The 1,153,433-nt window shown below is 45.3% G+C and overlaps 10 protein-coding genes, 3 non-coding genes and 3 pseudogenes across 21 annotated transcripts; 9 read left to right on the plus strand and 7 right to left on the minus strand.

Annotated features, from left to right (window-relative positions):
- Nucleotides 1-242: 242 nt before the first annotated feature.
- Nucleotides 243-86,704, minus strand: Elf2 (E74 like ETS transcription factor 2). 7 transcript variants are annotated; one of them, XM_075951031.1, is made up of 10 exons: nt 86,577-86,704; nt 70,121-70,205; nt 67,557-67,791; nt 55,406-55,571; nt 15,137-15,250; nt 13,203-13,340; nt 8,727-8,813; nt 4,401-4,593; nt 2,639-2,986; nt 243-1,971 (listed from the first exon to the last, which is right to left on the minus strand). In XM_075951031.1, exons 3-10 carry the CDS (start codon nt 67,626-67,628, stop codon nt 1,347-1,349), a joined length of 1,743 nt encoding a protein of 580 aa, XP_075807146.1. In that variant the 5' UTR covers nt 67,629-67,791; nt 70,121-70,205; nt 86,577-86,704; the 3' UTR covers nt 243-1,346. The 7 variants fall into 7 exon arrangements, with proteins under 7 accessions (XP_075807146.1, XP_075807145.1, XP_075807150.1 ...); XM_075951030.1 differs by having other exon boundaries at nt 13,203-13,376; XM_075951035.1 differs by lacking the exon at nt 55,406-55,571 and having other exon boundaries at nt 13,203-13,376.
- On the plus strand, nt 7,516-7,858 carry LOC142836618 (large ribosomal subunit protein eL36-like; annotated as a pseudogene).
- A 16,402-nt stretch (nt 86,705-103,106) lies between the features above and the next one.
- Trnap-ugg (transfer RNA proline (anticodon UGG)) lies at nt 103,107-103,178 on the plus strand. Its single transcript has one exon. It is a non-coding gene; the product is annotated as a tRNA-Pro (tRNA).
- A 962-nt stretch (nt 103,179-104,140) lies between these two features.
- Trnap-agg (transfer RNA proline (anticodon AGG)) lies at nt 104,141-104,212 on the plus strand. Its single transcript has one exon. It is a non-coding gene; the product is annotated as a tRNA-Pro (tRNA).
- A 19,416-nt stretch (nt 104,213-123,628) lies between these two features.
- Mgarp (mitochondria localized glutamic acid rich protein) lies at nt 123,629-131,416 on the minus strand. 3 transcript variants are annotated; one of them, XM_075950641.1, is made up of 5 exons: nt 131,076-131,416; nt 126,386-126,489; nt 126,041-126,134; nt 124,359-124,633; nt 123,629-124,325 (listed from the first exon to the last, which is right to left on the minus strand). In XM_075950641.1, the coding sequence occupies exons 1-5, from the start codon at nt 131,155-131,157 to the stop codon at nt 123,963-123,965; spliced, it is 918 nt and encodes a 305-aa protein (XP_075806756.1). In that variant the 5' UTR covers nt 131,158-131,416; the 3' UTR covers nt 123,629-123,962. The 3 variants fall into 3 exon arrangements, with proteins under 3 accessions (XP_075806756.1, XP_075806757.1, XP_075806755.1); XM_075950642.1 differs by having other exon boundaries at nt 123,629-124,160; nt 124,227-124,633; XM_075950640.1 differs by having other exon boundaries at nt 123,629-124,633.
- A 1,818-nt stretch (nt 131,417-133,234) lies between these two features.
- LOC142836349 (large ribosomal subunit protein eL34-like) lies at nt 133,235-133,682 on the plus strand. Its single transcript, XM_075950585.1, has one exon. It carries the CDS (start codon nt 133,262-133,264, stop codon nt 133,613-133,615), a length of 354 nt encoding a protein of 117 aa, XP_075806700.1. The 5' UTR covers nt 133,235-133,261; the 3' UTR covers nt 133,616-133,682.
- A 4,052-nt stretch (nt 133,683-137,734) lies between these two features.
- Ndufc1 (NADH:ubiquinone oxidoreductase subunit C1) lies at nt 137,735-141,315 on the minus strand. Its single transcript, XM_075950788.1, has 4 exons — nt 141,184-141,315; nt 140,442-140,545; nt 139,435-139,514; nt 137,735-137,882 (listed from the first exon to the last, which is right to left on the minus strand). Exons 1-3 carry the CDS (start codon nt 141,248-141,250, stop codon nt 139,455-139,457), a joined length of 231 nt encoding a protein of 76 aa, XP_075806903.1. The 5' UTR covers nt 141,251-141,315; the 3' UTR covers nt 137,735-137,882; nt 139,435-139,454.
- Nucleotides 141,316-147,509: 6,194 nt separating this feature from the next.
- Nucleotides 147,510-215,023, plus strand: Naa15 (N-alpha-acetyltransferase 15, NatA auxiliary subunit). The gene is made up of 20 exons (XM_075950899.1): nt 147,510-147,859; nt 174,723-174,807; nt 178,011-178,115; nt 180,038-180,195; nt 181,087-181,221; nt 182,841-182,994; nt 184,435-184,554; nt 186,442-186,537; nt 186,658-186,764; nt 189,256-189,328; nt 193,653-193,822; nt 195,104-195,256; nt 196,552-196,680; nt 198,081-198,294; nt 201,457-201,650; nt 204,241-204,349; nt 207,110-207,208; nt 207,890-208,033; nt 209,253-209,350; nt 212,345-215,023. Exons 1-20 carry the CDS (start codon nt 147,806-147,808, stop codon nt 212,543-212,545), a joined length of 2,598 nt encoding a protein of 865 aa, XP_075807014.1. The 5' UTR covers nt 147,510-147,805; the 3' UTR covers nt 212,546-215,023.
- Nucleotides 215,024-233,216: 18,193 nt separating this feature from the next.
- Nucleotides 233,217-245,512, plus strand: Rab33b (RAB33B, member RAS oncogene family). Its single transcript, XM_075950532.1, has 2 exons — nt 233,217-233,625; nt 242,718-245,512. The coding sequence occupies exons 1-2, from the start codon at nt 233,377-233,379 to the stop codon at nt 243,156-243,158; spliced, it is 690 nt and encodes a 229-aa protein (XP_075806647.1). The 5' UTR covers nt 233,217-233,376; the 3' UTR covers nt 243,159-245,512.
- Nucleotides 245,513-261,527: 16,015 nt separating this feature from the next.
- On the minus strand, nt 261,528-308,717 carry Setd7 (SET domain containing 7, histone lysine methyltransferase). The gene is made up of 8 exons (XM_075950841.1): nt 308,244-308,717; nt 298,001-298,130; nt 288,337-288,538; nt 281,687-281,876; nt 281,027-281,108; nt 277,692-277,809; nt 272,904-273,061; nt 261,528-267,534 (listed from the first exon to the last, which is right to left on the minus strand). Exons 1-8 carry the CDS (start codon nt 308,281-308,283, stop codon nt 267,354-267,356), a joined length of 1,101 nt encoding a protein of 366 aa, XP_075806956.1. The 5' UTR covers nt 308,284-308,717; the 3' UTR covers nt 261,528-267,353.
- Nucleotides 308,718-375,098: 66,381 nt separating this feature from the next.
- On the plus strand, nt 375,099-397,765 carry Mgst2 (microsomal glutathione S-transferase 2). Its single transcript, XM_075950533.1, has 5 exons — nt 375,099-375,282; nt 378,099-378,198; nt 392,992-393,062; nt 397,039-397,120; nt 397,552-397,765. Exons 1-5 carry the CDS (start codon nt 375,225-375,227, stop codon nt 397,682-397,684), a joined length of 444 nt encoding a protein of 147 aa, XP_075806648.1. The 5' UTR covers nt 375,099-375,224; the 3' UTR covers nt 397,685-397,765.
- A 3,579-nt stretch (nt 397,766-401,344) lies between these two features.
- Maml3 (mastermind like transcriptional coactivator 3) lies at nt 401,345-820,315 on the minus strand. The gene is made up of 5 exons (XM_075950592.1): nt 818,886-820,315; nt 574,160-575,761; nt 412,889-413,140; nt 407,493-407,577; nt 401,345-406,206 (listed from the first exon to the last, which is right to left on the minus strand). The coding sequence occupies exons 1-5, from the start codon at nt 819,348-819,350 to the stop codon at nt 405,206-405,208; spliced, it is 3,405 nt and encodes a 1,134-aa protein (XP_075806707.1). The 5' UTR covers nt 819,351-820,315; the 3' UTR covers nt 401,345-405,205.
- Nucleotides 798,913-799,085, minus strand: LOC142836671 (U2 spliceosomal RNA; annotated as a pseudogene).
- Nucleotides 820,316-945,450: 125,135 nt separating the features above from the next.
- On the plus strand, nt 945,451-1,026,132 carry Foxo1 (forkhead box O1). Its single transcript, XM_075950369.1, has 3 exons — nt 945,451-946,211; nt 1,021,638-1,022,989; nt 1,023,563-1,026,132. The coding sequence occupies exons 1-2, from the start codon at nt 945,597-945,599 to the stop codon at nt 1,022,973-1,022,975; spliced, it is 1,953 nt and encodes a 650-aa protein (XP_075806484.1). The 5' UTR covers nt 945,451-945,596; the 3' UTR covers nt 1,022,976-1,022,989; nt 1,023,563-1,026,132.
- A 2,304-nt stretch (nt 1,026,133-1,028,436) lies between these two features.
- Nucleotides 1,028,437-1,028,814, minus strand: LOC142836418 (mitochondrial pyruvate carrier 2 pseudogene; annotated as a pseudogene).
- Nucleotides 1,028,815-1,064,239: 35,425 nt separating this feature from the next.
- LOC142836674 (U6 spliceosomal RNA) lies at nt 1,064,240-1,064,346 on the plus strand. The gene has a single exon (XR_012908141.1). It is a non-coding gene; the product is annotated as a U6 spliceosomal RNA (small nuclear RNA).
- The last annotated feature ends 89,087 nt before the right edge of the window (nt 1,064,347-1,153,433 follow it).

Raw genomic sequence — 1,153,433 nt, forward strand, 5'->3', positions numbered from 1 at the left:
ATAAATCCGTTAAGTGTGGCCAACTAAAACCCTACATTTGTTAAGTAGGCGATTATGGTTATAAAGGGCATGGAAATGTGTGAGTAGTTGCCAAATAGTCGTATAATGGGGACAGCACCAGAGTAGCATTTCTTCATGAGGTAATTAAGAAAACACGAGACTTCTATTGCTTAACCAAAAGGACACCCTATACTGGCTTTAGAGTACTGTGAAAAATACCACCAGAGACCAAAACCACAAGATAAATTTCACTTCTATATTTCAGAAAACCTACTTGAATACACTTTGAAACAAGAGTACAACAAAATAGAATATACTTCAAATGTTGAATATACAAACTATTATAGTTCAAATCTGAACACTGGTACTTTCCCTCTTAAACATCAACTAAAAAAGAAAAAAGGAGGAAAAAAAGGAGGAAAGAAGGAACAAGAATGAGAAAGAAAACAAACAGCAGGTATTAGAGCTACCTGACGAGTTCATGCTGAGCCTGAATTTCCAAACCACATGAGAACTGATGCTGATGTGTCTGCGAGACGCCAGGGCCGACTTGAGTGACGCAGGTATATTACAGTAAATTTCTTCACAATTAAGAAACCAACAGACTTAAACTACCATATAAAATGTTACATGTAAATTCTATAACAATACTGTGCTAGGTACAAGATTTTTAAAATTTTTTCCTTTAATAAAAAAGCTTTACACAAACAAGCCATTAGCTTATTTCAAGGAAGAAAACCAAAAATTAGTCTAAGGCCTTTGTTTTAAAACAGCTTAAGCTATATGATATATATATTCAAAAACAAAAAATAAAACAAGAAACGCACTACATCTTTTTGTTACCCTCTTTTGGAGCTTTTGGATCCACTCAGTTCACATTCTAGAATACCTATATTAGCAGTCTTCACATAGCACCAGTTAAGTGAGTACTGTGCAAACACAGTAATAATTGCTGGTATGCATATAAAAATGCATCAAAAATTGCTATATGTAACAATGAGATCACCCATCCCAACCCGCCCCACTGAAAACTATGTAACCTCTTACAGGTGTTAGTGTTCCAACTCTTAGTGTAACTTGCTATTGTAGTGGGCTGCTTGGTCCCTTTCAGTCTGTTTGCTTATTGAGGGTTCAGTTGTTCCTACTTTAAGAGGCAGTTTTCTGTCAGCATCTCAATGTGTAGTTCACTTCCCACTGAAACATGGGATAGGTAACTATTCCAGTAAGTCTGATTGCTTTCTTCTATGCACAATTGTCTGAAGTCCTCCTCTGGTTTTTCTTGATGTCTTCCCTTGCCAATGTTTGTCAGTACAACACAACAGTCTGCAGGCCACGGCAGAGCTCGATTATTTCTCACACGTCACTAGTCCTTCGGTTTTCATAGTCACAGGAAGGGCAATAGCAGAAGGCGCACTGACAACCACTACATGGGTTACTGTCTTATTCCCATCTGCTCCCTTTTCTTCTACCAGCTGCAAAGTTTTCACATCATGTTCCTGCTTTTTTGCCACTGTTTCTGATTTAACCTCTGGCCCTTTTATGACCGCACTGATAACTCGAGGAGGAGTCTGTCCAGAAGCCTGCTGTGCAGGCACAGATAGTCTCATTACAGGAGTACCGTGGGTTAGTGAGACAGGGGTAAGTGCTCTCACAGCCAAGGGGGTTCCCACAATGTTGATGCTTCCTGACCCAGTCAGATTTGACTTTGTCTGCAGTTGACACTGTGCAAGCTGTGTAGCAGGGATGGTGATAATTTTGGCAGGCTGCATGGTGATTTTGTCTCCATTTTCAGTAGAGGCTGGCATCACAGTCGGGATCGTCTGAATGACTACTTTTGGAGAGGTGGCTGTGGTCGGACTGGTGCTGGTTATTAATGGTGCGCCTGCATTGACTGACTGAACTGCCACAGTTGAAATCTTTTGACCCAGTGATGTCATCACCACAGGAACTTGCATTGCCACACGAACTGTCCTGGTGGATATAAACAAAGAGGTTGGCTATATTCAATACTAAGTTAGAAAATGGGTCTCATGTTAAAAAGTAAACACGAATCCAAATGCCTAAAACCAGTACTCCCAACGTTTACAGTTGTGGTAAAGTTTAGAAAGAAGACTCTCCAGCTCCTATTGGGGATTGGACCTGGCATCTCATGTACGCTAATCAAGTGTCCTACTACTGAGCTACACACCCAGCTTCTTGAGGCAAGGTCTTGCTAACTCACTGCTAGCTTACAACTCACTCTGTAGCACAGTCAAGCCTTGAACTTGTGATTCTCCTGCCTCAACCTCAACAGTATTTACAAATGTGTTTCACTGTGTATAGCTTAAAGTATATTTTAAAATTATTTTATATGCACTGGAGTTTTGTCTACATTCATGTCTGTGTGAGGGTGTTGGATCCCCTGAAACTATAGTTACAGACAATTGTGAGCTGCCATGTGGGCACTGTGAGTTGAACCCAGGTCCTCTGGAAGAGCAGCCAGTGCTCTTAGCCGCTGAACCATCTCTCCGGCCCCAAGATGCATTTTTTTAAAGTGTTCATACAGTGTTGGCTATTACAGATTAAACCATGACAGTTCAAATGTTCCGAGGGGCATTTAAAGAACAAAACACTATGTTACAGTTAGTGGCCCCCTCACCTTGGAGCTGCTGCCGCTGTCACAGACGCTGTGGTGGTAGGAGACCTGGATGAAGTGTCGTGAGCGGGGGAAGTGAGATTCACAACTCTAGCCACACCCTTCTCTGCTCTGGAGCAGTTTATGGATGAGTTTTTCCCGCTGCGAACAGAAGTCGCTGCTTTCAGGAGACTTTCTGCAGACAGCGACACTCGCTCTAGGGACTTCTCGTCAGCGGCTGCTGCCAGGTCTTCACTGCAGGCTTCGCTCTTGTCGTCATCAATGACCACTATGTTTTTGGGCATGTCCTTGAACTGATACACAAGCCTCTGTCCTTCAACCTTTGCGAGAATCCCCCTTTGGTAGTAGTATCTGTGAGAGGAAAAATGATTCAATAGTCAAACGTACTCTTGCCTTCACAATAAAACCACACAGAAAGCGCTGCGAGTGCTCCTTCTGCTTGACTACTCGTGCGACTACAGATTTGGTGAGGACCTGAAGTTGGCGTGCCTGTTAATACTGACTGTCAATCTGACAAGCTCTAGAAGCACTTGGGAACTAACTCTCTGGTTTCTTCCTAGATTCCATTAAGGTGGGAAGACCCAACGTAAGTGTGGGGCAGCACTGTTGCTGACACGGATAAAGCAAGCTAAGTAACAGCTTTCATCTCTGCTGTCTGGCTGTGGGCGTGGCGCGAGTCCTAGCACTATGAATTCTCCACCGTCCCGAGAAGTAGCTAGTGCAGCTCTGTAACCCTGATGTGTACAAAGACGTGTGGCACCGAGGGCTGAACCTAGAGAGGCGTTACTAAGAGGAAAGTGCTCTATCTCCCAGCTTTATCTCCAGCACCCCGCCACCTCCATTTATATAGACCAGGCTAGTTTCCAACTCTAGATGGATCCTCCTTCCTCTGAAGTGATGAGATCACAGTACATCTGCCATCTACACCGCGTTCTCTCTTTAGAATAGCTTAGCCTAAACACAGGACACTTTACGTTGATACTACAAGTAACTCTATGTTATAAAAACAATGACTTTATATGGAAAGTTTAGCAGAGATGCAGTCTGTCACAAAAAACACAATATAGGAGTGGCTCGTGCCTGACATCCCAGATTTGGGAAACTAAGGCAAGAGAATTGATGCAAGTCCAAGCCAGCTTCATCACATAAGTTCCAGGCCAGCTTGGGCTAGACTTGTCTCAAATAAATAAATACTAACATGTGAGCATCGAGGATTTAGTGGATTTCTCATACTAACCAAACAACAAAAATTTTTCATTATCAAGACAATGTCATTTACAATATTTTCAGGAACTAAAAGCAAATTAACTTTGGAAAATATATTTCATCTAAGGTTTCTTATAGAATCTCACTATAACTCAGGCTGGCTTCAAACTTATATGTAAAGGAAAATGACTTTCAACTTACTATCCTGTCTTCAATCCCCAAACAGTGCGACTGCAAGGCACATGCCACTGCATCCAGTCTGGGTTTAATGTCTTAAAAGGCCCACAATGTAACAATTTCTAATCCAGAACAGTCCTAAATGCAGAATCAATTTTCAATAAATAAGGATTTTCCAATATTGAAGTTTTACATGTAGATCAAACTTCTTTCCCCATCTATTTCCAAATCTAAGAAATTTGTCTAGATTGTTCACCAAAATTAGAAATTAAATTAAGGGATTTAAAAAATAAAGCTTTTCTTTAAACGACTTTAACAATAAACAGACAATCTAAAGAGACATGTAAGTCATATTTAAAAATTAGCCCATGTTCATTCTCACCTCAAAGCTCGCCCCATAGTTTCATAGTTCATATCTGGTTTGTTCTTGTGCTTTCCCCAAAGCTTCGAGACCGCCTTCGAGTCCACAAGTTTGAATATGCCCTTTTCTCTCTGAGTCCACTTAATATACCTGGGACAAGTATTTTTATCTTGAAGTAGATCTAAAAGAAACTCCCACAGATAGGTTGTGTTTCCTTTAAAAACAAAAACAATGATAGGCACTAATTTAAAATTCATTAATATGATTAAATGCAAATAAAATACCCTTATTTACAATAAAAACACTAAATATACTTATCTGCCATTTCTGAGGTGAGATCTCATTATGTAGCCCTGTGAGACCTGCAAATTGCTACAGACCAAGCTGCTCTCAAATTGAAGGCCTCTGCCTCCCAAATGCTGGGATCAAAGGCCTGCAGCACCATGCCCAGACTACATGTCTATTCTTAAAAATCTATGCTTTTCCTCAAGGAAGCTGATAGAGGCCCTGGATCTCTACTGTCCAATGTCCTGTATCCAAGGCTTCAACTTCAGTAAAGGCAATAGCATAATGCTTAGTATAATGCAAGAGTATAGTGCTGAGTTAAACAGAACCAAATTTCTTAACTTATACAGATTTGAGCTCTGAGTATAATAACCTGTACAAGTTTTATATTCTATACCAAGTCCCTTAGAAAAGCTTTGCTGTTGTTAGTGCTGAGGCAGGTCTCAGAGCCTAGGCTGACCCCACAGCCTCCACCTCCCCAGTGCTGGAATAGCAGGCTTGTGCCACAGGACCTTTTCGCAAGAAATCCTTTTCTTTGATTAACCAGTAGGCCAGAACTGTGGGGCACTTGTCTACAGGCTGCCCTAATCCATGAACTCTTATGACCTCTGAACTGCTAGTAAATGTAAACTGGACTACCATATACTTAGTCCTGGATCCCACCGCTAGCAACATCAAACATTTATGCAAAATAAAATGTCTACACTGGAAGCTAGAGAGATGGCTCAGTGGTTACAAGCTCATACTGTTTTCCAGAGGACCAAAGTTTGGATCTTAGCACCCATACCAGGGCAGCTCAAAACTACCCATTAACTCCAGCTCTGAGACTGTAATGCCTCTGGCCTCCACGGTACCTGTACTGACTGACACACACCTACCTACAGACATAGACATATACACATGAATAAAAAATACAAATGGCATCTATGTGTATCTAAGACAGTCTGATGTCTGCCCCAAGGAATGGACAATTTAGGGAAGGGGCAGATGACAAGATAAGACAATGATGCAATATCAGCCCCAAACAATGTAAGACATGTCACAAGGCACTGTGTAACTGTATGTCTCAAAAGAAACATAGAAAACAGAGGCTCAGGCTGGAGAGATGGTTCAGAGGTTAAGAGCACTGACTGCTCTTCCAGCAGTCCTGAGTTCAATTCCCAGCAACCACATGGTGGCTCACAACCATCTGTACTGAGATCTGGCGCCCTCCTCTGGTGTGCGGGCATATATCGAGGCAGAATGTTGTATACATAATAAATAAATAAATCTTTAAAAAAAATAAATTTTAAAAAAAGTGCTCAGTCAAAACTTAAAAAAAAATAAAAGAAAACAGAGGTTCACATTTCAGGAATGGTTAAGTCTTGGAAGACAGTTAATATATGCATAAAGAAGAAGATTTGGCAAGTACAATAAATAACCCCAAAAGGAAGAAAAGGATTCTCCTCTTATTTATAATTTCCCTTGGAAAGGGGAAGAGAACCAGCACCTTGAGAAAGCCAGACTTTGCAAGCTGTTTTCCTTTTTCTTCCTGCAGAGCCTCTAGGAACTAATGAAAGACTCCTGAGAGAAAAGGTGACAATACACTTGTTCCTACAGTCCAAGACTCCCCTACTAACAATCCCTCACTATATCCTTGAGTGCAGACCCAAGCTTCAGGAGAAGCCTCCAAACCAGACTCTCTGCATTTCATCTTCGTTCAGAGCTCCCTGCCCAGTCAACACACAGCTCACAGCTGAGCACAGTACGTACACATCTCTCGGCCGCCTCAGCTCTGAGCAGCAGTGCAGCCCCATCAGTGCCCATGCACATCATCAACCACACCTGCAGCTGGGTGCTCTTTTACAGGCAGGGGATTACTGGATTCTGTGACTAGACCCAGGAAAAGTGAGCAGAGATTTAATTATTTTATTTATTGATTTAATGTAGTCCTGGCTGTCCTGGAACTTACTATATACACCAGGCTAGTCTTGAACTCACAGAGATGTGCCATCTCTGCCTCCCCACACCATACAGATTACTTTACTACACATCAAGACTTTAAATGACTCTGTTTAGTGAGTTAGACTCGTCAGCATCTATAGCTACTGAGTGTAGATAGTTCATTACTCTATCCAAGTTCTCATTCCCAACTTAATCATCTTGTTCTAAGGAAAACAGAATTCAAACATGGACACTTTCACAGGGCTCCCACCTATAACAGACACCTTTATCTTGTGTTTTCAGAACAATGACTAGACTTTGAATACAGCTTTATCTATAACTTTAACCATATTGTAACATCTGCTTCAAGTTTAGACTAAACTGTAAGTGCTTTAGGAGCTGAGGATGTGGCTCAGAAAGAAGACTGCCTGTTTAGTGTGCACAAGACCTTCAAGTCCATTCCTAGCACCACCATGAAACAACAAAGCCAGAAATCACCATGTATTTGCAGTTTGACTTTTACTTACTATCACAGTATAACTTTCAAGTCTGCAATATAATTTCAGGAGAGGGTCTCACAGCAACCCAAACTGAGCTCAAGCTCTCTAGGTACTCAAGGGTGACCCTGAATCTTCGATCCTCTTGTTGGGATTACAGGTATGCACTACCTTGCCTAGTTCTACTCAGAGCTAGAGAACATGTACACTAGTGGTTTACTAGGCAAGTATTCCATTGGCTGTGCTACATCCCTTGGCCGCAACATACACTGAAAGACAAAAACTAACACATTCGAAATGTAATCTCACCAAGGGCAGACAAGGAAATGAAAGTCTGAAACCTGTCCCAAACTGAGTCAAATGTGTCCCAAATTCCTAAGATCAATGAAACTCAAATTTGTTCTTTCTTGCTTCCTGTCGCGGCTGCCATCAGAGAGGAGCAGCCATGGCCCTGCGCTACCCCATGGCCGTGGGCCTCAACAAGGGCCACAAGGTGACGAAGAACGTAAGCCAGCCAGCCGAATGTAAGCGGGTGCCTCACAAAGCACACCAAGTTCGTGCGGGACATGATCCGGGAGGTGTGCGGCTTCTCGCCCTACGAGCGGGCGCCACGGAGCTGCTCAAGTTCATCTAGAAGCGGGTGGGAAGGCACACACGCGCCAAGAGGAAGCGGGAGGAGCTGATCAACGTGCTGGCCGCCATGAGGAAGGCTGCAGCCAAGAAGGACTGATCCCCTCCCTGTTCTCAATAAACGTTGCTGTGGCGCCAAAAAAAAAAAAAAATGTTCTTTCTTTCTCTTAGATATAACCAAGTTTTCCTGTGGACTTATTAGGCACAGTTTTCACTAGACTTAAGTAATAAATCTATTAATAATAGGACAAATTTAAACATTAATAAAAAACTTAAGACAATCAATTTAAAAACGTTTACTTATTAACCAGTGATAAATTTTGTTTATGGGATCATCAGAAAATAAGAAAGCAGAGGGGTGGAGAGATGGTTGAATGGTTAAGAACTCTGACTGCTTTTGAAGAAGACCTGTGTTCCCAGCACCCATGATTGCTTCTAACTCCAATTCCAGGAGAGCTTTTAAAAAGAGTAATTCCAACACCTAGGAAGCAAAGTCAGGTGGATCTCTGAGTTCTGGGACAGCCAGGACTACAGAGAAATCCTGTCCTGAAATGAAGAAAACAAGTATGTATCAGAAGGCCAGAGGTAGCTTAAATGACAGACTGTGTTGCCAAAACTGATGACCGGAGTTCAGTTCCTAGGACCACACAGCACAGAGCTGCTGGCTCTCACACACTGTCACCTGACTTCACCCCTCCAAACAAATCAACAAGTACAGCCTCTTCTATTAAAGTGGTTCAGCATGATAAGCATAAGGGATATTATATAAATATTCCCTAAACAATGGTTCCTACAAACAATGTGGTTAGTACTGTCCTATGGATATTATCACTATCCCATCGATAGATACAGCTATTTTGATAAAGGTTCCCCATAATGCTGACTCGCCCTGTGGTACTCCCACATGCACATCTACTAGAAATTATCCTTCTTGCAACTGCAAAGTGTCTCTCTCTCTCATACAGACACACACAAAATTATCTTATTTCCAAGATGACCATCCACAAATTACCTTTTCCTTCTCTGGCTTTCTTCTTGATTCCTAACTCAGGAGACCCATTGGAAACTGGTGACTGCTGGGTCTTTGGTTTACGGCCAACTGAAAAATTAAGATAATAAAATCATAAACTGAAAACAGAAATAATTCCCAGACTCTCTAAAAATACATTCCTCACTAAACTAGACACTAATGTGCAGCTTAGAGTCAGTTCTAAGGAGGCGTGGCACACAGCTATGAAAAGCTAAGAAGGAAGACTGAAGTCAGCCTGAGCTACGTGGTGAGTGAGAGGCAGCCTACGATCAGCAGCAGAGCGCGGGCCTAGCACATGTGAAGCCTTGGGTCCAGCCCCAGCACACCCCTCACCCAGGAGGCCATGTGTATGAAAGCTGCTGTAGAAAAGGACCATTAAAGACTTCTGTAATCCTAAATAAAACGGTTGATAGAAACTGGACTATACCAACTCAGTAAATTCTCTAACTTCTGTTATCAGATCAGAAACAGCCTCAATCTGCTACATTTTCAGACTGCTGTCTTGAGTTCACTATGTAGACCAGGCTGGTCTTGTACTCAGGGATACTATTGCCTCTGCCTCCGAGTCCTGGGACCAAAGGTGGGTGCCAACCGCACCCAGCTGTTAGAAAGTTTGTTAGCAGAGCATTTTTATTCTTGAAGAACTTCATACATTCACAGCAAGTAATTTTGATCATATCCTACCTCCTTCAGTCAGAAACAATTTCATCTATGTACCGCAGATGACCTGATCATATGAAGCCCTTTGAGCTCAAATGAACAAAATATTAAACACTGCTTGCATTGTAAGAGACAATTCCCTAGAATTCTAAGCTAAATTAGTGTTAAAATTTCCCCTTGTCAATGTGCAGATACACTGTAGATGTTTAAAAAAATAAAACACACTCTTCCAAGTGATTATGTCTAATAAATGTGTGTGCCATTCATGTTTGTCCTTATCTCTGCCATAAAACAGAGACAGATAAGCAAGGGCTCGACTTCAATACACTAAGGCCACGTGTGAAATGAGTTACACTGGCTCCTCAGTACAAGGAAGCTTAGGATGCTGGCAAGATGACTCACTCAGTACATGCAAGTCCCACAGCCTGAGCTCAATGCCCAGAATTCAGAAAACGGTGAAAAGAGAACCAATGCCAGCTTCCCTCTAACCTCCGCATGTGCACCCTGGCACACACATTACAATAAAAATAACCAAGGACTGCATGTTTCAAATGTACATAGTACTCAGATAATGGCATCCTGACTTTGTTTCCCAGACAGCAATCAACACAGAATTATGTATATTTTTACTGTCTGACTAGTATAAACAGCACAAGACAATAGGTTTCATCATCACACTCTCACATACAAAGTACACTTTTATCATAATCACTGCTCCATACTACTCTTTCTGGCCTCCTTCCAGGCCAGGTACCTTTCCTTTCCCCCAAATTGTCCCCGTTCTACTTCCATGATCCATCCTGGCCTAACACTGATATCCTCCTGCTTCAATCTACTGAGTACTGAAATTCCAGATGTATGTTACCTAACACTGTTTATCACAGTTTTTCTTCGATCTTAGTTCCCTAAGAGAAAACATGGTGTTTGTTTTCCCAAGTCTAGTTTATTTTGCTTAGTTCCACCCATTTTCCTACAAACATCGATTCCCTTCTTTTTCTAAATATCCTGGTATGCGCACACACATCTCATGTGCATATGTATGTATACACAGACACACTGTGGTAGTTTGAATGCAGTTGGCCCCATAGGCTCATGGGGAGTGGCACTATTAGGTATGGCTTTATTAGAGGAAGGGTGTCACCATGGGGACAGGCTTTGAAACTGCCTATGCTCAAGATATGGCCCAGTGTCTGAGTCTGCTAGCTGTTGCCTTCTGATCAAGATGAAGCCAGCACCATGTCCACCTAAATGCTGCCATTCTCCCCACCATGATGATAACGGACTGGACCACTGAACGGTAAGCCACCACAATTAAATGTTTTCTTTTAAAAGAGTTGCTGTGGTCAGTGTCTCTTCACTGCTGTGAAGCAGAATACTTATTTAACTATGTAAAAATGTGTTGCATTTGTCTGTGTTGCAGAATAATTGTTTAACTATATAAAGATATGTAACTATATAAAGATGTGCTGCTGCTTGGCCTTGCCTGCCTAAGGCACTTGATTGGTCTAAGAAAAAGTTGAACAGCCAATAGCTAGACTGAGAAGGGATAGGCAGGTTTGTTGAGCAGAGAGAAAAAAGAGCCAGCCAGGCACAAAGGAAATCAGGGTGGACAGTAAGTAGATGAGGCAAGCAAGTTTCAGGGGAGCACATAGATTAACAGATGGGTTAATTTAAGCTAAAAAACAAACAGACATACACAAAAACAACTAGAAACAAATCTGAGCTAAGGCCAAGCATTCATAATTAGTAATAAGTCTCCATGTCATGATTTGGGGACTGGCAGTCCAAGAAAGGCTGCTACACCTCACAGCAATAGAAACTCTAAGACACATTTTTTTTTCTCTCTCTCTCTCACACACAATCACATTTTATTTTTCCATTCATCTGTTGATAGGTACCTAGATTCTATAACTTGGCTACTATAAATCATAACAAAACTAAGATTCATTATATATTGTATGCTGACTTAAGATCCCTTTGTGTATATATGATTGATATAGTTGGAGCATCCTGTAAGTTCTATTTTCAACTTTTTGAGGAACCCCTCAAAATTGACATTACTACCAACAGTGCAAAAGTGTTTCATCCCCTATCCACCGACCCATTCTTAGTAGGAGGTGCTGCATTTTGTTGAGATGGTGGTGTTTTTGTTGTTTTTAATTACATGTATTAGTGTGTGTCCTCAACACAGTGTTATATATGCACGTGGACATCAGAGATCAATATGTAGGAATCAGTTCTCTGGCACTACCATGTGGACCCCAGGGACTGAACTCAGACTGTGAGGAGACTGTGAGGCTTGCTTGCAAGTCCCTTTACATGCTGAGCCATCACACCAGCCCTTGTCTTTGTTTTTGATTTTTTTTTCCTTCTTCTTTTGGTTTTTCAAGACACGGTTTCTCTCCTAGAACTCATTATATAGACCAGTTTGGCCTCAAACCCAGAGATTCATCTCTCTCTACCTCTCATTAAAGGCATGTGGCACCACTGCCCTGCTTGGTTTTTGCTTATTTGTTTGGTTTGTTTGTTTGTTTTTGAGACAGTTCTCTCTGTGTAGCTCTAGGTGCCTGGAACTCACTCTGTAGACCAAACTGGCCACCAACATAGGGCTTTACAATGCACCTCAGGCAACTCAACTTTCAACAGTCCCTTCTTGGCCTCCTATGTGGTAGGATCACAGGAATGAGCACCACGATCACTTAGTCCTCTTGGCAGCAGCCATTCTGAGTTGGATGAAAGGGAACAGCAAATGTATCTTCAACTGCATTTCCCTGGGGGGTAAAGATGCATTTTCACGTGTATACAATTTGTACTTCTGAGCAATATCTGTTCATCTGTCCAGCAGTGAGTGATTGGATTACCTGTCTTTTTGTTGTTTTAATTATTTTTCATTCTTTATGCCAAAGGATTTTAGTGGGTAGTGAGTAACAGAATATGCTGTACTTTTAAGACATATTTAACCTCTGTCATCTCTGTCTGAATTGTACAATGGAAGGCAGTGTGTTATTTTACTCTAAAATGCAAACAAAGAATGAAGAAAGTGTAACTAGATGAGTGCTGTGGCCACAGTTCCCACATGACAGACTCTTCTCCCTCTGGAGCTGTAAGTCAAATAAACCTTCCCTCTGCAATTTGCCCTGGTCATGGGGTTTTATCACGGCAATAAGATAGTAACACAAGTTCTTAACTAAAGATTTAGTTTCTTTCAAATTTTATCCTCGACTTGATAGTAAAAGACACATGCATTGTATTTCCATTTCCTTGTGATGTGGCAGGTATGCTGGCCCCTTACACTTTACCCACTGAGAGGCAGCTGTGCATCAGATCCTCTGGAAATAGATTTACAGACAGCTGTGACCCGTCACGTGAGTGCTGAGAATAGAATTTAGAAGACCAAGCCGTGATCTTAACTTCTAGGCCATCCCAGTCCTCACCCTTTGTTTTTTAGAGGAAGTAAAAAGCAGGTGGGTATGTATGGGAAGTCGGGGGAAGACAGAAGGAAGAGAAGAAAATAGTATGAGGAGGTAGCAGCACAAGGAGAGGGGGTGCAGAGTTGGGAAGGAAAAAGAAAAGCCAGGAACGGTAAGAGGATGAAACAATGGAGAAAGTATTTGGCTTCAAAGAAAAAGATTGACAATCCTTGTGAAATTCCATATCAACCACAGTCCAAGATATGCCAGCGCAAGCTCAGGAGAGGTGGCCACACAAAACAGACTCTGGTTTTTGTTTGTTTGTTTGTTTCTGAGAGATTTTTGTTTTGTTATTTTTTGTTTGTTTTGGTTTGATAAATATACTCACCTTTTTTCTTTTTCATTGGTTCGTGGCTATCTGGTGAAGTGGGAATAGGTGAGGCATCCATTGGTTCAGACTCTTCCGTTGACACCTCCACTACAGTCTCTGTAATGACATCCGGCCTCATCGCAGCATGGATGAACTCTGGAGTTGATATACAAGGAGGGACAAACACTTCCACTATAAAAAAAAGTTGAAAAATTAAAATTTCCCACCCCTATTATAGTTTCCTATGTGGAAAGTTCAATATTTAGAAGAGGCAAGGTTTACAGAAGAATTATTCAAAGTAAGATTAAGAACTTGTGCCTGAAGAAATCAAGTAACTGAATATCCAAAACAATCTAAAATACACAAGTAAAGGACAATCACCTTGACAGTTATGAAGCCAACTTCTTTTTCATACTTTTAGATACTTTTAAAGAAGATTTATTTTTATTTTATGTGTATGGACGTTTTGCTGGCATGTTTGTGCACTTGTGTGCCTAATGCTTCCAGAAGCCAGAAGAGGGCATCAGATCCTCTAGAATTGGGAGTTACCATGTGGGTGTGGAAACCAAACCCAGGTCCTCTGCAAGAGTACACAGTGCTCTTAACCCGAGCCATCTCTCCCACTCCCTTTAAACTTATAGGTTAATTATAGCAACATTTACATTAATTTGACAAAGAAAATTAAAAAATAGTGGTCCTTAAATAATTACTTCCATTGTACATATCTGCCATTATTTATTAACTGGGAAATACAAGGACATGATACAAAATGTAAAAATGCACAAATGTATATTCAGTACAAAGTATATATTTTTTCATTTTAAAATATGAAAAAGAGACTAACTGTTCATTTCAGGACAGTCACTAAATATTATTGTAAATCACTAAAATATTACATACAGATTGCGATCTGGTATTCTACTATATAATGTGTTGTTTCAACTCCCATCATATATACATGAATAACCAGGATACCACACTTCTTTTTCAAATTGGTAGATCCAGATACTGTCTCCTAACATGGACCAATATGCTACCCAGCAAAGCCACCGTTTACTTCTCATGACCTTGAAGAATGCATTGGATTCCTAAGCTAACTAAAAATATGATTGTAGGAAAAATGAAAAATGGCTAAGTGTTTTTAAGAACACTGACTGCCCTTTCAGGACTGAAATACAATTCCCAAGATCTACATGACAGCTCACAACCATCTTTAACTCTAGTCCCAGAGGATCTGACTCTCTCTTCTGGCACCCATGGGCATCAGACACGCACACATGCAGACATGCATGCAGGCAAACACCCACTGACATAAAGTAACCTTTTAAAACTGGCTGCTGTTAGCAACTAACTATAATTCCTGCACAATGAATTAAAATTAGGACAAAAACAAACTAGTACAACACCACTATTCAAGTTAATCTACAAGGAAAAAAGGAACCTTATTTCACAAGCTGAAAGGTATATAAGATAAATTCCTTTCCCGCTCTACCATGGCCAGTTCCATGTAGTTACTGCCTGCTGATCAATGAGTAACGGATTCAAAGGCTATAGGAAGCAAATGGTCCAACTGGTCCTACTCTTAAGGACTACAGGCTCCTATAATTTACCAGAATCAAGAAAATAAACATTATACATATACAACTATTTATGGGTACTTTCTGCATTTTTTTTTTTTTTTTTTTGGTTTTTCGAGACAGGGTTTCTCTGTGGTTTTGGAGCCTGTCCTGGAACTAGCTCTTGTAGACCAGGCTGGTCTCGAACTCACAGAGATCTGCCTGCCTCTGCCTTTATTAGGACATTATTAAGTACGCACTTAAGATTTGAGAGCCTTTAATATCAGTTATTGATATCAGGTATTTATGCATAGATCTTGAAGAACTCCAGCAACAACTGCTGTCTATTAAAGTCTTCTTTCTAATAGGAAATGATGTGACAGACAGTTCACATACCAGGACTTCTCGAATCCCTCAAGCAGGTAGGAGATTCCATATGAAGCAAGGCTTCAGCAGCTTCAATTGTCTTATCTGTACAGTGCGCATTACTGCTATGGACTGATGCTTCCACTGTGGGGGAAGAAAGGAACAATTCTATATAAGCCAGTGAGTGAATACCCATTAACTACTTACTAAAATAATAAAAAATCATAAAGTTTATGTCGATGATCTTTAAAGTGAATGTTGATTTTAAAAGCAACCAATGATCCAGGTCTAGTGTCGCATTCTTATAATCCCAGTACTTGGAAGGTTCAGGCAGGGAAAGGAGTTTGAGCTACCCTGGGCTATATATAGGCAGACCCTATCTCAAAACTAAAAACCCAATGAAGCTAATTACAAATCAGTGAGAAGTTCCTGGATCTTACTTAACCAAAAAACAACAGAGAAAGAACCTTGAAATATGAAAATTGCATCCATTTTCAATCAAAATTAACTGTGATAATCGTCCAGGGCGGTCGGGAACAGAGAGAACAACTCTGCAGGCCAATTATGTAATCGGACGTGTTGTCTCTACACTGAAGTGATATGGTCAACAAAAATCAGGTAGCCTAATGAATTGCTTCAATTTTTATACAGTTTCCTGTGAGTGGACAATCTCCAGGCAAGGTATTCATCTTCCTGTCACAACACTTGATAACTTTTCACAATAACGTTGTTCTTCTCAAAATTTCAGTGGCCTCCGCGAGGTTTTCCCTAAGAAAACATATGTAGCTGTAGGATGAAGAGATGGATGCTCTCTCTTACATGTCTTCCATGCGTTGCTATCAAATCACTTGTGAAACAGTGAACTACTCAGAGGTTTGCACCTTCAGGTCAGGTCTAACAGGCTGCCTCAGTTTTCACTTTTATAGAACAGGATGACTTCCACAAATAGCTGTGGAGACCACATACAGTGGCTGGCATGAAATAAGAATTCAGTATGATGACTTCTCATTCCTGTAAAATTGGAAGCTTAGCATTCACAACTAGTTTTGTTTAGTTTTGAGAGGTTGAGGATTAAACCCCAGCTCCTCCCACACTGTGAGGCAAGTGCTCCACCTCTAAGCAGTGTATATAACCCTAGATTTTCCATATAACACATGGCATTTCTTTTATGTATCAAATTAAAAACAATCCCATGATTTTACAGAATTGTCAAGAACTCATCATTACCTTAGTTGGACTTTATTTCACAATCTGACCTATTTAAATTCTGAATAATTTATGTAATTAGAGGTCCTGAAACAAATAATAAATTTTAATTTGACTGTTTTTCCGAAGATATTCTCCTTAAGGAGCTTTTGTGACTATTCACAGTTTCATAAAGCCATGACAAATTCACAAGTACAGACATGAATCTTCTAAAGCCTGTCTCAAGAAACTTTTAATTGTAAAAAAGAAAATGTTAGTGCCTCCAAATTCACCAAATGCTAAAACCTCAGCATTTAACAACAAAGTCATTTGGCGAGCACTTGCGAAGCTCCCAGCCTGTTTCGGCACCTGTCACACACCGTCCACACTCCACTCTCCAGCTAGGTACTCGATCTCTCCAGCTGCTCTTTCCATTTATGGAGATCTGCTCAAAGCTAAATGAACCCGGAGAGGCAGCCACACCTCTAAGTAAATCTATCTTTAGGTGACCCTGCTTACTCTTATCTGCAGCTTCAGTGAGGCAAAGGATTCACTCCCTTCTAGTAGTCCAGCTTCAAAAACTTCGCATTAGGTTGAGAAGAAGCACCCTTCTTGAGTGCGCTTTTCACAGGGCGCCTATAAGACTCACAGACACTAACAACCCTCAGAAGGAAAACTCTCAGGTTTTAAACATCAACCTGGGAGCCATTCTCTTTAAAGCAGGATTGGTGTTGTAATTTAACTGTTGTCTTAGGTGCTATTAATAAACTATCCCGGGTAAGCTAATTCCTTATGTAATGTTTTGAAGATATACTCTAAAAACTGTATGGTACTACAATTATAGCTTCAAGTATTTAATAATCATAGGGCAATAAAATTACAGATTTTAAAATATTTAAGGTATAAACAACAACTACAGAAATACTTGCCTAACAGCTACATACTGTATGCCCTAAATTCTTAAGTAACTTGAGGTACATTTTGAAAACCCTTATTTCATATAAAGTTCATATTACTACAAATTAATCTTTATTCTGTTCTGGTCTGGTTTTGTTCTATGAGAGTGTCATGTAGTTTAGGCTGGCCTGAACTCTAGATATGGCAGAAATCTTGAAACCGCCCCCCATTCTCCTGCGTCTGATTCCTGTAAGTGCTGAAATTTCAGGGGTTTACTACCACACCCAATTCAATTAGATTTTTTTAAAGCATATTTTCTTCTATTTCTGACCTCAAACATGTCTTCCAAAATTTAACAAATTATAACCCAAAAGTATTTACTAGCACTTTAAATATCCATAATTTGTAAGCTCCCAACTAGAAGATCCAGGTTTTTAAGTATAGTCAGGCTGTATCAGTTGAACATGTCTCAGTGCCCAGTGCCGTGCTGCATGCAGACCCGAGTTACGTGTGTCAACAGAGCCTTCCTCTGCCTCTGCAGCTTCCCATTCAGAGCACCATCAAACCCAAGTGCAAATATAGAATAATCACATTACTCTGTAATCTAACGGCTTGCTAACGAGAGCGGTGCTTTCTATTTTAGGAGCTTACCAGGTTCATCTGAAGCTCATGCTAAACACCAATAAAAACCTAAAAGTCTAGTGTCCGATAAGAAGTTCCAGAATATTTTACCCATTTTATAACGTGAGGAGTGTCTATATTTTTGCTGACCTAAGTTAACAGGTGATTTTCGCAATCTTTGATAGCGCGAGTTTAATACCTCTCCATTTCCGTAATGTTAAAATCTTCAGTGCTGTTTTATTCAGCTCAATAACTTAAAAAATTAAAAGTACTTATTTCTGTAGATATAAATATCAATCTAACAGTGCCTTGCAACCAAAGTAAGCAAACTAAAAGCAACATTTAATAAAATTCCTTCTTACTACTTTCTGGACATGCATGAAATTAATAGTAGAAAATAAGCAACTCAGTTTAAAAACAGAAACAAACGAGAAAGTAATTTGCCAGGTCTCATTTTCTAGCAGTTGAACTCCTAGCCAAGCCTACTTGACAGAATACATTTCAAAATGACTTCCTTCTGATGACAACGTCATCAATGAACGTGGTGTGTGTTGCCATTTACTGCGGGTAAACATGCCCGCTCCATCGCCATCTCTATCAGCTGGAGTTTGTATTACATTGCTCCAGACTCTCAACAGCTGTTACAAAATACCAAACTTGGTAATTAAGTCTGACAAGAGGCATACCTCCCAGCTTTGCATAAGAGAACGCTGGCAATGGATCTAGTTCATAACAGTGTTCCCAAGTCAGAAATAAACTTCACTAGCAATAGAGTTTGAAAGCAATGGAAAAATGAGAAATACTTCATTAGGTGTTAGCGGTTTTCTCCTAAACACAGCGCCAGAAACTATTATTTCCAAGGACATCACTCAAGTTCTGCACTGCCGGACCTCATTCTCAAAGAAGCCAGAGCTCCAACAGGGACAGAGCAGGCCACAAACCACTACAATGAAGGAGAGGGTCAGACTTTAACATTTGTCTCCTTGACCTTAAGCCAATATAGCTTTGTAAGTATAAAAAAGACAGCCAAAGTTGGCCAATTAAATTCAAGTCATAATTAAAATTTTTTCAAATAGCCACATTTTAAAAAGTACAAAGGTGGTATTAATACCTTGGGGGGGGGGTGTTGACCATTGAGCTACATCCCCAACTGAGATTACTACCTTTTGTTTAACCTCCTAATACATCCAAAATATTTCCATGTCAGCATGTAATCAATATAAAGAACTTTCAAAATTCAATCTCCCAACCTATACCACAGGTGGCTAGTGGCTATTACACCAAATGAAAGCATAAACACATTCTTACACTTAACTTTCGTCATAAGACACTTCTGCATTCAAATTATTAAGAATCTCAAAAAGACTCTGAGAATAAGTCCCATCAGATAATTATTGTATTTGAAAAATAAAACTTAGCCAGGCATAGCAACTTCATGCTATGCCAACATTTAGGAGTTTTGGTCTAGCCAGCCCGGGCTAGCACAGTAAGCAAACAAGCAAACAAACTTGTTTGTTTTTTGAGACAGGGTTTCTCTGTGTAGCCCTAGTTGTCCTGGAACTCACTCTGTAGTCCAGGCTGGCACAGGTTAGCCTCAAACTCAGAGATTTGCCTGCCTCTGCCTCCCAAGTGCTGGGATTAGCATGTGCTACCACCACCTATCACAAACAAAATTAACCTCAAAAATATTTACTCATTTACTATTATACATGTTACTTAAATATGCATACATTATGAAAAATAACTAAAATAATTCAGTGGCTTTTCAAGTGTGTATATGTAATGGATGTGTTCATGTATGTATGTATTAGATACGTTTAGTTCATGAGGGACTGAACCCAGAGCCTCGGATAAACTAGGCAAGCAGTCTACCACTAAGCCATATACTCGGCCCTCATTTGTTTGTTTGTTTATTTCAGATGGGGGGGGGGTCATTTAGTTTGCACAGACTATCTTTGAATTTCTCCAAAGTCTATATAAGCCATGGCTAGCAATAACCCTGCCTCAGTCTCCAGAGTAGCTGGGATTACAGACCTGTGCCACTAAATCCAGCATGCTTTACATACTCTGGGAATCTTTTTAAAATTGTTATTTTGTTTCTATACACTTGAAAAACGGAAAGGCAAGTAATCTTTCAAAGGCAAGGAATCTTTCAATCTACAATCTTTCAAGTAATTTATGAAAAATACTTTGACTTTCTAGACCACCAAAAACCTCTCAGAATCTAGATCAGTGTGCTGTCTGTCTCTATATCATTTGTTTGTTTTCTTCTTTTCTTTTTTTTGGGGGGGAGGGGGTCGAGACAGAGTTTCTCTGTATAACCATGCCATGGAACTCTCTGTAGACCAGACTGGTCTTGAGATTATTAGAGAGATCTGCCTGCCTCTATCTCCAGAATGCTGGGATTAAAGGCACACACGACCAAGAGCTGGCCCTAATTTTTCAGATAATGCTACTTTTAATAATTTTTTCCAACACTGACACAATAACAACCAAATCTGAACTTCTGAAATACTTTGCAGTTTGTATTTGATATTCCAAAATCCAGAAAACTTACTAAGTAAAACATTTCTGTTCCAAGTATTGTGGATAAGAGATAACCAACCTTTATTAGCTATTTCAATTTGAAGTACATCAGAAATGAGATTTCTTCAATTTCGTAATGAACACTGACCAAATACAGATTGTTTTATCACTGAGATGACTAATGCTGATGTGGGGCTCAGTTACACAAAAGCAGGAAGGTCTCAATCTGATACCTAGAACCCAAATAAAGCACCAAGCTGGCTGCTCGGTTCCCAGTACCGTGCCAGTGTAACAAGCAACTGTAATCCCAGGGGGGAGGCAGAGACAGGAGGATCTCAGGGACTTCCTGACCAAGAGCCAATCTAGTTGAATCTGAAGGCTCAATGAGAAATTCTGTTAAAAAAAATAAGGCAGAGAAATTGAGGGAAATGCCTACTATCAACCTCTGCCTCCGCATGTACATGCATCCACACACAGAGAGACTTTCTGGTATTTCCATAGAAAAATTATCTTTTCATTTAAGAACTGCACTGTTGCCAGGTGGTCGTGGTGCACGCCTTTAATGCCAGCATTCTCCAGGAAGCAGAGGCAGTCAGATATCAAGTTCAAGTCCAGAATGGTCTACAGAGTGAGTTCCAGGACAGTCAGAACTACAGTCTTGTGGGGAAAAAATGCAGAGAAAACCCTGATGACCTTCTCAAAAGAAAAAGGAAAAGAAAATTAATGCCAGCATTCAGGAAGCAAAGGCAGAGGGGTCTCTGTTGACTTTGAGGCCAGTCTTATCTACATTCTGAGTTCCAGGACAGCCTTGGCTACATAGTGAGACCTTGTCTTGAAACAAAAAAAGAAAATGGAGAAGGAAAGGATGAAATAGGTAGAGGAGCAATCAAGGACTGCACACTTCAGAGAAGAATCTTTTAAATTAAAAATCTCCCGAATCAAGCCATGGCATACGTTATTATGTTCATAATTTCCTAAATTATTAGGAAAGTAATAATCCCAGGCAATTGTTTTTCCCTTATTAATCTACGTGCGCGTATACACACACACTCATATACCAGAACTGAGACTGAAGTATTAAACTACAACAAATACTTATTGTATACTTAATACTTAGGCTGGCTAAAAGAAGTTAACCTCCATGACATACTCACATGGTATATTTTCTAAAATTTCTTTTAAAAGCAAGTCTCACATCTTCTTCACCTTTGCATTAAATGTGTTGGACCACTCGTAATTCTAGAGCTTTAAGTCCTCAGAGATCATCTAGTCAAGTGCTAAAGAGCTTAAGATTAAGGTTAACTAGGATATATGTTTGTCCACAGCGAACTAGAGAACCTCAACCCTGGATGATTCCTGAAGCAAGTTTCTGAGTACGCAGCACTGGCTATCCTGCCTACCCGTCTCCTCAGTGCTCTGATTAAGGAAGGTATCAACCATGCCCACCCAAATACAAATTTAGTAAGAATATTAAGTCTTGACTACAAAACATTTTTAATTTTAAAATAACACAGATTAGTTACAACTTAACTCCTAATAGCATAAATATTAATAACTAAAGGACTATTATGTGTAATGCTTAAGTTATACACAAGGAAGGTAAAAGCAATGTATACCCTGTAGTGATATAGCAGTGATCCTATTAAGGGATCTATAGTTGCTTAGAAACAAGTTACACTAACATTATTCAAGTCAAAAGTTTATTTATTCTCTAAGTTCTTCCCAAGTGTCACTCATTTTACATGAACATCAGGTAATTACTGCAATCATTATAGCTACCTTATTTGTACATTATATAGATTTTCATCTGTTTGCTTAAATCTGATGACTTCTTTCAAGGAGATAAAGAGATCATTACATCCATTTACTCACAAAATGCACAGATACTGGGGTTGGGGATGTAGCTCAGTTGGCAGAGTACATGCTTAATCCCTCATCACAGGCCTCTAATTCTAGCATTCAGGAGGCTGAGGCAAGGGATCAGGGCCAGACTTAGCAATATGGAAAGTTTGAGGCCAGCCTGCAGTGAGACTTCTGTTTCAAAAATAAAAACAAACAAAAAAATACTGAAAGCATAACTCTATATGTGCCATTAAACTGTCAGCAATAAAAATTCAGAATCATAAAAATAATAATTTTTTAAATTCCTATTTCCTTCTCCAGTTTTTAACTCACTGGACTAACTCTGAGTATATCAGCAAGTCCTCCTAAGTTTCCTTCTAAAAGTCGTTAGGGACCTTCAGATTACATGAGCATTGAAAGGAAAAATAAAATAATTATGCATAAAAAAAGTCTTTCATAGTAAATTGTGATTTTTTTAAACCCCTTAGTTGTATGATTTCTGTAAGGAGTAGTCAAAAAGCAGTAAGATCTGGAAAATGGCATCCAAACTCTTAGAAAATCGCATCAGGGGTGGTGCAGCTCCATGGTGAGCATTTGCCCCGCAAGCCGGAGGTCCTGGCACAGATCCCTGGCACCACAAAACCAGAACGCCTATAAAAAGATAAAAACATTTATTTCCAAAGACTATGTAATATGCATTTCCCAGTTTTACTGGTAATTCCAAAAGCTCACAGGAAGAAACCTTCGACTTGCAGAATTGAGTCCTCTGCCTCCACAGTGAAGAAACTGCTATGGTTCTCTCTCAAGTATTCGCACGATCTGGAAATAACATCTTTAGGTTTGTTTATTAAACTCTGCCTGTATTTATGTGCACCATGTGTGCCTGGTGTTCATGGACTTGAGAAGAAGGGGTTGTAGCCCCTGGAACTGGAGTTCCAGATGGTTTTGAACGTGGGTGCTGATAACTAAACCCAGGACCTCCGCAATAGCAACAAGTGGTCTTAACCAATGAGCACTTCTCCAGCCCAGAAATCTCTTCAACTACACACACACAACACTCAAAACACCACTACGCCGACATGAAAACGTACACTAATTCATAATGATCAATGGACTGAGCATAAGGATCTAAGTCCTCATTGTGTTCTGCCTCTCATTCAATAAAAATTCTTATCCAAAAATGGTATTTAAATGCTGCTCAGTAAGTTGTGATTTCCATAGGGATTTCTGAAAGGTGTAAAATATGCCACAGACTAAACACACCCACCGTCATGTATTCTACAATACATATGTTTTTATTAGTCCAGCTTTTATTTGAATTTATAGTTCTGCTAAATTTAGGGATAAACATATGTTGATTTTTCTTCCCAATCGAACTGAGTGTGCTTTGTTAGCCAAATTATTGATTTCAAGACCCCCTACCTAAAAACAATAGAAGGAAAAGACTGTTCAGATCTTTTACAGCAGTGCTGTGAAGTGACTATTTCCCATCTTCCGATTCCACAGCGATGATACGAAACAGAACCAGAGAAAAGACCGCGTGCGCTTCTTATTTCAGTAAGCAACAGTGTTCAAGCAGTGCCACATCGACCTGGGGCCCTCGCTGCGCTGTCTGCTAGCAAGTAAAGCTGCTTTTTCTATGTAACTTAAGTCCGTGCCCTTCCGCTGCAGCAGTGGCGCAGCACATCCCCCACCCCCGCGGCCACTTCCGTGTTTACACTCCTCTTCCCTCCAATTCCATGCGTACATTGTCAGCTTCACTCCCGCCCAATCTTCATTGGCCCAGCTCGGGCCCATGGTCCCGCCCCCAGAAATCAACGTTCTTATTTGGAACATCTCGGAGCGCAGATTGGAACCGCGGGCCTGTCAATCGCGCGCGTTCTGTCCTCTCCCAGGCGCTTCCGCTATGGTGGGAGGTTTGGGGGGGAGGGGAAAGGGGGCAATTCCGAGCCGAGACTTCCCCGGGGCCAGGACGCCCTCCCGCCCGCCCTGCACCTCGTTCGCACCCCCTGTTGACAAAAATAAACGTTCCCCCTCGCTGTCCCAAAGCCCCGGGTCGGCTGCGCGGAATACACCCCGTGTCCTTCCCGTCCCCCTCAAACACCCGCCCCACGAGGGACGGAAGGGCAGCAGCCTAGTTTGTGCACCGCCGCCGTTAGCCGGGCCAGGGAGGCGCCGGCTCGGCGTCCCGCTCGGCACCGGGAAGTGGCCTCAAGACCGTTACTCCGGGACTGCTCCGGGAGGGCTGAGGCAGGAGGCCGGGCGCGTTTTGGCGGGTAGCTCCCGGGGCCGCGGCGTCCATGCGGAAGTGGCGGCTGTGTGAAGTGTGAGGCGAGGGCGGCGGGCGGCCAGCGCCCCCAGCAGCGGGCAGGGGCGGCCTCTCGGCCGGACAGCGTGGCAGGCGGCGGGGACAACAGCCCCGCTCACTTCCTGGTTCCCCGGCAACTGGGGTGAAGCGCGCAACTCGCCCGCGCCGACTCCCCAACTTAGCCGCGGCTCCGTGCCCGGCCGCCGCCGCGCTGCCCGGAGCGACAGCCGGGATCCGAGGCAGGTTACTCTCCAAGGTGATCACTTCCTGATTTGTCGCCTCCATTACTTCATTCACTCCCCCCTCTCCGCGGCCGCCCCGCTGACGGAGGCGGACACCGGACCCGGGCGCTGACCGCCCCGGGGGACGCTCCCCGCCTGCAGGGCGCCCCTCGTCCGCTGCATCGATGCACCGGAGAAAAGTTCCCCTGCGCTTACCCGCCCGGATGAGCAGATCCAGCTGGTTCGTGGGTCCCTCATGCAGAGACGTCGCCATGTTTATCCCGGGGCTGGAACTGCTGCTTCACATTGACTTACACCCTGAGCAGCGGCGACAGGGGAGAAGGCGGAACCCGCGGCCGGAGACACACGCCGTGCGGGCGGCACACACTCACGCACTCGCACACACTCCGACGCCCGGATCCTTGCGCGTCCTCCGACAGGAAGCGGCGGCCGGCCCGCCTCCCGCCGCCGGGCTGAGCAGCCCCACCACCTAACGGCAGGGGCGGCGGCGGCCCCGACTGGCAACGCGATCCTTCCGCCCCGCGCCCAGACAGGAAGTCCCGGGCGCCGGCAGCTAGCGGCTGCACGGACACCTGAGGCTGGGCAGCCACAGGCCGCCCTCGGGGACGCGGGCCTCGGCAGGAAGAGGCGCGCTTCACGTTGTGCGGAAGCGAAGTCTGCAAATGTCCCCTCTGGAAAAGAGCCATGAATCAAATTTTTCTTCCTACAAGCGACCTAATACCTAGTCCCGCAGCTGTACATGAAGGTGGCTTTTTAACTTGTTTTGGCCCCTCCAGAGCTTATGCAACATACTATCAGTTCATTCCAAAGAAGTGCCCTTTAAAATCTCGTACCTAGAAAATATTCTAAAAACATCACTAAGGAAGTCAGGAGTCTCCAACTACTTCCAAAGACGACTTGGTCCTCTTCTCTGCAGAAGTCAGAGTACACTAGACAGGTATTAAACAGCACAGCAGCCGGCCAGCCTCGAGGACACTGGATTAGAGTCACCCACTTTGCTGGTCGTGTACCCTCACTTTTATTTGGTTCACGTGGACAAATGAACATATTCGTTCATATCTTAAAGATATCTTAAGCCATCTTTTAGAAAAAATCCGTTTGCTAGGAACTGACCTTACAAAGACAGCAACAGGGAAGAGAAATGTGCGGCCAATGAGTGGCTAGAAATTAGTGGATAGTAGGGGATCAGACCAAATAAAATGCCAAGTAAGATCTAATCAAAATGCCTTGTTGGTTCAGAATTTCTAAACATAAACAAAATGTTACCCTGAAGTTGTCCACCACAATAAAATGCACATCTAGTGGATTCTGTATTTGATAACAATTTATTGAATAAACAATTATCTGTAATGATAGAGTTACAAATTTTATCTGAGCTAGCTGCTTATAGATAGTTATTTTCAACAGTAATATAATACAAGATGGTTTTATGTTTACCCAGCACCACTGCAGCATCAGGTGGGTTTTCTTAAAACTGCTCTGCAGAGAACAAAAGGAAGTCAGCTCACTGCTAGCTTTTCCTTTTCATTGCTATCAGTTTGAAATAAGGATCGCCCATCGATAGGCAGCATATTTAATAGTTTCTGTATCAGGAACAGTAAAGAACACTAAAGGGTAATTTGCTGACTTTAGGCAGACCATTGTAACGGGTGACAAATCAGAATATTTGTTGTTGTTGTTTTTGTTTTTCAAGACAGGGTTTCTCTGTAGTTTTGGAGCCTGTCCTAGAACTAGCTCTTGTAGGCCAGGCTGGCCTCGAACTCACAGAGATCCACCTGTCTCTGCCTCCCGAGTGCTGGGATTAAAGGCGTGCGCCACCACCGCCTGGCAACAAATCAGAATTTCTACTCCAGTAACACATTTTCCATCTATTCTATTGAGTACCTAATGGGAACCAAAGGGGTGGGGGGGGGGTGATAAGTCAACGTGTCTTAAAAACAATGAAACAGTATTCCCAATATAGGATTAGTTTGAAGTCTGACACACTTTTACCTTACTGTATTTTAGATATCTCTGAAGCAGAATGGGGATGTGGATCAGGTGATGCCGTTGGTACAGCAGATTGTTTTTGAACAGAGTACTAAGGAATGTCAGGGGGCCATTACTCCTGTTAAAGAGAAGGGAATTGAGGCCTGGCTAAAAGCCTGCCGAGAGGTTGGAGGGCCCCTTACCAATGCAGGCCTAGCGGCTGCTGTTTTATCTGCTACTCAGGCCGCAAAGACAAGAAAAGGAGGAGGATGTTTCAAATGTGGACAACAAGGACATTTTAGGAGACAATGCCCGTTACTGAAAGGGCTGTCTTCTCCGGCTCAGACTCCTAATGTGAGACAACCTGGCCTTTGCCCAAGATGTAAGAACGGAAAGCATTGGGCCAGTGAATGCCGGTCTTTAAGGACATCAATGGGCAGCCCATTATACAGCTCGGTGGCCAGGAGTCAAAAAACGGGTTGAGGGGCCCCCGTCCCCAGGGCCCGAAAATTTATGGGGCACTGCAGCAGACCATCATTCCCAACCCGACTGTATCCGCCGAGCAACCTCAGGCTCAGCAGGGTTGGTCCTCCGTGCCTCCACCGGATTGGTGTTAACCGAGGAGATGGAAATTCAGGTGGTTGAATCTGGCATGTATGGCCCATTAGAAAAGGAACAGTGGAATAACAGGCGGAAGCGCAGGCGCTGGGAGCCAACGTGGGGCTTTTTTCTCAGGAGACTTCTGTTATTCTTTTGAGACAAGTCCTGTCAAAGGCCTGGCCCTGGCTGGGTAGGCTACACTGTCTTTTCTGGTCTGAAAATGTTGACATGGCCTACATTGTAACACATGTGTCTCAGATATCTTCTGTCGGCCTGCTGTTTGGTAGATAACTCAAATTGGTCATCCTATTGATTTTTGAAGTCAAATTATACCTATTTTCCCATACAAGATATACTAATTAATATTTCAGAAACAAAAGTAAATTACAGAAGAATTAAGAAATATTTAGGGTCTGGCAAAGATGACTCATTTGATAAAGCTGAACTGAATTCACACACTTGCCTGTGTGTTACACACACACAAAAGTTAAACATTTTTAAAGAAATATTCAGAAATGAATTATAAAATGCAAAATGTCAAGCTCTGTGTGGCACAGCTGAATACTGGACAGTCAGGAAATCAGCTTAAACATAGAGAAACGAATAGGCTGCAGAGACTTGTGCTGTGCAGTTAACACCAGCTCTGGAGTTTGAGGTCAGCCTGGCCGAAATGGTGAGAACCAAGACAATCAGGGCTATGAAGAGAGATGCTACCTCAAAACACCAAGAATAAATAAACTAAGCATTCAATTAAGAAAGACAGAAAAAAAAAGAGAGTAGATCAAATAAAAAAGGAAATAATGACAGAAAAAATGAAATAATTCAAATTTGAAGAATGTTTAAAAAAAGAAGATTCATAAAGCCAAAAGATGATTTTGGAAAAACTCACCAAGGATCATAAGAGAAAAAAATATATAGTATGAACTGATTGTATGTACACAGAATACTGAATAGATAATACCCACCAGTACAATAATATGTTTTTATGAAACTTTATGCTAACAAAATGTGGCACCTGAATAAAAGTCTGTAAATCACTAGAAAATAAACACACGCATAAAGCTGAAATGGCAAAGTTCCACAACATAAATAGTGAAGAACTTAGAATGTTGTCCAAATCTTCTCTACTCAAAAAATTCCAAACTTGAATACCTTTTAGGTACTACAAAGTTCTCAATTTTAGTTAATAGACAACTTGTTGCCGAAAATGGGAAAAATATGTGAAAGCCACATGTATTATTTTTGAGCCCATTGTAATCTTGATTCTAAACCTACTTAAGGACAATGTGAGAAAATAAAATCATGTATGAGTATACATGCAAAAGTTAAAAACCTCCCAAAGACAGAACAAAGAACAATGACAGTGGCATTCATTCTCAGACTGCAGTGGGGTCAAGATTTGAGCATATCCATAAAGGGGAAACATGACTTATCACAGCAACAGCTTGAAGTAACTGCTAACTGTATGCTGAGTAACGTGCGTGCGTATTAAGAACAGTGATTGCTAAAAGATATAGGAAACAGATATTCTTTACTCAGGATATAAATATATATATAATCGGGTATAAACAGAAGAATACACTAATCAAATTAAACTGGATGCTTCCATGGGAGTTAAGACACAAAGAACTGAGAGGTACTGGCTGTCTTGGAACGCTCTCTCTGTAGAGCAGGCTGGCCTTGAACTCAGAGATCTGCCTCCCTCTGCCTGCCTCTGCCTCCCACGTGGGCCTACACCACCAGCACAGCCTCTCCTTTGTTTTGCAGCACTGACTCTATGTACTGTGTGGGGTTTCTAGGCTCTCTGCTCTGCTCGATGGACCTTTTCATGATAACATGCCAGCACTGCAGTCCTGTCAACTCATTTTTAATCAAATAAATAACAATTTGATACATTTTTAATTTATTTTATGTTTTTTCAAGATAGGGTTTCTCTGTGTAGCCCCAGCCATCCTGGAACTCAGTCTGTAACCCAGGCTGGCCTAGAACTCACCTGCCTCTGCCTCCACCTCTGCCAACACCACTGGGCCTGATTTATTTTCTAAAAGAATAGTTCAAAATTACTCCACTTAAAAATTTTATATGTAAAAAATTTTATTCTTTCCTTAATCTACTTTAAAAAATATTAATTATATGGCATTTTGGCTGTATGTGCTTGTACACAGTAACTACAGAGGCCAGAACAAGGCAGGAGATGTGTGGGACTGGAGTTACAGCAAATGGTGAGCTACCATGTGGGTTCTGGAAAAGGAATGCGAGTCCTCTGTAACAACACTCGGTGTTCTGAATTGCTGATCCATCTCTCTAATGCCTCTTTTTTATTTAAAATTTATTTCCATAAGTTGTTAATTAAAAGATATTACATCACTTTTCCTCTTTATCTCTTCATTCCATCCCTTCTGAAATCCTCCAATTTCTTCCTTGTTAAGTACCAGGGAATAAACATGCTGAAATACATGAGCAAAAAAAAAAAATTTATATGTATGAGTATTTTGCCTGAATGTTAAGTCAATGTACCAAATGAATGTACCAAATGCAAGGCATGTATCTGCAGCCCCAGAAGAGGGTGTTGGATCCCCTAGAACTTCAGTTACAGATACTTGGGAATCACCATGTGAATGTTGGGCTTGGAGCCCTGGTCCTCTGGAAGAGTAGGGCTCTTAACTGCTGAGCCATCTCTCCAGGTCCTCTCTTCTAAGAACTCTCTGTATCAGCATTTCCCAACCCATGAGATGCATGGCCCCTTTGGGGAACCACCCCCCAAACAACACTTTCACAGGGTCACATATTAGTTATCCTACATATCAGGTATTTACAGTTCATAACAGTAGAAAAATTACAGCTTTGGGGCAGTAACAAAAATAATTTTATGGTTGGGGGTCAGCACAACCTAAGTAACTATGTTAAAGGGTTACGGCATTAGGAAGGTTGAGAACAATTCTCTATATAGCTCTAAACCTTGAATTTGCCTGACTTCCCAAGTACTGAGATGACCAACATAACCTGCCGGGCCTGTACTTTATATTTCCTACAACTTCAGATCCTTTTCTCCCTCCCTTGCTTTCATTCTGGGGCTAAATCCAGGGCCTCATGAATACGTAGCACACACCCTTCCTCCTGGACAGGACTTGTCCTTGTGGGCAGGACAAGTCCACACCTTTGTTCTTTCACAGAGTTGTCTAGAGCAGTGGTTCTCAGCCTTCCTCATGCTGCAACCCTTTAATACAGTTCTTCATGTTGTGCTGACCCCAACCATAAAATTTTCATTGCTATTTTATAACTGAAGTTTTGCTACTGTTATGAATTGTAATGCAAATATTCTGGGGTATATTGTCAGAGGGGTCATGACCCACAGGTTGAGAACCACTGGTTTGGACTCTATTGAGATCCATATTTTAAAGAGTTTGTCAAATTCTGCCAAAAGCAAATCTGCAAGGATTCTGACTAAAAGGAAACTGAGTTTTAGATTAGCTGGAGAAGGAAGACCAGATTTATCATCATCAGTTTTCTTATGTATTTTTGAATTAAAAAGATTAAAAGAATAGGGGCTGGCGATATGGCTCAGCGGTTAAGAGCATTGTGTGCTCTTCCAAAGGACCTGAGTTCGATTCCCAGCAACCACATGGTGGCTCACGACCATCTGTAATGAGGTCTGGTGTCCTCTTCTAGCAGGCATATATGCAAACAGAATACTGTATCCATAATAAATAAATAAATATTTTAAAAAAAGAATAAATAACTTTGATCCAGCTAGGTTTACAAAGAGAGCCATTAATGTGGTAAACAGGTCACATGTAAGGTTGATTTATTTCATTAGGTACCTAATGAAAAATTTTCTATTTGATTTGGATTTTACCATGAGATTATGTCTTTTTCTTACTGACCACTGTGGCTGTACACAGCAGCCCTGGTAAATCCTTCTTCATCTTTGTATGATGAACTTTCATAGCGACTTTAATCATGTATATGAGTAGTAGGTCTTTTAGATTTGAAGTGCTAACCCATTTGCAAAGAATAACAGGGTTATTTTTTTCTCTAAACCCTTTAATGAATCTATGCGATACTAGGAATTGAACTCAAAGCTCTGTATATGCGAGGCAAGCACGTTACAGCTGAGCCACACTTCAACCGTACTTATTCTCTTCCGTCATCAAGACTTTCTTCCTCTGCTGGCTAGTTTAACACAACTTAACACACTTCCGGAAGAGATAGCGACTGAGAAAATACCCCACCAGACTGGCCTGTGGACACACCTGTAGGACATCTTCTTAATCAGCAAGTGATGTGGGAGGGCCTAGACCACTGTAGGTGTGCCACAATGGGCAGGTGGTCCTGGGGGTAAATAAGGAAACAAGCTAAGCAAGCTATAGGAAGCAAGCCAACAAGCAGAGCCCCTCCATGTCTCTACTTCGGTTCCTGCCTCCACGTTCCTGCCCTGTTTGAGACCCTGCCCTCACTTCCCTCGGTGATGCATGTTACCTGGCAGTGTAAGCTGAAGTAAGCCCTTGCCTACACAAGTTGCTTCTGCTCATGGTCAAGGTGTTGTATCACAGCAACAGAAACCCACACTAAAATAAAGCACCCCTCTATATGCTGTGGGAATTCATTCCGCCAATAGTTTTAGGGTATCGGCCTTAGGGCGTGGCTTCCGTCTGCAGACGTGATCTCTTCACACCAAATGTAGGCGGATAAAAAGATATCAAAGATTGATTAGGAAGCACTCATGAATTACAATAAGGTAGAGAGCTGGTCGGGCAGTAGTGGCGCACGCCTTTAATCCCAGCACTCGGGAAGCAGAGGCAGGCAGATCTCTTTGAGTTAGAGGCCAGCCTGGTCTACAAGAGCTAGTGCCAGGACAGGCTCCAAAGCTACAGAGAAACCCTGTCTCGAAAAACTAAAAATAAATAAATAAATAAATAATAAGGTAGAGAGCTGTCAAGGTCTTCCTTCTGCCCTGGGGTGAGTGCAAGTAGCAATCTCTGACCTCCACCCTCTTCCTTATGAGGATCACATCCACAGACAAAAGCCATGCCCTAAAGCCAGTACCTGCTAACTATTGGGAGAATGAATCCCCACAACACTGCTATATATTATAGCAGTAATGCTAGTGTTGGCATCCTTTTCTCTACTAAATGATATTTACTATAAGTTGTTTTTTTTGAGAAAGTCTTTCTGTATAAACCCAGGCTGCCTTGAACTTGAGACTTGCTTCCCAATCATGAGCCACCATGCCCAGTTTACTGTACATCTTTAATAATGTCCCTCATGAGGTTCCAATTAAGTCTTTACCCTTAGTAGACACCAATTTTAACAGATGAGTGTTGGGTCATTGAAACTGTTACATGGGCATTTTTCCTTTAACCTACGATCAGGGAAGAGTGTCCTCGGAAACTTTATGCTTCTCTTTACTACATTTTAAAAACTTTATTGTGGGGAGGGAGAGTCAGGCACGCGCCACGGCACATATGTAGAGGTCAGAGAACACGTGCTGGAACTCAGCACACTCCTCCCGCTCTGTGGGTTTCAGGGAGTGAACCCAGGTTACAAGCTTGACAGCACGTGCTTTTACCCGCTGTACCATCTCACAGCCCTAATTTCACTTCAAAAACTTCTAGCGGTTATTTTCTTATTTCTCAACATTTCATCCGTGTATAAATTGTGTTCTAATTACTCTCCCTTTTCACTGCTGTTATCCCCCTTCTTAAAAATCCCTTCCCATATTAATGGTTTTGGTGGTTTTGTGTTGTGGACCACTGAATTTCATGATCTATGTGATCAGGGGTTTGAAACTATCCACTGGAACTTGGTGGGCTCACCAACAGGTACACAGTTCAAAGCAATGACTGCCCCTCCTAGAAAGTTTCAGCAGCCAGTAGTTCAACCCGGAGGGAGGGCAGGGACCCATGAGCCCATCCCCCACGACACCTTCCTGTTGGTAAGTCTAGTCGTGCAGCTCCTAACAGGTAACTGCATCTTTTGTGAGTGTAAGACATGGATGGCTGTGTCACGCCCAAGGTGGCATTTGCACACATCCTTCTTCCTTGTCTTCCAGTTCTTACATTCTTCCTACCTCAGATTCCAAAGTGTTTCCTGAGCCTCAGGGGTGTGATAGCAATGACCACTCATCCATCATTTACTCTCAACACCCAGAGAGCTATGGGTCTCTACTCTTCTCAGCAAAGAGAAGCTTCTCTCATTAAAAGGCAGGGTAGCATTTACCTATGGGTATAACCCAGACACTCATAAGATATTTAAAAAATAGTCATAAGTTCCTTTCCCTTCCCCCATGCATTTTTGATGAGTTTTAACAAGGTCCCCTCTTGTGTCACCAGCCTCAAATCCAAGCAGAGAAAAGTGGACAAACCTTGCCTAGTAGGTTGGTTTGGAAGTTCATGGCACTCACATCTACATACAACTACTGCTGCCTTTTCTCCTGGCAGCAGCCTGCAAGGTGCAGCGGCCTGCAAGGTGCAGCAGCCTGCATGGGGCAGCGGCCTGCATGGTGCAGCGCCCTGCATGGTGCAGCGCCCTGCATGGTGCTGTCCCACACTATGGAAGCGAGGCAGCAGACAGGAAGTTCCTAACTCAGTCCCAGCTTTTAGCCAGATCTTGCAACCCAAGAATAGTTTTCAGCTCTTACGACCTAGTTCAGGCAGGTAGGCGAGAGGAAGGGCAAGAGTCCGTTTTGTTTTAGGGGACTCTGGGGTCCTAACCAACAACTCACTCAGAGGTAGCCACACCTGATTAGAAACTTTTGTTTGGTGAACCAAGGCTCTAGGAACAGCACTATCAGCCAAGCAGGACAGCTTCAATCTTTTCTATAGGAATATTTAATGGTTAGGCCTTCCTCCTGCCCCCACAGTTCGCAAAATTTTTAGCATTATCTATCTTATAAGTTTACAATTCCTTAGCAGTAGCCTGATCTTGTTTTTTTGTTGTTGTTGTAGTTTTTTTTTCCTTTTTTGGTTTTTCAAGACAGGGTTTCTCTGTGGTTTTGGAGCCTGTCCTGGAACTAGCTCTTGTAGACCATGCTGGTCTCGAACCTCTGTGTAGCTTTGGAGCCTGTCCTGGAACTCATTCTGTAGACCAGGCTGGTCTCAAACTCAGCGATCCGTCTGCCTCTGTGCCCCAAGTGCTGGGATATAAGGTGGGTGCCACCACCACTGTCCAGATTTTTCTTTTTTAAAAAAATTAATCTGTCTGTGGAAGTGTATTTTGTATGAGTGTGGGTTTCTGTCGAGACCACAAGAGGTGTCAGATCCCCTAGAGCGGGGGTTACAGCCAGTTGTGAGCCACCTGAAGTGGAACCATGTTGGAAACTGAACTCGGAACCTCTGGAAAAAGCAGTAAATGTTCCTAACCAGCTGGACTATCTCTCCAGTATCCAAAGTCCTAGTAAAGCAACTTGCTTACAACTTGGTTTTGCTCTTTCTACTGCACAGCTGTGTTGGTAGATGCATAAGTTAATGATTATACTTCCGAACTGTTCCTCGCACCTGTTTAAAGATATTCATGATAAATTCTCTCTCTCTTTTTTTTTTTAAGGTACCTGGAGGGACAGCCGTGGGTGCTGGGAACCGAACTCTTATATTTTTGGTTGTGAGCCTAGCCTTCAACGGCTGAGCCATCCCTCCAGGCCATGATAAATTCTCTTTATCACTGCCGCTTCCTTCAGTTACTATTTTTTTTAATTTTTTATGATTTATTTATCTTTATTTTATGTGCATTGGTGTGAAGGTGTCATATCCCCTGGAACTGGATTTTCAGACAGTTGTGAACTGCCATGTGGGTGCTGGGAATTGAACCTGGGTCCTCTGAAAGAGCAGTCAGTGCTCTTAACCGCTGAGCCATTTCTCCAGCCCCCAGTTACTATTTTTCTAGCAAAATGTTTACCCATTTAATAAATTTTATTTTTTTCTGTTATTTGTCTCCTGTTTCTACTATCTGGTCTACAATTGTTGAGCCTATTATAAATAACAAATGTGTTTAATTCATGTCATTACCTTAACATGTTTTAAACTTCTATTATACTGATTTGTGATTTCAATATCCATCATTTTCTACATTTGTAAGGCTGAATGAAGTTTAATTTATCCCCTTATCAAACCTACAACTTAGTATCTTACAAGCTATGTTTCTTGTTTTTTTTTTCCTGTTTAGAGACATGATCCCATGCTATAGCCCACACTGCTTCTCCCTCCTGATGGAGGGCCACAGGCATGTGCTACCGCTCACCATGTCAAAGCTCCACCGTATGGCTGGAATCCCTTCTAGCCTTCTCTATAACCACACCTGCTGCAGCGGCTGAGTAGCTGCACTGCAGCTGCATAGCGGATCAGTCTCTGGATAAGCCACAGACTTCTCAGTGCGCTGCTCTGGTTCATGACCTCTCCTCAATAATTAAAAAAATCATCTATTGTGACTTTATGGAGCAGATCATACAAATTTAATCAAATAAATGGGAGCACAATAGAGCTGGGTAAAACTCCATAAACACATGAATTCACATAAGTCTGCTTTATCTGTTCTATTTGAATCCAACAAGTTCCACATCCTTGAAGTCAACCACCTATCTGAGAATATCTGAGAGGGAACTGCATTGGTACTGACCACAGACAGTCCTTTGCCTGTCTGAAAACCACTCACAAAACATCTGTGCTCTACTAGGTGTCAGAACGACACGCGGTACGAAGAACACAAAGGTTAGTCAGAAACACTGTCGTTCTCTAGAAGGAAACTGAGTGGCAGTGAGGTTTGTTCTTCAAGACAAGCTCTCATTATGTAGCCCAAGCTGGTCTTGAATTCACAATCCTTCTGCCTCAGCCTCCCAAGTTACAGCGATTACAGCTTCGCCCATAGAAGTTGGTATTGAGGGAGAGAGGATCCTAGAATCAGAGCACCAAACAGCTGGGCAAGGCAGCACATGCCTGTGATCCTACACTGAGAGGCGAAAGGCAAGGGAGGGTGCGGAGTTTAAATAACCCTCTACTACACTGGAAGTCCGCGGTCAGCCTGAGCTACACGAGACCCTGTCTCAGAACAAAAAGAAAAAACTGTGTTTCCCATCTGCCATTGTTGGCATCAAAGAACAGCCAGAAAAGCACATAAGCACCAGCAGATGGCACCAAACCACAGCTAGACTTAGAATCAATTTGGCTAACTTAGAGCAACTGGGAGAAGCCAGCACTCACATTCTCACCCCCACGCTCCTTCACCTTCGCCATACTTTTCTTACTCTACACAAATGACCCAAGTCAGCTCACCACTCGACATTAATAACACATTTCCAAAAAACGCAAACCATCTCATGTGGCTTGAATTGTTGGAAAGTATTTACTGCCTCATGTATTACCCTGATTTATCCCAAAGCTGTAGGTGCTAGTCTATGATAAAAATGCCGAAACAAAGTGAAGAGCAGAAGGCAATCTGTTCCAGGAAGTAAACAGCATATGCCAGGCTGAATAAAATGGCTCTGCATTAAGGCAATCCTTGCTCTTCCAAAGGACCCCTACTCTGGTTCTGAGCACACACATCAGGTAGTAAACAACCATCTGTACCTCCTGCTCCAGGAGACTCCATTCCCTCTTCTGGTCCCCAAATTAACACGCACACATGAAGCTTACACTCAAAACAAAAATAAATACTTTTAAAAAGAAACCAGAGCCAAACAGTGGAGGCGTGTGCCTTTAATTCCAGCACTCAGGCAGAGGCAGAGGCAGGCCAAATCTCTAGAGATCAAGGCCAGATTGGTCTACAAAGCCAATTCCAGGACAGCCAGAAATACAAAGAAACCATGTCTCAAAAAGAAAAAGAAAAAAAGAACAAACGCTAGCAACTAGCATATGCCAAGACCCAACAAAACTTTTTTTAAGTATTTATTTATTTATTATGAATACAATATTCTGTGTGTATGCCTGAAGGCCAGAAGAGGGCACCGGACCTCATTACAAATGGTTGTAAGCCACCATGTGGTTGCTGGGAATTGAATTCAGGACCTTTGGAAGACAGGCAATGCTCTTAACCTCTGAGCCATCTCTCCAGCCCCCCCCCCCCAACAAAACTTTTTAAAAAGTCCTAAGTGTGGATGCCTGTGGAGGTCAGAAAAGGGCACTGGATACCCTGGAACTGCTGTTATACAGAAGCTAAAATTCAAACCTGGTCAGCTGGAAGAGCAGCCAATGATCTTAACCACTGAGCCACCTCTCCTGTCCAACACCCAACAGAATCTGGATTAATAGAAGAGTTAAAGGGAAGGGTGCTAGAGAGATGGCTCGAGGTTAAGAGCACTGGCTGCTCATCCAAAGGTCCTGAGTTCAATTCCCAGCAACCACATGGTGGTTCACAACCATCTGTGATAAGATCTAGTGCCCTCTTCTGGCAGAACACTGTATACTTAATAAATCTTTTAAAAATGTGAGTGTGAGCCCGGTGGTGGTGGTGCATGCCTTTAATCCCAGCACTCGGGAGGCAGAGCAGGCAGATCTCTGTGAGTTCGAGGCCAGCCTGGTCTACAAGAGCTAGATCCAGGACAGGCTCCAAAGCCACAGAGAAACCCTGTCTCAAAAAAAAAAAAAAAGTGAGTGTGTTTTTATGTGTAGAGAAGGAATGGGATACAATTCGTCAGTGTGATGCTTGAAGGTGTGCTCTTGAGCTACTGACTCTCCGATATTAAATACCTGCTCTACACTTGGAGGAGTTAGTTAGCCTGGTGTTACTGAGAGTAAATAATGTTAATATATAAAACCCTCAGAACTATTCCTAGCAATATAATACTGAGACTTCGTATGTTAAAAAAAGGTTTTTTTTCTTTATTTTTGTGGTTGCTTTTGGTTTTGCTTGCTTTTACTAGTTCCAAGTATATGAAGGAAGCAAATTTCAGTGTCTTGAGCTCCCAATGAAATCCCAAGCATAGTAACACATGTCTATAATCCCAGCACTTGAGAGGCAGAAGCCAAGGCATGAGGGAACCTGCCAAAGGGGTGGGGTGGTGGCCCAGCTGTAGAATGCTTTCTTAGCATTTGCAAGGGCCTGAGTATAATTCTCAGCATTGGAGAGGAAAATAATAACCTACTGAACTTCATCCTGTGTGCAATTAAAACTCACTTGAAAGATCTTAAAGAAGGAGAGACGGTGAGACAGAGAGAACCTAAGACAGTTTGACAACTCACCTTAGGATATGTACCTCCTTTGCAATGCTAGGTATTTGCTTTAGATTTTAGAACATTCTAAAATAAGATTCATAGGCTTCACCCTATGGCCACAAGCTCCACAACACAAGAAGACTGAAAATGCTCACAGTGCTAAACAGAGCGCCCACAGTGTGCTTGCCTTCTTCCCAGGAAAGTGCTCCTTTACCAACCTGAAGAAACATTTGCACAAAAAAGAGATATTCACAGACGCTAACCTCTTAGCATCCCAATCACCTTCCAAGATACTTGGGTTTTAAAAGCATCTGTTAAAAATAAAACATGACATTAAGTATATTAAAAATTACCTGCTAGCTGGCAATTATAAATGAAAAGAGAAACATTCATGCCATTCCATTTGAAAACTCTTACATTTTGGAGGATTTTAATAAAAGCATCTTTCAACAATTAAACAGAGTTCTTACTCTTCCCCGTAGAACCACTGGGTATTTAAACTTAGTAATCTGTGAATATCAGAAAGCTAGCACACACCATGACGATTTGGATCCAAAAGACCACACACAGATTCTCATGCTGAGTGTTCAGTCCCCAGACACTGGGTAGAACTCTTCTGGGAAAGCTCGGAAAACTTTAGCTTGGTAGTAACTTTTTCTTTCTTTTTTTTCTTTTTTCTGGTGTCTTGCTTTGTTTTGTTGATATAGTCTTACTTTGTACTCCTGGCTAGCCTGGAACTCAGAGATCTACCAGCCTCTGCCTCCCAAGTGCTGGGAGTAAAGACATGTACCTGAACACCATCACTCTGCTAAGATTTTTGAAACAGGAACCTACTATGTAGCTTAGGCTGGCCGCCTCCAACTTACAATCCTCCTGCCTCAGAGTCTCAACTGGTGGCATTACAGGAATGTATCATCATACATGAACTATTCTGGAAACTTTAGGAGGTGGGGCCTAGCTGGGGGAACTAGGCCACTGGGGATGGAATCTTCCTGGTGTCTTGCTCCTGTCCTTGTCTCTGCTTCCTGTGCACCACACGCTCCTGCCTCTACAATGTTTTGCCTACACAGATGGAGTCAAGCAACATGATGTCAGCTAAATAGCATTCAATTTTAAAATGTTTTATAGAAATCTTCTGAAAAGGAATAAATGCTAAGGTCCCAAAGCAATGCTCTACAACAAACACAAGGAGACCGTAACAGGAGTCAACCGACTGAGTTTTTAACCCTCTCAAATGCTAGCTCAACACAAGCCTTGAACTGGACTACAATATCACTGAAATTCTCTCCTACTACAGATTCTTTAAATCTCTGGTTTTAGCCAGGATTTGTGGCAGATGTCTGTACTCCTAGCAACTGTCTATAATCCTAGCAACCAGGCAGACTGAAGCAGGAGGTTGAGACCCATGAACTACATAGTGAGTTCCAGGCTAGATTGAGCTATGGAGCCAAGACTCTGACTCAAACATATACAAAAATAAAAGCAACTCAAGGAATTCTAAAGGCTAGCAAGCATTCCCCAAAACACCAGGGCAAGGTGAGAGAGAGAGCAAAGAGGTACAGCAAGTACAGAGAGAAGAGTGGGCCTGCCGTGAAAATGGGCTCGGCTTTATTAAACAGGTGGGTGCCTGTGCACAGACAGAGGCCATGGAAGTGAGAACTGCTTACTTGAGGAAGGTCTCAAAAGACTCACAAATGAGTAGGGTATTCATACTCGCTCATCTAACAGGGCTGAGCCGGCAGGCATGCCCAGGACCTGCAGCTATTCCAGGAACCTGGGGCAGGGACTGAAAAGGAAGCATTGTAGCCAGTCTTCTTTATTTAAAGAAAAGCATTGTGGCAAACATCTGCCATGGTTGCTATTACACCTGCAAAGGCCAACAGCACTTAGGGAGAATGCTTTCATTACTTTTATACTGCTGTGATAAGACACCATGACCAAGGCAACTTATTAAAAAAGCATTTATTTGGGGTGTATGGAGTCCATGACCACCATGGTGGCAGGCAGGCAGGCGTGGCACTAGAACCATAGTTGAGCACTCAAATCTTGAGACGGAACCACGAGGCAGACAGACTCGGAATGGTGACAGTCTTTTGAAACCTCAAAGCACCCTAGTGAAGCACCTTCTCCAACGGGGGCCACACCTCTAAACCTTCCCAAACAGTTCCACCAACTGGGGACCAAGTATTCAAATATATGCGCCTATGGGAGTCACTCTCACTCAAACACCACAGGAAGCACCCGAAACAAGCAGGCAAGCACACTACCCTAAGCTCCATCTGCCACTACCAATGCTGTTATTTTTTCTAGTTAGCATTTGATGGACCAGCCATTTCAACTAACAAGAAGAAATTCTCCTCTCTTCTTCTCTCCTCTCTCGATGTTTTCAAGACAAGGTAGAAAGAGTTCTTAAGTTTGAGAAATTATAGCCGGAGAAATGTGTCCCTGCAATAATGGAAGAAAAAGTCACCCCAAATTGATGTGGGAGTGATTTCTTATTAATAAAGAAACTGCCTAGACCCATTTGATAGGCCAACCCTTAGGTAGGCGGAGTAAACAGAACGGAAGGCTGGGAGAAAGAAGCTGAGTCAGTGAGTCGCCATGGTTCTCCCACTCCAGACAGATGCAGGTTAAGATCATTCCTGGTAAGCCAGCTTGTGGGCAACACAGATTAATAGAAATGGGTTAGATCAATATGTAAAAGCTAGCCAATAAGAAACTGAAACTAATGGGTCAGGAAGTGTTTAAAAGAATACAGTTTCCGTGTAATTATTTCGGGGCATAAGCTAAGCTAGCCATGTGGGCGGCCGGGTGCCAGGGACGCAGCCCCGCCGCTCCTATTTCAACACCAAATCAGTAAAAAACTAATGCTTCAGGGGTCAGAATAAAATGAAGCATCTAACCATCAACACAGAACAGACTTAAGTCCTAGCCTTCTCCCCAAACAGTATGACAGGCTCACACCACATTTGCTGCACAGTATCTGTTAGGAGCAAAGACGACAAATGTCAGAGCCAGGCGGTGGTGGCGCACACCTTTAATCCAGCACTCGGGAGGCAGAGGCAGGCAGATCTCTGTGAGTTCGAGGCCAGCCTGGTCTACAAGAGCTGGTTCCAGGACAGGCACCAAAGCTACAGAAAAACCTTGTCTGAAAACAAAGAAAGAAAGAAAACAAATGTAAGTCAGGTGCCAAGGACAACTGCACATGCCAGGAAGTAAGACTATCGGAGTTAAGCCTGGATTCTAGGATACTTGACCCTTCATTTTCATAGATCAGCGTTCCAGCAGGGAGAAAGAACTAGTAACACACGCAGTCAGGCTAATTCACACTTCTATAGGATGAGGCTATTATTTTAAACAAGGTGTCACAATTCCCTGTTCATTTCGGTACTGCCCTGCTTCAAGGCTATAATTTTTATCACATATATCGAAGTCCCTATAAAAACTAAGTGATACAATAAATAAATGTACCACTGTCACACTACCCGAGTAAATGATCCTAGGTGTCTCACTCAGTTTCCTCTATTCTTTAGTAAGCACTGTTCTTAACATGCTTGCATGTTGCTTAGCATGCATCTACCAGTTACTTGAAGCTTCTGTGTCTATGGTTACTGTAATAAACCATATTTTTCCCATTTCTAAGAAACTGCTGTTGAACTAAAAGTTCATTTCTTTTTGTCAACTAAAATGGCCATGTAAGATCTCATACTAGTGAGACTGCAGCCCATGGTTACTATGACAACTCCAGTCCAAGAGTACACCAGACTGGGTGGGGCTTACCCACAATCCTGCCGAGATTTACTAATTCCCATAAAAAGTCAGCGGGCACCTGTTGATAATATTTTGTCCATGTTCTAAATACTGTATGTTACATTTTTTCATTCCATCAGATATTTTTACATACATTTTATTGTGCAGGCAGGCCCTTAAGCAGAGTCTTCCATACTAATTATGCTTAGAGCATGTAGTACAACAGAAGGCCCAGAACACTGTCTCTCCATGCTGCCAGTGAAAATAGAAACACCTGATTATTTGTATTAGTTGCTAAAAAATAGGAAAAGGGTCAAGACAATGTTATGATGTAACACAGAGGCCACCACCCCTACACAATCCATCCAGCTCAACAGACAGATGCTGTGTCACCCAGGCCACAGGAGACCTACACTCAACAGTGTGTAAAGAGGACTGATGACCTACACTCAACAGTATACAAAGAGGACGGATGAGGGCGCTGGGTCCTCCTCTTCCGCCTCAGCCCTGCACAAAGCACCACTTCTTCACTCCACAGGGAAGGACACCTGTCCAACCATCCATCTCGGCTGCTACCATGTTCACGGCCTACGACTGGAGCCCAAACCCGCAGAGGCAGAAACTTTGTCTCAGTCTCATGTACAGTACTCAATGTTTTACCAACTAAATTTGCATTGTTTCGATTGGCAGTTCTCTATTTCCCTTCAGGAAACTCAGTACTTGGATGCTTTAGAAGTCTGTCACTCCCCTTTAGCCCCACACTGAATCTCTTTCTGCAGCTCAGAGAAGCCACGTTCCTCCAGCCCCCTTCACAAATCACTTTCCCAGGGAGGCATTTCCTGACCTCCCTCTAATTTCCACGTTTAATGTCTCTGTAAACTGCACTAACTTGTTTAATCTTTTCTACAAAGCTGAGAGCCCAGTGAGAGCAAAGGCTCCTGTCTGCCACACGAAAAGTCATGTCTGACCTGGCACACGGCGAGTCTTCAGTGAGCGCGGGCTAACGGCTCAATGGACTTGCCTACAAATATGCTGAGAAAGTCTCCTTAGTCACAACCCGGGACATGCAGCTTGTCTTCCTTGGCATCGCCAGAGAGAAGATGAAAAGAAAAAGACGGAGTTCAAAGCATGAACAACATTAAGCACTAAAGTTAATAAACCTGACTTGTGTTAGGATTTCCGCAAAATAAGCAGACTTTAGCTTTTCTTGTCACAAAGACATCTGAGATGACAGCTGTATTACTCTGCTCCAATATTAATAATGTTTGTAATAAATACTGTTTTATAGTGAAACTGGAAGAGCTTTTAGCAGTTCTATCTTTATTAACACTTTCTGCCTGTGTATGATGTATGTATCCTGGTGTGCATCATGTATGTATGCATGCACATTCACGTGTGTGCATGTGTACCAGAGTGGGGTGGAGACCAGAAGACAACTTCGGGTGTTGGTCCTCACCTTCCATCTTGTTTCTGAGACAGAATCTCATCTCTGCTGTTTTCTGATTCATGATGCACCTCTCCAGCCCCCATTACTAGTGCTTTATAAAGACAAAAAAAATCTTTTATAGTGACCTATTTTCTATCAAACTTTTCATTCCTTCTCTATAAAACATGTTTATATAAATAGTACTTAAAATAATTCCTTTTCGTTTCTGCTCACAGACTGTTTGGGGTCATTTTCCCCTTTATGTGTGTCTATGTGATACTCACTTGTACTTGGGTACCCACAGGGCCAGGCTAGGACTTCAGGTTATCTGGAGCTGGAGTTACAGGTGGCTGGAGGCACCTGGATGGGGGTGCTGGGAACCAAGTTCAGGTCCTTTGCAAGAACAGAGCCCTCTTAAGCACAGAGCTTTTCTCCAGCCCACCTGTTTTGTTTCTAAGGTAGGGTCTAACGACACACCTCATGGTGGCCTTGAACTAATGATTCTCCTACCTCAGTCTCACAGGTGCTGGAATTACAGGCATGAGCCATGACACTCAGCAAAGGTTTTGGTTTTTAGCATCTTGTCTTAAAAGACAGTGAAGAAGTCTAAAAGCACATGTGACAACTCCCACACTTGCAACCTGCCCCATTTTTCATAAACTGGACGTTTTAATGTCTAACTCCAAGTAACTGGGAAGGAGAGATTGGGGAAGCTTCATAATTATATCATATTTTACTAATTCTAAGATGCACTTTTCACATTCCACACCTCTGATATCGGAATGGGTCTTATATCGACAGCCTCTTACTGTGTGTAGCCGGAAGCATCTTTCTCCTCCAGTGGTATAAAAGCAATGGTTTTTAAACACTGATGGCCTCAGGCTAAATGAGAATTGGATATTAAAATATTAAAAACTTCCTCCAGTAATGCTTTCTAGATCATTTTAGTCACAGTACAATTATAATTCAGTGATTCCAGAAAGAAAACTCGGCTAACTTTGAGGTTCATGTTTTGCCATTTCTACAACCAACCCCAAGGAAACAGACAATTGAAAGAAAACACTTTTAAAGGATTTAGAAAAACATGTGTATTGGAAGAGGGAACAACAGAAGGTCATGAGGGTAGCTTCAAGGCCTCCCAGGCTCAGGCGGCCCTGAGGACAACAAGGGTAGCAAACTGCTTAGGTGAAGACACTACTTATGATTTCTGCTTAAGGAGGAATCTCTCAGTCTTTAAATAAAAACAGGATATAGGTAGATGAAATAACTGCAATGAAATGTAATACCATAAACATTCTTAATAAATTAAAAGCCAACCTACCAGCATTGTCTTCCTCCTGGCTCAATCTGTTTCACCTTCAGGTAATCCTAGGACTGGGGCTCTTTTTCAGGTCCCCATTTCTCAAGTCGATCTTCTACCTCCCTGTGGCAACAATATTTTCTAATTAAAAGAGTCCTTTTGTGCCACAGGGAGGATTTCTGATGGTATAACAAATACAGCAATTATCACAGCTCATCATAAAGTCAGACTCATCCTGAGAGTCTTCAAGACAGAAATCCAGCTTCTGTTAGTTCAATGACAAAAGCTGACCTTATTTTTCAAACTGTGTTTATAAATCTCAACTTTCATTTATTAAAAAGTATCCATTTATTAAATTCTATAAAAATTCTTATTCTAACTTTCAAGTAACCTTTGAATACATTTTTTTTCTCACTAAGACAGTTTTGAATATTGTTTATATTTTTATTTACTGGCATTTGCGAGTGTGCACGTGGGCATTCATGTGCCAGGCAGGACAGTGAATGGAGTCAGAAGCTAACGTTGAGGAGTCATTCTCTCACTCCACCATGTGGAGTCATCAGGATTACGGTGGCAAGTACTTTTACCCACTGAGCCATCACGCCAGCCAGTGAAAACAGATTCTTTAAAGGTTTCTTAGTAATTAAGTCCAAGATAATCTTTTATGCCTCCGTGGCTACATACAAAGCAAAGTCAAGCCATGACTTCTCAGGAGAGATGCAGGAATCCAGCATATCACTTGTGATGTGCTCTACAACAACCAAAGGGAAAGGACGTGGCAGCTACAGAAAGCAGCGCTCAAACGAGCATGGTAGCACAGGCCAGTTGCTCCAGCTACTTGCCAGGCTAGGGCAGAAAGACAGCTCAAGCCCGTGGTTTAAGTCCAACCTGGGCAGCATGTAAGATTTGTATAAAATAATAATAATAGCCGGGCAATGGTGGCGCACACCTTTAATCCCAGCACTCGGGAGGCAGAGGCAGGTGTATCTCTATGAGTTCGAGACCAGCCTGGTCTACAGAGCTAGTTCCAAGACAGGCTCCAAAGCCACAGAGAAACCCTGTCTCGAAAAAGCAAAATAATAATAATAATAATAATAATAAAATAATAATATTGACTCTTAAAAGATTAAAACGTGCCGGGCGGTGGTGGCACACACCTTTAATCCCAGCACTCGGAGGCAGAGGCAGGCGGATCTCTGTGAGTTCGAGACCAGCCTGGTCTACAAGAGCTAGATCCAGGACAGGCTCCAAAACCACAGAGAAACCCTGTCTCGAAAAACCAAAAAAAAAAAAAAAAAAGATTAAAACGTGTCAATACTAAAATTGTGCTACTTGGATTTTAAAAGTAGCAGTGCCGTCTCACTAACAGTGGTGACTTTCAGTCTGTCTATTCTTAGTATAATTCCTCATTTTCCCGCTAATCAGATATTGCATTTATTGTTAGAAAAAAAATCAAACTTAGGGTAGCATCAAAAGTACTAAAACCAACAGTGACTATGAAATATAACTCATATACATGTGGCATTACATATTTGTTATAATACTTTATATATTACCATGTTCAGGTATTTTTGACTTTCAAAATTCTGAACTAATATTAGGTCAGTCAACAAAGAAATACTGAAGATTTTATATAATATAAACATCCTTGTCTCTCTTCCTTCATTTGTCTGAAACTGGATCTGACTCCATGTAGCCCAGGCTAGACTCACTCACTATCCTCCTGGCTCTGCTTCCCAAGTACTGAGATTGCAGGCACAGGCCACCACACCTGGACATAAAATGGTTCTTGATTAACTAAATTAGTAACGTCAAACTATTGGTTTTGTTTGTATTTTCTCACTACCTGTCACACGTTCAAGACAAAAGGAAACACACAGATACATACAGACACAATTTTGAGGTTACTTTTATCCTACTGCAATGGAAAAGTGCACATATAAGAACAATATAAGGAAGTAAACCCAGACAATATAATGGGAAATCAGAAGAGTGAATAATGGTGGCCATAACAGCTGCAGAACGCCGCAGGTACTTGGACACCGAGTATATTACAGATGAGGAAACAGAGAGGAAGCTCAGTATACTTTGAAAAGTCCTTGTGAAAGGCAGGAAGGAAAAGAACTGGGAGAGCAGGTTCTACAAGTAAGACCAGACATAAAGGACCTACTTCTGGTGGCTCAAGGGCCACTGAGCTTGGCAGAGAGTGGCCTTTGAAATCTAGCAAACAACGAGCTGCAGACAGACTGACGGGTGCAGTGAGCTGTAGACTGACAGGTGCAGTGAGCTGCAGACAGACTGACAGGTGCAGTGACTGCAGACAGACTGACAGGTGCAGTGAGCTGCAGACAGACTGACAGGTGCAGTGAGCTGCAGACAGACTGACAGGTGCAGTGAGCTGCAGACAGACTGACAGGTGCAGTGAGCTGCAGACAGACTATGACAGGTGCAGTGAGCTGCAGACAGACTATGACAGGTGCAGTGAGCTGCAGACAGACTGACAGGTGCAGTGAGCTGCAGACAGACTGACAGATGCAGTGAGCTGCAGACAGACTGACAGGTGCAGTGAGCTGTAGACAGACTGACAGGTGCAGTGAGCTGCAGACAGACTGACAGGTGCAGTGAGCTGCAGACAGACTATGACAGGTGCAGTGAGCTGCAGACAGACTGACAGGTGCAGTGAGCTGTAGACAGACTGACAGGTGCAGTGAGCTGCAGACAGACTGACAGGTGCAGTGAGCTGCAGACAGACTGACAGGTGCAGTGAGCTGCAGACAGACTGACAGGTGCAGTGAGCTGCAGACAGACTATGACAGGTGCAGTGAGCTGCAGACAGACTGACAGGTGCAGTGAGCTGCAGACAGACTGACAGGTGCAGTGAGCTGCAGACAGACTATGACAGGTGCAGTGAGCTGCAGACAGACTGACAGGTGCAGTGAGCTGCAGACAGACTGACAGGTACAGTGAGTTCTAGACAGACTATGACAGGTGCAGTGAGCTGCAGACAGACTGACAGGTGCAGTGAGCTGCAGACAGACTATGACAGGTGCAGTGAGCTGCAGACAGACTGACAGGTGCAGTGAGCTGCAGACAGACTGACAGGTGCAGTGAGTTGTAGACAGACTGACAGGTGCAGTGAGTTCTAGACAGACTGACAGGTGCAGTGAGCTGCAGACAGACTGACAGGTGCAGTGAGCTGCAGACAGATTATGACAGGTGCAGTGAGCTGCAGACAGACTGACAGGTGCAGTGAGCTGCAGACAGACTGACAGATGCAGTGAGCTGCAGACAGACTGACAGGTGCAGTGAGCTGCAGACAGACTATGACAGGTGCAGTGAGCTGCAGACAGACTGACAGGTGCAGTGAGCTGCAGACAGACTGACAGGTGCAGTGAGCTGCAGACAGACTATGACAGGTGCAGTGAGCTGCAGACAGACTGACAGGTGCAGTGAGCTGCAGACAGACTGACAGGTGCAGTGAGTTCTAGACAGACTGACAGGTGCAGTGAGTTCTAGACAGACTATGACAGGTGCAGTGAGCTGCAGACAGACTGACAGGTGCAGTGAGCTGCAGACAGACTGACAGGTGCAGTGAGTTGTAGACAGACTATGACAGGTGCAGTGAGCTGCAGACAGACTATGACAGGTGCAGTGAGCTGCAGACAGACTATGACAGGTGCAGTGAGCTGCAGACAGACTGACAGGTGCAGTGAGTTGTAGACAGACTGACAGGTGCAGTGAGTTCTAGACAGACTGACAGGTGCAGTGAGCTGCAGACAGACTGACAGGTGCAGTGAGCTGCAGACAGATTATGACAGGTGCAGTGAGCTGCAGACAGACTGACAGGTGCAGTGAGCTGCAGACAGACTGACAGATGCAGTGAGCTGCAGACAGACTGACAGGTGCAGTGAGCTGCAGACAGACTGACAGGTGCAGTGAGCTGCAGACAGACTGACAGGTGCAGTGAGCTGCAGACAGACTATGACAGGTGCAGTGAGCTGCAGACAGACTGACAGGTGCAGTGAGCTGCAGACAGACTGACAGGTGCAGTGAGTTCTAGACAGACTGACAGGTGCAGTGAGTTCTAGACAGACTATGACAGGTGCAGTGAGCTGCAGACAGACTGACAGGTGCAGTGAGCTGCAGACAGACTGACAGGTGCAGTGAGTTGTAGACAGACTATGACAGGTGCAGTGAGCTGCAGACAGACTATGACAGGTGCAGTGAGCTGCAGACAGACTGACAGGTGCAGTGAGCTGTAGACAGACTATGACAGGTGCAGTGAGCTGCAGACAGACTGACAGGTGCAGTGAGTTCTAGACAGACTGACAGGTGCAGTGAGCTGCAGACAGACATGTGCAGTAAGACAAGGAAAAACGGCAAAGAAAAATGCTTGCTGAAGGTACGTGTTTGCTTTGATTTGTTTTGTTTCCTTTTTAAACACGGAAATGAAGGAAAATACAACAGATATAAATGAAGTTAAATGTTCTGACTGAATGAATGCACTACAGACCTGTCAAACCTGGAGGCATATAGAAAGTTGCTCATGAAGTCAAGGAAAGATTTATTTAAGATACTTTAAGTATTTCTTTCATGATGTCCTTACAGCCTTAAATAAACACTTTGAGAAGTTTAAATAAGCCAGCGAGTGCTACAGAGAAAAACTGAAGACAGAGCTAGCCAAACGAAGGCAATACTCTTTCCTGCTACAGAAAGATGCTTAGAAGAAAAAGCAAAATTCAGTCACCCAGGACGATCTCTCAGATTTGCTCTTATAATTCTTCAGGTTTTCCAAAATACAAACAGTTCTGAACCCTCATTAATTCTGTATCACTTTCTTATGCAGCACAAACGCAGCCACGAACTATCCACCCCCATAGGGCCAATACCGTTCCCCTAAAAGATCTAACTCATTTCCACAGCCTCAAGTGAGGGTGATTCCCAAATCTATGCCGCAGTTACACTCAGCAGCTTGTCTATCTGCCCCTAGCTCCTTCCCACCGCACTCCATCCCAGGAGAGTAGCTGCATCAAGGGGCCTCATATAGCTTCCTACCAGGCTTGTTCAACAGAAAGGCTGAGGGGAACTAGAGGAGATTAGAGGTCTTCATCCCTGGCTCTCTCCCTATGGCATGCCATATAACCAGGTGCCAGGTTTTCCCAAGGTGATTCCTTTTCCAGGGCAACTGCTTTGCATTTGAGTGGCTGAGTAGTTCCTCCCCTGAGCTCTGGAGCCAAGAATAGAAAGAGGCCTGCTGCAGAGTGCTGGGGTGCTGCTCTCCTTCCCCCCTTCTCACTGTGCTGAGTTTCCGTCACTAAAACTTCCCACAAATTAGCCTAATAAGAGTATGCCATTTCCTTTGTGATGGAGCCCTGGTCGTTCCTGTATGCATCCGTAAATACCTAAATACTCCTTCCTAGATACTTCACACAAACTCAATGTGACTATTAACAAAGTCGCCTGCTTCTCATTCCACAAACCTCTACAGGACGCACTGTCTCTGTCATAACATGGGTGACAGTTTTCCTGAGTATGCCCCTCCTTTTTCGAAAAGGGTGAGAGCTGACATGGGTGATGTTTATGTAGCTCTTGGTTCCTACAGCCACTACTTCAATATTTCCTAAATCACCCTTCAAGTCACAGCAGCCAGCCTTCCTGCTTCTTTCCCAGCCATTTCTATTTAAACTGTATTTCTTTACTTATGTACGGTACTTGAGACTGAACATACGGCCTGGCACATCAGGTAAGCACTTTCCAACTGGGCGACATCCCGGTCCTCTACCCAGATGCCAGCTTCACGGTAGTGCGTCCTCCAGCAGAGCCTCTGTCCGTCTTGATTACTAACTCTTGACATCCAATAAAACTCATTTCTTATCTCCATATTTTAATGTAAACATTAAAGACTGTATTGTCACATCTCTAGAGAATCCAATGAGCTCCTCGCTCTCATCGCATCCAGCTGTCAGCAGGCCCAGTGCTGGGGAAGAGCACAGCCTGTTGAGTTATTTCGAGCCTCCAGAGACAGCTCCCCTCCACACTTACTGCGCTCCTAAGGCTCTCTGTGACCGCCAATCTGACCCACCCTCACCACAGCTTACTAGTGGGCTAGATGAACGCGCCTCTTTAAAAATTTTACAAATGTAGTTTTCCTGACAACATTTGAGAGGTTGTTGATATCATCTCTAAGCTCTGAGAGGAAACTGAAGACTTCCAAAACAAAAATAAGCATAGACGATAAATACTATCAAAATGAGAATCCTTGGACATACGAGGTAATGAAAGGCTAGGATCCTACTCCTGCCTGCTTAACACTGAGGACAGTGTTTCTGGCAGAGGTGTGTGGGCATGGAGAAATAAAAGAAGAAAAACCTCAAGGTGACCACCAGAGATTACAGAATAAATTAGATTATTTTAGGCTGATAAAATATGACTTAGAAGCAATGAGTGGTGGCGCACACCTTTAATCATAGCAGTGGGAAGGCAGAAGCAAGCAGATCTCTGTGACTTCAAGGTCAGGGGAATCTAGAAATCCAAGTTCCAAGACAGCCAGGCTACACAGAGAGATCAGACCCTATCTCAAAAAACAAAAACAAACAAAAAGACAAACGCACAAGCGTGAGTGCGCGCGCACACACACACACGTTATAGTTTAAAAGAAGTCTAGGAAATATTTCCTAGCATTCGACAAGAAAAACCAATTACATATATTTTTTAATTGTATGTGTTCGTGATGTGTATGGTATGCATTCACATGCCAGGGTGCCCAACTAGGGTCAGAGGACAACTGTGTGGAGCCAGTTCTTTCCTCCAACTCAACAGAGGTCCCGGGGATCAAACAGGTCAAGTCGCCAGGCTTGCAAGCAAGCCCCCAAAACCACTGAACCATCTCCCCAGCCCTTGTTCTATATCTTAATTCCCCCAATCCACCAAATAAAATCTGAGGCCCTGTACTCCTTTCCTTTTCTGCTCAGTCAATTTCTTTTTAAGCAAGTTTAGAATTTAAGTTATAAGCTTTTGACATCACAAGGAATGGCCGACCCTCCATCCTAATCCATTACTGACTGGAAACGAACCCAGCTGAGCAATGGCAACTCTTGCTCACCGGTGTATTCCAATATAGGAAGTAAGTCCACTTAAAGAGTCTGGTTCTTTAAAGAAGAAACAGAACCAGGCTCAGATTTGCTGATACAACTCTTGCTCACCGGTGAATTCTAATATAGGAAGTAAGTCCACTTAAAGAGTGTGGTTCTTTAAAGAAGAAACAGAACCAGGCTCAGATTTGCTGAAACAATTATTTGGAGGAGTGTGGTAGGTGCATAAAACAAAAACTATCCTATGGCTACTAATTTCCTTGTAAAGTCATGAAAATTCATGATCAAGAATGGAACTAAACATTTAAAGTGAAGTCCGGAGGCACTTTTTACCATTTCAGAATAATGTGATTGGTCTAGCACTTCCTTCTACTGCTTAAGAAAACCCAATCTGAGCCAGGCAGTGGTGGTGCACACCTTTAATTCCAGCACTCGGGAAGCAGAAGCAGGCAGATCTCTGTGAGTTCGAGGTCAACCCGGTCTACAAGAGCTAGTTCCAGGACAGGTTCCAAATCTACAGAGAAACCCTATCTCAAAAGACCACAAAAAAAAAAAAAAAGAAGAAGAAGAAGAGAAAGAAAGAAAGAAAGAAAGAAAGAAAGAAAGAAAGAAAGGAAAAGAAAAAAGAAAAACCAATCTGAAGAATAGCATTGAGAGTGCATATGGCACAGCATGCAGGGCGTATCTCAGGAGACAGGGCAGGAAGGCTGTACCAAGATCAAAGCCTGGAAAGGGTACCAGAGACTCACAAAATAAAATAGTATTAAATATTAAAAAAAACTTGTCAAAAACAATTACAGTATCAGATTATAATGGCATAACGAAATCATTACAATACAAAAATAACTTGCTTTTCTCCACATGGGTCGTCATACTGGGCCCAAGCTGGCCTTAGACCCACAACCTCGGCCCAGGCTCTGGAGTAGCCCTTACACCTACACTCCAAGCTCCAATCCTCTTTCCAGTGTCACAGTCAGTAACATCTCTGTCCTGTGAATGGAATCCTCCTCGAATCCTTAACCTGTTTACATTTATTCCTTACTCAAGCTGTTCTACATGAATTAATTCAATTAACACAGACTTTGTCATCAGTTTCCCAATGGCACTTGTCAGCCTGCTCTGGCACTCTATGCACTAAATACCCGGATGTATCCACTTATGCAAATCCTGCACTGTTGTTTTTACTTCTTAAAGTTTCAGCTTGATGCCAAAAACGCCAATCATTTTTTGGGTTTTTTGTTTTGCTTTGTCTTGTTTTGTCTTTTGGGACAGTGTCTCTCTATGTAGCTCTGGATGGCCTGAAACTTGATATGTAAACCAGGCTGGCCTCAAACTCACAGATCTCCCTGCCTCTGCCCCAATCCCCAGTGCTGGGATAAAATGTGTGCCCACTATGCCTAACCCCAAAGTTACCTAGAAATTTCAAACAAATTCTCCTTTTGTGCATTCAGCTTAAACGATCATATATTTTAGTGCACAATTGGTGCTTTATCTGGTTACGATGGCATAATAGATGGTTAATATGATTCATTACAGTATCTACTCCAAAATGTCACTGTATTTAGTACTTTTAGTTATTTTACCTCAAAAAGAAACCTCAGGTCTAGAGAGACGACAGTGCTGCCTGCTCTTCCAGAAGACCCAGGGTGAAGTCCCTACTCACATAGCAGCTCACAACTATCTGGGATGTGGGCATCCATCATTCCCAGGGTATCTAATGGCCACTTCTAGCCTCTGCGGACACCAGGTACACATGGTGCACAAACATATATGCAGGCAAAACACTGCTACACATACAATTCAATAAAGTAATAATGGAAGCCACCCCTGAACTCCTGCCTTCAGCCTGGAAAACTCGCATGCAGAAACAAGCGCCACCTTCTGGAGCAAGACGCCACTGCAGACGGCAGTGCTGAAGTCAGACCCAGTGATGCACACTCCACCTGAGTTTTGCTGGCACAGCATCTTGTTCGGTAAGCAAGGCAGCTTCTAATCTCTAAGCTCAATTAAAAAAAAAAAATGAAACTCAAGAACAAAGTGAGCCTAAAAGCTAGCAGTACTTAGAAGACACCACTGGGCATGGCAAAACCAAAAGACATCAAACACCAATGTAGCTGGGAGAGTTTGCAAAAAGTATACCTAAATGTTTAAAAGATTTCCAGCCAGTGAGAAGGATGTAAGAGCACCAAAGAACTGAGTTCCCTCCCTAGGACCCACATGGTGGAAGGAGAGAACTGAGTCCCACAAGCTGTCCTCTGACCTACACACACACACACACACACACACACACAGAGAGAGAGAGAGAGAGAGAGAGAGAGAGAGAGAGAGAGAGAGAGAGGAAAGAAATTTCACTAGGATTGCAAACCAATAATAAGATTTTTTTTAAAACATTAACATTGGGCTGGAGAGATAGCTCAGTGGTTAAGAGCATTGCTTGCTCTTCCAAAGGTCCTGAGTTCAATTCCCAGCGACCACATGGTGGCTCACAACCATCTGTAATGGGGTCTGGTGCCCTCTTCTGTCCTGCAGGCATACAGACAGACAGAATATTGTATACATAATAAATAAATAAATAAATATTTTTGAAAGCATTAACATATTATGATAAATTTTTATTACTATGTAAGTCACTAAAATTATAAAGGGAAAATATTTTCTTCATAGTCATAGAAAAAAAGGATTTCTCTAAGAATTACACACACTAATTCCCAACTACATCATATAGCTAACAAAATACAAACTGATGGAAACACCAAGATGTCGAAGACAGAAAAGGGGGAGGAACATGACAAGCAAAGATGCTTCAAATTGAAGAGGAAAAAAACAATACTGCTCCAGCAATGCTGAGTCAAAGGAGGGCTCAACCGGGTATAGAGGGTAAACACTATCCTTATGGTTTTTAATTATAAAATATCGGTCATGTACCAACCTACTAACTCTATTTGTAAATAATAACTGAATACCTGTAGTCCCAGAAAAATACATAAAACTACTTTTATGACTGTTAAATATCAAAGACCTATAATGAAGGACTCTAATCTATTTATATAAAATGTCTTAAACAAAGATTTTACACCAGTTTCCAACCTACTCAAAACAACAATTTAAAACAGGTACTTCGGCTTAAGATTCCCAGCAAGAGTAATACTGAAGCTTACAAAATGAGTTCTGGGGCTAGAGAAACGGCTCAGCAGTTAAGAGCACTGGATGCTGGTCCTAAGGACCTGGGTTGGATTCACAACCTCCTGTAACTCCAGTTTCAGGGGAATCTAATGCCCTCTTCTGGCCACCATGGGCACTGCACACACAGTGCAGATACATATGCAGGTAAAATGCCCTTACACATAAAATAGATAATTTAAAAATAAGAGTTATAGGAAAAAACACTTTTGTGACGTCTACCTGTTTCCGAATTCTCGGTCTCAACTTCTTGTTCTTCCGCCACATCCTGCATCATGTAAGTCTCATCGTCATACACCAGAACCTGGGCAGCGTAGCCCTGCTCTAATCTTGCACTGGGCACTGGCTCCACAATCACTGCTGGAAATTCAGGGACCTTGTCACCTCCCTACAAAAGCAAATTTAGAGAACAATCAAGCTTTTCATTGGAAAATTCTGGATTTTGCTCTGAATCACTGGGTTCACAAAATCCCTTTCAGTCCACAGAGGGTCTTTCATGTGTCACATTCAAGGACGCAGAAAACAAGGAAAAGGAGTGGTTGGATGCAATAATCGCTAAGTCTTAAAGAGACAGGGAGTAACACGCGTACTTCACTCCTTTGGGAAAGCTCCTAAACCAAAGGTGAGATTGTGCTACTTTACACTACGGAAGATGGAACATGAGCAACACACCCTGAGAAGAATAAAAGTGTATGAAGAGGTATCAGATGGGTCAGGAGACCCCAGAGAACCAAACCACAGCCTAACAGCAAATACACGAGGTGACCAAGCAGCAACACACTGCACAGTGGCAAGGCCACAGACAGCGCCAGACACGTTTGAGACGGAAGAGTTCAAACAAAAGAGCCTCCAGAGAAGCTGAGAAAAGGACGTGAGTCAATCAAAGTGTGAAATGTGTGTCAGACAAGAAGCTCTTCTTTTCTTTTATTGTAGTACTGGAAAAAAAACCTCACAGTCTTAGGCCATTAAAAATAAACAAATACTTGCTGGCAGTGGTGGTGCACACCTTTAATCCCAGCACTGGGGAGGCAGAGAGGTAGGCGGATTTCTGAGTTCGAGGCCAGCCTGATCTACATAGCAAGTTCCAGGAGAGCCAGAGTTGTTACAGAGAAACCGTCTCAAAAGCAAACAAACAAAACCCCACTAACTTAAGGAAGAGTTCCAGGTACAAGACAGAGGGACCCTGACACAAAGGAAGAGAACAGGAATTTCAGGAAGACAGGGCTGATGATCTCCAGAATGTCAGCTGTGCCTGGACAGCTGATCAGGTTTGCACCAATGTGTGTGGTTACTTTGACTGGCAACTTGACTGGATTGGGAGACATGTGAAAGACCATTAATAAGGGCTGGAGAGATGGCTCAGAGGCTGCTCTTTCAGAGGTCTTGAGTTCAATTCCCAAAAACCATAGGATGGCTCACAGCCATCTATAGTGGGATCTGATGCCCTCTTCTGTTGTAAAGGTATATGTGCAGCTAGAGCACGTATATGGACATAAATATTTTAAAGAACTTGTTAAAAAATTAGATGGATGGCATCTTGAGCCTAGGCAGTTTGGATGCTCACCTTACTAGACCTGGATGGAGGTGGGCGGTCCTTGGACTTCCAACAGGGCAGGGAACCCTGATTGCTCTTTGGGCTGACGAGGGAGGGGGACTTGATGGGGGAGGGGGAGGAAAATGGGAGGCGGTGGCGGGGAGGAGGCAGAAATCTTTAATGAATGAATGAATGAATGAATGAATGAATGAATGAATGAATGAAAAAATTAGATGGATGGATGGATGGACGGACGGACGGACGGACGGACGGACGTGAACAGACTACGGAAGAACTGGATGTAGGCCTAGCAGAGGAAGAGTGTCACTGGAGGTACGCCCTTGAATAGTTAGTTATACCTCTTGGGCCCGGCTCCTGTCTGAAACTCCTTTGCTTCCTGGCCACCGAAAGACAGACAGCTTTGCTCTGTCGCACTTTGCCACCATAACACTGTGCCTCTCCACAGATGCTACTGGGAATGACTACAAAGGCTCACCGTGTAAAATGTACAGGAACTGACTGTATATGTGCATCTCCCATGACAGGATGAGCTGCTAACACCAGTATTAACAGTGATGTCCTCCTGAGGACACAACATCAGGGGAGGCCTGTTCCAAACTGTTATTTATCCACATCTGCCTCGTCTTGATACTGTACTCCTGGCCCTGGAGCCTGAGTGAGTCATCAGCTCCTCTGTGCTGAGAAAATCACCATAAGCAGACACACAGAAACACCAGAACACAACCCAATAACTGACCGTGTATCTGCAGGGCAAGCAGGCAACAGTGGGTCCATGCTGAAGCACTTCCCCAAAGCTCAGGATGACCCAATGACCTGAGCAGCTCTATAAACAATTCAGCTGCTTCTCTGAGAAGCCCTGTGATGATGTAACTCAGCCTAAAACCGAGTCATAGTCTACAAAATAAAGAACACACTGCTTACATGTATTTTCATAAATGATAAAACTATAAAGGAAGGTGTGAACATGACAAGGTCTGTGGGGATGACACCACTGAAGACAGAGATGGGATACAGGACAGACACAGGAGGTCAAATCATCTTCAGCTACACATCACATTCAAGACCACCCGGGGCTACCTGAGACCCTACCTCAAAAACAAACAAACATCACATCACATTCAAGACCACCCAGGGCTACCTGAGACCCTACCTCAAAAACAAACGAACATCACATCACATTCAAGACGACCCGGGATACCCGAGACCCTACCTCAAAAACAAACAAACAAATAAACTTGCGAGTGGGTGAAAGAAATGCCAGCAATTACTCCACTTCGGCCCGAATGGTAAGTAATACGACGTACATTTTTGTTTATTTGTTTCTTGTTTTTAGAAACACGGTCTCTATGTGTAGTCCTGGCTGTCCTAGAACTCTCTCTGTAAACCAGGCCAACTTCAAGCTCAAAAACCCACCCGCCTTTGCCTCCTGAGTGTTGGGAATAAAGGCGTGCGCCACCACCACCCAGTTTATTAGTTATTCTTAAGATATGTATGTACTTTATATGTGCTTCATTGTCCATAAAACATTTCACCAAAGCTTTAATTTGCAAAATACACTGTAAAAAATTTCTTTGGCTAACAATTTCTCTATTTCAGATAAGACAAAGAATCAGCTTTTCAACATCAAGGTGTGGGAGGAGACAGAGAGAATGGCTGCTCCACAGCTGGGCAAGCTGGGGGTGGAAGGGAGACAGAGGGAATGGCTGCTCCACAGCTGGGCAAGCTGGGGGCGGGGGGGGGGGTGTGGAGAGACAGAGAGAATGGCTGCTCCACAGCTGGGCAAGCAGGCAGCTGCATCTTCTGCACGTCCACCTGCACAGCCACAGCGCATCCCTTATCTGTGAAGCAACTATGGAGTTCTTTACTCACCAAAACTGAAGAGAGCATGCTAAGCAGCACTGAGCTGACGCTGACCCACATACTGGTTAATTATGCAGTGAAGTTATAAATTACTTCCTTCCTCTAATTTTTACAATATTTTTTCATTCGGGGAACAGTCTCACTAAGTTGCCCAGGCTAGCCTCAAACTCCCGGACTTGAGAAATCCAGACAGTTGGGTCTAGAAGTACGTCATGGTCCCAAATACACTATATTTTAGAAGTAAATCTAGCACCAGGTGCTTTCTACTGTAAGCGCCCCATCAACACACCCAGAGAAAAGCAAAGAGTTTGTATTGTCATAGTATGAAAATACTCCATAATGTAAAATCCCTCTATGGGCACTCTCTTCCCCACCAGTCAGGATCTAGCTCCGCCCTCTCAAATCTCACCTATCTTACTATTTAATAACAGTCCATCAGGGTGTAGTGACATGCACCTTTAATTACAGAACTCGAACTTCAAACTCATGGCAAAGGTAACGGATCTCTGTGAGTTCAAGGTCAGCTTGGTCTACAGAGTGAGTTCCAGGACAGCCAGGGCCACACAGAAAAATCCTGTCTTCAAAAACCAAAACCAAAATATAAAAAGCTAAGTTTTAACTGATCTCTACTATCTATAGCTCTCAAAAAGATACTCTGGTGAGGCGCGCTGGTGCACACTATCAATTCCAGCACCCAGACGGCAGGGACGGCAGGTCTCTCGAAGCTCCAGGCCAGCCTGGTCTACATAGTGAGTTTCAGGACCCTCAGGACTACATAGTGAGACCCAGACTAAAACAAAAACTCTTAATCCCTAACTCATCTGAAGTCCACCTCCTCACCAAAAGTATCTTCAGAATATCAACAATGAACAGCTTTTGTTTGTTCTCATCACTCTGTGCCGGCCCTCTGCACCATGGCCACCCTTCGGCAAAGCTATGTCCTATCTCAAGATTGTAATAGGCTGCTCTGCCTATAAAAATCAACTTGCCCCACCCTTTAACAACTTTTTCCTTTAATTAATTACCTGTCTCCTCTGACCAGGCTCTGCCACATTGTCCCTAAACTACTCATTTCTCTATAATTTCTAATTCTTAAAAATTTGTTTCCTGTTTTTCCTCATGTGCTTTATTGATCATGTCCACCAAAACAGCTTTATCGTGTTAGCTATTATATAATTTCATATGCATAAGACAGATACCAATATGTACTCACTCAGAAGTGGCTTTTAGACATAAAGCAAAGAGAACTAGCTTACAATTCACAATCCCAGAGAATCTAGACAACAATGAGGACCCTAAGAGAGACATACATGGATCTAATCTACATGGGAAGTAGAAAAAGGTAAGATCTCCTGAGTAAATTGGGGGTATGGGGGCCATGGGAGAGGGCTGAAGGGGAGGGGAGAGGAAGGAAGGAGAGCAGAGAAAAATGTATAGATCAATAAAGTCAATTAAAAAGTGTAAAAAAAAAAGATGAACTATAGGAGGATTTCTGGTGGTTAGATAAAAGCCACATTTCTCAAAAATTTGTGAAATTGGCTCCTATCTGCCAAAAGGAGTCATTTCCCTTACTTCTGGCAGAAGGAACATATGGCTACTTGTGGTTTCATATCAAAGCCCATGCCAGCCTCCAGGCACCAGCCACCCCTACTCACAAATACTGTTATGCAATTCAAATCCACAGTGGTCTCCTGGCCCTTCCCTCCCTGAAGCTACTCCCCTCTTTGTAATCTGCTATCCTCCACAACTCCCAAGCTGACTGTATCTCTTGCTTTCCTCCCCTTCCCATATTCTCTCTCTCTCTTGCTATCTCTCTCCCTCCCCTCTTGCTATCTTCTGCTCTCTTGCTATTCTGTCTCCTGCTATCGCCACTGCTCTCCCCAGCTATTCTGTCTCCTGCTCTCCCACCTCCCTAGCCCTGGCCATGTCCAGTCTGCCTCCTTTTCTGTCTGCTCTGATGTTTTCTTCTCTTCCCCCAATGGAACAGTCATGTCAGCAGTTTCTTTATTTGGCCCCTCACATACAACCTCAAATTTGCAGCAATCCACTGCCTCAGTACCCCAAGTGCTGGGATTACAGATATTTTCCATCATGTCTGGATTATAAATTTGAGATTTCAAATCTCAAACAGTACTCTCCTGCTCTATACTTCCCCATAGCCCAGCTCTCCACTTCCATTCTTTGGCTTCAGGAGCACTGGGAGGCAGCAGCTCAAGACCCCTTGCTGCGGGAAGCTGCCAAAAGTCCTGTGGTGCCTGGGAATGCCAGATGAGGTGAGGTAATCAGCTGATCTGTGCTGCCCAGCAGGGGAGGGGAGGGGAGAGCAGGAGTAGGTTCTGGAGGCAACAGGGTTGCTCCCAGTGTGGGACTGGCCAAGATCAGACCCTCACCTCCCACAGTTGCTGTCCCTGTGGCAGCAACCAGGAAAAGTCCTGAAGACTCCTCTCCTCTCTGGCCCCCAGGTAGGATCAAGAGGCCCAGAAGCCCCAGAATCTGGGGAATTGTTGACTTCTGTGTCCATGACCTGGGGCCTACTGTGGCCCTCTGGCCGGGATGCAGAACAGTTGCTGGTGTTCTCCTGGTCCCCAATTATCACCATTACAAGTGGGTCAGTACAACATTCGTTCTGGTGAGTAAGGAATTCGGTCGGGCTAGAGAATTGTGCACAGCATTTGGCACAGACTTGGGGGTGGCCCTCCTCGTTACCATCACCTTCACATTTCACAGGCTCCCCACAGCCCACCCCCCCCCCCCAGTCAAGAGCTGCTCCTGGTTTCCTGTGTGGGGAAGTGGAAGGCGGGATGGGGTAGGACACAATGGGAATCCAGTCTGGGGAGGCGCTGGAGGTTGCTGGTGCTGCGGCAGTCTCTGGCAGTTCCCCAAATCTATCCTGTGTTTTCTGTCTCAATTTCGCTAACATTTCTTCAGCCTCAGCACCCCCTCCCAAGCACTCCCCGTTGATTTCTGTTGATGCAGGCTCCAAAAGAACCCAGCAAACTTGAAAATGTCTACTGCACCGAACCGTGTAATTTTACCTTACAGAGACCCACACATGCACAGACAAAGACACTCACACATACACACACACACACACACACTTATCTTTTAAGGGCCTCTTGGCAGTTGTGTTAAGAAATGTAGTCAAGGAGGCTGGAGAGATGGCTCAGCAGTTAAGAGCATTGCCTGCTCTTCCAAAGGTCCTGAGTTCAATTCCCAGCAACCACACGGTGGCTCACAACCATCTGTAATAAGGTCTGGTGCCCTCTTCTGGCCTTCAGGCATACACACAGACAGAATATTGTATACATAATAAATAAATAAATATTAAAAAAAAAAAAAAAGAAATGTAGTCAAGGGGGCTGGAGAGGTGAATCAGCCGTTAGGAGGAATAAGGTTCTTGCAGGAACCCAAGTTCAGTTCCCAGCACCCACATCAGGAGTTTATAACCACCTGCAATCCAGCTCCAGGATCCAACCTCCACTAGCACCTGCACAGGTTTCTCTCTCTCTCTCTCTCTCTCTCTCTCTCTCTCTCTCTCTCTCTCTCTCTCTCACATACACACACACACACACACACACACACACACACACGGGCATCTGGACTAGCTCGCGGCCCTGTCTGTGCTCTTATACATCAACCATTTCCCGCCTGTGCTTCCCTTTCCTCACACCTAAGTCCACCGCAGCTCCTCCCCCATCACCACTGAACCCACACTGCCCAGATCACAAGTGTCCTCTGAGCATTTTCTTCAGGCGAGACCACCCGTCCTCATCGTACCACTGGCACAAGTTCCTTGTCCTTCATCCAACCACAGGCAACTTATTTTCAACTTGCTACAAGATACAACACTAAAATTTTGAACTAAATTATCAATCTCTTTCTGTTCTTCTATTTGTTTTTCTCTAACCCTATTTTTTCACACTTAGGAAGTCAGTCCTAATACTGTGTCATAAATTTCTTGAAAATCAAGTAAGCACAAAGCACGTGGCACAGTGCACCTCGCAGAAGAACTCAGTTACTGGCGGCTGTCCTATTCCACAACAGCAGAAGCAGTCCTCAGACCTACTTTGAAGGCACCTCGTCACTACACAATTGGAACCGACTATGTCACTTCTTTCTTTGCACAAAAAGCTTTAATGGTCCTGTATTTGTCTAATAGGTTAAAACACAAGACTATGACTTTCACACTTTTATGGGTTGAACTGTGTCTTCTAAAGTGTTGATGTATGCTTTCACCCCATTGCTGTGACTGTGACCTTATTTGGAATGGATCTTTGCAGAGGTAAGATACGATCCATAGGCCGAGCCCTGGCCCACTCTGACTAGTTTTATAGAAAAGGAAAACCAGGACACGCAGGTGGAGGTGGAGGAAAGCCAATGAAGACACAGAATTCTCCCTTCATGCCAAGCAGACTGTGAAGCTGCACCAGCTACCAGGCATAAGGCAAATCTCACAGTTCTCGGAAAATGATAACACAGCCAACATAATTTCAAAACTCTGGACTCTAGAACTGTGAGACTATAATTCATTTTGTGAAACCACTCAGCTTATCGGATGTTTTAGATAGCAGCCCCATCAAACTGGCCCGCCACCTTTGCCAGCTTCTCACTACAGAACTACACACAAGCTGTGTGACTCAGATCCTAGAGGAAGCCTTCCTATGTCAAAATGACTCATGTCATTTTGTAGCCTACTTGTCTGCCCAAATCCTTTCCCTCCACTAAAGGCTTTCCATCCCATTTCTTTAATCCCCCAACAGGTATTGTTCTACTTGAAGTCCTTCTGACACAAGTTGTGTGCCTAACATTGACGCTTTTTGTGGCATTCTGCTGTATTTACACATCCAAATCCTTAACTAACTGGACAGTGAGATTATTAGACAGCAAAAGTTACACTTAAGTCCTCGAAAATGCACACAGCACATAATGCAGAATTTAAGGACCTGTTCAAAGAACACAACATTACAGATTTCACCTTTAGCAGGTATTCACATACTGAACACATATATACTAACAGCAAGTAACTTCATGACTTTTGTGCTACCAAACGATGGAGAACAGAGGTACCGCAGACAGATACGCAGAGTACCTACTGTTTGGTTTACTGGAGAAAGAATGAGGCAAAGTTAAAATTAAAACATCCCCTAACTTCTTAGGATTACTTTATTCAAGTTACTAAAGTATGCAATAATTAAAACAGATGAAACCCAAAATCTTGATGCAACCTACCTAATTCTCTATGAGCTTGGGTTGCCAGACTGAACAAAGAAAACACACAATACCCAATTATGATTAAATTCAGGTAAACACACATATAACAATTTGCACTTGGGAAAATGTTGCTTCTCTGACAATCAAGCCTAACTGGCTTTCCTGTACAGAGGAGGGGGCTGCATTCCCATACACAGGCGCACGTATGTGCACATGCCTGTGGAGGACAGAAGTCCATCTTCACCTTGTCTGTGAGTGCGCATCTACGTATGCACACACACGTCGCAGCCCACACACGGAGGTCAGAGGACAACCTAGGGTGTTGGTCGCTGCGTCCCCCTGGTGTGAGACAGGCTCTTTTGTTGTTCAGGGACCCTTCTATCTCTGGCCCCAATCTCACCACAGAAACAGGATTATAGACACACTGTACCGTGCCTGGCTTTATGTAGGATCTGAGGATTCAGATTCAGGGCCTAAGCTTACTTGCTACAAGTTTTACCCCCTGACCCACATCTTCAGGCCACAAGCTCCTCATTTTCTAGGACAGAGCCCACTGAACCTGCAGCTAACAGTGCCACCAAGGTCCATCAAGCACTTTACCACTGAGCTGTCCCCAGGCAACTGCGCTGTAACTTCTAACAGTGCCCTCAAACCTCTGAGACCCACCTGCCTCTGCCTCCCAGTGCTGAGTAAAGGAGTGCGAAATCAAGCCTGGTCGCAGATGAGGATCTTGTTTTCAGATTTAATTGTTTTTAATCAGCTTTGTCCAGGTAATACACTCACTTTAACACCTGCATTCATGCACACATACCACCCTGCACATGGAGAGCAGAGGACAAGTTCTCATCCCCCGATGGAGGTCCCAGTGGCTGAAGTCAGAAAGCATCTTTCCCTGCTGAGCCACCTCACTAGTCTATGCACTTTTTAAATTGTACATGGGAATCAACAGATTGTGTTTTGTGTGCCTCTGGCTGTGCTGATGTCTACCCATGTGCCGGCTCAGTCTTTACCCACATGCGTGAGGGCCAGAGTTTGGATCTCCGGCATCCACATGGTGACCTGCCTGTAACCCCGCTGTTTAACAGGAGGACAGGATGCTGGGAAAAGCCAGCTGAAGAGGCAAACTCAACCCTCAAGTGGGAGACTCTCCCTCAAAAGAGAAGGTAGGAGTCTACCAGATAAGACAACAATATACACTTAATTTTAAGACTGCAAATTATTTTCCAAAACAGCTCTTATGAGATCTCCACTAGAAGTGTCAGAGCAAGCCAAGCTCACCCTCATCTCCACTACAAGTGTGCAAGCAAGCCAAGCTCACCCTCTCCAACATGTGGGGCCACTGCACAATGAGCACCATGCCAAGCATGTGGCAGGACCTTTGACGTTTTATTTGCATTTCTTTGATGGCCAAAAATGCTGAACAGGTGTTGTTGTTGTTGTTTTGCTTGTTGGCCATTCATACAACTACTCGAATCATCTGTTTCGAATGTTTTTTGTTTTTGTTTTTCCCAAGCACAAAGATTTATACACCCCTGAAGGACAAAGGGCAGGAAATAGAAGACTAGAGGATGAAGGAGAAGAGAACAAGGGAGAGGAAGAGGGGATATCTGCACTGAGGGACAAAAGACTGCTTCTAGATAGAGAGGACACACACACCAGGGTCTTTCCCTGAACCTGGAGCTCATGTTTCCTCAGCTTTCTCTGCAAGCCAACACATCCCAGTGAGCCTCCTACCTCCCTCAGAGCCTTCTTAGCTACGGAGCCATCTGCCTGGCCCCTCTTCCTATTTTAATAAGACACCGTCATCTTACTGTTTTATATTTTCTAAAGATGCCCGTGGCTTCAGTAAGGTTTAAGTGCACCTTCCTCCAAAGGCTCAAGTAATGGAAGCTTGGTCCTCAGTGTGGCAACATCCAGAGGTAGATGATGGGGAACCTCCTTCAATAATGGCCTTTGATAGGCTGGACCAGGTAGGGCGGGGCTTTGGTACCAGATGGAGTCTGCTGAAATGTTTCCATGTCACTCAAAGTGCCGCACGCCTTCAATCCCAACACTAGGGAGGCAGAGGTGGGAGGAACCCTGTGAGTTCCAGGCCAGCCAGAGAGAGATATACAGAGAAACTGTCTTAAGGAAGAAAGGAAGAAAGGAAGGAAGAAAGAAAGAGAAAGAAAAGGCATTTGATCCATAATGAAGTAGTTGGCTAATAACTGCTAAAAGGATTGATGAACAGTTGTGGAATTTGAACAGAAAGTTGTTCCCATGCTGGCACCACAGCACTTCAAATGTCCACTAAGCAGGCCGGCTTCTTCTGATACCCTTCCATAGAATATAACAGCCCTGTTATAGCACATTAATCATTAGTCAATAATAACTTGATAAATTCACAATTTTTTCCTCCATGCTATGTTCTGACCAGAAATCTTTGGGATTCCATATAAAGGAGGAAAAAGTAAAGGAAGTTTCTGAAAACAAACCTTGTCCTCTATACTATTATCTTTTTAATCTATAAAACATAAATATACTCTGCAAATCCACTGTCCATGGCAGCTCTCCTCACATGGTAAACACCAACACCACAAAGCTATAGGGCACAGAAAAATAATGTGAAAGAGAAGCAGCATTCACTGGGTGATATCAGATGAGAGAGCCCACCCTGGGCTTGATCTCCTAGGCTTCCTCTAATGGACTCTGACCCATTTTAGAAGTAGTCTTTAAATACAAAGGGAACATGTAGGACTTAGCAAAAGCACTGAGAAAAGAAAAGTATGTCCCATGAGTCTTCCCACAGTAGATCCGTGTCTTACAGACCGAACAGCCAGCAGGAAAGGAAAATGCTCCAGATCACAGCACACACACGAGTGTCCTCACTGTTATCAGGCAGGACCTGATCCATTCATTATCAGGGCACCAACCCCAGTGACAGCAGCATCTCACAGAAGAGACTCCCAAGGTGCCGCTAACCAGACACCAGCATGACAGCACCGTTACAACTGCACTGTTTCCATACGCAGTCTCTACCCAAGGGTGGGAAGAGGAAGCAGAGAAGATCTGCTTTCTGCTCCTGCCTCTTCCTTCAGCGCTATCTGTCTGTAACAACAAAACGACCAAGCACACTTAAAGACTCAAAATCCTACCTGCGTGAGATCCAAAACATCTTCTAGCTAAATACGTACCTGCATATATTAGATTAAAATATCAGTCCTGAATTAGACATAACAGAATAACTAAGGAATAAAGATAATACAGGAAGCAAAGGAAAGCTTCTAACTTAAGAGGACCGCAATTTTGGTATTTAAATACATTATTTCTCACTCTCCATAATCTAAGAAAATAGATATTATCAGAAACTTTGTTTCCTTTTTCCAGACAGGGTTTCTTTGTGCAACCGTCCTGGCTGTCCTGGAACACTCTCTATAGACCAATCTGGCCTCAAACTCACAGAAATCCACCTGCCTCTGCCTCCCAAGTGCTGGGATTAAAGGCATCTGCCGCCACCACCCAGCCAGAAACTTAACTGTTATCTAAACTAATGTAACATCCTTCTTCCTTCTCTTTCCTATTCCAAACTCATCCTAGCACACACATCTTGCATCATCAGTTCACTGTTACTGACATAAAAACACCTGCACAATTTTCTGCACTGTACATTTCTACTCTCAAATACCCGTTTCTGTGAGTTATGTCAAGATTAACTCATGTATTGATTTCTATTAACAAAACAGAGATAAAATACAGTAAATGCCTAACCTCTTGATTTTCTACTCCATTGCTGGGAAGCTCCAGAACAGAACCTCCACTGTCAACCACTGCCGATGTCATTTTTTATTCCCTGAGGAAGTTTCAAATGGTACGAATCAATGTAATTAGAGTTCATAGATGATGGCCAGGGCTATAGGTTTCATTTTCATGGTTTAATTCAATAGAGACGCAGTAGATTAGACATCCAGAAGTCTAGTCTTCTAAAGATGATAAACCGGAGGGTCTAAAAAGAGGAAAAATTAAAATTGTTAAAAACATATAGTTAAGATATAAAGCAATTTAACTGTTTAGTTAAAAAGGATATAGGCCTCTACGACTGTGTCAAAAGAAGGAATTAAACAGCACTCTACTTAAAAATTTGAGATTCAAATTCATTAACTTATTAAACAATATTTTACCAAGCTACTGTATAAGGATGGGTACTGTATTATAAAAGACATAATGCTAAAACTTCCCTGGGCTGGAGAGATTTCTCAGCACTTAAGAGCACTGGCTACTCTTCCATAGGACTCAGGTTCAGTTCCCAGTATCCACATTGCAGCTCATAACCATCTACAGCTACAGTTCCAGGAGATCCAACGCCCTCTTCTGGCCTCCACACCAGGTGCACACACGGTGCACAGACGTACACGCAGGCCAGACACCCATATACATAAAATTAGCACTTCTTTCTTTTATGGAGATGCAATATTATACCAGAATTTGTTTGTTTTGGTTGGTTCAAGGCAACCTCTCCCAGAACTCGCTCTATAGACCAAGCTGCCTTCGAACTCAGAGATCCTCCCGTCTCTGCCTCAAAGAGTTCTGGGATTAAGGGCCTGAACCACCGCCTGGCTTTTTTTAACAGATTTTGTTGTTGTTTTGTTTTTTTGAGACAGGGTTTCTTTGTATAGCCCTGGCTGTCCTGGAATTCTCTCTGTAGATCAGGCTATCTCAAACTCAAAGAGATCCACCTGCCTCTGCCTCCAGAGTTCTGGGATTAAAGGTGAACGCCACCAATGCTTGGCCAGATTTTTATTTTAATCTCGGATGGGGATACAGCTCATTGGTTAAGAGTGATGAGTTCAGACAGGAGGTGGTGGCGCACACCTTTAATCCCAGCACTTGGGAGGCAGAGGCAGGTAGATCTCTGGGAGTTTGAAGCCAGCCTGGTCTACACAGTGAGTTCCAGGACAGCCAGTACTACACAGAAACAAAACAAAAAGAAAAAAAGAGTGATGAGTTCAGCCTAGTGGTGCTCGCGCACACCTCTAATCCCAGCAAGGGAGGCAGAGCCAACGCTTCCTTCTCAGACACACACGTACTTAAAAATACATCTTTTTAAAAAGATTTGTTTATTATGTATACAATGTTCTGTTTGCACGTATCCCTGCGGGCCAGCAGAGGGCACCTGGTCTCATGATAGATGATTGTAAAACACTATGTGGCTGCTGGAAATTGAACTCAGGACCTCTGGAAAAGCAGCTAGTACTCTTTTTAACTTCGGAGCCATCTCTCCAGCTCCCCAAAAAATCTTTTTTAATAGCAATTTTTAAACTCTTTTAAGCACTGAACACGCTGGTGCTAAACCTGGGCTGTGGGGTTTACAGAACTGCTGCCTTTACAGACATCACCTTAGAGGGGCTTCTTAAATTTTCCTTCCTCCTCCTTTGTCAAAATGCATTTATTTATACTTTATTTAGCCTGCATGTATGTCTGTGTGTGCTGTCAGAATCCCTGGAACTGGAGTTACAGACAGCTGTGAGCTGCCATGTGGGTGCTGGGAATTGAAACTGGGTCCTCTGGAAGGAGAGCCAGGGCTCTTAACCACCGAGCTCCAGCAGGAAACCAATACTTCTAATAAATTATTCCATTAATCTCACGCTCATAACTGACTACTGCATCATACCAAATAGAAATAAATAATAAGGAATTTCTGTAATTGTTTACTATAAAATGAAGTACCTGGAAAAAAAGTAGAAAATTCATCTTATACATATTTTTTTGTTTATTTAATGTGTATGTGTGTGTGCCTGAGTATATGTATGAGCACCATGTGAATGCAAATGCATGCAGAGGCCAGAAGAGGGAGTCAGGTCCCCGGAACTGGAGTATAGACAGTTGCCTTCTGCTGGACGTGGGTGTAAAAAACTGAACCCAGGTCCTCTGAAAGAGCAGCAAGTGTTCTTAGCCACTGGACTATCTCTCCAGGAACTTCTTTTACATCTTAGGCAGAAAGTTAAAAAGGAAGTGTTAATATCTTAAGACTACAGAAGGAGCTGGAGAGATGGCTCAGAAGTTAAGAGCATTGGCTGCTCTTCTAGAGGTCCTGAGTTCAGTTCCCGGCAACCACATGCTGGCTCACAAGCACCTGTACTGAGATCTGGCGCCCCCTTCTGCATGCAGCCATACATGTTGCAGGCAGAACAGTGTATAAAAAATAAAACTTTAAAAAAAAAGAAAGAAATTAACTGAAGAAAAATCCACAATCCCATCATACTAAAGCTCCCTGTTACTATTTCTAAAATCTGTCTTCCAAACAAATATAATAAACAGAAATAAGCTTTACTTACAATTTGAACGTTAAGTAGTCTAAGCATCCTTCACTGCTTTCCCAACTCGTCAAGAGCTAAAATCTAAACCAGCAGTTCTCTGGAACTATTGGTGGAAAGGAAAAAAAATTAAGCATTAACACAATTCTATTTAAAACAAAACAAAGAAACATTTTGCCTTAAATAAGTATAACTCAGACAGTAAATACTTAATAAAACAAATCATCTTCAATGGCTGATGGCACATTTCCACAGACATAAAATCACTACTTCTAGATGGCTAAGGAATCACTAAATAACAACTAAGTAAGGTCAGATCCAACATGCACAGCCTATGTTCCAATCAACCAAAAGTCCTTCCTTTTTATTATTATTTTTAAAAGGAGGGGAGGGTGCACCCCTGAAACTGGAGTGACAGAAGGCTGTGAGGAACCATGTGCACTGGGGTCAAACACGGGTCCTCCAGAAAGGCTCCTGACTGCTGACGCATCTCTGAAGCCCCAACCAAAAGGTTCTAGAGTGGTGGCACTGTACCTCCTTGTGCTGCCAAGTTTTATGCCAACTTGACACAAGCTAGTCACTAGAGAGAAGGGGCCTCAATGGAGAAAATGCCTCAATAAGGTCTGGGGCCGCCTGTAGAGTATTTCCTTAGTGAGTAACTTGATGTGGGAAGGCCCAGTCCATGCTGGGTGTGACCAATCCCGGGCAGGTGGTCCTGAGTGCTGTAAGAATGTATGCTGAGCAAAGCAGGGGAAGCAAGCCAGTAAGCAGCACCCTTCCATGCCTCTGCATCAGCTTCTGCTTCCAGGTTCCTGCCCTGTTACAGTTCCTGTCCTGACTTCTTTCAATGATGAACAGCCATACGAAACCCTTTCCTCGCCAGCTTGCATTGGTTGTGGTGTTTCATCATAGCAATAGAAACCCTAACTAAGGGCTGGAGAGATGTCTTAGAGGTTAAGAACACTGGTTGCTCTTTCAGAGGCCCTGAGTTCAATTCCCAGCATTCACAGGGTGGCTCACAACCATCTACGAGATTTGGTACCCTCTTCTGGCATGCAGGCATACACGCGGACAGAATACTGTATTCATAATAAATACATAAATCTTTTAAAAAGCAACAAAAAAGAAACCCTAAGACACTCCCCTTCAGGAGTAAGAAATATAAAGTTTAAAAGACAAAACTAAAGAGCTGGAGAGATATGGTTCAGTGGTTAAGAGCACTGACAGCTCTTTCCAGAGGATCCCGATTCAATTACCAGCACCCACATGGCAGTTAACAACTGTCTGTAACTCAAAGCTCTGATACAGGACTGGAGAGATGGCTCAGCGGTTAAGAGCACTGCCTGCTCTTCCAAAGGTCCTGAGTTCAATTCCCCAGCAACCACATGGTGGCTCACAACCATCTGGTCTGGTGCCCTCTTCTGGCCTGCAGGCATATACACAGACAGAATATTGTATACATAATTAATAAATAAATATTTTAAAAAAAAAAGCTCTGATACACTCATACAGACATACATGCAGGCAAAACACCAATGCACATTAAAGAAAATAAATAAAATAAACGAATTTAAAAAAACTAAGGCTAGTAGACCTTTAATCCAGGAGTCAGAGGCAGGCAGATAGATCTCTGTGGGAGGGATGGATGGATGGATGGATGGATGGATGGATGGATGGATGGATGGACATTTTTTTAAAAGGATGGGTATGATAGCTTGTCTTTTGTGTTGTTGTTGGTTTTTATTTTGGAAGACAGGTTCTCTGTGTAGCTTTGGTTGTCCTAGAACTTGCTCATTAGACCAGGCTGGCCTAGAACTCAGAGATCTGCCTGCCTCTGCCTCCAGAGTGCTGGAGTTAAAGGTGTGAGCTACCACCACCCGGCAGTGGTCCACGCCTTTAATTCCAGTATCTAGGAGCCAGCCTGGTTTACATAGCTCAGACCCTTTTTCACAAGTGTTCTTTTTTATTTATTTTTTATTTTCGAGACAGGGTTTCTCCGTAGCTTTTGGTTCCTGTCCTGGAACTAGCTCTTGTAGACCAGGCTGGCCTCGAACTCACAGAGATCTGCCTGTCTCTGCCTCCCGAGTGCTGGGATTAAAGGCGTGCGCCACCACCACCCGGCTGCTCAGACCCTTTTTCAAAAACAGAGAAAAACAATTTCCAATACAGTTAATAAATTCCAAGTAAACTGAACTCAAAGAGAACCACACAATAACACACAATATAACCATACTTTTAAAAACTATAGACAGGGCTGGAAAGATGGCTCAGTGGTTAGAACTACAGGACCAAGGTTCAGTTTCCAGCACCTACATGGCAACTCACAGAAATGTGAAACTACAGTTCCTGGAATCCAACACCATGTTCTGCCTTGTCAGGCATGGCATATACATGTTGCACATACGTACAGGTCTTAAACTTAAAAATAATAAAGCCCTAGAAAACATTATTTTGAGTGAGGTAACCCAGACACAGAAAGACAATTATTACAAGTACTCACTCATAGGTGGTTTTAAAACATAAAGCAAAGAAAACCAGCCCACAAATCACAATCCCAGAGAACTTAGACAACAATGCCGACACTAAGAGAGACTTACATAGATCTAATCTACATGGGAAGTAGAAAAAGACAAGATCTCCTGAGTAAACTGGGAGCATGGGGACCTTGGGGGAGGATTGAAGGAGGAATGGAGAGGCAGGGAGGGGAGCAGAGAAAATGTACAGCTCAATAAATATCAATTAAAAAAAATTTTAAAAACCCTAGCCTAGCATTGGTGACACACAATTTAATCTTAGCACTTGAGAGGCAGGTGGATTTCTGTGAGTTCAAGGCCAGTCTGATCTGCAAGAGTGTGCTTCGACCACATACCAAAATAAATCAAGACCAGACAAACAAATTAAATAGATCTATAACCCATAAGGAAATAGAAGCAGTCATTAAAAGCCTCCAACTAAAAAAAGCCCAGAACCAGAAGGTTTCAGCACAGAATTCTACCAGAATTTCAAAGACAAGCTAATCCCGATACTCCTCAAATTATTCCACACAATAGAAACAGGAGGAACACTGCTAAACTGTTTTGGAGGCTACAGTTACCCTGATACCAAACTACACAAAGACACAACTAAGAAATAGAATTACAGACCAATCTCCCTTATGAACATTGATGTAAAAATAATCAATAAAATATTGGCAAACTGAATCCTAAGAACACATCACAAAAATCACCCACCATGATTAAGTAGGATTCCGCCCAGAGATGCAGGGATGGTTCAATATAAGAAAATTCGTCAATGTAATCCACCATAAAAACAAACTGAAAGAAAAAAAAGAAACACATGATCACCTCATTAGATACTAAAAAAGTCTTCGACAAAATCCAACACCCCTTCATGATAAAGGTCTCGGAGAAATCAGGGCTACAAGGAACATTCCTAAATATAATAAAGGCAATGTACAGCAAAACAACAGCCAACATCAAACTAAATGCAGAGAAACTCAAAGCGATTCCACTAAAATCAGGAACAAGACAAGGATGTCCACTCGCTCCATATCTATTCAATGTAGTACTCAAAGTCCTAGCTAGAGCAATAAGACAACAACAGGAGATCAAGGGGATACAAATTGGAAAGGAAGAAGTCAAACTTCCACTATTTGCTGATTATAAGATAGTATGTGTGTGTGTATATATATATATATATATATATATATATATATATATACACACACACACACACATGACCACAAAAAATTCTACCAGGGAACTCCTACAGCTGATAAGTATCTTCAGTAACATGGCAGGATACAATATTTTTTTTTAAACAAGATGAGCATTTTTTTTAATTTATTTATTTATTATTTATACAGTGTTCTGTCTGCAGGCCAGAAGAGGGAACCAGATCAAATTACAGATGGTTGTGAGCCACCATATGGTTGCTGGGAACTGAACTCAGGACCTCTGGAAGAGTCCTCTTAACCAGTGCTCTTAACCTCTGAGCCATCTCTCCAGCTGCAGGATACAATATTAACTCAAAAAAAAAAAAAAAAAAAAACCAGTAGCCCGCCTATACAGATGATAAATGGGCTGAGAAAGGAATCAGAGAAACATCACCCTTCACAATAGCAACAAATAACATAAAATATCTTATGGTAACTCTAACCAAACAAGTGAAAGACTTGTATGACAAAAACCTTAAGTCTTTGAAGAAAGAAATTGACAAAGATACCAGAAAATGTAAAGATCTCCCATACCCATGGGTAAGTAGAATTAACATAGTAAAAATGGCAATCTTACCAAAAGCAATCTACGGATTCAATGCAATCCCCAAAATCCCAGCACAATTCTTCACAGACCTCGAAAGACAATATGAAATTTCATATGGAGAAACAAAAACCCAGGATAGCCAAAACAACCCTGGACAATAAAGGAACATCTGGAGGCATCACCATCCATGAGTTCAAGCCGTATTATAGAGCTATAGTAATGAAAACAGCTTGGTATTGGCATAAAAAAAAGAAAGGTGGTCTAACGGAATCAAATCGAAGATCCTGATATTAAACCACATACCCATGAACAACTGATTTTTTAAAAAAAAAGAAGCTAAAAATATAAAATGGAAAAAGAAAGCATCTTCAACAAATGTTGATGTTGACATGTACAAGAATGCAAATAGATCCATATCTATCACCATGTACAAAACTCAAGTCCATACAGATAAAAGACCTCAACATAAAGCCAGCTACACTGAATCTCATAGAAGAGCACAGACATTGAGAACAACAATTAATAAATGGGACCTCCTGAAACTGAGAAGCTTCTGTAAAGCCAAGGACATGGTCAACAAAACAAAACGACAGCCTACAAAGATCTTCACCAGCTCCACATCTGACAAAGGGCTGATCTCCAAAATATGCAAAGAACTCAAGAAACTAGATATCAACCTACCAAATAATCCAATTAAAAAAATGGGGTACACATCTAAACAGAGAATTCTCAACAGGAGAATCTCAAATGCTCAACACCCTTACTCCTCTGGGAAATGCAAATCAAAACAACTCTGAGATACCATCTTACACCACACCAGTAGTCAGAATGGCTAAGATCAAAAACACTGACGACAGCTTATGCTGGAGAAGATGTGGAGTAAGGGGAACACTCCTCCACTGTTGGTGGAGTGCAAACTTGTACAGCCGTTGTGGAAATAAGTATGGTGATTTCTCAGAAAATTAGGACTCAGTCTACATAAAGACCCAGCAATACCACTTTGGGGCATATACCCAAAACAGGCACAATTGCACAAGAACATTTGCTCAGCTATGTTCACAGCAATATTGTCATAGCCAGAACCTGGAAACAACCTAGATGCCCCTCAATCAAAGAATGGATAAAGAAAGTGTGGCATATTTACACAATGAAGTATTACTCAGTGGTTAAAAAAAAAAATCTTGAAATTTGCAGGCAAATAAACAGAACTAGAAAAAAATCATCCTGAGGTAGCCCAGACCCAGAAAGACAAACATACTCACTCACTCATAAGTGGATACCAAACATAAAGCAAAGGATAACCAGCCTATAGGCCACAATCCCAGAGAAGCTAGAATCTTCTCCCAGTCGTAGATGGAACAGATGCAGAGAGATCCACAACTAACCACTGGGCAACCTCCGGTGGAAGAGGGAGGAGCGATAATATGAACAAATGGGTCAAGCCCATGATGGAGAAACCCACAGAATCAGCTGACCCCGACTGACAGCTGTGAAGCCTGCACAGGAGCGAACTAGACCCCCTGAATACAGGTGACAGTGGTGTGGCTTGGGCAGTATGTAGGACCACCAGCAAGATCTAACTCTAAAGCATGCTTCCCAGGGGGAAGACTTGACCTCTCTAAGTGGGTGTGGGGAAGGGCGGGGAGCAGGAGGAAAGGAGGGAGGGGAAACTGGGATTGGCATGCAAAAAATAAACAAAAAAATCCATAAATTCAAAATAATTAAATAAATAAATGTGAGGATAACCCTTCCACAAAAAAAAAGTGTGTTCCAAGACAGTCAGAACTACACAGTGAAGCCCTGTCTCAAAAAATACATAAATAAATAAATTATAAACCTTATTTAAATATTAAAGACAAAGAAATTTAGAAACATGAGAGAAATGATTTGTCTCATGTGAGGGTTCCTCAAAAGATCATCAGGAACTATGTGGTCAGAAGTCTGACAAATATATTCAAAGAACCAAGAGGAAAAAAAATGCTGTCAACAAAGACCCCTATATTCTGCAGAACTGTCCTTCAAAAGCAGAGGCGTGACAACAGCGTCAGACGAGGTGCAGAGTTCACTACTGTAAGCAGAGCCACACTTCAGAGGTGAAGTGGAAGGAGTCAGAGCAGGACACAGGGTGGCGCCTGCGCAGACTGAATGCTGCTGGGAACGCTTCCTCTCACGTTCGTTTCTGTCTGTGTGCTTCAAGAGACTAACAAGCTTGTCCAAAACATTTTTGTCTAAAAGCCAAGATAATAATATAAATTTCATTTAACTACAGATTTTATTTTTTATTTAACTCAATGAGAAAAAAATTGGTTTGTTTGGGGGCTCACATGCATGAAGGCCAAAGTCTTGTGACATCAAACTGAAAGAGATGGAGGACCATAAAGGAGTTTTTGTTTTCCTGGTGTTGGAGACTGAACACAGGGTTCTGTGCAAAAAGCAAGTCTATCACTGAGCTAGCTATATTGTATCACCAGCCCAGAAGCAGAGGGTTCTGTTTTATGAGCATTGGTGGTTTGCCTGCATTTGCATGTATGTCTGTGTGAGGTTGTCAAATCTTAGAGTTACAGACAGTTGTGAGCTGCTATGTGGGTGCCAGGAATTGAACCCGAGTCCTTTGGAAGAATAGTCAGTGCACTTAACAGCTGAGCCATCTCTCCAGACCTAGAGAAGTGGAGTTTTTATGTTACTAAAAAATTAAATTAGTGTTCAAATAGCATTCCTGCAGGTTAGTAAATGTAACTCCAATGGTAAACATAAAGAAAATAGTTTCAGAACACATAACAGGAAATGAGAAATTTAAAGATTCTACTAAAAAAATCAATTACATACAAAAGGGAACAATAATACAAAAAATGAGGACCAAGAATCCTGGTGCCATATAGCAAATATGTGGAAAAATTAGGGACCTATCTCTATTATTAACCACTACGATCCTGTCGGTGACTTTAACAATGAGCACAGAGACAAGAGGACAAATCCACAAGTCATGGCTGCCAGCATGTACCATCAGAGCTCAAGATGAAACTTCCGCCCAGCTTCGACCTCCTAACCTTTCACATATGCTCAAACGCTGGGCAGAGCAGCTGAGGGTCAGGAAAGGTACATGGAGAAGGCTCCCGTTCAGGTAAAGGAACTAAAAGTTACCGGTTTTTATTTTTTTGTTTGTTTTGCTTTTTGAGACAGGATTTCTTTGACCTCGCTGGCTTGGAACTCAACCTGCCTCTGCTTCCCAAGAGCTGGTTAAAGGCCACTCTCACCCAGCAAAGTGGCAGCTTTATACACAATGGTATTTGATTTTTAGATAAACTTTAAGGAAGACATTTCCAGGGGAAAACTTATTTTTCCTGTTATTCCTTATAAGACCAAACACCATTTACATAAAATCCTATATATAACATTTACCCGCCCTCTGTTAAAAGGAAAAAGAAAAAAAATCCTGCTGTAAACTAATTCCCTAGCCTGGAAAGGGTCGCTGCACTACTTTTCCTGGGGTTTTCTCCACACTTGGAAAAAAGAAACAAACAAATGTTCCTTAGGGTGCACTTCAAAGGTCTTCCTTCTCTGGCCATCTGACCTCTGACCTCTCCTACCTGGGCTGGCTTGCTCCAGGCACACAGATACGCAGTCCTCCAGCCTAGCAGTCCCTCCACACTGTCAACAGGATGGACGACATTCCTTCAGAGGCTCTTCCTTCCCTTCCCACCTTCTCCTAAGCCCGCTCCCCGAGTACATCTCATCTGCACACAGCCCTCTTACCATTCCCTGTTTAAAGCCACAGTGCCCTGTTATCATGCTCTAAAGTCACCTTGCTTGAGTGTTTAACGACTGTCTCCACTTCCAAAATATAAAACCCATGAGAACAGTAAAATCACAGTTACTTTGTCTACAAGTAACAATATCTTCCAAAAAACCTAAAATGCTACTTTGCTCAGGGTTTGTTTAAATTATGTGTACGTGTGTCCAAGCACAGATAGATAAGACGGCAAGAAAGAGGTGATGGATGCCCTTCGTGCCAGCCCCCCATGTGGAAAGCTGTGAAGACTTTGACACGTTAGAACTACTCCACCCACACTGTACTCTTCGGGCTCTTCAGTCTTATGACTCCTTATGTCTGCTGTGTCTGCTTACAGGAGACTGACCCACAGCAGGAAGTAGGAACCAACAAGCAGCCACCTATGCTTTCTTTCCAGTTTACAGATGATTAGATTGCAAAATGACCTGTCTTCTTTTTTAGATTTTTAAAATTTATTTTATGTGTATGAGTGTTCTGCCTGAATGTACGCTTGGGCACCACATGCATAAGTGCCTGGTGCCCACAGGGGTCAGAAGAGGGCATTAGATCCTCGGAATTAGAGTTAAGAATGATTGTGAGCCACCCGTGTGCAATAAACCTGCGTCCATTGCAAGGATTTACAAACGCTCATAACAGCTGAGCCATCTCACTAGGTCCCTGATAGATCTTTTACATCTATACTGATTCTCAGGGCCAATGACATGTCTTGGGTGGAAGTGCTTGCTGCCAAATCCAACTTCCTGAGTTCTGTCCCCAGGAACCACATGGTAGAACGAGAGAAGCAATTCCTGCAAGATGTCTCCTAGCCTCCCATTCAAAAAAATAAGTGTTAACTAAAACTTTAGTTAATGTTTCAAATATATATGCTGCTCATATCTGTCAATAACCATTAGTAATTATATAAAAGTTGAAAACTGTTTAAGCTATCCATGAGTCAGGCAGTGGTGGCACATGCCTTTAATCCCAGCACTTGGGAGGCAGAGGCAGATACCTGTCTGTGAGTTCAAGGCCAGCCTGAGCTACAGAGAGAGTTCCAGAACAAACTCCAAAGCTACAAAGAGAAACCCTGTCTCGAAAAGCAATAAATAAATAAATTAGATAGATGGATAAATTTAAAAGTTTATGCCAGGTGTGGGGGTGCATGACTTTAATCCCAGAATTCATGAGACAGAGGCAGGTGGATCTCTGTGCCTTTGAGGTCATCCTGGTCTACAAAGCGAGTTCTAGGACAGTCAGAGTTTTTACACAGAGAAATACTGTCTCAAAAAACAAAAAGGAGAAAGAGAAATTTCTTCAAGCTGAACAACTCAAATCCATGAATAGAGATGCATACAAAGGGTTATATATAAACATGCAGTAAATATAAAATACACGCGGCTGAGAAAGAAAGCAGAAGTCGCGAAGAGAGGGACAGAGAGGTGGCGCCTGACTGCAGACTCAGCTGTACAGGAGGCTGACTTGAGGGTCACGTGCCACAGTTCCAGACAACCACGCTCCCTGCAGCAAGGTCCCATCTCAAGACAACAAAGGAAAAATAAACACAGAAGGCTGTGCTGGCGTACACTAACTACTGCTAACAGACAGGACGGGAGGATTGCAGCTAGACTGAAGACAAGTTTCTAAGTCAGAATGAAGTTGCTCTTGGTCTAAAATAGATTATAATAAAGTAAAAACTATACTGTCGCGTATGGCAGCAAATACTGGAAGCGCCAGCACTCAGCACGTTGAGGTAGGAGCATTGTGCTGAATTCAAAGATAGCAACAGGCCAGCCCGGAGAGTCTATCTATCTTTAAGGGAAAGAAAACAAATACCATAGGAAAGGGAAGTTCCAATAGTACACTGGGAAGTCTGGTAGGTGGTAGGTATAAGAGAGGCTGGCCTCTGACCACAAGAGCTCTGCAGCATAGGTGCACATGCACACACAAATTTATAAATTACTTGATTACTGATCGGTATGAGAACCCGCTCACTAAGGGTGGAACGATTGATTTCTCATGCAGGTAGTTCTAGACATAAAAAAAGCTATTTAGAGACAACATAAAAAAGCTATTGGTGGCTGCTGGCCTTCAATCCCAGCACTCAGGAGGCAGATGCAGGCAGATTTCCATAAATTCAAGGCTAGCCTGGCCTACAGAGTTCTAAGACAGCCAGAGATGTACAGAGAAACTCAGGGGTGAGGGTGGGTCTTGGGGAGGACCAGAGTTCAATCCCAGCTTACAACGGCCTGGAACACCAGCTCCAGAGGACTCACACCTGGGGGGGGGGGAGCACAGACCACAACACAGAGACAGAATTAGTAGTAGTAATAACAACAACAACAACGAGCTAGGAGCCAGCCAGAGAACAAGCCTGTGAGCTGCAGTCCCCTATGATTTCTGCTTCAAGCTCCTGCCTTGGCTTCCTCCATGATGAACTGTAACAGAGTGAGACCAATCCTCAAATTAATTAATTCCCAAAGAAAAAAGCCCAGGCCTGATGCCTTTACTGGTAAATTCTATCAAATTTATTCAGAGAATAATACCAGCCCTTCACAAAGCCTCACAGAACGAGAGGCAGAAACACTCGACCCATCCTCAAGGTCAGTGTAACTCTAGAACTAAACCAGAGGGGACAGCACTTCACCTTCTGGTTAAAATAAAGAGTAAATCAAAATATATATAACGAAAAAATATTAGAAAAATACATCTAGCAAGAAAAGAAATATAGACCAATATCCCTTATAAACAGACATAAAAATTAGTCAAATACCATTAAATCAAAATCCATCAACATATAATTGTTTGCATTGACCAAGGGAATTTATCCTGGGACCCTGCTTCAGACTTGAAATGTCAAATGACAAAATAATAACATATTATTGGAATAAAGGACAAACCATATTATCTTATAGTTACCAATCATACTGATTTGTATAGGACTGAAGGACTTCCCAAAACTTCAAGACTTTCAAAGCTAACCAAGGGCAGTCCCAGGTAAACTGTCCCAGCTGGTGATGCCAAGAGACGTGGAAAGAGCCGTGACTGGTCCAATACCCATGCAAGTTTAACAGCACCACGGCAGAGGAGCACCATCGACAAACACAGCTACAGCCAGCTCTGCACCTGGATACAGAGACTCATCAAACTCTCTCCTCCTACCAACCTGGCAGATGCCATGCAGGCTCTCGCTCACTGCTGATCAGCCTTGTGGTTCTACTGAAAGGAAGGAAAGAAAAGAGGAAAACTGGAAAGTATTCTGATTAGAACAATGCAAAGATACCTTCACAGGTTATATGGTACTGTATGTAAAAAACACTACAGAGTTCTCCCAGAATACTAGAAGAATAATTACTTCAGGGAGACAAAAGCATACAAGACCAATTTGCAAAACATAAATCAGCTTCTATATACCAGCAACAAAACTGGCACAGCATCTTAAAAGACAACTACATCCACGGACCCAGGAGATGACTCAAGGGTAAAGGCACTTGCTGCCAAACCTGACTCCCTAAATTCCATTCCTAGCACCCACATGGGGGAAGGAGAGAACTTACTCCCAAAAGTTGTCCTCTGGCCTCCACACATACAGCACATCATGGCACTTGCACACACATTAAACAAACAAATGTAAAGAAAAAATGAAGACAATTCCATTCACAGTATCATCAAAAATAAAATACTCAGAAAGTAAACTGAAAAAGAAAGAATTATACATACAGTATAGACATATAATGGAATATTGCAGAGCCTTTAAAAATAAGGAGATTAAACTATTTGCAGCAGGGATGAACCTTGAGAACATTATCTAAGTGAAATAAGGCAGACCCAGAAACGCGAGCACACTCACCTAAGTTATATCTAAAGCAGCCAAACTCAGAGAAGCAAGAACAGGGGCCACCAGGAACTGGCAGCTAAAGGGCGATGCCTAGCTGTCTATCCATCAGTGGGCATCAAAGTTTCAGTTGTACAAGATGAATAAATTCTAGATCTGCTACACCACATGCTGACCATAGTAAACAACACTATATTACACATCTTTTTTCCTTTGTTTGTGTTTGTTGATTGTAGATTTTCAAGACAGGGTGGCTTTTGTAGTCCCAGCTCTCCTGGAACTCTGCAGAGTTCTGGCCTGGAACTCAGAGATCCGCCTGCCTCTCTCCTGAATGCTAGGACTGAAGGCATGCCTCACCACCGCCTAGTTTCCAGCTTCTTTTTTAAAGTGTAAGGTTTACTCACTGAAGAACATAAAACCCTAAGTGAAGACTTTAGATCAGTAAATAAAATTCTCATGTTCAATGTGGTAAGATAGAAATTCTCCCCAAAATGATGTAGATTCAAAACAATCTCTACCAAAACTCAAGTAGCCTTTTTTCGGATGCAGATTGCCCAACCCTAAAATTATTTATAAGAAAAATTAAAATGGGCCAGGTGGTGGTGGCACACATCTTTAATCCCAGTACTCAGGAGGCAGAAACAGGCAGATCTCTGTGAGTTCAAGGCCATCCTGGTCTATAGAAAGTTCCAAGACAGAGAGCGTTACAGGGGGCTGGGGAGACGGTCTAGTGGTTAAGAGCCCTGGCTGCTCTTCCAAAAGCCCAGGGTTCAATTCCCAGCACCCACATGGCAGCTCACAGCTCTGTAGCTCCAGTTCCAGGGGATCTGACACCTTCACACAGACAAACATGAAGGAAAAATACCAACACGCATAAAGTAAATAAGTACACTTTAAAAAATAATTAAAATAAAAATGGACCATAAGTTGACTAGCTGTGGCATCAAAAGATATATGAATGGCTGTAAACATAATTTGGTGGTTGAGTTAGGCATGGTTTGTTGTTTAGCATGTTTTTTGTTTGTTGTTGTTGGGTTTGTTGTTGTTTTTTTTGTTTTTTTGTTTTGTTTTGTTTTGTTTTGTTTTGTTTTGTGACAGTGTCTCTGTGTAGCTTGGGCTGTCCTGGAACTCGCTCGGTAGACCAGGCTAACCTCGAACTCACAGACATCAGCCTGCTTCGGTCTCTGCCTCTAAAGTACTAGGATTAAAGGCATGCACCACCACCACCTGGCCTTGTTTAGCATGTTTAACAAACCATGAGAAAGAAAGATAGGAGAGGACAATTATGATTACTGACTATATGAAAAGGTAATAACACTATGACTAGTAAGGAAATAGTAACTCAAAACTTCAATGAGCTAGTCACTTCATAGCCACATGACCACATCATATCCGTTTTAATTGAAAAGGACAGACAATAATAAGTGTTGACAAGGAGTTAGAGGGATGGCTCAGCTGGTAAGAGCACTGACTGTTCTTCCAGAGGACCCTGGTTCAATTCCACCAGCTCACAACTCTCTGTAACTCCAGTTCCTGGAGAGCCAAGCAAAACACCAATGCACATAAAATATTAATTAATTAATTAATTAATTGTCGACAGGACATGAAGAAAACTTGGCTTCTCAAATACTTGACTGTTGAGCATGCAACATGGTACCGCCTCTTTGAGAAATAATTTGGAGCTTTCTCTGAAAGCTAAGCAAGACACAGTAATTCTCTTCCTATGTGTTTACTCATAAAAAGGAAACCATACATCCACATAAAGACTTGTAAATAAACATTCATGGTGTCATCACTTTCAACAGCCTGAAACTGGAAACAATTCAAATACCTATCAACTGGCCGACTGGCAAATGTGGTATAGCCATAAAATAGATATTACTTATCAGCAATTAAAAGTAATAAAGTCAAAAAAAAAAGAGAAGTCCCAATACATGCTACAATATAGAAAAGTCTCAAAGGTGTGCTAAGTGAAAGATGTCAAACCTAAAAATTGACATGACCCCACTATGCAGAATGGCCAGAGGAAGTAAAAAGAGGGAGCGGGACAAACTGGTGACTGCCCAGGCAGGGCTGGAACTTGGGGGATTGGAGACCAACCACAAACAGGCTGCCGAATATTTTCAGGTGGACATAAAACCGTATTCTAAAGAAAGCCTGTGACAGTCTCAATCCTATACATTTATTAAGAACTACTGAATTATACACTCAAAATGGATGAATTAAATTTTTTTGTTTTTTCTTTGTTTTGTTTTTTGAGGCAGGGTTTCTCTCTCCCGGAACTCACTCTGTAGACCAGGCTGGCCTCAAACTGGATGAATTATTTTTGACAGTGTGCCAAAAGACTGAGTTCTTTAACAATACCGCTCCAAAAAGAAATGAAAGCAAACTCACACGAAAGTTTGCGGACAAATATTACTCACAATAGCCGAGAGATGGAAGCTCAAGACCCTATCCACTGGCAGACATAAGGAAATGCCCGTGCAAAGGAGCATTACTCAGCAAAACAGTAACAATGCAGTGCTGACACATGCCACGACATGCACAAATTCAAACACTGTATGCTGTGTTAAGGAGCCCAACCACAAAGACTACATTCTGTACTCGTGTACTTACATGAAATACTGACAAATGCCTAGAGATACAAAGGAGATGAAGTGATTGGTTACTCAGAGCCAGGATAGGGGCAAAATTGAGTGACAGCTAACGGGTATGAGAACTGGTCGGCTAGTTTTCTTGATTGGGTGGTACTAAGGATCGACTCAGCCTCCCCCACGCAAAGCCAGCGCTACATCACTGGGCCACATTGCTGACCCATATGATGATTTTAGAGGTAAAAACATACTTTAGATTTGAGGACAGTAATTGTGCAACTCTGAATATACCTTAAAACTCCACTGAACATGTACATTTCTAATCAATTAAATGGTATGTGGTTAGTATTTCAATGCTTCTACCTCTCCCCACTCAGACCCATTCACAAAAAAAAAAAAAAGATACACAACCTGTGAACAGGTAAAATCACCAACCCTGATTTGATAGGCCCATCACAACCACGGAAGAAACTTGGGATAGAAAAACTCCAAAGTTTCAAATTCTTTCCAAAACATGCTCTGCGTATTTTGTAACTGTCCATGCCTTCAAAGTACAATGATTAATCCAAGCAGTCAAATCTAAAGTAGGATAACATTGCAAGCCTTTGATCGCAGCGCTTGGGAGGTAGAGGCAGAGGCAGGCGGATCTCTGTGAGTTTGGGGGCCTGATCTACACAGCAAGTTCCAGGACAACCAAGGCTCCAGAGATACCCTATCCTGCTTCGAAACCCTGCCTCCCCCCCCCCCAAAAAAAGAGTAACATTAAATAATGAAATTTTAATAGTTGAAGACACTTCAAATTTCTACTTCTCGTATTTACTGGATGTACCAACTACAGCCACATGAATGAATTGCACTGCCTTCTATAAACCTTATTTCTAGTCTCACATGAAGTCAGTCAACGCTCTGAAGAAACTGTAACCCACAAATATACAATCTTATCTCAGTAAGGCCCGGACCCACATTGTTCCGATCCCGGCACTTAGGGAAAGTAAGTAATCTGCCTCCTAAAGAGACTCGGAGAAAAAGAAAAGCAAAAATCTGAAGCTCAAAAGAGCGACTTCTCTTAGGTTCTCACTGCCGGATTAAAACAGAAACCACAGAGTAATGTCATCTACACGAGAAAGATGTCCCGGGGTTACAGTGACGCGGCTCCCATTTTACTCTCACTAGATAGAGTACTAAGAACTTAAAGAAAGGCTATTCTGTTGAGAACGTGGCTCTCTGAGGACAGCCCAGCAAGTTGGCCCATGAGGGGCATCGGAAACTGCCCTGGGGCTGACTCCCGGCACCGGGGGTTATTTTTCTGTCCTTTGCTGGCAGAGTGAAAATGTCCCACTGGAGCCTTGAGTGAGTCCAGCCGCCGCGCGCGTAGCGCGTGGGGCAGAGGCGGTACTAAGGCGCGCGGAGCGCCCACGACACTCGCGGCGAGGTCTCGCAGGGCCAGCTCCGCCGGCAGGGGACCCGTGAGGCAGGCACCGGACCAGGGCGCTCGGAAGAGCCCCAGGTTTTTTGTTGTTGTTTTGTTGCAAACGCAGATCGCGTTCGCAGAGCCCCGCTCCCCCGGGGACCAGGAGGCGCCGGCGGCGACAGAGGGCTCGCGGAGAGTGAGAATAAAAGAACAGCGGGGTACAACCTGTCGTGCCCGCCCGGGCGGCGGGGTGCAGGCCCGACGGCGACGGAAACTGCCGCCCGGGACGCGCTTCCCCCCGCAGCCCGGCCGCCGGGCGATGACTGGCGCCGCGAGGTAAACAGCGCGCGCCGCGGTCCCTCGGCGCCACGACCGTTGCCCCGGGCCGCTCTGGTGCGGGCTCCCGCCCTGCCCCCAGCTCCGCCGGTGTCACCGCCCCAGCCTCCGGAAAGCCCCTCCGCGGCCGCCGGAGCAAACAACACAGGCGCGGGGCGGGGGCGCCCGGGAGGAGGCGACACTCGGGACGGCCGGGCTGGGTCGCCGCGCCCTCCCTCTCCCTCCCGCTCGCTCGCTCGCTCCCGCCGGCCTCGGCCGTCCCCGCGCTCTTACCTGCTCTCCCTCCACGTCGCCGTGTCCCTTGCCCTTCCCTTCAGGGCCACAGACCGGCCGAGCCGCCGTTGGCCGGGCGTCCTGCGGGAAGCCGAAGGGGACCTCCCCGGGCCACCGCGCGAGCCGCTCCGCACCGTAGGACCAGACAAAACCGCGCTGCGCCCCACCGCCGCCACCACCGCGCGCACCGCCCCACAGACGCCCCCAACCGCCGAGGCGACGGAGGCGACACAACCCGGCGCGGGGAAGCAGCGGCCGGCCCCCGCCCTCCGCACCCGCCTCGACTCCTCCCCCTCGGCCTCCTGCCGCCGCCACCAGGACACTGAAGTCCGCCTCCCCCACCCGGCCGCTCCGCGCGCTCCTCCCTCCCCGCGCGCCGCCGGGGAGGCGACACCGCCAGTCACCGCAGCGCCTGTCAAACCGGGCCGGCTATTTATACTCCCCGCCGCCCTCGGGCCCCCCGTAGCCCGCCTCCTGCGCTCTCGAATCCCGCCCTCTCCTCCGCGCCCAACTTCGCCCGAACCCGCCTGCTCAGGTGGACACGCTCGCCACACGTCCCGCTCCGCGTCCCCGGGGCTTCTCCAACACCCCCACGTCGCGCGCTCTGCGTTGCGGCCGCGGGACGGGCGCGTGGGGACGGCAGGGCCGCGCGTGCACCTGCAGCCGGGCCGGGACGACACGCGCACCCCTTGGGTCCACTCTCGGGTCTCTGCTGTCACCCCTCATTCCCCCCCCTCCCAACTCGGGGTTCCCTTTCCAGGTCTTCGCGTGACCGCTCCGCACTAGGACTACGCTTTAGGAAAGTGAGGCTTTGGAAAATAAAACTCTTGTCAGCGCGGGTGTTCAGAGTCCCCGCGCGTCTCCGCGCTCGCTGGATGGTGGAGGCGCGGGCCGGCGGGAGGGCAGGCAGCAGCGCGCGGCCCGCCCCACCCGGCCACTGACGCACGTGGCGCCCCGCCCCGCCCGCTCAGCGACCGGGGGCGCCGCCCGCTCCGCCTCCCGGCTCGTCCACAGCGGACCCCGCCCCGTTCCCAGAAATTACCACCGCCCAACGGCCGGGCTGCGCGGCGGTTGGTGCCCGAGGTGGCCGGCGGGCGGGCGGGCGGCCCAGCGCGCAGCTGCGGAGCGCGGCGGGCGGCCCCCCGTTCGGGGAGGGGGGGGGTCGTCCCGGGGAGCCGCGACCGCCCGCCCCAGCCTTTGTCGCTCCGTCCGCCACCGAGAAGTAACTCAAGTCCCGGGATCTTCGGGGCCAGGGTGAAGGAGCGCGTGCGAGTGGAGGAGGAAGAGGATCTTGTTCCAAGTGTCCTCGAATTGGGGGGGGGGGGGGGGGGCGGGGGAGGAAAAAAAAAAGGGGAAGCCAGCGGGAGCTGCAGGCTTCTGGTTTGCACACTTTCACACAAAGGGGAGCCTCTGAGCAGGGCACTCTCACGCGCCTTCCAGGGCACAAAAGCCAATGACACGGTGCCCGGGATGTCCTGGGTTTGCAGCGGCTCGCTAATGGTCTTTCTTAGGCGCAGTTATGCATGCAAACGCCCGGGTCTCTTCCCCCACCACCACCACCATTCCCTGCCGCCGCGGCTTGTATTCGTTTCTTTAACAAAGAGCATCGGCGGCTGTCCCGGTGCGCGCGGGGGCTGATCCTGCTGTGCTCAGACTCTTGCAGCCTCCCTGCGGGAGACTCGACTCTAAGAACAGCCTTCACTGGGTTAATTTCTGGGCTCCAGCCGGACTGTTTTTGATGCTCTACAACCAGTTTTTACGACAACGAAGTCCTGAGCGGTTTCATAGCTGTTTAAATGAACGTGGGAAACGTGGACATGACCCTAGATTGCCTCAAACGTTGGAGACAAACGGGAGCTTGCTGGGTTTTAAGTCCCTGATGAACGTAAGAATTTAACCTCATTTTTTAAAGCTGTTATCGCCTAGTTGGAGGTGATGCTTTCGTATCTTAAAAAGCAACTTTTTAACAAGACATTCTCACTCTGATCTGTAGCCGAAACCTGAATTAGCATAGTGGTTAATCAACGACCCTCTTAACTCATGGGAAGTTTTCAGTCTTGAGTTCAAAGACTTGGTGACTATTGGCACTGGCACTCCCCTGAACTGCATCTATGAAGTCTCAATAATTTTCAGACCTTAATGTACAGTAGGGTACTGCACACGCAGCCTTCTTTCTGGAGGACGATGTTTATCTCCTGTTTCTCATAAAAATAAATTATCACTTAGGAGAACCACTAGCAGCTTTGATACTTTCTGAAGAAGAACACTGCATTGCTCACATGGCAGGAGCTTGCTTTCTTTAGTTAAAAGCAAATCTTACATGCAGGAACATCCTATTCCTGTTAGCTACTTTGAGAAGGACTGTTACTCCCATTTCCCAACCAGAGTAAGCTGGAAAGTCCCAGGCAAAAAAACACTTAACAGCTCTCGGGCGTTTTCCCCCCACCGTTCCAGGCATGCATACCCTTGAAATGCAGCGCTCCTAGCTGAAAGGGGGCTCAACAGGACCCGCTGAACTTCCAGAAGACCTGGGTTGGAGTCCCAGCATCCACATTCTGACTCACAAACATCTGTAATTCCAGTTCCAGGGTATCCAATGCCATTTTTTTCTGGCCTCTGTGGTTATCAGGCTTGCACGTGGTGCCAAGAAATACATGTAGGCAAAACACACATACAAAATAATAAAACATAAAAATAATAAAGCATTTTAAATGCTTTATAAAAAAAGAAATGTAGATCTGCCATAACTCAGGGTTAGATATTCCTCCATCCTGTTGATGTTGAATTCAGATAACTTTATTTACCTCTGACCAAACCAACATGGACAGAAGTTGTTACAGTGTAAAGATTCTGAAGGTCCTGGCCTCGAGAGGTATTGCATGTTTCTGCTTGCCTCCGCAGCATCCTGGCTTACACACAATTTGAAGAACATGTCTGGGGAGTCTGCTGGTCCAAGAAAGATCACACACACACACACACACACACACACACACACACACACACAAACTGGGAAAGGGCCTGGAACCATTCCTAATTTATATCCAGAGACCTGTATGTTGTGCAACAGTTTCTTTCAAGATTGAAATATTCCATCCTGCAGGGAAGCACCTTAATCAGGAAGGTAACAACTCAAAAGAGCTTCAGGAAGTCCCTGAAACCCACCAGATTCACTAAGCCCCTTCCCGCCAGAGTAAGCAATAAAAGTTGAGAGTCTCTCTCAGAAGAGCAAAGCCAAACTACAGAGAAGATTCTGACACAAGAGCTACTGTCTGGAAGAAGCAGAAGCAGCCTAGCTACCTGGAAGAGCTTTAGAGCAACTGAGGCACCTGCAAAGGGCACGCTCCAGCCTATGGAGCTGCCTGCGTGCTGTGCAGTGTGCTCCAGGTTCCCAGCTTTGTGAGCTGTCGCTCCTGCTGAGGTGATGTAGCTGTCCCTGAGTCATTTCTGTTCTTGGAAAGAACCCCTCATCCAGCCAGGTGGTGGTGGTGGAAGCCTTTAATCTCAGCACTTGGACAGACGCAGAGACAGGTGAAACTCTGTGAGTTCCAGGCCAGCCTGGTCTCCAGAGCACATTCCAGTAATGTCTCCATAGCTACTGGGAAACCCTGTCTCAACAAACAAAGACAAACAAACAAACAAACAAAAAAGAACCCCTCACCTATACTTCTGTAAGCGACCCCAATAAAACTCATTGGTTCATCAGGTTGGACTTTGGTGGTATCTATACTTTGGTCTGTGTGGGTGTTCTAACTGGGGTGAATAGAATATAAGATTTTGTTGGGCTGGAGAGATGGCTCAGAGGTTAAGAGCACTGGCTGAGCTTCCAGAGGTCCTGAGTTCAATTCCCAGCAACCACATGGTGGCTCACAACCATCTGTAATGAGATCTGGTGCCCTCTTCTGGCGTACAGGCATACATCGAGGCAGAATGTTGTATACATAATAAATAAATAAATCTTTAAAAAAAAAAAAAAAAGATTTTGTTCATTTGTTTAACAGGGACCTCCCGGCTGCCAATACAAAATTTTCCTGCCTCAGCACGGAGACCTAAGATTGTATGTATTCCCAGCAACGTTATTGCTTTATGACTTGTATTTTGAGTATCTATGTTTCCCAGATGACATGATCTGCTCTCTTCGTACTAGGCAACATGGTGAAGAATAAGGTTCTCTGAGAGAGATCTTTGGAAGCAGACCTTCAAAGACACATCCTATTTAGAGATAAGCCGACTAAGAAACCAGAAAGTCTTACCACAAAGTGTCTTAAAGACTTTAGGGTCGGGAAGAAAATTTTTCTGATGAGGCCAGAAATCCCAGCAGCAAGCTAAGGATCGTGCAACAGATATCTATGTTATAATTACATTACATTGATTTTATTTTTTATATCACATAATTCATTTCTTAATTCTACATGTGAGTCATTAACATATTGCCATCATCGTTTTTCAAATACTATAAAATAAACATTAAGGGTCCAAGTCTGAGCCAGGCTATGATGACACACCCCTTTAATCCCAGCACTCAGGAGGCAGAGGCAAGTGGATCTCTGTGAGTTCACGGCCAGTCTGGTCTACAGATCCAGTTCCAGGACAGCCAGAGCTATACAAAGAAACCCTGCCTCAAAAAAAAAAAAAAAGGCTCCAAGTCTGGGGAGATACTTTAGTTGTTGAAGTGCTTGCTGTGTAAGCCTGAGTAACTGGAACTGGAGTTACAGGTAGGTGTGAGCTACCATGTAGGTGCTAGAATTGAACCCAGGTCCTCTGGACTAACAGCCAATGCTTTTAACTTATGAGCCATCGCACCAGCCCCCAGAATCTAAGTTTTCAGAAAAGCCATTCCTAAGCACATACCTTTAATCCTAGACCTTCAGAGGCTCAGGCTGTAAAATCTCTGTAAATTCAAGGCCAGCCTGTCTACATATTGAACTATAAACCAGCCAAGGCTACATAGTAAGACCCTGTCTCAAACAAACAGACAAAACAAAAATCAGGCATGGTCACTTGTAACTACAACACAGGTCAAGACCTGGACTAGGCCTCCTGAGGACAAACATGGGGGGGTTGACCTTGGCTAGCTTCATATTCACACACAACAACAACAACAAAAAGTTGAATCCAAGCCCCTCTATACTTAGGCTCTCTTACTTTCCCAGTCATTCCACAGCTCTCCTCTTTCTCAAATACCCATAAAAACAGTCCAGCATGTACCTGGATCCTCAGCAAGACCAAAAGGGCTCTTAACCTCCAGCACAGGTTTCAGATGTTTTATGTGCACATATATGCATATGCATATGTGAAGGCAAATTAAAATATACACGGGATTATATAATGTGTGTTGGTGGAATATTTTTATGCATCTTTTCTCTGTGTTTATTCCCCTCTGCTCGCTCTCTCTCTCTCTCTCTCTCTCTCTCTCTCTCTCTCTCTCTCTCTCTCTCTTTTTGTGGATTTTTCGAGACAGGGTTTTTCCGTAGCTTTTTTGGTTCCTGTCCTGGAACTAGCTCTTGTAGACCAGGCTGGCCTCGAACTCACAGAGATCCGCCCGCCTCTGCCTCCCAAGTGCTGGGATTAAAGGCGTGTGCCACCACCGTCCGGCTCCCTCTGCTCTCTTTAATCACACAGGAAGTCTTTTTAAATTTTAGCCTGTCTTCAGTAGGACAACTTGAGCAAAGGAAGAGGTTTTCCTGCTTCAATACCAGTATGTTAAATGGGAGAAGGACCCTTCAGGGCCCATTATAGGGGTTGCAGTGACAACTGTCACAGAAAACACAAGAGGAAACTATTTCCACAGAGTTGGCCACTAAACTAGTTCCCTCTACTTATCAGGGTATTTACTTTTGGGTGATCAGAGTTATTCTAATTAAATAAAGCCATACTTCTTTATAACCTTAGAAGTCGGTAGTCTAAGAACAAGGTATAGGCTACTCTGACCTTGCCTGGGAACTTACACACCATCACTTCTGACATAGTGACCTAGTCCAGTGTTGAAGGCCACTACTCAAAGATTTTAGTAAGCTGAGAGGGGTCAGGGATCATGCTCATAACAGTTTTTAAACCTTACCAGTGTTTAAACTCATGTCTCTTTCATCTCAGGCTGGGATTATTTCTGGCGATCAATGACCATACATACCTTATGAGATCAACCAAGAAAAAAAAAAAAACAACTTCTTTTGCCCCTCTTCCTTCCTTTCTTCCTTATTCCTTTTGTGCTGAGTCAGGGTTTCCTGGTTATCTGGAACTCACTCTTTAGACCAGGTTGGCCTCAAACTCCACCTGCCTCTACCTCCTGAGTGCTGGAATTAAAGACATGTGCCACCTTTGGCCCCTCCTTACACAAGTGGTTCTGAGCAACCAGCCAGTTGAATTCTGGTGTTGGCATACCCTGTCTATATGGACCAGTATTGCTGTCCTTCCCACTCTCCTTTCTGAACTTCAGCAGAGACGGTAATTCATGCTTCTACAATGGGGCCACAAAGGAACTGCTCATTCTTTAGTTTAGATATTGTCTGGCCTATTTTTTTTAAGTAATTTAATTTATTTTATGTGCATTGGTGTGAGGGTGTCAGGTTCCCTGGAACTAAGTTACAGACAGGTGTGAACTGTCATGTGGGTTCTGGGAATTGAACCCGGGTCCTCTTGAAGTGCAGCCAAGGCTCTTAACCCCTGAGGCACCTCTCCAGCCTCTTTTTTTCTTCACTTTTTTTTTATGTGTAAGAGTGTTTTGCCTGCATGTATGCCTGTGTACCACCTGCATGCCTGTTGCCCAAGGAGACAAGAATGAATGCATCGGAAAACCTGAGACTGAAGTTACAGACAGTTGTGAACAACCATGTGGGCTCTAGGGATTGAACCCATGTCCTCTGGAAGAGCAGCCAGTGCTCTTTACCGCTGAGTCATCTCTCCGATCCCTTGTCTTTTATGAAGCAGAATCTTTTAAAACCTGTGTAATGATCAAATTACCAAAGAGTTGTCAGCTGGACAGAGGTGGTGCACACTTTTAAGGCTAGCACTCAGGAGACCAAACCAGGTGAATCTGAGTTCAGGGCCAGCATAGTCTATAACAGTGAGTTCCAGGACAGCCAGGACTACACAGAGAATCCCCTGTATAAAAATAAATAAATAAATAAATAAATAAATAAATAGATAAATAAACAAACTGAAAACATAAACAACAACAACAAAACCAGGTATCTTAGAGAATCACAAACCCAAATTGCTTTTGAGAGAACATGTTAAATTTCTAGACTACAATTTAAAAAACTATTTTTTACATTTATTTATTGTGTGTGTGCCTGGTAGTGCAAACAGATACCAGGACACACTTGAAGAGGTCAGAGGACAACCTGAGAGAATCGGGCCTCTCCTTCCACCATGTGGGATCCTCGGATTGAACTCAAGTCATCAGACTTGACAGCAAATGCCTTTCCTTGCTGAACCATCTCACTGACCTTCATAAAGCAATTGCTTGTTAGTTTGTCCGTAGCCTTGGCCAACCTGGAATGTCCTATGTAAACCAGCCTGGCCTCCTCCAGTTCATAGAGATCCTCCTGCCTCCTCCTCCCGAAGTGCCGGGATTAGAGGCATGAGCCAACCTCTAATGAAGTAACCTTTGAGGATGAAATTTGTACCATCAGATGCAATCAGATTAAATAAGCAGAAAGTACACCGTTTTCAACAATGTACAAAAGAAGTTAGGTCCTCATAATTCTGCACATAATGTTTTCTATGAAACTGTCATTTTATAACTCGTGTTCTTGATATATATAAATCTATATATACTATATTATAATTTTCTATGTTACATATAATCCATATATAATATATATTATATAATATATAGAGAGAATTTTCCTTCCCCTCTGGTTATTTGTTTGTTTGTTTTGAGACTGGCTTTCTTTGTGTAACCACCCTGGCTTCCCTGAAACTCGCTCTGCAGACCAGGTTGGCCTCGAACTCACTGAGATCTGCTCTCTCTGCCTCCAGAATGCTGGGACTAAAGGCGTGCGCCACCACTGCCTGGTCCCTTTGGTTTTTAGAGACATAATTTTACTCTGCATCCCACGCTGTCCTGAACTCACAATGCAGCCCAGGGTGGCTGGCCTCAAATTCCTGGCAATCCTCATACCTCGGCCTCCTTCCGGAGTCCTGGGATTAAAGGTTTATCTGCTCATGTCAGCCACCAAGGACAAAACAAATACTGTCCTCTGCTTCAGCCTTGACACCAGCATCATTTCCATTCCCCCAAATTCATGAATGGCACTACCCGACTCTTTTCTACCTTACCTGCCGTCTCTGCCTGTTAAACCAAGCACTATCTCAGAGGCCAGGCTCCCTAGCTCCAGACATCCCTACACCACGCTTGCCAACAGATCCCTCTGCAGCCTGTGGCTTCTGTATCCTGCTCTTCCTGCTCCCCTTCCTGTCTGAGCACACAGTCTCTTTTCCGTAACTGCTGGTTAACTGTTGCTAAGGAGAGAGGGGGAGGAGTCGGAGTAGCAGGAGAGTCAAGATAAGCCAGCTAATGCACTCACAGGAGGCCCCGGGATTAACATAAAGACCAACGACCTGTAGCTCCAATTCACAAGAATCTGCTACGTTCTTCTGAATTCTGTGAATTTACATGTGAATACATGTAAACAGTTGGAAGAAATACAAAAGAAGGCCTGAGAGTCCTAAAATATAATGAGGGTCAGGGAGATAGCTCAGAAGCTAAAGGTACTTGTGGCCAAGCTTGATGACCTGAGGGAGGAGGTCACATGTTGGGAGGAGAGAACCAAATTGTACTCTGACCTGTGTATATATACACTGTGTTATACACACCCCTATCCATACACAAAATAAACAGTGAGTAGGCCGTGGTAGCATGCGATTTTAATCCTAGCACTCAGGAGGCAGAAGCAGGCAGATCTCTGTGAGTTTGAGGTCAACCTGGTCTACAGAGGAAGTTCCAGGACAGCCAGGGCTACACAGAGAAACCCTATCTCGAAAACAAAATAAAACAAGAAAAAATATGGATGGATAGATAGATAGATAGATAGATAGATAGATAGATAGATAGACAGACAGACAGATAAAGGTATGCATGCATGTACCTGGTGCCCACAGAATTCAGAAGAATGTATCAGATTCTTGTGAATTGGAGCTACAGGTAGTTGTAAGTCACCATGTAGATGCTGGGAATTGAACTCAGATCTTTTATTAAAGCAACAAAGGCTCCTAACTGCAGAGCCATCCTTCGAGCTCCATTGTGTGATGATTCTGAAGCCTTTGGCATAGATTAAAATTTGTTTTCTGTTATTGTTGATTTGGAAAAGTTTGTATCAGCCTCACAATTTGTAATCAATAACATCTTATGAACTCTTAGGTTTGTCTTTGATTTAAGGAAACCTCTGTCACTTTTCTTTCATATAGAAGTATTTTGGGGGCTGGTGAAATGGCTCACAAAGATAACAGGCTACTCTTCAAGAGAAACAGGGTCCAATTCCCAGAACCCACAAGGTGGTTCATATAACTATCTGTAACTCCACCCTTACGGACTTTAATGCCCTAATCTGGCCTTTAGGGCACCTGCATGCATACAACATACCCAAATAGACACACACACTTGCACACAACGCACATATACATATGCAATTTTTAAATTTTTTCGCTATTGTTGTTTTTGTTTTTCAAGACAGGGTTTCTCTGTGTAGTCCTGGATGTCCTGGAACTTGCTTTGTAGACCAGGCTGGCCTCAAACTCAGAGATCCACCTCCCTCTGTCTCCAAAATGCTGGAATTAAAGACATGTGACACCACCCAAAGTCCAACATGGTGAACATCATTGAGTTGCTTTGGGATAACTTATAGGAATACTGGTGAGAGGTTACCTATGAGAGCAGAAATGACTCAAAGACAGCTGCATCAACAGAGCCTACCCCAGCATGGGTGACAGCTCATGAAAGCTGATAAACTGGAGCATGCTGGATAGTATGCAGGCAGCTCACAGGTTGGGAGGTGTCCTTTCCACGTGTCTCAGTTGGTCTAACCTCTTCCAAGCCACTCAGCTGCTTTCTGCTTCTTCCAAGCAGCTGTTCTGGTATCAAGAGCCCTTTCTGAAGTTTGGCTTTGCTCTTCTGAGGGGGACTCTCAGCTTTTCTTTCTTATTCTAGTAGGGAGGGGCCTAGGGAATCCACTGAGTTTCAGGGACTTTCCTGAAACTCTTTTATTTACCTTCCTGCTTAAGGAACATCCCTGCAGAGTGAAATGCTGTAATCTAGAGAACACTGTTACACAACATTGGCGCAAAACACTGAAATAAAACCTCAAACATTGCACAAGCAGATTTTCTCACTCCAAACTCCCTCCCAAGTGAAAATCGAAAAACAAAGTCTGTGTGTGCTGTTCACTCTTCCTGGGATTGAGTCAACAAATATCTCATACCAGTTAGGGAACCAAGGACAGCTCAGGGTAGTGATTCCACCAAAGCCCAACTTGGTAACCAATTAGTGTATTGGGCTTGCTTAACAAGAGTGAGGAAGGGGTTACTTTGGGCCTCAAGGGTGACCCCAGAACAACTCTGTCACCAACAAAGTCTATACCATCATAATGATGACCTCTGGGAAGTCGCATCACTAAGGACTTTTTCAGTTAACCTTCATTTCATTATAAATGCTAGCATCTCCCCAGATCCCTTGCAGCTGGCAGGAAGGGGGAGAGGGGTTAGTTGGGAGGGGGTAGAGCTATGACGTTTGGAATTCCAGATCCCAAACCTGTGAACATTCCTCTCTCCTCCTAACTGGAGAACATCAATAGCTCCTTAGCATTGTCACGGGTCTACCTCTCTCCACTGGTGTGTTTATTTCATTGAGAATGGCAATAGGATGCCCACGTTATACCCACAAGAAAAAGCTACACTACCACATACTGTATTGCACAGACCTCAGGAGTGTGCAGCTAGAGTGATCAGGGTTGAATCTCACGGTGGTTAAAATGTCTTACGTTGCAGTTACTTGGCCACTTGAGTAGTTAGATTTCAAGGGCTCACCCATATTCCCTTCCTGAAGCAATCAGTTTGAGAGGCCCTCATGTTCAGGTTCACTGCTCTGAGGCTCACCTGTCCCTCAAAGGTTTCTAGGTCACTTTTCTCCATAATATACTGTCATTTCCTCCTTCGCTTAGATCAAGTTGGTTCCCATTCTTTACAAAGTGTCTCATTCAAACTAGTGTTAGATAGTGTGCATAGATTGCTGCATCGGAATCTCCGACAGGAGAATAAAGACTGGGCAGCCTTCTGCACCTGTGTTTCATAACACAGAGAGATGCTCAACAAAACCTGCATCCTATAACCCTGGGCGAGGGGGTTGCCATAGAATGATTTGTAACGGGTCCTGGGCCGCATGGCCAACTGCTGCTTAAGCTATTCTTTTTTTTTAATGTTTATTTATTTATTATGTATACAATATTCTGTCTGTCTGTATGTTTGCAGGCCAGAAGAAGGCACCAGACCTCATTACAGATGGTTGTGAGCCACCATGTGGTTGCCGGGAATTGAACTCAGAACCTTTGGAAGAGCAGGCAATGCTCTTAACCACTGAGCCATCTCTCCAGCCCCTAAGCTATTCTTTTAGCTCACTGGCCAACTCCCATTCTCGTGCTTTCTGCTTCTCAATAAACTGTGCCTCTTGGTGTGTTTGTTTCCTTGTTTGTGTGTGTAATGGTCCTGGCTTTATAGACCAGGCTGGCCTTGAACTCACAGAGATCCCCCCCACACCTCTGCCTCCTCAGTGATGGGATTAAAGGTGTACGCCACCACATAGGAAATGACTCTTCCTTTTTCTAACCAAGTGGTTCAACTCTTGGTGTGGTACCCATCCTTAGGTGCACACCTGTACATGGTATTCTCAGCATGAAAACAAAAACACAACTCTCACCTCGAAGGGGATAAAAGGTAATGTATTTTGGAGCCAAACATGAATGACCATGCCCATGGAATTTAAGTTACCCCAAATTCCATGTTGCAACATGGGAAGCAATTTCAGAAAGGTTTTTTGGATAACAAAAAAGTTAGACATCAAGACACTTAAAAACAAACAAACAAAAACAAAACAAGCTTTTAACTTATTCGCTAAATTAGATTTATTCATTTTATTTTATGTGTGAGTGTTTTCCTCTGTGTGTGTGTGTGTGTGTGTATGCACACAACACTCATCGTTGGTGCCCACCGAGACAAGAGGAGGCCATTAACTGGAGGTACAGATGGTTGTGAACCACTGTGGGTGCTGGGTATCAAATCTAGCTCCTTTCTCTCCAAGAGCAAGTGCTCTTAATTGACGCTTTATCTCTCCAGCCTGCCTTTGTACTTCTTTTTTATGTGTATGTGTGCCTGTGTGAGGTTACTAGCTCTACTGGGGTGCAGGAACCCATAGAGGTCAGAAGAGAGCCCTGGATCCCCCAGAACTGCAATGGAGACCTCTGTTTACTACCACGTGGGCGCTAGACCCAAACCCTGATTTTCTGCAAGAGCAGTAAGTTCTCCTAACTGCAGAGCCTCCTCTCCAGCCCCAGGCCATCTTTTAAACACCTGGGTGGAAACAGTCAGCAGGCACACAGCAGGGAACTCTCACCTCTAACTTTCAGCTGCTAGCAGTGAACATTCTCAGCTTCTGGTTGGGTAGAACCTGGTGTCTGCTAAAGGAACACATTCCTGAAGGCTTTTAATCTGTTAATCAAGGAATGTTAGGTCCAACACAGGTGGGCAAGGAAGGGCTATTTAGGGAGCCTAAATATAGCACAAGATAAATAGTAGTTAGGTTCTGGACCGGCAACATTCCAACCTCCCCAATTACTGAGGCTCTTATCAGTCAGTCTTTGCAGACACAGCTTCTCTCCAAGAAACATCCTAGAAGGATGCCTTACTAAGGACTGATCCTGCCTTTAAAGACCTCTACACACAGTCTGAGTCAGTCCTAGCCGTCCAGACAGACCTCCCAAGACTTTACTTTTCTTCCTCCCTCGCTTCCTCTTCTTTTTTTGAGGGTCTGACTAGCAGCACTGACTAGCCTTGGACTCAGAGAGAGTCTGCCTGCCTTTGCCTCCCGAGTGCCGAGATTAAAAGTGGAAGTTTCTGGACTGGAGGGATGGCTCAGGGGTTAAAAGCACTAGCTGCTCTTCTTGAAAGAGGATTAGGTTCCCAGTGTCCACATGGCAGTTTATAACTGTAACGCCAGTTCTGGAGACTCCAGCCCCCTCTTCTGGTATCTATGGGTACTGCATGCATGTGCTGCAAGCACGCATGCATAAAATAAATAATCATTAAAAAGAAAAAAGTGGACTCTACTACTTGGTTCTTTTTCTTTTCTTTTTCTAACAGTTTACTGAGCACAGCACAGGAGGGCAGTAATCTGGGTAGTAACTAGAGTACCTACATGCAACCCCAAAGCTTATCTTTTTATTATTCCTGCTATCACTATGATTGTCATCATCACCATCATATATCTGGGTGTTTTGTCTGCAGGTATGTCTGCACCACTAGTGTGCCTGGTGCCCACAGAGACCGGAAGAAGGTATCAGAGCCTCTGGAGATGGAGTTACAGACTGTGATGAGCCACCATGTGGGTGCTGGGAATCGAAACCAGCTGAGTCATCTCTCTCCAGCCCTCAAGACTTTTCTTAATGGAGTCACAAATGGTTTCTCATTGGTCACACCTCGCTGTCCTTGCGGAAGATCTCCCTACCCCAAATTCCCTCCCTTGCCCTGTCTGTCAGAGGTGCTTGTCTTTCAGATTCGAATTTCACATCCAGGAAGCCTTTCTGGTTTCCCAGCACGTCCCTCAGCTTCCCTTGGACTCACCACAGCCTTTGGGTTCCGCTTCCCCACCAGCACCGAGTTTCACCTTAGTTTATAGTTGTTGTAATCAGCAGCCTTAAATCTCAGACTCCAAAGTCAGCAAGCAAAGGGGTGGGTGGATGGCATGTGTTCAGAACGGCTACTGGAAATTTCTTAAGAAGGTACTAATTTAAAGAGCAATTTACTGGTCTACACGCTCCTGCAGGATTGAAGGCACGATAGAAAGATCAGACTCCAGCGGGCTGGAGAGATGGTTTAGCATTTAAGAAAACCCACTGCTTTTGCAGAGGGTTTGGGTTGGTCCCCAACACCCACATGGTGGCTCCTAACTGCCTATATAACTCCAGTTCCAGAGGACTTAACATGCTCTTCTAATCTCCCGAGGCATCAGGCACATACATGGTGCCCAGACAAACCACTCATATAAATAAATCATATATATTAATTACATAAGATCTGACTTCATGTAGGGACACTCACATATTAACTGCAAAATCTTCAAGGCAGAGTCACAGGACCCAAAACACCTTAATCCCAGACATGTGATAAGATGCCTGACTCATTTAAATTCTTCCCTCCTTCTCTGAGAGCTCGCAGTTGACCCCGTGTATTCCAGAAGCACTTACAGTGGGACTTTACAATACCTAAAGTAGATTTAAGAATGATTAAGACACAGACTCTGACAATAAACTGGTTGTTCCATTCCTGGCTCCACCTCTTACTGAGACGTACGTAACCTTGCGGAGGCACTTAAGTCACGTGTCTCGTTCCATCTCCACACACGTCTGCAAAAAGGGAATAATAATAAGGCCAAGTTAGTAAGCTTGTTTGAAGGATAAAGTTAGCCAGTCCGGAAAAGTGTCGTACCCTCAAAGCCTGCTCTGTGGCTGTTGTCTTCTGTTGCTCTGTGGCTCTGGCTGTAGCCTGGGGCTCAGCCTGTAGCCCACTCAGGTTGACTCAAATTGACAGTCTCCTGGGTGCTGAGATTCATAGGCGTACACCATGCCTTGCCACACCCTTTATATTTTGAATAAAAGTTAAAGGAGTTAATATATACATATATTACACACTTCACACAGGAGTTGATGCTTGGTAGATGCGAGCGAGTATTCCTTGCCCTGCCTGTGTTCTCAACTTCAGCTCCCGGTGGAGAGTAATGGGACCGTTCTCATCTACTTAAAAAGGACTGCATAAGAAGCATTACATAGGCTCAGCGGTTAAGAGCATTGCCTGCTCTTCCAAAGGTCCTGAGTTCAACTCCCAGCAACCACGTGGTGGCTCACAACCATCTGTAATGGGATCTGGTGCCCTCTTCTGGCCTTCAGACATACACACAGACAGAACATTGTATACATAATAAATAAATAAATATATTTTTTTAAAGCGTTACACAGCTCGGGCTGGCTTCAAACTCACAGTAGGCCTCCTATCTCAGCCTCCCAAATGCTAGGATTGTCTTAACACCTTTCTAATTCCCAATATTCCTGATTTAGGGCATGTCTTTGTGTGGCGTGTGTGAGAGAGAGATGGCAGAGACAGAAATGGGGACACAGAGAGACAGGTAAAGAGAGACAGAGAGGTATGCACGGGTGCCCTCTCCATGCAGGGCACGAGGAGGCCAGAGGCTGGCATCAGGTGTCTTCCATAATTAGATTGCTGTAGCTTATTTTCTGAGACGTGTTCTGCCGCTGACCCTGAAACGTGCTGATTTGGCTAGGCCGGCTGTCCCCGCAGCCGCAGCCGGGAGGATTGTCTGCTGTCTCCACCTCCCACTGCCAGCACTGGGCTGCAGGTGTCTTCTGCTGTGCCTGGCTTTTATGCAGATGCAGATGCTAGCGACCGTTCGTACAGCTAGCACTTTACCCGTGGAGCCCTCTCCCTAGCCCTCAATACCCTTTTGTAGGTCAAAAACAAAAACAAACAACAAACAAACAAAAAACAGGGTTGCTTGCTTTCTAATTGGAGCGTATAACTTGTTTTGTTATATAATTGCTGGCGTCTTTTACATTTATTGTTTATTTGTTTATTTGATGGTGTGGTGGGATTGTGAGCCACAGCTTGCGTGTGGAGGTCAGAGAACAGCTTGTGGGAGTCAGTTCTCTCCTTTCTCAATGAGAGTCCTGGGGTCTAACTCCGGCTTGGCTGCAAGTGCTGTTTCCCCACTGAGCCATCTCACGTCGTGGGTGAGAATGCTGTTAGTTCAGGGAAGCCTGAGGATCGCAGCCCATATTCAGCAAAGGGCAACCACAACCACGGGGAGCTGGATTCTGCTCTTGACTTCCCGGATCAGGTGAGCAGTGACTACACAGAGAAACCCTGTCTCGAAAAACAAAAAGAAAGAAGAAAAAAGAAGAGAGGGAGGGAGGGAGGGAGGGAGGGAGGGAGGGAGGGAGGGAGGGAGGGAGGGAGGGAGGAAGAGAAAATGTAAATTCGGCGCTTCCCTTTGTGCTTCCTAACACAATCATGCCTGTAAACCCGCCACTTCACCGACAGGTCCGAACACCTGTGCTATACATTAGACAGGCCACTGGAGAATGGAAAAATTGTGGGCTCAGCAGTCGTTCGTGTGTGTTCCAAATTAACACACCCTGGAAATTCGAGGTGAATTGTGGAATCCCTAGTAACTACTGAGCTAACAGAATGATTGGGACGACAGTCCTTTTATCTCACTGCTGTGAGGAGGGGAAAGGTACATTCTAGCCTGGTGGCTCGTTGGTCTAGGGGTATGATTCTCGCTTTGGGTGCGAGAGGTCCCGGGTTCAAATCCCGGACGAGCCCGGTGTTTTTATTCGTTTATTTATTTTTTTACTCTCCAACTTCTTGAAAGTAGTTGTGAAGTTCCTCCTGTTGAAGCCCCGACAAACAGCGAGACAAGTAGAAGAGCGGATAGCCCTTCCATGGGGTTGGCTGGGTGAAGGTCTCGGTTCCTCGCTACCCAAGCCCTAGGAACTCCACAGAAAGAGGGAACTGGTGGTTTTGATCTCCAGAATCCAAAGACCTGTCGGCCCAGATCTGCTGGATGTTTCGAAGACAACGAAACCTGCTTCGGAGAGGGATTTCCAACTCTGGACAGAGTCCATGGTGCCCCAGAGGCAGCTAGGACCCAGCGACTGTCCCGGGGGACGGAGGAGCATCGCAGACTGGGTTGTGCTCTGCTAGGTGGTCCACCTGCATCTCCCGTGTGCGCACCCTTTCTTCGGGTCTGAGGCCACGCGTGCGACGAGCGACTTGTCCAGCCTAAAGGGTCGCGGCTCTTAGCATCCGCCTCTAGTCCACACAGGCAGTCGCCTGCTCTCATCTAGGTTTTGGCCTCGCTGGTGGGCGAGACACAACACACAAGCGGGAAATGCTACAGCCGGCTCGCTCTACCCCAGGGTGCGTCGCCGCGGGCTGCACGGCGCGGTCTGGTGTTCTAGGAGGGGCGGCCCAAGGAGGCTCCAGCAGCCGTCTGTCCGGCTCAGTGACTGTGACCTCCAGAGCGCGGGCTTATACGTGGGCAGCGTGAACTTGCCCGCCAAGCGCCGAGTAGCACCCGCCTGCCAAGACCAAAGTCGCACTCGCAGGCTAGGGCTCCTAACTTTGTCTGTGATGGAGAGGTACCAGAATGATGGAGTTCTTGGGTAACCACGTCCTGAATTCACCCTTTCAGGGCGGGTCTGAAATCCGATTCTCCTTCCAACTCAGTCCCGCCCTAAGACGCCTGAATGGTCATAAAATGGATCAAGGACACTAGTCTACGTGGCTCGTTGGTCTAGGGGTATGATTCTCGCTTAGGGTGCGAGAGGTCCCGGGTTCAAATCCCGGACGAGCCCATATTTATATTTCACACAACTAAAAAACTTGTACCAGGATACAGTTTGCTGTTATAATCTCCGGATCTTTAGGAAGACTAGAGCTTTCAAAGACCTAAAATTCTGCTAGTTAGAAAAGAGCAAAGTCTTACCCTGGGATGGTGGTGTGGTGTCCTCCTTTAAAACCCACACTAGGCTGATTTCCTAAAAGTTTGAGGCTAAACCTGGTCTACAAGTGTTCAAGGACAGTGGGGAAAAACACTTGATCAGAAGCCAAATATCTAACATTTCCTTGGTTCAGTTGGTTAGGGTTTCTCGGTATAACAATTCTGGCTACTCCATTTTAGACTAGTCGGGCCTCGAACTCAGAGAGATCCACCTGCCTCTGCCTCTGAATTGCTAGGATTGAAGGTGTGTGCCACCACCGCTCGACTTAACATTTTTTTAAAATTATGTTTTGTCTTACTATTTATTAGGGTGAGGGGGTGACGCCACTGGGGAGGTGAAAGAACACCTCAAGGAAGTCGGTTTTCTGCTTCCACCATGTGAGTCGTTGGGGATGGAACTCGGGTGGTCTTCCCAGGGAGGCAGAGTCGATGAGCCTGGAGCCTGAGGAGAAAGAGTGGCATGTTAGAGCACCAGAGTCCAGGGCTCCAACCCTACAGGAGACTTTATTTAGGTTTGGTCATAGTGGAGAAAACGTGCTGGGGAAAGCTCTTTGGTTGTTGGTTTATTTCTTTATTTTACGACTATCAGACATGGAATCCAGGTACTCAAGAGAGTTGGTCAGTGGCTGCCTCCTCCAGCAGCTTTTTCTCTTTTAGTCACATTTATGTCACACGTGTGTGCGTGCCTGTTTGTGTGTGTGCGTACATGTGCATGCACGCGGGTATGTGTGGAAGTCAGTGGAAACTTCCAGGAACCGGCTCTCTCCTTCCAGTTTACCATGTGTGGCCTGGGGACTGAACTCAATCAGCTTGGCAGCAAACTCCTTTAACCAAAGAGCCATTTCAAAGGCCCTGCTTCGTTTTGTTTTATTTTTTGGTTTTTTGAGACAGGGTTTCTCTATGTAGCACTAGCAATCTGGAACTCGCTCTGTAGGCCAGGCCTCGAATTCAGAGTTCTGTCTGCCTCTACCTCCCAAGTGCTGGGGTTTAAGGTGAACCACTACAGGCAGGCTCTATGTTTTAAACAGTACAGTGAAATATCACCTGGTACATTTGGGAGTCAGAAAAGCGATTAACTAGTAAGGCATTAAATATATATTTTTTAATATTTATTTATTTATTTATTATGTATACAATGTTCTGTCTGTGTGTATTCCTGAAGGCCAGAAGAGGGCACCAGACCTCATTACAGATGGTTGTGAGCCACCATGTGATTGCTGGGAATTGAACTCAGGATCTTTGGAAGAGCAGGCAATGCTCTTAACCACGGAGCCATCTCTCCAGCCCCCTAAATATATTTTCTTGAAGGAAGAAAAAGGTTCTTTGGAGGTCAAAGCTTTTGCCCAGTACTCTAGTTATGTAATTTGTAAGGCTCGGTGGAAGGTGAATGACAGGGCCTTTCATATAATAACTTAGAGATTAGAAAATGTTTTATTGTTTCTTTTGTTTTGATTTCTCATGACAGGGTTTCTCTGTGTAGCACAGGCTGGCCTTGAACTCACAGAGATTCACCTGTCTCTGCCTGACAGACATGTGCCACCATGCCCGGCTTATTTGTTTATTTATTTATTTATTTATTTATTTTTTGATTTTTCGAGACAGGGTTTCTCCGTAGCTTTTGGTTCCTGTCCTGGAACTAGCTCTTGTAGACCAGGCTGGCCTCGAACTCACAGAGATCCGCCTGCCTCTGCCTCCCGAGTGCTGGGATTAAAGGCGTGAGCCACCACCGCCCGGCATTTGTTTATTTTTTTAAAGTGTTATTTTTATTTATGTGTGTGTATCTGCCAGGGTATGTGTGCACATGAGGGCTGGTGGCCCCAGAAGCCCGAAGAGGCTGGCCTGATATCCTGGAACTGGTCTTACAGGTGGTTATGAGTCACCCAACAATGCTACAAACTGAACTTAGATCCTCTGGAAGAGCAGCAATTGTTCTTACCCACTGAACCATCTCTCCAACCTTTAGAAGTTTTCAGCCACACCAGACTAGTAAGCCAATCAGTGAGCCTTCCCAAGCATGAAGACCTTTGTACGTGCATAGGCTGCATACCCTTGAGCTATCTCAAAAGGAGTAAAGTCAAGCTGGAGTTTGAAGCACCATACTGGCCTTTGCGCAAGATGATTTGCTTGTGCAAGTTTGCAGCTGGAGGCTTTTCTCGTCCTACTCAGTCACACTGAAACTGTTTCTCTCCCACCCGCCTGCTGGTCCCCACAGCCACTTATAAAATAATCATTCAGAGGCTTGATATTGATTGTAATTGCTTGGCCAGTTGCTCAGACTTTTTACTGGCTAGCTCTAAGATATAAATTGACCCAGTTCTAATAATCTGTGTATCGTCACATGACTTCATGGAATTACCTGTTCCTTAGTAATCTTGCTGCTCCAGTACAACTTGCTGGCATCCCTTTGACTCTGCCTTCTTTCTCCCTGTATTTCTGCTTAGATTTTAAAATTCTGCCCTGCTATAGACTAAAGCAGCATACAGGACATCCCACATCATAGTTCCATAGCTAGTTCCTCTGGATTGAAACATTCTCTACTAGATGACAGAAAGATAGACGGAGAGTCATAAAACTCAAGAAACCACCTGACAGTGGTGGCCTTTAACCCCAGTATTCGGGAGGCAGAGGCAGGTGGATCTCTGTGATTCAAAGCTACCCTGGTCTACAAGAATGAGTTCCAGCCGGGCAGTGATGGCGCACGCCTTTAATCCCAGCACTCGGGAGGCAGAGGCAGGTGAATCTCTGTGAGTTCGAGGCCAGCCTGGTCTACAAGAGCTAGTTCCAGGACAGAAACCAAAAGCTACGGAGAAACCCTGTCTCGAAAATTAAAAAAAAAAAAAAAGAGTGAGTTCCAGGACTGGCTTCAGACCTACTGAGAAACCCTGTCTCAAAAATAAATAAATAAATAAATAGCCCTTGAGCTCTAGTGCAGAGCAGATGGCTGGGTATGAGGAGCAGCAGGTGAAAATCAAAGTCCAGCCCACCAAGAGGAAACTCTCTGATGGGTCAGTCTTGGACAGACAAGGCCCCAGACCACAGACCAAAGGCTTCTGCTGTGCCTTTAAACATTTGCTTGCTGCTGTTATCTTTCTCTACTATCTGGCATGGTGTGAACGGGTACCTGTAATGATCCACAGAGATCCCTCCCTAAACTGTACAGTCTAATTGATAATAATAATGTTGGCTTGTACAGAGTTTTGAGAAATAAAAATAAATACAAGAAAATGTAAGGAGCTGCACAGACCGTAGCTCAAGTTAATGATTAAAAAAAACCAAAAAAAAACCAATTGAGCTGGGTGGTGGTGACACACACCTTTAATCCCAGCACTCAGGAGGCAGAGACAGGCGAATCTCTGTGAGTTCGAGGCCAGCCTGGTCTACAGAGTGAGTTCCAGGACAGGCTCCATAGCTACTGAGAGAAACAATTGAGTCCCTGGAGCCAAGCTGACCCTAATTCTCTCGATGCTGAGAGATGCGGCCACAGTATTCGCTGTGCATCCTTAGCTGAAACAAAGCTTTAAATAACTTCACGTTGGATCAGATGTTTCAATAATAGTTTTCAGGAGGAAAACCCTAGAAAACAATCTAAAGTTTCCAAGGACATATAGCTGAGGTCAAAAACACAAAGTAGTCCAACTGTTACTAGCTGATGTACTTTCCTTGCTAGGGTTGGTTGATGATCAAAGGTGATGATTAATCCCTTGAACCCATTTCTGCCCTCAATCTCCCGTTATAAAAACTATTGGTAAGCTGGGCTGTGGTGGCGCACGCCTTTAATCCCAGCACTCAGGAGGCAGAGACAGGCAGATCTCTGTGAGTTCGAGGCCAGCCTGGTCTACAAGAGCTAGTTCCAGGACAGGAACCAAAAGCTACGGAGAAACCCTGTCTCGAAAAATCAAAAAAAAAAAAAAAAAAAAACCAAACAAACTATTGGTGAATGGGTTTGCACCCTAAGTATTTCAAGTAGATCTGATTCTTTTTCATATATAAAAGTTTAGGTTTGTGATTCCTTTAAAATTACGTATAAGATTACCTTTCAAGATAAGTAATAAAGTAATTGCCCTTTTCTTTATAACCGAGAGTGTGAAATGGAAAGGCAGCCATTGTGGACGGGCAAGATGAGAATCCTGTAAACTTCCTGCCCCGATAGACCTTGAAACATCAAGCAGTACTGACTGCCCACAAGTCTGTGCTGAAATGACTGAAACTTTCAAAAAGCTGGAAAGACTAGAAGTTAGCCCAACCCAAAGGCCTTCCTACAGCTTGGTACGTGGCCTGTGGATACAGAGAGCTAAGTCAGGCAGTCACCCCATCTACACCGCTATACCTGACATTGTTCTTTTGCCAGGACAACCGAAAAAGTTGTGGGACCTTTTCATGTAGTGTTGGACTTTGCTAATACTTTATTATTGTTATTGTTGCTTTGTATTCTCTTGGTTGCTGAATTCGCAAGGTCAGTTTGCATTCAGAGGAGCTTCAGAATACTCATGTAAAATTCCCCTCACACATTGTGTATTTGGCAAGGGAAGGAGGCCTCAGGACCTCGTTTTCTTCTCCTGCCTTCTCCTCTTTGTGAAAAAGCTTCACTACATATAGTGTTCGGAAAGACTTACGGGTGTGCACCTCAAGGAACCAGGATGGGCGGTCAGCCCACGCTGCACAAGTACCGAGCTCAAGAGGTTACTGCATAAGCTAAGATCCTTGCCAGATCATTTGTGTTAGAAATCACCAGAAGTTCAGGAGACTACAGATAAAAACAACCTGAGCTGTTTGCTTCCAATGGCTTCTAAAAGGATTTGGGTCCCAGGCATGGAAAGGGAAGGAAGCAGTATATAGTACTAGAGCAGCAACTGCTGATGAACATGAGATATTTCTCTTTTTACTTATTTTTTATTGTTTTTATTGAGCTATATATTTTTCTCTGCTCCTCTCCCTTCCTCTCCCACTTCTACCCTCTCTCATGATCCCCACGCTCCCAATTTACCCAGGAGATCTTGTCTTTTTCTACTTCCCATGTAAATTAGATCCATGTATGTCTCGCCTAGGGTCCTCTTTGTTGTCTAGGTTCTCCATGGATGTGAATTGTAGGCTGGTTTTTCTTTGCTTAATGTCTAAAAGCCACTTGTGAGTACATATTATATTTGTCTTTCTGGGTCTGGGTTACCTCACTCAATATGATGTTTTGTAGATCCATCCATTTGTCCGCAAATTTCAAGATGTCATTATTTTTTCTGCTGCGTAGTACTCCATTGTGTAAATGTGCCACATTTTCCTTATCCATTCTTTGATCGAGGGGCATCTAGGTTGTTTCCAGGTTCTGGCTATGACAAGTAATGCTGCTATGAACATAATTGAGTACATGTCCTTGTGGTATGATTGAGCATCCTTTGGATATATACCTACAAGTGGTATTGCTGGGTCTTAAGGTAGGTTGTTTCCTAGTTTTCTGAGAAATTGCCATACCCATTTCCAAAGCTGCTGTACCAGTTTGAGCTCAAATGAGAGACATTTCAAAAGGTGGGACCTGCCTTCTCAATAACAGTGAAGGCTGCTTATCCGACTGAAAGTCTCCAGCGGCACAGAATCAAACTTGCACAAGGTGGCAGGCATATTTCCAGCGGTGTGGGTGTGGTGTTTGCAAGTCCTAAGGCTGACGCCAAGTGCGCTAGGGCCAGTGTTCTTTCCAGTTTCTGAACCTCTGCCGGTAACTGACCCGAGAGCTAAGACAGATAAAGTGCGAAGAGAAGCCCCGGCTGTCTGATGATGCCTGCTACATGCAAGGCCTAAGTGCAGCACCCAACAGGACCGGGCCGCTGCTGAAATGCAAATGAACACTGACCCCGTGTGGCTGGAGAGAGAGAGAGAGACAGAGAGAGAGAGAGAGAGAGAGAGAGAGAGAGAGAGAGAGAGAGAGAGAGAGAGAGAAAGACAGAGAGAGAGAAAGACAGAGAGAGAGAAAGACAGAGAGAGAGAGAGAGAGAGAGAGAGAGAGAGAGAGAGAGAGAGAGAGAGAGAGAGAGCATAGCCAGTGGGCTGAGAGAAGAGCCGCAGGGAAAGCGCCAGTGCGCGGAGGTTTACCCTGTGACAATCTGTATCCACAGCTATTGGGCTATAGTCAAAGGTCTGACTTTATGGATGGCCCAGTGGGAAAAAAACGGGCACGTGCTGGTTCCACCACCATGGGGACAGCAGATGTCGGAGGGACTACATAACGAGTTCAACCCGAGTCAGTAGTTTTCCATATGGCAGCCCATAGCTCACTGAGTTTTGGAAATCAGGAAGCATATGTACTTACCAAACTATAAGCCATCTTCCCCCACAGACAGCTGGAGGCTCGTTGCTACGCTTCTCTAAAGTCTGGGAACCGACACAGGCTGGAAAGTAGCAAAAGCTACCAACATTGCCACCAAGCGTTCTGATATTCGGCATGGTGACCCACAATGTGAGGCATGTTCCAAATCACAGCACTGAGAGATTAGACGGGGCCTGTACAGGTCAGTAAGGATGCAAATGCTTGCTCACCTGTGGACACTGCCACAAGCCCATTGAAAACGTTTTTACTTATTTATTGTGCAAGCAGTCAACCGATGAAGCCCATAGGGTCATGTCCAAATCAGACACCCCCGCCCCGCCCCGCCCCGCCCCGCCCCGCCCCGCCCCGCCCCGGAGAATGGATAGCAATTAGAGACACTCATTTCACAGCCACTGATGCAAAGGACTGCGTTAAGGACCTCAGGACTAATTGTACTTCCGTTTGTTTTACAACTCTACACAGGCTATATTGATTGAAATAAATAACGGGTAATTGAAACAGAAGTTAAACGGGGCTGAAAGGGTGGCTCAGTGGTTAAGGGCACTTGCTGCTCTTTCAGAGAACCTGGGTCACTTCACAAAACCAACCTCATGCAGTTCATAACTGCTTGTAACTCCAGCTCCTCGGTTCCAATGCCTTCTTCTGGTCTATGCAGACACTGAATGCACATGGTGCACATACACACACTCAGGCACACACACACATACACTCAGGCACACACACACACACACACACACTCACACACAGTAAATAAACAAACATACAAATAAATGCAGATTTTTCCTTTCTTTCTTTAGTTTGGTTTTTAGAGTCAGAATTTCTCTGTGTAACAGCTCTGGCTGTTCTGGACCTCACTTTGTAGACCAAGCTGGACCTCACTTTGTAGACCAGGCTGGACCTCACTTTATAGACCAGGCTGGCCTTGAACTCACAGAGATCTGCCTGCCTCTGCTGGGATTAGAGGCATGCACCACCACCACCTGGCCATAGATAAATATTATTTACTTATTTATTTGGTTTGCTGAGACAGAGTTTCTTTGTGGAACAATACTGGCTGTCCTGGAAGTTCCTTTGTAGACCAGGGTGGCCTCGAACTCACTGAGATCCACCTGCCTCTGCCTTCCAAGTGCTGTGATTAAAGGTGTGTGCCACCACCATCTGGAAAATAGATATTTTTTAAAACCCAACAACTAGAGTGTGAACAAAGGTGTCCTGCACAGGAGGGGAAAGGCTCTCCTCAGGGCTGGTAAGATGGTTGGTGTTTAAAACACTCGCACTAAGCCTGACCACCTGAGTTTCACCCGCCCCCCGGCCCCCCCAGGAGTCATATGATGGAGGGAGAGACTTGGCTCTTATAAGTTGTCCTCTGCTCACCACCCTCATGCACAAACATTAAAAATGAAGAAATGTAATTTTGGGGGATATAAGATCTCACTAAGTAGTCCTGGCTAGTCTGAAACTTTCTCTGTAGACCAGGCTGGCTTCAAACTTGCAAAGATCCACCTGCTTCAGCCTCCTGAATGCTGAGACTAAAGGCTTGAGCCTGGCCATGCCCACCTAATTAATGTCTTTTTTTTTGCAGGGAGGGACAGGATCTTACTATGTAGCCCTGGCTGACTTGGAACTGGCTATATAGACCAGACAGCTTTTGCACTGGAGAGCTGCCTGCCTCTCCTCTCTGGTGCCAGCGTGAAAGGTGTGTAAGCTCAGTGCACACTCTTAACTGTTGGACCATCTCACTGCCCTATAGACAAAAGTGGTTTTTAAAAGAAGGCACTCCCAGAAGCTATGAGGTTATTGAATGAAAAATGAAAAATCCCTGTACCAGAAGTGGACTTACTGAAAAAATAAATAAAAAGTAGACTTCCCTGTGGGTTGTCAACCCCTGAGACTCCACATTCAGTAAAGCCGTTGATATTGATTGCATGCCAGAACTAGATGTTAAGGCCCCACTGCAGAAGACAGCACACACTTTTGCTACAGAGCAAGGAGAAATCAAGCTGGGATGGACCTGGAGGCTTTCCTGGTTCTGGAAGGCACTACACAGGCTGCTGAGCAAAACTGGTTGTTATCAGTCCAACTTAATAATGGACGCCATGTGCTACACTAGTGTCTTACTTTGGGTTTCTATTGCTGTGATAAAACATCCTGGCCAGAAACAACCTGGGGAGGAGAGGGTTTATTTCGTCTTAGCCTGTAGTCCACCATCCTGGGAAGTCAGGGCAGGAACTCAGAGCAGGAGCTGAGTCATGGAGGGGTGCTGCTTACCGGATTGCTCCTCCTATCTTGCTCAGCCTGTTTTATTATACACCCCAGCACCACCTTGCCAGGGGTGAGGAAGGAAGGTGAGGGCTGCAGACAGGAAGGAGTGTCGTGTGGTTATTTCCTCCCAATTTAACATCCTCTCCAGGAAGGAGAGGGAACTTCCTAAGACTCAGGAATGTCATGAAAGTGGTGTTGTTCTTGGCTGTTCTTGGCTGCATGCTCCAGATGCAAAGCTGCCATCATGAAGAACATTGACAATGGTTCCTCAGACCTCCCTTATAACCTTGTTTTGATGGGATTAAATATATATCTATTTAATTTAACATATATATATATGTATATATATATATATACCATTTGCTTCAACAGAAAGCTAAAAAGATAAATTACCCTAGATTTTTACACTTTTAAGATACTCAGTTCATATTTTGACAATGACATATATTCACAATGTAGTACTGAGTGAAAACTCATATTCCACATTGAGGATATGATTAGTAGGTAAGAATATTAAAAAGGGGTGCTATAAAGATGCCTCAGCAGTTAATAGTGCCTACTGCTCTTGCAGAGAACTGGGGCTGGTTCCCAGTACCCACACCAGGTATGGTACTCCAGTTCCAGTGGATACAACGCCTCCTTCTGGCTTCCACCGGAACTGTGCCTATTAGGTAGACACAGAGACAAGCAGGCACACTTATAAACGTATAAATAAAAAGAAAAAAATAAAATAAAGGAGAGTAGGAAAGATAAGGTTATCTGAGTTTACTTTTCATACTCTTAAATTATTAAATTTCTTTACAAGGAGCATATACACAGTTTTTTTGAAGGCTGGTAAGGTGGCGCAGTAGGTAGAGGTGCCACCAAGCCTGATGACTTGAATTTGATCCCTGGGACCCAAATAATGTAAAGAGAGAATAGATACTATAAGTTGTCCTCTGACCCCCAGTAGAAGCTATGAAAGATTTGCTTATTACAGTGAAAGATATGTTTATTACAGTGTTCCATCTGCTTGTTTGTCTGTACACCAGAAGAGGGCACCAGATCTCATAAATGATAGTGAGCCACTCAGTGTTACTGGGAATTGAACTCGTGACCTCCGGAAGAGCAGTCAGTCAATCCTCTTAACCTCTGAGCCATCTCTCTAGCCCCATAGACTTAATTTTTTAAGATTTATTTCTTAAATATATTTATTTCTTTTTCTTTGGGTCTTTTACATTTTGCATCTCAGCCCCATCCATCTCTCATCCCTTTGTATCCATACCCTTTCAACCTCCCCGCCGCTGAAAAAATACAATACTATAAAATTTAAGATTGTCGTGGGAGCTGTAGTGAGTCACACAGTATACCCTTTAGTTTGTATAGCTTACTTGCAAATGCTTATTACAGAATCATCGATCTGATTAGAGGCCTCTGGTTTCTACTACACCTTTGGTGTTGGGCTCTCAATAGGTCTCTTCTTGGGTATCCTGTTGTTGTCCTGTGTCGTGGAGATCCTGCAGCTTTGGGTCTGTATGATCTGACCCTTCACATGCTCCAGCAGACCATAGATGGGATGGATGTTGGGGTGTGCCAACTCATAGCCCTGGTTCTGGGCCTGGGTAGTTGCAAGACAGCCAGGGCTACACAGAGAAATCCTATCTTGAAAAAAAAAATCAAATAAAATAAAATTATTTATTCATCGTTAACTGTAAAATAATATTTGTGTACGCATAAGTGGTCTTATCTATATTTTATCTATAATGACGTGGTAGAAAGAGTCAACCGAACTGTTTACCTACCGTGTCTTATTTTTAAGGTGAGAACATTAAGAATCTATTTTAGCAATATAGTACTGGCCACTAGGGGGAAGAGTAGGACACCAGAAATTTCAAATGTCATCCAGAGATTTGCAATGTGTGGTGTTAGCTTCTTCTATAATAATAGCTCTGCATAGAAGTTCTACTCTATTTCCTATTATGAAAGGTCATTTTAAAACAAAGTCCATACCCATGCATGCATATTTCTTTCTAAAAGAAGTGGATATAAGAGATTATATATTTTGTGATTTTTGTTTAAACGAAGCATTCAGAGATAACAAAGCTGTACAGGCATAAAGCAGATTGGCAGGTGGAAGGACCAGAGGCTCGGGAATTGGGGTTCACAGTATACGCTCTTGAGGAAACTTCTGCGTGATGAAAATGTCCTAAAACTGATTTACAGCGACATTTGCATGGGCAAAACTGTAAACATAAACGTACAAGTCAGTGAATTGTGCAACTGACATTAGTGAACTATATGAAGTGTAAAATAAGCTTCAATAAGTTGACCTGGAGTAGTGCAAGGATTCCTCCTCTGATGCCAGCCTTGGTACAGGGGGGCCACTCAGGTCAACCCCTCACCCCAACGAAGCTAAGGCTCGTGAGAACTGTGGGCTTAGATCACCCACTTTTCTCACCAGGACCATTCTCCTATCTTGAGGAGATGGCTCTGACCCCACTGCCCTGCCCAACCCCATGAGCCTATGGGGACATTTCATGCTCAAAGTACCATGGTAACGCACAGATGTTCTGAAGAAAGGGAAATCCGCTGGGAGCCAAAAGGCAGGGCAGTGAGATCCGGAAAACAGGGCTTACTCCTTTATGTTGATTTTTAAATTTTATTGATTTACCTTTTGGTGTGTGCATGGCCTGCAGGTGTCTGTGCACCAGATGCATGTCTGATGCCCAAGAAAGGCAGAAGAGTGTGTCTGGTCGCCTGCAGCTGGAGTTACAGACAGTTGAGACCTGCTGTGTGGGTACAGGGAATTGAAACCAGGTCCTCTGGAAGAGCAGTCAGTGTTCTTAAGCATTGAGTCATCTCTTAGTCCCAGGACTGCTTTAAAAAAAAGTGTGTGTGTGTGTGTGTGTGTGTGTGTGTCTGCATCTGTGCTAGAGGGATGGCTCAACAATTAAGCATACTTATTCCTCTTGTAGAGGACGAAGGTCCAGTTCCCAGCACCCACGTGGTGGCTTACAACTAACCATCTGCAACTCCAGTTTCAGAGCACCCAACACCCTCTTCTGGTCTCTACTAGGCACACAGAGTGATGCACAGATATACATGCTAGCAAAACACCCATACACATAAAATAAAACAAATACAATGGGCTCTGGAAAGATGGTGTAGTGGTTATGAGCACCGGCTGCTCTTCCAGAGGACTGAGCTCAGTTCCCAGTTCTCCAACACCAGGTTCCAGTCTTCTGTGAATACAGTTCCAGGACATATGATGCCCTCTTCTGGCCTGCACAACCGTCGGGCACACCCTTGGTACATAGACATGCAAGCAGGCAAAATACCCATACACATAATATAAAAGTTAAACAAATTTTAAATATGTAAATAAAAATAAAAATGAATGAAAGTATGGAATTTTCTTTTGTAAGGACTTACAAAATGTGATTTGAAAAAAAAAAAGAAAAAAAATGTGATTTGAATGTAAATCGTTCCCCACAGGCTTACGTGTTTGAACATTTGGTCCCCAGCTGACGATGCAGTGTGGGAACGTTGTGGAGCCGTAGTTGGAGTCTTGGGAGAGGAAGTACATTACTGGGGCCAGGCCTTGAGGTGTCCTATAGCCCTGACCCACTTCCTGTCCTTTGCTCTACACTCTGACTGCTGATACAATGTGACAAGCCGTCCCGCTGTGATAGACTGTCTCTGTGGAATCATAAGCCAAAATAAATCCTTTCTCCCCTACATTGCTTTAGCCAGAACATTCTTTCGAAGCAGAAACCAAGACAAGAGAGTATTACTTGGCCAAAACTCAGACCTCTCTTTATCCCTAGCCCATATCTTACATTCCTGAAGATAAAACAGGAAATTACTTCGAGGAAATCTCTGGAGTAAAAGAGAATATGTTCAAATCAATCAAAGGAATAAATTTTTTTAAAGTTAATTAAAATTGGCCAAAGGGCGAAAAAAATCAAGTAATAACTGATTATTTAAAATCCAGGAGGGGAAAGGAAGTAGTTATTCAACTATTCAGCTACCCATGCCGTCATGTCTGACCCTTGCAGAGCTGTTTATTACTCGTATCTGGGAGAACTGGGCTTCCTCTGACCTCTTGTGTCCAGGAGACCCATGAAAGGGAAAGCAGATGACTTCCTGTGGTTTTATTTTATTTACCTTTTTTTTTCTTTTTAAGAGAAAGAAGGGCACAGTTGAACTTAGAGCCCCATGCTCATGCTTGTTGGAAAAGTACCCTACTACTGAACCATAGCCCCAGCTCTCCCTTAGCTTCTGGGTCAGGGCTTAACTAAATTGTTCAGGCTGGCCTTGAACTTAGAATCCTCTTGCCCCAGCCTCCTGAGTAACTGGGTTGAAAAGCCTGCGATACCAGGCCCAGTTTCCTTGTTTCTCTGTGATCCGGCTGTGGAGTCTACTTTAGCTGTCACATTCTGCTTCCAAATAGCCATGCTGACTGGCTGACTGGAGACAGGTCTTGCTGCCTTAGGGTCGAAACGATGCCTTAACACACTCTCTCTCTCTCTCTCTCTCTCTCTCTCTCTCTCTCTCTCTCTCTCTCACACACACACACACACACACATCTAACAAATAAATGCTTTAAAAATTCAATAAATAAATTAACAAGAATGTAACACACTATATGGTACTTGTTAGGAAAAATCCTAAGACAAGCTGCTCTGCCTGCACAAAGATATCCAATCAGACCAGATTAAAACACATCAAATGCCCGTGTTTAATAGACCGCAGTCCTGGGTGACTGGAAGAGCATGGCAAGGGAAAGACAGAGAGCGCGCGTGCACACACACACACACACACACACACACACACACGTGTTCTTCTTTCCGGCACAAGCCTAAAAACCTTGGGGGGAGATTGGTCCTGACCCTCCCCAGGGAGGGGTCAGCACTTGGCAGGCTGGGAGTTGGAGTCCAAGCCAGAGCAACTGCCAGGCCAAGGGCTTCCAATCATCCCAGATTTCTTGGATATAGGGGTGTTAGAGGGGTGGGGTGATGCCTCCAGCTTAATATTACATTTCAGACTCTTTGGATATAGGGGTGTGACAAGGAGCTGAGGTGATATTTATGATATGGATGCCAGGGACTGGGGTGACACTTCCAATCAGTACTTATATAACACAAGTTTATTTTATTTATTTGGGGGGGATAATAATGAAAGAGGAAAAGAAATAGATTTCAGTAGGATGAGTAACTTATTTTCAAATACTCAGAATAGCCTCTGAAAAAGACCAAGACAGAAGAAAAGGGAGGGGGATGGGTGGGAATGATGACTATGGAGAAAAGTTAAGGTTGACCCCTTACAGCTGTGCATATCTGAAGTAAGCACAGCATTTGGGATGTGACCGTAGGCAGGATCAGGTAGGTGTTCAAGGCTATCATCGGCTGCACAGGAAGTTAAAGGCTAGCCTGGGCTACATGAAACTCTATTTCAAAAAAAAAAAAGAAAGAAAAAGAAAAAAAACTAAGGAAGTGGGCTGGAGGTATAGATTAGTGGTAGAACATATATGTAGCATGTGCAAGGTCATAGATTCAACTCTTATCACTCCTTTCCCCGAGGGAAGCAAAACACCCATTGGAACTATAGATTGTGGGTCAACAAATGAATGAGGCTAATGGGAGCCATTCAGATGACCAGCTGGTGGAAAGTGCTGAGGCCTCTAAGCATGCTTTCATCTATTTTGTTTCTAAATTCTAATTACACTTATTTATTTGTATGTATGTGTGTGGCTGAGCATGTGCCACCGCCCATGTGTGAGGTCAGAGGACAACTTCTGGGAGTTAGCCCTTTCCTTCCACCATGGGGATGCCAGGGCTCAAACTCAGGTCCTCGACGGTGGCCGCAAGTGACCTTTTCGGCCGAGCCATCTCATCACCCGGCTATCGTTTGCAGCTAGAAAATTCTTCCACAGGAAAACAATTTCAGACGGTTGAGAAGATGGCCAAGTCTGAGAGCCGGAAAAGGGCAGAGAGATTCTGCTTCCGATTAATACCTGCAAAGAAACAGGAAATTAAGTTTTCGAGAGAAGCCGGAAATACCCCTGCCGCCGAAACCAGTCAACAGGCAAGAAAGAATGAAGACGGTCTTAGAAACCAGGCCTCAGTGCTGTCCTCACGAAATCCTCTTTGGAAGCTGCCTGTCACTGGACCAAAACCAATGTCCTTGCAAGAACTTATGTAAGTTCTCTCAGTAACTTTGTGTTGCCGATTTTTCTTGAATGAGCTTTAAAATGTACTGTGACACAGGTTGTTTGTTCAGCATTCAGCTTAGGAGAGGGCCAGTCACCCTGATGCGAGGAGTCAGTTTTGAAAATAGCTGGGAACATCTCTTGAGGGGCAATGAAGCTAAACTAATTCGAGGCGGCAGATGCATTCGCTTTCGGCCGCGCCTGGCCCGCGGCAGGGGCAGTTCTTACGTAAGCTGATTAGGATGAACAGCTTGGTGGACTGTTCAGAGCTCTGCTGAGCCCACGCCCTGCATTTGCCCTCTCTGGGTTAGCCGAGGCACACCAAGGGCAGTGGACTAGAGGGAGAACAGAATAATGCATCAATAAATAGCATGCTTCTTGAAAAGGAGAGAAAAATCCCACTTGGTATAACAAGCGGGTTTTCTCCTAAGAAGCAAAACATAGGTTTTCTTCTTTTCTCTGAAAGACTCATTTATTTCTAGTTTATGTGTATTGCTGTTTTGTCTGCATGCATGACTGTTTGAGGGGGCCAGATTCCCTAGAACTGGAGTTACAGACTGTTGTGAGCTGCCATGTGAGTGCTGGGAGTTGAACCCAGGTCCTCTGGAAGAGCAGCCCATTCACATAGCCACTAAGCCACCTCTCCAGCCCCAGACTTACATCTTTAGGCAAAATATTTGTATTTGGGAATATTTTTAGTTGAGTACCTCTATAATCTGAGGGGTACACACCATGATGTTGGGGAGGGGTGCATGTGTGGACATCAGAAGACAACTTGATGGTGTCAGTGATCGAATCTTTCAGCTAACCTAGAGGGACTTCAGCTTGTGAAATGTCTCTTACAAGCTCCTGTTTGTACACTTGGTCTCTGGCCGCTGGTGCTGGGGGAGGCTGTGTAGCCTCTCTGGAGGAAGTGGGTCTCTGGGAAAGAGCCTCAGTGGATCTACATTTAATTGCTGCCCTTTGTACAGTGCTGGTGATTGAATGCAACCAACCCTAGCCAAATTCTCATTATCCTGTTACACACGTAGGTTTCATTTTGTAGGTTTGCCCTTCACATCTGGTATTAGCTACAGGCAGGGCCCAAGACAGAGTGGTTGAAGGCAACGGGGGAAGTATGAACACAAGGTTTACCGCACGTTTCCAGTTGGTAAAGCTTCGCGTAGGGCACATGAAGTTTTATTACACTATTCCTCTTTTGTTTGGGGTTTTTCTTTTTTTTTTTTTCTTTTTTTTTTTTTTAAATATTTATTTATTTATTATGTATACAATATTCTGTCTGTGTGTATGTCTGCAAGCCAGAAGAGGGTGCCAGATCTCATTACAGATGGTTGTGAGCCACCATGTGGTTGCTGGGAATTGAACTCAGAACCTTTGGAAGAGCAGGCAATGCTCTTAACCGCTGAGCCATCTCTCCAGCCCTGTTTGGGGTTTTTCTATAATAGAGTATTGAAAAGAGAATTCTGCCTTTAAGGTTTGCTTTCTAAGACAAGAGAACTTCTTGTTGTGAATAGGACCTGGTGATGTGTCCTGCGATGATGAGGAAGATTTGCTGTGCCCAAAGTAGTGGCTGGCCTGGAACTCAAAGAGATTCTGCAGCCTCTGTCTCCCAAGTGCTGGGATAAAAGGCTTGTGCCACCGTGCCTGGCTTCCCAAACATTCATATGTGTGTGTGTGTGTGTGTATGTATATGTATATAATTTATTTATTTATTATTTATTTTTGTTCTTTCAAGATAGGATTTCTTTTTGTACCCTAGGCTGTCCTAGAACTCACTCTGTAGACCAGGCTGGTCTCAGACTCATAGAGATCCACCTGCCTCTGCCTCCCACATGCTGGGCCTAAAGGCATGCACCACCACCACCTGGCTTTATATTTTATGGTTTTTATGTATGTATGTATATGTGTATCTGTCTGCACGTGAGTGGGGACAGAGGGACGTCAGATCCCCTGACACTGGAGTTACAGGCAGCTGTGAAATGCCAGATGTGGGTGCTGGGGATAGAACTCAGGTCCTCTGCAAGAACAATATGTGCTCTTCACCCCTGAAGCATCTCTCCAGGCCCAGCTGCCAAACATTCTTGATTGGAAGCTTGATTATAAGCATCCCAGCTCTTGATGACCAAGTCACAGAAACCAGCTCTGGACGCCTAGCTGTGTGACAATGCCTCTGTCCCCGAATCATTGTCAATGGGTGTCTCGCCTTTGCAGCAGAAACTATCCCAACTAAAATAGTACAAAGATCTGGGCAGTGGTAGCGCACACCTTTAGTCCCAGCATTCTGAAGATGGAGGCAGGAGGATCTCTGAGTTCAAGGCCAGCCTGGTGTACAGAGTGAGTTCCAGGACAGCCGAGACTACACAGAGAAACCCTGTCTCAAAAACAATAATGACAAAAATAAATTAATTATAAAATAAAACACTGACTTCTGTGTACTGCTTCTCTGTGTGTGTATGTGTGAGTGAACGAAGGAGTGTTTCTCTGTATGTGTGTAGACCAAGGAGTGTGTGCCTGAGTGTGACAGCACTAAGGAGTGTATGCCTGAGTGTGAGTGCACTCAGGAGGGTATCCCTGAGTGTGAGTGCACTCAGGAGTGTATCCCTGAGTGTGAGTGCACTCAGGAGGGTATCCTTGAGTGTGAGTGCACTCAGGAGGGTATCCTTGAGTGTGAGTGCACTCAGGAGGGTATCCTTGAGTGTGAGTTCACTCAAGAGTGTGTCCCTGAGTGTGAGTGCACTCAGGAGGGTATCCCTGAGTGTGAGTGCACTCAGGAGTGTATCCCTGAGTGTGAGTGCACTCAGGAGGGTATCCTTGAGTGTGAGTTCACTCAAGAGTGTGTCCCTGAGTGTGAGTGCACTCAGGAGGGTATCCCTGAGTGTGAGGGCCCTAAGGAGTGTGTCCCTGACTGTGAGGGCCCTAAGGAGTGTGTCCCTGAGTGTGATTGCACTAAGAGGCACTTCTGTTTCATCTCAGAGGATTGGTGAGTGTTAAATTTATGTATCTTCCGAAGAATTGTTACTGAGACTAATTAGAAGCAAATACAAGGTGTCATTCTGTCCACAGAGTCGTGATTAAACCCTGCAGTTTCTGGGTCTCTACCTCTCAAATCCCATGGTCATTAACTGCTCAGTCTATTGATTTCATCCATCTAGTCCTTCCTAATCTAGACACGCCCACTGCCAATCATCCGGAGCACTGTCCCTGGAAGAATGTTCTCTGGAGAAGGCTAGAGGGAAGCAGGATATAGTCTCTCCCAGGGACCAGCATCAGTTCTGAACCACTAGAACCCTGGAGCACTGTACTTCAGCTGGCCCCACCTTCCATGGTGCTCTGAGGTCAGTCATGGTTATAAGCTGCCTGGAGTGAGGGCCAGGCAGGGTGGGGGCTGGGGAGGGAGGTGAACAGTCATAGCAGCTGGGAGCAAATGCTCCCAGTTAAGGGGATCAAACCAGAATGTCATCAGTGGCCACATGCCCCAAATCTTGCATAACTCCATGTTATCTAGGCCATCTCCCCCTACCCCACCCGTCTTCTCTCTTGAAACAAGGTTCTTTTATTGTATTTAGCTAAAGATGACCTTGAACTCATGAACTTCCATCCTCAGTCTCTGAGTGCCGGGGGTAAAATACGCAGGCATCACTATGCCTGGCTTCACCCCCTCCCTTTCTTTTCTGAGACCGCTCCAGTTATTCTCCCTCCTTCTGACTCTGCTTCACTCATATGGACCACCTCAAAATTCTGGATCGTCCCAGCATGCTTTGCTGCAGATCATGTGTGCTTTCCTGTTCCCCCACCTGGCATGACGTCCTCCCCAGAACCATCAGTCTTTATTAAAAGACACCTTGGTAAAAAGTCTTGCTCTGGTTGGGTGTGGGGGCACACATCTATAAGTTTAGCACTTAGGACACTGAGGCAGGGGGATTAGAAGTTAAAGCCTTGGAGCTATATAGTGAGTTTGAGGCAAGGACTGTCTCATAAAATAAAGACTTGTTTTTACTGCCGTATCTAAAGTGACAATTTCACTCCCAACTGACACTTTCAGACTCTACCTAATCCCTGTATATAATTTTATTTGTCTTATTATCTAGTCCCGCTCTAAGCTATAAACAGCGGCTGGTGGGCCGAAGGCACTCTGAATGTTTGCTGCCTGCATTTGTGCACGAATGAGTCCTGGCAGGGTGTGTAAATCCTCAGTAAACACTGCACTGAACCAGAAAAGCCGGGCACCCCCACCCATCCTCTGCCCCCTTACATAACAGCCAGGGAAAGGGCAGAGCTCTCCAGAGCCCTGCTCTTCCTGCAGTAATGTTATAAAGCTTGGTTTCTCCATGTGAGGGTGTTTGTGTGGCTGTTAATAGGAAATACAGTGCACATCGTGAATATAGAAACCGTAGGCCTGGTGTGATTGCAGCTCAGGACTGAGCAAGGCTGCCAGCCTGGGTCATGGTCATCCTTTTCCCAATCACAAGTCCCCCGCCCCCAACAAGAAGAAAGAATAGAAACAGTTAAGATTTTCTAATTTTATTTAAATGAGTTCACATCAAACTCAATAATCCGGTTTTACATATAATAAAGAGAAAGGTAGAGCAAAAATCAAAGGGAATACAGGCTGCATGGATACCTTAATTTCTAAAACGTAAAATGTAAATCCAAAGTTAATACTATTTAAGCTCTTGACACAACCTGATCTCAGAGGGTAGAAAACTATTAAGACATATGAAATACCAAATCCCAATCAAACATCTATTAGTAAAAGCCAAATTCTTTAAGGAATATTAAATTCTAGAAAGAAGGTCTAAGGTTGCTAAAAATACAAAAGCAACTCTGGAGTTTTGCAGATCAGCCTTGGGGCGAGGCTCCTTCTGCGGTGACCTCAGTGGTTTCTTCTTGTGAATCCTGCTGGGCAGAGGGCTCTGAGCCTAAGGGAGGGCTTTCTTCTAGTTCAGCATCCTCCTGGCAGCTCCGGTTCCCAGCAGTACCCTCACCCTCCTCTCTGGTACAAGCCCCATCCGCCTGGTCCGCAGCTGCGCTCTCCACCTCCGCTGTAGGTTCAGGAGCCGCGCTCACCACCTCTGCTGTGGGTTCAGGAGCCCCGCTCTCCACCTCTGCTGTGGGTTCAGGAGCCGCGCTCTCCACCTCTGCTGTGGGTTCAGGAGCCGCGCTCTCCACCTCTGCAGAGGATTCAGGAGCCGCACTGTCCACCTCTTCTGTGGATTCAGGAGCCGCGCTCTCCACCTCTGCTGTGGGTTCAGGAGCCGCGCTCTCCACCTCCACAGTGGACTCAGGGACTCCCTCGGTGGTCTCCCCCGGAGAAGCCTCGGTGATCTTAAGATCAGTCTCCTCTCTCAGTGTGGGTGTCTCCTCTAGCGCAGCCTCTGAAGGGACCGGGGACATCGGAGACCCTTCTGGAGGCCCTGCTGAAGCCTTGGGCACTTCCTCAGCATGCACCAATTCAGTTTCCTTTACAGAAATTTCTCCGGCCCCAGCTTCTGCCACATTCTCCTTTTCACCTTTACGATTTGGTTCATTAAGCAAAGTATTGATTTGAAGAACATGGGAATAAAGTGGAATAATGTAATCAATTTATTTTATTTTAATTTGGGGGAAGGGAATTTTTTTGAGACATTTACTACAGCCTAGGTTAACATGAATCTGCTATGTAGCCTGGGTGACCTCGAACTCCCAATCCTCCCGCACCAATTTTGCAAGTATTGTGATTACTTTTATTCTCCTGAGCCATCTTGCTGGCTATAATATTCTGTTTCCTAGCACCCTAACAAAAAATTATAATTGAATGTCTGGCCCTGTAGTGCACACTTGTTAGTTCCAGGACTCCAGAAGTGGAGGCAGGTGAGTTCAACCAGCCTGGCCTACATAGTAGATTCTGTCTCGAAAGAGCCAAACCAAACCAAAACAAGAACCCAAACAACCACAACAAAAAACCTCAAACCAAACCAAAACAACCTTCCGGCCAAAACAAAGAAAGCTCCCAAAGCAAAACCTGACTCCTGAGTTGCTAATATCCTTATTCCTAAACAGTTACCCCAGTAATTGATAATAATTTTGAGTTGAGACAGAAAAAAAAATTCATTTAAAGTAATTAGGTTGGGGCTGAGAGACAGTTCGATGTTAGGAGCGGGGCTGCCCTTATAGAGAACCTGGGGTTTGTTGTCCAGCATCTGTTATTCTGCTCTGGGCTCTGGGGGATCCCTCTTCTGACCTCTGGGGCTGGGGCGCAGGTGGGACAGGATGGGACACTGATGATAACCAGGTATACCACCTGTACTTATTTATCTACATGCAGGCAAGACACACACAAAATAAAATAAATATTTAAAAAGTTAAAGTAAGTAGTTTAAGGCGAGAAGTGGATTTGGGGGTGCAACTGTGAAGTTTCTGTCCCCCCAGGGGCCATTTTCCAGGCTCAGGGTCTCAGGATGCTCAACTGATTTAACTCATGGGAAGCAAACTTTGAGAAAGACACAGTGGTGGTGCTTGCCAACACTGAAAAAAAAAATCAGCTTACAATTGAAAACAATGGTGGGGGAAATGAGAGGTCAAACTGCTGAGACAGATGCTAAAATTATGCTTGCATGAATGGGTGTCTACGGAGTAGAAATAATATTACCACACAGAGGAATGAAAACTGCCTCTCAGCAAAACACACACAGAAAACTCGCTCATTTATCAAATGTCCTCATCCAGAGCTCGAGGTTACCACGATCTTCTTCCTGATCCAACCCCTACACATAACCGTTCTAGATAAAGAACGGAAAGAAAGAACCTAGGGTGGGGGTATATGACTGTCATCCCAGCTCAAGAAGTGGAGGCAGGGGTACCACAGTGTAGGGTCATCCTGCCTGGGGTTCATGAGACCTCTTCTTTAGTAAATAAACAAAATAAGAAATTCCCTTTACCTGGAAGTGGCTGTGACTCTGCTTTTTTTTGTTCTTTCACGTCCCTTATGCGGTCTGTATGTCTTGCTTGCTTTGATGTGACAGCCTTGTAAGTCTGAAAGAAAACGTGTGCTTAGCTCTCTTTCTCCTGCTTTAAGATTCATCATATACATTTCTCTGTGCTACCGCCATTAGAAGTTTCAGGAACAATTTCAGTGCAGCACAGAAACCAACGCCTACCCACCACCCTCTCTTTGGGGAGACAGGACCTGTCTCCATAAGGGACCTTTGCTGGTCTGGAACTCAGAAAGCAGACCAGACTGACCTTGCATGCAGGAATTCTTTAGTAGGTCCTTAAGCACTTACATAATATCCACCAGCACTAACGGTCACACCTACAACCAGGTAATAAATCATATTGGACCCAGACGTTCCAGGGAGTTTTCTGGATGACATTCGGCGAAGAGATGCTAGGAAAACAAATTTAAACATAGTTACCTTCACCACGTGTAAGAACAGGCATTTTAAATAATTACATCTTTTAGGCATTTTCTCCGCAGGGAACTTGGAACCTATTAACATGGTGGATTTTCACTTCAGCAAACACAGCGTTAGAGGCAGGGGTAGTAATTCCACCCAATGGCCTCTAGCCTGATTTGAAGAGTGCTTGAGAAGTCTGCCATCTTGCTGCCAGGCACCGGGAAGGGCTGATGTGGATGAGGGGAAATGACAGAAGAACTAAACAAGCTGACCAGCCAAATGAGATGCAGAAGAAATACACTCCTCCATATGTAGCCAAAGCAGACACCATCAGAATTACTTTTGTTTTGTTCTTTTTTTCAGTTGTCCACTTGAGAAAGAAGGAACTGATTGCTTTAACAGTTAATTAAACACACTTATACCTTAAGATAAAATTTGTATTTAAGGGGCCAGGCAGTGGTGATGCTCACCTTTAATCCCAGCACTCAGGAGGCAGAGGCAGGTGGATATCTGTGAGTTTGAGGCCAGCCTGGCCTTCAAGAGCTAGTTCCAGAACAGCTTAGGACTGTTACACAGAGAAACTTTGTCTCAAAAAAAAACAAAAAAAAAAAAAACAAAAGAAAAAAAATGCATTTAAGGATGGGTAGAACACATGTTTAGACCCTGAGCTTTTTGAAGTAAGATCTCACTACTTAGCCGAGGCCAAACTCTTGGCCATTCTCTTGTCTCAGCCTCCTGAACACTGGGATTACAGCCTCATGGCTGGTTTGCAGTGACACTTTTGTGGGCTTAAAAACATATCTGTGATCTGGATGTACATTTCCCAGTCCCAGTCGCTCAGGAGGCTGTAGCAGGAGGGCGTCTGGAACATGCTTTCATTTAGCCCGGATGTGGAGGTTGGAGGACAACTTGTGGGAGTTAATTTTCTCCTCTACTGGGTGGGTCCTGGAGATAAGACTCTGGTCGTCGGGGTTGATGATGAGCACCTGTACCTGCTGAGCCAACCCCCTGACCCAAATGTCACCGCTAAAACAAGCAACTTCCCCCCAAAGCCCCACCCCACCTATCTTAGAGTGTGTGTCAAATATGTAGGAGGCCTGAGTTCCTTCCTCAGCACCAAAAATAAATGAAACCAAAACAAAACAAAAACCTCACAACCTTTTTGACATTTGTGTGTAATTATATTTCTTATTTGATCTAAGTTTTTTTTTTTTGTCTTGTGTTTTAAATACTAGGAGTGAAATCCATTGGTTTCTGTCTGCTGGGTAAGCTATGCCCCATGTACTCCAGAGAGTTCTTATTAAATAGCTAAAAATAAAGAAAATTATTAGCGATGGGATGTGGTGGCCCATGCCTTTAATCCCAGCACTTGGGAGGCAGAGGCAGGCGAATCTCTGAGCTCAAGCCCAGCCTGGTCTACAGAGGGAGTTCCCAGGACAGCCAGGGTTACACAGAGAAACCCTGTCTAGACAAAAGCAAAACAAAAAGAAAACTTCAGCAATACAAGTAGACTTAAAAATTATTTCAGCTGGGGCTGGAGAGATGGCTCAGTGGTTAAGAGCATTGCCTCTTTTTTCAAAGGTCCTGAGTTCAATTCCCGGCAACCACAACCATCTGTAATGAGGTCTGGCCTGCAGACACACACACACAGACAGAATATTGTACACATAATAAATAAATATAAAAAATTATTTCAGCTGAATTATTTAAAATAGCAATAAGAGAACCATCCAATATGAATGAATTAAACATAATTTAGGTTGGGGCTTTAGCTCAGGGCTTGAGTGCTTGTCTAATAAGCATAAGGCCCTGGGTTTAGTCCTCAGCTCTGGACAAAAAAGATAAAATAACATAAAAAGCTTTAAAATTTATTTTAAAAAAAACCTGTATTTTAGTAGTCTCATACAATGTGAAAACTAGGATTTACTTATATAAGAAAAATTTGATTTTTTTTAAGATTATTTATTATTTTATGTATATGAGCGCTTTGCCTGAATGTATATATGCACCATGCGCATGCCTGGTGTCCTTCAAGGTCAGGGTGGGCTTCAGGTTCCCTGGTACTGGAATCACAGACTGTTCGAGTAATCTTGTGGGTACTGAGAATTGAACCCAGATCCTTTGCAAGAGCAAGAAGTGCTCTGAACTGTTGAGCCAACTCTTCAGACTATGAGAAAATTCTACCACACGTTATATGAAAATCTACACAAAAATCTTGTGACACAGATCTCAGGTGTAAGAAGAAAAAGACCTGCAGTTATCACATGTGCTGGTGCACACCATAATGCAAGTACTTGGGAGGTTGAGACAGGGGGATTAAGTGCTTCAGACAAGTTTGGGTAGCTAGTCCTGTTTCTATAAAGCAAGAACAACAAAAATCTCTAAAACTAAGTAGACTAACCGTAAACAATGATATTTACTAATCGGAAGATTATATGTGATTTATGTATTATATCTTGCCTTTCTGGCATTTTCCCAATGAACTGTTCCAAGCCTAAACTACTCATCGAAAAGTTACAGTTATTTTGAAAAGTCAAAAAAGTTACATTTTGCTGCAAAAAGAACAAAATTTAATGATAGTTAAAATGTGTCTTTCAAAAAAGAAACCACTGAAACAAATTTATTACCAAAGTAGAAAGTGCCAATAAGACATCAATCAATGCCCACAAAGGAAGACAAATTTCTGATTCCAGTCAATGCTGGACTGTGGTAACACCAGCACTGGAAGGCAGAGGCGGGAAGCAGAGGTGGGAGGATCTCTGAGTTTGAGGCCCCTGGTGAGTTCCAGGACAACCAGGACTACACAGAAAAACCCTGTCTTAAAAAAATGAAAAAACAAAAACAACAAAAAAAAGCAGTAATTATGACTGTGGCTGTAGCTTAGTACTCAATGGAAGCAGGCTTGCCTAGAAAAATGATGGCCCTTAGATTCAACCTACGCTGAATGAACGCCATAAAAAGTGAAAGTAATTAGGGGAAATAAGGTCAGTGCCCTTGTGCCTGGAACTTTTAACTGCAGTTTAGAAGGTTAACACTGCCTTTATTTTGATGGGGGGGGAGGGGTCCCGAGGAGGGGGTAGAGGCATATAACAGTGTGGTGCAGACTAGAGGGTAAAGGTGTCTGCAGTCAAGTTTGAAGACCTAGTTCTGCCCTGGGACCCACTGACTCCTGCAAGCTGTCCTCTGAACACATGCAGGCTCTGGCGTGTGTGTGTGTGTGTGTGTGTGTGTGTGTGTTCATCTTTCTCCTCCGGACATCAGAATAGCCTCAGCATCTTCAGCTTAAACTAAACGGCTTCTCCCTACCTCATGGATGATGAAAATTGCTATCTTAAGAGTTAAACAGTGCCGGGCGATGGTGGCGCACACCTTTAATCCCAGCACTCGGGAGGCAGAGGCAGGCGGATCTCTGTGAGTTAGAGACCAGCCTGGTCTACAGAGCTAGTTCCAGGACAGGCTCCAAAGCCACAGAGAAACCCTGTCTCGAAAAAACAAACAAACAAACAAAAAAAAAAAAAAACGAGTTAAACAGTGAGGAGAAGACATCTTAACACGTGTGGGGAGACATCTTTCAAGTAACATTTAAAAGAACAGGAGGATGGATAGATCTTCTTCTCACCCCCCACCACTCACATAGGCCTAATCAAAGCGGGGGAAACAAGTGGACAAACCAAACTCAAAAGCCCCTGTGGCTCATGGAATTTTCTGCACGCGTTTTCCTGTCTCCCTCGCTTAAATCCTCTCTCTGGATGCTGCTATGGATGCCTCAGGGAGTCGGGTGAAGCACAGCAAGAATTAACTTTCCAGCATCCAAGAGCTGGGATTCAGTGAGTGATGGACGAGGGGCGCGGGGCTGGGGTTTGGACCAGGAAAGGCGGCTAGGAGAGGAACTGCAAACCCGTCTAGATCCGGCACCTATTAAGCACCTACTCTGTTCTAGGCGGTGTTATGTTACTCGGTGCTTTCCTCTTTAGAAAATTCCCAAGAGCTCTTTCCTCGGGCATTCCCTAATCCAAAGGTGATGGAGCTGTAAGCTTCTCAGCAATGTCAGAAGAATGACCCGAGGCCGAGGCCACCCCCTTCGAAGGGACGCTCAGGGCCGGGAGATTCCGGGGTCAAGACCACCAGTGTTCCCTGAACCGGGACCTTGACTGGAGCCCACCTGCTGGCGTGTGGACAACCCACGTCCACCTATCCATCCCTTTCTTTATCTCTTGGGGGAGCCTAGAGGTTCATTGAATAATCGACGTGGGACTCTAAGAGTGAGCCAGACGCTCTTCGAAGTGATTTTCCACTCCACATTTATTGATTACAGCCACTGTGATCCTCACTTAAAAAATAAGAGACATTACTCGCCGGAGATAAGCGCTGGAACCCAGGAAATCTAATTTGGATTCAGAGGCATACCTAGAAAAGCTCCCTATTTCCAAAGTTTCCAAGAACTTCGGAGTGCTTGCCTGCCTGAGACCCTCCCTCACTGTTCCTTCACCTCTGGTCCAGGCTTCTGTAACTAGGTGCTGGCGAGTTCGGGGCGCTGGTTCCAGCCTGGACCCACGGAGATGTGCGGGGCACTCACCGTCTTTCCCCAGTGGCACAGGTCCGGAGGGCGCCCTCCGGGGCAGCGCCAGAGTCTTAGACACAGCCCTTCGGAGATACATCGCCCGACGCGCAGAAATGCAGCCGGGGAGCAAGCAACCCAGGCTTCGAGGGCGGAGCCTCAGGAGCGCCCCGCCCGGCGGTGGAGTTCCTGATCCCGTGCCTCCCTAGCCCGGGGCACGTGGAAGGGGGTTTGAGTTAGTGGTCTGCACCTTGGTCCGCTTATCCTGCTCTAATAGTGCTGCTTTCTGGCGCCCCTTCCCGGGCAGCCGCTTAAGGGCTGCATCCCAGAAGAGAGATAGGTAACTGAGAAGTGGCTGTTACGTGCCTGACCCGCTCTGTTCCATGGAGACACTCTCCTCCAGGTCACGCTGGACACCAGATTCAGGATTCATTGTGTAGGCACGGTTTTTCCTCCAGGTGGAGGCCACTTTATCCCACCCACTGCGTTAGCTTTCCTAGGGAAAGGTAGTGGGGAAACTTTACAGGCGACAGGTTTATGAATAAAGGCTGCTGCGTAAGGTTTCCCCCTGGCGATGGCTGAATTCTAAGCGAGCCACTGTTTCCAAGACCTTAAATACAGGGTAAAGCGCTTACCTAGCATGGGATCAATACCCAGCAGCGCATAAAACCAGGCGTGCTGGCGCAAGCAGATAATCCCAACACTCGGGGGGCAGGGGTGGAGGCAGGAGGATCAGGAGTTCAAGATCTTTGGCAACATAGCAAGTTATATATCAAGGCTATATGAGACCCTGTCTCAAAAAAAAAAATCACTAAGAGCATTGGGGTGGGAGGGAGAGGGAGGAACGAAACTACTAACAGGACAAGTAGGTAAAGGCACTCTGGAGTAGCAAGCGCTTTTCAACACCAAGCCATCCCTCCAGCCAGAGTTGTGAATCTTGGTTTTTTGAGACAGGGTTTCTCTGTGTAGCTCTGACTGTCCTGGAACTCCTGTACACCAGGCCGGCCTCAAGCTCAGAGATCCTCTTGCCTCTGCCTGGAATGAAAGGTGTGAGCCAGCGCCGCTGGGTCAGAGCTGTAAATCTTGCAGGACTGAGTATCGCAGCTGAGGAGAGTTCTGAGACACACTGGATGTGAAACGTTCTGAGTCAGATGGAAGAGGCAGCGCTGGCCTCAAGCTCACGATTCCTCTGCACCCGTTCAGTCTGGCATACAATTTTGGTTGTATCTGCCAAGAATGGCCGTCCCAATTGGGAGAGACAGTACTGGGACATCGTACACCTCCTCTAGATGCTTTTCCTCAAGGCTCGGGTCTTGGGGCAAAGGAATTTTCTACTTACTCTTCCACTCTTGTGGGCTTTGGTGGGTTCCTTTTATATTTTAGTGAGCTATTTTCAGAAATACACAAAATAAAACAAAAATCCAAAAAACCCATGTCCTTGGGTTGTCAGATTTGCCTGCTTTCCAGCTGCTTCCGGAGAACCCCAGACATTTCCACATTAGCTCTTGCTGTGGTTGACCAGGCTCAGACATTCCCCTGCAGCTCAGATTCTTCACTGCCCTTGAGAGAATCCTTGACATTTTTAAAACGTCTAGGGTCAAAGAGATATATTGGCTTAGCTCAGATGACCTCCACTGAAACTCTGGTTGTTGACAAAGATACCACCTTTGAAAACATTGGAAGAGTCCAGTGCTAACAATAATTATGATTTCATGGCTTATGTGCTGGGTAACTTTAAAGTATTTCGGTTCCCTGTGTGATGGCGCACACCTTTAATTCCAACACTTGAGAGGGAGAGTATTGCATATACTGGCTTTGTGGGAGCCTAGTCTGTTTGGATGCTCACCTTCCTAGGCCTGGATGGAGGGGGGAGGACCTTGGGCTTCCCCACAGGGCAGGGAACCCTGAATGCTCTTTGGACTGGAGAGGGAGGGGTAGGAGAAGTGGGGGGATGGGGGAGGGAAATGGGAGGAAGGGAGGAGGTGGAAATTTTTAATAATAATAATTATAAAAAACACATTTAATAGAAAGAAAGAAAGAAAGAAAGAAAGAAAGAAAGAAAGAGAGGGAGAGTATTATCCCGCGAGTTCAAGGCCAGCCTGGTCTACACGCTACACACCGAGACCTTGTCTCAAAAAGGAAAAAAAAAAAAGCATTTGAAGAAATGACAGCTCTTCCGGGGACGGTGCTTAGAGGCACTCAGGATGGTCCAGCGTTTGACATACCGTCGTAGGCTCTCCTACAACACAGCCTCCAACAAAACTAGGCTGTCTCGAACCCCTGGCAACAGGATTGTTTACCTTTATACCAAGAAGGTTGGAAAAGCACCTAAATCAGCATGCGGTGTGTGCCCAGGCCGACTCCGAGGGGTTCGTGCTGTGAGACCGAAAGTCCTCATGAGATTGTCTAAGACAAAGAAGCATGTCAGCCGGGCCTATGGTGGCTCCATGTGTGCCAAGTGTGTCCGTGACAGGATCAAGCGGGCTTTCCTTGTTGGGGAGCAGAAAATTGTTGTGAAAGTGTTGAAGGCACAAGCGCAGAGTCAGAAAGCGAAATAAACGTGCAGCTTTTTTAATAAAGGTCAAGGCTTGGTCAAAAAAATAAAAATTAAAAAAAAAAAAGAAATGACAGCCAGGCAGATGTGAGTCTTCAGCTGGCAAGCCTGATGCCCTAAGCTGGCTCCCTGGACTGGCATGGTGGAAGGGAAAGAACTGACTCTCGAAGAACTGTCTTCTGATCTCTGCGCACACACCTATGGCATGTGCACCCAAACAGATACCCACACCTAAAGAAATATACCTAAAAAAGAAAGAATCCTAGCTGGGCGGTGGTGGCGCACACCTTTAATCCCAGCACTTGGGAGGCAGAGGCAGGTGGATCTCTGTGAGTTCGAGACCAGCCTGGTCTACAAGAGCTAGTTCCTGGACAGGCTCCAAAAAAAAAAAAAAAAAAAAAAAAAAAAAAAAAAAAAAAAAACCCACAGAGAAACCCTGTCTCGAAAAAAAAAAAAGAAAGAAAGAATCCTTTCCCAAACTCTACAGAATGCTAGAAACAAGTGGATAAGAGCTTGTTGCTCCTACAGAGGACTAGGGGTTTGTTCCTGGGTGGTTTACAACCTCTTAAATTCTGAACACACATATACACAAACATTAAAAAAAGTTAGGAAAACCGAAAAAATTTTTGGGAGGAGGAAAAGAATTTTTTGTTTTGTTTTGTTTTGTTTCTCAAGACAGGTTTTCTCTGTTTAGCCCTCGCTGTCTGAAACTTACTTTGTAGACCAGGCTGGACCCAAACTCACAGAGATTTGCCCCCCCCCCCCAAGTGCTGGGATTAAAGGCACCACCACTGCCTGCCTTTTTATTTATTTATTTATTGAGACCAGATGTCTGAAACCACAGTGTGGGCCGAGCCATGCCCTGTATTTTGTAGTTTTGATTGTCTTCCAGTAACCTTCGGCTTGTAGATGTCCATGATTATCACAGGTGGATTTGTGAGTGCAAGGCCAGCCTGGTCTACAGAGGAGCTCCAGGCCAGCCTGGTCTACAGAGGAGCTCCAGGCCAGCCTGGTCTACAGAGGAGCTCCAGGCCAGCCTGGTCTACAGAGGAGCTCCAGGCCAGCCTGATCTACAGAGGAGCTCCAGGCCAGCCTGGTCTACAGAGGAGCTCCAGGCCAGCCTGGTCTACAGAGGAGCTCCAGGCCAGCCTGGTCTACAGAGGAGCTCCAGGCCAGCCTGATCTACAGAGGAGCTCCAGGCCAGCCTGATCTACAGAGGAGCTCCAGGCCAGCCTGGTCTATAGAGGAGCTCCAGGCCAGCCAGAATTAGAGCTGCACATTAAGATTCTGCCTCAAAAACAAACAAGCCAAATTAAAAAATCCTTTGCTCTAAATTCCTTTGGGAATTTAGAACCAAATTATTCTTGTGCAGCCCATCTCTTCGTTTGAGTGCAAACCCTGGCACTATTTGCTTCTTAACATGTGGGTGAGGGTGGCGGTAGCGCTGAGGAATGATGCAGACACATAGTTAGCAAAGCTAAAGCTAAGAGTGTTTTTTTTCTTCCTGAGGATGGCTCTCACTGGCTTCAAGTTTACAATTCTCTTGCATCCGTCTGCTGAGAGCTGGCCTTACAGAGTGCTCCCATTATGGTAGGTTCTTCCCTTCACCCACAGCCCAGGTTATCAGGAAGGGCTCCCCCTAGAGTTAAAATGGATACACTCAAGAGAAAGGCTTAAACAAACTAACTGCAGTCTCAAAGCCTGACATGCGCAGATTCTATTTACTAAGTCTCTAAAATTGCAGATGTTCTGGTGTTTTCTGGACTTTGTGGAGATATGAGTAACAACAGCGCTATTACTTTGGACTTAACTGACTTTTTGGCCTCTCATGCTAGCACCAGTTTCCTGCAGGTGTGCTAACCCGAAACACCGTGCGTTCAGTAACTCGAGGCTCATGGGTGTGTCTCACTCGGCTTACATTCAACAGGGGCATTCACTTTTTTCTTGCTCTTCTTAGCTCTTATCCTCCTTCTACCTTGAAACCCAGAAATGGTGGGGAGGGAGCTAACGGGGTGCTTGTGTGGCAGGTGCAGGGCCCTAGATTCTCCACTCATACACTATAGCAGACACCCCAGTAACAGCAGGTTGGTGTCATATAGCCACGTACGTGTAAAGACCCTTGTGATGACTCTGGGCCCAGCTGGATACTCCAGGGCAATTTCCTCAGGGTTGCCCTATCGGCAGCCCTAATTCCACCTGCGACTTCTTCACTCCCTTTGCCACTGGGCCTAACAGTTAGACGTGTCCTCGTGAGAACGTCACTTTGTTGGACTTCCTGATAGTGTCCTTTTCTGTTCTTGCACTTGCATGAAATTGATCTACAGTCTCCTGAGTTTTCCCACACTAACAGGAATCCAAACCGACACAAGCTAAGTCACTACTATATCTGACTTTTCATGGCATTAGCATATTATCAGATACTACAGTTTTGAATTTTTGTCCAGAAGTGACATCAAAAGACACTAGGCCGTGCTTTTTTCCAGGCCCCAAACACATGCCATATCATTTATAACGGACTTCAAAGCAGAAATCATTTTAGACCATATATATCTCTTTCCTTTTTAACATTTTCATGATACTCGTGATTAAACCTAGGGCTTCAAGAATGCCAGGCAAGGGTTTCACTAGCGGGCCGTCTCCAGCCTTTTGAGGCAGGACCTTGGTAAGTAGTCCTGGCTGGTTTCAAGACCACCATGTAGCGCCCCCACCTTTTACTCTCTTTTAGTTTATTGCTACTATGCGTGTTTGGTCAGTGGATAATCTTGTCAACTTTCTTCTACCTTTCAAGGATTCTAGAGATTCTATTCAGGTGGTCAGGACAGCAAGTTCTTTCCCCACTGAGAATCTTGCCAGCTTGGTCCTCTTCTTTAAAAACCTATAGCTAGCTGGGCGGTGGTGGCACCATGCCTTTAATCCCAGCACTCGGGAGGCAGAGGCAGGTGGATCTCTGTGAGTTCGAAGACAGCCTGGTCTACAGAGGGAGTTCAGTACAGTCTCCAAAGCTACACAGAGAAACCCCATTTCAAAAAACAAACAAAACGCTATAGGTTGTTGTAACTCGACTGAAAGCCAATGGGAAAACTTCATGTGACCATAAAAGTGAGTAGAAAGTCACTCTGGGGCTAGATGGCTTGGCATTTAGGAGCACTGGGTTGGTTCTCAGTGCCCACATGGAAGCTCACAAACAGTTCCAGGGCACAAGACTGCATGTGGTCTGCACACACAGGCAGGCAAACACTCCTCATTCACATCAAAACAAACAACACGGGAGCTGGAGAGATGGCTCAGAGGTTAAGAGTATTGCCTGCTCTTCCAAAGGACGAGAGTTCGATTACCAGCAACCACATGGTGGCTTACAACCATCTGTAATGAGGTCTGGTGCTTTTGCAGGCATACACATAGACAGAATATTGTATACATAATAAATATTAAAAAAAAAACAAACAAACACCCAGTCATGCCAATAAAAACATTCACATTCAAGTAAATGGAGACAGAGGCAACTGTCAGAGCAGAGTTTATCTTTACTATCTGACTTATACCTCTTCATTAATAAAATATTACTTGGACTCTTTGGCATCTAAGTGTTTCGGTAAAAATGTTGAGGGCTGGCCAATGTCTTAAAAAAATAAAAATTAAAAAAAAAAACAAACCAAGTAGTGGTGGTGCACACCTTTAATTCCAGCACTTGGGAGGCAGAGGCAGGCGGATCTCTGTGAGTTTGAGGCCAACCTGGTCTACAGAGTGAGTTCCAGGTCAGTCAGAACTCTGTCCGAAACCTTATCTCAAAAAACAAAAACAAAACAAAACAAAACAAAAACAAGGAAGAAATGGAGGAAGGGAAATAGGAAGAAAGGGAGAAGGTAGATGGGGAAGGAGGGAGGGAGGGAAGAAGGGAGGCAGGAAGGAAGGTGACAGAGAGGCTTAGCAGTTAGAAGCACTTGGTGTTTTTGCAAGGACCCAGGTTTGGTTCCCTAGGCCTTTGTCAAGCACCACAGCTCCAGCTTAGGCTTCTATGAGCACTGCATGTTACAGTACACACATATATACAAGCACTCATACAAACACATAAAAAGTTAAAAGCTGAAAAGAGTCCATCAGCACTGATTAGTGAATCCATCTCTACACATGAAGAACATAAGTACTTTTATTTAATAAAGTAAAAGCCACGTTAACTTGACTGATACATATTTACATATACTTTCCCCTCATATCCACAACTCAACAGATGGATGAATCCAGAGGAATGGACTCCATCACATGAAGTAGACCTACAAGGAAAAGAAAAATAAAAAATCAATCCAAGGCACTGATCAGATAATGTTAAAACCAGACTTCTCTGACTAATTCACCTTTGAGTACCAGAAAAAAAAAATCTAGAAAATATATCTATTAAATAGAATCAGTACTTGATTTTAAATTTATATCAATAATACTGAAATGGACAAAGTGGTATTAATAGAAAAAAGAGGCAAAAGATTTAGATAAACCCTAAAGTGTTAATTTGAGAATTCTTAAAATGTGTTTTGTGATTACTATGTTTATAGCATGCTTATCACCTACTAGATTTAATCCACGGGCACGGAGATATGTGTATGTGGTGTGCACGCGAAGGCCCACTGATGCCGGGAGTCTTAGTCACCGAAGCAGGGTTTCTCAGCTGACCCCAGAGCGCACCAGTGTTCATTAGCCTTCTTATTCTGGGGATCTTCTGCTCACCTTCAGAGTTTTGGAATCACAAGTGGTTGCCAATCATCCTTACATGGGCTCTGGGGTTCCGAGCTCTGCGCTCATGCTGGTGTGGCAGCTGTTTTAACCCCTGGGCTATCTCCTCAGCCCAGAAGCTAAGGGCTTTTTTAAATGAGGGATTTTTCACTTCATAAAGAGTAAAGGATTTCTTTCAAATAATTTCAGGAATAAAGTATATATGTTACATGTTTATATAATAACATAGCATATGCATGTTATGCGTGTGATACATGTGCACATACACAGACTCACAAATGTCTCTCTTTTAAATTAGAGTATGTAAAATACATTATCTCATTAATATTAGGTTTTACCTGAATTCTTCAATTGGATGCTAGCTACAGTAACAATCATAATGAAATGGTTAGGCAGAAAAATGCAGAATCCATTGCCTTTACACATTCATTTGTTCTACGAACATTAAAGTCCTAGAATGGCTGGGTGCTCAGTGCAGTGCAATGTTGAGAACATAAGCATTAATAGATAGGAACTCTGCTCTTACAGAATCCACACACAGATTATGCCAACTGTCCTGAGCGCTATGAACACAATGGGTGAAGTACTAGTGAAGAAGACATGATTTTAAGGTGATTTTGGTTTTATTGTTGCTTGTCCTTACTTTCTTTGTTTGGGACTGGGTCTTGCTGTGCAGACCAGGCTAGTCTCAGATTAATTATTTCCTTGTCACAGACTCTGCAGTATTGGCATTATAGGTATTGACTTCATCCAGTACTGGGGTTATTCTGTAGGTCTGGAGTCCTGGCATACTCCTAAAATGCCAGCACTTAGGAGGTAGAGGCAGGTGGATCCTCGTCTACATAGAGAGTTCAAAGTTATACAATAAGACTGTGCCTCTCTCTCTTTTGAGACAAGGTCTCTCTGCTTAGCCCTGGCTATCGTGGACCTCACTATGTAGACCAGGCTGGCCTCACAGAGATCTGCCTACTTCTCTACCTCCCTAGTGCCGGCACTAAAAAAGGCATGTGCTACTATGTGCAGTGGGGAGCCTGTCACAGCCACAAACAAACAGATCAGTTAACTTCCATCATCTGTATACTTTATAAACATACTTACTATATTAATATCTCCGAAGTTTATTCCAATCCATTTCTTCTTTTATACTCCAAAACATCTTCATTATGTTGATTGATGAGCTATAAGTTAATGATTAAAACTAGAACTGTAATCTTTCTGTTATCTTAAAGAGGAGGAAACCAAGTAAAGATCCTTATGATTCATAAGAGAAATAGAGTAGGTTAAAACAATTACTATTTTACTAGGTATAAAGAGCAAAAAAATTCAAATCGAGAGACAATGGAAAGCTTATCATGACAGAAGAATTTCAAACATGACACTGTCGTTGTCACACGTGTCCAGGCTGGTTGATAAGTAAAATGCTATACTTTTGTGTACCTGTGTGTATGTGCAAATCTATGGACAGGTAAGCTTGCCTGTGTACGTGTGTGTGAGAGAGAATCTATGGACAGGTGGGCTTGCCTGTGTGTGTGTCTAAATCTATGGACAGGTGAGCTTTCCTGTGTACGTGTGTGTGTGTGTGTGTGAGAGAGAGAGAGAGAGAATCTATGGCCAGGTGAGCTTGCCTGTGTGAGCTCACATAGAGGATCGGCCCACTGTATCCTACGGTGCATGCTCTATTCCAGCTTGCCTGTGTGAGCTCACATAGAGGATCGGCCCACTGTATCCTACGGTGCATGCTCTATTCCAGTCTTAGCAGCCATCCCTCACCTCTCTGTGTGTTAATCAGAAGTCCGGAAACAGCTACTTTCTTAGAACCACTGTCTGATAGATTATGTAGCTGGAACAATGATTGATACATGATGGCATTCATGGGAATCAAAGACCTAATTTCAACCTTTAATGTTCTTGGCAGTAATTAAGCCTTCCACCAGCAAAAAAAAATTGAGAATGAAATATGAAATTGGGGCTGTGGAGATGGTTTCGCAGTTAGGAGCCTTGTACTGCTCACAAAGGACCCAAGTTTGGTTCCCAGGACCAACAACTGCCAGTTCACAAACGTTTCTAACTCCAGTTCCAGGGATCCCGATGGGTAGGGTACTCACATAAACCCACAGGAAAACCGAGGTGCCCAAGGTCAGCCCAACTTTCAACCAGTTGGGTTTGGCATGGACTGGCTCCCGGACGTAGAACTTTGACCGCGTTGAATCTGAAAAGAGAAAGAGAATATGTATCTTACTGACTTGTAGCGAGGAAAACCTAACATTTACTAGTGTGCGTGCGTATTAGTGCATGAAATTCTCTCTTCTGAGATAGGAGTTCTTGTAGCCCAGGACGGTCTTGAATTCCTGATCACCTGTCTCCACCTCCCCAGGGCTGAAATTCCAAGAGAGCCCCACCATCCCTGGCTTTACATTGTCATTTATACTCTATCTGCCCAACCTCAATTTGGGCATAGTCCAGAAAACAAAAGTAACTTGTCCGGGGCCACTTGCAGAGCCACACGGCCGTCCTTGGGACTCAGGACGCCTTCAAAACCTCGTTAAAGTGTCGCTGGCCTTCACAGGCTGGGGAGTGGGAGGGTGAGAGGCAGCCCCGGGAGGACCTCCCAGTTTGTTGTCTCCTGGGCATGCTTGTAGAGCCGGGGGCAAAGAGACACAAAATCCACTCTCAAGAGGACAGGTAGTTTGGAGGGCCGACTGCCGACAATGCAGAGTGGAGAACGCGGACCGCGGCCGATGAAGGTCACTGCAGGTCGGCCTGAGCCGCGACCTCCTCCGGAGGTTCCAGGGTGGTCAGTGCCGGGTGGGAGTAGGCCGGGAGCCCAATGGGCCTGGAGACACTCACAGCAGCTCGGGAACCTGGCCGGGGCCAGCAGCCGCGAAAGCGGGCGCAGTACGGCAGACGGCGCCATCTTGCCCTACAGAGTCCGTCTCTCCTGGGCATGCGTGACTTGTCGGGCGGGCACCGCCTTCTCACTGCGCGCGCATCGCCGGCGGTGGCGCGGAACGCAGCGCCCCCTGGCAGCAGAAGCGGGACTCGCAGGTGGACTAGCGTCCTAGCTTGAGGACAAAGTTTCCTAAAACCCGGACTATCCGGAAAACCACCAGTGAAAAGGGGGCTGGGGCGGGGAAAACAATTTGTCAGAGCGCTCGTCGGACTTTTCATTGGTGAGCCTCAAAACTGAAAATGGAAGTGTTTTGTTGAAGAATAAAATTTGGGCTGAATTTAGTGTTTCAGGTACAGTAAGTTAATTCATTGTGTGGTTTACAGTCATTGTTTTATCACTACATTGGCTACAGGATATGCAATGATTATTAGCATCAATTAACAGACGGACTCAAAGACAAACTTGTCGGCTAAGGGAACTTTTTATTTGTAAAGGCCTCAACGGTTTCTAAAATCCATTTATCAAGACAACTTTGATGCCTCTCAATCCTGTGACATAGAAATCTGTTATTCGGCAGGGAGGGAATACAGGGCTTCCTACATCACAGTCAAGTGCCTAATCACTGAGCTATATATCCCCACATAGCTTTTTCACTTTTTGAGATAGGCTCTCACTAAGTTGCCCAGATGGCCATGAACTTGATCCTCCTGCCTCAGCTTTTTGAGGAGCTGGGATTATAAGACCTTTGCCACCAGGTCCTGACAAAATTCTTGTAGATGTTACATGAAAGTGGTCCAACTGGTTCAGGAGGGGCATCAGGATGGCAAAGGGATCCAGTGTGCGGTCCTCGGATTCTGGGTAGCGTGGTCCTGTTAGCCTATCTGACAAGGTGGGACTGGCTATAAGGCCATGTGTCTTACGTAGAACAGGATCCAAACTGTCATGTCTCCAGTAGCATTTGTGTCGGCCACACGTCAACACTATGATCGTTAGTCGTTAATCTCTACCACAGTTTATATCTGTAACATAAAACCTATGCTGTAGGGTTGTTGGGAAGCTTAGGAGTTATCTGGGAGTAGTAAAAACTGTTTGCCTATTCAAGACATTTGTAATAATCAGCGGGAGATTTTGTTTGTTTGTTTGTTTTGTTGTTGTTTTGCTGTTGTTTTGAGACAGGGTTTCTGTGTGTAATAGCCCTAGCTGTCCTGGAACTAGCTCTTGTAGACCAGGCTGGCCTCGAACTCACTGAGATCCGCCTGCCTCTGCCTCCCAAGTGCTAGGATTAAAGGCGTGCGCCACCATCGCCCAGCTACTTTTATAATTTTTGTGTGTAGATTCACTTTGTGGTACGTGTGTGTTGGTGCTTGGAAGGTCACAGTGAAGGTCAGAGGCTTTGGATTGCCCTGGCTGATCAGCTGGGTTAAACATCTTTATGTCTGTGTTTGGGCCTGTTTGTCAAGAGCAGGACGTTGCCTACAAATGCCCTAGGAGGCCAGAAGAGGTCCCTGGACCCCCCTGGAACCGTAGTTATAGGCAGCTCTGAGTTGTCCAGGGTGCTCTGGGTGCTAGGAAACAAAGCCAGGTCTCCTGCAACTCTTGCAGCACTCTTAATTGCTGAGCCATCTTTCCAGGTCATGATCAGCTGGTATTTATGTTGCACAACTGACAGAGATTCTGTTTCACTGGATTCTTAATTCTACCTGGTGTCCAAAGACCCTGTTTAAAAAAAGAACAGGTCAGCCGGGCAGTGGTGGCGCACGCCTTTAATCCCAGCACTTGGGAGACAGAGGCAGGCGGATCTCTGTGAGTTTGAGACCAGCCTGGTCTACAAGAGCTAGTTCCAGGACAGGCTCCAAAACCACAGAGAAACCCTGTCTCAAAAAACCAAATTAAAAAAAAAAAGAACAGGTCACAGATGATATATTCTTCTTACTTTGTGAGATTTTATTTTTAATTATGTGTGCATATGGTGTGGGGGGTATATGAATGAAACTCTCCTTGGAGATAAGAGAGCATTGTATCATTTGGAGCTGGATTGATAGGCGTCTGTGAGTCAACTGGAGTGGGTGCTGGGAACCAAACTCAAATGTTTGTTAGGGAAATATGCTCTCTTAACAGCTCAGCCATCTCTCCAGCCTGCAGAGGATACAAACTTGCCCTTAAAAGCTGTTTGTTAAAACCTAAAGCTGCTTACATCCACTTTAATAGCAAAATAAGTGTTAGCATTTTTCTATGTATGATTAGCAGTATTATTTTTAAATCTTTTTATTAAAACAAGTAGTCATGAACAGAGTGTGGTGGCTCATGTCTAATCCAGTTCTTGGGAAGCTAAGGCAGGAATGCCTCAGTTTTGAGAGTAGTTCGAGTTTTGTAATGAGTCCTGGGCCAGCCTGGGCTACTATGAAAGACCCTGTCTCTTAAGAAAGAAAAGGTGGGCACAGAAAGATAATGCATAGTCAAGGTACTTGCTGTCAAGCCTGGTGACTTGAGTTCAGTTGGCATGTCCCATTTGATGGAAGGAGAGAACAGATTTTTAAGAGTTTCCTTCTGACCTCCAGATGGCTACTCTCACAAGCACACATGTGTACACAAATATATACACTCACACTAAATAGATACATGTATTTTAAAATAGAGGGGAAAGGAAATAAATTATTGATAAAAGATAAAATAATTATATTGTGCTTTGTGGCTCATTTTAAAATGCAAATGATGGCTAAAATGTTACTTTGCTTTAGTCCTTTAGTTTGTAACCTAGTTTGAGCCTCCTGAACTCATGCTCAAGTAAGCAAACCAGCCCACTAATGCGCTGAGTCAGTTGTTGGCTCCCAACTTGCTGGCTTCTTGTCCACTCAGCAGACTGTCGGTTGTATACTCTTTCTACCCCACGCTGCCAGAACTTGTCCTGACACAGCTTGCTAGTCTTCAGCGAGTTGAAACAGGAGCCACCGGCTGTCAGAGTGTACAGAACCAGGAAGCCCAGTACCACTTCATGATCTATGCTGGGGAATTCAGTTTTGTTCTTTTTCAGAACTTTGATCCCTGTGTCCTTTCCTAGTGTATATTTGGGGGCAGCAATGAAGTATGAGCATAGCATTTTCAGCATATTAGGGCTCACTGGACCCCCAGAGTTGGAGGAGGCAGATGAAGATAAAAACTTGTTTTGAGGAGAACACGAGCTAATAGCTAATTCTAGTTTGGTAGATGTCTTTTTATTTATTTATTTATTTATTTTAAAAAATCATTTATTTATTTATTATACATACAATATTCTGTCTGTGTATATGTCTGCAGGCCAGAAGAGGGCACCAGACCTCATTACAGATGGTTGTGAGCCACCATGTGGTTGCTGGGAATTGAACTCAGGACCTTTGGAAGAGCAGCCAATGCTCTCAACCACTGAGCCATCTCTCCAGCCCGGTAGATGTCTTTTTAAACATCCATTTAAACCATGCTTAAATGCTAAAAACCTTACATGTGACCTAGGTGAAGGGCGATTTGCGTTAGCTGCTGGAAAATAAGTTTTAGCCCTGGATTTTTCCATTAAAAAAAAAATCTTACTTGGCTGATGTGTCCAAGGAAGGAAGTAAAGAACAAGAGTTGAAATAAGAAAAAAAAACACTAGATACATAAGCCCATATATCAAACTCAGGGCCCGAAGATGCATGGTTTCTTGTATACATGTAACTTTTTATTAAGCAAACATACCCAAATTGACTATTTTTTTTTTTTTTGTTAAGTCTGGATGACGGGCTTCCCTAATGTTGCAAGAACAGACTGGCCTCTGGTCTCCCATTCAAGACAATCTTGAAGTCCTTCTGCCTTATTCTTCCAGTACCAGTATTGGGATTCCATGTCTGCAGCACTACCCGTAGCTGGAGGAAGCCTTGTAACCGTAGTAACGGGGAAGGACGGGAGGTCCTCAGCAGCTGTGTGTCAGAGAGCCGTGGGTGTAACTCCCTGGAAGCACACGAGGCACGCAAAAGCCCAGCTCCAGTTCATTTCTACTGGTCAGGTAGCCGTGTTTGGAGTCTACAGTTTATTACTGGGTCCAGGCTATTCCATTGACTGTGTGGCCAGGCTGTAGGTGCATGTTAACTCAGAGATGAATCAGATCACTGTTATAATCACACCAGTATTAATCGAACCTTAAAAGCCGTTGTTTGGGCCTAAAGAGAAGGCTGAGCAGCTATGAGACCTGCTCTTGTTCCAGAGGACCTAGGTGGGTGGCTTACAGCTACTCTCACTCCAGCTCCAGGGTATCTGACACTCTCTTCTGACCTCTGTGGGTACCAGTAGCCACACACTTGCACGTGTACACACGCAAACAAACAGAGATCAAATCTTTATAAAAATACAAGTGTTAAGACTTGGATGGGGTATTATGTCTGTAATCTCAGCATTTGGGAAGCAAAGAGGGAGGAAGTAAGTCCAAGATAAGCCTGGGCTACTTAGCAAGATAAAACAACAAGCAAAGTTGCTATTTAGTGGGAAAGGAATCAACAGTAGTAGATGGAGACAAGGGATGGCAAGGGTATGTATGTGTGTGAATAAGATTGAAATATATTATGCACATACATAAAACATAATGAAAACCATTATTGTGTATAATTAACATGCTAATAAAGCATTACAATTTAAAAAATTACGTGTACAATTTCAAAAAACAAAAGTCAGTATCTAGTGCTGTGGGTGTTGCTAGCTCAGTGGTAGGTGGGTTTGTGTGGCCGGTATGAAGCGCCAGGCTAGAGCTCCGACAGCACACACTCACAAGAGAAGCTACTCATATGTGTCTTTGTATGTGCTGAATTTTCTTTATTTTATATGTATGGGCGTTTTGCCTGCATGTATGAATGTGCACCGTGTGCTCACCTGGTGCCTTCGGTGAGGCTGAGAGCCCTACCCAGATCCTCTGAAAGAGCAACAGGGCTCTTATTCGAGGAACCATCTCTCCAGCCCCATAACTTCATTTATTATTTAGTGTGCCAACATGGAGGTCAGGGAACAACTTCGCGGAGCCATTTTTCTTTTTCCATCTTTACGTGGGCTCGGGGATCAAACTCACGATGCCAGGCTTGCAGAGTAAGAGCCTTTACTCCCCGCGCCATCTCACCAACCTAATTTTTCTAAATCTTAAGAAAGATTACAGTATTCAAGGAGACCCTAGGGTTCGACTGCTATGATCCCTCTCTCTTTTTGGTTTTTCAAGACGGGGTTTCTCTGTGTAGCCCTGGATGTCCTGGAACGCACTCTGTAGAGCAGGGAAGTTAAAGGCTAATTTGAAAACTACAACGTATCTGTTAAAGAAAAAAGACTAAAAAAGCCAAGCTCTCACACATCTTTATGATTCAAGATGCACAGAATACTACAAGGTCTGCACGAGATAGTCACGGGTAAATGGCTCTTGTGACTCAATGGCATGTCACTTTGTGAAGGTTTTATTGTCAATGGTTAATGAAATGCCTGCTCGTGGAAGGGATCCTCTTCACTCTCAGGCCTGATCTCGTTCAGTGAAGTTTGCCCTCTAAGGATTTCTCGCAACTGGCAGTTGAGTTCAACAGTTATAACCCTAAGCACGAACTAGAAGCCAACTCGAGGAGTTTCGACCCGCAGCTCCTCTACATCAAGGTGACAGCCCGTTCCTCAACCCTGCCTGGACTTCAGCAATGAAATAAACACGAACACTTCAACCTTCAGAGGCTCCTTCAGCGGGCGGTACAAACACGCCATTTCGGATCTGGCTAAAGACCTTTCTTGGTTATCTTAACTACAGTCAACAAAATCACAGATACCCTAGCTAGGCAAGCCCATTTCGTAGGTCGCGCTCTCTGACACTTTTCAAAGACGATTAAGCCCTCACCTCTTCGGATCGGTTCTCAAGTCCCCACTGAGGCGAAAGGTTTTCTCATCTCACCCTTCGCCTCTGCTCACAATTTGGGCACTTGGGCCTTGACCGACTACATCTCTTCTTAAAACACCTCCACCGGCATTTTGGCACTCGAGGCTCAAGCTATGATTACAGCACCTGGGCGCGTCCACCCCAATGAGTGAAAGGCCGGTCTAGCGAGAAGGGGCAGAAAGGCTGTCGGCGGCGGAAGCGCCGTTGGCGGTCCTCCCAGACGTACCGCACTAGCAAGACCGGCAGAGCCAAGCCAGGATCAGCGGTTCCGCAGGCCGACCCGGCCTCCGCCTTCCCGGCAGGCGCCGGTGCAGCGAGGGTGGGGAGAGCGGGTCACCGCGCCTGCGCGGTGGGAGGTGTGACCCGGGTGGGAAAGCCCTCGGCGTCCGCCATTTTGGCTGCCTCTGTCGGTCTTTTCAGTTACCACGTGAACCGCCGACGGAGACCCGTGAGGGGGGAGGTGGCGGCAGCGCTAAGTGAGAAAGGGGGAAGAGGGAAGGAAAAAAAAAAAGGAGGAGAAAGGGGTGTCAGGAAAGGGCGACGCGGCGACACCCGAGGCCTAGTGGCGGCGGAGCGGAGGATTCAAGGCTGAAGCGAGCTTGGGAACGGCAGCGGCGGCGGGCGGACAAACGGACTGACCGAGCCGGGCGGTGGCGGGAGCCGCGGGAGGAGCCGGAACCATGCCGGCCGTGAGCCTCCCGCCCAAGGAGAACGCGCTCTTCAAGCGGATCTTGGTGAGTCCGAGGTGGCGGGCGGGCGGCAGGGAGCGTCTCGCTGGGAGCCGGGCCTGTCACTCCCCAGCCCGGGACGGACGGGAGGGCGGGCGGGCACCGGGCCACCCCGCGGGGGACCCCGCCTCGGCCGTGCTGCCCGGCGGAGCGCGCTCCCTCGTCTCGCCCCGGTGGCGCCCATCTCGGTCCGCGCGGTCGCGGACGGCGGGCTTCGGAGGCCTCGGTTCCGGGCTAGGCCCTGACGCCCCGGCTTCCTCGCGGCCGCTTTTTCCCCTCCTCGAGCGAAGGGAGGAGCAGCCTGGCCTTGAGCGGGGCCAGCGGGCCGCACGGGCTGCAAGTCGCGGCCCGCTCGGGCCAGGGATCCTGCTGGCTGCTCGGGGTGGCACCCTTCGGGAGGAACAGGTGGTGTGGCTGAGGCACGACTCATTCATTCCTTGAACGCGCTTCTCCCTCCGCGGCCCGTCCCTCCCTCTTCCTCCCCACCTGGGATTCACCTGTCCCCGCCCGGCCGGGGTCACTGTACGACTCGAGTGGTGGCGGGGGTTGGGCGGGGGGAGGATAGAAAAACGAAGGGACCTTTGCAGTCTGCTACCTCCGTGTAATCGCTTGTGCACTTGGCCCTGCATCCCCTGGGGAGAGTGGGGGGAATAAAAACATTTTCTTAGTTTGAGAGCAGAGCTGTCCCACCCCGCCACCCTTCTCCGGAGGAGGTGGAACTCATATCTAGGGGGCGGTCCGGTTGGAAGTTCTCGCACAGATTTTACGCTGTGAAGTTTTAAAAACACCGATGCAAAACTTAGCAGAAGATAATTTCCGAGTCTTCTGAGACGGCTCTTGCCGACGCTAGCTGTGTTTTGGATGTTTGCCGTTTGCATAAAAAATAGATGCATTGTTAATTTCCAGGGGCACTGGATTGAGCCTGTTTACTTTGTAAACTGTGCCCTGAAGTCTTGGAGCTGTCATTAATACATTGTAGCACTTTCTTTTGCCGTTGTTGTTTGGTGTTTAGTGTATGGGTCGCTTCTTTTGCACAAACATTTTCTTAGGAAGAAATGAAGTGCGTTTGCCAAATTTGGTACTTGAGTGGCGGTGGTGGTAGCTCACGTCTTTCCTTCCAGCACTCGGGAGGCAGAGGCAGGCGGATCTCTGTGAGTTCTAGGCCAGCCTGGTCTGCACAGAGAACCCCTGTCTCGAAAAACGGAGAGAGACTATCTTGAATTTTGGAGCGTGTGTTAGTGTTAGCCATTTAGCTTATAATTATAATTCACTTGCTTGACAAAGAAATACGGAAATTTAGGGTTTTTTTCCCCCTTCCTTTCTGTGTAACTCAGCAGTTGAGAGCACTTGGACTGCTCTTCCAGAGGTCTTGAGTTTAATTCCCAGCAACAACATGGTGGCTCACAACCATCTATAGTGGAATCTGATGCCCTCTTCTGCTGTGCATGCAAATAGAGCACTCATATACATAAAATACATAATTGTAAATAACCATTTATGTTGAGGTAACTGATATTGCAGAAATATCCATTATAGATAACCAGTTCTTATTGAAGTAAAATATTAATGATATTGTTTTCAGACTGAAGTGAGATTGTAGCATAGTTCTTTTTTTCCTGTGTTCTGAGACATTTCTCTCCCTGTCTGTCTGAAAACACACACAAAAAACCAGACTTGGCAGCAAGTGTTTTTACTCACTGTGCCGTCTCATCAGCTGAAGTCTGGAATAGTTGCTGTTATTCTGTGCTGGTTATCTAGCCCAGGACTTGTACATGGAAGCAGGTGAGCCGCGCTCGCTATCTATCTATCTATCTATCTATCTATCTATCTATCTATCTGTTTTTGTTTTTCAAGACAGGGTTTCTCTGTAGCTTTGGGGAACTCACTCTGTAGACCAGGCTGACCTCGGATTTACAGCGATCTGCCTGCCTCTGCCTCCCGAGTGTTGGGATTAAAGGCCTGCATCACCAGGCCTGGCTACTTCAATTATTTTAAGACTAATTGATGTGTAGGTAGAACTATAGCATAGTTTTCTTGCAACATTTACCCACCCACCCCCTTGTCCCTTTATTTTTCCTTATTTTTATTATGTTGGAGGTTGGAGCCAGGGGTTGGGTTGTCTCCCAGCTCCTTCTCCCTCTGTTTATGCTGACTAGGGGGAAAATATGGAGAGCACCAAAAATACGCTTAAGTCTTTTACCTATATTTAACATATCACCAAGATTACTTTTTCTTTGCATACATATGAAACAAAAGAAAACTGTACTTAATGCTTCACTCCTTAGACATAAAGATGTTGCCTTGTATGGTTGTAATACCATTAATATTTTTTTTCTAATATTCAAGTTTTCCAACTGTTAGTGACACCTTTTTATTGTTTGTTTGTTTGTATTTCTTTTGAGTCTTAATATGTAGTACAGGCAGGCCTCCATTTCTTCCATACTTGGGTAGCAGGTATGAGCCACCATGCTGAACAGAATCAACTGTGTGGCTGTGTATATTCATGTATTGGAGTTGACTCCAGGTATTGTTGCATATGCTAGGCAGATGCTATCACCAAGTAGTATATATCTCCTCTTCTAAAAATTATTTTTATTTTGAGAGAGCCATAAAGTTACATGTAACTTGAGATATTCTTTGTATATTTTACCTACTTTTCCAAATATTAATATCTTATAAAATCTTATAGCTGATTGTAACATTGATAATGTCTACCAATTTTATTCACATTTCCCAAGTTAACTTATAGTTCTGTGTGTTTAGTTCTATGCAGTGTTATTACATGTGTAGGTCTATGTCCAAGATATGACAGTTCAATACAAAGGAGCCTTGGGTTGCCCTTTTAGAACCACATCCACCTATATCCTCCCATCCTCTCTCCCTCCCACTGTCTAGCAACTGTGGATTTGAGCAAATTTTTAAAGAGCATTTATTTACTAAAGAGAATCATAAAGAAAGTATATAACTTACAGATTGGCATTTCTTCAGTGCAGCAGAATTTCCTTGTTGGGTTATCTAAGTTTTCACTCGTATCAGTTGTCCTGTTTTATTGCAAAGTAATATTCTGCATTATAGACTTAGTAGAATATGTTTAAGAATTTATAGAATTATGGTTCTTGGTTGTGATGGTGAGACAAAAAAACCCTTTAATTTCATTGCTAAAACCACAGTACAAAAATTTATTATTTTACAACATTTTATTAATCGTGTGTTTGTGTGAATGTGTGTGCACGCCTCATGCCAACACACATATGTATAGGGCAGAGAACCGTTTTCTGGAATTGGTTCTTTTTTTCTACCATGTGAGTCCAGGGATGAAATTTAGGTTTTTAAGTGGCAAGCACTTTGACTCACTGAGCATTTTTGCTAGCTTACTAAAGGATTTATTGTGATAAGGCATAAATAAGAAAAATGTGTAAATCACTAAATGAAGAAGAAAATGAGATACAGTGTTTTTATTGTTGGCAGACATTAGGAATGAAGAAAATGTTACCAAGCAAAATAATAGTTTTGTTTCAAAATTGCATCTGTTTCAGCTTTTGGTTTTGTGTGTGTGTGTTTTGTTTTGTTTTAGTTTTGGTTTTGGTTTTTTAAGACAGTGTTTCTCTGAGTAACTGCCCCTGCCCTGGCTGTTCTGAAAGTCATCCTGTAGACCATGCTGGCCTCCAACTCACAGAGAGGCTTGTCTCTGCCTCCTGAACGCTGGGATTCTGTTTCAACTTTTGCAGTGTCAACTTTTTTTTTTTTCCTGAGACAGGGTAGGGGTGAGGGTGGGATGGGGTCTCTCACATAGTTCTGAGTGTCCTGGAACTCACTGTATAGACCAGACTAACCTCAAATTTTCAGAGATCCACCTGTCTCTGCCTTCTGAGTTCTGTGATTAAAGGCGTTCACCATAGTGCGGGGAATTTTAAGGGTCTCTTCCCCCACTTTTTCTTGTCAAGTAAAGAGAAAGTAGGGCATTGCCTAGTGCTAGAATCAAGTTTTGGTAGGGTTGGTGACAGCAGCACTCCTTTCGTTGTGTTTCCTACTTAGTAAACTGATACAGCACCAGTTCATACTTCACAGGGACTTTCACCCTCTATTTCAGAATGATGAAATGTTTCTGGCTCAGTATTTTAATGGAAAGTGGTCTGAGTATCATTTTGCACAATTTCATACTTTCTACAGTGGATTTTCTTGGCTTAGTGTAGTTTGTTTGATACCTGCAATAACATCTGTTGCACATCTGCCCTCCCTTTCTCCCCGGTGCTGTGTCCTGACTAGGCCTGGTTATAACCTGATAAAAGCTTCTGCAGAGTATCTCTTGTCTCCAGTTCATCTAGAGAAAAAGGATAACGTTTGGTGTTACAGTCTATGTATATTGTATTATGTGAGATTGTGCTTGGTTACTTGCCAGTCCTTTTAAAGTTTCACATCATTTTAATATGTTTAGAGAATGAAGTTGTTAGAAAATTGTGGCCTCTGTATACTCTGTATACTGTATGCTGTTCATCTAGATGAGTGGTTCTCAATCTTCCTAATGCTTCTACCTTTTATTGCAATTCATGTTGTGGTGATCTTCAACCATAAAATTATTTTCATTGCTACTTCATAACTGTAATTTTGCTGCTGTTATGAATTGTAATGTAAATATCTGTGTTTTCTGATAGTTTTATGCAACCAATGTGAACAAGTCATTCAACCTCCAAAGGGCTTGTGACCCACAGGTTGAGAAACACTGATAGAGAAGTTTGAGAATTGTCCTAAAGCTTTTCATCACTCTCTTGGTTTTTTGAGACAGAGTTTCTCTTTGTAGCTTGTCCTAGAACTCACTCTGTAGATCTGACTGGCCTCAAACCCACAAAACAGCCTGCCTCTGTCTCCAGAGTGCTGGAATTAAAGGTGTGTGGCACCAATGCCCAGCTTTACATCACTTTCTTGGGATCTAGGATTATGGTAAGAAAGATGTGGCCAACACCCACACCTTTCAGATTTCAGCCCACTGGAAAAGTGGAACCTCCTTCATGCCTAAATAAAATCACAAGCTGGTTGTTGCTACTGCTGCATCCTTCTCTTTTACTCTTTAGATGTTAATGTGAGTCATAAGAAAATAAAATCCAAAGTGGGAATATGTACCACTGTTAATAAATGTTTTGGGGTTGGAGAGATGACTCAGCAGTTAAGAGTTCTGACTGCTCTTCCAGAGGACCTAGGTTCAATTCCCATCATCCACATGGCAGTTCATGCCTATGCTTCAGTTTCAGGGGATCCAACACCCTCACACAGATATATATATGAAGACAAAATACCAGTGTACATAAAATACAAATGAATTATAAATGTTGTTTTGAACTTTAATTTGAGTGATTTGTTTTAAGTTCCAATGGCAGAATATTTCTTAGAAAAGGGTTAATAGGAGCCGGGCAGTGGTGGTGCAAGCCTTTAATCACAGCACCCGGATTCTTCTGTGAGTTTAAGGTCAGCCTGGTTGACAGAGTGAGTTCTAGGTGAGGCTCCAAAGCTATAGAGAAACCCTGTCTCGGGGTGGGGAGGAATTGTGGGTTAGAGAGATGGCTCAGTTGTTAAAGACTAGACTCACAACTAAAAATATAAGAAAGAGGTTAGGAGCTTGGTGATAGTTTGTGATTTACTGAACACCTTCCATTTTCCAGGCCGTGCTCTCAGCCTTTCAGAGTAGCCTCTGATTTCTCAGTACTAGGTACGGGTGTGTGCCACCGTGACTTTCTCTGCAGTGCACTTTTGAGAGTTCTTTCTTAATCTCAAAATCTCAGAAGGGCCGGGCGATGGTGGCGCATGCCTTTAATCCCAGCACTCGGGAGGCAGAGGCAAGCGGATCTCTGTGAGTTCGAGACCAGCCTGGTCTACAGAGCTAGTTCCAGGACAGGCTCCAAAGCCACAGAGAAACCCTGTCTCGAAAAACCAAAAAAAAAAAAAAAAAAATCTCAGAAGGTTGCAAAGCAGACTTTTAATTTACATATTTGTTTATTTTGTTTGTGTATGCTTGCACATGCGTGCTCACATACACATGCCACAGTGAGTTGTGATCAGAGGCAGTTTGTGTGTTCTCTGCTTCCACCATGTGGGTTCTGGGGATCAAACTCAGGTCATCAGACTTGGCAGCAAGCGTCTTTACCCGCTTTGCTATCCTGCTGGCCTCAGGCAGATATTTTTATTAAGCAAACAGACTGAAGTTAAATTAGGGTTCACATCTAGAGCTAGGAGTCAGGAATCAGATTTTATTTTTTCAGAGCAATTAAATCATACTTATCTAGTGTTTACTATTTGGGGGAGAGAAGAAGAAAGAAAAAAGGTGTCCTTATAATTAGTGACAGGTTAGTTTAGTTGCTGATGAAATTCATATTAGGAATTATTAACAAGGAGATTTCCATATGCACCGGAAAGGTCATCTGCCTTTTTTCTATTACATCTGCCCAAACTGGAGATCAAACCCATGGCACACACATGCCAGGCTCAGCTATTATTTAAATTTCAGTGTGACATTATTCTAGTTTTGCAGTTGAGTATAGGCAGTTACTTTGAAATTGGTTTCCTTTTTCTTTTTGAAATTGGTTTTAATATATTTATGCCTATACTACATTCATGTAAACCAGGACTGCTTAAACCTTTTCCACTTGTGATCTCCTTTTACCTGAGAAATTTTATACAACCCCTTAATGGAGATACATAAAGTAGATAATCAGATCAGATACTAACTGATCATGAAGAAACATTTACTTATTAAAAAATTTGATGTCTTCATTAACATATATTAGCTACACAAGGTAATGGCTTTCATTAAAACAATTTAAGAAAAACCTAAAATTTTTTTTACATTTGTTTACTTTGCATGTTGGAGTGCATATTACAACACTCAAGTGGAGGCAGAGGACAGCTTTCAGTTGTGTGTTCTTTTATTATGTGGGCTCCGGGGTTCCAATTCAGGCCTTCTGGCTTGGCGTGGCAAGCACCTGTACCTACCCTAAGCTGGCTTTTATTATTTATTTGTCTGTTTGATTTTGTTTTGAGACAAGGTCTTATATAGCCTAGAACTTGCTGTGCAGACCAAGCTGGCCTTGAACTCAGAGATCTGTCTTTGTGTTGGGATTAGAGGCGTGCCAGTCAAGAAAATTAAGACAGTTCTTTGATACACATTAATCTTACCAGTTAGTGAAGAGGAAAGTGGGTTGTAAACTGAAATGACTGTATTTAATTGTGAGCATGACAGTCTAGAATCACCTAGGAAAGGAGTCTCCCATTTACTTTCTTTTCATTTTCTTTCTCTTCTCTGTGTCTGTACTGGTTAATCTCTTTTGTCAATTTGTTGAGCTCTAGAACCACCCAGGAGCCAGGCCTCTGGGCATGCCTGTGGGGGATTATTTTGATTAGGTCATTTAAAGAGGGATGAGCAGCCCACTGTGGTCAGAGCTATTCATTAGGTTGGGATTCTGGCTGGGAAAGGAGTCTTAATGAGAAATTGTCTAGTTCCAGCATTTAGGAGGCGGAGACAGGTTGATCTCTGAGTTTGAGGCCACAGAAACTGTCTTGTAAAACAAGTGTGTGTGTGTGTGTGTGTGTGTGTGTAGTTGTCTAGATCAAGTTGGTTTATGGGCAGCCAGTGGGAGATTATCTTGATTATGATAATTGAGGTGGTAATATCTGCCCACAATGGGTGGCATCGTTCCTTAGGCAGGGTTAACTCCAACTTACTGCAAACATGAAAACTAATTCATTTGCTCTGTTCGTGGGTGTAATATCACCAGTGCTCTTGTGCTGCTAGGTCTATGCCAGCTTGATCCAAGCTAGAGTCATTTGGAAGAGAGAATCTCAGTAGAGAAAATGCTTTTACCAGATTGGCCTTTGGGAAATTCTGTAATACGTTTTTTTTTTTTATTAACATGACTGATGTGAGAGGACCCAGTTCACTGGGGGTGGTGCCACTCTTGAGCAGGTGGTCCTGGGTCCTAACAGAAAGCAGGGCTGAGCAAGTCAAGCCAGAAAGCAGCACTCCTCCCTGGGTTATGCATTTGTTCCTGCCTCAGGTTCCTGCCCTAAGCTGCCTGTGTTATAAATGGACATTATTTGGGGAAAAAAGATGAAATAAACCCTTTCCTCTCCAAGTTGTTTCTTGTCATGGTGTTATATCACAGCAATAGAAACTATAAGACAGCTCTTGCTGTGACTTCCCTGCAGTAATGCTCTGTAACCTGGAATTGTGACTTAATCCTTTCTCTCTCCTAAATTGCTTTTGCCATATTTTATTTCAGCAACGCAATGAAATTAAGACATACACTAATGAAATGGATGTGCTTATTTATTTTTACATGAAGAATTAAGTCTTGACTTCTTCCCCATTCCATCCCCTCTCCCTGTTTCCCCAAACAGGGTTTCAGCCCTGAATTTCTGGAACTCACTTTGTAGACCAGGCTGGCCTCGAACTAACAGATAATCTGCCTGCCTCTGCTTCCTGAGTGCTGGGATTGAAGACGAGTGCCACCATGTCCAGCTCAGTTTTCAATAGTAAACAATACTGTATTCTTACAGAAGCAGACAATTATAGGAACTGAAATTACAGTTACATTTCATAGATATTGCAAAGCATACAGTCCCAGATCATGTGCACTTGATAATAGAACTGCCATCCCAGCAGTTCTATGGGATGTGAAGCACTGATGAGAGTTTTCCAGAGGGGAACACTTGGCACCCTGCAGGATTCGAGGTCTGGAGTGCAGCTGACCAAGTGGCCTCAACTGGATGGGTTACTTTTTAGTGTGCCATCTTATTTCCTTTACTATTTCAGCTTCTGGAAATGTACATAAGATAGAGGATTGATTCATATACATACATACATATTGTTCATTAAAGTGTGTGTTTGTACTCAAAGGGTCCACATTGTCTGATAGAGCATACACGAATAACTGGGTGTTGGGAAGTTTCTCTTCCAAGAAACTGCATGGATCCATTTGCACATTTCTCTGGGGCCTGTGTGTAAGTGGAGTCCTCTAAACGTTGTTTGAACCTTCTTTGATCAGGAGTATTTCTCAACCTATTTCTTTCTTACTTCCTTCATGGTTTTTTCTCCAGTATAATTATGACCATTGATATATACTTAGCTGTATATTTATCACATCTTTTGCATTTAAAATGTGGATTTTATGATAGGGACTTTGTTTTGTTAATTGCTATGTTCATATTGGGTAATGTATATAGTACATGTGTGCTAAATAAATGTTGCGTAAAACAGGTGTTAAAATAGCAATTACAGTGCAAGAGAAAAGGCTCTTTGAATTGTGTTTGCATGAGTATTTTCAGAGAAGATAGTTGAGCTGGGTCCTTGGCATTATAGACTGTATTATTATACAGGGTAATTGTAGGATATTGGGCAGAGCCTGCGTTATTTGTTTGGTAAGACCTTGGAAATTGCATTTATGAATGAATCATGGTATTAGTTCATTTGCATGGCCTATTTTTATAAAAGCATAATAAAAAGGAAATCTTTGTCATTGTTTCATTTTTGCTTGTTTTAGCATTAGAGAAAAAAACTGAAGAGGTTTGTTGTCAGGTGTTCAATAAATTAGTCTCTAAAGGGAAAGACTTGGCCATGTGTTTAAAGCTCTACTAGTGATTTTTACACAGCTAGACTGGGGGCCACTACATGTAGTGTTACAACATGAATAGAAAATAAATATAAATATTCAAATACGTTACTTTTTTTCCCCCCAAGACAGGGTTTCTCTATGTAGCCCTGGCTGTCCTGGAACTCTCTTTGTAGATCAGACTGGCCTCAAACTCATAGAGATCCACCTGCCTCTATCTCCCGAGTGCTGGGATTAAAGTTGTGCACCACTGAGGCTGGGGAGTTGCCCCAGCTGTTAAAGAGAACTGACTGCCGGGCAGTGGTGGCGCACGCCTTTAATCCCAGCACTTGGGAGGTAGAGGCAGGCGGATCTCTGAGTTCGAGGCCATCCTGGTCTACAAAGCAAGTTCCAGGACAGCCAGGACTATTTCACAGAGAAACCCTGTCTCAAAAGACAAACAAACAAACAAAAAAGAACATTGACTACACTGCCAGAGGACCTGGGTTCAACTCCCAGCACCCATATGATGGCTTACAACTGTCTGTAACTTCAGTTCCAAGGGATCTGACACCTTCACACAGACATATGCAGGCAAAACATCAATGCACATACAATAAAAATAAACAATTAAAAAAAAAAGGTTGTGCACCGCCACCACCACCTGACTCAGATGTATGTTATACTTCCTTTGTGATTCTTTTTCCGAAAATTTAAAAATCAAGTTGAGGTTTTAGGATTGATCAAAGTTGTGAAGTTGATGTAGGAAAGAGTAAGCAGTTGATTTAACTTAGTATTGAGTTGAGCCAGTTGTCAGCATTCACATATAACTACTGCTTTTTCTTTGTAGACAGTCATGTTGATGAGAGAAAACTGATGGTTAGGAAAGTTTGTTCTTAAAAGAACGCCATTTTGTAGTTCTGGTGTTAAAAAGTGCAAGTGAAGAGGTTTTGAGAGTGACATTTTTAAACGTGATATCAGGCTATGGAGGACTTTAATGTTGTGGTTATAATCTTGATTTTTGGGGATTTAGTTGGAATAGCAAGTGTACAGTTAGGTATCTAAACTTTGAAGTATGCTTTGCCTTTCACATAGATTTGTATTAAAGTTGTAATTTTAAAAGACAAAACAGGACTGGAGAGATGGCTAAGTGGTTAAGAGCACCAGCTCTTCCAGAGGTCCTGAGATCAGTACTCAGCAACTGCAAGGTGGCTCACAAGCTATCTGTAGTGGGATCTGATGCCCTCTTCTTGCATGTAGGCTTACATGCAAATAGAGCACTCATGCATAAAATAAATCTTTAAAAAAACAAAAAGAAGTTTTTTTTTTCGTTTTGTTTTGTTTTGTTTTTTTCGGTTTTTCGAGACAGGGTTTCTCTGTAGCTTTGGTGCCCGTCCCAGAACTAGCTCTTGTAGACCACGCTGGCCTCGAACTCACTATTTAAAGTCCCCCCCCCGTTTTTTTTTTTGGTTTTTCGAGACAGGGTTTCTCTGTAGTTTTGGAGCCTGTCCTGGAACTAGCTCTGTAGACCAGGCTGGTCTCGAACTCACAGAGATCCGCCTGCCTCTGCCTCCCGAACGCTGGGATTAAAGGCGTGTACCACTATCTCCCGGCCAAAGTTCCTATTTTTAAAGTAAAACAAAAGTTGTGCCGAAGTAAATGATGGAGCTGCTGTTTTCTAAATTTTGGTTTCGGTTAAAAAATGATTTATTTTAAATGTCTGTTTTGTCTGCATATATGTATGTGCACCATGTGTGCATGCCTAGCCTAGTGCTCACGGAAATTAGAGGGCTACAGTTAGTTGTAAGTTACCAAGTAGACAGTGGAGTTGAGGAACCCTAGTCTTTTGCAGTTGAAGCCAGTGCCCTTAGCTGCTGAATTTGGTTTTTGGGATAGTCTTCTGTTGCTCATGCTGGTCTGGAACTCACCATATAGCCCAGGCTAGCATCAGATTTGTAGTAGTCTTTCCAGCTGCATCTTTCTGAGTGCTAGAATTACAAGTGTTTGCTGTGTTATGCGTGACTGAGGCTACCCACCTCTCATATTCTCTACTGTGATTATCTTTTGTTAGTGTAAGATGAACAAAACTTTGGTTGAGGTAATTTGGAGTATCCATTAGATTTGCTGAGGAAACTGTAGGGTGTGTGAGTTTTTCGATGTTTTATCTTTGTACAAAAGGAGAAATGAAAGTTTACTTTTCTAAATGCAGAGCTGGGGTAGGGTACATAGTCTTAGGATGGATTTTCTACTTTTAAACACTTGCTGTACCAAGTAGCTAAATAGCAATCATCGTTCCTTCCCCATGATAATAGGGTCTACTTAAAATGGTATTGTTGTTTTTTCAGAGATTTCATTGACTATTCACAAAATCTCCTTTGATTTTCAATGTTTCAAGACTGCATCAAAATGAAGAATGAAGTAAACTGTAATATTTATTGAATACCTTTATCGAACCAAGATGATAGCTTTGTTTTGTTTTTATATATTGATGAGTCTAACTTAACCTTGTAACATTCCTTTAAAAATTTGTAAGATAGGCAGTTCTTACTATTACGTTGTTAAGTATCTTTCTCATTGCTTTGTATGTGTTCTATCTATATCAGGGCATACATGTTCCTAAAAGACATTGTATTATGCAGGTTCAGAATAAAAACTACAGGGTATGTGGGGAAAATGGACCTGGCACAGTATCACAAATACAAAAAAGGTGGTACATGCCTATACAGTCTTAGCAATCCACTCTGGAAGCCAAGTTCCAGACTGGCATGGGCTACATAGAAAGACCCTATCTCAAAAATCAAGTCCCCAATAACAGCAAAATAGGACTTTAATAAAAATGATAACATATGGGGATTGATGAGATAGCTCAGTGGTTAAGATGCTTATTCTATCAGAGGACATGAATTCACATCCAGGCACCCACTTTGAGGTAGCTAACAAATTGCCTCTAATTCCAAGGAACTGTACAACAGTCACACAAGACCACACACACATTAAAATGACTCTTTTAAAAAGGTAGCATAGAGGGCTGGAGAGATGGCTCAGCGGTTAAGAGCATTGCCTGCTCTTCCAAAGGTCCTGAGTTCAATTCCCAGCAACCACATGGTGGCTCACAACCATCTGTAATGAGATCTGGCGCCCTCTTCTGGCCTTCAAGCATACACACAAAAAGAATATTGCATAATAAATAAATAAATAAATAAATATTTAAAAAAAAAGGTAGCATAGATTTACATATGTAAAATAATTAACAGATACCTAAATACTGTAAGAAAATGGTACATTTTTTTTTTCATGGAAAAACACTTGGAGTATAGTTTGCCAATTACTGTGAAGAGGTAGGTTTTTTGAAATCTGATACAAGGTAGTATCAGATGTGGGTAGATGTGGCATAGTTTGGCTCAGAGTACACAGGGTGAACTGAGGTAGCTGGTAGATGTTTGATGGCTTTGCAACAATGTGCTGTGCATGCCCACAGGACTTGTTTCAACTGGCTGTTTTCTGTGTCACTTAGTTTTCTGGAAGTTGGAATCCCACAGAAGCAAACACAAAATTTTAAGAGATTAAGACATCCCCTAATATATTAATTCTAGTGGAGCAAATGTGTATATTCAAAACAAGCTTTAGAGTTTGCTGTTCCCTGCCTAACAACATTGTAGTGTTCTCAGAGGCCACTAGTTTCCCAGCTGTCCTAACTCGAAGTAATCACACAGAAACTATATATTATATGCAGTACTGTTTGGCCAGTAGCTTAAGCGTTTTTCTAGCTGCTCTTTTTTTTTTTTGTTTACAGCATTTATTTATTTATTTATTTATTTATTTATTTATTTTTTATTTATTTATTTATTAACTGCTCTTATATCATAAATTAACATATCTACATTAATCCATACATCATCACGAGGTTGTGGCCCAGTGGCAAAGTTTCAGCTGGCTTCAATGGAGGCATCTGGCTCCTGTGACAGCTACATGGCTTCTCCCCGACTCTGCCTACTTTCTCTCAGCAAAGCTCTATTCTGCCCCGTAACAGGCCAAAGCAGTTTCTTTATTCATTAACCAATAAAAGCAACACATATACAGAAGGACTTCTCACACCATTTTCCCTTTTCTGTTCAAATAAAAAAGGTTTTAGCTTTAACATAGTTAAGTTACATATAACAATACAGGTATCAAGCAAGAATTTATATCTACTTTATCTTTTATCATAACTAAGTGAAACTATAATTATAACTATTTTTCAATTCCATCAAAGACTCCAGAAGGATATAATATTATCTAAATAAACAGGAAGTGCATTGTGAGCAACTTCTAAAACTCTAGAATTAACAGAGACATCTTGCTGCCTGGACAGTAGTCACCCAAAGTTTTTTTTTTTTTTTTTTTTTTTTTTTGGTTTTTCGAGACAGGGTTTCTCTGTGGTTTTGGAGCCTGTCCTGGAACTAGCTCTTGTAGACCAGGCTGGTCTCGAACTCACAGAGATCTGCCTGCCTCTGCCTCCCGAGTGCTGGGATTAAAGGCGTGCGCCACCACCTCCCGGCTTTCACCCAAAGTTTTGTACCATTGGGGCACCTGTCTTCAGCCTACAGGCCCATAGTATCTGGCAGACTTTTCCATGAAGTAGGAAATTTCAAAGACAGTTTGGACTATATTGGCAGTTTGTCAGTCACTTTCTTCTGTATCCTGAAGAATGTCTGGCAGACCTTTCATGAAGCAGGAACCCTGAAGGATTGTCTCATCTTTAGGCAAGTTCAGTAGTCATTTCTCTGTGGATCCTGCATATCCAGTTCATACAGCATAACATCAAGCAGTCCAGGCAAGAGCAATTTCTTTCTCAGATGGCTAGCAAACTCCATAAGGAGCCTCTTTGATGTCCATCATTCTCTTGAAGTAGATTGGTGTTGCCAGGAGCAAACGTGTCTCATTGTTAAGAAAAGTCCTAAGTTTTTAAAATATTTTAAATGCCATATTCAGTAACTATTCATCTGAAATATATCTCTGTACATCTAGAAAACCTAACTAACATGACTACAAGCTTGGCTATTATAGATGACTATTATCCTGTATTTCTTAATTATACATTACATCTTTAAATGAGATGCCCAAACACAATAACCTTAATCAAGAGCAGAAATATACACATGACAAAATTGACCTAAAATTTGTATCAGTAGACCAAGATCTATACCAATGCAAAGTATTCATATCTATAACATTGTAGAGACCATAGACTTTGTGTGGACTCTTCTGTCTATGCTGGGCTTTGGCCCTCTTGTGTGTCACTCCTGAGGCATATTCATGTTCTTTGCTATTTTAGTTGCTACTGCCAATGTATTTGATAATGCATTTCTTTCTTCTACCCTTCCTCTCTTCTTGAGTTTTAGGAAGAATTTTTCCTTTTTTTTCTTCCTTTCTTTGGGATTTTTTTTTTTCGGTTTTTCGAGACAGGGTTTCTCTGTAGCTTTGAAGCCTTTCCTGGAACTAGCTCTTGTAGACCAGGCTGGCCTCAAACTCAGAAAAATCGGCCTGCCTCTGCCTCCTGAGTGCTGGGATTGAAGGCGTGTGCCGCCACCGCCCAGCTTTGTTATTGTTTTTTCTTCCGTCCTTCCTTCCTTCCTTCCTTCCTTCCTTCCTTCCTTCCTTCCTTCCTTCCTTTCTTCCTTCCTTCCTTCCTTCCTTCCTTCCTTCCTTCCTTCCTTCCTTCCTTCCTTCCTTTCTTTGAGACAGGGTTTCTCTCTGTATCCTTGCTGTCCTGGAACTCACTCTAGATCAGGCCGGCCTTGAACTCTTAGAGATCTGCCTGCTTCTGCCACATGAGAGCTCGAATCGAAGGTGTGTACCACCACTGCACGACTTGGAAGGAGTTTTCTTATGGAAGAGAGCTTCAGTGAAAGGCTGGCAAGAGGTACTCCTGTAGAGCTAGAGGGTATGAGTGGTTTGCCACTGAGGGTCAGTGCCCACGTTCTTTACATGTGACTTTAGTAAATTGTATCTGTGTCTCTTTGTTTGTTTGCTTGCTTGTTCATTTATTTATTTTTGAGATGGTTTCACTGTATAGCCCTTGTTGTCCTGGAATTTGCTATGTAGAGCAGGCTAGCTTTAAACTTGAAGATCTGCCTCCTGAGTGCTAGGATCAAAAGGCGGTTGTGGCTACCAACCACCTCAAGCCTTCCTTTTAAGTAAGATACCTCCTTTTCTCTCTAAAGCTATATGTTGCTAAAAAACTGTAACCTTTATCTTAACTGATGTTCAGAGTCGTTTGTGACTTCCCAGTAGACAAAGCTAACTCTAGTGTGTGTCAGATCTCCTGTCCATTCTTCCTGTCTGATAGGGGGCCTGTCTTTTTGAGAGCAAATTTCAGGTGCTGTTAATAAGTGCAGTATGTGTAGGACCCTGCTCTGTTGTTCTTTGGACAGTTGCCATTGAGTTTCTTTGTCTTAGATATATGTGCCCTTATCTGAAAATTTAGGTTTTTAGTTGTTTTATTTATGTTGTGTGGTCAGCTGTGGTTGTAGTGAGTCTTTCTCTGTCCAGCCTTTCAACTCCCAGATAACCACAGGGAGATTTCTTATTAATTATGAAAACTTGCCCGATAGGCATGTTTCTAACTAGCTCTTATAATTTAAATTAACTTACATACATTTCTTCTAATTTACATTCTTTTACATGGCTCAGTAACCTTTACTTTCTAATGCCCATGCTGCCATCCTGGCGTCTCCACCTGCCTTCTTCCCAATGTCCTCCCTGCCCTGAAAATCCTACCTAGCTATTGGATTTCAGCTTTTTATAAACCAATCATAGTGACACACCTTCACAGTGTTCAAAAGATTATCCTACAACAAATGGTTGGTTATATTTGTTCTTTCTGGGCCTGTATTGTTTTAAGAAATTTAACTTTAATTTCTGTTTATGTATAAGCATGGATATATGTAAACTAATGAATTTATGTGTTTTTATGTGTGTCGCGTGTATATAGGTGAAGTTACGCTTAGTTGTGAGCTGCCTGATGTAGATTCTGGGATCTGGAGCTGTGTCCTTGACAAGAACAGTAAGCTCTTTTTAACCACTGAGCTTTCGTTGAGCCTCCACCTGAACTGTTCTTTTGTAGTATTTGTGGATTGTTTATTAGAGGGCAGTAAATTTCTTAGACTTCATCTTTATTGTATGTTTTTCCTGAAAACAGCAATATTTGATTTAAAATAGTCTTTAATTCAAGTTCTAACTGAATTGTTGGTTATAGTTATGTTTTTGTGTCCTGTTCAAATTTATTTATTTTTAAATATTTATTTATTTATTATGTATACAATATTCTGTCTGTGTGTATGCCTGCAGGCCAGGAGAGGGCACCAGACCTCATCACAAATGGTTGTGAACCACCATGTGGTTGCTGGGAATTGAACTCAGGACCTTTGGAAGAGCAGGCAATGCTCTTAACCTCTGAGCCATCTCTCCAGCCCCCTCAAATTTATTTTTTGCAAAAATTTCATGTAATTATGAAGTTTGTTATGGCTGACTTTTAATCATACCCTGAGTTTTGTAGGTAATACTAACATTATGTAGAGATCATAAAATCCCACTTCAGCTAGCTAACCCTCCTGCCCACCGTTCCTTCTCAGTTTCTTTCTTTTCTAGGTTGTCTTTAAACTCACTTTGAAGCCAAAGCTGGTCTTAAAAATATATTTTTATTATTCCCCAGCCTTCTAAGTCCTTCACTGTGTTTGACACCCTCCCTACATGCTTGCTTGCTTTTTTTTTTTTTTTTTTTGAGACAGTTTCTATTAGTAGTTCTGGCTGTCCTGGAACTCACTCTGTACCAAGCTAGGATTCAAGAAGCTGATGCCTGCCTCTGCTGGGCTAAAGGTTATCTTGATCCTATTCATTCTGAGTCCTTTCACGTCTGCCCCCTGTTCAGACAAAATTCAAGAGAGAAAAAAATAAAATGAGAAAAAGGGAAGGAATTAAAAATCTCATAATGGAAGCTGCAGTATGATCCAACAAGTCATGCTGTTCACTCCTTTGTCCATACATCTCTACTTGCAAAGAGTCATTGATCTAATTTGAGGCCCCTGGTCTCCACTACATGTTTGATGCTGGGCCCCCACTAGGTCTCTTCCTGGACATCTCACTGGCGCCCTGTATTGTGGACATCCTGCAGCTTTGGATCTGTGGGTCAGGTCTCTTCACGTGCTCCAACAGAACATAAAGGGGTGGATGTTGGGACAAGTCAAATCATAACCCTGGGTCTTGACCTGGTCCTGGCCGCTGTAGGATTGTTTGTCTACCAGATAGGAATGGCAACAGCTCTTTCATGGTCACAGTTTTGGGGCTGACTCACCTATACTTGTGCTAATTGTGTTGTTCCTTTTTTTTTTTTTTTTTTTGGTTTTTCGAGACAGGGTTTCTCTGTGGCTTTGGAGCCTGTCCTGAAACTAGCTTTGTAGACCAGGCTGGCCTTGAACTCACAGAGATTCGCCTGCCTCTGCCTTCCGAGTGCTGGGATTAAAGGCCTGCGCCACCATCGCCTGGCTAATTGTGTTGTTTCTATTGTACTACCCTGGAATAGCACTCTTTCTCTCTCTCTTTTTTAACTATTACCTTTTTTTTTCTTTTTAAAATAATTTTCATGTGCAGTGATGTTTCCTGCATATATACTGTTGTGAGGGTGTTAGATCCCCTGGAACTGGCATTTCGGACAATTGTGAGCTGCCATGTGGGTTCTGGGAATAGAACTGGGTCCTCTGAACGAACAGCCATCTCTCCATCCCCTATTTTTCCTTTTTTAAAGATTTATTGGCCGGACAGTGGTGGCTCATTCCCTTAATCCCTGCACTCCAGGAGGCAGAGACAGGCATATCTCTGAGTTCAAGGCCAGCCTGGTCTACAGAGCGAGTGCTGGGACAGGCTTGAAAGCTATACAGAGCAGCCCTGTCTCGAAAAACAAAAAGATTTGTTTATTAATATACTGTTTGCATATAGGTGTTGTCAGCATGTACATCTGCACACCAGAAGAGTCTCCAGCCTCCTTTCACTTCTTCTTTCATCTTCTTTTGACTCTTGACTCTTCTTTCAAATAACATAATTTAATACCAAAAAGAAAAGAAAGACCTGGTGAAATCTGGCAAATTTTATGTTGAGTGTGAATGTAGTACCAGAAAAAGTCTGTGACAGCTGTCACCCTTAGTTCTGCTGTTAGTAAAATTGAATCTCTGTTTTTTCACTTTTGAGCTCCAAACCTAGAGGCAAAAAAAAAAAAAAAGTGGCTCACAGCCTGGTGGCGGCGGCGGCATATGCCTTTAATCCCAATATTCAGGAGGCAGAGGCAGGTGAATGTCTGTAAATTCAAGGCCAGCCTGGTCTACAAAGTGAGTTCCAGTGCATCAGAACTGTTACATAAAGAAACCCTGTCTAGAAAAACCAGAAAAAGAAAAAAAAAAAAAGACCTCAAATTCTACAAAAGTATTGGTGTGAAATTTCCACAGATCCTTCTATATTATTCTGGGACTATATACTTGTTGCTTAAGAAATATTAAGATGTGCTGCTCATATTGACGCACATCTAATCTCAGGGCTAGGGAGGCAGAGACAGGTGAATCTCTGAGTTTGAGGGCAGCCTGGTCTAAATATTGTGTTGGCCTCAGAGAGTGGTCCAGAGAATTAAGGAGACTTGAAGCTTTCGTATAAGGAACAGTTAAAAGAACAAAGATTTTTGGTTGAATTAAGCAGGGTGAGAGAAGAGAAACTCTAAAATCTTAGACTAAGCTAGACTCAGTTGTGAAGTTAAAAGGAGATACTGTTTAGATCAGTTCCTAAAATTATTTTGCTAAATGCTGGCATTAGGCACAAGCTGTGGTCACACTTTCAACAGATGGGATTTAAGAGTTCTTCAGATTAAAGGATAATCTTGACTTGTTAAATTTTCCTTTGGTGGGTCTTTTTTGGGATGGTGGGTCTTACTATGTGGCTCTGACTAGCCTGGAACTCAGGGAGATCTGCCTTCCTCTCTCTCCTGAGTGCTGAGATTAAAGGCATGCACCTCCATACCTAGTCTTAAATTCTCCCACCCCACCCCTGAGACAGGGTTTCTCTGTGTAACAGCTCTGGCTATCCTGGAAATTGCAGGCCAGGCTGGCTTTATATTCACAGAGATCTGCCTGCCCCTGCCTCCCAAGTACCAGAATCAGAGACATGAACTACCATGCCTGCCTGACCATTTGTCCGCCCATCCGCCCTTTTCTCTTTTCTTCCTTTTTTTTTTTTTTTTTTTTTTGGTGTGACAGGGTTTCTCTGTGTAGCTTTGGAGCCTGTCCTGGAATTTGCTCAGTTGACCAGGCTGGCCTTGAACTCAGAGCCTACCTCTGCCCCTGACTCCGGATTAAAGGCCCGTGCCATGCCGTCACCGCCGGCTAATGCCCGACTTTTAAGACTAATTTTGATGGTATATGTAGGAATGTTTTGCCCGAATGTATATAAGTGCATGCAGTGACCGTGGAAGCTAAAAGAGGAACTTCTGATCCTCTGAAACTGGGGTTACATATTGGTTGTGCTGGGAACTGAACTTAAATCTGCAAGAGCAGGAAGTAACTTAACCACTGAGCTATCTTTCCAGCCCACATTGTGGGTTTTGATGCCCTGTTTTCAAGGCATTATACTGCTGTCATGTCATAAAGATAGTGGACATATAAGTAAGTCTTATTAGTTCAATATCTCACCTCTACATGGCTTCTTTTTATTACCATTCTATAGCCAAGTTGAGATTTTACTGTTTGAATGTTGATGATTATGTTCAGCAGATCAGTTAGGTTTAAACTGCAAGTCCTAACTCTTATGGGATGTGATTCTAATGTCAGTTCATTTTTGAAAACCCTCCTGTTTCTGCTTTAGTCTATTGCTCATAAGCCCCTCCTCACCTCATGGCCATATGGTTCTTGCAGCTCAAATTCCTAAATGTGAATAGGATCAGATGCAGGTACACGGAGTTTAGGGGTAAACAACTTTGTATGATTGCTTTCACAGTTCTTTTCTGTGTTCTTTCTGAGTTGTTGGTCCTTCTTTTCATCCTCTGGCTAGAAAGCTTGGGCTTTAATTATTCTGCTGTATGGTGTACTTTTGAGACTGTGCTTCTGGCCAGAGGTTAATTCATATTTTTTTGTTATCAAAGAAGTAGCTTTTGATTTCTGATGTTTCCCTGACTGCATTTCACTGACTTCATTGCCTTTATTATTTTCCTCTGCTTGCTTGTTTCCTGCCTGCTTTCCTTTTTTTTTTTTTTGGCCTTTGCTTTCCAGCAATTGGATTGTGATAGAACTTTTGTTTCCTTTCTTTTTTCTTTTGAAGCAGTCTCATATTCTATAAGCTAGTATTATAGACATATGCCACCATAGCTGGTTTCAGTATTTTTTCACTCATTTTGGTCTTTATTTTTCTCTGGTATTGTTATACTTGGTATTGTTCCCACAGGTTGTTGGAATGTGAGTTTCATTACTTTGAACTGTTTAAGCTTCCATTTAGATAGTTTCTATTAGTATGACTTCACGTTTTCTGTAGTGTTTTTATAATCACAATGGCTTCAACATTACTGTGATGTCTATAATATTTTTAATTTCTATAGGTAACTATTTTCTGATTGTGTTCAGATTTTCTTTAATTTTTACGTTTTATATAATAGAAACTTCGTTCAAAGTCTTTGCTGCCTCCCTCATTATTTCTGAGTGTTGCTCTTAATTTGTTGCTCCTGCAGGCTCTGGGTCATTTTTCTGTGTCCTTCTATTTCTAGTAGTGCTGCCTTCCTTTCATAATTTTAGAAACAGTCAGTGGACAGTCAGTTGAATGAGTGAATTCTGTTGCCTTTAATAGGATTTTGTTTTGGCAGGCAGCTTTTGTATGGGGTAGGTGGGGGGGGGGGGGTGCATGCATTAGTTTGTTCTTTTCACGGTTGTCTTTATTATTTATTTATTTCGGTTTTTTCGAGACAGGGTTTCTCTGTGGCTTTGGAGCCTGTCCTGGAACTAGCTCTGTAGACCAGGCTGGTCTCGAACTCACAGAGATCCGCCTGCCTCCGCCTCCCGAGTGCTGGGATTAAAAGCGTGTGCCACCATCGCCCGGCCTCTTTATTATTTATTTATTGTTTAATTTTTTTTGAGCCAACGTTTCTTGGTAGACAGGCTTTGTTGTCCTTTCCCTGGCTTAAGTATGGTGTGACCCTGCAAAGATTCCTAAGGATGTTTCTAAAGGTTGTATCTGTTGACTTCCCTGTACTGCCCTTTCCTGAGAGTCTAGCTGTTTCTGCAGTTTTCACACTACAGCTGCTTAGATTGTACACTGCTGAATGCGTTCTTTTTCCACCCCTAATCTGCTGTCAGGAAAATGCCCTTAGGCAGAAAAGGGGATTTACCTGCTTCTGAGACCACAGTCCTGTGCTGTTTTTGGTCCAACAGCCGCTAACAGATATTTTCAAACTTGCTCTACACTTTTATACTTGGCATGTGTCTAAGATGATGGCAGTTACTCCTGTGTATTTGGGAGCAGATAGCGCAAGAGTGTTAGATGAGTGCCAGAGATGAGATTTTTTATTGTTTATTAGAATAGTTCATTCTGTTTTATTATGCCTTGCTTTGCTCTATTTTTTTTTCTCTGTAGCATAGTTTTTAGGGTTTTCAAAACAGGTTTCGCTGTGGAACAACTCTAGCTGTCCTGGAACTTGCTTTATAGGTCAGGCTGGCCCTAAACTCAGAGATCCACCCATCTCTGTTCCTCCCTAGTGCTGGGATTACACGTGTGCACCATCGCACCATCTGGCTGGCTCTCAGTCTTTTTAAAAATAATAGCACACTAACGAAAATGAGGTAATATCTGCCGGGCGGTGGTGGCGCACGCCTTTAATCCCAGCACTCGGGAGGCGGAGGCAGGCGGATCTCTATGAGTTCGAGACCAGCCTGGTCTACAGAGCTAGTTCCAGGACAGGCTCCAAAGCCACAGAGAAACCCTGTCTTGGGAAGAAAAAAAAAAAAAGAGGTAATCTGTGTTCTGTTTAATTTGTATTTCTCAGATGCTATGTTGAATATCTGTTAAAGGTGGTTGTGCATTTTTATTGTATGTGTGTGTGTACATGCATGTTACTGTCTTTAAGAGATCCACTGTATGATAAAAATATGCAAGCTAAAATATGAACAATTTTGCCAGGCGCTTTCATTCCAGCACATGGGAGGCAGAGGCAGGTGGATCTCTGTGAGTTTGAGACTGGTATGGTCCACAGAGTAAGTTCTAAGACAGCTAGGACTGCTAACACAGAGAAACCTTGTCTCAAAAAACAAACAAACAAAAACTCATTGAATATTACTTATTGGCCATGTGTATATCTTTTCGGGTAATTATTTTTCCTTTTCTTTTTAGAGTCAGGGTCTCCCTGTGTAATAGTAGCTAGCCTGGACTTGCTATGTAGACCATGCTGGCCTCAAACTCAAAGAGATCCACCTGTTTCTACCACCCAAGTGTTGGGGCTAAAGGCATGCATCACCACACCAGCAAATTTTAATTGTTTTTATTTGGGGAGGGGGCTTTTAAAATTACATTTTAATGTAGACCCTAGCATGTGTGTGTGTGCACATGCATGCATGGATGCTTTTCTAAAAACTGGGGAAGAGAGCCTGAGGGAATTGCTCAGTAGGTAAAGCGCTTGTTATCCAAAAATAAGAGCCCTTAGACCCCTGTAAGTATTGGATGAGAGGTAGCAACCCACCTGGCATTCTTACTCTTCAAAGATGGCCCCAGGGGGTCCCTATTTTTTTTTGCATTTTAAAGGTTTATTTGATTATAAAACTGGATAATAAACAAGGTGAAACAAACTGGGTGGTGTGGTGGTGCATGCCTTTAATCCCAGCACTTAGGAAGTAGAGGCAGGTGGTTCTCTGTGAGTTCGAGGTCTACAAAAGTTCCAGGACGGCCAGGGTTACACAGAGAAATCCTGTGGATTGTATATGCAAGTAGGTCTGCATAGTGGAGAATAGAAAGCTGCTCTGTTGGCTTAAGCCAAAAATAAATCTCTGGGGAATAAACTGGGCATGATTTATCCATCATACTAAGTGTTTGGCAGTGGAAAAACAGTGCTTTCAGTAGCAGGAAATGAAAAAAAAAATACATTAGAAAGAGAGTGAGAGCAGAGTTCATTCCTGAGAACTTGGGGCGTTCTCTGCTCTACAGACTGAGTGAGTGAGCAGCCACAGAGGCTTGGAGCTACGACTTACGACAGGACATTTTTGCTATATTTCAGTAACATAAAGAGCAGAGAGAGCAAAAGCATTGTGCTGCTTCTGGGTGTGCAGAGATACAGAGTTGGTGGTGGGAAGATACTTAACCTGAGCAGTGACAAGAAGCTATTTTAAAAAGACCTCTCCTACATCTTACCAAACTGACTTAGAGCCATGCAAAGTCCCTATTTGCATGTCTAGTAATTCAGAGCAGGTTCATGGACTATATGCTTAAGACCTGGCCTATAAAAAGACTCTTGGTAAAGGGGAACAATCTTTGAGTAACAATTACAGTGACCCAAGAAGTAGAAACCTGGTCGAGTTATAGACCTGGTGACCCACACAGATAGTTCCACCACTGTTTACCAGAGGATAGGGACAAGGCAGGCTTAGTGTCTGTGCCCTACCTAAGTGGAAAGAGATAAGATTGACTTGGCTCCCCATTGACTGCACAGAATAGGAACACCTTATCCTAAGCCCTGACAAGGGACTGCAGGGCACACTTTGTGTGCCCCACCCCCCTCCAGCTCTGATTCAGGATGGGCTGCCCAAATGACCTATCAGGCTCAGGCAAAGACCACATAGATTGTCATACAGCTACCTCATTCTCTTTTCCTTCTTTAAAAAAATTCTTTCTTTGGTAATTTCATATATTAACACAGTGTATTTAGATCATATATATCTCCTCAACCCCTCCTTCAGTTCATCCTGTAGCATCTCCCTCCCCTTCCCACCCTCCTCATAACTAGCTGAGTCTACTTAGTGCTGCTCCTGTACCCTGAAGCAGTCAGTCTATCATGGGCCCTCTAGTGGTGTTTAACTACTGTTCCTCAGCTAGATGTGGGACTTGAGTAAATCTCTTCTCCATGCTGGAGTGTTGACTGGTTTAATCTTGTGCCAGGCAGCTTTATTTAATATCTAGCTTCAGTTTAATGAACTGGCTTTGTCCTGCCCAAAAGACAGTTATCCTGGAACTAGGAATAGGTCTCCCTGCTGAGTGTTGAGATCATTTAAGGTTATTTTGTTATATTTTCTTTATCTTCCCTCCCCTTCCCTCTCTCTGATTTGTTTTTCAAGATTTTTATTATGTTTTGTGTTTTGAGACAAGGTCTCATGCTGTAACCCTTGTCTCAAATGGAGCTTGCTACACACACACACACACACACACACACACACACACACACACACACACACACACATCATGCTGGTTCAAACTCAGACATCTGCCTGTCTCTGACTCCCAAGTGCTAGAATGAAAGGAGTATATTATTTTAATGATTATTTTTTATTAATTTTTTGTGTGAATTGGGTGGAGAGGGAGAAGTGAATGCAGGTGTCTGTGGAAGCCAGACAGAAAAAAAAATCCGCAAAGAAACTCCTTACATTATATTGGAAGCATACAGAACAAAGAAGGTTGAAAGCTAGCCTGGCAGTGGTGACTCGGGCCTTTAAAAACCCAGCACTTGGGAGTCAGAGACCAGCCTGGTCTATAGAGTAAGTTTCAGGGCAGCAAGGGCTACACAGAGAAACCCTGTCTCAAAACCATGGGGGTGGGGGGAGAAGAAGCTTGGAAGGTGCAAGAGACAGGCATCAAGTTATATATAGATAATAGCAAATGATAGAATAGCAGTGGATTTCTCAGCTCTGAAAATCCAAAAGGTATTGACCAATATATATTAGTCTGAAAGACAATAACTGCTGATTTAGCACAGTCATCTTCATAATTGAAGGAAAAAGATATCACTAAAGGAATTTACTTGATCACTTTTAGTGGCAATGCAGAAAATATTTAAAGGAATCCTAAACATTGGGAAGAAAGATAAACACATCCCAGAAGATTCAAGATGCTGCTAGAACCTAAATAAGGATTAGGAAAATATCCTAATTTTTCTGCAAAGAAACCAGTGCAGTACAGTAGCAGGCCTAGCTCTTGAAATCTTTTGTTGTTGTTTTTCGAGACAGGATTTCTGTAATATGAGGAGGAGTGGACTGGCTTACACCAGGGCTGGTGGGCTGCTTATTGTCGTGTCTCCCCCCCCCCCAACTTAGACCTGAAATAATCATACGGAAATCTGTATTAATTAAATCACTGTCTGGCCATTAGCTCTAGTCTCCTATTGGCTAATTTTTACATCTGAATTTAACCCATTTTTGTTAATCTGTGCATTACCACGAGGCCGTGGCTTACCAAGAAAGATTTAGCGTATCTGACTTCAGCAACTCCATGGCGCCTCTCTCTGCCTGTCTTTTTTTTTAAAGCATTTTGTTTTGTCTACTCTGCCCACATAAGGGCTGCCTTATCAAAAGGACAAGGCAGCTTCTTTATTCAACCAATGAAATCAACACAAATTCAGAAGGACCTCCTACACCAGGTTTTTCTGTGTATCTTTGGCTCTCCTGGAATTAGCTTTTGTAGACCAGGCTGGCCTCAAACTCACAAAGATCTGCCTCCCAAGTGCTGAGATTATAAAGGCGTGTACCCTCCGCCCCCAGTTTAGCTCTTGAAGTCTAATGGTTTCATTTTCTTACAAAAAGATGCAGGTTAGCAGACCAGGTTACAAAACAGAATCAAGCTGTTTGTTGTCTAAAGGAAATCTCACTGTGGAGAAGAAACACACTGTCTTAGTGTGAAAAGATGGAAAAAGTTTTTTTTTTTTTTTTTGGTGGTTGAATTCGAGTCACAATTCTCTGCGTAATGGCCCAGGCTGTCCCTGACTTGCTGTGTAGCCCAGTCTGGGTGGGCTGTCAGACAGAGAAACTCTGACTAGTTTTTTAAAAATTAGCTTATGATTTTTCAAATCTATATCTTTCATTTTATCCTGCTTTTAATTTTTGTATTTAAACATTTCAACTTTTGTTGATCGATAGAGATTTGGGTATGCTAGGCAAGTGCTCTGCCAATTAATTATGTTCTCATCCCCTTTTGGTGAGTATTTAAGGGGACTTAGAAGAATCTGAAAATAATATCATGTTTAATAGCATAAAAATTTAACAATGAACTTAGAAAGTTTCTGCAATTATTGTTAAACTGACATACTTTCTTTTTTTTGACAGAGATGTTATGAACATAAACAGTATAGAAATGGATTGAAGTTCTGTAAACAAATTCTTTCCAATCCCAAATTTGCAGAACATGGAGGTAAGGACAAATACTGTGTACCTTTAATTAGATTTGGCATAATTGAATGATTGTCTGGCTTCCCTTACTTTGCTGTTACCCAGCTGTCTTTATTTTCCAGAGTATACCATTAACTCTTATGAGAGGATAAAACTTAATAATAAATGAATTTTGAATTAAATACCAAGAAAATGATTGCACATTCAGTTTGTTTTGGTTTCTTCTTTTCAGTATTAGTTCTTCTAGTAGAGCTAATGGAAAGGCAGAAGAGCCCATTTAGACCGGATGCTTGTTTTAGTTAATATGTTCATAAGAACATTTTACTTTAGAGCTTGCAGCTTGAAGAGTTTTTATTCTTTACCATAAGATGTTCAGAATGTGACAATTTAGTTACTTATTTATATTGTATCTTAATTAGCTTACCACTGAGTCATGTTTAAGACATTTGTATTTACATCCAGATGTATAACTTTTGTCTAAATAATGATGGGTGGTTAGATTCTTGTAGAACAGTTGATGAGTATGTGACTGAACTTATAAAGAAATAAACGGAAAATAGCATTTTGGGGGGGTCTGATTTCTATAGATTTGGGAAACATGACTCATTTAGTAATTAATTGACATTGTGTATTGAGAAGGGGAGAATGACAGTTTTCATCATTCCTTCTCTTGTATCTTGTTTTCCTATGCTTGAGGCTATACTTATGCTGCAGTTTTGAGATACAATCAGTGAGAGTAAAAATACCTAAATTGATCTTCGTTTCTTACTGATACCTAACTTCAGCCAGGCGATAGTGGCACATGCCTTTAATCCTAGCACTCAGGAGATAGAGGCAGATGGATCTCTGAGTTTGATTAAGGTATCCTCCTAAAAATCATTTGTAGGCTGGGCAGTGGTGGCGCATGCCTTTAATCTCAGCAGAGGAAAGTGGATCTCTGTGAGTTCGAGATCAGCCTGAGTTTGAGATCAGAGAGAGTTCCAGGACAGCCAGAACTAAACAGTGAAACCCTCTCTGTCCCTCCCTTCTCCCACAAAAGAAAGAAAACCTATCTTCAGTTGTTATCTGGATAGTGGGTTCTTTTATATTCCATTTCTCAAGTATGTATTCTGGTAATGGAACTCCTAATTTCATCATGGTAGTTTCATTATCAGAAAAGTGTCATATCTCATAATTTTAGAGCAGTTTTCCCTCTTTTTTTTTCCTAAAACATTTTAGGAAGAAAGAACATCTTCATATCATAACAGACTGAAATTAGGTTGAATATGAAGTATCACAAATTCACTGGAGATATTTTTAAACAGATAACACCTTTGGGCTTTATTTGTTAGTTTGTGAGAACAGAGTTCATGCTGGTTTTTAATCCATGGCCCTCCTGCCATCTTCTTCTAAGTGCAAGGGTTGGGTTACTTGTGCACACAACAGCCTATGCATATCTTTATTCTTTCCTATAGTTCTTTTTTTGAGACAGGTTTCTAGTGTAGCATAGGCTGTTCTGTCTTGTAAACCAGTCTGGCCTTGAACTCTCAGAAATCTGTACGCTTCTGTTAGGATTGCACTACCACCACCTGGCTATATCTAAAATTTGATCTTAAAAATTAGGCAAATCCCCAGGTGGTAGTGCTTTTAATCCCAGCACTCATAAGGCAGAAGTAGATGGGTCTCTGTGAGTTTGAGGCCAGCCTGGTCTACAGAGTGAGTTCCAGGACAGCCAAGGCTATACAGAGAAACCATGTCTTGAAAAAAAAATTGGGTAATTATATTATTTCTGTTTTAACTGTTATAGGATTATGCATTATAAAAATTAGGAATACTTTCCTTTTTTGAAAAGTTTACTATTTCCCATAATATTCTTCTTAAAAATTAATCTACTTTTGCCATGCAGTGGTGATGTATGCTTTTGATCCCAGCACTTGGGAGGTAAAGGCAGGCGGATCTCAGTGAATTTGAGGCCATCCTAGTCTACAAAACGAGTTCCAGGACAGCTACTACTGTTACACAGAGGAATGCTGTCTTGAACCACCCCCCCCCCACACACACACAAAGGAAAAAAATATCCTACTTTTTAAAATTTACTTTTACTTTATGTGCATTGGTGTTTTGACCACATGTTTGTCTGTGTGAGGGTGTCAGAGGCCCTAGGACTGGAGTTATAGACAGGTGTGAGCTGCCATGTAGGTGCTGGGAATTAAACCCGGGTTCTTTGAAAGAGCAGCCAGTGCTCTTACCTACTGAGCCATCTCTCCACCACCGCTGTACTCTTAACCGGTGATGGGAAATGATGAGCTTCTGACATGTTTCACTGTGTTAGTTATAGTAATCCTAAAGATTCAATAATAAATTTCTGAAAATCAGAAATGTAGGGGATGTGTAGATGCCAGTGGGTAACGTACCTGCTAAAGCAAACATAAAGATCTGAGTTCCTCTAAACCACAAGAAAAGACAGGCAAAGTACTGTGCACCCATGTAATCCTAGTACACTTATGGGGAGATAGGAAGCAGAAAGGAGAATCTCAAGAAGCTGGGAGGCCAAATATTTTGCCATATTCACAACTACAAATAACAATGAGGCGTTGCCTCAAACAAGGTGGAAAGCAAGGACAGAAACCCAAGGTCCTTCTCTGACCTCAATACGTTCAAATGCACAAGTCATAAATACACACAAAATCAGAGCTGTAGATAATTTATGTGTTTTAATGAAGAATTGATTTAGCCTTCATATAGCATAGGTTCATAAAAATGAAGTTGTTTTCAGGATAGTATTTCCTGTTCTAAAGGACTAGGTATATAGTCAATCTCATGAATTTCCCTAAGAGTGCCAACAGAATGGTTATTACTAGATAGTCTGCCTTAGTCAGATGTAGGTGCATTTTATGTTTTTATCTTTTTGTAGATCAGTCTGGCCTCAAACTTACAAGAGGTCTGTCTGCTTCTGCCTTCAAGGGCCGGGATTAAAGATAAATTCCACCATGCCTGGTGAGGTTTTTTTTTTTTTTTTTTTTTTACGTTTATTCATTAAAAAAAAAAAATCTCTGAGAGCCTGTAAGAGTAGAATCTAGAGGTTTTTGCTTACTTGCCTTATTGGCTTTTGAAAATACTTTAATTCTGTACATACCTGGAAATGCCTTGTTAATCTTGAAATGTTTGTAGTATTTGCATGAAATTATAGTTATTTCTTATTGATTACTTTCTTCTACCTTCTTTTTTTCTTTGTTATTAAACCAGAAACCCTGGCTATGAAAGGATTAACGTTGAACTGTCTGGGAAAAAAGGAAGAAGCTTATGAATTGGTTCGCAGAGGTTTGAGAAATGACTTGAAAAGTCATGTGTGTATCCTTTTGAAGTGTGTTTAAAGATTGAGTAGGCTGTTTTGACATAAGAATATGAATGGAGTCAAGAAGTGTAGATCCCTATTACCACGAGGAAAGGATTTTTTTCTTAAAGTGAAAACTGCAACTATCATTCAGGAAACTCCCCCCTCTCCCCCATATACCCACTACATTTTAACAGTACATGTTAGATATTGTATCTATGGAAGCTCTTCTCATTTTGGGATGGGATATTGATATGGCTTGAATATTTATATCCTCTAAATTCACATGTTGAAGCCCAGTCATCAGAGTGATGGTATTTAGGGGTAAGGTTGTCTAAAAAGTGGTTAGGGTATGAGGATAGAGCCTTCAGGAATAAGATTTGTATAAAAGTCCCTTTGACCACATGACGATACAGTTAGGATATGCCATCTGTGAGAGAGCCAGACTCACTAGATAATGGGTATGCAGAAGTAGTATCAACAGCAAATTTCTTTCATTTATAAATTACCTATTTTAAGTAAGTTATTATATATTACTTATGGTAGCAGTCTAAATGGTCCAAGACAAGTATCATGTTGATTTCATTCATCCATGACCATAACTTTAGAGAGGCTAATTTGTTGTTGTTGTTGTTCTTTGAGACAGGGTTTCTCTGTGTAGTTTTGGAGCCTGTCCTGGAACTTCCTCTGTAGACCAGGCTGGCCTTGAACTCACAGAGGTCCCTCTGTCTCTGCCTCCCGAGTGTTGGGATTAAAGGCATGCACCACCACCTCACGCTTAGAGAGGCTATATAAATAAGGAATATTAAAGAACCTTATACTGTATATACTATACTGAGTAAAAGCAGAGACTGTGAGGTTTAGTGTGTAACGAGCTTCACTTGGACCTGACACCCTGCTCAGCCTCTTTCTATTATCTTAGGCCTCAGTTTTCTCATTTGTGAAATGGGAATATTCATACTCTCCTGGTAGTAGTGACTTAATATATAACAAAATTTGTCTTCTGTTTAAGGGATTGATAAGGGCTGTATTTGAGTAGAAGTATATGGTGGAAAACAGAAAAAAAATGTGCCTTGGTAGTCTTCAATTTCTAACAAGGATACCTATATGTGTTTCGTGGGCTAGCATAATTTAAGAGCTGAGTTATTTCGTACATTTTCAGTTGTTAACTGTCTGTTAGGACAGTACAAGTGAAGTAAATAGTCTGTTGAAGTAAAGTACTAGATAGCTCTAGAGTGCATTCTGAGAGTGTATAGAACTTGATTTTCAAAGAAGGACTACTAATCCTGCAAAGTAGAAGTCTGTCAAGAAGAGTGATCAGAGGACCAAAAAAGAAAGACAGGGCTAACAGTGTGTTTTATAGCTTTCTGCTCTGGTTTTACTTCCTCAAGAGGCAGAGGCAGGCAGATCTCTGAGTTCAAAACCAGCCTGGTCTACAGAACGAGTTCCAGGACAGGTTCCAAAAGCTATAAAGAAACCCCGTTTTGAAAAACCAAAAAAAAAAAAAAAAAAAAAAAAAAACAAACAAAACAAAAAAAAGAGTGGGTGGGAATTGGTAGGTTTAGTGATTGGTGATACAATTAAAAGTTTATACTAGGTGAGGTATGACCTCCTTTTATAGTTTATCCTCGTTCATATCCCCCCCCCATCCCCCTTTGCCCCTGCTCTCCTGGAACTCTGTAGATCAGGCTGTCCTTGAACTCAGAGATCAGTACCACCACCACACCCAGCTATGTGTATTCTTAGAACCAACTGTTCATTCCCTTGCTTATCTCTTTCCTTTAGTAGACAAGGTTTCACTGTGTATCCCTGGCTAACCTAAAACTCACAGAAGTCTGTTTTTCTCTGCTTCCTGAGTGCTGAGATTAAAGGCTACCACACCTGGCTGGGAATAGTATTTCTTGACATGCATGTTGTATCCTTAACTAAGTTCCTTTAGGTTGGCATGTTTATGGCCTTCTTCAAAGGTCAGACAAAAAATATGATGAAGCCATTAAGTGCTACCGAAATGCACTGAAATGGGATAAGGACAATCTTCAGATCTTAAGAGACCTTTCCTTACTACAGATTCAAATGCGAGATCTTGAGGGTTATAGGGTAAGTAAAATACGTTTCTTATTTTATAAGAAAAAAATCTTGTTACTTAGGACTTATATTCTGATAAAGAAATTTTTCTTTCCATTCTTTGAAAGAAATTTAACTGGCTGCCCCCTTAGTGATTATACCTGTGATTGGAACAGTTAGATTTTAAAAACATCATTTTTTTATGAGATAGAAGAGTACTGTGTAGGTTGTTACTCATTTTGTAAAACATTAACATCCAGATAGAAGGTTGCTATTAATATTTTGTAACTATATAGTCTTTTGTAATTTTCTGTAAAGTAAGTTTTTAAGTTTGTGTTGTCTCTTTATATTGAGATTTAATACAGTTTAGTAGCTTCTCTTTAACCCTTAAATCAGTAGTGGGTTTTTTTCGTCTTTAATATTCTGTTTCTTCATGGTTGTTAGTGCTTGCCAAGCTGTTTTCTTTACAGGCCTTATACACATTTAGGGTGTACTTTCTAAAGAATTTTATTTGCTGATTTTGTTGAGGAGATCAGAAAATAAAGAAGGATATCTGGTATCAAGTTAAAAAACACTGTAAGATTAGCTCATTTCTTTGTCTCTATACAAGTATATAGTATTAGATGATGACGTTTTTTTGAAAATAGTTACCAGAACGAATAATTTTAAAACAGATTAATGTGATCTTTTTTGTTTGGTTTTTCGAGACAGGGTTTCTCTGTCTAATAGTCCTGACTGCCGTGGAACTCACAGAGATCCTCCTGCCTCTGCCTCCCAAGTGCTGGGATTAAAGGCGTGCGCCACTACTGCTCAGCCAATCTTGTTTTCTGAAGGCCCTGAGGGCCTTGTGTGCTAGTTAGTAGAGAAACATTCCATTTAACTGTAAACCTAAGCATAAATTTTGTTTTCTTCTGCCCCGCGAAGGAAACAAGATACCAGTTGCTTCAGCTTCGACCTGCACAGAGAGCATCATGGATTGGTTATGCTATTGCTTATCATTTATTAGAAGACTATGAAATGGCAGCAAAAATTTTAGAAGAATTTAGGAAAACACAGCAGGTAATAAGAAACCAGCTTATTGTATCTGATTTTAAGTATAGATAAAAGAAGTTTAGAATTTAGCTAGCATTTTACTTGGAAATAGCTTCAGTTTTGTTCTCAATTGGAAGAGTAGTAGAAAAAAACTATAGGAATGTACTTTAAAATCTTTGTGGCTAATATTGGTGCTTACATTTTTTTTCATTAAATGGTTGCAGATATGCTTGCTCTTTTACATACTTCTTAGTGCTCCTCAGGATTACTGTAGTTGTTATAACTGCAGATGGTCTCGCATATTATCAAAATTAGACTTATTTTAAGCTTAGTACATAGTGAAAATGGTCTTAATTTTTTTCTAATAATTTTTTTCAATTATGTTGTCTGGTTTTAAAGCATACCTGTCATGTAGCGATCATTTCTCTGGAGTCTATCTGAAATAATTTTAAAGAGTTTGTATTTTAGGGGCTGGAGAGATGCTTCAGTGTTTAAGAGCACTGACTTGCTCTTACAGAAGACCAGGGTTCCATTCCCTTGGATACATGGCAGCTCACAATTGTCTGTAATTTCAGTCCCAGGAGACACAACACCCATGACAAAACAATATTTTCTGCTGTTAATTATTATGCTGAGCATACAGTAATGTTTTTGGAATGTTCCTGAGTTTGGATTTGCTTCCCTTTCCTCCTTGTTAGTTAAAACTACACTTTTCACAGAAATTCACAGACTAATGATGGTTGCTTCTCAGTTCAGCAAATCAACTGGTACATAATTTATCCGTTCTATTTTATTACTGTGTTAGGGTGGTATTTGCAACTGTAAACTTGTTTTGCTTTTTATTTATGAACAATCTAAGGCCAAATAGCTCACCTGTCATCAGATTTTGGCCACTAGCCTTTAGCATTCACTGCCTGGTTCAACAATTAAAATGGCATCTCTGAAATAGAGATTCTCTCACTTCCACTATATTTTTTTTCAAGATTTCTTATTTGTATTTTATTGCTGGCAGATTCCACTTTTTTCGTTTTTATTTACCTACTTATTGCTCATTCATTTATGGTTTTTCAAGATAGGGTTTCTCTGTGTAGTTTTTTGGAACCTGTCCTGGAACTCACTCTATAGACCAGGTTGGTCTCGAACTTACAGAGATCTGCCTTCCTCTGCCTCCCGAGTGCTGGGATTAAAGGCATGAGCCACCATCGCCCGACTCATTATTTATTGTATACCAGAACTTGTGGGTTATTTTAATCAGTTTATTTCATTCATTCATTCATTCATTCATTCATTCATTTATTATGTATACAATATTCTGTCTGTATGTCTGCAGGCCAGAAGAGGGCACCAGACCTTATTACAGATGGTTGTGAGCCACCATGTGGTTGCCGGGAATTGAACTCAGGACCTTTGGCAGAGCAGGCAGTGCTCTTAACCACTGAGCCATCTCTCCAGCCCTTTAATCAGTTTATTATGAGCTGCTATTTGTTTAATATTTCTTAAACAAATATTTAGGAATTTTAATGTATTGCTATTAAACAGGTATTATCTTTTTATTTGAGGTGTGTAAATAATTTTCCAATACAAAAATAAAATTCTTACTCTTTGCATTCCTTGTGTCTGTTTGCATTCCTTGTGTCTACATGCAGACATCTCCTGATAAAGTGGATTATGAATATAGTGAACTCCTTTTATATCAAAATCAAGTTCTTCGGGAAGCAGGTCTCTATAGAGAAGCCTTGGAACATCTTTGTACCTATGAAAAGCAGATTTGTGATAAACTTGCTGTAGAAGAAACTAAAGGTACTTTAAAAACTATATCATTGTAACTTTTAATTATAGCCAAAAGTGGGCTCAAAATTCATATTTTCTGCTGACAGTCACATATAATTCAGCTTGTTGATGATGGGAAAATGTATCATTCATGCATTTTATAGAATTTATGTTCTCATCATATATTAAATGATGAGCATTGCTGATTAAGGAGGAAATTCACAAAAAAAATCATTTAATAAAATGACATTGGTAAAATGTTTCTGTTTTTGATTGTCTTTAAAGGGGGCTGTGCTTTGCCCTCTTGGCTGGTCTTAAACCCCCCCCGGGCTCAGTGGTCCTTATTCTCTAATTGAGAGTAATTGAGACTACAGGGTTAGGCTAACACCCAATGTGAGCATTCATTCTGTAAACCACCCTGTATTGAAAATACAGGGTTCGAGATGTAGCTCAGTTGTAGTGCACTAGCCTAGCATGTGTGAGGCCTTAAGTTCCAATTTCCAGTATTACAAAAAAGGGGAAAGAAATTCCTACAGGATTTGGTCAGAAACACAGGAGACAATTGTAATTTTATATTTTAAAAATTAATTATTTTAGAAACAACTCATTGGAAAAATTACTGTGTAAGTACTATATGTCAGATTTTATTTTCAGTAGTACATATTTATAAGTTAGTTCTTATAAAATACGTAGTGGAAGCTGGATGTAGTGGTGCGCTCCTGCAGCCCTGCACTGAATGGACTAAGGCTGGGTCAGGAGTTTGAGGCCAGCCTGGATTCTAGAGCAAGAACTTGTCTCAGTCACCTCTTCCCCAAAACAAAGAAAAAAAATACAACAGAAAAAAAAAAACTAGAAGAGAAAGGTTTTCCAAATCTCTTTATAGTTATTTGGATTTCTTTGAGAAAAATAGAAATACCATAAATTCTTCGTGGAAAGGAACAAGATTTGGATTCTTTTGTGATAGAAAAGGTGGGTTCTTAAGGAAACGTCTCCAGATACTGAGACATTTATTCCTAGGCTAGTTCTTATTTGTTGATTGATTAGCGACCAGGTCCTTTTATGCTGTTAGAGGTTAGCCTTTCCGGCTGTTGTGTTGATATTCTGGCTTGGCTTATTAAAATTGGGTGTGTTCTGTGCATTGTAGGATGTTTTACAGTATTCAGAGCTTTGTCCTGTTAGAAGAGCAAGCTAAATGTCTTTAAATATTGTCAAATATACTTTGTTTGAGACCCAACCACATGTTGGGGTTCAAAGTCTATTATAATATTCTTCAAGACCCTTCACAAGTTAAGTTACATCTGCTTTAAAATACTGAAAATCTTAGTGAGTTGATAACGATAAGCATGACAGAAGCTGGGAACTCAGAAGAACACTATGCACTGTGAAACAATTCAAAATGAGGCTTTGAAGGGAATTTTTGTGAAAAAATTTTTATCAGGTATTTTAATTTTTATCTTTCTTGTTAAATAGGGGAACTTCTGTTGCAGTTGTGTCGTTTGGAAGATGCTGCTGATGTTTATAGAGGATTACAAGAGAGGAATCCTGAAAATTGGGCCTATTACAAAGGCTTAGAAAAAGCACTGAAGCCAGGTAGTGTTATTTATAGCCACTGATTTCATCCTTTCCTTTTTTGCGGGGGTTGGGGGAGGGTTTGTGCAAGACAAGATTTCTCTGTGTAGCCCTGGCTGACCTGGAACCTTCTTTGTAGAGACAAAGCTGACCTCAAACTCACAGAGATCTGCTTGCCTCTGCCTCCTGAGTGCCTGGATTAAAGGCGTGCACCACTACATCCCGTCTCCCCTCTCCGCCCCCCCACGTCCTTTTCTTAATGTATGTTTTATTAACTATTTGTCTATTTGTAAAGTGCAGCTAGAAAAGTAGTGGTTAGGGCTGTACAGAATCTAGAGCCAGGCACACCTTCAGTCAATACCTAGGAAATGAATTCCAGGCCAGCCAGGGCTATATAGTGAGACTATGTCTCTAGAAAACTAACCAAATAAAAGAAACACGAATTAGTTCAAAGTCTAACATGCTAATTTTCTTTTAGTTCATGTTTATAACTTCTGTACTTGAGAGGATGAGGTAGGAAAATTTTGAGTTTAAGGCCAACCTAGGTTGAAAAAGTAGGTTCAAAGCCAGATTTTACATGCTGATACCCAGAAGTAACAGCAAAACAAGAATAGATCCAAAATTTAAATGGACAAGTATACTTCTCAGTTATGTAAAAGATTGAGAATATTCTGAAATCTACTTTTACAAGGTGATAGAATTGCTAGAAAATGGCCAGTGAGATGACCAGTGGGTAAAGGTACTTACAAGCTTAGTGTGATCTTATCTTAGTACCTGGGACTCACGTGGTGTAAGAAGAGACTTGACTCCCAACCTGTAACCTTAAAATGTGTACAGTGGCATGTAAATGTGTGCACCTTCTCCCAAAACACACCGATACTACACTCAAATAAGTAAATGCCATAAGTTTAAATTTTTGTGTATATGAATGGTTTGCCTGCATGTATGTGTGTGTACCACTTTTAGCATGCCTGATAGGAGAAACCTTTGCTGGTGATTACTTTAACCAGGAACTTATACTTTCATAGGAACTTCATCATTCCATGTTAGATAATGGAGATAATCTAAGACAGGGATTTATGACCGTGAAACATAGTTATGAGAAATATTTATTAGAAATCTGAGAATGAAAAGCCTACTTACTGAAATAAAAATCTTAAGTTACATTATTTTAAAAACGATACTTATGTGTGTATGTGGGAGGAGGGATGTTGGCGGATGCCAGAAGAGGGCTTTGTATCCCCTGGATCTCCATTACAGACAGCTGTGAGCTGCCTGAAGTGGGTTCTGGGATCTCAATTTGGAGAATTCTAGATCACAGATCACATTCCTGAAGTAAAGATCTGAACAGATCAGGTTAGGACACATCAAACAAATGGAAATGGTAGATTAAACTAAAGACTGGCTTTCTGCTGAGAGAAAAAAATCCATAAAATATGAAGACATGGAAATAAAGGACAGATCCACACATTCCAGATAATCCAAGGAGAGTTAGAGTGGAAAAGCTCAGGAAGCCATGTACAGCAACTAAGTTTTTTAAAACGGAGTTCTGAGATTTTGAATTAGTTACTTTGTATGGCTAATAGGCTTTTAAAATATGGAAATAATTGGAAATACTTTTAAATGATTGTTGATATAGTTAATTGACAAAGTTACACATAATTTTCTTGTACAACTTTCCCTTTTGTTTTTCTGTTTGAGACAGAGTCTTGCTATGTAACTTATTGGCTTGAAATTTGCTGTGTAGACTAGGCTGGCCTCAAACTCAGAGATCCACCTGCTTCTGATAGATTAAAGATACATGTCATCACACCCAGCCAATTGTAAAGAGAACTTGTAATTGGGTAGAAATATACAGTTTGTAATTACATATAAAAAGAAAGTTTTCTCTACTTTTTTTTTCTACAGCTAATATGTTTGAACGGCTAAAAATTTATGAGGAGGCCTGGACTAAATACCCCAGGGGGCTGGTGCCAAGAAGGCTACCATTAAACTTTTTATCTGGTAAGTAGAGAATTGCAAAGGAAAGAAAAGAAAATGTTGTGTTTTAAGTATGAATATGTATGTATCTGAAGGCCAATGTATGCACTGTAAAGAGTTGTCATCAGACTCTTTCTCTTTCAGGAGAGAAGTTTAAGGAGTGTTTGGATAGATTCCTAAGGATGAATTTCAGTAAGGGTTGTCCACCTGTCTTCAATACTCTGAGATCTTTATACAGAGATAAAGAGAAGGTAAAGTCAATAATCATGATGTGTTTGTTCTCTGTGCTCAGGGTCTGCCTGGCTGGCTTTCCATTACCTGGGTCCAGTACTACCTGTTTTGTGAAGCACTATTAATTAGTCTCCTGGCTTCTGGTGGGAATGCTTTTCTATACCCTTCTTTTGTAGTCTATTTGCCCTTTGGTGCTTTAGTGACTTCAGTATTTGCTTTCTTTTCGTTAGCTCATATTAACCTTTTTTTGTGTAGAGGGGAGGGATTCAAGACAGGGTTTCTCTGTGTAACATCCCTAGCTGTCCTGGAACTAGCTCTTGTAGATCAGTTGCCTTGAGCTCACAAAGATCCTCCTGCCTCTGCCTCCCAAGTGCTGGGATTAAAGGTGTACACCGTCACTGGTTGGCTGACAGCTAACATTTTTTTCTAACCTTTCTTATTGTTAGAAGTCAGAAGTGATTTTTTTTTTCTTTTCCTTGAAACTAAATTTTAACCTTGTAATCCTCCATTTTTATTCAGTAAACATGTTTTGTCAGAAAATTTTTTTATTTTATTTTTTGATACGTGGTTTGTCTGTATAACTGCTCTGGCTGTCCTGAAACTCTCTCTGTAGACAAGGCTGGCCTTCTAACTCACAGAGATCCACCTGCCTCCTCTGGGATTAAAGGCATGTGCCACCACTTTCCAGCCTTCAAGTGATTTTAAGAGTGTATCTTAATCTTTATATTGATTGCTTCCTTGCAACAACAATGTCACCAAGCTAGAGTTAAAAACTTGAAAGACATTGAAAAGAACTAGAAAAGTGGACAAAATTAAGGATGCATAATGCATAATGTACATGTAACTGGCTGTCTTTTGTGGAAAAGCCCAAGATACAGGCTTTATTGATTTCTCTTTTTTTCTTACATAGGTCACATCCATAAAATCTAACCTATTCTAGTTTTGGAGCAGTGAGAATTGTTTGTGAAGCAGTCTTAAGTATACAATTCCACAATTTTCTTCTAATCTTTACATAATATAATTATAGAAATAATTTTCTACTTGTACTAAATTTATATAATATTGGATTAAATTCTGCATTATGATAGTTCTTTCAGTTGTTACTAAATGCATCTAATTTAAACAGTTTGGGGACATCATAGTCCATCTTGGTATAAGTGTGTAGCCTGACTTGGGAGGAGAGCACAGGTATACTAGAGTAACCTGGCTGTGACCATGCTATGCCTACAGTCTGCTCATAAAGAGAACTGTAATAATCTGTTTGTGGGCCATTTAAGAGTTTCTGTAGTAACAGAAATCATTAAGGATGAATTAATCAAATAAATCTTGTTTTTAAATTTTGGTTTTAGATTTGGTGCAGGTATTGCGCTGTGTTGCCCAAGTTGGCTAAAATAACTGGGGTCATTTGATCCTCTTGCCTCAGATACTTGAATAGGACCACAGACGTCTACTTCTGTTCTTTGCTTAAATTAGGGAATTAATGAAATAAAAGTACTCCATGCCTCTGAGGAAGCCAGAAGTATAGTTAAAATTTAGGAGAAAGTATAACCTGGACAAACAGGTATTTTCCTGAACTTTAAGCACCCCACTTTGCTGGGCTTCAGGGTTAGTGGTATTTCTCCTGAATTATGAGAAGATTCATTTAACAGACACTTAGAACAATACCTTTTTCGATGTAGAAAAAGACTATCTCCTGAGTAAACTGGGAGCATGGGGACCATGAGAGGAGAGAAAGGGAGGGGAGCAGAGAAAAATATATAGCTCAATAAAAACAATAAAGAAAGAAAAGAAAGAATCAGAAAGAAAGAAAGAAAAATGCCCTTTTCTAGCCTTTAGTTCTTTTTATTTATTTGAGACCAGGCTTCATGTCACAAGTTTCAGGTTTGCTACATAGTTGGAGCTGACCTGGACCAAACTCTTGATCCTTCTGCCTCCATGTGCTGCCATCATATGCACGTGCCACCGTGCTAGGTCATGGCATTTAATTCTTGATCATAAAGAACAAATGATGACTGTTGGTATTCTTTACATGTTTTAAGATAAAAATTAATTTAGATGTATGTTACTCATAACATTATTTCTATCCAACATTCACCAACTGCTGTTTTAGTTGATGATTCTCTATTTTCTATCAGGGAAAGGGACTTAGTAAGGTTTTAGGAGATTGAGTATTAATGTGTATCTTCAGTTTTAGATTTTTTTTATTATTTATTATTTTAAAGACAGGGTTTGTTTCTCAGTATAGGCTTGGCTACTCTGGAACTCATCAGTATACTCGGCTGATCTTAAACGCACAAAGATCCACTTGCCTCTGCCTCCTGAAGGCTGGGATTAAATGTGTGTGCCACCACTGCTTGGCTGAGACTTTGCAGTTATTGTTTAGAGGTTAAAATACTCATAAAGGGAGGGGATATGTGTTGGAATATTTATTTAGTCATTTATATAAGAAACATATTTTTCACAAGAGCAGTAACTTTCTTTCATTAAAATGTGGTTGTGTTTGTACTCTAGGTGGCAATTGTAGAAGAACTAGTAGTTGGTTATGAAACCTCTCTAAAAAGCTGTCGCTTATTTAACCCCAATGGTAAGTACATAAGTTTTTAATAGACTATGAAATTATTCAGGTTAGTCTTCTTTATTTTGATAGCAAGTATGATGCATTTAATTTCTTTATTATGATGAAGTTCCATTAATTGCACACCATGTTATGATGTTTTATTAAGAATCATATTAATTTATTGGTATGAAAGCTATGTCAGATTTAAAGGATCTATAAAACTTGATTGAATAATACAATGAGCCTCTATTTACTCATCACTTGGCTGCAATAATTTTTTTTTTTTTTTTGGTTTTTCGAGACAGGGTTTCTCTGTGGTTTTGGAGCCTGTCCTGGAACTAGCTCTTGTAGACCAGGCTGGTCTCGAACTCACAGAGATCCGCCTGCCTCTGCCTCCCGAGTGCTGGGATTAAAGGCGTGCGCCACCACCGCCCGGCCTGGCTGCAATAATTTTAAATTCATGTCTAAACATTTCATCATAGCCTAACTACTCCCCTCTATTCTTTACTTTTATTTTTCTCTTTTGGTTTTTCAAGACAGTGTTTTTCTGTTTAGCCCTCGCTGTCCCAGAACTTGATCTGTAGACCAGGCTGGCCTCACACCCACAGAAATTGCCTGCCTCTGCCTCACGAGTGCTAGGATTAAAGACATGTGCCTGACTTTCCCTCTGTTCTTAACATTTTTTAAAATTATTTATTATGTATACATTGTTTTGTTTGTCTGTATGCTCGCTGGTCAGAAGAGGGCACCAGATCTCTTTACAGATGGCTGTGAGCCACCATGTGGTTGCTGGAAATTGAACTCAAGACCTCTGGAAGAGCAGTCGGTGCTCTTAACCTCTGAGCCATCTCTCCAGCCCTCCTTCTATTCTTAAATCCAAAGTTTACATTATTCCATGAATTTTTCAACATATCTTAAGTACTTTATTTCAAACAAAACTATAATACCATTTCAACCTAGTGGCATGGGCTTGTAATCCCATCTACTCAGTATTTGAGGCAGGAGATTATTTTTTAAGAAGTTCAATTCCTCTGCACAAGTGAGATCTTGTATCAAAATTTTAAAAAAAGAAGGAAAAAGAGGGTTGCTGATACAGCTCAGTTGTAGAGTATTTGCTTGATGTGACTTACCAGGCCATGGAGTTCAACCTTAAGTATTCCATGCCCCCACTCCAAAAAAATCACAAACAAACCAGGATGATATCATCATTATGTTTACAGATTAGTACTTTCCTGGATACAGAGATAACTCAGTCCGTTAAGTATTTTTTGGCAAGTGTAAGGACCCCTCCCCCAACTTGATTTCAATGCTCACATTTTTTTTTAAAAAAAAAGGCAAGGCCTGGTGGCATGTGTTTATGTTCCCAGTGCTGGGGAAGATTTACTGGATAGCATGCCTAGCCTAATTTGCAAGCCTTGGGTCCCAGTGAGAGATCCTATCTTAAAAACAAGGTGTTTTGCAATTGAGAAATGACACAGTACTGTCCTCTGTCCTCCACATACATGTGCATTGGGCCACACACAAATAAGTGTGCATGCACACAGAGTAAATATGTCTTTAATTCTTATAACCAGTTTACCATCGTATTTTCAGTTGTCTTATGTTCTGTCTTTCCCTCTCTTCTAATTCAGTCCCTTCTTCCTTTCTCCTTTCCTTTTTTCTCCTTCCCTTTGTTTTTTTCCTTCTCTTTCTTCCAGATTTGTGAGATGGGGTCTTTATAATCCAAGATATTTTAGAACCCATGACAGTTGTCTTAGGATTTCTCTGGCTGTGATAAGCACCATGACTAAAAGTAACTTGTGGAGAGAAGGGGTTGTTGTAGTTTATAACTCTCAGGTCACTCTCCATAACTGAGGGAAATCAAGGAGTAGGGTAGCAAATAGCTTGGAGGCAGGAATTGGAGCAGAGGTCATGGAGGAGGGCTGCATACTGGCCTGCTTCCTAAGGCTCAACCTGATCTCTTATGTGCCACTGCACCACCTTCCTCGGGGTAGGAACACTGACAGTGGACTGGGCCCTCCCACATCAGTCACTAATTTAAAAGATGCACTACATGCCTGTCTGCAGGCCATTCTGGTGGAGGTATTTTCTCACTTGGGGCTTCCTCTTCCCAAATCATGCAGGTTGTGTCAAGGTGACATAGCCAGCTCAGCAATATTCCTTAAAGTCTCCCAAGTGCTTGAATTATACCACACCCAGCCCTTTCCTTTTGTTAGTTAGTTTGAAGATCTAAGTAACTCTTAAATTTGGTTGTTGTCTTTTATGTCTCTTTTAATTCATGCTTCTTTATCATCTCTTGAACCTGTGATTTTTTTTTACTGGAGAATGCATTTTCTTAGCCTAGATTTTGATGAATATATATTATTATATATTATTTTTCTGCCCTTAGAAATTTTTTTTAATTGGTAGTTCGGTGTAGAAGTGGATTGTCTTCTCCATTGGCCACATAGAAAGTCTGGTTCATTAATTCTCAACCCTCCTAATGCTGTGACTCTTTAATATAGTTCCTCTGTTGTGTTGATCCTGATCAGTCCTTAAAAATATTTTGTTGCTACTTTTTATAAGTATAATTATGCTACTGTTATGAGTTATAATTAAATATCTCTGTTTCTTAAAGGTCTTAGGCAACCCTTGTAAAAGGATCATTTGACCCCCAAGGGGGTGGTGACCCCACAGCTTGAGATCGCTGTTCTAATTCTTTAGTTACAGTACAGATCAGATGCTGGTCAGTAGCACATGTATACAGCTAATGTCTTTTCTGCCTAGTAGGGCAGCTAGAGAAACATGTCTGTTGCTCCAGAACTCTCTAGCTAATGGTTTGATGAAGGTTGATTATTTGGATCTCCCCCTCTTTCCCTCCCCTTTCTCTCCCTTTCCCTCTATGTGTCTTCCCCCCTTTCTAAGCTGAGTGAGCCAAAATGATTTTCTTCTATCAGTAGACATATATTGTTATTTTAAAAGCTAAATTGTATTTCACTTATTACTTGATTTCCAAAAGTTTCAGCTTGTATGGAGAAAAACAAATTTTTTTTCTCTCTTATGCTGTACTTTGGTTCTTTACCAGTTTTCAAAAGATTACACTGGTTCTTTGCATCCTCATACTTGGCAAGTGGTTTTATTTTAAAAAATAAGAGTTCAGGACCTGGTGATTTCTGAGTTTAGTCTCGGATTGCACATGGTAACAGCACTGAACTTACTGGAGTAAGTTGTCCTCTGACCTCTCCGTGTACACTGGGGCAGGCACACACCCAGGCATACACACTTTCAACAAATCACTATAATAAGTGTTTAAAAGAAAATAATTTATATTAAGCATGTCTGGTATTTATTTATTTACTTATTTATTTAATTATACGTGGCTCCATCTTTCACGCGCTGTGGTGGTAGGTGATAACTTACTCGCTGACAAGAGCTTGAGCACTTACCTTGTGCACTGCCACTGAAGATCTGGAATCATTTTCCCCACAGAGTTCTGGCTTCAATAGTGGAATAGCCCACCGTGGGACCTGGGGTGCACATTGCTAGTAAGCTGGCCGTTGTTTCTAGGCTCAGATTAAATTTTAGCAGTACTTTTAAAAAGGCATACCGTAGTTTCATTGGTTAATTGTCATGATATTCCTTTGGTTATCAGCATTTTTCTACATATTTTACAAATGTGGAAGAGGCTCAATGACATGCCCATGAATATGCAGCACTTGTGTTGCAGATCTATCAGATGGGGAGTTGGTGAGTTCCACTCCTATTATTTTCCACTGAGCCACTCTATTTTTATTAGGAAAATAATAAGCAAATAGAGTTTGAAATCAATTACAGATTTCAGGTTATAGAAATTTATATTTAAGTACAGAATTTTTGGTGTGTGAATTCTGTGTTTAACTTTCACATATTATGTTAAAATTACATCTTTAAAAATTACATCTTGTACTAGAATACAGAAGAAATATTTTGTCTTTCTTTGGAAATAGCTTTTATTCAGTTTCTATAGTAATTTTTGCATATTCAGCATAATATTAAGACCTGAAAATGTCACCAAAAATAAAAATGTCCACGTCAACAAATATATATGTGGGTTAGTATATTACTTAGAAAATTAATTAGGCAGTTACACTTTTCTTTTTAAAATCTTACTATGCGCAAGGTATTATGCTAAGGAGTGCTTAAGATACAGAATAGAAAACATGCCTTGTTAGGTCTTAATGTGCTTAGCTGTAGATTATATCTAGATACATATATAAGCTACTTTAAAACTACTTTCCTTATCAATGGAGGGACCAATATAGGGGAGTGGATATTCTTCTCTTAATGTTTGCAATAGCTAATCTTGGTTTTTCTTTCATTTTTCCCTTTCAAGATGATGGAAAGGAGGAACCCCCAACCACGTTACTTTGGGTCCAGTACTATTTGGCGCAGCATTATGACAAAATTGGTCAGCCATCTATTGCTCTGGAATACATAAATACTGCTATTGAAAGTACGCCAACATTGATAGAACTCTTTCTTGTAAAAGCTAAAATATATAAGGTAAAAACTTTTACTTGCCTTTTTTTGTAAGGTAATGATATTAGTCATAATTTTTGTTATTTTACAGCTTCTAGATAGAATAAGTAAAATATCATTCTGTGAAAACTATCAGGCTGATTTGTTCTTGGAATTGTCATGGTTATGTTTATTTGGTCATTTGTCTAACTATACAAACAGTAGGTAAGAGTATGTATGTACACACAAGCATGCACACTCAGATTCGAGCTCACATTATCACTGTAACGTGTTTCTGCTAACAGTTAAGTATGTTCACATGTAAGCATCTGATGTTAATTTATTTTGAATGTACATGTTACCATTTCTTGACTCAGTCCCTGAGCTATCGATCTCCTGTTACAAGTTCTGACATCTTAAAGTTGCCTCATCTCTATCTTATTTGCCAGTATATCCATAATCAGATCTTTTAAAGATGTTATTGTAAACCCGTAATTATTTAGTAAGAAAATAGTGGAATTAAATAGTATTTCAAAGCAATCCCCCTTTACTGTACTGGATATTGAATCTAAAGCTTCATACATACTATATAGACATAAACACTAACTTGCACCCACCTGCAAGCCCCCCCCCCTTTTTTTTTTAATTACTGCCTTTTATTTTCTTTGAAGCTTGGTCTTTGTAGTCTAGGCTGGCCTCAAAAGTGAGACTTCTGCCTCAGCCTCCAAAGTTCTGGGATTACCAGTGTGCACAGCACTATTCTGTGTCCCAGAACTTTAAAAACATTTCTAAAATTATATTTGTTCGTTTTGATGGATGCGGCATATGTGTGTATGTCAGAGGACAACTTATGCAAGTTTTCTATTTCTATCATATGGGTAGAAAGGTTTGAACAGGTCATCGGGCTTGGCGGCAGTTTCTGTTTACCTGCTGAGTGAGCCATCTTTCTTGTTTGCTACCTAACCCAAATGTTAGTCAAGTTTTACTCAGTTTTGTGGCTTTACCAGAGTATTAGCTAAATGAGTTATGATTAGAATAGTAGGGATGTCCATTAATTTCTTTGTGACCTGGGGCTTGCCTGTTCTGCGAGGCTAACTGGCTGGTGATGTCCAAGAATCTTTGTATTGACCTCTTCCAGAATTAGAATTAGAGATTCAAGCTACCACAACTCTCTGTTTTACATGGGTGCTGGGATCCAAGTCCAGGTCTTGAGTCAGAAGAATGCCTGTCTTTACTTTATTTATTTTAATTATTTATAGGTCGCAAACTTCTTAACCCAGTACAATTATCATATTTACTGGTTAATTTTGTTTTTGTACTTTCAAGCATGCTGGGAATATTAAAGAAGCTGCCAGGTGGATGGATGAAGCCCAGGCCCTGGACACAGCAGACAGATTTATTAATTCCAAGTGTGCAAAATACATGTTAAAAGCCAATCTGATTAAAGAGGCTGAAGAAATGTGCTCCAAGTTTACAAGGGTTTGTATGACTAATGTTCTGGAACGTAAGCAGGACATAGTTGACTTTGTACTTTTACTTTTCTCTCTTCCAAAGTTAGTTCTTTTATGTGTTTTATGTTTTACTGGCCTGTTTATCTATGAGCCATGTGCTTGCCTGGTGCTCACTGAGGCCAGAAGTAGGCATTGCATTTCCTTGAACTAGAGTTAGAGATTTTCTGGAAGACCACTTAGTTCCTCTTAACTGACTGAGCCATTTTTCCGGCCCCCAAAGTTTGTTGTCAGTTTCACAGTTTTCCATATATTAAATTACTGTATTAGAGAAAGAATAGAAACATTGGATAAAATATTTTCTTTTCATATTGTTGGGACAAATTTTGTTTGTTTGTTTGTGTTTTTGTTTTTCGAGACAGGGTTTCTCTATAGCTTTGGAGCCTGTCCTGGAACTAGCTCTTGTAGACTAGGCTGGCCTCGAACTCACAGAGATCCGCCTGCCTTTGCCTCCCGAGTGTGGGGATTAAAGGCGTGCGCCATCACTACCTGTCCAAATTAGTTTTAAAACTGGTTTGTAGCTGGTTGTAGTTACATAAACCTTTAGGCCCAACATTCTGGAAGCAGAGATATGCAGATCTCTGAGTTTGAGGCCAATCTAGTTTACAAAGGGAGTTCCAAGGCAGTCATGGTTATTCAGAGGAACACTTTTAAAGAGCCAAAAGAAAAAAGCCAGATGTGGTGCCACACGCCTTTAGTCCCAGCACTCAGGAGGCTGAGGCAGATGGATCTCGAGTTTGAGGCCAGACTGGTCTGCAGAGTGAGGTTCAGGACAGCCAGAGTTACAAAGTGAAACCATGTCTTGAAAAACCAAACCAAACAAAAAAACTGGCTTGTAATGATTGATGTTGAGAATGTCTTACTTAGGGTCTGTTGGGGGGGGGGGGGCTAATATTTTTATTACTTATCTGCTGTTATTACATGATGTTATTATGTTCATCCCTGACAGCCAGTTATTATAAACCTTTTGTGGAGTCACTTGCAAAATTATCTCTAATGCATAGAAAGAGAACTTAAGCCACGTGGTAGTGGCACACACCTTTAATCTTGGCACTCAGGAGGCAGAGGCAGGCAGATCTCTGAATTTGGGGCCAGCCTGGTCTACAGAGTGAGTTCTAGTGAAGCCAGGACTGTTGCACAGAGAAACCCTGACTCAGAAAATTATTTCAGAAATTTGATCAGTTGGCCATTATTCCTTTTTAAATACTATGATAACGTGATGTATTTGGTGGGGATTGTCTGGAATCACTATGTGATTTTCATCAGGAAGGAACATCAGCAGTAGAGAACCTGAATGAAATGCAGTGCATGTGGTTCCAGACAGAGTGTGCCCAGGCATACAAAGCAATGAACAAGTTTGGTGAAGCACTTAAGAAATGTCATGAAATTGAGAGAGTAAGTATTTTACAAATGTGAACCTCTCCTTTTGTTTGGTTAGGTCTTGAAGCCTTTCATATACCCCCCCCCCACACACACACATTTATAATTCACAGCATGTGATTTTAGAATGACCAATACCAAATCCAGGTTTTAAAAATGAAAATATTATGCACTGTGTTTCTAGCCATCCTTTGTATTATCTTTTATTTAAGAATCCTTTCCAAAATGTTTAGGAAACTTGTGTCATGATGATGGTTTTAATGCATTTGAACGTTTGAATTGCTTCTGCTTATTCCCTAATACATAAAAACTCATTGATTTCCCAGTCCTGTTCATTGTGTTTTTAGTTCATACCATCTACCCTTGATAAAGATTTGATCTTTAAAACTTTCCCCCTTTGCTTCTGTATGCAGTGCAGCTAATAATTTTCTTACAAAATTATTGTTTTTCAACCCAGGCGTGGTAATGTGTGCTATAATCCCAGCACTTGGGAGGTAGAGAGAGACAGGAATATCTGGAGTTCAAGGCCTACTATCAATGTGTGTTTGAGGTCAGCCTGGGCTACATAAGACCCTGTCTGAACACCATCCCAAATAAAAATCACTTTTCTGTTACTTCATTCTAGATTCATTCCTATGCCTACTGTTTGTGTGTGTGGTTTTATAGATAAATATAGGTTCTATTATTAAGTTTACATTTATAATGCCAAATGTAGACTATTAGTGCTTGGTTGAAGTATGAGGTTGCTGATTTCTTGACTTATTGGCTACTTAATTTTTTATTTACATAAAAGCTGCAAGATACATAGATAGAGTTCAGATTTAGAGCCTCAGCAAATTACTAATACTATGTGCCATAAGTTTTCTAAATAAAACCTATAATATATGTGCCAACTAGCATCATCATATATATTAGTTAGTGGGCAGTTTGTCAGAATAGTTTTACTGAGTATAATTAAGGAAGAAAGAACATAGTCGAAGCATTATTATCCCCTTTCATTAAATTATTCAGTTCCTCTTGTATGTTCTTTGCTAGGTGGGAGCCAACTGTATTTTTAAAAATGGTTTTCTTATTTATTTTTCATTTTATGTTCATTGGTGTTTGGTCTTCATGTATCCTGTGTGAGGGAGTTGGAGCCTCTGGAACTGGGTTTAAAGACAATTTTGAGCCACCATATGCCTGTTGGGAATTGAATCTGGGTACTCTGCAAGAGCAGCTAGTATTCTTAACCACTGAATTATTTCTCCAACCCCTGCCAAGTATATGTTTTTACATGCAAACTATATCAAATGACTATTTTTTTATTTTTATTAATTTTTAATTCTATTGAAATAAGTAATTCCAAGGTTTTGCTTTTATTGTTTTCTTAGACAATGTTATACGCCAGTATGATAATAAAAAGATAATTTTGTTAGCATTTTATAGAAATCACCGATGACCAGTTTGATTTTCATACATACTGTATGAGGAAGATTACCCTTAGATCATATGTGGACTTATTAAAACTAGAAGATGTACTTCGGCAGCATCCATTTTACTTCAAAGCAGCAAGAATTGCTATTGAGATCTATTTGAAGCTTCATGACAACCCTCTTACAGATGAGAATAAAGAGCACGAGGCTGATACAGGTATAACATTGAAAGATTTATCATTATTGCTTCTTGTGTTTGTAGGTACTTATGTTCGTGAATAATGTAGTTTCCCCCACCCCCATCGATTTTATTGTATATCTTGGTGTGAGGTTGTTATCCAAGACTAAAAAATGATGGGTATTTTGTAAATTTGTCTAAGGAAAATACCACTTTATGTTTCCAAAATAAATGAGACATTTGGTGTTTGGTTTTGATTCCAGAGGTTTGTTTCAGGGGCTACTAAGGATCCAATCCAGTGCTTTTTCCTTACTAGGTATTCTATTACTGAGTTATTTTCCCAGCCAGGGGCTTAATTTTAATTAAATGTTTATCTAATGAGGTTGAATTACCTAAGTTTCACATTTAATATCGTATTTACTCAGCTAACTATAATACCATAATTCCTAGCCATATAATTAGTGTGCAAACTCCATTAGTGTTGACTCTTTAGTATAACTTGGTACTCCTTTAAAAAGAAAATCTAGTTACATTTATTTGATGCATGCATTTGCGCGAGCATCAGTTCTGTCTTTCTACCATATGAGTTTCAAGAATCTAACGTAGGCTGTAAGACTTGGCAGCAAGTGTCCTTACCCACTGAGCTTCTTCTTTAGTAGTAATTTGTAATTGACCCAGTAAAAGATATACTTTTTTTGAACATTAAAATACAGCTTAGAATTAAACTAGAAAAATTTCTCAGGAAAAATGGTTCACACCTGTAATCCAAGAAAGTTGTGATGAGTTCAAGGTCAGTCTGGGCTATAGAATGAAAACCTGTCATTAAGAAAGAAAAAAAAAAGATTGTTTTGTCTTTTCGAGACAGGGTTTTCCTGTGTGACACGGAGAGACCGAGTTTGCAAACTTGTATAAAATAAAGGCTCTTCGCTTTTACGTACGGGACTTGGTCTCCTTGTTGGCTTTGGGGGGACTTCACGGATCTGGGCATAACAAGGTCTACACATATCAACATGATTTTTTATTGTTTTTTACTTTTGAGATAGGATCTCACTTGGTATTCCTGGCTATCCTGGATCTCACTAAATAGGCTGCAATGGGAGACTGTTTGGAGAAAAGGGGAAAAAAACCAACATAAACATAATAGCATTTATTTGCAAAGGAATGATTTCACTGTCTTCTAGTAAAAATATGAGTCTAGTTGGATAGTGAGTGGTGGCACACACCTTTAATCCCAGCACTTGGGAGACAGGCAGGTGAAACTCTTGAGTTTGAGTATTTTGTTACTAGGGTCCACATACACCTTTACCACTTTAGCATCTCCTTTTTGTTGTTTTCTTCACTGAATGGTCTCTGCGTTCTGGATTTTAATGTCCATGTTTGCTTTTGTTTCAGCTCCCTGCTACTTTAGATTCTTTCTCTTGCATTTTTATTACAACAAGAAGCAGATGTTACACTCAGTGCTTTGATTAGAAAATCACTTTAGCTGGGTCTCTTAGTTTATTTGATATGTTTTTTTTCACTATTGATGTTTCCTACTTTCTTCACTTTAGCCTGCCCTTCCTCAAGGCTTCTTTTTTCTCTTTCCACCTCTTCCTTCCTATTTTCCTATCTTTTCTTACTCTAAAGCCCTTGCTAGCCTGACTCACTGTCTAGACCAGGCTAGTCTTGAATTTATAAAGATTGCTTGCTTCTTCTACCGTCCAGGTGCTAGAATTACAGGAAGGTGCCATTATGTTCTTGTTCTGCTCAAAAAAAAAAAAAAAAAACCAACAACCAAAAAAATTATGTTAGAACATTCTATTAGAGTTTTTTTAATATGTAAACAGTATTACTATACACAAAATAAAGTTGGCTTACAATAAATAAAAACCAGTTAGGAGCAGGGAATGGTTAATGGTTAAGATCATGTGCTGTTCTTGGAGAGGATTCAAGTTTGGTTCCCAGCACCCATGTTGAGTGGCTCACAGTTGCCCATATCTCTGGCTCCAGGGATCTGATACTGTCTTTTGGCCTTTATAGGTTATTGTTTTATTTGTACCCAATCCTCTCCACATACATATACTTTAAATAGTTAAATAACTAAAGTCTTGTGGGGTAAAAATTAGAGCCTGGTGAGATAGCTCAGCAGTTAAGAACACTTGCTACTCCTGCAAAAGAGATTGCTTCCTATGCCCACTCCTGTTTTAGGGGCTACAGTGCTCTCTTCTGACCTAAGGGCACCAGTTACACACACAGTACACATAACAGACAATATATCCTCTTAGTCATTGTTTCATTGCTGTGAAATGTCATAACATGGCGCTGGTGTGTGGGTTCAGGCAGGTGTGTGAAATGAAGACTCAGACACTTGAGTCTGCTTCTGCAGGGGGCTCTATGAACTGAAGCACCTTTTCTAGCTCTTTCGCTTTTTTATTTTTCCCTGTGTTTACACTTTAGCTAGTAGATTGCCATATCTCAAAACAAAGTGAATGAAGCTTCCAAAAATACAATGCCATGTGCAAATACTTGATTCAGAGGAGCCACAATTTTATGAATTTCCTCTTAACCAAGTTTTGCATTAGCTTTGTATCCTTGGGAAACTCTCAGATAAGATTCCCATAGGGCAGCAAAAGGTATCTGTAACACAAAGGATGGATTAAAGGCTGGATGCTAACTGCAGAGCTAGGCCAGGTATGGCTCAGTGGGGTTTCATGGCTAGGAGAGGTTTCTTGCTTTCTCTCTGGTTTCAGGTCAGCGGGACATTACTCCCCAGTAAAAAGACACTGACCAAGATAAGTATTATAAAAGAAACATTTAAGGGAGCTTAGTTCCAATTTCAGTTTATTACCATCATGGTGGGGAGTATGTTTGTAGGCATGGCAGGCCTGGTAGTGGAGTAGTTGAGAGCTATATCCTGATTCTTGGGAAGCAAACAGAGAGAGAGAGAAAGGAAGAGGGAGGGAGGAGGGGTGCTAGTCCTGACACGGGGATTTGAAACCTCAAAAATCCCCCCATCCTTGCAATATGGCCTTACCTTCTAATCCTTCTCAGATGTGCCAATCTGATGATTACGCATTCAATTGTATGTGCCTCTGGGCGCCATTCTTATTTAAACCACCACACACCCACACCCATCACATAACATTTTGAAAGTGTCTATGGTAGTTGCAATGACTTACTTGGTTAATATGTTTATAATTCTATTAACATTATTTCCTACAGCAAACATGTCTGACAAAGAGTTAAAGAAACTACGTAATAAACAAAGAAGAGCTCAAAAGAAAGCTCAGATAGAAGAAGAGAAAAAAAATGCAGAGAAAGAAAAGCAGCAGAGAAATCAGAAAAAGAAAAAGGATGATGACGACGAGGAAATTGGAGGCCCCAAAGAAGAACTTATCCCAGAGAAACTAGCCAAGGTATTATATTATCGTGCTTAGCACAAGTGAGTGAGTTCACGGCAGGCTTTTGGCAGATATGTATGTACATATGTGTGTGTGTGTGGCTGTGCTTGTAGAGGTTAAAGGACAATTTGTAGAAAGTTAGGCTCTCCTAGCTACTTAACAAAGACCCTATCTGAAAAAATTTTTTTTCAAGTCTTTATTTTTTAAAAACCAGACTTTGATATGTGGATTTTAACCATTGAGCCCAAACCTATCTTTTGATCATAGGAATCCTAGTCTGTAGGGGTAGTAATTGTGTAACTCGTTGTGTTAAGTGGATAGAATAAGCATGTTTTAGTATCACTAATCATTTGAAATCTGAAATCTTTTTTTTTTTTGCTGCCTTATGTAAGATAATTAGTATATGAAAGGGAGAGTTGGAGAATACATTTAGAACTATATAGGACAAGTAGTCAGTACCTTCTCTTAGACAGAGCAGTAGTGGTATAAGAAAGAGCAGTATAGTTTGGGTCTCATATGGGAATATTGAATGTTTTTACAGTTTGTAACTACTGGGAGAGAACAGTGGTTTCTGAGCTCTCTGCAAAACAGAACTGCTATGCCAGGCCACCTTTGGAAGGTTTCCTGAGTCTTGACTGCAGTGTTGTTTTTTTTTTGTGCCCAATGTCACAATGTGGGCTAATGATTATTAGAACTAGGGTTGTAGAGTTTCAGAACCTAGTGTTTGTATATGCATTGTTGAGAGAGACATAGTAAAAGGAACTGTTCTCACAGATTGTTCCTCACTTCATAGTATTATTACCTGCTAGGAACATAAGACCCCCTATCTTCTCAAAGATGCCCTTATACAGTAGCATTCCCCTGTATCTGGTAGTGGCAAGGTCAGATTACATCAAGCCATGATTATTAGTTGTAACTTGAAGGCTATTTAAGAAATTGCTGCCAAATCTGGGTAAATAGCCTAAAGTGCCGTGTGTGTGTGTGTGTGTGTGTGTGTGTGTGTGTGTGTGTGTATCAGAAATTAGTGTTAATCAACTCAAGATAACATAGAAAAAAAACCATTAAATCATCAGTAATCCTACCCATCGAGAAATGGAAAATGGTGTGGGTTTAGTTAATAAGTTTGGTACTCAGTCAGCTAAGGCTAAATCTGAAGTTTGGTCTTTTTGAGACAGGGTTTCTCTGTAGCTTTGGAGCCTGTCCTGGAACTAGCTCCGGTAGACCAGTTTGGCCTGAAACTCAGAGATCCCCCTGCCTCTACCTCCCGAGTGCTGGGATTAAAGGCATGTGCCACCACTGCCTGACCAATCTGAAGTTTTGGTGAAAGCTCCTTTATTTTTTGAGCAGGGGCTCACTCCCACCCAGGCTATTTTAAGCTTGTGGCAATCTTCCTTCCTAAACTCAAGTGCTAGGATTACAAGCATGAGCCATCATACCCAGCATACAATCTTCAAATTTATAAATTGCTTTGAATTATAGTCATATAATTCAAATATAGACATACTGTATAGGAGTATATCTTTCTGTCTTCCAGCAGAGCAACCAAAAAGTTTAAACTACTTAGTATGAGGTGGTAATCTGTATTCGTGAGTTCTTCATGTACTGCTCATGTTTCTCTTTATACTTTCCAAGAACCATCAAACTGTAGTTTTCTTCTACAGGAGTAAATCATTTCTTTTAGATTTATTTTATTTTATGTGTATGAGTATTTTTCTTGTGTGTATGTCTATGCACCACAGGCATGCCTGGTGCCAGCAGAGGTAAGAAAAGAATGTTGGATCCCCTAGATCTGGAGTTTAGCACATGATTCTAAGCTCCCATGTATAGATGGAGGCTGCTCTTAGGTTTCCTGGCTGCTCATGCCCTGAATAATCAAACAGAAATTATATAAATTACAGCATTGCTTGACCAATAGCTTAGTCATATTCCTAGCTAGCTCTTATATCTTAAATTAACCCATTTCTATTAATCTGTGTATCACCACGAGGTTGTGGCTTACTTGGAAAGGTTCTGGCTACATCTTTCTCCTTTGGCAGGTACATGACGTTTGCTTGACTCTGCCTTCTCTCTCTTCTTCCAGTTTGACTGTATTCTGCCCTGCCATAGGCCAAAGCGGCTTTATTCATTTGTCAATAAAAGCAACACATAAACAGAAGAATATCTCACATCACCCATGTGAGTGCTGGGATCCAATCCTGAATCCTCTTCTAGAACAAGTGCTCTAATTACTGAGCCATCTCTCCAGCACCTAGTCAGTCATTTTAAAACTGCCCTTCTAGAGGACAGTTCATTTCATGGCGTACTCCAGTATCAGGGCATCTCAGACTCTTCTGGCCTCTAAGGTCATTGCACACATGTGATGCACAGGCACACATGCAGACAACACCAATATACATAAAAATAATAAAAATAATTAAAGTTCTAAAGTTGAAAATTGCTTTTGTATAGCTTATAGGAGGTTAAGATTTGACAGTGTATATCTGGGTAACTGGTGCTTTTTTTTCTATTTTCTTTTACTTTTGGAAAAAGAAAACAGGAGTTTAAATTAAGTTTATATTTTTCCAGAATCTTACTTCCTTTTGTATAATGTCTTTTATTTTGTTAGGTTGAAACTCCATTGGAAGAAGCTATTAAGTTCTTAACACCGCTGAAGAATTTGGTGAAGAACAAGATAGAAACTCATCTTTTTGCCTTTGAGATTTACTTTAGGAAAGGTAGGATATTAGGGTACAGTGGCCCTTCTACAACTGATCACAACATTTCGTAGGGTTAGTGTCACCCACCACTGTTGCATTTCTTGGCAGTTGCCAATGTAAATTGCTCATAGAAATGCATGCTACGCACAGAAGTTTGTGAGGAAATAGAGTGATGTATTTGTCCTCTTAGAGAACCCAGAGCCCAACAGTAGATACACACCTAGCTTTAAGTTAGAGATAGTAATTACCTCATGTATAATTTGAGTTAAGAATTTAGAAATTTGTACATAAAAATACTTAATATAAATGTAAAGCTTAGAATAGTGGGTAATACAGTTAAATATCAGATAATTTTTAGCTATTAAGAATTGATGTCGGGCTGGAGAGATGGCTCAGTGGTTAAGAGCACTGCCTGCTCTTCCAAAGGTCCTGAGTTCAATTCCCAGCAACCGCATGGTGGCTCACAACACTCTGTAGTGAGATCTGGTGCCCTCTTCTGGCCTGCAGGCAGACATGCAGACAGAATACTGTATACATAATAAAAAATAAAATCTTTAAAAAAAAAAAAGAATTGATGTCATAGGGCTGGAGAGATGGCTCAGTGGTTAAGAGCACTGGCTGCTCTTCCAGCCTGAGTTCAATTCCCAGCAACCACTTGGTGGTTCACAACCATCTGTAATGAGATCTGGAGCCCTCTTCTGGCCTGCGGGCATACATGGAGGCAGAATGTTGTATACATAATAAATAAATAATAAATCTTAAAAACAAATTGATGTTATAAATGGAAACTAATCTCTGAACTCTGTCTTAATGGATAGTTCATGATTCTGAAGGAAAGATTATCCACTATAAACACTAGAAAGTGTCAACAGTGTTAGTGTCAGAATTTTTGGAGGGGCCAGGAGAATGGCCTTGTCTTTCACAGTTTGAATGTTAATGTGTACACACAAACACACAGACACACATGATTTCATAGTTAAGAATTTACGTAATTCAGATCATTGGAAAACTTTATTAACAGTAGTATGAATTGAAGTGAAAGGAAGCTGTTTATTAGTAAGATCAGACTAGGACTCATGAAGCTAGGATGAGATAGTCCCAGCTCCTGGGAGTTGAGGGAGGAGAGTTGTGGCCCATTAGTTCAAGGCCCGCATGGACAATACAGAGACTGTAATGTAACTTTTTATTTTGAAATGGGATGCAAAACTTAGTATTAATTGATTGTTTATTTGTTTTATGAGACACATCCCTGTGTTTATCCTGGCTGGCCTGGAACTTAGTATTTAGATCAGTTTAGACTTGAATTTGGCAGCAATTCTCCTGCCTTTGCTTCCTGAGACTGGGATCATGGGTGTGTTTCAGCATGCCCAGCTATTAAAATATTTATATATTAATATTAATATATTTATATATAGTACAGAAATGGCTAGGAAGAAATAGATCAAATGATAACAATTGTTTCTTGATAAATTTTTTAAGTATTTAAAATTTATCTTAACTATATTTATTTTTCACAGTTAAAACTTTGAAAATAAGTTTTTTTAATCAGTAATTTTTACATTTTTGACCGCTAACACCCTTTTTTAAAATGGGAATAGATATGGTTTCACTATGAGCCAGGGCTGGCTTGAAACTCATAGCGGTCGTGACTCCTTTGCTTCTTGAGTGCTGGGCTTAAGGGTGCACACCATACTTGGCTAACCTAGTTCTTTTTAAAAATTAATCTTACAGGGCCAGGATCAGGTACCCCCAGGCTGGACAGTTGAGTTCCTACCCCAGAACCCAGGTATTGAGAAAAAGGAGAAAACTGACTCCCACAATTCTCTGACCTTCACAAGCACATTCAAAATCATTCAGTCAATACCGTTCTTAGTCCAGTGTAGCAACTGCTCATGTAATCTCAGCAGGAGGCTCATGAGTTCTAGGCCAGCCAAAACATAGTGAGATCCTTGTTTCTAAACTATAAATAAAAAACAAAAATGTTTCTAGGTGGAGTCCCCAAATACAATAGTTTCCCTGTTGAAAGGGGCACTGAAGGGCTCTGTTCGGTTGGCTTCTTGGCTGTGTTCTACTCTCAAAAGGGGGCCTCAACATCTAGCAGTGGTAGATAATAATAAAGAGCATGGCAGGAATTGTAGTGTTTTATGAGTTTGGGAGCCATGGGAAAGGAATTGTTTGAGAAGAACTTAAGGTTTTATACTTTGAAGCATGATACCAAATTTAAGGAAGTCTCCACAAAGAGGTGACGATCAAGAAGACTCAGTGTAAGTTTCTGTTTAACAGGTGGAGGCACCGCTGAGACTTGGGAAAGGTAAGCAGATGGGAATAGGGATAGTGTAGCACAATTAGAAAACAGACTGGGTAGATGCATCCAGAGGTGGCAGAGGAGTCAGAGCTGGATTGGAATAGTCAGGTGGAAAGGGAACTTTGTGCCACAGAACACAGGAAAAGAGATAAAGAGTTTTTCTAAGTAATGGAACATGTTTTTGTTTTAATAAAAGGAAGCTAGAACTGAAATGGTTTGAAATTTTGTTTCTCAGTTTATATGATACTAGTTCCTATATCACAGACTGTCGTATAAGTTCTGTTTTGTGGAATCACTTGAAGAATGGCATATATGAACATAACTGACTTGTAGACAATTGGAAGGAAAGTGTTTGCTTCAAAGGATGTTATTGACTCTAAATTCACTTTTTGTGTTTCTAAGATCTTTGGCCCTTCCAGGAAAGACAGCTTACTTTATCAAATTATCAACATAATATCTTTTTTTTTTAATAGAAAAGTTTCTTTTGATGCTACAATCAGTAAAACGGGCATTTGCTATTGATTCTAGTCATCCCTGGCTTCATGAATGCATGATCCGCCTCTTTAATTCTGGTAAGTTTTTATTCCCATACTGCACAAATTTGACTACTAATGAGTGTGGGGCTGGAGGATGGCTCACTGGCTCAGATTTTGCTGCTGCTCCAGAGGACTTGGATTTGATTTGCAGGACCCACATTAGACTAATACCTCTTAACTCCAGCTCTGGGCTATCCAGTGCGATTTTTTGGCCTTCATTGCCTAAATCAAATACACATGGTATACACATACATAAGTAAAAGCAAATAATAAAAATAAAAATATTCTAAGCATAAGCCCAAAGTCATTTTTAAGGTCAGCGTATATTGCACATGTCAAGGATATGGGATATATGTTGGTTACATAAATGTTTAGCTGTAGTAAAAGTTTAAAATTGACCAGCAGAGTTTTTTACTGAGAAAATCTACTGTTTTCAGACGTATAGTGAAATAATAAGTATAATTTATTTACTGCCAATTATATACAGTTTTGACACACAGTAGCTTTTCCTTAAGGTATCTTCTAGACTACTTCTCACCCTCTTTCAAGTTTATTTTATAGTGAATAGCTCTTCCCACAGTTCTTGAAGATAAAGGTCAGTGAAGTTGGTCATATTTCATTTTGCTTTAACTAGTAAAGGCTCCTTGGGTGTAGAGGACAACGAACTATTATAAGCTTTATCAGAGTATCTAACTGTCTTTTTAATTCATCCAACAGTGTGTGAAAGTAAAGACTTACCTGAAACGGTTAGAACAGTATTAAAGCAAGAAATGAATCGTCTTTTTGGAGCAACAAATCCAAAGAATTTTAATGAAACTTTTCTGAAAAGGAATTCTGATTCATTGCCACATAGATTATCAGGTAATCACTGAATTTGGTCCGTCTAGTATCTTTCTTGTAGCCTTCCTGAACAACTTCAGTGCTGTAATGAGTCACTGTTAAGGTAGGGTTTGTATTTTGCTCAAAATGGGAATGTTCACTATATTTTGTGAAACAGAATTGTTAGAGTAAAACAAGATGCATTGTTTTCTACTAGTTCACAACCAACATAAGTACAACTGATTTTGTGGGTAAGGGTAAGGTTTCACTGTGTATACCTGCCTCACCTGGAATTCACTATGTAGACAAGGCTGGCCTCTAATTCACAGAGATCTGCCTGCTTCTGCCTCCAAGTGCTGAGACTAAAGGCATGTGCCACCCAGAAGTACAACTGAATTAAATGGGTTTTATCTCGAGTACCCATCCACCCCAAAGTGGATTTAAGTGTCTTATTACAATACTGTGTAGGCAGAGCTTGTACTCTTCTCATGCTTCCATTATTGTGACTATAAAGTTCACTTAATGTGATTTTGATTTTTTTATGCTAATGTACTTATCGGGCTCAGTAAGCTAAACACCTGAAAACCACCTTATATTTCAGAAAGTTTGAATCAAGAAGAATCAGTCACCATGAACCAAAGTCTGGGTTTTATTAGTGTGCTTTTACAACTGTTGGCACATACTATTAATTCACAGTACACTGGAGATAGAGGCAAATGGATCTCTGTGTATTCATGGCCTGCCTAGTCTGCCTAGCAAGTTCTAGGCCAGAGCTATGCAGTGATGTCTGCCTCAGACAAAACAAAGCAAACCTGGCTAAGTCCTAGAGCTTTTTGTATACTGTTGTGGAAAGCTGAATGCAAGCTTTGTCTCATACTTTTCGTCTCATTGCCATTTTTCTCGCTGTCTTTCCCACATGAAATTATTGAACCATTTCCCTTCGCTATTTATTTTAGTTGGAAAATGATTCATAATCTCATTACACCAAGACAAGTATTAGAGTATTTGCATTGCTCCATGTTTTGATTATGCATAGTTTACTAACATCCGTGGATCTCTTAATAAATAATTTAAAAAAATCCTTTCTCCTAATTTAGACAATTCAACCCTCTCAGGGTATTGTTATAATAACAGTGTTTCATATGGCTATAACATGTATCTGCTTGAGCATACCTTCTATTTTATATCTGAATGAGTAGATGCTGAGACTCTGTTCAAGGTCCCTAAACTAAGACACCTCATTTTTTTTTCTTACATTTAGCTGCCAAAATGGTATATTATTTAGACTCTTCTAGTCAGAAGCGAGCAATAGAGCTGGCAACAACACTTGACGGATCCCTTACCAACAGAAACCTTCAGGTAACAGGGTTTACTTATTTCAAGAGTAACTACTCTTTTACTTCTCACTGAACGTTTTGAGGGGCTGTGTGTGCATGTGTATTTGTATTCTTGTGCAGAAGTATACCAAGTTCATTGGTATACTTTTGATAACTAGTTTCATGTATATAAATTAAAATAACTTAGAAATATGTTATGATAAAATTACGTGTCCTCAGGCTGGAGAGATGGCTCAGCAGTTAAGAGCACTGCATATTCTTCCAGAGTACCTGGGTTCAGTTCCCAGTACCTACATAGCATCTCACAAATGTAACATCAGTTCTAGGGGATCTAGCACTCTTTTCTGGCTTTCATGGACTCTGAGCATACATAAAAGTAAAATACCCATTTGTCCTTGCATTTATTTAAAAGTAAATCTCTTAAAAACTAAAAAACAAAACAAACAGTTCTTTTTGGATTTCAGTTATATTTCAGGATATCTGTATATCTTGCAACCATTACAGTAGTCTCAGCGAGGATTCTGATACATTTAAAATGTACTTAAAGCCAGATGTAGTGGTGCATTCCTTTAATTCCAGCATTCAGGAGACTGAGGCAGATCTTTATGAATTCAAGGTCAGCCTGGTCTGAATATTGGGTTCCGGGACAGCCAGAGCTGCATTAGGTGAGACCCTCTTTTGAAAAATAAAAAAGATTTTCTTAGCGTAGCCAAGTTAAAAATTTTAAAAACAAAAGAAAACTAAATTTTAGAGTAATATCTATCTTGAGAATATGACATTGTTGATTCTAATTTCAACTATAAAGAAAGGGCAGCTTAGGCTAGAGAGATGGCTCAGTGGTTAAGAGCACAGGCTGCCCTTCTAGAGGTCGTAAGTTCAATTCCCAGCAACCACATGGTGGCTCACAACCATCTCTAATGAAATCTGGTGCCCTCTTCTGGCGTGTGGGCACACATGGAGGCCAAATGCTGTATGCACAATAAATAAATAAATAAATAAATAAATAAATAAATAAATAAATAAATAAATAAATAAATAAATAAATAAATAAACAAACAAACAAACAAACAAACAGAAAGGAAGAAAGAAAGAAAAGACAGCTAATATTATATTATAGTTAGTTCAATAAAGAGCGTATTTGGCCTGGCCCAGGCTGTTAATACCAGCACTTAGGAGACAGAGATAGGTAGATTTCTGTGAGTTGGAGGCCAGCTTAGCCTACAGAGTCTGAAAAAAAAAAGAGTGCTTGTTGAAAGAAAGCTTAATGGTATTTAGTCAATACAAATGGAGGCAATATATCTTTTAAATATTTATTTAATGTTTTCTTTTAAATATTTATCTGTGTGCATTAATGAGCATGTACATTCGTGAGAATGCATTCTGGAAGATTGTATCAGATCCCTTAGGTTTGTAGTTTCAGGCATTTCTTGGACACCATCTTGTTACATGAGAGATCAACTGGGAGCTGATTTCTGGTCCTCTAAACTACTAGGTTAAGAATGAAAGTTTTAGAACTCTTGGTTATCAAGTAATGCACCATTAGGGCTAGAGTGTGAATATAATGTTTTTTTTTTTTATCTTGGCAAGATTTTTGGAGTGCCTCATATGCAAACCAAGTAGTTTTGTCTAACTGAAAAGAAAATGTGAGGGGCCTGGAGAGGTGGCATTTAAGAGTACTGATTGCTCTTCCAAAGGTTGAGTTTATCCCCAGCAACCACGTGGCCTCTCACAACCATTCTGGTGCCCTTTTCTGGCTTGCAGGCATATCTGCAGACATACTACTGTATACATAATAAATAAATCTTTAAAGGGGGGATGTGGGAAATGCACATAACGTGAAACATTTTAAAATGCAGATTATAAATATAGGGGACATTGAAAGAAATGTGTGTGAATGAAATATGTGTTTCTAATCACTTTGTACTGAACATTTTTCTGCTTAATTCTTGAATGTTCTTTAAGATTGCTTTTTTTTTTTTGTGGAGGTAGTTGAGGCAGGGTTTCTCTATGCAATATGGACTGTTTTTATGAGTGTTTTGCCTGTATGTGAAGATATGCACCATATGTATTCTTTGTATTCTTGGAGGTCAGAAGAGGGTGTTGAATCTCCTAGAACTCAAGTTAGATGATAGTTGTGAACCACCATGTGGATGGTGAGAATTATTCCTGAGGCCTCAGCAAAAGCAACAGGTGCTCTCAACTACTGAGCCATCTCTCCAGCTTCAAGATTCCTTAATTTGAATTTAGAGTTTAATAGCAGGGTTTGATTTTGTAGTTTGTTGAGAATAGCCTTGGCTGGATTAGAACTCACTATGTAACGTAGACCAAACTGACTTTGAACTCATAAAGGTCCACCTGCTTCTGCCACACAAGTGTTGGGATTAACCATGGGCTACCATGACGGGGCCAGTATTTGATTTTGCTGGCTCATTGCTTCCCCAAAAGAAGGAAAGAAAATTTCCTAGATGTGGAAGTTGGCATTGACGTTGTAAGTTTAACGTTTATACATAGGGCCAAGCTAGTCTGTGGTAATGTCGTTTCATAAGGCTGTGTACTTGCACAGGGTACCCCTTTAAAGAACACTACTTTAGCTGGGTGGCTGATGGCACATGCCTTTAATCCCAGAACATGGGAAGCTAGGGTTGTCTGAGTTCGAGGCTAGCTTAGTCTAAAGAGTGAGTTCCAGGACAACCAGGGCTATATAGATAAACCCTTTCTCTAACACCCCTCCTCCCAAAAAAGAAAACTAGACCAAAAAAAAAAGTACTTTTTAATATCATGTATTTAATCAAATGTACATACATTCGTCTCTGTTTAATTTCGGTATAAACCCTCCATTTCTAAAGAAATGGTTGATTTAGGCCTTGAAGACCATCCTAGTGGGATATATAAGCAGGAGGAAATACTTTTGTTTTGCTTAAATGAGCATTTTATTTTTATTTTGGAAATGGTTGAAGTGTCTTATGCTAAGACCTGTTTTGTGCCGACTTCTAACATGACCTTTTCTTTTCTTTAGACTTGCATGGAGGTGTTGGAAGCCTTGTGTGATGGTAGCCTAGGAGACTGTAGAGAAGCTGCTGAAGCTTATAGAGCAAGTTGTCATAAGCTTTTCCCTTATGCTTTGGCTTTCATGCCCCCTGGATACGAAGAGGATGTGAAGATCACAGTTAATGGAGATAGCTCTGCAGAAACTGAAGAACTGGCCAATGAAATTTGAACATCATTAAACAAGCAAATGGAATGACTTTGGACCATATCTAGTGTATAATATTTTTGTCACGCACCTGCTGCATTGCTCTAACTTACACAAAATGAGAGGAGTAAATGTTTTGCCTTCAAATAGTCTTTTACGTTTTTTATCCTGCTGAAAACTATATATAAAATATCTAACATTACAGGATATAGGTTCAGTTTCTTAAAAATTAAAAGCTGCTAAAATTGAGGGGTTTAAAAAAATTCCACATCCTACTCCTACCTTCCCTGCCCATATTTTTAAACTAATTTATATAAAATCTGGAGGCTATTACAGCTAACATAGCAGGTGTGTGGCAGAAATATTACTTTGAATTTGTCTTGTGAGATTTTACTATATCTCAGACAGCATAAATGCTGTTTAGCACTGGATTCTTTCACTGAGCACAAAGAGTTGTTGGGGCTTTAGCATCTGACTGATTTTGTTACGGGGTTGATTCTTGACCATAGGAAGTATGCAATGTGAATCACTATGTACAGAGCCATCTACAACAGTTGGTTGTAGAGACTGGGACACATAGCTACCAAGCAGATTATATGAAACCTAGAAGGTGTTCAGTACGCGTGTTGTGTTTCCAAAATTTGCTGTACATGATCAGTTTGGTGTTCTTGTACCACAGTTTTTAACCGAAGGAACCAGTTGGAACAATCTCAATTTTAACTAAAACTTGAAGAACTAAAATAACAATGCAGACCTTTAGCATTGTTTTTGGCCAAACTTGTTAAAACTGTAATGCAAGAACCAAATGCACTGTGATGTGGCACCAACTAATTAGCAAGCATGAATTTTTCACCCGAGAGTGAAAAACAAGAAAATCTACCATGGCTTGAAGTTAAAGAGCAGAACTCCTGACTACCATTCTATGACTGATCAAGAGACTAATAGCTAAAAACCTCAGCAGGCCTTGTTCACGATATGCAGAAAAAAGTGCTGCAGTTTAGATACCTCTGGAACTTTTCCACAGTGTCACAGGTTTGTAATACTTGAAGCCCTTCATTTCTAAGAATATATTTCTTGCTCAGTTGTTTCAGGCAAGCCCAAGACTTTGTAATTTTTAAAGGGCCCAAGATTTTTTTTTCAATAACAGACCAGCTTCTTTTTCCTGCAGTTACAAATGTAATTTCTTTTTTGTTGTCAAACATAAGGTACCAAATATGATGCAATAAATTGTTTTGAAAAACAGTTGTGTGAATATTTCCACTAATCCGAGTTGGGCTTCTGTGAAATACACAGGTGGAAACAGAGGTTGCAAGCCAGAGGCAATGAAATTCATTGTAGGGCTAGTACGGAGGGGAGCTTTTAAGAGTGGGTTAAATGATGGTGTCAGGGAAGTTCCAGAATGAAGTAGAATGCTGCTCCTTTGTTCAGATTTCACTGAGGGCTAGGATTGTGGCAGGTCCTATGAATGTAATTCATAATCTGAAAGAAAACTAAACACGACTATTTTGATTGGGAAAACGAGCCTTAAATACGTCAAACCTGTACACTGAGAACTAGCCTCAGGCTCAATATTCTCTTTATGTTTGCGAGGTCTGAGCAATTAAGTTTAAGTAAAATTAATTAAGTGTATATAAAATCAAACTTTTGTAGTATTTTAGTTATAGATAGTTCATACGCTAAAGGGAATTTTCAGAAGATCAGATCCATTTGTTTCATAGTACATGATCTGCGTTCCACATCCCAGTCTAACAGGTTAGTGATGCAAAGATAATTACAGTCTGAACTCGAGTGCTTTGCTTTAACAGGCCCTGTCTCAGGAACATCTTAACAGATGGCAAAAAAAAAATGTAAACTTTAAAAATACTTCTCCTATGAGTGGCAACTGAGGCTCTTACTGTTTGGAATAAACACTAGTGCTACCTCTGCACTAGTTCAGTGTTGGAGGAGGCACCAGCCATATAGTAGGCGTGTATGTGTGGTTTTGTTTAAACTCTACTGTGTATCACAATGAAATCCGTCTATTTGTCTTGACAATGTTCAAACGATGTAGATTGTCTTAGGAGGAATACTCAGAAGTACTCAGAACTCTAATGCAGATGCCACCGGAGAGGAGCTAAATTCCTATCATGTATATTGTATTCCAGCCCAATTTTACTGAAACTATTGAATAAATCTTTTATTTTCCTTCAGGTTTACTTTATAGTGTATACATTGTCTGGTGTCAAAGGACCTTGACTGGGTTCACCTAAAACATTGTACTGTACTCTCTGAGTATATCAACTGGATGATTTCCCATTTACCCCATCCATATTCAGTTAATTTCCAGTGATACTGTGGGGGAAAACAGGGTTAGATAAACAAGTTGGAAATGCAGTGTGATGTTGTAATCTAAACAAGTGCCTTATGTTTATTGCTAAGAACTGGTGTTATCAACCCTTTTAATAAGGGGTTCCCTCGGCCTGTATTAATATAGGAAAGTAAAGATCCTTTTGTTTTTCTTTATATTCACTATTGTCATTTCTCATTGAAAAGCTAAACTCTGACTAGCTTAGTTTACTTAGCTTTAATTAGATAGTTGAGTCATTTTCACTATTTTTTCTGTATTTATTATGCACAACAATAAAATGATCTCTAATAGCATGACTAAAAGTAGTGCCGATGTCACTGGAAAGCTTTCTGGGTCTTCTTAGGCCCTGTTTTTTTCACCGTGATTGTACTGCATACTCTCCTGCTCTCAGAGCAACTGTGAAGAGCTCAGAGCCATGGTCTAGAGTCAGGTGGGTTGTAACAAACTCAGACATCCCTTCTGGACAACTGGTGAGACTATTTCTGTTGCCGTGCATAGCATACATTTGGGGAAAGCTTAAAGAGTAGAGTATTAAACATGGTGGGCGTTTTAAATAATACTGTCCTTGAATTCTGAAGATCATGATACTAAGTTCCAGAGCAACATTTCTGATGGAAGGAGTCTTTTCTGCCTCATGCTCCTGATTTTTTAACTGAAAGATTGTCAAATCTAAGACACAAACCCTATGAAATAGCTGTCGCACCACAGGAAGCAGAAATGGTTTCAGTTTTTGCTCGTTGGAAACTACAATTTACAGCAATAAAAATTTTTGGAAGAGGTTATTAAGTTTCACTTTTCCCTTCTACAGCTATGAGATGGAAATGGAAAGTAGAGTGTGTAGGAGATTCTGGAGAGTGCTGTGTTTAACAAAGAATATCTTTTATGTATACTCTAGTTTGTATAACAATGAGTACCACATACTCATGGTATACTACTAAAACAAGCAGAGTGCATACCTATAACCCCAGCACTGGGGAGATGGAGTTGAGGACCAGTCTGGAAAGATAAAGCATAGGGAAAAACTATAAAAGGAAAGAGTCTGAAAGTCTCCAATTTGTTAGTTCATGCAGTTGGCGCTGAGGCACCATTTTGGGATGGTAGCCAAAAGGAGAGTTTGGTACAATATAAATTAGGATTTACTGATGCTGTAATCTCAGTGTTCTATGTACCTAAACCAGACTGTAGCCCTTGTTTCAAGGCTGCTTGTACCAAATGTAAGGATGTTACTAGCAGTGCAGCAAAACCATTCCAAGGTCTGTCTTACATTTTTTGCGACAGTATCTCACTATGTACCCCTGTTTGCCTCAAACCTGAGTGCTGGGATTAAACACGTGTACCATCATGCCTAGCTATGAAGGCTTAAAAAGATGGGTGGGGGGCACACACTTGTGTTCAGGACAACTTGCATAGGAATCTCACCTTCCTTACATTTCAGGGATCAAACTCAGGTTACCTGGCTGCATGGCACATCTACCTGCTGAGACATTTAATTGGCCTGTAAGTGAGGCCTTGATTTCTAGTTCAAGAACCTGTATTTCTCTACGTGTTGGAAATCTCATTGTCATGTAAAGATGTCTGGCCTCTCTGAGGACAAACTTTTCTCATTTAGGAGTAAGGAAGTGAGGTAATTTTGAGAGTGTTGTAGATCTCTAGTTGTTTTCAACTAATGATGCTTGTCTTCTGTGTTTACCTGTACATGACTGGCACAGGAACCCTGTGCTGTCTCTGGTTTTCCGTTTGGTCCTGAATGAATTTGTCCGCCTGGTTACTTTGTAATTAGAGTTTTTCAGGACACACTTGTGGCTACACTGTTCTTCCAAACTGGCTTTTGTTAGGAGCTCAACTTACCTGCCCTCAAGTCATCATATTGTTGCTCTGTACCTTTTAAAATGAAAAAGTTGCCATTTAAAGTAGATGGTAACAGGACTATCCCCTGGATTCTGGAATACCAAATACTAAATAACTTCCATTGATTAACTTAGTTAAAAAAAAAAAAAAAGAAGTGAGAGTAATAGACATATTTAGGAACATGTATTCAGCATTACTTGTTCAGAAGTTCATTAAAAAGGACCTAAGAATAAGCCAACTGCTTCACTTGTTTGGTTTTTTTTTTGTAGTTTGAAAACTTTAAGCAGCCGGGCGATGGTGGCGCACGCCTTTAATCCCAGCACTCGGGAGGCAGAGGCAGGCGGATCTCTGTGAGTTCGAGACCAGCCTGGTCTACAGAGCTAGTTCCAGGACAGGCTCCAAAGCCACAGAGAAACCTTGTCTTGAAAAACCAAAAAAAAAAAAAAAAAAAAGAAAACTTTAAGCACTCTGTTGAACCCAGTATTTTCAGCTTCCTGCAAGAACTAAGTGAGTGAAATGTCCAGTGTAACATGAAGTTACATGACTCATGCTTTGCTTCAAATTCCTATGAATCCATTTTTAAATTTGTTTTATTATATATTGTGTGTGAGCTTTCAGGAGTCAGTCTCTTCTCCCACCATATAGGTCCCAGGATTTGAACTCCGATTAGCAGGCATGGTGGCAGGTGCCCTTACTCACTTAGTCATCTCTCCAGCCTGTAAATCTATGAAAGTTTAAAAGACGTGATGCCGAGAAATGGTGGCACATGCTTTTAATCCCAACACTTAGGAGGAAGAGACAAGACAGGCAGATCTCTGGATCTATGAGAGCTCAAGGCCAGCCTGGTAGAGCGAGTTCCAGAACAGGCTTTAAAGCTACAAAGAGATGCTGTCTGAAAAACAACAAAACCAAAAAAACACCACGGTGACAGTCATGCATAATTGCCTCACAAAATATAGGAAGTGAACTTAGACCATTTGCAAAATCTAAAATTTCCTATCCCTTGTCTGTGGTTATAGAAGATTCATCTTGGTACTATCTGTTGGCCATAAGTAATCATCTCAAAATATTACAGATATTTATTGATGTTAGTACTTTTTCTACGTGTAATCATTATCAGTCAGGTGTGCCTTTAATCCTAACACTGAGGAGGTAGAAACGGGTGAATCTCTGATAGTTTGAGGATAACCTGATCTACAGAATGAGTTCCAGGACGACCAAGAAAGAGTACACACAGAAACCCTATCTCTCCAAAAACAATAAGAAAAACTATGGAAGTACAGAGATTGTGTCTTCTCTTATACTAAGTAAATGAGCCCAGTATTTTAACTTTGTTAAGAGCTTTCTGATTGGTTTCCCATCCACACTGTTCTGATAACTTCAATCATGTTTACTATACTGGGATACGAGTTGAAAAACTTGTGAGTTTACTGCATTGAGACCACTTTCAATTTTCCCTAGACACAGCACTTCTAAGTGGATGGTGTGCAGATCCTTGAGCTTGAAGAGGTTCTGTAATTCAAGGTCAGCCTGGTGAACAGTGAGCTCCAGGACAGCCAACACCCTGCCTCAAAAAAACAAATGGGTATGGTCTGGTGGGACATCAGCTCCACTTAGGACACAGAAGCAGGCCTAGTTAGCAAGTCCCAGGTCAACCAATGATGCATAGTGAGAGACTGTCTCAAAAACAGTCCACCCACAAAAAGCTGGAGACTGATAGAGTACACTTGACATGGATCTCTGGCTCCACATCTAGGTACACACACACGTGCATGTGTACTCCTACACGTGCACACCCATGAACGTGGACATACATACACTGTACACAGATTTATACAAAAATGAAAGATGCAATGCAACTAATGCAAAATATCCCAGGAGGGAGCCAGAGAGGTCAAGAACATCATAAGGAAACCCACAGAAACAACTAGCCTGGGCTCATAAGAGCTCACAGACTCTGGACCCACACCTAGGGAGCCTGCATGGGACTGGCCTAGACCCACTACATATATGTGACAGTTGTGTAGCTTGGTCTATTTGTGGGACTCCTAGCAGTGGGATCAGGGCCTGTCCATAACACTTGAACTGGCTTTTGTGATCCAATTCCCTATGCTGGGATGCCTTGCCCAGCCTTAATACCAAGGGAGGAGCTTAGTCCTACCTCAACTTGATATGCCATGCTTGTTGACAACCATGGAAGGCCTGTCTCTTTCTGAGCAGAAACAGAGGAGGAGTGAATGGAGGGGCAGCAGAAGAGAGGTGGGAGGGGAAACTGCGGTTGGGGTGTAAAATAAGTAAACTTAATAAAAAAATAATAAAAAGCAACAAAATACAGCTGGAGAGATGGCTCAGCAGTTAAGAGCACTGGCTGCTCTTCCAAAGGACCCTGGTTCAATTCCCAGCGCCCACATGGCAACTCAACTGTCTGTTTCAGGAGATCTGGCACTGTCACAGACATACATCCAGGAAAAATACCAATGTGCATAATGTAAAAATAAATAAAATATCCCGGGAGGAGTAATAAAGAAATACATGAAGAATGTGGATAGTAAAGAAGAAAGGAAGTTTCAGCCAGAAAGAAGTATGAGAAGAGGCTTGGCACAGGAATGGGTAGAGGATGATCTTGTATGTCTGATCTGACTCTACCTTCCAAGGTCTGGGATTACAGTGCATCACCATGCCCAGTTTTATGTGGCCCTGCAAATCAAACTCAGGACTTTGTACATGCTCTGTAGACACTGTAGCAACTGAGCTACATCCACAGCTGACTAGGTCTCTTGAATTTTTTAGTCATTTTCTTTAAAACAACTATTTTTGGGGGAATATTATTTTAAGGTGTGTTGCTTTTTGTTTATGCTGCATTTGAGTAACTCTGAAGTTGGGATTATTTGCTGGTCTAAAACACCTGATGGTCCTAATTAAGAGATGAACAGCCAATTAGCAAGGCAGGAGTAAAGATAGGCAAGGCTACCAGGCAGAGAATATAAATAGAAGGAGACTTCTAGGAGGAACGCAAGGAGAGGAGGATATCAGGAGCCAGCCACCCAGCCACCCACAAAGTAAGAAGGGAAGTAAGATATAGAGAAGTTAAAAAGATAAAAGCCCAGAGGCAAAAGGTAGATGTTATAATTTAAGAAAAATGGGCAAGAAACAAGTCAAGCTGAGGCCAGGCATTCATAACGAAGAATAATCCCCCATGTGTGATTTATTTGGGAGCTGGGTGGCAGGCCCCTCAAAAAAGCCAAGAGTAAAAATTCATAAATAACTATTTTTGGTACTAGAGACAATTCTGTGCCTCACACATGCTGAACATGTCCTTGATGTGGGATTCTACTCTCTATGCTATGCTATGAATATCTTTTTTTACCATTGGTTAATAAACTGTCTTGGCCTATGGCAGGGCGGAATAGAGCTAGGTGGGAAAACTAAACTGAATGCAGGGAGAAAGAAGGCAGAATCAGGGAGGCGCCATGTAGCTGCTGAAGAAGAAAGATGCCGTAGAAACCTTACCAGTAGGCCACAGCCTTGTGGAGATACACAAATGAATAGAAATGGGTCAATTGAAGATGTAAGAGCTAGCTAGAAATATGCCCAAGTCATCAGCCAAACAGTGTTGCAATCAATACAGTTTCTGTGTGATTATTTGGGTCTGGGTGACTGGGAAACCAATGTACATTCTCTGTTTACAAAATAGCTTCCAGTGTTGGACAACATACATCCACATAAAGCCTAAGAAAGCTTATCAAAAAGGGCTTCTAGACTCACAAAAATGGGAGTGAACTGGAACTTCTTGGTAGCTGTACTTTTTTCAGAAAGGTTCTGCTTGCTGAAAGTGAGCAGAGGCCTGACTTCTTTAAGAGTCAGCTTCCTGGTTTGTGCTGGTGGCACAAATGGCTCTGGCTCTTTTGTGAGGTCTGGCTATAAGCATTTAAATGGGTTTGTGAACAGAGTGCTACAAGTTGATTAATGGCCACATAGACCAGCTGTGTCCCTGTGGCGTAGGAGGGTCTTCTTTCTATGTGTTGCTTTCATTGGTCAAATAAAGAAACTGCCTTGGCTTTTGGATACGGCAGAATATAGATAGGCAGAGTAGACCAAACAGAATACTGGGAGAAAGAAAGCAGAGTCAGGCAGATGCCATGGCTCTCCTCTCCGAGATGGACGCTTGTTGCGGGAGGTCCTCCCACTCCTCCAGCCTATCGCCGCTGAGATACCAGCCCCTTGGGGCGTGGTCTCTCTCCCTTTAAAAAAGCGGCCACTTCCCTCTCCTCTCTCTCTTCACTTCCTGCTCCGCCGGTGACTTGACTTCCTTCCTGGTTACGCAGAGGACTGACAGTGATCTGTAAGTTTTTTCCCCTTTAAATAAATATCACCCTATTAATCATAATCCCAAATTGGTGTGGCATTGTTTGTGACTTACGCCTTCATTTGGCGCCCAACGTGGGGTTTTAGAACCTCTCCTGGCTCGCAGCCGCGAGTTCGGCTTGGCGGCCGGAAGTTCGGCTTGGCGGCCACAAGTTCGGCTTGGCGGGCGCTTGTTCGGCTTGGCGGGAGCCCTTCCTTCCTCAGCCGCTGCCTGTGGATTTAAACTCCACGGGCCCGCGTAGTCTCTGCCCGCGTGATTTGCTCTTTTCTGAGTCATTTTCAAATCTCCCTTGCAAGCACAGCTCTTAAGTGGCGCGAACCAGAGCACGCGGTTGCTGAAAGCTGCAACCCCTCAGGGTGACTCTGTCACGTGGAGGCATAAGTAGCTTCCAGATTGCTCTTCTCTACCCCTGGATTCTAGGTTTCTGGTTCCATCTCTGGAATTGATTTAATTACATTTACTTTGTTGAGCAACTTACATTTTCCAGTTTTTAACAAATACTAGGCGGACTCTGAAACAGGACCGTGTTTTCGTCGAGACTTGGCAACAGCGCCACCTGCTGGATAATAGGTAATATGGCAGTTCTCGTTTCCAACGCGAATTTTACTGTTCTGGTTACCAATACAATGGGTTATATCATGCAAGGTTTATATGACTATGGGGATAACTTAATTTACTGGTTACTAGGTTTCAGTATTCTTTTGCATATTCTATCATTTAGGAAGATTATGGCACTCCTAAGAACCATACAATGTTTACTAGAAACTCATGCAGGTCAGGAGATTAAGGATTCAAAAGAGACAATAATAAAAAGACTTGAAATGATTGAAGAAATGATTGGAGCTGGTGAACAGAGTAATAAGGCACAAGGACAGGATACAATGCCAACACCAGCTATTAGAACTGGCTTACCAAAGGTTTTAGCAGCATACCCTATACTTAATTCTGACAAAGCGTCAACTTCTAAAGGCTCAAAGGGAGTCAGAGAAGCTAGATGGATGCCAATAGCAATGAATGATCTAAAAGAAATTAAGCAAGCTATTGTTAATTTTGGCTTGCACTCTGCATACGTAAAGGAAATGATAAGGACTTGGGCTTCTAATGCTAGAGCTACCCCCCATGATTTCCATCAGTTAGTGTCTGCAGTTTTAGATAATGGACCTTCCTTGATGTTTGGAATTTATTTCAGAGAAGAATCCAAACATATGGAACAGCAAGGAAGAGCAAAAGGTATTGAGGTTTCCCAAGATCAAATTCTTGGTGCAGGAGAATATGCTGATCCACAGGTCCAAGCTCTTTATGATGATGAAGTACTGTGTCTATGTCACCAAGCAGCTTTAAATGCTTGGAATAGGATACAAGATCCAGCAAAAAGGGTTGAATCATATACCAGAATTAGGCAGGGACAGAGAGAACCCTTTATTGACTTTTTGCAAAGATTAATTAAGGCTCTGGACATAGGGGTAACAGACCCAGAAGCTAGACGAATACTTCTTGAATCTCTAGCTTTTGAGAATGCAAACATAGAATGCAAAAAGATAATTGGGCCTTTAAAGTCTAGATCAGCACCTATGGATGAATGGATTCAGCATACGATGAATGTTGAGACGTTTAGCTATAACGATGAATCTTGGGTAGGAGAAGCGATTTCCACAGCAATGAGGAGACATCAAACTGCCAGGTGTTTTAATTGTGGTAAATTAGGACATCTGAAAAGGGATTGCAGGCACAGAATTTCTAGGAATATTATCTCCTCTGGGAATGACAAAAATAGGAGACCTAGGCCTTCAGGTATATGTAGGAGATGCGGTAAAGGCCGACATTGGTCCAATGAATGCAGGTCAACAACAGACAAACAAGGCAACCCGATACCGTCGGGAAACTCCTTGAGGGGCCTCTCGCAGGCCCCCAAGCCAACAGTGGCCCAGTCATTCCCAGTCACAGTGGAGAACGTGCCTCACCAAGAAAATTAAAAGCTCCAATTTCTGCTGTAAAAAGTAATACTGGTCTAAATGATGAAATCCATGTGGAGGATGAGTCAAAAAACCCAGTTGGACAGAGTAAACGTATATTTTGGCAGACTTCTATTAATGATCAAAGACCAAAGCTAAGAGTCTGTATAAATGGCACTTTTATTGAAGGCTTATTAGACACAGGTGCGGATGTAAGTATCATTACCCCAGAATCTTGGCATCCGAATTGGCCTCTTCAAGAGGTAGATGTTCAGTTCCTGGGAATTGGAACCCTATCTCGTGTAAAACAAAGCACAAGATGGGTTGAATGCATAGGGCCCGAAGGGCAAATAGGAAGACTAAGGCCATATATAGCCAATATTGCCATAAATTTATGGGGCCGTGACCTGCTACAGCAATGGAATACCCAGATTAACATTCCTGTAGTTCCAGGAACTCATAATTCTGGGAAGTATATGATGAGGTATTATGGAAAAAGGTCACTAGCCATTCAGGCTGTACAAGAACATACAGCAAATACCAAACCTTTAGAGGTACCAACAGCCCTACCTTTAAAATGGCTAACTGAGAAGCCAATATGGATCAAACAGTGGCCTCTAGCTGAAGATAAACTACAGGCATTGGAACAGCTGGTGCAGGAGCAACTAGATGCTCACCATATTGAAGAATCAACCAGCCCTTGGAATTCTCCTGTGTTTGTTGTAAAAAAGAAATCTGGTAAATGGAGAATGGTGACAGATCTAAGAGCTGTCAACAAAGTAATTCAACCTATGGGCTCACTACAATCTGGAATTCCTTTGCCTTCTCTGTTACCAAAAGGATGGCCTCTTATAGTTATTGATTTGAAAGATTGTTTTTTCACTATACCATTACAAGAAAAGGATAGAGAAAAATTTGCCTTCACAGTGCCTACTTATAATAATTCTCAGCCCAATAGGAGATATCAATGGACTGTTCTCCCACAGGGTATGCTCAATAGTCCTACACTGTGCCAATATTTTGTAAGTAAGCCATTGGAAATAATTCGTAAACAATTCCCCAAGTCCATTATTTATCATTACATGGATGACATCTTGTTATCTGATTCAAATAAAGATACTTTAGAAAGGATGTTTGAAGAAGTAAAGAAAGTCTTGCCTAGGTGGGGATTACAAATTGCCCCTGAAAAGATTCAAAGAGGAAATTCTATTAATTACCTAGGTTACAGAATAGGGTTAGAGAAAATTAAAACGCAAAAGGCACAAATTAGGAGAGACCGGTTAAAGACTCTTAATGACTTCCAAAGATTGTTAGGAGACATTTCCAGTCTACGACCAGCTGTTGGGATAACACCTGATCTAATAGTTCATTTAAACAAAACCTTAGATGGTGATAAAGATTTGAATAGTCCAAGAAAACTGACAGCTGAAGCAGAAAAGGAACTGACAATGATTGAGGAAAAATTACAGGAGGCACATGTGGATAGGGTGAACCCAAATCTTAGCTGCATCCTAGTCATATTGCCTTCCAGAATTTCTCCTACAGGGATTCTAATGCAGAGGGAAGATATTATTTTAGAGTGGATATTTATACCTAATAAACCAAGTAAAAAATTAAAAACTTATGTGGAAAAAGTCTCTGAATTAATTATAAAAGGTAAGCTGAGACTTCGTCAACTAGCAGGTATAGACCCAGCAGAAATTATAGTGCCTTTTACTACTGAAGAAATAAAAAAGTTATGGGAAGACAATGAACCGTGGCAAAGAGCTTGTGCTAATTTTTTGGGAGAAATTAATAGCAACTATCCCAAAAGTGGTAGACTTAACCTCATAAAAAGAACTTCTTGGATTCTTCCTAGAATTGTATGTGATGCTCCAATAACTGGAGCCCGTACGTTCTATACTGATGCAAATAAATCAGGGAAAGCAGGTTACAAGTCAGATGAATTGAGTAAGGTGGAACAAAGCCCTTATAATTCTGTCCAGAAGGCAGAATTATATGCCATTCTTATGGTGCTAAGGGATTTCAAAGAACCTCTTAATATAGTTACAGATTCACAATATGCAGAAAGAGTTATCTTGCATATTGAAACCGCTGAATTTATACCAGATGACACTGAGTTGACTTCATTGTTTATCTAGGTACAAGACATAATCAGGAACAGGCTTTGTCCGATGTACATAACACACATCCGGTCCCATACAGGTCTGCCTGGTCCTCTAGCCCAAGGCAACGCTGAGATTGATCAATTATTGATTGGAAGTGTGTTGCAGGCCTCAGAATTTCATAAGAAGCATCATGTCAATAGTAAAGGCCTAAAGAAAGAATTTTCCATTACTTGGCAACAAGCTAAGGACATTATAAAGAGATGTCCTACTTGTTCTTTCTATAATCAAACACCATTGCCTGCAGGGAGTAACCCAAAGGGCACTAAGAGAAATGAAATCTGGCAGATGGATGTGTTCCACTTTATAGAATTTGGTAAATTAAAATATGTACACCACACCATAGACACGTATATTCAGGTTTTCAATGGGCTACTGCCCTGAGCTCAGAAAAGGCTGATTCAGTAATCACACATTTATTGGAAGTTATGGCCATCATGGGTATACCTGCGCAAATAAAGACAGATAATGGTCCAGCATATGTATCTAAGAAAATGAAATGCTTTTTTGATTATTATAATATAAAACACATTACAGGTATACCAAATAATCCTACAGGTCAGGCAGTTATAGAAAGATCAAATCGTACTATAAAGGATATGCTGAACAAACAGAAAGGGACCGAAAATACCCCCAGAAATAGATTACATAATGCTTTATTAACCTTGAATTTTCTTAACGCTAATGAGAAAGGAACGACAGCAGCAGAGAGACATTGGATAATGGAAAAGTCTGCTGAACTAAATCAACCGATTTATTTCAAAGATGTGCTGACCTCTCAGTGGAAGCCAGGAGATGTGCTACGTTGGGGAAGGGGTTTTGCTCTTGTTTCCACAGGAGAAGAAAAATTGTGGATACCATCAAAATTAATAAAGTTTCGATTTGAAGAAGAGAAACCTCTTGGAAAGGAGAAATGACAACTCATCCACAATGATGATATTCATACAGGTGGTAAGAAAAACATATAGAATGGGGGCAGGGTTCTGTTCTTATCTCCACAGGAAAACACTCATCTTTGAGAAATTCAAGGGACCCTGGATGTTTGGATACTGACAGATGGAAAAATACCTGCCCGATAGGAAATATCAAGAAAACTGAATGGGTTGTGTAAGTAATATTAAACCATATTTCTAAATTTATAAAGCTGGTTTTGAAGTTGGACTCTGGCTCAGTCCCTCTCTAATTCCAAGCCTGTTAGTAAGAGAAAAACCCAGAGTTTCTGGAGTTTCTGTCTCATGTCAAGAGCCATGATGTGGGACAGAAAGAAATATGAGTTTAGAAAACATCTTTGCTTTTCTTCATATCTATCATACTTTTCATTGAATATATCTATCATGTCTTTCATTGAATATATATATATATATATATGTCTATATGATTAATGCTTAAGTTTTTCATAATGAACAATGAGTTTTTCCTGAAGTGACATTTGAAGTTTCCAGGAAGAAGATGGGGCCCCATAACAACAACTCCACCTGGTTGATATGACGTCATGATACTGATAGCGCTACAACAAGACCTGCTTTGGGTACCAGCTGCACAAGACAGTTCCAACTTGGTTAGCTGAAATGGTGCACATCTTATACAACATTTTGGCCAGACCTGCACAAAATACTCAGAGACTATTGGCAATTTTAAAAGACATTGATCTTGAAATTTAACCATCATTTTACTTTCACAGGATCCCCCAGAAAGAACGTCGCCCCCATGACAGCTGGAAGTAATTCTAGAGGACGACGTCCCCTCTCCCAGTAAAGTTTGCCCTTGGGTTTAGGGACATCATTTAGGGGTTGATTATAATTAGTATACGATTGAGGGTTGGGGGAGGAATTTTATAAGCTCAGGGATCATTTTGAAAAAAAAAAAGAGGGATGATGGGATAATAGATTTGTAATTGTGAGTTACTGTTTTTAGACAAATATATTGGTATAGATTCTTGTATATTGATACAAAGTTAAATTGTATTGACTATTGTATGCATTCATGTTTCTACCTCTGTTTAAAACATTTTTTATGTATTGATATATATTTACCTACTGCAATGTATATTTGTACATTGTTTATATTTGGAGATCATTGTCCTCATTTGTTTCACATTCGTTTATTGTCTTAGTCTTTAAGTTAGATAGATATTGAGAATTATATAGACTAATAGTCATCTAAGTTTGTCATTTATAATTAGACTAATCAGGTTCTTTAGATATATAGAGATTATACTCAGTATAGATAGATAATCTTCAACTTCTTCAAAGAGCTGTAGAAAATGGCCTTTAATCTAACTCAGAGTTTTGTGGTAGTGAGACACAATTGCTCCTGGCAACACCACTCTATTCCCGAGAGAATGTTGAGCACCAAAGACACTCCACCTGGAGCATTTCTTTTTGGCAGAACTGGCCTTGGGGCAAAGAAATGCCCATACCTCAACCACTGACAAAGATACAGAGCATGCATCAATGGATAAAACAGGGCTGTCTTATCCTGCCAAGACAGGGTAAGATAGTTTTGAAAGTTGCTTGCCTTTGAAAATGGTGTGTCAGTTATGTTAGGCCTTAGCCAAAGTTGGTTGCTTCAACGCTGCTAATGTGACTTTGGGTGATTGCCTAGGTAGCTAGTTGTCTCTGTGATTTGATGCATGTTTTGGAAGTTGTTTTACTGAACTTCCTAATTACCCAGGTAACATTATTTCCCTTCTCAGATCTTTGATGGGGTTGAAGACTATATAGATGTAGTTACTTTTCTCTCATGACTTGGCCAAGTTATTTATTATACAAGACCTAAGCTAGTTAGAATAGGATATTTGTACTTATTGTATATAATTTCATAGTAGGTTTAGAACTCTCTTATTTAAACAGAAGGGGGAGGTGTTGCGGGAGGTCCTCCCACTCCTCCAGCCTATCGCCGCTGAGATACCAGCCCCTTGGGGCGTGGTCTCTCTCCCTTTAAAAAAGCGGCCACTTCCCTCTCCTCTCTCTCTTCACTTCCTGCTCCGCCGGTGACTTGACTTCCTTCCTGGTTACGCAGAGGACTGACAGTGATCTGTAAGTTTTTTCCCCTTTAAATAAATATCACCCTATTAATCATAATCCCAAATTGGTGTGGCATTGTTTGTGACTTACGCCTTCAGACGCTGGTTAGACTCATGCCAGTAAGCCACAGTCAAGTGGCAATACACATTAGTGGAGATGGGTTAAACTAATAAATGAGAGTTAGCCAATAAGGGGCTGGAGATAATGGGCCAGGCAGTGTTTAATTAATACAATTTCCGTGTGGTTATTTCGGGGGTTAAGCTAGCCAGGCGCCGGGAATGCAGCCCGCTTCTCACTACTACATCCCTGGAGCTGAGGTGTTGAGCTCTTCTATGTTGTTCTGAGCAGAGTCAACAGGCAAAGCTGCAGTGTTATTCCTAGTCATGCTACTTAGCATTTTAAGAAGCATTCCTGGTCAAAAAAGGATTTCAGATATTCAATAAAGACAGATTCAGGGGGAAAAAAAAAGACCTCTAAATGGGTCATACTATTGGATAAATGTACATGGGCTTAGGAGAAACAGAAGAAAGAGTAAAGACAGTCATAGATTAAAGAAATAAAGATAATAATATTGAAAAGTAATAGAATAAAAAATATAAGCCTCATAAACATGCAATATACACAGAGAGTCTGGATTATGTGTATTATATTTTCTTTGGGTTTGATTCTGAGGGCTGCTAAGCTAAACCAACATATATATTTTAAAGGTATTGACCAGGCGGTGGTGGCTCACGCCTTTAATTCCAGCACTTGGGAGGCAGAAGCAGGTGGATCTCTGTGAGTTCGAGGCCAGTCTGGTCTATAAGAGCTGGTTCCAGGACAGATTCCAAAGCTACAGAGAAACCCTGTCTTAAAAAAAAATAAAGGTATCTTGACTTCAAAATTTGAGTCTAAGGATATATTACTTTGGAAATGAGGTTCTGCTTTGTTTCCACAGAAGATGAGAACCTGTGGATTCCTTTCAGGCTAATGTGGTTTGATGGAACAAGGCTCCCCCTGAAAGGTCTCCGTGACCCCTAAAAATACTTTGCCCAACAAACAGCAGGAAGCAGTTAGAAGAAAACACCCAAATTCTCAAAAAGTAGATCATGAATGTTTGACTTTATTTAGAGTGTTGGTTAAAACTTTTTATGGATAATGGTCAGGAAAAAAGCTAAACAAAGGAGATTAGATTCAGAGTTCTTGTTTTGATAAGACAAAAGGGAAATTCTGTGGGATAATGCTCTTGTACCCTGTAAAGATTTGTCACTCATATTGGGAAACCAATAAAATGCTGATTGGCCAGTACCCAGGCAGGAAGTATAGGTGGGGTGACCAGACTAGGAGAATTCTGGGAAGAGGCAAGGCTCAGTCTGTAGTCACCACCCAGATGCAGAGAAAGGAAGATGAGAATGCTGCATTGAGAAAGGTACCAAACCACGTGGCTAAGCATAGATAAGAATCATAGGTTAAGCTGGGCAGTGGTGGTGCATGCCTTTAATCCCAGCACTCAGGAGGCAGAGGCAGGTGGATCTCTGTGAGTTTGAGGCCAGCCTGGTCTACAAAAGCTAGTTCCAGGGCAGGCTCCAAAGCTACAGAGAAACCTTTTCTCAAAAAACCAAAACACACACACACACACACACACACACACACACACATGAGTTAATTTGAGTTGTAAGAACTAGTTAATAATAAGCTTGAGCTAACAGGCCAAACAGTTTATAATTAATAACATCCTCTGTGTGTTTCTTTGGGACTGAATGATTGTGGGACTGGGAGGGACAGAAACTTCTGCTCTACCATTCAGGGCGATATTACTTTACAAGTCTAAAGATGGCGGTGGGAAGAACAGAACATCCAACCCATGTAGCCACCAGAGGGTGTAAGTGGAAGGCTTAGCAGCCATTCCATTCCTATTTTGGAGAAATCTTTCTCTCTACTATGTAAGTCCACTGTAAAAAAAAAAAAAGCAAGTTTAGTCATTCATAAATGTTACTCTGAGACCGTTGACATTTTTAAGACATTTTCTTCAGTATTGGGGATCAAATGCAGGGCGTTGTGAGGGCAGTGCTTTACCACTGAGCTACGTCCTGGCTCTGTGTTGGCATTTCAACATTTTCTTCACATATATGTCGGGTTTTTATTTGACATTATGTAGACACATTAGGTATACTTATTAGTATAAATAGGTTATTATGCCAACACTGTTAGGTATACTGTTTGTTTATTTGAGAGCAGATCTTGCTAAATTCAGCAGGTTGACTTTGAACTTAGACTCCTCCTGCCTTACTCTCCGAGGATGTGGGTTTCTAGCTATGTGCCACCTAGCTTGGCTGACAAACTTTATCAGATTTTTTTCTTCTTTTAACACAATATATTGAACTCCATGCCTTTTATATGCCAAGCATATGTTCTACCACTGTCTTGGCATTGCAGATATGATTTGCTATTTTATCTATATGCACATATGATTCAAAAAACTTTGCTATTTTATCTATCTGCATATCTAGCAATGTTTTCAGAATTAGAATGCCTAGGCAAAGCCCACTTTTTTTTTTGTTTTTTTGAGACAGGGTTTCTCTGTAGCTTTGGAGCCTACCTTGGAACTAGCACTTGTAGACCAGGCTGGCCTCAAAGTCACAGAGATCCGCCTGCTTCTGCCTCCAGAGTGCTGAGATTAAAGGCAAGTATCATCACTGCCTGGCCTTTTTTTTTTTAAGAAAAGGTTTTTAGCTGGGTGGGGCAGCATACCTTTTAATCCCAGCACTTGGGAGGCAGAGGCAGGAGGATCTCTGGGAGTTCAAGGCCAGCCTGGTCTACTGAGTGAGTTCCAAGATATCCAGAGCTACATAGAGGTTCTGTCTAAAAAAAATAAATCCATTTATATTTATTTGTGACATGGTCAGTTAGGGTCTGGCTGTATATCTGAGGCTGAACTGAAAGTATGTAGCCCATGCTGGTCTTGAATTTATTATCCTCTTGCCTCAGTTGCCCTAGTGCTGTTCTTACGGGCACACACCCACACCTAGAACTATTTTATAGAACTTTAATCCCATCTAATCTAATCTAATTTCCCACTCTTCTTAATTTGTTTTGGCCCTTCCAAATTCTTGTCACCAAGGCCCCTATATCCTTAACTTTTCTAGGCATTTCCTTCACCAGCTTATTCTAACATACATTTAATCTTCTATTAACACAATTTGCTTAGAATACTTAAAATCTGTAGTCATGGTTCAGCTGTTGGTTTGAGTCCCTCAGCACTAGACAGGAGGTGGGTGGATAGACATCTACTACTGTCCTGGTCACAATTAGAAAGGAACTGAGATAAAACTACAGAGATGGCTCTGTGGGGTAAGAGCCCTGACTTGTTCTTCCAGAGTCTCAGGGTTCAATTCCCAGCACCCAAGTGGCAACTCACAACTGTTTGTAACTTCTCTTCCATGGATCTTACCCAGACATACATGCAGGCAAAACACCGATGAACATAAGATACATTTTATTAGTTTCAAACAAATTTATTCTTCCTACTAAATTCAGCCTTTCATCATTGGGCAATTCCTTTCTACTTCTAGCTGTTTTTCTGCCACCAGGACAAGCTAGATTGTCAACTCTTTGAGCACGTTTGCTTTTTTATGGTGCTGGGATCTGAAACTGGGTTTCCTATATGCAGGAAAGCATTCACCAAATGAGCTACATCCCTAACCATGTTTGCTTTTGAAGACAGGGTCTCTATAGTCTTATTGTGAGGTATCCACCGGAGAAGATCGATTGGACATGCATGGGTTCAAGCAAATAGAAAGTTTTCATTTGGGACCTGAGTGTAGTGTAGTCCCAAGCCTTTCTCAGGGTGAATTTTTAATAACACACACACACACACACACACACACACACACACACACACACACACACACACATATATCCTGGGTTGACATGACATACTTCATTTAACAAAACCAGTTAGCCAGAAGCAGAACCACAGAAGCCAAAAAAGTAAGGTTACTACATTGGAGACTTTCCCAGAACTATGAATTAGGATTTTGTTCTCTCTCTCTCTGGCAGATGTTGCTGTCTAAGTGCTGCTGGGTTCCAAGGCCTGAATGGTACTTCAATTTTGGTGTCAGCTGTGCTAAGTAAGGTGTGGGGGGCTACTAAGGTCCGAGGGGCTTGTTAAAAGCCTTGGCTGGCCAGGCGGTGATGTTGCATGCCTTTAATCCCAGCACTCGGGAGACAAAGGCAGGCGGATCTCTGTGAGTTCGAGGCCAGTCTGATCTACAAGAGCTAGTTCCAGGACAGACCCCAAAGCTACAGAGAAACCCTTTCTTGAAAAACCAAAAACAAACCAAAACAAAAGCTCTTGGCTGTGGTGGAGCTCGCAACGTAGCCCAGGCAGGCCCTGAACTCAGAGATTCTCCTGCCTCTTCCTCCCGAGAGCTGGCATTAAAAGCCAACCCCGAGGGCTCCGACTTTCCATCCTTCTTCCTCAGCTCCCTCCAGCAGGCATTCTAACGTGGACCGCCACGCCCAGCTGCGTAAAGGGTTTGGATTTCTCAAGAGTCCCACAGTGATCTCCTCTACGGGATGGGGGAATATTTAAAGCAAAGAAGCCTTGGGCGCCAAGCTCCTAGGAAAACTTCAAGGGGCCGTGGAGGCGCTGGGAAAGGATGGGGTCCAGCGGGTGAGCAGCCTCACACTCTCCGGCCTACGCGGTTCCACTCCGCTGTGGCTGGAGTCTGGAGGAGGCGGCGAGCGCTCTGCCGGGTGGCCTCTCGCGAGACAGCATCCCGGCCGCACCTCCTTCCTCCCCGCTGTCTCTTTCCCCGCCCCTGAGGAGCTGCGCCGCTTCCTCCAGAGCATTGGGACAGCGGACGTGGCGGGGCGGGTCCAAATCCGGAGTGCCGCACACAGCGGTTCCCTCAGGCGGCCCTTCGGTGCTGCGGTCCAGCCAGGGAGCGCCGACCGCTCTTTCCGGATACACCACGCCGGCGGGGCGTAGAAGACCGGAGCGGGGCGCCACACCTGGGAGGGGGGCAGTGGCGGGCGGGGCTCGCGCACGCGCGCTGCGGGTCCTTGGGGAGCCCGCTGTGCTGTAGCGCTGCTCGGGAGCGCTGTCGCTGAGGTGGCGCCGTACCCGAGGCTCCTCTCCTCCGCCTCAGCTCGGAGAGAGTCGGGAGGATGGCTTCGGAGGTGGAGTCGTCGCTGGAGGTCAGCTTCTCGTCCAGCTGTGCGGTGTCAGGGGCGTCCGGGTGTCTGCCTCCCGCCCGCTCCCGCATCTTCAAGATCATCGTGATCGGCGACTCGAACGTGGGCAAGACGTGCCTGACTTACCGCTTCTGCGCCGGCCGCTTCCCCGACCGCACCGAGGCCACCATCGGAGTGGACTTCCGAGAGCGAGCCGTGGAGATCGACGGCGAGCGCATCAAGGTGAGCGGATGGCGGCGGGGAGGGGGGCTGCGCAGGGCCGCCCCGGCTTTGCAGGTGTCTGGACCGCACCCTGGCTCTGTGCAGGAGTGCGCGCCCCGAGTGCTCCCACGCTGGCGTGGAAAGTGCGTTTGTATGCAGTAAACTTCTGAGACAGTGCCCGCCCCCTCTCCCCCCACCTCTAACGAGCATCAACTTTACCTGGGGCATCTTGTGTTTCAAAAAGCACGTTGTGATTTGGTGTTAGGCAAATGCAATGAACCTGTGGACCGCTCTGTCAGTGGTGTCAGTGGTGTAGGGGTGTCACCCCTCCCCCCATTGCCTACGTGAGAGTTATGTGCTGGGAGTCTGGGGAATATGATGACCAAAGGAAACTCTTAAGCATAGAAAGCTCAAGTTATTTCTAAGAATTCGTTTGAGCATTGCATAAATGCATAAGTATTGTGGGAATAAAGCCTGTTGCGTTGGAGACAGTTTCTGCATGATAACCTATTTAGAAAAAAAAAAACTATTTTCTCATTGGAGCATTATATATGTGGGTTGCCGAAATCCCGTCTCTCGATGCAAGCACAGACCCCCTCCCAGGTGGCTTCCGAGACATCAGACATCGCAATCATAGTAGGGAAGGCCAAGACAGCCAGGATTGGGATGGTGAAGCATTCGCCTGCTGAAACTGCAGGATAAGGATCCTGACTAGGGGCCTCCTCACGGTGTAAACCTTGATACTATTGCAAAACCACTAGGTTTACTTAATTCTGAGAGGCGGGAGTGGGGAACTACCGTGAGACCCCATCTCAAACTAAACAAACAAATCAATCCCGCCCCCGCCCCCGCCCCCGCCCCCCTTCCCGCATGAAACTGAGGAATTCCCCTGACTTCCTTAAGCAACTGCTTTCACTTTGCCTTACGTTGGGGATCCTCTACTTGGAACAGGTTTGATTTGTTCCTCCTACCCTTTTATCCTTGAGGCATGAAGTTTCTGTTTCTTTACTCCCCTCCGCGCCCTCAGAGAGCTTTTACCCCTAGTAAAGAAAAGGGGAAATCATCTGAGTTAAGAGACCACCTTTTCTAGGCCCCTCTGCTTTCTGTTTCCATTTATCTTATGTGTGTGTGTGCACATGTGTGCAGTGGGGGGTGAGTCTAGACTCTGTATGTTCATGTCAGTCTTCCGAATTTGCTCTCCATCTTGCGTTTTTGAGGCAGTCTCCCAGTGAATCTGCAGCTCCCAGATTCCATGAGACTATTTGACTAGCAAGCTCCAGAGATCCTCCTGTTTCTGCTTTCCTTGGGCTGGGATCGCAGGTGCTGAGGGTCCAAATTTAGCTTGGCAAGCACTTTCCCAACTGATCGTCTTGTTCAGGCTGCCGGTAGTTGGTCGTTTGTGTACCTTGTATGTAAAGGAAGATGTATGGGAGTAGGGTGTAGTTCGGCGATAGGGTGCTTAATAGGGTGCGCAAGACACAGTGTGTGATCCCTAGCAGAAGCTGGGGGAAGAGACTGTGTGCATGGGCATGGCAAGAAGAGCTAGATGAGTAGAAGGTGTTTTGTTTTGTTATCATCAAAACTTGGTTAGGTACAGAAACCGCTGGCAGCAGAAAAGAACGAGGCTTCTGGTGTGTGCACGTTTAGTCTGGGTAAGCAGTTGTGGGAAGAGTTATGCAAGCTTTGGAGCTCAGCTAACCTAGGTGCAAAGTGTGAGCCTATGAAAAGCGTCGGGCTATGGTGTGGCTTGAAATTGTCTTCCAAGTTCATGTGTTGGAAACTTAATTCCCAAGTTCCTGAGCTAATGGAACTTGGAGGCGGGACATTTGGGAGGTGATCGGGTCCTTTGGATTTATGAATGAGTTAATCCCTTCACAGATTAATTAGACTAATCTGTTGACTGGTTAAGGGATTACTTCATTCATAAATTAGTGGATTAATCTCATTTATGGATTAAGGGGTTATTGGGAGTGTGGCTCTCGCCACCCATCAGGTGCGAACCAAATAGGTCTCCATTCTCTAAATTATTCAGCAACAGAAAACAGACGAAAGTATGTGGCCTGTCACGCTTTTTGTTTTTCTTTTCTGTGTTTTTTTTAAAAATTATTTTTTATATTTATCTATCTTTGATTTTGAGAGCCTTTTTTTAAATATTTTTCTTTATTATGTATACAATATTCTGTCTGTGTATGTCTGTAGGCCAGAAGAGGGCACCAGACCTCATTACAGATGGTTGGGAGCCACCATGTGGTTGCTGGGAATTGAACTCAGAACCTTTGGAAGAGCAGGCAATGCTCTTAACCACTGAGCCATCTCTCCAGCCCTTGAGAGCCTTTTTTAAAATTAAAATTTATTTTTATTTCTTGTGCATTGGTGTTTGCCTGTATGTATGTCTGAATTAGGTACTGCCATGTGGGTGCTAGGATTTGAACTTGGGTCCTCTAAAAGGACAGCCAGTGCTCTTTTTGTTTGTTTCAAGACAAGGTTTCTCTGCATAACAGCCCTGACTGTTCTAGAACTCACTTTGTAGACCAGGCTGGTCTCATGAATGCTGGGATTAAAGGCATGGGTCATTAGCCAATGCTCTTCACCACTGAGACAGTCTTTCTATGTAGCCCTGGATGGCTTCTAACTCACCTGCCTTTTTTCTTTCTTCTTCTTCTTTTTTTTTTTTAATATTTATTTATTTACTATGTGTACAATATTCTGTCTGTGTGTATGTCTGCAGGCCAGAAGAGGGCACCAGACCTCATTACAGATGGTTTTGAGCCACCATGTGGTTGCTGGGAATTGAACTCATGACCTTTGGAAGAGCAGGCAATGCTCTTAACCTCTGAGCCATTTCTCCAGCCCTTTTTCTTTTTTCTTAAAGATTTCTTTTATTATGTGTACAGTGTTCTGCCTGCATGTGTGCCTGCAGGCCAAACCCGGGCACCAGATCTCATTACAGATGGTTGTGAGCTACCAGGTGGTTTCTGGGAATTGAACTCAGGACCTGTGGGAGAACAGTCTAGTGCTCTTAGCTTCTGAGCCATCTCTCCAGCCCCCATGCAGTGTTTCTTAACCTGTGGGTCACAACTCCTTTGGGGGGGTGTCAAACGACCCTTTCATGGCGGTTGTTGAAGACATCAGAAAACACAGATATTCACATTATAATTCTTAACAGTAGCAAAATTACAGTTATGAAGTAGCAATGAAAATAATTTTATGGTCAGGGTCATTCTAGAATAAGGAGCACACAGTTAGCATTTGTGAACATTTTCTCAGTGATAAAGTCAGTCTTGTTAGCCCTGAACTATCATGGGTGAGCGTGGTAACATGCTCAGTTATTACACACACACACACACACACACACACTCTTTATCTCTCTCCATCTGTCCACCTGTTCAGTGCATCTGACAGCTCACCTTGGTCTCATCTGCTGGAGAAGTATGTACTGGTGTGGGAGTGGTGGTGTGGGCATGGATCCAGACTCTTCCTGTTGGGTGGAATGCTCTATCACTTCCACAGCTAAGCTACATCCCTGGCACTTAAACAATATTTCTTACATTATGTGTACTGGTGCTGCCTGCATGTATGTCTATGTACCATGTGTATGCAGTGCCCACAGAGGCATTGTGTTCTCCTGGAACTGGAATTACACATGGTTTTAAGCCAGCATGTGGATGCTGGGAATCAAACCCTGGTACTGGGGAGAGCAGCCAGTATTCTTAACCACTGAGCCATCTCTCCAACCCTGTATGCCTTTTTCAAAACAAAGGGTCTCATGTACCCAAAAGCTGACTTCAAAGTCTATATATATTCAAAGATGAACTCTGTGTGTGTGTGTGTGTGTGTGTGTGTGTGTGTATGTGTGTGTGTGTATGTGTGGAGGCCGGACGTTGGTTAGACGCCTCCCTCAGTTGCTCTTTACTGCTGTGTTTTTTTGAGACAGGGCCTCATCTCCCTACCTAACCTTAAACTTGTGAACCTCCTGACTTTACCTTGTGGGTGTTGGGATTACATACACGCCCCCGTGGTTTATGCAATGCTGGGGATTGAATCCAGGGCTTTCAATGTGTGTATGATGGGCAAGCATTCTGTGGACTAAGATTTGTCCTCATCCCTGTGGGTATTAAATCTTTTTAAAACTTTTCCTTAAGCTGGGTGTGGTGGCACCTGCCTTTATTCTCAGCACTGCTGAAGCAGAGATAGGTAGATCTGTGTGAGTTAGAGGCCTGCCAGAGCTACGTAATATGAAGCTGAGCCAGGAGGATGGCCTTAAATTCAAGGCTAGCCTGACTACTTAGTGAATTGCAGACCCCCTTGTCCCAAAAAACCACAAAACTGAGGCAGACATGATAGCACACCTTTAATCCCAGCACTTGCAGATCCGTCCGAAGACTCCTCAGTCTGTGTCGCTCGGCAGCTGAACTGTGGGTCCACGGCCACCAACAGTCCAGTAGCCTTAAAGAGTCTCCCTTTTAACTCCAGGCCAGCCCGAGCTACATAGTGAGGGCCTGTCTAAACATACACGTACAAAAGAAAGGAAGCAAAACCTTGAGGGTCTGTGCTTGCTGATTGATTTCTGAGTGCTGTATACATAAACTTGAAAGAGGAAAATCTCGTTCGAGAATTTTGGCAGCTGAATACAAATGAATTCCTTAAATAAAAATGCATTTGACTCTCAGATCGGCTGTCTCAGTCTTCCTCCATATGCTCCTCCTTGACTGTCTAGCTGGGTTCCTCTCTCAACAGTCATTTTGCCCTGGCGGGGGCTTCAGTAAAGTCTGACATTTTGAGATTTAATCCAGTCTTCCGTCAGGGATTAGCAGTCAGTACTTAAATATGTCAGTGGCTTTCTTGTTTATAGCGGGAGAAGAGAGCAAGATGTTAATATTAACTAAGGAAAAACAATCACTGTATCTCCTTCCCATAAATCAGTATATTAAGCACAAAGAATGCTAGTCCAGTGTGAGGAGTAGCAAACTGTGACAGTCAGATGCTCTGCTTCCTGTTTCAGGTGACATGCAGTCTAAGGATGAGTTTTGTATTTTCTCTGTGCTGGGGATGAACACAGGGCTTCTTCATTGCACGGCACACAAGCCAGCACTCTTGTCACTCAGCTATACCTCAGCCATGTCTTTGTATGGTTGGAGAGAAGAAGAATGAGATTTCATGATAAATGAAAATTACATGAAATTCAGAATCCACCAGGTCATCCTGATACAATCTTTATCTTTTACTCCCTAGATCCAACTAGCTTCCTACTGCAATTTTTCATGTTACTCCTCTCATCAAAACCCCACTGCAGTATTTCTTCCAAGCGTCCCTTCGAGGGGATAGAGATCTGCAAAGCTCAGTGGTGGATCCCTTGTCTGGCACATTCGGGACAGTGGGTTTCATCCTCAGCACCGGGGAAAAATTCAGACCTGACTTTGAACTTTGGTAGCAGCTCAGTTGATCTCATTTAAAAACAGCTAACACAAGCCATTCCTTTTTTGTTTTTTGTTTTTTTTTTTTTTCCGAGGCAGGGTTTCTCTTTGTAGCTTTGGAGCTTGTACTGAAACTCACTCTGTAGACCAGGCTGGCTTCGAACTCGCAGAGATCCACCTGCCTCTGCCTCCCAAGTGCTGGGATCAAAGGCGTGCGCCACCACCGCCCAGCACCACAAGCCATTCTTTGTTAGGCTATGCTGCTTCCTTCAGTCATCCTATAGTTCAGCCGAGTCATTTGCTGGTTTCTCACTGTTTGCTTGGAATATCCCTCCTTCCTGTATTTCCCTGCAGGATTGTTGTTGAGCTTCTCCTTAGAATCCCAGCCATTCTACTTCATTCAGTGAAAATCCCCTTAGCCCTCCGTCAGACCAGGACCATCTTATTGTATTGTACATCTATCTTCCCTGTTAGAGTAGGGTCTAGGTTTGGTAATTCCTATAGTAGGGTAGGAGCTCAGGGCCTAGGTGTGCAGTTGTGCAAACAGGTCAGTAGGTAGGTTACCCTGGAATTCTCACAGCCAAGTGGCAAAGAAAGCTAATGAAGGTGACAAAGGACAAAATCCTAAAGCCATGGTTTCAGTAGCTGGCTTTCGTTGATGAAGAAGGCCCACCGAGGCAAGTTGTGGTACCTGGAGATAATAACTCTAGGGACAGAGGTCATGAGAGTGAGATAGAACATCTGCTTTTAGGATTTTAAAGAAAGCTTTCATTTGTTTTATGTGTCTGAGTGTTTCTACACCATGTGTGTGCCCGGTGCCCACGATGATGGCAGAAGAGGATGTTGGGTTCCCGGAACTAGAGTTACACACCATTGTGAGCCAACCTATGGGTGCCACGACCCAGACATGGTTCTCTACAGTGCAGCAAATGCTCTTATCTGCCGAGCCAGCTCTCCAGCCTAGGAATCTTTAAATTTAAGGGCAGGGTATTGCTCAGTTGCCCACGCTTGTCTCAAACTCTAGGTGCGCCTGTCCCAGTCTCCCGAGCAACAGGACTAGGACACAGACAGCAACACATCTGGCTGAACTTTGGATTGTATTTATTTTTAGATGCTTTAATTTTAAATTACATATACTTAGTGTCTGTGTGTGCGCATGTGTGAAGTGAGTGTGAGTGTGAGCATGTAGAAGCCAGAGGATAGTTTGCAGGATCTGGTTTTCTCCTTCCACAGTGTGGGTCCTTGGATTGAACTAAGGTCATCAGACAAGCACCTTTACCTGCTTGAGCCATCTTGCCAGCCCCTGAATATAGGATTCAGATACTTTTATTTGAGACATGGTCTCACTATGTAGCTCTGGCTGTCCTGGAACTCACAAAGATCCACTTGCCTCTGCTGGGATGAAAGGTGTGCACAGCCATGCCAGGATAGAATTCAGATACTTTTGAGGTTTTATTAGTATCTTATCTGACAAATTCAGAATTGTGGTATTTCCTGAGTAAACAAAGTAGGTAACTTTTAAATAAGGTAGTGTAGTAGATAACTTGACAGCATTATCAATGTCAAGGGAAATTCAGCAGTAGTGTTGAACCTGTAAAAGGTCTTATCTTGTCATATAAAAATGACATCTAGAGGCTGGAAAAACGGCTTAGCAGGTGAGAGCACTGGCTGCTCTTCCAAAGGACCCAGGACAGTGATTGGCAACTGTCCAGTTTTAGAGGATCCCGTGCACACCCGTGGTACACAGGCATCCATACAGGCAAAACACATACATAAAATCTTAAAATTTTAGGAACATTCAAAAAAGAATAAAACTAGAGGTAGCAGTCATGTGATATCCCCAGTTGGTAGGATGCCAAACTTACCCTTAACTCTGTATTGTAACTCCTTGTGAGGCTGTTTTTACTCTTACAAAATACCTGTTGTTGCTGGGCAGTGGTGGCACACGCCTTTAATCTCAGCTCTCAGAGGTAGAGGCAGGAGGATCTCTGTGAGTTTGAGGCCAGCCTGGTCTACAGAGTGAGTTTCAGTACAGGCTCCAAAGCTACACAGAGAAACCCTGTCTCAAAAAACCAAAAACTAAAACAAAAACAAAAATGCCTGTTGTCAGGCAGCCAAAGGGCAGCGTGAGCTGTGACACATGGCATGTTTTAAATGCTCTACTGTGTATGTTCATGATGGTGTGTGCTCCTGTGTGTGCAGGCATGAATGGAGGCTAGAGCTCTTCCTTAATTGCTGTTGTCTTCCTTAGTTTTGGGGACTAAGCAACTGAATGGTCCAGCTAGTCTGGCTGGCCTTGCACACCTCAGAGATCCTCTTGTCCTCACAGCCATTGCTGGGGTTCTAGGTATGACTGCTGCCCCTGGCTGTGAGTACTGGAGACAGAATTCATGTTCTCATATTTGCAGGGTCGTAGCTGAGGTTTCTGTTGCTGTGAAGAGACACTATGACCATGGCGACTCTTACAAGGAAAACATTTAATTGAGGCGGTGGTTTATAGTTCAGAGATTTCAGCCCATTATCATGGCAGGGAGCATGGCAGTGTGCAGGCAGACATGGTGCTGGCTATATCTTGATCAGAAGGCAACGGGAAGTGGCCGGTGACACCGGGCAGGATCCTGAGCATAGGAAACCTCAAAAGCCTGTTCCCACAGAGACACACTTCCTCCGATAAGGCCATACCTACCTCAACAAAGCCACAGCTCCTTATAGTGCAACTCCCTATTAGCTTATGAGGGCCAGTTACATTCAAACTATCACATGCAGCAACACTTTATTATCTCCCCAGACCCTCTTTTTTCAGTCTCAAAGACAGCTGCTTTCCTGGAATGCCTTCTTCCCAGGAAGGCTGACTGCATGGTATTGGCTCAAATTCTGCTACTGGGTCCCCCTAAGTACCAAGAAAATCAGAGAAATCAAGACTTGTAAGTATGTTACATTTCTACTCTGGATAAAATTAGGCTTATATTAGTCAAAGGAAGACTGTTAAGAAACTGGAGAGTCCGGGCATGCTGGTAATTGCTTCTTCTAATCCCAGAATTTGGGAGTCAGAGGTAGGTGGATCTCTGTGAGTTTGAGGCCAGCCCTGTCTACATAGAGAGCTCCAGGAGATCCAGGAGTACACAGTAAAAGACCCTGTGTCCAAGAGAAGAAAAGGAGAGGAAAAAAGAAAGGAAAACAGGATAAAATGAAGAAGTTTGGATTTAAAGAGCTGACAGACTTAAAAGTCAGAACTGAGGGCTAGATGGATGGCCCAATGGCCAGAGGCACTTGATCCCCGAACCCCAAAGTGTCAGTGGAGAGCCAACTCCTGAGTTGGCCTGACCTGTGTGCACTCATCATGGTGTGTGTGCACCTGCATATGTGTGTACATGCAGGATAAACATTAAAAACCACTCATTCAGTACGTTTGACTCAGCGCTGGCCTTTCATAGCTCTAGGCTATGAATATTCTGATGGTTTATGTGCTGTATCTTTTTCCCTCAATCTTCTTTAAAAAATAATTGTTAAGACTTTACCTGTTCAGATTTTAAAATGATATTTAGTAGTCACATGGTGACTATCCTAGGATCATGCAGTCTAGACCCCACAGAAAAGCCAAGCTTCCAAGCGGCAGAGTGTTCAGGGCAGGTAGACATGGCTAGGCTGCTGTCATTGGACTGAACATATCGACCTTGCTTTCTGTTTCCCGCGCTGCAGATCCAGCTGTGGGACACTGCAGGACAAGAGCGGTTCAGGAAGAGCATGGTTCAGCACTACTACAGGAACGTGCACGCTGTCGTCTTTGTCTACGACATGACCAACATGGCCAGCTTCCACAGCCTGCCATCTTGGATCGAGGAATGCAAGCAGCACTTGCTGGCGAGTGACATACCTCGCATCCTGGTTGGGAATAAATGTGACTTGAGAAGCGCCATCCAGGTGCCCACAGACTTGGCACAGAAGTTTGCTGACACACACAGTATGCCTTTGTTTGAGACCTCCGCCAAAAACCCCAATGATAATGACCACGTAGAAGCGATATTTATGACGTTGGCTCATAAGCTGAAGAGCCACAAGCCATTGATGCTTAGCCAGCCACCTGATAACAGAGTTATCCTGAAACCCGAAACAAAGCCCGCGGTGCCGTGCTGGTGCTGAGTCACAGGTATGCCCCTCACGGGTCTGACTGAGTCTGAAGTAGTGTAATTACATGTGTAAGAGTAACTCTTCAGTATCATGGCTCATCCCGCTGGTTCCTGTAAGAGTAACTCTTCAGTATCATGGCTCATCCCGCTGGTTCCTGTAAGAGTAACTCTTCAGTATCATGGCTCATCCCGCTGGTTCCTGTAAGAGTAACTCTTCAGTATCATGGCTCATCCCGCTGGTTCCCTTGTTGCTCTGCCTTTTGTATTTTCATCCTCTTACTGAGTTTGTCACTGTGACCGTTCAAGGAGAAGGCCATTTTACAGCTGGGATGGAAAAGGAAGCAAAGACGGGACGACCAGGTCTTCTTTCCAGTCCCAGGCCTCCCGTGAGCATGATGGGACCTCAAGGCTCAGTGTGGCGCCCACGCCGTGTTCCTGGACTGGGAAAGAAATGCCGTGTAGCGCACACTTACTGCGCGGAGCTATCGGCAAATAGCCAGTTACCGAGGTGCTTTTTATTGTACTGTGGCATCTAAGTACTAAAAAACTAATCAAAAGAATCCAGACAGTTGTAATGGGAATTTATTTTAGCCATGACTTTTAATTAAAATATCAGATAGTTGCAAAGCTGGTTCCTGGTGCCCCTGTCCTCCACTCGTGGTGAGTTGGGTAACTCAGGGCTGGATTCAGTCAGCATCCGTTCTGCCAGAGCTCTGAAGGCACGCCTCAAGTTCCCGAGTCCACGTGGATTCCTGTCATAGTAGCGTTGGGTTAGTTTTTTTTAATGTTTGTGTTTTATGTCCACAAACTGTTCCTTTGGACAAAATGAATTAATTTTTTTTTTCTTTGGTTTTTCAAGACAGGGTTTCTCTGTAGCTTTGGAGCCTGTTCTGGAGCTTCCTCTGTAGACCAAGCTGGCTGCAAACTCACTGAGATCCGCCTGTCTCTGCCTCCCGGGTGCTGGGATTAAAGGTGCACACCATCACCTCCCGGCTTGAAAAATATCTTAACTGTCCCTCAGTGGTGAAAGAAATAGTTTAATTTTTTTTTTTGCCCTAAGCACTTTTAGTTTAAATTTAAGACTTTGCACAAGGAACACAGCACATTTCCATATGGAGCTCTTTGCCAAATCCTGTGTAAGCCACGTTCAGCCTAAGTGTGCACATCCTCGTTCTGACAGCTTGCAGCCCTGGGCAGTTTTAGAGGAAATTAAGGCAAAATAGATTTTACTTAAGTGTTTTCAGAATGTGGGACACAAGGGTACTCCGACCTAGTTTCAGATTTTTGTTTTATTATTCTGAAGGTCCCAGTTGGAAAATTCAGTTACAAAAGCAAAATTTTCTATTTAGTAAGCTAAGTGAAAGTAAAACTTTTACAAATGGTTGTCCAGTTTTAAATACTAGGGCCAAGTTGGCTTTACTTGCATCTAGAGAGATTTTTCTTTTTCTCTTTTTAAATACAGGGTCTCACTTTGTAGGCCTGACTGGCCTAGGACCAGGTTGGCCTCCGACTTACAGATATCCCCCTGCCTCATCCTCCAGCCGCTTGGGATTAAAGCCTTGTGTCACTAGAACTAGCCTATTACAGTTTTCCTGATCATGCTATAATTAAAGATTTAGCCAAATTAATGCTGACTCGGGAACCGTTTTTCTAGTGAGACATAATGGGCACAGTAGCTGGGCCGTAGCCGTGCTTACAGAAGGGCGTCTGTTCGTTGTTTTCAGCACTGTACAGCTGGGGAACAGAGAGGCTTTCCGGGTGCGTGCCTTCTTCCTACTGTTCTCGGGATCGTTTCTTCAGCACTATTAATAATTATTTCTCTTTTTAAAGTAGCAGACTGTTTCTTTTTGTAAGGAGTTAGTGAACTTTCTTTACAATTATGTGAAAAGCATTATTTTTCCACTTTAGTATTTATTAATTAAAACATTTGTATCTCATTTGTAACGACCTACTACTTTAAGTTTTTAGTTTCTTATTTTAAAAAGATACTTACGAGGAGAGCAAGATTAGGCCTTAGAAGTAGCCCAGGGTGTTGGAAGGCACTTCACTGACTGTTGACCTGCGTCCAGATGGTGGTGAGCTGACCTCTAGTTACTAATTTTTTAAGCACAAAGCATACATTTTGTATATCTGTGAATTTATTTTAACTGACACTTAATTGGAAGTATCAGATGTTTTAGAAAAACCTTTATCTGAGAACACCAAAGCAAACTACTTCCGGCTCTGTTGTGGTTGGCTGCAAACCGCGTGATTGGCAGAGTTGTTCTTCACGTTTCCTCAGCAGGCTCAGTAGTTTTGCTATGAAACAGGTGTCACTCTTTCGTTTCTCCCTCGAAGTACAATAAAATCATCTTTGCCATGAAGAAACGGTGTTTTGGTTCCTTTGTTTTCCGGATTGCATATAAAATTAAAGAGCATACCTCACCTCCTCCCCTGTCTGCTGTGGTTTTTTAGAAAACATATATATCCTGCAGTTCCTTAATTTGAAAATCCAAAATCTGATATTTATTTCATCTAGAAACTTTCAGATTTTGGATCATTTTGGATTGGGAATTTTTAGATTAGGTATTCTCAACCAGTGCAGTTGGTGTACATGACGAGAAACCAATCCTAAGTCTAAAGTGTAAGGGTTCTCGAGAGTCCTTAGTGCAGACAGCACATGCTCTGGAAATGGCCGGAGTGTGTTTGCAGGGTGCACGCAGGTACTACAGCAGGAAAAAGAAGAGTGTGTCTCAGGCACAAGACTGTCCCCCAGCCCCTCTGGTGACTTTTCAGGGGCTACTGCTTCTCGCTGGCCAGCTGTATTACCTAAGTCAGATGCTGAACTGCATCCAGGGAGAGCTGGCTTCATCAGACGCTGGGTGTCAGATCACCTGCTGCTGCACTGCATCCAGGGATGGCTGGCTTCATCAGACGCTGGGTCTGCAGGTGTGTGTGCAGCAGCAGACGGTGTCAAATCACCTGCAGCTGTGGTTATAGGTAGTTACAGGTGCCTCGGGCACCCAACGTGGGGACTAGGGACTTGAGTCTTCTGGGTCATTAATTGGCCATGTTCTAGGTTTTCTAGAGCTGACACATACCAATTCACTTGATTTATTGAAATGATCTTGTCTATCCGTTGCTTACCAAGTTCTTACTCTGTGCCGCAGTGGCGGCAGGCTGTGGAGTTACACAAACAAACAGGACTGTCTTTGAAGGGCTTTAAATGTAGGTAAGGGCCTGGGGAGATGGCTCCGTGGTCAAGGGTGCTTGTTCTTTAGAGGATCCATGCTGGCCTGGTAACCACCTCTAACACAGCTCCAGGTGATACGATACCCTCTTCTGGGCTCCACAGGCACCTGCGTCCACACGGCATACAGTGACACACACAAACATACAATAAGTGACAGGTCAGTGCATGGATGTCACAGTAAGGAACAAATCAGACTTCCTCTCGGGACAGTTTGACCAACAGTGAATTCCCCACTTCTCTCCCCATGTCTTCCCTCTGTAGTTTGTGATTTCTGATCTGTCTGTAGCCTGTGTGTTGTGTGTCCGATCTGCCCCCATTGCCTGCCCTGTGTTGCCTGTGTGTTATGCCTGTCCCTAGCGAAGGGCTTTGCTCTGTATTTATTTAATAGCACAGGAAACATAGTATGGGAAAGAAATGAGGGCTTCTTTTTTTGTGTGTTTGTTTGTTTTATGTGCATTAGTGTGAAGGTGTCAGATCCCCTGGAACTGGAGTTATAGACAGTTGTGAGCTATCATGTGGGTGCTGGGAGCTGAACCCAGGTCCTCTGGTAGAGCAGCCAGTGCTCTTAACTGCTGAGCCGTCTCTCCAGACAAAAATGAGGGCTTCTTTACAGAACTTTTCAGCAGGTTTACCTGGAAAGAAACTGCTGACCTCAACTGACTCAAAATAACACTCAAAACCTCACATGTTATCAACCGATATCACATGTTGTTTCCAGTATTTATGGTGGGTTTTCAATAAATGATACACACACACACACACACACACACACACAGTATTCTGGCTCATGGAAGAGTACATAATTTTTTAAGAGTAGAACTATGCATTTAGCTTAGGTTGTAAAAGCTGATTGCATGGGAAATCCAAAGCATATTAAGATTGGTTACATTGGACTGGAGAGATGGCTTAAGGTTAAGAGCACTGGCTGCTCTTCTAGAGGTCCTGAGTTCAATTCCCAACAACTACATGGTGGCTTACAACCATCTGTAATGAGATCTGGTGCCCTCTTTGGGCATGCAGGCATACATACAGGCAGAACACTGTGCATATAATAGATAAATCTTAAAAAAAAAAGATTGGTTACATTGTTCTCTTATTTATTTATTTACTTATTATATATACAATATTCTGTCTGTGTGTATGTCTACAAGCCAGAAGAGGGCACCAGACCTCATTACAGATGGTTGTGAGCCACCATGTGGTTGCCGGGAATTGAACTCAGGACCTTTGGAAGAGCAGGCAATGCTCTTAACCACTGAGCCATCTCTCCAGCCCACATTGTTCTCTTAAAGGCAGGTTCAACAATCCGAGCACACAGTAGCACAGTGCACACAGTAGGACAGCGGATGAGACACATAGTCTTTTTTTTAAATATTTATTTATTTATTATGTATACAATATTCTGTCTGTATGCCTGAAGGCCGGAAGAGGGCGCCAGACCTCGTTACAGATGGTTGTGAGCCACCATGTGGTTGCTGGGAATTGAACTCAGGACCTTTGGAAGAGCAGGCAATGCTCTTAACCACTGAGCCATCTCTCCAGCCCGAGACACATAGTCTTAAATGGCCTCCAGGCAGATTATTAACTTGACTGCAAGGACTAGCAAAAGTTCAGTCTCTTTGTAGGCAAGAGATGCTTCCAGAAAGCATCTCACCAAAGGTAAGTAGGACTTTTGTCACAGGGGATAAGTGTATTGTGTTGGGGCACAGGGTATTAAGTCTAGGGCCTCAGGCACCCTAGACAAGTACCACTGCACGGTTGTAGCAACCTTTTGGACTTTTATTAGTCTATCCATTCACCCATTCAGTTTTGAGACAGACGCGCAGCCCAGGCTGGCTCACACTCACTGTGCAGAGGAGGACGACCTTTGAATTCTGATCTTCCTGCCTCCACCCCACCAGCACTGGGATTATAGGTGTATGTGCACTCTGCCAGCGTCTCAGTTAAAACGTTGTCTTCTAGGCTATCACAGTCAATCAGCTGTCAGTGTGACTTCATTTCCACATACCCTTCATTGCCACAGAATTCCCAGCATAAGTGTGGTGATGTTGTTACTCTGTTAGGTGATCGCATTTGTTACCCATTTACGGTATTCACAAATGCTCTTGTGAGGCTGTCACAGCTACTTACACTTTTTTCTCTTTTTTTTCTTCGAGACAGGGTTTCTCCGTAGCTTTCGGTTCCTGTCCTGGAACTAGCTTTTGTAGACCAGGCTGGCCCCGAACTCACAGAGATCCACCTACCCCTACCTCCCAAGCACTGGGATTAACGGTGTGCGCCACCACCACTTGGCTTTCTACTAATTTTACGCCCTTACCCCGAATCCCTTCTCTCCTGAGAAAGGTGAGCACTGCCTATTTGTCCATGGATTCATTGAGGATGACGGCCTTAGGGCAAACCCCAACTGGCCAGGCCATTCACCAGTTCGTTCTAGAAATTTCACCTCGGGACTGCCCGTCAGTTTATTTCTGTTTAGGTGTTGCAGTATCCAACATCAGAAACAGTCGGTGACCATTTTCCTCCCTACTGAACCAGAAAACTGGAGAACATTCAGTGTGGGGCTCAGTCAGAAAGTCAGGGTCAACCTCAGTGTCCCTGTGAGTCTATGAGATGAGCCAGATTCCTACAAACTCCTTCTGAGCTGCTTCTCAACTTTTTCTTCTTAATTTTTATTTTTTTAGGTAGGCTGTCATGTTGTCTTGGTCGGCCTTGAAATCACTAGGTTGCCAAGGGTGACTCTGAACTGATCCTCCTGCCCCCACCTCCAAAGTGCTGGCATTCCAGAGATACCCTATTGTGCCTATTGAGTGTGGTGCTGGGACTCTACCCTCCCCACCCCAGGCCTCTGAGCACTTTAGGCAAGCATTCTGCCAACTACATCCAAGGCCTGCTTTGGACTGATACCTGTACAAAACAGTCCTAAACCACTGTTCGGAACCCAGCTCCTCTGGAGCCATCACCGGGGTGCTTCTTCCCCTTCACTTAGAGAATTCCTCCCGTGGACCTCAGAATGTCACTCAGACATCCTCGCCACTGTGACGCTTTGGCACTGCTCCATTCTGCGTACCATCCGCGGGCACACGCTTATCCAACCTCCACTCTTGCTGGACAGACTTTCAGCCTTGTTTGGCTTCACCCCCCTCCCCCACTGCCAGCCTACATGCAGACATATCTATATGACTCTGCACATTTCTAGCTCTCCTGTCTAAGCGTGTCAATATTTGTCAAGCCACCCGTGTTTTTGCCCAGGAGTCACGCATGTCTCAGCCCAGTGTATGTGACCTAAGAGACCACAGAACCGAGCTGTTTGGCCTGTGTTTCCTGTCTGCCTTCATACCTAGAGCTCTGCCTAGCTCTTGGCCTAGCTTGTGCAGCTTCGAATCTCATTCTGAACATTTATTTATTACTGAGTATGCATGTATCTGTGTGCTGAGGAGTGATGTGGTCAGAGGACCGCCCTGAAGTCAGTCCAAGTTTTCTCCTTCCTCGTTGCTGAGTTCTGGGGACGGATCTTAGGTTTCCAGGTTTGCACAGTCCACCTGCTGAGCCATCCCACTATCTCTGGCCTCCAGTCTCCCCATTTTATTTTTTATTTTTTAATGACAGGGTCTCCCGAGGTAGAGCTCAGGTCAATCCACCTGCCTCTGCCTCCCAAGTGCTGGGATCAAAGGCGCGCTCCGCCACAGCCGGACTCTCCTTGTTTTAGAAGAGACTGACAGCAACTCTTTGGGTTATCGTGACAATGAAATGACTTAATCTATTTGTCATATCTGTGGTTGCCTAGCAAATTTCCTTGACACCTAGTTGATAAAACAATTATTACCCCTCAGTTGTGGAGGGTGAGGGACAGCAAGCTCTTCAGCTGGGCCCTTCCCGTTTGGGTGTCCAGGACATTGTCATCTGAAGGGTAGCTGGGAAAAGTTGGACATCTGGGGTGGGGCGGTCAGCTCTCAGGGATGGTTCTCCAAGTCATTTGTACCCTCCTCACGGCATGGCAGCTTCAAGTCTGGTGGACTTCCTGTACTATAGCTGGACACCCCCCAGAGCAAGTGGTTCAAGGTAACAGCCTGCTCCTACTGCCATTTCTAATTAGGTACAAATGTCTCTGAAGAGCAATTGAAACGGCTTCCTTTGGCTGCTGTGGGAGAGCTCTATCTGGAAAACTGTAGCCTTTTAACACTTCCACCTGGGGACTGTGGGAAGTTACTGCTCACAGCGGCCTCATCTGTGCCATGTTAGAGCCACTAAAATCCTTGCGAAGATGAAAGCTATGCCATGCATTTGCAGAGAATGCACATATACCAAGAAATATGTTACCTTAACAGTTCTTTCTCTTTTTTCTTTTCTTTCTTTTTTGGTTTTTTGAGACGTTTGTTTCAGGTGCACACGTGTTCTGCCTCAAGACCGAGGCATGGAAATAAAGAGTGGGAAAATGGACTGACCTGAAAGGAACGGCGATATTCTTTTTTTTTTTTTTTTTCGGGACAGGGTTTCTCTGTGGCTTTGGAGCCTGTCCTGGAACTAGCTCTGTAGACCAGGCTGGTCTCGAACTCCCAGAGATCCGCCTGTCTCTGCCTCCCGAGTGCTGGGATTAAAGGTGCGCGCCACCACCCTGCTTAATGATTCTTTTGACTTAATTTCCTTCCTTCCTTCCTTCCTTCCTTCCTTCCTTCCTTCCTTCCTTCCTTCCTTCCTTTCTTTCTTTCTATTTTTAAGTTACCATCTGAAACAGTGAGTTCATTATGACACTTTCTTATGTACACTTCTCTTATTCCCACCCCCTGCTACCCCCTTGCTGGTTCCTCTTTCTCTCTGCCAATTGTCCCCCTTTGTCCCAACTTCCATATTCTACACATTCTCTCTCTCTCTCTCTCTCTCTCTCTCTCTCTCTCTCTCTCTCTCTCTCTCTTCCTTTCCTGCCAACACTTTTAAGGTGTTTCCCCATCTTCCCCATATGAACCCCCTTTTGGTTTCCTGACCCACATATAGTTTAATGTGTACACACACACACACACCACACACACACACACACAATGCACAGTTACACACATGGTTACACAGTCCTTAAATCAAGGACCCTGATGTGAGGTATTTGTCTGGCTTATTTCATTCAGCATAATATTCCTAGTTCCATATACTGTCTTGTAAATGTTATTTCATTTTTAAAAAAGATCTATGTATTGTTGGGTCCCCTGAAGCCAGAGTCACAGGCACTTTGTGACCTGCCATGTGGGTGAACCATCTCTATAACACCTCATTCTTCTTTTAAAAATACTTATTGTGGGGCTGGAGAGATGGCTCAGTGGTTAAGAGCATTGCCTGCTCTTCCAAAGGTCCTGAGTTCAATTCCCAGCAACCACATGGTGGTTCATAAGCATCTGTAAAGAGGTCTGGCGCCCTCTTCTGGCCTTCAGGCATACAGACAGAATATTGTATACATAATGAATAAATAAATAAATAAATATAAAAAAATAAAAATACTTATTGCATCTTTCCTACCACTTTTCCCTTCCAACTTCATGTACTTTGTGTGTGTGTGTGTGTGTGTGAGGCACCTTGCGTGTTGGGAGCTGAACCCAAGTCTCTCTGAAAGAGAAGCAAGTATTCTTAACTGCTGAACTTCTTGCCCCTACATAGTCTTTTTTAAGCCCACTAAGGTCAGTTGCCAATATGTGATTGGGAATCTCAGGGACCACATTCAAAGAAAACTAATGATCCCTCCTCTGGCATCTGTCAATTGCGCTTCAGCGACGGGTTTTGGTGAACCCATCTTGTATCTATGGTGGAATTTTGGCAGGCTTGAAATTGTGTATGCAATCACGGCTACAGCTACGTGAGTTCACGCCTTGAAAACACTGTGCTGAAGTAGCCCTCCTCTGGCCCTGGCCCTTGCAGTCTGCCCACCTCCTGAGTATCAAGGGGAGGGTTGTGGTAGAGATGTCCCGTTTAGGGCTGAGCACTTTACAGTTGAATAGAATTCCATGGCTCTCCATCACATTTTTCTTTCTTTCTTCTTTTTTATCCATTCTCCTTTTGATTGACATCTAGGCAGGTTCCACCTCTTAGCCATTAGTGATGATTTTTAGAAAAACAAACACGTAGCCAGGCAGTGATGGCACACACCTGCACATCTTTAATCCTGCACTCTGAAGGCAGAGGCAAGTGGATCTCTTGAGTTCGAGGCCAGCCTGCTCTACAGAGCAAGTTCCAGGACAAAGAGGGATACATATAAGACCCTGTCTTGAAAAAAAGAAAAGAAAAGAAAAACAGAAAGAAAAACAAGAACACAAATACTTAAGCCGTTGCTTCCTCAGCAAAGTCTGGTCTGATGTGCTTTTGTATCTGAAGTCTATGCCGTGTCGAAAAATGCACCCATCTTGATCTCGGCATTTTAAAAGTTAGAATTTTCTATCCTGTTGAAAATCCTTCCAAATTTAGAACCGCGTAAGACTCCGGACCCGTTTGTTAAAAAGACAAATGTGATACCTAATTAGTATGCAAGAGCACGTTGGGAGAGATGCCAGCCCAGCAAACGAGTTCCAACAAAGACACTTTTCACACGGCTTATGGTGGAACAGAAACCCCAGGAACAGGGCTAAGCCTGGCCAGAGATGGATGTAAACCGAGTGAGCTGTGAGCAGCCAACCGGCAAACAGCACTCCTCAAGGGCCTCTTCCTCAGTGCCTGCCTTCAGTGTGACAGGGATGTGTGAGCCAAGTCCTTTCGGTCATAGCGTTTATCACAGCAACGGAAAGCGAACTCGGACAGTGTGTGGGCACACGTAGAAGTCAGGGGATACCTTCTGGGAATCAATTTGCTCTTTGACGTGTGTCCCTGGGATTGAACTCAGTTCTCCAGGCTCCACAACAAGCACCGTTACTCATAACCATCTTGCCGAGAATCTGCCACCTGAAGGGTTTGGAGCCCCTGCACAAACTGCGTTGCTAGTGGTTTGTAAACCAGCCTTTTCAGGTGCTGTCTCTTCAGCTGACAGCGGTGCAACCTGTGGCTCTGGGGCCTAGTGGCAGCCTGGGTCCTCACTATGTAAGGCACAGTCAAGGGTTCCTTGCTTGCCGGTTCATATCAAGTATCTTCCCCTTAGCTCTTCACGGTGCAAAGAAGTGGTCTCGTTAATTCTGTTTATAATAGCCTTGATTGTAAAAGTCTCCGCATGTTGAGGCCAGTACCTTGTATTTGATTGCCACACAATCATCCTTTCTCCCCAAAGCATTTGACATTTGAAAATCACTCTTTAAACGATTCCTCTTGATTCTCTCTACCAATTTGGCTCCCAGGGCTTTACAAGAGGAAACGTTTCCTGATGTGATGGTTGAATCACGCTTTGTAAAAATGAGTAATTCCTGCCCAGCATGATGTTCTGGCTGTATTGCATTGGGATTTTGCTGGGAACATGCGCCTTCCGAGTTTCATTCCAGGAAAGTGAACACACAGGCACTCTGATTTTGACTTCTTGGCTAAGCTCAGTGAGGTAGTAGCATCTCTTCCTTTTAGAGGGTGGTGGAGCGAGGTACGGCACATGCAGCTGAAACCTCAACCCTCGGAAGGCCGAGGGAGAGGCAAGGGTGAGGCTAGCGTGGACTATACAGTGAGACCCTGCTTCAGAAAGGGAATGAGAACCAACCAGTTCTTCACCTCCTTACCATGTATTTTGACTGTTAGTGAGGGCCACTTCTGCTTGTTCAATCTCCACGAAGATGGTTCTCTGCCCCTGCTTTCCCACTTAGAGACAGTTACCCCACTTGCTTCTCTGTGAATCTCAAGATTCTTCTTCTTTACTGGACTGACCTACATTAACTAAAGTATCTTAGACATATAAATAGAATTGCATTCTTCTGCAACTCCCAAGGTCATTTCTAGCATAGATGCCCCAGCTTGCTATTCTGTGTTGTCTCCTGCCCAGGGTCCCACACATCCTAAGGTGAGCACTTTAGCATAGAACCATCTATATCCCCAACCTCTTCATTTTTAAATTTTTACTTTTATATTTCAAAGCAGGATTTCATATATTTCGAAGAAGGATTTCACTAAGTCGTCCAGGCTGTCCTTGGACACACTCTAGTCGAGGTAGGCCCTGAAGTCATGAGCCTCAAGTCTGCTCTGCAGCAGGTGGGGCAGAAGAACCAGAGAGGCACTGAGCTCTGTGTAGTGCGGGCCCACTCAGCTGTTTCTGACCAGGACAGAGGACGGAGGGTTTGACTCTGTCCTGCTACCTTCTCACAGATATTTCTACCATAATTACTTTATTTTCATGGGTGTTTTGCTTACGTTTATGTCTGTGTGAGGGTGTCACATCTTGGAGTTACAGACAGTTGTGAGCTGTCATGTGGGTGTTGGGGATTGAACCTGGGTCCTCTGGAAGAGAGGTCAGTGCTCTTAACCCTGAGCCAACTCTCTAGCCCCGAGCTGGTGTTTTGTAAAAGAGCTTTTCTTTTCTGGCTCTGCTTATCTCTTCCTTCTCCTCACGGCTTGAGAGCAGCTCACTTCCACTTTGGTTCAGTTTTGGAGCTTGTGAATCGCAGCAGCCTGATGGAGGAGGTGGCCCTGGGCTACAGCTGGTGTCTATTTTTGCCCTGAGCTGCCTTCTGGCTCCTGACCTCTGCAACGTTTCTTTAATAATTAGTTAGTTTTGAAAGACCAAGGAGCTTTCAGATGGCCTGTGTAGACGACTCAGAAGAAAACAAAAAGAATTGACCCCCCCCTCAACTATGAATATGTAAATATGAATATGTAAATAAAGTGAATATAAAAAACTAAGCATTTAACTAAATATAAATTAACATTTACACTGACATTATTAATCGATAAATATCAGTATATACTATGCTAGGAATCTGTAGCCCAGTGGTAACTCACCTAATGTGTGTAAGACTGTGCTAGGACCACAAGAAGGCTAGTATTTATAAAAATAGTGATTATATTGGAGACAGATAGTGGTGCGTTATATAATTCCTTTTCAAAAGATTGACGACTACTCATCATGCATGCTGAGAAACTCTGACTACAAATGAAAAGGTTTGCTTGTAAGTAAATCATTCTAGAGGCAAAAGTATTTTAAAAAGCAGGCTTGCATGACAAATGTCTTTTTAAAAATAATTTATTTGTTTTTATTATTTTATGTACTTCGGTGTTTTGCCTGCATGTATGTCCATGTGTGAGGATGTCAGATCCTGGAGTTACAGTCAGTTGTGAGCTGACATGTGGGAGCTGGGATTCAAACCTGGGTCGTCTGGAAGAGCAGTCAGTGCTCTTAAACTGGTGACCATTTTCCAGCTCCGTGGCAAATGTCTTTACCAAATAAGTTATCTTACCAGCCCATAGAGGCAAAAAAAAAAAAAATATCTGGAAGCCAGAAGAAGGCGTCAGATCCCTTGGAGCTGGAGTTACAGGCATTTGTGAACTACCTGATGTGGGGGCTGGGAATTGAACTCAGGTCCTCTGGAAGAGCAGTAAATGCTCTTAACCACCGAGCCATCTCTCCAGGCCCCTAGGACCTGGATGTTTTGTCTGCACACAATAGCTCCACTTTTGAGGACACATCTATGAGCCAAACTCCTAAGAGCAATGTTCAGAATCGGAATCCCAGTTTAGTCACAGACAGTGAAGACTGTGATGGCGGGGTCTAAGGAGCATTCGACACCTTTTTCCCCAAGGGGAATGGCAGCCAGAGAGCAACTTAATGAGCATGAATCAGGTCAGAGGGTTCTCTGATATCAGCGCAACCCTTAATGAAACCTGATCCATCCATTTCACAAGAGGGATTAGATGCCAGTGGGTCCAAGAAACTAAAGAAAGGCAATGGCTCAGATACAATTACGTCAGGCAATGTTTGCCGCAATCAGGTTCAGTGATTCTTGCACTTGATACGTTTCTAGCTAAGAGCCTTTGGGAGGATTAAAATTGTTTTATGTTTTTTTTTTATCCCAGATCTGAAAACATAAAGCAGGATTATAATATAACGAACTCCCTCGTGCCCCTCTCTCAGCTTCCACATAGGGCCAGCCTGGCTCTGTCTATGCCTCAGCTACTTCTCCCACTTCCTGTATTATCTTAAGGGCAGCTCCAAACCTTGTGATGGCTTTGAAAGACGTTTTATCCAATCCTGTTCTGCTGGCTTGAACTTTACCCCTGCTCTCTGGCAACATTAGGTATCGCTGCTTGGGTCTTAATGCGGTCTCCAGAGAGCAGTTTCAAGACAGTAACTGCCATCATTTCTGCTTACTTTTAATCTTCTCTTAATTACTTGGGAACACTACCCTGAGCATTAGTTACTGACTGCATTGCAAGGCAGAGCTCCGGGGTGTTTTTGGGCAACTCCATGCAGATATGGGCTCTGTGAGACTGGCGTCGAAGAGGCCCTACATTTGACAAACCCTTATATAAAGTCATTGCCTCCACTGAGGTTTGAGAGTTAACTCAGGAATGTTGTCAGTGATTAATAAGATGAATAGGTGGTGGTTGTAGTGTTTAGACCATCATGGAGACCGCGAAACAACCAACTACATTTTCCCGACGCTCCCCCTTCCCGTTCCTTTTGCTGGATTTCATTCCTCCCTGATCTGAGGCTCTGAGTCTCAACTCTGATGCCCCATGGTGGCTGTGTCAAGGGAAAGTGCATGGTATTTGTTTTTATTTATTTATTTATTTATTTATTAAAGATTTCTGCCTCCTCCCCGCCACCGCCTCCCATTTCCCTCCCCCTCCCCCGATCAAGTTCCCCTCCCTCATCAGCTCGAAGAGCAATCAGGGTTCCCTGATGTGTGGGAAGTCCAAGGACCACCCACCTCCATCCAGGCCTAGTAAGGTGAGCATCCAAACTGCCTAGGCTCCCCCAAAGCCAGTAAAACCGGACTTGCTGAACATAGCGGACAATGAGGACTACTGAGAATTCAAGAACAATGGCAATGGGTTTTTGATCCTAGTGCATGGTATTTGAAATAGTGATTGATTGCTGTCAGGTTTCTGACTGTATGCCACATGCTGTGGGTACTGTAGGCATTACCTGCCTAAGAATTCTTGTGCACACATGTGTATACATACACAAGTATGCACACATACAAACATACGTTCATCCATGCACATAGGTTGAGTATTATAATTTTCATATGTAATGTTACATTTATAATATTATAAATACATAACCAAGATATTATAAATATCTTATAGCTCTTTTAGAAATTAATTTAGTTGTTATGGGGTGGATGTTACTCCTTCTAATATGTATTCCACTCAAATGACAAATTGGAATACTGGGCTTTTTTTGTTGTTTGTTTGTTTTTTGAGACAGGATTTCTCTGTAGCTTTGGAGCCTGTCCTGGAACTTGCTCTGTAGACCAGGTCGTCCTCGAACTCACAGAGATCCGCCTGTCTCTGCCACCTTAATGCTGGGATTAAAGGCGTACGCCACTGCTGCCCAGCTGGAATATTGTTTTGTTTTGTCTTATTTTGTTTTTTTTGAGACAGGGTTTCTCTGTGTATTCCTGGCTGTCCTGGAACTCACTCTGTAGACCAGGCTGGCCTCAAACTCACAGAAATCTACCTGCTTCTGTCTCCCAAGTGTTGCGATTGAAGGCATGCACCATCATTGCCCGGGTGGAATACAATTTTTTTAAAACTATTTTTAATGGGTTGGCAAGATGACTCAGCCAGTGAAAGCACTTGCTGCTGAGGTGTTGGCAACCTTGGTTTAATCCCTGGGATATGATGAAGGGAGCTGACTTCCACAGTTCTCCTCTGACATTCACATTTCATGCTCACACACACACACACAAACACATGCACGCATGCACACACACACACACACACACACACACACACAGATGAAAAACACCACGGGTTAGGCTTTGTGCGTGTGTATGTGTGTGTGCATCAGTGGAGGTCAGTGGACAACTTCCAGGAGTCCACTCTCTCTTCCCACCATGTGGGACGAACCCAGGTCAGCAGGCTACAGTAGCAGCGGGCACCTCTACTTGCTGAGCTTTCTGGTCATCCCTGATTTAATTTTTATTTCAAGCCGTTTGCTTTGTTTTGAGATGAGGTCTCACGGCAGAGCCCTGGTTGCTCCTGGAACTTGCTTGGTAGACTATGGTAGCCTTGAACTCATAGAGATCCTCCTGCCTCTGCCTCCTGGGTGCTGGTATTAACAGTATGTTCTGACATACCTGGCTTATTTCCATCTGTGTAAAGGTGCCGGAGACTTCTCTATTTTAGAGAGGTGTTCTCTTTGCTGGAGTCTAGAATAGTGGGTCTCAACTAGTGTGTTGTGACCCTTTAGACAAACCTCTATCTCCAAAAATATCTACATTACAATTCCCATTGGTAGCAAAGTTACAGTTATGAGGTAGCAACGACCATAATCTTATGGTTGGGGTCACCACGACATGAGGAACTATACTAAAGACTGCAGCGTTAGGAAGGTTGAGAACCACTGCTCTAGAAGGATTTAGGGAGCTGCCTACTACCCATGACTGGATTTAATTCCTTGTGCTTAGTGTGTACTATGAAGGAGAGGACAATTTCCTCCATGAACCAGAACTCTTCCTTCACAGCGGGAATGGCCCACGGACAACTTAGGGAGTACAAGAGGTACACCTGCTAGGACTAATGAACCCATATTTTGTATTTTGGCGGATAGCTGCATTCTAGCTAAAGATTTTAAAGTGCTACCACACATTAAATTTTTTTTTAAAAAACAGAAACCAGCTTTGTTTGATCTAGTTTACTGTAGGCACCAAATGTGCTGTTTATTAGCCTTCTTGAAATTTGGGATTTTAAAACAATTAAAAAGCAACTAAAAGCTCAATCTGGTGATTAAAAAATTAGCTCAAGTTGTTTTTGTTTGTGATCGTGTGTGTGTGTGTGTGTGTGTGTGTGTGTGTGTATGTGATGCTGGGGATGGGACCCAGGGCCTCACACATAGTGAGCACCTGCCACTCAGCTATTTCCCAACCTAGCAGACTTCTTTCTCCTCTTCCTCCTTTTTTTCCTCTTCCCCTTCCTCTCCCCCTCCCTCTCCTTCTCCTTTTTCTTCTTCTTTTAGAAAAGGTCTTACGAATCCAAGGCTAGCCTTGAACTCACAATGTAGCCCAGGATGACCTTGAATTCCTGATTTTCCAGCCTCTGCTTCCCAAGTGCCACTTGCCTGGCCTTTGCGTTTCTTCTGAAGAACTAGGTCATTGTTTTATGTCTTCTTGCCAGAAACAGTACGAGAATAAATCCTCACCACAAGGGGGCGCTGAACCACAGAGAAATTTGAGGATTGTTTTGGACTCAAGGCCTGAGGCTGAAGGCTGGTCCAGCAAGAGCAGTCAGCAGGTGCGAGACGCTTTCACTAACGCCATCCACGCTTTGGTCGCTCAGACCCCAACCATAGGGTTCGCCCTTCACTCACTTTCCAGTGATTTATTTTTGGTTCTGGAGAGCAAACCCAGGTCCTAACGGTTGATGGGTGGGATGTGAGTGTCCTGTTCCTGAGCTACAGCCCCAGTCCCGCAGCTCAGCTCTGCTTTGACGGACAGTCCTTGGTGGCTCTGGCCACACCGTTAATCCCAGGACTTGGTAGGCAGCGGCAGGCTGATCTCTGTGAGTTCAAGGCCAGCCTGGTCAACAAGAGCTAGTTCCAGAACAGGTTCTAAGGCTACAGAGAAACCCTGTCTCTAAAAACAAAAAAGCAAACGAACAACAACAACAACAACAACAAAACCAAAAAACAAACAAAAAAATGTTTCTTTTATAAGATTTGCTGTGGTCATGCTGTCTCTTCACAGCAACAGAAACCCTAACTCCCAGCCGGGTGGTGGTGGCGCACGCCTTTAATCCCAGCACTTGGGAGGCAGAGGCAGGCGGATCTCTGTGAGTTCGGGGCCAGCCTGGTCTACAAGAGCTAGTTCCAGGACAGGCTCCAAAAACTACAGAGAAACCCTGTCTCGGAAAAAAAACAAAACAAAACCCCTAACTCTCAGCCTTGCTCATCCAACTCTGCTGCCAGCCCTGACTCCCGAGGTTCCTGCAAAATCCAGACACACTCATTTCAGGCTCGGGGTCTGGCTGTCTCTCCCCAGCCTAGGATGGTGACTCGTGGTTTGTGTTCACCCTTAGGGAGGAAGGGTTTCCCCAATTCCCCCTTACGAGGCTCACCCCTTCCCCACACTTCTCCTTTGCCCATGCCTACCCACCTGAGCACGTTTGGTTATCTTCTGGCTTGTTAGCGATATTTCCACCTTGCTATGGACTCTGGGCCCGCTCTATGTAAGGCTGTAGAGATGTCGGATGGACGGACAGAGAACATGGCTTTAGGTTCTGCCATCAATTACTTAAGAGTGCGCCCTCCACATACAGGGAGACAGTGATCTCTGGGCACCTGTCAGCGGGGGAGGGGCCTAGTTGCTGCAGAGTCAAGGCTATTATAGAGAGGAAGAAAGGGGCAGCGATCGCTGCCTTTTTTTTTTTAAACTACCATTTTATTATTGCTAGCAGGGGGCGTATGTGCCGTGGGATTCATGCGGAGGTCAGAGAACAACTTGCAGGAGTTAGATCTTTTCTTTCCACCATCTGGGTCCCCGGGATTGAGTTCAGGCCGTTACACTGCTGGCAGGCACCTTAACCCGCTGAACCTTCTAAACCAGCCCTCAGAATAAGACTTTATTTTAAAGATTCGTTTTACTTTGAATCATGTGTATAAATGCGTGTCCGCGTGAGGTTATGTGCGCATGCGTGCGTCAGCCGGCAGAGGGCACGATGATCCCTGAAGCTGGAGTTAGAGGCAGGCTTGAGTCACCTGACACGGGCGCTGGCGGCTCCAGGCCTCCAGCAGAGCGGTGTGTGGTGTTGTTTTTGTTTTGCTTGTTTGTTTTTGGTTTTTCAAGACAGGGTTTCTCTGGCTGGCCTTGAACTCACAGAGATCCGCCTGTCTCTGCCTCCCGAGTGCTGGGATTAAAGGCGTGCGCCACCACTGCCCGGCCAGTGTGTGATCTTAATGGAGTGAGTACTACTGAGTCATGTCTCCAACCCTGTGCTGGGATGGCTAAACAATTTACAGTGTAATTTAAATACACAGGTAGGCACAGCATATGGGCATCGTTGTTGCTTTTCTTCCCTAGATAGTCAAATAATAAATAAATAATAAAGACAACAGAGGATTTTATATTTTGTTTAATACTTGCATTGTTTCTATAGCGCAATTATAGCAATCTTTAAGTTTACTTTTCATTACAAATATTTGTCAAGTTTTGTTTCAGAAACATTTTTCCTACTTTCTTGCACATGTGCCCAGACACACTACAAAAAAATTCATTCATAACACAGTAAGGGCAAACATTACTCATGTAAACATCTTCCATTAATTTCCCATAATTTAAAAAAATCATAGAATTATAGATATTGAATAAGGCTCATAGATTTAATTCAGATTCCACAAAAGACCAAAGATGGTTTTGTTTTTTTTTTTTAAACTGTGATGTGGCTGACTTTTGGTTACAATCAAGGCCGAAAGCATAGCCCCTGGCTTACGTTCCGTAAACGCACCTCACAACCCAATAAATGCATTTGAGGGTAGAGAGAACATAGAAAACCCAGGAGGAAAAACATTTGAAGAAGGGAGCTAGAAATCATGGACATAACTTCATAGCTTTCTTATGCAACCACAGGCATGACATACATAGTCCCTGTAGTGTCAAGGTAAGGATAGTAACCAAGGAGACAGCGGAGGGTGTACTGGCTCAGTGTTCATATTGCTAGTGTACACAGTGAAAATTTGTCGGGTTATTGTTTCATTATATCCAGGACCAAAGATGGGTCGGGGAACGCACTCGAGTGGCATATGATTGTAAAGGATTTTTTTTTTTTTAATTTTGTTTTGTTTTCCTTTCCTGTAACTCAAGCGTCAGAAGAATTGGGAGGTATGTCTTAGGTACACGAATAGTCTTCATAGGACATTTAACAACTGTGTGCGTGCGAAGTCACAGACAGGAGTTAAGGGTTTCCATTATCCGCGGACGTCTCCCTCTCTGGCGAAGTTGGGTGCTTGGATGCATAGTCTTCCAGAGCTGAGACAGGATATGGACTGTGCTGAGAATGCCTCCCCCCACCCCCCACCAGCGGCTGCCCTCCCTCTCAGGACAGAGGGAGGTCAGAAGGCAAAAAGCATTGGTAAATCTGTGAAGTCCCACCCCGGGGTCTGGACCCCAACTCCACTGAGGGTAGCCTCCCTGACATTGTGACTAGGCAGTTAGGGGTGGCGAGAGAAGGTGGCCGGGAAACCCGCGGCCAAGTCTGGTTTCTGATTCTGCTGCCCTGCAAAGAAATTGTGCTCGGATAACTGCACCGGTGTCTCTAATGCCTCGATCCTCTCGCAGACCCCCGAGAGGCCTGCAGGGAATCACTAAAAGGTAAACACACCTCCATTAGCACCGAACTTACCACCAGAAAGCGGCTGAGGCACTGGGGAAGCCTACCTCACATCAGACACCACCCCGCCAGGAGGTGGGCGCCAGTCAGAGGGCTTTGTAGGCTTTTGATTTCTAAAAATGAAAATTGATCTGCATTATATCTCAATAGACTCATAATTCTCACCAAAAATTTTGTCATGTTTTAAATAGCACTGGAATAATTCAACTTCATTTAAATATATTCATTCTACCATGAAAATATTTCATACAAACATCTATTTACATACAAACACATTGAAATTTGTGAAAAGGGTTCCCACCCCTGCGGCTGTATGGCTTGAAATAGATTCATTGCTTTGAATATGTATGCACACATTTGGCAAATAAAACTTTTAAAATTTAGTAGTTTTTGAAAACAAACCCCCCAAAACACCCAAAAAACAAAACAAAAAATCCCAACACCTCCCCCAAAACAAAACAAAAAAACCCTCCAAAAACAAAACCAAAACTAAGCAAAGCAAAAAGACCCCTAACACCAAGGCTTAAAATTTCTGAAGGGAAAAAAAATCCAAGGTGTATATTGGAGGACTCTATCAAGGTACCTCAAGTACCCTTACATTGAATATATTTTGTGAACCTTTGATCTGCAGCAAATAAACATTACAACTATCCATCTTGCAACATAGTTTTGCTTGTTTGTCTAAAACAAAAGATGTCTGGATTCTAAATCGCTACTCCGAAGACAGAACTTGAGGTGGCTGTTGGAGAACAAACAAAACCCAGAGCTTTTGACCTTCTCAGAAGATTTTAAGTGTATTTTGCAGTGAGAAATTTAGATTTTTTTAAAGATTAATAATAGTGCCACATACTGTCTCACAAGACAAACTTTTAATTCAGTGTTCATAATTGGTTGTGTCCCCCCCCCCCCCAGGTCCTAGGGATGTAATCCAGGGCTTCTGGTTGCTAGGCAATTGTTGGACCACTGAGCTACATCCCCGGCTCAATGCAATTCTAATGGTCACAGTTAAATGCTGTAAATGGTTACATGGCCTCGTCAGTTGGCACACACACACCACACACACACACACACACACGTGTGTGTGTGCGCGTACGAGCGTGCATGCGTGCATGTGTGTGTGAGGGGGGGTTTGGTGATAAGGAAATAGTTTTTCAAGTGTGCTGAACCCAAAGGGTAATGAATCTGAACTCTAGTCCCAGTCAGGTTCAAAGAGGTCTTGACAAAAAATTTCCTTCTTAGTTGCTAGGGGAGATCTGGGATTAAGCAGGTTAAAGCAAGAATAGGTACTAAAAACTCAAGTCTTCCCTGCACTTTGCAATTGTAGCCTCATGTCCTAAATTCAATCCTTACATTTGCTTATTAGTTCAAACGAATGCCCCCACTAGGGGGCATGCTCTGTAGATTAGTTCCTATTCCTAAATCTAACACAGGTAATAATAGTTCATCATAGAAAAGGTGCTAACGATGGATCAGGTCATGCGGGGTTGGACCGAGACAGCTCTGAATGAATGCCCTGGCAACCATGGCGTCAGGCGAGTTGTACAGGACCCGGCTGTTTGGAAGACAGCAGAAGGGTAATCCTTTTCCCCCTACAACATAGCCTCTCCATCCTGTCTGTCTGGGATTTTGATCCTGATGGAAGACCAGATTTGCCTGCTTCCTGTTTCCTTCTACAGCAGACGCGAAGTAGAAGATGCTTTCTGAAGCTTTTCCACTTTGGTTCAAAAGAGAAACAAACCTCAAACTGCACTGGCGGTCAATTCATCCCCTACCCTCTACAAATACTTCTCTGCCTCTACACCCGGCCCGTTGCGACCTGCAACGGAACTGCGTTATCTCGGGGAGGGCGCGAACAAGTAACCAGAATGGGTCCCACTCGGAGAGAGACACACAGACAGTGAAGCCAGACCAGAGAGGTACGCTAGACAGAAAGAGGGAGAGCAATCAGCTGGGCTGCCGTTCTGCACAGGCACCAACGCTTCTCACATAGCAGAAAGAGAACTGAAAGATACGGGAAGCGGACGGGGAGAAGGGAGACGGAGCGGCTCAGCTGCGGGAACTGCTTCTGGGATCTGTCTGAGGGGCACATTACACAGCGCTGGGCTTGAAGCCCTGACTGTCTTCCTCCAGCATGGAATGTGAAACGTAGATTAGCTAGCTCACCGGCCACAGTTCTTCAATCCATTTATATATTTTTTTTAAAAAAAAGGATGATTTATTTTTGGTGTGTGGGTGCACGCACGCCACACCGTGTGCGGTCGAGGACAGCTTTCAAGGCCTGGTTCTCTCCTGCTATGGAGGTCCTAGGGATGAAACTCAGGTCATAGGCTTGGCGACAAGCACCTTTACTTGCCAAACTATTGTGCTGGTCCTCAAGGCCGCAAAATTGTTCTCGAGTTCCACTTGAATGAGTTCACTTAGAGTAGCCCTTTAGGATAGGAGTTGAGCCTCCGTGGCAGCTGAGGCTGGGTTCCACCTCTGGGTGTGAAAACCTGTGGGCACACCATCCGAGTTGGGACCTGCCCTCTCCTCCTCTGCCCCATCTCTCGACCGAGTCCCACCACCCGACTGATGAGGCTGAAGAAAGCCATCTTTCTCTCCGAGGCAGCCCACTGCCTTTGGGCACATTTACACGAAAGCGCCTCTCAGAATCCAAATCCAGAGACCCCATCCTTAGGTCAGAGTTTACTGAATGGTCTCTGTCTACAGAATAGAAGCGATCCTATCCCGGTGACTTGTAGTCTAAAAAACGATTCGGTTGTCTTGCAGGAGACCTCCTCAGAAGTCCCAAGGATGTTCCTCCTGAGGGAACTATCTTCTTAAGCTTTTCAAACAGGGCTGCGGCCAGCTGTCCTGGAAAACCCCATCACCTAGGTGCAGAGCCGGAAGCTGGGTGTGTCAGGAAGCTTGTAAAAGAGCCCAGGGTGCAGCTATCACAGCTGAGGGCTGAGTCTTCCTTTCTGGGGCTGTTTGATGGGCAAACTGCGTGCAGCCCCAGATGGAACACTTGTGAAAGCTGTTGTTAAGAGCAACGTGCAACTGACAAAAAAGAAAAGAAAAAAGAACAAAGAGCCAACATCCCTTGACCTGTCTCCTCCCTCCATCCCTCCCCATTCCCAGCAAACATCTCTATCCATTCTGAGCTCCCTCAAACCCTAACCCAACTCAGGCCACAGGTGGCACTGTCGACAGCTGCAGGCCTCAGTACCGGTTGTTCCCAGGACACCTTGGGGGAGGTGTCCCCCAAACTCAGCGTTCATTCAGAGCCATCCAGGTAGAGATCTAATGAGCTAACCTAAAACAATGGGTTTTTCTCTGTGTTTCTGCAGTTGTGATTACATATGGCTTGTGAGGTGGCAATATACTATTGGTAGAGACCGCACAGGCGTGAAACTCTTGGCTTGCAGAGCCCGGAAGCAGTTAAGTGCTCTGAGATCACGATGGGGAGAAAGCTTTAGCTACGGGTCTGATTTGCACCTAGCCGTCAGCGTGTCTGTCTTCCTGGCACTGGTGGTCAGGGAGCGTTCTGTAGTCCGTGTTGGGATGCACGTTGGCTGTTGTAGTTTGAATTCAGTGAGCCGTGCCACAAGTCAGACTGCGCTAGGTTATGTACAATGAATGTGTACCCGAGGAGAAAAAAATTGCCAGCGCTACTGAATATCCTGCAAAACTATCACGATGACTGCTTAGAAACACCAATTTTCCTCTCTCCTTCCTGAAGGTGTATCTTACAACTCCTTTCGTAACTTAATGCAAACAAAGCAAGTTCGTTTCTTCTCACATCCGAAAGCAAAGGTTTCTTTGTTTACATGCGAGAGTAATAAGTCTATAATAACAGTCTGGCCCTATGAGCCAGGACTTTATATCAGGACATAAGAATGAGATGCTCGAGAAAGAACCAGAGAGACCTGTACACTGCTGTGAAGGCAGAGTCCACTGGGAAGCTTTCTCCCGGAGAGGAGAGCTAAGATAGGGAGTGAGGCTAACGAAAAGGCTCAAAAGACTGGGCTTCAGTTCACTAGGAGAGTAACAACAAAAACAAAGCCATTCTATTGCAAGATACAGATCAAAGGTTAAAAGGCAAATGACCCTACATTTATATAAAGATGTAATCGCTTCCTGCCCCGCAGATGGCAACATGCAAGGGTGACCGAACACCGTTTGCAATGGCCATAGAAAAAAACATCACGGAAAAAAAAAACCAAAACAACCCATCGACGAAAAATGACCAAAGAATCCCATTTCCCTTTTTCAGCTGAATCATTTGGTATCTCTGAACGTGGTCCAGATTTAGACTTCAACCATCAAAGAACATCATGCTGTCTACAGTTCGACAGTACCTCTCGGTAGGGCGTTGCTGCAAGGCTAGCTAATTTTAAATCTGGTATGAGTAATAGTCAAACCTAGTTAGTATGCGAGAGAGTCGTTGCTAACGCAGGGTGAGAGGATGTGATGTCACAGCATGAACAGTCCCTGGTTGTCCCGTTGTCAGATATATGTAGTGCATAGATCCAAGTTTCTACTCCAGGTCTCTGGACCCCAGGGCCAGGCCTTTCACTTTTGCTGGGTGGCCTGGAAGGCCTTCAGCTCCACCTGGTACCACTCGGGGGCTTCGGGCCCACTCTTCCCTGGAGGGCTGTGGTCATAGCCATAGGCAACGGTCAGCTCTTCCTCTGCCTCCACAGCTCGCAGGGTGCGGATGCACTTGATAGGCCCAAAGCGGGGGTGGACAAACCTAAACATCAAGATGGGAAAGGTCATTCCTAAGCCAAAGTGCAGGACCTCAGAGGCAAAGGGGAGCATCTTGTCCAGGTACACGGGCTGGGCATCACTCCTGGGTTCTCAGAGTGTGGGCACAGCTCTAGCAGCTGCAGCTTCAACAGGAACTTGTGAGACAAGGAGTATCTCAGTTCCAGATCTGCTGGGTTAGAACACTCAAGGCAGGCTGGGGAGAGAGCTCAGCTGGCAGAGGGTTGACCTAGTATGCGTGGCGTCCTGGGTTCCCTCCTCATTATTTTATAAACCAGGCATGGTGGCGCATGCCTGAAGTTCTAGCATTAGGAGACGGGGCGGGACAATCAGAAACGCAAGGGTATCCTTGGCTTTATAACGAGTTTTAAGTCCAACCTGAGATATACCACATCCTGTCTTAAAAAGAAAACCCCAAATCCGAACACCTCAGACAGTGCACTGTCCTTGTTGTGTTTTTTTTAATTTTTATTGTATTCATGTGTCTGTGCGCACACACACACACGTGTGTGTGTGTGTGTGTACGACATGCCATCACAGCACATGTCGGAGTGGTCAGAGGACAACTTGTAGAAGTTGGTCCTTTCCACCATATGGACCCCGGGGATGCAACTCAGGTCTCCAGGCTTGGTGACACATGCCTTTACCCGTCGAGACATTTCGAGTCCCTTGACGAACATAAGACAGAGGACACATCAAATGGGAAGAAGGTGTTTCTAGAACACTGGGATAAACCAAGGGCCAAGCGCTCTCCCTGGGCTTACATTCCCAGCCTTGTGTATATGGTTCAGAATAACTTTCATGAGGTATAAAAAGCAACAACTCCTATTTGACACCAAAGAGGCCTCTCTCTATCTTCATGAAAGGGGCCTCTAACTTGCGATCAGGAGACTGGCTCTAAGTTCTGGTTCCGTGTCTATCACTGTGTTCCATTATGTTCCTGTTTCCCTGAATGCCACTTCCTGATCTGTAAAATCACGACAATACTAGTGAGACTTACCCTAGATGGTCTCTGTGGTGAGAAAATGGGGTCACATGTAGCAAGCCCCATACACAGCGCCTGGTACAAAACGAGACTCTACTATTAGTTACTGTGCACGTGAACGTGTCCACGTGTGAATATGTGTATAGGAGTGTGAGCATGTATGTAACGTGGATTATGTGGATGAGCCCGTATAAGCTGTGTGTGGACATTCATGAGTACATGTGTGTTTATATGTGTATATGTGAGCATGTGTGTACAAACATTCAGATTGAGCTCCTTCACAAAGATGTCTAGACCACAGATTCAGGAATTTTTTTATTATTGTGGCTTTTGGCTGAGGATATAGCTAGTGGTAGAGTACTTGCTTGGCACATATAAAGCCCTGGCTTAAGATCACAATTCGGTATGCATGTATGTATGTATGTATACACGTATGTATATATATATATATGTTTATATCTATCTATCTATCTATCTATCTATCTATCTATCTATCTATCTATCTATCTGCTGTCTATCTATAAACAGGTATGGTAATTTGAATGAAAATGGCCCCCATAGGCTCACAGGGAGTGGCATTATTGGGAGGTGTGGTCTTGTTGGAGAAAGTGCATCACTGGGGGCAGGCTTCGGAGTTTCAGAAGCCCAAACCAGGCCAGGTGTCACTCTTCCTGCTGCCTGTGGATCTGGATGTAGAACTCCCAGCTACCTCTCCAGCACCGTGTCTGCTTGCATGTTGCCATGCTTCCTGCCTGATGACCATGGACTCACCCTCTGGACAATAAACCAGCCCCAGTTAAAGGTTTCCCACTGTAAGAGTTGCCATTGTCATGGTAACTAAGATAAAATTGTATTACTGTGTAGCACTGGCTTGCCTAGGTAGACCAGGCTGGCTTTGAACTCAGAAAGCTCCACCTGCCTCTGCCTCCTGAGTGCTAAGATTAAGACCCGAGCTATGCCAGGCAATTTTGTCTTTAAGTTGGCATGCTTCATTATAATTTTTATCATATGATTTTGGTATAAAAATTAAATAATGTTCCTGACATGGAGTTTTGATTAACTTCCTAGAAGATCCACTGGGGGTGGGGGAGGGGAATCTGATATTGAATTTTTGGGCCCAAGGCTTCTTTTCCAATGTTCTTGTGGTTTTATTCTCCTCTTTATTGTCTTTGCCATCTTTTTATTTTTTATGTTTTTTTGTTGTTATTTTTAATTTAATTAATTAATTATTTATTTTTTCCTAGACAGTGTTTCTTTGTGTAGTCCTGACTGTCCTTGAACTGACTTTGTAGACCAGGCTGGCCTCGAACTCGAGATTCACCTGCCGCTGTCTTCCAGTGCTGGGATTAAGAAACTCAGTCATCCCCCTGTCTCAGACTTTGAGGAGCTGGGGTCATAGGTGGGCATTACCACACCCAGAGTATCATGAGTCTGAATAGATAGACTATAAAGGAAGACTTGGTCTCAGGTGTTAAAGCTTGGCCATGGCACTGGGTACACACTTCACTGGGTCACTCTGCCTCCAGATCTGAGACCTAACTGACTGGGAGTTCCTGGGAGGAACGAATGAGGTAAAACATGCAAAGATTCCAGAGTAGGGTTACGGTATACAAGCAGAGAGTGTGAGCTTGGTATGTGTGAGCTCCTAGGTTCAATCTCTAACATGAAGAAGGAAGAAAAGAAGGAAGGAATGAGGGGAGAAAGAGAGAGAGGGACCCAGAATGAATGTTCAGAGGCTATGCCTATAGAAGTAGCACTGAATCCAAACCTCTGGGCCCAATAGTTCTGGACCTTAGTTGACACATTCCCGTATTTACAGGTAGCGGAGTACTTGTGTGATTGCCCACTGGGCAATGTGTGCCAGACGTCAGTGAAAGGAGCATAGAGAAGTGCTGTTTCACTTATATTAATGTATGCAATAATGCCAGTGACTCGAGGAAACACACAAACGCCAGGAATTGGAATCTGAAGTTTACATTACCCCATATAACTGAGTTTTGGCCATGCTGGGCTTGCAAAACAAATAGCAACAACACAATAAAGAAAATAGCCAGGCAGTGGAGGCACGTGCCTTTAATAGCACCCAGGAGGCAGAATCTATGAGTTCGAGGCCAGCTTGGTCTACAAAGTGAGTTCCAGGACAGCCAGGGCTATACAGAGAAACCCTGTTTTGACTCTCCCCACCCCAAGAGAGCAAGCAAGCAAGAAAGCAAACAAACAAAAAGCCTACTACCACCACCACCAACAAAGACAACTGAAAAACCAAAAATAAAACCTGCTGAGCAGAGACTGATTCTGCACAAACAGAAACTTCTCTTGTTTCCAGTTCTCTATTGCGCTTGGGAAAAAAAAGCTGTCCCTGTACTGAAGTCACAGACAGGCTTGATTCAAATGAGGGGTCTGAGTGGCGTTTAGGACGGTTAGTTGCTGTGGTTTTAAGCAGCCATTGTTAGGCTGGCACAGCTGGGAATGAGCTTTAGCCAAATTCACACTAGCCGTGGAGGCCCCGCAGCTAATAACAGCATCCGTTTCATTCCACATGACACACGTCCTTTGCCATTTCAGCCAGCCATTTAGAAGCAGCTGGGGCACCAATACTCCAAGTCATCCGGCTAGTCACTGCTGGGATGATTTCCATGGCATCTCAAGGACGAGTCTCAGGAGCAGCAAGCTCCAGATTCTGGCAAGATAAAATGTTCGGAGCGTGGTCTCGCACAGCAGAGGGCGGAGGGCGGCAGCTAGAGCGCCAAGCAGGGAAGGGTCCGCTCTGTGGCTGAGCTGCACTGCCGTTCCCATTACCTGTGTGCAATGTGTATGCGGGTTAAGTCTGTACCTGTGTGCACACACTGTGTGTGTGTGTGAGCCAAAATACAATTGTGCGTGTGAGCCAAAATACAATTGTGTGTGAGCCAAAATACAATTGTGTGTAAGCCAAAATACAATTGTGTGTGTGAGCCAAAATACAATTGTGTGTGTGTAAGCCAAAATACAATTGTGTGTGAGCCAAAATACAATTGTGTGTGTGTAAGCCAAAATACAATTGTGTGTGTGAGCCAAAATACAATTGTGTGTGTGAGTCAAAATACAATTGTGTGTGTGTAAGCCAAAATACAATTGTGTGTGTGAGCCAAAATACAATTGTGTGTGTGTAAGCCAAAATACAATTGTGTGTGAGCCAAAATACAATTGTGTGTGTGTGAGTGCGTGTGTAAGCCAAAATACAATTGTGTGTGTGAGCCAAAATACAATTGTGTGTGTGAGTCAAAATACAATTGTGTGTGAGCCAAAATACAATTGTGTGTAAGCCAAAATACAATTGTGTGTGTGAGCCAAAATACAATTGTGTGTGAGCCAAAATACAATTGTGTGTAAGCCAAAATACAATTGTGTGTGTAAGCCAAAATACAATTGTGTATGTGTGTGTAAGCCAAAATACAATTGTGTGTATGTGTAAGCCAAAATACAATTGTGTATGTGTGTGTAAGCCAAAATACAATTGTGTGTGTGAGCCAAAATACAATTGTGTAAGCCAAAATACAATTGTGTGTGTGTGAGTGCGTGTGTAAGCCAAAATACAATTGTGTGTGAGCCAAAATACAATTGTGTAAGCCAAAATACAATTTTGTGTGTGAGCCAAAATACAATTGTGTGTTAGCCAAAATACAATTGTGTGTGCGTGTGTAAGCCAAAATACAATTGTGTGTGTGTGTAAGCCAAAATACAATTGTGTGTGTGTGTGTAAGCCAAAATATAATTGTGTGTGTGTGTAAGCCAAAATACAATTGTGTATGTGTGTGTAAGCCAAAATACAATTGTGTGTATGTGTAAGCCAAAATACAATTGTGTGTGTGTGTAAGCCAAAATACAATTTTGTGTGTGTTCCACAAGCACCATCCACCTTGTTTTAAGTACTGGGTTACTGGGTTACTGGCCTGGGACGTCCTGATTAGTCCTGGCCAGTGAGCCCAGGGAATCACCCTGCTTCTGCCTCCTCAGTGCTCGGATTATGAGTGCCCTCCCCGACCCTTAGCTTTTTGTATAGGTGTTGAGTGGGGACCGAACTCAAGTCTTCATGAAGCCCTTGAATGACTTGACTGCTCCTGCCCTCCCTGGTCCTGTAGTTCGATCTTTAAATGAGGAAAAAAAAAATCTAAGTGAAAATAAGGACACAATAAAGCAGCCACCATATCTCTATGAGAGTCCTTCTTTTGAAATCACTTTTTCATCTCATGGCTAGAAAGCAGGGCTGTTTAGATCCTGAGCCTTAAAGCACAGGCTGAGGCTCATGGCAAAGGGCCCACCTTTCCCATGCCCTCCGTGGTCCTGGGTCCCCAGGCATGGGTCCATCCAGCCACCAGCACCCTACTTACATGTCATAGATGCAGTTTGGCGTGAAGGAGTGATTCGCCTTGTGTCCCAGGGAGGCACAGTACTTGGATACGTGGTTGTAGGGCTCGGGCACGTCAATGACTGTGTCCTCGTCAAGGGAGAGAGTGTTCCCATTTAGGGCCCAGTCCCTGCTGTCCACCTGCAAGACACAGGGAAGCGGTGCTGGAGAGGGCCTTTCGCACAAGAGCTCAGAGCATCGCAGAGGCGCTAACTCATTTATGCTAACGCTTCATGGTTTGAGTACTGCAGACACAAGAGCTGGCCAGGACATCTTCCCACACAAGGATGGAGCGACCAGACAGCTCAGCTTACTGTTTATTGTGTTTCCCTCGTTTTATATAGAAGAAAAGGCTTTTGACTCTTTCCAAAGACACGCAAAAATAGTAGATAAACTTGAACTCAAAATAAACGAAGAAGAGGCTGTTGAGATGGCCCAGTGGGTCCAGACACTGACTTCCAAGACTGACGGCCCAAGTGTTCTGTTCACAGAACCCACACGGCCAGAGGCGAGAACCTTCTCCTGGAAGTTGTTCACTTGAACGATAGCACATGATCCTCCAAATAAATAAGCTTTTTTTTTCTTTATTCCCTGAGACAAGGTTTCCCTGGCTGTCCTGGAAATCATTCTGTAGATCAGGCTAGCCTTAAACTTAGAGATTCACCTGTCTCCGCCTCCCAAGTGCTGGGACTAAAGGCATGTGCTACCACTGCCCAGTCATTAATGTATTTTAAAAATACCTATAAAAAGGCCCACACCTCTGCTCCAGTGGAGGAATCAGGGTAAGCAGGAGACAATTTTGAAGCCAGTGTGCTCTCTTACCTGTCCAGGACTCATCATCGTCTATAGCACAACCACTTGGCTCCTTCAGGTTGGACATTGGGAGGCGAGCAGAATAGCCTAATGGCCCTTATAAAAAGGATCATGTTTTCGTAGAACTTGTGAATCTACCAGGCATGTCGAACACAAATGTCACTGCGACACAAACGCCATGCACAGTTCGTGTTTGTGAGCCAAACAATCGAGTTTCAGTCTCTCAAGTTTTAAGTAAACTTACGACTTTACGTAAATTCAACAGCCTTGTCTTCATTTTTTTTACAAGTTATCCTTGGCCCCATGTAGTCCGTGGATCACAGGACGGACACCTCTCCTAGATAAACCAACCCTTCCTCTTATACATTACGTTTATGTGTGACATCCAGTCAACAAACCAGTTATCTGCCACAGGCAGCAGTATCTATCGATCACGAGGAAGGTCCCCTTGGATTTCATCGTTTCCCCACCTGTCATGTAACCACATAGCACTGATCGGCTGTGTGGGGCGTTGGTGGCTTTAAGTTGCTGTGAGATGGCACTGGGTGCGAGGGGGCATGAGTCTTCACGGCGGAGATGCTAGCCTTGCTTGAACTCTGCACCTCACTGCATTTGTGACCTTGGGCAGACAGTTTCCTCTCTCTAGGTTTCCATTTCCTCATCTACAAGATGTTTGAGGGACGAAGAATGGGTTTAATATTTAAAAGTCCAGAATGCTCCCAAATTCAAAACTTTTTGAGGCTGATAGACAATTGGAAGAAGCCACACACCTGACCTCATGACAGGTCACAGGCAAAATGCAGACACAATAAAAAATATTAAAAAATATATAACTGCCTCCTGACTCTGTACACAGGAAACACTAAATCTCATATTTTGACCGGAGTCCCATCCCTAAGATGATTATAAAGATGCAAATATTTTAAAACCCCGGATTCCTAACATTCTGGTCCCAAGCACTTCAGATAAGGGGTGCTCCACCTGTAATACACCCTTACCCCAAAGTCACCCTTCCCCGATGACTGTCTCGGGCCTTCTGGAGGGCTGGGGAAGCACGGCCACCTGTGTGGATGCCATCTGCTCCACCTGAGTCTATTTTGTTGTCTTTTGCCTGCCCAGTTGTGTTGAATGTGTGACTAACTGGAACATTTTGTGGAACGCTCCCTTGTTATCCCCAGGAATAAGTGACAAAGTAGAGACCAGAATATGAGATGACAGTCACGAGCCTGAGCCCCGTGCATGCATTAGCGACCGTGACGGGCTCAAGATTGTGCTGGAGGCTGCAGACTACACAGACCCCGAACAGTCAGCTACAGGCGAACAAACTTAAGCAGGGCCAGCTACGGAGTTCTAAAATATACTGGACTGGGTCTTCAAGGCAAGAGGTGGTGTGTGTGTGTCATAAATACGTATGGGGAGGCCAGAGAACATCAGTGTCCCACCCCAGGGATTCTCTGTGTTCTCCCTCCCTCCTTACCTCTCTTCCTCCCTCCCTTCTTTTTTTTTTCCTTTCATTTTTTGTTTGTTTTTATTTTTTTCAAGACAGGGTCTCTCTGTAAAGCCCTGCTGTCCTAGAATTCTCTATGTAGACCAAGGTGGTCTTGAACTCACAAAGATTTGTGTATTTGTGTGTCTGTGCCTCCTGAGTGCTGGGATTAAAGGTGTGAGCCACCATACCCAGCAAAAAGTACAGATTGCTTTTTTTGAGACAGAGTTTCTCTGCGTACTCTTTCCTCTCCTGGAACCTTTTCCTCTCTTACTTTAATGCCTGCAGTATGTCCTCAGATCCTTCTCTCTCTCTCTCTCTCTCTCTCTCTCTCTCTCTCTCTCTCTCATCTATACAGCCCAGGCTTGCCTGGGATTCATAATTCTCCTGCCTCAGCCTCATAAATGCTAGGGTTATGAGTGCATACTTTATCCGGCACACCCTCATGATTCTGAGATTCTGAGAAGAGATGATGGGAGGATTGAAAAGAACTCATTTTCAGATGTTGAGACACCAATGGTCACACTGCTGTGCAATGGGGACACTGCTGTGCAATGGGGACACTGCTGTGCAATGGGGACACTGCTGTGCAATGGTCACACTGCTGTGCAATGGTCACACTGCTGTGCAATGGGGACACTGCTGTGCAATGGGGACACTGCTGTGCAATGGGGACACTGCTGTGCAATGGAGACACTGCTGTGCAATGGTCACACTGCTGTGCAATGGTCACACTGCTGTGCAATGGTCACACTGCTGTGCAATGGGGACACTGCTGTGCAATGGGGACACTGCTGTGCAGTGGTCACACTGCTGTGCAATGGGGACACTGCTGTGCAATGGGGACACTGCTGTGCAATGGTCACACTGCTGCGCAATGGGGACACTGCTGTGCAATGGTCACACTGCTGTGTAATGGGGACACTGCTGTGCAATGGTCACACTGCTGTGTAATGGTGACACTGCTGTGCAATGGGGACACTGCTGTGCAATGGTGACACTGCTGTGCAATGGTCACACTGCTGTGCAATGGGACACTGCTGTGCAATGGTCACACTGCTGTGCAATGGGGACACTGCTGTGCAATGGGGACACTGCTGTGCAATGGTCACACTGCTGTGCAATGGGGACACTGCTGTGCAATGGGGACACTGCTGTGCAATGGTCACACTGCTGTGCAATGGTGACACTGCTGTGCAATGGTCACACTGCTGTGCAATGGGACACTGCTGTGCAATGGGGACACTGCTGTGCAATGGGACACTGCTGTGCAATGGTCACACTGCTGCGCAATGGTCACACTGCTGTGCAATGGGGACACTGCTGTGCAATGGGGACACTGCTGTGCAATGGAGACACTGCTGTGCAATGGAGACACTGCTGTGCAATGGGGACACTGCTGTGCAATGGGGACACTGCTGTGCAATGGGACACTGCTGTGCAATGGGGACACTGCTGTGCAATGGGACACTGCTGCGCAATGGTCACACTGCTGTGCAATGGGACACTGCTGTGCAATGGTCACACTGCTGTGCAATGGGGACACTGCTGTGCAGTGGGGACACTGCTGTGCAATGGGGACACTGCTGTGCAATGGGACACTGCTGCGCAATGGTCACACTGCTGTGCAATGGGGACACTGTTGTGCTATGGTCACACTGCTGTGCAATGGGGACACTGTTGTGCAATGGTCACAGTGCTGTGCAATGGTCACACTGCTGTGCAATGGGGACACTGCTGTGCAATGGTCACACTGCTGTGCAATGGGACACTGCTGTGCAATGGTCACACTGCTGTGCAATGGGGACACTGCTGTGCAGTGGGCAAGGACACTTGACTCACTGCTCCTCCAGCTTTGCAATCCCCAGTGCTAAGACTACAGGCATCAACCGCCGTATTCTTTCTGCCTTGTTAAACTTTTAGCTTTTGAGTTTGGATTGTTTTCTTTTCTTTTTTTTTTCACTAAAACACTTTCTAGCAAAACAGAGACTGTCTTTGCATTAACAAAAAGTAGGGAACTTTCCTAAAAATGATATTGGGTGTGGTCTAGAGGAAATCTACAGCTGTAGCATCACCCGGCTTTTCTTCCTTCCTTCCTTCCTTCTTTCCTTCCTTCCTTCCTTCCTTCCTTCCTTCCTTCCTTCCTTCCTTCCTTCCTTCCCTCCCTCCCTCCTTCCTTCTTTTTCTTCCTTTCTTTCCTTTTTTTTTAAAAAAAGATTTATTTATTTACTTATTTATTATGTATACAGTGTTCAGTCTGCACACCAGAAGAGTGCACCAGATGTCAGTATAGATGGTTGTGAGCCACTGTGTGGTGCTGGTGATTGAACTCAGGGACCTCAGTGTTCTTAACCTCCGAGCCATCTCTCTGGCCCCATCATTCTGCTTTCTATGAGATAGTTGTGGACCATGATAGTGGATTTATTGAAGCCCTTTCATCCATTAGGTTGACGTTCTCATCTTCCCACTTACCTCTTGGTGTGTAATTCGGACGCCATTATAAAAAGACATAACAGTATTGGGTCCCACTGCTACCTTGGAAAACAGCCCTTCTCCCGCACTGGAGATGAGAGAGTCCGCAACATAAACCCTAAACAAACAAACAAACAACAAATAAAATCGTGAGGTTTTCAGTGTGATGTGCCACTCTTGATACCAATCACTGAAACCCCATTATGGTTATCCATATGAATATGAGTACCATATGAATCCCAAATGACAGTTTCCAATTATTCAACAAAGAAGGAGACAGGGCGAGAAATTAAACCACACTAAGTTAGCAGCAGTAATGGAAGAAATAACTTTCATCTCTTTAAGAGCTGTATTCAAAATGAACTCCACCCACCTCCTTCAGACTTGCTCTGGCCAATGACAAGCAGGAACTTCTTCATCTTTTTTCCCTCCCAAAACAGGGTTTCTCTGTGTAGCTCTGGCTGTTCTGGAACTCTCTATATAGACCAGGCTAACCTCAAACTCACAGCATCTGCCTCCTGCCTCTGTCTCCCGAGTGTTGGGATTAAAGGTGTGAGCCACCGGCCCTGGTGACAACCACTTAGTGATAACTAGGGACTTCTAATCCTCCTGCTTCCATCTCCTAAGTGCCCAAGTTTATGTGGTGTTGGAGATCAAACCCAGGGTTTTGTGAATGCTAGGCATACATTCTACCAACTGAGTGAGCTACACCCCAGGCCTCAAACAATGTCTTCTCCAGGCCTGGGAAGATGGGGGCTCTTCCACAGGATTTGGGTTTGATTCCCAGCACCCACATGGCATCTCACAACCATTTGTAACATCAGTTCCAGGGATCTTATAGCTGGATCTCATGGGGCATGGCCTCAGTGATGGTTCCTTCCTTTCTGATGACTCTAGCTTGTATCAAGTTGACACACAAACCAGCCAGCACAGTACTCGATGGACCTTTCTGAAAAAGAAACTAATGTTTATAGCTAATGACAAGAGAACATTTCTGATGGAGGAAGGTCATTGGTTAAGTAATAAAGAAACTGCTTGGCCTCATAGGTTAAAACATAGGTGGGAGGAGTAAACAGAACAGAATGCTGGGAAGAAGAGGAAGTGAGGTAAGATGCCTCAGACAGACGCCATAGCTCAGCTCTCAGGGGCACACGCCATGAAGCAAGCTGCGAGGTCAGACATGCTGAATCTTTCCCGGTAAGACTGATGCTACACAGATTATTAGAGATGGGTTGATCGGGATATGAGAATTAGCCTGTAAGGGCTAGAGTTAATGGGCCAAGCAGTGTTTAAAAGAATACAATTTGTGTGTTGTTATTTCAGGTAAAGCTCGCCGGTGGCGGGAGCTGGGTGGCGGAATGCAACCCGCAGCTCCCCACAACACATTTCCCAAAGTTTACTGATACTGTGCTCAAATTTCTCAAAGCCAGAAGACAGAGGAAGACTATTATTTAGTTAAATGCCAAGATGGATTGTTTACACAAAAAGCGACCATGAGCTATAGCCAACAAGCATTTCCCAGCAAAGGGGTTAGAGGTCAGCTAACTCCAGGTCAAATCTGACAGTTCATTTTTGTTGATAAAGTTTTATTGAGATACAGCTGCCTTCCCCAGTTTAAGATGGCATCTGGCTACTGTAGTGCTCAGAGGCGGAGCTGAGTCTGTGCAATAGACAACATGGGGCCTGCAAGCGTCCACATTGTTACTTGGTGTTCTTCCACGGAAAACCCGCTCCTAACACCGCTTTATAAGAGAAGCACTCTTGGCTATGGAATGGAGGGAATAAGAGCTTATGTCCCACCAACAAATCTTTCATTTCTCCATGCACCGTGATAGATGGTCCTGTTAGGAGGTGGGCGCCTGTAATTTTGGCTTATTTTACGGCCTGGAAATATGAATTATTGCTTCCAGTTCTGCTCCTTTCCTGTGACAGAGTGATACATGTCACCCTTTTGCAGGTGACCTCACAATGTGACACTTCGTTTGGTGCAGGTGGGGCATGCATCCCTTCCTGCTGACTTTGTTAGCAGAGCGTGGAGGAGGCCCCTGCTGCCAGGTGTCAGGTGTTAAGAGACACGGTGAGTTTTGCCAGTCTCTTTCAGTTTCCATGGTCTCCCAGAGAAGAATATGTCCTGGGGGGCTGTTGTTCCTTTAGTCAGAGTCTTGGAATGATGAGATGTGAAACAGACCTGAACCCGACTTGAATCCTGGAGCCCAGCCTAGTCCGGCTCAGCTTGGTGAAACCCAAGCGAAAAATGGTTGAACCTAAGCCAACCCACAGAACCAGGAGCATAATACAAAACGCAGACCTCTGTAAACAGCTAAGCGGTTTGAGAGTGTTGTTCTGCAGGATCTCACAACAGACTAGACTGATAGATGGATACAGTTGGTCCTGGTGTTTTGGGGTGAACACAGAAGCCAGTCTACTACCACTGGCCCTGGGCCAGGATCTCTTGTCAAAAAAACCAGAACATTTTCTCCCTGCCTGTGGCACTGTGGGATCAGCGCCGTCCCTTCTACCAGGAAGAGGCAGAAAGTAAACAAGAGGTAAATCACACCCTCAGGGGCTGTCCTTACTCAGCAGAGCAGCCTAGGGTAAGCCACGCCCCGGGGGCTGTCTTTACTTCCTCAGCTGAAGGAAGGAGAATGAAGATAATTTTGCGTATTGAGAATCCAAGGTAGAGGGCAGCCTTCCTCATAGGTTAGGTATGGACAGAGCTGACAGGGAGAGATGCTTTAACACTTGCTATCACTACCTTTGCTTCTATCCTGTCTTCCCTTAGGAATAAGGAAGTTGCTTTATGTTCCAAGGGTCGTACCAGAGGTGTAGGCTAGGCTTGAAAGAGCGTGGATGGCTCCCCTAGAGGACTGCATCATCAAGAACCCCAAGAGGGCCTGGAAGATGGCTCACTGGGCAAAAAAACGCCTGCTTCCAAGCCTGACCTAAGGCTGCACCTTTCCAGAGGGTGGAAGGAAAAGAACTGATTTCTAACACTGTTCTCTGGTTTCTACCTGTATGCTTTCCAAATCCCCCAGCGTCCCCAGAAAGGGTGTGACCGTCTGACTCAACACTTTACTGACAGAGTTCATTCTAGAACCAGACATGAGTCTGCTTGATAGTGTAGAGACCTTCTGTGAACAGCCTCTATATAAGAATATAATTAGTCTTCCTCAGAACGCACACACACTTACTTGGAAGTGTGCCAAGGAGAAGTACTTATTATGGAGAGGCTTGGCTCGAGCAGGAGCCCAGCCTGAGCCGAGAGCCACAGAAGCTTAAGGGTGCCCACCACTGGGGCCTAAACGGCGCGAGGAAAGCCGCAAGGAAAGAGTTACCTCTCGGACTCATAGGGGTCTGGAAGGAGGGCATCACTGGAGATGCAGGAGGAAGTCGATTTATCGAAGTGGTACACGGAACCTGAAAGGCAAAACCAGCACGTCAGGTGAGGTGCAGAGCCGGGCAGGACATGCAACGTAAGTGGGGGAGTTCCAGGCTGAGGCTTTGGGAGGCACCTCTGTGTTTACTTGGATACATCTGTGATCCACTGTGAGAAAGCATTGCCTAAAGTGGTCTCGATGCCTTCAGACTAGGCCCCAGCGTAAGAAACAGACCAGCCTAGACCAGCTAAACCTCGTGGTGTAGCAGACCTGTGGCTGCTGTCTTAAACAGGGACGGACTGAGGAGCCTGCTTTTGTGTGTGTGTGTGAGAGAGAGAGAGAGAAAAACTGACTAACACTCATTAAAGTGGGCCCCCCAGAAAAGAAAGAAACTTCTTTGTAGGGCAATGGTGGTGCACACCTTTAATCCCAGCATGCGGGAGCCGAGGCAGATGGGTCTCTGTGAGTCAGAGGCTAGTCTGATCCATAGTGAGTTCCAGGACAGCCTGGGTTACACAGAGAATCCTGTCTCAAAAAAACCAAATCAAAACAAAAAACCCAAACCACCACCACCACCACCAGAAACTTCTTCAACCTGCCCCAGACTGGACAACTTACTTCCAGATGTCACTTCAAAGTGTGGCCTCCCTTCTTCCGTGGCCGTGAGGGTGGCCAGTTTCCCTTCGATCATCTCTCCATCAATAAACTTTCCGTAGAGCGCAGTCCTCTGATCAGGGTAGACATAGGCTATCTTCTCTCCAGTCATCTCCCCATCTTCGTTGACTTCCCCGACCAGGCTGCCTCCATCCTGGTGGGAGAAACCGAAGCCCAGAGGTGTGATACAGAGTGTCCATCTGTAGGGCGTGAGTTCACAAAGTTTCTTTTCTGCACTCCAGTCCCCTTAAGAACACCAACACTGATAATAACAGTGTAAGAACCTAGAGCTTCTGACAGGAGTCAGAGCTCTTCATGCCTCTGCAGATAACCACATGTAGATACACTTCTGGAATGTTCTATACTCAGGGACACGCATGCCTCCTTTAGAGTAGGAGACTGAAGTGTACTCAGTTACGGATACTCTAGCTTGGTGCGTTATCTAAGAAACAAACACGTTACACTCAGAACAGGCTTGCAAGCATTTAAGGGAGATATAAAACACATATCTATAATATGTTAAGGAAAATCTATTACAGCACAAATCTATTACAGCGTAACTATATTATAAATATATATTACAGCACACGCCTGTTCTCTCAGCACTATGGAGGCAGAGGCAGGGGGATCTCTGTGAGTTTGAGGATGTCCTGATCTATCCAGGACAGCCAGGACACATAAACAGACGCTGTCTCAAAACAAACAAACAAATAAGCAAACAACTTCAGTTAAAATGTACTCCCCCCCACCTTTTTGCAGCACTGGGGTGAACCCAGAGCCCAAGACCTTGTAGGTCTTTACCTCTGAATTAAATCCGTATGCCTTTAAACATACTTAAGAATTAGTTTGGGTTCCTTGGGCAGCTGAGGATAGGGAACCTGAAATGACCCTACCCTAGAGCAATACTGACGAATATCTTGCATATCATCATAGAACCTTCATCTGGTGATGGATGGAGATAGAGACAGAGACCCACACTGGAGCACTGGACTGAGCTCCCAAGGTCCCAATGAGGAGCAGAAGGAGGGAGAATATGAGCAAAGAAGTCGGGACCACGAGGGGGGCACCCACCCACTGAGACAGTGGAGATGATCTATTGGGAGCTCACCAAGGCCAGCTGGACTGTGACTGAAAAAGCATGGGATAAAACTGGACTCTCTGAACATGGCGAACAATGAGGGCTGATGAGACGCAAAGGACAATGGCACGCGGTTTTGATCCTATGTAATGTGCTGGCTTGGTGGGAGCCTAGCCAGTTTGGATGCTCACCTTCCTAGATATGGACGGAGGGGGGAGGACCTAGGACTTACCACAGGGCAGAAAACCCTGACTGCTCTTTGGACTGGAGAGGGAGGGGGAAAGGAGTGGGAGGAGGGGGAGAAGAGTGGGAGGAGGGGGAGAAGGGTGGGAGGAGGGGGAGAAGGGTGGGAGGAGGGGGAGGGAAATGGGAGGCTGGGAGGAGGTGGAAACTTGTTTTTTTTTTTCTCCTTTTCTCAATTAAAAAAATAGAATTAGTTTGGTCTATTTGAGTAAAAATAGAATTGTCTGTATTTTCTAAGGGCTAAACAAAAGACCTTGTCTCTTCCACATCAGTTCTTTCTTCCGTTCTTCATCTATGACTTCCCAGCCTCCCTCCAGGAGAAGGGCCAGCTTTGCTTCATTCCATAGGACTAACGCCAGAGTAATTCTATATCCTGGTAAGGGCCAGGGCCACAGCAGGTAACCAACTACACACACACACACACACACACACACACACACACACACACACACACGTTGTATGTGTGTGTTCCTGTATACGTGCATGTAACTGCATGGGTGAGCATGGGACACGGTGCGTGTGTGGAGGTGGGAGGACAAGTTGCAGAGAAGCCATTTCTCTCCTTCTACCGCGTGGATCCCAAGGGACCTATCATGTTGCTAGGCTCAGTGGCAGGAGCTTTACCCACAAAGCCACCTCGCGGACACTTTTTCAGTTGAACTAGGCTACTGCAGCATTGGTGTTCACTTCGTTTAGGGTGCAAGGGATGGTTCCCTCTCATGGAAATCTTGCCTGCGTAACTCATCCATCTACGTCTTTTTGTAGGCTTGCTAAACAATTTGATAGCATGGCCTCTCGGATAGCTTGGCCGATGTCCTCGGCTCAAGTATCTGGGAATGGCTGCTTGATGCAGGTTAACCCTCCGTGCTGCTTACCGAGACGGGAATAAGCGGTGTGACCTTTACGATTGCATAGCTCACCGCGGTCTAGTCGTTCTTTCGTGGGGAGAGACGATCAGTTAAAGTAAATTTCAGAACTTTTGAAGAAAAACACACAGCATTATTTTTCACAGGCAGAAAGCACAGTAGGGTGACATTTGTAGCTCGTTGTCCTTCTGAAGTTAATTTGTACGAACGTGGTATGAATAGGGACAATCTTTCTGTGCGATCTGCCTTTGGGGTGCCGCTGAAGCAGAGCGCGGTGGAGCACGCGTGCCTCTTACGTGCCATAGCTAACAGACGCCCACATTATGCTTATTTGAAGCCAAAGTCTGTGCTTAGGGCCTCATTTTTTTCCCTCAAAAGTTGAATTTATTTCTTTGGACTGACAGAATAGAAATCCTTTGGTTTTCAAAGGGAGTTATGAGTCTTTTAAATTGAAAAAAAAGAAAGAGAGATGCATTGGAAGTTAAAAATCAAACAAAAGGGCTTACTTAGTGGGACCGCAGGTGACGTCTCTCGGTAGAGAGCTCAGCTAGCACGCACCGCGCCCTGGGTTTGGATCTCGGCACTGCACAATCTGGACGTGGTGGTAGCACCTGTAACCCTAGCACTTAGGAGGCAGAGGCAGGGGGATCAGAGGTTCAGGGTCATCCTCAGATACACAGAGAATCTGAGGCCAGCCTGGGCTACAGAAGCCTGGGCTACAGCCTGGGCTCAAAAACCAAAACATCCACAACAAAATTTTTGTATCTCTAGTTCCTAGAGAGATCCTATAAGTATGCTAGGGAGAATGGTTCTGTCTTCCCTTCTCTTGTTCTCGCCTGTTACAAATACTGCCCAACTACTCTAAGAGTATCGGGTGGAGGCCGCTGCCTCGGTCTGCCCACTGGTACCCCTGTCAGAAGGAGTAGTCTTTGTTGGGTAGGGATTATTAACAAGATAAAGGCTGCTTGGAGTGTCCAGTCTCCCTTTTCACTTACCCTCCCCTGCCTGGGTCCTAGGCACTGCCCTGTCAATCCCAAGAAGGCCCATGTCCCTCAAGAGAAGCCCCCAATGCTTCCACAGCAGAAGGGACCGAGAAGCCTGTTGTGGCTTTGGCTTTGGGTTCACACCATGCCTCCAATCCAAAGTTAATGCAATGAAAACCGGCAATTCAGTCCCTGACACTAATGCCTGTTTCTGTATTGATTCGGACTCCAGAGAGCAGAGGGGTACTATCTTCCTCTTCCACTGTCATTAGATACCACACTTGAAGCAGGTGCCATCGACTATTCTGGAAGCTAGCCATTTCCCAATGTTTCCCTCCCACTCCAGAATCTTCTCTTGGTATAAGACCACAGGATAAAATGTTGCTATAGCGGCTGATGGGTGGTCCACGCTCTAGTGACTGGCCCCCACCCGTGTGCCTGCAGCAGTACTAATTACAAGTACTAAGTACTCAGGGGACTATTAAAAAAAATGAGAAAAGAACATAAAGGTGGGCACTGACATGTTGGGGGCGTCTGGGGGGATTGGGAAGCTGAGTTGGAGGTGCATATGATAGATACGTGTTTATGAAATTGTCAAGAACACAAAAGATCCTCTAAAAACCGTTATTGTACATTTGGGTTTCAAAATTTGGCTCCACCCAGTGAGATGAAGGCAGGAAATGGTCTCAGTGTACCTTCGATCTCATCAGAGGACTTCAGTTGATCCTAGTCAGAAGTGAAATGACAGGGAGTGGGAGTCGCTGGGAATTCCTGTTTCGTCTCTCTCCCATCCTCTGCCTACACGGGGCTCCACTCGTTCTCCTGACAAGTCTCTCTCAAATGTCAGTAGCTCCCCAGCTTCGTGGAGCTCCGCCTGGCCACGCAGGAAGCCCATTCTCAGTGTTAGAACTGTAGGTACCTTGGCACCTGTCTATCTGCTTGTCTGCTTCTACCTAGACAGTCCCCTAATGATGTCTGTGGATCAGAGCCGATCAAGCGGAGACCTAAATGTTTGTGCAAGTCTTAGAGATCAACCACATTCTTCCCTTAGAACGCAGTTTCTTTTTAAAATTCTTTATGTATGTGTGTATGGTGTGTGTGTGTGTGGGGGTGTTGGATCTCTAGAGCCCCCACTGTGGCTGCTGAGATCCAAACTCCAGTCCTCATGGTAAAACAGCAGCAGCTCCTAACTGCTGAGCCATTTCCCCAGCCTCAAACTTCAAGGCTTAAACCCTTCTGTCTCAGGCTCCCCTAGCAGCTGGGACCACAGGTGCATAAACAGTGTCAAGTTCAACGAATTAAAAACACGATTGACTGGCTGGGCACCATTGTGTGTGCTTTTAATCATAGCACTAGGAAGGCAGGGGCCAGGCTGGTCTGCACATTGAGCTCCAGGACAGGCAGAAATATGTAGGAAAACCCTGTCTCAAAAAATAAAACAACAATAACAACAACAACTGTACTTAGATGATGTTGGATATCCTGCTCTGTCAGCCTTATTCCCTTGAGGCGGGGTCTCACTGAACCCGGAGGTGTGCCAGCCCCAGAGATCCTCAGTGAGAGCGTTGGGAGGGCATACATGACCAAGCCAGGCTTTTTACTTGGTTTCTGAGGATTTGAACTCAGGTCCTCATACTTACAGCAAGTGCTCTTATCTGATGAGCCATCTTTTCAGCCACTTAAACAGTTTCTAAAGAATAATAATATGGCTCTTCCTGTCTCTCCTCTGAAGAGGGGGCTGCTGCCTCTATCTCTCTCCCCTTCTCTCTCTCTTCCCCTTCCCTCTCCTCCTTCCCTTCCATAACCCACTAAAAAACTCTATACCCCCCCCCAAAAGGATAATAATGTGGGGGCTGGAGAGACGACTCAGCAGCTAAAAGCATTGGCTGCTCTTCCAGAGGACCTGAGTTTGATTCCCAGCACCCACATGGTGGCTCACAACCATCTAGGGATCTGATGCCCTCTTCTGGCATTAAATCATACATGCAGATAGAACACTCAAATAGGTAAAAGAAGTAAATGAATCTTAAAACAATAAAGTAAAAGTATAAACACTATGTATGCTGTTTTTAAAAAAAGAATAGTAATGTTAGCCAGTGAGATGGCTCAGGAAGGGGGATGGGGCGGGGTAAAGGTGCTGTACAAGCCTGAGCTCAAGCCCTGGAACCTATGTGAAGGTGGGAAAAGAGAACGGATTCTAGAAATTGCCCTCACGTGGCTGCCACACATATGCGTGACACATGCATCCCCACACGCCGTGCACACACAAACAACACATGTAACAACGTGTAAGTGCATTCACTGAGGACCACTTCTCTTGGTTTACATGTAAAAACATGCTTTTTGTGGGACAAAATTTTACTACGTAGCCCAGGCAGACCTCAAACTCTGTCTGTCATTGAGGCTGACCTTGAACTTCTGATCCCCTTGCCTCCATTCCTAAATGCTGGGATTCCAGGCAAGCACGACTCTGTCTAGCCTGCTCTTACTAATAACTCAGAGTAAGCAGAAAGGTATTTTCAGTTAAGCTTCTGGGCGTGATAAAATGGTAAACAAAGTATATCTTACGGTCTGTTTTTCAAAACATGGTTTTCAAACTCATCAACAACAGATGGGATATTTGAAACGCAAACAAAAGTTATTGATTCCAAATCATGGGCTCTGCCGTTTCTGTTTGCTGCAGTTCACTCAGAACCAGCACAGTCACCAAACACTTAGAGGCAAGTTCACTTACATCATCTTAATGTGAGCAGTGCAGTCCAGGACGCATCGCCATAGTGAGAGGGCTGTAAAAACCAAGCTGCCGTGGTGTAGAGACTCCAAAAAGGATTCAGTCTCACGTTTAAAACTAAGCAACAACTGGGCGAGATGGCACATGCCTTTAATATCAGCGCTTGGAGGCAGAGGCAGGAGGATCTCTATGAGTTTGAGGACAACCTGGACTATAGAGTGCATTTGAGGCCAGGCAGATTACACAGTGAAAGCCTGTCTCTCCCCCTATATAAAGTTATTCCCCCCACCTTTTTTTGACACAAGGTCTCTCTGCATACTCCTGGCTGTCCTGGATCTCACTATGTTCTGGGACTAAAGGTGTGTCACCATGCCCAGCTATCCCACTTCTTTCTACATGCCAAAGGAATTAAAAGCAACTTATTTTTTTTTTTTTTACTTTAGAGATGGTACAATAAAGCTAGTTTGTTCCAGTGCTGAATAAACACTCAGGACTACTCAGTATGACTCAGAAGAATAATTAATAGCAACCTCAGGCCTAGTCATCTAAGTCATAGCGGGCAACAGCAGCAGGCAGGTGGGCCTCAGACACTCTCGTCAATAGCGGCTGATCAGTGACTTCACAGCGGATACATTGTACTGTTTATCACAAGGAGTCAAAACATTGTCTTAAAACAAGCTCCTTCCTCTCAGAGCCAACAGGCGCCAGCTTACCGGGTAATGGATCCAGCACACTCCATGTCGAATGTTGTCTTTGTATTGCCCCTTGAAGATGAGCCTCCCGTCGGTGTCATACTCCTGGGCTGGTCCGTTCAGCTCTCCATCCACATATGTGCCTTGGAGAACACCTCCATCCTCATAGGTGTATACACCCTGGCCCTGCAGGGCGTCATCCACGTAATATCCCTCCAGGGTACTGGGAGGCACGGGAGAACAGAAACAGTCAGATTACACAGCACTACAGCTCTCTCTCTCTCTCTGTCTCTCTGTCTCTCTCTCTGTCTCTCTCTGTCTCTCTCTCTCTCTCTCTCTCTCTCTCTCTCTCTCTCTCTCTCTCTCTCTCTCTCCTTTTTTCTTTGCCAAAGGAAAGAGAGAGGAAAAAAGGCCCATGTTGGGCTGAGAACAAGTCTCAGCTGCCCGTGTCTCCACGGCCAGGCAGATGCCCAGCTTACCCTGGGGCACCAGCATTCCCACGGTTACACTCTACCTAACAGTGGGAAATCTGTTTCTCACACAGTTCTTAGATGGCTTGCATACGGAGCTCTCCCATCACGCAAGTGTGGGGTAGCCTGTGCAAATGTCACTAAGATTCCATTCTACAGTAGCAATGGTAACTGGCACCCAATCAACAGACTCTCCTTTGATCCCTCTGGAAGACTGACGAGGCCTTATTTTTGTGTTATACGGTCATGTATCCCTCAGTGACAGGGACAGGCTCTGGAAAATGTGTTATTAGAAGATTCTGTCACTGTATGAACAGCACAAGTACACACACAACTCTAGATGCTGTAGCTGGGTCCATATCTAGGTTACACGCTCATCTTGCAGGGCTTTTGTGGTATATGCCGCTCATGGAGTCGTGCGTGTGACACTCAACTGTACACGTGTGTTCATGTGCGCCATCATGGACATAAAGGATCGGTGGGGTAAAGGAGGGAGATGGCGGGCTCAACCCTGCTTACCCCGTTAGCAGCGTGACAAAGCCCGAGCCCCGCGGCTGGACCAGAAGAAAGCTCACAGCACACTCAAAGTGATTTTACCACCCTTCTACTGCTGTCCTTAGAAAACACATTTGGAAGTTCAGAAATACATTTTCTGTCCAATATCCTTATGCAATGGAAGGAAGTTTACCAAAAATACCACTTGGAATAAACGGAAGGGCAGCTCAAGGCATTTTTAAAATTTTAAACGTGAGCATTAACACTGCAGAGTCAGAGGGTAAAGGCGCTTGCTGCTAAACCTGAGGATCTGAGTTCGATTCCCTGGAAGGAGAGGACCAATAGAGGCAAGCTGTACGCCGATGTCCACACGCAGGCCTCCACCTCCCTACCCATAACATATGTAATTTAAACAAATGTAATTTAAAGATCAAAAAGATAAATACTAGCTATTCAGAAACAAAGACGGTTTAACACCCGGCTTTTAGTCCTAGAGTTCGCTAGTAAGCATTTTAAGGTATGTCGTGAGCATCGTACGGGGCTCTAGCCTGCATGGTGCACAGAATAATCCAGCACAAGAACACTGCCGAGCAAGCACACACTGCTCAAGAGGCTGTGCAGGACAGCACACAGTACTACGGGGTAGGGAGGACAAACACATCCCTTCTACTGGAACAAGCATACACTGTGTACTGGGATAAGTAGGCCAAGCACACACCATGTTCTGAGCTAGGTAAGATAAGCACACACCATGTTCCGGGACAGGGAGAATGCAGAGCGAGGCACAGGGTTTGGGCAACCTGTCCCTGACTCTGTCTACTGACGTCTCATCTTATGATTGAGAACGATTTGTAATTATTAAAACGAAACGCACAGCCTGAACTGTGACGGCGTCTCGTTTCGTTGTAATTACACTATCTGTGGCCTCCCAAGGAGATAAATAGTTCTCCTTCCCGTTTATTTGCGTTATCAATGACAAATAGGCTTATTAAATTCATGAATGGAGTAAAGTATACTTTCACATAGCTTTTGCATAAATAATCGAAACTCTAGTTTTGATTATTCTAGTGAAGCTGAATCAATGAGATTCGACTGTCATTAGATTCACACAATTAACAAAGAGTCGGCTTGGAGAAGGAGCGCTAATCAACGGGCCGGCTGCTGTGTGCAGCGGTTCAGCCATCTATCTCTTCATTTCTGGGAGGGGTTGTCAGGTCAGGTACAAGATGGGGCCAGAAGGTGGTGGTGCATGCCTTTAATCCCAGAACTTGGGAGGTGGAGGCAGAGGTGGAGGCAGAAACAGAGAGAGAGGCTGAGAGAGAAGCAGAGCGGCAAAGAGGCAGAGGCAGGCAGATCTCTGTGAGTTTGAGATCAGCGTGGTCTATGAAGTGAGTTTCAGGACAGCCAAAGCTATACAGAGAAACCCTGCTTTGAACTCCCAACCCTGGAAAAAGACACAAGGTGTTCAGGGAAGCCTGGATTTTAGACAGGTTATATAAACTTCAGCGGGTTCATATCTCAGATAGTGAATATAAGATATAAATATAAAAACACGCTTTGTCGTTGTTGTCTGAGGTTTTAATTTAACCAGTGTGCTAAATGTTTTCATTTGCTAGTCCTGCCAACCTGTTTGACTTCAGATTGTCAGTAGCGTTCAGAACGTTCCTGTGTATATTTGGGTGTTGTTCCAACAGACATACCTGCCAATACCGCTCAGATTCATGATCAAATCTAAAAGTCGCAGGTGTCTCAGACAAGTTAAAAACAACAGCACAGACTTGCAAATGTTTTTGTGAGTGTAATTAGTTCATGCATGCCAGGGCTTGTACACGGAGGTGGGAGGGACCAAACTTTGGGGATCAGTTTTTCCTTCCACTGCTGAGCTCAGATCGTCAGGCAGATGCTTCTACCCCTGAGTCATCTTTCTGTTTGGTTTTGGTTTTTCCCCATACAGGGCTTCTTTGTATAGCCCTGACTGTCCTGAAACTCACTATATAGACTAGCCTGGCCTCCAGCTCACAGAGCTCCGCCTGCCTGAGTGCTGGGACTAAGGGAGAGGCCTCTATACCCAGCTCCACTGAGTCATCTTGTTTTGATCTCAGTCCCAACAGTGTCCAATGGTTTGTCCTTGCCTCTTGGCCTGGGAGCGTATTCTCACTTCCCTCTCAAGGGAGACAGTCGTTTTCCTCTGCACAGCTGGCTTACTGTGCACAGCGAGCGCAGTTTCTGAAGGCGGGATAGCAAGGGGCACTACAGCTAGCCTAAGTTCCAGACCCCGGAAAGCTACCTTTTCAGGGATGTAAGAAAGCTCTTTCTCTTTCTGCAGTAATTTATGAGCGACCCGTTGAATGGAAGAAGGAAGGGACAGATACCTTTTACATTAAAAATAAAAACCAATGTGTTCATTGTAACAAACCAAACGAACTTAAGTATCACTAAGCTACAGAAAGTATAGAGTTTCACTATTCTTATCCCAAAGTATTTGTTTGACTTTTTTATGTAAACATCACACATTTCCATTCTCCCTCCCCATCGTCTTTCTTTTCCTTGTCCTCCCCCCTCTCTTGGTCACAGGGTCTCACTGTGTTGTCCAGACTAGCTTCAAGCTCAGGACCCCACTGTTCTTCTTCCTTGGTGTTGGGTTTCAAGCTTAGAGCACTATGCTCAGCTCCGTATTTCACTGCTGTTTGTTTCGAGACAAGGCCTCCTGTACTCAGGCTGGCCTTGAACTCAACATGTAGCTAAGGATGACTGTGAACTCTTGCTCCTCCTGCCTCTACCTCCCAAGTGCTGGAATTATAGACATAGGCCCCCACTAATGGCGCCTGCCGTTTCAACTTTCTTTCTCTCTTTTTCTGTGTGTCAGAAGAGGGTGTCAGGTCTCTTGGACCTGGGGTTACAGGTGGTTATGAGCCATCTAACGTGGGTGTTCTGAAAAAGCAGCAAGTGTTTAACCAGGAGGCCATTTCTCTAGGCCCAGTTTTAATGTTCTTAATCCATGTTTCCTTTTAACCTGCTGACAGACTTCTCAGGATGATGCTGGGAAACGACCACAATGGGCACTGGATTGTTTGTTTTTTCTGGCAATGGTATCTGGAGCAAACAGCTGGGAAACTTAGGAGAAACGAAAACATCAGCCTAACGACATTTCTTACTCCTAACGTATACAGGCCTTTTAATTTTTTCAACATTTTATTTTTATTTTTTGTTTTTTTTGAGACAGGGTTTCTCTATGTAGCTTTGGTGTCCTGGAACTAGCTCTTGTAGACCAGGCTGCTCTCGAACTCACAGAGATCCGCCTGCCGCTGCTTCCCGAGTGCTAGGATTAAAGGCGTGCGCCACCACGGCCAGGCCAAGCCTTTTTATTTTACGAGGTGCTAAGTTTCCAAAAACAATTAAACTAGGAAGTAGAACTTAAAATAGAGGAGAAATCAAGCAGTTGAGCACCCCAACTGACACACCTGCATTTTATTTAAACATTACCGTATTTTCATTTGGAAGTCGCCTCTATAGTGTCTGGATACACCAAAGTATTTGGGAAGTTTAGCTTTTCTTCATAGTTTGGAGACTGAGGAGTTTCTGCCCTAACCGTTGTTCCTTTTCTCTAACAGGTGTGCCCAACCTGTAGCTTGTAGGGGCGCATATGGTCTGGGGTAGCTATAAATGTGGCCAACACTAAATCTCAAGCTTGGTTAAAACTTCAGATTTTTTTTCTTTTTGGCGATTATTTTTCTTTTAGTAACTCTATTATCTTGTGTTTTTCAAGTCTGAACTTTGTAGATAATAACAATGTATTCCAAGCCAAGACAACAAAGAGGACCTTAAGGGAGACATACTTGGATCTACATAGGAAAGAGAAAAAGACAAGATCTCCTGAGTAAATTGGGAGCGTGGGGGTCACGGGAGAGGGTAGAAGAGGAAAGGGAAGGAAGGGAGGGGAGCAGAGAAAAATGTATAGCTCAATTAAAAAAAAAAAGAAACTACAAAAAAATACTAGCAGGTGTGTCCAACTTTTTATACTGGAACATTGTGACCAATATAAAAGGTTAGACACACCTGCTAGTATGTCCTCATCAGTATAAGAGTCGAGAAAGAAACTTGAAAGTGAATCAGATTCTATATTCAAGTCTCATCTGTAACAAATCAAATTGCGGCTTAGTTCGAAATCATGGTTCTAGGAACTCTTCCATGTGGCTGTATTATTAGCCGATACTGCAAGCGGAGAAAGGCGAAGGAGCCCTAACCCATCTGCTAAAGCTACTTCCAGCTAACACCTTCAGCCTTCAGGGTGGGGTGGGCAAGCAGAGCCAAGCTCTTCCTGCAGTTCGTCTGCCTGTGTGCCGGGCACCTTCAAAGTCGCTCCTGTCTTTGTTTTTAATCCTTTCACAAAGGATGTGTGAGTCTAGAGAATCTGATGATCACAAAGACCCAAAATAACAGCAATTAGCACAATGTTGTTCTCTTCTTTAAGAGGAAACCCTAAAAAAATGTACTGCTATAGACGGAATGTTTAGGACCCTGGAAAATCTGTACATTGACACCTTATTTCCCAATGGGGTGGTCCTAAGAGGTGAGGTGTTGAGGGAGGTATTAGGTCATGAAGTCAGAGCCCTCCTGAGTGCATTTACTGCCCGTATAAAAGACACAAGGGGGGTTGCTTTCTCTAGCTTCCTTCTCCAGCCCGTGACAAGATAAGCAGCCATCTGTAAGCCAGGAAGCAGGTCCCTGCCAGACTCCAATCTAACAGCTTTTGATCTCAAAGCTCTCAACCCCCCAGAACTATGAGAGGTGAACACATCTCAGGTAGACATCATCAGAACTGAACTGGAATGTGTGAACACTGGTTGGTACCTGGTGCTGAGTACTTGCTTGCTGATGGGGTTGGGACAGGGGAACGGGAGAACCACCCCTTTAGGAGTAGTTGACGGTTGTGTGACTGTAGCAATGTTAAGATATTTGACACTTTGATGTTTTCCCTAGCAAGCAGTCTTCTAGGCCACTGTAATCAACTAAGAGTGGAGTGACATCAGGGTTAGTCACCATCTCCATCCATCCCCTCCCCGGGCACTTGGCAGGTGTGCTATGCCTTCCAGGGTCTTTGTAGTTTTTCTCACTCGATCATTTATCCCCATCCTACAAATGAGAAAACAGGAGTTTGGGGAGGCCGCTACCAAATGACCTTTCAGGAACACCTTCCATCAACCTGCCGGGCTCCTAGCAAGAGCTAATGCACCTTTAGAAAAGAAGCTGGCCAGTTGGAGGTGGCACACATCTTTCTTTAATCCCAGCGTTCAGGAGACAGAGGCAGGTGGATCCCTGTGAGTTCAAAGCCAGTCTGGTCTACAAGAGCTAGTTCCAGGACAGCAGGGCTTTACACAGAGAAACCCTGTCTTGGAAAACAAACAAACAAACAAACCAAAAAATAGCTAAGAAGTGACCTTAAAGAAAACAAAGAAATGTGAGTTTGAAGCCAGCCTGATCTACAGAGTGAGTTCCAGAACAGCCAGGGCAACACAGAGAAACCCATTCTCGAAAAGCAAGAAACAAAACAAAGAAAGCACAGAAAAAGGGAAGCAGACCCATTACTATTTTCTCACTTCTGGTGAGAATGCAGTGGCAGAAGTAGTAAGAAAAAAAAAAACCGGTTGCCTATAAAAATGAATTTAGTCAGTGTTTCACATCTGTAATCTCAGAACTTGGGAGATAGAGGAAGGAAGATCAGGAGTTCAAGATCATGCTCAGCTACATAGTGAGTGTGAGACCAGCCTGGGCTACATGAGACCCTGCCTCAGGGGGAAAAAAAGAAAGAGAGAGAGAGAGAAAGAAAGAAAATATAGAAATGGCTGGGTAGTGTTGGCACACGCCTGTAATCCCAGCAGAGGCAGGCAGATCTCTGTGAGTTCAAGGCCAATCTGGTCTATAGGAGGTAGTTCCAGGACAGGCTCCAAAGCTACAGAAAAACCCTGTCTTGAACCCCCCCTCAAAAAAAAAAAAAAGAAAATATAGAAATGAATTCACCTCAATTCTACTCTTACTAGCTAGGGGACTCTGGGAAAGTTACTCAGCCCCCCCCAAGCCTTAATTCTTCATAAACATGGAATTGTAAATCCAAATGTATTTGCTTGCTGACCGTGGTTCCAACAAAAGCCTGAAGATGGTCAGGAACACAGAGAGGATTTTGCCTCACATGAGCGGCTGGAATACATGATTTCAAAAGTTCACTTCCACCCCAGCTTCTCTGAGGTGTGATCAAGCACCTTGTAGGAACCTGGGAAATGTCAGCTGTGCTCACCGGCCCTCAGCCCGTAGGGTCCCTCTCATCAGGACACATCAGTACAGGAAGCCAATGTCAGAAACTGGCTCTGGGAGGCTGGGGCTCAGGTGACAAGTTGCCTGCTTTGCAAACATGAGGCTGTGCCTTTGTCCCTTAGAACCCACTTAAAAAACAAAGCCAAGTATGACGGCGTGGGTTTTGTAATCTCTATCTAGCCTACTTGGTGAGTTTCAAGTCAGGGAGAGACCCTGTCTCAAAACAAAGAAACACAAAGCACACCAAGATGTGGCCTTCTGGATGGCTCAGCAGGTAAAGGCTTGCCACCAAGCCTGATAACCGAGCTTCATCTCTGGCACCCATATGGTAGAAAGAGAGAACCAACTCTTGCAAGCTGTCCTCTGACCTCCACACACTGTGACATGTCTAGCCCCTCCCAATAAATCAATTAATGCAATAAAAAGGGATAAATCAAGATTCAAGGCAATGAGGAACAACAATGAACCTTTTTTATCCTCCACAAGTGTACACATACACACACACACATACATACACATATACACACACATATTATATATACTTACACATATACACGCACAGATAAAACATACAGATACACACATATCATACATATGCATACACACAAAAGAAAAATGACTTGGGTATAGAAAAATAAAAGCATAGCAAAAACTTTGAAAACCAGTTGGCACATCCAGGAAAAGCATTGACAGTAAATATTTACACTCTGGGTTCTATCGCACACGCTGGTGACCTCAGCACTCTACAGGAGAGGCAGGAGGACAGCAGGTGTGAAGACAGCCAGGCAACTTGAAACAGCACTGAAAGAGCAGGCAACAAAGTTCGGTGGTAGAACACTCAGCATGATGAGGCCCTTGGTCCCCCAATACTGAAGGATAACCATACATATAATAAACTACCTCACTTTTATCTTGGGTTTCAGACCACACAACTCCCTAATATTCCCATTCCACAGCCTGAAAGTAGATGCCAATGGTTTGTTTGTTTGTTTGTTTTCTTTTCCCAGTTCTAGGCTAGTGACAAGTTCTGGCTCTAGTTTTACACATTTTGGTGGAACAGAGAACAGTTAAACTGTACTGCACATCGAGATTCGAGATTACAGTCAGAGGTGCAGATAACAAAGCATTCTCAGTACCAGAAAAGCACTTCCACAGTATCCTCGACCATACGCATCCACTGTCATGCTCCAGACCGCGTGCCATCTGAGAGGAATCTTGGTCCCTACCTTCCTACTAAGTTTCTGCGCATTTTTGGCACACTGGTTCAAATGCTCGGTCTAGCCCAAATGAGCTCAAAGTAGCTCTTTAACGCTCTTGTACACCAAGTCCGTAAAGCTACTACATACAACTAAATACAACAAATTAGCTTGACTGTTTTCTCTACGAGTTAGTCAATTGTTGGCTATCCTTATCTAACTACCAAATTTAAAGCGAGAATATGGGTGTGTGCATAGTGTGTGTGTGTGTGTGTGTGTGTGTGCATGGGTGAGTACATGAGTGTGTGTATGTGTGTGTGTGTGTATGTGTGTGTATGTGTGTGTATGTGTGTGTGTGTGTGTGTGTGTGTGTGTATGTGTGTGTATGTGTGTGTGTGTGTGTGTGGCCATCTGTTCTAACTTGTTTTCGGTCCCCTCTTCCACATGGCAAGGACTTTACTATCGTTGTTTTAAAGTATCTAGTTAAGGGAAAGTGTCATAAAGCATAGGAGATGTCACAGAGATTCTGCACTCAAGGAAACTCTCCTTAGGTGGGGAGGGGAAGAAAGACATTTATAAAAACGTACAACATTGAATGAATAAAAAAATAATCTCAGAGTAAAGGAACAATTGACATTTTCCAGTAAGAGAGCTTTGGTTAAATTGTCATGACAGAAGCTTCTGAAAGCGGAGCCACTAATGCCAACACCTTGAAAGAGACCCTGGGACCAGGTATCCAGAGGGTATTGTACATGCATATATGATGTGTGAGTATGTGTGCATATATGATGTGTGTGCCTGTGCACAGGGGTGTGTGTGAGTGTGGGCCATGCTCCATGTGGAGGTCAGAGGACAACCTGGGGTGTCAGTTCTTGCTTTCCCGCTTGTGTGATGTCATTGAGCTATGTTACAGTTTTTGAACTGTATTTGTGCAAATGGGTCCCCCTGAATCTGACCCCCTGAATCTGACTTGGCAGAACATCACTGGACAGACACATGCCAGGCTCAGCACACCTTAGGCTGACTTCCGTATAGCTACCACTGTCGTTTCTGGCCACCAAAGCCTTGCCTACATGTTGGGGTTACTCTCACTCATCTTCTGCATGAGGTGTTCACAAACTTTTAATTGAATTCATGCATTTGCATCATTCCTTCTTTTGAAATAATTGGGAGACCTCCCCCCAACCCCAAACAAAACAGATAGGCGAGGGCTACCTGCCGTCAAAGAAGAAGAACTTCCCACGTCCGTTCTTTTCTCCGTGTACAAAATTGCCCTCAAATCTGTCTGTGGAGGAGTAGGTGACTGTGCAGAATCCGTGGGGTAACCCATCATCGTCCAGGTGCCCTGGGGAGAGAGAAGCACAGGCCACACCTTAGCACCAGCTACACGACGCAACCACTGTCAGCTCAGAGCTGCCGAAGGTGCCCCTCCTTTGTGTGGACGCCAGAAGAGGGCCTAGGTCCTTGTGCATCTGGACTTTCAGATGGTTGTGAGCTGCTCAGCACAGGGCCTGGGAGCTGAATTCAGTCATTTGCAAGAATAGCACAGGCCTGGAGGGATGGCTCAGAGGTTAAGAGAACTGACTGCTGTTCCGGAGGTCCTGAGTTCAATCCCCAGCAACCACATGATGGCTCACACCCATCTCTAATGAGATCTGGTACCCAGAACAAGATATACATAATAAATTAAAAAAAAAAAAGAATAGCACATGCTCTTAACTGCTGAGCCATCGCTCCAGCCCTTGCTTCTGTGTCTTGGAAGGAGTCAGCATGCAGAAGTTGAGGTTTTGTATACTTCATGAACTGGCCAGTCCACACAGGGAGGCCCAGACTCATTTGAGGATCGACTGGCTTGCCTTTTCTCTGGGACTTGGGTTTCTCATCAGTGGGGCTATCTACAGCACTGGTTCCCACTTCCCAAGCTTTCCCATAGTACGTATGTTCAGAATGAACATCCCAGCTTCTCATCTTCACCTGAAGGGTGCCTCAGATGGTACTGAGTTACAATCTTAATGTCACATCCACTACAGTGTAGTTCTTCTTCTTCTTTTTAAATTATTTCACTTTATTTTATATGCATTGGTGTGAAGGTGTGGGATCCTCTGGCACTTAAGTTACAGAGAGTTGTGAGCTGCCATGTGGGTGCTAGGAACTGAAGAATTGAACCCGGGTCCTCTGGAAGAGTAGCTGGTGCTCTTAACCACTGAGCCATTGCTCCAGCCCCTCTGTAGAACTTATATGTTGCAAACATGCAATCTGATCTTACGTTACCCTAGAGTATGTTACTGAGCACCAGTACAGTCTGGACACACCATTTTTTTTTTTAAATCTTACATTCGGATAACAAAGGAGAGAGTCACGTGTTGAAAACTGCCCTAATATTTAATTCTTCGTGACCGAGAGTCCTTCTAAACTTAAACTTAAGCTAACCCTAAGTGCTCTACTCTAGAAAATCATCTCAGCTGTGAATGTTTACCGGTAGCCTTCCATACTCCCTATGTGTCAGAGGGCTTCTGTTTTAAATGGAGATACAGATGTCCACATTGCCACTGAAATAGTGGTCTTGGGCCCCAGGAACAGTCTGACACTCACATTTGACTTCCTGGTGCTTTCTGGTTAGACCACACAGCCTAACGCCCAAATCTGGAGTCAGCGTCTAGGTTCTTTGTTATCACCTCCGTGTTTAGCAAACCCCATGAACCCCTCATTAGCGCCCCCCCATCATCTGGGTGAATAGATTTTGCAGAAATGAAAATAAAGACAGTAATTACTCTGCTGTCTTTTCCCTTGGGTTAACGACCTGGATCATGGGTGGAAATACTGAACACCGTGCAATGCAGGGCTATTAAATACATGAACGTGGCTTCCAGATGGCTTGCTGGTGTAAACACAGAACCCTGGCGCCACAATGAGTGCTTTAATCTCCTAAAACTTTTATTTTAAGATGATAGAGTACCAGGCTAAGGATAGAACTTAGTGGTAGAGTGATTATATAGCATGTCTGAGATCACAGATAATCCTCCGGCAGGAAAAGATAAAAATTTGAAAGAGAATAGAAGTCGTAAAGGAAGCAGTAGCCACAATGAAATCAAATATTCTTTTTATTATTGACTACTGACACATAAAATAATAGTAACAAAATACAATGTTTCCTCGCTCTACCTGACTCTACATGGAATGAGTTACCTAGAACATAGTACAATGGTACATGCTATTCTGTATTTGCTTACTTATGTCTGTGCCTGGTTGGGTTTATGTGCACCATACGCATGAAGGGTCCTGCCTTCAGAGGCCAGAAGAGGCCATTGGATGCCCTGGAGCTGGAGTCACAGGTGGTGAGCCATCATGTGAGCGCTGGGAACCTAACCGAGGTCCTCTACGAGAGCAGGTAGTGTTCTTAGCATGAGCCATCTCTCCAGACCCTATGTGGATAATGGAAATACACCACAGACAATCCTGTAGGGCTATATAAACACACCATGGACAGTCCTATAGGGCTAGGTAAATAGACCACAGACAGTCCTGTAGGGCTATGTAAATACACCACAGACAGTCCTATAGGGTTATGTAAATACACCACGGACAGTCCTGTAGGGCTATGTAAATACACCACAGCAGTCCTATAGGGCTATGTAAACACACCACGGACAGTCCTGTAGGGCTATGTAAACACACCACGGACAGTCCTGTAGGGCTATGTAAATACACCACAGACAGTCCTATAGGGTTATGTAAATACACCACGGACAGTCCTGTAGGGCTATGTAAATACACCACAGACAGTCCTATAGGGCTATGTAAACACACCACGGACAGTCCTGTAGGGCTATGCAAATACACCATAGACAGGCAGTCCTACAGGGCTATGTAAATACACCACAGACAGACAGTCCTATAGGGCTACGTAAATACACCACGGACAGTCCTATAGGGCTATGCAAATACACCACAGCAGTCCTATAGGGCTATGTAAATACACCACGGACAGGTTATTTCCCTTCTTTAAACACAACCCTTTCCTACAAGGCTCAGAAAATCCACGATCAGCAGGGACCTGGTCCAAAATTGCTTTCTTCTGGTAGAAAAATTGAATGACGTGATGTAATTCTGACACCTGAGTCATGCGGATAATTTGGACAACTCTTTTCTAACAACCTACTGGTGATATTCTTTCATTAAAACAGATCAAATTTACCTTTTCTCTCTTTTAATAAAAAAACACTCAATGTAGAACTAAAAGGTTTCTCTTATGAAACATTGAAATCAATTAAACGTAGCCATTAACATTCCTATGAATTTAGTGTCCTACTTTTGATTTAGGTGGAGATATCAGAATAATTAGGTTAGTCTCTCAGGAGAGTTATTACCGATGGGCCGGAGACACCCCCACAATGGAGAAAGGTTCGCACACTTCAGACCTTAAACCGCGGTTGTTAGTAAAATTGTTTTTCTACTTGAGATCAAGAGAAACGCTATGATAAACATGAACACTGCGGGGAAAGAGGCCGGTGTAATCCTTCCTGTGCTCCTTCCTCCCTCGTCCTATTTCTGCATCAAACACTGAAGGTGTGTCACCTTCTGCACTGAACTCAGACTCTAAAGCAAAATGGAAGGTGTTGTGTAACGGAAAGCTGGCCGAGGGCAGTTCCGACTCCAGGTGAGAGGGCGTGGACCCCTCCGCAGCAGGCCAAGGAGGAGGACCTCCTTCACTTTATCCCAGAGAACTGCTGAGTGACAGTCACTTCTCAGGTGACCTTGTGCATTTAGAAGATGTCTGGACGGGTGGCCAGTCTCTGCTAGTCTGGCTGCATATGCAAGTTCTGAAATCTGTCAGACCTCAGCAGGATTTCCATCTTGACTTGGTTTTGTTTTGTTTTTTCCCATCCTTAGGTGCCATGCAATAATAAGAATTAGAACCTAGAGGAGCATCCGAAACGTCCACACTTACTGTAGCTTTCTGGGCAGTGCAAAACATCAGCAAAGCCAAAAGCTGGGCTTGGTCCTGAAAGCTTGCAATCTTCCTGCGGGGACTAGGAGTTTAAGGGTGGCCCCCAGGCACACAGCAAGTTTAAGGCCAGCCTAGGCTGCGTAACATTCTGTCTCCAACACAAAACACAACAGGACAGAACGGAACGGAACAGACAGCCCCAGTCAAAACAATAACAACAAAAGGACTCGCAAAGCAGAAAGGCTAGGGGACAGATTAGGTTGTTACAGTCCTGGTGTCACTGAGTATTAGTGCTGTGTGAGATCTTGGCACGATTCTCCTGTGAATGCTGCTGGGACAACAAGGTTCTGTGGAATCACAGCCTTAGCTGCTGGGCCTCCGGAGAAGAAAACAACAGCAAAGCTCCTTGCTTGGGGGCCAGGGCTAAATGCTTTCTTGTCACCTCTTTTCAACTCACAACACCAGGTGGGACCTGCAAGAGACTGCAGACCACTCTAAATAATAATAATAAAAAAGCCTCCGCCTCAAACCCACCAATTTGCTTTCTGTCTAGAGAAAGGCAAACTGGTCGCTCTTTCTCCTCTCTGATGGCAGAATGAGCTAGCTCTAAGAGCTGCAGTTATGGCTGGGCAGTTAAGGGCTTTCTGTTCTATCCCGAGGACCGTGTTCTAGCACCTCATTGGGCTGCTTAGGAATGCCTGCAACTCCTGCTCCAGGGAACCCCAAACACTCTTGTGCCCTTCCAGGGCACCAGTAGACACGTAAATAATAGTAATTTAAAAAGAAAGAGAAAGAGAAGCTGTTTAGGGGGACAAAGGAGATTAAGTGGGGGGCAGGAAAGTATGGGGCAATATAGCCAAAGTTCAATACATACTTGTATGAAATACTCTTACAATCCAGGACCAAGTATGATGAAAAGAAAATATATGTTTTTTTAAAAAAATCAATGTCTCAAATTTTATGACCATGTAAATGACTGTGCGCTATTGAGCAAGTAGTGTACTGTGATTTTGTTTTTTCTTATATAGCTTTTCAACTTAAAAAAAAAAATCTCTAAAAACAAACAAAAAGAAACAAAGAAACAAGGAAACCACCAGCAATGCCAGGCTCCTTATAGAGAAGTGAAGGAGGTTTTGTGGGCAGGCTGCAGAGAATTGCCAAGATTCTCTGCATCATATCCTGGTTGCGAATTCCTATCCCTTGCCTGAGTTGCCTAACTCAGTGTGGAAACTCTAGTCTTTGCTGAAGACTACAGAATGCGTGGAGTCAGCCAACCACCTTCCAGGCCAGTTCCCACTACACAGAAGGTGGGCACCAGGCCCAAACAACAGGCCAAGTTCACTGGAATGACCGCTTTGTGCTCATATAACAGTCCCAGCAAGCAAGCCACCCGGTATCTGTCCACAGACAGACTGAATGATAGCTGGAGAAAAGAAAAAGGAACGTGCCTAAATTTTTTTCCCATTTTGTTTTAAATATGTTTATCTACCAAACAAATAGAAAGCTAAAAATCTCCCCTCTGAAGTTACCTCTGAGTGGAGATATTTTTCTTAACTTGATAAGATTAGTTTGTTACGAAACTGGCTGTGGATCGGAGATGGGTCCCTGGCCGTCTCCCAGTTACTCACAGAAATCTGACAGTGTGATTATTTTCCTTAGAACAAGAGCTTCTGACCTATGTACACCCCTGGATTTGCTGACAAAACACCTCCTCCTCTCCCTCCACAAAAATCATTTAAGAAAAGGCAAACTCATCAATGCAAGGAGCGTGATTTCTTCCTGCTGTAGCCACAGTGGCTGGGAGAGGCACAGGAACCCAAATGTCAGCAGGCGAGGATCACAGTTTCACAGTTTTCATGTGGCCCACACAGAATAGGTACAGTCAGAGCACAGCACACTGTCCCGGGCACACACATGTAAGAGTCAGGCAGATCGGACAGTAAGGGACTGAAAATATCCTTACTGTCTGGAGGCAGTTGGAACAGTAGAACGTGGAACTTCTGGCTTTCACTTGGGTTCCTTGTTCTGAGGACTCTGATACTGTCCCATCTTGAGCACGTTCCCTCAGTGTGTCTTACGAATTTCCAGGCTTTTCTTCTTCTTTTTTTTCCTACTTTCATAACTGCACATCTGATACCGCAAGACCCTGTAGGTGATGGCCTCAGCTATTGCTCTAGCCCTCCAACCGCCTAGTGCATCAGACAACTGAACGTCCCAGTAGCACTCCGACCCTGTCCACAGCTGCGGTTTCAACCCACAGCCTAGGCTCTCAGTCTATGACCCGCTTCCTTTTCCCAGCTCCCCCTTGGGTGTCATCTCTTCTTTTCAGCCCCTTGTTTCAGCCAGAGCCAAAGAGTATTTTCTGGATGGGCCAGACAATTCCACACTGCTCACCTTCACTCACCAAACTCCGCTCTCAGCTCAATTCCGCCACCTCTTCAGGAAGTCTTGTCCTATCTACTTCTCTAGGCTGCAAGGAATTGTGGGCCTCAGCGTGTGTATATATGTGTGTGTGTGTGTGTGTGTGTCTGCGCGTGTGCGGGTGCAGAGACCTGGGCTTCAATTCCTAGTGGTTCACAGATGTCCACAATGCTAGTCCCAGGAGACACACAATGTTCAGAACAAGCAAAACATTCATATACATAAAATAAAATAAATGAATTTAAGCAAAAAATAATTTTAAAGGGAAATGCCTTAAAAAGATAAGAAGATGTATCTGGGTATGGCAGTTCAAGCTGTCATTCTGCATCAGGAAGCTGAGGCAGGAGAACTGGGTTACGTAGTGAGTTCCAGGTCAGCCTGGGCTACATAATGAATTCTAGGCTAGCCTGGGCTACAAAATACAGACTGAGACATTGTTGGGAAAGAAAGGAAAAAAGGAATAAATGTAGGTAGGCAGGCTTAGAAAGAAGAATGGCAATTGACAAAGGAATGTCTCAAGTCTAGCCTGTCTCCCTTCTTTGACAGGTGTTTTTAACTTCTTTAGGTTTCTCTGTAAAATGAGGACAATGTAGTACCCGACTCCTAAGACTGGATGGATAATGTCTGAGAAGCACTTAGCCTAGACGCTGCACACAATAAGAGCTAACAATTACAGAGAGGATGTTAATAATAGCTGTGACAAGGGAACCGGCGGGAAGACGGCGCGTGTGCAGAGCTGAGTAGCTGGTGTCGAAGCAGCAAGGTACCCAGACTAGTTTTGGTTAGGAAATGCTCACAGCTGTTTATACCAGTTCAGAGATGTACGTTAGACTTCAAGCAAAGAGCAGCGCAAAGTGCCAAGGCCAAGGATGTCTGAAGAAAGGCCAAGGAAGCAGTGTCCTCCTGCAAGCCCACACTTGCTCCAGGCACCCTGCAAATCCCAGTCTGGAATGAGTCGAAAGGCTTCTTTCCTTTTCTGACTTATTTACTTTATCTTATATGTGTGAGTGTTGGTGCCCACAGGAATGGAGTTACTGGTGGCTGTGGGTTGCCATGTGGGTGCTGGGAGCCAAATCCAGGTCCTCTGTAAAAACCAATGAAATGCTCTTAAGCACTAAGCCCTCTTCTCTTCCTTTTTTCCTTCCTTCTTTTTTGAGATAGGATGTAACTATCGGTCCAGGTTCTGTTGGTCTAACTCTGTTAGTCTCCCAGCCTCAAGTGATGCTCTCTGCCTCAGCCTTCCAAGTAACTGGGACTAAGAAAATGTCCCACTATTCCTGGCCATTCTAAGGACTTTAAAATCTTAGGCTGGAGTATGTAGCTCCGTGGCATACTGTCTGCCTAACACATACAGAAAAATAAATAAACGAAATGCTGTTGTTGTTCTTTTAAAAATTCAGGTATAGTTGCTCACACCTGTAATCCTAGCACTCAGGTAGAGGAATGGCTCAAAGTTTGAAGCCAGTGAGGGCTACAGAGATCTTGTTTCAAAGTAAATAAATAAATAAAACCACAAAAAGCAAAACAAGAAAGCTACTCTACTTGTTTACTTTTAGGTAAAATGGAGAGACTGCCCAAGGCAAGCCAGGGTTTAAGTCAGCCGTTGCAGCATGGTTGTTAACCATGCCTTTCTTGCTCAAGTGAAACCCTGATTTATGGTAACACTGTCTGCTCATCCTATATAACAAGACTCCCTGTTTATGTAAAGAAACTTCAAGCTGGGTGGTGGTGGCACACACATTTAATCCCAGCCCTTGGGAGGCAGAGGCAGGTGGATCTCTGCGAGTTGGAGGCCAGCCTGGTCTATGGAGTGAGTTCCAGGACAGTCAGGGCTGTTACACAGAGAAACCCTGTCTCAAAAAAACCAGGAAGAAGAAAAGAAAAGAAAAAAAAACTTCAGTGTTTTGAATCCACTGGAATAACTCACAATCCACATGGAAACAAACTTTTAAGATTATTATTTTGAGACAGGGTCTTGTATATTTCAGGCTTGCTTTGAATTTGCTAAGCAGCTGAGGATGACCTTGAACTCCTGATCTTCCTGCCTCCACCTCTGTGCGCAAGTGTGTGCCACCGCGCCAGGTTTTTGTTCACGTAGGGTAGGGTCATAGAGAACAGGGCACATTTTCTAAACAGCAGCACGGGGGGAGTTGGTTTAGTCTAGCATACTATGATCAATGGTTTGTTTTTTAAAATTTTAAGCAAAAAGCAACAACAACAACAACAACACAATAAAAAGAGTAAAAAGAAGGAGGAGGGTCTGGAGAGATGGCTTGGAGGCTAAGAGCTCTGGCAGCCCTTCCAGAGGACGGGGGTTCAATTTCCAGCATCCCCAGAGCAGCTCACGGCTGTCTGTAACTCCAGTTTTAGGTGATCTGACACCCTCACACAGACATACATGCAGACAAAATACCATTGCACATGAAATAAAAATAAATTAAAAACTAAAAGTAGACAGTTTAAAAAAAAAGGAATGAAGGCAACACTAGCAATTTGTTAAGAACTGCTTTTCCTATCCTAACACTAAGGTGCAAGAAGTCAATAACTTGGAAGTTAAAGAAGGCTTCCTGTGGCTGAGTCCTCTGGGCCTCACGAAACCTCAACACTGAGTTTATGGGGAGAAATATAAGCTCTGCAAATTCACATTCCTAGTCTCTTCTAAAGTTCCAATCAAAACCATGCACTTTAAGACCGTTTTTAAAAACTAAATGAAGAAGGAAGTTTTACAACTTACATTAGAATGGATGCCTTTCCAAGAATTCAAAACAAAAAATCATTCTACTTCATCTCACCCTAAGCCTCCAGAAGCCTGGAAAAGCGGTTATGTTTATGAGCGCATCAGAATGGGATTTCTCCCAATGTAGCACTAACAAATGCATACCCATATGCGTTGTGAAACACCGTTGCTTTATTTATTCTTTATCGTTTGTCAGAACCTGTTTATACAAATTAGATCAAAATCAGATTCAACCAGCGATTTAAAATTATTTACTGAGATGCTCGGGTTAACAAATCCGGAACAACACTATTCGGTCTTGCAAAACATCATGGGAACATTATCGGGGGATAGGATAAAATAAATAATAAATACCCTAGAGACCGTTTTACAGCGTTCATTATTACAAAATCATAACCTCTCATGACACAAACAACGAGATTGTATAACGTCCCCACCGCGTCTTTTAGAAGTTGGGGGCTGAAAAAAGAGGCGGAGGAACTCAGCAAAACATTGTGGCGACAAAAGTCGGGGGAGGGGTGCTCGAGAAGGGGCGGAGAAACCTGACACCCAGGCGGTGATATCACCCGCAGCCAACAGCTCGGAATTCAGAAAGTTAAGTGTCACCCAGCAATTTCGTTCCAGGCTCGAGCGCCCGCACCCGGCTCGGAAGCAGGGAGGGGGAGGGAGCGGGTGGCTGAGTTCGCCCGGGGGCAGCGCCGACCCGGGCTAGCCGCCTCCGGGAAGCCGAGCGTTCGAGCCCAGTGGGGAGCGGTGTGCACTACCTAGCAATGATTTCATCTTTTTTCGGAGGAGCGGCCGGGGCTGCCATGTGCCTGGTGGTGTGCAACTGGGTACGCTGCGATGGGAGACCCACCTAGACAGGGCCCTGGTGGCCGCGGGACGCAGCGACTCAGCCAGGAAAGGGCTGGCGGTCGGAGAGGGGAAGTCGAGGTGGCTGAAACGCGGGTGCTCCGCGGAGGTCGCCGGCCTCAAGGGCCTCAAGGGACTGACCTCCGGCGCCCTCCCCTCCTCCATCCCCGCAAGGACCGAGGCCAAGGTGCTGGGGCAGCTTCGCAACTCCCAGGGAGGATGCTGCTGTGGCCCGTCGGGATGCAGGGGCCGAGCCTTCCCAGGGCCGCGGACCCCGCGGGGCCCCATTCCCCGCCTGTGCCCCGCCGCGCCCCGCGCGCTCCCGGCGGTGTGGCGGTGGCAGCGCAGCCCCCGCCCGAGCCAAGCGACCGGCCACCCGCTTAGGGACCGCGGTGACCACCGGCCCGGCCCGGCGCTAGTCACAGACCGCCACTCTTTTCGCGCTCGTGGCCCCAGGCGCCTCCCCCATCCCCCAGGTCCTGGAGAAATGCCGGTCGTACCTTCCACGGCTTCCTCCACCATCTCGTCGTCGCTATCCATGGCGGCTGCGACCCTGCCCAGCACCGGGCCGTGCGGCCGGTTCCCGTCCCTCCGGGTGCTCGCGGCGGCTGAGCGAGCGCTGGGGCTCAGCCCTGCGAGTTTGGAGGAGGAGGAGGGGGGAGGAAGAGGAGGAGCAGTCGGGGCGGTTCGCGCTGCCTCCCCCTACAGTCCTTTCAATTCCTCGGCCTGCCGCGGCTGCCGCAGCCGCCGTCCCTCCTCCCTTCGTCCCCGGTCCCCAAGGCTCCGGGGTGCAGCGGCTGCTGCAACTTTCTCCTGTAATACCCCCTCTTTGTTATGGAGCAGCTGATCCGCTGACATCACCCGGCGCCGGTGCGCTCCCTCCCTCGTTGATTGACAGTTCCCTGTCCTTTCCCAGAAGTGAGGATCCTTAGAACCGAAGGCGCTTCGGGGCCGCGCCGCCTCTGCTGGGCTGTGGGCAGGCCCGGCTGCGTTTACCTTTTGGCTTGGCGCGCCGCGCGACAGCCACGCGGTCCTGGTCGCCGCCTGCTGCTCAGTAGCACTGGGGATCGCTGGGGTATCGGCCCTGGGGTTGGCGGGGGCTCGGAGCGCAGCCACCGGTGACTTGGAAATGCGCGGTGCAGGGTTTTCCCACCACTATACCCATCCAGGATAGCTAGAGCTCACACAGAGCTAAGGAAGCGTTTTCTGATGCTCCTGAGCCTTGACTTCCTCTCGCCCTCGCGCTACCACTTCACCAGGCTTGCCACCACCAGGAGCTACAAAGTGCTGCGAGCACAGGAGCGCAAATGCCCCCCAAAGCCCAGCGTCGTCTCCACAATCCAGTTTCCCAGACTCTAGGGGACGACCTGCACTCCGAATTCACCCACCACCACCACCACCACCGCAGGTCCCACCCAGGAGTCCCCATTCTCCACCCTCTTTCGCATCTCCAGCCCCCTGAGGAGATTCAGGAATTCATCAAACCCAACTGGCAGCAGGCTGGTTAATCAGGCCTCACCCGAGGCTGGGCAGGTTCCCTCTCGCCCTTGTCTTGGAGACGGAGCCACCAAGTGGAGAGCTGGAGCCAGGACCCTGTATCTCGCGCGCCTCCTCTCGCCTCCCGTCCAGTACGTGTGATGTCTCTAGATGTTTCTATGGTTTCTCTAAGTACCAGCCACTTGGCAGATTCGGCGTCTTTGAGAGAAGAAAACCCGATCCCCACCCCAGTCACTTAAGAGTGTCATTATGATTCTGTGTCTTACAGGTGGCAGTAAAGGACCGCTTTAAATAGCGGGTTAAATGAATGCAGATGTACACAATGTACCGTGGAATTACCGGGCGCCAGTCTGGCCTTCTGCCAAGAACAGCCACCGCGGCGGGTGGGAGGGGTGGGGCAGGAAGCAAAGAAAGTTGTTCCATTTGATTTTGTGAACAATGCACGAGGCCCGGATTTCAAAGTACTTCCAACGCCTGGGAGAGGCAGTTTCCCCCCCCCCCCCCAACTTCTTATTTTTAAGACAAGGTCTTTTGTAGCCCAGGCCTCTAACTCACTAAATCACTGTGTACCTGGAAGATGTTCTTGAACTAATGATCTTCCCGCCTCCACATCTCCCCAGTGCAGCAATTACAAGCATTGGCCAGCACGCTGAATTAAAATGATACCTAAGAATCAATCCGGGTTCTTCCATGCTAGGAAAATACTCTACCAACTGAACTGCACCCCTGGCCTTAAACGTCAGGTTTAAAAGACAAACAAACAAACGGGGGCGGTGGTTTACGCCTTTAATCCCAGCAGTGGGAAGGCTGAGGCAGGCTGATCTCTGACTTCAAGGCAAGCCTGGTCTATGCAGCCAGTTCCAGGTCAGACAGGGACAGAGAAACCCTGTCTTGAAGTGGGGAGAGGCAGGAGCATCTAAGAGAAAAATTCTAGAGATATAGTTCCCAGTATTATCAAGAACTTTAGCTCCACACTGATGACCCCTTTAGACAGTGGAAGGTTGTGGAAAGTCAGGGCTAGTGACCCTTACCTCCCTGATGTGCTAGGGTATGAGTTTCTCTTCCTGGGCATTAGACGGTCTACTCCTCTGGTTTAGGCTGGATTAGCCTTTGAACCTTTAGCCTAGGTTACACCCCTGTAGGGTCCTCTGGTTCAGGCTATATTATTCTGAAGTCTTCCAGACCACTTTGAGGTCTATCTCAGGCCTGACCTCCTTAAGGTCTCCCAGGGCAGGTACCTGGGCCCATGGACTCCACAGAAATCTGTTCCTGCCGTGACAGATGAAAGAACACCTTTAGATTATAATTTAAATTTTAGTTAATTATAAATTCAAATTTAATTTTAAAAAAGATATAAATAAAATAAATAAAAAAGATTTTTATTTGTGTGTGTGAGAGACAGAGACAGAGAGACAAAGAGACTCTCTGTGGGTGGATGCTGTGTGTATGGGGATACCTAAGGAGGCCAGGGAGCATCGGAATTCAGAAGCTGAAGCTACAGACTGTAGTGAGCCCTTGGATGTGTGGGTGCTGGGAACCAAACTTGGGTCTTCTAGAAGATCAGCAAGTGCCCCATATTACATCATTTTAAAACATGAACTACAGAAGCAGGATTTTACTGAGTGTGGTCATGTACATATGTGTGTATATGTCTGTACGTGTGTGTGTGCTCGCTAGCCAGAGCATAACCTCAGATGTCCTTCAGGTAATGTTAAGTTTTTTTTTTTGACAGACTGTCTCACTTGCCTAGAACTCACAGAGTAAACTAGATCTCAGAAATCTACCTGTTTCTGCCTTCCCAGTGGCTGGGACTACATCCGTACACCTCCAAATTTGTCTTTTTTTTCTTTTAAAGCATGTGTCCTAGAGATAGAACATTCCAGGCCTTATCTTATTTTTGAAAGGGCACCTACTGCTTCATCCCTTCCAGGTTTTGATCTATATAACATTTCATATATTTAATTATTTTCATAATAATTATTATATTAATTATATTGATTACTTTAGTTATTATATTTAATTATTTTCAATGTTTACATATCACCGCTCTGCTTACCAAAGAATATCAGATACTCACCTCCATCAGCTACTGGACAATTGAAGGGAGAAGCAAAAATAATGTATTTCTCTCCTGAAAGGGGGGTAATGTCAGGGCAGGAAATGTCTGTTCAAAACACAGTGAGACATGGGCTCCCGGTGGGAGGGTGTATACGATGGGGGCTGGGTGAGATGGCGGGGTCTCTCCCAAGCGTTACCCCTCTGCCCTGTGCAAGTATCTATCACCTTCTTCCCTACAGAGTTCTTCCTTGAGAACTCGTTTTGCGAGCTCCCCTTCCACTTGGCCTCCCACCAGGTTCCCCTGTCACCCTCTGTCCCTGCCAGTGTGGTCATGGGCTAGAAAATCAGTGAAACTCTTAATCAGAGGCAGTGTGCAGCAGCAATAGAAAGCTGCCTGGTCCTAACTCAGGTTCTCGTACAGCAGGATGTGTACAGGAGAGCCAGTGGGAAGCTCTGGTATGAGACTCGCTTCCATACTCACAAGGAGCCCTGGCTTTTTTTTTCCCCCTGCTTTTATTTATTAACTTATTTTGATTAATTGGTTTTTGCGGTATTGAGGCTTCATACATGGAAGCAAGCATGTTATCACTACTCCTAACCCTTTGACGGTGGATTCAGGCAGGCTTCTTTCTTTCTTTCTTTCTTTCTTTCTTTCTTTCTTTCTTTCTTTCTTTCTTTCTTTTTAATTTTCGAGACAGGGTTTCTCCGTAGCTTTTTGGTTCCTATCCTGGAACTAGCTCTTGTAGACCAGGCTGGCCTCGAACTCACAGAGATCCGCCTGCCTCTGCCTCCCGAGTGCTGGGATTAAAGACAGGCGCCACCACCACCCGGCAGCAGGCTTCTTTCTATTAGCTGAGCACACACACCCACAGCCCCTCACTGGTGGATTTTAGACAGGACTCTAGCACTGAGCCACCGCTCCCCCAACCCTCTGTCTCCTAGTGAGCATGCTACTGCTAAGCCATTACCCCAATGCACGGGATGACTTTTCTAAGCTTCTCTGGTTTAGCTTCCACTGTCCCAACTCATGTGGTCCATCTATCTCTCCAGACTCTGTGTGGGAAACCAAAGTCCCTCCTCCACCGTCTAAAACAATCAAAGCACCCGACTACTTTGAGTCATTCCCCAACTCATGGCTTTCCCTGGAGAATGCACAAGATTCGTCTTGCAAAAGTGATCTCACTTTCACAGTAAATATATTTCTATGATCTTTCTGTATTTAAGGCGCTTCCCCTATCCAGGGTAAACAAGCTTTGTCAGTTAGCAGCTGTGCGTTTGGAGCACCCCGGGGAAACACTCAGTGTGGCTTCGCTTATCTTGGGGGTTAGTAAAAAAATTACTCCTCCGTTGCTCCAGCGGATTAGGGTTGGAAGACCCCAAGCATCCTTCAGGCCCAGGTGTCCCAGCAGATCAGGATCGAAGGCCTCAAACATCCTTCCGGTCCAGGTGCTCCTGGGAGTTGAGGGGCTTCCAAGGTTAGACAGCAGGAGCTCTTTTTTGGGGGGGGGGGAGGAGTTAAATTATTTTCTGTGTATAAGTGTATGCCTGCTTGTATGTATGCACATCACCTGCATGTCTGGTGCCCGTAGAAGCCAAAAAAGGGGCTTTTAAAACGCCTCTGGAACTGGAGTTAAAGACTGTGATGAGCTGCAATCTGGATTCTTGGAATTTAACATGGGACGACCTCTGGGAGAGCAGCCAGTGCCATTAACCACTGAACTATCTCTTCAGCTCCATTCAGCAGCTCTTTTTGCTACTGTTTTTGAGAAAGGTTTTTTTTTCTTTTTTCTTTTTTTAATGGTTGGTTTGGAATTTGTTATGTAGCCCAGGCTTGTCTTTAATTCCTATTTATCTACCTGTGACAGCTTTCAGTGCACTGGGGTTATGGGTATGGTGCTACCCCATGACCCGGTGAAGGAATTTTTTTTTAATTTTAATTTTGTTTTCTATTTTTTTAAATTTATTTTTGAGACAGAATCTCACTTAGCCCATGTTGGCCTCAAACTACTGATCCTCCTACCTTTAACTGGAGTACAGGTGTGTGCTATTGACCTGGTCTATGCTATACTGGAGATGGGACCCAGAGCCTACCTAGCTACATCCCCAACCCAGGAACTGTGAAGCAGTCAAGTCCCATTTGATTCTGGTTATTCTTTAATAAGGTCTTTTTCTGGACTGGAGAGATGGCTCAGTAGTTAGAAACATATACTGCTCTTCCAGAGGGACCAGAGTTTGCTTCTCAACACCTGCATCAGGAGGCTTACAACTGCCTGTAACCCCAGGGGATCATGGGTACCGCACCCCCACCCCACTCCCTACCGCTGGTCACAGACCCACATACATAAATGATAATAAAATAGTGTGATTGAATTTTCGCCTTGTAAGAACTAGCATCTGGGTGATAAAACACCTTATACAGCGGAAAATTGGTCTTTACCAATGCTCCGCTCAAACCTACTTGGTCTAGGTTGCGAGTGGAGAGGGGAGGGTGGGGGCAGTGAGTCGGGGGCTCACGGTTTAAGCGAAGCAAATCATCAAAGCCCAGCACCATAAGGGAAGAAGAAAAGGGCTGAATCCAGGCTGAATAGCAAACCGAGCGTTCACTTTTTCTAGCGCCATCTTTTCCTAGGATGAAGGAAAACGCAAAGGGAGGGACAGAGAGGCCATTTTCTTGACCTCAGGGAGGGAGGCATGGGCTCTTATGAGGACCACGGTTCCCTGGTTCTGAATCACTAAATCACGCCAGTCCAGTGCCTAACCGTGTTAGTGACATCTGCGAAAGCTGGAGGAGATGTGGGAGGGCCAGGGACAGGCATGCCCGGGAGAAGGGCATGGGGGAGGGGGCTGCATGAAAGGGGCCATGGACGCATGCTGAGTTGTGGTCAGGGAGAACAAGAACTCAGGGCAACACATGAAGATGCCAGGGAGCAAGGCAGGGGAGGAGAAACCTCATCCTGCCGGAAATAGACGTGGCTGCCGTTAGGAGAAGACTCATAAATTTAGGGTGACCTGATTTGATTATGGCAACAGGAAATGCAGGGAGGTTGGGGTGGGGTGGGGAAGTGAATTAAATAACAGCGAAGACTTCCCAGTTGCCATGGCGTTAAAATACCTCCGGCCACATTAAACATCTTTGTCTTCTTTTGCTTGATTCCTGTTCTGCCGACAGGCCCATGTTCCTGCAGTGTATCTAGTAAACTAAATTTAGACCCTCGGGGACAATGGGAAAGAGACCATGTGGCCCAGATCTCTGTCTTCATGTACTATAGGCTATATCTCTATCTGTGATATATTTGGATCTTTTGCCTGTTGCCGTCTCAGATCTGAAAAACGATAGATTTGGGTCTAGTGAAGCTGCCAAACACAACTTGGGGGGTGGGGAAGAGGCCACACTGGAAACTGTATAGGAACTGCCTTAGCAGTAACTTCAGAAAAATCAATAAGATGCAGATTGAAAAAGAAATACACTTACCGTCAAAACCAAACGTGCTTCCTTAAGAACGATTCGGTTTCCCCAGCTTTTGAAATGCATGGTCTTTGGCCACAATTAGAGGGTGGGGATAAAGTGCTTGGCTTGTAAGTACCAGGGCCTGACTCCGTCCCCAGAATCTATATTTTAAAAAACAAAACGAGAAAAGGAAACAAACAAAAGAAAAATAAAATGCCCAAACAGGTTTAGTGACTCATGCTTGTAACCCAGCACTGGGGGTAGGGAAAGACTTGGATGGATACCTGGGCTCACTGGGCAGCCAGCTTGACTGATGAGTGAGTCCCAGGTCCCACTGAAAGACTGTCTCAAAAACAAGGTGGACAGCACCTGAGGAAGGACACCAGAAGGAGACCTCTGGCTGCCACATGCGTGTGCACACACACTTCCACACATATGAACACATATAGGTAACAGGGTCTCGCAATTGCCCTACCGAAATGCAGACACTGCAGAAGCATCAATCATTGCATACTCTTGAGTTTGTGGGACACTGGGATTGGAACCCAAGGAGTATACTCCTTTAACATTGGAAGACTCAGTATGGAGTTGGGGGGCGGGAGGTGGTGGTGTGAATGGCTTTAATGCCAGCACTCAGGAGGCAGAGGCAGAGGTTGGTGGATCTCTGAGTTCAAGGTCAGCCTGATCACAGAGAGAGTTCCAGGACAGCCAGGGCTACACAGAGAAACCCTGTCTCAAAAAACTGAGGGAGGGGAGCAGAGAAAAATGTATAACTCAATAAAATAAAAAGTTAAAAAGAGAAAACCAAGGGGGAGGGGGAAACGATGGTATGAATAAAAGATCAATTTCATTTGACATATGGGGCTGGAGAGATGGCTCAGCGGTTAAGAGCACTGCCTGCTCTTCCAAAGGTCCTGAGTTCAATTCCCAGCAGCCACATGGTGACTCACAACCATCTGTTATGAGACCTGGTCGATTGTCCTTATCAACTTAGATCATGAAACCCAATACTGACAAGTTCAACAGAACCGCCATATATGGGCTGTCCATGCATGTTTCAGCATTGCCAGGCCATAAATTTTATTCATTTTCCCCACATTTGACGGACTGACTAGATATGTCGCAACAGTCTCCTGGACTCACACAAACTACATCACAGAATGATATACATACATATCTGAGTTATGACTGACAGATAAGAATTCTCAGACTGTCCTGGCAAGTACAATCTCTTTTTGAAGATGAAGATGAATGTGTTTGAGAAGACAAGTTTCTTTCTTTTTCCTTTCTTTCTTTCTTTCTTTCTTTCTTTCTTTCTTTCTTTCTTTCTTTCTTTCTTTCTTTCTTTCTTTCTTTCTTTCTCTTTTTTTTGAGGCAGGGTCTCTGTGTAGCCATGGCTGTCCTGAAATTCACTCTGTAGACCAGGCGCCTTGGCACTGAACTCAGAGATCTTCCTGCCTCTGCCTCCTGAGTGCTGGGATGAAAAGTGTGTGCCACCACCGCCAGGCTGAAAAGACAAGTTTCCTGCACACATTTGCTCAGGCAGCTTGGAGTGAGGATAAATGAAAACCGTGTGAGCCACAGGAGAGATGCCGAGACATAAAAGCGCGAGGCTCGATCTCACCCACTCCTCCTTACATTGTTCTAGCGGCTCCTGAGAGTTTGAGTCTTTTTCCCATTCTCCACGTCTGTGTAGCCAACATAACAGATGGTCACTTTTATTCGCTTCTCTCTTGTTTTGATGGATTGAACTCAGGGCCTCAAGCATGGCAAGCATTCCCTCATCACTGAGTTCTCCACACGACCTTGGTTTTCTAGTCTATTTTATGTGCATGAGTGTTTGGCGGCATGTATGTTTATGTACCGTGTGTGTGCCTGGTACCCCAGAAGGTCAAAAGAAGGTGCTGGAGTCCTTGGAAATGGAGTGACAAATTAGTGAGAGCCACCATGTGGATGCTGGGAATTGAACCTGCGTTATCTTCTAGCTCCCCTCCCCACATCTTAATTTTTAAAGTCATAACCACATCTCTTTCTCTTTCTGATTAGTTAAATCACTCTAGGGGAATAAGATATCCATGCTTCTGTTCCTTCACTATCTTGGCTTACTTTGGCTGAATTCTAGTCAAATGTGTTGTGTGTGCCGGTTTTTCTAATAGATCTTTCAGAGAGCAAACTGGTCCTCCCAATCTCCTTGAATCGTCTCACTTTTTGTATGGTATGAACCATCACCGGTGGTGTGGTGGCTAACTCTGACCACTTGACAAGGATTTGATGTCACCGAGGAGACACACCTTTCGGTGCGTGTCTGTGAGAGAGTTGCTAGCCCGGGTTAACTGGACTTATGTGTGTACGTGGGCAAGTGCTTGTGTGTCATACTCAGTGTGTAAAGGTCAGACAACTTGCAGGAATTGGTTCTCTCCTCCCACCATGTGGGACCAGGGATCCAACTCAGGTTTGGTGGCAAGAGCCTTTATCTGCTGAGCCATCACACCAGCCCTGAGTAGTTTTAAAACTTGATTGAATAGCTCTTAAGCTCGACTTCAGTAGAAGATAATGTCATGTCGCAATGTTAAAAGGTCGGACAAACCTAGATGCTGCCATTTCTTCCTGGGATGTCCTTTGCTGTGGGGATTGTCAGTCTCTGGATCTAGAGTGTCCTTTTAGGTCATTTAAGGTCCTATTGATTCTCTTTGCTGATTCTATAGATTCATTCCTAGGAAAGATGTTTCTGGCCAACCTTCTGGAGTATCTTTCAGACAGATTGAAAGAGCTCAGCTCAAACACGTCTGTCTTCGGGATGGAGGGACACAAGACAAGCGACCCAGAGGCAGGCTTTGTATTATCTCCTTGGACAAGGGCCCATTGATTAGTGTGTCCATGGGAATGGGTCTTCTGCAAGTCATCAGCACCCTTCCCAGCCTGGCAGCTGAGGAATGCCTGGGCTGGGATATCCATGTGCTGCCCAGCAGAGTGGGGTGCCTCATCACTGCTGGTCTGTAAAAGTGCCTTCTCCACACCCCCTCACCCTGCCGAACTCTCTCTCTCTCTGTCTCCTCGGGTTCCTCTCCCTGTACAAATATAACAAGAGGTTGCATGGAAACCATGGTATTTCATAGGCAGATGTAGATGACAGAAAACGTACATTCCATTTCCTAGGCAGTCCTCTAAAAATGAGGACTCAGTGTTTGGGCATTATTCGAGGTGTGTGTATGTGTGTATTTCATCTTGCTAATAAAGTCATATTTATCCAGGTACTATTTCTATTGGTGCATATTCTTTCAAGGTTTAGACGAGATTTAAGCTGATTAGAAAGTCAGTTGACATCATTTCCTTTGTACCTCATGGCTGTCATTGAGGAAGAGCGACTTCAAGACTCTTCCCAGGACCTCACAACTAAGATACGACCAATGAGACAAAAACTCGGGTTCCATAAGGCTTCAACTGCCATCCATTCTTCATAAATAGGACCTGGAACCTTCGAGGGGTTGGCAGGGTTAGCAGGACTAAAGGGAGGAAGGAATGGCACTTAGACATGGTCTGTAATGTCTCAACAAGTTGGGTCATAAGACTTAATTCTAAAAATTATCTTTTGAAATCCATTTATAGATGAGGAATTCAGAACCTCAGTGTTAAATAACTTCCTGCCATCACGTATGTAGTGAGAGTGGGGCCATATAGGTATTGAAACTCTTCATTCTAGGAGAAGGCTGGGTAAGGGAAAAGTTCTGGAAGACACATCACATCATCACGTTAGTGTGTGTGCGTGTGCGTGCATATGGGCATTCATGTCTCCGTATATGTGTATGCATGATATCTGTTTTGTTATGTGTAATTTTACTATGTTAAAGTTAAAACTTTCCTTTTTATTTAAACAGAAAAGGGGAGGTGATGTGGGATTCCCCTCTGTCTGCTGTGAATATCATTGGTTAATAAAGGAACTGCTTTGGGCCTATAGCAGAGCTATAGGGGAACAGAGCTAGGCGGGAAAAACTAGACAGAGGAGGAAGGGAGGAAGAAGGTGGAGTTAGAAACCAGGCAGTGACACCAGATGGAACTTTTCCCAGTAAGCCACAGCCTTGTGGTGATACACAGATTAATAGAAATGGGTTAAATTAATATGTAAGAGTTAGCCAATAAGAAGCTAGAGCTAATGGGCTAAGTAATGATTTAATTAATACAGTTTTTGTGTGGTTGTTTCGGGTCTGAGCTGCCGAGCAGCTGGGAACACACAAGCAGCCTTCTTCCTATACTCACTGATTTGGAAAGACTAGCTTAGTCATCAAGCCCCAGAGATTCTCCTGTTTCTGCCTCCCGATTATAGATATATTATAGATATGCATATGCTGCTAAGTCCAGATGTTGGTTTTGTTTTTCATTTCATTTACTTATTATCTATCTATCTATCTATCTATCTATCTATCTATCTATCTATCTATCTATTGTTTTTTTGAGACAGGGTTTCTCTGTCGCTTCGGAGCCTGTCCTGGAGCTAGCTCTTGTAGACAAGGCTGGCCTCGAACTTACAGAGATCCACCTGCCTCTGCCTCTTAAGTGCTGGGATCAAAGGTGTGTGCCACCACTCCCGGCTGTAATGTGTGTCTTAAAATGAGTGCAAAAATAATGTATCAGAGGCTGAAGACACGACTCTGTAGTCAAGAGCAGACATTGCTCTCACAGGGGACCCAGGTTCAGTTCCCAGAACCCATGTTGGGCAGCTCATAGATGCTTGTAACTCTAACTCAAAGGGAATCTGATGTCTGGTCTCCACTGGCAGCTATTCTCACATGCACATACCCACTCCCAGACTCACATAATTAAAAACAATTAAAATAAAAGTTAAATAAACAGCATACTAAATATTAATGTGGTTTGAATGTGTGATGTCCCGCCTAGACTCATGTGTGCGATGATATTTTGTTTTTGCTCTAACAAATAAACCTTGCCTAAAGATCAGAGGGTGGAGCTTGCCACTATTAACCGTAGTGGCCAGGTAGTGGTGGCACACACCTTTATCCCAACACACGGGAGGTGGAAGCAGGAAGATCAGGAGTTCAAGGCCACCCTGGGCTACTTGAGATTCAACCAGTCTAGAAGAGAAGCAGAGCTCACACCTTTAATCCCAGCACTGGGGAGATGGACAAGAGTGATATGGATGGGCGGAAAGAGGAATAGAAGGGAGGAGGAGACAAGAACTCAGCCCATTCGGTCTGAGGATTTTGTAGAGGTAAGAACTTTAGTGTCTGGAGACTTCTCTGATCATTCATTCAGCTTTCACCTATAACCAGGTTTTTATTAATAAGATCAATTAGATTAACACTACACATGTGTGTGAACGCTTGGTCCCCAGTTGGTGAGTTACTTTGGGGAGGTTGTGGAACATTCAGGAGAGCCGGGATAGAGGAAACGAATCACTGTGGGTAGGGCCTTAGGCGTTACAGCCTGGCCCGCTTTCTGTTCACGCTCCACTTCCTGTTCACGCTCCACTTCCTGTTCATGCTCTGCTTACTTCCTGAATGTGTAGGCCAGCCAACCCCCAGCACTCACCACCACGCCTAGCCTGCTTGCTGTCGGCTGTTTTCCCACCACGAGGGGCGACATGCCTCTGGAACTGTTAGACAAAATAAACCGTTTTCCCCACTCAGTTGTTTTTGTCGGGTGTTAGCCCAGCGATGAGGGAGTAACTTTGACAACTACAGGCATTTAACTTTTTCTGCTTACATCCCTAAACGTCAACATGTCCAATCAGGCTAGTTAAGGGAAAATGATGTTGTTCTAAAATCAGGGGTCAAATTTTTTAAAAATTTTTTTCCGTTTATTTATTTATTAAAGATTTCTGTCTCTTCCCCGCCACCGCCTCCCATTTCCCTCCCCCTCCCCCAATCAAGTCCCCCTCCCTCGTCAGCCCCCGGAATGTATACATATTAGAGTACTACTCAGCAGTACAAAACAAGGACTTCTTGAATTTTGCATACAAATGGATGGAAATAGAAAACACTATCCTGAGTGAGGTAAGCCAGACCCAAAAAGAGGAACATGGGATGTATTCACTCATATTTGGTTTCTAGCCATAAACAAAGGACATTGAGCCTATAATTAGTGATCCTAGAGAAGCTAAATAAGGAGAACCCAAAGAAAAACATATAGGCATCCTCCTGAATATTAACCTTCATCAGGCGATGAAAGGAGACAGCGGTCAAATTCTAACGTCACCTCTTTGTTTGGGGGCACAGGTGTCCCCGCTTCAAGAGCAGCTTGTTTCTGAAAGCAGCAGAGCCCCCTGGAGGAGGAGCAGGCTCTGGGGCTATCGTGGTAACTGTGCCTTTTGGGAACTTGTCTCTCTGTGTGTTAACAGCTACAAAATAGAGAAGCAGTCACATTCTCAAGTCATTTTTTAAGATCTTCCCGTGTAACTGAGCTGGTCTGGACCTTGGTATAGCCTTAAACTTTTGGTAATCCCTCAGCCTCAGGTTTCTGAGTACTGGGATTGCGTATGTATGTGTACCTCTGCGCCCACCTTCTTGCAACTGTACTTAAAAACAGACAGACAGACAAAAGGACAAGGCCATAAGTGTTGACCTCGTTGACTGAGCACCATGTCAATGTTCTTCCCAGGCTATCCAGTTCGTCCAGAAACTTTTCTATAGTACCAGTAACTTCAAGGTCAGGTGACCGGGGACCCCAGCCACGTCTCAAACCCTTTGAAAAACTGTCTGATTTCTTAATCTTACTTGGTCACGTCTGCCTGAGATGGAGGTGATTATGATGCCTGCTTCACTGGGTAATGGAGAATGTTAAACCTGTCTGTAAATCTAGAAATAAATGGCAGCCATTATTATTACTATTAACTATTGTTATTGTTATTTTATTCCTGATGTTGTGTGACAGGGTCTCTTCTATCCCAGGCTGGCCTTAAACTCACTGCATAGCTGAGGATAACCTTGAACTCCTCACCCCATGACCTCCACTCCACCCAACAAGATAATATTTCAACTGTACATAACATGCTTGGCCAGATTTATCAATTATAAGATGGATGGACCCAAACCAAGGTCTTTCTCATAAAAAAGCAATTGTAATATCTCGATCAGATTTCGTTGCATGTGTATATGTGTTTGTGTGTGTGTGTGTGTGTGTGTTTGTGTATGTGTATGTTTGTGTGTGCACATCATCATGCCTGGTGTATGTGGTGCCGGGATTGAACCCAGGTCTTTGAGCATAGACAACCACTCTACCAATGAACTACATTTCCGCCTTTGACCAAAGTTCTTGAGAGATGCTTTAGGGGACCCTGAGGGTGCCCTCCTTCCCCGGAGCAATGTAAAGTAGGCTGTAGTCCTGGCAGGGCTCCGGTTGAACTTTAGGAGCTGAATGGCACCATCCCTAATTCCAAAAGCTTTCTATTTCTCTTCTGGTCTTTGCAGTTGAGTTGTAGTAACAGAGGGGAAAAGATGAACTGCGCGTTAGTCTGCTCTTCATCCTTCAAAGATGATGCCCAAATGCTATTTATATCCCAAATCTTCTGTCTTTGAAGGCTCTGAATTCTTTGATGGAGTGGTTGTCACTCAACGGCAGCGTATCAATAATGAATGTTCTAGACCAGCTGCAGACTCAGATCATTTCTTCTCTCCGAGCCCGGCTTACTATGCAAAAGAAAACAAAAACAATAGAATTCTACATTGCCTGGAACCATGGACTTGGACTGTGCGTGTTGGGGATTAACACCGAGCCAGTTTAGCCAGCTGTTACGTAGCAAGCATCCTCGGCTTCTACGTGGGCCAAACACATTGTTAAAGGGGAGAGTTAATTTGCTCTTCCATCTTTCCTTCAGTAGATCCATATCAAACACCCGGATGCAGCAAGGGATGACTTGGAGTCATGGAGTAAATCATAGAAAACCACGCTTCTTCCTTTGCCTCCTCAGAGTCAAAAGAACCAGCCAAGAGTCAAGTGGGCCAAGTGGTCTCCGCCTGTGGTCTCCTAGCTCATGAGTCGACCCCTCCTACCAGTCTGTCAGGAAGGAGAGCTGTTATCACGCCTGTTGCACACACAGGAATGTCAGGCTGCTGAAAGCGGCAGCATGCTCTGTGGTCACGTGGTGAATGAGTAACAAACACAGGGAAAGGGGCCAGGGTTCTGGCCCTTCCGGTTTTATTGCCTCTTTAAATCCTCAAATTCAGTCAGAGCCGAGTGTGAACAGGCTCCCTGACTAGCATCCCTCATTAAGAGAAAGGACCCTCGCTTCTCCAATCGTCAACTGCAAACCTGCCTTTTAATTTCAGTGATCAAGGTCTAGAAGGAGGCCGAATACATCCTGTTCCTCAGGCACACAAATGAGTCTGTTCTTTCAGAGGCTGGTATTTCACAGCAACTGCTGACAGAGCCTATACGGGCTGGGACTGCAGCTGCTGGAGAGCAAATGTGTGTTATTTATAGCTGTGTGTGTGTGTGTGTGTGTGTGTGTGTGTGTGTGTGTGTGTGTGTGTAAAGGATGGAATTTCTTCCTTCTGAGAAGTATTGATACCACAACAGGAAGTGATCTCAGTCAGAGACAAAGCTATCACCAGAATCAAGTCTACTGTTCTCAGATTTGCGAATGAGTCAGAATCACCTGGAAGGGTTTTCTAGAACACAGTGTATCTGATGTGGAGGCTCAGGCCTGCGACTCCAGCACTGAGAAGGTACAGGCAGGAACACTACAAGTTCAAGGTCAGCCTGACCTGCATTAGAAAGATTTGTGTCTCAGGACAAAATGCCCCACAGGGCTGGGGAGATTGCTCTGTCTGTAAAGTCCTTGTAAGCAGGCATGAAGACTGGAGTTCAGATTCCTAGTGCCCACACAAACGTCAGGTGGTTGTGGTGCCCCCTGTCCTCTCAGCATTGGGAAGGCAGAAATGGTGGTGGTTTGACTAGGAATGGCCCATAGACTCATGTGTTTCAATACTTGGCCATAGGGAATGGTACTATTAGAAAGCGTGTCACGGTGGGGCAGACTTTGAGGTCTCAGATGCTCAGGCTATGCCCATTATGGCACATAGTTCCCAGTTTCCTGCTGCCTTCAGATCAAGATGTAGACCTCTCAGCTCCTCCAGCACCATGTCTGTCAACATGTCGCCATATTTGCTGACATGACAATAACGGACTGAACCTCTGAACTGTAAGCCAGTCCCAATTAAACGTTTTCCTTTATAAGAGTTGCCATGGTCTTGGTGTCTCTTCACAGCAGTAGGAACCCAAACTAAGACAGAGATGGCTTAGTGGGTTAAGTGTTGACTGGTCATTTGTTGAGTCTGGATGCTGGGGAGAACCCATGTAAGTTGAGGTTGACTGTCTTCCTCTATTGCTCTGAGATAGGATCTCTCTCACTGGCGTTCACCAACTGGCTAAGACAGCTGGCCCTGGAGCTCTTACAGCCCTTCTCTTTCTGCCTCCCAGTGATGGGGGAAGTACTTTCACACCTAACTTTATACCTGGGTGCTGAGGCTCTGAACTCAAGCCCCATGCGTGGTGTGGCAAACTCTCCTTACCCTCTAAGCCATCTCTTAGCCCACAAGTGACTCCTTTTGTAAGAATTGTGCTTTTCAGGGATGGTGAGATGCTCAGTGGGTGAAGGTGCCTGCTGGGCCTGAAGACCTCGGTTTATTACCCCGATTACACAGTAGAAGAAGAGAATTGACTCCTGCAAGTGTTCCTGTGATCGCCACTCAAGGGCCATGGCATTTGTGTACTCACACGTATACACACGGAATAAAAAGAAACTTACTGTAATTAAAAATAAAAAAATGATGCTTTGCTATATGTGTATGTCAATCCATTTTCTCATTCTCAGTTTTGTGTGTTGTGTTTTCCTCTTTTTTCTTGGTTAGGCTGGTGAATTATTTACTGAAGTTGCTATATTGTTTGTTTTTTTTCAGTGACTCACCCCCTCCTCTGTCTTACCCTACCCCTTCCCTGTCTTTCTTTGGCCAGTGTCTCACTTTGAGCTTAACACTGGTTTAGAACTCATTCTGCGGCCCGGGCTGGGGTTCCCGGCACACGTTCCTATGCCTAGCTTTGAGAGGCTTTCCTCATTTTAGGAAACTCTTGCTGTACAAACGACAACAAAGGCAGCTGGTATGAAACCCATAGAATGTTATCCCCCAGCAGTTAGTTCTGCTGTTTTTGCAGTCAAGTTTTTTACGCAGGCATCCCTGGATAGCCACAGCAGGTTGGATTCCGGTATTCTTCCCCCAAATACCCAAATCTGCAGATGCTCATGCCTCCAACATAACCTCTCAAAATGTTTACATATAACCTACACACATGCCTCTGTGTGCTTTAAACTGTCTCTAGATGACTTATAATATCCCAAACAATGCAAATGCCATTGCTTTTATACTGTATCCTTTATAGAGTAGTGATGAAGCATTTGCCTATGGCCAGTCCAGGCCCCGCCCCCAACCCTGTCAATCCATAGTTGGACCCACAGATGCAGAACCCACGGGTATAGATGACTGACTTTGATTTTATTTAATTCTGCCTTTCTGTTTCCCTTAGATCTTAAAACCTGCTTTTTAAATTGAATCCTTCCCTTCAGATTAATTCTTCTTAAATACGTAATTTTTAAAAAATATTTATTTATTTATTACATATACAATATTCCGTCTGCGTGTATGCCTGCAGGCCAGAAGAGGGCACCAGACCTCATTACAGATGGTTGTGAGCCACCATGTGGTTGCTGGGAATTGAACTCAGGACCTTTGGAAGAGCAGGTTAAGAGCAGGCACTCTTAACCACTGAGCCATCTCTCCAGCCCTTAAATATGTAATTTTTAACATTAATTTATTTATATGTGTGTGATCTAATGGGGCAGCACATGTGGGGGTCAGAGAACAATTTCGGGGAGTCAGTTCTTTCCTTTCACGGTGTGGATCTTGGAGATCTAACTCAGGCTGTCAGGCTTGGCAGCAAGTCCCTTAACCTGAGCCATTGTACCAGCCCAACAAATGATTGTGAGAGTTTGGTTCTTCCTTTTAACACACACATATACATACATATAATCTTTGATTATATTTCACAGACTCTAATAGATAGGATTTTCCTTATTATTTGCTAAATGATCTATTTTTTTTTATTAGTGGAAATGAAAGATGTTAGACACAAATAGTCATCTTTAAGTCTTGCTGTTCTGTGATCTTGGTCTGGAAACGCCTTCTCTTTCTCTTAGCTTTTGTAGATTAAAGCAATAAAGCCCTTTAACAGGATTCCTGCGTCGTGTGTGCTCAATGAGGTTAAATTGCACTTCTCTGCAATTTGGAAGGAAATGGAATTGGAAGACGGAAGTTCAAGTCCTAGCTCTGCCACTTTTCATTGGTAACCGAATAAATAACCCGATTTGAGTCTCACATTGTGTACAGCTGGGAGGTCACGTTGCATTCTCTCCCTTGCAATTCAGGACTGCAAGCAACATGGAATTAGTTTCAATTAGGCTGGCTTAATGACTCCTAGGCTCGTTTGTTAGTTGAGTCAGCTTGGCCACCGGAACTGGAGACGCTAAATACAGCTCTTGCTGTGATCAAGTTGATGCCCTGGCTTCCTCAAGCTTCCCTGTTTGACACCAAGGGGAAAAACATTCAGACAATTCATTTGAGACTCATTTCCTCACCCTTTGTAAGACGGGCCCTAGAGCTGACTGGATGGGATGACAGCCCCATGTCAGAGCATGCTCTGTGGAAACTCCTCTTCAGGAGAGGTTGTTTCCTCACTGCCAGGGTATCTGGATGAGCTGGCTTTTCCTTTCCACATGCTTGGAGGTTGTCCGGGCTCTTTTCTTGGTGTGGTTGCCCTTCTGTGACAGGGACTTGTCTCTGGGCTGAGACCTCACAGCTGCAAGAACATGGCTACTTTGCTTGTAGGTTTTTCCAGTAAATCAAACACCACAACACACATCTGCCCTCTTGTACAGCCATATGATTTGATGACCGCAGCGACATATTTTACACATATCATGTCTCGTATTCCCCATAGCAAGCTTGATGTTATGCAAACTATCCCCCTCTTAAAGTGGGGACTCCTGGTACTCAGAAAACATGAAAAAAGTTTCCTCAAAGAGGCAAAGACAGAGACAGAGCCCCAACTGCTTGGTTTGGCCTCGGGTTTTCAACTCGAGTGCCATTTCCATCCCAGACTTTACAGTTTTCCTGTAGGTGGTGCTAAAGGGTTTGATTCAGTTTGTTTATTATGTAAGATTTCAACAGAGGCAAGTAAAGTGTAGGGACCACCTTCTCTCCTTTGTCCCACAGGGGCGAGCAACAGCCCCGAGGTAACATGCTTATGCCATAGGAAAAAATTAACAGAGGGTGATGAAGCCATACTTCCTTGGGGGAGAAAGTTAACTCTAGGCACATTCTGTTTGCAAAGAAAGCCAAACCTAGTCTCAAGAGGCGAGGGAGGTGTCGAGCCAGAAGCAGGAAGGCCAGGAACTCATAGCCATCCACCTGCTTCTGCCTCCCAAGAGCTGGGGTTAAAGGTGTGTGTGGCACTGCCCAACACGAAGCATTCTTTAATTCATTGCCAGGAGGCTCAAAGTCCTGCTTCTATGTGATGGTTTGAATGAGATGTCCCCCATTGTTTTAGCTAGGGATTATTGCTGTGGAGAGACACCATGGCCACAACACTTATAAAAGATTCCATTTAATTGGGACTGGCTTACAGGGCAGAGGTTTAGTCCATTATCGTAATATCGGGGAAACAAGGCTGCATGCAGGCAGATGTGGTGCTAAAGAAGGAGCTGAGAGTTCTGGATCCCCAGGCAGTGGGAAGGCAGTGAGCCAGTAGGCCTGGCTTGAGCTTCTCAAACTTCAAAGCTACCCCTAGTGACACACTAACCCTCAAAGTCCACACCTACTCCAACAATGCCACTCCCTCTGAGTCTCTGGGGGCCATTTCACTCAGACCACCACACCCATGTACCTGGGTGTTTGAATACCAGTCTCCAGTTGGCGATGTTATTTGGAGAGGCCTAGGCGGTACTGTTGGAGGAAGTGTGGTACTGGGGTGGGCTTTGAGGTTTCATAAGCCTGGGTTCTGTCCCTAGTGTTTTTTTTTTTTTTTGCTTAGTGTTTGCCGTTCAAAATGTGAGCCCTCAGATTCCTTCTCCAGCCACCACGCCTGTGTCTTGCTGCCATGTTTCTCTGCCGTGACAGACTCATCTCTCTGGGACCATAAGCCCAAATAAACTGTTTCTCCTATGAGCCGGCTGTTCGTTGCATTTTATCACAGGACCAGAAAAGAAACGAATATACTCCACTATGCTATTTTCAATTTCACACTTCTAAGACCTGCCAGAACTCACAGTAACACACGCCCATCTTTTCTTTACGGCCCAGCACACGAGGAGGGAGTCTCTGGCGTCAGATCACTCCTGAACCAGCATTCTCCTCGGGCTCAACTTTCATTTGACTTAGATGTTTGCATTCGGGCAGCCATCGTGAGAATGAGTGTGCGTGTGGGCACTTTCACACGGAGGTCTCAGTCTCAAGAGGGAGACTCAGATTTGCAGGGCATATAGGGAGCAAGACTTTCTTGTGTCAGTTAGCTTGTCATGATAAGAAGAGACCTGGGAAAACAATTGACGGGATCAAACTCAGGCTTTGTGGCAAGTGCCTTTACCCTGCTCCAGAGAGATGGCTCTTGACTTTTTTCCTATTAGATTTCTTTCTTTTCTTTTCTTTCTTTCTTCCTTCCTTCCTTCCTTCCTTCCTTCCTTCCTTTCTTTCTTTCTTTCTTTCTTTCTTTCTTTCTTTCTTTCTTTCTTTCTTTTATTAAGTATACAGTGTTCTGCCTGCATGTATGCCTGCAGGTCAGAAGAAGGTACCAGATTTCATTACAGGTGGTTGTGAGTCACCATCTGGGTCCTGGGAATTGAACTCAGGACCTCTGGAAGAGCAGTCAGTGCTCTTAGCCACTGAGTCATCTCTCCAGCGCCCCCCCTTTAATACTTATGTCCCTGTTTTTCAATTTATTTATTTTTATTTTATGTGCATTGGTGTTTTACCTGCATGCATGTTTGTGTGAGGGTGACAGATCTTGTAGTTATAGACAGTTGTTAGCTGCCGTATGAGTGCTGGGAATTGAACCCAGGTTTTCTGAAAGAGTAATCAGTGCTCTTAACCACTATGCCATCTCTCCAGCCCTCCTTTCTACGTCTCTTTCTATCAGTTACTTGATGAAGACTCTCTGATGACAATTGGGGCAGTTGTCAGGTATTTCCTTTTAGACAAGCCCCTCCACCGACACAAATAATTCCAATCAGAGCAATCAGACTGAATTAAAAGTTGCCCATGTTTAATGGAGTGTTCCCAGGTATGGAGAGGGGACAAGAGAGAAAAGGGGAGACCACACAAAACTAGGAGACCACATATTCATTTCCTGGGGGGCAGTTTAAATAGCCTATGGGTGTGGTATCGACCTTCCCTGGGGAGGGGTCACCATTTGGCAAGCTTTCTCAGAGGTGGAGTTTGGACTGAGCCAACTCCCAGGGGAGGGAGCCTATGCCAGGAGCTGAGGTGAAGTCCCCAATAAAACAATCCAGATTTTTTTGTATAAAGTGGTGCCAGGGAGCTGAGGTGATGCTTCTGACCAAACAGTAGTTACCATTCTGATCACAGGAGATGGCCAGTTCAGGCTACAAATCCACTATTGCTAGGAGTCTTAGCTGGGATCATCCTTGTAGACTTGTGGGAGTTTCCCTTGTATCAAGGTTTTTATTAAATTTTATTATTTTTGTGATGGTATGTGTGTGTGCCTCAGTGCCAGTGTTGAGGTCAAACAGCAGCAACTGAAGTTGATTTTCTTCTTCTAACCTGTGTGTGTAGCAGAGATAGAACCTAGGTCATCAGGCCTGTTAGCAGGTCCCTTTAATCACTAAGGCATCTTGCCTGTTCTTTCTAGATTTTCTAAAACTATAATTCAGTTTGAAATCTAGGATCTATGACTTTCTTTTTTTTTTTCTTTTTTGGATTTTCGAGACAGGGTTTCTCTGTAGCTTTTGGTTCCTGTCCTGGAACTAGCTCTTGTAGACCAGGCTGGCCTCAAACTCACAGAGATCCGCCTGCCTCTGCCTCCCGAGTGCTGGGATTAAAGGCGTGCGCCACCACCACCCGGCTTGGATCTATGACTTTCTGTGGTTCTCTGGTACAACTCAAGCAAGGGGAGAGCTTTGTGTAGTGATATTTCATGTGTATTTTAATAAATAATGCTTGCCTGGAGATCAGCGAGTAAAACAGCCCCACTGGTCAGCCTTACAGACCAGGCAGTGGTGGCACACACCTTTAAGCCCAGTAGCCACACCAGTCCATAGAAACCGGGCAGTAGTGGTACACGCCTTCAGTGCCAGCACTAGAGGGAATATAAAATGGGAGGAGAGAGAGGCTTAGTCTGTTTAGTCCACTTAGTCTGCAGTCGCTCAGCCTTGGTAGAGGTAAGACTTCTCTAATGACTTGACTGCCTTGCTTTCTGGTTTTCAGGTTGAACCCCAATATGTGTCCAGGTTTTTATTATTCGTGCTATAGCTTTGCTCTCATGAGACCGCCCCAAGTATGAAAGGAGTCTTGTGTCAGCGGCACAAATGCCTTTTGAATTTGTTTGTTTATTGTTCTGTTCTTTTTTGGTTCATCCCTTTGAGCCTTCTAACAGAACCTGGCTCCCTGAGAGGCTGCCCCTTAAGCACCGCTCCTCTCAACAGGGTTTCAGTCATTCCAAAGATAGCTCTGTTCAGCATTTTTTGGGGATGTTCCCTAAGGAAATATTAAATCAGGTTTATCTCTCACAGCAAAATAATAAATGTTTTCTAGTGTATAAATTAGTCTCCTGACAATTTGGCTATAAATTCACTTTATAGAGTTTGAACTAAGAAAACAGAGCTATTTTTAACAGTAGGTCAAACGGTAGGTACTTCCTCAGAACATTTATCTCTAACTTTTTAGAGATAAATTTCTAATTTATTAATTAGTAATTTCACAGCTTTCATTCATCCATCCAACAAATATTCATTTAGTGTCTAATTTAGTGCCTAAAAGAAACTTTGTACAGGGGCTTATTCTAAGCGCGTCAGTGAACAGATATCAAGTTTCTCTTGCTCTTGGGAAGACTGGATCTTGGAACTTTACATGGTGTGTATTTATTAATTTGTGTGATTACAAATACACCATTTGTTTTTTGGTTTTTATTTTTTACATTCTCTCTCTCTCTCTCTCTCTCTCTCTCTCTCTCTCTCTCTGTAGGTGTGTGTAAATGGGGTGTTTGCTATGGGGTAGGTGGAGGTCAAAGAACAACTTCTGGTGAATCAGTTCTCTCTTATTATATGAGTCCCAGAGGATGAACTTGGGTCATCAGGCTTGATGGAAGGTGACCTTACTCTCTGAGCCATATCACAGGTCTTTAGATTACTTTAAAACTAATATATGAGAACATACAAGCTATACATATTAGTAAGGTATCAAGTATGTAGTAGGGTATCATTACATTTTTTTTCTTCTCTTGTAAGATCCACGTAGATGGGGCCAGTGATGTGGAAGTCCCCTCCGTATGCTATGATTACCATTAATGAATAAAGAAACTGCTTTGGACCTAGAGCAGGGCAGAACTTAGCTAGGTGGGGAAAACTAAACTGAATGCTGGGAGAAAGAAGGCAGAGTCAGAGAAGCCATGGAGTCACCAGAGACAGACGTGCTGAAACTTTGCTGGTAGGCCAAGACCTTGTAGTGATATACAGATTAATGGAGATGGGTTAAATTAAGATGTAAGAAGCTAGAGCTAATGGACCAAACAGTGGTTTAAATAATATAGTTTCTGTGTGATTATTTCGGGACTGAGCACCTGGGAACTAACTAGCAGCCTCCCTAAACAACAGGCCAGTGTTGCTGATGACTGTCCATCGAGTTCTCACACAGTACCAGTACACAAATTTGAGTAAATATTTGATGAATAGATAAATTAACTCTCAAGGCTTCATAATAAGACATTGGATCTCCAGTGACTGATCCTCTGAGCCTATAACTAGTTTGCAGGCTTAGAAATTACTCATGTGCATTATTGTCTTGTTCTAAGATTTCTGGCAGCTGGTTTTTGAAGCCCTAGGAAATGAAAGTGAAAGTTAGGCGAGGGTAGCCTTGAGCTTGGCTTTCTTTTGCTCTCAGAGCTAGATCCTCCATGAACTCTGGGTGAGTCGCATCACGGTAGGGTTTTGGGTAGACCAGTTATCCAGCTGGAAAATGTGGGAAAAGCCTGGGTTTCTGTAGTAGAACCAGGATGAGTTGACAAGGACAGAGGTCCCCTCCACAACTCTGTCCATACCCTTGCATTTCTTGCATTGGAACTGATGAGTCAACAGTAGGCAGTTTTCGAATTTGAGGCCTGGAGCAGCCGTGGGGACAGGAACATGGTCTAGAGACCATCTGAGATGAACCTAGAGTTAGGGTTCTACACATCCAGCACTCAAAGGGCAGACATGCTTATGCATGCCAATCGAGCATGGTCAGCCAAGCCTTTGAACTGGTGATGATGTAAATGAGTAATAGCTTGGAGGGCAACAGAGGCAGAGCTCTAAACACAGCTCCAGAGGGGCAACCATTTGGAACAAAGAACCAAATTTTGGTGCTAGAGTTATCTTAGCTTAGGCAGCTCCTTCACTCCCCCAGGGGAGGCTGAACCATGGTTTTGTGTTGGACCACATTCATAGCTAATCTTAGCCATGGGTTAGACACATGTACTTGTACGGTGTTCTTCTGTCAGAGTACTGGTTGTGTTCTACACTAGACAAGATAAGTCCATCACCCAGGATCTGTTTTAGGAAAGAGCAGGGGAGGGAATGTGTGTAAGAATGGAGATATTTTTTGAGACTTTGTCTTGCTGTGTAGCACAGGCTGATGGCAAAGTCCCCATGTCTTGACTTGGCCTCTGTGTGCTCCCATACCTAGACACTCTGTTTTCTATAATCAACTTTGCTGAGATATTTACACATGATGAAAACTTAGACCTCAGGAAACCACAGAGCTGGGACACAGTTCATTCTTCTAACTCCAAAACCAAGTGTCGAGTTTGGTGTATTAGTGGCCTTGAGCTGTGGAGACCACACTGGAGGTTTGCAAAGCTATTTCAAAGGCTATGTGGCTTAGAGGGCTTGAAAGATACAGTTGCTTTGCTCTTTCAAACCCATCTTGAGCAGTATTTCTGACCACATGCTCTCATCAGGAGATGCCCCAGTCTATCCTTGATCCTGGGTAGGCCTTTGTGAATGTCTCAACTGAAAGAGTTGGCCAAAGGGATTCCCTGCAGCTTCTGAGCTTGGGTGCAATAAAGACTTACAGCTGACACTCGGATCTCTCTTAAGTTGCTTGTTTTGGAACTCGGCCACCATGAGTGAGGAGGTATTAGAGACCCTGAAGATTACACTTCTGATGATTCACTGCAGGTTGGTAGGGCTCTGTGTGTAGTTGTCATTATGACTGATTCAGTACGGTGAAAGGAAGAGCCATGTCAGATAAAGCTAGGTAGAAACAAGGCGCATGCGCCATAGTTGTCAATCACCCTGAAAGCAAACCTCTGGGTCTGTCTCTGAGAGTGTTTTCTGAAGGGCTTAACTTCAGAGGGAAGACCCATCTTGAATGTGGTGGCACCATTTCATGATCTGGGGTCTTGGGCTCATGAGAGAGACCAAGAATCAAGAAACACTCCCCACCTACTCCTCTCTTCCTGACTGCAGGTGCAGTGTGACAAGCTGCCTTGCACCCCTGGTGTTGTGGGTTCACTTACTGTTCAGCCACGCTTTTCCCACCATCACTGACTGTACCTCCCTCAAACTGTAAGTCAAAATAAACCCTTCTCTTAAATTGTTTAATGTCGGGCGGTGTCTTAGCTAGGGTTTCTTTTGCTGTGAAGAGACACCATGACCACAGCAACTCTTATACTCTTATAAAGGAAAACATTTAATTGGTGGCTTATAGTTAAGAGGTATAGTCCATTATCATTATGGGACACGGCAGCATGCTGGCAGACACAGTGATGGAGGAGCCAAGAGTTCTACATCTTGATATGCAGGCAACAGGAAGTGAACTGAGACATTGGGCATGGCTTGAGCATAGAAGGCCTCAAAGCCCACCTCTACAGTGACGCACTTTCTCTAACAAGACCACATCTACTCCAACAAGGCCTCAGCTCCTAACAGAGCACTTCCTATGAGCTTGGGGGGGGGGGGGAATTACCTTCAAGTGACCATAGGCATTTCTCAGAGAAATGAGAAAAGATACAAGTAATTTCTCCAGCCACCACTTGTAACAAACAACCATGAGTGAGGAGGTATTAGAGACCTGGGAAGCACATAGCTCTGTGGGCTGAAAGAGAAAGCTTCCTTTCCAGTACTTACCAGATCCTGGACCAGGAGGGAAGTGTACAGCCCATGCTATCTTATTTGTCCACCCCCCCCCCCACCTCAGCGGCACGAAGTCAACCAAAGGCCACCCTTGTTCAGGCCTGGTTATTGCTTAGAGCATCTTGGTCCTTGAGGAAGGGTTGGTTGCTAGGGGTGGAGTATAGGAGGCTTTTTGCTTTGATTGACAGGCTTGGATTATGTAAATCTTTGCTCACTGTGCATATCCTTTCCCATGTTGCATCTGATTGGAATCATATGCATAGCAAGTCATGCATCTGACAATAAATAGAGGAATTTCCTTCAAAGTTCGCTCAGAAGAAGTGGTTTACTGTGCATGCACCCCAAGCCAATCTAGGTTAGGTTGAGCTATTGTCCCCAGTTCCTGGATGTATTGTGGGATGTGATTGGCCACAAAAGGGAAGTTACTAAGGGCTACTAAATAACGGTAGGTCTGAGTAACCTGTTGCTTTGTTAGAGAAGAGAGTACATGTAGTTAGCTGGATGCAGATATGGTCCTGTGTGGCTAACTGTTTGGAAAGGGGTATGTGTATAGTTCAGGCCAATTGGGGACCCAGACGGACAGCTAATCTTTTCCTGTGCTAGCCTCTCCCAGAAGAAACCTGTCACTCAGATCTAGTTTGAAGACTCCTACCATCTGAGAGTCAAGAACTCTTTAAGCAGAACTAAGAGCCAGAGCTTGTACCTACCACACCCTGTCTCACCACTCCCCCTTCTGGTCCTTTGAGACATTGTCTCCTGTAGTCTAGTCTGATCTTGAACCCATGCAGAGTCAAGGATGACCCTAGTCTCCTGCTTTTACTTCCAAGTAGGATTTCAGCCCTGCACCACCAGGCCGGGCACACAGATTAATTCTGTTCCTACATGTTCACCATTCACAGCTACAGTAGTCTTCACTATTCTTTCTAGAAAAAGAGGCATAGAATTCGCAAACAAGCCTGTCTTACTTTAGTAACTAGTCATATTAATTTATATGTGGTAATTGAAAAAGGAAATTCTATTTTATCAAGAGACATCCTTCAACAAAATAATACTTTGTCTTTAATAGTGCATCAGCAAAATTCACATATATTTATGCTTTTTTTTGTAGATGCGCGAGGTGTCTTGATAATGTAACCCAGAGTAAAATTTGTAAACATTCAGAGTCTCAGGAAATTAATTTCTGTGCATATTCATGGCAGAGACTTATATGAAAATGATCCAAATACTCTTAACCATAGATGTATTATATTAGCATCAAATTTTACTGGAGAAGAGGTGTAGAAAGAAAAATTCTAGGAGAAAGAAGAACACAAAATCTCCAATAACCAGGAAGACCATGGAGTCTCGCAGACTGCGTAGGTTTAACTTCCCAGTGACATTTCAAAGAACAATTGGACATTTTCATGTTTAAACGCCAATATTTGCAGCACACTAGGCAAGCCGTTCTCAAGCCGGCCTCACTGAGGACTTCCCAGGAGAGCACACTCTCAGGCCCCAGCCAAGGCCTGCTGATCCAGAAACCAAGAGCAGGTGACAGTCTGTGCTGCAACAAGGTCCCCAGGTGCTCCTTCCTGCAGGCTCAAGACAGGAATTCCTCTGTTGAAGATGGCCGCCTCCACAGCTCCTGAGTGACTCTCTGGTCTTACCGAAGCTCCAGCAGAAATACCCAAACCCTGCAGCCTTCTGTACTTCTTTGGAAAAGCCTGTCATAAAGCCAAACCCAAAATGACAACCCTTCCAAAAGTGGTTAACACCGCGGGGCTTGTGTGTGACATCTGTTTCAGGTGCACACGTGTTCTGCCTCAAGACCGAGGCATGGAAATAAAGAGTGGGAAATGGGACTGACCTGAAAGGAACGGCGATATTCTGAACAGTCACGTGGGACCTTCCTTTGGGTGACCAGAGTATTTTAAAAAGCATTCCAGGAAATCCGGACTTTCCCAGGAGTCTCCTGCGGGAGAAGAAAACAGGAAGGACTGTTGGTGCCAGCCAGAGGGAGAACTTGTTCCCCAAAGAGGTTTCACACCTCCTGCCTTCGATTTAAGCCTTAACTTTCTATCAGACCCCCAAAGACAGATGCAGAAGTCACCGGAAGACCCCCATGCTCGTCTTTACAATAAATTCATTTCTACATTTTACCACTGTGTTTTTAGTTGGCCTATGAGAATAGGAGGCCGAGCCTAACTTGTTAGGGCAGCTAGGGCACAGGCTCTGACCCTAACAACTCCAGCAGCCTGCAGCTCATTACGGGTTTAATGGATGGACTTCCTTCCTTCCTAGGAGGGAGGATGGGGACAGGTGTCAAGAGAGCAATTGGATGGGATTTGGACACCATCGCTGCAGATGGATGTTCTTGGGACAAGAACAAGGCTCAGAGGTGGAGGACCAAGAGCGAATGAGGGGATGGTTGGGTCAGGCTGGAGCTGGACCTCGATGTGGCTGGAAAACCCTAGAGATGGACTGTTTTGCTTTGTTGTTGTTGGTTTTTGAGACAGGGTTTCTCTGTAGCTTTGAAGCCTGTCCTGGAACTAGCTCTTGTAGACCAGGCTGGTCTCAAACGTAGAGATCCACCTGCCTCTGCCTCCTGAGTGCTGGGATTAAACGCGCCACCACTGCTGGGCTGAGACAGACTATTCCGAGGCAGCCATAGGTCATCTGTGGCTTTGAGGTCTAGCCTGAGACCACATTCAAATTTTTATTGTTCTTTAACTAGAGATCTCACCCACCGAGACAGTGAGGTGGCTGGACACTGTTAGAGTTTGCCCAGGCTAAAGGAACTCACAAGCCCTGGAGAAGAATATCATTTTTCCCTCTTTGGCCAAGGACTCTCCAGGGAGGAAAGACATTATGTCATCGCGGCTTTCCCCCACTGGCTGGCCATTTACTTCGCAGCTGCTTAGTTTCCAGTGTTCTGTGTATCGTGGAGGCATGTTCTGCAGCTTCCGTCTCTGGATTCGAAGCCTCCGATGTCATTAGATTATGGCCTGCCAGTGAGATAGCACAAGGATGGAGCATTTTGGATGATGGACCTTCCAGGGGACTGCTTCGAGCACCGCGGTGTCTCTGTGGGCTTTGTGTCACTACATTAATTCATAATGCAAAATTCATGAGGGATGGGGACAATGGAACCGTGACACCCTCTCTTCTACTTGGTATCCCATAAAATGGGAGGCAGATAAACTGATTTTTTTTTGAAGTCACACGGCTTCAGTGCATAGCTCCTGAAGGATTCCTGTCTTTGTGAATCTCAGGTGCCATTTCCGCTCTCACCGTCAGGTTAATAACGGAACCGGCTTCTTTTCAAGAAAGAAAAAGTCACACAATTATGTGGAGGAAATGGAGGAAATTGTCACATTTACTTTTCTCCAGACTCTCTCTCTCTCTCTCTCTCTCTCTCTCTCTCTCTCTCTCTCTCTCTCTCTCTCTCTCTGCGGTTAAAGAGCAGCGTAATTCGAAAGTGAAGTTTTACAAAACCCATCAAGCAGTTCCAACCATTTGATGAGGAAAAAAAAAAAGAGCGAATCTTCAAAGGGATTTTTATTCGAAAATAGCCATTAGGCATGTACTATAATAAAAAATTTTAATGGCCATTTTATATTTCAGTCCCGAGCTCATTTTTAGTGAAATTACTTAGTGGCAAATGGAACGGAGTGATCACCTGGGAGGCAGAGCTTGCGGGTTCCTGAAATAATAGGGTGTGCGCCTTCTGGTGACAGAATCCTCCCCAGGACCAGCACTTTCAGGAAAGATCTTCCAGCAGTCTCCCCCTGGCTCCCTTCTTGCTGGTGACGGTAGCCTTTGGGGCTTGGCTTTCTAGATCCAGCAGAGGAAGCCTTACGGCTGTCCCGAGTTTCCTGGGAACACCCACACCTGGAATCTAGGGAGTCCAGGGACACTGGGCCTCAGAGCAGCGCCTTGGGTGAGCCTGCTCTCCTTGGAGAGTATGCACCACGTGACTTGTGTTTCCAGGGCAAGGAAACCAAGTCTACTGAGGCCTCTTAGCACCCCCGTAGCTGGCAAGGAGCCGATGCTACCGGAGGCATTTTTCTTTCATGCTAAATTTCTAAAAGGCAAACCAGGTTGCAATGGTGGCCAGTAGAATTCTTCGGTGAGACTGTGCTTCGTGAAGAGGTTTTCTCTTTGCCGTGAGGGATGGAGTTGGAGCTAAAATGTGCGGGATGGAGAGATGATTCAACCATTAGGAGCATCTGCTCTTGCAGAGGGCCTGGTTCCCAGCACCCATGTGGTAGCTTACCTGTAATTCCAGTTCTAGGGGATATGTTGCCCTCTTCTGACCTCTGAGGGCACTAGGTACACACATGGCACACACACACACACACACACACACACACACACACACACACACACAGGCAAACAAAACAGTCAATTGTAAAAAGTAAAATGAATAATTTTTTTTTGAAAAAGAGCTAACAGGTGGTTATGATTAAAACCTCAGGCCTTTCATTTATGCTGGGTTGGACATCTGGCTTTAATATTTGCTAATCACATGCTCTCATTAGCAAAACTTTCTAGACTTCAGTTCAGTTTTCTGTAATCTGGCAAAATAAATTCACCCATGGGCCTGGTGTATAGATGAAATGAGATTTTACATACATACTGCCTACATAGTAAATATTCACATCAATTAATTTCTTTTCTATTATAAATGTGACCCATTAGTGAAAGGCTCTGAATTGCTGAATCTTTTCTACATACATGCTGTCCACATAGTAAATATTCACATCAGTTAATTTCTTTTCAGGAATACTTCTATTATAAATGTGACCCATTATTGAAAGGCTCTGAGTTGCTGTATCTTTTCCTTGCCTGCTAGAACAGACCCGAGGTGGTTGGGGAGAGAACAAATCACTTCTGGTATTTCACTGAAAATGTCTCTTTCTTTACTTGAGTTTTCGAGACTGGAATAAGCCGGTGGGGTGTCCACCCTGGTGAGCAAGCCGCAGGTTCTCTCATGTTGGAGGCGATGACTGACTGACCGGAGGGGATGCGCTCTGAAGGGCTCTAACTTCTGCTCCCATTTTTTGTAAAATCCCTGTCTGTTGCTGGAATTGGAAGCAATCTTTCTGATATCACTTAGAGAACAGAACATTCCCAATCCAAAAAAAAAAAAAACCTTTCTAAAGAAATGTGTTTGCTGGAGACTCACAAGAACCTGGGCTGTCTCCAGAATGAGGCCATTCCCACACAGGTAGCACGATTCATGCCTGGAGCGGTAGAGGGCTTTGTGGGTGAACCGAGAGGGTTTATGAACACAGTTTGTGGCATTCAAGGCTTCAGAAACCTCGTGTTGTCAGCCTTCCAACTGACTATAACCATATAAGACTTGCTGTGGTCATGACGTCTCTTCACAGCAATAGAAACCCTAAGACGGGACCTCTGAGGGAGTAGGCCTGAGCCAGGTCCTCTGCGGGTCGGGGCACACCTGAGTCTGGGACCTCTGAGGTCAAGGACAAATAAGAACAAATGGCTAAGTGATGGCTGGCGGTTAAGAGTACAGACCAGGGTGCTGGAGAGATGGCTCAGGGGTTAAGAGTACAGACCAGGGTGCTGGAGAGATGGCTCAGGGGTTAAGAGTACAGACCAGGGTGCTGGAGAGATGGCTCAGGGGTTAAGAGTACAGACCAGGGTGCTGGAGAGATGGCTCAGGGGTTAAGAGCACAGACTTCTCTCCCAGAGGACCTGAGCTCTGACCAGCAAGCACTTTGGGCCGCTCAGAGCCTTCTGTAATTCCAGCTCCAGGGGACCCGATGCCCCCTCCTGGCTAACATGGGCACTGAACTCATGTGCACATAGCTACACAGACACAAATAGACAAGTCACTAAAAATTAAAAATTAGATGTTAAAAAGGGGGGGGCGTTCTTTGGGACTGGTGGTAGTGTTTGCTTAGCATGTATGAGGTTCTGGGTTTGGTCCCCATTGATCCATAAACTGAGCATGGTGATATATACCTATAACTCTAGCCCTCATTGGAGATTGGAGGATCAGAAGTTCAAGGTCATCTTTGATTACATCACCAATTTGGGGCCAGCCTGTGTTACATGAGACCTTGTCTTCCAAAACAAAGCAAAACAAAACATATAAAATGAAGCAAAGCAAAACATTTTGATTTGGAAATAGTAGCTTGTTTATTTGACAAAATTCTTGGAGTGGGTGAGAAAACTATCCAACTAAAATGTTCACAGATCAGTTTGGCACTTTGAAGACCCATCAGTGGCTTTCTGGTAAATTATTCCTAAAATGCATGTAAGCAGTGAGGAAAGACATTTGTCTTCACGCCACCCTTTCAAATCATTTACAGCGACATTTGGAGACGCGCATCCCTGGCATGAAGCCTAGGCTGCGTGTACACGTGGCTGCCGCGTGAACAGTCTGGCATTGTGACTCCCGAGGCATTAGAATTGGAAGACAGCATGGCTGGGCATCACTGGTTTCACCAGCTCAGGAGATGAAGCAAGTCTTTTTACTGACTGGCAGCCAGACCCCACAGCTACTCATTACAAACAGCAAGTGGGCTTCTTCTTCTTCTTCTTCTTCTTCTTCTTCTTCTTCTTCTTCTTCTTCTTCTTCTTCTTCTTCTTCTTCTTCTTCTTCTTCTTCTTCTTCTTCTTCTTCTTCCCTCTCCTCCTCCTCCTCCTCCTTCTTCTTTGTCTGATTTATGGTAGCCTTTGCCTTATAGAAGTTTTCAGTTTCATGAGGTCCCATTTATTAGTTGGTGATCTTAGTGCCTGCACTATCTGTGTTTTGTTTGGGAAGTTGTCTCCTGTGCCAGTGTGTTCAAGGCTATTTCCCACCTTCTCTTTATCAGGTTAAGCGTATCTGGTTATGTTGAGGTCTTTGATACCCTTCGACTTAAGTTTTGTGCTGGGTGATAAATATGGACCTATTTGCATTCTTTTACTTACAGACATCCAGTTGGACCAGTACCATTTGTTAAAATGGTATCTTTTTTTCATTGTACAATTTTGGCTTCCTTGTTGAAAATCAGGTGTTCATAGGTGTGTGGATTTACATCTGTGTCTTCAGTTTGGTTCCATTGACCAACATGTCTGTTTTTGTGCTAATACCATGCAGTTTTTATTACTATTGCTTTATAACACAACTTGAAATCAGGGATGGTGATACCTCTGGCAGTTCTTTTATACTGTTCAGAATTGTTTTAGCTATCCTGGGCTTTTGTTTGTTTGTTTTTGCATATGAAGTTCAGAATTTTCCTTTCAAGGTGTGTAAAAAATTGTGTTGGAATTTTGATGGGGATTGTGTTGAATCTGTACATTTCTTTTTAAAAGATGGCCATTCTTACTATGCTAATCCTATTGATCCAAGAGCATGGGAGATCTTTTCATCTTCTAATATCTACTTCAATCCCTTTCTTCAAAGACTTAAAGTTTTTTTTTTTTTTTTGTTTTTCGAGACAGGGTTTCTCTGTGGTTTTGGAGCCTGTCCTGGAACTAGCTCTTGTAGACCAGGCTGGTCTCGAACTCACAGAGATCCGCCTGCCTCTGCCTCCCGAGTGCTGGGATTAAAGACGTGCGCCACCACCGCTAAAGACTTAAAGTTTTATCAGACAAGTCTTTCACTTGCTGAGACATTTTATATTGTTTGAGGCTATTGGGAAAGGTGTTGTTTGTTTCCCTCATTTGTTTCTCAGTCTGCCATTTATATATAGGGGGTTACTGATTTTTTTGCATATAAAATACTGATTTTTTTTAGTTAATTTTGTATCCAACCACTTTGCTGAAAGTGTTTATCAGCTGTAGAACTTCCCTAGTAGAATATTTTAGAGTTTTTTATGTATACTATCATATCATCTGCAAATAGTGATACTTTGACTTCTTCCTTTCCAATTTGTATCCATTTGATCTCCTTCCGTTGCCTTATTGCTCTTGTTAAGACTTCAAGTAATATATTGGATAGATATGGAGAAAATGGATAACCTTGTTTTGGTCCTGATTTTAGGGGAATTACTTTGAGTTTCTTGCCATTTAACTTGATATTGGCTATAGGCTTGCTGTAGACTGACTTTACTATGTTTAGGTTATGTCCCCAGTATTCCCAATCTCTCCAGGGCTTTTATAATGAAGGGGCATTGGATTTTGTCAAAGGCCTTTTCTGCATCTAATGAAATGATCATGTGGTTTTTTCAGTTGTTAAAATGGTGGATTATGTTTACTGATTTTTATATGTTGAATCATCCCTGCATCTGTGGGATGAAGCCTAATTGAATATGGTGGATCTTCTTTTTTATGTATTTTTGAAGTTGGTTTGCAAGTATTTTATTAAGTACTTTTGCATCTATGTTCATAAGGGAATTTGGTCTGTAATTCTCTCTCTTTGCTGAATCTTTATGTGGTTTGGGTGTCAGGATAACTATGGCCTCATAAAGTGATTTGGACAATGTTCCTTCTGTTTCTATTTTGTAGAATAATTTGAGAAGTATTGATGTTATCTTCTTTGAAAGTCTTGTGGAATTCTGGGCTAAAACTGTCTGGTCCTGGTTTTTTTTTTGTTTGTTTGTTTTATTTTAATTTTTTTGCTTGGGAAACCTTAAATGACTGCTTCTATTTCACTAGGGGTTATAGGTATATTTAAATTATTTATCTGTTCTTGATTTAATTTTGGTAAGTGGTACCTACCAAGAAAATTATTAATTCCTTTTAGATTTTTCAGTTTTGTGTAGTGTGGGCCTTTGAAATATGTCCTTATGATTCTCTGGATTTCCTTGGTGTCCTTTATTATGCCTTTTTGTCTCTGATTTTAACTTGGATATATTTTGTCCATCTTTTAGTTTGGATAAGGGTTTGTCTCTCCTGTTGATTTTCTCAAAGAACCAACTCTTTGTTTTATTGTTTTTGTATTTTCTCTTTGTTTCTATTTCATTGATTTCAGCCCTCAGTTGATTATTTTTTTGTCTTCTGCTCCTCTTGGGTGTGCTTGCTTATTTTTGTTCTAGAGCTTTCAGGTGTGCTGTTACGTTACTAGTATAAGATTTCTCCTATTTTTTTATTTATGTAGGCAGTACGAACTTTCTTTTTAGCACTGATTTCACCCTATTTCATAAATTTTGGTATGTTGTGCATTCATTTTCATTTAATTCTAGAAAGTTTAATTTTTTTCTTTCTGTCTTGACCCATTTTTCATTCAGTAGAGAGTTTTTCAGTTTCCCTGTGTTTGTAAGCTCTCTGTTGTTTCTGTTGTTGATATAAACAGCTTTAATCTATGTGGTCTGATAGTATGCAGGGGGTTATTTCAATTTCCTTGTGTCTGTTGAGACTTGTTTTGTGTCTGAGTACATGTTCAATTTGGGGGAACATTCCATGAGGTGCTGAGAAGGTATATTCTTTTGTGTTTGGATGAAATGTTCTGTAAATATCTGTTAGGCCTGTTTGGTTTATTATACCTTCTTTTAGCTCCAGTGTTTCTCTGTTTAGTTTTTGTCTGGGTGACCTGTCCGTTGATGAAAGTGGAGTCTTAGGCTTCCCACTATCAGTGTATGAGGGTCAGTATGTGATTTAAGCTACAGTAGTGTTTCCTTCATAAAAGTGGGTGCCCTTTTTGTTTGGGGCATAGATCCTAAGAATTGAGATTTCATCTTTTGTTTGTTTTGTTTTTCATGACAGGATTTCTCTGTTTAGCTGTTGCTATCCTGGGACTCTTTTTAGACCAGGCTAGCCTCAGATTCACAGAGATCCATCTGCCTCTGCCTCCCAAGTGCTGGTATTAAAGGTGTGTGCCACCACCACCCAGCTTGAAACATCATCTTGGTGGATTCTTCCTTTGATGAGTATTATTATCCTTTCCCATCTCTTTTGATTAGTTTTTCTTGAAGTCTATTTTGTTAGATATCAAAATGGCTGTACAAGTTTGTTCCTTAAGTCCATTTGATTGGAATACTTTTTTCCAACTCTTTACTCTGAGGGGATGCGTATTCTTGATGTTGAGGTGTGTTGCTTGTACGCAGCAGGATGGATCTTGTTCTTGAATCCATTCGGTTAGTCTGTGTTGGGAACCAACCCCAACAAAACACACTTCTCACCAGGATAGAGGTGTGGGAAAATAAAGACACAAATCACAAATAAAAAAATAAAATAAATTTAAAAATCACAATTAAAAAAAAACCCTAAAGACAGTATCAGTATCAGAAGGGAGTTTCAGGGATTATTCAGATCCCCAAATCACCCACATTTATTTCCCCAACAGCTTTTATACCAAACATAAACTTGGGGAACAGGTAACAAAAGACTTCATTAGCATTCTGTTGCCTAGGTATCAGATGACTCAAGTCACATTTTACTCAGGTCTGCTTGGTCACTTAGGCTGAAAACACCTCCTCTCCTGGTGACCTCATAGTTACAATGGAATCAACTATCGGTCTCTCACATTTTCTGACTGTCCAGACAATAGTGAGAAGTGGGCCTACATTTCTCGGCTCCTACAAGTCTGTATCTTTTTACTGGGAAATTGAGTCCATTGATATTGAGAGATATTGATGACCAACGATAGTTGATTCCTGTTATTTTTGTTGATGGTGGTGTTGATAGTTGTAGTGTGTACATGTGTGTGTTTGTGTGTGTATGCGTTTCTGTGTCGTGTTTCCCTTCTTTTGATTTTGTCCTGTGTTTTTACATGGGTTGGAGTTTTCCTTCTAGTATGTCTTGTGGGGCTAGATTTATGAACAGATTTTCTTTTTAAAAAATTTGACTTTGTTATAGAATATCTTAGTTTTTCCATCTATGGTGATTGAAAGTTTTGCTGGGTACACTAGTCTGGGCTGGCATCTGTGGTCTCTTAGAGTCTGCGAGACATCTGTTCAGGACCTTCTGGCTTTTAGAGTCTCCACTGAGAAGTCAGGTGTAATTCTAATAGGTTTGCCTTTATAGGTTACTTGGCCTTTTTTTTTTCTTGCAGTTTTTAATATTCTTTCTTTGGTCTGTATGTTCAGTATCTCGATTATTATGTGGTAGGTGTTTGGTTTAATCTTAAGAAATGCCGTTCCACCAACACAAAGAACTCCAATTAAATCAAATTAGACCAAATTAATAAATGCAGCCCTCTCAGGTGGAGCATGGTCGGAGAGAAGAGCCCACGCAAACCTGAAGCCATGTGTTCCTTTTTTTCAGTTCGAGCCTAAATATCCTGTAGGAATGGCCCTGACCCTCCCCAGAGAGGGATCAATGCTTGGCAGGTTGGGAATTGGGGTCCAACTCAATATTACAGTGGGGACTTCTTTGTCTAGTCCAATCTATTTGGTGTTCTGTATGCTTGTTTGTTGTTTATATTTTTTGTTTTTGTTTGTTTGTGGTTTTTTTTGAGATAGGGTTTCTCTGGTTGTCCTGAAACTCACTCTGTAGGCCAGGCTGGCCTTGAACTCACAAAGTTCCACCTGCCTCTGCCTCCCAAAGTGCACCACAACCCAACCAGTTCTGTATGCTTCTTGTACCTTTATGGGCATTTCCTTCTTTAGGTCAGGAAAATTTTTCTTCTATGATGTTGTTGAAAGTATTTTCTGTGCCTTCGGGCTGGGGTTCTTCTCTTTCCTCTCTTCCTATGATTCTTAGGTTTGCTCCTTTCACATTGTCCCAGATTTCCTGGATGGCTTGTGTCACGAATTTTTTACACTTAACATTTTTTTTGACCAATGTATTCATTTATTCTATTGATTCTTCATTGCCTGAGATTCTCTCTTTCAGCTCTTGCATTCTGTTGGTGACGCTTGCCTCTGTAGTTCCTTTTCAAATTCCTAAAGTTTTTCTTTTTAGGTTCCCTCAGTTTGTGTTTTCTCTGTTGCTTTTATTTGCAGTTTTAGGTCTTGAGCAGTTTTATTGGTTTCCTTCAACTGTTGCTTTTTCTTGGGATTTATTTGTTTTCCCCAATTGTTTGTGTCTTCCTGGATTTCTTTATGGGATTTATTCATTTCCTCTTCAAGGACCTCTATCATCTTCATCTAGTTGGTTTTAAGGTATTTTTCTTGTGACTCAGCTATGTTGGAAAATCCCAGGCCTGCTGTGGTAGCAGTCTCTGAACTCTGGAGGAAATCCGTTGTCCTGGCTGCTATTGATTATGTTCCTAAGCCGACCCCTAGGCATCTGGGTTTGGAATGATTATAGGTCTAGGTGCTGACTTCTGGGTTTGTCTTGGTTGGGTGAGCGCTGCTTCTTGGTTTCTGTTTCCTCTTTGGATTTTGGAGTTGGTGGCTGACTATTGCCTGTTTTCGTGGCCTGCTTGGCTGGTGTGTTCGCAGGGAATGCCCGCTACTGTTGGAGGCTGGGATGCAGCGATGAGGAGAAGGAGGTCAGGGTGGGGGAGGGAGATCAGGAGAGAGGGAAATTGCAGCTGGTGTTCTGCTGCAGCACTAGGGGCGACCCTGAGGATTGGGTCTGGGGGAGCAGAGAGTGGAGAAGGTTCTCAGGCAGCCTGTTCTTCTCATAAGAACATCTTACTATTCAAAACGAAACCCCCGAAGGACACCTATGAAGTCTTCTGAGGTTACCTGCTTTGGGAAACTTTAAGCGTTGGTTAGTTACAAAGCCCGAGTAGATTCTTTTTAACTGTAAGGACAAAACTCATTTCTTCCATAATGTTAAGCAATGGGTCCATTTTAATGGACATTTAGATTCAGAACAAGAGCTAGTCAACTCCTATCACCAGAGGGCACCAATGCTCAAGGTGCCAGGACAATTGCAAACTACGGGGTTTCGGCATCAGGGATTGGTGTCATCTGGGGTCTGCAGACTGGTGTCTAATTCTGCCCAAGGACTGTGAAGTCCTTCTTCAAGGAAGCCCTTTCCTGTGCGCTTTCTTAGCTCTGTCTAGTGCTTATCAGCTCTCCTGCCGCACGTTCCCGGCAGTAGATGGTGGACTCATCCACACCCCCCATGTGTTTATTGAGCACTTACTTTGTACCTAGCAAAACAGCAGTGGGCAACACAGGCGGCGTTCCTGTGCTGAAGAGTTTGCACCTAACTCAACCAGCTAAGTACAAGAAAGATTCCAGAAAGGGCAGGGTAAGCGAGGTGGGCATGTCTGACTGGGATGAGGTCATGGAAACAGGATTTCCTGGGGACATCTGTAACAAATTGCCACACACTGTTTGGCTGAAGACAACCAAAATCGATTATTCTCTCTCGTAGGTTCTTTTGTAGCCCAGGCTGTCTTCTCTTCTGCCTGTGTAGCCCAGGCTGTCTTCTCTTCTGACTGTGTAGCCCAGGCTGTCTTCTCTTCTGCCTGTGTAGCCCAGGCTGTCTTCTCTTCTGACTGTGTAGCCCAGGCTGGCTCCTCGTCTGACTATGTCGCTGAGGATGACCTTGTACTTTTGGTCCCACAGACTGCCAAAGTTCACAAATGTGCACAACACACATAGTTTATGCATTTCTGGCGATCAAACCCAGGGCTGTGTTCATGCTAGGCCAGTGCTCTACCAGCTGAGCTACGTCCTCAGTTCTGTATTTTATATTTATTTAATATGTGGGGAGTGCGGGGGTGACACTTTGCCACGGTGCTCCTGTGGAGGTCAGAGAACAGCTTATAGGAGAGAGTTCTTTCCTTTCACAGTGTGGGTTATGGGTCCTTAGGTTTGGTGGCAGACACCGTACCCATTGAGCCACCCTACCAGCCCCTCCAGCCCCCTATCTTCTTTTTGGTTTTGATTTTTTGAGACAGGGTTTCTCTGTGTAGCTCTGGCTGTCCTGGAACTAGCTCTGTAGACCAGGCTGGCCCAGACCCACAGAGATCCACCTGCCTCTGCCTCCCGAGTGCTGGGATTAAAGGTGTGTGCCACTGTCACCCAGTTCCATCTTCTTATTTTTAACTAAAGCAATAAATAAATACACAACATTTTTTTGAGAGTGAGTCTCACTATGTAGCCCAGGCTGGCCTCGAACCCACAACCCCTTTGCTTCCACTCAAGGACACTGGTATCTCAGGCATTCCCCATCTTGCCCAGGTCTTTTAAAGGTCTGTGGAGGCCAGGGTCTGAAATGAGTCATCCCTGAGCCTCTCCCAGAGAGCTTTTCCTCCTCGGGTGGCTCCGCCCACTTAGGTCACCACGCTGCCTCCTTCTGTCCTCTGGTGTCCGTGTCACCCCAATACTGCACGATTGCACTTAGAACCCCTCGTGGGCTGAACTGTGTCCCTCCTCCAAACCTGTCTGCAGAAGGCACAGTTCTCAGGGTAACTGGGTTTAATGAGGTAGGGGAGCTGTGGACACGGCTAAGCTTAAATGAGGCCCTAAGGGTCTGGTCCTAAAGCGGTAAAGATTGTGTCTGCAGGAAGAGACTCCAGTTCCCTCCACCCCCCACCCTTCCACCCAGTCTCTCCTTGCACAGAAGGGTCATACGAGGACACGGAGGAAAAAGCGCCTCTCTCTAAGCCAGGAAAAGTCCTCACCTGAATTCAACCTTGATGTTGGATTTCAGATTTCAGAAATGTGCGGGAGGGGAAAAAAAACAAACCCTAGTCTGTTGTTCAAGGCACGCAGCCTGTGGCTTTTTGCACAACAACCTTGCAAAAATTTACAGTGTAGAAGATCGCCCACCTGCCTCTTTCTATAGAAGCTGCTTCTCTCAAAGTCTTCAGCTCAGCCCAGCTTAAGTCACACAGCAGGATATTCACGGGTTCCTGGGGTTAACACAGTGAGCAGCATCCGAGGTGGGCAGCAGCCGCGCTGGTTGAATCCACTACGGAAACGGAAATGTGTGAAGGAGTAACAAAAAAGCTGAGCCCCAAGTCGAAGGGAGCAGGGTGCCAGGGTGTGGGGGACATTTCCGAGAGTTGAAGGAAGCAGAGTAAGGGGAGAGGTGAGTGCGAAGGGTAAGGGATACAGGGAGAGTAAGCCTGGGGCTGGTGTGGCAGCGTGAAGGGCCAGGTCAAAAGAGCTCAGGGGACCAGGGCTGCACCTTGGATCCACAATATCCTTCAAAGGTTCCTGTTCTGAAGGTTTGCTCTCTAGACTATGGTGCCATTGAGACGTGATGAAACCTTTAAGAGGCGGGGCCTAGTGGGAGGAGGTCAGGTCACTGAGAAATGCCTTTGAAGGAAGATGTTGGGACTCTACCCATTCCCCCTCAGGCCTTCCGCCATGATGCACTGCTACAGCCCCAAACGTATAGGGTTCAGGGATGATGCTCTGAAACCCGTGAGAGGCTCAGCCAAAAGAAACCTTCTTCCTTGTAAGTTGATATCTTGTCCCAAATGGGACATCGGTCTCATCTGCCACACCGGATAGGGGCTCAGGGAACGCCGCGGCAGAATAGGAGAAAGGGGGAGGAGCCTTGGGATAGACTGGTTTCTGGGCACTCACACTTCGGCAATCACAGAATCACAGAAGCTGGGGCTACCTGCACAGAGCTGTACAGGATCAGCCCAAATTCTGCCTAGATGGGGTAGCTGATCTTCAGGACCCACCCTTATCAATTGGTAGTTGATAGCTTCCAGGGGGAGCACAAGCATTATTTTTTACTGATGTGACCATTGAGGATTCCCGCGTCCCAGTGAGTGGCCTATACAGTACATGTATGGTCTACTGGATTAGCTTATTGGTTATTGGTTATTAAAAAAAAAAGACTGAAGTTGGGAGGGGAATATGTTGGGAGGATACAGGAGCAACCAGAACGGGAAATGGGGCACAGATGTGGTCCATTGTGTACTTGCATGCAATTATGAAGAATAAGGATTTTTTAAAAAAGTTGATTACCTTGGGGTTTTTTTTGTCACAACAATGATGAGCTTACTAAGAACAAGTTAGGGACATTTTAGAATTCACCAAGGAAAGGTTGGTGGCCTGGAATTTTCAGAGGTGGCCAGGAAGGGAAGGACGGGTATCCAGAGGGAAAGGGGCTCCTGGGATTTGTGTGTGGAAAGTGGAGTTCGGAGAGTTAGCCACTGGCTGGATCTGAGAGGGTCAAGAAAGGAAGGCTTCAGCCATCCCTCCCGAGGTCAGTTTAAGGTTTGTGCCGAACAGGGAATGGTGTCAGCACAGTTGGCAGACGGGCAGGCAGTCCTGAAGCTGAGACCGGAGCCTTCAGAAGGGTTAGCCAAGGACGCCGGCTGGAGGGCTGAGCTGGCACAGGGAGGGACGGAGGATGAGTCAGTCTAGGGCAGGATGGGGCTTTACAGGAGCAGCTCCAGGGGAGGTGCCTGGGTGCAGGCAGCTGTCTAAAGCCAGAAGGAAGCAATAGGGAGGGAAAAGAGGGATAGGATGGCCAGACTTTGAGTTGTAAGTGAAGGAGCTCAGGTTGAAAGAGTTTAGAGAATGGACTGAGGGAACAGGCCAGGACAGAGCTCCAGAAAAAATGCAAAAGACTCCATTCTAGGTTAGAGGAGTTTACAATGAAGGAGGAGAAGAAGAAAGTAGGTGGAGACAGACAGACAGACAGACAGATAAATGGACTAATAAGACCAAGATATGGCATACATTATAGGAAGAGGACATTGTAGCAGAAAATGTTGCCGGTGGGTAAGACACAGTGTTTGTTCCAGGGCCCCATCCAGGTGACGGTGGCTCTGGTGACAGCCATTTTGGAATCTTGGCCTGCAGTGGGGCAAGGGGAAGATAGGGAGAGAAGATAAGTCTCCAGAAGAGGAAGGAGGGTTTTGAGAGGAGAATGGAGAGTCAGTGATGTGTGTGTGTGTGTTAGGCCAAAAGTTGATGTCATGTGTCATCCCCAATTGTTCCTCGCCTTTGTTTTTGAGATGGCATCTCTCATCTCCTACTGACCTAGATCCACTACTTTGGCTAGGCAGCTTGGCCAGCGACTCCCAGGTCTTTGTCCCTAGCTCCCCAGTGCCAGGGGTTATAGGAGTTCAAAGTTCTGCTCCATTTCTACATGGAGGCTGGGATTGAACTCAAATCCTTATGTTTGTGTGGCAGGCACTTTCCTGACTGAGCTATCTCCTCAGCCTCTGGTTTTGCTTTCCAGACAGGCTATTATCAATGTCTCTCATTACTGTAGCAAAATATGTGACAGAAGACATGGCTGAAGGCAGGAACTTGGATTATGGTTTCCTGGACTTCAGCCACTGTTTTTACTTCCATTGGTCACGGTAATGGGAGCACATGGAGGGGTCTGTTCACGTTATGATGGACAGAAAGTGGACATCAAGGACAGGACCAGGGACCAGTTATGACCTTCGGAGGCTAAGCCCTGCCTCCTAAAAGTTCCTCTTCCTCTCCAGACAGCATCACTAGCTGGGGATTTGAGCCTATGGGAGACTTTTCATAGTCAAGCCGTAACCAAGGAAACCAAGGAGTAAAACCAACCATGCTTAATGCTGATGGGGAGAGTCTGTAGGAAACAGGAGATTGCAGGCAGACACAGGGCTAATCCCTCCATAGGAAGGAAGTTGACCGGGGATTGAAAGTCCCCATCACAGGGTAATGGGGGTGACATGGTTTATTATACAAGAGGGAAGAGAAGAGGGAAGCAGGTGTGTGTGTGTGTGAGAGAGAGAGCGCGCACATGTGTGTGTGTTAAGAAACTTAGGAGCAAAAGAAGCCAAAATATTCTGAGGCCGTTGTAAACACATCTGTTTTCTTAATTTCAATTTCAGGAGTTTAGATCCCAAGAAACCGATGTAAATGCCAGTGGCCTGGTTGTACTTCCAGCCTGGAAGGCAGGAACAGGGGACTCCTCAGGACAAACTGACTACTCAGACTTTTTAGTCTTGTTTGTGGGTTTGTCTTTTCAAGAGAGGGTCTTTCTGTATAGCCTTGGCTATCCTAGGACTTGCTCTGTAGACTAGGCTGGCCTTAAACTCACAGAGTTCTGCCTGCCTCCGCCTCCCAAATGCTGGGATTAAAAGCGTGTAGCACCACAGCCTGGCTTACTGAGACTGTTGAATAAGGTGGAAGAATGACCACGGATGATTCCAAACACCAGTATAAGGTCTCCATGTGCGGTAGTACAGTCACACCACACACAGCTTGTGTCTATACACATGCAAAAGTGTGCAAACACAATACATGTACAACATACAGACATCAAAAGAAAAATGATGGAAAAGGAAAAAAAGTGCAGCTTTAGTGAAACATCTAAGACCTTAAAAAGCCACCTTCTGAGCTGGCTTACACAAGCTCATATTCATCAACTGCCACAGGGTTTCTCTGTGCAGTCCTGGCTGTCCTGGACCTTGCTCTGTAGACCAGTCTGGCCTTGAACTCCCAGAGATCCGCCTGCCTCTGCCTCTGAAATTCTGGGATTAAAGGCGTGCGCCGCCACTGCCCAGACAACTGTTACATTTTATTCAGTAGTTCCATTTTTGAAAATTAACATTTGCTGGGCGTGGTGACGCACACCTTTAATCTCAACACCAGGAAGGCAGAGGCAGAGGCAGGTGATGGTCATCTTGGTGAGACCTTACCTTAAAATAAAAATAAAAATAGAATAGGCACAGGGTTTGCACTCATCAACCCTTCTTTTCTTCATTTATCCACTTAGCCGCTTACCTTGTCCGTCTTCTAGAAGCAACCGGGATTTTAAATCTTGTTAGAGACGCCAGAGCCTGTAGGCACCCTTGTTTCTGTATCTAGTTGCTCATGAACTTTTGTTTCTTAAACAAAATGGACTTATTTACTACATAAGCAAGCTTCCAGCTTTCCTTCACGTCCAGTGGCACCTGATCTACAAAGAGGGGAACTGTACGTGCTTGGCTTCTAAGCCCCCAGTCCACTGACCTGGGGTGGAGGTGGAGGCCACTGTGAGATGGAATGGAGAACTTCTGTAAGCACCTCTTTTTCCGGGCCCAGAACCACACTTGTGAATTTTGGAACAGCATCCTGACCTCTTTTCTGAGTCCTGAAGCTTCTCAGGTGCCAGTGAGGGATGTGGAAATGCCCCATATTTATTATTGCCTGGGATGAAATCAAGTCTACATAAACTGGTATATACGGGTCTTACCTTATTAAACAAGTGTCTGAAATGGTACTCTTCTCCCAAACACGAGCAATACTTAGTATGTTTATGTTGCTGTACCAAAGCAATTGAGTAAAGAATATAGATTTATTTCTTACAGTTCTGAGGGCTGTGGAGGCCAAAGTTAAGGCCAACGTGCTAGCTGACTCAGTATGAGGTGAGGGCTTGCTTGTTGCGTACAAGGGCACTCGGAGTACTCTGTGCTCACAGGGTAGATGGCAGAAGGACAAAGCTCATCTAATCCCCCTGAGTCTTTTTTTTAAATATTTATTTATTATGTATACATTATTCTGTCTGTGTGTATGTCTGCAGGCCAGAAGAAAGCACCAGACCTCATTACAGATGGTTGTGAGCCACCATGTGGTTGCTGGGAGTTGAACTCAGAACCTTTGGAAGAGCAGGCAATGCTCTTAACCACTCTCCAGCCCCCCGCCTGAGTCTTTTCACACAAGAATTGATCCCCTAGATCAGAGTGGGACCTTCAGGACTTCTTCAGTTATTAAAGGTCCCAGTCTTCACCTTGACTTTAAATTTTGACATACATCCAAACAATAGGGGTTTTCTCTATACTAGATATTTCTTCATGTGTGTTTATATATCTGTGTGTGTCTGTGTGCACACGGGTACATGTATATCCGTGTGGAGGTCAGAAGTTGATGCCAGGGAATGATCTTCGATCACAGCACACCTTGTTTTGAGACAGGGTCTCTCACTGGATCGGAATAAAATGATTTGTCTAGACTTGGCTGACCATTTCCTCAGGGCCACGTCTACTTACTAACTACACTGGATAGTCAGGTGGTATATGATATGGGCAAGACCTCATTATTTGTGTAGGCAAGACCTACACAGTCTAGAGTTGTATAGATATAAAAGCAATGTCCATGCTAGGAGCAAGAAACCTGCCTATTCTTGTCCACCTGATGGATCTAGATGACCTACAGCTATATAAATTGGCCATGTCATTGATAACATTTATCATTTTTCTTAGGGTTATATAAAGTTTCCCAGGGTCTACAGTTCCCTCGGTGGCTATTTGAGTCACAGGGAAGAAAAAAAATTCTCCAGAAAGCACAGTCTGAATAATGGCAGTCAGTATTGGGGGATAGACGCTCATGGCTATGACCCACTCACAGAGTTTTGAAATATAGGTTGGGTGGAGAGGAAGTGAAGCTTCCTGTTGAAGTTTCATTTATAGCATGTGTCTGGAAATTGCTAAATGTAATTTCTTGGTGTAAAATAAACTGCAGAAATCTGGCCTGTGTCCGTCTGCTGCATGTTTATGGAAGCCATTCTGTCTGAAGCTGAGCATTTGTAAAATTATATAGTGGCACCAACAACTACAATTAGGGTAACAGATGTGACCCTCTTCCTCGGCTGAAAAGCTGTCAAGATCTCAGCAACCAGATCCAGAAAATATCTGGGAACTCTTAAAAGCCACACAATCCTACTCTTGTGAAGGACAGCATCAACATTTTGTCTGTTACACATTCCTTTGGTGTCTTAGTACTTTCTCCCTTCCTTTGTTAGTGGTTTTAAAAAGATAAGCATGGGACTAGAACGATAGCTCACTTGGTCAGTACTAGCACCGAGGAGGTAGAAACAAGAGGACATCCGGGGCTTGATGTCCAGTCAACCTGTCAAATAGATGAACTTCAAGTCCCAGTGCGAGACCCAATCTCGAAAGCAAGGCAGAAGAAAAAAGAGAGCTGGAAGGATGGCTCAGTGGATAATGTGATTGCTGCGTTGTTGCAAGGAGGGTTGCTTGTTCATCCCTGCCTCCCAGAACCAAAATAATCACACAGAAACTGTATTAGTCAAATCCCTGCTTGGTCCACTGGCTCTAGTTTCTAATTGGCTAACTCTTACATCTTAGTTTAACCCATCTCCATTAAGCTGTGCATTGCCAAGAGGCAGTGGCTTACCAGCAAAGTTTCTGCATGTCTGACTCTTGTGGCGGCCCCATGGTATCTCTCTGACTCTGCCCTTCTTCTTTGCAGCATTCAGTTCTGTCTTCCCTGCCTACCTAAGTTCTACCCTATCAACAGGCCAAGGCCGTTACTTTATTCATTAACCAACAAAAGCAACACCTAGACAGAAGGACCTCCCACACCACTGTGTGAGTGTGAAGACTAGAGCTGGGGTGTCTCCAAACCACAGAAAAGAGAGGCAGCAGGTGTGGTGGGCACTCGTCATCCCAGTGCCGTCCCAGGGAGCCAGGGAAAGAGGATTCTCAAGGAAAGCTGAACAGCCAGACTAGCTGGAACGGCAAGTTCCAGGATCTGGGAGAGGCCGTGCCTCATTAAACACAGTGAAGAACAGCTAAAGAAGACACCTGGCATCAACTTGGGGCTTCAGTACACATGTATCCACTTGTGCATCCCCACAATATGCTTCCCATGTCAACATACTCCACACACATACACACACACACACACACACACACACACACACACACACGGTGGAAAAGCTCTAAGAAACACTTGTAGCCTCCATGGGTAAATGCACACAAATGCTCGTGCGCCTGGACATTCACACCCCTCCTGTGTGTATATTTGTACCCCTCCTATAAAGCACTACCCAAAGAGAAAGAGCATCTTAGAAGATTTGATTTGGTTGGGACCCATTGATGTCTAGAGGGCCCCAACCATGGTTTCACAATAAAAATAGGTTTAAGGAAAAACGATATTAATTTCAACTTGATGTGATAAGCATTGGTGTTGTGGGAATTCATTCAGCCAACTGCCTTTTGGGTACCGGCCCATTAGGGCGTGGACTGATAAGTCAGAGTTCTGTTTGCAGCTTCAGTGCCCACAGAGGACCATGGCTCTCTATTGTAACTATTCCTCGCATAAATAGTTGTTATCTTTTATTTGAGGCTCTTGTGAACTTCCTTAATTATGTCTTCTTTCTGGCACCCAACATGGGGCTTGAACCCACAACTCTGAGATTAAGAGTCTCATTCTCTACCAACTGAGCTAGGGTCTGGGGTCTGGGCCTCTGAACTCAGGTCCTCATGCTTCATATCAAGGACTTTATGGACTGAACCATCTCCCTTGCTTCAGGTTATGATTTTAGTAGAGGCTGTTGTAATAATTACTGCTATCCGTTAGTCTTCTGTAGGAACCTGACCTTCATGAACTCCTGGCCTTCTGTATTTACCTGTTTTTGTTAGGGTTTGATAGAAGTTGAACCATTTTAATCCTGAAAATTTTCATGTCACCCGTATCAGAGGCTCTAGAGCTATGGTCTTTAATCCTCCCCAACATTCTTGTGAGGTTAGTATGTCTTATCTACATTCTTTAAAGAAGTGAACCAAGGCTAAGAAAGACTGAGAGCTATTCCTGACTATGATAACTTACATTACCCGAATGTGGGAAGTCCTTCTGTATGTGTGTTGCTTTTATCAGTTAACGAATGAAGCTGTTTTGGCCAATGGCTTAGCAGAGTAAAGCCAGGCAGAAAATCTGAACAAAGATAGAGAATAGGTGGAATGGAAGGAGATGTCATGTAGCCACGAAGTAGAAAAACACCAGAACATTAGTGGTAAGACACAGTCTTGTGGCGATGCATAGGTGAACAGAAATGGGTTAACGTAAGATATAAGACCTAACTAGGTATGTACCTGAGCCATTGGCCAAATAGTGTTGTAATTAATGTAGTTTCTATGTGATTATCCGGGCTTGAGCGCCGTCTCCACTTCCATATCACCATTTGCTTTGTCTACAGTCCACTTTGATTTGGGATTTTTATTCTAAATCAACAGGAGGAGTGTGATGTTTAACCCTTATTGTCAACTTGGCTAGCCCTAGAGTCTCCGAGGAGGCACACTTCTGGGAGAGGCGTTTCAAGGGAAGTTTAACTGAAGAAGGAACTATCATGGGCTTCATGGTTGAGTTCGATATTAGCTATGTGGAACCCAGGAAAGGCAGCCCACTGTTAAACAAAGATCCCTGGCCTTGGTGTCAAACTGGCTGCTTGTGAATCACGTATTTCATTTATTGTTTGACCCCTAAGCCAGCGCTACACAATAGAGACTAGAATGCTACCTTTGATGCAAGTCATGTATAATTAAAATTTATCTGTTAATCACATTTAAAAAGTAAAAATAAATCAGTGGAAAGCTAGTCATATATATGGCAGAACCCAATTTATTAAAAATAAATTTAAATATGTCAGAAGAAAATTAATGAGGGATTTATAATTTTATAATATATACACTCATATATATTTATTTATTTTAGGGGCAGTATATATTTGGTGACACATACCTTTAATTCCAGCACTTGGGAGGGCAGAGGCAGGAGAATCTCTGTGAGTTCAAGGCCAGTCTGGCCTACCGAGCAAGGTGCAGGGGAGCCAGGTCTACACAGAGAAACCCTGTCTCAAACAACAACAACAAACCTCCAACCGAACAAACAGATTAATTTATTTTAATTATATGTGTATGGGTGTTTTGTATGCATGTATGACTATGAACCATGTGTGTGCCTAGTGCTCAAGGAGGTCAGAAGAGGGCCAGATCCTCTGGAACTAGACAGACAGTTGTGAGCCACCATGAAGTACTAGGAATTGAACTTGGATCCTCAGCAAGAGCAACCTGTGCTTGTAATCACTTACCCACTGCAGCCCCTATATTCTTTTTCAATACTGAGCCTTTGAAATCCAGTTGTCCACTCATAGTGCATCTCAGTTCAGACTAGTTATGTCTAAGTATACTCAACAGCCCCATGGTCAAGTGCGTATTACAGTGGATGTCAGGCTCTGTATGGGTTATCATCACACAAATTCTGGTTCAAATGGTGTCCCAATCCTTTCCAGTTGTGGTGAGAGTCAGGATTGCCCTGGAAACAGATCTCTGGGCAACGTATGTCGGGGAATTTCTGGATTGTGTTAAGGTGGAAAGGCCCTGATTCTCCCACTCCAGGCAGACACAGGTTAAGATCATTCCTGGTAAGCCAGCTCGTGGGCTACACAGATTATTAAAAATGGGCTAGTCCAGGTGCGAGAGTTAGCCAAGAAAAGGCTGGAACTAATGGGCCAAGCGGTGTTTAAAAGAATACAGTTTCCTTGTAATTATTTCGGGGCATAAGCTAGAGCTAGCCATGTGGGCGGCCGGGTGCTGGGGACGCAGCCCTGCCGCTCCTACTACTACAAGGCCCACCCTAAGTGTGGGTGACATCATTTCATGGGCTGGAGCCCCCTTCTGAACAAAACAAGGAGGAGCAAGCAGAAGAGCAGCATTTCTCTCTCCCTGCTTCCTGACTGCAGAGAGTATGGCCAGCTGCCTCTCCTGCAGCCAAATCTTCTTTGTTATGATGGACCGTGCCCTCAAACCATAAGGCAAAATAAACCCTTTCCTACTTGCTTCTTTTCTCGGGTATTTTACACAGCAGTGAGAAAGGTAACTCCTTTGAGCAGGTTCAAACTCTTGGATTTCCCTGTGAGACATTGTGGCGTAGTAACGAACCATGACTGAAAGCAACTTATGGAAGAAAGAGTATATTGGCTTACAGTTCCAGGGGAGTAAGAATCTGTCATGGCAGGGGGTCATGGCTGTGAGTGGCGGGCATGGCAGCAGGAGCGGGAAGCTGAGAGATGGCATCTTGAAATGCGAGTATGAAGCAGAGAGAGAAAACAAACCGGATGTGAGGAAAGTCTACAAAATGCTCAAATCCAGCTTTGAGTGTTGTTCTTCTTCTAGCAAGATCACACCTCCTCCACCTCCAAAGGGAGCCACCAGTTGGGATCAAGTGTTCAAATACCAAACCTATGCAGTAGGTTCTCATTCAAACCACGACAGTTATCTGCACCTATGTCCGATGTATTTGCACGTTACATGCATTATGCTAGTTAACATATATTTACTCTTTTAACGGGTATGGCCCATTGATGCAATTGTTTTGTTGCATTACTATGGCAACTATGTGCGTCAGCATACTGCCGTGAACGTCTTTTTCTTTAGAGCACAGTTGATTCTTTCTCTTTGTATGTCTCTCATTTCCTTGTCTCCTATTCTTTTCTAGGATTATAGAAAGTGAGGTTGGGGAAACTTCCTTCCGTAGTTGGTCCAGGAAGGGAGTTCACGTCTCTTTGCTTTCCAGTAAGCACGTCTCACCTGGGGGCACCTTTGTCTTCCGTGATGAAGTCAAATATAGCGTTCCTGGGTCCAAAGTAGAGGCTCTGAGAATATGCACAGAAGGAACCAAAGATGCCAGACAGAAGCTTGAAACTGCTAAAAAGCACCTTTCAGAAAGGCTTTGGTAGGAGAAAAGAAAAGGAAAACAATCCACCCTATTGTTTTGGAGACTAAAGAAAAGGATGTCATAGCACAAGAGAAAACACATGCAAGAATATGGATGTAGTTTTGCACACAGTCCCAGTGGCTCTAAGAAGATAATGGAAGCCTATTATGGGTCTGATTACAAAGATGATGGGGCTGGGTAGAAATATGGATTAAATCTGAAATTCCCAGTCCATAGCCAGCAATAGGAAACTTGAAAAGTCGCCATCACCCCAAGATCCCTGAAGGAGAACAGCAGCAGGTTCATTAGGGTAGGAGATTTGGGGGACCCGCCCACAGCCTGCCAGTCATCATGGTGCCAAGGATCAGGAAAACCCAAAGGGTAATGTCCCTTTCTTTGTTGTGTGCATTAGCTGGCATCTTGCTAAGGGTGGTGACTTGTCAGGAAGCAGACCCGTTGCTAGGCAACCAAGGAGGCTGAGGAAATTACCCTCCCCAGGCAGACAGAGTGCCAGGGGCCTCCAAGAGGGATTTGGATATTAACAAACAAACAAAAATGTGCTGCCTTAGAGAGGAAAATAATTTTTTTTTCCCCAGAAGGTTCAGTGCTAGAAAATTATGACATGGGAAGAGAAGGGAAGGAAAAGAAGAATAAGGACAAAGAGGAGGAAGGAGCAGGTTATCCTCTCTCTCTCAATCTCTCTCTCTCTCTCTCTCTCTCTCTCTCTCTCTCTCTCTCTCACACACACACACACACACACACACACACACAAATCACGTCACATATATGCATATGGAGGATGCAGCAAACATTAGCTCATTACTTTGCTGATTGCTGTGACAAAATACCTGGAAAAGGCCACTTAAGGAAAGTCACCCTGGCTTGCGGTTTAAGTGGACACAGTTGATGGTGGCAGTGAGGACACAGGGTGGCTCGGTGGTGGGTGTGGGGCATGCAGCCGGGACTTCTTGTCTCCTTTCCTGGAGCAATAGGAAGTGAAGAGAGGTGGCTTTGGGTGTTCTTTAGGCCTTCACATTTTCCTCCCTCTTATTTGGTCTCAGCCTCCAGTTTATGAGAGGGTGCTGTTCACATTCAGGGTGGGTGTTCCCTCAGCTAAGCCCCTCGCTGGAAACATCCTCACAGACATGCAGAATTGAGAATGCAACTCACCACTGCGGGCTGAGGGGGCTCTGCAGGCACCAGTGCAGGCAAGGAACCGTGAAGGGAGGAGGATGAAAACCCGGTGTAGATTGACTTGGGGAGTCTAACGACAGTGGTCCATTGTTGGCATATTTAAAGCACAGTACACTTTAGGGGAAGGTTTCCAGGTGACAGTCATTCCTATTCCTGATGGACAATAAAGCTTACGATGTTGACTGAGTTGTCTGTCCTGCCCGGTTCCTGCAATTGTTAAGTCCCAAAGAAATCACACAGAGGTCTACATTAGGTTATAAACTGATTGGCCCATTATCTCAGGCTTCTTATTAACTCTTATAACTTATATTTGCCCATTATTCTTATCTGTGTTAGCCACATGGCTCAGTACTCAGTACCTTTTTCAGTGAGGCAGTCACATCTTGCTTCTTCTGTGGTGGGCTCAAAACTGCCAAGGAATGGACTTCCTCCTCTCCAGAATTCTCCTGTTCTCCTTGACCTGCCTCTACTTCCTGTCTGGTTGTCCCGCCTATACTTCCTGTCTGGCTATTGGCCAATCAGCATTTATTTAAAATATAATTGACAGAATACAGACATCTGTCCCACACCATTAAGGGGTGACTACATAGAAACTCTTTACTAAGTACGTGTGACCACGAGGGTGGGTTCTATAGCTAAAAAGCCTAGAATCTAGTGTGGTCTCTGACCCAGACAGCATGGAGGTGGGAATGGTATAACGTACATGTGACATCTCCCTTAAGGATGGGTGACAGTTCAGGGAGGGAAGAATCTCAGATAATCATTCTGGGAAAGTGAGTGAGGTCTGCCTCTATAGCAAAAGGGGAGTGAGATTTTTTCCTCCACGGATATCAAAAAGGTCACCATGTCATTAACAAAATCCACTCCCAGCCTTCTGGGTGGAAAAACAGCTATTTTATTTCTTCCACTGAGGAGAGGCCCCTGTGTGTTCAGTGCTCCTGGTTTCCCTAATGACCTCTGTGCCCCCAACAAGTCTCTATCATCAGTGGGCATGGCTCTATCACAGGATGGCAAGGTCCTCTTTAACTGGCCGGCCTTCAGAAGGTTAAGACAGTCTATGTAAACAATGGGTTGGGTGGCTCCCCAAGTACTGTCTCTGGATGGATTGGTCATGTGTCATTTGGAAACTTGCTGGGTCTACTCTGCCGGGAGCAAAGACCTGTATTTGGTTATAGCCATCTTACTTCACAAATTAAGTAAGATATTCAACTCTGGAGGGCAAGTTCTGGGCCCAGAAAATAACCCTTATCTCCCCCCTGTGAGTTAACAAGGCCAGCAGACTTGCAGGCCCCAGGCATCAGAAGTAATTAACATTCCCCCTGTAAACATTTACAGACCCTCAGCATTTTCTTATCTCTTCCTATAGCTAGGGATGTCTCCAGACCTGACATTCCAGCATCCTACCCTCCCCTGCCTTTTTGCTATATAATATAATGCTCCTGGGGAAAAAAATATAAAGTTGGCAGCTTGATCAAAATACAGACTTGCTGTCCGTTTCTCGTGTCTCTTGTCCCTTCCATTCCTCCCCTTGAGGGTTCGGGATCCCGATTTGTTTCCCACTGGTTGGGACACTCCTCCAGAAACTGTTTCAGCAAGGCAGTTCGCAGCTACTGCTGAACTTTGTAGGCCACTGCTGCTAAGGAATGGCCCAGGTCTCAGATGTACAAGAAGGCAGTGTAGGAGCAACAATTCCATCAGGCAAAGGTAACAGGAGGTGAACGAGAAGTCAGGGCTGTTGCATTGGAGGACAGAGACCAGGGTTTACTGGGAACTTAGCTCAGTGGAAGCAGAGGGATAGAGAGGCTTTAGGGATAGGATGAGCTAGTGGAAAGTTCTAGGGGAGGTGAGGGGAAAGGTCACGGGTGCTCTGTGTGTGCTAGTGAACTCCTGAGGTCTTTATGACTGGAGGACTCTGAAGAATTGGAGCAAGGTGTGCCAATGAAGTCAGACTCCCAAAGACACGGTAAGAGAGGTGCTATCACTCTTGATGATTGTGTGTGTGCGTACGTGTGTGCGTGTGTGCATGGTGCAGTGAGCCTGTGGAGGTCAGATGACAACTTTTAAAAGATGTATTTATGCACCGCATGTATACGAGTGTTTCATCTGCACACCCAAAGGCGGCATTGGATCCCATGGGACTACAGCTACACACGGTTGTGAGCCTTCATGTGGGAGCTGGGGTTGAGCCAGGGGTGCCGGAAGAGCAACCAATGCTCTGAACCCCCGAACCACTGCCCAGATGACAACTTCTTAGTTCTCTCCTCTACCTACGTGGGTCCTGGAGATCAAACTTAGGTGCTTAGGCTTGTTAGAAATGTCTCTACCCTCTGAGTGAGTTCCAGGACAATCAAGGCTACACAGAGAAACCCTGTCTTGAAAAACCAAACCAATACAAAACAAAACAAAAAAAACCAACCCACCAAACAACAACAACAACAGCACCTAGAAAGAGAGCTGATTCTGCCCAGGAAATGCTCCATCCTTTGTTGAAGGATTGTTGAAGGAGAAAATGAACAAAAAAAAGCCCAGAATCCTGTTTCTAAAGGTGAACTAGTAAATGCTGACTTTGTGACAGGAAGCTCTGCTTTCTTTTCCATTTTTTTTCAGAGTTTGAGGAGTGATGATGATTCTCTATTTCTCTATTTATTTGTTTTGGTTCAGAAGCCGGGTCCCTAATGATGAGTCCAGAATAGTGCTATACAAATTGAATGAAAAGAAAAAAATAAAAAGGAAAGGAAGGACCTGACAGCTCCTAGGTATGGTGGAGGAGAAAGTTTATTGTAAACATGTGGGAGGGCATAGTCAGGCAGGGAAATCTGGGGGAGTCCAGAGTGGACATGGACTGAACTGGGGCCATGTGTGGAAAGGGAGAGGGGAAGGGAGAAAGAGGGAGACCAAGTGCAGCAGCCAAGAGGCCAAAGCTCTAAAAAGGGGGGGGGGTAACTGCAATGTCTGGATTATATAGAAAAGAGCCTCTTGGGGAAGAGTGGCCCAAGCTCTGGACTGGAGAGTAGTATGTGGTTATGTGAACATATTCCACTGTAGAGGTCAGACAAGGGTATCAGATCCCCCGGAGTTGGAGTTATAGGCACTCTACACTGTGGAGTTGTGAGCCACCCTGCATGCGTGCTGGGAATTGAACCTGGGTTCCCTGCAGGGGTAGTACTTGCTCTTAGCTGCTGAGCCATCTTCCCAGTCCTAACAGCAAACGTTTACCAGCTGTGATGGCTAGCCATGGCTGTCCACTTGACATCTAGAATCCCATTTGAGTCAGGCCTCGGCGTTCGCCTGTGTACATTAGATCCATTAATCTTGATTAGATTAACCGAAGCGGCAAGACCTTCCCACTGTGAGCGGCATTATGATGGCCCGTACCTCCACCTGTGAGCCACACAGCACCCTTTCCTTTTAGTTCCCCTTCTCAGGGTGTTTTATCACAGCACAGGAAAAGAGGAAAGACTGCATGCAGGCGTCTTTACGGCTGGTTGGCGTTTCTTCTCGATTGTTGGAACGTGTCGTACTTTTATGTGCTGTATTGTGATGTGGGCTTTGTACATATTACTATGTGCATGTTGTAATGTGTATTATGTGTGTGTCATATGTATTATGTGTATGTTGTGATGTGCTGTACCGTGGAGTGGTGTGTATGTTGTGGTGTATTTGTGTTGTGTGTTGCATGTCTGTTGTGATATAAAGTGGTATCTGCCTTGTGATGTGATATATGCCTTGTTGTGTGTGAGTTGTACATGTTCGGATACGCTGCCTTGTGATGTAATGTGTGTGCTGTGTGTGTTGTTGGGTTGCACTATGAGGTGATGGAATGCGGCGCCTATCTTGTGCCGTGTGTGTTGAATGTATTGTCACATGTATGTTGTGATGTGGTGTACTGCAATGTGACGTGTTGTGTTGTGTTGCAGGGGCTGGGGTGTGTCGTGCCTCTTGATGGGATGTGTGCATTGTGTGCGCTGTATGTGTTGTGATGTGTGTGTATTGGGGTAGGTTGCAGGGTGTGGTGTGCCAGCGAAAAGACCCTCCAGTAGCTATAGAGAGACATGCAACTTTGAGCCTCTCCACCACCCAGCTTGCCGCTGCCCTCTTCCTTCAGGACACTCTATTCAGTGACGTGGGTGGGATTAGTGCTCTGCCCTGTGTCAGGGACGGAGAGAAAATAGAATCAGATGTGGGTTAGCAGTAGGATGCGGAAAGAAGAAAAGATAATTCACTTATAGCCTGCCGAGAGCCAACCAAGTATCCCGGTGGGAGACAGGGCAGGCTGTAGACTTCACGTTCTTAAATAGAACTCTGTTTTGACATTCTCTTTGCTGCGGCTCCCCCACGCATGTCTGTCTCAAGAGCACTGGAAGAGGCGGGAGATTGCTTCTCGTTGCCCCATCTGGTGGCGAGCCTGGGAAACTGCAGGCTGCTGGAGCCCTGAGATCTTCTCCACGACCAGGAGTAAACAGAGGTAGCCAGCGGCTCCTGGAGGACAGCCGTGGTGCAAAGCACTGGGCTAGAGTGCGTGACAATCGGACGCTGCGTCTCTTATCAACTGGACCATTTTAGGAAATGCTTCGTCGTTTTGTACCTCACTTTCTTCTTGGAGAAAATGTGGATTATTGGGAGGATCTTGGGAAGTTGTGCCAAGGTACAATCACTCAGAAGAGCAGACTGTGGACCGTGTGGTCTCAGGAGAGGAGTCACCCCTTTTCTTTACTTCACCCCCACCTCCCACCTGGTATTTTCCCCCTAACATGACTGTGAAACCAGTCAGAAGTTACTTCTGCTGTAGGCACCGTTATATCGAAATTTGCTGGGAACAGGAAGGGTAAGAACCTGAGAGCCCCCCAGTGGATCTGGGACACCACCAAGGCCCTGCCATTCTGCAACATCAGGTCTTCCTGGGACTTTCTGTTTCACAAAAGGTCTTAGCTGCTTACAGTCAAGAGGGGGGTACATTCTCCATCACTTTAAGCATCCAGGCATAGGAAATTGTACATTTTAAACTTGGGGGTTGATGGTGGGGATTGAACCTGGGGCTGTGTGCTTCTTAGGTTTATTATTATTATTATTATCATCATCATCATCATTATTATTACTTTATGTAGCTGTAACTGATCCTGAGCTCATACAGACCTTGCCTCTTCCTCTTGAATGCTGGCATTAAACGTGTGTGACACCATGCCTGGCTACAGTACTAATTCCAGCCCCGGACTATTGCTAGTTTTATGAGCTAAAGAGACATTTACAGGAACAAAAGTCAAAGGCACCAATGACAGAATGATTTGCGGAAGGTAAGCATTGCACACACGGAGACCTTACCATTTGGGTTAAAGGTCAGAGGGAGGACACGTGATTCTTACCAATCGGAAACAACAAAATATTAGTGTTTCCTTCTCGTGGAGTTTCTTAAACCAAACAATAGAACGGTCTCTTCCCAGCAAGCTTTGGGATCTGGGCACGTGTCTGCAGGGGGTGGCTCTCGCAGGCTGTCACCTCTGTCCCCTTCTACAGCCTGCTTTCGAAATATACGACTCAGCTGTGAACATTCCCAGCCTGGTGCGTGGAAAATGCCACTCGGGCGAGGAGACCACACAAACCCTCAGTCTTCTGGGGTTAAGACCTGTGACTTTGATGTGAATTGGGTGGACTGAATTTGTTAGTTTTTTTTGAGACAGGGTTTCTCTGTGTAACCGCCCTGGCTCTCCTGGAACTTGCTTTATAGATCAGCCTGACCTTGAATTCAGAGATCTGTCCGCCTCTGCCTCTTAAGTGCTGGGACTGAAGGTGTGTTCCACCGCCGCCAGGAAAGTCTATTGTCTTACTTGAGCTACCTGTCACTGCCCAGCTTTCACCTCATCAAGTTGCATTGTCACCAGGCCACCTAGTTGCTCTGGTCCGAAACCAGAAACGGCAGGCCTGGTCTTCCTTCCCTCTTCCTCCGTCATTCACGTCAAAGGTATCCTTCCTAAGATTATTGACCTCATCTCTGCCCAGAGCTCACATGTTTCTCCTTGGCTCCACTGTAGCTGACCGGCTTCCCTGAGGTCTGGGGTGTGGGGCATACTCAGCTTTTCTGCCTCTTGAGGCTCACTAGCTCTTGTTTGCAAGGCCATTCTTCCGTGGCGTCCCTGATTGGCTAACTTGTAATGAGGCCGTTCCATGACCGCTCAAGGGTGACAAATCACACCTAAAATTTAGGGCTGGAAACAGCACTTAATCCTGCTCGTGGGTTATGCGTTTCCGTGGGACTGGCTCGTCTCTCAGCTGGGGACACTAGTTGGCTAGGAGTCACTCCATAGTGGTAAACGAGAATCATGGGAAAATATCTCCAGCAGGGGATAGTTCATGATTGCTATTGGCTGGCGTTTACTACATATGGCTCTCCACGTGGCCTACCCTTCATCTCAGCACAGTGGCTTGAGGGAAGCAGCTGACTTCCTGTAGCCGAAGGCTCCACGCTTGGGTGTGCCAACGAGCAAAGTAGATACTGTGCTACTTAGCCCTGGAAGGCACACAGCATCCCACTGTCTCATACAGTGGTTACACGTGAGTTAGGGCTAGTGTAGACTTTCAGAAAGGATGTCTCCATAACCTCAATCTTACAACGAGAGACATGTCCAACGTTGTGCAGACAGTTTTAAAGCCGCTACAGGGAGATTGATCAGTGGGAGGCAGGGCACAGGATGTGAAGTCTCTCTCTTTTCCTCTTAGGAATGGAAGCTGTGGCTGCACTGTTTTGCAGACGTTTTCCCCTACACAATCTGTCCAAACATCTAGCTGAGGATGCCTGTCCAGTGCCAGGCTCTCATAGCTCATCTGAGCAGCAGCTTGGCATGAGCACACTCTGCTTCCCCTGCTGTTCTGCCTGACTTCCTGGTCCCTCGTTCTTCCTGCTCTGGTGATACGTCATTCACACACAGTGCATGGTTTTAAGCCCTGCACATCCTTCATGCCCCAGCCCCACTGATGTGACCCTCCATGTCCTTCATGCCCCAGCCCCACTGATGTGACTCTCCATGTTCTTCATGCCCCAGCCCCACTGATGTGACCATCCATGTTCTTCATGCCCCAGCCCCACTGATGTGACCATCCATGTTCTTCATGCCCCAGCCCCACTGATGTGACCCTCCATGTCCTTCATGCCCCAGCCCCACTGATGTGACTCTCCATGTTCTTCATGCCCCAGCCCCACTGATGTGACCATCCATGTTCTTCATGCCCCAGCCCCACTGATGTGACCATCCATGTTCTTCATGCCCCAGCCCCACTGATGTGACCCTCCATGTCCTTCATGCCCCAGCCCCACTGATGTGACTCTCCATGTTCTTCATGCCCCAGCCCCACTGATGTGACCATCCATGTTCTTCATGCCCCAGCCCCACTGATGTGACCCTCCATGTCCTTCATGCCCCAGCCCCACTGATGTGACCCTCCATGTCCTTCATGCCCCAGCCCCACTGATGTGACCATCCATGTCCTTCATGCCCCAGCCCCACCGATGTGACCCTCCATGTTCTTCATGCCCTCAATCCCAATGATGTGACCCTCCATGTTCTTCATGCCCTCAATCCCAATGATGTGGTCTTTCAAACCTCCTTCTCATCCATTCACTTTTATGTCCATTCTGACAGTTCAGAGGCCAGGGTACCCGAATACACTTTCCTAACAGACTCTTTCCTATGTACAGTGACAATACTGTGCCCTTACCCATACTGATGTCACAATAAGCCTTAGTGTAAACCTCCTCACCCAATCTTCCAGCTAAATGTCCTCAGATGGCTCTGCAGCCTCAGCACCCAGAGATTGTGAGCAGGATTGTGATCACTCTTTGCTGGGCGCTGTCCAGTGCAATATAGGCTATTGGGTGGCATCCCTGCCCTCTACCCACTAGGTGCCAGTAGCATCCCATTCCTCAGCTGGTCTCTGACATTGTCCAGTGTCTAGGGAGGTGGACTGGCCCCAGACTGAGTGTCTCTGGTATGAGGTGAGATGCTTAGTGTGGCCCTGTGCAGGTCCAGCCTGGCTCCTCATTTACTCAGCCCTCCCACAGCTCTAGGACTCTTTGACCATGACATATCCTTTTCTTCCTTAGGCCTTTTACTGCTGTTCCTTCTGCCTACACTCCAACACACACACACACACACACGCACACACGCACGCACGCACACACGAACACTCTTACACTAACACACATTCTCATCCACACAGACACATAATCTCTCTCACACACACGCACAAACACATGCACACGCACCACATGCATACACATACCCTTAACACTCACAAACTCTCACTCACACAGTCTTACACAACACACTCTCACACACACGCATGTGCATACCACATACACACTCATACTCTTACACTCCCACACAGACACTTATATTCTCTCTCTCTCTCTCTCTCTCTCTCTCTCTCTCTCTCTCTCTCTCTCTCTCACACACACACACACACACACACACCCCTCTTTACAGGCCATTCACCTATCTGACATCTTGCTGCTAGCTGAAATGCCACCTTGCATCTTCCTCAGCTTAAGGAATTCCCTTGCCTGCTAAACCAGACTCTCCTCTAGTGTGAGGGAAGGCCTGACAACCACCGTCTGCCCTGGAATCTGCAGACTGCCCTACTCTCTTCCTTGCTCCTATCCACTGGGTTTATAAAAAGTCCTAGCAGAGCTATTTATGTTTATTTTTTAAATCAAGGTAGTCTAGAAACCAGAGCTCAATGTTCACAGCGAGGTGTCCGCCTCCTCAAAGCGTTTTCAAGCAATCGGGTACCTAGCACATGGAGTACTTTTTCTCTTTTCTTGTTCCACACGGACCCCAGCAGCGGCTTTCAGATCTGAAGAGTTTCCTGGACCTGCTCTTCTCAGGGGATGTCTCTCTGCGGTGTCTGTGGCTACTCTGGTCTAGTCTTGTTAGTTCTGACAGGGTGAGGGTTAAGGATCCAGCCCTAACAGTGTTATATTTTCCTGTGGTTTTAAGCAATAGTGTGTGTGTGTGTGTGTGTGTGTGTGTGTGTGTGTTGTCAAGGCCTCTTGGAGATAATCTCTTTGTGGATCTCTGTAAAAAACTTCATTTTTATAGATCATTTGGAAATGATGCCAGCAGCTTTTGCTTCTTTTTCTTTTCTAACTGACTTGTTCCAGTTTTGCTGCCACGCATCTTTGGGGACCTGAGCCAGTGGGAAAGTGGTAGCAATACCTGCGAGATCAGAGTGGCTTTGCCTCAAAGCGACAGCCACAGAGACCTGGGTCTCCTGGGACTGTCGCCCCCTTGTGGTTTGACAGAGATCAGAGTGGCTTTGCCTCAAAGCGACAGCCACAGAGACCTGGGTCTCCTGGGACTGTCGCCCCCTTGTGGTTTGACAGAGATCAGAGTGGCTTTGCCTCACAGCGACAGCCACAGAGACCTGGGTCTCCTGGGACTGTCGCTCCCTTGTGGTTTGACAAAATAGGCTAGAACGACCCAGGGGACAGAACAGCTCTGCTCCCTGTCTGAACAGGCGACTCCTTCATTCCTCCTCCCGCACGCCAGGGGTATACCGAGTCTGCTGAGAAGAAAATGAGAAGCAGGCTCAGGGAGGTGAGGGTGGAGTCGGGTGCACGAGGCAGTGTTGTTGGGAATTCCAGCCCCAGCTATTTCGGGGTGAGAAATGTCAGAGACCGAAATTCCGAGAATGTTTTGTCAAAGCCTCAGAAATAAAGGCTAGAACCAGGCACAGCCTAAGGGAATCAAGAAGAATGAACAAAAAGGAATAATAAAATAAAATTAAATAAAAGCAGGTGTCTGAGCTTCGATATCCATTGCTACCCTGCTGGACAGTCCCCGCCAGGCCTCCTGTGTTAGGCGAGGCCCCTCCCCTCCTGGCGGGGTAGGTCTGTTTGTTTTTCAGGGTTGTGGTCCTTCTGGTTGGCCTCCACTCGGCCTGGATCTGGTTGGATGGGTATTTTCCTGAGTCATGTGGCAACAGGCTTGGGCTGCAATTAACTGTAGACAGGCCCCTTGGCCCAGATTCTGGCTTCGCACTGCGTTTCAAAGTGAGGGAGAGCTGGCTGATTTCCCTGTTCCTTCTTTGTTGGCCAACTTTTCCTGAGGGCTGGGGATAGCACAGGACTTTTCCCTTTTGCCTTAACCCCAGAGATATGGAGGAAACCATAGCACCCCCCCCCCCCCTGTTTTCTTTCTTAGCGCCATTGTTAGCTGCCATTCACAGATGTCTTCACGGCTACAAAGGATGCCTAGCGAAGGGATTCGACAACATGCTCACAGGAGACAAAATTACACGTAAATCTGAATGACACAAGGAATAAGAAGTACCGGTTTAGGCTCAGAGGAACGAAACACAGAAGCTTCAGGAAGTTCTCTGGCCATTTTTGTGCCGAAAAATTGAAGAGATCTCTGAGTTCCATAGATGTTTATTTAACTCCGCCCCCCCCCCAAAACTGAAGGCGAGACCCTCCACTCTAGATGTATATCCAAGCCAGAAGGTGGGAGGATACGGGTGGGTTGAGCTAAGACTTTGTCTACAGCCACACTTGCCTGTGCGGACTCAGGTCCCTTTCCCATGCCTGTCTGCTCCTCATGTCTCCACCAGATACCCAGATGTTCCTCCAAAGAAAACCTGGACTTTGCTCTAGCACTTTTCCTGAGTTACATCCCCGAGGTTCCTCTTCTCCTCATCTCTTCCTTCCTGTCATGGCAGAAGCTTCCATAGACTTCCTTCTTCCTTCTTGGACACCGGTCATGCCCCTTTTGGCTTCTATCAACTTGTTCATCCTCTGCAATTCCACTACCGAGACCTTCCATCTCTGGGTGGTAGTGAACTCGGCACAGTCTAGCAATAATACAGTAGGAGTCTCGGTTGGGATTATTTTCTCTGATAATTAAAGAATTAAAAAGCATTGCAGGACACTCCTTTAATCCCCAGCACTGAGGAAGTAGAGACAGGTGGATCTCTTCAAGGCCAGCCTGGTCTACAGAGTGAGTTCCTGGTAAAATTTGGTAGTAGCAGCAGGGAAATCTCACTCACCATAGACAGAATTAGCAGTTAAGGAAGGCATTTATTGTGGGCTGGGGAAACACACATATGCAACATACAGAGAGAGAGAGAGAGAGAGAGAGAGAGAGAGAGAGAGAGAGAGAGAGAGAGAGAGAGAGAGAGAGAGAGAGAACACCTGTGAGGACCCAGGAAGCTGAAAAAGAATCCAGTCTCTTGCTGAGACCTGTGGGTTTTAAGGCCTCTGAAGAGTCTTCCTCCCCTACTCCAGGGTTGCTGAATTTGAAGACAGGGTGGTTAACTGGCCCATAATTGTTGTGACAATGTCCTGACCAGGCCTTGAACTTGTTGAAGCAGTGCACCAGCAGGCTTTTGTCTCGAGTCAGGACGATGAGGAAGAAGTCGGCCATCTTGGATGTTTGTCCCCTTTATTACGGAGCCGGAGCCGTGGTCCTTCTCCCTGTCTGCCTGCCTACCGGGGCCCTGTCTACTCCTGGTCTCTTGAACTAAAGCAATAAAGCAGGCCCTGGAAGCTCAGGGGTGGTCGGAGGGAAGATTTCGGCTCTTCATGGCCTCTGGGTTCTTTCGGCTCATCCTCTCCTAATCCTTCAATAAACTTAAGATGACTCAGGTGGAGACCTTGTATTACTGTCAAAGCCATCTTGAAGCCTTTCAAATGCTATTTCCAGGCTTCTGGGGGAACCCGTGTAGCCTCGACGGTTATGCCTGCCTTGTGGGACCCTCTGTTTTGGCATACCAGCCTTGTCAAGGTACAGGACTGGTCTCCCTGTCCCTGTTGGAGGCTGGCAGCCATGAGGTTGTGGCAACTGCGGACGACATCATGTTTGCTTCCTCGTGTTATTTCATCTGCACATTTGAGGGGCCCTGTAAGGTCGCAATCACCGCTTGCTTTGAAAGGGAACAGGTCCAGGGAAACGCAGCCAGCAGCTCTTACCCAGGGGCGGGAGTTTAGGTCACTACTCACACCTGGCATTTTTCCTTACTGCAATGGAATGGCCTATCTTTTTTTACATGTTGCTCTTTTATCTTTGGGCTTTGACATGACACTCTGGTGTTGGGTGACAGGCAGTTTCCGCTAAAGCTTGCTCTAACTGGAAGCTCTCAGCCCCATGTCCAGAGCAGACGGTTCCTCAAAACAGGTAAAATGTCTTCATTCTCTTTAGTTCAGTTTTTCCCACTTAGGATGAAAGAGGAAAATGCCTCTGTTTCTGAAAGGCAAGAAAGATATTCTGTATTGTTTAGCTTTGTGTTCCTATAGTGAAATACCAGAGAAAAATCAGTTCAAAGGGAGAGAGGGCATGACTGTTGTTTTGGGCCTGTGGTAGCACAGGGTCTCGAAGCAGGAGGGTGCTACACAGCAAGCCTGTTGGCCTCTGATGGCTGGGAAGTAAGGGGGGTGAGCAAGGTTTCAATATTTCCTTTAGGACACTCTCACAGTGACCTCTTTCTTCCCAATAATCCCCAACTTTTTTCCTTTTCTCTTTCTTTTTTTTCTCTCTCTCTCTCTCTTTCTTTCTTTTTTGACACAGGGTTTCTCTGTGTAGCCTTGGCTACACTGGAACTCACTCTATAAACCGGGCTAGCCTTGTACTCAGAGATCTACCTGCCTCTGCCCCCTGAATGTTAGGATTAAAGGCATGTGCCACCACCTCACCTCTTTAAAGATTAGCCCACCACCTCGCAATAGCACGACAGGTTGGAGGACCAGCCTTCAACACACGGCTCCTCGGAGAATGCTTATATAAATGATGCTGTAATCTACCATCTTGTTGCTGTTCCTCAAGTGTCTGCAGGATGTGACAACATGGGCATAATTCCTATTTCATTTATCTGAGTTTTTCTTTAAAACTTGCCGAGTTGGTATGGGCCAGAACTTCCTCAGGATCACGCCCAAACTTGAGGCAAGTAGAGCGTGGCCACGACCACGTTTCAATCAGGAGAGCAGCCATGCCCACTTTTCTACCAGGACCTTTTTCTATCAACAGAACCGCCTCCTGGATTATTTCTGGGCAACTCCAGGATGGAGATGATTTTCCGTCTCTTTCTTCCTCTGCCACACAGCACGTTGGCAGTTGGGCGAGCTCTGCCACTGTGCCCTAAGTGCTCTAGGGTGTGATGGACAAGCTATCATCCCTTGGAAGTTGTTATTATTTTTGAAGGATAGGGAGAAAAGGGAGAGAATGGGCCATAGAACAGTTGGGGGTTGTGCAATGGAGAATGTTTTCATGAAGAAACATTCTACTTCAATCTAGATATCATTTCTTTTCACCAGGTATCAGAATAATGCAGAAACAGCTATGCTTGCTTTGAGACTTGTTTTGCTATGTTGCCCAGGCAGAACCCCATTTAATACGTAGCCCTAAGGAAAACAAAGAAAAAGGGAACCGTATTCTAGAGAAATTGATGTGTCCTGCAGAAAAATGTCTTTTCTCCTTCAATCCAGGGAAGATTACAACAAAACTCTAAGACTCAGTAGGTAAAAGGGCTTGCTATGCAAGCTGGGAGACCCGAACTCACTCTCTATACTTCAAAGTGGGAGGAGAAAACCCAGCTTTACATGGGGTTGTGTTACGCGTGCGTGCACATACACAGAGACAAAGACACAGACAGACAGACACACAAAAACACAGACACACACATACAAATGAGAGAGACCACACAGACAGACATACACACGCACACATTCACACAGACACAGACAGACACACACACACACACATGCACACATGGGGAAGCCAGACTAATCCAAGACTTTCTCCAAGGCCCTAATAGAAAATGAAAAAGGGAACTCAGTTCTGTGTCCTTGCTCAGGAGTGGACTAGGCAATGCCTGACTGACCCAGAGCCAGTGCCTTGGAAGAGTCAAGGCTGTGGCTTCTGTGACCCTTGCCCCTGGGCTGTGGTTATCAGTCCTTAGGTAGCTGTGATTGTGTTCTCACTGCCAAAACTCTCTAACTTAGCTCTCTGTTGACCTTGGCTGTTATTCCCCTGAAAATAGTTTATATGATGCTACACTTCTTAATAAATTTTCTTGGCATAAGTCATCAGTTTATGCAAGAACTCGCAGGCCCAGCTATTGCTTTTATCTTTTTTATTTCTCATGCAGGTCCTCCCACTGAATACCTCACTGTTTGGGACCACTCTTTCTGCTGGTTCAGGTCATATACATACGCACTTGAATTCTGGATCTTCAATTTGCTGGGTGAACTAAGTCAGCTCAGGGTTAAATGAACATAGAAAAGTCTCTGTGGGATTAAGGAATGCTCCCTTCACACTGATACAAGAGATGAGAGAGATCTCAGGGAGACTTTGGGGAGGGTGTTGGGGGCAATAAAGGGACCATAGAGCTGATGAAGCGGAGCAGTAGAGTAACCAAGGCGCTGAGGCTGGAAGGCTCACTGCAGGGCAAGCTGGTGTGTGTGTGTGTGTGGAGTGTGTGTGTGTTGGGCGGGTTCAGGAAGGAACAGAGATGGCTTTGTGCCAGCTGGCCTTGCCTACCTTTGTGGTTTTCTGTTCCGGGGCAAAGGTTGTTACCCAGCCCTGAATCCCGCCTTTCTTTTTTTTTCTTTCTCAACTCTGGCGATTCAATTCTGTTGACTCTGTAAGGGAACGAGATCAGCCCTCCAGGGTCCTAAAGCGCCTGTGCACTTCAGCTGGGTTCGGACAAAAACTGAAACAAACCAGAGATGGCGGGTGATTCAGTCCTGCTGGCTGCCGTCTCCCTTCTCTCTGCCTGTCAGCAAAGTAAGAATGTGGGAATCTTGTGTGTGTGTGTGTGTGTGTGTGTGTGTGTGTGTGTGTGTGTGTGTGAGAGAGAGAGAGAGAGAGAGAGAGAGAGAGAGAGAGAGAGAGAGAGAGATATTGCTCTAGTGTTTGGGTTTCATGTCTGTGTTTGGGTTGTAGTCCTGGGTGCCCAGCAGAGCCTAGATTGCTGATGGTGGCCTGCATGCATCCTGCCATGCATGCTCCAGAGGTTAGTTCTCCCAGGGCTGTGGTGTCCTCAGGGCCCAGAGACTCTGCGTCACCTGTGGTGACAGTCCACGTCCCAGCGCAGAGGAGCGGTAGGAGTTGCAGGCGGGGACGTGAGCCCGTGAGAGCGGCGATGACAAACATCCATTATGGATGTTCAGCGGGAGACTGTTCCTGTTTCTAAAATGGCCGTAGACATTTAGTGTGTTTTCTTAGAGAAACTGCCCGTGGCAGTTCTGCAGAAACGGGCAGCTTAGATCCAGTCATGAATTCTAAATGTTGCAACATCTCCCTACCTCCCGGGATGACTCCACACCCCTCTGCCTGGTTAAATGGAGGCTCTGTCTCTCCAAGAACCACAGTTACACAACTCCTCCTATTCACCCTACATGCTTAGCGAACAGAGTTTCTTACCAGGAATGCCTGCTTATTCTTCCTGGGGTGCACGTATCCGGAACCAGGTCTGAGAGGTGGGGACAGCGCAGGCCACATGGTGCAGGAAGTAAGGGACTGTTATTATGCTTGGTGACCAAGTCCAGTCTTCACAGTTACTCCATGGCTAGCCTGGCCAGTCAGCTTTGGGGATGAGGGAAACTCTGAAACCTTTAGACACGTTTTGTTTAGCAGCCTTTGTGGAACCGGCAGGTGTTTGCTATGAACCAAAGAAGAACGTGGGTCTAAGCAATCAGTGTGTTCCGACCCTGTGATGGCAGAACGGGCAAGGGCGAGGGTTGCATGCCCCCACTCAGAGGCTCTCTCCCCACAGACAGCCTTTTGTGTGCTGTCTGATGCCAAGGACACTGTGAACTGGGACCAGCAAGTTAGGCAGTTCCATGGAGAGGGAGGAAAGGGACAGGAAGGAAAGAGAGTGGAAAAATTATGTCTGTGATAGAAAAATGTTTCATTGTTGGGAACGGAGCCCAGAGAGACAGAGAGCTGCTGTTGAGTTGGCCACATCAACAGATGTTTGTTGTTCGCAGAATTAGGATGCGTTGTACCAAGGTACAAACAACTCAGGCTTTTAAGACAGACCCACCCGTATCTGTCTGGTCCAGGCCCCAGGCAGGGTGGTCTGCCCTTCCCTGTTCTCAGCACAGAAAGTCAAACAGGATCCTGAGTAGGAAAGGCCTCCATGGTGACTGGCCCGGAATAGGTCCTTACCACTGCTCTTGTCCTGAACCCGTTACCTGCAGAGAAAAGCTGCCGGGTGGAGAAGTGGCCCTCGCGGGGAAGGATCCGCCTGGGACCGAGTGGGCATCGGTGGTGGCAGAGGGTTCTCCCTTCACTATCCTAGCGCACAAGCATCCCCACCCCCACCCCAGGAAAGAGGAAAGATGGGCGAAACAACGGTGATTGTGCCCACGTGTGTAAGCTTCTTCACCGATATTATATGCCATCGACAACCATGATCTTCCTGAGGCCCTGAGCCGGGAGTATAGATGGGGCTTTTAGCCCAGAGGCTGGCACCAGGCCCAAATATTCCTTCCTGGTGTGGGTGTTCACACACCTCTCCCATTTACCAATTAAGGGCTTCACATTGGCTGGTGGAGCGGACAGGTGCCTACTGGCTGCAGTTCATGGTGTTAAGAGAAACTGACTTGGTTGGGCTTAGAGTTAGGGTTCAGGGTTGGGGAGCATTTGCTCATTCACAAGCCCTTTTGAAACCCTATGTTTTATGTCTCTGCTCATCTGTCAATCTAGGAACGCACAGCCTTCATTGTTTCCAGACCCTAGGTGTTTCCTTCCCAGCTGTGAAACAAATTAGAAGCCGCGGGTGGGGGTGGGCAGCGGTGGCCAGAAAGGCCGAGATCCAATTTCTACCTAATAGACAGAGTCCCCCAGCTTGGCCCATGAGCTGCTGCCTTGTCCACATGATACTGCCCAGAACGGTTGGAAAGAATCAGTGCCCACCCCTCGCCTTCTGGATTGCTTCAGTACCAAGCCAGCACACAGAGTGTCCATTTTCACAGTTTAACTCCTAAGCAACAGCTACCTGGACACCAAAGGGAAGGAAAGGAGCCCTTCCTAAGCCAGGCTCAGTCCTGACTTCTCGTTCAAAGGGCAGGTGCGTTCAGAGTCAGGAGAAAAAGCTCCTCCCTGAGTGCTCACTCCGAAGAGACTGAAGCCACAAACTTGGTGTGGGGTTTTTTAGAACATCAGTGAGTCAGAAGTAGACGCAGAGATGCTAAAGCGAGACCAGGTCGTGTTTGAGGCAACATTTAAGGACACGAAACCGTGGGAGCTAATGGGAAAGGGAAAGATAGACGCCAGGAGGTAATTATGAACTAAGGAGGAGATGAGCGAGCCGGGAGGTAATTCAGGTGGTAAAGAACTTGCTTTGCAAACCCAAGGACTTGAGTTTCATCCCCTGGAATTCATGTCAAAACAAAACAAAACAAAAAAACCCACACTGGACATGGCAGTGCAGGCTTACAATCCCAATGCCAGGGAGGCAGAGGCAGCTGGGTGCCTGGGGCTCACTGGCAAGTCTGTTTAATTTGATGATTTCTAGTGTAGCTGTGGTACCCACCCGTACTCACACTTTGCCAGGGATGTGCCACACTTTAACGCGACATTCCTTTCCTTTGCAGGTTATTTTGCTATAAATGTTGGACAAGCAAGATTTAAATACAAGATTTCACCCCCGGCAGTCTCGGGGTCCCCGGAGTTTGAGAGAATATTTCGCGCGCAGTAAGTAATGTTTCTCGAACAGGCAGGTATTGTTTTCTAATGAAGTTGTTCTATTTATTAGACTCGGGAGTCAGATGTTGGGGTGAAAACCTGCTGGATCAGAGAGGTTGAGAAGCAACCAGCTGACCTTCCTTTATGGCCAGAGACCCAGCAAGAGATCATCTCTCCACTTGTCTCAAACCAAAAAAAAAAAAAAAAAAAAAAAAGCCCATGGCTCTTTAAGTGTCTCCCTCCTCCTTCCTGTGTGTCTCTCTATCCATCTTCTGGCTTCTAACTAGTTGCTGGATCCGCCCCCTGATCCAAGGTAGACTTTAGCACAGTTTTGGGGGTGCACAGTACAATCAGATATCCCCAAACAGGCAGACTAGCGACAGACAGACAGATTCTGACTAAGGAAAAGAGTAACAGAGAAGGCCCTACGTTCATTTTCAGTTGGCAGCCGCAAGTCACTCTGCGCCAGTCTCAGGCTCCCAGGCTCCCCTATTACGAGTGTCCAGCGTATGTCGCTTTCCCAACTTCAGTACAGATTGAGTAGGTCTGTCTATTTACCCAAAAGGCTGTGGCTGGGGAAGAGCGGCCGTGTCTCTCAAGCATGGTGGCTTGCTCAGAGACTTCTCCAGCCCCAGGAGGGTTCAGTAGATTCAAGCAGAACTATTTTGTAGTTTCTTTTCTCCTTCTGCCAAGTTCTCAAAGAACCATTGTCTGACATCCGAGCTGCCCCGAACACACGCGTTCTCAGTGGTTTTGTTGTCCTGTGCTGCCTGCCTTTTCAGACACACACAGAGCCTTCTGCCATAAACACCTTGCACTTTCCTGGAGAAGGTAGGGTAACCTTCATATGTCACCCCTAAAGCCTAGTGCTTTGGAAACCATTGCTTTGATCAATACTTACTCATTGCTGCACTCTTTCCTTAGTATTCATGATTTCCTCTTTATGTCCATGAGTAAGGTTCATCTAATGTTTTTCTTGTATAGTTCTTGTCTCATTTTGGCTATTAAAAAAATTACACCTTGAATTCAGTTTGGTAAGGCAAGACCCCTGATGAACAGCATGGCCTCTTGGCTACTCTCTTACTCTCAGAAGTTGACAGACCGTTGTCTCCCTCGGCTTCAAAGTGTACCAGGAATGCCCACAAGACAATTTTAAGTAACATCACACCATACAAGGAGAAGTCATTCCCATCCTAGCTGTCTTTAAATACTTTTGGTATGTCAAGTAGCAAAGTGTTGGTTTGGTGCCAGTGTGTTTTACACCTAAAAGTAAATGTTTATTTCATCAGCCTGTGCACAGCCTGGAAAAGAGAGAGGAATGACGAATCTTATTACAAGTCCCCGTCCCTTATGCCTGCCAACATTGTGACTTCACTGCTGTCTGTTGGTCCACAGTTTCAGGCTTTGCTAGTTGAGGTCCTTTTATGAAACAATGTCACATCGTTCTCTCTTCTTAGCCCTGTAGTTGGGCTGTAGTTACCTTGTTGCCTTAAACCTGGAGCTGGTTTGTACCTTTGTGACTATGGAAACAATGTTGGGAATGGAGCTACACGGTGTTCTGTGGTTATCGTTTCTTCTTGTGCAGATTTTGTTTTTCTTAGGGCTAATCATTGCTTCTTTGTTGCCTTAGTTTCATTCTTGATTCTTCTATGGAATCCAGAGTCTCTCCTCTGAGCACTTTCAGACACACTGGTAATCTGCTAACATCCTTTCCCTGCTTTGAGTCCCTGTGCCCGAATCCCCCCTGGCTTTCCTACGGTGTAGAGGATGCTCTTCAGAGCGACTGCATGGCTGTTATGCTGGGTCTTCCCATCGCCCTCCTAGAATTTTCTTATACTCTCTGGATTTGGATCACCTGCTACCTATTTCTCTCTCTGTCTCTGTCTGTCTGTCTGTCTGTCTCTCTCTCTCTCTCTCTCTCTCTCTCTCTCTCTCTCTCTCTCAGCGTTTGGCTCTTGTTTTCATGGAGCGTTTGCTAGCTTTCTGTACAGTGATCAATACATGATATCAGCAGCTGACAGAGAAGAAAGATTTACTTTGGTTCTCAGCTTTAGATATCCCGTTCCGTCGGCTCTATTGCTTTGGACATGGGTGGCGCCTACATCATGGTGGGAGCCTGTGGTGGGGCAAACCGTCTTCACCATATGGGCAAATGCAGCAAAGAAAGAGTCTAGACCCCATCATCCCTTTCAAGGGTGTCCCACCAATGACCTACACCCTCCTACTGGTACCCCAATCCTGAAGATTACACCACCAACTCTGTAACACATCGGCCTGTGGGGGCACTTTCAGATTCATGCTAAGACACCCTGTCTAGATGCTTACTGAGAGATCTCAGGTCTGTAGAATTTTGAGGTTTATCTTGTTTGGATACAGCCTACCCAGCCCCACATCCCCGATGGCCTGGGTAGGTACATATTTCCATATTAAAAATATTATGCCTTCAGAACTGTGAGACAATTGCTCTGTCACTTTCTAGCATCTTTGGGTATTGTTGATATTTGTCTTCCAGGCTTTGCTATGTGATGTGGGAACAGTTGAGAGGTTCTGGGGTGCTCTGTGCTCCTACAGACCTCTCCTGAATTACATCATGCTGAACCCCAGAGCAGGTCTCCTTATGGTCCAGAAACTCTTGTTCTTATGTCCCAGATTAAAAAAAATTTCTCTCCAATTTCTCCTTCATGTTTCCATTCTTTTCTGAAACATGCTGGTTGTTCTTGAGTTGAGTCTTTCATTTTCTTTTATCTCAAGTTCTCATATTTGGGTGCTCTTATTCTTTCTGTAGAAAATTGGGGAACAGCTTTCTACTTTCAGTAAAATTTGGGGAACGGGTTTTGGAGATAATCATTCCAACTCCAGAAGCTTATTTTTACTCTGTGCTCTTCCGTTGCTGCTGTGGATAATGTTACGTCGTTACGTCCTTGGGTCTCATGTACACAGTTGGTTCTTTTCCATTTGATAGTTTCATTAATCACTTAAAAAATTGCTATAATCATTTTGGTTTAAATAATATCGAACAAATTTTAATAACATCAAACCACACAAGGTAAGTCCTGCCTATTTCAATTTCCCAAGTCCTGATGGTCTTCACGTTCAAGTTATTATCTATCTTGAACTTTGTCTTTCATTTCACAATTAAGCAAAAATACACATTTAATATTTACGAGTATCTCCATGTACTCTGGCTTATCTTGTATCAGTGAACAAGCCAAGAGCCCTCACCCTTTTGGGGTGTGCGGCAAAGGGAGACAAAGGTCAACGCCAAGCGGATTTCCTTGGCAGAGGTTTGCGCTCTGCAAACCTCACAGGAGAGCCTGGGATGGTACGCAGCCGCCTGAGTTGGGGTAGACTGCAATCTGATCGGGTGTGTGTGTGTGTGGCTGCTGTAAGCAAGGCCAGCCTGAACTTCACAGTGACACCTGTCACCAAGAGTTGGGGACAGAGCTCAGTGCTGAAGTGATTGCCTTGGGTTGCGCCGCAAAATTACACCGCCGATCTCGAACCAAAGAAAACCACAAAAGAGATGAAAGAAACCCCCAAGCCAGCCAACCCCAACCACTGATTTATAGTAACTAGTAAGTGGCACGTGCAGAGGCCAAAGGTGGGGCCAGGGATGGGTTCACGCTCACAGAGTCACCTTTATAAAGTCACCTTGCGGGGAGACCTCAGTTCCCCTGGCTTTGACTCTGTTGAACTGAGAACTGAGTGTGGGCGGAGGCGGCTTCCAGCTGGTTAGATCTGAGGGCCGCTTCTCGGCTCTAGTTCATCCTCTCTTTCCTCACATTTGATTCTCTTTCAAGGTAGTGTTTTCTCCCTCCCCCCCTTCTGTAACCGGGCTCCTTTCGTCCTAGAAACAAAGTTGGGCACCATTCCCAAATGTTTTTCCTGAAGTTATTTATAAAACAAGTACACAAGCCCATTTCATTTCTCAAAACTTAATTTGATTTTTTTTTTTTTTGCTTAACTATAGTAGGATAGGCATAGGGTTAACATAATATGATCATGGCCCGCAGTGGTGGCACATGCCTTTAGTTCCAGCACTTGAGAGGCAGAGGTGGGTGGATCTCTGAGTTCAAGTCCAGCTTGATCTACAGAGTGAGTATCAGGACAGTCAAGGCTACACAGAGAAACCCTGTCTCAATGCCCCCACCACTCCCACAGTCCCTGCAAACCAAAACCAAACCAAACAGCAATGACAACATCCCTCCCTTCCCCTAAAAATCCTCAAAAAACTAAAAGCAAACCCTCATAATATCAAGGGGGATTTGGAGCTTGATGGAGGGGCCAGCAGAGCAGTCCTATCTCATTCCCTGTGTTTTCTCTTGGATTTTTCTATAGCACCAGTCAAGTTCTTGCCTTGAGTTCAAAGGTTCGGGACAACTCTAGCTAATTCAGATTCCATTTGTCAGGAATACGGCTCTGCGAGGTGCCTGGCAGGACTCCCTGGGCTTACCAAGTCTTTGCAAAGCCAGCGTGGCTGTTTATTTGTGTCTTCCACGTTGACTTCCTTGAATTCCGAGGAAGGAACACACTCTGTTTCTTCCTGTCCTGGGCTGAAGCACGTATCCCCTTTAGCTATCCCGACTCTCACAGAGATGCTGGATTTTCCTACGCTTCTCTCTACCACATAGCCCTCAGAATGGCCAAGGTGTCCAGAGCCATTGCTCAGTCTTTCTCTGAGTAGAAATTCCATCTCACCAGAACACGATCCTCTGAGTGCGGCTCCAGAGCGTCTCCTGCACATGTTTCTTCAGGCTGGGAGTCTCTGCCATCTGTTAGGCAAAGATGGCTGCAATGGTGTCCTGGCATCCCAGGGCTTCTGGCCAGACTTCCCTCCCTGAGTCCTTTCCCCTTCATCCCGGGAGCAGCCTTGGAGGTGACTAGAGACTTTCCTGTGTCACAATACAATTTTTCTAAAATCATAAGAACAGCAACCACAATTTTATCCAGGGCCATTTTTTATGCTATTGCTGAAACTTCAAAAATTCTATCCTAATTCAAATGCCTCGATGACTTTAGATTAAAGGCATTTATAAAAATCTACAAAGTAGGTCTAAACAGTAAATTGATAGTTGCAGTTTGAACATTTCCTGGGCCAGAGTGATGGCTCAGCAGGCAAGGATAAACCTGATGGCCCAAGTTTGATCCCAGGACCCTCAAGATGGGAGCAGAGAACTGATGCCTGCTGAATGCTGTGACCTTGACGTGCACTGTGGCAGGCAAGTGCACATGCTCACAGGCCTGTGGACTTACACACAGACACATGGACATACACAGACACAAAGACACACAGACACATACACAGGCCTGTGGACTTACACACAGACACACAGACATACACAGACACACAGACACACACAGACAGACAGATAGACACACATACACACAGGCCTGTGGACTTACACACAGGCACATGGACATACACAGACACACAGACACAAAGACACACAGACACATACACAGGCCTGTGGACTTACACACAGACATACACAGACACACAGACACACACAGAGACACACAGACACACACAGGCCTGTGGACTTACACACAGACACAGAGATACAGACACACACACACAGGGATAGACACACACACACACAGAGGCCTGTGGACTTACACACAGACACACACAGAGACACACAGACATACACAGACAGACAGATAGACACACACACACACAGGCCTGTGGACTTACACACAGACACAGAGATACAGACACACACACACAGGGATAGACACACACACACACACAGAGGCCTGTGGACTTACACACAGACACAGGTAGACAAAGACAAACAGACAGATGACAGATAGACACACACACAGAGGCCTGTGGAATTACACAGACACACACAGACAAACAGACATATACAAAGTAAATGTAAAAGAGCCACTGTTCTCCCTCTGAGTCCACAGGGAAGGGAGATGAATACCCGACCAGTTCTCTCCTGTGTTCAGGCCACACTATGGAGCATCTTTCTTTTTCTTGGGGTAGGGGAAAGTAAACTCCAATCTTGTAGTTTCTTTTCTAAAACACTTAAAAAAAGATACTTCGGTTGTTCCCGTTAGGATAAAAAGTTTACTGTAATGTATCAGCCTGGATCCCAGAGTACAAACGCTGCCAACCCAATGTACAGCAGGGTCTCGTTGGTGCCAGGTAGGACCGAAGGACAGCGTCCCTCTCTGTTTAATGCTGGCCACTGAGTTCCACACCCAAGTTAACCTACACACATACAAATGGCTCATCCTGAATCCAGCTACTGCAGGAAGATTGCCCGTGCGTTCTCTGCTGCGGTTTGTGTCTGTTGTTTTATTCTGTGAGTGGGGCATGGGCCACAGCACCCGTGTGTCGTCAGAGGACAAAACTCAGGATTTAGTTCTTTCCGACCCTGGCGACTGAACTCGGACTTTCACAGAGAGCTCCTTTCTTCTTTGATAGGCCTCACAGGTTTTATCTTTTTTTTTTTTTTAAATTTCATTGACTCTATGTTTTTGAAGCAGGATCTCACTATGTAGTTCACACACATATAGACACAGGGACAGAGAAGGATATCAGGTGTGTTGCTCTGTATGTTTGTATGTGCAGAAGTGCACGTGCATGTATGTACACACACACGGGGGGGAAGAAAAGCACATCAGGTGTCCTGTGTGTGTGTGTGCAAGAACATGCTTGCACACACACACACATGCACACACATGCACACATGGGGACACGGAAGAAATCAGATGTCCTGTTCTCTGTATGTGTAAGAACATGCTTGCGTGCACACACACGTGCACACATGAGGGCAGGGGAGGACATCAGGTGTCCTGTTCTGTGTGTGTGTGTGTGTGTGTGTGTGTGTGTGTATGTGTGACAGCATGCTTGTGCACACACACACATACACACGCACACACGGGGCCAGGGGAGGACATCAGTACCCTGCCCCACCACTCTTCTCTTTATTCCTTTAAGACAGAGCATTTCACTGACCCCCAGACCTAGGCTGGGGGCCAGCAAGCCCCAGTAGACCACGTCTCTGGCCCTCACGTTGCTGGACATTAAGGTGCACGCAGCCACAGCTGTGTCTTCGCGCTGGCCTGAGCATTTCCCAGGAGGCTTACAATCCTGGGTTCAGCTGGAAGCCCTACAATGCCCTTTACCCACTGAGTTACATAAAGCGGGTGCCCAAGACACTGAATGGCTCTGGTGACTTCAGTGGCAGGCAGGGGGGAGTCTGAGAGCTCTAAGTCTGGGCCCTCATGTGTCCATCCTTCTACCAGCAGGCTCAGTTGCTGGGTGGCAATTAGACTTCAATACTGCCGCCACCAGGCTCCATTTCCTGCTGTATTCCCAGAGGGGACTTCCCCTAAAAGGAACAAATAAATTAATTAATTGGTTAATTAATGAATTGATATTTTTAATTTTTCGACACTCTTACTATGTAGCTCAGGTTGGCCTGAAATATTCTGCTCCAACTTCTTCAGTGCTGGAACTCCCGGCCTGGACCACTGTCCTGTACTGAGCAAGGTAGTGAGTTATCAGCCTATACGGCACCTCCAGCAATCCTTTTCTCACTCCAGAGGCCTGCTCCAGGCATGATGGGTGTTACTCTGACCCTTCTGCTAGGGTCATAACTCAAAGGTCTTCTTTCTCAACCTCAGACCGGGGTCAGGCACCTGTGGATTTGCAGTAGCTGAGTCAAAGTGATTCAGCAAAACAGGAGGGAGGAAGCAGAGAGAGAGACACACACACACTTGAAAGAGAAAGGGTTTCAAAAGCCTCCTTGAAATGCCTGGCCTGTTTTTATTTTTAAAAGCGCCCCTACAATGAGCATGGGGTTGGGAAGGTGCTAGGGTCGGCCAGGATGTCTCCATTCCCAGCATTTTAGAAGGAGGTTGGTGCACACAGAAGTTCATGTTGTACGCACAGGAGTCTGTCAGCTAGAGGAGGCATTGAGAAAAGTTTCACACCAAGGGGCTTCCCTTGCAGCAAGAGGGTTACCCTAAGTGATATATTTTTTGAGAATGATGGCACCAAGTTGGCCCAGTGGGCATGGCCCAGGGGCTTAGGGTGTCTTAGTTATTTTTCTATTGCTGTAATAAGACACCATGATCAGGGCAACTTATAGAAGAAAGACTTTACTGGGGTTCACGGTTCCAGAGGGTTTGAGTCCATGACGGTCATGGTGGGGATCACTGCAGCAAACAGGCAGGCATGGCGCTGGGCCAGCAGCTGAGAGCTTGCATCTTGACCCACAAGTAGGATGCAGAGAGGATTAACTGGCCTGGCATAGGCTTTTAAAACCTCAAAGCCCACCCTCAGTGACATTCCTCCCCCAACAAGGCCACACCTCCTAATTCTTCCTAAGCAGCTCCACCAACTAGGGACCAAGCGTTCAAACAGATGATCCTATGGGGGCTGTTTACTGAAAACTACCACACTGGGTATGGGGACTTCAATGGTCACTAAAAGTCAGCCTGAAACAGTGATGCCTTAGTTCCTTGTTCCACACAGATGAAGATTCAAAAGCAGACGGGTAGGGGTTAGCAAAGGGAAGTGAGCGCTACTGAGGGTCCCTAAAGAAAGTGAGAGAAATTCTTCAGAGTGGGAGCGGTTCTCCGAGGAGAGAGAAGAAATCATCAAATCGTTTCATGTTATGTAGGAGTTTTGTTTTTGTTGCTATAGGACTTACGGTAGAAACGAACAATGACCCGTGGAATTTCTGCTGCAATTGTTTAATTTTCTGGGCTATCATGGGCAGAGTCAACAGTCCTCTCCACCATGCCTCCCCATGACCCAACCAGGGAGATAATAACGCTCTTTGCTCACTGTCCACCCAGTTAAGGGTGGCCAAAGCCCTCCCTTTGCTCCTCTCTGATTTACGCTTTATTAGCTGCTGACCTTGGCTGTCTGATTGCGCTTAGCCTGCGAGCCACAGACCTTGTAGGTGTCCTGGTGGATGTTAATTAAATCGTGCTGTCTTTGTTCTCGTAGTTCATGAGCATCTTGATTCACAGCTGCCAGGATGTGTCTACAGTCTTTCTTCTTGCTCACGGGCAGGGCTGTAGCTTTGTGTGTGTGTGTGTGGGGGGGGGGGGTCTGGGGTGGTCCTTTCTAGACTAGGTGAGCATTTCTCTCTAGAAGCCATTCTTCTCCACAGTTTGCTTTGTTATATGAAAAGGCAAATGTGCCTTGCATATGTTCTCCAAGGGATAGGGTGGAGCTGTTGCATCAGGGGAGCTAGCAGGCCTGTGGACACTGGCTCAGAGCCCTGTCCCTCTCATCTGGTGGACACGGTTGCCTCTAAGTCACTAGCCCTCTTTTTTTTTATCTTTCCCAGTAGTCTTAACGTCACTGTTTTAAGCCTAATCTTTATATTACTCCTGTGCCCCTTCTCTGTTTTCACCATAATATTTGTTACTAAGACAAGCTTTTCACTACAGGTTCTTTTCTCTTACTACTGACAGTGAGCTAGTTCCTGCCTCTAAGTAACCCACGGAGAGGGGACAGTATTGCCACTTCTATTTTTATTTATCCTTAGAGTTTCATCTTTTTGTGCTGTGTGTTCTATAACACACACAACGTTATTTTCTAGTTGCGTGCCCCCCATTCTCAGAGATTTAACACGATGGAAGTTTACTGCTTGGTCCCTGACCTCTCTGGGTGTCCCTGTGGGGGTGACTTTGGCATAGTCATGGAGGTCCAGGCTCCTCCACCCAGGTCCTCAGTCTCCTCTCTGTTGTGGCTATAAAGCCGTACTAGGTGTCTTTCTTTTATGGGGTCCAGGTGAGGGTGTTACATCTTTCATTGGTCTAGTGCAGTTGGTAAGTCCTTGGGCCTGTATTTACTAATATGGTTTGAACCTTCCCAGGCACCCATGCGCTCCTGTTTTAGTTTGATAATGTAAAAGTGACACCTTTGCACTTGTGGGCTGAATTTGCTTTCAGTCTGTGCCCCGTGGCTGGAGCTGGACAGCTGGCGGTGTCCGTGGGCGGTCCTAGAGCTATTTTCCTCTGCGTGTGCACTTGACATGGAGCCAAAGGCTGCTTGCAAGCTGGAATTACTCTGGGCAGGGCGCAGCCTGCAGCCGGTGCTCCTTAGTGTCGAGGAACACAGGGCACACGCGCGAGCATCACCGTGCCCAGCGGGTTCCGTTCTTCTCAGGCTTTTCCCATTTTCTCCCTTAAGCCTCATGTATCCTGAAACATTTTGGCTCCAGACAAATCAGGGCATTGTACCAGGGTCTGTATTGGTTTCAAATCTTAAATTCCACGGTCAGGACACTTGCTCCCCCTACTGGCCATCTAGTGAAGACCTTTTCAGTTTCTCTCCCTGGTGTGGAATTTGATGATGCCCTTGGTGTCATCTGCTTAAAACACGACCCCCCTTCCCCGTATTTCTATAGGGGTAGCAGTGTGCAAAGAAGCCATGGCTATTGCGCAGTGGTGGCTGTGGCCAGAAAGTGACTCTGCACCGCCCATGTTTCCCTACGTGGACGTAGGGGAGGATATAGCCCATAGACAGTCATCACCGACTGCGTTGGTGAAGGGCAGCTGACACAGGACTCTCCCTCAGGATGTCTCTAAGGAGAGTACAGGGTGTGTGGCTGTGCAGGTGGTTAGAAAGAGGCTAAAATTGTTTCCATATTGGTTTGTCCTGTCAGCGAAAATAATTAGCTGCTGCTGGCATAGGCAAGGCGTGTTCAGGACTTGGTCCCCTTAAGTTGAATGCATCCGCTGACAGTTCACAGTGGTGGCTGTCGTGGGGCACACCACACTTGATCACCTTGATCATCATGCTTCGGGAGCTCTTGGGGACTCAGAGGTACTGCTGGTGGGAGAAGGGTATGGGCACAGGATGGCAGTGAGCAGACAGAACGGGCCTCCAGGTGTTTCCAGGGAAAACCATGCTACCAGGCAGCAAAGCGTAGGGACCACAAGCAGCAGTCTGAGACGTTTTTCCAATGTCTGAAAGATGATTCTGGGAGACCGACAAGGATATATGATGGCTATTCCTTGTAAATGGCCTGGATTCGAGTTCGCTTAGGAGACACGCCTCTGAGCTGCCTTTGAAGCTGTTTCCCGAGAGGTCTGATGGAGGGGGCAGACCCACCCTGGATGTATGTGGCACCATGGGATGCGGTCCTCATCTAAATTAAAGGCAAAGAAGGAAGAAGCCAGCGGAGCAAGTAGCACCCATCTCTCTTAGCTTGTTGGCTGGGGAGGCGATGTGACCAGCAGCTCCACGCCTGTCCCCAGGTCTTCCCTACTGTGGTGGGCTCTACCCTCAAGCTGTGACACAAGACAAGTCCTTCGTCCCTGCAGTTGCTTTGCTGGGCACTTTGTCATGGCTCCAAGGGGACTAAATACCACCCTGCACTCTAGAGGAAGCAAGGCTTGAGGCCTGTCTGCAAAGAAGGACATGAGGCTGGGTGAGTTCAGGAGTGACTCCTGCTTGTAAAAGGACAATGGACCCATTTCTTGGGGGATAAAGATGCAGAAGATAGAGTAGCCTGCCTTAGTACCCCAGGCTTTTCTTTTCCATGGCCACACATGGAGCTACAATCAATTCTTGCCTCATCTCCATGGCCTCTAACCACCCCCTGTGTCTTAGCACCGACGTTTCCATCTTCTTGATTGCTTCAGGAAGTTGGGGTGTTCCTAGTGACCCATCCCCAGCTTCAATCAGCTAAATGGCAGACCTCAATGCTGCACATGGCACTCTCCTTGGGTGCTGGAGCATTGTCCATATGTGGGTGTCCTGGCTAGTTTTATGTCCGCTTGACACAAGCTTGAGTTATCTGAAGGGAGGGAACCTCAGCTGAGAAAATGCCTCCCACAGATCAGGCTGTAGGCAAGCCTGTGAGGCATTTTCTTAATTAGTGATCAATGTGGGAAGGCCCGGCCTATCATGGGAGATGCCATCCCTGGGGTGGCGGCCCCGTGTTCTATGAGAAAGCAGACTGAGCAAGCCATGGGAGCAAGCAAGTATGCAGCTCCCCTCCATGGCCTCTGCACCAGCTCCCGCCTCCAGGATCCTGCCCTGTGTGGGTCCCTGTCCTGACTTCCTTCAGTGGTGAACAGCAATGCTAAAGTAGAAGCCAAATAAACCCTTTCCTCCCCAACTTGCTTTCTGGGTCCTGGTGTTTTGTTGCGGTAATAGAAAAGACACTGGGCCAAATCCCGGGGCTGCTCTGGGTGCTGCAGTGGGAGGAGACGAGGTTCAGGGTCCCCTCACCTTGTCACCTGACGCCTGGTACTGCGCTTCATGAAGCTGAGGCATCCACACCCAGGCCGCTCTCCACTAAGGAGTTTCTTCAGCTTGAGTCGCAAGGAAAGACCCGCACAGCCCCGCCATTCTCATTCTTTCTCTCTTCTTCTCCGAGTCTTTCTTGCTCTTTCAGGCAGGGGCACAAAAACACCTCAGCGTGTCAGCCTCTGTGGACAAACCCTAAAGAGACCACAGGCTCCCCGACTGGTCTCCTGAGTGGAACCAGGGTGTGGCTGTGAGGCTCTGTGTATCTCTGCCCCTCAAACAACACTGAGGCCATTAATTCACCACAAGGAAAGTCCTCAAAGAGACTTCTGTGACCGATGCTTCAGAGGTGTTTAAAACGTCACAGCTGATCTGAGTAAGAAGACGTGGAAAAACACGTCTGGAATAATTTAGGGTATAGGAAACCCAATAAAAAGGACGGGGCAGTTGTGGGATGTTTCCAAAAAAGGGCCAGAAAATTGCACTGACGGGGCAAGGGTTAGAACCCTCCCGCGTGTGCTGTTCCCTCTTGCTCCCTGGGAAAGGTTCCATGGATCTAGCCAAGGAAAGGAAAATGCGGAGAAATAGGTTCTTATTTTTAGCTAACTGCCATTACTCTTCCTGTGGAAATGCAGAAAGTATCTTTCACTTACCCTATCATAGCTCCTTACAAATTTACGAAACCATCAGAAGCAAAGCCATGCCGAGGACGCAGAGGAAGAACAGCTTAGTCACTTCTCTGAGCACTAGAGGCTGCACCTCTGGTTTGTGCTACGCTCCAGAGGAGTGCTTCCTTGGGCCTTAAAGAGATAACGAGATGAGACAGAAGAAAGCATCTCTACATTAGTACCGTTCATCTGCCATTTCCAGGCTCCTAGAGAGTAAAACGGTCCTCGTTGCTTCTGTTGGTGAGGTTAGGGCTTTCTCCTTGTGCTTCAGGATGCTGCATCGGCCATGGCCTGGGGGGGGGGGGGGGGGGGCAGGGTGTGTCAATTGTTCCCTTTCCTTATTTCTATTGAAGGGGTAGGGATTGTATCTAGAGCCTTGCACATGCTAGGAAAACACCCCAATGCTAAGAAACAACCCAAGTCTTAAAAAAGATTTTATTGTAATTTTTATTTATGTGTATGTGCGTGTCTCATGCACATGCGTATGGGTGCCTACAGAGGTCAGAAGAGGGCACTGAGTGTCTTGGGCCTGGAGTTACAGGTGGTTAAGTCCCTTGACATGACTGTTGGGAACTGAACTTGGGTCCTCTACATGTACTAAACCATCTTCTCCAGCTCCCCTCCCCCCATTTCTATAGTTTTCCATTTTGAGACACGGTCTCACTAAGTTGCTCAGGTTGGCCTTGAACTCATTCTGTAGCTCAGGCAGGACTTGAAGGTACACATCTGCCTCAGCTTCCCAAACAGCTGAGATGACGGGCATGTGTCACCAGGCCTTAGAAGTCACACGTTGTTCTTACGTGACCTCAAGGGAAGCTGAAATGACTGTTGAGAGCTCTGTCTTCTCTGCTTGTGCTATCTGTTAACAACACGGAGCTAACCTGACCACGATTCCATCTCATCTTTCCCCTTCTCTGCTACATAGAGAAGAGTTAATTGTAGCTCTGGGAGAACTATTCCCTTGTGCTTAAAATAGTATCAGAATTTCCATCTGAGCTTCCCGCAAGTAGAGGCAATTTGATGCTGCTCTCTGCTAGTTTTACTTTCTGCTCTGGGTCTATGATTGTTTTGCCTGCATGTGTATCTGTGCGGCACTCGTGTGGCTGGGGCCCACAGAGGCCAGAAGTTACAGACAGTTGAGAGCTGCCATGTGCATGCTGGGAAATGGACTCGCGGCTTCTGCAAGAGCTGCCAGTGATCTTCAAATCCCGTCAGGCAACTGGCTCTCGGGTCTTACTTCCCACTGCATAGAATGAGAATGAAATGCGTTCATTTCTCTACTTCAGAAGGTTTAAGGGGAATTATTTAAAGACAACCTGAATGTTCTGACTGACTCAAGTGAAAAGCTATGGGTGTCAGGGACTTTTTTAAAAAAAATATTTATTTATTTGTTTATTATGTATACAGTATTCTTCCTGCAGGCCTCATTACAGATGGTTGTAAGCCACCATGTGGTTGCTGAGAATTGAACCCAGGACCTTTGGAAAAGCAGGCAATGCTCCTGACCTCTGAGCCATCTCTCCAGCCCCTGTCAGGGACTTTTTAAGAAGAAACCTGTTTAATAGGAGCCGAGTAGCCTCTTGGGGAACTCGGATAAGGTGTAGAACGACATTCAGGCTCAGGAGACCTGTCTTCTAGAAAGGAGCCATGACTTGCTCCACTAATGACAAAATTTGCGTATAGGAGAAGGTTTTGCCTGACTCTGCGCTTTGAGCAATGTTGAGTCTCACCTCGAAAGACTCTTTTTAAGTGGAAGAGCCCTTTAGATTTCTTATGTAAGTTCTTGTATTATTTCTGTTTGAATGGATTGAATGCTCACCTGCAGAAGGAAAGCCAATGCATTAGTGTGTGTTTCTTCATGAATTCAACTTCACCTTTATTCTTTTCTCCCCGCAGACAAAACTCTTTGGAGTCTTATCCCGTGTTCATCCTAATACTGTGGCTGGCCGGGTGGTACTTCAATCAAGGTAATTATAAGAACACGTCATCTCATCCCAAAGATGACTGCGGTGTTTAAACACGATTAAGGGGCAGATAGCTGGCCTCACTGCTACCGATGCTGGAAATGACTTTAAATATAAGAAGCAATGCCTGTGTATGTCCAAGTTCTAGGTGGGCTCACATGGCTTCAATGTAAGTCAGTTCAATAATTAAAAATAAACCCAAACACTAGCAGTCGGATACAGGAGTAAATACCTGGGATTCCAACACTCGGGATCTAGAGACAGAACTATATAGTGAGATTCTGTCTCAAAAACCAAGGTTTAAAACTAACCTAGGTTCATAGAAGTCCGTAGGGGTCCATAGCGGTTCATAGAGATTTGACTGACAACCAGGGAGCCTGCATGGGACTGACCTAGATCCTCCGCATATATGTGACACTTGTGTCTTCATGTGGGACTCCTAACCGTGAAAGCAGGGGCGTCTCTGACTGTGTTGCCTGCTTTGTGGACCCATTCTCCCTACTGTATTGCCTTACCCAGGATTAACAGAAGAGGAGGTGCCTAGTTTTGCTGCAACTTGATAGGCCATGAGTGGTTGATATCCATGGGTGGTCTGCCTGTATCTGAAGAGAAGCAGTGGAGGAGGAGTGGATGGGGTGGTGCAGCGGGGAGAAACTGGGAAGAGGGTAAGGAGGGGAAACTTGACTGGAATGTAAGAAACAGCAACAGCAGCAGCAACAACAACAAAGCAAAGGTTAATGTAGCTCAGTGGAAGAATATTTGCCTGGAATGTACAGGGCCAAGGGGTTGGATCTGAGCATCCTCCTCTTCCCCAACATAAGTATCTTGGACGAATAGGAAGCCTTCAAGGTCGTGTGGCTGTAGACGATACACAAGCTGAAACAAAACTATATGCTAGATACCCAAGGATAAACGTAGCATGGACCTTGTCTCCAAATCTAATAATCTGATTAAAGAAAAAGGATCAGAACACAGAAAACAACTTGCTTCCATGACAACAATGTTTATGGAACACTTACGGTGTGAAGCTCATAGATTTGTAGGATTTAAAACTTCCATATGAAACAGAGTCAACAATTGATTTCTACTTTCCATATGAGGAAACTAAGACACACAAATGTCTGTACCAAAGTGGAGAAAATCTTGCATTCAAGGACATAGCAGGTCCATTGAATTTGTTCCAAGGGCCCAGAAGGACGTGGTGCTGCACATTGGAGGCAGCAAGTCTGCAAGCATGCCCTTTCTGTTTAGCTGGAGTTTTCTTGGTGAGCTGAGGACTCTGTGGACCCACGTATTTGGGGGTTGGACCTGTATGGACACCCTAGCTGGGGAAATAGAATCCCCTTTGATTCCTGGCAACTGTAATGGCCTCATTTGGGTATGCATCTGATTGTTAAGATTTAAATAAACTAAAAGCCAGCTGCTTCAAAAGAACCTTTCATCAATCTCTTTCTTGCAATTTTTACTGTCAACCAAGGGATTTCAGATACAATGACCTTTAGAGAATGACTTTTAAACTTCACTCGGCTCACACTTTTGTTCCTTAATGGCACTAGCAAAAGTGGCTGTTCCTTTCCATCTAAGGGCAGATTAACAACTAATAAGGGAAGTGCCTTTAGATAATGGAATTCTGTCTCTGTCACTTGACCCCTCGGATTTCCCCATGATGGACGGAATGAGGTAGACTGCCTAAGCAGAAAAGGGTTCTTAGGTATTGTCATTCTTTTCTTGCCCAAAGTAAGTGGCCTACTAGACTGCTTCTGGCTGTTCACTGGCTTTGGGGACAGCAATTCAGTAAGTTGGGATAGTAATTCTCAACAGGGAGCATGCTCAGAATCTACCTTAACATTCTCAGATGCTAGGCAGCTCTGCCATTACTCTGGGTCCCCTTGTTCTCATCGTTTGGTGCCTGCTCCCTCCACAGTGTCCCCCAGAGCCCTCTCTAAGAAGACAGCAACTCCTCCAGCTCCCTCCTGTCCCACATTGCCCCCTTTGACTTTTCCACAATGCTTCCAAGCCTGCAATTTTCCTGTCTCTGTCTCTTGTCTTCTTCATTGACAGAAGAGATGGCTCAGTCCTTAGGGTGCCTGCTATAAAGACTTGAGTTCTAACCCAGCATTCACACAGAAAGCCTGGTACAGAGGCACATTACCTGGCCAATGAGCTCCAAGATCAAAAAGAGACCCTGGCTCAAAAAAAAAAGGAGTGGGGTCATGACTGAGGATGATACGTGACATCAGTCTCTGGCTTCCATATGTACATGTGTGGTACAAGCACATGCACACGCACACATGCTTACATTAACATGCACACCACGCAACACACACACACACACACACACACACACACACACACACACACACACACATTTCTCTATCATACAAAGGATCAGCTATGGGTAGACAAGAAGGTTTCTTTTTCCTTCTCGTTTTATCTTCTTGGGGTGCCCAGGATTAAACCCAAGGAAGTGAGCATGCTGGCCAAGCACTCTACTGAGCTCCAGCCCCATCTCTAGAATAATAAATTCATAAAGGCAAGCAGCTGCTGACCAAATCCTTAGGAACACCTGGCATATATAGGAAATTAAAATAAAAATCTTGGTGACCAAGTAGAATAGTGAATTTAATAACAGCATGTCCCAGTCCCAGACAGAGGCTCTAGACATCCCGTTTGCGTCTGTGTGGTGTTGAGGGAGGGGCCTCATTTAGAGAAGATATCAATATTCTGACTGGTCAGGGTGCCAGCAACATCAACATTGTGCTTTGTGTATTTTGGGGATAAAACCTATGTGCGGTAAAATGTACAGATCTTGGGTGTTCAGTGGAGTTTAACGCTCGTGTGACTCAATTCCTAATCAAGGCATGTAACGCGGCCACCGTCCAGAAAGTCTACTCTTGGCCCCTGCACCCATCCATTCTCACTCCTTCCATGACTCTGACTTTCCCACAGTTTGGCTTTCCCCATTCTAGTACTTCCTGTGATTGGAATAATAGAGTACGCACCGAGGTGTAACACATCAGTCCACGCAGAGCGCTACTGAGAGCCACCGGGGTGCAATGAATACATTTCTCTTCACTCACTGTGGGGTGGCAGTGCCGAAGGGCTACACTGTTGGGTGATCAAGTCTCTGATGTTAAGGTTCCTGACTATCCCAGCTTTTGGTTACTACGAATACAGAGTTCATAATTGTGATGACCAATCATAGTTTTCATGAACGTTCTTCTATATCCTCACCATTTTATATTGTTGGTCTTAAAATTCTAGCCATGCCTGGTATGGGGCAAATGCCTTTAGTCCCAGCACTCAAGGAGGCAGAGACAGGTGGATCTCTAAATTCAAGGCCAGCCTTGTATACAAAGTGAGTTCTAGGACAGCCAAGGCTACACAGAGAAACTCTGCCTTAAGAAACCAAACAACCAAACAAACAATAAAGTAAACTCTAGCCATTCTGCTGGGTACTTGAAGGTAGCCTCTCACTGCAGTCTGAAAACATTTAAAATGGATTTTTTTTTTACTTATTATTGTTGTGTGTGTGTGCACGCGCGCTGCTCTGAGCGTTTTGGGGCGTGTGCCACAGAGCCCACATGGAGCCCAGAGGCCAACGCTATGAAATTTGCTCTCCCCTTCCTCCTTTTCTGGGCCCTGGAGATTGAACTGCAACCTTGACTCTACCCACTGAGTCGTCTCATTGGTTCTCACTGCAGTTTTTTAATTAGCAGCTGGCTGACCTTGAATTGTGTCGAAACATTTTCCATGTGATCCTGGCACACTTATTTATCTTCTTGTGTGAATTGTGAATTCAAATATTTCACTTATTTAGAAAAGCTCTTTTTCTTTGATTGTCATTAGGATTATTCCTTCTGGCCACGTACATTTCGTCAGGAAAATATTTTTAAAACGCTTCCTCAGTCTCCACACTTTATTTTGAGAAAACATTCATGAAACTCTACGTATTTTCTTTATTTTATCCCTTGCGTAGTTCTGGCGTCTTGTCTGGGTCTCGTGTACCTGTATGCCCGTCACAAGTACTTCTGGGGCTACGCAGAAGCTGCTGACAAAAGGTAAGGAGACCCAAATAATGGCGTGTGTGTGTGTGCAAGGTGCAGCAGGTTGTGTCTTCTGTTCCTGAGGGGATTAAGAACACATGGAGTATTGGTGACCAAAGTGACCCCCGTTGCCTGGGGCCAGTCTTACCAAACTGCACGATCAGGTATAAGATGAGAAAATAAACACGTGAATCTGCGCGTTGCACAAGCGCTACAGATCCCAGCAAGAACTCTGCCCTGTTTCTAGAATATTTAGGTGGGGTAGCCATGTGTACATGGGGCTGCTTGACCTCAGTGGCTTGGCATCCCCTTTACTTTTTATGATGACCTAAATATTTCAAATGGCCTATTGTTAAAGTTCCGGGCAGTTCCAACAACGAGCCTTTGCAGGGGCCTCCACACGGCAGCCCAGTTAGTCATGTCACCCCTCTATGTTCATCCTGCAGAATCACCGGTTTCAAGTTGAGCCTGGGTAGTTTGGCCTTGTTGGCTGTCCTAGCTGTCCTGGGGATAGCAAACGGATTCCTGGACGAATACCTGGACTTCCATGTTACCAAGAAACTGAGACACACATCCTAAGTTTTTCTCTTCCCTCCCACGCTCGTTGAGGCTGTCACCAGTCTGAAGACAATGTGCTAAATAAAACTTTCAAACTTCTCATTTGTTTGTCTGGCTGTGGCTTTGTGGAAATACCCCCTTTGCTGACGCTGCTTAAGAAGTGTGTTTCTGGTGTGCCTCCCCGACACCACTGGGGGGCATCCGTGCTGGCTCCGGCTTTAGAAGGCCTGTGGGAAGCGGGACTGTTTCAGTCAGAGCCAAGCTTGACCCGTGTGTTGGTATCTATGTGGCTCACCACTACAGCCTCTGACACAGCTTCTGTCTCGATGAAGAGGTCCAGACAGAAGCAGCTCAGGCAGATGGGCCCTCAGCATTGGCTATAGCAGAGCAACAGATGCCAGGAGATGTCAGACACATGAGCTAGCCAGAGAGGCGAGTCACCGACTAACCACACAAGACAAATGTGTACTTCATAAAGAACAAAGGAAAGGGGTTAGAGAGGTGGCTTGGTGGTGAAGAACACTGAATGCATATCCAGAGGACCCAGGTTCAATTCCCAGCAGCTCACATGGCTGTTTTAGGGGACCCAACACCCTCACACAGACATATACACAGACACCAATGCACATAAAATAAAAGTAAATAAGTTATTTTTTAAAAAGAATCTGAAAAAAAAGAACAAAGAAAAAAAAGAAAAAAGAAGCATCATTTTAAGGATCCACCCAGAGACCTGGGTGTTCACGCCCCTTTGCAGAGGGAGGAAGGTCCTGCTGACAGTGGTGGCATTTGATCTGGCTTCCACTGCACACCTGTGATGGAGGAAGGTTAATTAATAAAGAAACTGCTTGGCCTGATAGGTTAGAACAGAACAGAATGCTGGGAGGAAGAGGAAGTGAGCTCAGATGCCATGCTGCTCGTTGCCAGGGCAGACGCGATGAAGCTCCGACCCAGGATGAACGTAGGCTAGAATCTTCCTGGTAAGCGCACCTCGTGATGCTACATACATTAATAGAAATGGGCCAAGCAGTGTTTAAAAGAATACAGTTTGTCGTTATTTCGGGGCATAAGCTAGCGAGGCGGCAGGGAGCTGGGTGGCAGGAACGCAGCCCGCAGCTCCTTCAACACACCTGTGTCCTGTGGGGCTTGCAGTGTAACTGAGGACACAGTGGAAGCTGAGTGGCCGTTCTCTCTTGATGTGCAGTCACTACCTGGCACCATTCACTTGATAATTCAGTTTTTCATCTGAGAACTGGCAGTAATTTCTGCTTACTGCCTCAGAGACTTTAAGAAGGGAGGACCAGGCTCCTCCACTGGACAGAGTCCCCTGTCAGCTGGGCATCGGCACCCTCCAGATGCCCATTACTGTGTTAGAATATGAATAATAGACAAGAAAGAAGTGACAGCCCTTCCAGAATAGCAGGAGGAGCTAACAATTGCCTGGACTGCAGTGGACACTGCAAGGCACAAGGCATTGCCTTGAAAAGGGGATATTTGGACTTAAGTCCTGTTCCCCCATTGCTAGGTGACTGACTGTGGACAAGGTATCCCTCAGTGGGAAGTTGTATGGCAGATACAGAGCACTCCAGGGCCACAAGACCATTGTCTGTCCTGTCACCTGCTGGACACAGCATAGGACCCCAGCACTCGGCAGCTCTGAGCTTCATTTTCTCATAGGGCAAATCCTTTAAAATGTCAAGCTACGTATAATTTTTTTTTAGCCTTACATCATATTTACTGCATTTACACGTCATTTGGAAGAAGAAAAGAAAACTTTCCCAAACTTTCACTATCTCAAAATATTTTGTATTTAACTTGAGTATGCTCATGCACACACATGTACACCCATGCACACGGATGGTTAAACACATGCGGAAACAGGGGTTTGTTTTCGCTCTACTCCATTGCCACCGGAAAACTTCATTATTTTAATCACTACTAAATTGGGCCCTAAGACTCTGGGTAGAGCCGGCCTCCTCCGCAGTAGATTCCATTTGTTTCTGGCCAAAAAGCTGTTTTTGTGTTGTTGTTGAGACAGGGTCCTTGATTTTCTGATCCATCTGCCCCAACCTTCCCAGCGCTGGGCAGGCACTGTCTGCTCAGCCTGACAGTGGTACAAACATGTTTTGATGAGTAACTCTGACCCATTTTACACTTAGAAATCGGATTTGTTGCCTGAAAACCATGTCACGAGAAGAGGGACAGAGGAGGAGCCCCTTCATGTACTAGAGACGTGTCAGAAGGAGAGCAGGCCGAAGGGAAGCGAGAGCCTTGATAAATCCTGGACAGAGAGACCTTTGAGAGGTGACTGTTAGCACCTGGATGTGATGTGGAATGAGACTACAAACCACAAGGGAACACGTGCTAACTGTTGTTTTAATGACACCGTGGTTAGGGCCGAGAATGTTCTCTACCACTGCATGCTGAAGTGCTGCTGGAGGGGGCAGGGGAGTAGTCACAGGCACGTGATTTGCTTTGAAAAACTCCCCAAATTCTGCATATTAAACACGGTTAAACTGATCTGATGACCGTGGAGACACCCTTTCTGCTTCCCCGATGGTTTGGAGGTGTTTAAAGTTTTAAACTCTTAAAGAGAAGCTGAAACAAGCAAACAAACAACGCAGGCTTTCCATAGCTGGGAAGTTTCTTTTGTTCTGTGTGAGAGACGTGATGGGGGACATGGTGACTTTGCTGAACCCATTAGGGTTGGTCTGTCCCTGGTGGCCAGTGCGGGGACACGAGGGAGCTGCAGTAATTCCTCCTGCTTGCCCTTGGAAGTGAGATGGGCCATAGAGAGTATCAGGGTAAGAATCTCATGTCCTTTGAACTGAACAAAAGAGAGATGGGGAGAGGAGAGGAAAGGAGAGGAGAGAAGAGAGAGAGAGAGAGAGAGAGAGAGAGAGAGAGAGAGAGAGAGAGAGAGAGAGAGAAGAAGACAATAAATCAAACAGAAGCCAGAAAGTAAGCCATAGGTCACATGCCATAGTCTTGTTCCTTCCCAGGAAGCTTTGTTTTCATGTCTTGTTCCTTCCCAGGAAGCTTTGTTTTCACGGTTGGACCTCAAAAGATATATCAAAATATCACTAATGAGAAAAAGATCACCCCATTTGTCCCCTGCCCCCACCTCCCCTCTGCCTTTCTCAGACACAGTCCTTGAGACAATTCACCTGAGTCTGGGAACGTTCCTTAATCCACGAAGAAGCTACACGTGTCTCATGTGCCCAGTGACTTCCGGGAAATCTAGAACCGTTGCCTCTTTGTCCCCTCAGGCATAGCTGCTCTGGATATGAACCACACATAGGAAGGAAAAGGTAGACTCGCGGTGCCAGTGACAGTTGCCATGCCAGCGATGGAGGTGACAGAGGGAAGGGTGTTTATAGTGCCCAGGGTGGTTGCTGCTACAGGAAGGGGAGAATGGCAACCGTGCTTGTTACTGTTCATGGGTCGAATGTTTTCAAATGCCCTGGTCTCAGGAGACAAGCTTTCACCTTGGTCCTTGACATACAGAAATATTAGGAGTCAGTTGAATCCTGGCCCCACCCCCAATCCTGTCCTGACTCCCTAGAGCCATCAGTTCTGGGCATCGTCTGGACTGGCATCTACAATCACTTCGTAGAATCCTCTTAGGCCCATGGTAGGCACCTGTGAAAATGGTTGAACATGAACTGCATACCACAATTCAGTTTTATCTTAATAAAATTATAGATTTATTTATTTTTCTTAAGAAGAAAGGTATCCCATTCGAGATCCGGCGCCCAACAGATTTCAGTATAAACTTTAAAGTGAGGAGCATCATCCTTCTCAGAGCGTCATGGTTTTACCCTGTCGTCAATTCCCGCTCTCATCCTCCTTCCAACCAAACCAGATCCACTTTTACCACCCGGTTATCTGGCAGAGTCTGAGCTCTACAGGGGCAGCCAGAGGCAGGCTACTTCCTCCACAGCACTGTGAGCCAGCCTGGAAGCACAGCCCACGGTGGGCAGGGCTAGCCTCTCCTTCCACAGTGGGGTTCGTTCTTTCTCCTGGCTCATGTATATTAAAACTCATCTTTGTTTTGGAACCGTTTCTATTGGTGATGTTTCTCTGTGGTCTATTATCTGCTTCACTCAAGAGTTTTGAAATAATGCCATTTTACTATGTTTTAAGTTTAATGGGGGTATCTTAAGGGCGGGTCTTCTCGAAGTGGAGAAATGGATTCCCATGTATGCAATATGTTAATGACGGGCCTGAAGGAAGAGGGGGGAAAAGAAAGTGGGGCAACGGGTGGAAGATGGGAAGAAATCAAGCAAGGGAGCAAGTGGCAGCCATGCCCCAGCCTCCAAGGCCCAGCCTCTGCCTGATCCCGCAGAGTTTGTTCACTGGCCTTTTATTATCCCGTAGTAGTGAGCTACTGGCTGGACTTAGAGGAGGATAAGCCTGAAGCATTTTCAGCTCACGGTAGGTATGGGGAAAGCTGGGTCAGACCCTGCGTTGACAGAGGCACAGTGGGCCAGCAGAAACAGGGGACACGGAGAAGTGCGGGTGTCAAAATTGCCCGCTACAGAGAGCAAGGCTACCGAATTGTTTCCTCCCAATACAGTCCAAATATTTCCATCAAATTTTTACTACTCATTTTCTCTTCATTATATTTTTATACATTTGTGTGTGTGCTCGTGCGTGTCCACGTGCGTGTGTGTGCGTGCCTGCCCGCCTGCGCACATGTGCGCATGCGCACTTGAGTCACAGGGGGCTCATCTAGAGGACAAAGGATCACTTGTGGGAGTCAGTTTTCCTCCCATCCTGTGGGTTCCAGGGATCGAACCCAAGTCTCCAGGCTTGGTGGCAAGCGCCTTTCCCCTGTGGCGTCATTCCACTGGCCCCACTATTTTCTGAATGCTCGGGCTGAGCTAATCTATAAACAGACTTCTTCACGTCAGACCCCTCTCCCTTCCACCACACCCCTCAGGGTACTCTAGCAAATTCAGAAAGTCTCCGTGGCGTGGTTGAACTAACAAGGCTCGAGAGTGATTGATTTCTACTGTTAAATCATTGTTTAAATAACGACACCACAATGCCGAAAAAGGAATCTTCAGTTACTCCACTAAAACCCGAGAATGATACATCTGAGTAACTGGGGCTGGGCCAGAGAGGGGATCCCAAAGCGAGCTATGCTATGGATTGACTCAGAGAGTGACAGCTGATTTCCGTGGGCTGTTTTTTTCTTTAAAAGTGGTGTGTCAACATCGCTTCGCTTCTAAATTCCAGAGTTCTGCACACTCCTTAAAGGGTGCTTGATGGACAAAGTAAGAACAGAAAACTAGAAAAATCTGGATAAAATGGAGGAAGTTGCCAATAGGTCATACGGTATAAACCAGGAATTAGACGTCACCCGAAGTTAACACCACCTCTTTGATGATGAGTTGGGGGGAAATAAAAATACTCTATTTTAAACAAACATTATATATATATATATATATATTTATATGTATACTTTTTACATATAGTAGACCCAGTGATATCTGTAGCATTGTAAAAACTTATGTACAAATAACTTCTTTTTTTTAGACATTACATATACATCAGCACCGTAGTAAAAACAAAACAAAATGACCTCATTAAAATCTACCATATTAGTTGGTCCTCAGGCTGAGCACTTGCTGGAGGCTTTCCAAGGACAATGGTGCCCACTCTCTCCACCTCCAGTTTCTCCTCATTGCTTATATATTTCTTTCCTGTAACCTGGCAGGAAAAGGTGATACACCTGTATTCTGATTTCTCACGTTACTGTTTTTTTAAAATTATTTTTTGGTTTCCACGTGTCTCCACTCAGTTTCCCTAGCGGCAGTACCCCCGCCCCCCCATTCTGGGAGTTCACAGTCACCTTGCCACCACCTCTTTGGAGAGGCGCACAGCTCCTCACCCTGGTGCCTCTGGCTTTACTTCCTGGCAGAGCAGGTCTGGAACTCTCGGGGTATGGAGACCAGAGCCACAGTGCTCCACGGCAGCCTTCTACACCTTCTCGGGATGTTCTTGGGTATGGCCGGTACAGTCTCCACAGGCTCGTGTCTTCTGGAGTGAGATGGACGTGAAGACAGAGAAGGAAGCCAGTTTGTGGGATGTGTGTGTGTGTGTGTGTGTGTGTGTGTGTGTGTGTGGTATGTGCAAACACCATGGGAAAATGCCACCTGACCTCCAAGATGGGCTTGTGGGAGGGGAGGTACAGAGCGAGAGACAAGGCTTGTGACCACAGAGGTTGTTAATTCCTTCTTAGTTTTCACGTCGGGCAGGTATGCGCGCTACCAAGACGGCGGCGGCGGCACAGCCTTCAAGATGGGGGCCGCATCTCCCTCTCTTTAGTGTCTGAACTGGTTAAGGTGAAGTTATGAGTTTTCAGCTTTTCCATCTCTAGCATTTGATATTTGCCTTTCTGATGATGGGGTTGATTCTGGAGCGTCATTGTTGGCATCATCTGAAAGGACGCCAGGCCATTCTTCCCTGGGGATATCTGAAGTGTGGGTATTAACGCATAAACCTGCAGCTTTTTATCAGTGCAGCCCACTTGGCTCCTGCGGAGATCTCCGTAAGCCAGACACTGTCTAAATTCTTCTTGTACTTCCTTTGACTTTGCCCCAGCGGCTTCCCTTCCTGTAGGGAAAAGTAAAGGCAGGCTGGCACAGAGGCCAGGACTAGAGACAGTGGTGAGGGAGGAAGGGGCTGGGCTGGCAGACACTGAATCCAGCAGGGGCCTCTCCACGCTATGATCACAAACAGATGAAAACAGATACGTCGAATCAGATGGGGCCTCCAGGAAGCTCAGTGCAACCTAGAGCGATGACCACCATGGCCACCGGCAGAAGTTGACCTTCAGGGCTACCAGTTGGGCCCTTCTCAAGTATAGTTGTCAATCCTGGTGAGGGGGCTGGCAGCAACACCTTACCATTCCTGAGGGTCATCGCTGGGCAGGAGACAGATAGCCCTGCAGGATCCTTGCTTGTCTCCCTTGGGCCAGCTCAGGCGAGTCCACTGTTCTTCGTGCCTGCCTCCATATCCAGGAACACGTCTGGAAGTAGACATCTCCTTCCATCCAGCATTCAGAGGGTTTCTGACCTATGCACACTGCCTGTGTGTCTCCCAGCATCCTCCGGCTGGGCTTCCTCTGGCTGAGGCTCCATCTCCGAGGTCTCGGGAACTGAGGCAGGCAGGTCTGAGGGGACCTCATCTTGGGCCACGGTCCCTCTCTGGGTCGGAACGACTCTTTCTGGACCAGTGGGTCCCGGGGTGCTTAGCAGAGGAACTCTTGCTGCCTCGACTTACTCCCCTGCTCCCCACATCTCTTCTCTGCACGCAGGTATCCACATGACCTCTCTACTTGGTTGCTCTGTGGAAGGCAGGTGGACTGAAGCCCCATGGAGCTGGGGATTGGCACCCGTACCTTCTCTACTGTCAGCCGGCTGTCGTTTTCTCGGTTTACGTGGGTCAAAAAAACAAAAAACAAGGATGGTGCACCATCCTGTTTCTTTCCTGCCTGCGAGGCTTCCGCCACTACAGCTCTCGGACCCCTCCCGACTAGGGGTTACTGAAGAGTTCATCAAGTTCTTGCATCCACTCATCCCCCGGGCCACTTTTGATGATGGAGTCCACCAGGTCTGTACTGTCCGGCAGGCCAGGGAACGAAGCCCCAGCACCCTCACCGCTATAATTGTAGGACATGTCCTGAGCGGGGTTCCGCTCATAGGCCTGGCCCTGGTTGCTGGTGGCAAAGGTGCCGCCGGCTATCTGCTGCTGGGCTGGGGGCTGGCTGAATGCCGCCATGCCAGGGACACCCTGGTTCAGACCAGACATGACCAACGGCCTCACTTGACTGGGACCTTGCTGCCCTGCAAGTGGTGGCATCATCGGACGGCCCATAGCCGCTGGATTGAGGGTTCTCACTGCGCCGGCGTTAGCGTCCATGACTGACTGGCTCAGTCCCTGTGGGAAGTGTTGTTTCGCCAGTCTTGGCTGACCAGCTTGGAGCGGGTAGCTGGCGCCATTGTTGAATGGTCCCAACTCTCCACTAGTCCTCCCCGGCACTCCCTGCAGGCCCCTCTGTTGCCAGTTCTGCGCTCCTTGCTGGATGGTTCCCATGACACTCTGAAGCCTTGGTGGGCCTTGGGGCCTCGGCAAGGCTTGGCCCACGGGTCCTTTCAACGGCTGGTGCTGCTGGGTCAGAGCCGAGTTCACCAGCACGCTCTGACCAAAGCCGCTCACCATGCCCACTCCTTGGCCAGAGGCAGGCTGCCTGGGTCCCTGGGCTTGGCTGTGTGGGACGCTCATGCCACTTTGGTTAGGGTGCTGCAACATTTGGGTCATTCCTGTGCTCATGTTGTACATTCCGGGTTGGTTGGGTGGAGGGGCACTATAAGGGGTCAGTCCTATTTCTGACGGGGCTGCTGCTGTGGCCATAGTCCCTGGGTTCTGGGAGGGTCCCATTCCCATCATGCCTGCGTTCTGTGCCATCAACCTTGATGTCCGCATGTTCTGGAGGGCTGCCTGGTTTCTCACGGCCGCTATATCCTGGGGTGAACCTACATGGAGAGAAAGGACAGCCATCACCTGCAATTCTCTGTCAGGATCTTGCAAGGTGTTCTTGGGCTCTTCCTTGGGAATGACAGCCCTGTATAGGAAAGGATCTGCTGCAACAATAAATCTTCATAAAAGGTCATTACTTACATGGTTATAACATGTGAGTTGTGAAAATTTTGCCAAGTATTGAAAAGTATAAAGTCAGAAATTAAAGTCACCCGAATCCCAGCATCCAGAGACGATCCCTGCCAACTCTTATTTATATTTAAACAGAGACAGAAAATTGAGGTCATGCCCCCGTGTTCTGTTTGTTCACGTTCAGAGGCAAGTCATTTCCTATTTTGGGTTTTATGCCATCAAGTCAGTGGGATACCATCTCTTTGGGTGTCCAGAGAATGTACCATGGGCTAAATTGAGGGTGGTGGCAGATGTCTGTAAGCCTATCAACCTGGAGGACAGGGAGGTGTGAGGATTGTGAATGCAAGCCTGGGCCACACAGCGAACTCCAGGTTGGCCAGAAGTATATAGTGGGATTCTGTATCAGCAAGGGTGAGGGGGATGAAGAAGAGGAGATGAGGAGGAAGAATAAATAATGTCTGTTCGCTGCATATTCTCTGTATGCAGTGGAATTCAGTTTAGTAGAGAATCCATTCAATGAAGTCCCCATTTGGCTGTTTTTTCCCCTTTAGGACTTGAGTAGGATTGGGGGTAGAAGGTCATTACCGCTGCTTACAAGCCAACGAGACAGACTTTAGATCCACTTTGTAGCTCTCTATGAGCTTTCGTGTCCAACAGCCAGAAAAAGAAGCCATCCTGTCTCTTGTTACTTGGCAAAGAATCTCACGTCTTTCTGTAGCAAAGCTCACTGTTTTGGATTGGGAATCATTCCGCACCCCATGCCCCATCTTGTCCCTCCCTCCTCCTCCCTTCTCCTCCTCTCTGTCACTAAGATGACTGTCTAGTCATGCAAACAAGACTGATATTGGGGCCGACAAGCGCTAGCTTGCTAAGGTTGCTCAACAATCAAAATACTTTGTAGCCTCAACAAAGCAGAGCGGTCTGAGTCTTGCTACTCCACTTCACCCTGAGCTGGCTGGAACTTCTCTGTGACCACCAAGGATCAGCAGGCATCACAGGGGTCCTCCAGGAATCCTTTAGGGTTGCTTCTTTTAGTTTGCCAGTTATTCGGTTAGCTGGTTACTACCCAGATATAAAGAGAGAGTGCAAAGCAATTCACTGGCCGCAGACCCGCAGGGAGTCAGGGCCAGGAGATACCCAGTGGCCTCACCTTGGAACTGATTGACCTGCTGCACTGGGTATGGTGTCCGCTGCTGCTGGAGGTGCTGGCGGGGCAGGTGTGACTGCTGTAACTGCTGGAACGACAGAAGACAAGAGAAGCGGAGGTGAGACGGGACAGCACACGGGTGAGTGCCTGCCAGCTTTGATGAAGGCGGTATATTATCGTTTCCCCCAAACTAAAGTTCGTGTGGGAAAACAACAAGCACGTAGGCAAGGGCTGCAGAAAGTGAACGAGTGAGCAGATTTTTATGATGTGGAAACACCAAGAAAACTAGTCCCACCCTAAACTCCAGAAAAGGACGCCGCCAGAAGCTCCCGCCATTCCTCTCTCTTGACCGAGAGCTCCATTAGCTAAACTTTGACCCACAGGGACTACTCTTCACGGAGTCTGTACTTCCCTGAACCCGAGTGTTACAATAAGGACTCGGAGCTTGACGGTTTCCATTTCTCAGAAGATGGATTCCTTCACGCTGAGATGTATGGCTCATCTTCACCACTGCCTAGGAGTCTACCGTACAGCCGGACCACAGCTTACTTATTCTGCTTGAGACAGCCATTTAGGGGGTCGCTGGTCTGGGGCTGCGGCAGCTAGAGCTGCTGCGACATAGTCTCTGCCAATGTGTCCTTAAATTTCTGGTGTTTACCTTGCTGTCTCACGTACCAACTGAAGTAATTTTAATTTTGATTTTCCAGTATCAGCCTGACTGCTCTCCTTAGCACTATGGGGACCTGGCTCAAAGGAACAAGCAATGACTTTTTAATGACCTAAGTAGATGCTATGGGCACAGGAAAATAGGCTCCTTGACACACACACACACACACACACACACACACACACACACACACACACGAATCTTATTCCCATGAAGTCACATCACCTGTACGGTACATGTCTACAAGTAAAATACTCTGAATTTGGCTAGGCAGGGTGGCACACGCTTCAATCCTAGCACTTGAGAGGCAGAAGCGGGTGGATCTCTGTGAGTTCGAGGGCAGCCTGGTCTACAAAGTGAGTTCCAGGATGGCCAAGGCTACACTGAGAAACCCTGTCTCAAAAAGCTAAAAAACAAACAAGCAAAAAACCCCTCTGAGTTTGCTGCTCTGAAGCCAATAGTAAGATTCCACTTGTTGTAGGAGGCGGAGGCCCACCTTTTACCACCTTTTAGTCTTCTTTGCCGCAGGGGGAGTCTGTGCCAGAAGCGTAGTTACCAACCCCAGGCAGGCTGTTTCGATCTTTTCCATGTGCAAAGGGGGAGAGACACAGGGCAAGGGGAAAGAGCAGGGACGGAGACTTTGAGTTCTTGGTTGACCATCAAGTACCCATGTGACCTTCGAGGCCACTTAACCTCTTTCTGGCAGCTGCTGAATATTCACTAAGTACTTCTCATCTGTGAGGACTAAGAGAACATGCAACCAGATCCCTGCTCTTTAGAGTGTTCGTTATAAAAATAACACCCACCGGCTACTTCTTACCACATGCGTCTTCTTCTATTTTCTCTCTCAAGTTTGTTCCTGGGCAGGTCTGTAATTTTCCATTTTTCTTTCTTTTCCTCTAAAGGCCAGCCAGCATTCTGGCATCCAAAGGGGGAAAAAAACCCAGCCAGAAACAGCCTCTGGCCTGTTGACCCCACCCTGTGTGTCTACCGTAGGATTCTACACAAAAGAGATTAATCAATGCATAGACCATTATGAGCGTAGGCCAGAGACCATGCCACCCTTTCAGGCAATAACGCAAGGACATTATTGAGAGCGAGTTGAGCTCTCAAAAGTTTCTGGGGAGATAGCTGAGTCAGCAAAACAATTAACTGGTCTCAGAAGCCAAGGCCCTGAGTTTGAGTCCTAGAGCTCAGATTTTTGTTTCTGTTTCGTTTTTGTTTTTTAAGCAGCCATGGTGTAAACCCAGGGCTGGGGAGGCAGAAGCAGGCCGTTCTCTGGTCAAACAGTCTAACCTACTTCCAAAGCTCCAGGCCTGGAGAGACCCTGTGTTAATAAACAATGTGGAGCGTGCCAGAAGAATGCTATCTGTGGTTGATCCATGGCCTCCACGTGTAAAACACACACACACACACACACACACACACACACATACACGCGCGCGCATGCACACACACACGCGCGCACATGCACACACACGTGCGCGTACAAACACACACACACACACACCACACACACACACACACACACACACGTCAGATTTTCTATACAGTCTACAAGGTTTCTGGCCTCATTTACAGGGAGGAATATGTTTGCCTCAGGTTAGGGTGTGGCCCGGCATCACGCTTGGCTCGACCTCGTTCTACGTCTGTGGTCTCCAACCACAGGAGCTCCTCCCCAGCTTCAGTCTTCCCACCTGTAAACGACGGGACGTCATTATCACGACCCCTTGCCTGGAACCTCAAACGGGAAGTTCTGTTCAACCCGTGCTGAGTGGAGGAGAGGGACACGCTACGTGCTTGCCGAGAACCAGGCATCAGCCTCGGTCCCCACCTGCTTTGAACCTTCTCGCTCTGCTTGCCAGGTCAGCTGAGTTCCTGAAGACAGGCAGGATCTCAAACCCCTGTGACCCCCTCACACGGACTTTCGGGAAACACGAGTGTTTCCAATATACCGTTCCCAGAACTGAAGGCGCTGGGGCATGCTTACTATGCAGAGACTGAGGAAAATCACAGATTTGCTGATGCGTCAGTCAAATTTACTCTCAGGGCTGGGGTGCAGCTCCGCACAGAACACTTGCCTCACACGTGTGAGGCTCTGGGTCCCATGCGCAGCATTGCCAACTACAACAGGGAACAAATCTCAAAGGAGAAAGCCAAGACCATCCCACTGAGCAGCCCAAATCACCTGCACTCATCATCAACACACAGGGCCCAGGCAGGCAAGACGTTACATTGACGTGGGCGGTACCTGCGGCTGTAGCTTTTCTACAACCATCCCTGATGCTGTTGTGTGTCCTATGAGCCTTTCCCATTACATCTGTGCACACGGATGTATGGAGTTGGCAGGCCATTATTTCAAGTCATCTTTAAGACAGGAAATTATGTAAACCTAACCTGCTAGATAAAGACAGGCTGTTTTTTTTTAATTATGCATGTGCTTGCATGTGCGCGCACACACACACACAGAGACACACACACATGAACATATACATGTGTGTGGTGTGTGCCAAGGCACTAATGTGGACAGGACAGGACAACCTCTGATATTCATCTTCACCTCCTATCTTGTTTGAGATAGGGTCTCTTGCTTGCTTCAATATGCCAGCTAGCTGACCTGGTAGCTTCTGAGGGTCCCCATGTTCCCCCACCCCACTGTAGGAATGTTGTGATTCCAGATGGGTGCTGTATTATCATATTATGTATTATAATAACACACCTGGTATTAAATGCACATCTTCATGCTTCTATAGCGAGCGTTTTACCCATCTCTTCAGCCTTACTTGATTTATTTATTTGTTCAAAATCACATTAACTGCGGAAGAACAGGGTCCTGACCCTGAGCCGAGAGGTTTCAACTCCTAATTTGTGCCTCTAGCTGCTAAGGCAACTCAGTTTCCTGCTTCCTTCGCATTTTCCAGGGAGTCCCACCTCGCCACAGTTCTGAGGGCTTTCTGTCTCCCTGCCCACAGGCAAGGGTCTGACACACCTCTTCCTGCAATCTTCCCCTTCCCTTTTCATTCCTTCCCCAGGAAGTCCGAGTGGACTGTGCTGTGACTTGGGAGCACACCCCTGGGTGGGTACAGATGAGTTCTGCCTGGCCACCCTGCCTCCTTCTGGGCCTTGGCTGCCGCACGCATATCAGAAATCATTTCTCAGGGCACCAGGCACACCTGAAAATGTCCTGGGTTTGGTGGAGGAGAGATTTACAAAGCCCAGAGTCCCTTAGCGGCTCCATTCATCACTGCTGGGGAGATATTAGCGCAGCTCCTTGTCACACACCTTATGCGGGGTGAGTGGGATAGAGGGTTGTTTGTACAACGGCTGCCAGGTGGCCGGCTGACCTTGGTTAAAAGGGAGATAATTGCATAGCTACTAGGGAACAAAAGCAAAAAACGAGGAACATTAGCACGCGCCACTCAACAGGACACCTTTTTCTCTTTGGTGGTGTTTGTGACTGCTGCTCCTGGTGGGTAGGGACCTTGATGAGCCTGTGTCCTACTCAGCGCCTTGAAGAGGAAATTCCAAAATTCTAATTCTATTAGGAGCAAGAATGAGCAAGAGCCGGAGCCATTGCACCTGTGATACAGAGCCTGCCTGCCTTACGAGACGCGCACAGGGGCCATCAGGGGATCTCCTGTGGACAGTACTAGGCGATTCCTTGGGATAACACTAAATCAGGGCACCAGCGTCTCTGTAAACAAAACAAATCAAAGCCTACGGGGGCAGTCTGCAGGGAAGGCTTTCTTCCAGAGCTGGAGGAGTTATATGGTTGGGGCCGACGAGGCGGCTGAGGGTAAGGGCATGTTTGTACTAGGCCTTCCTTTAACTCACAGATGGCCTGAGCTATAGGGAAAGGTGTTGGGACTTTCTCCAGTTGCATCCTCTCCTCAACTCTGTCCAAGTTCCCAGAGAGTTCTCCACCTTGTTGTAATATCGCCAGGCTACCATTTCAGTAGAATTCTCCACTCTTTCCTTCTGAACTATTTGTTTTAATTTTATTTTATTTTGGTGTGTGTGTGTGTGTGTGTGTGTGTGTGAGAGAGAGAGAGAGAGAGAGAGAGAGAGACAGAGAGAAAGAGACAGAGACAGAGAGAGAGAGAGAGAGAGAGAGAGAGAGAGAGAGGGAGGGAGGGGAGATCAACCCTGAGTTTCATTCTTCAGGGACCATCTACCTTGTTTTGTGAGACAGGACCTGGCTAGCACACCCCATGGATCCACCTCCCCAGTGCTGGAACGAAGATGGAGCACCACCATGCCTGGCTTTTTACACAGGTTCTGCAGGTAAACCAAGGTCCTTCTGCTTGCATGGCAAGCCCCTTACCAACTGAACTACCTTCCCTAGCTCATGTATTATTTGTATTATTACTATTTAGCTTGCTACTAGCAATATCAAGGCCTGTGGTAGCTGTGAGCTAGCCCCTACTACAGGCTGATTATAAAGACCCCTGTACCAGAAATCAGGAGGAAGGGGGTTGGTATGGATGGAAGAATTGTCTTCAGGAAACAGGCCTTCAAATTGATGGTTAAAGCCTGTCTTTAAAGAACAAACTAATTAATGATGCCTAGCTAATTGAAAAAGCGTAACTTCCACAGGTTCTTCTAGGCTTCTGTGAAGGACTGGTCTATGAGCATCTAAACAGGGACAAGATGCCTTCCTCACAAACAGCAGGGGCCAAGTAAGTGATCGCTGAATTGATGGCTAACACCTTGTAGGGAGGGTGTCACCTACCTGCTCAGCCAGGATCTGCTGCTGCTGCTGCTGCTGTTGCCTCTGCTCCCGAAGGAACTGTTGCTTCTGATGCTCCATCAGCTGGGCTCGTTGGTCCATTAGCATCTGCTTCATGATGGCTGCCTGTGGCTGGCCCCCTAGAAAGCCAAGCCCCCCAGGACTGGCTCCTGAGACCATGCTGCTCGACCCCGGCGGCGGCACCGAGTTCTGCATGGGGCCCGCGGTCCTGGGAAGACCAGCTGCATGCTGCTCCTAGAAGGACCAGAAGAAAGCAATTTAGAAATTCTGCTGGGATGCTTCCTGTCATTTCATGGGAAACTTCTCTTGAGGGGAACGGGGTCCTAGTTTGGGGTTTCTAGGGGTCCTGAGGGGTACCCATTATACCGCCAGAAAACCATCTTGTAATCCTGCATAAAAACCATCGCGCAGGCCTCACCATAGCAGAACTGGAGAGGCGACAGAGGCAGGGAACAGTAATAGAGAGTGGGTCTGCTTCTGATGGGATGTCATGGTGGCTGTGCACTGGAATTTTGACACTCGATTTCTCTAAAGAAGGGAACTACAGCCTCAGGCTGGGCTCACTGTAAGTCTCAAAGGCAACATCCATCCCTGCCTTTCCTGATAACCCTACCTCTTCCAGTCTACGTTGCTACAATGGACATCTTAGTAGACAGGAGTGACATACAAGAAGACACATACTGCCGGAGCACAGTAACAAACAGACTTGATGCTGGATGTTAGTTTATTGAACCAAAACACCAGCTTTCGTACGTGTATGAGTGAGCGCGTTCACATGTGCGCCTGCGTGTCCATTTTAAATTCTGTCGGGCTTTTGACAGTAGGAACTGGAATGTTTTATCTTGATCAAAGTTATGTAACTTTGATCTTTTTGGTCTGTTTTTTGTTTGTTTGTTTGTGTTTGTTGTTGTTTTTTTGAGACAAGGTTCTTTGTAACCCTGTAACCTTAGCTGTTCTGTTCTGGAACTCACTCCGTAGACCACGTTGACCTCGAACTGAAGAGATCCACTTGCCTTGTCTTCTGAGTGCCGGATTAAAGGTGTGCGCCACCACACCCGGCCAAAGCTATATAATCTTAAAAGAGGGATTTCTTGGGAGGAGAAAGGGGTTCATTTGGAGGGGGAAGGACATAAGGACATGAGAGGACAATGGCAAGGAAATGTGATCAAAGCACATTATATATATATATATATACATATATATATATATATATATATGAAGTGAAAGGAAAACATTTTAAAAAGCAATGTAATCTCCCAATTTCTTTAAAAACAGAATTGCGTCTCATGTATCCGGGACAATTTCAGCACTGGGGCCTGGACGGGGACTCTTGATTCTATAATTACTTGTCAGAGAGCTGGCAGTAACTTTTAGGGACCGGCCCCTAGGGAAGAGAGTTCATGGGGCAAACGGCTAATCCCACAGAGCCCAGGGGCTATCTGGAAAATGCCCCCAGAAGGGACGTCTACGTAGCTGGACAGTGGCTACTACCAGCGGGAGAAAGCTAACGGGCACAGAAGGTTTGCAGACACAAAATTCGGTTTCTAGACACTTCTATCGACACCCGGGCAATGGCAAATGCTGTCTGAACGCTCTGTGGAAACAGTCTTTCCAGTTCACTGGCGACAAGCAACTAATCTGAGCACAGAGACACACCACGGTAATGGCACTCACATAAGGACAGGAGTTGCCCTACCGTGAGACAGTCTCATGGGGCCTAATAAGAGGAATCACTGGGAATAGCCACCATTATTTTAAGGTATAATCCAAACTGGACTTTCATATAGCCTCCGCTTTAGAGTCGCTACTGTTTTAATATAGATGCGGTTGATCGTGCTGGCAATTTTATCTCAAAATACAGACATAAGCTTATGTTTGCCTCTCTGAGGCCAGTGTGGGGTTGATGGCTGGCCCTCCTGGTGCCGACCCAGGCAGGTGGTCCTTCCTGGCAGGGTTCCTCCTACACTGCCTCCCTGCATCCAAACAAAATGTACCAGTTCTATTGCCCCAGAAACAGGAGCCGAGGGAGCTATGGTTCGTTTGTGTGGTTCAGGCTGCACCAGTAACAGGACAGGCCATAAGAGAACCGGGGTGCTGACTTTGAGTCTACGTCAAATATTCTTCCCACTCTGGCCTTCTCTGAAGAGTGTCAAGCACAGATATTAGAACAGCTTGTAGACTAAATATGAAATATGTTGCTCATAAAAATACCGTGTTGTGCTAGCTAAATTATGTGTCTATACATGCTCCTACGTACCAACACCCACAGAGGTTCGAAGAGGGCGTTGGATCCCTTGGATCTGGAGTTACGGGCAGCTGTGAGCCTCCTGATGTGGGTGCTGGGAACAAAATTCTGGCCTGAGAAGATCCGTTTAACTCCTAACTGCTGAGCCATCTCAATAATCCACGATACCTGCTTTTTATTTATGCGTGTTCTCTATAATAAGGTTGAGAGCTATGAGATATTTTTAATGTCAATAAAAGGCCTTGTGCTAAAAGATGGGTGCTCTGCATGGCTATAGGGATCTAGGTCCACGAGCGAAGAGTTCCCTTACCTTCCAGTTCTGGCTACCTGTCTCTAAGCCCTTCTTCCTTCATGATCAAGTTGTTTTTTGACACCTTGAGAGACAAATGGCTGACCAACTTAACACTTTCACAAACGAGCTAACACTTGAGTGGAGCTGGCCAACTGGCAGAAGGGCAGATAATAGTTTTTCTTTCATGCATTTCAGTCTATTTAATATTTCCTGGTTTTGACGAAGAGATCTGAAGGGGAAATGTGACCGAAGAAAAGACAACACTTTCTTTAGCTTGTTTGTCAAAGGGTGGCCCTCAGGGCCTTGTTTCTCTTCCTTCACTTTGGGATTTTATTGCTCCTGCGACCCCCTGCACAGCCGAGGAATGGACCCAGGAGTGGAGGACCTGATTTCCCAGCCTTCTCTCCCCTGGGAAAACACGTGAGGCAAATAAGGTGATGATGTTCAGCCTGCCAGCCACATTTTGTCCCTGTGGACACAGTGAAGGTATCACCTCCGGGTTACTTCCATCCCCCAAATGGTCCTGTCCTCAAAGTTCTTAGGGTTCTCAATGCAGACGACAAGACCCAATGGCTAGAATATAGCCCTCCAAAGGCAACATCTTTAGGGGCTTCCCAGCAAGCAGCACACAGGTGTGCGTCCCAGAGTGTGAAAGCGCACCGTGACTGGCTTCCCAAACCAAGCTGCCGTGGGCGGTTGTTTGGCTGTTTATGTCACACGGCTTCTTTTAACCCCGACTCTAAGTGGGCTTAATGAGAAAGAGCCTGTCAAATTCGAGGATTCCAAGTCCCTGATCTTGTTTCTAAGGAGGGGGACACACTGCGTTGTGCAATTAGAGAAAACCAGAGTGAGCTTTCGTCACGCGACATGCAATGCCTGGGAGCCAAATGATGCAGTATTTTTAGTTTTAATTACTGGTTTGTTCTCCACTCCCAGCCCAGCGACCTCCCTTGCTTTCCACCCCAGAATCTTAATACACTCGCTTCCCGTTGTATCCAATTTGCTACGCAGATCTTCGTGCCTCTCTAAACACTCACTCTTCAGTAAAATAGGGGGGAGGAAAAAAAGAGATCAAAACCAGAGAACGCGTCTTACACATGCATACCTTCCGCTCCAGGGACAAGAGCTTAACAACTTTCTAACGGCTCGAGTGAGGTGGGAGGAGGTAAAAAACACTCTAACCTCCCCCAAAGAGGCAGTTTCCGACTTCAAAAATCAGAGGCGATAAAAATATCTTCCGAGAACAGCCAGCTGTTTATTTATAAACCCACTTGTGGGGAAACTTGCTTTCTCTGAAGGGATTATTATTATTATTCTCAAGAACACGCAGCGTTTGGGTGATAGTGGCCAGAGATGCGGCGGATAGGGAAGATCATGGGTTCCTGGGAGGGACAGGATGCGACATCCTGGGTACCTGGATCCAGGAGGCCCCTGGGCTTCAGTCTTTTCTAGGCGGCCTCGAGGGGGACCCTCTTGAGCAGCTGCTGTTCCGCCGGCAGCCCAGCAGATGGTGGTGTGAGCCCGGGACCGCACTCCAGGCCTCGCGCTGAGCCCGCGCCCCCCGCCCACCGCAGATGGCTTAATCAGGCCTCGGTCCCCCGCCCCGTCAGGGCCGGCGCTGCGGACGTGGAGCCAGGCAGTCAAGTGTTACTGCGTACAGCAGGTAGCCTGGCAACTGCGAGCATAATACGGAGCAGATGGTGTTCGCACGGCGTGATGGACATCACACACGACAGCCTGAGACAATCCAGGAATTCCCTGGTGGCTTAAGGCCCTCTTTGCACAAAATGAGTTCTCTCTCCATGATCGTGCATCTTGGGGTGGGGGCGGAGGTTTCTCCCATCCCCACGCTCCGACTGACACCGAACTGGTTTCTTATTACCGACTTTTCTCCAGCCAGAGGGAAGAGGGACTTGGGGAGGAGGGCAGGAGGACGTAAAAAGAAAACGGAGGATTGGGAGCTGGAGGAGATGCTGGGGGATTGTGGCGGCCAGACCCTGGGGCACCTCGCAAATGTCGGGGACAGGGTTCCTCTAGCCTGAGCGGCACAAAGCCTGGGTAGGGAGGAAGGGATCTCAGCTCACTCTGTGAAACCGCGTGGCCTACCAGTCGCCCAAATGAAATTTAGGGTTTTTGTTAAAAAGTCCCCCGGGGCGTAATTTAGCCTCTTCAACTCCTGCCTATCTTCTTACAGGTCCTCAGGGGGCTCCGGCGGGAGTGGGGCGGGAGCTCCAGGCTGGCCCGAGAAAGCCTCACTGTGAATCTTAACAAAGGCCAGGAGCTCTTGGGCAGGGTGGGTACTCTGGGGCCCTGGAGAAACTCAGCCTTGCGCTCTGGGGAGGGCGCACTGCCCAGTGCCACCACTCCGTGAGTGCCTGTAGCCTGGAGAACACCGCATGAAGGAACATGTGAACATAGGTAGGCTGTTCTGGGTAGGAAAGAGTTGGAAGAAATCAGTAAACAAACAGAAAGGATGCCTAGAAAAACAAATCTCTCTCTCTCTCTCTCTCTCTCTCTCTCTCTCTCTCTCTCTCTCTCACACACACACACACACACACACACACACACACACACACACAACTAGGACAAGTAATAAAAGAAAAAAAATTCAACCAATCTTGAAGCCAAATGAATTTTTGACTAAATTCTATATATCAAAAGATGTCATATTCTGTAAATAGAGGCTGTCTACAAAGTCACGTTTTAAGTTTCAGAAGTCTAAGGTCTAGGGAAGGTGAGAGCTAAGGTCACACCTGCCCAGCAAGGGTTTTGCACATTCATGGCAGTGAGCAGCAGGTAGGATGAATCCATCACCCAAAGGACCCCGGTTGTGGTTCCCAGAGGCACAGGCAGGCCACCTTGTCTGGATCCAGAATCCCTTGAAATTAAAATCACGTTTAAAAGTGGTCATTGGCAACGAAAACTTTGGAGATGAAAAGAGTTAAGCCGGTGTGCAAACCTCCTCCACATTCTGTAGGAGCGATTTGGGTACAGCAACGGGCAAGGGCACAGTTTCCCAAAGGGTGGTCCAGGCTCACCAACATTAGCGTTCCCCGGCACTGAGGCAGAAATGCAGATTCCCTGGCTCCACCAGGCCCACTGAGCAGACCAAGTTCTCCAGGTGATAGGTACCCTGTAGTATCGAGCATGACTGGAGCGAGTCATCCTGGCTGATTGCCGCCTGGTCCTGATTTGATTGCAAACTTGCATTTTCAAAATCAAGCCCGAGCGCGGGGTGGCTCTGGTTTTAGTGCAAAATCTTCTGCATTTAGAACAAAACTCCCCTTCCCTGCTCAGGGTTGGTCAGGTTACGGATATCTGTCATGAAGACCTAAGAGTTTCCTCAAGGGAACCAGGGATCGTAACTCTTCCTAGAAGGATGGTGTTCCAGTTTGGCTGCCCTCTGAAGGTGAAGGGTAGCCAAGACTAAGGAACGGGTGGTCCCTTGCTGGGGGACAACACCAAGAATGCCCTGAATTCCCCTAGGGTAGTATGACAGAAAGCTACTGTTTGACGAGTGTCCCTTGGTTCGAAAGGGTTCTTCAAATAAGGAGGAGACCAGAGGGCCACAATAGAAGATGATAAAGAACGCGCGTATGAGGCACTAGGTGCGCTCACCTATGTAATCAAACTCATTCCGTTGATTAGAAAGCACACGTCCCTGAGAGGTTAAGGAACTTGTCTGATTATCCCGCAGCTGGCGGCGGCATCTTTGGGATTTGAACTTTTCTATCACCAAAACATACATCTGGTCTTAATTGAGTAGGCCACCCAGGAGGACTCTGGAGTAAAGAGCAACGGGAAGGAAAAAGGATGGACACAGAATAAAAGGGGAGAAACTATTAGACTCAGAGAATCAAAGAATGAAAGTAAATGACAACAAAAAGATATATATTTTTTCTTATTATCGCCTGAGACTCCAAATCGGGATGGGATGTCTTTGTGTTATCAACTTTGACATTTAAAAAAAAAGGGCAGAAGATTAGGCCATTCAACCGTAAGTGGGAAGATGAAACAAAATAAATTAAAATCCAAGTTCCCTCTGAAGTCCATCAAGTGTCAGGGGAGAAACATGGCCTCGGGATGGTGGCAATCTCGTACAGATTTCCTTTTTAAGCAACAATTTTTTTTTTCACTGTGGGTTTGGAAAGCAGCTTATAACAAACTTCCTTGAAAGCCCCAAGAGAGAGCTACCCCCAAATACCTCTCTTTCCTAAGATCATTCAAAAAGGTCGCACTAAAAGGTTTGTTTTGATCTGGGTGTGCTGGCAGTGGAACTTAGGAGGCCGAGGCTGGTGGAAGGCTAGCCTGGACTATACACAGCAAGCCCCCTCTTGTCTGTGGGATGGGTGGTGCTGTATCCCCCAAACAATTGAGCTTTAAGACTGTGAGGATCAATTTAAAAAGTGTTTCACTCAAGCAGTAGTAACCAAGAAGCTGTTTTCCTTGAGGGACCTACAGACCTGACTAGTAATTCAGGCCCTCCATGGGCCCATGGTTGAAAACTCTGACAACAGAAAAACCATCTCTGATTATTGCTGGAGCATGCTCTCTCTCTCAGAGAGAAACAGAGAGAGACATTCAGAGAGAGATACAGACACACATACACACACATCTCTTGATCAAGGTTTCTCACTGAACCTGGAACCCATGGGTTGGCTAGACCGGCAAAGCCCTCCTGTCTCTGCCTCGCCATACTGAGATTACAAGCTTTTTTAGAACCTGGGTTCAGGTTCTCAGGCTTGCTTGGCAAGCATTTCATCCACTGAACTATTTCACCAGCTCCTGCTGTGTCCTGAGCATGCTGTCCATCCTCCAGGAGTGGGTATGTGTTGTACTTCCAGCTTAGATCTACAGAAAAATACACCAGGACTTTAAACTTGATTTTCTTTCTAGATTTCAATGAGCAGAATGATGTCTACTAACACATCAAAGAGCAAAAGGTGGTAGCCACAAATTTCTCATCTACACACTGAAAACACCTGAAACAAACTGAATCCATGCGCCAACCTGACTTTTCTCTTGTCATTATTCCCTAAGCAATACAACATTAATAACTATTTACATAGCATTTATACTTTTAAGGTAATACAAGTGATCTAGAAATGATTCAAAGTATATGGGAGGTTTGTGTAAATCACATGTGTATCTCATGATATTTTAGATAAAGGATTTGAACATCCATAGATCTCATGATATTTTAGGATTTGAGCATCCATAGATTTTGCTGTGTTGTATGTGTGTCCTAGACCCCAATCCCCTGCAGATTCTGAGGGATGACTGTATTGAAAACATACATGTCAGGCTGGAGAGATGGCTTAGTAGTTAAGAACAAGTTTTGTTCTTTCAGAGGACTGAAATTCAATTCCCACAGCCATATCATGTAGTGCAGAAACATTAGTAACTACAGCTACATGATCCAGCACCCCCTTCTGGCCACCACAGGCACCTGCACTCACATGCTCAGATACACACATATATGTGATCTAAAACAGGCATGCTTTTGAGCAAGGAACTCAGGACCGCGAGGGGTGCACCCACACACTGAGACAATGGGGATGTTCTATCAGTAACTCACCAAGGCCAGCTGGCCTGGGTCTGAAAAAGCATGGGATAAAACCGGACTTGCTGAACATAGTGGACAATGAGGACTACTGAGAACTCAAGAACAATGGCAATGGGTTTTTGATCCTACTGCACATACTGGCTTTGTGGGAGCCCAGGCAGTTTGGATGCTCACCTTACTAGACCTGGATGGAGGTGGGTGGTCCTTGGACTTCCCACAGGTCAGGGAACCCTGATTGCTCTTCGGGCTGATGAGAGAGGGGGACTTGATCGGGGGAGGGGGAGGGAAATGGGAGGCGGTGGCGGGGAGGAGGCAGAAATCTTTAATAAATAAATAAATTAATTAAAAAAATAAAAAAATAAAACAGGCATGCTTTGCTGATTCTCCTGTCCTCACCTACCAATCACAAAAGTTTTAAAAGCAAAGTATGAAAGTAGAAAAAAGGAGCAATACTTGTTTACTGTAATTCCAACGTAATTGATGTTAATCCTACAATTGCATTTACATCCCTCCTCCTTTCCTTAGCATGTAAAAACATATCTTCATGGTCCTGACCATGGCATATATATGGCAGTACATCCTACCAAGTCAAACTCAACAAAATGAGAAAACGGAAAGTTCCAACTGTCCAAAAGCTTACAAATTATAATTTATTGGCAGGATAGTATCTTATTGACTCATTCCAGCTGGGGTGTTTGTTGCTTGAGGATAGAAACGCGAGTGCGCGCATGTGTGTGTGTGGGTTTTTTGCCTCCAGCATCCAGCACAGTTAGAGGCACAATTGCAACAAGCTAAATGTTTGCTGAATTCAGCTAACTGGGCATGGTGAATTCTAGCCTAACCCAATATGGGGGAGAGATGACCTTATAGACAGGTGGCATCGTTGAGCATCCGATGAGTACTAAGGAGAGGGTTAAAGTTGTACTCTGTGAAGATGTGAGCCTGCACCACCAAGGGAAAGGTCAGGTTTTCAAGGACTTTCTTAGGCATAAAGAACAACAAATACCAGTTTTTTCTTATCAGGGCTTTGACCAAAGTTACAATCCCTCCCTATAGTGGAAACACAAGTTTGAGAACGATGCTTTTCTGCCGCCTTTGATGTAAATTACAGAGTCCTTTTGATCCTTTTGTTGCCTTTAATTCCAGCACCAAAGCAACTCTAAATTGGTTAAAAGTTCATTAGTGTGCAACAATAGCAGCTTGATTAAATAAATTATGGCAATCCATACCATGAATGTGAGGCAGTCAATAAAAATCATGCCTCTTGGACTGTCTAATCACATAGAGGAAGCTTACGATATGCAGCTGACAGAGAAGAAATTAAAAAAAAAATCTCGAGACACCAGCCACCAATGATATTGTCAGGGGTTATAAGCAACTTCTATACTTTTTGTTTTTTTGAGATAGATCTTGTGTAGCCTGGGATCTCCATACATAAACCAGGCTTGCTCCGAGCTCACAGAGATCCTCGTGCCTCTGCCTCCTGAGTGCTGGGATTAAAGACATGCTTCACCATCCCTAGCTTCAAGTTTTATACTTTAATTTTTTATATTATGAATGTATGATACTTTTAATTTTTAAGTTACTTTACTTATTTATTTATTTGTTTGTGTCTTTATTATACGTATATATTGAGATGTCTGTGAGCCAAGGCATAAAAATAGAGCCCAGAAAATACCTTTCAGGGGTGAGTGCGCTCCTTCCACACACAGGTGCTGGGAACTAAGTTCAGGTGGCTAGTTTGGCAGAAGCACTTTGACCCGCTGAATACGAATGTACTTGATTTCTGAATGAACGTTAAACAAACATTCACACAAATGTCTCCTTAGCATGAATGTATTTGATTTTTAAATGAGTGCTGTTTTTGTTTGGGGGACAATGTCTCATGTAGCCAGACTGGCTTCCAATCTGCTGTGTGGCCAAGGAAAACCTTGATCTTCCTGCCTCCACCTCCCAAGCGCTGAGAGCACAGATTTGATTCACCGTGCCCACTTAAGCGTTCCTAGTTTGACAAGCTCATTAAGAGTGAGTCTAAACTGACACAGGGCAGAACATAGTTCACGAAGGACCCAGGTCATGTCTGGCACATAGCTACTTCCCCGAGTCTACTTTCTGCTCTGAATAATGCAACAGAAAGCTTCTAAGGCCTAGAAGAAAGGGGCAGCTGGGCTGAGTTACAGGATCCTCATCCAGCCCGGCTTTTAGTGCTTCATTGGAAAGCCCTCAAGTGCCAGGGAAGGCTCAGAAGGACACTGACCATCTTCTAAGGCCCAGTTCACCTTTAGTGGAACTACTCCACTCTTTGGGACTTTTCTTCAAGCTAAGCTGGAAACCACAAAGATGGCTAGCCACATAGAGTGAGCTGGGCATGGTGGTGCATGCTGCACACTTGAGATCCCTGTGCTCGGGAGGCTGTGGATCTAAGAGCTCCAGGCTGTATCAGTTTCCTTCTGCTGCTGTGACAACATGACCAATGGACGGAGGGAGGGAAAGAAGGAAGGAAGGAAGGAAGGAAGGAAGGAAGGAAGGAAGGAAGGAAGGAAGAGATTATGACCAAGGCAACTTATAAGAGAAACTTTTAATTGGGGGCTTGCTTACAGTTTTAGAGGGTTATTCCATGATCATCATGGCAGGAAGCAGACAGGCATGGTGCTGGAGCAGTAGCTAACAGTTTTACATCTTGATCCATAAGCAGCAGGCAGAGAGAGAGAGAGAGAGAGAGAGAGAGAGAGAGAGAGAGAGAGAGACAGAGACAGAGAGAGAGACAGAGAGAGACAGAGAGAGAGACAGAGAGAGACAGAGAGAGAGACAGAGAGAGAAACAGAGAGAGAGACAGACAGAGAGAGAGAGAGAGACAGAGAGAGAGCTGGGCCTGGCTGGAGTTTTGAAACCTCAAAGCCCACTCCTAGTGACAGACTTCCTCCAACACGGCCACACCTTCTAATCCTTCTCAAACAGTTCCGCTCCTTGGCAATGAGGCATTCGAATATATACAACTATGGGAGCGATTATCATTCAAATACCACAGAAGGGATTATTTCATTAACAGTCAGAGGGGACAGTCCATCATGGCGTGGAAGTCATTGTAGCAGGAACCTGAGGTAGCGGCTTACACCACGTCCATAGTTGGAAGGTAGACATATAAAACACTGATAGTCATCTTGTTTTTACTTTTTTATGAATTCCGGGATTCCAGCCCAAATTCAGGGTGGGGTTTCCAACCTCAATGAACCCAACCTAAGAACTCTCTCTCCAGATGAGCTGAGAAGTTTGTCACCTTAGTAATCTGAAAGCCGGTCAAATTGAATATCAACATTAGCTACCACAGGGGCCAACCTGGTTAGTTCAAGGTCAGGAGGTTTACACTGTCTCAACAAAATGAAACGAAACTAAAAACCTTGAAAGGTTCAGGAGGTAACCACTGGACAAGTCTTCTCTAGATGGTAAGAGGACCTACAGAACCAGGGATCAGGATGCTGCTGCAAAGGAGGCCAGCCCAGCTTTTTCCCCATCCAAGAGGCTGCCGTCCACAGTCAGGATACACAGACTGTAACTGACAACTACTGGTAGGGTCTCCACCCATCCAATTTCTGCTTTCTCTCTTTGACTTACAAACAGGGAGGGGAATGGTCTCAGCTGTTGTCCGCAGCTAGGATTTTTTTCCTTGAGCTCTCTCTTTCTCTCTCTCTCTCTCCTGATCCAGACCTTCCTCTCCCAGCCTCCAGCCTTCTGATGAAGTTCTCAAAGCCGAGGTTGCATAACTGATACACAGGCCTATCTTGTGTTATACTGGGAGACCGGCCAATGTTTCCATTTATAGACAAGAGCACTGCCGTGCTGCCAAATGGAGCTCGGTGCTGCTGTGGTTACAAGATGGAGAAAGGAAAGAAGTGGAGCCCAGGGCTTAGAGAGACGCCTTGACCCTTAGAGACACGTCGCTGCCGGTCTGGGGACAGCGGCTGAAGAGACTTAGTTCTAAGCATCTGAGAGCAACTTCTTCCAAATAGCTACCCACTCGACCCCTTCCTCCCCCAACACTGCCACAGGATGGTCAGGGCAGCCTGCTCTGCTGGCCTGGCGACAGCGGGACCCATCTGGAGGCAGCCTAGCCCAGCGCATGAGGCTGAGGAGGGGGCTGCTGTGGACCACTGCCCTTTGGGTAAGCCACGGTGGTTGTCCTCTTGAACTCAGCAGCTGTGGTTAGCAGACGGGGTAACATGCCTCGGATTGGACCAGTTAACATTCCATTACCCAGGGGGTGGGACTTACAAGGCCCCTCTTGAGGAGACACGTATTCAGTTGCTGGGAAAGTGAGAGACGTTTTCTTCGGTGGAATTGCTGCCTATAAGTTGCTCACGCTCCTTAGAAACCCTCTCAGCCCTGCTTCTGCAAGCACCCTTAATTAAACTCATGGGTTCACCGAACAAGCGTTGAGTGGAATTGTTTCTTTGGTTTTGTTGTGGTGCTCCATGGGGAGGGATGTGGATAAATACTTAATTTGCCATCCCTGGAAAAGCTCATACCGTAGCTCCTAGCATCCCTAAGGACAGCCTGCTGGATAGGGCAGCAGGGCGGGGCTTGAGGAGGGCAGAGCTAGAAATCTGGACTTTTGCACATGTACATCTTGGGCTAGAACCAGCTTCTCAGAGGACCATTACATGTCAGGGAGGGTCTGGGGCCAGGCAGAGCCGGGGTGGGTGCAGACCCTGGGCCTTACACATGGGAAACTCTTTGAAGTTTTATTTTTATACACACTCTGTACATGCGGTTTGACAATAGGGACGTGTTGGTGAGACTGAAAGACAACATCCATTTTTCGACTTTACACTGTACGCCGTTACTCACCCAGAAGGTTCCATGTCTATTGTCAATGAACTTCTGTGCGCGTTCATGCATGTAGGAGCAGGCTTAGCACAATCTTGGGTGTTGTTCCTCAGGCGCTGTCCACCTTGTTTTTAGAAACAGGGTGTCTCCTAGAACTTCAGCTTGCCAATTCAGGCTAGGCTGGCTGGCCACCAAACCCCTGGGATCAGCTTGCCTCTGCCTCCCCAGTGCTGAGATGAAAGCACATACTCCATGCCTGATTCGTTTATTTGTTTATTATTACACAGGTGCATGCGGTATGTGGGCCTCTACACGCACACACACAGGTGTATGTGTATGTGCACACATGGTGTGTATGTGTGGACAACTTTGTGGAGCGGGCCCACTACTTCCATTTTTACACAGGTTTTAGGCATCAAACACAGGTTTTTGTGCTTGTGTGGCAAAAAGCCTGTTGGTCCCTTCCTAGCACTTTTTACGTGGCTTCCTGTGTGTACCACGATGTTCAGCTTTTAAAGAATATTAGGTGAGTTCTGGGACTTGAACTCAGGTCCTTGTGCATACAAGGGAAAGCACTTTTGCCCACTGGGCCATCTATCCGGCTCTCAAGGAAGATTCTTTCCATACGCCCTGCATGTTAGGGAATACAAACGGTGCGTTCCCCCACCCTTCTTAGCCCTAAGAGCATTTTTGTTCATTTTATAAATATATATGTGGTGATTTTAAAGAATGAAACTAGCCCAAGAATTTTCTTAGCCTGGAGACCTGGGGTCAAAATGGGATAGAAAACAGATTGGGAAGAAATGTGGACCTCAACGAGAGTTTCCCAGTCAGCGCATGGCGGTCAGAATGGCGCACAGTGAGTAGATGCTAGCTGGCCTGGGTGGAGGTGTGGGACACTGGACTCAAAAGTTAGCTGGCTTTGCACAAGACAGAAAATTTCTGCTTCGTGGATAAAAGAGGATTTGGACGGGGATGCAGACGGAAGTGTGGCTTTCCACTTGAGTGGAGGAGAAGAGAAGGAATATCCACTGGAAGGCAAGGGTGAGGTGTTTGTCTGGGTGTGTGGGAATCCAGCCTTGTAAGTGGGGTGAGGGGAAGGACTAGGACCAGCCACACACAGGCCTGGACATAGGCAAGACGCCTGACGTGACCAATGAGCAACAGGAGCTCAGGTAGGCTGTCAGGGAGTAAGATGATAAATGCACACTCTAAGATTGGCAAGTATCAGGTAGGGAGGAGATCAGACCGGGGCTGGATGAGGAGAAAAGTGAGCAAGAAGGATGGAGAGGCAGCTGTTGTGGGTGGTCTGGTCAGCCGGTGAGGTGAAGCTGGCTTCTTACTGCGGAAACCGTGAAGGATGAACCAAGTCCCTCACAAGGTATTATCTGGGAAAACTTGGAGGCCTCTATCACATTCAAAGGCCGCTTTCTGGTCCACGGAGTCCCATCTCCTCATGTTCACTTCGTGTCTGTTATTTCCCCTTTGTTTAAGGCCATGCTAGAGATCTGGCAGGGATGATAAGGCCTACCTACAGATCAAGTGTCGACAGAGGTATGGCAGTGCGTGCCTGCAATCCCGGAACCCAGCAGGCTGAGGCAGGAGGACCACCAGATTGAGATGAACAAATGAAACAGAAAGGTTGATGAAACAATTCTAGTGTTCCATGTCCTTTCCAGTGTTACCCAGCTCAGTGCGTGGGCTGGGGAGATAGCTCAAGGGTTAAAGTGCTTGCTGGTAAGCAAGAGCCATGGAGTTGGCGTCCTCAGCACCCATGCTGGGTAGGAGCCATGGTTCATTTACTGTTCTAGCAATGGGAAGGCGGAGATGGGATCCCCAGAGCAAGCTGGCCAGCCAGTTTGCCTACTAGCTGTTAGCTGCCTTGCCAAGTTCTGGGTTCACCTAAGAGACCCCACCTCAATGAAAAATGTGGAAAGTGATCAAGGAAGACCCTCCATGTCTACTGTGGGTCACACAAGTGCATGAGGACCTGCACACACACACACACCCACACACACATGCACACACACACATACACACACACACATGCACACACACACACATACACACACACATGCACACACACACAGGTTCTCACATACAAACACGTATACACACACCCACGCACACCAGACACACCTACATATGAGATAGAAGAACTTAATGTATATCAATATACACTTAGTACACCATGTCTAAAATGCTGTGTGTGGGTGGCTTTCAAAGGGACTAGGAAGGATACCGCACAAGTAGACACACGTCCTGACTGTTTTCAAAGCCCTAACGGTATTTCCTGGGGATGAAGGGAAGCCAGGAAACAACGGGAAAGAAGATCGAAACTGATTCGAGAGGAGGGCGACTTTTAATTTCTATTTCTTCCGCTTGGCTCCTCGACTTTCTCCTTCATGCTCAATGCTTCGGTTAACGTCTCTCAAAGCCTGGCAAGGCTTAAGGACAGTTTAGGGGCTGCCCAATTTGGGTTTTAATAAGTGGTCTTCATAACAAATGTAGTAACTAATTATTTCCTAGGCTTAAGCTCACTCTTGGAGAGAAACAGCCAGAAAAGTACTTGGTTCTTATTGCTATATCTTGTTTGCAACAGAAATATTGTGTGTGTGTGTGTGTGTGTGTGTGTGTATTTTTTTTTTAAATAATGGTTAAGTTAGCATGCAGTGTGCTATATTCTACGGGATAGTGTTGTCCTTTTCCACTAATTTTTAAAACTAACCTAGAGATGGTGATTCAAGAAACCATTTGAACAAGCTAGATAGGAAATTAGCGTGGAGCCACCCAGGTCATTGAAAATTCTGAGTGAGGTTGAGAACCTGCAGGCGGCTCTAGGTGAAAGCCTGGTTTGTGTTTTAACTTGGTGGCTTCGTGTCTTCTGTTGAACACATGAGGCATTTTCCGTTTGAAAAATCTTCCCTTTCTTCGGAGGACAGTGGGGTGAAGCAGAGCCTGCCATTCATAACACTGAAATTCCCCTGCTTGAGAGATGGATGGCAGCACCTGCCTGGCGGGCTCCCTCTCTGAGAGGAGGAGCCACAAATCTCTCTCAGGTTCCCAGGGACCCTGCTGCCGTGGTCTTTCCCACACTGGTCTCTGTAGGAACAAAATTCCTCAGATGGTTGACACCAGCCAATTTGTTTTCCTTTCCCCTCCCTCTCCTCCCACCCTCCCTTTCTAATATGGTGTATTCTGTCTGTGCCCCTCACAGTAGCCAGGGGCCGGCAGCCATAGCCTCTCTCTTGTCTGAATGAGCCTCTTCTGTTCTGTGTTCTGCCTAGTCTGTGTTTTGAAGCAGGAAGAGAGGGGGCTTCCCCTTAAAATGTATGGGGAAATCAAACGTGATTTTGCTTCATTCCTTTCTCTGAGCCACCATATCGCTATACGACCCTGCGGCATGTGGGACCGCGGTTCTTTGCGCCTAAACGTGACGTCTGTATTATGGACTCCTTCTCAGGAATCCTGAGGATCTGAAGGAGGAGGCAGGCAAGTGGTAACCTAAGTCCCAAAAGTCCTAGTAAACCCACACTGTTAGTACCACTGAGGAAGACAACTCAGATGGTCTTAATCCAGGGTATTCTGCCAGCAGTCCTTTCGAAAGATTGCAAACACAACCTGGCTTTGTTTGGCTGGCTTCAGGTGACAGCGTGTCTTGGTGACTCTGTGTGCACACCATTTCTGGTCCTGATTTTGTCTGGGTCCCGCAATGGTCAACAACAACCCAACATTCTACACACAGCTCAAATGTAACACACACACACACACACACATCTGTATATACATACATTTATACTACATACATGCACATGTAGATTCACATGTGTGTATGGAGGCTGGAGGACAACCTCACATGTTGTTTGTCACCCACTGCCCACTTTTCTGTTTTGGAGACAGGTCTCTCATTGGCCTGGTGCTCATCAAGATACAAGCTGGCTAGTGAACTCCAGGGATCCTCCTGACCCCGCATCCCAGAGCAGGGATTGCAATGTCATGCCACCATGCGTGGCTTTTCTATGTGGGTCCTGGGGATCACACTCAGGTCCTCTTGCAAAGGCTGTACCGACTGAGCCATGTTACCTGCTCTGTAACAAATAGTTTTCGCTCCAGAAAAGATAAGAAATTTCCTCAGAGTGGGAGAAAAAAAATCAAGGAATGGTTTATAAATATAGTTTCTATATATTTACAAGAATATAGTCCTGATTATAAAAACAGTGGCAATGTTTGAATCCGGCCTTATGTTTCTAATTTGGTGTCTTGAAGTTTTTAACGTGGCTGTGTCTTGCCTGCATGTATGTGTGTGTATCCCATGCATTCCTGGTGCTCATGGAGGTCAGACGTCAGACGGATTCCCTAACTCTGGGGTTGAACTTGTGTCTCATGAAAGAGTAACAAGTGTTCTTAATTGCTGAACCTCCCCCTCCAGACCTTCTGCTTTCAATCTTGAGGTTTCCTTGCAATTGCACAGATTCTTAAAAAAGAAGCAAACAGTGACGCTAAAAAGTTGGAACATTCTCACTGAGAGATGCTACCACTCAAGAACCTCAGGGCCACGTCATAGGTTTGGCAGTTTGAACAGTGAAGTGCTCACGGCTCCTTCCTCAGCTGTTTTCTCACAGATCCAAGCGGCACTCCCATTGTTCTAGACCTGGGCCCCACAGACGCTTGTCCGGAAGGCAACGGGAACGATTATCTTTGGTTCATGAGCTCTGGGTACCATCTATGGGATAGAGAGGTGCCCATAGGGGGAATCTGAAAGTGAGGAGTCTATCAGGACATAAGAGATTCATGTCCCACAATTTGTACAAGCACTTCTGAACAAGTACTGTCTTCGTATGGGATCCTCACACCTGAGGCAATGGTGTTAACTGGTGAGGTTTTTCACTCAACTGTGGTAGCAATCAGGAGCTCTTGGTCCTTGAATATGAACACTACAGAGCCGTTAGCCGCTACATAAGTATTTTACAGTTGTCATTCCATGATCTCTCTGTGCACCCCCACAGTGGAGCTGAGTGAGAACACCGTTATCCTACCTTGCATGCCCCTACCCTCCAGAGCGGAATTCATGTTACTTAAAAAAAAAAAAAGCTAGATGATGAAAGAAACAATATGGATGGATTATTCATGTCACCAGAGTGACAGTGACTTTATAGCCTGAAGTGCCAACAGGAAGCCAAACGTAACCACGAAAAGCCCAAGAAACAGAACACTCTGGAATTCATCTGCAAAAACTAATCTTTGTCAAGATGAGGTAGCTTGGGTCCTCTCACGGCTCTACGGGACTGGAAGGAGAGGGAGACAACCGTCCAGACCTAGACGCCATTGGAAGCTTACCAACTTAATGTGGGTGTCCCTTGTGTATCACCCCCCACCCCAGCTTCAATAAAAATCAGCAAAGGGAGGGAAGGAGAACCTTCTAGGCCTGTTGTGTGGGTGGGTGGAGGTCACTTGCTTTCCTGAGGGCCTGTCAGCATTTGCCGCCTCTGAATTCCAACTGAATTCAAACCAGGCCTGCTCTAGAAATGGCCTCTGGGTGGGTTTGGGGCTCTTTTCTCTTTGTTCCTTAGAGACAGCGAGCCTTACATCCGAGTTGAACCTCAGACTTAGCAAATGAACCCGGCTAAGCCAGATTGCACCACGCGATGAAACCCGAACCCCTGGAATTCTCCCCCTCTGCTCACTCTTCTGACCCCAGCGCCTCCATCTGTGGAGCCCATAAGAAAATAAATTTAAAGAGGGAGTTGGGTCCTCTTCAGGCTCCATTAATTTCCTTGTATATGTTCCCTAGAAAAAAGTTTTCCCTGAGACTTGTGTATTTTGAATTTCTGAAGTTGGCAATGCACCTCAAGACCAGAAATTCTCACGTCTCGGTCTCAGAGGCCCCTGCTCACTCCTCCCCAGCGTGTAAAGTTTTATTGTATCATTTATTTATTTACTTTGAGATAAGGGCTCATTTAGCATAGGCTGGCCTCGACTTGCTAGGCAGCCAAGGATGGCTTTGAACTTCTGATCCTTCTTGTCTCTACTTCAGTGTGTTGGGGTTATAGACCTGGGCTACCACGCTGGCCTCTGAAGACTGAGGTGAAAAAGTTTCCACAAGGGTGGGTGGGGGCTGTTTTGCTGCTGGTCCCAGGTTCATATGGAAATGAACAGTGTTTTTGGGCAGGCAGAGGAAAAGGCACCTGCCTCAGTTTGGGACAACCCGAGTTTTCTCCCGTGATTCATCAACTTCTTCCCCAAAGCAGCCACCTCTAGATGTGGAAAATGAGGACCTCTAATGTCCTCAGATCTGAGGGTCTCACTCTGGGTTGCCATGGAGTTTAGACTAAGGACAAGTGTCCTTTTTGGGTGGGACAGGGTACAGGGTCTCTCACTAATGTCGCCTTGCTCTTTTGACCTCCCTGCATAAGCCTTCTGAGTGCTGGGATTGCAGGTGAAGGCCATCACACTAGGCTGAGGGTGAATTTTAAATGTGAGCCTACTATGACTATGACTTACCAAATAATAAACTTCTTCTTCTACATCTATCTATCTATCTATCTATCTATCTATCTATCTATCTATCTATCTATCTATCTATCTACTTTTCTGAGACGGGGGTCTCTATGTAGCCCTGGCTATCCCAGAACTTGCTAGGTAGACCAGGCTGGCCTTGAACTCAGAGATCCTCTTGCTTCTGTTTCCTGAGCGCTGGGATTAGAGGAGTGCACCACCATGCCTGACTAACAAAAATGCTTCTTAAATTCCACTCCCACATCTTTGTCCTAATATAAAATTTTTTTTTCTCCAAATGTATTTAGATCCTTCAGAAGATGGTCGTACCTCAAATGCTACTTGGAATGTAACCAGATAGGCTCTAGGTACCCAGGGATAGGGCTTTGTGCTGGGAACAAGATGTGGGTGGGGATGGGTGGGGTGGGCAGGGAAGGGTGGGATAGGTGAGGGAGATACTTTAAACCCCACTCAAGCAACCATTTCACCCTCAAAAGATCCATTCTTGGTTTCTGCATGCAGGGCTACCGTCTAGCTCTCTTTGATAAATAAAGGTGCCCACTCAATGCAGAGACCCCCGAGGAGCCTGCAGTAAAAGGAGGCCATTCTTGCCTTTATTACCGCTGTGGTCTGGGCTCAGAGAGCAGAAGCTGGAAGCTTTCCATTTTCTGCCTGATCCTGGAAGAAGAAGAGTCTTCCTCCTGGTCCGTGACTCAGAGGTGGCTCATGTTCAAACTTTCCTTGCAGGTTTCTTCAAAACCTTACAGAGGGCCGTGTTTAGTCCCCCCTCCCACCCCCAGTACATCATATTTAATCAGCTCTGAGCCTCATGAAATTGAAGTCACACACTATATACGGCTAGAAAAGGCTATCTCTGATTATGGCATACCATCTACCGCAGGAAGCTTACTGAAAAGAGCGGTGAAGAGAGTGTTTTAGGATCATTTAGAGATGGGCTTTGGGCATCACCATCTCCAAGGTCTTTTGGGGGCTTGACCTCCAGTCACCAACTAGCCCAGAGTGGCAGCGGTCACTTGGATCAGGCTGGCTCTTGTCCAGCTCCCAAACACCTCTGGGGGCAGCGAGTGATGGTAACCACTTCCTACCTTGAGGAGGAGGCAACTGTGGAAAGGGACCAAGGGTCCCCAGGACGCTTCAAAGCCCAGGTTCTCCCTCCATGGCGGCACTCAGAGCAGTGCTTGGCACAACCACATTCTGTATTTCCCCTCCCCCTTCTCTTCTGGGAAGTGTTGAGAACTAAACCCAGGACCTTCTGTACGCTGGGCAAACTTTCTACAACTGTAGTTTTATAAATGATAGAGAAACAACACAAAAGCCCAAATATAATGTTGCACATATTTCTTCCAAGAGAACGTGTGTATAGATAAGAAGAAGCAAGGAGAAAGATGTGGCGTTTCTTATTCAGAGGACCCAGCCCTTAAATGACACTGGCTTGATTCTAGAAGACAAAAAAGCTAGAGGCAGGCAATAATTTTGGCTGGGACAACGTCCTTCCACATTTCCCATCATCCTTCTCAGACTGTTCGTGTTCCCAGCTGCTTCCTTATGGTGAGGCATGCCAAGGCCTCAGGAAGGAGAGAAAATGGGACCGGGGATGCATAGGCTGGGCGATTGCTTTGCACCCATCCGCTAGGTCAAGATAATGGGCTATGCTACAAACCTGAGGAATTGATCCCTTCTGCCTTCACAAAGACATGGTAGTCTGAGCCTATTTCAGAAGAGGTTTAACTAGGAAAAGCCATATGTATAGAAAGATTGTCACATGATTCGACTTCCATTTCCCTTCCCTTCTCACAGTGTTAAAATATCCACAACATAAAATCTATCACCGTAGCTGCTTTCGAGTGCACAATTTAATAACTTTCTGCGGAGTCACAATACTTTGTAACTATTTCCTCTACTTTTAGGACATTTTCACCCATCCAAACAGAAACTTTGTACATATTAAGCAGCTTCTATTTTTTTTTCTAAAAGCATTTTAACTGCTATTATGGGTACGGATATAAATTTGGAAAGGAATGTGGGAAATGCATGATGGGAAAAAAACTCTCAGTGCAAGTTAAAGCTGTTTTCGAATCTTGTACGTGAACTACCGTCAAGGGCCTCTCCAGCAGAATCTAAAACTTATCGTGAAAATAAATAGAATTTTACAAAGTGACCAAGGGAGAAGGGGGCACCTGTAGACCTTTTATAGACCTACCTTATGCACTTCTGTGAAACTGAGGTCAGAAGTAATCCGTTCACAAGGATGTTTAAGGCAAAAAGATGTGACCCTTAAAGCCTGGCTGTTCAATTTTTTTTCACATCCACCCACTGGCCCCCTCTCCCCTCTGTCTACACAGAGCTGATGTCAGTATATGCCAGGTACAATGGCTACCAAGAACCATGGCCACTGACCGTCTCTCAAGCGGAGCTGCTACATAGGAGATAACGGATTAACAAAGCGTGGGTAATGACCAAAATCTAATCTTCCGTTGTTTTTACTAAAATTTTTAAGATATGGCTACCTATCTGCATGTACCGAGATTGGGAGAGGGACTCACACGTGCTCGGCTGGTCTCCTGACACCAGACACACACTTGGACCTGTGACTTGAATTTCTCGGAAGGGCCCTTTCAGAGCAAGTCCTGGGTGTCATGGCCAGAACACGTTTCCTTCATCTCTTCAGGCTGCAGGATGATGTCCTCCATGTTACCCACCCTCTGGTTCGCTCTGCGGCTTCTTTCACATTTTCACCTACGCTATCTGCTGACTTGCTTCCCTCGGCTCCTTCATGTGATTTACATCTCCCCCCAGGCTTTTGCTGGACAAAACCAAACTCTCGTGGAGACTGTCATGGACTGACAAATACGCCAAGTGATACCCGTTTCCAAAATATCAATCATCCATCCAAAGGATGACTGAGCCGGAAGAGACCTCTGGGCAGTGTGGTACCTGAACTTCTCTTGATGAGAACAGACAGGAGATTTTGTTAGATGTTTGTCCATCCATCCATCTGTGACAAATCGCTGTGATGGGTTGAAAGACTGGTTCTAAACGGAACATGATGTATTTGGAGACAGATGTCCAACACATCACAGTCACCCAGGGAGAACCTTCTCGCTCATATGATTCCTCTCTAATCCCTGATGTTCAGAATGACATGCAAGGGATGAGAGAAATGTGTCCAGACAAAACTCAGGCAGGAGACGAAGCCCAATGGGGATGACAGAGGAAGAAAACCCACAACAGCAGCATGGTCCAGTTACATCCCTAGGGATGCAATATCAAGAGGGTTGGGGTACAACCATGCACTGCCTTGAATATCAACACAGCCAAGTATGCAAAATAAGCAGGCTAAACCCACTGAAGCACAGAGATGCTCTCGGAGGCTCATATGGTGGGGACACTCTTACCTCCCACCCTTCATATTTACTTACCCTGTCCTTTCCCTGGGGCTCAGGCTTCCTTCTTACCTTGAGCTAGCATACCTTTCTCATAAACATAGCTGATATCGGGCTATTGCCCTTGCCCTAGGTGTGGGCGACAAAGCCTAGGTCTTCCCATCATGATTTAGGCAGCTAGGCAAGCAACCTCACAGCTACTAAAATGACTTGCAATACTGAGGGGCTATCTCTATGGCCACAGGACAATTTAGTTCTGAATTTTCTTTACTTTTTCTCCTACTTCCCGTAAGAAGTAAGCATTGCTTTAATATTGAGGGTGGGAGAGGAAAATGATCTAAGACTTAGCAATCTACACCTGTGGCAGTAGAGGCAAAGTTGACGTTGAGAATGGACGAGCGACGGGAGGTCAGAGCGAACCAGAAAGACAGAGCAAGGTAACAGCCCCGGTAACAGCCCACATTCGAATACGGAGCAGAGGCGCTCAGTTTCTGGAATGTTTTAGGGCCAAAGATTAAATACAGGATTTGTGGAAGTGTAGAAAAAAAGGAGGCCGCTCTGGGGCTGCGTTCCCCGGCATTGTCAGTCTGGCGCGCATATGAACTGTCTCAAATCTGGTCCTCAGAGTGATGCTGACTTGCAGCTCTCTGGATGAGGCCATGAGTGATGTGGACTTGGATGAAGGCAGCAGATACGATGAAAAGACGAAACAGAAACCTGTCTGTGGAACTGGAGAGATGCTGGAACGTCAAGAAGAAGCTCAGCCAACGGCAGGGTTAATTCAGAATTTAGGTGAAAAAATATCAGGCATGTGAGCTTGGGATGAACATTAGACCAAAAATAGGTTTTGGATAATAACGAGCTAGGTTTAAATGGCAGCATGTTGGGCAAACTACTTAAGCTTAGCCTCAAAGTAAGTAGAAGAACTAAGGAAAGCCGGTAGTAAATGCTTAGCAGGGCACCTGGGCCATGGGCATAGGGCATTCTGAACAACCAGTGGATATTATTATTGTCATCATTGCTTTTAGAGACAGGGTCCCACTACCTATGCCAGGCTGGCCTGGGACTTGCCATCTACTGGCCTCAGCCCCCTAACTGCTAGGATGACGAGCGGATTTGCGACTATGCACACCTCCAGCTGCTATTGTAATGACGAAAAGTGGTCCTGACATGGCTTCATGGCATGTAGAACACTAAGAGCTCTCACGCCCACGAGAGCAGGAAGACTGGGAGAGGCAGGAAGGCTGTAACACCAATGAGTCTGACCTTAACGCTGCAGACTCAGAGGGGAAGATGTACGGCCGATACTGATCAGAAGCCACGTGAGTATCGCTCAGCTCAGGGTACGAATGCTTTAAGATGTGTGAGGAGGCCTAAGGGCACCCAGAACTGCGTGACAGGACAGAAACTGAACACATCTGGGAGGGAAAAATGGGTGTAACACAGGCCATAGCTCTCCTGAGACCGTCAACGAGCTTTTACACAGAAGACAGAACAGCACTATTCCGCTGCTCTAGAAGGCAGAATTTAAAAACTCTTTAGCCAGGTTGGCTTAATAAATGCAGAGGTTTTCCAGCAGAGTGGACAAAGGAGCAGGCTGCTCGGAGAGCCTACGTGAGAGACAGGAGAACCGAAGTGGGTGGGGAGGACGCTCTCTTCTGCCCTTCCCAGCTGCAATGGAAGCAGACACCATAGCTCGATCTCGCAAGACTTTTGTCCCATTAAGTCCTGCCAGGAAGGACACTGAGTTTGCAAATCTTTCCCACTAGAATAGAGAAGGCACAGTGTCATGCAGAGGTGCATGTTCATCCCAACAGGTGCTCTCGGATGGAAGTGCACCCGTCCCAAGCAACAGATCTACAAAACCTAACATAATAGGTCTCATGGGGCACGTGGTGTGTAAGTGGACACCTCTTAGGATCCTGTGTAGAGGCAAGTGCTGAGGTAGAGAGTAATCACAAGGGCCTTGGAAGCATACAGGAGGTGTCACTTCCCTGGTGTGACAGGGTCCAGGATGGCTAGGGTGGGGTTCTGAGGGAGAAGATTCTGGAAGCCGAACTGGGTTGGGTAAGTAGAGTGTTAGTGGTATCAGGGTCAGCATGAACGAAGCACCAGAAGTAGGGAACAGCCCCGTGACCAGGCAGTCAGGTCGGCCAGGTTGAAAGGTGTAGCTTAACTGGAAATAGGGCTAGAGGGTCTGCAGGGGGCAGGAGCCCAGAGCGCTCAGCATACGTTTCTAAAGGCTTGCATGTCACACGCAAGTACAAGGACTATTGCTCAAGCTTTAAGATTCCAATTTAGCGTCTGGAAATTATTTGTTCAGTGTTTGTTTAGTGGCTCTGATGGCCAGTGGTCCATCACTATGACCAAGAGCAGAGATAATCTATCCAGAGAATGGGCTTATTCCGGTTTGTGGTTTTGAGGGTTTTGGTCCATGGTTGCCTGGCCTCGCAGCTTTTGAACTTGGTGAGGCAGTATGTTATGGTAGGAGCACATGGCAGAGCTGCTCACTATACGAGAGGCCAAAAGCAGAGAGGAAGAGGAAGGGCCAAGCCCTACTGACCCCTTAGAGAGCACGCCCCTAACGACCAGAACCAGGCTCTAGAGGATACATTAACTCCAAAAACAACACAGGTCTGGGGCTAAGCCTTTCACACACAGGCCTCCGACGAGACTTAGCCAAACCATAGCAGTTACGCTGCTTGAGTGATACGCTCACGGGCACAGGAACCCTGTCTAACTCATTGCTATGCTGCTGTTTCTAGACTGAGCCTGCAGAACAAACACGAGGGAACAGGAAGGATCCAACCTCACAGGGGTTTGGTGAGGTTTCCTGAAACTACCTGGAGCGTGCTTAGAGAAATCCCTGTGCCCGGCAAGTTTGGAAAGGTGAAGGTCATTGCCATTATTATCCATTTGTTGTTCTGGTTTAAGCTTTCTTTGCTTTTGTGCCTGTACATTTTTGGGGATGGTGGTGGTGCTGGGTATTGAACTCAGGACCTCATGCATAAAAGCAAGTACCGTATCAACGAACTACAGCCCCATCACCTGCCCCTTTCCTTTTTATTTAAAAACAGCAGCTGGGCAGTGGCGGCACCTGCCTTTAATCCTAGCACTTGGGAGGTAGAGGCAGGCAGATCTTGTGAGTTTTTGAGGCCAGTCTGGTTACAAAGCAAGTTCCAGGACAGCCAGGGCCACACAGGGAAACCCTGACTTGGAAAACCAACGAGACAAAAAAAAGACAGTGGAGCGCGATGTAAATTCCTTGTTCTGAAGCTTCAGGGACAGCAGATCTTTCTTTGAGAATCCAAGGTCATTATCAGGGATGACTCCAACCCGGGAGAGATTTCTCCTCCCACTGGATAAGGCCTGGAAAGCCTCTGAACATTTTTTTTCTAGTTCTAGACCCAGAAGGTGATCTTGGGGTGTCTTACTGTGACTCAGGCACCAGGCAATGACAAAGAACAGTTTGGAATGAGCGAGGTGGATGCTCTGAGCTGGCAACCACCAGGCCATCTGTTTAACAGGACAATCCAAAATGTATGCGGCATTAAAACATGCTGGTCCACACTGCAGGGCTTTCGGTCAGGTCTTGAGTCAGAGGAGAAATGTGGCTAGGTGTTGAAAGCTTGGGGGTAATGGAAATGACTTCAAATGTTAAAATAAACAAAATTGCTTAATCTAACTGAAACAAACAAAAACTGATTGGTATTAGATTAAAACAAAACAAAAACAAACCCTGCTGCTGTCCCTGCTTACGTGGCTGGGTGCTGGACCAAGAGGGCGTATTTAGTGTCGTGCACTGTAGGGTTGCGTCCTGCAGCCCAACAGGAAGTATCTGGAGTCACAGCTAAAGATCTTCCTGCATGTTCAGAAATTGACATGCAGCTCTAAGTGGCGCTATGGTGGGCAGAGGGCTGGAACAGGCTTCCTTTTAGATGAGAGAGGCCGCCGAATTAAACACTCAAATACACCAGGTTCATGGCAGGCAGAGCACACCTGACATGCTAAAAATAGCCACAGCAGAAGCTTCTGTTGCTAAAATAGTATCGAGCCGATACGCGCCTTTCCCTCCCAAACCTCGCAAGGACAGATGAAGGGGTGGAGGATGGGTCCCGAGATTTCACAAAAGGTGCTAGCAACCTGGCCGCAGCGAAGGGAGACGTTTCCTAGCTTTGGCACTTTCTAAAAATGAGCAGCTTCCTCCAAGCAAATCAACCCAAGTCCCAGGAATCAATATATTATTTTTTAATAGCACAAGACAGAAATGGTTGCACCGACCAGGACTTGCACACTAGACCTGCTGACGAGTCGTGCTGTCCACAGGCCAAGCCTTCTCCATCCTGGTCAGGAACCAGTTATTTTTAAACATCCTTTTGCTGGCTTGCCTTATCAGCAGCCCCGCACCCTGCTCACTAATGCCTGGCTGCAAAGGCCCCTCACTTATCCATGCAGACGAGCTGCTTGCTCAACGATATGGAAAAGGGTGAGCGTGTGTGGCCGCGTGGGGCTGCAGCGGAGGGAGGCCGCTAACCTTTGCAGGATGAGTTGTGTGTTCAGGGGCGACCTAACTTCTAAACTTGCATTTTGTGATCAGAGCCACTGTTTCCCTTGTATCCCCTCCCAATTGTCTGCTGCATCGGCATGATGACCTAAGTTCCACCTTCAGAACCCACAGGAAAGAACCGAGAATAGTGGTGCATGCTCATAATCCCAGCAATGGGGAGGTGGAGGCGGGAGGATTCTGGGGCTCGATGGCCAGCCACCCTAGCCTAATCGGTGAGCCTAAAACCAGCAGAGAGAGTTTGTCTCAAGTAAACAAATGACGATGACAACAAAGACAGGGTTATGCTCTGCCTGAGAAAGAATGACACTTGAGGTTGTCCTACGGCTTCTACAAGCACACACATGCACACACGCACACACACAATAATGCACACGTATACACACGCAAACATACACATGTACACCCACAAATAGGACATGTAGACACACAAACATACACATGTACACACACAAACATGGACATGTACACACACAAACATACACATGTACACACACAAGCATGCACATGTACACATACAAACACGCACATGTATACACACACACACACAATTGTCATTTTGCTCTTCGTACACAGTGGAACTGATAAAGAACACCCTAGTAACCTCAAAATTTCTTGTGGTGATGAAGGGACTAATGCATGCCGAAGCACTGTTCCGGTTGGAGGGATGCTGCTGTTGCCATTGTTACTGGGCATCTTGGTCAAAGGTGGGGCAGGAGACAGCAGCCAGTACCGAGCACACTGGCCTCCATCTTTTCTTTTGTGGACTGGTGACATTTCAAACAGGAAAAGCACTATCTGTGTGTCTCTGTGGACAGTGGGGGCTGCAGGAAATTCACTTGCTTCTCCTCTTTACCATCTTGGCTGGGCTACCCCCCTGCATTCCTAATGTGTCTCCCTGGGCAGCTCACAGCAGGCAGGGCTGGGTCTGGTTGTTACTACAGCTCACACGGGGACTGGCCCTGCAGGGTGGTTAATTCTCGGAGCTGGGAAGAGGGTTGCCCACCTTCTCTGAAGCAGGCCTTCCTGAAAGTTTTTGTTTTAGTGGTCATTTAACTAGGGGGGAGGATTATCATTTAGTCTGCTTGGTTCCTTTCCCTCTGACATGTTCCACTAAAGTCAAATTCAGAATGGTAAATTCCCCATGGCAGTACTGGTGACTCAGACGGTGTGAGTACAGTGGCTGGAGAGGCCAGGAGAGGGCACCAGGTCCTCTGGGCACGAAAGTGACAGCTGTTAAGGTGTGTGTGTGGGGAGAGACGACTTAAACCTGGGTCCCCTGGAAGAGCAACCAGTGATCTTAACTGACAAGCCATCTTCCCAGCCTCATTAAACAGCCTTTAAAAATGGAGATGAACAACTGGGGTTTTAACATTTTCTACCATGGCATCAATTACCCCAAATTTGGCTTTACTAGGCATGAAAGTGCAAATGCCCCATAGGCTAAATCAGGCAGTTCAATGAAGGAATTATATTTTCAGCATCTAAAATATTTTAGAGGTAGCCCACTTTATTATAGATTTTTGTTTGTTTCTGAGCATGTAGTAAGAGGCAGAGGATGTGCCTCATTTAAAAAATTGAGATCAAATGATAGTTTTTCTACTTAGAACCCCTCCAAAGTTGAAATATTCAAGTTTTTAATTGTCCCCCAAAGGCCTATAAGTTGTAAGGTTGGCCTTCAGTCTATGTTGCCATTGGGAGGTGGCAGAAGGGCCGAGGAGAAGAAGGTAGCTTGTTGAGGATATGTCTTTGGAGGGAATGAGAGACCCCAGGCATTTGTCTTCCCCTTCCTTGGCTTCCTGGCCACCATGAGGTGAGCAACTTCCTTGGTCAAACACTCCCACCCTGATGTGTTGGTTCCCACAGACCCCAAAGCAACAGTTCAACTGATCCTGAATACAAACCTCCAAAACTGTGAGCCAGGATAAGGTTTTTACTTATAAAAATGTTTTATCTCAGGCATTATTATAGCAACAGGATGCTGGCTAGCACAGAAGTCTACAATCTTTCCAGTCGACGAAGAATCAAGTATTTGCTGAGCACCAGCTATGTGCTGAACGTTGGACAAGGCTCCTCCCACAGAGCACTGACCCTGGTTGCTTTGTTGGGCATCAGGAGATGACATTGTTCACGTATGACTTTCAAAGCTCTAGAGGCTAAGACAGTGTTACTGATGGAACCGCCAAGCATTTGAGCTCTTCAAAGGAATAAACAGCCGTCAAGGCTTACGATGTAAAGCGTGTCAAGCCTGGTGTGGCAGCTAGCCACTCTTCCCTGTTTCTTCAGTGGTGTGACAGAGGAGGTACCTGGTGTAGGAGGTCCTTCTGTCTATGTGCTGCTTTCATTAATGAATAAAGAAACTGCCTTGGCCTGTTGATAAGAAAGAACTTAGGCAGACGGGGAAGACAGAACTGAATTCTGGGAGGAAGAAAGCAGAGTCAGAGCGACATCATGGAGCCACCGGAGACAGAAGCTGGGAATTTTACCTGGTCAGCCACTGCCATGTGGCAATACACAGATTAACAGGAATGGGTTAAATTAATATAAGAGTTAGCCAATAAGAAGCTAGAGCTAATGGGCCAAGCAGTGATTTAATTAATACAGCTTCTGTGTGGTTATTTCTGTTCTAGGTGGCCAGGATGAACAAACGGACCCTCTTCCTACAGGTACCAGCCCAGAACTTTCTTCTCCAGATGGCTTCGAAGCCACCAGTCCCTCTCACTGATTTCTACAACAAAGTCCCTGACTCTGTGACAAAGGAGTAGATGAAGCCACTTGAGGTGATGGTGCTAGCTGCTGGGTACAGCAGAAAGAAGGAGAGAGGGGACACTGGCTAATATACCAACGCTGACTATGAGCCCTGGCTCTGCGGCTGCATAGTATCACCTAACACCATTGGACACGAAGTCTGAGGTGGAACTGGTGGCTCCGCCTACTGTCGTGCCCATCCATAAAAAAACAGGGGTCATGGTGTGTGCTCCTCCTGACCCTCCCAAACCATCTGTGACTACCATCATGGTCCATTTCATTATTACACCAAATTGGTTAATTAATTCGCATCTCCTCTGTCTCTACAGGAAATACACCGGATAAAATATTCACACCACAATAACTTTCCAGTGGGTACTGGTGATTAATGTTAGCCATGAAAAGCTCAAAATTGGGTCAACACTTTTTGGTGTCATCAAGGGACATGTTAGAAAAGCAGGGTTATCTATGTCAGTATCAACCCTAACCCAGACCACCGAGTTTTCTTTGACATCCCACCATGCACTGGGCTTCAATCATTTGGATTTATGTTCATAGCTCTAGGCTCACCACTTTTAGGTTAGTGAAGCCCCACAAGCTTAGGAAAACAGCCACCTAAGTGAGTGATTTTTTTTTATTCTTTTCCCTTTGAATGGGTCCCTTTCAGGTGATTTCACTGTACCTTACCGGAGTTTAGTGAACATGTCCATAGCTCTGACATTCGGTGGTGGAAGACTCCAGTAAACCCCCTGAGTCTTTACAATCAAGACAGGAAAATCCAAACTTTTAAATTTATCGCCACAAAAAAAATCTATGTCTTTAAGAAACTGGCCTCAGCTGTCCAACTTTGCTGTGGCTTTTCATGAAAATCAAATCTTTATGTGTAAACACAGGCATTTCTCTGGTGCTCACCTCTCTACAAAGGTTGAAATGATTACCCTTCATCCTTCGGCTCCTTCTAGAATATTCCTTGGTTTTAATTAGTTACTTCTTGAGAAGGAATAGCCAGGATGATATCCACTCGTCCACATGAGGATATGTCAAAAGCTCCACAAAAGATGGTTGTCTCTGTGACCCTGCACCGGAGAATGCCTGTTATCCAGAAGATTTGGAGCTGCAGCAGCTGCTACTCGATCCGTGTCTTTGGGGAATGGTATTTAATGATCCTCATGCCCATCTTCCGAGTGGAATATTATTATCCCATTAGTACAACCTAATTTGGATTCTTTTCCCTAGATGCACACAGGCTTGTATTTTTCCACACTGGGTTTCAGCTGCTACCTGTCTACCTCTCAGCGGCCCTCCTGTCAGAGCTTCAGGAATTTACATAATGTGGACTTGGCTTCAGGTTGTGACATTGTCCCCTGCACACGCGTGGTGCGCCTGCTACCTCCCTAAATGATATTTAAATAAGGGTCTGTCCATATGGTAGCGACAGCCACACCACCCCTCAAACATGTGCTCCTGTGACCACAGTAAGGCTTTGACTGTGTACACCCTTCCTAGGAGAGACCACAGCGCCCAAACCCTCCTGTGTCTAGATGGGGTCAGATAACCAGACTTTGCTAAGGATGTAAAAAGAGGTAAAAAGACTGGTGAAAAATAGTATGTGTGAATGTATGTGCACGCATGTGTTAAATAGGTGAACAGGCATGTGTGTGAATGTGTATGCGTGTGTGTGAATGTGTATGCATGTGTGTGAATGTGTATGCGTGTGTGTGAATGTGTATGCGTGTGTGTGAATGTGTATGCGTGTGTGTGAATGTGTATGTGTGTGTGAATGTGTATGCGTGTGTGTGAATGTGTATGCGTGTGTGTGAATGTGTATGCGTGTGTGTGAATGTACGGCATATGCGTGTGCGAATTTATGTACGTGCACGTGTACATGTGTTCTCCATCACCCTCCCGGACCATTTGATCCCAGGACAGAACAAACGCTTCAGAAGTGAGGGGGAAACCAGGCTGAATCTGTGTGACACCCTGTGAGGTAAAGCTGCCTGCTCACTGGGACACTGCGTCGACCCTTAGCAGGTGAGAAATAAACGGGGGGGGAGGGGGCTACCGAACCCTAGGGCAGCAGACAGCATGCACACTGGCCGTCGTTTGAAATATTTTGCTTCACAGAAAGTTCCCACTCTCTCCATCCTGAGTTCAACTATGTGCATATCCTTTTCTTGTCCAGAAGAACAGGGGCCTCCTAAGTCTTTGCATCTGAAGTACCTCAATTCCTTTCATAAAGGATTTTGTCAAAGATATTTTTTTGATAGTTTATGCCACAAGTTTGAGCTATTTACCTAAGTAGCAGGGTCTAGTAAAAGACGGCACACCTGAAAAGCATTGTGATTTACATAAACGAGTTGTCTCATGATCTCCACGTGTTAGTATTTATTATGTGGCTTAGGCTAATTTGGACTTAGCAGTAAACAACGTGGGTCCTGCTACCCAACTATAAACCCACGTATTGACCGAAGTTGCAAATGTCTCTGTAGGAAGCGCAATAACACAGACAAGCAACAGCACATCCTGCAGCTGTCCTCGGAGTGTTTGGAAAGGATGTGGCATTGCTGTGAGCTCCTGGTCCCTCAACAGTGGTGCTCTGCCGTGTTGTGTCGTACTGACCGTTGGATGCATGGGTTCTGGGCAGAGCCATCAGGTTCTGAGAGTAGTGTGGTTCTCTGAGGACCAACAAGAGTGCTTGACGCTTCCTCTCCAACAACCCGCCTCTCCTTGCCGCCTATCTTCCCATACAGGATAAGAGTTTAAATTCCTTTCTCTGACCAGCATCTGCCCAGAGCCTACCTCGCTCTATAAGAAGGGTACGTGGTGAGATGGAGTCTGGTTGAGGCTCCACTGTCACCGTCGCTGCTGTGGGAAGAGCCTGATGTTTAGGAAGACTTAGTCTATATCTCCTTTAATGCTAACCTCCTGGGGAATTCGCTATAGGAATTCCACGTCTCAGCAGAAACAGACAGCCTGTGAAAAGGCTTGGAGAACGTTCCAGATGGCTGCCAGAACTCCACCAGAAGCTGGAAGCCAGTGGGCAGGGCTTCCTACTTTCTGGGGTGTGGGCTTCCCCAGAAGGCAACACTTCTCTCACAGCCAGAGAGGTTCTAGGATGATGGTCCACACTGGTAGTGATGAGGTAAGTAAAAACACAGCCTCCTGGACGTGTTTGTTCTGAGCTCCACAAGAGAGAGAGACACTGCCACGGCAGAGATAGTCCAGTTCACTGTAACAAAGGCTTGGCCGGGCTATCTTGAGAGCAGCGTCACTCAGAAGAGGGAAAGACCTAATGGCACAATCACAGGAAAACCGACAAGGTTGAGGCACGCTTACCAACTAAAACAGAACTTGCTGATTTTGAAGACCCTCTGCATCAAGGCTCCTTTTCCGCTGTGGGAATTTAGAGACACTCCCAAAGGCATTTTCATTGCCTTTGCCTATGAATAAAGGAAATGGTGGTGGTAGTGGCGGTGCTGGCGGCGGCAGTGGTGGCGGTGGTGGTGTGTTTTATGAAGTTTCTGGCTAAGATGCTTAAGGTGGAAGCTGTTAGCTCAACCCCTGCTTCCACAGACAGGGTCGTTATGGGGCAGCCCTCTGTAGACTGACCATACACTAATCTGGTCTAAAAATCAAAGTTCCTTCAAAGAGTTCATCAGGATTGATTGAGCTATATTCTGCTGGCCTGGAACACAGAGCTTTTACAAAACACCCCCTGCTTTGTGTATTGTTTTAAAAATGGTCTCACCTAGCCCAGGCTATCCTTGAACTCTGTATTGGGATGATATTGAACCCCTCAGCTTCCTGCCTTTGTTTTCCAAGTGCTGGGATTACAGGCATGTAACGCCACACTTGGCTCTCTAAAGGGACCCTGAAATTGTTTAACTTAGAGTTTCATTTTTGTTTGTATGCAGTGAGAGTGAGCAGGGGCTGTTCACACGCTGTGGCCTGGTGTGTATGGAGATCAGAGGACAGCCAATAGGGTTCGGTTCTCTTCTTCCAGCAGGTGAATCCTGGGCATCGGACTCAGGTCATTAGGCTTGGTGCTAATTGTCTTTACCTGCTCAGTCACCTCACTGGCCACAACGGGATCCCCCTAACTATTTCAGCCACTTGAAATGACTATATGCACAAGGCAGGCATGAAATAAGGAAGTTCTCCTTCCCCTAGGCGGGGAGGCGGTGTGTGGGCCTTATTGACATGCTCCAGCATGCTTTCCCAGAGCCTGAAATTTGCTAAGCCCTAGGTCACTATTTTCCATATAGATAGTTGGAGCGATAGGGTGTAAAATACTGGACAAAATGTTTCCCTAGTTCATCTCTGCGCTATCTCTGAGTTTGGTTGTTAGAAACAAGAGTCTGGCTGGGAAAACAGGTGTAATCAATTTCTGAAGACCCTTCCCAGCCTAGGCAAGAGTTTCTTATTCTTGTGAAGCACAGAGACTTCAAGCATCTCAACGGTTGGTGCTCTGAAGATGCAGATTCCAGAGGCTTGCAGGATCAGAGGGGAGAATGACCACCAGTAACCAGAACCAACTGGGCCACTGATTCTTACACATATTGGACCTGGGGAATTATTAGGCCTTCTTTGTTCAACTGGGGTTCTTGAGACATGGTTTGAACTCTGTAGCTCAAGTTAGCCTTGAACTTTTGGCGATCCACCTGTCTCAATCTCTCAAGGGCTGGGGTCATAGGCATGAGCCACCCTACTCGGTCATTTCTGTATCTTAAAAGAGTTCTGCTTCCCCGTCCCCCCCCCCCCTCCCGCCCCATCATCATATCCCTCTGCAGCAGTTCTGGCTCACCAACTTCACACTCTGAAAAAGTTATCTGAACATTGTCGTCCATTAACTTTTACATGTATCACAGAAAGATCTAAAAGGATGAACTGTCCAAAAACAGAAGGGCTTAGTGAATTTTACATTACCGAAGCTGTCGGGGCTGAGGCTGGAAAACCACTTATCAGAAATACTGGGGAGAGAACTCAAGTATCATTGCAAGGGCTTCAACTCTGAGGCAATGTATTACATTTCCTCTATCTCCAGGAGCCTATGGTAACATTGTAACAAAATTAGCTCCAATATATCAAGAACTACTTATTTTAAAAGTCTCCACATGCACTCAGAAATTTTACTGGTAGATTTTTTTAAATGCAACAAGAAAACTAGTCTATAAAATAGAAAGCAATCAATGGACTTGGTGGTTCTTAAGCTTAAATCCTAGCCTTGAAACTGACTAGCTACCCACAAGCCTAAGCAGGTAAAAGGCGAAAGAGAGCCAGGTGTGGTGGCCTGAGGCTATAAATGCCAGCAGTCAGGAAGAGGTGGAGGCAGGGGGATGATGTGTTTGAGGCTAGTCTGGAATGCATAGTGAGATTTTCATCTCCAAAAATGACAAAAACAAACAAACAAACAAAAAAACAGACAAAAGAAAGACTCTACCATCTACACACAAAGACTCGGGGCCCACAGGCAGGAAGATGGGCCTGGGCCAAACAAAGTGAAAAGGAGATCCTGGAAGTCCCTCTGAAGCTGACACTTCAGACTCACAGGTGAAAAATTTGTAATCTATTTACACATAGAGGGAGATGATCATGTGGCTGCTGGCTCACCCACGTGTGATACACATTGTGTGGCCTGTGCACAAGCATCTAGTCAGCTTTGAGCCTCAGAACTGAACTTGTCACTAAGATAACTGAGGAGAGAAACACTCAATATGATAAGAAATCACACACGACAGGACTCACATGACATCACATTTATGGACCGTTGTGACTCGGCCAGGGCGTTACTGAGACAGTTTTCAAGTCTGAGAACCCAAAGCAAATGGCAAAGATCTGTCACACACACCTGGGACCTCCTGACACTGAGAAGCTTCTGTAAAGCAAAGGACACGGTCAACAAGACAAAATGACAGCCTACAGATTGGGAAAAGATCTTTACCAACCCCACATCAGACAGAGGCCTGAGCTCCAAAACATATAAAGAACTCAAGAAATTGGTCTTCAAAAGGACAAATAATCCAATAAAAAAAATGGAGTACAGACCTAAACAGAGAACTCTCAACAGAGGAATCTAAAATGGCAGAAAGACACTTAAGGAAATGCTCACCATCCTTAGTCATCAGAGAAATGCAAATCAAAACAACTCTGAGATTCCATCTTACACTTGTAAGAATGGCCAAGATCAAAAAGCACTGATGACAACTTATGCTGGAGAGGTTGTGGGGAAAAGGGAACACTTCTGCATTGCTGGTGGGAATGCAAGCTGGTACAGTCCCTTTGGATGTCAGTGTGGCGATTTCTCAGAAAATTAGGAAACAACTTTCCTCAAGACTCAGCAATACCACTTTTGGGTATATATCCAAAGGATGCCTCAACCGTGCCACAAGGACATGTGCTCAACTATGTTCATAGCAGCATTGTTTGTCATAGCCAGAACCTGGAAACAACCTAAATGCCCCTTGACTAAAGAATGGATAAGGAAAATGTGGTACATTTACACAATGGAGTATTACACAGAAGACAAAAATAACGATATCTTGAATTTTGCAGGCAAATGGATGGATCTAGAAAACCTCTTTTTGAGTGAAAAACCCAGACCCAGAAAGACAATTATCACATGTACACACTCATAAGTGGTTTTTAAACATAAAGCAAAGAAAACCAACCTACAAACCACAATCCCAGAGAACCTCAACGACAATGAAGACCCTAAGAGAGACATAAACGGATCTAATCCACATGGAAAGTAGAAAAAGACAAAATCTCCTGAGTAAATTGGGAGCGTGGGACCTTGGGAGAGGGTTGAAGGGGAGGGGAGAGGCAGGGAGGGGAGCAGAGAAAAGGTAGAGCTCAATAAATATCAATTAAAAAAAAAAGACACACCTGGCCCTCCTTTGCAGCAGGCCAGGTGACCTTCCCTTTCCTGAAAAATGATGCATGTTCTTAGAGAAGTGCCACTGTCACAAGACAGCATGGTACCAGCACTTGGTATGGCTCCTGTCAGAATGCTACTCTTCAGAGGTGAGCTTTCAAGTTTCAGAATCAGAAATAGCTGGAATGCTCCCTGCTTGTCTAAGCCCTCCCCAGCAGCCGCACACTGGGCAAACATTTATTTAATTAGACTACCGTGTATTACAATCTCTGGCTAGTCTGCAGGCGTGAGGGCAAAGACTGTCTGTTTTGTTCACTGATTTTCCCTAGTGCTGGTACACAGAGGATGTTCACCCCTGCAGGGTGGAGGGTGCTGTGCCCTCCTCGGTCACATGGGCCCTGCCACTCTCAGCTCATTAAGGTCCTTCAGAAATCATTGCATTTTTCCATCCGTGTATTCTTTCATCTGACAGATATTTACTATATCACCCTAGTGTGGCAGGGACTGATCACGTCTTGAGGTGGTCGTTGTCATCAGCTAGGTAAGGCTCCCGATCTCCAGGGAAGTGTTTCCAGAGGCCAGAGGGACACCAGACAAGTGCAGGGCTAAAGCAAGAGAGTCCCAGGCTGAGGGAGCAGCTGGCACAAAGTGGACTCACCTCTGGTGCCACAGGAAAGCCTTTGTGGTCCATGGCATCGCTAAAGATGGGATGAGGACCCAGTAGAGAACAGGAGCCAGGGGACAACAGGCCTTGAAGGGGGAAAGTGGGAATTTTAACCTAAGCATGAAGGGACTTGCCTTTTGTTCTGGAAGGCAGCTGTCCTAAGAATGGTTGACCACCGAACATCCTCAAGGTTTATGTCCAAGCAAGTGATAATGATGGCTTGGATTTGGAATGAATGAATGAATGAATGAATGAATGAACGGACAGACAAGAACAGAAATACTCTGGGTTCAGTCCCGAGGCCCACTAAGAGGGACTGCATTCAGTGGATGCCATGTTTTAGTTTCAGAGAGTGGGAAGAATAATTTCGTGAGTTATGAAAAGAATTTAAATTCTGTGTTGCTCCATTAATGATCAAGACAAGACATGTCTTAATAAGAGAATCAGCAGCAGGAAGAAAAAAAAAAAACACCCTGGGAGGGGAAACTGTTGGGGGAGGATCACGTTTGGGAACTAATTGAAGATTTACGACAGTAATTTTTAAATCGTCGACATGAATTAGTCTGAAACAGGATGGCTGAATTCACTACACACAGCGGTTGTAGGACGATGTGAAACGTTGGGTATATGATAGTATACTGAGCCTCCACGTTATAAAATTGCTGGAAATAAAGCTGTTTGTAACTTCTTTCGGAGGCAAGAGAAAAATGTGTGTAAATGTTAATCAGACCCCCGACCTGTCTTTTGGTGCGGTTTGAGAGCCACATCTGGGACAGGAGCCAAACTCTCTTTTGGGGGAGAGCTAGCAGTCCCCAGAGCCACAGTGATGAACGGCTCTGGTCCAAGAACTAGAGAGGAACTCACCAAGGCTAGAACAAAGGGCTAACGCTGCGGTGGGCGCCTGGCTCCTCCTGGCTGCGTGTGGTATAAGATTCTCTGGTTTTTATACCACTTCTTTCTGAGCCCTCAGAATTCTTAATCCTGTTTTCACTGCCCTAGGTAAACCGGGAAATAGTTCCGGCTTGACTGCAGTTACTCACACAATAAACAGGTAATAAACATTTTACTGCCCGGAGCAACTTCCTGCTGGGCAGGCAGGCAGGAGAGAAGAGGCTGCAGAGGGTGACCCCACACAGGACAAACTGCAGGCGACAAACGAGGCTAGTAACCCTTCAGGAGTGCTCACCTCAGTGGTTCGGGGAGAGTGACCCCGAGCTGCTGGCGCGCATTAGCCGGCCCCAGCGCTGTGGAGTCCTCTCTGCTTGAGGCTAGTAGCGAAGATTTGATTTCACCAAAAGGTAATTTAGTTGCCATTTCAAAGCTCTGTCTGGCTAAATTAAGGGTGAGGATGAAACTGAGTTTACAGTCTCCCAGTTTAAGCCACAAAACATGGAGCCCTGAAGGCAGGAAGAACAGGGCACGCAGGGCATGCAGGCAGCGGAGAAGTGGTTCTGGACCCAGCAGTTCTTCCTAGTTTGCATCTTGCTTTGGAACATTTCCTTCTACTTGTTTACATCTCCCTCCTCCCCCTTTTTTCCCTCCCTCCCTCCCTCCCTCCCTCCCTCCCTCCCTCCCTCCCTCCCTCCCTCCCTCCCTCCCTCCTTCCTTTTGCTTTGCTGAGCACCAAAACCCAGGGATGTGCTCTACCACTGAGTTACATCCCAACCCAACATCCTATTTTTTAAAAAATTTATTTTGCATTTATTTATTTATTTGGGGGGACACTGTAGACATCAGAGGACAGCTTACAGGAGCCAGTTCTCTCCTTTCACCTTGAAGATTTTGAGGATAAAACTCAGGTCATCAAACTTGGTGGCAAAGCACCTTTACCTGCTGAGCCATCCTGGCTGCTCTCAGCATCCTGGTTTTTCAGTCACACTCAGGGTTCCCTTGAAAGCCTGTTACCAGGCCGGGGAGATGGTTCAGTGGATGAGGTTCTTGCCAGGCAAGCCTGAGACTCACAGTTCAATTCCCCAGAACCCCCAAAAGGGCAGATGTGTTAGCAGGCACCTGCCGTCTTAGTTTACTTATGGTAGAAAGGAAAGCAGAGAAAGGGGGCACCTCCAGCTAGCTGCTGTCTGCAGTAGGCACCCACAAGAAAGCCTGGCTCAAAACAAGCAAGGACAGACGCCTGAGATTGTACTCCAGTCTTTACATGTATGTGCTAGCACCTGCACTCTCATATGTAAACACACGTGCGCGCGTGAGCGCACACGCAGACACACACACACTTTCTAAAGCCTGCTACCTTTAGTTAAAGCTTTTTGTGATTTCCAGCTGCCTGGGAGCTATTTTAGTTTTCTTTCACGGTGAAGGTATGACTCACGGCGAGAAAGCACTGTGCCGTCCCCCACTGTTGGAAAGAAAACACAGCCAAAGAGGATCAGATAAACTCCACCCCACCACCGCCATTCAACTTATTTATGGGAAATTAAGACCTTACTTACATAAATATTTCCCACCAAATAGCATGCCAAGCCTGAATATATTAGCCCAAGGCCAACGATAAATGCATCGGCATAGATAATTTTCCAATTCATGTAGGATGGAAAAAAATGATTATTTTATAAATCAACACCTCTATGATGCCAACTGCAGTTAATTTATGGTCTCTGGTTCAAATCTCATTTCAGAATATTAATTTCTGCTGCGTTTTGTTGCGGAGCGGTTAGGACTGGCTCGCAGGTAACTGTGACACACTGCCCAGTTCTTATTTCCTTGAGACCGGACTGGGCATTTGTGAAGTAGCTACTGTCTGGACAAAAGGCTTCATGAGCTCCTGCACATCCTTTCTGCTTTTGGCTTCCTCTGAGTCTGTTCCTCGAAAGGATAAGGAAATGTGACTGTAGAGTGCGGTGCCGCCTGCCTTGAAAGTGCTCTGACGAGCACAGATGAGAATAACAGAGCCCCAGCCTGCAGCCCGGCTCCTGGGCCATTTTGGCGGAGCCATTCAGGTAGATTGGGGTTTCTCCTCCACTGGAAGCCTCCTACAGAGAGAGGATGGAGGGGACACACTCAGAGCAGAGACTTGCAAAGTGAAGGACTTTCACCCCTAGACAAAGGGTACAGAATGAAACAGCATGGGTACCCACAGCAGCAAGGGGAAAGAGGGCACAGGAGAGCTGGGATCAGCCAGGCAGGGAGGAGGCAGAAATGTTTGTTTCTTGTTTGACCTGAAAGAGAAGACCAATACTACCTTGTTCGCCAGGTAAAAGATCTTCGGCACTGTTCCAACGTCTTTCCCTTTCCCTAAGCATCCCACCCAGGTCTTTGGCAGACTTCTTAAGAACGAGGTGAAGAGCCGGGCGGTGGTGGCGCACGCCTTTAATCCCAGCACTCGGGAGGCAGAGGCAGGCGGATCTCTGTGAGTTCGAGACCAGCCTGGTCTACAAGGGCTAGTTCCAGGACAGGCTCCAAAACCACAGAGAAACCCTGTCTCGAAAAACCAAAAAAAAAAAAAAAAAAAAAAAGAACGAGGTGAAGATAGATGACTGTGTCCAGTACCCACCATCAGTCTGAGAGCGCAAGGCATCACTCTCATTTGCTTGGCTCCAAGCCGGAGGATCCTGTGTCCTCCACTTCATGCTAAGGATAGCTGCTCCACACCTCCCAGGGCCTACCATTCACACTTAGAATAAATCCCTACTTAGTACTGGCCTTTCGGGCCAGGTATCTGCAGGCTCCTCAGTGGAGGAGTCTTCATCCATCCCTGTGTCCCTCCCAGCCACTCCCTTGGGCTATAAGGTTGCTTTGCCCTGTCTTTGGGGCAGTTGTATCCTCGATTTGGAACCCTCTGGCCTGGCTCTTCACTTAGACGACTCCTCTCAGTGGCTGGATCTCGGTTCAGGTGTCGCCTCTCAGACACTCAGATGGGAGCCTCATCTAGGATGTTGATGATGGTGCCGTCAGGAAACTCCAGTCTCAAACAGGCACCTTACATGTTGGGGTGATACAATAAATACCAGTCCAGTGAAAGAATAAATTAGCTTTGTAAGTAGGTTGTCACTTGCTAGATTGAGAGAGTAATGGGTGAGGGAAAAAAAAAGAAACCATTTTGGAGGATTGGGGTGATAACTCAGCCGGAGAAGTGCTTGCCATGCAACATAAGAATCTGAGTTTAACTCCAGCACCCATAACAAAAGCTGGGTATAGTGGCACATGCTTATAATCCTAGCACCAGGGAGGCAAGGACAGGTGGGTTGCTAGAGATTGCTAGATAGTCAGTCTAGGGGTATGGGTGATCTCCAGACTCTAGTGAGAAACCCTGTCAACAGATAAAGTGTTTCTTAAAGAAGTTGCTCAGTTTCTGCTGCTAATGCTGAGTCAGTACGCCTTCTCTTCAAGAAGACCCACTTACCTCTAGCAACAGAGCCCACCCAAGAAAATGCTGCTACCAAGAAGCCATGCTTAACTCTGTTCTTTTGTGTCTAGAATTCCTTCCCAAGCTCTCTTAGGTTTTATGTGGATGTAGTTTCCCAATGTTGGGCGTCATTTGTAGATGGAGACTGCTCATTCACGACTACCCACATCCAAATAATCACACAGAAACGATATTAATTACAACACTTTTAGCCAACAGCTTAGGCATATTCCTAGCTTAGCTCTTACATCTTAAATTAACCCATTTCTATTCATCTGTGTATTACCATGAGGCTGCGACCTACTGGTAAGGTTCTGGCATCCTTCTCTTTTGGCAGCTACATGGCATCTCCTTGACTCTGCCTAATCTCTCCTATATCTCTGTTTGGATTTCCTGCCTAACTTTATTCTGCCCTGTCATTGACCAAAACAGCTTCTTTATTAACCAATGGTAACAAAACATATTCATAGCATACAGAGGGGAAATCCCACATCAGATGTCACCTGGAGATTGATACCCAAGGTTGACCTCTGGACTCTACACACACGGACACACATGAGTATCTGCACACATACATACATACATACACTCTGCCCGGGGTAGAGAAATAGATTTCAGGCCTATCCACCTTTGAAGTGAGCTTCTCACTGCCTCCATCACAGTCTCAGAAAGAAGTTGGACTGTACCCAAGACTCAGGAGACATGCAGAAATGGAACAGAAAGATGGAAAGAGCCAGAGGGCCAGGGAGGCTGCTGTGAGAGCATCTCCTAGTAACATCAGAAGGTCCCACCAAAATGCCTGCCCAAACATGGGCTGAAGAAGGGTGACATCGACGGACTTGCCGAACTCCACCGGGAAAAACCCGCAAGGCCTCAGCCCTACACAAAGAACTGTATAGCAACCGAGGAATGCTGAGGTTCTGAGAAGTGACCTTCCCAAGGGAAGAGCAAGCCAATCGCAGTGCCCCAGGCTCAGCCCTGGAAGCATACATACAGGTAGCATTATACGGACTGAGTGTGTTACATTTAGAAAAATACATGTATGTCCATATATTCATGCAGTAACCATTAGTGATAAAAGAGGCCATGGATTTGAAGGAGAGAAGGGGGGTTGGGAGGGTTTGGGGGACAAAAGGGAAGGGATAAATGTAATTAAATGATAAACCCCACCTTCCACTCCACCCCCATCCCCAAAAGAAAGAAACTTGTGAGCTGGCCAACAGTATAGTCTTCCAAGGCACTGGCTTTGCAACCTGACACATTAGTATCCCACACTGTTTTGTATTACCTACACATAACATAACAGATTACCTGGCCCCACAGAACCCTGTTTCCCTCACATTAGAGAAAAAAAGATGAGGCTTGAGAGATGGCTCAGTGGCTAAGAGCACTGGCTGCTCTTCCAGAGGACCCAGGTTCAATTCCCAGTGCCTACATGGCAGCTCACACCTGTCTGTAATTCCAGTTCCAGTGGATCTCACACAGACATACATATAGGCAGAACACCAATGTACATAAACTAAAAATAAACAAACAACAAAAAAAGATAAAATAACACAAACTGTCTATTATTTTGTAGACCTAGATAGGTAACACGCAAAGTACCTCCTTGCCTACCAGCTTGAGCTGATCTGAATGAGACCTGTTCCCCATCAGCTTACTCATTTGAACCCTTGGTCCCCAGCTGGTTGCACAGTTTGGGGAGGCTTTGCTGAAGGAGTATGTCTCTCTGCTTTATGCTTGCAGTAAAAGATCTGCAAGCGGTATCTAGGCTTCCTCATCCTGTTGCCATGCATGCTGCTGGCTGACATGCTTCTCTGCCATGGTGGACCTTCATCCCTCTTTCTTCCGTGGTGTCTGACACAGCAACAGAAAAGTAACTAATACACAGCCGCAATGCAAACAAAACACAAACTGCAGAGATATATCCTCCATCAGGATACGCCGAGTCTTCTGCCGTCCTTCCTAAAGGATGCTAAGATGCGCCCTTGCTCTTCCTGAAGCAGCATATCTCTCTCTCTCTCTCTCTCTCTCTCTCTCTCTCTCTCTCTCTCTCTCTCTCTCTCTCTGTCCCACTTGGGGCATTTATAAGTCCCCTGCAGTTCTAGGTTCTTAGAAAGGCTGTGAGCTGTCCTAATTTTACCTGGACAGTGCCTACTTTGATCTAGGATTCCTAGACATCTTGCATGCAGCACCTTACCAAGGTCCCCCAGTGAGTTAGCCAAGGCCTTTCCAGAGAGGCCAGTGCCTTCTGTTTTACTTTTGCCCCTAGTTTCTGTGAAGAGCTGAAGGGTAGTCTTTGAGGGGTCTATAAACATTCATGGCTGACTGACACACAGAATGCTTTCAGTAGGGCCGGGTGGCATTTGTTGGTCTTTGGTTCAAAATGCCAAAGTGCAACCACTCAGTTGCTTGATAGAAATTGAAAATAACTCTGGACATTTTGAGATTTTATTTTTAAAAATTAATTTATGATTCTTGCTCCCCCAAAGCCTAAGGAGTGATGAGAATTTTAGTTGCTCTTTTTAATCTGCTCTTTTACATTTAAGATTGTTTCTTAAAAAAAAAAGCATTTCGTTTTAATAAACTATTTCGTTTTAAATCTAGAAATACAAGTTAATATTTATTGCCTGTTGAAAAGAAATAAATCGCGGACCATGTCCATACCCTGGGGTCGGCTGGTGTTGCATGAGACCGCTGGCGACAATGACAGCCTGGGACGTGGAAGAAGTTCTTTACAAATCAGTAGTGGGGGGAGGGGTAGAGGGGTTGGTGCTTTGGTGATTTCATTTCCAGCCACAGCTGGCCAGATTGCTTATTGGAAAATAAAAGTCACGGTAAATTGAGCTTGACAATAACCAGGCTTGACGATGTAGACCCCAGTCTCCACTCGAGTCGGCGAGAGTGGGTGGAGGCAGGGAGGCGGGGCAAGGAAGGCCTGCCACACATCGGCACATCCGTCTTCCTCATCTTGCTGGGCACAAGCCATACGCTCTTTGTGTGAGCGCCTCTCTCTGCCTGCTCCTGGGCTCCGTACCTTCGTAGCTTCTGGGCATTGGGAGAAGTGGAACCATTTTACCCTTCCCGCCCCTCACGAGGGGATGAACAATCCGAGCCATGCTATCCAATACAGTAATCATTGAATTATAAAAATTCATGGGCTGGAGAGCTGTCTCACGGCTCAGAGCACATACTGCTCTGTGGAGGGCCTACGGTCGGTTCCCAGCACCCATATCTAGCGACCCCAAATGGCCTGCAGCTCCAGTTCCATAGAAGCCAACACCCCTGGCCTCCTCGGACACCTACGGGGGTACCCATATACACCTTCACCTATACATATAATTAAAGTTTTCTTTTTAATCTTAAACAGTGCACTCGCACCACCACTTTCAAGTGCCCATAGCTACATGTGGCTAATGACTACTTCACTGGGCTGTGTGGCCACAAATCAACCCCACTTCCCAGAATGGGCTATCAGACAGCTGCAATTCAGAAAGCTCAGTTGGCACCAAGAAGCCCTTCCTTTATCATCCCCAGACCCTGAGGTCATGGTAACTTTTGTGGTAAAGACGTTAATTGAATCTGCTAGTGTCCTGCATCACCCTAGACCGTGGGAAACCAATACTGTGACTTGGGGTACGGGGGTACGGCTCAAACACCCTGATACCACAGACAGACTCCGAACTTTACATTTCTCCATAGATACATAGAATGTGACGTGTGTCTTTCATCCAGCAACAGACGACCAGACTGGAGGGGTATTTCACCATGTATGAACTCCCCCTCCTGTTACAAGCAAGCTTTAACAAACCTGGTTTTTATCACCTCTGTGTGACTACGCATATGTCATGTACAGCAAGGACCAAGAACGACAGAAGTTCTGAGAACTCCCCTCTGCTCAGAGGACAGTCATCAAAGCCATTGTTTTACATCTGTTAGGTGCTCAGCATCCCAAACTGTCATTCCAGCCAGTGAGCCTTACTAACTCCACATTCCAAGTGCATCCCTCTCTGGATGTTGCTTACAATATGTACTATGACTCCCTATTTTTTTTTTGAGACAAGATCTTGTACGTTGTCCAGGTTGACCTTGAACTTGTGATCCTCCTACCTCAGCACCTAAAGTAGGCACCCCCACACCTGGCTCTTAAAATTCTTCATTTATTTACAACCCGTAGGCTCATTAATAAAAAATAATTATGAGGGGTAGCCGAGGAAACCCCAGGAACAGCCTCTGATGTGAAGCAATATAACATACCTTTTCCTATCTGGGACAGCATTTTCGTGAGGCATAGCCTGGTGACTGTACCTTTGGGGCAAGCACAGGGAAGAGAGAGCCTTTCTGTTCTCCAACAGACACAAAACAGGGGAGCCACACAGTTTGAAAGGCAGGGTCAGGCTGTTCAAATCTGGTAAGCTTCACAGTGTCTGATTTTTGGTGAGCCTCAAAAATCCCCATGCTCTGAGTGGCTTGGGTTTATGGCAGGGGCTTTCTTCTGAAGGTCCCAGGGCACTTTGATGCATATAATCTGCCCTGCACACCCATCCTGGCTCCCTTTTCTCCATTGGCCTCATTTGTTCTCCTGCATTGGGCAGAATTAATTATTGCCCTAGTTTGGTAGGCAAAGCAGTGAAAGACGCTGGCCTCATACAGGGCACTGAAGCGTGGCTTCACTTTCAGGCCACCGAGCACTAGCTGAGTTTATGCCACAGCTGGAACACGTGACATGCAGCACTTGTTTCAACACCAGCTATTCCATCCACAGTGATCCTGATTCTCGATGAAAACTTGATCAAATCTCTGTCACAAGTCAAGAGGGCTGGCAGAATGAAGACTGTAATGTTGAGGAAGACAAAAATGACTTTATGGCTTTTTATTTTTCATGCAAAAGCCTGCCTGTCTCTTTTCAAGGGCTAACAATATGACTGCCAATTTGGCGCTTGTTGTGAGTTGAATGTGGAATGCCTCTCACAGGCTCTTGGGTCTGAATCTTAGCCTTTAGCTGGTGTTGTTTCGGGGGGACCAGGGACTAGCTGGTGATGGATGAAGGACACCAGGAAGTAGGTGGACTTAAGGCTTATAGCTTGGCCTGGCTTCTAGCCCTCCTCTTGGACTCCTCATCTTCCAAGATGTGAACAAACCACACCACAAGCTTCTGCCACCACAGACCACGCCTTGCCAGGTGCGGCATCCTCTCTACTGTGAGACGGCGATCCAGAATGAACCTCTTCCTTTGGGTTGCTCCTGGCAGGTATTTTGTCCTAGTGATGGCGGAAGTAACTAATACAGTCCAGCAGACGCTGAAAGGGGCTGGGTAGCTGGGAGGGAAGCGGCTGTGTAGAACTGCGCTATCGATCAAGAGCACTGGGGAGATTTGTTGAGAAGTGGAAGGGAAAGGGAAAATGGCAGACGAGAATTAAGGTCAGATCACTGCTCTTAGCCCTCAAACCGTGACGGCCGTGGTTTGGGTGGGCATTCCCTAATGGTCCACGTGTTAAAGGATTGGTCTCCAAGGTGATGGGACTTTTAGGTGCTGAGAGGCTTTTAGGTCATTGGGTGGGGGGTATATCCCTGGTCAAGGGATTTGGGGAACCCTGACAGGCTCATGAAGTGAGCATTTGCTCTGCCTTGTGCTCTCATAGTGGATGATGTGCTGTTCTTGCTGGAACCCCCACCCCTGGTACGGGAATATCAGACCAGAGAGGTAGCTTGCCTACCATGTGCTGCAAGGCCCTGGGTTCAAGTCCAACTTCCACACAAAATGAGGGAAGAAAGATACAAAGGAAATAATGGAGGAAGGGGGAAGAAAGGAAGGATAAAGGAAGGGGGCGGCTGGCCAGTTACCAGATCTTGGCTTAGCCTGGAATCTCCAGGACTGAGGCAAAACGAACCCTTTCCTTTCTCTTTATAATTGACAGCCTCATATATTTTGTTATAGTAATGTAAAGCTGACTACCCCAGTTAGTCAAATCTGTTTTTAAAGACATTTTCTGGAATAATCCCACTGATTTTTTTTTCCTTAACCAACCAGGCATAGTGAAACTTCCAGTTCATGTGGACATGAGGGAACAAAGTCATATATATGTGTGTGTGTATACATATAGATATCATATACATGCATATCATATCATATACATATTCTATCATATATGATAGAAGTCATATATATGTATGTGTATATGATAGAAGTCATATATATGTATATATACACATATATATGTATATTAGACAGACTTCTCTGGAGGAGCCTCTCAAATGAACAGGGTTCTTAGAGCAACCCAGGAACTCTAAATGTAGGTGGCTTTCCTGCTAGTTCTTTTGGTTGACCTGGCATGAATGGCCAAGCTGGGCCAGGAAGCAGCTGACAAGAATCATGTGCCTGGAACCCATGGCGAGCCTGTTGTGAGTCTGGCTTCTCTGCAGGCAGGTGGCCCTGCTGTGGAGCCTGTGGCTTGGGGCCATCAGGGCTCCATTTGCCCCTCCATCTAACAGAGGAAGATTTGAAGCCTCCAAGGAAGGACCTTATAATGTTATTTCCTGCTATTTCCCATGCTCCAAATTTGGCTTTAGGCGGCCTATTTTCAGGATTTGGGAACCTTAAGACCGGAGCAAGGCATGAAACCCACAGCTAATATGAAACTTTCCCCAGGGCTTGGCATTTAGCTGCAGACCCAGCAGGCATTTTGAATTAAAAAAAAAAAAAAGAAGGGGAGGGGGTCCATGCAGGCTCTCCAAGTACAGGGCCTTGAAGGCAATGTGGCTCTGGAAGCCCCTTTGTGCTGTGGAGCTATGGGAAGAGACAATGACAAGCTGCTGCCTGGTGTTCCTATGTAAATGCCACCTCGAGGACAGAGTTTTTGCCAGGCAGATGGCTCTTTTCTGGGCTGCAACCTTATTTTCCCAGTGTTCCTGTGTTCTTATGAAGTTCTGCCCCTGGAGTCAGGTCCTAAGTGGTGTCAAACGTTCAGAGACAAAAGTGCAGTGTACACATCATTCATGCGAAGGCTGTGGCTGCAACGGTGGCTGCGGCTGCAGCAGTGGCTGCGGCATTAAGCTTGTGGCCAGCAGGACTGGTTGGTACGGGCCTGCTCAGAGCTTACTTCTCTATTTCTGAATGCCAAGCTGAAACATCTCCCATCGTCATCAGGTCCATTCCCCTGACTCTAGCATGCTCTCCCTCACCCCCACCCCCAGGCAGGATTTCTCTGTAGCCCTGGTTGTCCTGGAATTCCTTCTGTAGACCAGGCTGGCCTTGAGCTCAGAGATCCACCTGCCTCTGCCTCCCGAGTGCTGGGATTAGGCGTGTGCCACCACCGCCGGGCTTCACGCATGTCTTTATGCTGGGATCCTCTTTAGGTTGTCCATATGGTGACTGGCTCTGCAAATCGGGTAGGGGTGAGGGGGCCCGTTTATCTCATCACAGATTTCGGGGCCCATTCCGAAGCCCTGCTGCCTGGCACCCAGCAGACAGGTAATCCCACAGCCAGGACTCTGCAGCCAGCGAACGGCCGTCTGATTGGATGCTCATTCATCTTCAAATTATGTTGTGTGACAGCCTGGGCTGCTGAACACCATTTTAACATGCAGATTGACTCCTCCGAGGCTCTTCATTATGCATTTAGCGCCTGTTTTCAGACTAACCAGCATGTCAGAGAGGCCCTATCCTTTTTCCACCTGGGTGGAGGGAATCGCTTGCCGACTGTGGGGGAGCTGTGGCTATTAAAATGCATGTTTATTTTCCAGAGTATCCCCACACAACACTTTTCCCCCATGTAGGAGGAGAGAAGAAAAGGAGCAGACAGCTTTGACTCTGAAGCAGAGAAGATGACTATGCCTAACAAGCCAGTCTCTGTGGAAGACAGGAGCTGACGAGGCCAGGCCAGCCGAATGCCTTCCAGCTACCCTGGCTGCCTGCAAGTCGGCCTGGGTGCATCCAGACAAATGCTCTTCTGAGACAGCACGGACTTGCCTCTCTCGTACACACAGCCCAAGTATTTTAAGCAGCACACTTCCAATTTCCTGTTTCTAAAATTGTCTAGCATCTCCAATGGCATTCCATGCAATCCTCGCAAGTCACAGGGGCTGAGCCAATTCCTCTCCAAGGACAGTGCTAGTGCCCTGTCTGTTGAGGGACCGCACATCAGGGCCCACGGGTCACTCACCCCTCTTCTCTTCCTGGTGTGACTGAATTTCAGTCTGCCGGGACTACGTCTCAGTGACTTCTCTATGACTTCCAGCTGCTACTGGGCGAGCACAGCCATCTCCCCGTGTGTGTGTGTGTGTGTGTGTGTGTGTGTGTGTGTGTAGGGGGTGAGCACAGCCATCTCCCCGTGTGTGTGTGTGTGTGTGTGTAGGGGGCGAGCACAGCCATCTCCCCGTGTGTGTGTGTGTGTGTGTGTGTGTGTGTGTGTGTGTGTGTATGTGTGTGTGTGTAGGGGGCGAGCACAGCCATCTCCCCGTGTGTGTGTGTGTGTGTGTGTGTGTGTGTGTAGGGGGCGAGCACTGCCATTTCCTCCGTGTGTGTATGTGTGTAGGGGGTAAGCACAGCCATTTCCTCCCTGTGTGTGAGTGTGTGTGTCTATGACCTTCTGTTCCTACTGGGAGAGCACTACCATTTCCTCTGTGTGTGTGTGTGTGTGTGTGTGTATGTGTATGTGTGTGGGGAGAGAGAGAGAGATGAGTGTGTGTGTCCATGACCTTCAGCTGCTATTGGGTGAACACTGCCATTTCCTATGTGTGTATGTATGTATATGGGGGTATGGGTGTGTCTGTAGCGTGTCTGTAGTGTGTGTGTGTGTGTGTGTGTGGTGTGTCTATCTCTATGAGCACTGCCACTCACTCTGTGTGTATGGAGGGGGCATATGGGTGTGGATGTTGTGTATGTGTGCGTACAATATGTGTATATGGTGTGTGTGACTTACGCATGTATGTGTGGTGTGTACGTGTGTGATGAACGTTTGATGTGGTATATATGTGCATGTGGCGTGTGCATGTCCTTTCATGATGATGGCTTTTCGTCGCTTAAAAAGGAACTGTATTTGCATTGGTTTAAGGTCCCACGCTCACCCCATGCAGGCCCTCGCTGAGGCATTTTCTCCATTTGTTTGAAAGACTCCTCATGTTCTAGACAAGGACTCTACACCGAACTATATCCACAGCCCTCACTTCTTGAGAGGCCCCCAGTTCCTTCAGCCCCTGATGTGGGGTTATGCTCTCTGCTCAGACAGCAAAGCCCTCTGCCATTCAAGGCTTCCCGACGTGGGGTCGGGCTTTTCGTCTGTTTTTCCTTTGTTGCCATGAAAGAACAGTTCTTCAGGGGCTTAGAAGGTTGGCTTGGGCGCGCACGCTTAGAGACCAGGCTTGACAACGGCCACTCTGCCAATGCCCCCCAGAGGGCAGCCATGTGTGCTGAACGGCTTTTGGGTCTTGCCGAGCGGTGTCGAGTGCTGCTTGCTATCAAAGATGCGGCTGGGGCTTTGCTATTTACATTAAAATATTACATGGTATTTTCAGAGGGCTCCAGGCACAGAACAAAACAGAAGGCAGAGCCGTATTCCGGATTGTGCCGGCGGGAACGTGAGGGGGGAATGAAAACCGCTTCCGATGCGCAGCCTGGGACTGCAGTGTTCCCAAGGAGTGAACAATGGTGCAGAAACTGCAGCCTTTTATTTTCACATGGAATGTGGTGATCCCCACTGGCAGGGACAGGTTGCATGTGGCTGTGAGGCTGTTGCTGGTTGGTGTCACACTGTGGCATGTATTATCTGAAAAGGTCTCAACCAGCAAGAACAATATGGCTGCCCAGTGCCAGAGGCAATGCTCAGTGATCTGTCCCTCCATTCACCCACCTCCACCACCATTTATTGCTTTATTTCTTTGTTTGTTTGTTTGTTTCTGTTAACTAGACACGTGGGAATTCTTGATTTGAAAATGCCACCGAAGGGTTTGTCCTTGGACTACTGTTTTAGGGGAAATTCGTCAAGGGAACTAAAGGGGCCCATGGGAGTGGGGAGGCGTGAGAAGTGGAGCAGGAGAGGGGTACAGAGGGAGAGGTGTGATTCAAGTGCATTATATATAGACATGAAAATGGCCTATGTAATCGTGTATAATAAATAAGTAAATCAGAGAGAGAGAGCGACAGAGAGAGAGGCAGAGACAGAGAGAGAGACAGAAGAGAGGCAGAGACAGAGAGAGAGAGAGAGAGAGAGAGAGGCAGAGAGAGAGAGGCAGAGACAGAGAGAGAGGCAGAGACAGAGACAGAGAGAGAGAGGCAGAGAGAGAGAGAGGCAGAGAGAGAGCGAGAGAGAGAGAGAGAGACACAGAGAGAGAGAGAGACAGAGAGAGAGAGAGAGTTTGATTGGGAAGTAAGCAGGGGACAAACTGTGGTCTGCAGGCTTCTTATTGGCACAGAGAAGGGGTTGAATTTCAGTGATAACCCCATTAGGTCCTAACATGGGGACCTTAACGGTACAGTAGGGGGCTGAACTATGATCGCCATCTGTGGGAGCCCCCAGCACCTCAGAATGTGACTGCTGACTGAGGTTAAAGGAAGCAGTGAGCACCCATCCTTATCCAATACCATGTTCATATTGGAAGTTCGTATTGGAAGAGGGAATTTGGAAATGGATGCAGAGGGGAAGACTATACTCCAACACAAGCTCTACACCCAAGAGGCCTCAGAAGAAACACCCCGTCAACACCGTGATCTTAGGCTTCCTGCCTCTCAAATGCAGAGGAAGCAAGGACTTGGTTAACTCGGCAAAAGCAGGTAAAAGGGGGTGTGAGTGGGGGGCTAGTCATAGCGCTTTAAGGATTTCCAGCATCATTTTCTGAACCAGGCCTTTAGGAAGTGGCCCATAAACCGGCAGCCAGATGCTAATTTCACAGGGATCAGGTGGAAATTGGGTTGTTTTGTCTGGGCAAAATCTCCACAGAAGTGGGTTTGCTCTTTAGCTCCTCCTGCATATGGCAGAACTGACATTTTGAACTGAGGAAATGTCATGAAGGACCTACCTGGCCCTTCATATAAATCTTGAGATTTTTCTTTGAGCCAATCAATCGGTTCTCTGAGGTGTCAGCCAGTAACAGACGCATCTGTGGATCCCCAATGCAGTCAGGGCTGGCTATGCTCGCACTGGGCAGTGTGGTCGAGCGGGTCCTCATGGGATTGCGTGTTTCCTGAGGTGAGGGTGAAGTGAGGTGAAGGGCCAGGTGAGGGTTCACTCTCCCGGAGGAAGACAGAGTTATGTATTGACTGGGCGGGACGCACGGGTCCAGTCTTGTTAAGACTCCCTGCTCTTCCACCTGGGACATCCATGACAGGGCAGGCCACAAGCTGTGTCTGAGGGCTCACTTCTGTCACCTCATTCTGCAGGAGATATTGAGCCATGAGTGCAGTTGGGGGCAAAAATAAATATGCCAATATATCAGAATTGCAACCTAATATAGTGGCACAGGCCTCTCTGCCCAGCCCTTGGGACGGACGCAGAAGGATGGCTGAGTTTACAACTAACCTGGGCCACCCCTCACCGAGAACTAACAAGACTCCCAAAGGAACACATACACTCCTCCTTGGGTTTGACCCCTGAACCTGCTGGTTCTCCTCTCTGACCAGCCTTGGGCTGCACCACCCCCATCCAAAGCTTCGCTGGACCCAGCATCCCACACGGAACTCCATCATCCTTCTCTTGCTCCTTCTCAGCTGAGCAGACACAAATGTTTATGTAACCCTGTGCCTCTTAACAAATACATACTCCTATCCGGAGCAGGGACATCTCCAATCAAGGAATTCTGGGAAAGAGTATATCCAGGTTGTATTCAGTACGTACTGCCTTTCCCCACCACAGGACAGCAGAACCAAGGGCTGAGGGGACAGCCTTCCAAACCTGCATGTGTCCTCCGAGTGACACTTCCGCTTCCTCTTTCCAAGTTACAGTTTCCAAGCCAGTAAACGTCTATAAACCCCAAGCCTTATTTCTTTCCTAAATGACTTCCAGGTCCCCTTGCTGGGATTTAATATCTCTGTGGAGAACCTAGACTGGACACAGAATAGCACTAATGTTTTATCTGTTATCTTAAGTTTTCAATATTATTTTTTTCTTTTAAAGCCCCCAGCATCCTATTGGCTTTTTCAATGGCTGCCGCATATTAGACAGGTATCCCCCAAGTTATCAACCACGGCTCTAAACTTACTCCACTACGGGTTCCCAGCTGATCAGAGATTAGGAGAAGTTTCCTAGATTTCTCCCCAAGTGCACTGGTTTACACGTAACCAAATTAAATTTCCTCTGCCTTCACGCTCCCCGGTCCCCTGGTTTGTTCAGCTTTGCCCGAAGTGGCTCACAGCAAACCTTAATTGTTTTATCGACTGTGTCTATTCCTACTGAACTCTCCACTTGAGTGCTTTGGCCTGAGACTCTCCGCACACTCCGGGATCCTGGCTTTAAAAGGGATGTCGTGAAGCGGGTGGAGTCAATATGGCTTGTCAAAGACACCCCCAAATTTATGAGGAGACTCCTGAAGACAAGCCTTGGAGTAACTTTTGACCCCAAGACCCTCCCTCCTGGCTGAGTAAAAAGCATACTAACACGTTTCCCTATGGCTTTGGATACATGCAGCAGGCTTGGGGTGGAATCCCAGCAGGCTGTTCAGCTGCCTACGGAACACCTTTGCCTCTGGCTTCCTTTGTGGCTAAGACAGAGGCCCTGAACTCTGTTCCCTCTGCCCTCCTCTTCTGTGGCTTAACAACAAATATCTTCTATGTGTGTATGTGCCTCATGTGTGGATGTATATGTGTCTGTGTTCATGTGTGTGTGCAGGAGGCTTATACTGCAGCTTGCATGTCAAGGTCAGAGGACAACTTCTGGTATGGATGTTGGCCTTCTAAGTATGAGGCACAGTCTTAGCTGGTCCACAAGGCTTGAGGGATCCTCCTTCTCTGCCTCCCATTTCCCCGTGTAGACACTGGGATTACAGGTATATGGTTCCACGGGTTGTGGGGATTCAAACTCAGGTCCCAGTGCTTGTACGCCTAACACTTTGATCAACGAGTGATCTTCCCAGTCTGAAGGTTTTTTCCTTTAATTGAATAGATGTGAACTCAGCTCATCTGGTAACTGGCCAGAGTAATTTTCTCATGCATGGAGGGGAAATGGGTATTTGCGTCTTCTCTCTCGTTTTTGCTCCTGTCTGACCCTGATCCTTGCCTTCTGGAGCCTAGGGGAAAGCTTGCAACAGGCAGAACAAATTCCTCCTGATACGGCTGGGACTGCTCATCGCCTCCCAAGTTCTTCTCTTCAACGTCTCTTGCCCATAGAGATGGTTCCAAACCCATGATTTGGCCTGTGTGATGTAATGTCACTTTGGGTGAGTTTTTCAGACACTTCCACAGAGGAAGACTGGCTGCTTCCCATTCTTAGAGCAGATAACCTGCATGGAACTCACATGTACTTATTGCCAGAACATAAGCCACTGTAGACCATGAGCAGAGACAGTAGAGAGTGGCAAGAGCACACATTCTTGATGACTGTCGCTAATTCAGTAGCCCTGGATCCTTAACTTCTTAACATCCTGATGAGAGGCAGAAGGAACTCATCTGCTCAAGACACTATTCTGGGAGTCAGGGCTGGGAGCAGAGTGAGGTTGTAGCTAATTCTTACTGACACAGAAGACTACGCTTGTGTTTCTTTCATGTAGCCAAAGCCTTTTAATGCCACGCAGTGGCTTTAGAGATCAACAAATTCATCTTTATTCATTCGTTGAGTGACTGCATGCAAAATGTCACAGACTGAGAAAAGGGAGAGGAAAAAAAAAACGCTATCAAGAATACTTTTTGTTTTTCCCTTAAGCAAGGTTTGATGACACAGTGAGCAGTAACACAGGTAGGTGTGTGTGTGTGTGTGTGTGTGTGTGTGTGTGTGTGTGTGTGTTAAATATCCTAGGAGAGGAAGCACCCTGCAATGACATGGCGGGTATAGTATCAGATCAGCACCAGGGCAAGGACCTAAGGCCCAAAGGTGCAGCAAGCAGAAAGCATGGATGGGAGCTTACAGGGTTCAGAATGTGCATGAAGAAGTCTTTTATCATAGCCTCCAAGCTTGTGTAGACAGCAAAGCTTTCTGTCCAGCGAACACGCAATCAGCTTGTTTGTTTGAGACAGGGTTTCTCTGTGCAGCCCCAGCTGTCCTGGAACTCAGCCTGTAGACCAGGCTGGCCTCAAACTCATAGAGATCCTCCTGCCTCTGAGGGCTGGGTTAAAGGTGTGCACTACTACTGCCCAGCCATATTATCAGCCTTTAGAGGAAGTGTTTGATCAGAGAAAATATCAGAGATGAGAGAGAGCGAGAGAGCGAGCAATTAGATTAACACACAGGGCTTTTGTTGCTTTGTTCTTGTTTCGTTTTGTAAAGCTGGTGGCTCAGAAAGCAAGAGCAATGCAGGGCTGGGAGGATTTGGACACAGCTGCTTTGGGACTGTACTTGGAGACTGAGAAGTGTGTGCAGATTCTGAATAGGTCTCAATCTGTTGGGCTTGGGCCCCGTTTGGTAATTTCAGGAGATGTCTATCTGACCAGGCCAATATAGGTTTGTCACATGGGCCCTTCAGATCTTGTCTAGAGGCTCAAGTGGGAAGCTGTAGCCACTCAGGCACTGTTAATGAGAAGCTCCCTTGGGGTCAACAAGGCTGAAGTGGCTTCCCCTAGAGGCAGACAGATGCAGGCAGGAGGCAGACTGAGCTAAGGGACCAGTCATCCAGCTTAAGAACAGTCTGCTATACCTTAGTGACCAGTTGAGAGAGAATAACATCCATTTGGGGAAGGAAGTACAGTAGTTCCTTAGGCATCTAGAAGTCACTGTCTGGAGGTTTGAAACCAAATACATAAGCTGACACAGAAAGTGAAAGCAGAGAAGAGGAGGCAGGGGCCGCCACTTCCCGAGGACGCGCCATTTTGTTTTAAGCCATGGTGAAGGTAGAGTGGAGGAGAGGGGTCAATGATGAAGGCCAAGAACAAGTCCCTGGAGAGGAGAGGGAAAGGCAGAAATGTCTGCTGGGTGGTGAGGGGGGAGCTCCTCCCAGATGTGGCTTCCGGGGTATCTCTCAGGAAAGTGAAGGGAAACCTCTAAACTTCAGGTCCTTTGTGGATCCAACGGTAGTGAGAAAATCACAACTTCTCAAAGCTGCAGTGGGAATCACAGAGCGCTCCGAAGGACATGCCTTCCACACACACTCAGTGCACACTGCTCGCGTACAGCAGTCACAGCACACGTGAACACCCCCGCACACTACTCTCCATTGTATTTTCTGCCCGAGTCATTTTCCTTTGCTCGATGCATAAACAAACTTCTTCTTTTGAATGGTGGGAAAGATATATTTTTTGAAAGTCCCCCACGTGAGCCATTTGTCTGCATTAATTTGCTGGTATTAGCACATTCACAACACTGTATTAGATCCCTTCTAGCCACTAAAAGTATTCCGATGCCCTTTGAGAGAAACCGCGCCCAGTTAAGCAATCACTGTTACCTCCTGCCCTGAATTTCTGGAAACATCTCTTGTACTTTGAGCCTTATGGGTTTTCCCATCGTGATTACCTCATCTGAACAATACTGTGTGCTGTTTACTCTGCTGGGTCTGGCTTATTATATTTAGCATAATGTCGTCATCACCTTATTATATTCAGCATGGTGTTGTTAAGGTTTGTCTGTGTTGTAGCATATGGTAGAATGGCCTTTTTTTTTAATAGGTGGATGATAACCCGTTGTATAAATATCACAGTTCGGTTACCACTCATCTGTTTATGGACACTCTGGCTGTGTCAGCAGCTTTGACTAGCATGAAGAACTCTGTACCTAAGTGACCCTACACCAAAGGGTCCTTAACCGCCAGGTTTTAGCTGAGTCCCACAGGGACAGAGAGAACACTTGACCATGTCTTCTGTTCACGCTGTGGGTCTTTTGCAGTGGATATGACGTCATTTTAAATTTCCAAATAAAGGAGCTTGGCCACCAAGAGCGCACGGTGTTCTTGCCGAGGACTGGAGTTTAGTTACCACCTACATCAGGCAGCTACCAGCTACCTGTAACAATGGCTCCGGTGGATGTGACACCCTCTCTGTCCCCCAAAGGCATTGAACTCACACGCACAAACTCCACACACACACACACACACACACACACACACACACACACACACACACACACTACTAACTAAAAATATTTTACAAAGTCCGTACCAAATTAACACAGACTCAATGGACTAAACCTATACGGCATTAATTTAGTCTGGAAGGCAATTTGGTTGATATTTTGTTTAGATATTTTTGAAACTCTCAATAGCACAGATTGTTTTATTGAGATTTCTGGAGTTTTACAACCTTACCCCTAAATAAATCTTTAACGTTTATGGAGTATCATCTCGTGCTGGAATTAAGCTGGACACTCACCATTCACACAGGTTATCTCACTGTCTTATGGAGTTATCAATAAATCCCCTCTGCAACAGTAGAAAAGAGGCTTCCTGGAGGGCCCACGGCAGAGTGCTTGTCTAGCATGGTGAGGCTCTGGGTTCAGCACACAGTGCCTTAACAAACAGTGTTTCGTTGCAAGGCAGAATTCCTCCCACTGTATACAGCTTTGACTTTATACTCCAGTTTTAGCGAGCAATCAGGTCTAGGCTCCTCTATACGCCAGGCAAGTGCGCTACCATTTGCTACCAAGGCCTTCAGCTCTTCAAACTCTTAATTGCAAAATGGTAGTGAAGGGAGTTTTGCTCATAACACAGATGAATGCCCTCCTGGAAATTAACCATTTAGTTCCTTGGTGACAAAACACATTATTCTATAACCAGTATTATTCCAGAACAGGGGTGTATTTTGTGGCACTTTGGCCCACTGTATTCTAGTCATGTGTTCTCTATTGCTTCCTTAATGATGCGAGCTTCTGTTTAGTGACCAGCTTCCTGGCAGCACTGGAGCAGATAAAGGTGTTCCCTTCCAGGACAGCCTGCGGAAGACAGATGGGCCCTGCCATTACGTTCCCTGCTAGTAGGTACCCACACACTGGAATATTTTCTTAATGCAGACTCAGAGTAATTGGACAGATTCATGTTATAGGTGAGGGGAAGTATTAATTCAGACAGCGTGATGTAAGTTTCTGTTGCACTACAACTGAATCTGGTTTACATGTCACCTAGAAGCCAGGAGGCCAAGGCAGGAGGATTGTTGAATTCAATGTAAGCTGGGGCTACATAGACAAGATTCTGTCTGAAGGAACAAACAAAACAGTACAGATAATTCTGGAACTGAGACTAAAGACGATATCTGGACACAAATCAGGTTTCAAATACTGAAGCCAAAACCTTGATATTAATGTTTATGTTCCTCGTAAGTTAATATGGTAGGAGTTGGAAACATTCTACAGTAATAGCCTTTTACAGGGGTTAAGCGAATTAACCAAGACGGTACAGCTCGTCTGTTCTGGTCTGCATCACACAGCATACTTTACATACTCGATATTTGTAGATTCCTGGGGAAGACCAACACCCTGCTCGCAGCAGAGATCTAAACAGACAGACTGCTGTGGCTGGGGGAGTCTCCCTACGGAGGACATTTACGGAGGCGAGTCAGCCTGCATCCTTCTCCCTAAGGTCTCCCCAGGTTCCTCCCCATCACCACTGACTATGAACCTGTCAAGTGTGTGCACCTCACCTCTGGCCATCTAAACATTAGCTCCAAGCTTTGATTTCAAGCAGACAAAGAGAGAAAAACATTTTGGTGGGTGGCATCTTGATAGTCTCTGTAACATTTCATGTTAAGAGAGCCCGAGAAGGACCTTTATTCTTCTGTTTTTCCTGAAATGGCTCCCAGGGCTCTGGAAACTGGCTAACATTTTTCAAGTAGAGAGAGAGAGAGAGAGAGAGAGAGAGAGAGAGAGAGAGAGAGAGAGAGACAGAGAGAGAGAGAGACAGAGAGAGAGAGACAGAGAGAGAGAGAGACAGAGAGAGAGAGAGACAGAGAGAGAGAGAGACAGAGAGAGAGAGACAGAGAGAGAGACAGAGAGACAGAGAGAGAGACAGAGAGAGAGGGAGAGGATTTCTACTGCTTTCAAAGCACCCAAATAACATCCTAAGTCCAGACACCAAGACCTAGTTGCCTATGACAAGGTGTATAACTTCTTCTAAAGTTTGCTCGTGTCTGACTGGCGAGCTTCTCTGTGTATCTGTGGCTTGTGTGTGCAGGTGCAAGGCTGTGTGGAGGTGAGGGGACGGCCTTGGGTGATTTACCTTGCTGATCTAGAGCTTGCTAAGTAGACTAGGACAAGTGGTTAGTGAACCCTGGGGATCCCCCTGTTTCCAACTCCCCAGAGCTGGAACTATAAGTATGTGCCACCATGCATGACTTAAAAGTAAATAAATACAATAAACCTGGGTCCTGCGAATTGAACTTAGATCCGTATCAAAGTAAACATTTTTATCCACCTAGTCTCTCTCAAGCCCTAGACTACCTAACGACTACAGGCTGATGTTCAAATAGTCTACCTGCAGCACCTACTGATGCTTTTGAGAACATCACTGTGGTTGTTTAAATTACTTTGGTGAGAAAAACAAAAAGATAAACCACCCTGGGTAGCTCCTCTTAACAACACTGGCTGGAACACCTCGTCAGGAAGCATTGTTTACAGAACAGGTCTTCATAGAAGATCAGTACTCACAACCAAGACTCCCTGGCTCCTCTATAACCTATAAATCATTATCCAAGGAAGAGTACATAAAACTCCCTTCATTTTAAAGTCACTGATCTTCTTTGAAAAAATTGTAATATACCTATCCAGGGCTCTGACTGCCCCAGTAAGATCAAGCAGAGCATCGTCTGTCTACGGAAGTGGGATAACAGACGAGGTCCGCAGATATTCTTGGCCAGATGCCCCTCGGCCATTGCTCTGTGACCCTGATTTGGAGCTAAGGAGGCTCACAGCCACTGGGCCCACAGGTTCCGTGCAATCCATGGGTACCTGGTATGCCAGGGAGTTCAACTCACCTTTCCCAGGACAGCTGAGCACCTGTGGATCACTGGGCGTCTTTCCAGTCTTGCCCGCGTTTGCCTGCAAAGCCTGCTTACGCACACTGTTGTTTCCAGCTTTTTCCTCCCCCCTCCAACATGAACGGCCGGTATCTACCGAGGTGGCCTCGAAATGAGCCAGGTCTGAGTTCTCTTCCAGTTACCAGAATGACTTCCTGGGGAAATGCCAGTTTGGGGGCTAAAATGTAGCTTCTGGGGACAAATCTTTCCCGCGGCCCGGTATTTGATTCTAGCTAATGGCACTGCCAGCAATCCCTGTTCCTTGACGGAGCTAACCAAAATCACACTGCGCATGGACTGGGGCCAGGGGTCACGATGTTGTCTGCCTCGAACACATCCTTTTGGAAGGGACATGGGCAGTGACACCTGAAAACTTCCAAACAGCTAAAGTCTTTCAGAGAGAGGAAAGTATTCTTCTGCCTGACCAATACAGTTCTCTCTCCTTTGAAAGTGGCTGAGACTCTATTGCACTGCTCCTTGCCCAGGGCTCAGAAAGGGTGGCCACACTGTCAGGTGAGGAGGCACAGCTGCAGAGAGGCCTGATGTGTGTGTGGCACCTGCCAAGTGTGTCAATAACACATCGTGAACTTCAGGTAAGCCTGAGAAACTGTCTAAGTTGAAGCATTCATTAGTAATACTAATGAGAAAAAAAAATCCCGACCCAACAATAACTCTGTGCAATGTTGAATGTCACAGACGTTTAATCAAAGAGGAAGCCTAGCAGGCAAATTTTGAAGCCCCCTAAAATGTAGGCTTCTGCCTATTTTTAAACAAACAAACAAACAACCCCAAAGTATAAGGGTGTTGTCTAGATTTGAATTCGGCTGGATGGGTCATGCTTTATGCGTTGTGTGTATTTTACATTAGACACTTGTGAATGCATTTTCGTGAGTGTTGGGGCGAAATTAGAATGTCTTAGCACTCTGAAGCCATTTCCCGTTAAATTGTCACCATCTATTTTGTCACAGGGGGTTTCTGGGGAACATTTAAAGCTCCATCGTTCCTGCATTCTTCTTTATAAGAAACCGAAGAAGTGGAGAGATCTTTAGAAAGCCCCATTTTCTGGTGCGGAATGGGCTCCATGATTCAAAAAACAGCCAGACTTCCTTGGTAACAGCCTGACAAACCTCTCCCTCAGCGTTGAGGGATGCGGGCAGGAAAGGAGCATCCGCAGCTACAGCTAATCCCTCCTGAGGACACTTCAGGCTGACCCCACGGACAACCCGCGGGATGACTGTTGTTAGCATATAGAAAACAATTCTGGAAGGTTCTGAAGTACTCTAGAGGAGCTCCCCAGGTGTGTTCCTGCTCAGGCACATACACGCAGGTGTGCACACGGGTAAAGTCAGAAGCCTGTCACAGAGTGACATCTGTCACAGACAAAGTCCCCCTCAAACACCCAGGCTCTGACTCACCACTGGGATGTCTACCTTCAGTGACTGCATGTCACAACCCACAGGCATCTGGGCGGGGAAGGAGGGTGCCAGTGGGTGGGGACCTCTTTGAGACCGGAAGACTCATTTATCTTGGCAGATAGTTTGAGGTGAGATTTCAGAGACCACGGACATGGGGGGCAGGGCTTACTGTTTTCTTATAGAGTTGCTTCTTTTGTAAGTTTTTCTGGAGAGGGTAAACAAAGGACAAGCTGGTGTTTCCTGCTGAAGCAGATTCGTTTTACGTTATAATCCTTGGCTTACCGACGTGATGGCTGTTACCGGGGGCTTTAGGAACCACTGCTATCTACTAGGGCTTTAGAGAGGGAAAAACTTTGAAAAAAGGAAGATATTTTACGCTCCACATGACTAACAAGGGTGTGTGGGGCCAATTTACAGCAGGGGCTTAATATATTTTTGATGAAAATTGCTGCAATGTGGCACACAGATTAAAGAGAAAACAGCTCTTTTGTAATGACAGCAGTGGATTCTGAAATGAAGCCCAGCTGGTACAAAGATCCTACATGGATTTCAAGAGATGTACCCTCTTCCCAGGCTCCACCCAGCATGGAAGAGTCCTCCAGGCTGCAGGCCTTATTGATTTTCTATGGGGGAGACTCCTGAGACTCCACTGTCTAAAGAATCAGCCCATTGTGGAAAGCTCCAAGGACACAAATGTGTTGAAAAGCCAGTCAAGCAATCTGGTCAGGTCACAGTGAGGATCATCAGACCCAAACCTATATCAAACACCTAATGTCACACAAGGATCCATCCGGCAGCATTGACAGTGGTATCCCCCTATACCAGCAATATAAGGAGTTTACAGTTGTATGCTCTAAAATGATCACACATCACAGAGAAAGGATTTCTCCAGGATTGGGGATGTAGCCCAGTTGGCAGAGTGCTTGCCTAGCGTGCAAGAAGCCCTGGGTTCCATGCAAACCTGGAGCGGTGGAGCATGACTGTATTTCTGTAACTCTAGAGTTGGGGGCAGGAGGATCAGAAGTTCAAGGTTATCCTTGTTTTCACAGGGGGGGCTTGAGGTCAGCATGAGATAAAGGTCCTGTCTGAAAAACCAAAAATACACAAACAAACACGCAAACAAAAGGATATTGGCCCGACCTGAGCATGAAGGGTTTGGCACAATAAGACGGATGAGTAAATGGCGGCTATAGCAAAGGCTCAGAAATTAGGGTTTCTAGAGTTCATTTTATATATGACCCCGGGGCATGCTGAACTAGGAGTTGGGGTCCTAGTCCTTTGGTAGAGCAATTCTCTAGCATGTATGAAATCTGAGGTTCGATTCCCCAACACCATAAAAACACAACGGACACACACAAACAAACAAAACCAAATCCTTAAAAGAGCCAAGTCAACTCAACCCAAGGACCTTCAGAGTAAGTTTCATTTCTGAGATCCTCTCCATCACCAAAGACAGCTAAACTGTGAATGCAGTTCAGTTCCCAGAGTAGTTGGGCAGGACTCTCCAGAGAGAGGGCACAAGAAGTTAGATAAGCAATCATTGCCCCTCAGTTACTGCCTCTGTCTCAACTCTGTTATGAGCATTGAAAAGACAAGGACTTGATTGGGGGAGGGGGAGGGAAATGGGAGGCGGTGGCGGGGAAGAGACAGAAATCTTTAATAAATAAATAAATTAAAAAAACAGCACATAAAAAATATACTCCTTGCTATTAAAGTGGTAAAACCGAAAAAAAAAAAAAAGAAAAGACAAAAGCCACAGAGAGGCACAGCATTGCCCGCCTCCATCTCTCTGGTTGAACCCATGGATCGCGGCCTCTACGCACACTCCAATAGTCATTTACCTGGAACTCCTGTTATGCCCATGCCACGTCCTTCATCACCAATGAGCCCAAAACAGCTCACGGTCGATCCAACAAAAGCCCGGATTTCCCCCAGTTCAGATGGGAGAAACCTCCAGGTTGACATTCTACCAATTTCTCAATGTGTTTCCAGTCTGACTTCCAAAATGAAACACAATCACCACACTTCTGTCTGGCACTGAAAATAAGGAAGCTGTTTAGTTTAACAGGGCTGTATAAATGCTCCTCTCTTTTTTTTTCTTTCAGTATTTAGAAACAGACTCAGAACTTGGGTGCATGCTAGGTAAGCCCTTTCCCATTGAGCTACACCTCCAGACCTTTAAATGCTTCCTTTATTAGAATCCTGATCCTTCATGTGTGTTCGTGTGTATGTGTGTGTGCCTGTGCATGCATAGTCATGTGGAGGTCAGAGGTAACTTGGCGCTCTTTCCTTAGGTGCCGTGTGTTATGTGTATGTGTTATGTATGTATGTGTGTGTTCACATGTATGAACGTGCACACATGCCTGTGTGCATGTGGAGGTCAGACAACCTTGGGTCCTCAGGTGTTGTCAGCTTTATAATTCTGATCCTTTCCCAGGCTCATGTATGGCCTTCACCCATGAAATTGGCTAAACTCAAATATCTAGTAAGTTTACTTTTCTTATCCGGGCAGATTAAAAGCAGCTGGATCTCTGGGTCTCTGAGTAATTAGTTTAAGCAGTTAACACAGTTAACTTAAGCATGAGTTCTAGGGATTCTTTCCAAAGCCTTCTTTTGTTCTGTGGCTAGCAGGAGCATCGCAACCCTTGCCAGGTCTACTGTTGGCCCCAATCCCTTGAGAGCCAAGCCTTGAAGGACATAGTTAAAAGCACAACCTGGCCTGTATTGTTAAACAGAGTTTTGTGTGGGAAAGACTTCATATAATGAAACCATCAACTTCTAAAGCCAATTACTTCTACGAGTTTTAAGTTCTATTTGTTGCTGCTGCTGCAGGATCCCAACACTACGAACCAACTTCATGCTCCAAGTGGCCTGATGATCGAGGTGACCCATAGCTGAAGTAATCGAACTCTGAAAGTAACTAGAGAAATGTCCAGCAAGTGTGCCCTGGGTGTGCATGAAGGAAAAAGAGATGGTTGAGAAGGAAGACCCAAAGTCTAAGGGAAGGAAGTAGCAACACTCTGTCTTCGTTAGATGTAGCATTTTCAGGTCCCTGTAATGAAGACTGAAAAGCAAGACTGTGACCCAGAAATAGCAAGAGGTAGGAGACCGGCGAGGGATGGAAGAGCAGAAGGAGCTGGACGGCATCTTTAGTCCCACTCTATGTAGAAAGCAATGAATAACAGTGGTCAGAATCAATCAGTTCCCCCCTGCGTCCATCGAGGAGACCAAGGGGTAGCTACAGCTGATTCTAATTGTGGTCCTTTCTGAGTCTTTTTCCCCAGGGAGGCCCCGGGGCAGCCTGTGACTCAACATTTAAACAGAAGCAAACACACTTCCACACTGACCTGCTTACATTTCAGGAAAACTAAAGGAAAAAGGAGAAAATGGGAAACACGAGACCAAATATTTACATCAGTAGAAATCTTTACACGAAATAAAACGGGGCGGCAAGGATTGTACTTATTCTATCAAAACACAACGCGCTATCAAACTCATGGCCCAGATTTCCTTCATTTTAGGAAGCAGCAGAATCTGGTTGTTTTTCTCTTTCAGACCTTCACAGTCTACACTTTTTTTTTTAATGTTACATGTGCCTCCAACATGGAATGTTCTTAAATGTTCCCATGTGTTCAGGACTGTCTGTATAGTTCAAACATGAAGGAAGCCATTTCTTAGGGTAGATGCCTTAATGATTACCTGTCTTTTTGTAAGAGGGCAAAGAGTGGACCAGGAGCCCCTGTGTGGTCTCAGCAATCATGAACTGTATTCTAAAGACTTGGTTTATTTCCTTCTGCAAAGCCCTGTATGTGGAGGGTCACAGATGCCCGTGTGCTTAGTGAATGACTTTACAATGAGAAATGAGACTAAAAATTATATATTCTCTGTCTTAAAGGTTTAACAAGGCTGTGGCCCAGAGCTTTTTTTTTTTTTTTAACAGAACAAGGGTGAGTGAGGCAGCTCAGATGGTAATGGCTCTTGCTGACAAGCCTGACAACCTGAGTTCAAATCTCCAGGATGCACAGAGTAGAAGGAGAGAAGCAGCTTCTGAGAGTCATCCTCCGGCACTTCACAACACCACTGCCATGGTACACGCTCTCCACTGTCCACCCGTAAAAATAAACCATAGCAAAAAACTAAAACCAAAAACAAAATGAGAGAGAGAGAGGAGAGAGGGAGGAAGAAGGAGAGAGAAGGAGAGAGAGGAGAGAGGAGAGAGGAGAGAGAAGGAGAGAGAGGAGAGAGAGGAGAGAGGGAGGGAGAAGAGAGAGAGAGAGAGGAGAGGACAGAGGGAGAGAGAAAGAGGAGAGGAGAGAGAACGGAGAGGAGAAAGAGGAGAGGAGAGGGGAGAGAGACAGAGAGAGAGAGAGAGAGAGAGAGAGAGCGAGAGCGAGAGAGCGCACCATTCCTTTTTAGGTGTCACTCAGGACTTTACCATGTGGGAGTATAATGAAACTTAAATACTAGCAAGGCTAATGTGCTAACAACCCAGTTGCCAGCCTGTGGTATTGCTGGGAGGTACTGGAACCTTTAAGAGGCAGGGGGGGGGGTGGCAGTAGAAGAAGGTAAGTTGTTGGTGCCCACTGAGGGCTCTAGCCCCTCCTTTCTCTCTCCCTCTGCTTTCCAGTTGTCAGAACACTGGCAGGTGTCTTCTGTTATGCACTCCCCACCTGTGGTGCGGCTTTGCCACAGACCCAAAGCAACAGGGTCCAGCAACCGTGGACCCAAACCTCTGGAATCATGATCCAGAATAAACCTTCCCTAGCTGTAAGCTGCTTATCTTAGGTGTCTTACCACTATGATGAAAAAGTCAGCTAACACAGGAGGCTCTCCTCTTTGGAAGACTCTGTGCAGGAGGCAAAACAGAGTCAGGAAGGCCTCTGGTTCACTCGTAACCTAAAGCTCGGCCATCTTTAATTTTCGAGAAGAATGGGAGATAATGACTCCAGAATGGAAGCCTAGATTTATAAATAGCCAGCTGCTCAGAATGAGTCACGAGCCTGGGGCGCTGAGTCGTAAACAGCAGAGATCCCACTCTGTTTGCAAGCAGTCACCCTGGTGAGTACAGGCAAGCAGGCAGATTGCTTTAGTGGCCGTGGTATTTTTGGCCCCTGTTTGCAAAGTTGGAGGCAAGTCCCGGTGGAAGGAAAGCACAGAAAGACATTATGATGTTTGTAACACGATGCATCAAGGTGGGGCAGGAACTCGGGAACCGGGTCTGGTACCAGTGGACGGGCTACAGATAAGCCAGTTGTGGGGAAAGCCCACCCTTTGCACAGGGTTTCATCACCTCAAGACTCTGCCTTAGGTTATAATGAGTCGACAAACAAGGCTGCTAAGGCACCCTACCAAGGAACATGGAGGATGCTCAGCTAAACTTGAACTTGCAAGCAATTTATATTTTACACTTACATACGTATCAAGAAACGAGTTGTTAATCATTTACCTGAGGTTCAACTTCAACTAGGCACCTTTTTTTTTTTGTTTGTTTGTTTTCTAAATATGCAACTTGATTCCCAAGACCAGGCTGTGGGGGATGAGACACAAAAGGCCTAGGGAGGGAAAGCAGAGCAAAAAGCACGGACTCAGAAACAAAGGACTTTGCTCTGAGTGTGATATCAACAAGAATGATCTCCATAGGCTTATATATTTAAATATTTGGTGCGCAGCTGGTGGAATTTTTGGGAAGGAGTAGGAGGTCTGGCTTTGTTGCAGGAGGCGTGCCCCTGGGCGGTAGGCTTTGAGTTTTCAAAAGCCCAAGCCATCCCCAGTTTAGCTCTTGCTGCCTTGTGGTTTCTCTGAAGACTTGAGTTCTCAGCGACTGCTCCGGCACCGTGCCTCCCTGCCTGCTGCGACGCTCCCTTCCATGACGGTCATACACTCTAACCCTCTCGAACCATAAGCCTCCAATAACCTCATGACAACTTGCTTTGGTCATGGTGTTTTTACCACAGCAAGAGAAAAGTAACGAAGATTCGGAGCAATGAAAAGTCTCAGCATATGTCCCAGCGGAGAAGGTAGACCTGGGAACAGGTTTCAGACTTGGATTAGCGTCCAAGAGAGACCCAAACTGAAGAGAGCAAAACTAAGGTGAATGTGTGTCCACACAGGCCCACCTGTCTGGGCCTGTCTGAAATTCCAGGTGCTTCCTATAAGGAAAGCGGAAAGTGTTAACCGGGAGAAGACAGAGAGGCTCTTGGGCAGGTTGCCACAGGTCTGAGGTCGCCATATATGGGCTCCTCAGAGACCCGGGAGACAGAGGAAGGAATAGTGGACACTTAAGACTTGTTCCCTTTAGAATGGGCCTGGGTATGTGTGATAGTTTGAATGTAATCGGCCCCCATAATCTCACAGGGAGTGGCACAATTAGGAGGTGTGGCTTTGTTGGAGTGAGTATGGCCTTGTTGGAGGAAGTGCATCACTATGGGGGGCGGGTTTTGAGGTTTCCTATACTTAGGATGCAGCCCAGCCCAGTGTCTCAGTTGGCTTCTTGTTGCTTGCAACCAAGATGTAGGGAGCACCACATCTGCCCGCACTGCCATGCTCCCTACTGTGATGATAATGGACTGACTCTCTCAAACTATAAGCAAGCCATCTCAATCAGATGTTTTCCTTATAAGACTTTCCATGGTTGTGGTGTCTCTTCACAGCAATAAACACTAACTAACACAGGGAGTTGTGGTCTGGTTGATTCTGAACACCAAGGATGCTCTTTGTCTGTAGGGTATCTGAGTCCTGGGGCTCAGATCAACATCACCTTAGGTGCTCCCAAACCCCCCATACAGGAAAATGGTAGAATTTCAACTCCTCAGCATCACTGGGTCCAGCTGTGGCAAAGACACATAGGCAGAGAGCAAGAGGGACTGCTTGTAGCTGGGGACCTTTGGCATGGAGTATGCTGCTTCTTAAATTAGCTACAGCTTCAAAACTGAAGAGAGTATCTACTTCCTCATATGCATGTCTTGCTACAGCTGGGTAAGGTCTGCTACCAGGGTCCCTCTCCATTTCTTTCTCTGCTTATCCTTATGGCATTTGGTCCCTGTTTGCGGCCGTATAACTCTTTTACTGTTTTTCTTTATCCTAAATATTGGGATAATAGAAGTTTGAGATGGAAGGACAAATGCCATTTTCAAAAATCAAACAACTGTTTGTTGTGGGGACAGGGTTCCTTCAGCTCCATCTCCCAGGAGTGGTGCAGGCTTGGAGACTAGGCAACCTGGATGCTTGAGAGAGAGAGAGAGAGAGAGAGAGAGAGAGAGAGAGAGAGAGAGAGAGAGAGAGAGAGAGAGAGAGCGCGAGAGCGCGCGTCAGGGGCTGGTTCTTAGAGAGCTGACGCTTAAGTATGTGCCACTGAGATGACTCAGTGGTTAGGAACACTGGTTACTCTTACAGAGGGCCTGGGTTTGGTGCCCAGAATCCACATGTTGGCTCACAACCATCCATGACTCCAGCTTCAGGGGATCCAATTCCTCCTTCTGACCTCCACGGATACCAGGCATACAAGGAATGCAGACATCTATGCCAGCAAAACACTCAATCCGTAAGATAAAATTTAAAATTAAAGAATGAGGACAATCATTCCTTCCTAACAGGACTGCTGGGAAGACTAGATGACATGTGTATTTATTTATTGTTAATATCGGACGAGCGCTTTAGGATTTGAGCAGCACCTCCAGAAATTAGTCTTAATTGTGTATTCGTGTGTGTGCCTGTGTGCGCGGAGGGAGGGGGACACTCTGGGGGGTAGCTTCTCTCCTTCCACCTTCACTAGGCAGGTGCAGCAAGCACCTTTACCCCCTGTGCCGTTTAACTTCTTTCTGGCCCCTTGAGCAGCAATTTTCATATGCAAAGGATCACGACCTAAATGACAAAAATGTCTCATCTCTTATTTTATTCTGCAACAAATAGTGTTAGACACATGGATGTCATGGTGTTAAGAAACGGTAGATCTTCTTGTAAATGTTCTCGTCTGGAATGTGTGTTCTGAGTCGCTTCATGATAGAAGCTAATGAACTCGTCATTTTTTTTTCTTCCTACATTATAGCTGATGTGTGTGTGTGTGTGTGTGTGTGTGTGTGTAATTTATGGGGTACCCTATATTTTTAGGCCTATACACGCTGGACCGATATTAAAAGCCAGGTTTCTGCATATAATTAAGTGATTATCTTGCAAGCATGAGGAGCTGAGTTCAATTATGCAGAACACAGTTTTCTTTTTTCTTAAAAAAAAATAAAGAAAGAAAAGAAAAACAAAACACAGGGTGTGGTGACTCGGGCGTGTAACACCTACGGTGGGGAGACAAACGAAGGTGTTCTTTGGAATTTTCTGGCTAGCCAATTTAGCTTAATGGGCAAATTCTAAGCCAGGGAGAGACCCTATCTCAAAAAACAAGGTGCTCAAGGAGTAACAGCTGAGGGCGTGCTCGGACTTTTATACACACGTGTGCAAATGCACTCACGTGTACGCCCGTAAGCACACGAGCACACAACATACCAACAAAAACTAAGATTGAACCCATAGTTTGCCCTGGCCCTTTACAGATTGATTACCAGCTTGCCGCGGGGTGGATTCCCGAGAGTGAACCAAAACAAAACCAGCTCCCCTGTTTTGAAGTTGGAAGAGTTAATGTTCTCAGGCGTAGCGCCATGAGAAAGATTCCGTCAGCAGATGTTGGGGAGATGGAGGACTTAATGACCGCGCTTGCTATCACAACAGAGGAGAGGGCTAATTAGCACGGGGAGGCTGGCTCTGGCAGAGGGTGCGACACTGGTGAACACGGGGTGGCAGCTGAAAATTACTTCGGCTGCCACGTGACTCCACCGCTGCCACGTGACTCCACCGCGCTTTCCGTACCTCCATCCTCTCTGTAGCCAGGTACGTGTGTGCACGGACATCGTCCCCTACAGCCCAGTGGGAACCACCAAGAGTCAGATCTTATCGCTGCAAATGGTCTTTATAGAAGATGAAACAACGTGTTTGTGTGTGTGGGGGGGGCTCCACACAGTGGTGGGTGCAGAGCAAAATCTACTGGAGGGACGACTCCACATACCCACATCAGCCTCCACTCTCAGCCCACGTGATGCAGGCAAATCAGGATGCCGGGCCTCTTGGCAGGGCATCCACAGGAAGGTGTCACAGAGAAAGTCGGGGTGAGGAAACCCAGCTTTTTAGCATGAAATGCCCCTGAAGAGAGACTGTCAAATGTTCCTTAACGGTCTGGGCCTTGTTTCCTTGTTTGATGATCAGGAAGGGTTGGGTGGCTCAGCCATTCTCATCTCTCCTTAGGGTCTTAAGTCATCCGGCAACTGAATCGCTACAGTGTGGATCTGGAATGTGCTCCGGAGGCCTAAGGGTTGAAGATTTGGGCCCTGGCTTTGTGTTACTGGTGGATGGTGGAAACCCTAAGTGGTTCATCCAAAGAGAGGTATGAGGGAGACTACCCAGAAAGGCACAGTGGGGTCCAGTCCTCTTCTCTCCCCTCCCACTTCCTAGCCAAGACACGGGTAACCACACTTAGAAAATATCTTCATATTTATGTATGTATGCATGTGCACATGTGTGGTCATGGGTATGTACCCGTGGAAACCGGAAGAGAGCACCAGACTCTCTGGAGCTCACAACGGGTGTTTGTGAGCTGCAGGATGTGGATGCTGGGAGCCAGAGCAGCCAATGTCCTTCATCCCTGTGCCATCTTTCCAGCTCCAGCATGGACCTGGATTCCTCCACTGTTTCCACTGTGGCCTATCTCCACGGGCACCCAGCACTAGGATTAACATGTCAGGGACGGGAATCTCTGGAACTCTGAGCCAAAGCGAAACTGTTCTCTTTAAAGTTGACTGTCCTGGGTGTTTCTTATACCGAGAGAAAGCTGACCGACATACAAGTAAGATGTTTCTGCGCAGACAGATGTACTTATATAACTTATAAAGCCACAGCAACCTTACAGGGGAATCGTGGATCCCAGAGAAGAGAGATAGATGGTTTGGACTAGTTGATTTTTGAAGTTTGTTTCCAGTCTATCTAAAATTTTTCATCCACTCCTCCCTCCCTTCCTGGGACCTCTACTTCCTTCTTGTTATGCTACAAGGTCTCACTATGTTGCCCAGGTTGGCCCTGAATTTGGCCTCTTGAGTAGCTGGGACCCCAGGCGCATGCTACTGTGCCTGGTTAGACATCTTTTCCTCAACCATGTTAACCTAGATCTGCTTATACTCTCGAGTGTCGGTATGGCTTTAAGGATACCAGGAAAGCATTCATTCTTTTTTTTTTTAAAAAAAAAAAGCAGTTTCCAAGAAATCAAAAGAAAAGACTCATTGAGCTAAGCCTGGAGGGCTGACCTGTGAAGTGGGTGTGACTTCAGGAGCAGGGACTAAAGTACCTGAAACATTCCTATGGCAATGATAAATAACAGTTGATTCAAAATGAGTTTGTTCGAGGTTAGAAGTTCATTTATTCCCCTCTTCCTCCCTGACTAAGTGGGATATGACGAAGGAAAGGCACCGTCACAATAGCGGCTGGGTATTTCTTGTCTGAAGAATAATACCTTAAAATGAGTTAATTTAATCCAATTAGTTTTCAGATGAAATTATTTAATTACTAATGACTTCTGCCTTGTCAGGTTCTGTTGGGTTTTCACAGTCTAACCCCAATTTAGCTAATCAGGACCCTCCTTTTAAAAAATGCCACTTTGCAATGATTTCAGAAACAGAAATAATTAAATACTTGCTTTACCCAAGAATAACCTTAGTAAGAAATGAGCAGGAATTAAATGAAGAAAAGGAAAGAGTCATAAAAAGACGAGCAGATGGAGACAGAGTTCATTTCTGAGTGGAGACGTTGCTACATCGAATATGTCGTTGACCCCAAATTGTTCTATTTATTGTAACTCAACCAAAATCCAGATTTTTTTTTGAGACAGGGTCCCTCTATAAAGCCTTGGCTGTTCTAGAACTCACCATGTAGACTTAGTTTGCTTCAAACTCACAGAGATCTGCCTGCATCTGCCTCCTGAGTTTTGGGACGCCAAAAGGCTTTAATTAAATGTTTTTTTATAGTTATTTTAGAAATGTCAACTGGAGGAAGAGCTAAGGGAGCCAAAGAGGAGTGATGTGAGATACCGAAGTCTGTCTAGAAGCAGTAAGAATAGGAGGTTGCAATGGAGCACTGCACAGCAGAAAAAAATGACATCTGGAGATTTGCAGGCAAATGGACGGAGCTAGAAAACATCATGTTGAGTGAGGTAATCCAGACCCAGAAAGACAATCATCATATGTACTCAATCATAAGTGGTTTCTGGAAATAATGCAAAGAAAAACCAGCCCACAATTCACAATGCCAGAGAACCTAGACAACAATGAGGACCCTAAGAGAGACATACATGGATCTAATCTACATGGGAAGTAGGAAAAGACAAGATCTCCTGAGTGACCTGGGAGCAAGGGAGAGGATAGAGGAGGAGGGGAGTAGAGAAAAATATATAACTCAATAAAAACAATTTTTTTTAAAAAAAGAATGGAAAGTTGTGCAGGTGGAGGAAGACTGGAAAAGTAAGAGGGGAAGTAAGCGGGGAGAAAGACAGGCTAACTAAGAGGCGGAGTAGGGGCAGCAGGGCAGAAAGCGTCTTCAGAGCTATTATCTGCTAGGAAATAGGAGGGAAGGAGGGGTTACTACTAATGGAAGTTCCCTGCCTCACAATTAGACCAATATATATTTTAAGAACATTTACCTACTTATTATTTTCCGTGTGCGTGCGTGTGTGTGTGTGTGTGTGTGCGTGTGTGCGTGTGTGTGCGCGCGTGTGTGTGTGTGTGCGCGTGTGTGTGTGCGTGCACGTGCGCGTGTGTGTGCGTGTGTGCGTGCGTGTGTGCGTGTGTGTGTGCGTGTGTGTGCGTGTGTGTGTGTGCGTGTGTGTGTGCGTGCACGTGCGCGTGTGTGTGCGTGTGTGTGCGTGTGTGCGTGCGTGTGTGCGTGTGTGTGCGTGTGTGTGCGTGTGTGTGTGCGTGTGTGTATGTGCGTGCACGTGCGCGTGTGTGCGTGCACGTGTGCGTGTGTGCGTGTGCGTGTGTGTGTGTGTGTGTGCGCGTGTGTGTGCGTGTGTGTGCGTGTGTGTGCGTGCACGCGTGCGTGTGCGTGTGTGTGTGTGCGTGCGTGTGTGCGTGTGTGTGTGTGTGTACGTTGATGGCTGTAGAAGTCAGAGGAAAACGTTTGGGAGTCAGCTTGGTGGTTCCATCATGTGGGTGCTGGGGACTGAACTCAGGTTGGGCAGCTTGACAGCCAGCACCTTCACCTACTGAGCCATCTTGCCAGCCCACCTAAAAACATTTTTAGAAATCATATAATTACCGTAAAAAACGAACTTCCCGAAACATGTAGGAAGCCAATGTTTAAATATTTTGGTAGAAAAAAAGTCTCTATAAGCATTAAATATTTTGAAATTAAAAATGAAGATGATGACTAAAAAATTGCCCATTTAAAAACTTGAAATTAAGGAATAGATTAAATACCAAGGCCTTGACAAGGCATGCACATTTGTGTTTTAATAGACAATAGCTACTTGCGAGAAGACAGTTTATTAACGAACAATTGGACACTGGCATCATAATTCTTTGGGAGTTTTGTTTTGTATTGAGACATAACCCAGGGTGACCTTGAACTCAGGATCCTTTTGCCTCTGCTTCCTGAGTTCTGGAATTATAACCATGCTACAAGGCTCCACTCCCTTGAAATTCTTTTTTTTAAAAAATATTTATTTATTTATTATGTATACAATATTCTGTCTGTGTGTATATCTGCAGGTCAGAAGAGGGCACCAGACCTCATTACAGATGGTTGTGAGCCACCATGTGGTTGCTGGGAATTGAACTCAGGACCTTTGGAAGAGCAGGCAATGCTCTTAACCACTTGAGCCATCTCTCCAGCCCCTCCCTTGAAATTCTTAACGACTGCCCAGTCTTCCCAAAGAACCTATAAATATGAATTCAAATTTCAAAAGGGGCTGTAGCTCACAGGGAGCGCTAAGCTAGCATGTGGGAGGCCTTGGGTTTGTCCCCACCATCGTGAAGCCAACTAACTAAGTAAAGTAATATTTATTCTGTGTTGTGTTCCAATTTAAAAAGAAATCATAGCTCTAAAAATGAAATAAAGGTGTAGTGATCTACATTTAGGCGGTGTCTCTCGGTTACTCTTCTGTTGCTGAGCCACAATACCCTGCCAAAAACAACTAACGGAAGAAAGGGCTATGGCTCATAGTTCCAGAGGGACACAGTCAGTCACAGAGAGGAAAGACTGGCCACACAGCAAGTCAGTCAGGAAGCAGAAAACAAACAGGAAGTGGAACCTGGCTATGAAACCTCAATTTGTGACTCCAGTTAGGGCCTTCCTCCAGACAGGCTCCACCTCCCAAAGGTTCCACAGCCTCTCCAAACAGTCCCCCCAGCTGGGGACCAGATGTTCAAACACGTGAGCCTGTGGGTGACACTTCTCACGCGGGCCGCAATAGATGCGAGCAGCCACAACACACATGATTCCAAAAGTTTCCAACCTAGAAATTTCTCTTCTAAGACTCTACACCATACAGATAGCCAGAAACTCCCCTGGAAATTTATCTAGAAGGATGTCCGTAAACAAAAAAAAGTAAACAAAAAGATGTTCAACAAGAAAGGGCAGATTAAATTTTAAATTATTGATGGTATAACCATAGCAAGGGAAATTATATGGGCATTAAAAATCATGTTTTATAAATAATGTTTAATGACAAAGAAAAAAAATCTCCCTAAGTGAAGGACCAAAGATACAAAATGAAAGGCTGTATGATCTAATGCTATGAAAATCAAGATTTCACAGGTAGTCTTACGGGCATGGAAACAACTGGAGCAAATCCTTTCCAAGCGATACCTGAGGAACCATCTTGGATGGTCCTAAAAACATGTATATATATTTTTAACTTTCCAAGATATGCATTTTCAGGATTGAAAAGGACAAGCTACCTTATCTAACTCATCACTGACTTCCATTGTTGCTTCTGTAACCTATTTGCTTCATGGCCGTAAACCAATTGCTTATTTAAGTTTTGGTTTCATCAGCCTAAACCCAGCAACTGACAAGGCAAGCTTTGCAAACTATAAATCTGCATATAACTGTAAGCCATTATTATTACTGTTGTTGTTATTAGGTTTTGGGGATCTAGAGATCTGCTTCGGTTCACAGAGTTCACAGAGCCCCAGATTCAATCCTCAACACTGAACAAACTGAGCACGCTGGCATATGCATGCAATCCCATCAGTGTGGAAGTAGAGGCAGGAGGATCAGAATTCCAAAGTCATCTTCAACTACATAGGAAGCTCAAGACCAACCGGGGCTATGTGAGCCAATGTTTCAAATGTGCACACAGAGAGGGAGGATTTTATATTGGGACGGAGCTGTTTAGGACCCCAACCTAAATGGAACTTGCAGATTTAAGCAAAAATGTATCCGTGCATTTCTGAGAAATCCCAGCCGGAACACCTTAAAGTTCATGTACTTGATTCATCAGGCAGGCACCATCCTTGCTATCGGTTTACCACGGGACACGCCCATGCTGGTCTTCAACCAATGGCTAGATGACTTCACAGCCAAGAGAGGAATGACAGGTAGCATCTAGGTGAGGCAGACAAGAGAAAGAATGGATGTCCTGACTGACGCAGCATGGGCATGACACCTGGAAAGAGCATACATGCGCCCTCAAACAGGCTGCACCTTGCAGGCAGGAGTGACTCGTGGTGGAACGTATCTACCTTTATGTATACAGCACATCAGAAAGAACATAGCTCTTGCCAACAGTACCCTGCAAAAGCCGGGGATCATTGGCAAAGAAACTTAAGAGGCTGACTTTGCAATTAGCTCGACAACGGGCTCTGAGAACTTGGGCACGTAGCTCACGGGTAATGAGGGTATATACTAGTGGGATGAATTTTCTTATCAAACAAAAGAAATGACATAGCTTAGTAAGTCCCATGCTCAATGGTAGCACTGATTCATAGCCAGGGCTGTTCTATAATCAAAACTGAGGGTAGAGGGGGTTCCAGATCTCCCTATCCCATTTCTCCTTTCTAGCCATTGGCATCTGAGGATAGTTATAACTTAGTTTGTGGAGGAGGTCCAGACATTCATTTGTCAGAGAGGCTGGGCAATTTCCCCACATTCTCAGTTATCCATCATTCATTCACACATCTATCCTTTTACATATCCATCCATCCATTCATCCTCCATCCATCATCCATCCTCCATCCATCCATTATCCATGCATTCATGCATCTATCCATGCATGCATCCATCCATTCTCCATCCATCCATCCATCCATCCATCATCCATTCATTCTCCATCCATCATTCATCCTCCATCCATCCATCCATTCTCCATCCATCCATCCATTCTCCATCCATCCATCCATTCTCCATCCACCCGTTCTCCATCCATCCATCCATTCTCCATCCATCCATTCTCCATCCATCCATCCATCTGCCACTCATCTATTATTCATGCATTCATGCATACATCCATGCATGCATCCATCCATTCTCCATCCATCCATCATTCTCCATCCATCATTCATCCTCCATCCATCCATTCTCCATCCATCCATCCATCCATCCATCCATCCATTCTCCATCCATCCATCCATCCATCATCCATCCTCCATCCATCCATTATCCATGCATTCATGCATCTATCCATGCATGCATGCATCCATGCATTCATCCATCCATCCATCATCCATTCATTCTCCATCCATCATTCATCCTCCATCCATCCATCCATCCATCCATCCATTCTCCATCCATCCATCCATCCATCCATCCATCCATCCATCCATCCACTCACTCTTCAAATAATTGTGTGCCTAAAATAGCCCCTCCCCCACGTCCCTGTTGACCTCACTACTTTCAATGAACATGCATCAATGTGTGAGTGAAGGGTGCCTATCACAGGCTGCAAACATTGCAGGTACCATACCATGCCTAAACCCCAAGATTTTATTATCACCATCTTTATTGGCCACAGAGGGGAAAGGGTATTGCAGCTTTGTGGCTTTTGAGCGTTTGTCCCTTCGTGAACCGCCAAGCCTCTGCAGTAGCTCCCAGGTCACAGGAAGGGGGATTTTTTTTTTTTATGACCACACTGCAGTTCTCATCAGAAAAAGCAAAAGAGAGGAATACACAGCGACAGATAAGCCTAACAAAACTGTGTGACGGTCACTTTCCTTCTTACCTTTGTGTTCTTTCCCTCCCGCTCTTGCTGCCAACTCTTCCAATATCCTCTCCCAAACCAGACTCCAGAAGAATCTAAATTGGCTTAACCTCAAAAAAAGAGGATGGGAGGGTGAGGGGAACATAAAGTTGTTTATTATATTCTCTATCATGTTTTTAAAAAATATGACTCTCAGAGCCCATCTCAGTGTGAGCAGTCTCTATCTGTGAGCTCTAGAGAGCACAGTTTGAGTAGGGGTGTGTGTGCGGGGGAGGGGGAGCACAGTGTGAGTGTGTGTGTGTGTGTGTGTGTGTGAGAGAGAGAGAGAGAGAGAGAGAGAGAGAGAGAGAGAGAGAGAGAGAGAGAGAGAGAGAGAGAGAGGAGGGAGACAGGGATGGAGGGAGCCGTGAATGGCAGCGTGTGACTCCCTCCTCTGCTTTGTAGAGCTGAGTGGCTCTCCTCTCTCAGAGCAATTACTACAAATGATTTATGTGGCCAGTCAAGAGGGCCTGCCAGGGTTCTTATTTCATCACCAGAAAAAGGAACTCTGCTGGAATGTTATCAGGGAGCTTGGGATTAAACTGACAGCTGCCTTTTGTTTTCCCGTGAAAGCGCTTCTCCTCTGGACTGTGGCGCTCCTGCACTTCCCACACAGAGAGTCAGAATTCTGGGCTGCAAAGCCCGGCTAGGAAAGAGCCACAGGAAGGGAACCACTGCTCACTGGGACGGAGAGGTCTCCTTCCCCCCTCTGTATTTATCTTCAGAGGATGTGTACCTCAGTCCCATTTCTGACGCAGCCGGCTCTGAAGGCTGGAAGACCGGTTCTTTTCTGAACTGTGCACATGCAAGCAAGCAGGGCACCGCGTCTTGACCCCCCTGTTACCAAGCTCATCTTTGCTGTGCCAGGGGAACAAAGGCCCCTTGCTATATAGGTCAGTGAAATGTGACCCTGGTTCTCAATCTCTGCCAGACTGGCACAAGTCAGGTCGCAGGGAATGAATGTGTGTGTGTGTGTGTGTGTGTGTAACCAGGCAGGAAGCATCAGGGCAGGCAGGGATGTGTGCTGGACTCAAACAACAGAAACTGTATGTGCCCTCGCCTACAGACATTCCAACTCTAACAGACTGTGGAGCTACTTCCAAGGCCTGAGTCACAGGCTCGGCTAGCTACAACCCTCCCTGCCCAACCTGGTTTGCTGTATGAAGGGAACAAGGAGCTGGCCAACCCTGAGGCTGATTAAAGAAATGCATTTATTTGCATTAAACGCAAGCTTGCATGCATACGCGCTCGTGCGCGCGTGCGCGCACACACACACATATGCATGGATACACAACATGTGTATACACAGATGCATACACACACTATCCATACACACAAATACATGCATATGCACAAAGACCTTGCATACACACATGATACACACACCCCTTTTGATGTTTGGATGACTGCAACACAAAATTCTGTAGATAAATAACAGTAAACACAAATTAACAGAACTCTCAAGGGAACAGAGAAGGGGATAACGAAAAGATATTGGTGGTTGGGATGAAAATGAGGAGAAGGTTATAAAGGAAAAGAAGGATTATAATAAAATACATGGACTTCAAAAACCATCTTTATGGTTTTGTATTTTCTGTCCTACCCAGAGAGTTTTCGGCTCCTGATTCCCAACTTTTGTCCTTACTGAATACCTTGCCTAGAGGCGCTGAGTAATGCCCGACATGAGATTAATTTTTACCAAGTCACCTATAACCATTTAGCTCTCCGCGGTGTGTGCAAGGCTGCTGTGTGCACACAGCAAACTGGAAAGGGGTGTGGCCGGGTTATGGGGGATCTCTGATCTCAGAAGGGAATTCATACTGACAGAGGCATACGACAGGTTAGCCATGCATGCCTCTGCACCTTCCCTGTGCGTTTTCCCTTTGTTCCTCGGTGCAGCTCTGCGAAGTCTTGTTTCTGGTCACACTTTACAGCCGTTAGAGAGGCCAAGTGAGATTAAATAACTCATTGCCTAGTTTGACAGCTACCAGTAGCTGCCCAGCTAATGTTCCTCTCCTTTTCTTCCTTAGAGTTGAGATGGCGTTTGAGGAAGAATCTCCCAGCCTCCTCTGCAGTTTGGGTTGGTGGTCTAACCGAGTTCTGGCTAATAAGACGCCTGCAGAAGTCTGGGAATTCATGATCAGCCCATTCTTTCTCCGGTTGCTTTCTAACTTCTTCTTTAACCTTCGATGGGTTATAATCCCTCTCATGCTCCTTGCTGGCTTCTTACTACATGAGGAAAAGGAGACCCTTTTGCTCCTTACAGAGACCATGTAATCGGAATTGGCAGACTACAAAAGTGAGCTAGAGTTGGAACCCAAATCTTGCTACATAAGGACCCACATCACCCTCTGATACCACTCTAGAGAGTGCTGGGCAATAGACAAACATGGGGAATCCTTTTCAGCTAATGGGAGCTATTTGGCTTAGACTTCCACATCACTATTCTCATCAAAGGAAGTCAGGACAGGAACTCACACAGGGCAGACACCTGGAAGCAGAAGCTGATGCAGAGGCCATGGAGGGGTGCTGCTTACTGGCTTGCTCCCCATGGCTTGCTCAGCCTGATTTCTTATAGAACCAAGGACCACCAGCCCAGGGATGGCACCACCCACAATAGGCTGGGCCTCCCTCTGTCAATCACTGATTAAGAAAATGCCCTACAGGTTTGTCTATAGCTCAGTCTTATGGTGATGGAGGAAGGTCATTAGTTAAATAAAAAGAAGCTGCTTGGCTCTCATTGGTTAGGAGATAGGTGGGAGGAGTAAACAGAACAGAACGCTGGGAGGAAGAGGAAGTGAGGTCAGACCCTACAGCTCTCCTCTCTGGAGCAGACACCTCAGATAGACGCCATGCTACCTGCTCCAGGGAAGACGCACGCTATGAAGCTCCGACCCAGGATGGACTTAGGCTAGAATCTTCCCGGTAAGACCGGTGCTATACAGATGATAAGAAATGGGCTAGTCCAGGTGCGAGAATTAGCCTAGAAGAGGCTAGATAGGAATGGGCCAAAGCAGTGTTTAAAAGAATACAGTGTCTGTGTAATTATTTCGGGTAAAGCTAGCCGGGCAGGCGGCGGGGTCCCCATATTACTACATTATGGAGTCCTTTTCTTAATTGAGGCTCCCTCCTCTCAGCTGACTCTAGCTTGTGTCAAGTTGACATAAAACTATCTAGCCCGTGTTAGTAATCTTAAAAAAAAAATCTCAGGAAGTGGAGCCCCTGGGTACCAGTACCTCTATGATGGGGTTACCCATGAAGCTTACCCACAGGAGGGTTGGCTGACCCAGGTGCCATGCCTCTGCTGAGTCTGTGAGGTATTTCTTGGAAGGATAACCTGAAGGGGGCACACTCCTTCCTCAGAGAGGGAGCACCTTCCAGATATAAGGAGCTGAGGAGAACAGTGTGTCTTTGTTTGCCTGCCTTTACTTCTGGCCGGTGAGAGTCTTCTCTTTCTTGCTGCCCTCAGTGTGGGCTAGAGTGGAACCGTCGAGGCAAAAGCCTTGTTGACTGAGTAGCTAAGGGGTTTGTAGCCTCTTCAGTTTGCAAACAGCCATTATTGGACTACCCAGCCTGCATCACGTAAGCCGACCTAATAAACTCCCGTTGTATTCTATATACATCCTATCAGATCTGCTCTTCTAGAGAATGCTGAACAATCCAGGCACTCCAAAATCTGAAACACGTCTAGTCGCCAGCATTCAGATGAGAGAGACTCAAACCTATATTTGTCCTCCATCCTGGAAACATCTGTGGTTTGCATTTTGAAGAAATAGAGCTTTGGCACAGGGGAAGGTGGGTGTTTGTACTGGAAGCGTCAGTCAAGTGGAAATCTGCAACTCAGTGGTAAGATGGTCTCATTTGCCCCCCAATCACCGCTTCCCACCCGGCTGCGGCGCACTGGCAGACAGCCTCACCGACTCCCACCCGGCTGCGGCACACTGGCACAGGCTCACTGCTTCCCACCCGGCTGCAGCCCACTGGTAGACAGCCTTACTGCCTCTCATCTGGCTGCGGCGCACCAACACAACCTCACTGCTTCCCACCCAGCTGCGTTGCAGTGGAGCAGGCTCACCACTTCCTACCCAGCTGTGGCGCAGTGGAACAGGCTCACCGCTTCCCACCCGGCTGTGGTGCTCACCGCTTCCCACACGGCTACGGCGCACTGGCACAGGCTCACCGCTTCCTACCCAGCTGTGGCGCAGTGGAACAGGCTCACCGCTTCCCACCCGGCTGCGGCCCACTGGCACAGGCTCACCGCTTCCCACCCGGCTGTGGCACACTGGCAGACAGCCTCGCTGCTTCTAGACCGGAGTTTGGTCTCTCCTTTGGGAAATTAGCCCGACTCTGAGAATGACAAATAGAGCCTGTATTCCCCAAGGCATCCAGGCGAAGGATCACCACTTGAGAGTCCTTACATATAAACAGCAGCCTTCTAGTTAGAGCATTAATCTCTTCTTCCATGACTGCAGAGGCGAGAATCGCCACACATCTGAGGAGAACTCCCCCGATCATTTTTCACCTTTTAAAACTTTGCAGAATTTGTTTTATAGTGTGTGTGTGTGCACGCGCGTGTGCGCGCGCGTGAGAGATATGTGTGTGTGAGCCATAGTATTCATGTGACCTCCTTGTCCTATAGGAGAGCGTCTTTGCAGTGTCCCTAGTCCCCAGAATCCACTGACTCTGAGTCTCTGGAGACTCACTTCACTCCATACGGTGTCTGTCTAGGAGCGTGTGTGTATGGGTTGTGATGTGTGGTTGTGTATGTGTAGTGTGTGTGTTATATGTATGTGTGGTGTGTGCATTATGGGTGTGTGGTATGTGTGTATGTTTGTGGTATGATGTGTGCATATGTGGTGTGGGTGTGGTATGTGGTATGTGTGTATATAGCGCAGTGTGTGTGTGTGTGTGTGTGTGTTTGTGGTGTGTGAGCCACGGTACTCTTGTGGAGGTTAGGGGACAACTTTGAGGCATTGATTCTCACCTTCTACCACCCTGTCTTGGGAGCACTGGCTTACAGGTGTGCTGCAGCATCTGACTTGCTATATGGGTGCCGGGGTTTTCTTCTGGATCAGCAGGTTTGTGGGGATAGTGCTTTGACCTGCTGAGTCATCTCTCCTGCCATCTTACTTGCATTTGGAGACAGGGTCTCTCATCGAACTTGGAGCTTGCTGATGTGGCTAGACTGGCTGGGCAAGCCTCAGCAATCCTCCTGCCTCTGTCTTCTAGAGCTGGGATTATAGGTGCCCACTGCCATAAGCTTTTTTACATGGTCACAGATCTGAACACAGGTCTTGATGCTGGTACAGTAAGTGATCCACCCACTGAGCCACATCTCCAGCTCCAGACCAAGATGTTTCATAAATAAATGTTTGAAACATTAAAACAAAGCAGGCACGGTACTACACAACTGTAATTCCAAGACTTGGGAAGCTGAGGCAGGGGGATTTTGAGTTGTGCCAGAGAGCAAGACTCTGGGGGATAAAAACGAAGAGAAGCAAAAAAAAACCAAAAAACAAACAAACAAAAAAAAAAAAAACAAAAAACCACCTTTGGCAGATTTAAAATCTGATGGAGGAAACATTAACCTAAAAAGTAAAGAACAGTTTTTTTTTTTTTTTTTTTTTTTTTTTTTTTTTTTTTTTAAAGTGGAATAGAATCAAGAGAGGCAAAACAGAGAGGAAAGGACGACAACATGGTGACCAGCCTGGAAGTGTAACAATAAAGCAATGGGAACTACACACTGCCCGAAGAGTGCCGGAAGTAATGAAATCCTATGAGAAAACGTTTCAGGACCGAAAGGTGGGACCGTGTAAGAATTAACACAGCAGGGCACATCACCAGGGGATTCCAAAACATCAAGAGCAAAGTGGAGATCCTGGAAGCTCCTGGAAGCTTCCTGAAGGGGTGTGAATAGGGGGGAGTCAGCTTTCTGACAGGAACTGAGTGGTCAGGTGAAGCATGAACAGCTTCCAACTTCCTTTATAAAAAGGTGTTTGCAGCCTGGCAACCTGCATCCAGTCAGACATGAGCTCAGTGTGAATCTATTTCTCTACACGCAAGACCTCAAAAAACAAAACAAAGCCCTCCTCCCTCCCCAGGGTGAGCTCACAGAACAGCTAACTGTCTCATCTCTCCCTGGTCATGCTCCCTGCCCCTCTCTCTGGATTCGCTGTGGCCTTTCAGCCTTACTGTCTCCCTTGCAGATGTAGGACGCACACACGGTCCTACCCTAGTGCCAGCTTCCATGACCCCCGGCACGTAGGCTAGATCAGGCAAGGTCACATGGTCGGCCCCGAAAACTTCTAAGACAGAAAACCACCATTCGTTATCAGAATCTGAAGGGAACCGAGGGATCCAGAGGCTCCTAATCTCCCTCCAGCAGCTCCATGGCTGATCATGGCTATGGTTCTGTCTCTGAGAGTTGAAGGTTTCTCTCTCCCTTCAAGATTCCATTGGACTGGTGGTGGCAGTGCAGGCCTTTAATCCCAGCACTTGGGAGGCAGAGGCAGGTGGATCTCTGTGAGTTCAAGGTTAGCCCGGTCTATGGAGTGAGTTCCACGACAGCCAGAGCTGTCCTGTCTTGAAACCCCCCCCCCCACAAAAAAGACCCCATTGCATTGTACAATGCTCCCCCCTCCTTTCTCCAAGCCCCTCCCACTTCAAGACCTGACCAAGGCTGCCAGTGGCATTAAGGGTTTTTCTCCTACTAAAGTCCTTAAAGTGTAATCTGCTGTCAGCAACTCCAATAAACCCATTTTCTAGGTACAGCCGGCAGGAAATGATCACGGGCTAGAACAAGGGATCCCACACAAGAGCAAACACAGAAAGGCTCTGCCACCAACTCCCCAGTCACCCTAGCATCTCTCCAGAAGGGACCTGTAGGGTGAGGGAATCTGGGGAGAACAGTCCTGCGAAGACAAAGAAATTCATCCTTTAGCTCGTGTCTGCAAAGGATTGCGAAAAGGTTTCGTGTACAGTGAAGGCTCTGTGGATGATTTAAGCCTAGGAGCAGAGGAGGCAGAGAAAGAACAGCAGCAGAGAAAAAGCCAGCAGCCAAAGAAAAAATCTTAGGTTGTATTTAGTAGAAACACCATGGAAACTCACTATTCAGCTCCCTGACAAACTATTCAACTATCAAAAGCACAGACAATACACACACTATATGAATCTCACCCAAAGTTCTGATATACATATATATATGCACATATGATATGTACATACATAGTATAACATACATGCTGAGGAAGGAGGGAGAGGAAGCTAGCTGGAGAAGCAGAAGAGCCGAGGGCAAATCCCTGTCTTCCATGCTTGAGTCAAAAGGTAACATCCATACCAGGGATCCAGAAGCAGCTGCAGAAATGCTTTATTTTAGAAACAGACTCGCTGCAGAAGAAACAGCTGAAATACTTCCAAGCTTTGGGGAGCAGGAATTAGGGTGGGAAGGAGAGCGCAATGAGGACTAATGTCACAAATAACCACCAATCTCTCACAACACGCAAGCGTGATGCCTGGACAATGACACAGATTGAAAAGCAAAACAGCCAAGTCGTGCGTTATCCTTGAACACCTACTCAGGATGAGTGTGGCTGGATGCATCTCACTGCCTTCCTGAACAGTCCCCATACAGGAGACCTGGTACCTTGTTCTCGCTACATCTGTGCCCAAGGGGGCCAGAATCTTGATTTGTGGCTGTGGTTCAGATATGGCACACTGCATGAAGTTATGTAGCTTGGATAATATTTTGCTACAGTTTGGATACTGGATACTGAGTGTGACCTCTGAGAAGTGTCAAGCCATGTGCTTAGCGTGGCTTCTGGGACTCACAGGGGTGGCTGGGAGCTTTCTGGAGATGGCTTGAATCTTACTTGTGTCTGGGTTTTGTGACCCTCCTGTCCCTGGATTCCAACCCACCACCCTTCGGGGCTAGATGTGACAGAGAGACCCAGGTGGTCAAGACAAAGGGAAAGTTCTGCAGAGAGTTTCCGAGCGATTTTCATGGCCGTGCTGTAGGAAAGAAAGCGTCATTAGAGCTTAGACTAATGAGGTGACATTAGATAAGACAAGGAAAAGTCACTGCATGTAAAATATAATTATCTGGAGAAGAACATGTAAGTGCCCTTGGATTTAGAACACCAAAACCAATTTTGATGAAATGAGAATAAAATTCCAGGAAAGGCAGACTGGGAGGCTAGAAGGCTCTGCTTATGCATGCAAGACAAACAGGCCTGTTCTATTACACAGGATTCCCCTAGTCTATGTAGGAAGACGGCTCAAAAAGTCAGAAATAAGGGAAGGCAAGATCCTGAGGTGTTCTGGGCTTGCGAAAGGAGAACGTGTGTGTGTGTGTGTGTGTGTGTGTGTGTGTGTGTGTGTGTAAGTAAGAGAGGTGCATGCATATGTGTGTGAGAGATTTGTGTGCATGTGTGTGTACATGTGTGTGAAAGATGTTCATGCATGGGTGCGTGCATGTGTGTGTGTGTAAAAGAGGTGCATGCGTACATGTGAGAGGTTTGTGTGCATGTGTGTGAAAGAGGTGCATGTGGGGGTGGAATACAACCTTGGATGTTACCAGGCATTGTCTACCTAATTTCTTGAGACCCGGGGCTCTCAGTGTCCTGGAGCTCAAGAATAGGCTAGGCTGGCTCACTAGGGAGTCCCAGGATACCCTCTCTTTTCCAACAGTGCCATTACAGGCATATCACAGTCTCTGGCTTTTTATGTGAGTAGTGGGGATCAAAGAGGTCCCTATGTCTGAGCACTTCACTAACGGAGCGACCACTCTGGCCCAAGAAAACTCTTAAAAGGTTGGATTATTTTTATTAAGAAAGATTTGGCCTAATGTAGAATAATAGCCAACATATTTTGAGAGGTTATTATGTGCTGGTTAAGTTTCTCCTGAAAACTAGATTTTTTTAAGGCTTTTTCTTTAGAGTAAAAAAAAAAAAATCCTTAAAACAGTTCTAGAGCATATATGATATATATTCAATGGGTTAAAATTTCCATTTCACCAAACAGAGAACTAAGACACAAAGAAAATACATAGTCAGGGCTGTAGGGACAGCTCAGCAGTTAACTGCACTTCTCTTGGAGATATGGTTCCCAGCACCCACACTGCAGCTCCAGTTCCAGGGGTTCCAGCACCCTCTTCTGGTCTCTGTGGGCAACTGCACACACGTGGCACACATAAATATTCTCAAGCAGACATGATCATAAAGTTAAAAAAAATCTTAGAAATAGAAATTAAACAATCAGCCAAAGAATACAAGCATCCGGGTGGGCCTCCAATTAAAGGCTCCCAAATCCCAAGCACTTAGCATACTTATTTCTATAAAATTAAAAAATTAAAAATACTTATCTCCATGCAGAGATCTAGGCCAGAAAAAAAAAAAGATCCTTCAACATTGGCGAGTTTTTAAAAGGTAGTACTACTATATTGTGTTTAGTTTTTGCTTTCTATAGATTCCAGGTCAGGCTTCCTGAATTCAAGAGGGATGAAGTTAAAAGTTTCTGCTCAGTACTGAAGTTTCCTCTGAAGATGAGTTTCAGAAACCTGATCCAGACTCCCTCCCTTGTCTGCCATTTATCTTAGACCTCAGGAGGTAACAGCAGCCTGAGCTGTAACACAGCCACAATGAAAATAGCAAGGAATGGCAATAAATAACACTTGCAACGCTTGGGCCCTGTGCATCTGGAAAAAAAAAAAAGGAAAACCACTCATGGCTTTGAATGGTAGATACACCACATCTGTGCCTATATTCACCCTGGATCCAATACAAGTCTTTCAAGATCCCAGGCTCTGAGACCTAGAAATGGTGAGTCAGTGGGGAGGGGAGAGAGCAGAGATAAAAATAGAGATGTTGATTGCATTGTTGCTAATTCACCGCGCTCTACAGCTCCAGCCGGGGTGAGTCAACAGCAGAGGTTCAAAGACACGAAAAGGAGAGGAGCAGGCTGCTCTGTGCCACTGAGCCGAGGGGACGCGGTCACGTCGGCACCTCCCCGACTACACAGATCCATGACACGGAGGCTGTGTGGTGTGAGTTCAAAAACGAACACGTGGGAAGCAGTGAGGGACAAAGTGGATGCGGATCGATGGACAGCAGATCCCTGACCCTCTGGCAAAAAGCTGCCTTTTGTAAGACGCCTGGCCTGTGGGGGATGGGCGACAGAGCCCGAGCCAACTTCCACTCCTCAAACACAGTATTGTTTTCTCTTGGGGCATAAGGCTTACTGCCATTCCCGACCGGTCTCCATGGCAGCAGGGGAGGAGGGAGGGGAGAGGAGGAACAGATGGGGGTCACGGAGGTCTTCATTCTCATGCAGGGGTCCTCCCTGCCAGCCCCTTTCTCCTTGCAGACCTGCGACATGTTGCACCTTCTTGGGGGCCCAGGAAGCCTCTGGTATTGGTTTTCACTTCCACCGACCAGATCTTGGGAACCTACTTCGTGCTGGTCTGTTGCTTCTAATCGGCAGTAGCGCCTGTTCAGACAGCCAGCCTCTGCTCGGTTGGAAAGCTGAAAACGCGTGGAAGACATACTTTCTGATCCCTTAAGCGTTATCTTTCCCAATCCCAGACTCCACTTCTTCACAGACTGCAGACAAACCGCCACAATGATGGGACACATGGAAGGGAGAATTGCTCACTTGCCTTCTCCACCCAGACGCTCGCTTGTGAACCCTCCATCAAGGAATGATGTAATCGCTCAGCAGCCTTAGAGTTCCTGGGCTGGTCTCCCTCTTTCTAGTTCCTTGAATGATACTGCAGGATGGTGCAGGTCAACCTTTGGGAAACAAACTCCAGCCACGACATTCCTTTCCCTATCATTTATGGTGGCCCGAAATCATTATCTTGGAATTCGAGATCTGCCATTGCCTGGTCTCCCTCACTTCTAATAATCCTTTTCTTCTACCCTTTGAGTGGCTCCATGGCCTTGGGGGGACATAATAGGCAGAATGAATGGATAAGTGAGAGAATGAATGAATGAGTGAATGAATGAATGAGTGAATGAATGAATGACAAACAGGCAAGCGGACATTAAAGAACTCACTTCTGTCTTGTCTGCATTTTTTTTTTTTGGTTCACGTCTCACCTTTGAAAATAAACTTTCTCTCGGCTTTCACCTGCAATTTCTACCAAGGTCTAGTTCATAGCTGGAAGGTGCTGCCTACTTCGGCATGAGTCAAATGAAATACATCGTGTTTACCTCTAACCTCCCAGGGCCTGAAACCATCACCAGCATGGCTTTAGCAGCCAGAATCGCTCTCCCTCAGGCTCCCTTTCCGCCATCAGCAAGGCCCTCCCCTTCCTCCCGGGCCCCAGTGTCTGCTGTCCTGAAATCCATTCACTTCCTCCTGTTTCTATTTCTTCTCGCCCCGTTCCCTCAGCCTTCAAATTATAGGCCTAAAGTTGCTTCCAAATAAGTCTCTCCATGTCCACTCCCCTCCACCAGCTGTGTGGTCAGATGGAGGATTTCAAAATGCAAATATAATCCCACCATCACAGCCTGCCTGTGAGTCTTCAGCGGCTTCTCTTCACTTTTAGCATGGTGGGCAGAGTCCTTGAAGCAACGTGACCCTAGCCTGTTTTCCAGCTTCACCCGCTCGCCTTTCTCCACTTAAGACTGCATCCCTTCGAGCCCTGGGAGCTCGCAACACTATTTCTTCTAGTTACAAGGTTCTGCCTCGGTCCATCCCTCCCCTGCCTCTGCTGCAGGGACGCTGGTTCCTAAACTTGATGATCAATCCTCACCGTCTTACGATCTTAATATTACACTATGCACAGTGGAATATTACTTTGTTGTTACTGTACAGCTCTGTCACTCATAGTAACGAGGCTGGAATGGGGGAAATAAGTTAGGAATAGAACAGCATCCCATTAGCACATACACGGAGGCTAAGGAGTTGCTCTCACAGAAACAGAGGGCAGAACAGTGGTGAGCAGCGCCTGGGAGGGGAGAGGGAGGAATGGTGAGAGGATGGGAAGAGAAGCACCTACCTTTAGGTAGGCAATGACTTTTAAACGTTCTGTGCTACTCTGGTACAATAGTGGCTGATCCCGGTCCCTTAAAATTCCAAAACGGCTTACACAAAGAATTCCGAAGCTTCTCCAAAGAAGGAGCCGACCTTTGTCTGAAGTGACAAATATGTTGGTCACCCTGAACTGGTCATTATGCATGGTATCCATGTATTGTTGAAATGTCAGACTGGACCCTGTATGTTTGTGCAACTGCTATGTGTTAATAAAAAACAAAAGCATGCCAAAAGAAACCAGGTGGGGTGGCACATGCCTGCAATCTCAGCATTTGGAAGGCCGAGGCAGGAGGATTGCCGTGAGGTTGAGGCTAGCCTGGGGTACAGAGTTGGTTAGGTTTGAAAATCCAAGGTGAAAGAGTACAGAAAGAACTGGAGCTGTGGCTCAGTGGGTAAAGTACTTTCCACACAAACTTGAGGACCGGAGTAAGGATCCCTAATGCCCACGTAAAAGTCAGGGGTGTGGAAGCCTGCCTGTAGTGTCAGAGCCCCACAGGAGGAGGCAGGAGATCCCTGGGGTAAGCTAACTCGCTAAAACAGCTGAATCAGCAAGCTCTGGGTTCAGCATCAGAGTCTGCCTCAGTAAACAGAGTAGGGATTGATGAATGAGGACCCCTGAGGTCAACCTCTGGGCTCCTCACACACACGTGTGCGTGCTCACACACACAGACACACACACACTCACTCACGTGCATCCACAAAAACACATATACACCACACACACACACATACACTCACGTGCATATACACACATATACACCACACAACACACACACACTCACTCATGTACATCCACACATACACACTCACGTGCATCCACACAAACACATATACACCACACACACACACACACTCACTCATGTGCATCCACGCACACACATATACGCCACACAACACACACACACACACTCACGCGCATCCACACACATTTAGAACATACACATTCCTCCGCCACATGCACACACGCACAAGAAGAAAAACGGAAGTGAAAGAGATTTCTCCGACTTAGAAAAACAAAACTGACCAGTCCCTGCCTGCTGGGAGGCGCCCAGAGTGTCTGGTTCAGTAGGTCCGAGGTGAACTTGTGATTGCAGGTCCCTAAGTGATGTTCCTGCGGCTGGACCTGGAACTGCACTTCATGGATGTCTGGTCTTCTCTTCTCGGAGAAGCCTTTCTGGCCAGACCCGGTCTCCCTGCACTGGTAATACACGTCCACAGCCATCTGAGCTTCCTCCACCACACCGCCCTTTTCAGGGGCTCTACCTGCATGCTCATCTTATCGGTGTCTTTCTCTGTGGTTACACACATGGGAATGAGGTAAGGGGCCATCTCCGTTTTCTGTCCCCAGCATTCACTAACTGTCCGGCACACAGTGTATGATTATAAATACCCAAACAAGAATCATGTCTTTGATGAAGCTTTCTGTGGTCAACTGAGAATACACCACCACTGCTCCCCATTTTACTGGAAAAAGCCTTAGATTAGGAAAAGCATCAAATACTGTTGAATATTAGTAAGAACTGGAGAAACCACCACAAAACATCCTCCACCCATCGTGAAGCCCACTTCCTTGTGGTGGGGCAATATAATGTACGGTGTGTGGGAGAAACTTAGTGTACAGCCTAGACTGGAGCATAAACTCGGACGCGGCAGCTCTCATCAGAGGCCGGTATTAGAATGGCCTTCACAATCAGATTGTTTTAGCTCCTTCTCACTTCAAAGACTCATAACTTAAGGTCATATCCCTTGACACTTTTTTTTAAATCTGAAAAATATGCCCACACATATGGACTGTATCAGATCAGAGTCACTTAGTATGCTGTATATGTCTGAATGGGGCAGTTATTAAGTACCTGCTGTATGCGCGATCTTCTGACCTGCATGGAGGAGGAAGAACGCGGTCTAGCCCCTCCCCTTTCTCATACCCTTTATAAGCTGCTCCCGAAGGCATGGTGGAGGACTTGGGAATAGGTTGATGATACAGCGTTTGTCTAGCATGCACGCGGCTTTGGTTCTGGTCCCTCAGCACTGCCCCCAAAGCGAAATCAGGCAGGCAAAGAAAGACCAGCCAATATGTGCAGCAGAATGAAATCGCCACTAAACGGAGGGACGTAGGAACCTCTGGGAAGATGGGAAAGACAGTTTCTGGCTGAGCTGGCATCTGCTAACACCAAGGCAGAAGAGAGACGTCTTGGGGGTGAAGGACAGGCACAGAGTGTCCCAGGACGTCCAGGAGGAGAGAACTTACTGGGCTGAGGGTCTGACTCCCTGTAGCGTGAATACGCACTATACAAGGTCACAAGGGAAGAGAAGACAACACTGCACTGCACTGAGCGATGAGAGAGGGAAGGAGGGGAGGAGGGGAGGAGGGGAGGAAGAAAAGAGGCAGAGAGGTGACCATGGGCAGCCAAAAGGGATGCTTAGAAGTGATGCTAAGAGGCATTCTGGTCCTCGCCTAGGTGGCTTGTTTCCAACTCTGAAGCTTCACAGTCTCTCATCACAGTGCCTGTGCAGCTGTGGCTGAGGGAGGACAGGTGTAATGTCTATGGTCACTTAGGTGGCCAGGTGGGCAAGGCTAGCTCACTTCGGGGGTGGGTATTTTCTCCTAACTGGCTTATGTGGCCACCAGGTATGTGGCCATAGGTGGGGAGGGAGGACACTATCTTCTGAACATTCCACTATTCCCGGAGAGGATTATGATAGCAAGATCAGCTAAACCCTAGGGTAACGACGTAGCTTTCTTACAATGCTGGACTATGATTGTTCTCCATTTTAATCCTGCCCAGCTAGGGAGACCTTCCCACCTGACCCTCACTCCTGGTATTTTCTAAGCTAAATCAAAAGCCCTTGTAGGACAAACCAGTTTTCTTTTATACCAGATTTCCCACATGCTGGAGAAGATGCTCTTTTTCTCCTCTGATCCCTGTGATATTAAGATAATATTCCGAGGATTGGGCTTTCTCATCCCCTCATGGTGCCGTCTTCAGCACTACACGCTCTAGGTCCTCTCATCCCTCATCCCATGTCTAGAGAAATGATCTCTTTTATCCTCATGCTGCTCCAAGAAAGCACAGTGGAGGGAGGGCTGGTGGTGGAGTCATCGTCACCGCTGCCAAAAAGCCAAACCCAGACCTGGCGCGTAGATGGCGTCTTTCATCTCCAGGTGATGGTCACCCAACTGGCCAACTTTCTCCATATCTTGGCAATGAAGGAACAGTCTTACAAATGGTACCAATCCCTCTGCTTTTTGTAGAAAGAGACTGCTTTTGAAGGGACAGGAAACTACCCAAATACATAGCTCCCATTAAAGTATAGCTTTCAGTGAATTACACTTCAAGGTCAAGAAGAAAATTAAAAAAACATAAAGTAACCTCAAGCCTGATGTTCGGGTTTTCTATCATTTCTTTCTGTCTTTTCTTTTTCTTAAAACAAAACAAAACCAAACCATTTATTTATTTATTTGAGGTGTATGTGTGCACGTGTACGCAGATGCCATGATACATATGTGGAGGTCAGAGGACTACTTGGGGTGAAATCTGTTCTCTCCTTTCACTACCCGGGACTGAGGGATTGAAGTCAGGTCATCAAGCGTGTCAGTGAATGCCTGCATGCCTCTCCTGCTGAGCATTGGTCCTTATTCTGTCATTACAGTGGGGGAACTTAGGTGGTCAGAAAAAATGATTTTTCCCACTGTTAAATTTTTCTCTAGGCTACTTCTTAACATTTTTAGTCCAGATTTAATTAAGAAAATATTCTGCACTTTTCATTTCATGAAAACCAAACATCCCATCTCAAGTTGTTCACACCTTTGTTCTTTAAGATACTGAGCTGGCTAGGTGTAATGAGTCATGTCTGAAATCCTAGCACTTCGGACGCTGAGGCAGGAGGACTGCTTTGAGTTAGAGATCAGCCTGGGCTACACGGACACCTTGCTTCGAAATCCACTAAACAAACAAACAAACAAGCAAGCAAACAAATAAAAAATAAAAATATTAGGATTGGAGAACACTTTCATGATGGCTTGCATCTGTGTTTTTCTAGATTGCAACCCTAACTACCTCCAAACAAATATAAACTTTCCTTGTCCTTTTAAAAAAGGAATAAAAATATTGGAATCACATTTTTATAATCTTCCTTTCGACACTTACTATACCATGGGCCCCTAAGGCATTAAACATTACTTTATGTTATTTTAATAGCAGCGTGACGTCCCACCATTTATTGAGTCAAATCCCCTCTTCCAGTCATCCAAGACCCCTTCAATTATTTACAGCTACCAATGCTATGAACATTCTTTATCCATCTTCATTCTTTTCTTTGTCTCTTTCCTTTATTCCTTCCCTTCCCTCTTCTTTCCTGTTGGACTGAACTGAGCTGTGCATACGTCAGGCAAGTATTCCCCCATGGAGCCATATTCCAGTCCTCATTTTCACTTATTATTTTGAGACAGGGTCTGAGGGACCCAGCCTGGCCTTGAACTCATCCTGTGGTCCAAAAACCTCCCGAGCCTCCGAGATCGTTGGACTGTGCTACCAGGCTTGGCTACACAAACCTTTCTCAGTCACCTCTCTGCTCATTGGTTGTCTTAGTTGCTTGCTTATCGCTGCACAGCTGGGAATGGAGCTCTGGGTCTTCCATCCTAGAGAGGCATCTCATGACTGAGCCACATCCTTAGCTCTCTGATCATGCGGTCAAAATTAGTTATTATTATTATTATTATTAGTTAGAGTCCCCAGGACAAGGGAGACAAGCGCTTGGAGGACCTCCCGCCACCTGCACTAGCAATGAAGAGCCACAGCCAGCCAGTGAGAGGAGAAGGGGGCAAAAAGGTCTCCGTCCTCTAGAATGTTCTAGAAGGACAAGGCCATTGATGCTGCTCTGTTTAACACCAGTCTCCATTTGTAACCCAAAGCCGACACAACACTTTTGGAATGGTTTTGTGTTTATTGTCCGTATTTCCACAGGGGCAGAATAGGGTGTCTGCCACAGACCTTCCTAGCTGGCCTCTTCACCAGGGAGTGCAGGGCTCTGAAGTAAAGAGATGGGCATACATTTGAACAAGGTGACTTTTTTTTTCTGATATGGCTACCACCATCAGTTTTACCATCACCTCTGTTATATTCATTACGTCACTCTCATTGCCATGGTGACAACAAGGGTCTGGAGGTCCTCGAAACAAGGGCTTGGTGACGTGGGAGGGCTGATACCGGAGCTGTCCCTCGCTCTGTGTTCAGCTGAGTTCCTGCTGGAGTTCTGGACAGAGGCCTCCTGCCAACTTCACATGGTATCTCAGGCAACAGGTCCGCGGCAGGAACAATCCGCCCTCGCGCTTTTCCGTCCCAGGAGGCCCTTTATGGGCCCTAGACATATGGCCAGGCCACACGTTCCCTACCCTTGAACACAGCATCTGCCCTGTCAGGAAGAGGCCTTCCTTGGAGTCTGTTCCTTTCACTGACCACAAACAAGAAGAAAGCAGCTGCAGAACGGCACGCAGACACCAGGATTCCGGCTGGATGGCTGCCTACACGAGGCGGTACAGGCCCCCTTCCGTGGTCTGCCCCACATGTCAAACCCTAATCAGGCAGGGAGCCAGTCATCCTCACTGCAGTTAAAGAACGGGAAAGGAGGCTCAAGACCGGGTTTTGCTTTTTCCCCTAGACTGACATCATCAGCAGTACAGTGGTGCAGGAAGCACGCGTCCCAACTGCAGAGGTGCATCTAGCATCGTTGGTGGAAAGGTTGCGATGCCAGGCAGTAGGTGGGCACAGGACCCCTGCTTGGCTCTTTCTTATCTGGCTACAAGCGAGGAACACACAAGAGAAGGCAACACACAGCGTTAGCGTTAAAAAAAAAAAGGCCCCAATATTAGACCAGCCTGGATGACTGTGGAGTTTTGTCTCTGGGGAACTCAAGGCTCACCCTCCTTAGCCCACCAATAAGGGATTCCCTGTAACCAAACAGGACAAATGTAACAGCCATACCTGTGAGTCTATTATTATGATCACTGTTGGGAGGTCACAGGGTAAATCACTGTGAAGACAGAAAAGGAACCCAGGGACTCCAGCCAGGAGTTCCAGACTTAATTGGGCGCACGCGTGTGGGCGCAACGGCTTTCCATACCCTCCTCCTTGTCTGTGTGTGACTCAGGTGGATATGGCAGCAGGGGATGAAACCGAAGTCCTGAGCAGCTCTCAGGTCACGTGTCCTGGTCCTTCTCTCCATCCTCCTTCACTGGGTCTACTCTCTGGCCTTTCCGCCGGCTGTGGGACCTATACTTGGTCACTGCCTGTTGTCTGCCTGAACGGGATGGACTGCGGGGAGAGTTCTTTATTTTAAGCGCCTGGGTCAGTGGCTGGCAGGAAGAGGTACTTGGTGGATTTTTGTTTAAGAAATGAACGCCCATTAGCTATTCTAATTTCGACTCTAGTTAAGTGGATTGATGAGGGCAGAGGACTTGTTCATCTGCCTGAAATATGTCCCCACCTCCCCCCTGCCCTCAGGCTCAGCACAGCTCCCCCTGTCCCAGCCACAGTTGCTTCTGACACAGCCAAGCAATCACTGTCACTTGGCCAAATTGAGGAGGAAGTGAAGTATTTACTGGAGCAGAAATTCCAGGGGTCAGTAGCCTGGCTTGTCCTCACATAAGTAATGATGGTTAGAGACACACCAGACCACCTCAGTATTTATTTCGGAAGCATAACTGGCCGGTGTGTGATTTTGGCCCGTGATTCATGATTATTCAAAATTGTTTCACATCTTCAAAGTCTTCATGTTGTCACCAGAAAAAAAATAATAAATCCTAACTTAAACGCCTTTCCAGCCTCAGAATGCCTTGCATATTATTTTCTGCACAGAGTTGAAAACTACACAAGAAAAATGGAGAAGAAAATCAAAACCACAGTCTGGCAGGTTTGACTTCGGTGGGGAAAGGCACGTGCTGCTAGACTGACTACTACTTGGAAAACCAGTCTGGGGAAACCACATGGTTGAAGATGGGAAACGGTTCCTACGAGCACACAACATAGACATGCACACAACACACACATGGAACAAATGCAATAAATATAATCAAAACCAGGGGCTTCTCAGTATCTCCCAGATGCTGAGATACACAGAATAAACAGTTTGCCAACCACACCAAGACACACAGCCTAGACTCTGACGGGCTGTTTGAGGCTGACTGTACAGGCGGTTGTCCTAAGTGTAACCCAGGTTCCATCACACCAGAAGATGGGGAAGGGCTAACAGACAAGTCCGTTGGAAATGTCCAAGTCCTGTGGTTTGCATTCTACTCAGTTCGAATCCAAGGACCATGGCTGTTGAATCCAGTATTCACAGTGTCAATTTGTACTAATTTCGCTAGTTTGTAAGTATCAAGCAAGTCTGCTCAATAATTGACCTAGCAAATGAATCTATTTCCCCCGTTAGTTTCTTACTCTTTAGCACGGCAGCATCGGATGCGCCGTTAAAGAAGAGGCCCCTGCAAACTTCCTCCTCAGGGATGCGTCTGTCTACCTGCCACTCCCACCAGCCCACGGATCTTCCCCCTCCCCAGCTGCAGCCAGGTTTCTATTTTTCAATTTCTGCACCACAATAGAAAAAGGGAAGGAGGGCTCTGATTTTCCGGAGGGACCACACAATCCGAAAAGGTACTTTTTCAACATCATTAACAGTTCATCTTCTGGAACCTCAGGGCAGCCCCCAGGCAGCCCCCTCCTGCAAGCCCCACTTCCACCCCTGCCCCCACCCCACCCCACCCCTCTCTTTTGGTGGCGGCTTATCAAATTAATGAAGCCTATCTAGACAGAGGAAGTTAGGATAGAAGACCCTAGCTTGAGAGGGGTTCCATGCAAGCCCTTCCCCACCAATTACACACACACACACACACACACACACACACACACACACACACACACAGCACAGAGGGAGAAAAATCAGAATTATCTTTCTTAGAATGAGAAGAACAAACAGGGGTGTTGGGGGCGGGGTGGGTGACTGAGATCGCCTCCCAGCCCAGTGAAGAAGGGAAGAGACCTGTGTTGGCTTTCTCTGGCTGAACGCCTGCACGGTCACAAGGTGCCATGCATCTGTGTACAAACAGGGCCACATTTTCTACTTGGTAGTGCTGAGCTCAGGACAAGGACTTCTGGGGAAGAGTGAAGCAACTCCTTGCAACCTCCCCTTTCATCTTTTGGTAATGCACCTTCCCTCCTTCACGCTGAGGTGGCCAGGGGTGAGAATTCTGTGACACTGTGCCGCTGTGCGGAGCATTGGCAGGTGGCAGAAGGCTGATCCCACTTTGGGGGCAGCAGTGAGCTACAAGGTACAGGGCAGGTGACAGGGCTCTGGGAGCCTCCCATTTTGCCTGTATCCAGAGAGGCCATTTTCAGTGCGAGTTAAAAAAAAAACATCAGCATTTCTGAACACATCACTGACCTAAATATAGACAATGACTTCGAGAAGAAAGAAAATAGTTGTGTGTTCTTTTATACCTGTGTGAATGCTACAGAGCTCCTCCAGCAAGCACCGGGCAATGGGAACAATAGATGCACAGTGAGATATGAAGACAGAGGAACGGAGATACGCCTGTTCTAGAATGATCACTGTGATAAAGCCATTACCGTATCTCAGATTAACATCAGTCCTCATTTGTAACCCAAGGCTGAGACAGCGGTTTGGAAACAGCATTGCGTCTCTTGTCACCTTTTCCATGGGGAGGGCAGGAGGGGCAGGGGGCATCCGCTACAGATGTTTCTAGCTAAGCTGCTCTGGTCTCCAGTTAGGCTAAGTCTTTGATGTAAACAGAGAGGCTCACCCTTGACCAAGGTGCCATTTTTCTTCCACCTAAGAAGACTGGGTTATGGAGCTTATGCTAGTCTTTGAGTGTGACTTCCAGCCATTCCCAGTCCCTTCGTCACGATGTCCAAGTCCCTTCACACTTGGCAAACCTGAGGGGGGCCTGGCTCAATAGTGTCAGGAAGAGTTATTTTGCCTTTCCTGCATGAGTTCAGAGTTGGGTTCAACCTTCGAATACTGTGCTCATAAGAGCTCATACCTAATTCTTATCAGCTCGGGGATTATTCATCCTGATGCCTGAATAAAGGGCGATGCTGGAAGCTTTTATGAGCGTGGATCTCGCATCGCATCGAGGGACCTTGGGAAAGGTACCTGAACAAAACATTAAGTACAGACAGCGCAGTGGTATCAGCGATTAAGCCTCAATTGTGGGCGATCCATCTGAGGAACAGTCACATGCCTCGCACGTATTTCAAATGCTCTTCCTGTTCACTCAGGCAACTATCTGCATGAGAACAAGCGTGCAGAGGCTCCCTGAGTGTAGCATAATTGCCTGCTGTTAGAGAACCAGCAAGCCACTTCAGACTTAAGCTGCCCAGAACGCCATCATCTAGCCTAAAACACAAACCCACGCTCTTTTGTGTCAGCAAAGTACCCCCAAATGCAGCCATTAATTTGTTTCTTCAGAGAACACACACACACACACACACACACACAACATGGGCAGAAACATATTCTACCACTATAAAAGGAGCCTGATTCCTTGGAAAAGTAATAGCAGGGAACAGTGGAAAGGACACCAACTGCACCCAAGCTAAGAAAGCCACGCCACCAGGACACGTGGCAAAAAAAAAAACAAACCACCAAACAAACCCTCCCAAAAAACAAAGATCAAAGCACAAACAAAAACTGAACAAAACAACCCGTGGAATAAACCCAGCACCAGCCAGGACAAGAAGAAAGTAAACAAGAAGACCTAATTAAAAATATAAAAAACAGCAATTATTTTGGCTAATGGAGAGACTTAAGTGCCAAGGTTAATAGAATGTACGCACGGCCTTGCGGGCTGGAACGCCTGGCCCGTGAGGCTTTGCTGTCGCTGTTCCTCTAGGCATCAAGACTAAGTCACAGCACGGAGAAAGGGCAGAGGTGAGCATGTAGAAATAAAGACACCTGCAAAGGGGACAGACACAGTGGCTGGGAAGTGCAGGTACCACAGCTACAACAGGAATCCAGTTGTCCTGGGATGTGCAAGGGATAGCACTGCCAGCCTTGCTCTGCCGACAGTTCCTACAAAGGCCTCTGAACTGGGTTCACAGGAAGACACCAGAAGACGCTGCCAGCAATAGGCTTCTCTGTAGGGTCTTAGCTCTTTTCTACGTAGACTCTTGGAACTAACACTTGCTAGCCTAGGTGAGCACAAGAAAAAAAAAATTATACAAGACTTGGGGGGAGGAGGAGAGAAGCAATTTGGTCATGAAGAAATACGCCCAGAGTCATTTTTTTCCAATCCAATATCTTTGTTAATTAAGCATTTTCCAACTTATGATGAGAATATGAATGGCCATCGAATACTATACCACTCATTACTAATAAAACATATTTATGAAATGGAAATATAATGTGCCTATTTCCAAAATGTGGTTATAAATGACTGACTGTGAGCCACAGTTTTAAGTGGTTTGAGAAATGAGTCTTTAATAAAGAATTGATGAGGACGATGACTGCTGGAAATAATTCTATTTGGTAAGATGATGCGGCTTGCTTATGGCAATTTGAGCTGAGGTGATTGCCTCAAATATTACGGCGAGTAACTAATATAGGGACGTTTAATTGATGAGACATAGCGGCTGTGTAATTGGAGAGTCTTGCATCCTCCCGTGCACTAACTACACCAAGTCATTTCGGGGCTGTCGAGGTGTTATTTGTCTGGTATTATGTGCACATAGTAGGGGCTTAAAAGGTGAGGGAATAAGTGCCTCTAATTAGTGCGCAGTGCAGCTTCCTGCGCACAATTATGGTTGAGCAGAAAGCCATTAACATTAAGGAAAAAAATCTAACATGGCTCATGTTAGAGCCACGTTGCATCTGTGATGGTGAAACGGAAGGCCAGCAAGTCTGAACACCCAGATCTCAGGATGTTTCAGCTCTCCACACCAATTAAAGTGCAGGTCTATTTTTAATGCTATTTAGTACTACACTAATAGGCACTCGATGTAACTTCCCTGGCTATCCCTTTGACAGAGCGAAGAAAGTTCTCTATCAACATAGGCATGAATAGATTTCTCTCTCTTTCACACACACACACACACACACACACACACACACACACACACACACACACACACACAGTGAGAGACAGTGACACACAGAGAAAGAGAGAGAGAGAGAGGGAGAGAGAGAGGGGGGGGGAGAGAGAGAGAGGGAGGGAGGGAGGGAGAGAGAGAGAGGTCTTAGGGTTATGTTGAGAGAGAGAGAGAGAGAGAGAGGCATGCCTTAGGGCTGTGGTGAGAGAGATGAGAGAGAGAGAGACAGAGAGAGAGAGACAGAGAGAGAGACAGAGACACGTTTTAGGGCTGTGGTGAGAGAGATGAGGGGGGGCATGCCTTAGGGCTGTGGAGAGAGAGAGAGAGAGAGAGAGAGAGAGAGAGAGAGAGAGAGAGAGAGAAGAGAGAGAGAGAGAGAGAGAGAGAGAGAGAGAGAGAGAGAGAGAGAGGCAGGCACATCTTAGGGCTGTGGTGAGAGAGAGATGAGAGAAAGAGAGAGGGGCATGTCTTAGGTCGTGGTGCACTCCAGAGAACAAAGAGGCCCTGGTGTTTAAGAGGCTGAAAGCCCAGTGAGGGCTGAGGGCTGAATCAACCACACAAGCGGACGCCTCAGATAATGTGAGGCCTAGTGAGAACAGGCCAGGGAAGCATTTCCAGGAGAGATAATTTTTCATATTAAATGTTATTTATGTACTATTATTGCGCGTGAGAGAGTATGGGCATGCCACGGCATGACCGTGGAAGTGGGGGGCAATGCCTGGGAGTTGGTTCTCCCCGCCCAAGGTGGGATCTGGGAATCAAACATCAACCCTGCTTGGCAAGGAAGCACTTTTGCCTACTAAGCTGTGTCTCCTGCCGACCTAAAAGATAATTTTTATTTATTTTTACTTTTTTCACAGGAGGGGATTAATGAACGAAGAGTCTTTCCCTGACGTGAAACAAGGTGAAGTGAAAATACACATGGAATGTTGGCCCCCAGGGTCGGGGTGGGGTGGGGTGGGGGAACCATCTGCTTTGCCTTCCCCTAATGATCCCAAAACATCAGGATAACAAAAAGGCGACTTGAGTCCAGCCATGAGCGGCAGCTCAGGAGTCAGATCAATGGTGCCCGAGGCTCCCAAGTCGAGAAATAGATGTAGCAGCGTGGAGGTCACACGGAGACATTTCACCTGAGTGCCGGGAAGAACTTCCAACCATTCCACGCCCGAAAACAGAAAGTGGTGCCGAGCAAGGCCGAACAAGAGTACAGCTGCTCTCAATTCGGAGGGGATTCTCAGTCTCACGTTAAAATGAGCCCGACACCCCTTTAAAGCCCCAACTTCTCCAAAAGGCCAGCCCCACCCTGACCATGTCAGGCCTCTATACTGTCAAAATCACCAGATGGTCTACACGTCCAGTTTCCACGTCAAAATAATTAACAAACAGATATTTTTGAATATTGGGCCAGTGTTTGAGAAAGAGGGAAAATAAGAAGACGCTTTCCTGGAGGAAGCATCCCTCGGACAGTCACTGACCTCAGATGAAACTGGGGAGTGGGCATAAATGAGGCATCGGTTAGGGAATGGAGACTTAGAAACAGTTACAGTGGAGCTCCTCAAGTCCCTGGAGGGCACAAAAGGTCCCTGAGGTGTGAGCCCTGAACAATGGAAGTGACTGGAGGGAGAGAGCTGTGGACTGAACAGAAACAGGCAAAACCCCAGATTCTTTCTTGTCCAAATGTGCGCCTATGACAAAGTTATGGCCCCCACCCCATCCCCTTATCCCGCTCAGAGAATAGGGGAGGTGTCGTTTTTCATAAGCAAGGGGCAGTCGATGAGGTCACGGAGGGGAGGTTTCTAATGACTTGTTGCTAAGCCAGTCTGAGTATCAATTTCACACACTAAAGATCTATTTCTCTCTATTATTCCCCATAAAGTCCTCAGGGTAGAAATTAAGCCAGACTGCTGTTTTTATATTTTTAATAATTTTTTAAAGCCCATAAGAAGCTCTTTGGATTTGTTTTTGGGGGAGAAAAAAAGACCACTTAAAATATTAAAAGAAATCTGAATTAACTGTCTCCAGACTTTCTGATAACGTATCAGTCCCAAACTCAAGCCCAAGGGTTGGGCTTAGAACCTTTCAAGTCAGATGTACCAACCTGAATGCAATCAGGGCTTCAATACAAAAAAACATCTCTCCTCATTTACTGGGAAAAAAACAAAACAAAACTCATGTTATGAAGCAGCATTTTTTCTAATGAAGAGGGTGTGGTCTGTTCATCCCACTGACCAAGAGGAGCACAGAAGAATATCCCTCACCTACAAAGTGCCAGCTATGTGTTTGTACTGGGAGCACACTAGCCCTAGGCAAGAGAACACCTTTTCTTATGTGTGACCAAAGCTGAGAGTCTGACCATGTGGTCAGGAGAGAAATAAAAACCAATCCACAGGGACATGACACCCAAGGAACAAAGGCCAGAGTGGCTCTGGGAGCTGATCCCCTCTCTCTGGTTTTTAAATGTGGGATTTGGCGAAAGCTGGGAAGATTTACCGTCAGTGCCTCTCACTCCCTGGAAGTGAAGCCGACAACCTTTGTTCTGTTTTCTGGACCATTTCCCTTCCCTGCAAATGGACCTGTGTTTCCCACTCTTCTCTCTGGTCTTGATCCACCAGCAGGAATTTTGTCTGGTGTCTCCTTCCTAAACCCCCTGCTTCAGCAATCAACATCACAAAAGTCAGCACTTGAAAACCATTCTACAGGGTGACCTTCCCGTGCCTATAATCATAATCACGTATGCTGTGTAAACTAATGAGTGCTTCTTTGGTATTAAGTTTATGTGTCTAATATTTGTGCATATCACTGTGACTATCTTGGATCTTAAACAATAACCTTGGAAGGAGGGAGACACAGCTCCTTTATTTCTGGTTAAGAAAAACAACAGTCCAGAGAGCATACGAGTAATTTATGATTTTGCTGGTGTATTATCATCCAGTAATAAGTGCAATGTGAAACTGCCAATTATCTCCTAAGAGGGGTATCACCTTTTCTGTTGCGAATTACTACATCAATAACTGTGGGTTCAGCACTCTCACGTTCCAGTGTCACTAGCAGTTTTTCAGAAGCAGAACTGAGCCAGAAAAGCACAGAGAACACACACACACACCCTCATCTATCCCAGTCTTAAGTCTAGGAATCCATAGAGGGAACGGGAAGATAGACACACAGACAGACAGACAGACAGACACACACACCCTCATCCATCCCAGTCTTAAGTCTAGGAATCCATAGAGGGAACGGGAAGATAGACACACAGACAGACAGACACACACACACCACATGCACGCATACTCCACTGGTCCCCATAGAGGGCCAAGGAAGACAGACAAGGAAGGGGGAGGGGTGGCGGGATTGCCTGGAGCAGTCAAGAGGTCACAGGCTCACCGTGCTCAGCAGCAAACTCAGTTTACAAAGAGACATCTGTTCCATTGCTTCAGTGCATTGTGGCTAATTACATCCTGGCCCGTCTGTGAAATGACAGCCACTTATTCTCCAGTGAACCGTAAAATCTGTACATGTTCGATTTTGGGAGTGGGAGAGCAGAGGCGTGGAGGCTGGAGTGGGGGGAGGGGGCACAGCCAAAGGGAAAGAGGAAAGGCAGGAGGGACTACCCCCTCACAGGGGAGCACCATCAGGTACAAGTGGGAGGACAGTGCCAAATGTTGGTGGCCTGAAATTCTCTGTCACCATTGCCCTAGAGTTGTGGCTTGGAGACAGACTTGCTCATTTGCTGCACCTTCCAGGGACTTGAAAAAGAAGCAGCTGGTAGCAACCGGGGTGTAGCCCCAGATGGGCAGGGCAAGGTTCTCCCACAAGCCTTCTGGAAGTGTAGGTCATAGCATTCATTTCCACCTGGACCCCTGCTTCTGCAGGAAAGCCTCTTTATCACACACTGGGAACGGAGGCTGGCCTCCATGGAGATGGGAATTAGCTCTAGGTGTTCTTAAGAGGGAAAAATCCATAAAAGAGCCCTATGGTTAAAAAAAAAAAAAAGACTTCCCCTATGACTTTGATTGACATTAAAATTTTATCCTAACAACAACAACAAAATCAGAATCACAAGGACCAAGGGAATAGAAGCAGGGGCTAGAGACAGGGCCATTTTGAAAGACTTAGATCAACTAACTGTGGGGTTTAGTGGGGTGCTTGCCGTTCTCACACAAAAGCGCCTGCTAGAGGAGTCACACAGCCTTCTGTTGGAATTGTGTAAAACTCAACTGGTGATAAGACGGGGTTCAGCTATGGCTAAACATGGGTATTTCCTCCTCTTGCAACAATGCTGGGTTCTGTGGGCCACCTTTACGGTCTTAAAAGCCCTGGAGTGAAGGGTTACCCCACACTTCTACTGGCTCCCATCTGTTTCCTCACGTGGAGACCCAGGCTGTGTACCCCAAGACCTGGCGCAATGCAGATTCGGATCCCAGAAGTTAAAGTTGAGGCCTGAGCAGCTCCACACTGCTGTGGAGCCTGCTGGCCCCCGGACAGGAGGACTCTGAAGTATTGAAGGGCCAGCACAGCTGTCAGCCTTTAGGTGGGGCTAACAGGAGGGGAGGCACGGCCAGGCCAGCTTGTAGTGAACGTGAAGAACCTCATGAAAATGTTCTAGAAAATTCTACTAATTTCGAGTCAAAGCGATGTAAACAACTCCGTATTAACTCCAGCAGTGTCATGAGATTAGCGAGAAGGCAACCAACCACTGTCTGGCAGGGGAGTCTGGAAAGTTTAGCATAATTAGAGAAAAGGGGTCAGACATAGAATAAGTCTTGATTTTATATGAACCCCAAGAAGTCAGTTCTATTCACTTTATTGGTTGAAGTCATCTCAAAGACTCCTGAGTTCTTACTCCCATCTTGCCAATACATGTTCCTTCTGACTGAGGAAAAAGAAATAGCTCTGACAAAAATATAGGGAGTGGGAGTAAGAGAAAGATATCCATCCTGATGTAAATTCTTTTGTTTTATTTTGTTTTGAGACCGGATCTCACCATGTATCCCTGATTGGCTTAGAACTTGATATGTAGAGTAAGCTAGCCTTGAACTCACAGAGATCTGCCTGCCTCTGCCTCCTATAAATTCTTTTATGTGTGCCTACTGTCCAGAGAAGACAGAAGAAGGGTCCGATCCCCCCAGAGCTGCAGTTACAGACAGTTATGAGTCACCATGTGGGTGCTGGGAATTGAACTCGGGTCCTCTAGAAGAGCAACCAGTGCTCTTGGCTGCTGAGCCATCTCTCCAGCCCCTGGTGTAAATTCTTGAGTAGTAGTTTACATCCAAGTAAAGCTAAAGTTAATGTAAAGGTTTTCTCTAAGAGCACAGGGTGAAGAGAGATGACGCCCTGGGCCCACAGTGTGTACAAGACCCCTGGTGTGTGTGCACATTTGTATTTCTGGGCTGTGTGAGTGATGGATGTAGCTTGGGTTGCAGGGTTCCTCACAGAACACCATAAAAACAAACAGAGCGTTCACTGGATGACGCTAAGTGACTAGACACACAAGTTCAGGGTTCATTTACTTCTGAAGGCACGTGGGGTGGATTCTGTTTTGGTCTACATCATCCTTCTTTAGGACTCTGAACCACTCAGTCTCTAAGAACCAGTCGCCCGTGACTGGGCTCAAGAATCCGGTCGGCTCTGGGCAGAAGCCTTCAGACAGTCATAGAGTATAATTAGTTTCAAGGCTGTTGGAGGCTAGAGATGAAGTACGTTGATCTCTCCAATTTATCAATGGAGCCTGCTCGTTTTTACTCAGTGATCTTTGGTCACTGAGGAAAACACATAGCTGGTATGAGCACTTCAAGAATTTAACCAGGCAGTGATGGTGCAAGTCTTTAATCCCAGCACTTAGGGAGCAGAGGCAGGTGGATCTCAGTGAGTTTGGGGCCAGCCTGCAAGTTCCAGGACAGCCAGGACTGTTACACAGAGAAACCCTGTCTTGAAAACCAAACTAAAACAAAACAAAGAAACAAATCAAAAAAAAAAAAAAAAAAAAAAGAATTAAACATCCCAACTCTTGCTTGAGTTCATCTGGTTACATGCTGTTGGCTCTAACACAAAATGTGTAATTTCCTAAGAAGGTCCCTAATTTCCTTCACAGGATGACAGAAGATTTAAGTATTATTTCTTTTCTTTTCTTTCTTTTTTTTTTTTTAAAAAAAACCACAAAACATTTTAAAGTGTGTGTGTGTGTTGTGCACATGCGAGTGTGGAGCCCAGAAGAGGGCATGGGATCCCCTGGAGGTGGAGTTATAGGTAGTTGAAAACCATCTGACCTAGGTGCTGGGCATCTAACTCTGGTCTTCTGCAAGAATGAGAAGTGTTTTTAACCTCTGGGCCATCTCTTCCGTCCCGTAAGTATTATTTCTATGTAGGAATTGATTGTGGCTCAAAAGAAGCAAACCAATGATGACTGGGGAAAACTTCACTGATAAAATGGAAGCGGGGTAACTGGTTAATTTAGGGAGTTGATCTTCAGCAACCGTCTTTGCTTATTCACAAAGGGGCCGGCAGGGTCCTGGTGACTGGACTGGGGGTTGCGGATGGAAATTCCACAAGAGACAGAAGATGACAGTGAGACATGCCAGGGTGCTGGGACAGGTGGCCTTTGCTGCCCTGTGCCTGAAACTCTAGTCAGAAGAAACCAAGCCTCCTGCACTGTGTCTCTTTACATCTATGCATTTTCTACAGAGCAAGTCCCATTGTAAAATACACAGAATAGCATCTACAAAATAGGGAAACACCAATTCGGGCCAAAAGGTATTCTAACGACCAGAAGACCACCTTCATCTCAGCCATTCACTCTGTCGGCCTCACCCTTTAGTGTCTGTCAACTCATCGCAAAAGAAGGCAAGCTACAGAAGAAAGTGCTGAGGAAGGCGTCGTGAGAGCCAAAAATCACAGGCTTCATGCAAGACAGCAGGAGTGGAAGTTAATGTGGGATCACTTCCGGTTCAAACCACCTGTGATGGCCATCTTCCTTCAGATCTCAGCTGCTGCTGTCTCAATGCCACAGGTAGGGCTGAATGGCTTACAAAATAAAAACTGGACTCGACTACCGTTCCCATGAGCAAGCTGCTGGAGTTTGGGAGAGGGCTGGGGCCTTCCTTTGATGACGATGCTGGGGGCTCTACCCAGCTTTCCAGGACCTATCTCTGCCACACTTACAAGACAACACCGTTGTCATTACTATCTGGCCATTTCTGTAAGACACTGCAAAGTGATTACTTAATGTGCGTGAGTGGCTAGATCTAATTCAACACAACACCCTCCTGCTAATATCTCCTCCCCTCCAAGATCACAGTTCAGACACCAGGGAGGATAAGATCACATCATACGATCATTTTATAATTTATTAATAATAATTTAGTAATTAAAAGAGTAATCAAAAGCAGGTTGGATGACTAAGAAAAAGATATTCTGGTCTTCATTTAATGAAACGTAGGGAGGAAAAGATGGCCAAGAGACTGGGCAGTGTTATATTTTATATATATGAACACACATATACACACACACAGGCGGGTTGGACCAGGGAATGATGATGTTATTGTCTAGTACCATTCCTAGGTGGCTTGCAGCCATTCTAATGTTTATCCTTCTGTGAATTATGGAGCCTTTTCATTTGACCCAAGATATACTTAAATGGATGAATATGGAGAGATACTATGCATATGTGTGAGTGGTGTGTATACATGTATGTACATATGTAGAATGTTTAGATATGTTTCTTCTGCATATATGTGCAATGGTGCATGTCCACCAATGCATGTGGAGGCCAAGGATTGACATCAGAGGTCTTCCTCAATCACTCTTCACCTTGCAAACCTTGCAGTGGGGGCTCTTGCTGAACCTGGAAGTCACCAATGGTGAGCTAGGCAGACTAGCTAGCTCTGGGGATTCCTTGAGTCTTGCTTCCTGAGTGGTGGGATTACAGGCTGGTCACCATGGTCTTCTAGCACTTAAGTGGGTCCTGGGAATCGAGACTTGCAAGGCAAGCAGTTTACACAGCAGACCACCTCCCAGCCCATTTCATGGTGACATCAGCGTGCATGCGAATCTACCGCCATGCCCCACCAGGCACTAGATTTTTCACTGGCGTTTTTTCTTTCTTTCTGTTTTAGTGCGTTCTGGAAAACCCTTCACTTCACTAGCAGTCCCCACTTTCCAGGTATTCCTCTCCCCTTGGCCTCTCCCCTCTTGTCTCGTCTCAGGTTGACTCTGCTTTGCTATTGCTCAGCTCACCTCTTTTCTTCATCACTGAGCACCCCTCTTTGTGTGCTGACTCAGTCTGGGGGAAGCAGAACGGCTTTCTTAGAAAAACGAATCCAAGGCTTAGGAAAATATATTTCTGAGAAAGACAGACTCTACAAGTATTAGCGATCAGGTTCCCAAACCAAAAGTTTTTAATCCTTGGTTCTCATTTGACTTTTTTCTCTTTACAAGGACACATTTCCCATCATTCCACAGGAAAATGAGTGTTAGACATGGCTAGATCCTTTTTTTCTTTTCATCTTAGAACAGAACAAAACATTTAGTATTGTTATTATTATTGCATGATTATTAAACACTAATTGCTTCTTTGAAATTATCTTCATTGGCTTAATGTGTGGCATGCCTCTGCCTTCGGAGGGAGCATGCGCAAGGGTGAGACAGTTGCTTGGCTTCTCTTCTGATGCTTGGCTAAAGTCATTCGAAAACATTCAGCTCTAAATTTTCAGGTAGGGGACTGAAGACACAGCTCAGTGGTTAAGACTATATTCTGTTCTTGCAGAGGACCCAAGTTCAGTTCCCAGCACCTATGTCAAGTGGCTCATATGTGCCTGTGACTCCAAGGAGTTCCTACACCTCTTGCCTCCATAGGTACCTGTACACACACACACACACCAACACCATTAAAGATAAACATACTTTTTATTAGGGTGGACTGAATCTCAGATAAGGTTTCAGAGTAGCTAGAAGTTCTTCTGAGAGCAGATTCTCAGAATCCAGGTAGTTTGCACATCTGTATAACTCAAGGACATCCTTCGCCTAGGACCTTCTAGTATCATTCCTTCAAAAACAAACTGAGATCCTCCATCACTGGGTCCTCCCTGCTCCTCACTGGGAATGATGTCAAGTTGAAGAGAAAAAGAGCCACAGCACTAGAGTCCTGCTTGGCTAAGAAAGTCCATCACTATCCACTGCTACTCAAATCAGATCCTACAAGAGCAAGGGTCTCAAGGGGCTAAAGAATTCTTGAGGCACCTTTTCCAGATCACAGACTCAGAACCCGAGCCTCATTAATAACATGCCTACACTTCCTTAGACTCAGCAATCGTGAGTGAGCTCATGGTCCACTATACTGTGCCTCATCCTTGTCCAACAAATCAATTTATTTTATCATGGAAGTCCCCTTTGTTGACCTGCCTTTTGCCCTGCCTCTATGAGGACTCGAGTTCAGGAGCAGATATGCAATGCACGTGTGTGTGTGTATGTGTGTGTGTGTGTGTACACCCAGGATGCGATTTCTTGTTCCCACCCTTCATTGTTTGTTGAAATAAATATGGAAATCAGGCTGAGCAAGCCAGCCAAGCCAGCCAAACTGAAATAAATTCATCACTCATGGGCTCTCAAGGGAGGGCAACGGTGCATTTTTTTCTAAATGATTATTTCTGAAGCACTGAAGGAATGGCTATATCACTAATGAGGCCTGTATGCCATGACTGCTGATTAGAAATGACCCGCAAAGAGACAAGGAGGTGGTGGGTCTGGAGACACCATTGGGAGGAACGAGAGGAGCCGCTGTAAGCGGAGGCTACTACCACCAGGGCCATGCTGAGGAGACACGCCCAGATGCTCACTCTGCTTCTCCCATACCGGTCTCCACTCCAGAACAGCATGTGTGTTGCTCTCTGGGAACTCAGGTGAATGGAAAGTTTCCAAATGCCTCTAAGCAGCTCGTGGCTATGTCCTCAGGGTGCCACAGACAGCCTCTCCTCATGCACAGAAGTTCTTAGCAGTTAAAAAGGATCTGCGGAAGATCTAGTAGGGACTGAAGGGACACGACCATAAGCTGACACTAAGTAGTGGCCTGTCTTCCCACTAGGGACTGTCTCTTGATAGCTGTGAGCTGGGAATACATGGCACGAAGGTGTGGACAGAAAGGCAGTTTTGGTGTGGATAGGAAGTGTCCACAGAGCAGATGGTGACATCCAGGCCAGGCAGATGACATTGGACTCACAAACTAGGGATTTCAATGCTTGGGCTAAGAAAGCCCAGAGAGATCGCCACAAAACTCTGAGCATTGTGACGCAGTGATACTAATATTCATGGTGTGGGTGATTAGGGAAACGGCCAAAGCATCTCAGCATGATCTGGTGAGATTCATTCACCAAGTAGAAAAGGAGCAACAAGGCTTGAGGAAATGGCTTAGCAGCCAAGGCGCTTGCTGCACAGACGTGAGGCCCTGAGTTCAAATCTCCAGAACCCATGTAAAGAGTTGGGTGTCTCCGTAGCAAGTATCTGTAATCCCAGACCTTCTGTGATGAGAAGGGAGGTGAAATCTTAGGGTTAGCTAGTATGGCATATGCAACAGCGAACAAGAGACCTTGTCTCAAACAAAGTGGAAGAGGAAGACTGACACCCAAGGTTGTCTCTCATCTCTACATGTGTGTTGTGGCCTGTCCATGCTACACACACACACACACACACACACACACACACACACACACACACTCCACAGCGGCCTGGCCAGGGATACCTTTGAAGACGACATGACCTAGTCCTTGAGTGCAAAGGCAGAACCATGCAGTATATGCTTTCTGCTGCGGTTTGACATGATCTTGCTATGCAGCCCAGGCCTGTGTAGTATTCCTTATGTAGCCCAGTGTGATTTATGATGATTCTTCTGCCCTTGCCTCTCAAATACATCTGTGAGCTTTTAAAGAAGAAAAGTACACTTTAAAATGAGTGTATCACTTATCCCAACGGCTTACCCCTGATGGTGGCACCCTTACAGAAAGCACAGGTGGAGGGAAAAGGCCTTCTACAACCTGCCAGGTTAGGACACCGAGGCAAGGCATCCAAGACTGTGATGGATCCGGGGCTCCTGAGCTTGTAGAAAAAGCTTTCTCTGCTTGCCCACTGTGTGCCTACCTGCGACATCCAAAGAGGATCCCAGGAATACCTTTTCCTGTGTCCCGTGTATACTTCAGCATGCACATCCGTAGATGCAGGGTCACCCGCCATTCACAGACTCAGAGGGAAGCCTGTACCACGGCTCCTTCTGCAGAAACACTCAAGCTGTTTTAGGATATCTGCCACTAGTCACGGTGATCTTAAAACGAGCCAGGGATTTTGGGTGATCACCTTCGATTTCCTAAATAACAACATTAGAATCAAATAATAGGCGGCTTCAGTATGATGGAGGGAAGTCTGCTCACCAAATTTGTTAAGACGGTCTTCATAAAACAGGGAGGAGGGAGGAGGAGATAGAAGACTAATTATAAAGTTCCACTCAGTTTACTGCTTCTCAGCCAGGCTGCCACGGCAAGAAAGACACGTGCTGTTAGCTCCCTCCCTGAAGCCCTCTAGGCAACAAAGAGCCACATGTCAGCTCGGGGAAAAGCAGCAAACAGCAGGCCCCAGCCTTCGTCACAAGAGTGAACGCTCACGCTATTCCCCCGGTCTGTCTTTCCCTCTCCTCTTCTCCACCTAGGGTCAAAGAACAAACAGGGCTCTCCAGTCATCTGAACAAAGAAAAGAACGAGGAGCCACCCAACCCAGGATGCAAGCTCCAAGCCTTGCTGCTTCCGGAGAGGGGGACAGGGAGGGGGCAGAACGGTTCCCACCAGCTGCTGCCTCCTCACTCCTGTGCTGTGTGCTCTAATGACTCTGACCCCAGCTGTCACTCTGAAAGGGTGCAGCAGCGAGCTAGTGTAAACAGCTAAACCCCAGTGTCATGTCAAGTGGTAACAAGGCCACTGCTGGGTATTTATTTATTTATTTACTTTTTTTTTTTTTTACAGGCACCATGCACTTAGCAGATAAAAATGAGCATCCTATCGCTGGCCTCCACAAGTCACACTTATCAATGGCGAGAAAAAAAGAAAACCACCACCAACAAAAAACAATGCTTTTGTTTGACAGGTGTTGCTCGGTGCCCATGGTAGGAAGTTCAATTTTTTTTCCAGGCTGCCCATTAGCATCATGAAAAGGCGAGGAACAGCTGTATTCACAGGATCTTTCCGCGTGTGTCCACTGGCGAGCGCAGCAGAGGATCCTGATGGCCCCTCCAATAAAGAGAACTAATTACCCTCCACCGTACCACCTGGGCTAGAGACACGCTGTGTCAGGAAAGGGCTTTGACAAACACATTTATTTGTCCAGGACCAAGGCCAGGGCCAGCCACCGCCATTCTTCCTGATATCAGAGGGGAGCCAGATGCACACAAGATCAATAAAAGGTTCAGAGTTCACAGAGGGCTCAGGGCAGTACCTGCAGACAAGGCATCCCCTGGGAAGCAGGACACGGGCTTCCAACATGGAGGCAGTGATGACCCAGTGCAAGCCTGCATAGGGAACGGACTGGTGTGTGCACCAGGATACTGTACTGGGGGAAGTTCTTTCAAAGAAAGCTGAAATATTTGAAAGTTGTTAAAAAAAGAAAGGAAAGAAAGAAAGAAAGGGGCGGATTGAAAGGGGAAAATGCTGTTTTCTTCATAAAGTACTTGCTTTATAGTAGAACAGCAAAAGGCATGCTGTTGAACCTGTGTTGACATGCGCACGCTGTTTTATAAACAGGGAAACTGCATATAAGAGAGGTGAACAAAATGCTTCAGGTATGTAAAAACGAAAGAGAACTCAAATTTCCTGAATACTCCCCATGCATTATCCTAGGAAGGATATGCGCACACACAAGCATGCATGCACACATACATACACACACAGGTAGACAGACACATACACACGTGTGCACAAGCATGTACGCACACATACACACACACAGGCAGACAGAAAGACAGACAGACAGACACACACACACACATGACACACAGAGAGATCTTGAGGAGAGTCATGAACTTATTCATAGCCCCATGACCCATCTTCCTTCCGTGCCCCTCTGATTCTAACCTACTCAGTCCCAGAGGATTTAGAGTCTCGAGTGGGTCAAGCGGCTTTCTTCAGCTGCTGAGCTTGTACGATGCTCTCAGGAGCCCTATGCTCCAGGTGCATTGGTGAAGCTTCAGCACGGTAAACAAGCCAGTTTCTGTTTGTTGCCAATTCTTCCTTTAGTTTTCTTCCCCTCTGAAGGGAGGGTTGGAAGGATTAGCCCTACAGTTCCCGATGAAGCCCCCATCCCAAGCTCTACGGTTACCTATCTGACAATGCAGATTTGCTCATTTCGCCGCCCCTCCCTGCCCAGTGCCTCGGCCTCCTGTCGAGCTTGGTCAGCAAGAGAAAGAACATTCCATCGGTCTTCTGCCAAAGGTGAGTACATAATCAGGACATGTTTCCTCTCTGGGTAGACAGGCTCACATTTCACGACTCACCTGGGCTGGTGAGATGTCTCGGTTTGTTAACCACTTTCCATACAAGCACAAGGACTCGAGTTCAACCCCCAGTACTCACGTAAAGACCAACAAACAAAAAACAGGCCTGCGGCATTTCTCAGTATTTGGGGTACAGAGACAAGAGGCTCGCTGGGGCTTGCTGGGGCTCGCTGGCCAGTCTGACTAATCAAACTGTCGACTCGTGAGAGACTCTGTTAGAAAAATCAAGGCTGGCATCTCCCGAGGAATGATACCTGGAGCTGACCTCCAGCCTCTTTAAGCACGGGGCACACACAGCTACACGCATGGAATTCACCACACAATAATTTCACTCACCATAAAATTCAATTCAAGAATTATGAACTAAAATGCCAAATTATACAGCCATCAGCTCCTAATTACCCCTGCATCTGAACAATGCAAAAATAAGACCTCAAACTCGATTAAAATTCACGATAATTTCATCCAGCCTGTGCTGTAATCTTCTCAGCTCACAAGCCGTTTGTCGAAAGTTCATAGACTACCTATTCACAGCGACAGCTAATTATATGCAGCCGAAGCAGCCCTAGAAGTCGGTTCTAAGCCAAGGCCCCTTCGCTCTTTTGGGTCTCATCGTGAACTGGCTACTGACTCCAAGCTAATAGGCAAATTATTACTGCCCTGCTTGGTCTGGCCCTGTCCGGATCTGTAGTCCGGCTTCAGTTTCAAAACAATGGGCATGACTTCATCTCCTGAGGCTTCTCGATGGAGGCTCAACGACGTGACCTCCTGTGGGTGGCATCCCCGTCATGGAGAAAAACACCACCCACCAAAGGAAAAAGGCTTTGCCCACAGAACCCCTGGGAGGAGCGATTTCCTCTTCTAGTGTACTGCGCTGACATTTTTAAATTATAATGACTCCATATCCCAAATGAGTCCTAAGAACATTCTGAATCAGCTAATTAATAAATCAATTGCTCTTCAGGATGGCATTTATCAAATTCACAACTAATATGAGAGATGAGACGGGAGAGGAAGTCTGCAGCTGCTCTTCCAAATCTTCTAGGGGGACCATGCTTGAGTTCTAGCGGGGCCCAGAACCTTAGCCTCATGGCGTCTACAAGCAAAGCACGTGTTAGCGCCCATGCTACGCCGGGGTTCAAGTTCAGTGTCAGAGACACCATTTCATGAAATAATAATCAGTTGCTGGGGTCTGACGCACAGTGGTGTTCCTCTTAACCAGACCCTGAGCATCCGTGGGGTGGTTGATATGGGCTGAAACAATCTCGCGGAGGAGACAAACTCAGCGCCACTGCCCAGACACTGGTGGTACTCACGGGTCTTTACCCTGTTCACACGGCACAGGCATGGTGCATACGTCTACAGAACCAAGGTGAATATAGAGAGTCCTGGTGGATTCCTCATGCCTCAAGACCTGGTTCTTCATTTCCCAGACTTCTGAATCACTGTCAGCATATTTAACTTGTGATAATAAGGCTGTCAGTAAACACTGCTCTTGGTGTGTGTGGTGTGTATCTGTGTGTATTCATATCTATTTGCATAGGTATATATGTGTGTGTGTGTGGTGTGGGAGGTCCTTCTGTCTATGTATCGCTTTTCTTGGTTAATGAATAAAGAAACTGCCTCAGCCTGTTGATGGTAGGCAGGGAAGACAGAACTGAATGCTGGGAGGAAGAAGGGCAGAGTCAGGGGATGCCATGGAGCCGCTGCTGCTGGAGATAGATGTGCTGAAACTTTGTTGTGAGGCCACGACCTCGTAGTGATTTACAGATTAATAAAGTAGGTTAAATTAATACGTAAGAGTTAGCCAATAAGAAGCTAGAGCTAATGGGCCAAGAAGTGATTTAAATAATATAGTTTCTGTGTGATTATTTCGGTTCTGGGCAGCCCCTCACTCCATGCAACATATGTGTGAATGTGTTTATTCTCTCTGTGTTTCTCTGTGGCGGGGTTGGGGGGGGAGACACGGAAAACTTTACCTTGGATGGTATCCCTCTTCTTTTCTTTTTTTCTTGCCCCCTCCCACTGTTCCCCCTGATACAGATTCTCTCGCTGGCCTGGAATTCAACAAGCAGGTAGGTTTGGCTAGGTGGCCAGCAAGTCCCAGGAACTTGCTTATCTCTGTATTGTGGTATAACAAGTACGCATCACGTACCTGCTTTTATGTTTTGTTTTGCTTTGCTTTTGAAGGGGATTCTGAGGATCACACTCAGGTCCTCATACAGTCAAGCATTTTACCAACAGAACCCAGTGTACACTGCTCTTCACTGTCTACCCGGTGACTCTCAGACAAAACAGCGCAATCACCGACGGTTAAGGGGTTGGTATTGATAGTATGGGCTAGACAGGGGAACAGTGCCCAAAATCCCCAATGTGCTGATCATCGATAATGGAATGACACAAAGGTAGACTAGAAGGGGGAGAGAGAGAGGCCCACTGCCTGGAGGCCAATGGGTTAAGCTAAGGCTTGCCACTGGTTGAGGCCTAGTCTGCCTCGCTCTCATCCCCCCACACTCCTTCTTTACATCATCAGTGCTCTTTCCTCCTGGAGGAGACTTTTTTCCTTGTGGAGAGAGATAATGGGCCTTGACTTTGCAGTCAAATAGTTACTCAAGCCTAATGGCTCTGCAAATTACTTAGACAGAATCTAATCTGGAGTGCAGATATCCAGGGTAGAATGTGTGTGGGGGAATCAGAAATGGCACGCTGTCCTACAGAGCAGGCATACCAAAGGAATGGAGAAGAAAGGGTGGTAACGGAGAGGGAGCCAGAACCCTACACACAACTGGATCAGACAACAGAGTGGGCACCCCAGCGGTGTGCCAGTGGAAACTGGAAGAGAGCCAGAAGTTCACCAGGGCAAGAGGCTGAGGCGGGGGCATCACAGCTTTGTGGCAAGTTTGGGATACATATAAGACCCTCAAAAAAGTGGGGACACTGGGGAGATAGCTCAGTTGGTATAGCGTTTGCCACACAGAATTAATACCCATACACGTAAAGTAAATACAAATGTTTAAAAAAATAAAAAAAAGAAGGGGCTGGAGAGGTGTCTCCGTGCAAGAGAGCACTAGCTATGTAAGAAGGAAGCCCGGCACTGGGAGGCCGGCATGTGGAAGGCTGGGTGTGACCACATGGGCCTCTAACCCCAGGGTATGTGGAGCCGAGGACAGGAGAATCTTTGGGGCTTGCTGGTCAGCAGTCCAGCTTCAGTCTAGGGAATACAGTGGACAATGACAGCACAGGACACTCAATGCTCTCCTCCGGCTCTGTGTGTTTACACCCACACACTCATGTGCACACATCCCTCCTGCTCCTCACTACACACACACACACACACACACACACACACACACACACACACGCATGCACACACACACGCATACACACATGAATGAAAACAAAAGAAGCCATTTTTACCCAAGTTCAGGGTATCTGAATCAGGTCACATTGACAGAGACACTCAGACCAAAGGCAGAAAGTCAAGAGCAAGGAAATCACACTGGCCTGCTCTTCTCACGCCTGTGTAGAGATCTCACAACAGATACTGTCTGGAGTTAGATTTGCTTGAGACTAAGGTGAAGCGGGAAGCTACTTGGCGTGAGCTGTCACCCCCTCAGAGTTTCTGGATTTCAACCAGGCTCTCCTCACAGCATTTCCCAGGTCTGGATTTCTTCTTGGTTTGGTGATTGATTGATTGATTGATTGATTGATTGATTTAATTTGTGGCAAAGTTTCTCTGCATAGCCTTGGCTGTCCTGGAACTCACTTTGTAGACCAGGCTGGCCTCAAACTCAGAGATCCCCTGCCTCTGCCTCCTGTGCGCTGGGATTAAAGGCGTGCACCACCGCCGCCTGACTAGGGCTGGATTTCTTATTTCTTCTTTTGTAAACTCTAGGGTGAGTGGCAGACGATGGCTTTGCGAAGAACCCCATCTCCTTGTGCCTCGTATTATGCTAATTCTAAGATAAAAACTGAATAAACACACAGGCCGTTTCCCAAATGATTTTTGTTTGCTCGACAGATTGAATCTGGGCACCTGTGAAAGCACAGCTGGTTAAGTAAATCTTGAGGCAGAGGCAGGTTTAGCAGGGCACTGTGGCTCTTTAACCCCTTCGTCTAGAAGACAGGTTTTAGGGTGTGAGGAAACCCCAACATCTCTATCATAGAGACTTCACAGAGCTCAAACTCCTCCAAGTACTTTCTCACAGTTATTTAAAGAGCTTGACAGTCACGAAGAGTTGGGGAGCTGGAATGCTTTCCCCTCCATTCTATAGAGGACTATCTATCTCTGCAAGCCTGCTTGATTGTTTGGTGCCTTAATTTCCCCTTCTGTGTGTTGCCAGGAACCCTGCCAACACTATCATGGATTGTATTAAGCTAGCCCAACACTATCATAGATTGCAATAAGCTAGCCCAACACTATCATGGATTGCAATAAGCTAGCCCAATACTATCATGGATTGTAATAAGCTAGCCCAACATTATATTTTTAGTTTGCTTGCCAGATTTTCTCACCAAACTAAGATTTAATATTTTTCCTTTTTATTTATTTATTTATTTATTTATTTATTTATTTATTTATTTATTTTTTGTTTGTTTGTAAGGGAGCTGGAGGAAGAAATGATCTACTAATAATAGTTTAAATAGTATTTCCTATTTAAATATGCATTTTAAAAAGAGGCACTGGGTTACATGACTTTTGGAGGCAAACGGAGCTTCTCCCTGTAGCCTTTACGAGTTCATTTGTGTACGTCTGTAGGCGTGCAGGCAGGGGCAGGGCGGGATGGCAGCTGTTTTTCTCTAGAGATATCCCTATGATTGCCTTAAGACGGGATTCGCTTGTAGAACTGGAAACTTGGCTTTTTGACTAGGCTGACTGACCAGTAAGATCTGGGGAATCCACCAATCTTCCCTCTTCCCCCAGGGACTGAGACTGCAGGCATGCACAGCCGTGTACAGACAGCTTCTCATGTGGGCGTCGGGGATTCCAATTCAGGTCCCTGCTCTCACCCACTGAGTCATCTCTTCAGCCCCACTTCGTCTTAAAAACACAGTTCCCTGCATCATTGTTTCTGGCCTCTTCCATACCTAAAAATACTGCTCACTGTCACCGAGAGAGCCTGCAATCTAGAGAATCAAGATGATTCATTTTGGCATTTTGGGGGTAAAACCCTGGATGGGTTTTACCATGCTCCACTCAGCTCTTCCAGTACAGCGGTTGGGGGGGTGGCGAGTAGGGTTACCCCAGAGTGATATAATGAGACTGGATGGATCTGCTCTTTTTCACATCATTCCAGAAGATTTTCACAGTTCACACTGAGGATTTTCTGAATCTCTGAAAAGGCAGGCCGGAGACGGAGTAATGGGATTGAGCTGTTTCTGACTTGCAAATGGTATACGCCGCACCGCTCCAAGAATCGCTCTTCATCTCACCCCCCCTTCCTCTTTTTCCTCCATCATTCAGGGTGTGTGAAATTACAGCATTAAAGAAGCATGCATGCTGTTCTTCCCTCCTGGGTCAGTACGGGTTGTTGTTGGCTGTGGCAAAAGCAAAGAGCACGGCACTGAGGGCGGGGGCTTGAGGCAAGCGTCCACATCGGTTCAGCCTACTGCGTAAGTCGTGGAAGCGGTTCCCCGTGGGTCCTGCAAGAGTCCCAAGTGCAAATCTCACATGTACTTCCAGGTCACAGGGAGCTATCAGACGAACTGGAACAGGGGTGTTGAGCCTGCATATCAAGTCTTTTCACTGTGGTTTAGGGAGCTGGAAACTGATTAAGACGCAGTGTCTGGAAGATGACTGCACGGGGGAGCACAGGAGTAGAATCTTCAGAGATGCTGTCTGGCCGTGTCCTGTTACCAAGCTCACGCTAATGGAAGAATACAGTCTTTCCCTAGTTACTGGGACAGGCTATGATGCTTCCATTGTTATGAGGCATTTCGTTGAAAAGCTAAGCTAAGTTCCTCTTGGAGGAACGAATAACTGGGCAGTAAGGGTCTCTCACAAAGTTGGCATGGGACTCAAGAAATAGGATTTGGGGTAGTTTGCTTGTTTACTTGTTTATTTGATAGGATGCTTGATCCGGGCAGGAGAGTATGATGGCGTTCTCTAATCTTATCCATTTGATCTGTTTTTCTCTTAAGCACGAATGTTAGTAAATTATATATTGTCAGTGACCCTGGGGTGTGCAATCCCTTCTCTTTTAATACACTTTTCCATTCCGACAAGGGGCTTCAGTGGCTTGGAATAATCCTCTTCAATTGACAAAAGAAGCCCCAATTTCTAAGTTTTTAAACCATTAGTGGCTGATCAGTTGTAACAAATACGCCGCCACCACTGCCCTGCACCTAATGATTGAATTTTAAATATTCATGATGGATGGCTGTCTGTGTGCGCTCACGGAAATGACAGCTTCGGCGCTGCTTCTCACCAGGGCACCGTTACAGCACAGGCAGAAGCTGCATATGTCAGACAGGTTTTTTTTTTTTGCTAGCTAAATATTCCAGCCATTAAAAAAAATTATTCTATCGTATAGCTAGAGCAGTAGTAAGCGTGTGAGATCTGTGTATCCACACACACAACAATGCTGAAATGGAAAGAATCCATTCCCTTCTGCCTAGCCCCAAATGGCCTTTTAATGGCCGAGAGAAGCATTGGGCACACCAGCAATCCTGGCAGGGGCTATTCTGGAGTACTGTGGCTTTCTGCCATTTAAATGTTCGTATTTTTACTTATCTGTACTAAAAAAAAAAATCCCCTGCTAAACAACACATTGTTTGTAATAAGACAAAAAGTTCATTAAAAAAATCCCAAGCTGAGCAAAATCACAATGCCAAAATCAAATTCTGATCCAATCAAAAGATTCTTAGGAAATACGCACTCATGATGTAAACTTATTAGGAAAAGAGAATAAGTTGTATCTGAGTTTTAGCTCTGAAATAGGTTACAATTGGGGCTTTTATTTTTCTTTTAGACAAGAGAAGACAACCGGCTTTTGGAAAAAAATCAATACAGAGGATATAATAATTAGGAAAGGAACATATAAAATATGCAGATGCTGCAAAAGTGGCACTATTCCAGATGTGTTCTTTGGCCACTATTCGTGGCTCAGATTATAAATAAGTAAGAAAAATTACCCGAGTTGCAGACTGAGCGCAAGCCCCTAAGTCTGTCATTTCTCCCCGTCTTTCCTTCTTAGCAATTCCTACAGCCCCTTTACAACCTTCTTGAGCAACGTTCTTTCGGATGCTCATATTAAACCCTGCGGAATGTGCTGTTTCCTGAGTGTCATTCAGATCACCTGATTTTCAAATGGATTCATGGTTAACAGTGTATGTACGCATCCGGATCACAGACAAGGGCTTGGGAGGAAGAACAACACAGATAACATAGAGAGCGAAGCTAAACACACTCAAACTGCTCGGTCTGTTGTATTTACTATTCTAGGGACCGACGAGCTTTCAGGACCAGTCACTAAGTGCTTAGTTAGGAGGAAAACAGTACTAACTGCTTGCCTACAACCAGTCCCTGGGGTTAGAAAGGGATTAGGGTAAATACATTAAAAGGAAGGTTCAGCTTTTATTACACAGATGGGGAAAGTCAGACAAACCCTGACCCCACAAATGATCCTTAGGCACACCATGGGTAGGCGCTGGGCTTGCGTCACGAGTTTGAGATAAAAGGAAGCAAAAGCAAAGCTGGGGATGATGATGGCTAAAGGAACCTCTCTGGGAAAATCCCAACAACTTCAAATCTTGGATGTGAGACAGCTTGCGTTGTAACGCTGTCGTACCTGCCTACTACACAAGCCCAAACAGCTAGTTAACCCAAGTGAAAATGCCATTGTTTACGTCGGCTCCATGTTATCAAGAGAGTCCTGAATGCTGCATTTGTGTTTCAGCGTAGTCCCTGGAAATATTACATGAAATTCAGAAGAATCATTTTTCCTATCATTGTTACCAATTTTCAATAATATTTGGTCTTGTTTCATGACGCGTTCATCCCATGACTTACATCTGATTTACATGAAAATTATCTTGGTATTGCTAACCATCTCCTTAGTCTGCCTAAGATTCCCACTTGTTTAACAGCAAATCTTCTTTACATTGCGTATATCCCTCCTCGACTCAGTTTGTAGGTAGCTAGTTAAGCCATACCTGGAACCAGAACAATGCAAATAAAACTTAAAAGAAAGTGGTATTTTATGAAATCTAAACTCTATAGAATTCTGTATAGAAGAGTTATATAAACATTTAAACGATAGCAAAATAGTTTCAAGACAACTTCAAGCCATCATTACTGTCTTAGCACTCTGCATCTGACTACTCTCACTGTGTAATTAAAGCAGCCAGAAGTCCTGACTTGTCAGGATCTTTTTGGCATACAGTAGCTGTTTAGGTGAACCCTCTGCGAAAGGCTCCCATGCATCCTCAAAGGCGTCCTGGTTTGGATCAGACATTCAGTGTCTTGGTCATGGCTTTCTACTAGCTTATAAATGGGCTAGGCCGGGTTTCCAATATCTGGTACAAATTCGTTCCTTAACCTTATATTTCTTTGCTCCAAAAGGGTCTAATAACAATAAAGCGCTCTCTCTCTCTCTCTCTCTCTCTCTCTCTCTCTCTCTCTCTCTCTCTGTGTGTGTGTGTGTGTGTGTGTGTGTGAGAGAGAGAGAGAGAGAGAGAGAGAGAGAGAGAGAAGAGAGAGAGAAAGAGAGAGAGAAAGAGAGAGAGAGAAAGAGAAATTACCACAAGCTAAAGGCTAACGTCACATGCCATCAGTTTCTTTCCCCCCCTTATTTTTGAGACAAGCTTCTCACTGAGCCTGGAACTCACTGACTAAGCTAGACTGTCTGGCCAGTGAACGTTGGGTCACTGCTTTCTGCCCTCACCAGTCTGGGGTCACAGACCCGAGCCCTAGAGGTAGGATTTGACGTGGGTGCTAGAGATCCAAACTCAAGTGTTGTGGGATATCTGTACACTGTGTGAGGAAATATTGCTGTGATTGGTTTAATAAAGAGCTGATATGGTCAATAGCTAGGCAGGAGGTATAGGCAGGACTTCTGGGCAGCGAGAGAAAGTAAGAGATGAATCTAGACGTCTGAGAGACACCAGGGAGACACTGAAGAGGTCGGGCATATTGCACAAAGTAGAGGTAACCGAGTCACGTGGCAGAATGTAGGTTAATAGATGCAAGTTAATTTAAGTTATAAGAGTTAGTCAGGGACAAGCCTAAACTAAAGGTCAAGCTTTCCTAATTAATAAGAAGTCTCCGTGTCGTTATTTGGGAGTTGGCTGGTGGGACAGAAAAAGTCTCCTTACACTCAAGTTTTTATGCCTGTGTGGCACGTTAGCAATGGAGCCATCTCCCCAGTGCCCGAGAGCAGGGCCTCTGAGGTTCATACAGACCTCTGTCGGGGCAGAAGGAGGATTATTCCACAAGATAAAGAGAGCGCACTCTATCAAAGCATGGAATATGACTGACCCTAGAGATCAGACCACCTATATCCTAGGGACCTCTTTCCAAACGCTGAGGGGTCAAGACAAGTTTATAAATTTCTTTCTGGAGTCTTAACGATGACTTCGTTGACAACTTAGGTCCAGGTTTCTTCTCTAATTACTCTTTTGTTGAACACAGGTGCCTTTTCTCTGAAGGTTCCTGTTGGTTCCATATCTTACCACCTCTCCCCCGGGGCATACATACATACATACACACACACACATACCCACGCATACCAGGGGCGAGGGAGAGTTTTTTGGTATCATGGGACTTCTTGTGGGTGGAGCTTATTGACCCATGATCTGTGCTATTCGACATCAGAAGTTTGATGTGCCATTTAGCCCGCCTTTTACTGAACTTTCCGAGACTTTCCAAAGAAAGGCCATTTTACTTTGCCTTTGAAAATCTACTTTTCAGGGCCAACACCCAAAAACTATAAACTTTGTAGTTTAGAGAAAAATATGGAAGAAAGGAACAGGAAGAGAAACCACTAAACTGTAAGAATACAGAATGTCTTCAGGCTTTTTTTCCCTCTTTCCAAATGCTGAATCCCTATTTATCCTTAGCAGTAAGAGAAGCCAGGTACAGCGGTGTGGCTATTATCCCAGCTGTTGGGAGGTGGAGGCAGGAGTATCTCTGAGAGTTCATCATTAACACCTATTACACAGCAAGACCTGATCCCCAAAACAAAACAAAACAAAACAAAAACAAATGAAAAATAACAAACATAAAACACCTCAAGGACTTGGGGGTACCTCAGTGGTCAAGGGCTTGGCAGCCCTCACTAAGTGCTGGGTTTGATCTTTAGCACCACAAAGCAAACAACAAAAACCCAAACAAACTTGAGCTTGAGTGAGAGCATGCACTGACCGAGGCTCTAAAGCAGAGAATGGATTTGAGGACATGGGTTTGTCGGGAGGCATCCCCACAAAGGGTATAAAAGAACACAGCCACATTAGTCTACTGAGCAGGGTAGCCTGCAGGAAGATATTCTCTGAGGAAAACCATGGCCACCCGTGAGTGGCTGATCCCTCAAAGGCTCTTTCTATTTGGAAGAGACCCGAGCATTCTTTTGGGTACGCAGCTGCTGAGTGGCCACTCGTGGGAAGTGAGACCTGAGAGCTGCCCTCTCAGCTTTTACTACGGGAACCCACACCTGAGACAACCAACTGACAGAGAGGGAGAGCCGAGTTTGCTCACAGTGGGAGAAGGTTTCAGCCTGTGACTGCAGTGGGCCCGTGGGGAGGCAGCAGGCTGCGGAAGACGTACGCAACAGAGTGATATCGCTTAACTTAGGATCAGGAAGTGAAAGAGAATGGAGGTGGCAAGGTCCCACAGTCACTTTTGAGGTAACAGTCATCCACCCCACTCCTTAAAAGTCCCAACATCTCCCCAGAGCAGCAATCTGGAACCAAGCCTTTACAAAGAGGCTTTGGGGACACTTACGATCCATAGCATAGCGGTTCATTTTCTTTTTCCCTCGCCTTCTGCCCCTCGCCCACCCTCTGGAGGTCTCAGGTAGCCAGGCAGGCCTTGAATAGACTACGTATTCAAGGATGACCTTAAACTTCAGATCCTCTTCCTCTCCCAAGGTCTGAGACTGCTAGCATGAACTGTGATGTCTTGTTTGGAAGGTGCCGGGGACCAGACCCAGGACTTCCTGCTTTCTAGGCAAATTCTGTACCACCCAAGCTATATCCCTTACTCTGAGGGGCAGACTACAGCAATTTCCAAGCCCAGGAGTCCAAAGACCCTGAGAACCTTGAGGCTTGCTATAGACTCCAATGTGAGCATTAGGAAGATTGTACTCTCAACCTGTTTTTGTGAGCTAGATGAGCCACAACAGGAAAGCACAGACTTCTAACTACCACACCAGGAATCAGGAGCAAAGGAAGCGCACAGTTTGGAACTACAGGGCTCATTCTGAACACGTATCTGGCACATTCGGTCAGGCTTTTTATGCCTTAGATAAAGCTCGCTGAAAACCCTGGGAGGCACAGCTCTCTGCGACTCTTCTCCCCGTCAACTATGCCTGTGTCCTATCCACAAGACAGAGCGGGAAAGGCGTAGATAGCACTATTGGCCTAAGGAAGTGTGAAATCTGCGTGGATAGCTTGGCTTTACTCCCAATGCCCAGTGCTGATCCATTCCAGAAACACCACATCTACCAGGGAAGCGGCCTGCTTAATTCTCTCAGCATTCCTTACAGAGAGTTTTCTCCTCACTCCGCTCTTCTTTGGTCTGATAACCTTGGGAAAGTCTTGTGCTCTCTATTAAGGTCCTAACCATCCCCCCCCCACCGTGTATGTATGTGGGGGCACATGTGTGTGCACGCATGCAGTGCACGTGCATGCTCTGTGCATGCGGAGGCTGGAGGTCAACCTTGGGTGTCTTCCTCTACTTTTCTCCATCATTTGAGGCACTGAAGCCGATGCTCACTGATTGGCTAGATTAGTGGGCCCAAGCTCTGGAGAGCCACATGTCTTTGTGTTATCCGGTGCCAGGGTTACAGAAGTGCAACCACACACCCAGATTTCATGCGGGTTTGGGGAATTTGAACTGAGGGCTGCATGGCTGCACAGCATGCGGGCACGTTACCCACTGGGCTGTCTCCGAAACTCTCCTCTTTATTTCCTTATTTACAAGAAGCAATGCATGTGGAAACAAATCCTTAATAGGACTGGACGCTGTACAAGAACGCCACATTCCAAGAAGCCATAGCTTCTCTTTCCTGATTATAGTCTGCCTACGAGGGATACAGAGACTTCGTAGCAATGTTTAAGTCCCACCGAGTTCAAATAGTGCCAGCTCCCCTTCAGAAAAAAAAAGAATCAAACTAACAATGATCTCCCCTTGCTAAGCATACCCGTGTGTCCAGGGAAGGGACAAACACACTTTATCTTCTCAAATAAACAACAGGAAGGCTGAGGAAGGAGGCGGGGTCCTGAAAATGTGTTTGCTAGGTGCGATGGGGGAGAAAGCAGGAAGAAGACTTCAGAATTAGGGAGATGGGTGGGAGGCTCCCAGAAGACAGAGTGTGCAAGGCTGAACCCAAGAACACAAAAGAGCTCCCAGGAAGCTCCTGATCATCTTCTTCATTCATCTCTCAGGTCAGTGGAGGAGAACTGGGAAGGTCCAATGACCTTTGCAAGCTGATTTACTTGCTGGGGTCTTTAGACAACACAGTTGGGAAGTCAGGAGATGCCGAGCAGGGACAGCGGTACCCGTCTCAGGCTTGAGAATACAGAGTGATGTCTACCCCGCTTCAGTTCAGGGCCTAACATCTGGTCTGCACTCACGAGTTACCAGTGGCGTTGCTACTAATTCATGCCTGGTTCCCAGGGAGCAAACTGAACGCCAGATGGGAATCAAGGCTACCTCACATCCATACAGATCGAACGACTAGAAAAAGGATGGTTTGTAAACCCCGTCATTCAGCCGGGACTAAAATGAATGTCCCAAACTTATGCTAACCCTGATGTCCATGTGGCTCAGGGATGGGCATGTGGTGATGGACAGGCTGTGCTCCCACAGCCCTCCTGGGACTACAGAGTCAACGATGCTAAATGTCCAAGCACTATAGAAAACCATCTCTTCCATGGTTCATGGCACTGTCAGAGACATCTTTATGGATAAATAAACCCATGTAGATGACTCACTGGTCCAGGGGTAGCAACAGAAGAGGCCCAAACGAGAGTCCCCAGGTCAAGAAATGCGTGTCTCAAGGGATCGCAGTGCAATGCCACTTCGAGTGAGTGCTTTCAAGAGAGCGAGGCCGCTCCTGTGCTGCATGCGGTGGGTATGTGGGCTACCTAAGGGTTTATCTAGATGGCAGCTGTCCTCTGGTAGAACATCCTGCTGTGTTGTTGGCTCTAGCCTAGGCGGGGAAGCACAGACTGACCCTAGGACATATGGCCACGGTTCTCCATCTCCCTCCACAGCCTTTTCACATTTGCTAAGGTCATCTATGTTCTCTCGCCCAGAAGAAAGGGAAACCAAGCTTACTTAATCCCTGACATCCATCTACGTTCAGTTCGGATCAACGGATCTGAGCCTGGCAGTTCTGCATCTTAGGGCTTTTTTACCAGGAGAGATGGGCCCCCGAGATGGCTGGGGCTTCCAGGAGAATTGCTTGAGGATGAATGGGGTGTAGCTGGAGCAGGTGTTATATATTAAGTGATCCCGTTCTCTTTCTATTTGAATATGAACTTCATCCTATGCTACAGCCTGGTAGGCAATGAATCTCAGGGCCTGACACTTCTGGAGGTCCTGGGCGAATGAAGCTACCGCAAGATAAAAAGCACTTCAGGCAAAGAGATGAAGCAATCTCAGAACAAAAAGTTTATCAATGTATATATTAGAGAAAAGACATCTGTCCCAGCAAAAACGGCTTCAGGAATGCTTTACTGTTAGAGTCCCCTCTTCATTTTCTTACTGTTTTACGACATACATACAGATTTACCAGCCCAGGCACACGCCTGCAGCCATGGCAGCCACTGGTCTCTCCATCTTTTTTTTTTTTAATCGCCAGAGATTTAACAAAGAAGAAAAAGATAATCAAAACATGATGCTTCATAGAGCTGAGCACTCAGGTTTTTGTGGCTGCCTTTATAAAGTGCGTTTACGAACACCATCTTCTCTTTGTCTTGCTCTTCCAAGGCTTCTATCATTTGGAGAGACTAGCTCAGGTTGGTGGGGAAGGAATTACTAGTTTTAATTTTCATCTGGCAGTAAAAATTTTTATGAGGCCATAGGAATACAAAATAAACTCATAATGAGAAAAATAATTATAGGCTGCTTCATGTAAGATCCTTATAAAAATGCTCATATCCCAAATTTAGGCTCAGGAAACTTGAATCACCCTCGAAGGCTGTTTATATTACACTCATTCTGAGGGCGTGGCCACGTGCTGTCTCTGGCGGGCCGCGTGCCATGAAGTCCATAGGCACTGGTTTCTTTCAGGGTCAGTTCATGTTACACTGCCACTGAGCATCTGCTTGGGGGCAACCTCAGGCCTTGTCTTTACCTCCAGATATTGGGGTTCAGTACATGTGTGACGGATGAGCGGGAAAGAAAACAGCAGAAGAAAATGGCCAAGCGTGTGCTGGAACGGAGTGTGCGCTGCAAGCTGGAAGCCTGTTGGTCTCGTCGGGAGCTATTTGAAACAGAAAGGCAACCGAGGCTTTGACCACAAGTGACATTCACACTTAAATGGGAGAAGAGAAGAGGGGGATGCGGGAGGAGGAGCATCCTGATGGTGGAAAGTTATCTGTACAGATCAGCAATGCCAGAAGCTTGGGTGGACCTCAGCTCTCTCCTCCAGCTGACAGGCCTTCTGGGAAGTGAGCGGAGCTGCTCGGTCCATTGCCAGCCAGGAGAAACAGAACGAACGGCTTTATTCTGCTGTGCTCTGCACAGGCAGTGAGGTCCACTCCAAGCCACCTGTCCAAGACCTGTGAAGATGCAAACGGGGCAAGTCGGGGCAAGTGACACAGAAGCCATGCAAGGCCTGCACCCTTCAAAGAGCAATCCTCCACTTCTCAACTCTGGGGGATACTGAGGTACTCTAGCACCCCATCCCACGGACCCGAAGGTAGTAAAGCAACAGTAATAACCTTCGCTATGATTGAGGAATACAATCCGAAACTCTTAAGAGACGATGAATAATAAGCTATATCTGAACGATATTTCATAACATTAACACATGCTTAAAGCAACGATAAATCTAATACACAGAGGAAAGTCTGTGTCTAGTGTTGATGTAATTCCGAATTTTAAATTCTAGTAGAGGGGAAATTAATAAAAACCACCAAAAGGAAAGAGAAACACAACATCAAAGAGGAGGATCAATTAGCGTAACCAAGTACTGTGACTTAAACAACACACGATGGGACCTGAAGCAGACAGGCCCCACAAACATCAGTAACATTAACACCAGAAAGGAAGGTGGAGGGTAAGGCAGCTTGGCTTCAGCAACTGGGTCACTGTGGGTAGAGACAGGAGGACATTTAAAGGAAGTTAATGGGGATGGGCAGGAGAGCTGTGCTTCTCTGGGCTGTGGGCATTCAGTCAAGGTGGGGGTCTTAGTTTGTGCTCATGACTTCCAGCACCTGCAGATCCAGGAGACAGGCAATAAAGGAATGCCTGCCCCAGCACATGGTGGGAGTCTCCCCATGTTCTGCCACCATAAACGGAACGACTCTTCCTAAGAGTCTCATGTTGGGCCGGGCAGTGGTGGCACACGTCTATAATCCCAGCACTCTGGAGGCAGAGAGGCAGGTACGTCTCTGTGAGTTCAAGGTCAGCCTGTTTTACAGTGAGAGTTGAGTTCCTGGACAGGCTCCAAAGCTACAAAGAGAAACCATGTCTCAGAACCGGGGGGTGGGGGTGGGGGAGTCTCATGTTGGCATTAAAGAAATCAACACAGGGCTGGGGAGATCCCCGGCAGAAAAGTGTTCAGCTTAAACACGGGACTAAGCTCTGATCCACAGAATTTGTGTGAACAAAAGGTCACAAGTGGCGTTTGCACCCCTGTAATCCCAAAGTGAGGATGGTGGAGGGGAGACAGATCCTTGATACTCACTGTCCAGCCAGCCTGGTCTCTTAGGCAAATCCCAGACACTGTCTTAAAAAAACTAAGTGAGTAGTGACTGAGGAAGACATCCGAGGTTCATCTCTGGCGTCCACATGCGTGGCCACACATCTGAACACACACTCGCGCTCTCTGGCATTCTCGTGTGTGGCCACACATCTGAGCACACGCATGTGCACTCTCTGGCGTCCACGCACAAGGCCACACACCTGAACACATGCATATGAGCTCTCTGGCATCCACGCACAAGGCCACACACCTGAACACATACATATGAGCTCTCTGGCATCCACGCACAAGGCCACACATCTGAACACACGCACATGTGCTCTGTGGCATCCACGTGCATGGCCACCATGGCCACACATCTGAACACACGCACGTGCTCTCTCCTACAGGGAACAGCTACACTGACAACAGCTTTCTTGCTCATTCTCCCCGCCGAGTAGTCAGCCGCATGCAGCCTCACAGTTACAGAACGGCAGGGATGGGACATTAGAGGACATGGAGTCCAGGCATCAATTCATCAAGTGGCCATCCAGCCTGTGGACCTCTAGTGACAAGGTCCTCATTTCCTCCTGCACAGGTGGCTACCATCCTTGAGCGGCTGTGAATATTAGCTCATCCTTCCTGAGACAGAGCCCAAATTTGTCTTCCTGATGTATCCACCTTTGGCCCCTGGGTAGAAAATAAATCTAACGCGCCTACGATATGAGAACCTTTCATATTAGAAAATGCTATTATGCACTAGCTGAGTCTTCGCTACTTCAGGCAAAATACGCTCGATTCCTTTAACCTTTCAACACGTGATCTTAAGTTTTTCAACTTCGGCAGTTACTTTCTTCCTCTCAGCTCAGTCTGGTTCCTGCGGCTCTCCGCTAATGTGTGGCATTTCCTGGACAAGTGTCTCCCAGAGAGACTTACTATATATTTGCATCAGGCTGAGCAAAGCGCTTGCAGCATTTCCTGAGTAAATCCAGTGTGAAGACCCTTGACACACTGATCTTAGTGCTGGCAAGCCTTCTGCGTGGCATCACCGCCCTTCCTATATGCTGCCTAAGAAGGGAGGGGTCAGCCTCACATCCATTCCTGGTACACTGATTTTTAGTCGGTTCCAAGCTGGGAGTATGTTTTAGATCGGTTTTCCTCCTATCAGTGAACTGTATTAATTCCTGCCAGTCTCATGTCAGGCCCGACTAATAAATGTGCCCTTATAACTCAATACCTGTAATTCATACAAATATTTGCCAGGATACTACTAAGGCTGGCTTGCCCGGTGACTCCTGACCCCCCTTGCTGTTGTTGTAATGCCAAAGGAAATGATTGTACTTAGTCAAATTGCAAGATTTCATTTTTAAAAGGCACTCGCTCCCTGTTGGTTTGTCGAACGCTAAGTCTGTGAGATGCAATCAAAACCACCAAAAGAGAGACTGGGTTCTGAGCTGGGAGGGTCTGCGGTGGCGTCCATGCTGCCGGCAGTTTCAGGGTCCTGGGCAGACAGCCTATGCAGCTGTTCCACTCAGTGCTCACGTGCGCCTTCCTCCTTTAGCAGATGCGACTCTGTGCCCCCCACGTGCCAAACACACTGAGCATACCCAGGAGGTAACACCTTCCAGACTGGAGAACTAACCAGGCATGGAGAAACCCAGAAAATGAGCCACCATCAGGATGGGAAGAAACCATTACTGGACCAGGGGTAACTAGAGTGAAGCTTTTGAAGGTGACAGGTTCCCTCCAGGGCTGTCATCCAGAAATAGGAGCAAGATAAAGGGAATCTGGGGCAGGCTCTTCTCTCTTGAACACGTGCCATGGATATAGACCCATGGATAGATACACACCTGAGTGTCCACACAAACACACACAAGATACATAGGCATAGTAGAAGACTGCCCCGAATAAATTACAAGATCAACCTCTTCCCTGAAAGACCTGAAACCACAACACAACATACGCCCCATCTCCAGCCTTGATGCTTGGCTTCTCTGTTATATTTCCTGGTGACCACGACCAGGTCAGGATGGTTAGGACGTCATTCCTGCCCTGCTCTCTCAATCCTCCCAGAGAACTTCATTCTTGGTTTTAGCCTCCCTGTTTATTCATTAAAAATACAAAACAAAACAAAAACCTAAAAAGTAAAATAAACGTTTTCTGAGACAGGGTTTCATGGATCCCAGGATGGCCTTGAAGTCAATAAGAATTTGAGAGTTTCTCTAAACTTCTGATTGTCCTGACTCTACCTCCTGAGTGCTGAGGTTATGGGCATGCATCACCATACTGGCTCTGTATAGTGTTGGGTGGGAGGGGTTGAAACCTGGGCTTTCAGCATGCTAGGTAAGAAGTCAACTGAATGATGAATGAGCCACACCCCTCCCAGACACCCCCCCCTGTTTTCTCTTTTCCCACCCAGTCCTTTCCCAAAGTTACATTTCCGCAAATGGTTCACTCTCCCCACCCAGGACACTTCTCGGCACGCGATGCTATCTCCTCCCAGGCATTATCTTGGCTCTTCGTCATTTTCATCCTTGTTTCTCCATCCTCAACTTGTGTTTAGAATTATCAAACACCCCTCCCCCATCACTCAGAATGCCACTGTGCCCAGTATCACAAAGCCTTATAACAATAACAAAAAGTAATAAGATACTATAAATTCCCCCATTACAGACAGGAAATATGCAGACTAAACTCATAACCTGACATTAAAAGTTGACCAAAGTGGCTCTTCTGTGACCCAAGGGCAAGTCCCCAAAGAATGTCAGTCAGGACCCACCGTCCAATAGTTCCTTCCCATGTTCCGTACTGGTTTCAGACACTGCCCACTCGACAAGCCTTCAGGATAGTTAGTTGCTTTTTCCTGAAATGACTACTAGACGCCCTTGCTGATTCTACTACAGAGTTAGATACTTATCGGCTGTTTGGACCAATGCTTCTCTTAAGCATCACAAGAGAGCTCAGAAGATACTGCTATCTTGGTTTCCTTCAGAAATGAGTTCACTGGGCTAGGATGTGGCCTGGGCTTTGACATTTTCAAATATTGCAGACACTTCTGAAAGGCAAGCAAGTGTGGAAGTCACCGTTTCAGGCGCAGAAGTCCCCTGTGCCTCTCTAGTCTCCCCTCCTCTAAATCCGGCTGCTGCTCCACCCATCTGGTCTGACAAATTTCCACATCTTTTGATAATCATCTCCCACCTTACTTTCCTCCGGCGTGCCTAACTGGGAGACAGGTCTTTAGACGGGAGATAACCAGGGAAACTACGTAGGGGCCTCAGTATCTCTCCATCTCGCCATCAAAATGTCCCTTGTGGCCAAACATCACTGAAGTGGCAACTGGCTGGTCCCACGAGATTAGAAACCAAGATACTAGCACACTTTCTCAGTTTGTCTCAGGGTGGATTCATGAAGGGGCTACGGCATCAAAACGTCTGACATCACCGTAAGTCCACTTGCGTCGTGGTTTAGACTCTCCAGTCCCCATGGGCTTTTCTAAAACATCTACGATTTGGAAAAGCAAACGAGTCATTTATCCCATGAATATGTCATCTATCTCACGGATATTTGTGAAACTTTCCTTAGAAATCCACAAAACTGTGCCACTGAACTCGTTCGGGGCCAGCCGTCTTCAGTCTCTTATTTGAACGCAGGTTTTGCTTTACTAAGTAAACGTCCATTAAATTGTCCGCGTCTCTTGAGTGAATAATTTCCTCTGGGAAGACAAGAACTGAACCTCGAACATGCCCACTCATGTTGCTCTCTACCCCTGCCTGCGGTCCCGTGGGCTACATGCGATCTGGCTGTTCCCCGGCTATGCTGCCTGAGAGTGGATCTGCCCCTTTCCCGAATCTGTATCCAGGGCACAAGACCTGGCAAAGGAGACTGTTTGTAGTCCACCACATAGAGATGAATAGGTGGCTGGATAAATGGTGGTAAGTCTGTGCTTGTCTACACAGGAAGAGGAAGCAGGGGCTCTGGAGACCAAACTCGAAGCCCCACTGATGATTCTAGGGTGCGAGGCAATACAGACCAGGTGGAGGGCAGTCATGTAGACCTGATAGGGGACCAGCAAGGCAGCAGATCCCGAAGGATGAGCTAAATCGCTGTGAGGCTCATTCACTCTCTCCCTGACAAGCCTGGTCCTGATCCTAGCCTTACGTTCAGAATTGTTGATTGCTCACAGCTGGCCAGCTGGCTTTCCTTGGGCTCAGTGATGAGCTCCTGCACACCGCAAGTCAACTGTCTACTCTGTTCCCACTGCTGCCGCTGGCACGTTTGGGAGGGAGGGACTGGAAGGAATTTCAAGCAGCTCACTTCTGAGCTGACAGTGGACGAGGCTAAGCATGGGCAGGGGTGTTTTTAGGACAACGGAGAACTCTGGGTCTTGATTTGTGCCACCAAGCTTTACTTTGGTCCTCCCACTTATCCCTCGTAGATCACTTGGTGTTTTTGTTTCTAAAACGAAATAATTTGGGAAATGGAGACAGATTCGAACGTTGAGTTACCACTAGGGTTTTCTGCAGCTCTGCACAGTATATTTGGGCATGACTAAAAATGCCTATTCTTGGGCTCCCCAAATAGCATGGCTTGAAATGCAGTAGCTAGCCTTTCTCCATTTGGCTAGACCGTCGGTGAGCTGTTCCAACTTCGCTCTTCTATACAGCTATCCTCTCTTTTTGCTGTTTCGAGAATTAACATGAACCTTCCCTTCTGTCCTTCTCTGGGGGACATGACCAGGTGGGATGTCTGTTTGTGAAGGAGTCTGGGGCCAGCATCCAGCAGGAGGGGGAGGGTCAGAAATAAGATGGAGCCAGATGACCTTGGGAAGAATTCATTACCGTCATCCCTGCTTTTAGCTCGCGAGTCATCATTCTTGTGCCTTCATATTCCTTGCCACTGAATCACAGAGCCTCTTGGCCTCTCTAAAAGTGTCTTTTGTTCATTCTTTAAACACAGTAGCACATGAAGAGGCCTGATCTCTGTAGAGCTGGGCTGGGGTCTTCTTTCTTTTCTCCCTTTGCCCTCCCACCCCTCCCCTAACACAAACTGAGTATCTTGAGGACTGTGCTTCAATCTCCCATCCTCTCTAGAGCTGTGCTTCTAGGATTCTGGCCCTGGCCCTCTGCTTTAGATGCCTTGACGGACCGGGCCCTTTTCTGGCCATGGTCTGCGGGGTCCAGGTAAGAGACTTTGTCCCCTCTTTCAGACCATGATTGGGATACGCCAAACCCACTTCTCTACAAGTCTGCTTCCTGAGGTCTGCCCTTTGCCACTGGCAATGTAGGTATCGCTAGCCCAGAATGAGATGGTATTTGTGATGGACCCTGGAGTGGGGGAGGCCTCTGTGGTGGAGCAGGGAGCCAGAGTAGCCCAGTGAAGCTCTGGGCATGCATTTCACATTCAAAGCTGGCCTTGGCTGGCTCTATGAAGGTAGATTTGTCAAGGACAGTCAGCTGAACAAACTTTACTTAATGGGGTTTCAGCTCAACGCATAAGGATGAAATACAAGGTATATGGTATTTGTACTCCTGCCTTGGCTTCCATAATGTTTGGGGCATGACTGTCTTCCTCCCCCTCCGCTACTCCCCCCCCCCCCCAGCAAGGTTCTCACGTGCCTGCTGAGTACATTACTATGGATTCTGGACTTCAAGGACAGAATAGTCAGGGCCAGGATTTTAAGCCCCTTTCCTGTGGCCCATCTCCTCTAGCTCTCCCTGGTCAGTCACTGACAAGGCCCAGTGGTTAACTGGTAAACAAGAAAGAGAAGTTGCTGGTTGTCCCCAGAGAGGTTTTCATGGCGCCTGGGTGCTTTCAAGCCAGCCTCTGCCCAGTACGGAATCCATCCGCAGCACTAAGCGCAGACACACAGTGACCTCTTTTTTTTGCCCCCTGTATTGATTTTTCTCTCTTCGTCACTGTATTATTTCACCCCTCTTTTCTGAACTGTGCTTCAGACGGAGCGAGAGACTGTGATGGAAGCCGGCCAAGCAAAGACGAAGGGTGGGGGAGCCGCTGGCAATTCCAGTTTGACGCTAATGATTTGTGTACAATTCAAGGTCAGAGAATGATACGTGAGGCTTGCGCGCCCACCCACACGAGCATACACAATTTAGGACTTGATTATATCAGCATATAGCGCTAATACATCTCACACCGCCTGTTCACTTGACTCTCCAATTAGAGAGGAAACGCGGAGGGCAGGGACCACACGGGAAGCTCGCATTGTTCGCCATCACACCCACCCTCTTATTAGGCGCATAATAGGCATTTGATAAATAAGTTTGGCTAAAAGAGGCTTGCCTCCGTTAATGAAATAAATGTGTTCTTGCAATGTTCTGAATAAAGTGGGTTTCTGTAAATGGGATCTGATTTTAATGACACTGGGAGGCTTGCAACAGGAGCGTGGCGATAAATCCTTTTACAAACCAAATAATCATTACGTTCGGGTTGCCATAGATGTGCTTTACCCTCTTGGACCTGACCCAGGGGACCTCCACCTGTGACCTCCGAGTCTCTCATAACTGCATCCACATTCACCCAGGGAAAGCGTGCAGACTTTTGGGCTATTTTTTTTCCCTGCAGCTTTTATTGTATTCTCAAAGAGATGTGCTACTTTTATTTCCCTCCCTCCCTACACACACACACACACACACACACACACACACACACACGCACGCACGCACACGCACGCACACGCGCGCGCACGCGCACCATCTCTCCATCTCTGTGTAGTCTGGGCTGGCCTTGAGTTCATGGCTCTCTAGCTGGAGTCTCCCAAAGGACTGGGATTACAGGCATGAGCCACCACACCTGGCTCAAGCAATGTGCTACTTACAACACAAGAAGTCATTAACTCATGCGAGACTGGAGTGGATCTATGCGGAGTGGCATTTCATTTGTATTTTAATAAATAAAGCTTGCCTGAGGGTCAGGAAAGTAAAACAGCCACATTGGCCAGACTTACAGACCAGGTAGCAATGATATGCACCTTTAATCCCAGTATCCACAATGTCACGCACCTTTAATCCCAGCAGCCACAATGTCACGCACCTTCAATCCCAGCAGCCACATTAGTTTACCATAGAAACCAGGCAATAGTGGTGCACACCCTTGAACTAGAGAGGATTATAAACAGGAGGAGACAGCTCTCAGTCTCAGTCTCTTTCTGAGATTCCTGGAGGCAGGATGGCCATTTCAGACTGAGGCAGAGGTAAGAGCCAGTGGCTGGCTGTTTTGTTTTTCTGACCTTCAGGTTGAACCCCAATATTTGTCTCTGAGCTTTCATTAACCGTGCTTCATCTACGTTTCCTGAAAATAATGTACAAGTAAAGAGAAAACAATAGTCAAAACTAACAGTTGTTGAGCTTCTTTGGCATACAAAAAGAACGGATCACATATACAATGTTTCCTTCAAAGACAAAGAAACTAGAGACTTTACCCTCAGGCATGCTGTTACTAGACACTGAGTGTGAGATTTGAACCAGGAATCTGTTTGCTTACAAATCTGGAATTTTTCAGCAAAATAGTTTCTATGTCTCCAATCTTATTTAAAATGACAAGAACGATCGCGGCAATGAGGAATGATTGTGTTTGAGACTCTATTATTGCATCTGGGGCCTGGAATATAGCTCAGTCTGTAAAAGGGTTTGCAGTGTAAGCCTGAGACCAGAGTTTTATGCTCAGAACCCATGTGAGAAAAGCTAAGCACAGTTTATAATCCCGCGTCATCTCACATTCTTGGGAGGCAGAGGCAGGCTGATCCCTGGGGCTCTCTGGCCAACACGCCTAACCTGTTTGTGAACTTCAGGCCACTGTCTCAAAACAAACCATAAAAACACATGAACAAACAAGAACCATGGTGGGGAATTGGAGAAATGGCTTGGGGGTGGGGGGAGCATGTGCTACACAAACATAAAATCATTCCCAGAATCCATACAATTGCGAGTGGGCCTGGCAGTCTGCCCACGAGTTCAGCACCAGGAAGTCAGAGGTGGGATTCTCCTAGCAGGACTAGCCACCTTTTGGGTTCAACTGAGAGTCACTGTCTCGAAGAAGAATGTGGAGAGAGTGATCAAAAAATATTCCTGACATTAACGTCAGGCTTCCCACACACTTAAATTTCTATCCGTCCCCACATACATGCAAGCACACATACGTGTACACATACACATACATGCTTAGAAAAAGAAAAAAGACATGTGGATCCTGAGCAGTGAACTCTGAGGTGGTCCTTTGGTCTCCATATATGGCCCCCCTTCCACACACACGCGCGCGCACACACACACACATACGCGCGCACACACACACACGCACACACACACACACACACAATTCCGCCTCTCCAGTGAGTGCATTATACTTGGGGGAAAGTCACATGACCTTCCTAAGCCCCGACCTCCTGCAGTACAAAGGAGATGATGTCTTCGTGAGGGAGTGAGAAGAAGAATTGAGGAACTAGGTAGGCTTTCTGCCTAACTTTGTGTTTAAAGAATGGGATATACAAAAATAACGAATCGGTTTGTTTCTCCAAACAGGAGAAATGATTCAAACACATTTTTCTTCTCTGTGAGGGCTGCTACTGGGTCTGGAAAGAGACACCATTCTTACAGTAAAGCTACAGGAAGCAAATGCTAAAATAAGTCCCTTCCTGTACACAGGTTTATCCAAATTTCCTTCCCAATTTTATTTATTACTGTTGACATTTTATTGCTTAAAATAATCTTGTGTGATCCCGGGGGAGCCACAGAAAGGGTGGGGTGCTCTTTCTTACATGTCAACATTGGAATAAATTGTCTCAGTCTCATGTTTGTATGGGAAGCATGGCAAGGAGCTGGCAGAAGCTGGCAGATGGAAGCCCTTGTGTGATGTCGCAATTCTGCCTCATCACCATGAGAATCGGTAAGACAAAACCTGCAAAAACCTTAGCTTGCAGCAAAGACGGGGTGAATGCTGGCAGCAGAGAAGAAGCATGTGGCTGCTCACAAGTTACTGGGGACTTAGCTCCCCCATCATTCGACCAGCAAGCCAATGAGACCCATGGAGCCGGGGAATCAATGTTTTCAAGGCCCCATGGAACTCAGCTTTCCAAAATCGATGATTTCTTTTTTGTTGTTGTTGTTCTAATATGCAGTGTCATTCTGTTGAAAATGAAAAGGAGGCTGTGGCGCATTTAGGATGCTTGCTGCAGACAAGAATTCTTTATCTGGAGGGAAAGATAAATCTAGGAACCTGGGTAAGAGGAGTGTGAAAATACCTGCCTAGCTCCTGGCCAAAGTCAGGCTGGAAAGTATTCACCCTCAAACACCTTGGCATTGCTTCCTCCATGACCCTAAGAATTACAGACCAGAAATACAACAGCATCCATATGCACACATGACCCTAAGAATTACAGACCAGAAATACAACAGCACACACATCCACCACACTCTACCTGAGTCCAACAGAAAATAACAGTATTTATTGAAAGCAAGACATCTACCTGGTAGGTGAGATGGTAGGAAGAGTGAAGGACAAAAACAGAGAAGGGAGCCGGGCGGTGGTGGCGCACGCCTTTAATCCCAGCACTCGGGAGGCAGAGGCAGGCGGATCTCTGTGAGTTCGAGACCAGCCTGGTCTACAAGAGCTAGTTCCAGGACAGGCTCCAAAACCACAGAGAAACCCTGTCTCGAAAAACCAAAAAAAAAAAAAAAAAAAAAAAAAAAAAAAAAAAAAAAAAAAAACCAGAGAAGGGAACATAGAGGTCTTTTCCGGTCTATCCATGGCATTCTAGTGGAAGCGCTAACGTCCAAGGCACAGGTGGGAAAATGAAGCCAGTAAGGTGCTGACATCAGGTGGCTTTCTCCACCCATCATCCTCCACGGGTGTCCACAGGGAGGCAAACCTGCAAGATGTTTTTAAGCTCAGATTTGGATTTAAAAGCCTTTTCTTTGGGGGTCTAGGTGTGGAGCTGACTCTACAGCCCTGGACAGTCTTCTTAATGCTTGATGCCCAAGTTTCAAGGTCACAAAGAATTCAAGTCATGTGTGTTGCACAGATATTGGCACCAAATATTTCAGCAAGACGCCCCTCACTCTGTATCAGTGTTCCTGAACCTCGGTACTGCTGGCATGCTGAGTAGACAATTCTTAGCTGTGGGAGCTGTCTTACACGTGAATAATTGGTAGCATATCTGATTTCTACAGACTAGATGCCAGGAGCAGTCTTAATGTCCATGTCCCTACAGAGGTAAAAATCAAAACTAACTCCATATAGGGTCAAAGGTTCACTGGGTAAAGAACACGGCTTTGGTCCACTCAAGTTTGGAAAGATGAGGATTTCTCCCTCCTTCTCTTTGACAAAGGTTTTAATCTCTACTTAGAAGTGTAAGAAATTATGTAAATATAGTAGTTACCAGGGTCTTAGTTTCCTCATCACAAAACCATTAGTTTTAGGCTCCCTCTTGTTTTAATTTCTGACTCTCAAGATTCTCTTCCTAGCTCTCTTTTCATCAAGGACTCAAGATACTGTATCCCTAATTCAAATTTTCACAAATAATATTCGGTTTGCTAGAAAACACCAGAAATTCAGATAGGTAGGAAAAATGAAGGAAAAGACAACAAAGACACAGAAAATAAGGAAAAAATACTTATAATCTACCTACTCAGAACTAGGGATTTTTAAAAAGACGTGTGTGTATACAAAGATATAGAAAAATACACATGTGCATATATATTCATGTAACACACATCCCATATATTTCTCATTTGCTTAGCATTTATGTCATTAATAATTCTAGCTAAACCTATATTTTTACATTTGTGGTACTAGTCTGTCCACACACACACACACACATACACACACACACACCACGCACACACACACGCACACACCACGCACATATTTTCCCCCTCATATACAATAAGTAATAACTGCTTAAGCAGGTTTGCATAGAAGTGATGATTATGAGATCCATACACAACGCTTTGTTCCTTCATGGAATCTGGCCTTAACTGAATATATTCGCAAGCCAAATAACGTTGACAGCTACTTCCTTTGGTCAGCTCTTCTTCCCCAGCAAAGGGGCCATCTTCAGTGTTTCAAGCCCACTTGGTGTCGAAGTCAAATGAGACTATCTCCCTTTTACACTTAATGCCACCCAGGGCTGCTTCCCTCTTCTGGGCCTGTTTCTTTGGATCTATATCCAGGGTCACATGCAGTGGGGTCCCAATTATTCTGTTCCAGGTGTGCCGTATCCTAGCGTCTCTCCTGCCAATCACTTTGATCAAGACAGGTCTCAGCTCCTTTTCGATGCCTGAAATGGCTGCCCACAGCTTCTTGGATCACAAACTAGATTTTAGTCATGAGGGCTGGAGGCTTCCTCCTCCACGCCAGCCCACCCAAGACCTCCTTGCTTGCTTCTCTGTTCACGCTTCTTATCCTTTATGCCCCACTTCCCAGCCTTCTACACCCCTTATCAGTGAGCATTCCCTTCAAAGTTAGGGGAATCCAAATCTAAGCCCATCCAGCACTGCTATCTCTCAAACAAGGAAGAAAACCAGAACATAAATAATTTGACATTTCAGTTGGCGCTGCAGCCAATGATCGGTCGTATTAACAGGGCACATCTTTGTGTTAAAGATTATCGATCATTTTTTTAATTTATCGATTTTGGTTTCAAAACCGCACTTGAGTGTTCACCGAACTAGGTGAAGTGTGCCAACTTCAGGTTAACCATTTTGTCGTTACAGCGTCTCCAATCCCAGCCTATGCGCATGTTGACTTGATCCAAAAGAGAGCTTGCTTTTTCCATGAAGAGATGTGCAAAGGAAGAGTCCTGGATTGCATTGTTAGAGCTTGTGGGTGGGAGAGTACTTCAGAACCCCAGCGTTTGCGTACGTGGCAAGAACTCTCTGACCTCTAGCACTGAAAAACAAAAATAATCTAATCACTGTATCTCGGCTAACACGCCACTCTTGAATATAAATAGGCGCTTGCATGCTGCTATCGTTTTATGAAATCTTTTAAATCCAGCTTTTAGGAGAGGATAAATTTCTTAAGGGCAGGGGCCATGCCTTTTGCTTCCTCCGTGATGCTGGCAGTGATGGGAACACAGCTGGGTGCGCAGTTAGTTGGTCCTGGATGGATGTTGCTAGGTGATTTGTATTTGAAGAAGAAATGGAGAGAAAAGCCCTGGGGCTCGGAGGGTTTGTTTGCACGCATTTTGCTGAGAATGAACACAAATGTGGAGAGAAATGAGTGTGTGGCCAGCATGGAGGCTTTGAACCAGGAAGTTATAAACGTAACTAAAGAGCCTTAGCCTGGAAAACAGAGGACAAAGGGTAAAAGCCATAAACACCTGCAAAACTGAGATGGTAAAGGGAAGGACTCTTAAAGGGGAAATGGAGAAGTCCTGTCGATAACGGACGGGTCTGACTAAGAGACAGAGGTCCTCTCAAGTTCTGTTTCCTGCTTTAAACAAAGGCAATGGTTTCACATTTAGTCGTAGAATTATATTCTGTACTGTGAGGCATAACTTCGATGTCAGGCCTGAAGTTGCTTGAAGAGAAGGGATTAAAAAACCATAGCATAGTTGGTAGGTGGTGGTGCACACCTTTAAACCTAGCACTCAGGAGGCAGAGGCAGGAAGATCTCTGCTACTGTGGCCAGCCTGCTCTACAGAGCTCCAGGACAGACAGGGTTACACAGAGAAACCCTGTCTTAAAAAACAAAGAAATAACAAGGGGTGGGGTAGGAGAAAGAGGAAGGAAGGAAGGAAGGAAGGAAGGAAGGAAGGAAGGAAGGAAGGAAGGAAGGAAGGAAGGAAAGAAGGAAAGAAGGAAGGAAGAAAGGAAGGAAGGTTGGTTCAGTCTGTTTAGAACCAGTGGCTCTGTTCACCCCAAGCGAGCCCGCATGCCCGCCACTGCCTGCTCAGGTCTCCCCTTTTGGAGCCCTCCTTTACCAACACCACTTTATGAAATGTCAAAAGCCATCGTGGCAATTACAGTGTCCACAAATATGTTCACAAATTCTTGACATTCTCCTCTGAAGGGAGAATCTAATCTCCCTTCCCCAGGGAGTAACTGGCCTTTATTATTCTGCTGCTAATGAATGGAATAATGAAGAAAGTGAAGGTGTGTGACCTTGATACGATCTCACGGTAGCCACCATGGCCTCCTCCTTGATCTCTCTTGAATTACCCTCTCCCCTAGATCTGGAGAGCAGCCAGGGAAATCAGTCCACTCTGGAACGCACTAAAGCTTCTACGCTGAAGTCGTTTGAGGGTGTTATGAAGGAAGTGGATAAAGTGGATACTCGAGCCCCAGAACATCCAAGAAATGAACTCAGTCTCAGTGCCAGCTTGAGAGTGACCTGTGAGAGACAGAGCCAGGAACTCCAGACACACGGCTCCTGCACCACTCCTTCACCTAGGAAGCTGCAGAGTCTGCAGTAAAATTCGTTACACAGCAATCCATAAAGAAGATATTTTCCAATAAAGCGCTCAATCTCTGTCTCTGTTTCTCTCTCCCTTTCTCTCTCTCTTTGAGCTTGAGTTTTAGAATTTTTTTTTTTTTTTCTTTTTCGAGATATGGTTTCTCTGTGGTTTTGGAGCCTGTGCCTGTCCTGGAACTAGCTCTTGTAGACCAGGCTGGTCTCGAACTCACAGAGATCCGCCTGCCTCTGCCTCCTAAGTGCTGGGATTAAAGGCGTGTGCCACCACCGCCCGGCGAGTTTTAGAATTTTTAAAAGTACTTTAAAGTTAAAAAAAAGATAAGTGTTCATTATTTTGGAATACTTGCTTACCTGCTTTTTTTTTTTTTTTTTTTGGTTTTTCGAGACAGGGTTTCTCTGTGGTTTTGGAGCCTGTCCTGGAACTAGCTCTTGTAGACCAGGCTGGTCTCGAACTCACAGAGATCCGCCTGCCTCTGCCTCCCGAGTGCTGGGATTAAAGGCGTGCGCCACCACCGCCCGGCTTACCTGCTTTTAATAAATCTAAAAGTTTAAATGTGCTTGCTGTCAAACTGACAGCCAGAGTGCCATCCCAGGATCCACATGACTTCCATAGCTATCCTCTGACCTTGTCATATATGCCATCACGTGTGTGTGTGCGCGCGTGCGCACAATCATGCAGGCACACACACATGCACACAATAAATAAATATCAGAAATAAATACAAAATTTAGAGGTTGCAAAGCGTGAGGTGAATTAAATCCCACTCTCTTTTGTAACTCCTAATTTTAATAAAGACAAGTGACCTTTCTTATATAATGAGGTTCTACAAACATCTAGGGCATGCATTAAAGGGTATGGAATTATTTTCATATGTTTGAGATGCTTTCTGCTTTTGATATCATCTAACTGATACCAAAAGGTATCATTTTCTTACTAAATGGTAAATAAGTACTTTTATATGGTAAATAAGTAATTTCTAGTTTTGACAGTAGTAGAAGTAAGGAGGGACAATCTTATAATAGCCAAGATGAGGGGGGAAAAAAAAAAGACACAGCCACCGTTTTGTGGCCTTCGCGAATGATTTTCAAATATTTATGTTCACATTTCTTCTTGAGCTTTTCCTTCTGGTGTGCTCGATGTCCAGACTACAGTCAGATAACAAACGCTTAGTGAATGAATGAAGCCGTCTTTAAGGAAAGCAGAAGCATACGCACATTTTCTTAGAGAATCTGAAAGATGCGTCGATCACAGGAAGTGATTCCTATCTTTTTAATTACAGGTGAAAACACACAGAATGCATGCTAAGGGCCTGTTATGGTTTGCATGGGAAAAGCCCACCATTTGGCTCACGTGTTAGGACATTTGGTCTCCAGGCAGTGGTACTGTTTAGGAGTTCAGAGAATCTGGAGAAGGTGGAGCCTCAGTAGAGGGAGAGTATCACTGATCCATTTCCTGTCTACTCTGCCTCTTGGTCCATCAAGATACAAGGAGACGAGCGTGTACATTCCTCCCACCCACCGTGCAGCTGATGGCTACAATGCCTGCCCCTCTACCATGGGCTGTATCCCTTGTTAAACCATAGCCCTTCCTAATGTCGCTAGGATCGGGCATTTTGTCACAGTGGCAGAAAAAGTAACTCACGTGGGATGGGGCACCATCCTAAACGCTTTACAGAAACAAGTACCTAACTGTTCTCATAACACCATTATTATTTCTGTGTCCTAGATGGGAACTTCAAGTTCAAGGAGGATTTGTAAACTGCTCAGGGTCTGGGCCTGCAGATGATAAGGTGTCAAGCACTGGCTTCAGGGCTGGTTCTGACTGCACGCAACGTCATCACCCTATCCAGTCAGGTCCTTCTCCTGCTAGGCCACACCAGGAAGTTCCCAGGTTGTGGGAAGGTAGAGGGGGAGGGAGCCCTCTCCTCGAAACCTGCCTCTGTGGTTTAGGGGAATTGTGTTTATTCACGAGTCTCTCTCGCTAGACCGCCAATTTAACACTCTGCCAACTGGCCAATTATTCACGTTCATGTAGAGCTAAGCGGGAGGCCCTCCAGCTGCCCACCTTTCTTGCTCAACGTAATTAATGAAGCTCATCAAAACCCTGGAAAACAAGCCCGGCTCACCAGCCCCTCTCACTGATTTGTTAATAGGGGGTCAGGTGTCCCTGATCTCATCCCTGCAGGATGTTGATGTGGCCCCAAGGCTGCTCACAAACGGTGTGTGTTGATGACAGGGTGCGGGCCAGAGAGGGGTTACTACTTTTCAGAAGGTAGCCAGGTTCCCAGAGGCTCATGGGACTGTGGCAGGATCTGATCAGCTCAGGTAAATTATGATGACGCAGCTCAAGATGGCTGGGTGGAGGGTACCGGGAACGACCGTCTATTCCCAGTGGTTCGGGATAACGGTCTTTGGAGGGTAATGCAGAGGCTCACAGTCAACAGAACCTTTTCACATCGCTTCGCTTCAGCTGCTGAGCACTGCCTGTCTGGTCGCAGAGCAGTTGCTTCTGATGTGGTCCTACATCTTTCTGTCCCTCAGAGTCTGCCACCCACAGAAGGCCAGGGAGCTCTGGAAATGCAGTTGGTCTAAATGCAGTATTCTGTAAGTCTAAAGACCACATCCAAGTTCCAAGGTTTGCTAAGAAAAGACTACAACATAGCGTTCATTTTTACTTAAATAACATGTTGGAAAAATTGTATTTTAATATAATGTGTTAAATGACAATACATTAAAATTAGTTCCAACAATTTCGTTTCCACCTTCTGTAACACGGCCCACAGACACGGCTCACGTTTGTGACTTGGACTCTGTTTTCATTGGGTGGTATTGTTGTAGAGATTGGGAGATCTGAAAGTGTCACAGTCCTGTGAAGGATGCAAAGGCCACATGATTTCCACGCCTTTTCCTAGGCTTTTTCTGCCACACTGACGGGTGGTATTAAGATGAGCATTATCTACTGCCAAGTCTGCTTTGTGCTCAGGTGGGTGCAGCTGCCTCAAGTTCCATCAGGCCGCTCCTCAGCCCCATGGCTTCCCAAGACAGGCTTGGACTTGTGCAAGCACACACACAGTGTCGTGTGGCGCCCGTAACTCATTCTCACACAGGTCGGAAAAACAGACTGCTCCTCACTTAGTGGGTTTTTTCGGGAACAGTCATGTGGGCTTAAGACTGCTTCCTGTGGAATGTGATGATCACCAAGGCCAATAGTGTACAGAAGAGGGTACAAAAGGCATGTCACCATGCCAGCAGCACCGGGGGCTTCCATTGCCCTGCTGAGAATTGGGTTTGGGTATGGGGGCTCCTCACGGCAACATGATCCTTTTTCCTTGCTGACTGCCTTACTTCCTGGCACTGAATGTGTCCCGTGAAAACATCTAGAACCTTGTTGTGTGAACTGGTTGACATCCAGGGTAGGATCACCCAGATGCATCTTCAAATGGGTCAGACCTAAAAGCAATTAGAGAACGCAGGTATGTGCACAATGCAGGTTTGAGTGTGCCTGGACCTTTCTCGGGAAATACACTACTTACGAATGAGCATTATTAGTCTGGATATTCACTGAGGCCACCAGTTTCTGCTGAGCTGATAACAATCAGTAGGAAAATGGCAAGATCTTATCTATGGGTATTAGTCAAGACACCACACTGGAAATCTCTCCTTGTGGGACAATGTTTGAGTCTTTATATATTTCATCAAATTCAACAATATACTGTCATAAAGTTCAGGTCTGCTGGGCAGTGGGGATGCACACCTTCAATCCCAGCACTGAGGAGGCAGAGGCAAGTGTAACTCTGAGTTTGAGGCCAGCCTGCTTTACAGAGTAAGTTCCAGGACAGTCAGAGCTACAAAGAGAAACCCTGTCTCAAAAAATGAAAGGGAAGAAAGAAAGAAAGAAAGAAAGAAGAAAGAAAGAAAGAAAGAAAGAAAGAAAGAAAGAAAGAAAGGAAGAAAGGAACAAAATCAGGTCTGTTGAAGATGCCCAAGTAGTAGGATACAGTACATTATTCTATTTTATAAAAATAGAAGAGTTTTGTAGTTCCTAGAAGCACTCAGAATTGCTATGAATTGAATAGGTGTTCAGTGTAGACATGCTACTTTATTTTATTATTTTTATTTATGCATGTGCCTGAGCACGCACACATGCAGGTGCCACTGGAGGCCAGAAGAGAGCACTAGATCTCCTGGAGGTGGAGTTACAGATGACTGGATGCTGAGAACCAAACTCAGATCCTTGGCAGCAAATGCTCCTCGGCCAGCCAGCTACCTTTAAAGCTTACAGCTGTGTTCTTACACATTTAAAGAGCAATCTTTACGGAGTACGCTCTTCAAAAAATAGACACAGCCAATTAATATAATAAAAACACCAGGCAAAGAGAATGCGTGATCCTGGTACTTATTGTTGTTCTAAATAAGGAAAGCAAACATTTTCATAATGCTATGAATCTACACAGGGGGGAAAAATAAACCAACGCTTGTAAAAGCAAGGAGTCTAGTCACGAGACAGGATTAACTATTTGTGGCTCCAGTAGAACAAGCTGAAGCAAATGTTCAGAGCGAGCTCCACATATTTTACGGCACCTGTACCAGAACCTCACCAGATAGGAGATGTTCACCTGAAGAAAAAGATGAAAAGGGCTGGCGAGATCAGGTAAAGGCACTTGATGTCAAGCCTGACGACCTGAGTTCAATACCTGGTAACCACATACTGAAAGGAGAGACGGGACCCCTACAAGTTGTCTTCTGGCTTCCACACATGCTGACCACAGCAAGGCGTACCCACACATGGGCATGCCCCCAGCTCCCCCGCCCCCCACATACCCGCACACACCCAACATGAATGAGTAAGAAATAATAGCAGGGTAAATAGCAAGTGTTTCAATGGCTTTTAAAGTACAGATACAATTTGATATTTAGATTTACATGCAACACACCATTCAGAAGCCATGACACCCTAATATTCAGCATATGATCATAATCCTTCACATCCTTTCCCTTCTATTTGATCAAATTCTCAGCCACTAAGTTCTATTAATGATTTCCTCTGACTGCCTCTGTGTCAGTCTTCCCAATGGTCAAATCTAGGCATTTTTTTTTCCATTCTAGGCAAGTTCTACCACTGAATTCTTCCTTAAAATTTTGTCCTGTGTTTATTAGACAGTCTTGCTACACAGTCCATACTTGGGTCTTTAACTCTTTTATAACCAAGGCTGGCCTCAAACTCATGACCTTCCCGCCTCAACCTCCTCGATGCTGGGGTCAAGGGTTTGCAACAACAGACTCAACATTCTTCCTTAAATGTCAGCGTCCATGCCTTTAATCCTCAGCACGTGGAGGCGGAGGCAGGCGGATCTCTGTGAGTTCGAGGCCAGCCTGACCTACAAGAGCTAGTTCCAGGACAGGCTCCAAAGCTACAGAGAAGCCCTGTCTCAAAAACCAAAACAAAACAAAAACAACAAAACCATCCTTTTACTTCCACTGGAATGCCTACCCACACACTCTTACCCAGTATCTGCTCGTCCTGGGTCCATCTAGAAGCTGCTCCTACCCCCCACATAGGCTCCTGTGTTTGCTCAGGCTGTGCTGATCCTCATCTTTCTCGATGCCTTTGCATATAGAATTTTTTGAGTTTGGTTTTCTTTTTCTTTCTTTCTATTTATTTATTATGTACATAGTGTTCTGAATGCACGTTTACTAGCATGCCAGGAGAGGGCATCAACTCTTATTACAGATGGTTGTGAGTTGCCATGTGGTTGCTGGGAATTGAACGCAGGACCTCTGGAAGAGCAGTCAATGCTCTTAACCTCTGAGCCATCTCTCCAGCCCGTTTTATGTTTGTTTTCTGAAATGGTTTCTCTGGGTAGCCCAGGGTATCCTAGAACTTGCTTTGTAGACCAGGTTGGCCTTGAATTCAGATACCCTCTTGCCTCTGCTGGGATAACATGTATGCGCTGGATTAATGCCTGGCTGCATGAAGAATTTAGTATGTTTGATTTCAACTCGACATAAGCCAGAATCATCTGAGGAGGAGCCCTCAATTGATAAAAATGCCTCCATCAGACCTGATATGGCCAGGCCTGTAGGGCATTTTCTTAATTAGTGACCGATGCGGGAGGGACCACCAGTGCTGGGGGTTCGGAGTGCTGTAAGAAAGCAGGCTGACATCATCAGAGAGTCTCCTCCTGAAGCAGATGGGAACAAATAAGAGACCTACAGCTAGACCATACGCAAAGCGTGAGAGACTTGGAACACTCTGTCCCAAACAGGATATTCCCATCAAATTCCTCCCATCGGGGCTCAGGGAACCCAGCAGAAGAGGAGGTGGAAGAATGTGAGAGCCATCGGGATGGAGGACTCCAAGGAAACAAGGCCCTCTGTAACAACATGCTCATACAAAGGCAGAGAGACTGAAGCGGCAAACAGGGCCTGCCTGGGTCTGCACCAGGTGAAATTCCAGCGCTGAAGGAGGAAGAACACCTGACCCAACCAACCCAGCAGCTAGCTCCAACTGACAGCCACTTACAAAGGCAAATTTAGTTTCCTTCAAGGGAGTCTCACTGGGGACACAATCTACTCCTAAGGATAGGTTGTACGACCAGAGAGGATGGCCGAAAGAAAGTCAACTCAACGGCATCTCTGGGGATTCCTTGCCTCATGATGTTGTGTCAGGCTTAAAATAATAATTTTTTTTTTAAAAAATCTATCTTCTTTTATTTCTTATTTTTTAAATTTATTTAATTTATTCTCCCCCACTTTCCTACAGGTCCTCTGAGTAGCTATCATGACTTCAGTTTTGTGTTTTTATAGAATACCTTAGTGTGCCAACAAATTGGTCTCTGCATTTCTATCTGTTTCTTTTGCCCTTTTGGGGGCTCCTTCTCTTCCTTCTGCTTGTTTCTTTTGTCCTATTCTTCATGTTAGGTTTCTTTCCTATTCTATTTTGTACTATATTTTATTTTATTATTGTCCCTTAGATGCCTGTTTGTTTCCTAATGAAGACAGAAGAGGGTGGCTCTGGACGGAGGGTTGTATGTGAGGAGGAGCAGTGGTAGGGAAATACTATGTAATAACAAATCTAATTTCAATAAAGGAAAAAACCGGGAAAGAACGAAAAATAAAAAGGCAAGCCGAGCAAGCCATGAGGAGCAAGCAAGTCAGTAGGTAGCACTCCTCCATGGCCTCTGCATTAGCTCCAGGTTCCTGCCCAGTTTGAATGCTTGCCTTAGCTTCCCTCAGTGGACTGTGATTTAGGGTATGTAAGCCAAACACACCATCTTCCCCAAGTTGTTTGGGTCATAGTGTCCCATCACAGCGGTAATAGCGCTAAGACAGTGGTGATACCTTACTTAATGCCCAGCATTCATGTGTGAACCCCCTTATCTTCCAGAAAGGACTTTCTGGGGCAGCACATTCTGGCTGACAGGTTGTGGACACCTTTTCCGTCCATTGGTCAAGTTTTACAATGCTCCGTACATCTGTTGACCTAATGACCAGTAGGCTTGTGTTGTAGAGAAAAGCTAGACTTTCCCTTTTGTCTGTAAACACAGGAAGTACCCTTGGAGGGTTCTAGCACGGAGCTCAGGGTGCTGAAGAGTACAGCTTGAAAGGAAGGGAACCCAAGATGCAAGAGGTAAAGGAAACTGGGCATGTGGTCCATGCTCCATCACTCTCAAAGTCCAGGATCAGCTAGCAGAGTTGTCCGGATGCCATCTTTCATATTACCAAGTAGGAGAACCTAGAGCTGGGGCCCTACCGATACATCTGAGAAGTCTCGCTCTGAGGGTGATATCTCAAGAGCCTCACATTGCCTTTGCCATGGGCACTTTCCACTCCACTGCCAGGCTTTCTTCCTGCAGATCCTGGGGAAGGTAGCTCTGTACACGGAGCTCCTGAAGGAAAAGAAGAGCTATCCATCTCTTGGAGAGATGAAGGAGGAGTCTACCTTGTAATACAAGAAGTGTGTGAGGATGGGGCTGTGGAAAACACACTGTGTTATCCTGCTGAGGCACTCAACAAGGGCCTAGGGAGATGTGTCCGTGGGCAATAGCATTGCCCTGCAAGCCTGAGAACCCAAGTTTGAATCCTCAGCACCACACAAAAAGCCAGGCAGGGCTGTAGATTCCTGTAGCCTTAGCCTCGGTGGGAACAGATAGGAGGATCTTAGGAGCTTCCTGGTCAACCATCTTAGTCAAAAGGTGGGCTTCTGGTTCTGTGAAAGACCCTATCTCAAGTCAACAAGGCAGACAGGACTAGAGGAAGATACCAAAAGTTTTGCTCTGGCTTCTCCAAATGTTGTGTGTGCATGTGCGTGCACACACGCGCGTGTGCACACACACACACACACACACACACACACACACATGCACTTTTTAGAAAAATTATAAAATTGATAGCTGCCTGTTTGAGGATGTCTCCTATAGTCTTGGGCACTAGAAGGCTTGGTCCCCAGTAGGTGGCGCTGTCTGGGTGGCTTAGCCTCCTTGGAAGATGTCACTAGAGGTGGGCTTTGAGGATTCAAAGCCTTGCGCCACTCCCAATTTACTGTGTCCTGTGTGTGAGCAGCAAGATGTGAAGTCTCAGCTTTCTTGCCACCGTGACTGCCACCTCTTTCCACGATGGACTCTTACCCTCCTGGAACCATGAATCCATGAGCCCAAGGGAACTCTTTCTTCTATAAGATCCCTTGGTCCTGATATCTCATCTCAGCAACAGAAAAGTAAGACATGGCCATAAGTAAACCGATTTAGATATTGGACAACCAAATAAACAAAGGCCACTTTACTGTGTTCAGGTGCTTTCTGATGTGACATTCCTCCACAGTAAAATGGCAAGGGAGTTGGCAGCCGTTGTGGGGGTATAGAGTGCACAAGCCCAGGCCTCAGCACAGACCTGCTGACTGTGTGCACCCCGAACACCTCCTTGGGTGATTCTTAGGTCTATAAATGCTCCGGAACTCCGCTTGATGGGCTCTAAGCTCTCTGAGTAAACAGGAATCCTCTCGCCCCCCCAGGACCTTTCAAGAGCATTCTCACAGAGGGCCAATTAAAGCCTCTCTCTTCCACAGCACTATTACAAAGCTAATTCCTTTCCCTCAAACTTTTTCTTTTCGGCTCTTTTCTCTTGGTCTCATATTCTCAGACTCTGAAAAATGTCAATCAGGATTTAAAAAAAAATCTTCCAGGATGTGTATGGAAATGATTTTATTTTACCCATCGATAGAAACCTTTCCCTTATTACGAGGATTTCTGAGCACTTTTGCCTGCCGGTTCCCCTCAGCTGGGAGGCCTGGACTGAGCCAGTGATGAGCATTCTGTCAATACTTTGCCTGGCACCTGAGTTGCTGGGTACCACAGGCTTAGTCAGGGTCATAGAATCTAAATTGTTTTCATGGTCCTGGAAGTAAGTCAATATTTTCAAGATTCTGTAAAAGACTGTGCGGGTATAATCATGAGAGTTTACCCCCACGTGGCTGGAGGATGATGTTGGTATTTCTGTCCTGTTGAATATATGCAGCATTCCTGACAAGAAAACTTGTGCCCCAAATATCACCCTGGTTTTGTTTTGTCACGTGATAAAAGACCCCGCCCCAAAGCTCACAGTTGAGGAAGAGTTCATTTGGCTCACAGTTCCAAGATAGTGCATTATTGTGAGGAAGTTGAGGCAGGAATCTAACGTGTCCTGGCCACAGTCAGAAGCTGAGGCACAGTGGACACGTGGGTCCTTGCCTGTTTGTTATCTTGGTGCTTAGCCAGCTTTCCCTACTCTTGCACAGTTTGGGGGCTCAACTGATAAAATGCTGCCACCCACCAAGGGCCCAGGTCTTCCTCTATCAATAAACAATCAAGACAATTCCCCACAGGCTAACCTCAGCTAGACAATTCCTCAACTGAGTCTCTTCTCGTGTGACTTTAGGCTATAGCAAGTTGACAATCAATCACTCACCATCACAAGGGTATCTTAAGTCTGGTCAAAGTCTGCTGTGCTCCCTTAATGCCCAACCTTTGATATTCAGACAGAAATGCGTTGAAAGCCATTGTAGAAGTTTAGAATGAGCTTGGCGTTCTTCAGTACCGTGATGATACAGGAGTGAAATTGACAGAAACATTGAAGAGGGAAGAGGAAGAGAGATGGCAAGAGCAGTCGCGCCATGTCAGTGACACTCTGGAAGAAGGAAATCAGATGACAAAGCGACTTGGACAGAGCTGGTCCCAATCATGTAATGGGAGTGGCAGATTCAAACAAGCTGTGAAGCCAAAGGCAGCAGAGGCATTCTGAATACCAAGGCAGGAGGCAGGGATGCTGTTGGAGCTATTAGGTTCAAAGCCTGGATCCTGCAACCTTAAAGAAACTAGGCTTGGCCACCCATCTTCAATATCCCGAATGAAAAGATAAAGGGCTGGAACAATCAGAAGAAGGGGATTTATTTGACATGACCAAACTGGAAAAAGGAACAAAGAGATCCAGTGACATCCATCTTCTCCCTCAGCCAAATCCAGGAGGTTTAGCCGTAAATAGATGTGCGTAGCTATGCAGTCACGGTCAAGGTGTGGTCCTGCTCACACGGCTCCGCTTCAGTCTGTCCCACTAAGTGCTCTGGGAAATTGTTCAGAGCGCCTGAAATCTCTTCAGGAGAGACAAGTTCCTCCTCTGTCTGGCACTGTGGGGGTTCAGCCTTTCCCCTGCCTGGGGATGAGATTCCTGAGGGAATTTAGGTTCCTTGGGGGATGGCTGTTTCAACAAAGCAAAAGGGCACAGAATCTGTTTAGACTATCTTCACAGAACTACACAGGGAAATGGGCTGAAGGTCTCTAAAATGAAGAGGTAGACTTCTCCCCTCCCCCAGACTGGAGAATGGGTGGTTCCTGACTCTACAGAGATGAAGCTATGGGACTCAGGAGCCCTGGTGTCAAATGAAAACAGAGGGTGTAAGTGAAAGTGTACCCAGTCCTTAGCAACACTGGCCTCACGATCCCCAACTCAAATACCACCAACTCCCTTTCCATGATCAGTTTCTAGGGTCGGCAATGAGCTTAGAAATCTCTTCTGTCCTGTTCAAGGGAAAGTCACCTATGGACACTGACCCAGGGCTCTCACTGAGTAATCCCAGAGCAGGTGACCTCCGGTATGGCGCCACGCTCCTAAACAGACGCTTAAGGAAAAGCTCATGATATTACAGAAGCGGAATGAACCCAAGGAAAAAGCTGCCCCAGAAAGAGAGTAAGCAGAGAGCAGAAGAAAACCTCATTTCAAAATGATAATTAGTGTTCTTAGGTTATAAAGGACAAGCCAGAGAATACGAAGGAGCTTATAGAAATTGAAAATGTGGAAATTAAAAATGAAGTATTTGATATCAAGGTTGGAAGACGAAGTTAAGGAAATCTAATAGAACAAGGGATGAGAAGACAAAGACATGGAAAATAGAAAAGAAATGAGACTCGGGGAGCAATCGAGGAAGTTCACAATGCAAAGGAAGTTCCGAAAAGTTCAATAAAAGGAAATAAAAGGAGGGAGAAAATATTAAAAAAAATCTTAAACCCCAGATATATTAGAAACATATACTATCAGATGTTAAAATACATTTTTTAGTGCCATCTATCAGGGGTAGACAAACGGCTTGATGGGTAAGAGTACCTGTCGCCCAAGCATGAGAACAAGAGTTCAAATCCCAGCATGGAGTCAAGGCCAGGCTCAACGGTGCATGCCTGTCACTGCAGCATTCTGAGGGCAGAGGCAGGGGGATCACTGGTTCAGTGGGAAACCCTGTCTCATGTGAATAAGGTGGAGGGTGACAGAGCAGGCCACCAGCCATCCTCCGTTGACCTCCAAGCACAGGCAGACGTGTATCTGCACACACCACACCCACAGCCACAGACAAGAGGAACACATGCCATAGAATCACACATCATGAAGGAAGGAAGTCACACCAAGATCACAAGATCTTAAAGGATTGAGCAAAGGTGTGAACCCACATCTCTGGGCTGCTCCACACCGTGGATGTCACAGGATCATGAAGAAATGTCTTTAAGGCAGGGTGTGTTCTGACTTACAGTAGAAATGAAAACAGAGAAATGCCGTGGGATCAGCAAGAAAATGGCTTAGTGACATCAAGTGGCTGCCTTCGTGGAGAGGGAGCGGGGAGGGTTGCTGCTGCCGGGTTTTTTTGTTTGTTTGTTTGTTTTTAACCAAAAGTCTGCAGTGCCAGTCTGAACTAGGTACGTGTGTCTCTTGAGAAAAGTAAGCACATGTTTTGAGAAAACTAACAAAAGAGGATTCTAGCTAGTAAAGGTAAGGATGTTCAAAGAGATGCCCAGGATGTCTGTGAGCCCTGGAGGCCTGAGCTTCCTGTGGCGATGTCACAGGTAGCAGGTTTACACTAGCAGAACTCACACACTTTGGAAAAATAAAAGGAAAAGTGGAAAGCATACCTACTTTAGGACATGCGCAGAGCCCCACACGGAAGACATGCACAGGTGAAGCAGCAGGGCTGTGTGGATCAGACGCCTACATCACCTTTTGGAAATGGGTCGCTCTGCACGCGCCCGTGCGGGAATTGTACTCTAGGTTGCCCATGTCCTCCCTTGGCCAGCTGGGGGGTCGCAGGCCTTTGGGTCCCTTCTGCATAGTTGCTTCCCTGTTTTGTGTTTGCCAGTCCCACGGGTTAGAGTTTGCCTTCCCAGCCACCTCACTGGCACTCCAAGGGTTCAAGACCGCCCCTGACAGGCGTCCTTTTAGACGGCTTTCCCAGTCCTCCTCCTTGCTCTTAGAAACAACTTTGAGTCACTAGTGGCCATGCGTTCTCCAGGGAAGCCCACAGGCAGCTGACAACACAGCTCTGGCCCACGTGTTGCTAATTTTTTACCAAATGGCTTCGTAAATAGCCTTGAGTTTTAGACACAGGGTTGGATACTGTGCAAAAACTAGCTGGGGGGCGGAGATGTTGTTCTCGAGAAACAGCGAAATTAGGAAAACATAACAAACAAGAGCCAAGTAAGAACTGGTTGTTTCATCTCAGAAGTACGCATTTAAAAAGAAAAAAAGACATCAATGCAGGAGGCTCAGTTATGACGACAGGATACGGAAATTTATTTTTACAAGGTGGGAGGTACAGGGAAAGAGACGTGATCCAAGAAATGACACAGAGGGCATGTCCTGGAGAAGACGGGGCAAAGAGCTACGGTAGGAACCTCAGCGATATTTACAGTGCAGAAGTTTTAGCTGTTTACAGGAAAAAGAAAAGCTGGAAAGGGATGGGAAGAGGATGTAGTAAGAAGAGGGAAGGGGAAAGGTAGGGGAAGCCTGGGGTTACCGCTGGAGCAGGAATTTACAGCGAATACACACCAACAACCAGGGAATGAGGGCATGAGCTCATTCACCTGAACGTCAATTTGACTCCAACTGACTTTCTAAGAAAGAAAAGGTTGGCTTTTACTTTTAAAATTGGATTTTTTTTCCTTACTTAAAAAATATTTTCCTGGTGGCAGAACACACATGCATATATGAGAAAATTCAGACTATTCAGCCAACAGTAAAGAGGAAAATAACAATGCTACAGCAGAATGCCATTCCTTGGCATTGAGATGTTCCTTTTAAGGCTACTGAGCAGTAGAAGCCAGTCTACATCACACCAACTGTTTTGAAGGGGGTGCTTGTTTTAACATTAGGGGCATTTCCTTATGCATAACCATTTGCTAATCCCATACTTTCATTTATAGTATATGCCTGTCCAAAATATTTCTATTGGTCACAATTTTTTAACCATTAAAAGTAACAGAGAAGGGTTGTTGAGATGGCTCAGTGGTTAAGAGCACTGCTCTTCCAGAGGACCGGGGTTTTGTTCCCAGCACCTGCAGGGCTGCCCACAACCATCTGTAACTCCAGTTCCAGGGGATCTGATGCCCTCTTCTGGCCTTCACAGGCACTGCACAGATGTGGTACATAGACTCACATGCAGGGAAGATGCTCACTTACTTAAAAATAAATAATTGCTATGTAACTAATAATTACCTTTGTTTAATTTGATCATTATGAGGAATAACATGTAAATTCTACAAAGCTGATTTCCTAGATAAAAGCCATTAAAAAGCTTGCTTGAACTTTGTTCATTTGTTTGGAAACGGTTTCACTGTGTTTTCCTGGCTGGGCTCAAACTTACAGAGGGTCACCTGCTTAAATTAAAGGCATGTTCAATCACATCTGGCTTGTTTCTTTTCTTTTCTTTTTTTTTTTAAAAAAATACCCAGAAAGTAAGGGTATTTCTACTTGTTCTTGAGAGAAACCTCAGTCCCTGCTGGTCCCACATGAGTAACTGTGTAACTTTCTCGAAATAAATGTATCTAATATTATCATACTATTTCATTGCTCAAGCCATTCATTAAAACTAAGCATTGGCCATGGTCTTTTGGGCCTGGCAAGGCCCATCAGAATTCTACCAGCAAAGCAGAAAACGGCAAGGACTAACATTTGGTGTTTGTCTGTAACCCATGTCAGAGTCTGTGCCCCGTGCCTACCCACAGCATAAATGACTACATTGAGAGCTACGAAAATACCGGTTCACAATCAGATCAACCCTGGAAACGGTGTGTTTGCAGAGAGACACTCACACGCTTATGTAAGCATCTCAAAACTTGTTTCAAATGGGAGGCTGTTACTACATCAACAGAAAAGCAGCTATGTTTGCCTGCCTGTGCTCTGCACTAAGAAGCAGTTGTTCTAAGGAACCCTTGCCAGGAAGGATTCTGTCCACCCTGAGGGCACCTCTGAGATGGAAGGGATGCTCCACGCAGATTTAATCCAGATGCTGCTTCAGCTGACCGAGCCCTTTCAAAATATGACCCCTCCAGCCCAAGGCCTCAGGGAGCCACTTGCAAGCACTAGGACCCCAAATGATCCCTAAAACAGACAAACAAGCAAACAAACACCCTAAACAAAAACACACCTTGTTCCAGCAAAGACTTTGTTTCTAGCTAGCCTACTTAGGAAGGGGTTAGTAAGGGTCTCAGAGGACGGAGGGGTATCATCACACCCACATGTCTGCAGAACATGCAAGTTGGAATTAATCATCTTTGGTCTGGCTCAGAAGAAATACTGGCATTAAAAACAGCCCGAGCAGAAGCATAATTTGTATTAAGATTAACAACGGATCATTTGACGGCATGCAATCTCATAAACCTCGTGATGCATCTGGGCTCCCCAAAGCATCCTTGCATGTTTGCCTCTGTGTTTGCTTGCTTCTGAACTTAATGTTAAAGTGTATAAAGGGTTGCATTTCCACTGACAGAAATTTATATATTTTAATGAAATCATTATGAAAATATCAGCGTCCACAGTTGCAGCTGACGTAAAACCTAGTCACACTTTTCTTTACTTAGGCAGGATTTCTTTAGATCGAGTTGGCATGTGGAGACAAGAAGACACTGTGAGGTTTGGGGCTTAGAAGGCTGTGAGGGACAAGACTGAAGCCACAGAGCACAGGCCTATCTCCGCAGGCCAGCACCACCTCCAGCCTGGTAGCTCCCATCAAGCTGGGGACTGGGGGTAGAGAATGGGGGACATACGTGGGAGCCACAAAAACGCAGAGTTGCCTACAGGGCACTGTCAGCATTCCACGAGGAAGGACGCACAGACAGCAACAGCCAGTAAAGACCTCACCTCCCCACGCCCACACCCTCCCCGATGAATAAACTAGCAGCTCTGGCTGAATGGAGCTGAGATCGAGCTGAATGCCTCAGACAGAGATGCCTATACTCCTAAATCATGTGACTGAGAAATCCAACTGTTGCTGGCAAAATGGCAAATGTTTAAACATTCAACGGCCCTACAAGATCCCCTCTCCACTTCACTCTCTGATTTCTGAAGGCCAAGAGTCCATATTTTCCATCATTCATCACCTGTTAAGACAGCCGATGGTTCATCTAGGCGGTATAAAACGCTGAGAGGGAGGCCCAAGGACCCCTGACCTCCTATCACTCCTTGGCTAATGAACCGGAAGAAAACTACAGAGATATGCCACATTGTGTCATGTGACTTCTGTCGCCTGCTTTCCTCACAGAGAAAATGGAACAGAATTTAAAATTTTGTTGACAGCAGTCAGGAATAGGATGTTGGGTCCCTAGGCATTCATGTACAAAAAAAGGTTTTTACTGAACCTCTCTCTCTTTCTCCAACTCTGAGATGAAACCACACAAAGATATACAGGAGAGGATTCCTGCTGGTTATTGGGCTCCATTTCAGGCCAAGCCTGGTGCCCATGGTACACACAGGACAGCCTGGCACGTGGATAAGAACGGCTGCCACCGTGCGCCACGGCTCACTTACCTGACCGTGGGCTGGAAGCGCAGCGTAGGCCATGGGTGGATTCATCACTCCTTTCTGCTTCATGAGAAGCATGCGCTTCTGGTCCTCACTGAGATGTGCCCTGGGAGCCTGCAGCTGTGGTGGAGGCGGAGGCTGCTGCTGGGGAGGCTGTGGCTGCGGCTGGGGCTGGGGCTGCGGAGGCTGCTGCTGGATGTAGGGCATCAAGGGGTTTTTGTTGGGGTTGGCCATGGGGGGCGTCATCCTCGGATTCAAGTCCGCATTAAAATGGGTCAGGGGCTTAGTGTTGCCGTAGGTGAGAATATTGTGCTGTTTGGTTAAGGAGCTTGTACCCAAGTTATTTGGCTGCTGACCGATCATATTCATGTGATTGGAGGGGAGGTAGTTGTTCATGTTCGTCTTCTGCAGGCTGTTGGCCATTGCAGGCACTATAGTGTTTTGGTTGTTAAAGGCTTGGGGGTACATCATTGGGCTATTTGGTTTTTCTGCAGTGAAAGTTGCTCCATATGGACTTGACGGAGGCCCTAAGGGAGACCAACTTGAAGTCTGATTTGAGTGCGGCTGCTGCTGCTGTTGCTGTTGCTGCTGCTGCTGCTGTTGTTGCTGCTGCTGCTGCTGCTTCTGCTGCATGAGCTTGGCCCTCTGTTGTTGCTGGGCAGCCATCTGTTTGAGTTGCTCTGCCGGAGACATGTCAGAGCTGGGCCCCGCTACCGAGCCTGACCCTGAACCAGATACTGCCACGGAGACTGGATTAAGAAGATAGCCGTTGCCAGGCCGCGGTGGGGCTTGACCCGGCGTGTGGGCTTGCGTAGGAGTTTGGGGGGACTGGACGGCACAGTTAGCTGGTGAGCTGGCAGGGTTTGGAGCCACGGGAGTGTTGGCCACGGATGGCAAGCTAGTAGCTGTGGAGACAGTAGAAAAGGGAGGACCGGAAGATGAAGGTCTGGCCTGGGGCGATCCCATCGAGACGTGCGCAAAAGGAGAATGAGAAGCGTCACTCTTCATGCTGGCACTCTCGTGGGAGAGTGGGGTCTCCATGGTTGTCTGTGAGAATTCTTGGTCCTTCTTCTCCTCAAAGTCTTCGTTGAACAGGTCCTGGATGTCATCTTCCGGAACCGTGTTGGCCAGTTCGTCTATTAGTTCCTGCCACTCTTGGTCATTCAGGTTAATGTCGGAGAACAGCTTGTTCTGATTGGAAAGTGACGTTTCTGATGGGTCTAGGCAGGCAGGGTCATCAAGAGGCTCCTGCTTGAGGTCCTTGCTTTGCAAGATAGCAAAGCTGTCCTCTAGATCCCCGCAGCCATTGACGGGGAGTTTAATCTCGGGGAGCCTGCCATTCTTACCCAGATCGTCTAGAAGCCCAGGAGGGTGAGCCGTACTGTTCTGCAAGGGCAAAGAAGGCTTGAGGTCAAGTTGGTGAAGGGGCGAAGCTGAAGGCAGGGGCATGTTGTTGGGCAAACTGTTGATGGCTTCCATCCCCGTGGGAAGATCCTTGCGGATGCGCTTGTTTGTTGGAGAGAAGCTCCCATCACAGGCCCCATTCTGCTGGTCCCCGTTAAGTGGCGATCGAGCCCCTTCCAGCTTCCTTTTCACCGTCTCTTGGAGCTGGAAAAGAAATGAGAGAGGAGATGACGTAACCCTAGATTGAACTCTTAAACACTGTGATGTGCACTGTTGGGATCTACCTTTGTGTGCACACAAGCTGTGCATATACACACGCACCTGTGGACACACGTGTGCGGAGGACAACCTTGGGCACTGCCCACCCTGGCTTGAGACAGGGTGTCTCGTTGGCTTGGAGCACACTCACGAGGTGAGGCTGGCCCATGAGTCCCAGGGACCTAACCACTTGCCTTATAATCCTTTCTGGGATTATAAATGGTTTTTTTTGGTTGCATTTTGTAGGTTTTTGGAATGGAACTCAGATGCTATGATGAATAACCCTTGGCATGAACTTCGGTTGAAGTGCTTTAAAGCACACAAAGAGGAAAGGATGTTTCTAATCAGGCGATACCATGATTCAAAATCCGTGAGTAAAGGCTTCGTCTAAAAGCAGAGTTCAGAGAACCGAGAGATACGCAGGGTAAAGGTCACAGGGTAAGGGTCACCCGTAAGCATTTTCCAAATGAGAAAAAGTCCACACTTGAGAGGTGAACTCAAACACATCATGCTTGAGAAAGGTATCTATCACCAATTCTTAAAACTCCTTCATAATTGAGGGAATTAAATTAATTCCCCATCAAGGAATTAAATCAACAATACTTTGAAGAACACTAACAATGACTTTTTTAAAAATCAGTTTATCGTAATGAGCTTGCAAACTGAAAAAAAATACACACAGAGAGATCAACATAGCATTTGCCCAGACCCAAAGTCTACAGGCCTCAATGAACCACACAGTCAGAGCAGACAGTCAGAAACTGCGGCAGTGTCTTTGGGTTTTACGGTTTCATTATCGGTTACGTCGTTATGCACTTACCCACCACAAGGAACCAAAAAATCAGGCAGAGAGTCCAAACTAGAAAAGCAAATAGTTTTATATCCATTTGTGACTTTATCTGCATTTTCTCCCTCCTCGTCCTTTCCCGTCCTTATACACACATACACATCTGTTCATCCATACACATGTATACATTATACAATAGATTCCCATACGAGGAAAAACAGGTATTCTTGTCTGAGAATGGGTAACCCTCGCTTAGTTTTATATTTTCTTGTGTTTTTAAAGATTCATTTATGTACATTTTTATGTACATTTGGGGTTTTGCCTGCATGCATGTCTGTGTGAGGGTGCTAGATCCCGGGAATTGGAGTTACAGACAGTTGTGAGCTGCATGTGGGTACTGAGAATTGAACCTGGGTCCTTTGGAAGAGCAGTCAGTGCTCTTAACCTCTGAACCATCTTTCCAGCCCCAGTTTTATACCTTTCAAAGTCCATCTCCCTGCTAGTCTTGTGGTTTCATTTTTTCAAAGAGCTGGATGGTATTCCATTTTATGTACGTAGCGGAGTTTCATCATCCGCTTATCTGTTGATGGACAACTGGGTTGGCTCCATTCTCTTGCCATAGTGGCGAGAGCAGCGAAAATGTCTTATGAATATAGATTTAACACACTACCGAATAATAGACAGAGGCCGAGGTGGTTCAGGGTGGGGTCCAGAACAGTTCCTCTACCTGGGAACCCCGCTCTTGGCCGAGACACTATTTTACAGATCCTCTGGGCAAGAGGTGCTGGATTTCCTCTGAGCTGCACGCTGTGACGTTGGCGCGGCTCTAGAGGAGCCCCGGGGGTCCTAACACCAACCTGGTGATGTGGGTCTCAAAGAGTACACACTTTGCTGGAAGCAGAGAACTCCGTTCCTTTAACGCAAGCAGAGTCAGAGGGGACCTTGAGCCGAACTCTTATCTAATTCTTTCCTCCCCAAATCTTAGTTTTAGTTATAAACCAGCACCTGTCCTCATCACTCAGTTGAGGCTCCTGAACAGCTGAAAGCAGGGACCTAACTGGGCCACCCTGGAACTTGATTTCAGATAGAATGATGCTTCAATCCATCACGTTAAGGGACCACTGCTAGGAAGTAACGTTATTCATGGAGCAAACCAGAAAGCCACGGTTTGGATCATCAGTATGACAGGTGCCTGAATGTATGTAACTTCAAACAAGGTGACGGAGTCAAGTGTCACAGCTTAAAGGCCTCACAGAAATGAGGCCTGGGTACCTCCAAAGTGATGTTACGCCTCAGAAAATGAGTTCTTGTCCTAAAAAATGAATCTGATGTTATTTTAGGACTCACGGGCCCACGATTCTGCTCTAGGTCGTGTGATGGATGAACAGGGCTGAAAAATAAAGAGGCTCCACTTGTTGCCCCTATAAAACACGGGTGGCCAAGGCTTCAAAGGCAAGTCAACAGGTCTGCTTGGGAACCCAGTCACCTCTAAGAAGTTAAAGGCAAAACACGAGAGCCCAGCATTACAGAAATAAGAGCAAGGCCCTGGAGTGAGACGGAGGCTCAAGATCCCGCTACCCACACACTGACAGGGCGGACGGTACTCAGGAGTGGATGGCCGCGGAGCCAGAACGGCCACACTGAGATCCCCCTACCCACGCACTGACAGGGCGGACGGTACTCAGGAGTGGATGGCCGCGGTGCCAGAACGGCCACATTGAGATCCCCCTACCCACGCACTGACAGGACGTTCGGTACTCGGGAATGAATGGCCGCGGAGCCAGAACGGCCACACTGACGGCTTTCTGTTCTGCTTGCTTCTGAGCCCCTGGCAGCTGCCAGCTGACGCTCGGAGGATGAATTTAGAGAAATGTCTATAAATTGTCCCAAATTTGGTTTCATGGCTTCCCAAATGGGCTAGTAATACTTAGCTCATGGAACTACTGTGAGGGTGAGTTCATAGGAGATAATGTGCAAACACGTAATTTTGCACGTGGGACCCACGCAGCACTCACTACGGCCTTAGCCATACTATTTTTAAAATTCAGTCACGACTGCCATGGGGACAGAATGCTTCCTGAATCTTCAAGACACAGATAGGTATAATGACAATATTTCTGTTCCCTAGCCGGCCAAACCGTAATGTTTCCCAAGCATCGGGAGGAGCTTTCTTAATATGAACAACGACAACAACAAAAATCAAATTTGCAATTCAAGCCCGAGTCCAAGTGCTGCTAATGCATGCGTGTCCTAGATTGTAGAAGAGGGGAGGCTACGTCGTTCAGGTTCAAACCAAGTACACTCCTAGCACATTGCCTCAAAGGGCCTGTGCCGTAGATTCGTTTCCCTGGGGGCTTCATGTTCCTGCTGCGTGTGTGTGTGTGTGTGTGTGTGTGTGTGTGTGTGTGTGTATAAATAATCAGCATTTGGGAGTGTGGAAAGGACGGCATCAAAGATGCTATGCCATGGTTTTTATGTTCGGTTTTGTTCTGTCCAAAACAGCAGAGCAATCTTCACATCAGTTCTCCCTGTCTCATCATCCTTTGTTTTATAGAAAGGTGGTCTCTGAAAATCTAATTCCCTCTTTATGACCCTCGTGGGAGAAGGGGCTGTGGGGAGGGAGCCACGGAGCGGGTTGTGTGTTTGAGAAGCTGAGGAGCAGCTCGTTCTGTGAGCAGGAGACTCCTTGGCTGCGCAGGAGCAATCGTCCCGGAAGTTCCCACTCTTAGGGACTTGGGTCAATCTCAGCTCCAATTGCCTATCTCAACAAGATTCCGGCTCTCTTGCTTGCCAGAGCGGAAAACCTCTTGGTACACTGTGCTCTCGTGAACAAGCACGGAAGCTTTAGCGAGGCTTAGCCCTTTTGTTTCCATGTTACCGCACTTCCATAGAGATGTTTTCTCCCGTTATGGCGAGCTGAGCTGCCAGGAGCTGAAGTGTGCCGTTCAGCTAATGCCTGTGACAATATGGGCTGCTATCAGGTGTCAAGTGCTCTGGAGACGATAATTCCCCTTCCAGAATGCTCTAGAGATGGCCTCCTCTCTGCAGTGTGGCTTGATAGCTGGCGTTCATGTTAAATTACAGGATATAGATGAGGCAGAGGAAGCGAGAGGGGAGAAAACCAGAGGTTGAGAGGGACAGAACGGTGTGTGCCCGTGAGTGAATTGTGTGTCCCAGATCCACAGTGGTAAGAATAGCAGATACCTACACATCATTGTTTATTGCAGGTAATCCACAACACTGTGATATGGAAACAACCCTTCAACTGAGAAATAGATTTAAAAAGAAATAATGTGATATAGGACTGGTTAGATGACTCAGTGGGTAAAAAAAATCCTATTGTAAGCATGACAACTTAAGTTGATTCCCAGGACCTACATGGTGGAAGGAGAGAGAAGGCACCCAGAGATCGTCCACTGATCTCCACATGTGTGCTGTGACACAGGCGTGTGGCATATACACTACAAAACGAGAGAGAGAGAGAGAGAGAGAGAGAGAGAGAGAGAGAGAGAGAGAGAGAGAATATGAATATGGGTATTTTTCAGCCATAGAGAAGAAGGAAGTAAAACAGTTGAAGGTAGATAGATGCTACTAGAGATTATTATGCTATGTGAATAAACACATCCAGTCTCCAAAAGTCAAATATTGCATGCTTTTCCTTATTTGTGGGTCCCAGACTTTATATACAGGTACAGAATATCACATATAAACAGATAACATGAAAGCAGACCAATGAGAGGGGGCAGGGAGGAGGGAAGGGCAGAAGATGCTTGAAGTGTATCATGTATGTGTGTAGGAATGGCCTCAGTTAGCCTGGTTTAATAAAATAGTTTCTGAATGAATTGCTGTGCCTTTAAGTTACAAGCACATATGGTCACAAAGGATAACGGTCATCCTTACAGCAGACCCTTGCGCCAACGGGGCTGATGGTCTTACACTGGGAAAGAGACGGTGTTTGCAGGGATGTGGAAGGGAAGGGGCGGGTGGCACCTGTTACAAAGAAAAGGATGGCTGAGGTCACCAATCTCTAATGACATAGTGAAGTCCATTCCTAGCAGAGCCCTATGGTGTCCCCTGAGCCAAGTGATGTTCACTGTGAGAAGATCTTTTCCTCTTTAGACTAACACAGTTCCTTCAGGTTCAAAGAAACTCTCAAAGCTGTGTTCCAGATTTCATAAGAAATGATCCAGGATCATTGAACTTGGGAAGAGAGATGGCAGTCCTACCCAGAATAATAAAGACTAGCTAGGCGAGGCGCGGGTCTGTACTCCCAGAACAGAGACGGCTAAGGTGGGAGGATGAAGGGTTCAAGGCTAACCTAGGCTACGTAGTAAGACCTGTTTAAAACAAAACAAGAAAAACAAAATCAACTCCCTGCTGGAACACCTGGGAATGAACTGCCGTCCTCCCTGCCGTCTAGTCCTAAGAACTGATTTTAAAAGACAGGTTTAATTAGATCCATTTGACAGGACTCGAGGCATCACGAGACTGGACAGCGTTTGAGGCTTACATCAGAGAGATGGCTAAACCCACACTCAAATTCAAACTCAGTTCTGACTCTGTAGTTGGCTCCAAGCCCTCACCCAGGACTGAGCCAAGCATCACCGTGTCTCCCTCAAGGATTTACTCAAACGACAAGGGCACAGTCGTCTGGCTATGCTTTCAGGAGTCCTTGGTTCCATCCCACTCAGTTAAGTCCCAGGACTTGGCTCCACAAATACTTGATCATGTTCGAGGAATTCCATTTTCTTTCATGTCTCTCCTTCCCCCACTTTAGTGGGGCTGCGAAGCTGCTAACAAGGTCGATATCCTGATTCTGCCTCCACAATCCCTGACTTAGCAGCTTCAGGTGGGGTCCAACCTGGGACACAGATATCTAAAGCAATCTAATGAGTTCCTCGGGTTGTCCTGAGGTAGCTGGATTAGGATCTCCTACAATTAGATGCTGGGATTCAGACTGCAATCACTGCTGGATTCTGATATTTCGGAGTCAGTGGTGAGATTTTTAAAGACACACTCCCAAACAACACAGATTATTTCTTACTTGCTTTAGGGCATCTCATAAGGGGAGCCAGGGAACTGTACTCTAGAGTGAGATCTTCCTGACCTCAGGGGATCATGAATTGAATGCAAGATTGATGGATTTCCACTATCTTCATGAAAAGGTATGTATATACATGGTAAGATCTGTTGCCATCACCCATACCACACTAGCAATGGATGGGGAAGGTCACTATGCATCTGTGTGGGCTCTGTGCCAGTGGCTTCAGGGTCAACCCATTTCCAAGAACATGGACCACCTCAGAAGACAAACTCATCCACAAAGGTGCTGACAAAGGTTGTTTGAAAGAGATCTTCCCAACCGGTCGAACAGCTCAGAAAGAAAACAGAAAACCATAACCTAACTTGTGAAGCCCTTGCCTATCTCACACACACTCAGCAATTAGAGAGAAAACAACTTTATACATGAACTTAAAAAAAAAAAAACCTCTGACGATATAACTATATGCCATACACACTGTGGCAGTTTGAATGTAACTGTTCCCATAAGCTCATGGAGAGTGACGTTATTAGGAGGTGTGGCTTTGTTGCAATAGGTGTGGCTTTGTTGGAAGAAGTGTGTCAGTGTGGAAGTGGGCCCTGAGGTCTCATATATGCTCAAGCTGTCCTGCGTGAGACAGCTCACTTCCTGTGGAGCAAGATATATTAGCTCCTTTTCCAGCACCATGTCTGCCTGCATGCCACCATGTCTCGCCATGATAATAGACTAAACCTCTGAGACTGGAAGCCACCTAATTAAATGTTTTCCATTACAAGAGCTGTTGCAGCCATGGTGTCTCTTCACAACAATAGAAACCCTAAGACATACACTTAGCATACACAGACCCAGAGACTAAAACTCTGATTGCAGAATTGGTAGTGAACCTGTTTGGTTGAAAATGCTAGGTCTCTGGAGGAGACACTCAGAAAATTTAGAAATCTCCATTCTGGAATGCTTAGGGAAAAATGGGATCTCCCTCCAAGGGGCTTTGCACTTAGTGGGAATCAACAATATCAGAGAACCCCATGAGAGGCCTGTAGGCATGGAACCCCAGTCCAGGGGCCAATGCTATCCACAGCATTGCAGGCATGGAACCCCAGCCCAGGGGCCAGCACTATTTACAGCATTGCAGGCATGGAACCCTAGCCCAGGGGCCAGCACTATTTACAGCATTGTGGGCGTGGAACCCCAGCCCAGGGCCAACGCTATCCACGGCACTGTGGGCATGGAACCCTAGCCCAGGGGCCAGCACTATTTACAGCATTGTGGGCGTGGAACCCCAGCCCAGGGCCAATACTATCCACAGGGGTACCACAGATTTATCACGTGCTTGAGGAGTGATGATGATGGGCGGCAGCCTGGCCCCATCAGCAGGGAATGGATCTGTGCATCCGGCGGCTTCCTGCTCTCAATAGCTTCCTTAGGAAAAGCTCCACAGGGACCAGCAGCTGCTGTCATAACCCAGTCAGCGCCTGGAAGGGCTCTATCTTCGTGTACACACACACACGCATACGCACACACTCACACACACACACTCGCACACACACACCGCATTCACTTTTAAGGACACTATCCTTAGGAGCCTCTCCCAGCAGTTCTTACTAGAAGTCAGGCATACATTTTCTATTCAAACACACACACCTGTAGGCATGACCTTGTGTTAGTTTCTGAATTTTCTAATGGGACTTTATTTATAGCTGAACAGAAACAAAGGAGGGAGGTGAGGGAGAAGGAAGAGCCATCAGGAAGGAAGGGGACAAATGAAAAGAGGAGACGCGATCTGTGTCATTCCCGGCTGGAGACTCCCACAAGTAAGGAGGGCCAAAGTGCGGCAAGCCAGGGCCAGGTCGAGGGTTCTGTTTGTTTGTTTTCTGGGAAGGATGAGGGAGGAGGAGACGCACTGCTCAGAGGGTCTGTGCTTTTCTTCCCTTGGGTAGGACCCAAGAATATTTTTATTCCTCTGTTTACTCAAAATGTCCTCTTTCTCAATGAGGAATTCTCACTTTTGTTTTTAGCCCCTTCGTGAAATCCTCCCTCCCTCCCTCCCTCCCTCCCTCCCTCCCTCCCTCCCTCCCTCTCTCTCTCTCTCTCTCTCTCTCTCCCTCTCTCTCTCTCTCTCCAGCTCTGAAGTCATGCACCAGCTTAGGAGATGCAAATAGCCCAGAGCTTCCAGATGTGAGGAGACGCTTTTGAATAAAACCCAGCACACATTCATCTCCCTTTGGAATGCAAAAGTATTGAAATAGGTCTATAAAAAAAAATCCTCTGGTTTCCCTCAAAGAGGTCAAGAGCTCCATTTCCTAGTGAGCTGTCATTGTATCACACAGTGAGTGCCCACCCGAACCGCCCCCTCCCAGCATCCGAGAGTCACCTCCCGATGAGGGCACAGAGAGTCTCATATTCTCCCCTTCACCCATAAACCTATGCCAGTAAGCAAACCAATAACATGATTCTTATTTCTAGACAGCACCTGACTCCCGGGCCTCCATTTCACTCCAGATATGAAGGCTGAGGCCCTGGGCTTTCCTTACGGCTGTGTCTTTCCGTGCGTACATGTATGTACATGGGCCTGCATGTTGACAGTCGGTTGTTAGTCTCTATCTCTCTCTGCTTTTTTTTTTTTTCTGAGTCTCTCACTGAATCTGGAGCTGGGTGATTCTGCTAGACAGACTGGCCCTGCAAGTTCAGGGGCAGGAGGCAGGGGGATGGGTGTCTTCCGGTTTCCACCTCTGAACATTTGGATTACTGATGAGCAGAGCCAAGATTTTCACATGGGTGCTGGAGACCAAATGTGGGTCGGCGGGCTTACTCAGCAAGCCCCTTCCTTAACCACCGATTCTTCCACCTTTCTCCACCCACGGGACACAAGGCAGGCCAGGAGGATTTCTCTGAGTGAATTGCCCTGGGAAGGGTAAGATGGCCACATACACGCGCCATATGACGCACGTTCTTAAATGGGCAAATATGAAATGCCCAGCCGGATGGCAGCACACTAACATTCAACCCAGCGGCAGCAGCAGCAGTCTGGAGTCTGCCAGCTGAGCCTTCCCGTGTGGGGGAGAGGCTGCTCAGCTTCATCCCAGCTGAAATTCATTTTTCAGAAGAAATTAGACAGAGGTACTGTTGTTATAGCAACAGTCAGAGTCATATAGGCACACGGTTTCTTTTCCACAACCTCACTGACTTATGCGAGCACTATTTCATTTATGCGAGGGGAGTGGCCAAGCCTGAGCCCGCACGGACCCTTTATCAGCCTTTAAGATGCGAAAGTCGGAGTCCCTCTATGGCCACTCTAAAGCGCCATGACAATTTTCTGTGTTCCAGAGAATGAGCACGGAAGGCCAGTGAGAAACCTCTGAATCCAGTACTAAATCTCCTGGGGTAGGAGCTGAATGGGCCAGTGCTGAATTTCCTGGCTGATCCAAGGATCGGCAGCCCTGAGGAGGAATGTCCAAGAGCATGGTAACGCAGCCAGTGAACGGGGAAGTGACTTCATTATTTCAGTTCTATAGGACTTTGGGGTGTGGATTTCCTAATGTGATAGCCCGCACCAACCGCTGAAAACAATACTCAGTTCCAAACGATCTTGTTCTGAGGAAAATGCGCACCTCTTAAGGAATTTTCACGTCAAAGGAATTTCCAGAGAAGAGCCACCAGGGAGTCACCTACATCCATACTAGGGTTATACAGGAGTGGTAAAAATCTGAGCCTATTGCTCATGGCCAATGTTACAGGATAAGAGTGCCCCCTCACCACCACTTACCAATCCGTATGTCTAAGTCCCAGCCACCAGAACTAAGATGTGACTATATCTGGAGACTTTTTTAAGGCCACTAAGGTAAAATAAGGTCTCTAGGGTGGTGGTGACTGTGTGTCCTTACAAATTAGGGCGCAGATCACAGAGGGAAGAACATGTGGGGACACAGAAAGGACACGTGAGGACACAGAGAAACGATGCCCTGCCAGCCCTACAGCGGTGGCTGCCTTAGTCCACTTGCACTATTGCAACAAAATGCCAGAGACCAGATGATTCCCCAGCAGTCTTGAATGCTGGGAAGTGGAAGATCAAGAGGCTGGAAGGGTCAGGGTCTGGTGAGCCCTGTTCCTAGGGAATGGTGTCATCTGGGTCTCTGGCATGGACCCAACGAGATCCCTTTAGGCTTTTAGTCTACACCAATCCCAGGCAGAGTGACTTACTCAACTCCAGAGACCCCACTGATAAGCATCAACAGCACACAGGGGACACAGTCTCAGCACTGAGTTCTAGAAGACACTTAGACCACACCAAGGGCTCAGAAGACACCAACCTTGCTCCGACCTTGAGTTGCACTTCCGTCCTCTAGACCTGGGAGAGAGTAAATTTCTGGCGCTTAAGCAGCCTAGTATATTATATTTTGCCATGACAGCCTTGGCGGACAAGGCTAACAATTTGATTCATGCCTACGCCTGTCCTCTCCGGGTCTTAGTTAGGTCAAGCTCTTAATAACTACTATAAAGGACCCTCTTGCACAACCTTGTCCGGACTTTGGTTTAGCTGGGCACGGGTTCTGCGTTGGGCAGGAAGGACACTCTGGAGTGGAGGAGCGGGCATCTGATCTCGACAATGTTCAGGATGGAGACGACAGAGAAGCAGGCAACAGGCAACAGCGTAGTTTGCAGTTTACATGTCTCTTGGTCTACGGAGGAAAGGCTTCCCAAGGGAATCTACACACAACCTAGAATTTGAGGTGTTTGTAGTCAGGGAGCAATGGTTCAGTTGGTGGGTGGGAACACATCTTTGTTCAGGAAAGAAAGAAAGGCATTTGTGAGCAAGACCTCAAGCACTTCTGTCTGCTTTTAGCCACAGTGACGTGGAGAAGAGAATTTGGGGAAAGAGGCAGGAGCTACAGGAACCATGAAGAACTGACCTGTGTCGGGGAGTGTGGGTTGATTCAGAAGACATTAAGGGAAGAAATCGTTACTTGTGATGTTAATTTCTGATTTGATAGTGATAAAAGTGTACAATAAGTAACCAAAAGAGAATCTTCACAGTGGTCTGTCCTGCCTTACCAGGGTTTGCATATCAAGATAGCAGACTGGCTGCCTTGTATAAATTAGTGTGGAGTGTCACCCCAAAGGCCCATATGCTAAAGTCCTGGTCCCCAGCCTGGGTCAGGATTAGGAGGCAGAGGGACCATCAGGAGGTAGAACTGATCTAGAGGAAGCACTTGTTTTCTCCCCTGCCCCCTCTCCCCGCTTCACGGCAGGCACGAAGCAAGACCCCCCTCCTACACCTTCCTACATGATGTCTTCTGTCACCACGGGCTGAAACAATGGCGCCAAGTTAATACCGCTGAAAACACAATCCAAAAATCAATCCTTCCTTATTCTAAATTGATTTTTCTCAGGTGTCTGCCATGGGATAGCATGCTGACCAAGATAGTGGCTAAAACAAACCTAAGCTTCACCGTTCTGGCAGCCGAAGTCTGAGATCAAGAGGCCAACAGGACTGGTCTCTCTGACATGCCTCTCTCTAGTATACAGAGGGTCACATTTCCCCTCTGTCCTCACACGGTATCTCCTCTGCGAGGCCACATATTCTTTGTGTGTGTGTCCAATTTCTCTTCTTCTTCTTTCTTCTTCTTCTTCTTCTTCTTCTTCTTCTTCTTCTTCTTCTTCTTCTTCTTCTTCTTTTTTTTTTTTGGATTTTCGAGACAGGGTTTCTCTGTAGCTTTTTTTGGGGCGTGGGGTTCCTGTCCTGGAACTAGCTCTTCTAGACCAGGCTGGCCTCGAACTCACAGAGATCCGCCTGCCTCTACCTACCAAGGCCTGGGATTAAAGGCGTGTGCCACCACCGCCCGGCCCCCAATTTCTCTTCTTGCAAAGACAGGGGTCATATTTGTTGAGGGCCCACCTTAAGGGCTTGGCTGCAGCTTAAATGGCCTTGTCCTCACACCTGGCCAATCTCTTTGGGCTTCGGCCTCTGAGTTTGGGGGAAGACATGATTCAGCTCATACAGAATCCAACACCACTCTTGCATAGCAGATTAGAGAAACGTCTAAAGGTATTCTCAAGTTATAAATCAACAGGATACAGAGTTGACCTTAAAAGCAAAACAGTTGACAATTACTATTTTATCCAAGTTTAACAATGTTTTATTTTTAAAAGCATCTGTTTCCCTGGATTCATTACTTCTCTCATTGCTTTGATGAAGTTTATGGCACAAAAACAGCTTAAGAGGGTTGGAAAGATGGAGCATCATCAGGCTAGGGCTGGGAAGACGGAGCATCAGGCTAGGGCTGGGAAGATGGAGCATCATCAGGCTAGGGCATTCGCTACCAAGCTTGAAAACCTGAGTTTGATTCCTGGAACCCACATAGGAGTGAGAGTAACCAGCTGCCCATAGTGGACATGTGAGTTGTGGTACATGGGAGTGCATGCACACACACCACACACACACACACATACCAATATTATATTATACAGTATTTTTTAAAATATGTATTTATTTATTATGTATACAATATTCTGTCTGTATGCCTGAAGAGGGTGCCAGACCTCTTTACAGATGGTTGTGAGCCACCATGTGGTTGCTGGGAATTGAACTCAGGACCTTTGGAAGAGCAGGCAATGCTTCTAACCACTGAGCCATCTCTCCAGCCCCCTATTATACAGTATTATAATATAAATATTACAATATAATAGTAATCCCCATTCTGTCTTTAATGTTCTAACCTTGGCCAACCCTCAAAGCAGGCAGAGGTGGATCTGCTGTGCTCAAGAGGCCCTGAAGAGTATCTATTATCCCCTGAGAGTGAGTGAATGTTTCTTCCCAGCGACACCTGACTAACAGAGGGGAAACTGAGGCAGAAAAAGAAAGGGTTCTCCACTCCAGCACAACAGCCCCAGAGGGAAATCACAGGGCTAACCATAGGTCACAGTTTGTCAACTGTCTGCGCAGAGTGTGGTGCGCAGTCGATGTCCTGTAAAACCGTAGTGCCAAGTCAAGGGTTTTGCCTCTAACCTAGCCGACCAGTTTCCACTAGAATGCTACAGTCGAGTTTGCATAGGATTCCCTATAACTCCCTACTTGTGCACAGTTATGGCTCTCGTAAAACTCCCTGGGGACAGATTTTTTTCCCATCTCACTCTCACTTCAGAAGTTTCAAAAAAAAAATTGTAACAACAGATGATGATTTTAGAGATACTTTTGGGGTTGTTTGAATGGGAAAGAAAGGAGGGCTGTTTTTCTTTTTTTTTTTTAAAAAAAAAAAAGGCACAGTGAATATTTTGCCACCTTTTGTCCAATGCAGCACCATAAATCAAACGAACTGATCATAAAGCCACTAGGCAAGGCAACGGAATGGATTTCACTGGCGACTGCTCACACTGCCAGATTGAACTAAATGAGGTCTGCATCCACGTGGTTATCAGTATTTAAAAATACCCCGAGTGTACACAACACAGAATGCCAGGAACTTGAAAAGCAAAAATACGCATGTGGTGTTTTCCAAATCGCTCTATAGCGCAGCCACTAAACCAACTTAATTATGTGACTAGGCAGCAGCTATGTGACCCCTGCAGACCTCTGCTTCCTTCCTCTACACAAAGTGAGAGGGCTGTGGTACGTGCTCTCTGAGAGCTGTCCCTGCTTCCCGAGGCTCTCCTCGGGCCCTGGAGCCAGATCAATAGCTTACATTCCGAACCACCCTGGAAGGCACTGTGAACCCAAATGCACACTTGAGCTTGGCAGGTCCACGCTCGCTAAGATCTTCATGGTATAAAGCAGGCAGCCACGGGCTCATCTGCAGAGGTGTTTTTAGCATCTTGGGGAGAAAAATTATACTTGAGTCTTAATTACAAGTATCTTCAAAAATCCCGCAAGTAAGCCAAGTGTGTAAATTACATGATTAATTTAAAAGTAGATTATCTTTTCCCCCTGATGGCACACCTGGTATCAGGTGCCGGGCTGGGTACAGAGGATTGGAAAGCTGTACCGGGCTCAGATGTCAAAGGACTCTGCAGCCTGCTGGTAACTCTTACTTTGTTCACGAGGGTTGAAGAGGTCCCTGCCGTGGGTGACACTGTTGCACTGACTGGCAGATGCAGCTCAGAGAACCGACATAACCGTACACAGTTCCTCTCTCTCCATTTAACGTCTTAAATAAATTGCCTTTAAGTGATAAGAAGGCTCTGGACCTATATGTTTAGATAGCTAGATATCAGCCAGGTTAGAAGAGGATGGCAAGGGCCTAGGATATGGCTCAGTGTGGAATGTAATGTGTACAAGATCTAGGGTTTGATCCCTAGCACTTTGGTTATATATATATATATATATATATATATATATATATATATATATATAAAATAGATCAGGTCAGAGTGGTGGCACATACTAGCCTTTTAGTTTAGCGACTTTGTCCCTGCTCATTAAATATGGATGCAGACAGAGAAACCTCTGTGCAGGCAGAGTGTCTGGAGATGAGCAGAGCTACCTTTGAGGCCATCTTCTCGGTCTTCGCCTGGACATGGTGAGGGGTCAGGAGGCCAAGGCAGACATACAAGTCAGAGGCTAGCCTGGGCTACACAATGAGATCCTGCCTCAAACAAGCAAGCAAACCAACCACATCTGTTGCTATGCATAAGCATCGTGTTATGCTATGCATAACACCTAGCTAAGTTCAACTCTGATAATACTGTGTCTAGCTCTAACTTGGCAGAGGGCCAACCCGATATTTCTCCCTTCCCACAAAGAGCTTACCGTGTAAAAGGATTGGTCTAATAAAGACGATGAGGGAAATGCTTAACCTACTTAAGATAGAAACGAGTCTCAAAGACTCAAGGACTCCAGAGACTCAGATTTAAATAAACAATTGATACACACATCCTAAATTCTTCCCGTATATTAGAGTAGTTCCCCAAGGGTGTTTATTTACTAACAGTTTCAATTGCACTTGATACTAGAATATATCACCCTCGATATATATTTACCATGATACTTCAATTCCAATTTTTCTCAATTCAGGAAGCTTTTCCCCCAAATTAGTTTGAATTAGGGAGCGTCTATTGTATTCATAAACTCTTCATCTAAAATGGCAGAAATGACGCTGATAGCATCCGTCTTGGGCTCGCTGGAAGTCTGCGGTTTGACTTCCAGCCTGAGACTGGGGAAGAATGAACACGGGCTGATTAATGGCCATTACTGATTTCCCGCAGCTGTAACTTATCGGAATATGTATACGCTAATACTGTACCCATGGTAATTATCTCATTACTATGAAGTGTCACAGAGACGCATTATGCGAAGTGAGCGTTGAATCACAGTTAGCAATTCCTTTTTGATATTAAGCCTGAGGAGCTTTGTCACAGCTTTGATTGGCTGCTGTGCAGCCGGGCTGGAGACCCTTGGCAGCTCTGCCACCCCTAGCTCCCTTTGGGAAACTTTTCTGGACTTCAGTCTCTTAATTTGAAAATGGGAATATTTGTGGGTGACCCCTCACCATGTCCAGGAGAAGACCGAGAAGATGGCCTCAAAGGTAGCTCTGCTCATCTCCAGACACTCTGCCTGCACAGAGGTTTCTCTGTCTGCATCCATATTTAATGAGCAGGGACAAAGTCGCTAAACTAAAAGGCTAGCAATGTGGCTCGGGTGCTAGAGTGCTTACCTTGTGGGTGGGAGACCCAGCATCTCTTAAAGCAGGCATGATCTAATTCCTACACTCTGGAGGCTCACAAGTTCCAGGGCATCCTAAGCAACACAGCGAGTTCAAGGCCAGGCTGGGTTGCTTGAAACTCTGTCTACAACAAACAAGATGAAAGCCCCAAATAAACAGCAAACACAGCTACAATAAGCAAGACCATGAAGTTATCCACACACTGGCCCTAAGACAGCAGGGACTGATGGCCTTGTTCAGTACATCACAGTGTTTGGGAGGGGTGGTGGCTACCAACACAGTTTTCTCTCACTTTTGAAGGTGCGGCCTTAGAAATGAGCTAGTGAGTTCTTGAGGGTTACCCATCAAACATATAAGGTGGCCTAAACAAAGTAGGCGCAAGAATACCAGAGATGAGTGCATGATGGGAAATGGGCACCATTGCTTAGGTAAGAGGAGTCAGCAAAGGGATGTGATGTGTCGGTGAGAGACCAAAGTAAAACATCAAGGCTAAAGAGATGGCACAGTGGACAAATGTTTGACTTACAAGCACGAGAACTCAAGTCCAGGGTACCAGAACGCCCATAAACAAAGCCAGGTGTGGTGTATACACGTCATCCCAGCAGGGAGAAGCAGAAACGGGGATCCTTGGGGTCTCTAGCCAGATTATCCGCCCTACCTGCCAGTCCCAGTGGAGGACCTTGAGACCCTGCATCTCCTTCTGAATCCCTAACCCTAACCGTCCTGGTGTGATGTGTCTGAGCTGCTCTTAGAAGCTGTGCTGTTTATGAGCAGTTGTATGAGAAGATGAGATGTTTTCCACCGGTCCTGATGCCTCGGTCACTAGCCACTGGTGGCCTCAGTCACTGGTGGCCACCTGAGCTTTTGATTTGCACAACAGAGTACTACTCAGCGGTGGAAAATAATGACATCTTGAAATTTGCAGGCAAATGGATGGAGCTAGAGAAAAAAAAAACCATATTGAGTGAGGTAACCCAGATCCAGAAAGACAAATATAATATGTACTCACTACTCATAAGTGGCTTTTAGACATAAAGCAAAGAAAAAAACAACCTACAATCCACAGCCCCAGAAAACCTAGACAACAAAGACGACTTATCTGTTTGGCTACATGTTCTCCCTGGGCAATGAGTCTGCCCTTGCTTTGAGTTTTGAACCTTTTGGCTTCTAGAATAAGTGAGAAATGCATCCCCATTGTTTCTAAGCCACCCAGCCTGTGATACTCCATTGCAGTGGCACAAGCGGACCAAACACACTGTAGAGGCCTCACTTGGCATCTCCATCTACCTACTGATGGGCGTTTGACTCCTTTCCTGGAGTCAACAATGCTGATAATGAGCACAGGAGAACAGATACCTGGCCAAGGCCCTGTTTCCATTCTTTCAGGTGAACACTGGGCAGTGGGATTTCTGGGACATATGGTAATTCTATTTTTAACTTTTTTTGAGAAACTGACATACCGCTTCCCTTTGCGGCTGGGTCATTGTGCATCCCATGAAGGTCTTTGTTTTTGAGATAATAAAGAACAGCACATCAAAGCTATCAGAAAGAACGATTAGAAGACCAAATGCGGGGGCGAAATTCTTTGGAAAGAGAAGGAACGGCAAGGCTTGCAGTTTCCATTTCTCTCAGTGACCTTGGGTCAAGGTCATCACTTCCAGAAGCACACCTTGGAAGAGGAGGACGTGGGAGCTTGTCCTATAGCACTGGTCCATCACAAGGAAGCAGCAACACCTCTTGAAGGCTGAAAACAGAGGCAGAACCACTGCTGAGGGGTGAGCTTTGTCCCTCATCCAAAATATGTTGAGCTCCTATCCTATACCTCAGAATATGACTTTCTTTCTTTTTCCTTTTTTTTAAAATGTGGTCTCTGTAGATGAAATCAGTTAGGATGAAATCACAAGGGTGTAGAATGAGCCCCAAGCCATGACAGCTTGTTCGTCTAACAAGCAAGTGGTCATGTAAACACAGGCAACAACAGGCAACACCCAGGGAGAATGCCACAGGACAGCAGAGTCGGCAACTGCAGGCTACAGTTCCAAATCAAGCATGCTAGAGTCCACTGGCGAACTCCAGGAGGACATGGAGGAACATGGAGGAATCCATGCCTGTAACAAAAGAATCTTAGCGGGCGTTTGCCCTGCTCAGTCCCCGGCTTTCCCAACACCCAGGACTGTGAGGAAACACATTTTCAAAGTTTTCTAACCCACACTGGCTATGGTACCTTGCTATGGTAGCTCTAGGAACTCATATAGCCACAGAGCACAAATCTGCAGTTGGCCAAGGTCATCCCATGTGAAGACCGAAATGAGCATTTCCAAATGACTGTTTGTCTCACTTACGCGCAATATGTTTCCTGACCTCCATGATAATCTAGGCGGTAAGTCAACGTAAAATATACTTTGAATCACAGCCCTTACTAGAAGATTTGTCTTATGCCCACTCCAGGCAGAATTGGGGCATGCATAGAAACACACTCGATCCCCTGCTTCTAAGAACCAAGGGGCAGAAATCTCAGACTCTGAAGCATGTAAGGCTGAGGCCATATGTCAACAACTTTCCTGTTTGGATGCTCTGGGTTTGATTTCATCTACATGGTCTCTCTCTCTCTTCCTCTCTCAGTTATAATCATGAGTTTGCCTATTGTTCTACCTGCAAATATCAAAAATCTCCCTGATTTTCAAAGTTCTATATACGTCTGCTTTTCTGTATTTTGGACTTAATCCCAAGCACCAATAAGGTTTTGCTGTTGTTTGGATACCCGGATGGAACCCAGGCCTCACACATGCTAAGTACATGCTTCCATACCCGTAGCTCTCCAGGAGGGTTTTTTGAAAAGGAGTAACAGTTGTTCTCGGACGTCCACACTTGAGTTTCTTGGAAAGAACTTAGAGAGAAAGTGATAGGCAGGGACGGATGAAGCCGTTTAGGAAAGGCCGCTAGGAACCGAGCCCTGTTCAGCTCTCCGCCAGGTAAGTGTGCAATGTTGATGAAAGCTACAGAGCCAAGGAACCTTACGGGTCAGCATTTCCACTACCTTTAGTGTCAAATGAGGGTTGAAGTCCTTCCCAAGGCCTCGCAGGTGCAGCCTGGATGCGCAGGCCCGCTACTGCTGATACGGACGCGGTATAGATGATTTGGTTAAGCGGCACAACCTTGACCACTGGCCAAGTCAAAACACCGATCCCAAACAAAGCCTTTCTTCGGCAGCCCACTGACTCGCCCCCTTCTAAACACCACCGCAGTTTTTGTAAAGATAAATAAATAAGGAAAAAATAACCTCTGTCCCGGTGAAAGAGGAGGCAAGCACTCCAAAGGGCCGTTGCAAAGAAAACAAAACAAAACAGGACAAAACCCACCCCCTCCCCAAAACCTCTGGACACAAGAAAGCAACAGCAACAACAAAATGAGTAACAAATGCTTTCTCTCCACTCCCTCTCCCACAGCCCCTCATATTAAAAAAAAAATATTTAGATTTTGGCTTCTCATGAAAGACATTTACTAAAAGTATTAGTGTTCCCAAATTCCAAAGCAATTTCACAAGCATAAAGAAACGAGGGAGGAAATGGTTTGGGCAAGGCCTTAAAAACAATCGCCCCACGCGGCTGTGTGGAGTATCTTTATAAATTATAAAGGGCTTTGCAAAAATTAATTCGCTCCTTCCGTGGAAACGCCTGGAACATCATTCATGCGTTGGGCCCCGTGTGAGATGCTGGGGCTGCAGAGATGAATAAGGCTGCGCCCACCTGAAGAACGTGGTACAGAGGGGGGCAGGAACGGTATTGTGCACTCCAGCCTGCCCAGGCCTCCGGTGCCTGTGCCCAGGATTTTAATTCACAAGGAACCATATTGTGTGACAGGAGTGGGGAGGGAGGAAGAGGGAAACGACGACAGTAAATCTCATAAAGGCGGCAGATCGCTCCCCACCTGAGCTGAGGTCTCCTCTGAACTAAGGACAGGCAGGGAACGAGGGGACCGCAAAATGCCTAACAGAACTGAAGCTCAGCGAACGCGGGCAGCGACGTGAGGGAAATTCACAGTGGATCAGATGAGGATATTATAGATGGGACCAAAATCAATTAAAAAGGAAAATGAAACGTGCTGGAATGGAGTCAAAGGCGTTCTTTCCTCCAGCACTGCCCGTGAGTATCAGCTGCAGAGAGACACGGTTTCACAGACAAAGAGATCCAAGCCTCGCGCTAATACCCCAATTTGCACATATTTCGGGTTCAATTGAGCTGAGCCAATATGAATACCAAACCCAGGTTTACAGATGTGACCACAGACTTGCTCAAAACTGTAGGCCGAGAAGCAAGTACATATGTAATAAACCCGGAAGCGTTCAGTGACCTTCAGTCAACTGCGAGGCTTATATTCACCCCAAAGAGGTCACAGCCTCCTCTATTACAAAGACACGCGGATGACGCCACGCTGCAGAATCATTCTGCGAAGCTGATGACTCTGGTCTCAATTGCCGAGGAGCAAGGGGAAAGGCCTGAGAGCGTGACCAAGAAAACACGGCAGTTGTCAGCTGGCAACAGCAATGCGTGAACACAGCCTGCGTTAGCTGCTCTGGGAACGTCAGCAAGCTGGAAGAGGGGGAGCGAGCTCCTCTTTGGAAACACATTCTTGTTGGGAAATGTTCTGAGTTAATCAAACCAGTTTCCGTATTAGCAAAGAGAGCTGGCCAGGCCTGGTCAACAAGCAGTGACTCAGAGTGACAAGGTTAGTGGGCCTGTGTCTATTTTCAGAGAGCCTCGCGGACCTTGCATAGGCAGTGTGCGTCTTCCCCACTATGTTCTACGCCAGTACCTTAAGCAAGGGTCAACTCCCAAATGTCCCTCCCTCCCAACCATTACAGAGAGGGATCCAGGAACTGATAGATTCCTACAACGCTTCATCTTAGAAGGCTGTGAGTGTTTTGCCTCAAATACCTTGTCAAGCTGGAGACTGAACAGTATTTGGGTAGCCTTGGAAGGAATAAGCCACTTTGAATGGAGCATGGCTTTATCATGGACAAATCCTGATCTCTTCTTCATCTTAAATATATCGAGGAGGGGGGCGGGACTGGTGAGACAGGGAAGATGGGTACAGAATTCCTTCGGAATCAAACTTTGGTGAAACCCCAAAGTAATACTGAGAGCAGGGCCGTGTCAAATGAGCCATAACTCAGATGCTCAACAAATTTGGCTCTTAAGTTACCATCACTCAACATTTTACAGGATAGACAGACTAAGAGAAAGAAAGAATGTATGAATTCTGCATATACAAGGCAAAGTCAAGAGCTTTTATTCCCACACCAATGTCTGAGATAAGTTAATAAGCATCATTTATTCAAACGAGGAGCTTGGAACTGGGAGGACTAAATAAACTACACAGCATCACAGGAACTATGATGCTGAGCTGAGATTTGAATTCCAAGGTCCATGCTTTCCCATCATAAGCCTCTCCACTTGAGAGTGCAATGCATTTCTCATTCCCCAGTGACAGCTTGGTTCCTAAGTCAGAACGGAAGTGGGGACAGGCATCCCTCCTCCCGCCAAACAGCATTCCCTCCCAGGACGCAGGAGGAAGAGCTATATCCGTGAGTGAATGTCCCGTCAGGATGGATAGCTTCCTCGGGTGTCCACAAAACCATTCTACAGCTGTTTAATTTGCTGAGATCTAACTGTACACTGGCCACTAATCCAATGATCCAAACTCCAAAGAGAATGACATTGCACTCGGCAAGCCACCCATGAAGGACACTGGGGTGATGGATCATGCAGGACTTTCTAGGGACATCACTGAACAGTCACCAACAGAATCACACACTTCCCAGGAAGCCCAACTCGCTCGCTAGCATCTGGAAAGCTGTGACCTTTCTAGCTCAACCTAGCCTCAACTCTTTTTTTTTCTTTTTTTTTTTTGTTTTTTTAATTTATTTATTTATTAAAGATTTCTGTCTCTTCCCCGCCACCGCCTCCCATTTCCCTCCCCCAATTAAGTCCCCCCCCCCAGCCCGAAAAGCCATCAGGGTTCCCTGTCCTGTGGGAAGTCCAAGGAACCCCCACCTCCATCCAGGTCTAGTAAGTTGAGCATCCAAACTGCTTAGGTTCCCACAAAGCCAGTGCGTGCAGTAGGATCAGAAACCCATTGCCATTGTTCTTGAGTTGTCAGTAGTCCTCATTGTCCGCTATGTTCAGAGAGTCCGGTTTTATCCCAGGCTTTTCCAGACCCAGGCCAGCTGGTCTTGGTGAGTTCCCAGTAGAACATCCCCATTGTCTCAGTGTGTGGGTGCACCCCTCGCGGTCCTGAGTCCCTTGCACTGTTTGGCCAATGACTAGCATATTCCTAGCAAGCTCTTGCATCTTAAATTAACCCATTCCTATTATTTTATATTTTACAACGAGGCTCATGGCCTATCAGTGGCAAGGTTCCAGCTAGCAGCTTGTGTCTTTCTCCTCTGGCGGGTTACATGGCTTCTCTCTGATTCCGCTTGCTCTCTGTATCTCTTTTAGCCTGGCTTTACTCTGTTAAGCCATTGGCCGAAAGCAAATTCTTTATTAACCAATGACAATAAAACATATTCACAGCATACATCTCCTCTCATAGCCTCAACTCTTAACAGCAGAGAAGGCCACCAACAACTCAACGCTGTCACTGGCAAAATTTACACTATGCCGGTCCTAACTTTACACTCTTCTGCCATGCTCTCTTGTTGGTATCTTTAACTTTCATTAGCCTCCCTTCATGGTTTGGAGTGTGTACGTGTGTGTGTATGTGTGTGTGTGTGTTCATATAGAGGCCAGGGGACAAGCTCAAGGGATGCTCCTCAGGCACCTTCTACCTTGCCTTCTGAATCAGGACCCTGCTGGCCTGACTCACCACTAGGCCAGGCTGGCTGTCTAGTGAGCCCCAGGTATCTGCTCATCCCTGCATTCTCAGGGCTGGAAGACGGATGGGTGCCATCGTTCCTTGCTTTTGTGTGGGTTCCAGAGACTGAGCTCAAGTTCTCAAGCTTGCCAGTCAAGCATCTTCCCAACTGAGAATTCTTCCCGAGCCAAGGTTTGCATCTTAAATGTCTCCCAAAGTACAAGTGCTAAAGGCTTGGCTAGCCCTCTTGTGACACTACTGGAACGTAAGGAAACGAGGCTTAATGGGGACGAAGCTAGGTCCGTGAGATGTTGGGACTGGCCCCCACCTCTCTTCTCTCTGTCTCCTATAGGATGAGCAATTTGGCTTTGGCATGCACGGTGCAATGCTGCACCATGCCGTCACACGTCCGAAACCTCAGGACCAGAGATCCATGAACTGAAACTTCCATATCTGTGAAGCAAAACAAACCTCTCTCCTTTGAGGGCCCTTTTCTCATGTATGTTATCATGATGCAGGATGCTGACTAACATACCTCCTAAGTAAGGCTGGGCCGGTGTGGCCAGTGGTGGTAGGGGCTCAGTGAGGTCATAGAAGCAAAGCGACCACCAACCGAGCTAAAGACATTGCCACTTCCCTCCTCGGTTAGTAGCTCGGTTATAACCGGCAGGATTTTCCAGAGTGTTCTGGACCCCCTGTGGATATGCAGACTTAAAGCTTTGAGTGACAGAATTGGAATTATAGAATATTGGCACAGCTGACTTCTTAAAATGAAGGCTTACAGAAAAATGGACTTTAGGACCTCTGAAAACTCTGTATATACAGTTTTGCAGGTGGGCTTAGAAAAATGGCTTGGCGATTAAGAGTTTTGTGGGTGTATATATTTTTTCTTAATTTTTATTTTTTGTTTTGGTCAGAAAGCAATCCAAAACTTTTATCAGATTCTTAGTATGGCCAGCGAGTCTCCAAAAGTTCCCAAACCAGTCTCCTACAGGTTAGCAGAAGCAACAAAGATTTGCCGGGTGCAACTGAAAAGTTTTGGGGTTAAGTCAAGAATTGTCTCACAGCATTCTGGTTGCCTTCAAGTCCACTCTCTTTTCATTGCTGGCTGCATTAACGAAAGCATGTTCTCCAGATCCAGAGAGATGAATGTGTATTCTGCCGTAGTGGCTTCTGGGAGGCTGAGCTCTGAATCAGGAGCCACGAAAAGCCACCCAGGGAATAGGTCACAGGAGGAAGAACTAAAGGAGCCCAGGGTATTCAACCAGAGAAAGAAGAGTCAGAACGGAAAAGGTTTTATTACGGCTCCTCCTTCGCTAATGGGAAAAGAACTTGGTTTAACCTGTATAGGTCCACTATACAGTCCACTTACATAAACTAAGATCAGTGGTTCCTGTAACAGGAAAAAGAATCCATCCTCCATCTACAGAAGAGCTTGGGAAAACAAAAACACCTGATTAGGGGAATTCAGCCGCCTCCTGGGACTAATAGCATCCGTGTCTTGAACTTTTCCTATCCAGGTCACACGTTCCTATGCCAGGGATTCGCAGAGGTTTTTTTTTTTTAATTGGGTGGAAGGTAGGAGAAAAATGACCTCTAAGACTGCTTCTGATCCACTATTAAGGCTTCCTACCTCTTATTAACATCTTTAGTCTGAGAATCACACAGATTCTCCATTCATGGAATAGCTACTTAAGGCAAATCACTCTAAAAAGAAAAAAAGAAAGGTTTGCTATTTTATTACAATGTTAAAATGGGATGTATCTGGGTGTGGCCAGTGTACACGCCTCCCACCCATCACTCCCCTGAGTTTCCACAGTCTTATCAGAGGTGACCCCGCCTTCCTCGCTACCTCAGCTACTGGACTATTCACCGCAATTCCCACCCTCTCGAATATCTTCTACACTAAACACTAAGAAAAATATAGAGCTGGACATGGTGGCACATACCTTTAATCTCAGCACTAGGGAAGCAGAGGTAGGTGGACCTCTGGTTCCCTCAAGGTGTTGAGAGGCCAGCACAGCTCAAGGCTGTCCCCAGGAAAGAAGCTGACCTGACCACCCTGACTCCCTACCTCTTTCTATGACTTTCTTCTGTTCTATCTTTATTGGATCATGTGTCACAATTTATAATCTTCTTGCTTTGTCTTCCTCCCCTTGGATCATCCTCTTCACCGCAGGAGTGCAGACTCGGTGACAATGACCTGTTTTACTTTCTTATACGTCTGAGTTTTAGGCAACCAGCATCTGAGTGGTATCCAGGAAGTATTTGGGGAATGAAGGAATGAATGAATGAATGAGCAGTCTCGTGGACCAGTCTGTTGGGTGCATGTGTGTGTGTATGTGTGTAAATGTGATCGTGTTCTCCTACGCCCCATGCATGAATATTTACTCAGAATTCCTCCTTATGAAAGTGCTATACATATCGCAAGCCCAAGAGAATTTTGGAATGACCCCTAGAAAGCTCCTTCATAAGATTGAAATCCTAAGATTAGAGAGAACTCTTTCTCACTGGAGAGAGAGAGACACTGCCTGTACCTTTGGTTTCCTTCTCTGTACCATAGGGTAAAAAATCCTAAAAGATCCCAATATGAAGACAGTTTGTCTTTTTTTCCCCCCTGAGGGCTCTCAAAAAATATTCTGGCAGTGAGGAACAAGAGATTCTGGGATGGGTGACTGAGGAGGTGGAAGAGACTCCTTCTCTGGAGCGCTTTAAAAATAGAGCAGCCATCTGGGCTGGTTTAGATACGCCTCTCTGAAGGCGGGGCGGGGGGGACTGGAGGGAGATGAAGGAGCTAAGTACCATCTCATCTTGGATTTTCTGATATTTCATTTTTGAGTTTTACTCATGGCAAAAGCCTGAAAAAAGCTAGAAATTCACTTTTTTTCCCCCAACCAGACATTAAATCCCATTTTATTTTGAGCTGCAATCCTGCTGTCTCAATAGCCCCCTTTCTTCAGAGGGGCAATTTGGATGTCACGGCTTTTTTGTCTTGTAGGAAGTTTGCATGAAAGTTAACTTTTCACTGTCTCTTTCCCAGAGAGGCAGCATGGCGAACTGCAAATCTCTACTTGGGTTTCGGCCATGCCATCGGAAGGGACAGAGCAGAAGGAGGACCGGAGGACCTGGCTAGCATCTTGTGAGGGCTGCTACATCCCACACCAGGACCTGTTGTGAGAGGTGAAACCCTAGGAATCTTGTTCGCTGTCACTACTGGGTCTTCCTTTTGTTTGTTTGTTTGATGAAATTAAGCCCAGTAAAGTCAATATGTAAACAACAGGAAGTATCTTTTTTCTGTCACAAAGCCATTTCCTGACTGTTCCTCACTTATTGCATCAAAGCTTCACTGTCAAAAGAATAATGTAGTTTAAGATATAGAAGGTCATATTTGAGCATTTTTAACATACGGACCACACTGAAAAAGAAAAGAGCCTTGTGAAATTTGTTTCTCAGCAGTATTTGCATGCCCTGACTGTTTTTTTTAAAAGACCCAAATAAACTTGATTGTGATTATCAAATACATTAATTTTAAAATGCTCATTACACTCTGTACATAACAAACTAACGACCGGTATGAGTCGTGTTATTTATCCCCACAAAGGAACACAAATAGCTTACAACGATGGCATTAACTTTTTTTTTCTCTTTGAAAGTTAATGAATAATCCGTATTTTAGTAGAGAATTATCCTCAAAGCTGCGAAGGTGGCTCAGCAGTTAAGAGTGTTCATTGCTCTGGTGGAGAACCAAACCTTAGCTTCTAGCACCTGTGTCAGAAGGGTCCCAATTGCCAGCTCCCAGGGCTCTAACACGCTCTTCTGACCTCCAAGGGTGCCTGCACGCGTATACACGTATGTCCACGTCCATTCACATAGACCCACACGTAACATAAATAAAATAAATCCTTAAAAAACATTGTTTTAAATCAGATCAAACCAAGTCCTTCACTGTTTTCACAAACCATATTTGGAAACTGATCTTATCAAGTCACATGACCTCTGTCACAGGACTATATTCCTTCATTTCCTGGTTGGTGCTAGCCCCTTTGTGGCTGTGTGCATTGAGCTCGAACCAGAACTTCAATATCAGAGGGTCCAAGACAGAAATATGGATTCCTTATGTTAGTTATCGTCTTTGTTTTGTTCCTTTCTTTTTTGTCAATTTGACACAAGCAGGAGTCGTCTTGGAGGAGGGAACCACAACTGAGAAAAAACGCCTCCATCAGATTGGCTTGTAGGTAAACCAATGGAGTACTTGCTTGAGTAATGATTGATGTGGGAGGGCCCAGCCACTGTGGGCGGAGCCATCCCTGGACAGGGTTTGTTAGGCTGAGAGCAAGCCAGTGCACAGTTTCCCTATGGCCTCTGCTTCAGTTCCTGCCTTGAGTTCCTGCCCTGATTTCCCTTCCTCAGGAACTGGAAGTGGTGTGGTAAGATTTTCAAAAGAACATCTTCCTTCCCAAGTTGCTTTTGGTCAAGGTGCTTATCCCAGAGATAGAAAGCACACCAGGATGCTCCAGACCCTAACACTAGCCTTGGGATGTAACTCAGTTGGTAAAGCATTGGTCTAACAGTGACAGACGAAGCTCCGTGTTCCTTCCTAGCCTTGCATAAACCGGGCATGGCGGTGCAAGGGGAATCTCTGGATACATAGTGAGCCAGGGTACTCTGAAACCTCATCTCAAAAAAAAACAACAAAACCCTCTCAAAAACAAAAGGCAGAAATAAATTGTCTAAAAGAATGTTAATGGAACGACTTGAAGGCATTTTCCTATCGAAAGCTACAGGCTGTTTCTTGCACGTTGGTACATCTGCCTCTTACAGGATGGGGGATGTGGCTGTACCCACATAGACAGAAACGTCTGATACTTTATAGCAGAACGGAAGGTCTGCAGGGACCTTGCCATTCGAGGTGCCTGGTCCAACTTCCCATCCCTAAGGCCCCAGTCCTAGAGCTGGCATCTGGGGTGCCACCCCTGTGAGTGCCGGGCAGGAACTGAGCTTGGGAAATGCCGGCAGAGCTACCACTGGGGTGGGATGCTTACCCCTCAGCAAAACTGGACCTATTGGGACCAAGTATGGTCAGAGCTGAAGACAGGGCAAAAGTAGATCTTCTGTCTGCTATAGAGTCTTCTTTGTCTCCACTTACCCAACTGAGGCACCTGGGAACACGGTTCTCACACTTTCTCTGGATGAATCCTGTTGTTGCACCCCTTTCTTCCCCGTTTCGACCCAGTTGGCCCCTCATTTCTTTCTGACCACCAGGAATTCAGCACACACACACACACACACACACACACACACACACACACCCCACCTTCCACCGCCACTCCCAGTTTCCAGGCTTCAGGATGGCCCAGGCTGACGCTTGCTGCAATGTGTTGACTTCGCCAGCTCCCGTTCCCCCTCCACACTGGCTGGCACACTGGAAGCTGGCCACTTCGCGTATTTACAAACCGCAGTTCTCTGTCTGCCTCCCTCCCCCAGGCGGCTTGCTATTGCTCCTGTGGGGTTTTCCTCACAGCCTTCCCTCTCAAATTCAACACCACCACTCCCTTGGTACAAAACAAGCGTGGGGGAGCTTGCTGGGGCTTGCAGAACGCAGAGGGGGGGGCTGCTCTCCTCGGGTCCGTTCATTGCCACCGCCAATGTTAACGGCAATCTGTGGGGAGACGGCAATTCTAACAAATGAGATATTAATGAGTTTTGCATGTGTTCCTCGCCGCAACACTCCTGGTCCCCTCCCCTTTCACCTTCCTCTTCTAGAAACCCAGAGAGAATGGGCTCCATCTCTGACACGGGAATCCTGCGTTTCTCCTTGGAGCCCTTCCTGTCTGGCTCCAATGTGGGCCCCCGCTGCCCTGCTCACCTGGAGCCCTCAGCACTACAGAGCACCAAACGGGGCTGGCATCGTCTTGTTTCCTGGCCTAATGGATGCTTGTTTAAACACCGGAGCTGTTTGCATTGCTGCGGCTCACTGCCTGTTAAACACAGTCCTCTGAAACCCTATGCCAATCCAATAAAGGTATCAGCAGTTCAGTGTGGGGAGGCAATTACTATCCAGTCCCAAGTGTGCCTTCTAAGCTCTAGGAAGGAAAATGTGATCGAACAACTAAAAGGAAAATCTGATTCGGCTCAGCATCACGTGGAGGACACAAGGCTTAACTGCAGCCAGGTCTGTGGAGGGCAGAGGGAAATCAATCCGCTAGCAAGCACACATTGTTAGGCAAGCGCTAAGCCAGTCGGTTAGTAACACTGTCCCCTGCGCCTGCCAGAGGCACTGCCAGTCCAAGCCTTCCGCTCCCTTTGGCCTGCTAGCTTGCTTTGTCACCCCAAGGACTACACTAACTTATAAGTTAATGACAAACTGTCGGGTTTTTTTTGTGTGTGTGAACACCCTGTATCTTCTCTCTCACCTTTAATTCCTTAAGCATCACATAAAAATGGCTTTTCTTGTGCAAGACCATTACCATATCAAAGGAGTCAGAGAGAGAGCAAAAATAATAGAGGGGTAGTAATACACAGGCAGGCAGAAGAAGACAAGCACGCTTAGGATCACCTGGAACTAATGAAAGCGGTCAAAACGGCAACGGATCCGTTTTCTGCCTCAGCTACACCTAGAGAAGTCAGGGGGATTAGACGCCACTTTTACATTATTTCTCACCCAAGAAGAAGTTTTGGGGAAGTGAATTCTTCCCCGCGTTATGAAGTTCTGAGCATGGAGGGAATTTGGGTTGCTTCCCTCTGTTCCGCTTTAAAAAGCTGCTCCAAAATGGCCCTCCTTTTCTTGAGGAAGAGCGAGAAACAGCAATGCGTGCCTGTGTCTGGCAACACTGGGGAACGCTACCCACAATGCTCGCTGGGGCGTCATCCGTTTCCTAGGAAGCTTGCCAAATCCTTGTCTATTCCCCAAGGTTCCTGGCACAGGGGACAGAGCCATGGGGAAGCTGAAGCATTGTAGTCAGCATTTGCCAGGCAGCCAGGCACGTGGGGGCAGGAGCAGCGTGGATTTCGGGTCATCTCTGCTGCTGCCTCGGTGCGGGGAGCGGTGGAGGGAGCGCTACCCATGATGGCGCTGGCAGAGTGCTTGGCAGCGCTTAGAGTAGCAATCCATCCTGCAGGCTTATGGGACCACTGGTCTAGCACACTGAGTTCCAGAGCCCCAGAGGCCTGCCTTGAACCTGCACTTGCAACTTTGTTCCTTCTGTACCGGCCTCGGACAAGACTCCACCCCCTTCCCCCAGGCCCCAGAAGGGTGTTGGTCACCCGGCAGCAAGGCTCCACCAGGCAGACCTGATGGCTGTACTGCCACCCTGGAAGAGGCATCATAGAATGGTCATCTTCAATGCCTGTAACTGTGAACCACCAACAGATGCTCGTCATGGTTTCCTGACTTAACATTCACAGACACCTTCTTAATTTTAGACCTGGAAATATGGGCATGTTGTGCGCGATGAAACTACAAAAAATTATGATGGATATATTCCTTGTCCTGCCTATGGGGAAGTGAAATGTTCTACTTAAAGTTCAAACACACATGCACAACACAACACACACACACAACACACACACACACGCATTCACATATAGACACATTACCCTAATATTCTATTTAAATACTTTTCTTATTTCTTGAGATTAAAATATAATACATCATTTCCCCTTTCCTTTCGTCCATCCAAACTCTCCCACGTACCCCCCTCTTGTTCTCTTTCAAATTCATAGCTGTTTTCTTTAATGGTTTTTACATACATACATACATACACATATATATGTGTATTCCTAAATACATAAACACAACCTGCTCAGCTTACGTAATGTTACTGTATATATGTATACATGTTTTCTGGCTGACCATTTGGTATTGAACACCAAGCAGCGAGCTTTTCCCTTGGGAGGACTACTTCTCCCACTGTCAGCATCCTTTGGTTGCCTGTGATTTTGTATGGGGTTGAGGACCCATGGGGCGGGTCTCCATCTACTTTAACATGTCTATTGTTATGGCCCTTGTTCAGTTCATGTCTGGCCAGTCACACTGGTGAGACTTGCTGGGTGTAGCCTCTGACATCTCTAGGAAACAGTCTTACAGCAAACTCACAGATCCTCTGGCTCTTACAGTCTCTCCACCCCCTCTTCCTAAATGATCCCTGAGCCTTATGCGCAGGAGTTGGGTTGTAGATGCGTCCACTGGAACCGGGCTCCACAACTCCACGTTTTGATTAGTGGTGGTTTTCGGTAGTGGTCTCTGTTGCAAAAGGAGGTCTCCTTGGTGAGGATGAAGACTACACTTATCTGTTTAGACCCTGGAGATGCATCCATCCATCTTCTTATTGTAAGGGGCAACCTATATGTGTATGTGTGCATGCATGTATGTGTGTATACTAAATTTAAATTACCATGTTTACACACACACATACACACATGCACACACACATACACTAAGACTTCTCTTTTTAATAGATTGCCCAAACTAAACTTTAAAGGCTTCTCAGCCTCTGTGATACGGTCTTGATGCACACATTCTGTTACTTCCTTGGTTTCTCTACAGGTAGATAACTTTTTCTCAGAACTTATGGGTCATAAGTTACTGACCTTGTTATTGGCGTTATGCCTGCTATTTCTTTGTCTAACGGGTGGGGAAAGGTTAACTCTTTGGTTACCAAATATCTGTCATTGTGTGTGTATGTATTGATTGTTTTTGCATCCGCACCGAAGTTTCCCCTCCCTCTTCTCATCCCAACCCCTCCCCCCTCCCCCCTCCCCTTCTCTTCAGAAAAGGGCAGGCTTCCCGCGGACATCAGCCAGCCATGGTATAGCAAGTTGTAGTGAGACTAGGCACCTCCTCTTCTATTAAGACTGGATGGGGAAAACCCAGTAGGAGGAAGAGGTCCCCAACACAGGCAACAGAGTCAGAGACAGCCATTACTCCCACTGTTAGGAGTTGCACAAGAAGACCAAGCTACACAATTGTCACATATACGCAGAGGGCTCAGGTCAGTCCCATGCAGGTTCCCTCATTGTCAGGCCAGCCTCTGTGAGACCCTAGGAGCTGATGCTGGTTGATTCTGTGGGCTTTTTTTTGTGAGGTTCTTGACTCTTCTCGCTCCTACAATCTTTCCTCCCCACCTTCTGCAGGATTCCCCGAGCTCTGTCTAATGTTTGGCTGTGGGTCTCTGATCTGTTTCCATCAGTTGCTGGGTGAAGCCTTTCTGATGACTACTGGGCTGGGCACCAATCTATGAGAACAGCAGAAAATCATTAGGATCATTTCATTTACCCTTCCTTCCTTTTTTTTTTTTTGCCAGTCATGTTTGGTTCTCTCCTAGGTCTCTGGGCTGTCCTGCTTCTGGGTCTTGGCCATCCAGGCAGGGTCAGGAGTGAACTCCCTCTCATGGCATGGGTCTCAAGCTGAACCAGTCATTGGTTGGTCACTCCCACAATTTCTGTGCCACCTTTACCCCAGCACCTCTGTCTTGTAGGCAGGAAAAATTCTAGGTCAAAGGTTTTTGTGGTTGGGTTGGTGACCCAATACCTCCACTGGAAGTCTTGCCAGGTTACAGGAGATGGCCAGTTCAGTCTCCATACCCCCACTACTAGGAGTCTTAGCTGGGGTTACCCTTGTAGATTTCTGAGAGTTTCCAGTGCACTGGGTTTCCCTAGGCACCATTGTTAAGGAGAGAACTTTGCGAAAGATGATGGAACAATATATTTGGGAGATTCGCTCTTGACCCTGTTTTGGGGCAGTCCTTGGCTCTGTTTCCAGGATCTGGAGTCAGCAGTGATGCCAGAACTGATCTTCAGTGATGTGTGAACGCTTCCACCTCCACTCTGCAGAGTCAGCATGCTCTTATTTCTTTCTTCTTAGTGGCTGATAGATCACCATTTAAAAGAAAAAAAAAAGCAAACTCCAAACTCAAACTTCTTTAAACCCTTTTCCTTTTTCTCAAATCAGAGATAGAAACTCCTAACATCTCTGCTCCTGTAATGTCACCCTACTCTCGAGACAGCAGGTGAACGGTAATAAATCACAGGAAGGCTAGAGAAGCATGGTAAAAGGAACTGCTTGGGATTCGCGGTGGTGTGTGTGAAAACTAGCACATTGAAAGGCTGGGACAGGAGATCTTCCTGGGCTAGCCAGTACAACACTGTCTCAAAAAAACAAAAACAACCCACAAGCAAGAAAAACCCACCAATAAGAGAAATGTGCACTCTTTGAAATGTGGCATTTTGATCTGAGAATTGGTACTTGTGAGGGCCAATCTTCCCTGTCAACTTGATGGGATTTAGGATCCTGAGGAAAGTAATGTCTTTGGGTGTGTCTAGGAGGGTGTTTTGGAATGCCCACCCTCACTCTGGGTGGCACTATCCCATGGTCTGGGGTCCTAGAATAATCCAAAAGGAGAAAGTACATGGCTCGCTGGCATCATCTCTCTCCTCCCAACCGTGGATGCAACCAACATACTCAGCAGTCTCAGGCTCAGCTGCCACGTCTTCTCCTACACCTGGGAGTCAAAATAACCGGCTCCTTTTAGAGTTGGTTTTGTCAGGTATCTTGTGACGGCAGCTAGAAAAATAACTAATATATAGCTCTGCTGTTTTTATCGCCATGAGATAAAACCCATATCCTATGTAGCTATTACATGATGATCAACATCATCAGAGTCAGAGAGACTGAGGTTGGACTCCAGCATCTGAATGATTCTGAAGGAGACTCCAACACTCCATTGTTTCGTTCTCTCAAAAGAGTCTGATTGACACTTTGCTGTCTCACAAGGACACAGACATGAACAAAGATGGGTCATTGTGGTTTACTGCAGCATCCTCTGAGAGTACCACTTACTGAGAACCAAAAGTGGCTGGAATATTAGAAATAAAGGCTGAAGTGCTTATGCCTGGGTTGCTGAGGATGGGAGACCCCACAGCACCACCTGGAGGGTCATCGGTTGGTGACCTTTCCTAACTTCCTTGTTTTTTCCTTCCTTGTTTAGGAACGCAGGTGCCTTCTCACACAACAGAAATTCTCAGTCTCCTTTGGAACAGTTAGACCTGGACAGCAAAGAGATCTTTCAGACTGGGGAGATGGCTCAGCTAGTAACGTGTTTGCCATGCCAATATGAAGATCTGAATTCGGGGAGCCAGCACACATATCAAAAGGCACTGTGTACAGGGAGCCCACAAACTCAACTCTGGGGGATGCAGTGGCAGGCAGATCCCTAGCATTTGCTGGGTAACCCCTCTAGCCAAATCAGTGACTCTATCTTCAGGTTCAGTGAGAGATCCTGTCTTAGACAACAAGGTATACCATGACTGACGAAGACCTCTGACATTGACCCCTGGTCTCCACAGGTGCCTGGCACTCCCTGACACATATACCTGCATACACATTCATGCAGAATACAGAAAAAATGTAAAACGTGAGTTTTGTCGTCACTATAAGAGCATAGCTTACACCATAGGCCCCTTTGTAAAACAGTAAAGGGGTCACCTTTTCTTTACCCATCCCCAGAATTATTTCAATCTTGTGCAAATGGTGGGGGCAGAGAGAAGAACTTGAGTGGGTCCTTGCATTTTAATGAAATAAAAGTGCCCCAAAGAGGGGAAAAGGCATTACTCCTACAGCCATGAAAATAAGAAAATTCATGAGGAATAACAAGAACAGGTCAGCTGCTACCCCTTCATTTTTGTTATGGATGGACATCTAATTTTAGGTACTTGCCTGGTTCAGATCAGAGAGTGGCTTCGCTATACTTCGCTGTACACTTGAATATTTTCAAAATTAAAAAACAACAACAACACTGTTTTCAAAAAGTATGATGGGGCTTGGAAAAGAAAAGACCTAAGAGTGGAGGACGCCATATATCAGAGTCCAGTCCTGCAAGACGGAGAACCCTGAGCATCCAAGGAGGGAGTCGCAATGTGAGGAGAAGAGGAGCATGGTGCATAGAAGATGGGCCATGATCCAACCCAGGGGGCTAAACAGGATACAGGGGAGGCCTAAGACAACAACACTCAGCCGGTTACACCCTGATCTCAGGAGAGGACCAGCAGAGTCAGGTCCAGTCGAAAAACCAAGCAGCCACAGGCAGTGGTAGAAGGCATATGATTTATCAACCCTCCACACAGGACTTCTTCTGCAGGATCTTGGCTCTGCATCTAGAAGCGAGTGGAAACACAGGATGGAAGACACAGGAAAGAAGACAAAGAGCAAAGGATAAAGACAAGATGTGAGTGCTTGGCTTTCTTACAAGGTTGTTTGAGTCTTCTTGTAGCTCCTCTTTAAAACAATTTTACAAATATTGTACTTTTTAACTTACAAAAAAAAATCTGCAAAACAGCTCAAAAGCTCTTTTTGTCCTTTTTTTTTGCAAGTTTCTCTAATGCCATCTTACGTAACCGTGGCCCAGTTTTCAAGAACAGGAGATTAACTTTCACACATATTATTAATTAATCTATAGACCTTAATAGAATTCTACTCTATCCTCCATCATTTTCTGTCTCAGGACCCTACTCCAGATTCTCCCACAGTGCCTTTGGTGGTTTTATTCGTCCCCGTCTCTTCCTGTCTGCAAACACTCTTCAGTCCCCGTGGGCTCGTGTGGCAGTCTTTCACAAGTGGAATAAGTTTTGCATTTTTAGCAAGGCCACTGCAAAGTGATGTCGTGTCCCTCTCAGTGTGCCACGTCAAAGGATGCGTGGTGTCAATGTGCCTTTTGGCTCTGATGCTGCCTTCCCTCGAGCCCTGGGTTAAGTGGCTGTACCCGGGTGACCCTACTATCAAGTCACCGTCCTTTGCTTTGCAGCCAACCTCATCTGCAGGGTGCTGAGGTTGTCTGTGCCCCATTTCTCCTCACACCACTGTGGATCTCATGCACCTCTTGGAGAACCTGTTTCTCATGTTGCTTCCAGGGCTATTATTTAGAGTTCTACTCTGGCCAGGTGGGGGTGGCACACACCTTTAATTCTAACACTTGGGAAAGTAAATCCCTGTGAGTCTGATGCCAGTCTGGTCTACTAAGTGAGTTCCAGGTCAGACAGGCTGTTACACAATGAAACCTTGTTTCAAAAAATCAAGAAAGGAAGGAGGGGAGGGGAGGGGAGGATAGGGGAGGGAGGGAGGGAGGGGGGGAGAAGAAGAAGAAAAAGTTGCTCCTTCCTCCTTTGTAAAATTTTTATATCAGTATGGGTGCTGAGCATTTATTTGCTCTTATGGTTTACAAGTCAATGCTGCCTCTTTTTGTTGTTGTTTTGGTGGTAGAGTGGTTCTGGGATTGAACCCAGGGTCTTATATAAACAAGGATGGTGAAGATGAACCTCCAGCCCCTGGGTTTTGAGACGGGGTCTTCTATTTATGCCACACAGGACTCAAAGTCACTATGCTCCTGCCTCTGCCTCTTAAGGCTAAGATTATAGGTTGTGTGTGACCACGCTCACACAGCAGCACTAAATTTCCAGTAGGGTAGGAGACTACTAAAAAGCCAACATTTGTGGGTGGTGATAAAACGCCGTTTACTCATAGTGGAGATCAGCCCACTACTAATCGCTACCTCTTCGTTCTCTCTTCTTGGGCGCCTGATAAACTGGGAACTGCCCACACTTTATCCATTATCACTCAACAGTTACCAAAACACCCACAGCTTTAGACAACAAGAAGTTTTAGAACATCGAGGTTGGCACCACGCTATTGCAACGCCTTTATTAGTGTAGATGCAACTGTTGATCTCAGGGAACAGCTGAATCCCAAATATACCTGCCGTCCCTACAACCGCTGACAGCACATTACTGAGTGCTTCATTTGTAGGCAGTGGCTAAACTGCTTGGGGAATCTTCGTCTTTTGAATTCAAGAAGCAACCAAGAGTTGGCTGCTATGTCACGAGCTGTGTTTATGATGTTCTTATTCGGAATCAAAGCAAAATGCAGGCTGGGGACATAACTCAAGTAGAAGAGTACTGGTCTAGCATGCACCAAAACCGGGGTTCAATCCCCAGCACTGCCTCAACTGACCATGCTGGTTTAGACCTGCAGTCCTGGTACTCAGGAGGTTGAGACAGAAGGAGCCAGAGGGAAATCCAGCATGGATGGACAGCCTTGCCCGTCAGTGAGCCCAGGCAGGAGCAGGCTGGATCTGTAAATCCCCTCGCCATCCTTCATACAAATGAGCAAACTTCAAGCCTTATTTTATACAAAGCGCCGCCCCTCTCTACCCAAAGGCTCTCTCTGGATGACGTTGCCGAAATGGTTCCTACAACAGACATTGCCCCCGCCCCCCGGCAAAATCGGATCACTGAAATCGTCAGCAAAGAAAATGAGATGTAATTGAATTATGCTCTTCAGGATATGAAAGCACCACGTGGAAGATGGCTGCTCTTTTTGTTCAGGAGAGTCCAAAAGGTCACACCGGAGAACAGGTTTCAATCCACGAAAAGAAAATCTTTGGGACAGCAGAAGTCGTTCCGTGCCGGAATCATTTCCAGGCAGTTGGAGATGAACTTCTACGGTGAACTCACGGACACCCTGAGGAAGGCGGCCTGGCTCTCACTAGTACCAAGACACGATGAGGACGGTAAATACGGCCCTGCCTAGTGACAGCTGAGCAGCTGTGTTCAACAGTCGCTCCCCCAGGAAGGAGCTCCCTAGTTAGTAAGTTACCCTATTAGAAAGCACCCCCGAAAGCTAGGGAAGCAGGGTCAGCAGGTCAGAGGGTAAAGGTCGCGTGCTGACACATAGTGATGCCACAGCTAGGAGTAAAGCTACCGATGGCCGAAGATGCTTCTCTGCACTGTCCCCACCCCTGCTGCAAGACACTCATCCCATCCCCCAAGGGGCCACTGGCCCTTCCAGGGCTCCCCGCACCCTCTCATGTTTTTGAGACAAGGTTTCTCTATGTAGCCTTAGCTATTCGCTATGAAGGAACTCGCTGTGTACACCAGGCTCGCCTTTGACTTAGAGATCCACCTGCTTCTGTCTCCTGTGTGCCCGGATTAAAGATGTTTGACACCACCTCCTGGCTAGCCTCTCTTCCTTCATAGTTTTTTCTTTGTGCGTGTGCATGTGCACATGTCCGTGGGGTGCATTTGAACATAGGTGCGCATCCACGCGGAGGCCAGGGGTCAGCCTGCGTCCCACCTCAATCACTTCCACTTCTCTATCTTAATTATTTAGCTTAGAACGTGTTTATTCATTATCACTGTGTGGTGGTGGTGGTGTGTGCTCACACGCATGTGCCATCGTGCATATATAGAATTCAGGGGACCGGGTTCTCTTCTTCCACCTGTCAATAGGATCTGGGGGCTGAACGAGAATAACAGGCTTGCACCGCTACCCCCTGAGCCATTTTATAATCCTACCACAGGGTCCCTCGTTGACTCTAGAACGCATGCCTGCCAGCCGCAGGGCTCCTCCTGTCTGTGCCTCCTCAGTGCTGGGACCACAGGCACCACCATCTAGCCTGGCTATGTGGGTTCTAGAGATCAAACTTAGGTCTGCATCCTCCTGTACCAGGGTACTTTACCCACGAAATCACCTTCCAGCCCATATTCCCTCTCTCATGTGTAAGTGTGGAGTGATGTGACATTAAATCTTTGCTTATTAATCACAGTTTAGCCTAAGATTGACTTCTTAGACTGCCACGTTATCAGCTGAATCCACGACGATTGTCTTTGTTACTGTTCACAAAATCTACCACTTTCTCGGCGGGCCAGTAGGCAGTGTGAATTATAACAGCTAAGATGTCATACGGTATCCACAAAAAAAGAGGCAGCAGATATGGAGGAGGGCGAGGAGAAACGTCGGTTCCATGTTCTTCTCTCTCCTGGGGTGAACGAGGTCCTGGAGGTGTGTCCCCAATTCTTACGAACACTCCCCAGGGTCAACAGGACACAATTAAGAATCTTAATGGAGCCAGAGGAGCCTGAGACCAAGCTGGAGTCCTAGGCGCCATGCGTTCTTGACATTGTGTGTGTGTGTGTGTGTGTGTGTGTGTGTGTGTGTGTGTGGTGTGTGTTGGGAGGGTCCTTTCTTGTTGATGTCTGTGTCCTGCTCTCTTGGACATCTTTCTTCTAACTCCATCCACTGGAACTATCACTTTCTTTTCTTCTCAGTCTGTGTGCCTAGGACAGCAAGCGCATATCAAACGCCTTTGTGTCCCTTCTTGTTCTAAATAATCTAACTGGGATTTTACATGTCAGCACGATGTCTCATGCTCCCGAACACGCCCCCGAGCCTCCTCTGTCAGGTCTCTACCACCCAGGATCCTGGACCCTGAGTCAATGAAACACATCTCCCTCCTCCCTCAAAGGAACAGCCGCTTCCTTCAGCCTGTCTCTGAGGCTCACTGTGTCCAACCACCCAGACGCTCCCACCAGTCTCTCCCAGCATGCCTGTTGCTGGAATAGCCTTCTTGAGGGGAGACCATTAGAGATAATGTCCTGATTTGCATACAACTTTAAAGAGTCATTTTTGCCTGCTTTCCTTTGTCTGCATTTATGTGTGAAAGATATCATGTAAATAAAAGATATCCATTCCTCTCTTGGAAGTTTTTTTTAAAGTGTGTGTGTGTGTGTGTGGTGTACAACTTGTAAGAATTGGGTTTTCTACCATGGAGGCCTCAGGGATTGAACTCCAGCTGTCAGACCTAGAAGAACAAGTGCTCCCATTCTTTCCTCTTGTCAGAGGGTGCTAATTTAGCTTTCTTCTGTTCTCACATTTTGAATGTTTGGTGTATACATTAGTGTTAGTTTCCCACTGGTTTATGAGTTTTTGTTAGCTTGGTGCGCGCATGCACACATACACACACATACACACATTCCTCACTAATTTGTACTACTAGAAAATGATGCTATATTATCACATGAGAGAAAAATGACGGAGTACATTAGGATAAATGACGTCCTATTGACCTCAGGACTAGGCAAGCTAAGGGTAGCTCACTGCTGCCTAGCTAACAGGTACTGGGAGTCAGTTAAGTGCTTAGTAAATAGATAAGGCTTGTTTGTAATTAGCACATTGACTGTTGACATATAAGGAAGCGCCTCTAAAGCTTGGAGGGGAGCTGAAAATGGCTTGTCCGGCTTTGTTTCAAAGACAGCCCCCCCCCCCACAGGCCATTTATTTCAATAAAATCAGCATTTGTTTTCTTGCCACGGCCTTTGTCAGACTAGGAAACATCCACCAAAAATTCCAAGTTACTTTGGTTAAATAAGGGTCTTTGTTCCCAGTAAAATGTTACCAAAGACCCCTTTCAAGAAGTCCGCCTGACTGACCAGCCATTGCAAAGATGCAATACTGAGGGACAGAGTCCAGTTTCACACGGGCCCCCAGCAGTGTTGACCCTACCCCATCCACCACAGCTCCATCTCAAGAGAAACAACCGCGTTTCACCAGCTTTGGGAAAAGGCTTCTTCTCTTTGGGTCAAAGCTGACTGTTTTAGTTACTTAGCTACTTTTCTGTAGTTATAAAGAGGAACCATGACCTACACAACTTATAGAAAAAAGGATTTATTGGGGGCTCACAGTCCCAGAGGGCCAATCCATGCCCACCATGTCGGGAAGCTTGGCAGCAGGCAGGCATGGTACTGGAACATTAGCTGAGAGCTTCCATCCTTCTCCCCAAGGAGGAGGCAGAGAGAAGTAACTGGGAATGGCAAGGGATTTTAAACCCTCAAAACCCAGTGACACACCTCCTCCAATAAGGCCACACCTCCTAATCCTTCCCAAACAATCCCACCAAGTGAGGACCAAGCATTCAAATGCAAGAGTGTATGGGAGCTGTTCTCTCTTCAAACCACCTTGCTGACTGAACCAGATGAGGCAACTGATGGAAAGGTCTGTGTTCTCAGTGAGGCAAAAGTGCTGGGGAGAGCAGCGTGGTCCTTCGGCTTCTGAGATGCATTGGAGACAGAGAATCAGATGCAAGTAGCGCTGAGAGCAGAGCTCACAGGTCACTGAAGAGCCAAGGGAAGGATGGGGGAGTCACAAGGGCCACGTGTAGACCTTGGTGTAAGGAAACAAGGGGGAGAGGAAGACAGAGGGAGACCCCAGTGGATGGAGACACAATAGGAGAGAAGAGGGTGCATTTGATCCTAGACACTCCCTTTTGGCTTTCTCTACTCTGGCTCAGCCCATAATCCTCCTTCAGCAGGAACCCCTCTGTCCTTAGCTGAGCTGAGCTGAACATGTCCTTGCTGCTTCTTGGAAACCTGCTGATGCATCCGAACCATCCTAAAAAGAGTACAGGGCAAGGCTGGAGGATTGTACAAGTGGCAGAATGGAAACCTGCCTTCTGAGACAGGCAAATCTCCTTAAATGTTTCTTCTATGCTTTGATTGAGACAGAACAAAAAAGTCCCCAGCCCCCCAGCCCCTACATCCTCAGTGTGAAGAAAGCAGTCAGTTATGGGACATCTTGACCCAACACCAGTGACAGGACAAGACGCGTCACACTCCTATAGCATTCTCTGTCAGGACAGCTCACCTTGCCGCGTATTTATGTAATCCAATTGGTCAGTCAGACTTCAAGTCTAATGAACAATTGTGGTCACAGATGGTGCTTGGCCAGCAGGGCCTTTTCCACTTCCTGAGGTCAGCCTAGAGCTGTGTCTGCAAACAGGATCAGCAGGGAGAAGGAAACCCGAGGAGGGCACACTCATGTGTGAACAAGTGTGCAGTGAGTGTGTGAACACGGCCATGCTAGTGTGCATGTGCAAACGCATGTGAACACATAAGCCTGAGTGTGTGTGAAAAAAAATGTGTGTCAATGGTTAGCTGTGTGTGCAGATGTATTAGTACATCTGAACTCATCGTGTTCGAATCGTGTACTGGACAAACATGTATGCGACTTTTATATGCTAATGTATGCCTGGGTGTATCAGAAGGTATGTGACTGTGTGTGCGTCTGTGTGGATTGAGTGTATCTGAGAACAGTGAGTATATATGAATATGTATTGAGTGGGTGAATATATACGGTTAAGTGTATGAATTTATGTGACTAGATTTGAGAGGGTGAACGTGTGTGTGTGTGTGGGGGGGACTGTGTGTGTTGAGGGGACGGGACAAGAGCCTGGGAATTGTAGGGCTGGAGATCCAGGCTCTTGTGAGAGCAAGCCCTTTTCTGACTGTTACAGAGATGTAGCTCCCCATCAGAAGGCAGAGATGCTAGCAGCTATGGCCTCCATCCTTCACCCAAAAGGAGGGCCACAAGTCCACCACTCAAACACCTGTATTTTCTACACCACCGCTAGTCAAAACGGAGGCACGGGAATCTTCCACCCCTAACTGGAAAGCACGCCCTGCTAGGAGACCTTGGTTTCCACAGGGAAAGACTCTCAGGGATTGGAAGGCCAAAGCAGGGCATTTCTCATAAATGTCAGGGAAAATACGCCGGGCTACGGCTGCTGTTTTCCAAACCTGTTTGCTCCCCCTCCTCTCCGCACCGACACAGAAAGCACGACTCTCTGTCTGCAGCGAAAATAAAGCCTAAGGCACATAGTAATTTTCTGCTTGTTGAATCTTGTGCCTGGTTTGTTTCAATAAAGCCGGGTTTCTGCGGCATCACCTGGCCAATCTATCGAGCCGGCACTTCCAGGAGAGTGGAGCCGCATGGAACACAAGATCGCCACTTCGTCAGCGACTCAGTGTCAAGGGCGACACACTGCTGTTGGCGTCCACTCAATTAGAAGGCATTAATCATCTCTTTACCGCTCTCCTCGGGTGCTGCCGCCCCCTCCCTCAGCGAGACACCGCGTTCGCCGACTCCTGCAATGCAACCATCCACGTGGCAACCACAAAACCACATCTTTTTATTTATTTGTTTTTTTTTCTCGAACTGATATTCTATTAATCCTTACGAGTTTATTAGTTCTGACTCATAACAGTCCATCAGCTCTAAGTGCAATAAATGATGCTTAGAAATTAATACCCGCGTCTCAGCAAAGGAGGTTTTTTTTACATATTAAATTATCCTTAAGGTTATAAATAAATAACACGTGAAATAGATTTAAGCAATAAACATACATTTGGCAAACAATCTTCAGTAAGTTTAATATTCTGCAAGCTAGAGCTATTTCGGCAATATCTTGTTAATAGGCTCTCCTCTCCCCGTCTTGCTTTTCCTCCCTGGTAAAATCATAAATCCATCATATCAAATATTGGAGCTCTTCCTTTCTCAGAAAAAAAAAAATAGGGCTTCTTGTGATGCTTCTGCTCAAGGCTTCATCTTCCCCACACTGTGTTTTATTTCTTTCTTTCTGACTTTTGTCCTTGTTGAGTGACTTTGGGCTTTTGTTCTTAATTTAAATTTAAAATATTTTTAGTTTTATACTTCCAATTACTTAGTGTTTTCTCGCCTTCTTCAAGTACGTTTGACAAATAAAACTGTGCGTGTATTCAAGGTGTGAAGCATGATGTTTGATACATGTATACGTTCCTAAATGATTATCACAGTCAAGCTACTAAGCATACCGACGACTTCACACGCTTGCCCCTTTGTGCCTGTGGTGAGAACCCTGGAGGTCTGTCTACTCTCTTGGCTCTGGAGAGCCACCTCAGAGCTAAGTGTTCTGCTCTTCCAGGAACCCGAGTTTGCTTCCCTGCACCCACGATGGTTGCCTCACAACTTCCTAGGGCTCTGACCCTCTAGCCTCTGAGGGCACCCACACCCAAGTACACACATGCACGCGAGCGCACACACACACACATCATGCCTGTGCACAGGCACACACACGAGAGAGAGAGAGAGAGAGAGAGAGAGAGAGAGAGAGAGAGAGAGACAGAGACAGAGACAGAGACAGAGACAGACATAGACAGACATACAGACAGAAAGGCAGGGAAACAGAGAGTCTACAAATTAATGATAAATCTTCAAAAAATACGCTCTCGAGGCAATTTTCAAGTATATAGTATTATTGACTATAATTACCATGCTATATGTTAGATTTCAGAATTTACTTATCCTGTAAGTTGAAACTTTATACTCTTCCATTAACACCTCCCTATTTTCCCAGCATCAGCTTCTGGAAATGACTATTCTACTGTCTGCCCCTGGAAGCGCGTATTTTTAGATTCTCTGTGCAAGTGAGATCAGGAAGTGTCTGTCTTTCTGTGCCTAGTTTATTTTGCTCACATCACTGTCCTATAGCTTTGTCTGTGTTGTTACAAATGAATTAATCGTGCATGCGTGCATGCGTGTGTGTGTGTGTGTGTGTGTGTGTGTGTGTGTGTGTGTGTGCAGGTGTGTGTGCGCGCATGCGCTACATAACTTTGTAGACAATTAGACTGATTCCGTTTCTTGACTGTTGTGAGCAAGGTTGCAATGAACACGGAGGGACAGACATCTCTTTGAGATACAGACTTTGTGTCCTTTGGGATATACACCCCAAAGTAGGATGGCTGAGTTGTGTCAAAGCTGTTATCCATAATTGATGTGGGAGTGTCATATATCAATCTGTTGATTTCATTGGTTAAGTAATAAACAAACTGCTTGGGCTCATAGCTTAGAACATAGGTGGATGGAGTAAACAGAACAGAATGCTGGGAGGAAGAGGAAGTGAGCTCAGACGGACAGCTCTGCTCTCTGGAGAAGAGACGCCATGCTCCCATCTCCAGGGCGGACACGAGAGCTCTGCTCTCTGAAGATGCATGCAATGAAGCTCTGACCCAGGATGGACATAGGCTAGAATCTTCCCGGTAAGACCGGTGCTACACAGATGATAAGAAATGGGCTAGTCCAGGTGCGAGAGTTAGCCTAGAAGAGGCTAGATAGGAATGGGCCAAGCAGTGTTTAAATGAATACAGTTTGTGTGTGATTATTTCAGGTAAAGCTAGCCGTGGGGTCGGCCGGGTGCCGGGGACGCAGCCCCGCCGCTCATATTACTACACATAATGGCTGTACTAATGTACACTCCCATCAATGTCACTTTAAAAAAAATCTAATTCTGAAAGTTTTCTGAGATATCTTTGTTTCCACCTCCTCTTCTTTCTCTCCTTATCTATCAATGAAACCACTTCACCGGCTTTTAAAAAGGCATTTCTCAAGGGGGTCTTATTTAAATCTTGAGTTCAGAAGTTTTTAAAATACTAAAAACATTAGAAAATTGTATTGCGTGTGGGAGCCCAGAGGCTGGTTCAGGGGCCAGGAAGCTTGTTTGTTTGTTTGTTTGTTTTGTTGTATTATGAAAGGAGGGAGAGAGCAGTTTCTACCAGATATCAAGGAACTGTATCACAATTTTACCCAAAATAAATCAGGAAAAAAACCTGTTTATTATGCTTTTGCTTTTCCGATGAGAACAAGAAAGGCAGAGTGTACAGTCTCGCTTGTTAAGCTATACTTCCTATTAAATAAATTCTCTAAAAGATACACTCTAAAGTTTATGGTGAGATTCTTTTTTCAGTACTGAATTAAATCTGTGTAATTTCATCAAATTTAGCCCTCATGAAAATGCAATTATCGCACCCTTGTTTCATATAACTAAATACTTTATTCATTATTAACCTCACTCATAGACTTAATGTACAATAAGGAAACACCACAAGATTCATGTCAGTGGCAATTTAAAGTGAATTGGGGGTTAACGATGAAGGTCTGATCTACTCTAGTCTGATATAAATAAATAACACACAGGCAATAGACGTAAGTGATAAACATATACTCAGGTCATGAGATCCATCAAGGGGGCATTTCTATTACTTACCATCACAGACAACCAAAGCTGGGACTCAGGTTTTCACCTACCCCTCCCTCTTGTCTCTGGTCCCAGCTTAATGTTTCTGTGCACGGGCGTGCTTTCCACTAACAACTGCAGAGAGCTGGACCCATGAATTACAGCACAACCGCCTGTCTGCACACTAACTTACAAACGGCACAAGTCACACAGACCCAGATGCACAGCTGTCCGATCCCTGTCCCTGCTGCTGATGGGGATGGAGAGATGAATACTGGTTTAGGATACTGCGAACCAAGAGCCCCGTGTTTCTCCTACTGGCAAGATGCACGTGCTCACATCCCTACCACATCTGGTAACAATAGGGCTAAGTGGAGCCACAGCACCAAAGGATCTCCAAATACAATGATACGCCCTGAAGAGATGACAATGAACATTTAGAGACGCTCTTAGTTTCAGGGCAGGGGACTGGAAAGGAACTGCAGGTCTGGGGCCTCAATAGGAAGAAATTGTCTTACCAGCCGGGCAGTGGTGGCGCACACCTTTAATCCCAGCACTCGGGAGGCAGAGACAGGCGGATCTCTGTGAGTTTGAGGCCAGCCTGGTCTACAAGAGCTAGTTCCAGGCCAGGCACCAAAGCTACAGAGAAACCCTGTCTCGAAAAACCAAAAATAAAATATGAAAGAAAGGAAGGAAGGAAGGAAGGAAGGAAGGAAGGAAGGAAGGAAGGAAGGAAGGAAGGAAGAAATTGTCTCATAAGTGGGATGCATCTAATGGCCATATATACAATATCATTGGACACAGCCATGATGTGATTTTTCTCAGGTCATACAGACTCATACCAAGGTCTACCATGCACTAGAAATGCTTCTGACACTAATTCAAGTCAGGTGATCAGAACAGACTACTCAAACAATCAGGAAATATAATGGTGTTCTAATCCACGCATCCATATTGGGCTAGTTGGGGACATGTGTACCCACTTAGATTTCTAACACTCTTGGTAGACAAGGGCAAAGCCTGTCTCCTATATTGAGGGATTTCCAAATACAGAAATTCATATGTATTCACCATAAAATAATGGCTCTTCCTTTTTCCTTAAGAGCTCCCAAGGGCTTAAGATAAAAATATGAAACAAAAATGAAGCCATCATTTTCCTTAAAAAATTAAGATATATACTATATAGTTTAATGTGAAAATGATAAGACTAAATTTAATGGCCTGTATTATCCACAGTGTCTAGCCAACATACGAACATGTTGGATGTATAAATCCAATAGATATCATGATCTCTAAGTAACTCACTGGCTTACCAAACTGGGTGGAGTCATCTCACTGGTCTCTTGTTGGTGCCCTCTCTTAGCTGAACAGACACACTTGTTCAAATTTGTTCTTCCCAGGAAATGTCAACAACACAATTATAAATTCCTAGATACAAAGACCCTGATTAACTGAGTAAGACATCTTACAAGGCTTTCTCTCTGTGTGTGTGTCTGTTTGTGTATGTGTGTATGTGTGAGGCTTTTAATAAGTATATATTTAAATGATTTATGTATCATTATGGTGTATATGTGGTGGGTGTGGGGGGGGTGCGTGCGCACGTGCATGCGTGCGCGCAATGGAATTCATATGGAGGTCAGAAGACAACTTTGTGGAACGCAGGTTGACAGCCTTGCACAGGTGCCTTTACCTGCTAAGCTGTCTTGCTCTGAAATGTGTAGAGACTGGGAAATGGGAGCGCTACCAAGTATTTCTGGAGCGAACGTCTGCTAGTGTTCCAACTTCCCAGTCTCTCCACACTGCTCCGCTGCAACAGTTGGGTGGCTGGTAGCATCCTCACGATCCCCTCCCTGCTCTGCTACTCCATGGCTCCTTCTCCCTGTCCTTGCTTCCTTTCACTTGCCTCGAGGAGCTGCGCCACTTGAGTCCCTGCGGCTTCCTTTCTCCGTATTCCACCTTACTGTGCAGTACCTGGTCATACCTGCAGATTTACTAGCACCCCTCAAGTAAAGAATGGTTAGAGGGGGCCCTCTCTCCTTGCCAGCTTCGTGACTTCAAACATGGCACTTGTTCTAAGTACCCTTCCTCGCCTATACAAGGATTACTGATTCAATTCTGGGATGACTGCAGAGACAGAAGAACTGGCAACTCACCCAGCTCAAAGAAGGCCTTAATAAATCTTATCAGATATGGTTTATTTCAGACCAGGGTGCAAAGGGGGTCCAGTGTTTCTGGAAGCTGTGTTACTTATCTCAGAATCCTTATACATGTTTTCAAAGTTTGGCCTCCTTTTGGGGACCCACTTGCTTTTCCCTGGGAACACTAGATTTCTGAACGCCTTCCTGGGTACCCCATTACGTATCCTCCCTCACAAATACCAGGAGTCCACATCCTTCGCTCTGAGAGCACAATGCAGGTCAGACTCTATCTCACTCTGCATCCATACACAGAGAGGATATGGGAGATGCCGCTGCCAGGACTGACTTGTGCCAAGGGCGATGATGACACACACCTGCAACTCCTGCCCTTGGAAGGCCAAGGCAGATGGGTTTGGAGTTCAAGGCCTGCCTGAGCCACACAGGGAGTCCCTGTCTTTAGCAAAAAAAGAAAAAAAGAAAAAAGGAAAGAAAAACAAAGTATTTATATTACTTAGGAATCGGTTCAATTCCTGGATTTTGTTATTAATGACATTGTTCTGCAATCTATGTTAAATATAGATCATGGGCGATGCTGACGAATGGGCTGGATCTCACATTTGGGCTGGTTCATTTGGAGCTCATGCCATTATGAATTACAACGTTCTCCACCCCTACTATGTAGATTTGGTTTAGGGTTTCATTATGATGACTGATACTCTCCTAGTTTTCATAAAAAACATGCTGGCTTTTTAATTTTGCTTTCTATTTCTAGGTTAGCTGTACATTATTGACAACTTATGCCGTCCAGATTATGGGATTTGGCAATACGTTATATTTAGACCATATCTGAGAATTCTTTTCAGAGTGAAGGATTTTTTCCCCCTAGTCTTAGTTGCTATGTATGTGTTGGACCTTGATCTTCTCACAGAATTATGAAGAATGTTCAAAACAACCAACGGACCCATGAATGCGTATCATAATTTTCTGAACAAAGTCATGGACGGGAAGAGGCAGGAGAGACAGGCTGAGGTTTAGGTACAAATCCCCCAATAGCACTTAGTGTGTTTGCTAACCGCTCTCCCCTACTGTTGGGTTGGGACAGAATCTTGCACAGCTGATTCTGGGGCAGCAGCTGATCATCGGAATTGGTTTCTGCTGCTCTCATGGTACTGCAGTTGGTGGTGCCAGGAAGGATTCTGGGAGCAAAGAGGCCAAACTTCATCTCTGTAAACGTGTGTGTATGGGTACAAATGTATGATGTGTGTGTGTGTGTGTGTGTGTGTGTGTGTGTGTGTGTGTACTGTTAGAGGGGCAGATACATGCTAAACCCTGCTAGGGGCTGTGAATCTCAGTCCCTAGACCTTTGGGTTGTACTACGTATAACTGAATGAATTACCCAATTCTTCACATTAGAAACCTTTAACGCCAAAACAATGTAAAGATGTCACTCTATTCATGCTTGGCCAAGCACTATGAGATCTGGAAACGCATAGCCATGCTATGTCCAGGGCCTGCAGCGAAGGCTGCAGAGCACAGGTATGAGACTCTGCGGTTTCCGATCCTTGCTCTCCCGCTGACGTGTCAGGGCCTGGACCTTTTCTGAACAACCTGGACATGCCCTGTCCAGAAGGACCAGAGCAGACACCTTATCTGTGCCATCACCCGTGACCATGGTTTAACGTCACCCCCACCCCCACATACCCCATCTTAGGGTTTTAGTTAAACTGCTCACCAGAAAGATGATTTGAAGCAATTCTCAACAGATATGATTTCATTTATTGGTTTTTCTTACCAAAGAACGTCATCATTGTTTAAACCTCCGCTATCAATTGCAGAAAGCTCAGGTTTATAGTGTTCCAGGTAAAGAAACTGTTTGTTAAAGGCATGAACTATACAGAAACAGGCAACGCCAGGAAACTAAGCTATCATTTGGTCATTTTAATCTCCGAAGTTAAATAAAGCAGATAAGGGTGAAATCGCAAAGAGATAAAAGATTTTTAGCTGGATGGGTTAATCTAGGTCAGTTTTTTTGGGGGGGGGAGGTTGTTTGTTTATTTGGGGCTGTGCTCAGAAAGAATCACTGAAACTCAAAACAAGATATATCTTTGCAAAAGTAAATGTCTGCATATACTTATGTGCATTCAGACCTTTTTCTGTGATAACATGAGACAAATACACACTTCTTAGCAAATGTATATAAATCTTATTTCTAGATGAGAAATAGGAACTGAAAAAAATGCAAAAGAATTTCTCACCACAGATTTAAAAAAAACAAAAGAAAAACCCTCCCAGACTCAGAAGCACTATGGTGTTTTGAAGAGTGTCTCTTCCCTGATCATCTAATTTCACAAGGCCCAGAGCTGCTGCTTTTGTAGAGAGAAGGATGTGGGCCCCTGGTATTTGTGAGGGAGGATAAGTAGCAGGGTACCCAGGAAAGCATTACACACGGGTGTGAAAGAAGGTACTTCGGGAGACAAGCAAGTATGACAGGAAGGAATCAAGAGAGCCACTCTTCTGGGCAAAGGCTGGAAAAGGAGAAGAAGGTTGGGGCTTTGGGAGTAGAGAGAAGGGAAGCTGTAATCCGAGCCCTGGGGAGGCAGGCAGCCAGGGGATGCAGGCCCAGTGAGGCTGCGGGAGGATTAAGGCGATAAGCCTGTGGTAGCATTCCTGGAATTCTGGGTGGAGACCAGCTCTGGTTGAGAGGGACTGCCTGAGCAGGATCATTCTGGAGAAAACCGAGATGGAAAGAACACGGGTGGATTTTGCTTTGAAAAGATTTCTTGGTATTTTGTGGGCATGGGTATTTTGTCTGCTTGTGTGTCTGTATGCGATGTGCCTGCCAGATACCCAAGGAGGCCAGAGAGGGCGTCAGGTCCTCTGGAACTAGAGTTAGGAAGACTGTGAACTGCCACGTGGGTGCTGGGAATCGAACTTGGGTCCTCAGGAAAGACAATCAGTGTTCTTAACTGCAGAGCCATCTCTCCAGCCCAAGAGTTTAATTCCTTACCTGGATCTTTCAACTTGGATTCAACAACCATGCACAATGAAGACACTCTTTTGTTTGTGCAGGTGACAGATTGGGACAGTCTCAATCTTTTGATCATCCATTGCAGAAAACATGGGATAAGACTTGGTAATAGAAGGTGCGGTTGTAGGCAGAGAGTCATTTTTCAAAGGATGTTTCCACTTTCCCTAGCGTTCAGTCCCCAGCACATGCAAAGGACGGAAACAGAGTCAAGGAGGCTGTGCCTTGGGGTCCTCCTGTTCTTCCAGTCACCTGGTGTGTGCATGCCAATGAACCCAGATTCAGGTGGGTTCTCTTTGTTTTGATTTTTTAAGGCAGGGTCTCTCATTGACCTGGAACTCACTTATTTGACTTTTGGTCAGGTAAACCCCAGAGGTCCCTGCCTCTGCATCCTGGGACTAAGGGAGGCCAATTTGTTTGCTTTTGAACTGCGGATTCTGGGAGTTGAATTTAGTTCTGCTTGCAAGTGTTTTTGCCAACTGGTCTCTCTCTCTAGCCCTAAGACTCACTCTTTACCTGCAAGGTTAAGATGCTAGGGGCTGCTGACTGCTGGGTGCTAATTCATCTCTTTAAATAGAGGCACATTCATCATTAACACTAGAACCAAAGGCCAGCCAAGGCAGCATACCCCATAGCATCCTGTCCTCTTGTACACATAACTTAGCCAAACTTTGTAATTGCACAAAGATACTTAAATGCCAACAAACCTCCACACTAATTTTCAGCTAAGGTCATAAACGTCACAGGTTTTAAACAGCCCCTCACAGGACAGATATTTGATAAACATTTGCCCGGTGCAGACTTTCCCACAATTGATAAAAGAAGTGATTGAGACTTCAACTCTCCCACATTCTGACTTCACCAGCACAGGTTCCTCTTCCTGTCTAAGATGTCACAGGAAACCACGCATCCACCCAGGAGTGTTAGTCACTAAATGAAGCAAATGAGAAAGGACAGAGGGTGCCGCAGGGGAGTAGCCAGCCTTCGAAAGGCGCCAGTGCACGGTTCCTTACAGACGGGTGTGCAGCTCGCAGCCCCGGCCCTGATTGGCTATATCCCCTCTTAGTACTAGGTATCTTATGAAGATGTTGAGTTTCTCCACAAGGCATGATGGGAGAGTCAGAATGGAAAACACTAACACACCTTACAAACACTCTTCCCCCCAAAACATGAGCTCGGAAACAGTTTCATCTTTCCTTGTGTCGTCTTGATGTCTTTGGAGTTACCCAGTCAAGGTAACTCCACACAATACTGAAAAACGTGCTTCAGGTGGGTTGTGGTAAACATCTTACAGGCAGAAGCTGAATATAGGTAACATATGTGTATGTGTATGTATATGTGTATGTCTATATCATATCTTCATAATAAAATTTGTTTTTGAAAGCAAAGGGTTTGCTAATTATCTCAACACATCACCCAGGCTGATTCTTTCAGACTCAGGGAATGTGGGCTTTAGCAAATTTTCCTGGTTGATATGAAGAACTCAAGGCCAGAAGCAAATACTTTTCAGTCTGTGTAATAACCCCGACAATACGAGCCATCTCAATGCAGTAATTTTTCAGATGCTAAACACACAGGCATGTGTCAGTACAAAAAAAGCAGCTCCTGAAGACTCAAGCCATAACGATCCCACACACACATAGCTGCTGGCTCTGGGGCTATCACGATGAATAATTACTTTTCCTCTCTATCTGGTGTGTGTACAGTGTATGCACACGTGTGTGCAGGCATGTGTGCCCAAGTATATGTGGGGAGGTCAGAAGAAAACATCCTGCTCCTACATTCTCCAGCAAATTCCCTTGAGCCATGGTCTCTCACTGAACTTGGGGCAAAGCCGGTGGCTAGCAATCCTTTCATCCCTCACCCCCACCACCAAACGCATGCCATGCCCAGCTCTTTCCACAGGTTCTGAGGATTTGAACTTGGGTCTTCATGCTTGCTCAGCAAGAGCTCTTACCTACTGAGCCATCTCCCCGGTCCGTAACTACTGATGTTTTAAAAATACCGGTTTTCATTCTGGACACAAAACATTTCTAAAAGAAGAACTATTGCATTATTTAAGTAAAATCAAAATAAAAGCCCTAGACATCCTAGATAGCATTCCCATTTTTATAAGTAAATACATATTATGGGGTGGTCAGAAGAGTTAAAATAGTGAGTGAATTCCTCCTCCTGGGCTCAGGAAGGGCATCAGCCCAGTTAGAGTCAAATACTTATACATTCTCACAAACTTTGTCTCTGTCTCTCTCTCTCTCTCTCTCTCTCTCTCTCTCTCTCTCTCTCTCTCTCTCTCTCACACACACACACACACACACAAACACTTTACAAAAGAAAAATTTGAACATGTTATATATAATTCAGCTCCTTTCCTGAGGGTAAAGCTCAAAGTTTTATCCTAAATATAGAGGAAGCCTCTGTTACATACAACCTCTTGTAGTGTTTTGTTTCTAACGTTAGTCATGAATATGGCTGTGGCTCTTTTTACATAAAAACACATACACAGTAAGCATGGAAATGGGATGAACACACACACACCCCTTGGAATAGAGATTTTCTTAAAATCTTGGGTCCATTTGATGACTGTCTTGGTGTCCAGACCTCTAAACTGGCTTTGTTTGAATGGCCTGTGTCTTATTGCTTCCTAGGTCGTGCAGTGCAGTTTGCTACACAGCCCACTTCCGAGACTTCCACATTCTATCAGGGTGCCCCCCTCTCTCCAGTGACGATGCTTGTCCGTGGAGGACAAGCTAGACACACGGAGATGTCCTGCTCTGTGCGGTACTGAGGAATCGTGACGAAAATGACAAATTCCCAACATGGTGGCTCAGACTCAGTGTCATTTACTAGCGAAATAGCTGAATTCTCATCTTGCCAACCACCTAGAAGTCTCTAAGTAGGAAGTAGGGCTAATTTTAATATAGAAGGCTAAAAGGCAATTCTTAGAAAGTAGCTTAAAATGTTTGGCATTTCATATTCCTGCATTTGAGTCCCCCTGGCTCTACGTACTGGGAAAAAAAATCAATCTAGGCTTTAGTTCTCTCAAATACAGAATTATAACTATGCTACATTTCATTGAATTATTTTGAGGATTACAGGTGATTATGCACATATATATATATATATATACATACATATACACATATCTTATAGTGCCTAGCATGTAGAAAAACCCAAAGATAACTAGTAAAATTTTAGGGATAGGACTTTTTATAACAATAAAGTCTACTAGAAAATTCCGCAATAATTTAGAAGACCATTAGATGTGCAGGAGGCAAACACTCCTGGCAGCCTTTCTCCTCCAGCCCATGTCCTCCACTTGACCAGTGAGAACAACGGATGGGCCTGAGGAGAAAATGTTTCGGCTTTCAATTAACTGCTTGGAAAAGCACTAAAAACTGTATTTAATGCCCTCAGGCAATTAGACCATGACCATTGCCACATCTGCTATTTGCTCATCAGGAAGCTGCTTCCAAGACATTTAACATTCATAGGTATATTAGCTCATTATTAATACCCTAGAAACTCCCCATGGCACGGTTAAGTACCATGCAGGATTTGGTATATAAGAAGGCTCCATCCTGGCTCCCATTCATCTAAGAGGATTATGAATGGAGCCTCCCCAAAGACAATGTTACAAAGTGATCTTAAACATGTACGGAATTAGAGCAAAGCTCTGAAGTATAAAAGTATTTCCAGAAACTTCTTTTCTACCATCACAACTCTCTGCTCAGATTTTATTCCACTTTCATAGAAAATGCTTACATGGGGCTGTGTAGACATATTGGTGCAAGTGATCCTCACAAGGTCCCGCAAGGGAGAGCCATGCCTGTCATCCTCATTGTGAGGAAACTGAGGCACTGGATAGATAAACAACATGATAGCGGTCAGGGCTCCCTCTTTGTCACTCTGCAAACCCTGGAGTAGGGATTGAAATCCATTCCTCTCAGCCCTTATCAGAGAGGGTGCCATTATCAGATTGAGCTCCTACTGTTTCAGGACTCAGTACTGGCCCCTGTACTTGTCTTCTGACAGCAAGGTTAAAAAAAACAAACAAAAAAACCAAAACATTTTCAAGGAATGCCCATTACGTCAGAGATGATGCCACATTCAATGTATCACAAAAAAGCCCTCCAGCCTGTCCCTGAGACAGACTGGTCCATAACACAGCTTTTATATGGAAGACATTTCCAACATGTGACCTACAGGAATTTGACTAAAATGTTCCACTTTCAATTTGCAAATATAAATAAAAATTATCAAACTATAGAGTCTAAAATTATCAGTTCAAAGCCACCCTGAGTACTGTGACTAAGGGAGATACTCTCCCGAATTCTCCACCGAGAATTCTCCATCTTCTACATCAGCCTGCCAGTCTTTAGAGCCCAGTGGTTGGGGCAAATGCTATTTTTGTCTTGGCATGGTGCACTTGGCTATACTCCTAGCAGCTGGGAGACTAACTAAGGGAGTATAGCAAGTTTGAGGCCAGCCTGAGTTAAGTCTGAAAACCTATTTCCAAAAGCAAAAACCAAACAAATGGAGAGAAAAGAACATCCAAAAATTAAAATCCTAATTCTCAACCAAAGCAGGGAAAAAGAAAATCCCCTACTTCAGGTGTTATGAAGGTTACTTTTTTAGACAAGATCAGCACTGACATCAGCATCTGCCGTGCCCAGTCTTTCGGCATCACAATACAACCATTTCATCTGCGAAGTCCCGACTTGCAGACTTTCCTTTTAGTAAGTATACGACTCTGTGTTAGGTGGTATCCGCAGCCATTTTTGGCCCTGTACAGCCTGAGGTGAGAGTTGGAGCAGAAAGGCAATGATTTTCCATAATGTGAGTGGGTCTCACCCAAGGAACGGAAGGCGTTTGGAGCAAAGATTGGTATTTGCAAAAGAAGTAATATTTTTGCCTTAAGCCGGTATCACAGAAAAACCTCATATGCTTCCAGCCCGAAGACTTCGGAGTCAAGACTATAACATCCATGCTTATCAGAACTACCCACCAGTCTGCTCTACAGGCTTTGAACTTAGTCCATCCCCACACTCCCATTAATGAACCAATTCCTTTTAAAAATATGTCTCATCCGGCCCTACCCTCCATCTTTCCCCAACACATACTAAGTAGGTAGACTCCAAAGAGCAGAAACAGAACGACCTAATGCTCTTTAAAACTATTACCATAACCTAGTCTGTAAGGCCACCAGCAGGACCGTTTCAGGTCTTCGGGCACTCTTTATTTATTAAAAGGCAATTGAAATGCCATTACAGAGCCTTACTTTAAACCTTTTTAAATTTGTTTTTATTTCACGGGCATGGGTAATTCACCTGCCACGTAGTTATATCACCTGAGTGTAGTACCAAGGAGGCCAGAAGAGGGAGTCAGACGCCTTTGAATGGGAGTGATAGACAGCTGTGAGCGAACCTGTGGGAGCTGGGACTTGAAGCTGGGTCCTCTGTAGGATCAGCGAGTGTCCTTAACTGATGAGTGGTGTCTCCAGCTCCCAGCTCTGCTTTCTGCAGGGGCTTACAGGTGTTTGAACAGAGAGGCTATGGGGTCTATCATCTTCTAGTTAGCAGGACTGAGACAAATCAGCTGTATTCTTGAGAGAGGGAGAGAGAGGGAGGGAGGGGGGGGAAGAGAGAGAGAGAGAGAGAGAGAGAGAGAGAGAGAGAGAGAGAGAGAGCAAGAGAGAGAGAGAGAGAGAGAGAGAGAGAGAGAGAGAGAGACGAGCGAGAGAGAGCGAGAGCAAGAAAGAGAGAGATAGAGAGAGAGCGAGAGAGAGCGAGAGAGAGCGAGAGCGAGCGAGAGAGAGAGAAACTATTGGTTCTGTTCTCTGGAGGACTCTCAGGACCCCAGCATCTCTCTGTCACTGTCTCATGCTGGTGACAGAAGCAGGGGCATACAGATCCCACCTGCATCACAATTTCCCAGTTGTTCCCATGGGGGGAAGATGGAGAGGCCACTTCCCGTGATAGTAAACCTTTATCCTCACTAGAACTATCTGATAGTCTCTACCCACTCCCAGGGTGCATGGTAATAGATTTGGATCCACATGCTCTCTGGGAATGACTGTGGTTTGATGGCTACAAAGACACACAACCTGGTCTGTGGATGGAACCCAACAGGGCCCCTGGGACCCACAGCTGCCTTGTTCAACAGTGTTTAGCCCAGTCCTGTTCTGCTTACATCGTGGTCTTCTGTGTTTTCTGGGACAGCCAGAAGGACACGAAGGGGCAGTTCAGCTGACAGGTGGCATTTTGATAACCTTTCCCTTCCAGTAAAAAGAGAACTACGTTGCTTCCTTGATGGCTCCTGTCTTCTGTCTGCATACAAGTTTGGTTGTTACGGTCTCATTTCCCTTGCAGGAGAGGGTCACAGTTCCCAGGGAGAAGCCCCAGTAGGGGAGTACTTTTTTTCCTTAAGAAAAGATCTCTACCAAACCTCCTTCTTTCCCTCCCTGCTATGCTAACCTTACGTGCAAGTCTAGTGCTTTGGAAAGGGTCGGGCTGGGAGGCTGGAGGCCAGGGATAGGTCACAGCAGAACTCCTCCACGGCCCAGAGCTCTTTTCCTCGTGGCTTCCTCAGTAGCCGGCTGGCGGCCTTCAGTGTTTACCATCCACAGTTCTGAATGTGCCAACACAGAGAAGAGCAGCCACAGCAAGCATAGGAGCAGCGAGGACGAGAAAACAGATGTAGAAATGCCGGTGTGTGTGTGTGTGTGTGCGCGCGCGCGTGCGTGCGTGCGTGCAAGAATGAGCATGCGTGCCTCCATCCTTTCCTCTGCCCTGATGTCCCCAGGAAGGCAGCAGGTTGGTCAGCTGGGGCCACAGGACAAGGAATTCACTGCTTCCTTCACCCCCCCCCCCCCCGCCCCCAGCTCCTTCCCAGCTATGGAGCCACTCCAGCCCCAAGTTTCTATTTCAGGTGCTGACGTAGGCAGAGTTGTGAAGGAGGGAGCCGTTCCCTCCTAGACTTTAGGTTTCCCTCCCAGCTGCTCCAGCATTTGTGGGGGAGGAAAGGCTAGGGCTGCCACGATTCTTGCAGCTTGATGAATACCTCCCTGGTCAGTGTTTACCTTAACAAGAGTTCTTTTATTGCTGATTTGTGGTTGTTCATCCTCCCCCCCCTCCCCATCAAACTCCCCCACCCTCCACCTTTGGTTCAGTCGAGAGGAAAGTTTTGTAAGTAAAAAGGTTGCCAGGGATTTCTGGGTTGCAAAGTCTTCCGTTAAAAGGGGGAAGATGAAGGGGGCATTTAACTCAAGCTCGAAGAGGATTATATGTATATATAATATGACTATAGAGATTGACAGGCAGGCTGGGACGTGTTGGATGCCCGAGTCCCTCTGCTCTGTGTACCTCTGGGTGTAACTGAGGAGACGTCACTTAGTTTGAGGTGGTTCAGGTTGAGTGGGGTTCACAGTGCAGAGACCACTCCGTAGGCTAGTACCTGAGTGCTTCCCTTAACCCCCCCCCAAAAAAAAACAAAAAACAAAAACAAAGCCCTCAGTCATGGTGCTGTGCCTTTGTAACCTCAGACAGGTGAGTAACCGAGGCTAGGCCTTGCCAACAAGCCTAGAGCATCGATAAGTTTCGGGTCTTTACAGGCCTTTCTGTAAAGAAGGTGGGTGATATCTGATCAACGAAAGCCATGGTTGCTCCGCGTGCATACAATGTGCACCCCGCCACAGGAACACATGCATGCACGTGCCTCTCCTCCAGGGAAGCCATCAGCCAGGTAGCCAGTATTCTGTCCCCACACACAATCATAGCCCTGGAACCCAGGAACACACTGACCCCCCCCCCCCCCCACTGTCCTCTCGTGCTCCAAGAAGAAAGGAAACCCCTCTGGCTGCAACAAAAAGGAAAGCAGGTCCCTCTAAGAATGGTGAGCACCAGAGATGGCCAGCTTCCTCACCAAAGACCTCACTAGTGACCGTGCGGAATAGAGACTAGTGAACAGTGGTCCCTCGAAGAGATTCCTCTCGCAAAGCCCCCTGCGTGGGTGCTCACAGAAGTGGATCCATTCCTTCTTGACTAAAGGTCAGAGAGTTCAGGCCTGGTCTTGCTCCTTCAAGGTTACTGACAGGAGATTTGACTTCAGGTGTGGCTACTAACAGGATATCTTGACCTAGTGTGTGGTTTATTCAGTGTTTGGGGTATTATGTTTGTTCCTTGTATCATGGTGAAAAAAAATCTTTTGTTTTCTTCCCCTTTTATGGATTGGGGCATTTAAAGATCATAAGAAACAAACACGGGTGCGTTCACGATTCATTTGGGTTGCCCTCCCGACTCTATCCTATGTCTCTGTAGTTCTTTTGTAGTTCTCTCTGCCTATTCTGCCTAACACTTCTAATCCACACACCCCTACCCTGGAACGCACGAACCTGTCAAGGCTGCACCCCGACAGCCCTGTATCTAAAAGTATTTTATTTTTCACTGCAAGAATGTGAACAGAAAGGATGCATGCCACCTCTGGAATTGGCTCACAAAGACCTCTGACAAGGCTTCCCCACCCCCAGTTCCTCTAGACCCCCTTTCTTCCCAAACATCATCTGGAAGCCCCAAATCCCAAGATTCCCTCCCTCAGCCCCAGGAGCTGCTAGCAAGAGAGCTGTCTGTGTTTCTGTGAAATGCCCACACTTCATGGCTGCATGAGAGAAAAAGAAACCGACACAATAAAACGCAGGGATTTTAGTGTTTCTCTATAACAAAAGTTATTTTAACTGCGCACGATCAATACCTAGTTTCAGAAGAGAATGATCAATTAGACCCGGTGACACAGACCTTAAGCATGGTGTGTACCGCTCTATTTTTTTTTAAAGCATATGCCTACGAATACATTGATATTCCTGGGATGTTACTGGCAGAAGCACAGGATAATAGGACCCCTGGTTGCCTAGAGGGAAAGACACTGAAAAAAACGGTAAGGACAAGATAGTGTTTGTATAGGAGTGTGTCTGTGCGCTCATGTATCTAAGTACATTCAGGAACACAGGTACATGTATAGACACACACGTGTGGCTCAACAGACACCTATCCACGTCATTTCTCAAGAGTCCCCTTCTCTCACTGGCCTGGGACTCATTAAGAGGGCTAGAATGCCTGGCCATGGAGCCCCGTGGACTGGGTCTCTTCTCCCCAGTGCTGGGAATACAGCTACACACCACCCGCCGAGCTTCTTTAACGTGTGTTCTGGGAATTAAACTCAAGTCCTGGTGCTTGTACAGCAAGTACTTTATGGACTGGGCTATCCCCCCCCACACACACCCTGTATTCAACCTTGTGAATTTGTCCTGTGAGCATGTATTACTCACTCATAAATTACATGCAGCAAACACAAATTTTGAGAGGACCCAGTTTGCATTGAGAGAATTCTTGCAGACATTGTTGGTCCCTGGGGCCTCTTTGGAAAAGCAGTGGTACAGAGTGTTGACTTTTAAAAATACATAAAAATGTACTTTTCTGGAAAACTCAAGGGATAGGCAGGAGAGCAGTGCAGCTGTGGGGCGAACCTTCTCATCCTTTCAGGGACTTTTCCTAGTGCTGACGGGACGCCCCAACACCTGATTCTTAAATGTGAGTCATGTGCTCACAAGCAGACGTTTAAGAGAAGGGGAGCTCCGGACTGGAGAGACAGCCCAGCAAGTTAAGGTTCGTCTCACCAAGTCTAATAACCTAGTTCCATCACTTAGACCCACATGGTAGAGAAAACCAACTGCCACAGTTGTCTGCGCATGCCTACATTTGAACTATGGCATGCATGTGTGCACGTGCAAACACACACAATAAATGAATAAATGTAATTAAAGTTTTTTTGTTTTTTTTTTTAAATAAAGGAGGCTCCTGGGGCCTCTTTCCTAAGAGTTCTGATTAGAAGGCAAAGCTCAGGAAAACATCCCCTTATCTGTGTCTGGGAAGATCCCTCTTCTCGTTGGAACTGAGCCCCACTGGCTCCCAGGACCACTGCTTTTTCCTAACATGTTGAGCACTGGATGGAGATGGGAGATTGACCTCAGAAACCCCAGTGTGTTTGGGGAGGCTCTGGTGGTCCTTGGGGAGATGGTTGGATCCCCCAGCACAATGATATCAGGTATAAGCAGCAACATTTCACATTTACTATTCTAAGATGGTATATTTTGGGTTGGGACTTTCTGTGTTCAAATCCATCTTATCAAAAAGACTAAATTTTAAAAGGAAAGATGGGGGTTGAAAATATACCGGTGTTTCCTTGGAAAGCTTCTAGAAGGATTCCCACTGCATTGCTAGGGATTTGGCAGCGAATGCACACGGGTGGGAGCCTCCATTCCCTGCAGCTCTTCCCAGGATCACACGTCAAGGTATAGCTACAACACAAGCGCCACAGGTGGGCCCAGTGGCTGGAACAAGGGCATCTTAGCATAGGGGCAGACAGGAATGGCAGGCAGTCGTGGCTGATCACTTTGCAGATAGGGATGACTGCAGAGATGCAGTTCACAAAGAGGAGGCTTGAGAAGTCTAGGTCGGCCAGTGGGTCGCACCCATATCTCTGAAAAGACTGAGGCCATTTGGCCCAAATGCTATTCAAATCCTGCCCCTCTTTGTAAATGAAACAACTGCTTCGTATAATTTTCTCTAAATCAATTCTTCAAACACACAGAGAGGGACTACAGTGGTTCGATAGCTACTAACGACTTAGGACGACTTGCCAAGTTGTCCTCCAGACCCCAGGGCACTAGGTAGAAGTGGGGGGGCCTTTAAGAGTGGTGCCATCACTCCAGGGCGTGTTCTTGAGGAGAATACTCAGACCCAGTCTGGTTCTCTTTCTCTTTGCTCATTGGTTACCAAACAGAGAACACGCCTCTTCTGCCACATACCCTTTTTGTTCTCATCCTTTGTAGGACAACTGGTCTACCACGCATTTCTACCACACCTCATTGTGCTATCATTTGCCCAAAACAACATGACCGTGTTCATGGACTAAATGATCTGCAGCCATAAGCCAGAACAACTAGTTACTTGTCTCCAGTAGCCTGTCACAGTGATGGGCAAGGTGACTGACACAGGGCAGGGGAAGGCTGAGGAGGAAGTTAGCATCGCATATAGCTTAAGGTGTCTATTTCCTGCAACCACGCTTTGTGGGACACAGAAATGAACGCGCAAAAAAAGGTATCTACAAAAAATTCTCTGCCTGAGTAGAGCTTACACTCCAGTGGAAAGAAGCAAGCTAAAATATTGCAGAACTCTAAGCACACCGAAATAATAATTCAGGGATGGCCAGCACGGACGGGTGCGTGAGAGAGTCAAAGATGGAGGAGCAGTAGAGATGAAGGTGGGGAGGGCACAGGGTTTTGTGTGAGGGCACCACACTCTATAAGGTCTTCAAGTTATGAGGAGCGCTTAGTTATCTTCTGAAATGAGAAGCAGATGAAGGGTGTTTCACCAAAGAAACACCATGCTATGATTCCTGGGTGATGGGTGGGGACAGAAAAGAAGGGCAGAGGCAGGGAGACTGTGCTGAGGCTCCAACCATGTGGAGGCAAGCCCTGGGTTCAGTGTGCGACGTGAAATGGGCACTTTTGCTACGTGTGAAGTTAGAGCTGAAGAGATTTGATGACTGATCAAACATAAGGACACAGAATTTGACAGAAGGGTGGAAAGGATGCCTCCAGGTCTGCAGAGTAATGCTGTTATCTGAAGAAGGAAGCTCAAAGGGGTGGTATGGCTGAGGAGCAAGTCAGAACCCAGGCAAAAGAAGGACTCTGTGGCTGAGGCAACGTGAGGAAAGGATGTAGCACTAACACGCAGCTGGCTGGTAACTGCTCGCCTCACAGACCCTAAGGGCTTTCTGAGGCTGAGGACTGGAGAACAGCACTAACACGTGGCTGGATGTCACCATACTCACAAACCCTGAGGGCTTTCTGAGGCTCAGGACTTGGGAATAGCACTAATGTGTGGCTGGGTGTCACCATGCACGCCCCACAGACCCCCCGAGGGTTTTCTGAGGCTGAGGGCTTGGGAAGCAGACATTGAAGAGGCTGGAGTGGAGCCAGAGAGATATCAGAGATGGCCTGGGGAAGGCTCTGTATACCAAGCACACAGTGGCATCAGGATAGAGTGAGCGAGGGGTGGGGAGCTGTGAAGCCTAAGTGAGAGAACCATGGGGGAGGGATGAGGGAGGATGGACTTACCTATCAGAGCAGTCCTTCTGGTGACACGACAGGGACCTTGTGGAGAGACTGGGTAAGAGCACTGTGTGGCAGGCTCACACAGCTGGGCAAGTTTGTCAAATATCTTAGAAGTGAACCCTGATTATTTCCTAATGAAAACTTGAGGATTATTGTTAGATTCTCATTTGTTTGTTGGTTGGTTTGTTCGTTGGTTGGTTTGAGACAGGGTCTCTCTATTATGTAGCTCTGGCTGTCCTGGGACTCCCTGTGTAGACCAGGTTGGCCTCAAACATTAAGAGATCCACCCGCCTCTGCCTCCCAAGAGCTGGGATTGAAGGCATGTGCCACCATGCCGTACCACGCCACACAACTGTTAGTATCTCAAATCCAAAGGCTTATACATGAAACCATTAAACTTAAGCCATACATTCTCTGTCTATCCTATGGAGGAGACAATGATCTCTAGACACCCAGGCCACAGAGAAGTGAGGTCAACGTGATCCACTGCATTTCTCCTCGTTCGCTCCCTTTGGATGACCATCTCCAATGAACGTGTAAATTCACGCCACGGCTCTCCTTCCCAAACACGCCAGCCACGCAGTTTGCTGTTCTCATCATGAAGCTGCCTGATCCCAAATGACTTCCCCGTGTTGCCCTCCCTATGGGGAGGCTTCCCAGGCTCCCGTGAAGGTAGGTAACTGGGGGCTACAGTGTCGGTTTTGTCCAATGGGGAGCAGAGGAAGAGCAGGTATGTGAGCCCTTAGCGTTCCCGTCTCTGCAAAGCTGGAACTCACACAGGACATGGCAGATGGAGCCTCTGCTGTCCTGGATCCCCGAGTAACCAGGCGGAGCACGCCAATGACCTCCTCCCACAGACCTGCTTTGGAAATGTGAATGCTGTTGTTTAAAGGCAGATAGTTTCTGTTTCCTGATGAATTCAGTCAGAACACTGAACCTTCCATCTGTACAACTTTAGAGAGGTCCACCTCATCCATATGAGCTCTGTTTTGTCCCCTGTCTGACATGTCTACCCTCTCAGGACGTGTAAGGATGCGATGAGATCTCCTGGGAGTGGCTGTGACCCCAAATCACAACTGCGGACGTAAAATACTCCAGTTGTGGTAAACAGAGACTTGAATCCCTCACGCTGTTGCTGGATGGAAGGTTACTGACCCCTTGCTCGCTTGGTCATTAGAACTCATCGTCTCATGGTTCTACAAAGGCCGTGTAACACGCTCAGGTGACGAACCAGGACGGTGCAAAGTCAGATTCTGACACCGCTTGGAAAATCATGTTTCTTTAACATGTCAGGGCTAGCAGAAGGGTTTTGGAGCCTCACCCCCTGGCAAATCCCAGCCATTTGCCTTTCGCATAAAAAGTAAGGGGAAATCGAGGGCCAGAACAGACGACTTGGCATTAAGTGCTTTCCTCTTCCCGAGGTTTGTCAGCAAGAAGGGGGAAGAATAGAGGGGCTGGGGTGTTCCAGCCTCTACCCCTGGGCAGGTCAGAGCAGCACACACAAGAGGGTGCAGCAAATCTATTCAAATGTCACCCGGGGGAGACGGATAAGGAAAAGATGGCTTCTGTCTGCAGGAGGTATGGAAGACCTATGCATTCTACACTCTGCTTCTATCCCAGAAGAAGGGCTCCCTGACCCGTTCAGCAGCTCACAGCACAACACAAACAGATTTGTCCCTGGGCCATTTTCACCCACCTGTTTTGGATAAGCAGACATTACAGATGACCCCTTTCCAGGTACCGACTAAATGTCAAGTACTTGACATTTTATGTATCAAGGAGCTGAAACACAGCAAGGCTGTGTCATTGCCTGAGGTCACACAGCTGGAATGAAGAGGGAGACCAGACAGTCTAGTCCCGAGCTCTTTACCATTGTTTATTTTTTAAAAGATTTATTTATTTATTATGTACACAGCATTCTGCCTGCATGTATGTCTGTATACCAGAAGAAGGCACCAGATCTGATGACAGATGGTTGTGAGCCACCATGTGATGGCTGGGAACTGAACTCAGGTCCTCTGGAAGAGCAGCCAGTGCTCTTAACCACGGAGTCATCTCTCCAGCCCCCTTTATCACTGTTTATAAAGGAGAGACAGAAAAGAGAAAGGGGGGAGCCACCCTATGCTTTGAAGTTGGGTTTCGATACACCAAATTACTGTGTTCTTAGTTTCTACAATGATTAGGTTCCTCACCCTGTTGCATGAGTAGAGAACCAGACTCAGAGAGGCTCATTAATGTGCCCAAACTCCCAAAGCCGAAGAGTAACAACAGGATCTAGGAGACGTCACACTCTTGCCACGCAGGGATGAGGACGGGAGTTTGATCCCTAGGACCCACAAACGACAGTAATGGCGGTACCGGCTTGAAACCCTGCTGAGGACGCAGACTGATCGATGTGCCCCTATATATGTGTTTCTATATAATCCAGCCTACTTGTCAAGTCCCATAGCAATGACTTCTTTTGACTCGGTCTCAAACAAAAAAAAAAAAAAAAACAAAAAAACCCACACGGATGGTGCAGGAGGAACAACAGCTGAGACTGATACCTGGCTTCTACATGCATGTGTACACATATATATCTACACAGACATGCGAGCCCCCACACAAGTTGGCAGTCAGATCTAACCTGACTGCTGGACTACAGTGAGGAGGTTTATAGGTAAAAAAAACTAGGCAAGCCTTTGGGGAAGAAAACAAAATCCATTCAGTAAAGAGGGAGAAAGAGACGCTTGTCCATCGGGAAAGTCCTGTACACTCTACAAAAAGCTGACAAGCTTAACCAGCTGGGCATTCTCGTCTGGTCTTCCTCTCCTCTCACTCTGCATCACATGATCACACAACTTCCTCATTTCTCAAACTTAAAGATCACCGAATAAGCGCCGGTGGTTTTTCTGTTGTTGTTGTTGTTGTTGCAACATTTGCTAAGCCACAGCAAGAACGTTCTCCTAACCCGAAGCTAGAGAGGAGCCATGCAATTATGACACAGGAGCCAGACAATCTCATTAACATATCCGTGACTGACACAGAGGATCATTAATTAGGCATTCCAAGCATAAGTATATACGTATAAATTAGCATCTATTCACCATCTAAACCGTAAGTGATTTTTTTCATATCTGAATATTAACTATGTTGGAAAATTACTAAGTTTTTCTGAGTGAATTCCACAAACAATACCCACCCCTGATATCAAGAACGAAATGCTGAGAAGAAACTCTCTGAACAGAACTGGACCAGGAGGGAACCAAATGACGTCACTGCTCTTCATCTATGGGGACTTTTCCTGGATTCGCTCCCTATTTCGTATACTTGCAATTACTCTCCCTGGCAGGAGACACAAGTGACGCTTTAACAGTGGCCAGCACTCGGGTATAAAGCTGTTGCAAATTATTTTAAAGATGTTCTGCCTATGTCTGCACTCCATGATTGTTCGCTTGCTCTTTCTACACGTTTATGGTGTGTGAGCTGTGGACAGAGGATGAATATACGTACTGAACATGCATACATATAGGATATGGACATATAGAATATACATACATATAGTATATATACATATAGAATACACATTCATATAGTAAGTTGGGCCTTTGAGAATGTGGTAGTCTATTTGGCAGGGGAGCTGAGAACACGTGTGGTCAGTGACCACCACCCGAGATCAAGACCATGTCAGAGGAGGGACAGGCCTCTGCTGGCAGCCGGAAGCCTGAGGAATGGCTGTGAAAGAAATGGCACTCATGAAGGACAGAAAGGATGGGTGACCAGGCGTGGATCTGGCAAAGTTCGGGTATGCCAAGTGTCACGCAGTTGAGAAATCAATATCTCACGTTACATCCAGTCTCCAGCTGCGTGATTTCCGAAGTTAATAGAGACCCAACACTGCTGATGCCCTTATCCCCTTCAGGGTTTGGCAACTGCCAGCTCCGGGATAATGATAACAGTATGCTATCATCCTTCAAACACGTGACAAGGACAGTAGCTCTGCTCTACAGTTTATGTGGGGGCCTTGTTTTCTTGGGGTGGTCTTGGGTTCATGCTAGCAGGCTTGCTGTTGCCCAATGAATGTTCTTGTGACCAGTGGCACACTTTGGGTGTGGCTGTCCTGAATGAGGACAGGACTTAGCAGCTGAGTCCATTCTATCAAATGGGGAGTTTACTACCCTATGTGGGGACTGAACCCCACCACCGGGGTTGCTAAGCATCTCGTTCTCCAGTAGCAACAAAGCATTTTAACCCGGTATCCTCTCAGAAGTAGGAAGACCGGAAGCAGGCTATGTCTCAGAACTTCTTCAGTTCTGACATCTACATATAAAAAAAACACTTGTAGATCTGGGCTCCCAAAGAGTCAGGGGCAACAGGCAGTTCCTTGTCAGTCTATGGCAAATCAGGCTGTGAAACACATGGGAGCAGAAACTCCTAGGCTTCCGTAGGCCCTTAGCTGCTGAGATGCCCTGGAGAGCATTGAAGACTCATCGCCCTCCTCCTGGAAACTGCTGTGATAGAGATGACAGCTACCAGCAATGTCAGGTGGTTAGCAAGTGCACCCCAGAATAAAAACCAAGCGGCTCTCCTAGGCAGGGGTCTGGAGTCTTCTCCACTTGGGGAACTGGCAGGTATTGAAGCTTCTGTGGCCTTGATGGCAACAGACAGCTTGCCAACAAACAGCATCACCTAGGAGAACACCGGCTATTGCTGAGGAAGGAACCACTCTAGAATCAGGGCAGTTGGTTTCTTCTAGGCTCTCAGCTAAATAACTATCGACCTCCTACTTGCGGGGTCAGCTCACGTGTGGCAAGACAAGTGTTCCGTTTTAGCGGGACGAGAAGTATCTCTGCCCGTGAATACTCATGAGTGAAGGAGTGGGCTGGCTTTTGGTGGACCACTGTGGGGAATAACAATGAGTTAACTGGGAAGCTGTTCATTGAGCTGTGCTCGATCCTGTGCCTGCAGACACTAACAGAGCAGGTGGTGGAGGGTACTGCTCAGTTAGAGCGACTCACAGGGATCCAAGGCCATGGGAGTCCTAGGAATTCAGAGGAAAACAAATCATTTGAAGGAGGGGAGTTACGGGCTTGGGTCTTACAGATAAAGAGGTATTACATGACCTTCACGATAGTGACAGAGTATGAATCTTAGAAAACGCACGGAGAAAACGAATCTGAATTAGGTCATCTGAATAAAAATTTCTTAAATTCAATTATTCATAGAAAGAATAGGCACATCTTGTCCTGTACTCTGCTGACATGGATTAGTTTTAAGAGGTAATTGGGTAGGCTGGGGATAGAGCTCACTCGGCGGAGTGTTTGGATAGCAGGCAGGAAGCCCTGGCTTTGACCCTTAGCACCACATAAATCCACATTAAAAAAATGGTGGTTCGTGCCTATAATCTCAGTGCTTGGCATAGAAGCTGCAGAGTCAGGAGTTCAAGGTCATCCCTAGCCAAGTTTGAGACTGGCCTAAGCTACAGTAGACCCTATCTGAGAGAGAGAGAGAGAGAGAGAGAGAGAGAGAGAGAGAGAGAGAGAGAGAATATTAGTTTCAGCTCCTCTCCTACTACTACCATTTAAAAATGGACAAAGTTCTTCCCACGGTGGCCTCTGACAAAAAAAAAAATCAGGCCCTGGATTTTTATGCCTGAGTTCCTCTGTTGTACTAAGGGCTGCCTGGTAAGGCTGCACACAAAGAGATGTTCTGAGGCCAACCTATGGAGACACGTTCCAATTTAGGCTGTGGAATGAAAATTACAGGGCAGACACAGAGGCAAGTTTAAAATTAGGACAAACTTCACTTTGGGCTTCTTAAGCCTCAAAGAGTTAGTAGACAAGGCAAAGAAAAATGGAAGGAAAAAAAATCTATCAGTAAGAACTTGAAAAGCAAAACTCCCCAACTTCTGGTCTTTTCCACAGTCTCCGGCATCCCCGAGCTTCTGGAGCACCTGGGAAGCAGCGGAAAGGACTTGCTCAGTTCCTCTGCTGCTTCCCAGGGGACACTGCTCAAGGCACCACCAGTGAGGAGAAGCCAGAGGTACAGAGGGTGGGAAAACCCTGGCTGGGAAGAAAGGAATGGGAATGGCAGGGAGGTACACCTTACCTAGCGCAAGTCCTTTCTTTCCCTTCAGTCCCAACACTCAGTCTGGGATACTGGTGGCTTGGTTCACAGTCATCGGTCAGTCTGAAGGCTGAGGCAGACAACAGCCTTGCCAGACACAGGGAGCTTCCTGCAGGAGGGCTGAAGTCACAGGTCCCATCCCCCAGCAAGTCTGGAGCGTGAAGGTTACTAACCAGACCACCTGCGGCTCATGAACAACCACCGTCCTCCCTCCCTACATAGATGGCCTCTCAGTAGTGACATGAATGACCAGGGAAACCAAACTGTATCTTCTCTTTGCTTCTTCAGCCCCACCCGGTCCTCAAAGCTGGGAAAGAATCACCTCCATGTCCCTTCTCTGGAGAGCACTTGAACTTGGCCGCCGTCTTTGTAAAGGGTCATAATGAAACCCATTATTTTGCATACTAAAAAAGATGTTTTAAAATGAAGGCTCTTCACCCTTCTCCCACTAAGAGTTGTAACTTCGAGGAAATCAATGATCCCAAAGCTGAATTGATTATTTCTATTATTGGACAAAAAGAGGTTTGCCACCTGACACCGTGTTTTCAGGAAACTCAAGGGAAGGCAGACGCAAACCACTATCAGTGGATATCCGGTTAGATTATCCTGAAGAGACTACCACAGTCTGAATGGGAAGGAGCCAGACACAGACAGCACTCTGTGCAAAGTCCCACGCAAGTCCTGGGTCTTCAAAAAATCAGTTCCAAAATCACTCCCTGAGGGAAACTGCCTCAGAAGACTGCTAGTTTCCAGATGTACATTCCTACTTGCTAGGGGAAAAAAAACACACAGGGAATGGTTGCTTTCATGTGTGACTTCCCTAGTGACAGCGCGAAGCCCACCCAGGTGCCAGGCCGGCTGCAGGAGTACCCACAGCTTCCATCTCTCTGTCTACGAAAGCTTTCCGTGAACAGGAAGAAGACCAAGTCTCCAAGTTAAAGGGTAAGAACACTCCTAACCTCGTTCATCGCGTAAGTCAAGAAGTCAAGAGGGCTGGAGGAATGTGAGCTGGTCACGCTAAGCTGCCCACACTGCAGTCCAGCACGTCAGTCGGCTAAGTCACCTCGGAGCACCTCATCAACAGGTGCCGCCTTTTGGATCTACAACCTTCAGTTTGTCAGAGCGATTTCAGCACTGCTTGGAGCACAACGCATTCCGCAACTTGATCCCATTGAAATATTTAGTGCCTGCTGATATGTTCAAACAAATTCGCCAGATCTTGATTATGTTCTGGCAATTAAAGCTATTAAGTCAGTAGACAGACAGCGGGTATTTCATTGCTGGTTGAAAAAGCCGGCGTTCTTCTCTCCCCCCCTCCCTTCCTCTTATGTGACAGAACTGTAATTAGCCTTAATCAAATACTATTTGTACTCGGTGCGGTAACGTCGCTTCCTTAGCCAGGAAACACTGCCAATCCAGGAAAGGGAGAAATATGACCCTGGTCAGAAAGCAAGAGAGATAGGCTTGGGGTGTCTGCGAACGTTTTGTTCTATCTTTTTGATGTTCCTGTAAATCTAAGGCTGTTGTACAATAAAAAAAATCTAATTTTAAAAAATGCCCCAGGGTTGGTGGTGTAGCTTAGTGGTAGAACATGTGGCTTAGCATATGTAACGCCCCAGGTTCTACTGCAAAACAAGTGGGTGTGTGTGTGTGTGTGTGTGTGTGTGTGTGTGTGTGTGTGTGTAACAGGGTCTCATGCAGTCTAGGCTGGCCTGGAACTCACTATGTACCTGAGGCTGAACTCTTAATCTCCCTGCCTCTGCCTCTCAAGTATCAGGATAACATGAGCGAGCTACCACATCAGCAAAATAAATGAATGCATTTTTAAGTTTTAAATTATTTAATTAAAAGCATAAAGGGGGCAAGAAGAAAGGAAGGAGAAAGAAACCCTACTTAGTGTAACTCTGGCTTTAACACATCAAAGGTAGCTTTAGAAATCATTCAGAAACTATGATCACCACTGAGGTTCACTCTCTTGCCATGCTGGGGACGCTCGGGGCTTCGTAGTCCTCAGCGCAAGTAAGTTTGTAAACGGCTGGAAAGAAGGACAGTGCCCCAAACAAAACTGATTCTCCGACATGTATCCCAACTTCTAGCTTATTTCTCCGTGGAGGTTAAACATTCCATTTATTTAACTATCTCAGAAGGAGGAGTTTGTCCACTAAGACTGACGCTGATGAGCAGGTGAGGGGAGAGGAGGGGTTGGCGCTTTTATGCTCTTACGGGGCGCGCAGATCCCGAGGTTCTCGTGAAAGGCTGCGCTCTATTTGGTACATCATCTGGAGTGGCCTTCAGGTTTTGTCTTTGTGACCCCAAAGCTGGACCCTTCTTTGAGTACCAGTGATGCTAGGAACAGACGTCATGGAAGTACAAACAGCCGGAAGTCTACAAGGTTGGCAGCGAAAAATATGGTCAGGTTTGCCGAGTAATAGATCCGCCCTTGGATTTTCTGCAGTTCGTAATTGCTGGTGTCAAATTTTCAAAACACGGTAGAAAAAGAGCATTATGTTACTGTGAGCTCGGAACATCCCAGTGACAGCAGAGACTCCATTCTTGCCCAAAGTGCCCCAGCTGCAGAAGGGAGCAGCCAGGGACAACTGCAGAAGCCACGGTGTGACCTCGTTTATTATTTTGTCTATTTGTCTCCTCACGCCTCAGACAGTTTTGTACTTGTAGAGGGTTATCTATTAGAACCAGGGTTTTGTTTTTGTTGGACATTCCTAGAAAAAGAATCCCAGGGGTTTCCCGCCAGTATGTTTTATTCTGGCAGGGTAAACCACGGTACCAGCTGAGGCTGTTTATAAAATCAAACTGTTAACATGGGAAGGATGGGAACACGTTAATCTGCCATTTTCCACATCTCGGACCTGCATGGGGGGTATGGGGTACGCCACACTTGCTTGGCCTTCCTCCAAGACTGACAGTCTTCCTAACTCTGTGGTCATCGATGATTTCAAATTCGCCACGTGACCACGACTCATCACTATGGCCAGAAACAAGACAGTAACTTTGAACTTGACCTATGACGCTGGTATTTCCTCTATCAGCTGGGGTAGTCCCATGTACCACTATGCCACAGCCTGGACACAGCAGATGGACAAGAACTAGCAATATTGGGAGATTAAGGATGACTCTTCCTCCCTGCCTAGAAGAACTGGGTCATTTTAGTAGGTGGCTGTAGATAGGTTCCAGAGAAGGGACTGTAAGAAGATGGAGGACATCCTGTCATACGATACTCAGCTGACAGAGATGTATCACCTCACTCCATTCTACATGGCAAGTTCAGGTCATCCGTGACTCTGAATGTCAGGAAAACACAATCCTTCCACCTCATCGACATGACTGCACTCCCTGCCTCAAACACCACATAGCTCGTTCTCCTTGTCTTGGTTTTTAAGCCTTGGAACCTGGTTATAAATGACAAGGAACGGTCTTCCTACTTAGATTCTTGTACATCTTAATAAATGCAACACACTTAGGCTTTAAAAAAAAATAGCGAGCCCTAGCGTGTAGCTATTGTAACCTGAGGTTAGAAATTCCTCCAGCACAGTTTATTTCAAGTACAAACCTGGCGTTGCTGAACACAGAATGGGAAAGAAAGGTACATAGTGGTAAACTGAGCCAGACTGTGTCCTTACAAAGTAATAGCAAGTGCCCACAAGGAAGGAAGAATCATTGGTTTCTGTTTGTGTCTGTGGGGGGGAGGTCAGAGGTCAACTTCACAACATGGGTGTTGTTCCTTGGAAGCATCGTTGTTTCTCTGAGATAGGTTCTCTCACTAGGACTTAGGGCTGGCCCATGAGGTTAAGCTGCTGAGTCAGTGAGCCTCGCCTCAGGGATGCACCTGGTCTCTTCCTTTTTTTTTTCTTCTTTTTAGGTTTTTCAAGACAAGATTTCGCTTTGTAATAGCTCTAGCTGTCCTGGAACTAGCTCTTGTAGACCAGACTGGCCTCAAACTCACAGAGATTCCCCTGTCTCTGCCTCCCGAGTGCTGCCACAGCCCAGCCCAAGTTTCCCAGCCTCTGGTTCCTGGGTCTTAAACCCTGGTCCCCACACTCATGTGACAAGCACTTTCTCCAGTGAGCCCTGTCCACAGCAGCAACATTGCTGCTCTGAGAATAAATTCATAACAATCTAGGAGGGGTAGAAGCATTTTGAGTTCAGGAAAGCATACCTCTTTTTAAATGTTTCCATTATGTTGAGGAAAAGTCGAAGCCCATAAGCCCGTAAACCCTTCTGTTTTTGTAAACTCATCTTAAATGACAACCTCACATGTATAACCAGCACAGAATCTTATAAAGTAAAGCCACTTGGATCACGACGGGATAAACACACTGCAAGAATTTTTCGACAGGAGCCTGAGCGTTGCACTCTCTACCTAGGTGTTTTGCTCATCATAGCGCGTCCTTGTGTGAACTGTGAGGCACGCCGAGACAATCAGCCCCAGGGGCCTCCTGAATCCTCAGAGAAGGCCAAGGCATCACCACATCGCTCACTGTTCCCTACAATTGCCTCTGATGGCCGCTTACCACTGGACGCCTTCCCTATATCTCAGCTGATTTGCTTAGAAAAAAACGAGATTTTTAGGGCAGGGAAGATAGCTCAATCAGGAAAGTGTTTGCCATGGAAGCCTGGGAGACCACAGTGTGACCCCAGCACTTTCATAAAAACAGCCAGTCATAGTGGCTCACACTTGTAATCCCAGCCCTGGAGAAGAGGAGTCCAGGGACTTGCTGGCCAGATGGTATGGGATCCCACTTCAAAAGAAAGGGGACAGCTTCTGCTGATGTAGACCCACTGACACACACACACACAAACACACACACACACACCAGACATATACACACACCACACACATACACACCACACACACACCACACACACACATACCACACATACATACCACACACAAACACACACACTAGACACAAACACCACACACACATACACACCATATATACACCAAACTACACACACACATACACCACACACACCAGACACATACACCACACACACATACCACACATACACCAGACTACATACACACACACACACCAGACACATACACACCACACACATACCACAATGATTTCATATATAAAAGGACACTAGAAGGGGAATTTATGTAAGGTTCTAAGATTGGTACATTTTCTACAGCTATTGAATATAACTCTAACCCCTTTCCCCTTCAGTGAATTTTGGCTCTGCTTATGTTTCTCCTATTCTTTCCTACCTGCTTACTAAGAGTGAGCAACTTTCAAGAGTCCAGACACTAAGGAACTAGAGCTCACACAGGCTGGGCAAGAAAGAACCAAGTGACGTACTTAAGTGGACGAAAAACATGTCCATCGTGATTGTGCTCATGTTTCTCTCCCGCAGGCCAAAGCCACACAAACAGAAAGCTACTGCCTCTCAGCCAGCACCTCCAACATAAATGACTTGGTGAACGTGGAAAAATACTGCTTGAAACAAAACGAACAACAAACATCACCACCCCAAAACTACCGTTTCAAATCAGGCCCTAATTGCCTGCTCTTGTCAGATCAGCCTTTAGACGGTCACAATCTGGGATCCTGTGTATCTGTAAATTCCCCACAGGTAAGTCTATCTTTTAAGGCCTTCTTAAGATTCGAACGTGTCATTTTCACTGAGGACGATGGCCTTTTTGATGAATGCCTGGGGGTATAAGTCATGGATCTAATGCCCTTGCCCCGGTGTTAGATACCAGAAACACTTGAGGATTGTTCCTGTTTGGGTGACAGTGGAAGTCAGCCTGCAGAGGCAGAAGAGGCCGATTGTGCCCCCCCACCCCCCGCCTTTCCCAGGATGGATTTAAATTCCCCAACTTCATCATCAGGTGTCAGGGTTATTAACAGAATGGTTGACGGCTTGGGTGGTGGAATCTTCTAGACACAGGCATGGCGCCCTTCATCCCCAGTGTTTCATGCCAATGCCCGACACCACGGTTTAGTCTGCAGCTCAACCGCATATCGCAGCTGCTTTACTTTGTTTTTTAATCTGTCTGTCTGTCTGTCTGTCTATCTATCTATCCGGTGTGGTTGGGGTACAGGGAGGTAGAGGGAAGTGATACACCCATGAAAGTCAGAGGACAGCACCCTCACGGTGGTTTTCTCTCCCCACCATGTGGAAACTCATGGAACTCAGGTCCTCGGGCCTGGCAGCCTTTACCGACTGAGCCATCTTGCTGGCCTCTTTTCTGTTTTGTATTTTTGAGACAGGGTTTCTCTGTAGCTTTGAAGCCTGTCCTGGAACTAGCTCTTATAGACCAGGCTGACCTCAAACTCATTGGGATCTGCCTGCCTCTGCCTCCTGAGTGCTGGGACTAAAGGTGTGTGCCACCACCGCCTGGCTTTGTTGCTGTTTTCAATTTAATTTTATTATTAATTTTGTGTGTGTGTGTGTGTGTGTGTGTGTGTGTGTGTGTGTGTTCACATTCAGACTGGCTCAGCAAGTACTTTGCCCATTGAGCCATTTCCCCAGCTATTTGGTTTTACTTTGCAATAAAGTATAAGTCAAACTTTTATTTTTCACTAGATTAAAATATAGGCAGTTCTGCTTTTTTTTTTCTGCAATAGTTTTACTCTAAGTCAAAGTCTCTTGTTTTCCAGGCTTTAAAAACAAAAACACACTGGTACTAGGGAGATGGCTCTGCGGTTAAGAACACTGGTTGCTCTTCCATAGGTCCTGAGTTCAATTCCCAGCACCCACATGGTAACTCCCAAATATCTGTGATGAGATCTGATGCCCTCTTCTGGCCTGCACGCAAACATGCTGATAGAACCTCACGTAAATAAAAACAAAACAAAACAACAACAACGAACCAGAAATACACATAGGAGAGATAAATTATTCATAATACTGGATCTTCGGGAATGGTCACAACAGACTTCTCACGGCTCCTGGACATACATTGGAGTCACATTCAGAGATTTAAGGAGTCATGGATAATAATGATCTATTTGAGACAATAGCTATGGAGGCACTACAACCAGGGGTGGACAAACATGGATATATTCCAATAAACTGATGAAAATTCAAAGCATTTTAAATGATCACAGATAAATTTAATAAACTTAAACTCACAGCAACAGCAAAAACTCCAATATCATCTGTTGAAACAAACAATAAAAACTGTACAGCCATCACAGGCAAGGATGGCTCGTCCCAGAGTGGGGAGGTAAAAGGGGGAGAAAATGACAGTTGCAGTGTTGGGTGTCCCCAGAGAAAGATTCCAGCACTGGCTACGGTCTGTCACCTTCTGCCTCTTCCCATGGGCCTGTCCTATGGGTGGCATTTAAAAAACAGGAGAAGGGAAAGGATTGAGAACCGTGAGAACACCAAAATCCAACCTTAGCCGGTCTTGGTCTGGGCCTGTAAGCCTACTCTCCACAGGAGGCTGAAGCAAGGGACCAAGGTCAAGTCCTGCCTGCGTTGTAGAGTGAGCTGAAGGTTGAACTACCCGGTGAGAACCAGGCTTAAAATAAAAAGTGAAAATAACAAGTTGCTCACGGGTACCGTGTACAGGCCCTAGCTGTGGTCCCCAGGACTGAAAATCCTACTAAGAAAATAAAAACAGACCCTGACTCCACTTCCCTGAAATCTAGAAGACAGCCCAAACAAACAAACAAAAAACAAGAAACAAAAAGCAAGCCCTCTGTGTAAGTCTGTGCGGCTGTGAGTGAGTGTGAGCGTGCACACGCCAAGTTGCACACGTTGGTGTTTAAGGACACCAGGAATTAGTCCTGGCATTCACTTGTTTGTGATTGGGTCTCCTACTGTTTGCTGCTTGGGACGTCATGCTAGCTGGTCAGAACCGCCACGATTCACCCTCTGCTCCCCATCTCTCCCAAGGAATGCTGGGATTGCAGCCGTGTGCTACTGACTACGGCGTTTCGTGGCTTCTGGGTATCTAAACCCAGGTCCTCATAAAAATGCAGTGTGTTATCCTCTGAGCCCTCTCTCATCAGCCCAAGAGGATGTGTCTTGGAGAAGAAAATGGAGAAGGTCAAGTTGGCTTTCTTTTTAGGAAATGCACATGCAGTTTTTCATGCAGGTATTTTTCTCAGAGGAGTTCTGCCATCGTGCGGGCTATGAGCTGCATCAGGCAATGAGAGACATGGCACCTCCTACTACCAGACCCAAAGAGTTCTTGAAGACCTTTAACAGTGAAATCATTTAGCAAAATACAGATGCAAGCCAATTACAAAATCACAGTGTCTTCAAGATTGGCTTCTGGCTGGCACCGGCTTGAAGCTGATTATCCCATCCACCTGAGGGGAGGGGAAACGGGATTTGCCTTTCATCTTTCCTGGGCTTTGTTCAGACCTCACTCCTGCTCTTTTGCCATTCTTGGATCTAAATTTGCCCCATTCCTAACAGACCAATAGCATCACGTGAGTTTTGAGTCACCTTTGGTATCCATCCTTAAGAACCCCTGGGGCTGAGGTACTCGAGATGGCTGGGTGAGCAAATGCTTGCTTCACAGGCCTGAGGACCCGGGTTTGAATCTCCAGAGCCCATATAGAGCTGGGCACGTTAGCACACATCTGTAATCCCAGTGTGCTTATGGAGAGATGGGGGATGGAAATAGGAGAACCCAGAGACACTCACTGGCCAGAAGCCTGGCACACAATGAAGAAAAGAGCCTGTCTCAAACAAGGCAGAAGGTGAAGACCTACACCCGACGTTCTGACCTCCACAAATGCACACACATCATATACGCTCACATTTCTGACCACACCCCCCCCCATCCCTGCACAGATGCCCAATCCTGGTTCAGGCCAACGTCACTGTGAATGAAACCTGATTTCAGCCACTTTATCTCAGCACCCCAGTGTGTCCTTGAGGCCATCCAAGTGACCATAAACTGGATTAGACAGAAAATAAGAGGAAAAGCCACGGCGGCGTACGCCTGTGATTCCTAGTGCTTGGGAGACCGAAGGAAGAGGGTGGTGAAATTCAAGGTCTGCTTAAGGTGTGGCCTATGTTGAGTTCAAGGTCAGATGAGAAACAGCTGAGAGAAAGGGCTGAGGGTAGAGAGTTCAGTCACAGAGTGCTTGTCCAGCATGGAGGAAGCCCTAGTTTCAATCATGAACACACAGAGAGGAACGTTGTAAAGAGAAAAAAGAGGTAGTGGGGGAGAAGAGAGGAAGAAAAGTGTACCTTGATTCTCACAGAGAGGATAAGGGAGCCCAAGTTATACAGTAGGGCTAGTTGAGCAAGCCAACGGATGTCTCTTATGATGCCCCAGGGGCTGGCAGCTCAGACCCTGATACAAGGGCCCCTGAATACACAGAAAGAACCTATGTGAGTGTAGAGGCAAGACTCACACCTTCCTCCCGCTTCCAGACCCTCCAGAGCCTGCTAGAACCAGCAGGTGCTTGTACAAGCACCGCCCACAGGTAGGCAAGTGTGTGTGTGTGTGTGTGTGTGTGTGTGTGTGTGTGTGAGAGAGAGAGAGAGAGAGAGAGAGAGAGAGAGAGAGAATGTGTGTGTTAAAGTACTGACGCCTGAACCAGTCATTCCTCTTTTTACTCCAGACTCCCCTTTTGTCTCCCTACATTTTTGCATCTGGATGCTATACTTGGAAACACACACACACACACATTTTCTTTCAGCATTCTTTTGTTGAGGGTCTTATAAGCACGAGGGATTTCCACATTCCATAATTTATAGCAAACGTTTCATCTGGGCATTAAAGCAAAGGCCTCTGGAAAGTTCCCTGGCGACACTTCATCTGGCGACGCTAACATATTTATGTAGAGGAACTCGCAATACAGATTCCATGTTAATACTCTTTAATCTTTACTTCTTACATTTCAACTTAACCTCCCTCGAAGGAACTGGCTTCCAGAATCCTCTTCAAATATGCACACGGTCTAGTGTGGATCCTACAGAAAACGCTCTCCTTGTAACATCCATCCCCACTCCTCCTCAGCCTTCAGCCTCCAGAAGAGTTGGGACAACACTCGCCATTCTGCACCGCTGGCTCACAAAGACGCACTTCCGAGGCAAGCAAACTTTGGAGGGATGCATGCTGGGAACGAACTGAAATGTCTGATCTTAGCGAGCAAGAAGAAATCAAGTCTGTAAACTTGATATCACCATCAGACCGAGGATGACATGCGATGGGATTCAATGCAGGTTTTTACAATGAATACTATCACACTTCTATTTACTTCTTCTGTGTGTGTGGGGGGAGCACGCGACAGTGCCCACGTGGCGGGGAGAGGACAACTTGGAGGAGTCAGTTTACCACTCCCATTGTGTGGGACCCAGGGACTGAGCTGAGGTCCCCAGATTAGAAACACGTTTAACCCTGAGCCATCTCTTTGTTGTATTGGTTCCCTGAGAGGAGGATGATGAACAAAGAGAGACAGAGTTCCCTGCAGATACGTACGGGCATTTACAAACACCAACTGTAACGGCAGCGGAAAGCATCTACTATCAGAGAAGCTACGGGTAGACATTGTGAAGTGTATAGACTCCATCATTAAACTGAACTTGGAGAATTCATGGAGGAAATGACATTTAAGATAGACTTTGAATTAAGTGAGTTAAACTGTAGTAGATGGAGAAAGAAATACTTGAATAACGAGAAGGTCGGCGCGTGGAGGGATGTGTAGAGCAGCTGCGGGAGGATGTTGCAAGGTTGATGGGAGAATTGTATGCACTCTGGGTTCACTGTGCTGTCAGTGAGGAGCCACTCGGGGCTTCTGAACGATGTGGACCAGAGCAGCGGGACAGTCGGGAGCAGGGCAGTGGAGAGGATGCTGAAATTCAGGAACTTTACATGATTTTCTCTTCTCCAAAGGAGAGGCTAAGGTCATCGGGGACCTCTGAGCCTGGCTACCTGGAGGCAGAGTCGGGGCTGCTCTCTGGCTCCTAAATGCCTCTGACATGTATCTTCCTTATAGAAGATTCCGCGGATCCTCCAGGTCTCCTTTCTGTTACAAGCACTTCTGCCTTTGGAACTACATCCCCAGAGGCTCAGCTATTACTCAACCATCTCTGCTCCTTTAACGTTCCAGACGTGGACGTGAGATCTCTCCAGATCACAGACGAGCAAACGAAAAGGTCCAACCTGTAGGCTTATTATTATGTTAATTAGATACGCCGACTCAGGCTATGCAGACATTGGAAGAACATGATCTCCACATTTTAGGGACCTTGGAGTTGGTCTCCCAGTGTCTTCATGCCCCAGGGTTCCCTCAGAGTTCTCAAGAGGCAGTCACCTCAGCCCGGGGACCTTCTGAGCTTTCTCCTCTCGTTATTGGCACTTCCCACAGAGCCGTGGCTATGAATCCACACCAGTCCTCTCTCCATCAGCCACCGCCCTGGTGACTGTAAACTCAACTCCAAGTGTCCTAAGATGCTGCTCAGCCTAACTCAGCAGATTCCACTGCCAGTGTCAACAGCCCTCCTGTTCTCAGAAGCTGGGTGAGCCTTTTATTTGATGGTGTCGGTCAGGAAACGAGTAAACAAAAATGCCCAGCAAACCTCCAGGACTCACAGACCTCCCAAATTCAAAAAAGTAACAGTGGCCCAAGGCAAGAGTGCTGACACCTGCCTGGAACTCCAGTACTCCGAGGCTGAGGCTGGAGAACCACTGTGAGTTCAAGGACACGCTAGGTTAGCGGGAACCAGGCCCCACAAAACAGTACAGTGACCTGTAATTTGCCTCATCTTCCACAACAACATGAACGAGACTCTGAGAGACCTCTTCAGCTCGTGGTAACGTCTCTGTTAGAGAGAGCCTTCCCCTCCTGAAACCGTTTTGCAAGTTTTTTCCTCATTTCTATATGGCCACTTCGTTCATGGCCTAACCCTGGTCTCTGCCTTTAATCTACTTGCTTAGCTTGCTTCCCTTCTGTCTCCAGAGCTAGAAGTTGGCTTTCTCTGTTGAGGCCCATTTCTCATGAAGATAGCATGTCTTTATCACCCCATGAAATGACCTCACCCTGGAACGGCTAACATAATGGCTCTTTGGTGGCGGGGTAATTGGCAGCGGGCTTGGCTCACTCGCTCAGCCACCCAGGCCAGCTTGTAAATTTAAAATCCAAATTTCTCCATTGGAAAAGCTGCGAATTTCTTTCCACCGCAGATATTTGGGGGTTTTTTTTTTGTTTGTTTGTCCAGTAGTTTTCATGGTTTGCGTGTGTGTTTGTGTGTGTGTGCTAGCGTGTGTTGGTGCACACGTATGAACACGTGTGCAGAGGCCAGCAGTCAGCCTCAGGTATTGTTTCTAAGGAGCCACCTGCTTTGATTTTTGACGCAGATTTTCTCACTGGCTTGGAACGCAACAAGCAGTTAGGATGGCTGGCCAGTGAGCTCCAGGGTCTCCCGTCCCTTCTTCTCCAGTCCTGGGATGACAAGGATGCATCACCATGCCTGGTTTGGGTGGGGGGCGTTCTTAAATTTTTTTATATTTTATTTATTTATTCATTTATTGTGTGTTGGGTTGGTGGTTTGGTGTTGAGGGTCATAGTCGACACACCGGAGGTCAAAGGGCAACTTGCAGGAGCCACTTCTCTCTTTGTACCACGTGGGTCCCACGGATCAGACTCAAGTCATAAAGCCTAGTGGTAGGTGCCCTTACCCACTGAGCTACCCCACAGCCTGGTTTGGGTGCCTTCAAATACATAAAATGATACATCTGAAAAGACCAGAGATCCAATCAATAATAATAATAATAATGCCCTTCCCTTGACAGCCACACTGAGAACATGCTAAGGTTTATGACAGAATGACACACAGTCCATTGCTCAAAAGACTTGTGGAGCGAACCACAGAAATGGCCATGAGACCAAGTGTCCAGACCTCCCGAGAAAGCACTCTCTAGGCATTCACAGCTACACTCTGTTTTTGCCGCTGCTCTGCCCACCAAACCCCACGGCCATCGCATTCGGCCCTTCTGCTGCTTCTTTGCCTATAAAACTCACTGAAAGCAGCTTCCAAATTATCAGGGAACAAGGTGCTAAGATGAGCGAGCTTAGGGAAGATGGAGTCCTCTATATGGTAACTGTGGTGGTTGTTACGCAAGTGCATGCATTTATCTGAACTCTATAGCATTTTTGCATTGGAAATTAGTGAATAATATCTGAGTGGAGAATTGAAATATGAAGTCTGAAGAAAATTGCCAAGGCCACATTGTATCTTAAGTAAGAAAATACATGTGTCAAGTTTTTGACATTCCTCATGGGAACCGGAGGGTTTAGACATACATGTACCACAACATGTGAGAGACTTATAAGCCAAATATAAGATATTCCATCTTATCTCGCAGATAAACGCGCTATCTGGATTGTCTTGCAGCCAGACTGTCTGATGAGTTCATGGAGGCTTTTCTGTCTCAGGCTGGATTTGTGACCACTAGCGTTCATCTGCTACATGACTAATTGGAGGAAGAGGCTAGTGTGTAGCCGGAAGTCAGGCTCCTTGGCTCATTTGAATATTTTGCCAGCTGTAATCACACCATGGTCAGCTAAGTGAGCTGGCTTCGTCATCGGGCCAGACACCGGGTCACTAACACTGGACCTTAAGGGTGTATGTGTTCCCAGACAAGCAGGATTTCTCCAACAAGACATTTCAAACCTCAGAGCTTTGCCTGGCTGCGGAACATGCGCGGTCAGGGCAAATAGCAAGCATTCACTTTCTATATTCTTGTCTGAAGCTCTGGACATTATAGGAGTCAAGCTCAAAAGAGTGCTTAGCTTGTTGACAAAGATTAAAACAGTGGAAATGCATTATCGATTTGTCTGGGTGGGTCTAAACTGTAAAGGTTCAGGGTAATAAGTTCACGCCTTGGACCAGAGACTTTTGGAAAATCTCTGTTTGGTGGAGCCTCGGCATCGCTCTCACTTAGAGCTGCACTGTCTGGCCGGAGCTTATCAGGTCATTAATTAAATCTCCAGAAAAGGCGGGGCACGGCCAGCAACCTCTGTGAGAACAACCCAAGTTCATGTCTGGAGTCAAAACTACTAATTTTCCAAAGAAACGGCTCCAAGGAGGTAATTCCGCCCTGAGAGCCGCTTGCTTTTGGGCAAAGAATGGAAGGGGGGAGAAAAAGATCATTTGTCTTCAATCCAAACTGCTTCGATGAATCTCGCTGGCCCACCAGGAGCAGCAACAACAAAGGAGGCGCATCATGCCGAGACACAGAATTGCCTTGCTATCGTGGCATTGGGGTGTGGGGACCAGAAAAGCAAGAGTTTTCACTCTCTCACCTAACCATAATTGCAAGCAAATTCCTCAAACCCAAAGCCAGTTCATGTCTCAGGATTTTCCATGGCTTTCTGCATCCAGAATATTAGTGAGTTCAAGATGTTGTTAGCGGATTAAAGGCCTATCATGTTCCTTTGAAAACAGACTAACCAAAAATTCAATTTACTTTTACATTTAATTGAACTTAATAAGTATCTGTTACTTACATGCCATTTTAGCTATAATCACAGAGATTCTGAAGACTATAAGACATGGCTCCAGCTCTTCATTGAGAAAGACTACACACACATTGAACAAGCAGAGCAAGCATGAGCAATGTCCCGGACTTGACTCAGTCTTCCCACTTGTAAAATGAAGGAGGTAAAAAAGATGATTCCTGAATCCTCCAAAGTCTGTGTGTTTTCACAGGTATCCAATTATCATGTCCCATGTGTGGCCAGAGGACACTCTTGGGTGTCAGTCTTCCACTTCCCCTGGTTTGAGAGCATCTCTTTTCACCATTGCATGGGTCAGGCTAGGTGGTCTGTTAGCTTTGGGGAATTCTGTCTCTTCTACCCCCCCCCCCATGTTGCCGCAGGAATGCTAGGATGACAGACATATACTTCTGCGTCTGCCTCCAAGTGGCTTCTGGGGATCAGAACTCAGATCCTCACCCTTGTATGACGAGAACTTTCCCTACTGAGCCAACTCTTCTGTCACTACAAAGCTTTTATCTGATAAGAAATGATGGATACAAGGCATGCTCACACCCACTCATCCAGCATCACTTGGAGCCACATGTGATATCTTCATGGGGGGAAGAGGGCCGGTCTTCCCTTCTTGAGTCTGCAGAAATCAAAAGTACAGCGGATGGTAGGGGTATATGATATAAGCACACTTCCATTTTACTATGGTTTCTTTAAAAAGTTTTCCAAGAACCATATATTTTTTTTTGAGACATGGTTTCTCTGTAGCTTTTGGAGCCTGTCCTGGAACTAGCTCTTTTAGCCCAGGCTGGCCTCGAACTCACACAAATCCACCTGCCTCTGCCTCCTGGGTGCTGGGATGAAAAGCATGTGCCACCACTGCCGGGTAAGAACCATTTTCTTTTAAGTTTGTTTCTATCCTTTCTTTTTCCTACCATTTAAACTTGTACCTTTGATCCATAGGGCCCTTGACAACATCTGAAGGAAACTATGGAGGAGACAAGGGGGGTCCTACTTGTATTTAAAGGGCAAAAGCCACATGCTGTGGTCTGAATGCTTGTATTCCCCCTGCTCCGCCACTGGCAAAATCTAACCTTGGGAGTTGATTAGCTGAGGAGGGCGGAGTCTCACGAATGGGGTTAGTGCCCTCCTAAAAGGTCCAGAGAGCCACCTTGCTCCATCTCCATGTGAAGTCATTGCCAAAGGACAAGGCTGTGGGATGGAAGCAGCCTCTCTCCAGACACCGGATTCTGACCCTGATTTTCAACTTTGACCCCCAGAATTGATAAAAAAAAAAAGATTTCTGGTATTTAAAATCTACCCAGTCTATGGTATTTTATTATAACCTCCCCAGAGAACACTAGGTGTATCTGACCATCCAGTGGTACTAAGATCAGTTCCTGCTACACAGAGGTCTCTCATGTAACATGTCGGGAATGCTGGGAGGAAGAGAATCTGCCCTAAATCACCCAATAGTGAGCCCCAGATTATGATAAAGCAATAACTTTAGTTTAAGTGTCCTTCACAAGAGACTAACGCTAATTAGGAACATTTAGATTAGATCCTCAAATGTGCCTACGAGGATGCTCTGTGCTTTTTTTTCTCTTCCTACACAGAAAATTCTGGAGAGACTTAACCACGGAATCAGGAAATAGGAAAGTGGAGAAGGGGTAGAGGGTATCTCCAGAAGCTATTTCACCTCATGCTGGCTGAGGAGGAGATGACCTCACAGGGCTCCACAGTTGCCTAGTTGCAGAGCTGGGACCCGAGTTCACCTCAACCCTTAGTCTGTGTTTCTTCTGCTTGAATACTCAGCAGGTGTGAAGGTTGGCACCCAGTGAGGTCACAAGGAAGTTCCTGAGCCAATGTTCCCCTCCAATGTCAGTGGCAGAGAACACTATTGCAGGGGCTGGTGCGTGGCCCGTGTGGCTCAGGAGAGTCAGTACTGGCTTTGCCTGCCTGTCATAGGCCCAGCTACTGCTAGTGATGGCCTCTTAAGAAGGCCATTCGAGGAGTGAGCGTGGCCTCAAGGATGGTAAGTGGTCTTAAGTACCATTGCTCTTTGAAAGGAAAGCCCCAGAAGAGAGAAGATCTAGAAATAAAATCCTTTAAAACTCGCTGAGTGGCACAGGATGGCCACTCTGCTCTTTCTCCTAGACACCGGGCAGTGGCACCTAGTCACACCATCACACACTTCCCATGAAGCCTGAGCCCCAGAAGAACTACAGAACAAAGATGGTGCACCACCTTGGGCCTGAGTGTCATCTCTCCCCTCCAAGGCATGTGGGTGAATGGACTGCATTCCCAACCCACACCGGCGATTCCCTTTGGGCTCCTGTGGTTGGAGGCCCTCCAGAAACCTGACTCGTTGGCCCTCCCCTTTCCAGGTGCCACCTTCAGGACTCCATGAAAGGATTGGAGGCAGGTATGTCACTCGTCATTTCTAGATGTCACGGAACAGGTACACAACCCCCTTCCACTTCTAACAGGTTCCAGGCCTTCCTTCCCTTGTGACATTAGTGAACACTACTGGCCACTGTGTACGAGGCATCTCACTTGTGATTAGCTTGGCATGAAGTGCTGTCTCTGCATTACCTATAAAGTTTCCCACAGCTCTTCAAGGAAGGTAATTTCATTCCCATTTTAAAGGCAGAAGAACCATGGAGTGGATTGATTTATGATCATAAAGCCTGTGAATAAAAATAAAAATATCTTGCCTTATTTTTTTCAACATGTTGTAAATCAGGATAGAAATGATGAGGTACAGGGAGTGATAATTCCCAACATATGACCACCGGGGGTGGGAAGAACATGGCTCAGCCCATGTATGATCAAGGTGAATGTCAAGGTGCCACAACTTTTGATCACCTGAGACGAGAGAATGTGTGTGTGTGTGTGTGTGTGTGTGTATGTGTGTGTGTGTGTGTTTCCCTTCATGTATGTATGTGAACCACATGCATGCCTGGTGTCTTTGGAGGTCAGAAGAAGCTGTTGGGTCTCCTCTTGCTTTGGAGTTACAGGTGGGTTCTAGAAACCAAACTCGGGTCCTCTAGAAGTGCAGGAAGTTCCCTTCACTGCAGAGCCATTTCTCCAGCTCCAAGGGAAGAGAGTTTTAATTGAGTAGCTGTCTTTATCCAGTCAGACTGTGTGTGTGTGTGTGTGTGTGTGTGTGTGTGTGTGTGTCTGGTGTGTGTGTGTGTGTGTGTGTCTGGTGTGTGTGATGGCGGCGGAGGAGGGGTTGTCTCAAGACCCAGTCCCCTGGGCAGGAGGTCCTGAACTACATAGGAGAGGACAAAGATGGCTGAGAAGCAGCAGGTGGGCTGCACGGATGCATTTCCTGCTCCATTCTTAGCTGCAGATGTGCCGTGACTGGTTCCAGCCTGGACCTCCGGAAATGATGGAGTGGAACCTGGAAAGTAAGCCTTTCCTCCCGTGAGTTGCTTTCGGTCAAGATGATTTTATCACAGTGACGGAAATGAAACTAAGGCACCATGACAAGTAGTTTCCAGGGTAAACGTTATAAAGATAACACAGGCTGTTCCATAGGCTTCGGCAGGAGGCTTCTCCCGTTACATCTCCCATTAGCATGCTACATCTGCCCCAGCTAATGGGCCAACACCGACACATGACTATTAACTAAACCTCACACTGTATCCACATTGCCTTCATTTTCACCTAATGTCATTTGCCCAGGATCCCATCCAAGATGCCACGCCGCACGGCATCTTTCCGTCTTGTTAGGCTCCTCTTGGCTTGGGTGGCTTCTCCGACAGTTGCTTTAGATAACCAGTTTAGAGAGGGTGGGGCGGCTAGTTGGAGAAGAATGACCAGCTTGTAGTCTTTGTTATGGCTCAACTGGCATTACGGAGAGCCACAGAGGCAAAGTGTGTGTGTGTGTGTGTGTGTGTGTGTGTGTTTGTGTGTGTGTGTGTGTGTGTATGTGTGTTCCATTGCAAGTGTGAGCAGAGGGGAGACCAGAGATGCCAGGAGTCTCATCTGTTGTTCTCCACCTTAAGACAGGGTCTCTCTCAGTGAGCCCAGAGCTTGCGAATTTTTAGCCAGTCTGGTGACCAGCAAGCCCTAGTGATTGTACTCTTCAGTGCTGGGCTTACGGGTGTGCATGGCCACATTCTGGGTTCTTATTGTTGCTGTTGGGTTTTGTTTTTGTTTTCATTTCATTTCGTTTTGTTTTGTTTTTCAAGACAGGGTTTCTCTGTGTAACATCCTGGAACTCGGTTTGTAGACCAGGCTGGCCTTGAACTCACAGAGATCCACCTGCCTCTGCCTCCCAAGTGCTGGGATTAAAGGTGTGTGCTACCATTGCCCAGAAACATCATGGTTTTTTATGTGGGTTCTGGGGATCAAATACTCCTGCAATTGCACCTCCCTATCCCTTCCTGTCCGTTCTTAGGAAAGAAAGACGCATGATGACAACATCACTTACCACTGTTGAAGATAACCTTCACCATCAGGCTGAGATAGAAGTGACTGATTTTCTTTGCTGTAAAGTGATTATTTTCCCCTTCTCTATCCTGTACCCTTCTGAAGGAAATCACTCCCCTGTCCCCCAACTGGGGAATCTGGTTCCACCTCCCTGACAGTGGACTATCCACAAAAATGATTTAGAATTCCTTTGTGCGGGAGGTATGTCTTTCTCTCCACTTGTTTATTTGCCCAATCATTTATTTACATCAGTCTGGACTTGTGAATGTTTGTCTTAGACTTTGAGTTATTATCCAAGGCTACTTTATTTATTTTCACTCAGTTTGCTCAGCTTTGGCCACCAGGAGTTCTTTTAGTTGGCTCCCTTTGACATAATGCCTCATTATCTCTCTCTCTCTCTCTCTCTCTCTCTCTCTCTCTCTCTCTCTCTCTCTCTCTGTGTGTGTGTGTGTGTGTGTGTGTGTGTGTCTGTCTGTCTGTCTGTCTGTCTTCCTTAATTCTTCATTACATGATTCCCTAAAGTTTGTCTTCTATATTTCCTGGCCCAGCTACACAATCAGTCATTTCTTCAAGTAGCTCTAGGTCCTCTAAGTCTTGGTTGCAGGTGTGTCTGCTGCTGTTGGGTTTCAATTCTAGGACCTCTCAATGAACAGAGAAAGGGCGTGTGTGCGTGTATGATAACTGAAGTACACACGTGTCTGTTTCTGCATGTCACCGATGAGCGGTATTGACCTCAACTTCAGATCATCAGATCAAACAAACGATCCTTCTCTCAGCCTCTGCGGTGCTGGGATCACGGCTGGACACCACCACACCCAGATCTGTTTTCCGTTTCATGGTGTCCATTCACTACCAAGCATGACCCAGGCCAGACCCTTCACCTCCAATCCCTTCAGACAGTTCATATATTTGTGACTAGTTTTCATTTTCTTCTCTCTGTCTGTCTGTCTGTCTGACTGTCTTTAGGTTTTTCAATACAGGGTTTCTCTGTAGCTTTTTGGAGCCTGTGCTGGAGGAACTTGCTCTGTAGACCAGGCCAGCCTCAAACCCACAGAGATTTACCTGTTTCTGCCTCCCAAGTGCGGGGATTAAAGGCATGTGCCACCACAGACAGATTTTCTTTGGTCACATTCTATGTGTCTTCTTAGAATCACCCGGCCTGCTAAACATTTTCTTAAATTTGCATGCAGGAAAGCATGTGTTTGCTGTACTGTGTTTGTACGAATACACTGCCATGCACTCACCATTGCAGTATTATTCAGAATAGATGCACCACCGACACCTTCTGCACCTCCTCTATTCAGCCCTCCTTTTCCCCTAAACCCCCGCCAACCGCTGATGTTTGTATCCCCACAGCGTTCCTTTTATAGAATGCCACAAAAATAGAATCTTCAAGTACAGAGGCTTTTTGGAGCAGCTTGAATGTTGTGATGTGGAGGTCATGGCCAGTCTGCTGAAAGCTGCTGGGGGGGGTGGTAAATAAGCTCAGAAAAATGACCATTAAATCGGGTAACCTGGGAGGCAGTAAGGGAGGGAGAGGGAGAACGTGTGAAATACTGTTTGGAAATGGAAAAGGCACACAGAGTAGGGAAGGAAGCATTGGAGTGCTGGGCCATGAGCATCACTAGGGAATCTGCGGATGCATCGCGAGCTAGGCCATGGACCAACTGGGGAATCTGCCGCCAAGAGTCTCATGGGAGAATGGCCAAAGGATAGTACCACACTTTCTATATACTATGTTATTTCTTATGCTGACATGTATAAGCTTGCTGATAAAGTTTAATATAGGAGCCTGGAGTGGTGGCATAAATCTTTCATCTCAGCAGAGGCAGGCAGATCTTTGTGAGTTCAAGACCACTCTGGTCTACAAAGTGAATTCCAGGACAGCCGGGACTACACAGAGAAACCCTGTGTCTAAGACAATAAAAATAAAAATGTTTAAATGTATAAAGTAGGCAGAGTGAGAAACTGTCAATGAACCAGTAATAAATTGATGGAGGAAGGTCATTGGTTAAATAAAAAGAAACTGCTTGGCCCTCATTGGTTAGAAGATAGGTGGGAGGAGTAAATAGAACAGAATGCTGGGAGAAAGAGGAAGTGAGCTCAGACTCCACAGCTCTCCTCTTGGGAGCAGACGCCTCAGCAGAGACGCCATGCTCCCGGCTCCTGGGCAGACACACGCGATGAAACTCTGACCCAGGATGGACATAGGCTAGAATCTGTGAGACCAGTGCTCACAGATTATTAGAGATGGGTTGATCCGGATATCAGAATTAGCCAGTAAGGGCTAGAACTAAATGGGCCAAGCAGTGATTAAATGAATACAGTGTCTGTGTAATTATTTCTGGTAAAGCTAGCTGTGCGGGTGGCCTGGGTGCTGGGGACGCAGCCCCACCGCTCCTATTACTGCAATAAACCAAAACAAATGCAGGAATGTGCTGCCTCAAAAGCTAGCTGGATGCTGCCTCTCTCTCAAAATGCCTTATCATGGGGCTGGGGATAGCCGTGGCAAAGTACTTGCTGTACGAACATGAGAATGTGAGTTTGACACTTAGCACCCACGTTAACAGCAACGGAACAAGGGCTGGGGTGCACCTGTCAGGTCAGCACTGGGGAAGTAGAGAATGGTGGCTCTTACTGTACCAAGTGACAAACCAGCGTCTTCCTTGTCCCGTCAAGGCTCGGAGAATGTTAAGGAAAACGAGGAGGAAAGACTGTAAGAGGCAGAACAGTGGGAGGCTGCGGCCGGGGAGCGTTTTGGGGTATGACGAGGAAGACACATGAACTTATAGTTTCTGTAACTGCACATGCAAGATCAAGTGAGCGTAGAATCCCAACATGCATAGGGCAGGGCTCATGAAGACCCACCTCTAGCTGAGGAGCTACTGGCAGTTGTTGGTGAAGTGGGTGTGACCTCTCATAGCTCCAGTGGGTGGTCCTACACCCTTGCACATCGTGGCATCTCTATTTGGACTCAGGAGGAGCTACAGCAGCAGAACCTGAAGTTAGGAGAGGCCGATAGGGATAAAGGGGTCTCGGAGGAATAGGGGGAGCAAGGAAATAGATATAATTAAAATATATTGTGTGCACGGTTGAAATCCGCAAAGAATAAATAAACACAGAACTAAATAAAAAAAGTGGGAGTCTTGAAAAATGCTTGATCTGATTAACTGAAGTCAAATGGATTCGGATCAACTGCGGCACCAGTTAGGATAACTTGGAATCACTCTATCAGCTGTCTGTGTCTCTGAGAAAAGGTTCTAAGTGAGGAATGTGTCTGGATCGAGGGTTAACTATCTGCAGGGAGGGGCCCAAAGAAAGCCCCATTCACAGCACAATGCACCTGGCCATGCCTTCTCTATCCTCCGGAGAATCAGCTAGAATTCTATCGCGTGCTCTGAGAGCATTTAAACAAGCAAGCAAAAGACACCAAAAGAAGCAACAGAGATCTCCACTGAGACCCTCGGAGCAATTTCTTTAAATAAGTCACAGAACACCAAGACTTCGAAAGCAGCTGTGGAACTAGCCTGGATCTGTGTATCTCTGAGACCACTCTCCCTCACCCTGTTCTCAACCTCACTGTTGTGGCTGCTGCTGCAGCCACCACCTTCCCAAGTTCACGGGCAGACCTGGCCAAATCCTCTCGCAGGAACACAGATCCCTTATCGTGTTCCTTCAAGGCTCACAGAAGGCAACACCTAGACAAACAGAGGAAAACACGCCTGAGCCTTCTCCCTGCAGCAGCCCTCTTTGCTCCTCGAGATCAATCAGGGTAAAGTGGTCTTTGGCTTCTCTCCTTTGAATTTGGCCCATCCGTAGCATTATCACCAGACATCAGACTGCTGGTGCACCTAACAGTCACCGTCTCTTTGTTTGCTTCCTCCCAGTGGAGCGCCTCTTCTTTCTAGTGTGTTCTTCATAGGGCTGAATACTAAAGTTTTCTTAGCACATGCCAGGGACAGGCCGGTTTGTCCAGGTCCATGGACAAAGCATCTTGGAAGAAAACAGGACAGCTCTTGAGTCTCCGCTTCTCTTCCCAACTACTTTTCGTCATTATCAGTAGATTAAGCCCAGACAGTGTGCACACTGCACAAAACTGATTAGTTGTGATTGTTGTTCATTATTCTTCCACTTCTTGTTTCTAAAAAATCTGCATTACAAACAACCCTCCAGGTTCTTATTCCAATCAACTTACCTCAGGTCTTACAATTAATATTCCTAATATAACCACCATGCCTTTCAACTCCTCCTTTGTAAGCAACAAAACCAACGATGATACCAAATCACAAATCTCCGTGAGAAGAGAGGCCAGGGAGTTTAACTGGAGGGTGAACTTGACGTTGCAAAAGCCAGAGCTCCCCTGGACCAGCACCGTCACCAAAGCTAGTGGCGCTGGTTAACACAGGAAACACAGAAAGACACAGCAAATTGTACACACAAAGCAGCCATCGGCAATTTGCCTGGTGGGGTCGGATAGCATGTGGCTGATAGGTCTCAGGAGATGGGGAACAAACAGGCATGATGGATTAAGTGATTGCTATTGGCTGTGTGCTCGCCCTGAATATTTCACCACGGACAGTAATCAATTACCAGAGAGCAGTAATGATACCAATCAAACGCACTTAGCACTTCTGCACCATCAACCCTAGGGCTGCCGGCCTGCCAAACTGAAAGGGGCTCGGGGCTGCTCAAGAAATGATATGTGGGCCAACCATGGAACAGCTTGTAGGTGGGGGAAGGCAGGCCGCTCCGTTCATGTTAAAAAGATAAATGGGCTAAATTAGCCATTTACCTGCCTTACATGAAGGTTTCTTTTAAGGCAAGCAATATCCTCTCTCCCTCCCAGAGGGCAGGAGGGGCTCGTTTATAAATATTTTGGCAACATAGGAGCGGCCAGAAGATTTTTGCCGGCAAACGGCCTCGAAGAAAATGAACAGAAGCCAGAGTGCAGCTGGGAATCAGCTACCCTATTGTTCCGAACACCACCAGTCACTGCGTGGTTGCTATGTTCTCTCTTCCATCGCTACATCCTGGGGAAGAAATGCCTGGCCATCCCTCTGAGTCCAGAATCTCTCAGTCTAGAACCTGGTCTTTGGAGTGTCCCTGAGACAGTGAGGAGGGGGGAAAAAGAGCAGGTTGCCTGTGTTCTTAGCATTGACTAAAGACAAGCCCATTCTTCGGGGGCATCTGGCATCTTTTCTCTCTTCCTTCCAGGTGGTCTTCATTTCCATGACAACAGGCCTGAGGACCACCGGTTGGGAATCAACCTGTAGGTTACTCACTGGGTTGGCATACTGCATGGGGTAATTACAAGGCCTCCAAGGCCACTGTGTTCAGCTGGAGTCTTTTTCCATGAAGTGGTGGCTTGTCCGAGGAGTGTCATTTCAGTGGGCAGTCATGGGAACCAGCTATGAGGGGAACACATCAAAAACGGGGTTGGGGGAGCCGCAGAAGAGGTGTTCCACACTACATTCCTGACGTTTGTTTCTGTTACCTTTTACCAATTGTTCCAGAAAAAAAAAACAAAAAACAGAAGGTCCCACTTTCCATAAGCCGAGGAGACCAGAAACATCTAACTCTATAAAAGTTTCACCGAGCTGCCTTTAGCGAGTCACCTCACTTCCTTAGGTAACCTGCCTCAAACTTGAACAATATAGGAATAGGGAATGGCAAACGAGAGATCGGAAATATCTACTGCACTGATTTCCACGGCTAGATCATCTTGCTTTCTCATACAACCCAAGGGCCCACCTGACCTGGGATGGTACCACCCACAGTGGGCTGGCCCCTCACCCATCAATCATTAATCAAGAAAATGCCCCCTTGGACATGGTCACAGAAATTTGATGGGGGCTGTTCCTCACCTGAGGTTTCCAGATCCCAGGTGACTCTGGTCTCTGTCAAGTGGACAAAAACTACCTAGCACAATTGGAGTCACGCTCACAGACATGCGAGAATGGGGCGTTTATTGTATATGAGGTTTAGGTCAAAAAAGTTAAAAGGAAAATGTGCTAATAAGCAACCTCAACCGACACGCAGAACCACTGGGTTCAGAAGTGCAAAGAACATAGACTTAGCTTATGCTTGCTCATTCCCAGGTGAAACACACTCCACCGGTGAGTGTTTCGAATCAAAGACGGTGCCAGCTGCCTCAAACTGCTCCGTCTCAGGCTGCCTGCCCAAAGGAACAGCAGAGCTAGGTAGACAGTTACTAACTTGGAAGTCACCTCTATCAGCAGGTCTACACCTCTCAGCAATGAACAAACTCTGTCCATCCACGAATGTAACCCACAGCCCAGGCTCTGAATGACACAGAGGCAGGACTCACGGGTGAGACCCCAAGTCTCCCAGAGCCTCCAAAGGCACTGTCCCCCACTGAAACACTGCTCTTAACAACATGTGTAACCATGGCTATGAGGCAAGTTGCATTTATTAGGAGAATTCAAGAAAGTATAAGGTACCTGGAACACTGGTCCAGTGACAACAAGAGAACCAGGCTTTTCCTGGCCCCACCACCATTTAAAGATGAAACACCACTGGTGGTTTATTCTGCTGTCTCCCTATTGTGGGAATCCTATTATGCAATTCTGGACAAAGATTTTGCCAGTGGATATGTCTAACTTCTCAACGGAGCCATCTCCAGTGTGGGATTCTATTAGAAATGGCTTACGAGTCATGGTGCCCATAGGACTTACTGTGAAAACCAGCAGTACTGTTCTTAGACCACTAACATGACCAGGTGACACTCGAACAGCTTCTTCCTGATGAGAAGGTCATATTCTGATTGTCTTTCTTCCTAGCTGCCTTTGTAGGGCTCCCTTCTAGTCAGGCTACTCTTCTTGAAAGGCCAGTGGCCTGGGTTTTAGATGATGGGATATTAGCAGGAAGCATAAAGCTATGTTAATCCCACTGCCATAAACCTGATGCCCTAATAATTTGGTAAGCTTCCAAACAGAACTATCCAGCGATGATGCCTATGAGCCACATCAAGAAAGAGCACGGCAACATAACCCTCAGGATGTCATAGTGGCACACACACATTGGTGGTCACCAATCCCTCTAATTGGTCTTAGGGCCCTAAGACCTTCTCAACAGGAAAGAGGCCATGCCTAATACTAGAAACCTAGCTAACTCCTCAATGCCAGTGAAGTCATGGCTACTGAAGAATCTACAACCACTACTTTACTAAATCGGCATAATCCCTAACAAGGATCTATAAACCTTGTCCTTACATTCACAGATAAGTGCAGTCTTCATCCCTCACCAAGAAAACCTCTCTTTGCAACAGATGGAGACCAGTACAGAAACCACAACCAAGCAAAATGCAGACTTGCGGATCCTAGTCCCAATGGATACATCTACACAACACTCCTGCATCTAAGGCTTGGGGGGGGGGGAATTGTGAAAGAGGGGTGGAAAGACTGTAAGAGCCAAAGGATTGGGGAGTTTGCTGTGAGACTATCTCCTAGTGATATCAGAAGTCACCAACACGGTTGTCCAAATGTGAACTCAACAAGGATGGCACCAGCGGACATGCCAAAGTGGACGGGGTAAAGTCCACGATGTCCTAACCCGACAAGGAGGTTACTGGGAAAGGCTGGGAATGAGAGAGGAGGCCTTTTCAAGAGGGAGCATAACTGATCACCCAGGGCCAAAGAGCCCTGCAAACATACATACAGGGAGTGTTTGCAAACTAAAAAGGTTATATTTAGGAATAATTATGCATATACATACACACAATGCATGTAGTAACAATTAGGAAAAAAAGGAGTGGAGAGGGGTATATAGGAGAGTTTGGAGGGAGGAAAGGGAACGAGGAAATGTTACAATTAAATTATGATCTCGAAAAAATTTAAAAATAATAATTTGTTCATTTGGCACCTGCCTTTATGTCAGTAAGTAATTCTTTCCAGAATAATTTAAATATTTAAATGCTTAAGTATATTTAAAGTCAATTGACAAGTAAAAGAAATGAGACCATAACTATGGTATGTGATAGTATGTTACTCGTTCACTCAGCTCTACCCACTCCGGGTCCATGCATTCCGCGGTTCTGTACATAGGTGCATGCACACATATCGTTGATGTATATTCTTGCTACATTGATCCTTTCCACTTGACTTTCTACTTGCTCCCTCTGTGTTTGCACAGTTTACTGCTGGCCAGTGGTTGGAGAGGGGCTGTGGCCAAACACCTCAAGCAGATGAGACTTCCGTCCACTACTAATGGATCTGCGTGTGGATAGGGAACCCAGGCCATTTGCACCTATGCCTCAGCTTTTGTTTCCCGCATCCCTTCTGTAGCTGTACAGACAGAGGACTGGGCAGTGCATGACTGCTTGGGCTCTCTCTGGCATCCGCTGCACATGTGGGATATCTAGGAATAAACATACGCAACCCATCACTACAATGCCAGGATGCTAGAGCTACTGACTGTGCCCATGTATTATCACCAGGATCCTATGCTCACGAATCATGGGCACAGCATGACATTGCAAACTCAGTGAGACCCCTGTGACAACAGTACTAACCTGCGACACTTCCCGGTTTATGCCTTCTTTATCCCAAGAATCGTCATGACAACCGAGTTGCACAAGATGCAGGCTCAGGGTAAGACTTCCTCGGGTTCCTATTCCTTTGGCAGCACAATCAATTCTGCAGTACAAACACTCCTCGGATGGCTGGATGCCTTTAGTTTACAATGCGCTGACATGTTTGCTGCCTGCCTCAGATAGGCTCCATTAAAGGAAGGGCTGCTGTTGACTTCTCTAACTGGGCTAGACTCATCTCAGGTCTTATTTTAAAAGCTGTGGATGCTACCATGAGACACAGCTCTCTAGATCACCGTCAGGCTATTGAGTAGGATCTTATCATGCCCAGTGTTATGCACATCCTGTAAGTCAAAATTTCATCTTTTGTGTGGCTAAGGCCGCTCCTGACACTGTGGGTATTTCTTCTGTTTGCAGTAATGGAGGTCAAATGTGGAGTTTCGTATACACTAGGCAAACACTTTATGAGGGAGCTACATTCCTAACCTAGATTGTTTTCTTACATGAGAACAGTAACACCATAGACAAAGATTTAAGTCAAGACACCCAGAGGCTCACTTCCAGATTTGCAACAAATGAATTCATGTTACATAGGCATGGACTATCCCATACATTTTAGGAGATATGACTTAGCTTCCTGATAAACTTAGGGTAGTTCTGTTTCATCAAGCATTTATACCAGATCTCATATGAACATGTAAGGAACATTGCGTGTGTGTTGGGGCAGGGGGGAATGTGTGCACATGTGTCTACTGCTGCACTCGCCCACGCACGTGCGTTGGGAAGGCCAGAGGTCAAGGTCAACTGTCTCCTTCACTTGCTCTTCATCTTATTGCTTTGAGTCAGGGTCTTCCACTGGTCCTGGAGCTCACTACGTAAGCTAGCCTGGCTGGTATCAGCCTACCCTGTCATTCCAGTGCAAGATGGCAGGCACGAGGCACCGTGCCCAGCTTTTATGTGGGTGCCAAAGATCAGTTCTTCGTGCTTGTGTCAACTAAGCCATTTCTCCAGCTACTTTAAGAAGCCTCTCCCCTTCTTAAACAACTCCGGATGAGGGCCCATCGCTCACAACACCCAAATGATTCTAAAAACAGCCAACCACATTTTACCTTCTAGCACCATCTTCCTGTTGAATGTCACAATAGGGTTTCCAGGAAATCTCAGACAAGCAGCTGACAGAGACACTGCTTATGTCAAAGAGCAATGCCATCTGATCACACGTTATTCCACCGGTCAGTCGTCTTCATTTACTTCAGTCAAGACCGGTCATTACTTCCCATGGCCCTGCACAGCTATAGGCTTGAGACGACATCCTAGAAAGATCCAGCAAAGCCAGGAGATCCATATTGCCCATTCCCTCTATTCCTGCCTAAAAACAATGCAGCCTATGGCACCAGTCAACCCTGGGATGGAAAGAGCCTTGCCTCCATCAACTAAAACCTACCCTGGCTGGTGAAACAAAAATCAATACCAGCCCCTTAAAGGAACATAAACCTATTTGCCTGAGATCATGTAACAAATTGGTACAACAACGAGCAAAATGGCCCTGACTGCTGGCCCTTTAATCACTACATCCCATGATCCCTCTACTGATGTCAAAACCGAGCCACAGGAGCAGTTACCCAAACCTTTATCCCCTGATCCCACTCACGCTTGAGAATTTCTTGCTGGAGCGGAATGGCGGGAAGGAGTGGGCAGAGACTGGCTCAATATTCCAGCTGTGTTGATAGCATTCTCCGCGGAGAAAGGAAGGGTTAAGAAAGATTTAGCCTTCTTTTGCGTTAAGTTCAATGCAAGTATGATCAAAGGGCCGGATTGCAGAGAAACCGACAGAACCTAGATCGATTTTGCTGTTTGGCCCAGAATGGAATAGATGTGCGTTAAATCTGCGACACACTACTCCAATTTTCCCCATGAGCAGCTGCGGTTTAGCTACCATCAGTTCTGACCATGCTAAAACACATTCTCAGAGCCTCTTCCCCGATAATGAGACCGGTTCGAAAGTTCCAAATTGTTTTCTTATGGGGGATGTTGGCCCATACATCCTGATAACTGTGGTGGGGCTCACTTAAGGATGGGGACAGCATGCATTGTAACTCCAATCAGAGGAACCACTTAAGAGACGATCACCAAGAACTCTTCGAGTCAGGAAGGAGCATGCACAAGTCAGCGTGGCTCAAGTCAGCACAGAGTGGTACCTGAGGAACAGTCTTCATGGTCTCTGGATTATCCCTTCACTGAAGAAATGGGTCAAAAGTAACAGGTGACGTGGGACCCAAGTGAGGGCTCGGTGTTTAAGAGCATTTGCTGCTCTTGCAGAGGACTGGAGTTTGCAGCGCAGCATTCGACAGTTCACAATCACCTGTAACTGTAGCTCCAGGGTATTGGGTGCCCTTTCCTGACTTCTACAGGCAACCAGACCCATGTACACACACACACACACACACACACACACACACACACACGTTAAAAAACTGATAATAAAAATCACAGACAAGCCAGGTGTGGTGGCACACACTTTTAATCCCAGCACTCAGGAGGCAGAGGCAGGTGGATCTCTAAGTTTGAGGCCAGCCTGGTCTCCATAGTGAGTGTGTATGGTGGGGGGATGGGAGGTTGAAGGATAACTATGGCTGGCAGCCTCAGAAACACTGTCTACCCCACTTGAGACAAGGTCTGCTGTTGGCCTAAAGCTCACAGGTTAGACGCCTGTCCAGATAGGCCAGGAGACTGCCTCTGCCTCCCCAGCGCTGGGATCGAAAGCATGCCTCAGCACACAGGCGTTCTACGAGGTTGCTGCGAACCAAGCTCAGGTTCTCTGCTTGGAAGACAAGAGCTTTACCTAATGATGCTTCCCCAGGCCATAGTCATCGTGTGTGTGTGTGTGTGTGTGTGTGTGTGTGTGTGTAAGTAAAGAGCACAGACACACACACACCAAAAGAGCCAGTGAAATGGCTTAGTGGGTAAAAAGGCTCACCATGCAAGCATGATATACTTACCAAGTTAGCCCCAGATCCTACAGTGGAAAAAGAGAACAGATTCCTCAAAGTGTCCTTTGACCCTCACACACATGCTGTGGTACACATGTGCTTTCATTCACACACACACACACACACACACACACACACACACACACACACTAATAATAATGATAATAAATGATAATTGAAAATCTACTATCTGGTTGTTGTGATATCTCCCAAGTGTATTCTTCTGCATGCTTTGACCTCGGCAACCCTCACCCTACACCGATTCTATGAGTTCGTTTTCAGATTCCAAGAGTAAGTGAGACCACGAAATATCTGGCTTCCTGTATGTGGCTTATTCTCATTTCCCCCTCTACCTGGAGTCTGTTCTGTTTATTACAATTACATCTGGAATAGATATAAAGGTGAAAATGTATGTCGGCTGAGGTCTAAGGTGAGAAACTTGCATAGGCGCAGCGGCAGAAAACATGAATCATGATTTTTAATAAGTCACAGCGGGAAAGAGTTAGATCGGTCAACTTCTTATCAAATTTATTTTCATGATGCGCTCGTAAATATTCAGAAAAATAATGACTTTAAAGTCCAGCAGAATACAGGCTCTGGAAGCTAGACTTCAGACGGGAGAGCCAGGACTGGCTGTCATTAATTATGGAATGGTGGCTAGCTGCCTGCCACTGTGTCATTGACATATCGCCCTTAAGGAGCCTACGCTCTGGGGAAACACATCACAATATCCTCATACCACAGAAAAGCCACACCGCCTGGCCACAAGCATCATCCGACTTGTTCATTCAATGCACTTAAGCTAACTTGGCAGAAGAGGAATCTGTGTGTATTAAAATTCATTTCCCAATGACAGAGCATCCTTTTTACCCAGGGTTCCCAGAGGGTCTTTTCTCAGCCACTCTCGTCCCCTGAGCCAGCACTGGCAAAGCCCATGGGAAGGGCTCCTGCTAGGGTTACAAGAATAAAAAGCAGAGGCAAACTCTGATTGGGTCTGTATGTCAATTTACCAATGCCTCCTCCAAATTCCTCTAGGCAAACTGACAGGAACATGAAGGACTCCAGAATTGGAAGGAGCATGGCATGGGAGTTTAGTGAGACCCATGAGCTGGCAACAGTACCTAGGCTTGACCTGCTGTCCCCAGGCCCGCCCTGCCTTTGCTGTGTCACCTTAGGCTGAGGACATTTAGAAGTGACACTGAGAAGTCAACTTAGGAAGATCCTGGAAGGAACTGTGGACAGAGCTCCAGACATAGCAAGGAGAAGTATCTAGAGAAAGAACTACAGGACATGTCTTTAACATAAAGAGGAAGAACCAGGGGGCTGGAGATGTGGCTCAGTGGTTCAGAGTACTTGTGGTTCCTGCAGGGGACCCAGATCCAATTCCCAGCACCCACATGGTAACTCACAACCATTCCTAATCCCAAGTTCAGGGTATCTGACACCCTCTTCTGGCCTCCTCCTCCGGTACCAGGCATGAAAGTGGTGCCTATATAGACATGCAGGCAAACACTCATAAATATTAAATAAGTAATTTTTTTTAAAAAAAGAGATAAGCAAACAGTTCTAAGGGGAAGTAGAAACAAGGGTGCCCTGGATTCAGCCGAGGAGCTGGTGCCAGGAGGGAAAGCTTGACTATCTTAGAAGAGCGTTGGGAACGACCACCACCAACCTCAGTGGCTTTGCCATAAAAGGCTGAGGCAGCAATTCTCTTTTCCCGTGCCTTGGCACTACCCATTTTAAACTGGGTTAATACCATCCTGCCTGTGACATCCACTGAAGGAGACTGAAGTGCCAACACATGTTCAGATTCAAGTCCTGATTGGCCGACCACCAACAATGTTGTCCACACACACACCAGCATACTGAACATGCCTCAGACTCAGTTTCCAAACTCAGAAGAGTGCGGGTCTGGGCATCTTGGTGGCAGCCTGCCCAGGGAGACCTTTCGGTTTGTAAAGCTCTTGAAGTTCCCCCAAGGATGGTTTCTGACTGGCTTTAAGAGCCTTATCAAGCCAGCCTTCCACTCTTCTCTGTTCTCCTCCTCAGACCGTGCAAGGGAACCACTTAAGAAAACGCCATGACCACATGCGAGCGAGCGAGGCTGGGAATGGGCTCCACAGAGGAAGGCCGCACCAAGCCATTAGCACTTTGCTTTGCACCAAACAGCGCGTGGACCTGTGTGTCTATTTCAGGAGCCTCCAGCAATGTCCCACACCTGGCCGTTTACATTCACGAGACATTTGTGTTTGCCACATCCTACCCTTGTGAATAAAGGCACGAAAGCAGGGGAACACTGGCGGCTTTCTCAGCACAGCAGAATATGGGGTCCAGTGGTCCTCAACAGCAGTTTCTTTACCTATTATGACTGCGCCTCAGAAGGGCCAGAGGTGCCCCCTCCCACACACACCTCCTCAATATCCAGTGTTTATCACTAGGAAATGCTACCTCATGAGCCTGCCCGCTGAATCCACAAAGGGCACAGTCAGTGTTAATGGCATCCCTGTCAGGCTTATTTTACTTCCTGGGAGCTCATTAAAACCCTACCTTTCTAGTCCTCCCTTAGCCAAAATGATCTCACACAAGGTTCCTTGAATCACAAACCACTCAGAAAGGAAAAGGGTGGGAGGTGGGGAGGAGGAGCTGCAAGAAGAGAAAAGAAAGAAAATGGGATTCACAGGGGCTGAGTGAGGCTGTCTCCAGGAGTGTGTGTGACACCAGTCACCCACCGCAGACAAAGAACACTGTGAGCCGGGGAGGGAGACAATGGGGACTGCAGAGGAGCAGAGAAAGGCAGATAAGAGTACAGAGTGAGAAGGGACTAGCAGGGACCCCTCAACAGCTGCGCCCTAAATCCAATGCTGCACTTCCTGCATGACAGAGAGGACTGGGGCTCCCAGCAACTGCCCCCATATCTTCTAGTGATGGGATTTCCACTGGTTTAAAGAATAGGCCCTGCCCACTCCACCCTCCCTGCTTTTTGAACACGTGTGCATGCGTGTGTGTGTGTGTGTGTGTGTTTAATAAAAACAACAACAACAAAGAAACAAAACCAAACTTCTCCCTGGCTGTACTTCTCAGCTCCAGCTGTATTCCCGCCCACAGAGAATCAGCAACCAAAATGGAATGGTTTTGGTTTCTTTAAGAGTTTTGAATCTCCTGTGAAGTAAAACAAATCACTAAGGGGAAGAAAGAGCCTGTGGAAGGACAACAGAGAAAATGGTGCGCGAAGGTGCTGCCCTGCAGAAACCAGGGGCTCCTCATAATGGAGGGACTGGGGCTGTTTATCCTGCTTAATTTCTCGAGGGCAGTGGGGGTGGAAGGCCTGTTAAAATTACAGGCACATGAGCGCGCACACACACACACACACACCAGAAAAAACAGGTTAACACACTCAGGATTTCCAATCATCCTTGACAGAAAAGGAACTGAGGATTTGGCAAATAATGTGTATAAAATCTTCCTTAACCTAGAAAACACTCAGGGGAGGGAAAAAAATCAACTCAGAGGAGGTTTTAAAAGCAAACCAAAAGAAAGGAGAAATCAGATCATGCTCAGCAGATATGCCAGACTTCAGGAGCTAGGGGTGGCACCAGGCCAGCTCCTGGAACCACACCGTTTGCAGAAAAATACAGAGTGAGTGAGGTCAGGAGAAGGGGTTGCTCTTTCAAATAACGACAGGTCAGAAAAATACCTCAATGTTGTCTGACAACAAATTAAATGAAACATCTTCTCTACCTGGAGAAATGCAGAGCAAGTGAGCTGAGAAAACTGATTCCAGCCATCATTCAGCCTCCCCAAAAGAGACTGGGAAGAGAAAAAGGGCGTATGTCCTGGAGGTGAACTTAGATGATGAGCGCCATAAACATTTATAGAGAGATGGGCTCCTGTTTCATAGTGGAATCTGCATTGGCGTCAGGTTGAAGTCCGATGCATTTGAAGTTTAATTGGTTTTATGCTCTGCAAATGGAAAGGGACACAAGGCCTGTCACCCCTGTCATCTGCCAAAGATATCAATCATCCTATGATGGAACTCAACCTCAAACAGCTTGTAGGAAACAATGCTTCAGGTGGGTGAACACATCACAGGTCCCCTGAGCTGGAGTTTTAGGCTGTGGACTCTCATCTTTGCTTACAGGTTACCTAGGAATATCTGTGCAAAGGTTTTCTAGATGGAAGTGGACTTGCTGGAATAAGTTGACTCTTTTTATTAGAACAAATGAGATGCTGAAAAAATATTCTTCTATCTTGGCGTTCCTTCTCGGGTGATGGAGGGGACAGGGGTGAAGGGTTTGCAACAGGACTCTCTTCCTGACTGCATAAGTGACTGCAAAGTCAGTTGGGGGCATTTCAAGACCTTCAAGGTTAAGCAGGGAAAAAAAACTTGTTTTCTCATTCAACTGAAGTACTTCCGCTACCCTCAAAAGGTCAAACAATCGCAAACTTAGCTAACAATGCAAATCAGAGTTCGATATTCTGCCAAATTAAGACGATAAAACAGATAATGATAACAGTACAAGATAGTAGGACCAGCTCCTTTCACGGAGCTTGCCCTTTGCTGGGCACTAAGCTGAGGGACCTGCATAAATTAACATATCTAATCTTCCCACGAACCCCATCTGTAAGTGGCTATCAACTTAGTTACACCTAAGAAAGTAAACCCTTGATGAAGCTGGCGGGAAAACAGATGATCCCCAGATGCCCTGAAATAAGGTTCGGGAAGTGGTAGAAAATTTAAGGGGTGCAGCTTCTTTGTGAGAAGTCATTGGAGGTGTGTCCTTGAAGGGGACCCTGGGACCCAGGCCCTTCCTTGGGTCTCTCTCTCATTGTCCAGTTACCACAAGGTGACAGTCACCACAAGATGAGAACCTTCTCATTTCTCCACCATGCTGTGCTGCCCTGTCACAGGCCCAACACTAACGGGGCCTGACCACAGACCCCATCCTTTGAAAATGGTGGAGCCGAACCGTTCGTCTTTTATGGATGGTTACGTCAGGTGTTTTGTCGCCGTGAGGGGACGCTGACACAGCTGGGGTGGGGGTAAGTAGACGTTCTGAGAAGGTATCTCTGAGGTCACAGGTCCCAAAACACAAAGTGTTGTCCTGTATGGGGTGGGGCAAATGCTGTATGAGGAAAACACAAAGGGACCCTTATCTCCACTTGGTTCTTTAGCTGCCAGGGGTACTGATCTGCCTACAGAGACAAACAAGACCCCAAAGAGACCAGGGATAAAAAGAGGATAGATGATTAAGTGTGAGGAGACCGGGCTGCAGCTAAAATTCTACCATCAACTTGAGAAGAATAATCTGTACTCATTAAAGACAGAAAATCTAAGTGGAAAAAAAAAATAGGCTGGTCCTTCTTAGAAATCCGGATCGTTCCAGCTTTCGCTTCCTGATACTCATCTAATGCCAATTCCTAGTAGTGGAAATAATAAGGGCTTGAAACACACAGCAAAGGGAGAAGAGAAAGTGTTAGTTTATCTCAGTATTTCAGGGAAGGTCACAGCAGAGATCTAGAAGGAAGAAACGGCCACTGGAAAATGAGTTTCTGGATCTGGGTCTCTTGACTTCTCACCCATTTTGCATACATACATACATGTTTACATGAGTGTGTGTACGTGCGTATGGGCAGGTGTGCACAAAGAAGCCAGGGAACACCCTGCCTGTTGTTTCTCGGGAAGAATCCACCTTGTTTTGTGAGACAGAGTCTCTCACAGGGACCTGGGGTTGCTCAGTAGGCTGGTTTGGCTGTCAATTGAGGCCCAAGCATCCTCCTATTTCTGCCTCCCCGGCGCTGGGTTTACAAGGCCTGTGCCACCATGCCTGGCTTTTTACATGGGTGGTGAGATCCTCATTCTTGTACGGCAAGCGCAAAACCGAGGGAGCCATCACCTCGGCCCCTTCTTGCCTGTTTTAAACTGAGCTGTTTGGAACTGAACAGGGTATATGATCCAGTGCTATTTTAAAGCTATCAAACCTGGCAGGCTGGGAACAATCAGCTGGCTACAGACTTCCCCCGGCAGCTGAGGATCAGGAAAGCCAGCTACCAGTCCTACGGAGTCCTAGGCCTGACCTCACTCCTCCCGCTCACTATGCAGGAGAAGCCATGATCTTTCATCCCCTGAAACCACTGCCCTGTCCTCACGCTCAAGCGGCCTGCCTTTTTAAAAGCAGACTCCTGAGGTCACCTTAATCCAGTAAGTCGGTCATTTATTTGGCCTTACTGTCAGGGAGAATTTTTCATCAGTAAGAAATGGCATTGTTAGGTGGTGTTAAGTCAATTTATACTGCTGAGAAAAGAGATTCCAAATGTCTGGGGCTAATATTTGTGATATTTACCCAGGGCACTCTCAGAGTCAGAATATTTTAAAAATGTTTTTGAAGGGTGTTTACAGGGTGATGACCTTTCAGAGGGTTGTCACGTGAGGACCAAACATTTTCTGACCAAACTTTTCTCTCTCTCTCTCTCTTTTTTTTTTTTTCAAATAAAGTAGGTTTATTGGAAACACATTTCACCCCCAGACCATCCTCTCGCAGCGGTCCCTGCAGAGGGAGCCAAGTCGAGCAAAGAGCTTAGGAGAAAAGAAAATGCAGACGACAGATCTTAGTCTTTTGTTTCTCCGAAGTTCAAAGCCTGCCTTCGTATTGATTTCCAGATGTGAGTATACAGTTCATCTTCTGGGTAATCCCCATGTGCCTTACTCCCATAAACAAATACAATTTATGAGATGGAAAGAAAGAGATGAATCTATATCGATAAACAACTGTCCTTCCCCCCACCCCAGCCACAATCATTAACCTAGCGCCCCATTGCAGTCCTGTGATAAAGCAGGCATTCCTTCCTGTCATGCCCGCTCCATCAGCCTCCACAAGATGTAAATCTCCTGGTATATTTGCCCACAGCAAAATCTCTTTACAAATTAATTTGACAGGAAAGGGACCGTGAAATTGTCCATAAATTATAGTATGCATATCTGGCTTAATATTGAGTTCTTTCAATTTCTGCTTTGTATGTGTGTGCATGTGTTCCAGCTTGTGTGTGTGCGTGTGTGTGTGTGTGTGCACATATGTGCACGTGGAGACCAGAGGTCGAAATCAGGTGGGTTTTTCAATCACTCGCCATCTTATTTTTTGAGACAGAGTCTCTCGTTGGACTTGGAGGTCACTGACTCAGCTACACGATGATAGTCCTGTCTTTATCTCCCAGTGCTGGGATTACAGACACAGGCCACCATGCCTGACTTTTTCTGTGCATCCTGGGATCCTCATGACAGCATGGCACTTTACTGACCAAGCCATCTCCCCATCCTCCAATTCTTTAACTTTATACAAGACTCATTATTTCCTCAGCGCTGACACGTTTCAGGCGGTGATTTAACATCAGCGTCAAGTTGGAGCTCTGTGTACCATACCACGTTAGAGTCAAAAAATACAGCAAACATTTGCATCGCGTCCTGAGGTCCGGCAACAGCTGAAGCTAAGATGGGACAGCTGGTGCCTGTAGTACCAATGTCGGTCACTAGAAGTTTGGGTTATTAAATGAAAATGACCAGAGAGCCACAGACATGCCACATTTGGAAGCAGCCAGCCCCAGGATCCCACGGGCCTTCCACTGCGGCAAGCGTCTGCTGTCTCTTCAGGAGGAACCTTCCCCAGCCTCCCTGGGCATCCCGCTCCCAGGCCCTCCCCGTGTATCCCTCTCCCGAGCACCTGACCCACTTTCTCTACTCTGCACACAGTTCAGCGCACAAGGTGTTCTCCCAGCCTTTGTCCTAGGCCTCCTATTCTCACTAGCAAGAGCTAATTTTTCCTGTCCTCAATTAACCACACTCACGCATGTTTAAGAAGCATTACATCAACCACTTTCCTATTTAACTGCAACAATCACTTAAAATAAGAGAATTTTAAAGATTTTTATACTTTCATTAGTTGTTATTGCTTGCATGTGTGCGTGTGTGTGTGTGTGTGTGCATGTGTGTGTGTGTGTGTATGTGTATGTGTGTGTGTGTGTGCACACCTGTGTGCATGTGCATATGGGGGCAGAGATTGGCGCCCACTGAATCACTCTGTTTCCCTGCCTTATTTTTTGAGGCAAGGACTCATGGACTTGGCTATGCTGGCGGGCCAGCGAGTCCCAAAGTCCAGCCTGGTTCTATCTCCCCAGCACTGGAATTACAGGTACACCGGCCCCGCTGTCCGCCACACGCAGGCTTGGATCCTCAAGCTTGCATAGCAAGTGTGTGAGCAGCTGAGCCATCCCCGCAGTTCCAGAGTGCTTACAAAATATTAGCATTCGCCCCAAGGAAATCCTCAGCCCTCTGTGTGCTTATTTGCTAGAAGGGTGAGGTCCGCTTCTGAACTCATCCTCTTTCTAGGGAACAGATCTGTTGAAACCTCTCGACAACTAGAACTAAGGACTTTTTTAAAAAAAAAATTTAAGAGGCGCTTGTTTACAAGCACATGGCCAACCAGAACAAAGTCAATAAACAGAACTGTTTCCCAGCCGCCCCTGGAGGTGCCTCGTTTGTTCGGTAGTTCACACATCTGGAGCCATTTCACAAGATCTGATGGCGCTAGGAAAAACCCCCGCTGATCAATGACAACAAAACAAGTGTCGAACACTCTGAAAGGGGAGGGTGGTGATACACCTGATTTAAAAATAATAAGTCACGGTATTTCTAATTTGCATGAAGGAAAACACGTAAAATAACGATCCCATTTGACAGTATACAGAAGACCTGGAAGCTTAACTTAGATGACTTTACATGGCAAAGGAAGAAAAGGGATATTAAGTACTGCAAGTTTATTCATATATATACACGTACATACGTGTACACACGCATACACACACCTCCACTACACTCAGGAGAGCTATTAAGTTAGTTTACTAGTGTTTAAGATTTGGGTATTTATGTGTAACCTCTACTTGTTTATACATGGGCAAGTTACGATAAGGTGAAAGATAGCGTACCTAACAGTTTACTCTACTGCTCAGTCTATCCTGAACAACCCACTTCTGAAGAAAAGGGAGAAAATTTTCCATGAGAATTATGATGGAAATCTCTTCCAACTTAAAGTATCAAAAGTTCCGAATTAGCAGGCACGTTAATTTCTACTCTATATTAGAGAAGTTAGTCGTGTAAATCTCAAAGGGGAAAGAGGCCTAGAGACGCTTCAAGCCATTACCTATTATTTAATAGCTCTGCAATCAGATGAATTTTCTTGCCAGTAAGGGATCTTAAAATAGCAAGTTTTGAAAAACAATCCTTGTGAGTTTTGCAACCCCCCCAAAAAAATTACTTTGGAAATAGTTCAGATAAAAAAGAAAGATAAAAGAATTAGTGCTCTTTTGATTCAAAGGCAGTTTTTGCTTGTGAAACCCAAATCTCACTTCCCAGGATGTAGAAAAGCAGCCGGCCAGTCATACAGCAACAGCCATCCAGCCTGAGAGGCAGTGAGATGCGAACCCTTGTCCTGACTCAGCTGCAGGCTGGGTTCTGCCTTCCTGCCTCCCCGTTCTCACTGTGACTTTCTCCACTTCTGTCTGAAGTCACCTCTTAGAATGTCACAGCTACAGTTCCAAAGTTCCCACCAACCCACCCTTCTGCTCTTTCCTGAACGTCACCTCCAGATGGATGGTCCTCAAGTTTATCTTCGGCATTCTGCATCTGCCTTTGGAGAGGTACGTTTCTTAACGAAGAACATCCAGTGCCAACTCATCAGGCAGTGAGGTTCCCAGGACCTGGGCCTAACCTAACTTTCCTAGCTTTCGGGTCTAACCTTTCCTTCCTCCTCATACCCGGTGATAATGAATGCCCTGGCCCCATCCCATAGTGGGCACCGAAACACCTCTGAAGTCAGAAACATAGTGTTAATCAGCTCAGGTTTCTACCTTCCTCACATTGGTCAAAGGTAAACCAAATCCACCCCATCACTGAAAAGACGCCATGGATGAAGGGACCTGCGTCACTATCCACAAAAACACCACTGCTACCAGTGATTAATGTAGCTAACCATACCCAATTAAGAGTGACAAAAAAACATCTCTATAATAAAAGGCAAGTCAAAACTGCTAAAATGCCAGGCAGTGTTCAGAGCACTTAATGGACATTTGATTTGAACATATGGGAAGGTATAGCCATTTTCCTGGCAGAAAATCATTTTTCTCCTTTACTTTTCTTCTAGGAAATAGCAATCAAATATTTTAAAAGCTAAAGGCTCAGCATGCCAGGGGCACCCATGCATTCCCAGTCACCTTCACCCTTGCCATTCTGTCTGTCTGCAGCCCATGCACACACATGGGCTCTCTTGCGTCGCTGTTCACATGCCATTTCTTCCTTGGCAGTGTCTTCCCTACATCCTTCCACTGCCATCTGTAATTCTGACTGTCCTTTCAGGGTTAAGGCTTGAGTAGCTCTCTACTTTCTTCTGTACCGTCCTCCTTATCCCCGCTGACCCTAAGGCTGTCCCCCTGTTCTGTGGATTCCTCCTATCTCTTATTATACAAGACCCTCTTTTCTTTCATAAGGAACAACTGTCCGTCTACCTCATTGCAAATCATATTCTAGGGGATTTATGCATTCTTCCATGTAACTATAGGTATTATTTTAGTTTTGCAGGTAATAAACTGAGGTTAAATGATATCAGATAACTTGCTCAAAACCACGCACCATCAGGGCTTCCTAAAGAACTGTGTGCACACATAGGGAGACATGACGACGGTCTACACAATCGTCTATGAAGAGAACGGCAAGGGGTGTACCGGGAGCAAAGGCAGGCAGACACATGGGTGTCTGTGCTGGTTCAAATCCAGGCTTGCCTAGTTTGAGATTCTGAGCTCTTAGCGTAATGCCATAGGACTTCAGTCTTACTTACCCATCCTTTAGTGAGGATCTTGAAGGCAAGAGCATACTTTGAGTGTCTGGGCTCTTCCCATCCTCTCTTCTCAATCCAGAGACCCTCGTTTGACGTTAAAACCTAGGCTAACGCTGTTAATGATGGTCCTCAGGCACCTTCCTTTCCCATTCAACCTCCAGCTTTCCAGGGAGCACTTCCGGTGTCTATGTGGCTTCTAAACATGTGTGGACAAAGTCATTCTCACCAGCAAAATTCCAGAAGTTTCATAATTCAGAACTGCCTCCCCAAATGTTCCACTAAACTGGCTTTCCAAATTTGGAAGACAACTTTGCAGTTTTGCCCAGTTGGTTTTCTCAAGGGCTCACCATCTAACAGTGTTTGGACCTCCCATCACAGCACAATGGTAGAGCTAAAGGCTCACCATCTAACAGTGTTTCAACTTCTTAGCACCATCTTGGACAGTAGAGCTATGTCATGGGCACATTGGTCAAGTGGCTCAATAATAAACATCCAACCAAAACTAGAGAGCAGAGTGAAAAAGACTAGGTGCTATGGAGGAACTGCAAATCAGGGCTGCCCAGAAGCCTAATGCAGACACAGTCTAGAAGAAGACAGTACATCAAAGCAGGAATGTGAGCCAAGACTAGGTCCATGAGTCCCAGTGTAAAACTACACGTCAGCCAGCTGTTCAACACGGAGGGATGTCCTACACAGCCGCGTGTCCAAACAACGTGGAGCTTCGCAGTCACCAAGAACTGTTCGCTCGAGGGGACAGAAAACTGTTAGGAGCCCGAAGCAGGACCGCTGCAAAAGAGTGTTCTCTGGACACGGCAGGGCCACCGCACAGGTGAGCTCGCACGTGTGAACTCAGAGTGGCTACTGCATGCACAAGGCTCGCACCTGGTGAGCCAGAACCCCACCTTGGATGACTAAAGAGCCATTGGAAGTCGGCAGATGCTGGAGAGAAGGCCAGTTTTCTTCAGTAGGGTGGCCTCTCATCTTAGCCCACGTTCCAGGGCATGACCCACGCTCATCCTGGTAACACTGGTGGACTCGGTGGGTCGGTCTTTGATAAAGCAGGGCACCTTATGAGAGGAGTTGAGGGAGTGGTATGGAGATCAGTTACATTATAAAATTCTCAAAAGCCGAGTGAAAAAAAAAAGATTTATTAGGCGTGACCTCCTGACACATGTGCTCCAGAAGACAGTGCTGGGTAGAAAATGCCAAGCCCACACAGGCAATGTAACTCATTTCACTCTTTAAAATGGAAAAATTATAGAAACAGGGCAAGTGCTTGAGTGACGTAAAGAGTATTAGTGGTCGTGGAAATGGTCTGTGTTGACTAGACCAATTCAAATCCCGGTTCTCAGACTCCAGTGAAGGTTTGCATCATGCTAGAAGTGAGAAAAACAGGCGGTCTACATACTTCCTATTGTCTCTGTCTCCAGTGAGATCAGTGGTTCCCAACCTTCCTGACGCTATGACCCTTTAATACGGTTCCTCTTGTTGTGGTGATCCCCCCAACTGTACAATTATTTCGCTGATACTTCTTTACTGTAATTTTGCTACTGTTATGAATAAGAATGTAAATATATGATATTCAAGATATCTGCTATGTGACCCTCCCACAGAGTTCATGACCCACAAATTGAGAACTGTTGATTTACATTCAAATATAACAGTTTAAGTATTAAAATTTAAGTGAATAATATCAGTAGCACTAGTTCTTTAAGTCAGGTGATTTTTCCATTAAATCGAAGGGGGTTTGTATAGTCAATTGAGGGTATAGATATCCCAAGTTCAATTAAACTTAAAATTTTAATTTGAGAACAGAACCTGATTCTAACTGAAGCTTAAAGATGGCTCCTCCCCCAGCTGGGTAGCGTCTGCAGGGATATGTACTACACAAAATCTGCACAAAACCTAGACACAGAAATAGCACACAATAAAAACATTAAAACCCTGTGCACAACAACATTAAAGTCAAAAATGAATGTGTGACTATAGAAAAGGGCACGTCCATAAACTCAGAGTGCAATTAATAAGCTAAACAAAATAGAGTATGTGGTAATAGTGGGAATAAGCTTAGTTTGTGGCAATAGTGGGATAAATTAATGGCGTAGTTAAGAAAAAAAAACTTTCTCTTAACATACTAGTGTTCCCACATGGAAGGAACATGGAGAAGAGAGCACAGGACAGAGACTTAAGCCCGGATTGCTTGTTCCAAACAAGGCACCAATCAAAATACTGTGTCAACTTCCCCACAACTCCTTTCTTGCAGATAATTCTCTGTGAAAAGGAATATCCAAGAGTTTTGTCTCACCTGGCTTAACTTTTTTCAATCACTGATTAACATAGCCATGAGAATTGTTAATAGTTCTGCTTGGAATTGAGAAATGGCTTCTTGTTGCTTATATTTTAATGATGTTATTTATTTACGTGGTGTGTGTGTGTGTGTGTGTGTGTGTGTGTGTGTGTGTGCGCGCGCGCGCGCGCGTGCGCGCGCATGCTGCATGTACCAGTTCAAAAAGTGGCCAAAAGAGGGCATCTGGCTCCCTGGAGCTGAGCAAGAAGCCACTGTGAATCATCTTATGTCTGTGCTGGGGACAGAACTACAGTTCCCTGGAAGAGCAGCAAGTATTCTTCTAGCCCCATGATTCATATGTATATTATGTGCATTGATGTTTGCCATAGGTGTCAGATCCCCTGGAACTGGAATTACAGACAGGTTGTGAGCTGCCATGTGGGTGCCGGGAATTGAACCCAGGTCCTCGGAAGAGCAGTCCATAAGTACTCTTAACCACTGATCCACCTCCTCAGCTCTGATGTTATTTGTAAACAAACAGGCTAAAAGCAGAATGACTCCAGCATGAATTCTCTGTGACTTCCTGCAAGTGGAGAGTAGCGTTTACACGTCACTACAAACTACAAAACACATCCCTTGGGGCTGCATGTACATCCACATTCGGGTTTTTTTTTTTTCTTCAGCTTTCTGTGATTATCAGTAACCCAGTAAGAACTAACAATGAGTTGGAAATGAAAAAGACAAAAGAGCAGAAAGGCATCATTTAAAAATCGATGAGGTCATAGGAAACCTCTGCTTAAACTGCTAATGTATGTTCAGCTAGTAACTGGAGGGGCTGGTTGGTTTGCTTCTTTTCTCTTTGTTTGTTTGTTTAAAACTCGGCCGCCTAACCAGCCTGGGTCTCTGTTGCTTTCTGTTGAGCAATCTCATGTCACCCTTAGCAGCCAGTGTCCTTCTCAGGCATCGACGACGTTCTCTTGGTCTTGGAAATTTCTCACGCTCAGTAATACTATGACCAACTTTATCCTAAGAGATCTTCAATCATGCTTTGGTGTGTGTGTGTGTGTGTGTGTGTGTGTGTGTGTGTGTGTGTGTGTGTTGTATGAAACCCACCCCAGGTCCCTCAGAAAACTGTAAAAAGCATACTTTAAAGACCCATAAATATTTTACCAAATAGTAAAGCCATCTTTCCTTTCCTGTCCTCCACGCTTGGACCAATGCTCTTTGACAGTCCTTTACTGAGGAAGGGGCCTGACCCATAGTGTGGGCTCAGTAAACATCCAACGAGAGACAGAAAAAGGAATGAATGAATATACAGGTAGACTCCTACATGTCTGCTCCTTCTTCATTCAGGTGAGTGTTCCTGTGTCTAGACTGGGCAGCAGCATGGGAGAGCTCCCAGCAGAGACCCTGAATACATTTGAGATTTTCAGTTTCATCTTCTCATTGGGGTACAATCTAGGAGCCTAAGGACCTTTCCAGAAACATGCAGTCTCAGACGTGGCTCCTGAGAAATGCTCTGTACATACCAACATCCATTTTGGCAGATGCTACACAGCTCTTAACAAACAAATCTGGTACCTGCAGTGTGCGGTAACCGCCGCCTTGTAAGGGAGCCTACCACAAGCTACTTAAATTGCTTGATCTGCCTGCCTGATTTCCCTGAGGAAGGATGAAGGCCCTAGCGACTTCTGGGGCTTCTTAGTACCTACATCTACCTCTAGGTTTCCATCTTTATCTGCACACCGTCAGTCAGCCAGGGATTCTAAGCAAAGAAGCCGTGTTTTGGAGACAAAGATCTCAAGAAACGGGATGCGGGCCTGCCTCTTGTCTCATTTCAAAAAGATCATCCCACCGAACACAGCAGCCCTGTGCTCGCCTTCTGACCTTTGTGGGCTTGTTTGGTGCGCGCACTGGGAAGTATTAACAACAGGCGCGACCTGCCCTGTTTATTCAGAGTTAAGCATTAACAAGGCTGCGGTCCTCTAACCTGCAGCCATCTTTCTCCAGGAAAGAAGGGCCTATGTAAATATCCTAATGCAAACACCCCAGCTTTCCTAGGGGGATGGGAAGATCAGCGGACAGCTAGGAGGATACCGGCTGTGGCTGTCTGCACCATGTATTGCACCGTGGAACTTGACTCAAGGCTGACTTTGTGCCCTTGTTCGGCTTCGGTGTTGCCCAGTAGAGAGGTCGTGAGGTGCATAGGCCTGGATTTGTTCATGGCGGCTTCAAAGAGTCTGAGGGTTAGGAAACGGGGCACGAATCTTTCACAGGATAGATGGGGGAATCTTGTCAAGGAACTCTGTTCAGGACAGGCCTGTTTGGGTTTTTTGCATGTTTGCCGAGTGGGTGGGATTCTGTTCTGAGGAAGACAGGAACGCTGATAAATTAATTTGAGCACAAAGAGAGGCCATGGGTTTCATTAAAGCTCCTCTCAGATATTGCTTGCTGGACACTGAAATCGCAAAACTTGCCATGAGGCCCAACGCTGCAGAAGAAATCAAAGATAGATAGATAGATAGATAGATAGATAGATAGATAGATAGATAGATAGATAGATAGATAGGGAGTTGACTTGGGGGATTCCCTGCCCCAAGTCAGATTTTCTGTGAAAACTGGCCCTCTCTCATCAATTTCCTTAAATTGATTCTTTGGATGAGGTGACAAGACAAAAATTCCAAACTCAGCCAGCTGCCTGTGGAACAAGAGCAGGAAAGCGCTGCTGCCTCCAGATCTGAGGGGAGACTGCATACGTCACCTTTTTGTTTTTAAAGCGCCCAAGCAAAGACTCAGAGACGCAAGCGCACGCCACAGTGAACAGAAGGCGGCCAGTCTCCTGTACAGCCTCCTTGCGTTCTGATTGACGACTCCGTGCCGATTAGGGGGCGTGGCCTGGGAGTTTGACTTGCTTTGAGTCCCAATTTAACCATTCCGGGGCTGTGCGAGCTCAGACAAGCTATTCTGACGTTCTAAATGGTGCGCATTTCAGAAATAAACGCAGACGACTGAAACAGTAGAATTGAACTGAGGACGGGAGAGGAAAGAAAGAAGGCTTCCCTGGAGGTAGAACCTCACGGAAGAACAAACGCTGTCATTTGCTAGGGAGGCGTGGGTCAGGTGCCTCAGAAGCACCGCTGTAATCCCTGTAAATCCCTGAAAGGTCACTACTACTGTCCCAGGATACAACATGACAAAACTAAGGCTTAAGCAGCTAAGGAGTCACATCTAGGCCTCAAACGGCCGGCTGGCGAGACCATCTACGTACATTGTCTACTTGATTGTTTCCCTTATTTAAACATAGAGTGACAATCCAAGGTAGGGGCAATGACCCAGAGTTTAAGGACACTTGATGTGAAAAAGGAAGGGAATTTCCTGAGTTCGAATCACCAACACCTACATAAAAAGTTGGGTGTGGCTAAACAGGTCTAGAACCCCAGCATTGTGCCTGGTGGACATGGTAGGGTTTCCTGGCCACCTGTCTGGCTCCAGGTCACTGAGACACGTGTCTTAAGAGAACAGGGCAGAGAATGACAGGACCCCCGTCGTCCCCCTTTGACCTCAGAACCGGCCTGCACATGCGCACAAGCACACCGTCGCGTTCTGTGATATCGGAAACTGACTTCTTCCTCTGAATTTGTTAATGTACTGTAGTTTGTGTGTGAACCGGGGGACATCGGTTCTGATGGGACGATACGGGGGTGCTGTTTTGAGAGCACAGATTCCGAGTGCCCTGGCTAATACACTGGAACAAGCTAGTCATAAACTGGGGGCTTCCTTTAATTCCCCTTGCAGTAAGTAAAAAGAGAGGGGGACAGGAAAAAATTGTGGGGAAGGATGATGCCCGTTCCTGTGGGAAAAAACAAAGCATGGATTAGCTACCCCAGCTTTCTAAGTAAACCCCCAAATACATGTGAGTGTGCTTCATTAGAGTTCATCTAGCAGCCAAAGGTGTATATTAATAACACAGCAAATCAATAAGAGACCTCACGAGGAACAACGGATTAACTCGGTTCTAGAAATAGGGAAATCTGTGGTGGCTGGAACAGAAACTCTTTGTTGGTGTGTCCACCCATGTCTTTTTTCCTCAGCCCACCACAGAAAGAGTTCGGTCAGTTTCACCTCACCCTCCTGACCTTCATGTGTTACTGATAACTCAGTAGGTTTTGACTCAGGTAGAAGTCAAGAAGGCTGTGATAAATATTTCTTTCTTCCTTAGTTCTTGGGTTGTTTGCTCTCTTGGTTTCTTGGGTTGTTTGATTAAGGGCAAGAAGATGTGGTTAATAAACAGGGTGTTCTGTGGTCAAATGAATCCGAGAGATGCTTCCTGCATCCCCCTCTTAAGATAGTGAAGTCTCTGTCAGGGAAGGCATCTCCTCAACACATAAGCCATTGTCCCCAGGGCACTTTGATCTTCTCTGTCTATTAATATCCTCATACAGAAAGCCTCTAAGACCACTGGGACAAGTGGAGAGCTCACCAAACTCCTATATTTCCTTTCCTGGGTGACTTGAAGAAGTGACCAAACCTTTCTGGACTCGAGTTTCCCAAAGGATCTCGCCCCATGGTGGCTACAGGCTAGGCTAGTTGCATGGCTCTTCCCCACCTGTAGCTGGGTCCACAGCATGGAAACGGGGCTCAGCAGAATCACTCTATGGCTGTGTCTTCCTGAGACGCCGAGACAATGGCTCTTTAACATGCTCACATCCAGGCCTTCGTGTCTCAGCTGAGCACGAATGCTCCAAAGGCTGCTGGGAGCCCGAGCAGAGGCAGGGACTATGCAGGGAATTGTTAATACAAGCTCGCATTTGTTCTCTGAAACATGTTGGCAGTCAGACATGGATTTTTTTTGTTGTATATTTCCATTTAAATATGCAAGCTTAATAAACATTATTCACCCAGAACAGAGAAATGAAACAAAGTCTTGTGACTGATTCTTTGGCCACATTCTCAGATGCTTTTCCTACAAATGTTGTCAATTCTGACATTTCAAATTTAAAAAAAAAATGACTACAATCTAGAGGATTCTTCCTAATATTAAAAAATAGGTCCTTTATTCAAATTTACAAAATTTTAACTTCTTATATTTACTTGTATGTTATTTTGCTTTCCAACAGGGATAAAATTAAAGGTAATCTGCCCAAGAAGACAGAATTTTGTTCTGTTCTTGTTTTTACAAAAAACATCATATTCATGACATAACGGAGGTAGAAAATGCTCAGTAAAGACCCTAGCAGACGGCTCAGTGAGTAAGAGCTTGTAGCTGAGCCTGACAACCTAAATCGAAATCCCAGGACCAGCTTGCTAGAAGAAGAGAGGCTACTCCCAGGAGCTGTGCTATAGCATGTACACACGCACACACATGTAAATAAATACATGTCATTTAAAACTATACTAGCATGTGGTAGAGCCTATCCTAGTACCGTACCTGTGTGTCCCCATTTTAGAAAATGTGGCGCCGCAGGGAGAGGGAAAATGACCTGAAGAGGCCTCACACCACTCGTAAGCGGAGAGGCTAAGATTTGAACCCAGACACCCTGTCCTGAGTCTGTGCCACAGGGTGTCTTGTTCACTTTGTGAAACAATGAAACCTTGGCCACCCAAACACAGCGGGCTATAATGGAGAGACATGGACTCTGCATTACAGCTAAGAGTTTTGACCTCCTGGCTCCAGCTAAGCAAGAGCAGAGGAGAAGGCCTGACCTGTTAGAGGAACAGTCAGGTCCCTGAGCCGCGCCACCTGCCAGGCTCACCTAGGGCTGTGAACCTCCGCACCAAGGGCTCGCAAAGAGACCTGAGAGAGGCATCTGGAATCCTAAAGAAGTTCGCATGGAAGCCAACACAAGCCCAACTGGCTGTCTTCAACCTCGCATGCCAGTGCCTCCCACTATTTTTTAAAGCCCATGGGAGAAGGGCCAAGGAAACAGGAGAGGGGTTAAAAAAGCTTCCAGAATCTGACGACAACAATGGACTTGCTGGAATCTCACTGATAAATACAACTTGGCAAAGACTGTTTGGGGGTCTTATGAAAGAAATTTGTTTATGTGGTATGTATTAGATGATGCCAAGATGCTATTGCTAATGGGAATGTGGTTACATGACAAATCCCCACTTCAAAAAAATGTATTTTATGTCTATGACTGGGGGTGCGTCTGGGTGTAAATAAATGCCAATATGCCTGCAAGAGGTCAGAAAAGGTCGCAGGATAACCTAGAACTGGAAATACAAGTAATTGTGACTGCCACATGGATAGAAACTGGGAACTGAACCTGGTTCCTCTGCAATAGCAGCATGCGCTCTCTCTCTCTCTCTCTCTCTCTCTCTCTCTCTCTCTCTCTCTCTCTCTCTCTCTCTAAATATGCATTGGTGTTTGATGGAGTCAGATCCAGTGGAGCTGGAGCTACAGACAGTTGTGAGCCGCCATGTGGGTGCTGAGAATTGATCCCAGGTCCTCTGGAAGAACAGCCAGTGCTCTTAACCACTGAGCCATCTCTCCAGACCTCCAGCATGCTTTCCTAATGACCGAGGCATCTCTTCAGCCCCAGAAATCACCTTTTCGAGAAGCAATCTGCAGTAAACGAAGCACATGGTGTGGTCCTCTTCGTTCTAATGGAAACCAGACAGATGGAACAAGCCGGAGAAATCTTAATAACTACTGAATCTGAGTGACGGCACACAGGGGATGTCTGTTTGACATCTTCACGATAAAATATTTTGATAATAAATACAAGGATTTCATCATGATAGAAAAAAACCTATATGATAGCTAAAGTGGTTTGAAAAATAAAACCCTCGAGGAGTCAGCTACATAGGTGACTGATCTACAAAGGCAGAGAATAGGAAGAGGAAGGGACAGCTGCCCATGAGAGCAAGAGGTGATGGACCACAGCGAGGTGCTGACCTCGCTCCGGGGAGATTCTGACAGGACTTGCTGTCCATTCTAGATGAGCTACCTCTGCTCTCCACTTCCCACACAGGTGTCCACCTTTGGCACTATTTTCAGCGTGTCTTCGGAGGATATGAGTTGCACTGGGGCTCATCTCTACGCCCACCTCGGGTAGTTGGCTCCCGGTCCTTAGACATCATCAGATGCATTGCTGAGGTCGCTTAGTGTGCATGTGTGTCTGTGTCTCTGGGGTCAGCTCTTCTGTACAATGTTCCTTGACTTTCATTCGTGAAGTTAGAGCCCCGTAAAGCCAGCAGCCACAGTTCTTGGGACTCGAGTTGTGCTTCCTGGACAGGTATCTTCAGGACAGCTAATATCCTCCAACAATCAGGAATCAGACAAGATCAGGCATGTTCGAGGTGAGATGGTGATCGATAATAATTAGAAATTAGATTTTTCACTTGTAGCTAATCATTACACTCCCCCCAAGTACCTTTATGGGAGGTTCTAGAGGGCCTATGTCAAAATGCAAATAAAAGCATCCGGAGGCATGAATAAATACCACACAAATTCATAACCCAGGCTCTACAAATCACTCCCTAGTACTTTCCCCGCCTTCCCATGTGGACAACCACTTTGCTTCTAAAGACAAGCTAGTTCGTTGCTTAGAACTACAGCTGAGAGCAAATTCTGCTTTGGTTACCTGGATAATCTTAAAATGGAATTATTTGCAGCTGGAGAGATGGTTCGGCGGTTAAAAGAACTGACTGCTCTTCCCAAGAGCCTAAGCTCAATTCCCAGCACCCACATGGCAGCTCGTAACTCTCTGTAAACCCAGTCCTAGGGGATCCAACACTGTCGTCAGGGATCTTTGGACCACTTTGGTCAGCAAACACTTATGTGGTCACACATGCAGGCCAAGCATCTATTCACACAAAACAAAAATAAATATAAATAAATAAATGAATAAATGTGATATTTCCCTGTCTTAGTTTTTTGTAAATATCTACTAATGGTGGGAGACTATCCAGTCCGGTGGAAATAGCAAAACTCGTTGTTCCCGTTGTTCCTATTCCTAAACATCCGGTTGTTGCCATTTGCTTAATATTATGAAATGAATGACTAATACATCCTTGTATAGGCAATTATGAACAATTCTAGGGTACTGGTCTGCAGATCCTTATTTAAAAAATGAACAGAAGGTGGTATCTAATGTCACCTTAACACAAGAAGGCTTCAGGTCCAGAGAGAGACCCAGTCTCAAAGGCGTGTGGTAAAGAGCGACATGAGAGGGCTGGGTGGTGGTGGCAGCACACACCTTTACTTCCAGCACTTGCTAGAGAGAGGCAGGCAGATTCGTGAGTTCAAGGCCAGTCTGGTCTACTACAGAGAGCGTTCCAGGACAGTCAGGGCTACACAGAGAAAACTTGTCTTGGGAATAAATAAATAAATAAATACATACATAAATAAATACGAGAGAGAGAGAGAGAGAGAGAGAGAGAGAGAGAGAGAGAGAGAGAGAGAGAGAGATATGATCACATCTGATACCCTCTTTTAGCCTTTGCCAAAAATGTACACAAATGGTGATGGTGATTATGATGATGATGATGACGATGATGATGAGAATAACAGTATTGATGTATAATGAATAATACCGATGCCATTGAGAAGCGAGTGTGCAGTGGGTGGTCCACTAACTCTGCTCTCAGTGACTAATACTTTCTCCCCGACTCACACTTTGTCCCTGTCTCAGGGCTTTGTGGAAGCACTCACTCGCAGCCAGCCCTGATGGGACCCTCGTCCAATCCCTTTCATGGTTTTTGCTCCAAATGGTTTCCCTTACAGGGTAACAACAGGTCCTCACCATTCCAACTGTGCTATCTGAAATCTCATTAATCAATTAACCAGGGTTGGGGATCAGACCCAGAGAGATCCTCTAAGGAAGCATTAGATCGCTAAGCTACCCCCTGCCAGCTCTGCTGACTCTTGAATCTCGCCACCTATAGGGCCTGGAACTGAGCTCTGCCCAAAGTCAACGCTGCCATGTTGGTTTAATCAGATAAGGAACACCACTCAGTTCCCCACCAGGCAGCTCCCATATGACGGTGTGCCCTAACTGGCGCTGAAAAACACCTCTCCACTTAGCTTCTACAAATTTAATGAGTACGCTGTTTACATCCTGTCCAAGATAATTAATGAAGACTGTAAAAAGAAAAGAAAGAAGAGAGAAGGGAAGAAAAGCAAGACCTGCTGCACACAGATCCCACCTCCTTGAAGCCTCGTCTGCTGCTATTTATCACGGCGCTTTCCTTCCTCCAGGCAGTTTTCAATCAATCTGACACATTCGACTCCATCTGAATTCATTTCGGGGCTACATTCCATGAGACCCTGCTATCAATCCTTCCAATGATGGCTAGGTGTATTTAGAAATGATAATATAACCACTGTCCTCCTTTTGTCTATTGTTTTGTGATTTTTTTGGTAAAGCACAAGATCAATTAATTTAGAGCAACCAAAGAAACTATAAAAACCGTGTTGTCCGTGGCTCGTGGCTGCAATGGCCCACACACCTTCGTATGTTTCTTCCGGTTGTTCTGTATTTGTGTGCAATGTTGCACCCTAATTCCTTTATGCACCCGGCAAACATTCTTGTACTATCAACTGAGGGAAGGGTCCTATGTTTGGAATAGACCCGGGATGGGTTTGATTTAGAAATTAATTATTCAGAGGCTTTTTCTGTGAAAGATTACAGAGTAGGGTCTTTCCACTACACATGACCGATACCGGGACAAAGAAGGCTGGAAGAGGAAGCAACCTGTGCGGCATCTTACTGGTAGCCATGCTCAACAGGTTCCCTGGGTAAGAAATCTGGACAAGATAGCTAATGTACGCTGACAGAGAAAATCTGTGCTTTGATTGCCTGGGATGTCTGTGCCAGGGATATTCTGGACACATTAGGGTTGACTATGCATCCTCTCTCTCCCCTCACCTCTCATTGTTCCCGATTTCCACGGGGCGTCCTCCCTCTTTTGATGCGTTCATTACTACTTGCGTTGACACCGGCTAACACATCAACCCCAGACCTGGCCTGTTTATTTCTTTTCTTTGCCATTATCATAGTTTTTCTTCTTCTTCCCTCTCTCCCTTCTTCCCTCCCCTGCCCCTTCCTCTCTTAAATGGAACAGGTCTTCATTGCTGTTTAATTATCCTTATTTATCTTCTTAAAAGGCCAGTTTTAAAAAGCAGTTCAGAAGCTCAGCTATTTTGCCATCAGTAGCTCAGTCATTTGCACAGAATCATTAAGCTTATCTCCCTTTTTGTCACTGCCGGGACGCCTTGATTTCTGCTGTCCCCTCCTTTCTCTTCTTTATGATGTTTGGATTATTACCCTCCACGCCCTTGATCATCAGATCTCTCTCTCCCTCTCCCCCTTCCTCCCACCCTTTCCTTCTCCCCTGTCTCCCCCACCCCCATCCCTGTCTTCTTGTTGTCATCATCATTTGGACATTACCTATATTTTCCAGTGCTCTGGCCTTACTGGTGAGACCTCTGGTCTTGAGTAAAGTACCTGCCCCAACTTACAAGGTGAGAGGGGCTACAGAGGCCCTGACACAGAGTTCGCGCTCTGCCCCAGGGGCAGACGCCCACCCTCTCACCAGTAACAAACTCCACTGGAGAGAAATGACTCCGACCTATGATTTTCCTACCACGGAATAGTACCCGTGGCCTCTTCCAGGACGGCTCCTTCCTCCCACAAGTTGCTGACCACAGCCCGCCCTCCCGCTCACTGATTATGCCTCAAAGCTGAGGGAAGTGGTAAAGAGCCTCTCTTCTCAGACACACTAATGTTTGTACCAAGAAGCGGTGGCCACTTCTCCTCAGACCCTGCTCCTGCGGTTGCTGCATTTGCCCCACCGTTTGTGGTACTGGATGGATCCCTGTCTGAAGCACACAAATACCCCACCCCCCCAACTCAAGGGTTTCTTTGTGCAACGGGCCTCATGGTTCTGGAACTTGCTCTGTAGACCAGGCAAGCCTTGAACTCACAGCCTGCCTCAGCCTCCCGAGTGGTGGGATTAAGGACGTGTGCCATCACCGCCCGGCTACATTTTTAAGTAAGAAAGTATTTTGGAAAAAAAGATTCATTTTAAACAGCCTAGTAAGGATGATATCCCAAACTGAAGAAGAGAACTCATTACTCTAGTTGTAATAATATATTTTGTGAATGTCACACCCATCTCTCCAGTTTAAAGTTGCTTTTTGAAGGCAAGGATAAGATACTCCCGATTATTATGTAAATTATTATTTCTATGTCAGTGGACCAAATAAGCATTTTTTTTTCTTCTCAAACTGCCAATGCATAAAGGTGACAATTCACTGCATTCTTGAAAATTCGCTCCAGATAAAGCACCCTGCATCTTTTGGTCCCACGTGTGCAGTTTTAGCAAAAGATATTTTGGCCAGCTCCGGAAAGTCCCTCTGTTGGTTTGACAGTCTAAGATGATGGACACAAACTAAGTTGATTTTTCCCCTCCACTGCCTGAGCATGAACTTCTCACACATTCTCCCCTATTTTCACATCAGGAAGGCCAAAAGGAAAGCCACGGCTTGCCCCGTCTTTCTCTTGGCTCATCCCGAGATCCCCGGTCCTCATTTTCCCTACAATTATTTTCTATAGTTCTAACGAAGATCCTGACCGTCCCTCCCTCCACCCTCACTTCCAGGATAATTCTCATCTTTGAATACCAGACTGGCCTTGTGGCAGTAACTTAAGGAATCTTCTAGAAGATAGGGAATTAAACAATTTTAAAATCACAACAGCTGATTGATAAAAACGCCAGCTTGAAGGGGCTCTGGCTGGCTCGGGCCTGGCAAAAATGGCTCTGGCAGGCTCGGCCCTAGCCCTTCTCTCCCATTCTCTCCTCTTTGCTAAAGACTGACTCTTAGATGACATTCCTAAACGTAGCCAGCAAGATCTAGTCCCTTATTGGCTACTTCCTCCACTTGAGGCTGACTACCAAGATCCAGCTTTCAAAGTATTGGAGCCCAGCAATCAAAAGCTCCCTTTGATCCTAATTAACAGGTCCAATCAAAATTAAACACCTCATCCTAACATGGGGTTTCCCCTTTTTCCTTTATAAACCGCCATTTGCCTATGGGCCACTTCTGTCTCCTCTCTATCCAGAGACAGTCCTTTGGGCCTCCAGGGCTAATATCCTCTCATGCTCTGCTCCCTTGCTCCCTTGTCCTATACCTCCTGTCTGTGTCTTTTACTCCCTGCCTTTTGTCTCTCTGGGGCAAATAAATCTCCACTGTGCTGAGAACTTGGTCGTGGGGTGTCTTGTGCCAACTTCCAGGTCCTTTGCACCAACTCTGGAAAGGGGCCTGCCCTAACCTGTCCAACTGACCAGGGGGAGCCTGTCTCCTCTGGGTGGAGACTCACGCCATGGGAAGCCCCCAAATCAGCTTTCATTAGCAGGACAGAAGAAAATGGGCCCAGGCTCAGAATAGCTACTCCAAAGCATGTCCTTCTTAGCCCATTTACCTCCTCCCAGTCTTCCTGCTCCCCCTTGAAATTCTCCCCATTTTGTCTGCATCTCCTTCAGCTCTTCTCAGCCTGTGCTTTTCTCCACCTCCGAGGGTATCTTACCACCCCTCCCTCTTGGCTCATCTCCCTCATCTCCTAGTTCCCTGAGATCCAAATGCAGGCTTCCCGCGGCTGCCAGCTAAGTGCTTGAGGGGGAGCGGTGGGCTTACCCCCTGCCACTGGGCCAGCCTCATCTCAGAGGAGACATTTTAAACCCCAGGGATGGTAAAAATCATCATCATTATTACCTCCCTAGGCACCGCGGTGTCAGAAGAGATGGAGAAACTCTAAAATTACACAGGTTGGTAATGCCACTTTGGCATATAAGATCATCCGAGCGCCCATGATCTATTGGCAGCACCAGAGAAAGTAACAAGTAACAAGGGAGCGACAGCAGGGTGTTCTCATCCTGGGTCCTCGATGAAGGGTTAGCGGGGGAGGGGGGACCTTGTGTTCAAGATGGCCACTGGCTAGGATGATGAGGCCGGGGGAAACACTAAGGGGCAGAAATTTGAGCTTAAGTAGATTAACAACAAAGAAAGCTTCTCCAGGATTTTTCTAATGCTTGCTCATCTCATGATTTAAATATTTATTCTTCAAACACAGCCAGTGTGTCCACACGAAGGCAGCTGAACACTGGACCTGGGGCTCTCTCCTCCGAGGGTGAAAGCCGAGATTTTGTGTGTATAATATTATTAGAGAAAGGATAAATATTTAAAAAGGAACCAGTAATTTTTCCTTATGGACTACCATAAGTTCTCCACACACACTGGAGAAGACCATGCCATGTTCTTACAGGACAGAGAGTCCTGGGAGCCTGACAAGAGTTTCCCCCCTGAAATTCTGTTGTGTTAAATTTTGACTCAAATCAGCAATTCATCAACAAAGGCTTTGCCATGTTGCTTATACAAAGGTCTTCAGTGAGTGCCATTTGTTGAAGTGGGATTTAATTTAAATTTGATCGCAGCCCTGCGGTGACATGGAAGCTTCCGTCTTCTCCAGGGTCGTCATAATATTTTGGAAAGGATTATAGTACTGCAGCTACATGCAACCTCCTGATGGTTCTGTCCACCAAAGGGCTGCTGAAAACTCTGGTTTTGGCTTTTGTTTGTTTGTTTGTTTAATGGAGATTTTTTCCCCCTTATCTCTCAACTGAGGGTGATCTCTCCGTTTTATGAAGATGCTCAAATTTGCTTTTGATTCTGCTTCCAGTCTTGAGTGAGGCAACCCCGTCAGTCAGTCAATGTATAATCTCTGCCTAGCTTGGCTGGTCTTAAACACGTCTTGAACAGCAAGCACCAAATAAGTAAAAAGCATCAGAAGCAAATAATGAAATGTTGGGGCCAAATCTGCAGCTACATGCTTTCCACTCTCCCTTCATCAAAAGTACTCCTCCGGGTGTATCCTCCGGGTGTATCCTCCGGGTATATCCTCCGAGTGTATCCTCCTAGTATATCTTCCAGGTGTATCCTCCAGGTACATCCTCCAGGTGCATCTTCCTGGTGTATCCTCTGGGTATGTCCTCTGGATGTATCCTCCAGGTGTATCCTCCGGGTGTATTTTCTGGGGTATCCTCCAAGTGTATCCTCTTGGTATATCTTCCAAGTGTATCCTCCGAGTGTATCCTCCTGGTACATCTTCCAGGTGTATCCTCCACGTACATCCTCCAGGTGCATCTTCCTGGTGTATCCTCTGGGTATGTCCTCTGGATGTATCCTCCAGGTGTATCCTCCGGGTGTATTTTCTGGGGTATCCTCCAAGTGTATCCTCTTGGTATATCTTCCAAGTGTATCCTCCGGGTGTATTCTCTGGGGTATCTTCCAGGTGTATCCTCCAGGTACATCCTCCAGGTGCATCTTCCTGGTGTATCCTCTGGGTATGTCTTCTGGATGTATCCTCCAGGTGTATCCTCTGGGTGTATCCTTCAGGTAGGTATATATCCTCCAGATATATCCTGTGAGTGTATCCTCTGGGTGTATTCTCTGGGGTATCTTCCAGGTGTATCCTCCAGGTACATCCTCCAGGTGCATCTTCCTGGTGTATCCTCTGGGTATGTCCTCTGGATGTATCCTCCAGGTGTATCCTCTGGGTGTATCCTTCAGGTAGGTATATATCCTCCAGATATATCCTGTGAGTGTATCCTCCGGGTGTATTCTCTGGGGTATCCTCCAAGTGTATCCTCCAGGTACATCCTCCAGGTGCATCTTCCTTGTGTATCCTCTGGGTATGTCCTCTGGATGTATCCTCCAGGTGTATCCTCCGGGTGTATTCTCTGTGGGTATCCTCCAAGTGTATCCTCTTGGTATATATCTTCCAAGTGTATCCTCCGGGTGTATTCTCCAGGTATATCCTCCAGGTGTATTCTCCAGGTATATCCTCTGGGTGTATCCTCCAGGTGTACTTGCTGAATTAGATTGCTGGTTCTAGACCACAGACTTGGAAATGGTTTCAGAGAGAGCTAAGTTGTTCCTCTTGTTTTTCAAAGACTGTGGAGCTCAAAGGTAAGTGCCCTCTCACCACAATAGACAGGGTTGAAAGTGGCTGCCCCCGCCTCTTCCTCAAACACTGACTTGTCCAAGAATCTACTGAACGTCAATGTGGATCAAATACAGAGTGAAAGAAAACATCAGATTTGAAAAATTCTGTCCGGAAGTGGTGGCTCACATCACTTTCGCATACACTAAAGATTCGTCATTTGTATTGCTTTAATAAAACACTGATTGGCCAGTAGCCAGGCAGGAAGTATTGGCGGGCCACCAACTAAGAGAATTCTGAGAAGAGGAAAGACAAAGATGCAGTCACCAGCCAGACAAGCAAGATGAGAATGCCTCACTGGGAAAAGGTACCAAGTCACATGGCTAAACATAAAAAAAAATACGGGTTGATTTAAGTTATAAGAGCTAGCTAATAATAAGCCTGAGCTAACAGGTCAAACAGTGTTGTCATTAATATAATTTCTGTGTGATTATTTGAGTCTAAGCAGCCAGGAAACAAAAGCACAGTCTCTACCTACATCACACCTACACCTTTAATCCCAACATTGAGGAGGGAGAGGCACATGAGTCTCTGTGAATTTGAGACCAGGACACTGAGGACTACATAGAGACTCTGTCTCCTGTCTTAAAAAGAAAATGTTCTTAAGGAAACCTAAATTTGTAAGTAGGTATAGTAAAGGGGGCATTTAAAACAGTCTCATTTTTACCATTCCTTGAAAAACCTAAGCAGAATAGAAAACACTATCCTGAGTGAGGTAAGCCAGACCCAAAAAGAGGAACATGGGATGTACTCACTCATATTTGGTTTCTAGCCATAAACCAAGGACATTGAGCTTATAATTAGTGATCCTAGAGAAGCTAAATAAGGAGAACCCAAAGAAAAACATATAGGCATCCTCCTGAATATTAACCTTCAGCAAGCGATGAAAGGAGACAGAGACAGAGACCTAAATTGGAGCACAGGACTGAAATCTCAAGGTCCAAATCAGGAGCAGAAAGAGAGAGAGCACGAGCATGGAACTCAGGACCGCGAGGGGTGCACCCACACATTGAGACAATGGGGATGTTCTATTGGGAACTCACCAAGGCCAGCTGGCCTGGGTCTGGAAAAGCCTGGGATAAAACCGGACTCTCTGAACATAGCGGACAATGAGGACTACTGAGAACTCAAGAACAATGGCAATGGGCTTCTGATCCTACTGCACGCACTGGCTTTGTGGGAGCCTAGGCAGTTTGGATGCTCAACTTACTAGACCTGGATGGAGGTGGGGGTTCCTTGGACTTCCCACAGGTCAGGGAACCCTGATTGCTTTTCGGGCTGGGGGGGAGACTTAATTGGGGGAGGGGGAGGGAAATGGGAGGCGGTGGCGGGGAAGAGACAGAAATCTTTAATAAATAAATAAATTAAAAAAAATACAAAAAAAAAAAAAAAAAAAAAAAAAAAAAAAAAAAAAAAGAAAAACCTAAGCAGAGTCAACATTCTGCTCTTTAACTATCAATAATGTGGTTACCTGAAAATCATTTTAGGATGTAAACACTGGAGTGTGACACAGCCATTGCTGGGAGGGATAGGCGAGCTGTTAGAATCTCCTGAAAGTCTTTTGGCAGTATAAATTAACCTGGGGGACTTTTTAACACCATTGACATCGCTTCTAAATGTGATTCTCCGGAACAGGCAGCAGTAGGGATCCACAGATAGCGTCAGTTTCAATTCTTCTGCCTTTCTAATTGCTGATAAAATTCTATTCAAAGAATTTATGTCATTTCTGTGTTCTAGTCTGCCAACAACTAAACAAAACAAAGCATAAAAATAAAATAAAATGCCACCTACCAAAAGCGACATGGGGACAAGTGTTTGTCTTACAGGTTAGAGTCTGTCACTGAGGGAAGCTAAGGCAGAAACTCAAGACAGGGGCTTGAATCAGAGACCCTGTAGGAACAATGCTTACTGGCTTGCTCCCTCTGGCTTGCTCAATTGCCTTTCTTATATATCTCAGGACCCAGGGGCAGCCCAGCTCACAGTAGGCTGGGCCTTCCCACATCAATCAGACTTCAAGAAAATGCCCCCATAGACGTGCCCACAGGCCAGTCTGACGGAGAGAGGCAAGTTTTCAATTGAGGTTCCCTCTTCCCAGGTGTGTCAACTTGACACTGTGCCATTGAAAAATAACATTCTTAGTGTCTGGAAAGAATGAAAACATGAATCGGCTGTTTACACACCCCAGGGTCCCTTTTGGATCTTATGTGCCAGGTGATTTTTTTTCTCTCTCTCTCTTTTTTCTGGGTAACAGTTACAGAAAGGAAGAAACAACTTATTTTTTCATTCAGGAAAAGGCTAGCTCAGAGCTTGGGCAGGTGTCTGGATTTGCAGAGAGCTTTGGAGGAATAAGGCTCCAACAGGTTTTCGATAAGCAGGGAACCTAGAGATCCTAGTTGAATAAGTTCTATGACCGTCACTGCACCAAGAGAAGGGAATGGCGGCAAGGCATTGAGCGTGCTCTGCCTGACAGTGTCCCATTGAAGTGACACAACCATTGACTGTGGGCAGGAGGCTGTAATTCATTCCCATGGACAAAATAAGGAACCTGAAGAGGGAAGAACTTACACACATGAGCTGACCTCGAAGAGAGATTGCAGAGAACGACGTATTCAAGCCTCAGACAGACACAGGATGAAGAGGCGCTGTCCTCGAAAGGGTTAGGCTGAGGAGCCCAACTCGGGAAAGACAAGGATCATAGAGGGAAACGCCCCACTGGTCACACTGAAGCACATTCGCTCTCCAACAACACTGCCATCGATGTCCCTCCGCTGTTCAATGCTATGTGAAGCACACCACACAGTGATGAAGTGTGCTGAGAGTTAGGACCAGCGAGAGGGCTCAGCAGGACACAAGGCACCTGCTGCCAAGCTTGATGACCCAAGTCTAATCCCTGGGACCCAAGTAGTAGAAGGACACAAATGACTCTCACAAGTTGAACTCTGACCACCACAACACACGCTGTGCCCTGAGACCAACTCTCAGAAAAGGAAATTAAAGAGAAAATGTTCCCTGAGCCCTGAGTCAGGATACCAAGATGCTCACCAATCCTAATGCTTACTAGCTTTTTGATCAAGGTACGTGCACCCTGGTGTCAGCATTTGCAAATGTAAAATGAGAACAACAGCAGAACGCACCATGTGGAGATGTCAGGAGAACTGAGTCATTTATGAGTATAGAGCGGGTATATGTTCGAATGCTGGCGAGGTACCAGTCTTAAAATGGAATGATGTTTATATTTATTAAGCAATGACCTAAGACTCTTCAAAGTATTTTATATTTTACTGGGAAAGTTTTATGAAATATATTAACTTAACCACCTTGGGAAACACATCAGTCTGAAAATAAACCATCCTGTTTATTGTGTATCATCACTGTACACAATTCTTACAAGATGGACTGACAATATTAATATTAGTAATAACAAGAACAAGGCTGGAGAGGTGTCTTAGTTAGGGTTTCTATTGCTATGAAGAGACACCATGACCATGGAAGCTCTTATAAAGGAAAACATTTAATTGGGGCTGGCTTACAGCTTCAGAGGTTTAGTCTGTCATCCTCATGGTAGGAAGCATGGTGGTGTGCAGGCAGACAAGATGCTGGAGAAGGAGCTGAGAGTTCTACATCTTGATCCCCAGGCAGTAGAAGGAGTCCGTGTCCCAAACTGGGCATAGCTTGAGCATAGGAGACCTCAAAACCTGCTTCCACAGTGACACACTTCCTCCAACAAGGCCACACTTCCTAATAGTGCCCCTTTCTTTGACCAAGCATTCAAATACATGAGTCTATGGGGGTCATTCCCATTCAAACCACCACAGTGGGTAAAGTACCTGGCATAAAAGCATGAGGACCTTGGTTCAGATCCCCAGAACCTATGAAAAGTCAGACATGCTAGCACATCATGATAGCACATAACACCAGACATGATAGCACATCTGTAACTCCAATTCTCCTGTTACAAGATGGGCAGTGAAGACAGGAGAATCCCTGGAACAAGCCAGCTAGCCTGGTATTGTCCATGGCCATTCCCAAGAGACACTGTCACAGACAACCACATGTGCTGTTGTATGTGGATGCCTGCACACACACTACACACACACACACACACACACACACACACATGGTGGGGGAGGAGAAATAGAATAGCAGCAACAATGACAATAACCACGACAACTCCCACTACCACAACCTCAGTAACACCTTTGTATAGCACCTGTGTTTTCAAAAGGCTCCTACAAGCTGGGCGGTGTTGCATGCCTTTAATCCCAGCACTTGGGAGGAAGAGGCAGAGGCAGGTGGATTTACAGCATGGTCTATATAGTAGGTTCCAGGACAGCTAAGTAGAGAGACCCTGTCTCGAAAAGCCAACCAACCAACCAACCAACCAACCAACCAACCAATCAGCCAACCAACCAACAGACAAAACTGCTCCTACAGAATCCACAATAATTCTGTGATGTAAGTAAGCCAACCATATACCAGGATGGAGGCACACCTAGAGCCAAGGAGTCCTGTCCAGGGTAGAACAGCTCATGAACCGTCTCTACTGAAGATACGAACTGAATAATAACTGTGCTCTAGACTCCATATGACACTCCCACATCACCTTACAAATGGACATCTGAGGTGACATAGTCTGGTTGTGATTTGACTTTGACAGAAATGGGATAGATTAGGAACTTTAAACCCTTAGCAGTTACCGAAGTTTTATGATCCCTTGTTCGCTTGTGTATAAACTCAGCTATTCAATGACTGAACACATGCTTCTCTGGCTTTGGATTTGAAGAGGAGATAATTTAAAAGGCATTGCTATTATTTAATTGTATTTCCATTCCCAGTAAACTTTCTTCCAAGTCAATTCCAGTTCACGATAAGTAACCATAATGTAAACATATTGGTGGGACCAACACATGGGTAGAGGCGGACAGAGAAGCACGGAAAACAAGTTACCACATCCAGTTCAAAAATGTGCTTAGTTACCCAACCACAAGAGCCAAGGAATTTCTCAGATTAAACCCTCAAGTTTAACCCTCAAGATATGTTCATGGCCCAAACACGTAAAATCAACATAGTCCTTTGGAGATCTGATATTTGAAATCAGGACCCATGTCTTCTTCTTGTTTCCCTCTGAAATCATCACATAATACTACATATACGTGAGGATAAAGCATGTTTTTACCTCTAAGTAATGGACATGAAGTACTGGCACTAAAATGTTATGAAACACTAAACTTTTTAACTCAAAATTGCTCCCTCTGAGGCTGAGGGGGTAAAGCAGTACTTTGGGTCTTTTATAACCTTCTGTCTATTTTTCCGCAGGCCATTCTTGCTGACAACTCACAGGGAAGACTATAATGAGATGAAGTCTTACCAAAAACAAAACACATCTGTAAAAGAAAAAGACTATACAAGAAAGCAAGGATCGAGACCAATGCATTTGCTCAATGGCTCGTCACTATAGCCTTGCCTTATTCTACCACAGCCTGTTTAGAAGTGAGGTTGCCAGTACTTCTGTGGTGAATGGGGCTCACATATCTGTCAGTCAGGAACTAAGAGGCAAGCGTATGTATTTACTCAGCACATCTGAGACATCCTGGCAGAGTTTGTACTGATACGAGAGCAGGGAAGTCTTCCGGTTCCTCCTATCACAGTTTGCATCGTTGCTCTTTCAGGACCATTTGTCTCAGGCAGATACAGCAGTTGATGTAAGAGATGGAGTGTGAGACCTTGGTCACCCACCATCCAAGTTCATGGTATCCCTAGACTCTGCTTTCAATGGGGGGTGTTCTACACAGAGAGAAAAAGATTATAGGGTCTTAGAAACATGTCCTTCCTGAAAGCAGCTAAGACACTGCTGGGCCATATAGTATCTTTTGGAAGTCATGCACTGGCCTACACCCACAACTCTCTCGCAGTTCCTCTGATGAAGGACTATAGACTGGCTGTGCACCTGCAACTTCCCATATAACTCCAGGGACTGTCCTAGAGCAGAAGGAACAGGGAAAACAAGAGGGAACAGCATCCTCTTCCATTTCAGCTGAACCAATGTGGTCTAGCCTCTCTGTTTCCTTTGGAGGTAACAATATGCAACATGTCCTATCTTCTCGTGTGTGTGTGTGTGTGTGTGTGTGTTTAATAGGGTCTCCTGTAGCCCAAACCGATGTCAAACTCACTACATAGCTCAGCCTAGGGCAGCCTTGACTTCCTGATCCATCTGCCTTTACCTCCTAAGTGTGGTTTACAGGCGTATACACCATCACCGTGCCCAGCCCCTCCTCTGCCTGTTTAACAGTTGCACAGACATTTGGATCATGATGAAAATCCTGCTTTCTCTCATTATTGTTCCCCGTAGTTGGTCTCCCTGATTTGATTACCTGGCAGAAAACTCATGTGGTATATTTTAGTTACACCTTTGAGGTGTCGGGGGCTCAAGAGACTCCCCAGCGTACGCTGCGATGACAACCCCTTTGTACTTTTCAACCCCGCTTTCCAGCACAAACCAGACTTGCTCCAACACGAAAGTCCAGACCACACTGATAACCGCTCCAGGTTCCAAAGTTGCAGGGGACACCACAATTGGAGCAATTGAAGGAGACGATACCATTATTAATTTTCTTTTAATTTAGATGATCTTGTGCAGCCAAGGTTGGCCTCAGATTTGATATGTTGCTGAGGATGGCCTTGAACCTCTGATCTAAACTGTCTCCACCTCCCAGTATGAGCCACCATGCCTAGTGTATGCAATGTTGGGGACAGAATGCAGGTCTCTGTGCATTCCACCAACTAAGCTGCAGCCGCAGCACAGAAGTCAGCATAGGAATTACTATTTTGTTCACAGCTGTTGTGGGACATAACTTAGTAGATACCCAGGAAAACAAGAACTCTTAGTTTTCCTTCCTAGACAAACCTCAAACTCGGGGGCATTTGTAGGAAAGATTGAGTGATTGCTGACCCTCTGGTTTAAAAAATTTAAAATGTCATTAAGAAGCGCCTCAGATTAGGCTTCAACATAAATTCTTCACGCATTATTGTCTTTCCACTCTGCGACTGTTAGCACTTTAAACGGAGAATCCAATATAAATGAATGCATCTGCTCCAAATAACACGGTCTCTATTTAAGTGACAGAGCAAGTGACCTACATATTATCTCCTCTCAAGAGACTGCACAACATGAGAAGGAGGAACCTGAGTGATGTCCCATGTGTACTGATTGTCTCCATTCAAGAAGATGGTGTCTCTGTGTGATGTGAGACTCATGGGACACCAGCAACTACAGTTTAGAACGACAGTTTAGCTGTCGGCTGTCACCCAGCACACAGCAGCCTGAGTGAGTTGCACAGCTAACGGGGTACCGGAGCCACCTGTGTGTAAAACACACTCCAGAGAACACCCTCCTTCCATAAGACGAGGCCAGGCGAGCTTAAGGGAGAAGTAACACCTGAATTTCAAAGCATGGCAAGCTGTCCTTTCCAGAAAATCACGTTGTTTAACAAACTCTCAGCAGAACCCCCAACTAACCACAATCTATATGAGCCTCTCGTCTCGGGCTGCGCAGCTCAGCTGTATGGGGCTGTCTCTACAGCGGTAATTGGTTTGGCTGTCCATTCCACCCACCAGGTGATAGAAAGCCATCAATCAGCATAAATGCAACGTGAGGGAAGTCTCTTTAGCCAATTAGTCAGTAATGAGAACATTAGCCGAGATGCCTTCTGCAGAGGGCACCTTAGCCATTCCACGAGAGTCTGTGGGGACGGCGGTTCCTTTGTGATTAATAAAGAGCACAGGACACTTCAGACATTTTACATGGGTGAAGAAGGAAACCAGAAACACTTGGAAGAGCTATGCATTATGGTTGTTGATTCCTCCAGGCAAACCCAAGTGAAGAACTGGGGGTGGACGTGGAGGGGGGACTGGAGGGGCTAAGGACGCCACCCTCCCGGTTACAGATAAGACAGCAACACAGTGACCTGGGCAAGGTCAACCAGCTGGCCCACAATAGTACACCTTGTTGGCCAGGTGCGGTGATAACTATCTATAATCAGAGCCAGGGAGGATGAGGGGAGGATGAGGCAGAGAGGACAGAGAACTGGAGGCCAGGCACGGAGAGTTCAAGGTCACATAGCCAGGCCCTGTACCAACAAGCTGAGAGCAAGGGCGGAGAGATAGCCCTGCCAACACAATGCTTACCGCTCAAGCATAAGGACCTGAGCTCAACTGCCTGCACACAAAGAAGCTAGGCACAGTGGTGTATCTGTTACCCCACTTGGGGGAAAGAGGTGGAAGCAGGCAGATCCCTGGAGCTCATTGGCCAGCCAGTTTAGCTGCATCGATGAGCGCCACGTCCAGCGAGAGACCCTCTCTCAGAAACTAAGATGGGAAACAAAGGAGGAAGACGCCTGATGTCTCACGGACCTCTGACGTCCACACGCACATGCGCATGTATGGGTACGCCTGCATGCACACACATGCTCACCAAAGGCTATGGAGGTAGCTTGGTGCAAGAGTGCTTGACGACTATGTACAAGGTCCTATGCTTGATCCCCAAAACATAAAAAAGGGGGAGCCTGCTGAAAGCAGCAAAGATAACTCTCACTAATAAAGAGAATTCTCCAATACTTCTGATACTTCCATATCATGAGTGTGTGTGTTGGTCTCTCACAGTGAAGACAAGGAATATGTGTGTTATTCTGTGACTGCTGGAGCCCAGCATGATGGTTTTGTGTCCTGAGGAAGTTCCACATTGATTAAGATCAATGACTTCTAGACCTGTGATGGGCATCCCATGTCAGCTCCACTAAGACGCGATATGTGACTTCAGACAATGACCTCAGTCGCCCCACATGTAAACTGTGGCTAACAATAGACTCCAACTTCCAATGTTGTCCTGAGGATTCAGTCCACCTGCACAAAGCACACAGAACAGACCCTTCATTTGCCAACTTGGGTACCGCTGTACAGGGATGTGCCTTGGGGAGACAAGTCAACGAGAGGGCACCGTCTTTGTGTGCAGGAGCAAGCCCAAAGCAAGTAAAGGCAAACTCAACAATGCCATAGCTTCTCTTGGCAGGATGGTGGCAGAAGTGTAACCTCTGAGAGAGACGGCCAAAGTGAGGCTGACGAGGGTGATCTGTGGGTGAACCACTGGTGCCTCAGGCTATGGTGCCATTGTGTCCTGACCTGCCTGCTGAGATGCTTCCGAGCAGAACCACCTGGGCACAGTGAGTGCCCGCCCACTCCTGCACCCTACCTACAAGCCAAGGTAACAGTAACAGGACTTTACCCCATGTTCACAGGCACCTCATCACCCCATCTGAGTCACCAAACACTGCCCTGGACGGTGACTTGACCTTTTCCAGAGGCTTCGGCATCCACTCCTCCCGCCGAGCCTCACAGCTCTGTAGACCCAGTGTGGCACAATGTTGGGGCAGTGTATTGTCACTGCTTGCTGTCCCCTATCTGTGCACTTCCTACTAGCTCCTAGCGCCTCCTAAATGCACGGTCAGGCAGATTTCGGCAAAAGGGCCACCTCAGGGGTTGTCCCAATGTAGCATGCGCCAAGCACAGAAGCCACTTTTGACATGGCACAACTCTAAAATGTCTCTCTGGGCATTTCCTTCCTTCCCTCCCTCCCTCTTCCCTTTCTTTCTTCCTCTAAAAGAAGATTTGCTATACTTCCCAGGCTGGCCCTGAGCCTCTGTCCTCGAGCTCAGCATGGAGATCATAGACCCACTTGACCCACCGCTAACCTCCCCATTCACAGGCTCAGAGAAAAGGAAGGCGCCTACCTGCCTCTGCCTTTGATGGGCTGTGCACCTCTGTCTCCTACAAAGGGGGAGCAAAGGGAGAAGGCACAGGACAAAGTCTTACAAGATTCTCCAAGGTAAGACTGCATCCCTCATCTCCCTGCCGAGGGCTCTCTGTGCCGGGGACTGGCTACAGGGAAACACAGGGAAACGGGGAGGGGGGAGAGAAAGGGAAAAAACAGATCTTGAATCTAGGAAGTTCACCTTAAAATCTGCCTCTCTAGAGAAAGGTTCTCAATGTGTTCTTCAGCCACCATGTAGAGTTCCCAATGAGGACCCACCTTCAGGTAGAGGAGGGACCCTTCCTCCGGAACAGATATCTGCACCCCTCCACCTCCTATTCAAGGTTAGTGTGGTCGAAGCCCTGAGTTACTGACTGAGTTTTCTATCATGCCCGGTTCCCGCAGTTGTTAAGTCCCAAAGAAATCACACAGAGGTCTACATTAACTAAAAACTGATTGGCCCATTAGCTCAGGCTTCTTATTAACTCTTATAACTTATATTAGCCCATTATTCTTGTCTATGTTAGCCACATGGCTTGGTATCTTTTTCGGTGAGGCAGTCACATCTTGCTTGCTCTGTGGCCAGGTAAGGACTGCAGACAAAACTTTCCTCTTTCCAGAATTCTCCTGTTCTCATTGACCCGCCTCTACTTCCTGTCTGGTTGTCCCACCTATACTTCCTGCCTGGCTACTAGCCAATCAGTGTTTATTTAAAATATAATTGAGAGAATATAGACCATTGTCCCAGACCACCAAGTCACAGGCTGTCCTATAGCCCATCTAATCCTGTGTTCAATAAAAACCTTCAAAGCACACCCTCGAAGATCAACAACACACAGTCCGAAATGCTAGTCCAAAGGACATCATCACTTTATGAAAACTGAAAACATGAAGCGCACGGAGAGCAACTGCTGAATTTACGCCTTCCACACTGACCTCATCTAATGAAAGAGGGAAACCAGCGCATGCGCCAGGAGCCAGCTCTCCCATGTTTCAGTTACGATTCAAATACACACGTTGTGGATAATAATAGTGCTCTTCCACTGTCAAATAAACAATCACAGTCCCTTCTATTCTTTAGACATTGTGACAATCGAGCTAACACAGTTAATTCAACTCAAGTCCCCGAAAGCACAGACCATTGGTATTTATCAAGGGACTGAGCCACTGAACTTGCCTCTGACGCGCAATCTCGAGAGCCGCAATGGGTGACACCATCCCGCCATCGTGTTGTGTGATACAGAGTTGCTAGTTTTTAAACTTCTATGCTCCTAACACTCAAAATAATTCTTTACTTTGTCTTATAGTGATAGCTTTTAAATTACCAATTCTATAGAAAGGCAAAATTCTATAAAAACAAATTCTACATAAAACCCAGTTTTCAAGAGGTAAATTATACTAGTGTGTGACTTAGAACATCATGAAAGAGCCAGACTACACAAACACACATCAGTAGCTCAGCTCCATGGGAAAGAGGCCAAAGGTCAGAAAATAAAGAGAGCCCAGAGAAAAGGAATATTGAGGAAGAGGACAACGGCATAGAGAGGAAGACTGGATTATGAACTACTCAAAATCAAACAACCAGAACTGAATTCTGACCCCCTCTTTCCAACAGACTTAAAAGGTTCCACATCCAGCTTTGTTTTTTTTTTTAAATCTATTCTTTAAAAAATTTCTAGACAATGATAAACCCAAAGAAAAACCATGTATCTGGGAAGGTTGTGATTCTGTCATCAAGAAAGATGGACTTTTTGTGAAACTACATGCATAGCCATCTCTTAGTCAAAAGACCAATCAATAAAACAGCTCATCTTCAGGGGAGCCCGAGTGTAAGGTCTCCAAACATCTCTTCACTCGCCGGATTCTCCCCCAAGTCCTGGGAAGTTGGGAAGCAACTGTGTTTCACCAACAGCGCATGAGCAACTACATCCTCCAGGCAGGGTAGAGCTGGGATTCCAACCCGGGAGTCTGTGACTCCAAACACGGCGTCACTGACGGTTTTATCAGGACGCATGTGGATGGATGAATGGCGTAGCTATGGCGGCTGTGTCTACTTGAAGGGCTGCTGGAAAAGTGGTTTATACTTTTAAAAAAGAGCTGGGTAAGTAACCATACATATTCCTTCCCCGTAGCCCCCCGGTTTTCATTTACCGCACCCCATGTCAAAGGAGCGATGTCAAGGGGAATGTTGATGTTTCTTTTGTTTTTAGTCACACAGAGGCCACGGGACAACACAGAGTTGTGGGGACAGTAAGGACAGGAGGAAGATGTGTGAGGGGCTGCGGAGCTTCCTGTGAGCCCCGGGTGCTTCCTGTTGGAGAAGAAACATCTGTCCCGCCGCCCTGGCACGAGCTTTACATACAATCTCAAGTTTCAGTTAGTGGTCGGTCTCCACTTCCTGTCCCCAAGCTATTGGGCAAGACTTGGGCTTCACGTTCCTGAGACCTCAAAGACGAGGTTAGTAGGATGCCTTGAATAGCTCAGTACCCACCAGGCTGTGGGGATGGGGGCGAGAAAAGCAGGTCCACCTACAGAAACGCGGCAACAAGTTATTCAAATTCAGGACAGTTCCTAGATGTGCCACAACCCTATGGACAGGGCACACAGTGCAGACTCTACACATCTGCTGGTTGGACTTCTCCCTTTGTCTCCCAAGCTCCCACTGGGATCTATAAATCCACACTCGTTTACCTTAGGCCCTCTTCTGACCCTTCCCTCACTCAGGGAAGACTTTACTACTCAAAAACATTTGATGTATTGCTGTGGTTGTTGTTATTATTATTATTATTATTTTAATATGGCGGAGGAAAAAAACCAGGGAAGACAATATACTATTGCTTTTGGAAACCAATCATCTGGGGGATTTGTGACCATTATAGAATTTCTGGTGGTTTCTGACATCCAACTTCCTCCCTGCCTCAGAGTCTCTCCCCCTTACCACATATTGTCAGGCAAGTACCTGAGCGAGGGAAACTTTTTAAAAAGAGAACAATGGAAAGATTTAAGAGCCACCAGGCTGTTTGTATTTGAACATCACAGTGTTGGGCCTGGTACAGCTGATACAAGTATACAGGGCGTACCTGAATCGTGTTGTTTGTGCCTACCCAGCTCTAGCTCTTGAGAGAATTCAGAAAAGGACAACATTCAGTCAACTTAAAGTAGTGAATTGTGCTGGACCGTGGTGGCGCATGCCTTTAGTCACGGCAGAGGCAGGCGGATTTCTGTGAGTCCTAGACCAGCGAGCTAGTCTACAGAGTGCGCTCCAGGACAACCAGGGCTACACAGGAAAACCGTTTCTCGAAAAACAAAACAAAACAAACAAACTATATACATATAATATAGGTATACATACTATTATATATGCTATATATGTAGTGAATTATCGTGACAGGTGAGAAACACGGGGAGGACTCACACACTGAACCAACTTCACCTCTAGGGGGAATCAGCAAATCCAGATTCATTAGGGCAGTAAACTCCTGTATGGAAACGGCACTGACAGCACTCTCGGTGCTAAGAAAAACACGCAAACTCGTTGATGGATATTTTGAAAACACTAAAGCAAAGGGAGCTGGTTGCTAATATGGTCCTTGTAAAAGGGGGAAAATAACACATATGCCATTCCTTTTTCATAGAGATGTTTTAAGAAGAAATAAATAATGGTTAAAAATACTTTCAGTTCTGCTGGGCAAGTCACTACCCAATCCCAAGAGAGTTATGTTTGCTTTTTTTTTTTTTTAAAGAAAAGAAAAAGGGAAATAGAGCGGTGTGTTTTCTACAGTTTCAGTGAGGGCCGTGGGCCCAAAATGTTTTAGAAGCAGAAAACGGGTAACACTGCAGATATTGTCAAAATACGCTTCCCTCTGGTTCAGAAATGGCGAGAGGGAGGGCTGGAAGGGTGGAGCGGGAAGGAATAGTCATCAAAGCATTGTTAATAGGAACTGAATTGCACTACAAAGGCGATGCTTCAACATGGAGAATGAAAATTGTTCTGTATTATCACGGATTGACAATATGACAATCGCTCATTCAAAGTGGCTGGCAGCTGTGGCATCACCGCTCCGTGCACAAAGCGAGATGAATGAGTGCTACACGTTCTTCCAGAATGGGCCCCTATTTCACAAGAGTCCATCTCTTCCCCCAAATAAATACACGCCAGCTTTTCACGGTCTCGGCAAATTTAGCATCTCTTTACAAAGCAACCTGCTTCCAGTGGCCTCAAAGTGCCAATGTCAAGTCCCCGCTTGGCGGATTTGCGGCAGCTGGGAAATGCCAAGTCAAAATGCCATGCAAGATCTATGCAGCTCTTCAGCAGAGGAAAGGGCAGGAGATAGGAAAATGCCCAGGTCCAGATGTGTGTGAACTGACATCAAACTATCCCCGGGTCCACTGAAGTAGTTTCTGGTATCCAGCTATGCATGCAACTTAAATTAACACTCTCAGGGGCCAAAGGTGGAGTTATACAAGTCCTTAGCTATAAGAGAAGCCAGTCTTGCTTACCACACACACACACACACACACACACGCACGCACGCACGCACACACACACACACACACACACACACACACACACACAGCGAGGTGGGTGGACGGAACAGAGCCAGGTGGACTGGAAAGATGGCTCAGTTGGTAAAGTATTTGCTTACCCTACAAGCAAGCACAAGGACGTGGGTACAATCCCTAGAACACACATAAAAACAAGCCAGGGTGGGGCAAACTCTCATAATCCCAGAGCTGGGGAAGCAGAGACAAGGCTCTGGAACTAGCTAATCAGCCTGGCTTAATCAGTGAATTCCCGTCCAATGAGAGACTTTCGTTTTTTGTTGTTTTGTTTTTTTTTAAAAAAAAAAAAGACGGATGGATGGATAGATGACACCTCACAAAATGATATTAAGGATGTCTTCTTGGCCTCCACACATACATGTACTTACATACATACATATGAGCAAGCACACACAAATACAGAAAACAAAGGCAAAGAAGACAAAGCCCACACATAACATGAGAGAAAAGGTACATCCTTTTTCACACTCAGATGTTAACATTTTTATTTCTAGCTTCAAATGCTAAACATATTTTACAGTTTATCTCTGATATGTTAAATACAACCTTAAACACATCATGGAGATGTTTTGAGATGTGTACACCTGACAAAATCAAGTTAAATTACCTGCCTCCTCGAAGACTTACAAGGAAGTGTGTTCAGAAAAGCAGGCAAAGCCATTTGTACTTTTTTTGCAGTAGACAACATGGAAGCACCCTACGGTGCACAACACCTAAAACTTCTTGCCTCTTGCAGCTTGGTGGCCACTGACCACACCTTCCCCGAGTCTCCTTTTCCCCACTGTCCCCCACTCTCATGGCCATTATTATGATAGTAGGATTACTCCCAAGTTCCACATGTATTGAAGACAGAAGGTACAGGCTCTGCTCTGGTACTTGCTCTTCTTAAACTTAGCAAAAAGAATATTGTAAAGATGTTTCCATCTCCTTAAGTATTTTAAAACAGAATTTTAATGGTCACAAATATCCTTACCCCTCCACATAGCACAACGTACACAATTCCCTATTTTTGGACGTTTAGGCTGCATCCAGTTTTTCCACAAAGAAAAGTCACGTGACTATTACATCATAGAACACGTTCCTAAAACCTGTACAGACTGCCCGTGATTCTGACCGGGTGGTAGTCACAGCTCTGGGGCAGGTGCCTGGAGGAGAGATGACCCATCAGGGAGAATAAGTAAGGGGTGCCAACAGTAGGCAGGCTCTCTCTCTTGAATTCACACAAAACCACTTACCCACTCGGCCCAGTCTTCTCCAGTCCAACAGAACAGTGTGTCTCGGTAAAGGAATGAAGAAATCATATATGCAGAGACAGAGGAATTCTGGGGCCCTCCTTCATGCTTCCAAACTCAATATTAAATACAGACGTCCTCTGACACAGTTGAGAATGTTGGGAGTCGCTGGTTTTACCGTGTCTTTCCAGCCACCTTTTAGGGATGCTGTAGGTCCACCGTAGAACTGTGCCTTCTGGGCCTTGTGCGGTTAGCTGGAATCATGGGCCTCCTTTTGACAAGTGAATTGTGAGTAGAAAGACAGGTGTCCTTTCTGGAACACTCGATGACTTGGGCTAGAACCTCTAAAGGCTCTCTCTTGTCTTACAACCACTAGTGTAAGACTCTGGTCAGATTGGTGAGAATAAGCCCCCCAGTGACCGTGACAAGCAGGGCCCCTACTTCCCCAGGAGATCTCAGCAAGTATGAACAAGAAGACAACTGTTGTTTAAAGCCCTACTTCGTTTGTTAGGATGTATCCTCACTTCTCCTGCCTGGACAGTTCAGCAACATTTAACTCCTCTGTGATCTCCTGATCCAATCTAAAACTTCTACTCACAGAAAATTCCAATCTTCTCTATTCGTATAGTTTGAAAATGCGACAGATGACAGAATTTTTCAGGTTTCCTGGGCTCACCATGGATGAATCAACAGGTTATTTCTCCGCAGGCAGTTGGGGATGGAGCAGTTCCATTGTGTTAGAAAAGTCTGTGCTTCTGCCAGTACTAGTCCCCGTAAGCACGTGTACCAGAAATCTGTTCCGCAGTAGCTGCCCGGAGAGGTCATGCAGTTTTTTTTTTTTTTTTTTTTTTTTTTGGTTTTAAGAGCTGGGATCTAGGAGGAGCTGCTTGGGTGATTGGCGCCACTGTCCTTGGGAATGACGGATGGTGTTCTCATAGAATCCTGATTAGTTCTAGAGAGAGTGAGGTGCCTTTGAGCAAGCTTGACTCCTGGAGCTTTCTGGGTTCTTGTTTGTTAGCTTGTTTTGTTTGTTTGTTTTTAAAGAGGCTTGCAAAGTTGTCCAGGCTGGTCCTGGACTCACTCTGTAGCCCAGGCAATCTTCCTGCCTCAGTTTCCCAAGTAGCTAGGATTAGAAGCCTGTGCCCCTACACTTCTTGTCTTGGTATGTGACCCTTTCCCTATACCCTCACCCCATCGCTGCCTTACAGACTCACTAGAATGGGCCAGGAGAGATACGGTTGCACTTACAAACCTCCCAAATAAAAAGCACTGGACAACCTAGCTGGCCTGACTTTGAACTCACAGAGTTCCACTTGCCTCTGCCTCCCCAGTGCTGAAATTAAAAGTGCATGTCACCAAACCATCCAGGGCGATAAACTTTAAACAAGAAAATTTTTTTAGATTTGTGTGTACAGTGTTTTGCCCATGTATATGTATGTGTGTTATAAATGTACCTGGTACCTTTGGCGATCAGAAGAAGATAACGGATCCCCTAAACCTGGAGGTATGGATGGTTATGAGCTACCATATGGATGCTGGGGACCAAACTCAGGTCCTCTGCAAGAAGTACCCTAAACCACTGAGCCGTCACTCCAGGACCTGTAAACGTTATTTTTAATGAATTATCTAGCCTTGTGTGTTTTGCTATGGCAACGAAGAAGAGGACTAATACGGAAATGTGAAGACAGGAAAGACAAAACTCTGGCCCTAAATAACTTAAAACAGAGGTGATATATTTTCCAATTCTCCACAAAGGAGGAATTGAGAGTTAGCAACTGGACTACAGGGAGTACCTGGGCCAGGGGTGGGATGAGCTACTGGACTGACTACCAGGGGCACCTGGGCAGGGGTCAGTCTGAAACAGTTTGAACAGCCAGCTCATTGCATGTCATCACAAACTTAGCTGAAGTAGCATTTCAGGGATGCTCAGGGGGATGACGAGATGGAGGCTAGAGACAGGCTCTGTTTCTCTACCAAGGCCAAGGCCAGGCTGCCATCGGCATGACCAAGAATGTAAGAGATTCTACTCAGAGGAGAACCGCAAAGGACCAAAGGAGAAGGAAAAACGTGGCCTTAATACCTCAGAAGACTTGAAGATGAGGTCCTAGGGGAAAAGCCTGGGAGACAACTCACAGATGAATGGGATGTGCGTGTGTGCCCAAGATTTCCACAGGGAAAGAGACGGCGTGGAAGGAGGGCACAGCCAAAGTGCGTGCACACACGGGACAAAGCAGAGCGTGTATCAGGTATGCAGCCGAATCCTGCAGAAACATCACACAAAGGATGTTAGACAAGCGTGAATCTTCAGGCCGAACACCCAGGGACTTAAAGGGATTTGTGTCTGGCCAGCTGAGTTAGGAGGTAGGTGGGTGTGAAGCCAGGATTTGAAGGAGAGAATTCTCAACCAGGAAGAAGAGAAGAAACAGAGCAGGTTCTGGCAGGTTCCCTTGGCAGGAGCGTGGCGCCTGTATCTGAATAATGAAGTCAGGGCCTGGTTCCCAACTCAGTCTGGACATGGGGGCCGGGGCAGGGCGGGGTGGGCGGGGGAGGGGGATAAGTATACCAGAACCCAGCTTGCTTAAGGATAGTGTGTACAGAATTCACTGGTCAGTCCTTTTCCTTTCCTTTTCCTTTTTTAAAAAAAACCTCTTAGCCCATTTTTTTTTTTGGAGACTTACTTTGTCATTAATAAAACAGACACAGTAGAACACAAAGGTATTGCATGGACCTGACATTCCACGATGAGATGCCTGCATGCCTCTGGTTTAGCCCAGAAGAACCCAAAAGCAGGTAGAGCGAGATTCCTGACGAATTTTGTCTTCCAATGGTGTAAAAGCAGCAGGCGGCACTGGCTACCTTGGCTCTCCAGACTAAAAGGGAAACATTCCAGTTCCTCAACCTTTGTAAACATTTCCCGGTGTGAACCCTTCGGGCTTACTCTCCCCTCAGCTGCACTTCCTTCTATCCAAGCCATTTAGCTTGGCTTCAAACAAAAAGACAAAAATTGGTGTAAAGGCTGGGAAAGGCGGAGGGGAAGGGAGAGGAGCTCTTTCTGTAGGATCCCAAGGGAGGGGTAGAGCAGATTCCACCCTTTTGACAGTGCACCCAAACGGGAAGAGGATGGGGGGGGGGGGGAATACACCCAGTGAACAAGAGGTAAAGCAGCCAGCAAAAGGCCAGGGACGCTCAATCCCACACGAGATGGTGTCCTGTGCCTGGGCTACAAAAAAGCAGTGGCTCTTTCTCCCCTTTTATCGCCAAAGAGAGCAAACGTTCTCCATGAAATCTGTGCTGTCCTAAGGTCAGATCTGCAAGGCTATAATTATCCAGGTAACTCGGGTCTGATGTTTCTCAAAATACCCAGGTAATTATAGGAGAAAGGTCATTTCCTCTATATAATCTCAACCCTAGCACTAGCTGTCTACACTGGCAGTTTTCCAGTCGAGATCTACCTGTCATTTCATTTTGTTCTTGAATAGAATTTGCCAGAGACTAAGAATCTTGATGTGGAAGTTTTAAAAATTACTTTTGTGCGTATGACTCTGCCTTCACCCTCCAGGCCCATAATTCAGTGATGTCCTTACAAGATGGTATGTAAAAACACCCTCTGCTAATTTTTAACATCCAAAGAAATCGCACTCTGGGAAGAAGATATTGTGAGACTAAAGGAAAGGAGAGAAGTGAACAGGACAGAGCGGTCCCAAGGTCTCCAAAACTGAGGGGTTTAACTGCTGGGCTCTGTTCCAAGTGAGAAAGACCACGGGTCTGCAGGTCAACAGCCCGCTCTTCCAGAGTTTGGGCTGTGGCAGCACCGGTAGTTTGGGGACAGGAGGAAGCGCATCTGCCTGAGGAAGCCACTGTTCCTTTGCTTCACAAAGGAAAAAAAAAAATGGCATTTATCCCAAGTACAGCGCAGCGTGGTAGGATTCGCCACCCCCATCCTTTCTTCCCTCTTCCTCCTCCCATCGCCCTCGCCGCCGCCCCTTCCTGTCGGAAGAGAAAAGGTGGGAGGGGGAGGAGGACCCACCGGTCACAGGCGGCGCGGTGGGATTCTCTTTCTTCGGCTTTTACCAGCCGATGGGGGTCAGGACGCTATTGGTTCAGCTTCACGTGCGAGCTGGTGCCTCTCGCTTAGCAACAGCGAGCAGCGGAGGCAGGAAGCAACGCCACCTGGCCCTGCGAGTGTGCGATGCTTTAAAAGGGAGACATGAGAGGAGAGAGAAAGAGCAATCTAGCTTAACATATTGTACTCTCAAGAGTGAAGCTTCATCACGCTGGTAACGACAGCCAGCCAGGCAAAAAGTGGACAGGAGCTTTGTCTCGTGGGCATCTCTGATTCACCCTAGGTGGTCCAACACATAGTTTTTGTTTTAAAGAACAATCTACCGTGCTGTATGGGAGGCGGGTGGAGTGATGGTTATCTGGGAGGTGGGGGTGCATCCACAGCTCTCTCTGTGAGTTCAGTCAGTCTTATTTGTTTTCACACCAGGGCATTACTAGAAAAGACAAAGTAAAATTGGGTGTGCTTGAAAAGGCAATTGCCTAGGTAATAATCATGGCTTTCTTCCTTTTTCTTTTTTTAATTAGTCAACGCAGTAGCTGTCTCCAAGTGCTAAATTCCATCTTAGTGGTTGATGATTAGCTTTTTGGGGAGTCGAAAATGGCAAAAGAGAAACCCAGTAAGGTGTGGTGTAGTGTGTGTGTGTGTGTGTGTGTGTGTGTGTCAGAGAGAGAGAGAGAGAGAGAGAGAGAGAGAGAGAGAGAGAGAGAGAGAGAGAGAGGTGGTGTGTGTGTTTGAGAGAGAGTTGTCAATGTGTATGTGATATGAAGTGTGCTGTGTGTATGAATGTGTGTGTGTGTGTGTGTCTATGGGAAAGATTTTTGTTTTTCCTTTTGCTGCTTTTATGTTTCAAGAGGCATTCTAAGAAGGCCGAGGTGAGCTCTGAAGCTCTCCCTGTCCAAGTGTGTTGGGGCTCCATGCCAGTGACAATATGGAAATGCATCCAGCCAGTTCGTGTCCTCTCAAAGAACGTAATGCCCCAGCCATACTTTAGAAGGATCCTTTCACTTGCGTACCCACTATACCCCACCCCATCCCACCCAACCCCATCACATCCCATCCCACCCCACCCCAGGCCAGGAGTCTTCGACTCCAAGCTGCAGAGGATAAAGTATCTCTCTATAATTCTTAGGGCAAAATGGAGTCAACAGGGGTCTTTTCACGGGTGTCAACTGGTTCCCGGGACAAAGGCCAACACTGTGGAGGGCACAAATGGGCTACATCCCCAGCACGGCCTACACCAGACCCAGTTAACCCCTCCTGTGCCGAGCTGGAGAAGCCACTGACTACAGTGACACCTGCTGCTCAGGAACAGTTGTACACCCTCTCCATCCTCTCCAAGGAGGTTCTCACGGGCAGCCATTGCTCCACTCCTGGGGCACCGCTGTGCACAATCCCCTTCCACCCTGGGCACACGCAGCCCCTCTCACACAGGCTGGCCGCAGCACCTGGCACTGGGGCCTCCTCTGCAGGGATATGGCCTGCTATTAGCGGAGACCCTCCCCCAGAAGGACAGAGAACAGACTGATAAACATCCACACCATCTGCAGAGTCATCGCTCAGGTGAAACCCAGACTCCTCAGGCTCCAGGAACCAGGCTGATTTCTTCTGGGAGAAACTGAGTATCCCCTGAATTTCACAGAGAACTACATGGAGTAGGTCTAATGCTAATGACAGGGTTCCTAGAAACTGCGTCTGCAGGCTGTAGGGGAGACCTTCCGCTAATCTGTATTTCTCTTGCCCTGTGTAGTTCATCAGGTGCCAGGGACTCCCTCCCATTTGAAGGGAGAATCCGTTTAATTAGAAAAGCAAGTTACAGTTTCCTGAAGCCTAGCAAAATGTCTGTACTGATAGCAACGATATCAACAAGCACGGGAGTCCTGTCTCCAGGAAAACTCAGAAATGTATGAACAGTAAGTACTGGTTACACAAATCATATACCGTGCGTGCGCACGCACACACACACACACACACACATACACGTGCGCACATCGCAAACCATACATACACATCACATACCACACACTCATTACATATAGCACACACATACACACATCATAGACACCACACATACAGAGACCCACACACACAGTCAAAAAGGTACTAAGCTTAAAGTCATCTTAAAAGCGGCAATAACAGCTGGCTTGGGCAGCTCGGGAGCTCTGGCTCCTCTCATCTTGAGCAAAGACTACAAGCAGCCTTCACCCAAAGGGGCTTGCGTGATGAACAGTACGCATAACCTTGCAGGAAACTCAAGCATGACCCCCATGTTTGGCCTTTTGTCCCGAAACATTTTCACCCAGGATGACTGGGTATTGAGCCTTGATACTCTGGTTTTCCAACCAGGAAACAGGAGTTCTGCGGTTCGCTTGAGATTTCAGAGCAAGCCAGTGGAACGTCAGCAGGCTCAGGCTTCCAGACTTCAGCTCGCCCATGGCGCCGAGCCTCCAGGGCCAGGTGACTGATGAGCAGCCGGTCTCCTCTCTGGGTGCTCATTTGTGGCACTGTGTCCAAGTCACATTCCTTATGAAGCGTGCCATGCTTTCATGAACTAGGATACGGACAAATACCAGGGTTGCGCACGGCTTTAGTGAACGCCGGGTATGGTTCAAACGCACGGAAAATGGAAACCTGCCCGCCTGCATTTACCGAACTCTCTGATGTCTGAACACTAAAGTGTGCACTGAGTGAAAAGCTACCCAGAAAGGAATCACTCCACTCTCCGCTGAGACACAGATCCACAAGGTGGTGCTGCCAGGGGTGGCCGGCTCCGCAGGCTGATTAAGCACAACCGTGACGTGTTCATTCTTCCTCCCAGACTCACACGGGCAGGACACGGACACAAGCCTATGTGGATGGGTCACCCGGCATGGGTGAAGGACTGTCCAGCGAGGTGACGGTGTTAGAAATGGCAGCCTCCAAATGCCCCTCTAATACAGCTCTTTCACTCAAAGTATACTTAAATCTCTCATTAATTTCTCTTAACAGGGAAGCGAAATAAACAATGACCAGTATATATCTCCCATGTCCTTTTCTTTTCCAGAAGGTTCTAAGCATGAGGTTTCAATATGCAGCACTGAAGTCCCCTCATTCAAAATGTCAGAGTGATATCTTATGAGGTCAACACTAAGAAAGGTACGTGGTGAGGGGGCCACAGAGTCCAGCTGTCAACAGCTGGCGGCCCTGTCGCAGTGCAGGAAAGATACGATTCATTTTAAGATTGGCACATTCCTGGGAATGGCGGGGGAGGGGGGGAGCACCTTGGACGTGCCCCGCTTTGCCTCCTTCCGTGGCTGGGTATATCCCTTGGAGTGTTTCGAATGCATCACAACCGGTTCTGCTTCTTGCTCCCAAGTCAGGCTAATTGCACAGTAGCGTACACCTGTAGTCTTGTGGGTGCTACAAACTCAGTCCCGTGCTTTTCCCCACTGGGCCCTCTGGTTTCCAGACACTGTTGGACCTTACAACCAACTGGGCTCCTGTTTAATTTAAGCATTTCAGGCCCATCAACCTTTGCCACAATATAGTTCATACAGTCTACCACTCTGCGTGTGTGTGTGGGGGGGGGCGGTGCATGTATGTATTCAGACACATGTACCTATGTGGGTGTGCCTGCATTTATGTTCGTGTAGGGCAAAAGTTAACATAAGGATCTCTTTCCCCACTTTCCACCTTTTTAATCTAAAAAATATTTTATGTGTATGGGTGTTTTGCCTGTGTGTGCTCTTTTTCTCCCCCTTAAAATATACTCATGTTATGCTTGCATGTATTTGTCCATGGCTAGCCCCTGCCTGAGGAGAGCAGAAGAGTTAGTTTGCCAACTCCCCTGGAAGACGCAGACATACAGACAGCTTGTGAGCTGTCACATGGGTGCTGGCAATTGAATCCCTGGCCTTCAGAAGAGCAGCCAGTGCTCTTTAACCAATGAATGGCCCATCTCTCCAGCCCCCACCACCGTAGTTTTTGAGAGTCTCTCTCAAGGACTCACTATGAAGCTCACAGATTCAGCTAGGCAGGGGCCCTCCGAAACCATCTGTGATCTCCACAGCCCCAAGGAATTTCCACCGAAGGCTCTGTAAGTACTGGATAGCCACCTCTTTGATCATTCCATGCCATAGTACCACTATGGAATTTCTTTCAACCGTAGAGTATTTAATAAACATTTTAGATCATCAGATGGAAGCCAGAGAGACAGAAATTGTCTCTATGTGTGAAAATATTTTTTTTTAACTTTTAAAACTGTCCAACAATAAAATATGCTGCCTCTTGAAATGACACATTTCCTGACACCAAAAAGTATTCAAAACACAAGTGTATAGCCATCTGCCAGGGATTCTGGGGATGGAATTCCGGTATTAGTTAGGTCAGACCATGTGGCCTCCGAAATCCATTCTTGCTCAAGGAATTCGTTATTCTGACTGACTACTCTCCTTGCCTCTCTGGGCAGCTCATTTATTTGTTAAAATAAAGTGATTCAAAGACGGACCATGAGTTTACACCAGAGATGATCAAATTCTTACTTATTTGCCATTTTTTGATAAAATATATGGGTAAATAATAAGATGCTATTCATTTGTTTCTTTCAAGATTCAGGAAACTTGCTAAATTTCCAACGGCAATCTGAGGAAAAGATCCTAGAGCCGGAAGATTCTTGGTTGTTTTGCTCCTATTTGACAGCCCCCTGAAGAGGGTCTGTCCCTTGTCTTTATTTATTCTATTTTCTATATAAAGGCTGTCAAAATGGGGCCACTTCTCAGCTGTTTAGAAGATGACCTGCACATTATAATTGCATCTGTATTCTTCTTTTCTTCACTTTAATTTTCTACATCCCTTATAATTCTAGGAAAGCTCTATCTAAGTTGAAAACATTCCTGCCTCCCTTGTGGAGGCAGAAATACAGTTCCTTGGACACACGGTTCCATGTGACTATAAAACCCCAGAGGTTCAAGATGACACGTATTTCTTCCTTTGAGTTCCTGCTGAGCAACTATCATGGGCCAGGCGGGCTTCAAAGCACCAGGGACAGAGAGCAGAAGACCCAGCTTCCATCAAGGAGGCACACTGACCATCGAACAAAGGGCCACTTCCTTGTTACAAACAAAATGGGGGGGGTAGTTACACTGACCAGTTTTCAGTTCTATACATGTGTTGTGTATAGTGTGATACAATTCCTGCCACATGACGCCTGCATTCACTTCAGCAAACTAACCATTGTTTGGAAAAAGGAATGAGCCCCCTAAGTTTCTGGTCCCAACTACTTCTGGAGGGTGCTGTGACATCTCTCCACTGAAGGTACACAGTATACCTACCCCCAGCAAACCTGAATTTTCTTTTCATAGTCTCCTTGAGTGATTCAGAAAAGGTCCAGTCACATTCTATATCTTCTGATCCTAAACACAGGCCAGCACGAATAACGATGGCTTACAATCATTGAGCGATTACTGGGTACAGGCACCAAAGTAAGGGGGTTAAATTGATTGTACCAGCAATGGCATTACAACAGAAGAAAGGTTAGAAACAGCCCTTGGCCAGCAAGACCGTTCAAAGTCAGCAGCGAAAACGGCACTTTGTTAGGGTTTCAGGGAAAACGATCCTCCACAGAGCTAAAGTCCGGCCTGGTCAGAATCGCTAAGGACATCTCTCAGAAACATGGCAGCTTTATAGTCCTGTCTTCTGAAGTAGGACACGGCATCTCGTGGATGATCGTCACTGGCATGAGCGTCAGTAACAGCCGTCCACGAAGGGGCAGGGTCTAAAACCAAGAGAGCTCTTTGACCTCACTCTTGGTGCAAAGGACTCCGAACAACTTTGTCTCCCTAGCTGGCCATTCGGCTTTTCACCCAGGTCTCTCCTGATTCTGCTTCTCGGGGCTGCTGTCCTAGGGTGGCAAAATGGTCACAGGCTTTGTCATGGTTAAATCTGAAGCTATCCCGACCCCAAATACACACCTCGTTCCGAGCTGTCTTTTTGGTTCTTCATTTTTGAACACACTCCCAGCTTCCAGATGGTGGAGGCTGATGGAAGTGTAACCTTATTACATGCAGAGTTACGCTCGTTTTTTTTTTTTCCTCTCAAAACTCCCTTTCTGGAAAGCCAGAACACAGGCTAGAGAAGTTTTAGTTTATTGGTCTGCCAAATTGGGTACCGTACTTTCACAAGTTAAATATTAACCCACAATGGAGCAATGAGAAATTATGAGTCTTTAAGAAGTAAAAGTAGCCTTGTGTTTTCTCTTCAATCCTTTGTATTTGGTGGAAGACCTTCAAATCTGGAATGTTAGAAAAGCATTAATTTCGGCTACTTTGCTAAGAAGAACCTGCTATGCTATGCATCCCTCTCACTCTGCCTGCTGATGGTTGTCAATAAGTGGACAAGTAGATACGAGACGCCACTAATCTCTGTACCTGTCTGTCTGGGTTCTATGACTTCAGCTGTCCATCCTTCACGACAGCACGAGCTCACTACAACTCAGATCTCTAATCTACTATCTTAACCTCTGACCTTGTGTTTTGTTTTGCCATTCAGTTTGTCTTACAAACTGTTTTTGGTGTTCTTGTTACTGTTCTGAACAGCACAATCGAATTTTTTTTCATGTAAATTCCCAGTCTTTTTGAGGAAATTCCTTGGGTGTAAACATGAATCATCGTGCTACTAACTGAATCTGAAATCTCAGCGTTGAGCCGACACTAAAGGAAATACATGAAAAGGGGAATATGCATGAGACAAGGAGAAGAGGAGTCTGGGGATGCCCCGTCTCCCACAGAAGACTGCATCCTGCGTGAAAACTTTGGTAATGACATCTTTCCTTCTTCACGGGCTCAGCAACCACGGTTCGGGTAGAGAAGACTGTCTTCCAGGTGTTTCCTCTCATTGCTAAGACTGTCCATATGCCAAGCAGAAATGGACACCGGTGTGCTCTAGAGAAATACTCCTGCTATTTCTACTTCAACTGTATTTTCATTTTTGAATCTTTTTTTTTTTCATCTGACATTCTTTGTCTGGAAGAAGTAGGTAAGCAGGTAACCGGTCATCAGAAGCTTTGGGACAGTCGGACCAGCTGTAATACCCCTGGCACTGTCACCAGGACAGAGCAGGAATTGTACAAATACAGCCAGGGTCTGGAAAGGGCGGGGGCCCAAAGCACAGTTGGATAATGTGACACAGTTCTGGCGTGAGGACATCATGAAGTGGCTACAGTCAACAATGATTGTATATTTCAAAGTGGCCGAAAGAAAAGATCTTGACTACCCCCATCCTGGAAATGCTCAGGGCTTAAGGTGATGGACAGGACAAATACCATGATTTGATCACGCTGCATCTGTGTGTTAGAAACATCACACTGTAGCCCATGAGTGTGTGCAACACTTCTGTGTCAATTAAGAACTAAGTAAGCGCCTCACAGGGACACTGGAGGACTCAAAACATTTCCTGGAGGAAAAGTCACATCCCCTGCGGTACGTAGATAGTGACAGGTGGCACACGCCTTTAATCCCCACACTCGGGAGGCAGAGGCAGGTGGATCTCTGAGAGTGTGAGGCCAGTCTGGTCTACAGAGGGAGTTCCAGGCCAGCTAGGGCTGTTACACAGAGAAACCCTGTCTCAAAAAAAAAAAAAAAAAAAAAAAAAAACTAGGGGCTGAGGAGATGGCTCCGTGAGTTCAGGTGCTTGTCGCCAGGCCTAGTAATCTGAATTCGATTCCCAGTGGACCCAGGAGACAGAAGGAGGGAACTGACCCCAGCAAACTGTCCTCTGACCTCCACACGTGAATCTCAGCATGTGCTCCCCCGACATAAATAAAGAAGCATTTTTAAAATCCACTATTTAAAATCATTACTTCTCAAAGATATAAAATAAATGACTCTAGGTTCAGAAGAGGATTACCATATGTGAACCAGAATACAGCCCGGGGGCCAATCAATTAATGTGTATAGATATAAGGGAAAGAATCAATTCTTCCAGAGGCTAGTTGGAAGGCTGGCCTTGATAATTTTTAAGCTTGTTTATAAAAGCTAGTAGCCAAAAAAAAGAGATGGGAAAATATTCAAAGATGTTTAGTTTTATAGAAACTCGTGGGGCTTCTATTTGATACTGTAATGGCACAGTCAAATATGCATCTTTTTCTGTTTTCAGATGGAAATATAAAAGACAGCCCAAACAGAGGTGAAAATGTTTCGCTTCAACAGAGCAATTCTCAGACTTACTTGAAACTTCAAAGATCCCTGAACTTTTGGTCTTGTGTAACACCAATTTTTATTTACACAATTAAAGGTCTGGCAGCCAAGAGCTGGGATTGGCAGGTAATAAACATAAAACAAACAAATAGCAAGAGAGCCATGAAAAATGACGAGTCTATTGGACGTGGTGGCCCATGCCTTTAATCCCAGCACCCCAGAGGCAGAGACAGATGGATCTCTTTGAGTTCAAGGTCAGCCTGGTGTACAAAGGGAGTTTCAGAACAACTACGGCTGTTACACAGTGAAACCCTAGCTCGAAACCACACACACACACACACACACACACACACACACACACACACACACACGACAAACCTGAACTCAAAGCTAACCTCTCCTAATTTAATCACAGTTCAGTAGCCCAGATCTTAGAAGCATTGGGAAGCATCACTCACCATGCAGAAGGTCCCGGGTTGTTTGACCCCTACCAACAACGAAACAAAATAAACCAAAGATTCCTTTGAATGGGGTTTTAGCATAGGACTCAGTGGACAGTCACTGTTCAAGTACAGAAAGCCACTTCAAAGGAACCAGACACCAAAAGGAAAGTTATGAGTCTGGTTTATTTCATGAACTCTCCTAGAAGGTATGCCCCTGTATCAGTGTTGTAAAGCAGGGTTTGGATGGCACTGTGCCATAGACAAGTCTCTCCAAAGGTTGAATGTTAAAGGCTGGGTTCCTGGGACACAGCGTTACTGAGATATGGTGGGACCCTTTAGAGGCAGATTCATGGGAGGAGGTGAGCTCATTGGGGGCAGAGCACTGTTGGGGTGTAAGGAAGGAGCAGCCGCCTCCTCCTCTTCTCTGGGGCTTCCCTGTCACTGTGAAGCTAGTAGCCAATCGCACACTCTTGCCAGGATGTACTGCTTCACCACAGGTCCAAAAGCAATACGGCCCACTGGTCACTGACCAATCCCCCTCTGCAATTTATTATTGGGGTATTTTGTTGTACTGAAGACAAGCTAACAGGAACAAGCCACTGCCTACCTGAAGCATCATCCTGATAGTCTGATGTCCTACACAGTCTGCAATCCATTAAAGAGCAGACGTTCTGTATTGTTCGTATAAAAATAGTTCCAATGCTTAATTACAAAATTTATATGACATGTAAGTGGAAATGGAACTGCACAAGCCACGGCATTTGAGGCAGGAGGTTCAGATTCTAGCAAAAACCCCAAGCCAGAAAAACAAAATAATCTGCTAATCAAAATAGGTGGGAGAAGCAGGAAGCGCTCAGAGAAAGCCGTGTTTTCATTTCAAGTCACCAGAAAGTAACATGATGACAGATTTCGCATTGTCTACAGCTATCAAAGCCATGCGCTTTCAAAGCGGATTCTGTGCGGCACCTACAAGCTGGGGTTAGTTTTCAAAGCCCTACTCACTCGCTGTACCTTTTTCCTACCCCCTCAATCCTCAACACCAAACCCTAAGAGTCGGGATTTTTCAGTGAACAGGCCTCGCTTTTTACTAGAACCGAATTCAAAAGAAAACATGGTCCTGAATCCGTGAAACAGGTCAGTGCATCAAGGCGACTGATCACAGAGAGAGGTCGGCGCTTATGAAAATAATCCTTTAGCCATGACGTGGAAAGGCTGTATTCTCTCTCCAGTTAGGAGACACACTGCCTCCAGTACAGGAGGAAGATGAGCAATAAACAAAAACTCCGCTTGGAGTTTCCTGATGGAGAATCCCAAGTGGTTTCTATAATGAAAGCAATGAAGACTTCTAACCACAATGCAAACTTTCCAGTAGGGCAACTCAAGGCAGGTAACAACACCAGTTTTCTAGACAGTTACCAAAATACACCATGGCCAGCAAGAATGTGTATCAACCTAGCTACACCTTTCGCCTGTTTAATGAACAATAAACGAATACAACAGTAGGAAAGGAAATGGGTTTCATGAGGAAGGCCGTTGTCTCTCTCCCACAGGGTCACCTTGGTCCACAGCTTGTTACTTAGACTTCACTTGGGGTTGGCAAACATCCCTACTTGCTGCCAGAGGAACAGAAGACCGTGACAATATGGTGCCTGTATATGCCACCACCAGAGCCCAGTGTTTTGACATTGTTACTGAAACAAACGCCGCTATTTATGAAAGCTAAGTTGAATCAAACAGTTGGTGTGGCAGGAAAAAACATCTGTTTCTGAAGTCTTTCTATTTGGAAAGTCGCTAAGGAAGGAGAGGAAGCATGGCACTCACACCAACACGAATACCTCCCAAACAACCCCATGTGGGCAGTGCCATATGGGCGGGATCAGACACCAACCCCGTACTCACCTGGCAGATGTGGCTGACTTGAAAGCAGTGGCGCATCTCTGGGGAGAGTTTTCTGGATACTCTCAACTCTCCATTTTGAGATACGCAGGGTCGTATGAATTAAATAGAAAACTGTCCACAATGGAGCATATGCTATGTTCGCCTTCTTAACAGAGAATATGGACCAGGAGTGTAGTTCCATGTTAGCCTGGCACGTGTGAGAATCTTCCAGCACGTGCCTGCCACGGTAAAACTGACAATAACCGCCAGGCACAGTGGTTCATGCCTTTAATCCCAGCACTCCAGAGGCAGAGGGATGGGATCTCTGTGAGTTCTAGGCTAGCCTGGTCTACAAAGTGAGCTCCAAGAAAGCTAGGGCTATTACAGAGACAAACTCCACATACTCCACACACACACACACACACACACACACACACACACACACACACCCGCCTAAAAAAAAAACCCTGATAACTGACCATCTGGAATATCATGAATTGAAATGTCCTCTCTTCTTTGTTTGCTTGCTGGAGGGTGGGGAGTGGGAGTGATTTCAAGCTTGATGTAGCTAACTGTGCAGCTAAACTATGGTATCTATAATATGCCATATTATATATATGCCATATTATACACACACACATATACATATATATGTGTGTGTGTGTATATGTATATGTGTGTGTGTATATATATATATGTATATATATACATATATATATATATATATAATCAGTTAATATACAAATACATTCTTTAAGTCACAAGGAAAACACCGTAAGAGGGGAATGCATGTTTCCAGCTTCAGGCACTTCGGTGTATCTTGAAGTTCCTAGGGAAACACTATGGTCCTTATTTCTTTCTGAGGAAACTCATCAGCAAACTTTGAATAACTTGATCATAATCCATATTCAAACCCACGAATGGGCCTGTAATCCTTGCAGAGGCATTCTGGGGTAGGGGGTTGATTCTATAAAGTGCCTCCAGAAAAGACTGGATCAAGAGGCAAACGACCACTTACTTCCTAAGTAAAATGGCGTTCTGAGAAGTCACGCGTGACAGGAAAATAGAAGAAGCACATAGGAGCACATCGGGCCACAGCCATCCAGGGTTTCCCGCCATAATTCACGGTTTTCCACGCTGGCGGCTTAGTCAAGGGCTTTACTAATTTGCAAGTATTCTTGTTGCTTATGTAGCCAGGCTAGAGGAGGCCTCTTGACTTCCCACACTTCAGCTTTTTGATCTGATTCCTCAGTGAGGAGCCAACACTAACCGGGAGGTTTGGAACCCCTACAGTTATGCAAACTAACAGGGCAGAACCTGCTGTGGCCGGCTCTCTGAAGTCCCAGTCCTGAGGAGTATGCCATAGCCCTTCCTTCCCTGGGGGAAAATGCCACTCCCGATGCCCCCCCTCCTCCCCTCACCAAATCCAACAGCTGTCCCTAAAGTTTAAATGGGCCCCTTCAGCTTTCTTTCTTTGGCCGCTTGTCTAACTACTAGGTCTTCCAAAGGCCTTCTGCAAACTGCTGGAAGACAAGGAGAAGCTCTGAACTTCCCATCTCTTGAAAATTATCAAATAGAGACCTATAAGTCACTCGGATGACATTTTTCTAGCCATCACTCATGTTGGTGCACGGCTGTCGCGACCAAGTTGACTTTGCCTAGCATGGGGAGCAAGACTCTTGTCCATTAAGATGTCTCCACCACTCACGCCCAAGATCCACAAACGAGACAGAGTTATTTCCTGTAAAGGTTGTGCCAACACGGTACCAAAGCCACTTTGTGAAGATACATATTAATATATGGAATCATAAATTCTGAAGACATTATGTAGTTGGGTAGATCTGAGCACACAATTTGCTTTTCTTTCTTGTATAAAAGTCATCAAAGTAAAATGGGTCTCTCTTTTTGTTGTTGTTTTTCTTTTCCCCATCAGGACTGGGAAGGTAGCGAGAGCACTGGACTAACATGTGGGCGTGGCATGGTAAACAAACACAGAAAGTAGGACTGGAGAACCAGCTCAGTTCCTAAGAGTTCTCACCTCTTTTCCCCAAGCCCTGGTTTCTGTCTGTAGCAAACATAGAAACCGGCCACAGAGATCTGCACCTTTAATCCCGGCACTTAAGTCTTGGGAGCAGGAGGATCAAGAGTCCAAGGCCCTCATCCTCAGCTAGGTAGTAAGTTTGAGGGCAGCCTGGGACACATAATATCCCGTCTCGAAAATAAATGCATTTCTATACATCTTGCTAATCTGTATCTTACTGTAGGAGACGGGAAAGAGTGCAGTTACTGTACATATCAGCTGTCTGCCTGCGCAGCTCCTTCTCCTGTATGAGCAGCTGATTCCTTCTGCACTGGCAATCTGCAGCAGGCTCTTACCCTCAGATGGGAACTTTCCAGTCCATGAGTCTCGGCTCTGCCAACTTCAAGGTCTCTGTGATTAAACCTGCCCTAGACAGTCTCTGCTCACCTTTACAATCCACCTGAGTTGCAAACAGAGCAGAGCTCATTGTAAGACTTTGGACCCTGATGCCTCTGTATTAAGATTTTTGAGCCCTTTAGTAGAGCTCGGCTTTCAATGCCTCTCCACAGTGGAGTTGTAAAGTCTATCCCTCTCTCAAGAAGAGAGTCATCGGAAGCCATGGATATGGCTGGGTTAGGAACGTGCCGGATGAGCCCAAAGACTTGTGGTCACTCCCCGGTGTGTGTATGCACCCTCCAACACGTACACACGCACCTCTCTCCCCTACACACACACACACACACACACACACAGTGAAAACCAGACACTGTAGTGTAACTTAACCGGTCTGCGGTCATTCTCCTGGGTCCCTATCTGACCTCCCCTCAACACCACCATCCTAGCACCTCCACTGAACAGAGAGGCCCACGAGGAAATAGACCACAGAGTGGTTCCTGGCATGAAAAGGCTACTCCATAAACACCTGCTCCGTGAGAATGTGACATCTTAACTTTGTGACAGGATTTCCTCAAGGTCTTCTCTCTCGTACAACTGAACTAGTCAGGCCTCTGGGTGCACATGATTACCAGCAACTGACTGGCACACAATTTTCAGGGGGCATTTATTATGTGTCTCATGAGTGAGTCTGACCAAAAAAGACAGCCAAAAATGAATAAATCAGATAAATAAAACATCACAGAATTTGACCTGTGTTTTTTAAGACTGACTTGATTTTTACAGTCTTAATCACAAAAAGAAGAGTCTGGTACCAGGGGATGGAGCTCAGCAGAGTGCTTGACTAGCAGATAAAAAGCCTTGAAACCAGTCCCCAGTACCACGTGAGCCTGGGTGCAGTGGTACACACCTGTAATCCCAGCATCCCCGTGAAATCTCAGCACTGGAAGGTGGATGCCGGAGAATCAGAAGTTCGGGGTCAACCTGAGCTACACAGCAAGTCAGACACCAGCCTGGGCTACTGAGACCCTGTCTTAAAATCAAAACAGACAAATAAAAAAACTGAATTTGACCACCGTTTGGTAACCAGACACACGTGGCAAGTGCTCTAACCTCAGCTCACTAACAGTGGAGGTGCGAACGTCACCCCGAGGTGGCGGCGAGGGATCACTGGGCTATAAGGTGACTAGCAGTGCCCTCGTCACACAGCAGGCCTGTAGCGAAGGTGTCTCCCCATGCAGAGCTGGTGACTGACTGACCTCTGCACAGCTCTGCTCCCTGGCTCCCCATGTCAATGCAATGTCAAGGCAGAGAATTCTCTCAAGTATAGACTTCTTAGACCACACAGGTCAGCTTGCCCCATTTGGAGCTGCTGGGAAAACATGTGGCCTGGGAAGGAATCCAGGAGAAAAGAACTTCACTTCAGGCAAGAACACTAGTCTGTTCACATGGGAAAGAAAGGGGGGAAATGAACAGAGGGGACTCGTATGGCTGAACTGTCTCCAAGTGGAGTTCGGGGATGCAAAGTGGAATAATTATGAAAATAATAATCAGTAATTGAATTCCAGCTCTCCTTCCCCCCAAGGTCACCAGGGAGTATGCATGGCAGCATGGGCCTGTGTCGAGCTGCTTCCACAGGTGACAGTCTGACCTGGTCTGAAGGCCACAATGGGCAAGCAGAGCCAAGAAGGTCTGGATCCACCCACTCCTGTGGCCAGCTGCTGCCTTCTTTCCAGGAGACGCCACCGCCCAAATGTAGCCCTGTGAAGCCTCACTTTGAACCTAATATCTGGAGGCCAGCATTGAGAGGAGAACCACAAATCTTTAAGTGCCAATTACCCAGACTCTGAACGAAGGGGATTTGATAATACGAGGGCTATTTTTAATCTCCGAGATTTCCAATCTTTTATGTAAATGGGTTAGGGCTAAGACTATTTATGTGAGCAACCTCAAAGATAATGTTCACACACCAGCCCCTGAATGATGTGCCTTTCTTTGCTTCAGCAGTGAAGCTTTCTGGGACGTCCGCACTAATTTTCGGGAACTCCAGATAGTAATCAAGGTAACTGCTAAATGTTCTGACCTCGGGGGGAGGGGCGGGGGGGGGCCTTCATGAGGAGACCACAGGGGAGACAGAGAGAATGAAAAGCACTGGGAAGGCTAGGGGAAGAGGAAGAAGAGCAATGGGGAAGAAGGAGGTGGGGAAGGAGGGGGAGAAAAGGGAGGAAGCAAAGGGATGCAAAGCTCTCAGAGGGTTTCATTTCCTCTGCTGCTGGGGATGTGAGGAGCTCAGTTATCAAAAGCGCCAAGAGTCTGCATGTGTCCCGCTAACTCTATAAGTGCTGAAGACAGTCACGGTGTCAGGCAGGGAGGCTGCACACGTGGTATTACAGAACACCTTACTAACAATGCCTGTGTGTTATTCAGTCGCCATGTCCCAGAGAATAACAGCAACCGTGGTAATGAGGAAGGAGTGTGAGTTTATACTGGGTTCCTAAAACGACAATGTTTCTGGATCGCCTCTAGAGTGACAGAGCAGACCCATCTGCCAGCAGTGGACAGCTAATTCAACCTGTGATAATAAATATAACATGGAACCTTTTCTACATGGGAACCTTTCCAACACTTAAAGGGTATAGTTCAGGTAAATACCCACATACAATGTTAACCTTCTAAAATCTGACTCTCGTGGACAGAAAAGCCTTTCCTGACTTAGTCTTAGAAGTCGTAGAAGGCACATTGCATGCCTTCGTGTGCCCTACTGGTCCGAGCAGTCAGGAGCTTCCCCATGCAAAAAAAAAAAAAAATGGACTTTGTAATCTCGATGGCAGGAATGCTGTAGAGTCCCTGGTACTGGGTTTAGAGCAGTCACTGCGGCTTCCTCGGGCTTGGCCCTTTGTATTACCTTGAAGATAGCTGACTCTCTTGTAACCCTGAACACAAAGGCTCACACACAGTGAGTGTTCAATAAACAGTCTGGAAAAGGCATCGTGAATGCTTTTGTCAGAGGGAAGGAACGAGGTGACCGCTAACTTGAAATTTATACACAAAATGTTCAGAGACTTGTGGTGAGGAAGTGCTCGCACGGGTCTCTGCCTTGGTTCCTTTCAGACTAATTGGACCAGTTCTTAATCTGCAAAGATATGAAAGTGAGCACTGTTCAGTAATGAGAATGCTATGAATCTGAGAGAGAAAAACATAGATTTAAACCCTGACCCTGCTACTTACGCTCTGCATTTTAAAACGCTCAAGAGTCAGCTCCTCCTTTTTTCTTTTTCTTTTTCTTTCTAAGACAGGGTTTCTCTGTTTAGTCCTTGCTGTCCGGGAACTCACTCTGTAGACCAGGCTGGCCTCGAACTCAGAGACCCACCTGCCTCTGCCTCCCCAGTGCTGGGATTAATAAAGGCGTGCGCAACTCCTGCCCGGCTCCAGCTCCTCATTTTTAAAACAGTAGCAAACAACACCACCTGGCTAATATACCTGGACGGAGTCAATGCATAAATCCCTCTAAAAGGCAAGACTAGAGCAGGGCACAAACAGGGGCGCTCACTCAGCACGAGCTGCACGGCATCATTGCTATAGTAAAATCAGGGGCTGGGGAGGCGGCTCCATTGTTAAGATGCTTGCTATACAAGTATAAGGACCTGAGTTCAGAGCTCCAGCACCCAAGGAAAAGTCTGCGAGTGGGACGGGCCTGTAATCTTAGTGTTCATGAGGATGCTCAAGGAAGATGCTCAAGCTCTCTGGTCAACGGGTCGTGACAAAAGGGTTTCAGTTTTAATCAATAAAGTGGGTGGGATGGCAAGATGGCTCACTGGGAAAGGCACTGGAGAACCAACTGACTCCTACAAGATGGCCTCTGACCTCCACATATGTGCAGCAGTACACACACACACGCGTGCACGTGCACATATACATATACACACACAGGCACACACGCACACATACACACATACACATACAGGCACGCACGCACACATATACACATACACACACAGGCAGGCACGCACACATACACACACACACACAGAGGCACGCACGCACACATATACACATACACACACAGGCACACACACACACACACACACACACCAAATAAAAGCTACAAACAGCAAGGTGAAGAGCAATAAGCAAACAGAGATACAGATGTGCGAACACCTGGACACCCATGAGCATACATGTATATGAATGTATACATACAAATATGAGGGAGAGAAAGAGCGTGGGGAGTAGAGGGGGGCCTACCACTCTGGATTTTGTTGTTGGTGTTTGGTTTTCTTTTAAGAAAGGGGAAAAAAATAAACCCTAAACTGACACTGAGCCAGGCTGCCATCTGAGTTGGTAAAAACAGGGACATGGCTTGCCGTGCTTGCTGCCACATTTCTGATTGTGGCTTCAGCACTAGGCACTCAGAGTACTTCAGAATAATTTCTTGAATGAGTTGCCTACATTCACACGAAATCAATGGCTGGGAAAGGATCTCTCTTAATATTTAAACCTAAGTAAGTACTTCAACTGTGAAGCTAGAGATAATCGTATTTTAATATATAATAATCTTGATTTTCCATTATGAAAATGTTTCCCCCTTCTGAAAGTTCACCGATGACGATAATCAGAATAAGCAGAAAACACCGAAGAGGGGAGACATAGGGAGGGAAGGGCTTTATACATGAAAGCAGGGCCCACAAAAATAGCGGGGATGAGGAGAGAGGCTGTCAGAAAAATGCTTGATTTGTAAGCAAAGGGACCTGGGTTCGATCCTTGTGATGTTAGAACTAGGGTGAATGAGACAGGCAGGTGACTGGTCTCTCTGGCCAGCAAGCCTAGACTGCTGGGTTATTTTACAACAGTTAGAGACCCTATATCAAAAAAAAGGTAAGCCGCGTTCAAGGAACAACACCCAAACTTGTCCTCCGGCTTGTACACACATGTGATGTACTTATATACAAAATGAAAAAAAAAGGAAACATGTACTGTCTTCTCACAACTGACAGCCACAACTTAATTCAAACTGGTCTTTGCTCGGGGATGATGCCTGAGTTAGAACCACACACACACAATATAGCGTTAATACACAATAGTCCCTCCTCCGTGAGAAAGGACACCCGCAGAGCAAATGCTCTCAGATGAGCCACTACGGGGCCGACATCTTTGTGCTTTAGCTTACGATGTCTTACTCAAACGCGCCTGAGACCAGCACTCCCAGCAACGATGCATCCACTCCAGCCATCAGAACGAGATGCGTGGCTCTCCTCCCTGCTAATAACCACTCGGGACATCCAGCCTTGCTAGCTGGAGTTGTTTCAACCTAGTCTTGGGTACTCAGGACAACTACTAAGCTTCCTACACCAGACAAGCACATGCCACTCAAGAATGGAAGCCGCAGCCTCTAGCTGAATACCAGCTTTTTGGACCACTGGTCTACAGATGCCTCTGCTGAAGCCATCTTGGTCTGTCAGATACATACTGGTCCTTGTCATTGTCAGGAGGACGAAAATTGGTGGTTTCTCAACAGCTGTCTAGAGAGGGCTGGTGGGGAAGGCACATGCGCCTAGGTCCCACCCTCACGCCTCTTACCCCACCAGGCAAATGGCAAAGCTGCCTGAACTTGTTCCATCCGGTGACACCACTGGCCTCCTCCTGGAAACAGTTCTGCCGCCCTCAGAAGCCCTGCAGGGGCACTTGCCCGGCTTCTTAAACTTTACAAGTTGACCTTGAGGTGGGACCTCACATCCTGTCCATCCCATCACCCAAATCAACTCAAGTGTTAAATGCAGAAGGCCAACAGCTCTCAGGGATCTGTTCGGAGGAGGAGGCCAAGCCAGAAGGGGTCCCAGCGCTGAGAAGGGGAAGCGGACATAAGCTCCCACCCCTAACCAAGACTCTATGCCCAATTGAGGATCACTTGCTAGGGGAAAAATTGTTTTTTCAAATGTACTCTCACTGGGTATACAAACCACTCTTAAGGGAGGCCCCATGTCTAGTATTAGATGCTAACATGAACTCAGTGGTAGGTATTTTTGGAGACTCTTGTCTCATATTGCTTTGTTTGGCTTTTTTTTTTAGCCTTACTTATCTTTCACTTATATATTATGATTTCCAATCTCGAGTTTTTATGGCTCTGTGTGTGTGTATGTGTGTATGTGAATGCACGTAAACACATTTCTCATGCTATTTCTTTGTTTTGCTTTTATTTTCTTCTTTTTCTTAAATTTACCTGTTTGTTTTCTTAAAGAGAGAGGGAAAGAAGCTGTGGAGTTTGGGACTGTGGAGAAGTGGGAAGAATTTGGTTGAAGATGTGGGAAGGGAAACAGTGAGCAGAATATATTGTATGGAAAAAAATATTTATTTCAATTAATAAATAAAAAAGTGTAGGGAGAAGACAGCTACTTCTTTTTAATATTAAGAGATCCAAAGTAACACATGAGAATAAACACAAACATACACACTAGCTTAGGACAAAACAAAACAAAACCCTTCCGTTTTTAGGCTCAAAGCCTAATGGGACTCATACATTTAAAAACAAGAACAACCTAAATCTAAGTCTATCACAAAGAGTATCGAGAGACTTTCTCTTTCCAGAACCAGGAAACGATAAACTTTACAGTTAGAAGTCTATGGGAGCAAGATGAGAAAGAAGCGTGCCTTATGTTCTCAGTGACCAGCTGGACAGATGGTCAAGAATATCATTAGTTAAGAAAGCTCCCATTCATTATCAGAGAGTCCCTGAGCAGGCTGGAGTGGGGGGCAAGAATGTCCCAGAATGTGATATTTGAAGAATGTGTTCGTGTCTAAGACATGCGTCCGTGTGGTGGGTGTGGGGGAGTAAGAACAGACAGCCTGTTGTGATCAAACAGCAGCCACGAGTTCCTCGACCAGACACTTCCAGCTCCCATCCCACCCACTCGCCAAAGAAGGAAGAAGGAAGCCAGGGGGAGGTCCCAGGAGCTGTTATGGTCCCTCCATTCTAGACACAATTCCTCCCAAGCAGAATCTACCATAGATCAAAGAGGAACCGCCATCTTTTTGGCTTCTCTTCTCAGCTCATACAGAGCAATAGAAGGGGCAGCCAGTACCAAGTGAATCCATGAAAGGACCCAACATTGCCCAACTGTCCTGCTCTCGGTACCAGATCACACCCAGCTTCCCAGCCCCTCATTCATGCTCACAAGAGGGACTATGACAGACGGATGAGTTCCCCTGCCCATTCATCTTTCCTGCCCCAGCCCCCCATACCCTGCACTGAGCACCTACTGGGTACGTGTGTTATGTCAGTGTTATGTCAGACACCCACAGAGTACCAGGAGAAGGGAGCGAGTGGAGACATCCAGCTCATGATTTTAGAGAGGGGTTTGTGAGTGAAGATCAATCCACAGCCATAGCTTCTGCACAAATCCGTCTTTAGTACTCAGACTGCGCTATTAGTACTCAGAACCCATGCATTACACTGCACTATTAGTACTCAGAACCCATGCATTAGATTTCACTATTCGTACTCAGAACCCATGCATTACACTGCGCTATTAGTGCTCAGGACCTATGCACTGCACTGCACTATTAGTACTGAGAATTGGAGTTCTGCAGGAGAAATCAGAGACGCCTTAAGGATGAATGAGAAGGCCGAACTGACCAAGAGGTAGCTAGGGAGACTGGGACAGGGAATCAGAGAAAAGAGGGACAGGAACCATGATGGAAGGCCCACTCATCCCCACTGCTGTCTCCCTCCTCTCAGCCTGCTACCTTTGTGGGTATGTTCCCCCTGGCCACTTCCTTTCGCTCCCCACTTCCTACATCTCTTTTCCGCCATGATGTCCTGCTGAAGCACCTGGGGTCAAATGACTGACCACGTGCTGAACCTCCTGAAACTACGAGCCATAATAAATCTTCCTTCCCTTGGGTCGCTTTTCTCAAGTGTTATGATGAACATATATATATTTCATTTATTTTAAAACACGCTATAAAAGTGGCCTACAATTCTTTCTAGAACTGCTCCCCGCATTTTTCCTCTCAACCTAAGGTTGTGAAGGTCAAATAAGACATCAAGGTGGCCGGAAGCTCTGCCTTCAACCTGTTCTGCAAAATGAAAATAATAATAACAACATACTCAATATTTTATGTTTTCAAAAGTGAAAATATATGGCAATTATAAATTAAGAGCACAAACCAAGCTTCCTTGTCTGTTTGCAGTCTTAGGATGAGACATGCATGCTAAAATGCGGGAAGTGGGATCCTGTGGTGACGGAGGATGCTACCTCTGTCCTGGAATCCTGTGGTATGGTGGCATGTGCATATAATCCCAGCACTCAGAAGGCAGAGGCAGACAGATCTCTTGAGTTATAAGCCAGCCTGTTCCAGGGCAGCCAGGGCTAAAAGTAAGAGCCTAAAAAATGATGATGATGGTGATGGTGGTGATGATGGTGATGGTGGTGGTGGTGGTGGTGGTGAAGACTGCTTTAATCCACTTTGTCCATTCTGAAGGTACTACTGTGTTCTGGAATCCAACAGAACCGCGTTCAGTAGCCCCCCTCCCCCCATAAATCCCTGTACCACCTAAGCCATAAAAACAGCCAGGCTTCCGTTTGCCTATTCTGAAGCTGTGTCATAAGACCCCTAACAGCTGCGTGGGATTGAATACAGGGATAAATGATGAAAGAAGAGAACTTTCTAGGGGACAACGCAGAAGCAAGCGGATGACATCTTTCATCAAAGTATCCCCAGCCCTTCAGAGCAAAGACGAGCTAAAAACAAGGTGGAGTCTTTCGGTTTCCAGAGCTTCTGGAAGTGAATCAATTGTGAGAGCCGTTCTTAGACATCGGCTCTCCCACTTCCGTTCTCTTTCCTGCACCTCCAGAGAAAGACTGATTTAAAAAGAAAAAAAAAGAAAGGAAAAAAAAAGAAATGGGAATGCCGAGGATGAGAGAGCACAGTCCAGGCAACCCCAGGACTAAGGGGTGGGGATCAGATGTGAGGAGGTAAGGATACTATCGCCCACATTCATGCCAATCGTCCCCAACTTGATCAGACTACCAAGGTCAAGCATTCGGACCCTACATTAGTTTGGACACAGACAAACAGGGCTCTTTCACTCATTACCTGTTTTTCTGTTACAACTTTATGGCCCCTGCACAGGCCTGTGGGGATAGCAACAGAGCTCAGGATTGTTTACATCAGCGACATCCTGGTAACCAGAGACCACTCTGGACTCTATCGGGGCCCCACTCCCCCGAGGACAAGCGAGCAGAAGACCCTGCATGCTGCCCAGCCTGCCTCTACTCGCCCCAGCAACCTGTGTCTTCTGAAGAAAATGTAAGCGATGGAAAGGTGACTAGGGGAGGGAAAGAGAGAGTCAGGCAAGAGCAGATAAAACAACACAGACCACCTACTCAGATTATTCCAGCACTCCCTCTGGTTCCTACCACCAAGACGATAGGAACTCCTTGCTGGGCTGGAGAGAAGGGACTTTCGCAGGGTGGCAGACACACCAAGGCCCATCCTGAGAACGAGAGAGGAGACGGATGGGTGGCCTAGAGACCACAGCCACAAGACAGAAGACAGACAGGAGAGAAAGGTCTAGATGGTTGCTAAGCTATAAACCATGTCCACAAAAGCATCCAAATGACTGAGAGGCCCCAGTTAGCCAGAAACAGCAGCTGGGCCTTCTGAGGTCCTACCTGGATCACTGAGAAGGTAGACAAGCCAGGAACAGAGAGCTCGGTGCTCTCGTGGTTCCTGATAAAGACACAGCTGCCTCAGGTTCCGACCTCAACCATGTGGTCTTTTAAAGAGTAAACTATGGGAGACTTGATCATGTATGAAGGGCCTTCTGGAACAAGGACATGGAAGACGTAAACGTGATTAGGGGATATTTAGGCCTTGTCTCCTTTCCTTGGGAAACTGGACACTTAACAATCTTCCTCTTCTCAACAAAGTTTCTTTGGATTCTCAAAAAAAAAATAGTCAAGTTTCACCTGTAGATAAGGAAGCAGCTGATGCTTCCCAAGGACTCAATACTGGTGTAGATTCTACGTTAGCCCACCTGGCCGGCACACGGGCACGCAAGGCCAGAGACAGGAGGAAGCAATGTATTGATTTTCCTAATTGTTATGAAAATGTCCCAGGCTAACCTGGAAACCATTCAGAATTACAAAGGTATGAATCACTCCAAAATAAGTTTTTTATAGAACGCAAGACAGAAGTTTGGATTTGTTTCCAATGCAGGAAAGAAAATAACAACACAATGCTCTCTTGAACAAGAACTCCGCAGTGTAAATGGTAGCTAATTGTGAGGTGGGAAAAGAGTGTTTAGTCACTTACATTCTGAAGTAAAGGTTAATTTGCGGAAAATGAGAAGTTAGGACGTGTGTAATGAACCTGACGGTATACAATACAAAGAACCGGAGGCCAAGGCTACTCAAGGATTAAAACAGGAGGCAGAGACCTAGAGAAGCTGAAATACAGCTCATTCAGGCTCTTTCCTCCGTTTAGCCATGATGGGCAGATGTGCCTCTAATGGTTAGCATGTGCGCCCACAGAAAGATCCTCAAACTATGGTCACTGAACTCGGGTCCCTAGACCACTGGCAATACTTCCCAGAGGCTGTGGGGCCCAGCCTGCATTACATAATGAGACATTATCTCTGTCTATCTATCTATCTATCTATCTATCTATCTATCTATCTATTTATCTATCTCCTGTCTGTCTGTCTATCTATCTATCTATCTCCTGTCTGTCTGTCTGTCTGTCTGTCTATCTATCTATCTATCTATCTATCTATCTATCATCTATCTAGACATAGATTGCCATTAGGTTAGCAAGCACCCACTGTGGAGTTACACAAGAATTTTTTTCCAGTTTCTGTTTTGCTTTGTTTTTAATCTTTGATTTTGTGTTCGCCCTACACAGAAGTCTGCTTGGTTAGCAGAGGCTACCAGCGATGACTATTTTAGCATGAAACACTGATTTCGCTAAAACTAACACATGTCTTTATGTGTTTCAGCTCTCCCATATAAGGCAAACCCCCACATGATCTTTTTATTTGTTTATAAAAGGAAATTCTGCACTGAGCACTCTTCTAGGGGAAAGGGGAATTAATCATTTTAATTATTAAGCATAGCCAAATATTTGTACATCCTTAAACCCCAAATATATGAGCAGTTAGATGAGCATTTTTTCCCTTGTGTTCCAATACATGGATGCAATGTGACTACATAATATATTCCTTTCACTCATACATTATAACATAATTCTTTATAGTAATATATTGCGACACTTTTATTTGAATATCTATGACTATATCAATGCCACTCTGTATCTTCTAAACTTATTTTAGACTTCATTTACCTAGACCCCTCCACACACACACTGAGAATTGTTTCTAAGGAAGCATAGGCATAAAACAAGAAAAAAAATCATCTTTCTTATGAGATTAAACACATCAAGAAAACAAAACAATATACACACAAGGACTTGAACACAAATATAAACACATGTGCATGACCATCAATCAAATCCCCACTGACTGGCTGTCTTCTCACTAAACAGAAAAATATGAGGACTGGAGAGGTGGTTCCTTGGGGTGACAGCCTTGCCTTGCAAGTGTGAGGACCCAAGTTTGAATCCCCATCGCCCACATAAGAAGCTCTGCAATCATAAGGTCGGGAGGCAGACACAAACAGAACCCCAGAGTGCAGCACGTAGCTGAAATAGTGAGCTCCAGGCTCCGGGAGCTCCAGGCTCCATCCATGAGAGACCCTGTCTCAAAACTAAAACTAATCAAGTGGAGAAGTGACTGAGGGCGGCTTCCTGATGTCATCTCTGGCCTCCATACACACCTTCAAGACTTAATACACTCCCACAGGCATGTACATAACACACACACACACACACACACACACACACACACACGGGGTAGGGAGGAGGAGGGAAAATAGACCCAGACATCATCAGATAAGAGACTCATTATTTACCAATACTACAGGCTTACTGAAATAAAGCTTTTAAACTACACCCTGGCAAGTTGATTTCAAGTTCAATTGGTTAGTGTAAATTTCCCTAGATGTGTGACAGGGACGTGCTGAAGAAGGGTGAGAGTCTCCGGCACCAGGCTGCTGCACAAGAAGAGACTGGTCGGTGATGGCTGGATTCAGGAGTCAACAGCGAAGTCTTACTGGCACGCTTTTATCATGTGACCTTACTGGTTAGCCGCTGCTACAGATGCTGAGGTCACCGAGGAGAGTCAGCAGCAGCCCCATGCTCCACCACCCCCTCCTCAGTCCTCCCAGGCGAGGCCTGATTCCCATCAAAGGCTCCGGTGGACGGCCCGGCCGTTTGTTATGCTGCTCTCTTTTACATTAGGTTTATTTTCCCCACGTTAAACCCTGTCAAGTTTACTGCTCAGAAACTCGTCTTAGAAAAGGACCCTCGCTTTGAAGACCCCCTTTTAAGAAATGTCAAGGGGCAGTAAACATGAAATAGTATCCGTAGCGCCACCGATGACGACAAAAGCAGGGGCGAAGCTAATCAGTCATTCCCATAAAACCGCGCTCCGCCACGGTCTCCACACAGTAGCAGCCCAGTGAGACCTGTGGTGGGAATGCAGGCCAGGAGGATGGGGCGGCTGAAAGAATTCCTGCTGCGATCTCCCTGGGCCTCTGTCCCAGTCAAAAGGGCTCCAGGAAAGAATGTTTTACAGCTCCTCTGCTTTTAGGGACCAGCGCAGCAAGTTTATTCTGCCTGGGGCCCTGTGTGGGACGAGTTTGCTTGTCTTCAAGTTTGCAAAGAGAAACTCGACCTTCTACTGTTCAGACTGGATCTTCCTTTAAATCAAACCACAAAGACAGACCAGCAGGCGTGCACCTTCCTCCTCTCCTGGTAGCTTCTTGGTGGACTGTGAGTCCACTCCACCCGAGTGAGGTGACCAAGGGGACAATCCTACACATTATAAGATTTTTTCGGGCCCCCATTTCAAGGGCCTGGACCTCAGGAGCTAAAGGTTCAAGTGAAGCAGCCGTAAAGTCCCATTCACCCCCAAAGCCACCAAAGCACTCAACAGATGTTCCCTAGAAACAGGATGAAACAATTCAAAGATTTAAGAAAAGGAGATTTGAAAAAAAAAAAAAGAAAGGAAGGAGGAAGGGAAGGGAAGGGAAGGGAAGGGAAGGGAAGGGAAGGGAAGGGAAGGGAAGGGAAGGGAAGGGAAGGGAAGGGAAGGGAAGGGAAGGGAAGGGAAGGGAAGGGAAGGGAAGGGAGACTGGATTTGCTCTTGTCACAACTGTCACAAATGTACCCTAAAGCTGTAGACTACAATGGCTCCATCTAACTGGTAATACGTGAACCGGCGAGGCCACCCTGCTCTGGGTAGCTCAGTCCACTGTTATTATAAAGAACCACTCTGGAGCCGGGCGGTGGTGGCGCACGCCTTTAATCCCAGCACTCGGGAGGCAGAGGCAGGTGGATCTCCGTGAGTTCGAGACCAGCCTGGTCTACAGAGCTAGTTCCAGAACAGGCTCCAAAGCCACAGAGAAACCCTGTCTCGAAAAACCAAAAAAAAAAAAAAAAAAAAAAAAGAACCACTCTGTTAATACACTAGTTAGTAAAGCACTATTTCCTCTATGTCTTCTCTCCCTGATCAGTTTCACTTCACAAAGACAACAAACCCAAGACTGAGAGGGGCAGAAAGTAGGTATCCCTCCTAGGCTGAGGACATAGCTCAATTACTAGTGTGCTTTCTCAACAAGCCTCTGGTTCGATTCCCAGCACTGACAGGATATGGTGACCACACCTATAATCCCAGTACTCTGGAGGTGGAGGCAGAAAGACCAGGGCAAGGTCAGCTTCAGCTACAGAGTGAGTCTGAGGCTAGCCTGGGGTGTAGAAAATTCTGTCTGACAAAGAAATAAGAAGGAAGGGAATGAGGGAGGGAGGAAGAAAAGAGGCGGGAGGAGGGAGATAGGAGGCAATGAGGGAGGGATGATGACTCCCATTTTTTGGAGTAACTATGGCTCAGACTTGCTAGGTGATCTGCAGGGAGATGAAAACACAAATGAGGTCTTGTCTCACCCTTTCACATCTCAGCTCATCTGCGCAAGAGAAATTACTCTGTTCTTGCCTGTAACCGTGGCCTGGCTGACGCCCAGCAAATGGCTTCTGGATAAATGAACAAGCACACCCTGACACTGCCTTCAGTGAACCTTTACTTTAACTGCGTTGGGTCAGAGCAAGGAAGGCCTGAGGTAGTCTTGTGTGGAATCTTAAGAAGCCAGAAAAGCAGACCGGTGTGGGGTTGGCTAGCTCCAGGGTGCGTGCAGCTGTCTTCTGCCTTAGCCAGCACAGCTCCCGAACTTGGGCTGTTTCTCACTGCAAGGCCAGTCAGAACCCCCGCCGGGCACCCTGTTGCACAGCAAACTCTCGCTCTCTACTTCCCTTTCTCTCCATTTTACCAGAAGATTCTATCTAGTCTCCGCCGCTTTTATCTAGGCCAAATGATGCTTTGCCAATGACAGGGTCTGGGGATTTTGTTGGTTTAGAATCAACTTGTTCTCTGCTTCTCCCAGGTTGTTAACCGGCATTTGGCCCAAGCCACACCTCCTCCAGGCCTGAGCTCTCTCCCACACACCAACTCCTGCTGGCTTCAAAGAAGAGCCGTGGCAAAAGAAGCACCCAGATTAAAAGACAAAACCTGCTGAAGTGGAACTCCCTCTTGGTGGGAACCAGGTGCAAGCCAAGGCTAAGGCCCGCCCTCCCGAAGAAGAACCAAACCTCCCTAGTTCTGGTCATTTCTGGGAGATGCTGTGTTAGGTTCGTTTGGGTGAGTTGTCTGTTGTTCTTGCTTTGCTTTGAGAATTGAACCCAGGGGCCTCACAAATGTTGGACAAGTGCTCTACCACCAAGCTATAGTCCTATTTCTCTTTTTACCTTTTTTGGTTTGTTTTGTCGAAGAAAGAGTCTCTCTATATAGTCCTGGCTGCCTTGGAACTCACTATGTAGAGCAAGATGGCCTTGAAATCACAGAGATCCATCTACCTCTGTCTCCTGAGTGCTAGGACTAAAGACACGGGACACAATGCCAAGACTTTCCTTTTACATTCTTGAGACAAGGTCTCACTAAATCGTCTGGGCTCATCTTAGACTCAGTCTTCAGCTGAGGCAGGCCTCGACCTTACTATCCTTCCACCTCAGCCTTCCCAAGAGCTATTATTTCAGGCCTGTTCCACCTGCTCCAGCTTATCTCAGCTCATCTGATGCGCCCCGATCTACTGAGTTCGCAACGACAGGATCCTGCAAGACCCAACTGGAGGAAACTTTATCAAACCCCACAGAACGTTCTAGACAAGCCAACATGGAAGACCCCTCTGCGATTTACCCCGCCGTGATGTGCGCCACTTTAAAGCTAACGCCTTACGGTCACCTGATAGCCCTTGGAATGCTTCGCTGATAAAAAAAAAAAAAAAAAAAAAAAAAAAAAACAACATTCAACTGCTTCCCATAATGCGCTGCCGTGTGAGCAGCACCGGAAGCGTGCAGGCATAAGCCGTGAGCATGCGCAACACTGGGCTTTCACTGCTCATACGGAGTTGCTCATTTCCACACACAGCTTCACTACAGCAGCAGCCTTTGCAAGCTTATTCCTCCCTCAAAAGGCCCAACCTCCCTTATCCGCATCGTGGTCTCAAATCGCCCATACCCTTCCTCCTCCCTATTTCATTTCTAATATTCCGCTTTTTACTTCAGGATACTACAAAGCCTGCCCTAAAGCCGGCATCTACTTCCGGACCTCCTAAACGAGAAGGACTCACAGAAAGGCAGCGGAAGGCATGTCAGTGACTATTTTTGGATCACATAAGCAAAACTTATTTTTTTTTCCAGGGAAAGAATCCTTCAACCTAGTTTGAAGATGTTTAAAAAAGAAAGAAAAAAAAAAGAGTTGGTTGTATGGTGTTCAAAATTTTGTTTATTCTGTAGCAAAGATGGGGGAGGATGCATAGTCCCAATATTTAAAATGTGATCCCATTCCCCCCCCCCCCCATAATTAACTACCTTAGGTGAATGGCAACCTTAAAGAAATGCGAACCGGAACAGCTATGCAGTTTAACAAAGGGTTGCAGCTCCTGTTGCTGTTGTTGCCTAGAGATAGTTTTAAAATGTTCCCTGTAATGCCCCTCTAAAGGGTGTGCGATTGTGTTGTGCTGTGTTGTTGTGTATCTGCTCCATGACCACAGTGAAGCTTTTAGCTGGCTGGGAACAGAACTCAGCAGGTTCAGGAAAAGCTCCCATGCCAGCGCTGCATGGGGAAACAGGAAGGCCTAAGTGGCTGTTGTCTAACCTGTTTTCTGTTGTCTTTGCTTACCTCTTCCCAAGCTCTTAGCAAACAGGTAATGGGGAGTTAAATACTTGCTGTGCAGTCACTGGGCTGGCCCCAGAGCAGTAGCCAGTAACTTCAAAGGATCCACTGACTTGGATGTCTTTCACAGGGGACAGAGCCCAGGCCCCAGGGCACATTATAAAACTGGATGAGGCAGTGACTTCAGCCCTGGCCCCTGGTCACCTGAGCCATAACACACATACACACACACACACCCCAAAAGAACCATCTTCTTTGGTTCACTGGACTTACGATCCAGGAGATAGGTCCCTCCCATTTCTGACTACCTATGTTCTGTGTCCTTATGCCACCTTCCAGGAAAGGTCATGGTCCCCAGGCTCCTCCTCCAATGCAGGAAGGCACAGAACTAGGGACATCCTGTTCATTCCTTCCCTGACACAAAAGCATGCATGAAGTACCTCTTCACTTTAATTTACAACGTGGTTTCACATATAAACAAGATGGCATTCATGTTACCTAGAAATGCCCGAGGGGGTATGGCTGGAGCCCGAACACTAGAATTTCAGTTGAACTGAAAAGTGACATTTTTAAAAAATGATCTGGGGCTGTGGCCACGTGTCCCATGGTTCTCAATTGAAAACTCCACTTAACTACTGAGCGATGGTGACTCTCCTGAAGGAAGCCTGGGCTCACCCATGTCTACAGTCCACTTCCCATCCCACTGGGATGCTATCTTCTCTCCGCTTCAGCAGGAGGCTGCTCCCATCCGTGAATTTGCCCCAGACAGTCCTCCACAAGGGTTTGTTTTTCCACTGTATCTCTCTGGTCTGTACCCCCAGGAAGCATTCGGAGCTCCAGCTCTGCATTCAATGCTGCTAGAGTCTGGGAGCAAATGAACTCCCTCGGCAGATTCTCACTCTCCGCAGTCCCCCCAGCCCATGACTGTGCTGTGTAAAGGGACCTTTGGAGCCTCCCCGAACTCCACTTTGATACACTCGCATGCCTGGACTCTTAACTCTCAGCAGTCCGTCTCCAGTGTCTGTCCCCTTCATCTCCTTTTGTCTCAGAGCAGAGCTAAAGAATGCACTGGTCTAAGGGTCAAAATCCTTCTGTGCTTTTACGTGCTCCGGGCCACTGATCTTACCCTCCACTGAGAACAGAGGACCAGGAAATTTCAGCCACATTTTTATGGGAGAAAAAAATTTTTTTTTTTAAAAAGCAACGACTTTGTGACTACTTAGTAACAAACACAAGGTGTGTCGGGGAACGAGGCCTAAAGCACCAGAGTTTTCCGGCTCTGGCAGACATGATGCAGCCCCTCCACTTCGCTGTCTGTGTAGAGACAATTCTGCCAACAAGAGACACAACTAAAGAGGGGGAAGAGGGGACTAACGTGTAAGAAAGGATTTCCCAAGAAACTGTCTCCCTTTTGACTCTTGCTCCCATTGACTCACTGAGGAAAAGAAGCACCAACACGAAGCAGATCCTTCAGCCAATCTGCGCCCTATATCTGCATGAACAATGTCCATGTCAGGGCTGGCCCGAAGGCCCTTGTGAGTTCGAGGCCAGCCTGGTCTACAGAGCGAGCTCCAGGATAGTCACTAAAGGTACACAGAGAAACCCTGTCTAAAAAAAACCATAAGAACAAAAAAGGTCCCTTTCCGTTCTTCCAGAAGACTCGCTGCTGGTGTACATGCACGGGACAGACACACACACACACACACACACACACACACACACTTTTTTTAAAAGAAGTTCCATTTTTATAAGAAGCCACGGTTAAACTTTGAGGAACTGGTCCTGGTATTCTGCTATACAATGAGGTGACAACAAATTATAACTTAAGGATATTCCAAGATAGTGAGGTAATGGCTGTTTTCTCATTTTCTTCTTTATGCCCTTCAAGCAAAAGAAAGTTTCAACAGTAAAATGAAGGGGAAAAAATGAAGCTACACACAGTAAACCCAAGAGAAATCTAATCCTACAGTTAAAAAAAGAAATCCCCCCATATGCTACAAACGACTAAAATGCTTTGTTTCAGTGACAAAGGCACGCACTGCACAGACGAGATTCCGGTGTCACTTCGGACGCGGGCCATCAAGTCTTTCAAAGTCCACCGCATAAATGGCTAGTGTTTAAAAACACTTCCCTTATAAAACACGGGGCCTGTGCGGTCACAAGCTGGTGGCGCGGTGTCATCACCACCGTGTGCACTGCTGTTCCGTGGGACACAGCACCCACCCCTTCGAACTATCGTGACTGTCTTTCTTTCCTATCAAAGCTGAGGGAACTCGCCTGATCCGCTGGCCAACCAAGCTCGCTTCAATCTAAAGATGAGAGTAGAAAGTTCAGAAGGACTGACATGTGGTGGTGAAGAGATACCACCCATTCCACAAGGGAGCTCAAAATGTGTGGTCTTGAATCCCACACAGAAAGAAAGACGACAATCTACTTTGTCACAAAGTTAGGGTTGCAAGTTCAGAGCCCACATGAAAAGCCTGGCTTGGCATGACATGTCCCAGTGTTGATGAGGGAGAGACAAGGCAGGGGTCCCCTACGGCTTGCTACCCAGCCTAAACTACCATGAGAGATCTAAGTCAGAGAAAGGCCATCTCTTGTCCTGTAATTCTAATCAGGGGTCCACACTTCTTGATCATGCTCCCATTCCATATCACTGTGCATACTCATCCCAGGCACAGCAGCCCACATGTAGCCCAAGGAAATACCTTATTAAGTGACTGGTTGTTTGGGATCTATTTCTAATAAATATCCTCATTCTGGTGCTAGATACTTAATTCTGTACAATCATTTCAAGGTTCAACCTGGCAGTGGAGGCGCACGCCTTTAATCCCAGCACCTGGGAGGCTGAGGCAGGGGGATCTCTGAGTCCGGAACCAGCCTAGTCGACAGAACTAATTCCAGGGCAGCCAGGGTGGCACAGAGAAATTCTGCCTTGAAAAAAATGAACACACAATTTATTGCCAGATTCTTCTCTGAGTATGTTGGAACAGACTTAGAAACTTCAGCACAGTATAAGTGAAGGTGTTTGCCCACATTTTGAATCAGTTTGGGTTTACAGTTTCTTTTTTTTCTAATTAATTAGGCAGACAACTACATTTTAAAGTGATAAATATATACGTATGTATCTATTCGTATATACATACACATATTATTTATATGTATATACATGCACACACTTAAAACACTTATAGTCTCCGTGTCAACTGCTTCCTTTACTACTCAGCTGGGTCTTCCTAAAGCATAGAATCATGCCATCTGGGGAAAAGGGACCCAAAAATATTTGTTTAATCATAACTAACATTGTAATCAGGACCAAAAAAAACCCACCACCATTATTCCCTACTGAAGGAAAATGCAATTATAATTAGCCTTCTGAAAATGAGTAACAATCAGGCATAAATACTTGTTAATAGGCTCACACATAAGCACATGAAAACAGAATTGACCCGGTCAAAGAAAGAGCACCTTCTTCTCCTTCCTAGGCCTCACTCCCAGCATCCTTCTTCAGGGGGAAACCCACCTTCTCCAGCATGCTGACTCTACCCAAGCATCCTAGGGGTACTGCCCTTGTCTTCTTTGACCCCTTTTCTTAGATCCAGTGGGTATTTCTCTGCCCAAAACGTCTCTTCCTTTCCATTACTGCTGCCCAAGGGCCTAACTCACATCTGCCGCAGCTGCCAGGTTCTCTCTGTATCCCATGTTCCTAGATCTGCTCCAGGAGCACAGCCCTGACTTTGTCCCTCCCACATACAAACTCCGTGTGCAACCTACAAACCAAGTATCCTCTGGTTCTCTCCAACAGAGCCCTTTTCCAGCATCGTGTGATCCGGACTTCTCCAGGTGTTCTTTAAGGTTTCACAGTGCTTAAAAAGATTCTAAGTAGCCTCCTACGAACTTTACATTGGGAGTTTAAGTTAGACGTTTTGCTGAGTCCATTTCAAGGTGTCTAGCCAGTTTATGTACATTTACTAAAGTTGTGTCTTCATTCTATCCTCAGTGCTCAGTTCCTTCACAGGAAAACCTGCCTGAGTCATTAAACAACGAACAAAGGAACCAACAGCTCCATGCTAGTCAGGCCCACCAGCTTGTCTTCTAGAATGATGCACCTAGAAATATCGGTAATGACACCAATGTGCTCCGAGAAGAAATGTGTTAGCCGAGGAGACTAACCCACACACTTTCTTTTTTTTTTTTTTATTCTAAGTTTTATTGATAAAATGTAGAATTTTAAAATGCTTAAACTGTTCATGACACTTTGATTTATACAGGAGTTACTTCCCAAAAATGTTACCCATAGCTGGATTGAAAGAGTATTTGGGAAATGTGGCAATGTGGTTTACATAAGTATTCCACATTACAAGTCTACTGGGGATCCAAAGGGATTTGCCTTTGTGGAGGTTGAAACAAAAGAGCAAGCAGCAAAAGCCATTGAGGTATGTCTGTAGGGTCCATTGTGAAGTGGCGGCCAAAGAATCCAGTTCTCTGCTTGGAGAGTGACCCACACACTTTCTCTAAAAGAAACTTAACTCTTCTCAAACCGCGATCACAGGTGAGCCTCAGTGTGCCTAACAACAATTATAAAATGAGTGGAAACCCGCCCGACAAGCAGCCACACGTCCTTAATCCCAGCGTGATCTGGCAGCTGTGGCCCGGACTGAGCAGAGGGGATTCCCGGCTCGGCCCGTGTTCTTTAATTAGCTTCACAACCTTGGGCAAGCCACCCCACCTTCGGCTGTCTCCGCTTCTTCACCTGGGTAAGAAGAATCTTTGACTCTGGCTTTAAAAAAAAAAAAAAATTTAGCCAGTTCTAAAATTTGACATATGAGCATTAGATAGAAGTGCTTTTCTAACACAGAGAACAGACTTGAAGGAAACTCAGATGCATTGCGCTAAGTGAATAAGCCAGATATGTGGTGTGTGATTATATTCACGAGGGGGCTAGGTGGAGGGCTGGTCAGGGGTTGCTAGGGGTCTGAGGTATGGGGGCTGTGTTTCTGCAGTAGGATGGCACAGAAATGTCCTTTGGGGATGCAATGGTGGTGCAGTTCTATATTGTCATACTAGGAGGCGGCTAGATTTGTCAAAGTTCCCAGAGCAGCACACCAAAAAAGAGAAACATATTTCTTACGAATTAAATTATTTAAGCCACTGAAAAACTTACTTTTTTTACAATTTCGTATAATTTTCTAAAGTCTCAACGCGAGTACAGGGCCCCAAGAGAGTTGTGCGGGTCTCCCGCGTTTGCTGTAACCCTTTTGTGACAAGAATGATGGGCCAATCGATGGACCCAATTAGTTGGCTGTTTGCTTTTGTGGTTATCGTCTCGAAGCTTTCTGTGTAGCTCTCTTTCTCAGGAAGTTACATCTAATGGTGAACAGTGGAAGACACCCAAGTGGGGCACGCTTGGGTTGCCCAGACCTATGCAGCCTTCATGCAGTGTTCGGATGCTGTGACCCCTTCCGCGGCTCACCATAAGAAGATGAGGTGATGGACGGGACCAAGAGCAATGGCATAGCAGTCACAGCAGCACTTAATGCTGGGCACTGTTTCAAGTGTATCTGTATAGTCCAAGTGTATCTATATAGTCCAAGTGTATCTGTATAGTCCAAGTGCATCTATATAGTCCAAGTGTATCTGTATAGTCCAAGTGTATCTGTATAGTCCAAGTGTATCTATATAGTCCAAGTATATCTGTATAGTCCAAGTGTATCTGTATAATCCCAAGTGTATCTGTATAGTCCCAAGTGTATCTGTATAGTCCAAGTGTATCTGTATAGTCCAAGTGTATCTATATAGTCCAAGTGTATCTATATAGTCCAAGTGTACCTGTATAGTCCAAGTGTATCTGTATAGTCCCAAGTGTATCTGTATAGTCCCAAGTGTATCTGTATAGTCCAAGTGTATCTGTATAGTCCAAGTGTATCTGTATAGTCCAAGTGTATCTGTATAGTCCAAGTGTATCTGTATAGTCCCAAGTGTATCTGTATAGTCCAAGTGTATCTGTATAGTCCAAGTGTATCTGTATAGTCCCAAGTGTATCTGTATAGTCCAAGTGTATCTGTATAGTCCAAGTGTACCTGTATAGTCCAAGTGTATCTATATAGTCCAAGTGTACCTGTATAGTTCAAGTGTATCTGTATAGTCCAAGTGTACCTGTATAGTCCAAGTGTATCTATATACTCCAAGTGTATCTGTATAGTCCCAAGTGTATCTATATAGTCCAAGTGTACCTGTATAGTCCAAGTGTACCTGTATAGTTCAAGTGTATCTGTATACTCCAAGTGTACCTGTATAGTCCAAGTGTACCTGTATAGTCCCAAGTGTATCTGTATAGTCCAAGTGTATCTGTATAGTCCAAGTGTACCTGTATAGTCCAAGTGTATCTATATAGTCCAAGTGTACCTGTATAGTTCAAGTGTATCTGTATAGTCCAAGTGTACCTGTATAGTCCAAGTGTATCTATATACTCCAAGTGTATCTGTATAGTCCCAAGTGTATCTATATAGTCCAAGTGTACCTGTATAGTCCAAGTGTATCTGTATAGTCCCAAGTGTATCTGTATAGTCCAAGTGTACCTGTATAGTCCAAGTGTATCTGTATAGTCCAAGTGTATCTGTATAGTCCCAAGTGTATCTGTATAGTCCAAGTGTATCTATATAGTCCAAGTGTATCTGTATAGTCCAAGTGTATCTGTATAGTCCAAGTGTGTATCTATATAGTCCAGGTGTATCTGTATAGTCCCAAGTGTATCTGTATAGTCCAAGTGTATCTATATAGTCCAAGTGTATCTGTATAGTCCAAGTGTACCTGTATAGTCCAAGTGTATCTGTATAGTCCAAGTGTATCTGTATAGTCCCAAGTGTATCTGTATAGTCCAAGTGTACCTGTATAGTCCAAGTGTATCTGTATAGTCCAAGTGTATCTGTATAGTCCCAAGTGTATCTGTATAGTCCAAGTGTACCTGTATAGTCCAAGTGTATCTGTATAGTCCAAGTGTATCTGTATAGTCCAAGTGTATCTGTATAGTCCCAAGTGTATCTGTATAGTCCCAAGTGTATCTGTATAGTCCAAGTGTATCTGTATAGTCCAAGTGTACCTGTATAGTCCAAGTGTATCTGTATAGTCCAAGTGTACCTGTATAGTCCAAGTGTATCTGTATAGTCCAAGTGTATCTGTATAGTCCAAGTGTATCTGTATAGTCCAAGTGTATCTATATAGTCCAAGTGTACCTGTATAGTCCCAAGTGTATCTGTATAGTCCAAGTGTACCTGTATAGTCCAAGTGTATCTGTATAGTCCAAGTGTATCTATATAGTCCAAGTGTACCTGTATAGTCCAAGTGTATCTGTATAGTCCAAGTGTACCTGTATAGTCCAAGTGTATCTGTATAGTCCAAGTGTATCTGTATAGTCCAAGTGTACCTGTATAGTCCAAGTGTACCTGTATAGTCCAAGTGTATCTGTATAGTCCAAGTGTATCTGTATAGTCCAAGTGTATCTGTATAGTCCAAGTGTATCTGTATAGTCCAAGTGTATCTGTATAGTCCAAGTGTATCTGTATAGTCCAAGTGTACCTGTATAGTCCAAGTGTATCTGTATAGTCCTACTAAGCGCTAGGAAAAGCAGCTCATTTAGTCCTCAGAATAAGCCCCCAGTGGGTAATACTATTATCTCACCTGGCAGTTGAGACAATCAAGTGACTAGCAGGTGGCAGAGTGAGAATTGAAAACCCAGGCAGCCTTTACTACAAAGACACTATATTGAAAAAAAAGTTGTGCACGTGTGTGCAAGTGTGTGTGTGCATGTGTGTGTGTCGTATACGTCTGTGGCAAAGGACCACCTCTGGTATTGTCCCTCAGACATCATCCACCATTCTCGGAAGACTGGGTCTCTCATTTTTCAGGGACTCGCAAAGGAGGGATCTGCTTCCCCAGCTCAGGGATTTGATTACCAACACTCGCCAGCAGGCCTGGCTTTCACAAAGCTTAACAAAGAACTGAACTCAGGTCCTCGGGTTTGCATAGTCAGTGCCACTGCCTGAGCCATCTCCACAGCCCCAGAAAAGCTTTATCTAAGTAATGCATTCTTCTTCTTGGAAAGACTCTGGCGACTGCTACATAAGCCGTGAATTCTCATCTACCCTTCCTTCAGAGGACAGACTGAAGCCCTTCTCCAGCAGTGACAAGCCCTCCTCTGTCACAACCTGGTGACATCCTGGTCTGTAGTGGAGACCCTCTAAGAGGACCTCCCAGAAGGTTCTCCCTGCCAGGCACAGCCTCATAGCCTGGCACCCTCCCTACCCCCAGACTGCTGAAGAGAGTTTTCTAAATGCCCTTGGACATCAGGCAGATAGCAGTTTCTTCTCCTGTTACTCTGGTGTTGCGTGCAAGTTTGGGCCTCTGGGTACATCCCAAAGCAGACCAGTTCCTATTCTGGAAATGGCCAACCCTCTCCTAAGGTAAAAACAAGCTGATAAATTCCTATCACCCAGAAGGAATGCTTGATAAAGCGGGGGGGGGGGGGGGGGAAGAGGCCACACTGTGCTGTGCAGGCTAAAGGAAACACAAAAACCAGCAAGGCCACCAGACAGCACTCGCAAAGTGTTGGGACCATGGAGTTCCCTTGCAGTAGAAGGCAGATGACGGAAGAGAAGGGCTCTCAACGCTTCCATGCCTTGTTTAGTCTGCGTATCTCAAGTCTAAACTGATCTTGAGGGTTGTGTGTGGCCAGAATAGGGTTTAGTGGTCTTTCAGAGGGGCAGAGAGGCCTAGTCCAACTCATACGAGGCTGGATTATTCTCCCTCCAAGGCTCCTCTTTCCTAAGGGTTTCTACTCAGTAGGCAAAAAAAGAGAATCCATAGTTTTAATTATTTCTCCCACTCAGACTGGAAGGGCTACAAACAGCAGGGAGGTGTCACCTCTGCAGTTTCTTGCTATACCTGACTGAGAGATCAGTTTGGGGATAGAAACTTAGCAGGAAAAAAAATCAGAGAGTTAATTGCCTGCCTGGTGGGAAAGATGGTAGGTGTGGCTGAATTCAGGTCCTTCAGGGCCACCACACCCTCATGAAGGTCAGTTCCCATGTCACCTCCTACCGCAAAGGAACTTTTTACACTTTTTACAGAATCTCCAAATTAAACCAACTCTCTGTCTACGAGAACCCAGAACATGAACCTCCCAAATTCTCACCTGGAAGGGGCTGGGACTGGGAGAGAGAGAGTAGGCCAACTTGCCTTTCTCCACTGGCTCCCTTTCATCCCTAAAGTAGAGTCAAATGAGCTGAGAAGCCAGGCAGGGCCTGTTAACCCAGAAGTCCGCCTCCAATTAATGTGTTATTGCTCCTTTAAAACCCGGTCTGAAACGGCCTGGCTGCTCCTGATCCCGGAGGCTGCGGCAGAGTAATTGTCACTTAGCCACTTAACTCCCAGCAGCCCTGCTCACTCACTCCTTGTGGTCTATCTCTCAGCCAATTACAGCTGTCATTTGTGTTTCAATGTGTGGAATCAGAGGCCAGGCATGGGTACACGGCCCAAGAGAAACCCCCTTGGGGGACAGGAACCTACCAAGACCCACAGGCTGACAGGGTGAGACCCAACCAACCCACCGGTGTGGGAGGCCTCCTGGAAGGAAGAAGAGGCCGTCTCTGCCAGGGCTGCAGCTGCGTTCCTTTTCTACCCCTTCACGGGGGCAACCCAAAAGAAGAAAATCTCCCTTAAAATGCCACATCGTTACAAATAATGGTGACAACATTTAAAAAGCAACAGAAGTTTAGCTGTAGTGTGAATGGAGAAGGGAGGGGAGAAGACAAGACAAGCAAGAGACACAGATGTCAAGGCAGGGGACTCTCAATTGGGGCCACAATGCTCTTTCAAGAAACTGGGGGGTGGGGGGTTGGTTAGGGATGGGTAAAGGCAGGTCCTTATCTCTTTCTGGCTCCACCCTAAAGCCTCAGGGAACTGGACGCCTCCTCAGCTAACCCTAAGTGAACATATCTTGAACCCATTTCTGTGACCTCTTGCATTTTAGGTGGGTGGCAAGTCACATACTTAGCCTTTGGCATTTAAAAAACAAAAACAAACCGATAGCTAGGCATGGGCTGGAGGATCAAGAGTTACAGGCCAGCCCTGGATTCCTATAGAGACTGTCTAAAAAATAAAAATAAAAAATACCTGCACTGTATTATAGCTTTTATTCCAAAAGGTTCAAACCATTCCTGTCTGCCCAGGCAGCTTCCTAGCTGAAAAGAATAACTCAGCCCAAGTCTTTATTTGGAACACACTCAATCTACCTAAGAGAGACACACAAGCCCTGACCGACCGAGGTAGAGAAGTAAATGAAGCTGAGGTCTTCGGGAACACAGCTCCCACCCACGCGACACAGTAGGAGTGCTGTGTCAACAGGGAGATAGAGGACCACCCAGCAGGGTGGGAGCCAACTCCAGTTTGCATCTCCAACTGAGTGGCAGGGAAGCCATAAGCAGCAACCTCCCTCAGACAGTCCATCCTCCACAAATCCCGCAACCACCGGAGGAGGGCCTAAGCCGGAAGAGACCTGTTCTAGCTGGATCTATCTCCGCCTGTCTCTAGGTTGAAAATAAAACTCGGAACTTCTCTGCCAATGAGCTCCGCCAGGCCCGATGACGTCCCGGCACGTCAGTTCTATTTGCAGACAAGGTCCCTGTGCCCCAGGTAAGGAGGAGTCTGGGAAGAGGACTCGGGGAAGGTGGGCCTGGCTTCCCACCGCGCGCAGCAGAGGTTTGAAAAAGAGCTGCTGGGCTGTCAATAATTGCAGACGTCAGCGAGGGCCGCGCCGCCGTGGAGAGTGGGCCCGGAGAGAGCTAATTGCTATCCTCGGGCTATGTGCTCCTCACTGAATACCAGAGCGGGAAATCTGAGCTTTGCAAAGCAAAGGAAAATCACCAATGAATTAAAGCAAGGCAGCAGCCTGCCCACACCCGGCCACAGCCTCCCATTTGTCCTCGCTCATCTGCTGCTGGCCTTATTATTAAGAAAAATCTATAAATCTGGAGCTGCTAGATTTCTTGCTCGTTTCTGTCATCACATTGGTGACAACTGAGCACGGAGACTGGGTCCTCATATAAATGGTGGCCCTAGGGTGAACTTCATAAGGACCCCAAGGGTCTAACTTTCTCCTTTCCACTCTGAGTTTTATATTATTATTATTATTATTATTATTATTATTATTATTTTATTCCAGCTGAACAATCATTTGAACCTCTCCTGCCTTGCTTTCTCCCACTTCCCCCGTCTGTTTCTCAGATCGTTAATAGCTCTCTGGGTCGTGAAGTGTACAATAAAGCTGCGCTTTTTCTTTAGTCTCGAGGCCAAAAGACTTTCTGGAGAGGCAAATTCCTCTCCTCCCGCCCTCCCGGCTTTGAGTGACAGCCCAGTGGAGCTTTGGCAGCCTGCCACAGATGGCCAAGAACACGGAGCTGTCCAATCAGCAGTACGGATCCCAGCCCACTGAGACAAGGGAGCAGCCTTTCTTCTGCTTGGCTCCAGCCACCCAAGGTCCTCCCAGTAGCCTCTTTAGCCCGTATTGCTGCCTCTTAAAGAGCTTCAGGGAGTACCTGCCGTTGGGTTCATCCTTCTCCCCCTGGCTCCTTCAGATTTAATTTGACTCCCGGGGAAGAGCCTTACTCCTTCCCACGTGACCATTCCAGCATTTTCTGCTCCCCTAGCCTTAACAGAGAAAAAAAAAAATCAATGGCTCTGTCATTTGTGGGTTATCCAGGGTGTTGGAGAGAGCCTGTCTTGGACCTCAGTGACTCCCTGGGCCCCCACAGGGGAAACTGGAAACGATGGCTTCTTCTTAAGACCTCTGACTGGCCGGACGATGGTGGCGCACGCCTTTAATCCCAGGCAGAGGTAGGCGGATCTCTGTGAGTTCGAGACCAGCCTGGTCTACAGAGCTAGTTCCAGGACAGGCTCCAAAGCCACAGAGAAACCCTGTCTCGAAAAACAAAACAAAACAAAACAAAAAAAAGACCTCTGACTGATGGTCCCTGCTGTCCCCCAAGCTGGGCTCTTGCCCCGCCTCATCTTCCATCTCCATCTGTAAGCTTTCTTCGTTATAGTTCACTCATATTTCTCAAATCCAGCTCCCAGAATCCGGAGATGAGTTCACAGGCCCTTAGCCCAAGGCCTCTTGTGTCTCTTACTCAACACCAGCAGAGAGCTAACACTCAAGATTCACTCTGTCGCTGCTCCAAGCCCCTCCGTGTGGCATCTGAAAGCTGCCCCCTTCCCCAGTCACTATGCTCAGACCTGCATCTATTCCCCGCCCACTGGGCATCTCCCAGCCTCTGCTCAGTCTCCATCATCCCCACAGTTCAGGTCCTCCTACCACTAAACCCAGGAGCTCAGGGGCTCCCCAACTGGAGCTACATGCCGCTCTTCCTGGCTCCTGGAACTCTGAAACACATCTCAGTCATTGCCCTGAGTTTGTAGGGCTTGGGCCCAGTATCTCTGCCTAGTGTCAGAACCCAGTGAGCCACCACCATGGACACCTGTTACAAACAACAGACTCTCAGCATTTGGGATATTGGATTTGGACTTTCAGATTACTGGTTAATACCATCTGTTTCTTACCACAGGGCAATCAATCAATACCTGAGTCTGAATTAGATCCATTTGGGAGTTATCTATTTAAAGGCAGCAGACTTCCAGACACCAAAGGCCGAGCCTACGTTCCATATTTTGTCTAGCAACTTCTTTGCTTTGGGGTGCTTAACGTGATGAAGACAATGACGGTGACAATGACGTCAACCACGAGAGAGGAAGTGGGAGATGATTAAACATCCTTTTATTCTCTGAGGCTGTGGAACTGCTTGAAACAGCTCAGAATGAGTCACAGCAAGACGGCTCACTTATCTTGAAATCTTCACGAACCAGCAGAATCCAGTCAGAATCCTCAGGCAGCCATGCTTCTGAGAAGACAAGACACGTAGCAGAGAGGGCACGCACCAGAGCTCCGGTTGAGAATTCGTGGGGGTTGTTGTACCGTCTGCCTTCAGAATACTTTTTCTTGTTTTATGTCTCCCTTGAGGGACTGAGGAGTTGGCTCGGTAGATAAAGAACTTTTGATGTGCACCTGAGGACTAGGGTCAGCCTCCCGAGCACTTGGGCAGATGCTGGGCAGGAGGCAATGACAGGATCCCTGGAACAAGCTGGCTAGTGAGACTAGTCAGATTGATGAGCTCTGGCTTCGAGTGGGAGACCCTGCCGCAATATATTAAGTAGTCAATGTTAATCTATGGGGTGCACATCTTCACGTGGACCTGCGCACACACACATACCTGTGCCTACACAGCTGCACATACACACGTGTCTACACACCTGCATACGTATAAACATGCAAAGACAAAGCCATGCACACGTACAGACAGTGAAAACAAAACCCATCTCCCCTTTATCGGTGTGATCTCATCTCCCCCCACCCCCCACCCCTGGAACCAAAATAGCCCAAGAGCAGAGTACTAATGGGCTTCCGAGGACCAACATGAACTTGGGAGAAGTATTAACCACAGGTAAAAGAGGCCAGAGGCAGACTTTAAGGGAATACAAAGACTGCATGCTGAGGCTTTTCACATTTAGAACAACAAGCTCTACAACAGCTTCCTAAACCCGACTGACACAGGCAAAATGCTCTCCCCACCAGGAGGACGGAGATAACGAGAGGGTCCCCTGCTTACAAAGGATGTCTGGAGTCGTTTGAGAACCGTTTATGTCAAGGAGGCTTTCTGAAATCATTTTAGCATTAGCAAAGCAGCCTGTGTTGATCAGAGATGGCAGAAGCCACAGAGACACGGGAGAAGTGAGTCATCACTTCATCTGAGGTGGAATAGGACAGTCACCATTCCGCAGGCCTTGCCTATCAAGAGTGTGCAGTCTGAAGGAACTCGGTGCTCACAGGAATACATTTGGCTAGGCATTTTATCTTAATGTGTGGGAAAACAAAAACCTACCAAACAGAACATGGGCTCCTCATCCATGAAAAATGCAAATGGACTATGGTGATATTTAAGTGGATGGAAGAGCAAGAGATGAAAGTACTTTAAAGTAGTTCAAGTTGGAAAACAATTTTCTGTTGGTAGAAGAGTCTCCTGTAGCCCAGGCTAGCCTGAAACTTGCTTCAAGGCAAAGATAACCTTGAACTTAACCCCCCCCCCCTTCACAAGTCCTGGAAAACGCAGGTACGGGTTTCTGTGCCTGTTTTTATGAGGTGCTGAGGACTGAACCCAGGACCTTGCAAATGCTAGTCAGCATGCCCCCTGTCTATTGCATTACATCCCCAGTCCTTCTTTGGTCTAGACAACCCAGTCCCAGTTACTCCGCTTTCCTCATTCCCTCCTCCACCTTCCACCCTTATCTCTGGTCCTTCCTGTGTAGAGAAGCAGCTTGGAAGAGGGAGATGGTGACCATCAGATTCTCTTTATTTCATGACACTCATGAAACCATCATTTTCCCAATACAACCAAAGAAAGGACAAGGAAGGGACCACAAGGGACACCTGGTTACGGTTTGGCAAGGAAGGGACTTTGGAATGAAAGATGGGAAAAGACTCTTGAGTTCATGAAAGGGAAAGCCCTCCAACAGGGTATTTCAAGAAGGAATAAAGTACAGAGAAAGAAAGAGCAAAGGGTTGACAAAGAAAAAAACGAAAGCTTGTCCTTTAAGTGAGACAGAAGCGAAGTGAGGGAAGCGATGGGAAGATGCTCAAGGCTGATGTGAATGGACCCTTCCCACAGACCTGGAAGCTTCACAGGTGTCGCAGCCACCTCTCTTCCTGGAGACAAGATGGAAGTAAACACTTTTCACAGAGTGGGGAATACATATGACTGCAATGTTTTCAACACTGTGTGTGTAGCGGTGCTTCTGAACTGGCTGTCGTTAACTAGTGTGTTAGCTTTTTGTCACCCTGCCTGTATTAAGAAAATGATCTAGTAAATAGCTTATTTAAAGCAACAAACTTTCAAATCTTCCACACTTTTTCCCCCTCAACAAAGTATAAGAGTAAAAAGAAATAAAATTAAGTTCCGTATTTGTTCAACACTTACTATGAGCTTGATCTTGAGAGTTCTTGAAACGCTCATTTTCAAATTGAGATTAAAGTCGGTCAATTTACATCAAGATAATATTTTGATGAAGAATATTTATGCTGTACTCAAAATATCTGCAGATATGTCAACGATTTAGAGCTATAGAAATCTGAGTTTGAATCTTGTGTTTTATATATAAGCTGTCAATCTTGCGTTGGTCATGCAACTTCCCGGGACACTAATCTCTTGATCTGTTGAATGGAGAACTGAGTTTCCTTGCCAGGAGGATTTAATGAGAGATCAGATGCCAAGCAGTCAGCAGAATTTGGCACGTGGCCATTAAGCCATCATTCGGTCAGTATATATCCTGAGCATCCACCATGTGCCAGACTTTATCCGAGGCCTGAACCTCCAGGAGTTCAACAACAGAAAAGAGAACCAAGGTCCCTCCCTTCTCTGCCCCCTTCATATGCCATTCCGAGGAGCTACCAAAGGCTCTGCAAACCTGTCACCCCCAGAGGTCTGAGCACAAACACCCTATGGCTGGCTCCTGGTCCTTACCAGGCTATTCACCTCAGATGGAAAGGAGCGATCTGGAGAAAGCTAGGCCCGGGTGCAGACAGCAAGGGAACTCAAGAGATAGACATTGCTGTCCCTTCTGGCTCTTAAAATGAGAAAGGAGATTTATGGGGGGAGATCAGGGGAGGGAGTAATTGTGGCTCTACTCAGAGGAAGCTCCCAAAAGAACCGCTCCATTGTTTCTGGAACTTTCTGAGTCATTTTCACTTTTCCTCCCCACTCCTTCTCAGCCCTCCCTTTGGTGTCTTGTGTGTCCATGTGGGACACAAAAGAGTCTTTGTTTACAAGACTCTACTGTGCAATAAAACCAGTTATCGGGGCTAGAATAAATGTGCAAAACAGAGGGACAGAAAAGTTGATAGGAATCGTGTATTTCCTATACTTTCTTATTTACAACATTACATGTCATAGAACTGGCATACTTGAAATAGCAACACAAACATACATGTTTATGAAACTAACTATATCCAAGTTAGAAACATGTGCTTGATCCACACGCATACACGCACAACTCAAGAATCAAAACATTTCTGCAGAGCTGAAACACGACTCTGAGTCCTTTATTCTTGTTGCTGACACAACCAACTACCTCGTAGCACAAGTAAGAAACTTCAACTATTTGTCACTGGGAGAGGCAGGAAGGGATTATGGGAAGCCAGAGGCACTGTGCCCCCAGAATACTTGGCCTTGGACCTCAACCCTTCTCACTTCTCACTATCTACCATCAAGTAGGGTTTTAAATGTCACCAAACCTCATCGGCCTCACCTGAAAACCGGGTTTTTGCAAAGAACTCAATAAGGACACAAGGAGAGGCTCCAGAAACAGCTGTCTCCCCTCCCCCAAATGTGCATCCTCAAAACCTTCCATCTCCCTCCATCTTGACTGTCCCTGTCCTTCCCCATAGTTCTCCAACTGGTTTTCAGCTCTTGTTGGCAACCTTCTAAACTACTTAGGGCCTGGTATTAGAAATTAGAAAGTTCTCAAAACTTAGAAATTTGATAATGGTACTCTCTGGCTTCAACTCTGGCTGTGGTAATCATAACCAAAATAAATCTGTATTCAGAGCCAAGTCCACGTGCCCCTAATCCATCTGTCCAAGTTCATCCATTCCTGCCCCTATGTGACCATGGTCCCCGGCGCCCCAAAGCATCGTCCCTGGAACGCACCATCTGCTGTGCTGCACTGACTCTTACTTTACCCCAATGGGTGCCACCATCTACACCGTCACACCACCCCTCCCATCTGCAGAGATCCTTGTCCCTTTCAAGGCTAGCTCAAATTCCACATTCCTCTATGAAAGTCTCCTGACTTTCCTAGCTGATTAAGGGAGGTTACGCTTGTGCACTTGGCAATGACTTTCTCTATTTCACTACTGAGTTAGGTGTCCCAAGTCTCTTAACGGTGGAGGGGGGGGGGGCTCCTGTAAAATCAAAATTAACTCACATTCATTTTTATTACAAGAGGAAAATACCAGAGCAGAGACAGAATCAAATCAGAGCAAACCCAAATCTAGCAATGCAAACGGTTCATTTTCCAGCATCTGGGGCTCACTCATGATCTGCTGGGTTCCAAAGCCCTTGGGTGTCCCTACCTCTCTGACTCTGGCAGCCACAACACGTGCAGCTTGTCTCACAGGCTCAGTTTGGCTCCTACTCCATACCTGCTGCTGTCCTTGGTGGTCCTCCCACAATCCTGGCATCTCCACTATGCTGCAACTTCATTGCAACTGAGTCTGCAGCTTCACCAATGGCCTCCCCTGGTCTCACACAGTGTCAGGTCTCAGTTTCTCTCCAGGACCCTTTCAGCCCTGCAGCTTTTATGTGGCCCAAACCAGCATCCTGTGGGATACCTACATATGATCAAGTTCTGCTGCCAGCTTGAGATGCAGCCTTGACCCCTCTGGATCACAGTTTTTGTGTGCTGATCTTGAGGAAGATTTCACCTCAATAAATTCTGGTCTCTTGCTAATCAATCACAGCTGATTTTTGAGCCTCAGCAAACTAGCACCCATTGTTCTAGTAAAGCGAAGGTTTCACTCCCACTGAATCTTAATGGAAAATTTCACACAATAGACCAGTCCAGAGATAGTCTTTGCTTCCCCCTGAAACTACTTCACAATCCACATCTCCATCATCTACGTTTCTCAGAACACTCCTATCTTTCAAGCTCTCACAGAAGAGCCTACTAAGCTACAAACACTCAATGGCTTTTCTAGCCTAGAGTTCAAAACATTTCCATGAACCTCCCTAAATTAATAGGGTCAGGTCCACCTCAGCAACATCTTCTCTTGTACCAACTTCTGTCTTAGTCTGCTTTCTGATGCTGTGAGAAAATACTGAGCTCAGCCAACTTATGAGAGGAAAGTTTACAGCCCATCTCTGGGGTAAGTCAGGGCAGGAGCCTGGAGGCAGGAACGGAAGCAGAGGCCATAAGGAATGTTGCTTACTGTCCTGCTTTTCCTGCCTTGCTCAGTTACCTTTCTTATGAAGCCTACTGCCTAGAGATGGTGCTGCCCACAGTGATCTAGCCTCTCCTATACCAAACAGCAGTCAAGAAAACACCCCATAGTCAAGGACATAGGTTAACCTGATAGAGGTAATTCTTCAGCTGCTTAACTCTTGACAACCAAGTTTAGCCATCACAATTTAATACAACAATCCTATGATATTTACCAGTTTCTAACGTGTTTTCCTTAAGACACCATCTTGCTATATTACCCAGGCAGATCCCAAACTAGATTCTCCTGCCGCAACCTCACACATTGTAGGGTTACAAATATCCACCATCCAATCCTGATTCTACCCCCATTTTCAAGTTGGGAAGCTGGCAATCTGGAGAGATCTCATTAACACTCTTGCATTGATTTTTTTTTTCTTCTACTACCCTAACGAAATAGCATAGAACAGGCAGTGCAAACAACAGAAATTAATCTCCTTCCAGTTCTAGCAGCTGGAAACTCAAGACAAAAGTGCCAGCAGGTTTGGTTTCACCAAAGTCCTCATGGCTTGCTGATGGTTGTGTGTCTTTCTTGTTCCTCCTCCTTCGTTTATAAAGGTACCAGTCATACTGACTAGGTGCCCACCTATAACGCCATTTAGCCCTAATCACCTCATTCAAGGGCTTCTTTCCAAATACAGTCACCATCTAGAGTCTCAACAGGACTCCTGAAGTACAAGATTCAGGCCATGACAACTCTTGAACTCAGCCATTTATTCAGTGACAGGCATGGCATGTGCACCATTTCTTCAAAGATCACCTATTGCTGTCTGTGGTGTTTCAGTGTGACTGTGTCCGTAGGAAACAAGTCTCGTGTAATCACCCACGACAAAGGTAGTGGGCGGACATGGAAGCAACAGCAAGGAGGGGAGTCAGAGCTGTATAAAGCCAGAGTAAAGCTCAGAAAACCCAACTAAACTGACCAGCAAGACAGGAAATGCAGCTCTTACCCAAACCCATTCTTCCAGAGCCAATGCCCTGCCCCACCCCCATGATGCTGGTTTCCTGGTCACAGGAGGAAACTCCTCCACTCCCCCCAAAAGAGGAAGAACCAACCCTCCCCCTTCTACTAAAACTCACTGGCAGGGCATAACTCAGTCACAGGCATTTTGTAGAATTATAGATATATAAATTCATCTTTTTTCCTCATCATCATATGTTGCATGCAACCCAAAAATTTTAAAACCCTCTGAATAGTATTCTAGAGGTTGCAAACGCAATTAATAAAGATTTTCTGATTAGTCGGACTAGGCCAAATCCAAAAAGCAAGACATGAGTCTCTCTTTCTTGGAGATAATGCAGCTAAGTAGTTTGTACTTATAAAGGAAAAGCTTTCAACTATATTGGATTTTCTTTTCTTTTTTCTTTTTTAAGAACAATAATTTACAGCGGCTGCTAGCAGAGAATTGTTAGATGCATTTTTTTTTTAAAAAAATGGGTATTTGTGTTTTGAAGATCATAATTGGAACTCTTGCTTTGTTGCTGTTTATATATGTGTTTGTTTGGGTACTGAAGGAAGAGCTGAGATTTTTTTCTACATAAGGAAGTCTCTCATACAAAATTAATCTAGTATGTTGGAGATGTGGCTTTCTATAACGCATTAAGAAATAGTCAACTATTTTTGGTTTGGGGATGTGGGGTGTGTACATGCAGGTGTGTGTGTGTACGTGCAGGTGTGTGTGTGTGTGTGCGCGCACGCGTGCACACGTGTGAAGGTTAAAGAACAATCTAGGGTGCTGTTCCTCCTCGGGCAGCATCTATGTTGCTTTTGGGCACGGGTCCTTCACTGGGTCCCAGGTTTGCCAGCGCAGTTAAGCTAGTACCAAAACTAGGGAATCTGCATCTGTCTGCTTCCCCAGAAATAGGATTACAAATGCACGCCACCATGCTTTGTCCCTTTCCGTCTCGGATCCTCATGCTTGCAGAGTGAGCTCTTAACTGACTGTTTTTTATCTCCCCGGCTCCTTGGGTATTGTTTTGGAAAATATGAAAAAACCCAACTTTAATACAACAGCCAGACAGAGCAGGATGGAAGTACCTCGAGCAGAGGCAGAGCCTATATTGCCCTTGGCCTGTCCATTACTAGGTCACCTTGCGGGGCTGTGTGAGATGACCAAGGCTTTCCAGCTAGCAGAGCCAATGAGGTAAAAATGTGCTTCCAAACCACATTCTCAGCCTCACCAGAGCTGAAACCACATTTGATTTATAGGATAAGACGACATAACAGTCTGGAAATTGTTCAAGGGAGAATATTTTTCTATTATCAATCTCCCTGCATAAAAATAGCAAAGTCTAACACGCCGGACCAGTAATCTCTTTTAAAACGGTGGTGCGCTGTATTTGAAAATGTTATCTGTTATGTGTGTGAGTTTGTATGTGTATGTGCATGGCATGTATACGGGCATGCATACCATGTTACATATGGAGGTCAGAGGACAACTGCGTGGAGCCAGTTCTCTGCTCTCATCTGTACATGGGCTCAGGTCAGCAGTCTTGTGAGGCCAGCACTTTACCCATGAGTCATCCCTGATCCAAGATGGTGCACTTTCTTTTACCTTTGTTATTGTTGTTGTTGTTTATTGCTTTTTTTTCTTTCATCTCTCATTCTTTTTCTTCTTTCTTTCTTCCTTTCTTCTTCATATATATATATATATATATATATATATATATATATATATATATTAATACAGGCTCATATTATGTATCCCTGACTGATCTGGAACTTGCTATCAAGACCAGGTTGGCCTGGAACTCATAGAGCTTCAACTACATACATGTGCCTCCGCCTCCAGTGTGCTGGGATCAAAGGCTTACAAACCATACCCTGCAGTGAGCCACCTCTCTGGCCCATGGTGGTTCTCTTTTGACCCTTAGCACAAATGGCAATAATTTTTAAAACAACACCTTATGTGAAGAGTAAAGAACCATAATAAGACTCCCCATGTATTTAGCCAACCACGAAGACTTAAAACCACATACATATATTTTAATGTGCATCTTTTAGTTGTCTCTTTGTGACACTACCCTTCCTTTATGATGTTCACTCAGAGCCATTTTCGCTTTTCTCCCTAAAGTTCCTAAGAAGGAGCAGAAGATGTAGAGTGAGGAGCAAAAGATAGCAAATAGTTGCACTAGAATCCCTTGCTCAGCTGGAATCTGCCCAGTGCCCCTGTCCTGAAGCCCCTTCACTCAGCTGACCACAGAAACACCCTCCCTTCTGACCCAAACCACCAGCAACACCATGTAACAAACCTACACCTGAGAAAATCCTGTGTCCTAACATGAAAAAGATATTGCATAAAACAACGTTCTTTCCTGCTAGTATACATCTTTGGAAACACGTGCAGACAAAACATTCACACACCGAGATAAAATAAAATACTGGCAAAACATCATGGCAATAGATTTAACCAGGGTAGAACCACAGGTGTCCTGAGAAGCTTAGCACGCGTGACGCATGCGTTCAGCCCAAGTCTCCATTTCCAACTGTCATCAAGCCATCTCCCCTGCTCCATCCACCTTTTCAGACAGAGACTAAGAGCAAAGTAGGTGTGAAGACAGCCTGCAGGAACTCTCAGGACTCTCGGTATATGTGTAGAACCAATACTAAGAATAAACACAAAAGATACAACTGGTCTACCCCTCCGCCCGGCAAACAGTTACTCCCAGCAGGGCATTGTTGAGTTAGATCACATTTATTTTTCTTGTTTACAAGGCTTGCTATTGATAGAGAATAATGAACAGTGGCCTGCTTAAACACTTTCATTGACAAATTAATAAGTGAGCATGTCACTCTGGGGAACTGTTTGAGGAAAACAAGGAGGCAAAATCCAAAAGCTTGTCCCATGTGGTCTGGTCTATAAGACATCAATGGATATGCTGATGTCAAGATTATGAGATTCTTCCAGGACATTTGCCCAATAAGAAAATATAACAAGGGGCGAGAGAAAAGGTTCGGTGGTTAAGCACCCTGGTTGCTCTTCCAGAGGACCCGTGTTTGGTTCCCAGCACCCACACAGCAGTTCACAGCAGTCTAACTCCAGTTCAAGGGAATCAGATGCCCCTTTTGGCCTTAAAACACTCAGGGACTCACACAGACACATAAAATTAAAATATTTTCAATAGTTAGGCAGTGGTGGCACATATGTCTAATCTCAGCATTAGAAAGGCAGAGGCAGGTGGACCTCTGTGAGTTCGAGGCCAACCTGGTCTACAGAGTGAGTTCCAAGACAGGCTCCAAAGCTGCAAAGAGAAACCCTGTCTCGAAAAAAAATAAAAATAAATAGATAAATAACTTAAAAAAAACAACAAACCAAAATCTTGTAACAGGCTAAAATGTAGCTCGGCTGGCACAGTGCTTGCCTGGCATTCATGGGTATTCAGCATCCTCAGTACCACAGCAAGTCTGAGGTATGCTTGGGATACAGGAGACCCTATCTCCAAATAAATAAATAAATAAATAAATAAATAAATAAATAAATAAATAAATAAATAAATAAATAAAAAGAAAGAAAGAAAACAAACTTACACCAGAATATGAAGTGGCTATGACTTCCCAAACTCCAACTAGACTTTCAATGATCTACTGTTGCTGTTTTTCTGCTTCCATGCTTCTGATGGCTCTTATTAGCTTCTAATCAACAAATAATCACAACACTCTGCATTAGGTCACATGATCAGGACAGTCATCCTTAAATGAAGAAATATCTTGTCGTCTTTTTTTTCTTTTTCCAGAATATTCTTTCTTAAAGCAAACTTTCTTTTCTTTTTTTAAAAGGGGCCCCTCCTGACACATGTAAACACACTGGGGGAGGGAGAAAGCTCAGATTAACTTTCCATTTCCTGTTTTGCTCTGAAATTCCTTCTCCTTGATTAGGCATCCCTTGCTTGGAGCACAGCTAGATTGACTGATCCTGCAGCACAGTCCTGATGGTCACAGAGCCTTGTTCCTTCTCACCACTCTCAAGCTCCTGCAGTCCCATATCTGAGCAACTGACTCTGGAAGATCCAGAGTAAATAAATCTCCTTCCATGATTTGTATGGTAAATCAGGACTCCCTTGTCCTAATTCAGGAGAAGAGTGGTGTGTGTGTGTGTGTGTGTGTGTGTGTGTGTGTGTGTGTGTGTGTACACACAGACAAGGGAAGTATAAAAGCCAAGAAAAACATACTTATACCACTGTGACCTTAACTCTGGTTTCTTTATATAAAACTAGGAAAAGGGGGACAAAAAGCACTTCCAAGCACTGGATCTTGACTTTTTATTGATGTGACCATTGGAAACACATAGAGGGCACCAACTTTTTAGCTTGACACTTCCTGGAACTAGCTCTTGTAGACCAGGCTGGCCTCAAACACACAGAGATCCGCCTGCCTTTGCTTCTCAAGTGCAGGGATTAAAGGCGTGCGCCACCACCGCCAGACTCTAGTTTGACACTTTAAGAGGCTTCATTTTTTTTTTTGTTAGTTTGATTACAGTTTTTTAAGACAGGATCTTACAAAGTACTATCAGTTGGCTTCAAATTCACAGTAATCCTCCTGTCACAACATCCGGAGGGTGGGGTGGATGGGATTCCAGGTGTTGGCCACTGTGCTTGGCTTCACAGCTCTCTGTTTACCCTCTCCTTACCCACTGGCTTACTAATTGTTGTGACTATTTGGGAAGTGCCAGCAACCAATCACAGCTTGAGAGCAAACTGGCTCCTCTGGGTTGAAAGAAGACAAGGTTGAACAAACAGCGGGGGTTAAATTCTGAAATAGACGTGAAGACTGGTGTCTTCATGGAAACACAGCAGCAATGTGTGGACAGTGTGACGGACGGGGCGGTCTCCCAGTGGTATAAACCATGTGCTAACACTTTTTCTATGAGTGCAGAAATGGCTCCATGGTTAAAAGCTTGCATTTCTCTTTAAGAGGACCAGTGTTCAGCTCCCAGCATTTGTGTTGAATGGGCTATGGGCTCTCTACTTGTTCTGCCTAGCAGTTCCTTCTATTTCACACCTGACTGGCTAAGGAACAAAACAGGTCTCCTAAAGTAGGAAAAAGCCTCTGACAGAATGAAGAAAAGGAAAAAAAAAACCCAAAAAAACAGATGACAGTGGGGGAATGAGAAGGCACTAAGAACAAACACAAATGGAAAGAAAGCCAGAAAAGGAAACCATAGAGGAAAGGCACATGCAAGTCAGCAACCTGAGTTTGTAAGACCTCAGAAGTAAAACCGTAAGCATGGGCTCGAATCCCCAGTCACCATTGTGGTCAAAGACATACTGGACTTAGCCCACGTGTATGAGGGTATATGTTATACATGGGAGCATAAACACCACACACACACACACACACACACACACACACACACTGTTCTAGGATGTACTACCGTCTCATCCTTTGGTGTGCCTTCATTTAAACTATCTGCTCATTCTGGAATTCCCTTCATGGTCACCTGACATTCCAATTAGCCACTGATCTCCCCCCCCCCCTCAAATAATCAACTGTATCTATCCTGAGATACTCTCGGATGCTCCATGTCCCCTGATTGGTATTCCTGGGTCTACCACCATACTTAATGAGCTATGAAACACTTTGTTGTCTTTCCAACAAAACTGTTAGTTTTCTGAAGGCAAGGGTGCAGCCTGTATGACTCTAAAACCCTGCATACAAAAGGCAGTATAGAGTCTGGACTCAGGAATGCCATATTGCATCTTGGCCCTGTTTGGTAACCTCCTTCTCAAGATTTTTTTTTTGAAGACTTAACAATCAGACTGCCTGACACACAGTAGGTACTCCACCACTGCCAGAATGAACATCCTTCTGATTGACAGGACCCAATGGACTCACCAGCTGGCACCTGCCCAGGGCACATGGGGTGGATTGTAATTAATCGCTAATATCTGATCTGTTACTCTCCAGTGCAATGCAGAGAATTCACCTCTTTCTAACTTAAATCTGACTACCAAAAAACACAGCCGAAAACGGAGCCACACCATCTAACATAAATGGTCCTCCGGAGGTGCCCACTGCCTCACCCCTTCTGCCTGACTCTCGACAGACTGTCTCTGCCATCGAGACCTCCTCTTTGGTTTTACTGTCTCTTCTTCCCCAAATGGAACATGGAAATGCAAAGTTCTACATTTTTCTTCTTCCAATCTTAGCATGGCTATTTGAGAACTATAAAGCTAGTCTTGACTCGTCGAGATGCAACCTCTCACACTCTCAAGGCCAGGCCCTAATCTGTTGACATTGCGGGGTTTCAATTCTAGACATTCGCTGATTTTAAGGCAGGAGAGAAGAGACCTAAAGAAAATGGGGAAGAGGCAGGAAGAAATGAAGAAGTTGTGGGGGAGCGGTGTATCACAACTGTGCTGGACCAAAGAGAAACCCTTCCTGGGTTCAGCGTGTTCCATATTTCATGCATTGTGAGCAGTAGAGTGCAGATCTAGCCGGATGGAGCTAGGAGAGCCCTACTGGAATTTCCCTGTAAAGATCCCTTACTAGGCCGGCTACCATTCAGTGACGCTCGCTGACAAAACACAGACTCAGGGTCTGTCGATGTCCACCACAGGCCAACGAAGCCTGAGCAATGACCCTGGCGGGCCTGGCAGCCTTGGCTCTTCTGAGCCACTGCATGATCACATGAGATCAAGAAGGAAACAGAAAGGCATAATCTTAAATACGTATGCAGCCAGTCAACACCCGGAAACCATTTTTTTTTAAATACTCCACTTTCATCTTCTTAATAAAAAAGTAAAAACCCTGGCTTCCTTAGCATCATCAAGCAGCGCTTTAAGGAAAACCGTTTCCTTGACCAGGCTAGCTCCTGTAAACACCGCTAGCAAATTTTCCTCAGTGCCTCTAACATATTTTCACTTAGCATCAGTTTGATGTATAAGATCTGACAGCCCAGCAGTTACAGGCCACCTGCATCACTGTCGCCATGACAACAGTGAAAGACAATCCATGATCCCATACCCTGGTCACCCGTTTCAATGCAGCTTATCTGTCCAAAGCCACTGAGTCTAATGGAAGAGTAATTACCATCTTCTACTCATTGTCAAAATTCCCTCCATATAATGCTCTTCAAAATTATTTTATCCCTCTCACATGGCTGCTTTGCAAAAGGAAAAAAAAAAGGAAAGAAAAGAAAAGAAACCTTGAGTGGAAAGTGGGGGGGGGGGGAATGGGAGAAAGAGAAGGCTGCCACTGCCATAAACAGAGCTGGCTGCGTGAACTGTCCCTGCGTGCGTAGCCTTGGGGACACCCCGGCCAGTGAAAGAGCTCCAAGAATGGTCTTGGCTCACTGACTCTCAGCTGAAGGTTTGGAAAAATCTGGGTCAGGAAATAAGACAAGTAACCTTTCCCAACACAGCCCTACACAGGAATCATGATCCCTCAGGACCTCAGGCAGCGGGCGTGGCGACACTCAGCGACCTGGAAGTCACTGAGGCTGTCCATGAGAGTGCCATTCCCCCTGCATGACTGTCTTACTCTTCCACCCAGGACCACGGCTTATTCTTGTTGGTGGGTACAACCCTGTCTTCCTGAAGAGCCTTTTAAAAATGGTATTTGAAAGTGACCTTTGACCTGCAAACACTACTGTGGGAAAATCTTTAGGAAAGAAGTGCTTACAGGAAATAGGAATTCAATCTAAAGCAACATTAAAAGTCACACGGACTTGCAAAGCAAGTTCCAAAGAATAAAAAAAAAACTGGACAAAAGGGCACAGCGTGAGATAACCCTGCCCGTGACTCCCGCCCAGTAGTGCAGGTGGCTTGACCAGCAGGGCCATTAACTTCCCAAGAAAGTTACACCGAGTGCTCTCTAGTTGGAGGTTAACAGGAAAATACTTCCATTAAGAAAAGATAAGCAAATTTAAATAGTAAAAGAAACCCCAATCTCTAAAAGGACAAAAAGCAAGATAAAAATCTAAGCATAAACAACAAATTCTTAAATTAGTGTTTACGTGCCTGTCAGAATGCAGTTGACATGTTATATTTATGGCTAAACCTGACAAACCATAACCATAAAACTGTAACCAGCTGTCAAAACATTCCAGCTATGAACTGACATTAGGGAGGCTAAATGTATTAAACATGGCGATACAAACATACAGCAAACCTCTGCAGCGCCTCCTTTGAAAGTCTCGTCCCACAACACCTGTCTTTGGTGGCAGGGTGGGGGAGTGGGAGGGTGGGAGGGAGTGGGGGTGGCCGTTGTGTCTTCTCTGCCATCATTGTCAGCCTTCTTACCTCTCTCTGTCATCAGAGTTTGAGGCAAAAGAAGAAAAAATGTTGAGTTGAACCTGAGGTTGGGTTGAGCCACCTAACGGGAAAATGCGATTAGGGATGTGAGTGTGAGTGTGTGTGTGTGTGTGTGTGTGTGTGTGTGTGTGTGTGAGAGAGAGAGAGAGAGAGAGAGAGAGAGAGAGAGAGAGAGAGAGAGAGAGAGAGAGAGATCGTGTGTGCACAGGTGCATGTGTATGTGCATATGTGTACAAGCCAGAGGTAACCAACCTCAGGTCTATTTCCTCAGGTTGGCATTCACCTTGGTTTTTGAGGCACGGTCTCTCACTATTACCTGGAACACAGCAATGTGCCATGCTGGCCAGCCAACAAGTCCAGGCTATCTGCCCGTCTCTGCCTACCCAGCACTAGGATTAAAAGTGTATGCCGCACCACCAGGCTCACTTTAAAGTGGGTGCTGAGGATGAACTTGGGTCCTTTTTCCCACTGAGCCATCTTTCCAGCCAAGGTTGCACACTTAATCTTCTACAGGATACGGTGGATAGAGATGCTTACAGACACACATGCTGTTCAGCCACCTCTGCTCAGATCAGCTCATACATGTCTAGAACATTCCAATCAGTTCTGCCAAGTTTAACACTAAATGAAACATATTAGTATAATTATATGTGACCTTAATCTGGTTTTATGTTTCTCCCTGATAGTGGAATTTCACAAACAAAGCTCAGATAACAGCTAGCGCATTTGCTCATAGCTCTTGGGAGGCAGAGGCTGCCAGATCTCTGAGTTAGAGGCCAGCCTGGTCTACAAAGTGAGTTCCAGGTCAACCAGGGCGGTTACAGAGAGAAACCCGGTCTCAAAATAAAAATAAAAATACCACCAACAACAAAAATTCAGATAACAAAGACAAGATTTAAAAAAAAAAAAAGCCTTGATAGCACAGAGCTGGGGGCTCAAGCTCCCTTGGCAAAATCATTTTCCATTATCCCCACTGTGAAAGGAGACCCAACGTATGTCAATCTTCCAATAACATCTTCTAAAATCTTGACCTTGAAAGGGTCTCCTTGTTCCAAGACCAAACTTGGACACTGGCTCCAAAACCCCCACTTAGGGATATCTGGAGCCCCACAACCAATAGAAAGGGAAAGGATGTGATCTCTTCTTCCACCTGTACTTTTGTGCAACCTGGCCAAATTCAGAATTCCTTTGTCTTTTCAATCTGACCTTTCTAACGACTCCCTCTGTCTGGGTCTGTCCGTCATTTTCATCATGAGTAGATGAAGGTTACTCTTTCTTTTATAATAACCCAGAAGAATTTCTATGACCTCCCTAGTGTGTCCTATCAAGAAGCACCTGATGACTGGGCATGGTGACACACACCGTTGATCCCAGAGCTCTGGAGGAAGAAGCTGGTAGGTCTCTGTGAGTTCAAGACTAGCTTGGTCTACATAGTACGTTCCAGGCTAGCCAAGGCTACAAAGAGAGACCCTGTCTCAAAAACAAACAAAAAAGGTACATAATATTGGCGAAATTAAGTTGGATCGTTTGACTAAAGTGATAGCTTCCAGATTCCCCTGTTATCAAGTTATTAAGTTTGCCTTTGTAATTAAAAAGTCATCTGTGGGTAGATATTTTGAAGCTCTGTAAATGCTTTGATCCTCATCAAATATTCACTTATCAATTCTGCACACACCGATGACTTCATAATTCTATTGCTCCTTTTTATACTTACTACCGGCTCTCAATAATTGCACTCAACTCCCATTTATTTGTTCTGCCAGCTTCTGTGGAATATTCCTTTAAACCGTATGAATATATGCCACTAAGATTGGTTTAATAAAGAAGCCGGTAGGTCAATAGCTGGACAGGATAAGGTTAAACAGGAGAGACAGACTGAGGACATGGGAAAGAAGAAGGGAGGAGTCAGGAGTCTCGAGCAGATGTGCAGAGTTTCCGGTTGGTTATTTGGGAACTGGCAGGTGGAAAAGAAAAGTCTACTTACAAACTTTATATCAGTATGGACTTAGGGATTTATATTTTACTAAATTGGTTATTAATCCATCACAATATCTATTATGATGATCACATCTCTCAATCTGGCCAGTAGGAGCCCATCAATCATCAATCAATCAGGCCCATGACCCCTTGATCCACTGACAATTCACTCCACTTTGTAGCTCACAAAGAGAGTCCGGGTTCATGCTGTCTTTTCCTTGCCTAGTTCCGGCCGGCATCTTTTAAAGTGCTAATGTGATGCCTTCCAAGACTATGATATGAAGACATTCAAGAGTGCGATGTCAATTTCACTATTAATGTCTTCAATCTAGAACGGAGGGGTCAATCTGCAGAAAGAGCAGAAGGATGTGTCCAGACCTATGATCGCTGTCCTTCGTTACTGGTCACACAGCTGAGCTGTGAAGGTCACAGGGGCAGCTAAAGGTCAGTCCGGGGGAGAGTTAACTGAGAACATAAATTCAGAGTCCCAGAGCCAGGGTACAAGATGGCGAGGGCAAGTCTGTCCTGGAGGGAACCACAGCAAAGGCTCATTTCAGATCGGTGTCTCCAGGAGGGACGAGTCCTCTCCAAATTATTCCCCGTAGGCAGCTTGCCTCCTCCCCGAAACAGCACGTGGTCCCATTTCACACAGAGATGCATAGTCACGTGTGACTTATCTGCTGGAGAGAGAACACTTCTAAGTCCTTTTCAGAACAACAGCAGAAAAATGACATCATCAAAGAACTTCCACATGAAGTTTGGAAGCAAGCGGAGTCTGGTTTCCTGCTGTAGTGCGTGTTCCACCCTTCAGGAGCAAAACTGCGAATGAACAGCCAAGTGTGGCAGGCCCTCTGGTCCCTCCCAGAGCTTGTGAGTGAGCAAGCCAGAAGCTCGCCCTTCCCTTGGCCCGGGGAAAAGCCAACCTCCGCTCAGCACTTCAGCTTCTGGCCTCGGATACCAGGGCTTGACAGCCAGGGACTGTTTCCTCGGTAGGACCAGTCATGTGGCCCCTGAGTTGGCCTGGATGACTCAGACCTTCCAGGTTCTTCTCCACTAGGTAATATCAAGGCTATCGCTACTCAGAGGCTTCCAGTACAACCCTCGCCATCAATACAAGAAGAAAAACAAGCAGGACTTCCACCAAAGCCTGGGAACACTGTTTGGTATGGGGAAGAGAACCTGGCTGGCTGCTGTTCAGTCAAGTTCACTTGTTTGTGAATTCCAACCTTGCACCCGAGTACAGCAGAGCTATAGCTCGGACACCCAGTGCTGGTTCAATTGGGCGGGGTGACAAACTCTCATCCAAAGTCAGATAGAGTACAGCTTGACTGGGGCTAATGGTGCCAGCATGCTGATCTCCGGCAGGGGTTAGACCTACCATTCCTATTGTACTTTCCTGTTCTCCCAGCTACTCCCAATCTTCCCACACTCACAGCACACAAGCCCCGCTCTCTCCACTCATTTCCCTCGGTCTGTGCCGTGGCCACCGCTATTTCCTACACCCGACACACCTCTGTCACATCCTCTGCTAGGGGGGACCCTACACTTCTCACAGAGCACAGTAGCTACGAACAATCTCCAGCCCCTCTACGGCAGCCCTCACCTGCCTGCTTCTGCCTTCCAAAGCGGAATGAAATCACTCTGGTTTCTGTGTTCCCACAGACTTTTCCTAAGCCAACCAGAGCCCTTATTGCACCGTACTGTGGACAGACCTGGACCAATCGCCCCAGGGACGACAGTCAGAGGCCCCATCCTGTTCCTCTGTGAACTTATTGTAGTCACTATAGTACCTGGCACCCAGGGCGCTTTCAAAACCTATTTGCTGAATTAAAGACTTGTGTCAAACTGCAAGAGTTCTTTCTCCTTTCACCTAGGTAGAAGCTTACCTTAATTAAAATAAAACTACAATATTATTAGGTTATAAAATCATATAACCATATATAGTTACATATAATTACAATGCAATCAAGACTCTGGTATTTTTAGGTGTTTCCTTCCCCGAAAACCTCCCTTAACTATTTTTGATAAAGTACTGATGAATTTCTACTCAGTGAGTTTAGTGTTTGTGTTTTCTTGTGTGTTTACAATTGTGAGTGCATGTGTGTGTGAAAGACACAGCTACAGAGAGACGGGGAGAAGCAGGGAGGCGAGAGAACACAGGCAAACACCTGCAGTATGGAAGACAGGGGACAACCTGGGGTATTGATCTTCCAGTCTTACCCTTCCACCGTGCTTGAAGCAGGCTCAAGGCACAGCAGAGGCCAGCATGCCAGGCCCTCTCCATAGGCACACTGGAGTTACAGACGGGATTCGAACTCCAGTCTTCATGCTTACTCAGCAAGCACTTTTTACCCTCCGGGCCATTTCTTCAGCCCTCTGCTTGCTTTTCGAAACCTTTGTTGTTCAACTATGTAAGCAGAGTAATGTAATAAGGCCCCATTACCCAGCTTTATTCCTGGCCTATATATCCTCATCCATGTTTAATACCTATTTTCCTTTCCCATATTACATTAAAGAAAATTGCGCTCATCGTTTCCCGTCTGTAAATATTGTAGACTGTACCTTTAGAAGTTGTGTTCCTTCCTGCAAAATACAGCCGTGCCATGATGAGCACATCCAAAGAGAATTCAGTAATTATTCCTAACTCCACCTGATATTCACGAGTGTGGAAACACCTATCTTTTCCTTTCCTTTGCCCTTAGGTCTTCAGCAAGAGCAAGACACTGTTAGTGCATACAACCCACAACGAGTTTTCTCGTTTAGATGAAAGTCCCAAGCTCAGATCAGACACAGCCACACCATTCCCACATACCTCACTTCAACACAATCTGCTAACTACATCGCCGGAACTGCGTTCAGCATTTGTTTGTACTGCACAGATTTTTAACATCATTTGTTTCCAATCCATTATTTTTCTATTCCAATATTTTGCCCCACAAAGACTTTCACACTCGAGGTCACGCTACTTCTGAGTTCTTCAAAGCCCCTAACAATCCTTTGTTTGTTTGTTTGTTTGTTTTTCTTCCTCTTGGAACTCAAGTTCTCTCAATGAACACAAATGTTTCCACTTTCAACTTGAGTTTTTAAAATAAAACTATGGGTAAAGGAAAAATGCCATTTCCCCGACAATTCCCGAACAAGTAAGGAATACATAACTATAATATACGCCTTAGTAAATTTAACGAAGCATACAAATGAATACACACAAACAAATGTTTCCATCAACAATAGCCCATGTCAGTGCAGGCAAAAAAAACCACCACTCAGATGGCTCAAGGAAGGAAGGGATGCCCACCAGGATGGCTCTAGGGAGGAGGGGGCGCCCACCAGGATGGCTCTAGGGAGGAGGGGGCGCCCACCAGGATGGCTCTAGGGAGGAGGGGGCGCCCACCAGGATGGCTCTAGGGAAAGAAGCACCCACCAGGATGGCTCTAGGGAGGAGGGGGCGCCCACCAGGATGGCTCTAGGGAGGAAGGAGCACCCACCAGGATGGCTCTAGGGAGGAGGGGGCGCCCACCAGGATGGTTCTAGGGAGGAAGGAGCACCCACCAGGATGGCTCTAGGGAGGAGGGGGCGCCTCAGCTGACGACGGGATTGATATGCAGACTCACAAGCAAACTCCCTTCTTGCTGACTCTAGACATGCATAAAATGCCCCTTGATCTGGAATAGGAAACAGGTGCAAAATGCAAATGTATCCAATTTATGAGTGGAAATATTTCTGGAAAAGGTGCACATATTTTTATGGGGCAATTTCACCATTAGATGGATTTTAAAATAAATGTTTTGTGAAGTTGAAATTAACATATATATATTCCTTTACAATTACGTGTGTGTGTGTGTGTGTGTGTGTGTGTAGGATGGGGGAGGATATGTGAAGATGAGTGCGGGCGTCCTCTGAGACCAGAAGAGAGTACCAGATCCCCTGGGAGCACCTAACTGGGTATTGGGAACTAGTTTGTACTCGTAACTACTGAGCCATCTCTCTAGCCCCGAGTTAAATTCTTAATAATGCAACGATCATCCTTTTGAATTTTGCATCTGAAATGTGCCACTTATGCACCTGTCAACCTAAAGATAGAAAATAAGTACCAGCTTAACCTGCTTGGAAGAAAGGTGGTGGAGACGCCAACTACGAATTACAAATATTTACTAAAAATCCAACCCGCAACATACTGGCTTGGTGACTTTATTTCTTGTTATTTTTTTTTCCTTGAGATTTGCAAAGGATGATTCTTAATTAACAAATGTAATGAGCCAGCAAGAAGGCTAAGCAGATAAGGGCACTTGCCACCAAGGCTGAGTTTGACCCCAGGGACCCACACTGTGGAAGGAGAATCAACTCCATATAAAACTTAAAAATCGAAATAAAAGTACGGTAGTGAATAGGTTAAATATAAGACTCCCAGTCTCTTTCTGTTTGTTGATATGAAAGGCTGTGTTCCTGCTTGGCATGGTGGCATTTGGGAGGCAGAAGCAGGTGGATCTCTGTGAGTTCTGGGTCAGCCAGGAATATATAAGAAGATCCTGTCTTAGAAAAAAAGAAACAAGAAAAAAAGAAAAAGGTTATTACAGTAGCTACAAATTATGAGCATTCAGACATATTAATGGAGCGATACTGTACTCCCAGGATTCTTTGATAGTTGTCATCTATTCAAGTCAATTTTATCCTATATCCAGGATCACCAGGGAATGTTGGGGTTCATACTCAAAACTAGTCCTATAGTGTTGCCCACATCTCCTCCTGGGAAAGATACCCACGCAGAGAGCATTTCCCCTGCATGTTTGGTGCGACAGAGGGACGTGAGAAATCAAGAGGCCGTCTGTTCTGCTTCAATGCAAGGGCGGGATGCGATAACACTAAACACAGATCGTCACGCCGCCCAATCAACTGCTTGGCTTCAATGCTGTCCCGGTGCCTTGAAAGACAGTGGTCCGTCTAAGCCCAGACGCCAGCCCCACGGCTGCCCAAGTTGTCATTCCCTCCATCCTGGGCAGCTGTGGGCTCTTGCAGACAAAACCATTAGAGCTGGCTGACACCCCACAGGGCAGGAAATGAATCATCGCTTTACTCAACCGAAACTGCAGCAGGTTTTAAGGAAGCTAAGCACAGTCGACCAAATTGAATCAGCAGCACTTAGCTGGTAAAGTAGTGTCGAGGGACTGTGACCAATGACAAACTCTCAGGGCAGATTTTTTTAGCAAGCACAGGAGCTTCCCATCAGGTACCACGTAGCTGCACGGCCCACCTATGGGCCCCTGCGAGGATCCTCGGCCACGCTGGGCACCTGTGTCAGGTGAGGCGCATGCGCAGGAAATCGAGCATTCCTGGCTCAAGCTGCCTTTGGGTTTCAGGGGAAGAAGAACAACAAAAAGGTCCGTTTCTTCCTTCCCCAAATTAAAAAGTTCTACATTTTGTTTTCAAAATGGGGATCTGTCTCATGTGAACTGAGGTGAGTCTTAGATCTTAATACAAGCCAAAATGGGAATTATGGGGAAGGCCATTATCTTCGATTTCCTTTACCACAGCCTGAAAGCAAACATTTGTGTGGCTAATGACAGCGATCCAAACACAGTGAATTTTCTTAAACATGGGCTATTGTCTTCCTGCTGAAGCTGCTTCTCCATTTTCACTTTTACTTGTATCTGCTGACCACACACAAAAAAAACCTAATTTCTACAACTAAAGCTGGGGTTTCAATGCAGCGTTATGTTTTATGCGCATTCTTAATACAAGCCTTTAAAACTCTGATTTGCAGAATATTTCCCTAACAAAACAAATCAGGTGTTTCCTAGGTGACAAGGCAAGGCATTCCCAATTAGAAAGAAGTCTCTTCTACCACTTTCGTTTAGAAATTCACAAAAAAAAACATCTAAGTCGACAGATGACAGAAATTGGTTTAATCTAATTTTTCCTCTCCAAGTGGCACAAAGGTACAAGTTAAAAGCTTCCAGCGAGGTCTCTGGTGGAGTTATGATCGGCTCAGGTTAGCAGAGAAGCAGAACAGGTTCTGTGAGCACGCCTCACACCGCTGAGGTCACTAGTTCACACTCAAGAAGAAAGCTACCGGGCCAGGAAAGGCCTCCGCTGGTGAAGGCACTTGCCACCAAGGTTGGCTGCTTGAGTTTGCTCCCAAGACCTGCATGGTAGAGAGAACTGACTCCCACAGGTCGCCCTCTGCCCTCCAAATGTGCTCAGTGGGACACGGACTCTCTCTCTCAAAAAGATACTTTTTTTTGGCAAAAAACTAAGACAATTCAATGTAGTTCTTAGGTAATCTTAGGTTAAAAACCCACAGCAAGCCCTTCTTCATTCCACAGCTAGACAGTCACCAAGAAAGATGGGCTCTCACCAGCCACAACCTGTGCATCTAAACATTTAAGGTTTTTTGTTTTGTTTTGTTTTACCATTTTTCCAAATATACTCAGTCTTCTGAAATACTAGCCATGGGCTGGGGCAGAGGATGGTGACAGACCATTTGCCTAGTGTTCGTGAGGTCCTTCTAGAAATGATAAGAGCAATAACAATAATGAATAGTTTATGAATTCAAAATACAGAACCAGGCTTCCCGAGTCAGAGTGAGAAGCCTGCCACTTCCTAACTATAGAATGTCAGTCAAGACACGTAGCTTCCCTTCTGCTCAGTTTCCCCAGCTGACAACATCCCTACCTCCCTGGGTAGCTCTGAAGATGGAATGAGTCACTGAGTAGGTGATTGCGTGGTATTATAAATGCCACGTGAGTATCAACCGAACTACAGGTGAGGATGGGGATTAGAATCTGACTATGACCATCTTCCTGAAGGAGCTCTACTCTGTCCCAGTGTGAAAGAGTGAGTTCCTACCAGGACAAGAGTATATAACACTGAAATAGTTCCCCAAAGCCCCAACTTATTCCTATGAGCAAAACTGACATTACTGCCTACTATACCAGGTAAAGAGAACCCAACAGTCTCAAGTTCCAAAAGTGGCGTCCACAGGAGTCACTTCCAATGCAAGTGCCATGCTGATTTTATTCTCTCTCACTCTCTCCCACATACAAAGCCTAGGAGGACACACCAGGAAAGGATAAGGGGGCGGGGGGTGGAGTCCTGCATTCAAGGTGCCATCATTTAAACCAAACCAATTATTTTCCCCAAGGGATATGGGAATAATAAAGGTTTGTTATGAAGAAAAGTAGTTGACAGCCACAGCTTCAGATAAAGGTGACTTAATACATATTCTAATTTTCTAACGTTTGCGGAGTTACACCTAGGACTTGGGGCATGCTAAGCCCACGCTCTGCCCCTTGGCTACACCTCAGCCCTTTGTACTAACTGGGAAAAAAAAAATCAATAAATGTATTTCCCAGAAATTTCAAGTCCAAAGCTAGGTGTGGCATTAGGGTGTTTTCAGATTTCAACTAATTAGGTCAACCTCAGGATTTTGTCAGTCAGAAAAAACAGTGGTTGTCATGACATAATCCTTTCTAAAAAGCCACCAGAAGATGCTACTGCGAACAGTTTTAAGAGGCCCCATACGCAGGAAGAGAAGAAGGTTCAGCCACTGAAGTCTCATATAAGACAGCAATCAGTTGAAGTCCACTTGTCTGATACCTTCTTGGATATTCATTTCATATTTTCCTTTCTCCACCCTCTCAATCCGCTCACACACAGACACATTAATCTCTTGCATTCTGTTGCATATAATCCTGTTCCCACAGTTCTAATTTTAGATGTAGTTATGCCACCAGAATTAATCTTTTCCCATATAAAGACTGGTCACAGCCACAATCTAATAGTTTTTCCTTAAATCTTTCCCCTCTCATAGAGAAACAGAGCCTATGTTATTAACCGGCCCTTTTGTTTACAAATTACCTGCAGCCTACTCATTCCCGGAACTGAAGATTACAGAAAACTCAAGTTTACAACTCTGCAGCATCCGTGGGAGCCAGTTACAAGGCAGTGGTCTTTAGCCATTATTTTAAAAAACACACAGTGGTTTTAAGGAAACGGTACTTCTAGTATCAAAGGAAATCTTTTGGGCTAAAACTCTGAATCCCAGCTGAGGGACTGGCTTAACCTTAAGCTTCTCATAGTGCCTGCCTATTGCGAAGTTTACAGACGAGACCCTGTCCCGAAAGGCTGGCTGCTGGATCCATGGAAGAGAGAAACGGGATGACCATCCTCATCCAGACACACAATGTGTGATAAAGAGGGGTTCAGAACCCATGTCTTGGTGAAGGTGTAAGTCACAAAACAAATCCCACAGTTTGGAATTATGATTAATAAAAGGGTTATTTATTTAAGGTGGCAAAAACAAAAACACAACACATGAGCCATAAAATTAACTACAGAATCAATTGTGAGAACGAACTCACAGATGACAATGTACGCAATGTCTTAAGTCTGCAAAATTATGCTTCAATTTCATAGCAAGCACATTCGTCTCTGAAGAGCGCAATTGTGGGGAGAGGGAGGGAGGAAGGGAGGGAGATTAAGAAATAGGTGAGAAATGACTCAACCTGTTTGAATACGCGTCTCCCTCCCTTTTTTTTTCCAGCCCCTCTCTCCTCTCAACTTTCTCTATAGCTTCCATTTTCTGGCACCTGCATCTAATTGAGTCTGTGGCATCTCCTTCAGGGCTACTGTATAAAAGAGTGCTGGCTACCTGAAAGGGAGCATCACGCTGGCAACCCACATTGCTTCCCCATCATTTAGAAGGGAATGAGATGTCATTTTCACACAGCCAAAAAATCTTACATTCAATTTGGAGGAAACAGCACCTTCCAGAGACTTCCGATTCCTTTTCACATAGAGACTGCCTATGTCCTCTCAACAACACAATACAAGATGAGGGAGTGAGGAAGTGCCCAGGCACAAAGGGGCAGAGGACAGGGATGAATCCCACACCTCACCACGTTTCCTGAAGTGAAACCAGGCCAGTTTGTGCAGCCCCAAAACAAGGACCGCTCTTCTCGCTCTGCTTCACGGTCAACCCTAACGTAATGAGCAGGAAATGAAAAGGTGGGGAATGAAAAACTCCAATTTTTAAGAAAAGCCCAATTTGAAGTACTCTCAAAATCTCTAATATGATATGCCAGCAATCATCCTCTCCTCTCAAACTTTCAAGTCCAAGTTCCTTCCTAAGAGACAGTCCTTTCTTCATCCATCAGACCCTTACAGTTGCATGAGCTCTTTCTCTCCACATCATCTTATGGCTGTTGGAGCATGTGTCTTGTTGATGTTGTTGCTGTTATTGTTCCTCCTCCTCCTCCTCCTCCTCCTCCTCCTCCTCCTCCTCCTCCTCCTCCTCCTCTTCCTCCTTCTCAGAGTTTCTCTGCATTAACAGCCTTGGCTGTCCTGAAACTCGCTTTGTACACCAGGCTGGCCTCGAACTCACAGAGATCCGCCTGCCTCTGCCTCCTGAGTGATGGGATTAAAGGTGTGCGCAACCACGACCGGCCTGGAGTGTGTGTCTTGATCCCCATACCATATGCTCTGTAGTGCACTGGTCAGCACCAGGAAGTCAGTTCCCGTAGGGATGAAATAGACACTGTGCTCATACAACCTCTGAGACACCCCCTCTTGATGGTCTCCCAGATACATCCATGACAGAGCTTAAGCTGACTTCTGTGCAGTTCTAGCAGATTCTGAAGGCAGCTCCCAGTTCTTAATGCAGCAGTGTGACTTTCTTAGGTACCGCTGACCAAGTCAGCCTGGGAGAATTGCTAGGCTAGGTGACCACTCGGACATTTCCAAGTCTCTCTTAACTTGAAAGAATGTAACATCGATCAGTGACATCTATCAGAAAAGCTCTCTCAAGGGCCCGAAGACCCACACAAGCCTTTCTTCGGTATCTGGGGGTGTGCTCAATTGTAGAATTCTTGCCTAGCATGCAAGTAAGTCTCTAGGTTCCAACCTCAGCACCCCATTAGCAGGGCAAGGTGGCCCACACTTGTAATCCCAGCACATGGGAGATGGAAACCAGACGGTCAGTAGTTCAATGTCATTCTTTACTACAACAGGAGTTCAAGGCCAGTCTAAGTTAGAAAGCCTATCTCAAAAACAAAATAAAATAGGAGAAATGGCCCCTGAAAAGCATAGTGAGTTCTAGGCCACAGAGCAAGAATCACAGAACAGAATCCCAAGCTTATCTTTTAAAGGTGGGTTGCTGGAGCTGAGGATGCAGTCCTGGAGTACTCGAGCCTTGAAGGGAGGGAGGGAGGGAGGTGATCATAGGACTTTGTTTATATTCATCCTTTGCAAGGATTCAAACTGCATTACACATATTCATGTATGTGTATGCACAAGCTAATACAACTCCTTCCTAGGTACAGGAAATGATACATGTCTTAATGATGCAACACCAGATTTTGATTTATTGGATCTTATTTTAAGATAATGATAAAAGATTAATATTATCATGAGCAATAACACTTGAGCCCGGCAGTATCCTGGAGGGCAAGATCTCATCTTCGTAGAGTAACAAGTGCATGGGGTTGAGACACACAGTGCAATAACAAGAACTATAAGACCATAGAAATAGAAAATATTCCTGTCCCCAAAAGCCAAGCCACCCCTTGAAGGGAACCTTCCTGGAATGTGAGATCCCCTACAGGCTTCTTTTCCTTCCCACTATGCCTGCTTGTCTGCTGGGGGAGCACATTCTGCTCCTTCAGCCAACAGCATTTAAGATACAGTGCTGTGGAAGCTCCTTCAGACACCTTTAAGGTACCAGCCCAATTGGGCGTGGTCTCTTATACTATAAATGCAGCTTTTATACTATAAAGTGTGTGCTCGCTCTCTTGCTTCCGGCTCTCACTTCTGGCTGCTAGATTCTGTTCCTGTGCCCCCCCACCACCGCCACCGTTCATGAAGAGGACCGTTATCTAGGACAGGGATCTGTAAGTCTCCCCTAAATAAATAACCCTTTATTACTCACAATTCTGAACTAGTGTGGGATTATTTTGTGACTTCCGCCATCACTTGTCCTCTCCAGTCAAGTCTGGCTTCTGATCTCACTACAGCCTTCTCAAGGACTGCCAATCCCAAGTTGAACTTGGTCCTTGTTTTGTCCTGTGACAGAAGTAGCTACCTTCTCCTTGCGTTTCATGATCATGGTGATCATGACCAACTGTACTCCTCCTCCCTCATCTCCCAAGCCACACTGAGTCCTGTGCTTCCCAAGATTCTGTCCCCACTCTCCTCCCTTCATGCTCTATGTAGCTGGACATCAGCTCTGAAGCCTCAACCATCTGCAATGCCTCTTCATGCCAGTCAGCCCCTTTGGGCTGAATTCTAGATTTGTGCATCCAAATACTGCTGATACTCCTTCACAAGACACCTTCAAGAAGCTCATTAAATAAAGTGTGCTCCTGGTTACATGTCTCTTCTTCACATAGAAGATCGCTCTTTTAGTTTCTAGGTTGGTATCAATGGAAAGCTGAGGGTGACCCCAATTTCTTTCCATCCTCCCTTGTCTAGTCAATGAGTTTCTTACTGAATAGTTCGCCTTCATCTCTACCTACCCCTCCTTGGCTTTCAAGCCTTCAATGATTCTTGCTGGAATTTCTTTCCTAGCCCCAAATCTTTGACTCAAAACTATCTTTCATAGGGTCACCCGGTGCCTTATCTAAAGTCTAAGAATGCACCATTCCCTTGCTTACAATCCTCTTCTGGTTTTTGGTCACCTATATCAAGAGTTCAAGTCCTGAACATAGCAGAGAAAGCCCCCAGCATCCCAATGCCTGTCTATCATCCAGCCTCTTCTCCCGCCATATCTCTCTTCTCTATCTGTCTCAGCACACCAAATACTCCTGGTACCCTGCCAACTCTGTGATGTTGTTCATGTCCACACACACCTGAAACCCCCCAGTTGTGTGCAGTGCTTGACACTGGCCTACACCAAGTGCCACATGGTGGATAGCAGTATGTAGTTAAGTCTAAAATGAATGACACAGAGAAAAGTATGAGAGAGAATGTGGACTCACATGGGAAGCCAGAACTATGGTACCTAAACATGCTAAACCCTGATTTGTATAGAAAAACAAAAAAGCCAGCCAAAGCTCATTTCCCTCCTTCCCCACTCCCTCCTTCTCTCTCTCTCTCTCTCTCTCTCTCTCTCTCTCTCTCTCTCTCTCTCTCTCTCTCTCTCTCTCATTGGTACCTGCTGAGTCTACCATCAGAAAGCACAGAAGTGGGCATCCTGGCAATGGACCAAGAATAACAGCCTGTATTTATAGAAAAGTACATTATATACCCAGACTATAGCTGAAACTTCTACACAAACTCCATCTCAGTCGTCCTATAGAGACTACTCTACCGATGGGGAAACTGAGCCCAGACGGAAAGTGCCTCCACTTAAAACACTCAACTTCAGCATGAAAGAAGGAACGCACGAGAATACAAGACTTGTGCACACATACACATGCATGTGTTTTAGCGGGTTCCCCGATTTACGTGCACACTGAGCGCCCAGCAGGAATGACGTGACGTTCTGCTGTGCCGACAAGTTTTCGAGCTACTGTCCCACCACATAAAACGACCTGCTAAATGACCGTTGCTGCCCTCGTCTAGTTCCTCACTCAACATCAGCAGAACATCAGACAGCTGCTCCCTTCTCTGCTGGGGCCCTTTGCCTGTGCCCTTGCTCTTTCTGTCTCTCATCTGTCCATCTTACTTAACAGCTTGCACAAAACCGCTCCTCCCACCGTTGACTGTGAAGAATTCTCTAAAACTCTGAAAAGGCAAGACTACTTCTTTACAAAGGGAGCATTCATTACCCCAGAAGGTGCAGAAGCAAAGAAATCCCCAATGGCTCCAGAAGGTTCTAGATACCACGAATGAATGAATTAGCAGAAAGCACTGAACTTGGACAGGAACCTTTGTGCCAAGTGTCCTCATGGACACACTGGGTGTTTGTCACATCTAAAGGAGTGTCAGCTCTGCTCAGGGCTCGTGCCGAGCACACGTGTCAACACTGAAAACAAGATTTGGCACTCGGGATCAGTTGCTCTGATCCCCTGAGTGTATGCTCAAACGTCCACAAAATTTTGATATTGGCACTTTAAGAGCAGAGGCAATTGATGGATTGGAGCAACCATTAGACTTACCATAGCAAGTGGGCCGCAGGTAGGACCAGCAACAGAACAGACACCTACACAGCTTTGAAGTTTAGAGCAGAGACACTAGTCAGAGGACAATGACAACAACCAGAATCTGGGGGTTAGGGAGAGATCTCTATGAGTTTCCCCCAACCTTGTTCCTGTGACACAAGAAGAAAACTTTCCTGAGTCCCCAAACTGTTAGTAGCCTCCTGGGTGGGATCAGAGGTAATAAGTCACACCAACTCAGGAGCAATGTCGATGGTTTCTACCACTTATGATAGCCAGGACAAGCAACTGGAATTCTCTGAGACTCACTAGCCTCACTTTTGAAATGGAAATAATAATTACAACAGCCACAGGGCGACATCATAAAAGTAAAGGGACATTCCTTAAGAAGGGCTGCACACAGTGTCTGGCATCTGAGTTCTCTGGAAACGGGAACTGTTGATGTGGCCAGTTACTTTTCAGATGGCTAGGATCATGGGAACCCCTTCCAGGCCATGGTGAATGCTAATAGCTACCTGGAAGCCGGGCACACCAACAGCCTTTGCACGCCCACACTCCAGCTTCAAGGTCAAGGCCACTTTCGACCAAGAGTGTCCAGTTCAGTCCTAGCAAGGCAGAGATTCCCGAAGGAGCTTTCTTTCTCCAAGTGAGCCTTTTTGCTTTAGGCAGTTCGGAGCATCACACCCAGGCCTCCTGCATGCTAGGAATGTGTTCTAGCACTGAGCCACACCCTGCGTAGCTTGAAACAATTATTTAAAGATGACTTTTGACTGTGGTATGTATCACCAAGAGGAAAAGGCCAAAGAGTAGGCAGAGCTGTCTGTGTGGTTACTTCCGGGACCACTGGGATGGTGGGCTGAGCCACTGAATCAGAAACACAGAAAAGAAGGAGAAACAGACCACCAGGAGCCAAAACTCAACTGGTCATTTAGGATGAAAAAAAAAATAAAAAAAAACCCGTGAGATGCGCTACTGCTGTGTGACTCGGTGAGGCAGGAAAGGTACTGGTCACACCCAAAACCAAGTATCCACTGAAGATGCCAGACACCAGCGACACACAGCTACTAGAGGCAGGCACACCTCAAATGCTTTTGCTTTTCAGCTGTAGCCTGGGACACATAGCTTATCCCGGTATCGCCTGTGTAACAGCCAATCAAAGAAACAGACACTAAACTCCATCAGCGTCCTTGAGACAACCCCCCTTCCCCTGCCGCCACAGACTTTGAGATTGTAAATATACTTGTTCTAAAATAACCTTAAAAGAGAGCCTGGATAAAAGGGGTATTCTTGACAAAGGAGACCACTAAGGACAGGAAAGGGTGCATGTCCTCAGAACCGGCTGGATAGATACACCGCTTTAGAAAACTGTTTGATTGTCGGGATAATACAAACATGTTAATGTAGGACACTTTTCAACACCTGTGTTCATGTGTGAGTGTTCATGCTCATCTGAGTACAGACGCTGACATGCCGCAGCACATGTGTGGAAGTCTGAGGGACACCCTTGGGTGCTGGGTCTTGCCCTCTCTGATTGTTTGCCAGTGAATATGCCAGACTAGCTGGCCTGGAAGCTCGCAGGGATTCTTCTCTGCCTGCCTCCTGTCTCACTGTAGAGCTCTGGGATCCCAGGCACATACTACCAAATGCTGCTTCCCCCAGATTCGGATCTGGGGGAAGAAAGGCAGATGGGGACAGAAACCCTAAAACCCTGGATCTGAACTCAGGTCTTCAGGCCCGTGTGACGAGCAATTTACCCACTAAGCTATTGCCCCAGCCCCAAGTTCTTAAAATGATCTTAGAACAGAAACTTCGGCTTGGTGGTGGTGGCACACGCCTTTAATCCCGGCACTCGGGAGGCAATGTCATTTGTGTGCGTGATGAGTCCTCCATGCTTTCTCATGGGCCATACTCACCATTTTATCCTTCTAAAATAGAGGGTTGAAGCAGGAGGCCTAGGGAAGGGGCTAGAAGATACTAGCCCTGGAAGACATAAGACTACAACCAATGACCGTGCAATGAAGCCCAGTATCACTGTCTGGTTAAAAAAAACAAACAAAGAAAGAAAACAAAAAACAGTATTGCCAGGGCCTCGTGCTCATCAATAATCCTGGTATTCTGCAGGTTGGGGCAGAGGATCAGGAGTTCATGGTTAGCCTAGACTATATAGTTGTTCAAAAGCTAGCCTCAATTATGTGAGCCCTGTCTCAGAGAGAGAGAGGGGGAGAGGAGGAGAGAGAGAGAATTTATAAATATGGTCTGTTGGATAAAACCCTCAGTCACTTGAGTAGGAGGTTCTGCTTCCCTGTGGTCAGGGTGGAGAAGACCACAGACACTCGGAGGATTTACGGCAGCACAGCCTGGATACACATTACCAAAAACTTGCCTGTCGTAAATTGGGTTTATGTTTGCTTTTTCCCATACACAGGGTCTCATGCAATTCAGGCTGGCCTAGAACTCCCTATGTAGCCATAGTAGCTTTGAGCTCCTGACCCTGCCCTCTCTAGCTCTAGATTGATGGGCTCGCAGCCATTTGCTCAGAGATTCACACCCATCAGTAAGCACCCTGCCAACTCATTGTCATCCCTAGCCACGAACCTGTTTCTCACTTACTGTAAAGTAGCCCGACAGATCAATCAGATCAAGCCATGAGTGTTGTGGTCCACAGAAATTAAGGGACTCCATCAAAGTCACACAGTTTGAGCGACAGACCAGAAGTAAACCTGAGTCCCCAGCTCCCTGTATAATACACTTTTCCTTATGCTAAACTGCCTTTCCCGGGTGGCAGTGAGGGCCACAGCAGTTTTGACAGCGGGAATGCTCTTTATATGTGATCATCGGACATTCTGTTGACATGACACAGATTAACACAGCTGTCACAAGGAGACAGTGGCCGGGGAATTCGCAGTGGGGAACCCCGAGAAGAGGCCAGGAGGAAAAGGAGGCAAGCCACTAGCCCAGTAGACCTCCTCAGAGACCACACAGGCTGCGGTGTCCTTGTGTGATTCCACAGGGCACAAGGTGATGGTCCTCGGGAGAAGGATGGAGCGAGGGAAACAGAAAACGGGGGCAGGTGCTCTGCTTAGAGCGGGGTCCCACCTCTGCAGCTGCACAAGCTGCTTCTTCCCGAAGCACCTGCAGAAGGGCAAGGCGCCTGGGACTCATGTAGAACCACACGGATGCCTTCAGAAAGGAACGCCGAGTGGGGCTTCCACACACTGTCTTTAAGAAAAGTGGGGGGAGGACCACTTCCTCTCCCCATTGCAAAAAAATCAATTCTTGCTAATGAATAGTCAATATCCCAACGTCTGCAAGCATTCTTTGCTCTGATTTATTTCACCATCCCCCTTCTCTTTCTCCCTTGAAGCTCTCGTCTCTGTGGTCATCTCTCATCCCCCTGAGCCATCTTCACCATCAAGTTCAGGAGCCGCAGTGATAACTTGATGTCGACAGATAGAGAAGATTCAGCCGTGATGGCCTTCACTCGGACTAGACGCACTTTTCGAGACAGGGTTTCTCTCTGTAGCCCTGGCTGTCCTGGAACTCACTATGTAGACTAGGCTGGCCTCGAACTCAAGAGATCTGCCTGCCTTTGCCTCCCAAGTGCTGAGATCAAAGGTGTGTGACACCACTGCCTGGCCCTGCACTACAGCTTCTAATAGCCCTGTATAGACATGCATGCCTCAGAAGTATGAAGCTTAAGAACAGCAAAGAAGGGGCTGGGAGGGGGGTTCTGTGGCTATCAGCACTTGTTCTTGCAGAGGGGCAGGTTCGATTCCCAGCACCCACACGGTGGCTCACAGCCATCCAAAACTCAAATCCAAAGGGATCCGATGCCCTCTTCCGACTTCCACTGGCACCATGCATGCACTTGGCACACAGACATACATGCCAGCAACACAGTCACACACAAATAAAATGAATAAACAAACAAACAAAAAGGAAGGCCAGAGAAAGGGAGAGATACTTCCTTACCGGCTCTCCCCTTAGACTAGAGATGAGCAAGAGAGAGACATGGGCGGGGTGGATGAAGAGCGCCCTTCGGAATGCAATGGCACCAGATCCCATACTTCACTTTCACACAAACCTGGCCCCTCCAAAGACTAGGAAAGGAAGCAAGAAAGCAACGTCCAGGCAACCACAGCTCTTGCAGCTGCGCAGGCAAGAGGGAGAAAAACACCTCTTGTAACTTCCTCTGGCCTTGCCTGAGAACTCTGGAGTTTGGGAGGCTATTAGAAAAAGGTTAAATGGGAGAGCAGGTAATGGGATACCAAGGGGCCCGTGTCAGGGTTGTTTGAACAGTGCTTGGAAGCAATTGCTATTGAGAGCTGGTGACCACTTTAAAGGGCACTGGGAGAAAGCAGAGTCTGCAAAAAAAAGCCTCCTCGGGGGCCCTGGGAGCAGGCAGCTGGAGCGTTCCAGCACTGTACAAACATCCCCGGAAACATCGGTTCTCCGCTCCTTCGTCCAAGATGACTGGGTACGCACACGTTCAACATATTTTCCTGTGTTGTTTTTGGCATCTGTTCAGTTTGGGAGGTATGTGGCTTTACAGAAATAACTGCACATCCCCCTGTCTTCCATTGTAAACTTTAGAGATCTGGGGTCTGTGTCTTTAACTTCTTGTTAAATTTATTCAGATTGAAGCTGCCCACGAGTTGCTTAACATTGTATCAGCGAGATCCCTTCAAAGTGTGAGTACTGACTGTCAAAAACACACTGCCGGGTCGGGTATGGTAGCTTACGCCTGTAATTCATCATGCAGGGGGCTGGGGTAGGGGGATCTGAAACTGAAGGCCAGGCAGAGCTACAGAAAAGGACCCTGTCTCGAAAATAATAAAAATTTGTATAATTTAACTGATAAGAACAGACACTACACTTGATCTTAGCCAAAAAGGCCGAGAGGCGATGAAATTTGTGTAATTTAAAAATTAGTAAGATAAACTTTTCCCAACCCTTAAATTCATTTTCTTATCAAAGTGATAGCTCTGCCCAAAGGAACTTGTGCTGTCAATCACAGGATAATGAACATGGACCACTAAACTATCATACCGGCTTAATGTATGATCGCGACATACTATATAATTACCCAGTCCCCAGAAGATTCTTGTAATTGAATCACGGGGCATTTTGTGAATGTTTTGGACAACAATTAGAGGAGCACAGAGTGAATGGGATTGTGATGTTTGCCAGTTACAATGCAAAGAAGGACCCCTAAAATTCAATTAGAAGAGTCTTTTAGTTATTACATAATTATAATACAAATTTCATTAAGACACAAGGGGTTTTTTTTTATACATATAATTGAACTGTCCTCAGAATCCCCAAAGAATATATTTCTTAATAGTTTACCAAAAAAAACCACATGGTTACATTTCCAGATTGGGATTTCTTCCTCCCAGAGTGGAGCAGCTAAACCGCATAGGCAGAGCATGGAGTTCCCTTGTTGTCTGGCCACTTGCTTATTTGGTCACTTGGAAAGTGAGCAGGGTCTTGCTATATTTGTCTCCCAAATGTGCTGCAGAGCTAGAATATCTGCTAGCATTCTGAAAATATAAAATGACTGCAAGGATATTTACAAGCTTACGGGGTGGGCAATACGGTGGGGAAATGCATTTGCTACTAAGCCTGACAACATGAGTTTGGTTCCCAAAAAACACACAGTGGATGGCAAAGGAACCAACTCCTGAAAGTTGTCCTCTGACCTCTCTATGCACCCCATGGCATGCACAAACACATCACACACACACACACACACACACACACACACACACACACACACACTAAAAAGATCCTAAGAAATTCCAAGGAAAGAAGAATAGTTCATCTATAGAAAATATTACCTCTTATTAAGTCCCCAGAGATTTTGTAGTTTCTTACCCTTCCTTCTGCTTCTTTCTACCTTTTCCCATCTGTCCCTTCTGGCTGCCTTATTTACCTTTCTGCCACCTTTACATCTCCCCCTCTCGAAGTCAGAAGAATTGCCGTAGAGCCAGGAGGGCAGGGTACAGAAAGAAATTATGCAGCTTGTTCTCCTAACTTAGGAGACCCAAGGGAAGGAACTCACACGGACACACCACCAAGGAGGGGCTCACACACAAGCTGCTGGTCCAAACCAATTAACAAGTCAACAGAATAGAGGACCCCAGTCTTGTCTCAGGATATTCTTTCTGAATCACTTCCAGGACAAGGCATGACAGTTCCTGAACCCTGACTTAGCACAGCAAGCACACACCCATATACAGCAGATTTACAGGCACAACAAAATTCTTTAAACTTAAAACAATTTTTTCAAGGCCAATAATCAAAAGTGAAAAGGTTGAGGGGAAAAAAATATACCAATTCCCCTAGCACAGCCCAGAGTGCAAATAAAAATCTTGGATTAGTCATTAGTAGGACGGCACATATACATATGTATATGTATTTATAATTAGGAAACGGCAGCACGGGCCTTGTAATGACATTTGTTCAGGAGAAAATGAAATTCATTTTACCAAACAACATCATAACCCAATCAACCTTTGTGGGTGTTCGACACCAAATGGTTTCACAGGAGCTCAGGAGATGGCTTAGTGGACAAAGCCCTTGCCCCAAGTATGAGGACCCAAGTTCAAATCTCCAGTGCCCAGTGAATGTGGCGACCCACTCTGTGGCAATCCTAGCACTCTGGAGGTGGAGACAGCTGATCTCTGAAGCAAACTGATTGGTTAGACTATGGTATCAGCAATCCTGCCTCAAGACAGAAAGGAGACAGCAATAGAAGAAGACATCCAATACCCACCTCTGGTCTACACACACACACACACACACATGAAAAGGACAACAATTCCATAGAGACCAAGACTATGGTGGCATTTGGATCTCCTCAACCAGCGTGTGTGCCTTCCACTTCCTCCTTTCAGTTCCTGGAATGAAAATATTCCCTCTCACGGAGCACAATAGCACGGGCCACAGCCTCTCCTCCTGGAGTGTGAGCCTCGCTGGGTGTCGCCTTCTGCCGTGTTTGAGAGAGCCTCTCCCAGGACCATGTGTCCTTCTGGCGACCATTTCTATACTTTAGGGGCAAAGAAAAGGAGGCAGAATGGGTGGTCATAACTGAGAGACCCAAGCCATCCAGGACTCAGGATGACGGAAACTCTGGCCTTGTGAACAAGTCAGCAGGCTGGCAGAGGAGACCTCTCTAGAAGAGAGTGGAGTTAATTGGCCTTTTTATGCACGCACACACACATGCTGGCTTCACACATTCAAAAAATAGACCCAGGCTAAGCACAGGGCCTGTTTTAGCCCGTTGTGTAAAAACTAGATAGACGGGGGCTCCCTCTCCTTCTTCTGTAGCAGGAGCCCTGCCTCTAGCATCCTTACCAGTCCTAGTGGAGCTTTAGGAATGAAGAGGCAATGTGAAAAGGGCCCTGAAAATTGTTAAAAACACAAACCACTTTCACTTTCTCTAGGAGTATCTAGGAAACCATATGTTTATTAATCAGTATGCATGCAAAAAAATAATAATAAATGTTCTCTCTGTGGCGTGGCCACTGAGCTACGTCCCGGTGTCTACTTGTGGAACAAATGGTTTGATGAGTGACTGAAGTCAGGAGCAGTGAATGATCACCAAATATGAGCTCCCGGGCCTGGCCCCAGACGGCTGCAGTACAGCAAGCTTGGCCTAGGGCCAAGAGCACGCCTGCCAGGGAAACAGGAAGTCACTGAGAGCTACCACAGACCCGCGGCTGAGAGAGTTCCCCAAACAAAAGCCAGCCACTGATTTCCACAACTGGCCTGCCATGACACCATATGGCCAGCAATACTGTCTTGCCACAACACGGAGGCCCGTCTTCAGGGTCCCATAGAGGTGCTGAGCCGGTAGCTGTTCTGTAATTATTTTCACTATTTTATGACTTTTCTTGGAATTCACTTCAGGGTAACCCAGCTGAGGGCACGGGGAGGAAAATGCTATCTCCCGCCCCTCCTGACTCAGCCCTAATGAATCGCCTTTTCTTATATCAGAGAGCAATGAGCACAAAACCACTTCGCATTCATTCCCGGGGCCATGGGGGAGGTGAGTGGAGGCGGCTTTCTGTGGGGACAGAAGGAAAAACTGGACATTTAAAGTTTCTCACTCTGATCTCTGTTGACACTGGATTTAATTTACAGGGAAATCCAAACCTTTTGGCTCTTCCCTTTCTTCTCTGGGAGTACCCACTTCAAAGAATTCTCTAGTCACTGTGTGGAGAGCCTGCTGCTGAGCTGCCACAGGCAAAGACGGATAGACTCGACTATAAACACTGCAAGCATTTTCTTCCTCAGTGATTCGCCGAACAAGCCCCTCCTCTCCGTCTTCTGAGTAATAAGGCATACTCTCTGAGAATATTCTAGCTAGACCCCCTCCATCTCTGCCCCATGTGTCATGACAAACACCACTATGGATTAAGGGCTGATTTGGCTCTTCAAGGATGGAACTATGGAAAAACTAGAGACAGTGGAATTCCAAACCTATTTACTTTTGGCCTTGGGGGATCTCCCCTCCCTTCCCCACCTCTCTGACTTTTTTCTTTTATATGTGGTGCTTTGTCTGGATGTATGTATGGACACCAAGTGCATGCAGCATCCATGGAAGCCAGAAAACAGCATTAGATTCACTAGAAACAGAGTTACAGACGATTGTGAGCTACCATTGGGATTCAAACTCTGGAAAAGCAGCCAGTGTTCTTAACCTCTTAGCCATCTCTCCAACCTACCCCCCCCCCCATTATTTGATGTTTTGTCTTATTTTGTTTTGGAGACAGGGTCTCATATATCCCAGGATGGACAGGAACTCAGCAAACAGCCAATGAGAATCCAGCACTTCTGGTTTTCCTGCCTCTACTTCCCAGAGGTCAGTAACAGGTAAGAGTGTCCCACATGAGCAGTATGGGGCGCTCAGGATCAAACCAGAGTGTCCTACGTGTTGAGCAGGCACTCTGCCAACTGAGCTATAAGCCCAGACCCCAATCTCTTACTTGCTTCCAAGTTTTCGTATTAATCCAGGAATTAGAAAGTTGAGTAGACAACAGTAGGGTAAGACACCCCACCCTGAATCTCTTGTACAGGCCCTGATACTATTTACCCTTGTAAGGAAGCCCAGGCTAGGAGGGCCAGGAGGAAGTCAAGTGAACACACTCTGAATCATTTTCTAGAGGGTCACTTTCCCGGACTAGATGAGCCGCCAAAGCGAAAGGAAAACCATTCTTTAAAGTCAGGTGGCTGTTAGATTGCTTCCTCAAAAATACAACGAGTAACTTTGAGAAGTCAAAGGGCGCAGTGCGCAGCCTCGGGATTTTCACCCCAGCAGCTGCGCTGCTATTTCTCCTCCCGTGCCGAGTGCTTTGAATTCCTCCGCTGAGGAGTCCCATTTTGAAAATTAAAAGGGCGCTATTGCTAAACTATCTGGAAAGTGTCTGACTTGAAAAAGGAAATCACAGACACGCTTGCTCCGTTCTGTCACCTGGGCTGCCGATCAGGCGGTGACTCTTGCCAAGGGAGACTCTCTGGTGTGGCTCGCTCTCCCCAAGCGTCCTCTAGCTGCTTCCTCTAAAACCCTCATTTCTGTAAGTCTGTCAGAGGTAATTATCTCTCTCCTCAAATTTATTGCTCTTCAGTGTATCATAAACACAGAGATTACACAAAGTTGATGAGAACAAGTGGCGCATGCGCGGCCCCGTGGAAGGAAAGCCGGTCATAAATAATTACCCAAGTATCCACTATCTCCGCTAATAGAGTAGCGAAGTGGCTGTGAGCGCCACGGGCAGCCAATCCCCTTTCCTCGTCCTTATATGGCGGCTCCCACACCCAAGAGCCAGTCTCAGAAGCTCCTGCAGGAGTAGAGGCAAGGAACCCTCTCAGATTTGCAATCCTTTGACACTCCAGAGGACAGACAAGTGTGAAGCCTATCAAAGCTGGTATCACAAACAACCTGAGTCCCAGAGGAGGGGACAGAGGCAGGCTTCTGAAAAGCACATACTGTCATTAAGCTGTTGTTACATATTCTGGAATGTTCCCATTCCAATCTTAGCGACAAATTTAAAAGTTACTAAAAGCCCCTGAGTGATCCCCATGGGTCCTTTAACTCTAAGGACGGGACCAAAGGGTGAAAAGGTAACACACCGCTTGGATTTCAGCAGCCTGGGTGCCAGATATGTCTGCCGCCTAAAGGACCTGCTTTGTCACCATCTGCTTCTCTGGGGACGACAGATACAGTCCGTTCTGATAAATAATATTGGTCCCAAATTTATTTTTGAATGTAAAAATATTTCCGCTAATCTGCCGTCACGGCCAACAACTTTCTCATATATTCCTTCAGCAAGTTCTGAGAAGGCGGCGCAAAGCCCAAATCCGAGATAATTTTCTCCAGGCCTCATTAAGGAAGAGGAACGCTGCTTTTGAAAATTCAATAGCAGCTGCAAACCATTGAGAAATTCCTAGTGAAACTACAAAACACATTTTCAACCATTTTGCCACAACAACTTCTAAACTGAGAAAGTTGCCTCTTGTGTAAAAGCAACTGTTTACCCAACATCCAGGAATCTGGGGGGCGGGAGTGGGGTAAAGGGTTACTGTTAGCCATGACTGAGAAAGGAAAGAACTGTACACATCACCCTGAGGTGAGGAAATACCCTCGCTGATGAAAGAAAAACAGCACCTGGGGTTCAGCCAAGGCCTCCGCTCTCAGGGCCATACTCTGTTGTCCCAAGGATAGGAGGGAGGACAGCTTAAGACTTGGGGGGAGAGGAAGGGGTAGGTCCTTCTGGGGAACTCCCCACCCTCTGCTACCCACACCTTCTGAAACCTACACTCAAGAATAAACGACCAAAATGAGTTTCTCTCATTTATTTTAAGTCAGTATCGCTAAAGCCGACTACGGGTTAGACGGACATAAATCAGATACAATGGCAAAAGAGTTAACAATAATAATCCACACTTGGTCCTGCTGAACTTTCTCTACAGCTACTCTCTCAAGATGAGCCTTGAACCCTAAACACAGTTCTCTTTAAAAACCATAACAAACTGGACATATCTGAAGCACCTACTTTTCTAAGTTACCGTTTTTTTAGGAATTCTATAATACGGTCATTTTGCAGCTGAACTCTTTAGGAAGACCGTGTGTTCAGAGAAGGTTAGAAGTTAGACGTGTATCATAACAAAGGAGCACTCTCGATAGCCTGTGAAAACGTGTTTTATTATAATCAGGTGGCCATGAAATAACTAGTATTGGAAACACTTGGGTCACCATGACTCTGCTAACATCGATACAGAAGTGAAGGTTCTATTGGGCGCCCAACACAAGACATCTGTGTACTTTGTAGGTCGTGAAAGTCATCCTTAAGGGAAAAAAAACTCCAATGCAAGAAAGGCTCAGATCCAGAAACACCAAAAGCAAACAAGAGAAAAAGAGTCATGCGGGGGGGGGGGGCAAGTAGATAACTGGGTAGTTAAGAAAGAGGCAGAGGAGCTGGAACAGCTGGAACAGCTAAGGTCCAGCAGCAACTCCAAGACTCTCTGTTGATGACGTTGGATGTGCAGGGCTCGTGGCAAGGGAGAACTTTCTTATTCTCGCCATTGAAGCTACTGAAATGTAAGGAATGGAGCTATTGTTAGCCTTTCCCTGGATCTGCACTGAAAATACGGCTGCATTAGCTGTCCAGATGCTTCCGGGAGGCAAAAGGCGGCTAAAGGGACCTGGGGAGCTAGCTTAGCTGGTAGTGTGTTAGTCTGGCAAACACGGGATCATGAGTTCAATCTCCCAGAACCCCCATTAAAAAAAAAAGTCACCACAGGATGGTGCACTGTGACTCTAGAGCTAGGTGGATTCCTGGGGTGCAATGGTCAGCCAGCCTAGACTACTTGGGGGGTACCAGGCTAGTAAGACACTCTGTATCAAAAACAAAACAACAACAAAATGTAGATTACACCCAAGGAATGGCACTTGAGGTTGTCTTCTGTCCTGCACACACATGTACACATATGTGCATGCACATACCCAGGTACACATAAGCCACACGTGTACATATATGTACACGCACAGACCCAGGCACATATAAACCACGCATGTACATATATGTGCATGCAAACCACACGTGTACATATATGTGCATGCACAGACCCAGGCACATATAAACCACACATGTACATATATGTGTATACACAGACCCAGGCACATATAAGCCATGCATGTACACATATGTGCAGGCACATATAAAGCAAACATATATACATATGTGCATGCACAGACCCAGGCACATATAAACATGCAGACACAGAAGTAGCTACGGGGCAACGTAGTTATAAACCGGAGTACAAGGCTTGGTTTGCTGGAATTACGTAGAAGAGAAAGATAAAGCACAGGTCCTCAGCTACCTTACCAGTTCTGGTTTATTTCTCTGGTCACATCACTGCCACACCTCATTTGGGTTTAAGGTCCTACTGTCACCGTGACAAAGACAAAGGGGTGGACAAGAAAGAGAGACACACGCAAGGTCAGAGGTACATGAAGTCAGGAGACATGGGAACTGGGAGCCTAGCAAGGCCACGTACCAAATCTGGCTCTTGTTCAAACTGATCTGCCTTCGCACAGGCAAAGCCAAGCAGACAAGGCCTTCCCCTGGGGAGGACATAGCTCTGTAGAAAACGGGGTTGCTCAGGGAAGCTTGCCGAGAGACTCCTGCATCCTAGTGAAGGCTCAATGGTGCAGAGCAAAGGACACTCCAGCCATGGTGAAAACAGAGGATTTCATTCCTTCAGGTCAGAAGGCTGCCCTGCCAAAGGCAAACCCAAGTAGCCACAATTGGGAGGGGTCAACGTCAGAGCGTAATAGGAAGTATTGGGACTTCTGTCTAACTGTGAGAGGACTATGGGAGCAAGTCTACTCTCCAGCACTTTCCAGAGTCGGCTGGTCAACACGCTATTATTACCACATTACACAGACGACTAGATTAGTCAGGGCAATTTAACCCGCAGGAAGTGGTATCTCACAGAACGAAGATTTCTACCACTTGAACGTACACCCATAAACACCCCAGGTACTACTGGGCCAATTCACTCCCCCCACCACACCCACCACCACCATTAAAACCACCCCGGCCTGAGAAGCACAACACCAACAAATGCAAAGAAGGCCTTCGACTCAGTCAAAGTCTCCACTGTAGGACAACAGAAAAGAAAGAAGATCGTTCCTGTAAGACACAACCTTTGAACTCACTAGTATCCTCAAAAGGAGTAAGGGTGCAGCTCAGAGGCAAAGCACTTAATTCTCATGCTGAAGGCCCTGGGTTCAATCCTTAGCACAACCAGAAATAAAACTGCTAGCTGGGCAGTGGTGGCGCACGCCTTTAGTCCCAGCACTCAGGAGGCAGAGGCAGGCAGATCTCTGTGAGTTCGAGGCCAGCCTGGTCTACAAGAGCTAGTTCCAGGACAGCTAGAGCTATTAGATGACTACCTTTTGGGGGGGGGGGAGGAAACATGTTTTTTTTAATTCATTTGTATTTTACGTTCATTGGTGTTTTTCCTGCGTGTTTGTCTGAGGGCGCTGGAACCCCTGGAACTGGAGTTATGGACGGCTATGGGCCACCGTGTGGGTGCTGGGAACTGAACTCAGATCCTCTGGCAGAGCATCCAGTGCTCCTAACCACTGAGCCTTCTCTCTGGCCCCTACATATTTCCTATTTACACACCCAGTTCTCTTCTATCACATGGGGTCCCAGGAATCAGATTCAAGAAGTCAGGTTTGGCAGGAAGCGCTTGTACCCACTGAATGGCCTCACCATCCCTGAAAAAGATGTTGTTTAAAGAGGCAGACTTATTGTTTGTCCCGTGTGGGCTGTAATGAGTCATACTAAACCATGCTGCATTGAGAGACTTTCTGTCAACCGCTTGTTCTCTGCTTATACTTATTATTATGTACAGAAAAGCAATCTTCGCTACGGAAATTCTCAAATGTGAACAAGGGATGTCTGGCTAGGAGGACTGCAGCATTTAACTGCCAAAACCTGAGGAGGGGACTTGAGATTTTGCCTCAAAAAACAAGCAAGCAAGCAAACAAAACTGAAGAAGTCAATCAAAGTATCTACCAATAGGAGCTCTTCCATCGTACTGTGGAACATTCATAATGGTCAAAAGGAAAGAGTTGAGGCTCTAGAAGAACCTCATGGGGCAAACGGCTGAGGCATAACACAGGGGCTGAAGATGTAGCTCGCCTGGTGGAGTGCTTGCCTAGAATGCAGGAAAGCCTGGAAGATTCCCAACACTATCAACCAGATGTGTGGCATACCCACCCCCCTAATCTCAGCACTCTGGAGGTAGAGACAGGAGGATACAAAGTTCAAGCTCATCCTGGGCTATTTACCACATTCCAGGCCAGCCCAGGACACAGGAGACTTTGGGTTTTTTTTGTAAGTTTGTTGTCATTGTTTAATTAGATTTATGTAGCGATATTTTGTTTGTGTTCTAACAAATAAAGCTTGCCTGAAGACCAGAGTGCAGAGTGAAGCCACTAGAGGCCGGGCAGTGGTGGCTCACACCTTTATTCCCAGAATTCGGGAGACAGAGGCAGATGGCTCTCTGTTAGTCCAAGGCCACCCTGGGCTACACAAAATTGATCCAATCTATAAGAGAAACACAAAGGTAACCCCAGCACTTAGGATCCCACATTTTTATCCCAGCAACTAGGGAAGTGGAGACAGGTATGATATGGCCGGGCGGAGAGAGGAAAATAAGGTAGGAGGAGACAGGAGCTCAGGGCAGTCTGAGGACAGGATTGCCCTTTTGGTCTGAAGATTCTGTAGAGGTACAAGGTCTCTCTAGTGGCTGGCTACACTGCCTCCCTGATCTTACAGCTTTCACCTCCTAACTATTAATATTTATTAGAATTAGTACTAAAATTTATGTTTTGTATGTGCATGCATTCACAGCGCATGTAGAGGTCAGAGAACAACTTGTAAGATTCAGTTCTCTCCTTTCGTCTTGTGGGTCCCAGGAACTGAACTCAGGTTATCAGCCTTGGCAGCAGGCATTTTACCCACTGAGCCATCTTGCATATACATGGAGAACTGCAGAGTGCCTATATCTGTTTAAACGGGGGGAAAGTTTATTTTAGGATAATAATGCAATAAGATTCCAATTACGTAAAATATCTAATAGGTAGGTATATACAACTGGTGATAGGAAGACAAGACAAATATACGAAATCATGGAGATTGAACAGAATCAGGCCATTCTTGCTGTTTGCTTTCATTTATTAATTTATTTAAGCAGCATGCTGAGCTCCTCCTATCACAGGTAGGTCCTTTCAGAATCGCAAGGACATAAACAGAAGTAAAGAGACAGACTCCCTGCCCTGGTCCTCCCATGCTCCAGCCAATGCCAAAACTCTTGCTGGACACTGCCGCTCACGAAGGCAGCCCCTTCCATCTCGGAATTTTTGTAAAATTTTTAAAAAAATATATGCATTATGCCAAAACCTGGCTTCTAATAACTGCCAACCACTGACCCTAAATTTATCCCGAGGTCTCAAAGAGCACCCCTAATCCTTTCTTTGTATGGCAGCCCTTTATATATTTTCAGTCAGCCATCCTGTCACCCCCACCATCACCCCACAAACTCAGCTATCACGCCACACACTCAGCTCCACACACTGATCTCCACCGACCATGGTTTCCAGCCCTTGCACCACCCTGCCTGCTTCTACCTAAGTGCCCTCCTTCTATCTGAGCCCCTGCTGTCAAGTGATGCCCAGGAGGAAACTAGCAGGACGCCACAGGCAGGACCTCATCAGAGAGAAAAAGAAAGTGAAAGTGAAATCCACCAGCTTCAACAATCACGCCCTCATCTCTTCGCTAACAAGCCAGCGCATCGTGCTCCAGAAAGAACTATGTGGGAAAAACGTGAACTATAGTAGGGTGTGGCAGCACACACCTGGAATCCCACACTTTGGAGATGGAATTCAAAAACATTCTCAGGTACATAGTGCGTTTAAGACCAGCAAAAGCTACTGGAGACTCTGCCTCAAAAAAAAAAGGGGGGGAGCTTTGTTATAAACATCAGTACTTAGAAGATACAAAGTATTTACTACCCTTGGGGTTTTCCTCAATGTTTGTTTATTGCTCCCAGAAATATGGTACCTAAGAGAACCACAAATTCTACTTCTTGAAGCTGCTTGAAACATGCAACTGTGTCCTGCTGTCCTCCCTGAGGACAAAGGTATATCCCTTCACCATACAGTTTCCAGTGGCTACAAGCGTGTTGTTCAACACGCAGCGGTGGTTCACTTCCCACTCATTAGACCTTGGCTTGCACAGGCGCTGGGCTAGCCTCACAAGCTCTATTTCCAGGGAGCACATGGGCAGGAGGAACCAAAGTCCATCATGAAAATGCAGCTAAGGGTGAGGGAGACTTGCCCGTCTGATTCATTTGATCCTGACCACTGTGCTATGAGATGTGAGAAAGACAACTCACTGCTTTTGAGACGGGCAAGGAGACAGCGCCAACAATCCTGAAGTGAAAAGCCACAAAATCCCAAGGAGCTGGACAGAGCTGAAACCCAAGCATCACCCTGCTTTCTAACTCATCAGGGCCCCACCACCTCTCTCTCATTTAGCAACAAACATGTTACAGAGATATGTAATTGGAGGTTTCTCTCTGCCTGCCAGTTCCTGAATAACCATTCTGAGGCTTAATATTAGCTACAAACTGTTTGGCCTATTAGCTCAGGCTTATTAACTAGCTCTTACAGCTTAAATTAACCCATTTCTATTAGTCTATATTTTACCACGAGGCTCGTGACCTGTCCCCTCACATCTTGCTTGTTCAGTGGCTGCTTGCAATTCCCCAACTCTGCCTTCTTTCTCCCTCTGTCTGTTTGGATTTCTCGCCTAGCTATATTCTTCCCTGCCATAGGTCAAAGCAGCTTCTTTATTTTTTCTTTTTCTTTTTGGTTTTTCGAGACAGGGTTTCTCTGTGGTTTTGGAGCCTATCCTGGAACTAGCTCTTCTAGACCAGGCTGGTCTCGAACTCACAGAGATCAGCCTGCCTCTGCCTCCCAAGTGCTGGGATTAAAGGTGTGCGCCACCACCGCCCAGCTTCAAAGCAGCTTCTTTATTAACCAGTGGTAATAAAACATATTCACAGCATACAGAGGGCATCCCATATCAGAGAGACTATGAGTAAAAATCACAGGGCATAAATCCATCCCCAAGTACTCTCTCCTTCCTACCTCCAGCGAAGCATCTTGGTCAAAGTAGGCTTTCCCACACCCAGCCGTACTGACACTCTGGATCAGGTGAATTCTTAATTGTGAGCATTATTAATTTGATTTCTATTGCTGTGATAAACACCATGACCAAAAGTAACTTGGGGAAGAAGGGGTTATTACAACTTACAAGTTCTAGGCTACTATAGAGGGAAGCCAGGGCAGAAGCTCAGGGTAGCAACTGAAGCAGAGGCCATGGGGGAACTCTGCTTACTGACTTGCTCCCTTGGCTTGCTTGCTATTACTGCCCAGGGATGACACTGCCACAAAAGGCTGGGCCCTTCCATATTAATCCTCAATCATCAATGAGGACAATGGGCTTGCCTACAGGCCATCTGATGGAGACATTTTAGTGGAAAAGAAGAAAGGAAGGATGGAAGGAAGGAAGACAACGACAACGAAAAACTAGCCATGATAGTGTTCGTTCATTGCAGGATACCTGTCAGAACACCGGGTTTCTGTCATGGAGACAACTATGAGACCCCTAAATTATAATAATCAAAAATGTCAGGTGTGGATGAGGATAAACGATTTAAAGCACACCTTACCTGGTAACTCCAACTAACCACGCCACGCTGTGGTTAACTACACACGATCAAGACCACCACTTCTCCTCCATCTACACCTCCATGTTTACTGCTCCCTGCCCCTGGAATTTTCTCAGCCCTTCTGCGTAGCTGACCTCCCTCCACCTGCTTACAGCTCTTACTGGGTACCAGCCCCTTCAGATTAATTCACAGTCTCTGGGTTACTACACCCGGCATCTGTCAATCGAAGGTAGGAAAAAAAAAACTGATCGCTATGAGGATAACGGGGATAGACTTAGTCTTTCAAAGCTGGGTCATCCGTCCCAGTCACAGGTATGAAGGAGGGCCAGGCTGAGGCTGCCCGCACAAGTGCAGGCATACATGGCACTCCAGTCCATCTGACGGGAAAGAGGTGCTGGGAAGTGGATGGATGGAAGAGGCAAACATCACTTATCCTAATCCCTTCTTTCCAGGCAGAAGCAAACGCTGACATAGCTGGGGACTGAAGGGTTCACATTCAAGTGACATTACACAGCCAGATGCTAACCACCTGGACAGGCAGTTAAGGGCTAGAAAGGGGAGCCTGGAAGTTGTTAGTGTAAAATTAAATATTTCATTGAAGTGTTCTCGAGTTGTTAAGGAAATGCTGAAGGGGATGAAGGTCAGTTATTAAGAGTATTTTAAAAGATTCCATTTCAACATAAGGTCCCTCCCAGCCAATAGGAAGACTGATAGAACTAAAAGGCGGTGCCTAAATGATCCTTAAGCAATCACGTTCCTTAAGTCAGAGGAAGTACGGCAAGACGTTCGTGGTTTTTATTAAGTTCCCCAAGAACAGTACACCAGCCTTTAAGACAAACACACAAGCAAAAGGCCACTTCAGTTGCTTCCTTTTTCTTCTGCTTGTGTGCACGTGGCCCTAGGGGAACTAAACACAGTTTCTTTCTCAAATAGAGAAAGGGATTCAAGAACCTCTCTAGAGTTTATACAGCCAGATAGCCTTCAAAAATAAAAATAAAATGTGCTTCCCTTTGCTGCCCCTGCTAAACAGAACCTGTAATTTCTAAGTATTTCTTTTCATACACAGTGCACCTTCAACTCTGTTTTATGAGTAATTTATCCACTCTTCTTTCATTTTTTTTCTTTAAACTTTCTTAGATTTAAACAAAAACAAATTAGGTAAAGATAATTAATCACTTCTGGCAATAGCCGGGTACCAGAAGTTGTATTCCCAACTTGCAAACCTGAATAATGAACCTTTGGACATGTCTATTTGAGATGCATGCTGTTTTCTTAATTTGGAAAGAGTTAAAACTTCAGCAGTGCCAGGCATGGTGGGACAGGCCTTTAATCCTTTGGGAGGCAGAGGCAGGCGGATCTCTGAGTCCAAGGCCAGCCTGGTTTACAGAGCGAATTCAGGGACAGCCAAGGAGGGCTACACAGAGAAGTCCTGCCCAGAAAAACAAAAAGCAGTAACAACAAAAAACTTACTAGCAATCATCTGTAAACCAGCTACCCCCCCCCTCAAATAGCAATGTCAAATGAGTTTGAAATAACAGTAAAGCACATCATTTTTCTCAGAATACGGTGGAAAGGGGATACATAGTGCCTGAAGCTTTAAGTGGTTGACATGCAAGACTATATTGATTTAGTAGCAATCTGTTACACCCTTGAAATAAGTTACAGTAACAATGAAAACCTATGAAGAACATACATTGTCATGCAAATGAAAACAAAATTAATAATTTAACCTCTGTGAAATACTGCATAGACTATATGTATCAATGCTATGCAATCAGTAAAGTTTAAAAATCAATTTACGCCATATTGTGTGTGCTAAGGAAGAATAAATACTGTGTACAAAGCCAAGTCCACACTGATCCAAAACGATGTCTCATCCAAGCATCTTGTTACTGCGACAGCCAGAAGCACCTGAGTTAGTTTTTCCTCTGCTTGCTGCTTCCTCAGTGATAAAAGTGGTAAAGAGCAAGAGAAAGGGAGACAAGAGCAGCAGAGGAAGCAGGAAATAAAAGCAGGTAGCCATAGGTTCCAAACCCCCAACTCTGAGCTCTTCAGCACCAGAGTACACATGAACCACAGCTTGAGACTTAGGGCAGATACTGTGAGAACCTGAGGGCGGGTTTGCAATCTGCTTCTGCTAGTTAGACATCTGATGGACACCACACACTTCTCTACGGTGCAGAGCGTGTCAAAAGACAGGCTTTGGCTATCATCAACTCCAGGACAGAGTCCAGCAGAGAACGACTGGAAACCAAACAGAATACTCATCACCCACAGAAAACTTCGCAAGGAGCATTCACAAAGAGGAAGTGCTTTGAGGGCGACCAAGAACAACAACTTAACATGCAAAATTGTTTATTATGCCAGATTCTGGGGAGGGAGGTGCAGGAGCTCAAGGGAAGGCTTGCTCACAAGCGTCCTTATCTCAACCAAATGAAAAGCCCTGTTGGGAAATCTAGCAGCGAACTCTGAGTCTCGCAGGCTTAGGGGGAAAGTAACTGAGTGTAAGGAAACCTAACCGCCCATGATCCTCATTTCTCCTACAGAAACTGAACAGTGGCCAGAAAATGCTCTTTTCTCTCATATGAATTAGTCAGAAAAATCTGAAAAACATCTCATTTGTTCTCATGAGTCTAAAAAGACAGGATGGGGCGTATCCAGAATACTAGCTACTTTAGAGTCAGCTTTACCTGGGAAGGGATCTGCCTGGATCTCATTTTGTAGATTATGACTAACGATGAACTAACTGGACTTCTACTTTGCAGGCTGACGGCTGGCCACTCTGTACAAATAGAATGCACCATGACCAAAGGATTACATGTATTGTTGTTCAATGATTCTTGAAGTTTAGCGCAAAAAAACACCATATTGTTAAGGATAAAGAAATAAAAGTTCACGGTTTTCTCACAAACTTAAGACACGCTAGATCAGGCAATGGGAAGGTTTGGCAAAAGCCACCCCCCTCACCCATGACAGCAGCCGGATAGTTGAGCTGGAAAGGTTGCCATAAAAAATAAAATAAAATTTAAAAGGCAAAAGGATTCATGGAGAAGAAGGTTCAGTAGTGACCTAGTATATTGGTATTTCCTGGATCCATTCCAAGGATGGATGGGAACATTTTTGGATGGGGTACAGTTATATCCAATACTCAGTGATTAATACCTATATTATCAAATGAATTTTATGCGATAAACTCTTCAGAGCATGGGTCACATAGATTTATGCACTGTGCAAACTGTCTATAAATTGTTAGGATGGTGATAGGGAAAGGCCAGGCACAGCATAGGTCCCCAGGGGGAATAAGACTACCACCATTTTGAGATTGTCAAAATGACATTGATGTGCTTTCTGATGCTCTAAAGGATGGCACCTTTGTCAAGTCGATCAATCTTTGGACTTGCAAATCAAAACGTATCTTAACACCAGACCCAAATCCTGTTCCAAGTGCTGCAATGAACATGTTTTACTACCAGGAAAGACACTGGAAAACACTGAGATTCTTAAATGCATAAAGTCAACAGTTCTCACCATGGAACCAAGGAGTCTTGGGGGTGGGGGGGTGCCCTCTGTAAAAATAAAATGGTTGTGGCTGATGTCCGGACCGAGGTTACCTGAGTCTATAGAGAGGACCTGTCACTTGAAGTAGTATAGGCTCGTATAGGCTCAAATCTAGGAGTGCTGCCTGCTCTATGCACCATGCTACAGAGAACCCACAGCAATCTTAAATAGTCTAGAACCAGGGGAGATTACTGCTCACCACCTCTGGTTGCTTTTGGCTTACTAGTTTGTGTGTTTGTCTTTCATGCCTATGCTTGTAAATGTGCAAGATAGGAAAACAAATCAAAAGCAGCAAAGCCCTCATTAGATTGTCCTCTTAACCCAAGCCAGGCAGAAAGAGTCAATCGATATTTGGTACTTCGGAAATACTGGTCCTAAGAAGGTAAACAATAGCAATAAAACAGAAAAGAATCCTATTCACTTTTATTTTATTTTTTCAGCATCGCTGTTTGGCTGTAGTTGATCATCATTTTTCTTTAGAGCTTTCTAAATAGCGAGTCCAATTCGAGAACTAAATTTAATTGCTCTGTGCCTCACTGGAGTTCCACTATAATCCAGCAGTCAATTCAAGAAAACGAAGAGGAACATTTTCGTAGTAACCCATCTTGAAGATTTTTTAATCTCATAGATAGGCTAAGCTTAAGGTATTCTTCCATCTTAGAAGCGGATGTGAATTCTGAAACTAATCATTTTACAGGAAAATTTAACTCATAAAATTGCGATGTTAATTTTTCTCTCTACGCACAAAATCTACACACAAGTCTTTTCTTAGTATTAAAACGGTTTATTTTCATTCCACATCACACGTACTTCATATTGGCACCAGTGAGACGCTTATATTTGGAAGATGCTAGAATATACTGTATTGCACACGGCTTTGGTATTTCTCTACGTCAATGGGCTAAATTATTGACAACTGATAGAAAAATTTGATTTTCGGGCGATGTTTTTCAAGTCTATTTGCTGTTAACTTACTAAAGTAGGATTCATTGCGAAATTTATAGCTGTTGTCTTCATCTATTCAAATAAGCTTTATATTTTCATACTGAAGTTAAACCCTGGCTGGGGCGAACTGCCTCCTAGGTAACCTCAGAATGCAGGCAGGCTTTTACCTGCGGGTGTCAGCACAGAGGCGGCCCCCACTCTTGTCCTTCCGCCATCAGAGGATGGTAAGGGAGGACACAGCCCAAAGACAAAACTTTCTGGTCCCTAACTCTACTCCTCTCGCCTCCGTACCAGGTCTCTAAAAAAAGAAGAAAGGAAAAGGACAATGGCTTTTGTTCAGCACCATCCCCAAAGGTCGTAAGCTGTGTCAGAAGACGGGAATTTTGGAATCTCACGCAAAAAGTCCGTTTCTATGCAATTAGGAAACAGAAGACTTGCGAACACTGTAGAGGGTGGGGATGGGCGAGGACGGAATCAACGACGTCTGGCTTCTTCTACTCCAGCCTCAGGTTCGCTAAGTCAATCTCCCACGACTGAGGGCGAGGGCAGAGAGGGGGCTGGGGGACTGCTAGGAACACTGGTGCCACCTGGGTCCCCAGCTATAGTCAAGACGCCGGCCTCGTCCCAGCTCAGGGTTACAATCAGGAAAAAGCCAGAGTGTCCGTGGTTTGGAGCTTCCTGTTTGTAAGCGAGAAGCTCCCTAGAAGACTCTGGGACCGCACTGGTGGCCTGAGGCGGAGGAGGGGGCAGGGCCGGAGGCGCTGGGCGGTCCCCGGGGCTGCGCAAGGCCGCCAGGCGGACAAAGCGCCTCCCGCTCCCTCCCCCACGGCCGCGTTCCAAAAGGGAGGGGAGGGAGGGCCAGAGGGGTGGGATGGAGAGGGAGGTCGGGGAGGGAGAGGAGGATGGGAGGAGGGCGCTGCCGGCGGGACTGGGCTGGAGCGCGCAGAAGAGGGAGGGCAGGGAGGAGGGGCCAAGGAGAGCAGGGAGGAGGGAAGGATTCTTGAAGCCCAAGATAAACAAATTGTTCCTCTTCACGTGCGGGGGGGGGGGGGGGGAGCGAGCTCCGCGGCCTCCCCTCCCCCACGCCGGCTCTTTGTCACCGCCCGCCCGAGAGCCCGGCGACCCTGGCACCACCCCTGGCGCTCCGAGATCCGGAACGTGCGCGATGCACAGAAAGCACACGGAGAGGGCGTCCGGAGCCCGACTCCACGCAGCCAACGGAGGGGCGGTGGGGAAGAGGGCGCGCTCCTAGGAGATGGCCATTACCGGGGCCTCAAACCCGGAGACACGGTGGGGGAGGGAGTGCAGACACCTTTCCCAAGCTTCCTGCCTTACCCCGCCCCCCCTCCCAAAGAGGAAAGCTAGCGAACCCCAGAGAGGAGATAAGAGAAAGGATTCCACCCTCTGGGTTAGGGGTGGGATCGGCCCCTTCCTCCTCCTAGCACTTAAGCCATTGGCTGCGCATCCTCCTGCGAACCCACCCACCCGGCCATTTAAGCCTTTCTCCTCGCTGCTCTCCTCCACTCCTCCAGGCTCATTACTCGGTGCCTGAAAGTTGGCGAGAGCAAGGTGGGGGCAAGTTGAAGAAGAGGATGGGGGACAATTCCAAGCCCTGCGGCAGTGGCAGGATCAGGGCGCAGCTCTGGCTTCCTCGCTCCCGCCCAGCCACGGCCCTCTCGACCCCTCGCGGCTGCCCCACCTGCCCTGCCTCAGCCGCAGGTCTCGAGCGGCGAGCGCAGCGCTCGCGCGCCCCGCATCCGCGCGCGTCCCCACGAGCACGCGCGCGCAGCCACCCTCGCTCGCAGCTCACCCACTTCAAAGTTCATTCACAAAACTCTCAGACTTTCCCAAACCCAAAGGAGAGGAAGCCAGAGACTCTTCCTTCCCCCTCCAAAGGGTTAAGAGCCTGGTGCCCACTCAGAATGTGCGACAGCATCAATTTCTCCCCGCAGCCGGCGGATGTGATGAGAGGGGTGGGCGAAAGGGGACCGATCTGGGGAGGCGCGGTGGCACCGCGAGAGGTGAAGGCGGGGCGCGGAGAGGAGCAGCGTGGTTTCTACTCCCGGGTTCACTCTCATTCGGATCGGTTTCTAAGACAAGGAGGGGGAAACTTTTCCTGCGCCTCACTCCAACGCTCTTGAAGCTCCCTCCTCCCCCTTGCAGTCGTGACTGGCTTCCCTCTCTTCCCCTCCTCCCCAAATCTGACAACCCTGACAGATTAACAGGTAGCGGCGTCAACGACAACGTTTACCCTGAGAAAAGTTGACGTTAACCCTTCGGCTCCATCCCACCTCACTCGCCCCCGGTGCAAATCAAACCCTCACACACCCCCACGCCAGAAACTCCACGCCCCCGACCCCAACGCGCGCCCCGTGAGCCCTCACCATGATCAGCGTGTGGTTCCTCTGCTCCGCCGAGGCAGCCTCCGCATCTTGCTGGGCTTTGCTCGGGTGCTGTTGCTTGCCGGTGCCGGCGCCCGATTTCTTGGCCCTCTGCTCCAGGGTCCGCTGGTAGAGGCTCACGGTGTCCCGGCGCTCCAGCTCCAGCTGCTCCACCTGAGCCTGCTGATACCTGTTCTCGCAGTTGACGTGGTGCCTCCGGCAGCCCTCGATACGCTGCCGGAGCCGCTCGACCACCGTGCTGTGCTTGGGGACGGCCGCCGAGCCGCCGCCGGGGCCCCCGGAGCCGCCGCAGCCGCCGGCAGCGGGGTGATTGCCACTCGGAGCAGCCGGAGTGCTATTGGGAGTATTCACGCCGATCCCGGCCCCGCCGAGGTTGCTGCTCAGGCTGCTGTTGATGCAGATACTACTACCATTCGCGGCAGCAGTGGGGGCTGCGAAATCCCCCATCCTGCTCCCGGGGCACACTATTTTGGAAGAACTTTTTTTTTTTAATCCACCCCCCTATCAGCCTCCTCCTTGGGTCCAAGGATTAAAATAGTTTAAGTGGAACGCGGGGGAGACGCAAGCACATGGATGAAAACAGCGATCCCCACGGGGCGAAAATAAAGAGGGAGAGATTTGGGGTGGTTTTTTGTTGTTGTTTCCTTAAAAAAAAAAAACTGTAAAGATCCAGGGGAGGAAAGAGGGGGTGTTATCGGAATACCATCAGACACCTATCAACAAATAGAATCCCAACAAACTGAGCCGGCAGCAGATCGGCTTGCAACTCAAGGGGAGATCCGCTCCTCGCCTGCCTCCTTTTAATAATCCATTATTTTCTAATAAATTCCAGGAGGTTTCCGGTGGTTGGCAAGCATTTTCTCACTACGTACCGAAAAACACACCCCATGTACACACACAAGCGTGTGCCTCCTGTGCGGACACGCGCGACACACACTCACTCCACGCCGCATCGGAAAACGGCGAGCTTGCTTATTGCATTTTCCTTCCACAAAAAAGTTTTGGTGTTTATGCCGCCCCGTGTTCTCAAAGTACTTTGGCTGCTCAGTTGCATTTCACAGAAGCCTAGACATCGAGTCCTCGGGCTGGGGCAAGTAAACACATGGACAGTCCGAGGCGACTGCAAAAGTAGATCGCTGAAGTCCTTTGCGAAACGCCGCGCGGAGAGCAGCCCCTAACGCTCGGCCAGGCTGCCGCTGCCGCCGCCGCCTCCACCACCATCACAATGATCAACTGCTCGCCGCCGCCTCCTCCTCCTCCTCGCGCTCCTCCACCTCCTCCTCCTCCTCCATGCCAGCGGAGTGATATCAGGACGCGCGAGCTCAGTAAACACGGCAGCGGCGGCGGCTGGAGGCCGTGAGACGAGCCCGGGGACCCGGCGCAAAACCCGGCCCGGACTCTCCCCGGGCGGGAGCGGGCGCGGCGCGCACCTACCCGGCTCCCGCCTCTCTCGCCACTCCCGCCCCCTACATACACACCATCCCGCCCTCCCGGTCCGCAGCCCAGCTGCTCTCCAGGCTAGGAAGCTCGACCTGCCAGGAGGAGGGAAAGCAAAGATTGGGGGAATCTCAGGACTGGATCACCTTTTGACCCCCGCGCGCGCACGTGCGTGTCTGTGTGCGTGCGTTTGTGTGTGCGTGTGTGTGTGTGTGTGTGTGTGTGTGTGTGTGTGTACACGCGCGCGCGCGTGAGTGAGTGAAGCGCGCAGTGCGCGAGTGTGTGTGTGCGCGCGCGCGCTCTCAAGTGCACGGGGACGCGCCAGGCAGGCTGCGTTTCCTCCTGACCAGTGAGGTATCCAGCGAGCCCAAGTTGTTGTTATACATTTATGCATTATATTGCAGAACTGTACATGACCAGGCAGAAACATTGCAGCTTTCCGGCAGCTGTCATTCCCACCCATGTGGAACGAAAAAGGCAAATGAGTGACTTGTTTTTAAGACCCAGATAGTAAGTCCCTGCTAGTTCTGAAAAACTCTTGCTCAAACTCTAGGACCCTCTTAACCCAAATACTTAATTCTTTTTCTTACTACATTTATTTATTTATTGGGTAGGAAGAAGTGACTAGTCCCTCAGCATGCGTAGAAATCAGAAAACAGCTTGCGGAGGTTTTTTCTTTCTTCTAAGGTGGATGCGAGGGTTTGAACTAAGGTTGTCAAGCCCCGGGGGCAGTCACCTTTACCTGCTGGAAATCAGCCCAAAGTACCAAAGTACCGAATTTTCAGTGAACAGAAATAAGCGGTGGGAAAAACAAAATAAAACAAACAAACAAAAAAAAACCTTGGGATATTATTTATTTCTCTGCACATACCGACTGTTGTTATTAAAGCAATTATTGTTTTACTTACCCTTGAAAAAGTTAAAACCAAGCAAGCAGGGACTTGGAGGGGAGACTACCAGTACATTTTAACAGACTGTTTTGAACAGTAGGTGCTAATGACAGCAGTAATTAAGGGTCCTTCGGAAATCAAGTGGAAAGATTGCAGATTTCATGCATTAGAACTATAGGGAAAGCGGCATTTCACAGTTTGTTGTGACCAAAACAAAAACAAGCAAAAAAAAAAAAAGGCTTACCTTATCGCTGGGTATATTTCTTCCTATTTCGATGAATTCTCAGGAAGTACAATTGAAACGGAGTAGCAGCTGCGCAAAAAGTCATCTCAAGATTCGCTTTAGTATGGCAAATTTATCTACCCAGACACTTACTTGACAAGAGGAAGGTTCAACCACCCTGGGCTCTGATGTACATCGTCGCAGACCAACTTTTGCAAAAAACGAAAACGCGAGAATTGCTAGTACTTCTGGGATCTGTAGGCCACAGACCTCACTGGTGAAGTGTGCGTGGAAAGGCATTTTGTGTTACCTCCACAAATCAGTAGATTTTGGAGGGGAGGGATGGGTAAAAACACAACCACGTTTTCTAAAAGTACCCAGGGATAAAAGAACGCTGGACCTTGTTGTTGTGTGACGAAACTTTCCAGGGGAGATGCAACACCCATGTCTGCTCATTTCAGACAGAAGCCCCCGCCCCTCCACCAACATATAGTTACGGCCCAAGTCTCACTTGGTAAACCAATGAGTTTTATCGGAGTATGGGTGAGGGGTTACATATGGGAGCAGAAAGGACTCAAAGAGAGCTGCATCATCCAAACCCACGCAACACAGGTGACAGCTCACAAAGCTGGGAACCCCGAGCACACACAGCCTGCACGCAGGCAGCTCCACAGGTTGGAGCGTGTCCCTTGCAGGTGCCTCAGTTGGTCTAAACCTCTTCCAGGTAGACAGGCAGCTTTCTGCTTCTTCCAGGCAGCTGGTCTGGATTCAATCTTCTTGACTTGTCTGAAAGTCTCTTTTACAGTGTCTCTCCCTCAAGTCTGAGGGGGGACTCTCGGCTTTTATAGCCGAGGGGCCTAGTGAATCTGGTCAGTTTCAGGAACTTCCTGAAGCTCTTTTGAGGTGTTTATCTTCCTGTTTAAGGAGCTTCCCTACAGGACAGAACGTTTCCACCTCAGATGAAGCGGTTCCACGCTTATGCATTAGGCATGAGGTCTGATTTAAACTCTCTTCATTTCTTGGTTTTGCTGATTAGCAGGATGCTATTTCTAACCTCATAATATCAGCGATCCGGAGCTTCAGTTTTCTGCAGTTAATCAGGTCTATACGATGAACCGTATCTTTAACAGCCACTAAATTATTTGGCTTTTAAAAGGAGGAAGCAAATTATTATTTATCTTGGTGAAAGGCTGTAAGAGGAAAATCCTAGTGGGCAGAGGATCTCCTGTTAAACTCAACTTCTGTTTCTGAAATCCATCTACTTCAGACACAGCTCCTGAGTCAGAAATGCCCCTCAGTGTCAGTCAGAAAGCTAATCGAAGGAGCTGAGGAGATGGCTCAGCCCTTAAGAGCACTTACAGCTCTTGCAGAGAACCAAGGTGTGGTTCCCAGCACCCTGGGGGCAGTTTACAACTAGAATCTAGAATCTCAGCTCCAGGGGCTCTGGCACCCTCCTCTGACCTCTGTAGTCATCAGACACACATGCAGGGCACATACATGCAGGTAAAATAAAGATAAATAAATATGGTTTAAAGAAATTTAAACAGAGTGAGTTGCATACAAAAGAATTCATTTGTAGTCCAAAACCGTGTAGAAAATGAAATGACAAGAAAAAGCAATGTCTGAGTAACCATCTGCACATATTCACAGAGAAGCCTATACCCCAGGAAGCTCATGACTTCACACAGAGAGGAGGCGGTGTTTCTGCACTTTCTCTGCTCCTTATACCTCACCCACTTACCTGTATCCCCAAGTCAAGACTGCAACTTGCTTTACTCAGGCAAGAAATTGGAGGGTCTGAAGCATGGGGTGTGTGGTTTTGAAACATTGAAACTCATTCTGCTTTTTTTTTTGCAACTCAGACTTTAATTTTTTTTTCATGGAGAATTTCTCATTCTGCAGAAACAAAAATAACAATTATTGCAGCATTATGGATTCCCATAAGCTAATTATCTCATTTATCATAAAAATGAAACTGAAAGCACATGGAAATTTGCATCCCTCCCTTTGGGGACCAGGATGTAGAGAAGTATACTTGATGACTATACCCAAGAACTCCCCAATGGTAAGTAAAGATACACTTGCACGGTTACAGCAAAAGTTCAGCCGGATTTTAGTGTATAACGTGGGTCACGTTCAAAAGAACAGACAGTTCATAAAATCTCTCTCGCACACACACACAATTACCTACCTCTTCAAAGTGGTGGGAATGGCAAACAAAACAGCAGTCTCTGACATCATCCTGGACAGGACTCTGTGCTTCCTTGAGGTCAGACACACCATCATCGTTGTGTAGCCAGGCTAGAAGAATCAGGAAATGAGCAGGCCTGGAAGACTGAGCAACACAGGCCAGTCACCATGAAGCACTGATGTCCTTCTACTGTGGCAACCTCCTCCAAAGCAGAGACTTCCTGATGCATGCCCGCAAGGCTGCCTAAACAACTCCGTGGAAGTCTTAGAGAATGTCAAGTTCTTCAGGCCGTGGTTCAGCCCTCCTCTCATTACTGGGTTTTGAGAGTGTGGCCTACTTTGTGTTTCATTTGAGCATGCTATAGAGCAAATCTTCACCAGCAATGCTTGCTGAGATGGAAAAATAGAAAGTAATCCGAGAGGCAGCAGGCGTGGTGGCAAAGGCCTTTAACGCCAGCATTCACAAGGTAGAGGCAGGCAGATCTTTGAGTTCAAGGCCAATCTGGTCTACAGAGTGAGTTCCAGGAAACCCATGGTTAGACAGTAAAACCATGTCACAATGGGGGAAGAAAGGAATCTGAGATGCTAGAGGAAACATAAGGAAGTCAGGCAGGCTGTGATGGTTTGGGCCCAGGATAGCTCAGTCAGCAAAGGGCTCTCCTTGCAAGCCTGAGGCCCTGAGTTTGATCTCCAGGACCCACGTAAATACTGGGAGGTGGGAGGATCCTTCATTTTGGCTGGCTAGCCAGTCTAGATTTTAACTGGTAAGCTCCAAGCCACCCGGAGATCCTGTCTTGGGTCATTACTGAGGTTGCCATTCAAGGCTGTCTTCTGGCCTCCACACCTGTGTAAGATGACTACAGTTGTATCCTCAGACCTGGAAGACAGCTCTAAAGATACCAACAAGGAAAGGTTGTGACTGTCAAATACCTGTACAAGGTTGTCCTGTAGCCCTAGCTGGCATTTCCAAGAATTGAACCACGTTCTCGTCTCATTAGTCATTTCTGTCATCTGCCTGCGTCCCTCTGATAGGACCCCAGTGACCCAGTGACAAGAAAGACAACTTCGTGTTCAGTTCAGAGACCACTCTGCCTCTCCATTGTCAATGGATCAATAAAACTGACTTCATCTTTGTATCCTAAAACAGGACTTTGGTGACCAAGGACAATAGGAATATTGTTGCTAATATACAACACACAAATATTTATGGGTCCTTATTAATGATGCGTTCCGGAAACCCTAGCCAACTGTCTATCAATACTGCTGCTTCAGTAATTCCTCAAGTATATTGGTGACCAGCTGTGTGCTACACACTGTGGTAGGTGCTGGACACATAACAGGATGCAGAACCTGTCCGGGCCTCAATGGATATGGGCAGTGGATGTTGTGCCAGAACTAAGATGGAGAGGTATGGGAGCAAAGAAAAGACTGCATGTTCAGAAGTCCAAGGAAGATTTTCCAGAAAAATCCACCAGTAGCTCCCTCTCAGGGGAACTACTCTCTAGAGCTGGTAGGAGAAGGTGTGATAAGAGATAAGGCCAAGGCTGGGGAGGTCCATTGGACTCAGATTGTTCAAGGCCATCTAGAAGTTCGGAGTCTGTCCTTGGGACACCACTGCCATTGAAAGGACTTCAGGAGATTCACACTTCTTGACGTGGCTGTGTTTTCAAAAGTGTGTTCTGGAAATCTTGGTTCTATCAGATACTTCACCGGGAAAGTTTCTGAGAGCCAAGTAAGTTTAGGATGTGGTCGCCAGGCATCTCTCTTGAAGATCCATTACCACCTTGACAAGCACAAGAAATCTCACAGCCAACCACGTTTGACTTTGTGTAGCCTTGCAGAGCCCAAATCCTGTCCCATCCCACAGAACACTCCAGAAAGCTCTGTGCTAGGGAGTGAAATTTGCCGAGGATATACCTCAATGGTAGGACACTGCCTAGCATGCATAAGAGAGACCGTGGGCTCAGTCCCCAGCTCCCCAAAAAAGGAAGGGAGCGTGTATGAAGGAAATTGAAGGCAGTTCTGTTTGAAGTGTGTGTATGTGTGTAGTATGTGCATATGTGTGTATGGATGTGTTTGACAGGTGTCCAGAAGCCGGAAGAAGATGTCAGGTGGCCTGTGTTATCACTCTCTCTTGAGAAAGGTTCTCTCACTCAACCTGGACTTAGTCTGAAAGCCAGCGAGGCCCCCAGAGAACCTCTTGGCTCCACGCCCTACAAGAGTGAAATTGCAGTCACGGCCAGGGCCACATTCCAGTTTTAATACGAGGTCGCTAGGATTTGAACTCGGATCCTCACAATAAATACTATTACCTGCTAGCTGTCTTCCTATCCCTTGAAGGCAATTAGTCCAAATCCACCTATATTCACAGTTGCCGGGCAAGTAGCCTGAGCCAAAGGCCACACTCCCCTCAGCATCAACTTTGTCAGTTGTCCTTAGCAAGCAGGGCTAAGGCCCTTTAGTAACTTCTGCTGGGTGTGTTGAACTCTGACCTGAAAGTGGGGGAGGAAGTGGCTTCGTAAAACAGAAATCCCAGAGGGGAGAATTTGGCTAGCCTTTTCCAACATGGTCCTTTGGGTATATTAATTCTTATCTCCATGTAACAAAACCTCTTTATGAGGGGTAAGGCCAGCCTTATTTAATTGGACCCTTAATTATGGGTTATCTATTAATATGAAAAGTCACCTTATGTTGGAAGTCTGTGTTCTGTCTAGAATAACAAATACTGGCCTCCTGGAGCTATTTCTATGATTTCCTTGTGCCTGGTAAGCCAATTGCTATGAAGGTGTCATTCCCCATGGACCAGAGGTCTTTCAAAGTTTGTTTCCTTAATAGGTAAATATTCCTCACAAGATCCCATTGACGTTATTAATTTTCACTTTTTTTAGGAGGAAAGAGTTTCGGGAGTCCTAGACTGAGCCATAAATTTCAAGAGGAATATGAACCGGTGGATTGTTTTCTTGTTCGTGTATTTTAATACGTGTATAATGGTTTTATAGTTGCTATGGGAAAGGTTATCTGAAGTCCATGATGGGGAAAAGTTTTTAAAAAGCCTTTCCTTCTGTTTCACATATTTTTCTTCTTGGTGCTGAATCACTTGACATAGCCAGGCGCCTGGCCTGTGAGAGGTCTGGTTTCAATTGTGAATGTTGAAAACACATCTGTGATATATAGTCTATAGCCAGCCAGACTGCGACCTTTGAAAATTACTAACTTAACCTTCTACAGTCACTGAATGTGCATCCTATTCCCCCATTGCATTGCTGAAGAAACTGAGGCTCAGGAAACTTAAGAGATGAACCTAAACTAACGCAGACTGAAGTTCCAGAAACCGAACTTGAACTCTGCCGTTCTAAACCCAGAGCACAGAACTGCAGAGAGAACGCAGAACAGGTTCCCAAGTTGAAAGTTCATACACAGTTCCTGCTGCTTTCTTGGGCCACATCTCACGACGATGAGTCTGTTGCTCTCCGGGGTTGAGGCTGAGACACTGTTTTCTGTGGAAAGCTGTCTCTTCTGCTCCAGTTCGAATCTGGGCCGTTCCTGTCTTCACATTTCCGGGATTCCATCGTATTCTATCAGTTTCCTCAATTGTTGGTTGTTAAACGTGGTGCCTAATTCTAGGCCCGGCTATGAAGGTGGCATGTCGGAGGGATGTGTGAAGCCACAGCTCCTCCCAGTCACCAGAAAAGAGATCACAGCCGGGGCTGTGCAGGGTCCCTGGGGGGTTCAATCCTGTGCTCACGCTCTTCAGAAATTATTTCAATGCAATCTAAGAAAAATCAGAATAGACTATGATTTATTTATCTAAATGCTGCTTCTCGGCAGCCTGGGGCATCCTATAAATTGCCTTGGAGAGTTGCCAGGGTGGAAGAGAGGTACAGCAGAGTAGACTGCCCACATGATATTCTGGCATATGTTGAAAGGTGGAGGAGTTCATGCTTGCTGTATCCCATGCCAGGTACTTCCAATTTGGCCAGAGACTTTCCGTCTATTAATGAACCCCCCCAATCAATCCCATTACCCCTAAGAACAGGTAAAACAGAGTTGGCCCAAATGTGCTTTTAGCTTTCAGGACTGCTACTAGCTGTTCTGTTCTACCTGAAAAGGGTACCTATGCCTTTCCTAATGTTATGGCTTGACGGTCCACGGGCTTCTCCATCTCCAGGGAACAGGGGAGGGAAGAGAGCTCTTTGGGAGCCGGAACAAGTCACTGATGATTATACAGACCTCAGACACGTGATGGGTGACACAATCTGGTAAGGATTCAGTCTGTGCCCTCCTGCTTACATGCTGAGGAGGCCCCAATCAACAGCAAGTGTGATGGTATCAGGATGTGAATTTGGTGGCGGTAACTAAATCGCGAGAATAGAGCCCTTGTATCACAGTAGGATTAGTTATGAGGAGAGACCTAAGGGCCAGAGAGCTGGCTCTAAAGTTACTCATACATCCTGTTCTTCAGAAGACTCTGCTTCAGTTCCCAGCACCCATGTAAGGCAGCCACAGCTGCCTATAATTCTGGTTCCAGGACTCTGCAGGTGCCTGCACATACATGCACACACACACACACACACACACACACACACGAATACTCTAAAATAATAAAAATTGATCTTAATTTAAAAAAAAGAAAGAAAGAAAGAAAAAGAGGTTATCTGAGAGAATCCCTTGTCCCTTTCTCTCTTCCTCTGAAATCCTGAAATCTCAGGAGCAAAGTTCTCAGCTCCCTTTTTGGAGCCCACACCTCCTCGGACTCCCCAGCACTCGGATGAGAAATAAACGTCTACATTCAAGCTACCCAGCCCATGACATTGTTTTTCATATGTCTAAAGCCATTTGTTTATCTAGCATGGGGGAGGTGCACACACAAACTATGGCACCCACACAGAGATCCAAGACTAACTTTTGAGAATTGGTTCTTCCCTTCCCCCATGAGGGACTCAAGGGCTGAACTCAGACAGCCAATTAGCGCAAGCTCCCTTCCCTGCAGAGCCACCTCAACAGCCCCGTGGTGTCCTCCTCGAGGCAGTCCACCAAGACGGAGACTTAGCTACACACTAGAGAAAACGTTAGCCATTGCTTTGCTAAGTACTTCCATTTTATAACGTGACATCGGGACCCAAAGGGTGGCTCTGGGCTTAGTGCACGAGAGAGACCTTCTATTCAGCACCACACACAATTTACAAGGTCAGATTCAAGGCTTCTGTCTTAATACCTCCTTCCAGGTCTGTCACTAGATCATCCAAATTCTGGAGTGCGGGATAGTTCTCTCTCTCTCTCTCTCTCTGCTAATCCCACTCATTCTATAATGGTTTACTGATCGCAAGTCCTGCGCTAGGCGCCCGGATACACACGAAATAAAAGTTTGCTCATCCGGGAAGCCTCCCGAACTCATGGTGGACGATAAAACACTGAAAGCCCTGGTAAGGAGAGATTAGCGGGGAAAGGAGCCTAAGCATAGTTAGAATGACGCCGCACACTAAGGAGAGGCAACAGCAACCAGATGCGGTGGCTGAAGCAGGTAGCGCTTGGCTCGCTGTCTGATGGAGGCTCGCCCAGGCATGTCTGTCTAATGGCTTGCTGCTGCTCTCCCGTTTTAACATTGGAACAAAGCCTGGGCAACATTGGTTTGTCTCTGCACAAGCTGCACTCTTCATGTTGGCTCTGGCAGACAGTCTGGGTCAGCGGATTTTAAGCCGCGTTGAGACCTAAGAACCATTGGGCCCCAGGGACCTACGGTGAGAGGGGAACCGGCCCTTTTTTAACTCAACTGCCTCCTTCAAATTGGGTGCGTTTTTTTTTTTTTTGGTTTTTTTTTTTTGTTTGTTTTTATAACTGATTCCAGCTTGGAGTTTGAAAGTAGTGTTCTCTCTCTCTCTCTCTCTCTCTCTCTCTCTCTCTCTCTCTCTCTCTCTCTCTCTCTGGGGTGTGTGTGTGTGTGTTTGTATGTGTGCACATGTGTCCAGATGTGGACCTATGTATGGAAATCAGAGAACAACCTTGTGTTGCTGTTCATCAGGTGCCATGCACTTTGTGTTTTGGGGTAGCATCTCTCACTGGCCCAGAAGTCACCAATAGACTAGGTGTCTGGCCAGCAAGGCCCAGGGATCTACCTGTCTCTGTCTCTCCAGTTGTGAGATTCCAGGAATGTAGTCTATCCCTGGCATATTTATTTATTTATTTATTTATTTATTTATTTATTTATTTATTTATTTATTATGTATACAATATTCTGTCTGCGCGTATACCTGCAGGCCAGAAGAGGGCACCAGACCTCATTACAGATGGTTGTGAGCCACCATGTGGTTGCTGGGAATTGAACTCAGGACCTTTGGAAGAGCAGACAATGCTCTTAACTGCTGAGCTATCTCTCCAGCCTCCTATCCTTGGCATTTTTAACATGGGTCCTGGGGATGTGAACCAGGTCCTCATGCTTGCAAGGCAGACACGTCGCAAACTGAGCCATCCGTCGGCCATGATGCTCTGGCTCCTTTCTCCCGTCTTTCTTTTGGGCAGTGCTTCAGCTGGAACTCAGTGCCCCGTGCGAGCTGGACAAGCACTCTCTCACTGAGATAACCTCCAGTCCTCATCCTTCTCTTCGCGATGCCAGCAAACCCTACTCTCCATGAGCCCTAAATCAATTAACTTTGGTTCTGAAAGTCTGAATACTTTGTTTAATGTCAGGTCCGCCTTCATTCTTTTGGGCTGGGCTGGTTCTAGGGTGTTGGAACCAAGTACTCATGAAATGGAGGAAAGCCATTGCTATGCCAACAGAGCATGGGGCTGGAGGCTGTGCACCTGTGCACTCTTGGAAGCACAGTGAGGATGCTCTGACTGGTGGGCTGGTGGATAGGTTTGAGAGTTCCTACACCCTATACAATAGAATCTTAGGAAGCACCTCTCCAGAAGGGTGTATTCCAATGTCTCCGGCTTTTGTCTTACTAGCCAGTATATGCCATTGTGGGACTAGAAAGGCGAGCTATTCCTGTCCCAGACTCTTCTGCTAGTCTCCATTTGTATTGAATAAATGTCAAGGTGATGTCAAGGCCATCACAGGACATACGGGTACTTGGATCTAGTCATGCCTCTGACGACATGGCTTCTAATGAGGGCAGAGGGTAATCTGATGTGAACTGGAGCAATTTGAGGATCAGCATGTTGTCTACCTCCTGGTAGATTCAAAACAAAGGTCTGAGCTTTGGACTTAACGCTCCTTTTTTTTTTTTACTACATCACCTTCTGCCATTTGCTATTAAAAATGTTTCAACATGGAGGAAATAAAACTGTTATATGTCAGCTTCCAGCAAGAACACACTTGTAGACTCACAGGGTAGAGTCATGACTGCCCATGGGAGGTTCGCTGGACAAAATACTTCCCATCCACTGATGGATGACTGACAGGTGTTATCAAAAGACCAGGCTGACTGGCCAAGGGCAGACATCACCTTCCTTAATGTAGAAAATGCGGTGCCTTTTGTTCCCAAGGTTCCAAACCATGGGAAGCTCCTGAGGCAGACAGATGCTGCACAGAGTTGAGGCTACCAGAGGCATGTCCTCCCACACAGTAAACACTAGTGTGGGACTAGGGACTGATGGAGCTCAGTTGGTAGGATGCTCACTTAGCACGCACAAAACCCTGGGTTCTGTCTCCAGGCATGGTGGCACATAGCTGCCATTCCTCAGGAGTCAGGAAGAAAGAGCAGAAGTTCAAGATCACCTTCATCTACTCAGTAAGCCTGGGGTGACCCTGGGGTACCTGAGACTATGCCCCCCCCACACCACTGGGGGAGTGTTGTTATAATGTTTTGTTTCTTGTTACATTACTCCGCTTTAAATACCCATATTCGTGGCTTCCTGATGATTGTGCCCATGTGCCAGTAACAGGATGTCACATATCTTTTATAATCAGCCCCCCACCTAGCTATGCAGCCCCAGAAATCTGCAGAGGTCTAGGAAGGCTGGGCAGGCCCTAGCCCTAGGGGCTTGCCAGTCACCAGCCATATTGTCTTAACCCCAGAGATTGGTTGCAAGAGAAATGTGACTCTGGTTGGTTCCATTAAAATTTTCTCCGGGAACTTTCCTGGTATTGCCAGAAAAGTGATTTTTTTTTTGCCCTCCCCACCGGGATCTGTGGATCATGTAAAGGTTAAAGCTGCTTGGGCCCAGCGTTACCACAGCGTAGAGAAGGCCAGCCTGAACTGCAGGCTAATTCAGGAGCGAAGAGAGCCAAGGACTGGAGGTAGTTCCCATGGCATCTTTGCAGTCTAGATCTGCTGGGTCTGCGGGCAGACGTGCAGAACCAGTAGCCAAGGTTTCTCCACCCTCCCTCGTCCTCTGAAGTGTGCGCATGCGTGTGGGATGACTGCCGCGTCGGGACTGGTTAAAGAAATCGTATCGTATCTAAAGAATGAACACAACTTAAGGCTACAGTTGGGCAACTGGATAAGTCATAGCAGACTTTTAACAGCAGCTGCTATAATGACCATATTCAGCATTTTTCATTGGCACCGAAAGATTTTCTTCGTATGTTGCTAATTTTGACAGAGCAAGTTGACCTTGTGTGCTGTGGTGGAAAGATAAGTCAAGAGAATCACAGAACGACACAGAGAGCTGTCAGTTCAAGGCCAGCCTAGGGAACTTAGCGAGACCCTTCATCACAATAAAATAGGAAGGCAGGTGGTGCATGCCTTTGATACCAGCACTAGGGAGGCAGAGGCAGTAGGATCTCTATGTGTTCAAGGGCAGCCTAGTCCACGAAGCAAATTCCAGACCAGTCAGGGCTACTTAGTGAGAGCCTGTCTCAGAAAAACTAAACTAAACTAAAGAGGGCCGGGGATAGGTAGCCCATTTGTAGAGCACTTACCTAGCATGCAAATGACTCTAGATTCAATTCCCAGTACAGCAAAAGAGGAAAAGAGAAAGAAATAAAATAAACCAGAATGACCGTGCCAACAAAACAAAACCCAACAAAATCCTAAAACAAAACCTAACCCACAAAAAAAGGCAGAAACCAACATTATACCACAATGCAGCAACTCCATTCCTAGTAAGTGTCCAAAAGAATCTCAAACAGGATGGCTAAAGGGAGGGACATTTGCACCCCAATGGCCCCACAACATCATTCACAATTGCCAAGGTGCGAAAACAACCCAAATGTCACAGATGGATGAGACTGTGGAATAAAGTGTGCATAATATATAGACTACATACACACATAACATAGACTACATACATACATAACCTAGACTACATGCATGCATAACCTAGACTACATACATACATAACATAGAATACTACTCAGCCTTGCAAAGGAAGCCCTGCTTGCGACAGACACAGAGAAGCCGGTTCTCAACTCGTTTTCTTCAGTCTGGGATCCTAATCATGGAATGGTGCTGCCCTCAGTTCCAAGGCTTCTTCCCAGCTCAGAAACTCCCCCACAGATATACCCAAAAGGTTGACTTCTGGGTGATTCTGGATCCTGTCACGTTACCATTCAGTATTAACAAAACTGAACCGAAATCTCATCACCTTGTGGGGCTCAGCCTTCAGATTGAGGCTTCCTGTTTGTTTTTCAGGTTCCTTTTAAAAAATAATTGGAAATAGATTTCTTTTCATACAGAATATTCTAATCACAGTTTCCCCTCCCCCAACTCCCTCTGGATCCTCCCAGCTTCCGTCCCCACCCAAATCCATACCCTTTCTTTCTTTCATTAGAAAACAAGCAAGCATCTAAAATAGAATAAAGTAAGTTTCGTTTTACCAATCCATTCTGAGTGACTTACAGCTAAGTAGCCACTTAGCTGCAGTTCCTAAGCACATACGTGTGTTCTAGAACTCAGGATCAGCTGCCCAGGGATGGCGCCACCCACAGTGGGCCAAGTCCTCCTATATTGATTATTAATCAACACCCCCATAGGCTTGCCTACAGGCCAATCTGAAGAAGACAGCTTCTCAGTAAAGTTACCTCTACCCTATCAGTCTAGGTTTGTGTCAAGTTGGCAAGTCAATCAGCACACTTCCCGAGTCCGTTGCTGGAAGGGGAGGCCAGGGAAGTTGGCAGTTACCTAGTTTCTCTGGGTCCCGCACAGGAAACAGAGGCAGGGATTGGAATACTCAATAACTCCTGGCTCATGTCTGGATTGGGGTTCTTTCCCCCACATTGAAGGAAATTAGACACTTGGGTAGACTATCAGCTCTCTTTTTATTGATCATGTGCTATTTACTGGGCACTAGGCTACATATGTTACACAAATCAACTCATTTGGTTCACACAACTATCTAGAAGGGATATAGCATTCTCTGAGTGAAGAAACTAAGGCAAGTCAGGAAGCTGACGGCCAGCCCAGCTGGACTCCATAACTGCACATAACTGTTGGCTCTTCAATTAGAAAGCATTCCCACAAAGTCAGGAAGAAGAGTGATGCTGGGGGGATGGTCCAATGGGAAAGAGGACCAGAGTTTAGATCTCCAGTACCAATACAAAAGTTGCCCATAATCCCAGCATGCTACTAGGCTAGCCACAATTGTAACTCTAGCTTCAGTGAGATGCCCTGCCTTAATATGTAAGGTAGAGAGCGATTGAGGAAGGCATTGGGCGTCCATCTTGGACCTACATATACACTCACACACGTGTACATATATGTCAAAAATAAAAGAAGAAACATGGAAGAACTTTAAGAACTGGATAAGATTTATTCCCTAAATTTATTTATTTATTTATTTTGATTTTTTTCAAGACAGGGTTTCTCTGTACAGCCCTTGCTTTCCTGGAGCTCTCTCTGCAGACCAGGCTAGCCTCAAACTCACAGAGATCCACCTGCCTCTGCCTACTGGGAATGCTGGGATTAATGGCAACTGCCACTACCATTGGACCCCTAAATTCATTTTCTCAGGGATTAAAAACAGCTCCCACCATGAAGAAACCTACTCACTTACATCTGGGTTCAAAGAGCAAAGAAAGTGTGCAGAATTCTAACCCTCTTCCTAGCTCACATTGTGGTGCCGCTAATAAAATTCAGTTGAGGCCAAAGACTTAGCATCAATGACTCGGAGGTGCTCCCTTGCTCATACATGCGTTGTAAATTTGGTTGGCACTGAGCAAGCCCATTTGAAGAAGAAGGCAATGCCTTTTTAGTCTCGCGAATTTATTACTTTTAAATCAAAAAAGTATTCTTTAAGCATCCGTATAGACGTGCCGGCGATGGTTCCAGTGTATTCTTTTATTGGCTCCCATTCCTATGTATCTGGAGCTGCAGCTCCTCTGTCACAGTGATTTGGAGCTAAATACTACAGTCAGAGAGACCCTAGTTCAAGTCCGAGCCCTGGTGTCTTAGAGCACATCTTCTTGGCTAAGTTCAGCAAAGCCTCACCGAGGAAATATTTATGGCAGTAAAGTTGAACTTATAAAATTCTTCAAGAATTTTCCTGATTATGGCTTTGTAGGTAAGATAAACTTTGCAAGTAGTGTTTTGAAAGAAGGCGAGCTAAGTCAGCAGTTTCAACCTGAGTGCCTAGCTGTCTGATGGGATCATAGGACCTTCCACTCACGGTTAGACATCATAAGAGAACTATTAAAAGAACTCTGATTCACTAATTTGCTGGTTCTTCTTCCTTGTGGGGCTCTCCGGGAAAGCTGCCCACTTGTAGATGGCTCCTTTAACGGTCTCCCTGAGCCTTTCCAGCCCTTCTGACCAAGTTCTTAAGTACCTCATAATGGGTCCATGAGGTTGCTGAATTCATTTATAACATGTCAGAAGTAAAAATTTTTGTACTACTGATAGACTTATTACACATGTAGGGCCATCTCAGGACGGTTTGTATACTGATAGACTTATCACACAGTGTAGAACCATCTCAGGAGGGTTTGTATACTGACAGACTTATCACATGGTGTAGAACCATCTCAGGAGACTTTGTATACTGATAGACTTATCACATGGTGTAGGGCCATCTCAGGAAGGTTTGAATACTGATGGACTTATCACACAGTGTAGGGCCATCTCAGAAGGTTTCTCATGGGCCCAATAGTCACGTTTAATTGTGGGCTTTTTGCTAACATTCCAGCAGGAGTTAGGAGGCAGCAGGTCCTGCCTAATGACGAATATTTGATCTTGACTTTGTTGGTACTTAGCCATGTAACTATCTCTATCGATGCCAGTATGATCTTCCAGCCGCAGTATAAAATTATTTCTCACCAGTAAAGCTGGTCAACAGCAAAAAAGGTTTCCACACTTCATGTAGATCTGAAGTGTGTGTGTGGGGGGGGGGGCGGGGGATAGAAGCCCATAAGGGAAGGTGGAAAACAGGGGAGAATTCCTGTTGCAGGCATTGTGCTAGAGTCATAGACAGGGGCAAGGTGGACAGAAAACAGAACACACCACAGCAAGAGCTAGCTCCCGAAAGATGTTTGAACAGTGTGGGGAACCAGGATGTTAGTCTCCGTAGACTGACTTGACAGTCACCAAGGAAACACACATCTGGGTTTGTCTTTCAGAGAGGTTTAACTGTAGAAGGGCGGACCCAACATTAATGTACCTGATTCCTTCCCCTGGGGGGGGGGGGTAGGTCGTGCCAGATTAAATAAAGAGGAGAAAGTGGCTTGAGCACCGGCAGTCATGGGGCTCTGCTTCCTGGCTGCAGATGTCATGACTAGCGGCACCTCAGGCTCCTGGGTAGTATCTTCCCCTGCTATGACTCGCTGTCCCCCTTAAACTGGGATCCAGAATAAAAACGGTTTGTGTCAGGCATACTGATGAGAAAAGTAACCAATACGAGTAATACAACACCTGACAGAAATGGAGATGTTAGTGAGTGCGCTTTATAAGAAGGCAGTCCTGCCCCCTGCCCCCATCCCTCACTGCCTCTGGCCTGCCTCACAGGGCATGGAGTTGAAACGAATATCCACCTTGAGATTCCTCCACCTTGAGATTCTGTCCTCTAGCGCTTCAGAGGCCGCTCTGGGCTTCAGTGGTCCCGTGGCACAGGACTTTTTGAGGACGTTAGAATCCTTTGAGATAAAGGATACTCTGAGCCTGAGCTCCTGGTGGAGCAGAACTAATGAAGTGTTCTAGTTAAAAACCAAGGCACCCCTGGGAGCCCCGGAAGCCAAGCGGCTGCGTGCGTTCCTTTTGGCAACTTGATTGGAGCCAGCTGATAAGAGGGTTCCCTTGGAGAAGAAATTCTTCCTAAACATTCTTTTTGGCCCTTTACTTGGAGTCGGAGGGTTCTCTGAAGGTCGCTGCTGAAGACAGTTTCTCAGACTGGGGCTCAACCAGTCGTACGAGGGACGTACGGAGCTCCTGTGTTCTTCCTGGCAGGACCCACGCAAATGAACCCAGGACTACTGACCCGCCTGCCTGTCCCCTTTCCTCGTTGATTTTTCTAGGCGTGCCTGCAGTGAGGATGTTTCCGGGTGATGGAGCAGAAAGCCCTACCAAAGATCCAAAGACATATCTGTTAAAGATCCTTATCACCGAGTGAAATGATTTTTACACATCTAAGCTAAATTGAATGACTTACATAACTATTGTAGGCCCAGTGAGATGGCCCTGTGGGTAAAGACACTTGCTGGCAAGTCTGATGAGCCGGGTTCGATCCTTAAATCAAGCATTACTGTCTCGAAAATGTAGTCTTGAACTTTCTTTATTCCAGTGTATGAATGTGAGGTTTTTTTTTTTACAAGACTAAGCAATTATTTCTAGAAATTAACAACAACAAATACATATTTCCAGATAAAGTCTGTATAAAAAAACTGATAAAAATTTTTGGAATAAAATATCAGCCAGAGAGGTGGATATAGTGCTGAAGAATTCACGAAGAAGATAGCACAGCAGACAGCAGATATGAGAAAGGAATTTTGAGTCATGAATAATAAATTAAGAGGCTCCAAAGTAAATCTATAGAAGGTTCCAGGGGAAAACTAATGAAAGTAAATATGAAGGAACAACCTTTAAGGAGAAAACGAGCAAGACTTTTTAAGAATAGAAGACATAGGTTCCCAAACTAAAAGTTCACAGCCAATCCCAAACAGCAAAACGGGTTCATATTGTAGGGAGGTTGGGCAGGGTCAACGGCAAATGGAATCCCCAGAGCTCCTGAAAGGGCAGGTAGCCTCGAACCGTCTAGCATCTTCATCAGCAGATGGGGTAATTATTCCCACTGCTCTAGAAGAGTCATCTCCAGCCTGGCTGCCTTGTCACTCGGAGTTTCAGCTCTCACCTCGCCCAGGAGACAAAAGGAAGAGCCGGAAGTGTTTCTCTCAAAGGACTAACCCCAGAGGGAGGGAAGACGTCAGAGCAGCTAAGGCAAAAGTACAATGGGCAGACACGGCTTTCAGCCCACTTTGCGGTACAAAAAAGGAGGAAAGGAAAGATTAAGTTCTCAGAGTTAGTGAGACCACGGTTTGAGTCAGGCAAACTGGGGAATGCTGGATGAGAGAAACAACAGCAGGCCACGAAGCTGATGAAAATACACAGATGCAATTTAGTTAACCATAGATGGCGATAATTGAATGCCAGAACAGAAAGATCGTGATTCCTTCTGTAAGTAGCCAAATGATGCCTCTTGGTGTGTTTAGGGAAATGGCAACAAAGGGTAACTTTAAAGTCTTTATAGGAATGCATAACTAACTATGCTTGTGCCTAGCTGTAATCCCAGCATTTGTAGGTTGAAGTAGGAGGATGCCGGGTTCAAAGCCAGCCTGTGCTACATAGCCGACCCTGTCTAAATAAACAAGAAATAGATAAATGATAGATAATCTAAATGAAAATTTAAAAGTTGTAATTGTATATGTTTCAAATATAAGCATACCACAATAAAGATAGATAGGCAATGAATGACTTCATAGACAGCTTTGCATTTAAGCCCACGATAAATTCTGCACTAACTTTTGTAAAAAGCGTGAAGTTTAGGTCAAAGTTCCATTTTACTCCCTGTCCCTCCTCCCTCCCCTATTTCCTTTTTTTTTTTTTTTTTTTTTTTTTTTTTTTTTTTTTTTTTTGGTTTTTCGAGACAGGGTTTCTCTGTAGCTTTGGAGCCTGTCCTGGAACTCACTTTGTAGACCAGGCTGGACTCGAACTCACAGAGATCCGCCTGTCTCTGCCTCCCGAGTGCTGGGATTAAAGGCGTGCGCCACCACCGCCCGGCTTCCCTCCCTTATTTCCAACCTCCTTTCTTATTCGTTTTCTTTTCATCTTGCAAGCTTTCATTTTTGCCTATATACCCACTTCATCCATCCATTTGCAGAAAAGACCTCCTTCTTCTTTGGCTTGCTTTAGAAACACCCCATAAGTATATTTATATGAATCCATCTGTTTAATCCTCTATGTGTACCCCAAGATTTAATTGCTATAGCTATATGTCTTAAAACCAAGTAGACTAACTCCTTCCACATTGTTCTTCCAGCTTCTTACCTACTCACCTTCTTTTGCCTTTTCATATAAGTTTCAGAATGACCTTAAGTGACCTTAGTCCATCTCTAAAAGGTCTTGATGATTGTTGACCCTAGATAGAGTGCAGGTTTATTTGGGGAGAGGGAGAGGATCTGTGAAATCCAGTTTCAGCAGGAAGACAGAGAAATGATCTGAGAGCAAACAGAAGAAAAAAAGCATCCTCGGAATTCACTCAAGGGGCTGAAACAGTGATTCCCAACCACACTTCCTAAGTTATGGCCTGCCCTGCAGGTTGGATTTCATCACCAGCCTGGAGCATGGAGCCAACCCCACTCGCTCAGCTCTTCCACAGGTTCCTTCCTCAGACCATCCCACGTACTGCAAGAGTTCCACGTCAGTACCTGCAAGTGAGCATGTGCATGCGTGTACATTACGTGCACAGTTTTTACTTTGTTTTTTTTTGTGAGTGAACATTTTTTTATTAATTTTTTTTATTAAAAATTTCCGCCTCCTCTCTGCCTCCCTTTTCCCTCCCCCTCCCTCCACTCCCCACTCCCCTTTCCCTCTCTCTCCAGTCCAAAGAGCAGTCAGGGTTCCCTGCCCTGTGGGCAGTCCAAGGTCCTCCGCCCTCCATCCAGGTCTAGGAAGTTGAGCATCCAAACCGGCTAGGCTCCCACAAAGCCAGTACATGCAGTAGGGTCAAAACTCAGTGCCATTGTCCTTGGCTTCTCAGCAGTCCTCATTGTCCACCATATTCAGTGAGTCCGGTTTTATCCCATGCTTATTCAGTCCCAGTCCAGCTGGCCTTGGTGAGCTCCCAATAGATCAGCCCCACTGTCTCAGTGGGTGGGTGCCCCCCTTCGTGGTCTTGACTTCCTTGCTCATGTTCTCCCTCCTTCTGTTCCTCATTTGGACCTTGGGAGCTCAGTCCAATGTTCCAATGTGGGTCTCTGTCTTTACTTTGGTTTTTTAATATCTTATAAACATAATGAATTCTGTCATTTTCATCACACTTCATGCCCTCTACTTTTTTTATTTTACGCGTGTGTGTCTCCGTGTGTGGGCACACATATGCCACAAGGTGCGTGTGATACCCGAGGACAACTGGTGGAGTCTGCTCTCTCCTTCCGCTGTGTGGCTCCCAGGGATGGAACACAAGTTTGGTGATAAGTGCTAAGCCACCTGTCTTTTCAGAAAGTGCCTGCCACAGAGTGTGCCGTGACGAGAGTGTTGAGAGGCCGAGCAGACATTGTTGCTGTTACAGCATTGTTGGACGCATGGAAAAATTAAAAAAAAAAAAAACAAAAAAAAAAAAACAACCAGATGTCCAGTAGGATGGGTTGGCTAAATTGATGAAATTCTGTGAAACAACAACGACGAAAACCAGCCTGCAAATCTCAATCCCAGGGAACCTAGACAACAATGAGGACCCTAAGAGGGACATACATGGATCTAATCTACATGGGAAGTAGGAAAAGACAAGATCTCCTGAGTAAATTGGGAGCATGGCGACCATGGGAGAGGGCTGAAGGGAAGGGGAAAGGAAGGGAGGGGAGCAAAAAAAAAATGTATAGCTCAATAAAACCATTTTTTTTAAAAAAAGAAAAAAACAGAGAAGAAAAGAAAATGTGTGTTGAAGGATACTTTTATAAGATTTTTATAAAGTATACATTTTATAACATACACATAGAGACAAAGAGACAGAAACTGGTTTTAAAGGGGAGAGTTAAATGTTAGATGCTCAGATGTGAAATTATTGTCAACTTACAGAATCTCGATCACTAGGGAGACAGATCTGCGAGCATGCCTATGGAGAAGTGCCCTTATTGCTTTAAGTCTTGGCGGAAGGCTCATTTTAATTGTGGGTGGGACTATTCCCTGGGCTTGGGGTCCTGAGGTGCACAGAACGGAGAAAGGGAGCTGAGCACCCTCAGGCATGTGGCATTGCTCTTCTCTTAGGACTGCACACACGAAGTGAGCAGTTGCCTCGAGCTCACCCGACTTCCCCTCAGGACAGACTGTACCTTGAACAAAAATAAACCCTTCCTTAAGTCGCCTTTGCCAGGGTGTTTTATCTCAGCAACAGGGAGAAACAAAGACACTTGTTTTTTACCTTTTGATCTATTTCTGCATTTTCTAAATTGTACAGTTTTATGATTTTGCCTTAGTCACTGTTCTATTGATGTGAAGAGACACCATGACCATGGCAACTCTTATAAAGGAAAACATTTAATTGGGCTTTGCTTACAGTTCAGAGGTTCAGTCCATTATCATGGGGTGGGAATCATGGGTGCAGGCAGGCAGACAAGGTGCTGGAGGAGTTGAGAATTCTACATCCTGATTCGTAGACAAGGAAGAAGAGACACTGGGCCTGGCATGGGCTTTCAAACCTCCACAGCCCATCCCCAGTGACCCACTTGCTCCAACAAGAACACACCTCCTAATCCTTCTAATCCTTTCCGAAGTTCCACTCCCTGGTGACTAAGGTTTAAATATAGGAGCCTGTGGGGCCCATTCTTACGCAATCACCACAGGTCTGAAAAGGTTATTATTTTTTTTAAGATAAAGAGAACCACATTTCTGTCTTCCTTTTTTCTTATTCCTTTTTCAGTCCACTTGGCCCCAGATGGCACAGTACACAGAGATCCTAGGATTATCGGCTGGTCCAGATGATTACAATCCACCCCTATAAATTGCTCCTTTGTCCAGACTCCTGAAAATGTTAAGCAGGGTTAGATGGTTGCACGGGTCAACAAACAAGAAAGGTACGAGGAAGGATCAGCTCTTTATCCCCCAATCTTGCCCAAGTATATAAATTTCCTGACTCTCCGTGGTCTTCAGTTTCTCTGCCACCACTCCCTCAGAACTGGTTTGTGGCATAAAGTGCCAACATCCTCCCTCCCCCAAGGGAAGGGTTAAACTTGGAGAGAAGAGGGATGGATTAAAAAAGGAAGAAAAACTATCATCAATATGTCATAAAATATACATGCTATTTCTAATTTATTCCTGTCCATTTGAGAAAACACATCCAAAGTGCTACAAATATTCCTGGAATGTGGTATCACCCTTCCCTTTAATAATGTGCCTCTGTGCCTCTCATTTGCGCTCTGTGAATTACCGTTTTATTTAATGAAAAAAAGATAAATTGTCCTTGATTTGTATTTATTAATTTCTATGAATTTGGTATCTGACATTTATGAAAGCTTAGCCACATAATTTCTCTTTTTTTTAATTTACAACCAGAGGACTGTTTAAATATAATTTTAAACGACGCATAAAATGCTTTCTGACATATTTGTTTTCCAAATTTCCAACATGATACTTGCTGTTTCTGCTTGGTGAACAAACACTGTCTCAAAATTGTGCAGGAAGAAAAATGTCCCTTGCTTGGGCCTCCTTTATTAAGCCTTAGCTGTTGTGTTCGGTGGCAACTGAGCTCACTGGAGGCTGATCGGTTTTCTTGCAGGGGTGAGCTAGTTGGAGCTAATTCAATCCATGGTGGGAGACCCTGTAGGTGTAACAATCTTCAATTTGAGCAGAACCCCAGAACAAACCCTAAAAACAGACACAATCCTGGCAGCATTTTGAGGGAACAGAAGTTAAAGGAAAGGTGAAACCCATTTCTTAATGATAACTATTGTCTCTATGCTTATTCAGGATCGAACAGCTTTTAAAATGAAGTAGATCCTTTCTTCATATTGGCTTCTTGAAAACGATTCTGTTTAACCTATTCTGGATTATAGTCATATTAGTTCATAACCCCTATGAAAAACCACATAGCTAAGGCTCAAATTGTGTGACATCAACTTTCATTTTCAATGTTTGAATTTTAAAACAAAACATGAGATTTGTGGGTGTATACTGCTTCAGAAGAAGTATCAGTTAGCTATCATGTTTTATTATGCATGTGTGTATGTGTGTGTGTGTGTGTGCATGCCTGTGTGTGTATAGGTCCACATGTGTGTGCGTGTGTGTGTGTGCGTGTGCACGCATGCACATGTATGTGCCTGCATGTGGAGACAGAGGACAATGTTGGGTGTTATTACTCAGATGCCACCCACCATTTTATTTATATTTTATTTTATTTTGAGATAGGGTCTTTCAATGGCCTTGAGTCTGTCAACTAGGCTACAATAGCTGGCTAGCCATTGCTAGGAATTTGAGTCTCTATGCTTCCCAGAGCTGGGATTACAAGCTCATACCATCATGTCTAGTCTCTTTTCTTCTCTTTTCTTTTTCTCTTTTCTGCTTTCAGGGGAATCGAACTCAGGGACTGGTGCTCACAAGGCAGGTATTCTATGACTAAGCAATCTCTCCAGACATATATTGCTTCATTTTAAACCAGCAGTTATGAAAAGAAAATAATGCCTGTCTTTCTCATGAGCGATCGGTGAATAAAGAAAGCCAGGCTCAAACTGCCACCCCTTTCCGACTTCTCTTGTTGAAACAGATGTTCCCTATGACCAAACAACGACATCCTCTGATCAGAAAGTAAAGGCTTGCGTGTGGACTTATGACAGATGTCCATGCCAGAGCTCTGAAAGCTGCCTGGGCAAGCAGGCTCTTATGGATGCTTTTTTTTTTTTTTGGCTGAAATTTGGCTGGAAATTCCCACTTTAATGTGTACTAAGAACTTTCACCCAAACATGATTTTATGATTTTTAAGGAGAACTTTCTTCCTAATTGGGGATTTCAGATGCATGCCCCATGACGGTATGGTGCTACCTGCCCCTTTGAGCGGATGACGGACTTGCTGATGTCAGCAGCTAAGAACGAAAGCCTGTGAGACCAGCTGACAGGACACTAATTACCAGCTACGTGGCTGTTGCTTGCTTAGGGAGCTCGTCAGTGAGTTATGATTGAGGAGGGCTGGAGCAGACGGGGGCCGACGTGGGGAGAGTCACCAACTCTGAAAATGCCACAGGAGTTCTCAGATTGACCCATCTGACAGAGATTTGTCTAATCAGGAAGCATCTATTTTGATACTAAACCACACAAATCTGAGCCCAGCCAGCAAAGACGAATTTGTAGGAGGCCGTGGAGACATCGCCCCTCCAGCTGGCGGCAGGCGCAAACTGAGCATGCTCCTGGGATTTACTCAATAGCCAGGAAGGAGTTCTCATCACAGACAGGACAGCTCCTCCTGTGGCGGAGGAGGGCTTTAGGAGGGGTCAACATTGCTGCTAGAACCTAGACACTTCCTTTGTCATTTGTGGAAGACAGTAACAGAGCTGACCAGGTTGTCCTGAGAACATGGGATGCCGATCACTCTGTCCTGAGAACACTGAACCTTGGTTTTCCCACCCAAGTTCTGATAAAAATAGCCCCACAGACAAGCATTCCAGAGAGGACGCAAAGGATGCTGAGGGATCCAGACAGAGACGGGAAGGCATTAGGTACAGAGGAAGTTTCTATACAGCTGAAAGATGAGGTTCCCAGACTCTGACCAAACCCTAAAGGCTTTCAGGATAAGAGTGTGTTAAAGGGCTGGACATCGGACATCGTAGTGACAGGGAGATTGCTTAGCATATGTGAGGCCCTGGGTTCTATTCCTAGTAGAAAAAAAGTTAACTTTACACTCTAGGTGTGCCCACCCGTGTCTCACTACCCCTCTCCTCCAATGTTTGCAAAATAAGACAACGATAGATTTCCCCTGAGCTTAAAAAAATAATGATCTAGGAGGGTGGTGGCTCAGTGGGTAAAGGGCTGATTATGCAAGAGCATGAGGACCCAAGTTCAGATTGACAGCACCCGTGGAAGATGCAGACCTCAGCAGCACGTGCTTGTAATCCCAACCTTAGGGAGGTGGAGACAAGATGAGCCCTGGAGCTCGCTGGCAGCCAGGGTAGTTCAGTCAGGGAGCGGCTCTGTCCCAGAAAGGTGAAGAAATGATTGAGAAAGACAGCTAGTGTTGATCTCTGGCCTCTGTACCACACACACACACACACATCCCTAGACACACACACACACACACACACATACATATGTAGTAGTAAGAGCGGCGGGGCTGCGTCCCCGGCACCCGGCCGCCCACATGGCTAGCTTTAGCTTATGCCCAGAAATAATTACACGGAAACTGTATTCTTTTAAACACCGCTTGGCCCATTTCTATCTAGCCTCTTCTAGGCTAGCTCTCGCACCTGGACTAGCCCATTTCTAATAATCTGCTGTAGCCCACGAGCTGGCTTACCAGGAATGATCTTAACCTGCATCTGTCTGAAGTGTGAGAATCATGGCGACTCTCTGACTCAGCTTCTTTCTCCACAGCCTTCTGTTCTGTTTACTCCACCCACCTAAGGGTGGGCCTATCAAAATGGGCCTGGCAGTTTCTTTATTGCTTAACCAATGAAATCAACAGATTGATATATGACACTTCCACATCATACATATACACAATACATATACACACATATATGTACACATACATATACACACACATATACATACACATACGTACACACACATACATACACATATATACATACACACCCCTACACACATACACACATATACATACATATATATGTACATATACATACACATACATATGCATATGTACACACATACATATACACACACATACATACACATAACAATAACATTTGGTTATTTGTCAAATATGAAAAGAAACAGACTTTCTCCATGGGGTTACAGTTGTCTACGCAATGGCACGGGAATATTTTGGGGAGGGTAACGACAGGCACCTGCATGTGGACTCTGAGTTTGTCACCCCTGCAGGGCTTGTTCCTTACCCTCTCTGTGCAGAGCTGCCGCCACCATGTGAAGTCTCACCACGCAGCCTGCCTGGCAGGCTGTGAGTCATGTCCACTCCCTCTTCAGCCTTGGCGTCTCTAGCTCTCTCTGAGTGAAACATGGCAGAGGAGGAAAGGGTGTTTTGCAAACACTTGACTAAGTTGGTATATGCTTTATCCTTGATGATCTATCTGTAGAACAGGGGACAGGCCAGGAAGTCACCAAGGGTGTCTGAGAGATAGCTACAGGTTTATTTCACACACCTACTCTTGAGCCAAGCAAAAATCCTAGTCTAGGCTGTGGTGGGAGGGTGAAACGCGGTGACTGCAAGGCAGGAGGGTCTGGGCTGTGGACAGCCTTAGCTTGCCTGCTGAGCAGCTGGGAGGCCATGAGCAACACACGTACTGCACGCAGTTCATACTTCTCTTGTACAGAGCTTCCTACACACCCTAACCGTGGTGAGGATTAACGCTCCCATCTACAAGGCTCCTAGCTCTAGGCCAGACATCTCCATTTGTAGTCGCTACTTGCCTTCTCCCCAACTTATTTTGGGTACCGATCCCAGCAGCCTTAGAGACAAGGTCCCAGGGCAGCATTAAGTGAACGATGCCAGGGGAAGTGGGAAGGAAGCCAGCGGGATGTGCCGGAAGGTAGAGACACTAGTGTGGGCGATGGTGCTCACCCTGAAGCGGACTGACGGGACATGGAGTTGAAAGGTGGTCCCGTCTAAGGGAAGGCAGTGTGATGTACTCACACACATATTCCCGAGAACCATCAGTCAAAGGTCACCAGATGGGAGCAGAAGAACTGACAGGGAATTTCCCCCGCAGTGTGGCTTTGCCTTCTACTGTTCTAGATAGGGAGAGCTCCCAGGTCCCATGGGCAGACTGGGGCGGGGATGTGGGGGAGGGCACAGTGGAAGTCAGCCCTAAGCATGCCGACACATCCCAGGAAACTGGGCGGGACAGCGGCAGACACACTGGGGAAAATGGAGACATCTAGAACCTAGTGGTAGCTTCCATCAAGAAGCTACATACATTGTGGAGGTAAGATAAAGCAGTAGCAACTTCAAAGGCAAAGGTTGTGATGCCAAGATGTCTGCAGATGGCAGGAGAATCAGCACTTGGATCTCCGCAGGGTGATGCTTGATACATTGGGGCTTCTTCTGCCCGATCCTGTATCTGACCTGTGGTGTTTGTGGCATGTATATAACAACATAGTTAGATTCATGTTAAATACACCTGAAGAATCTGAGCTAACCCCCTCCCCGCCCCCCAGGGTTTACGAGGGGCGATGCGAAATCCTATAGAGGATACTCGGCTCTGGGAGGGAACAGATTACTATGTGGATGTGTACTTCAAAGGGACTCTCTAGGAAGATGGCGGACTAGGAATGACTTCTCTATCACAGCAAAGTGGTACCGTCCTTTAGCCTCAAAACTCAGGTACTGAAGGCAGGAGGATCTCAAATTAGAAGCCAGTGCAACTCTGCTTTGAAAATAAGTGTTTCTTCCTCCCTTGAAATAGCCTTAAGGAATAATTCAATGAAAGGGATGGCCTTCCAGGATGGTTGGTTAGAGGAAAACGCTGTCCCCCTGCCGCGCACCAAGCCCCCGTGTCTGCGCTCTGTGCGCTGGTACCCAGTTCGCGAGCTTCGGGCAAGGGGGCTGGAGGTTAAAATACACAGACAGAGAGACAGCGACACGGGTCATCCTGGAGGTTAAAATACACAGACAGAGAGACAGCGACACGGGTCATCCTTGAATTCCCCAAGAATGCCCCCTTTATTGTGTTCAGGGGCAGATTATATAGAGATAGCCACGCCCCAGGCAAACCCACCAGAAACCACTCTCCTGCCATCAGGAACTCCTGAAGGTCTCGTGCTCAGAGCAGCTGTAGGCACTCAGATCAGGGGATTACAAGAAATTCAGGATCTGGGGTCTCACTGCTCCCAACATCCCCCAAGTCTCCCTGTAGCATCACCAAGGGCAGATGCCAGCACTGTCTCCTGTGGCTTCCAGTCAAGGCACGCCCTGGGAGAGGAAGAGGAAGGGTGTCCCTGTTTCAAATCTTGAGCTGCCTTTGGGGTAGTTGTGTGTTCTTGAGCAGATATTGAGCCTATTTGGGCTTGGGTAGGTTTCTTGACTATGTTTTACAGACTTGTGATTCTCTACTTGCTAATACACAAGAAGCTCAGAGCGGCTTAAGCGTTACCTTTACCCCTGCCATTAAGAACCCGCTTTCAAGTTGACAGTCATCCCTTAGGTATGCTAATAGCCTCCAGCAGGTTTTACACTGTTTTGGGGAACCACTTTGGCTCATTAAGGGGTCTCTTTCCAAGTCCTACTTGTGGAACATAGTATCTGCAGCATACAATACAGCTTTGTGTGCTTAAGATTCACAAAGAGAGTAATTTAAAAAGTTATTCTGTGTGTGGGGGGGGTGCACTCAGTACAGCGTGCCTATGCGAGTCAGAGAACAGCTTCTCTGGATTCTGTTCTCTTCTACCTTAGTTGTGAGCTGGGAGGTCTCTCTTTATGTCTGCCGCTGTGACAGACGTGATTCTCCTGTCTCTGCCTCCTGTCTCCTGTAGGATGGCTGGGCTTGGATTAGGGACACAAGCTGTGACACCTGCCTTTTAATGTAGAGTCTGGGGATCTAATTTAGGTCATCCGGGGGTTGTGGCACGTTCTCTTATCCCCTGAACCAACCTCACTTTCTGGGAGTAACTCTTACACCCATGTTCATACTAATTAAACCACCACCACAATAATAATAGCAATAAGGGGGGCAGTGGGAAACTCTGAGAGGTGATGGGGTTCCTGGGTGTCACTCATCCCCAAGTCCGCCCAGATGAGCGTGATGACCACGAGCAGCTTCTACTATGCCATTTTCAAATGCTGCACCATCAAGAATGTCTTCAAGTGTTTGTCCTAGGACGCAATCTGGAATTCTGCCAAGTTTATCTGAAGTCCAGCTTGGGAGAAAAACAACAAATCGCAGCCCCTGTTAATGGAGCCCTGCTAAGTGAAGTTATGCTTCTGGATGGAACCCAAGAGCCTCAGCTGCCCTGGACAATAGGGTTCCTCGGAGAATAGATGTCGTTGTATGTCAGCATGGAAGGTGCTCACTGACAACACGGGCCTGTCGGAGCACCTCCAGGCCACAAAAGTGCTGGAAAGGCTAGTGAGCGGAAAGGCCTCAGGAGAATGAAAGGATTCCTTGGAAAGGGAGTTCGTGGACCCTGTGAAGGAGAGCGAGGGGCAAGAATGGCAGGAAGACCTCAGGGCCCAGAGGTGAGGGGCTTCTGCCCTCAAAGGCATTGCTAAATAACTGGCCACAGAGATGCTAATGCGTCTTGCTGCTCTGTTCCTAACAGCTACGTTCAGGGACTGACCTAGGTGCTTGGCAACAGAGGAACAGATAGAGAAACTGTGGCAAAGGCCCACATGGAATGGTCTTCAGCCTTTAAGAAGAACGCAGTCGTGGCGTTGGCAGGAAACACACGCCAGTCTCAGAAAGACACAGGGCACTTGTTTTCTCACCTGTCCTTCTTAAATTTTATATAGATATGTAAAGCCATGCACATATATGTGGCATGAAGATAAAAGTAACTCAGTCTAGGGGAGCAGCGAGACTCACAGAAGGAGAAATATTAGGGCAGGAAAGAAGGTGTTTGGGGAGCTTGTTCAACTACCGGTGTATAGTTGTATGAAAATGCTCTTAATTAACCCCGTACCACATACAGTGAATATATACAATGGAAATTTAAAAGATAAGGGGCATTGCTAATCGGCTTGTGACCCTAGGAGGTCTGTTCAGCCTCCCCGGATGAACAGAGACCTCTCCATCAATGGAAAGCCTAGGCCAGTTGTGTGAGACTCATCCCAAGCCTGACCCATTGCACCTACATATTGCAAGAGATGTTGTTGTTCTTTCAGTTGGAAAAACAAGAATTCCAGCACTCCTGAAAACATCAGTCTCTGGCAAGTAATCTTCATAGACAGACATGACACCATTCAGTCTTCGGTCATTATCCACTCAGAGAAGGCAGAGGAGCCAATGTCCCTCTCTCGCCGTAGGTTGGTTTGCTTCTATTCCACACGTTTTCTTCAGAAGACCGTGTCCCCATACCCTGAAGACATTCAAGATCTGTGTAGATGGGAAGTCACAGATAGGTTAGTCATGTGAGGACCAGGTCTGTACACTGGAGCGAGAGCTGTGGAGCTAAGGTGACCATAGGAAAAACTGGGGTGGAGTGGAGGCAAGGAATGGAGTGCTTAAGGGAGCCTGGGAGGAGATCCAGTCAACAATGGGGACAGATACTTCCTATGTTGTGCTATGGGTGGGGGGAGGGGTAAATATAGCACATTAGGGCCAGGAGGATGTTTTTCATAAGTGAGAGAATAACACATATGGGTACATTAAGAATTGTCCAGTAGGTGTCTGGAGAGATGGCTCAGCGATGACGAGCACAGGTTGCTCTTCCAGAGGACCTGGGTTCAATTCCCAGCACCTGCATGACAACTCAACCTGTCTGTAGCTTCAGTTTCAGGTGTTCTGACACCATCACACAGACATGCATGCGGACAAAACACCAACGGACATAAATAAAAGTAAATTTAAAAAAAAATAATTGTCTGGTACACAAAGAACTTGGGCCAGTAGGGACAGTTAAAATTTGTGTAAAGCTCCGATGCAGCCAAGAAAGGGGCCGAGAGAGCATGTCTGTGCCAGGGAGTGGTTTCAATGATAGACCCAGGATTCAGGCAGGACAGGGACGAAAGAGAAGTGTCAAGGGACCAGAACAGGAGGCGGTGGGAAGACCATGCGACGCAACTTCAAGTCCTGCTGTAGTTGTGCTGAGATGCCAACGGGAACAAGCTGCAATGGTGAGAGGTTGCAGGAAGAGAAGAGGATGCCTCAGAGGTTTAGAGGATGCCAAAATAATTCATGACGGACAGGTCAAAGGTAGGAAGACTCTACACACAAACAACAGAGACTGGGGGTGGAGGACGACTCTGGAAAAAGTAGATGAGGAATAGCCAGGCCACCGACTGTATCGCAGAGAATAACTTGTTAGTAAAATCACGAGACTAATAAGAGGGCCAGTGAAGAAAGCAAAATTATCAAACTCTTCAGAAAGTGGAAGTAGTGACTGGACCTAGGGGTGGTAGAATTTGGTGAGCAAAAGGTCACATGAGGAGAGGAAGAAGAAAGCAAGTTTGGTCTCTGAGCATCAGTGTAAGACTGAAGGGCACCTTGTCTACCTTCGGGCTCTGAGGGCTAAGAATAAATAATTAGCAGATCACCTGAGAGGGCTCCCCCGTGGGAGACTAGCACATGTATGTGCTCCAGAGAGTCAAGAGCTAGCCGTGACTATTGTCATTGGTCAGAGAAGAGTGGGTGGAGTCATCTTTGGAGATTTGAAAGCCTAAGGCAGGGGTTGGTGAACTAGTGTGGGGTCATGTGTTTTTGGAAAGTGTTTGGGAGGCTCCCTCCTGCCTAGGAACTCAATGCACAGTCAGACATTAGGGTTTATAGGTCAGGTAGGCCCTAGGGGTCACCCTTACGACCAGTGTGGGCATGCACATTTATTTGTGCGGCTATTTTTGTGCCAAGTGATTAGTTGCCACAGGGATCGTGTGGCCCGCAAAGCCTGGCACATCCACAGTTCATTGCAGAAAATGCCAGCCAAGTCATGGAGGATTGAGTTGGTAATGACTAAGTGTGAATCTCGGAGGTGACCAGGAAGATGTTTGAGGAGACAGCAAGAAGACGGGGAACAGACAAAGCATTATAAAACCCAGGTGGGATGAAAGCCTAGCAGAGGGAGGAGACCTTGCTTCCGGGACTGATGAGTAGTGAATGACCTTGAACCCAATAGTTCCAATGTAGAATTCTTTGGAGTTCAGCAGAGAGAGTGGAGTGAAGCGAGAGGGCTTGTCATGCTCCCGTCTGCTGGTCACCTGAGGGTGGTGGGAAGCTTGCCCTCAGAACATAAGCTCTTCACCTTTGTGGACAGGTGTGCAAGCCCACAGTGGACCTGATAATCTCTGGTTAGAACACGTCATTGCAGAATGTAGCCTTACGTCACAGTACTTAAATTGCAAGACTTCCTCTTCCTAGGCTGAGAACAGTTTATCAGATTCACCCTTTCCAATTGAATACTGATGCGTCCTTCAATGGGAGGGCCTTTGTAGGCCCTTCGGTCACATCTGCTCCTTTTGGCTTCGCAACCAAGGATGCTAAGCACGCAGTCTGTGAACAACTTTCAAAAGTTAAATGAAATGCCTACAGGCAGACACTAAAACGGTTTGTCTTATTTCAAGACGTTCTTCCCGGGTGTCTAAAGACTTGTCATTCAACTCCGACCCTGAATACGCAAGTATCATCAGATCTCAGAAGAAATTGTGACACATACAGCTGCTGTTGTGGGTTTTTTTCCCCTCCATGATGGCAAGAGAATAAAAGTAAAAGGCCTTTAAACAAAGCAGATCAGCTCCGAAGCTGTGACTCTGCAAATGCTTGGGAGCCTGGCCACAGTCTTGCTTGAGGACCGGAACCTCCAGATTGCTTCATTAACCAGGTGGTATTTTCTCTGTGATCCTTCAAGGATGAGTTCATAGCTTTGATTTCTCGGTGAATCTCTTCTAATGCGTGAGTCATAGCCGGGGGCTGGGACACGGCAGAGCCGGTAGTGGTTGGTGTTCATGACTTGCTGTCCCATGTCTATTTGGATAATCTCCGTCCTGCAATTTTTATCAGCTAATAATAAGGTAACTTGCAGCCATCCATCCGTTAATTATTAGCAGAAAGGACGTGGAGGTCAGAAGTCAAGAAGACACGGTCCCTGTCCTCGTTTTCAAAATGGAGTGAGGATGGTTTGGAAAGAGAAGGCTTCCTAGGGAACTGAACTGACTCAGCGGATGTTTTGAGAGCACGCATGCGCACTGAGCCTAACAACTTCCTCTCTTGACAAGGTTCCTCCTAGACCAGTGGGTCAAGGAAATAACGTGAGTCGGGTGGCTTAAGCAGCATCTCGAGTCTTGTGGAATTATGGGAAGATGAATGAAACAAGACCGTGTAGATCCTCAGCCATTTCCTCACCAGCCTCCTCGCTGTACATGTGTGTGCATGTTGTGTTCATGTCTGGGGTGCATGCGCATTTCAGGAGCGCTGTGTGTGTGTGCATGTGGACGTCAGAGACAATGCGTGTGAGGTTCTTTGAGGTGGTGTGCACCCTGTTTTTCAGGCAGTACCTCTCGTTGGTCTGGAGCCTGCTAAGTAGGCTTGGGCTGGCCGGCAAGCCCCTTTGCTGTCTTTGCTTCTCTAGGGAGGGGGTGACTAACTCTTGTTGGCTTTATAGAAAAAAAATAAGTCCTCTTGTTCAGAAGGCAAGTACTTTACCAGCAGAGTGATCGCTCCTCTCTCTCCCTCCATCCCTCCCCCCTCTCTATCCATCCCTCCCACCCATCCTCCTTCTCTCTTTCCCTCTCCTCATCCCTTAAAAAAATCATTTATTATGTGTGTGTGGGCCTGCACACATGCACAAACACGAGCCATTTTGGCTCTCATGGAAACAGCCCTCTATGGAGACAATGAGATAAAAACTGGGGAAGACACACAGCGAAATGGTGATGTAGAGGGCACTCACCAAAAATATTGATTAGTGGATTGATGTAGGCTCAGAAAAAAAGATTCTAGTAATTTGTATTTATTAGCATTTATTTATTTATTAGTATTTATCAGCATTTTGGGTGGCATAGGAAATAATCTCAAATTTGGGTAAGGCTTAATTTGTATCTTTTTTCAAATAACACATGAACTCATTCTCAAAGAGTGTAAGTAGTCAATCATTCAAAACTGTATGGAAGTCAATCATAAAGCAGGAGAAAGTATTTATAGATAGATCTGGGGGAAAAATGATAATGTTCCAGCTTGTTATAAAAAGAAAAAAGAGCACAGTTTAAATACAGAAAATACTGACAAATTACAGGATTGAATAAGATATCTGTACAGTGCAAAATTGCATCACAATCATTAAAAAGTTAAAAAATGGACTGTGAAAAAGATTTTAATAAAACATAACAGAATAACATTATATAACATAATGTATATAAAAAAGCAACAAACAGAAACCTCAATACTACAAAGAAACAAAACTGGGTTCAGTCTTCGAGAAGAAACACAGAGGAAGGAGGGCTCAGGGCATACAGGTTCATTCCATGGGCCACTGAGAATTTTTTTTTTTCAGAGACAAGGTTCTCTGTGTAGAATTTTTGGGCCCTGTCCTGGAGCTTGATCTGTAGACCAGGCTGGTCTTGAACTCACAGAGATCCTCCTGCCTCTGCTTCCTGAGTGCTGGTATTAAAGGCGTGTACCACCACTGCCCAGCAGGAGTGTGTTGAAGAGTCCAAGGGATCCTCTCCGACTGAAGGTCTCCACATCAGAGGGCTCTTGGCAGAGCATAGCACCAGCAAAAGGAGAATCCCCTCTCCAGGGTCTGTGCCCTTCTCCAGCTCTCCATATTTACCTTACAACCCCCTGCTGATTCCCCTTCCCAGACTGGAAGCTTCTTGAGGGTTAGAGCCGCTGTGTGCACCTTTACCTCTTGAGAATATAGGACTGGGCATCTCTTCGTTACAAAGCAAGTGCCAGTCACAGCCTTCATCTCGGAGGGATTGGAGCAAAGTGAAGGAATGGAAAACAATACTCCCTATGCCTGCTCCAGTGACCAGCTTCTTCCAGCTAGATGCCACCTCCCAAAAGAGTGCCACCAGATGGGGACCAAGACATGTTTGAAGACATGAGGTCAGTGGAATCTGGCAGCTGTGGGATAGTGGAATTTTCCCACGTGGGCAGCCTCATTGTGGCATCTTAGGAGAAGGGAGCTGTTGCCCACCAATAAGACAGAGGCTACATGGAAGGTCATGTGTGTAGGCGGCGGGAGGTGGCCCCTGCTGGGCTGACGTAGAAGCAAACAGAGCCACAGAGAAAGACGTGTCAAGTTGTGGCAATTCACACGATACCTGTGAGATGGTCCAAGAACCAGGTCAAAGGATGTGAGTAACATAAGACTGGCCTGGGCCGGAGAAGCATGGCCCAGTCACCCATCCTTTCCACACGTCTGCTACCCTGCCCAATTGTTCCTATGGATCCAAGGAACACTGACAGCAATAGTTACCAAAGAAACGAGGTGAGAGGAACCTCGGCTGTCCGAACCCTGCAAAGTCAGCAATGCTACTATTCTCTTGGACTTTGGTGACATTATAAATACGAGTCTGTCAGAGAACTCCATCATAAAGTGGAGCATTTCAAATAAAATGTCACATCCTGTGACTCTGGAATCTCATCCTAAAGGGAGTTTATAAAGGTAAATTTCCAATGCACGAACATCCCAGGTTGAACAAGTAAAATGTATAAAGTGCAAACATGTATGTATAGAGGGTAACCATGTGAAACTGGACATGCATGTGGGCAGAAGTGAGGTCATTATATTCACGGGAATACAGTGAGAAGAATCAAAATGGAAATCATGTTTCCCTAAAAGTCCTTAATGTCACTATAAAAGGTTTGCGATCAAATGTAAAAAAGAGAAAATTCTTTAAGCATTTGAAGTGACAGCACCAGGATGGGCCATATTCCCTCGCAGTTCAGAGTCTCCTATCTGCCAATGGTTTTCCTGTGCTATAAACATCCCATGCAAATTCCTTCCCGTGGACTTGATGAGATTCTATACCTGAGCCTCTTCTTCCAAATGTCTCCTCTCCTTAATGCAGAGGTGTTTGTTCCTGAGAACTTTGCATTGGAACAGCTGCTTCTCTGCCTCTGCTAATTTTGGTTCCCATGGTGTTGTTGTTTCTTTGTTCTTCATGGCATGGTCCACCCTCTACTATATACTGAATATTTTGTGTTCACCCAAAGTACACAGGTTGATGCCCCATGAAATGTCTTTGGATGATGAGGACTTGGGTGGAACTTGATAGTTAGAGTTAGTGACCTTAACAAAGAACCCACGAGGACCTCCCATCCCTTCAGTCCTAGCCATTCAAGAATACAACAAAAGGAGAGTCATCTACAAACCAGGAAGCAGGTTCTCACAATATCCCGAATCTTCCAGTACCTCCATTTTGGATTTCCCAGTCTCCAAAACTGTGAGAAAAAGTTTCTATTACTTACAAACCACCAAGACTGGGGCATTTTGTTTTAGCGGCCCACACTAAACAAGCTGTTGTTTGAGATCATTATTTTTTATACACTTTTTTTTGTTGGGTTTTTCCCTCCCCTGAAACATTTATTTCATAAGAATGAGCACTGTTTGAAAATCCCATAACATCTAGATTAGTACCAGGTATGTAATTGGTACTGATGACTATTCATTTAGTAAGTGAAATGGCAATAGAATCGTCTAGCTGGGTGTGATGATACATGTCTGTGACCACAGTACTTGGGAGGCAGAGATGGGACAAAGAAAAGTGAGTTTGAGGGAAGCCTGGGCTACATGAGACCTTGTCTCAAAACAGTAAACAAGCAGAATGATTGGCAGGAACAAACGTAAAAAGACCTTGGACTAAAATTAATATGAAAAATTTTGACAGAATAAACCTGAGCGGTGACTCAGTGTTGACCAGTCAATCATGCAAATGGAAAGTTACACAGACCTTACTTATAGGAAATTGATCTTAAAGTGAAAAACCTGTAGCTGAGATAAACTGTGAATGCAGTAAAACATTATACTACAAAAAGAGTCAAAACAATCTTTTTTTTTAAATATTTATTTATTTATTATGTATACAAACATTCTTTTTTCTCTTTAAGATTTATTGACTTGTTATGTATACAGTGTTCTGCCTGCAGGCCAGAAGAGGGCATCAGACCTCATTACAGATGGTTGTGAGCCACCATGTGGTTGCTGGGAATTGAACTCAGGACCTTTGGAAGAGCAGGCAATGCTCTTAACCACTGAGCCATCTCTCCAGCCCGAGTCAAAACAATCTTGATGGTGGCAAAGGCTCTGGCCTGGAGGATGTATGAAATAGTTCTTTTTCCCCTAAAATATATAACTAAGAACCAGATTTGGCTTCCAACCCTAAACAAGTAAAAACACTATGTGAAAATGGGAAACTCTTTGGAGGGACTGGGCTATCAGCAACATACAGAAGCAGTCACTAAGAGACTATTAACGGGCAATATGGTCTCACAATCACCCAGTGTGGAACCACAGGGAAAGGGGGCGAACCCAGGCAATCTCTCTAAGACATAGGCCTGAGTCAAGGAAATGGGCTTAGGTGTTGAACAAAGTCTCAGGAGGTAGTGTTTGCTGGGAAGAACAACAGAGCAAAGAAAGCTGCTCAGACAAAGGTCCTGTGTTCAATTCCCAGCAACTACATGGTGGCTCACAACCATCCGGCTTTATTGGAGTAGGTAAGTAAGCCCTTGTTGTAGTAAGTATGGTCTTTTTGGAGGAAGTGTGCCCCTGTGGAGGTGTGTTTTGAGGTCTCATATGCTCAAGATACCGTCCAGTGTTTTAGGCCACTTCCTGTTGCCTTCTGATTAAGAACTAGTCAGGACCATGTCTGCTGCACGATGGCATGTTCCCCACTATGATAATAATGGAATAAACCTCTGAAACTGGAAGCTGCCACCTCAACTAAATGATTTCCTTTATAAGAGTTACCATGGTCACGGTGAATCGTCACAGCAATAGAAACCCTAAGCCAATGTGAGAGAGATCACTTACTTCCCAAAGCCCTTGCTCCTAGTGCCGTTACATTATTGATTAGGTTTCAACATCTAAATTTTCAGGCACACCCATTCCGACCAGGGCAACTGTTTCTGGCGAAGACACAGCCATAAATTCTATCTGGAAATGAAGTATGCGAGAAAATGACAAGGATGGGGCTGTGGGTGCTGGTAACACAGGCCTAGTTCTGGAGCTGTGGGAAGATTTCAAGCTTCCTAATATAAGTTTGCTTGGAGAGTTAGAAGGATGAGAGGAAAGGGAAGGGAAAATATACAAAAAAGTAATTACTAAAAGATTTCCAAATTTGAGAGAAACTATAAATTCATATGCAAGCAACTCAACCAAACAACAGTAAGATAAAGAAAGAGATTTCACAAGCCGGGCGGTGGTGGTGCACGCCTTTAATCCCAGCACTCGGGAGGCAGAGGCAGGTGGATCTCTGTGAGTTCGAGACCAGCCTGGTCTACAAGAGCTAGTTCCAGGACAGGCTCCAAAACCACAGAGAAACCATGTCTCGAAAAACAAAACAAAAAAAAACAAAACAAAACAAAACAAAACAACAACAAAAAAACAAACAAAAAAAAAAAAGAAAGAGACTTCACAAACCTCTCCTTCCTTAAGTTTCTGTTGTCATAACAATGAACAGAATAAATAGTTTCCTCTCCCTCTGCCATCCCATCACAGTCTCCATGGCCTCCAACAGGCTCGGAGTTTATAGCACTTTTCAGTTTTTAATTTAATGTCTATTTATTTGTGTATATAAGTGTGTTTATGATGTGTGGCGGGGGGGGGGGGAGAAGGAGGAAGAGAGAGACAACTCCCCTTTCTCTCTCAGGTTTCTGCAGAGGCTGGAAGATAGGCCCCATAGGTTTCTTTTTCATGCAGATTTGAACAGGAGTTTGGAAAGGGGAAGTCAGTATTCTGCGATGCAGATGCAGGCTGGGGAGCCAGACTCCAGGTGGCAATGGACACTTATCCTTGCCCTCTCTATGTCCACTTTATAAGCTCCTCCTCAGATGCCACCTTAGTAGCCAAGCTGCCAAAGTGACCAAATCACCCACCATTCATAAGGAGTCTAAGAAACAACCATCCCTTCTCAATTACCATGAGCAATGAAGAGCCAGGAAGCAGCCAAGTATATCACTGAGGGTCCATACACATTCTCTCTGTTCCCACTGTATAGAAGTTCACTGCCCCAGGGTCAGTTGCCGCTGCCATAGTGGTGACTCCTGAGTTGTCTTGGGGATGCCTGAACACCAGGGCTCCAAGTGGTCCTGGCAACAATCACATCTTATCATTTAATAGACTTTTGTGAAGTCCTCTGTCAAGACAAGGTGGGGACTAGGACATCTGACCCCGAAGGCCACCTTTCTGGAGTTCATTCTCTAATGGGTCACTGCTTCTGCCATCGATGTCTTCATATCTGAGGCTGCACCAGAGAGAGGTCTCCCTTGAATTAATGCATCAATACCTGATTTTTATTTTTTTTTTATTTTTGAGAAAGGATTCTTCTACATAGTCCTGGCTGGCCTAGAACTCACTATGTAGACCAGGCTGGCTCCAAACTCACACATATGCCTGCCTCTGCCTCCCAAGGATTAAATGCCTCCAAGAATTAATGGTGTACACCACTGCACCCAGTTTTATTTTAAAATTTTAATACCATATCTTAATTACCGAGAATTTTATCTAATGTATTCTGATCATATTTACTCCTCCCCAAGCTCTTCTTATACCACTCACCTCCTTCCTACTCACACGTCACATCCTCTTCTTTCTAAAGGGAACATCATGGAAGGGGGAGGTGAGGCTGTACAAGCCCGAGGACCAGGACACCTGTATTAAGAGAGCATCTTCTGACATTTCAGTGTTAGGTCTGAGCTGACACCTGTGCTGTGAAGTTAGAAAGCTGTTCTGCTGCTCTATGAGCCCCCATGGTACAGAGTGTAATAGGATCAGTGTACCTCATGGTCACAAACCCACACTCTACCTCTTTGGCTGTGAATGGCTTGCTGACCTGATGTTGCGTAGTTTGAGACCTAAGCTATGGGTCTGTGCCAAGTGAGACTTTCTGTGAGGATACTGAGATCAGACTACAGAAGACAGGCTAGGGATGGCAGACAACTGGCTATTCCAGGATAGGGGAGTCCCAACATCACCAAGTAGCCAGGTGTCTCCCCTGATAAGCTGTGCCATCCTAGGGCTTCTTGGTGTAGGCATTATTACTGATAGGTCTTAGGACCAAGGCTAGACTGACCTTGAGTATGTCCTTTGGGACCCTCACACCCGAAATAATTCCCAGGTAGTTTTTTCAGACTAACGCAAGTTTCCACCACTTTATCTTCACCAGGGTCCTCAGCTTTTGTCTTCTATCATTGCCACGGAAAATGCAAGGATTTGCCCTTTGTTCAACATTACCTAGCACTTTCTCTAAGACTTGACCTGCTCCCCGAGGCCCTTGCTAGAGCACTAAACAAGGAGAAAAGTCTCAGAAGGTAAGACATTCTTGTTGATCCTGTCATCCACTTGACTTGATTGGTCAAACACCTTCACCATCTAGTCCTGGAGATCTCTCCTAGCGTCTGCTGGTAGTTTCGAGCTAACTTTTGTACTTGATAGATGTTCAGTGTATCATTTCTTCCTCCCTTTTTCAAGACCACCCAGGTTTGGTTAGCAAGTATCACTGAGCTTTGAGCCTGGCAACCAGAGTGTGTAGTCGGGTAGCTCCTTATATGGATTCTTGCAGCTTTTGGGAGGAGGCTTCATAGGGAAAGAGTTGGCTCTCAGATGTGTGAATGTTCAATGTCAGCATGAGAAGTTGTTACACTCTTGGCTTTAAGTTGCTCTAATTTGGGACCTCAGTTTCTCTGGTCCAGGAGTCGGGGTCATCTTAGCTGGATCCTCTCCCAAGAGCCTCAGAAGGCTGCAATTTAGAAGTCAGTCAGCTACATTCCTTTTGGGAGTGTGGAGTCCTCTTCCAGATCCAGTTCCTTGAGGCTATAAGACTGAGGTCCCTACAATCTGGCTGGCTGTCATCTAGGGGTTGCTATCAGTCCCCAGAGGTCTCTTGGTGCCTTCTACATGGACTTTCTTCCAGACCAGCTTCCAACCTGGCAGCGGCCTTCCTCAAGGCCAACTGGGGGAAACTCTCTGACCTCAGAAAGCAGCTGATCTCTTCTCCAGAAGATTTTCAGTTAATGAAGTCAGGCTCAGGCAGGATAATCTCCCCTTTGATTAACTCGGAGTCAACTGGTTTGGGAAGTTAATTATCTCTGCAACACCCCTTCACCTCGCCTGTGTCCTATTGGCTAGAAGCAAGTCCCAAGTTCTGCCGGCACTCAAGGGAGGGTGTCTGCTAAGGCATGACTCAGCAGGGTCACCATTGGGTGTGCCTGCACCCTAGGGATGGGTGGACTCCCACAGGAACACAGTAGATCCAGGGGAGCAGCTGGGGCCACCAGTCGGTTAGGCACCCTGCTGCTGACTTAAGCAGTAATCTCCTCATTGGCACTACATGGCAACACCCATTCTATAATTCGTAAACTTGAGGTGTTCTTCCTTTGGTATCTGGCTCCCAGATTGGAATACAAGTTCAGTAGAGGCAGGAAGCATATCTGTCTTGGTCATATTCTCATTGCCTGGCACAGTGCTTTTCATATGACCTGAATGCTCAAAATATGCAAATGAATGAGTTGTGAGTGAATGAATAAAGAGCTATAGTAACAGTAGTCACCTGACTCTCTGACACTGTCCCCTGAGCCGGATTTAACTGATCTATAGGTGACATCCTTTAAGAAGCTAATCCACAGAATCCCTTGGCTTTCTCTGATCATTTTGATCAGAAACCCACAGTCAACTGGGCTAGCTACGCTCTGGGTGGCTGAACTGGAATTGCTGCATTCCCCCAGAATGTTCTCTGCCATGTGGGCCAACAAACAGAGCACACCGGTTTGCAGCATGAGGAAAATGCCCCAGGTGTGCCAAGAAAAAGAGAGGAGGCAGCTGGAGCAGGTACGCTCTTCGGAGTCTAGACACACGTTCCTCCTGGGACCTCATCCGTGATTCTCAAGAGGTTCCATAGGGTCCTGTCTATGGATTTCTCTCTTGAGTTCAAAGCAGTTTGCGTTGGAGCTGGGCATCCCCTCAGTTTATCCGGGGGGTGTTAGAACTCCGGGCAAAGAGCAGCTATTGGAGTTTAGTTACCTCAAAAGAGGGAAGTTGGAATGGGGGCGGGGAGGGACTTGATGTTGTAAGGGGAGAGAGAACTGAAAGTTTTAAAGACAGAGGTTAGGAAAGAAATAAGAAACATCCAAACCACAACAGAATCAGAAAGCTTGCTCTGTCCACAGACACCATAAGCAAACATGACTCCACCTGGAAGGCTTAGCAACAAACAACCTGTTAGAACTAAAACCAGTAAAGTTGTAGGACACCAAATTGATGTGCAAAAATCAGTTACACTTCTACAGTTAGCTCTCCAAAAAGAAAATTAAGGAAAAAAAAACCTCTCCTGTCTACATTAGCAATAGTAATAATAATAATAAAAAAATAATAATAAAACACTAAGGGGTAAAAGGAGGGGGGAAGACAACAACTCCATCCTAAAACAGAGCCGGAGGCGATATCTGGGGGTAATGCTGCCTTGGGGTCTAGGAGCATTTATAGTATTCCACGTTTTGTGGCTTACCCTGTCTTGTCCTCTCCTGTGAAGATATAGCAATATATGCGTGCATTTCTCTCCGCTCTTGACTGTGGAACGTGGCACGACTTGCTGTTTGAAGTTCCTGTCTTGACTTCCCCACAATGATGAACGTTAGCCTGGGAACTGTATGATAAAATCAACTCCTTTCTGTCTAAGTTGCTTTTTATAAGGATATTTGATCACAGCAACAGAAAGGGAACTCCATCTTTCCTTTGTCTTCCTTTCCCCTTCCCCTTCTTAGCTTCCCTTCTCCCCCTCCTCCTCTCCTCTTTCTGCTAGGGGTCAAACTCAGGGCCTTGCAAGTGCTCTACCATGGAGCTACAGCCCTTAGAGTTAACTTCCTTGGGACCTGTGTAGGCAACACCCAACTTGTCACCACCCTCTCCATGACCAGTGGCCAAATGTCTGGCCTGACATTTGGGTGAGCTCACAGGACCTTCTTCCATCTCTTCGGGCTGTCTTTTGAGAAGCCGGGTGAGCTGAAAGAGCCAGGAGGGAGAAACGCTGCAGCAGCTCAGAGGCTTATCCGTAGCTAGAAAGGGCAAGAGGAAGAAGAAGGGCCATTCTGTCAGAGTTGAGCCTACCACAGCAAAGGTGGTTCCACCGTAGCCCGCAAACATCACTCCTTTCACAGCAGAGAAAGGGCAGCTCACCCAGGCTTCCTTCTGCGTCTAAGTTGGGCATCAGAACAGTTGCCACAGTTAAATGAAGGCGAGCATATTATGGCCAAGCCAGGGAGGTGGTTTTGTTGTTGGGTAGTGATATTTTGCTTGTGTTTTAACAAATAAAGCTTGCCTGAAGACCAGAGTGCAGAGCTAAGCCAGTAGAGGCCAGGTAGTGGTGGCACACACCTTTAATCCCAGAATTCGGGAGACAGACGCATATGAATCTCTGTTAGTTCAAAGCTACCCTCGGCTAGATGCCAGATAGAAATCTCTAGCGGAAAACACTAAGACTTGACAAGAGAGACAGAAGGGTAAGGACAGTTTTGGTTGGTTTATTAGAAATTAATATGTTATAGGTAGATAAAGAAATAGAGAAGACCACCTAATGTCCTCCCCTGGTGTCTTTGAGTGCACACAAGTGTGTGTGCCAGTGTGTACCCACACAGATGTACATCCACACACCCCCACACTCCCAAATGTATAAATATTCCATAGATCTTGAGGTCATAAAAGGTTTATTTCTTCTGGTGATAGTTAGTTGTCTGTATGGATACCTAGTCTGACTATCTATCTATCTATCTATCTATCTATCTATCTATCTATCTATCTATCTATCTATTATCTATCTACCTACTTATCTATTATCTATCTACCTATCTATCTACCTACCTATCCATTATCTGTCTATCTATCTATTATCTACCTACCTATCTATCTATCTATCGATCGATCGATCTATCTATCACCTATCTACCTACCTATCATCTATCTATCTTTCTATTATCTATCATCTATCATCTCTCTATCTTTCTATCATCTATCTATCTATCTATCTATCTATCTATCTATCTATCTATCTATCTATCATCTATCTGTCATCTCTCTATCTTTCTATCATCTATCTATTAATCAATCATCTATCATCTATATATCATCATCTATGTATCTATCATCTATCTATCTATCTATCTGCTTACCTATCTATCCATCCATCCAACCAAACCATCTACTGTGAAGCAGTATTGACATCCCCACACAACAGGGAAATAGGGAGAATAAAAAGGTAGAGGGAGCCAGGGTTAGTGGCATAAAACTTTAATCCCAGCATTTGGGAGGCAGACACAAGCAGATCTCTGTGAATTTGAGGCCAGCTTGGTCTACATGGCTAATACACAACCAACTGGGGATCCACAGTGAGAGCCTGTACTAGCAAACAAACAAACAAAAAATAGAGAGACTAAAGAAATTATGAATATAGGGAGAAAAACAGCACTGAGTTTCCTTCAAACCAAGTCAAAAAGATAAATATGGTGTATTTATTGCCCCAAATCAAATACCTGCTCCAAAGCAGATAAACAGACAAAAAGCTACCATCAGGGGAAATGAAACTTGCGTGGCTTGAGATCTAAGAGAAAGCTATACATTTGGGAGAATGTGTATATCCGGGGTTTGTGGGGGGAGGTATATGCACATGAATATGGATGCATATGTCTGTGTATATGCTCACAGAGGTCGAAGGAGGACATTAGGTATCTCCACCTTGTTCTTTTGAAACAGGGACTCACGGAACCTGAAGCCACTGGTCAATAATTGTTGTCTTTGCCCCACCCCGCACCCAAATCGTGCTGGCATGTTTGGCTGCTTCCTGATCTCACATGGGTCCTGGGATCCCAAATTGGGTTCTTATGCATATACCACAAACTCTCTTGCTGAGTTCCTTCTCCAGTCCTAGGAATATTTTGAAATAAGGTGAATTTAATACCACTGTGAAGTCAGATTTACCAAACATACAAAGCTTTACATCCCTCCCCCACACCTTAATAAAGGCAGAAGGTGTAGACTAAGTCACAAAGGAAATTTCCAGAAAGCAAGGGTGTAAAGTCCTCTTGATGCCACACCACCCCTTCCCCCCCCACCACCTCCATTCCCTTGTTGATAGACGCGACAACCCCAGATATCTTTGGATACCTGTCAAAAAGTGGCTTGGGAACCAAAAGAGCCACAGCTTTGGCAACACCGTTTAAGTCATGGAGTAAGCAGTTTCCCCTGTATCTGAGGAGTCCTTCCAACCTTGTCTTACCACACAGATATGCTTGCAGGCACACATATGTCATATTGTACTGTGCATTTTTTTCATCCAGCCCCATAAAGGATATTATGGATGACTAAGAAGACTTGTGACATTTGAAGCCGGCATGTAAGGCCTTTGTTAATCCGTGACAAGCAAACGCCCCCTTAGCGCAGAACATCGCCCATCCTTTGTGTGTGGGAATGACGAGCGGGCAGCGAATCTGATCTGAGACTCAGATTGCAAGAAGCTGCTGACCCGGTTGATTCGGTAGCAAAAGTGTCTGGTGTCGGCTCTGCAGCCTTACAGCTCACTTTAACCAAATCTGTCTCAGTTAGGTTCCAAAGCAGTCCATGTCAGGGCTTCCCTGGGCCTCTCTCGAGCAGTGCCTCTCAGCCTTCCCAGTGCTGTGACTCTTTAATACAGTTCTTCATGTTGTGGTGACCCCCATCCGTAAAATTTTTCCTTGCTACTTCATAACTGTAATTTTGCTAATACCCAATATGCAGGACATCTGATCTGCGACCCCATGGGGGTTGTGGCCCATGGGTTAAGAACCTCTGCTCTAAAGTCATTAGAGCAACCAATCCAAATTCTTAAAATACACAGAATTATGTGTCCCTCGGGGGACTGAGCTGTAAATATCAAAGCATCCTTGTGGGTGTCAATTATGTTCATGAAGGACGATAATACTTCAGCTAAGCTAAGACCACCAAGACTACAAAGTGTGGGGCTGGGGACATAGTGTCTAGTAAAGGACTGTAGCCATAAGGAGTTGAGCTTTGAGCCCTCGTACCCATGTAAAAGCCTGGTTGTTGATAAGTCCAGCTCTGAGGAGACAGGGACCACGGGCTCCCTGGGGCTCCCTGGCAGCCAGCCTAGCTACATCCGCAAGTGCCAAGACCCAGCTAGAAATCCTATCTCCAAAAATAATGGGGGGGGGTGGCTCCTGAAGAACAGCACCCAGGGGTTGCTGGGTGCTGAATGAATACATACCTCTATATGTATGAATACATACCTCCACACATATGTGTACCCTTACGTACACAAGAATACGCACACACAGGCTCATGCAAAATAAATACAATTTAAAAGGAAAATGGCTTATTCTGTAGATTAAAAAACATTTCAAAACTGGAATCAGTGGTGATAAAAATACAGACGCAACTTTGAAAGTTGGGGTGCAAGGAGGGCGCTAAAGAGGCTTCGTGCTTCACCTCAGTTCCAAGGGTCCAAAGCCCGCAGAATCCAAAAACTGTTTTTCATGTTACAGCCCTGGGACTACAAAACAACTGATTTTTAACCTTCTGCATGGGAGAACATTCTGGAAATTTTATTTGCTCTGGGGACAGCTCAGGGTGAGCTCTGTGTCTCACTTAGATTAAAGATCTCAGTGATAACCTCAGGCGGTGTCAGGACTGAAGGTCTCTGCTCTGTGTAGACAGAGCAGGCTGAGATGAAGAAAGCTGGATTGAGAGAGAGAGAGAGAGAGAGAGAGAGAGAGAGAGAGAGAGAGAGAGAGAGAGAGAGAGAGAGACCACAGAGCCGGGCCTGTCTGAGAAGGCTGCTGAGTTGTGGGAAGAAGGGAAGATTATGAAAGAGCCTGGGAAACCTTAAACCTGAAGTCCTTTGGGAAACTCCGTCCCATCACTCTGTGAGGGGAAAAAACAGACATAGATTTCAGGTGGCCAATGTAAAACTTTGTGATGTCACTTCAAAAACATAGAAGGCAAAAGTGAGGATGAATTGAAATATCTGCCTTTGTATTTATACGAAGGTTAAAATGGGAAGAGACGAGGCCGGGCGGTGGTGGCTCACGCCTTTAATCCCAGCACTTGGGAAGCAGAGGCAGGAGGATCTCTGTGAGTTCTGAGGGCAGCCTGGTCTACAGAGTGAGTTCCAGGACAGGCTCCCAAAAGTTACACAGAGAAACCCTGTCTCAGACAAAGCAAAACAAAAACGGGGGGGGGGGGGGGAGAGAACGACACAGGAGATGGGGGGAGGCAGGGGGGTGGGAGAAGAGACGGTATTGGGAATAACCAGTCCCAACATCTTCAAATCATTTATGTTTCTTGTCCATGCTCGTTTGTTTTTCTTGCCGCAGAGTCTAGCAGGACATGGAAGAGGAAAAGCCATGGAGTCTGGACTCTCAGCCACCTACGGGACCCCTGAACAAGTTACCTAGTACAGCTGACACTTGGTTCCTTCATTGGAAATGTAGGGAATGACTGCTCCCACAGCAAAGCTAGCACGGGAAAGTTTGTGGGGTTTTTTTTTGAGGTTTGTTTTTGTAAATATAAAATGTTGTTAGGCTGTTACTTTCGGTCCTAATGCTACTTAGTGTGTTCACAGGGCAAGTTGGTCTGACACGTTAGCGACTGGAAAGAAATTTGAAGATTGTCACTGGATTCTCCAAACCCGCGGTTGATTGCCTCATGCAATGAGCTCAAGCCTGCTTTTCAATTGGAACCCTGTTCAGTTGCAACGAAGAGTGACTGATGTAGCACCTTCGTATTCTGTGCAGAGGGGAGAGTATCAAAAATATACGTGGGGCTGCCGGGCGGTGGTAGCACACGCCTTGAATCCCAACACCTGGGAGGCAGAGGCGGCAGATCTCTGTGAGTTCGAGACCAGCCTGGTCTGCAAAGCCAGCTCCAGGACAGCCAGCACTGTTACAGAGAGAAACCCTGTCTTGAATGAATGATATAAATACTTTTCTATAAAACTCAAGGAAACATACATGTTCGATACACTGATTAGTACCATGCACTTGTATGTAAAATTCTAAGTAAAAAGTAGAGAGAAGAACCATGTTGTGACTGTATAGTGGGCGTTACAAAAACCACAGGATTTTAATTTCTCATCTTTTTTTTAATTCTCAAAAAAAATCCTCAAAAATGAGTGGTTGTTTTGCTTTTTTTACTTTCATTTAAAGAGTTGAAGAATTACTGAATGATAATATAATTACTTAAGCTGTACATATCATTATTACACACACAATCTCTGTGTTTGTGTGCATTCCTTATCACATAGAAAAAAGAATTTAAGTTGGATGTGGTGGCACCCATCTGTAATCCCAGCCTTTGGGAGGCTGAAGCAGAGCCAGCCTAGAGTACAGACTGACACCCCGTCTCAAACTTAAAATATATATATCAAATGCGCCAGGCGGTGGTGGCACACGCCTTTAATCCCAGCACTCGGGAGGCAGACACAGGGGGATCTTTGTGAGTTCAAGGCCAGCCTGGCCTACAGAGTGAGTTCCAGGACAGTCAGGGTGGTTACACAGAGAAACCCTGTCTTAAAAAAACATTTTAAAAAAAAAGAGAGAAAGGAAGGAAGGAAAGAAAGAAAGAAAGAAAGAAAGAAAGAAAGAAAGAAAGAAAGAAGAAGGAGAGAGAGAGAGAGAGAAGAATTTATTTTTAAAATTTATATCATTACTCTCATTATTGTGGTTGTGGGCACACATGGTAGAGGTGTGTGAGAACAATTCTGGGGAAGTCTGTTTTCTCCTTCCACCTCTATGTAAGCTCTAGGGACTGGACCTAAATTGTCAGGCTTGCCCGCAAACATCTTTACCCACAAGCCACCTCCTCAGCTCTCCAGTGTTTTAAAAAATTCTTTCTGACTATAGATTCACAACCAGGCCTCATTAGTAAAATCATCTTCTTGTTCGTCTCTCTTGAAATCAAGCCTTGTCTCAGACTGACTTCCTGTTGGTTGACCCTTCCTTGCTTTCCGTGTTGAAGTGTTAATGCACCCTTCTCTGCCTTATTCTGCTGCACTGTTTCTCTGGTTAACTATCCTTCTTTGGAAATTTTAGTTTTTCATTTATGTGCAGTGTGTGTGTGTGTGTGTGTGTGTGTGTGTGTGTGTGTGTGTGTGCATTTATGTGCAGCGTGTGCATCCAGGTGTTCTCGGAGGCCAGAGGACATTGGATTGCTCAGAGCTGGTGTTCAGTCGAAAACCACCTGACGTGAATTCTAGGAAAAGAACCCAGGTTCTCTGCAAGAGTAGAAAGTGATCTAAGATGGTGGTGCCTGGCCAGACCTCCAGCCCCTAAGCATCTTCTAAGAAATCTATCAGATTTGGCGAGGTCTTCCCGTGACAAGCCTTCGCAGCATCCTATATATCTCTTTCCTAATATTCATCTCACGTATAAATTCTCCAGTTCTGTCTTCCCAACGGAGCTTATGCTGTGGCTCTATCCGTTTGGCTTCACTGCTTAATCACCAGTACCTAGCCCAACTTGTGATGGATGGGAAGCAATAAGTGTTGATTGACTGAATGAATGAACGCATGGCCAAGCTGCTAGGTCTGTGCCAGAGGGTTATGAATATGAGATTATACAATAAATTTGCCAGCTACATTTTAGGCACTGTTTCATGCATGGTCTTCTGAGAGCTCGGTGTCCAATTAGCCCCAGTTCTGAACAATGGGAAGCTCCTCTCTGTGTAATCTGGCCTTGCGATCGCTTCTTCCTGATTGTAATGAATTGAGACTGGGATGGTGATGTCACTTTGAATGACTGTCTAAGGTCTTCTCTTGACTTCTGTACAAGGCAAAAAAAAAAAAAAAAAAAAAAAACCCAGCAGATTCTTCCGAGAGCAGGCTGCAGGATAGCATTATCAAAGTTATCACTGTTCAGTCAAAAAGTACATGAAGGAGGCACGTAAGTCACCCAGACATCTCACACAGAGTTACACAGGTCCCTTATGTCGGTGATGAAGCAGCCAAATTCCCTGACAGCGGTGAATTACTCGTCACTAATCAAAATGCCCAGAGAAGCATCGAGGCCATGGACGTGGAGAATGGGGTGCTGATCAAACAGCTTGCATCAGAATTAGACTCATTTTATCATTGCTTTCTTTTAATCTTGATTACTGAGGTTTTAGAAAAAACCGTAGGGATGCTAAGCCTAGCCAATGGCTGCTTGAGGGGTTCATTTCCACTTGGAAGTGAGGTGAGTGTGGTGACCCCATCCAGGCCAGAGCCCTGTGCTTTTCTGTCCCATCACCTCCCCTATGGCTCGGGGGTTACCTCAAATCCCAATAAAGGCTGAATAACGTATGGCTTTTTAATATGCTTACAGTTACACAACACAGCCAATGTCTGTACCCCATTCTCTCACAGTTGAAGTATTGACTTGCTGAAATAAGCCTCTGGTTTTTACAGAGCCGTGCAGTGAGAGACAGGTGAGCACAGGAGTCTGAGACCTGCTAGTTAGGAAGCGCTTTACATGACCTTGAGAACTCCAAGTCATACTTTAAATTAAGCTAATATTCTTGTTTAGTTAAACTTTCTAATGTTTTTAAAAGCCCTTCATAATATTATGGATAAGTAAATTCTTGGGCCCAATTTCAATTTAGTCAAATTCCAACTAATAAAGTTAGACCCATAAACTTTCTCCTTAACAGCTCATAATGTTAAAGTGAAAACAGAATTCTTAAAGCACTCACTCTCACTGTCTGCCCCCGAGACGAGCGTCGCAGACTTAGCACAGATGTCTTCAATAGACATCATTATTAAAGAGAATATTACCTAGAAGACATTTAGACCGTAAGTCTAGCACCGTCACCAACGGAATACGTTTGTGTGTTCAGATAAGCACATCAACGCATTATCGGGAGGTCTGGAAAAAAAGACTCGAAAGCTGTCGACAATATAATCGTCCGAGAGTGGCCTCGACTCATTTATCCATCTACCTCATTATAACAGCTTTAGATTTGTTAGCCCCTCTCTGTACCGTAAGCTTCAACTTTCAGGAAATTAAAAGTTGGTCAGAAAGAAAGAAAAAAAAACTCCCCAGTTAACAAGCATCAGCTTAAGACAAGAATTTTATAAAAATCTTGAGGGGGGGGAAAAATCAGCTTTCTTGGTTGTAAGAGCCAAAATAAAGAAGCTTTGTGGTCTGAGGCACTTTTAAGTTTTATAATTCGAAAACCTGTAAAACTTTAAGCAGAAGGAAGGAAGCCCCAGGTCCGTCGCGCGGATTAATGCCTTCGGTGTGTTTCGAAGAGGACTGGAAGGCGCGGGAACAATGGGACTGTCTGTTGGGAGAGATGCTGTGTTGGGTATGAAGACTTTAAATGGCACTGCTTCTGCCAGCGCTGGATTTGGGTTGCTATCTTCAGGCTCACGATATGAAAATTATTATCCACTCTAGTTAGTTAGGCAATAACGGGAATTTATACAGCATCTTTCACTTAAGGATATTAAAGTCGGGGGAAAGAGCGTCTTTCCTGGTCAATGGCTACCCTTCTGGTGGCCCGCTCTAATGGAGGTGAATCAGAGGTCAGGGGCCATGGAGAAGGCCCTGCCTGATGCTGTCATGCCCTGGTAAGGAAGGACACTGGGAAGGAAGGTTTCAGCAGATGGAAGCTGAAGGGTGCGTCTCCCTCTTCTAGGCGGGATATGCTTGCTGGTGTTCGGCCATCAGCCCGTGCTCTTTATCGTAGGCTGTGCCTGCATCTTCTCCATTCAGATACTGAGAATTCAAGATCAGCAGCTGAAGCGGGTTCTGCCCACTGCTGAGCCTGAACCTAAGAACAGAAAGGTGAGTGGGTTTTGGATCACACAACCCCTCCCTGACCACTGTGCTGCAATTTATCAGCCAAATGGCTTTGTTTCAGCTAATCTAATTTAAATGTTCTTGAGACAGAGTTTCACTGTCTTTCCTAGACTGGACTCAGACTTACTCTGTAGCCCAAGGCTTGTCTAGTATGCTTGGTCATCTTCCTGCCTCCATGCTGGGGCTATAATGTGCACCACCACCCCAATCCTGGTCTTCCTGCCTCTGTGCTGGGGTCATAGTGTGCACCAACACCCCAGGCTTGGTCAAGCAGCCTTAGAAGCCATGTGAGGCTCTCTCTATTTGTTCCTAACATGGAGTTATAAGAAATACATATTCCCAAGTCTTTCTAGGGATTACATAAAGAAAGAGTTTGGGAAATAGTAACAATAAACATTAGATACCATTTTTATTATTGTGTGCCTTGGCCTGCTTTCCAACAGTCTGTGAGGCATATTTCTTGTGTACTGTCTAACAGAACAGTTTTCACCACTATATGGAGGAAGCAAGAGACTATGCTCCCTATTTCTATTTTCTGAAACTTGACTATGAAGTAGCACTGAGTAGCTGTGTACTTCAAGTCGAAGAGGTCTGAGTCCTGCCTCAGGACTCAGGGGCAGGGTTCTGGGAACCGGACTTCAAGAAAGACAGACACTTATAGGACATTCGACATCACAGTAATCCTCCTGTTCCTTTGGCCCTTAGAGTCCACCCCCCCTTTTCCACAATGATTCCCGCACCTTGGATGCAGGCACCATGCTGTAGGAGGGTCCATTGGAACAGCATTTTGATTGGTTTTGGCTCTCTCTAATGGTCTCCATCTGTTGCAAAGAGTCGTTTTCTCGATAAGGGATGAGAACGGTACTCATCAAGAAAGCGGCTGCCTAAACTTGGCCTGAACACAGACAACACCAATGGGCTTGCTGACAGGGAAGGGAGAAAGCCTGAGGAGACTCAACCCTAGACAAAGACTTATAGACAACTAAGGGATGCCAAGAACAGGAGAAGTAGTCTTCCCCAGGGAAGACCACACCAATTCGTTATCCAATACCAAATGGTCAGCCCTGAGACCATCACACCAGTAACGTCACAGAGACTGAGCAGGTTTCCCATGTACACATAGCAACTACTAACAAAAAAGAGGCCATGGATAAAAAAGAGTGGGGAAGTGTATGGGAGGCTTTGGAGGGAAGAAAGGGGAAGGGGATATTATAATTTCAAATAATTGTTTTTAAAAATATATTATTGAAAGGAGAGAAAGGAAGGGAGGGAGGGAGGGAGGGAGGGAGGGAGGGAGGAAGGAAGGAAGGAAGGAAGGAAGGAAGGAAGGAAGGAAGACACAGTAATGTAAGACCAGCATCAGGTGAGCTAAGCAGTGCTGACACTCAGCACATTCATTATATACAATATGAAAGACGACATGGGTTGGCTCGTCTCAGCAGGGGGTCTCTGTAGGGGAGCAGTCTCATGGGGCAGTCATCCAGGATGAGGAAGCTGTGGTCAGCACTTCTTGTACTTACTGTTTTTAGCTTAAGGTCAACATCTAGAGTCAAACTAGGGGAAGGCCTTGCTTGTCCTGTGAGTCTGAGAATGGGTCCTTGACATGGCCGTGCTCTTGTCAACAGCACTCATTCTTACGGGGATAGACTTGCTTCCCACATTATGGGATTCATAAAGCCTGACTCCTGACCCTTCTCTACCACTGACACCTAGGAGAAAGAGCCAGACTCTCTGTGGCTCAAGGGTAACTCTTCTCCCGTGTGTGTGTGTGTGTGTGTGTGTGTGTGTGTGTGTGTGCAATATGAAAAACTGAATGATTAACCTAGCCTCCACCACTCAGTTTCTTTGAAGATCAAATGACAAGACAGATGTGAACGAATTTTAAAAACTATAAAGCACTTAGTTTAAACAAATTAGTGCGTCTTAATAATTTCCAGCATGCCCCAAGTTTACGACTGATTTCTAGATTCATATTTCCCCTAAAAGTTGTTTGTTATTTCAATTTTTATTTATTACTCACTTATTAATAAACATGAAATTAGTTCTGAGGACGCCCTATTGTTAATAAGAAGCCTAAAATGGATTCACGGCTTAATAGTGTTGTTCTGCTTTTATTCTTGCTTGAAAAGTGGGGCCTTCACAGGCTGTTGGCACAAAGGGCTGCATGGCTTTATAACCGCCATACTAAAGTTCACCAGAATGTACTTGATGGTTCTGACATTTATTGCTTATAGAATGTACTTTTCCGGGGCTGTTGTTGGTAAAGTGATTGAGTAGCATGTCTGAGGCCCTGGGTTCAAACCCAACATTGCAATTGTGTGGTGGTCTTAGTATTCAGGCATCTGTATGTACTGGGCTGCCCTTGGGATCCTGACAGGATGTGTCCCTCAGCTGCAACCATTAAGAGCCCTCCCTGTACACATTCACTGTGTTCTCTTTTAAAAGATGGGCCTTGTCTACCTCCTGTGTCTCTCTCTCTCTCCCTCTCTCTTTCTTTTTCTGTCACCACTCTGTCCCCAGGGACCGATCTCTTCCCCCCTCTTTGTCCCCTTTTCTGCCCCTTCTCTCTCCTCTTCCTTGTTGTACTGTGTGACTTCTCTTTGTGGAGTTTGGGTTTTTTTGTTTTGTTTTGTTTTTTCGAGACAGGGTTTCTCTGTGATTTTGGAGCCTGTCCTGGAACTAGCTCTTGTAGACCAGGCTGGTCTCGAACTCACAGAGATCCGCCTGCCTCTGCCTCCCAAGTGCTGGGATTAAAGGCGTGCGCCACCACCGCCCGGCTCTTTGTGGAGTTTTTAAAATTATAACATTGGTGCCATGAGACTCAGCAGGCCCTCCCAGTTCCCCGAGGCAGGCCTGGACCCTGTAACCTGGTCCACATGCGATAGCCTTGCTTCTCCAGCTAACAGGTCACTGGGCCCCTCCATCCAACACTGGCATGATTGATGAGCGCCCCCCCCCTTTTCCATCTTTGGCCACTTCCCACAAGTGAGGACTCATCTCTTGAGTGTGGTCTTTCGCCTTTTGGCCTTGTCAAGTCCTGGTACCAGACAACCACAGCTCTATCAGTCTCAGAGCCCTTGGCCCCTGTTCTTTGTGTGACACTTAAATCCGATCACCTCTGAATTCCTGGGGTGCTAGGAGTTGCAGACTCTTGGATCTTTACTTCTCTGTCTCACTTATGGGGACTGTGTCTACTTTTGCAGTCAGACCTAGTCTTGATACCCCTTAGACATCAATTCAAATGGCTGCTTCCGGCACTCTATATCCCGATATTTTATGGGACCTTCGCAACATCCTGCCTGTGATCTGATCGGCAGAAGGAGGTGTCACCTTTTCACTCTTCCACTTTCCTCCTCCCCCAATGAACCTCTTACACTAACTCTGTGGCACGCAGCATGTGTACTTAGTGGCAGGACCCACCGGAAGGTAACCACTTTACACTGGGACCCTACCTACCTTCTCCATCCTCAACAGATCTGTCCTCTTCCACTTGCAACAAATCTGCTTTCTCGTTCACGGTGGCTTTGCCTTCCATTCGATACTGGCAATTGTGTCTCTTGTGGGGCTACCTGACTCTGGCCATTTCCTGTGGATGTGAGGCGTCCTTTCTCGAGCACAGTCCTCTCCTCACCTCTGGCTTTTCTCAAAGTCTTGGTGTCAGGCGACTGTGTCTCTCTTGGACTCAGAGCCCTTGGACCCTGTTCTTGCATGACAATGTACTGAACAGCTTGTGTCCACTCAGTCTGATCCTCCCAGAATCCCTGGGACGCCAGCATATTCGGGCCTTTGTATCTTCTTTCTCCACTTCACTGGTTCCCACTCAATCTTCCTCTGTGTCATCCTTGGGAACTGTGTCGTGCACACCCTCACTCCCATTGGGATGTCTTTTGAAGACCCATTGACCAGTTTCTTCAAATAAAATATGGCCTCAGTATTCCTTGGGCCAGGCAGTTGGGAAACCCAGAAAGAATTCTTCATTTACTTTCTTTTCAGTTGCTCTAAAACCTGCATGTGTCTGTCTTCTCTCCCTCTCTAAATGTCCCATCTAGGTCTGCTGCAGTGTGGGAGTCAGAGATGGAGACAGTCCTCAGGACTGGGACCCTGCTCCATTGAACTTCAGAGGACACCGAGGTCATCTGCCTTGTTTCCAGAAGAATGAGGCTTCACCTCACAGCTGTGTTCACCTCTACAGGATTGGGAACCTCAAGTGGAAGAGAATGCTTTCCTTCCTGACTCCTCCCTCTTTCTTCTCTTTAACAACCACACTGTGCTTCAGTTTCTTCTCTATGTATCTCCAGTGATACATTCAAAAATATCTAATCAGCTATTGTTACAGGAATACCAACTGTTAGTCACAGAGCTGGAGGCTCAAGACTACCACACATGTCCAGGTGGTGAGCACCAACAGCACCCCAGAGGTTCCACATCCCCCCAGATTCAGAAAAGAGACTCACAGAACAGATTCTAATGTAACTCCTTACCATTCCTTTATTTAAAAGGTACTAAGTCTGAGATGACTGCTCTCAGCCATTGTAGACTCAATAACCACCCGAGTCTCCTGGTAGATTGGATAGAAAGAGGGTGTCCAGGTGATGCTGTGGTGATAGGAAAGGACCAGGTGCTTTAAAGTTTGTTTGTGGAAAGATAAGAATGCTTAACTGGTAAAAGGTGGGCCTTGCCCACCTCCCTGCTTTCTCTCCCTCCCTTCCTCTCCCCCTCCCTCTTCCTCTTTCCCTCTCTCACCTCTCTCTTCTTTCTTTTCTCTCTCATCTCTCTCCCTCTTTCCTCTCTCTTCTTCCTCTCTCTCTCTCTCTCTCTCTCTCTCTCTCTCTCTCTCTCTCTCCCTCTTCTCTCTCTAATGTCTCCCTGTCTCTTTTTCTTCCAACCCTCTTGTCCCCAGGAACTGATCTCTGCCCCCTTCTCTGCCCCCTTCTCTGCCTCTTCTCTCTCTTCTTTCAATAAACACTCTATGTGAGCCCTGTGTGCGATGTGACTCTCTCTCCCAGCGTTTTGAAAATTATAACACGTCTACTCTGTAATTTCAGCACTGGGGAGGTGGAAGCAGGAGGATCAGAGCTTGAAGGTCATCTTTAGCTGCATAGAAAGTTAGACAGGAGCTAAACACCCCACACAAAAACTAGGGAGACAGTCAAAACGGGAAAGGGTTTGCTGCTGCAGAAACATGAAGACCTGAACTTGGTCCCTGGCCTCCCTGTGATAGCCAGATGTGGCAGCCTGTGTCTATGAACCCAGCTCCCTGGAGACGGATGCAGTACTTTTCCACAGCAGTAAGTGAATTCGGTGTCTAGTTTGTCTAATCCTCACAAGGACCAGCCTCGTGCTGTCTCCTCTGTCACTGACGCCAGCTGGGCATGTGTCTCCAGGAGGTGTGTGTTACTGCTGTAGGGTGTCTCCAAGCCTCTGGAGTTTGACACTTCCAGCCTCTTTCCTTCTTCCCCCGAGACAAGCACCAATACTTGCTTCGTTTGACTGTGAGTCCCATGCCGTCTGAATAGTGTATGTCTACAATTGATGGGGCTTCTGGTTTCTTCTCCCATTTATCTGTTTTGTGTGGGTGTGTGAGTGGGCAGGCACATGGTATGGTCAGAGCACAAGTTGCCAAACTCAGTTCTCTCCTTCCCCCATATGAATTCTGGGGATTGAACGCAGGTTATCAAGTCCGCATATAACCTATATCTTCCACATACCTAATCTGTAACTATATGTATTCCCTGTGTGTATAGAAGCCAGGAGAAAGTTATTTACTGTGAAGGATTGGCTCCTGTAATTCTGAGGTTGAGACCTCGATGCACAGCCATCTGCCAGCTGGAGGCCAGAACAGTTTGCAATGTCACTCAGTATAAGTCTAAACTGGAAGCACCAATGTCTGAGCGTGGGGAGAGACGGAGTCCCAGCTCCAGCAGATAGGGGGTCTTACTGACCTACCTTTCTGTTCTGTGCACCTGTCGAAGGATCGGATGATATCCAGGCTAGTGAGGGTTATCTCCTTTACTGAGATTTATGATGTAGGTGCTTATCTCTTCTGGAAACAGATTCACCCACACTCCAGAGATAATGCGCTGTTAGCTATCTGGGCATTTGCTCAACTGATATAGGAAATCAGCTCTTACTCTTACATTGACCATTTTCTGCCTAGGTATGAAATCCTTGCATTGAGATGGGTTCTGCCACCTGACTGGACCTGACAAACACACCAGATTAACCTGGATTCATGGTTCAGACCCCTAAAGCATATTCTATTCAGAGTAGCGTGTGTATATATCCACTGCTCTTGGATGCTCAAGAACCATTGCATTTTGACAAATCTCTCATCTAACGCTCTCACCCACGTTGTTTAGGTAGGAATGCCTCTGCCCTTTGATCCTGGGATAGCTAGACTTCTAACTCAAGTCTAACTGATGGCCATTATGTCAGTGATTGGGTTCAGTGGCGGTCACGCACTCCTCGTGTCCTTGAAATTAATGTCTTCTCAAACTTTCACGTTAGGGCTGAGACACAGCTCAGGCAGAGATGACCAAATAACTAGGGACAGCACTTTATTTCTGTAGTGCCCGTGTGGATGTTTCCAGAAGGGATTAGCACTTGAATCAGTAAACACATTAAAGGATATCACCCTTAAGACTCCTGGGGCCATGATCACCCTCAAGACCCCCGGGGCCATGGACTGCATAGAGAGAGCTTGTTCGAGTGCCATGAGCAGAACATTGATAGATGTGTGGGCAGGCATCAGGCAATGCCCCCTGGCCTTCCAAGCTGGTACTGAGAAGGAAGGAATGTGACTCATATGCTCTTCCTCCAGCCTGGAGCATGGATGGGACTCCTGATGTCCCCTTTCCCACGTGACAGACTCCGCGTGACCATGCGCTTTGAATAAATATTGGTTGAGTCTGCTGTGCTGACAGCCACGTGCGAGATCAAGGTAATGCTGGAGATGTACTTCCCAATCGATGAGTTAGCTTAATTAATTACAGTCTTTGTATTTGTAATTATAAATTAATTGCAGCCACGGGGACAGAATTCAAATACTCCTTCTGTTATTTTCCAAGTATGGTATGATACCAAAGAGCGTTGGAATCGGTGATTCAGTCTAAGCACCCTCGTTTCACAACCAAGTGTAGGAGGATGTAGCACAAGCTACTGCTTAAAGTGGGAAACAAGAGTCTTAGAAAGGTTGGGCTACTTGCCAGGGTTACACACTCATAAATTCAAACCCAGTTCCCTCTGACGTGGAAGTTTATTATCTCCACGTTAGGAGGGAACAAAAAAGAAGTAACAAGGGGTGCTGGAGAGGTGGCTCGGTCTGTCAAGGGCCTGATCCATAAACATAAAGACACAATTTTGATTCCCAGCATTCAGTAGAAAGTTGAGTCTGATAACCCACCAGTAATCTAAATGCTGGGGAGATGGAGACAAGAGGAGCTGTGGACTTGCTGACCAGCCAATCCGTGAGCTGCTGGGTCTGTGGGCTTGCTGACCAGCCAATCAGTGAACTCCTGGTTCAGTGAGAGACCCTTTCTTAAAAATCAAAATGGAGAAACAATTGAGGAAGACCGCCAATGTCAACCTTGGGTCTCAACATGCACATGCATGCATGTGCACATACACAAACACATGTACATACATACACATACAATAGCTCAAAGAAATAAATACATTAAAACCATCTTATCCATTATCTCTTAGCTCAATTTCCCAAACCTGAAGCCCTAAAAGAACCACATTCCTGCATGGGAAATGCCCGAAAGCACCATTGCAGGCATGGGGCTCACCTGAGTATTGAAGCAAGCAAAACCAAGAACGGTGGGGCTTGGAACTGTTGGAGAGTCTGAGGCTGCTCCTAGGCCAGCACAACAAATGGAGGCTTATATTTGTGGAATGATTTACCACCTCTCATTAGTGTATTTTATACTTCACTGAGCTTAGATAGGCAAATTATATAAACACTTTATATATAAGCAAACCATGTCAGATGTCAGGACTCAAAATATGTATTTAATTAAAAGAATACATCTCTTAATACCAAAGCCCTAAATACATATTAAATAATACCCTAATCAGAAGGTAAATGAGATACGCTATCCAACAGAAAATAAGTGACCCACATATATAGTAATATGTCCGTTAACGAGGCAAACGCATGCCAACAGCACACTTCAGAGTCAGAAACTTCATTTCTCATTGAAGCAATAACTTGAGCATCATGAAGGAGGGCATCCGAGGAGGACAGAGAAGAAGTGGGTGCTGGATAAAATTATTAGACATTAACCAGAATAACAGCAAGGAGACGGCTGAGAACAATGGCCGATCTCAGAGAGAGAAGGACAAAGAGGGAGTGGAAACTGAGCTAACATGGGATCCGCAGGAGAGTGGGGGAAATGGCAGGAAGAAGCGAGGTGCTGGGTCGGCTGGACTAGTGGAACCAGCTCACAGTCCGACTGGGTCACTCTGAGAGCACCAGAAGGAGCGTCCCTTGAGAAAAAAGCTGGACCAGTCAGACACACCTCTGAGTCTACTGTCTGGAGAGGAGAGCCGGCCCTTCTGTCTCCAGACCCCACTCCCGTCCCCAGAGCTCCCTGTGCAACAAGGACAAGATCAAGACGAGAGCCGTGCATAGGTGATTTTACAAGATTGCCTATTGAACCAACCACTTGAAGGTCGTTTAATAACAGGAGACATCTTACATTGTTCCATCAGAATTAGCAGACTAAGTGCGCTTGCCTGGCTGACGGTCCACACAGACCAAAACTCAAAGCACAGAGCACAGTGCATCAAAGAATCGATGTCCGCGTACAACTGACCTTGGCCAGAGCTGCTGTTCTCTGTGTGTGTGTGTGTGTGTGTGTGTGTGTGTGTGTGTGTGTGGTCTTTGACTCTCTGTTTCTGTGTGACTCTCTCTCTCTCTCTCTCTCTCTCTCTCTCTCTCTCTCTCTGTGTATGTCTTTGACTCTCTGTTTCTGTCTGTATGACTCTCTTTCTGTGTGTGTGTGTGTGTGTGTAGGTGTACATATTGAAGTCATGGGCTGACATTGCGCACCTTCCTCTCTTCCTCTTCGATATACCATTGTTTAGATACAGTCTCTTGTAGAGCCTAGAGCCCATCCATAAGGCTAGCCTGACAAGCCAGTGATCTCTGGGGATCCATATGTCTATTCCTCTAGAGCTGGGATCAGAGGTGTGCACTGCCACACCCAAAGTCAGTTGTAGGCTAAACACTTTTCCGACTGAGCCATCTCCAGTCCCAAAGCCTTTTCTTTCCACACAAAGCTGAGAGGCTGGGATAGGGGTTGACACAGGGCAAGCAGAAAGGGCAGTAGCAAACCAAGGATTGTGACAGCCACCAGAGACTGGGGAAGCCCTCCATTTTGCTGATTTCCTATTTATGTGTTCAACCAAGCAGGACAAACACACTCTATTCACCGAGGTATTTTAGGCCCATGCAGCTGTGTGGATTAGCAGGAGCTTCGCTGCCCAGCCGTATGACTCATGCTAACACTGCTATATATGATTTATGAGGACTTAAAGGAAAGAAAACAGCCATTTCAGTGACGACGAAGCTTCATGTTCAGATGACTGTTATTTAGCTAAGAGAGTGCCTATGCCCTGTTGGGACAGAGGCATCTTTAGCTGAATAACAGACACAATCATAGGAAAAGAATCTGTGGCCTCCAGCTACCATTGAAGGGTTACTGACAGGAAACCTGCATCCACGCTGATAAAGACAGATGTCACCTAAACCGGATGTCACTTCAAAGATGGGTCTTGGGCTGGGGGAGACGGCTCGGTGGGTAAAGGTACTTGCCACCAAACCTGATGGCCTGAATTTGATCCCAGAACTCATGTGGTAGAAGGAGAGAAGTGATATCTGTGAATTGTCCTCTGGCTTCCATACCACACTGTTGCAAACCATACACACACGCACACACACACACACACACACACACATGCACACATGCATGCACACACACACATACACACACACATAAACAAACAAACAAAATTTATTTTATTGAGGAAATGGCTTGTTGATTAAAACACTGCCAATGCAGACATGTGGATCAGGGTTTAGAGTTCCGGAATCCTTGTAAATGTCTGGGTGGCCATGATGGCCCACCTAGAATTCCAACTTCAAGGAAGAGTAAGCTGACCCGGTGAGTCCCCAGAACAAGCTGACCAGTGGGAGTAACCATATCAGCCAATTCTGGGTTAAGCAAGATATGAGAGTTAGCCAAGAAGAGGATAGATATAACGGGCCAAGCAGTGTTTAAAAGAATACAATTTTTGTGTTGTTATTTTGGGGTGTAAAGCTAAACATGCGGGAGCCGGGCAGGACAAAAACAGGCCTGCCCACAGCTCCAACTACAGGGGCAATCCCATGAATTCTGGGTACTTCTCTGTGAGACTGGTATAAGCCTGAGCTATTGCTGGCCATGCAGGTCTTCCTTCCCCCACCATTCCTGCCATCGCCACCAGCCATGATGTAGGGATGTGGTACAGTTAGGAGGACCAGGCTCCTGTCAGGGTTATTCCCTACACCCTCCAAAGCCTAGTTAATAAGCTTCTTTCTCTTCGTGAGTAGCTTGCCTTAGGCACATCACTGTGTGGTTAAAAGCTGGCAGGAAGGTCATTTCTAGTTGATTTCTGAAGTGATTCCTCTGGAAGATTCAGCAAGCCTCCTTCCTCTCCACCTGTCCCTGTCGGGGTCAGAAAGAGAAGGGCTAAGTTGTCTAACTGTAGTGGTTCTGAAGAGAATGGCCCCCATAGGCTCATGGATTTGAAGACTTGTCACCAGGGAGAGGCAGGCACTATGGGAAAGGATTAAGAGAAGTGACCTGACTGGGGTAGGCGTGTCCTTGTTGAGAGAAATGTGTCACTGGGTGTGGGCTTTGAGATTTCAAATGCTCAAGCCAGGCCCAGTGTCCCTTTCTCTTGCTCTGTTGCCTACCTATCCAGATATAGAACTCTCGGCTACCTCTTTGGCGTCTGCCTAGATGCCACCAAGTTCCCTGCCATGGTGATAATGGACTAAACCTCCAAATAAAAGCCAACCCCAGTAAACTTTTTCTGTTTGTAAGAGTTGCCATGGTCATGCCGTCTCTTTACAGCAACAGAACACTGCCTAAGGCACTAACTCCGAAGGCCTTCTGACTGCTTCACTAGGAACTTCCCTGACACCCAGTCATGCCTCTTTTCTCCTTTCTCTTCCTGACCAGCAAAGGTCTGTGTTTACTTGGGGAACAGCTAGGTCTGCCACTATTATGCCAGTGGCTGCTTTGTAATAAAGCGGTGTTGTCTAAGAGAACAACCTTGGCAACATCGTATTTACCCGCTTCTAGGAATGCAGTCTTACCTATAGGCGCCAGTGCCGCATGGGGCAGAATCAAACTCAGAAGAATGTGTGAGAAATCACATAGTCACAGGGCCTGCATTTTCAATACGTTCATTTCAAATTTCATTGTCAAGAGGCTCAGGATAAAGTCTGGGTTCGTGCCTTTAATTATTAATCTACATACATAAATATACATATACACATGTATATCTTATTCATATAGAAGTTGGGAACAAAGTAAGTTGGAAGACTTGCAAAAGGAATCAGAGACGACAAATTTTTTTTTTTTTTTTTTTTTTTTGGTTTTTCGAGACAGGGTTTCTCTGTGGCTTTGGAGCCTGTCCTGGAACTAGCTCTGTAGACCAGGCTGGTCTTGAACTCACAGAGATCTGCCTGCCTCTGCCTCCCGAGTGCTAGGATTAAAGGCGTGCGCCACCATCGCCCGGCAGAGACGACAAATTTAAAAACAGGAAAAGTGTAGGTCGGCAAGGTTCTGTCTGGAGTTGGAAAACATATAAATGTGTTTTGATGCAGTTCCCCCGCCCCTCCGAGCAAAAGTGTCAGGAGCCTTCTCTGTCGATGGATTCTGCTGTAGTTACTTTGGAAGCAGGTTTTGGCATTGATTGCATGCGACCCAGGCTTTGCCCCCACTGCCGTGCACACAAAGGACGTGTGCCATTGGCTGCCGGTATTTTTTTTTTTTTAATCTCTCTCCCTGGAAGCTTCGCAGGCAGACACTTGAGCTGCATCAAAGTGTTCGCTGCTCTGTGCACCTGCCTAACTTCAGAGCCTCCGTCGTGGCTTTTGTAATGAGGCTCATTGTATTGTTCTACAGGACCGGTTAGTCTCTGTGATGCACATTTTAATGGAAATACCCCAGTGTCTCCCTTAACTCACTGCTGAGCCTCATTGGGCTCTGTTACTATGAACTGTTTGGGGCCAGCAAGATGGCTCAGTAGGTAAAGGTGCTTGGCGTCAAGCCTGATAACTTGAGTAAAGAGATTCCTGAGACCCACATGGTGGAGGAAAGAACTGACTTTCCCACAAACTGTTCTCTTAACTCTCTCTCTCTCTCTCTCTCTCTCTCTCTCTCTCTCTCTCTCTCTCTGTGTGTGTGTGTGGGTGTGGGTGTGTGTGTGGGTGTGTGTGTGTGTGTGTCCCTACCTCTCTTTCTCTTTCTTTTCTCTCTCAAGGAAATGTGAAAAATATTTTAAAAGAATGGTCTAAGAAAATTATCTAAGGGAACAAGTTAGAGCCAATAGCCTGAGACTAGTTCAGCTGCCTTGTCTTCCAGGGCAACTAACTATGCAGCTTTGTTTTGCTGACCATTCTAGAAGTTTCTACTAGCAGAGTAGTTGGGGCATTTCCCCTAGGAGTGGGAAGATGCTGTGGGACAATGGTCTTGTGCCCTGTAAAGATCTGTCAGTTGTATTGGTTTAATAAAATGCTGATTGGCCAGTAGCCAGGCAGGAAGTATAGGCGGGGTGACCAGAACAGTAGAATTCTGGGAAGAGGAAAGGCACAGTCTGCAGTCATCACCCAGACCAAGAGGAAGCAAGATGAGAATGCCTCGCTGATAAAAGTTACCAAGCCACGTGGCTAACACAGACAAGAATAATGGGTTAATGTACAATGTAAGAGTTAGTTAATAAAAAGCCTGAGCTAATAGGCCAACCAGTTTATAATTAATGTAGGCTTCTGTATGTTTCCTTGGGACTGAATGGCTGCAGGACCAGACAGAATAGAAACCTCTGTCAACAGGAAGAAGCCAATGAGTTTCATAGAAGTTACAATCTTAGGGGGAAAATCACTTTTATGAAAAATTATATGTAGAGAATTCTAAGTGGACAAAATTCTGAAGACAGAGGAGCAAGCAGACATCCTGAGTTGAACTTCCTAGTGGTGGAAACTTTCTGTAATCCTGTGCAATAGCCGCCAACCACATGGGCTAGGGAGCAAGTGCACAGAGGTCACCGGTCAGGCCAGCCTGAAGAAGGGAATGAGTAAGTCTGTCAGTGTGTGTGTATGTGGTGTGTATGAGTGAGTGTGTGTGAATAAGTGTGTGTGTGTTTGAGTGTGTGTATATGAGCGAGTCTGTCAGTGTGTGTGTATGTGTGTATGTGGTGTGTGTGTTTGAGTGTGTGTATATGAGTGAGTCTGACAGTGTGTGTGTATGTGGTGTGTATGAGTGAGTGTGTGTGTGTGTGTGTGCATGTGTATGTTTAGAAAATCAAGGGCCTAAATTGAAGAAAAGAGAAGAAAAAGAATAAAAAACAATAATACTTACTTGAATATTCCTGGAAAAAAAATCCTTTTAAATTGTTACCAAAATCCCTCGACCCAAGCTGTGAGGCCACGCCCGCAGCCAGTCCTAAAGAGAAGAGTGTCATCATTGATTTCCATCAATCATTGGGGAGCAAGGCTGTCGTGCCCACGGAAAGGCTGGGCACTTGCCTGCATTTCAAGCAATTTTGTGCTCAGCAGTGGACAAGGGAAGATAATGAGATTGCTTCCTCATCTACCAGGCCAAGCCAATAACGTGACATTGTGTGTGCCTGTCAGTTTTATACATCGAGGGTGCCCAATAACAGGTACCAAGCCCGCCCCTTTAATGTGACATAAATCAGGAGTTGTACAAGAGTAGAGGGGTCACCAAGAGGCCACGGGAACTGCAGGCTTGTACACTTGTCTGATTTTTGAGCTTTCTTATTGTTCCCTGGGCTGGAAAAAAAAAAACAGAAAAAAACCCATGAAACTCTCCTTACTCGGTTGGAAAGGCCAAAGAGCATGGAAGGTACCTCAGCTGTGCACAGAAAAGCCAAGTGGAGGAGACTGCCTACAGGTGTCTAGCCCCCGTGAGGGGCAGGGGGTCTCCAACTCAAGCAGCAGGGGCGACATCCCACCCTGTCTCAAGTTCCCAACCCCTCCTCTGGGCTCGTTTTCCTGCAGGGCTCTCATGAGTAAACGCTGAACAAATCTTGGAAAGTATGGAGAAGCAGACGTTAATATGGTTCCTCCAACCAGTAGGAAGAGAACTTATTAATGAACCCACAATTCACTTCTCTAACATTGGCTTTCTCCCTGCTGGATGCAGGCATCCTGGTCCAGCATTCGACAAGGAACTGATAAGTTTAGCGGCTGTCATCCCGCCTCATCGAGAGAGATTTGCCTTTTCCCTCACCCATCCTTTTGTTTTTCCCCCCATGGCCAGCTGCTACAGAGACTCGGTCAATTTAGATGAGCTGGCTGAGGCGGGCTATTCATTATGCCAGCCGGGCACCCTTCTCTAAATGTTGCTTTTGCCAGGTACGCCTTGAAAAGAAGGCTTCACGGAGGGAGCAGCGTGTGCGGCAGCTGGGAACAGGAGCGAGGATTCTGGGAGTGTGCGCGCAGGTTTTCCCATGCACGGCTGGAGGCATGGCTCACCCTTCCTTTCTGCCTGCCTTCCTCCTCACCCTGCTCCTCGGCATGTTCTCCGCTGCCACCGGTTTCCAGCTCCATTGTTCCTTGAAGCCAAGCAGCCCGTGTGCAGCCAGGCCCAGCACACGCTCTCCCAGCCAGAACTTCCTCTGAAGCTGCAGTGCGAAATTACAACCAGCTGCTCCAGGCTGCTGGCCGCCAGCTCTGCAAACAAGCATCCTGATGCCCCGGGTGCCAGGGACGCGGCAGCCTGCTCTTGGCAACCTCTGGGGCTCCTGAGGAAGTGCCCACACCCTTCTGGGATGAGGGGCAGGCCCTTCCCTTCATCTAGTGCCTGGGGCTTTCCTCTCGTGTGGGGACTCCCCCACATCAGATCTCCCGCCCACCCCCCTCCCTGTGTGTGTGTGTGTTTCTTGTGTCTCTGTGTAGCTGTGTTTGTGTGGATGTATACACATCCGGGAAGGGAAGATGGAGGCCGGAGCTCAACATTGCATGTCTTCCTTGATTGTCTCTACATACATATATTTTTTTTCAGACTTGACCTGGAGCTCATCGATTGAACTAGACCGGGTGACCAAGGCGCTTCAAGGAGCCGCTCTCTGTCCCCTTGGCCTTCCTTGAATGCTGCCACATCTGGCCTTTACAGGAGTCCCGGGGATCCAAAGGCATGTCTCACACATTTATAGCAGGCAGTGCATCAAGTGAGCCACCCCCTCCCTCGAGCTGTCTCCACTGTCCAATGGAAGGTGCCTGCCTGGTCGTCTACAACCTGCTTTGCCCCACTGTGCCACTAGAGGGGCAGGATGATGTGTCTTCGGGGTCACATGAGGGTCGCTGGCTTCAGTATCTCAGCTGAAGCTTTCTGTAATTATGTACACACAAATCCGGGTCAGAAGCACGCGCTTAGCTAACATGAAGCTAACAGACAGTCAGCACTGCTTTCACAAAAAACTGAGGATCCAAACACTTCTAAGCGACCCTCTCTAAGGAGAGCAACTGTGGGCAAGAGAGCGAGGGCTCGCCCATGCCCCATCTCTGAGCCGCGGGTTCATTTTGGGGCCTCAGCGATCTTTCAGGCTTGGCTACAAGGATGACTCTGATCCAAAATTAGGCTTTGAATGTGTGACACAAAGCGGCCAGCCCCACCCACCGCCTCTTTCTGCCCTATGCTGTTTCTTCCCAGCTTGGCTTTGGGCCAGATCTGGCCCTTCTGGCTCCTGGGGGGAAGGGCCGGCCCCAGTGCTGTTTCTAGGCAGAGTTTGGCCTTCATGAAGGTGCATGGTGCAATCCAGGAAGAAGCGAGAGATTCCTCTGCTGGGAAGAGAGCCTGGCCCTCCCAGTACTCACCCACCACCCCAGAGCTGGAGAGGGAGAGCAGGTATGCCGCATAGAACTCTCTGTGCTGCCCCTGGTCACTTGTACCTTCCATCCTAAAGACCCCAGTGGTCCTATAGAAGGAAGGATGCTGGACTTGGGGAGGGCACGCTGTCGCACTCAGAACCAGCTGAACGTTTCCTGTTGAAAGGGCATCTCATTTACGTCTCATCTCATGCCCGTCGTGGCTCTGCAGAGAGGCACTTCTTAGAGAGGGCGCCCCCTTGCTTCTGAGCTTGGCAGCTTCACCGTGGTTAGCAGCAACAGCAACAGCAGCGTGGCGGTCTTCTGTTGTACTAGGCTCCCCCCTTAGCAGTCTTTGTTCCCCAACATTGAAAACTCTCAACAAAATATGTCTTGCTAAGCAGTGCTGGGCAGGGAGCATTTGCTGGGGGTGAATCGTAACTGGCAATAGAGCTTGGCTGACCAGGTAGGTAAGCAGAGAACAGAAGCCTTTGTTGAAGGTATGAAGTTAGTACCTCACGGGCTGTTGCTTTTCCGTGTTTCTTCATAAGCCTCTCATCACCTTTGCAATCTAATATCCTTCCGAGGGAAAAGAATAAGGCCAGAGTTTCCAAGTTTTGAGCCTGGTCACGCTTCAAAAGCAGTGCGTGTCTGGAAGAGCATGTAGCCTGTGTGGTACCGGCGCGGTGTGGGAGGCTCCAGGATCCAGGGCAGCCTGGAGACCCCACTGACTCAGTCCTGTAAGAACGAAGTTAGCAAGCAAACAGCGTGGTCATGCCTGCACCCTCCCTGTAAACCTTGACTGAGAACATCATGGATGAGAGAGCTCAGCCTCTCTGCACCCTAGGGAGAGAACGCGGAGAAATATCGAGAGCACTGGGTCTCAACCTCCCTGGTGCTGTGACCCTTTAACACAGTTCCTTACATCGTGGTGATTCCCAGCCCTAAAGTGATCTCGTTGCTACTTCATAATTGCAACTTTTGAGAGACCCTGTCTCGAAAAATTTTAAAAAAAAGTACATAATTGCAACTTTTGCTCCGTTATAAATCCTAATGTAAATATCTGATATGCAGGATAGCAGATACACAATCCAGGGTCACAGCCCACAGGTTTAGATCCGCCTATCAAATCAGTGTGTGGAGGCAAGGAGGAGGCTGAGGGCTGGAAGAGAAGAAAGATTAGTCTTTGGGGCTAGAAAGGTGAGGTGGTTAGGGATCGGTGCCAGACTTCATGACAGTAGACTTGCCCTTAACCGTCTACATGAATCCAGCAGGTCCCCTGACTTCTCATGGGTTCGTTCTTCTCATCTATAAGATGAGGATGCAGTTCACATTGATGCAGTTCTACCGTATGTGCGGCAGGAGTAGGGGAAACATACAAAAACTGTCAAAAGTAGGACACTTCTAAATGGAACAGCAAAGCCCTGTTGGTAAAAGCCCTGGGCTGAATGTCCGCTACTCATTAGATTGTTTACATTGAGATGAATTATTGGGTCCTCCCAGCTGAAGCGTATCTGACCAATCACCAGCTCCAGTGGATAAAGAAATAGAACCGTTTTCTCAGGTATAATAAGTCCGTTTTTATTCTTATGAAAAAGCACATATTTTGGACTAGGAATGATAGAGCGCGTTCCCACCATACACAAAGCCCTGCTTAAACTGCCTGTTGACACACACCCAGGGTATGGAAGTGGAAGCTAGAGGATCGGAGGTTCAAGGTCAAACAGCCACAAAGCAAGTTCAAGGACGGCTTGGCTACTACAGCTCCTGTCTCACGGGACAAAAACAGAACAAAACAGCATTGGGGGTACAGCTCAGTGACAGAGCTTTTGCTTAGCATATGCAAGACTTCAGGTTCTGTTTCTGGTAACCCCAAAACCAAACCAAATTAAACCCAAGGCACATGCTCTGTGAGTTCCAAACGTCCCCAGAGGAAGTTGAGTTTTTCTGCACAGAGAGAAACAGGCAAGCTTTCTGGTATCATCTAGCGCCTTCTGGCTCTTACCAAGATGTCCTCAGTTCCTCCAGATTAAGGTATGTATGTATCAGTCTCTCTACCTGGAGATGGAGAAAGTGAGGCCTAAGGAGGTGAAGGGAGGTCACTCAGAGAGCAGCTGATGGGCTGGCTTCCAATGTCTGGCTTCAAAGACTACTCACGTGTGTTTTGCTTATAAATGTCCATCAGTGACTTTGTCTTTAGGCTACACACTAACAAGCAGGACCCCACTACATGCAAAGCATTTGTGTACCAATGAGATCTCCTCTTTCCTGGGGAAGAACACAGGATACTTAAGAAGAATGAAGTGGGGGGGGGCGGGTAGAGAGACTGTTACCATTAGAATCAGAAACCCCATAGGAGGCAATCTCCTGATGAAATTCTAGAAACAATGGCATTATAACCATTGCCTTTGATATCACCTGTCAATCCACTAAAAAAAAAAATGGATCTTATATAAAACATCCTAGTTAGCTTCCCAGGCATTCATTTCATTCAAAGATTTATTTTTGCCTTCATTTAGAGATGTTCCTTCTTTAATATCATGGAGCAGAGAAATGGGCTGATAACAAAATAATTACAGTTTCATGGGAATGTTCGTATGTTGCGAGAAGATGTATTACCACCTGTAAGTCAAGTAAGTGCTTGAGTTGATGGAACATCTCCATTTAAAAATGTAGATTGTGACCCATTTTCCCCTTATGTGTTGTCTGCTCAGACATGTGTCCCTCTAGTTTTGGAGCCTGGCTCTGCCACTGCCACTGTTTTGTGACTTTAGGCAGAGGCATCCAGCCTTGGTCTCCTGGTCTAGCCTAGGGTTTTTGCAAAGACTGACTGACTTCATGGTTGTGCAAGACTCACATAGCTCATGCTCAGCCAAACTTGTTTTTATCCTTCTTTACCTTTGAATACGTTCTGTAAAAACTTGTGTGTGTGTGTGTGTGTGTGTGTGCATCTTTATGTGTTGTGTGTGCATACATGAAGGTCCTTGTGAAGGTCAGAGATTCACATGGAGCGTCTCTTCAATTGTTCTCCCCCCCCCCCATGTTCTGAGACACGGTTGCTCGCTGGCTCCAGAGCTCACCGATTGGGAGACTAGCTGGCCGGTGAATTCTGGGCTCAGCTTCTCCATGCACCTACGAAGGTTATACTAGGGTTACAGACAAGCACCACCACACCCAGCTTTTATGTGGGCGCTGGGGATCTGAGTGGAGGTCCTTATGCTTGTACGGCAGGCTCTTTACCCATCCAACCATCTCCCCCATCTCCGTTTAGAGACTTTAGAACGGTTTTGCTCGTTGGAAGTACATATTTCACACAGTTCTAGGAGGTATATTTAGAACTCCAACTACGTGAGAAAATTCCCAGAAAGGTTATGTAGTTCACTCAAAGTCACACAGTGAATGAGCAGTGGCCCCAAATCCTGACACCCCACACGCTTGTCCTGTAATCATCTGTTTAAGGTTCCTCCATTGCCTCTGCAGCCTTAACCTGAAGGCAAGCAACCGGTTTAAAGCCCAAGCAGCTTAGTTTCTCCTCTGAGGACATAGGTCCTTTGGGCCTCTCTTTGCCCTCCCTGCGCTGCACCCAGGCTTGAAAACTGTCATGTCTTTCAGTAACTTCTTTCTAACGCCCCTGGAGTCTGCAAGCTCTCAGACTCCACAGTGCGTGAGCCAAACTGGGGGGTGGGCGTTCTTTCAAACGGAAGCAGTTGGATTAGATTCCACTGCACGCATAGTGTTGTTAAATATCTCCAGCGTGATAAAAATCATCCCAAATGTCACCAGTCCCTGGGGGATTTATTAATAATTAAGCATTTTTAGATCATTTAGGAATGCAGGTTCCATTTAGCAAGAAAATGTACACTAAATGCGTCCATTATCTTGCACTTTGCAGCGGGATTTGTCAGAGATCTCAGCTGGGGTCCTCCGCGACAGATGACAGAGTTACTGCAGGTATCGCCGTCTCCTGAAGACAGCAGTGTCCTGGGCCGGTTTATAAAATCTGTGTTTATTAGACATGTTTATTAGAGTGACTAACAATAGAGACGGTGGAAGAAAACTCCCAAGGAGTCCAGGGAAGTGGGGGAAATGAAAACAAAACAAAACAACCTGAAGAAGCAGAGACCCACGGTCTGCAGGGATGTGAGCTTTTTGCTAAACACTTGGGCTTTAAGAAGTTTAAGGGCGAGGCAAAGAAAGCTGTCATTCTATAGGTGCTACCTAATGGGGAGGCTATTTATATTTTTATTTGGTTGGCACCAAGAAGGTATATCATTCTGGTGTGAACAAGATGCAAACGCAGACACACATGCACACATACATGGGCACGCATATGCATGCACAGGCACATACATACATATACACGCACACGCATACACAGGCACACACAGACATACACACAGGCAACATGCACACACAGGTATACACAGGCACACATACATACAACATGCACACAGACACACACACAACATGCACACACGCGCGCATGCTCACACACACACACACACACACTATTCTTTAATGAGCAGTTCTATTTTCTTTTGTAAGCTACCCAATTATCCTCTCTTCTTCTCTCCTCCCTCCCTTATTTCCCAAGCAAGGCCAATACCCTGAATAGCCAGAAAGGACAGAGTGTGGTGGATGAAGTCTGTCTTCCCAGTGCCTGGAAGGTAGAGGCAAGAGGGTCAGGAGTTCGAGGCTTAACCTGGTTTACGCAAGACCCTGTCTCAATAAAAACAAACATACAGAGGAGGAGGAAAAAGAGAGTGGGCACAGAAAAAACCTCAAAAGGTTCTTGTCTTCCTTGTCACCTCCAGAGCTTTACTAGTTTCTCCTAAGGCCACCAAAAATGTCCCTTTTGAAGTTGGTCAATGGAAGAAAGGAGAGAGTAGGGGAGAGAGGGTGGGAGCGAGGGAAGAGGGAGGGGGAAGAGAAGAGAAGAAAAGGGGGATTATGGGTAAGACTGGGCATGCTATTTAACCTCTTTCCCCCTAGGTCCCTTTCCCCACCAATAGAAGTTTTCATGGCCTCAGAAATCCCTCCAACCCTAAGGTTAAAAATTCTGAGCTTGAAGCAAAAAGGCCTTTCTCCACCGTGCTGAACACTTTGCGATCTTCCAAAATGAACTTTTTGGATGAATTCCTCCACTTTCTTGTTTTTCCAAACAGACACTGGTTTCTTCTTTCATGTCAAGCCCCTTCAAGGCCAATAAAAGAACCATAAATTTAGCAATCAATCAGGGTCCCCAACAAAGAAGCAAAAAGCCTCTTGGACAGGGTGGCCAGTGGCCACTCCCATCACCGCGAAGTAAAAGCTTTCAGGAAGAGTGTGACATGACTGGATGCCTGAGGTGACGGCGTAGACAAGGCTGAGAATGACCAAGGCTGGTGGAGGATGCTTAGCATCGCAGACTCCCAACATCCATCCCTGTGGTACTGCCGTCAAGGGCTAACTTTCAGAGCCCTGACCCAACATCGCCGCGTGTCTGTTCGTGGGGTGGCTCTCAAGTGTCTAACCACAGACATGCCGTCTGTTATTAGCATCGGAGCCCAGGAAGGAACAGTATTGGATAGAGGTGGCACGGGAGTCACAGCAAAGAGTTGGTGTGGGGCGAGAGGCAAGGGAGAAGACATGGTGCCCCTGGCAGGGGACAGTCAGCCTGTTGGCCATAAAGTAGCCCAAGAAAGAGACCTGAATCCTGGGATCGGACTCACTGGGGGACCATATGTGGTGGACGAAGGATGACCACAAACCAAGTAGATTAGGAAACTCAGCCATCCCTGGGGGCTTTCTTCAGCCACTGGTTTCTAACTCTGAAAGGGACTGTTGGTTTTCACTGTGGTAAACCCACCCATCACAAATGACAATTGGGCGTACTCACCATTTTCGGGAGCAGGTAGTGCATTTTCTCTCTGTGCTTAAACAGCATGCTTACGTCACCGTCATAGCGCCCAAACCCTGGTAGCTTGAAGAGGGGCTTTGCTCTGTCATTCTTCAATGTCTAGAAAATCCCCTGCTTACTGCCAAGGCCAAATGATGAAATGTATACTTATCACTACACAAGGTCCCACGCCCTGTGGTCCATACGTTGTTTCAGACAGGGGCTGTGAAGCTGTATCGGGCGAGGTGTGACCTCCCTCATCAGCAAGATTCATAGGAAATACATGCATGTGAGTGTGTTTAGGGGGCGGGAGTATGGGTCCCTATCTCATTTCAAGGCTGTAATTTTTTTATACTGCAGGTTCTTGGTAGGGAAAAGCAAGGCTGAAATGCTGGGTTCTGCTCATGGTCACAGGTTCTCCAAGCTTGCAGGGTGATGATTATATTGTGGTCTTTCTTACCTTCTGATCTCTATCATAGAATTTCTGACAGAGACAACTTAACGGAGAAAGAATGTTTTGGTGGCTCACGGTCTCCCAGGATGTCTGTTCATCATGGAGGGGACGGCATGGTGGAGTTTATGGGCTGGGAGCGTGTAGCAGAGGCTTCTCATATTTGGGAAGATTAGGAAGCAGAGCTCAGCTAGGAGCCAGAGTTTCGATCCCAAATAATCCGCTCCTGCTGGTGAGGCCACAGTCTCCAAGGCTCCACAGCCTCCAGCGCGCCACCGGTGATGGGGGCTTCATGTTCACACACACACACACACACACACACACACACACACACACACACAGCTGTGGTGGGGGCGAGGCTGAAACAGGAGGACACCTGATTGGCTAGCTGGAGACCCTGAGATAGGACAAAGGCCCGCAGCTCATTGCACCGCCTTCTTCCTACCCAGGGTCAATTAGGCCTGTTTTGTAGAATTTTCTGTAGACCTTGTCCTCAGCTGGAGGCAATAAATCATATTAGAGGCTTGTGTTGCACAGAGGTTGTCGGTCTGACTCTCCCACACACTCCGCTCACACCCACACGGGTCCAAGGCCACTCGTCGATCTGCAGAGGAATACAGGAGCACTTGGCTCTCAAGCCCACGCGCACTTTCCAATTAAAGTCCTTTCTCTTTGTCTCAAGGCTAATTTCTCTTTAGTCTTAATTTTTTTTCCCCCTATTTGTGCCGATTCACTCCTATTAGTTTGGATGGCAACTCTTGCGTAACTTACCTATACATTTTAGCCGAATGCAATCCGTGGTGTCTGAAAAGTAAGTGTGCAGACGGATTCTGAATGACGGGTGGACCTTAGCCATCCTGCCAGGATCAACCTCCCCTTTAAAGAGGAGGGCGAATGACTTGTCCAAGAATTGGGGGTAGAACAGGGAATGACAGGATCCCCTCTCCCATCAATGATGTTCCTTTGCCTTATGCTGGTACCCACCCACCACATTCTGGGCTTGCATTCTCATTGCTTCTAGAGAGAAACGGGTGATGGGTGGAGCATAGCACACACGGAGAAAGGCTATGGAGCACCACACAAGGCCTGGGTGAGCCAGTCTGTGCTGTTCTACACCTTAGCTTCAAGGCTTGCTGCTTCTTTTCCTGAAAAGCCGGTGATTGATTTTATTTATTTATTTGGGGTCAGTGTCTTGCTATATAGCCCCGTAACTCACAGCAGTCCTCCTGCCTCAGCCTCCAGAGTGCTGGGATTATAGGAACAGCACCAACACACCTGTCTAACATTGGCGTTTTGTAGCCATGACTGCATTATCCATCCTTAGGTTTATAAAGTATCGCCATTTACATTTGATAGGGGAGGAAACTGATGTTTGAAAAATATCATATGGGACTGGAGGCTCAGCAGTTAAGATCGGGTTAAGAGCACCGGCTGCTCTTCCAGAGGACCTGGGTTCAATTCCCAACATCCACTCACAATGGTAACTCCAGTTCCTGGAATCTGACGCCCTCTTCTGGTCTCCTCGGGCACTGCATGTATGTAGCACACAGACATACATATAGGCAAAATCTTCACGTATGTAAAATAAAAGTAATTAAATAAATGCAAGAATAAAACCTCATATTATACCCCAGTGTGTAATAGTAAGTGGCAGAAATATGAGCTCAGACCTTTGGACAGCAAACGTGGTTTCTACTTCCCTGTGAGCCGCCACGAAGAAGGACAACAATCTAGCAAACACTTATTGAGCATCTACTATGGGACAGACACTTCTGACAGGGAGCATACATGATCGCAGATCCTCAGTAGGATGGAGATGAGCTTAGGGAAGCTGACTCTCTTAAAGTCACTCAGCTGACAAATGACAGATCTGAGCCCAAGAAGTTCAACTCTCTTATCTGAGTGTCGAACCACAGCACACTACAGAACAACTGGAAGTTGTTTCCTTTCTGGTGTGCATTTAGGGTTTGTGTGCATGCAGGTGTGTACGTGTGTGCACAGGTGTCTCTGTGCGCACGCGAGTGCGTGCATGCGCACACACACACTCGCACATATCTGTGTGAGTGCTCACTCAAAAGTCAGGCAAAAACTACAATCTCAGTCATCATCTGCTTTTCTATCAGTTTGTTTTTGAGGCAGAGTCTCTCACTGACCTGGAACTCATCAGGCGGGTCAAGCTGGCTTGCCAGTGTACTCAGAATGTACTTGCACCAGCTTCCCCAGCATTGAGAATATAAGTGCATACCACCACACTTGGACATTTTTCACACAGGTTCCAGTGGGCTGGGCTTGGGGCCTCACATTTGTTAGGTGAGCATTTTTCCGACTGAGCCATCTCCAGCCATTGGCAATTGCTTCTGTGGAGTTTCCCAGGGGAGAATGGAAGGTGATTTCCAATTCCAAGCCTGTTCCCACGTTGGGATGCTCTCTCCAGATGGGCCTTTCTCTGGTGCCGGAAATCGAAATCCCAAGGTCGGAAGCTCTTGTCCTTGCTGCTGGCCTGCAAGGTCTGTTTTCACGGCCAATCCACTGCGGTATAGTCATCATCAAAAGTATCACTTGAGAGGGCCCTCTGGCTTCCCCTGAGAGCCACCCCAAGTCAGCTCACAACAAGGCAACTTCAAGAGCATCCTGTTGACAGTCTCTCTTGACGTGTGTCACGTCCAGTCCAACAAACATCTTCTGTGCCCTGGAAGGTTGGCTGCGTTCCAGAGCATATTCGTGAACCTACCTTACAGTTTGTTATGAAGTAGGTCTAGTCAGTGGCCCGTAGGAGTTGGCCAAAGACGAGGTGTAGTTGTGGCACCGGTCTATTGGCCTTGGTTTAGTTTGGTCTAGACCTGGGTGTCACATGTATGCCATATTCTTCCTGCCAACCTCAAGATTTTCAGAATTTTTGTCTTATATTCTCATGGCTTTGATATTTCTGAGAGATAAAAAGTAAATGGAAGAGAGAGAGCCTGTGTGTGTTTCAGTGAAATTCTTTGGCTACCAGTAGGAGTTTCTTTGCCTGGTTAGCATTTAATCTTTGTGTGTGTGTGTGTGTGTGTGTGTGTGTGTGTGTGTGTGTGTGTGCATGCATGTGCATGTGTGCATGTGTGTGTGTGTGTGTGCGTGCGTGCATGCATGTGCATGCGTGCATGTGTGTGTGTTTCCTAGCATTTAATCTTGGTCATCTCTTTTGACCTTGCATACCGCTCTGACAGATGGACCCAAAGCCTTCCATGGCTGTTGGAGTTGTGTAGCTCTGTGGTCACCAAAGGATAGCTCACGAATGGTGTTAAGAGCATGACCTGCAGGTTACAAGATTGGAAGCATCACTCTGACACCTCCACACTCAGGTTCCTTTATGCACTCTGGAGCAATACACATTTAAGCCAGCGTCAGACCCTAAGTGTGTGCAGGGGGTGTGGACAAAGCCAGCAGGTAACTGGCAGGTTCCTCACAACTGGTGCCGAGCTTCTTCCAGTCGGGTCAATAAAGAGTTATGTGTGCGCCAATTCACATTATCCAAGACTTTTGTAAAAAGTGGCTGCATGTGTCTGACGTAGCACAAATGCCACAGGAAAGTCTCTCCCAGCTCCCTCGTGCAGCCCCAACACTGGCTGCCTTGCACGAGCAAGACAGATCTTATTGTGCAACCGCTGGGTTGCCAGGGTGCTGACCTGAATTTCTCTGTAATAGAAAAAGCAGCAGACGGTTTGGGAGGACTGTCTTATCGTTCTCAGTTTTATTTTTCCTCCAGAAAGGATAATGAACTTGAAGTCTCGCTGTGTGTCCTTGGCGTCCACATAAAAATAAACACAGCTATCCGTGTCTGAGAAAGGTCTTCCATTTCAGCCTGACAATGCCCTTGGCTGCAGAGCCACAGTGATGATGGGGATTCTGATTCTTCGTGTTAGAGCACACATGTGAACTAGCATGTGCGCTTCGAAAGCATCCGTTCCCTCCTACAGAGAAACACAAGCACAGACCAGCAGCTACTTAAGGGAGTGTTAGGAAGGGGATTTAAGAACTAGTTGGGTGGCCCAACTAGGTTACCTTGCAGACTCTGACATACTTTAATGCTAGTATGCTCTCTGCTCCACCTAGGTCTGTATCCAGAATGTTCTACTCCAAGAAGACCATGGTCTTTCCTTCTCAAGGTCGTTGTCCATGGTGTGGTTTGGGTTTTCCCTCTGGACTAAGCACATTCCCTATCCTCGGCACAACTGTAACCGCAATAAGATCTCCCTTTTAATGATTCAATGGCTGATTTTAAATGTTTTCTTCACAAAGTGTCCGTTTCTAGAGTTGGGGAGGTGGCTCAGCTGGGAAAGTAATTGCCACACGAACACGAGGACTTGAGTTCGATGTCTAGAAGCCACGTAAGGCAGCTGGGTAAGGTGCATGTTTGCATTCCTAATCCTGGGGTAAAGGAGGGGACACGTGAACCACCAGTGACAAACAACACAACTAAAATACAGAGGTTTTTTTTGTTTTTTTTTTTGCTAGCAGTCATGTTTAGGAAAATATAATCCGCTGTGAAGTATGGAAACTACATTTGTTTCTTTATCATGCAATGCTGGCGGTTGAGCTATGTAAATTTCTCAGCTCTGTGGAGTTATTTTTGATTAGGTCATATGCTGGGAATTGCGTCCTGTGCTGTCAAAAATCTTGGGGTGTGGGTGTTCAATTTTTTTTTGTTTGTTTGTTTGCTGTTTTGTTTGCTCTTTAACCAGCATCTAGGATCTGGACAGGAGCTGAGAGTTTATGGTTTCTTCCTTTGCTGTTCACGTTGGAAAAGCGTTCGCATCCTTCTGACTCCTTGTACCTCCAGCTTGTCTGTCTGCAGTGGGCGGGCCCTTGAGGTCTTCCTCCGAATCTGTGGGTGGAAAAATGACACCGCCTCTCTGAGCGTGGTGAACTCCCCAGGTCGGGGCTGGTCACGTCTACTGAAATAGGACAAGAGTAGGAGACGCCGGTGACCAGATGCATGAGGAACAAAGAGGGAGGAAAGCGGGGTCCTGAAAATAGAAATCACACCAAAGAATAGATGACGGCTTGATAACGCCCCGAGGCCTTTGTTCGGGAACATGCTGGCACTATAAAGAGAAAAACGTCAGTACCACGTTCTTCTGTGAAGTGTGACTTGCTTTTTCCTCAAGAATTCTCCCCAGAGAAGGCCTTGTGGGTTGCGGCTAGCTCCACTTTCCGTATTTATCTAGATGTCTTCTTTAAGGCAAGTATTGCTCTCTTCCAAGGGCTGCTCTATCATTGCATTAAGAATAAGATAATTAACAATAAGATAAGGAAAATTCCCCGGAAAGGCTAACCATGGCCATTGCATATTCTGGCCTCGGGGGCTCCACCTGCGCTCACAGGTAAAAGGCAGTCCCGGCAGCCGTGCGTGTTTGGATCACTTGTTCACCGTAAGTAAAATACTCTGGGGACCTAAAAATACAGCAGAAATAAAACTTTCTGGAAAAAAAAATTAAAAACCAGCAACTTTGTGTCATATCAAAAGTAAGACATGGATTCAAGGGGATCGGCATGTTTTTTCAGAGGCAGAGTTTCCATGACTCTGGGGGCATCAGGGTCTGTACCCGGCCTGGCTTCCCTCTCAATGCAGACATGCTCAGATACCGTCTATGTGATTAGACATCAAATTCACCGCACTCTTTGGCAGATGTTTTACGGAAGTGTAAGAATTCTGACAGCATTTGGTTAGCCCCAAACGATCATCTAGTAATTTATTTTCATTCTCTGTGCTTGAACGAAACGTAAGTCCTAAGTGAAGCAAGCAGTGGGAAACACTATCCGTGTACAAGAATGGTGTGACTCTCTTTTATTTATTAATCTATTCATCGTTTATTTACTTGTTCATTCATTCATTCATTCATTTAGGTTTTTCGAGACAGTGTTTCTCTGTAGTTTTGGAGCCTGTCCTGGAACTTGTTCTGTAGACCAGGCTGGCCTCGAACTCACAGAGATCTGTCTCTGCCTCCCAAGTGCTGGGATTAAAGGTAGGCCCCACCACCACCTGGCTGGGTGTGACTCTTTTTTGGGCAAGGGCACAGTAGCGCGGTTCTGTCTAGAGGTGATGGGTCCCGGAAATAAAATAGAGGAAGCAAAGTGAGCTCATCAATGTAGTGTTGGCCATCTGCAGAGAGGCTGGTTCTGCCCCATTGCGCTGGAGGGACCCATCATCGCTGACTACTGACCTACCGGGGTTTCAGGAGTAGGCATCTAACATGAAGATAGAAAGATGAAAGGTTAGACCCAGCCTCCACTCTGTTCCAATGCATCTTAAGATAAACCGAAGCCAGCATATCACAAGAAGACCAAAGACAGTGACACTGCTGACCATTTATGCCTGGGCCAAGTGCCAGGACCGGAGAGACAGGGAGGGAAGGGCCTGCTTCCAGCCTCTTGGGAAACCAATGTTCAGACTAGAGTTAGTTAGCTAACTCAATGAAGTGAGAACACGTCCCAGTCCCCCAGGAGGTATGACGTTCAGGGAAGATTCAAAATGAAGGTTTTAGATCCTGAATATGCAAGAAATCAACAGATGACCAAGTGCTAGGGGAAGGGCCCGAGCCATCAGTCCCACTAGGGAACTGGAAACATGGCTCTTTTAAACCATTGTCGTAGTAACTGTCTAAGCTGCATCAAGAGTACTTGTAAGTGTATAGTTATTTGTTTCTTATTTTCAAAATGTCAGTTTTCTGTCCATCAGGAATGCACGGATGGTCTAACTGCATAAATTTGATCCAAGGTCTCTTATCCTGTTAAGGCTGGCTACGACTACAGTCATAGGAGGATCTGACTAGCATTAGAGAATTTGTTTCCAAGTGGCTCAGACACACAGCTGGCGAGCTGCTGTGGGCAATGGCAGGAGGCCTTGGCTTCTTTGTAGCGACCCACTCCATGCTGCTACTTAAGCATCCTCAGGACAGGGTACCCCGTTTTCTCTAGAGGTAGAGACTCTTGCAGGAGCAGCCACAGTGTCTCCTATGTGCTAGCCTTAGAAGTCACAAGTACAATGTTCACCTCTTTACGGGGGGGGGGGGGTCACTCTTGTAGAAGAACATGCATCCTGGTGAGCAAGCATTGGTTCATCTTAGAGGCAGGCTACCATAGCTACTCTCGGTCACGGTCGGTGCGTGTGACCACCGACTGCAGGAAAGGTCTGCATAATGCCTGAACCCCATTCCCACCCTCACAGTTCTACAAACCGGATGCTTGTGGAAACGCATGACAATCCTTCTAGAGAAAGGTCAGGGGCTCCTGAATTCCTAACTGCCTTGGCCAGGTGGTGGGGGAATGCACATACTTCTCTCATAGACTACCTTAGCAGGAACAGGGCTTGCTGCCTTCCCCAGATACTCCACCTCTGCTTGGGTAGCAGTGTGCCAACAGGGAATGAGAAGTCACCAACTGCCAGGCACAGGCCAGGGCTCAGGACAGAGTTTTAAATCCAGCCCTACTCCCTCTGGCTCTTCTCTGCTAGCATATGGCTCTAGAATGGGCATCTGGTGGCCACCGAGAGAGTTAAAAAGCCTACTTGAGTGTCTGAGTGATAGCTGGGATCCTGGGGGTGGGGGGGCAGGGATGGGGGGGGATATGGCCTCACTGCGTTGCTGCTCTTTTTCTGGAAGGGAAATGACCTTTCTGACTCAGACAAGAGTAGAGAAGCTGGTGTCAGCAATCGCTGGGTCCACCTCTGGTGGATCTGTGACTATCTCTGCGAGCTTCCATTATTATCTGTAAGGTAGTCCCATTCCAACTGTGAAATTTAAAATTTTGACTCTAGTGCATGCCGGGCAGTTTATGTGAATTATATCTCTGCTATTCTTCACCAGAATTCTGAAGGAGGCTCCACGGCCACGGTCCTACAGATGAAATGACTCGCCTAACCTCCCAGCTACTGAGTTACTTAGCTCCAACTAAGCAAGCCTGACTCCAAAGCCTATGGTATACATGCTTCTGTCTCAGATAGCCCCGACAGAGACTGGGTATAAATCAATCACAAAAGGATGAAATCCAGAGAAAGGGGGGTGGGGCGCTCACACAACTGTGGCAAAGCCCACAGATGGGAGCTCAGACATCCTGAGGGCCATTCCCCTTGTACATCCAAGTTGGGATCCCGCCCTTTCCAACTCGGTGTCATTGATGCCAGGTCTGTCCTAAGGGCTGTAGACTGTTCGTCTTCTTTAACAGGCAATAGGTTGTTTATGCTGTCTGGCACCACTTTTAAAGAAATCCTATCACAGCCTGGGTCGGATAGCCAGGGAGGTGGAGGCTAGCGGGAGAGAAGTGCTAGTAAATTCAGGGTCACAAAGCCCCCACCTGCCCGATATACCTTCCCTACACCAGGCTCTCCTACAGAGTTTGCAGGCCAGCTAAGGCGGCGTTGAGCGTTCATCTTGGCTCCAGGTGCCAGCTCAGGCCCGCTACAAGGAGGAGACCCAGACTGCAGTGACTCCTCCTGAGGGGACTCGGGCAGATGGCGGGCACAGCCTCCTGCAGCCCAGCGGCAGGCCCCCAAGCCCTGTGGAAGGCCAGGGTCAGGGGTGTCTGGGACTCTCACACGTGGGTACCCGTTCTCCTCCAGCGGGAGCCGGAGATGCACCAGCTCCGCCCGGGGACGAGACCAGAAAGAGGGCGCCCTGCCCCGGGCCGCCGAGGCCCTAGAGGCTTTGTGTGTTTGAAGCCAGATCCCCCACTTCCTTTCCCCGCCTCCTTCCCGCTCTCTTTCTCCGGGACCTAAGTCCCAGTGGAGGCTCCAGCAATTAGCACGCGAGGAGGGGGCGGCAGGCGGCGGGGGTGGTGGCGGCGGCTGCGGGCAGCGTCCCCCGCGTCCCCCGCCACCGGTGTCGCTTTCCGCCAGCGCTGCCTTCGTGCGCCACCTACCGGCCGCCTGAGTGCATTGCGGCGTCCGCCCGCGCTGTTCCTAGGCAGATCTTGATCTTCCGTGGACAATAGACAATGGGAATTTTTTTTCCTGAACAATGATTTATTTGAGGGGGTGGGGACTAGCAGGAAAGAGGGAGAGAGGGAGGTGGGGAGGAAGCAGCACTGTGTTTGTCATCGCTTTAGAAAAAAAAATCTCTGTTCTGTCATTGTTTCTGCATATCCATTATATGGAGGACAAAAGAATCTGGTCCTGGCACAACAAAGCTAAGAGAAATGTTTTCCGTGGCTGACATTTAATTGTGAGCACAAGGTGCTGCATTATCACGGGGAGAGACTGCCGAATGGAGTGGAGGCACAGGCTGGCTTCAAAAGCCTGTCTTCTCTGCTTTACCGTGTCCCCGTTTCCTATGGCCTCAGAGAGCCCCACTCGGGTTGTGCGGTACACACAATCCCACGTTTCTATAGTTTTTCAACCCACCGCAGGGATTCCTCGGGGAGCATTTTCACAGCACCTCAGAGCCTGCTCTTTTGCAGCTAACAGGGACAGTCTGCTTTTCTTCGCAGCTTTCTTAATAAAAGGATCTAATCCGACCCCCGCCCAGCCACCCACCAGACCTGATGGAGACGCTGGAGAACACTTCCTCCCAGCCTGTCATTTTAGCGAAGAAAGAGGTGAAATGCTTATCCAAAGCACACAAGTTTTAGAGATAAAGATAGGACCAGATCTCTGCCCATCCCTGGTCCTTGGGACCTGCCTTTTGCTGTCTTGATGCCCAGCACCCTCTGACCTGACCAGTTCACGGTCAGGCCTCCTTTCTAGCAGCTATTGGGGTACATTGCGGAAGATGGGTGATAACTGAGGGGGTGAGACTGAAGGGCGACTTAGCTCAGTGGCTAAATGATTCCTTCATTTGTTTCTCCTTTAGACAATGGAGGGGGGGCAACGTGTATGCCATCTTTATCTGATTATTTTTGTTATGATAACACGTAAAACTGACTATAGTTCTCCATAACTCTCCGGAAATCATTTCTTTTACGATGCAGGGTTTGAACTCTCATTTTGATCCAGGACCAACCTGGCTCCTGTGATGTAAGAACAAGGATATCTTCCATCTTCCATCTTTGGAACTGTGTTGGGTGGTCTCCTGGTAAAGGAGGGGGACTGCCCCCCTCAAAAAAAAATCTTGGGGGAGATGCAGCTGACTGATCATATGCTAAGACATTGACACATTTTTTCTTGTACCACCTTGCCAAAACATCCTGCCACAGTGCTCCTGCCCCCTTTAAAGTCCTCCAGTGTCACACCAAGCCAGTTTCAAGGCTTTGATGAGGAACTCGGAAGACATCTGCAGCAGCCTGGGTGGTGTATGGATTGTTCAGCCTGTTTAAAGCAAACAGACCCACCTCACTCACTGTGTGCAGACAAGCAGGCAAAATCTCCAAACAAAAGACCAGAACATCCCCAGCTCTCTTTAAACTATCTTCTAAGAGCTGGAGAAGAAAACACTGGCTTGGCAGGCAGTCCCCGAACCTTCCGGCTGGGTTTTCGCGCTTTACGAACATTGGTTTGAGCAGGGACCATGTGATATGGTAACAGGGCGCACGGATCTCTAAATCTCCTTTTCCTCGTGTCATCCTTCCTCCACCCCCTCCTGGATGGTGACTCACCCTGTCTCTGCAAAAAAGATCTGCAGTTCGGTGATGTTCTAATATGACAACTCCATGCTCTGCCTCAAGGGTTCTGTGAACAGCAGGTGTGATCAAACGAGATAATGGAGCATGGAGGATCTTGGGAAAGGCTCAGGTCTTCCTCAGACGTGGGACGTTGTCTCCACAGGGCTGAGAGGCCGACACATGACGATTACTCATTGGAGCCCTGTCCTAGGAATTCCGAAACGAAACCAGGCCCACGTTTCAGCTGGAAGCATAAAATCCCACACCAGGTTTGAGGCGAATGTCAATTATTGGGGCTCTAAGCCTCGTCCTAAAGAATGCTCTCCCCTCACGCTGCAGCCTGGTAACTTCTAGAATCTTGGTGACTCACCGCTCCCCCGATGTCCTTATTTGGTAGCATGCAAATAAAAACGATCATTTTCAGATTTAGATTTCCTCAAATCGTGGTGCGAACAGCTATTTTTGCTTTTGCTCCAGTCACCACTCTCTGTAGTAGAAAGTGTATTTTGAGTTGTAAAAACCGCTTTTTTATTTGCTGTCTAAATTTAAATATGGGATTCAGCAACTGAAGAACTCTCTTGGTCAGATCAGGAAGTCCAGCTCTTCTGGCAAATGGCTGTCCTTTCCACGCAGCGCTGATGGCCCGAATACATTACAAGCCCTGTTTGTAGTCCGTTTCCATGGTACCTCAGTTTAGCTTCCTTACCTTACCCACAGACGTACTAGACGCGATTCACTCGGATCTGTGTGGACTAGCTGCAGGTTCAAGGACACGATACCCATCTTGCTGAAAGTAAAACCTAACCAAGGCAGCTGTTCTCTGCATCACAGGTCTATCGTTGACTGTGCCAGATAAAGATGGTCCCTTTAGTGTCCGCAGTAGTTGTGACGTCTATCCCAAACCAACACTCATACCTCCTTAAAAGGCAGACCTGGGGTTTTCCTGCTTCTCAAGGACAGATGTCTCGCAGGAGTTTTGAACCTATTTCTTTGTTGTTTTGTTTTTTTGTTTTGTCTTCAAGAGAGGGTTTCTCTGTGTAGCCCTGGCTGTCCTGGAAATCATTCAGTACACCAGGCTGGACTTGAACTCACAGAGATCCGCCTGTCTCTGCCTCCCAGGGCTGGGATTAGCGGTGTGCACCCCCGCCGCCCAGTTTAGACCAAGTTCTTAACTGGAACCCAAGGCGAGTTTTATCTGCGTCAGGGGGCTGGCTCAACTGCCTGGGCTGGGGCATTCCTTCCTGGGAATGGGATTTCAGAGGGTGGGCTGGTGCACAGACGACAGACAACACCTCAGGGTATTTTCAGTTCCATTTTCCTGACCTCTTCTCTTCCTGGTTGACGAAGCGACACGTGGCTGCGAGGGTCTAGGCGGGGCGGTGCATTGTAAACCCCAGCTGATTGCCCTTAGTCCATCTTGGTTGCCCACTCGGATTCCAGACTTTGTAGGGGACTAGATGGCTCAGCTCTGACATCAGATCCCATTGAAACATGGAAGGAGGCCCGCTTCTAAATCCTGCCTGCAAAGCAATCACCAGACTCGCGAAATCGGTGGCAGCTGTGGCCCCTTAGGCTACGGGGTGTGTCCTCTGCCTAAAGTCACACACCCTGTGAGCATTCCACACTGGGGCTTGTCGCTACTGCTCTCGTTCCATCTCTTTCCAGCTGTACTTAACTGTGGGCTTCGGCAGGATACATTCTCACAATGTGGGGACACCCAGCGGGGGTACCAAACAATCGTCATCTTCCACACATCTACAAATCTCACAGAGTCCGGCAGGCAGGAAGTTAGCACCTCCAGCCTGGCGCCTAGGAGACACAGGTGGCTTCAGCAAACAGGAGAAGACCGGGGAGCGTTTGTAGTCGCCACTACGGGGATACGAGTTTATCTTTCTGTCTTACATCTGGCAAGCTTCTTTGCTCCTTTTCCATCACGTGCATTAATTGTGTTTAGTCCAATAACGAGGTTAAAATGGTGATGCTTTTTGTCGATACAGATGCTCTTACAGTAATGGGGACAGTGGCTACATCTGAAGTGTAGCAAATTATTTTTTTTCCTTTGCCTGCATCAAATTTATTTCCGCCCTTTTCCTGGAAAGCCAGGCAAGGATTTTCACTTAGCTGTACATAGGCTTTGTTGGAGACACGGTTTGAGAGTGTAAATGTTTGTGGGAGAGGCTGTTAGCCTAGGGGAGAAGCCCGCTCATCCTGGCTCCTCTCCTCCCACCTGCGTTTCTTTTTCAGGTTTCAAGAGGAGGAGTCACCTGAGGATTCTCCCGTAATAGGGGGCCTGGGCCGTGTAAATACAGGCCAGTGATTTAACCCCTCGGCTCTAGTCTCCTTCCCATAAGCCCATTGTGGACTTGAGAGCAACAGAATATGTACAGAGTTTAGCCCAGAACCTGGTGCACGATATACACTCCTTAAGTGGCCCCTGCGACTGCATCCTGTGCGTGCGTGCGTGCGTACGTGCGTGTGTGTAGAAGCCAGAGGTTGATGTCTGCTTTCTTCCTCAATCACTTCACCTTATTTATTAATTTTTTTTAAAAGATGAGTTCTCTCACTAAACCTGGAGTTCACCCATTTGACTACACAAGCAGCTAGCGAGACCCTGGGACCATCTTGTCTCCACCCCACCACGGTGCTGGGTTTACAATGTTTACACCACAGCTTTTTATGTGACTGCTGGATCTCTGAACTCAGGTCCTCGTGTTTGATTGAAAGTGATACCCCAGCCCTCTGACACCCCTGTATCCAAGAAGTCTGAAATGATTGGAAGCATAACCCCAGCGCCTGGCCTGGGAGTTGCCTTGGTCCAGACTCCACCTCCGGACTCCAACTCCCAGCCTGCCAAGCGCTGACCCCTCCTCAGGGAGGGTCAGGACCACTCCTACAGGCTCTCTAGGCTTGCTACCGATGTCGTTTTGGTTTTTGTGTGTCTCCACCTCCTCCCCACTCCTCGCCACCCGGAATCGCGGCATTTATTAAATGTGGGTATTTTTGATTTGGTCTAATCTGGTCTAATTGGAGTTATTTGCACTGACGGAGAGGCTCTTCTTAAGATTTTTCTTAACACCTTACTTTACTGAGCCATATTCCCAGCTTCATTCTTCCATTTTATAATTTGGTAAAATGACAATATATCATATGTGCTGACCGTTTTCTCTTACTCATGATTATCTGTCTGTCTATCTGTCTCTCTGTCTATCATTTATCTATATCTGTCTGTCTATATCTATCGATCTTCATGTGTCTAGCCATCTATCACCATCTGTCTATCATCATCTATCAAGCATCTGTAGTATAGTTATCACATTTCATGTATCTGGATAGCCAACTATCCCTTCCATATTATTTTGTTGTTTACATGTAGGTGGGTGTGTATGCACGGCAAGGGTATGAAGGTCAAAATAAAACTCTGTGGAATTGGTTCTTTCCACTTTTACGCGGTTTCTGGGGAGCAAACTCAGGTTGTCAGGCTTGCATCGGGTCATGAGCAATTTCATTGGCGAAATCATCTTGCCAGCCCTCATTTGTCCATCCATTTAGATATCATTTATTTATCATTCATCAATTACCTATCCATCCATCCATCCATGCACCCAGCTATCACCTAACACTGTCTAGACTATTTCCACTGGAGGCCTAATGTGCCAAGATTTGACATACTACCATTGTCACACTGGCCTGTTTTTCCTTCTTCATCTTCCAGTGACCAGGTCCTATATGTTCTCAGCAGTGGAATCAGACACCTCTTTGGTAAAAGCTCACATCAGCGTGCCATGGGGAGGAGCCAGGAGATGCACGTGGATGGATGGAGCCATGGAGTGGATGTGTCAGTGGAGAAAAACGTGTATGGCAAGGCCCAGACAGTGCGAGTATCTCGGTCTACAAAAGGATATTTTCACCCATGATCAATACTTACAAGAATAAAATGGATGCCCATCTTTGATTTCTCCCTTTATTGCAACCTCAGCTCCTACAGCTCACTGAGTTCTGCCTTTACTTGGAAAGGCAACTCAAATTTCTTTCTCTCTATTCATCCTATGCTCAAGTCCTGGTATTATCAGTGAACATTTTTCAGTAAACAGAATAGCTGATTAATAGTGTCTTGATTTTTTAGAAATAGAAATGCTTTAATAAATATAAATGTAAATAATGTTCTTTATATGAACATTTTTGGCATCCATTACATAGAGTTTGATGTTCAACATGTATTCATTGAATAACAATATTCCAGACATCACAGTTATAAAGTTGAGCCTAACATGGCGGTGCATGCCTGCCATCCCAAAACTTGGGAGGCTAAGGAAGGAGGATTGCTTGGATTTCACGGCCAAGCTGGCTACATGGTAAGGGTCCCCACCACTTCATGTTCAATAAACAAACAAGAATAAAATTAGCTAAGAAAGAGGGTTCATAGATCCTTCTCCTTAAGCACCTCATAGTCTAGTGGGAAAGGGAAGAACAATGATGAATGAGCCAGCACTGTCAGACAATGTTCATGCGACATCAACAGGGAAGGAATGTGAGTGTGTGCATGTGTGTGTGTGTGTGCGCGTACATGCGCGTGCGTTCACATCTACATGTGTGTGAGGTGATGTACTGTGTTAGTGTAATAGAATGAAAATATTATGAAGCCACCACTCTTCCCACTTCCCAAAAAGCAATGTTTTTTTTTTAATGCCTTATTAAATACTTGGAAGGACCAGCACTCTGTGGACTATTTAGGGAAAACATTACTCCCTCCCCTCCCAGCCCCGATTCTCCATGTCCCTGTGGTAACACTGCATACCCTCCCCATTTGTTGGGCAAGTCCTTTTGATTCCATTGTCATGCGCCCTATCATCTTTGTTGGTAAAATCAACATTGGGCGAGTACTCCAGTGTGTAAAGCATTGGTTAGATGAAGGGATGAGTATAACCAGGAATTGAACACACATCTTATTCAAAAGAAACCTCTCATGGGTATCCATTGATTTATATTATACAAGTCACAGAGTGGAATATAAGCAAATCCATCAGTCCTGCAGTCAGGAGTGGGGTCATAGGGTCTGGGGAACGGGAGGAACTGGGCCTAAAGAAGAGGGTGTCTAGAGGAAGTGAGCTAAGGTTTGGGTACGTGTCATCCAAACCATCTTCAGATGGCCAGAGTGGAGCTGGAAGATGAGTGCCCAAGAGCTTGAACTGAGGCGAAGACAAGACACATGGCTGACACAGAAAGCCACAAGACTGGGTTGGACTGTCAGAGGAGGAAGATAACAGTGGAGGCCCCTGCTTTCTTAGGGTAGTAATTTAAGCACTGACAGGTTAGATTTGTAGCATCTGAAAGATGAATTCAAGAATTTATGTGCGGATAAAATTAATCAAACTTATTTTCTTTCCCCTTGCTTTTCTTGGAGGGATGCTGTTAAAGGAGCTCCATGTAGACTGACCATTGTTTATGCTCTTGAGAAGACTAATGTGTGTGGTGCTATGTACATCTGATCTTTAAAAACACCACAGCTGAAAAATATACAATGGAAAAAAGAAAGCATATTCAACAAATGGTGCTGGCATAACTGGATATCAACATGTAGAAGAATGCAAATTGATCCATATCAATTGCCATGCACAAAACTCAAGTCCAAATGGATCAAAGACCTCAATATAAAACCAACCACACTGAACCTCACAGAAGAGAAAGTGGAAAGTACACTTGAACGCCTTGGCACAGGCGTGTCCTAAATATAACCCCAGTAGCACAGACACTGAGAGAAACAATTAATAAATGGGACCTCCTGAAACTGAGAAGGTTCTGTAAAGCAAAGGATACAGTCAACAAGACAAGACAACAGCCTACAGAATGGGAAAATATCTTCACAAACCCCACATCAGACAGAGGTCTGATCTCCAAAATATACAAAGAACTCAAGAAACTCGACATCAAAAGAACAAATAAACCAATAAAAGAAAATGGAGTACAGACCTATACAGAGAACTCTCAACAGACAAATCTCAAATGTCTGAAAGACACTTGAATGCTCAGCATCCTTAGTCATCAGAGAAATGCAAATCAAAACAACTCTGGGCTTCCATCTTATACCCGTCAGAATGGCCAAGATCAAAAGCACTGATGACAACTTATGCTGGAGAGGTTGTGGGGGAAAGGGAACACTTCTACATTGCCAGTGGGAATGCAAACTGGTACAGCCTCCTTGGATGTCAGTGTGGCAATTTCTCAGAACATTAGGGAACAATCTACCTCAAGACCCAGCAATACCACCTTTGGGTATATACCCAAAGATGCCCAATCATACCATAAGGACGTGTCCTCAACTATGTGTATAGCAGCATAATTTAAAATAGACAGAACCTGAAAACAACCTAGATGCCCCTAAGTGAAGAATGGATAAAGAAAATATGGTACATTTACACAATGGAGACTACTCAGCAGAAAAAAGACATTTTGAAATTTACAGACAGATAAATCTAGAGAAAAACATATTGAGTGAGGTAACTCAGATCCAGAAAGACAAATATAACAAGTTCTCACTCATAAGTAGCTTTTAGACATAAAGCAAAGAAACATCAGCATACAGTCCACAACCCCAGAGAACCTAGGCCGCAAAGGCCTTAAGAAAGACACACATGGAACTACATAGGAAGAAGGAAAAGACAAGATCTCCTGAGTAAATTGAGAGCACGGGGGCCATGGAAGAGGCCAAAAGGGGAGAGGGGAAGAAGGGAGGGAAATGGGCAAAAATGTATAACAGCTCAATAAAAATAATAAACAAACCCCACCACATCTGGATGCTGTCCCCACCACATCTGGATGCTGTCCTTCGAGTAGCTCTATCTTGAACCCTCTTATCCTTTCTTGGTTTGTTGGACCAAACCTTAACCTCCAGAACTACCTCCTGCCAGGCCTTGTCTCTTTCTATTGGGCTTGGTCATAATGGGCTATGTAAGTAGGAGCAGAGGGGACAAGGGAGACAAAAGAAAAAGCCTCAAGGCAGCAGAATGAAAGTGTTGGTTTGCAGAGTCCCTTAGAGCAGTGGGTTCTCAATCTGTGGGTCTTGACCCCTTTGGGGGTCAAACGACCCTTTCACAGGGGTTGCCTAATAAATATCTACATATCAGATATTTACATCACGATTCGCGACAGTAGTAAAATTACAGTTATGAAGTAGCAACCAAAATAATTTTACGGCTGGGGGTCACCACAGCATGAGGGACGCAGCCTTAGGAGGCACTCCCTGAGCCCACGCAAATCAAAGCCACACACAGAATGCCGGAGGGCGCATTTGTGTTTCTTCACGTCACAGACAACTGTGTGCTGTCCTTGGAGGTCTTCACGGAGCTGCTTGGCAGTAGCTTTCAAAGAACTGGCGCCTTGTCTCTAGTTACTTGACAATGATATGCCCTTGCGGAAAATGAGACCTTGTCCATGCCTTAATTTGGGGCCATCAGAATCCCAACATCCACTTGTTCAGGGGTCCAGCTAGAGCTGGCTAAGGCAGAGCTTAAAGGGGCTTAGCCGTAAGCAGGGGACTCTGTATTCCAAATCTCCTCTCGGAAAGTCCCCCGCGACATGCTCTAGCGCCACCGTGGGTGAGAGGTGAGCAGATTGCTTTGCCAACACTCCATTTGGTGTGGTGAACCTTTGTTTGAATGACACGGGGAACGAAGGCAGGTTATCATTGCTGCGCCCAGCGGTCTGACCCAGAGAGCAGAAGAGCCGGGAGAGGTGAGGAGAGGTGAGGCGGAGATTAGCGAGGCTCAAGCGGGATAATTGGAAAAGCAGGGAGCGGGCAGTAAATTATGCCTCTCCACTGTGGCTTAGTTACAGCACTAGAGGAGATGAAACAGATTGGCAACTCTGGCTGAAAAACAAACGCAGAGGGTCAAGGAGGGGAGCCTAGAGCTGAGCTCTCGGGGCTTCCCTGAAGCTTGCTAGGTTTCCATGCTTACAGCTACACAGAGGATAAAATAACGGGTCATCTGTGTAATTTCTCTGGAAGCCATTTTTATTTCACCAGAGCCTAGACCTGTTAGGAAGAAACAGGCTGAAGTCTTCCAAATTAAAGAGAGACAGAGAAAGAGACAGAGACAGAGAGGGAGACAGAGAGCGAGAAGGGAGAGGGAGTGAGCTAGCTCAGTTAATGTGGGCACAGGATTGTGTGTGTTTGCCTCTTAGGGCACCTGCAACCTGACTTTGTGAGACTGGGCACTTCCTTAATGTTTCTGTGCCTCAGTTTCCTCATTTGAAGCAAAGAAACCATTGTGCTGTGATTTTATTTATATAAAGCTCTTAAAAACTTCCTTGGCACCCAGAAAACAATCAAAGAAGCTACCTGGATTCACTAATGGTTTTGAAAACATCTTGGAAAATTGAAAGATTTCCGTTCTTTCTTCTCCCTCTCTTTCTCTCTTCCTTCCACCTTTCGTTGTATCTTTCCTCGCCCCCCACTTTTTTTTCCTGAGACAGGGTTTCTTTGTGCAACAGTCTTGGCTGACATAGAACTCACAGGCTGGCCTCGAACTCACAGAGATCCACCTGCCTCTGCCTCCCAAGTGCTGGGATTAAAGGCGTGCGCCACCACCATTGCCCGGCTTTCTTTTTCTTTTATAGGCAGTCTTGCTAAGCACCCTCGGCTGGAAGTTGCTGTGCAGCTCAAGCCGATCTCAAGCACATGTCTTGCTGCCTCAGTTTCCCAAGACCTGGGAGTACAGGGATGAGCCACTACATTCAGCTCGAATTCACCTTTGTTTACTAAAACCATTTAGTATATGGAAACCAGTGGCAAAACTCTTAACCTCTATCCCACATACATGACTTGTATATGGTGCTAATGGGCACGAGGGCGCACGCACCTATGTACGTATGTACGTACGTACGTACGTATGTACGTATGTACGTATGTATGTATGTGGAGAGCAGAGGTCCACAATGGGCGTCTTCCTCGATTGGGATCCAGCTGTTTCTGCTCCACAGCACTGAGGCTACAAATGGACACCAGCATTTCCAGCTTCCGGGTGAATGATGAGGATCCAGACGCAAGCTTAACACTTCTGCACCAAGCTCTTTGCGAACCAAGCCGTCTTCCTATGGGACTTTTCTGGATTCTGCTGAACGTGCCGGTAGCCAAAAAACAACAGGACCTCCACGCCTCCACGCTAGCTCCGTTTTAAGAATTCACCCGAGATTGCCTCACATTAGACTAATATACACTGACCACATAAATCCAGGAGCCAGTCACACCCCACTGCGTTCCAAGGGTCTCGAGAGCATTTCACCATTTCAGAAAGCCACCTCGCCCATGGCGGAAGTTGCCTGTGTGACTTACTTCACGTGAGCCATTTTGTGTTCATGGCCACTGTGCCTCCGTGGAGCCTTAAAACTGGGTTGGGGCATCTCATATTTTGCATCCTGAAATACACATTGCTTTATTATAAATAATATACCTCTTTTATGTCAAAGCATTGTGCTGATTTCCTTTTGATATGTGCGAGCGGAATTATGCTCATTAATTTTATTCAGAATATGAAGGCGGTATTAAAAAAGGCTTGTTAGAGAAAAGGCGTAGACTAGGGGTGTAGCGGAGCTGCCTGCCTAGCTTCCAGGAGGCTGCAGATTCCATCCCCACCACCACATACAAAAGCGGGGGTCGTTCATCCTGATGAGTTTGAAACCGTGGACTATCAAAGCCTCGCGCACCACGGTCACCGAAGTCTGACGCCAGGAACTGAGCTTCTGAGTCAAGGAAATTGGAACGCCAAGATCGGTGAGGGTCACATGTGGGCCGACATTACCTCTGCCGTTTAGACGCTTATTTGGTAATTAGAGCTCATTGCCTGTACCTGCTCCCAATGATTCTAATTTGTAGTTCATGATTAAGATGTCAGGCCTCAGCTGGGGCTGGTGTGCACGCCTGTAATGTCAGTTACTTGGGAAGATGAGGCAAGCGGATGAAAACCTCAAGGTTATTCTGGGCATCTTAGGGAGACCTTGTCTCAAAAAAGAAAGTAGAAAAGGATGGTTGAAGGAGCCGAATGGGAGACACTGGTGCTCTGGTCTGGTTTGTTGTCGGAGGGGAGGTCCTTGGGCTGGAGGATGAATGTGTGTAAGATCCTGGAGAGCTCACAGGTGCCTGAGTAAGCAGAGCTCCATGGAGTTGCTGGTAGGAAGGAGAAATGGGTATTCCTTCTCGGGTCCCTTTTAGCTGAACAATCAGTCAGACAAACTTTTAAAAGTCACCGTTGGATATGAAACTGAAGAGGAAAGGCTGTTTTACATTTTCTGTTCCTAAACAGTTCTTTCCCCATCTCTAGAAGTTACAACTAGGAACGTCTCTTTTCTAGAGGTTTCTGCTCTCTTTGAGAAAGATGGGAGGGAGGCCTTCGCCTTTCACAGCTCCTGCGTTGTCAAAGGCTTCCTCCCAGCCAGCCCCAGCAGGACAAGGAATCCTGAGGCTTTATCATCTGCTCCTATGGAAGAAAAAAATATCCCACGCCGAGGGTCTGGCTGCTGTGGGCTGCTCTCTCAAGGCTCTGATGGGGATCTAGACGGAGTCTCAGGAAAGGCCTGTGCTGAGTGTGTGTCATTGTAAAAGAAGATTGTACTTCCATCATGGAGAGACGACAAGAAGACTTAGCTTTCCTGTGTGGCTCAGTCAGCTTCGGAAGCCATATAATGAAAACGCTATAAACAAGGGATTTGTAAGCGACAGAAACTTAATTGCACTTTGGTGTCTGGAAGTCCACGATGAAAGCGCCCATACAATTGGGTTGAAGACTGCTCTCGTCCTCTTCTCTTTCCTTTCTCTCTCTCTCTCTCTCTCTCTCTCTCTCTCTCTCTCTCTCTCTCTCTCGCTTTTGTTTGTTTGTTTTCAAGACAGGGTTTCTCTGTGTAGCCCTGGATGTCCTGGAACTCACTTTGTAGACCAGGCTGGTCTCAAACTCAGAGATCCACCCACCTCTGCCTCCCGAGTGCTGGGATTAAAGGTGTGTGCCACCACCACCCAGTTTGTTTGTTTTTTTAACACATAAAATGAAAAATATATACGTTTTTCAAGACAGGACTTCTCTGTGTACCTGGAACTCATTCTGTAGACCAGGCTGGCCTCAAACTCACAGAGCTCTACCTGCTTCTGCCTCCCGAGTACTCTCACCCCCAACCCATCATCACATCCACGCTTCCTCATTTCTCTTCAGGAGAGGGCAGGCCTCCCATCTATATCAGTCAACAGACAGAGGCATATCAAGTTGCAGTAAGATTAGGCACCTCCTCTCCTATTAAATCTGGATGAGGTAACCCAGTAAGAGGGAAGGAGCCCAAGAGCAGGCCACAGAGTCGGAGACAGCTCTGCTTCTCCCACAAGGAGACCAAAAACGATACGACTGTAACATATATGCAGGGGTCCTAGGTCAGACCCATGCAGGCTCCCTGGTTATCAGTTCAGTCTCTGTGGGCCCCTATGAGCCCAGGGTAGCTAACTGTTTTCTTGTGGTGTCCTTAACCCCTCTGGCTCCCACAATCCTTCCTCCCCCTTTCCACAGGATTCCCTGAAACCCGCCTAATGCTTGGCTGGGGGTCTGCATCTGTTTCCATCAGTTGCCGGGTGAGGCCTCTCTGATGGACGTCCGTCTCCTTCACTGACACGGTGGCAGCAAAGAAAGGCTGGTTGCTCTCCGTGGCTCCACCCTTAAGAAGTTGTCACCTTCCAATTGCCTTGTCTATAACACTATCGTGTTAGGGATTAATGTTTCAGCCTGACTTTTGAGAGGATCGCAAACATCCAGCCCGTAAAGGTAGAGCGGGTCGTGAGTTTGATTTCACCTTATTAGTAAATCCACCTATGTGAACGGTGAAGATCTAAGGCAAATAATGAGCCACCGAAGCTTTCATTCTGATAAGCCGTGTGCAGAGCTATACCATTTCCCAAAGAGTAAGTTTTCCACTAAGTGCTAAGAGCAAAATGTAAAAGTTGAGCAGGGAGGGCACAGAGCAGCAGGCTGGAAGTGTTGGGGAAATCCACTAATTAGGATGGAGTGGACATGCATGGTCTACGTCTGTAGCTGCTGGAATTTTCAGAGATAAGTGTAAGATAGAGTCTCATCCTTCTCTTTGATGGTCTCCGAAGACTTTGTGTTCAATTCTTTTCTTTCTGGTACTGAGAGAGAAACGGTACCACCTGCTTGGGACAAAAAGAAGAAGAAAGAAAAGGCAGGGCTGGAGAAATAGCTCAGTGGTTGAGAGCACTGACTGCTCTTCCGGAGGTTCTGAGTTCCATTCCCAGCAACCACATGGTGGCTCACAACCATCTGGAATGAGATCTGGTGCCCTCTTCTGGCCTGCGGGCAGACATGCAGACAGAATACATAATAAAAATAAATAAATCTTAAAAGGAAAAAAGAAAAGGCTAGAATGCATGTAAAAGCAAGACCATTTGATGCCCAACCTACAAGGGCACTGCAGATAGGAAGCGGATCGGTGAATGATCAGCTCAAACTGCTGAAGACACGGGAAAGCCTGTGAGCTGCTAGGCATCAAAGACCTGGATAAACAGGAGGAGAAAATTCTGGCACACAGCTCAGCAGTAAGTTGACAGAGACTGCAGCCCTGAGCAGCTGAGGCCTTGGTGGGAAAGCTGCTCTAAGCCAAGCTTACATCATGATGCCAGAATAAGCATCAGGGGCTGAGCTCTGTGAGAAGCTGACAGTGACCTTGGGCTGGAGGAGCTGTGCAGGCTTCCGGAGAGACCACAAAAGTCTGATTGACATGAGCTTTGATATGCTGGCAGTGTCCATCTTGGCTGTTTTCCTTAGATCTATGTCTTGTGGTCTGTTTGCATTATGGGTCAAGGAGGGTCTTGCTTTTCCGGGGCAACGATGTAGAGATGAATGATGGCAAAATGGAAGAGAAATGGGGGTTCCTGGCCCCATCCTCCCCCTTTGAGCTGGACATCTTCTACTGTTCCATTGGTTGCTAGTAGGACCACTGTAGTTCCAGGGTCCACCCAACAACAAGCTCCACTGCCATGAGTTCAAACCTTGCCACTCCAAGTCTCTGGATTGTTCACTGTCCCCTGGTGGGCCTGTCCTTTGAAAGGATATAGGTTACCATGGTGGGGGAGGCTTGGTAGAGTTCATGGCAGTGGGAGTGTGTGGCTCGGATTCTTACATCCTGGAAGAAACAGCTGAGAGCTTGCAGCAGAATTGCCTTGCTATAACCCTGAAGGCCTAGCCATCTACTTCCTCCAGCTAGCCAACCATCTTCTAAAATCTCTAAACCTCCCAGAACGGAGCTACCAACTGTGACCCAAGTGTTCAAAACACATGATTCTGTCGGGGACTGGTACTTAAGGCTCAAACCACAATCCCTGGCCTAAAGAAACTTTTGTTCCCAATTCTTTGATGGCTTTGGTTTCCTGGTTCAGACCTTAGGAGATGGTCAGCTATGACTCCAGGTGAGATGCTGAGGTCTAAGCGTGCAGGGAGAGAGCTGCCTGTGAGCAAGACAGCTGAGCATGTGTCTGACTTTGGAGTTACAGAGCCATGGTTTCAAGGGGGGAAAGTGTGATGGATAAATGACTGGGGATAGGTCACGGTGAAAAACTCTACAGCAATGGAGTTATCAAGGCCTCGAACCAGGAGAAGGCCACCTTTGAGCCTGTTTAGAAATATCCAAGGCTGGGCCAACGAGAAGGCTCAATGAGTAAGGGTGTTTGATGGGAAAGCCCGGTGACCTGCATTTGGTCCCAGAGTATGAAAAGACCCCAGGATGTCAAAAGAATTCAAAGAAGGAAACGACTCCAGAATGCTGTTTCTCTCCTTCTCTCCCCACCACCTGTACTCACACACATCAAATATATAATATTAATAACTGAAAATAAAAATCAAGTGCCATAATGGTGTCCGAGAATCACAGAACCACCACAGCATTTTGGGGCTTTGTGTAATGCATGGCCCGTGGACCTGGCTTCAAACAAAATCAACAATATTCTGGTAGTGCTACTAATGTAACATTCCTGTAATCTTTCTTCCACATCAAACTCCCACTAGGACAAATGTATACAAATGACTCATTATAATTTCCCCCCTCTTATGAGAGCCAAGCCACTGGGGCCTCTGCGAGGAAGTGATGAGCGTAGAACAAAGACCGGCACTCTAGTGTCGTTTTTAAAACATGAAAGATTTCCAGGAGCACCTCTGTTGTGCTGGAAGAGCAAAGACTGCCTGCTTAAGCCACTCTGGTTTCCCTTGTAGATTATGACAGAATAATACGATCAAAGGAAGCCCTGGTGGCCGCTGAGGTCATTGCTCGGCTCCCACTGACATGTTGCGTTGGTCACAGGGCACAAGATCTGGAGGAGAGTACAGTCCAGGGAATTCAAGAAGGCATCATTCCACCTGTTCCTGTCTCCCGCAGAGACCATAGGGTCAGAACATTTGCATCTGGCAGTGCCTCCTCCTGTCCCCACACTGAGAATGGAGATAGTAAGCAGACTGTGTCACAGGCACCGGAGGCTACGAGGAGAAAAGAACCACGAGAGGGTTCGGGTCCACAGAGGTGGTGACATTGTATGATGCAGTAAGGAAGTGTGTGTCACTGCAGGGTTTACTGTGCCAGGCACCACTGATGTAGCAATGCTAATTCCAGCTCTGTCAAAAGCTTCAGGCAGTAAGGAGGGTGCTACCTGGCTGTGTGACGCGTGGGAGAAGAGCCAACACTGAACGCTCAGGACAGAATGGTGGAGTCACGTTATAAAGTCCTGGGTCCCTAGCTCTCTGGGTCTTCCCTTTGCACCAACAACAGGGAGGTGCTTAAGAAGACACCTTTGAGTTCATGGCCACCCTTTTAAGGAAAATGTGGGCGTGTCTTTCTTTTCTCGTCACTGGCATTCAATTCCCAACAAAAAGCAACTTAGAGAAGTATACTAGTTGGTTTTCTCAAAGCTGTGACCAAAGCAAAAAGGGTGCTTATCTTGGTGGGGGACGCAAGGCAGCAGGAACTCAAGGATGCTGGACACCCCATCCCTGCAGTCAGAAAGCACGCTCATAACAGCTCACAACCATCTGTAACTCCAGTCCCAGGGGATTTTTCTCTGACCTCCATGAGTACCAGGGGTGCACATACATATACATACAAGCAGGTAAAACATTCAAACACATAAAATAAATCTAAAAAACAGAGTGAAATAGCTAGTTAGGAATTCATCCAAGTTAATCGCCGCTGCATAACAAACCGTGCTAAAATCTGGTGGCTTCAGATAGCAGACACTTTATTACAGGTCGTGGTTTGGTGGGCTGGGAATTCGGGCAGGGCTGAACACTCTAAGCCAGCGTAGGTCATACGTATGCCACTCTGGAAACTCCCTTTTAGACCCACACAGTGTTGAGACTTGTAGATGACTACGTTAGAAATCCGGTCAAGTCGACGATGGCGATTAGCCAATCATATTGTGGCTCCAAAACTCCTATCAGTGAGCGTGGAGAAAGGGTAATGGTGGCCCCTGGGTGCTCCTGCCATCTGATTCAGTGTAGTGGCAACGTGGGGATGGCTCCGGGAAACTGGTCTCAACAGACCGCCTTGCCAGCCAGAATGTTGCACAGAGCCTTAACCTTTGTAGGCCTCTGACTGCCCTGACATCGTGACCGTCCTGAAAAAGCCACATGGAGAGACTTCAGTGGCCAGTCCCAGCAGAGAACTCAGCCTCCAAGGAGGTGTCAGTCCCATGAATGAACCAATCCACTGGACAGTACGTGTTCTGAGTGGCTTCCAGCAATGCCTCATGAAACACGTCAGCTGGTTCAGCCTTCACCTCAATACCTGACCTACAAAGCCAGGAGCTCTAATAAAATGGTTGCTACTTTAAGCTGCCTGTGCTGGTGTGATTTGCTATGCAGCAGTGGTTAACTGGAACATACTCCTAACTAGCGTGTTTCCTAATCAAGTCACAAATGTGACTGAATACGTGGAGCTTAGCAGTCCATCCCGCTTCCCTGTCAACAGCATCTCCTGGCTATTGTCTGTTGGGAACCCCCAGTAATGTGGGGTGGAATATCCCAGAAAAGGGCTACTCTGGAAACCAAAGACTCTGGCAAAATAATGAGGGGATTGCTATAAATGAGGTCAATGATTCACAAAGCATTGTGCTGAAGCCAAAGCATCGACAGCACCTTGTTATTTGTTAGGAATGCAGACTCTTACATCCAATCCCAGACTCCAAATTAGAAGTTCTGGGAGGGCGCCAGCAGCACACATTTAAATGAGCCCCGGTGATTTCAGTGCGCAGGGTAGAAAGAAAATGCTGCTAGAAACCATAATGGCACCTTTACCTTGGGGATCCCCCTACAGCCTAGTGTTTCTCAGCAGCGACATTAAGACAAGGTAATTCTTTGTCGCTTCCTCGTGATCGTAGGACATTCAGTTGCCTCCCTTGCCTCTACTCACTAAATCCCAATGGCACCTTTTCTCCTAATTTCCACAACCACAAATGTGACACTAGACATTGCTAAATGTCCCCCGGAGGACTCAAATCACCCCCAGCTGAGAACGGGCACCATGATCCTATGGCATAGCATTGTAAAATGTCCTCAGGATTTGTGACAATCATACATGCAGGCACAGGCTTGCCGATGCAGAAATGACTGCCATAGAGAAAGATGTTTGCATCCAGGGTTCCCCAAATGAGGGACCATGGGAAGATACCACGGGTGGGGTACGAGCAGGGAAGCCTCAGAGTCAGTCAGAAAGCAGAAAGGGCACAGGATGATGGTACAGGCAGAGCCTTTATTGTGGCAACTATGGAGGAACTGGAAAGGCGAGGTGTGGGAAGCAAGCTTGTATGGGTAGTGGGAATAAGCCTTACTATTTTTTAGTTCATTGTGTCTATACTTAGTCGCCTGCTACCTGGTTCAGGGGCAATGAGGGGAGGGGCATTGTGGTAAAAGTGAGAGAGTTCAGCTAGAGTTAGGGCTTGGTGTGCACTGAAAGATACACTCGCAGGCTGATGGCTTGCTTCCTCTAGGAACTGACTGCACAGGAGAGGACGATCCCTCCATGGTTGGCATTCTGTCCCGTCAGCATGCCAGGATAAATGGACAGTGCAGTTACTCTGCTCTTCAACAGGGAAGCCTGAAATCCAGAAATCCCACCTAGTGCAAGTCATATCTCCAGCAGCAGAAGGACCCAGCTGCATGCCAGGGCTGTGGATCCTCAAACAAAGCTCTTAGTAACATGCAGGTCTGCTGTCCACCTAGCAGTTAGGAGAAATGAAAGATAACAGCTAGGACAAGCTCAAACCAGGTCCAGAGTCATGCTCTCTTCCCAGCTCCCTGCTGATCTGGAATTAGAATGCTCAGCTCCTTCTCCATGTCTGTCTGTGCGCCACCATGCTTCCTGCTATGAGAGTGCACTAAGCTTCTGAACCTGTAAGCCAGCCCCAGTCAAATGCCTCCCTTTAGAAGAGTTTGCCACGGTCATGGTGTCTCCTCACAGTAACAGAACACCAAGTAAGATGAGGCCCAATCTGACTTTTATGTTCATTAGTCTTTGTTTTATAAATTTTGGTGCATATATATTTATATTTGTAACATCTACTTGATAACTATCCCATTTACTAATTTATTGTGCCCACCTTCATCTCTTCTTATTCATCTTAATTTGTAGTCTATTGTAGCACATATAAGAATAACTATTCTGAAAAGAAGAATAACTATTCTTTTTTTTAAACTTCATTCACTAGATAGTTCAATGTAGATTATTTGAGTCACTGTGTTTGTCTCTTTTCTAATAAATATTTTTATAGGAGATGCAGATAGTTGGGTCTTGATTTTCAATCTGATACTCAGAGCCTTTTAATTGGTAAATGGAGATCATTTATAGTTAAGGTTACTATTAAGAAATGCTTACCAATTCCTGTAATTTTGTTGTTTTTCTAGTTCATGGTGTTACTGTTTGTTCCTCTATTTCTCAATAGTATTGGAGGGTTACTAATTTTTCTTGTTCTACATGATGATGGATTCCTTCCTAGTTCTCTTTTGTTCATCTGCTTTTCTTATGAAACTCATTCTTTCCTGTCCTCTCAGTAATGGGACTGTGTTTCTTAATTCTCTGAATATAGTATTCTTTCAAGTATATTCTGGGGGGCTGACTTGGTGATCATGGACTACACTCCTTTTTTTGGCCTTCAAATAATCTTAGTTTTCTGTCAATTATAGAATACAGCTTTAAGCTAGGAAGGAAACTCACTCAGTAAAGAACTGGCCTTGCAAGGATTAAGGACCTGGTTTGATCTCCACACCTCGTGTGGTGGTGATACTCAATTATAATTTCATCATTTGGGAAGAAGACATGGGCAGATCCCTGGAGCATGCCCACCTACTAGGCAATCTCCAAGCCAGTCAGAGACACTGTCACAAGGAAGTATATTGGGGGGAAGGGAAAGAGTGATTTGGAAAAAGGAGATATTAATTAAAGGTTACAGAATTCTAGTCAAATAGGAAGAGTAAGTTGTGACGAATCATTGCACTACATGGCAATGTGTTATATCTTCCAAAATAAATGAAAGAGAAATCGAAATGGCAATATTTCAAGTTATATAAATAGAAGTGTTTATTCATATAGTTTAGTCATTCAACATTATGAATATATCAAAGAAAACGTTCTACTCCACAAATATATAGTCATTTTCTATGAGAAATAAAATCTCAAAAAAGTTTAAAACGAAACTATAAGCAAGTGTGCTGGCTGGTCTTTCATCAGCGTGACGCAAACTAGAGTCATCTGAGGAGGAAGACACCTCCTTAAGATCCAGCTGTAAGGCGTTTTCTTTATCTTCCCTTGATGTCATAATGAAATGATTAGTAATCTATTATTTCATCCAACACTTTAGTGCAGTTAAAGATTACCCTTCGGGTTGGACAGTTGTGGTGCACGCCTTTAACCCCAGCACTTGGGAGGCAGAGGCAGGTGGATCTCTGTGAGTTCAAGGCCAGCCTGGTCTACAGAGTGAGTTCCAGTAAGGCACTTTCTTAATTAGTGATTGATGGAGTAGGACCCAGCCCATGATAGGAGGAGCCATCACTGGGCTGGGCTGGTGGTCCTGTGTCCTATAAGAAATCAGGCTGAGCAAGTCAGAGGTAGCAAGACAGTAAACAGCACCATCCATGGCTTCTGCATCAGCTCCTTTCCACCCTGTTTGAATTCCTGTCCTGACATTCCCTAGGGACGGACTACAGTGTGGAAGGAAGAGCCCAATCAACCCTTTCCTCCCCAACTTGCTTTTTTGTCGTGGTATTTCATCACAGCAACAGACACCCTAACTCAGATGAAAGGGTATGATGGTATCTTTATTATAATTTGAATATTAATATTTAATGATAATATGTCTTATATAAATGGGCACATACATCAAATATGCATTAGAGAACTCTGGGAGTGATACAGAACAACTTCCAGGAAATTTGTCTGGGGATGGCACACGCAAAGAAGAGAGACGCACATCTTATCTGAATACAGTATTATGTTCATTAAACATCAGGTAAAATAGACATTTTTTTCCTGTCCACGGAACCATACAATTATTGTGTGCACCCATTAGTTTACTAATCCACCGTAAAAAGCGTATCTCATTTGAGCATTACAATTGACCTTAAAAGCATTGATCTACAGCCTACATGATTATATTTTGCAATTACAGAGCCATTTTGAGTGCATGCTGCCTTTGTCTTATTTTGTATTTGGTTGCTTTGAATTACATCTGATCTTGTTGTATTGTACACATACAGAATTAGTTCATAGTTAATGTAAGTATAGTTTTATATTAGCTAATGAGATAATACAAATTTTGAAATTTTGATGAAAATAACATGTAAAATGTACAAAAAACATAGTCTGATGTTTTGTACTCTCCAAAACACCTTCCACTACAACCAGGGTTGAATTTACCCAAATATAGACAGTATTTCTAGACTACGTAATATCCATTTTTGAAAAAAATTTAAGAAGAGTGTCAGCAATTGGAAAGACAGCCTAGCAAGAGCAGGAGTTTGTTAGTGTGGCCTCTGATCAGGTGTCCATAGCAGCGCTGTCTTTGCAAGGCTCCCTTTGTGTCCTTCTTCCTCATACTATAAATGGGGGGCTTCAGAGTGGGAGGTGCAACTGTGTAGAACACAGCCAGCCGAAGGTTCGAGAAGAAGAAAACAATTGAAATTCTCTTTACACAGTCGACACTATCTGATCTCAGACTGTCACAACTACAAGACGCAGAGTGCACGTGGGAAATGTTTTGGATCTACCATCTTGGCTGAAATCCACATGGTGGTGGAGAAAATGCGCACACAGGAGAGGCGATTGCAGCCAAGACGATTATTACCACGCTTGTAGTGAAAACCACGGCTCTAATCTCCTTGATTATCACCTGGGGGCCCAAGAGCCTCAAGAGCTATGGAATATCACAGAAAAAAAAAAAAAACGACGAGCTGAATTGGACCATAGAGTGACGAAGAGAATGTTGCAGCTACACTCGGGAACCCAGACGTTACCCCCACTGAATGATGACACAGCCATCGTCCCGACACATGTACCTTGATTCATGGTGACCTCATAGTACAAGGGCTAGTAGGTGACCACATAGCAGTCATAGGACATCATTGTAAGAGGGGCTGTCTCAGTAGAAGCCATGCTCATGAAAAAGAAGGCTTGCAGAGCACACCCACGGGAAGAAACGGAGATAGCAAGAGTAGAAGAGTTGGCAAGGGATTTGGGAACGGTGACAGAGATGCAGCAAAAGTTCAAACCGTCAAAGCAGTTGCTTAGAGAGAAGTACATTGGGGTTTGTAGATGAACATCCAGGAGAGCAATTAGGATGCTCCCTGTGGAAACTGCCACATCAACCGGTAGAAACAGACTAGCATGTGCAGTCTGGAACTTCCAGGAGCCTGAGAAGCCCATAAGCAGAAATCCAGCCATTTCTGCACCGTTCCTGTCACTGGTCGTTACTTCGTTTATTTCTGAGGAAGGCGGGGAGTGGATTATAGGGCCAAAGGTGGCGCCCAATCAATACAATTAAATAAGATTGTGAATATGGGAATCTGGAATTCTAATCAAATTTCAAGGATGCAACATAAGGCAAAAAGTTATTTGAGGAGCATGGGAGAACTCTACACAAAAGGAAAATAATAGGAGGCAATAAATACTCATAAAGTCATCAACAAAACATAGCATTTACCAAAGAATGCAGAAACTCATAGTTTGAGAAAATTTTAGAATGATTCCTAACTATTGAATATGCACAGATATTTATTTTACAGCGTATTGCTTGTTTATAAGTGAAACTATAGTATGGCAAATGCTTTCTCACAGTTCCGAGGTTCTGCAGCAACACACGCAAGGAGGTGTTAGTGTATGTAAAACATTCTTTGTTTCATAACTGCTCAGTGGCATCGTAGGCACCTTTCATAGAAATGTTGAGACACTTACCTTAAGCATCTTAATAAGAGCCAGGAATTTAATTGCTTAGTAGGAGCACTTATGGAGTTTAAAGCTGAAGCAGAGAGTGTAGCAGGATTCCAGGTGGATTCTGATGTACCGAACAGCAACCTCAGAGGGCATGAGAAGTCACGATGATGCACGTGCCAGAAAGACAAACTGATCGTGCTTTGACTTGTTAGTACAGACTTGTAGAGGACAGGTGTGAGCTACATCCAAAGAAATACAGAGCCAAGTTAGTTTCCGAGCTGCATTTTAGAAGGAAACCACCTAGTAAAAATGCAATGGGGATAAAAGGGTCTATAGTCTGATTAGGGTAAGATGAGGGGAAGCTGGAAAACATGGGTTCAAGTCAGGGGACTCTGGGGTTTATGATGCGCTACAGTTATGTCCTCAGGACACCTAACATGTTAAGGAACCCGTAACTGTTAGCCTCGGTCATGCATTTTAATGTTTTGTTCTAGTTATGTTTAGTCCTGCAAATGACATCTGAGTTTAGTTCCCAAACTAGAAGCGTGGCAAGCTGAACTCTGGAATATATTTCATCTCATCAATTTATAAAGCAATAATTTGTATACAATAGACAGTACCCATTTAAATTACAAAGTTATAGAAATTTGGAAAATAGTTTATTATGTGCTCGGTCCACTTCTACTCCAGGCCATCTTGGGTGTGTCTGCCTTGCTAGACAGAGCCAATAATAAAACAAGGAACGAGCCAAGGAGAAGCAAACAGGTACCTTCACACTGGAAATCACACTGGTCAGAGCTTCCTCGTGCTGACTGTCTGTGTACCTGAGATAGGTGCAGGCAAAAGGGAAGAGAAATGTTTGCTGTAACAAAGAATAGCCTCAGTGCTGGGTCCCTGTTTTAAATATGTCTCACCAAGGCATAGTTTTCTTACAGAGTTTCAACGAATATGAATGTTGTCATGACATTAATCTGTGAAACCCTTAATGTGAGGCCTAGCATGCAGACTTGTAGAAAGGCATTAGAACTCTTTAATTTATTATGAATCTTTTCGCAGTTCAATCGATACAAATATTTTAATATGTTCACAGAACATCCCTTTTATTAATATACACAGACCCAAAACTTTCCCCACTGAACAACTAGCCCACAAATGAGGCTGTGTAGTCCCTATTAATCCATACAGATATCGATAGCTATTGCTACCTGCCAGGTTCCATACCTGAAACTTCATAAGGGCAATCTATTAAAAATAAATATTTATGGTTTTCCTTCACAAACTTACTGCACACAGACTGATTTCTGTTGACCCAGGTCATTACACAGTTCTGAATGTTCAAATTTCAAAGTTCTGGGCTGGAGAGATGGCTCAGAGATTAAGAACACTGACTGCTTTTCCAGAGGTCCTGAGTTCAATTCCCAGCAACCACATGGTGGCTCACAGCCATCTATAATGAGACCTGGCGCCCCCTTCTGGCTTGCAGGCACACGTGGAAGGAATGCTGTACACATAATATAATAAATAAATATTTAAAAAAAAATTTCAAAGTCCTCTCTTTTGTCTGAGAAACCTGTTTCTTTGTTTATATACTTGGCATATTAAATAACTTACAGAAAGATTCTGTCTGTTGTCTGTTTATCTATCTATCTATCTATCTATCTATCTATCTATCTATCTATCTATCATCTATCTATCTGTCTGTCTGTCATTTATCTGTCTGTCTGTCTGTCTGTCTACCTTATACCGGGGTATTTATTAGGATGATTTGCAGGCTATGGTCCAGCTAATCTAACAATGACTGCTTAGATACAGAAGGTCTGAGAATTCTGTAATCGTTCAGTTGGATGTCTCAGCTGGTCTTCAATATATTCCAGGACCCTGAAGAAGTAGGCTCTAATGCCAGCGAAAGAAGGGACTTACTAGCTAGACAGAAGCAAGCAGACAAAGAGCAAAAGCTTCCTTCTTCCGTATCCTTTTATAGGCTTCCAGCAGAAGGTGTGGACAAGACTAGAGGTGTGTCTTCCAACCTCAAAGACAGGGATTAGAAATCTGTAGCAAAAGTCCCTCACAAGAGTGCCCCTCCATTTTTGGAGTTTAGTGAGTTCCAGATGAAGTCAGGTTGACGACCGAGAACAGCAGACACAGAATCCCCAGCCCTAAGGGGGAGACTGCAAATGACCTCACCCTCCTCCAGCCCAGAAACGTAATACCCCGAGCACCACATCTAGGTGCTTTTATTTTTTTACCTTTTAATGATTTCATTTATAGTCTTTGTAAAACAATGACGGCTAAGAGCTGAGGTCCAGTGAGAGAGGCTTTTCACAATTCAGACGTCTCGAGAGGTAAGATCCTAGTGATTACAATGTGTTCTTTGGGAGAAAGAAGCAATTCATCCCGGTGGATAGAAAAGAAGAGATGCAAGATGGGAGAATAGAAATGAACTGAATAGTATAATATTCCTCACACCCAGACATTAAACTAGAAAAGTACTTGTGATGATAGTGAAAGGAATAGTTGAAAATTATACTCAGAAAGCTGTATTTCCACAGATAACATCTTCACGCTAACGCTGTTCCCTTCATTCTCCACCATTGCTCTGCTCTTTCCACAACCCTTCCTGTTGCAAGTCAAATACATGTAAAGTATGGGTTTTTTTCTTTATGAAAATCTAATCTGTTACTTTATTTTTAGACCTATCTATGGCTTTCTTTGATATTGAAGGCAACGTTTGACATGGCCCACACATGTGGTTCTAATTTAACTGTCTGTCTCAATGGCTGTCACTCCTGACCCAAATGAGAAGCCATTATTGACTTGTGAAGTGCTTTTTAAACATTTCCTCATGGTCGGGCATGATGGTGTGAGCCTGGGAGGTAGAGGCAGGAGGATCTCTCTGAGTTTGAGCCTAGCCTGATCTACATAGCAAGCTCCAGGCTAGCCAGGGCTACAAAGAAAGACCCTGCTTTAAATAAATAAGTAGATGGTAGATAGATAGATAGATAGATAGATAGATAGATAGATAGATAGATAGATTAGACAGACAGACATAGACAGAGATTAGTAATAAAACAAAATAAATATTTTCTCATGTATAATTAGCTTCATTTTTATTAGTGCATACAAATTAGTTTGGACTAGGAATGCTAATTTTGCATTGATAGAAGTTCTAAGTATGCTCCTACTTTGTAGTTTGGTGTTTATTTACTAAAATATTTCAAAACTATAAATGTTACATTTTGCTTTAGCATTTTATGAATTACTTTGCTTTCTGTGGTTGCTTTAGTTTCTGCCTCTTTTCTTTTTCTTTATAAAATTCTTCTATACAACCAGGTGGTGGTGGCATATGCACTTGGGAAGCAGAGACAGGTGAATCTCTGAGTTTGAGGCCAGCCTGCTCTGCAGAGTGAGTCCCGGGACAGTCAGGGCTACACAGAGAAACCCTGCCTTGACAAAAATGTTTTTTTTTCTTCCATAGAAAAATAATAGCTTTGGATGTTCCATCCCGTGTCTACTCATAGGGACATCAGCTTGGTCAAATTCCATGTACAGAAACACCTTCACTTGAGGAAACAAACAGAGAAATTCAAGTTCTGTGAAGAAACTCACTAAAAAAGTAAGGAAAGCCGGGAAGTGGTGGCGCAAGCCTTTAATCCCAGTTCCAAAGAAACCAAAACCCAAAATCAAACAAACAAACAACAAAGGAAAAACAAACACTAGAAGAAAATGCCATGTACTTGACACAGAGCTTTGGCATCCACACGTGCACACATGGGCCATACTGCCTCACAAACAGATACACAAACACTGTACACACACATAAACGTAAAGAAAAATACTGTGGCCAGGCGGTGGTGGCACACTCCTTTAATCCCAGCACTCGGGAGGCAGAGGCAGGCGGATCTCTGTGAGTTCAAGGCCAGCAAGTATCCAGGTCAGACTCCAAAGCTACAGAAAAACTCTGTCCTAGAAAACCAAAAAGAAAAAAAGAAAAGTACTGTGGAATTTGATGCAGGTGTTCTGAGAGCTTGGCCGGCACGAATGAGGTCCCGGGTGCAATCCCTACCCAGTACGAAACGGTGACAGCCTTTAGCTCCGGTGGTAAAGCACTTGCCTACTTAGCATGCAGAAGACTGGTCACCAACTCCAGGACCGCAAAACTAAAAAGAGTAATACGGACAACCTGTTTACAGGTCAAAGGTACGCGAAGCCTCAAATAAGCTATAGTGGCCACTAGATGGCAGTCAAGCCCTTAAGATCCGCCTAGTTTGAAATTAGTTTGCCTTACTGCAAAAGTCGTGGTGGATGAGGTAGGGGGTTTCCCTTCGGGGAACTGAGTGTGGGGAGCAGTCTGGCCGTGTGGAGGCCCTGCAGTGACTTTGCTGTCATGGGTTGGAGCTGTTCTGTACCCTTTCTACCTTTCAGCGAGGTCTCCTCCCAGCTTGTAGGCGCAGTTCCCTCTCCGTGGGCAGGCTGGTTTCCCGGGGCGCAGAACGTGCAGCGATAGGGAGGGCTGCGGTAGGGCTAGATCTTCGGGTAGAAGATCGGCTAGATCTTCAAGGCCAGCCCTAGGTGGGCTGAGACCCTTTGAATCATCTCTCAGCAGAGAGCTCTTCTATCATTTAAAGGAACTTCAGGCTTAAGATAAAAGGACCAGTAACCAGGTGTGCTAATCCTACAGGCAACCCCTACCGCACGAGCCCATTATCCTTGTAGTTACTCATTGAGAGAACTTCCTGGGGGTGGGGGAATCGGGGTAGAGCTTGAATGTGAATTTAAGTCTCTTGGCTACAGGGCTGGGACATTCCCTACCTTGCTGGACTGCCAAGTGTCTGGCCGGTGTTTGAATGGTCTACAGGGGTGTAAGGTCTGATAATTTAAGAGTCTGGGACAGTAGCAGTAAGCAGGGATGCCGTGGTTTGAATTAGAATTCTAAGCTGTTACATGGCCTTCTGAGAGGAATTCAGTCTATGCCTTAATGACAAAACAAAAAACATTCAAATTTCTTAGTGTAACCTGTCTAGTAAGCAAACCCCTGAGAAACTTCTGTGTCTGCTCTACTGGGGTTACAGGTATGTGCTGCCATGTCCGGTTCTTACATGGGCACTGGGGATTTGAACTTGGGTCATCATGCTAGCACAGCAAGCAATTTTACCCACTGAGCCACCTCCCAAGCCCATAGTTATTTTTATTTTATTTTAAAAAAAACTATCTTGGGGCTGGAGAGATGGCTCAGAGGTTAAGAGCACTGCCTGCTCTTCCAAAGGTCTTGAGTTCAATTCCCAGCAACCACATGGTGTCTCACAACCATCTGCAATGAGGTCTGGTGCCCTCTTCTGGCCTTCAGGCATACACACAGACAGAATATTGAATAAATAAATAAATATTTAAAAAACAAAAACAAAAAAACCTATCTTGCCTTGCACCGTGGCTCGCACACTTAATACCAATAATCAAGACACTTGGACAATGAGTTTGAGGGTAGCCTGAGCCACAAAGTGAGACCCGTCTCAAAATCAAACAAAACTCCTTAGGTTTATTTTACGTATTTTTATTTATTTTCTGAAGCTGGGGGTTGAACGTGGCCTTGTATATACTAGACAAGGGCTCTGCTGCTTTGTCACATCCTCACACCCTCTTGCTTTTGTCTCTCCGGAAAAGCAGCCCTTGCTCTTATGACGCCTACAGAGCTTTATTGGAGATGAATGTGTTTCAGTAGGGAAGTGTTCTGGTACATCATAAGTGCCGGGTAAACACATCTTCCTAGGACAAGGACAAAGCCTTTGAATCCCTGACAAATGACCTCTCTTTGCTTAGATGCCTTTTGGTTTTTGAACGGAATATGAGAAATCTAGACAAATCTTCCAAAAAGCAGTTGAGCATTTGGTGTCTTATTTTAATTTGTTGTCTATTTTAATTACAAATAAGGTGGCATTTATGGGCTCTTTTGGTAGAATGCTCCCACGTATACACATCTAAACCCAATTGACAGGTCGTTTGACAATACAATTGCTGAGAATAGCCAGGCTAAGAACAACCGTACGATCCGCTAATACAGGTGCTGTCATTTGTTTACACGAAGGGAACCCCTTCTAGTTTTAAAAATGAACAGTAAAATTAGGCTGTGGACTTCTCCCGTGAGAAATGCTTACTAGTTTAAAAGGGACTTAAAGAAAGAACAAACAAGAAGAAATGCTGGACCTGGAAGCCAGCGGATTCCGCTTTCCTTTAGTAATGTAGTGAAGATTTTTTGTAATTGTTCTGTTTGTTCCCTTTCTTACTCTTTTTTTTTCCTTAGAAATCTGATTTTGGGTATTTTATTGTTTTGTATTTTGTTCATGAAATAGATATGCCTGCAACTTCTGCTTCTTCAAGGCAACTATATATATATATATGTGTGTGTGTGTGTATATATACATATATATATATCCCTAACCTTACCATATATATATATAGTCAGTCATATATAACTATCATATGACATATATATGTTATATATATACATATACATATTATATGTGTGTATATGTAAGGTAATATTATCCAGTCCCAAGGTTATTTTGTGCCTGCCTGGTCACTTCTCAACCTTCCACCCCTCCAATAGCCACATTCACCTTGGCGACACTTCTGGGACTGTCCAAGACCTTGACCATAGTCCAAACATAATATGTAGCGTCTGGAAGATGCCGCTGGCCCTTGTGAAGAAAATAAATGTTACTAGGCTCTCTAAAGCCATCACTAACGCCCCCCTCCACCAGCACTGATGTAATTACGGTAATGCTGTACCAGGAGGTCGGGCATCAGGAGACTTTCCAGGGGCCCGTTCTTGGTCTGGCCATGAATACGGGACTCGACACTTTTCCTCCCAACATAATAGTTTTATGGTTATTTGAGAGTTTCACATAATGCCCCAGATCACATTCATTTTCCCAGTCTTCCCAGACCCATCCCCACCCTTGCAACCTCTCCCCAAAACGGAAGAAAAGAAAAAGTATACCAAGACTTTTCATTGGTTTAATAAGTATGAGTTCTGGTTAAAGGGGTCAAGCCCTACGGGGTTTCCCTAGTAAGGGTTATAGGCCTTGTTGTCCGCTAAGTCTTCTTCTGGAAAAGAGGGGTGTTAAAAGGCTCCTTCTGGTTTGGGAAGACAATTTCTGACAGGAAACTCTCCCCCAGTCCCGCACACGAAGTTAGGGCGCCAGTAGTGGGGGACCCTTTATCCTGTATCTCCGGGAAAGATACAGTTTTACTTGAAGAAATGGCCAGCCAACTATGCAAATGATTAACTGTGTAACCGGCAAGTGTGGCCCAGGGAGCTGTTGATTTGACTTCTTAATTTTGCGGCAGGTGTTTCTGTTTCCTCTGTCCATGCAAAGGGAAGCTGACTCCGGTTCACTGGTTGAAGTTCTGCTGGTTTTCCGGATTCTGCCAGTAGGTGGCACCCTCTGCACGACGGTGCTTGTTTTTTATTTTTTTTTAACCCCGATTTCCACGCCTCTCAGTCCCCCCCCCCCCCGACACACACACACACACACACACACACACACACACACACACACACACACACACACACACACACACACACACACACACACACACACTGTGTTCTGCTTCATGTAGTGAGGTTTCCCTGGGACCTGGGCAGGTTACAATCGCCACACACACACACACACACACACACACACACACACACACACACACACACACACACACACACACACACTGTGTTCTGCTTCATGTAGTGAGGTTTCCCTGGGACCTGGGCAGGTTACAATCGCCCCCCAGCAGAGTCGAGTCACAGACGCCACTGTGGGGGCGCGGGGCGGGGGAAGCAATGATGTTTTACTTCAGATCTGTACAACTGAAGTTCCAAACCACCACCCCCTCCCTTTCACACACCCCACTCCTCCCCGATAATCCCCAAGCTCTAACTACTGACGCTTTGGAATCTGTGCCCTCTGTGAGGAGGCTGTCAGCAATTCCTTCAAACTCTGTTTACTTAAAGTGGAAAGCGCAGAGGCAAGGAGAATCGTTTTTTGGTTTTGTTATTGTTGTTTTTTCCTCAGCCACTGGTACAGACGCTGAAAAGCTACTGTCTTTTAAGCGGCTTTCCCACCCAAGCACCTTGAACGACACCTCAGTACGCACTCACTCACGCAGGCAGGTTCCTAGGCCCAGGGCACTTTTTACCACCTTATTGCTAGAATTTGGGGTACAGCTCAGAAACCCACGAATTTGTCTGCAATTACTGAGGTTCTTCAGGACTCACAAGAGTCTCCTGGAACATTCCTCAAGCGATTACAAAAAGAAAAAGGAAAAAAAGAAAGAGCTTTTAAAGGTCACACACCTTTTTAGATCCACTGGTTCCTGAAAAGGTTAGGACATTCAGTTTGACTTTTGTCACCCAATTAGCTTCGGACATGGGGGGGGGGGACCTCCATCATTTAGAGGGTTTTACAGGGATGGTTGCCTCTCAGTGTATGAAAAATTTACAATAACCGAGCCTCTAAAAAGCAGCAGCTGCCTGTTTGCTGATGGGGCCACACAGGCAGGCAGAGAACATGCTGGCTGCTCTCTGGTCAGTTTCCCCTCAACTCCATACTGCGTGTCCCGCTCATAACCAAAGGAGAGATCCTCAAAAACAAGCAAAAAAAGGAGGGAAGGCAGTTACCAATAAAAAGATGCCCGTGCAGAGGGAGTCATGGGCGCAATTAGGGACCAGAACCTCCAGAACCTCATACCTCAAAGAACAGTTAGCCTTGGCCACAAGCAGGCCACTGGCTCCTTCATGGTGGTCCCTTCCTCGTTCTGAGCAGAGATCTCAGTGGAAAGGTGGGCATCACCATTCCTTTACTTCTTAACAACAACAACAACAATGCATTTGCACCTGCCTTTGGATTTATTTCGACTGTCTCTCTGTCTGAAACATATCTTCTAGCCCTCCCAGACTTCACAATGGAAACAAATGCAGACCCAGGGACTCTGCTCCAGGATTTGCAACAGTTTCATAAGGTATGGGCAGAGACAAACGCTCCAGGCTTGGCAACTGACCACCCACCAGCCGTGATTAAGTCTCTCAGCTACAGCCTTGCCGATTAGGGTCTGACAGTATCCCCTGAACCAAAAGACTAGACCGAAAATTGCTCCCCATATCAAGAGGCTGTTAGAAGCTAACATCCTTACCCCCATACAAATCGACTTGGAATCTGAGCTTCCATATTCCAAATCCACACACTTTGATCAGTCTCTTCCCAGAAGACCCATACATCTACCCAGTCCTGGATCTTAAAGAGGCTTCCTTCTCCATTCCTCCAGCACCAGTGAGCCAGTTCCTGTTTGCCTCTGAATAGACTGATCCAATGTCCAACGAGACTATCCTGGAAACGGCAGCCCCAAGCATTCAGAACTTCTCCTAGACTCTTTGGGGAGACACTACAAAAATATTTAGCAGGATTTGGGATGTCACAGCTTGCCCCCACTCTGCTCCAGTATGTAGATGACCTTCTGCTGGCAGCAGCTGGCCCTGCCACCTGCTGGTAAGACATAGAGGACTCGCTCCAACAACTAGCCACTTTGGAACATTTCCATGTCTCCATGAAGAAGGCTGGGCTCTACCAGACAGAGGTCTCCTGTCTGGGATCCCTGCTCTCTCAAGGTAGGAAACCCAGTGCTGCCCGAAAGGAAGCCATCCTCAAACCAAGAAGCAGGTATGAGAATTTCTGGGGGTACCAGGATTTCTCAGGCTCTGGATTCCTGGCTGTATGGAAATAGACCATCCCCTTTATTCTGCCACTGTGGGAGACCAGTCTTTAAAATGGGCTGAAACATAGGAAGGAGCCTTTAGAAACTAAAGCAGACTCCAACCGGAGCCCTCGCCCTCCTGGGTGTCACTAAACCGGTCCACCTTTCACCCAGGAGGCTTTGACGTCGATCCTGGGATCTTGGTGGAGGCCTCTAGTGTATCTGTCCGAGTGGCCTCCCGTCAGCAATCCTGTATGCAGACCATAGCGGCAACCGCTATACTAGGAAGGCCACGCTCACCCTGGCCCAGGCCAGGACCCAGTTAAGGGCTTCCGTTGCCGTGGAAACCCCCCTACGAGGGGCAAATGACTGGTGGACATGAAGTGCCCACATCACTCAGTAATGGAGACTGTTGTCTGATTGGCCCTCGAGGCTGTGACGTAGGTGCCTGATTCCAACCTGAGGTCCCCCTCCATGACTGTGAGGAATTGCTGGATGTTTCTCAGGCCAGTGGCCCATATCGCAGGCTACTCCCTTTCCTGACGCAGAGGCCAATCTGTTTATTGATGGAAACAGACAGATCATCAATGGAGCCGAGAGATCCAGAGCCACAGTGACTGCCCAATATGCACAAAAGGCAGACCTGGTTGCTCTCACTCAAGGCCTACAGGGAAAGGACAAACATGTAAACATTTATACAAACGGAAGGTATGCTTTTGTTATCCTTCATGTCCATGCCGTGATTTATAAGAGCAGTCTATTGACTGCAAAAACAAAAATCTCACCACCACCGCCACCACCCACCACCGCTGCCACCGCCACTGCCACAACAATTGAACCTCTCTTCCTTTTGTCAATAGTTAAAATGGTCAGTGAGGCCTTCAATGTAACCTGGAAACTCCACTGAGCCCACCAGCCTGGGTGTTTAAATACATGAACTGCACTATTAAGTCTACCCTCTCTAAAGTATTGTTTTTTTAAACCAGTAAAAATTGGCTCAACCTTTTACCTCTGGCCCTTCTTAGAAAAAGATGTACTCGGGGCTGGAGAGATGGCTCAGAGGTTAAGAGCATTGCCTGCTCTTCCAAAGGTCATGAGTTCAATTCCCAGCAACCACATGGTGGCTCACAACCATCTGCAATGAGGCTTGGTGCCCTCTTCTGGCCAGCAGGCATACACACAGACAGAATATTGTATACATAATAAATAAATATTTAAAAAAAAAAGAAAAAAAGAAAAAGATGTACCCTTTATAAGACAGGATTTACTGCTGTGAACTTATGTTTGGAGGACCACCCTGCGTTGTCCTGTTTAAGAGAAGCTATCACTGAGAAGATTATACTCATCAGTTCTTTTAAAGTGTCTCCGATGTCTCCAACTTGTCCAGATTCCAGTCGATTCTAGGGTTTGGAAGCCCATCCAGATCCTTCTTCGGTGCCCTGGCCTTCATCCCAACCCAGAACCAGATGTTCATCACAGGAAAATGAACTGACACTGCCTGGAAAGGGCATCACACCGTTGTCATGACAACAGCAACTGTGGCCAAGGGGGGCAGTGGTCCTCCTGGATGCTTCACTCTGTGCCAGCCTAGTCCAGACCAGAACCAGAAACGGGCTGTCTCACTCGGGTCCACGCAGGCTGTGACTCTCAGAAACAGGACTCCTGTTTGGTTGTATCTATTATCTCCTTTCTTTCTCTTGACCCTAGTCTCACCATTACTCTTTTTATTTTATTTTATATTTTATTTTTTCCTTTGGTTCTCTGAGATAGGGTTTCTCTGTAGCTTTGGAGTCTGTCCTGGAACTAGCTCTTGTAGACCAGGCTGGCCTCCCAAGTGCTGGGATTACAGGTGTGTGCCACCACTGCCTGGCTCACCGTTACTCTTAACTCAGAGCTTATTTCACTCCCACAGGAACTTGGTTTGCCTGTAACTCACTGTATGACCTCAACACACACACACACTCACACACACCCTGTCTCGAAAACCTTAAATAAATCAACAATAAATACATACCTACCTCTGACATTTATGCTCACTGGGTAATAGAGAGGACACATTCTCTCTCTCTCTCTCTCTCTCTCTCTCTCTCTCTCTCTCTCTCTCTCTCTCTCTCTCTCTCTCTCTCTCTCTCTCTCTCTCTCTCTCTCTCTCGTGCGCGCGCACGCTCACATTTGAAACAGAGAGGAACTGCAAGGACTGTGTGTTTTCCTGGCTTTAACCTTTGTCCCTTGTCTCCTGGCGGTGAACTGGATTTGACTCCTGGGGTACGTCAGCAGAGCTATATTAAATGGAACAAGACCCATCATGTGGATTGTAGGATAAGCTTCTGGAACTCAGGAAAGAGGATGTCTTTTCTATAAAAAATGCAACACTGATCACTCTCGGGTGCCTATAGAACTCAATTTGATTCAGGATAAAGAGAGCCAGGGAAGGACTTCAGATAGGTCAACCACCCCTGAAGAGCTGGCTGCTGAAGCTGTCTAAGCAGCCAAGTGCCAATGGCTGGATCGGCCCTACTTTATTTCTGCATACAAATGCAAAATCATCACTATTGTTAATTTTGTGCGTCTTAAGCTCCTTTTCTTAGAATAAACTGAGCTAGGTTTTTTAAAATCTATTTTTATTTTATGTGTATTTGTGTTCATATGGATGTGTGGACCAAATGCATGCAACACTCCCAAAGACCACTAGATGGCAGCCAATCACCTGGAACTGGAGTTGCAGGTACTTATAAGTTGCCAGTTTTTGATTGTCCCTGTGATTTCCCCTTCCTTTCCCTCCGCTCCCCCTGCGGGGTGGGGGTGGGGTGGAGTGGAGGTAGGGTAGGGTGGGATGGGATGGAGGTAGGGTGAGGTGGGATGGGGGTGGATGTTTAATGAAAGCTAGAAACATAAATGTCCAACCCATCCCATTCCCAAAGTAAGTTATCCTTTAAAAATAACTATGATATTTACACTCACTGAGTAGTACAGGGAGAATACTCTCCCATACATAGGTAATTGTGGGTGCTGGGACCCATGGGAGAACAGCAAGCGCTCTTAACCACCGAGCCATCCCTCTAGCTTCTTTAACTGGTTTGTAAGCAGAGCACACTGCTAATAGTGACCAAAGGAGAAAGGAGATCTCTCTCAAATGTTATCCGTCTTCCCGCCCCTCACCGAACTCCTCCCCTTCGTACTCCATGCTGGCCTGCAGCTGAGGGAAACCGGGCTGGCCCTGAACTTGCTGCGGTCCTTCTGTCTTAGCCTCCCAGATGCTGGGATTAAAGGCTTGAGACACATTTCTCTCTCAATTTTTCCAAATGTAAGTTTTCTAGGAAAATCACTTTGAACCATGAGATTAACATTGGATGAATTTCTAGTCCCGACGCTGTATAGCTGCAGAAAGTATGGCGTGAAACAGATGAGCTCTGAACTCGGATAACAGTTGGTTCCAAGTTTGACTAGAGTTGGATCAGCTTCTAAGATAAACCCGTTTGTACCTGCGTTTTCATTTCAGTAAAGATAAAGCATATTATCCCTCCCCTTACTGGGGGATTTGCATGATTTACTCAAAAGGTAGCTGTAAGCCAGGCGCAGCGGTGCACACCTGTGGGCCCAGTACTACGGAGGTAGAGACAGGGAGATCTCTATGAGTAGGAGAACAGCCAAGGCTGCATAGTGAGAACCTGTCTCAAAAAAAAAAAAGCCCACAAAAGTTGCCTGGTCTGTAGGTACTGTTCAAAGTACAGTTTTTTATTATTGAGACAAATTAAATATATGTTTTTTAGAAGTAAGTAGTTATTTTCCCTCTTGTGTTGTTAGAATTCAAATAAGGGTCTCAATGTACGTTAACTCGGTGCAATACCATCATCCTACAATACAAGCTTCATGTGTGCATGCATAGATTAATTAGCTCAGCGTGATACCGTATGTACATGAGGGTGGATGATTTAAGACATAGCGTTAGACATGAACATATGCACACGAATACATATAGACTATTTGTTTCAGTTTGGGGAGAAATGGTGTAGACTTGACTCTAGGACCTCGTCCCACCGAGTGGCATCTTCAGCCATATCATACAGTAGGTCTTCCTGTTTCAGATGATGCGCAAATCAGAGAAACAGAAGGAAGACATGCAGTGGAGCTTAGCGTTAGACTGCAGAGATTTTCCGAGCTGGAATCTTCTAGAGCTGAAACGCGCAACATAACTCAAATATCCTGTTTTCAGTTTGTTGTTGAAACATGAGATTATTTAAAGTACATATGGCATCTTTTGAGACAAATTAGCTTCTTTCCAGGCTCTCCCAGTCATCTGCTAATTAGAAATTCCATTTTTAAATGTTAAGCCTCAGCATGGCAAGAACCCCGTATTCCCTGCATTCTCAGGAGATGGAGGCAAGGGACCAGGAGTTCAAGGTCACCTTCAGCTACACTTAAGACCAGCCTCGACTATAGGAGACCCTGCCTCAAAACCGAAAATAAATAAGCAAAAGTTAGATTTTACAATAGAGAGTGTTTCCGTGTGTTTTTAAAAGCTGTAAATTGCAAAACAGAAAAATGATATCCTGAAAGAGATACATTGACTCTTTATTTTCTGCCACAGGGACTTTACATAAGAGTGGCCCCTCTGAGTCAGCTAAATCCAATATTTAAGAATCCTTTTCTCCCTGTCTCTTTAAAAAAAATTAATGTATATATGGGTGCTTTGCCTACATATATGTCTCTGAGGCACGTTCATGCCTAGTAACTGCAGAGACCAATAGAGGGCGTCGGATCCCGGGAAACAAGATTTACACATAGCTGTGACCCACCACGTGGTCCTCTGTTAGAGCACTCGGTTCCCTTAGCCTCTGAGTCATCCCTCCAGCCCCTGAAATTTCATAATCTCTTGTCTCCCATTCCTACACCCTCATTGACAAGGTAATCTACACATTATAGAAAAACACACGCACCCTTAACTGACTACACAGCCATTACCTCTTGTTATTATTTTTTAATCAACGAATGACAAGCGATGTGGTTAGTCCCCAGAAAACGCTAGCAGCAGGACCAGCATCAGCCTGACTAGTGAGAAAAAGTGCCACCAACCCTGGGGAGCTGGACTTGATCTCCTGGGGTCTACAACCTAGAATGAGAGAATGGAATCAGGAAAGATCTCCTCTGATCTCCACACATTTCCTGTTATGTGAACTTATGAGTACGCTCACACACACGTTTAAAGAAAATACTAGTAGTTTCTTCTTCAATTATTTATTACTGTCCTGGACTCCGCTAATCATTTGTTTGCAATCACATCTGACCCCCTTGCTGGGCTAGAATGCTCTAGAAACATAGGATGATAGATTAGAAAAGTAAAGGAAATGGACCGATATTATAAAACAGCAACTGATTTCTTACTTTGTAGCTTGAACATTCATGCACACTAGTTTTCCAAGTAAAATGCCTTGTTAAAACTCCCTCTCTGCCAAAAATGTACTACCATCTGTGTTCTACATGGCGGCGTTTTCTTATTTAATACACATGTCCCGCTTTTGGGAAAAGCATGGGAAAAGCTTTAATATGACAAGAAACAGAAATAAAATAGTGAAAACACATTGTGTTTCAAAATGAATGCAAGGTTCAGATTTCTGACACTGGGAGAATTTGAAGTTTCATGTGCTCTCTATTAATTTTGTGGCCACACTGTGAGTCCTCAATGTCATAAAAAATTTAATTCTAACGTGCATGAAGTTTGGACTCAGAATTTGTTTATTAAAAAAAAATAGTATAAGGGCCTACTATTTAAAATGGGTTAAATCTCATCGGATGGTTTCACAACCCTGAGGCACCAAGAGTGATATCACCAGCAGTGGGACAGAAAGCCAATTTTTGGCCTGAACAAGAGGAATTCCGAGTTTTTCACCCAGCTTTAGAAATTGCACAAAACCTGAGCAAATCATTTACCTTCTCAGCGGTCCTCTTCCCTAATTTGAAACACGAGGGCTCTGAGTTAAAGTGTATAGCCCATCTTTAGGTGACAGGGGCGCTTTCCGAGCTGGTAAATGTATCACCAGCATTGTGGGAGATCATTTCAGATACTTTTAGTCCACCACAGTGCTAGGGACTAAAGCTGGTGTCTCCCACACGAGTGGCTGAGTACACAGACCACCACTGAGCTACACTTGCAACCTCATAACTCTATTTTATCCACTTATTATTTCCACTCTTTTTCCCCCCCAGTACTCCAGGGATTGAACCTAGGGCCTCAGATGGCGGTCTCTACCACTGGGCTGTATCCCCAGCCCTTCATATTTTGAGACAGGGTCTTATGAAGTCTTTTTCTAATTAGACTTTAACGTGTTCTGTAGCCCAGGAGACCTAAAACTTGAGAATTTCTGGGACGTGGGTCCTTTAGCTCCAGCTAAAACATTTGTTTATTTGTTTGTTAGTTTTTTAGACAAGGCCTCACTGCATAGCCTTAGCTGGCATGGGACACACTACATAGAACAGACTGGCCTGGAACCCAGAGAGATCTGACTGCCTCTGCCTCCCTGTGGGCGGGGCTTCCAGGCCTGTGCTACCTCTCCGGGCAAGCTGACATGTTTCATGAAAACAACTTTTATTGTAGAATCTTTTTTCCCCTACTCTGCTTTTTAAATCCTTCCTCCCTCCCCTCTCTTTTGGGAGGGGGACAGGGTCTCATGTAGCCCAGACTAGTATGGAACTCACCTTGAACTGCTGACCTTCCTGCTTCTCCATCCGAAGTGCTGGGTTACTGGTGTGTGCTGCCTTCGTGGAGTTCATGTTGGAACCTAGGGCACCGTGTATACTCAGCAGGGACTCACCCATCTGGCTAAGTCACAAGTCCAGCTTTCTTAATCCAGCCTTCTTTGGAGCCAAGACTCATCATCTTGGTGGAATTCATTTGAGTAAGATTACGTGGAGCCATGACTAGCTGAAAGAACACACAGGCTGCAGTGTTTGTGCATACACTGGTATATTACGGGATGCTCTGCTTCTCTAGGTGTGCTGATATGGGTGGGAAAGCAAGCGACTGAAGCTCTAGCCCTGGCCCTTGCTACCCTCCAAGTGTGCTGTCTTCACACTTATTCATTAAAGGAGATCAGAGATAATCTCCGCGTTTACTGTCAAATGTAACGTTTTGCAGGGCTATCAGAAAAAGAAAGTTCAACGAGAGATAACTTTTCTCAAGGGACGCTCGCCTGTTTCTTCCAAAATTCCCAGTGATTCCTGCGTTCGCACACTTCTCCATCCTTGTGAGGCTGGGAAGTGACGGTTCCACAAGGCTTTTCTTGAGAAGAGTTTGTACCAGGCAAAGTCAGGAAACAAGTGAGACACTCAGCAATGTCCTGTGCTTCAGTAAACTGACATTTTGACACAACTGTAGAATAATTGTCTGTATCAACCTTTTAAAACACCTTAAACATATTTTGTCCTTTGTATTAGGACATTGACAGTACAGATCCTCGAATTATTTTCCTTTTTGGTATTGAACTCAGGGCTTCTTCACACACACTAAGCCTGTGCTCTCCCACTAGCCCATACTATTGAGAGAAACAATGGGGGATAGTGGGCTTAGAGAATTTGAAGATTTGGGGAAAGATTTAAGAAAAGTCCTTTAATCAAATGCTCTTATCTCAGAGAAACACGTCCCGCGAAACCCGGAATAGAAATGAGGTTAGGGCCAAATTCACAGCTGGGCTCCGTTGCCAAGAATGATCCACTAATACTCCTCCTATTGCAGGGCGCGGCTGTGTGAATGTGGGCCCATCTCGGCAAACTGGGACTGGAGTGGGAAGGAGTAGCAAAGAGCTGTGCTTTGTGGTCCGTTTATGCTCACTGATTTACTCAAGTCTCCTAGCGGCTGCCAAAGAAGACCCCACCTGCCAGAATTTCTAGCCAAGGTGAAGAGAAGAGATGACAGCCAACCCCCATCCCTCCCCAGCACTTCTGGTTCAGGATCGCCACCCACATCTCTTTTCAAATCACTAGGAAACCATTGCAATGAAAGGATTATGAAGAAATAGTGGCCTGGACTAGAGAGATGCTTGAGACAAGGAGGAATAAACCTCTACGTAGTTTTAACCTTTGCAAGAACCTGCCTTTCTTTAGATGCCCCCTTTTAAACAGAAGAATTCCACGTAGGAAAGAAGAGTGGAAGGCAACAGCAACAGGAAATTAGGAGCTGTCTTTCTTGGACACATTCAAAACCCTAATACTCATCTCCAAGTCTAAGGCATCCTATCCATTAAAAGAAAATGCCATCCATCTTTCTCTTAAAAGAGAAAGCAAATCAGAAAAGCAAGCTAGGAAACGTTTTCTCCTGCTCTGTAAGACGAAAAGGATCATTGTCTTTGTACCTCTGACCCTGCTGCCTTTCTTAGATATCCAGATGTAGGAGCTCGCACTGGGAAAAGTGATGTGCAGGTGGGAGCAGGCCGATGGCGCAGAAGCAGGAAGCTTAAAGGACCCGGGGCGGGGGGGTGGGGTGGGTGGAGGCCGTGCCCCAGGGGAGAGGAGGGGCTGTGCCCCAACACTTGGGTCTGATCTCCTTTTTCGATTTCACTCAACACCCCATCGCTTCCATTCTAAATAAAAAGAACTAAGCAACCCAGGGGTAATAAAGTGCCAAGGTTGTCTCTAAACGCTCTCTTGACCCTTTGGCAACCACTCCGGTTCTCAGGGGGACAGTGAGATTCCCGCGGCAGGAAAGCGGTTCCCACAGAAGACTTCAGATCCGAGGCGCTACTGGATCTGTGTGTCTGTGCAAACGTAGTGTCTTCTCCCCCGAGCCGCACCTCTTCTGGGTTCAGGATGACTGGCAGCTGGGGGCTGGACCGAACCGCAGCGTCTCAGCTCGCAGGTGTGCAAGGGTAACGTGGGAAGTGGGGGGACAGGGAGCCGCAGAGACATTGGTCTCCGCTGTAGGATCTTCTGGGGCGGCCCGGACAGATGCCAGCTTAAGAAAACATTCCTCCAAAACAAACCCCACCGACTTCCCCGGAGCTCCGCGAAGACGCGTGGGCGGAGCGGGCTTAGTGGAATCCACGAGGCGCCCCGCCGCCCACGTCGCGTCCGGGAGCGCGCAGCGGCCCCGCGCCACCCCTCGAGTCGGGGTTTGGGCTCCGAGGAGTACTCGTTTGCACTCTGTAGTAAACAAAAGTATGGTCGCCGCCTCCTCGCTGGTTTGCCTCCGAACAATCCGAACTCTGAGAGGCGAGAGACTCAGAAACACTTGAAAATTACAGAAAAATAATAACGGAGATTGAAAAAAAAAGTGTGTGTGAGAAAGAAAAACACCCCACTACCCCCCACCAACCTACTGCCGCCTCCCGAGGGAGAGCAGCGCCCGCCCAGGCCCACGCTCATTGGCTAGCTGGGCGGAGATGTGGCGCGTCCATTGGCCGCGCTGGCTGTCAGTCAGGGGCGGGTCGGCGCGCGCGCCGCCGCGGGCGGGGAGGCTCTGCAGATCCCGTAAGTCGGGAGGCTGCGGAGTCGCTGCAGTCCCTGCCACCGCCACATTCAACAGGCAGCAGCGCCGCTGTCGCGCGGCCGCGGGGAGAAGGAGCGAGCGGCCCGCGGCGTCCGCCCGTCTGCTCTTGCGTCCGCGGCCCTGTCAGCAGGAGCGTGGCGCCCGAGCTGCCGGGCCCCGCGGCCTGGTCCGTGTCCCGTCCAAGCCACGAACTCGGAGGATCCTGAACCCGCGGTGGCCCAGAAGCGAAGTTAAGTTCTGGGCGCGTCCGTCCGCCGCGGCGCGCCTCGCTCCGGCGTGCGTCCGCTGACCGAGGCCCCCAATCTCGGAGCGACTCTCCGGTCGCCCCGCTCCGCGCCCCCGGTGGCCGCGGCTCCCGGTCCTTTCTGCTGGTGGGGGAGGGGCGGGGGTCACCATGGCCGAAGCGCCCCAGGTGGTGGAGACCGACCCGGACTTCGAGCCGCTGCCTCGGCAGCGCTCCTGCACCTGGCCGCTGCCCAGGCCGGAGTTTAACCAGTCCAACTCGACCACCTCCAGCCCGGCGCCGTCGGGCGGCGCGGCCACCAACCCCGATGCCACGGCGACCCTGGCCTCGGCGTCCGCTGTCAGCACCGACTTCATGAGCAACCTGAGCCTGCTGGAGGAGAGTGAGGACTTCGCGCGGGCGCCCGGCTGCGTGGCTGTGGCGGCCGCGGCTGCTGCCAGCAGGGGCCTGTGCGGGGACTTCCAGGGCCCCGAGGCGGGCTGCGTGCACCCGGCGCCGCCGCAGCAACCCCCGTCGACCGGGCCGCTGGCGCAGCCCCCACCCGTGCCCCCCGCCGCCGCCGGGCCACTCGCGGGACAGCCGCGCAAGAGCAGTTCGTCGCGTCGCAACGCGTGGGGCAACCTGTCGTACGCCGACCTCATCACCAAGGCCATCGAGAGTTCGGCCGAGAAGAGGCTCACCCTGTCACAGATCTACGAGTGGATGGTGAAGAGCGTGCCCTACTTCAAGGATAAGGGCGACAGCAACAGCTCGGCTGGCTGGAAGGTGAGCGGCCTCTCGGGGTGGCCCTGGGGGACGTGGTGGGGCGGGGGGGAGGATCGGCGGTGTGGGTTTGCGGGTCCCGGAAATGACAGGGCGTGCGCGGGGAGAGCGGGTGTGAAATGGCAGGTGTGCGGGGGGCTCCTCTGAGATCTGGAGCTTTGGACCGGGTGCACGCGAGGGAGTTCGAAGTGGGACCCGGAAAGGGCTTGTTTGGGCACTAAGTGTAACGCCAGAGCAGGCGTGAAAGTTAGCTAGCTGTCGGAGCGGAGGGGGTTCACTTCGAAGGGCTCCCCACTTGCCACCCCCGACCTGCGAAGCTTCGGGCGGCTGCTCCCCGCCCACACGCGCACCCACTCTGCCAGCTTTTGGCGGTCAAGGTTCCCCCCGACCCGCCAACTGAGGTCTGAGCTGGAGTCCTGGCGACATCCCGCTTGCCGCACACACGCACCCTTCGGGGCTCCGGCTGCCGGTGGACTGGCTAAAAGACGCGCGGCTGGCAGAGCTAGGTGCAGGCCCGCAGTAGCCGAAGGTTCCCGAGGCCGGAGCAGATTTGGTTTTTATCCAGAGTGGCCTGAGCAGGTGGTCGAGCGTGCCCACTCACTGGGTAGGGTGTCGGACCCGTGCAAGTGGGCGGCCACTGCTTTTAGGTTCTGGGCAACCTAAAGTTCTACTGTGACCCTTGGCCGGGGCGGGAGGCGGCGGGGAGGGTGGAACCGCGTGCACAGGAAGCTAGGGCCTTTAAAGGGCCAGTGCCTCCAGCCTGGGAGGCCACTCTAGCACTCGGGGAAGTGCTTCCACACTTGGTCTTGCTTGGGGAGGGGCGCTTTTAATTGGAAGCGCCGAAGCTGCTACTCGTGACTAGATTCTGCAGGGGTGTTTGTGAGTGCTTTCTCTAACCGGAAAGCATGGAGCGACCCACGAGGGGCAAGTGGGAGCTTTGAGTAAGTATTTGGTCAAAGTCTTAAGTGGGGTGCTCGCTTAGGGAATTGCCAAAGACGGTCTGCCTCGAAGGAAGGTTGCATTTTGTAGATTTAGGTGCTCGTGGTCCTTGTTTACCTTTCTGAAGGTGGCTGGGAGGGGAATCAGGAGTTGGAACTGCAAAGTCCCTACCTGGTGGTGGTGGGTGATGTAAGGGCCTGGGGCCTTTCGGAGGAGGAATTGAGATGTTGCACCGGGGTCACTCTCGCGGTGGTCACCCCTGGCTGACAGGGTCTCAGCGGCGGCACAGTGGAACTCAGATCTTAAGCTTCTCTAGTTGAACGCAGCAGCGTTTAGCTTTTCAACTTCCTGGTCTTGACTGTACAGCCTAGCAGAGATTGTTACAGCAAGGTGGTTTCACGCACATCCCTGTGGTTAAAGGATCTAAAAGGTCAAGTTACTCACACCTTAGGAAAGTTCTTAGAGAAAGAGCCAGGGTGGTTTTATTTTTGCCACACTGTGTTTTAAAGGTATATACTATGTCTGACATGCAATATTCTTACCAAGTGTTCCAAAAAGTAGAACACCAATTTCTCATATTGTAATTCACAAAAATAGAGGTTCTCTATAAAATCCAATTTGACTTAAGTTTTTGACTGCTTTAATCATCTGTGGAACTTCAGCTGTTAAATGAAGCATTTGTCATTAAAACAAAGCAACAACAACAACAAAGCCTAAAACCCTTTGGACTCTTGAAGTACAGTGTATAATTATGTTTTTGGAAAGAGATACAACCTTCTTCAGTTTGTTTGAGTGCCTTTAAAGATAAAGTCAGTGTTTGCGGATATTTTTAGTTTGCCTTTCAAATGGCTGTGTGAAGATACTCTTCAACTAGAACTATACCTTAATTTTAAACATTAGTTTTTAGAAAAATAGAGTTCTGGCTCATATTTTTAAAGCTATTTTATTTTCATCCTTTTGATTTCTTAATAATTCAAGTGTAATTATGTGTTTTTAATTTTTTTTTCTCATTGGAGCCAAGAAAGTTCTTAAGCATGAAGGGTTCTTCAGAAGTGGAGGTCTAGCCACTGTTGCTTGAGCAACTGGCAAGTTTTGGGGTGGAGGAGCAAGTCACCACATTTTCAAAGGAGTAGATGCTTGACTGTAAGAAGTCTGTCGGTGTGCCCTAAACTGTGGCCAGTGTGTTTTCAGTCTTAGTAAAGGGGTATTTTAAGAGGAAACCTGAACCGTTGTAACCCAGAACTAGTCTTCTGGTTGAAGCTTTCATAAGATTCGGTTGTGATACTTGTTAAAACCAAGTTTCACTCTCAGATCTGAAAGATAACCCTGAAAATTCATAAAAGGAAGAAATTATATTATGACTTAAAATCCGATTCTAGGATGCAAATGAAGCAAAACTTAACTGTTGTAATGCCATGGAGAGAAGCAGCTCTGGAGCAGAGTATTTCCTCTGATTAGCTGTTGAGAATTGGCCGAATCGTTAATTAAACTGTGCTTTGTGACCCACTTCCTGGGACTTCCCTGAGAATTCGAAAGTCTTTTACAAAGGACAGAATAACTGGAAAGCTGTTAGTGTCCAGACATTTAATTTTAGAAATCAGGACATAGTTCAGTTGGTAGAATGGTTTCCTAGCATGCAGGAGATTCTGGGTTCACTCCCTAGCACTGTGGAAACAGGGTGTGGTGGTGCAGGCTGTTTTTCTAGTCCCCAGGTAAACAGGGAAATGGTGCATATTTGTATATACAGGTCAGACATTTTTGGAGAGTAAATTATAAATTTAAAGCCGGGCATAGTGAAACATGCCCAATAGATACTATTGCATTCAGAAATTGGAGATAAGAGGTCATAAGTTAAAAATCATCCCTAGCTCCGTAGTGCACTCTGGGCCACCTGAGTCAAAGAAAATGAAAGAAAAAAACCTTTTACTGTTTAGTCAAGCATTGAGCATATACTTTTCCTGTTGGTGGACACGGTGTGTAAGTAACATCTGTCTTTCGCTGTGTGTGTGTGAGCACACATTTGTCAGCTGGTATGCCTGGAATGGGAGGTCTTCCTCAGTCCCTACCGCGGGTCTCAATAGGGTCTCTTCCTGTGCTGGTTTGGGGACTTGGCCAGGCAGGCTTGAAATGAGCTCAGGGGGTCAGCCTCAGGCATGCGTGGCAAGCACTTCTAGGGCCCTCTCCCCCAGCATTTTTTATCTCTTTAATGACTGGAACTGTCATAAGTAACACACGAGTGGAACAGTATTTGTAAACAATGAAACTTCATTTCCACGATGTTTCCTAGCATAGACTTTCTGAAGCTTGGGAAGTAGCAATTGTGAGCACATAGTGTTGGATTTTTTTTTTTTTAAGGTGGCGGTTTTGAGTTGACTGTTGTTTATTGTTTTGATGGAACGCTTAAAACATGCTTTAGGGCTGGGGACTCAGATGGTCCGGCACAGGAGAGCCTTGGTTTATTCCTGTGTGCAGCGGGTGCCTGCTGAAAGCAGCGGGAAGTGGAGGCAGGAGACTACGAAGTTAAAGGTCATTCTTGGCTAGATAGCTCCCCTGGGGTATCTGAGACACTGCTTCAGCAACAACAAAATTACTTGATTTTTAACATTTAAGATAGTGAAATAGCTCACTACTTGTTAATTTTGAGTGAAATTTCTTTAAATTTATCAATAAAATGATAGTGTATTTTCTTAGTATCTTCAGATTTGTCTTTAGTCTGAGTAGCTGCAGCTGTCTGACTGGAGGGTGGCTATTGTATTGTGCACACATACCTATGGCTTAAGAGAGCCCTTCTTTCTGAGACGGAGGAGAGGACTTTATGGTACTTTTCCTATTTCATTGTGTCTGTGTGTACACCATGTGTAGACATCCATGGAAGTCCGAAGAGGTGTTGGATACCCTGGAGTTCACAGGTGGTTTGTGAGCCATGATGTGGGTACTGGTCACAAACCCTGGTCCTCTACAGAAGTGGCGATTTCTCTTAACCTTTGACCCACCTACCCAGCTCCTATTTCTAGTGTCTGGTGCTTTTTCTTTTTGTGGTAATTGACGTTGTTACCTTAAAACCGATTTTATATTCAGACAAAACCCTCAGACCTGCAATATGCTGACTACCTGGAAAGATGAAGAGAATGAGGGTGGGTTAGGAGACAGTGAAGCTAAGTGTTGTGTGTGTGTGTGTGTTAGCTGTTACATGCTAAAACACATTTTAGAGATTTGAGTCCTGTGTGGTATTCCCACGTGGGACACCATAGCAAGAGGACTGAATTTGACCCAAGCTTCATAGCAAGCCCCCCCCAAGTCTCCACAACAGAAAATAGATGCCAAATCTGAAAAATAGAAGAACATTATTATTACACTTCTCCTATGAACTTTTTCTCAGCAGGAAGGATCTTCCATGTTTGTTGCTTAAGGATTTTTCGTACATGCATATGTTTTGATCAAATCTGCCTTCCATTCCCTCTCCTCCAGCTCTTCCCTCATTGTCCCCAACACTTTTACCCTCCTTGCTTCGTGTGCTGTGGTGTTAAATGCACTGAGACTACTTAATGCTGTCTGTATGTGCATGGGTGTAGGACTATGTACTAGAACGTGGGTAGCTTCTGAGGACTCCTTCCTCTGTTGCCATCAGCTGTTGATAGCTCCTCAGCTAAGAGTGGGAACTTAGGAGCCACTCCCACAGCCATGCTGTGGTTTTGGTTGGCTTGACCTTGTTCAGGTCTAACCCTTGTAGTCCTAGCCACTGTGAGTTCATGTGTGCCCTGTCTTGCCCAACAAACACTGTTTTGCTGTAGATGGCTGTTACCCGTGGCTCTTCAAATCTTTCTGCCCCTTCTTCTAAGATGTCTCTTGAGCCTTGGAGGTGTTGGTGGTGATGGGATTTAGAGGTCCCATTTAGAGCTAAGCATTCCAGAGTCTTACTCTCTGCACATTGAATAGTTGTGGCTCTTTGCAATCTACTGCTAAAAGAGGCTACTGTGGTGAGTGTGGAGAAATGAGCTAATCTATAGCTATTAAGATAACTTTATCAGTATGCTCATTTAGCATAATAATTCTGGATTCTCTCCTAGAGTTCATAACCTAGCCAGCCGTGGGGTTTGGCCCAGTAAATAGTACCAGTTTCATTTTGAGAAGTGAGCTTTAAATCCAGTTAGAAAGTGGTTGGTTACTCCTCTACCGTTCATGCCGTCACCGCACCCGTGGGCCTGATCTTGCCAGGGTAACCATTGCTTTTAGCTTTCTGGATTCACAGCTGGGTGTGAATGTGGATGACTTTTCTTCCCTAATAGTGTGCAGAGACCCTTCCAGCCCTGTGGAGGCTCACTTGATTTCTCTGCACCCTTTGACTTAGACATGTAGTATCTTTAGCAACAGTGTCTTACTGTCAAGTTCTTGGTGGTGATCAAGAGCAGCGGGGTAGCAATAGTCCTTTGTTTGAGTAGGAGAATTTATGGTACCCTGCTGACCAGCAATTTGAAATGAGGGAGTCCTTACCTGGGTTTCTTACTTGAATAGCCTGTGGGATCTAGAAAAAGCATTGTGCTACCCTCCTCTGTTATAGGGTGATAATATCATTTAAATGCCGTGTGTGTGTGTGTGTGTGTGTGTGTGTGTGTGTGTGTGTGTTAAGAAACATCTATAATAGTTTCTGTATGACTTTTTTCAGATGTCTTTGCTGTTAATTATCCTTCCTCATGCTCCCTCCTCTACCTTGCCCTCCCACCCCCACTTCATTTATTCCTCCCATTAATTCCCTTTCTGCCTCCATGCATCTAAGTTCTGTTCCCTTCTCTTGAAATCCTCCATGACCCCTGGCTAGTGTCCTGATTTCCTTAATCTCCAATTTAAACACACATATCAAAAGATTCACAACTAGCCAGCACATATGAAAGAGAACATTCAGTGTTTGTCTTTCTGTGTCTTGGGTTACTTCTCTCAAAAGATTATTTCCAGGTCCATCCATTTACCTGTGAATTTCATAATTTAATTTTTATTTATAGCTGGATGATATTTCTTTGTGTGTTTGCATCATTCATCAGTGGTGAATTTGCATCATTTATTATTTATGGATATTCTGGCTGTTTATGTTTCCTAGGCATTGTGAATAGAGCAGCAAATGCCTCTAGTAGGCTATAGACTGCTGGAGAATAAGGCCAAAACTGAGATAGCAAGATTAGATGTGGTAGCTCTATTTCTAGCTTTCTGAGGAAGCACTACACACATGGCCACGGTTCATGTTTCAGTTTGTAATCCATTTTCCTTTTTAAGACAGTGTCTCACTATATATCCCTGACTGACCTGGAACTGTGTAGACCAGGATGGCTTCCAACTCATAAATCTCACCTGCCTCTGCCTCCCAAGTGCTGGGATTAAAGCTGTGCACCATAACACCCAGCTGTAGTACATATTGTCATTATGCATGCTAATGTTTATAATCAATATGTTAACATTTATAATTAATATGCATGCTAACATTTATATTTTTCATTTTAGTTATTTGATTGGAGTAAGAAAAATCTCTAAAAGTAGTTTTAATTTGCATTCCCTGATGGCTAAGGGTGTTGTACAGTTTGAAAAACTATTTCTCAGCCATCTGTATTTCTTATTTTGAGAACTCTGTTTAGTTCCATGCCTCAGTTTTTAATGGTGTTTTGTTGGTTTTTGTGTTTATGATTTTTTTGGGGGGGTGGTATTGTTTGGCTGGGTTTTTGTTGTTTATCTTTTGGGTTCTTGTATATTCTAAACACTGACCCAATGTTAGTTTTATAGCTGTTAACTCCCCCCACCCCACCATTTCTTGGGTTGCCTCTTCTAGAATGATGGTGTTCTTTGCTGTACAGAATCTTTTTAGGTCATGAGATTCTGTTTATTAATTGTTGATCTTAATGCCTACACTTGTGGGAGCCTTGTTCAGAAAGTCTTTCCAGGGCCTGTAAATGGAAACATAGTCCCTACCCTCCTCTCCTAAGTTCACAGATCCAGTCTTATTTTGAAGGCCTTGATCTTTGGGAGTTGAGCTTTGAGTGGGCCAAGAGGTGAGACTCCAGCTTCATTCTCTACATTTAGCTGTCCAGTTTTCTGAATGTACTTTTGACTTTTTTGTCAAAAACCAGTTGGCTGTAGGAGCGTTCTGTTCTGGTCAGTGTGTCTGCCTGTCTTTGTGCCAGTACCCTGCCGTTTATTACTGTAGCTCTGTATTACTGCTGGAAATCGCACTTCCATGGTTTTATCACTAAGGAATGTTTTTGCTATCTTGGGTCCTTCGTGTTTGTTTCTATATGGTTTTGAAATTATTTTTTCTTTTCTTTTTTTGTGAAAATCGTTCTCAAATTTGGAATCAGATTGCTTTAGGCAGAGTAGCAGTTTTCCTGTTAATCCTACTAGTCTGTGACTACAGGAGTCTGTTTAAGTTACTTCATTTCTTTTAAAATTTCAGATTAGTGTAATGTAAGTTTTAGGTTTGTTCTTAGGATTCTCTGAACTTCCTCAGTATCTTTTATAGTGTATCCATTTTTTACCTGTAATTGTATTAATTTTGGTCTTTTTGAATTTTGAGTAGTTAGGCTAAAGATTTCTTAATCTTCAATATCTTCTCAAACACCCAGTTCATTTTTTTGATTCTCTGTACTTATTTCCTCCCTCCCCCCAACATGCCCACAGGGTTTCTCTGAGTAGCTCTGTCCTGGGACTCACTCTGTAGACCAGGCTGGCCTTGAACTCCCAGAGATCCATCCACCTGCCTCTGCCTTCCAAGCGCTGGGATTAAAGATATGCACTACCTCCGCCTGGTTCTTCCTGTGCTTTTTAGAGTTGCTTCACGTCCTCATGTGATTGATTTTGAAGGACGCTTCATGGGCTGCAGAGAAGAATATGTATTCGCAATGGTTGCGTTTCTGTTGCTGTGGAAATGTCATGGCAAAGGGGAATGAAGGAAGAAAGGGTTTTGTTTTGGTCTGTTTTTTATCAACATGATACAAACTGGGGTCATCCTCAAGGAACCTCAACTGAGAAAATGCCTCCATCAGATTGGCTTATAAGCAAGTTGGTAGGTGTATTTTCTTGTTAATATTTGATGTGGGAAGGTCCAGCCCACTGTGGGTGCAGCAATGTCTTCATTGTCTTTGTTTCAGTTCCTTCCTCCAGGTTCTTGTCTTGTCCCTGCCTTGTCTGCTCTCAGTTGACTTCACTGTGATAGAAAACTAAGATCCGTTTGCTTTGGCCTACAATGACAGGAGGGTAAAGTTGATCATGGCAGGAAAGGAAAGGCAGCCATTTGGGAAAACCTAGTGTTTGAGGACCAAGCAGGAAGCTGCCTGATGACATTTTTCATCTACAAACAGGAAGAGAGAACAGGAGGTGGGGTAAAGCGTGAGCCTTCAAAGCACACACACCCCTGGTAACATCATTCCTCCAGAAAGCTCCTGCCTCCTAAAAGTTCCATAACCTCCCAAACCTCCAGCTGAGGAACTGTCTTAGTCACCGAGAGACAGACAGATACTGGACCTGGCATGGGCTTCTGAAACCTAAGCCCAGCTACAGTGACAATGTTCTTACTCCAACAAGGCTATACTTTCCTAACCCTTCTAAACCTTCCAAACAGTTTTACTTTCCGGTGAAATAAATGAGCCCGTGGAGTCCATTCTCATTCAGATCACCACAGGGACATTTCTCATTCAGAAAAACCGTATTATTCGTTAATTTTTGGGTGGAATGTTCTGTAGATGTCTGTTAGGTCCATTTGCTACATGGTGTTACTTAATGTTTCTTGGTTTAGTTTTTGTCTAGATAACCTTTTTATTGGTATGAATGGGATATTGAAGTCACCCACAGTTACTGTGTTGAAGTTTAATCCGTAGTTTTAGATAAGTCCTGTGTTTTATGGAGTATGGAGGTGTTTGGTTCATATGTGTCTAGAATTGTAGTATCTTTGGCAGATTAGTCCTTCGGAGACTATCAAGTGACCTCCCTTATCACTTCTGATTAGTTTTCATAAAATAATTGCTTGCCTTTTTTTTTAGTTGTTTGCTTTATATATATATATGTATATGTACACATACATATACATATATGTATACACACACATATGTATGGCCCATTTTCTAATTTGATCTAGTCTGTATCTTTTACTGGGGAGTTAGAACAATTAATACCAAGAGTTATTATTGACGGATGTGTATTAACTCCTGTTATGTTGATGGTTTTGTGGTGTTTTCTGAGACCTCTTTTAAGTGTCCTGGCATTGTCTCTTCCCTGTGAATTCTTGGGTATGTTTGTCCTTTTCAGACCCAAGTATCCCCTGGAGAGCTGGCTTAGTGGTCACAAATTCCTTTAGCCATTTCTTCATGGAAAGTTTTATTTTTTCTTTCAATTTTAACAGTTTTGCTGAGTATTATAACAGATAGTTATTGCTGGGGATCATTCAGAGCTTGGAATACGTTTTTCCTGGCCTTGCTGACTTTAGAAGCTTGTGTTAGCTAACCAGGTGTCAGCCCAACGGGCCTGCCTTTGTAAGTGACTTAACCTTTCTGTCCCTCAGCTGTCAGTACACATTCCTTATTCTGTGCTTTTAGTGTTTTGGTTACGTCTAGGGGTTTCTTTTCGGGTCCTGTCCATTTGGTGTACCTGGATGGGCATCTCTTCTTCTAGAGTTGGGACATTTTCTTTTATAATTTACTGAACTGTTTCTATTCTTTAACTTGATGGTTAAGTGTTTCCACGCGATCCCAAAGCTTTCTTCCCATGATCTCTCCTTAGCGTTTCAAATTGTGTTTTACATTTCTCATTGACTTTTATTGAGGGATGCAGTTGCTCTCCTTCGTTTCCTGGCTCCACCTTTGTTTTCCACATGATCCCTTTCAGCATTAATTCAGTGTGGGTTTTCATCAGCAATTCTAGCTGTGTTTTTATTTTAAGTTGCCTTCCTTATTTCACTTATCCTTTTTTTTTATTCTCTTGGAGTATATTCATGTCTTCTTTGACTTGTTTAAACATAATTATAATTTTTAAAATTATCTAGAAGTTTTTCCAGGTGGCTTTTTATTATGAACCATTATTATAGGATTCATAACCTTTGGTTTTATTGGTTTTCAAGATAGGGTTTCTCTATAGCCCTGACTTGCTCTGTCTGTACAGGCCAGCTGGCCTTGAACTCAGAGATCGCGTGTCTCTGCCCTGTGTGCTGGTATTAAGGGCGTGCACCCCCTCCCACTGTGCTAAAGCTCTTTTTTTATTGTCTGCATTCACCCTAACGGTATGCATAGGAACTGTGTGTGTAAATGTGGGTTGTGCACACTAGCTCTCTGCAGTCGGAGTGTTCAAGAACCCACAGTGGTTCTGGGGATGGAACTCAGACTGTTAGGCTTCATGGCAAGCACTTTCACCACTGAGTCATCTTCTGTTCTATGGTTTTGATTTTGTTGCAGATAGTGGGAATGGTGCAACTGTTTAGGGGGTGTGAATTTTAGTCTTGTTAAGTAGCAAACATTTGAGTACTGAAAATCAGGCATTTTAGTTTTTTGTTTATATTTTGACACCGGGTTTCTCTGTAGCTTTGGAGCCTGTCCTGGAACTAGCTCTTGGAGACCAAATTGACACTGAACTCACTGAGATCCGCCTGCCTCTGCCTCCCAAGTGTTGGGATTAAAGGCGTGTGGCACCACGGCCTGGCTGGCATTTTGATTTAAATTTCAGAAATTTCATTTTAAATTTTAGAAAGTTGGAGTTGTTTGAGGTCTCCAGTTGCTGAAAGAGGAGCAGCAGACAGAGATACTGCTGGACTTCATGCTTTGTACACTGTATCTTGATATCTGCATTATGTTGGGCTAGGCAAAGAGAACTCCCTGGTGCGGTAATGTTTCTTCTATCTTTTGCTTCTAAACCCCTTTAATCGCGCTCCTAACCCTTGTGGTTTTGTTTGGTGGTTGGTTTTGGTTCTAGATTTATTTAGTTTATTTGTGTCTGAGTATTTTGCCTGCATGTACCTGTGTACATTGTGCACGTGCCTACTGCCTGAAGAGGTGACAAGACGCATCAGACCCATGTGGGTCCTGGGAACTACACTGTGGTCCTCCACAAGAACAAGTGCGCTTCGCCACTGAGCTCTCTCTCCAACCTCTGAAAGTAAGTCTGAACCTCAGACAATGCCAGTTGACTAGATTAAATATGTTCAGAACACAGAGTACGCCTGAATAGTGTTTGATGAACCAAATAGTTTGTGCACCACTGATCTTCCTCAGTTATGAAGTGAACCCAGGACTCGTTCATGCTGGGCAGGCACTCTAGCTTTTTTTTTTTGGGGGGGGGGGAGGTGGCGGGGGGTGGTCTCACTGGTGGCCCAGGCTGGCATTGAACTTAAGACCCTCTATCCTCAGTATCTGGTGTTACATACAGCAGTGTACCATCAGGCCTGGCTGCAGTACAACTTTATTATGGCATAACAAAAGGTTCATACATAAAAATTTATTAAAGCTGAGGAGCCATTTTAGATACAAGTAGTTGCTTTAGTAGTGTGCTTATAGCAGTACTAGGAAATATTATTTTATATGAAAGATAACCTTCTGGGGGATGGGAGACAGTTAAACATAAACTGAAGAGCCCACTGTTGGCAGGTTTTATGTGTATGTTCCATGGAGAAAATAGTTTTTAGAACACATTAGTTATCACACTTGTATGATGGTTTATTATACTAGGCTAAGGGAATCAACTGATTTAAAATTTTTGAAATGATACTTATGTTTTTAAATTTAGTGCAGTTCTGAATTTCAACCCAATCCCCCCCTCCCTTCATTTTGTAAGTAGAGAGATACTGTCAACCGTCTTTGACCTTTAATTTGTGTCTCCTCTTGACTGTAATTTGCAATGGGAAAAGTATAGGGTATTATCTGCCTCATGGAGGAGAGGTAGAAATCAGCGTGTACATCTGGGGGGAGGGGAATCTTTTCTTCTACCATCCCTATCACTTCCGACATCTTTAGGTGCGTTCTTTAATTGTTGGGATGAAAACACCTCTGCATTTGTAGAGAATGGTCCCTCTGCCGTACTGTCTCGGTCTACAACACAACACCCCTGAGAATTGCTGCAGTGTGCAGGAAGCCCAACTTGGCCGCCCTTGGAAACCTTGAGGTTGCCCCTTTCTCACTGAGATTCAGTGTCAGTGACTTTCAATCTCTGGGAACCAAAACTCTACCTTGATGTGTGATATTTGTCTTAATTACAGTGTGCCATTTGTGGCACGAGTTAAGAACTCATCCTAATGACATATCTAGGACCTTAACAGCCATGGAGAAACTGCCCATCTTCATCTGGTTAAAGTGAAGCTATGGTTAGGGGAAGAGTGGGAAGAAGGGAGGAGTCTGCTTTTAGTGTAAAAAATGAAGAGATTTCCTGACTACATGGGTTTCTCTATTGCTGTTTGTTCCTCCCAAATCTGGAAAATAGGTCATGGTTTTGTGAATCTTTACTTGTATTAGACCAGGAACTTTATAAGTATTGGATTTGAGAAAAATATTTTTCTGTTTACAGGCATGTTTCTTCCCATCTTTAAGTTGTTAAAAGTACCAACTTGGCTTTGGGAAGTACCTTCATAATTGTGTTTCTCAGTTAAAACTTTGAGAAGGAATTAAATGACCCTGATATCTAATCTCATAGTGTCTACCTATTGTAGCTGCTATAGAAAGCAGGTGATACCCAAGAAGTCAAATTCAGATCTTAAGCAAGGGAGGAGCCTAAGGAAGTAAGATAAGGAAGGGAGAGAGGGTAGGGACACTAGTTTAGATTATGTGGGAAGATAAGGTTTATCTTTTCAGTGGCCCCAAGTTCAGGAGAGGTAGCTGAAGCCTAGAGGCTCAGAGTTTTTCCTCTTTCTTTACTTCTCTTCCTTTTCTCTGTTTCTCTTTTAAAACTTACCCCCCCCCCTTTAATTTGATGTGGTTTTGACTACTTGCATGTGTGCAATACCTACAGAGACCAGAGGAGGGCACTGGACCCCAGGGACTGGAGTTACAGATGGGTGTGTGCCAACAGTGTGTGCTGGGAATTGAACTGAAGTCCTCTGCAAGAGCACCTGGTGCTCCTAACTGCTGAGCCATCCCTCCTTCCAGAAAACTGTTGTTTCCCCCATCAGTGGTTTACACTAGAAGCCTGCCGTGCAATGGCCAAGGGAAAAATCCTTGTCCGGGTAAAAAGTCTTCACACATGGGATCTTTTCTCTTTGTAGGGAGACAAGGGTAAGATACAACACTAGTAAATATCTACACAATCCGTGCACTGAGATTTCTAGTCTAATTTGGGGAGAGAAATTACAGCAACACTTAATTCCCTAACTTACAAATAAATATTGTGTTTTCAAAACTTGAAGATGAAATCCTGTAAACATTTGTACAAGTGTCAAATACTTGAGACAGTTTGGTTGCCTGGAGTCAAGGTCAAAGGAAATGGTTTGCACATGGTTTAACTGGAGACCTTATTTTGACAGATTCTTGAGTTAGTAATGGTCAAAACGTGTTTTTGACTTGATTGAGAAAAGTTTTAGTCACTATTCCATAGCCTTAAATGTCAGATTGTATACAGAATATCAAGAGAGATGTATATGCTCGGTCAGTGTAACTTTTTGTCAGAGGTGATGTGGTATTATAACTCTTGCTACAAGGCTTCACTTGAGAATCACGACTGTCAAAGAAGTAAGAGTTCAGTATCAAACTCCATTTAGCGAGTTTCACTTGCCCCCATGTGCATCTGGGAGCTTTCTCTACAGGCCTGATTCCTGAGAGGGTGGAGGGGGAGGAAGGGGAAGGGATGCCAAGGAGAGGGAAGCTGGCAGCACTTACTGAGGTTGTTTGTGTACTAGGTCGCTAGCTGGTTGAATCTCTAAATTTAATGGAAAATTTTACTCTCTGAATAGGTAGATAAAGAAACCCTCATGAAATTTGCATGCAGTGAATGCAAAAAAAAAAAAAAACCCTGTGTACCATTTTACTGCCCCCTCCCCCAATATGATCAGGTGGGTCTCTTTCAGTCAGCATATTAGGATTTTAGTTTTCTTCCTGCTGACCTGTCAGGAGATTTGAATATATCAAATGTGAAAGACTCACATGTAATTGGTGTGTGTGTGTGTGTGTGTAGTACTTTCTTGGGATGAAATTGGTAAATTAGAATAAGTTCTGTAGATCTCAGATTTGTATTGCTACAAAAACTTTCAGATTACTGTATAATACTTTTCTTTCTTGTTTATTTAGAGACAAGGTCTTAAGGCAGTGTAGCCCTGGTTAGCTTTGACCTGCAGTGTAGGTTAGACTGGCTTTAGCTTGCCATAGTTCTCTTGCTTCTGCCTCCTGAGTGCTGGGTTATTATAAGCATACGTTACCACATCTGGTTAGAATTATTAATTTAAAAATGCTTAACATTGGTTTATTGATTTTGGGAGTTCTTTGCTGAAGTATTTGATCAAATTAAAATTTCTATAATTGGGCCCATTTTGATACGATTGGAAACTTCTTGCCTTTTGTATTGTTTTTGACAACATTGCTCATGGTAACCCTTCAGTAATCCAGTGATGCTGCCTTAAGGTGCTTTTATATTTTCATTTTGAGACAGGGACTGTCTCTGCAGTTGGGGTTGGCCCGGTATAGTCCAGACTAGCTGGGAACTCATGATCTTCCTGTTTCGGTCTCAAGTAGAGGGCATTAGACATGCCCCACCCCTGGCCCAGACTGAACTGAGAGCATCCCTGGTATTTGCAGTGAAGTCACCTATACTCTCCCTTTGCCACCTGTCCTGTTTTGTTGTGTTGTGCTTACTCGTTTGTAGCTTGCTGGGATTATTTCAGGACTCACCTAGAAAGCTGATTTGGGTCAGAGTGTAGCTCCTTAGTAGAGGCGTACGTGAGACTCTGGGTTGGACTCTCCAGGGTTTTATCTCTGAGGAGCCTTTTGCAGAAAAGCTTACTTTGGTAGGGACAGATACCTTGCCCTCTTAGGTTGCTTTTGCTGTGACCTCAAACAAGCTGCAGCCATCTTTCTGCAAAAGTTTTCGGAGCATATTGCACCAAAAACCCCACTGGAGTCGTCAAACTGGGTGACTTGTTAGATGGTCTTTGAATGAATGGACTTGAGTATTCCTAGGACAGCATACTAAGATAGGCTTTAAAAACCCAATTAATCTTCTAGTTTTTTATAAGCGGAAAGCTTTTGAATGTACAGTTTCATCTTCTGTTTATAAATGCATTGGTAATGTTTTAGCCAAATATGGGACATAACTTTTGGTATCCTGTATGGGAGTTTGACATCCTCAGTTTAACTGGAATTCCCTCGTTTTGCTTCCTGTGATAGCATGGGGAAATACACACTTGGGCTTTTCAACCAGAGGTGGAACAGGATGGAGAATGGGGTGGGTGGGGAATGAGTCTGGAATGCGTGAAGAAGGTATTGATGACATTGCTGGGTGTGGTGAATTGGCATACGTTATACAAGTTTGAGATGAGGAAAATATTTGGTTAAGTGTAGAGCAAGAAAATTCTGTAATTGTATTTGTTTTTGTTTGCTTGTTTGGAATGATTTTTTTTTTAACTAGTTGGATTTTTGAAGTCCTTGAACTGTTTTGCATCCATATACATTTTACAATAAGAACTGAAATTTGGGGGGGGGGGGCTGGAGAGAAGGCTCAGAGGTTAAGAGTAATGGCTGTGCGTCCAGAGGTCCTGAGTTCAATTCCCAGCAACCACATGGTGGCTCACAATGAGATCTGGTGCCCCTTCCTGGCATGCAGGTGTACTTGCAGGCATGACACTGTATACATAATAAATAAAAACATTAAATTAAAAAAAATGAACTGAAATTTGTCATTTTGCTGATAGTTCAAGCTGAGGAAAGCTGTATGCTGCTATACCACTGAATTATACCTGCTTCTTAAATTAATCAGAAGTACCATAAATAATGACTTGTTTTAAATTGTCCTAGAATTCAGATGTCCAGAAATTGAGGCAAGCAGTTTAGCTAGAGTTCTACAGAAGATATGGTTCTTCAGAATCCATCCTATGGGGCATCAGTAAGCTTTCTTTCTTAAGTAGATTTTATTTCATTTTCTTTTATGTGCATTGGTGTTTTGTCTGCATTCATGCCTATGCGAGGGTGTCGGATCCCCTGGAACTGAAGTTACAGACAGTTGTGAACTGCCACGTGGGTGCTGTGAATTGAACCGGGGTCCCCTGTAAGAGCAGCCAGTGCTTTTAACCACTGAACCATCTCTCCAGCCCCATAGGATTGCTTTCTGGTTGTTGCTTTTCCATTTTTCATCTTGGGTCAAGCCTGGTGGAAATGCAGGTTTGACCAAAGCCATCTGTTTTGTTTTTAACTGCCTTCTTAATGTAGAATGTGAGTGGATTTGTAATAAATGGAGGTCTTTTCTGCCTCTTTGCTTTTTCATCTTTTTTCTTTACAATTCAAAGTATTTGATTTGAGCAAATTTCACATTGCTGATTGCTAGCGTGAGTTTATAGATGGTGTAACACCTTTGTATCGGCTCTCACCTTTGGGTATAGTCATTGCATTATTAATAGAATTAATCCTGTTCAGAGGCATTGCAAGTAGAAGATTCGGTGTTTGGCAGATTTTGGTGATGTTCTCAGTGTTGATGTCACTTGTTCCCTAGTTCATAGATTTTAGTTTAAGGGTTTTAAGCTTATTGATCTTTGTAATACAAATAAGAAGTCCCGGAGTCTTAGCTTAAACTGATTTCTTTTTTTAAAAAAAACATCTCGAGTAGACCACCTTACTCTCAAATTTGCTGTGTAGCTAAGGATGGCCTTGACCTCATAAAGTGCTCAGGTGACAAAATGGGCCACCATGATGTCTTGAAAAGATTTTTACTTTTTTTAATAGACAGGGTCTCACTAACTGTCCTGAAAATCAGTATGTACCCAAGACTAGTCTGTACTCTGTTTTTTGTTTGTTTTTAGACGGTTTCTCTAGCTTTAGAGGCTGTCCTGGAACTTGCTCTAGAGACCAGGCTGGCCTTGAACTCACAGAGATCTGCCTGAGTGCTGGGATTAAAGTCCTGAGCCACCACCGCCTGGCCTAGTATGGACTCTGAGTGATCCTCCAGCTTGAACCTCCTCAGTGATTTCTTACAGATGTGAGCCCACCACACTTCACTTAAACAGAATTGTATTTTATCAGCTTTTAAAGATTTAGTTTTATTTCTTATGTGCACGCATGCTTTGCCTGTGCATGCACACACACACGCACTGAGTGCCCGGTTCCCATAGAGGCCAGAAGAAGGCATTGGGCCCCCTGGAATTGGAGTTAGAAAAGATTGTTAGCCCTGGGCACTGAACCTGGGACCTCTGTGTAAGCAGCAAGTGCTGTTCACTGGGCCATCTCGCCAGCTCTTTTATTTTGTGTATATGTTCTTTAATTCGTTTTTAAATGGGTTTTAAATCATTTGATACAGTATATCCTTTGTTTGGTTGGCCATTTGGAGGCTTTTAAGAATACCCTTTCTCCACACTATAATAATGAGAAAAATAAAACGCTGGGAGACATTTTCTTCAGTGGTGTAGTGGCTGGGAAGTTGCTTGTGCCTCCAGTAAATGAGCTCTCTCTGTGTTCATGAAAGGAAGAGGGGATTAATTGGAGAGGATCGAGGGTTTCAGTAGGTAATGGGTGTTGTGTATGATCAAGATATATGAATGCATAGATGGAATTGTCCAAAAAATTAACCATAACAGTAAATAAAAGAAAAAATTTGTGTTACTACACTGGTTTATTTCTCTGTAAATTACCCCTTCTACACATTTTGCTTTGGGTTAGGAAGCTGCATTGAATTAGCTTGTGGCTGATTTCCCATAAGAGGCATGAAGCCAGCCCCTAAATTTTATTCTCTCAACTAACCAGGCTGAAGTTGTAGAAGTTTCTTTGAGAACTTAGTTTTATGTACTTGAATATTATTGCCAAAATGTAGGACCCCAAATAGATTCTTTAAAAAAAAATACAAAAATGAACAACAAAGAATAGTGTTGCCTGCCTTCACATTTGGAAGTTTGTATTTTAATATCTGTCCTTAAAATTATGAGGTCGTGGACTAGAGAAATTTCTTACGTTAGCAAAAGGAGGCAAAATGTGCAGGGAGTTTGCTTTCTGTGCCTGAATGACATGGGGTATAGTACCGCCTTTTTTGGGTGAAGAATAGATAACCTATATGTTGAGACGACAGAGGTTTGGCTGTGCGTCATGGGGATCTCCAGTGTCTAGTGCTGTCTGACCGCCGGAGCCGGCAGGAGCTGTGTGACCTGGTGCATCATGCAGCACTTGCATGCACTTCTTTCTCCTCTCCCACCCTCTCTCTAGTGCATGCATGAGAGTGTGTGTGAGTGCCAGGATCACAATCATGTGCCGCTCTGCCTGACCCATTTTTGTCTTTCTCATGTCTTGAAGTTTCTTCCAGTTTCGTTTGGATTTTGTTCTCACACAGTGGCTTCTGTCTGGTCTTCTTTCACCCCCAGCCATTTTCCCTCCCCAAAACCTTTTTAGTTTTTTTGGTTTTTCGAGACAGAATTTCTCTGTCTCCTGTCTTGCTTTGGAGCCTGTCATGGATGTTGCTCTTAGATAAGGGTGGCCTCGAACTCACAGAGATCTGCCTGCCTCTGCCTCCTGAGTACTAGGATTAAAGGCGTGCACCACCACTGCCCAGCTCTAGCGTTTGTCTTTTGTAATATCAAGAGCCTAACTCTGGCTGTGATTCTGTAGTAGATATTAGGAGGCTTGGGATTGTTAGCCATAAAATTCTTACCCTGAAAGTCACGTCATAACTGTACCAGCACCCTCATCTGTAAAGTGGGGCTGCTACTACTACTGAGAAATACTGTAGACAAGTTGAAATACTTCAAGAGAGAGTGTAATTACGTCATAGCATTAGTCAAAATGCTTGGCTTTAGAATTCAGTGGAGGGGCTGGAGAGATGGCTCAGAGGTTAAGAGCACTGGCTGCTCTTCCAGAGGTCCTGAGTTCAATTCCCAGCAACCACATGGTGGTTCACAACCATCTATAATGGGATCTGGTGCCTCTTCTGGCAGAACACTGTATACTTAATAAATAAAATCTTTAAAAAAAAAAAAGAATTCAGTGGAACTGAGAGGCTACTGGCTTTGTGATTCTGTGGAATACTTTAAAATATAAAAAAAAAAAAACCAGAACCCAAAGAATAACCAAGACTATACAGATATATCTTCATAATTCTGTAACAGGGAGGTTAAGGGTAGGTACTATTGTGCCTTTGAAGGGTTTTGTTGTTGGAGATTTTTTTTGTTTTGTTTTTTGCAGATTATTCTTCATAAGTTTATATCAGTGTACAGCAGTTACATTTATTTCATATGAAAAGTACAACCATATGTATTAAACTTGAGGTAAGGTGGGCGGGGAAAAAGGGAGAAGCACATTCTGGAACGATTTCTCAAACCAGCACTCGCATTGGTATCCAGATCAGTGACTTGGACACTGCCCTCCCAGCTGGCCCAGTCCTTCCTTCCTTCGGGAGAGCAGCAGCAGGAGGAGGGTGATTGCTGCCCCGTGGAGGCTTTTTGTTGTCGTTGTTGTTTTTTAATTTGTTTTGTTTTTGTTTTTTTCCTTGTTATTGGTTTATTTTTTTAGGCAGGGTTTCACTGTATAAACCTGGATGGTTTAAAATGCAGTTTTGTAGTCTAGGCTCATATGCCTGTCTCTGCCTACTGAGTGACGAGATTAAATGCTTATGCAACCACACCCTGTCTCTTGGATTTTATGTTTCAGAGAAACTTCTGTTGGACTGGGGAATACCTAGAAGCATGAAAAAGGAAGGTTATTTATGTGCCTGTAGTCCTGCCTTTTTGAGGCTGAGACAGGAGGATCACTGGAACACGAGTTTGAGACTTCGTCTCAACAATTGGATAGGGAGGATAGGGCTGTAGCCCAGTAGTAGAGAACTCGCCTAGCGTGTGGAAGGCAGGCTAGTGATAGCGAATAGCAGAACTCCAGGGTAATGAATAAGCAAAACAACATGTAAACTGATTGAGTTGTATGAAGTTCTGTGACCACTTTGTTATTATAGCAGAAAGGGAAATTATCTGGGACCTCAGAAAACGCTAGGATTTAAAGACAGACATTCATAGCTTCATCTGGGTTGGTATAGAACCCTGCTTCCAAGCCCTGCCCAAACATCCTCTCTTTTCTGGATAGACTTAAGACTCATGACTCACATTGATTCATTCTTTTGAGTCATTTTACATGGTATTGCGTATATGAAGTGGTGGCATATTACCATTTTGGGGTTTTTTTGGTGAAAAAAAATTTTTTTTGAGACGCAATCCTGGCTGATCTGGAACTTGCCTTGAAGACAAGGCTGGCCTTGAGCTCACAGAGATCCACCCCTGTCTGCCTCCTGAGTGCTGGGGTGTAAGTGGAGACTGCTCGTGCGTTTCCCTACTGCCCAGACCTGAGTAATCACACAAATTAATTGCAACACTGGCCAACAGCTCAGGCATATGTCTAGCTAGCTCTTATATCTTAAATTAACCCTTTTCTGTTATTTTGTATTTTACCATGAGGCTCCTGGTTTGTTACCTCTTGTTTCTTGGGCAGCTACATGGCACCCGCCTCCTTCGGCATCTACACGGCGTCTTTCTGACTGCCTACTTTCTCTGTATATCTCTGCTTGGATTTCCTGCCTGACTTTACTCTGCCCTGCCATAGGCCAAAGCAGCATCTTTATTCATCAACCAATAAAAGCAGTACATATACAGAAGGCCATCCCACATCACTGGGATGTGTATCACTGTATGCCAAGCTACCTTTTCTTGAGCAAATGATTAATAGAAACACACAATTAGTACCTTTGAACACAGTTTTAATTTTAAAATAGTAGAGTTTTGTTTACTTAAGTACAAGAGTTCTTTTTACAGAAGTCCTGTGATGTTAAGAACCTTAAACAGTGTCAAAATCTAACCAAAATTGCCTAGTTTAAGCTTGAATCAGTTAGCATTTAACTCTTGGTCTCCTTGTCTAAAGCAAGAACACTTCTAGGATTGTGGAAGGTTAAGACATGGGGTTTTCATGTAGAACAAAGACTGCTGTTGCCTCTTGTTCTTATTATTTAAATTGTAGATTTTTCAGAGAGAAGGGGGAAGATTTTAAGAATGTCTATGTTCTACAAAAGAATATGCGAATATTCTCAGGTTTTTTTTTTTCTCTTTTTTTCTCCACCTGGTACACTTGGCAATTCAGGAAACTTTCTGGTTGTTATAACTTCTTGGGAATATAGTGTTTGGTATTGACACCTAGTGATTAAGAACCAGAGGTACTATAGAACACCCCATAGTACACAGGACCAGGCTCCTTCAACAAGGAATTATCTGGCCCACAAAATTAAAAGTGTTGAGGTTGAGAAATAAGTTCTTTGGGGGTGGGAGAGAGGGCAGGTGAGCTGGCATTCAGGTAAAAAGGTGCTTGCCACCAAGTCTAATGATTCCAGAAAGATGCATGGTAGAAGGAAAGAGCCAGCTTTTGCAAGATTGTTGTGACCTTGGTTACCTAAAGTTAGAGCACTGAAAGTGGGACCCCAGTTCTTCACCTCTGGAGGTTGGACCGTCACAGAGGGTCAGACAGGCTGTGCTCTCTGCCAGTAGACAGTGAGGGCCTTCCCCACTTTGTAACTCTCCCGTTGATAAGCTTTTTCTCTTCGTTGTCCAAGCTTCTGTCTTGGGTTTGTTGAGATAATGAGTTGCCCAATTCCTTCCCCAACCCTCAAGCCTCAAATTAGAACAGCGGAATGGAAATGTTCATACAAACTTCTTACTTTTGAACTTTTTTTTTGTATCTTATTATATTTACCGCTTTTCTACTTTTTCAAAGGTCTTAATTTTGTTTAAAATTTAAACCAGCAGAAAAATAGGTGGCCCTGTGTACCTGGGCACACAGAACGGGGTGGTCACTGTGTGCTGCAGATGGGTCCCCGTGTCACAGGCAGCAGCGCTGGGTTGCTGTTGATCACACTCCTTTAGATGAGTTCACATTAGTAAATCTACTACTGATGGTAAGATTGTGTTTGCACTTAGGAAGCATCGTGACCTTGCCCAGGTTCTCTGTCACTTCCTCTTAGGCTTTCTTTCCCCTTCTGTCACCACCTTGGGTGATTCCCACATTCTGGCTTCTTGCCTATCCACCCCCTGCATACCCTTCCCACTTCCTGGAAGTGTCTTCTGCCCTCTGCACCCCTAGTTTATCCTGAATGCAGTTTGCCTCACATCTCACCGCTGCCTTTGGGAACCTCGGTGGGGTGGGCCAGTCTTCTCACCCTTGCCCTCCTGTCTTTTCTGTGTTGCTTCCTTCCTGCCTCTGCCCAGGCATATGGCACCCCACTTCCCTCACAAAGCTTGTGTAGAGCTCCTCTTCTGGATGTCTGAACTCTTCCCCAGCTTATGAGTCTCTGCAGTAGCTGTGCTCTTTCTGGGAACTTCGCCCTGTCCTTGTTTGTCTCTCTCTAGTGAGCCCTTTTTCCTGGTCTTTGGAAGCGCCTGAGTGTATGTATGGTTCTCTGCATATAATGGGCAGGAAGCAAACATTTGATAAATGACAAAGCACAGTTTTAATGGATAAGGGAACCTAAAAATAGCTTACTGTTTTGTATTATGTTTTTCTTCACTTTGTACTAGTGATTTTTAAGAATTTCCTCTAAACCCAAATTAGAGTGGCAGACATAATCACTGGTCGGTGACTGGTAGACTATTGGTGCTAAAGATGATGTGCTGCCACTTAGAAGTGGCCCTAAGTATGGGGCTTCTAAAACTTGAATCTCATGTGTAATGTCCAGTTTACACATAGACAGATGTTTGGGGGTTGATTATTTTAACCATACATTTCAAAGTTCTCTGCATAAAGCTGAGGAAGTCAGCTTGGGTTTTTGCAAGTCAGCTGTATCACATGGTTGTGTAGCACTTAGCAGTTTCGTTACTCAGGCACTCAGCTTGACTACCTTGCTTTTCCTCTTTTAATTTATTTAATTCCTTTTATGTGCATAGGTGTGAACGTGTCAGATCCCCTGGAACTAGCGTTAAAGAGAGTTGTGAGCTGCCATGTGGGTGCTGGGAATTGAGCCCGAGTCCTCTGGAGGAGCAGCCAGTGTTCTTCCACCTCAGTGCTCAGCTATCTGTCCAGCCCTGCCTTTTCTCATTTAAAAACCTAAACAACTGGCAGGTTTTTGTTAGAATTGAATAACATATGAACTGTGTTCTATAGTGTTTGGTGTGTAGAAAATGTTTATAACTAGAAGCTATTATTACCACTGTTTAGCGTGGGACAAAGTGTGTGCGCACACATACACACACCGAATCTTGTGAGTTGGTGAGTATTTGATAGGAAGGCTTCAGCTGAGAGTGACATCTGGGACCAATAAGAGCTGTTACCTTTGTGCTTGAGCCTTGAATCCAGATGCCCTCTACTTGTGATTGAAATTCTCAGTCCAATTAATTGTGTGTCTGTCTGTCTGTTCATCCACACCTGTGTGCATGTGCACTCCACGGAGCACTTGGAGGAGTTGGTTCTTTCCTTCCACCATGTATGTACTGGAGGTTCAGCTAAGGCTTGATGGGGAGGGCCCTTATCTGCCAGGGTCTCTGTTCTCTGTGCGTCAGTGTTCCCATACAGTGGGCTGATGATGATGGAGGCTTGTGAGCTCACACGATGAGCTGATGACACAGCTCTTCAAGAACGGTGTCTGAAGCATTCTCAGTGTCCCTGAAGGATCTCTGTTGGCCAGCCACTGTGCTGGGCTCTTTTGTTAGATGCTATTTCATTCTCACAGCAGACTTCACCACTCTCACCTGCCAGGTTAGGAAAGGGAGCTCTGAAATAACCAAGGTCTTGCTGGAGTTTGGGTAGCTTTGTTTGGCAGAGGTTAGCTGGACCCCACTGCTTCTCCTGTGGACCTGGGGCAGGGATCCTTTGGGTACCCAGGAAAGGGGGCAGCAGCGCTGATCAGCGTCAGTGGGAGACTCCCTGGAGCATCCTCCTGTCCTAGGCTGTGCTGATGCCCTTCCTACAGGGGTGACCAGCTGGCCCAGTTGTAGAAGGCAGCAATTAGAGGTGAGATGTTTAGATTAAAGGATTGCTCAGACCTTAACATTATCCAGAGTTCCCTTTGTAAAAATACTGTGCCAGAATTTCTGTGAAGATTTTTTTCATTATTGTCATAGCAGACAGAGTATTTGTCAAAGTTTCTGTTGTGCTTGGCAGCCAGCTTTTGAGTTGAGTGCTGGGATTGCAAGCTTGAGCCATCCTGTTTGTTTTTTGAAATATCGCCTAAACAGGGTATGTATATCACGCCTTCTTATTTTCCTCTATATGAACTGTAGTATTCAATTACAAATTAAGTCTCTAATGCGTCACTCTGTTTAAAGGCTGTTTATTAGAAATGTGTAATTGATTTCCTTCTAACTATTAAGTGAAGCTGTCATTGTCATGGTCCTGTAAAACTGCTGATATTTGGTAGCCTACAGAAAAATTTATCTTCCCCTAACTTTGCCATTTTTTCCATAGGAAGCGATGAGGAGTCAGAATGGGAAGCAGCGTTTTTCCAGATCTGTTGTTTGGTTAGTGTCAGGTTTTGCTTTTTGTTGTTGCTGTAATAAAATAGCAGGATGTTGCCACTCTGATACTGCCAGGTGTCAGATGTGGAGGCACTTAGCTTTCATCCCAGCACTCAGGAGGCAGAGCAGGTAGATCTCTGAGTTATAGGCCAGCCAGGACTACATAGTGAGACACTGTTTAACAGCAACCAAACCTTGACACAAGCAGCTTGAGGTTTTTTTTTTTTTTTTTTTTTTGTTTTGGCTCACAGTTCCATCACAGCAGGAGCCTAAGGGATCTGGTGACGTGGAGCCCATGGTGAAGCAGAGGGGGGGTGAAGGGAGGGATGCTCTACTATTGCTCAGCTCTCTCTCTGCACTTTGATCATGCAGGGTCTCAGCCAGGGAATGGTACGTCTTACGGTCAAATTGGCAGTTAGCACTAATAACCATAGTGACTGTAATGAAGCCTGTGACATCCTCAGAAGCCTACTGAGGACATTGGAACCCCTGGATCTGGAGTTAGAGGTGTGTTAGCTGCCTGGCATAGGGGATGAACTAAACTGAACTCCAGTCCTCTGAAAGAACAGCAAGAGCTCTGGAATGCTCAGCCCACCTCTTCAGTCCTGTATGCATTTCTCTGGTGTTACAGTAATGCCAAATGCCCAACAAGAAAGATGCTTTATGTATTTGATTGGTTAAGAATCATAAATGGTACAAGTTAGGTATAGAGGTTTAGATTTAGTTGTTGAGTTGACATTGAATCTGTAGAGGATATGTGTGTGCGTGTGTGTATAATTGGAATCAAAGCCACTTTTTTTTTATACATTTAGAATGATATTTTTTTTCTTCAGCTTCTTAGGTTTATATTTAGTTTATTCACTATACTACTGTTTATTTGTTAATGTCTGTGTGAGGTTTGTCATTAGTTATATAGCAAACCATTATTACTTGTTTGTTACATAATTCTGTAGACAAACCAGTTGAATTACTGATGCCCGGCCAAAGTAAGTCTTTGTGGTGTTGCCAGAAAAGTTATAAAGTGAAGAAGGGACTTTATCTTGGGCACCTTGGAAACCACAGTTTCCAGTACTGTCATATAAAACCCAGCACTTGGTAGGCAGGGGCAGGAAGTGGCAGGCAGATCTCTGTGAGTTCCAGGACAGCCAGAAAACAAGGGGGGAGGGGTAAGAGCAGAATTCCGTAGGACTAAGTCTCCAGCACTTCCCATTGTAAGTGCTTGTAATAGTACTTCTTTTCTGTTTCATTTGGATTGTTTGAGAGTCTGGCTATTTAGCGCAGGCTGTCTTAGAACGAGAGGCGTTCTTCCCTCAGCTCCCAAGTGTCAGAATTATAGGCCTGTGCTTTAGTACCTGGCCCCGTTTGTTTTCTTTAAAAACTGTGGTGAAGTACACAAAAACATACCATATCAGCATTTTTGAATTGTGCTGTTCGATAGCATTAAATACTTTTCACATCATTTTGTGACTATTATTACCATCTATTTTCAGAACTTTCTTCTTCCTTTTATTTATTTATTTTTTTGTTTTTGTTTTGTTTTTTTCCCAAACAGTGTTTCACTGTAGCTTTGGAGCCTGTCCCGAAACTAGCTCTTGTAGACCAGGCTGGCCTCAAATTTACAGAGATGCGCCTGCCTCTGCCTCCCGAGTGCTGGGATTAAAGGCATGCGCCACCATTGCTCGGAGAGATTAGTTTTATGTCAAGAATTAATAACCATTTCCTTTAAAGCATACTAACAAAGAGATACTTGATCTGGTCCTGAAGGTGTGATCTGACCAGTAACTTCCTGTGATCTGAAAGTGGTACTTGACTGACGCACCACAACACCATATTCTGTCTCTGTTGTTCTTTTCCCTACTCTCCTTCATTTCATTATTCAAAAAATGAAATCTTTGTATGGGGGACTTAAGAGTAAGGTGAATATGTGCTAATTAGGAGTGTGTGTGTTTATTTTTGATGGTGGGACTGGCTCAAGGCTTTTTACTCCTAAGGTGCTATGCCCCCCAATCCTGGGAGACTTGTTTTGATTAGTAGTAATCTTTGGTGAGAGATATTTTTGCTAATAATTAGTCTGCATAGATGCCATACCAGAGCCAATATAGTAAGGTGATTGGTATGGTCTGAAGTCTGAGTCACACCCCTGATCTAGAGCTTTGCTTCTTACACAATGAGTAGAGCATCCTTCAGGTGGATGGAGTATCAACTCACAATCAACTCAGGTGGTCTCCAGGCCTCACAGCTCTGCTGTTCCTTAAGATTACAGTCGTCTCTCCGTGTTCATCATTATTCAACATTGCCTGGTCAGCCTCTAAATTAATTCTACTCTGCAACGTGGATTGCAGCTGTAGGAGCTGGGTGAAGGGGAGCTTGAATGTAGGAATCTGAATGGCATGTGTTTTATTGTGACTGCTGTATGTCCTTATCTTTAAACTTGGAACTGCTTTGGGAGGGTTACCTGCGACATCAGTTGATGACATTTTGACAGGCATGTTTATTGATTTCTGCACCTGAAGAAGTGAGACTTGAAGTGTGGGAGCTCCTCTTTTTGTCCTTTATAACCTTAGCTCTGAGTTCTAGAACCTTCCCTTCAAAGGATGTTACATGTATTGGATGTCGTTTGCTGCGCTTGCAAATGGTATAGAAAATTTAGGCTAATTACAGGGGAAATCCTCAAGTTAAAAGAGCAATAGCTGAGTGCTGGAGAGATGGCTCAGCTGCTAGGAGCACTGACTGCTCTTCCAGAGGACCTGGCTTCAGTTCCCCCACCCACATGGCAGCTATTACACAATTCCTGTAGCTCCAGTTTCAGGGACCTGACACCTTCACACAAACCATATGTACAGGTAAAACATGAGTGCACATGAAATAAATGAATCATTTAAAAGTGAGAAAATTTAAAGTCTTTAAAATAATATTTTTAAAGAAAAGAGAAATAACTGGGTTTCTACTTTATCCTCTCCCCCACCTCCAGATTAATAATCTTCATTGCTGTTTCTGTTACGCCATAATCGAGTCCAGATCCTCAGGCACACACTGCTGGTAAACAGACTGCCCTGCCTAAGGAAGGCTCAAGCCGAGAAGAAACGTAAAACACAGGGCCTTCGCTGCCCATTCTTTCCTTCTGCCCCATAGTTTTCCATGTGTGCCCACAGCCCTTCCTAGGAACCTCCCATCAGGCTCTTCATGCGTGTCCACACCGCTGCTTTGTTGGTGGAGAGAGTGGTTCTCAAGGCGTGGGAAGACTCCTCCTTCTACTCCATTCTTACTTGATCCCCCACTTCCATTTTCAGATCCTGCCCTCCCCAACAACTTTACCCCCTTTCCAAGTTAGGAAAGAGGGGTCCCAGCATCTCGAGGCTTGTGTGCCATGGATCTGTGGTGTGGTTCTAGATGCCTTTTCCAGCTACCACAAAGGTGTTCCCTGTCCTTCATTAAGAAGCCTGAGCGCTGAGCCTTCGTTAGTAACTGTTTACCTTTCCCAGTCATTAGGGATGGCATGCTTTCCTGAGTGCCATAAAGGAGTGTATTTAATGTGAAACGCATCTAAAAATATCTGCTCGGTTACTCCTAAAGCAGGGTGGGTATGGGATAGACTGTACGTATTTGCACATTGAGAGGGATGGAGTAAAGCACAAGGGAATTTCAGCCAAAATAAAAATCTGGGAGAAGTGATCACTACCAAATAAACTCACTGGCCCAAGGTTACACGCGCATAGCCTGTCTGTCTGCTCCTGTCTTCATCCATTCCCTTCCTTCTGGCTCCCAGTGTCGACCACCTTGTAGTGTTTATTCTTTTCATAGCTTGGATCTGCTTCCAAGGCTTATTTATATTTTTACATTGTGCCTTCTTCCTGCCACAGCTCCTTACAGCCAGCTCTTTGAGGTAGACTCAGAGGCACAGCTTCATCTACACCTTCCTCTTCCTGTGCTCAGCCTTGTGTATTCCCAGTTGCAGTAAGTAGAGCTGTTCAGAGTGGCCCTGGCAGCGGCCCCTCCGGAGCATTTCGCCCTTTGTACCTCTGTTGAGTTTCTTTCCTCATCTTTCCATTAGACTTATTTTGTTTCATCTTTAAGATTCATTCCCCCATAGAACTTCATGTAGCGATACCATCTGTGGTTCTTACTTTTCCTTAACTGCTTGTTTATTTTTGTTGTTGTTCTTGTTGTTTTTCTTCTTTTGATGCTGGGAATTAAACCCCAGGTCTCGTATGTGCTCGGCAGCTGTCTGTCACTGAGTTATACCTCCAGACCCATTTTTCATTACTTGTCTGCTAAGCCTTAGTGCTTCTGTTCACTTGTTTTGTTTGTGTGTGTGTGTGTGTGCAGTATTGGCTGAACTAAACGTACATATTTTGGGGAGTTATGAACAAATACTCCAAATAACTAAAAGCTCTGTTAATCCTTCCAGAGGAAGACTAACCATATGCCACTTGCCAGAAAATTCTGTGACCTTAACTTAAAAATACGGTTTTAACTTGCCCAACAATGGGATAGATTATGAGAAATGTATGTTGGTGATTCATCATTGGGAACCATCTGAGACTGCTATGATGTCACAAGGCCACTGCAGCCTTTGGAGCCACTTTCATGAGTGTTCACCAGAACAGTGCTATGGAGCACCTGGCTGCATGTACACACATCCCTTGGATTCTCTTCTCATGCATGGTTGCCCTGGTCCAGACCACTGTAATTGCCATTAATGCTCCCTGTGTCTCCTGACTGGCCCCTGCCTCTGCTTCCTGGAGTCTGCTCTCAGCTGGACCAGAGGATCTGACCCCAGTGGTTTTCCTGACTTCCTTTTCGCCCATCCTCCTGTCAGGCCACCTTCCCTCTGCCTTTGTCTGCAACAGATGTCTGGGGCCCCTTCTGCCTCATCTGCCTGTCACCTGTTCGGTGTAGTCTGCCCTCCCACAGCGTTTGCTCTCCATGTTGGGAAGGTGTTTGTTTCGTTTGGCACACAGGACAAGCGTTTTGTCTGCTTTGTTCATTTCTTTGCTTAGGACACGGTAGGCGCTAGACAGACACTCTCTCAGAAACTCAGCCTTGCACACTGGGATAGCTAGAAGTTGTCGTGGGAATATTGGTGGTTGCCACTTTATACAGTGTTTACTGGAATTGGTGACACCTCTTCACATTGCCCAGATGGGCCTCCTAGCTACTTTATTTATCCATGCTTCTCAAGCTAAGAGGGGGAGGGGTTTCGGAAAGGAAACTGAGCAGCGAAGTGTAAAATAACTGGCTCTCATTTCCGGCACAGCTCGACGGCAGCAGGTTTTGGGGGAGGGTTGGAGGCCACTGCTGTGTAGTTCCCTGGACCCTGGGTCATGTTTGGTGACAGTCTGAGTGTGTTATGAATGGCTGAGGTGGTTGGGAGGCTGACTGGCAGATGTGAGCACCTCTGCAGGCTCACAGCCGCCCTCTCACCGACTGCGGCACCGAGGAGTTCATAACCACTGCCAACAAAAGAGGAAGATGTGATGTCCCTCTTTCACTGCGTCTACTCACAGATTGAGATGGGCACACGCGTCGTTTTCACGACTTTCACAACGTCAGTGGCCTTGAGTTGTGTAGGTTACTTCTCAGGGTGGGAAGGCTTAAGTGTCCTGCCTTCCTGTTGCAGGATCATGTTTTGAAATGATGTGAGGTCCTATTCTCTGCATTGTTCTTGCCTTTTCAAAGTTAACTGAACTCATGACCAGCACATACCCTGGTAGGAAACTGGGTTTAACCTTAAAGTTCAGTCTACTTGAAGAGTAGGAAGCAAGTAGGGACCAATCATATAGAAATGAGTTTGGCATCATAGGTATCTGGCTGGGTGAGCTTGTGTAGAACTGCTGGCCCCAAGTGAGTCCCTTGGGACTTCCCCAACAGTCCTTTTTGTATTGAATTTTATGCTTTCTTCTGAAACAAGCCACTGAAATCAGGAACTAAAATTGCTGGAAAATACCTTTGGAAACTTAGGTTGCAGGGTAGAGAAAGGGTACCTGCCAGTAGTTAAAAGCTGTGACACCCTAGTCCCTCCACCCCAGTTTTCTCTTTACTGGGATCGATTTACCTTCTTTTTTGTCTCTTAACACATGTCAGGGGCTCTTAGAAAAGTGGTTCCCACCTCCAGGGTCCAGTTTTAAATCTTAGGAAAAGATGTCCTGAGTCATGATGGAAGATCATGCAACTGAAGAGGGCAGGCAGTGTGGACTTACTACTCTGTTCCTCAAGTGCCCCGACTGTGTCCTCCTGAAGCCCCGTGATTGTGCTAATCTCAACAAATGAGAGCCAGGAAAAATCAGTTCACAGTATCTCTAACCCAGCTACACCCGGTGCTCTGAGTCAGAGTCTGCGAGAATGCCCTAGACAGTGGCATGGGATTGCTATGGAAGCTGAGCTGCTCTTGTTTCACACCGTGATGTGATTCAAGTCTGTGCGGTGACTCTTTCCTTCTTCCTTTCCTTCTTTCGACGTCAAACAGTAACAGCTGGCATAGAGGGAGGAGGCCTCTTGCACACCACATATAACTGTGTCACTTCCTTATTACCTAAAGGAAAGAGATGACAGACAGGCCAGAGTGCTTTTCACCTTCCTCCTGGAGGCCGCTAACCATTCCTGGCAGATTCTGTTCTTCAGAGCACGCTGGTAGAGCAGCGTTCACCTGCGCTGGGGGGTTTTCTACAACACTGATTCCAAGGTGCTCGTTCCTGGGATCATCTCACAGCCATTTTACAGTTGTGTCTGACATGAAGCTTATTCTTTGTGTCTTGAGGAAGGAAATATGGGGGCAAGAGAGGTAGAGTTTGTGGGTCATTTGCTCTTTAAAAAGTTTCTGTAAATGAGGAATGTTGGAGAGAGCCTGGGTTGCTAACTTTGTTGGCCACAGAACCTGTGTTGCCACTTTTCTTTCTCCCAGGGAATCTTACACTACCTTGCATGTTTGTTTGTGTGAAAATACATACTAACTCATAGAGTGGAGGGACGGAGAAAGGAGGGGGCATCTTTCTAATGAAAACCTGGTGTCACCTGATGCTTTCATGAAGAACTTGGCACAGCTTTTCCTCCTAGGTTGCACATTCCATCCCTTTAATGTTGTTCTGTGTTACCTGCCTGTTGTTTATAGGACTCTAGATTTCTATCAGGAACCGTAGTGTTTTGTTCGGAAGACCCAAAGTGTGCTGCAACAGCTAACAAATGCAGATGGGGTACTGGAGACATTGTCATTGTCCTTTCGGGCAGACCTTAAGCACCAGTGCTGCCTTTGGTTAAACCTGTAAAACACAGCAGGAGAAAGCCTTAGATTTATTGTTCACCATTGGTAGCATACACAGATTCATTGGGAAGTGCAGTTTCTGTCTCATAAAAGTCACTCACTCACCCCAGCACATCTGCTGTTTGCCTTGTTCCTTTCTTTCCTGTTAGCCCCTTCATGCTAGAGGCACAGAAGGAGGGACACTAAATACTGGGAAGTCCTCTAGCAGGCTTTCTCCTGTACTGTTTGAAGAAAGGTAAGACAATCATGGCTCAACTCTTTATTGTAATAATTAGCAGACACTGTGCACGTTGTACACTGAGAACCTTATCTCTAAATAGAGATTTATTAAAATATATGTTGTACATCTAAGGTTGGATGCAGTGGTGTCTTAGATTTTTAAATTAAATAGGTCCTAAGCATTGTAGTAGCACTCTGCATGATTTGAATAAGTGGTTTCCATTATGAATAGTGTCACATGGTTTCTAGAACCCACATTCATTGTCTTGACTGCATTACTGCTCCGTTACTTCAGTTCTTCTAGTCTACATTTATCCTCCATTTGCAGTAAAGGTGCTATTAAAATAAGCTTTGGGGCGGGGCTTCAGGTCTCACCCAGGCTATATGACTCTAAAACCTTCCTCCACTTCCCTAGTGCTGGCATTGCAGTATGTATCTTCAAGCCCTATAAACATTTGTGTTTTGTTTTGTTTTTAATTTGATTTTATGTGCATTGGTACGAAGATGTCAGATTCTCTGGAACTGGAGTTATAGGCGGTTGTGAGCTGCCATGTGGGTGCTCCAGGTTCTCTGGAAGAGCAGCCAGTGCTCTTAACGGCTGAGCCATCTCCGGATTTTTTTTTTTTTGAAAAAGAACTCTAATATTAGTTGAGAGGCGCAGTAATGAAATGAAGACTTTGGTCCCCATAACTTCTGTGCTATGTGAAGAATCCATGCAGTTTAGTAGACCCCAACAGCCTTAATGCACAGTGGAGATTTGTCTGCCTTCTTAGCTGTTGGATGGCCTTTACAATGAGCAGCGCTTTATCTTGATGAAGTGAGTGCATTTGATTGGTTATCTTGGCATTGCAGGCTGTTTATTGGTCATGAACTTGGCTTTCTGGTGTTTGTGCGTTTTCCCTTCTAGGTGTTATTGAGCTATTGTCTTAGAGCCCATATTGAAAACATGCTCTTTCTTTTAGAATGGGTTTTAGTTATAGAGCCTTGTTAATAAAATTTAAAACTGTGAGGCAGAATAACACAGTTATTTTTATATTTTCCTGTGAAAACAGCCTCACTTAAGCGAGCCACAATGAACAATGATATATTTCCTCCATCGTGGTGGAAAATAAGCCATTATTATTGTAGGCCTGACTCACAGTGAACTTGCTGACACTGGGATGTTTTAAAATCATAATCATAAGGAACAGGTTAGGGCAGAAACTTGGATGCTCGGCCCAGTAGTACCTGCTTATTACAATGTTTTACAAGTTGGATGGTTTAGGCTTTCCGGTGTAGTGTCCTAAGCCTTACACACTAAACACCCCTTGCACAGTTACTGCTTACTGGTTTTAGATGGTGCCAAATAGACACATACCTCATTATAATTGCCATTTTTAAAATTTTACCGTTATAGACGAGAGAGAGAGAGAGAGAGAGAGAGAGAGAGAGAGAGAGAGAGAGAGAGAGAGAGAACGAGCATCATCTTCTCTCTTTTCCTGGTATACTCATGATCTTTCCCATGGGGGAAAAAACCCAGATGTCCTTAGTTAGTAATAATAGACACCTTAGAGTGGGATGTAGGACGTAAATGCGGTATGTCTTCAATGTTATAAAATACAGAATATAAAAAACACATGGGGTTGCAGAGAAAAATCCAAAGAGCTCAAGTGCACCCCATGGCAGATGTGTTTCTTTATTGATACATCATGTGGTCACATTCAGTGGTGGAGAGCTGATGAGGAGATAACTGCTTGGAACCCTGTATATGGCGGGAGCACAGTGCCAGGGATTAAATTCAGGGCCTGATGCATGGGAGGTAGATGTTCTGTTAGTAAACTGCATTCCTAGTTAATAGCTCAATTTAGAAATTTTCTGTTACATTTACAGTTTGTGTGTGTGCATGTATACGTGAGTGGGGTGTGTGGGGGTAGATGTGTATGTCCATGAGCATCACAGTATGTATGGAGGTCAGAAGTCACCTTGCCAGACTTTATTCTCACCTTCCAATATGTGAGTTCCAAAATGAAACTTGGGTTGCCTGGTTCAGCATTATATACATTTACTCATGAATCATCTTGTCAGCCCAGCTAATGTTTTATATTTTTGACAGCAGCTATCAGATGAAAATATCAAGTTTTTTAATTAGATCTATTTTTATTTTATGTGTACGATTGTTTTGCTTGTGTGTGCTTTGCACCTCGTCTATGCCTAGTGCCTGCAGAAGCTAGTTGAAATTACAGATGGTTGTGAACCACTGTTGGTTGGGGATTGAACCTTTGTCCTTTGCAAGAACAAGTGCTCTTAACTGCTGTGCCATCTCTCAGAAGTAACAGATATTTAATTGTGTCTGTCACAGGTACCACTATTGTTGGTTACCTTTCAAATGGTTTGGCAAAAGTCAAAGTATTCTTTTTCATTCTGTGATGTTGTTATTGTTGTTGATCACTAAGCCATGTTCTGCTGATGGGATCTGGGTTACAAAGTGGTCTGGCATTGAGGGAATGCTTTTTCCTAAGAATGTTTAGACATTAAATTAAATATATGCAAATAGTAAAGATAGACATTCAATTAAATTGATCTTGTGGTTCTAAACCACAAAGATTTTGTTTTCTTGGCCAAATTCTAGTTATCTGCTCAAGAGGGGGAAAAGCGAAACTCAATTTTCTTAAGAAAATCACCAACAAATACAATGTCAAAGAGTAGCTAGATGCCAGGGCTGGAGAAATGGCTCGGCCTTTTCTCTTACAGGCTTCCTTGCACCTGCACCAGGCAGCTCATAACCGCCTCTAATTGGTTCCATGGGATCCAGCAGATGCTCCCTTTTGACGTCCCTGGATGCGCGTGCTCAGGCTCACACACAAGCCCACAAAACTAAAATAAAGATTTTAAAAAGGAAATATAGGTCCAAGTCAGGTATATCATGCACTTGAAATTCAGAACCTGGGAAGAGGGATACTGTTTCAAGTCCGGCCTGGCCTTGGCTGCCCACAACATATATACAGCCCCCCATTTTCTTCCTGAAGAGGTAGACCCTTTCAGTGTTTTCTGTGGCGTTATGTGACACTTGATGCTCTATTCCCTTACCCATGACTCTATTGCATAATGTGTTTGTCATCCAAAGGTAATTTTATTTCAAGTCTACCAAGCTTCAAAACTTACAAATGATTTTGATAGATAATTAAATATGAGTGGTTTGAATAGCATTGAGCTTTGTGCTACAGTAAGAAAATGTCAAAACTGAAAGACTTTTGCATTTGTATTAGCTGTCACTGTTTAATGTCACACCACTGTGGAAGTCCTTTAAAATAGCAAAAGTGTATTTGAACATTTATTCCACCTGAGGGTTTTAAAACAACCTTTTAAAAATATCATTACTACTTGCCGTGAAAGACACATGGACGCCCTTCCCACTGCTCTGTAGGATCCATCACATCAGCTGAATAGTGTTACCTTTTAACACCTGGTCGTGACAAAGCCTAATGCTTCGCAGGGAGGAGGAGGAATTCTGTGCGGTGATTCTAAAAGAATAATTTTGTTCCACCGTCTTACATAATACCTACTTTATGAATCAGGAAATTACTTGAAGACAATGCTTTAATTTGGAGACCTGTTCTAATAAAATGAAAATAAATCGAATTAGAGGTGCTGTATTAGCTCTGAGCTGTCACCCCGAGGGACAACAACAGTTAGAACAGAAGAGCTTTTGGTTTTAGGATAGAATATGTCAGTCAGCTATTGCTGCATAATAGCAAGCCACAACTTCTCAGTGGCGTGCAACTGTTGCTTTTATTTCTTACTAATATGTATGGGTTTGCATAGACAGTCCACTTTGTGATGTGTCTTTGAGGCCAAGGCAGAAGTGACTCTTGAGTAAATTTTCATGAAGCTGTCAGCTGTACAAAAGCAGGAGTCTGGCCTCAGTCTTGTGTTGGTTTTGTTGTATTCTTTTATGTTTATGAATGTTTTGCCTGCATGCATGTGTACCATGTATTTGACCGTGTAGGTTAGGTGAGGGCATCAGATTCTCTGGGACTGGAATTAAAAATGATTGTGAGCTGCCATGTGATTGTTGGGAACTGAACCCAGGTCCTCTACAAGAGCAGCAAGTCCTCTTAACCTCCGAGCCACCTCTTTGACCCTAGCATCCTTTTCCAAGCCCTGCATAGGGTCAAGTTCTCTAGCATCCTATTGTAAAGTGACCTGAAATCCAGAGTACATTTCTCCTGCTCAGAGGCAGTGGGGGAGTATACGTGTCAGAGAGGAAGTATTATGACCAATGCGTCCATCCTTGCCACATTTGGTAAGAGGGTTCGTGACTGATACGAGCGGTTGGCTGTGAGACTGTGGGGCCATCTTACTACTTTGGTTATGTCTTTGTCTCTGCCCCAGCAAACACCAGTTCAGCTTTACATGTGAATGTGGGTGTAGTTTACAAGACCTAGGGTGTATTACATCAATCAGGTGAGGAACAAGGGTCAGGGAGCATTGATCTGAGGCTTAAAGAGATTGAGGCAGATCCCTATTCTGTAGGAGTGGGGAGGAGGTGGGAGGTGAGTCAGGCAGTTCACATAGCTTCCCTCATGTTCTGTAAGGTGAAGGTGTAAGACTGTTAGAGGCAGGCTTTAAGCATTGGTGCATAGCCCTACTTTCTGTTGCCCTGTTGAGGGCTGTGCGCAAGCTTGGTAAAGGCCCAGAGTCAACAGAAATCACTTCAGTAGCCAGACGTGGTAAGGCAGCTGACCAAAATAAAACCGGTGAATGTGTGGACACGGATTACTTATGTGGACTGCCTTAAGAGGGGAAATTGAGACAGGATCTCACTACGTGGTCCAGGCTGGTCATAAATTCACAGTTTTCTAGCTTCAACGTTCCAGGTGCCAGGATTTGAGATGTTTGTCACCATTTACAGCCTGTAATATTGTGTCTTGACTGCTGTACTGGGTGTAGTAGTGGCAGTAGGTTCTAAGCGCCTAACGCCTCGTTCATTCATTGTGGCACCTACTGTAGTCTCTCACTGATGGTTATAACGCATTTGAAGGAGTGGATGGGCTTAAGGGAGACGTCCTCTAATATCTCCAAGAATAATAGTGGTTTTCTGTTGTCCATAACTAGGGTGGACAGCGGTCTGCTTAGGCAGACCTCTGACTCTCTGTTATGTTGTATCACCAGCAGTGTTTTGCTGTCATCCAAGATGCACATTTTTATCTGAAGGCAGACGTGAAAATAGTTATACTGCCTTGTGCCAGAGCCCTGAAGAAGATAGAGCTATGCTCGAGAGATGGGAACAAACTTGAAGAGTGGGGAGAAATAGACCAGAGACGTGCGTTTACGGAGAGCCTTCTGGAACTGTGAGTGTCACAGTAAATTTGGAGGAGCCTAAACATAGTCTGTAGGGAGAGACAGGATGAGATGAGGCAGAGTTAGATCAGCGCTTTCTGTAAATTTCATCTGTATCTCAGGAATGCAGTCAGTTGTAAGGTGCGGGACCATCCTTGTGGGTAGGGAGCTGGGCTGATACCTGGCATATAACATCTACATGAACAACACTTTACAGCCTTCTGACCCTGCCTCTTCCCTTACCCTTCCATAAATGAGACTGTGATATCTGTCATGTAAAATTTCCTTTTCATAAGCTAACCAGCGATTACACTACTTCTGAAATGTGTGTTCATGCAATCAACAGCCTAAGGCAGCAAGGACAGGCATGGTGTATGTCAGGACTGAAGAATCAAAGACCTTGATATGAAAAATTGTCCACTTAGTTACTAATGTAATGAATGGTTTTGTTTTGATTTAGCTAATAATACCTTGAATTTTTTTTTTTTACTGTAGTTTGGCTAAGTGAAACATGCTTTTCTTTAGTGACTCTCACTGTATCACTGTGTTAGGACATCTTTTATTTTGTGCCATATTTGCTAATATATTTTTATTGCTTGTTCTTAGTACGTTTTCTAGTTTATAAGGTTGATACTTGACTACATTTAAGTAGTTGTCAACTGATACTAAGACATTTAAACTTTTTATATGTGTGTTTGTGTGTGTGTGACTGAGTGTGGTGCCTGTGTGTGTGTGTGTGTGTGTGTGTGTGTGTGTGTGTGTGTGTGTAAGCCCCAGATTCCCTATAGGAGTTGCTTTTGAATGATCACACCACAGCATTACATGAGTGCAGAGGATTTGGGCTAATGATCGTGTAACAAGCACCCTTAGCCATTGGGACATTTCCCCAGCCGGATAGGCATTTCTTAGTGGTTAGTGGCAGCACACCATGGGAGAGCCAGGAAAAAGCAGGGCCCACGTTTAAGATGAGCGCTGAATCATAGATGTAGTTTCAACAGGCTGAGGCTGCACTGACTGGAATGAGAAGAGATGTAGTATAGTAGCCACAGCCTAAGGGCAAAAATTGAAAGCAGTGGGTGGGGTTGGGCTATTGGAGATGGGACTGAAATTGAAGACCGCGTCTCCGTGATAGACATTTGAAAATGGAGAACTGCTGAGACAGGAAGTTCCCTGTGCTTAGCGATGACAGTGAAAACTGTTTAAAAAGTTGAAGGGGCAGACTGAAGCGCTGGACCACTCAGCATCATGAGAGAGCACCTGCCAGCACCGCAGGAACCCCGCTTAGTGATTCCTGGGCTGAGTATGGTCCAGCAGTGGGTCTTCAAGGAGTTTAGTGCTTCTGTTTCCTTACTTATTCCTGTTGATACTTACTAGGGACATTTTAAATTGTTTTGATAATGTGACCTGGCTTACTTAAAATGCAGACTGGTTGACAGCTGAGAGCTTGTATTTGTATGCTCATGTATATATGCATAGATTTTAATTGGTTTTAATTTTCTGTGCATCAAACCTAGGCCCTTGTTCATGCCATGTAGCCAGGTGACCTGTTACTTGTGTGTTTGTTTAAGATAGATCACCTGTAGCCCAGGCTGACCTTGAACTCAGAGGAGCCCTTATCCCTTAACCCTTTGAGTACTGGGACAGGAATACGATGTCAGATGTTTCCCTCAAGTCTCGCTTTTGAGGACAAGAAACACGTTCGACTTAAAGTCTAAGACATTAAAGATATAAATTCAACATATTGTTCAAGTTTGAAAAGAGTGATATTTCATAAGCAACATTAAATGCTGTTTCTAACCAGAATGAGAAGAGTCGCCTTCAACAGGTGTTCCTCATTTGGAGACTGAGTTTTTACCAAGGGTAAAATGTTAATTAGTTCCTGTTGCAGTAGCACTTCTGTGGTGAAACTAGTTTGTGTGAATTTTGTTGTGCATGTTTTCACCCAGTGCATCTTGGCGCTCAAAGCCATGGGTATATAGTTTTGTTACAGTGTAGACGTATTCATACGTATTCATATTCGCATCCTCCCGCATCTCCTGTCACCCAGGCGAGGCTCCAGCTGCTTTGTAGCCACTCAGGCTGCCACCCTGATTCTCCTACCTCAGCTTCTCGGGTGCTGGGGTTACAAGTCTGTACCTCCATGCCTGGACTGAAGACCTAGATAAAAGTTTTGCCCCTTAAACTCCCATGAATATGTTGAGCTACTCCTGCATGTATGAAAAGTCTTTTGATAACTGTTACATTTTTACACGATAATAATAAAAAGTAGATAATGATAAAGCAAGGACACAGCTTAGGCATGCATGCCGGGCAAAGTGCCAGCCTAATAAAAACCATTTAATTACAGATAGTGGAATTTTTAAAAATTTGTTAGCAGTATCTGTGTTTGATGTGTTAAGTTCAAAAAGATTGATTTCTTCAGATTTGCTTGAGGGCTTGAACAAGTTTGGCTCTAAATTGTGTATTTTAAATATGTGTAGTTCAAAATCTAAAACAGAAAAGAAGAACATTTTTAACTGAAGCTAATGTTTCAGGAGAAATGTTTTCTAATTCTATACATTATTATTTAAAAGTAACTGCTTAATGTACAGAAAGCTTGCAAACTTAATTTTGATGAACAGACATAAGTTCAACAAATGTCCAAAATACCTTGGCAACTGACTTGAACAGATTAATAATCTTAAGTAGATTTTTTTTTTTTTTTTTTGGTTTTTCGAGGCAGGGTTTCTATGTGGTTTTGGAGCCTGTCCTGAAACTAGCTCTTGTAGACCAGGCTGGTCTCGAACTCACAGAGATCCGCCTGCCTCTGCCTCCCAAGTGCTGGGATTAAAGGCGTGCGCCACCACCGCCCGGCTCTTAAGTAGATTTTTAAGGAGTTTTTTTTCTGTGTAAGAGTGTTTTGACTGTATGTGTGTGCACTGCATTTGTGCCGGTGCCCACAGAGACCAGAAGAGGGTGTTGGGTTCCTTTGAACTGGAGTTAAGTAGTTGTAAGCGTCCGTTTGGGTGCTGGGACTCAAACCCCCATCCTCTGTAAGAACAAATGCTCTTAACTGCTGAGCCATCTCTCCAACCTCACCATACTCTTAGTTTTAGAAAGCATTGTGTGTGTGTGTGTGTGTGTGTGTGTGTGTGTGTGTGTGTGTGTGTGTACATGTGCAGGTGGGCCAGCCATGGTACATGTTTGGAGATCCAGGAGGCTGAAAAACAGCTTTGTTGAGTCCATTCTCCCCTTTCATGTTTTAAGTGGGTTCCAGACATCAAACTGGTTTCCAGGCCTGAGCAGCAAATATCTTTACCTGTTGCGCCATTTTGCCAGCCCTTCAAGCAGATTGAGACTTGTTGCAGAGGGCTGGGGATTTGGTTCAGTAGGTAGAGGATTGCCTGGCATCCATGAAAGCCTGCCTGGTTTCAGTCTCCAGCACAGAATAAACGGCCATGTTGACACCTGCCTGTAGTCCCAGTGCTTGGAAGATAGAGGCTGGAGGATCACAAATTCAAGGTCATCCTAGGCTATATAGGAAGGTACAGACAAGTCTTATTGCAGTGGAAATTGTCTCCTCTGCCCCACACAGAAAGGCCTTAGAAGCCTTAGCCTTAGAGCTAAGTTCTCCTTGTACTACTTTTTATTTTGCCTGTTCAGACAAAAGACGTACCTCCTCTTGAATTCTCATTTAATGTCTTCCAGACTGTGCCTTAATGAGTAAATTTGTTTTTATTTCCTCATCCAGGAAAGTTAGTACAGTCTGGAGAAGAGGGAGATAAGTGCAATAAAAAAGAAAAAACGGGTATTAGTGAGGCTCTAGATGCGTTCATTATAGACTAGAGACTCAGGTCAACACCTCAAAAGCAGTAGTCTTAGTTCCCTACCTGGATTCGTTGACTTACTTAGTGACTTGCTCTTTCTGAGACATGGGCTGACTATGCAGCCCAGGCTGGACTGACTTGTGGCCCTTGTCCCTCAGATTCCTGCATGTTGGACCGTAAGCATGAATCACCAGCTTAGCCCCTTTTCATCTTTTATTCATGGACAATTTATTAAGAGCAGTGTTCATTGGTTAAAAATCATCTTCAGATGCATGAAGAAGAAATCTAAATGAAAACATTTGTTCTGTGCAATTGGGCCAGAAATTTGAAAGCCCAATTTAGTGGAGTGCCTTTAAATCTCACTGGAGATATGCAAATTAGGTTAGAGCCGTCATATCAAAATTACACTAGGGCTAAATTAGAGTATGGAAGCCCCATTAACTCTTTGAGAGTACTGGGGTGCTATGTAGTCTTCCTAAACAGTAATTTACTAGTTTAGCATACTAAGACAATAATTTGCAGGTAATACCCTGAAGTAGCTGGAGGACTAAACAGGATTCCGAGACCTTGTGCTCCGGGGAGACTGACTCGGCAGTCACAGAGTGGGCCCTGAGAACAGGTGTCTTGAGATGGAACACCTCTGCGGAGCTGCTGCCACACACGAAGCTAGTCTTGGATTTTATTCTTGTCCTACTGTGTCCCTTGTCTTGTTGCATGTTCTTGTTTTATGTAAATATTGGCTGATGTTTTCCTGGTGATCCTTTGTTTCTAGCGTTCAACCCATCACCTGGACATTCACTCGGGTCTTTGGAGGCCTGGGCAGGTCTAACCCTCCAGTGTCAGCATCTCCACATCTTTGCCTGTGCTCTGGTCTGGTTGCTCAGTCCAGCAGAGACTAAATGGCTCTCTTGTTGTGGAAGACCTGTCACTGTCACAGCCCCCTCCTACACGTAATTTTCCCTCCATTGGGTTTTGAATAGTTTCCCCTTCAAAAGAATGGTTTTCCATGTGAGCACCTGGGAAACACTGCCAGCTAACTTCTCTCTCCCTTCTCTGCCCTGCCTCCTGAGGTTCCACTGCACACCGGCGGCACCTCTGGTCTTTCTGTGCTTTGCTGCCGTAAGTGGTCTCTGATTAGGGAGCAGGTGCTTCACACAGGCTCTGCTTTCTTTCTGTCACTCATTCCTTCAAGCGTCTTCAGGCTGTAGTCCTACCTGTCTAGAGTTCACAACCATTTAACCCTCTGAAGGGTCAGCTCTTCAAAAGCTTCCCTTCCTACATCCTTCTGCCAACCATTCCCCACCTTGGGAATTCTCCTTCCCGCTGGATATTTTATTTAACCCTCTTCTCTTATGCAGTCATCCTCATCTTTCAGAACCACTCAGCAAAAGAAGCCAGGCTTCAGACGGTACATGATGTATAGGTAACTGTAGCTGTGGAGAAACTAGAAGGTATGCTAGCACTGTGGAGAAGAGGACTCCTGACTGAGGAACAAGAATAAAATAATAGGGTTTAAGAATGAGCTGAGTAGAAGCAGCAGAAGGCTGTTACCCCTATGTGCCTTCTTGAGTGCTGTGTAAATTACACCTCAATAAAAAAACGGTCTTATGCCCATCCTGTAAAACACTGTGGTGAGACTTACACGTTCTGACGCATGTACCGTGTTGAGCACAGTGACTGGTCTTTGGTGGGGGAATACCCCATCCTTGTTAGACAAAAATAGCGTTTGTCAGTTGGTAATGCATAGCTGCTTTACTGCCTCACTAGCCTGACTTTGCATGCGGTTAGGCTTTGGAGACTTGGAGTGCTGGTGACTTCATAGCTGAGCTCCATCCCCAGCCAGAAAGGTTTGGTTGTTTTTTCATTGTTACTCACCTGAAGTACACAGCTGTAGTTACTACTCAGTGTGCTTTGTTTATTTGCATTTATTTTTTATTATGGTGTGTTTTGCTTATGGTGATGTTTGGTCTTATTGATGGAAGTATGACTTAATAGATTAGACAGTTAACTCTTTGCCTGTTTGCATACATCCTGCAAAGAACTTTGGCTGTGTTTTTTAAGTATTTAGGGTCCAGAGAGATGGTCAAAAGGTAAAAAACAAAGCTCTTGGTGACTTGAGTTAGGTCCCCAGAAACCATGTAAATGTGGAAGAAGAGAACCATTTCCACAAAACTGTCCTCTCACTTCCTGCATGTATGATGTCATGCACACACTCACGCGCGCGCACACACAGTAATAATAATAATAAATATGTATTGAAGGCAAGCTTAAGATTTATTTTCCAGAATGTCTTAGGGTTTCTATTGCTGTGAAGAGACACTTTGACCACAGCAGATCTTAAAAAGGAAACTATTTAATCGGGGTGGCTCAATTACAGTTCAGAGGTTCAGTCCATTTTCATCATGGTGGGTCAGGGGGACATGCAGGCAGACATGGTGCTGGAGAGGTAGCTGAGAGTTCTACATCTTGTGCATGCCACAGAAAGGCTTTTTTTTTTTCCAAACCACCACACAGTTTTCTAGTTAATAAAGATGGATTTTTTTTAAAAAAGGTAGGTGTCACTTTGTTTCTTAGGCTGGCAAGACATTCTCTTGGCTCTCATCTTCCAGGTGCTGGAGTTACAGGCACACACTACAAAACGTCCAGCTGTAGGAAGCATCCTTGAAAAGATGACCTTCAAGTGAGCAGAATACAACTTAATGCGGGATTTTGGGGAGGGGGTGTTTTTGTTTTGTTTTTTGAGACAGGGTTTCTCTGTGTGACTAGCTGTCCTGAAACTAGCTCTTGTAGACCAGGCTGGCCTCGAACTCACAGAGATCCACCCGCCTCTGCCTCCCAGGGGCTGGGATTAAAGGCATGTGTGATCACTGCCCAGTTGTTTTTTTTTTTTTTTTTTTTTGGTGTGTGTGTGTGTGTGTGTGGTGCAGGAAATTTCCTAGGCATGTAATAAGTGTTACAATAATGTACATAGCAACATTACTTTTTGTGTAGTTTTTTGTTTGTTTGTTTTGTTTCTCGAGACAGGGTTTCTCTGTAGCTTTGGAGCCTGTCCTGGAACTAGCTCTTATAGATCAGACTGGACTCGAACTCACAGAGATCCATCTGCCTCTGCCTCCTGAGTGCTAGGATTAAAGGCATGCGCCGCCTCCACCACCCTGCTGTGTAGTTTTTTTTTATTAGCATTGGGAAAGTCACTTTATAGAACTCTTTAAAATTAGCTCAACTGTTGTTTAAATAATAAAATACCTTTTGAGATGACTCATAGAAATAGCTAGACTAGCTCCAATATCCCACCAAAGCTACTAGTCCTGGTGCCATATATGAAGCAGCCCAGTTAGGAGCAAAAATTTAGAGATGGGACATATAAGGAGCAAAACAAGAGCATAGTACATAAGAACCCACAAATTTGGGTAGGTAATGTTGACATGAACCGTGATTGTGTAAATAGTCCAACAAGAAAGTCTTAGCACTATGGGTGTCTGTTTTGTTTGTTTGTTTGCTTGAGACAGAATCTCACTATGAAATGCTGGCTGGTTTGGAACTCAGAGATCCATCTACTTCAGCCTCCAGAGTGCTGGGATTAAAGATGTGAGCCCCCACACCTGGCGATTTCATGAGTTTTTGTTCTCTTTCAAATAATATACCAATGAAAAAGGTCATAAAATCAATCATAAGTTTAGGAAAAGAAATATAGAAATACCTAAGTATTGTTTGTGAACACTCTTCCAAAACAGTATCGTAAAGTCTTGCCCATTGTTACTGTACCTTATACACACAGCTTGACAAAGTCACCACCACCAAGCTGTGTGCCTGTATAGTGCCAGTTTTCCAATAGTGTCCTGCCCACTTAGGTGGGTTTTGTTCCTGAGTGGCAGCTTCTCACCTTCCTGCCGTACTCTGATTCTCTAGAGGCTGATTTTGTAATTGTCAATTTTTAACCCCTGCCAGCTTGTGTTCTGAAACTGAGAAAACCCTTACCACAAACTGGTTTTCAGCTAAAAGCTGACTCTGAAGTAGGGAGAGCAGAGCATTTAGGGAATGTATCCCTTGTGCTGCCTGCCAGCCTTACCCAGCTGAGCAGGAAGAGAGGGCTTTGTCCACTCACTCCCAGGCGTGTGACTTTGTTGGGTACTGCAGTACCACACTGCCCATGGCTAATGTACCTAATCAGACTTCGTGCACACCTAGTACCTCTGAAAGGGCTCTTGGGGCTGGAGAGGGTGTTGAGGTCGTGGAGAAGGGGACTTTCATGCTGACTAGAAAAGGGCCCCATGGTCGAGAAAGGTCCTAAGAGTTGAGTGACTTCAGCAAGGGAAAAAGCAGGGCTGTGGCTTCCCATTAGCCCGGCTTTGTCATTTAGGTTCAGAGACTTTGTGGAGGCCTTGATTACCCTCCAGATGGTGAGGGTTTTCATTTCTAGGTTCTGATCTCTTAAGTGAGTGTACCTCAAACTGAGAAAGACAAGCCCCAGGAGTCCAAGTATCAGAAAAGTGTGTGTAAAAAGAATTGTGTGAAGGTTTTGACACCAAAGCTGCTCGTGTTCCTGTCACTTCCCACTGGGAAGATCTGACTTGAAGAATGAGAGGAAAGGCCCCAAAGCTGCATTATAAGGGTTTGGAGACATAGCAGAAGTCCTGACTGTGTCACAAGGCTAGTGTGGAAGTTGAAGTTTGTTATAAAGGAAAGGGCTGGGTATAAAATCATTAACAAAATGTAACCATTTGTAAACAGTGTTCTTGAATTCTTGCCTCTGACTTCCAGTAAGTGGACTCTAACGTGCAGATGTGAGCTACAATAAATCCTTTCTCCTCCAAGTTGCTTTTGTTCAGGATATTTTATCACAGTACCAGGTGAAGAAGCCAACTAACTAGCACGACACACCGTTTAGTCCCTCATTTCCCCGTGCTTAGGAGACTGGATTCACTGATCTGTCATTTGTATTAACAGTTGTAGGTGGCTGTCTTCAAATCGGCTCTTATTAAGGGACCTCATCAAGTCGTGTTGTGTTAACAGTGACATGGTGCCTTAAAATGTGTCCCTAAATGTAAATTATCTCAGAAGAGATAAAGCCCTAATTGTTTTGCTATGTTTTAGTATCTTTTACTGGAACCTTGATGATTCTTTAGATAGTTAATGTTTGGGACAATATCAAAGAGGAAAAGCTCTGCTTTGCCCTTCATTCCCATGGAATGTGCAGAACCAGCTTATGGCTTTAGGTGAACTTGAAATGCTTGCAAGCACAGTGTGGCAGGAATACGTTTGTGGTGCCATAGTTTATAGTATCTAGGTTGAGCAGAGCAGTATTTTAGAGAAATTCTGGACTGTTTTTCAGTTCTGTATTATATAGATAACTCATAGTCAAGTACCCAACCTCTTGAGCCATAGATTTTATTTTTGTTTGTCTTTTTGAGACAGGGTCTCACTATGCAGCCCTGGCTATCCTGGAACTTACTACATAGTCCAGGCTGGCTTCAAACAGAGATCCAACTGCCTCTGCCTCTGGTATCAAAGATGTGCTGTACCATACCCAGCTTCATAATTGGTGTTAGATTGTTTAAAATTCATGACGTTTTATTGTTTGTATGTCTGCTCATGTGTGCATGCTACAACGCATACAGAGAGGTCAGGGGGCAGCTTGCAAGAATGACTTCTCTCTGTTCACTGTATGGATCCAGGGATCAAATTCAGGCCAAATGTCCTAACCATCTAAGCTGTCTCACAGACTTAAACTTTAAAAAGGAATTCATTATTATAGGTAATTGAGGAGGGGGAGGTGTCCTTGTGAGTGTAGAGGTGAGAGGACTTTAGATGAGATTTTCTGGGAATTTCTGGCCTATTCTCTTGTTTCTGTCTCCTCTCTGTATTGCTTTATTAGAAATGCTGGCATTACAGGTGACAACTACTATCGGGGTTTTTTGGTTTTTTTTAAAAAACTTTTTTATGATTTTATTGAGCTATATATTTTTTTCCATTCCCTCCCTTCTGCCTTTCCACCCTTCCACCTGCCGCCCATGTTCCCAATTATCTGGGTCTGTGTATTGCAACATGATTATCCTTTACAGCTAGTAGCTATCTAGTTATTTATTTATTTTTCTTTTGTGTGTGTGTGTGGGGGGGTTGGATTGTTTTGTTTGTTTGTTTCTGTTTTTTTTGAGATAGGATTTCTGTGTAGCTTTGGTGCCTGTTCTGGAACTCACTCTTGTAGACCAGGGTGGCCTCAATCTCACAGAGATCTGCCTGCCTCTGCCTCCTGAGTGATTAAAGGCATGCACCACCACCACCCAGCTTAGTATCTACTTCTCAGTACAACCGTGTTTGTCTTTCTGAGTTAACCTCATTCGGGTTGGTTTTTTTCTAGTTCCATCCATTTGTCTGCAAATTTCATGATGTCATTTTTTTTACAGCTATGTAGTACTCCATTGTGTAAATGTACCACATTTTCTTTATTTATTCTTCGATTGAGGGACATCTAGTTGTTGCCGAGTTCTGACTATGACAGATAATGCTGCTATGAGTATTGTTGAATGAGTGTCCTTGTGGTATGATTGAGTATCCTTTGGGTATATGCCCAAGAGTGATATCCCTGGGTCTTGAGGTAGATTGATTCCCAGTTTTCTGAGACACTGCCATACTGATTTCCAGAATTTCTGTAGAAGATTGCTCTCCCACCAGCCGTGGAGGAGTAGTGTTCCTCTGACTCCACATCCTCTCCAGCATAAGCTGTCCTCAGTATTTTTGATCTATCTTTAGATTTTTTTTCAATTTATTTATTTCCATTTTATGTGCATTGTGTTTTATCATGGGTGTTGGATTCCCTGGAACTGGAGTTACAGACAGTTGTGGGCTGCCATGTGGGTGTTGGGAATTGAACCTGGAAGAGCAGTCAGTGCTCTTACCTGTTGAGCCATCCCTCCAGCCCCTGGCTCTGTGATTTTAGGAGGCTCTAGGCCTGTGCCTCAAGCAGTTTTACTCAGATAGCCTTCTCCTTCATCCCCATATTTCATAGCATAGTAGTGTTTTGTACAAATAATCATTATCTCACCTGTGAAATAGCTGTATATAGAGTTTAATAATACAAGGCTTAGTCAGAGGCCATGTTGGTGTCCATGATCTGTGCTGCCACTGGGGGTCATGTTGGTGTCCATGGTGTATGCTGCCTTCAGAGACCATGCAGATGTGATCAGAGTCCATGTTAGTGTCTTTGGGTCATGCTGCAGCTAGAGGCCATGTTGATGTCCATGATCTCTGCTGCTGCCAGGGACCATGTTGAGGTGCATGCTGCTACCACCATCACTACCACTGGTGGCTGTCATGAGCAAGGAAGCATATTTTGCAGTGAGATCAGTGACTACAGACTCATTATTGAGAATGAGAGACATTGAAGGCTTCTATGACAGTCCAGACAGGAAGTTACTAGTCTCCTTCAACATTGTGACAAAAATGCTCATGTGTAGCTTCACAGTTGATGGCTTCTAGGAGTAGGGAGGGACATGGCTCAGTTATCTTTAAGGTGCTGGGCACTAGGAAATTTACCCATGTTCCAATGAATGTATAGACAACACATAGTGAACTTAGTTGGTTTTTTTTCTTCTCTTTTGGGTGCAGGGTACAAGGGAAGGAGGGGTGGACCTGGGAGGAATGGGAAGTGAGCATGAAGAGGGTGCATTTTATGACATTTCAAATAATTAATAAGGATATTGGGGAAAAATTTTAAAAAAGTGACAGAGGCTTGGAGCCAACCTTCATATACTCGAAGCTTCATCACAAAACAGGGCCTGCCATTACCATAAAGTAGTAATTTAAGGGATTAGAATATGGAAAATTGGTATTAGTGAAATTGGGTAAAAAGGCAGCAGCTTGATCTTTTTCAGTTGTCTGGCTGTGCTAAGGACAGCAGAAAGTCAAACAATGTAAACTAAAGGTTTTCATCTCTGAGGGCTTGCGTTCAAGGCAAGAGTTCCTCCAAGAGGCAGGCCCAAATCCAAGATGCTCAGAAAATGTCCTCGAGGGAGGAACCAAGTCCCTTTCTAGTCCTCTCTTACAGCTCCCGCTGTTAAGGAAAAGGAAGCTCTTTGTATTGGGTCTTTGAATAAAGATCAGTCTATGCTTAGTACAGTTTTGTGATTCTGCTTGTTTATTGTGTGTGTGAAGGTTAGTGGACAACTTTTGCCAGTTTGTTCTCTTCTGGGATTGGATTCTGGGGATGTGCTCGGATTGTCAAGCTGTGGTGGGCAGGCTCACTGGCCCTCTGCTTACACTGTTTCAGAATAACTCCTTTAATGACACCCCAGACAAAGCTCATAAAACATGTCCTATACCGAGAAGAAGAAACTGTCCTGGTGTCAGTTTTAAATGAGGGCAGTATGTGTGTTCTAAGATTAGTTTGTCTAGGATGGAGTAGTCAGATCACTGTTGGAAGAGGCAAAGAGTGTTAGGGCGGAGAGATGAGGACCACAGGTTATGCGGTATCCAGTTAGGAATGGGATACTTATGTAGCCTCGGTGGGTGCGGAAGGTACAGTGTCACAGATGGAGAGATTTCATCTCATCTCTTTGCAAAGCTGTAATTTACTGAGCTTGGGAAGTGAAAATTTTCTGATGATGTCATGGTTTTAAGTACTGTACTTGGGACAGATGCTGCTAGCAGCTTCGTGGGAGGATGGGAGAACTGAGAATTGGAAATTTAAGTAGCACCCATGCATGGAACCATTTTCTATCCAGCCTTTGTCTGTGTTCTTGAAAGTTTAGTTTCTTTGATAGGTTTTTGGATTGTAAAGTGAAAAGGAGATAGCATAGGAATGTCTATAATGATTTTGACAGAAGGAAAAGTATGCATTGGAATCTCTTACCTCAAGGAGAATTTTACATGTCACTGAATGGAAAGACATTCATTTTCAGATAATTACATCCTGAGGTGTACTTAAGGCAAGATATTAACTGTTTTTGTAAAGTAGACATGTCTCTTTGGAAGCTCTTGGGTAGATCAGAAGCTTCAATCTAGGGTGAGAGCTGCCCTACATTGAATATCGCACGTGGTTCCCACAGCGACAACCATGTCCTGTGGACTTTCCTCCTCTTTGTATTTATCCAGGGAATATGTGCCAGGTGCTCCATACATGCCAGGCTCAGACTGATGGGGACTCACAGTCTCTGAAGCACCGACATAGAAACTGATAATAAAATAATAATAATAATAAAGAAAGACTGTGTTCTGTCTCACATGTATTTATTTATTGGAAAAAAAGTAGCTGCTTGCTGGCTTTTGGAAGTGATCTCATTGAGGTGATATTTAAGCGAGCATTTGTAAAGGTCAGATCTTCCTTTGAATATGGTACCGTGTACATACATTTTCTCAAAACATCAAGGAAAAAGCCAGTACATTCTTTTGACACACTCTCACAGTCTGTAGGGCCGTCAACAGGCTTTGAGTCTGGGGATAGGAAGGTGGCTGAGTATGGAGCTGGTGAGCTCTGTCTGGAATGAAGTGCTAGGTTCAGTCACAGAAATTTTTGTGTCAAGGCTTTAAGGAGATGACATAGAATCCCTTGCTGAATGACAAAGCTCTTGAGAATTTAGTGGCTATTCAAGCACAGTTTCTGCAGGTCAGGATGCTGCTCCCTGTTTGGCTGTGTTATTTGGAGTGGGAGGAGATGACCCAGAGAGCCCGACTGTGAAGAGAGTGTGTTACAGGCTGCTTGCTGGCGACGTCTCAACAACTGTGTCTCCAGAGAAAGAACGTTTCTTCCTGTCCCTTTAAAAAAATATTAAAAAGACCTCATTTCATGGTTTTTGCATCAATTTATTCAAATATATATATTCAAGTGTGTACACACACACACATATCTGCTACAGGAAAATGGGCATTATCTAGAAGAACAACAGAACAGTGACATCACATTACAAGTCGACTGGCCTTTGTGGTCTTTAGTGTTGTCAGTTCATGGAGCTACTGAATATGTCTTCACCTACTCTGCTGCTCTACTTCCCAGATCTGGTTGACCATCGGGTAGGTGGGTAGGAAGGCTCTAACTTCCTGTTTTCAGCCCCAGCCCAGCTTGTTACTCACCTCAGAGTCCCCTCCCTGCTGGAGGCTTTTACCTCCAGGCAATCAGAGCTGAGCTTCTTTCTTTAGCTTTTGGGGGAAGGTCACAGTACCGTGTGTTTGGGAAGTTCCATGTCACTGTCCCCCCAGCAGCATCAACAACTGGCCCCTCAGTTGGTGGGCAGAGCGCCACTGTCAGGCCCTGTCCAGTGGTTTTCTAGAACCTGAGCATAGTGCTTTTCCCATCCGTAGATTAAAGCTACAGAAGGGAAGGGGCAGAAAGTGGATAGGACTGAATACAAAATGCTTTAATAGCCATGTATAAAGTGGAGTTTTGATTGAAAAATAATGTGATCTCAACAGCTTAATGCTTTTGACTGTCTGAGTGACAGTGTACCACCAAAATGTGAAATGACTTACCCTGTGACTCTAGTATCTGTGCACTTACCTATTTATTGATTTAGAGAAAACCTGCAGAGAAGGCATTGCTCCTCATTTATTTAAAGTGGACTGGCTCTTCAATACGTGTCCACCCTGTGCCTACTGCCCTTCTCCCACCAATAGCGAACCTGGGTGGGCAGACCAAGTTCTGCCTTGAGACTGCTTCCATTTGCTGTGCGGCAGAGATCACAACCAGATCTGTTGCAGCTCTGACTTTGTGCTGCTTCATCTGGAATTGCAGGGTTCTGGTTGTGAGCTCCATGTTTTCCGTCTAGGGCCATCCCTTTGTGGGGCAGCCAGTCTGTTCTGCAGAATATACACCACATTTACATCCCTCTTTCCGCACTTTTGGTGGGTTACTAAGAAATGGTCTCCCCTAATTTCTTAATTCTGACATTTTTGAATTTAAAGGGTCTTGTGTTCTCAGTTGAATAGGACACGGAGTAGCAAAAGGTGAAGAATTCCACCTGGTTCTTAGCTGCCAGATGAGCTTCCTGTCTTACGCCTGATGCCTCCTTCCAGGTGTGGCAAGAAAAGCAGATTTAAGGCTGTCTCTCTCCTGTGCACCCTTGACAGGTGACAGCCTGTCACAGTCTTGATTTTAGATTTGGGAGGAGGTGCGTTTTAAGAAGCGATCATTATGGAAGGAAAAATGTTTGGGGGACAGCGGACACCAGGAGTCTTTAGGTAAGAAGAGGCCAGGAGTCTCAGCAGCAGTTGATACTGTTATTTAGCCACAGTGTAGGTGCCTCTCCTACTCTTGTCTGCTTTATTTATTTGGTTTAGATACAAATGGTACTGTCCTAATCAGATTCATTGTTATGTGAGAATAGGCTTAATTGAACATCTAAGAGGGCTTCTCTGTCGCTGCTGTCAGTCATTCTTGACAGAAATGACATTTTAGAAAGTTTTATTGCTTGTTAATACTTCCTGTGTGCACATGTCCATGGCACAGTCGTGGGATCAGAGGAACCGCTCTCCTTCCACTCTGTGTCTGACTTGACAAGTGCCCTTACCTACTGAGCTAGCCGTCTTGCTGAAGCAGAAGTGATGACATCTTAAGTAGTATACTTAAGACTTGCTTCAGAGTGCTCTTGGGAGGGGCTGCCTTTCTGAGAGCACTGAGTAGAACTTTTGTTTCTTTAGTTGCACCCTGTAACAAAAGAGTTCTTTACTATACTGTTTCCTTCTCATGTCTTTATTCCTGAGCAGCCCTGGACATTTTGGTTTGGCCTTGTCTGGTCATGCTCCAGTGACCAGCCCCAGAGCTCTGTGAGCGTTTCCTGAAAGCAGCTCCGCTGCTGACATGTCAAAGCACATTTCCTGTTCTTAGTCTTCAGACAAGGCTGTCCAGAGGCTTTGAGACTCGTTCTGGGAGATTTTGTTAATCTATTCTGCTTTATTTAAGGAGGTGGCCGCATTCATTATTTGACTTATGTTGCTGGTTAATTACCCAAACTAGAACATGTTTCCTTTCTACAAACTGAATGTTGAGAGAATAACAAAGACCAAATATTTTACAACACAGATCTTTGAGTTTAACTCTGAAATAGATCTTTACTTTGCAGTACTTCTGGTTTTAGTGACACTTAATACTGTGTACTGTCTTATTTTTAGCAAGTTTTGAATTTTAAGTAAATCAAAAAATCTAGCTAATTGCTTCTAAAAATAATATAGACTGTACTTTCTTTTAGTTTCCCATGTCCTAATTGGAAAAGAAGGTCTTGCTTTGGATAGAAATGCAAATTTTGTGCCAGTCTCTTCTTTCAAATTGGCAAGCATTGCATTGAAGTTGTTTGAGTTGTTTATGGAAATAGATGGAGTGTTTGGAATTTTTTAGTTCACATTCTTGCTGTCACTTTTTAAAAGTTTTTAGTCGACACAAAAATTGTACATATTTAAAGGGTACCAGGTAATGTTTCCATGTATTTGTTTGTATCGTGTAATTTTCAAATTCAGGTAAACATATTTGGCACCTAAAAATATTCCTTTTGATAGAAACATTTAAGATCTTTTAAGAAGCTTTTTTTGAAATACTCGGAATGTTGTCATCTTCATGGTTTGTCAACCTTCCATACAGCAGACCCAGAATATTTCTCCCATCCAGCTGTAATGTAACACCCTTTGACTGAGCCCCCGACCTGATCTCCAGTAACATCTCTCAGTTTCTTTTTTTATTACATGGATAAGCGAGATTGTGTCTCTGTTCTGCCTTACCTTCAGTTCTGCCCAGCTTTAAATTGCAGAACTTTGTCCCGTCTATAGCTGGATAATATTCCTTGATATGTATACATCATTTTCTTTATACATCCATCAGTAACCACCTGTCTTAGGGATTGTAGGATCCGTGCTCCTTTCACTTTGTCTTTGCTCTCTTTGTTACTGACTTTGTGACAAGAAAAGCTTCGTATGTGCCCATTTGATTGTATTGAAGGTTTGGTTTAAGGCGTGTTCTGATGAAGCTTAATAGATGAAATAAATGCAGGAGAAATTTTTATTGTTTCCTAGTCCTTTAAGTGATTTCATCTTTGTTGTTTTTATTTAATTTTATTCAATACAATACATTTTGATCATGTTTTCCCTACCCCCACATTCACTCAATTTTATATTGCTCGTGGTCTCTCCGTCTCTCTCTCTCTCTCTCTCTCTCTCTCTCTCTCTCCTCTCTCTCTCTCTCTCTCTCTCTCAAAAACAAACAAAACAAAAAATGAAAAATAAAAAGAAAATTATCAAACCAACAACAGTTACCAAATTCAAAAGCTAAATAAAACATCCTCAAATTTAAAAAACAAACAAACAAAACATGGTTTGCTTTGCATTGGCCAACTACTTCTGGACATTTGACCTGCCCTGGATACTCAATGATACTTCGTTGGAGAAAACTGATTATTTTTCCCCTTTGCTAGCAGATATTAAATTGCAAATCACTTCTTGGTTAGGGGTGGGATCCTGTCTGGCTTGAACTTGTGCATGCTCCCATGGTCTCTCTGTGTTCAATAAACACATCAGTCCTGTTAAACCTGGAAGGTGCTATTTCCTTGGAGTCATTCATCCCCTCTGACTGCACACTCTTCCCACCTCCTTTTCCCTTTAGCTCCCTGCCTCGAGGGGAGGAGTTTGATGAAGTCATCTCATTTAGGACTGAGTGCTCCAGGTAGGTGTGGTGATGCACACCTTTGATCCCAGCACAGTACTCAGGAGGTAGAGGTGGGCAGTCTCTGAGTTTGAGGCCAGATTGGTCTACATAACAAGCTCCAAGTCAGCCAGGGCTATCTAGAGAGGCCCTGTCTCAAAAAACAACACCGAATAAGATGATGCTACCCAGTCTCTCAGCCTCCACACACTGTTCACTTGTTGTCTCTGTGTTAATTGCTACTTCCTACAAGAAGAAACTTCCCAGATGAAAGCTGAGTGAGGGCACTCATCTCTGTGTTGCAGTACGTTCTTAGGAGACATTTTATTGCTGAGGTTCTTTAGCAAATAGTAGATGTTTCCCCTAGGCCCGTTACTCATCCAATCTCAGTTCTTAGCCACTTCAGTGTGGTTTCATCTTAACAGTCTTAAAGAAAGTTAAAGTAAGTTCCGTCAAACATAGGGTTGTGAAGATGAATTGCAGACTTAAGAAATTTTTTTAATGGTCTTGATTCTTTTAGATGCTTTGGTTTGCTGATTATGAAGGAGGTTAATAGCCATTTTTCTTTTCTTGATATTTGATGGACAAGAGAAGCATGAGGTTATGAGTTGTTTCACTTGAGACACATCTTGGCAGTGTTCAGGTTCAGGCAAAGAAGCTAAGCTTGCTAAAGAAAATAGACAGGGCTGTTTTACAGACACACCTGACCTTGGTGAGCTCACAGTTGAGGGAATTGTATTTGGCAGTTTGAGGCATACCCTATCATTTGGAAACGATGGGAAATGAGCTCTTCTGTGTTTTTCCGTATATAGCTTTTATAGTTTAAGTGAATATATACTTAAGTGAAAGATCCCATTTTGCTGAACCTTTTGTTAATTGTTCAGTTCTCAGTATCCCCAGATATCCATGATATGTGCTCTGCATTCTATAGTGTGAAAATAATCTCTATCTAGAAAAGGTTACTGTTTTGGTTTTCAGATGGAAGACCCCTGTGGCTTGCCCTGGGTAGACCCTCAAGTCTCACAGAGGCTGTGACTGCTCTTTAGTGAGATAGGTTTGTAGTAGGTGTCTCTGTAAGTGAAGATTTTTGTTCCATTTGTGTTTCCAGAACATTTGGTAGAAGCTGCAAGGGAATGGAGGGAGAGCTCTCTACCTCTTGGTTGGCAAAAAGAACCAATGCAGAATTGCTATGAGATAAACAGCTGATTCCTTTGTTGAAAGTGGTTCTTTCTGCAAGCTTGGGAGGAGGCAACATACCTTGGGCCATTCTCATGATCTTCATGGCTAATAGCAGCTCTTCTCTCGGGTATGGATTTTGGTGGTGGTGGTGGGGGGGTAGGTACAAAACGGCATCTTTTTTAAAATGACTCCTCAACCCAGGATAATACAGCTTTGGAGAGAGACAAATGAAATGATCTACTTTTTGTTTGTTTTTGTTTTTGAGAGTAGAAGATTAAGTTCTTGTAGCCAGTTTGGCTAATATGGACTTTTGCTTCTCATTTTTATATCTTCCTGTGGATAATCAAAACTTCATTGCCTAATGTCTTCCTTTAGCTGTGGTCTCTTTCGCGGTTTTCTTTATTCACATCCCTTTCCAGGCAGAGGTTGGACAGGTACACATGCTTTCTAAAAAAGAAGGGGGCAGAAGAAAGTGTGGAATAATAAGCCCTTCTGACTGGAGTCATCCTTTAACATTGGTGCAGTGGGTGGAGTTATTCTTAGAGTCCCAGTTTGAAGATGGCTGTGCAGAAACCCATCTGTACTGCTGGTTGCCAACATTTCTGGTACAAATATTGTCATTTGCTCTTGAGGCAATCTGCTATTTCAGTCCTAGATTCAGTTTTATAATATGCTGAGCAAAATAGCAGAGAAAAAATATCTTAAGTGGTAGTATAATCTTCAGTTTAAAAACACACAGCAATGTTTCCAGTAGAGAATTGTTTGGTGTAGCTCCTTAACTCAGCTGTAAGGGTAATCGAAATTCATTTCTTCATGCATGGCTGAGGCCTGGCTCCCTTGTCCTGGCTGCACATCAGTAAGTACTGAAAGGAATGGTAGGTAGTGTTTGTGCAGATTAAATGTTTACGTGGTATTTTTTAAAGATGTACTGTGTGTGTAACATGCCATGCTCATTTTGCTGAAAACAGGAATGTACTCAGAAAGTATTTGGTATATAAGTCGACTTTACATTACAAATAATGAAGTAGACAAAGCAGGCCACTTTGTAAAGAAAAATACATCTATCTGTACAGTTCAGTTTCGGAAGCCAAAACATGCATGTTAAAGGTGAGGGGCATTCCTCTTGCTGCTTCCATTGTGCTGAAGCATGAGTATGTTTATCACTACGTGTTCCTTCTCTTGGACACCAGGAGTCCATCTGTGCCAGTGGCCTGGTCAGTCTGTTCAGATGCCCAGCTCTGAGCACTCCGGTCTGTGTGTCACTCTCTTAACACCTACTAAATAGGTGTTGGGGGTTAAGCTCCTGTATGAGTTTGAGGTACAAGCCATATGTGAACAGTAGCCATAGCTCCTGGTTACAGAAACTGTCAAATGTAATGTTATAAAACCTCCTACTGGTGTCTTTCACTGTCCCAGGCCTTGAAAGTTACAACTTTATTGAGGTTGTTAAACATCTTGGTGGAGATTTGCATAGAGCAGTTGATTGGTTACTGGATGTAGTGGGGTCTCTAGAAATGGTGAGCTTGAAGTTTTGTACCATTTTATTGGACCTTTGTCATGGAGCTTTTTAGAGGGAGAAAGCATATCCTGTAGGAAGTAGTATGTTTCCTTTTGTTTCTGGCTTTTTCATCTGGCTCCCAGCCTGATGCATAGTGAGAACTTGTCTTACAGTGTGACTCCGTGTACATATGCATACGATACCAGCGCCTTACAAAATAATATTATACTTACCCATTAATGGGAAATATACTTGCTCTGTATTAATCCATGTAAAAAGTTGCTGGCCCTGACTCTCAAAGTTGATTTTTACTACTTTATGGATTGTGATCTAGGGTTTTAGCCTGGGGCAATCCACATTTTTCTAAGACTTTCAAGTCTTGGCAACATCCCTGAAGTCAGGGAAGAGGTAAATGCATCTCCATATATGGAAGATTTGTCTGGGATAGAAATGGGGGTGGAGCACAGTCTACTCGAAGACAACTGAGGACTTAGGTAGTTACATCACTAGTCTCTGAAATTGGTCTAAGCATGAAACTAGTTAAAATTAAACAGTGAACCAAACAGCTCTGAAAGACAGCTTTAAGTCCCAAGTGACAGACTAAACATGATAGAGTTTGACACTTAAATGTACTCAGCTGTTGAAGGTGGGCAGCTGCTGTTGGTTAGGCCACTTTCCTCACAGGCTCAGGCTCCTGGGACCCCATAGCCAGCTGTCTTCAGAAGCTTCCATCTCAAGAAAGTTAATTGCAGTTTTCCTCAAATATAAATTCCACCCTTAACCTGACGTTGGCTGGGTTGGAAGAAGTATAAATAACTTTTGTTGGTGGTGTTAGTATTGGATTTAAAAGAAAAAAAATGACTCCTTAACGGTTTTCTATATTGTGCAGGCGTGACTTGTGATTGGCTGGGGTAGGACGGACTCTGAAGAGCTTTCTTCCATGGGGGTGGGGTGAGGACCTAACTTCTGCTGTTGTGAAGTCAGCTCAGTGCTTTCAAAGGAAATATTGAATATTAAAAGGGAAAGCGGGGAAAGAAAATTCTAGGAAATTGAAAGGTGAGGTTGACATTCCACATTCATTAATTCTCCTTCTGAAAAAAAAAAAAGATGACTTCAGAATTGGTTCCAGAATTAACTGGCTTTCTGTCCAGAGCCTCATGGTTATATTTTGAGAATAATATCCTTTTTAAACACCTAGAAAATTGCCTTATATTATTTGATACTAAATAGTGCTAACCTTGTGTTTCTCAGTTTCTCAGAGTTGACAGCCATGTGTTTAGGCCTTAAGAATATTCTGGAATTTTACTCTGTTCTCGTTGAAGCGCAGTCTATATGGAATAACATGGTTGAGCTGAAAAAAATCTTGGACATGAAGCTGGTCTCAACATTGACAGGCCTGATTGATGTTTAGAACAGATTCTGGGCCTCACTCCACACCAATTGAGTACTAGTCTCGGAATGTTTGTGAAGCTTTCCAACCATTGCCCTGACTGGCCACCACTCATTTTCAAGTTGAGGAAAAGGAAATTGGATTTATTGTGTTGGATTGTTGGGCTTATGAGTAGCGGGAGGAAAAACTCAAAGTCTGATGGGAAATGGGGTAAGGGTCAAGCTCAGCAATCCCTGGGTGAGGCCTGGTCAGATGGCATTTATGTTGCGGGTACTGTGTAGGTGAGTCTGAGCAGGGTCCTCCCCAACCTGATGGTTTGTGTGTGCTTTGTAGTGTCACAATCTTTGGTGAATGTGCTTCAACTCTGTTTGCCTTTGTCAGCTTCATAAAGTACAGGGGCAGCTAGAGCTCCGCCTCTCAGCGTGTGAAGTACTCCAAACATCTAGAAGGGCTCACAGACTTAGATAATTAGGTCCCACATCTGCCTCCAAGTTCTCACAGATACCACTGGTCCTCCTGTAGTCTTCTTACCTCTCCAGAAGCAGCCACTGAGTCAGAGCTGGGGTCATGAGGATGCTTGGGGATGCTTTCTGAAGCCCACGAAATGGCTAAGCTGACAGGTGTGTGCCCGTAAGTCCGTGTAAGACTGCCCACCCCCTTTTTAACTCAAAGATGTTAGTTAATACAAGTCTCAGTCAATAATTCAGTTTTTTTAAAAAAATATCAGTATTATAGTTGTGAAATTTGTCCGTGGACATGACCTGGTCCTGAAGTCAACACTAACATCAGGAAGTCAAAGCTGTACAGCTTGAAAACCTTTCAGATTGCTGTGTGGGGAAAAGGTCACAGAAGGCAGAAAGATGCAAGTAGGCAGGAGCGGTTTTGTTGCATTTTTAGTATAGAACATTGACATTTGTGAGAAAATTATTAGTTGAATAGTTCAGTGTTACTTAAGAAATTATAATTCACTAAGATTAGTTTCCATTTACTGTAGGTATAGTTGCTACACTCTAGTCCAAGCAGGTGAAAGTTAAGATATGTAGCATCAAACTGGAAGCAGATGGGGGATAATTAAAGTTCTGTTCGTGATAAAAGGATGACTGATCAAAGAACAGCTGTTTTCCTGGTTTGAACACAAATTCATGCTATTGTATAAGGGTAGCCCCCTGCAAGTCCTCCTGTTGCTCGGAGGTCAAGGCCTGTGTCTCAGCAACAAGTGGGAAGGCTGTGTGGCTACTGAGCTCACTGTGTGACTTTGACGCATTCTCTTCAGGGCTCATAGGGGGAAGGGATCACAGCCCATGATTTCTAGTGACACGTTAGTGTGTTCTGGCACCTTATACACTACCCAGAAAAGATGGTGGTCTTTTCTGTACCCTCCAAGAGGGGGTCCATGGATTTAGTTTTGTGTTTTTATTTGTTCCAGTCTTCTCTTCTAGTGGGACTAAAAATGTTGGTGTCCTGACCTAACCTAAGGCCCGTGTTTACCTAACCAGGCAGCTTGTGATCGTGTGTGAGGTGTGTGCCCAGTGGGGCGCTGACATCTTCGGAGCTTCTGCACTCCTGCTCTTCCTCTGCCTGGTTGCACTGTCGTCTTTACTGCTAACGGTGGCCGCATAAGCACAGAGAATAAGGGCCCTGTGTTTATTCTGTTGGACTGTGTGCCGGTACTGGGTTCTCTCCTCAGGTGAGAGACACAAGGAGGTGACATGAACTGAGTAGATGTTTGCCTTGCTTGGAATGAGGTGCTAGCCTCCGGTTTGAAATTTTGCGCCAGTGCTGTGTAATATCTGTGTTGTAATAAATGTGTTGTAGGATCATTTCATTTTGCACTTGGGGACATGGAAGCCGTCACTCACCTGGGTCTAAGTTTATCTGATATTTGTGGGAAAAAAGCTGTTAATCTACCCAAGCTTGGTGTAAAATTCTCCTTGCCCAGGTTAAGTTCTCTTGTTTCTTAGAAAAGTAAAAATCTATATGCAAAGTGCAACTTTTTGCTTGGTGATGCATGCAAATGTTCATAATTGCTTTTATGCATGTACAAATCTATTAGTGTGTTTCTATTTGATAGAAACTCTTCTGTGAATGAAAGACTGGGGAAAGGGCATAGGTTTGTTTGTTTCTTTCTACAATATAGTTTATTCTGTCTATGAAAGTTACTCCTCCTTTCACAACTGCAGAACAAACAGTATACACAGATGTAAACTAGATATTGAAAATTCTCAGGACATTCACTGTCCAGAGGGAGTGTCTTTTGTAAGGCAGGAGAGGAATGTGCTGGAGAAGGTAGTTACAAGTAGAAGGACAGACATGATCTAGATGCATTGTGTAACTTTATGTAGATGGCAAACAATAAGTTAAAGTATGTTTTTAAATGGTTTGGGTCAGGGAGATGGCTCAGTGAAGGCACCTGTCACCTTGTCTGACCTGAGTTGGATTGCCAAGATCCACATATTGGTAAGAGAAACCTGACTCCCACAAATTGCTCTTTGACCTACATCTCCATGCTTGTCCTAGCAAGCATGTGCCAGATATATTTAATTTTTAAATTTAATTTTAAGTAATAGTAAATAATTAACTACAAATAATTGACTTATCAAAACCTTAACAATTGTAATAAAGAATTTTATTTTACTTAAAAATAGAGGAATCTAAAATGGCTGAAAAACACTTAAGGAAATGTTCAACATCCTTAGTCATTAGAGAACTACAAATCAAAACAACTCTGAGATTCCATCTTACATCTGTAAGAATAATCAAGATCAAAAACACTGATGACAACTTATGCTGGAGAGGTTGTGGGGTAAAGGGAGCACTCCTGCATTGCTGATGGGAGTGGAAGCTGGTACAGCCCCTTTGGATGTCAGTGTGGCGAGTTCTCAGAAAATTAGGAAACAACCTTCCTCAAGACCCAGTAATACCACTTTTGGGTATATATCCAAAGGATGCTCAATCATGCCACAAGGACATGTGCTCAACTGTGTTCATAGCAGTTTTGTTTGTCATAGCCAGAACCTGGAAACAACCTAAATGCCCCTCGATCGAAGAATGGATAAGAAAAATGTGGTACATTTACACAATGGAGTACTACAGAGCAAAAAATAATAATAATAATAATAACAGCATTTGAATTTTGCAGGCAAATGGATGGAGCTAGAAAACATCATTTTGAGCAAGGTAACCCAGACACAGAAAGACAATTATCACATGCACTCACTCATAAGTGGTTTTTAAACATAAAGCAAAGAAAATCAGCCTACAAATCACAATCCCAGAGAACCTAGACAACAATGAGGACCCTAAGAGAGACATACATAGATCTAATCTATATGGGAAGCAGAAAAGGACAAGATCTCCCTAGTAAATTGGGAGCATGGGGACCTTGGGAGAGTGTTAAAAGGGGGGAGGGGAGAGATAGGGAGGGGAACAGAGAAAAATGTAGAGCTCAATGAAAATTAATAAAATAAATGAGTGGCCTACAGTAGAGATGTCAAAGATGTCATGGTTGATGCCCACTGTCAAATGTATAGAAACTATTTTTGTCCAATGAGTTCTCATCATTGATAAGGAAAGCCTGTTTGGGTTCCTTTCTTCTGGGCTCAGTTCCCATGACCCCAGAACCCATCACTTAGCTCATAACATTTCTTTGAGTATAATTGTAGCTATGACTGTTTTATTTGTGCCAGATGTCTTAAGATTCTTTCTCTCATCCTGTCTTTTCAGCCAGTCACCTGCTGTCTCTTCCTGCTGTTACTTTCCATATATGACTTACCTTCCTTTATCTCACTTGAATGCTTTAACTTAAGCATTCAAAGAGGTAGGAGAAGTTTGATCCATTTTTCTGTTAAAGAAACTGTTATTAGCTTACTTTCTGGTGTTTGTGGAAGGGAGGCTGACTACAGGAGCTGCTTAATACTGAGGGACTGAGTGGCTTGCAGCAGCTGGTTCTTTGTCTGCTAAGGACAAGTAGGCAGTACTCTCCCGTTTCTACTATCAGGGCCCACAAGGCTTCCTAGGTACCTAGGTCAGGTGTGCTCTTTGCTAAGAGACATGAGCAGTTCTGAAGCTTTCAACTCAAGTGCCCTTTCTACCCCGAGCATACTTACACCTCATAGATGCCTTTGAAGCGGTTGCATCTGTTACAGCTCACACCACTGTGAGGCAGTTAAGACATATTCTAGGCAAGAAAGCAAAAGGCAGAGGCAGGTGGATCTCTGTTAGTTCAAAGTCAGCCTGGTCCACAGAGATTGTTCCAGGACACAGCTCCAAAGCTATAGAGAAACCCTGTCTTGAAAAACCAAATAAATAAATAAATCAGGGTTAGATCTCATAAAACACTTAGATTGGTTATGAATATAATGAGTCCTATTATATTTTCAGATACATACATAATGTATTTATCATAATTTCCCATAGGCTTAGGTCTTCTACCCCTCAATTACCATCTTTCTGTTAGATGAGTTTTTCCCAAAATGTGTGCTGCTGTACGTTAGTTTGTAATAGGGTAGGCCGAGAGGAAACATGCTGTACTATGTGGTTGTACTTACACACACATGCAGCTTATTAACCTGTCTGTCCTCTGTGCCTACGTAGCAGAAAACCTAATTTAATAGTGGAGTTTCATTTTCTTTACTTGGTATATAAATTAGCACAAAGTAATGTATTTAAAAAAAGAAACGTGTAGTATTGAGTCCTTGTTTAAGTCTATGCCTCAAATAGACTTACTCAAATGAAGTTGTCTCACCACAAAGGAACCATTGTTTGTGAAGCACACATTGAAGAATGCCTTGTTAGACCATGGTGTGCTGCTGTGTTGGAAGTAACCTGGAAGTGCTGGAGGAGAAGGAGATCTCTCCTGATGAATAAAGAAAAAGTGCTCTCTGGGAATCCAGAGGATACATTTACATAGTGGCTGCTTGGAGCTGTTGTGTCAATGAAAACAAACCTGGAGGTCTGGTATGTTGTACCAAAGAGGAACTTAAATAGAGTGCCCAAAAGGTATCAGTCTGCACAATCAACATTCTAGAACCGTTTCTATCAGGTGTGTTAGGTAAAGATGCGCACACTGTAGCCTGACACTTAACAGGCTGTGGTCCTGTACTTAGTAGGCGGTCTGGACTCAGAACAAGATGGATCGTGTGCACTTGGGGCAGCATTTGCTGAAGCGCATTCTCCCACATACCATTATCACTACTGCCGCCTTTTAAGAAATACCAATATTGTCTTGTCCTTTAATGGGGAGTTGCAGGGAAGATGGTGAAGGAATGTGTGCTATGGCACACATGGAGGTCAGAGGACAACTTTCAGGAGTCAGTTCTTTCCTCTGCCTTTACATCTTGAAGTCAGGTTTCTTTAAACCAAACAGAAATGATGCTACTTGCCATTAAAGTCACAGACCAAGGTGGCAAATACAGAATCTTACATCATCAGTCCACCATTCCTGTTTCCCAGGACCAACTTTTTTCTCAGCCAGTTGAAGTTGTTCCAATTTGTGTGGTTTACAAGTTCACAGGTTCTTTAAATCCAGGAGATGGAAAGTTGTAGATTTTAATTTGTTGTTTTATAAGAAAGGGTCATATGCTGTAGTCCAGACTGGTGTGAGATTCTCAGAAATCAATCGTCTGCCAAGGCCGGCCCAGTATTAGCATTGCATATGCACCAGCACTCCAGCTAACACCTGGACTGACGGGGATGAGTGCTCCTTCCTCAGCTACCCAACTATCCCGGGAGCTGACCTATATTTGCCGAATAGTTGAGCTGTTTGTTGACGTCTCTTTGTTTGATAGTAACTGTGCCTTTTAGGTGTGGCTGAAAGTTGCACAGTGCTCAGCTGCTTTGTGGAAGACTGGAAGGAATGATGTCACAGGCCAGGGTTCCTCTGGTGGAAGAAGGAATGTGGGCGGGGTCCTCTGATCACCTGCTTTTACAGTTGAGTTCAGATGGGAGTAATCATTAGCCCTTTAAAATGATGTTTTGGGGGCGGGGGCTGGAGAGATGAATCAGTGGTTAAGAGCACTGACTGCTTTTCCGGAGGTTCTGAGTTCAATTCCCAGCAACCACATGGTGGCTTAAATCCATCTGTAGTGAGATCTTTGTACCCTCTCCTGGCCTGCAGGCATACATGCAAAGAGAACACTGTTAGCATAATAAAAACAAATTTTTAAGAAATGTTTTTTGGGGAAGTTTAGATCTCGTGTCTGGGAGTGGGAGGTTTGGAGGTGGCTGCAGCATTTCATTTCACAAGAGTACGTTAGGGAACTAATCAGAGTCCATCTCAGTCGAGACACAGTGGTCCAGGTCAGCCATGCTTTTCATGAACCTGCCAGACAAAGCTTTTTATTTGTCAGTTTGTCTGTGTTCGTGACCGAGTCATTGTTGCCTTGTAAGGCGTCATTTCCCCTTGATTTCCTTTAAGCTGTTCAAAAACACCTGGAAGATTTGGTTGACCTCAAGAAACATAGATAAACCATCAAAATAGAAGAATTGAGTTTGCGTGTTGCCAGATGTTGAGAATGTTGAATAAAATGTTTAAAAACAGACTTCATGGAGGGAGGCTTTTAAATTTGTTTTCAACAAATAGTTCCCACTCCAGTATTTTACCATCTTAGATTCTAGGGTCAGTAGTCTCCTAAATCAGAAGACGAGAGGATGCTTTTCAGAGTAGGGAAGAATCATACAAAGACAACTTGGAGGAACTTAACTCAGTAACACTGAACACTGTGGAGTAAAACAGCACGGAGTACTTTAAAGTGTACTACCACTAAGGATCAGGTGGTGTGGAACTTCATGCCTTGTCCCTGGCTGGGGTCATCTGTGTGTGGCACCTGCCATGGAGTATGGTTGATATAGCCAGTGACATTCCATAATCTTGTACTCTTAATTTATGATGATAATACCAACTTTTTCAAAGAAGACACTTTTCAAGCTATAAAGCTAAAGGTCACATATAAGAAAACTTGCCCCGGTGGTGAGACTTGCAGGGGTGCCCCCACAGTGCTGCAGGTGGATCCTCTGTACGGTTCATCCTCCTTGACTTCTCTGACTTTGACAGCCCTGGGTCATCTGTACCTGGCCCTAGGGCATACCATAGGAAGAGTCTTTCCAGTCTTCACTCCTCAGAATGTCCTGGGGTGAGCACCTAAAGCACCTTTCTCCCTCCCTGGAGCTGATATGCTTGACCTGCTGCACCTCGAGTTGCTCCTTTTGTGTTTTAGTTGTGCTCTCTCTCAGAGGTAGAACTGCACTCACAGCGTGGTTGTTGACTGCGGGGCAGAAACAAGGTCTAAGAAAGAAGAAGCAAAACTGTGACTGGGAGGCATGGCTTTCAGGTGGGCGCTGGAGAATTTGAGGGGTCATGGTGCCTGATGGTCTTCAGGAACCTTAATAGAACAGCATCGTAGAAACATTTGTCTGCAGATAGGGCTGCTAAGGTAGCAGCAGCTCTGGGGAGACTGTCTTCCGAAGGAAGGGTGAAGGGTGGGGCTGTTACACCAAAGGCCTACTGGCCCTCTTGTCAGTGGGAAGTCTGGGAACAACCTGGCTTGGGCATGTGATGGGACTTTACTTAGTGATGGTCCTGTAGTTCTGTTAATGTTGGGTCAGCCAGCGCAATATTTCGGTATCTAATTAGAGACAAATATTAGGAATTTGGGGTGAAGGTATTATTACCCCAGCAGTGACTACTTAGCAAGCATGAGCCTTTATTGCCAGAATAGACAAGCTAGTGACAAGGTTCTCTATAAGCTTCGCAAGAAACTATTATATTACAAAGAATGTGCAGTTCTTCATTATACTTGTATATGTTAGAGGAATAAATGCTGTAACTCTAGCAAAGTTTACTTTAGTCTTTAAACTTTTGAAAATCCTTAAAGTTGATCTAAACGTCTACTCTGCACTTACTTTTATATTCAATTAAAGTTCTTTATCAGGAGGAAATAGGTCCTAATGTGCTACTTTGTTTAGATTTTTATTTTGTTTTTTAATTCTTGTAGCCAAATAGATAAAGTACTTAATTACATTTTAATGCTGTGTGTTTATAGAACCATTTTAGATTAAGAAAAAAATGGTATGGCCTGTAAAATAGACAAAGATTTTCATTAGGAAACAGCAGAATCACTTTACCAGCAAATGAGATTCCTCTTAATACTCTCCTGTGGTGGGGCCTTGTCTATTTAAACAGCTGTTTCCAAAGAGCAGCAGAAAGGGTTTGCATTGTGAGCAGTCATTTAAGGGAAGGCTTTGGGGCTAGAGAGACGCTCAGTGGTTAGGGGCACTTGCTGCTCTGACAGATGACCTGGGTTTCATTCCCAGCACCCACGTGGCAGCTCAACACCCATTAGTTAACTCCAGGATCCACCACCCCCTTCCACCCTCTATGTACCAGGCACATACACACACAGATGTACATGCAGGCAAAACACCCATATACATAAAAATTTTGTAGAAGTTTCAGAAAGGATGAGTTCTTTGGTTACCAGAGGAGGGGAATTATGGGTGAGTGCTGTGTACTTGATAATACTTGGACTCTGTGTCCCTCTGACTGAGGTTTAAGGGCTCTGGGGAACACCTGCATGGTATAAGGAAGTGGAATTAATCCCAGGAGAGTGAGCTTCCTTTTGAAACATTTGTAGATTCCTTTAAAATAATAACAATGGTAGATTATGGGAGAACAAGATTTTAGCTATATCTACCATTGGGACCTTATTAACTAAGGCAACACTGGCCTTGTTAGATTTTGTGGCATTTAGACCAGAGCCTGTAGAGTGTCAAGTAGTTTGTTCAGTGGTTGACAGAGGTTGTAGATGAGCTGTGATCAAGATAAATGGCCTGTGGTTGGGCTGGAGGGGAAGATGCATGTAAAAGAGCTGCTCTCACCTGTCTTTGGAAGCATTTCATTTTCCTTTCTCTCTTAAATCTCTGTGTGATGTGGTATCTACCTATCAAGGCATGCTTGTGATCATCAAGCTTGGATGCTGGTGTTTACCTTATTGGAGACAGGCCCTTAGTGTTCTCCTGCACATGGCCAGGGTGGCGGGCCACCAGCCTCTGTCTCTGTTCTCATCTTCCCACTGGGTTTGCAGGTGTATGTGATTCTGGGGAATTCAAACTCAGGTCCTCATGTTATACAGTAAGCACTTTACCCACCGAGTCATTTTCACAATATGAATGTTAAAAGTTTGTTTTTTCACAAAAGTAATTTCATTAATAATAGGCTGTCCTGTGGGACATAGTTAAATTTTATGGTAAAGGTGAAACACCATTTATTAAAAATTACTACTTCCAAGAATCAAAAACTTGTCAGAATTAATATTATTTGGTACATTTTCTTTTAAAAAGTCCCATTCTAGAGCACTTTTTCTTAAATAGTAAATGAGATTTTAGTATGGAATAGATTTGTTGACTAACGAGCTGGTAAGCCATGGACTTCTTTATTTCTTGTTCCAGAGCTTTGTTCTCCGCTTTTTAAGGTTGTGGTACCTCTACTTTCCATCTTTGTTTCTTAATAGTTAGAACAGACCCACTCATTTGTAATTTGCCTGCAGTTCTTTGTAAGTTCTCGAATTCTCCATCCCTTCATGCTCTTAGGGGCTCTAAAAGTTTGTTCTCTGAGGTTAAATGGTCAGGGTTTTAGAATAGATGTCAAGTCCTTTGCCATGTCCCACACAGCTTGGATCCCAGAACCCTGCCTGCCTGGGGCAGCAGGGGGATGAAGAAAGGACACACATGGACACGCATACACACGCACAAGCAATGACACTGGGATCGGGTGAGGTTCTCTTAATTCTACCACTGCCAGGCCCCTGGAGCTTGAGCATGTTGAATAGGTATAGCACAGGAGGAGGGGTAACTAGTCTGGGTAGGAAGTCTCTGGAAGAACAGTCTCAGGCTGTAACATCCCCCACTCCCCAGGAGCAGGAAGCCACAGTTGATCACCTGTGCTCACACTGATCAGTGTTAGTTCATTAACACTCACGTTCAGACTTCAAGAAAACCTTTGTCATTTCTCTTCTGCCTTGCCCATATGGGTGATGATGGCTTTGCCAGTTTCTTTTTGTAGTAATAGGAGCAGCGGGGCTATGTCCCGCCACCCAGCCACCCGCACGGCTAGCTTTATACCCGAAATAATTACACTGAAACTGTATTCTTTTAAACACCGCCTGGCCCATTAGTTCCAGCCTCTTATTGGCTAGCTCTTACATATTAATCTAACCCATTTCTAATCATCTGTGTAGCCCACGAGGTGGCTTACCAGGGAAGATCTTAACCTGCATCTGCCTGGAGTGGGAGAATCATGGCGACTCTGAGCTTACTTCCTCTTCCTCCCAGCATTCTGTTCTGTTTACTCCTCCCACCTATGTTTTAACCTATGGGGCCAAGCAGTTTCTTTATTACTTAACCAATGACCTTCCTCCATCATCTTTTGGAGTCCTTGACAGGCTGTGCTCATGTTGAAATACACATTTAGTCAGGATTTTACTAATTCAGGGCTTCCTGTGCTCCCTACAATCCCCACCCCCTTCCCTATTTCTTAAATATTCAGGATGAATCTTCAGCCTTCATCAAGGGCTTAATGCTTCTCACTAGGCTATAAAGATGGTAAGGGGGGGCATAACAGTAACTATAGCAACGAAAACAAAAGGAATGTTTTACAGGTGAAAGGAATTAAAGACCCAAAGCTCATCAGTGATTGTTTTTGTAATATTCGCAAGAGAGATAATCTTTTGTATTTTAGGGTGTGTCGATACAATTGCACCATAATATCCTTGCTATCATTATTGAATCTAGTCAACCAGAAGATGGGCCCAAATCATTTTACAGTTTTATCTGGTTTTATTTGAAGGAGCCTTATTCACACATACTTACTGTATATCCATGTGATAAATTAAATGATAAGTTGTAGGGCTATAGATCACCCTGAATAATTGAATGGAGCCCACTAGGACTCCAGGTGATTAGAGCGGTACCCATCATAGGAAAGGGAATCATTAATATAAATAGGTGTAGAAGAACGTGACCAAGCTCTACACGACCGGATTTGTCTCTAGAGTATGATTAGCAGACATCTCAGAAATAGAACTGTTGAGTTGTTTCCCAGGTCGCTTCACTTTGGGGAGGATGTAAGCATACCCTTTCTTCCACATTAGCGTGGGACGGCTCAAGCCATTTTCTGTCCCATCTTTCCTTTAGTACCTTAGGTTTCACTCCTGGGGAGCAGTGATGTTGTTTGACAGTGAGGCCATCTTCTGTACAGCTTAAATTTTTTAATGTAAATGAGGCCTTGTTTAGAGAATTGGTAGGGATAGAGAATTCTCAGAGAAAGAACTTGCCATTTCCCATGGGCCAATTGGTTTTGGCCATCCCCGTGTCAAAGTACACATTGACCCAGGAATTCACTCGTGCAGGATTTACTCTATTCCACTCTGTACAGACCTTTGCAGTACAGACATTTTTAAGAAGCCAGAAGTTACCGTCCACAGTTGTGGTAGGTACCGTAAAGTAATCCTAAGGATCCGTATTTGAGGAAAAGAGTAATTTTCATAGTTACTATCTCAGTTATGATCTTTGATTTGTCAACTAGCCTATCTTCCCTTTCCTGGAGCAATCTTGTTGGCATTCTGATATAAGCTGCCAAAGACACCAAAATATGCTAAACACTACTAGAATTAAATCTACAATCTTTGTAAGGAGGAGAAAAACCCAAGGATTGCAGTTCAGCTGTGAGGACAGGGAAACAAGCCTGAGGAAGCCTGTTAAACAGGAAGTTTGTGATGAATGACTTAATCAAGTTGGAACCATTCGTGATGGCTTAAAAATTCCTGTTTATATATTCCTTTACTTCCTATAACAAAGTAGCCAGTTTATTTCCCTCACTTTGTATAAAGTGATATTTCAAGCTCTTTCTATGCACACTAGCGCACTCTGATATATATATATATACGTATATATATATATATACGCATATATATATATACGTATATATATATATATATTACAGGTAGTCTTCTGATCGCCATGGCTACCACCAGATGTTAAGAGCCAGTGTTCACTGAAACCACTGACTGATTCGGGGTTGCCTAGTCCAGATTAATTTTAGGGCCAGCACCTCTGGTTCTACCTCATCAGGCATTCCCCAAATGCAGGAGGCTTCCCACGATACCCATGAGTCCCCTCACCTACATGACAGCAGACTCTCCCACATCCTTTGTCGGTAGAAGACTACCTGAAAGTAGTTCTCCTTACTGTGGAATGAGTTGAGCCAGATAAAGCAGTTTAGAGGGAAATGTGAATCCACAGCAGTTTGGTAATCTCCAGTTACATCTCCTCTCATGGCCTATAAGAGGGTCACTGAGAGTGTAGACCAGGTGACTTGTGTTAGCACCTTTAACTTGTGTTAGCACTTTGAGGACCATGAGTTTGAGAGCTTTGGGATCACCAGACTAGTGCCAAGACATTTGTGTAGACAGATAATGGTTTAAGCAGTGTTCAGGTGAGGAGAGGCTCTGGGAAATGAGATCATCTTTATGGAAAGGCATGGATTAACTGTCCATAGCAAATCTTCCATTGTGACATTTTTGAGTCCAATTATGTGTACATTGTTGACAATTTATATCGATAGACATGCACATACATACACACAAACTGTTGAGCAAATGTCACATGACTTCTTTCTCATTTGCAAGCACACCAGACAATTTAAAGTCGTTTTATTAGTAACTCAGATGGGAACTCTGAATCGTGAGATTTGCTGCTTTTGGAATTTAGTTTGTTTTCACTTGGGAAGTGTAGGAAGAGACAGTGTAAGAGAGGAAGCAGGAGGAGGGGGTGGAGACTTGCTGGGTATCTGTAACGGTTGTGAACAGTAAGAAAGTTTGGAATTTAAGTGTAACTGGTACGCAGAGGGCTGGGCAATTTTTTTCAGCATAGACCTGGGTGGGGGGGCAACAAGTACTGTAGAAATGTCTAAAGACCACCATAACCTTTCTCAACACGAGTTACTATTTCCAGAAAATAATATATAAATTCCTTGTATTAGTGGGAAAAATAGATTATATGATATGTATATATAATATAAACAAGTATAAAACATATTATTCTAAAGATGCTCTTATTCCAGTAGCGTAAACTTCATTTGTTTGGATGGAGACAAGCATCTTCACATGCACTACCTTGTTTAATGGGTTGAACTGTCCTCGAGATAGAGCTGAGGGGAGTTTGCTACTCTTAGACAGTTCTTTGGAAGGCATCTGCTGGGTTGTCAAATGACTCCCTACTTGTTCCTTTCCCTTCACAAAATCTCTGGAGGGTAGCCCGTGTCTTCCTTCCTTCCTCCATCCTTTCCTGCTCTAGCAAAAACAAAGCCCCATACTATGAGCTGTCACAATCTAGGACATGAGTGGATGCCTAAGAGATAACAGCGAGACATCGCATCTTCCCTGTAATGTTTCTGGGGTGTCGGTCAACAAAGGTTTATTGAATTTATCTTCTGTGCAGAACATCTACTCAAGACTTTAATTACAAACTTAAGTTTAATCTTCTTGTGTTTAGGGACTTGGAGTCTGGTCTGTAGGGTGTAGGGAAGAATGCTCAAGAGCAGAACAGGTTGAGTGTCAGAGTCCACCAGGGCCTCTGTCTAACTTACTGCCAGAGCTTGTTGTGTCAGGCTTCCTTGGGGTGTCTTGTGCTGCATGCAGTGTTCAGCCACGCAGGTAGCACCAGGAATGTGGCTGAGACTTGAGTGTGCCCCTAAAGCTAGCAGACTGGCTAATACAGAGGAGATGGCCTGCCGTAGCCGTCTAATGGTGTCATAGAGAACCAGGGTTTGGGTGAGCGTGCTATCCGTGGTTCTCACTGTGGCAGTGTTGAGAGCACACTGTCTCAGCTCGGAGGGTTGCAGGCAGCTCAGCAGAGAATTGTGGACACAGCGCCTCCCCAACCCTGCCCCTTCTTTAATGTCCCACTGGCTGCATGAAAAACAGGAATTTATGTAACAAGCCCTGCAGAGCAAACTTTTTTCCTGTTGGGGGAAGGGGATAATTGTTGGCAAAGCTAGTGTACAGTCCTGTTGTTCAGAGTGACCTAAAATGTCCTCAGAAAAATATGTAGTATGATATTTTGATAAGTAAAGGATTGCTATGACCAGAACAAAAGCAAAAAAATAAGTCCAAGCAGTTAGTAGATACTCACCCAGAAGTTAGTGAACTGTTTTTAAACTTTTTTATTTTGAAGATTTTATTATTATTATGTCTTCTTCAGTCCTGTTGAGAATGCCCCTCCCTCACATGTGCTTGCCATGGTCTGTAGGATCGTCCTGGCCTGGGTGTTATGGAGCTTTGCCCCCCCACCCCCCCTTAGTTGCAGGCAGTCAGGAAGCTGATCTCTGGGAAGATCTCCTCCCCCATACTCCTTTGTTATTAACTAAATGTGACTGGACAGGAGTCAAGCTTCCTCTCCTCCAGAGGTTTCATCAGAGCTTATCTGTGTGCCTATTGTGTTCAGAGAATGAAATTGTCATGATGGAATATTGTGCTAATGCCCAGACTTCCAGCATGTAGACGGCATTGCAGAATGCAGGTTTACAGAGCTGGCTGCTTTCCAGCCCACCCCAGGCAGACTGCTGCTTTGAAGGAGGAATTGGGACTTTTGATCACTAGTGTTGGTGGTCGTGGCAGCCAAAGCTAACTCAGGGTGATGGGGTGGGGGAGAGGATGACAGGGAGGATTGGGGCAGCAAGGTTTTTGAAAATTACGGGATTGAGATACAACATGAAAGAAATGTATCCCTTAATCTCTCTGGGAGAGGTTTGGAGTTCAGCACCTGTCCCCTCATTAACAGGCCCTAGAGTTGGGAGAGATCCCAAGGAGGAGTATAGAATGAAGTCTGAGCAGAGAGAGAGAGACTGACTACCACCGCCACATACCTACATATCTGCCTGGCATCCCACCAGAAAGCTCCTGTTAGGCCATGCACCCTGGCAGAGCACTTGACACACAGCTGCTGTGTTGCAATCCTCGGGGGGAATGTAGTGCAGAATGCGTTTTAAGTGTGGGTTTCTAAGCTCTCTTGGGCCTCTCTCTGACTTTTGTCTTTAGAAAGTAAGGTTGCCACTACATTCCTTTTGTTTTCCTCTTCTTGTTGAGAAAAGACGTGAATGTGTCGGGGTCATGTGGAAGTCTGCCCCTGTATTGTTCTGCTCTGGCACAATGGTTGGCACATGAGCACCTTCATTCCCGGTCAACAGCATGAGGATGTGGGCATTGTGGCTGCCTTCTCGGGTGACCACAAATCTAGTTAGAGTCTTTTTGTGGTCCAAGAGGGGCCACAGAGTATTTGGGCAGCTAAGCCTTGCACTCAGTTGGCAGAGAAGGCCAAAAAGTGGGTAGCCATGTGCATAGCTCTACTCTGAAGATTGTGAGGTACCCAGAGTCCTGTTCCTGGATTTGGGATTAGCTCTCTCAGGACCTAATAGGACTGCCAGGTGAACAGTTAGCGACGGGGCTGGGGCAGAAAGCTTAAGTAATGAGCTACCTCCTTGAACTAAGTGTTTTCACTTCCCTAGGTGGGTGTCACAGGCTCCTCCAAGTTCACTTCTTCATCTAAGGACTAAGGGACTGGCCCATTTATTCCCCCATGTGTTTGCAGTTTGCACACACCTGCTGTGGGTGTGTTTCACCCCTACTGAACAGGAGCAGAGGAGTGTCACTTAGGGTGCCGTCTTCACCCTCCTTCCTCTCATGTCTCTCTGGGAAAAGTGCGCTCTTTTGTACAGGTCCTGGAGCTGGTGGTTTCCTGATCTCTGTTAGAGGAGTTCTTGAATTTAAACGTTCCATTTTATGGCAAATTAACTTTCTCAACAGAATAACTGTTTTCTTTATATTTATTTTTACTTGTCTGATACAAAGACTCAAGGTATAAATGAATTAAGGTCTTAATTATTTGTGTTTTTGTTTGTTTTTTGGAATGGGCCTTGTGAGGAAGCTCACTGGCTTCAGATTCACAATCCTCCTACCTTTTCCTCCCAAGTGCTTGCTGAATGTCTGTCTGCAATATGGTTCCCAAGCAGGGAGGGGATAGATCATGCTTTCTCTCCCCATTCTGTGATTCTGTCCTCCCAGTGATATAAAATATCTCACTTTGTAATAAAAAAAAATCGGAAAGGGCTTTGTTTTTGAGATAGGTTCAGAAACTGTATATAAAAGAAATGTAGCTGATCTGTATAAAAGAAAACACAATCGTGTTTAATTAATTAAAGACATAAGCACTAATTATGTCTTAAAGAAAAATGCTATTTCTCGTACACCAATTTGAGGTCCTTTATAGTGAGTTTATTTCTTCTGTTGAGAGCCAGTGGTGTGGCTCAGTTGGTGAGGCACCTGTGGCACAAGCCTAGCTCGTGACCTGCGTTGATCCTCAGAACTCATGTAAAGGTGGCAGGCGAGAAGAGACTGTGAAGTTGACTTCTGCCATAAGTACTGCGGTACATTTGCCCTCCTCACAAGTAAAGAACTGTTAGGCTGTTCAGATTGGAACTATGTGATGATCATGGGGAACAGTACGTTTTCCCAGCGGCGAGTGCCATCCTTCTAACATACTGTTTTGCTTTACAGAATTCAATTCGTCATAACCTGTCCCTTCATAGTAAGTTTATCCGTGTGCAGAATGAAGGGACTGGAAAAAGTTCTTGGTGGATGCTCAACCCAGAGGGAGGCAAGAGTGGAAAATCGCCTCGGAGAAGAGCTGCGTCCATGGACAACAACAGTAAATTTGCTAAGAGCCGGGGTCGAGCTGCCAAGAAAAAAGCATCCCTCCAGTCCGGGCAGGAGGGTCCCGGGGACAGCCCTGGGTCTCAGTTTTCTAAATGGCCTGCAAGTCCTGGGTCCCACAGCAATGATGACTTTGATAACTGGAGTACATTTCGTCCTCGAACCAGCTCAAATGCTAGTACGATCAGTGGGAGGCTTTCTCCCATCATGACGGAACAGGATGACCTAGGAGATGGGGATGTGCATTCTCTGGTGTATCCGCCTTCTGCTGCAAAGATGGCTTCCACTCTGCCCAGTCTGTCTGAAATCAGCAATCCCGAAAACATGGAAAACCTTTTGGATAATCTCAATCTTCTGTCATCCCCAACGCCTTTAACTGTATCAACCCAGTCTTCGCCTGGCAGCATGATGCAGCAGACACCTTGCTATTCGTTTGCACCGCCAAACACCAGTCTGAACTCACCCAGCCCAAACTACTCAAAGTACACGTATGGCCAGTCCAGCATGAGCTCCTTGCCCCAGATGCCCATGCAGACTCTTCAGGACAGCAAATCCAGTTATGGAGGACTGAACCAGTATAACTGTGCACCAGGACTCTTAAAAGAGCTGTTGACTTCTGACTCTCCTCCCCACAGTGATATCATGTCACCAGTTGATCCTGGAGTAGCCCAGCCCAACATTCGGGTCCTGGGCCAGAATGTGATGATGGGCCCTAATTCAGTCATGCCAGCCTATGGAAGCCAGGCATCTCATAACAAAATGATGAACCCCAGTTCCCACACCCACCCTGGACATTCACAGCAAACATCTTCAGTCAATGGACGCGCCCTGCCCCACGGGGTGAACCCCATGCCTCACACGCCTGCCATGAACCGCTTGACCGCTGTGAAGACACCGTTACAAGTGCCTCTGTCCCACCCCATGCAGATGAATGCCCTGGGTGGGTACTCCTCTGTGAGCAGCTGCAATGGCTATGGGAGGATGGGTGTCCTCCACCAGGAGAAGCTCCCAAGTGACTTGGATGGAGTGCTCATCGAGCACTTGGACTGTGACATGGAGTCCATCATTCGGAATGACCTCATGGATGGAGATACCTTGGATTTTAACTTTGATAATGTGTTGCCCAACCAAAGCTTCCCACACAGTGTCAAGACTACGACACACAGCTGGGTGTCAGGCTAAGAGTTAGCGAGCAGGTAAGTTCATTCCCTCTGGTATCTAAAGGACTTGAAAGAGGGACACAGTTACCCATGTCTTCATGGTTAGACTCTTTCAAAATAAAGACAGCATCTTCTGTATCTGGACATCTCCACATGCCTGGGCTGTGTGGTACTGGGGCTCTAACCCAGGACAGCACTCCGGCAGAACTACTCCCTGGGATCATGTTGGGTTTTTTTTCTAATGTCACTTAACTATGCATGCCGGGAAGCATATGTACCATCCTCCACCACCCTCCCAGCTTAGCTTAGTTTCCCTTCTGAGGCTAAAATACAGTGCAGGTTCCTTTGATAGCTTATATTTTCTTTTCACTTCTCGATGTCTGCATTCTTTTTACCAGCTCTTGAATAAATGAACAAGTTTGTTACAAATCAGATGTCAAAGGTCCCCCCTTTTTTAATAATGAGGAATTTCCCCCTGTTTAATGATGTTGGAGCTGTTTGAGAAAGCTGAAGCTTCCCTCACCCCTAAGTGTGCCTGTTACTCTATTGGTTAAATACAATTGAATTAAATTTGACTGTATTTTCATTGTGTGTGTTTTTCCCCCTTAGGCTACATTTAAAAGTACTGCAGAGTGTCTGACAGATGGAACTGAGAGAAGCAGTCCAAAGATGCCCTTCACCCTCCTTTTAGTTTTCTTGGTTTAAAAAAAAAAATCCTTTTTTTCCTTTCATCAGACTTGGCAGCAGAGCCACTTTCCTGTACAGGATGTTTGCCCGGCGCTTGCAGGTTATGTGCTCCTGCAGATAAGGACTGTGCCGCTGGGAACCATTGCAATGACGTGCCAAACTCACTACACCGTGTAATTGCAGAAAAGACTCAGATCCTGGCGTGCTTTCAAGTTTTGTATATATGCAGTAGACACAGAATTGTATTTGTGTGTGTGTGTGTATTTTTAATATCTACTTGGTCCAAGGAAAGTTTATACTCTTTTTGTAATGCTGTGATGGTCTCATGTCTTGATAAACTTTGCTTTGTACTACCTGTGTTCTGCGAAAGTGATGAATCACGAACTAAGATCTTCATTCTGCACCTCTGCTGAATGACTTATCATCTTGCCACAGGATTCGTTGAGAAACAAGTAGCCTGTGATCAATCTGCTGAATAAGTGGACTTGTGAAACTTTGGGGCAGAATAAGATTAAGTGCCAGCTTTGTACAGTTCTTTTCTATTATTTTTGTTGTTGTTTATTTTGTTATTTGCAAATTTGTACAAACACCTTAAAATGGTTCTAATTTCCAGATAAATGACTTTTGATGTTATTGTTAGGACTTGATCATTTTTGGAATAGATATTGAACTGTAATGTTTTCTTAAAACTAGAGTCTACTTTGTTACATTGTCTGCTTGTAAATTTGTGAAATCAAAGGTATTTGGGGGCAGCATTCATAATTTTCACTTTGTATTTCTAACTGGATTAGTACTAATTTTATACGTGCTTCACTGGTTTGTACACTTTGAGATGCTACCTGATGATGTTTCTGACTAATCCTAAATCATTGTAATTAGTACTTGCATACACAATGTTTCTGGTCCTGTTTGAGCAGAAAAGTGATGTATATTTACAGATACTTTGTGTTTTGTATGTAGAAGAATTTAATATGTTTTTATGTGTGTATTTTAAAGAACTTTTACCTGCTCCTATTACCCAGTGAATTGTGTGCAGCGCATAGCAGCAAGTCTTGAGGTGGGTGTCCCATGTCACGTTCTTAGAGATGCTCCGAGTAGGCCCTTCCAAACAGATGCCCTGTGTCACATTGTCACAGTTCCCTAGGGGAGGCCACAGCAGATTGATGCCTTGTTCCTTCAGGGAAGCCTCCTGTCTGTGGGCCAGGAAAGGAGAACTTGGCCTAGAATGACGTTCCTTTGTCTAGCTGGGGTTTTCCTCATCATCTGAGCTCTTGGTTTTTATCCAGGTTGGAAAGAATCATGTCACTTCTCAGTCTCCGTCCCTGTTCTCTGGCTCTAAACAGTGTACACCTAAGGAGGACGTTTGAAAACAGGACTTGGGTGATTTACGTAGTGCTTTGTATTTTTTACCACATGGCATAGAACTAGTTAAAAATTGAGACAATAAACTCGAAAGCCAACTGGTATAAGTGTACATTTTTTTTGAAATCTTAACTTAAGAATTTGAGAGGTGTTTTTTGGCCTTGAGCAGCCTAACTTGTATCTCAAACATTAAACTTTTAATACTTTCTCGTTACCTGTAACTGAAAGACCAGAATAATTGGTTTTGCCTCCCATTCCATCCATCAACATTTCCAAGTCCTGTTGAGTGCCTGAAGCTACTGCAAATTGAGGAATGTGTGTACAGCAGCTTTCCTCTTTGCCTTGAGAAGGCCTGGTTCTGTGTACAAAGCCCAAATCAGATCTGCTGGTTTTTAACGTGTTACTTACCTCCCCTTTTGCTTAGTATTTCTTCTGTGCGCATTAACAAGAAAACAGATATTCCTGATTTTCACTGTTGGTTAGTTTTGTCATAAGTTTCCCGCTGGGACTTTTTGTTTGTTTTGTTTTTGTTTTGTTTTGTTTTTGACTACTGCACCTCTGATCATCATCTTGGTTCGGCACTCTAAAACAGGGCTCATTTTAGAAGCCTTAGTTCCTCCGGTCAGAGTAGAACTCAGTGGTGTCAAAAGAACTTAGGTCTCACTTTTTCCTGTGCCATTTCTTCATTGCAGAAAGAGCCTCTGTGTTTAATCATTCAACACAGAGGCGACTACAACCGTAATAATCAGTGGTAGACTTGCGGATGTTGCTGAGTGACTTGGAGGCGTGTCTTCCTCCTGAAGCTGCATAAATCTCAGCCCCCAGCTTCCTTAATGTTAAGATCATAACGTGAATGAATCATGTGTAGTTTTCTGGGGTACAGTGAAGTCCAGGAAAGACTTTGTGTCTCTTTAAAAGCAAACATTGTGTGGCCTCTGGGAGTCCTTTTCTGTACGAATGCTCATTTTCTAGAGTACCTGGTATATTATTGTACATGATTGCTTTGTGAAATGATTTCACCTATGCAGCCTTGGTTGATTTATTTCCTTTGGTTTGTACTGTTATTCAAAGCATATTGTATTATAGAGCTATTCGGATATTTTAAATATAAAGATGTATTGTTCCCATAATGTAGATGTATGGAATATATTTGAGTGATAAATGTATGCCATGGAGAGTTCTGTTGGGACAAACTGAGTCTAAATTAATTACCAAATACGGCGAATCCTGGAATATAACAAGAAGGGATAAAGACACTTAAAATGGAAACCGTTCCCCAAAGGTATACACTTTGAACTTGTTCAACTGCTGAATATATGCCCCCCCCCCAAAAAAAAAACCACCTTGGAATTCTTAGTTAACAGCTCTTAAGTGAAAATTGTCTCTGGCTTCAACTGGGGAGTGATCATTCAGTGTCATGTGCATCATAGTTGATGCACACAGAGCAGCCTGGCGCTGCGGCCAGCGGTCGCCATGTAAGTTCCATCAGGATAGTCACACCCTCCCACACGTTACCACCTGACTGAGTAACCGTGCAGATTCCATGGTCCTGTTCCAATACTATCTGAGAAGTGCCTGATGATGATGATGTACTTACAGATACAAGAACAATCTTTACTATAATTGTATAAAGCCATAAATGTACATAAATTACCTTTAAGTGGCTTGGTGTGTTTCTTTCCTTCGTGTTTGAAAGACGCTCTTGGTCAGGAATGTCTTTATGTAGCTATCAAAACACTTGAGTCAGACCTTGTCAACCCTGCTGTTAATGGCTTATTCAGATCTGGCATTTCCTGTGGAGGAAAGAGGGAACCGTCCCCATACAACCAAACCATGGTCCCTAATATGAAGAAGTGCAATATAAAGTTAACAGTCTAGAGCAATGATTCTTAGTCTGTGGGACATGACCCTTTTGGGGATCAAATGACCCTTTCACAGGGGTTGCATATTAAATATTTACTGGTATGTGATGTTTTACTTTTGGCTTTTGGGGGTCCCACCACCCAACTCCCAAGTAAATCCCACATGAACGCTTGCTTATTCTTATAAATGCCTGATCATAGCTTGGCTTGTTTCTAGCCAGCTTTTCTTAGCTTAAATTATCCCTACTACCTTTTGCCTTGGCCTTTTATCGTCTTATTTTCTTTCTTACTCTGTGGGTGGCTGGCCCCTGGTGTCCTCTCCTTGTTCTCTTGTTGCCTCTTTCTTCTCTCCTCCCAGATTTCTCTCATACTCTCTGCCTGCCGGCCCCACCTATCCTTGCTCCTGCCTTGCTATTGGCTGTTCATCTCTTTATTAGGACCATCAGGTAAATGCAGCATAAACAAAACTTGCATCTAAAAATAATATTCCCCAACAATTTACATTACAATTAATAGCAGTAGCAGAATTACAGTTAGGAAGTAGTAACAAAAATGTTATGATTGGGGGTCACCACAACAAGAGTAACTGTACTAAAGAGCCGCAGCTTTAGGAAAGTTGAGAACCACTCCCTGCTCTACAGAGTATAGCAGGATGGCATAAGCCTTTAATCCCAGCACTTGGGAGGCAGAGGCAGGTGAATCTCTGAGTTACAGACTAGCCTGGTCTACATGGTATGTTCCAGGATAGCCAGGGCTGCATATACCTTGTCTCAAAAAACAGTTGGAATGCCTAGACCCTCATTTAGACTAGTAATTATAAATGTGTATATAACCTTAATACCAGACCGAAGGCAGGATGGTCTGGGGAGATCGGGGTCCCAGTTAGAGTAACGTGAGGTGATGTGGCAGACATGATGGCTTTCCAAGGCCAGGGATCCCAAGTACATATCTTGCCCAAAGAAGAGGATCTCAGTGGTTGCAGGGCAAAGGTATTTCTATGTATTTGCTCTTTCAAAAACTGCCTAAGAAATGAGCTAAGGTTTCAATTAACATAGTAAAGACTATATTTTAAGATAAGATTCTGGTTGTTTTCTTCTCTACCTTACAAGCAAATGGGTGAGTTAAAGTAATGAAGAAATGGGGAATTCTCGTGTATGTTTAGACAGCAAAAGGTCAGCGTGGGGTTTCCCCCATCTCACAGCAGAACTATTTCTTCTAAAGTGTGGTGGCCGGAAGCCCAGTGTGTAGAACAGAAAACAAAACAATAATGAGCATTATCTAAGCTGAGGCTCTTTATATATATAATCAAGTAAGCTTTATTAAGGACAAGTGGTAGCGAACAATGTTAGTGCTATTCATAGGTACGTTCCTTGAATCATGTAAGAGACTGTTATTAAAAGTTTGCTTTATTTTTCTGTGGAGTCAAGTGCTAGCTATTAATTACAGTTAGATTCTTTTTCATTCTTTTCAAATTTTATCAGGACAGTTAGCATCACCTTATCAATAATTAAATAAACTAGGTCCCAGTGTTTCTGTCCACATATGCATGTTTCAGGTGATCAGGAACTCCTACTAGATTCTTTTAGCTTTGAGTTCTTGCTTATATCTCCAAATGCGAAACAACTGAGAGGCTCCTGCTGACCCCATAAAGAAATTAACAGCGAGCGAACTCCAATTTTGGGTATAATTACACGTGAGAACCTTGACCAAATAGACCCTGTAGCCATCAGCACGGTGGACTGAGCTGTGCTGACTTTCTCTGAAGGTCTGGCCTCGTCAGTTAATCCACACACCAATCCCCATTTTATTACTGGAGCCCAGGGGGAAAAAAAAACTGTTCTGGGCCTGCCAGGTGGTTGTATAGTGGCCTCAATTCTCCAGCAGCAACAACTCCACTTTATCCATGAATCGGTGGTAGGAGGCCCACAGGCCTGCGCAGGCACCTGCCATCTCGGCAGCATCGGGATAGACAGCAGCTAAGGTGGGAGCATCACTGCGCCCTCGTTCCCGGTTCCATCACTCTCCACAGCACTAAGGGTCTGCCTCTGCCCGAAGGCGCCCTTTCCGCCGGCTCTGCCAGCCCCCGGGTCAAGCACCTAGACACCGCTGCGCAGGTCCTAAGCTGAGGGAGTTTTGAAAGCTTTTGATTTGGACAAATGTAGGCCTCCTTGATTGGTATAGCCTAACAGAACTCAGAACCCTACTAACTAGCTCCTTGTAACATTTAAGATCAGGCCCTAGATAGACATTTCTTGTTAAGTGGCAGGAGACAGAAGGATTCTCAACAGCACGTAGGTCCTGCTGTGGGTGAGATATGACCGTAGAGTCTGTCTATCCTTACGTGCCTGGGGTTGCTCCTTGACCTGGGGACCAGCTACCCTACAGTATGAATCTCCGAAGTACATCACCTGCACACTGACCTTAGACCATCTGACGGTGCTCAGGCCCGGCCTGTGGGCCTATAGCTGGGCTCTGATGATGTAGCAGGACTGCATACACTCAACTCACAATACAAGTAAAAACTACCGCTACCTCTCGTCAAATGTTCCCATTTCCCTCCCCTCTCCCCCGAAAATTAAAGAAACAAGGCTTCGGTGATAAGCTGTATACATGGGCTGAAGGATGTTTTCAAGTTTCCAAGCTGGGGAACGAGTGAAGGAGGACAGGGAGAATGTAGGAAGCCAGGCACTAAAGGGGGCCACAGTGGAAGAACTGAAGGCCCAATAGCCCTTTAACCCACAATGTTATGTCTGGAAGTTAGGAATTTTGTGAGATGGGGACTTTGTAGACCATGTAGCACTTGGGCCTCCTGACCTGCTGACTGCTGAGATTACAGGTTTGTACCCTTATGCCTCATGGGCTTCAGTGTCAGCTGAGAGGCTGTGCTGGTGCCCGAGGAAATTCGAACTGAGGAAGCACTCACGCTGCCCCCAGATATTCCACATGAACTTATACTAATGGTGATTTTAAACCTCGAACTTGTTTATAGTGTTCACAAGCCCCAGCCATGAAAGTCTTGAATGTACTGGAAGCCACCAGCTGAAGGAATAGATTTACATCCTCCAGGAAGAGAGGACAACTTTGCAATAGACTTGTGCCTTCTGGTGTTGGAAAGGCTTTGTTACATAGCACAGGCTAGCTTAGAAGCCATGATTCTCCTGCTTTAGCCTCCTGGGCATTGGGGTTGCAGACGAGCCCTATTCAACGAGCCTTTGTAAGTCATTTCCATAAACTGTCTCCTGACAACAGCTTTTAGAAATCACTCAGAAATGTATAGTGTTACTCAGAAATTTTGTTGCTGAAATAAACTGACAAGATTTTAGCTCAACAGTTTCAGAGAAAATTCCCTTCCTCCTGGCAAGTGGTGGGTAAGAAGTAGAAGAGGGCCAGGCCGTGGTGGTGCACGCCTTTAATCCCGAGTTCGGGGTCAGCCTGGTCTACTGAGTGAGTTCCAAGACAGCTAGGACTGTTTCATAGAGAAAACAAAAAACAGCAACAACAAAAAGGCCTGGTTTTGCTAGCTTTCCCTTCCCCTTTTATATATGCTGCATCCCCAGCTCCAGAGATGGTACTGCCGGTTCAGAGCAATCTTCTTCCTGCTGACCCTGTAATGGCGCTCACAGACATAGCCAGAGAGGCACGCTTCACTGATTTTAGTTGATCTCAATGGCAGCTGCTCTTGCGTACTGATGACAGAACCCTAACCAGGCCATGGGCATGCCAGGCAGGAAGAGCTCTGCCAGTGTGACTACCACTTACAGGCAATCCTAAGTGATGTGAAATTCAGTCACATTGATGGAGATTAACTGTCGCTATGTAAATAGGCACCATGTTGGGTTCTTAGAGTTGCTGGAGTTTCTGTGGTCTTGGGCTTGTTAGTTTACTGAAATTTCCGCCTAAATGAGTTGACCTTAGGTGAGCCAGCTGTTGAGAGTACGTTTTTTTAGTAGATCATTTTAGACTAGAGTTCTCTAACTGATGAATTGAGACAGAGGTCTTTTTGCACTTAAGTGTTTGACATCAGATACACCAGAGATACCCGTTAATCTGGAAACACTTGGGACATCTACATAAAAGAAAAAAGTGTGGTCCTTGGGTGGTGACTTTCTGCTGGTGGATAGGTGACCTGCCTCAGGTTTGATATGAAGGTTAACAAGGCTGTGTCAGAGACTTCCTGTGTCAGGGAGAAAGACTGGGTACTAATTGGCTTTACCTTAGGTCATTGTAGACTTCGGGGACTTGTTTCCTTAGTGGGCCCTTGGGATGGCGGCCTGCATCTCCCCACATTATAAGTGGGAAAGTTGACCAGCTCCTAGGTTCACTTCCAGTGTTTTCTAGGCTCTCATTTGCTGCCTCCATCTTGAGAAAGGGCTTGTGTAAACAGTTTACCAGACCCATACTCAAGTACAGTTTAATCAGCTCATACTGTCTTGGGGACTCTAGAAGTACCAGTTACGAACTATAAATCTGTTACATCCCAGTTATGAAGTAGTGGTGTTTATTACCCAAAAAGTTCCTCACTGTGGTCCTGTGCCAGACATTTGGGCCTCTTTAGCCCTCGCTGCAATCTAGAGTAGACTCAGGGTCTCTATCCTTATATGACCTCTCCCGGCAGTTCTTCCATACCATACGGAACCAGGAGAAAAGGACTGATGCAGGGTCACTGTGGGCTGTGGCGATCTGTGCATCTTCCCCAGAACTTGGGAACTTTGCATGCTCATTTTAAATAATTACCAACAATTCAGTTGCATGTGCTTACTATTAAACCACCTGTGATGTCAGCTGAGAAAGGACTGAGGTGAATTTGGGGTCAGCCTGGGCAGCAATGTGGTCCTGCTTCCTACAACAAAAACCAATGATGTCATTTTGCCAAACTCAATTGGCTTGATGGAACTGACATTGAAGATACTGGTTATTTTTTAATTATTGCACGTCTTCTGTGTTGGAGTGTGTATAACAAACGAATGTAGAGCGGGCCTTTAAGTCTTTACCAGCACACCACTGACTGGGAGTATGAAGGTATTGGGACCAGTGGTTTGGGTGGCACAGATTTGAGAGACAGGAAAGAAGGGGCTGAGAACCAGAGAGAGGGTGGAGAGCATGGTTGAGGCAGCAGGGAGGTAACAGACCTCCACTACACATCAGTAGGTCGAGAACGCTAAGACTTCAAGTTTGGGTATCGTTGGCCACTTAGACAGCAAAAGCAGCCAAAGGGGTGGAGGGTATACCTTTCCTGTACTAGACCCTTTGGTTGGGGAGAAACCTGTATGAAATTGCAGGTGGATGACTGACTGGGAAAGGTACATGGTGCAGTAGCTAGTTGATAAAAGCGTCACACGTGAAGGCGGGAGGGGAGGAAGTCTTTGGAATCGGAATATATAAAAGGATGCCAGTTCTGTTGAGAGTGATTGTCTGAAATGGGATTACATCACTTCTTGCTAGAGTTACTGTGCTAATTAATAAATGAGTTCACCCCTGCCCCATCACAATGACCTGCACCTCCAAAGTTAGAATTGGCCAAACATTCTGGTGTGCCCCAAACAGGCTGTTGACTGTATGTTCATCATACAAACAAGCAAAAACCACTTGTATTAAGGTCTTCCTAGAACCTCCACAGATAGTGGGTATGCTAGGAGACTCCATGGGATAGATGAAAAGACATTAAAGTCCTACTAAGACATTGTGGATTGGAGGGTTATTTGGAGAAGGAATCTTAGCCTGATACCTCAACCCATGCTACGGTTTAAACGTTTGTGTGCCTTTTCTAAAGTCACAAGTTTGAATCCCTGCCCTCACTGTCATCACACTAGGAGGCGCAAGCTTTAAGAGGTGTTAGATCATGGTGATAATGGTTACAGAACCCTCAGAAATGGGATTTATTTGATTGCACGAGACCAGATTTGTATCTTTTTGCTTGTTTGTTGTTTGGGGACAGGAATCCTCAGTGTAGCCCTGGCTATCCTGGTACTCAGTAGGTGGACCAGGCTGGTCTCGAACTCAGAGATCCTCATGCCTCTGCCTCCCAAGTGCTGGGATCAAAGGTGTGTGCCACAACCACCCAATGCAAATGCGCATCCTAGCCATCTTTTTAAATCACATTGTGTGTGTGTGTTCATGCATTGGTTCTCTTAGCAATCAAACACTTGCTGTCAAGCTTGGCAGCAAGTATCTGAACCCTCTGGATCTTCTTGGCAATCCCAAATTGGTATTGTGTATAACCCCGCAGCCTGTAGCATATTATAACAGCCCAAGTAGACAGGACGTTATACCAAGGCTCTCCCACTTTTTCCATCATCTGTTTCCACCATATCCATGTATCACAGCCATTCCCTCTTATGCCTCCTTGCCTACTAGAATGTCTCCTATCTGGACTGCTTTCCCCCTCCTCCCCTAGTAGTCAAGGTCTTGTCCTGAACAGGAACCAAGCCCCTCAGAGGAGCTAAACCAGTTAGCTGGGTGAGTACAGGACCTTTTCCAAATACAAGCCTGTAGCTGTATTTAGCTCTGGATAGACGCAGCAGCAGCAGCAGCAGCAGCGAGCCTCAGTGGTAGCCCCAGGGCATCCCACTAAGTCAGAGCCAGGCCTAAGGGACTGGGTCACACCCTGGCTCCCAGTGACTCTACAGCAACTGCCAGTGCACTTGACCCTGGACACAGCCAAAGACATTCCTCTTTGGTGAGCCAGTCTGTGTCTGCCAACATTGCAGCAAATTAAACACAGAACAAGAAACCAGAACTATTTTGACAAGTCTGGAGCTGCAATTCACTTCGTTCCACCAAGGAAAGAGTAAATGGGAAGGAGGGGGACAACCAAAGATGGCCTGACTAGAAGGGACCTTTGCCGGTCTTCCAGCTAGCCACCTCCTTTGCCGTGCAGCTTGGCTTTAGTATCAAGGACAGCTAGCCTTTTGTTTGGCTCTCATCTCTAAAATTGCTATTGGCAATGTCTGAACGGTGAGTGCCAGTTCATGCGCTGCCTCTGCAGAAACAAGTTGTACTGTCCCTGGCCCCGTCACATCCTCCAAGTTAAAAAGAGGCAGGTGGCTACCTTTAATTGACTCGTTTCCGCATTCCACCTGGGAAAGACGTAAACACTACCAATTTGTAGCTTTAATTTTTTTTTTACATTTCTTTCACGTGAGCATATGCGTATGAGTGTGTGCCATGGGTGTACCATCTTTATCTGCGGAATCATCCTGCTGGCCCCATGTGTAGTCTCTGCCCAGTGTTCTAGTCCCTGCCCAGTGTTCTAGTCCCTGTACCTGTCTCCAGCCGAGAGGAGGAAAATAGATTTTTATTTTTTAAATATCCTGCAACATTTGGAAGTTCAAATATTGTTTTTATATTCTGAAATGAAATATTTGGGGTAAACGGATTGATTTTCCTTCACCGGGTTCCCCTTTAAAATCTACCCACTCCTACACAGGCACAGACGGACCCACACGTGGCAGTTACAAAGTTATGATAAAACATACCCTGGATAGAAAATTTCATTTATTCTAATAAACATATCCAAGACCTCAGAAGTTCAGAGAGGTTTATTGGCTATATTTTAAATCAGTATTATCTTTTAAGTTCTTAGTGCCTTCGACTCATTTGTGAAGGGGTGATTCTTCAATACCATACTCTATGAAAGACATAGGTAACGGTTTTCAAAACCCTGCATGGAGCTGGCTGGAAGCACTCCAGCTGTCCAGAATCTCATATGATGACCCAAAAGTGCTTTTGGAGGAAAACAAAAACCTGGGCAATCGTCCTTGGCTTTTGTAAGGCAATCACATGTTTAAAAACTAAGTGGCTAGCAGTAATTCTGTTATGGCTCAGCTGCTGGCAGGGAGAGGGAGAGCGAAGAAGACACAAAAACAGCTTACTTGGAGCCCTCAGCCACACCACTCTCAAACCTTCGTGGAGTCATTCGTGAGTGACTATAAAAAGACTGGAACGTTCCCAGGCTCTATATTCTGTTGTGTAATACTTTCAAAGTCTGTGTATTTTATTTGGTTCCACAGTTTCTACAAATCCACCCATCTTCCCGATATTGGACCTGAGTGTTGGCCAACTAGTGTAAACTTCATGAATAAAAATTCAGTCTCCTAGAGACAATGATCCCCCTTTGCGGAATAGAATTTTTAATGTTCTTTGACAGCAAAAGTGTTTGCATCAGCCTGGCTCCCTAAGGTGCTGCTCGAACTTCCTTTCCCCAGTGGAAGTCAGCGCTCTGAGATAACAGCTCTTGATTTTGTCTCGGGTGTCGAAACATGGGCAACAGCTACAACTTGCTCAGGGAGGTCCTTCACCTTTGTAGATTTCAGAGGAGGAATTCCACAAAAATGAAGTATTTGCAAGCAAGGCTGGCCACTGGCCAGCAAAAAAAGTAAACATTGGCATTGGATGTTTCTCCGCAAGATATGCCGATGTCATTATTTTCCCGGGGCTGTTCCAAGAATTCAGTGTTTTACTAATGGTAAAAAGAGAACGGGGCCTGGCAAGGTGGCTCGGCGTAATAAGGCGTTTGCATGAAAGGAATGGTAACTTGCATATGATCCCTAGAGCCTCCATAAAGATCCATAAAGATAGAGCCAGCTCCTCAGTTGATCCCCGTGTGCCCCGGTGCCTACACACATACCCCCTATGCACACACAGTAACAATGACTAAGAGTTTCATAAGTAAGTGGATTACTAGGGAAGACTTTTTCTTCAAGAGGCTTTCTGATTTTAGTGACAGTTTCCATTTGTTAAAGGGAACCAGGTTCTATTCCACGGTCCCCTCATCTTCCCTCTGAACTTTCTATTTTGTTTGTAAAGTGTGTTCCAAAGTAGGATGTAAATCAATCGTTCTTGTAAAGTCAGAAACATATCCAATACAACCTGACCTTTTCTCATGACTCAGAGTCATCATTAGGAACATACGTGATTGGGCACATGGTGCCCAGCATGCTGGGAGCTGTCGGGGGACTATCTTGTTGGAGTCTGTCCTCCTTTCTCTTCTCTCCATCTCTCCCTCCCTCCCTCTGTCCTTTCTTCCTTCCCTTTTGCCCCTCCCTCTTCTACCTCTTCTTTCTGCCTCCTCACTCCTTCCTTCCTGTCACTCGTTATTATTGGAAAATGACATAGGCATTTTGTTCTCATTGGCAATATATATTAACTGTACATATTAATTGATTTCACTGTGAGGTTTATTATGGGAGATTTCAAATATAAAAAAGAGAATAAAAAGTGCGATGAGAGATTGGGGTGCAGCTCGGTGGTAGAGCATTTGCTTACGTTCTAGAGGCCCTGAGTTCGATCCCCAAGATCTCCCTCACACACACTGTGTAATGTAGACTCCTCACAAAGGCTGAGTAATCAGTGACTCGTAGCTAAACTTGATTCATATCTATTTACATTTAGCACTAGTTTGTCTTGAAGAAAATATGTAATTTCCCCGATAAGTACAGACTCAAATGCAGGAAGTATTCTATAATATATAATGATTAAGGTGCTTCAAGGTGTTAGAGTATGTTTGCATATAAATTGCATACAATCAAATCTTTAAAACTTAAATATAGCGTTGAGTCATTTGGACAACTGCAAATCAAGTTACATTATATTTTCCTTGGCCCTTCTCTATGCCACTTGATTGTACCCTCACACAGCCTTTGGGCCTTGACCTGACTGGGGACATCAAGGGAATGGAATAAAAACATACATGTGGACACATGGACAGAAAAGCTGGAATCAGGTGAATTGCACTTTCTAATGGAGAAGTCTCAGCACCACGGAAGCTCAATATGTCTTATATATAATATATATTATATAAATATATGAATAGGGAGGCTTGGCTGTTTCACACAGCTGGACAAGGAGGTAGGTTTTTTCCATATAGATAAGCCCAGAGGAAGGTTTAACTAATCTCAGGAGAAGCAGTCTCTACAGGGCGCAGTCCTCAAGCCATAACACGGGGTGTCGGAGAGAGAGCTGTGATGCGCATTTCCCACACCCTCAGGGTCGGCACATGGACCAGAGGAAAGCTTTGCAATCTCCCTGAGCCTCATGAGTCTCACTCCCTGGGCCAGGGAGCTTTGCCACTCCCAAGGGGACGAAGCTTTGAAGTCCTTGCTCATGTCGACAATACCCATTCTCACAGACCTTCCTCTGCTCCCCACTTCCCTGTCAGTCAGTTACAATTACTGAGAATCAGGCACTGATCTGACTTCAGCTTCTTTCTCACTTGTATATCCTATTTTACAAAGGGACTTTTAAATATTTTGCCTATTTTAGAGATTGAGTTGTCTTTGTCTTTTAATCAAATTCTTCTTTGGCTGGAAGTCTCTCTGTAGACCAGGCTGGTCTAGAACTCAGAGATCTGCCTGCCTGTGCCTCCCAAGAGCTGGGACTAAAGGTGTGCACCACCATGCCTGATCAAGGAGGCCTTTACAGAAGAGAATAGATGTTGTATGTTGAAATGTAGAGATAATAGAGATATATTATTTATATATTACACATATTCAGATGTAGGCTACCACATATTTCTTTTTAATATGCTACATATTTTCTTGGCAGTGTCTTTTGGTTTGTTTGGTTGTTGTTGTTGTTGAGACAGGCTCTCCCTGTGCACCCGAGGCTGGTCTTGAACTGGTGTTTCTCCTGCCTTAGCCTTCTGAATGCCATAATTACAGGCTTGGACCACCCTGCCTGGCTTAGTCTCAGCTTTTTCAAGAAAAGCCCAAAGTGTTTTGTGAATGGAGGTGGTGGAAGCGCCTGTTACCATTATCCCTGTCATGTCTGCTCTCCATGGCAACTGGTCATGGTTGTTCCGTGAGGGTTATAAAATAGTGGTTCTAGGGCTGGAGAGATGGCTCAGAGGTTAAGAGCATTGCCTGCTCTTCCAAAGGTCCTGAGTTCAATTCCCAGCAACCACATGGTGGCTCACAACCATCTGTAATGAGGTCCGGTGCCCTCTTCTGGCCTTCAGACATACACACAGAATATTGTATACATAATAAATAAATAAATATTTAAAAAAAAATAGTGGTTCTAATCCTATCATTTCTTCCGGCTTCATCCACGGAAACCTTCCAGAAGCAGACTTTCCTAAAACAACAATTGGATGCCTGTGAACTCATTTAGTTTAGTTTGTTTTTTGAGACGGGGTTTCTCTGTAGCTCTGGAGCCTGTCCTGGAACTTGCTCAGTGAACCAGGCTGGTTTTGAACTCCCAGAGATCCACCTGCCTCTGCCTCCCGAGTGCTGGGATTAAAGGCGTGCGCCATCACTGCCCAGCCTCACCCGATTTTAAGTAGCTCTGGGAATGCAGGTGATTTTGAAGCTCCTACTCTTGTTTTGCTTCTGTTGTGTGTAAGGTCTCTCTCAGTCTTCCCTGGGGCTGGGGTGTGGTATGTACACTACCATGTTTCTGCCAGGTGCTAATCCGAGAGCTCACTGAATCCACTCAGCAGATCCTCAGAGGTGCCATTTGTACTTACAAGCCCTCATGGCTTTTGTCCCACGGTAGCTGGTCTAGCTTTGATCTTTTGTGTGTGTTTCTTCTAGGTTACTGTCTCCAGTGTGGATTCCAGGAAGAGCCCCCTTCTTCTTAAACTTCTTACATTTGAAATAAAAATTTTTTTCAACTATCAAATGCCTTTCTCTGCGAAAAATAATAGGAAGCCAGGATAAACATTCAAATAATAGGATGTTGATTATTCCCATTAAAGTTGAAAGAGAAGGGCCATAGTTGGTGCATGAGTAATCCCACATCTCTGTGCTTACTGAATCAAGCCAAGAGCTTAAACAGGCCATTTGCCCCTCACGAAGGCTCCATTTCCTCCTCAGCAGAACAGGAGAGAAATAACGCAGGGTCATGACTTTGAGCCAAAAAGTGTTTTCCTCCATAGGCTAACTGAAGACAGCTCTGGTAGCTTTGGGAATCACAACTGCTTCCAAACGTGGTAGAGCAGCACCCTAGAGAACACACCCTGCCTGCGGAGAGTTCCCATCTTGCCTCCTTTGTGGCCTCATGGCTTTTAAGAGGAAGTGATCTAAGTGACTAGATATTTGAAGGAAATTATTGGGCAGAATACTTAAAATTGTCTTTGATTTAGAAGAAAGTGTTGAGGACTCGGAGAACTAATGAGTACACGCTACATACCAGCCCACAGGGACATGTGTGCAGGGGCGTGTGCCAGCCAGCTGGTTCCAAGACAGATGTTTCCTGCTCTTTTTGATGGCATAGGATGTGTGTTTATGTATTTTTATATTCTGCCGGTGTCCCTTGATTCTCTTCCATAAGAGTGTCTCTTAACCATCCAGCCATTTCTAAGTTTTTGTATATTCATTCAGCCATAATTTTATTTCCCTTTCATACCTCACTGGGTACTACCGTGGGCTTTTCTGAAGATATTGCTGGTTTTTAGTGAGCACTGCCCGCCTCAGTTGTTTCACCTGGAGATGCTGTTTAACCCACAGTGGTTCTGTATCCCAGGTTACTAGGGGACAGGCCCAACTTGGGCTTTTGTCTCATTGCAATTATAAGTACTTTATTTTTTAAATTATGTATTTGTTATCAGTGGGGCCACACACACACCACAGCATACTTATAGTAGTCAGAGACAACCTTATGGAATTGGTTCTCTCCTACCTCTATGTAGATTCTGGTGATGGAACACAGGTCTCTGGACAAACACCTTTACCTACTCAGCCATCTGTCCAGTTACCATCTTTTTCTTTCATAAATGTCCTGTTTTAAATCACAGATCACTGGCACCCTCATTAGACAAAACAGTTACCCTGGCCAGGCGTGCTAATGGCAGCAGTAGGGTCCAGGGGAAAATGAGGACAGCAGTCAGTCAGGTTGTATGGATGGCTTCCTGGCTACTCCGAAATAAATAGATTACTTTTAAGAGGTCCCACAGCTGTCCCTCTCTGATAGGGAGAGCAACGTTGTGAATGACAGTCTGATCTTAGTCCACGCGTGACTTGGAATAACTAGGAAACATTGTTTTTTTTTTTTAAATCTGGATCAACTCCATGCCGCCGATTCCAAATTCTACCAGCCTGTCTCTGTGGATATGAGTTCGTACCCTACAGCAGGAGGCTAAACACTCATTACCTGATATAGTATTCTAGAACCTTTTGGCCTAGCCACAAGAAAAATATATTAGGAGTCAATCCAGGCATGGGGACACACATCAGTCATTCCAGGATTTGAGAAGCCGAGACAGGAGGACCTCAACAAGTCAGAGGCACTCGTGGGTTACAGAGTGAGTTCCAGGCCTCAGAAATATAGTGGGACCGTATCTACAACAACTTTTTGTTTTTCAAAGATTAAAATGTAGAGCAGCATTATCACTTATGAGAATCAACCATGCTATGATATAGTGTGAAGGACAGTCCAACGGAAAGACCAGGAAGACATGATTCCTGTCTTCACAACTTTACAGCAAGGACTGCAAGCGGAGTGTGGTAGACGGTCGTTGAGTCAACCCTTAGCTCTGCAGAAAGAAAAAGATTAAAAGCTCCTGATTAAATTGCTGCTGACCAGGCAAGGCTCTAAGGGAAAGTAGTAAACTAATCAGAGCAACTGTTAATCCCACAGACGGAGAGCAAAGGCCACTGACCCAAAACATGGCCAGATTAATTAAAGCAAGCTTTAGTCGTGTAATGGACTGCCTTCTCCTAAGGTGAGGTTCAAGATGCCAACACATGGGGAAGATAAAGGTTTTTATAGCTTAGGAGTAGGGGTTTCCAAATAGGGATTTGGCTGAAAAGAGGCGGGGTTACAGAAACAAAACATAAACATAATAAATTGCTCATAAACCTCCTGAAACAAAGACTTGGTTACACGGTGGGTAGAACAAGGTAATCATAATAAATTTTTGAAACAAAGACATGATTGTAATTTCCTAAAACAGACAGTACAGAACCATTTGTAGTTAAGGTTTCAGGTGGGGCATAGCCCAGTCCTTGAGAAGCAGATTTAATCATAAAGAGGAACAAATCTAGTTTTTTTGGGTTTTTTGTTTGTTTGTTTGTTTGTTGCTTGTTTATAAGATGGCTTTCAAGCCCAAAATGGAGGCAGGCTGGTTTTTCATTACCCCCCTTGTCTTATGTCCTTGATAGGGTCTTAGCATTTTTCTTAATATAAATAACTATGTATTCTGTTATGAAGTATATAGATACATTCTGTTTTTTGATTTTTGCTTTTGTTCTGAGAGAGTGCCTCAGACTGCCCAGGCTGGCTTTATCCTCTTTTGGGTAGTAAAGGATAACCTTGAACCCTTGATCTCCTGCCTCTACTTCTCAAATCCCTGGCTAGTCTAGAACTCACTGTATAGACCAGAATGGTCTCAAACTCATGGCAATTCTCCTGCCTTAGCCCGCTGAGTGCTGGGATTACAGATGTGTTCCACCTGCCTGCATATTTTTTAAATAATTCCATTGAGTTCACACTGAGATGTATAAATGACTTAAATAAATAAATGGGGACAACTCTTATAGCAAAAATCTATTGAAAAGATCTATATCTATATGGGCATAGTGGTGCATGCCTTTAATCCCAGCACTTGGAAGGCAGAGGCAGGCAGATTTCTAAATTTGAGGCCATCCTGGTCTGTAGAACGAGTGACAGGACTGCCCAGAGAATTATTTGTGACCAACTTTAGAATATCCTAGCAATTCTGTAGGAAGAAGAACCACTGCTGACCTAGGTAATCAATTCCAAGGTGAAAGTTCAGGGAGAAACAGTGTTTGTGTACCTTGGCAGCATCTTCCCCAGAAGACTTTCTATCAGCAAAGAGGAGGATAATGAGATAACTGAGGAGCATCTTGACAGATAATGTCTTGACTCTGTGGTCAACATCAGCATCAATGGCAACAAGATGTGTGGGTATTGGGTGCTCTTGATGGGATGTGCAGAGAGAAGCAAGGCTCTATGATGGCCTTGCCTGAGCCTGATGGTGAGAAAACATCACACATCTACTTTAAGAAATATTCTACAACTCCCCACAGGGCAGGGAACCCTGACTGCTCTTTGGGCTGACAAGAGAGGGGGAGTTGATTGGGGGAGGGGGAGGGAAATGGGAGGCGGTGGCGGAGAGGAGACAGAAATCTTTAATAAATAATTAAAAAAAAAAGAACTATTTTACAAAACTCAGCTGATGTACTTCCAGAGTGTCAGTATACTAGTGAAGGACAGGCAAGCCTCCCAACTGGAGAAGACTAATGAGGTGTGGGTGGGTGACTAAGGCAAGGAGGGATTCTGGACTGTCCTGGAACTCTTTGTGTAAACCAGGCTGGCCTCAAGCTCACAGAGATCCGCCTGCTTGGATTAAAGTGCTCATGAGTGCTTGGATTAAAGGCATGCACCACTACTGCCTGGCAGACTGGACCTTTTTATGTTTTTTTAAAAATGTTTTATTACAGTCATGTATTTACTTTGCATGTGTGTCTGTATATGTGTCCATGTGTCTGTGTGTATGTTTGTGTGTGTATATGTGTGCAGGCATTTTGTTTTTGTTGTTGTTGTTGTTATGTGTGTGTGTATGTGTGTGTGGTGTGTGTGTGCCTATCGTAATCCATGTATACCATAGCCCATGGATAGGGACCAGAGACTTGTCAGGAGTTGGTGTTCACCTTCCTATTTCTGCCACATCATCTACTCCCAGTTAGCTGACCTATGAATTTCAAGGCAGTTTTTTCTCTGCTTCCCATATTGCCTTAGGCATGTTGGCATTATAGATGCATGCCACTACATCCAGCTTTGTCACATGGGCTCTGGGAACCGAACTTAGGTCATCACTTTCGTGCAGTGAGTCATTTTGCCAGATGTGGACTGGCTATTGAAACAGAAACAGAAAAAGAAAACGGCAGGGGGAATTGACAGGGGACAAAAAGAACATCAGAAAAATCTAAATAAAGATTGTATTTTTGTAGCAATATGATATAAATATTAAATTTCCGATTTTAATCGTTATACTATGATTATATAAGCCTTTGGCATTATAGGAAACTAAAGGACAGTTAAATTAAAATTCTACTTCTGTTATAACCCTTTTGAATGTTTACTTAGCTCAAAATGATAGAAGACAATACACATATACACACAAGCAACCTGATAACTCAGACTAAGATACAAATGCCACAACAGGTCTGAAGGTAAAGTGAATTCTACTTTCATAGCTCCTCCTGACTTGGGTGGGTGTTGTAGGAGGCCACTTGTTTGTTTCCTGGCTGCCCAGGCTCCCAAAATAATCACACAGAAACTATATTATTTAAATCACTATTTGGCCAATCACTTAAGTGTATCGCTACCTAGCTCTTTGATCTTTGGTTAATCCATTTCTATTATTTTATATTTTATCACAAGGATTGTGGCCTACTGGCAAGGTTCTGGCTGGCAGCTTATGTCTTTCTCCTCTGGCTGCTCTATGGTATCTCTTGACTCTGCCTTCTTCCTCCCAACATTCAGTTTAGTTTTCCCTGCCTAGCTTTTTTCTGCCCTGTTATAGGTCCAAGGCATTTTTTTTTTAAATCAATGGTAATCACAGCATACAGATGGGAATCCCATATCAGGTGGGCAGGATAAAGTACCCCCAGAATGAGATATGGACCTAAAGTCAGTCGCAGGGGATCAAGTATAACCCATTGGTCACTGGCTCATTTGATGGCATCTGAAAAGCTGGAGGCATTTGCTTCCCAGGATAGGAGTAGGAAAGTACAGCATTTGAGGTAGATGGTATCTAAAAGATCTGGCCACATTGAGAATAGGAAAGACCAAAAGAAGAATGAACAGGCATGCTTGGCTGGAGGGCCAAGGCCTGAATGGAGCAGAGGAGGCTAAGCCTCTGGCGTTAGGGGAAGTAGATAACCAGGCAAACTTAATGAGGACCCCTTGGTTGAGCATTCCAGGGCAGGCTCATCCACTGAAGGAATCAGGGGTGCTGAGTTTGAATCTGTTCCAACTAGCTCAAAAGCTACCCAAGGTATGCAACTCAAATAGGGTATTCAAAGGCCTTTGTGGATCCTGGTGTGGTCTTTGAAGAGTGGGGTAGGGGGATGGCTGTAAGTTCCAGGCCAGCCTGTGCTACCTAATGGGTTTCAGGCCAACATTAGGTAGGCTAAATAAATAACCCAAAAGAGACTGTTGTAGGAGCTGAGGGAAGGAGGCAGAGAGGCAGACAGAAGACTCCCATTCCACATCCCTTGTCCATGGGTGTCCCTGGGAAACTATACCTGGCCTCCGCTCTCTGACCCATGTGTCTCTTGCTGAAGGATGACTTCTTTTTGGAAACTGTATCTCCTCAGCGAAAAATACTCCTGCTCAGACAGACTCTCAGTTCCTGGGAAAGGGTTCATTGGCTCTCCTGCATCTCCAGATCCTGGGTTGCTTGAGCCAGCCCGCTGACCTTGAATGTTGAGAGTGCCCTTGAGAACATGTGATGCTTAGCCAGCTTTCTGTCTCTCCACATGGAAATGCTGGCTCGACAGCTTCCGCAGGTGTTGGGAAGCAAGTCTGATTAGGGGGTGAGTATTCCTCTAAGTCAATGTGCTCGATTGTTATGTCATGGCTAGACAGCCCCGCCGTGTCTGTTTGCTGTCCCTTCCCTTCTGCTTCTGAGCTGTGTCCGGACATTTGGGGAACTTCTGACTCATAGCAAGTGACTGTGGCCTTTTCTGCAGAAAGTGATGACCCTGGGGGTGAGGCAGCTGTGACCTAGGTAATGTGTAGTGACATGGCTCGAAGGGATGACAGGCTCAACTTGGACTTTATGTGTGATGGAAACCATAACACATGGTTCTTGGGCACGGTCCCATGCTGGAGGGAGGACTTGGCTCTGCTTGGGTGGAATCAACCTGAAAGCAACTGGACAGCTTCACAGCCGTGGGTCGTACCGGGCACCTGAGGGGCTTTAGACTTAGGTTAACCCTGGATATCTTGAGACTATAACTCTGGCTTTATGGAATTTAAGGAGTGGGCCATGTAGCTTGTAAAAGAGCCTCTTATGCTTTCTGAATTTGGGGATCTGTTGGCTTGACTCAGAGCAGACCTTCCATTCATGCGTTTTCCAAAGACACAGACTTGAGGTGAATGGCCATATTGTTCTGGGAAGTGACCACTAGAGGCCAAAGACATCTCCCGGTCACATTTGGGAAGCCTCCGATTTCCCAGGATCCTACTGAGTACTCCAGGGTTGCATATGGCCGCTAAAATAGAGAGGGGGCTGCATCGAGGGCTCGGCTATACCTTCCTCTGGGAACACCTGGATTAATGAAGTTACAAGGACTGGGTGAGACCTAACTGGTCCTGTCCTGTCCTACATGTGGTGCCTGGGCCAGTCTATGTCCCAGGTTGGTGCCGGCTGTTTACAAGAGTTGAATCTGGACCCAGTGCTAAAGCTTGGCTTAGTCACTCCACGGTTATATAACCTTGGGCAACTGCCTTCGCCAGTCGGAACTTTTCTTTGCTTGTTGACAGAGTGGGATAAGAATACCTTGTTTTCCAGATTGCCCTGGGCATGAAGCAGCCCAGTGTCTGGGAGCCCTGGCTCTGAGAGTCCAGTGTCAGGGAGTTCCCAACACCGCAGCTGTCGCTCCTTCCTCCGCAAAGCCCGTCCCTGCTTTGTGTCTTTGTGTCTAGGAGAGGAGGTGGAGGGTGTGGATGGCCAAGGGTGGCCCGCTGGGACAAAGACTTGATTTCTGTCTGACTGGCCCTTCCTTCCTTGATGCCGCTTCAGCCCTGAAAGGTGACAGGGCCAGGAATACAGGCTCTCAGAGGTTACCACAGTCCCGTGGTGTTCTGTTAAACATCGTTGCCATTTCAGGATCATCGCTGGAAAATTCTGTTTTGTGAGACGCGTGCCCTGCCAGGTCATCCACCTTGATTTGTTTTGATTTTGTGCTGGTGGAATAGACCACAAGGTTCATGTCTAACTCATTCTCCCGAACACCGTGGGTTTAGAAACAATCAGAGCCATGTTTTAGTTAGCCTCTCCGTGCAGAGATGGAGAGGTGGTCCAGCAGGAAGAGCACCGGCTACTCTTACAGATGACTGCCAGTTTCAGCACCCAGAAAGTGACTCACAACCATCTGGAACTTCAGTTCCAAGGCCTTCAACACCCTCTTTTGACCTCTCTGGGCACCAGGCACACATGTGGTGCACATGCATGCAGGCAAAACACTCATACGTGTTCAATTAAAATCTAGTGGGTTTTTAAAGGTGTGTCTCTTATTTTATCCCTGCAGCTACCCTATAAAGAAGATTTTGTAATCTGGAGGCAGAGGGAGGTGGATCTCTGTGAGTTTGTGGCCAACCTGGTCGACAGAGCAAGGTCTAGGCTCACCAGAATGACCTAGTGAGACCTTACCTCAAATTTTTAAATAGAAATTTAATATGTATAATATGTTAGTGTCTGCATGTACATGTATGTGCACTTGGCCTTAAACTCTTAGCCTCTGCTTCAGCCTCTATAGTAACTGGTACAAGAGACATGTACAATCATCCCACTGGCAGTTTGAGTGGACAAAACCTCTTCTAAGTGCTTTTAAAATTTAATTTATTTAATTCAAATTAATTGTTTAAAATTTTAAACTGTTTTAAAAATTTTAATCAGCTTAATATTTTTGTTAAAAATGATTTTAAATATACATGTATTTTGCTTGCATGTATGTATGTGCACCATGTACATGCCCCACGCCCAAGGAGGCATCGGAGCCCCCAGAACTAAAGTTAGAGACAGCTGTGAGCTGTCATGTAGGTGCTAGGAATCAAATCCGGATCCTCCACAAGAACAGCCAGTGCTCTCAACCCCTGAGCCATTTCACCAACTCTGAAAAAGTGTAGTTTATATAAAATGCATGATCGTGCATACTCTTACTCAAATCCAAGACAGTTGGGTTTGGTTTAATTGCTTTTACACTTCTGTTTCCTTCCTGTGCTTTAAATCTTTTGTTCCTTTTATTTTAACAACATAAATTTCATTTCTTTATTTGTGTGTTAGGAGAGGAGCTGTGCTGGGAGTCAGTTCTCTCCTTCTGGCGTGTGGTCCTGGGGACAGGACACAGGGTATTTGTCAGGCTTGGTGACAAGTGCCTGTACTGGCTGAGTCATCATGACAGCCCAAATCTTCTTATTTTCAGTCACACCACAATAACCGCTTCTTCACTTTTTCAATGTACATTAGAGTCTTGGATTAGTTGTGCCAGTACGGCCACAAACAGTATGCTTACCGACGACAGGTTAAGCTAGCCAAAGATTCACTCCAGGATACACAGAATATTACTGGGTTTTAAAGTCACTTGAAAGTATTAGCCTGTGTTAACTCTCCATCTCAGAAATAAAACTTTAGTGTTTTAACTGGGCGGTAGTGGCAAGAGAGGATCTCTTCGAGTTTGAGGCTAGTCTCATCTACAAAGTGAGTTCTAGGACACCCAGGACTCCACAAAGAAACCCTGGCTTGGAAACAAATGAACGAATGAACAACAGAATGAACCGGTGAGAGCTGAGTGTGCAGCCTAGTGACTGAGCATGAGAGTTGCTTAAAGAGCACTTCAGCTACATGAAATAAGAAATCTCCCTCTGCACACATGGTGGTGCTGGACCCGAAACCCCAATACTCATAAAGAGCCCTTGACTCACAAAAAATAAATAAATAAATAAAAATAGAAGAAGAAGGAGTAGGGCTGGAGAGATGGCTCAGTGGTGAAGAGCACTGGGCTGATTTTCCAGATGTCGTGGGTTCAATTCCCTGCACCCACATGAATAGCCGCTTGAGGTGCGAGTGCAGGAGGAAGTGGTGCTGTGCTCTCCCTGGCAGGACGGCTCTGTCTGTACTCAAAGTTTCCATGGGATAAGTGAAGGTGTTAGGAGATTGTTTCCACACACAGAAAGAACAGAATCTTCTGGAAAATGTCATTATATAGAGAGAGGTTCTTGGCATTTGTGTGAAATTATCTTGATTATTTACAAGTAAAACTAATGTGGAAGTTTCTGTTTTAATAGGGAGTAATTTCTGTGGAATTTCTACTGTGCGTCTCTTCAATCAACTGTAATGTGTGAAGTATTGCCACTTAAATTTGTGGTTAGAATTCTTTGCATGTGTTGTTAGAATCACTTTGCCAATGCTCTATTGAGAGTGTTGTGTCTGTGTTCTTGAAAGATATATAGTTTTTGTTTCCTGTTTTGTTTTGTGGCAGGATCATAGGTCATACTCTGTAGCTCTGGTCTGGAATTTATTATGTAGACCAGGCTGACCTGGGACTCACGGAGATCTGTCTGCCTCTGCCTCCTGAGTGCTGGGATTAAAGGCGAGAGCCACCATCGCCCTAGAGACTTGCTAAATTGCTCAAGCTGAACTTGAACTTGCCTTGCAAAAATACTCTTTCTTCAGCCTTCCAAGTAGCTAGTATTACAGGGCTGTAATGTGAGACCAGGGTTTTGTAAGGTTTCCCAGACTTGTTACAAACTCACAATTCTCCTGCCTCAGCCTTCTGAATGCTAGGATTCAAGGCATGTGGTCTATAAATGCCCTTTGTCTTCTTCTGGTATTAAAGCCATGCTGACCTCCTAGAAAGGGCTGGAGGTGCTCTCTTTCTTGCCTTTTCTGGAAGAGGTTGTATATAATTTGTATCGCTTTTTTATTAAATGTTTGGAAATTCATCAGGGAAACCATCTAGCCTGGGATACTTTCTTTTTATGAAGGTGTTCATGTTAAGCTCCGTGTCTTCTTTTCTTTCTAAGAGACAGGGTTTCTCTGTGTAGCTCTGGCTTTACTATAGACCAAGCTGGCCTCAAACGCAGAGATCCACCTGCCTCTGCCTCCTGTATGGGGAGTAAAGTTGTGTGCCGCCACTGCCCGGCTGAATGATAGCAGCTTGTGTCTTTAAAGCATTGATTGTTTTCATCTAAGTTATCGTATTTGTAGTTATAGAATTTTGTATATCTTCATAATTCCTTTAATGCCTATGGGACTAATATTGATAATCTTGACTTTATTTTATTTTTCATCTGAAACGGGCTCATACGCTCTCATCCATATTTTCCTTGACCTGTGGCTGTCCTCCTCCAACGCGGACTACACGCGTGAGCCACCATGATCACAATTTTAAATATTCTTCTAAGCTTATTATATGTAACTATGAAGACTAGAATTTCCTACAAACTATATAATCCATTACTTTTGCCAAAAATTAAATGATTATATGTATCTAAGGGAATCTAAATACTATATTAATAACTACATAATCATCTATTTAAAATTATGCAAGCAAAGTTGTCTATATGTCATTTCATTTTCTTTATTTTTTAACGAACACAAAACCATGTATTTATCATGTTCAACGTGGTATTTTGTAACAGCTGCTTCTTAGAAAGGTTCATAATCAGCGTGTGTATACCTCACATGCGTATCGGTTGAAGTGCTGAGAACACTTAACGTCCCATTTTCTCCTTGAACTTGTGTTTCCGCTCCACTCATCTTCCGGAACTTTATCTTAATAATGAATTAATTTGTACTTGAAAGCGTTAACATTTTCTTATGACACAAAAAGCAAAGTTCTAATGGAAACATCTCACCTTCTGAAACAGACTCAGGGTCCCTTTTAAGGTCACAGTTAGTTCCAGCATCCAGGGTTGAACATGACTGCTCGAATGATGTCTCCCTTACGGTTTTGGTTTTCAGAGCTGTGGGTGCTTAGACTCCTGCAGGACCAGAACGAGTCTATTAGAGCAATGTCCGTCAAGTCTATGGCTCCCTCCAGAATTAAACAACAGAAACCACTTGGGTTTTTTTTTTCAATTTTTGTTTTTTGTTTTTTTTCCAAAAGTAATTTTTAGGTATTAGTAGTAAATAACTAACTCTATTAAAGACTTTCCATTTTATGGAAAGCAGTGTTATAAACTGCTTAAACTTCAGGAAGATATTTTATTAGCCGTTGGAATGGTTACACTTGCTCAGAATCAGCGTCAGGATTTTGTGTGAACATTTCCTGGCACCCTGGAGGTTTCTCATGGATAGTACCTGGTTACAAGGGTGAGAATATCGTTGAAAGGGAGGAAAGGGACCTATTCCCACAGGTCATTTGAGACCGGGGAACTTGTGACACTCTTTCCTCTTGTTATATTCTGACTTAGGAAAGAACGAAGGTGGCTCTTGAGGTTCTGAAAAGTATATGCTTTCTAAGCCCCCAAGAGTCTGGCTGTGCCTTGGAAGGGTTTTATGACCCGAGAGCTGATACGCTATTTTGAAGATCTTTCTAAATATGTGGGACGATCAATTCACAAAGAGAAAAGGATCTTCTGTGCTTGGAGTAGGAGTTCCAATCAGGTGACCCTGTCGCCGTGGGCCTTAGGTGGGCATGCTGGGTACACTGACAAGAAATGCCTTCAGTGACCCAAGAAGCCCCCACATGGCCATCCCTCCCAAAACAGTGCCACGCAGGGTCCCAAACTTCTAAAACCCAGGCCTTTGGGAGCACTTATCCAAACCATAACAGCACCCTTAGTATGATGAAATTCTATTGAGACTTCAAGAAAGATTGAAACCATAAGCCGGGCAGTGGTGGTGCACGCCTTTAATCCCAGCACTGGGGAGGCAGAGGCAGGCGGATCTCTGTGAGTTTGAGGCCAGCCTGGTCTACAGGAGCTAACTAGTTAGTTCCAGGACAGGTTCCAAAGCTACAGAGAAACCTGTCTCAAAAAAAAAAAAAGTTGAAAACATAAAGCTAATTAGGGAACTGTACATCAAGAAACAAGGCAAAGGTTTCAGGCAACAGTGGGCATGGAATGTTCGAGAAAAGCAAAGAAGCCTCTGTTCGCGAATAAGGGATACACGGAAGGAGTTCAGAGAGGCCATTAGCAGTAAGCTAGGTCTTCGAGTCCAAGGTAGGGGTTTAGGATTGTCTTGAAGGTGAACTGAAAAGAGGACCTACTGGACTGGAGGATTTGGCATGGGGCATCACTGTCCAGCTTTTCGTTTAAAAGCCTTGCTCTGGCTGCAGCATTAACTATCCCCTGGAAATGGTGGTGTTGTGGGTTATCAAGTCTGGGTCGCGTCGCTGGTGCCCTCTCTGGGGTTCACAGCTGTGGGTGGCAGTTGTAACTGAGTAAGATTATGGAAATAATCTGACCCCTGAGAAAATCCTGGCTACAAGTTTGCTCGGGTGTGGTTCTCTCGGTTTTATAGGTTTCAGAACTCTTGTATTTGAAAGGAAGGTGCCTCCTTTCTGGTTGATACTGGGTTTTAGCCCTCAATTTTGGGGTTTGAGGACCAGATAAATAGTGAGACCCCACATGTGACCCGTGGAGGTGAGTCATAGCATCCTGTTAGCTCCCAGGAAATAGACTCTGGAACTCAGGTTTGGGAGCCAGAAGTGTGCTGGTGAATGCTTCTTCAGATATGGTTTGTAAGCAGGGCGGGGTGGGGGGATTAACTGAAGGAGACACTGGACCCCAGGCAGTGGCAATAGTCACTGTCACAGAGGCTTGATGCCCAGACCTTTCCACCTCCACGTGAACTAGTCAGTGGCTGTGAGTGACCCATGGGGCAGGGGTATGAATTTGGGTCAGTAACCGTTCCCAGGGGACGGTTTAGCTGTGTTCCTCAGCTACGAAGACTCCAGGCAGCCTGGGGGAGGAGCGGCTCAGGTTGAAAAGGTGTTTGAGCGGCACACCACAGTGTGTACTGCAGAGATGACTGGCAGGAGAGCCCTTACGAGATCATTAACCAGCGCATCAGCACTGACACCGTCACTCTGAAGCTAAAGAAAATGAGGCTGAGAGGACCAACAAGATGGCTGGAGGGTGCTTGCTGCCAAACCTCTATGATGTGAGTTCAATCCCCAGGACTCACACAGTGGAAAGAGAGCACTGCCCCCAGCCAGTTGTCAACTGATCGCCTCCTGCCGCACACAAAAAGCAAATCCTACATATATAAAATCCATAAATAGTTGTTTAAAATTAGTAAAGATAAAATGAGTCCCACAGAGGATGAAAATATGGTTTATGTGTTAATAACCTTTTTGCATATTAATTATGAAACACAAAATGGCTTAAACGCATCCCTCACATTATAAAGGATGCTATGAAACTTATCCTATAATTTTAAAGTGTATTATTGTTTATGCTGTGGATATATTTTTATCTTTCAGAAACAATCCTCTACATAAACACTAAGGCAATCCACAAGTTCATTTCTCATCCACTCCATTCATCCGGTTTCCTTCATTGATCCACACATTGTCCGTTGCAATGAAGATCCAGGCTGTGCCTCTGGCAATGGCAGGAATCAATGTATAACCCTGAAATAATTTCAAGTTAGCGTGAAGCACAGGGCTGGGATAATACAGTTTGCTTTGCTTGGATGGTTATGTCTTCCCGCATCCATTGTGCAAGAAATGTCTTTTGCCATCTAGAAATAATATTTCCTCATTCGTAATTGTTTCCAGGAAATAAATTCTCCAGGACTAAACAAACCAATAGATTTTGTAAGGTGTGGACTAGAGTCAAACCAAAAAGAAGACATTTTGCCTAGGTATAGTTGTATTGGAAAAAGTGAGCTGTCTGGCCGGGCGGTGGTGGCGCACGCCTTTAATCCCAGCACTCGGGAGGCAGAGGCAGGCGGATCTCTGTGAGTTCGAGACCAGCTGGTCTACAAGAGCTAGTTCCAGGACAGGCTCCAAAACCACAGAGAAACCCTGTCTCGAAAAACCAAAAAAAAAAAAAAAAAAAAAAAAAAAAGTGAGCTGTCTGTTCAGAGCTTCTAGATATGATCGCAACATGCAGCCAGTGCACAGCAACACAAATTTAATTCAAAGTCAAATACATAGCAACTCCGAGGTATGTCTGGCATACTGTGACTTCACTGCAGCCTTGGTTCTGAACATACAACACACGTGCTTTGCACCGTGTATTCTCTCTCTCCACACCAGAAGCTCAGCTTGGATTTCAGATTACCATATGTTATGAATTGAAAATGATTTATAGAAATATAATGATTTAATTGTGGAAAACAAAAGACTTTTAATATTTCCCTATTATCATTCTCGCTATCTATCAGATTAGTATATGTTTGGATTGGATTGTGTTAGACAAATAACTACATCTATTTCATTAGTATGTGAAATTGCTTTACTTTCTAATGGTAAAAATATATGTGTATCAAAGGATTGTTTTCAATTTATTTCATGATCTACTATCAGTAAATGTTTGGTTTATATACATATTTAATACACCTATAGATAGGTCTGATGTTTAATCCCAGTTGTCAAACCTGATGGGTCATAGGTTGCCCAGGAGAAGAGCTTCTGGGCATGGCTGTGAGAACTGTCTTGATAGGTTAACTAAGGCAAGAAGACATGGCCTTTGTGGGTGAGGTCACGAGGTGGGGTTCTGGACTATATAACAGGGAGGAAGGGAGTTGAACACTGGGATTCTTTCTGCTTCCTGACCGCAGCTGCGTGAGATCAGCTGCCTCAGGTTCCAGCTCCCATGATTTCCCTCCGTGGTAACTGTTATCTATCTATCTATCTATCTATCTATCTATCTATCTATCTACCTACCTACCTACCTATGTTTTTTGTTTTTTTGTTTTTTTTTTTTTGAGATAGGGTTTCTTTGTGTTGCCCTGGCTGTCCTGGAACTCTCTCTATAGACCAGACTGACTTCAGATTTGCAGAGATCCACCTGCCTCTGCCCCCTGAATTCTGGGATTAAAGGCATGTGCCACTACCCCACCCAGCTTGTAGGTAAAAAAAAAAATCTTTAAGCAGTTCTGTTTTTCAAAAAGGTGAGAAAAAGCCAGACAATGGTAGCACACACTTCTAATCCCAGCACTCGAGGCAGAGGGAGGTGGATCTCTGTGAGTTCAAGGACAGCCTGATCTACTGAAAGAGTTCCAGGATAGCCAGGGCTGTTAGACAGAGAAACCTTGTCTCAAAAGACAAATAAATAAATAAATAAATAAATAAATAAATAAATAAATAAAATAAAAAAAATAAAAATACAAAAACAGGCAAAGAAAACAATTTTGAATAATTTCCCAAAGTAATAAGTGTTTGAAGAGCAAGATATGCTTAACCTGATTTAAATGTTGCACAATGCATACATGCATAGACACATCACATGGAACCCTATAAAATGAACAGTCTTTCTGTATCAACTCCATAAATTAAAGCCATAAATAAAAGGAAAATTAAAGACAAAAATAACGCATTAAGGAATAATAGAGAATTATTACTTTTCTTGGGAATGATAATTAGTTTGTGGGTATGTCATCTTTATATACAGAGATCAATACCAAACTATGAAGTGAGATGAAATTGAAAACATCGCATAAAATAAGAGGAACAGATAAAATAAGAATGCCAAAATGCCAAAGGAAGGTGGTGGTGACCAGAGCTAAGTTTCTCTTTTTACCACTTTCTTGACTTGTCTGTATTTAAAATTTTCCACAATAAAAAAAATTGGCAGCTGTGAGACCTAGAAGACAACATTTTTTTACAGCGTTCCTTCCTATCCTATGGATCTTAGACCCTTCCTTTTTAAAGAGGTTTACTTATTTTTATTTTATCAATATGAGAATTTTGCCTGTCTGTGTTTGTGCACCACCTGTGTGCAGTGCCCATGGAGGTCGGAAGACATCATCAGGTCACCTGGGAACAGTGAACGTCCATGTAGGTGCTGGGAACAGAACACAGGCCCTCTGGGAGAGCAGTGGGTGCTCACAACCACCGAGCCATCCCTCCAGCCCGCAGTTCTTGCATTCTTTTCTGCTTCCTCTTCCACGGTGTCCCCTGTTAAGGTGGTTAGTATAGCTGTGTTATTAGAACTGAGCGCTCAACCTCCCCTTCTAAACTCAACACCATTAACTCCTGGTCACCACAGTATGGTCTCCAACTGCGGCCCTTTTCCATTTCAGCTGCAGCTTCCCTTTTGGCAGTTAGTACATTGTTTGTAATTTCTGTAAGGAGTTGCTGTAGTTTTTCTAGAACTCCTTGACTCTAGAGTTGCTCAATATAGTGGTCTTGAAGAAGTTTCTAGGAGAGACTCTTTGACTTAATAGGATGACGCTGAACTTTACTGAGGCGTGGTGTGTGTGTGTGTGTGTGTGTGTGTACGCACGAGCATGCATGCATGCATGCGTGTGTATGCAAAAGCATTAGCTCTGGAGTCTTCACCCGTGGAGAGTGGATGGTTTTTCCCCACTAGGCCTGTGACGCCGTGGTCCAAACAGACAACGTATCCTCCTAGTTTTTACTGCTTCTTTTGAATCATGAAATGTCAGAGCTCATTAACTACACTTGATCTCTCTGCTGATGAAAGACCCTGAGAGCCTCAAAGGACCCAAGACTTGCCCAGGACTCCTGATCCCAGTCCAGGCATTTCCTGGCCTGCCTGCTCTTGGCCGTGTTGTATGTATGTTTCTGTTTCCTGGCCCAATGTGCCTTCTTTTCTTATCTTACTAGTGGAATGTAGGAGGATATAATGCTTTTTAGCTGTTTCATTGTGAATTTACTCCAGATAATTCTTGTTGAATCACAACAATATTTCCTCAGTTGCCAAGCAACATAGAGATGGAATTTGAGATGTTGATGTAGCCAACAGAAGACACCCCACTGTCTTCAGCATGCCTTTTATGATTTGAGGACTCCTCAGTGGAAACAGAAAGAATGGCTTTGACTGCCGAAGGAAATCAATGAATGAGCTGGGAGGAGAGACTGTGCCAATGAGATCTGGTTCACATGTGAACAAGAAACACTGGCCAGCTTGTTTCTTATTCCCCATCAGGAGATTTTCATGCTTTTCAATATATTGTTGCCACTTTCTGAGTGCCCAGAGCTGCTTTCTCCCGCCACCTTGTGCCCCCACCCCCCTGCACCATGGCCTCTTTTACCACGTCTTCTTAGCACGTCTCATTTTCAGTTGCTTCTGACAGTGCCGTGCTCCACGAATGTGCATTTCCCTAAAAGGGAGCCAAGACTGGCACCCCGTAACACAGAGAGCCAGCTTGAAACCACTGCTTTCCTCAAGGTCTTTACCACTCTTCCCACCTTCCCTGAGATTCTTCCCTGCCCTGCCTCCGATTCCCAGGCTCCTTTCCCCTCTTCCTATGCCTTAGCTCCTCTTTCTGAATAGCCACTTGCACCGAACAGAACCCAGGTACTCAGATGTTTGGCCCCGCCCCTTCCGCCTCACCGTCCGGTTCCTGTGGCAGCATCCACATTGAGATTCCTTATTTGGGGACTCTTTGCTGGAATTTCTCTGGTCTCAGTCCCACAACCTCACCTTTACCGGTCACACCTGCAAAGGTTTCCAGCGACTCCTAGTCACCAGGGAAGGAAGCATGACAGGTCATGGTTCATCCATTCCTTCGTGTATTCGTCAAGATTGGCTGCACAGGCGTCCTAGTACCAGCTTCCACACACCTAACATCTTACAGGAGAAACCATATGTTTCTGTCTGACACAGCCAAAGGGTGGGAGAGTGCCCGCTAGGATTCCACAACTTGGCTGGGTTGGTTGATCAATTCGTTGTTTACTACCTGCTTTTGTCTGATGATTTTTTTTAATTTGAATAATTATTATTTCCTTTTTTGGAATTTGATACATTTTGAAATCCTATCTTCATTAATCCCTTTTAAATAGAACATATTGAGTTTCTTTTTTTTTTCTTTTCTTTTTTTGAGGTAGAGTTTCATTCTGTAAAACACTACAGAGATTCTCCATTGATTAATTGATTGATACAGGGTCTTTTCACTGAGCCAAGAGCTCATGGTTTGGGCAGACTGGCTAGCCAGCAAGCTCCCCTCCGTCCATCTGTCTCTGCGGGCCAGTGCTAGGATTACATGCACACATTGCCATGCCGGGGCATTGGAGATCTGAACCCAAGTCCTCATGTTTACCTGAGTTTAAATCTCAGACACTTTACCCACCCAGCCATCTCCTTAGCATGAGGACACACATTTTAAAATGTCTATTGTTAGACATTGAAGCATTAAAAAGTGAAAACTACAGGAAGGAAGCAAGGATGAACTATTTAGGAAGACGGCAAAACGGAAGTCATAGCAAGTTGGGAAACTGTTGTTCTTTGTGGGCCCATATTCCCCTGTAGGTATTGCTCACATGGCCATGAGATGCTTGTGCTCGCATATATGAATTATAGTGTTTTTACTGAACACACCTTTTCCTGCTTGTTTAGAAAAACAGTGGTTTAATTACAAAAAAATCTAAGACTTTCTGTTTCTTACTGTCATTCCTCCAAATTGATTTACTTTATGTGCTCAGAGTCACATAACATCATTTCAGAGAGAAGGGAGTCAAAAGTGGTCTAGGGTCCCCTTCTAGTGGACTCGGTGACAGTTTGCTTCCACTCCCAGTTAAGGAATCCAGGAGGCAGTTGCCTCTCAGGAGTATAAACTGCTGGATTATCTTTTGACAGCACTGCACCCGCTGTCCCATGCTGGACACAGGTATCTGGAAAGAACATATAGGAAAAATATTCCTGTCCTGGAAAAGAGTGGCAAGCTAGATCCTCTAGACCGGTGGTTCTCAGCCTTCCTGACGCTGCGACCCTTTACGATAGCTCTTCCTGTGGTGGCCCCCGACCATAAAAATCACTGTCGTTGCTACTTCATAATTGTAATTTTGCTTCTGCTATGAATCATAATGTAAGTATTTTTGGAGACAGAGGTTTACCAAAGGGGTCGTGACCCACCGGTTAGTAACCACTGCTCTAGGCAGTAAAGTACAATTTTGGGACATGGAGGAGGGAACTGATCTTTGGAAGTTGTCCTCTAGACAGTGGTGGTGCACACCTGTAATCCCAGCACTCGGGAGGCAGAGGCAGGTGGATCTCTGTGAGTTCGAGGCAAGCTTGGATTGCAGAGTAAGTTTTAGGGGAAAAAAAATTCCTCTAATAGTTGTGGCACGCACGTATCCACACAGAAAGAAAGAAAGAAAGAAAGAAAGAAAGAAAGAAAGAAAGAAAGAAAGAAAGAAAAAAAGAAAGAAAGAAAAGAAAAGAAAAGAAAGAATAGCCATCTGTGTTAGCAACTTTACAGGGACAAAAAAAGCCAAGTGCCTGAGAATAATAGGTTAGAAGAATCTGGGTGTTGAGGAAGGCCTTTAGATGGCATGGCATCACGTTGGGCAGATGTGGCTGGTAAGGCCCAGAGGACAAAGGCCTGGGCTCTCAGGCTCAGTGGGAGTGCGTGCTGACCCTGTGTCCTGCCTGGCTGGCTGACGCCGCAGCGAGACTGAGTAGAAATGAAAATATCCTTCTAAGGGTATTTCAGGTTCAAATTCCAGTTGGCTTGTGGGAGGAAAGGGATATTATCTGGTGACAGAGAGTGGAAGCCAACATCTGACAGTTACTCATAGACTCCACATATGCTGGGAATTCCAGGGAGGTGCAGTGCAGAAAAATCTGTATCCAAGTCCTTGACGGCCCCTCTAGGGGAACAATGGGCTGTTAAGACCAGAGGGCTTGTGTGTGCGTGTGTGTGTAGCCAAACATTCATCTGTAGTCATGGTGTGGCTGGAGCTAGAAAGCCACACCACCGTTCCTCAAAAGCTTGGGAATTCCTTAGAAAACAGCGTCCTGGACAATGGTGTTTGTCTTTATTTGCCCTGCTTCACAAGTATCTGTGGTGAGTTTCTCCGTAGCAAATCGGCGCGCTACTAGGAAGTGGGATGTAAATCACAACATACAGGGTTTCTCCATTTAGAGTCCTCTACCTCTCCTGAGGTTGCTTCTGGAATTACGTTTGGACAAAGAATGGCCTGGTCAGAATTGAAGGATTCCGTCGAAGCTGGCATTAGCTGAGCTTTGGTGAATGAATTTCAACTGGAAACAAAAATGAATGTTTAGAGTAAGTTAATTCCAGGTTCATAACAAATCTGTTTCCATTTTCCTCGGCTAGTCAGCACAAGCCTTGCTACTCCAGGCTCTCCCGAGGGTTAGAAGTCCCCCAAAGCGTTCAGAAAAGGTCACGACTCTTTGTTACTAATCTTGTAAACGATCTGCTGAGGACAAAGCCCTCCAGTGGCTCCTTCCAAATTGGTCTGTGGCTGCGCCCCTCCTGAGGAGGCCCACACAGCAGTGACCCTTAATCTGGGGGCCAAAGCACCAGCTGTTGGGAATGATGCCAAAGCCAGAGTGTGTTTCGGTGAACCCAAGAATTAACGGAGTGTTTCTGCTGTCAGCGCACATGCTCCTGTCTCAAGGAAGCCAGTCGGTTCAAACAGTGGAAGGTCTGTCAGAGTTGTAACGCGTGTAAATTCTCAAACAGATAGCCATGAAGGACGTACTTTCTATCCCTCCGACGCTGGAAGTGCGAGCGCTGTTCTGGGCTCTACCATTTAGCGTTTTGTATAGAAAGCATAGAACATTTTGCATGTTCTGTATGGTGGTCTGAAGGACCGGCTGACAAGACTCCATGGGTGGGGGCGGGGGGAGAGCAAGCCTGTGCACAGAAGACCAGAGAAGTGGATGAAAGTCCCATAAGAAGCACTGTTAATGGTGATAATGGCTACCATTTGGATATAGGGTTGCCCCTGTGAACTCTGATATTAAGAGGCACAATTGAGAGTTTCTGGTTCTCAATCTATTCATTTGATGTGACCATGAGCCAGTTCCTAAAACACAAGTGACGTAGACACAAGAGCCAACAGCTAACAAATGTCTAAGCAAATGGACCCTCTTTGCTTTAAAAAATAGATGGTCTGAATTACTCCTGTGGTTAAAAATGAACGAATATGGAATATACGTTGCCTCATTAAAGTGGTAATAATGCCAGTTATTTCTTGATTGTGTGCAAATTTATCATCATACTTGATAGCTTCTCAAATCTCAGATAATCTTCCAAGGGAAAATGTTATACTCCTGTGTTTTTGGCGGGGCTTTGACTATAACAAGTGTTCAGTGTTTGTGAATTCTGATGCTGCTGCTGTTGCTGGTAGCGGCGGTGGTGATAGTGATGGCGATAGTGATGATGACGATGACGATGATAGTGGTGATGATGATGATGATGATACTGCTGGTGGAGGCAGTGATGGTACAGATGCTGTGGATGCCTGATAACAATGGCAACAGTAGCTGGTCCTTTCTTGAGTGCACACTATTTTATGTGCACTCTTTATTCTGTTTTCTGCATTCATGAGCTCATTTAATCACGAGTTTGGTAAACCAGATATCATGGCTGAATTGTACAGAAGGAGATACCGAGGCACCAGTCTGTGTGTGCGTTGTACGTAAGTGGCCAAGCTGAGAAAGCAACCCAAGTCTTTCAGAATCTAAAGTCCAAGATCTTGATTGTTTTACTGTATAGATTTTGTGGTATTGATGAACTACAATGACTCTCCACCCCATTCTCAGCCAGATGCATCTCAAACTATATAAACAAACTGAAGATTCTTTTGTTGTTAAGGGTTATGTATCTCGGTGATTAAAGAAAACAAGAGGCAGCTGGGCAATGGTGGCGCACGCCTTTAATGCCAGCACTCGGGAGGCAGAGGCAGGCGGATCTCTGTGAGTTCGAGACCAGCCTGGTCTACAGAGCTAGTTCCAGGACAGGCTCCAAAGCCACAGAGAAACCTGTCTCGAAAAACCAAAAAAAAAAAAAAAAGAAAAAAAAAAAGAAAACAAGAGGCAAATGGAGAATCTAACCTTTCGATTTGCTGCTGGGTACCAGCGACTATGCTAAAGATTCTTCTTATGTTGCCATTCATAGTATCTACTATTTTAAAAAAAGTGGAAGTCCAGTCCAGTGAACAGAACAGTTCTGAAGTGATTGCTTTACTCTAGTCTGGGCACTGTGTCTTAAAGGCCGTGTCATTAAATCCAAGAAGCTTGACAAGCTGGTCTGAAAGCGCCATGGAGATTGAACTCTGCTCCCTGCTTGGCAGGGATGAAACAGGCTTTAATGTAGGTGGAAGTGATTTTAATCTGTTCGTTAGAAGCTGTAAACCAGTGTGAACATGGCTCTTTCGACCTTAAAACATCGTAAGAAAGAGATCCTCTTGGGAGGCAGAGGCTTTTGGGTCTATGAATTTGAGACCAGCCTGATCTACCAAGGGAGTTCCAGGATAGCCAGGGGTGTTACATAGGGGGGAAAAAGGGAGGGGGAAGGGGGGAAGAAAGAAAGAGAAGAAGGAAGAAAGGAATTCTCCAGATTAATCACATATAGACACTTTTATTCTAAAGCTTATGGTCAGTTTAGAGTTTAAAAGAAAACCTCAGGCAGGAAAGCTCCAAGTCACAGCAAGAAGAAAACACTTCTTTAAGCAAGCAAGCAAACAAACAAAAAATCCTCCCTAAAGTAACAAATGGAAACACACATGCAGAAGACAGTGAGCCGTTTGTGGTGGTCCTTCAACTGATGGCCACTGCCCTCAGTGTGAACATTCAGTGTTGGTGTGCAGTGGAAGGGGGGTGGCCAAGAGGGAGGCAAGTGTCAAGCCTTGGCAATGCATGTGGTCTGATGGGAACAGAGAGTGAACAGCCTTTGAGGATAGCCCCAGAACAGGGCACAGGGCACATACCTGCACAGAGCTGACTGATCCTCAGGATGGGGCGGGGGCTACAAGGGCCATGGCACTGACCATAGTTGGAACGTCGCTAGTGATCATAGCTCTCTTACTGTTTTTTTTTTTTCTTCTTCATCTTTTGAGACCGGGGCTTGTCGTGCAGCACAAGCTGGTCTTGAACTCACAGTCCTGCTGACGCAGCCTTGCGATCTGGGATACAAGCATGCGTTACCACACCTGACTCATTCTAATGTTTTCTAAAGCAAGTGTACAGCAAGTGTGCACGCCTTGCCTCATCTTTTCCGTTTCCTGGACACTTGTGGTGGGTGTGGGCAATACAGAGCGCCTCCAGGTGTGTAGCTTCCGAGAGTCCAGCCAACAGGCAGTTAGTTTGTTGTTTGGATCTAGATTTGAAGTCCCTTTACAGTGACATTATGTCATGGTAGGTGTCCACAGATCTACTGTCACAAAAATGCCCTGGGGCAAACATTTTTGTCCTTTTCTGAAACACTGGCTTCTAAGGGTTATAGAGAAAGACAGTTTTAATAGTGACTTTAAAATGAATTGGTGGGCCAGGCATGGGGCACACACCTTTAATCCCAGCACTCCGGAGGCAGAGGCAGAGGGATCTCAGTGTGTTCTAGGTCAGCCTGGTCTATAGAGCAAGTTCCAGAACAGCCAGGACGAAATAGAGAGACCCTGTCTAAAAAGCCAACAGGAGAACACAAACAAACAAAGATGAATTTGGTTTTAAAATCTTATAAGTGTGTAATTTGTTTTTGGTAATGGTCCTAGAGGGCATGGATTGGTGTACTCTGGCTCCTTTGCATTGTGTGTGTTCATGTGTCCATTGCACACATGCTTGAGTGCACATGTATGATCAAATGCATGAGTGTACATTGTGTGTGTACTCTGTGTGTGTGCGTGTGTATTTAAAACAATAACAAATGTTTAGAATTCGGAAACAGGAAGGAGACCAGTGGGGGGGGATAAGCAATGGGGATGGAGACAGATATGTCACTGATATGTATGAAGATATCATACGAAATTCACTTTTTTATACAATAAGTATATTCTACTATAAAAATATACCAAAAAGAAAAAAATTCATTTATAGATTTTTAAAAATCACTTAGAGGCTGGGAAGATGGGTCAGTTGGTAAGGTGCTTGTCATGTAAGTATTAGGATTTGATTTGGTCCAGAACCCTGTGTGGGACACAGAATAGTTGAAACGGGGGATAGAGAGTTCTGTGTGGATTTAACATGTTCTCCCCTATGTTCATAAGAGGAGGTGTGAGGGGACAAACACAGGGATGCATTGCCACACTGGGCTTCCTGCATCCTCCAGGATGGTTCCTTTGGTCCACTGCCCTGCTGATACTGTTATTGGTTGTGCATGTCCTAAGCACACACCTGCTGTGAGAGCCAAGAGCCTGTGTGTTGGGGACCTTTCCTTCTTGGAATCAGAACTGTGGAATTGAATGAACCCAGAATTAACAGGCTAAAAGCTGTACCCTGGGAGGAGTCTGTGATTTGGGGTGTCATTTAGCTAGGGGTAGCTTCCAGGATCCTAGGAGGAGAGGGAGGAGAGAAAACAAGCGTGTGTTGAGTGGCATCAGAGCTCTGTGTTCAGACTTTGTCTGGACCTTGTAACACATGGTTTTAAAGGGGGAGGAGCTGCTTGTTCTTCCGGGCCGCCCAGCTAGCAGAAACTGTATTAAATAAATCACTGCTTGGCCCATTAGCTCTAGCTTCTTATTGACTAACTCTTACACATTGATTTAACCCATTTCTATTCATCTGTATATCACCATGAGGTTGTGGCTTACCAGCAAAGTTTCACCATGTCTATCTCTGGCGGTTCCATGGCTTCTCTCTAACTCCACCTTCCTCCTCCCAGCATTCTGTTTAGTTTTCCCCTCCTAGGCCCAAAGCAGTTCCTTTATTTATTAACCAATAAAAGCAACACATAGACAGAAGGACCTCCCACACCATTTCCCCTTTTCTGTTTAAACAAAAAGGAAGGCTTTAACTTTAACATAGTAAAATTACATATAACAAAACAGTTATCAAGCAAGAATTGCAGTTACAATATTTATTTATATCTACTTTATCTTTCATCATAACTATGGAAAGCTATAATAATAACTATCTATTCTTCAACTCCATCAAAGACACCAGAAGGATATAATATTACCTAAGTAAACAGGAAGTACATTGTAAGCAACTTCCAAAACTCTAGAATTGACAGAGACATCTCACTACCTAAACAGTCACCCAAAGTTCCTTTGTACCACTGAGGCATCCATCTTCAGCCTACAGGCCCATAGTATCTGGCAGACTCTTTCATGAAGCAGGAAATCTCAAAGACAGTTCCACCTATATTGGCAGTTTTTCAGTCATTTTCTTCTGTGTCCTGCAGAATGTCTGGCAGACTCTTTCCTGAAGCAGGAACCCTGAAGGATCATCTCACCTTTCGGTGAGTTCAGCAGTCATTTCTCAGTTGGTCCTGCATGTCTGGTTCAGCAGTCCAGGCAAGAGCAGTTTCTTGCCCAAATGGCTAACCGACTCCATAAGGATCTTCTTTGATGCCCATCTTCCTCTTGAAGTAGTTTGGTGCTGCCAGGAGCAGATGTGTCTTATTGCCATGAAAAGTCTTAAGTTCTTAAAATATTTAAATGCCATATTCTCAAGATCTCTGAAAGATTTGAAGAATACCTAACTAACTGAAAGGTATCTCTATATATCTAGAAAATCTAACTAACATGACTACAATCTTGACTATTATAGACAACTATCTATTAACCTATATTTTTAATTATACATTACATTTTTAAATGAGCTGCACAATCACAATACCTTAATCAAGAGCAGAAACGTGTTCGCTTCGGCAGCACATATACTAAGACTGGAAAGATACAGAGAAGATTAGCATGGCCCCTGCACAAGGATGACATGCAAATTCGTGAAGCGTTCCATATTTTTAGAAAAAATAAATTTAAAAAAGGAGCAGAAATATACATATAACAAAATCGACCTTAAATTTGTATCAGTAAACCAAGATCCATATCAGTACACATCTCTATAGCACAGTTTGACTGTTCTAAAGACCATTTTAACTCCCAAGCAGTTGAGACTTTTGAAAAATGGAAGCTAATGCATGGAACAATACTCTGGGAGTTATGCACGGTGCAACACCTTGGAAAGGCACTTTGTGAGGGTTAAGAACCTAGATTCTTCAGCCAGTGTCTTCTGGGTTCAAACCCAAGCTCTCCCACATGCTGTGTGACTTTGGGTGTGTTGTATAACCCCTCTGTGCCTCGCTTTTCTACTCCACACCTTGGATGATGATATGTGGATGACTCGTAGTATTGTTGGGATAATTAAATAAAGTGAAGCATTGAAAAGAGCACAAGGCCTAGGGGAAGCTCCACTTGGGAGCTGGAGATCACGCTAGAGCAGCAGTGTAAGAAGTGATGTCCGCACTGGGCGGTGGTGGCGCACGCCTTTAATCCCAGCACTCTGGAGGCAGAGACAGGCAGATCTCTGTGAGTTCGAGGCCAGCCTGGTCTACAAGAGCTAGTTCCAGGACAGGCTACAAAGCTACAAAGAAACCCTGTCTCGAAACACCAAAAAAAAAAAAATGTCAGCCAGGCCAGGACTCTCTGGTCTCAGGTAATGTTTATGTACAGCAAGTCTGACAGGTTTTCATGGGAGGTGAGGTCAGGTGAGGTAGTGTCCCTAATCTTTCTGATGACTATCTCTTGACCATGTGATGGGGAAGAGTGGAAGATGCAGCCGGGTTCTTCTTATCTGATCACAGGGGAACCAGAATTGCTCTGCCCAAGCTCCTCCTCCAGTTGGGTCATTCTGGTCCCATCTGTTATTGTCACCTTAGGTGACAACTCTAGATTCTCAGGAAAAACACCCAGTCCAGCCTGGGTATCAGCTCTCGCCAGTGGGGGTACATTGTGTGATACAAACAGGGTGAGGGGCTCATGACGGGGAGGGTGGAGCAGTTCCTGATGTCAGGTATGTGAGCACACAAAGACGGACATAGCAGTGATGAATCAGACCAAATACTGGTTCTGGAACTGCAAGTCGAGGAGCTGGAATTTTAGGTCCTTATGAGTAGTAGGTTGGGGAAGACTTTAGCCTGTTTTGGCTTTGATGTCTTGATTTAAGAATGGGGTTGTAGGATGCTCCTGTGCTTCTTCCCTCACCAACTAGGACAAGTTTCTTAGCATTCAGGCTCCAGTATGAAATGAAATGTCTCAGGAGAGGGACCGGGAGGCGTTAAACCAAGTGTGGCATCTTCTTAAGCATGGAGTCAAATGACTACATGGGTCTTGTGTCCTGGAAGGCTACCCTGCATACAACTGTAATAATGACTCAAAGCAAAGCCTTACTCCAGAGATAGGGCTTGGTGGGTAAAAGCATTTGCTGCCAAGCCTGATGACCCAAGTCCCATCCCTGGAAACCAAGTTAGTAGGGAAGAGCTAACTTGCCTAGACCCCTGCATGTGGACTATGCATTCATGCACATACACTACGTACACGCACACACACGATAATATTAATGATAATAAATAAAATGTTTCTAAAGCTCTGTAAGAAGGAAATATAGATCCTTTACGTATGCACAAAAAAGTTCCGTATTTGCATATTTCTAGGTAACTAGGTAATGCTTAATGCAATGTAAATGAGCTATAAATCATATACTATATTGTACAGGGAATAATGAGGAGAAAAAACTGTGCACTTTCAGTATAGACAGAGTTTCTTTCTGAGTATTCGCCAGCTGTGGTTGATTGAATCCACCAATATCGCTCCTGCACATAGAGAATGCTAGCGGTAATCTTGTGGACCACTATGAGGCTCAGCTATTATCCTCTCTACGGTCTCCTGTCTCTACTAGTCTGGCTTCCCAGTGACTTCTCCCTCAGTTTCCCAATCCGAAGGGCTCTGGCTATTCCCTTGTTCCTGGGTCCTGCCTTCCTCTTTCTATCTCCCTTTTAATCTTGACTTTTGAGCATGTAAGAGAGATTGCCCTGAAACTATTCCTTCTTCCTTTTTCTGGTATCAGTGTGTCCTCAGTGAACACTTTGCTCTGAGATCCTCCAGAGCCCCACTGTCCCTACAGCCCCCATTTTAAAGTGTTTTTAATTGAAATAGAATTACCTCACTTTGCTTCCTCCCGTCAGCTCTTCCCAACTATCGTCTCATACCCCTCCCAGATTTCCTCCAACTCTCAAGCTGATAGCCTGCTTCTCTTTGATTAGATACATGTGTGTATGTACACAAATAATATAAATACAGCTTATGGAGTCTGTTTTTGTTCTTCATGCATTTGTGGTTCGAGGGCTGACCACTCTGCTTTGGACAACCAGTAAGGTTGCTCATCCCTAGAAGAGGCTAATCCTCCTTATCCCAGCAATATATCATTGTCTATAGTTCTTTGTTGAGGGCTGGGACTCAGTGAAATTTTTCCACTTCCTCATTAAATCACCTGTGCATTGATGTGGACGCAGTCCTGTCTGCGCAGCGGATTCTAGGAGAGCCTGTTTCACAGGAGCACACTGTCTGGTATTGTGGCTCTTACAATCTCTCTGTGTCCTTTCATGATGCTCCCTGAGCCATAGATGCTGGAACTGTGAGGGAGATGTATCTGTTAGACTATGACCCCGCCCCCGCCATGATCAGTCGATTTGTGAGTTGTGTTTAGCTGGGGTTGTCTGTGACGGCCTCCATTTACTGCAAGACAGACAGACTTCTCTGATGAGGCGTGGTGGCTACACTTACCCTCTTGGGTTTCCCACAAGCCCCCTTTTTAGCTTAAAAAATTATTTTTGAAACAGGGTTTCATTAAGTTACCCTGGCTGGCCTTAAACTCTCTTTATAGCACAGTATTACGATGTGAATGTGAAATCTTTCTGTAGACACATCTGTTTCAACCTACGTTGGTCTCCAGTGGGTGGGGCCATTTTGGGAGGATGTAGAACCTTTAGGAATTGGAGCATCACTGGAGAGAGTGAGTCACTGGGGGGTGGGACTTGAAGGGGATAAGTCCAGTTTGCTGCTTCCTGTCCAATCTCTGTATTCCACCAGAATGTGAGGTGTGGAGTATTCTCAGCTATACACTGGCACCATCTGCCAGCATGCCTTCCCCACGAGACAAACCATATCACTTTCAGCTGTGTGACAGAATAAGCCTTTCTTCTCCCAAGTCGTTTCTGTTGCATAGCAAGAACAGCCATAAAAGCCACGGTCTTAGTCACTGTCCTATTGCTGTGGAGACATCACGACCAAGGCAACTTTCACAGAAGAAATGATTTGATTGGGGGCTGGTTTACAGTTTCAGAGGCTTGGTCCATTATCATCATGGTGGGAAGCACACAGGCATGGAGCTGGAGCGGTAGCTGAGAGCATCCTCATCCACAGGCAGCAGGCAGAGAGACACGGGGCCTGGCGTGGGCTTTTGAAACTTTAAAGCCCACCTCCAGCGACACTCTTCCGTTCCCTCCAACAAAGCCACACACCTCTCAGTCATTCAAACCACAGCAGTAAGGAACACCGGCTGGTTTTGAATTTGTGAGCTTCCTGTCTCAGGCTCCTGCATAGCTGGGATTACTGGCCTGGACCACGAGGCCTCTGAAGCCTTGCCTTGCTTCTCTTCTTTCCCGCCTTCCCATTTCCATCTTGTGCTCATCCCTGAAAATGTGTGCTTCAGAACCCCAGCAGCCACCCCTACCTCAGGCTAACCGGGCTCTAGAGGAAGGAAAGAGAGAGCGGGGTAAAGGAAACCGTCCATCCAGAGGAAATGCCCACAACTGCATCCCACGCATTTTAAATAACGGAGGCAAGCATGCGACATTTCAGGGTTGTTTCCTTTTTACAAATGGCTCACATTCCAGACTCTAAGGGAGCCGTGAAACCAGAACTTACTTCCCACAAGAAAGACTATTTTGCCTGATGACTCTCAGCCCACAAAAACTCCCTTAAGAGTGGAGCCACAGTGCTACAGTAAGTACTCAGGGTGATGACCCTAGCAATGCTTCTGACATAGAGTCTGTGGGATGTAGGGGAAATCTGTGCTGTGTCTTTGAGTGCAGGTGACAAATGGCAGAAGAGATCCCATCCTCCAAGTAACAACAACCTGCATAAGTAGAGACATTTAGACCCTCAGAAGGGCCTGGATATAAGCACCCTCATATAAGAATGTGCCACTTCTGACCACACACATCCTAATGAGCAACATTTGCTCACTAGAGGTAAATGCTGGTTTTTAAGCTGGGCACATGCCTTTATTTCCAGCATCAGGGAGGCAGAAGCAGGTATGGGATACCATTGATTAATAAAGAAACTGTCTTGGGCCTGTGCAGGGAATAGAGGTAGGCAGGGAAACTAAACTGAATGCTGGGAGAAAGAAGGAGGAGTTAAAGAGAAGCCATGTAGCCCCACCCGGTAATCCACAGCTAAGTGGCGATATACAGATTAATGGAGATGGGTTAAATTAATATGTAAGAGTTAGCCAATAAGAAGCTAGAGCTAATGGGCCAAACAGTGTTTTAAATAACATAGTTTCTGTGTAGTTATTTTGGGTCTGAGCTGCAGGAGGGCCGGGGAAACAAACGGCCTCCTTACAACAAGGTGGATTTCTGGGAGCTAGTTCCAGGATAGCCAGGGGTACACAAAGAAACCTTGTCTCTAACTCAACTCCCCTACCCCTAAAAAAAAGTTGATTTTTAAACACAGATGTCTTAACATTTTAACACAGTGTTTCCAATTGCTCACAAGAAGAGCATTAGAACATTATTTTATCCTCTCCCTTTGCAGAAAGCCTATTGAAAATGTTTAACTTTTAAAAACATTTTTTATTTATTTAGGTATGTGTGTTTTGCCTGCCTGTATGCACTCTGGACTTGCATGGTGCCTGCAGGGGACCAGAAAAAGGCATCAGATCCCCTGGGACTGGAGTTACAGATGGTTTTGAGCCACCCACTAGGTGCTGGGAATCAAACCCAGACCTCTGGAAGAACAGCCAATGCTCTCCACCTCCCAGGCATGTCTCCAACCCCAGAGAGTCCATTATGAATGCATTCCCTGCAATTGCAATCCTCCAGGAGTTGATTGTTCGGGGAAGGATGATGAACACAAGTAGAGGCTTTGAAGAAAAGGGTTTGTTTTGATTTCTCAAGACAAGTCAGCAGCAGCCTCAGAGATGTTCCAGCCCTTTCCGTCCTGGGTTCCTGGCTTGGAGCTGCATACTCAGGGCCTTTTTGGAGTAGTTCAGTCTTTAGAAAGCTAAGTGGACGCAAATGCATTTAGAATCGTCAGCTTGGAACTGTCTCCAGTGGCCAGGAGCTCCAAGGCAGCTTGGATGGCCTTGACATCCGAGCTTCCCTGTACCTCATCTTAAAAACCAGAAGTAGCTTCTGTCCCCACAGCTATGTGGGCGCTCGCTCTCTGCTCGAGACTGCGGAAGATAAAAGCAGAAATCCATGTTCATGTTTGCAAAGTGTCTTTTCCTTTCCAAAGTGCCAGTGCTCACATTCCTTAGCTAGTATTTACAGCACTCTGGTGAGGTAGGTCAGAATCATTACCCCTCTTCCACCTTGGAGGAAATGAAGACACAGAACTCTAATTCCCTGGGGGACCTGAGGGAAGTTGGCCTCTCAGACAGTCAGGTTTTCAACTTGGTGTTTCTGGATTCCCCATAAATTGTTGCCTCAAGCAAAATCTTTAGAACTTCTGTCTATCGTTGTCAAAAGAAGCTGCACTTGCCAGAGGCTTAGAGGCTCGGTAGTCAGAAGCAAAGGGTTGCGGCTCCATTTCAGGCCCATCCAAAGCAAGGGGGCTTTTTGTTCCTTCCCCCTCCAGCAGAGGCGGGATTGGGGTGAAGGTTGCTCCTATATACCCTCTAGTGTGGTGCTATGACCCTTTAATAGAATTCCTCATGCTATGGTGACCCCAACCATAAAATTATTGTTATTGCTACTTCATAACTGTAATTTTGCTATTGTTATGAATGTTGTTAATGTAAGTATCTGTGTTTTCCAAAGGCCTTAGGCAACCCCTGTGAAAGGGTCTCGACCCACAGGTTGAGAACCACTGCAAGTCCCCTCAGCTCCAGGCAGTGACTGTTGGAAAAAGGCTTTATAGGTGTTGGGGTGGCGGGGAGAACAAGGCAGCTCTTGGCTTTCATTCCAGCTGCGCCTTGACATCTCTTCCTCTTATGTGAAATCAAAGCGCAGAAGAGCAGACTCTGCAGAGAATGTCACTGGGTCATTGCTTAATCCTTTCTTTCTTCTTTGGTCCCCACGTCCAGGCTGAGTTGCAATGGCATTGTACACCCCGCTTCCCAGTTGCAGCCTTCCCTAGATCTGAGCACGTTCTCTTCTCCCCTGGAAAGCTCTTCTAGAACCTAACGCTGTTGGGCAGCTGAGAAACCGATGGCGTGACCTCTGGATTTCTTCACAGAACTTCCAGACTTCTGGGTTGGCGGGATCCCTGAGACTAAGGAAAGACAGTTCCAGGGGTTAAGAGTAGATGGGTAGGCAGAGCAGCTGCAGGTCTAGCAACATCGATACAGCTTCATTGTACACCCCTCGGGGTTGACTATGTTCAAAAGAGAGGAGGGGGGTTGGCTCCTGGATCCTCCAACTCCACGCTGTGGCTCTCACGAATGGCAGTGCAGTCCTGCCTAAGGAGCCGTACCATTTTCATGGAAAAAGTAGATTCCCAGTCCAGAAGAGCCAAGCCGTTCTCCACGAGAGAGGTGTTGCCTTGTGTCTCCCTGGTGCCCAAGGGGCCCTTCTCTGACTTACCCTTCCCAAGAGCCTTCATATGACAGTGTGTGTTCCTCCAGGGTAATCCTGGCCATAGGAGTGCCAGAACCTTCTGGAGAATTCTCTACTCCTTCCCTTAGGAGAGCTGCTGTTCTGAACTGCGGAGTCTCCACCATTCCACCTGTTTTCTAGCTAGGTGAACTTGGGCTAAGTCCTTTGATGGCTTAGCGGCTGGTTTCATCATCCATATATAAAGGGGGAAATACTGATATCTGTCTACGGGGGAACAAGCAAGTTAAGACAGTTAAAGCACCGGAGACAGCCAAATTAATTAGCATTATTAGCTATTATTAATTAGCATTCTTAGCTATAATGTCCATGTAGAAAGGCAAACCCTTAAAAACACAGCATGCAATGATTGGGTCCCTTGCCCTTGAACACTGAAAGGCATGGGAGGGCTCACTTCCCCTGCTCTCTCTCCTTCTTGACAGTGTTTTTTTGTGGGTCAGAGGTCAGAATGAAATGGTCTGACTTCTCCCCTTCTTCCATTCAAACTGGATTTTACCATTTCTGCCGGGTTTTGCTTACCCCACTGGAGTGGGAAGGGAGTCACACCGTGTCCGTGGAGTGGGAAGGGAGTCACACCATGTCCGTGGAGTGGGAAGGGAGTCACACCGTGTCCGTGGAGTGGGAAGGGAGTCACACCGTGTCCGTGGAGTGGGAAGGGAGTCACACCATGTCCGTGGAGTGGGAAGGGAGTCACACCGTGTCCGTGGAGTGGGAAGGGAGTCACACCGTGTCTGTGGAGTGGGAAGGGAGGGCCCCTGTGTGTGCCGTCAAGCAGTGGGCTCATCCCTGCCACCTGCCGTCCTTTTGGTCCTCTCTCCAGATACCTCTGGACCAGTGGTTCTGAAAGCACAGATTGAGATCTAACCTCTGCTTCCGCCACCTGTCAGACGCTGCACTCCACCATGTGACTTTTTATTATTTGACAAAACCCCAGGAACCGTGAGCTGGGCATCACTGAGCACATTTTCATAGGTGAAAGGATGGAGACTTAAAGGGTTCTGTATTTCTTTCGGGATTAAACAACTACTATAAAGCAGGAATTCGATATGGGATCTAGCTTATTACCCTCACCCTCCTCCCCAAGTCAGCATCCCTAACCTTAAGCAATATAACTTTTCTTGTGGTCCTCTGATTAAACCCCTGAACTGAAATAAGCCTTACTTCTCACTGTCCCGTGGGTACTGTGGCCTGGCCTGGTAGATTGGCCTTACCATCAAGTCCTTCTCTCTGGGGCTGGACCTTGGCATTTCCTGATGCCCCTGCCTGGAATGCCAAACAGCTTATTTTTACATTTTTGAATTGGCTCAGTTTTTTTTTGTTTTCTTTTCTTTTCTTTCTTCCTTCCTTCCTTTCTTCCTTTCTTCCTTCCTTTTGTTTTATTTTTGTTGTTTTTCAAGACAGGGTCTCTCTGTGTAGCCCTGGCTGTCTTAGAACTTGTTCTATAAACCAGCCTGGCCTTGAACTGCCTACCTCTGCGTCAAGTGCTGGGATTAAAGGCGAGTGCCACCATTGCCTGGCTGAATCAGTTCAGTTCTCAGCTGCTCAGAGAACTTGTCTTCCCTTCCCCTCTCCCATTGCTCAGGGCTAATCAGGGACAGACTCCCCGTCTTAGCTAGGGTTATCATGGCTGTGTTGCAACACCATCACCAAAATGCAAGACGGGAAGCATAGGGTTTGTTGGGCTTATGCTTTGTGGAAGGAAGTTGAGACAGGAATTCAAACAGGTCAGGGGCCTGGAGGCAGGATCTGATGCAAAGGCCTTGGAGCGGTGCTGCTTACTGGCTTGCTCAGTCTGCTTTCTTATAGAAACCAGGACCACCAGCCCAGGGGGGGGGGGCACCACCTACAATGGGCTGGGCCTTCCTTCATCAATCACTAATTAAGAAAATGCCCCACAGGATGGCAGACAGCTCGATCTTACGGAGGCCTCCTCCTCCCAAATGACGGTAGTTTGTGTCAGGTTGACATAAATCTAACCAGTATATTCCCCAAGGCCTTTTTAGCCTCCTCCAGGCTTTTCCACAGGTTCCTGTCTGGGCTCTGCTGAGGAGCATGCGCCGTGAACAAGGGCGGAGCAATGGAGTGTTAGAGACAGGGTGAGCCACTTTCTGCCTTCCTGACTGTTAATCTCATCTTTCCCAGCACGATCTCCAGCAGCTTCCTGTGATGCTAGGCTGTCGAAGAGAGGGTTAAAGTGAATGTAGTGATCTGCCCACCTGCGGGGAAAATATATGCTTTCACTGTAAGCCCCTTCGCAAGTCTCTCTCTTCACCCCAAGGACAGTGTAAATCCTCACTTCAACACCAGGGAGCCGGTGCTGGGCCATGCTCTGGATTACCTGTGCCGGCTCCTCATATGGGCGGCAGCATGAACAGGACCTAGAACTAAGGGACAGGCAGTTTGGGACCGGAAGCAGTAGCTGGAGGCTGGGGGGCAGTTCTGGAGCCCACTTGATAGCCCTCAGAAGGCTCTCTAGGGACAGGCTGGCCTTAACATTCTTGGGCTCCTCTCAGGAGCTGCTGGGCTGCAGCAAGCACCCGTGTTGCTGCTGAGACAGGAAACGATATTTTCAAAGCCTTTAGCCCCTAAACCTCAAGAACTCTTATGATGCAGTAAATGTCATGTATATTGTTGAGAAGAGAGAAAGAAAAAAAAAACCACCCAGGTGTGAGCCCGTGTTACTGACACAAGAGATACTTGGTAATATCTCAGGAAGTCATGCTGTCAAAATAATAGAGAAGGTAGTGTCTAGTTGGGGGCCACACCTTATAATAACTGTACTTAGTACAGAAGAGCTTCCGCTGATTCGTGAGCTCTGTGGTTCCCTCTGAGGTAGAGCCCGAGGTTGGGGGGAGGGGGTGAGACACTGGAACCTACTCTTCAGGCATCCTGGCTTTTGGCACAGAGCACAGAACCACACTGAAAGGCTGCCTTGTCTGAGGGAACTACCTCGGCTGCAGGCAGTTACCCTGAGTGTGGCTCAGGAGTGTAATTGATTTAAAGCGAACTTTTACATTGTTTCTGCCTAAAGAATTTGTCTACTTGCAGGATCATCTCCAGACCAAAGCAGCTTCTGGGAGCTTGAACCTTGGCTGGCCACATCCTGCCTGTCCCCACCCCCACCCCCTTTTTTATTTTTATTATTATTTTTTAACACGGGGTCTCATATGTCCCAGGCTAACCTCGAACTTGCTGTATAGTCAAGGATGATCTTAAAGTTGACCTTCCTGTCTCTGTCTTCAAGGTGCTGGGATTAGAGGTACGCACCGCCATATCTAGTTAACGTAGGGCCAGGGATTGAACTCTGTGCACCCTAGGCAGGAATGCTACCAGCTGGGCTGCACCTTCGGCTCCTTCCATCTTCTTTTCACAAGTGTGCACTTTCTGTTCTCCAGGACACGGATCTCGACCAGCACTGGGCACAGCTTCAGTCCTAGATACGCTAGCTGGGAGGAAAAGTGTGTGTGGGGGGTGGGGGGGCAGGAGCTGGCCTCAGCTTCTCGATGACTTTGTATGTGGAGTCTGCAGAGAGGCTCATAGCTTGGCTGTTTAGTGTACCAAGGGTCTCAGGCTGGAGAGGGTGTGGGCGACTGAGGACCTTTGGACACTAGGCAGTACTCACACCGCAGCAAGAAACAGCTCTCCTCTGCCGGTTCTTCCTGGGAGTTTCTGCCACTAATTTATGTCTCAAGCCCTGCCCTACCTCCCAGCCTCTTGCTCGAATGCCAGCTTGACAGATTTACTGCTCTAGTCGGTTGCTCATTTTTCGGCTGAATGCTGCCAGGTCAGGTCCAGGTGGTCTACTAGGGGGTGGGGTGGGTAATAGTTCCTTGATTTACCCTAAATTTAAGCCTCCAGTTCCAATTCCAGCCAACCAGCCAGTCTTGTGACGTTGTATTAAATAGCACACCCGCACAGAGAACCTCCCATTCTACCTCTCTCACCCAAGCCTTCAACCTGGCTGACCTGTTGCCTTCTGCTGAGCCAAGCTTGATCCCGCTTTAGGAACCCTGTCCCACCTTGCCCTGCTTTGGGGGCATGCTTCCATTTTGGCCAGGGCTTAGCATCTCTAGTTGACCTGGCCCGACTCAGATATTACTCCACCCAATAAATTTTCTCTAGCTCCCAAACTCACCGCACCATCCTTTTCGGGTTTTCTTTTCAGGACACTTACCGGCATCCGATATGCCCCTTTTTGTTTATATGTTCTCTGTCTACCTCCTTACCCTTGAGGACCCTGTGGCTACTCAGGGACTTGAATCTGACACATGGTAGGAGCCTGATTGGTACACTCTCAGAGCCAGAACACGGCTACACTGTACATGAAAAAAAGTCACTGAAAAGTCCCGTAGAGGAGTCCAGAGACACAAGCTACTTGGAAAGAGAAGGTCTCCACTCCTCCCTCTGCAAGCTGTGGGGAGGGTGCTCCTCCTTGTGCTCCCCTGCAGAGGGGAGGACAGGCTTTCCTCTGGGGCTCTGGGCCAAAGAGTGCTTTAGCATCCTTGAAGGGTGGCCTGAACCTGGACTGCTCACATCTTTGGGTGCCTTAGTTGGTCCCAACCAGTCCTGACTGCCCTGGCAGTTGCAGCAGGTAAATGTACCCCCATCCGTTAAGCAGCTGCTGCAAGTGACTGGGTTTTCTGCTGCGTTGCAGTTTCGTCCTTGCAGACAAGTCTATGAGGTCAGGATGTGAAACCTGCTTTTTGAACGAAGAATCTGAATGCAACTCATCGGGTAAATGGCCTCTTAAGAGTCTGTCTAAACTGGGGAGTCTGTGGAGTCTGTCTGACTCCCAAACACGTGTTCTCAGGGCCCTGAAACATAGGTAGACTCCAGAGACCAACCGTCCTGAGCTGTCAATTTCCCCAGGGCTAAAGTTAGGAGAGTCCGAGACTGCCTGGGGCGGTTGCTTTACCTAGGGAGCAGGCCAGAGGTTATCCTCACAAGGCTAGCTGGTCTAAGATTTCAGATGATAGGAGTATCTGGCTTCCTCTGTGCTGCCTCTGTCCTGTGTGGGGTGAGATGTTACTCTTCGACGCCAGGCAGAAGTCTTGGGTGGCCTTAGTACACTCTCTCTCCTCTTTCAGCCCACGCCTGTGCTGTTCCTCATGGGATAATCTAGCAAGCGTCAGTCCATTTTGAAATGATTATATATAGGTCATACAGGCTGTGGGGGTCAAAGGTTACATCAGGACAGCCTGAGGAGAAGAGCAGGTACCCTTATCTAAGCGTGAACTACCAGGTCGCTGGAAGGCTGTTCTCCCAGCTGGGGGAGGAGGGTCAACTTAGGGCTCCTGTGTGTTCCCCGTTGTAGTATTTCTCCTAGCCATTTGCAGATCTAAACCCTTGGCTCGCTCCGGACAGTCCCTGCCCCGCAGCCCTTCCCTGTTCCCGTTTGTCTTTCCTCCTGCTCTGTTTTTCCCCTCAGGCTAGTCTTGCTGATTCCCCACCCCCCACCCCCACCCCTTTTGCAGGCAGCTGGGAATTAACATCGGTTAATCAGTTAAAGAGATTATTTGCCTAAAAGGGAGCAGGTACTGATAGTTCTAGTTAATTAATGAGAAAGAAGTTAAAGGACTCTTCTTGGCTTTTCCTTTGTGTTACTGGGTAACTTCAATCACTGTCAATCTGGAGGTGCCGACATCAGGGGAAACGGGGCAAGGTCCCTGTGCTGTCAGCACGACACATCTCAATGTCTGAGAACTGACCCCCAACCAGGGCAGAGTTTCCCAGACGGCTACCCGTTCACCAGCAGTCTGCAGTCTGTTTCCGCCTCGACACCACCAGCTGGTTAGTTAACACACTAGTCATTTCTCCAGAACTGGGTTCGTAGCTCCAACGCGGCGTTTCCATGGCCAGCTTCAATACCCTCCCTAGAGCTGCTGCCACTCTCTGTGTGGATTGTTGCGTGGCTTTGTGGTGTGTCCCCACCCCAACTTGGGCCACCTTTGCCCTACCCTCATCCCTCTGGCTTAGACACATGCTTCTGCTTCTCCCCTTAGCCATTCTGGTCTTCTAGATGATTCCAGATACTGTTAGTCTCTGCAGTGTGGCCTGAGTACATTATTGTACGTCTTCTTTGCCTCCGCAGCATCCTGGTTTTCGGCACCTTGGAGCTGGCTGGGATGCACCCCAACCCTCCCACTCCTCTAGCCACGGGTCTGTTGTTATTGTTGGTTTTGGCTTCTGCTCTCCCCTCTGCCTGGCTTCTCTAGCTATGATCATCCTACCCTTCACTCAATAACAAATTTACGAGTCACCTCTTCTGGGAAGCCCTCTTGCATTCTCCTAAGATGGTTGAATAGCTTGGTCTTCCGTACCCCTCGGCCCTTCGCAGCCTCTTCCCTCTGCTCTATGTTCTTGCTGGTCTGGCCATGGTGCTGGCCCCCAGGTCACAGAGGGCAGAGAGTTGTGTCACCTGGCACCAGTGTCAACAGATTGGCTCTAACTTGCCCTGGATCTGGGTCGATGGCCTTGTGGCTTCGGTGACTTCGATGAGACCTCCTGCCATCCTTGATGTCCCCTAGAAACTGCTGCTTCAAAGCCACAAAGGGGAAAAAAAAAATTCTAGCTAACTCAGGCAATGTTGCTTCCTTCTCAGGATGCTTCGCTGTCCTCCTGCACCTGCACGTCCTCCAGTCAGATTTGGTCACTTCACTATGGAGCAAGCCAGCAGTGCCCAGCCCCTGAGGTACCTAGGCAAGGTCGGGAGAGGGCTGACCTTCAGACCCTGTGCCCTCTCGGGAGGGAAGAGCAGCAGTCCTAACTGGAATGGTTCCCCTCCCTTAACTCTGCCCAGACGGTCTGTGGTACTTTCACCAAGAGGCAAAGACACTTGAGAGTCCCACTCTGCCTTGTCAAGTGACCTGGTGCTTAATTTTCAGGGTTTTTGGTTTTGTCTTACAGTGCTGGGGATAGAGCCCTGGGCTCACCGTCCTGCTGCTGCAGGCCACAGGCTTTCTTTTACTTTGAAAATTCCCAGGTGCCCTGGGTTGCCCTTCCCAGGCCGAGTTCTGCCCCAAATCCTAGGCATTTGCATTTTCTCAAGGACCCTTTGTGGCAGGTAGGTCCTGGCCTCCTGCAGATGACCTGAAATAACACTGCCCTCTGCACTCTCGCTGGCAGCCACAGGAAGAGAGTCTTGCCCGCTGTGAGTCTGGGGCCTTTTACACCAAGGCAGGAAAACAAACACCCTGCCCTTATTCACCCATTCCTGGTGGCCAGTGGATTAGGCATTTAGGAGTTGGATTTGCAATTTGTGAGCTGATTAAACAGCAAGGCTTTACTGAGCCGCTCCCTTGGGCCCGAGCCTTTATGCATCTTTTACAGAGGAAGAATCCGAGTTATGACAACTCCCAACTGGACTCAGCCTGGTTCCCCCCAAGGGCTCCTTATTCGTGCTGAATCACCGGCCTGACTGTGGCCCAGAGGAGCGAGGGCGTCTCCTGCGGCTGGCGGATTTTTACTGCTTCCTTTCCATACTTATTCACCTCTGTCTGATCTCCATCCTTGCCTGGTCACTCCTGCGTGCCCCACAAACACGGAAAACCGCTGTCCTTTTCTCAGCCGTTAGCTAGCAGGCGAGTGGCGTGCTTCCCCGCTGAGGGCTGTAGCCTTGACAGGGCCCTGAGAAGAAGCCATCATTCACCAGGCCTGAGCCCACCATCTCCCTCATCTGCATCTCCTGGATCAGATGAAAAGAACAGGGGGGCACCCTCCTGGGAGGCCAATCCAGGGGCTTTCTCTCCCGCAGGACTGTTGTCTGGGCTTGCCAAGCCCCACAAGTTGGCAAACTGGAGGATTGCTTTCAAAGCGGGCCTTCGCCCTCCTTGGCAGGCGCCTCAAAGCCGTCTTGCTTTGCTTTGCCTGGGCCTGGGAGTCCGTGCGAGGCATTCGTTCACAAGCCTCAGTGGGGACATCCCTGGAAGCGGCTCACACTGGCACACTCGAGGCAGGGCCACTTGGGTGGGCGTCAGAAGCAGAGTCCAGGTGGCCTGGGCAGAGCAGAACGCCAGAGTGGGCATGGAAGGTGTTGGAAAACGTGCAAACTCCTCGGGAACAGTGTTTAAGGACTGGGAAACACTGCCTGACAGTTACTTTTATAAGCTGTAGACAGAGTACTTGAACTTTCTATTTCTGTTTTGTTTTGCTTGTTTGTTTTTGTTTTAGTTATCCTGTTTGGGATAAAATCACAAGTACTTCAGGACACAGAAGTGAGTCCTTAGGACCAGACAGAAAGGAAGATGACCTTGGAATCTAGTGACCTCTAAACCGTTTTTTCTAAAGTTTCATTTCTGGTTCTTCACTGACAGTCGTTCACAGAGCTTTAAAATGAGGCCATTAAAAAAAAAAACTGGGCATATTGTCACATTCCTTTAATCCCAGCATTACGGAAGCAGAATCAGAGTTCAAGGCCTGCCTAGTCTACATTGAGTTCTAGAACATTCTACAGTGAGAATCCTGTCTTGAAAAGCCCAAAACTAGCCGGGTGGTGGCAGGGCACACCTTTCATCCCAGCACTCACTGGGGAGGCAGAGACAGTCAGATCTCTGTGAGCTGCAGGCCAGCCTGGTCTACAGAGCGAGTTCCAGGACAGGCTCCCAAGCTGCAGAGAAAATGTTATGATCTGCTGGCCTGGTCTGCCACCTAGGTACAGTGTCCCTTTAAGAGATAAGCCCCGCCCTCTCCCAACCCCTCTCCTTCCACCAAGGGAAGCAGATATCCCTCCTCCTCCTCATCCAGCCTAAGCTCTCTCTTTCTGTGTCTCTCCTGAAGAGGTAACCTCTGCTCTTTCTGTTCTCTCTCTCTCTCTCTCTCTCTCTCTCTCTCTCTCTCTCTCTCTCTCTCTCTCTCTCTCTCTTCTCCTCCTCCCTCCTCTTTTGCTCCCGCCTCTTTCTCTCTCCCTCCTTTCCCCCTCCTCTTTCTTCCTCTTCCTCCCTCCTCCCCTTCCCCTTTTCTTCCATAATCCACTAAATAAACTATACCCACTGCCTGCATGGCATCTATCTGTCTCTCATCCACCATGGCTCCTTGTGGGACCAGCTGCCCCGCTGACCCACCACCTCCCACCCACCTGGGACCCACAAAGGCCTCATGTGGTGGGATCGGCTTCCCCTCCTGGCCCATTGCCACCCCTCAGGGAACTGGGTGCAGCTTTTATCTAAACCATTAGAGAAACCCTGTCTTGAGAAACCAAAAATAAATAAATAAGTATAAATAAGTAAGCAAATCCTAAAGAAGAGCATTTGAGGCTTATGGGCGCATGGTGAGTGCCAGAGTCTATCTCAGACATCACAGGTGACGATGCTAGGTTGTCAACAAACGCCACTTCTGCTTAAAGAAACAGAGCATTTGGGCTGGAAAGATGTGCACAGATAGCGTGCTTGACATGTCAGAGGACCAGACGCCGGCACCCACATTTTATGTCAGCTGTCCCTAGGATCTGTGGTTCTCACTGCTCAGCCAGCCTATGGAACCAGCAGCTCTAGAGTCAATGAGAGATGCTGTCTCAAGGACAAAGGTGGAGAGTGAGGAAGACCTGCCAGCTTTCGTGGGCATCACACACGCGTGCACACACATCAGAGAAAGAACAAAAAGAAACGCATACTGGTGTGGCAGTTCAGTGTCAGAGAACCAGCCCCACAGTGCAGTGACAGAGAGGCAACCTCGTGGAGACACAGTGACAGTGCCAACCTCATGGATCAATCGCAGTGACAGGGCCAACCCCATAGATCACAAGGACAGAGCCAACCCCATAGGTCACAGGGACAGAGCCAATACCATAGATCACAGGGACAGAGCCAACCCCATGGAGACAGTGACAGAGCCAACCCCATAGATCACAGGGACAGAGCCAACCCCATAGATCACAGTGACAGAGCCAATACCATAGATCACAGGGACAGAGCCAACCCCATAGATCACAGGGACAGAGCCAATACCATAGATCACAGGGACAGAGCCAACCTCATGGAGACAGTGACAGAGCCAACCCCATAGATCACAAGGACAGAGCCAATACCATAGATCACAGGGACAGAGCCAATACCATAGATCACAGGGACAGAGCCAACCCCATAGATCACAGGGACAGAGCCAACCCCGTGGATCACAGGGACAGAGCCAACCCCGTGGATCACAGGGACAGAGCCAACCCCGTGGATCACAGGGACAGAGCCAACCCCGTGGATCACAGGGACAGCTAGCTCCATAGATCACAGGGACAGAGCCAACCCCATGGAGACAGTGACAGAGCCAACCCCATAGATCACAGGGACAGAGCCAACCCCATGGATACAGTGACAGAGCCAACCCCATAGATCACAGGGACAGAGCCAACCCCATAGATCACAGGGACAGAGCCAACCCCATAGATCACAGGGACAGAGCCAATACCATAGATCACAGGGACAGAGCCAATACCATAGATCACAGGGACAGAGCCAACCCCGTGGATCACAGGGACAGAGCCAACCCCATAGATCACAAGGACAGAGCCAACCCCATGGAGACAGTGACAGAGCCAACCCCATAGATCACAGGGACAGAGCCAACCCCATAGATCACAGGGACAGAGCCAACCCCGTGGATCACAGGGACAGAGCCAACCCCGTGGATCACAGGGACAGAGCCAACCCCGTGGATCACAGGGACAGCTAGCTCCATAGATCACAGGGACAGAGCCAACCCCATGGAGACAGTGACAGAGCCAACCCCATAGATCACAGGGACAGCTAGCTCCATAGATCACAGGGACAGAGCCAACCCTATAGATCACAGGGACAGAGCCAACCCCATAGATCACAGGGACAGAGCCAACCCCATAGATCACAGGGACAGAGCCAACCCCATAGATCACAGGGACAGAGCCAATACCATAGATCACAGGGACAGAGCCAACCCCATAGATCACAGGGACAGAGCCAACCCCATAGATCACAGGGACAGAGCCAATACCATAGATCACAGGGACAGAGCCAATACCATAGATCACAGGGACAGAGCCAACCCCGTGGATCACAGGGACAGAGCCAACCCCATAGATCACAGGGACAGAGCCAACCCCGTGGATCACAGGGACAGCCAGCTCCATGGATCACAGGGACAGAGCCAACCCCATAGATCACAGGGACAGAGCCAACCCCAGAGATCACAGGGACATAAAGCCAGCCTAATCTTTGTCTCTGGCAATTTTTTATTATTATTTTTAGTTCCAGTGGGCTTTTGTTGAGATACACTAACAGAACAAACAAAAGTATTTTTACCAACGATCTTTTCTGCTCATTATATTGTTACAGAAACCAGAGAAGACCCCTCAGACAGTCTGTCACCAACTGGAAGCCTGTCTGGGACTACACTCAGTATTCAGGACCCAAGTGTTTAGAGTGAGGGCTTTGAAAAAGCAAAGACTCATAGCTGTAGGAGGAGGTTTCGGGCAAAGAGGCAGTTTAACAGAAGCTGAGATAAGTTAGCTGGGGCACCTTGACCTCAGGTTCCTAGAATAGAGTTGAAAATTTCCCAAAGAGTTTCCCATCATGGAGATAAGATTCTTGCTAAACCTGAAATGGCCTTAGCAAGAATACGAGATGGAGGAACCCGTGCACTGCCTTGCCCTGCCGTACCATCTCAGGAGAGAAAGTGGTCCATTTGGATGTACATGCAACACAACTTAACCCAGCAAAGCGACTCACAGTAGTGTTCTTACCTACTAACCAGAGAGTCAATCTTCCCTTCTTAATATCTTTAAAAGTTTTAATTTCCCCATGTGCTCAACTATGTTCATAGCAGCTTTGTTTGCCATAGCCAGAACCTGGAAACAACCTAAATGCCCCTCGATCGAAGAATGGATAAGGGAAATGTGGTACATTTGTACAATGAAGTACTACACAGCAGAAAAAAATAACGACAGCTAGATTTTTGCAGGAAAATGGGTGGAGCTAGAAAACATTATTTTGAGTGAGGCAACCCAGACAGAGGAAGACAATTATCACATGTATTCACTCATAGGTGGTTTTTAAACATAAAGCAAAGAAAGCCAGCCTACAAACCACAATCCCAGAGAACTTAGAAAACAATGAGGACACTGAGAGAGACTTACATAGATCTAATCTACATGGGAAGTAGAAAGTAGAAAAGACAAGATCTCCTGAGCAAATTTGGACCATGGGGAACCTTGGGGGGAGTGTTGAAGTGGGGGAGAGGAGAGGCAAGGAGGGGAGCAGAGTAAAATGTAGAACTCAATAAATATCAATAAAAAATGAAAAAAAAAGTTTTAAGTTCCCACAGTTTACTTCGGTACTGGTCCATGGTGTCTAGGACATAAGAATTTTCTCCTACTTTTGCTGAATAAAAAGTGCATTCTTTTCGAGTTTGTTTTGTGTCAGAAAACACAAGTGACTGTTTTCTTTTTTTTTAATATTTATTTATTTATTTATTATGTATACAATATTCTGTCTGTGTGTATGTCTGCAGGCCAGAAGAAGGCACCAGACCTCATTACAGATGGTTGTGAGCCACCATGTGGTTGCCGGGAATTGAACTCAGAACCTTTGGAAGAGCAGGCAATGCTCTTAACCACTGAGCCATCTCTCCAGCCCAGTGACTGTTTACTGTAGCTACCTGGCCCCTCCAAAATATGGCTCAGATATAGCATCCAGTATCTTACTAAACCAGGCCTATTCTCACTCTTTCCCGCTGTTAAGCACTTTTAATTGAAATATTTAATAGCACGAGAGTATTCTAATTTAATTACATTCATCTTTTAAGATATCTTGAGTTTGTCTGCTTATTTATAAGAAAAGATTTTTTTTAAAAAAAATTTATGTGTACGAGTGTTTTGGCTGCATGTGTGTTTGTATCCTACGCGTGTGTTCCTGGTGCAGACATCAGATTGCCTGAAACTGGAGTTCCAGGAAGTTGTGAGCCTGGAATTGAACCCAGATCCTCTGAGAGAGAAGCAAGATCTCTTAACACCTGAGCCAAGTCCCCAGCAATGAATAATAATAATAAATTATTTTTCAATAGGGGGAAGAATACTAAATGGCTGCTCTCTTGAACAAGCACCTATACTCAAACCAGCAAACCAAACAAGAATAAAATACCTTCCTGGTGCTATTTAGTCCTGAGTCTATGCATTTGGTATTGGCGTTATGTCCCTTTTGCCCTGTTCTTCAATTGATTTGCTCATTATATGTCAAACTTGCTATTTGTGAGGACTGTCCAAATTGGCTTGCTTCTGTGGTGTATTTACAGAGTGCTGAGGGGTCGGTTCACAAGCAAGCGGCCCTGGAAGGACAATGTCCTTTCCTTCCTGAGATAGATATTTCAGGATTGGGGAAGTGGGGTTTCCTGTGTTCTCACAAGGGGCTGAGAAAAAAAAAACACTGGGGCAATTTCTGAAAGAATTCAGCCTGGGCTAAACAGGAGAGATGCTTTTGTGTGTAACTCTCTCCTACTGGGAGAGGCCTGCCTGGCCTGGGGGCTGCAGGCATGGGAGGAAACAAGGCCAGGGTTGTGACTGCCGGGTTCTCTGGAAACCTACTATCCTGGGCAGGACTCACTGGAGGGTCAGGACCTCCCTCCACCCATCTCCTGCGCCAACTCCCACTGTTCCAGGCTTTGATCACACAGCAGTTGTGTCTTGCTTCTGTCCTTTCTCACCAAAGAGCATCAGACACTTTGGTTCCGTCTAGAAATGTTTACTTAATTTATATTGAGTTCCCACCTTGTTTCTCTGTTCAGCAAAAGGCTGAGACATGTGGCTGCCTTCAGGGCGGCTTTCTTCAATGTTCCTTTACCTTGTTTTTTATTTTTGTTAATAATGTCTAAGTTAGCACGTAAAATGCCAATATAAAACCTCAACATCGTGCTATTCTCATCCATATGTATTATTATACTTTGCTTAATTCCTTCCCTTCTGCAAATGGCCTCCTGTTTTGTCTATTCCTCTCTAGCTCCCCTGATGCCTTCTGAGTTCCCCATTCCAATTTCATATCATACGTGTTCCATCATTTTCCTTTCATTTTCCCTCTTTTAAGGTCTCTTTTTCCACTCTCATGCTCTCTTTTCCAGTTTACACACCACACACACACACACACACACACACACACACACACACACACACATACACCTTGCCCAAACTCAAATCTGAGTTCCACATGAGAAAAAACATGGCATGTGTCTTTGTGAGTTGTTTTATTTCAGAAAACAAAACGATTTCCAGTTCCATCCATTTTCTTCCCTGATTTGATATTATTTCTGAACTTCTTAATTTCTTGATATTTTGTCTTTATTTGCTTGTTTGTGAGAAACAAACTCTGTATAGCTCTGGCTGTCCTGAAACTTGCTCTGTAGACCAGACTGGCCTCCGCCTGCCTCTGCCTTCAGAGTACCTGGGATTAAAGGCAAATGCCATCTTTTCTTTACCCATTTATATGTTGGACATCTAGAACATCCAGTTCCATTTCCTGGATGGTAAAAAACAAGAGTTGTGCTGTGGGATAGCTGTACACTATGTGAAGATTTATTGCTGACTGGTTTAATAAGGAGCTAAACGGCCAATAGCTAGGCAGGAGGTATAGGTGGGATTTCCAAGCAGAGCCAGAGGAAGTGGGGGATGAACCCACGGGTGTGGAGATGTCATGGGAGACACATGGAGGAGGAGCAGGTACAAGATGGAAGAGAGGTAACACCGTGTGATGGAACATAGATTAATATAAATGGGTTAATTTAAGTTAAGAGCTACTTAGAAATAAGCCTAAGCTAAAGGCTGCGCATTCATAATTAATAGTAAGTCTCTGTGTCCTTATTTGGGAGCTGGTGGGACAGAGAAAGACTCATTATGAGCTGCTGTAAATGTGGATATCCAAGTATCTGTGTTGTTCTCTGGCCTAGAGTTCTTCAGGTGTGTCCCCAGAAGTAGTATAGCTGGGTCACATGGTAGCTCTGTTTGTTTGTTTTTGAGGAAGCCAGTAACCAGTTTCCATAGGGTCTGCTCCAGTCCACTTCCTGCCAGCGGCATACAGCTCCTTTCCTTGTATCCTTGCCGGAGGTTGGTGTGTGTGTTTAAGATGTATTCATTTTATGTTATGTGTGAATTGCCTGCATATATGCCTGTGCACCACATGTGTGCCTGGTGCCTGAAGAGGTCAAAAGAGGGCATTGGATGCCCTGGAGCTGGGGTTACAGATGATCACGTGGGTGCTGGGAATCCAGGTTCTCCACAGCAAGTCTTCACCTCTGAACCAGCTCCAGGCCTGAGTTGTTTCCTTGATGACAGCCTCATGAGGACAACACATAATGGCGTTTTCCTGCCTCCTTTCTCTTTTGTCCCTTCAACCCAGGAGTCCCAGCGCTTGGACAGTTATCTGAACATTTAGTTTATCCCCATAGTTTTGTGTCTGATACTTGTGACCACTTCTGAATTTGTGCGTGTGTGTTGGTGTGGTATGCATACGTGTTCACACGACTGGGTCCTTGTACAATGAGGAACAGATTTGGAAAAGGTCAACACTGGGTCTTTCTCAGTCATTCTCACTTACCGAGAACTGGCTGGTCCGTGAACTGTGGGGATTACAGAGGTCTGCCTTGGTGTCTGATTTTTGTTTGGGTGCTGGGATTCAACTCAGGCCCTCATGTGTGTGTGCAGATACTTTGCCAATTAAGCCACCTTCCCAGCCATCCCTGGAGTCCCCTCTGAATATTGCTTTTGAATTTTAAGTTTTATTCCTTTATTTGCTTGGTTTTTGTTTTGCTTTGTTTTTTTTTTTTTGGTGACAGGATCTCAGGTAGACCAGGCTGGCCTCAAACTCAGAGGTCCACCTGCCTCCGCCTCTCAAGTGCTGGGATTAAAAGCAAGAGCTGTCATGTTCAGCTATTTTAATTTTTAAGTTATTATTTCATTTTGTCTTAGTTTTTGAGGCAGGGTGTCTTGTGACCCAGGCTGGCTTGGAACTGGACGTGGAGGGTGACCAGAGGATGACCTTGAACTCCTGATTATAATACACCTCCCAGTACTGAGATTACAGGGATGAACCATCACGCTTAGTTCTGAATTTATTTTTCATTAAAAAAAACTATGAAGTTAAACAACAACAATGACAACACCCTTACCAAATGGAAAAAAAAATAATGATGATAATAATATAGCCACGAAGGAAGCAAAAGGCAATGACAAAATGACACGAAGTATCTGTTGATGAGGGCGGGAGTGGGTGGGAGGAGATGATCGCACGACAGGGCTGTTACTTTTTCATCTTTTTTAGCGTGGACATAATAGATAGTATTGGATTTTTAAAATTATGTTGTGAAATAGAAAGTTAAGTTTCATCTAATTTAACTTAGAAAGTTAATTAAGCTTCATCAAATTTAACTTAGAAACAAGTTTAGAAAGTCACAACTATTGGAATGAAAATTCAGATTGCATAGTAAGCAGAAACATAAGTCAGGCGTTAGAAATGAACAAAGTAATCTAGTTATGAGGAATGTATTAGAGTAATAAATGTAAGTAGTATCATGTATTAAAAGATATACACTCAAAAATTGGCTTTAAAAACCTGCTAAAAGCAACTATGTACTGTCTTTAAAAATATATCTAAAGGCGGGTGGTGGTGGGGGGACGACACTCAGAGTCAGAGATAGTGCTTAAACTCCCGGAAATATCTCTCTAATAGTGGAATTCCAGGCACCGTGGCATTTGGGAGGGGGAGATATTTTTGGACTAAGTTTCCCAGTCTCTAAAATCAGACCCTGCGGTTGCCAGCTCATAAGACCAGCCCTGTGTGCCTCGGGGTTTGTTCAGGATTGTTGAGCTTCCACAGGGCCGGGGATGGGGATGCTTTGTCCAATTCCAGGCATTGCAAAGACGGGACCATTGTGAGGACATGCCGTCTGGTGTGCCGGGGACAGGAAAGTAGGTGGCTGGGAGCATTTGCTCTCTGAAGTCCTCTGAGCAGACTGTCTGCTGGAGAAGCTTCTGAGAAAGTTATGCTAACTATTTTGGGCTTTGAGTGGGCTATTTGATATAACCAACCATTTGTATTTAACAGGCCAGGGCTTGATTTATCAGGATTTTCCTATGTGTCATGCTCACTGAGAGGTGGAGTCAGGCAACCCTGGGTTAGAATGCCAGCTCTTCTAAGTACTGGCTGCAAGCCTTGGGAAGATGACCCAAGACTCTCTGACCCTGTTATCTCATTTGTACAGCACGCTCATTGTTCATTCGTTCATTTGTTGGGAGGAGTCAGTCATTTCTTGCACGCTTACCTTGTGAGAGCCTGTTCTGGGCGTTTCTTTCCAGAAGCAAACTCCTTAGACTGTATTCTAGTGAGGCATGATAGAAAAAAAAATAACCACAGAAATCAGCATATAGTATCAGATAGAGTAGAAGATTGCAAAAAGGCCCAGTGTGAAGAAGGAATAGGACAATGGCAGCGTAGCAGTGTGTGTGTGTGTGTGTGTGTGTGTGTGTGTGTGAGTGCGTGTGTGTGTGTGCATGTGTGCCTGTGTGTGCACATGTATTTTGCATGCTCTGGCTGAAGAATGTCTGAGGACAGCTTTCTGTGAGGTGTCTGAGGCTAGTCTAGCTCAAAATAAAAACTTTGGATTCTGCCCAGAGCAAGCTCAGAAATCCCAGGAAGGTTCCAAGCAGAGCAGAGCTGATATCTGCTTTCTCTTCAGAGGGGATTGCTCTGCTGAGGGCGGGGGACTCTGCACAGGTGGGATGGAGGCAGGGCAATCAGAGGCTCAGGGCTAGCCTGGGCCATGCAACTTGACTTTGTCTCCAAAAGGATTCAAATTATTCTGGCATCTGAGTTGAGAATATGCTGGTTGGGCGCAAGGGCAGCAGGGGATCTAGTTAGCAGAGATAATAGATTCCTGGACCTGGAGGTAGAGGTGGGGATGGTGGGAAGTAGTGGACTCTGGGTCTGTCTCAGAGGCTTGTGACCAGATTTCTCTGGGGTGGGAAAAGAAAAAAAAAATCAAGGCTGTCACCCAGTTCTCTGGCCTGAGTGGAGCCATCTGATGCCCAGGACTAGAGATATTTTGGTGCAGCAGATGGAAGGGCCGGCAGTTCTATAATAGCTGTAGAAAATGCCTGGGAGATACAGGGTGGAAATCTTGAGTTAAAAAATGGAAATAAAAGAGTGAGATGCAGGAGTGAAGTCATGGGGAGATACAAATTTGGGTACTGCAACTAGAACTTTGGGTCCGGATAATATGGGGCCCAGGGTAGAAAGGAGTAGGGACCTAGGCCAAGACACTCTAATACCGAGGGGCGGGGAAGTAAGGGGGAGCTGGGAAAAGAGCAGCCAGCTGGCTGGGCAGGAAAGCAAAGTGAGGAAGTATCAGAGAAGCAAGTGCAGTAAGAATCATAAAAGGACAGATCCTTCCCCTGTGCTGGAGTAGGTGGGTCAACAAGCAGAGTGTAGACCTCAGACTATTGTGAGCTTGTTTTGTTCTCCCTTGTATTTTGAGACAGGGTTTCTCTGTAGCTTTGGAGCCCATCCTGGAACTTGCTTTGTAGACCAGGCTGGCCTCCAACTCACAGAGATCCACCTGCTTCTACTCCCCCGAACTCCCCCAAGTGCTGGGATTAAAGGCATGCGCCACCACCGCCCTGCGGAATATTGTGAGTTTATGTGCACCAACACACCGAAAGCTAGTGCCCAGCAAAAGTTAGCTGTATTCAAAGCTAGACAGTACTGAAACTGCCCTCAATGGCGGTACTTCTTTTAGGTGAAAACAAGGATAAGGCAAGAGGATGAAAATCCTCCTCTGTGCAAGTAATGACAAAGAGTCTGCTTAAACCAGGTGTGGTGGCACACACCTTTAATCCCAGCACTTGGGAGGCAGAGGCAGGCAGATCTATGAGTTGGAGGCTAGCCTGGTCTACAGGACAGCCAGGGATACACAGAAAAACCAAAAAGAGATTCTTTGCTTACTCAGACATTAACCAGCTTTAAGACCTTCTCCTAGCCTCACCTCCCTACTTCCTTGTGTCATCCAGTTCTAGCAAGATCTCTGCCCAGCCAGTGTGGCTAGAACCCTTATCCTCGAAATCTGGTCAGGTCCCTAATCATCCACACCCCCAGGCAATGTATGAGCCCCCTAGCCTGCCTTCTGGAAGAATCCTGTTCCGCCAGTTTATCTGGCCCCTCCCCCCACGTTTCCTCTCAGTAATTTTCTATCTACTGACTTCCACCCTGCTCCTTGGTCGTCTGCTTCCAATGGCCTGTGCTGCACTTGGAGTGAAGCTCACCTCTCTCCTCATTTCAAGACCCCCCCCCCCCCCAGGTAGGGGACTCTGTGCTGATCGTGATCACCCAGGGTAAAGGTTTGCCCTTTTATGCTCTAACAAGTGTCACTGGACAGCATTTCCCTTGAACAGTACTAATGGAGTCCCCCCCCCCCAAAGGAGCAGGAACATAGGGAGATGGGAAAGGCGGCTGGTGGTAAGTTTCTGCCATGGAGAAGCCTGCTAGTAGTATAGCATCCCACGCCGAGGATGTAACAATCGTACATCAGTTGTTTGCTCTTCTTTGTGAATATGCATATTATCTGGAACTGTTTCTGGAAGATTCTGAGCCTATTGGGATTTGGCAGGGACTTCAGGGCTGTCCTAGGCTATCCCATTGGATTGTTAATGTCCTGTTTGGCTGGGGTGTCATTATTAATGCTGGAAAACCACCCTTGGAAATGTTCAGCTGCATTGACTGAGAGCAAAGCAGGATATAGATCCTCCCAAACACAGGCATCCTTAACAACCAACCCCAGTGCAAACTCCGAGAGGCGGGTGTGGTGCCTTGAGCATCCTCAGAATGCTGTGTGTGTCCCTGTTCTGAGTGTCCTAAGAAACCAGAGCCAGCCAGTCACCTGTCCCAGAGTGAGAGGGGTAAGAGGGAAGACCAGAGAGAGATTTAGTCCCTGTGGTACACGGGGAAGAGAATCTGATAAAGACTTTAAGTCTGTCTCTGGGTGCTGGCATGAACTTTAGATCTCCAGTGAGAACAATTGGGAAGGGAGCTAGAAGGAAGATATAATTAAGCGTTCCCTCCAAGTGTGGTCTGTTTGAGCATTGTTTCAGTCCTTGGGCTACAAGGTGGCTCAAAGAAATTCTTACTGCTTGAGATAACAGCGTGGCTTCTGTAAGGTAATTGTAGTTACAGCCTGAGGGGCTGGTCTGTCGGACCACCAATGCTCAAGGGGTAATTTAAATCCTTTGTTGTAAAGATATTTATCAATCAGTTCTGTAAATCGGTGGGATTTTAACTGCAGATTTAGGTACCTTGTGGTGGTTTTATTGGCCCACGTGAAGAGTCTACGGAGTGAGTTCCAGGACAGATAGGGCTGTTACACAGAGAAACCCTATCTCAGAAAACAAAACAGAACTTGTTACACAGAGAAACCCTATCTGAGAAAACAAACCAAAACAAAACAACAACAACAACAAAAAAAAAGAGAATCAGAATTTACAGGTGGTTGTGGTAACACTGTCAGGTCCTTGAACAGTGCTGACTGAATATACTCAGTACACGTCAACAGCCATTTCCACACAGTCTGGCGTGTCTTGTCAGGCGCTGTGGACTCCAGATGTTTCTCCATCAGTGGGAAACTTGGAAGAGCAAAGTTGCCATGTTTGTTATATTATCACACTATATAATTTTTCTTTTTCTTTTTTTTGGGGCGGGGAGGGGTTCGAGACAGGGTATCTCTGTAGCTTTGGAGCCTGTCCTGGAACTAGCTCTTGTAGACCAGGCTGGCCTCAATCTCACAGAGATTCACCTGCCTCTGCTTCCTGAGTGCTGGGATTGAGGGTGTGCGCCACCATCCCCTGGCCTTTTTTTCCCCCTCCGAGACAGGGTTTATCAGTAGCTATGGAGCTGTGGAGCCTGTCCGGGAACTCGCTCTGCAGACCAGCGTCGCAGAGCCTGGGGTTCTGATGGTTTCAGCAGACATCTGGGCAACCTGGGTCCTCTTGATCTCTGAGTCTCTGGGATGACAACAGTGGAGAATTTGATGGTACATTTGCTTCTCCTTGTCATAGGCAGTTCTGGTCCCATGGCAACCCAGAATAAATACCACTGTGGGTGAAGAGTACAGACCAGCTAGATCCGTTCTCTCGGTGACATGTGATGCTGTCACCTGCTGGAATGTCCTCCACAAATACTGAAGTGTAGATTCATATTGCTGATGAATTGATGAGAGAGAGTGTATTCTCAGGACTGGAGCCAGGAGACCTGGTTTTGAATGTTGCTCCATTACCGCTCAGTTGGATCCTATTGGACCATTGAGTCCTTTCAGACTGATGCTTCAAAGGTTAAAGGGAACCAACAACAGTGTCCACTGTACTGAATGATTTAGGGATAAAAGAAACAAAGCTCGTGCAGCATTAAGGGCGGCGCCTGGCACCCAGCAGGGGCTCAGGACATCTTTCTTAGATGGTGGCACAAGCGTGGAGAGAGAGCTACATGGTACCAATTTGCTCAGGTCCCTTCCCAACAGGGCCCCTTCTTAGCTCCTTCCAGCATCCTGTGCGCCAGAAGTGAACCGGCTGTTCCTACAGATAGCGGTACGACTGAGCAACCTGCTGAGGGAAGGCTATTCCGTCGGACTAGGGTGGGGCCTAGGAATCTGCATTATAAATAAGTAGAGGACTGTGATTCCGCCCTAGTGGTCCAGAGGCCATTCTTCAAGAAACCCTGTTCTCCGGAGGGGGCGGTTAGCTTTATTTTGTTTGCTCTGGTTTTTGTTTGTTTTAAAGGGAAGGGTCTTTTTGTGTAACCCTGGGTGGCCTAGAACTTGACGCGTAGGTCAGACTGGACTCAAACTTAGCAGAAGCCTCTTGTCCCTAAATGCTGGGGTGACGGGTGTGTGCCAGCACATCCAGCAGGGCTGCAAGAGTTTGACATGCATCTCGGTCTTTCTGTTTCACTAAGCACTGACCAAAGCAATCAGACAGTCAAACCTGCTAAGCCTTACCACCGAGCTCTGGCCCCTGCGCTCTGAGGTTGTACTCCAGGCCTGGCTTTATTAGTGAGCTTTTTACCGGGTTCAAGTTTGCCCCTTGCTCGATAACTGAATGCATGCAGACTCCCCACCTTGAGTCGCAAAGCTCCACCCTTCTCCAAGCTTCGTTCTCATTTACTCTGGAGGAGTCGCTTTGGTCTTGGAGCCACTGGGCACTGAGCACGCTTTGGGTAGGCTCCGTCATCAGTCTGAAGGGCTCGACACCCCGTACTGTTGACTAGCGAAGCAGAGCCGTTGCGATGAGATCGCTCAGGGATGATGGGAGACATCAGTGGGGCTACGTACACATGCGCAGCTGGCTCCTGGGTCTTCGCGGGCTCATTTGCTTCCTAGTTCAGTAAGGCCTTTGCTGAGCTCAGAATTAAGTTGAAAAGAATCTATTTCTCAAATACTTTTAAAGAGAAGGAAAAAAAAATGTGGGCAGAGGTGGCACATGCCTTTAATCCCAGCACTCAGGAGGCAGAGGCAAGTTGATCTCTATGTGTTTGAGGCTAGCTTGGGTCTACAGAGTGAGTTCTTGGGTAACCAGGGCTATACAGAGAGAACCTGTCTCCAAAAAAAAAAAAAAAAAACAGAAAACAAAAACAAACAAAAAAACCCCCTCAGATACAAAAAACAAAAACAAGCAAACAAAAACCCTTAAATACTTCCAATATAATATTTTGTAAAGAATGCTTTTTCATTGGTGAATCTACACGGAGCCTTTGTAGTGTTGGAAGAAGCGAGTTTTTGAGGCAATATGGTCTTGTGACCAGATCTCTTGGTGTCCCCAAAGTGAGAAAATTTTATGCGAGGGACTTTGTTTCATACGAAAAAGGACCCAGTCCCTAGGAAGTCAGACTCTGCCTTTGGTTCAGAGTAGCTTGACATCCTTCCTCCCTGGGTTTCTGAGAGATGCAGACCTTCTGGAAGCGGGAAGGCAACCCTCACAACAGCTAGTAGCATAATTAACACCTCTTTTACAAGTATTGACACACGTGAAGCCTGGTGAGAGGGTGCGACAGTCTGGCCAAGGTCATGTAAAGGACCAGTCTCCGCCCTTCTCAGCGTGGGTCCTTCTCCATCAGCTTGGGCTTGGTTTTACTTATCTGCCTCCCGGAGCGCCGGAGCAAGAGGCGCGAGTTCACCTGCGACCCATTACTGGTCTTCTAAGGAATGTGTCCCCAAGGAGGGTTGCTGGAAACAGTACCTGGGATGGAAAAGACAAGAAAAAAATGGAGGCCGAGAGAGTGGAGGGAGGAGGTGGGGGAGGGGAGAGAGAGATAGCGTGGACCAGCCCAAGGGAGGGGAAGGACACTAGACAGCGGTGCGGTAGGGGGTGGAGGGGGGCGGTAGTGGTCCTGTGGAGAGCGAGAGAGGGGCCCTGGGATGTAAATTTCAACCCATAGGCATAATCTGCTTTTGAAAGGCTAACATTTTGGCGGGAGGCTGGCAGCTCAAGAGGTAAGACAGCAAGGGCCTTATTCTTAGCATTTAGACTAACTTCCTCCGCGCCCTTATCTTCTTAATTTCACGGCAAACAATGGCCTATTGACTGAGCTTTCAGAGCAGTGGGTGTTCTCAGAGGGAGGCCGTCCAGAACACCAGCCCCTCTGGCTTCTACGCCAGCTCCTAACCTGTACTCCACCTACCAGCAATAGGAAACCCAGAGTCCTGTTGCTTCTCGTTTCTGTGTTTTAAGGTTAGTATACCTGGGACAGAAGACCTTAGGCTCCTAAAGTTTATGCCCATGCATGTATATATGAGTACATGTGTGTGCACTTACACATGAGTATGTGCCCTTGTATGTGTGTGGTTGCATGTGTGCTTGAGTGTATGCGTGTTTGAAATGGATGCATTTGTGTGAATGCATGCGTGTTGGTGCATGCAAAAGTGAGTATATGCCTGCGGTTGTGTGTGTTAGCGCACGGTGCCTCTCAGTTGTACTCTCCTTAGGGAAGGGGTGTTTGACAGAATGTCAGCATGTGCTTGTTGTTAAAAAGGTCAGGTAAACAGCATCTCCAGGACTCATCCCCCAAACTCCATACCCAGGTCATAAGGAAAGCAACCTGAGCATCTTGGGGTGATGCTCACTTTAAAGTCTGTACAGAATTGCAGCGTGTTGGCAAGACCCAGCAGACCCATTGGTTGGAACCTGCGAGGAAATGGTGTTTGGGGCACTTCCGATATAGAGGCCTGATCTGCTCCTTGCTGAAGCCTAACCTTTGGCTCAGATGAGAAAATCTCAATATGTCTTTAAACCTTTGGAAGGCAGTCTTAGAAAGAATGAATCACTCTCTTGTGAGAGTCCCCAGTCTGTTTGGCAGGGTGCCTGCCACATGCTGTTAAAAGCTGCAGTCCCCTTGTTCTTTCCTGTAGGATTTCTCACTCTCCTTCGGGATGGTCAAGCAGAAGCCACTGGCCTGAGGATGTGCAGGGAGAAAATATTTCAACTTCTACTTTGTACTTCAACTTGAAGTTGAACAACATGAAGTTGTTGAAGTATAACACCTTCAATTTGTACTATATGTTTTATATTATTTTAATGCATGCATGTATAATCTATAAGTATACATCTTTAATAGTATCGTTTTATTTTACGCATATTGGTACTTTGCCTGTGTGTGTGTCTGTGTACCACATGTATGCCTGGTACCTGCTGAGGCCAGGAGAGGGAGCTGAGATCCCTCAGGACTGGAGTTACAGACAGTTGTAAGGTGCCCTGTGTATGCTAGGAATCAAACCAGGGTCCTTTGCAAGCACAGCAAGTGCTCTTAACCAACGAACTATCACTTCAGTCCTATAAATCGCATATATATTTATTTAGATGTATCTTACATAACATATTATATTACATGTATCTCCATACATTTTGCCCCCAAAAATGTACTGAGGGCTAGGGAGATGATTCGGTGGGTAAAGCGTTTGTCATGCCAGTGTGAGGCCCCGTGTTTGAATCCCCAGATCCCACATAAAGCCAGATGTAGTACTGTGTGTCTGTGATCCCTATGGTGGAATAAGAGATGGAGATAGCAGAATCTCTGGACTCTTGTGGTAACGAAACAACAGAAATCCTATTTTAAACAAGATGGAAAAGAGGGACCAACACTTATGCTGCCCTCTAAGTTCCACACATGTGGAACGTTACTCATGTGCACACACAGGATCTCTGATAAGGATTGGTGATGGCCACACATGTTGATACGGACAGAGATTGAATATTAGACACACCCAGAAGGAATGTCCTAGCAGCAATCAGGGAATCCCTTCGCTCCTGCAAGTTAAGACATAAAATTAGTCATCAAAGAGGCTTTGTCCTCTTCATTCTCTACACAAGAGCCTTTCCAAACTTGGACTTGAAAAACAGGACATAGAAACAAAGTTTGTGGAAAATAAATATCTTTCCTCGTGTCTCCAGGAAATTCAGGGATGAAAGTTGGGGAAAGTCTGCCAGGACATTCAGTCTTGCCATAGTGACTTCTCCTGGCGACTGTCCTGTCCATAGCGTTCCTGTATTCACAGCGCTGCTCCCTTAGCATTGTGGGAGAGATGAGATCACTACCGTGCTGTAGAAGGCTTAAGTGCAAATTAGCTGCGTAAATGCTGTGCAGTTTAAGTGAAAGAATGGCCCATCAGAGGACCCGTCACTTTCTCCTGTATACGTGATTTAAATGTTCTTGGAAACTTAAACCTTCGCTGGATTGTTACTGGAATTTGGGGGTGGGGCAATCCTTGCATGGTCACCAGAAGATAACAGAAAATCAGGGTGTCCCTCTTAGTTGAGTCTTTAGTAAAGGGAGTCTTACAAAAGAATTTAAGAAGATGCTCAGCGAAAGCTAAAAACACTTTTTATTAGGGTTTCAAAGAAAAAAACCCATGGGGGAAGTGGTGATGTATGCCTTTAATCCCAGCTCTAAGGAGGCAGAGGTGGCCAGATCTCTGTGAGTTCGAGGCTAGCCTGGTTGGTCTTCCTGGTCTACACAGAGAAATCTTGTCTAAACCCCCCCGCCCCCGCAAACAAAACAAAACAAAACCCCTGAGGATGGGCAAGTGGTAAATCTCAGCAGCTGACCAGAAGAAAAGGATAGAGGAGAGAAGAAAAAAAAGCCATATCATTTGGTTCCTGGTGTAGAAACCCCCTACACTGCAGCAGGCAGGTGTGGTGGGTGGGGAAGGGCCTCCAGAGACGAGTAAGGCAAAGTTGCTTTTTTCTGACTGAGAGAGTGGGTAGACCCTGCTGGTCCTCATGGCTGCTCTGATCGTAGGCACTGCACTAGGGTGTAGGAATTCTGGGAAGGAAACGTACAGCATTACATTGAAGCAATAATTATTCTGCCCACCTCCTTAGCCTGGCTTAAGGTTAAGCCTGCCTTCCCAGGAATGGCTTCTTGCCTAGGCGATTGACCCTGTCCAACTGGAATGTTAGGTGCCCGCCCAGACAGAGACTCTCTTCTCTTGACATCTGCCATCTACCAAAGAAATGAGTGACAGCCAGAGAAGCCAGTTCCTGCTTCCAGAGTCAGGCAGGCACGGGAAGGAGACCTCACGAGGGCGTAGATGGAGTGAGGCCCCCAGACTTAGGGAAGCGCCATGCTCCTGCTGCTGATCAGGAACTTGGGATCATGGGGAAGTGAGGATAGGGTTCCTGGGAGGGACTTCCGGGCTCTCTGGAAGATGTCTTTTGGAAGGATTTCTGGTTTCTTGATGTGTTTTCAGCCCTCAGTTCCATGGATTTTAGATAAATAGAAGATCTCTACCCACTCCCTGAAAGGTTCCAACTTTTTCACGTAAACTAAACTAGCAGTGGAGTAATTAGCAGGAGAAAAATTACGTAAATCCCCTCGCTGTGCGTGTGTGCATAGGAGCTCAGTGTGGGGAAGGAGGAGTGCAGCTCCTCAGGAGGGAAGTGGTTTTTAGGGGAAATGAGCAGACCCCAAGAGCAAACAAAAGCTTGTAAATGATTCTCTCTGGAAACCGAGTGGGATCTGGGCAGACAATGGTTGGTGACAAAGTCTATCTTGGTGTGGTGACGTTCCCGTCTTCCTTCCTGTAGGGTGAGCTTGGCCTCCTCTGGCTAATGAGATATCAGGAAAGAGATGGCAGGCAATTGTGTTCCCTCCAGGAGTCTTCTAACGGGAGAAATAGCCCTTGGAGATGGAAACAGGAGGGGGTCCTGGTCTGGGTTCCCAGACCGCTTTTAAGGCCTTTTCATTTTCCTGTAGTGCAATGCGCAACCCTCTCCAGGACAGGTAGCGACAGCCATCACACATTGTAACTGGAATAGGAGTGGTTCTCAAAGTTAATGCCCTGATCTCTCTCACCCATTTCCTGGATGTTTGCCATTCTGAAGTGAACTATCAGAGAGATCCCCACAGCTGATACAGGGGTGTTTATAGCCTTGTGTTTCTCACTAGAATAAATTAAAGAAACGGAGGCACTACACCATTTATTCCCACATTCTGGGGGTGGGGACTGTTTGACACTTTATAGGGTATTCTCTGGGCTTGTTAGCCTGCTTAGAAAAGCCTGAGCCCGCCCCTTTTGCTGGCAAGTGAGCATTTGTGCGGGAGGTCTGCATCAAGGTATGTCAGGGAAGAGTGCTGCTTTCTTTGAAAATGGAGTGTTTGAATGCTTGACCCATAGGGAGTAGCACTATTAGGAGGTGCGGCCTTGTTGGAGTAGGTATAGCTTTGTTGGAAGAAGTATGTCACAGTAGAGGCAGACTAGGAGGTCTCCTATGCTCAAATTAGCCCTAGTGTATGAGTCTTGCTGCTTGCGGATCAAGACGTAGAGCTCAGCTCCTTCTCCAATACCATGTCTGTCTCCATGCTACCATGCTTCTCTCTCTCTCCCTCCCCCATTTCTTTTTAAAGATTTATTTATTATATATGCAGTGTTTTGCCTGCATGTATGCCTACAGGCCAGAAGAGGACACCAGATCTCATTACAGATGGTTGTGAGCCACCATGTGGTTGTTAGGAATTGAACTCAGGACCTCCGGAAGAGCAGACAGTGCTCATAACCTCTGAGCCATCTCTCCAGCCCGCTGCCATGCTTCTTTCCACAAGGATAATGGACTAAACCTTTAAAGCTGTAAACCAGCTTACATGTTAAGCCAGCTCCAATTAAATGTTTTCTTTTATAAGATTTGCCTTGGTCATGGTGTCTATTCAAAGCAATAAAACCCTCACAAATACAGAAGTTCTATTTACTGTTTTACCCCAGAGTGTTAAAATACCAAATAAGAGAAAAATCACAAGACTCTGGACATTGGGGAGAAGATGTAAAAGGCCCAACCACATTGAAGAATGCACACTCAGTTTCTTAAATTTTTGAGCAGGATCCACCTAGAAAGGAAAATGTGTGTCCATCCACCTCTGTCAGTTTCCTTGGGTCTCAGTAAGGAAGCACTCACTGCAAGCTGAGTGGCTTAAAGCAACAAGAAAGTATTATGGCATCTGGAGGCTGAAAGTCCAAGATCAAAGAGCTAAGCGCATCATGCTGAAATTTGAACGAGCAATTATTCCTAGCTGTTCCTCGTTTCTGGTTGCTTGTGGGCAGTGTTTGGCCCTGCTTGGTTTACAGGTGTGTATCTTCAGCCTCCTCTTTAATCACCATGTGGCCTTCTCCCTATGTCCCTATTTCACATGGGTTTTAAAGGGACCTCAGCCATATAATGGTAGTCCTCAGAGCAGCTGCGGCTGTAAATGGGTGGCACCGTGCCTTGCTCTATTAGAAGTGTCTTAATCATCCAGGGAGATCTCCCTATTGCTAGATCATTGACTTAGTCATCTCTATTAAAGACCTTTTTGCCCATGTAGGGTAATCCTGGGTTTCAAGGATTAGGACATGGGTATTTCTGGTATGGTTATTCACATATATATTTACCGAAATGTCTTATTTGTATGCTTTAATACACATAGTTTAATAAATAAATGTAATTCAATAAATCAATAAATGTCACAATGGAATCCATTATTTTGTACAACTGATACACATTAAATTAAAAAGCAAAACATATTGGTTAGTTTTTGTTAATTGGACACAAAATAGTCTCCTGGGAAGAGAGAATAGCCACAGTTGAGGGATTGCCTCCATCCGATCGGCCTGTTGGAGTTTCTGGGGCATTTTCTTGGTTAATGATTCATGTTCGAGGGCCCAGTCCTCTCTGGACAGTGTCACCCTTGGGCGGAATTGTACAAGAAAGCTAGAGGAGCAACCCACAGAGAGAGCAAGCCAGAAGGCAGCATTCCTCCACGGTCTCCGCTGCAGGTCCTGCCTTGGACGCCTGTCCTGACCCCCCTCGATGATAGACAGGAAAGGACAGATGGTGAAAGGTTTGTAATAGCACTAGAACAAAGGCTAAGCCGCATGTATTAAAACACACCAGGGCTTTGCCTGCCGTGTTAAGTCAGTTTGCCATGGGCCTTTGGAGTCTTCCCAGTCAGTGCTGAGCAAGGATTTTTCCAGAAAATCAGGCTTCCTGGGGAATGGGCAAATGACTTTTTCAAACTTGGCTTGGTTGTCATTACTAGGACAACTGGGATACAGATGTGGGGAAGGTCCTTCAGTTTGCAGCTTATATCTGAGAGACCAAGGAAAAAGGAAGTAAGTGTGCACGGGACAGGTATAATGATTACAGAAGGGGCGCTGGGGTGACCTGTGCTTGACACATTCATCTTTAGGGTTTATGACTTTATTGTTATATAACCAGACAATTTATTATATTTTATTTTATGTTTTAGTAGAGCCCTTAACATGGTGGGGCATGCTAGTACATGCCTTTAATACCGGCTCTTGGGAGGTAGAAGCTGCTGGATCTCTGTTCTAGTCTACATAGAGAGTTTCAGAACAGCCAGTGCTAGCTATATAATAGAGAGACCCGGTCTCAAAAATGAATAAATAAATAAAAAAAGAAAATAAATAAAAATTATAAAAGAGCCTTCAGCATGAGATCTACATTCCTAACGACTTTTGAATTCTATAGAACAGTATTGTTAGTCCAATGTACAGTATAATAGACCTCTAGAATGTAATCATTTTGCTTACATTAAGCTATTTGCCCAGAGATACCTAGCTCCCCACCTCCAGTTTACTTGTCCAGTCTCACTTCCCATTGCCCCTGGGCCACACTTACGTGACCCCGGACGCCTGGGTTAAGGGAATTGCTCTTGATCTGTCCTTTAGAAGAGAAGAACAAGGACTCAGTACCTCAGCATTTTCTGTCCCATCTCCCTTCCATGGGGAATCAGATGATGGGGTGATGAACTTTGGGGTCTTTCTGCGGAGCTGACAGTGGAGTCTGTCTTCTTTTCATGTGCTACCAAGGGCTCTGCTGTCAGCCTGGGACCTGAGGGGCCACGGCCCACACTGCTCCTTCCAGCCAGTCTCACTCCTGGAGGAGAGAAGCAGTCTTCTACCAGAATGCTCCTGCTCACATAGAACCGAGAAGTTTGGTTTTTGTTTTTGTTTTCATTTTGTTTTTCTCTGTTTAGCTCTGGTTGTTCTGGAACTTTCTGCACACCAGGCTGGCCTTGCACTCAGAGATCCACCTACCTCTGCCTCCCAAATGCTGCGACTAAAAGTATACCACCACTGCCCAGCCTGTAACCGAGGTTTTATTCTTTTTCCTTCTGCCCTTCCCGCCCTCCTTACATTCTAATGGACTCTGCGTCGTTTTTTAGCAGCATGGAATGTTGCATATTGTTTTCGCTGTGGTCTCGGGGTTTATCCGCTGGGATGGCAACGAGGAACAGACTTCTGACTTTATTGCTCCTGAACTGTGACGTGCCAACAGCAAGGGCTGTTGGGTAGTCTTGTGGCTGCTACCCTAGACCTCTGCATGTGAGGTTAGGGATGAATTGCCTCCTGTCCCCTGGTGAGGAATAGTTTTGGGGAGATGAGGGGACCTGTTGTTTATGCGGTTCCTGCCCCAGTGTTTACTCATTGCGCATGTGCATTTTCTTTCCTACTTGTGTCTGGGATCCTCACAGCCCTTGAGATCAAAGAGAGCAGTCAGGACAAGCCTTTCTGGCTGGGCAAAAAGCCATCTTCTACCCTCTCCTTCAAGATTATCCTGGCTATGGGCTGCTCTGTGGTAGGCGCAGATATTGTGAGGTGTGTGTGTCTGCACACACACACACACACACACACACACACACACACACACACACACACAGCTGAAGCATAGAATGACGAGATCGCTGAAGAAAAGGGCTCCCTACTTGCATCCCTCTCACCCATAGTCGGCCTGTGTTAGCGCGTTACTTTTGCTGTAACTGAATTCATGACAAGACCCAGCCAAAGAGATGGAGAGCCTACTGGTTTTCGGTCCCAAGGGCTGCGAAGAAACAGCAGGAGAACTAGGAGGAGGGCGGACACACAGCACCTACAGCCAAGAGGCGGAGAACAGGCAGACAATGAAGCTGGGTTATAAATTCTCAAGGCTAGGCACACCTTTGATTTCAGAACTCAGGAGGCAGAGGCAGGTGGATCTCTGAGTTCGAGGCCAGCCTGATCTACAGAGCTAATTCCAGGACATCTAGGACTAACCAGAGAAACCCTATCTTAGGGGTATGGGGAGGGGGGTCCTCAGGGCTCACGTCTTCAGTTAGGCTCTACCCCACAAAGGTTTCATAGCCTTCAACAGTGCTCAAGTATTCACACACAAATGGAGACATTTCAGGGCTACTGAATCCTGGTAGGCACAAGGAACTGGCTTGCACATCCTGTATTCCTTGGGTTGTTTGTTTTAAAAAGGGCAAGGGGGGCTGCCTGTCCACTACCCCCCACGCTGCCCCTTAGATGGTGACACTCTGAACTGAGTTATCCAAGCAGTCTACAAGCTCTCTCTGTCCCCACCCCCACCGTGTGTGTGTGTAGGAAGAAATTGTGGCTTAATTGTTTTTAATGGGCCAAGATAGCACTTGTGAAGGGGGCTAACGAGATTTGCCAAACCAAGCCTCCAGAAGAAAGTATAACCAGAAGTGTGAAAGAAATCCATGTTCAAACATTGGCAAGTGTGAGACATTCGAGAATCCTGTGTGAAGACTATATTGTCAGAGCAAGATGAAGTTAAGCCGGTCTCTGGCAAGTGTTCATAATGAGCGTGGGATGGTTCAAGCTGTTGTGACATTTTTGCAAGAAGCCAAGACATCAAAGTCAGTCTAACCTGGGAGTCCAGAAGGCTGAGGCCTGCAGTCTGGCTCTCCGTGTGTAAGAATTTAGCTGCTGTGCTGGCTGGTTTAATGTCAGCTTGACATGGGTGAGGATTATCTGAGAGGAGGGGCCTCAGTAGAGAAAATGCCTCCTTAAGCCCGGGGTGTAGGCAAGCCCTATAGGGCATTTTCTTAATTAGTGATTGATGGGGGCCCAGCCCACTGTGGGTGGTGCCATCCCTGGGCTGGTGGTACTAAGTTCTATAAGAAAGCAGGCTGAGCAAGTCATGGATAGCAAGCAAGTAAGCAGCACCCCTCCATGGCCTCTGCATCAGCTCCTGCCTCCAGGTTCCTATCCTGTGTGAGTTCCTGTCCTGACTTCCTTCAGTGATGGGTACAATATGGAAGTTTAAGCTAAATAAACCCTTTCCTCCCCAATTTGCTGTTGGTCATGGTGTTTCATCACAACAGTAACCCTAAGGTAATTGCTTTGGAACCCAAGGATCCCAAAGAGGTTCCAGGACAAGAATTGGTACTTTGCTGCTCTGCACATCTTAGAGGCAGAGAAGAAATCAAATACATTCTAAAATATTGCTGATCATCCCGACAATATGTGTTCAGGGCACTAGGGCCCCAGGTGCCACAGAAAGAGATGGCCTCAGCTCTTTTAGAGTTTACATTCTACAGACTCTAATTCAATCAACCCGAATAAAAGGCAACATGAAACACATATCCCATTGGTAATACAAGCAAAAGTTTGGGGACTATGGGGGCCAGAGAAATAAATTCTGAATGAGTAGCCAGTCTTTAAGGAGAGAAGAATGTTGGAGAATACTTTCATCACAAGAAAGAAATAGACATTTGGCCGGGCAGTGGTGGCACATGCCTTTAATCCCAGCACTCGGGAGGCAGAGGCAGGTGGATCTCTGTGAGTTTGAGGCCAGCCTGGTCTACAAGAGCTAGTTCCAGGATAGGCTTCAAAGCTACCGAGAAACCTTGTCTTGAAAAATAAATAAATAAATAGAGAGAAAGAAAGAAGAAGACGTCATTTGACCTAGGTATTGAAATATAAAGACTTCAGAAGGATAAGAAAGCAAAGTAGAATTTTGACTGAAGCTGATACCTGAGATCGTGGGGGTGGGAGAGGGGTGGGTGGACTCAGAAACAAGGCAGAGACTAAATAGCCCTGGCTCCCTTCCTGGATGCTCCTCACTAGGCTGGGAGAAAAGAATGTGGTTTTGTACACCTACCAAAGGTGTCTAAGCATCCTGGGAGGGCAGCTGCCCAGCTGAGGGCACCTGTTGGGAAGCCTGCCTCTTTTGACTCAGCTGGTCCCCTGCAGTTTGCACATTTCGGCATGCGCCTTGGCCTTGTGGCTATGATGGAGAAACTTGTCAGCCTCTATATCAGTCACATTAATGACAGTGTTTGGGGCAAGCAGGAGCTCGGGCTTCCAGCCACCTTCCCTGAATCACCGGTTACCACCACATTGGCTATTCAGTCATCTGAGAACCAAGACTAAGCCCTCCCTTGGCGTGGACAGGAGATCATGAATCTCTGTCTCAGATCTTTGGTAAGAGCATCCTTTGGTTCCTGCTTCCTTTCTCTCCAGGGATGGCTCAGACTGGAGCTGGCAGTCCTTCTCTTTCCCGGGGGGTCAGCTGTTGCTGTGCTGGGAGGGCTACCGTGCAGCTGGAGAGGGCTTGCCCAGAGCGGCCTCTGCTCCCCACAGCTGCTCCCGGCTGGCCCCAGTTGCTCTTATTACTGGTGGCACACCTGAGCGCTGCCAGGGGCTCTGAGGCTGGCTAGGTTCAGGGAGCACACGCTGGCTTCTTATCTCCGGCACGGATAATTGTTGTTTGCACAGAGTGCTGAGCTTGGGAAACGCTTCACAGTGAGACTGAAGTTCCGAGCTTCTGCGTGAGTGCAGATCTTGAATTCTCCGAAGAATTTTTGAGAATGTGAAATTGTTCATTAGATGTTAGAATTTGGGTTTGGAAATACTTTGAATACAGATCTCTTTGGGAAGAACTGCCATCTTTTCAAAGTTTACTTGGCTGTTTGTTTTTCTTATTTTGTCCTTTTATAAGGTATGATTTTCCTGCATACCTCATAGTAGTTCTCCCTAAGGTAACTTATACTAAATTAGATATTTTCATTATGTTTCCCAATTTTGTGTCTATGTCTGCATAGTGGTGGCTTACATTTATAATCTTAGCACTTGAGGGGCTGAAGCAGGAAGATTGCTTGAAGTCAGCTTGGGCTATATAGTGAGACTCTATGGTAACAAAAAAAAAAAAACGAGAAAAGGGATGATATAAAAAAATATAAGAACTTTTGAGTTTATTATGTATACATATGCACATTTGGCTTGTCTTTACACAGACAACTAATTCTATACCAGAAGGAAATCTTATCTCTTTCTGAGACTTATATTTTTCTTTGTATTACATTGATCATACACAAATATATGTACATACCCAATAAATATGTGAACATGTATATAATATGAATATGAAATATAGTCTGCTGGATAGCTTAATGTCAACTTGAGTCAAGCTAGAGTTATCTAAAAGGAGGGAACCTCAACTGAGAAAAAGCCTCCAGAAGATTTGACTGTAGCAAGTGACAGCTCATGCTGGAGAGGACATGGAGCAAGGGGGACACTCCTCCATTACTGGTAGGGATGTAAATTTGCACAGTCACTATGGAAATCAACATGATGCTTCCTCAGAAAATTGGGAATTCATCTACCTCAAGACCCAGCTATACCACTCCTGGGCATATGATGCTCCATCCTACCACAGAGACACTTGCTCAGCTATGTTCAGCAGCTCAGCAGCTTTATTTGTAATAGCCAGAAACTAGAAACAATCTAGATGTCCCTCAACCAAAGAATGGATAAAGACAATGTGGTACATTTACACAATGGAGTTTTGCTCACCTGTTTGAAAAAAAATGACATCATGAAATTTGCATTCATAAAAAATGAATGGAAGTAGAAAAATTATCCTGATTAAAGTAACCCAGACCCAGAAAGACAAACATGGTATGCAGTCACTTATAAGTGGATATTAGCTGTAAAGTAAAGGATAACCATGCTACAATCCACAGACCCAGAGAGAAGCTAGGTAACAAGAAGAACCCTAAAGGGGATGCATGGATTTCCCTGAACTGGGGAAATCGAATAAATTTTGTGGGTAAACTGGGGGTGGGTGGGGATGGGAACAGGAGGGATCAGGTTGGGAGTGGTTGTAGTGGTGGTGGAGGGAGAGCATACAGAGAAAGACAAAAGGAAGTGGGGGGCATTTGGGGGGTCAATGTGAGGACATAGTGCAGTAGAAACTCCCTGGAATCTACAAGGGTGACCCTAAGGAAGATTCCTAGTAGTGGGGAATATGGAGCCTGAACTGGACATCTTCTTTAACTAGGCAAGGCTTCCAATGGTGGGACTGGGACATCAACCCAGGCACAAACCTTTGACCTACAGTTTGTACTGTCTGCAAGATATACTAGAGTAATGGTGGCACAGAATGTGTGGGAGTGGCCAGTCAGCAGCTGGTTCAACTTGAGGCCCATGCCACATGCCTGATACTGCCTAAATGGCCAGAAACCAGAGGCTGGATAGCCCAGGACCTAGGATAGAGCCAAACAAGACTGCCAAAAAACGATGAAATTATATGATATTCTGCTATCTACATGATCAGTACCTAGCCCAAGGGAACCCAGAGGAAGAGGGGGAGGAAAGATTATAGGAACCAGAGGTGTTGTGAATGCCAGGCAATGATGGCCCATGGAGTCAACTAAGCAGAGATCAAAAGGGTTTGGAGAGACTGAAATGACACTCGGGGAGCCTGTACGGGTCTGTGCTAGGTCCTCTGCATATATGTCATGGTTGTGTAGTTTGGTGTTCTTGTGGGACTTCTATCAGTGGGAGTGTGGGGTGTCTCTGACTCTTTTGCCTGCTCACAGGGCCCTTTTCCTCCTACTGGGTTGCCTCACCCAGCTTTGATGATATGAGGGTCAGTGCTTAGCGTTATAACGTGGTGTGTAACTTGTTATGCAATTTTTTGGTTGATATCCCTGAGAGGCCTACTCTTTTCTGGATAAAAATGGAAGAGTGGATCTAGGGGAAAGGGGAGTGGAGGTGGTGGGGAAGATGAGGGAGGTGGGGGAGGTACTGGGAGGAGTGGAGTGAGGGAAAACTTTGGTCAGGATGTAATGTATGAGAGAAGAATTAAAACAATGATTTGGCTGTAAGTCATTTCCTTAATTAGTGGTTGATTGGGTGCGCTTTGGTTTGATCTGAAGGCTGTGTCACAGTTCACCTACCATTGTTTATCGGCTCACCAGCTGTGTGAATCTGCATAAATTTTCCAAACAGCCTGTTTTCTTCACTAGACACTGATGCTCTGGACCTCACACTATTGCCATAACCAGAAACACTGCAATAAATCTTAATATAAATATCAGATGTCTTCATAGAAATATTAGATAAATATTTTTTTAAATATTTATTTATTTATTATGTATACAATATTCTGTCTGTGTGTATGCCTGCTGGCCAGAAGAGGGCACCAGACCCCATTACAGATGGTTGTGAGCCACCATGTGGTTGCTGGGAATTGAACTCAGGACCTTTGGTAGAGCAGGCAATGCTCTTAACCTCTGAGCCATCTCTCCAGCCCCCTTAGATAAATATTAAATATGTACTTTCTGTTGTGGAATATTCCTTTACACTGTATGAAGATATGTCACTGTTACTGTTTAATAAAAAGATGAATGATCAATAGCGAAGCAGGATTTCCAGGCACAGAGGATGCTGGGGAGAAGAAAGGCACACAGAAGAAGCAACATGGGCAGAACATAGATGAGGTGAACGAGCCTTGGGGCGGTACATGGATGAATAGAAATGGGTTGATTTAAGTTGTAAGAGCTAGTTAGTAACAAGCCTAAGCTACTGGGAAAACTTTAATAGTAACACGCCTCTGTGTCATTTATTTGGAAGCTGGTTGGCAGGACAGAAAAGTCCGCCTACACCTTTCGGCTGCATTCCATAATCGGCCTCTCTACTAGTTACAAAGAAGGACATGTTACATGCAGGCAATAAGGCTTTGGCAACATTCATGTTAATGGTCCACAATTCAGACAGGAGATAAAGGACAGATGACCCAGATCTGAAATAGAAGGCATGGGGAGGAGTCCCAGAAGAGACTGAAGAAGTTAAGGTAACCAAGTCATAAGGTTAATTCTAGGACAGTGCTACCCACAGTCTGAAAAACAGAAGTATAACCCAAGCTCTCGGAGACACTGAGACGACACTGTGGTCTGCACTCAATGGCTGTACCTGGAAACGAAAGGAACCTTTCCTTATAAGTTTCTATATTTAGGCAGATGCTGACTCAAGTGTGGCAGAAACAAGATGAATCTAAGAAGAGAAACCTAGTTTCTAGTCGGGTGGTGGTGATGGCTCACACCTTCAATCCCAGCACTCAGACAGGCGGATTTCTGTGAGTTAGAGGCCATCCTGGTCTACAGAGCAAGCTCCAGGAAAGGGAAAGGAAACCTAGTTTCTGAAGAAGGCTAGCCTTGGACACTGGGAATTCAACCAAGATCCCTGATGATCCAAAGGAGCGCCAGAGACAGTCGAGCTGGGAAACACGGATGAGCAGTTTGCAGTGTGCGGGACACCAAGTAACACTACATTTAAGATCCTGCCATGTGGTCTCAAGTCCATGGCCTCTGCCTGCACGCTAACAAAAGTCTTGAGTCTGGGTGTTGCTTGCAGCTCTAGTCTTCTCACCTTGCAAGATGCTGCTGTCTGGACGCAATACTTACAGCACAATATGTTATTGACAAGAGGACTCGAGCAAGCGCACACCAAACATCCGTTCAGCGCTGGCAGAGGGCCGCTATCTGGGAACTGGAGGGCCCATCTTTGATATAGGAAGGGCCTCACCAGGCTCACTTTAGTATGCCACCCACCTGGTAGTGGACAACCATCTGTAACTTGAGTCCCAGGGGATGGGGATCAGCACCCTCTTCTGACCTCCACAGACACCAAGCACATTCATGGTGCGCATACATGCATTCAAGCAAACACTCGACACATAAAAACAAGTAAAGTTTTGGGGCTGGAGGAGTTGTGTTGTTTTCAAGGAATATAACCTAGTTCTGACAGATGACACCATGGTCTCTCTGGAGTAGCTGTTTCCATGACGGCAAGCCATCACTGGGTAGACAAGAATGACTGCAAGCTAAACTACCCGATTTGTGTGGTTGCGAAGCAAAGATTTCTAGTTTTGACATAACTGGGACCATATTCTAGTCCAGATGCCCATTTGTAGACAGTCCCCATTCCGGGTACATAGGAACAATTTTACCAGCCCATTTTATAAAGCTTGTCAAGTAAGTGGTCTAGCCCTAACTTGGAACAACCAGGAAAGAGCCAGGCTTCTTTTCTGAATGTATCCCAGTCCTTCGGGTTTCCCCAGGCTGGCAGGCAGATCATCTAAGCTAACAATCAGGCCCTGTCACTGAACAGACTCCCCATTTGTTCAGTGGCCAAGGGTGGGGCTCCTCACACCTATACCTGCTCTTCATTCGCAAACAAGACAATGGCCTCTTGCAGCTTCATTCCCGCCTTGCCAGGTGAGGTGGAAATGGTATCCTAATTCCTCCTGATGGCGGAAATACTGTAGCACTCCGTTGTCATTGCTATCACACACTGCGGCGACTAGTAAACTAGATCCAAATAACCAGGCATGCTCCGGTGGATTTATTAGAAAATAGTTGTAATGTAAAAATAAAATTAATCTCACAGAGAAGCATCAAAATACCAGATTGAAGGAGACTTTCATGAGAGTGGGGGCAGTTTTCTCAATAGGTACACAAAGCTCATCACAATGAGATTAAGTTGGACTTGGTGGCATGTGCCTGTAATCCCAGCACTCAGGAAGCTGAGGCAAGAGGATCTCAAGTTCAAGTACAGTCTAGTTTACAAAAAAAGCCAAAAAACAAAATAGCAGCTGGACCACACCTTCAACACCAGCACCCAGGAAACAGAGACAGAAGGTCTCTGTGAGACTAAGGCAAGCCAGATCTACATATTGAGTTCTAGGCCAATCAGGAGTATAGAGACCCCCATCTCAAAATGAAAATAACAATAATCAAATAATAATAATAATAATAGGACTGGCCCAGCAGTGGTGGCACACGCCTTTAATCCCAGCAGTAGGGAGGCAGAGGCAGGCAGATCTCTGTGAGTTCAAGGCCAGCCTCGTCTCTAGGACAGGCTTCAAAAACTACAGAGAAAAAAAAAAGACTGGTGAGATGTCTCAGTGGGTAAAGGAATTTAAGTGCCAGAGCTGATGACTAAGGTCAATCTCTGGAATCCACACGATCACACGATAGAAGGAAATAATTGATTCCTATAAGTTGCTCTCTGACCCCCCCCCCAAAGGTTCTGTGACACACAGGAATCCACATACACACAAAAATAACCATAAAAAATTAATATTTTTATGAAGACATCTGATATTTATATTAAGATTTATTGCGGTGTTTCTGGTTATGGCAATAGTGTGAGGTCCAGAGCATCAGTGTCTAGTGAAGGAAACAGGCTGTTTGGAAAATTTATGCAGATTCACACAGCTGGTGAGCCGATAAACAATGGTAGGTGAACTGTGACACAGCCTTCCCATCAAACCAAAGCATTTTCTTAGCACAGGACCAAAGGTTTGGCTGCGAAGGTGACACAGGTAATACGTCTTTCCTGCTCTAACGTGAGATAATCCTGCTGGGCTCTTGTGCCTAGGCTTCTCCGTGGAGCCAAGGGGGAGGTTTTAAACTTCAAGAAACACTAACCTTCAGCCGCTGCTCAGAGGCTAGTCCAGGTAGAGACACTGGATTAGCGACATTTGTGGTAGGGTGATACCACAGATGTTTGTTCTACTTTCAAACCAGTCTGCCCTGGTTTGCCTCTTCTCACCCAAAGGCAGGAGCAGAAAGACACAGCCAACAGGGGCAGAGAGGGCACAGGAGGATGCCACAGCTCTCTGGAGGCTGTCAGGACTGAGTGATTTGGAGTTGGGCAAGAGGCATGGAGGAATAGGCAGTTGGGAAAGCACAGTTAGGCTCTACTGTCCTCACTGGGATTCTTGTTCTGTACCCTGAAAGGTGAAGGGTGGAGGAGGGCGGGTATAAGGTGCAGGCAATGCAGAAATATATTTCAGATGCCATGTAATGAGAATTCCTAGTTGAGATATATAGTATGAGTTCAGAAATTTGTCTTTTTTATCAAAGGTTAGAACTACAAATTCCTTATTATTTTTTGTTGTTGTTATTTTGTTTTTTGAGAAAGGGTTTCTCTGTAGCCCTGACTGTCCAGAACTTGCTCTAGACCAGGCTGGCCTTGAACTCAGAAATCCACCTGCCTGCCTCTGTCTCTGAAGTGCTAGGATTAAAGGCATGCATTAGCACACCTAACAGAAATTATGGTTCCTTTTCAACTAACACATTTAAATTGCATGTTATTTATTTATGTGCCTACATGTGATTTCATCCCCATGTCATGGTATGTGTGTGGCGGGCAAAGGACAAGCTGAAGGAACCAAACCCTCCTCTACCATGTGAGCCCCAGGGACTGCACCCAAGGCCCCAGGCTTGGCAAGGAGTACCTTCATGTGTGTGTTTCCTGCCGGTCCTCAAATTCTTTTGAAGTTTTCTAATCTTTCAGAGTGCTAGGCATGTGTATTTGTAATGAAGTAACTAACTAACTAGTCCATGTATGTTAGCATAGAGTGTATATGCATTTGGTTTGTATAGTACATAGGGGTGCATGTATGCATGAGGGTGATTGAGGTCACCTTTGCTTGTCATTCCTCAGGACCTGTCTACCTTAGTTTTTCAGACAAGGTCTGAAAATGTGCCACCATACCAAGCTTGCTTGCTTTATTTATTTATTTGGGCATTTTTGACATTTTAGCTCTTATACATGAAGAATACTGTTTCCTTTATTTATTTACTTTATGTGCACATTTGTCTGTGTGAGGGTGTCAGATCCCTTGTAACTGAGTCACAGACAGTTGTAAACTACCCTGAGGGGGCTGGGAATTGAACCTGGGTCCTCTGGAAGAGCAGCCAGTTCTCTAGCCCCCCCCCCCTGTTTCTTTCCTTCCCTTCCCTTCCCTTCTTTTCCCTTCCTTTTCCTTTCATTCCCTTCCCCTTCCTTCCTTTTTTTTTTTTTAATGTGCATTGTTGTTTTGCCATGGGATGTTTCAGGTTTCCTGAAACTGGAGTTACAGACAGTTGTGAGGTGCCACATGGGTGCTGGGAGTTGAACCTGGGTCTTCTGGAAGAGTAATCAGTGCTCTTAACTGCTGAGTCATCTCTCCAGCCCCCCATTAGTTTCTTTTTAAAAAGCCTGTTCCCTTTACTCTTTTGCCCCACCTTCCACTGAGATTAACGGCAGCTCCAATTCAGGTATCCACAGCCTTTCATTTTGCACGACATATCAAGCATGAAAAGTGAAACATGCGTGCCATATTCCTGGAAAATACCTAGTCTTTGTTTGTTTGTTTGAGACAAGATTTGTCTTTGTAGCCCTGGCTGTCCTGGAGCTCAGTATGTAGATTAGGCAAACCAGACTGTGAACTCACAGAGATCTGCCTGTGTCTGCTTCCAAGCGTTGGGATTAAAGGTGTGCACCACCACACCGAGTAAAACACTTAGTCTTCTTAATAAAGATTTAATGTCTAGGGATCTGGGAATAGATCCACCTCAAGATCCAGCCTTGGTGAAGTGGTACACTTGAGCATATACCCAAAGGATTCTACATCCTACCCTAGAGACACTCGCTCAACCATATCCATTGCTGCTCTGTACACGATATCTAGAAATTGGAAACAGCCTAGATGTCCATCAACAGATAAGTGGATGATGAAAATGTGCTGTTTATACAATGGGATATTACTCAGTCGACAAAAAATGAAATCAAGAAACTCTCAGGTAAATGGATGGAGCTAGAAAACAAAAATTCTTCTGAGTGAGCTAAGACAGACCCAAAGAGACTAGCATGGTATATGTTCTCTTTTGTGTGGATGTTAGCTTTGAAGCCGTCAGTAGGCGTCATGCATAGCATGAAGAAGTAACAGGGAGGGAATGGAAGTAGACAATGTTTCTAGTTGTGGAGGGGAGTCTGGAATGGGGAGGGGAAGATAAGCAGGGGTAAGGGAAAGGAGTACAGGGAAGGACAGCTAATACTAAGGGCCATCTGAGGGGCTGTATGGAAACCTACTGCAGTAGAAGCGTCTTAAAATGTAGACATATGTGAAAGAAATCTAAATGGGATCACCAAATAACAGGGGAGACAAAGCCCCAGCAAGTCCCCTCTCAGAGAGATCCCCAGTGCCAGAAATGGGGTACATCTTACTGAGTTGTTGGCCCAAGGAGTCCCAGGGAAACCCCTCAGTTGCGCAGGCTGTTGCCGAGGCTGTTTGTCGCTCTCCACAAACCGATGGTAAGATGCTCTTACTTAAGACAACACCTGCATGTCTTACTGAACATGAAAAAGTCGAACTGGTGCCCGCTTAGAGTCTTCACCCCTCCTGACCAGTGTTGATGGTACTGGATGGCTACCGGAGAAGAAAGGTGACCACCGACCCAGCCACAAAACCTTTGATCCACAATGACAACCTGCCTGCTGGACGCGCCCGTGCCATGGTGGAGCCGGGCTGCTGGGGTGGCCAGACAGGGCAGCTCAGGTCTGGGTGGTGGAAAGGATGCAGTCAGCTATACCCACACTGAAGATGGCCTTTACACACTGAGGACCTCAGATGGGAAGGTCTAAATCATCTGGGCCGTTCCCAGGAAGCTGTGCGACCACATGGTACCAATGGGGTGGCTGAAATGACAGAAATGCACAGAAACTCTCCCAGCTCTGGAGGTTGGGCTTCCCACATCAAGGATGTGTGTGTGGTGGATGGCCGTCTTGGATGCCCCTTGGCATACACATGTCTGCTTTCGTCACGCGAGGTCTCCGTGTGTCCCCACACAGCTCCCCTTTAGAGGACACTAACTGTGGGATTAGGCACGCCTCCACAACAGTGTTTTCTCTTGATAAGTTCTGTAAGTAAAGCTGCTTTCTGAAGCACTAGGGCTTAAGACTTCAACACATTTGGGCGGGGGGGGGGGGATACATCTCCTCTTATGACACCACCATTCCCGAATGCATTGAAATGCCTGTATTATACTAGCTCATATAAATTCATATGTTTTCATGTCTTTTATTCTGTAGCAAACCTTTGCAACTCCAACCCACAGCCCATGGGCCATAATACCCTAGGATAACTATGAATGTACCCCCTAAAAATGTAAAAATGTAAGTTTACTTAAATACTATGAGATTTTAATATATATATATAAACTTTATTGTACCATACTTGGGTGTGAACTCTGTAGATGACAACATCTTGTTCTGGCTAGCAGAAAAAGTTGCCAACAAACCCAGAATTTTAGTCCCTAGGTAGGAGATCAAACTGACTGTGGGCAACATGCTCTTCATTCATGTCAGTGAATTTAACAATGAATTCTGAATATTTAAAGGGGCCGGACAAGTGGCCTTTAAAAAAACAATAAAATAAATGTAGGCTTTATTTCCTCCTTGGAAAACTCCCATCAAAACAAACTGATTAAGCAGCATATGGTCACAATAACAGGTGGCTCTGGAGGTCCCCTGTGGCCTGTTGGCTTGCAGAGCCTGGCCTCTTTAGAGCCTTGGAGCAGAGCTGCGTGGTGCTGGGGCCCAGCAAGGAGGCTGCCGCACACAGGGGAGCAGCAGCGGAGCTTGTCTGCAGCTGGCCTGGCCTGCTCTTGACTCACCAGTGAGTAACAGGGAAGTTCAGACAATGCTGAGAACAATGTGGGGGAGAGACCTGTTGGAGGAAGGAAGTGAGAATCAGCAGCGCTTTCCCCCAGCTGCTCGTGAGCTCTGCTCTCTGAAGCGTGCCTGAGCTCAGCCAAAGGTGAATTGATTCAGCTATGATGAAGACTGGGTAGGTGCTCTCCTCTCCCCAGACTGGGGCTCCCTTGAACTTGGGAGGGGTACTTCATGCACAGAACTGCATGGCCATGACCAGCAGGTTAGAGTAACTAACCCAAGGAGTTGCCGTGCGGCAGCTCACAGGATGCATCTCACAGCGCATGCCTAGAGCTTGCCCTGGATGCACGCTGCCTTCGCAACTCAGGATCCTCCCGCTTTTAGCCTCTCAGATTTTGAGATTGCAGGTTTGTACTGTCACGACACGCCAAAGGTCTTTAAATATCACCTCCCTTCTGCCAAAAATCACACTTGATTGCCCACAGGTGACCAGGGTTCTTGTCCCAGAGCCACACCCGCTACAGCTAGGTGACCTTATGGAGATCATCCAATCATAGGTCACACCTGTGAAATGGTGTTCAGAATGCTTTTCTTCACAGGTTATAAAAACCAGCTCTGAGGTCTGGCAGAGGAGGCTCAGTTGGTAAAGCTCTCACCTGCCTCTAAAGTATGAAGATTGGGTTCAGACCCTAGATGCTGCATAGAAACGGGTGGTGTGGTGGAGTGCTTGCAACCTGCTGGCTGGGGAAGCAAAGACAGAGGCCCTTGGGGCTGCCCAGTTGACCAGTCTATGTTAATTGTGAGCTCTGGACCAGGGAAAGGCCTTATTTCAGAGAAGGTGGGTGGGCTTCTGAGGATAATACCTGACGTTGTCCTCTGGCTCCAGATGTGCGCACACACACACACACACATGTCCCAGCACACATATGCATTTGCGCACACTAGACCATGTAGTCGCACACAAATGTAAACATCCACATGCATTAAAAAAAATGAACTCTAGCACCGGACAGGAATAGGATGGTCAAAATGTAAGGGATCTGCACAGTGTCTATACTTGAATGTTTTGCCAACCCAACAGAAAGAATGCATTTAAGCCAAAGCAATGGATAGAAATGGTTTTGCCACCAGCAGACTCTGTACTTCTGAGCAGGACTCAGCATTGAGCAGGCTCCGATGCTACCTCCCAGGCATGATGACTGATACGTACAGACTGCCCCCACTTAACGTGGTTGGATTTATGACTATACCACTTCACAGTGGTATAAAGACAATTGCATATTCCAAAGGAACTTCAAATATTTTGAATTTTAATCTTCATAGCAGGGGGCTTACTGATAGCTGTCAGAGACCATGAGAACAAGACACTACCCTGTACATTGTGTTGCTTGGCTTGGATGTTCTGTAGATGAAGTGGACTCAATGCCAGTCAATTTATGGTATTTTAAAATATTTTATTGGGATAAGAATCTATTATAAATGGTGGGTATCTTTATTCCAAACACTGGGCTCAATGAAGGAAGTCTACTAGGAAATGAGCCCCTCACTGCCCAAACTCACTTGAGTGTGAGAAGCTCAGAGAGTAGACGAGCTTGAAGGTGGATGGAACAAGTGGGGTCTCCCTCCTTTCTGTGATGTCTTGGCTTGATTTCCCATCTGGCTAGCTTTGTCCCCAGTGTGGAGTAAGGTGGCTGGAGCATTCTTGGCATCCTTTTCTTGAACAGCTATTTCCTAGGAAGCCGAGGGAAATTTTCTTCTTACTCAGAGGGCAACAAGCATCTTTCCCGGAGTTTCTACCAAACCTCTTCAAGTACTTCTCTCTGTCTCTTAGTTGCATGCACACTCCAAAACTGCAAAGCGGGCAGGAAGTGAGCCAAATTAGGCCCATATTCTGACAAATGAGCGGTAGTAATTGCTAGAGAAAGTGTGTGGCAGTGGTCGGTTTGGGAACAGAGCTGACACAAAATTCCTCTTCATAAGTGAGCCTTATTAGGGGAGAGAGCATTGTACCCGTGGGAGCCAGGGTTGGGCCTTAAGGTGGGAGAGCATTAAAGAGGAATAGTACATCATATCAGAGACAACCCAATGAGACCTTAAAGGGAAAGAGAGGAGCTTCCCTTTTAAACCGGGAGAAGAGCTTTTTTAAGAGGGATACTTGAGGTAAAAGATAGCCACCATGGACAGGATGATTGCAGTGGTGGAGGGACCCAGAGACAAGTCTCCAGAGAAACCACCAAAGAAAGAAAAATGCTGTGGAACAATGGTCTTATTCCCTGTAAAGATTCATTACTTGTATTGGTTTAATTAAATGCTGATTGGCCAGGAGCCAGACAGGAATTATAGGCAGGCGACAAGGCAGGAAATATAGGCGGAGCGATGAGAACAGGAGAATTCTGGGAAGCAGAAAGGCTCATTCTGCAGTCATCACCCAAATGCACAGGAAGCAAGATAAGAATGCCTCACTGATAAAAGGTACCAAGCCATGTGGCTAACATAGACAAGAATTATGGGTTAGATGTAAGAGTTAGTTAATAAGAAGCCTGAGCTAATAGGCCAACCAATTTATAATTAATGTAGGCCTCTGTGTATTTCTTTGGGACTGAACGGCTGCGGGACTTGGTGGGACAGAAACCTCTGTCAACAGGAAAGCATTTTGCAACCTTTCAGGAGGTGGTAGGAAGTTCTACACCATGTGATTTGGTTTAGGTCAGCCTACTTGACAGTGAGCATCCAGGGGCCAGGTACTGGGTATTACCATAAAGTAGGGACTGTGAAACCATAGCACAGCATGGCTTCTTGACTTTTGTCCCAGAAAGGGGAGGGGGCAGAAGGAGGCAAGGGATGATCTGATTTTTTTCAGTTGTGAGATCCAGCTGTTTAGAATGATCTGTGTCTTAAAATGACAAGGCCATGATCTAACAAGAGTAATTGGTAGTGAGGTTCATCTGCCCCAGCTGATTTGCCTCAGTCTTTTCTTCCCCAGTAGGAGTGTAATCTTAGTAAATTAAAGAAGGTCTAGACAAGCTTTGACATGCCCTAGCTAGAGATCTGAGTGTGATTTCCTCTGAGGACTGGATACAGCCACAGGACACGGTTGTCATCGGGATGGCTGTTTGTGAATGGAGGATGCTGTGGGGGAAACCAGCGATGACATGCATGCAGAAGAAGATGCGTAAACACTTGGGGTTGTATCAGAGTGGAGGGCCAGATGTACCATATGCAGACTGAGAGGTGGTGCTTCCCTAGAAATTCACACAAGCTGAGCATTAGAGAGATCACTGTATTAAGAAGAGCAGTACTGCCAGGAGGTGGTGGCCATTTGGGAGGCAGAGACTGGCGGATCTCTGAGTTTGAGGCCAGCTTAGTCTTCTAGTAAAGGAAGAAACATCAGGTATTACTGTTTATCTTGCAGAGGAGGAGGTCAAAGATGACACAGGTTACATGGCTTTGCTGAAGTCAGCCACCCCATGAATAAGCAGCTAACCCCAGTTCCCGGCTCTCCCAAGCCAGTTCGTCAATGCTGCAGGTTCCTTTGTGAGCACCAGTGGACTTCACACTACAGCTCCGCCCCACGAACCTCTCCGCTGTGTTTATCCACATGAGATGCCCAAGTGGGGCCAGGTGGGCTGAAGTCAGACAGAGGGGTCTGCACCACACAAGAACATTCTGCTTTCAGGTGGCATCTGGACTCAATGCTTTGTGGTCTCTGCCACTTAAACCCCTAAGCTTTGCTGGGGCTAATGTCCTTTCCATTCAGTTTCTATGTTTGTAGATATTTTTTTACGGTCTGTTCTGCACTATATGTTTGCAAGTTGGCTTTGAGGCGGTTGTGCCATTTTGGAAGTGCGATACTGTGCAATTGGTGAATAATGACACGGGTTCTGGGCAGCCACATGGCCTCACACGTGTGCCTCTTCTCAGGGGACTCAGGTCAATATTTCCAGTGAAACAATTTTGAGACGTTTTATTCAAATCACACCTCCTCCAAAGAATTCCTCCTGGTTTAATGGGAGCTAGGGGAATATAATTAACTCGAATACTGGTTTGGATTGGCCATTTGAGATATTAGAATTTAGGAATTGGGGATATTAAACCGCCTCTGAGGATGTAGATTAGAACAAGGAAAAGCTTCGAAATAAAACAAGATGCAAGTATTAAATAGTCCACATTTAGGTATGTGTGACGAATATTGATTTTATTTCCCTTCATTTGAAGTCTGAACTGTCTCAGGCTGAAGTTTTTCTCTTCAATGGGAAAAGGCAAAACGAGTGTCTAGGAGTGAAGGTCTGTGTGTGTGGCCTCTCCTCTGGCATCTGAGTGATGCCTGGGGCCGCAGCAGAAGTGAGGGCAATTATCACACCCGAGAGAGCAGAGGAATGAAGTACACATCACGGGGGATAAGAGACCAGAGAACAGAAAGCCTTTCTGCTGTTTGTGTGGTTTAGAGAGTCGAACTAGCTTAGCCAATTAAAAAGTTAAAAGCAAAAAAGTATTCTGCAAAAGGTCACTTTATGAAAGAATGTTCTGCAAAGGTCCTTTTGCAGATGGTGTCTTCACTTTATGAAAGAATGGTATAAAATTCCCACCCCCTTAAATTAATTTTTTAATATTTTATACGTTTTAACTATTTTAATTATCATTATTTTCAGTGTGTGTCTGTATGTGGTATGTGCATGCATGCTCATTTGTATGTATGGATGTGGTATGGGGGGGTGTACACTTGCCCGTTGTGCACGTATGGAGGCCAAAGGTCAACGTCAGGCATCCTCTATCACTCACCGTGTTATTTTAAGACAGGATCTCTCACTGGAACACACCATTCCAGACTGGCCTACAGCAAGTCTCCAGGATCTGTCTGTCTTGGTACAGAGGCACAGCCGTTACACAGCCCTGCTACCACATCCCACCTTTAAATGGGTGCCAGGAATCCAAGCTCCTGTCCTCACTTTACCCACTGAATATCTGTTGCTTTCACCTACTGAACCATCTCCCCAGCTCCTTGGTTCTTAAATTAGCATGCAAGGTAGATTGTTTATACAACTACATTTTCTTATTTACATGTTCCAATTCATCCCCTTCCCCATGCTCCCTACCTGCTTTTGGCTGGTTCCCTTCCTTAATGCATTCTGCTTCTGGGTCACATTTCTTCCATTACCCTCTCCCCCATCACTCCTGAGATCTCTTACATCCCTTACAGGATTAGTGGGAGGGGTCATTTAAAGCCCTTCTTTTGAGAATGGTGATAGCAAACCTCAGGCTGAAGTTTCTCCTTCCCAAATGACACCCTTTGCAGCTCTTCCTGGGGACATCTCCCTTGGGAGCGCGTATGTGGAGATGTGCAAGAATCCTGGAGTTGACTGGGCTTGATGGCACACAGCTTTAATCCCAGCACTCTAGAGACAGAGGCAGGCAAATCTGAGTTCGAGGCCAGCCTTGTCCACAGAGCAAGTTCTAGGACGGTCAGGGCTACACAGAGAAACCTTCTCTGATCTCCACCCCCCCCCAAAACAAAACAACAACAAGAAGAGCAACAGCAACAAAACCCAACAGCTCCCAAAGGAATCTTGGAGTTGCATGGTCTTTAGCAATCAACAAGGAGCTGAGTGCTTGCCATAAGATAACCCCTTGTTCATTCCTGCCTTACAGACTGCCCTGGAAGTCACGTCCTGGGTAACAAGAAGCTGGCAAAGGAACCAAATGCCCGTTCTGACCCACAGCGCTAGACTGCTTGCTGGGTCTAAAGTTTCAACTAGGAAGATAATAGCCCGTTTGTTGAACGTTCTTTTTCTCACTTTTGTGAAACTGACTTTAAATGTGCCCATTGGGGTCAGACTTCATGGTGGTTTATCAGAAGCGGGGAAAACAGTGATGGGTTATGTTCAAGTCATTCTGTGATGGGGGCTATGGATTCAGGAGAGCACAGGGAGCCAGCGAAATGGTCCCTCAGCTAAGCATCTCACCATCAAGACCAGCAGGGCGGTCCAAGATCTGCAGAGGATTCTGAAATCTAAAGCGGAGTCAGAGATTTTCCACCTTAATTTTCCAGGAATTGTAAGAAAGGAATTTGCCAAGAATATATAGAATAGACTCTGGGATGGACGTATAAAAGTTCATTTATTAAATCTGATGTGCGTATATAAAACAAAAATATAGAATAACTGCTAGTGTATCTACGCTGTGGGTCTTGTGTCAAGCCTTTGACTGCTCGAGAAGACACTTACTGATGATCCAGAAATCTACCGTAGATGCAGGGAATGAAAACGTAGCTCTGCATGCCCACAGTAGGCGAGGTGCTAGAGAGGGCGTCTATCCACGGTCACCTGTGTCTAATTGCAGCCTCTCACCTGGGGTGGCTCCGAGTTCAGTCTTTGGGGATAGTTTCCTTGCCCAACTAATCTTTATTGTCTCCTGAGCTCTGTCAGCCCTTTTTGTTGCTACTTCCTCTGATGACCCAGAGCCGCAAGTTAAAAGGTCCAGTTGAGTGTCCACACACTGGGTAGATGTCTGTGCAGGGCCTGTGAATTGTTGCGTGGACAGGAGGGACTTTCTAACCTTGTCTTATGCTTCAGGCAAAGGTGTGCCCTAGGCTAGCGATACCCTGGAGGTATTCCGCCTTTCTTCTCTCTTTCTAGTCTTTCCTTTCTGTTCCAGATTGACCTGCTCCTGAGGGCAGCAGCTGGGGTGAATTATCAACTGCCTCTTCTAACAGAAGGCCTCTCCACTATGGCAATGCTTGCTGCTGGAGTGTGTCATTCTTACCACAGTGTAAGAATGCCCACCGCCAAGTCCCCAGGGCTGACTGACCTTGTCATTGTTGTAAAGAGCCTTGTTGAGTGAAGGGACACCTGGCAGTTCAGAATGTCTCAGCCTGACCCGGTTGCTCAAGGGTGATGACAATTGAGATAAAATCCTTGTCTGCAATTCTTTAACTGGGCTGAAGTAGATTCTAGACTCGCTGCCTAAAGCCGGTGTAATCTCTGGATGGCTGGCAGTGAGCATGTGGTAGGAAGTCACTGGTCACATTCTAAGCATGTGTCCTGGGGCTATCCTTCTGTAGAACTTTCTTTGAGGTCTATTTGGGGCCTTATCATATACTTATTTGTACATTAGCTTCTTAACTTTTGTGATTTTATTTAAACACACAAATATTAATTATGCTGTCTAACTTTTTTCTTTATAGGAAGACTTCAAACAAATGGGAAACTTAAAAGCTATGTGTTTGTTTACCTATATGTAACCACTTACTAAAACACCTTATTGACACTGCCCTCTATCACACAAAATCATCTGAACTGAAATACTTAAGCTGTGTACTATCAAACCGAAACCCATTATTTCCAAAGGTATTTGTATGTGTATATGACCATACTTTGTTTTTCTGGTGTAAATACTCATTAGGAAGAGAAAGCCCATGCTAAGTTTGAACCAGCATCTGGCTTGTGCCAAAGTCATTCTCTCTAACTGAATAAACATGGTGATATACCTTTAACGGCTCCAGACCCTCCGTCAAAAGGCTGCCTCACTAGGCCCAGGGCCCAGGAAACAGAAAAGGGAAGCTCCAGTTCCCACACCAAGACGCTGGCCAGCTCTCTACAGAGCCTTGGCACGCTGCCACCTGTCTTGTCCTGTGTGACCTCCGGAACCTGTGAGGTCCGGCGTCTTCTGGGATGGAAGTCATCATCTGTGACTTCGATCAATTTAGTACCACGGTTTCCTGTTGCTCACCTGGTTTTCTATGTGCTGAGGTGCCTTCCAGCAAAGCTCCCATTCCTAAAATATGATTTTGTTGTTTTGTTGTTGGTGAGACAGGAGCCTGTTCTGTAGTCCAGGCTAGTCTGACCTTGAACTTGTGATCCTCCTGTCTAGCTCTTTAAGGGTGAAGATAGACTTGTGCCTTCATGCTCAATGCTATGGCTCCCTTTGTCTATGGTGTTCTATAATAGACTCTACAGAGGTGCGTTGGTGGAGGCATTGGTGAGCTCTTTTCTCTGGATGGCATTGCTTTACCTCACGCCTTCCCTTCCACATAGATCTTGCCATTCCTGTCTTGGACAGTCAGCCACACAGGACTCTCTAGTCTGAGAAATTAATCTTCCATTTGTTTTCTTGATTTGGAAACACACAAGAGGCAAGAGGGCTTTTGGGGCTTTCGTTGTGACCAAGCGCAGAGGATTGTGGGAGAGAAGGGAGAGCACAGATGACTAGCGGTTTGCTGAATTGCTCTGGAGGTGGATGCTGTGATTTTTATCAGTGCAGGCTGTCTTGCTCCAGCCCAGCCAAGGGGGCCAGAATGCAGAAGGTCAACTCCGGTACTTCCCCAGAAAAAAAAAACAAACAAAAAAAAACAAGATCACTTCCTTTCCTCTTTCTTTTGGCGGCCTTCTTTCCTTGATGTTTGGCTGATCCCACTCTGATGCCCTCTGGCCTGTTAGGTTATTTTAGGGTCCTGATATTGCCCAGGAGTTCAAAGGGGGGGATGTGGCAGGGATGGCCAGTTGCCCTCTGCGTAGTTCTCCACAGAAAACTGAAACACTCCAGTAAAGAGGAATCTCTAGAACAAGCGATTTGATGGAGTTTTATGTTTTGCATTTATTCTTAGAAAAAAGGAAGAGAAACTGTACCCACTTTTTAAAATTACAAGTTTAATTGATGTACAATAATTACGCAGTTTGTGGAATATAGTGTACTTATATGGTACAAACAAGTTTGATATACATACACATTTATACTAATCAAATTGAGTACTTAGCATTCTTATCTCAAACTCTGGTGTTTTGTTTTTTTTTTTTTGGTTTTGTTTTCTTTTGTTTCACATTTTTAAGATAGGGTTGCTGGAAACCCAGGCTGGTCTCCAAGTCCTTGTGGCTGAAAATGACCTTGAACTTCTGATCCTCCTGCTGCAGCCTCTAAATTCTGAGGCTGCAGAGAGTCAGACCACATCCACTTTTTTTTTTTTAAGGAAGTGGTGGGAATTGAACCAGTGACTTCCTATATGCTAGACAAGCACTCTACCCACTGAGCCACATCTCTAATATATTGTTTTGGTTTTGTTTTGTTTTTTGAGACAGGGTTTTTTTTTTTTTTTTTGTAGCTTTGGAGCCTGGCCTGGAACTAGCTCTTGTAGACCAGGTTGGCCTCGAATTCACAGAGATCCGCCTGCCCCTGCCTTCCGAGTGCTGGGATTAAAGCTGTGCGCTACCACAGCCCAGCCCAATATACTTTTTAAATGTCGTTTTTGGCTTGGAAGCATTCAGAACCTTCTCATCTGACTAAGTCCGCAGTGACTTCTTGTTGGTTTTACTTACTCGGTTGTGTGTCAGGACACAGGAACTTTTCCCTCCTGACTAGCAGCTGTATTTGGCTACTTGCTTTTGCTGTCTTCGCTCTCCCCTTTCCACTCCTAATGGTCTCTCTTTTATTTGCTTCTGCAGAGAGAGCTCCAGTATACGGATGTGAAAACATGTAGCATTTCTCTTTATGTCTGGCTTATTTCACTTAGCACGTGATCTTCCAGGCTCATCTTGTTCTTTTTTATATCATGTCATATATAGTGTATACATACTACCCAGTGGTCTGATTTTCTGCCCCCTGGATACATACCCAGCAGTAGGATCGCTGGATCATACGTTAAACCTAACTCTCACGTATGGGATGTATCTATAGTGTCTTCCATGACAAATGTACCAATTTCTAGTTCCTACTAGCGGTGTGTGAGAGTGCCCTTTCCACTGCTGCAGCATCCTCAGAATTTCTTATTTTTCATGTTTTGATAATTGCTTTTTTAACTCCAGCAAGATGACGTCTCACTGTAGTTTTGACTCATATTTCCCTGATCTGCAAATTGGCTACTGGCATATCTTCTTTTAAGAAATACCTATTCTGCTGGACGGTGGTGGTGCACACATTTAATCCCAGCACTCAGAAGGCAGAGGCAGGTGGATCTCTGTGAGTTTGAGGTTAGCCTGGTCTACAGAGCGAGCTCCAGGATAGGCTCCAAAGCTACAGAGAAACCCTATCTCAGAAAAAAAAAAAGACTAACTTTTATGTGTGTGGGTGGTTTGCCTGCGTGTATGTATGTGAACCATGTGCACACAGTCCTGGGAGGCCAGAGGTGTGCAGAGTTAACAGGAAGTTGTGAGCCACTATACGGGTGTGACTGGAGTTACAGACAGGATAGTGGTGCCATGTGGCTGTTTGGGGCTGTATCCAGGTCCTCTGAAAGATCAGTCAGTGCCCCTAACCACTGGGCTGTCTCTCCAGCTCCTACTTTCAGGGTCTTACTTAAAAAGAAAGAGAAGATAAATTGCCCATTCCAATATCCTAAAGTGTTCCCTATGGGTTTTTTCTAGTAGTTTAAGGATATCAGGCCTTATATTTATGTCTTTTACTATTTTGAGTTGGTTTTTATTTATAGTGAAAGATGGATCTACTTTCAGTGATCTATATATGAATAACTAATTTCTCCTGCACTATTAAAGAAATTAAAGAAATTGTCCTTTCTCTTGCTCATGTTCTTGGTACCTTTTTTGAAAACCCAAATGCTATAAATAATTAATTTGTTTTTTTTCTGATTTCTCTATTCTTTACCATTGGTTTATGTGCCCATTTTTTTAATGCCAGTATTATTATGCTGTTATACTGTCTTGGTTACTATAGTTTTATAGTATATTTTGAATATAATTGTCTCTATTGGTTAGGAGAAGTATTTTATATCTGCAGTGTTAAGCCTCATTAAATCTAGTCTGCCCTGCCTTGAAGAGGACATAGCATATAGGGGTATAAATTTCTTCTAGAATGTGCTAGCTAGAAAGATGTCTAAACATACCCATGTGAAGCTTCTAGACTTAGGATCTGTGACCATGGGTCAGGATTCCAATTCTCAGTTATTTGTTATTCAAGGAAAATCTCTGAGGTTTTAATCATCATCATCATCATCATCATCATCATCATCATCATCATCATCTCCTAGGTCTCAAAATATTGCCTAGACTAACCTTGTCTCAATCTCTTGATTACAAACATGTCCTTTCATGACCTGACCTGAGCTTTTAAAACTTTAGCTGCCATTTCCCCCCTCCTCCCTCCCTCTCTCCCTCCCTTCCTTCTTTCCTTTCTTTCGTTTCCCTTGAGACTGAGTTTCTCTGTGTAGCCCTAGCTGTCCTGGAACTCACTCTGTAGACTAGGTTGTCCTGAAACTCAGAGAAACTGCCTGCCTCTGCCTCCCCAAGTGTTGGGATTAAAGGCGTGCACCACCATTGACTGGCTTTTATTTAGCATTTTTCAAGTAGGAATAATATTCATTCTCTTCCTACAGAGGAGTTTTGAAGAGTCAATGAGGAGACTGGAGAAATGGCTCATTGGTCCACTAGATGCTTTTCTAGAGGACCCGGGTTTGATTCCCAGCACCCACACGGTAGTAACCCTCTGTAACTGCAGCTCCAGGGGATGCAATGCCTGCTTTTGACCTCTTGGGGCACTCCTTGCACATGGTACACAGACATACATACACATAACATAGAAATGAGATTCAGTGAGGGATTACATATAAAGTCCAAGGGCAAGCACAAGGGCTCTGCAGTTCAGGAACAACCTTCAGCAGGATGTGGTGACACACATCTGTAATTATAGCACTTGGAGGCAAAGCAGGGAGATCGGGAGTTCTAGACCATTGTCATCCATACAGTTTGAGACTAGAGTCTATCCCAATAAAATACAAATAAAAACATGGTAGCTAAATGGTAAGGTTGTTACAGAAACTTCCATGTCACTCGTTCTTTTGCCCATTAGGAATAAAAAGAATGCCTTATTTGTGTGTGTGTGTGTGTGTGTGTGTGTGTGTGTGTGTGCATGTGTGTGCACAAGCCTGGGTGTGTGTGCCATAGTGTACCTGTTGGTTATTGTCAACTTGACACAAGTGGAACTCACCTGAGAGGAAGGAATCTCAGCTGAGGACTGTCTCCATCAGATTGGCCTGTGGGTATGCTTGTAGGGCGTTTTCTTGATTCACAATTGATGTGGAAGGGCCCAGCCCACTGTGGGCAGTGCCACCCCTGGGTGAATAGGAGAGCAGACTGAACATGCTGTGGACGCAAGCCAGTAATAAGCAGTTCTTCTACAGCCTCTGCTCCAGCTTCTGCCTCCGGGTTCCTTCCTGCCTTGATTTCTTGATGATTAGAGTGTAATTTGTGTTATCCAAGGAGACCCTTTCCTCTCCAAGTTTGTTTCGGTCTGTGTTCTATCAGAGCCACAGAAAGGCAAACTAGAGCAGAGCACAGCTCCCAGGAGTCAGTTTGGTTCTCCCCTCCCGTATGAGTCTTGGGACTGAACTCATGTGGTCAGAATTGGTGGCAAATGCCTATACCCACTGATCCATCTGGCCTGTCCCCAGATAGTACCCTTTTCACTGGGCCACTCAGAGGAGTTGATCCATGTAAGTGGCTTGGTGCTAAAACATGGCACTGTATCTTAAATACATTAGCTGTCACATTTTTGCAGGAGTGGACCCTTGGATGCCATCTTTCCGCTTTTCTTGACTATGTGTCTGTGTCTTCTTAGTTTATCTCATCCACTCCAGTCTTTCTTTCTGTTCCAGAATTTTCAGAATACTTCTTAAAGACATTTGCTATGCCCCGATTGCATGTGACTCTACTCTATGCACTATACTTGTTCTTCTTCTGAAAATGACCTTGGCTTTCTGAGCCTGCTTTTGAACGCATGCACCTCTTGTCAGGGTCACTGTTCTGGGATCGTGGGCCAAGGGTAGGGTGCTTTCTGTTGGCCACAGTCAGCATGGTATTAGGATGCCGTTGCCTACTAACTAAAGAGATTGTGGGACATGCCTTGGTTTTGCCAAGCTCCATGTTTAATAGAATGACAGAGTGCCACTAACATATGAACTTAAACTTAATCAGGTTTTGAAAACTGAAGCTCTGACTTAGGTTAGTGCCATCTGAACATTTATTAAAGTCACCTAAGCATGGACACTGTTAGAGTAGAATGTATAAGGAAGGTCTTAGCTCATCAATGCATACAAACAAAATCAGTTTATGTATTTCTTGTAGACATGATTGACAATAACCCTGGAAAATTTAACTGAATTTCAGCAAATGAATGTTAGGGAAATAGACTTAACTAAAGTTAAAGGAAATCTTTGGAATCGTGAAGCATAAGAGCAAAGACATTTAGAATAATTGGATTATTGTTAAGGAGAGAAAAAGATTTTTAAAAAAAACCACTGGAAAATACTTTCTTTGGGCCTACTGAACAGTGATAACAAAAAAGAAAAGCTGGGCGGTGATGGAGCACACCTTTAATCCCAGCCCTCAGGAGGCACAGGCAGGTAGATCTCTCAGTGTTCAAGGCCAGCCTGGTCTAAAGAGTGAGTTCCAGGACATTCAGGGCTAAAAAACAAAAAATAAAACAAAAAAACTCTTCCTATCTTGAAAAACCAAACAAACCAAAACTAAACCAAAAAAGAAAACTAGTTCACATATGAAGCAAATGTATAATTTTGGGAGGTGGAGAAGTAACTGAGGCAGATTCCCAAGCAGCAACCAGCATACTACAAAGTGACAAAGAGTTGGAAGAGTAAGTGTAGTTGTTTTTTCACTCTTTGCTTCTTGGGGTCCCACCACCCAGCTCCCAAATAAATACACAGAGACTTGTTTTTATTTATGAATGCCTGGCCATAGCATCTTGTGTTTCTAGCCAGCTTTTTTTTAACTTAAATTATTCTGTCTACCCTTTGCCTTTGGACTTTTCCTTTTTTTAAAATTTCTTTTTTTTTTTTTTTTGGTTTTTTTCGAGACAGGGTTTCTCTATGGTTTTGGAGCCTGTCCTGGAACTAGCTCTTATAGACCAGGCTGGTCTCGAACTCACAGAGATCTGCCTGCCTCTGCCTCCTGAGTGCTGGGATTAAGGGCGTTCGCCACCTATCTCTTTCTCTCCTTCTTACTCCATGGCTGACTGTTTTGCTGGGTGGCTGGCCCCTGACATCCTCTCCTTTTCCTTCTCTTACTCCTCCCCTTTCTCCTATTTATTCTCTACCCACTAGCTCTGCTTATTCTCTCTCCTGCCTAGCTATTGGCTGTTCAACTCTTTATTAGGCCAATCTGGTGTTTTAGACAGGCAAAGTAACACAGCTTCACAGAGTTAAACAAATGCAACATAAAAGAATGCAACATATCTGCATCATTAAACAAACATTTCACAGCATAAACAAATATAACACATCTTAAAATAATATTCCATATCAAGGAAGGTCACACTAGATTTGTAAGAAACCCTTTTCAGGAGGAGGAAAGGAAGGAGAGAGGGCAGCAGGGAATGTTAACCTTTTGGGTTAGACAAGGCAAAAGCACTGGCACTAATGCTGTCAAAAGAACACATTTCAGGGCTGAGGAAGTAGCTCAGTCAGAGGAGTGCATGCCCATCAGGCTCAAAGCCTTGGGCTTCCATCCCTGTACTACATAAACTGGGTACACTGTTTTGCATGCTCATCATCTCAGCTTTTAGGAGGTGGAAGCAGCAAGATGAAAAGTTCAAGGTTATTCTTGGCCACTTAGAGAATTTGAAGCTAGCCCTGGCTAGATGAGACCCTATCTCAAAAAAGAAAACAACTAAGAAAGGAAAATTCAGATGTTTGGTAACTCTGAAACATTTCTCTACTTTAAAAAGAGAGCGGGAAATGAGACAGACATATATTTGTAGGGAAGGGCCATTGGCATGGTGGGTAATGGAAATGGCTTAAGAGTAATAAAGTGGGTTGGTAGGAGTAGTACAAGCCTTTAATCCTAGCCCTCAGGAGGCAGAGGCAGAGGCAGGAAGACCTAAGGCCAATCTTATCGACAAAGTAAGTTCCAGGACAGCCAGAGCTGTTACACAGAGAAACCCAGTTTTGAAAAACCAAAAGTAAATAAATAAATCAAATAATAAATACATAATAAACAGGAGTGGTGTATTTCAAGGTATGGAAATAAAGCAGCCAAAGTGATTTCAAGAATGAGTTTGCATAGCAACTGCCATATAAATTATGAAGAGAATGTACACCCATCTATGTCCATATGTATTAGTTCCCTCATAGAGACGCTAAAGCACATGCCAGTATTGAGCAGTTAAATCCTAAGGGTCTCCAGGTAAGACAGTGTGTTAAAAATAAAGTTTCTGGGTAAAATACCTGCTATTGCTATGGATTAATCCTTTTGTACCCTGTAAAGATTTGTCACTCAAATTGGTTTAATAAAATGTAAATTGGCCAGTAGCCAGGTAGGAAGTATAGGCAGGGTGACCAAACTAAGGATGATGGGAAGGAGAAGGGTGGAATCAGAGGAGTCACCAGCAGATGCAGAGAGAGCAGGAGATGAACATGCCATGTTAATAAAGATACTGTCACTTGGTAGAGCATAAAAAGGGAATATGAGTTTGCTTAAAATGTAAGAGCTAGTTAGTAATAAGCCTGAGCTATTGACTGAGCATTTATAAGCAATATTAAGCTTCTGAGTGATTATTTGGGAACTAGCGAGCAGGAGAGAAACAGCTGTCTATATGGTATAACTTGAATCTTTAGTGTTTCCCACAGAGCCTTTGGTTAAGGATTGCTCTGGGAAGTAGTGAAACTTTCTGGAGGTAGGGTCTAGAGATGTAGGGTCTTAGGTCGTTGAGGACTTGCTGGTGAATGGAGGCATGTAGTCCTGGTCTTTTCTTTTTTTTCCACTTTCCTGGCTTGATTTGCATTTTTAAAAAAAATACTATGTGTTTCTACCGTGATTCATTGCCACATGTTCAAAGCTACAGGGTCAAGCAACCGCAGACTCAAGCTTGGAAGAGCACGAACCAATGTAAGTCATCTTTGTTTTCTGCATATCTGTTGTATTTGTTGCATAATGGAAAGCTCACTGACACATACTCTGTACTTCAATTGGGACTCTGTGATCAGCGTGGTTTCCTGCTCTGCTGAAGGCTTGGACTTACGGTCATGGGGATTTACCTGGCATAGTATACATAGCTTTCAGAGACCATGGCTGTCCAAGACGGTCATGAGTGAATGGAGCCACAGTTCCAGTCAGCTCCTGTGCTTGTCCCTCATTCTTGGCTGACTCTCTTTTGTGTATTATGTGCTCGCCGTGTCTCGCTTACCATTATTATAACAGGATGTCTCTGAAGGCATAGATTTCAAGAATTATGTGATGACTTATCTGTATTACAAAAGGTAGTCAACTTAGGGTGAATTTTGAAATGAATTTTGATTCTTCAATACTCCCACTGACTTTGAATAGTAGCTTAAAAGCCTTACAAGTGGTGTTCATATGCTTGAAATAAAACAGGACTCTTGGAGACTATTGTCTTTTAAGTACGTATTTATACTTAAAGAAAGAAAAATAGACAGAGCTCAAAACTAAAGAATATGTAAATATTTCCCTTTATTTCTTCTTTTGAGAATATTTTTTTAAAGCTTTCAATAGAAAAACTTGCTACTATTGTTTTCGTCTGTCTTTGTCATTAAGAACGTCCCAGGTCTACTGTCACCCTAAGAAGTGTGAAGGGTATCAGAGATGCTACGACACATTGTGTGGCCTTGGAGGTAAAGACTTTTGGAGGTGGATAGATAATCACGATTTTCAATTTCTGCTCTTCTCCTAATTACATAGTAGCCTTGGATATATTTGGATTTTCTTTTTTTTTCAGTATCTTCAAGTTCTTGTGATCCAATGAATAAGCCTTGGGATATTCTAAGGAGTACTTAGAATTCAGGTGGAGTGTGAACTTCCTCATCCTCCAGAAGAGAGGAGGCACCCTGAGTTAAATTGTTAAATTGCTTATACACCCCCATATTTCTCTTTCTCTCTCTCTCTCTCTCTCTCTCTCTCTCACACACACACACACACACACACACACACACACACACACACACACACACACCATCACCAGTAAGAAACCAGTAAGAAGGCGCAACTCCCAACTCAAGTTTTACCCACTGTCCCAGTTCATTTTCAGTCCATGGATGGAGAATTGTTCTATTTAACCCATATGTTTTAAGGAAACATCTACAGAATGTTCTTGGAACTGCAATTATGTGAGTAGTCACCTTATTGGGTTGAGTAGGATTGGAAACAGTTGCAAACACCAAGAAAGAAGGCAAAATCTGCAACAAGACTCACCTCTTAGCACTGACTCCCAGAAATTAGTGTACTGGCTCTGGCCCCATTTGTGTTTGGTGGTCATATGCCAGGCTTGCCTTTGATTTCTGGCTTGTCTTGGTGGGATCTCCAAGGTCACTCGTAAGCTTTTAGATCACTTCGTCTCTCCCAGTTGTAGAATTCTCTCAGCGTCTGGATGCCATGTGAGGTTCAGCTTCATGCATCAAGGGGATTGTTGATTGGAGTTTAACTCACGGAAAACCCTCTAAAGGAACATTAGTAAACTTGCAATAAAGTTTTCTTTGGACAAGTGGATTTGCAGAAGCTATTTTAACTAGTTATAAGAATTTTTTTTAAAAAAAATGTCTTTCTAGAGTTGTGAATATACCCAATTGTTCTGTGAACTTCTGAGAGAAAAATACAATATTCACTGTTTCCCAAACTTATTAGGCCACTGAAATTTTCTTTTACAGAACGCCTTGGGACTCAAGTTCTTTGAGCACTCTTTGGGAAATGCTGGTCCAGGCAGTCTTTCTGTTTATCTTGAACTTTGTCCTTACTTGTTTCCCACGAGGTCTTTACTTTTTATTCCTCCTTTTTCCCAGCCCCTTCTTTCCTCTCTTTCCTCCTTCTCATCTTCTCCCTTCCCTCTTCCTTCCCACCTTTCTTCCATCCCCTCCCTTTTCTTTAGAGAAAACTTAGGAATTCATCTTGGAGTCACTTTGGAGTGAATAGGGCTGGATAAAAATTTTGTTCTTGATAGAAAAGACTACACCCATGCTTCTACTGCAGTCAATCTACTGAAGAAAGGAAATTAGTCATCAGCTGAGCAAAATTGATGTGCTTTTTCATTTTTCCCCAAAGCTGGGGGCCCTTACTTATTACACAGTATGACAATAGGGCTTGGCCGCTCCTTCATTTATGCAACAAATCGTTTCCTAGCTGTATTTGAGTATCTTACAATTTTTTTTTTTCAGAAAGAGTGGGACCTTCTTTAAGGTGGGACCATACTAAATTCTCAATACTGTCCCTATTTTCTTTCAAATGTGACTGTTCACAGGGCAGTGGTGGCACACGCCTTTAATCCGGTCACTCAGGAGGCAGAGGCCAGCTTGGTCTGCAGAGTGAGTTCCAGGACAGCCAGGTCTACTCAGAGAAATCTGTCTCAGACAAAACAAAGCAAAAAACATTTAAATAATACTGTCCTTTCAAATAATGTGGTTGAAACAATCAAAAAATATGGTTCATATTCCTTTAAATAAGGATGTTTAATGTTCGCAGAACTGGAGCGAGCAGTTGGAATAAATCAGGCTTATTTTAACTGCACATCTCCTGGATTACTGCAGAAGCTAAAGCAGAAGGAGAGCTGCTAACCATAGCAGAGATATCTTCTTGAACCACATCTAACAAGCCAGAAAAGTAAAATCTGTTTTCATTTCTTAAGCACTTGACTTTTAGGAAGCAGATATTTAGCCAACTCCTCAGGGTTCTCAGAGCTTCGTGCATTTGAACATTTTTAAACAAAGACAACGAGCAGCCACTGGAGAGAATGAAGTTTGCTCTTTCTTGATAACACCTGCCTCATGCGTGGAAAAAAAATCCTCAAGACACTGGCACTGTCACTGTTAGACCTCTCCCCTAACCCTCTTGATGCTGGAGGGAGGGAGGCAGCATTGGCCGAGAAGGTATGGACATAAGCAAGGAGATTATCAAATGTTTATGCTTAGGTTTGAACCTATGGAGACAGTGTTTACTCGGCCGGAAGTGACGTTAAAGAACTAGAGTTTGCTTAGGCCACAGGGCGCTTGGCTTTTGGGTTTAGGGGCACACATGTTTTCCTGTTAAAACACCAGGGGCAGGGTTAGGGTTGCAGCTCATTGGTGGGGCACTTGTTTAGCAGGAGAAGATTCCAAGTTCTAATATCAGAAAGTACAAACAATATCAGAACAACAAAACAAGGTCTCTCTATATGGGAAGGCACTTTTTTTTTTACGGAGAGCATGACCCTGAACCTCCACGTTACGGCTGGTGCCTGTTGACTTTTATGACTAACTCTACTACCACACATCAAAGAATATTCACTGCTAGAAAGAGAATTCATTTATATCTCCCTTTGACTGTTTTATAATTCTTGATCCTAGAGCCTGGCTTATAAGTATTTTCCCTCTAACTCTTAATTCTCGGTAATGTATGTAATTTCCTTGATGAAACTTAGTCTTTAAGGGGCTGGAGAGATGACTTAGCAGTTAAGAGTACTGGCTGCTCTTCCAAGAAAACCTGGGTTCAAATCCTAGCACCCACATGGCATCTCACACCTGTCTGTCACTCCAGTCCCAGGGTGCCCAACACCCACACACAGACATACATGTAGGCAAAATACCAATGCACATTAATTCAAAAATTTAAAAATGTAGTATTTAAAAAAGTAATTTATGTCACAAGGTTTTGTTGGAGATGTGATCTTGATTGTCACATTCTAAATTTTTTTTTAGCTCTTGAGATAAATATTGGTAACCTGAGACATTTTTCTCCCTTTTGTTCGGACACACATAGAATATTCCTTCAAAGACATGCTGTTATCTTTGGACATGAGGAGACCACCTGTGACCTTTCTTGGTCCAACCTCCACGTGATTCCCTGTGTTTTCCCCCTTCAGCTTCTTTCGTTTGTGGGGAGGTGCTCGGAGCAGAACCTGGGGCCTCTCACTTGGCAGACAAGGACTCTTCTACCCCCGAGCTCTGCCCTCAGCCCCCACCTTGAATTTTGTCTAAAAATGGGCATGACTTTGATGAGGCTCTGGATCGGAGGGCGGAACCCAGGACAGAAGGAGAAGCTGGGTTCTTGAATCAGAACAGGGGTGGAGGGAGATGTTCATTTCAGACTTTATGTGTAGAAGAAATAGCCTTCTCTGTCGTCTGGGCCTGTTGGCAGCCTTGGTGACAGAACCCTGTTACACTTTCTAAGATGTATTAGCAAAGTGTCGGGCAGAACGATGGAGCAGAGTGTGTGCACTTTGGAGCACAGCAGAACCGGAACCATGACTCTGATATTTATTGCTCGGTGACCTTTGACATGTTTCTTAATTGTCCCTAGTTTCAGCCGAGGTGGTGCCAGTCAAATGACCAAGAAGGCCTAAGCTACTTGGTTCATAGACATTTTGGGGTCATTTGACAAGAGTTGCTTCTGCTTTTCCTTAACTTATTCTTACCCTTCTCTTCCTCCCTCTCCTCCTTGCCATATTTTCAGCAGTGCTAGAGGTCAGACCCAGAGCCTCCGGGTGCTAGGCAAGCACTTTAGCATTAAGCTGCCGTCCTAACCCTGAACAAGTTTTTCTTCACGAGCTTATTCTCTTGGCAAGTTGGTGTGAACAGAATGGGATTTTCATTCTTCCTTTTGACCCGTCATGGCTAATGGTTTAATAACTAGCTAAGGGTTTCAGCTCCTAAAGACCCATAGAAGATGAGATGGGAAGTCATTCCTAAGACTGAGTCCAGTCTCTCGGAGCTGTGCTGGCATTTTCCGTGGAATAAGGAAAGCGGCACTTGCTACGTTCCTGGAAAAAAGAGGTAAAACACATTTTTGAAGAGAAGACTTTGTGTGTGTGTGTGTATGTGTGTTTCTGTTAGTTGGGGTGCCTGGCTTTAGCCACTGCAGTTAGAAGTGAGCAGATCTGCTTGCCCTTGGAGAGCCATGCTGACCGACCTAGACCAAAGCAAGTCAGATTTCCTAGTGCGGACAAGGCCTTGCCCTCCCTTGGTGGTGCATACCAGAGGGCCTTTTGGCTTTTTCCTTGACTGTCACTCAGAGGGAAGGGGTTGTTTGGTGAGAAACACATTCTCTGTTGGGTCCTTGGGCCTTTTCTCCTTCACCACCATGAACTGGGCTGTGATTTTTCCAGAGAGGTTAAGTGTCTCAGCTGGGGAAGGGGAACTAAGTGGTAGGAAATCGGTGTTCTTCTCTGTGGGGGGTGTCTCAGCGAGCTCCGAGCTGTCAACTTTTATGCTCCATCTTGCCTTATAGAAACTGATTAGACTGCTTATCCCATTAAAAATACCACAGAAAGATTTTGAATTGGTGTCTATATGTGTATACACACATATATATTAGTATTTAATTTTTTTTTGTTTCTGCTGCCTGTCCTGATCCTAAGCTAGACTTGGAGGAAAGTGCTTTCTTGGCCTCAGGACTGGAGATTATCTAGAAAATTCCAACACTGTCTGCTTTGCCTATCCAGGTACAGTCAGAATACAAGCTGTGTTGGGGGTGCAGCTCTCCCAGCACAGGGGATGAGGGTAGTTAGGTAGGTTTGGGGGAGGTGAAAAATAGGGGATAGTGTGGCAGTAGGAGTGGTGTATTGATCTTGTTTTCCGTTGGTCTCACTTTGCAAAAACAGCCGAAACAGAGTTCTCCAGACTATTCTACTTGCATCCGCTTTTAATAAGGAGTAGAGATGTATAGAAAATTAAATTATCATTTTAAGGCTGTTAAGCAAATGAGCAGATTTTTATTGAAAGGCATGTATCCATTGGGCTAATGTAGCTGTTTTGGTATTATTTGGTTCCATTTGGAATGTCCCAGTGCCGTAGTTTGGTAACGTGCTGCCGAATAAAGTTCTCTCTTCTTTCTGTTAAAGAATTATTTACTCAAGAAAGGGGTGATGACCCATTCTATTTCACCATCCAGCTTGCCTGAATTCCCAGGTTGGAGGGGGGGGGCAGAATAAATCTTTAGCTACAATAAGGCTTAGAGATGTAAGTGATACGAGAGCCCTGATCAGCACCAGAGTCCCAAGGCAGAAACACTGCTGTCGCTGTACTCACAAATGACACTTTTTCTGTCCCAAAAAGATAGGTGACTCTCCGACCATGCATGCATGCAGCATTGAGATTGGACAGAAGGTGGACTGGGAACCCTAGTTGATGTGGGAGTGATTTCTTTCTGATCTGTTGCTTTCATTGGTTAATTAATAAAGAAACTGCCTAGGCCCATTTGATAGGCCAACCCTTAGGTGGGTGGAGTAAACAAAACAGAATGCTGGGAGAAAGAAAGCTGAGTCAGTGAGTCGCCATGATTCTCCCATTCCAGACAGACACAGGTTAAGATCTTCCCTGATAAGCCACCTAGTGGGCTACACAGATTATTAGAAATGGGTTAGATCAATATGAAAGAGCTAGCCAATAAGAGGCTGGAACTAATGGGGCAGGCAGTGTTTAAAAGAATACAGTTTCCGTGTAATTATTTCGGGGCATAAGCCATGTGGGCGGCCAGGTGCCGGGGACGCAGCCCCGCCGCTCCCTCAACACCTAGTGTTCAGTTTTCTTCTATCCCAGGCTTCTCTGTCCTCCCAAAGACCAAGCGAATAAGAGCCAAAACGTCTTTTGTTTTCAGTTTCTGAATGTATACCTTCATACGTATGGTGTAGTAGTTTGAATGTAATCGCGCCCCCTTTGATCTCATAGGGAGTGGCATTATTAGATTAGGGGGTGTGGCTTTGTTTGGGTGGGTACGGCCTTGTTAGAGGAAGTGTCTCAGTGTGGGGATAGACTTTGAGGTCTTTTATGCTCAGGATACCACCCAGTGTGTCTTCCTGTTGCCTATAAGATGTAGCACTCCTCACTACTAGTCCAGCACCATGCCTGCTGCCGTGCATCCCAACATGATGATAATGATAATGGACCGAACTTCTGAAACTGTAAGCCAGCCACCCTAATTAAACGTTTTCTTTCCGGGAGTTGCCATGGTCATGGTGTCTCTTCCCAGCACTAGAAACTCTAACTAAGATGTGTGATATGTATATAGATGCCAATGCTATGACCGCTTCCAGATACTTAGTATTCTTTCCAGACCAAGTTGGATGGCTTGGTGGTTGACCCCTGCAGCCGGTCTTTGCCATTGTTCACTGTGTCGATGAACCTGCCCATGAGTTTCTCATACCCAGGAGAAGCATAGCAGTTCAGCCAGGAGAAAGTGAAGCAGGTTGTAACATACAGTTGTATGGTTTGCCATCCTCTGCCAGCAGCCATTGGCAGACTGGCTCTTTTGTCCTGAGGCTACCATGCCACTTCTGGGAGCATCATTTCCTGGTGCAATCTAAGGATTGTTTTCAAAGCCCATGCTCCTACTGTAGAGTTCCTGGGGACTCCACAGGGTCCTGGGCTCAGCTTCCTGGCAGGTAATTTTTTGGACCTGAACACTGGGACAAGTTCTGGTAACTACAGCTGTTCTGACTTGAGCATGGGCCTGGAAGGCCTCCCAGACACATCTCCTCCCCTTTCCTGGACTTACACTGGGGAACAGGGCTGCTTCGGGCCATCTGGTTTCTTTCAGGTTGAGGGCATCTGCGCAAGGTCCTTCCTAAGCCTGTCTAACTCTACAGAAATCCCTATGAATAGGGAATCAAAATGCAAACCTTTGCCATGCAGGACAGGAACCGGCCCTGCCACAAACTGCTTCTCTGTAGCCAGCTTGGCATTTCTGCAGGCGTAGTGTTCTGTAGTCTCATGACATTGCCTAATTTGTGTTGTATTTTTAATATCCTTCAAAGTGTCCATCAACGAAAGGGAAACAATGTGTGTCTCGGCAGAATCTTGTTCCCCACTTACAAATCTTTTTCACTGGCAGAATTCACATTAATGCTAATGAAGACTTAATGCTGAAACTGTTCTGCGGTGGGGGGATGGTCTCCCCTGCACTGAAGCCCATTTTCTTCTCATTAGCCCCACCATCTTTATTAATATTAACAGTAATAGGAGGATTAGACAGGATGGCTTCTGGCAGACCCCAGAATGAATGGGGGCCCAAGGAAGGGAAGATAAATGGCTGGGCGGTTTAGATCTATTTTGATAGTGAATGAACCGCATTCTCCCGGGACCCTCATAAGAGTTGTTTCGTCCTAAATGAGGGATGCCACGCATCACCGCCATCCACGAGCTGTTCACACTAACGGGGAGAGCACACTGATAGAGCCAGGGTCTAGAGATAAACCTACCCTGGGATGTTTGACAGTTGGTGTCGTGTGTGTATGTATGTGCACACACATTCTCGTTTGTGTGTGTGTGTGTGTGTGTGTGATGTTCGTGGTCATGCATCTGTGGTCAACAGGTGATTTGATCGGAATTTGTTAATCACCCTGAAATGTTTTGCTGCGGGACTGTATTATTTAATATATATTCATAAATCTGTCATAGTTCTAAGGTCCTAAAGGTGGTCTCACTCACCCTATAAAACATTTTAAAGATAGATACTGTGGTAGAAAGAGGGATTGAGCCAGAGGAACGTTCTTTCATAGCAGAAGAGAAAATTTCGTGCTGTGGGAAAGTCCATCAAAAGTGGCAAATGACGCATTTCCTGCAGACTCCTGTCCTTTTGGAGGTCCCCCCCCCCCGCCTGTTCAAGCATAGAATGTCACTATGTCAACTCTACCTACTGTTCCCATGTCTAGTTGTTACTCTGGGAGGAGTTAAGACATCTCTAGGTTGTCCCCAGGCAGAAAACAGCAAGGGCATGTGGGGATAGAAGGCTTGGGACACCACGCTGTCCCTTGAGGGTTTCTTGGCTTCCTATTGCTCTAAGCAAGGCCCATGCCACAGAGATTTTGGCTGGAGCGGAAGGGAGTCAAGGGTGGTCCGTTTGCTTCAATGACTTGTTCTAGAGCGGTAGCCAGGAATGGTCGCTCACACCACCCCTTCCCCTCAGACAGCACCCTAGGGGCCTCCCCACAGCCCTAAGCTGGATGCCACAACACAGGGCCCACATGCCGACTATTCTGTTGCGACATTAGCAGGATGGCATGCTTAGCAGAAAGCGTTCTGTGCCGTTAGGACCCGTGAGCAGAGTGCATTGTCAGGAATAGAACGGGTCACGGCTCACAGGAAAGCCATGCCTACATAGCTGAATGCAGTCTGGGTGCCACCCTTGGAGAGAGACGGGACAGTCAAAACAAGCAGGAAGAGGAGGTGACCCCGGGTCGCATCTGGAGCTCTCAGAGGAACCGAGCCTCCTTATCTGGAGGGGCACCTGGAGGACTGACTGTATAAAAAGCGTTCACGGGGAAAGGAATTCCCTTCTCTTTGCGATGCTCTGGAAGCCAGAGTGGGACCTCTGCAGAGTCTGCGGAGAAATGCCTTCCAGCTGCCCACCAGTCGCCGTCCTCGGAACATACTTCAGCTTCTCGTGATTTTTGGGAATCATATCGAACTCTGTAGTTTGGCATTGCTCCTTGATGCCCTGCACATTTTAGTTCAGGCTGCTGATGTGGTCCCTGGGACCCTGAATATCTGAACACCTTGTTTAAGGCGACAGGAAAACTTACCAAGATACCAACTCTCTTGAATTTGTTTGTGAGACTGGGTCTCACGTAGCTAAGGGTGGCCTAAAACTTGATGTGTGGTTGAGGATGGCCTTGAACTTCTGGTCCTCGGCATCCACCTCCCGAGTCTTGGCATTACAGGCCTGTACCTCTGCTTCCAGTGTGTACAGAAGTAGGGCTCTGAGCATGCTGGGAAGGTACTCCGCCAACCGAGCTACACCCCCAGTCCTTCCTTATTTTGTTCTAAACTAGATGGGAAACTGATATTTTTGGTTCCTTTTCCTACTACCTTTTTGGATGCCCCCTTTTCCTTCCCCTGGGCTCCAATATTGGGACACACACCATCCCTTGCCCCTTCAGATTGGCTTAACGTTGGTGAGTGAATGACATGGAGGTGATCGCTGGGCTTAGGGTTGAAAGCACTAAAGGGATTCTCAGTTTTATTTAAATTTTAGAATAATTGGCGTTTTATGCTGTTACCCTCCCCCAAAGCCTCAGTTATAATTTTATATTTTACATGTCAAGATGTCCATATATCAAAATGGTCTTACCACAAGGTTGTTCTTGCAGCTAACTGGACATGCTAGTCAAGTATGTTATACGAGGAAATGAAGCATGATGGGGTGGCCGGACATGGGTATCTGTAATTTTAAAATGTTGTAATTCAGTTAACTCCCAGATGCAGGTCCTTGAACCACACTGGTTCCTGAGACCGTCTGGATTAAAATGCAGAAACATAAAAACAATGGATGGGGTTTTCCCTAAGAATAAATTCAATCCTAAGGAGTTTTCTTAATTTAGCGATAAGGATCTTCGTTTTCTTTTTGTTGCTTTTAAAATTGCCTTGAAATAATGGTGACAGTCGATGGCATTTTAAAATGTCAGTGAACAGAATAAATCTGTCTATCTCACCAGTATTTTTTTTCTTTTACCAGTACGAGAAACCTCAGGATCTGATTGTTCTGACTCAGGTCTCCTAATCTTGCTTAGCTGCTTTCGAAATCTGTGCCGATCACCTGGGTCCCACAGTTCACAGCCCAGTGGTGTCTCTGAGTGGCCTAAGGCAGGCTGTGGTTCTTCCCAGCTCCAAAGGTCATATGTTCTGTCTGACACACCGTGTCGTGTTATTCAAATGCATTGTCGTGTGGGTGGATGGAAGGACCTGGTGCAGGACAGAAAACCTTCTCCTCTCGTCTTGTGTTTCGCATGATTAGCATTCACTGCTCAGCCTTGGGGAGCTGCAACACTTCTAGGGTCTGTTACTCGAATTGCTCTTGTTCTGGGATCTGTTTTAAGATTCTCTAAAACTGTACCTCTTACAACGAACAGGGAGCTTCTGGAGGCCAGGAGGTGTGACTGACTGCAGCTGATTCAGCTTTGAGCTGTCAGCTCTGGCTCCGCTGCCCAAGAAGAAGAGGTCATTTCAGAAATTAAGGAGTGAGTGATGAATGAATTTCCAAGGTCAGCAAAGTTCTGCCCCCTTGGTTGCCACATGGCTAAGACGTGGGGTGGCTGACAAGGTTTCTTTATGGGCTTGTGTGACTTCCTGAGGAGATAAGAGCAACTGCGTATTTGCCCTAGACAGGATACCGATGACAGAACAAAGAAACAATTCCACCGAGTCTAGCTTGAATTTATTGGGGTCACTGACAGAAACATATGTAACAGGTTACTCACAGGTTGGTCAAAGGTAGCTGTGTCACTGAAAAGGCCACCCTAGCACAGTGGTGACTCACAGAAATTGATCTTTGCACGACTTGTGGGCAGGTTTGTCAGAGAGTCCGCTCTTCCCAGCAAATGTTGCTGTTTCTGGAACGGCGGGGGAAGGGCTTCCTGAGTCCTGTAATGGTTGTGAGTTTCCTGAGCCTTGTATGTTTCTTTAGCTTCCTGCGTTTTATGAGTTTCGTACTTTCTTCTAGGAATATTTCAGTTCTGAAGGCATTACTATGCAACAGGGCTTCTCACCGTTTCTTCGTCTTCCCCAGGACCGTGTCTATGAGGGACAGCAACAGAAGTGGACCAATGTCATATTTTAGGGTTGAATTTTTCAAGTATGCTGAAGTTGAAACCATGGTCTTTCTTGGAGCCTTTGTCCTGGCCAGTGCTCCCTGGCCAGTGTAGCTTGCCGTAGGAGGGAGCTCTGCCACATACCTTGGTACCGTTGTGCATGCCCCTGCCTCTGTGAGCTGGCCTCTTAGATTGCCCACTGTTAAGGTCACTGCATCTTGTCCATCCCTCCCAGAGCTTTCAGGGCCTAACTCATGCCTATATAGGCCCTCAGTGTGCATTGGAGGAATAACAGGAGCAGGAAAGAGTAACAATGGGAAGCAGTGTGCCATGGAAATTTGGTTCTGCATTTGCAACCACATCTACTACGAGGAAGATGATAGTTGTTGTTTTGAATTCAGTACTGATCGTCATAGTCTTCCTCTGCCTTGGAGTCACTTGGTGGCCCCCCGGAAGCCATTTGGACCAGTAGGACAGACTCTCATGAGGCAGACATGGCAGAGGCTGTCAGCTTTCATCTTATGTGAACCAGGACAACCTGGAGCATTCAAACGCCACTGTCCATCGCCTACCCGCTTCTACATCCTTGTTCACACTCTGAGTCAGAACTTTGGGGGAAGGAGCCATTTATACAAGAATGTGTCCAGGGCGCTGATTGCTGCTCTCTTCCTTCAGGCTACTCAGCCAATTTTGAATGTTCTTAATTGATATTTAGGGAGTGTGGTCCTATCTGTCTTTCAGGTGGAGTAGACGGGTTAGTTTTATAAATGGAAAAAAAAGGACTTTTTTTTTTTTTTAAAATCGCATCTACCCTCCTTTTATTCCTTTCTCATCCCTGCAGTCCTTCTTACCTGAACCAGAAGGAACAGATGGGCAATGGACAGAGGGATAATTTGGACCTCAGAGTGACTCAGGACATGGTGGGCCTAGAGGCCCAGCAGGGTGAATGGTAGCCTTGCACACCTGGAGATGTCAAGGTTTGTCACACACTTAGATTCTCTGGCAGAACCTTGAGCCCCCATCCTGAAGGCCACTGTTAGGTCATTTTATGATGCTTTGGGGCAGCCAGATTAGCAGTCAAAGACTTGGCCTAGACATTGTCATTCAGTTGTGCAAGTGAGTGTCTTCCTCAGGCAAACTTCAGGTCACTTTGTATATGATCTAATAGGAAACCCCAAAATGACCATCAGAGACTCATCCCTTTGAGGAAAAATGAGACCATTTAATTAAAAATCTTATAAACCTAACCATAAATATCATTCTTTATCTTCATTTAGGTGAATTTTAGAGAAAGAAATCATTCTAACTTATCAAAATTCTGCCATTTCTAGAGAAACCTTAAAGAAAATTCTGGATTGAATAAAATATTTACCTCTAGTGATTTATTTGGAAACTCCTGATGAATGAATGCTCATAAATAATTTTTTTCTAATATGAGAATCAGGCTTTGGGAATTTTCAATTCTTTTTGCTCATTCTTTCCAGTTCCAGACTTAAAAGGAAGTGGCCTAGGTTCCCACATCCTTAACACCAAACCCCAAGCTAAAAAATTGAAGGAAAGCTATTATTTTTATTGTAAAAATAATATACACATAAATAAGAATTTCTAACATAGGAAGATCAGAAGCAGAAAGCAATTTTCTAGTTTTACCTCCCTCAAATAGCCCCGTGAATAGTCTTATGACTAACTTTCCAGGTCTTCCCCTAAATACATGTAACCATTTAGTTTATTATTTGCAAACATAGGCTAATCTTATGTATTCTGTCTTGTAATTTATGTTTTTCCCTCCTCTGAACAATGTGCTTTGGTATCTCTTCCATTTCAGCACATCTGCATGTTTTAGTGAATGTAGGATATTCCATCTTATCTGTGTGCTAGAATACACAATATACATAGCACGTATATAATCTACCTATTTGTATTATATGTGTATATTGCATGTATTTATGTATTTCCTTATGCACTCTATGATGCTATTATAACCAAATTTTAGGTACAAAAGTATCGTGTGTGGAGATATTTGATGTTCCAGCCATGTCAGAAGCTTCTGAGTAGCTTTTTCATAGCTTTTTAGGAGCTTCTGTCTAAAGGTTCGTATCACTCTGTACACTTAGCACTGCTATTGGGCTTGGATTTGCATTTTGATAGTGTTAAAAAATAGAAAGCCTAGAGCCAGAGTTTCTTGTGCAAAGTAGAGGTATTTTTGTCTTTCTAAAATGGGAAAACAAACCCATAGAGCTCTGTCTAGTAGTGGTTTCCACAAACAAGATGATAACAATGAGTCATGAATAAAAACAGAATCACAGCCCATTTGACATGCTCCGTGGGGGTCCCACCTCTCTCCTTCCTCCTTCTTCTATGATAACTACCATACGCAAGGAGGTCCACTGGCTTGCCAAAAGTGAAAAGTTATTGGTTTGGGTGATAGAGGCAGGCAGATCTCTGTGAGTTCAAGCCCGGCCTGGTCTATAGAGCGAGTTCCAGGACAGGCTCCAAAGCTACACAGAAAAACCTTATCTGGGGGGGGGGTGTGTGTGAAAGACCACCTTTCATGGTAATGGTTAAACTGAAAGGTTGCTACCTGCAGTAGTCCACACCTTTAATCTCAACATTAAGGAGGCAGAGGAAGGAGGATTTCTGAGCTCAAGACCAGCCTGGTGGGGCTGGAGAGATGGCTCAGTGGTTAAGAGCATTGCCTGCTCTTCCAAAGGTCCTGAGTTCAATTCCCAGCAACCACATGGTGGCTCACGACCATCTGTAATGAGGTCTGGTGCCCTCTTCTGGCCTGCAGACATACACATAGAATACTGTATACATAATAAATAAATAAATATTAAAAAAAAAAGACCAGCCTGGTGTGAGTTCTAGACTGGCCAAAGCTACACAGTGAGACTGTCTCAAACAAACAAACAAACAAAATAATTGCAACAACAGCAACAAAATGAAATGGCCCATAACTTCTTACCATACCCTTGCTTTCATGCACTGAGGTGACTGTAACACTGGCCTTGTGGCTATGTCAAGGTCTCTGCCTTTACAATTTCATATAGAAATGTTTGCAGATTTCTAGCCAGGCGGTGATGGTGCACACCGTTTATCCCAGCACTCGGGAGGCAGAGGCAGGCAGATCTCTGTGAGTTCAAGGCCAGCCTGGTCTACAGAGCGAGTTCTGGGACAAGCTCCAAAGCTACAGAGAAACCCTGTCTCAGAAAACAAAAACCCAACAAAAAACTATAAGAACAAAACCAAACAAACAACCCCCCCCCCCAAAAAAAAACTAACCCATAGGCTGGGTTGCAGTAGAAAAGCAAAGCAAGCAAGAAGCCAAAAGGAATAACTGACATGAATATACATCACTTCTGCGACTAGATTGGATGAAAAACAAGTGTTTATTCTTATAATCACTATTTCTCATGAAACACAAATTTTAACATTTTAGTCATGAAACACAAATTTTGACATGAATTCATTTTGGCAAAGTAGAATAGAAATACGTAGAAATGATCACATTTAAAAAAGAAATCTTTCTTTGTAGCAACCTAATAAAAAAAGCAGAGAATTTATTCTGCTCCTGTGTCCCTCTCAAGCCGCTGAAGGTCAGTGATGCTACTGTGTGTGATTAGCCAAGTGTCTTTTATATGAGCTGCATGCTAATTTGGCTTGCAAGGGTAAACTTGAAGCTTATTGGAGTTAGACCTTGAAATTCATGGGCCCAAAATAAGGCAGAGCGGGAGGACTGGAGGAGGGGGGGCTATGGCTGATGTGTAAAATGATTAAAAATCTTAAAAGAAAAAAAAATTAGTCAAGTCACATAGGACAAAAGAGAAAAGATAAGCATGTATTTATGTGAGCTTTACAAACATTTGAGTAAGATAAGAAAGGTGTTCTTTCTCTCTTCCTTCCTTCCTTCCTTCCTTCCTTCCTTCCTTCCTTCCTTCCTCCTTTCTTCCTTCCTTCCTTTTTCCCTTTTTTTTTAAACTAAAGGGCATGATGTGCAAAGAGAAAAATGACTTGATTATATAAAGTGGTCAGATTTAGACACTGAGAAGTAAATAAGGGTGGTGGGAGGAAGAACTTGGAGAAATTCAGAGTCAGAACCGTGGGGCTTGTATGCTTTAAAAACAGCTGGAGTAGAGACTGCTTGCTCTGTCTCTGTTGCATTCTCCTGGCTGGAGAGAGGAATTGCAAAATTAGCGATAGGTCTTTGGATTTGCGAAGTGAAAATAGTGCCGAAAACTGCCTTCCTCCTTCCCTCCTTATCCCTTCTCTTTTTATCCCTGGGGTTGTTTTTCAGCAAAGCTGCCACCTGCTCCCTTCAGCTCCTGGGCATCAAGATGAAGTAGCTGAAGTGCCTCCCTAATTATGGCCATCAGTTCCCTGACCTACAGGTGCGGGTCTTGAAAACACAGCTTTGGAAAGAGTCTCGTCTTGCTTACTGGAGCAGCCTGAGACCTTAGGGTCATCCACGACTTCATCTCTGAAGACCTTGCAAGGCCCCGGATACCATCCATAAATTTTCCTTAGTACTCCAAGATGGCTTCCCTCCCTACACACCACCGTAGTCTCTCATGGGAGGGAGCTCCATTCAGAAGCTTTTATGCCTTCACAAACAGAAGTTGAGTTGTTTAAATTCTCCTTCTCCCCATATATTATGAGGGGCACTCCTCACACGTCCCTCCTTTCGCTTCATTGTCCTGTTCAAGTTTTAGCCATGAGTGCCTGCCTAAATGCTGGCTTCAGTAACTGTGTCCTGATGCCCAGGAGGCTGAAGGGCGCCGAGGGCAATGCTGCAGGACAACCGCCCCGGGGAAAAAAGAAACCGAAATCGACAGCCAGGGCGGGGACTCAGACTTCAGATACATAGCTGGTGAGGAGTTGCCAGGTTGTCCAATTCACCTCTACCCCCTAGGTTTAGCTGTAAAGTAACCTGTCCTGGAAGTATGCCCCACCCCGTTGCTCCGCATCAATCATCCTAAAAGATAGAGCTATTCACGGTAGGGCCCCCGATTCAGAAGCATTAAATACCAAGTCCAGTATTCCATGGTGCTTGAGTAGTGGATCCTAGTGGGGGTTGGGTATTGTGCGAGCTTTCAAAGATACATAAATACAAGTATGGAGTGAACATTACAGTTGAGTTCTATAGTCCTGCCGAGGAGCGATTTGGAGTTAAACAAGAAATAGGGTTTGTTTTTCCTGCTGCTGGTGATAGCAAGTTCCCTGCCTGTCTGTTGGTTAGTGAGAGACAGATGAGGAAGAGGGACAAAAAGGACCACACAGAGCCAGTGAACAGAAGGGAGAATGTAGCAGAGGTAGGCTGAGGTGCCGGGTGAGGGTGGTCAAGGTGTTTACTGGGTGAGGGTGGCCGGGTGAGGGTTGGCTGAGATGCCAGGTGAGGGTGGCCGGGTGAGGGTGGCCGGGTGAGGGTTGGCTGAGATGCCAGGTGAGGGTGGCCAAGGTGCTACGGGGTGAGGGTGACTGAGGTAGCTGCCGTGGTTTGGAATGGTCTTCTAAGTGTTCCTGTGTTCGAGGCTTAGTCCTTAGCAGGATGACGGTGAGGTGATATGGTCCTTGACAAGAGGGACCTAGGGGCTGGTGAAGGCTCATCAGGTAAAGCATGTATTGGTGAATTTGGAAGTCTGAGTTTGAATCCCCAGAACCTAAATAATAGATACCAATCTGTGGCAGCCTGCTAGGGATCCCACAGTGAGAGACAGAGATGGGAAATTCCTGAAGCAAGCAGGCTAGCCCCACTAACCAAAATGGCAAGCACCAGGCTCATCAAGAAACGCTGCCTGAGAAGTAACTGTAGAAGACACCCGATGTCAACCTTAGGCCTCTACATGCATGTGAACACATATAGACACATGTACCGGCACCATACACACACACACACACACACACACACACACACACACACATACACACACACACGGGACTTAGCAGAAGGTCTTTAGGTAGTGGGGGTGAGGACATCAGCAAGGGTTAAAGTGGCACTTGTGGGACCCTGAGAGACTTCTTTCAAGAACCCCAAATTGACTCCCGAATTGCTCTTCTCCTTCCCTTCTGACGGTGAGATCTCTCCCTTCTCATGTGCCCCTGCCGTCTGGGACCCCAGCGCTGATCCTTTATCATGCCCTTGAACCTCGGTGAGCTACATGCATTTCCTTCATTTTTCTCCATCCTCTTTATCTTCATCTATTAATTGCCCTGCCCTGCTTCAGAAATCTCACAGTAGTCTGGCAAACTCGGTAATTCTGGCATTTTCTCTGTGCTGTTGGTGACAGTCCGGGCGGTACTAGCAGCTCATCTCCTGCTGGCGCTCGGGGAGCAGATCTAATGCTGCCGAGAGAATGGTGGTGTCATTTCTCTCTGACTCTCTTTTTATTTCTGCTTGTCCTTTTCCTTCTCCCACGAAATACATTCTGTAGTGAGGAAGAAGTGTTTCTTTTTATTTCAGAAAACCCTAGACAGTTCTTCCGGCTGCAGGGCTTGGCTGGGGCAGTGTGTCTGCCTTCTTGCTGTTGGGCAGCTTTCCCTCCAGCTACAAACTCAGGTCTCCTGCAGTTTGTCCTATAACTGCACTGACTCCCGTGGCTCAGCTTGATTCTGGGAGTCCCAGCCCATGGTTTGTGATTCCTGTCCCATACCCCCCCCCCCCCCTCTCTCTCTCTCTCTCTCTCTCTCTCTCTCTCTCTCTCTCTCTCTCGGAGACTTTGGGAAATGCACCTCCGGGAATTGTTTTACAATGAATCATTGGGTTGATGGGCTTCTCGAAGGAGGAAATCGTTTTGAATCTGCTGATTATTTGAAGTACAGCATGCCAAACTCCATCAGGCTGTGGACAGATTCCTGTGATCAGACCCATCAACTTTTCGAGCCCAGTTTCCTCATTTGTCAAATGAGAAAGAATATTACTTCATGCATTTAGAACAGCAGTTCTCAGCCTGTGGGTTGTGACTGCTTGCAGGGGTCAAACGACCCTTTCACAGGGGTTGACTAAGAGCATAGGAAAACACAGATATTTATATTGTGATTCATTGTAGTAGCAAAATCACAGTTATGAAGCAGCAATGAGATAATTTTGTGCTGGGGGTCACGGCAGCATGAGGAGCTGTACTAAAGGGTTGTAGCATTAGAAAGGTTGAGAACCACTGCTTTAGAATGTAGATAACTTACCTTAGACAGGGCAAGTGCTTCGATCATGATAGCCACTACATTAGCTGTTAACACTTTAGAGCGGGGTGATGCCTTGGTCTGCTCAGGTAAGCTGGTAGGAAAACAGGTGAATTCAAAGAGTGCTTTTCTGTTTTGCTTTATTTTGTTCTGTTTTTTTTTTTTAAGTGAGCAGAACGGATTCTCTCCTAAGATCACGCAAGATGTTTTGTTTCCCAACGACAAGCATTAATTTTTGAGTAAGCAAGGCCATGCTGCACTTTGAGCCACTCACTGCCTGGCGTTGAAAGTAAAACAAAATAGCAAGGGATCTGTGGGTCTGATCGCAGGAATCTGTCCACAGCCTGATGGAGTTCGGCATGCTGTACTTCAAATAATCTGCAGACTCAAAATGATTTCCTCCTACGAGGAGCCCACCCGCCTAATGATTCATCGTAAAACAATTCCCGGTGGTGCATTTTCTAAGTGTTAAGAGCTCAGAAGCACTGTTCTGAGCAGCTCAGGTGCCATTAGACTTAGAGATGTCACAGAAATTTCATCCTCTCCTTCACTTTATCACAAATACTTATTTTTGTTTAGAATTAATTTACAAAGAACCGAGAGCTCACGTGGCGTGTTTGTGAGAAGAAAGGGAGCAGTCGGTTATCGCAGCACTGCGCATGTCTCGTTATCACAGCACTGCGCATGTCTCGATACAAGCCTCTTCACTAGATGCGGGATTTCACGACTTTCGTGATATGCAACAATCATTAGGGTCGAGGTCAAAATGAATGTATTTAAGAGAGAGGTGTTTTAAAGGTGTGCATACTGCTTGGCCCAGAGTTTGCATTTGCAAACACTGGTTCCTTCCGAGCGTTCACTAGCCTTTTAGCTTGATGGGTTAAATGTGTACTGTGTTCAGAGACTGTTAGTTCCCCTATCCCAGCACTTTGCTGTGCAGTCTTAACATTTCCTTCCATTCGTCCTGAGAGATGGTGAGACAATATCAGCTGTAGCCAAGCCAGACATGTGGAGTCATGTCATGTCGGTAGGAGGTCCATGGAGCAGAGAAGACAGAGTGAAATGGGACGCTCCTCACACCGTAAAAGTGTGCTTTGTTCTACCTGCTGACGTGTTGTGGCTCAAATCTGTTGAAAGCGAGAGGCGGCGTCATTGCTTTGTCCTCTCTTTGCTGTGTACTGACTGGCACATCTCCCTGCTACGCCTTGCCATGCAAGAGACTGGCATCCCATTCAGTCTGCCTTTTCTCCCATGTCTTGGGGTGCTCCTGGAGCCTCTGAGACCAAGTCTGTTATGGTGACTTGGTTCTGCTTCAAGGACTGGGGTTTCTGACTTATTTATTTATTTGTTTGTTTATGTTAAGAGAAAGGTTGATTTTTCAGAGTCAGAATCATACTAAATAGATTTTTGGGAAACCACTGTCTTTGACTTAAGGAAGCCACAGCTGTAACTATGTTTAACAAAGAATCATCCTGACCCTTAAGTGGAAAATTGACTGCAGGAGTCTGGAGTCAGAATCAATGTCTAGTAAAATGGCTGATGTGACTGAAGGAGACAGAAGGGGCTGGGTTGCATGGTATTGGCCTGGAGTTGGAGGTTCTTTCTTGTTTGTGGTCCGGAAGTTAAGGAGCATAACAAGGTAACGTAGCGATGGGCGTTTGCTTCTCATGAACTCTTCACTCCCATCCGGTGTCTGTGTTGAACCCAGTGGCTCATCACCATTCTCTTTGCCTCATGGTGCAGCACAGAGAACTTCTGGACCCTGACCTACAATGCACCAGCCACAGAAATTCACATTGCCACCTCAGTGTCTATGTCCTTGCCCTCCAGCTACCCTTATGCATGTCATGCCCCTAGTTCTCGTTGGAAAACCTTGGAAACATGGCACGGACTCCCTCGTTCTTGATTCCATATGGCGAGAGCCCTGCAGACTTGGAGAACTATGGACTTTCGTGCAGGGGATCCTGACCCCTAAGGGCTCTGCTTCGCCTCCTTTCCTTCCATTGATCTGGTTAGAAGCCAATTTCTCCTTTCAGGGCCTTGGACTCTCCTTCAGGAAAAACTGCTTTATTGAGCCTGCTTCTTTAAATGCTAGAGAAAAGATAGAGAAGAGACTGAGCAAATTCTCTCTGCTCTTGACAAAGCCCTGGATTTGACAGTTCTATTACGAATGCTAGAGGCTGAGCGTGATTTATTTTTCTCTCCTTTGACTTATATTACTGTTATTATTTCTATTGAGTTTTTGAGACATGGTTTCACTCTGTAACGGCCTTGGATATCCTGAAGCTACCTCTGCAGACCAGGCTGGCCTCGAACTCACAGAGATCCACCCGCCTCTGCCTCCCGAGTCCTGGAATTAGAGCTGTGCACCACCACCACCCAGCAGCATTATTGTTTTTTAAGATTTCTTCTTTTTTATGTGTACATGTGGTTTTTCTAGATGTATGTATGTGCACTATGTAGGTGCCTGGTGCCTGCGGAGATCAGAAGAGGGCATCAGAGTCTCTGGAACTAGAGTTACTGGGGAATTGAACCCTGGCTGTCAGGCTTGGCAGCAAGCACTCTTACCTGCTGGGTCTTCTCACTGGCCCACTCTCAATTCTAATGATTTGTCTCTGCGATGCCCTGACTTCCCTGTTTCTTTTGTCACCCATGTGGGTGTTAGGACCTGAATTCTGGTCCTCAGTAAGAGTAGTACACACTCTTGACCACTGAGCCATCTCTCCAACCCTGCCCTTGGCATTCTTGTGTTAACATCCTAATAGTCTCCCCTACAGAACCCCCCATTAACTGTGAAGAAGGGCATTGACAAAGGGATGCAACAGACCAAACGAACCCAGACTGGTGTGGTGGAGCCCACTGATACTCCCAGCATATAAGATCTTGTATAAGAAAAAGAAAAAGAAAGAAAGAAAGGAAGGAAGGAAGGAAGGAAGGAAGGAAGGAAGGAAGGAAGGAAGGAAGGAAGAAAAGTGAAAAAGTCTAAAAACATTCAAATCCAATTGGTCAAACAAACAAAGCCACAAAAGCATAGAGATCCCTTTTGCTATTGACTGGACATTATTTGCTGTAAGATTTTAATTCTTTGAAATTCACTAAAGCTACAGACTCAGGTATGAATTGTTTACATAAATTTCCCATGCATAGTTCAAAAGTAGACATTCTGCAGTTTGGGTGATTAAGTTAGGTGTCGTTAACTACTGGTGTGAGTTGTAGCTTTCATATCTTTATTGATTTTACGACCACGTTGAGAAACATTAAGTGTATTAAAATCTCCCACAATTATTATTCTTTTCTTTTCTTTTGATTTTGTCTCTTTTGCTTTATGTATTTTGAATTTATAATATGTAGGTTATAGAGGCTGCATCTTCTTGGTAAATATTTTTTGTATTCTGTCTGCCATAATGTCTCACTCCCTGCCATGGGTATACAGTCATTTGTTCGATGTATCTTTTCTGCCTTTGCACTTTGAAAGAGTAGTTTCTTCTAATTTTAGGTGTGCTGTCAATGAGCAGAATATAGTTAGGTTGTCCTTTGATTTCTGCCTTTTGAT

This window comes from Microtus pennsylvanicus, chromosome 16 (genome assembly GCF_037038515.1).
Source record: "Microtus pennsylvanicus isolate mMicPen1 chromosome 16, mMicPen1.hap1, whole genome shotgun sequence".
Lineage (NCBI taxonomy): Eukaryota > Metazoa > Chordata > Mammalia > Rodentia > Cricetidae > Microtus > Microtus pennsylvanicus.

Coding starts and splice junctions, on each gene's coding strand:
- Elf2 (XM_075951030.1), bottom strand. CDS start 67,628: ATGACATCGGCAGTGGTTGACAGTGGAGGTTCTGTTCTGGAGCTTCCC. Junction 4,594..8,726: donor GAAAGCCAGAGAAGGAAAAG/GTAATTTGTGGA, acceptor TTGTTTTTAAAG/GAAACACAACCTATCTGTGG. Junction 1,972..2,638: donor ACAGCGGCAGCAGCTCCAAG/GTGAGGGGGCCA, acceptor TATATCCACCAG/GACAGTTCGTGTGGCAATGC.
- Mgarp (XM_075950640.1), bottom strand. CDS start 131,157: ATGTATCTCCGAAGGGCTGTGTCTAAGACTCTGGCGCTGCCCCGGAGG. Junction 126,135..126,385: donor TTAGTGCTGGTGGATATTAT/GTAAGTGCTTAA, acceptor GTTTTCTTTCAG/ACTTACAAGGCTGTCACATC. Junction 124,634..126,040: donor AGAGTCACAGCCACTTCCAG/GTAAAGGGAATT, acceptor CAAATCGTAAAG/GTGAAAAGGAGAATGTGGCA.
- LOC142836349 (XM_075950585.1), top strand. CDS start 133,262: ATGGTCCAGCGTTTGACATACCGTCGTAGGCTCTCCTACAACACAGCC.
- Ndufc1 (XM_075950788.1), bottom strand. CDS start 141,250: ATGGCGCCGTCTGCCGTACTGCGCCCGCTTTCGCGGCTGCTGGCCCCG. Junction 140,546..141,183: donor GGCCAGGTTCCCGAGCTGCT/GTGAGTGTCTCC, acceptor TTCTCTTTTCAG/ATTCAACGCGGTCAAAGTTC. Junction 139,515..140,441: donor CGGTTTTCCTGTGGGTTTAT/GTGAGTACCCTA, acceptor ATTAACTTATAG/CTCATCAATCAACATAATGA.
- Naa15 (XM_075950899.1), top strand. CDS start 147,806: ATGCCGGCCGTGAGCCTCCCGCCCAAGGAGAACGCGCTCTTCAAGCGG. Junction 178,116..180,037: donor TGACTTGAAAAGTCATGTGT/GTATCCTTTTGA, acceptor AAGTTCCTTTAG/GTTGGCATGTTTATGGCCTT. Junction 198,295..201,456: donor AGAGCACGAGGCTGATACAG/GTATAACATTGA, acceptor TATTTCCTACAG/CAAACATGTCTGACAAAGAG.
- Rab33b (XM_075950532.1), top strand. CDS start 233,377: ATGGCTTCGGAGGTGGAGTCGTCGCTGGAGGTCAGCTTCTCGTCCAGC. Junction 233,626..242,717: donor TCGACGGCGAGCGCATCAAG/GTGAGCGGATGG, acceptor CCCGCGCTGCAG/ATCCAGCTGTGGGACACTGC.
- Setd7 (XM_075950841.1), bottom strand. CDS start 308,283: ATGGATAGCGACGACGAGATGGTGGAGGAAGCCGTGGAAG. Junction 288,539..298,000: donor TTCTTCTTCTTTGACGGCAG/GTAGCCCTCGCC, acceptor CGTGCCTCCCAG/TACCCTGGAGGGATATTACG. Junction 281,877..288,336: donor TGTGCTGGATCCATTACCCG/GTAAGCTGGCGC, acceptor TTCTCCCACCAG/GATGGAGGCAGCCTGGTCGG.
- Mgst2 (XM_075950533.1), top strand. CDS start 375,225: ATGGCGGGTGATTCAGTCCTGCTGGCTGCCGTCTCCCTTCTCTCTGCC. Junction 393,063..397,038: donor CGGGTGGTACTTCAATCAAG/GTAATTATAAGA, acceptor TCCCTTGCGTAG/TTCTGGCGTCTTGTCTGGGT. Junction 397,121..397,551: donor GCAGAAGCTGCTGACAAAAG/GTAAGGAGACCC, acceptor TTCATCCTGCAG/AATCACCGGTTTCAAGTTGA.
- Maml3 (XM_075950592.1), bottom strand. CDS start 819,350: ATGGGGGATTTCGCAGCCCCCACTGCTGCCGCGAATGGTAGTAGTATC. Junction 575,762..818,885: donor GGAACCACACGCTGATCATG/GTGAGGGCTCAC, acceptor TTTCTTTTCCAG/CTCCAAGAGACGGTGAAAAG. Junction 406,207..407,492: donor GCAGGTCAATCAGTTCCAAG/GTGAGGCCACTG, acceptor CTCTCCATGTAG/GTTCACCCCAGGATATAGCG.
- Foxo1 (XM_075950369.1), top strand. CDS start 945,597: ATGGCCGAAGCGCCCCAGGTGGTGGAGACCGACCCGGACTTCGAGCCG. Junction 946,212..1,021,637: donor ACAGCTCGGCTGGCTGGAAG/GTGAGCGGCCTC, acceptor TTTGCTTTACAG/AATTCAATTCGTCATAACCT.